This window comes from Balaenoptera borealis (genome assembly GCF_965194805.1).
Source record: "Balaenoptera borealis genome assembly, chromosome: 14".
In the NCBI taxonomy this organism is placed as follows: domain Eukaryota; kingdom Metazoa; phylum Chordata; class Mammalia; order Artiodactyla; family Balaenopteridae; genus Balaenoptera; species Balaenoptera borealis.
In genome coordinates, this window is record NC_138875.1 from 68596373 (window position 1) to 69539789 (window position 943417).

A 943417-nucleotide genomic window follows, 5' to 3' on the forward strand; every position below is an offset into this window, starting at 1 on the left:
TCACAAGGGAGGGGGGAGGAGAAGAGATGTTACTGGCATCTAGTGGGTGGAGACCAGGGACGCTGCCAAACATCCTACAGTGTACGAGACAGCGGCCCCTCCCCCACCACAAAGAATTATGCAGCCCAAAGGTCAATAGTGCAAACTAGAGAAATTCTGAGATGACCCAATTTAGAATCGCATCAACACACACGTGCATACGCGCACGCACACACACACACACTACAGCACATCCAGACCCCCATGGAATTTGAAGAGACCCATGGAAAAAGGGGAGGGGGTGGAGAAAAAATGAAGCAAGCCCCGCCCACAAATGTACCACAGTCACCATTAACGTCATATTTATTGTTATTTAGCTGCTCAGGAAAACATATACAGGTATATACAATATGCATGAATACAGAAGACTGCACTTTACATATTTTTTTTAAAAAAGAAAGAAAAAAATAACACTCAATTTCATGAGCTATTGTCACAGTCTTCCAACCAAGCATTTCAGAAATGAATTTCTTTTAAGAGTCAAAAAGATTACAGGATTGCCTAACACACAGCAGAGTTAAGTTTTCATATTTTACATGTGCAATAACGTTTTCATATTCTTTCCCGAAGAGTTTTGCTATGCAGTACCGATTACCAGTGTTTGTGGAGTCTCGTGGGTTGGGTGTGTTTTTAATCTGCTTTTATTCTCTCCATTAAACCAAATTTAATGAAATAACATCCTTTTGCTTAAGGCTATTTTTAAAGCTGTTCAATTCTGGGGTCGTGGGGAGCGAGAAAGTTTAAAACTTCAGGGGTTTCCGAGGTTGCTAGGACCATGAGATGATGGCCATGAGCTGATGGACTCAACACAGGGAAAGTCAAAGACAGAAGTCAAGACACTTGGCTCCCCGGCCTTAAGCAATTAAGGAGAAATCATGCCTGTTTAAGAAATAAAAGGATGAAGCTCTCAAACAGCTGTACGTTGTGGAATCAGAGGGGGCGTGGAGTTTCGCTCAGACTATGGCTGGCTCTCCTGCAGCCCGTGGCGGGTCGGGGGGAGCTTTTCCTCCCCTTTTCTCTCCTTTGGTGGCAGAACCCGGGGCTGAGTCAGCTCCCACTTTCTTCTCACTGATCAGTTCACACCACCTGCTTCTGCCTGCCCTCTGCGGGGGCCGGGGCCAACCCTGGTCAGACTGCCCGTGCAAGAACCTCGGACAGCCCAGACTCAGACCCGAGCCAAAAAAGCCGGCCCAAGGAAAGACAGGAGGGGGGAATGGAAAGAGACAGATTTTTCTGTACGCTCTTCTCCCTTTGCTGAAAAGTTCTTTGAAATAAACAACGTGGGTGTTGTACGGTGAGCCCAAAGCCTTCAGGTCACTTGCTAAAAAAAGCCGGGTCTGCAAACTCTGGGGGCGTGGGGCGGGGGGAGGATGGAGGGGGCGCAAGGCTCAAAATGGCACATTTAGCAAGATGCTTGTTCACAGAAACTGAAATCGACTACAAGAGTTACTGATTTGGGTGAAGTGATATCAGTCACTTCTTGTCTGGCCCACCCTGGAATCTGGGTGCCTCCCACCACCCCCATGAGTCACACAAGCCCTTGGGAGTCATCAACAGCACCCAAAGGTGCCCACCCCTGCCAACACTGGGCCTCCACTGACCACCGCCCTGGGAGGACCAGGTGACAGGCCTCAGCTGGGTCCAGGAGCCCTGCTCTCTGCTGCCCTGCTCGCCCAGCTGCTCCCTCACCTCTGCTCAAAGAAGTTATCCCTTCATGAGATGCACGGGACGTGGCTCTGGTTTTGCAACAGGCTGAGATTAAATCAAAAGGGGGAGGGAGGATTCCTGGGTTTAAAAAAAGGCCCAAGAATCAAAGTCACTAGTTCCAGTGCCTTTCTCCCTCCTCTAGCCCTCAGGAGTCTGCAAACCTCTGCAGAGGATACACACAGGCTTGGAGGAAGGGGGCTTGGTAGGCAGAGCCTGGGGGCTCCTGCACTCAACAAGCCCCTCGAAAAGTGCTGGCGAAAGCCTGGTCCTTCCCAGGGATGGGGGGCTGCCCAGGTTGGAGATGGAACGGGAGAAGTGTGGGAGATAACCCAGTCCTGTTCCTTCTTCTTCCCCCAGTGCCTGGCTGGGAACAGATGTCAGGAAAGGTCAGGGCTAAGAATTGATCCTTCAACTCCAGCACCCAAGACCCAGCCGACCTGGCCGTAGCAGAGCCGGGAGCCTGCAGCCTCTAGAGGCTCTGCAAGCTGGACAGGCACCATCCCCACGCGGACGAGGGCTGCTCGGCACAGCGTGAAAATTCAGAGCCTGGGCGTTCGTGCAGAGGCCCAGAAAAGGAGAGAAAACACCACTGTTGAACATTCCGACTCCTTCCCACAGAGCGGACTGGATACGTCATCACCTCCATGGCAGTGAAAGGCAGCTTCCAGCAGAAGAGAGAACGGAGCTGAAGGCTGAGGGTGTGTTTGTGGGAACGAAAATATATATCTCTATTTTCTTAGGGAACAGACAAAACAAAATCCCAGGCGGAATACCTAAGGGGGGCATTAATTGTTTGGCTCCTGCCTGACTGATGACAGTTGGGTGTCAATATATAATATTGTGATGACAATTTGACTCTCACCCGGCAATATTCCAGAACTACTATTCTCCAGGATTTCCATTTTAATAAGCAGTGAACAAAGCAAAAAGGAAAAAAAAAAAAAAAAAAAAAACAGGCAGTGGGGAGGGAGGTGGGGAGGAGCAAGATTAAAAGAGAATAAAAAAGGAAAGCAACTCTTGTCTTATTATGAAATAACAATACTTGGACATACAGCAGCACGAAAATAAAACAAGGAAAGAGGTCATCTAAAAAACGTATGCCAAGATTACAGAAAAATGGGAATTATCTAGCAGGAAAAAGGCTTCAGCAAAAGTTTGCTAACTGCAGAAGGGTTAACACTGGTAACATACCGTGGCAGACAAATTTCTTTTTTAAAAAAATTTTTTGAGGTTTTTTTTTTTCCCTTTAAATTAACCCTTTCCGGTCCATATGCCACTAAGCAGGTACCAACCTAGAAAAAAAATCATCCACTCAGCAATAGTGGCCCTTTCAAATTAACAGGGCGGGTAGGGGTGGAGTCAGGTGGGGGGGGGGGAGGAGAGAAAAGGGGGAGGGAAGGGCCTGGTTGGGGAGGGGGTATTTCTCGTCAATTCAAGTTAGGGCGGCCACGAATGTCCCGAATCTGTTGGAAATGTCGGAGTGCAGGGACCGCCAGGTGGGCACGGAGGCTCGGGCCTTGGCATCGCCCACGTCGTCTGTGCAGTGGACAGACAGGCACTGCAAGTGGCTGCCGGGCTGGGTTGCCGAGGCCTTGTTCGGAGGGAGGTCGTGGGCTGCAGAGAAAGGAGGAAGAGAGGACGTTAGCTGTGTGCTTGACTCTGCAGGAGGCCCTAATGGGGGTAAAGTGGCAGAAGCAGAAGAGAGGCCATGTCCAGGCCCTCTTTTCATGCCTAAAGATGGTCTAAGGAGATCTAAAGATGTTTGGTTTGAGTCCTCCTGCCGTCATCTCTGACTTGGGCTGTGAGACCTTAGCTAAGGGAAGACCTCCTGTTGGGTCTGTTTTTCCCCTCCCCCTTGGGAAATAGGAGAGTTAGGCCAGATAAACTCAGGGTTTGCCCATCTCTGATGGACTAGAGTTCCCAAAAGATTAACTGGACCTGAAGTAAGTTGGGAAGGCTTCCTGGAGGAGACACATCCAAACTGGGCACTGAAGGATGTGTAGGAGTTCATCAGATGCAGTGAAACGGAGGAGGGGAGGATTGTCCAGGTCTCGAATACAGCCCATTCTCTTGTCATCCTCCAGACAGACATTTGCTAAGGGCCTGCTATGTGCTGGTAACTTCCTTACACAGTGCCAAACTGCTCAGAGCCACAGAGACTAAGAGTGTGGACTCCCCAACCACACCAGTGCCCTTTGCCCCTCCCCAGCTGCTGCATGAAAGGACTTTAGGTGATAAGGGTGAGGGGGTCTATTCCTCTCCTACACCCTCAATGAAAATCCCCTCAATTTCCTTCTCATTCAGTCACACAGCACCAGAAACAGCACAGACCATAGTAATGTTTGGATTAGACTCACTTGACAGGAAAGAAATTTGACAACCATTCACACCTTAGCACGAATTATATTAGAAGAGAACAAGGAATTGGGAGTCCTGAGGCAGGGAAGGAATGGAGCAGTCATTTCAGAGGACTTCTAATTTACTGCTGCCCAGTGACCAATAGTTCTGTTCTGAGGCCTACTGAATCATGATTATTCTCATTATTCCTTTTTCAGGGCCTGACTCTCAGAGAGGCAAGGTGACCTGCCCAAGTTCACACAGCCGGGATGGGACAGAGCTGGGTTTGAAGATGGGCTGATGGTGAACTTCTGACTCAGCAGAAGTGAGAAAAGCTGGACTTGGGGGTGGGGACCCAGCTCCAGCCGAGGGAGCACACCCAGATACTGAACTCCACGACCGGCCCGCCCTCCTCAGCACACTGTGCAGGCCCAGCCAGGGCCCGGTGCCAAGCAGGAGTCACCCCGCCCATCCCGCCCTCTGGGATCCGCCTTGAGGCTTCCCCCAAGAGCCGAGCCATGGCCTGCAGAGAAAATCCTCTCAGAGGGATGGGCCCAGGCAACCAAGGCCAGGCGTGACTAACTGGGTTTGGGGTCCCCACCCTGGAGCCCCAGAGACACCCAGCTTTGGGACCTGCATTCTTGGGAGGAGCTGGGGCTGGGAGGGAAGATTCTCTCCTTTGCCTCTTCCTTCCTTCATTCAATTAATAAGCTGAGTCCCTCCTGTGTGCCAGGCGTGGTGTAAGCCTGCAGATTCCAGCAGGAAACAAGGCACTGTCTTCCTCTCCTCCTGCATCTGACGGTGAAGCTGGGAGACAGTATCGTAGCACAGTCATCTTAGAGGCACAGACCGCGGCTTAAATCCGAGCCCCACCACTGTGTGGATGGGATCCAACACTTTCCCTCTCTGAGCCTCAGTTCTATTCACTGGCAAAGTGGGGGTGAGGCTGTCTCCCTTGGGGTCTTGTAACGGATGTCCTGGCATACAGAGACATCCCCAGACACGGCTGCTGGGACTGTCATTCATGTCTGAGGTAGGGGAGGGGAGTCAGGAGGTGAGGGGTCCTTGCAACCATCTAGAAGCCTCCAAGCCTTGTCCCTTCCTTGAGATTGGCCAGCTGGGCATGTTCCTGCCCATAAAACTGGAGTCTTTGTACCCACTTCATGGACGGGGAAGCTGAGGTTCTGAGCCTGAGGTTCCAAAGTTGGTTAGAGGTGGTGGAGCTGCGATGCTGTGACCCCAGCTAGCTAGAGATACCAGACTCAGGGTCCCCTCACCCACAGTGGGCCCTGGATTCCAGCCATGCTGATGCACAGCCCTCACACCTCTGCTCCTGAGCCCACGCTTGCCTTGCTCCCAGGAACACCCTGCTGCTCAATACCTGCAAAAGGAATTTTGTTCTGAACATTGTGAGATCTAGATTGGGGGAAGGGGTAGCATCTGTCAGAGAGAGAGAGAGAGAGACAGAGAAATTCTGAAAGGAGTTCCTTATTTCACTTTACACACATTATTTCAAGGAGCCAACGCAGCAATGCTTGTGCCCATTTTACAGGTAGGAAACCGAGGCCCCTTGCCAAAGTTTGCAACAGCTAAACAAAGACAAGACCCACACGTGAGCTCCTGACACCCGGCTCCCTTGCTCTGTGGCTGAAGCACCAAGAAGGTAGACACAGGAGGACTAGGGCTCTCATGGGAGCTGGGTTTGCTCAGCAGTGGTTGCAGACTGCTCCAAATGGCCAAATTTCCTAAAGATGTTTTATTCCCGAGTTACAGACGACTCAAACGCATGCCGTGCGCCAAAACCACAGACAGCTGCTCTTCTTACTCGGGGTGGATTTAATGAGGGCGTCGCAGGCACACAGTTGAACACTTCCGTGTATTATCTAATTCCCTCCCCCAGCAAGCCCGGCAGCTGGGTGACCCTTCTCCCCACTGCAGAGGGGGCACCTGGGGCTCAGAGAGGGTGAGGGCCTTGCCCCACATCACAGAGCATGGGCACAGGATTCCCCAGCCTCTGCCTGGAACAAACAAGCGAGTCTGGTATCCATGGGGAATGCTTTTAGGAGAGAATATGACTCTTCAGTTCTTGACAACCCAAGCATGACCAAACTCATCCTCCCGCAGGATTCATTCCAGCTGGGGGGACCCAACACACCCTGGGACTGCGGCTCCCCTGGGCTGCCGAGTGGCTGCCGATAAATCAGTCCCACGGGAGCCGCCTCAAGTCAGGGCCTGCCCCGGCCTGGCCCAGGAGAGGCCCTCCGTCCCCGCTCCTCAGGGCAGCAGGCATGCCGGCCCCCACACCGGGACCCAGAGATAAAACCGCCCCCTCGCCCAGCTCCCAGGGCTGGGGAGACCCTGGAGTTACTCAGCGCCCGGCACTGGCAGACACCGCAGAACCTGATGGGTGTTGTCCTGTTTTCCACTGTTGGCTGTCAGTCTCCCCTGTCAGACTGTGGCTGTGTGGGGGAGGGGCAGGTTTGGCCTGTTCAGCTCAGCTGGGGCCTGTGCATTGACTGTGAAGGGCCGCTCAGCCCTATTTGACAGATGGGAAGACTGAGACCCCAAGGGACAGGGAGCTGCCCAGGGGTCACCCGAGGCCAGGTCACCAGCTTTGGGACCGGCCCTCTCCTGTTAGCCCAGGATTCCCCACAGGTCAGGCCGAGATGGAATCCCGGGTCCCCCAGCCTCGGCAGCTGGCCCCCATTTCCTCATCTGTAACTTAGGGATGGTGATTCCCATGGGCCTGGCTCAAGGCAGCTGGAGGAGACCATACAAGAGAAAGAGCCGATGATGCCCTGCCTGTGGGTGGTCAGTTCCTGAGGCAGGGGTGACATTGACTCAAAATGTATAACCATGAGGTGCCTCACCCCGGGCAGCACAGGGGCTGAGATGAGAGGCTTCCGGTTCACAGGACAGGGTGGCATGCCTGCACAGCAAGGAAGGACCATGGGGCGGTTTCTAAGGTCGTCCCCCTATTGGCCAGAACAGACCACCTGAGTCCCCACGCACAGGGGCGGGGCCTGGAGCTGGGATGCCTCGCTCTTCCTCCCCCCAAAGTCTCTCCCCGCCCTTTCTCCACGTGCACAAGGCCTGGCTGATCCATCCAGCCCCTTCCCAGAACCCCCTCGCTGATCGCTGCAGACCTGGTATCAAGCTATCCAGGTACCGGCTGCTTTGGGCTCACCCTGCCGCCAACATGAGACCACATCAGATTTTGTCTTCAGTGCTTCCCCATCCACAAAGGGGATAGTAAATTCCACAAAGGAAAGGAAAGAACCTTGAGCCAGTGCCCAAAAAGTGACTGCGTGAATGACGGATGGAATTCCACTCCTCCTACGGGTTCCACAATGATCATGCCTACCGTTTGGGGAGCACGGACTTTCGTGCATCGCTTCAGCTCTCAGAACCTCAGTCCTAGGAAATGGGGGAAATAATAGGACTGGCCGTCATGGAGGCAGTCACGAGGATTAAGTGAAATGATCCATGTAAAGTGCTTCGCACACAGCGCACTCCCACCGGCACCGGGAGGACTGCCTTGTGCGGTTGTCGACCAGCCTGCACGGACCAGCGGGGCTGGGACGACTGGCTGGAGTGCTAACTGGGACGGCTGAGTGACCCTTTGGCTGGCCACGGCTGAGGTAAAGGGAGAAGGGAAAAGACGTGCATGTCTTTACCTGGGGACATCTCATTGTTAATTTCACTTCTGGAGGTGCCATCCATGGAGGGGGCTGAGTTTTTTTTTTTAAAGTCAGCAAAACAGGCCTTGTCACTGCCTTGCTCTGCACTCAGTATCCCTGGGAATGGGTTCCAGTCTGGGTGGGCCACGTGCTCAGGCATCCTCAGCTCCAGGGGGGGAGGGGCTGGGGGTAGCTGCCCCACCCCCCGCCCCAGTAGCTGAAGTGCTGCCTTGGCGGTACCCACAGCCACCACTCTGTCCTCAAACCCTCAGAAAGGGGGCTTCTGCCGGGCCACCTCCTGTCCCTCTGCCCCCCAGAGGGAAGGCCAGATTATGCGGGTCAAAGGTGGGCTCCAAGTTGCACCCAGGTCAGGGGCTCCCTGGGTGCTAATCCAGGGTATAACCTAAGCAAGGTGTTAACCTGGGCTGTAAAATGGGAACCTACTTCACAGGCTTGGAGGACGATGAAGTGAGATCACATGTGTGAAAACTTCAGCACATGATGAGCCCTCAGAAGAGGTTAGCTGCTCTTAGGATTATTATAGTTACTATACTTTAACAGCCCAGGGCTTCGGAGGCAGGCAGAGCTAATACTGCCGCGCACCCGCCTTGTGTGTGGGGCAGTTTCTTCGTTTCCTTGGGTGCCAGGGGCCTGCCCCACCCCCTGCCCTCTGAGGCTGGGGGGCCCCCCCGGGGTGCGATCCCAGGCAGAGAGGCAAATTAGAATTCCATGCGTATTTTTAACCTGAAGCTTATGTAAGGAGCAGTGTGGGCCCCAGAACACAATAGCGAATGACTCTCGCCGGCTCACCCTCGCCAGATTCCGACAAAGGGAAATGTATTTTGGTTTTTCCTTTATTTGGACCTGGCAGGGGGTGTGGGGGGGGAAGACGCTGGTGTCTGTGACAGCTGCCACTCAGCTGGGGGCTGGGCCACTGGGCCCGGAAGCAGAGGCAGGCCGGCCGGCCTGGAAGCCGCAGGACTGAGCCACCTGTTCTCGGCACCTGTGTCCTGCAGCCCGGGAGTCCCTTAGGGCCCCCAGACACATCCATGTCCCCCCAGACGCTCCCATCTCCAAGAAAGGCCGGGCCATCACACCCAGTCTAGCTCTGGGCATCACTCTTCCCCAAACCTAGAGTCAAGCACCAGGGAGGGAAGAGCCTGCCTCCAAAATTCATCCACTGCTCTCCCGCCCCGTTGCCCCTACCCTGGTCCAGGCCCCCACTCCTGCCTGCAGCGACAACCTTGCTGCTCTCTCTGCTTCTACGCTGACCCACACACCCATCTTCCCCTGTGAGCCGGGTGAGAAACTCTGAAGCACCAACCAGAGCAGGCCCCTCTCCTGCTTAAAACTTCCATGGCTCCCCAGTGCCCCCAAGATAAAGTCTCCAGCTTCCCATGACCTGGCCTGCTTCCATCTTGGGCCTCCAGCCTCACCTCTCAGCTGTACCGTCTCTCGAAGAAGTCCTGACCCTTCCCACCTCCACCCCTCTGCTCCTGATGTTTCTTCCGCCTAGCACACACTTCTCACCTCTGCCGACTCCTACCATCTACCTGGCTGTCAGCCTCATGGTGATGTTTCTCCAACACCCCCCGCTTGCAAATGGCACCCCACCACCAGCGACCGCCTCACTGGCTACAGGGAAGCACTGACACATCTCCCCGGGCAGAGGGGGGAATCCTGAGTTCCGAGCCCCTTAGCAACAGGCCACCAAAGATGGAAAACATCATGGGGAGACTTTGGAGTCAGACGACCAAAGTCTGTAACTCGGTCCCTGGCACTTTTCCCAGCAGGGCGACCTTGGGCAAGTCACTTTTCCTCCTTGAGACTCAGCTTCTTTCTCTACGAAATAGGATAAGGTCAGCACCCGGGTCCTCACCGAGTTCTGGCAGGTTCTATCAGGTAAAGGCCACAAGCAATCAGAGCAGGAGTAGAGAGTCTCGTCGGTGGTTAACAAAGATCAAGGCTTTTTTAAGGCAACACAAAGGCCCATCTCCAAGAACCCGCCCCTGGGGATGTGGGGGACCCAAGCCTAGCGGAACTGGTCCCCATCCCCCAACTGGAATCCTTCTGCAGAGCCTCACAACCCCAAGGAGGACCCCGCCTTGGCTGCCTGGCCACGTTCAGTCCCTGGGTCGTGTCCCCTCCTTCGGAGAGCTAGACGGGGTCTGGGGGACTCAGCGACTCTAAGCCAGATGTCAGGTGGCACAAAGATGGTCTATAATGCCATCAACTGTGCAGGAAGACGGCACACCCAAATTCCCACCCCTCTCCTTCCCCATACCCGGCAGCTTTGGGATGTTCAGAAACCTGGATGTTCAGAAATCCTACCTCCTCCCTCTGAGTCTCAACTCTGCCCTTCACCAGCTCCATGACCTTGGGCAAGCTCAGCTTGCTGAGCCTCAGTTTCCCCACCTGTAGAAGGGGATAACATTCCCACCAGTAAAGATCAGACAAGCCTGGCCTGGATGGAGACCCTGAGAGCAGACACGCCCATGGGGCTCCCCGAGGTCTCTCTGGCCCTGGCATGCAGTAGGCACCTGATAGGATTTGTGAAATATGTGAACAAAGACTCACATTCTCATCCCAGCTCTCCACCGGCTTGCTGTGTGACCTTGGGTAAGTCACTCCCCCTCTCCAGGCCTATCTGGTCCTCTCAGAAATGAATGGTGGTGAGTAGATGTACAAGCCCCCTGAATCTTTCTATCCCTTTGGGGTGATCAGATTTTACATTCAAAGAAGGCAGGAGGCTAAGGCAGGTGCCGTCCCCAAACAAGGGACAGTAAGATACACTGACCTCAGGCTCCCTATGGGGCCGGGCCTCGGCCGATCTCATTGGACCAACCCAACACCCAGGGAAAGAGGGCATTTTACAGGGGAGGAAACCGAGGTTCAGAGAGGGGACGTCACTGGCTCACAGTCACACAGCCGGCCTGTGGCAGAGCCAGGGTCACTCCCAGGTCTGTCTGATGCCAAAGTCACAGGAAAAAGTAAAATGTCGCAGCCAGACGGCAGGTACACCCTGTCCCTCCTCCTCTCTCCGGCTCTCTCGTTCCCACCCCCCTCTCCTTCTTGCTCAGTCTCTCTTTCTCCTGTTCTCTCCCTCCCTCTTTATCTTTTTCTCTCTTCCTCCCCCTCCCTCTCCCTCCCTCCCACCCTCTCTCTCTGGATCAACACTCTTGCTTTTGGGGAAAGGGCCCTAAAGCACACAGATGGGATGAGAAGGACCCCGGGTGACACAGCAGCCAAGGACACAACCCGAGGCCCCATTCAGTGCTTTCTCCATGGACGCTGCCCGAGCATTTCCACATTGGCCCCATCAGATGGGGGGCAGCACACAGCACACATGGGGGCTCCTGAGGGGCTGGTAGGGCCCCCACCAACGATCGGGAGGCCCCATGAGGGTGAGGAAGGGGCCTCGCTCCAGCCGCTGGGGTAGCTCAGCCTGGGGAGAGGTTCAGCCAGGCCCTTGAAAGCCTTCGGAAATTAATTGGAGTTGACTTGGCTGAGGGCAGCTGTCATTTAGATTGAGAACTGGCTGAGGGCTCCACTGAGGTGAAGCAGCAAGGGCATCACCAGGACCAGGCTGCTGAGAGCTGGGGGCCGGCCCGGGACTGGGGCGGGGGCCTGAATTCCAGGGATCCTCCCCAGCCCCAAAGGAGGAGGCACTGGGGTGGTGTTTGAAGACCAGAGCCCAAGGATGGACGGGGCAGGTCCCTCTCCCTGGCCTGAGTGCCTCCATCAGGCTCCTTCTCCTGGCGCCTGCGGCCACGTGGCCAATGACCTGTGACAGATGCAGCCCTGTGCACCCCCCGGGCCACTCCCCGCCTGCCTGCTGCCGAGACATGACAGGCTGGGGGGCCGTGAGCCGACCCCTCAGCCTGCACCTTCCTTCTGACAGTGTCCACAGGGGTGCATCAAGGGTACTTGTGCAGGGGGAGCTCTGCACCACGCGTCCAGAGCACCAGGCTTCAGGATTGGCTTTGGGGATGTTAACTCCTCCCAGCCTCAGTTTTCTCACCCATGAAATAGGGCTGGAGACAGTATTATTCTCATAGGGCTGTTGGGAAGATTCCAGTGATAATGCAAGCAAAGCGCTAAACACACTGCCAGGCACCAAGGCTGCCCAAGAAATAGTAGCTGCTATTAGTATTTCTAGTATGATTATTATATTGCAGATTCTCTCCAGCCCAGTCTCCAGCAGAGCCCTTCCCACTCTGTTTTCTTGCCTTCTCACCCACAATTCACCCCCATGACATTGGGCCCAGTGCTGTGTGGCCCTGGGCAGGACACTGTCCCTCTCTGAGCCCCAGTATCCTACCTGTACACTGGGGGTAACTTTACACCAGGGCCAACCCCTCACCGAGCTCCCCATTCTGCCTGGTGTGCGGTAAGCCATTCAACCATTATCTTTATAAAACAAGACAAATATACACATGTATTTCTATAGGATTAGAACCGCATTCCTTTCATCCCATTGGAAAAAAAAAAATAGATTCAGTGACAAGTCTGAATTTTAAAAAGTAAGTTTTCGAAGCACTGATGCTTTGGGTGGCGGTTCTTGGGGGCATCTGCCCTGGTCACCCATCCACTGGGCTGTGGAAGCTTTGTGCTCTTTCCATGGTAGGTCGGCAAGGAGGCAAGTGGCCTGTAGGCCCAGGTAACTTCCCATAGCGCCACTGCGTCTCGAGGAAGGGCTCTGCGTGGGGGTCAGTCATGGGATAGTCATGCACTTTGGAGACAGAAGCTTAGGTTCAAATGCCAACCCTGTCACTGCCAGGCTATGTGACCCATGATCAGCTGCTTTTGACTCCCCAAGTCTCCATTCCTTTACCTAAAAAGTGAGTTTGGTCATTGCTGCCTTGCAGAGAGGCGGATGAAATGCCTGGTGTCCAGGGGATGCTCAATATCCAGTTACCATAATCATTTCCCCAAACCCGGGCCTGGGGCAGCCTGTAAGAGGGAGTCCTCGAGACGGTGATAACAGCTAAAGCATCACAAGCAAACACGTGCTCCCAGCTGTGTGCTGGGCGCTGGGCTCAGAGAGCCCCCAGCCTGGTGGAGAGACGTTCTGATAAACACGGAACTGCAGAACAGAGACAATCCCTGTCGGAGCAAAGTGGACCCCGGGGACGGGTGGGGATCCGGGAAAACTTTGTAGAGGAGAGGACACGCGAGGGGGACTTAAGGATGAGTATAGAGCTCTGCATCAAGAGAAGCGAGAGGGGGCGCTCCAAGCCCTGCTGTGACTGTTTCAGAAGAGCAAGAGGCCAGCCCAGGGACCCTGATTTAGGGCCTGGGGGACCCAGAGGAAGAGGAGGCAGCAAAGCTCAAATGGAGTCAGTCATGGAGGACTGGAAGCGTTTGGCTTTGTTCCTGCAAAGAGGAGACAAGAAGGTTTTCGAGCAGGGGAGCGGCATCAGGAATCTGTCAGAATTAACAAGAGGCTTGCACCTTATCCATTCCGGCCCTGGCATAGGACACCCGACGTAGAAACACACCCCCTTATTGGGGACAAGGTCCCTTGCTCCCCAACTCTAAGCAAGTGGGAGGATTGGATTGCAGCCCCATGCGAATGGTACTCTGAGAGAGCTCTGGTCCAGCTGGACCTGCCATTCCTCCCTGGCAGCTTCTGAGTCAGACGCCTGTAACCCACGTCTCCAAGAAACCCAGGTTGGGTCCTAATCCCAGCCCTGCCACGTCTCAGCTGGTGGCCCAAAAGACTCCACCTCTCTGTGCCTCCACGTCCCCTCCGCACAACGGATGAGATCATCATGCCCTGTGCTTTTACATCAGTGAATCCTCTCTGAGGATACAGGTGGGGAAATTGGGGCACAGAGGGGGCAGAATTGCATCCCAGGTCATCTATTGATGAGCAGAAGGGTTGAGGGCAAGTCACTTGATCCCTCTCCGTCTCAGTTTCCCTACCTGTGAAATAAGACCATACACCAACTGGGCAGTGCTGCTGGGAGATCGACATTTGATAGAATTAACCAACAGACAAGAACTAATTAGCACCTATCACGTGTTTGTTCTTTTAAACTCACTCCTTCCTCACCATAACTCTGGAGGGCAGCTTCTGTTCTCTTGGCCCCATTTCACAGACGAAGAGCCAGCCAGGGTCAGCACACTACAGCCCACGGGGTATGTCCAGCCCACTGTCTGTCTTTATAAATAAAGTTTTATTGGAACACAGCTATGCTCAAATGTTTACATTTTGTCTATGGCTGCTTTCATGCTACAGTGGCAGAGCTGAGTCATTGTGACAGAGGTTGTATAACCCACAAACCTTAAATATTTACTATCAGGCCCTTTCCAGAGAAAGTTTGCCAACCCCTGAACCTGAGGCTTAGAGAGGTGATATCACTTGTCCAAGTTCACACAAGTAGGAAGGAGCAGCCAGGCACCCAGTAGGTGCTCAATACATGCTCCTGAGAAAGGTGTTTGTATGTAAACAACTCTGATCTGTGAGGACTTGCATGGTGACGCTTCGGGAATCAGAAATGTCCTCCCCGTTCATGTGGCCCTGGTCTTCCTTCTCTGGCTATAGTGGAAACCGTCCTGCCTTCCTACTTAAAAATTAATAAAACAGTAAAATGCTGCTTGTAGGGGAGAGGGGTTATTGTGAAAAAAAACATTTTTTTTTAAATCATTCTAAAGCACGTCCATAAATGCAATGAAAGAGGAGAAAGGTGAGCTCTCTGAGGAAATGCGAGTCGCCCACATCAGGCGGGAGGAGATGGGCAGCCAGCCAGCACTCACAGCCCCGGAGTACCCCCTCTCAGCTCAGCCTCGACTCAGGGAAGGACAGAGTGATGCGCAAAGTGGACGGTGAGAGGCCAGGCAGGCAGAGAGTCCACCCCGGGGCTGGGCCAGGACCTTCTCACTGGCTGATCTCATTTATCCCCTCAACAGCCCCATGAGGACCAAGGTCACACAGCTAGAAAGTGGAGAGCTGGAATCTAAACCCAGGTCTGTGTGAGTCCAGAGTCTGTATTCTTTTAACCACCCCATGGCATCTGCTTGGCCTGGGAAGGGAGACGGGTGGAGCAGTAGAAGCTGGTCTGGGCTTGGAAGAAGCTGGTTGGTCACTCCCATCCAAACAACAGGGACCAAAGTTCCTGGGGCGCCCGGCCTGGCACACCCACCCAGGGGTTCCAATAGGTCCGGACTTGGGCTTTCTGGGGTAGAGGTGTGTCTGCCAAAAACAAACCCCAACCTGCTTTCCCTCCACCCTAGGCTCTCCTCCCCTACTCCAGGAAGACAAGCACCAGCCCTACCTGAAGCTGGCTGTGTGACTTCAGGTGCATCGCTTGCCCTCTCTGGGCTGCCACTGTAAGTGTCAGGAGTCCCGGCTGCCAGGCCTGTAACTCTATGACCTAAAGAAGCCACCCAAGGGACTTCCCTGGTGGCACCAGTGGTTAAGAATCCGCCTGCCAATGCAGGGGACACAGGTTCGATCCCTGGTCTGGGAAGATCCCACATGCCACAGAGCAACTAAGCCCGTGCACCACAACTACTGAGCCTGTGCTCTAGAGCCACAACTACTGAGCCCCCGTGTCACAACTACTGAAGACCGTGCGCCTAGAGCCCGTGCTCCGCAACCAGAGAAGCCACCGCAGTGAGAAGCCCGCGCACCACAACACAGAGTGGCCCCCGCTCCCTGCAACTAGAGAAAGCCCACACACAGCAATGAAGACCCAACGCAGCCAGAGATTAATTAATTAACTAATTAAAAAAAAAAAAAGAAGCCACCCAAGTATATGTTCCCCATCCTAAATTATGCTATAGACTGATGGGAAATGCTAGCTAACCTCTACCTTGGAACGGCGGAGGGGACTGGCTCGGCCCTGTGTGTTCCTGCTGGGCGTGCAACGCACACAGTGTGTCTCTGGGGTCGACCTGGAAGGCAGGGGCCATGGCATTCCTTCCAGACAGGGAGTGTGGGAAGAGGCAGGCACAAGGGTGGGGGTTAGGTGACCAAGCCGACCCCAGTCTCGCCTTCTGTCACGTTTTCCCAGGGCCAGACACATTTTGCAACACCCGCACCCCACCTCTTGGAAGGATTTTCTGGATTTGGCCTATGTCTCAGGTATGGAGAAGCAGGATTAAGACTCAGTGCCTCTCCTCCCATGGCAGAGGTCACAGACCCTTGTCCCTGTGATCTTCTGAGGAAAGCAGAACTGGATCTTAGGAAGACTGGGCTGGCTGGCGCTGTACACTGGGGAAACTGAGGCCACAGAGGGTTAAGTTGGGGGAACAAGTGTGACCAAATCAGAGGATTCTGGCCTGCCTGCTGAAGCCAGCACTCAGTTGTCTCCTCATTCAGAAGGTTTCACAGTGGAGTTTGCAGTACGCTGTCACCAAGTGGTGGCAACACTACTCTTGCCAGCTCTCCCCTGTCCTGGACCACTACTGTCACTTCTTCCTTCACCTAGCTAACAATTCCACTTTCTCCTTACTCAGGGGGGTCTCTCCAAGCCCCTCAGTGGGCTCCAATGCCCACCAGGCTATAACATCTGGTGCTAACCCCAACTTCTCATAATTGTCCTGTTCTGTGCTACTGCCTCTAGAAGGTGAGTTCCGTGAAATCAGGAGGCTTGTCTCTCCTATTCACCACTGTGGCCCTGGCACCTGGCACATAGAAGTCTCTCAACCAATATGTGCTGACTGTACCAGTTCCTGGGGGCAGGAACAAACCCTAAAGAATCATTAAAATAAGGAAGATTCAAACCACACCACCTGGGCCTCCAGACAGACCTAAATAGGAGCTTTTCAAGGCTTCCTGGGTGCCAATGAAGCAAGACTTCATTAGGAGGTTTGCCCACTGCCCCTGCCCAAAATCTACTGAGGAGGGCCACCCCCTCCAGACTATCCAGAAATGGAGGAACTGCAGCCACTTACTCTCCAGATCCCCAACCCAGCCAACAGATTTCCTTCAAAGTCTGGAGGTTAGAATTCTCCCCTTTTGTTTTAGACCCCACCGGTGTGCGAGGAAGGCACAAGAAGCAGGTGCCTTTAATGGAGAGAAAAACGCGAAGGGTCGGCTGACAAATGGCAACAATTTCCTCCTGCTGGAGGACGATAACACAGGGAGTCCCGACCACCACCCTCGCGCGGCCACCCTTCCTGCCTATGGACCCTGAGCCTGGACCTGCTGGGATAACCTCTGAGATGAGCTTTAAGTTGACACCAGGCATGGGAATCAGTTAAATTACCCTCCAGGGAAAGGAACCACACCCCAGACACCATTTTACACGTTTCTTGCATATCACTGCATTGGATCCTCTTGTTAATCTTTGGAGGGCGGAGCTGTTATTCCTTTTTTTTTTTTTCAGTGTTCGCCCTTGGGTTTTGTTTGGCTCATTGTGTGTACACACGTTATTCCTTTTTAAAGGATGTAGAAACAAGTTCAGAGAGGCAGGGTGACTTGCCCAACATCACACAGCTAGGGAGTGACCAAGGCAGGATGAAGCCAAGTCAGTTTCCAAAGGCTTTCTACTTTTGCCCCACACCAGAAAGAGAGGGAGAGGGAGGAAGGAAGAGAGAAGGGAAGGAAAGAGTAAAAAATGATTCTCCCTCTCCTAAAGGCCATCACCTGGCCTTCCCTCTTGGCCCATCCACTCTGTGTCTGGAAACACCTGCCTGTTTCCTGGGGTACCACAGGATGAGGAGATGCTGGCCTCCATGTCATGACCTGACGGGGGGATCTGATCCAGACCAGGCCTTGCCCACTGCAGGGTCTGAGTCCTGGGGAACCAGGCCCCCTGGGGAGGCGAGCGGAGCAGAAGGGAAGAGCATTTATCGTCCTGTGCAGAGCTCACCCACCTGAGCGACGCTCTTGCAGAGGTGGTTTCCAGCTGCCTGGGGGCAGGTGGCTGCTGCTCAGCAACAGGCTTTCACGCAGCGACCCATCCAGAGTCCATGGCACGCTGGGGGTGTAACAAGCTGATGACCTTGGGGGCCGCTACGAATTCAGGGGCTCTGGGAGTCAAGAAGCAGGCTGTCCAGTATGGTAGCCACTAGCCACATTAATTGTTTTCAATTTAAATAAAATTTAAACATCAATTCCTCATTCACAACTAACCACATTTCAAGTGTCTGACAGCTGTCTGTGGCTAGCGGTTACCGTACTGGGCAGTGCAGATATAGGACATCTCCGTCACTGCAGAAGGTTCTATTGGACAGCGCTGGTCCAGAATTATAATCTACAAAGTCTCTCCCAATCTGCGTCAGCGGCTGCCGTGACTACTAGCTTTCTTACAAAAGGAAAGCCCTATCATCTTTCAGATAGGAAGCTTCCATAGATTGAGGTAAATTGGGGCCGGAAGGAGTCACAAGGGTCATGTTTTCCAGGATCATCAACCACCTGGGACTCACACCGAAACTTATTTCCTCTTGAGCTCACGGCAGACATTGCTCATCAGCCTTGGCACTCCCTCCCATGTAACCCAGATACAGCCTCAGAGTCTTTCTCAACACAATGCTCTAGGCAGCCAGAACTAATCCATCCAGATTAGCACTTGACATTGAATCTGTAAATCTGACCTAGTCCAATCACAGAGAGGAAGAAAGTGAGGCCCAGTGAAATAAAGTGACTTCCCTGAGGTCAGACGATGGGTCAAGGTCAGGCTAGGATTAAAACCCACATCTCCTGCTTCTTGTTCTCCCCTTCACATCTCCCCCATGAAAGCTCTGGATAGTCCAAGTTCACAATCCTCAAAAAAGAGGCCAGGAAATGCAGTGACTAAAGACTAAGAAGAGTGATGGTAATATTAGCAACAATAGTGACGATGCCAGGTTCTTGATCATCTGCTCTGTGGCTGACCCCAAGCCTCACTTCTCAGCAGTACCTTCCATTATTCTCATGACAGCCTATAAGGTACACATCACTATTCCCGTTTTCCAGATGATGAGTAAAGGGAGATTGGAAGATCTACAGGGACCCGCCCAAGGTCACATCATCACTAATTGACAATCATAATCTGATATTGATAACTGACATTCAGAGCACTCAGCACTGATCAGGCACAGTTCCATAGTCCTCACTCCAACCCAAGACAATCACTGGTCTCATCTTACAAGACACTCCCCCAAGTCCTCTCTGGCCAGCACAGCAGATGAATCCCACAATCCCCCACATTAATTCATGGAATGATCAAAATTGCCCCCATTTTACAGATGAGAAAAACTGAGGTTCAGAGAAAGAAGGTGTTTTGGCCAAAGTCCCAGAGCTGGAAAGTGGTGTTGCTGGGCTTTGAACCCTGGGGAGCAAACACTAAACCTTGGATTCCGTTTCTGGAGGTCGACTATTGGGATCTTCCAGAGAGGTTTGCGGGACAGGACGCATGTAGGGCCATCTGCTGGAAAAACCAAGCCCGGTACTGCTTGCTGAGTCTCCTCAGATATAAAATATGGGGAAAGGGGCTGTTTGTGTCCTCCTGCTCAGGCCTTCCCAGCACTCTCTACCTTGGGGAGAAATCACCACTGCGGGTTTAAGTCCTGGTGTCAAGGACCTTCGGGGGCAGCTCACACCCAGCCACCAACAAGCCCAGCACCTGGCCCAGCAGGCGCCAACTCAGCCTGTTCTCACCCCAATGCTTCACCACCTCTTGGTATAGAAATTGCCCAAGACGAATTGTAAGTAATATTTAATTTTATCAAGGATAATTACATGAAATTAATTCAGCTTTACCTGGAAGCACTTTGTTATCATTTGCTTTCCGAGGGAGCTGGGGTGAGTACTGAGGCCCCCCAGGAGCAACCACGGGAGGGGAGAAGGGAGAGGCTGCTGAGATTGGGACTGAACAAGCAACAGGCATCACAAAGTAATTGAGTGAAGATAACGGCTAGCACTTCAGTGAGTGCCAACTGTATGCTTGTGTGAAATGCTCCTCGTATGATGTCACTTTAACTCAGGGCAATCCTGTAGGTGGGCATGTTAGAACACACCCCCCATGCCCTCCATTTACAGAGGAGGCCACTGGATCCCAAAGGAATAGGAACAGAGATCTATGTGCCACCAAGGAGAAAGCCTGGTTGAAGACTCTGGTTGAAGCCCTGCCTGGCCATTTCCTAGCGGTATGATCTTGGACAAGCCAGCTTGGGCCTCAGTTTCCTCATCTGTCAAATGGGAATAAGGACAGTAAACTGCCCCGGTGGTTTTGAAGAGTCAATAAGATAGTGCAGACGACACACTTAACACAAGGGGCGCTCAGCAAATGCTCAAAGGATGCGCACTTTCATCATCGTCATCATCCAGCAGCGCTGCATGCAGGCTGGGGCCTCCTGCCTCCACGGGCCCCCGTTTGAGGCTGGGTTGGGGGAGGATCAGGAGAAGAATCTGAAGAAAGCCTAGCTTTCTCAGCCTCCCCACGGAGGCCTCACACACAGAACCTCTGAGCCAAGAAGTACAAATGAGGCCCCGAACAGGCTGGGAAACCCAGGCCACCCCTCCCCAGGCTCCAGCCCCCAACCCGGCCCTCCAGGAGCCCCCATTTGGGGGCACAGGCTCCCCCGGGCACCAAGAAGAAAAGGGGGCCCCCTCTCCCACAGCTGCTATCGTTGCCAGCCTCCCCGAGGCCCAAGGGGGGTCTGGAGCTGCTCTGAAAGGGCGCCGGGCGCCGGGGGTTCATTCAGCTGTTTTCGGGTGGCTCCAATGAGTTCATTTTACCGCGGCGGAATATTAAACAGCTCCTGGGGAAACAGATGCTGGGCTTTGGCTTCAGAGGGAGGGAGGAAGGGAGGCCACAGGCCGGCAAGGAGAGAATTCAAGTTCCGCTTCAGGCGGCTCCAAAGACCTTTCCAGACTCAGCTCAGCCTGAGTCGTCACGCTGACCGGTGCCTGGGGACCAAGTGCAGGGCATCGTGTGGGAGGCCAGGCTGACACTTTGAATGCCTCACTTCACTTAGGCCTCACAACCACCCTAGGAAATAGGTGCTCTACTATGCCCACTTCACAGATGAGAAAACTGAGGCACAGGGTAGCAAAATGACTCATTCAAGGCCACACAACAAAAGAGGGCACCAAGATTCAAACTCAGGCCCCAAAACATCATCTTGGTCCTTTTATCTACATAACTATCACTCACCACCCTCAAGGTACCCTCTCAGGGGCACATACCGAGCAAACGGACCCCTGGACAGTTGTGGAGCTGCTGGGTGCTGTGCCTCCCCTTTGCTCAGATTTCCCTCCACTCTGCAGAGAACGATCCCACTTCCTATTATTCTAATAATCCCTGACATCTAAGCAGCTTTCTTGGAGGCTGCCGAACACGTCTGGGTGTATCACTTCCTCGAAGCTTCATAGCAGCTTCCCCATTCCAGACAGGGAAACTGAGGCCCAGCCAGCAGGGTGGATCACAAAGCCGCTGCCCAATTAAAGGCAAAGTGATGAAGCAACCCTCCTCTGCTCCCCCTGCAGACTCAAGGTCCAGATTCATCCCACTGCCCACCAAGGAAGTTGGCATTCCCTCCTCACCACGGGAGCACAGAGAGGTGAGGTGACTTGCCCAGAGCCACAGAGCTGGGTTCCAAGGTCAACCCCTAGAACTGGGCTGGGTCAGAGCCCCCCACTCCCAACTCTCACTGGCTCCTGGCTATCCAAAGAGGTGCTGATCATAACATGGGGCTTCTTCCCTTTGGGACTTCATCAGTGCCTACATTTTTTTCCCTCCATGATTAGGAATAAATAATGATAATAACAACAAGTAACATGTATTGAAGTTTACCAGGTACAAATCACTGATCATAAGGCTTAATGTGTATGAATGGGTATAGCCCCCCCTACAGAACCCCGCGAGGTCGACACTGCCATCATCCTCACTTCACAGATGAGGAACCGAGGCTCGGGGATCAACACCATATGGTCTCGCTGTTGCCCTTGGGCAACTCCATGGGTGATGGAGACCAAGTGGTCTCGAGGCACGAGCTCTGTACTGCTTTTCCTGTTTCCATGGACTGTCAGTGTCCCCATGCTTAGGGGCAGCCTGGCCCAATGGGCAGAAAGATGGGTGTTGGGGGGGCAGATCCGGCTACACCACCTGCTGGCCACACCCACAAGCAGGTCCTTTTCCTCTCTGCACCTCACCCTTCTCATCTGTAAAATGGGTCAACAGAAGTAGCTGCTTCATGGTGGGGTGAGGATGCCATGGGTGGCTCAGAGGAGGCACTGGCACAAGCTTGGCTCTCAAACTGGCCCCCCTGCCCTTTCAATGGCTGCAGAGTGATTAAGGAGTCCAAACTCCATCCTTGAGTCAGGCTTCTCCTTTTACTGGACCCTCGAGGTTTGCGGGGGTGGGGGGCCTCCAGTAAATAGGAATCAAAGGTTCAGAACAAGAAGAGCTGGGCCCCAATCCCAGCCCCACCTGTGATCAGCTGGGAGACTCAGTGTGTCACCACACCTCCTGGGCCTCAGTTTTCCCATCTGTGAAGTAGGATGCCTCCTGGGATGCTGACGGGGTTAGAGCAGTGAATGTGGGAGTCACACTGTGACTCCCCTTCCCCCCAACACCACGGGAGTAGTTTTCAGCCCGAAACCCTAAAAAAGAAGTCTCGGTGACAAAGCCCCCTGACTCTAGTGAAAAGGAGTAGGAGGAAGTGCCCCGAACCCACAGGCGGCGGCTGGGCTCCAAAGGGTTAAGCTCGGCTCTGATTTCTCCCGAATGGCAAAGACAGCAGCTGAGGCTGCCCCCCTGCTCCCCGCTGCCTGAAGCCTGACCCCTGACATTTCCACTCCCAGCCGCACTTGTATTTAAAAAAGGGAAGGAAAAAAATTTAACCATCCACACAGACAAACAGTTTGGGTAGAAGGAGGGGGGTGGCAAGGAAGGAGGGGGAATGCTGCAGATTTCCTTTAACTGAGTTCAGTTCACCCAAAAAAATTTTTTTTAAAGAAAGACCTAGAAGGGAGGCAGAAGGGGGAACAGAAGAATGAAAAGGTGGCAGACAAGTTCTCTGGAATCACCGGGTACCACTACATTTTCTGATTAATTAACCCTGAAAGGGGCCTCTCTCCCAGCCCTTCCTGGGGGAGGTTCTGGCTGGAAGAGCCCCGTTTTCAGAGCGGGGCAGCCTCTCTGGGGGGGATTCACTTAGAGGTCCCGGGGGAGCTCAATCCCCTCTCGAGGCCACGCTGCAGTTAAAGCCAAGGATGATAAGGAATTTATCAAATGAGATTTACACAGGGAAACCCTAATTAAGAGGTTAGTCTCCAGTTTAATTGCCTTCAAACCTAGGCAGGCAGGCCCAGGCAGATGGATTTTCAGTCTGACCTCATTAAAAATTAATAATAACCAAATAGAATACAGAGGAAAATCTGAAGTCCACAATGTGGCTAACAAGTAGAGGGGGGCAGGGGGTATGAAGGGCTGGGGACTGGCCTGACCCAGAATCCGCTGGCGTGTGCCCCCTGGGCTGGCCTCAGACCCTGAGCTTGTGGTCCTTCTCTCTCCTCTCTTGAAATCTGGTAGTTCTGGGCTCTCCGCTCCTTGAAGCCTTTTCTCCCCCAGCCCCTGCTCCCCTTGAAGCTGGCACGCCGAATATAAATTGGAAGCATGCATCTAACCCCAACCCCAGGCGGACGCCACATACCAGACAAAACGACTACAGGCCTTGGTCATCTGGGGTTAAGAATGGTTTTTGTTTTGGGCAGGGAATGTGGAGAAGCCCAAAGGAACTGGCCCGGACAATTGTTCCAGGAATGAAAGGCAGAGAAGGAAAAAGAAGGAGGAGGGGGGAGACGGCAGAGAGGGAGATGGGGCAAACACCTGGGGAACCACAGCTGGAGATGTTTTTCTGTCCCTCGGGGAATGGCCTGCAAAGTTTTTGCACCAGTCTTTAAAACACAAGGGGAACATGGATGTACCCGACTCTGGGCAGATAGGATTTTGCTCCTTATATGTACCCTTTTCACTGCCCCCCGCCCCAGCTTTGTTTGATTAAACTATAAATTAACGCTTGAGGCAGAGAATCAGAAGAGGTTTCTTTCCAAGAGCAAAATCTAGGAAAAAATCTCCAGCAAACGGACTTGCTCACTGTCACATGGATCTGGGGAGAAACACAAGCAAGAAGCAAAGTCCTACAGGGTACGGGTCACTTCTGTCCCACGTTGTTGACCCAGGCCAATGACAAAGTAGCAGGTCAGAGTCATGGGTGCTTCCTCCCAGCCAGGCACAGTTTTGAAGGGTGACTCATGGTTTGTCTCATAACTGCCCATGGAGAACACATCACCATCCACATACAGTGAGATTTAAAATGCTTTACATGTTATTAGCATTGCTGCTGTGATTTTTCGAAGTTTCCTAACATTAGCAAGGGACTGATTTTCCAAACCTTACACAAACAGAGATGCTAAGAAGTGGGTATGCGGGGCCAGGGTATTGAAAACTCTAAGGGGCTTCAGAAAATGCACGATTTTTATCTCAAAGCTGTTTCTCACTGACTTGCATTCTAAAACATCTAGCCTGCTGTCTGGGGAATTTCTGCCAGCTGCAGTGGCCACCATTGCTACCATCCATGGCACCCAAGATCACCCTCCAAAACTCTGCAGGCAGATTTCCCAGGGCTCACAGGAAAGGAGCGACGCTGTCAAGGGGCCCCCGCTCCCCCACTTTCTGCAGTGTGCCACCTCTTCCCCTTGCAGGTTCTCAATTCCTCCTGCCCAGGAGGAGGAAAGCATCTTACTTACGCCAGGGTTTAGTGACCACTGTGATGTGCCAGACACTGGACTGCTTCTCACTATTTCCCCTGATCCTCACCAAGACCCTGTTTAACCCAAAAAACAGATGAGGAGACTGAGGCCCAGGGCGGGCAGTGAAGGGATCGATGCAGGGAGAGGCAGGGCTGCTACAGCTGCAGCACTGACTTCCTGCGCTGTCCTCCTCCCCAAGGCCTGGGATGCAAAAGCCAGTTCCAATGGCCAGTGGGCAGGTGACTAACGGAGGACATTCCGGCCCCCTCTCACAGCCCAGCAGGGTCAGTCAGGCCCTGATGTCTGTAACAAGCCTTGGCTGGGACAGGAGCTGTGTCCTGGGCCCCTGGGTCTCGGGCAAGCAGAGCCCATGGAAGGGAGGGGCTGGTGAGGACCAGTGTTGGGGATGGAGAGAGGGGGCAAGTGAAGTGGGGATGAGGAATTCCGATGCCCATGGCTCCCTCCCTTTCCTCCTCACCCCTGCAGAGACGGGGGCTGGGACCCTTGACCCTGGACCAGCTCCTCTGGAGGAAGCCCCCACCATCCCTGCTAGGTCTCAGGAGAATTCGGGTGGCACTGACCCCCAGCCCTGGGACCACATAAGGATGCACCCCAACCGCTGACAAAGCCCCTTCCTTCATTCATCCAATCACTGGGCATCTACTGGCCATGGAGCCAATGCCAGGTCCTGGGGGAAAAATGCTGCTTCGTCTTCATTTTCCACACACACATCAGAGCCCCCTGCCATCCTGGCTAACGGGCCGGCCCCAGACCCTCTCTCCTTACACTGGCCAATTTCCTGTGGATCATTAATGCAACTGTCCTTTTTCTCTATATATTTACTGGGTAATTCCCTCTCTCAACAGGCGTGGCGTCTGTTTTGTTCACAGCACCGATTCCAGCACGGTGCAGGGTGCAGAGAAAGAACGTGACAGATACACAGGCAGATGCTCCCTGCTCACGGGGCTCTGACTGCTGGGGATACCAGAACTGACCCGCTGGACAGGCACACTGAGGCTCAGCAAGGTTGCACAGCCTCGGCCCAATCACACCAAGCCACCTCCTGGCCCCCCGGCCTGGGGCTCTGACTGCTGCCCCGTCACCCACGGGGAACAGATGGTGAAGATTTGGATAATCAGTGACATGACTGACAGTTGTCAGGAGGAGGGTGTGCGAGACTGGGAGTTGGTCTTTGGTTTGGTTTTGGTGTTTTGTGTTTTTTTTTGCCAGTCTCTGTTTTTATTTTTTATTTATTTTTTTATTGAAGTATAGTTGATTTGCAATATTGTGTTAGTTTCAGGTGTGGAGCAAAGTGATTATTTCGAGCTTCTGTCGGTGAGAGATCAGCTTCTCAGCTCATCCTTAGTGGTTCTGAGCACGGGCTCCCAAGTCAGGCCCAGGTGTGAATCCGCCCTCTGTTCCCCACTTCCCAGTTGGGTGACCTCAGGCAGGTCACCTTCCCTCTCTGAGCCTCAGTTTTCTCAACTATAAAATGGGGCTTGGTGTGATTGGCACTCAGTGACTGCAGCCTGTTACGATTCCTTTGCAACTCAGAGAGCCAGGGAGGAAAGCAAACGAAAACCCTCCAGAAGGTGGACGCCAGGCCCGGGTCACCCGGAGGCTCAGTCCGGCGGGTCCTGTGCCTTCCTGTCCGGTGACCTCTGTCGGGCCTGGAGAACAATGCCTGGGAAAAGAAGGAAACAGTCTCCCTGCGCTAGGACATGAACCATGCCCTGCCCAGATCAGGGGGAGGACAGACAGCCCGCACGACCCCCACCTGCGGCAGGCTGAGTGCTCCCCTGGGGCCTGAGTGCCCTGTCCTTGGGGAGGGTGGGGACATGCCCTACCCTAACCTGTGGCCCGGCCCGGGTGCTGCCAAACTACTGGAAGAGAGTTTCTGCCTCCTCAGAAGGGGCCAGGCAGGAAGGAAGAGAAGGGAAACACATTTCTCAGCTACTCTGGGCTCAGATGCAACCACCATTAATCACACATCTACTATGTGCCGTGAGGTCCCATCCCTCTTGTGCCCAAGGCCCTCCCCTGCCCCCCCCCCCCATCATACTTAGAATCAAACCCACCCTCCTGACTTGAGTGTGATGACAAGCCCTGAGTGGTCCGACCCCTCCTGCTTGGACAGGCTCTCCCCCCCCACGCAACCCCTTCCTGTTCCTGGAACTTGCCAGCTCAGTCCTGCCTCAGGGCTCCTGCTCTCCCCTTGTCTGGAACACCCTTCCTGCAGAGCTGGACCAGACTGGCTCCAGGGTGTGGGAACCTATTGTTAAATATTCAGGAATTCTGCAAGCCGGCTGACAGCTGACATTACAGCTTGACATGGGCCATGGTGGGAGTATTTACACCATGGGAATCGGCAAATGCTCTAAGCCGAACTTTCCCCCTCCCTGGAGAGCCAGTTGTTGAACGGCTACCAGCACACCACTGGCTGAGTCCTCATCGTTCAGGGCTCAGCTTAACCATCACCAACTCACAGAGGCCTCCCTGGTGGCCCTGTTTAGAACCTCTCGTGCCCGTCTCCTTCTGATTCTCTGTTGGCAGCCCTGCCCACCCTGTGACATCTTCTTGTTTGTTGTTTGTCTGTCGGTCTGTCCCCTCCCCTAGAATGTAAGCTCCGTGAGGGCAGGAGCTTTTGTCTCTCTGGTTCCCCACTGCATCTCGGCACCTAGAACAGCATTGCCACACAGTAAGTGCTTGATACGCGTTTGTTGAATGAATAAATATGCCGGGCATTTTGCATTCAGACTTAGCATACTACCATGCTTTCAGTATTATTTTGAGCCTCACCTCAATCTCTCACTGTAGTTCAGGGATTCTCAGCCTTGGCACTTTTGGCATTTGGGGCTGGATAATTCTTTGTCGGGGAGGAGGTGGAGTGAGGACGGCCCCTGTGTGCTGTAGCATGTTTAGCAGCAACCCTGGACTCTCCCCTAATGCCAGCAGTGCCCTCCTTCCCTGCAGCTGTGGCGACCAAAAATGTCTCTAGACACTGGCAAGCATCCTCTGGGAGGTTACATCACCCCAGGGTAAGGACCACGGCCAGGGCCCTCAGGGAGCGGTGTTACTCTCCCCAGTTTGCCACTGAAGACACTGAGGCTGGGAGAGGTGCTGGGACATGGCCGAGGGTCCCCTGTGGGAACAAAGAATGACTCCCCTCCAGCTGATTCCAAAGCCCTTGCTCTCACCAACCTACCCTGCTGCTTGCTGCCCCTAGGGCACAGGGCTCAGGAACCCTCTGAGAGGGGCACAGGGATTACACCTGTGTTGTGGGTCCTGTAACCTGTGATTCACCTGCCCAAGGTCACACAGCACCCAAGTGGCAGAGCTGGGATTCGAACCCAGGCCCGTGTGACAGCTAAGCCCTCCCACCCTCACCTGGAGCAGGGACCTCGCTCACTCACTCCCTGGCGCATTCTCTCTCTCTCTCCCTCTCTTTCTCTCGTGCTTGCTCTCTTCCTGTTTAGCCCGAGCCTGCCAGGTTCCTGAAGCCCCACCTGAGGTGCCAGACACGGGGGTCTAACTTCTTTATTGCCAGCTCCCAGATTGTTTATGGCTGGCACAGGCTCCTATCAAAGTGCTCGCGGGCCGTGGGTCAGCTCATTTCACAGATTCCTTCCACGAGAAGGCTGATCCTTCCTTACGTGTATCAGAAAACTGTTCCTTCAGAGCCTAGGAGAGCTGTCAAGTGAAAGAAAAATACCAGAGCATTGCCATCCCACCGCCAGGGACCCGGGCCTCACCATGGCTGCCCGCATCAGGCTGGGGCCAGCTGACCGAGGTCCGCACGCGGTCTGACTGCCCCCCACAAGGACAGGGTCTGACAGTGAGGCCTCAGACAGCTGCTGCAGGGGCAGCAGGTTCCAGCCCAGCCCTGCCCTAGGCCGTGTAACATGTACTGAGCATGGCCCCGGGCGCCGGGCCCCGTGCTAAGGGCCTGATGTACAGACTGGCGTGGTTCCCCTCCAGCCGGCACGACTCCATAGCCCAGGACAAGTCACATGGCCTCTCTGCTATTCATTTCCTCGCCCCTAAGACGGGACGAACACTAGCAGCGACACCATCTTGCACTTCAAAGGGTCATATGACACTACAAATGAAACACCGGGCATACAGCAGGAGGTTAATAAAAGCTGGTGCTGGCACAGTGCTTCCTCATTGTTGGGCAGTCTTCTGAGCATCTACTCAGGCATATATTAACTCACCGAATCCTCCCCCACCACCCCGCCACCCACGAGGTATGAACTATTATCCTCTTTCCCTGATGAGGAAATGGAAGCACAGAGAAGTTCAGTAGCCTACCCGAGGTCACACAGCTAGGAAGTGGAGTTGCTTGGGTTTGAACCCAAGTAATCTACCAGAGCCTGTGCTCTTAACTACATCATTATAATCATCCTATTTAGTCCTATTTAGCTAAAATCATCCCATTTAGTCTTCATAATACTTCCATGAGATATGCACTATTTTTTTTTTTTTTCCCTTTTTTCAATTTTATGAGGAAACCAAGCTGGGAGCACTGAAGAGGTGATAGTCACATAGCTCAGAAGAGTCAAAGAGCCAGGCCTGAAATCTAGACCACCCATCTGGCAGGATCTGGTGCTACTGTGGCTTCCCCAAGGTCAAGAATCATCTCCTATACAACCTATACCTCCTGTAGCTCTGAAAGAGGAAGGGGAACAGTGCTGCTGTCATCAGGAATGTGTGTCCTACATTGGTGCTTCCTACAAAAGGTTTGGAAACTTCTGGTTTAAGAAGACCTGGACCCTGGTTTGCACAGGCTCAGCAAAATCAGATCCTAGCTCCCAGGTGAGGGGTCAAGAGGCAGTAAGGCAAGGTCAAGGCTGAAGTTCAGCTATAGTGCAATCCTTGCTGTGCAGCTGTGCTGTGTGACCTTGGCTGAGTTGCTTGCCCTCTCTGGGCCTTGGATCTCTCGGCTGGAAAACGTTGAGGAAAAGGGGCACAAAAATGAGAGAAGTTTTTTTCCCATTCTATAATTTTGCCTAAACGTTCACCTTCATGCTATTTCAATAGTGAAAATTACAAGCATATTTTCCAGGATATCCACCTACCGTGACACTGCAGCTTCACCCTCCGTCACGTATGGACATCTCAGTTGCCAACACAAATCTACCCAGTATCTCCACATACGCACACCCTGGCAGGAAAAATTGGGTCAGCAGACAGTGGCCCATGGCAGCCGGCAAAATAAGCTCTCAAAGACTTTCCACAGCAATGCTGCCGCAAAGATCTGCTGGAATGCACAAAGTAGGCCTTCTAAGAAGTTCTGAATTTCCACTCCTCCCAAAATGGCCACAGAGGCCCTGGCAGAGAGCTGACCCACAGAACTGCCCCTTGGTGGGTGCTCTGGGGCTAAAAGCATCCTCTTACACAGCTGTCACATAAAGGGGAGCAGTCAGTGAGCACGCAGGCTTCCTCTGAAGCAATGAAAAAGCAGGGGAGAAAGGGACGCACCAAGAGGATGATGGGGAATTCCCTGGGGCAAGAGAGGTGAGCCTCCTACGCAGGAAGATGAGGGGTTGAGGGGCACCAAACACAGACAGTTCAAATTTCAAGACCAGTTTCTCTATTTGTGGAAACCATCAAACCCTCCCAAACCCACCCCAGGAAGAAGGACGAGAAAAACCAAAATGTGGGCGAACCCAGCCCCTCTCCCTGTTCTCAGCCTTAACTTAACATGGACAGGGAAGAGACAGAATCACCATTCCATCCTCTGCAGGATCTAACTTCAAAAATCTTGCGCACAGAGTAGGGAGGGAAGGGGCCTACTGAAAACCGGGACACTAGTTTTTGCAGGCTTAAAAACAGATCAATTTTACCCTAAAGTTTAAAATGAAACATGTTCCTGTTTGGGAAAAGAATTTCATTAGGAGGAAAATATAATATAAAAATACCCATTTAGAAAGAATATGCTATTAATTCTTAGCACTCTGTGCAGAAGGGAAAATTGCATTTTTATCTAAATGGTTTTTCTGCATAAGCCATTTACAATATTCTTTGCCTCTCTATAATAGGCCCTACTACCATTAGTAGTGGGACGACCAGGCTGAGGGCTGAAATCACCCTCAGACACATTTAATACATAACCCCTGAAAATCTATTCCAACAGGGACCTCAGCAAACAGGCCCGGCATTCCTTTTTTTAAGGAAGAAATAAATATTGCTGAGGGGGTTGGGAGTGGTGTGCTGATGGGAGAGGAAGGGACGAGATGGTTTAAGTTAAAAGCAAGCGCTCTGGGTCCCTTTAGCCAGCTTTCAAATTGCAACCGATTTTTGGCTGCATGATTGCAACCATTTGACTGCCTGCGTGTGTATCCACCCCGAACACACACACACACACACACACACACACACACACACACTCACTCACGGGTTTCCATCAAACAAGCAAACAAGGAAAGGATGAAATTCAGGATATGAAAACAAACTATTTTTAAACACTAAAGCAAACACACCAAGATAGCAATACTGCTATTTTCCCATTAAACTAAGTTTCTCTCAATTTGAAAAGTGAGAATAATCTAAACAATACTCCCAAACAAACTGCAGGGAGCTTGGGTGTTGCGGCCTCCAACGGCTTTAACAATGGAAAAATCCCCTCCGTAGAGAAGCAAAAACACAGGCGGGGATGGGGCCGGGCGGTTTTGCCACGTCCTTGCCACGTCCCACCAAACGGGTTCCCCCAACAGTAGCACATGCCTGAATGCCCAGTGGTCTCCAACTTCAAAATGCAATACTTTTTCTTTTTTCCAAAAAGTTGTTTTTTGTTTTTGTTTTTTTAAAAAAAGTCTTCCAGCTCTTTCTCTCTTGGATTTCCAAAATAACTACTTACTTAATACCAAATGTCAGGGAGCTAAATTAATTCATTAAGGAAATGCAAGGGCTGTGATGGACACCGAGCGTGGGGCCCCTCGGTGTGATTTCGCTGCCATGAGCCAGAACGCCTTGGGCCACTCTCTTCCGGCAAAGCTCAGTCCATAAATTCTCCCTTTCAAACCAGGAGCCCAGAAATGTCATAATTATAGCTGATACAGGTAACAGGTGTGCCCCTCTGTTCCTCCCACCTCGCCACCTCCTTCCAGACAAGCTGCTGGAAGATTTAGTGGTCTAGCCAGGGGTGTCGTAATTACCGGAAACGATTCTGGTTTTAAGGGTTAGATAAAGACCCTCTCCAAATTTAAGGCCAGACCGATGTCCATTAGACTTTAACGGGCCCACATAAAAAAAGAAATTGTATCCTCATCTCTCCAAATGCCTGTTTTCCCAGCGCCTCAAGTTCATTTCAGGCTGGCTCAGCGCCGAAAATACTCCTGTCCAGCCCTCGCTCTGCAAAGGCAAGGACTCAGTAGAAACTGATGTTGAAGGAATTAAGCAACTGGGGAGGGGAGGGTGGCTCAGGAAACCCATTTGCTCTAGAATTGTTAAGCCAAAATCTGTCTTTTAAAAAATAATAATAAAAGTGGAATTTTAACCCTTCATCCAGAGACAGAGAGACAGGAAGGCTGTAGGGAGCCCAGGAAGAAAGGGAGGGGGTGTACCCAGAGATGCCTGGCTAAAGAGCTCACACCATCAAGAATGACACACTCTCCCCTTCTGAGACTCGGTGTTCGGAAAGGCCAAAGCTGCGGGCTGTTTTGCTCTGGTTTTCTTTTTCCCAGCTTTCGAGACTTACGCATACTTTTTCTTCCTTCTTTGGAAGTCAAACCACGCGTTTCTTTAAAAGTTACACACACACACACACACACGCACAAACACCCAGCACCACTGTTTGTCAAGAAGCAGCATGGACGGTGCCCCAGAGAGGTTTAAGATTCTTTACTCTTCTCCACGTCTGTGCTCAGCTCCCAGTCAATTAAGAATTAATGCTTGAAAACTTTCCGGGGACCAAGACACCAGAAGGAGCCCGATGTTCTTTGGCCGTCTCCAAGGCTCTGGGGGGCTGAGTTTGTTGGATTGGGCTTTTCCTCCCTCCTCCCAGACAAGTGATGCTTGGAGGGGCCTCGCCCTCCCTTCCTGTCCTGAGGAAGTGGTGGGAACCTCAACTGGGGGCCTTTATTCCGTGACGGCCAAGTGGGCCCATTAGTGCACACGGTCACACACACACACATACACACACACACTTCTAATCCCGGCAAAATGCTTCACACACACTGAGCACAAAATAAATGCTTATTAACTAAACTGACCCCAAATAGTGAAATGTACAAGTAAATTAATCACGCCTCTCCTGGAGGCCTAACAGGATTACAAATTCGGCAAAAATTGACCACACGGAGATCAATAAGCTTCTACTTAAAACTGAACAGGGCCAAAACTTCGCATGAGCTGCTTCTTGGGGAAAAAATTAATTTATTTTTTCATTTCTTATTAAGACTTCTCAGGCCTGCGTGTGTTCATGTGTGTGTGTGTGCGCTCATGTGTATACTCGAGTAGGGGTGCGCATGCCTGCATGCACAAGCAGAAACCGGCAAAAGGCATCCAGAGCTTTATGCCCAGACAATTTAGAAATAGTCACGGCATAAGGATCGTGAAATTGCTCCTGTTTAAAAAAGCCAAATTTTGGTCCACAGCCTCCCTTCCCTCAAATACTAAACCACCACCAAAAGTTACATCGCAGGAGATGAAAATGGTCAATTTGCTTTGAGCCAATTAGGCCTGCTGATGGCTGGACCGTGGGTCCCCTGAAGGGGAGGAAAGTGAACCTCTAATTCATCCAGCTCCTTTCCACACTTGGCTTATCTCGAGTCAGGGAAATCTTCCTCTTGCTGAATTTGTCGTTTACTTGCCTTCCCTTTTTGCCCACCATTCAGAAAATGGAAAAAAATGTATGTATTGTGTGGGAGGGCACTGCTTGCATTTTAAGACAGTGGGACCTGCCTGCAAGGTCTGTAATAGGCAAGATTATCCCTAAAGAGGCTCAGTGCTGGGAGAGAAGCATCAGTGGTCACTTTATGGGGTCACCAGGGAAAAGGTCACTCCTTTTTCCCACCCCCATCGTCCCTCTTTTATGGAAAGATCTGGGTGCATCTGTGAAACCTGATGCTTCCGCAGCAGGCCTCGTGGGACCAGCTTCTCTGAAGGAGAAGTTAGCCACAGCCACATTATGAGGCTTGATCCACCCAGGGCCCATCTGGGTCTTCATCCCCGCGCCCCACACCCCAGCCCCACATGGCTAGCTTGGCCACTAACTACACAGAAAGGGGCTCTGACAGCTAAGAGACCCATGACGTGGTCATCAGCCCTAGGCTGGGTTCCCCACATCTATTTCCCCCATATATCTGCGGTCACGTGGAAGCCCCAGGCCCAGCAGGGAGAGCTGAGCCAAGAACTTTCTTTCCTTTATGATGGCCAACACCAGCCCCCAAGCAATTTCCTCACCCCCAGCCTCGCCCGGGAGGTGTTATTAAAAATGACTTCCACACTTACAAATTATTTTCCACTCCTAAACCCCGTGTCAGTAAATAACATTTCGACTCATAGGGACACACTTCTCCCCTCTCCAACCATCCCTTGATCACCTGCCCCCACCCCAGGAGAAAATAAACTGCACCCCCATCTCCATCCAGTCTTCCTAACTGGGGCTGTTTCTCTCTCTGCCTTTCGGCTCAGAGGAAAGGACAGAGTGTCCACATCAGGACTCAGGCCCTTGAATTTCAAGGACTTTTCCAACAGCCCATGCGGTCAGGGTAGAACCCGCTTACTTCCCAGTGAACTCTCAACCAAGCCTGGCTTTCTCTGGAAGGCTGAGCTCTGGGGATTTCAAAGCAGGCTATGTTTTCTGCCGACTTCCCCAGCCCTTCTCTGATCATAAGATGGTCCCTCAGAAGTATTTTATTCCTGGTGGTCGTTGCCAATCACTCAACAATACTTGTGTTCCCAGATCCAAGGGCATCTGAAAAACACTGCTTCATGGTAACTTTAAAGGGTCATATCTTTTCCACATCTCACCCTGCCCTGGATGATTGGATGAACAGGGGGCAGGGTGTGTGTGTGTGTGTGTTGTGTACAAGTGCGTGTGCATGTGTGTGTGTGTGTGTCTCCTCTCATTGCAGGAGCTCCCAAATACGACCAGGAGCACCACCAATGGGGCTCTCAAATTGGGGGCAGACAGATTCCTCCAGTCATACCAGGCAAAGCCAGCTGTGCCAGAAAGGCACAAGCCCACCCCATTCCAGTGAAAGTGTTGACCCAAGCTCTGAGAGCAAATGAAACCTTCGTGCCCAAACACTCTTTAAATTATCATCAGCAATTAGAAGGGAAAACTTATCTTAAGTCCTCAGATTGCATCTCCGGGCCACTTAGTTCTCAGAAGACGGTCTGCTGGAAGAGGGAGCAGGGTGGGGTAAGGCCCAGAAGGGTCTCAGCACCCAAGTTAGTCCGCATCTCCTCTGAAGGCATGACAATGTCATCTATTTCTGAGTCACCCTGGAGGGGGGTTTTGACACATGCAGGATAAAAACAAGAGCTGGTTCCCTCCAACTTTCCAAAGACCATCCGCGTCAGTGGGCCCCAAAGATGCCTTCACAGAAGGGTCTCCTTGTTTTCCTAAATCATTTTCCGACACACCTGATTCACTTAAACTGAACACTAGCAGAGGTAAGTCATACTGAGACCCAGAAAATCAGTGATCTCTCCTAAGAATCGGAATCCCAGGGCCAATCGTTCCATGAAGAGTCCAAGATCTTCCCCAGAGATGTCAAAGACAGGAAGAAGACAGAGCCTTTGGGTCACACAATCCATCCTACCAGCTACAGAGGAAGTGGGGCAAGCTGAGTTCGCTGGACCCCTGAGCTTTAATGATCAGAACATAAAAACCTGCTTTCCCCCTACCATGTGAGTTTGTGCTGGGATGTTTATTGGACGTTCCCCCTCTTTGGGGAAAAGTCTATCCCACATAAGATGTTCCTTCTGGGACATTCAGAGAGCCAATTTGTTATCATGAATGCGCTAAGACCTCCAAACTGTTAAATTCAATTGCCGTTATGTTTAAAGGGCATTTGGGTCCTTATGATGATGCATAAATCGTGAAAGGATCAGCACACGACCACTATAAAGTTCTCCCTCTGATCCTGCTTGGTGAGGATGCGGAGGTGATGAAAACCTACCAGCTTTCTCAGCCAAGAAGGAAAATGAGAATTTGGGATGCTGGGGCTATGACGGACCCCCCAGTAGTAGGTATCAGGGATGCCAGTTCGAAGTGGTCTTGCGGGGCCAAAACTTGAAGCTATCGGGCCCAGAAAGAGCCCCTTGGATTTCACGATGCTGGGAAGCCTCTCCGCCACTCCACACCCCGTGTCCTTTCTGGGCAAACACCATGTTGGGAGCAGACCCTCCACTTGCTTCCCAAACCTCAGAGGCCGCTGATTAAAATGCAAGCCAGCAAACAAAGCAGGCCTCGGAGTCCTGCAATAATTACCCCCCGTGAGAATGATGGCTCTCAAACGCCCCTCCTCGTTCAAGTATATTAAACTTAACTCTGCTTTTCCATCCCGATCACAAAATAAGCTGGGGGTTCTGGGCCCCTGAAGTGCACATCCATGGCGTAGCTTCTTACCCACACCCTAAAGTCACTGATGGCCCCGTGAGGCTGCGTGTGGATGTGTGTTGTCGTGTCACTGGAAGATGGCAGAAAATGATCAGGGCTGCCTCGGCACTGGGCGACCCAACCAGCAAAACGTGATGTGCCAGGGTCCCAGAGCCATCTCTTCCTTCCGGTCCCATTCATGAGTTGAGGAGACCATCGGCTGAGCTGCTGTGCACCAGGACACAGAGGGTCCCTGAAGGCAAAGCTGTGACTAATTCAGAAGCCCACCGTCCTCTCCGCCAAGTCGTTGGTACCAAATGATTACAATAAAGGAGAGGCATTTCCATAAATGAGAAGCAGCGCCCGCTTCCCACAACTGGGAGGGGGCGTGGGGGAGGGGTGGGTGGGCACCAATTCAAAGATTCCTCTCCCGGCTGGAGAGTGGTGTTAGCTGAACTCAGACAGAGAGACACCTCCACGCGCAAAACTCAGCAAGAGGCGACGTACGTCTGCTACCGAAATACTCCAGATCAAAGTCACCCCCAGCCCAGGAGGCCCGGGAGGCCGAGATTTCATAATTAGGATCTCCAAAATCCTCCTCTATTTTTAGGACTTGCGCTCATTCAGTCCTTTACAGAATCAGAACCTGTCAGCTAAGGCCAAAGAGACTGAAGGTTTAGTTTCTCTCCCTGCCACCGCGCGCCCCCCAACTCTGCTTTCAGAAAGCAGATTAACGGTAAACTAAAGGAGTAGCTGGATGATTTGATGGAAATACACTTGGCCATGCATATGTATATGTGCGTACGCTGGGGTGGGGTGAGGGGTTTGGGGGGGGCTCCTTCCCACGCTGAATTGCATGGGCCCTGCTCTCCTCCTGTGGGCTGCAGATAGACCCAGACCGGACATCGCACCTCAACCACACTCTTTCTTTCAAGCCAGCCCCCAGACCACTTTGCTGGGCTCCAGGGTGTACCAGAAGGCAAGGAAACTTGAAAATTTTCCCCCAAATGTCTCTCTTCTCAATCATGCACTCACGTATGTATCAACATGTCCGCCACTAGCAATCAAAACCCACACTCAAATCTGTCCACCCAAGACACGCCTAAAAATAGACATCATCCTAAAACAAACACATCGCTGGGCAAGTCAAAATCTGACTTGAGTCAAAACGATGAAGCTGGGTTATTCCAGCCCTTCCAGACTGAAGACTTGGGTGGAACAAGCAGAGGGGCATCGAGGGAAGAATATAAGGTGCACCCACTAGTTACAGGGGACACCCCCCCAATAGATTCAGGTCCCCTCTGGCACAAGAGGTTTGGTGTTTTTATATTGCAGTGTGCTTGGGAGGCCTACTTGCCCTTACACACTCCCCGGACATTTGATCCTATTACATAAAGCTATAGACTTTTAATCTCTAAAATTAACCAAACCGAGGCAAATACAGTACTCCTAACTAGAAATATTTATCTCCTAAATGCTTTCGGCAAAGCAGATCATTCCCTGGGCAAAGAACACGACCCAAGGTTATTGTCACTCAAGTGGACAGAAAGGTGATTTTGCTAAAGCTTCCAGCATGGAGTGAGTTCAGGAGATCCTGTGAAATCCCAAGGATACACTCAAGTTTGCCCTTCCAGAGTGGGAAGAATTTCCCTCCTCTAATTTCACCTGGTCCTCCTGGACTGTTTATTAAAGATGTATATTTTATATCAGCAGAGAGTATCAAGTAACTTCTTGGCAAGGGCAGCCGTATTTTCAGGACCTATTAAGATTTTTTTTGGAAATTTAAATACCTCTGTCAGGCAAACAAAATCATATCAGGAATCACAGAATTTCATTCTAGAAGGAGAAATTAGATTAACCAACCCTCACTCCTTTCCTAGAAATCTCAATAAAATAGAAGTACATTGCAACAGTCTCTTACTTCTGGTCTGAAGGGGCCTCACAAGAAATCTAAATGAATTTAGATTTAAATTAAGAAAGCTATCCTGAGAAAATGCCTTCAATCTACAAATATTGTATAGATATATATATAGGAGAATATATAAGTATATATTACATATTAGAAGGCAGAGGCTATTTAAAATCAAAACAGCCAGAAAAATCCAGTGGCAGAAACCATAAGTTCAACACCAATAAGCTTCAGGTCCTTAGAAATCCTTGTCCTTTATTAATATTTAGTAGAAATGTATAATTGCAGATGTGTGCTAGGTGGGGATTTTATGTCAGGATGCGGGCAAAGAAGACAGGTTTATTACAACCATGAAATATTGAACAAGCACCAAAGAAGAGTAGTAGTATGTCCCGGACTAGCCAGGGAGCAGGCAGGCCCAGACCGTCAGCTGCACAAAGGGGGCTCTTATCTGTTTACATTACCCCTGATTAACACCTGCGAAGTTTTGGGTTACATCTTCCGGATGCTGCAAAAGTCACATGAAGGCATGCAACCCGTGCTGGGTGATTTTTGGGGGAAACAGGAGTGAGAGGCTCCTTGCCTTCCCAAAACCACTTTGAGGGAGCCTTAAAAATTCTCTCCACGGTGTAAGGAGTGAGGGAAATGACTCAGAAAAACAGCACTAGGAGCCCTCCCGCTCTTACCCCAAGCCTGCCCCATGTCTAAGGAAATTCAATGTGCAAATCCTGTCTGACTAGTATTTCTTAGCACTGCTTACTGTGTTCCGACTGGAACACTGAGAGAAGCATGAAATTCCAAAAATTTCTCCCGCATCACTGTAAAAATATCATACCTCCAAAAACGGCAGAATTGCATGCAAAAGTGTATACGGAGACCTCTCCCGTTTCACTGTGTGTGAGAGCGTTTCTAGACATCTCCGGATTTCAAGATAGAGAACAACCAACGGAATAGAAGTTTGGCAATGGTAAACTTATTATGGGAATACAGTTAATTCAAGTTTTGAAAATTGTAAGGGGCCGGGGGTGGGGGCGGGGGACATACTTTTTTAGGCTTAATATCCTTTATCTACAAACTATCATTATTTCTCCTTCTCTGTTTTGAAATTCCTCCATAGCCACACAGCTATTACAAAGATAGGTGGATGATTTTGCAAACTAATTTCAAATTTATGTGATCCTCACTGATTTAATAGATGTCTGAATAGGCCCAAACTCAGGCTGGTTTTTTGGTTGTTGTGTTTTTTTTTCCCTTTGCACAACCTCACCCTTCCCCCACCCCAACTTTGTGCAAACAGAATCTCATGATGAGACGTAGAGCTTTATGATATAAGAGTTGTTTGGCGGGTTAAGAAGTCAGAGGAAGCATAATTTGGAAAGGCTTACTTTCCTGGTTAAAAAAAAAATCATCATCACATGTGATTCTGGCCTAGACTTTGTGAGAAGTGTTACTTGCCAGTAGACTTCCCTCCCCTCCAAAGGACATCTAAACCCCATAAGACAATCCGGGCACGTCCCAGTGGCTACACAGCTTGTGCAGTTCTAAAGACTTATTCGTTCTCTCCAACCTGAGCACGATCATTTTGTTAAAGACCGACTAGTATTTTGTCATCGGAGCGAAGAATTTCAGAAACAGTGTTAATATTTAATCACATTAGTACTGGCGTGTTTTATGGCGTGACAAAATAAAATATCATTACAAAATTGGGCTTTGCCTGAAAGGCGGGGGCAGGCGGTCAAAGAAAGTGCTCGCTGGGGCTGGAACCTGGAAAAGGTATATTCAAAGCTGCTTCATGGCTGATGGGACCCTGGGCATGTGTTTATGGAAAAGCAGGACGCTTTCCTTTCAATTCTTTTTTTCTCAATTGTATTTCAAAGTGGTGCACTTCACTCTGATTTTCAGCCAGGGCACTCGGGGGCCCGTTGAAGGCTCTGTGTACCTATTTACACAATATGTGCAGATGGAGCTGCAGGGTGTTATCATAATGAAAAGTTTAATCATCCTTATTTACTACCAGTAAGGGAGCAGGAATCATATGCAGATACCTTATAAAGCCTTAACTAGAAGCCCCAAGGCTGTAGAAGCTGCGAGTGACCTCAATTCGGGGCTTTATCTAGGAAACTGTCTTTCCCACATCACAGAGTGGAAAACAAAGGAGGTCAAGTGGGTGTCCCTGCCGAGGCTTCTAAGGCGGCCAGCCCCAAAGCGGGTCCCTGGAGGAAGTTTCCGTCTCCCGTATGCAGGGGAGGGCTGAGTTTAGTATACAGGGGAAATCAACCCCAAAGTGACTAGCATCTGTTTCCAAAAAAATATTTTCCTTCGTCTGACTGTGATAATGAAACAAACAAAACAAAACATTTCTTTAATGACATTTCTTCATTCACAGTCTGCATTTTTTTTCTGCAAAGGAACATTAGTCCGACTGGGAAGGGAACAGTGCAACACCTTAAAAAAAATCTCGTTAAAACCACCCAATTCCTCTGCACCTAAGGCCCTTCAAAAAACTTGCAGGCAAAGCGCTACTGGTTTTTCTTTATTAATTCTCTAAATCGTGGTTTTTTTTTTCTTTTTAACTCTTCTCACCCTATTTTGGCCAATGTGGTCTTAATTACTGTGGGGGCGGGGGGGGGGAGGGGGGAATGGGAGAAGGGGGAGGGGGAGGGGCAGCCAGACCAAGCCAGGTAGAAGTGACAGGGGCTGGGATTTGTGCTACCCAGTTATCGATCGGCAGGCCCGAGATGTTGTGTACAAGAAAATAAAAGAGAAGGGGGGCAGAGCAAACAGGATGCTGGGTCCAACTCCATTTTAAAAAGGAGGGAGGGGGGAAAAAAGGGAGAGGCAGCGGAGGGTCCCAAACTAACCAATTTATGGCCTTGCCTGGGAGAAGCCTGGAGAATGCTGATGCTGGCCGCAGCGTCTGCTGTGCATGCTAAACACCCAGCTTCAAATGAGAGAGCGGCGTCCCGGGCTGGGCAGTAGGCGAACAAAGAGAAAAGCAGCAAGGCCGCATTCATGATTTAGAAAACCCAAGCGGGAAAGCTACGCGGGACAGGCGGGCGTGAAAGCCCGGAGTTCTGAGCCACCCAACTCCTGCTGCACTTCCCCTCCCCCTCCTCCCGCCCCCATCCCCTTCTCCTAAAACCTACTCACCTTAAACCCTGGGTCAAGAGATGGCAAGATGCAGGATGTGGACTAGGAAAACTAAGGCAGAGGAAAAGAACCTTAAGAGAAGGTGAGGATGGGGGGTGTATTTTTTTAAGACACGGTTAAATCGCCAGCTACTGACTCCATGGTAATACTCAGCCTGGTGAAACCAAGGAAATTCAGTGAGTATTTAAAAGAAAAAGGTAGGAATTGTGGGGGGGGGGGGGCGGTGAGGTAGGAAATGATGTTACGTAAAAAGGCCCCATTAAAAAATAAAATGGATAGCTACCGTAGCCCAGTCATCTTTAGGTTAAAAAAAAAAACTATTATTATTTTAACGGCAATGGTGGTCCATTTACTGACCCCCACCCCACCCACCTTAAAGGCCTCCAGGCCTGGTGGGGAAAGAGTGCTTAGAATGCAAAGGAGAACTGGGACCGGACATCTGTCACCAAAGCCAGGCGAGATACTGACAAACGCGGGTCCTTTGTGTCTTAAGAATATATATCCATATCCCCATACACAAATGATGCCCTAGCCGATTGGTCTGGTCTCTGCCAAGTAGACCCCACTCCAGCCCCGGCCCCCCCATCAAATGTCAAGGAGGTGCTCTCTGAAGACTGCCTGCCTCCTACCATCCCAACAAGTCTCCAGTTTTTCAATGAAACTCTAACAGTTAAGAAGAGACAAAACAGTTATTCATTAGGAACAAAGGTCAAATTAGGCGTTGCCTCTGAATGATGCTGCAGACACCAGAACTGGTAACTTTTTTTCCCAAAGATGCTGGCACGCAGAAGGGAACTCAAGCTGTAGGTTGGCTGACTAGGAAAAGATGGGGAGGCATTAACACAACTTCCCAGGTGTCCTGCCAGGAAGCGGGGGGGGGGGGGGGGGGGGCACGCAACTCCTGAAAAGTGGAAGGAGCCTGAATGTTGAAGGTGAGGAGGGGGTCTGAGTGTGAAAGGGAAGGGGCCTAGTGCTCTGGGCACCCAGCAACTCAGCTAAAACTTGAGGGGGTGGGACTCTACAATAATCCCCAAAGGGCTGCCACCTATGTTGTTACCACCCTCTGGAACCAGAATCTACCTGGCAGCACCTGGGGGGAGGGAAGGGGTCTGCCCACAGAGCCCTTGGTGTAACCAAAGGAAGGGTACCCAGCTCTGAGCTGGGCATTAGGAAGGCCCTGCGCCCTCCCGACCCCAAGGGACCCTCCCCTTTCATGGAGCCTTCAAGGCAGAAGCTAAGGCCTGCACTGGGGGTGGGGCGGGTATCCGCCAGGTGAGAAGGGAACAGGGAATGAGTGCATATACCTTCTTTGCTGTTGGGGTTCTGGGGTTTGGCCTTCTCCCAGGGTGCCAGCGTCTTGTCCTCGTCTGCGCCGTCCACCAAAGCCTTGTCGGCCGGCAGGTACCAGGTGGCGCTGTGCTCTGCCATCAGCGAGTCCAGATCGATGGTGCTCATGGCGCTCTTGACGGCCTCGGAGCAGCAGCTGCCCAGCTCGCTGTCACCATTCTGCGCACCAGAAGCCCCCACAGCACACTCACCCTTCTTGCCACCCTTGAGCCCCAGGGGCTGGTCCTCAGAGATGCTGAACTGCTGCCTCTGCAGCTGGATCTGTGCCTGGAGGATCTCCAGGGGGTGGATCTCGTCAGGCGGCGGTGCACCGCTGCTGCTCGTTGGGGTCCGGACCTGCTCCAGGCCCGGCGTGCCGGGATGGCCCGTGCCCCCGCCGCCGTAGCTATCGGGGGTGGAGGTAGAGGTAGACAAGATGCCCAGGCCAAGAGGGGCTGGGGGCGCCTTCGGTCCATGTTCCCCGGCGCCCAACCCGCGGGGAGGGAGTTTGGGCGAGCCTGTCACCAGAGGGCTCCTACTGGCTTTGGCCAGGGCTGGGGGGTTGTCGGAGCTGGATGACACCTCGTCCTCGTTGGCGTAGCTCGTGCTCACCTCGTCCGAGGCGAACTCGCCCGCGTGCGGGGAACTACCGTCCGACTTCGCCCCACCGTCCAGGGACGCCATGAGGTCCGGCTGGTCCCCCAGGAGCAACTCGGCCCCCTTCCCCCACGAAGGCGACGTGAGCGCCTTCTCATGAGGCGTAGGCGCCCCGCGCGCCTCGCCTGTGGAGCTTCCTCCGACGGCTGCGCCTGGCGCCTGCTGTTGCCCTGGGCTCACCCCAGGCGCGCCCCCGCTGTCCGGCGCTGCCGAGTACTTGTCGAAGAAGGTCCCGGGGCTCACGTGACCACTGTCCCTTTTTCTGCGACCCCGGCCCCGGCCACCGCCCCCGGGAACCGGCTTGCCGTCGTTCCCCGACGTTGATTCCAGGGTGTAGTTGGGGGAGAGGCTGGTGCCATCCCCCTGGGCGGGCGGATTGGGCGGCCCAGAGGCTTTGGAGCCGCTGCTACTGGTCCCCGACTGGCCTCCGGGCCCTGGGGCCCCAGGAGCAGTCCCTCCTGGGAAGTAATCCGAGCCCGGGTTGCTGGCCATGGCCGCGCCGTCGGTCTCGTTCTGGCTCAGTTTCCTCTTGCCCTCGGGCGGGTTCTTCTTGTTGAAGGTAACGTTGAGGTTGGGGGCCCCGAGGCTGGCGATCATGTTCTGGCAGGCGGTGGAGAGTGCAGCCAGGCAACTCTGGCCGAACAGGTTGTCCTTGGAGCTGGGCTTGTTGAAGGAGCCCAGCGAGAGCGCGCCCAGCTTACTGGCCGAGGTGCGCTGGCTGGGCTGGAAATCAGGCTGCGGCGGGTATGCGCCCCCGCCGCCGCCGCCGCCGCCAGTGCTGCCGCCGCCCCCGCCCGCGCTCGGGGGCGAGTTCACGCCTGGGCCGCTGTGCGGCGTGGCCTGCCGGTTCGCTGCGCCGAACGGGAAGCCAGGCTGGCCCCCGAGCGCGGGCGCTGTGAAATCGGGCGGCTGGGGCCGGCGCTCGGAGGGAGCGCTGGGCAGCCCCACCCCAGCCCCGGGCGACTGCAGCTGCCCCAGGCTGGCCAGGCTGCCCCCGAACTGCAGGCCAGGGGAGGGCAGCGCGGGCACGTGGCCCTCTCCGGGCATCCTCAGCGGCTCCTGCAGAGAGCCCCGGAACAGCACCCCCGAGCCACCGGGCGGAGGGGGCGGCGCCAGTCCGGGGTCGTGCGGGCCGCAGTCAGCGGGCAGGCCTGAACCTCCCATCCTGCGGGGCAGCAAGTCACCCGGCGGCGGGTGCGGACCTGGGAACCACGCACTCTCCTGCGCCAAGTGCTGAGCCTGCTGCTCGAACGTGCCCAGGCGCCCGGCGCCCGCGCCGCCGCTTTCGCGCTCAAAGTTCGGCTGGGCCAAGCCGCCCACTGGGCCGCTGTGCACCAGGCCGCCCTGGCCCACGTCCCCGGGGTGGCCTAGCTGGGCCAGGTTGGGCTGGCGCAGCCGCTGCTGCTGGTTCCGCGACGCCATCTGCTTGATCATGAGGGCCGCGTTTTGGCGCTGCTGCTGCTGTTGCTGCTGCTGCTGCTGCTGCTGCTGTTGCTGCTGCTGCTGCTGCTGTTGCAGGGACTGGTGGTCCGGGGCCGGATGCTGCAGGGGTGGCCCCGAGGGGAAGCTGTCGGGCACAGGCGGCGTGAACTCGCCGGGTAGGCCGGAATAGGCGGAGGGCGAGAGGTGGTTGTCCAGAGCGCCGTTGTGCATGCTGCCGTTCCACGAAGCGCAGCGATCCACTCCCGCGCTGCCCGGGAAGTCAAAGCGCGGCCTCTTGGCCACATTCATGTACGGGGGTGCGTCGAAATGCTGCAGCCGCTGGTTGGGCGTCTGCTGCGGAGGAGGGTGCTGCATGTTGAATACAGGCTCGGAATAAGGGTGCATGCTCCGGTTCTCCAGCCGGTGGATGGGGTACTCGAACTGCGCGTGTTGGCTGGGCAGCATGGGGCCCCCGTCCTGCAGGCCGCCGCTGGGCGTGCCCGCCTCGCCCTGCTGGGGACGCGGGAGCGCAGGCGGACACGAATTTTGCCGGACCAGAAGCCCAGGCGGCGGCGGCGGCGGCGGCGGCTGTTGCTGCTGCGGAGGCGGCGGCGGCGGCTGCTGCGGGGGCTGCTGCGGCGGCGGCGGCGGCGGGGCCTGCTGGGGAGGCTGCATTAACGGGTGCCTGGAGCCTACTGCAGGCTCCAGACCCACGGGCATCTTGCGGGTCCCGCCGAACCTCTCGAAGAACACTCCGTGCTGCTGCTGCTGCTGTTGCTGCTGCTGGGCGTGCATTTTGGACAAGCCCACCATGCCTGCAGCTCTAGGCATGGCCGAGGCACCCGGGAAAGAGCCCCCGGGAACCTGACGACCCGCTGCATAATGAGGCAGCTGCCCCTCAGAATCAGAGGGGGAAAACATGTCGAAATGTCCCGAGGGCGGCTCGCCCGGGTAATTGTATTCCAGCGAGTCGACGGCTCCTTGGTTCGCCACCCTCCGGGGCTCCAGACTGTGGGAATCGGAGCCACTGGAGGCGGGCAGGCCATGGAAGGAGGCGGCTCGGTTAGGGCTCTGGTCCAGCGGCAAGCATGGGGCAGGCACGGCGTGGCCTGAGGCGCCCGAACTGTGGAAGTCCGGGAGGTTCCCAGGTCGCTGCGGGCCGAAGCTCTCCGGCCCCTGGCTCTCCGCCAGGTGATCATAACCCTCGGCGAAGGGCGGCTGGCTGCCCAGGCCGCCGGCCGCGCCGCCGTAGCCGAGCAGACGACCCCCGTGCAGGCACGAGGCCCCAGGATCCGACCCGCCGAAGTTGCCCCCGAAGTGGGGGTGATGCTGGTGGGGGTGGTGGCCTCCCGGGTGGCCGTGGTGCTGCTGTTGGCCTCCAAAGAATCCGTGCACCGGCTGCGCCTGCAGCCCCCCCGCGTGCAACTCCGAGTGGCCACGCGCGTGAAAGCCGTAAGGCTCCATGTTCATGCCCAAGATCGGGGGTTCGCCCAGCCCGCTCATGGCAGGGTCCACGGGGCCAGGGGGTCCCCCCGCGTGGAAAGCCGGGGCCTTAAAGTGGGCGTTCATGCTTAGTCCGGCCTCGTTAAAGTTCCTCTCGCCCTGGCCAGCGTTCCTGCTGTTGATCTGGGGCTCGAATTGGTCCAGCCCAAACATACTTGGCGGGGGGCGGGGAGATCAATAGGGCATGACAGCCTGGTCTCCGCGGCGCGCCTCCGGCCAGCTACTCGTTCCGGCCCTGGGTTGGGCGCTCCGGGACGCTCAGCAGCGCGGGGGCGCAGCGCGCACCGCCACCTCGCCTGGCTTGTGAAGGCTGGGGGTTATCAGCTCCTCTCCCGAAGCTCTCGCTCTGCCCGACGCGGGCCTCTCACATCTTGCGGCGCCGCGGGGCCTCCAGGAGCCGTGTTGGGGGGCCCATGCCCCGGGACGTTAGCACAGCCGCGGGTGGGTTTGCGGGGAGGGGACGGAGCTGCGGGTGACTGAAGGCAAAAAGTTAAGTGGGGGGAAGGAGGCGGGAAGGAGGGAGGGAAAGCAGAGCAATCACCTTCTTAAGTCCGATCGGTTTGGGTGGGGAGCCCCTGGACGCTGCCTGAAGCCTCCCGGAGTCCGTGGCGGAGCTGCTAAGGGGCCAAGCAGGGAGACCCTTCAAAGCCGTGGCTGGCGCCGGGGCAAAGACCGAGCGGTCCCTCCCCCCTCCCCCCGGAGTCCCCGCGCTCCGCAGCCCGAGCCTCAGCCAAGCAGAATCCGCTCGCACAGTCCCCGTCGGCCCGAGCAAGCGGCTACTGCTTCTTCAGCGGGTCGGAGGACTGGAGGCTCCGCTCGGCATCACCGGTGCCGGTCCCAGAGCCGAGAGCTCAGCGGGGCTGAGGAGGCGGCGGGCGCCCGGGGTTGAAACCGAGGGTTGGTGGAAGGCGCGGCTCCCCTGTTCCGCGGCGGGTGCGCTGCACCCCGGCGCGCCGCTTCGCGGCCACGTCCGCCGCCTGACGCTTCTGTCCTCCGCTGTTAGGTCTCTGAGTTCGCAGGGATCTCCGCGCCCCGTTCCAGGCGCGGGCGGGCAGCAAGACGAGGGGTTGGGTCGCTCCAAGGCTAGGGTTCCCTGCCTCCGCGCCGAGGAGCTTCGCAAGTCGCCCTCGGACCCAGGGAGGGGGGCGTACGCGGGTTGGGGGCCACGCTGGGCTAGCAGGCTAAGGCTTTCCGGCTGCGCTCTTGGAGCCCGGAATGGGAGGGGGGCGGGGGCAGCTCTGGGGGGTCCGCGCACCCCTCTCCTGGCTGGCGGGGGGGGCTCTGCGTGGGGCGTTCCGAGGGTCTCGGCTCCCCTCTCTGTGTCTGCCTCTCGCCCAGAGCCTGGAGAAGCAGCAACAAGTTTTGCATTTCAGCAATCAATTTCAGCCATTACATTTGCACCAATCAGCGCAGCCCGAGCTCCGGGCCTGGGGCGGGGCTCGCTCTTAAGGTGGTCCTGGGTGCTGACTGCTGAGGCCCCCACCACGAACCCGCACTTCGCCAGCTCGGGGGTCCCCAGCGCCGGTCAGCCTCGAGGTCCGGTGCCAGTGCGCTGCGGGCGCACCCTGGCCTCCCCGCGCATCGGTCTGGAGAGGGCGCAGGCAGAGAATGGCGGGAGCTTGGCTTTGTTCACCCCCCTTCCCATTCACCACAGTTCCCAACTCCCCACCCCCAACTTAAGTGAGACCTGCGGTGTGAGTAGGGGGCGGGGAGGTGGGCGGTAAGCGGTGCGGGGCGCTCAGACAATGGGGTCGCCAGGCAAACATCCTGGACTCACCGCGGAAAGTCGCCAAGTGTCGACTGCGCTTCAGCTGGAGCGAACCCTCGGCTCTCCACCGCTTGTCTGATTACTTGTCGAACCCAAGTTAGCCGGCCCTCGGATTTTCCTGGAGGTGAAAGCAGACGGGGAACCCCGAAGTTAGGGATCGCCTCCCTCACTGGGGCGCGCACAATTGTTTCCTATCCCCACTGTCTAGGGTTCCCGGTTCTCAGTGGCCGGCTTCCGCCCGGAGGAACCATAACCACTGGGCCACTTTATGGGGGGCATATCGGAGGATCCCGGCGCCAGAGTGGCGAGATAGTTAGGAGCCCCGAGAAGACCAGCGCGCAGAGGGCCACACTGGCCGGCCGGAGCATCCTAGTTCAGGCACCCCGGTCAAGGCCCAGGCCCTCTTGGAGCGCGAGGTTGGCCTCCTTAAGAGATCAATTAAACTGAAGAGCCCAAAGAATGGAATTGGGTTGTGATACTAAAATCAATAGGAGTAATTTAATATCTGCCCTGCTCTTTATGAAATATTTATCCCAATAATCTTAGTTAAAATGTTTAGATCGTCCTGATCCCCACTGAGGCTGCAATCTATCTTGCAATTAGAAGTTGGGAGTTAGAGGTGATGGAGAGTAGACGAAGTATTTATTCTCTGTGCCTGCCTGTGTGTATTTTCCTCCCTAAAGCGTTTGTACGGGAGGAAGGGGGAGCAGGCTTTTAATTTTCCTTGCCATAAAATAGCACGAGGCGATTTTGCTAGCCGACCAGCATTCTTAGGAGAAGGGGAGAAAAAGGAACTTTCTTTGAAGTGCCCCTGATATCGCTATTAAATCTAAATAAAATTAAGCATGGTGTATAAAAATGCCTTTTCCCCCCAACAAAAGAAAGTGTTTATCGCCCAAGACTGTCTAGCGTTTGCTAAATTGCGCATGAAATCTGAAATGAAATAAACGTTATAATAAAACCAACCCCTGAGCCCTTTTTATTTAAAAACCTCAGATGGCACTTCACCGTCACGGGGCGGGGAGTTAAAAAGTTACCAAGACAAGCCTGCGGATTCATCGCTCCCCAGAGTTACCGCTGGGAAGGCAGACGCTGGGTGTTCCAGAACCGAAAATGCCAGGAAAATGGGCTCAATTTAGAGAGAGGGGAGGAAGAAGGAGGGTCTTCAGGGACTCCGGGAGAAAATAACACCCCCCCTCGATAAGAATAAAAATAAAAGCAAACAATAAAAACCTGCAACTTTAAAACTCAGAGAGCAGAAGCAAGCTCAGATGCAAGGCCCTTCGTGGGACCTCCCTGTTGTGGATGTCTACAGATATTTTTTTTCCTTTTTGAAATTAAAAATGAAAATTACCCCCACCAAAAATTAGGTCCATAAATAAGTATCCGGGAAGAAGTATTTGTACAGGGAGGTGGAGTTTTAAAAGGATTTTTCTGCAGGATCAGGTTGTTGGTCTGTGATTAAATATTGATTTTGTGTAATTAGTTTTCATGTGAACTATCCTCTTGCTGATAGCTTAGAGGTTTCAGAACTAGAAAAGAAATGGAATTGGACATGGAAATTATTACTTAGCAAAGTGACAGGGAAGTGAGAGCCGAAGAAAAGACTGAGGCTTGGCTGATTTCGGCACAAAGAAATAAAGGGCGTGGGTAAGCCTCCAATGACCTCCCCACCCCCACCCTGGGGCCCCAGGCCAGAGCAGGGGAGACCCAGAGCCTCCTGGGCAGAAAGGAGACCAGTAGAAGGAATGGCTGCCAGAAGGAGGACCCTGCATGGGCAAAGACCTATACAAAACCCATGACATCTGGTCACATACCTGGTCCAGAGTGGTGAGTTCTGGGTTCTGGGTGCCTCAGGAGGCACCGTTTAAGGGCTTTATGTCTCTGTGTGTCTGGAGAGAACAGGGACAGTTGGGGCCTGTCTGGAGCCCTGGGTGGGCCAGTGCGGTGGGAAGAATGACCCGCAGACCTGCAGGTCTGGGGAGACCCCGGTTGGGGTGTGCTCTTGGCTGAGGCATGACTTCACACGGGGCTGGGAGAGGGTCCCCTGAACACCTGGGCAGGTTTCCTGTGGAATAATTCTGTGCGTTCCAGGGAGGGGGTTGTGGGAGTACTTTTCTGGGGCTGTTTCCAAGAGTTAAGTCTACAAGGTGTGTGAGTGTCTGAAAGCAGAGTGTGTTTGGGCCCGGCTGTGTTTCTGTTCAGAATGTGTGTCTGGGTCACCTTTCCTTAACACTAAAGAATGTTGTGCGGGTGTGTGGCTTGTGCCTGCATTTGTGTCTTGGCCCGTGTGCCGGTGCAGGGCACCTGCGCGTGTTTGTGTCCATGCCTGTGTGTGCCCACATTCCTGTGTCTCTGGGTGCCTCCGTGAGCGTCCCTGTCTGCCCCCCAGCTCCATGCTCCTCTCTGTGGATGCCTCTGTGTTTGTACCTGTGTGTGCGTGGCTGCCTCACACCTTGCATGCCTGCATCTCTGCTCACGTGTGTCTGTTTTCCCTGCGAGTGTGAGAGGCCGTGCCCCTGCCTGTGCCCATCTGTGCCCGTGGACGTGCTGGCGTGTGCGCCTCCATGGTGTGGGCGCCCCTGCGTGTGCCTGTGTGTGCATTCTGCCTGCACCGACCCGCAGCTTCTTTGAAACAGACACATTGCCCCCTAGCGCTCAGACACATTCAAAGTTCCCGCCCGCCGGTGCAGAGCCTGGAGCAACAGGACCAGCAGGGGTTCCAACCCGGGGGCCTTTCCCTCCTCTTCCCCTTCCTTCAGCCTTTCCCTCGAGGGGCGCTGAGTGTGCTGGCACCAGTCAGAAGGGGCCTCCCAGGCAAGGAAAGGAGGAGACACAGCTGGACTGGGGCCCCAGAGCTGAAGAGGGATGCTCCCAGCTGGTGACAAGTGGGGAGCTGCCCGGAATGGCCCCAGGAGCTCCAGTCCCAAAGGGGACAGCAACTCGTGAGCCCCCAACTCCACAAAAAAACACAAAACAACACACACTCAACACCCTTTCCTCAGTAGGCACACAGCCTTCACACTTGCCCATCAGGCCCCCAAAACCAATACAGGCACACGCACTCACAAACACACCCACACCTGCATAGTGGACAGATCAGCGCACTGGCTGAAGCCTCCCTCTGTGTAGGGCCCGGTGCTTTACATCCAGGGTCCCATTTCATCCTCGTAGCAACCCTTCAAAGTTGGGACTCTGAACCCATTTTACAGATGAGGACATGGAACCTCAGACTGGTCAAATGGCTTTCCCAAAGTCAAAGAGTGGCAGAGCTGGGATTCCAAACCCATCTGCCGGACTCTGACCCCTGGCTCTTAACCACCACCTGTTCTACCTGAATGTACTAGTTCAGGTAACGCGATTAGCACAGTACGGGGAACATGGTAAGTGCCAAGAAATGTTAGCTACTTTTGTCACTATTGCCATTATGATCATCATTAATATTATTGTGATGATGATTAGTACTATTCTCTGGGTGTCTCTCTACCACACCAATGTGAGAAATTAGTGCACGTGCGCGCGTGCGTGTGCGCGTACACACACACACACACACACACACACACACACACACACACACTTTTGTTCTCAGCCCTCTCCCCACTAACCCCCATCCCCTTTAGAGCTTGGAAACTCACAGGACTCACAGCAGACCTAGTCTCTCTTGCAGGCAGAGTCCCCAGGAGGCCTGGAAGGGAACCGGCTTCCGCTGACACCTCTCTCTCCTGAGTCAGTGGTGGAAAGCATGTGAGCTTTGGCATTGCACACCCAGATTCAGATCTTGGCTTCACCACTTCTGGATCTGTGTGACCTTGGACAAAATACTTTCCTCTTCTGAGCCTCAGTTTCCCCTGCTGGGAAGGGGAATCATAACCAGTTCATATGGAGCGTAAGGATTGGAGACAAGGTTTTAAAAGTGGCACAGAGCGTGGCAGATGGCGGGCATTCATTAGATGGTAGCCTCTTATTACCATTAGTATCATTATTATTTCTTCTGTGTTTGGATCCAGGGAGGTGGAAAGCAGAACAAGGATGCCAGAGAAACTGGGTTTATTTAACAAATCAGCCTTGCCTCACCAGCCAGTCTTTGAGAGAAGGAATGACTCTCTTAGGTGGTCACCTCAAACTCTCCCACCCCCGACTGTGCTGGCGTAAATGGGTGCAGGCCCAGCATCTGTTCAGGGAGCATCCAGGGCTGAAGGCTTTGGGGAAGGTCCAGCTATGGCCAGGATAGAGGATATGGTAGCTGGCTAGAGGTGAGAAGGGATGAGACCTTCATGTAGCCGCAGGCTGCCCGTTGCTAAGCAACAGCATCCCCTCCCTCTCTCTATGCATGATGCCTGATATCTTTTGGGGTCTCTTCTCCATTGAATAAATATATATTGAATGCCTACTGAATGTCAGGGTTCAGCCTAGGAACTTGGGGAAAAAGTAGAAGATCCAGTCCCAGCCAGATCAAAGGAAACCTCGTATTCTATGCAAAAGAGACTACATTACACACTATAAGGTATAAAATAACTGTCCTAGGAGAGATGGATAATTGAGAAGTGTTCCCAGAGGTGGGTTTTGAAGGTAGAATAGGAGTTTAACAACCCAACCAGGGTCAAAGGACTTTCCAAGCAGAGGAATCAGATTAGAAGGAGTGTGGGAAGTTTCAGGCAGCACTTTGTTTAGAGTAGGACAAGGGAGGGGCAGGGTCTGAAGCTCAAGAGGTCAACAGGAACCAAGATCAGGAGGACCACAAAGGCACATGGGGCATTTTGGACATGGTTCTGGGGAGCCAGCTATGAAAGGGTTTTAAGCAAAGCCAAGTGACATAATCAGAGGTGAGTTTAAAAAGGATCTCAGGATCTCCCTTTTCTTTGCCTTTCAAGGTGACCCCAGAAGCCATCTTCACTGGTTTCCCGGAAAACAAGGCCTGGGAGAGGGAAAGTCCCAAGTTTGTCCCCAAGCAGCCAGCACAGATCAAGGCAATACCTGCTGGCTCTCCCACCCCAGGGCTGCTTGCACAGACAAGGGTCCCCTCCTGCCTCGGGGACGACAGATGCTGCTTCCTGCTGAGTAGGACTTCCCACCCTCAGCTGGGGGAGGCCAAGGGGCATTTCCAAGAGAGACATTCTAGGTTCAAAGCCCAGTTCTGCCACACCCTGACCACATGACCCTGGGCAAGCCCTGGACGGGAGCTCCATTTTCTGGATCTACAGTAATACCTGTGTCCCAGGGTGTCCGGAAGGCTAAAAGTGTGGGAAAGCACCCAGCCTACGCTCTATAACATGTATCATATACAATAGATATTCTCACAGTATATTATATAGTCTATTATTATATTATATAGCTACCCTGTGAGGTGGGTTCTGTTAGTTTTCCCATTTTACAAAGGAGGAAGCTGAAGCACAGAGAGGTGAAGGGATTTGGCCCCGGTCATCCAGCAAGTGAAAGGCAGAGTGGGACTCACACCAGGCCCAGTGTGACCCCACCATCAGCCTGCAAACCAGTCCACAGTCTAAACAACTTGGGCCCAGGTCTGAGTCCCAGAGTCGGGGGCTAGGGAGGGGCATGGGAAGGGCCTAAGAAACGCCCCCTCCTCTGCCCCAGGAGATGCCCAACCTGGGGAGGGATACCCCTCCTCTGTTTCTTCCTGTACCTCCCTGCTTCCCAGAGGCCCCCGGGGCCTAACACAGAGTTTCAATACAAGGGAGCCACTGACCTTCCCCTTGAACAATAGCTGGACAAGAAGTGGCTGTTTCCCAGCTCACCTGGCCGGGTAGGGCCACCTGCACAGGACAAGAGCTCTGGCCACCATAAGGCATTTCGACTTCCCAGGGAACCAGACACACAGGGGCCTGCTTCCAGCATCAAGCCCTCCCTGACAACCTAGCCTTCCCTCAGACACACTCCCTTTCCAGGATCTAGCTCAGAGCCAGCATGGACATCCAAACTGCAGGGCAACATGCTTAGCTGTGACCTGGAGGATCAGAAACAGGACCACTGCCTGGAAGTATGAATAGCAACCGTGATAAGAGCTGCCCCTTATCTGAGCACAGAAGCTCTCCCAGACCTCGTTTAATCTTGAAAGCACTCCCAGGAGGACAGAGTCTCCGTTTTCCTTGGGAACTTGCTGGAGGCCACAGGGCTTGTCCATGGCAGGACCCAGTCTCAAACCCGGGTCCATAGGATCCTGAGGCGATTCAGCGGACCTCTCCATCTATGAGGATTTCTCTTCCCCAGATGGCATCCAGCTATGAGCTTCTATTTTCCATTCTCTAAGCGGAGTGCACTGAACCCAGGCCCCGGTCCCAAAATAACACAAACCAGCCCCACGAGCTGGAACTGAGGCCCCTGGCGACTCCAGAGCCCAGTCCAGCCTCCCCTTGAAAAAGTTCCCATTCAGCAAAAAAAAAAAAAAAAAAAAAACAGGCATCGTACATAAAGCATCACGCACCACACAATTAGTCAGAAAATGGGAAGTTCGGGAGGGTTCATAATTATTCAACAAATCTATTTAGCTTGATCCCCCCAACCCCTACGTTTTCTCTCCCTGCAGCAATCAGCAATGTGAGCTCATTACCACCGAGAATCTAGCTGGCAAACCAGCTTCATAAACGGAACCAAACAAGCATACATGATGGGAAAACTTTGGACCAGCCAGTCATTAGCCAAAGATTTTCAAGTCACGTCTCTATTGCTCCCACATCCCCACCCCTCCCCTGCTGGGGAAGGCTGCTGCACGCGGTGTCTCCATGGGGCTGGGACGGGGTCTGGGAGAATCACCCCCAAGGCAAGGGGATGGTCACCCAGACTTGGTCCCGCAGCGCCCGGGGCCAAGGACTTGTCTCCCAGAAGGGACACCCTCTGTGTATCAGCAGCAGCCGCAGCTGCAAGGGTGGCCAGGTAGGTCCCTGTTTGCTCAGCGCTGTCCCATCCCTCTTTGCTTTCCATCACAGAGGGGCAGGCTGGTGTGGCTCAGAGCATCACACAGATCTGAGATCTGTGACCTTAAACAGGTCATTCCCTTCCCTGTGCCTCAGTTTCCTCATCTGGAAAAGCAGTTGTCAAAGGGCACTTGTGAGGATAGATTAAGTGTCACAGTTTCGCATTTCCCCTAGGAGGTAAGTGGAGGGGTTATAAGGACGCGGAGGTGTCCTCTATAGGGCTTCCTGGAAGTGTGAACCCCCGTGTAGGAAATGCACCCCCTCCTCCAGTGACTCACAGTAAGAGGGAAGCGGTCTCCAGTCTTGACGGTGTGCTGGGCTCCATGCTGAGTCCTTGCCATAAGGTTATTTCTAATTCCCAGAGCAACCTTACAACAGGGTCCTATGCGTGTGCCCATTTTGCAGAAGGGAATGTAGAGGAATGCACACCGCTTTGGGAAAGAGCGTGGGGAGAGTTCCTCCGAAACCAAAGCCCACAGCTGTCGCCCAAAGGGCCCCGGCAGGAATCAAACAGGACTCCCCAGGGAAGCCTCAGACTCCCCCCACCCCAACCCCCGACCCTGGCACTGAGGCTGTGAAGCGGACCCGGGACCAGTGGGCTTTGAATGCCCTTCCCACTCTGATGAGGAAATAGAGCCCAGAGAGAGTAAGTAATGTGCTTATTTGAGTCAGATCCTTGGAAAGGTTCACAAATTCTCACTGTTTGGCCCTTGACAGTACGAACAGATCTTCTTCTGAACGTTGTTTTGCGTGTAACCAGGAGGACAGTACCGCCTAGGAGTGAATGGGGTCAACCTCAAGCTCAGCTGCTTATAGTGGCTTATACTGGCTTTCCCTCTCAGAGCCTCAGTTTCCCCATTTGTCCAATGGGGAGAATGATAGTTCCTAGGGTTGTCAGGGAGGGGGGACCCAGCAGAGAGAGCACTTAGCACACAGTTAACACTCAATAAACAGCAGTGCTACTGCACGGAGCGAGGCCCCTGCAGGGCGGGCCAGCTCCCACAGGGCGGCCCTGAGATGGATTGACGAGGTGCCTGTGTCACACTTTTGCTCCCTCTCAGACCCTGGCTGTGCGGTCCCGAGGCTCCCAGCTTGCATCCAGAGGCCTCGGAATGCCAACACGCTGCCAGCTCCGAGGAGGGGCAGCGCTCCGGCGACCCCACCCTGGGTTCTCCAGGCTAGGCCCCAGCTGTGCCGAGGCCCAGCCTCCCCTGGCTGCCGCCTCCCCAGCTGAGGCCCAGCAGCCTCTGACATTTGCCACCGGGCCACCTGGTGAGCTCCGGGTGGGTTCCAGGCGCCAGCTGCCCCCCCACCCCCACCTCTGGCTCGGATGAGCTCATCTGGGTTTGGTAACTTCCAAAGCGGCCAGGAATGTTTGCTCAAATGTTCCAGGCCCAGCGAGCAGAAGAGCAAAACTCTGCCCTCCGCCCCCCTCGAACACGCAGAAAGCAATCTGCTATAACTCAGACAGGCTGGCTTCACCAGGCCCGGGAGATGAATGCGGCATTTTGGAATCTATATCACCCCAAAGGAAAATGCGTCTTAAATCACAGGGAGCCGGGAGAGTACAGGGGCGGGAGGTGCAGGGACCCAGTGATGTTCCAAATGTGGGGCCGTGAGGGAGAGACTGCTACCGGGCACCAGACCTCCTCCCACCATTGGTCACGGCCGCCCCTCCTTTAGAGGAGTCTCAGGTGGAGGGACGGGGGCCTGGAGGTGCTTGTCCAACGTGGACACTCACCGGGGGTGTGTGGACCCACACACACACCCATACACACACACACTCACATGCACACGCATGGGCACACTAATCCTATCCCTCCGCAGGTCCTGTTGGAATCCCTCTGGGCTCCATCCCTGCTCTGGTCCTGGCCACTACCCTCCCCACCTGGACAAGAGCCAGGACCTAAATCTGATCAAATCCAGTCACACTTGTCCCTCCTCTGGCTCCACCTACATCGTTAAAACACGCCAGTGGATCCCATCATTTGGGAATAAAGATCAAATTCCTTGCCACAGTCTGCGAGGCCCTCCGTGCCCAGCCCTGGAGACCTCGCTGTGCCCACCCCAGTCTCCCCAGTGGAGTCACACTGGCCCTTACTCTGTCCTTCTTTCTTTCCCCCTTCACAGGACTTTGCAGGTGCTGTGCCCAAGGCTGGAGAGCTCCTTCCTGCCCACGCCCCCTTTGCCCAGGTAAGAAGGCACAGCCATCCCTCTGTTCAGCTGCCACGTCCTTCGGGAAATCTTCCCAGCCACTCCTGCCAATCAGCTGACTTTGGGATGCTTTCCCAGCCTGAGGAGCAGGGAGTGTGGCATCCACTAAGTGGCATTACCTCTTGGGATCCTTTAATGGATCTCTGTCCGCCCCACTCAAGAGCGGGCGCCCGGTTGGGCAGGGAATCTGCCTGTTTCTGGGTCCCTGCTGTTTGCTGGTACCATATAGGTACTCCATAGGCATTTGCTGAATGAATGAATGAATGAATGAATGAAATGAGACACTTTCTCTGGGCCAGACAGAGAAAGTGACAAGGTTAGGTCCAGAGCAGCATATCTAAGACTTATTAGGTCAAACCCAACAGATTTGCCGGCCAAGAAGGGCCCTTACATTCCAGTTTTCCCTGTTCAGCCCCATTCCCTCTGTGGCCTTTTTCTCTGGTCTCACTGTTATTTTCCCTTCCAGGTCCAATAAACTCCTATTCACCCTGCAAGGGCCCACTCAGTTCTTGTCAAACTGCAGGTTGTGACCAATCCATAGATTAAAAATCATTTAGGGAGTGTGGTATATACATACAATGGAATATTAACCATAAAAAGAAGTGAAATTCTGGTACATGCTACAACATGGAAATACCTTGAAAACATTATGCTAAGTGAAATAAGCCAGACACAAAAGGACAAATATTGTGTGATTCTGCTTACATGAGGTAATTAGAATCAGCAAACTTGTAGACAGAAAGCAGAACAGAGATTACCAGGGGCTGGAGGAAGGGGGCAATGGAGAGTTATTGTTTAATGGGGACAGAGTTTCTGTTTGGAACGATGAAAAATTTCTAGAAATGGACAGTGGTGATAGCTGCACAACATTGTTAATGTACTTAATGCCACTGAACTGCACGCTTGAAAATGGTTCAAATAGTAAATTTTATGTTATATATATTTTACCACAATAAAAAAACCCCATTAAGCTAGCCAAGTAAGTACACAAGTAAGAATTATCTGGTGAAACTTTTCTTTCGTGTGTGTGTTAGTGTGTTTGTGTAAAATATATTTCCGACGTAGGGTCAAGGTCAAATAATTTTGAAAAACATTGCACTCAGGGGTCACGGATCGTCAGAAGCCTGCCCTGACCTCGGGCAGAGTGACGTTCTGCCCCCTCTGTTCCCAGGCCCCTTTGTGCTGGCTCTCAGCACTCGGCAAGCTTCCCCTTGTGATCTAATCTCACGTTTATCTGTTGGTCACCAGAACTGGACCACAGGCTCATCAGGGCCAAAGACTGTGTCTCATTCCTCTCTGTGCCCTCGAGATACCAAGTTCAGTGCCTGGCACATAGTAGGTACTCAGCGTTTTTTAGAAATGATCAGGGAGTAGGTGAGTACAGCAGTCCCAGCTTCGGATTCACCGTGATGCTAAGTCCCAGCTCTGCCACTGATATGCTGTGTGAGCTCAGACGAGTCACTTCACCTCTCTGGGCCTCCATTTCCCATTAATAATAATAATAATAATAATAATAATAATAATATTACCTACTATATTTTATTGAGCACCTATTATATGCAAGGCTAAGTGTTTTATAAACATTGACTCATTCATTCAACAAATGCTTGAGCACCTACTACAGGCAGCCCTGGAGATTAAAAGGTGAGCAAGACAAGTAGGTCTTTGATCTTTATCTTTATGGAGCTTTATCTTAGCAAATCCTCCCAGCACCCATTATACAGACAAGAAAACTGAGGCCAGGAATTTTTGTCTGACTCTGAGCCCGGCCTCTTTGCTGCCTCCCATCGCCCTATCAGGGTCATGTGGTCACAGCCCCAGGACTAAAGAAGAATCAATTTCTTCCTCATCCCACAAAGGCTTCATGAGCCCTACTGTGTGTCAGACCAGCCCTGCGCTGGCTGGGGAGATAAACACATGAACGGTCACTGATGCCTTTATGGGGGAAGCTCTGGGCCTGCAGGCGCACGGAGGAGACCCTGGAGGGGAAAGGGGGTCAGGGCAGGCCCCCTGGAGAAGGTGACACCCAAGCAGAGTGCTGTAGGAGAAGCAGGAAGGGCATTCCAGGCAGAGGAACAGCAAGCCAACCGGGAGGAGCCCCAGATAGTTCCCTGTTTCCTGCTTGGAGGGCTGGATGGCAAAGCTGGTCCTCGCTCTAGTTTGCGTGTGTGTGTGTGTGTGTGTGTGTGTGTGTGTGTGTGTGTGTGTGTGTCCTGGATGCACTGGCTGGTGGGGAGGCAGGAAGAAGCAGAGAAGAGGTAAGGGGAGGGATGGCGGCAGAGTGGAGGAGTGGAGGGAACTCAGCTGGAGGGGAGGCAGGAAGGCACCAGCCCCGCCTGGCCCCAGGGAACTCAGAATCTTCATTCAAGACACCCCCTGGCTGAATGAAAGAGCAGGAGAGATCCCTTCCATAGCCACGGCTTCTTTCCCTTGAGAGGGTCGGACAAAGTCTTAACACATAGAGACCACCCCTGAGCCAGACACCATGCAAACTGGGTTCTAGCAAGCCCCTGCTGTTGGGAAAACTGAGGCCAAGAGATGGGAGGAGACAAGGTTAGGACTCCTACAAAAGGCAGTTCACTTCAACGGACTTTAATTGAACACCTACTATGTGCCGGGCACAAGGAATACGATGAGTTCAAACAGGCGTGGTTCCAGCCTTCAAGGGGCCCACGGTCCAGAGGGAAACAGGTATTAATGTGACAATGAGAAGAACAGCAGAGCATTACAGCGAGGTCAGGGCCTTGAAGGCTCTGGAGGGAAACTGGACAATAAGAGCCCACAACAAAAGACACTGACTAAACCTGGGGCACAGGGTGAACAAATAAGAGTTAACCAGGTTAGAGAGAGACAGAGACAGAGAGAGAAAGGGAAACAGTGCTCCTGGCAGAGAAAATGGCATACGCAAAGGTCCTGAGGCAGGAAGCAGCATGCGAAGCTCAAGAAATGATCAGAGGGGCCAGAGATGATGACAGGGTCCAGGCCTGCAGGACTCATTGACCAAAGGCAGCCTTTGAAGATTAAGGGGCAGTGATATCTATTCATTTATTCATTCATTCATTCAACAAATCAATATGCATTCAGCATCTACTGTGGGCCCCTCTTTGCCCAGCTCAGTTCTAGGCTCTGGAGATACAATGCTGAATAAAATTGACAAGGACCCAGCACTCACAGAGCTGACCCTCTCGAGACAAGATTTGTGATATCACATAAGCCTTTCTTTCCCTCCTTCCTTCCCTTCCTTGCTCTTCTCTCCCTCCTTCCTCCCTCCCCCCCTTCCTTCCTTCCTTTCTCCCCTCCTTCCTTCCTTCCTTCCCTCCTTCCTTCCTTCCCTTTTCTTAACTTAAGCCATCCTTTCCCACCAATCTCAATGTTCTTATGTCATATCACCAGCTGGAGAAAAATCATCTTTAAGCAGCTGAACAAGATGGGTGGTGACCCCGTGTGTTAGTGTCCTAGACCTGCCATAACAGAGTACCATAAACTAGGTGGCTTCAAACAGCAGAAAGTTATTCTCTCACAGTTCTAGAGGAAAGCAGTCCAAAATCAAGGTGTTGGCAGGGCCATGCTCTCTCCGAAGGTTCTAGGGGAGGCCACTTCCCTGCCTTGTCCAGCTTCTGGTGGCTCCCAGAAACCCTTGACATTCCTGGGCTTGTAGACACGGCACTTCAGTCTCTGCCTCTATCTTCATGTGGCATTCTCCTTGTGTGTCTCTGTATTCAAATTTCCCTCTCCTTATAAGGACGCCACTCATATTGGCTGCAGGGCCCAGCCTAATCTAGTATGACTACATTTTAACTTGATGACATCTGCAAAGACCCTGTTTCCAAATAAGGTCACATTCACAGGCTCTGGGTGGACATGAATTTGGGGGGTACACTATTCGAATCAGTACACTCTGGTTCTTTTAAATAAACTAGAACGTTTTCCAGCGACACCAGCTTTTTTTCCTGATACACACTGGAAAAAGCCCACAGATAAAAATTTCATGCAATTGTGTCCAGGTTCAGCATGTGTTATTCAATTAGGTGTTAAAATATCTTTTGTCGAGTAACATCACAAAGCATTTCATTTCAGTCACAGTCAATCTGCATTTCACCTCATACAACATTTAATAGGTTTGACCCCCAATTAACAAATTTTTAAAAAAAAAAATCTAACTGCAGACTGGTTAGGTTTGAGCAGCCTACACATTTATCATTCACTCAAGGCAGAGGTAAAGTTTGATCGTGATTCACCTCATTATGGGATACAGTTCCCAAAATATATAGTTACAAACTATTTCATAAATAGTTGTTTTATACTTATAATCTTATAGTATTATAGGAAATGTTTTATAATATTTACTATAATATGTATAATCCATTTGTTATTTTGATCAATTGTATGCTAATAATTACTAAAATAACTACAATGGTAACTCAAGACAGAAAAAAATACTGTAACTCTTAGAGCTTTACAGTCACAGAAAATGAGACAAATATTAAAACTTTTAAAAAAATCTGTGTGCAATACTTTGGCCTGGAGAGGACGAGGGCTGGGTCTGAGTGGTGACAATAATATTTCTATAGCACGTGGCATGGGCTAAAAGAGCCGGCTGAGACCCCACTCACCTTTCTGGATCCTTCTCATGCTTGGGCCAAGACATGGCACAGTGAGAAAGATGCAGGACTTCCAGGGATCACCAGCAACTCAGAAACCACTCCCCACCTGGGCAAGAACCAGATCTCCTGACCCCTGATTGTGAAATTCTTTAGACCCAGAAAATCAGAACAGAAATGTCAGCACAACTCCTGCAACCAAAGACAACCGCCCAAGAAGTACTTGAAGTCCTGCAGAATCTAATTTTGACCTGGAGGTGACCAGAGCTCGGGGATTAGTTCTGCACACACGTGGAGAAGCCAGGGTTGGAAGAGTCAGAAGGGGCTGCTCTCCCTTGCACATCTCACTGCAGACGTGTCTCCACTGCACCCTGGACATCTGGAGAAACATGAATTCCCCAGGCACAGATGTTTGGGTATCTCCTGGCAGCCTGAGGCATAGTGAAGGCAGCTGATGAGTATGATTCACCTTGCCCCATGGAAATATATTTCAGTAACAGCAGACCCTTCACCTTGGTTTGATGGGCTCCCTCCAGACCTCTCTGGGGTCCTCATTGTTAAGACAGGTTCCTGACAGGACCCCACGCTCACCCTGACCTTGGACCATTGGGGGATCCATGTAGAGGGCTTGACACAAGCCCGGGGGGTGGGGAGGGGACACAATGCAAACCCCTTTCCAAGGCCACTGTAGGGGGCATGTGGAAGACAGGCCAGGACTGCCAGAAAACCACAGGCCAGCCCCTGTACATCCAGCAAGCCTGGAATCCTCCCAGGACCTCTACTTTCTCACCTGTAAAATGGAGCTGCAGAAATCCTATCCTTCCAGAGTCACTGTGAGAGTCACATTTTTAAAAATGGGGGTGAAATTCCCATAACGTGAAATTAACCATTTTAAAGAAAACAATTCAGTAGCAATTAGTACATTCACAATGTTGTGCAACCACCACTTCTATCAAGTTCCAAATGTTTCCATCACCTCAAAGGGAATCCTGTATCCATATTACTCCTTATTCCTTCTCCCCCCACCCTTCCCCAGCCTCTGGCAACCACTAGTCTTCATTCTATCTCTCTGAATTTGCCTATTCTGGGCGTTTCTTGTAAATGGAATCATTCAATATATGACCTTTGTGCCAGGCTTCTTTCCCTTCGTATAATGTTTTTGAGGTTCATCCATGTTGCAGCCTGGGTCAGTACTTCTTTCCTTTTCATGGCTGAATAGTAGTCCATTGCACAGATAGACCACGTTTGTATATCCATTCCTCCACTGATGGACACTTGGATTATTTCTACCTTTTGGTTATTGTGAAGGGTGCTGCTATGAACACAAATGTACATAAAGTTGCTGCTTTTTGAAGCAATCTGCTATGTGCCAGGCATGGTACTGGGCTCTGGAAAAGCAACAGGGAATAAGCTGGAAACATATCTGCTCCCTTGAGCTCTTTGCAACACAGCGTGGGATGAAGTGTGTGAATTATAAAGTGGATTACCTGCTGGGCAGTTCCTCTTTTGGTTCTCCAGCTCCTGGCACAAAGTAGGAGCTCAACAAATATTAGTTGAATGAATGAGTGAATGAATGGATGGATGGATGAACCAATGTCTTTGTCTTGTTCATTACTGGATCGCCAGTGCCTGGAACCGGGGCTACGTGTAGTAGGTACTCAACATACAATTGCTAAATGATTGGACCTGAAACACGATGCCTGGTCCCACAGAGGCGCTCAGAGCTTTGTGCTCAGAACCAAACACAAATTCCAGCTGTGCCATTCACATGTTGGGTGACCTTGGCCAAGTCCTTCGCCAGCTCCTCATCTAGAAAGCAGGGATGAAGCTAGTGCTCCTTTCCCAGGCTGCTGATGGATCACCAAGGCCGGGACACACTAGGGAAGGGGGTTGTCAACCCCTGCAGGTTTAAGGCCCTGCCATGTCACGTGGCTGGTTGCCCTTCTTACCCCAACAAAAGGCCCAATTTAATCCAGCCGCCATCACTGCTGTGGCAGCTGGGGCACAATGCAGCAGGTTTGTGGCCGGCATCTGCCGATCAGGTTTCGAGTAATATCCCCGCCAGGCTGCCCAGCCCAGCAGACAAAGGTCTCTTTGTTGCAAATATATTTTTTTAAATCCCTAAAGATATTAGCAGTGCTGGGGAGCTCACACTGCAAGCTGGTTCAGAAATTGTTTAAGGAACATGTTTCAAATTTGGGGGTGATTGTTTAAATGGAATCTGCCCTGTGCTTTCTTATCAGGAACAAGATTAGCTCAAGGCAGACTTGGCCCTTGGACCTGGGCTGGGAAATCTCAGTGGCGAACTAATCCTAACAGCCATCATAACAACAAAGCCAGCTGTGATTTACAGAGCCCTGGACAGGTGCCAGCCCGCCTACGCTTGTTACTTCCAATTCTCAGAAGTTCCTCAGTTACTTCCAATCTTCAGATTTAGACTTATGCTACCATTCTGTGGATGGGAAAACTGAGGTTTAGGGAAGTCTTGGCCCAAGTGACAGAGCCAGGCTTGAACTGGGTCTGTTGGATCTTCTAAACTGCTTCCCGTGTTCCCACTTCATGCTGTTGATGGTCACAGACATAAAGTACATCCCCACCTCTGAGCTTTGTCTCACTGGTCACCCAGGAGGACATCTGATGGCCACTTGACCCCATACGCACCTTATTCCTTCAAGTCCACACAGGAGCACCTCCCTCAAACCTCTCCTGCCAACTGGTCTCACCTCCTCTGAAGCAACTCCACTGGTTCCAGACCATGCCTACCCTTGAGTTTTTAATAAATGACAGTGACAGTTCTTCAGGGCTGTGTGGTAGGCTAAAGCATGCAGACGTTTCCATACACCTCAGCGTCGGGAGAGCACTTGGGTGAGGTACTTGGACCTGGATCAGAAACACCAGCTTTACCTAGATTTTCACAAGCTGTGTGACCGAGGGCAATTTAAAAGTGAATTCACTTCCTCTATAGTTAAACTTAGAATCACCTTATGACCCAGCAATTCCACTCTTAGGTAGACACCCAAGAGAATTGAAAACAAGTGTTTCAACAAAACTTGGACATGAATGTTCACAGCAGCATTATTCATAATAGCCAAAAGGTAGAAACAAAGTAATGCCCATCAGTAGAAGAATGGATAAGCAAAATGTGGTCCATTCATATAATGGAATATTATTAAGCAATAAAAAAGAATGAAATACTGTTACAAGCTACAATATAGATGAACTTTGAAAACATTATGCTAAGTGAAAAAGCCAGACACAAAACGTCACATATTATATGATTCCATCCATATGAAATGTTCAGAACAGGCAAATCCATAGAAACAGAAAACAGATTAATGATGGGCTCGTGCTCGGAGGAGAGGGGGATAGGGAGTGACTACTCATGGGTACGGGGTTCCCTTTTGGGATGATGAAGACATTCTGGAAATAAATAGAGGTGGTGTTTGTACACCATTGTGAATGTACTACATGCCACTGAATCATTCACTTTATAACAGTTTAAATGGTGAATTTTATGTTATGTGAATTTTACTATTTTTTAAAAATTTACTTACTGTCTCTGTGCCTGTTTCCCTTACTTTCACACACTATTGTGAGGATCCAGGAAGATCACATATTTAAAGAACTTGACGCCAAGCGAATGGCAGCAGGTCTTTTATTTTACTTTAATTCTCAAAACCGCTCTTTGGTTCCCTTTATAGAGCAGGGAGCCAATATTCAGGGGTGAGGTGGCTCAGCCAGTCACACGATTGGGCAGGGGCTGTGGCAGACCCCGAACGCTGCTCTGTCTGGACCTCAGCAGTGTCCACCCTGTCATGGTTGCATCTCTGGAAAAGAGGACGTTCCGATTAAAATTTGCCATCAACTCCCCACTCTTTGCTGGGGACGTTGCCACTGATTGATCTTTTTAGTGCGAAGTCAAACCAGGACTTGAGAACCTGTGTGCAGTCTGGCCCTCGCTTCTGACTTTCCTCATCGGATCAGGGCTCTGTGCATCGCAAGCATGTGAGAAGACTCTCCACGTTTATGTACTGAGAGCTCACTCTGTGCCTGTATCAGCTGGGGTCCAGCAGGAGCTGAGAGTGGTGGGGGGATGTGATAGGTTTAATAGGAGGCCATTTGTAGGAGCAAGGGCCAGGGAACAGGCCTGCAGAGGAAGTGTGTGCACCAAGCACTTCACACACACAGATGCATGCACACGCACGTGTGTACACACACACACACATACACACACACACACACGCTCGCCAGGAGGACCCAGGGGACAACACATGGAGGCCCCTCTCATTCTCTTAAAACTGGCGAGGATCCTCTCACTCAGACTACGAGCTGGTGTGGACACAGGCCATAATTTAAACTTTACCCATGATAAGCTTTGGACCAGTCCCTTCCCTTCTCAGAGCTTCGGTCTCTCCCTCTTTATAAAAGGAGGTGAGTTTGGGTGACATAGAAAGCTCTCTCCAGCTTACAGGTCATTGCAATGCTGTCCCCTCTGCCTGGAATTCTCCTGCCATTCCTCTCCCCTAGCTGATGCCTCTCCCTCACCTGTCCCAGCTCACCTGGATGCCACCTCCTAGTTGAAGGCCCAATATTACACAGCTCAGTGCTTCCTCAGGGGACGCATCATATTCACGTGCTTCCCAGATGGTCCATGAGGATGAAGGACCCGTCTGCCTAGGGAGCTGCTGCAGCCTCAGCCCCAACCGCAGTGGCTGGAATTTAACCGACATCTGCAAACATTTATTGACCTTCAATGGTGCACCCAACCTCTGGTGGCTCAACTTGAACCTGTAGGTTTCTTGATAAGTTTAACATAGTTACCCATATGGCCCAGCAATTCCATGCCTAGGAATATACCCAAAAGAATTGAAAACAGGTGTTCCAACAAAAATGTGTACATGAATGTTCATAGCAGCATTATTCACAATTGCCAAAAGTGGAAACTACCAATGTCCATCAACAGATGAATGCATAAACAAAACATGGTCTATCCATCCAGTGGAATATTATTCAGCCATGAAAGGAATGGAATACTAGTACATGCATGCTACAACAAGGATGAACTTGAAATCATTATGCTATTGAAAGAAGTCAGTCACAAAGACCACATATTGTATGACTCCATTTATATGAAATGTCCAGAAGAGGCAAATCTATACAGAAAGTAGATTAGTGGTTGCCAGGAGCCGGGAGAAGGGGAATAAGGGAGTGGCTGTTAGTGGGTATAGGATTTCCTTTTGATGTGAAAATGTTCTAGAACTAGTTAGAGGTGATGGTTGCATAACATTGTAAATGTAATTAATGCCAATGAATCATTCACTTTAAAATGGTTAAAATGATTATTTTATGTTATGTGTATTTTACCACTCACACACACACACGTGCACACACACACACACACACACACCTGTATGTCAGTCTCCTTTCAGGCAAGAGGTGACCTGAGAGAACAAGGAAAAGAGCATCAGAAGACATAGGTCCCAGCTAAGCTCTGTCCAACCTGCTGGGCGCCCTTGGGCAAGTCAGTGCACTTCTCTGAGCATCTTTGTTCTCTTCTGTGCATCAGGCCTGTTGCCCTTGGCCCTGCAGATCTCACAGGCTCAGGGCAAGCTCATGCAGGAGACCATATTGTTCAAAAAATTCATATCATGACAATGAGAGCAAACAGGAATAGAACCCTTGGGCTCCACGCTAACATTGCTCAAGCTTCCCTCCTTTTTCCAAAGGGCCCTACTTCACTTTGTTCTCACAAAATCCCTGGAAAGAAGGCAGGCCAGGGCTGACGGGTGTTCTCCAAGCACAACATGCCAGCGCATCCACCCTGGCCAGCTTTCCAGAGCACACCCCATGGGTGTACCGAGGGGGGCCTTCAGATGCCTGCCTGTGCTGGTAGGTGCCCACCCGTCTCACTGGCACTGTGTCTTGGCAAGTAAGGGCATGAAGTAGCAGCAGGCACACCAGCCTCAGGCCCCCTGCTGGCTCTGCATGTTCTTTCCCACCCCCAGGCCTTTGCATATGCTGTTCCCTCTGCCTGGAGCTCTCTTCCACAGTATTAGTTTCCTGTTGCTGCTGTAATGAATTACTACAAACTTAACGGCTTAAACCAATACAAATGGTTTCAGTTATGGCGGTTAGAAGTCTTTCCAGTTCTGGAGGTTAGGGTCTCCCTGGGCTAAAATTAAGGTGTATCTTTCTGGAGGCTCTAGGAGAGATTCTGGTTTACTACCTCTTTGAGCTTCTAGAAGCTGCTGCATTCCTTGGCTCATGGCCTTCTTCTTCCATCTTCAAAGCCAGCAGGACTGTACCTCTCCAAGCATTCTTCCATAGTAACATCTCCCTCTGAACAGAGTCGGGAAGGGTTCCCTGCTTTGAAGGGCTCATACGATTACATTGGCCCAGCTAATCCAGGATAATCCCCCCATCTACAGATCCCGAATCTTAATCCCATCTGCAAAGACCCTTTTGCCATGCAAGGAAATGCAGTCACAGGGTATAGGGATTAGGATGTGGACTTCTTGGGAGGCTGTTATTCTGTCTGCCACAAGCACCTCCTCTTACCTTAACTAACTCCTACTTATTCAGTGATTCAATGCATAGATTTTGTGTGCCTACAGTGTCCCAGGCACTGTGCTGGGGAAACAGCAGTGACTAGGACAAACGCAACCTCTGCTGTCATGGATCTCTTCGACTGGCAGGTCTCAGCATAGACAATCACCACCTCCAAGAAGCCTTCCCTGACTGTCCCGACTTCTCCTTTGGGCTCTCCTGGCCCCCTGTGTCACCCCCATCTCAATACCATCATCTTGTAAAGTGACTGGCCCATCTCCTCAACTAGGTTCCTTAAGGACAGGGAGTGTGTTTCATTCACCTGCATCTCATCAGGGCCCCCATCTAGCTCATAGTGAACACTCGGGAAACATTGGTTGAATGGGTGAACTTGGGTTCCATCCCAACTCCACTGCTTCTGGCCACCTGACCATGGGCAATCCCTTTCCTTCTCTGAGCCCAGTGTCACCAGCTCTAAAGTGGGTATATTCAGCAGCACCTGGCTTCAGAGTTTCTTGCAAGAATTAAGCCAGGCAAAGTCCATAATGCACATAGTAGGTGTTCAACCGAACAGCAGTTCTTTTATCTCTTTGACCTATTTCATGGAGGCAGATTCTGAGTTAAGCAACCCTTTGGGGTTGATTCCAGGCCTCAGATTTCTCCATCAAAGATGTAGGTTTTAGGAGCATTCTTCATAGGCCCAGCTGTCCAAACCACACAGTGTGGCTACAGGTGTCACCTTCCCGAACACAGCTTCCTCCTATGGAAACACCACATGCCCCCTTGGGAGGACTGGTTAGAAAACTGGAGCTGTCTTGGTTGGATATTCAGCAAGAAAGCAACATGAAAGATGAGAACGTATCTATTTGCACACAGTAGGTGCTTCCATCCAGGATCAGGCAGTGGTGAAAGTCTGGACTTTGGAGTCAGGTAGAACTGGATTCAAATCACTGCTCTCCAGTAATCAATATACTGACCTTGGATAAGTCCCTTCCACTTATCTGAACTTGATTTTTCTCCAGCAAGATGGGGATAAGAAGAGGACCTGTGTGTGAGGAAGAAATAAGATAAGGAACGGAAGCACGGGGCACACAGTAAGGACCAGATCATTGCGAGTACAATGGTCAGAGAAAAAACCCATCACCGTTGAGGAACCGGCCAGGAGACAGGGCCCCTGGAAATTACACAAGGTTGGTCTCTGATTTCCTGTAACTTGGAGACTCCTACTCAACTCCTAACTTTGGAAAATATTCTCTTAGCATTTGCAATTCTTGATCTGAGACCAACACTGAAATTATTGCAGCCCTTTTTTTTCTTCTTCTTCTTCTCTTCTCCTTTTGACAGCTTGAGCAAAAGGAGCTGTTTTCGTATTTCAGAGGGGAAAAACACACACACACACACACCCCAAACAGCATCATTTTGCAGGACAAAATATCCCCTGTGCTCCAGAGCGGGCAGCCCAGGCCCCTCTCCACTGGCCTCACAAACACTTACTGTCACTGGTGGTTATGTAAGCGCGGTTTGGGCCTGCGAGTTTGGATGTGGCCTTGGGTTTTAAAAGGAGGCAGAGGAGTTTGGGTGAGGAGACGTTTGGCTCAAGATAAGTCCAGGAACTCAACCCAGAAAAAAAAATCCCCAAGACTCTAATGGAGGGAATATTTAGATGTATAGTTTGGAGCATCAAGAACTCAGAAAAATTATGCCAGAGTTTGGCCAACGTGACTTTCTCAGCCCCATCATGCACGTGGGTGAGGCTCAGAGGCCAAGGGAATGAGGGGTTGGGGGAAGGTTATAATGTGACCCCTTCAGGGGGATAAAGGGCAACATGCAGACCACATCACTCCTGGAAGGAAAACACCAATTCTTAATATTTTCAAAAACTGTGCTTTTGTTCACTGAGTTTCCAGCCCTTTCACTGGGGCCCCAGATTCAATGATTCCTACTGGCCAGTGGGACCAATGCAGGCAAGCAAGATATTTGATCTGGGGAGAAGAAAGCAAGAGATGTAGGGCGCCCAAATCCTCCCGATTTGCCCGAAACCTTCCCAGTTTTAAAACTAAAAGCCTCGGGCTTCCCTGGTGGCGCAGTGGTTGAGAGTCTGCCTGCCAATGCAGGGGACACGGGTTCGAGCCCTGGTCTGGGAAGATCCCACATGCCGCGGAGCAACCAAGCCCGTGAGCCACAACTGCTGAGCCTGAGCGTCTGGAGCCTGTGCCCCGCAACAAGTGAGGCCGCGATAGTGAGAGGCCCGTGCACCGCGATGAAGAGTGGCCCCCGCTTGCCGCAACTAGAGAAAGCCCTCGCACAGAAACGAAGACCCAACACAGCCAAAAATAAATAAATAAAAAATTCTCCTAGATCTTGTTCACCTCCCAGTTTAAAAAAAAAAAAACTAAAAGCCTCACATTCAAGGAAACCCCTCAGTCCAGGGTAGATGGGGGCAGTTGGTCACCCTACAAAAGAGAGTAATAATGACAACCATCGTAACCGTTATAGAGCATCTGCTAAGTGTCCCTTGTCATACTAGGGTTTATATAAATACTGTCACACTTCGTTTCCCCAGCTACATTTAAATGTCGATTATGCTCATTCTACAGACCAGGCAACCGGGAGTCAGAGGGGGAAGTCAAACAGCAGGGGAGCAGAAGACCACTGGGGGCCCCAACCCGGTAGTTGGGGACCTGCATTTATAACACACACTCCCAGTGATTCTATGAGCAAGTAATTTCAATGTGCAAAACTCAACCAAGCTCTGCTGGGAATGGCCTCGGAACTGAGCGTGGAAAGGCAAGTTCAGTGGGGACAGGCATTTGAGCTGAGGGAATAGCACGCGGACGCGCACAGAGTTGCTGGCGGCTGGCGAGTGTGTAGCCGCATATAATCCCCTCGAGGGACAGAGCAGGAGAGGAGGCTGCTGTTGACAAAGCCAGGTCTGGGGGGCTGGAACGCCAGGCTACGGAACTTTTAATTCATCCTGAGGGCAACTGGGGAGCTGTGGGAGGGTTTAAAGAGTAATGACAAGGTCAAATTTGTACTTTTGTAACCCACCCTCCCAAGTGGGTCCCCAACAAGGGTCCTTCTGCCCAGTGTCGTTTGAGCCAATAGAATGTGGCGGAGTTCGGTTCAGAAGCAAAGGAAAGCTTTATTCTTTGATCAAAGAATGGAGAGATGTGAGCTTGAGCTCTACGCTCCAGGGTCTCCCCAGCAGGCTCCCCGCCCCAGTGGGCGGGGCTGCTTTATAAGGTCAGCGGCGAGGGGGCGGAGTTCTGCACAGCTGTGCTGCTCACGCTCCAGATCGCCGTGCCGGGTGCAGCGTCTCTGCACACAGCCCGCCACCGCCATCTTGAATTGAGTGTCGCGTGCAGCGCTTCGGCGCACTGCCTGCCGAGCTGACGTGTCCGCGCAGCCATTTTGCGCCGGGAATTCTGGTCTGAAGTGCCCGGTGTGAGGCCTCTGCACGCGGTCCCCTGTGAGCGAGCGAAACTAGACTGACCACGGAGGAAAAGGAGATAGAAGGTTAGACTTTATTATACCCAGATTCCATTTTTATTTCCCAGGAACTGTTAGTGGGCTTTGCCGGTGACTAACCCCTCCTCTGCCTTTTTCCTGCTCCTCATTCTCCAGGGGCGCTGAGGGTGCAGGTCCGTCTTCTGTGACTGCTTCCTGCCGAGCGCGGGCCTCGTGGTGACCGGGTGGAGGAGCAGAACTGCTTCCCTGGCCGCCTTGAGATGTGTTTGGTGTTCACCCGTCCTCGGCCCTGACTGTCCGCATCCCTCAGCAACCCACGGTGGCTAGAGTGTTACTGAAAGAGATGAGCCCCAGTTCTGGGCCTGTGGGGTGGCACGTGCATCCCGGGAGTCTGTGTAAACATTTAAGATCTTCCGTGTCCTGAGCTGGGGGGAGGGCTGTCAGCTCAGCCTTTTTGGGCAGAAGTCCCTGGGGGAGGCTTCGTGCCTCTATGACTTGGGTCTGGGCGGTCACTGCGTGTCCCACCAGCCTTTTCCCTTCTCTCCGTCTGTGTATCATTCCCCTTCTCTCTTGAATATAAAGGTCAAGGGGTTTAGCTAAATCTGGAAGGGTCAGGGTGGGGCCTGAAGTACAGTAATTGCTTTTTTGACTCTTGAAAGGCCCCTTTGCATTCTGAATTCATTCAAAAGGGTCATCATCCTTTCCTTTCAACGTTTCATTTGGAGGCCTAGGTATTAGATCGTAGTTAGGGATCCAGATGCGGCAAAACCCAGCCATCCCCAGGAAACCCCTAAGCTGCAAATTACTTCTTTCCTGGGGTAGGCTTCTCTGACCTTCTGTGAGAATGAAACCTAGGTAGGTCACCCTAGTTTGTGACATTTGAGCCTTTTGCTTGGACACCTTATATCCTTTATCAGCTAGGTGGCTCAGGGTGGTTACAGTATTTTATCAGAGGCCTCCGTGGTGGGGCTGGTGATCAGAATGTTGTCTGCATGTTGGAGGAGGGTTCCCTCCTCCAGCTGTAGATATTTTAGGTCTTTAGCTGAAATTTCCCCAAAGATAGTGGGGAAATTTCTGAGCCATTGGGGCAGGGCTGTCCAGCAGTATTGTTGTTCGTGCTGTGTGTTTGGGTCCTGCCACTCAAAAGCAAAAATGCCTTGTGACTCTGGGGCTAACAGAATACAGAAGAAGGCATCTTTTAAATCTAATACAGAACATCAGGTCCTGGAGGATGGTAGAGTGACTGGCAAGGTGTAGGGATTCGAGACCACCAGATGTGTATCATTGGTGGCTTCACTGGCTGCCCTGAGGTCCTGTGCCATCCAGTATTCCCCACTGGATTTTTTTTTTCTTTTGGTCGCACTGCATGTCATGCAGGACTTAGTTCACCGACCAGGGATCAAACCCACGCCCCCTGCAGTGGAAGCACGAGTCTTAACCACCAGACTGCCAGGGAAGTCCCCCCACTGGGTTTCTTTACGGGGAGAATGGGGGTAAAGGCTGATTCTCCTGGTCTAATAAGGCCCTGGTCTGTTAAGGTCTAATAAGGTCAATTAGGCCCTGTATGACGGGGCAATGCCCAAGAAGGCCACCTGACAGAGAGGGTACTGTTTTCTATTGGCTGTGTACGTTCCGGTTTTAGACGGACTATCACAGGACTGGCTCCTGCAACTCGTCCCACCCGTTCCTGAGCCCAGCCTTCGGGATTTACTCCACGGAGGTCGACTTGCTCTGTCCGGGGAGGTTTGTCCTCAGCTATTAACATTGTCATGTGTGCCCACTGTCTAGGGGACGCCAGTCTCCAGTTTGCCTCCCAGTAGGTGGACGGCAACTCCCTATTTGTGTAAGATATCCCTTCCTAGCAGGGGTATAGGGCATTCGGGGACGGATAGGGAGGAATGGAGTGCGTTCATCCAGTTTGTGTTCTAATGGCTCTGTGAATGCTTGTTCTTGGGCCTTCCCACATACCCCCATAATTTTACAACTCTTGTGACCGAGTTTGCCTGATCTGGTGTTCAGAACCAAGAATAGACCATGAAGGGAAGGAGCGAAGTAGCCCAGCCTTGGGCTGGAACCCACCGGATTATCATTCCCCTATGCCTGAAGTGGAAACAGAGAGGTGAAGTGACTGGCGAAAGGTCACACAGCAACCCAAGGTCTCCAGACTTTGTTCAGACAACTGTTAAGGCCAGCAGTCCACCTTGTGGGCCCTGCAGGGTAAGAGTTATGCACACTCCTTGAAAACAGCCTAGAGAAGCTGCCCATGGACTCTTAGAAGTTTAAGAAGTATTTCTAAAAGCTGCCCTCCTGCACACCCAGTCTCAATATCCAATCATTCTGCAGGCATATATTAAAAGGGCGGGAGCCTCAAGAAATCTCTGGTCTAGAGTCAGGATTGAACGGGTCCTGGAAGCCCCCAGGACAAATCACTTCCTGTGTGAGGCATGAAGAAAGGGCTGCAGGTCATGGAGCTGGGGTCCATGAAGCATGTGATACCACAGTGAACCGTCACCAGGGCACAATTCATTCCGACTTGCAGAGCTGCCCGTCTGCCTGGAGCGGCGGCTTCGCCGCATGAGCAGGGGAATAAATAGCCCTGAGCAACACAGCACAGCACATGCTGCGAGGTCTCTGTCCTTTACCTTTCTGTCTCCTTCCCAGGCTATGAGTTCCAGGAAGGCGGGGGTCATGTTGCCTTTGTCCTCAGCACCTAACACAGGCCTGGCACACTGTGAGGCCTGACAAATAGTTGTTAGATCAATGAATGGCTGCCTCAGTTGTCTTGCACACCCCAAGGCACTGGAGGCTCACTGCCACCAAGATGGTCTGTCCCTTTGTTGAACAGCCCTGCTGGAAATGCTGTCCTTGATACCACCCCACTCCAAATGGCAAAATGACAGAGCAAGACCCAGGGATCTCCCAGTTTGAAATTCATCCTCAGGAGAGAATTTAAAAGTGGCAAAAACAAATTTATCCATATGAAGATGTTCATTCTAGTGTTGTCTACCATGGTGGAAATCTAGGAGCAGTCTGAACACCTCACAGGTGGCAAAGATTGTAGGTATGTGTATATTTGTGTATACATTGTGTGGATGTGTATATGTGAGTGTTTGTGCTTTAGTTACTCCTGAGTCAACTATAATGGACAATTAAGCAACGATTAAAAATGCAAACCGCAAGAACCGTGTAGAAATGTGGGGAATTGTGATCTAACAGAAGGTTAGGAAAAGCAAAATGCATGCTATGCCTGCAGCCACATAAGCCAAGTGTGTGCAGACAGGACGGAGTGGGAACTTGCAAGGAAGGAAATAGCTGTGGGGTCAGAATGGCAGCACCTTGGGTTGTTTTTAAAGTTTCTTTCCAGTTTTATTCCCTCATCCTACAGATACTATTATTCCCATTTTAGGGATGAGGAAACTGAGGCTCAGGGAGGTGAAACCATTTGCATGTGGTGGCTGCTGGGACGAACCAGGGATTTGGCTCTGAGCCCCTTTGTGATCCTATCCACTGTCCCCACCTGGCCTGCAACTTCCGCAGCCCTCCTGGGACCTGAAGACAAAACTCTTGCCTCCAGGGCCTTCTCTCCTCCTCCTAGACTGTTCCTGCGCCCTCACTGTCCCTGCTAAGACTTGGCCTCAAGTCCCCCATCGCAGACCAAGAGGGAGCAATGGCCAGAGAAGCCCCCACGACAGATAAGAATTGCCTGAAAAATATCCACATGGCCACAGCCTGACTTTTGTGTGAGTCTCGGAACAAAGGCCCCTGTGCCCACCGGGGCGGCACTGCCAGTCGGGCAAAGAGAGCGATGTGTCACAGCCGCCCGGCGTGGCCATCTGCTCTTTAGAGCGCAGTTAAATCTGACCCAGCAATTATGACTTCCCGGTAGGCGACGGCCTCATAACCACAGCGCGCGCATCCCCAGGCTTCAGGCTCCAGGCTCTGCAGAGAATTCTAGAGCGTCACACGCTGGGTGAAAAGCCCCTTCTTTTAAGGCAAGTGGAAGAAGTAACTTGTGTCTACAGACAGAGCTGGCTGTGCTAGACCAGGCTCTCATGTTAACTTATTTACTCTTCCTGAGATCTCATTAAGGTACATTTCTTTCTCCCTGTTTCACAGACAAGGAGCATGAAGGATGCTTGTCTGGCCCTGAATATGCCCCTGTCCTCCAGCCCAGGCAAGCAAACACAACTGTCTTCCCTCCCCTACCCCAGCCCCAAATTCTTTGCTTCTGAGTCACTCCTTCAGGAGTTTTCTTTAGACACAAGCCCCGTTTTCAGACATTCACTCAACAAACATTTATTGAGCGTTGACTATATGCCAGAATCTGTGCCTGGAGGAAGGGAAGGTGTCATGAGCAAAAAAGACACAGCGCCTGCCCTCATGGAGCTTACAGACCAAAGAGAGAGGCAACATTCAACAGCTCAGGAAGCTATACAGTCTGAACAATGAAAGGAGGGGTACACGATACCATGAGAATGTGGGGGTCATGAAGGGCTTCTCCAAGGAAGTGCCACACGGGCTAAGAGCTGAAGGCAGGTAACAAAGCAAAGAAGTTGGGGTGGGGGACAGTATTCCATGCGGCAGAAACAGCATGTGCAAAGGCCCTGTGGTGAGACCCAAAAAGGTCAATGTGACAGGAGCACAGATGTGTCCAGGGAATAAGATAAATGTTGATAAACTCCTGACGCAAGTGATTCCAGCTAACATTTGCCCTGTGGCCAACACACGCTGACTCTGAGCTTCTTGCACAAAATCTCTAAATCCTCCCAGTGCTTCCATGGTGAGGGTGTTTCCCTAAAACTGGTAGTTGACTGAGGGGGTGTCACACTGTGCCTGGCTCTGTGTGAAGCACTTTGCACACATTATTTCAATGAGTCTGTGATCTGTGAAACAGGGACCTTTACTACACCCATCGTAGAGATGACCAAAAGTGAGGCTCCGGCAGGGCGTGTGACCCTTCCAAGGTCACAGAGCTTGGAAGCTGCAGAGCTGGGGTCTGAATCCCGGTGGGCTTGGCTCCAAGTCCAGGGCGGTTTCTACAGTATCATAGTTGCACCAGCTTCAAAATGTTTGTTGGCTGAAGCCAGCCCCGCCCCTGTGCACGGACACGGGTGAGGGATTCATGTTTGGCTCCACGTCTGTTTGCTGCTGTGGCTTTATCTGCAGCTTCTGCAGATCCATGGGCTGAGCAACCTCCAGCTGATGAACTAGGTGCTCTCTCGGTGGCCAGTGCCATCTCGCTGTTGTTATCTCAGGGCCTGGCCCCCCCTCACATTATCACTTGATTTCTCCGACACCGCCCCTCCCCTCCCCCAACCTTAGCGGGCATCTAGGCACACTCATTCTGGGTTCCCCTAAAAGCAGGCCCCAAGGAAAGGACTTGGAGGCAAGCACTTTGATTGGCAGGTGATACAGGAAGTAGAATGGGGAGCAAGGAAGTGAGAGAGGGGAGAGCCATTGCGGATGCATTCAGGAGTGGGTTTCCACTGTGGGCAACTGGGGCACATTCCTGTTGGGACCTCTGGGAGAGTGTGTTGCCCCCACCCACCTGGGTTGCCCCACCCACCTGGGTTGCCCCACCCACCTGAGGGATGAGAGAGTTGGGGTATTTATCCCCCAAAGCCCATCCTGCTATGGCTGAAGGCTGTTTCTGGGGTGGGTGTTTACTCTCCAGGGCTTCTAGCCAGCCTGCCCACTCATCTGGCCAGAGAGCACAGAGGCTGTCTGCAGGTGACCTCCAGGGTGGGCCGGGAGACATGGCTGGGGCATCGATTATAGGAAGTTTGTCCATCCATGCAGTCTGGCAGGCAGCAAACCTTTCTTGAGGCCCCAGGTGCCTGGTGGTGCTAAGCTCTGAACAGAGACAGCCTGGAAGGGTAGAACAAATAAGCACCTACTGTGCATCAGCTGAAAACTTAAATCCATAATCTTTTTAAAAACCATGTCACCAGATTTTGCATCCTCTCCTCACTGGCCTCACTGGCTGTGGAACCTAGGGCATGGGAATCACCCTTGAAACCTCGGTCTTTCCATCCACAAAATGGGCGTGAAATCAGTGTTCGTTTCAGAAAGTTGTTGAGAGGATAAAACTGCAAAGTTCTTAGAAATGGTACCTGGCATGGAGTAAGCATTCTATAGACGGTAGTGATTCTTGTATTTTTCTCTTCTTATCACCATATGTCACAAATCTAAGACACCACATCCCAATTTTAGAGATATTAAAATGCGAGAGAGAAAAAAAAGAACTTTTTAGAATTGATGGAATACGGCATAATTCCTGTTGCCCAGATTGAGGCGTGGAGGCTTGGGGCAGGGATGTAATTTGCCTGTTTTTCCCCCTGTGTTCCCTGCTTCTTGCCCGGGGACAGGGTCCTCACCAGGTCATTCTGGTGTCAGGTTCGGTCAGACTTTGCTGTTAATGCCATGTTGCAAGAGGAGACTCAGCCCTTTTTGAGCCATGGATTAACTTATTTTACTGCGTGTCAAAGAGAAGCAGAAGTCGGGAGCAATTATGCTGATGGAGGCCCCACCCACCCAACACCCTCCTCCCAGCCTCTGCCAAGATGACTCAGCCCAAATTATCCTGCTAATTGTATCAACCTGTGTGGACTCCCAGCTGAGGCCCTCCTTCCCCCAAACACGCATTACTGGATCCTGGAGGGCTGCAGGCAGGTGGAGAGAGCCCCTCTCTCTGAAATGGACTTTGGACTTTCAGGCCCTTCCACCATTCCTCATAAACCCAGTTCCCACTGCCCTCCCTCCTCTGCATGCATGCCCTGTTGTTGATGACATTTTTGAAAGTTCCTGCTTGGAATGGAGAATCTCTTTCTTTGGGCATCCCTGTTTCTCTACCCCTGGCCTTGCCCTATGCTTGTTGACCTGCCTGGGGAAGGAGAGGTATTGAATTTGAAGTCCCATGAGAAAAGGAACTATCTTGCTTTGACATCTGAATCCCACCCAGCCGAGTTTATGGCACAGAGAAGCTCTTTAAGACAAGTGGGTTGAATAAAAGAGAAGAAAGGAAAAAGAACCAAAGAAGAACTTTGGTCATGGAAGAGAAAAGAAATCTGCCAAGGAAGGGGATGCTATGGCTGAATCAAACTCCTGTAGTGAGAATAAGCAGACAGCAAAACAAAATGGGCACAACAGCAAGAACAAGCAGACATACCAATGTTCCATGCAAATCAAGGGATCAATAGAATCTCACAGGGAGAGAGGAGAATGCACTAAGTGGTGGATTTTCACGTTTAGGGTTCAATAAAGGATCTTTTGTTGGCTGAGAAAATGCTCCTAGTATATTGGTTTTATGAAGGCAGGAGTCCCATGCATTGAACAGATATTTATTAAAGACCCACTGAGAAGGCAGACTGAGGCTCCAGGGACCCAGGCCCAGGCTGTGCCACCATAGGCTGGGAGATGCTAGGAGCCTGATTTACTTATTTTTAATTGGCAGATGCACAGGGATGAACTGATTCCCTCAAGGACACTCATCTGTGAGCAGCTCAATATCATCAGTCTAGACAGACCCTCCCCCCCAGTCTGTTCCCCTCCTTGCTACCATAGACATGGGCATAACATATTTAATGTAATTTCAAACTTCCAGGATGCTTGCCACCCCTTTATGGACATTGCCTTGGGTAGGTGGTTTTAAAATGAACGTAAGTTATATCATCCTCTGTGGTTCATTTGCAATTTTCTTTGTCAATATAAATTTTCAAGGTTCATCCTTGCCCACTCCTTTTAGCTACTATATAATACTCCATTTTATGAACATCCCTTATTTTATCTGTGCATTCTCCCACAATGTAAGTTATTTCTAACCCTACCCTACCAGACACCTCATTTTCTTTTATGAAAATGAGGTGCCACAGATGACTTCCAAGTTTCCATAAACTGGCTGCCTAAAATGCAGAACTCACCCCCAGGAAGTTCACAGTTGGAAAAGTCATGATTTGTGCATACAAACAAGGGATTTCACTACTTGGCTGAACTGGGCGCCAAATATATGTCTTAATTTTCATCTCTGTTTTTGGCCCCTCTCACCCTGAGGATGCTTTGCAGAGCGCCTGGCACTCCTGAGTGAGGCCAGTGAGTGATCTGGCATGCGGGGTGGGGGTGGCAGGGGAAGGGGGAGGGGGGAGTGGGGTGCAGCTCCACTGATTCCGTAAGGGGGCCCAGTCTCGTCCATCAATAGCAGCCCGGGCTGGGCAGCTTCCTGCCCCAGACCAGCAGGACGCACCTCACGTCACGCAGCAGGAATCCTCTCGCTGTTATTTATGTTGGCTGCAAAATCCAGGAAATCGCCACTGGATATATAGCCCAGTGTCTCAGGATTAAATCCTGTTAGCATGAATCTCATTCCCCAGTATTCCCCTGTGATCCAGACCATGAGGCCCACCCGATGGTGCATCCAGGTTGTTGTTACGGGGAAAAAGAAAGAAACCAGAGCCCATGTCGGGGAAGCTCAGAATCAGATCTATGGCCTGGTGGAAACACTGCCATATGCTTAATTGTACTCCAATTACACAGAATCCTCCAGAATCGCTGCTCTGGGGTGGAGAGACGCTAATGGCCATCATTACATTTGGACAGCCCTGTTCGGTTATGCTGTGATCTTTGCATCTACCATGTGGTTCACTGAGAGTCACCCGCTTCTTCTAACATGGGAGAAACGCCAGAGTTACTCATTTGCAAATGCTTACTGAGCACCTAGTACAGACCACGCCAGCTTCCAGGCACGGAGGGCAGCACGAAATTGGCTCTCATGGAACTTCTAGTCCAGTGGGAAGAGACAAGCAGTGCACACACACAGCACACACCATGCGGGTAGTGATAAGTGCTATGAAGGATAGAGAGCCATGACAGATGGGGGGAGGGCTGTTTTGTATAAGGTGGCCTGGGAAGGCCCTCCTGGACATAAGAGCATCTGAGTGAGGCAGGAGAGGGAACTGGGAGGGGCTCTGGTGGAAGTGTTCCAGACGGTGGGAGCAGCCAGTGCCAAGGCCCTGGAGGTGACTTGCCTGGTGTTTTGGAGAACTGGCCAGCAGGAGGCCAGTGTGGCTGGAGCGGAGTGAGGGAGAGAAGGAGCAGGAGCCGGTAGGGACAGAGAGGGCTCTAGCGGGTCACTGTCGGTTACGCAGGGGCACTCTGAGCAGAGGGGGTACAACTTGTTTGATACTTAAAAGAACCACTCTGGCTTCTCTATGGGAAGAGAAAGGGCCAGTTAGGAAGGTCTTGAGCAACAATCCAGGGAGAGAAGATGGTGGCTGGGCTGGGTTACGGTCGTTGTGGGTGTGGTGGGAAGGGTCGGATTCTGGATGCGTGTTCAAGGTGGAGCCCATAGAAACCGATGCGGGGATGTGGGGTGGAAGAGGCGCACTTGACCCGGTCGGCGGGGACGTGGGGGGCTGGGAGGGGGGAGATGGAGGAGGGTGTGGAGGCACATCTCCTGCTCAGCTGTGCCCCAGGCTCCCTCCACTGCAGCCTGTCACTGGGCTTTGCTTTATCCACTTGGACAAGCATGCTGACAGCCACCAAGTCCAGTGGGTTCAAGCCAGTGGGCGTGACCCATTAAGGTGATCCCTGGGCTCCCTTTTACCTTCGCAGACTCTACTCGTGTGCACTCCCTCTTACCAACGGGATTATCATGAACAGGGTTTGGGACTAGGACCCTGGGTCAACCTCAGTATTTTCACAGACACAAAACCCATACAAATAATCCTTTATCTTGCACCCACTTTAAAGCCATAACCAGAGAAGAGTCTTTCCATCTTTATTGAAAAGACAAGGAAACTAAATCAGGAAGCAGCAGGATCTGCTGCCCAAGGCAACAGGGCAACTCAGTTAAGCTGGGGGTTGCACTCAGGTGATGGGGAGACGGCCATCACCTGGCTGAGCCCTGTCCAGGCTGAGGGATGAAGGACTGTGATGCTGGGATCCTTCCAGGGCCAGACACTGGCTCCCACTCCTTCGCCTCAGCTCAGCCTGTTTTCCGGGCTCCCTGATCCCCACTGCCCAGCCTGGAGACCTCACACTTGAGTCCGTCTTCATGCACAGCTGTGATTATTTGAGGAGCTGCAGACTTTAAACATTTGAAAGCACTAAGGGATGCTAGGCTTTGATAATCAGGTACAAGGCATATGGCCTCTTGTTGTCTCTGCCTGCAGAAGCTCCCATGACAATTAAGGAAGAAAACAATTCTGTCTTAGGACGTTCACGGTTCCAGTCCATTCCATTTTAGAATTTCTTAGATCTAATTGCTTATTTGTTCCATCTTGGAACGTTCAAGGTTTTCACTCCCTTAAAAAAATATCCTAGATCCAGTTCCTGCCCTACTAGAATTTCCTTGATCTAATTTCTAATCGAGTCCACCCTAGAACTTTGGAAAAGTACGTGGGAAACAGGTCTGGGTCACTTTCCCCAGCATGGATATTTGCTTGTATCCAATTATTTCTTCCGTCGGTCTGTTCTGAGTGTCGACTGTGAGCCAGACACAGAGCTGGGAACTGAAGGCAAAAGCGAACTGGGCTGAACGCTTCCCTTGAGGATCTCACAGTGAGGGAATCAAACACTCTACCAAAGAAAGTGATGAGGGTATCGTGTGCTACATTCATGCAAAGTGAGAGAACATGGGCCCTGAGGGTACCTGTGGTTCCGAGCTCCTCAGGATCACCCATGGGAACTGATCAAAACTAGATCCCTAGGCCTGAGCCCTCAGAGGTTCTCATTCTGGGGTCTGGGGTAGGGCCCAAGTGGGGTGACCAACCGTCCTGGTTTGCCCAGGTCTGGTGGGGTTTTCCAGGACACAGGACTTTCAGTGCTAAAACTAGGATAGTCCTGAGCAAACTGGGACAGTTTCTCTCCCTCAATCCAGGTGTGCGCATTTTTAACATCCTCTGGTAATTCAAATGTAGGTGGTTCCCAGGGACCTGGGCGGGTACAGAGAGGAGGCTCTGAGTCCCAGTCTTCCCCAGGGTAGGTGGGGAAACATGGCTGGGCTGGGAAGTCCAGGGTGAGTTTGCAAGGGCAAGGTTGGCTGGGGCGGGGGGGGGGGGTGGTGCGTAATCCCGGCAGATCAGGCAGTCAAGACTCCCGGGAGTGGAAACACAATTGAGATTTAAGCCCCCGAATCTGCTGACCTAGATCTCTTTCAGAGCATCCCATCCCCCGGTGTGGCAGGCCAGTGTGGGCAGAAATAAAAGTAAAAACGGATTTATTAACCCAACCGGGTGGAGATGTCCAAGCTTGTTGATAACCACTAGGCCAAACTTCCCGACAGCCCCCAGCTGGGCACAGCTGAGCTACGGCTTCCGTGAGTGGCAGGATATTTGGAATCAAGGCTCAACCTTGAAGAAGTATTAATGAAAATGTCACAGGCACTAAAGTCAAAGCAGATGTGAAGCCGGCTACATGGGCAGACGTAGCTGATAAGAAACAGCCCAGGAGAGAACAAAACCTCTTGAGATTAGGTCACGGGCAGACCAGAAAAAAAAAAAAAAAATGACATCAGGGGTCCCCCATGAAAACTCAGAGGAACACTGTCGCTCCTGTGGACAAGCCGACATTTTTTGTGCTGCTGCGTTATATACTGACATCCCGACAGGGCAGCATTTGGAGGCTTCCACATCAGCAAATAAATATTACGTCTCCATCTTCAGCTAAGCAGAGCTGTGGTGCATTCCTATTACTTCATGTGGATTAACCATCTGGAAGTTGAATCAAGCCACAGAGTAAAGAATGGGATCCAATTTTGCATTCACCAAAATAAGCCGTACTAGTCTCAATTTATGGCAGATGGTTATGCAGTCTCAGCGGGCCAAAAAATCTCTCTGCAAAAGAATAAAGTTTATGCCAATTACTGTAATAGGAACCAGCACAACAACTGTGTGGGTTGACTAAGATCGCAGATATCGCTGTACAGCTCATAAACCGCAGGGGGCCACGGGAACGATGGGGACCCAGTTAATTCATTAAGATAACGCGAGAGAAATGAGGAGCAGAGTTTAGTCATAAAACAGAAATATTTCCTCGCAAGTGATGGGAGGGGAGCGAGGTGGGGTGGCTCTTACTGGGATGTGGCCTCGGCTGGGCTGCAGGCAAGGTCAGGGGAATGGTTAACAGGTAATGATGGAGAGAGACTACCTGCTGCTTGGTGGGAAAGGCGTGGGAGGAGAGGGGTTAAATTGGGGGCTTCTCGGCTCCATTCATTCGAAACAGATCTGTGGAGTGTGGATGACTCCGTGGCAGGCCCTGAGTCTACGGTGGCGAGTGCCGCTAGTGCTCCTGGTACCCGCCTTTATGGCGCTCCCGGCTTGCCTGAGATGGCAGCACCCAGTAGGGACGCTGGCCTATTCGGGAGGTCAGGGGAGGCATCTTGGAGGATGGGGCCCCTGGGCTGAGGTTGAAGGATGGACAGCGGAGGGAAGGGGGCTCCAGGCCTAGAGGGCACCGTGGGCTTTGGTCTCAGAACCTGGAATGAGGCACATGTGGCTGAAGCCTGGAGGTGAGGGTGAGGATGGAGAGGGTTCCGGGCCAACACACAGTGAGGAGGTTGGTCTCTGTTCTGGAAGCAAGATGGAATGACCTGACCCACCTGCTTTGGGAGAGAGGCCTTGGCTGCAGGAAGTGCAGCCTCTTTTTAGCTGAGGACAGCTTCTTGACCTATGGGAAGTGTGAGAACTTCCTGTTCCCCAGGAGGGTGTCAGGGTGAACCTGTGAGCTGGAGCAGAGGAGGCCTGGGTGGAGAAGGGATTTGCTCCGTCCTTGATGAGCCATCCCACCTGAGGAAAGCACTTCCAGGCCCTCCTGGCCAACACCTCCTCGGGCTGGAGAGAGGGAGGCAGTTGGTTTGGAGAACATCAGGCTACAAAACAAGTCTGTTTCCTATACAATTTGGGTTCAGTTTATTTGTTTTTAAATGAAAGCTGCTGGCTTCAAGAATCTTGACATTTGGGGCTAAAAATAAGGTGACCAATGGTCTTAATTTGTCCAGGACTGTCTTGGGTATAGCACCCAAGGTTCAGCCTCCCAGGAAACCCCTCCATCCTGGGCGAACCAGGATGGCTGGTCACCCTAGCTGATTAGTAGACCAACCCAGGGGCAAATCCAGTGCTGGAGAGATTTTCTCACACTACTTACACATTTGTGTCTCCTGGCCACATTCCATGTTGGTATTATTACCCCAACCTTCACTGGCAGGACAGTGAGGCTCAGAGGGGCCAAGACTTATTTGCTGGCCCGTTGCTCAGTAAGTGGACGTGGCAGGCTTGGAATGCAGGCGGCGGATGGCAAAGCCCCCATGTCCAGAGGGGCCTCTCCGGGAGAGTCAGTGGCAGTGACCATTAGTAAACCCGATGGCAGTGGTTATGGTTGCCGACCTCCACATTCTCTGATGGGTTGACAAGGAAGGGATGGAGCTCTTTGCAAGCAACAGTAATCCCACTGTTCCTCTCCTGGCCAGAGGACTCTTCCATACTCACTCTCAGGCCTGAGCAAGCACAGGGGCCGCATCTCAGCCTGGTGGCCCAGAGCCAGAGCTGGGCCAGGCTGTCCCCAGTCTCCGATGGAGCCTCCCCACCCCATGGGTGGCGAGCAGGATGGAGAGGGCCAACTAGGGGAGTGAATTCCAGGGCAAATGAGAGAAGCCCCTGCCTAAGGCCTGGCACTAGCATATGTGGGGAGCTCGCCAGCCGGAATGCAGGCACTGACCTCAGTCACACAAGTGGAAAATCTGAGCCTGTTGGGTTGGGAGGGGCCAGGAGGAATCGTGAAATCCCCCCCGACGGCTTTCTGGCACGCACCTAGGAAGAGGAGTGAGCTCATGGGCCACCAGATGCTGAACTGAAAATTCTTATCCCCAGTGATAGAAGGCACGACTGGGCATTCACATATGGGGAAGTGCTCTCAAGGTCTCGTGCGTTACAAAAATAGTTTCAAGGAAGAGTCTCTTGTAAAGTGAAATACTGAGGACAATTCTTGGAGGAAAAAACTACCCACAAGCCCGCAAAGCTAACAAAACAACCCTGGTGGCTCCCCTCCAGGTAGTCACAGGCCTCGAGATTTCCTGCAGCTGAAGAGTGATTGCAGTTCTTCTGATTTCTCACCTCAGTGGAACAGACGTTGTGTTTCTACATACATCAGAATCATCACTAAACCTTTCCCCCCAAGGAGTTTGAGGGGACTTACCTAGCAGTCGTGGACACAGGAGAACCACAAACCCTCAAATTTCATAGCACCGTCACAGAATTCAAGTATGAGGGGTGGCAAGGGGGACTGGGTGGGTGGGGGTGGAGTGATGCCAGGAAGCCTGCCTAAAGAGGTTGCCTCAGTTGCACATAAAATGCAACATGGGAGTTTCCTGACACCAAGACAGGGGGAAATTCAACACTGTTGAGGAACTTTTTTTGGCTCTGAGCTCTGGGAAGAATCGGTCATGGAATTTTGCTCCTAAGTGGTGTTTAAGAACAAGAGTGTCCTCAGCATTTTCATCGTGATGGCTGCTCCTTATGTTGGCCTTGGTATATGCCACAGGCATGGAAACTTGCAGCTCTCAAACACAGGGAGACGGGATGATGGGCAGTGGTTGTGCGTGACTCTGGAGTGGTCCCTGGATTATAACCCTGGCTCCACTGCTTTCTGTAATAATACCTAGCAAAACTACACTTACCTGCGTCTCAGTTTCCTCATCTGTAAAAAGGGGTGATAACAGCACCTACTTCATAGGGTGGTAGTGAAGATTAAAGGAGGCCATTTACATGTTGTGCTTATTAGAACAATGCCTGACATACACTACTAAGTGTTGGCTGCTTTGGCCGGAAAGAATCTAAAGTAGAGCTCGGAAAACTAGGGCCCTGGGGCTAAATCCAGCCCACCACCTGTTTGTGTAAATAAAGTGTTATTGGAACACAACCCCACCCATTCATTTACACAACATCTGAGGCTGCTTTTTTTTTTTTAATTTATTTATTTATTTATTTTTGGATGTGTTGGGTCTTCGTTTCTGTGCGAGGGCTTTCTCTAGTTGCGGGGCGGGGGGGCACTCTTCATCAAGGTGCGCGGGCCTCACTATCACGGCTTCTCTTGCTGCGGAGCACAGGCTCCAGACACGCAGGCTCAGTAATTGTGGCTCACAGGCCTAGTTGCTCCGCGGCATGTGGGATCTTCCCAGACCAGGGCTCGAACCTGTGTCCCCTGCAGTGGCAGGCAGACTCTCAACCACTGCGCCACCAGGGAAGCCCCTGAGGCTGCTTTTAAGCTACAAAGACAGAGTTGAGTAGCTGCAACAGAAACTGTATGGCCCACAAAGCCCCAAATATTTACTATATGGCCCTTTATAGAAAAAGTTTGCCACCCTCTGATCTAAATGAACGAATGGCTGTTCTGGGCTTGATCCTAAGCCTCCCTCCAGACTTACTTGAGAGAAGTCTCAGCCTACACAGTGTCTCTCTGGGAACATTTTTGGAGTGATGGCTACAGAACACCCTGGATGGGAAGCGCTCACAGCACCTCTTGGCAGGCTGCGTTGTTTCAGGCCTTCCCGGGCCATGGGAAAGTAGAGGCAGCTCTGAGAGAACATGCCATCAGTATTCCAGGCTGCAGGGAGCCGGCGTGCAACGGGATGCCCAGAGGCGAGGCTTTTGTTTAGCACATACATTAATAAACACCGTAAGCCACTCCTCCGTTCCACTTCATGAAGCTCCCTCAGTCTGGAGTGCAAGGCAATTCTGCTATCGGCTGATTAGCAGGTGGTGTCAGAATATATAAGGGATCAATGAGGCAGAGACATGTCACGGTGCTTTACTGCTTCTCAGAAATCCAAGGAGTAAACAGATTTGACCCAAAGTTGAGTGTCACTGACTCAGGGAAACTCCGGGCTGCTTTTCTAGGCAAAGGCCTAACCTTACCATGCCCAGTCAGGAGCGACAGAGCCGAGCTCAGGTTAACACGTTGGCAATGGTATCTAAGGAGCCAAATTTTAATTGTGGAAAATGTATAGGGCATCTGTGAGCTTTCCCATGAGAATAGCATTTTAGTTTAACAGCCACAGATGGTATTTTCTGGACAACAGACATACAGCGATATAAAATATGCCAATCGAGAAGAGTTTGGCTAACCAGCCTTATCTTCATTGTATTTTATACATCAGCAGCTTTTGTTAGCACACCACAGCTCTACCCTTCAACCTCCGGCTGGTATTGGCTGGGAATCAGATGGAAACAGCAGCAACTGTCTTCCTAAGCTTAGAGCCTTTCTAGGGACAGCATCCATGCCGGGGCAGCAGAAATCTGCTCAGTCCCTTTCACCCATCCAACGGCCATGGGGTGGATGAACATCACTGGCTGCACTTTACAAACAGCAGAATGAGGCTCTCACTGGTCACTGGCCTTGACTGCACTGGTCTTTTGGGCCTCACGGAGCCATGCAGGTGTTCAAGCAGGGGTGTAGCACCATCAGGGGCGTTCCAGAAAGTCACCTCTGGCAGAGACTGATTACGGCTTTCCATGCTCTAGACCAGGTCTTGGCAACTACGGCCTCACCAGCCAAATCTGGCCCACTGCCTGTTTGTGTAAATAAAGTTTTATCGGAACAGACACACTTACTTTACATATTGTCTACGGCCGTTTTTGCATTGCAAGGGCAGAGTTGAATAGCTGTGACAGACCATGTGGTCTATAAAGCCTAACATATTTACTGTGTTTGCAGACCCCTGCCCTAGATAAGAGGACAACTCATCGGAGCATGGCTTGGACCAGGATATTCAAGAGGAGCAGGATTTCACAAGCGTTTGGGGGCACTTTTAAGACTTGGTGACCAGCTAGGATTTCTAGCTTGGGTAGCACAGCCAGTGACACAGTTAACTGATGGGAGAAAGAAGTACATTTAGGGGAAAGAGGAAAGACTTTAGAGTTTGGTCTTAGACTCCTTCAGTTTGAAGAGTCTACCAAAGCTCCTGTTAATGTCTGGAAAGCGAGGAGGGAATGCGGACCTGGAGCTCCCTCGTCTGTTCTCTCAACGTACTTAGTACTCTGAGCTACCAGAACTGCTACCTCCTGCTGCAGCTGGCTGTCAGGATTTGATTCTCTGAGGGCAGAAATCTGATCTTACTGATTTTTTCGTCATACTCCCCTCCACTCTAACCCCAGGACTCAAAGGGGGCCTTGCACAGCATAGGCAGGAATCTGTTGTGGGCAAAAGGAGCAGTTTCAGAGTCAAACTTTCCATCGGGAGAGGTGATTCTGGGGTACAACTGTGTGACTCCTGCCCATGAGGAGTTCCTGAGCTCACTTGGGAAGCAAAACATACAGATGTATTAACCAAGGCAGCAGAGTCTGTAAGAGCCCAGTGAGGGGTGTAGACTGCTAGAGGTCACTCCAGGTTAAGGAAGGCTGCACTGGGCTTTGAAGAATGGGCAGGAGTCTGATTACTTGGAGAGAAGGTCTTCTCGATGATCTTCCAGGAGTAGGAATTCTCTAAGCTCTCTTCCTGGCCTTTGAAAACAGGCACTGAACCCAAGCCATAGAAAGGCAACTGGTGGGCAACGGATATTTTTAAAGGCTCCCCCCATGATTCTAAGTGGAGCCAAAGTTGAGAACCTCTGGTTGACACATGCTGAATTTTTTTCAAACCAGTAGCCCTAGCATAACAGAACACTCAAAATTTTCTACTTTCCCTAATCCAATCTGGTTTAAGAACTGGTTTTGAAGGGATCGCTGTTGTTTAGTATTTCCAAGTCAGAAAACATAACCCCAAGTGATGTTGGCAGGGTTCCTAGGAAGCACGCCCTATAGATGCTCCAGGATCAGCGGGACAATCTTTAACCTATCCCCCCGCACCTTCTCTCCCTCCCTCCCTCCAATCACGTGAAGTCCCAAACTCTAAAGCTGACAGTGAGGGCAACATTGAAAAACATCAAATTTTGGACTCACTGAACTCTACCTCCTAACATTCAGTGGCTCTCAATGGTATCAGGTGTGAGGGTCTAACAACAGTCAGAACATTCTCCTTCCAAATCGTCAGGAACAGGGAATTCTATGCCGACCTCTTGTCAACTTGACTGCTGAGGGGAAATGGACAAAACAACTGTTAATAAATGTCTCTTACTTCCTCAGAGACAAGATCTGAGGGGGAGGTTGGGCTGTGAAACTTTACAGCTTAGCGAGTTGAAAAGGGGAGAGAAAAGTGAGTTATTTAAAAGCCAGGTGTTAGGTCCACAGTGATTTTTAGATCAACCAGGAGGCAGTTTGGTAAATGGATAGAATGGGAGGGGAGAAATCACACTGAAGAGGACACAACATACGCTAGAGGATACAGTGCCTCAGCTGACCCTGAACACTATAGGGCACCAGGGCCCCAGTGACAGAAAAGGAGTCCAAGACTCGGCAAGGGGCCAGGAGGGGGGCTCCAAGGGTCCCCACTACCAAGCTGCCTTTGGCCTGGACTTTTGCTTTCTCATCTGTACGATGTGGATGACGCCTTAAGATCTCTCCACCAATTCTCTACTGTCAAACGACTACTTATCAGACTGAGCTGTCATCTACCTATTAACACGTCTGTCTCCCACCCTGGACTCTGCACTGCTGCTCACTCTGGCACCTCCAGGGGACCTGAGTACTGGGTGTGGAAGAGCTCACACTGCTGAATGCACGAATGACAGACGGTCCATGTGAATGCAAACACTACCTCTGAAATAAAACACTAAGAAAATCACCTCAGAAAGCAAACACAAGAACACCGTGGAAATACAACATTTTATTAAATCCATCCAGATACCTGGCCATCTCTCTGAAGGTTGAACCGCTCTAGAATGTAAGTTGGCACCACAAGAAAATAGTTGTTACGTGTCCAAAACCGGAAGATTGGAAGTGACCAAGTCCTAAAAGAGGAGATGTAAAACATGGCCCCAAACCAAAAAGCCACGATCTTGAAATGAGCAGAATCTAACAGCAAAATGCTTACTGAGTACTTTAAAAAATACTATGGATTTTCCTTATTTTTCCCCTTTAAGAATAATTTTTTAAAAACCCCTGAGACTAATATATAATCCTTCTTTACTGCTCAGATTTTAAAGACAAATTAAAATTTTTTTCCCAGAGTGGGTAGTGCTGCAAATTAGAGAATTCTTGAAAAAACAGCAGAGAAGTGGTCCACAGTGTTCTAAACCAGACGTGGCATCAGGGAAACAACCACTCAAGCACACAAGTGGCATTTTGTGATCAAATTTATTTTTTGTTTAAATTTCATTTACTTTGTTTTACTGTAATTTACACAAGAGACTGCCAAGTAAACTAGATATTTTACATTCACCACACATTCCCTCAAATCTCCACAGTTGTTAGAAAAACATTAAAATCCATGCGCTGGGCTCTCATTTCCATGTGCGCCTAAGCTCCCAATGATGCTACAGACGCCAACGAGAGTTAAGTTCATTAAAAGGAGAAGGCTAGACTCTTTATTTCACAAAATTAGCAATAATCTTCCTGGCATCACTTTGCAGACAATGATTATGCTTTGACAAAACCTATCTTACAACAGTGCCCAGAGAGTAAACATCAGTCTTGATCCTGAGTACACAGAGGACATGTGCGACGTGGGGTCTGCAGCCGAGGATAAAGGGTATCGCAGCGCAGGAGTGATCCTAACATCCTTGTCTAAGTCACTGTGATCACTTCAGTGGGGACACAGGTCGTGGGAAAACAAGGAGCAGGGAAGGCAGGACTGTCAGCAAATCAGATGACTAATGTGACACGACCACGTAGGGGCTTGTGTGCTGTAGGAGGGACGGGAGGTTAAAGAAGATGGTTTGTGACTTGAAGGCTTCAACAATATCCCTCTATTCAAGCTCCCAGGACTGACAGGAGAGAAACTGGATTTGGACAGAGAAAGATGATAAAAATCTTACCTAGCTATTGTTCCTTTCTTTAAAAAAAAAAGGAAAAAAGAAAGAAAAAAGGGGCAGCAGCTTCTAACCGGCATTTTCATGATGCTTTTTCAGAATATGTTCTAATGACGTCCTACTTCAGAGCACATCCCAACGGGTGGAACCGCGCTGGCCCCTGGCAGGGCCTCCTAACCATGTGCAGACAAGCCTCATGCTGCCTCTGAACCTCTTCTTATCTCAAAGGCAGCATCTCCCCCTTAAAGTATATTTCAACATGAAAAGAGCAAAATGTCATCACTATCTATATTCTACCGTGTAAGCTGTGAGGAATCTAGATCCTTTGCATAGTTTCCAAGTTGTAATTTCAGAAAACAGTCATTTCAGAAACAAGACTCCATGGAAGTGCTGTACGTCGAATTTTTCTAAACAGCCTACAATCCTATTAATTTCTTCATCAATTTCTTTCTTTGCCTAACAGAAGCCTGAAAATTGTATAGTGTTTGTTATAAATCACAGACTGTCATTTCCATTTTTGCTAGACTTGATGTAGAAAAATACTTGAAATTCAACATACAAAAATCCAATAAAAAATGGAATTTTTTTTAAAAGGATCTTTTCCTTGGGGCAAACAAGTAAAAACTGGTCGGTAACTCTACTACTTACTAATAGATATTATCCAGTTTGGCTGTATGATAATGAAAATCCAGAAATAAATGATTATAAATACATTCAGAGTTACATTCCAGATTCCTTGGAATACCAAAAGATTTCTAATAAATTTTTCTGTGGGAGTCTGTTGATTATGGCACTAAAATTAAAATTTGTAAGAGACTGATTTAAAAGAACAGAAAAGTAATAAAAGGCTATATATATATTGGTCCACAACTTGCCATTTATGAAACATACCAGCTAGTATTACACTGCAGTCAATTCGTCCATTAATGGTATTACTCTGATAATTATTAAAATCTGTTCCAGGTATATATATTGAAAATATTTTCTTTTGCATTCTTGCTGAAGATAGGTACAGTACTTTGGAGAAATTGTACTAATCCCTTCAGTATGTTTGTATGTACATATATACACAAGTGTGTGTATTTTGATCTGCAGCTCTACATGCGTTTTATATACAGCTACAGATAGGACACACATATATACACACGTGGTTGGGACCTGTGCCTGTGGGCACATAACCACAAGCACACGTCTGGGAAACGTCAACACTGCAAGACATAGTCAGATTCTTCTTCACTCATCACTGGCTGCACTTGTTCCCCTTACTTGACCTTGATTACGTAACTGTAAGGAAAGTGAGACAGTGCAATGTGTTAAAATACAGAGACGCAAAAAATGTTAGACCGCAGCTTGTCACAAACATTCTCTAGGAAAAAAATCCTCAGTGTAGCAAAACTTCTGGCAGACAATGCACCCCAACTACTGCATTTTAAACATTTAATCTCTTGATTCTGGTCTTAACTAAGGGCATAATATTTTGTTTCATCAGAGGGAAAATAAATTAGAAGCAGAAATAAATCACAGAAACTCAGAAGACCTTAATGAAAGTAATAATAAATTTTAAAAAAATTGTAAATGAACACTAAATTTTAAGAAAAGGGCTTTGGAGGAATCCTGGCAGAGTTCATCCATTCTTATTTGGTATTTTTCTTCAGGAGTGAACATTTCGTTTCTCCGGTGTTCAATAATTAAAGAGCAGGTAGCACGTGTCAGGGGGCAGCCAAGAAACAGTGGGGTAAGAAGTGTGTTCTGTCTTCTCATTTTTCTCAATAAACATCATAGCTCAATATTAATGAATGACGACAGTGTACTGCCGATTTTTGTTTTTCATCCTGGTTTTAATATGTGGGGTAGATTTTGAGGCTCTTTTTTTCCCCTCTAGGAAAATCTCTTATCTAGGCATATAAATCTGTGTGAAAGAAATAAGACCATCGAAATATTTTACACTGTAAACAAAAAGCAGTGTATTTACACATATTAAAGCTAAATGTAAAGATAACTGAAAAGTCAACATGAAGGGAGACTTCCTGATATTCAAAAAAATGTCAACTAAAATGAATTACTGAGATTGGCCCTCATGGCATGGGATGAAGGATCTTTGACTTTGAATGCTTTCACATATTTCCTTACTAACCACAAACGGTCCTAGTGAGAAATAGGTCAATTAACTGGCTATCGATGAAAACTCAGCTGGTTTCTAGGACAGTGCTGCATGATGAGTAAGTATACTTGGCAGCTGGATTCTAACCCGTAACATTTAGGATTACTAAATTCAACCTCTTCCACAGATAGAATTCTTACAGAATAATAACTCAGGTGTTCACTGTCAATGTCTGAAATATATACCTCTTACATTCTAAAAATTAAACCATACTTAATATGTTGTCTCCACTCAGCAAGTTAACTACCCATTACCAAAAAGGTATTGGTTTTTAAACATTCTTTTTACCCAGGTCTTCACTTACACAGTTTGATATTGTCTCTGACCCTACAGGGGACTCATCTAGACATCAGCAGCCGACGTGCCTCGGACGGAACCCTTCTTACGCATCTAAACGTAAAATAAAATCATGAGCTGCTGAAATCACAGACTCTAAATTGGGTTAGTAAGCAAGGGGAGAAAAAAGATCTAGAAGAGATTGTGAAGTGACCGCTGCCTATTTACAAGCATATCCACATTAAAAATGAAGTTCCGAGGCCCTTCTAGTTACCTTGATCTAAAGTAAATCTTGCAAAAGGCTTTTCTTACCACAGCACAAAAAATGTATCTATTCTCGAATCTAGGAAACAAAAGCCTGCAGACTGATGATGTGAAATTATCAAAGATAGCCAGGGTAAATGAACTGTTCACTAATACAGTGTGAGAAAATGCCCCGATGGTCTGGTTCACCTTTTCATAGTCCCTGGACCAGACAGGAAGCCATGAGATGTGGCCACCTCTGGCTTCTGAGACCAGTGTCCCTCAAGGGAGTTCTTTACAGGAAGTTTATTAAAAAGAGGGAGGACAAAAGGAAGAACAAGCGAGCACAGTAACAATGTATAAGAAACAACGGACACAAGGACAGGCATCAGAAAGGACAGGCATTCACAACAACGGCCTAGAGACAATTCAATGAGAAAATTAAAAGAATGGACAGAAAAGAAACACATGTAATAAACACATTTCTGAAGCTCAACCCTTCCCCCCTCCCCCGACCCCTCCTGAAGGTCCAGCTGAGAACAGGCATAACGTTGCCGTAAGTACTCCTTCAGTTGCTGGGCCTAACCCCAGTATTCCTCTGCAGGATTACAGGCAGGGGCATTCCTCTCATGCCTAACCTCTCGAGATGCTACGCCTTCTCTCCAGGGCCAAAACCCATTTGAAAGAAATCCAATTCTTCAGATATTTGCGAATTAAGAAGAGAATTATATAACACATCAAATTCTATCATCAGGTGTCAGGGAAACAGGACCTCAAGAAAAGGGGAAATTCCTCCGTGGTGAAGAGGACTTGAAAACGTTAAGCCTCTTCAGGAGGCAGGTGTTTTCTGGGTAGGCATTCTGGCCTGTGGGCATGAGGCTGCCCAGACTGAGATGCTCACAAACCAACTGTGAGGACCCAGAGCAGCAGCAATGTGATGTGGAATAAAGCACTCCCCAACGACCTAGAACGAAGTAAATGGGACTTAACATTAAGATGATCAGAATTTAACCCTGCAGTTTGACTTGAAGTATTTTTGAAATATTTAACAAAGAAACTGCCATGGATTCCCAACCCTGAACCAATGACAGATTTCTACCAACTTTATGAGGGAATTTGTCAGTTTAAGCCATGTGGATACAATAATGATGCTTTCTAATAAACTGGGCTTCTGTGTAACACTTCTTACACCTTCTTTTCAAGTGCGATTCCCAACTCACAAGTAACAGATGTGCACGGAGAAGCAGCTGAGCCTGCAGGCCCTCTGCCACAGGTGGCAGCCAGAGTCACCACCTCCTGTCAGGGCTCTCCTGTTGGCGCTGTGTTCAGGCACCTTGAGACTAAAAACTTGTGAGGGAAGTAAGCACTCCCCTGGGGGAAGACAAGGCCTCGGCCAAGTTCGGTCCGAGGGGTCCAGAGCCCAAACCAGGGAGGGCTCCACTCGTTACCCTTCAGCCATCACCACTCTTCCTGGTGCTATGGACGGGCCTTCAGCATAGAAATCAAAACCAAATGAAAGCCTCCTTCCTGAGAGTTCGAATCAATAAATATAAGTCCATTTTCTCTTTCTTCTTGGTGTTGGCAAATCGTTTTCTGGAGATGCCAAGGCTGTACCATAAGCTTAGTGAGAACGAGTGTGTAATCCTGCTGCTTTCTTTTTAATGTTCAGCTGACACCGGCTGCTCAGAGGGGTTGGAGGCAGAGGTGGCAGCTATTACTGGAGCCTGGAGCACCTGGAAGGAGCAAAACCAGGCAAGGCAGGAGGAAAGGGACTAAGACTGGGTGGTGGTGAGGGGTGCTTCTCAGAGAAGGGAACCTGACTCTTGAGAAAGGGAAGACAAAAGTGGGAGAGAGGCATTGGAAGGAAGGTAGCAAGTACCCACGACTTACTCTTGTCCGTTTAAATATTTTGCCTGGGGCCAGCCTAAAAATAAGGGTGTAAGGGATGGTCTTCCATGCTTGCCATCCTATCACCTTACTCCCAAGATCTAGAACTCAGAGCCATACTATTAGTATGAGAAATTGAGGTCAGAGAGGCCTCTATTGTCTGGCCTGCAAACCAAACCCCAATTTATAATGTTGTCACTATGGGAAAACATGTTCCAAATCTCAAAAACTGAACTTAAAAACTTTTGGAACAAAATCCATTCATAAGTTGGAGGCTGCTTAAAGTTTACTTTATGTATAAGATAAGGTTAAAACATTTTATTGCCTTATAAAGAAAATATGTCCTAGTCCTCTCAGAAGGTTTGTATAAAGCTAATTAGAAGCAGATCTGCTGTAATCACCAAAAGTAAGCAATTTTAAACACAGATTCTTTACAATGCTATGTGCCAGACAAATAGATTTCCTTCTGTGCCAAAGAACCTGATTTGTTGCCATTCTCCTGTGATTAAATGGAGTTCCTGCCTCACACACAGGCGTTCGTCAAACACTCGCGCCCGCCCACGGGGCTTCCCAAACTGGGACTGCTGGCAGGACTCTGGATGCCTGCATGGAAACCACAGCCTACCCTGGACATTCCTCGGGTTCACTTCCCCCGTGGGGCCTTACTTCCAACTGAAAAGAAGCACAGCCCAGAGCAAAAGCAAAACCAGACGCATGCAAGAGTAAGTCGGGGAAGAACCCACTCTGGGAGAAAGGGGGTGCTCTTGAGCTGCAGGGCCGGCACTCTGGTGCAGGAGGAGCTGGGGTGGGCTTAACTTTGAGAAATGGCACACAGACCTCCAGCCCAAGGATCACCTGAATTTCTGCCTAAAGCTTGTAAGAAATAAGGAGACACTGCTAGTTGTGGGATGGGAGGAGGCACTTCTGCAATCAATGACAATACTACTAGCCTTATCTTATCTACAGAATAGGGAACTAGGACTTACTGTGCTAGCATTAATAACTTACTGCGATAACAAAATGACAAAGGCAACTTGGCCTGATAAAGTGAATGCCTAAAAGGACTGCGAACCAGGCACCAGCATGGACAACCAATGCATGAAAAAGAATACAAGACTGCTGAACATTTTACACGTAACAAATTCTGGATCAACAAAGTTCTAGTTTACTTTCACGAAAGATGCTCAACAAGAGAGAAATCGGAATAAAAGGATATTAGTGTCTAAGAAACTGGATTTTGATGAGGATATAGAGATTAAGAAATGGCTTTCAATAACACTTTTCCTAATTGTAAGTCTATACTTATTAAGCACACAGTTTTAGAAAGGGGAAATTAGAGAATTTCCCCAGAATGGGAAGTCTTACTGTTTCTAGTTCTTTCTGAGTTTCATCTTCCATTCTCCTAATGTCTTCCATTGTCAGATCAATCCACTTGTCAATCCAACAAAAAAGCTGGCGATGAAAGTTTGTAAATATCCTTTTTTCTTGCTTTTAAAACAAAGAAGAAAATGATTATAAGACGGCAAAACTCTAACATTAATAACATATTAACTTTATATGCCCCAGATAACCCATGAAATCTACATATTCTTGGTTTGAAAAGACCACTATTTCAATTAGTGAAAATCTTAATTCCATCCTATTAACATTTTGTAAAACAAAGTAAAAAGAAAAATCTCCCTTTGAAATGTGAAACAATCCTCCTTGCAAAGGTAGAATGATTTACCAGAAACTGAAAACAAATGTGGTGGGCATTCTGATCCAACACAAACTCCTGCTGGACCCGACTTACTTTTACCTTTTTCTAATGTCAGTGACTAAAGGTCAACTTGATTTCTTCTGCTATAAAACCATACACTGTCATTCTTAACTTCTCTGCAATTCAAAGAAATATGGTGAGGTAGAATACAACATGTACTTAAAGAAGAGAGTCCCAGGTTCTTTAGAATAAAATGTTTTATTAAGAATTCTTATATACTCTCCATTAATTTTTCTGCTCTATTGTTACTAGGTGTGTGTGTTTGTGTGTGTGTGTGTGTGTATATATATATATATATATATATATATATATATATATATATACACACACACACACACACACATATATATATATTTAGTGGCTTTAACATATATAATTAGTGGTTTTAATTGCTGGATTATTTAAGTTTTACTACACTTTCCCAAGAAGCGAGAAAAGTGCAATGAACAGTGAATAGTACATTTGGACAATCGACTTAAATTTTTTTTTCCATGAACAGGATGGACTTCATCAATTACATGTGTACCTTCTATTTATCAGAACTGGATTGTTAATCTATTACTCTGATCCAAGAGGAAGAAAAGAAGCCAATATTTACAGAGTGCCTACTGTGGCCAACGGCAAGCAGGCCCAAGAATAATGAAAGTTTCCAGCACTTTAAGATCCTTTTTTTTTTTTTTAAACATCTTTATTGGAGTATAATTGCTTTACAATGTTGTGTTAGTTTCTGCTGTATAACAAAGTGAATCAGCTATGTGTATAAGATCCTTTTTTTAAAAAAATGTTAGAGCAGTTACAGTTTAAAAGTAGAAAAGTTACAGTGAAACTCAGATGCAACTAGTTGTGGGACGTTCAGAGATATAACAGGGGCCTCTATATAATGATAATGGAATGACCTATTCACCCTATAGGAAAATTACATACCAAAGAAACTTTCCATGTTCCTCACATGTTTACAACCATGTGTTTCTATGCAACTGCAATTCTCCCCTCTTTCTACATCAAAATACTTGTGTTACTTTCAGTTGAATAAAGAAGACATAAAAAAGTAATTAGAATTTGGATCCTCAGATTATGTCACCCTAGGTTCAGCGTAACTATTCTCAGTGAGGATCTCTGAAGAAGACATCCCACCAGAAGGTGGAAAGTGCACAGTGCACAGAAGGTGTGTGTCAGGAGAGACCTGTGTGCAGGGGCTATCAGCCGAGCTGGGACAGAGGAGCCCCAACATCAAGGCGTGGCCTCTCCCTCCAGCCAGTGCCAGGACCCCAGGTCCCCTTGGAGACATGCTGGATGTGGAAAGGGCTCTCTACAGAAGAGCTGGGCAAACCATCAGGAAAGCACTTTGCACCAAAAACCACTATGCTTTTCTCCAAAGAAAGCCCCTTAAAACCTCTGCTGGCACCTGTTTTTGCTGTTTGTAGGCAGAAAAAGGAGGGCAGAGAGGAATTACAGAGGGGCAATAATTTCACCTAAACGAGAAGGAAAAAGTGGCAAAAGAGAAAATATACCATTAATAGCTACTTCAACTCTTAACCTAAATGTAAGTCACCACCCTCTGAACAGACTTTACCTTCTGAATGAAGTTTTCTACTTTGCTTTGCAGTCCCCACCACTTGAATTTGATGGTCACCAGCTTATAGGCACACATCTGAGGACAGTCAGGGTTGCTTGCCAGCTCCTTCTGCATGAGGAAAATTGAAAATGGGCAATCGTGACTTAAAATTGACTGTTGGGTAACATCATCACAGACGTACATGAAGAAAATTACAATCTCATATGTGTTTAATTCAGGTATTTGGAAATTTGAAATCATTTTAGCAAAAGCAGCAGTATTCCCCTGCTGCAAACCCTCCTTCCACAGACCAAGTTACTTCCTGGCTCTACAATTTAATAGGCGCAGTGCTCCGCCTCAAATTACACTATTCATATTTCACATTAAACACCAAATTCAATTCACATCATATCAATAGTGAGCCTTTAATACGTAAAGGTTCTCATAACACCATTATCGCAATCCCACCGTGGATGTGGTGAGGTCTCATCCATTTTATTGAGCCTCAATAAAAAAACCATGAGGAAGATTAGTCGTCTTCTTGTCTTCAAACACTGGCAAGTGGAGGGGCACTGTTTTTTGTTTTTTTTTTTTAATTTATTTATTTTATTTATTTTTTATTTTTGGCTGCGTTGGGTCTTCATTGCTGCGCGGGCTTTCTCTAGTTGCAGTGAGCAGGGGCTACTCTTCACTGCGGTGCACAGGCTTCTCACTGCAGTGGCTCCTCTTGTTGCAGAGCACGGGCTCTAGGTGCGTGGGCTTCAGGAGTTGTGGCTCGCGGGCTCTAGAGCACAGGCTCAGTAGTTGTGGCACACAGGCTTAGTTGCTCCACAGCATGTGGGATCTTCCCGGACCAGGGCTCGAACCCGTGTCCCCTGCATTGGCAGGCAGATTCTTAACCACTGCACCACCAGGGAAGTCTGGGGCACTGTTTATTAACTGAGGTATTTTTCAACCAAAAGGGGGGACCATGTAAAGGGATGTAGCAGCAAAAGTGATCTATAATTATCAAGTATTTGAAGGCAAATCCCATACATCCAGACTTTAACTTCCATAAATGATTACACCTCATAGTTTAAATGTAGTAGGGAATCAAATCAAGAGTTAGGGTAAAAAAGGAAAACTATTTAAAAAAAAAAAAAAGAGCAAGGGAGAGAGATGGGGGACTATGTGGACAGATAAAATAAAATGTTCGCAATTTACTTTCATAAAAACATGAAAAAGCAATTAGAATTTGGATCCTCAAAACATGTCACCCCAGGCTCAGAGTATAAAAACTTACTCTGGATTTCTAGGTTCAGAATGAATGAATGAATGAATGAATGAATAAATAAATAAATAGGTAGAGAGAAGGAGAGGAGGCAGAAGAGGGAGAAGAGGAGGGCAAAAACAAATACGGCAAAGTGCTAACAACTGTCCAATCTAGATGGACGTGTTTACTGTTCTATTCTTTCGGTTTTTATGGCTGCTTCTGAAATTTTTCATTATAAAAACCGGGTTGCGGGGGGATTGCAAGCTATAGTATTGCTGATGATTTCTGTGAAACTTAGTGCAGGCTACTGTCCTAGTAAGCACAATATACTAGCATGTTTACTTGGGGGAGAGGGGTGAGTGGCGGGGGAGGGGTGAACCAGGAGCTCATCGCACACATCAGTGTCTTCACCACGGTCCCACTCAGCACCACTGTTCTCCCAAGGTGGTATATGTGGGAGACCGATCCGCTCCCGAGCTGACCGAGGAGAGAGCCTGGGACGGGCCCAGAGCAAAGGCAGCCATCGACCTGCCTCTGGAGCTCCCAGTTTATCACGGAAGGCAGGTATGGTTCAAAGAATCCCAGGTGGCAGAGGCGGACTGCAGGTATGGTCTAGGGAAAGAGCCATCCAGTAAACTCTCAGCCCCAGTTCTGGTGTAATTCCAAGACGAAAGCTATGTCTCAGGACTGTTGTAAAGACTAAATAAGGCAGAGTATGCTCCGTGCTTAGTTGGTGGGACTCGGAGCTTAATACAGATGAGTTCTCCCTCCCTTATTCTTTCATAGAGTTGTACCTACCACCTTGAATTTGCAAAACAATTTTAAAATAAAGTTTCTCAAAAGAGTAGAAAGTTACAGGGACCCTTTTTATAAAAACTAAATTACAGAGTGAAAAGATTAAGCAGCCTTTTACAAGCGTTCTTCCTTTTCACCACTGTTCTTAGCTTCACACAGCACTCAAATTGCAGTGCTGGCGTCAGTCACACTGTGTGCCACTATCACTTCTTGTCAGCTTGCACTCATACACACCCCCCACTTTCAGTAAGTTCGTTGTGTGTGAACAAATATTACTTCCATTCAGCCACACGTACATAAAATTTTAAAATGATGAACTTCTAGGTCTTATTCTAAAACCTCAAGATTATTCTTCATTTACACAATCATAGCAACCAGACCACATGTTTCCCCCAAACCCTCAATAATGTTCCAATGTCAAGTGAATTCTATGATACAATATATGAAAAAATTCTATTTTGGTGTTATTAATAGGACTCAAAGTTCTGTAGAGTCCTGCATGACTGATCAACTTTTCTCAGAAAATGTCTTCTGTAATAACATTTCATCTTCTGAATAATGACCTGGTACATGGATTAAATCAGTGAGGCAACACCACAAGCATTTAAATACAAACATTACATACAGCAAACTGTCCTTTTGTAGGTGAGTTCTATGTCAACAGAAGGACTTGGCTAGCTCAGCTCTAGTTTTCCAATTTCCTTCCCATTAAACAGAGTACCAGTGTGAAAATTCAGCATGGATGTGTACGTGTGCACATGTGCGCACACACACATACCCATACTTTATGAACAAGTTTAATTCAGCAAGTATTAAGTGGGCACCATTTACAATCCAATTTGTGCTAGGTGGTATTAGAGGACACACATGTGGCTGATAGAGAGGAGAGTGACTATGTATAAAAATAATGATGAAACCACTATCCTTGTACCAACAATCCCTATCAGAAGGGACACACCTCTGCTGTGGACACTGTGGCCCCAGACTAAAATCACACATTTGTAACTCCCCCTCCCGTCCCTGACCTGCAGACCCAGCACTTAAGCTGGGCTCTGGTGTCTGTAAGAGCAGTCCACAGCCTTCCCCAGGATGTAGCGAGCTTCTCAGTACCCAGCCTTGTTGAAATAATGACAAGGTTGGTCTTTTACAGATCATTTTTTCAATAAGCAGTGAGCCAGAGTGGAGGTACTCTCTAATCCAATGAGTGTCACTGACATGAAACTTTCACATGAAATACAATTTAGGTGTATGTAGAATAAGGCACTTAAAACTGGGGGGTACACCTGCCAAACGGTAGTGCTAGACTCGGAGTAAGGGGACTTGGGTTGCAGTTCCCATTATGCAAAGTAACTTCCCATGTAACGTGGGCAGGATCCTTTACCTCCCCAGGCCTTACTTCTCTGTCAGGAGAAGCAAAGGCTGGGCTCCACTAGAGCTTTTCATCTTCCACTGACGTGCCACTAAAAGCAGGGGTGAAGAAGCTGAGTGTGAGGGTCGGGGTTGGCCCAGGGCTGCAGCGGGTAAGCTCATGTCCCTGACATTCAATGGCTTGTCTTACAACTTCCTATAATTTTGCATTTTATTCTATAATATGCTTAGGCTTAACAAAATATCCTCCTGCCCACCTACTCAGGCTGAAATTTCCTCTTGACTGAGAACCTCTGATGCACCACTGATTAGTCGTAAGGTACCTTCCAGATGGAACATTCCAAGGTCCTATTAATTACGGGCTACTGAGAGCTTCGTTCTCAAACTCCAAATCATTGGACACCTTGTGCTAAATGAAAACCCTGGGTGTTTCTAAAACACCAACTCTTCAGAATTTCCCCACCATTTTATAAAAACAGCAGGATGAAGCATGGTTCTAATTAAAGAGTAAGCTAAATTTAATACACACATGCCTATACCAAACTGGGGCTCCAAGAACAAAGCACACACACGTGACTTCAATAATTACCCAAGTTTGTTTCTCACATTCTTTCTAGTGACTTTGGCAGGCTGCTCAAACCAATTAAAGTACTACTGGTAATTTACAAAGTAACACTGGTCTATAGCATTTAGTTTAAAAACTAAGTGATGGGACAAACAAGAACCAGTTCTCCGAGCTATCGTCCATGGATCTAAAATGTACATTAAGTCTCAATTTGCTTTTTGTTTTCCATCCAATTTACAATTATTAAAAAAAAAAAAAAGTGCAGGGAAGAATATGTAAACCAATTAAAAAAATAAACAAGGGAACAAACAGCCTGCTGCCTTTATTTCTTGGCCTAATTCTCCACAGTATCAATACCCTAGTGTGAGGTACAGAAGGTGACTTACAGAAACATAATCTCAAAGATCCCCGGGAGAAAGATGAGAACATAGAAGCTATGTATTTTCATCAGCTACTATTATTAATATGTATGTGATATTTAAGGTCTCACCCAATTCTAAAAATGACTTATGCAATTCACCTCTTAATCTGTGCTATGGTCTTAAAACTAGTGACTAAATTAAGAAAATAGCTTTAAAAGTCTCTTTTGGGACTTCCCTGGTGGTGCAGTGGTTGAGAGTCTGCCTGCCAGAGCAGGAGACGCCGGTTCGATCCCTGGTCCAGGAGGATCCCACATGCCGCAGAGCAACTGAGCCCGTGCGCCACAACTACTAGGCCTGTGCTCTAGGGCCCACGAGCCACAACTACTGAGCCCGTGTGCTACAACTACTGAGCCCGTGTGCCACAACTACTGAAGCCCACGCGCCTAGAGCCCATGCTCCGCAACAAGAGAAGCCATCGCACTGAGAAGCCCGCGCACCGCAACAAAGAGTAGCCCCCACTCGCCACAACTGGAGAAAGCCCACGCACAGAAATGAAGACCCGACACAGCCATAAATAAATAAATAAACAAACAAACAAATAAAAGTCTCTTTAATGATGACACAGAAAATAGTAAACTTGACTACATGTGGTAAATAAAAGGTAAAAGAATCCTTTCGGCATAGTCTTTCTGGGGTGGGGTCTGACACTACGTAATTAAAAAGTTTTAAAGCTGCTCGTATCCTATATATACCATATACCCTTTAACCTGATAATTCCACTTTCAGAAATGTATTCCAATTCATCAGGTAAGAAAATAACACTGTAGATTTTTTCAGAACAGCAAAACCTTGGACTTACTAAACTCAACACCCACTGAAAGAGAGTTGGTGAAATACCTCATAGTTCTTCCAAGCAATCGGCTACTATGCATACAGCCATTAAAAACCATCTTTCCAAAGAATGTGAAGAAAAAAAAATCATAATACGAATATAAATAGGTATCTATGTATAATATAAACATCTACAGCAAAATAAACTATGTGAATTAAGAAATATAACAAATAGCGGTAATTAAATGCTGAGACTACAACTGACTTTTATTTTCAAAACTACATAAATATGTATTATTTTATATTATAATCAGAAAAAAAATTAACACGCTTGAAGAACAGACTCTAAAAAAGTTTTTGCCTTCAGCTGAGTATTTTAAGACAAAGATTTACTTCGCCCTAAATTATCTGGGTACTATTTTAAATCTTCATCTTTGACTATAAACAATCTAAATATTTTCCTGCTTCTTTTCTTTTTGATGTTTCATAAATCAAAGCTAAACAAAATCAAGCTAAAAGCTGAATTAAGATCTTTAATACGTAACTTTAGTTCAGCCCACATTTAATTTTTCCTCATCTTAAACTTCTAAAGCAAAAACAAGGTATACATGTAAAGTATTATCAGCTTCAGAGTTGTCAGAAGTATCCCTGTGAAAAAATGTGTAACCTTTAAAAAAATGTGAAAAATCTCAATGGGACAAATATTTGCGACCCCACATTCAGAGCAGTGTTTTAGAATCCAGAGAACCCAAAGGAGTTTCAGCTTGTCTGCCCAGCCTTCAGGGGGCTCGCTGCTGGCGCAAAGCAAAGTTTCCTCTTTGGCCTTAAACAATACAAATGTTTTCTGATTCTTTCCTCCTCCATCATTTGAAAAAATAACCCCAAAGCAAATAAAGGCAAAATCTGAATTCAGATCATTCACACCTAATTCCAATCCAGCCCAAACCTAACACTTCCTAACCTAATGTAGCAGTAAATAAAATTATTCTGCTAATGAAAATACAAGTTTTATACAGATTATAGCATGAAAATTTTAAAAAAAATTGAAAATAAAAGGTAAAGAATGGTTGGTCACCAAAAGATAAGAATCATAAGTTCTATAAAAAATAAATTCCATGATGTCCGCCCTTGACCTCTCTGGCAACGCTGATGACAGCGCTGGTGACTGATGCACTGAGCTCATCTCCTCCCCCCACTCCAAGCGTCAGTTCCAGTGGAAATAACAGATAAAATGCTTTGCTTCTCCCTGAAGCACCTACATATTAAAAGAGCCCCTTCCCCCAACCCCCTTTCCCTCCATTCTCCAGGAAAAAAAAAGTCCCAAGTGTCTGAAACTCACCCAATACCCTTATTTAATCCGTACTCTGTTTTCAAGAGAAATAAAAAAAAAATTATCAGCAAAAAAAATAAAAAAATTAAAAAAATAAAGTCATGGGCTAACAGAAGAAGCCAAAATGATCACCCATCTCTACACGATTTAAATTTCATCTGTAATACAGCTCGCTGTGAAAAGTTTCCAAAATTGTATTTAAATAGTTTGTGTAGTCACTGAATTCCTTACATTTCACTTTTCTAACTATAAATGAAACCCCTAAGCTCAAATCATGTTTTTAATTTAATGACACATATTAGGTTACTCTGAGGTATGTGGATGAGGCCTAAGGGAGAGTAATGTATACTGAAGCCACACAACATAACTAAACAAAACGCAGGGTGTTTAACTGGAATGGTGAGCAATCAGCCTATGCTCTCCACAAGAACTAGTTCCTTGTATCTGTGACAAACAAATACATACAAATGCAAAAGAGGGGGAAAAAAACCACCCAAAGGCATTCTGCAAACTCATTTCCTAAAAATGTAGTCCTCTCACAGCTTCATCCTACATGTCAACTGCACATACACTTTTTCCTATTTAAAATGTGTTGGGATAAAGACAGAAAAGGTATAAGCTACATCTAACCAGCATTAATATTTTGCAAGGACACAGCAGTTTTTATAAGGCTCATGCTCCCTTCATATTTCAATTTTTCAATTTTAGGCAATCTGAACGCTCAATTTCAGCTGCTGATTTTGTCATGTTAAGTTTCCAACCCAGATTTCACTAAGAAAGTTAAAAATAAATGCACTGCTGGGGCTACTGCCAGTGCACCCATCAGTAAATATCAACACAAGACTACAGAATGTATGTGGAGTATGCGTACTGAAATTTCAAGCAAAGCCTGATGCTACAATTCACAGCCATTCCCTCAATTTGGTTTAGATTTTGGTAGCCATTTGGACAGACCAACACTGGACATTATATCCTCTGTAAGTACATGGCAAGTCCAACACTGATTTTTATTTTGTTTAAGATAGTTAGCTTGAACTCAGCGAATACTTACTAAGTATCTGTAAGTATCTACTATGAGCAAACTCCGTGCTCAGCACTGCACATACCAAGTGAGCCGGACACAGAGCCTACGGCTGAGAGTTCGGAGAGTGACGGGGGGACGAGGAGGTGGGGGAAGGAAGGGAGTATGAACCCGTGAACCGCCACCCTGACGCAGGGCACACCAAGTTCCATGAGCAGGTCATCAACAAAGGACTCGGAAGGGTTCAGGGCAGGAGATTCCTAAATGGTTGGGCAAATGCTAACTGTTAAATGGAAGAAGTAAATGTGGGATAAAGTTCAAAAGATTAAACTAATTGTAGGTTAAACTAATTTCACAAAAATAGACAGTAAAGCTTACTGCCTGTGAGAGAATGATCAGTCACATTTTCCATGTCTCCAAACTTAGTATTTTTGTAGCTCACACCCATTTTACTAATCAGAACTTTGACATGTGCTTCATGCTTGTGTCCAATTACTCCAGGAGTGACACCAAGTACAAGTGAAATCACAAATTCACGCTTCAAGTGAAACTCATGAAGAAAATTTTATGGCCCTGACAGTGTCAGGAAGACACTCCGCAAGAGGCCCATCCTGTCAAATTACTCCTCGAACCTGAGTAAGACATCCCATCCATCCACGCCTAGTCCTTCGGCTCTGCCTGAGAACAGAGGCATTCGGTACCTGAGATAAAGCTAGAACTAATCATGTACCGCTCCTGGGGCACTTAGCTTCTGGAAGACACAGAACGGCTTTTTTGGTGTCCTCTTAGGAGTTGCATAATTGATACATACTAAGGGCAAAATGCCTATTTTTTATACTGAATTAAAAACCTAGTTGCCAAACCAAGTACTCAAAAAAAATGAGCCACGTTCTAAGGTCTGCTTTAGTATATACATAAGCCACAGTGTGGTCAACTAGAAACTAATTATTAGGCCTCTTTATACCACCCACTATGCGGTTTCAAATGTGAGATTACAGGGAGGGAGCACATTTAAAATGCCTTCACATCCCTCCTGGACTCAGAGCCAGGTCTAGATGAAGACACAGGAGAGTGCCCTCAGCCCTCCTCCTCAGGCGGCTCAGTAAGAGACAGTGCTCATTAGCCTCTGGAGGACGAGGATGGATGATCTGGGCTGCTTTCCTGCCAGTCTCTACCTCAGAGAGATTTCCACAGAGGGGTTTCAAATTCTCCCTCATCCCCTACTTCCATTCTTCCCATCCCCAGCCAACAGAACCTTGTGGTATCTTTACTTTAGGCCACAGACAACCAAAACTGCCTTCTTTTCACAGGTGTGGGGGGAGAAGAGAAAGTCTTGGTAGCACAGCAGGATACAAATCAGCATCCCCATAATCCAGAGATGGCTGCCCTCCACCGGCTTGGAGAATCCAGAACGGCCTCCGCGGTAAGTCCAAAAGGAATCTAAAGCGTGACCGCGCAGGTGAACTGCACAACAAACTGCTCTGCAAGGCCAAGCTCCAACTGCCGGAGCTTTTGCGTAGAATCGAATTAACTGACATAGAAGACAAACTGCACGTGTCTTTATGATTAGAAAGAGAATATTTATATAAAGATATATAAAAAGATAATATAAAAGCCACCACAATTTCTGCATCAACTTCTTTACTCGACCTGATCCCCTAATACCCCAATGTTCAGACACCACTGAGTCTTCTGAAACACGTCAAGCACTGTAAGGCTCGGCAGACGCTTCGGCAAAGCCTCTTACAAAGACCTTTATAGGCCTAATTATTAACTGTCATATATATGTAGACATAGAGGCTGAAGTCTTCATGAGGCATCTGGATTAAATGAAGAAAAAAATGAGACCTTGCCATAATCTTCAAAAGTGTTGATTCAGTTGGTTAAAATGACAACTCCTCACCTCATCAGAGAAGGCAAACTGGAGAGCTAAAGGAATCCACATGCAAATGGATAAACCATTGGTATTGGCAGTCATACCAACATCACAACCCCCGAAACATAAAATGAACCAAAACATGGACACGTGCACACACACACACATGTGTGGTGCTACACAGAAGACATTTACATCCATGAGAAATGCACAATTTTGCCTTGAAGCAAAAATCCTTATAGGTTATAAATCACTCTCCTATTACTATGCAGAGTCACTTAATCAAGCGTTGAACCCTAAATAACAAAATATAATTCATGTGCTCAGATTTTAAAAATTCTTTTTTTAGAGGGAGAATGAATACGTATACAACTAAGGTCTGCACCTCTGGGTCTGTAGTTTTAAAAAAATAAAAAAAGTATGTATCATACCATAAACTAAAAAAAAGTCTGTACTCCTAACACATACAGGTAATATGAAAATCTATTCCCTGGCAATCCCGTGATCCCCTGCTAGCAAAGGCTCTCTAAACTGTGTGGCCTCTGCTTTATGGCTGACCCGAGTCAAGCACTCATTAAGCACTCATAACCACGAGGGGTAAGGACAGGTGAACCAGGACATGTTCGACAATCCCCAGGCACCAGAACCAAGGGAACCCTAGACACTAGACAAAGAAAAGGAATAACTGTGTCGTCAATAGGGTAGCATATTCACTGACCTCATTAACCCCAGGAGATGGTAAGAGGATTTTTATTTGCAAATACAAAAGCATGACAACAATGATAAAAGCTACCATTTATTGTGCACTTCCTCTCTGCTGGGATTATAACATTCATTATTTAGTCCTCACACAAACCTTCTGAGGCAGTTACTAATATCATTTCCATTTTAGAGGTGTGGAAACCGAGGTTCAGAGTTAGGGTTAAGTTATTTAAGTCACAACTTGTGATAGATTCACGACGGGTTTTTAATGGATCTCCCTTAGTGCCACTGTCACCTAACAGATTCCCTGACCACTGGAAATGTATGACAGGTATTAAGAGAAGTATCAAATTCTGGAAAGTACCATGAATAAGAGAGCCACACAACTGCCATGATGCAGGAGGGCAAAACGGTGCAGATTGGTGAGCCGGGGTCTCTGGATTAAGAGCCAGAATCTGCTATGTCTCCATGCCTTACACATCTCTGTGACTAGCACTGAATCAGGTGCTACAGAAATGGCAGACGCTTCTCCTGTAACTATTATCCAAGTTTCTCTGGCCAAGTTTCTAATCTATAAAGTGAAGCAGCTGTATTTACCCCACAGGAAGGTTGTGAAGATTAAATACAACATTGTATAATGCCTGGCACCAAAAAAAAGCTTCTTTTCCCTCATCCAGTCTGGTGCAGACAAGCAGTAAATACTGCAATGATTCAGAAGGAAAATATCACTGTGGGATAAGTAAGGGGAAGTTTCAAAGCGATCACGGGGTGTGCACTTAGCTGTGACTACCCTTTGGAATGTGTGCTGGTAAGGTGAGTCTCCGCTGAGGGGCATGGAAGGCCTCTGGAGCGGCAGAGAGACCACCAGGCAGCACTCAGACTGGAGCATTCTTCTATACGATCCTGGGCGACTGGGTCCAGAACAGGGTTTCTTCCTTTTTGCCTTAAGTACCATGTATTTCTTCCCTATTCTCGTATTTCAGAAGTATAGAAACCTTCAACTATTATCCTTCCCTGGTGCTCCCTTTGGTGCCAGGCAAATAGGGCCTGCTGAACAGCTGCAGGAGATGCTCATAAGAGCAAGTCAGTCCACAGGTTCCTGTTTTTCTGTATGTTGTATCATCAGCTAGTCAATCCTTCTTACTCTTTAGTTTCTATCTCAGCAGTAAGCGATGCTTTTAAGGCCCGTGTTAAATCTCAGAGAAAGACTTCTCCTCTGACTTACTCTTGACTACCTGAGTTATTTCTGAGATCACAGTAACTCACTGAAATTCAGTTAAACAGTAACCCAACTTATGAGAGTAGCTGCACCTACCATCTTTTGGCTCAAGTCAACAACCAACAGGCAAATAGGTAGAATGGTATCACTACCAGCCAGCACTCTCCCTGAGAAATAAGCTATTGTTTAACCCCCTCACCACACACACACACACACACACACACACACACACACACACACACAAAATGGGGCAATAATTTGCTATACTGCAACCTGAAAAAATGCAAAATTTCACAATTTCTAAAAACAAAACCTATTCTAGAATTTTAAGTAACCATTAATGGATAATAAAAAACAAAGCAATGTTAGTTAAAAAGGTAAAAATCATAAATAAAAAAGCAGTAAAAATCATATTCCAAGTTCCTAAAGGTTGGAAATCAGGTGAAAGTCATAGTGTCAAACTACCTTTGCTGCCTGTTATAAAACTGGTTAGGAGGTCCTACAGGAAAGATGTGCACCCAGACACAATAGCCCACTACATAATATAGCATCACCTTTTCAAGCTCATACCTGAAAAATTGACAATTTGAAGAAAATTCAATATTTAATCCACCTCCAAGTCTCAACTTCATGGCCCTCTATTCCCTGAAAAGTATCATCAGCTAAAGAGCTGGTACTTATTGGGGCCAGAAGGCCTTTGAGAAGATATGGCAACCTTAGAAGCAGACACCTGTCTGCTCTAGCACAGCACTCTCTTTTAAGGCCAGTGTTAAATCTCAGAGAAAGGCTTCTCCTCTGACTCAGGGTGAGTTCTAAAGTTCACAGTGAGAAATCTTGAAAGGGGTGGGGAATTTTTTTTTTTTTAAATCCATGAGAGTAAATTTAGAACATGCATACTGAATTTGTTCTTTTTTTTTTTAAGTGACATATATCACTTTCCGGGTATTAAAAGTCTCTAGTCATGGCCATTAAACTGAGAGAATCTTGAACCAAACTCTATCCAGAGAGCAAATATGAATAATTATGAATCATTTCTTATAGAAGAAAGTCAGACTCATTCTTCATTTTAATTGATGTGCAAGACAGTCCAAAATAGTCCAACACCCATGGAGAACCACTCACTGGGTTCTTCTTGTGGGGCTGTTACAGTAATCCCCTATCTGCAAGCAAAAACTAGCACCTAGACATCATTTATCAATGACCTGTGACTGGCTTCAGCATAAACAGATTGGTTACCAAGTAAAACCCTGTTGGCAGAAAATCTGCTCTGGGCATGTTTAGGTTTTTATGCTCCTCTTCTCCTGTCAAATTAGCTGTAATAACTTGCCATCAACACATTAAGCCTTCTCTAAGGGGCTGTCATTTAGTTTAGCGGATGTCTTTAAAATCCATTATATTTCTATAGCAATTTAAATTATTACCTTAACATTGCTTTTCTTACTTCCATGAATAAAGTAAGGATGTGCTTTTTATTAGAAAACAACTACTTGCCATCAAAATTGTTCTCTGGTGCCCTGCTTTCCGAAATATAACTATTAAAAGGCCAGGAACATGAGACCAGGGAAGGGGAACTTGTTCAGTTTTTACTAAGACTAAATTTAAACTATCAACCTTCATTTAACATGGATTTTTGTACTGCTTCAAGTCTCAAAAGAGAACATTACAATCCCCAAAGACTAGATCACTTGTCTCTTTTAAGAGTTATCAGAATAGCATTATGCTGAAAGTGACAGCCTGGCTCTGTTCTGTTTGTTAATGCAGCGCAGACTTGCTGGCCAACTGCAACTGGCTGTGAGTCCTTATCGCAAATAAAACTATTTTTGTGCCATTTCTGTTTTTCACTTAAACGTCACCAGCTCTTCCAGACTCAGGACCTGTCAAGTGTTCTGTTGCCAAGACTCTGCCTGTCAGAAAGGTCAGCATCCAGTACCTTCCAGTTGGGTCCCAAAGGGCCTCTCTTGGTTTTGACTGACTGGAATAACGCTGGGTCTTCATCAGCTTTGTAGTCCTGCAAAGGAAAACAAAGTCAGAAGCAGAGAAGAAAACCAGAGAAAATTCTTTAACCTTGCCAGAACAGCCCTTTGCAGCTACTAAACACATGACAGAAACTGACGGGGCTTACTGTGCTTTGCATAAATGCAGGAAAATGCTTCTATATGATATTAAGTTCTCAGTTTGGTTCTCTTTGCTTTAAGCTTTTACCTTGTAGCAAAACAACTACATAATAAAAAGTAATAAAAGTCCTGACTAACAGTCCACCATGACTGGTTGCTGGATAGCTATCTCTTAAGAAATCTTCTGAAACTTTTCAACAGTTTCAGCATTTTGATATACATATAATCACACTCAAGAAATAAAGCCGACCCATACCAGTTTCCACAACACCCACAGATGAAGACACTGGACTCTTAACGCCTGCTGGAGAGCAACTGCCATGCATGACGGGAAACACCGAGCAGAACCACGGACGCTGTGGCATCCCCTTGAGCTCTGCCACGGCTGGGTCTGCGGTGGGTGCCTCAGTTAGGAGGCCAGCCACTCCAAAGCCTTGTTCGTGGAGAGCCATGGGTACACAGGCAAACCTTAGGGACTACACTCATGTCAGCCCTGCACTGCCAAGTGAGGTGAGCGAGGGCTTTACGACTCCACATGGGACTCAGTTATAGCATGCCATAGGGAACAGCCCTAAAATCTAGGTTTTATAGGAGGTTTTGGTGTGTAAATTGTTTCCCTTAATATCCTCTTTCTGATAGAATGGAAAACATGACAGGAGTAAACCTTTTTAATCCTATCTGCTTTACAAAAGTTCTTTTGTCATTACACACATACATACACACAATCTACAGATAGAAATAAAAAACTACTTTTGAAGAGCTAACATCCAGATTTAAAAAAAGAAATGAGTTGTAACAGTAACAGTGAACAGAAGTCAGTTGAAAATACTACAGAAGGAGAGCCCCTTTCTTCTTGAGCAGAATTTTTAAACCAGGGGTCCTTCACAGCATTTATGGAGGGACCACATACTTTGAGAAAAATGCCCAGACAAGTCAATATGAAAAAAATCATTGTTTTAGAGATAGGGGCAGTGCAAGCACTGAACACATGCCAAAGCATAATACAAACTTTCAAAATCAAAGAAAACACGCTGAGAAGCAGCCAATCAAGACTCAACAGTTATTCAGTAAATGCATATGACGTTAATAACTCCTAAAGAGAAAGTTATAATTAAATTACGTGAGGAAGGAGAAAAGTGAGGTTCCGGTAGACAACAAAACTTTAAAGAAAGATAATTGGGCAAATATGTGACCTTGAACTCCTAACCTCTGTCTTCTAAGAAGCTACAAAAAGGCCCCCCAGAGGGCTAAGACAATTACACAGGCAAACTTGGCTGGCCATGCTGGGCCTTACTGCTAAAACAAGCAACATGGCGCAGCTACAGGCACGAGGTCAGTCAGCACTGTCCAGGAATGACAAACTGGGATGAGCCAACTGCAGGGAGTCAGACAACGGGAGTTACTTGGTGTGTCCGGGCACATCAGCAGAAAGTTCAATTACTGTCAGCTAACATGAATTCTTAAATTCCAATTTAGAACCGCACCCTAAAAATTAACAACTTCACTGCTGACTGAGAAAAGAATCAACTGTACAGGTGGTCTCAAGACCTGGATTCACAGTGAGAAATCAGCTGTCCTACTAACAAATACTTGTAACCCCATAACACATTTTCTTCTAGGTCAGAGGCTTGGAAACCCAGAGATAAGCTCGGTTTCCTCCAAAACTGAAAATATTTAACATTATATCAAATAATCACTTTTGACATCATCTCCCTCGATTCCAGGTCTATTTGTTGAACAGCCATCACAGAAAAGGTGCATTACACATGCACCATGCAGTGCACAGGATGCTAAGCTAAGAGGTAGTCAGTCTAAGGGAGCTGAGGACACAAGGAGAGCCAACACCTGGTTCTGGCTCCTAGAAAATCAGTCTAGCTGGGAGCAAAGCAAGAGAGACAAAGAAAAGGTAATCGAAACCCCAGAGACTACATGTTGACTGCCAACAGAGAATGGAGAGGAGAATTACAGACAGAGTTGAAACCAACCGACACCAGCCAAGGAAATGTATTTTTAAAATGAGTTTTAACATCATGTTTAAAAGTAGAAAAATCTTACTTCTAAAGAACACTGTGTTAAAATTTTTTATGATAAAATTTTAATTATCTGAATAATGCCCAGAGGTCTGACCACTGTTTAACATTTAACAGTTCATCTCATTTGAAGGAAAAATACTTCCTTTTTTCTTTTTTACCAACTGGGGTGTGACCTTACTGTGGGCATGATGCTCAAGTTTTTGTTTTTTACAAAATTGAAGATATTATGGAGCCTGGCATGAGGTGAATAGTAAACACCACATTTCCTGAATCTAAGAGGCTGCCAGTTACAGGATGCTCCATTATTTTATGTACCATTAAGAAGGAAAACACTAAGCCCATAAAACATGCCACAACTGGAAGACAAATCTGATGAAATAGAGACTGCAGAACTGTCTCTGAGGATGCTAAACTCACCAGCTCCAAGAGAAAGAAAAAACAAAATCCACAAAACGAAGTGTACACAAGTATCAGTAGGGCTGACAGTATACAATAAGGGTAGTACATAAACCAAGGCAGAACTTATTTAAGAAAAGCGAGCTTGGTCTAAAAATTGTATCAGCATAAATTATTTTCATGTAGAGGTAAACTAATTAAGGGGTGACTCACCCCAGGAGGTGGGTCTAAGCATGATTACAGCACCAGTGAATGTGAAAGTGTAAGCGGTTGGATTAGATGGACTTTTGGACAACACTCCTTTCTCCTTCCTAACCCCACCCAGCTCCATACCAGGGCGACACCTTAAGGGATTTTCAATACCTATCTGCCATAGGTTAATTAACTGAAGAATGTGGAATAACACTTTAAAAGTTCTCCACTCTGGACCTAATATACCGATCCTGAAAGTTTATTTCCAAGCCTTCATTATTAGTGCTAGTCACTGGATAACTTTTCTGAACTATGGATTCACAAAATAGAGGTGAACTGTACCTTGAAGACCACCCAAGTCGCTTCAATTCACAAATGAGGAAACCACAGTCCAGCAAGAAGGTGGCATGGCTCACCTACCTGAGGACTTGAACACAAGCCTTCTTACCCTCTGTCCTGGGCTCATTCTAGTCCAGCACACAGGAGGACAGCAGAAGTGTGTCCACAAAAGCCAGATAAGCAAAACACATTTCAAAACCACCAAGAAGCAGCAGCACCAGAGGTACCAAAGTGGATTTTCCTATAAGGCATGCGTGTGTGCATATAAAATATCACACATACACATATATACATATATCTCCAAAGCTAAGTCTTCCCTCTCTGCTTTTTTCTCTTGAATACAAAGCAGCAAACATTAAGGAAACACTGAAAATGCAACAAAACCCAATTATTAACAATAGCACCTTAACCTTGACAGATGAGGATAATGCATCTTGTCAAAACCTAGGAATTTTTTTGTGCTTTTTAATGTTAGTTTGAATACGTAAATGTTTAATCAGTTGAATTAAGTAGCAAGATATTAAAAAGCAGGAAGCAGGTGTGGTTTTAACAACCTCAGTTTTGTATCTCTATAACAAACATTTAATTTTTTGAACAGTATCTTTTTTGCTACAATTTTATTGTTGGGTAGCTAGTTTGGTCTTTCTGTATATGAAAACCGGCCGATTTATATCCGTATCACAATGAACAAATATATTCCTTCATGTATGACAGTTTCAGCATACAGAATGCAACCTCCGCTACCAATTATAGCTGCAAATGAGCAATAGTGTGGAATGAGACAGCCTGCTGGCTTTGTTAGTATTCTGTCTCCTTTGGGATCCCGTGGGGAAAGGGGAGGCTCTGATGAAGAGAAGCCCTTGGCTCATGGTTTATTGTGCTTGCCACCAGCTGCAGACTTCTCATCTCATTAGTTCTTTTAGAATACTGTGGGTGAAGACAGCTGTAGCCTACTTGAGTCTTCAGCTCCTGGGTATTCTGAAGGCTGAATTTGCTATGCACTTTCTGTAATCCTTGGGAAAAAAAAGAAAGCAAATTCACTAGGCCAAGGAAATGTATTTTTAAAATGAGTTTTAAAATCATGTTTAAAAGTAGAAAAATCTTATTGCTAAGGTGCACTGTGTTTAAAAATTTTTATGATCAAATTTTAATTGTCTGTATAATGCCCAGAGGCCTGGCCAGGATAAGGAAGGGTTTAGTAAAACCATCATTATCAAGTTAGGTGTAATGTCCCCAGACACTGCTTGCTCCACCAATGCTAGCGCCTGAACAACAGAAAAACACAATGGTATCAGCATAAGGTAGATTCAGATAAGTGTTAATACAGCTCTATTTAATTGAAAACTCTTATTTAAGTAAAAAAGGCAAGTCAAGACACCCTTTGGAGAACAAATAAAATAAAATATGGTAAATAAATGGATTACTGAGCCTCCATGCTAGAGCCACAGAATACATTAATTAAATTCTTATAAATAACTGTTTTCTGTCACTGGAATACGAAAGTTGTGCTACCTCTTGGATACATCTGTTACTCACTACAGTTCTCAACAGAAACCAGATTCATTCTGAAGACAAAGGATATTAGTTTTATGAATCTTTTAGCATAGTGGCTGTCCCCCAAAATGCAAGTAAAAAATCTGTGCTGAGCCAACCCAATGTCCTCGAGCCAGACTGAACTCATGATTATAAATGGGGGAGTGAGCAGGTGATGGGGGCAGGCTGGTAAGAGCTTCTTAACAGCTTGTGGAAAAATCGAGATGAGCTCCAGATACCAGAAACTGCTTAAAGAACCATGCCTGGGTTACCACAGGTGAGGTTACAGTAAACTAAGGAAAGGAAAAGAGTGCCCAATCCACATGCATTAGCAACTCCTTGACACCTGCTCTCCCCAAAGAGAAACAATTCTACAGGGTAAACAAAAACTTGAGAGAGATATTAATGCCTTCCTTTAGCACAAGATGATTAATTAGGTGTCTATTCAAATAGCTCAAAGATAATCATTAAGTTTAAAATGCACAGGTATTGCACCTCAACTTAGCAAAGCTCATTTCTTCTAATCACATCCTAAAAGTAAAGACCAGGATGGGGGAAAGAGCTGAATTAAATATGTAGCTAAACAACAAACATCATTTATTAGCACTGCCCTGTATTTTCCAGTACTGTGGCACTTAGAAAAAAGGAGTTCCCAGATCCTATCACCATTGACCCAGTGCATAGCTAACTGGAGCTGAGAAAACTCAGGTCAGACTCTAAAAGGGAAGCCCATTTAAAAAAAAAAAAAAAAAGTTTGCATTAAATTTTGCAAGTAACAGAGGTGTAAAGAGAAAACATTTACTAACTTGTTTAAGAAACTCATTTCAACAGTTATTTTCAAATAAGCAGTTTTCTTTCCTATTTTTAATCACATCTCCCCAGTGACTCCTCACCCTTTCAGGTTCCCATAGAGTACCATTAATGTAGTATAAGTAAATCTCATTAATTCAGGTCCTACCACCTTGGAATTCATAATAATTCGGAAGGGGCTAGACTGAAGTTTATCTTTGCATGATCTATGAAAAAAAGATTTGCTACACAAATTAATAGAGTAACAAGATCTCAGGAGGGCTGTTTAAACAGTTCAGAAGTGTTTTAGAGCAATTCAGAAGCATTCATTTGCATATAATTATTATGCTAATTACAAATCATTCTTATCTATTCATTAAAGCAGATTCCCAAAGGACCACTAATTGTCAATAACTTGTTGGCCTAGTTTCTGTTACTGAATGTACCTCAGAGGAACAAAACTGCATTAAAAAATATTCTCTAATTCAACCCTCTCATTAATCCTTACTGGCTTTCCACCAATGAATCCTTAAAGCTGAATTTTTAAACAACTGCCCTGAGAACTGAGAAATGCAGTCAAACCTACACACCCAAACAGAACACTTTCTTGTAATCTTTTCAATCTCATAGAGACGCTGCACAGAGACCTGGGGTGGGCGAGCTTGGTGGACAGGGGAGGGAGACAGACGCTGTCAACAGAGCTCTGTGCTGAAAGGTGGCCACAGCCTAGAGCACTGCTGGGCTAGAGCACAGCTAGAGTAATCGCCTCCTCCATTCTTTCTCATCTTGTCCAAATCAGAGACAGAGCCTGCCAACACTGTCATGTTTATGAAGGCAGACCCCCAAAGCCTTTGGAAGGTTGCAAATTGACAGAGAAAGAGCAAAAAACTCAGAATTTTAGTTACGAAAAGAAGTTACAACCAAAAGCCTGATGTGACAGACTCCATCTCCTACAACCTGGCAGGGAAACTAAATAGTTGGGCTCCAGAGGCTGGCTGGGTTCCTGGAGACCCCAGGGCTGGCGGGTACTCCCCAGCCCTCCTCTCAGGGGTCAGTAGGCTACTGGTTTGGATAAGCCTGTGTTTCATACACAAATATACAATATATTTGTTACTGTTACATTATATTTATTATTATATGTTTATATAGTATAGCATTTAAAAATGAAGACATTTTAAACTCTTAAAACCAATGAAGTAAGTTTCAACATACCAACAAGTCACTTTTATTAAAGATGATTGTTAAATATATATTTTAAAATTAAACCGCGTATGCCTAAAACATAAACAATATGTTTAGGAAAGTTTTGCTTAACATAAATGCATTTATTTCCTTAAATGACAGTAGATCACAGAACATATTACATCAAATTCCTTAAACTAAAATGGGAATGTCCTTTTGAAAATGCACAGGGTGAGCCCTCTCCAGTAAAATGTCCATTTTGGTTCATGATCTGGGCTTCAGGCACAGCTGCATCTAAATCCCAGGACCCCATTAATTCCATTAGCACCAATTTAACAAACACTAAATGGGAAATAATTGCAGAAAAAATTTTAACTTTTTTTTTTTTTTTATAGCAAGAGCAAAATCTGATAAGCAGCATCATTCTTGCTACCATTTTAGGAAAACTTACTTACGTTCCAGGCACACACTTTCTCCTAGTTAACCCTCACAACCTTGGAACAAAGTTACTACCATTGCCACTGGGGGTGAGGAAGTGAAGTTCCTTGCCCAAGTTCACGGTGGCTGAGCAGAGCCGGGACTCAGATGCTGCTCTGTGGACACCCAGGCACCATGAAACGTTACTGCAAAAATGTGACGTGATTTACACTTCATCACTTGATAAGACTCAAGTACCCTAAGGGATGTTTACTCCCACTCAGTCTAGAGAACCTCTCCTTGAGGGCTTTACACTGCTGAAAAGGGCTTTTCAGCCCTTAAATAGACTTTAAAAACTTGATTTGGAGCTGTTTATGCTAATTTCTTTAAAAATATCTGCCTTTAGCTGCTCAAAAAAAACCCATTTTCTAACTCTTACCAGACAATTTCTCCCCCCTAGGAACTACTTCACACCTGACCACCTCCACCACCCTCCCTGCTTTTTTTTACTTTGAAATCATGGAAGAGATTAGAAGTAAACACCAATAACAGGTTCTAGTGGAAAAAGTATTTTCTGCAACATAAGCTCGTACACACAGAGTTTTCAGAGAAATTTTAAAATTCTTGCTAAGATTTAAGCAAGCATGAAATAAGCAATGTGCTCTTTTCCCACAAGAGGGCACTGCCATCCAACTATGCCTTCAAATACACAGGACATTCTCTAAATTCACCACTGGATGCAAATCTAAGTGTTCCAGAGTACTTGACCATGTAAGGCAGCCGAATAAAGTGGGAAACATTTTCACATTTCTTTTTAATAAGAACCATGCTTACATTTATTTATATCTTCTTTGAGAATGGAGAAAAGAAAAAACCCTCTGTAACTCACTATAAAAAGGATCTTGACAATGATTTGCTTCACAGCACAGCGAAGGGAGATGAGATAAGCCTTTGACAAGTGACGTTTCTTAAGCAAAAGCAAAACCACCACTACCTCAAAACCTGTACTTGAGTTGTTCTGTTTTTTTTCCCAGAGGTCAAGGAGGCTCTACTACAAGTCAGGAGCTGGATCACAGCTCTCACCTCTTTATGATGCACACACTTTAATAAAGAGCTTTTGGAGCTCTTGCACATATATCGGGGATAAGTTACACCCTTTCAAGATAGAAATGAGTGTCTAGGTTCATTCTAGTGGCAGAAGGGAGAGGTACTCTACTGGGTTGAGTGTCTGCTCATGCCAAGGAGACCTGAAGCATCTGGCAACCACAGGCTCCTCGCACTTGCTGGAGCCCAGCCACAGACTTCCAATAAACAAAGGCTCTCTTCACGGCTGAAGAATGGGGCAGCCACAGCTCTGGGAGGCAGAAAGCCCTTCTTAGGAAGTGAGAGGCCAACAGCTGGAACAAAAGTAACATCTAAGATGCAGGCACTTTGTGAAAGCTGTGAGCAGGAATGAACTGGAGTGACGGTCAGCGCTGACCATTTAGGGTTATCAGCTACCAATGGTTAATTCCGAAGTCTATTAGATTGACCCCAAAAGTGTCACTTTTGTGGCTCAAAAGCTGACAAATATTAACAATTTCATATGGTCTGATCAAATATTTAACTTTTTCCAGCCGAATTTCATCATGTTTCTGATTTTAAAGAGAAAAAATTTTAATCTTATAAAGATTACTTAGAAAGCATATTTTATGATTCTTACATTTCTTTAAAATTATGAAGTTTTTTTTTTAAAGGCAGTGCAATAAAGCATATGTTGCCAAGACTATCTACTCAAATGTGTAACATCTGGGTACTGTCTCGCAGAATGTCTGATCAAAAGAAAAGATATGCCCGAATCCTTCCTAGAGCACAAGAAACAAGCACTGTTTAAAAGTGTGACCAAAACTTACATGCCTACATAAATTAAACCAAGTTTCATCAGCTTTCCATGGCTGACATTTAGGAAAAAGTATGTTTAAAATGAGCAGTAACTTTAAAACAATACATACTCATGGTTTAAGACAATTATAAAGTGCCAGATTGTTCAATACTCAAATAATGGAATGGTGTTCAAAGTGAAAACAGCTAAATGGGTGGAAAAGGCAAGTCTTACATGTTCATTTCCAAAGGCAACCAAGATTTCAGAAAATCAGATACAGCTTAGCATACTTCTGCTCTCAACTAAAATGGGCCCACCAAAACATATCCACCAAACAAATGGATCATAACCGGAGAACAAATGGTCAGTGCTGGAAAGAACAAGCAAAAAGCACAAACTTTAAAAGCCAATTCATTTTCCTGGAGACCACCATCACCACGGGACTCCTACAAGCGGCTTGGATGAGCCCAACAATCCCATTACTGCCTTTGGATAGACAATTAAATGGTGGGGGCTCTTCAGTTAGTAAAGTACTAAACTCCAAATCTCCCATCTAGCCAGCCTTTGAACCCGGACTTTGCAGGCACCCTGGAGCCCAGCACTGGTCTCTATCAGTTGTGAGAACAAAAGCTCTTTGGTGGAGGGCATTTGACACCACCAGACTACACAATCAGAAAATAGGAACTCCAAGTCACTTAGAAACACTTCAACATGTTCACTGATTAAGAATCTTGCAGGCTCTTCAGACAGATACAATTATTACTTTATCTGGAAAAATATTTACCACGCCAACACAGAGCAAATAGCAAGTTCCAATAAATGTTTGCTAAATGAACATAAAAATATATGAGTGGTGCTCACTGTAAGTACCCACACCAAAAGACATCTTAGGGTCTCCAATCCTTTTATTCTGTTGTATGTATGCAAATTTCCAAATATGCCAGAGTTTAGCAGTTATGGATGGAGGTAACAAAGGCCACCGACGAAAGCTGCTATTTCAGGGGGCAAGAGAAGATGGATGGAAGAGCCAGCACTTGCTTGTTTTAAATAAATTGAGAATGCTCTGAATCAACATAATGCAAAGGAAGGAACAGCATACAGTGAGATGTTCTAGAAAAATAAGTCAGCAGCCCTGCTTTTGAGTCCACTGGTAACATGGCTTGCAGGAAAGTTACAGCACTTCCCTGAGCTGAAACTCCTAAACAGTAAAATTAGCGACTGGTGTGAATGTTTTGGGACCATGGCCTCCAATTGAGATTCCTTCTGCTTCCAAAATCCTAGAAGGAGAGTGCCCCCTCTACAATGTTGACCAGTAACAGCGTACTAGAGCACTTCCCAAGGGTGAGCAGAAATCACCTAGAGAGCTGGACAGAGACAGCCCAGGGCCTGGAAGGTTCTGACCTGGGAGGAGGAGAATTTACATCTCTAACAAGCTGCCCAAGGGCAGACCTTGCTTAAAAGACAAGCGTTTTGGCCAGAGTCCTAGCTAAGGTTCTGAGGGGCAAGCTTAGGAGTTAGCCACAACGTTCCCCAGAGGGCCTCAGGGGCCCTAAAAAGAAGCTTGTAACCTCTAAAGAACGGTCAGAGAACTGGACCAGTGGGCAGATCCAGCCACAACTGAGATCCACACATGTACGGCCTTCTGGCCGTGGTGGGGGTGTTCTCCAAAGGAGCCCAAACAAGTGGGGAAACTACGTAGGCTGGAATGGAGCAGAGGGGTTCCAGGCCCCGTGAGGGAGTGAACTTTATCAGCAGCCCTGGCCTCTCACCTGGGAGTTCCTGTGTCCCCTGGGGTAGCAAGGAAAGAAGCAGGACTAGTGAGTGGAACCACACTTTGCTCCAGGAGCTCCTGCTGAAAAAGCTGCTCAGGAGAAGTTTTCTACTGGAAGGAGATGGCACAGAGCCATCTGGAGTCCAACAGCGGCGACCCAAGGACCACAGCCCAGGGAGGGAAGTTTGGCTACTGGGGGCAGGCATCAGGGCTGAGGGCATAGAGCTCTGAGTCCAGAGTGTGAGACACCTCCTCGCCACCACTTCCCAGGGGGGACAATCGCAAATGTGGAGAAAAAAAAAAGGACTTGGGGTAAACACGACATGGCAACCAAGGCAATTATACTCATGAGCATGTAAGGATAACGACCTGAGAGTAACAAATGGGGCAGAGGGGGGTTAAAAAGGACAGAAGAAGGAAGAGATATGTATGAAATCTGAGCTTTATCTTAAGAGCACAAGCTTCCTGGGTCACTCACAATGAAAGTGCCCCTCTGAGCTCTTTGAGGAGTCTCCACTAAGGACCTGATACATCAAACCACACCTTGCACATCCTTTCTGTGACCCAGAAACAATATGGCATGTGAGTTTCTAGCTTGTGTGTCTTCCTTTTAGGAATACCATCTTCAGTGAAACAACACTAAGGTTAAAAAACTGGGCAACTCTTGGCTTTGAAATGCCTCATTTGGGAAAAATCTTTCACCTTTAATTAATACACCCTAAGATGATGAAAAAGGGAAAAAATTATTCTTTCTTTAAACCTGCTGCATTTTAATTTGGCATAGATCTATATTTTTCAACTGTATCTCCCAAACTTTTATGCCATTAATATTTGCTTATTACTGACATCTAAAAAGCAGATGTTCAGCTTTATCAATTTTAGACCTGTGAGCCTTAAAATTTTGAATTGAACATTTATTTCCACGAAAAAAAATTATAAATTATAAAAATAAAGTCCCATAGCATGTACTTCAGAGGAAGCATAGACTACAGAGGAAGGCTGATACAATTCTTTCCTGGTTACACATAAATACCTAAAATGTGGTTCCAATTTCTTTTTCTTTTCTTTTCTTTTTTAAAAATTGTGCTCATTTTCTTTCAAATTACTTCCAAAAACGAAGGTCTCTCTGATGTTAATCGTGTGTACACTTCGGCTTACACTTTAAAGACTCTTCCTCTCCTGGGAAGTGACTTTTGTATACAAATCATGGAAAGCTACTTAGACAAAGTGCTGGAGATGATTAAAAGGGGCCAGATTCAAATTCATACCTTAAAAAAAAGCAGAAGCAGATGTCAACTGACTCATTTGTGTATATTTTGGAAATGAGTTGAAGATATGCATGTGCATTTCATCAGGACATTTAAAGAATTCTCAACTTTTTATTGTGGTTATGTATCAACAATGACTTTAGGAATTAAAAATACTTTAAAACTTGTATTCTGGTGTTTTACACTGGACACCTTGACTCCTCCTTACAATCTGATCTAACTGAAACACTTTTTAATCTGACAGAAAGGCATCTGCTCATTCAGAAAGGACAGAGTTTTTAGAACTGAAGGCACGTCACATATACTTCATGATCCAGAATTAGTAAAGAAGGAGCTAAAGTAGCATTTGTCCATTTAATATTTGAACAATAAAAACTTCATTTCCTCCAAACTGTCTCCCCATTGCCCTGCTTTTTTTTCACACCACAGAGGAAAAAATCTGCAAATTCTCTTTGACTGATCAAACCTTTACTGAAGAGCTCTCTGCATGTCAGGCATTGAGCATCTTGTTAGGTCCTAGAAACAGAGATGATCAGTACAGTCCAGGCCCCCAAGGGGCACCCAATTTACTGAGGAAGGCTTTTCAAGAGTGATATCTGGGTTATATTTGAAATGGGGGAGGGGCAAGAAGCTGAGGGGATGGAGGAGATGTGGGGGCAGGGGGTGTGTTCTGATGGAACGTGATGTGCTCAGTGGCTGCTGCAATTACAAGCAGAAGGAGCCTTCCCTCTAAAAGGATTTAACATCTTAATACTTCACTCCAATGCCTCTTTCCACTAAAACAAGAAATCTGTTTTGCATGGTAGCCAAAAGAAATTGGGTGGGGACATTTAAGCAGAAATCTCAGACTGCTCAGCTTGTTTCATTAGGCAGTGCTGTTATCTTCTAGAAAATACCAGAGAATGGTGGCTATAGTAACAGTCCTATGCAGATTTCCCATAAGTCATCAAGGAAAAAACCAAATAACCCATAAATTTAAATGTATATATGATTTCTGTAGCAAATTACTCTGTGACTCTGCATCACACTGACAGTTTTTACAACTCCTTGTTCCTAGAGTTATTTTGACAATGTCATCCTTCGATTATGTAAATATGTCAAAGCATCCACCCAAGTATTCAGTTACACTGTGGGTCTAATCACATCCCTTCTATGCATGGTAAAGTACAGTGCATAAGCATGACCAAAACCCAGCAAGTCTACAAGGAGAGCAACCCAGCAGAGAGAGTTAAACGCTAGAAGCAGTCAACAGTTACTCTCAACTAGAATAACGTTCAGGGCTGTGTTTGTATTAAATCCAGCTGCAGTGACAGAAACCCCCCACCAGGTGGAGTAAAAAGATTCAAGCTTCACTTCCAACTTCCTGGTTTCTTAACTCCCAACCTTTTCACATTTGTCCTGATTTGGGAGAGCTGGCTACTTATCCTCTCAAAATTACTAACCGACTGTTTTTACTTCTTTTAAAGCAAGTAGTATGCAGGACAGAAATTCAACCATTTAAGACGTTTTAAGAAAATTTAGCTCATTCAAGTAAAACCAGAGTTCATTAAAAACAAAATAAAAACCAAGGAATTAAGTCAGACTGAGACTAAAACCTCCAGGAGTTAAGGTGCCAGGCTGAGCATGGAGAGATGACTACACCTTCAGGTCTCCCTACTGAAAATCCACCTTGTTGGCCCATGCACAGTTACCAAGCTCCCAATTCTAGTATCACTTTAATCCTTAAAGAGCAAGCTTTAGGTACTAAAGGTTGGCCACTGGTATGGCAGACGTATCCTAAGATGACCCTTTTCTGCCACTGAGTCACAATCTTGTGTAATCTCCTCCCCTGAGAACAGGTGGAAGCTGTGACTTGCTTCTAACCAAGAGACTGTGGCAAAGGTGATGGGCTGTCATTTCTTTGATTAGGTTACATTACACGGCAACTCAATTTGTGGTGATCTGTCATGTAGCAACAGAAAACTGAACACTGCGTGAGGACATCCCCTCACCCCAGTCCACTGGGCATGTCTCTGCCAGACCCTGACTCTTCTACTCCATCTAATCTAGCTGCTCCCATTTGCTGAAGAATCACTGTCACCACCATCTTATACACATTTCTTGACCTCTATACGTAAGCAAGCAAATACATGCATATAGATATTATCTTTTTCTCTCTACATTATCTTGGAAAGGATACCCTATCAGTACAAAAAGACTCACTCCCTTCTGGTGACTACACTGAACTCCACCATACGGGTGGAACCACGTTTTTCATCAGTTCCCCATCGATGGAGAAACATTTAAGACTTCAGACTGTTTCCTTATAAAAATCTTATGCTTATACATTTGGTACTTCACATTGAGTAGGACCAATTCCTAGAAGTGGAATTTTGCTGGGGCAAAAGGCACGTGCATTTGCAATTCTGCAACAGAGGTTGTGTGACTTACACGCCCACAGGGAATGTATGTGAGTGCCTGATTCCTTACCCCTGGCCAACCCAGGTGTTACAGGTTAGTTTCTTCATTGCCCTCAAGCTCATCAGGTTCATTTGACACCTATTCACAAGTCGCCACTCTGTGAAGAGTTCTGTGTTCCTGAACACAGAACAAGACAGCAAAGAAATGAACAAGAGCTGAAACTCAGCAGAGGGGAAGACTGATGCCAAGGAAAGTGAAATCCCCCAGAGGCAGATCCTGCAGGACACACAGGCTTTGGACAGAGAGGAAGGTTCCCAGAAGGGAGGCCAGAACAAGCAGTGTGACGTGGCCAGTGGCAGACCAGCTTGAGGAGAGGAAGACAGTGCTCAAGTGGCAGCTTGAAAAGGGACAAAGCAGACAGGGCCTCTGCTCGGGAGGAGTCGAGCCAGTGGAAAGAACACTGGACTGAGTTAGAATTTCCACTTCAGGCATCAGCTCAATGACCTTGAGAAAAACGCAGTTTATCTGGCCTTAGTTTCCTTACTTGTACAACAGGACCTCCCTGTTTAGCCCTGAAACCAAACTATGTGTAGCTGCAGAACTGTGTTCAAAGTAAATCGTATGGTGAAGACTAGTGTGAGACATGCAGAACTGTGCTGGGAGAGGGGCAGAGGGAACTTCCCAGCCCCATGCTCTAGGCACTTGTCCTAACAACCAGAGTGGTTTCCAAGAAACTTAGGGTTCTGGAAAGCACAGTTTGAAAGCACTGAGGCCTAGGTAGCTAAGGTTCCCTTCAACTCTATTATTCCAACCTCTCCCTCAGTGTTGGATAACACACCTGTACCTCTGCTTCTATTCTGCTTGCCTGCAATTCACTCATTCATTCAACATGCATTCACCGAGTACCTATTACAACCCAGGCACTGTTCTAGGAGCTGGAGAGGCAAGGGTTAACAGTACAAAGATTCTTCCCCCTGGGGTTCAATTTCTATTTAGAAGGGAGAGAGAAAAACATGTACAATACATCAGAGCAACCCGGGTGAGAGGGAAAACTGTAATGAGAGTGGGGGTAGACCGCTCCACCCATCAAAACACTACTCGTCATCATATTATGACTCTTCCTCAGTCTTTTCAGACCTCTGTCCTCACAGATCATTTCTTTTCTCTGAAATCCTGATGCACTCTGGACCAAGCATACACCTCCACCATTTGTAACTATTTCACTGTACGGGGTTTGTCTCACCCAGAGTGTAAGCCTCTTGAGGGTACTGTACCAATCTTGAGGAGCTCCCAGGGGCTATGCCAGCAGCACAGGCTGAGCCCCACGATATGAGTTGACTGCTATGACAACTTGGCCATTTCAGAAATGCAAGTGCGTTCTTAAAGCCTCCTTTGACACCATGGGCTATAATTTCCAAGGAACATAAAAGTGCAGAATCAAAGGAACAAATTAATTCAACAGAAAACCACACTGGATCTGGCAAGAAGTAAGGAATGCCAGGTGGTCCAGGTGTTTGCAATAGAAGCTAATTCTAATGCAAACATTAACTAGTGGAGGCCAAGCAGATGGGGGGTGGAATCTGAAGGGAGAGTGTGGGGCAACCGTCTGTGCCAGCAGAGGGGACAGAGGAGGCTGTGCAGAAGGCAGAGGCAGAGCCCGAGCCCCATGACTCCCCCGGCTCCACCCACCTCAGCCTTCACAGGCCCCCAGGCAGCTCCGTGCTCTGCTCCTCACCCCAAGCCCCGAACTGTCAAGGGCACCCTCACCTCCCACCACACAGAGTTCCCCTCTCCCCTTTTATAGCAGAAAATATGCATGTCAAGGTTTTTTCTTTCTTTCTTTTTTTAATGTCAAAAGGTCTGAGAATCCCTACACGATATCATTTGTACTTGTAGTTTCCACAACTGAGAAAACACACAAAAAGCTGCTGTGACACACGTGTTCACAGTAGCACTATTTACAATCGCCAAAAGGTGGAAACAACCCAAATGTCCACCAACAGAATAATGCATAAACAGAACATGGTGTTCATACACTGGACTATTCTTCATGCATAAAAAAGAATGACAAAATGACACATGCTACAAGGTGGATGAACCTTGAAAACATTATACCAAAGTAAAAGAAGCCACAAACAGAATGCCAGATATTGCTATGATTCCATCTATATAAAATATCCCAAACAGGTAAAACCATAGGGGCAGAAAACACTTAGTGGTAGCCAAAGGTTGGGAGGAGGGAGCAGTGAGGAGTGATGGGTACAGGGTGTCCTTTCGGGGAGGTGAGAATGTTCTAGAACTAGATGGTTGTGATGGTTGTACAACACTGTGAATGTATTAAACGCCACTGAGCTGCACATTTAAAATGTTTGAAGTGGTAAATTTAATGTGTATTTTATTACAATAAAGGTACTGTGAATTCAGTAAACTTTAAAATTAACTAATCTTTAAAGTGTAACTTGGAAAACAGGAGCTATGAACGGTGAAAAACAAAACCACACATACATATGTGAACACTTATTCACTCTCCAAACAATGCTTGGTGTACAGATTCTCAGAACTCCTGCTAAGAATAATGACAATAATGGCAAACATTTATTAAAGTAGGCACTGCTCTAAGTGCTCAAATTTAATCCTGTGAGATAATTAGCCCCATTTTTCACAAGATAAAACAGGGAGAGAGGTTAAGTAACTAAATAGCCAGTAGGAAGCAAGACCTCAGAATTTGAATCTGAAGCGCATCTAGTTTCAGAATGTATGTTCTCAGTGACAGCGCCATGGACTCAACAATGCAGGCCCCTCTGATCTGGGCCCAATCCATTCTCTCCCACTATCTATCCTCCCCAACATCCTTCCAAAAAGAGTGCCACCTGCTGAGCCTCTGCACTGTGGTGCCTTCCAGCCAGAGCCCCTGTGGCAATGCTGCTATCGTGCATCCCAGGCCAGCAGTGCCTTCCCTCCTCTCTGGAGGTGAGGCTGGGGTGGAAGGAAGAGAATGAGGGCCTCCAGGGCTCTTGCACAATTGGCCTGAACTGTTCTTTCCCCTTGCACTCTTGCCTGCAAACATTGTTTGGGAGCCCATTTTAGCCTGAGGACAGGAACAAAGAACTACTCTTGTACCCCCGGCAAAACCAAAGGTGCCTTGTGCTCTGCTGGAGAACAAGGTGGAATGCAAACCTCTGAGCCACAAGACTGGACCGTTTTGCTTGGCCAGCACAACTTAGTCAAACACCCGCAATACGATCCGAGTGCCTTCACCCAATCCTGGTGGGCAGCACTGATGTTCCAGGCATCTGAGCTACCCTGACCTAGCCGTTAGTGACCCACTCCCAGTGATGTCACCCTATCACCACTCTTTAACATACATGAACTCATGGCTGGAAGAGATACCAAGAGAGATAAAGGGGCCAAACAGACACCTGAATATTGTTTTTAAAACAGAATATACATTCATTTCTAAGGATAAAAAAGTCCAATATAACGTCAGAGGTGGAAATATCACTAAAACTGAAATAACTTCAAATCACAGCATGACTAAAATTTAAGAATTTCTATGACAAGAGTTCCTTATCAGTGCTCACACTTCTTATCGGGGAGGGGGCCCTAAACAGAACAGGACCTGGCCTAGCAGAGGGTCACTGCTGGCAGTCCCAACCCCAGTGATTTCTGAAAAAAGGTCGAACCTTTGTTTTTGAAAGCTTACCTTTCAATTTCAATGGCAAAACCAGACATTTATTATTTGGGTTATTTCTGTTCAGCTTACAACACTGCTCAAGTTCAGGGAATAAGCACAAAAATGAAATGGAAAGGGATCCTAACTGAATGTGCCGTGCTTTGCCATGACAAACCAAGGGGTGCCACTCTTACTGCAAAGCTTTAGTTCTCTAGACTAGCAGGAAGAGGGCCACTGGTTATTTTAGCACGTAAAAAATCCACAACTGTACCCCACACACTATAAGAACTGAGTTAACATTTATAAACTGGGGCAAAGTAATAACAAGGGTCTTAATTGCTGGGGTTGGGGGGAGGGGGGCAGTGATTGGTGAGGAGTAAGGGTCCTTACTTTTTGGGAAAACATTTTTTTTAAATTAAGTCAAAAGTCTAGAGTACAAATAATTACATCCAGTAAGACTCAAAAGAGAAAGCTACACAACTGTTAGACTGGGATATTCTACCATCAACCATTTCCCACAAATGACAACTTTAGCCCTGAATTACTGAAAATTTGTATGTAAATTAAATTTTTGCTTTCTTAATCAGACTTTAAACGTATAAGGGACCCATGGTATTTAAAGAAGCTCAAGAGAAAATTCTTTTGTAAAATAATGTTATTTTTTTCCCCCCCAATGAAAACAAACTCCTATGTATATCCTGGGTATACTGGGATTTCTCAGAGGGATCACCTGTGCAAAGGTGAAATCTGCACAAAAAAACAAATCACCTTCTCTCTTATTCTCTGATCTCTTTCGCTGCTCTGATCTCTTTTTGGACCCAGACCTAAGTTCCAGGCTTATGTCAGTGTAGAAAGGTAGGTCATAACAGAAAAAAAATAGAACAATTTTTAGATGTAAAAGGCAACAGGTTAAAACGTCATCGAGTTGTACATCATACTTACTGCTGGTTCAACTTGACTTCGATCAGCAATATCTATGTGGACAATTTCAACAGTTTTCCATGTGTTCGGATCTAAACCGTGTACCTATATATGACAAAGAGAAAGGAAACAAAGCAAACTGTTAGGCAAAACTACTACACTTACATACATAATCTTTTATCTTTAGACTCTCGGAGTACATTATGAGGAATAAAAAAAATCCAAATTGCTATTTCATTAAATTAGTTGTCTGAAGGCTGGAGGGATCTCAAAATCGTTTACCTCTGTAACCCCAAATAATAAGTGGGGACGGGGGAGGGGGAGAGGGAAGAGGATAATGCCAAATTAACAGAAATCTGTCACCATTATTTTCTGGTAGCCCTTAGAGATGATTTATACAAAAAATGTACCTGACCTATGTTTAACCCAAATGGTACATGACAAAGTCCTTGTAACCTCTAAGTCCTAGACAAACAGAAGGTGACACTATAATTACATTTTAAGAGGCTGCACTGTATGGTCTAAATCCTCTCCTGTATTTGATTATCCTAAAGCTATTCAGTTTCAGTAGGATGTCAATTCCTCTATACCTCATATGTTGTTCAATCATTTATTTCTGAAACTCCATCTACGAACCCATAAAGAACTGTTTAAAAACTGCCAAAGATACGCCCATGTGAAAACTAAAAATGGCAAATTAAATCATACAGGCTAAAGCATACCAAAATACCTCATTTCGACTCTAAATTTTAGAGCTACTGTTAAAAAAAAAAAACAAAACATGAAAAGTCAAATGATCATCTCGAAGAAAAACTCAAGTCAAATACTACAAATTATCATTAAAGTTCTACTGATTGGCACCAGTAACATTAAAGCACAGGAAGAAAAGAATCTACCACAATTACCATAAACTTACTTTCCCATAACAGCCTATCGTAAGGTTGGAACGGTAGTTCTCAAACTGGAATGCCCACCAGAAAATAGACTGCTGGACCCCATTTCCCGAGATTCTGATTCAGTGGGTATGCAGTGAGGCCTGAGCACCTGCATTTCTAACAAGTTCCCAGATGCTGCTGCTGGTCCAGAGACCACACCTTTGAGAACCACTGGGCCAGGGCATCAACCTATACCAGATGCCCTCCCAAGTTCCCTGCCAAACCTTACCAAGTTAATGAGTCTTAACTGAGTCTTAACTGATTTTTTGGTAATTTACTTTAGGGATAAATGTGCACCAATTTGTAAAAGGCAGGAGCTTGTCAACATTTCTGTAAATCAGTCAGAGTACCTTCTCCCTCCCGCCTTTTGGCCATTTCTCTGAAATCAACCCATATTCCAGCAAAATGGAATGGAGGTGAAAATTAAAGCAATCAATTTTGCTACGAAGAGCAGCTCTGGCAAATACAGAGATGAAAAGATGGAAAAAATTATCTGTGAATTTTTATCTATGCTCTCCCTCTCCCAGGTAAAGAGAGTTGCTGATAAAAACAGCAACCTCACCAAAGTCCACTCACACACCAGGGCAAGGGACTGACAAGGAGGCCCATTTGTTTCTGGCTGCGTGCTTGCCTCACCGCAATCTGACACACCCCCGGGTGTGGCCAGGTGCCCATCTAAGGCAGGTGGCATCACTTTGGTGATGACAAAATGACTACAGTATTCCCATTTCCAGGGCCTTCTACACTGAAAGCCCAGAGTCAAAACTTACATTTTCTAATGTTCCCAAGTCTGGTTTGTGCCATGTTTCAATTTTAATGAAGAAATCATCTTTCATATATTCATTCTGCAGAAAACACAACAGCAAAATGATAGTGATCTTTCACTGGTTCTTGGGGCTCATGTCTGCAGGAGCTTTCCCCAGCACAAGTATCCATGCTTTGACTCTATAGGAAGACTGACATAGGAACACTGATCCTCAAGTGACAAAGAATCATGAGCTGCCTACTTTTACAGACTTGTCAGGCAAACCAATTGCTGCATGCTTTTAAATAATGTAAACAACCCTGCTTGTCATGCAGCACACAGGGCTAATATTAAAGAAGCTGTGAGGTTTGGCGAGTGAATCTGGCATTCAAAGGAAGTAGCAGAAGCAAAATAAAGTGAATAGGGAGATTTTTGAGGCAAGGCTGGAAAGAGCCCCTTAACAACGGAGCACGAGGTGGAGAGTGAGCTGGTGCCAGGAGCATCGAGGAGGAGCCGTGCAGCAGTGGGCAGTTTTAAGAAAAAAGCAAGAAACAGTTGAAAATATTACTATGTAAAGCAAAGTTTAAAGATGAAGAGTATGTGACACAAAAATAGTTTTACTCACCGTTACAACTGAGGCATAACGAACAGGTAGGCGACAAAAGGGAGAAAATGTCAGAATATTAATCGGAGCCAAAATAGTCTGTCACAATATTTAATGTCACAAAGATTAAACTACCTGCCAACACAGAACATTTGGTTTATATTTGCAAAACACAACTTCTAAACAGTGATACTATAGGATACTTTAGATTGTGGAATCAATAATCTAATTTTAAAACAATGGTAAAAGAATAATGTCACAAAAGCAAAACATCATTTATAAGGCGAGCTTAGCAAACAAGAGGAAACGTGCAAGGAGTCTGTGCGTCACAGCCCCCTCTACTGTGCGGCAATACAAGTAAAGTACTGCTGAAACCACAGCAAATGACACTGTGCATGAGAATGACCTTTCTTTAAGGTTTCTGTATTCCTTTTATTTGCTCCCCCGTGGAGCCTGCTTGGTCAATGGAGGACCTCAAGGTGCCTGTCATCTAGGAATGAACACGTGTCCCTCACTAGGGCCTGCGGGCGGGAGCCAGCGCAGCTGCTTCTCTGCCACAGTGAGTGCAGTGACTCCCCGAGAACCCAAAGAAGGCCTTGCTTCGTGTCACCCTTCTCTAAGGCGCGGGCACCACAGTCCCTTTCCTCATTAGCCGCAGGGTAGAAGGGTGAAACGGTTTCTGGGAACCAGACTTACTTGTTCTACAGTAGGGGTATGCGTTCCAGGCTTTCTCGTGAAACACCAAGGAGCCCTCGGGAGCAATCATCCTCACGAATGCAGGGACTTTGCTTTGAGGAGAGAAATACTGGGTATATTTTCAACAGCACCATTAATTCTTTGTTGGCTGCTATCAGACTGCTTCAAAGAGTACTCAAATATAAAATTATTGTAAAAACAATGAAATGATTAAGAATGTGTTTAACCAAACAGAGGGTTGTTTTTTAAAATAGAAGCAATTCTTTCTTATGGCTTTTGCCCTACTCCCCTAATATGAGATCTAAGGGTTAACTGAAGCTATTCAACCTGCACATAATACAACACAGAAGTTCTCTCCTGCAGTTTAGACTACACCACATTGTTTCTTAATGCAGTATATAGTCGCCAAAGATGACGACTCTGAATAAAAGTCCTTTAATACATTTTACAGAATAAACTTAAAGAAAATGATAATGTGAAGGATCCATGTAGAGAGTAAGATATTCAAATATGTTCAAGTATAAAATTTTGTAGACTTGGGAAATGAATGTTAATTGCTGCCTCAAGTATGGTCAGAGTAGACTGGTTAAGTATGTAATTAATACATGATAAGTTTCTGCAAATTCATGAGATAATCAGGAAAGATTCCAACAGACAAATGGGCAAAGGACATCCACAGACATACCACAAACAGAAAACACAACTGGTTAACAAACAGGGAAAATCAGTTTTATCAGTCTTCAAAGCAGTGCAAATGAAATGACCATTTTACTGATTGGTACCTACGGTACAGAAAGCAGTTTTACATGCACAGGCTTTCCACAGGTTGGATTCAAATCCCAACATCACCACTTAGAAGCTGTGTGACCTGGGGCATATTACTTGGCGCTCTTAACTTCCTCCTGTGTTGAACGGAGTTCATACTATCTACTCTGCAGGGTTATTGAGAGGATTCCATCAGATAGTATCTGTAATGTGTTTAGCAATGGCGCAGTGCAATGAGAGCTCACTAAATGGTGGTTATTGCTTTTTAATTATAATTTGACATGCAGCTGGGTGCTTTCACATGCCTTTCTTCACTTTAATCCCTCAATAACACTATGAGTTAAGCATTAATTCATTATTTCATGTAACCATTTAAGTGGCTGAATAACTGTATGTCAAAATGATATCCTCCAACTTGAAGCCCTGCGTATATTTTTTCCATCAGAGCTGCTTTCTGACAACTTTCAAGCACAACTTAATTTCCTAAACTAAGAGAAAGAACAAACTAAAGATACATGAGACCCAGAGAGGACTGCTAGCCCCATAGTAAGATTGAGCAGTTGACCAAAGATATTCCTATGCTGAATTTTGGAGACTAAGCAAGGTAGATGGAATGAACCCCACACCAGCCAGAGAGCTGCGCAGCTACAGTAGTGTGGACAGTCCTTTCCTTGCCTCTGCTGTACCAAGAACGGTACAGTTTAGGAATTCCCTACAGTTTAACTCACTTGATTTAATATGCATCTTAAAAAAATGCCATAACTATTAAATGCCTTGTTTACAGACAGATGAAATAAATGTATTCCAACCAAAAAAAAAACAAACAAAAAAAGACAGGATACATGAAAATAATATCACATTAAAAGTCAAGGAATCTCTAAGCAGTCCAAATTATTTCTTCCATTGCTAAAAAACTGGAACCAAAACTCCTTTAAATGTAGGAGAGGTCTAATCAGGGTATAACATAATACATATGGGGAATTTTTTATAATACTAGCTACAAGATTACCTGTCATCTGAGAGAATGACAAACAGATTATATCAGTGGTTCACTTGGTCAACTTAGAAAAAGGCAGGAGAAAAATAGCTGTGTACCAGCTCAGAAACATACTCTTAACTATTCTATTTATTCCTATAGTGCCCAATATTCTAAAAAACCTTAATATTCATCAAGTTTTAAAATTTGCTGACACAAACAAGAAAATTGGCAGTCAGTTACTGAAGGCCAGCATGAGCCAAATCTGTAAGGAAGTTTTAGTATTTCATCATCTTGCTTCCAAATGCCTATTGTCTTATTTCCAGCATGCTTTTTCTACCATGCGAATTCCAATTCATTTTATGTTTTGACTTAGTTAAAAACAACCAAACCTTTGAGCTAGTTTTGTTTCAAATTTCCTGGTTTTTTACGTTTAACATGAGAACATTAACATACATCTCTCCTCAATGAATCTGACTAAATTTAGGGAAAATGTATAAATGGAGAAAATAAAACTGAATTTCACTTCTACTTTAAAGGAGAGGAATTTTCATTAATGGCAACTTTAATATATTCCTAACAAGGCAGGTCAAGTGTGCCATTCGTACACAACTGAAAGCATATACCTTGTTTTCCACCTCAGTATCACTTAGGAAGTCGCTTTAGTAACATGCAGGAAACTCTGTTTTGGAAGCTTAGAGTCTCAGAAAAGGGACAAATATTAACCAAATTAGCAAAATAGAGCTAGACCTTCAAAAACAAACAAATTAAAAAGGACATTCCTCCTCTTATTCCCCCAAACTAGTCACAAAATGTTGTCCTCTCATGATAAACCAACATTCATGATAGTGCTTACCTCAAGGTAAACACATCTCGGTTTCAGAGTTTAAGAGTTAGCCATACTATAATGTCCAGATGCACAAAGGTACTTTGCCAATACACAGCCCTTCCCCTACCCCATCTCTGAATACAAAATAAGAATACTTAACTTCAGGGTAAAATTCAACTGAAGTGTTTTATCAGTTGTGTTATCAATATTAAGATCTAACCTCAATATACCAATGGTTGTGAACCTGTCTGTTGTGCAGTAAGACAACTTCGTCATAGTTGCAGAAGAAAACAAAGGGCTTATATGATTTAAAAGATACATAATAAATGACCATTGTGTACACTGAACTTCTGATGTAGGAGCTTTTTTAAAAAATCTTGTTCCTGAGATAAATAATACTTGGGAAATCATTTCAAACTGCACTTTTTCCAATGAAATGTTTGCATCTTCTTGTAGACAAAACGAACAAAACTGTTCAAAGTTCCATTTTTCCATCCTTCTCCATCCTACTGTGGATAAACATCAAAATGTAGAAAAACACAGGGAAGAATGCGAAGACTACATTAATTGCCATAAATAAAGTAATCTTTCATCTTATAATCAACTAAAATATACCTTAAAGACACTGGAGACCTCATTCATTCATTCACTCAAGTATTTACTGCCTGTCCATTTTGCCAGGGACCATGTACATAATGGTGTACAAATAGGGACAATTCTTACCCAGAGCTCACCTTCCAGGGAGGGAAACAGAAAACAGGCCAGCAAACAACAAATGACAATGAAAATTACCTTTCCTGAAGGCTATGAGTTTTAAGGAACATGGCAGGGGGCAAGTGAGTACCTGCGGCAAGGGTGCTCAGAAAGGCCTCCCTGAGGAAGTGACACTACAGTGGCGACTGGAGGGTGCAGAGGGCCAGCTACATGAAGAGACAGCGAACACCAGAGCAGGCAGAGGGACCAAAGGTCCTAAGATAGCAAAAGATCTGGTCTGCTTGGGCCACTCGGGAGGCCTCCAGCACGGCGAGACTGTAGTGAACAAAGAACAAAGGAATACAAGACAAGGATGATGAGGTGGCAGGGTGCACACAGATCACATGGGGCTCCTCTCACAGGCCTAAGAGTTTGGATTTTATTCTTTGTATGATGGGAAGCGACTGAAGGCTCTAAGGAGGGGAATGACACAACGTGATTTAAGTTTTAATATCATTCTGGCTTTGTGTGGAAAATTAAATGGAGTGGGCAAGAATGGACGGCAGCAAAAGTTAACTAAAAATGGATTAAAGAGCTAAATGAAAGAGCTGAACGTATAAAATTCTTAGAAAAAAACATAAATTGAATGTCAAAATTAGAAGCTTTTTAAGCCTCAAAGGATATAAGAAAATGAAAAGACAACTCACAAATGGGGGAAAAATACTGCAAATCATGTATCTGATAGGAGACTAGTATCCAGAATATACGAAGAACTCTTACAATAAAAAACCAACCCAATTTAAAAATGGGTAAAAGATTTGAACAGATATTTCTCCAAAGATCTACAAATGATCAATAAGCATATGAGAAGATGCTCAACATCATTAATCAGCAGGGAAATGCAAATCAAAACTACAATGAGATAGTACCTCATGCCCATTAGTATGGCTGCCATTAAAAAAAAAAATTCCAAAAATAACAAGCGTTGGCAGTGATGTGGAGAAAATGGAGCCTTCATACACTGTTGTTGGGAATGTAAGATGGTACAATCACTTTGGAAAACTGTCTGGCACTTCTTCAAAAAGTGAGGAGTTACCGTATGCAATTCCAATTGTAGGTACATGTACATGTGTATGTACATACCCAAGAGAAATGAAAACATGTGTTCACAGAGAAACTTGTACACAAATGTTCATAGCAGCATTATTTATAACAGTCAAAAGAATGAAGAGCAAGAGATGAACGCAGGGAGGCAACCGGAGAAATCTGAGAGACATGGAGCTTGCATTAACACAATGGTGCTAGAGATGGAAGAAAGGGAGAGATTGAAGGGGGAAAAAATTAAAAACTGACTTAAAATTCCCCAATTTGTGGGAAAGGAATAAAATAGCCAGACACAAATTGAATAACTTCTGGAAGGTATAACAAGACTCTAAAATTCAAGAGAATTATAAAAAACAAAAGGAGAAAGAAGTATTTTTCACAGAATAAAAGGAAAGTAGGAATGAGAAATGAAATATAACATAAAGAAGAAACTACATTGGAAAATGTCTGACATTCTTCTGAAATAGGATCACTCCTGATGTAGAAAACTTTGAACTATGCAAATCTTAAGACTCAGGCCTATATACAGAGAAAAAAAGTTATGTGTTGACAGCTAATTCTTGACTGAAGAACGAATTACTCTATTTGGCTGATATTTATTAATTTCTTACTTACTATACTTACTCAGTGATGCTCATATCTCTGTGAAACATCATATGTAATCAACCTTTGCATTCTCAGATGATTTAAACTTCTCATTTTTAAACACGAACATAACTTAAGTTCCTGGCAAATGACTCTTGTTGCTTACAAAAATGAGCTCTTAACTTGAACCACATGAAACTTTTAAACAATGATTTTCAATAAAACTTCTGCTTCAACCTTTGAGGAACGAGGCCATTTTGGAGCTGGTAAAGCTTTATGAATTCTCCATCATCCAGGACTGACTGAAGTTGGCTAGATTAGAATGCTTATGGGGAATAAAAAACAGTAATGCTGATTTTCCCCAAGAAGGAAGAGAAAACAATAGCAAAAGGATTGGTCAATGTGTCTGTATGATGTCTCAGCACAGCTGCAAGTTTTTCTCTGAAATACCATCTTAAAAGCTGCACCACATTTCCTTGACCAGCTTCAGAATTCTTCAACCAATAAATTCTGTCTCCCCTCCCCACCATCCACTATTAAGTGTATATTAAACAACCTTAGGAAACGTCCTCAAACTTTTTTGGCAAACAGGGTAAACAACAAGACAAATATGTATGCGTACAGAAATACCTGATTAGGTGTCAAATGGAGAAGTGACAAAAAGTGATGGTGTTTAGGGAAGAAAGATCAATATGAATGAAAGTAGTCAAGGAATGCACGGGACAGATCTGAGCTGCGCTCAGGACACCAAGCAGGTTATGAGCGACCTGACAGAGGCAGAACAGGTCACTTCTAGAGGACAATAAAGAGACGGGCTTGCTTAGAGCCAAGGGTTTTTACTTTGGACAGAGTTATAACAATTGGAGATACATGGGTAATCTTGAGTAAGTACCTTGTTAAGTTCAACTTTATTTTGGATAAAGACTGGAGACTTTAAAGACTTAGGAGAAAATGGGGTGCGGTGAAATCCATAGTCTTGGAAGAAATTTCTCTGTAAACTCGTTTGGAGTTCACTTTAGGAAATGGAAAATTTCCTCCCACAGGGCTCAGCAGTAAAGAGAGCGATAGAGGAGCCACAATGCCTCCTGGGTTCCTGGGCTATCTCTGCTACCAAACAGCAGTGACATATCAGCCAGCTACTGAAATCTTAGTCACTGGACCTAGTTTCCTCACTAGCAAAGGCTGACATGGAGAATGAATGAGCTCCCACCTAGAGCACTTACAGTGACCAGTACACAGGAAGTACTAGATCCTCTGCTTGGAATCACAATGGGTTAACACTCACTATAAGTTATCAAAGGAAATGGAAAGAATATCATCCCATTAAGAGGACTATTACCTGAGACTCAGGGAAACCAGACATTTGAAATGTCCCTTGTGATGATCACTAAATTTTGTATTTATTTTATTTTTATGCAGGAAAAATATACTACTCCTCAACCTCTACTGTAAGGCTGGTAGCCCTGAGAACTCCTTCTTTAATGTAGCATGTTATGGATGTGTTAAATTTTGAATTTTTTAATACTTCACCAAGATTGTTTCTCAATCTTCTGGCTGAGATTAAGTGTGTATATCTTACCATGAAGTGTTTTTTGCTGAAATGGGAAAGCATACTGACCAGGGAATTCAGAGACCTCGATAACACTGGGTAAAGCAGACCTCAGAATTCAAGTGTCCCAAATGTAAAGTAAGGTGCTGGCAGCCTCAGCCAACCAACTTACCCAACAAGGTTTGCCAAGTTTGCAAGCCTATCTATCGATGCTATACAGTGACAGTGCACAGAGCACTATAGGTTTCCCAATGGAATAAATCCTGGAAAAGGGAACATATATTTCTGGACACAAATTTAACTTCCTCAGGGAGAGAGTTCTAAAACTCTCTAGGGACTGTGGGTATGTCTTCAGCATGCTGAACGGACGCCCTTGCAGGACACTGAAGTCTGATGGGGCTGTACCGCCAGCCCTGGGCCATGACTGTGGTCTTTCCTCCACAGGAAGGCCTGAGCACTTGCTGCTAAATGATTCTTTACCCTTCCATAACAGTTATCCTGGGGCTACTGTGCTTTCAGTATGACACTGATAACTTGAGTGTGGACGTGTGATTGCCCTTGCTCCATGACCTCCCCCACAGGACCACAGTGACAGTGGGTCCCTGTTTTGTCTTTATTAACGGACAGCTTTTTATTGTTTTTCATTACCACCAGAGTGGCTATTATCTGCCACACTGTCTGAGATCCATTACTGCCACCTTTCCTTCTTCCCTTTCCTGTCTCATGCCTCTCCAGGCTTCCATCCAGAACTGCCATCTCGGTGTGACAAGGCCAGCCTTCTATGAGCATCAAATAGTCCTCACCATCTGATCAGACCCCATCTCACCCTTCTCATGGGGCACCTGTGCTCATCAGCCCAGGCCCTTGAGACTGTGACTTGTGACCAAAAGAGCATGGGATTAGAAATCAGAGAATCCAAGCTCAGTCTCCATCCCACCACTTACTAGCTGTGTGACTTCGAGTAAATATGAAACTTAGTGTCTTCTTATGTATAATGTGTATACTGCCCATGTCTCAGGACTGCAATGAGGACTAAAGGAGTGCATGAAAGGGTGAAACCAAAGGGTACTGTGGAATGATTTCAGCTCCTTCAAGGAATGAAGAAGCAGCTCCAGAAGCCATACTGTGCTGGGAGGCTGGCCTCCAGAGCCAAGGTTTTCCTTTATTTAATCGCCTGAAAGGAATTCCGAACCTCATCCCAATAATCCCTCCAGAATAATAATATCTCTTGCACTAACCATATTTATACAGCCCTCTTGAACTTAACAGATCCTTTATGTATGGCTGGAGTGTCACCTAAATCAGATATTTCAAAATTAATATTTATCATTCTTTACTTTCTCATTAAACAAAAATACAGAAGAGTAAAATAAATTTAAATCACCCATAACTCCACCACCAAGGGAAAAACATTCTTAACATTTTAATGCATCTCTTTCTAGGCGTTTTTCTGATTGATTTTTAAAATTATATACAACATATTATTTATGTCCAAATTTAGCAACTGGTCTTTTCCATGTAATAATATATCAAACATTTTCTCAATATTCCAACTCTTAGTTTTCAAAGAAAGGATATTTTGAATCTATTTCAAGTTTATATGGACATCATAGACCAAAAGAAAATTTTATATATCAAATTTTTTGGTTTATTTTAGATGCTCCAGAGAGTCAGAGAGTTGAATGTTTATAATAAAGGGAGTTTTTATATATTGGTAAAATTCAATTAATGAGTAAATGTAAAATGCTAGAAAAGTAAGCTGAGTAAGCTGAGTAAACATAAGTAAATTCAATACTACAAATATTATATAGGTTATACCATCTAGAATGCTAAAATTCTCTCAAATGGCACATTTTTAGATATGCTTAAGGTGCTAACAAATTAACAGAAACCATGAATAACACAGTCTTTATGGATAATTGATTAATCAAAGTTATTGCCTTCATTCAAACCTGCATCAGAAACAAAGAAATGCTGTGTTCTAAGCGAAAATAAAAGTAAAATTTAAGGTTCTACGAAGTGATGACCCACTTTATATTCATGTGTCATTATAAATGAAGCAATAGCCCCAAACTGAGAAAACATGAAAAATACTAATCATCACAGCTTATCTGCAACTTTAAAAAGCTCTATAAAACCCTGGCATTAATCAACATGAAGAGAAGAAAGCCAAGAGCAGAGCAGATTCCCTCTTCCTTTTATAAACTGGGGACACTACTGACAAAAAAAGACTCTTAAAAACCATTACTGATCTTTCGCCCTTGGATAAATATTGGTATGCATTTTCTATTTTAAAATATTTATGCCAAAGACAGAGATTAGACTACCAAACTTAGGAGAAGGTGCAAAAGAACTTCTGCAAACAAAAGAGATAAAAACAATGAACAAAGGATTTGAAGGGTCAAGTCACACAGGAAGTTCAAAAGGCCAAATTAATATGAAAAGACATTCAACTTCACTAATAAAGAAATGCAAATTTAAACAAGGGGCTATTTTTTGTGTATCAAATTGGCAAAAATTAAAAAGATAGAAAAATATGGGAAAACGAATGTTCTCAAACTCTTGGAAGGCAATCTGGCAATCATATCAAAATTTTAAAAGAGCATGGACTTCCAGCAATCCTACTGTAATGAATTTCTCCTAGAGAAATAGTAACCTAAGGCATAAAGACTTACAGAAATACTATCTGTAACAGACAAAAAGGAAAATACCTAAAACGCCTAAATCAACTTACCATTTAGAGAATGGTTAAGTAAACTATGCTTATGTCCACATCAAGAAATTTTACTCAGCTTTAAAAAGAATGGAAAGGGCATTAAATAATAACAACATGAAAGGATGCTCGTGATATATCACTGCATGAAAATTAATGCAAAGTGCATAGCCATATGTATGGTATGATCCCATTTGCTGTGGGAAACAATAAATGATACAAGTGACATATTTCTATGTTTTTTAAAAACTTATTTGAATATGTATACAAAATGATCTGTAAGCATAAACTCTAGGCTGTTTCTAGTTTCTCTCTGGAGTTATGGGTATGTGATGACGTGAGATGGGGACTAAGTTTTTAATTTATAATCTTCTGTTTGAATTTTTTAATAAGCAGACAGATCACTTTATAATTTAAAAATAACTAATAAAGGGGGAGAAACACTCTCAAAAAATTAAAATGCAACATATTAGCACGATGAAAAAAAAATTTTAGGGGGGGGGGTCACATTAAAATTTTTTTAAAGCACCTCATCACATCTACTAGTGAGTTAGGTAGTTAAATACTGAATAAGTAGGCTGGGTAGTTAAAGCGTGATTGTTTAATATGATGACTAAGCACCAAATGTGAACACCCTGCTTACCTCTTCAGGTGATAAATTTTGTGTGTATACTGTCCCTTTTCTCCATCTTTTTCATAAGGTTCATTCTTTAAGACTTCAATTCCTTCTCCACCGCCAGTCTCATTCTTACTGGCTTCTGCAACAGAGTAAAGCTGCCCAACCTGATACTGAAATATCAAAGAGTACAGAATTTCAATAAGTCAGCATAAATGCAGAAACTTCCTGTGCTAAAATCTTATTGTAGATATAGAAAAGCACATCCAAACCATTTAGCACATATGTTCTATATGAAAACATGACTCAAATCATAAATCAATATGTTTAGAGAGACAAACACCAGATGATCATACAGCTTCAAGAAACTGTAATATTTTACAAGATTTCCATTATTTAAGGAAACTGTTGGTTATAAATATTCTGGTGCTTTAACATATACTACCCACTTATCAAGACATCTTGACACTTGTTTCAGTTTTTTGAATAATAAATACACATTTCTATTTTCCAAAGCATTTTCATATCTATTATACCTCACTTAGTTTCACAAACTTCTAAAGAAGGTATGGAAGGAACATAATTGTTACTTCGCCAAATAAGAAAGCTGAGCAATCAGAATACCATTCTCAATAATGAGGAGGGATATAGAGTGTAACAATAAAAGCCTGCAAGTACAAAGAACCATTACAGTCTAAATTTTAGTAGACCTCTGGGGTGTTCTTTTCCATGCTTATGTATATGACATGGCTGATTTGGCCCTTGCCCACCTAAACAGAAACAGTACTGGGTATCCAGGGTGAGAACAGTTAATTGTGAAGTTCTCCAGTAAACAGAAACTGTTTTTAAAGTATTTATAAATATCTAAGTATTACCATAAAAGGCAAGAAATTGATGATAGTGGTTTCTATTTCATTTTAAAGTGAATGAGAATTCTCAGTGGCCTTCACCAATCCCTGTGGGTGGGCAGTATTGTTCTATGCCAATCTGGAGTTTCTAATAGTTCCAACAAATGATAAAAAGCAAAGTTCTTGTGTTCTAATTTGTTCTAGTGACTCAATCATGGCATTATCTCCAGTCTCTACAAATTTGGCTAAATTTCTTCCTTCCAATGAAGACATCCTGAAGAAAGGTTTTTGTCTTTTTTAAGCATATTTTCAAAGAAAAGCTACGTCTCAAAAGTAATAATTCAAAACTAACATTTTATTTGAGGAATAAAAAAACAGGGGTGGTTGTAAGCTCAGTAAATATTCATATCTAAAAAGCCCATGGGAATATGGTGCTATCTTGCAAGTTAATTTACTTATACACACACACACACACACACACACACACACACACACACACACACACTCAATTTGGAAAGGTTTCTTAAAGGTATCAAAAAAGTTTTTGTAGAGATTTTAGACTGCAGAAAGGGCTGTCTTTTTTCTTTTGGTTTTCACGATACAACACCAGGGTTAGTCCAGTAATGCTACAATCCTTATGTCCTTCAAAATATACTTCTCAACACTGTGATATTTTGAAAACATGATTAAAATGCCTCTAGGCCAGAGGGTAAATTTGATCTTGGTCAGGAACAGAGTAACAAAAACTTACACAGAAACAACAACAGTATCCAAAAATATGATATTAATGGACTGATATTTCGCCACATGCTACTAGGCTTTCATTCTCATTTTTAAGAATAACTTAAAGACAAGAGGCATGTTTATTAAGTCCAAATATAACAAAAAGCTGAGATTATTCTGGGTGACAATACCAAGACTCAGAAACTAGCTGAAACCAAAAGAAAAATTTAACAGAAACAAATGTCAATTTCCACATTCAAGTTCAAACAATTGTACAAGTAAAGAATAGGGGTGCCTGGCTTGTCTCGAGTGTTCTAATTCACTTTAATACAGAAACCTCAGGCGCTACTGAGGTACATGCGGCTATGTTCAAGTCTACATGAAACAGTGACAGACAGCTACTCCTTTTCAGTTCCTGCATTTTATTTTTGTTCTGTCTGCCTTCTGTCAGCTGTCACATCTTAGGTTATCAGTTTGTTTTGTCCCACTTCCAATTCACTGCTTCTAATCGAGTGTCAGCTCTAGGAAAACCAGATAACCTAGGAGTGCAAGCTGTGCGCAAGTTATAGAAGGACCCAAAGGCCTTTATGGGTTTTCCTACACGTATCTTGATTTCTCAGAAGCCATCTCTGCTTTTATCCTCATTCCTGGCTATACTACAGAGAGCTACAACTGCAGAACATGCAAGTTCTGAATAAGTGATGCATTTCTGTACCATGCAGATCAAGGGAGACAATGATCTCTCACGGATCTGTGGTCAGACTGTGTTGGGAACACTTTTTCAGTTGAGAGTAACAACTACAGCACGTGCAGTGAGCGGTGAGACGAGCTGGTGAGAAAGTCTGGAGATCACATTATATTAGGCCAAATGAATGTGCTGGGAATGTTTAACCTTGTGACCTCACGCAGAGAAGATGGAACAAAAGGGCCAGGAGGAGGAGAGAGAATTGCCAAAAAATACCCTGAAAGGTCACCATGTGCAAGACAGAACAGGCTTACTTCACTTTGCTCAAGTGGAAGGAACTGTAAACAGCAGGCAAACTTTATAGGAAAGCAGATTTTGGTTTAAAGTAACGACAAATGTTTAAAATATGCAACAGTAAAAGGCTGCTTCTCCAAGCAGCAAGTGACTTAACCCTAAAGTGCCTAAATTGAGGCTGGAACCTTCTTTCTCTGGGATACTGTAGACAGAATTCCTGCACCGGACAGGAAGTTAATCTACATTCTGAGACCCTTCCAAAACAAGGCAGTGTTAACAAAAATTCATTTACAATTAATTATCTCTAACACGTCATAATTCACTCTGTCACATAAACTGCAAAGTAAAGGTAAATGAATACAATGAAAATATGTCTTTAGATTAGCGTATCAAAATAAACTATGCAAGCAAGACTTACCTCCTGAACCGAACATGGCAAAACCACACGGCTAAAAAGACAAAAGGATAGCAAATATGTTACACATGAAATAGTTGGCTTTAAAACACAGATCTCCACGATTAAAGAGTTTTCACTTTAAATCCAATGATAGCTTAGTACAAGATGTTGTTTATGGAAGAGGGTCTTTGCAATGACTACAGCTCTAAATAAGAGTTTTTAAATGGGGGAAATAAAACTACCCATTCCTGGCTCTCAACAATCACTTGCATTTAGCATCCTCATTATACCAGGACCCCAAAAACGCAGTTGTAGAGATTCTTGTGAGGAGTAAAGGAACAAGAGAAAACTCATCACTGAACATTGCAGGGTACAGGATATATTATTTGTAGACTGCCTGGTCAGGTTGCCCTTGTGAAACTTTTAGTATGGTTTCATTCTCCATCTATATATTATGCATTTTGTTTTTATGATCTTTCTCCCAGAATGCATGTCTTGAATCTCACGAATGAATGCCTCCAAAAATTGTTCCCCACTACCCAATTATTCCTCAATTTTATTGAGAAAAACAAGTAAAAGGTCCTTTAGACTTAGTAAGAAAAAACTTTACCATGGAAAATACATTGAACTTTATAAATATAACCCCTTTTCAATATAAGGTTTCTGTGTTTGATCTTGTCCAAGAGTTTGTTACTGTACATACAAAAGGACCAGTATAGAGGCATAATGCTCCTAAAGATGAATTCGAAAAAAGAAGTCTATGATGAATTATTTTATATATCAGGATATCGCATTTTATCTCCAGATTTTTACAGGGAAGTACCCTCACACTTATTTCCACAATAAGCTCTGAAAACCAAGGCCATCCCTGAATATCAAATGTCTCATGATAATAGCTGGTGTCCAAGATAGCAACTTCTTTATTTTGGCCTGGTCATTCTCAGACTTTTCCCTCCTAACCATCAAGCTACCATAGCAGTGCCATTTAAAATCTTATTTTAACTCTTCCTACTGTGAGGAGAGAAAAAAAAATATCATGGCATTCACTTCAATTTTCATTTTACAGAAAATTCCCAGTAGTTTTCCTCATTCCAACTTCTCTTCAGCTCACTTTTCACCTATTTCTCTCTCCTTAGTCTCCTCAAACAACGATGCTTGAAAGCCCACATCACCTTAATCTCCAACACGTGTAAAACACGTCTCCTGTTACTCCCTCCTCCTTGACTACTGGGGGTCACTCATCACTCTGTCTTTCTGATAATGGTCATCTAAAGACAACGAACATTCTCAAAGTCACAATGGTTACTAATTTTTATTCTCATCAAGAATAAACTTGTTATACAAAATCCTTCCATACCTAATCATTTTAGCTGTCTCCTCAGGGTACACACTAACTTGCTGTCTCAGTAACAGAAAATGAACTAGGGTGGAGGCAGGAGGAAGACTATGATACAGGCTGGGAGCATATTTTGGGAGGTACAGACAAAGATACAGTTTGGGAGCATATTTTCAGGGTCTGCAATACAATGGTAAGCAATCTATTAAATTTATTAGACAACAAGGAATCCTGGAAGGTTGTTCCAAAAGGTAAGTGACATAGCTACAGCTAACCTGAAGACGTCATCTGTAGGTGGTTAAAAACATTGAGAAGCAGGAAGGTGGGGAAAAGCCATCTTTTGAGAGGCAGGGCAAGGATGTACAAAGGTCCAAATGAGGTTGCTGGGATGCAGAGGAAATGGAAGGAAAGAACAGAAAGGAAACAGTTAAAGACTTCCCTAAAGTTTCACAAAACCAAAGAATCACTGCTGAGTAATTTTAACAACTACTCACTAGTAGGAAGATCCCTATTTTTATATACTAACACTTTCAGGGAAACTTACTTCCCAAAGTGAAAATGACTGATAAAGACATTGTGAATGAATGATGAGTCAAGTAACTTCTTCAAGATTTGCTTAAGAAAAAGTAAAAGAGAAAAGAAACAGGCTTTGACTTTGTATTATTATTCTAAAAGCAGTATTCAACTTTTAGAGCAATTTGAAATTTTTCAAACTTCTCTGAAAATCCTTCTAAAATAATTTTCCAGATCGAACTACAAATAGTTCTTTAAAACCAGGACTTCTACACTAATGGCAATTTCAGCTATTGCTTAAGCAACAACCTGAAGGGAACTCCCCAACCTGAGAAAGGTATTTCTAACCTTTTAATTCATGTCAAAAATAGATGGCATTTTTTAAGACAACAAACATCTGCCAAAGTATATTACAGTTTACCAACATCTTCACAAAGGAATGACCTATTCATTGCTCCTGACCAAAAACAATTTTAGAAAGTTGACGTGTGAGTAGGAAGAATCATTTTTTTTTTTGGACAACACTGAGTTCTTACAGTGTGCTAGACTAGATGCTGTGCGGGATACCGGTAATACTTAAATAAAGTAAGAAACAGCCTCTGACCTCAAAAAGTCTAGGAGGAAAATGGGAATTCCCTAGCGGCCCAGTGGTTAGGATTGCGTGCTTTTACTCCCAAGGGCCCAGGTTCAATCCCTGGTTGGGGAACTAAGATCCCACAAGCCACGCCTCAGCCAAAAAAAAAAAAAAAAAGTCTAGGAGGAAAAAAAAGTCTAGGGGAGACATACATGAAGAGTGAACATCAAGAAATGTAATTGTATAACTCCTCCAGAAAAAATATTACACCTTGAACACATTTCAACACTTGTTACCTTGGTACATTAAAATTTTTATAAAGAAAGTAATGATTCACAAAAAGCATAGCATGCAAATTCCCAATGAGAATTTCTTTCCATGATTTAGCCTGATACTACTCACATAACTGTCAAAGGGATCTACTGAACGCTTAATTCACATTTTAGGAGGGAGGAGATAACGAAGAAAAATGACTAGATCTATGACCTAAAATCAGTTCTGCAACACACTTGCTATGTGACTTGGGCCAAGTCAATTTCCTCCTGTCTTATTTCCTCCAGAAGTCTTAATACCTGCCACTTATCAGTTACAAAAACTTCAGAGTAATAAATGAGATAACACTTGCATGATACATTGTACAAACGACTTGGATGAAAAATTTTATAAAGCCAAAGTTCAATACTATAAGCTTTAACTGAAAATGTGTCTTTTCTCAGGATCCCTGTCACTGAATAAAGTTATAATTTTTCATTAATTTATTTAACAAATATTTATTGAACACTTACTATGTGCTGGAGACTATTCTAAGAGCTGAGGATGTGAGAGTGAGCAAAACAGATTCGTGGAGTTTACATGCAGTGAGAGAACACATCTAGTAAAATAGAAAAAATAATTATTGTGTTGCATGTTAGTGGTGATAACTGCTAATGGAGAACAATAAAACAGGGAAGGCAAACACCAAATTGGGGGGGGGGGGAGTTGCAATTAGATCTTCAGAGAGGGATTCCCTAAGGTGATATTTAAGCAAAGACCTGAAAGGAGGTGAGTTAGTGAGATGAGGGAAGAGCTCTTCATGCAGAGGGAACAGCAAGCAGAAAGGCCCTGAACTGAACTTTCCCTGGAGTAGTGGAGGAACAGCAAGAAAACTCGTGAGCTTGGAATGGGCAAGGGAAGGGCAGTAACTGAAATCACAGCACAAAATAGTGTTAAGACCTCCTAGGCTATAGTAAAGGCATTGGCTTTTATTCTCAGTGAGATGTGAGATAAGGAGTCTAAAGGATTTTAAGCAGAGAAGCGACACGAGTGACTTTTTAAAAGAAGTTTGAGAACTAACACTAAAAATAAGCTGTCCGGAGTTAGCTAAATTAAGCCAAGAATTTTAAGAGTTTAAAATCAAAAGAGCATTTGAAAAACCCAAGAACGGGCCACACTCGAAATCCCTAGTTGCCCAAGAGATGCTGACAACACGAACCAGCTGTGACAGCTGAACATTCCCTACCAACCAGATTTCCTGTGATATTCACAATCCCTGCCGGTAGGAAATGCCGTAACTTTTCAACAAAACCACTTCGCCGGTCTGATGCACCTGGAAACCCTTTTATATGACCAACCACATGTTAACGCCTCATCTAAACCCTAGGAAGTACACGGAGCCCAGAGTGTCACCCCATCTTAAAGATGTAGAAACTGAGACTCAGAGCAGAAAGATGGCTCTCCCATGAAGGGAGAGCTTCACTGCCCAGTGAAGGGCATGTTTTCCGGACTCCCGACTCCAGCATGATCTTCAGGGCACCTACGTCCCACCTCCAGCCCCGACACCAGGGCTACCTTTACCTGGCAAGCCCACCTCCCGCGGGTTACAGACAGGCTCCACTCCGGACGAAAAATCACAGACCCACCGCGTCTCCCCCACCCTCGGGCTTCGGCTGGGTCCCACCCGAGAGCCTGGGGATGGGCCCAGGTTCAGACTGGGGTGAGGGGGTTAGGGAGAGAAGGCGGGTCCCAGCGGAAACTCCCGGCCGCGCCTTCCTGAGCCACGCGCTGCGGCCGAGACCCTGCCGCCTCCGCCCCTGGGTGGGGAGAGAGCAGCACTGTTACCACGACAACGCCAGGGGGGCCTGGGGGCGCGCCGCGGAGGGGCCTCGAGCGGGCCGGGGGCGCGAGCCGGAGGAGGGGGCGCGCGCAGGGAGCGGCCGGCCCGAGGCTCGCTCCTTCTTAGGAATATTCCGCCACTTCTCAATCAATGAATCTCCCACCACCGCCGTCCCGGAACCTCGCTCACGCCCACCGATCCTACTCACAATTCTTTAATCAGCACCATCTTCCCGGAACCCCTTCACAGCTGCCGCCACTATCTCTACCACCGCCGCCGCCGCCGCCGCTACCGCCTCTCACGGCGCCTGCGCGGCCCCGCCCCCTGCCTCCCGGGCCGCTGCGGCGCCTGCGCGTCCACACCCTTCCGCCACGACCCGTCACGTCAGCGCGCGAGAGTAGCTGGCCCCGCCCCAGTTCCGCGCCCCACCCTGGGCTCGCGCGGCTTTCACTGCGGCTGTGCGGGCTCAGCGCCCGCTAAGCGCGCGCTCGGTCGAGTCGCGTCGGCGATTTCTCCGTTCAGTCAAGTTCTCTCGAGGCGGTTGTGCAGTCTACGCTCTCTGGTGAGTTTTCCAGTCGGTTCCCTCGAAGTCGTTTTCTGGTGACCAGAGCTAAACTTTCTCTCACAACTCTTGAGAAGGAGGCCCGCCTTCTTCACAGACCCCTCACTTCAGAAGTCCGTGTTAAAGACTCGAGACGGGTCGGAGAGGGGTTGGAGGGGTGGGCGGCTCGCGCGCCGGTTCCACGAGCCCAGAACCAAGCCGCGTACAGCTGTGGCTGCACGAGTTCCCAACGCCCACACCCCCTGCCCCCGAATCCAGAATCCCCCCGTGGCTGTGACCCGACCGCAGGGGCGTCCGACCCTCCCGACTAGTCCTCCGGGGGGAAAGGGGGTGCGCGCCCTTAGGTCCCGGAAAGGGGGCCTGTTGTGGGGAGACGCTAGCGGGTCCCGGTGAAGGCCCCACACGACCCGGGCGCCAGCCTGAAAGCCAGGAGGTGGCCTTTAGGAGGAGTTGTAGCGCAGGGTCACTCGCTTGCTCTGTGCTAGTCTCAGGTCTAGGCCCTGGGATACACCTGGAAGCAAAATAGACACGGTCCGTGCCCTCACTTGGAAACAACTAAGAATTTGGCGTAGTGATAAGTGCTCTTCCATGAATACGATAACACAGGGTAGAGGCGAAGGCAGAGTAATCAAGGAAAGGACTCTACGGAGGCCACGGTTGAGCCTGATGTTGTAAATAGCCCAGCCTGTGAAGATGGGGGAGGCATCCCAATTAGAGGAAAATAGACCGAGAGGCTGAAATACGCTTAGAGTAGTAGTTGAGGAGCAGGTGGAGGCCAGGTGTGGCTAGGACGTCTTAAGTGTGTGTGTGTGTGGGGGGGGGCGGAATAAGCTGGGACTAAGCAACTAGGCCATAGTAAAGAGTTTGCGTTGTATGCTAAGAACCATGAGAAGTTGTTGAAAGGTTATTAAAGGAATTTAAAAAATCATTAGAACACTTCTACATAAATTTATATGGAATACACCCAGTGGAGTTAGGGCTGCCTCCAAAAAAAGTAATAGTAGTGAAATATTTGTCTAAAGCTGGAAACTTTTCCTAAGGCAGTCCCTGGGATCCTCTGAGTTTCTTTGTTGTGTGAAGCACTATGCTAGTTATTGTGATGGTGAAGATTCAAGGAAACATGTGCTCTTACTTTCAGGGAGCTTAGAAACTGGGAGTAGCTTCTGTTGATTGGGAATCTGTTGTATGCCAAGTACTGTGTTAGGTAATGGAGATGTTTTATCTCATTTCACCCTTAGAACTACATTATGAGATAAGTGTTTTAGCATGCTTTAGAAAGGGGGAAAAGTGTTCAGAGAGCCAAGTTAAGTGACATTTGCAGAAGTCACTCAGCTAGCTTGTTTACAGAACCAGGTTTCAAACCTAGGTTTTAAAAACTTGAAAATCTGGTCTTTCCAGGACACTGACTTTTTTCTAGATAAAAATAAATAAAAAGTTGAGGCATGTAGACAGTATTTAGGACAAATAATTATTCTTAATTATGGGAAGAAGGAGGTTATGGTCAAAACATAGAAGATACTTAAAAGGTAAGAATAGACAATCTACAGATTTGAATACTATACCAATGAATATGAGCACTGGAAGATGGTTTTTTTAAGGTCCAAGGAGGTAATATTAGTTGCCAAACTTATAAGTAGTCATTTTAGTGGTTTCTCCCCAGGTGTTATGCAGGCTGAAGATATAAATAGCTTTAAAAACGTGAATAAAGTTGTGGTTGACATGCTTAATTAGTCATTAAGAAAAGTTAGAACGTTGCAGAACATTTCTGTAACTTTTGAAGTCTTCCCACAAGTGTTCACTAATTCCATTCTGTGCGTAGTACAGGTGCTGCTCATAGTAACACTCATACGTTTGTAAAGTAAATGAAGAGATAGTGTGCTGGGTGGAGCATAACTCTGAACTGGTATACAGCATGGACATTGTCTCCGTTCCCCATCTAAAGATTCATAGTAAAACACTCAATTGAAAACCACAAGATACGGACTTCCCTGGTGGCGCAGTGGTTAAGAATCCGCCTGCCGATGCAAGGGACAGGGGTTCGAGCCCTGGTCCGGGAAGATCCCACATGCCGCGGAGCAACTAAGCCCGAGCACCGCAACTACTGAGCCTGTGCTCTAGAGCCCACGAGCCACAACTACTGAAGCCCACGCCTAGAGCATGTGCTCCACAACAAGAGAAGCCACTGCAATGCGAAGCCCAGGCACCACAACGAAGAGTAGCCCCCACTCGCCGCAACTAGAGAAAGCCCACGCGCAGCAACGAAGACCCGGTGCAGCCAAAAATAAATTAATTTTAAAAAAAAAAGGTAAAGAAATTAGCCAGTTTAGGTGTATATATTTGTGGGCAACAAAAGATACTAATTCAGAATTAACTAGGTTGATAGAAAGTATGAAATCTGTATACCTAAATACCTGTACATCTGCTTAAGAGATAAAAAAGGCAGAATGAGGGAATATTGAAGAAGACTAGAGGGTAGGAAAGACGAACCATCACCCCAAAATGACAAAGAAGGAAATATAAAGAAAAAGATTATGGCACATGAAAAAAAATAAGCTAATGGATTGTGTGGCATTTTCTTGTTTTAAAACTAAAGATGTTTGATCTTATGCATTTTTGCAAATACGGACATACGATGGGATATAACTTACTAGTAATTGTTTCCGGATGTGGAAAATATCCACCCTGTTTTTTAAGCCTGATGTCTGTTGTCCCTTGTTCTAACTTTCATCCTTCAGCAAAGGTAACCTTTACACACAAGATGTCCAATCGAATTTAATTCTACAAGCCTCATATAACCATCAGTCTCATTACTTCTCGTATACAGTTTGGAACAGAGCTCGTTAGAGTAAGAATGATGGTAGATTTTACTGAGGCAAACCAAAAGATTTCTGAACACAAGCAATGTTTGGAACATTTATGCACCAGTTGATAAAGTACAACTCTGGTCAAAGAAATTTGGATGGTCCTTCAAATACTATAAGTGAATATGGCCTGTTTTTTGCCCCTAAGGAGACGTTCTTAACCTGGATCCAAAGACCTTTTCGTGGGTGTTCCCAGGGAATTTGTGAACCACTGAAATTATATACATAATTTCATGTCTATGCACATTTTTCTAGGGGAGATGTCTATAGCTTTTATTTGCCTTGCTTACTCTGCAATTTGCCATCCTGTTTTCTTTATCTTCTCCCCATTCCAGAATTATCTTGATTGAGATACTTTGATGAAAACCAGAAATATTTCCAAGAATGCATTAATACTGTCAAACATTAGGGCATAGGTCATAATATTGTACTGCTGTGGGAGAGACAGGATTGGACCTTGCAGTGGAAAGCCCTTGGCCTGAATCCTGGCTCTGCCACTAGCTGGCTCTGTACCTAAAGAGCTACTAATATCTACAACATAGATTTATTGTGAGGAATAAAAGTATGAAGCGTCTCTTACACGTTACCTGATATGTATTAGGTGTTCGGTGAATGGGTGAATGGGTATCATTTTAAAACTTACAGCTTTCAGAGAGCAGAACTGTGATTTAAATTAAGATATAATTAAGTTCCTCCCCTCTCCATCCCTAGGGGTAACTAATGCATGAATAGGAATGCGTATATTGATATATGTACATACATTCATATATATATTGATATATGGCTGTAATTTACTCTTTCACCTGCAGTGTATAGTGTAGATTTCTGTTCTTCTCTATTGCACCAACATTTGGTATTGTCAGAGTTTTTTGTTTTTACCACTTTATTGGTTTAAAAATGCTGTCTCACTCACTTTGTATTTTTCTACAGGGAGAGGATCTTTTCATGTTTACTGGCCATGTTCTTATTCTTTGCTCATTTTCCTGTTGGTTTTGATTTTTCTTTTTGATTTGTAGAAATATACTATAGTCACTTTGGACTCGAAGTTCCATGTTGATTGTGTGCACTTTATATATTTTCTTTCCATATGTGGATTGTTGTATCACTTTGTTTACAGCAAGATTTCTCAACCTCTGCAGTATTGACATTTTGGGTCAGATAATTCTTGGTTGTGAAGACTGTTGTGTACATTGTAGAATGTGCAGCAGCATCCCTGACCTCTATCCACTAGATGCCAGTAGCACCACTCCAGTCATGGTGATCCAAAATGTCTCCAGACATTGCCCATTGTCCCCTGGGAGCAAAATTGCCCCTGGTTGAGAACCACTGGTTTATAGTGACTCTTGTGCAGAGTTATTTATCTTTAAGAAAACTTTATTCCACTAACATTTTTTGGGTTTATATTATACGGCAGGTCCTAAGTGTTTCATTTGACCTAATGCTAACCTTAGCCCATTTACTAATCATAGCACATAGAAAATAGATACTACTATTATCCCTGTTTTATAAAGGAGAAATCTTGCTTATGTCTTCTAATGTAGAGGAGATGTTAATCAACTTTACTGAGCTATAATTTACAGACAATAAAATGTATCCATTTTAAGTGTACAGTTTGAAGTGTTTTGTCAAATATATATACTTCCGGTGATCCTTACCAAAAACAAGATATGTGACATTTCCATCGTTCTAAAAGGTTTCCCTGGGGACTTCCCTGGTGGTCCAGTGGTAAAGAATCCACCTTCCAATGCAGGGGACTTGGGTTTGATCCCTGGTCAGGGAAGTAAGATCCCACATGCCGCGGGGTAACTAAGCCCGCACGCCACAACTACTGAGCTCACATGCCTCAACTAGAGAGAGAAAACCTGCACACAACTAGAGAGAAGCCCATGCACTGCAATGAAGAGCCTGTGGGCCATAATGAAAGATCCCGTGTGCCAAAACTAAGACCTGACGCAGCCAAAAAATAAAAAATTAAGATAAAATAAAAGGTTTCCTTGTGCCCCTTTCCATTCGGTTCCCCCACACTCCCAGCCCCAGGCATGCGCATAACTGCTTTCCATGACTCTAAATTAGACTTGCCTTTTCTAGAGTTTCATATCATTGCATGATATACAATTGACCCTTGAACAACGCAAGTTTGATCTGCGCGGGTCCATTTATACACAGATTTCTTTCAGTAGTAAATACGGTATGATCCTTGGTTGGTTGAATACACAGATGCGGAAATTCAGATATGCCAACTGTGGGACTTGAGCAGCCTCAGATTTTGTTATTCGCAGCCAGTCCTGGAACCAGTTCCCCGTGGATACGGAGAAATGACTGTACTATGTCCTTTTTTGTTTCTGGCTTCTTACACTCAGCGTGTTTTTGAGATTCGTTAATGTTGTGTGAAGTTCATTCCTTTTTGTTGCTGAGTGATTCTCCTTTGTATGGATATATCAGATTTTGTTTACCCGTTTACTTGGTTATAGACTTTTGAGTTCTTCCCAGCATTTGGCCATTATAAGTAAAGCTACTATGAATGTTTGTGTGGAAGTCTTTCTGTAGATATGTTTTCATTTCTCTTGGGAAAATTTCTCTTGAATTATGAGGGAAGTAGACATTTAACTCTAGGAGAAACTGCCAAGTAGATTTCCAAAGTGGTTGTGCCATTTTACATTCCCACCAGCAATGTATGAGAGTCCAGTTGCTTCACATCCCCTTCAAAACATTTTAGCCATTCTAGTGGATATGTTGTAATATCTCACTGTAGTTTAATTTGCATTCTCCTGAAGACTAATGATGTTGAGCAGTTTTTCATGTGCTTATTGGTCGTTTGTACATCATTTGTGAAGTGTCTGTTCAAATCTTTTGACCATTTTAAAATTGGTTTTCTTTTTATTATTGAGTCATAACAGTTCTTTATATATTCTAGATATAAGTTCTTTCTCAGAGGTATTTGTTGTGAATATTCTCTCTCAGCAGCTTACCTTTTCACTTTCTTGATGGTATACTTCAAATAGCAGAAGTTTTAAATTCTAGGAAGTCTAAGTTATTTTTTCTTTTATGATTCATGCTTTTTGTGTCCTACCTAAGAAATCTCTGCTTACCCCAAAGTCACAAAAATTTTATTTTATAATGTTTTCTTCTAGAAGTTTTAAAGTTTTACCTTTTACATTTAGGTCTGCATTCTATTTCAAATAAGTTTTTTTTCCTCTTTTTTTATTGTAAAATATACATAATTTATCTTCTAAACCATCTTTAATTTTTAATTTCATAATGTTGTGAATCCATCTCCATAGCTCTTTTCACCTTGTAAAACTGAAACTCTCTGCCCATTAAACAATAACTCTCCATTCCCCCTCTCCCCAGCCCCTGGCAACCACCATTCTACTTTCTGTTTATATGATTTTGACTACTGTAAATATTATATAAGTGGACTCATTCAGTCTTATCTTTTTGTAACTGGCTTATTTCACTTAGCATAATATCCTGAAGGTTCATATTGTAGCATGTGTCAGAATTTCCTTCCGTTTTAAGGCTGAATGATATTCCATTATATGTATATACACGTTTTCCTTATTCATTCATTGATGGACACGTGGGTTGCTTTTACCTTTTGGCTATTGAGAATACAGGCATACCTCTGAGATAATGCAGCTTTGGTTCCCAACCACCGCAGTATAAAGCGAATATCACAATAAATCAAGCCAAATGAATTTTTTGGTTTCCCAGTGGATTTAAAAGTTAAACACTATACTATAGTCTATTAAGTGTACAATAACATTATGTCTAAAAACATGTACACACCTTAATTTAAAAATACTTTATTGATAAAAAATGCTAACCATCACCTGAACCTTGAGTTTTAATCTTTTTGCTGGTGGAGGGTCTTGCCTCGATGTTGACGGCTGCTGACTGATCAGGGTGGCGGTTGCTGAAGGCTGGGCTGGCTGTGGCGATTTCTTAAAACGACAGTGAAGTTTGGCACAATTGACTCCTTCTTTCACAAATGATTTGTCTGTAGCAGGCAATGCTGTTTGGTAGCATTTTACCCACGTTAGAACTTCTTTTAAAATTGGAGTCATCTTCTCAAGCCCTGCTGCTGTTTTATCAACTAAATTCACATAGTATTCTAAATCCTTTGCTGTCATTTCAATAATCTTCATAGCATCTTTGCTAGGTGTAGATTCTGTCTCAAGAAACCACTTTCTTTGCTCATCCATAAGAAGCAGCTCCTCATTCATTAAAGTTTTATCATGAGATTGCAGCAATTCAGTCACATCTTCAGGCTCCACTTCTATTTCTCTTGCTATTTCTACCACATCTGCAGTTACTTCCTCCAATGAAGTCTTGAACCCCTCAAAACTCATCCATGAAGTTTAGAATCAACTTCTTCCAAACCCCTGTTAATACTGATATTTTGACCTCTTCCTCTGAATCACAAATATTCTTAGTGGCATCTAGAATGCTGAATCTTTTCCAGAGGTTTTCAGTTGACTTTGCCCAGATCCATCAGAAGAATCACTATCTATGGCACGTATAGCCTTAAGAAATGTATTTCTTAAATAGTAAGACTTGAAAATTGAAATGACTCCTTGATTCATGGGCTGCAGAGTGGATGTTGTGTTAGCAGGCATGATCGCAACATTAATCTCATTGTATATCTCCATCAGAGCTCCTGGGTGACCAGGTGCATTGTCAATGAGCAGTAATATTTTGAAAGGAATCTTTTTTTTTTCTGAGCAGTAGGTCTCAGTAAACCATGTTGTAAACAGATGTGCTGTCATCCAGGCTTTGTTGCTTTGTTTATAGAGCACAGGCAGAGTTGATTTAGCATAATTTTTAAGGGTCCTAGGATTTTTGGAAGGGTAAACGAGCATTGCCTTCAACTTCAAGTCACCAGTTGTGTTAGCCCATAACAAGGGAGTCAGCCTGTCTTTTGAAGCTTTGAAGTCAGGCATTGACTTCTGCTCTCTAGCTATGAAAGTCCTAGAGGTGATAAAGATATTCCAGAGTTTTAAAGTTTCACATTTTACATTTGGGGCTTTAATCTACCCGGGCTTAGTTTTTGTGTATGGTGTGAGGTGCTGAGATCCTGTTTTTTTTCTCCCCCCCCCACCCCCGCCCCACACACATGGATAACAAATAATCTTAGCATCACTTATTGAAAGAAATGTTTGTTATTGTTGAAGTGGATGTTTGATTTTCCCCATTTCCTACTTTATAGCAGAATGTGGCTATAGCAGAATTTTCCCCTGTTTATTTCTTTGGAGGGAATATTTTATTTTATTTTTATTTTTATTTTTAAATTTATTTATTTATTTATTTTTTGGCTGTGTTGGGTCTTCGTTTCTGTGCGAGGGCTTTCTCTAGTTGTGGCAAGCGGGGGCCACTCTTCATCGCGGTGCGCGGGCCTCTCACTATCGCGGCCTCTCTTGTTGCGGAGCACAGGCTCCAGACGCAAAGGCTCAGTGGTGGCTCACGGCCTAGTTGCTCCGCAGCATGTGGGATCTTCCCAGACCAGGTCTCGAACCCGTGTCCCCTGCATTAGCAGGCAGAGTCTCAACCACTGCGCCACCAGGGAAGCCCCTTGGAGGGAATATTTTAAAGCAAATCAAAGACATATAATTTCTCCTACAAGTGTTATTGTTTCCCATGTCCTTTCAACCTTTATGTTTTAAGTGTGGCTCTTGTTAACAGATTGTATGTTTGTTTAACATTTTTTCTGATTTTTTAGAGTTCTGATATCTTGTCTTTTAATGTAAGTGTCCATTTCATTCATTGTGAATTTATTTCTACAATTTTAGGTTCATCTCACTGTTTGTATTCCTTTTATTCCTCCTTGTCATCTTTTGGGTTGAAGGGATTTTCTTATTCAGTTTTGCTCCTTTTCTCCATTTTGTTCATCTATTTTGGGGGAACTTATATGCTTTTGTCTATTTCAGTTATTATTCTAGCTTTTATAACATACATGTAAAGTATAAAAATAAGCAGTATTTTTACTCTCATTAATAGTACAAGGAGCTTAGAATAGTCTAACTTTGAATACAAGTTTGAACAATACACTGGATTTTATATTGGTCCCATTCTATTTTTCTCTTACAAATCAAACATTTTTTGTACCACTTTATACAATCAGTATTTTATTTAGATTTGCCCATATTTTAATCAGTATATCTGCTCATCATTCCCTTTCACATCTCAGCCCTTCCATCTTAGATAATTTTACTTTCGCCTGAAATTTGTCTTCTAAAATTTACCTTAATAAGGGTCTATCAGTGGCAAATGATATTTTCTTGGTCTGAAAATGTCTATATTTTGTCTTCATTCATAAAACACACTTTGATAGAGAATTCTAGGCTGAGATATGTTTTTTCTTGGCATATTTGAGATACTATTGCCCTGTCTTCTAGCTTTCATTGTTGAAGTAAAGAAATTAGTCATCTAATTCCTGGTCCTTTGTAGGTGATACATCTTTCCTTTCTAGCTTTTTAAGAAAAGGTTTATTGAAATATAACATGCATACAGAAAAGTGCAAAAAATCATAAATATATTGCTTGGTGGATTTTCAATAATAAAAACACTCACAAAACCACACCCAGGAATATAAAGACAGCATTACCAGAACCACAGAGGTCTCCCTTTGTAGCCCGTTCCAGTATTTACTATCTAAAAATGATCACTGTCTCACCTTATATCATGATAGGTTAGTTTTTTCTTATTTTGAACTTTTACGTAAGTGGAATAATAGGCTTTCTTTTGTGTCTGGCTGCTTTTACTCAGCACTATGTGAAATTCTTCCACAACAGTTTGGTTCATTCTCATAGAATATTCCATGTTACTGTTACTAGTCATTTGAGTTCTTTCCAGTTGTTGACTGTTATGAATAGTGACACTAATCTTTTAGTGACATTTATACTAACTTCTATTGTGTATATACTTAGATGTGAAAATGCTTGTAGTAGGAAACTGCCTAATAGTTTTCAAAAGTGGTTATGTCATTTTATGTACCCACCAGAAGTATATGAGGGTTCTGATTGTGCCATAAACTCATCAGCTTTGTTGTTCTCAATCTTGTGGCTTTAATTTGAATTTCTTTGATGCCTAATGTGCTTGTTGGCCATTCATATATCTTCATTTGTGAAATATCTGTTCAAATCTTTTACCCAGTTTTTAAATTGAGATGTAATTGACATATAACATTAAATTAGTTTCAGGTGTAAAATAATGACTCGATATATGTATATATTGCAAAATGATCACCACAATAAGTCTAGCTAACATCCATCACCGTAGTTACAAATTTTTTTCTTGTGGTGAGAACTTTTAAGATTTACTCTCTTAGCAACTTCCAAATATGCAATACAGTATTATTAACTATGGTCCCCATGCTGTACATTATATCCCCATGACTTATTTATTTTGTAACTGGAAGTTTGTACCTTTTGACCCCCTTCACCCGTTTTGTGTAACCCTACACCCCCAACCCCCCAACCCCTGCCTCTGGCGATCACCAAACTCTTCTCTGTATTTATGAGCTCAGTTTGTTTGTTTATTTAAGATTCTACATATAAGTGAGATTATGCTGTATTTGGCTTTCTCTGTCTGACTTATTTTACTTAGCATAATGCCCTCAAGGTCCATCCATGTTGTCCCACGTGGCCAGATTTCTTTCTTTTTATGGCTGAATGATATTCCATTTTTAAAAATTTAAATATGTGTATGGCATTTTCTTTATCCATTCATCCATTGATGGACACTTAGGTTGCTGCCGTGTCTTGGCTGTTAGTCTAAACAATGCTACAGTGAACATGCGGGTGTATATATCTTTTCAAATTAGTGTTTTCATTTTCTTCAGATAAATACCCAGAAGTGGAATGGCTGGATGATATGGTAGTTCTATTTTTAATTTTTTGAGGAACTTCCATACTGTTTTCTACAGTGGCTGCACCAATTTATATTCCCATCAACAGTGCACTAGAGTTCCTTTTTCTTCACATCCTTACCAACACTTATTTCTTGTCTTTTTTTTTTTTTTTTAAATTCACGTTCTTTTATTTATTTATTTATTTATGACTGTGTTGAGTCTTCGTTTCTGTGCCAGGGCTTTCTCTAGTTGCGGCAAGTGGGGACCACTCCTCATCGCGGTGCGCAGGCCTCTCACCATCGCGGCCTCTCCTGTTGCGGAGCACAGGCTCCAGACGCGCAGGCTCAGCAATTGTGGCTCACGGGCCCAGCCGCTCCGCGGCATGTGGGATCCTCCCAGACCAGGGCCCGAACCCGTGTCCCCTGCACTGGCAGGCAGATTCTCAACCACTGCGCCACCAGGGAAGCCCATTTCTTGTCTTTTTGATGGCAGCCATTCTAACAGGTGTGAGGTGATCTCTCATTGTGCTTTTGATTTGCATTTCCCTGATGATTAGTGATATTGAGCACCTTTTCATGGTATGTTGGCCATCTGTATATCTTCTTTGGAAAAATGTCTATTCAGATCCTCTGCCCATTTTTTAACTGGATTGCTTATGTTTTTTTGCTGTTGAGTTCATGAGTTCTTCATATATTTTGGATATTAACCCCTTATCAGATGTATGATTTGCAAATATTTTCTCCCATTTAGTAGATTGCCTTTTCAATTTGTTCATGGTTTCCATTGCTGTGCAGAAGCTATTAAGTTTGATGTAGTCCCCCTTGTTTATTTTTGTTCTTGATGCCTTTGCTTTTGGTGTCAGATTCAAAAAGATCATTGCCAAGACTCATGTCAAGGAGCTTACTGCCTGTGTTTTTCTTCTAGGAGTTTTAAGGTTTCAGGTCTTATGTTCAAGTTTTAATCCATTATTTTACCCATTTTTTAAATTGGATTATTTTTGTCTTGAGTTGTAAGTTGTTTTTTAAAAAATATATTCTGGATATGGGCTCTTTGATATATGTATAATTTACTTAATATATTGTTTACTAAATGGTGGGGTCTTTTTAAGGAACAGAATTTTAAGTTTTAAATTCAGTTTATCAGTTTTTTAAATCTTAGAGTTCCTGCTTTTAGAGTCCGATCTTAAGAAGTCTTTTCCTACCCCAAAGTTGCAAAGATTTTTCTCTTACATTTTCTTCTTAGAAGGTTTGGTCTTGCATCCTTTTCAAGTAAGTTTTTGTCTGTGGTGTGAAGTAAGGGTTGAGTAAGGGTTGACATTCATTTTTTTATACAGTCGCGTATTCAGGTGTTCCAGAATATATGTTACCCAATAACAGTTTTGATTTTTATAAGTTTGTTGTAAATCTTGAAATCAATCTCCCATCTTTGTTCTTTTTTCAAATTATTTTGGCCATCAATTTCTATATAAATTTTAGAAAGAGCTTGCCAATTTCTGTGAACACAAACCTGCTGGGCTTTTGAGTGGGGTTGGATTGATTAATCAGTTTGGGGAGAACTGACATCTTAACAATACAGTTGATCCTTGAACAACACATGGGTTTGGGGCCCCAGTCCTCTGCACAGTTGAAAATCCACATACAACTCATAGTTGGCCCTCCAACTACATGGTTCCTTCAGCTGTGCAGTCCCTCTGTATTTGTGGTTCCACATCCACAGATTCAACCAACCAGGGTATTGTGTAGTAATGTAGTATTTACTGTTGGAAAAAATATACGTATAAGTGAACAGCACAGTTCAAATCCATGTTGTTTAACTGTATTGAGGTTTCCAATCCATGAACATAGTTTATCTCCAGTTTTTCTTAAGTCCTCTTTAATAATTCTCTGCAGTGTTTTATACTTTTCAGTGTAAAGGTTAGAAACATGTTTTATTAAATTTATCCTAAGTATTTTATGTTTTGGGATGCTGTCGTTATTTTTTAAATTTCAATTTCCAATTATTAATATGTACATACATATTATGGTTGTTACATGTTCCTGGTGAATTGAACCTGTTATTGTTATGGAATGTTGCTCTATATCTTTGGTAATATATTTTATCTTGAAGTCTACATTATTTGATATTCATGTAGACACTCCATTCATCTCTTTCACACTTTTTAATTTTTTAATGGTATGTCTTTTCTTCGATTTACATTCTACATATTTGTGTCTTTTATTTAAAGTGTATCCCTCACAGACAGCATCTAGCTGAGTCTTTTTAATCCATTTTGACAACCTCTGCCTTTTGGAATGTTTAATCCACTAAAAATTAATGTAATTTTTGATATGGTTGTTGTTTATTTCCTTATTTTTTGTTCTTCTGTTTCTGCTTAACTATTCTCCTTTGTATTTTTAAAAGTGGTTACTCTAGGAATTAAAATATATAACCTTATTTTTTTTATAATCTACTTAGAGTTAAAATTTATGTACCACAGCATATAAAGTATAAGAATCAGCCAGATAGGTTCATTTAATCCATTTCTTTGTAAAGGTCTGTTTCCATCTGGTATCCTTTGCCTTCTGCCTAATGACTTCCTTTAGCATTTCTTATAATGCAGATCTGCTGACAATGAAATTTCTTAGTTTTCTTTCATCTAAAATCCTCTATTTCACCTTAACTCTTTTTTTTTGGCTGCCTTGGGTCTTTGCTGCGCGCGGGCTTTCTCTAGTTGTGGTGAGTAGGGGCTACTCTTCGTTGCGGTGCACGGGCTTCTCATTACGATGGCTTCTCTTTGTTGCGGAGCAGGGTCTCTAGGTGCACGGGCTCAGTAGTTGTGGCTTACGGTAGTTGCTCCACGGCATGTGGGATCTTCCCGGACCAGCGCTTGAACCCATGTCCCCTGCATTGGCAGGTGGATTCTTAACCACTGCGCCACCAGGGAAGTCCCTCACCTTGAGATATTTTTACTGGATATAGAATTCTGGATTAATTATTTTTTATTCTTTTGGAACTTTAAAGATGTTGATCCATTGTTTCTTCTGGGCTTTATTGTTTCTGATGAGAAGTAAGCAGACATTTTGAATCATTCATTATTCCTTGCATGTAATGTGTTTTTTTCTTTTGGCTGCTTCAAGATTATTCTCATTAATTTTGATTCTCATCATTTTGATTATGGCTGTGCCTAGGCATATTTTTCTTTGTGTTTGTTGGGGTTTGCTGAGCTTGCAAGTTTATATCTTGCATATTTAGTCAGTTTATGGCCATTATTCATTCCTTCAGGTATTTTTTCTTTTGTATTTTCTCTCCTCCTAGGAATCCAGTTACATACATGTTATACTTTTTCATGTTGTCCCACAGGTCCCTGAGGCTCTGGGTTTTTTAAAATACTTTTTCTCTCTAAATATTGTCTAATCTCTGTTGATGTCTCTTCAAGTTTCATATATCCTCCTGTTATCTTCATCTGCCGTTCGCTCATCCAGTGAAGTTTTTTGTTTCAGGTATTGTAAATTTCAAATCTAAAAAGTCCAATTTATTCCTTTTATATAGTTCTTACTTCTCTGCTGAGTTTTTATCTTTCCATTCCTTACAAGCATATTCTCCTTGATGTCCTTGAACGTCGGTGTCATAGCTGCTTTAAATTCCTTGTATGTAAAGTTCACCGTATGGGGTCCTCTCAGGGTCAGTCTCCATTGAATCTCTCTGAGTATGGTTCACATTTTCCTGTTTCTGTTTATGTGGAGTACATTTGGATTGCATCCTAGACATTGTGAATGATATATTGTAACGACTTTGGATTCTGTTATGTTCCTCCTAAGAGTACTGATTTTTTCTTTTTAAAAAACCAGACCATTAGGTTGGCTGAACTGAAACAGGAAACTCATCTCCTCCACAGTGGGCAGCAGGTGAAATTTTTCTTTAGTTCTTTTAACCTTTTAGGGCCACTTGGAGTCTGCTTTTCACATATGTGCTTCAGGGGTTAGCTAGAGATTTGGGCACTGTTTATAAACACTTTGGGGATACGTGTTTTTTGCTCCCTCCTTTGTAGCATTTTCCTCCTTAGGAAATGGCATTTTCCATTTGCCCTGAAATCTTTCCTCTGAGACAAGAAAGTAAGACTATAGAGTTTTTTATCTGAGCCTCTTGGCATGGCATGGATTGGGTCCTGCCCAGCTAGAAAATGGAAAGCTCAACCCTCCACTACAGAATCTTTCTGCTTCTGATTGCTCTCCAGTGCTTTTAGGGAGTTGTTGGTGTTTTGTTTTGTTTCTGTCCAGAATTTATAGTTGTTATATGTAGAATTGTTATTCCAATAAGAGTTACTCAGCCATGATTAGAAGCAAAGTCTCTGGGCTGTTTGTAATGCATGAGCTTTATAGATGCTCATCTGAGGAGAGCAGTAAGCCTTCATGAGTACCTATTTTAAGACATGAGTTACATGACAGGCAGACATAACATTAGCCGTGACTTTACTCCAGAGTTTGGCTGTTAGATTTGGGAGTAGTAACTGAACCAGGAACCCTTTATTAGAGTTAGTTAGATCAGGTCAAAGTATTCCTCCAAACTGTATGTATTGAGAACACTGCAAACTTACAGGGCAAGTAGTTTCAACAAGTGTCCAATTTCATATTCATATAGAGCCCAGTAAGGCAAAAGCTCATTTCATGTGGTCAGTAAATGTTAAATCACTCTGATAAACAGCTGCAGTCCTTATAAAATGATTCAAAAATAATATATAATATAGAGTTGTGATGGATTGGAGTGTGCCCAAGGAAAAGAAAATTACCTACAATATTAGTAAGTTCAAGAAACATAACCATCTGTGGCTTGATGGAGGGGGGGGTGTAACATAAAGATGCATGATGCCATTTGTAAAACTAATTTCTCTTTCCATTTAACCTCTTGTTGCCTAAGAAAATGCAGCTAGTAATTAAGATACCATTTTGGTCTTGCTTGTAAATGCTGTTGCCTTCATTAAATTTCACACTTGTGAAAAGGAGCTATTAAGAGACAGCCTAAGGTAACACTTTTTGAATAGCTAACTTTGTTAAAAATACTTTTCCAAATTTCTTACAATAAAATGTAATTGCATTTTCTGTTTTCACTCATGTGGAATCTTCTCACATGTTATCTGTTAGAGATAAGACTTGGTGATAGAGGGAATATTCTGTTAAGCCCAAGTAGTACAGTGACTTCGGAGTTCTCCTTTCCTTGCCATTTGTAATAAATAAAGTTTTCTGGTTTCTCTAATTTTTCTTACAATTCACTTCTCATAAGGTTTAGCTGGTGGCAGGGGAGAGATTCCAGAATATATACTATTTTGAAAGTGTCAAATTTTAAAAGATTTGTTATTGAATTAAAGTGGTTAGGAAGCAATCAGTAAATAATCATTGAGTCTGTATTGAAATACTAGAGTACCTTGATAGCACACCTGTAAAGTTCAAAACAAACAAAACAGGGTGGGGGAAGAAGAAAAGAAGGAAAAAAATCTATATAGTCTTTTTATTGTTGATAGTAATACAATCATGGACAATGGAAACATGTTCTACCTTATAAAAATGGGTACATAGTAAAGTTGTTGCTGTTGTGTATATGAACAGTGAACTTCTTGTATGACATGTCTTTGTTGTTTCACGTGTTATGATTTTTTCCATTGGAATTCTTAAGTCTTCACCTCTGTGACTGGTCTATCATGAGTATAGTTTAATAGATGAAAATGTTTTTAGATTAAACATTAGTATAACCCTCCAGCATTCCTGTATCAGGTTACCTGAAGACAGATCTTAATTCAAATGTCTTTATTAGTATCTCTGTCACATAGGAGAAACAGAGAGTGCTTCTTTCTCTCCACTCATTTTAAGTACATGTCTTGTTTTTAAAAAGTGACCGTAGTAACATGCTCACTTCTGAAGTTCTTTCTCCAAACAGATACTGATATGAGCATTCTCCTCTGTTGGCATTAATTTTAACCTCAAAAGACCATCTTGAAGAAAAGATGTCTAGTTTTATCTTTTAGGTTTATTTTGTCCTGTACTTCTTTCTAGGATTATCAATAGAATGTGCTGTTAGTGTGGATGAATTTTGTGATGTGAATACTTGCTACAGAGAACAAGACCAAAACTCTAAACCTACTTTGAACTCAAATGTAACATGCTTTTGAATCCAACAATTTTTGATCTAGTTTGAAATCAAATTACTAGGTTGTACAGTTGAAAGTGTTTTCTTCAGGTTAATACACAAAAATCTATAACCTTTATGTATATACAGTAACCACCTAGAAGATACACTGGAATAGAAATTCCCATTTTCAGTAGCAACAAAAAGAAATACTTAAGAATGAAGTTAATGCAAAAGTTTAAAAGCTATATGAAGATAACTTTAAGACATTCCTAAAATATACAAATGTGGACTTGAACAAATTGAAAGATATTCTGTATTATTGAAAAGGATGTTTCAGTATCACAAAGTTGTCACTTTCTCCCCATGTTAAAAAATAAACACAGTCCCAATAAAAAACTCAAGTTTTCTTCGTCAGGACACAGATTAATTATAAAATTTATATGGAAAAATAAACAAACAGGCATAGTCAGGAAATCCCTGAAAGAGAAGAGCAATAAGTTGCGTGTGGCTAGCCCCACCAAATATTGAAACATACTATGACTATAAAGCCTCTACAATTAGAAGAGAGTGGTGTGGTAATACCATAGACAAATCAATGGAACAGAATAGAAACTCCAAAACTAGACTTTCATACTTAAGGAGATTTGGTGTGTGGATATCACCATCTCAAATCACTATGGAAAAGATGCATTTTTTAATAAGTAGTGTTGCGATCATCGGATAGCACTTTGGAAAAAAATAATATTTGATCTAAACCTCATACTGCACACCAAAATACATTCAGGTGGGTCAGAGATAAAACAGTTGAACATTGAACAACATTGGTTTGAATTGCAGTTGGTTGAATCCATAGATGGGTAACTGCCAATAGGGAGGGCCAGCTGTAAAGTTACATGCAGGTTTTCGACTGCAGAGAGGGCCAGCACCCTTAACCCCCTCCTCACTGCCCCCACCCCCCGCGCCACATTCAAGGGTCAACTGTAATGTAAGAAATGAAACCATACAAGAGCTAGAAGAAAAAAATGGATGAATTCCTTTATAACTTGGTAGTGTCAAAAGCCTTTCAGACTCTGACTCGATGACTACATAAAAATAGCATTTGCATACCAAAAATACTATCAAATCAATGGCAAACTGGGAAATAGTATTTGCAAACTCTGTCACAAGGGGCTAATCTTAATATACGAGGAGCTCTCAAAAAATGAGAGATCAGAAACCCAATAAAACACTAGGCAGAAACTTGAACGTTCCAGTTCATAGGAAGGAATGTCTGATGGCATTTGAACATATTTAAAGATGCTCAAACCCACTCATAATAAGTGAAGTTCAAATTAAAACCACTATGATATGATACAGTGAAGTACTACTCAGCAATAAAAAAGAACAGACTGTTGATACCAAAATTATGCTATGTGAAAGATGCCAGACACAAAGGCTTCATACAGTGATTTCATTTATATGACGTTCTGGAAAAGGCAAAACTGTAGGGACAGAAATGAGATATGTAGTGGTCAGGGGGGTAGGGGTGGTGGAATGGGACATGAGGGAACAGTTCAGAGTGATGAAAATGTCCTATACTTTGGTTGTAGTGTTACACGAATGTATGTTCGTCAAAACTCATCAGACTGTAACCTAACAAAGGTGGGTGTTATTTTGTGTAAATTATACCTCAACAAACCTGAATTTGAAAACAATCAAATAAAAACCACACTATGGTATCATTTCTTACCAGTTTATTAAAAAACTCTAAAAGTTTTACTGTTGGAGATGCTGTGGAGAAACAGGCATTCTCATGCCTAGCTGGTGGTAGTGCAAAATGGTACATCCTTTATGTAGGGGAGTTGGTAACATCTAACAAAATCACATGTGCATTTATCCATTGGCCTGGCGGTTCCATTTCCAGGAGTCTACTTTCTTGCTGCATAGGTCCTATCTCATCAAACGATAAAGAGACTGCTGTTGTTAGTTGCTTGTGTATGCTATGGAGATTTTATTTAATGTATATATATGCAAGTAGACATTAACATTTTCCCCCTTGCACACAGATTTCTGCCTCATTTACACACTGTTCCATACTTTATTTTCTTCACCTAAGATATCTCAGAGATCTTTATATATTAGTACATAAAGGAGAGCCTATTTGTAGGGTTTGGGGGTTTTGTTTTAAAAAAAGTTTATTAACAGCTTCAGAATATATTCCATTGGGTATGTAATTTATTATGTAACTACTCTCCTTCTGATAGACATTAAGGTGTCTTTTTTTTTTAATACTGTCTTGATATTACAATGCTGCAAGGCAAAACCATTTCACATGTTTGCAATATATTTGTAGGATAAATTCCAAGAATTAGAATTGCTAGGTAAAATGAAAGGTACATGTTTAATTTTGAAGAGTATTAACAAGTTGCCATCAGTAGGGATCATACCAATTTTCACTGTTATCACTGATGTATGAGAATGACTATTTCCCCTCAGCCATGCCAGCAGAATTTGCTCCCAAGTCTTTGGATTTATCGTATTTTAGTTTTACCCTTTGGTTGGTTTTCTATTAAGTTGCCGATCTTATACATTAGAGAGATTAAATCTTTTGTGATATGAGTTACAGATATTTTCCCCACTTTGTCAGTTGTGCTTTGACTTTGCTTTTGGTGGGATTTTTTTTTTTTCATATATAGAAGTTTCTTATTTTTATGACGTTAAATTTCTTTCATAGTTTGTGGATTTTTTTTTTTTGAGACCACATGCTTTTTTTATTTTTTAAGGAGGGGAAATTGGGTAATTAAATTTATTTCTAGTTTGCTTTGATTTATTTTTTCCTTTTGGTTTTATTGAGTTGTAATTGACATACAGCACTGTATAACTTTACAGCATAATGACTTACATATATTGTAAAGTGATGACCACAGTAAGTTTAGCTAACTTCCATCGTGTATAGATACCAAAAAAAAAAGAAAAAAAAATTTTTTTCTTGTAATGAAAACTTTTAGGATCTTCTCTTTTAGCAACTTGCAAATACATCATACAGCAATGTTAATTATATCATCATGTAATACTTTACATCCCCAGTAGTTAGTTATCTTATAACTGGAAGTTTGTACCTTTTGACCGCCTTCATCCAGTACCCCTACCTGCTACCCTTCACTTCTGGTAACCACAAATCTGATCTCTTTTTCTATGGGTTTGGCATTTTTGTTCTGGGTTTTTGGGAGTTTGTTTTGTTTTTTAGATTCCATACGTAAGTGATATCATACAGTGCTTGTCTTTCTCTGACTTGTTTCACTTAGCTTAATGCCCTTGAGGTCCATCCATGTTGTCATAAATGGCAGGATTTCCCTATTTTTATGGCTGAATAATCCACTGTATATATCTATACCACATTTTCTTTATCCATTCATCTGTAGATGGACGCTTAGTTTGTTTCCGTGTCTTGGCTATTGTAAATAATGCTGCAGTGAACATGGAGGTGCAGATATCTCTTCAACATAGTGATTTCATTTCCTTTGGATACATACCCAGAAGTGGAATTGCTGGATCATGTGGCAGTTCTAGTTTTAATTTTTTGAGGAATCTCTATACTGTTTTCCGTAGTGGCTGCACCAATTTACATTCCCACCAGCAGTACACAAGGGTTCCTTTTTCCTATATTCTCACCAGGACTTGTTATCTCTCATCTTTTTGATGATAGTCATTCTAACAGCTGTGAAGTAATACCTCATTGTGGTTTTGACTTGTATTTCCCTAATTATTAGTGATGTTGAGCACCTTTTCATGTACGTGTTGGACATTTGAACATCATCTTTGGGAAAATGTCTATTCAAGTCCTTTGCCCCTGGGAATTCCCTGGCGGTCCAGTGGTTAGGACTAACTGCTAGGGCCTGGGTTTGATCCCTGGTCAGGGAACTAAGATCCCACAAGCCATGCAGCGTGGCCAGAAAAAGAAGAATCATTTGCCCACTTAAAAAAATCTGATTATTTGTTTTTCTGTTATTAAGTTGTATAAATTCTTTATATATTTTGGGTATTAACCCCTTATCAGATACATGGTTTGCAAATATTTTCTCCCATTCCGTAGGTTGTCTTTTCATTTTGTTCATCATTTCTTTTGCTGTGCAGAAGCTTTTTAGTCCCATGTATTTATTTTTTATTTTGTTCCTTGTGCTTTAGGTGTCATATCTAAAATACTGTTGCTCAGACCCACATCAAGCTTTTTTCCTATGATTTCTTCTAGGAGTTTTATGGTTTCAGGTCTTACATTTAATTAAGTCTTTCATCCATTTTGAATTAATTTTTGTGAGTGGTTTCAGATAGGGGTTTAGTTTCATTCTTTTACATGTAAATATCCATTTTTCCCAGCCCCATTTAGTGAAGAGACACTCTTTTCTCCATTGAGTTTTCTTGGCTCCCTTGTCAAACGTTAGCTGGCATTATATGCATGGGTTTCTTTCTAGTCTCTCGATTCTGCTCCACTGGTCTATGTCTGTTTTTATGTCAGTACTGTACTGTTTTGACTACTGTAGCTTTATAACATAGCTTAAAATCAGGAATTGTGATGCCTCCTGCCTTTTTCTTCTTTCTCAGGATTGCTTTGGCCCTTTGGGGTCTTTTGTGGTTTCATATAGATTTTAGGATTGCTTTTTCTACTCCTTTAAAAAATGCCATTGCAATCTTGATAGTGATTGGATTGAATCTAGATGGCTTTGGGTAGTATGGACATTTAAGAATATTAATTCTTCCAATCCATGAACACAGGATATCTTTCCATTTATTTTTGTCAGTTTGTGGATTTTGAGTTCAGTTAAAAAGGCCTTTCTTAGTCTAAAGTTATTAAAGAACTTTGCCATATTTCCTTCTAGTGTTGTTTTTCATTTTTTACATTTTACTATTTGATTCATATGGAATATACCCTGGTGTATAGTGTTCTTGTTTTTTTAAATAGTGAGTTATCCTAACAGTTTATTGAACAACCTATTTTCCTCCTAGTGATTTGAGATATCACCTTTACCACATATTAGCTTTTCAAGTGTTAGTCTATTTCTGTTCTTTCTATTTTGCTTCATTGACCTTCCTGTTACATGCTAGAACCACACTTATTGAGGCTTTTACTATTTTGTATGGCTTGTCCTGTTATTCACTTATTTGTTTTAAAAAATATATATATATATATTTTTCCCCCCCTCAGAGATTTTCTACCTTTTATATTTCCAAATGAACTTTAAAGTCATCCTATCTAGTTGAACAGCAACAAAGCTCTCCAAAACAAAACTCAGTACTAACCAGAAGCTTATTTTTTTAGATGTATTTTCTTCCTAAACAACACATAGCATACCATACACTTTGAATACTGGAATTTTTGGCTTTACATTTGAAGGATTAAAATACTCAAAATAACATTAAATAAAGCAGCAGTAGCTATAATAAATTGCTACTGTATCATAGTGGTGTCTCACAGCATCTATAAAAGCATTCACAATTATATTCACTAAGTTGCTTTTAGCAATTAGCAATGTCTCTCTCCTTGAGTATAACTGTTTACTTCTCTGACTAGCCTGCATGTGTTCTCATGAAGCAAAGTTTCTTGTCATAAACATCCTTAAGTATTGGCTTGATACTGTGATACAACTTTTAATCTCCTATTCCTGTTTTGTTCCTCTGTCCCTTGTCATACCACTTACTTAGATCAAACTGCATCCATTAAAACACAGTTTATAGGTATTTTGAAAATCCAAAAGAATCAACTCAAAAAATACAGAAACATAGCCAGATATAAGCAAATTTTTTAAAACTTAGTAGTTTTTTCTGTATATCAGAACTAACAGTTTAGAAACTATAATGGGAGAAAGACCTCATTTGCAGTAGCAACAGAACTATAAACTATCTAGGATTAATAAGTTTAACAAGAAATATGCAGAGATCTATTTGAAGAAAATTGTAAAATTTTAATAAAGAAAATAAAAAACATTTGAATAGATGGAGAAACATACTTGAATGGGAAAACAGTATTGTAACACTTTCCTAAATAACATTTATACTTAATGCAATTCCAACAAAAATGACAACAGAATCATTTGGAAGTTGAAGAGTTTATTTTAAGAATAAAACAGGATTTTTTACTTTAATAAGTTTATTTTAAAGTTCATCTAGAAGAAGAGAGCATGGAAAATTTTGAAGAAGCATGAGAAAGATTTTCTCTATAAATATTAGAATGCACTATAGAGCTGCAGTACTTTAAATAGTGCGAATATCTGGCAGAAACAGATTGGATTTTTTTAAAAAGAAGAAACCACTAAAGTACCAGAAGCAAATGGGGGGTTTTTCCAACCATCTTATTATGAGAAATTTCAAAATTCAGAAAAGTTGGAAGATTTTTAAAGCAAACACTTATATACTCAGCACTTAGATTTTTAGTGTTTCTGCTGTGTCACTTACCTATCCATCTATTCATCCCTCAATCAATCTAATTTTTTTATTCATTTCAAAGTGAACTTCAGATATCAGTATTCCACCTAAATATTTCAGCACATACAGTTGACCCTTGAGCAACTTGGGGGTTAAGGGTGCAGACCCTCCAGGCAGTCCAAAGTCCACATATAACTTTTATAGCCTGCCCTCCTTGGTTCCTTATCTGCAGATTCAGCCAACCATGCATTGTATAGTACTGTATTTATCATTGTGAGAAATCCACATATAAATGGACCTGCACACTTCAAACCTGTGTTGTTCAAGGGTCACTGTATATTATTAACTACAGTTCAAGAAAATGTGGCTTGCACATTTATAATTTTGGAATTGGGTCTACCCTTGGAAGCATATCATAAAATTTAAAATTTTAAAGGAAAAAACCAGCTATATTAATAAAGAAATGGAAGTTAATAAAATGCAATCAGATTGCCAAAGATTAAGATTCAAAACATGGACAAAACCCAATCTGATCACAAGATGGGGAGCCAAGCAGCCTCAAGTGTTGTTTGTAAGAGTATGAATGAATTCAGCTTCTTTGAATAGCAGTTTGGTTACATATATCTACATATAAAATATGTAAAACCTTTGACCTAGTAATCTCACTTAAATTTATTTCAAAGAAACAAATACACTAGGTTTTCTTAGCATTAGTTATGAGTGAAAATTGGAAATCCAAATATAAAATAGGGAACTCATAAAGTTAGTTATGGTCACGTATACTGTAGGGTCTATGTATCCATTAATAATGATAATGGTGAATCATAGAAAAAAAATAGAAAATTGGCAGATGTAAATCCAGCCATGTGTAATTACATTAAATATGAATGGAGGGACTTCCCTGGTGGTCCAGTGGTTAATACCCTGCGCTTCCAGTGCAGGGGGTGTGGGTTTGATCCCTGGTCGGGGAACTAAGATCCCACTTGCTGTGTGGCACGGCCAAAACTTTTTAAAAAATAAATAAATAAATGTGAATGGAGTAAATATTCCAACCTAAGACAAGGTTTGTCAAACTGCAAGATCCAAAATATATGCTATCTACAAGAGCCTTTAAATTCAAAAACACAAATATGTTGAATACAAAAGGATAGAAAAGGTTACACAATGCAAACAACTGTAAAAGAGCTGGAGGAATTGTATTAATATCAAGCAAAATGGACTTTTTAAAATACTACTAGAAACAAAAGTAACATTTCATAATGATAGAAGAGCCAAAAATTCAGAAAGATTTAAAAATTATAAATACACCTAACAACAGAGTCCTGAAATATATGAAGCAAAAACATAAAATTCAAAGGAAAAAGAGACAATTCAACAGAGTTGTAGCATTCAATACTCTTCTCTTAGTAATTGGTAGGGAAACTAGACAATGTCATCAAGGATGTAGAAAACTTGAGCAGCATTATCAACTAATTTGATCTAACTGAAATAGATCTCTCCACCCAACAATGGTAGAATACACATTCTTATATAGTGCATATGGAGCACTATTATTAACAAATTTTTCAGGATTGAAATTACTCAAATTATATACTTCAGTGCAAGAGAATTATATTTGAAATCAACAACAAATTATTATCTTCAATCACAACAGAATTAACAGTAGAAGGAAACTTGGGGAATCCCTGAATACTTGAATATCAATATACTTTTAAGTGATCCATGAGTCAAAGAAGAAATAACAAGGAATATTACAGATTACTTGAACTGAGTATGAATATACAACATTAAAAATGTATGGATGCAGCAAAAACTGCTTAGAAAGTTATCGCTTTAAACACCTTGGTAAAAAAGAAAGATCCATAAGTAATAACCTAAGCTTCCACCTGAAGTTAGGAACAGAGGATTAAATAAAGCTCATGTAAGGAAGGAAATAATTCAGAACAGAAGTCAGTGAAACAGAAAACAAAATCAAAAGAAGGGACTTCCCTGGTGGTCCAGTGGTTAAGAATCCGCCTTGCAATGCAGGGGACGCCAGTTCCATCCCTGGTCCGGGAACTAAGATCCCACATGCCGCGGGGCAACTAAGCCCGTGTGCACAACCAGAGAGCCCATGTGCCGCAACTACAGAGTCCACGTTCTCTGGAGCCCATGCGCCACAACTAGAGAGAATCCTGCACATGCACCACAATGAAGTGAAGAGCCCGTGCGCCACAATGAAAGATCCTGTGTGCTGCAACTAAGACCCGATGCAGCCAAAAAATAAATATTTTTTTAAAATAAAAGAAAATCAATGAAACCAAATAATAGTTCTCTGACAAGATTTTAAATATTGTCTTTTGCTATACTAACCAAGAAAAAAGAAGATACAAATTACCAAAATTGAGGCTGAAAAGGGGACATGATTATAAACCCACATAAACTGAAAGAATTGTAAGGGAATATTATGAACTTCTTTAAGTTCATAATAGACATTAGATAACTTAGATATCAGAAAAGACAACTTAGATGAAATAGACAAATTCTTAGGAAAACACAAATTACCAAAACTAAGAAGAAGTAGTAACTCTGAAAATATATATATATATTTAAGAAATTGAATTAGTACTTAAATATCTTTCAGCAAAGAAAAGCTCCAGTTCAGATGACATTACTGATGAATTCTACCAAACACTTAGAGAAGAATTAATACCAATTCTTCACAAACTTTTCCCCAAAAATAGAAGGGAACACTTCACAACTTATTCTTTGAGGCCATTGCTACCCTAATACCAAAACCAGACATACATTACCAAAAAAGAAAACTATAGACCAACATCTCAAATACAAATGCAAAAATCCTCAACAAAATGCTAGCAAACCAAAGCCTGCAATATATATGAAGTATTAAACACCAAAAACAAGTGAGATTTATCACACGAATGCAAGGTTGGTTTTAACATCCCAAAATCAATTCTTATAGTACTCCATATTAATAGAATACAGGACAATAACACATGATCACTTCAGTAGATGCAGAAAAGGCATTGGACAAAAGTCAGCATAACTCGATGATAAAAAATCACTCAACAAACTAGGAATAGAAGGGAACTTCCTCTGTGGTAAAGGACATTTTAGAAAAACTAGCATCATACTTAATGAGAGAGAGACTGAATGATTTCTCCCTAAGATCATGAGCAAGACAAGAATGTCTGTTTCTCCCCACTTCTGTTCAATAGTGTACTGGAGATTGTAGCCAGGACAGTTAGCAAGAGAAGGAAATAAAAGACATCCAGATTGGACACGAAGGAGAAAACCATCTCTCTTTGCAGATGTCATGGTCTTGAATATAGAAAATCTTAAGGAATATACTAAAAAAACTATTAGAACTTAATAATCAAGTTCAACAAGACTACAGGATACAAGACCAGTATTCAGAAATCATTTGTATTTCTATTCACTTGCAGTGAACAAACCAGAAATGAAATTAAGAACATAATTCCATTTATAGTAGCATTGAAAAGAGTAAAATACTAAGGAATAATTTTTTAAAATTTTATTTATTTTTGGCTGCATTGGGTCTTTGTTGCTGCATGTGGGCTTTCTCTAGTTGCAGCGAGCAGGCTTCTCATTGCAGTGGCTTCTTGTTGCACAGCACAGGCTCTAGGTGCACAGGCTTCAGTAGTTGTGGCGCATGGCCTTCAGTAGTTGTAGCTCACAGGCTCTAGAGTGCAGGCTCAGTAGTTGTGGTGCGTGGGCTTAGTTGCTCCGCGGCTAGGAATAAATTTAACCAAAAAAGTGCAAATTATATTGTATTAACCTGCTAGGAGTACTGTAACAAAGTACCACAAACTGGGTGGATTAAAAAACAAAATTTATTGTCTTATAGTTCTGGTGGCTAGAAGTCCAAAATCAGGGTTTCAGCAGGGTTGGTTCCTTCTCAGGGCTGTGACGGAGAATGTATTCCGTGCCACTCTCCTAACTTGTGGTGGTTTGCTAGTAACCTTTGGCCTTCCTGGCTTCTGCTGCAGCACCCTGATCACATGGTGTTCTCCCTGTGAGTGTGTGTCTGTCTCTGTGTCCAAATTTTCTTTTTTTATAAAGACACCAGTCATACTGAATTAGTGCCCACCCTAATGATCTCATCTTAACTCATCTCCATTTCCAAATAAGATCATATTTCCAGGTACTGGGGGTTAGGATTTCAACATCCTTTGCAGGGGACACAATTCAACCCATAACACTTACACTCTGAAAGTACAAAACATAGAAGTTAAGGAAGATTTAGATATATGGGAAGACATTCCATGTTCATGGGTCAGAAGACTTAGTATTTTTGAGATGGCAATACTATGTAAATTGATCTACAAATTCAGTCAGTCCTTATCAAAATCTCAACTGGCTTCTACACAAAGATTGACAGACTGGTCCAAAATTCATATGGAAATACAAGGGACCCAAAATAGCCAAAACAATCTTGAAAAAGAACAGTGTTGAGGAGACTCGTATCCTGACTTCGAAACTTACTACAAAGCTATAGTAATCAAGCAGTGTATTACTAGCAAAAGGGTAGGCATGTTGACTGTGAGACGTATATATATATTGGTTTCTGCCCTCCGTTCCTGGCACAGAGCTCCCAAAATCCTTGTAATTTTCTATGTGATAAGAGCCTAGGAATATCTTTTGTTCTAATATTTGGTCTTTGACCCCAGTTCCTGACAAAGGGCTTCTGAAACTCTTGGTTGATAGGAGTGTCTTTTGTTCTAATGAGGCAACTCTGGGTGGGCTCCTGGATGAGAGCTGGTTGCCAGAGAGACCAAGCCATCATTAGAAGCTTGGAATTTTCAGCTCCATTCACCATTCTCTTGAGAAAGGAGAAAGGCTAAAAATGGATTTAACGCTTACATGAGGAAGCTCCCATAAAATCCCAATAGTATGGGGTTCAGAGAGCTTCCAGGTTGTGGAACACAACCATCCAGAAGGGTGATGTGCCCCAACTCCACAGAGACAGAAGCTCCTACACTTGGGACCCTCTTATACCTGGCCCTATGTAGCTCTTCATCTGGCTGTTCATCCATATCATCTGTACTCTTTACCATGTTGTTTAATGAACTGGTAAACATGAGTAAGTGTTTCCCTGAGTTCTGTGAGCCCATCTAATGAATTAATCGAACCTGAGGAGGGGATTGTTGGAACCTCCCATCTGTAGTCTGTCTGTCAGAAGCCCAGGTGATAACCTGAGCTTGAGACTGGTGTCTGAAGTTGGGGTGGGAGGTGCAGCCTGGAGCCCTTATATGTGGGATCTGATGCTGTCTATGGGTAGATAGTGTCAGAACTGAATTAATTTGTGGAATACCCAGCTGGTGTTGGAGATTTGCTTGTTGTTTTGGAGGAAAAAACCCACACTTTTGGTGACCGGAAGTATCAGAAGTGAAGTGTTCTGTGTGAATAGTAAAGGAGACTCACAGGAGAGAAACACAGTAGGGAAGAACTGGGTTTTTCCCTACACAGGAAGGAAAAAACTGAGGTTTTCCATTATATAAACCAATGGAATATGATTGAGAGTCCGGAAGTAAACTCACACATATGTGGTCAACTGATTTTTGACAAGGTTGCCAAAACAAGGATGCAAAAGAATAGATTTGGACCCCCTATTATATACAAAAATTAACTGAAAATGGATTAAAGACCTAAATATTAGCTAAAACTATCAAACTCTTAGAAGAAAACATAGGCATCAAATCATTGTGACCTTGGATTAAGCAACAGTTTCTTAAGATATGGTACCAGAAGCACAGGTAACAAAAGAAAAAACGAACACAGCAGGTGCTTCCAAAGACACCATCAAGAAAGTGAACAGCAACCTACAGAATTGGAGAAACTACAGGCAGACCTCATTTCATTGCACGTTGCTTTATTGAGTTTCGCAGGTACTGCATTTTTTATAATTGAGGGTTTGTTGCAACCCTGTCAAGCAAGTCTGTCAGCACCATTTTGCCAACAGCATTTGCTCACTTCAATTCTCTGTGTCACGTTTTGTAATTCTTGAAATTTTTCAGACTTCTTCATCATTATATTTGTTATGACGATCTGTGATGTTTGATGTTACTATTGCCAAAAGATTATGACACACTGAAGGCTCAGATGATGGTTGGCATTTTTTAGCAATAAAGTATTTTTAACTAGGGTATGAACATTGTTTTTAAAGACATAATGCTATTGCACACTTAACAGACTACAGTAAACATAACTTTCATATGCCCCGGGAAACCAAAACATTTGTGTGACTTGCTTTCTTGCAGTGTTTGCTTTATTTTGATGGTCTGGAACTGAACCTGCAATATCTCCAAGGTATACCTGTATTTGTAAATTATATTTGAAAACAGGTTTCTATCTAGAATATATAAAGCATTCCTACAACTCAATAATAAAAAGACAACCCACATAAAAAATGGGCAAAGGATCCCAATAGACATTTCTCCAAGGGATACACAAATGTCAATAAGCATATGAAAATATGCTCCACATCATCAGCCATCAGGGAAATGCAAATCAAAACCACAGTGCCACTTCATACCCACTAGGACGGCCACAATCAAAATGACAGATAACAGCAAGTGGTGGTGAAGATGTGGAGAAACGGGAAACCTCACATACTGCTGCTGGGAATGTAGAATGGTGCAGCCACTTTGCTGCTTCATGTGAACTATGGACACTGGGCCAGTGAATCCAGAGTGCTTCTCAAGTTAAGAAATTTAGAATATCCTGGATGTTTCTGTAAGTCATACTGAATGTTCTTGTTGGCAAATTATTCTATGATATAATGCTCTGAGAAGGGAATTCTAAGCTTATTTGGAAAATAAAAGTCGGGAAATGTTTATCTGTTAACCATATTTTAATCCTGATTAATTAAAATGTTTACTTTCATGATATTATTTAAAGGTTCACCTTAATTTTCAGAAAATGGGAAGTGGAGATACTATTCACTGACATTTGCCCTTTAAAAACACTTTTTAATATAAGATTAGCAAGATATTAGAGCTGTGGTAATTGGATGTCTTTCAGGGAAATAAACCATTAAAGTTTATGAGTCACGTTAACAGAAAGCCTTGTCAGTTCCACCGTTTCCCTTTATCAGTTCATTCTACAATAAACGTAAAATCCTCTGCCTAGAGTTCGGAGCACAGCAAGGGAGAGAGGAAAAAGCCAGAACAGAAAATCCAGAAAGTAGTAAGTAGTAAATGTTCAGTAACCTTATGATCCTCAAGCTCATGACAAGATGTCCAGTGCTTAGTGCACTGCTGGGACCAGCAGAATCTGGCTGTGGTGAGACTCCTTCTCAGTGGCTTAGTAACTCATCTGTGGTCTCAGAGATTCAGGGATTCCCCAGATATGTTTTCTGGAAGGCGTCTCAAAGCCTTTTTAGTCATTCAAAAAAAAAAAAAAAAGATGAAAGCAAGCAACAGCATCATTAAGGGCTTTGGCCCTTCGTGTGGAAGGAGTCACTTGATCGTTCCTAGGTTCCTGGGCAGCTGGTGGAAGCCTCAAGAAGGAGCACAGTGTGGGACTCAGGCCAAGTCTCTGAGCACAGAGATTGGATGCCACTTGTCGCTAACAGAGATTCAGAGAAGAGTGCCACCGCAGCAACATGGATGGACCTAGAGATTATCATACTAAGCGAGTAAGTCAGAAAGAGAAAGGCAAATACCATATGATATCATTTATATGTGGAATCTAAAATACGACACAAATGAACATATCTATGAAACAAACAGACTCACAAGAAACAGACTTGTGGTTGCCGTGGGGGAGGGTTGGATTGGGAATTTGGGATTAGCAGATGCAAACTAGTATATAGAGAATGGATAAACAGCAAGGTCCTACTGTATAGCACAGGGAACCATAGTCAGTATCCTGTGATAAACCATAATGGAAAAGAATATGAAAAAATATGTGTGTAACTGAATCACTTTGCTGCACAACAGAAATTAACACAACATTGTAAATCAACTACACTTCAATTTAAAAAAAAAAAAAAGAGTGCCATGCCGTGCTTGCTGCTCCGTACCATCCCTACTTGGAGGAGACCTTGGGAGGAGGCTGTGTGAATGATCACAGACAACAAAACCCTCGTGTGTGTGTAATTCACTTATTTTCTTCCTCTGCCCTCCTCATTACTTGACTCTTATTTTTGGTTTTATGGATTCTGTGCTTTTATTTAGAGCTTCTCAAAACCTTTTTGGAAGTTGAAGAATATGTATGTATTTCTTAACGCATTGTTGTAATAAGAATATACAAACTGATATACATAAAAACAGGTTCTTCATGATTTATGGAAAGCATTATGCAAATAGTATTGCATGTGGGTTTTCTTTCAAAAGAATTCTTTGATTACAGATTTTCAAAGAAAAAATGTCATTGTTTGCAACTTATTCTTCAAAAAGAATATGCTAAATGCCAGATGCTCTTTTGTGGCCAGGAAGATGTATCAAAAACATATCCTTCTGTAGAAACCTCAGCATCCTTCTGTGAATTCTAGAAGTTTGAAAAGTCACATACACAATTCTGTATATGTCAGGATCTGGGTAAGAATAGGGGACAGAGGGCTGGGAATTGGGATGATCTCAGAAAGCAATCTGGCATCTACTCAATCAGTTGTGAAGTCACTGGCATCTTTAGAATCCTGTACACAGAACCACTTTTACTGACTTTTAAAACAAATAAAATCAAAGTAACCATTCTTTGGCCTCCATAGCCAGCCTAAAGGAATTTTTCATTTCTCCAGCAGTTGTTTTTACTCAAAGACTAGGAAAAAAACAGCTCTACCCTGTAACCTCTGATAGAAAACTTTAGACGCCAAAATGTTCTCTTATCTTTTATACTCATCTGATGTGTGTGCATGACTCCTGAGTAAAAATACAATTCTTGGTTGGTAGGCTAATTTTTTTTATGAAGTTGGATATATACAGCTGTCTTACTAGTCTGTGCTGGATGGCCGTCCCACTCAGGCTTTCAAGATGTATTAGAGCTTTATCAGTTACTGAAATCTGGACTAATTATAAACTTGGTCAGGTTCTAGATGAAGTTGATGACCTTGCTACACTGTCAGAATCAGCTAAATTATCAGGAAATTATCATCTGATATCACCTGCACAGAACTTCTTTATGAGTACGTTTTTCAGAAAACTGGGGGTATGCTAAAATAAAACATATTTTGGTTTTTATTTTAACCACTTTGGATGAAAATTTTTCAACTTAAATTAGTAACATTTTTTAATATAAAAGTTTCAGGCTTAAAGAATGGTAAATAGAATAACAATGAAAACCCATGTGTCTACCATCTATCCTAGGAAATAAAACATTATAAATATAATTGAAACTGCTGGTATATTCCTCCCAGATTATATTGTCTCCATTATAATTCCCATGCATAGCTGTAATAGATTAATTTACTCATTATTGTTGATGGGTTTTATCTCTGTTGGTGTGTGTAGCCCTAGTTCATTCTTTTTATTTATATATATATATATATATATAATTTATTTAGTTAATTTATTTTTGGCTGTGTTGGGTCTCCGTTGCTGTGCGGGCTTTTCTCTAGTTGTGGAGAGCGGGGGCTACTCTTCATTGCGTTGTGCAGGCTCCTTGAGGTGGCTTTTCTTGTTGGAGAGCACGGGCTCTAGGCGTGTGGGCTTCAGTAGTTGTGGCACGTGGGCTCAGTAGTTGTGGGTCGCAGGCTCTAGAGTGCAGGCTCAGTAGTTGTGGTGCACGGGCTTGTTGCCCCGCAGCATGTCGGATCTTCCTGGACCAGGGCTCAAACCTGTGTCCCCTGCATTGGCAGGCGGATTCTTAACCACTGTGCCATCAGGGAAGTCCTAGTTCATTCTTTTTCATTGCTCTACTTCATCATTTTCTTCTTGGTGGGTATTTAAGTTGCTTTTAACATTTTACTATAATAACACCATGATGGACCTTCCAATAGGTCTATTCTTGTACACATGTATAAGTTTCTCTAGAATAGGTATTTAGGAGTTCAATTGCTGAGTCATAGAGTAGAAATATCTTTCATAGTTATCAAGTTACTTTCTAAAATGTTTATGCAGTTCACAAGCCAGTTGTAGAATGTCTTTCAGTTTGAGTTTCTCTGATGTTTCCTTATGATTAGATTCAGGCTGTACATCTTTGGCAGGAGTATCACAGAAGTAATGCTCTACATCCAATGAGGACCTTTATAAAATGGCACATGATTCCAAATTGTCCCATTTCTGATGATGTTTATTTTGTTCACTCCATTAAAATGTCTCCTAAGCTTCTTTATGTAAAGTCATTCTTTTTCCTCTTTGTAATTGGTAAATATTTTATGGAAAAGTATTTTGAAACAATGTAAAACATTCCGTTCTCCACATCCAGGTCAAGCCATGATGGAATAACAGCATCCAGACTTACCACTACAGCTTAATAACAAAAAATCTGACAGAATATGGGAAACAGTAGTTTCTTGACATTGGATCCTAGGCCATGTGGATGTTGATCCCTCAGATGAGGTGAGCCCCATGACTGCCCCAGCTTGGTGCCCGGAGAGAGTTTCCAGGCCTTATCACAGGGAAGGGGAACTTATATAAGCTCAAAGGTCTCGTGAGTGAGGCTGAGGATTTGGGGAGGTCGACATGGCTGGAATTCACAGGACAGAGTATCAGAGAGCAGAGAGCAGAGAGCAGCAGGGAGAGAGCTCTGGAGATCTGCAAAGTATTCTCCTCGAGTCTTCAGCACCTTTGTGAGTCTGGGGATAGAACCACCATAATGAACAGAAAGGACAGTTTGTGGAGCTCACAGGGTTGGAAATACAGTGGTCCCCCCTTATCCGCGGTTTTGCTTTCTGTGGTTTCGTTTACCCACAGTCAACTGTAGTCTGAAAATATGAAATGAAAATTGTAGAAATAATAAGTTTTAAATTGCCTTGCTCTTCTGAGTAGTGTGATGAATCTCACTCCATCCTGACCAGGACGTGAATCATCCCTTTGGCATATCCACACTGTATATGCTACCTGCCTATTAGTCACTTAGTAGCCCTCTTGGTTATTAGATCGACTATCGCAGTATCGCAGTGCTTGTGTTCAGGTAACCCCTATTTTACTTAGTAATGGCCCTATTGACCTTTAAAGAAATTATTGACAGGAGACCTAGGAAAAAACATAGTGTATGTAGGGTTCGGTACTTTCCTTGGTTTCAGGCATCCACTGGGGGTCTTGGAATGTATCCCCCTCAGATAAGGGAGGACTACTGGAGTTCATGTTCCCAATAGCCAGGATGGAGAAATCTCATAATACATGGCATTGGATTGTTCTCAGAAGGTGATCACCTCAGTGGTGGAACTGAATTTGAATTAGCCTTGGACTACAGGCTGCTCTGGTCCTAACCTAACAAAGCTCAAAAGCAACCCCCAAAGGATCAGACTGTTTCCAAGTAACTTAACCATGTCCCAGGACAAAGTGTAAAACATTTTAAAGGAATACCACCCCCCCACCAAAAAAATCCAACACCCAACAATGTAAATGTTTCAGCATCAAACCAATAATTAGGGGATGCAAGTAGGAAAATATGACGCTTAATGAGGAGAAAATGCATTCAAAACTGACAAGAAATGGCACAGGTGGTGGAATTAAAGAAACATGGACATTAAAACAGCACTTACAAGTGTACATCATATATTCCAGAAGGTAGAGGAGAGCATGATGCAGAGTGACGTGGAAAATCTTTAAAAAAAAAAATTCTACGGATGGAAACTGTCTCATGTCTCATCAAATTTTCAATTTATTCATTTATTTATATCAGTATGGACTCTTGGTTTCCTATTTTATTCAATGGATTATACATTGTTACTAGTACTATTTATTTTGATATTCAAGTTGAACCTGACTTGGCCAGTGGGAGCCCATTCAGGTTGTCATCTGTGTGCTTTTGACATGTCCCAAACATTTTTTGAGAGCTTTTTACCTTTCAGATGCACAAGGTGTTCCAGCCCTGGAATCAGGCATTTTCCAAAGAGCCCTGGTTCCTTTTAATGAAGAATGGTATTTAGAAGCCACAATCTGAGTGTTTGGTATTTTCATTCCTACTGGGGTGTTGCTGCTGCCAGGCCCCCCCAAGTTGGAGCTAGGGAATATATATATTTATCAATTGATGAATCAACAAATTGTAAACAGTTTACACCAGTACCTCCAATTCCAGTCCAACACCATGTAAGGTTCATTCTAGTTTTCTGTATTTGTAACTCCTTCTCCATCAGTGAGAAACCTGACTCCCATTATCCTTAATACATTTGTGTATTTGATCAGTCCCACTGCTACCACCGACCTGGGTGGATGCTCCCCTCACCCACTCAGGCCCCAGCACCCAACATGGGGCTGTCGTCACCACCACTCCTTCACGCGGGCATCTCCTCCCCAGCCTGTGCTCTGACACCCTGCGCTGCCTTCCGCATCCTGATGAGACTGTTATCCCTCCTCCCCCGCCCCGCCCCGCCCCGCCCCGGGCCACCACGCTCCTCCTATGTGGATACCTACGTTGCTCAGAACCACCCCAGGATTTTGTTCTGAATGTGAGGGAAAAGAGGAGGGAGAGAGCTTAAGATGCTTTTTGATGCAGAGAAGTTAATTTCCCTTATGGTTTATGTTTTTTGTGAAGAAATCTTTTCTTCGAAATGATAATATTCTTCTATAAAGCTTTTATTAAAAAGTTATTTTTCACATTTAAGGCTTTAATTCACCTGGAATTGATTTTTGTGTATGTAAGTAGTAGGGATCCAGGTTTTTTTTTTTTTCTTTTGAAATAGGCATTTCTTATGAAATGGGTCCAAACAATCTTTAATGAATGGTTCATATTTTGATCTATAAGCTACTGTTGATCTATGAACTATCAATGAAACTGATCTGCAGTTTCATTTCTGTAAATGCCGAGTTTCAATATATGCATGAGTCTAATACTGAGCTTTCTCTTTCTTTAGTCTAAATGTTTATTGCTGTGCTAATCATTACCACTCTGTCTTATTTACCATAACTTTTCAATCAGCCAGGGTCCATTCAGGAGAACAGCCACTCCAAGTATTCAAGCAAGACCGGATTTAGTGTGGAGAATTGGGTGCTTAGTGAAACAGTGGCGGGACTGGAGGACTGAAGGTGCAGGAAGTGACTGACTGCTACCTCAGGTTCGCCACTAACTTTCAGGGAGTCAGGAAGGTGCAGAAACCACGGAAAATCTCTGGAAATAATCAGTTGTCACCAGTACTGGTGATTTACAAAAAACACCTGAAGGATGCTGCAAAATCTCACATCTGCTAAAGTTTATCACGCATCTGCCCATCCTTAACAAAGGAGCAAAAATATTCTGCTTCTCTTTTGCCCTCAGGTTTTATGAGTGCCTTTCATTGGGAATCTAACCAGAAACCTGCTGGCAGGGCCCAGGGAAATGTAGCTTCTGGACATCCAGCCCTGTGAGTTGGAGGAGGGGCGTGAGGGTATGAATTGCCCGCAGGTGTTCTGGCCTAGATTCTTGTTAGACTCACTACATCTAGAACAATCCTCCCTTCGCTGCACACACACACACCCTTTCGTTATCAGGACTTCTCTGAGTCCTTTGCATTGCTATATGAACTTTGAGATGATCTTGCTAAATGTTATGAAAAGCTCAGGATTTTAATTTGAACTTATACCTAATTTTCAGACTAATTTTGGGATAGTTGACTCTTTATGATATTTGGGCTTCCTGTCCATGAATATGATCCATCTTTCTTTTTAATGTCTTTAAAACTTTATGTCCTTCTACGTGAAGGTCTTTTTTTTTTTAATTAATTAATTTATTTTTGGCTGTGTTGGGTCTTCGTTTCTGTGTGAGGGCTTTCTCTAGTTGCGGCAAGCGGGGGCCACTCTTCATCGCGGTGCGCGGGCCTCTCACTATCGTGGCCTCTCTTGTTGCGGAGCACAGGCTCCAGACGTGCAGGCTCAGTAGTTGTGGCTCACGGGCCTAGTTGCTCCGCGGCATGTGGGATCTTCCCAGACCAGGGCTCGAACCCGTGTCCCCTGCATTGGCAGGCAGATTCTCAACCACTGCGCCACCAGGGAAGCCCCTATGTGAAAGTCTTTTGTCTCTTTCATTATATTTAGTAATTAAACACACTCAGTAAAAAAAATGTGTGCTATTTAGGTGGTGGCGGTATACGTAGCTGTAAACAAAACAAAAAGTACCTATCTTAATGGATCTTACACAAACTAACTATTAATATATTACATTTGATAGTAAGGATTGTGAATAAAACTAAAGTTGGAGTAATGGGGATAGAACATGATTGCAAATAAAATAATACAATAATACAGAGACTGCCTCTGAGGGGTGAGCGAGCAGGAAGCTGAACGGGGCCAGTGAGGAAGCCGTGTGGACATCAGAGAGAGCAGCACGTGTCAGGGCCTGAGGCACGAGCATGTTTGGCACATCCAGGCAGCAACAAGAAGGCCTCTGTGGCTGGAGTGAGCAGGGAGCACAGTGGTGGGGTCAGATCACGGAGGGCTTCACGGGCATTAGAAGAGCTTTGGCTTTGAAGGCTTTGGTGCAGACACGTAAGGTGAGCCAATGTATGTTTTAAAATGGTTGCTGTGGCTGCCGTATGGAGAACAGACTGAAGGGAAGAAGGGTGGGAGCAGGAGAGACCAGGGAGGAGACCTGACGGGCCAGTCAGCAGGTGGCAGAGGTGAGAGAGCCAACAAGTTTGCGATGGATTATATGAGGCGCTTGAGAGAAAGGAGGAAGGTGAGCATGGCTTCCCGAGTATTGTCCTGAACAGCTGGATAGAATTGCCATTCTACTGAGATGTGGAAGACTTCAGAGGAAAGAAGACTGGGGAGAAAAATTAGGTTGGTGGTTTTTTAACTTTATAGATATTGATGTATAACACACACACAGAAGAGTACACAGATTGTACTTGTATAGCATGATGGGTTTTTACCAAGTGAACCCATCCAGGTAAGCAAGTCCCAGTCTTCCACCACAGAGTAAACAATATCCTAACTTCTAACAGCATCAATTTGTTTTGCTAGTTTTTGAACTTTATATAAATGGAAACATATGGTATACATTCTGTCTGGCTTCTTTTGCTCAACATTCTATTTGAAATATTCATGTTGTTACACATGGTTGCCATAAAGTTTTCCATTGTCTGATACACCATCATCAATTTATTCGTTCTATAGTTGATAGTCCAGTTTATCAACTTTTTATATCCTGTGTAAGAAACATTTGCCTACCTTAAGGTTATGGAGGTAAAGTCTTGTGTTTTATTCTAAATATTTTCCCTAGATTTTTGCCTTTTAGTTTTGTGTAGTCCACCAAAACTTGATTTTTGTGTATGGTATGTGGAGGTCAAGACTGATTTTTAAAAATATGTATATCCAATCGAACCAGCTCCATTTATTGAAATTTATTCTTTCTCCACTGTACTGTAGTGTCGTCTTTGTCATAAATCAGGTGTGTGTGTGTTTCTAGACTTTCTATTGTGTTTGATTCATCTGTTTGTCTAACCTTGCACCAATCCCATTCTGTCTTTATTGTAGCTTTATAATAGAGCTTAATTTCTGGCAGTGGAACTTCTCAAGCTTTGTTCTTTTTCTAGACTCCCTTGAATATTCTTGGCTCCTTTGCATTTCCATATAAAACTTAGAATCAGCTTATTTCTACCCACCGCCTCTTCAAAAAACCCTTCTGAAGCTTTTATGTAATTTACACATAATAAGATGTGTAAATTTTAAGGGTACAATTCGATGAGTTTTGACAAATGTATACACTCACATAATCGACACTCCAGTCAAGATATAGGACCAGTTCCATCACCCTAGGAAGTTCCATCATGTTTCTTTCCAGTTAATCCCCTTTTCTTCCCAGAGGCAACCTCTCTTTTGATTTCTATCACCATAAATTCGTTTTGACTGTTCTAGGACTTTATATAAATGGGATCATAAAGTATGAATTCGTTTGTATTTGACGTCGATTGCTCAACTCATTGTTTCTGATATTGGCTCCCGTTGCTGCCTGTATCCTTCATTCCTTCTTACTGTAGCACAGTGTCCATTGTATGAACGATACCACAGTTCCTTATCCAGCCACCTGCTGACAGCCATTTGGGCTTCCCCATTTGGGGGCTCCTATGAATAAAGCAACTATGAACATTCTTGTATGAGTCTCTTTGTGGGCATCTGTTCTCATTTCTCACAGGCAAATACTTAGACATAGGATTGGGTGGCTGTATATTAAGTTTTATGAGAAATTGCTGAACAGTTTTCCAAAATAGTTGTATCATTTTACACTCCTACTAACAAGGTGTGAGAGTTCTAGTGGTTCTGTATATGCACCAACACTTGGTGTGGTCAGTCCGTAGCCATTCTAAAGGTGGGAATTATTTTTTTCATTGTGATTTTAATTTGCATTCCCAGATGACTAATGATTCTGAGCACATTTTCATGTGCTTATTGATCATTTGTATATTTTCCTTCGTGAAGTTTCTGTTCATATCTTTCATCTTTATTGTTTGATGTTTTATTGTTGGTTGCCGGTGATATAGATATTCATTTCAGATACAGGTCGTCTGTCAGGTAAAGTTACCATGAAAAATTATCATGAATATTTTCTTCTAGGCTGTGCTTGCCTTTTCATTTTCTTAGTGATATCTTATGAAGAGCAAAAGGTTTTAATTTTGATAGATTACAATTAATTTTTCTTTTGTAGTTGGTGCTTTTTGTGTCTTAAGAAATCTTTGCCTGACTTAGGGTCAAAGAGGTATTTTCCTATGAATGAAGCTTTATAACTTCACCTTTTATGTCTAGGTTTATGATCCATTTTGAATTACTTTTTGAGTATGATTTGAGGTAGTCATTGAGGTTTTATTTTTCTAAATGAAATGTAGTTTTAATGCCATATGTTGAAAATACTGTTCTTTCCCCTACTAAATTACCTTGGCACCCTTTATTGAAAATCAGTTAGCCATCTACATCTGGGCCCTTTTCTCTCTCTATATATTTCTGGACTCTCCTCTGTCTACTACTTGTTTATATGCCAAAACTACATAGTCTTATTTACTATAACTTCAAAGTAAATTTTGAAGGCAACTTCTTTTTCAAGTTTGTTTTGACTCTTCTGGATTCTTTGCATTTCCAAATAAATTTTAAATTTAACTTGTCAGTTTCTAATAAAAAGTCTGCTAAGGCTTTTTCCTGTTAATATTTTCATTACAATTGTGTTGTCTCTATAGATAAGTCTCGGGAGGATTGACATCTTAACAGTATTCAGTGTTCCATTCATCATCTGTCTCAACTTACGGCTTCTTTAATTTTTGTCAGCAGTGTTTTCTCGTTTTTAATATAGAAATCTTACTTGCCCTTTGTTAAATTTATCCCTAAGTATTTTTTTATCAGCTTTATTGAGGTGTAGTCTACATATTATGAACTATAACCATCTTGACTATAGAGATCAATGTGTTTTAATCAATTTGTGTTTATTGACCTAATGGTAAACAGAATGGGTTTTAATTTTGTTTTCTAGTGTTTGTTGCTAGTATATAGAAATACAATTGTATTTACATTTGGTTGTGATGTCACTTACTTAAAATTCTTTGTTCTTGAAGAGTTCATAGCCTCCTTTTTCTCTATATTATTGGCTTAAGAGACCAGTCCCGACCACTATATGTACAAATAAATTAAAATTAAAATTCATATCCTTGGTCACACTGACTGTGTTTTGGCTGCTCAGTAGCCACATGTGCCTAGTGGCTGCTGGATGGGACAGCCCAGCTCTTCATCATTGCAGAAAGTTGTATCAAAAAGCACTGTGTGGAGTGATGGGGTGGCCCCACCTTGGGAGTTACCTCACTGTTTACTCATGGTGTTGTATAACCCGTTCTAACAATCTCTGTATTTACAGTAAATTGAAAGTTACATACCTATATTTAAAAGCTTAATTAAATGCAGATTACACTTTTATTTCAGGTCTACCTCATATGTGATGCTATGTGGTTTGTACTGCATTGCAGAGAACTAAGAATTGACCACTAGATTTTGCAACATTTTGGATGTAGCTCCTGATCTTGTGTTGGGGACAAAAGCGTGATTTGAGGGGATGGTTTAAGAGAGAAGAGGAAGAGTGGAAGTGGTGACACTGAGTATAGAGCAGTCGCTTTGTTCTGAAAGAAGCGGAGAAATGGCATGTTTGCAGGACAGGGATATGGGGCCACATGGGAGAGATCACAGCACGTTAATGTGCTGATAGGAATGATTCACCTGAGAGAAAAAATCATTGCGGGAGAGAGAGGGAGGATTATTGACACGCTGTCCTTCAGCGGACAACCAAGAGCGGGTCTAGCAAGTGGAGGTGTAGGCCGTGGAGAGGGGCCCAGGTGGCTCCACCTACAGTGATGGGAGGGCAGGCTGAGCGTAAGCCACAGGAAGGGACGTGGGGCTTCCCTTCTGATTGATTCTATTTTTTTTTTTTACATCCAAGCATCCAAGATCATAGAAGCCCCTCACTGGATGGCCTTAGACTTGCGTGTTCTTCCATTTCATGTGTGTTTCTTATTCCTTTGCTGTCGTTTCTGTCTTCAGTTTGCCTCCTCTACAGCCTTCCTTCCTGCTCTACTTCTGACTTGCTTCTTTTATACCATATGTTCAAACATCCACAACTCAGGCCATTAAATCGAAAAGAAAAAAAAGTCCCATTTAAGTTAACCCAAGTGGGAAGTAACTGAACATTGAAGTGGAGAGCAGCCTGGAACTTAGCTACTTCAGGGACTTTGTCTCCCTCAAGGTGCCTTTGCATCTGCTCTTTTTTCCTTTCTCCACTGCTGGCTTCCTCTGCTCACTCAGTTTTTGCACCTTTGCAACTCTGGCCTGCACATGGCCATGCTGGCCACTGACCTCAGTTTACATCACTACCTTTGGCTTTGGCTTCAGCTGCAGAGACCTGATCTAGACCTGGATTGAATTCATGAGGAAAGGAATCTGGTCGCAGGGGTTTTTCCTAAGGTTCTGACCTCACACGGGATTGGTGGCCCTGCTCAGGACTCATCAGCTGCAGCGGGAGAGTAGAGTCCTTCCACATAGAACACCTCTGCCTCCATATGCTGTCTCATCCCTCAGGCTGAGCCAAGGCAGTTCTTAGCAGGGGCACTGGGTGGGGAGGCACAGTGATTGGCATTTTCATTCATCAAGCTGTTTGGACTATTTGTAATACAGGAGAGAACAGAATCTAATTAAGTAAAGTGCACAAAGTTTATTTTATGGACTTTTTAACATCTATTTTAACTTTCTGCTTGTTTATTTTTTATTGGCTACATTCTATTGATTTATCACAACAAACCCTCAGCAAATATTTGTAGAATGAATGACTTTCGAAATGTTAGGTAAGAACTGCCTCTTTTTTCTTAATTACATTGCAATTTTATTTTATATTTGCATTTTTGGTTCAAAAAGAAAATGGCTACAACTTCAGAAAGCTCTGGGGGCTTCCCTGGTGTCGCAGTGGTTAAGAATCCGCCTGGCAGTGCAGGGGACACGGGTTTGAGCCCTGGTCCCAGAAGATCCCACATGCTGCGGAGCAACTAAGCCCGTGCACCACAACTACTGAGTCTGTGCTCTACAGCCCACAAGCCACAACTACTGAGCCCGCATGCCACAACTACTGAAGCCTGCGCACCCAGAACCCATGCTCTGCAACAAGAGAAGCCACTGCAATGAGAAGCCCACCCACCGCAACGAAGAGTAGCCCCCGCTCGACGCAACCAGATAAAGCCCGCGCACAGCAACGAAGACCCAATGCAGCCAAAGATAAATAAATAAAATAAATTTATTTAAATTAAAAAAAAAAGAAAGCTCTGTATATGGAAAAAAAAAGTCAGACTTTTGGCAGAATGCTGCCAGACAGATCAGAATTCAAACTCATTTACCTGTCCCAATTAACTAAAAGGGCAGACTTTGAGCCCTGCTATTGGGATTTAAAGTTATTTTAGAATTTTAGAACTTCTTATTTAATATAAATGTATTGAGAATGTTTATATATTTAAGAACACTATCGTTCCCTTAAGCCCAAATGCACAATTGCTACAAATCTAATAAATATCTTGAGATTGGATGCAAATTCATTTGGGAGGCAAAATGTTTCCTTAATGCCAACATGTCCCTTTAATGTATTTGGATCCGGATTTTTCGGCCTTATTTGCTGGAGTGGATGCAGCATTAGTCTGTCAGTTCCCTGTTTGCCATTATTTAGTATTAGAGGCTGTTAAGCATGCATACTCATTGGGAAAGTTGAAGAAAGGCTTTAAATTGAAAAAGGTACCAAGCTGTGGTCCTTGTCCAGACATCCTGAGGTTAAAAACAACAAAACAAAGTGACTATAAATAAAGCATGAGAATACTAATATTAAAAAGCATCACAGGGCTTCCCTCGTGGCGCAGTGGTTGAGAATCTGCCTGCCAATGCAGGGGACACGGGTTCGAGCCCTGGACCGGGAAGATCCCACATGCCGCGGAGCAACTGGGCCCGTGAGCCACACCTGCTGAGCCTGTGCGTCTGAAGCCTGTGCTCTGCAACGGGAGAGGCCGCGACAGTGAGGGGCCAGCGCACAGTGATGAAGAGTGGCCCCCGCTCGCCGCAACTAGAGAAAGCCCTCACACAGAAACGAAGACCCAACACAGCCAAAAATAAATAAATAAAATTAAAAAAAAAAATCATCACAGTAGCTAAGAACAGTCTTGGTAGTATCTGTCTTTCGTATTAGCTGTCAGTCAAGGTCCCCAGCACATAACTAGATCTTCACTAAGGGCCATTCTCTCCTTCAGGGAAGCATCTAACAAAGCATGTATTCCATAACTGAACATGCAAATTCTCGAACATTAACAGATAACATAAATTATATTTCCTAAGGTAATAAACACCACACGATTGTGCTCAAAAATCTTTACATGGTGCTGTGTTAATCTTGCGTCCTTAGATGTACGCTATAGATTATTGTATTAAAGTCAATTTCTACTTTAACATTAATAGCAGGGTATAGTTCTCAACGTTGTTTCTTAAGAAATGATAGAACTGCTTGGAATTTCCCTTACATTTGCATACATATTTCATTGTTCTTATACTAGGAGTGTAATAGATTTGCTTCTTGTCTAATTACAATGTAAACTGTAGAATTCAGCACTCCAGTTTTCAGGGTGGTAATGTGCTCTGTAGTTTCATGTTGATTGGTTTTCGTTATATGAATGTATTTATAGATGCTCCTTAGGGCCGGAGCTCTGGCCCTTAAGAATACCATGTGCGTGTTCATCAGCAAAGACAAGCACCAGTGACTAATAGATAGATCCACTTTCAATCTATGTTTTCCTAGTTTTAAAAACACAAGGATTTAATTGCCAGTGTTTTATTTCGGATTTTTATGTCTAGATTCATAAATGAAACGGGCCTATCCTTTTCTTATACTATCTATTGATCTTAGAATTAAGAATACCATCATGGAGTGATTTTAGTATCTTTTATTTTTATATTTTCTTAAACAATTTGAAAATACAGAGTATCGCTGGTCCCTGAAAGTTTGGTGAAATCCATGTAAAACCATCTGGGCCTGTATTTTTTGGAGAGTTGGATAAAGGACAAGGAGTTAGGATTACCATTTTAATTTTATGGGCTTTGGTTTTTTTAAGTTTTCTTTTCCTTCTTGCACCAGAGCTTTAAATAGTTTTTCTAAAAGTTTATATAATCTAATTTATTGTTGTATAGTTGCTAATAACATTTTTCACTCATTCTTAAATTCCTTATGAAATAGTTTTGTATGTGTGAACAAGGAGTTGTATGCTACAGTTCTTTGCAGTTGAAGTCACTTGCTTACCACTCCTGATTCTAGTTCCATTGCTTCCCTCCCCCAGAGTGGCACCATGCCTGCATCTGAGGTCCATCATTCCCTGTATTTTGGGATTCCTCAACTACATATGTATGCCTAAAACATACTAGGTATTATTTTGCATTTTCACATATATTGGCATAAACGTATTCATAGTATTTTCTTATTAATTTTTGCTGCATCTTTAGCTGTAACCATTTAGCCTTTGCTCTTTGTCTCAAATACACACACGTGTGCACACACACATACGATCAGCCTTCCCAGCAATTGGTGTATTTTTTTCTTTTTGGCAGACTTTACCCATGATCTTCTGTACTATCTTTTTTTAAATTAATTTCTGACTCTTGTTATTCCCTCCCTTCTTTTCTCTCTGGGTTTTTCCTTCTCTCTGGGTTTCTCTCGTTATTCCTTTGCTAACTTCTTGGATCAGTCACCTAGCTCAGTGGCATCATTCTTTATGCACTTGTACCACAGCACTGGCTATTTAGGATGGCATCCCTCCTCATTGCTTGGGGCTTAAACAGTTACATGTTTAAAATTAACCTTGAAAATAAACATTTAGGGCTATAATTTTTTTCTTTAAAATGCCACTTTAACTGCATCCCACTAATTTTTATGAAATTTTAAGTTAATTTTATTATTAAGCTATTATATAATTTATATATTTCCTGAAAGTGGCATGTAAGCAGAAATAAAAATATATATTTTTTACTTAATCAGGTGAAAATGAGATTGTTTGTAGTCTGTCGTGGAAACTTCTGGTCTTGAGTAGAACAAATAAGAAACACCTCTGTCATTAGTAAAAGTAAACCCCAGAAACTCCCTAGGTGGCACTGGAGGCATCTATCTGTTTAGATACATAGTATTTTCTCATTTCTATTATGAATTCCTCTATGGTTCATATGTTATTTAATGCATTTTAAAATATCTAAGTGGTTGGCAACTTTTCCATTATCTTCTTGTTATTGATGCCTAACTGAATTGTATTCTCATTAGGTTGGTGGCAATGATATTGATTGCTAGAGGCCAGAACGTGGTCTGTTTTTCATAAAATATTTTGTGTGTGCTTATGAAAAATGTTGATTCACTATCAGAAACTAGGTTCTCTCCAAGTCATAAGCCTGTTTGCTGATTGTTTAAACCCACCATATATACTTTCTAAATGTCTACTTAATCCATCAGGTACTGAGAGTAAAGGGTAATATCTCCCGTTATAGTAGTGTAGTTTTCCAAACTTGTAGTTCTGCCAATTTTTACTTTATGAATTTTGAGGCTATAATGTTAGCTGCATACAAATTTAGAATTTTGCCTTTCTACTAAGTTTTTTTTAACATTAGAAAATGGAACTTCTCACATGAAAAGATGCTCAACATCACTAATAATTAGAGAAATGCAAATCAAAACTACAACGAGGTATCACCTCACACCAGTTAGAATGGGCATCATCAGAAAATCTACAAACAACAAATGCTGGAGAGGGTGTGGAGAAAAGGGAACCCTCTTGCACTGTTGGTGGGAATGTAAATGGATACAGCCACTATGGAGAACAATATGGAGGTTCCTTAAAAAACTAAAAATAGAATTACCATATGACCCAGCAATCCCACTACTGGGCATATACCCAGAGAAAACCGTAATTCAAAAAGACACATGCACCCGAATGTTCATTGCAACACTATTTACAATAGCCAGGTCATGGAAGCAACCTAAATGCCCATCAACAGACGAATGGATAAAGAAGTTGTGGTACATATATACAATGGAATATTACTCAGCCATAAAAAGGAACGAAATTGAGTCATTTGTTGAGACGTGGATGGATCTAGAGACTGTCATACAGAGTGAAGTAAGTCAGAAAGAGAAAAACAAATATTGTATATTAATGCATGTATGTGGAACCTAGAAAAATGGTACAGATGAGCCGGTTTGCAGGGCAGAAGTTGAGACACAGATGTAGAGAACAGACATACGGACACCAAGGGGGGAAAACTGCGGTAGGGTGGGGATGGTGGTGTGCTGAATTGGGCGATTGGGATTGACATGTATACACTGATGTGTATAAAATTGATGACTAATAAGAACCTGCAGTATAAAAAAACAAACAAACAAAACAACTAATACTAAACTTTCATTGGGTTATTTGTATGGAAATATGTTAATATAAATGTTTCAGACATACATGAAATTTCTAAAAATCTTATATGTTCTAGTATAATGTTATAAGTCATAATCCTAGTTATTACTTTAAAATGTATATCTCAGAAATAACTAATTTTGTCAACGGCATTATTATGAACTTTCATCAAATCTTTAACCGTGGTCATTTTTAAGTCTTTTGTCATTTACAGACAGTTCTGGGTGTACTCTGATGCTTTTATAAATATGTTCCTATAAAAGGGTTTCATCTTCAGGAAATTCATGGAAAAGACTCTGACAAGTACAGGTTTTTGGTAACTGACTGTACTGCTGAACTGAATGAATAAGCATTTTCAGAACTCTAATGAAAAACTGATGAACTCATAAAAGTGCTAACAAAAGATCAAGATGAAAAAAAAATTTAATTACATGGGACTGAGTGAACTGATGAGGATGAGTATAATTTTTGTGACTTTCTGTTTGAATTAAAAAAAAAAAATCCCACAAGGACTCAGAGGCAAAGAATATACAAATCAATTTTCATTGCAAAGTAAAGGAGCTGTTACAGTGGAGGATTACTGGACTGAATGTCAATATTATGACATAGCATGAGTGTGTTTCATGTTTGGTAATTGCAATCATTGTTGCTTTTGTTGTGGTCATCCATGTACAATGCTTGGTGTCAGTCTATTTATCTCTTGTAAAAATAAAATACAGTGTGTGTGTGGAAAAAAAAAGTTTAATGTCAACTTAAAATAGGTTTTTATGTTATATTCTTAGATATTAAAGTATTTTGGCCCTTTGTTTAAAAAAAAATTTTGCCACTTAATTACATAAATTTTTCGCTGATAATAAACTCTTCTGAATGGTTAAAAAAAATGTAAAAAAATTTAAAAATTAAAAAAAATAAGGGACACACTAAAAAAAAAAAAGAAAATGGATCTTCTTTGTTTTTATTAGTGCCTTTTACTTTAACATCTATTTTACTGATTCTTTACTGTCAGTCATTTGGGGCCCTTATGCTTTGGTAGTTGGGTTTTTTCTTTTCAAACAGCATTTTTTTTTTAAAGAACATGTGGCATGTTGCCATCATCTGTCAGCCTCCTTTTTGTTTTGTTTTGTTTTTTAATTTATTTATTTATTTTTGGCTGTGTTGGGTCTTCGTTTCTGTGTGAGGGCTTTCTCTAGTTGTGGCGAGTGGGGGCCGCTCTTCATCGCCGTGCGCGGGCCTCTCACTGTCGCAGCCTCTCTTGTTGTGGAGCACAGGCTCCAGACGTGCAGGCTCAGTAGTTGTGGCTCACGGGCCCAGCTGCTCCGCGGCATGTGGGATCTTCCCAGACCAGGGCTTGAACCTGTGTCCCCTGCATTGGCAGGCAGATTCTCAACCACTGCGCCACCAGGGAAGCCCAAGCCTCCTTTTTAATTGTTTAGTTCACTTACATTTTTAATGATTACTGATTATCACTGATTTTAAAAATTTATTTCATCTTTCTTTTCTCCTCCTTTTAAAATGGTTTTTGTTGTTGTTCCCTCTTTTTTCTTTTCTTTTAAATCAACTAAGTTTTTTAAAATTTATTTCTCCTCCACTAGTTTGGTATAATCCTCTATTTCTATTTTTTGTGTGTGGTTATGCATACTTAACTTACTGTCTCTAAAAATCTACTTTTCTCTTCCCAAACAAATAACACTTTAACTTCCTTGTTTTACATATTATTGTCCAGTATTTTAATTTTTTATTGCTACCCAAATGAGACATTACTTTTTATATAATTAATACTTGTTTTGATTTTTTTTCACATTCACCTAATTCTGTGTTCATTATTTCTTCATGCATCTCAGACTTTCACAGGTAGGACTGTTTTCCTTTCTGAAATACAGTTGTCCTTTGAACAACGTCTGGGCTGGGGCACCAAGCCTTTGCACAGTAAAAATCTGCATATAATACATAGTCTGCGCTTCTTATACGTGTTTCCTCACAGCTCCTCCATATCCGTGGCTCCACATCTGCATTCAACCAACTGTGAATCGTTTAACATTGTAGTATTTACTACTGAAAAAAATCCACATATACGTGGACCCACACACTTCAAACCTGTGTTGTTTGAGGGTCAGCTGTACTTCCTTTGGAAGTTTCTTTTAGATACAGGGATCTAGTGGTAATGAACTCTGTTCGTCTACAACCGTAGAATTTTCTGTCCTGCAACACAGAAGATCAGAAGCATTCAGCCATCTAAACCACTACCACCAACCTGGTACCCAGGCCTTGGGGCCAGATGAGCTGCGTGCAGGTCCGCTCTGCTGTGCGCTTTCTCTGGCTCTGCTCCTGGCAAACGTGAGGCTACAGTGTGTTTATAAGGATAAACTCCAGACAGAAATACATGCTTATTAATGACACATGACCACTTTGTGTACTGCAAAGAAACCTAGGAAGTGTGGAACATGCATAGAAAGTGATTCAGATACAGCACTTAAAACCAAGGGAACTCATGCTTTAATAGACACTGAAATCACAAAGGAAGGCCAAGTGCCTTAGCAATCTCAATAAAAATATGAAGTTCTTTTTACATGGTAAATTTCATAATATAAAAAGTTTAATGCCATCTGGAAACTGTAATTTACAAAAAAAAAGTTCACATAGGCCAAAGATGGCTAACACTGCATACAAGGGGCATGAGTGCCAAGTGGGGAAGGCATCTGAGGAGGGGAGATGTGACCACGTGTGTCCTTACATGGAATATCTTTGAAGGGTCTGGCACAGACAAGGGCCCAGTTCACAAAGCACATGTACAATTCTTTTAGGTAAAACAATAAAATATGTGATGAAAATTATACATTTGTCACATTCTGCCTACTTACTAAATGCAAACCAGATTATTGTGTGGCATTTTTTCCAGCCTGAACTGAAACTAACGAAGTGACTGTTCTCCTTGTGGTGGGGGTGGTGGCAGGACAGGCACTGAGCTGGGGACTTGCCGAGGTGACCGCGCACCGGGATTCACCGGGACAGACAAGCACAGTGAGGACAGCGTGTGCAGCAGCGCGTGGACCAGGGACTGTTTCAAGTGGATGGAGGTGAGAACTTCTTCATTTTACTATACACCAATACCAAAACGCATCAAAATGTAAGCTTGAGTAGCTAATTTTGTCTTGGTTTATTGACTTAGTTAAAGATCACTGAAGTAGTTGCGTGGTTCACTGGTGAGAAGATAGATTCGACTACCTTGCTTTGTGGTCATACCAAGGTTTCTAGGAGAGGGAGATTTTATTGCTTGTATTTGGTGTATTTGCATCTGATAGAGTAGAGTAGGGGCAGGGATTCCAGTTTCCTGAGCTGAAAAAGAAATAATATCCAATGCTGTCTGCATACAGTGAGGAAAAATATTTTTGTAAATTTCACCCACACCCATCGACTCCTTCCAAGTGGGGCAAAGAGCCGAGGACTATGCAGGGGTCATTCGCGTCCATCCACATGGCTCAGGTTCCCACGCATTCCTATCAGTTTTATCCACAGCCTGACACTCACTTTCCCTAGATTGTAGAAACAAAACATTATGCTAATTGTTTTCTGTCATCTATAGCAGGAGCCAGCAAACTTTTTCTTAAAACACTAGATATTTTAGTTCTTGTGGACCAAGAGGTAAAATCAAAAATATTATGTAGGTACTTATTTATATAAATATTTTAAAATGTAAAATCCATTCCTAGCTCATGGCTGTAAAAATCCAGGCCTCTGACCAGATTTAGATTTAGCCTGTGGGTCATCATTTGCCAACCCCTGATCTGTACAAAGAATTTGCAAATTATACAATCTCACATAATTTTTAAGTGCATACTGTTTTCAAGGTAGACTGAAAAATTCACCTTGATTTTACATCCATTTCACTTGTATAGAAAACACCAAGACTGACTGTAAACATAAAGAAGTGGCGACTCTACAGTGATTTTTAGATTGGTCCTATTATTTCATCATCTTTGCTTTTCTTCATTGAAACTTATATCTAGGACCAAAAAAATATCATATATTCCATTTGGCTTTTCAACATGAAACCTACAACAACAAATGTATTTAGGACTAAAACCAGGTTAGGGTCCACGAGTCCTCCTCGCTGGCTTGGTAACCACGGGGAAGCGGTCTGGGTGGTGGAGGGTGTGCGCTAGAGGGAGGCCTACGGGGTTGTGCCCTTGTCCTCAGGGATGGAGCAGAGACCCGGCCTTTCCTCCAGGGCTACTTGGCACTTGGGAAAGAGGCTGAGAGTTGCTGAGAAAGGAACAGCCCAACTATCTATATGTGGATTCAGAAATTTACTTTGAGGTTTATTTCTTGTTGTTGAGGACCTGATTTTGCTATCTAAATGCACAGTGCTATAAACTTGGCTTTCATTTGCTACACTGGTACTGTTACTACCATTTATAAAAGATATAAAGACAACCTTATAGCTGCTTGCTTCTTTATAAAGTATTTCTCTTCCAGTGTTGGGATCAGGGTTAGAATGGGACATTCTTTCTTTTGCTTTTGTCAACATGGCTGTTGGGTTAAACACAAAAAGCTTCTATGACATAGCTCAGGAGAGTAAGACAAATTGAATAAATATCTCTTCCTCTTTTCAGAGTACAGTGAGGAACAGGGCAAGTGGTCAGTGTATGTTTATAAAGTGAGATCCTATCCAGGGTTAAAAACTCTCCCTGGAGGTCTTGATGTTAGTGTCCCTCCTGCCAGGCCCCTCCTGTCCACTCCTTGTGTGGCTCGTGTCCTGGGACAAGAGGCTGCCCACCGTTGTATGATGGACCCTCACAGTGAGGGTGGTAGGATTTCAATTTTAGAATTACCTGAAAGAGGCTTATGTCAATTCTCCAACTAAACAGTACTAACATGATTTTCAGCACTTCTTTTCTTTATTTAAATATGTTAATAGTTACCCCTACCTAGACTGTTCTTTTGTCTTGTCCCAGCTGGCAACAGTATCAGTGAACTGTCATAGCTATAGGAAAAGTCCCTCTTTTTTTTTTTTTTCTATGACAACACTTTTAGGAATATCTCTTTCCCTGTTCAGCAATAATTCAGATGTATACCCCAGCAGAAGGTCCCCTGCTTCTGAGGCTGTGGACATTAAAGTCTTCTGTGGGGGGGGAGGGGATTTGTCCTTTGGACCACAGGAGCAAGGGGCGCTGGTCACACTAAGATGAGGGTCCAGATGCAGCTCACAGATGTGAGGTGCTGGGATTGTGGGAACCTGGTGACAGATTTAGACAGAAGGGGTTTTAGAAGCCTGGCGTTGGGAAAAGATAATAAAATTAAGCAGGTAATAAAGGGAATAAGAGCTGGAAGGCTAGATTCTGGTTAAATCTAGTTAGCCATGGAATTTTTCTTTTGTTTTTTTGTTTGTTTTTTGGTTTTGTTTTTTTTTTTTTTTGCTTATAAGGAAACAATAATTTCAAACTCCCCCCTCCAAACTTGATAATTACTTATTGATGACTATTCAGATTTTGATATTTTAAAAAACTTTTTGAGCTTTTAAAAATAATAGCTATAAATGCAAAGTACTATTGATAATAAAACCAAGTTGTTTATCCACGTACAAAAAAGGTCAGTAATGTTTTAAAAGCACAAAGTTGCATTTTTAAATCACAATTGCATAGTTCTAAAATGCCTGGATAAGAGTTACATAAATTTTTTTAAGAAAATTCAAGTTTGGTTGACAGTGGGGCCCCAGGGACATTTGTAGCCCTCAAAGAGCAGAGTTCAGGAAGTGAATTATTGCCTTGTTACTCTGATGTTACAATATCATGAGACCAAAACTGCTACAATTTAATTACAAATCATTGGCATTTTTAAAACCAGTATCCTGTTTTTTGGCTACTGTAACACTTTCATGTAGAACTCAACTTAGAGAGATTTTATATACCCTACCCCCAACCAGCACCTGAAAGCCTTAAAAAAGCTGTTTGTATTTCTTTGTATAAAAGGTACTGCATATATACCTCTTAGCAAAATATGTGCTCCCTTTCTCTCCCCACCCCAGAACCATGACCATTTTTGTACAAAAATCCTGTTGAAGAATCACATCAAAGATGAGAAGCAGGGAGTTCCAAGGTAAACATTTGGTGACGTGTAGAAAATTCCATGAGCCTCCTGTACCAACTCCACAGAAGTCCTGGCTTTTGGTGAATCTGGCCCAGAGTCCCAGAGGGGGGGGGGGGGGGGGGGGGGGTGTGTGTGTGTGTGTGTGTGTGTGTGTGTGTGTGTGTGTGTGTGTGTGTGTGTGTGTGTGTGTGTGTGTGTGTGTGTGTGTGTGTGTGTGTGTGTGTGTGTGTGTGTGTGTGTGTGTGTGTGTGTGTGTGTGTGTGTGTGTGTGTGTGTGTGTGTGTGTGTGTGTGTGTGTGTGTGTGTGTGTGTGTGTGGCGTCTGGGAGTGGTGGCGCCCGCGCCGCGAGAGCACACCCATGCTGGGGTGGCCGCACTCGGGAGCAGGCCAAGTGAGTGCGGAGAGCTGGGCTGTGGGCCGCTGTGCTCCAAGTCGGTGTTGGTGGGTATAAAAGATGTTTTAGCATTTAGAGGAAGGAAAAAATCTTCCTGGGGACAGAAACTTGTAGCCGTTTCCAGAAGGAAGTCTCAAAGGGCGCGTGGGCACCGTGGCAGGAGGGCCGGCGGGCAGCGGCAGTGTGCTCAATGAGGTGGTCTCCGTATGCCAGTGTCCGTTGGGAGGGGCTTTTGGGGGCGTTTCTCCACATTGCTGCAAAGACAGCTCCTTAAGTTCTAGCTTGTCTGCTCCTTCCTCCTTCTTGTTGTGCCGAGGTGACAAGTTTAATAGACTGAGGACATCTCTCTTGGAAGTCATCGTTCCAGGGGTCCCCCGGAATATTTTCATTGGTCCCGTGGAATGCTGGGGTGTGCTCTGCCAAAACATCTTCAGGTTGTGTACAGCCTGCACCTTCTCGTCGATGGCTGCCATCTTCAGCTTGTCTATGTCAGGAGCGTCAGCTGGACTCGAGCGAGCGGAGCCAGCTGAGGAATAGGAGAGAGCTGGGGACGGTGCACTTCCAGCAGGAGACTGGTGGCCTGAGCTCGGGGACATGTTCCTTGGTGATTTGGAAATGTGAGCACTGTAAGGAGAGCTGGGATACTTCAGCTTAAAGAGAGGCTGGTCGGTCAGGGAAGTCTGGGAGTCGGAGCCGGGCGACGGCCGGCCACTGTGCTGGCTCGGGCTGTCTTTGATGGACGCCTCTGAGGTGGTGGGGCTGCTGTATCCTGAACTCACCTTGGGTAGGGAAGAGCTTCTGGCTGGGGGCTTTGGTTTGATAGTAACTGGCGACAGCTGGCTCTTCTGGTGGGAGAGGGCAGGCCTGCTGAACGCACTTGTTTCTGATGCTCTGAAGACAGCAGCGCTGTTGGGCACGGAAATGCCATCTTCAGGATTAGTGCCCTTACCTTGACCACCGCCCCTCTGAAGACGTTCCACCGCAATGAGATGGCTTTGTGTCTCCTCTAGAATCTTCTGGGCCAACTCTTGTGGATCAAGCTTTGGGTTGCTTTCTTCTTGGGATTTCACGGTACTATCTGTTTCTGTGCTAGACTGGTCTGATTCTCCCGTATCTGAACTTGCTAGTTTTCCAACCTTCTGGAAGGGTGAGTTTGGGCTGGGAATCAGAGTCATTTTAACTGGAGAGTTTGGAGTGCTTATGCTCCCCTTGGAGCTTACCGAAACTTTCACACCGCCAGCTGCCCCGACTCGGGACTGTTTGTGATCTGGTGAGAAGCGAGTCTTTCTGTTTTCTTGGTAGGCCGCCAAAGGCTCAGTGCTGATGATGGAAAACCCTTCATATTCTTCTTCGTCTTTGCTGTCTGCAGGGCGGGTCGGGGGGGACAGCTGGCTCCGAGGCAGGGTGGATCGCTGTGGGAAGGCGTTCTTGGACCGGTCATAGTCCTGCCTTCCTCGAGGACCTCCGCCCTCTGACCCACCCTCAGGCTTGGAGACAAAGCTCATTGAGGAGGCGATGGAGCTCAGACTGTACACAGAGATGGCGTCTGAGGCTATGCTCTCTGCACCGGTGGGAGAGAAAGGAGGGTGCTGGTAGCCCAAGGGCAGAGCATTGGAGACAGACTGGGCTGAGGCCAGAGACTCCAAGGAGGACGAGCTGTCAAGGCTGAGGCGCTTGGGCAGCTCAGTGGAATCTAAGACAAAACATAGGCGCCCAGAGGACAGTTAGAATTCTGTATGGTTTTGATTTTTCTTTCACAAGCATCCTTATATGCATAGAAGCTAGCAAAGCATTATGCAAGTGTTACTTATACACAACTTGAATTCATCTTATAAGCCTGAAAAACACAGTCCTGTTGGAAAAAGTAAATCTTACACTGGGGACAAAAACACCCCGAGAGCGCGCACAGCCCCGCGCGCTGCGGACCCCACCATGCGCCCATCTCCACTCTGCTCCCTATCTCACGGGACTCCATGGCGGCCTCCTGCTCTGAATGGGGGGACGATCTGTGATGCCCCCTGTCCTAAACCCTCACCCGCCATCCCTTCCAGCTCCGGCCCCATCGCTCCACATCCCAGCGACCTCCTCGGAGTCACTTACACTCCTCTCCGCACGGCCTCTCCTCCCAGCTGCTCTTAACCCACTCCAGTCAGGCTTTCGTCCTCCCCAGTTCATGTAAAGGTTAACAGTGGCCACCAAATCTGGTAGTCTACACAGTCAATCACACCCGACCCTCGTGGACTGATCCTTCCCAGGCCCCTCCTTATCTCTGTGACCTTTGACCCCAGGAGTGCCCACAGGACACAGTCCTCTTCCCCTCGGACCTGTGTGCACATTTATGTCTCCACACTGGACTCGTCTAACCAGCTGCCTATGAAGGTGTCCAAGAGGGAACTCAGACCCATCCCATTCCTTCTGCCACTTTCAAGGTCTCAGCAAAGGCAGCCCCATTCTGGCAGCTGTTCCAAAGAACAGGATATCACCTCTGGCCCTCTCTCTCTGAGCACATTCATCAGCAGGCCCTGTTGGTTGCCTTCAAGCCTTGGCCACCATCCGAGCCAGCATTTAGCCTCACTTGGCCTCTTGAGAATGGCAGGCAGGCTTGCCCCAGGGTCTGAAAAGTGCCTCGCAGGCCCGGCTCTGGGCACCACTGCTCCCTCATCACCTCTGCTGCGATGCCACCCTCACTTCCTTAGTCCCTTAATTTGCACGTTTTCTGCAGAGCACATGGTGGCACCTCATCTAACATATACTACATGTATGCTCATCGTAAGTTGAGTTCCACGAGAGCAGGGAGTTTGTTTACTTGAACATTCCCTAACACAAAAAAGGTTCGTTCCCTTAATTCTTCCTCTTCCCAAACCATAATCAGGGTCATGCCCGTGGCTCCTGGGGGCCACTTGGGGTGGCGCCACACGGAGCTCTTACCGAAGAGTGCGAGCAGGGCTTGGAGCGCAAAGTGCATGGTCCGTCGGTTGGCTTGTTTCCCGGTTTTCAGGATTACTTCCTCCTGACCAACCTCACAGAGATCAAAACCTATAGAAACAAAGAATATAAACACCTGCTTCCTTAGGGAAGATTCCATGTCCTAAAAAGGATTAGGGCTCCTCATACAGTCCCAGGGGAACCCCTGCAGACCCCTCAGGAAGCCCCGCCTGGGCCCCCCACCTGCACATCAATCAATCATGTGAACGTCAAGTCACGTGAACCAACGGGGGCCAGCTCTGCGACCATCACACCTGCTCAGCATGGCTCCCCCTTGCTGTTTGTGGACCTCTGTCCCTTCGTAGAGCGCTGAACTGCATTCTCCAGAGGGGAGGGTGGGAATTAGTAAGGCTCATTAACACTTGTCTTCATTCTTTTGCAGAAGAACAGTCCACTTAAAGAATACTGTCCAGGACAGACACTGGCCACTCCGTTCGGCATTGGGTCCAATATTTAAAGCTAGTGCAGGGGAAGGTAGAAGCTTCTCAAGGGCAAGGACAGTGTCTCCACGTGTGGTCAGTGTCTGCCACAAGGGCTCTGAGATGAGCTCTCTCTGATGCTACAGAATCTGCTGTATTGGCTGAACTGCCCTGCAGGAACTGCACTCCTCTCTGCCAGAGCCCGAGGGGCTGCTCCTGAGTCTAACGGTTCTAATGAGACACAGAGCTGGCACAACAAAGGGCAGGAGCCTCCTGAGCAGGAGGCTGCCTAACGAGCTGTTGCCACAGCACTTAGACTCATCAGGGGCCATTACAGAGGCAGCCAGCACGTCTCCCGGGAAGAGTGTAGGAGGAAGAAGCCAAACAAGACACCACAGCCAGTGCTGCGGCCATAGGCGGTGCCACCGAGCAAGGAGTTAGGGCCTGGGAGCCTCAGCATGGAACGTCTTCACTCACCTCCTCAGCGGATCACTGAGCTCCGCCTGAAACAGTGCAGACAGTCGGTGCCGGCAGGCAGGGGGCAGGCCCTGTGATCCCAGGCCCTTCCCCTCCTCTGACCTCACAGTGTTCCCACAATAGGGACCCATGATACCTGATACATGACAGCAAGCATTCGCCAAAGGAGAAATCTGTCTCTGCCTTTTTTTATTCTTGTAACTCTGATATTGGTTCTGACACTATCATTCCTCTGGGAATTAGATTCAGTAGAGTAGCCACTCAGCATTTGGGTTGCTATGGGACATTTTCCTCTCTGAACTCAAAAATAAACAGTCCCTGAAAACAACAGGAAGGTCTCAGAGAACTCAGCACTTTGAAAACGAATATCTAATAATATAAATGTAACATTTTTAGTTAGAAAACTCTACTTTATCAAAGTAATTTGAACTGGTTGCTCTAATAGAACTGAGTCGTCTAAATAAACCACAGCTCTGTGATGGGTGTGACGGTGCCAAGGGCTGGAGGGGGCGCTTCTCCCCAGTCTCAGTCCAGAGGATTTAAAAATCAGAAGTATGTGCACCCAACTCACCCCTTGAGTGAGTATCACTGGGGTTTGCAAAGTACAGAGACGTAGAGGAGCATCAACGAAAGTCACCCAGGATCCCAACACCAGAGCGAGCCAGTGACACACCTGGCAGAGGGGCATCAGAAACAGCCTGTCCACAGGGGAGGAGGGCTGGCTCCGTCACACCCGCACTCGAAGGGGGACTGAGGCCCTGCTTGAGGACAAGAGCTTTTCCTTTATACAGAAGGGCCTTGGCTTCGTTCTTGCCTCACCCTGCAGCCTGTCACAAAGATGAAGAGACCCATCCTGGGTGTGGACCTGGCCTTTCTCACCCTTGCTCCATCTGCTCCTGATTTATCTATTCAGATATAAATTTACTATGTTTACACCAAGAAGCCTATGTTTTAAGTCCACAGAAAACAAGCGAATAGTACAAATCATAAACGACATCAAAGCATCTACTCACAGGGGATTTGGAGCCCCTGCGGGGCTGTGTGGCTTTCCCCCTTTACCTTCAAAAACAAATGGAGCCCGCCCTAAGCTGAGTTGGGCAGGGAAAGGTCATCTACAAATGGGCTAGCAAAGATGGCCCAATACTGAATATCCAGGCCTCCCAAGCAGAAGAGAAGTTCCTTAAAAAGGAATCTCTGCCCTGCCATGTTTGATGGCTGGTCCCTGTACCAGTGAATCCAAGCCATGTCAACCTCCAAAGACACCCCACTCCATCAGGTTAAAAACCAAGGGCCTTCCACTGGCCTCAAATCCCCAGGATCTACCCCATCCTCTGTCTCATCCGCCCCCGTGTCCCCTGCACCTTGCCCAGGCTCATCGACCCTCTTCCCTCGGCCTGGATCTTTCATCCACAGGCTCTGGGCCTGCCAGCCTCTCTGCCTCCACCCCTCCAGCACATTACTGTGACCCCGATGCTTTTGTCTGTCATGGTGCTTCCTCACCTTCTGAGGTGCTCCCCTTAGATTAGGTCTTTCTATGTCTGTCTGTCTCCCCCTCTAGCATGAAAACTCTGGTAAGAGGGCAGGGCTTTTTGTCCTTTGCTCACTGCTGCATCCCCAGTGCCTAGAACATTGCCCGACATAGAACAGGTGTTGAAAAACAAACAAAAAAGCATGTGGAGTGAATGGCTCTCCTGCAAGTCACACAGGCACTTAAGTGGGGCAGGAGGAGAGCAGCTTAGCCTCTCAAGGTGTTTTATCAACAAATGTACCTGTGGTAAGAAAGTAGCGATATTGTTGGGAGCTGCCTCAGTTGCGTTACAATGATGTTTGTTGAAAAAGGAAGAGTGTTCTGGATTGAAAGAGGATCCTGGAATACACAGTTCTAGGTCCCCGTGGTCAATCAAAGGTGGTTTCAATTGTATTTTTTTCTGCCAAGTTCCAGTAGCCAGTGATAGGGACCAATATTGAAATCATTATTTTATGACTTGACTTTATTTTCTTTAATCATGGGCTGACTCCCAACAATACTTGAATCTAACAGATTAATCTTAATGCAATGACTACAAATGGGAGAGAGGAAATCATAATGTAGGGAGAGTGGCACAAAGCTGGAAGGCCATTTGGAAATTGTGCTAAAGCACTAGAGTCTTTGCGTTAGCTATTTTTAAGTAATAAACTAAGAAAACACTAAGACCCCTCAGAGTCTATTAACTTTACCCAATAGAAATGAGAAAAATAGGTTTTTAAAAAACAGAATGAAGCCAATGAAGTCAAGGATGCTCTGTCCTACCTAGAGCCGCCAGGAATTCGTGACATCCCGGGAGCCGCCACAGCTGGACGCTGATGGAGACCTGAATGGGGGCTGATGCGAAGTCCTGTTCCTTCTCGCCGGCCTGCAGCTGGACCAGCACCTGGTGGAGCTGAGCGGGGAGAGCGTCAGCGTCCGCTGCATCTGGGCCCCAGGGATTTGTCCCCAAGTTTCTCTTGTGTCACCTGTCATTATCATCGCTAATGACCTTACACGTGGGTAGCATCTGAAATTCTCTTTACGGTGCCTCCATGCCTACTGTCCTGCTGTCCTCTCTGTGGGAGCTCGAGGGCCAGCCCCCAGGCAGGGTTTCTGCTTCCAGCCTCTTCCCTCGCACACTGGCCACGGGGCTATGAGTGCGGGAGGGGACTTGGGGCCTAGAAGAGGGGTGGGGTCTCCCAGACACAACCTGCTGAGTGTGTGAACTCCACCCGGGGCCTCGTGTGGTTTCACAGTGTGTTGTCCTGCCCCTGCTGTTCTGAGGGAACTTGAAAGGTCAAATCAAGAGCACAAGAAGGGTGGAGCAGGAAAGGGGAGCCAGAGCGGAGACGGGGCAGACCACCTGAGCCAGCGGCACTGCCCCCCCAGCCTGAGCGCGTGTTGGCGAGACAGCAGTGCCAGGGGGACCTCGGGGTGGGCGGGTTGAGGGGCTCACCTGACAACAGTGCTACTCAGAGTGGTACTCACCATTCCAACCATATTTTTAACAGCCTTCGGCCAGCAGATTATAAGAAGAAGAAAGAAAAAGAGAGAAAGAAGAGAATTTAGACTTAAGCACAGGTAGTTACGCAACACAAGCTGATCACTGCTGTAGGAAGCACCACACCGGGCCCGCGGCTCTGACCCGGAGGGGAGAGGAGTGAGAGTCAGCAGGGACACACAGGAGAATGCACAGCCACGCCCAGGCCAGACACGCTGGGGGTGGGGGTGGGGGGCCAGGGTCGGCCAGGCCCTGCCCTTCCTCGCCAGGAGATGGGGAGGGGCACACTGGGCACGGATAGGCCACTCTGTAGAGCAAAGTCCACTCTGGTTCCAGAGTGACTCGGAAATACCTACCATCCCCCAGCCACTGGTGGCGGCCCAGGACGCTTCCCTGTGGAGGTCCCTGTGCTGCCACCAAAGGCTAGAAATTAAGCTATTGGCTGTTTGGATGCTCAGCCTGGCCCTGTAAATGTAACTCTAGCTTTTTCTTTTTGTAGAGCACAGGCTTGTAGCCCTCCTGGGTTCAGGATGTTTAAGTGTCTTCCTGATTCTATTCAACAAGCAGGTCTAACACACTTATTACAAAATGAGCAGAAACTCAGTGAAGGGGCCAGATCAGTGAGCTACATTCCAAATCTAGGCTGAAAACCACCCCAGGTAGGGGGAGGCTCCAGGAACCAATCAGATTTGCAGAGGTTAACCCTAGATGGAGCAGCTTTATTTCTACATAGAAACAGTTCTGCTAAAATGAAATCTGCTGATATCTAATAACGTGTATTTTTCAAATTATTACACTCTAAGGTGACCAGAGAAAACTGCTCTGTGCTCTTTAGGGGTTGCTACGCTGTCACCCCAGTGCTCGTTCCAGACCCTCACTGGCCAGTAGGAAGATCAGAAGCTCTTAGGCCAAGTTGGGAAGGGACTACATGATGCTAAGGGTTAGAATCCTCCAATTCTCTGAATTAGATCTACATTCTTCTAAAAGAAAGCACTTTTTGAAAACCTGCTAAGCAGTATCTTTCATGAGACTTGACTTTGTGTTCACCACTGTGCCTCAGTGGTGGTTTTGTTTCAGGCAAGGGTCATACTTTGATCTAAGAATAAGTACTGGAGCACCTGTAGCCACCCTGACGGGATGGCCCTACACCTGCTGGCTTGGGTAAGGTGGCTGCAACACTTGTCAATCAGCAGAAACAGTTGGTGGTTAGGGATGATAAGGTGCAGGAGACCACTGAATGGAGAGTTCAGGAAATGCCCTGAGACTACAGGTGACTGGGGCCCCTTAAGCATCCTCTGAGGCCCTAGGGACTCAGTGCCCAGGGAGGACACTGGGAGAACTTGCTCCTCTGTGCCTGCACCTGCCGGAGAGGGCAGTTCTACTCCCAGCCCTTGCCTTTTCCTTCTCATTACAAAAGCTGAAAAAAAGCAGTGAGGCTGCATCACGTGCAGGTTCCTATTTGGGGCCAAATCACTGTCTTTCCAACCCGGCACAGTCCTCAGACCTGGGCTCAGCTGCACTGGCTCAACTCACCCGGCTGATGAGCTGCTCGCCCGTCTCTGAGGCAGTGATGAGCTTGCAGAGGGCTTGGAGGGCAGGGTTGGGCAGACCTAAAGCAAGGAGGGGGCAGGCGTTATCCGGAGGGGCCTCTGCACCCGCAGTCCTGCACCTTCCGAGGGGAATGCACCCACAACACTCAGCTTTGGTGGCATTTTCAAAAGCTCGAGACAGCCAGACGTGTGTATCCGTGTCTGACTTGTCTGTGAGAAGGGCAGATGGAGGCAGGGCCAGTCCTGACCCTGCTGTGTCCTCCAGGCGTACGGTCACATGCCAGGACCCCAACTAGTCGCTCAGGCAGCATCACCCCCTTCGAGTGAAGCACAAAGGGCAGCCCTGAGCATCTGTGCCCCGCGTCACCCTGGGGTCAGCCACACAGCTCTGTCAGATCCGAAGCTGCTGATTAAATGTTAATAGCAGCTACTGTTTGCGCAGCAAGACCTCATGTCATCCCAGGAAGGGGCAGAGCTGGGGCAGAGGATGTGTTGCCATCAGATGGAAACACCAGGTCAGGAGCGCTCCTTTCCCCCAGAGCAGGAGGAGTCTGTGTCTGGGACTCCTCAGCACTTCTCAGGAGACCCTCGCTCCTCCCCATCTGAGACCCGGCAGGGACCACGGCCACCCACTACCCTGCTCGAGCTGTCAGCCAAGGCTCACCCAGCAGGGACTGGATGGTGCTGCTGCACTGCTGGAGTCGGTCGCCTGGGTCGGAGGTTGGGAAGAAGACAGCTGCTGGCAGGCCGCTGGCGGGGGGGTCCAGCCGGAAGCCCACAGCGGTGAGGAGGGCCTGCCAGCCAGGGATGCCGCCCACTTTGTTCTCCACGCTCTGCTGGGAGGTGTACATGGCGTTGCGCTGCCCGTTCTGAATGCGCTGCAGGGACTTCTCCACCTGCAGGGGAGGGGGGAGTGAGGTGCCGCTCTGCGTGGGGTGGGCGGGGGGGGGGGGATACCCTGTTTTCTCTCCAAGTGGCTTTGGGGGAACACAAAGCCCGTGTGGGAAGCTCTGCAGGGCTGGCAGCTGCCACCAGGCACCCAGGCCTGAGGACCACACTCTGCAGCAGCGGCCAGTGTCTTGCAAGGGAGGGGCTGCTACCGTGAGAGCCGAGGGCTGGAGACTTGGAGGAGTCCTGTCCCTTCCCTAACCCAGCTCCGGGCTGTCCTCCACAGACACTCAAGTGACTTGTCTGAAAACCAATCTCTGGCCAGGGACCTGCCCCAAACCCTGCAATGGCTGCGCCCCATCACTAGGATGAACCCTCAGGCCTTCAGGACCCCCCCTCACTGCCCGTGCACCTCACACACACCAAGCAGTGCCCACCGTGGGGCCTTCGTCCCCCAGGCCTTCGACTCCTCCTCCATCCTTCAGCGCTGACCTCTGGAACCTGTGTCCACCTGCACACGGGCCCCTTCCACCTTCCAGGGCCTAAATCAGTGCTGCCAGGTAACTGCCACCTTAACTCTCCCAGGGAGCGTCCACAGCACCTGCAACAGCCGCAGGCCTTCCCTCGGCAGTTTTTCTAAGGGAAACCTCAGCCCATCTGACATGTCACCTGCTCTGGGGCACGTGTGCCGTCACTGGAGGGGAAGGAGAGTTGTCCAGGATGTCACTTGAGACTTTTCTTAGAGTAAAACCCTGGGATGCCGGGGGCTGACATCAGAGGCAAGAGGAAACGCACGTTCCCGGGCAGGGCAGACAGGCAGCCAGCTGGCTGTCCCCTGGGCTAGAAGGGCCCTAGAGACACTGTCCAGTGGGTAGTTAGAAGGAGGAAAAGACTGGTGAACTTGACCCATGGCGCCTACACTCACCCCAGAAGATGAAGCCAAGAAAAAAGAGAAAACCCTTAGATGTACTCGAGGGGCCTCAAGGCCGAATGGGAGCGGAGAGGCCTGGCTCTTGCTCCACGGCCTGGCCTGGGAGGAGAAAGCAAATGGGCTACAGCAAGGAAGGAGGGCACCTCTCGGGGTGAGAGGGACCTGACAAGGGTCCTAGTGCTGAGCAACATAAAGGCTCCATGCAGCTTCCAGGCACAGGTTAAAATCAGTTGAGAAAGTCTTCCCCCAAATTCTCAAAGCACAAGAGCACGTCCACCTGGTGGCAGGCAGCGTGGGCTTCCTTGCATCTGGCCCAAGAGCTGTCAGAGGTTTCAGGCTCCAGCATTCTTGTTCATACACTGATTTCTGTCAGGCCTGAAAAAACCTCCTTCAGGCAGACCTGAGCTTAGGAAATGTCCGTGACTGATCCCTCACTGGAGTCCACACAGAGCTGATGCCCAGCCCCATGGGCTGTGTTTCCCTGGCCAAGGGAACATGCCCACCTAGAAGCCGGCCCCAGCCCACTGCCAGGACCCGTGGAGAAGCCTTCACTGGGTCCTTCCTCCTGAGCACAGGCAGAGCCTTGTGTGCACCTCTAAGCTGCGAGGTGGCCACGGGGTGGCTGTTTGCCTTAGGTTTGGAAAGAGCTCGGCTGCGGCGTGGGCTGTCCCCCACCTCCCCCCTGCCTCACGGGGTCTGGGCTGGGGCTGCACTGGTCTTTCTGGCACAGAACTCCAAGGAAGCTAAGAATTCTAAATTATTTGAAACTGCCTTCCAGGTTATCAAGGTGGAAGGGTGGAACAAGTTTTATGTCACTGTTTCCCAGCTTGATTTATAACCTTTCAATTCTGTAGAAAATGGCATGGGGCCTCTGTGTTCTCACCAGGGCCCCGCCAAGAGTAGGGTTGGGCTTGGACTCTTCCAATTGAGTTTAGGGAACGGCCAGTGTCCTTTGATTATAAAATACCAGTTCTCAGCTACTGGGACCCTATTGTGTGACAGCTACTCACCTTTTCTCTAACCCTCACGATAACCTTGAAAAGGTAAAGTTTTATCCCCCCTTCTACTCGAGGAAGTTGAGGCTCAGAGAGCAAGGTCACTTGCCCAAAGCCATGGGGTGGAAGCGGCTGTGGTCAGGCTCTGCTCCAGGGCCCCCCTTGGCCAACCCCCCCAGGGTCTGGGCGAGGATGGCTGCAGCCACCATCCGAGAATGGTGTGACACTGCACACTGTGCCCACCGCACAGACGTCTGGGGACAATGTCCCCTCCACCTGCTCAAGCCCCCCGGTGCTGTGGGACCCCTCCAGCCTCGCCCTGCTCCTCCTGCATCTCCGGCCGCCTCCCGCGAGGGCCCTGCGCCCCTTACCAGGTGCAGCAGCACTCGCAGGGCATCCCGCGCCCGCTCTGGGTGCTGGAGGATCTCGGTGAGGGCCTGGCCGATGAGCGAGGAGGGACTGTTGAGCTTCACATCGCTCCCGATGAGCAAGAACCCTGTGGGGAGCCCAGAAAGCACCTCAGAACTGCCCTCACCCAGCCCAGCTGGTCTCTACAGCTCATTTGTGCCAGAGAGAGAGAGGCCTGCCAAGAACAGCTGCTCCATGGGCTGGACCGGGACGGCTAACTCACTGGGGCACTTTGATACTCTTTTGCTGGGTGAGCTGCTCAGGAAAGCTGCTGAGGTAACTGCGCAGTGAGCGAGGCAGGAAAAGGCTGTGTGGCCCCCAGGGCCCCTCCCTGGCTTGGCCACCATCCTGAGGAATGATCTGCCTTGTTTTCCCTGAAATTAACCTGTGTTGGTCTGGAATGTGCCCAGGGATGGAGGGCCGGGTGTGCCTGACTCCTTGGGGCCACCAGACAAGGGGACAGGAGGAGGTATCCCCCAGTTTTAAGATGAGCAAATGGAGCTTAGGCTGGGGAGGAAGGAGCCACACGTCTGCCTGGATCCCGTCCCCCTTCCTCTTCCCCAGCACCCACTTCCATAAGCAGGGCCTGGGGGAGGTACAGCGGAGCAGCCTCCCCCAGCAACTTTAGGACCAACCTGCCCCAAGTAATGGAGGGGAAGGGTTTTCTGAGAATGAATGTGCCAAGGCTGTTTTTAAGGGTAACAGGGCAGCATCATTAAACACCATTTCCCACAGAACAGAGTTGGCTTTTCTATTGTCTGTCACTGAAACTAAACAATGACAAAAATACCACGTCCATAAGCACACTGGGAAGATGTGGGGTGGGGTTGGGAGGCCCTGTCAAGAATAAATGGCCAAGCACAGGGGCTGGGTCCCCACAAACCCTGCAGTACATTCTGCGGGACCACGTGGGGCTCAGAGCCCCTTCTGACTGCTGAGAACAGATATAAACAGACACCATGTGCTGAGAACAATCATGGAAACCACGGGCATGATCGCCTCTGATTTCCGCCATCTCCTGGCAGAGGAAGTCTGGCAACATGGCCAGGCCCAAACCCGCAGGGCCTGTCTGCCCCCTGCCTTGCAGAGGGAGGGCCCAGCCGTGAGCTGAGGGCTGCCAGAGAGGAGGCCTGCTGGACCAACTGAATGTTTCTCTTCAGCCACGTGAGGAAACAGGATAGATTCTGCTTTGAATGTTGAATACCTTTTTGAACAAGACCACAGCTATGGTATGTTTGTGAAGTAAACACGTTCCACTCCTCAACAACATGGCTCACCCACCCGGCACCAGCCCTTGGCCGTGGGCAACTCAGCGCCACGCCCAGGGCGGCCCCCGCGGGCTCCTGTTTGCTGGCCACTGGGCCCGGGACACCACGGCCCCACTTCAGCGCTCACCCGCCTTTGGGGGACAACACCAGCAACCTCAGCTCACGTCAACTGGCTTTACTTTGAGGGGAAGAGTAAGGTGAAAGCCATTTTGTTCCCAACTTCTAAACATATAAATGAATGGTATATTTTTTTGCCATTAAAACAATAAAACGTACATGTTTGAAAATAGTATTTTTGGTGTTCCTCTGCTTCTCAAGGTTTAAGACACTCATTGTGGCATTGGTGGGATTGTCGTCTGCTCTGGAGGTCCTGGGGAGGTGTAGGGGCCAATTCAGAGAGACCACCACAAACTGAAGGATCATGAAGTGTGTCAGCAAAACAGCCCTGCCGCATGAGAGGCCTGGGTCTGGGTTTGGACTCTGTCTCAGCCTGTCGGGGAGGGTCTCCCGCATGGGAGGGTCCACAGCAGGTCGCAGGTCATTGCATAGAGCTGAGCGGCAGACCAGATGTCAAAGGGAACGTGCTCCCTCCACCCCCAGGCCCTCATGCCCCTCACAGGGCCCTGCGGTGGGACCACTGGGCACACACGCCGCCGGCCCCTCACGCATCACAAGACGTTCAACCCACTCCTCAGATTGTCTCAAATGTGGACAGGGAGATGCCAGCACTACCACCATCATCCCCTTGGTACCACTGAGGACACTGAGCTTCAGAGAGGGTAAGGAACCTGTCTCAGGTCACACAGCCTGATGTGGAGCTGGACCAAACCCAAGTCCTCCAATGACCAAATCTCAGGTCTCTCTAAACACACTGACTGCTCTTTCCTACAGTCTGGGATTTCACACGAGGGCCGTAAAATGGGTCACCCAGTGCACACGACATCAGGAGGGCTTGACACGCACCCTGACGGCAGAATGTTCTGACGCTCCTGCTCACAAGGCCACTCTAATGCCACAGTGAGGAGAGACTGACGTGGCTCGGCCAGCGAGGCCCCCTCCCTGAGCCTCTCTGCACTGTCCTTCCCCAGCACCCCCCCTGCCCCCGTCCTCACCCCCCACCGCCCTGACTGCGCCCCCAGGCCCTCTGACAGGCACCCGAGCCCCTACCTGCCCAGTTGGAGGGGTGTGAGAAGGCCTTGCTGCTCTGCACCACCTTCATGGCCTCGCCCAGGGCCGCGCTGGCCTTCAGGCCATTCAGCAGGGACGAGTACAAGGCGTGCAGGAACATCTTGGAAGCAGCCACGGGCACAGGCCACAGAGACACGAGGACACACTGTGCGCCGGCCGCCAGGAAGGCCCGCGTCAGCGCGATGACCCCGTCGGCTGTGACCTTGCTGTTGGACTCCTGGGAGGAGCCGAGGACCACCAGCTTCACAGGCAGCCGCAGGTCCAGGACGTCGGCGGCCGTGAGCAGCAGCTCCTGCAGCGGCGGGCAGTCTGAGATGCTCTCGCCATCGCTGGTGTCATCCTGCACCCGCAGGGACTCAGGGATGGTGTAGGGGTGGCCGAAGGAGCTCTTGCTGCCAGCGGGGGTGCCTTCCACACTGGGCGTGAGGACCAAGGCCGACAGTTTCCAAGAGATGTGGGTGGCAAAGTGGACGCACTCGGCCTGGGTCAGGGCGCTCATGACCCGCTCTTTGGTGGCCACGCTGCCCACCAGCGGCTGGCAGCCCAGCAGCTCGGACACCATGTAGGCCTCCTCCTCGGCTGACGGCATCGGGCCCCACAGCCACCTGTCCATCACCGCCGATGGGAGCTTGGGGTTGCCGACCACAGCCGCCATGGACGTGGAGCTGGAGTAGGCGGGAGGGTTCTTCCGCAGGTGAGACTGGAGGGGAGGGAAGACAGCGGGCCACCCATTAGGGCTTCTCTGGGGCAGGCAGATGCCAGCTCTCCAGCAGGGCTGCATCCAGCGTGGCTCCACCTGTTCTCCTGATAACCTTGTTCACTCTACTTTTCAAGACCTTTTTGACACAGGTGCATGTCTGACTGAGAATCACACCTGCTGGTGACAAGCTCTTGAAAACAATGAGACCAGATAGATGGCAGGAAGACCCCTTGCCGTTTGTCAAGCTGGAGGGGGGTGGGACAGGGCGTGCAGGAGGCGAGGGTGTGCAGGGCAGGATCACCGGCCCTACATCTCCCTCCCACAGGCTCCCCTGTGAGCCCCTCAATCAGGGGGAACCCACTGCTGATGCAACAGGGGCTCGGAGGGGTGATTTTGTTTAAACTTGCAAAAAGCAAGTCACAGGGGAGACAGGGCCAAATTAAGTCCTTTAGAGGCACTACAACTGAAAAGATGAAAAACATCACTGAATTATAAAATCATTATAAAGAAGCCCAACAAAGTTCTGATTTTCCCCCACGATGCCTTCTGATGTTTTTTGGGGAAAACATCATGCATCAAATTATTTCAAAATAATTTTTTGGTGTTTCCACCCGGTGATGCCTTAAACTGGGAAAGAGAAATGCCTCTCGGGTGCCTGTCGGGAGACGGGACTCTTCCACTCTCTGGTTCATCTCTGCCTCCCAGGGTGCCCTGGCAGCCGGAGAGGTGAGTTGGCCCTCCGTGCCAGACGGCACACAGCTGGCTCACGGATGGGATTCACAGTCAACCATGGACATGAAGAAAACTTGGAGAAAAATCATTTCTTTCACCTTGAACTGACTCTGTCCCATGAGAAGTACAATTCAGCAACAAAAACTGTCATAACTAAGATCTCCAAAACCCGTGAGGCAGAAACTGACCCACCTGGAACCATGCCAGTGACCAAGGTCAACAGAGGCTGAGGCAGGTCCCGTGGGGGCCGCCCATGCCCAGGCCTGGGGCAGGAGTGTCAGGGCAGGAGGGAGCCCGGGTCTCAGGGTATCTGGGCGAGTTTAGAGAAGGGAAGAGGGCTCAGGGCTGGCTCCGAAGGCCCTCTAGGTAGGTGGGCAGGGCCAGGGGTGGCTGTGGGCTAAGCCCTGACCTGTAGTGGGCCACTGTCACCCGCTTGAGTCCACAGAGTTCATCCCACACTGATTTTTGCCAAATGAGACCCAAGTCCTGAAAGCCACCCATTTGTTTTCGGTTCTTTGTCGGCCTGTGGGGCCCTTGCCCACTTGACGCTAATCCCATCTGTCTGCCCTCCCTGCCTGCGGCCCTTCTTCTGGGCACACTCGGCGCCCACTCAGCGGTCAGCTTGGCGGGTGAGCGCGGCCCCCAGGGGGTGACCCGCTTCCTCAGACAGGCGGCACAGCCTCCAGCCTGACTCAGTGCTGGGAGTAGCTCCCAACACTGGTGTCACAGCAAAGCAACGCAGAGAGAAATGACACACATGGTGGCCTCCTGAGGTGGCAAAGGGTTCGGGAGGCTGTCCCCCTGCCTTCGGACGGATCTGCTCCAAAGTGACCCCACCAGCCGCAAACTAGAGAGTCCACACCTCCTCTTGCGGTCACCAGCCCAGCCAGAGGGACGGCGCCCCAAACACCCAGGCGGGCCTGACTTACCTTGGCCTGAGGACCGAGGGAGCGGATGGAAGGGACGGCGATGAGGGCGAAGCGCTCGTACAGGTACTCATTGGAGGAGCTTCCCTTCAGGAGGGCGAACGGGATGAGGTAGAGCTCCCCCTCCAGAACCAGGACCAGCTGCCGGTGCCGGCCCACAGGGCCGCTGGAGTGCATCAGGCCCTGTGGGGTGAGCGGAGCGGCTGACACACCCAGCGGGGGTACGCCTTGGGAGGACCAGGCACCCCCGCCCCCAGGGGGTCCGCTCAGGGAGTGGGGGTGATGGGGCGGGGCTCCCTCCCACCTGCCTCACAGGCGCCACCCAAGGAGGAGGGTAGAGGAGCAGGGCCAGGAGGGAGACTGTGGTCACCCGTCACGGAGGGTGTCCCACAAAGACAAGGATCAGCCCGGGTCATCCAGATGTTTCTACAGAAGGCAGGGGATTCATGCAAAGGGCAGCTGTCCCAGAAAGCACTCAGTGAGTCACGGTGCACCCGAAGGACCAGGGCAGGAGATGCTGCGTTGGCACAGGGACCCTACGGGCAGTGTAGGAATGACCCTGTCACACAGGCAGTGAGGTCTCAACCAAAGTGGGACGTGCTGTCCATTTCAGTGGACAGGAGGCGAGGGAACTGACGTGCAGACAGAAGCTTTGGGAACCAGGATGACATCCCCGGAGGAGAAGGGTTCCGGATTCCAGGACCTCAAGTCACCTCAGGCCTCTGTGTCCCTCCCCCCAGGACAGGGTGGCCCCATGGCCCCGGGCTCTGCAGGGGCTGTCCCCACTCGCTCCCCCGGTGCTGGCAGGGAATCTGACACTGATGGGACCCCCATCACTCCCGAAAGGCCCAGGCGGGGACCTGAGGGAAGGGTGAGTGCATGCGGACGCAGAGCAGACAGGCACCCCTCACGCTCCAGCAGAATTGCTCATGGAGACTAAGGCCAGATGAATCTGGATAACGCAAGTGGCAATGACTGTGAAAACCAGACTAGACACAGGCTAGGAGTGAATAAAGAGATGAAGCGGCCACAGGAGCCTGCGGGGAGAACGTGCAGGGCCCACAGACCGCGGGCACCAGGTGCCAGGTGCTGGGTGGCCCTGAGCCCTGGGGTGCTGGCTCGGGGGAGGGTCACAGCCGGGTCCCCCCCCCCATCCCTCTGTTGCCCAAGCCGCCACGCTCTGGAGGAGCGAGTGTCCATGGCCGCACTGCTGTGGGCTCTGGGCTGAGGGTGCAGAGGGCATTCAGCTAACCCAAAGGGACATGCGCCTGGTGGGACATTCTGTCTGTACAAACCCCCTGTGGCTTTTTTTCTTTTTTTAAAATTCTAGATGCATCTAAAGAAAGCGGAAGTAAAAATTATTAGGCCAAATGTTTCTTTTTTTCTTTAAGAGCTACTTTCCAAGAAAAGGTAAAAGTATCGCCGTACAACCCAGGAGAGAAGAAGTAGGGTGTGCCCAGTGACCACTCCAGGGGTCAACTCCTGGGCTCCGTGTCCCCACCGTGGGCCACACCGAGGTCCCTGCCTGGCCTGGCACAGGGAGGACGCTCTGGAAGGCCCTCTGGAGGGCAGATTGCTGGCTGCTGCAGTACACCCAGAGGACCTGGGGGCCGGGCCGGAGCAGCTGGGCTGTTGGTACCCTGACCTCGGGGATGGGTCAGCAGCCGTGACAGTGACAACTGCTCGCTGCCCAGCCAGAGCACTGCCGCCCGGCACATGGGCAATGGGGGGGGCTCAGGCCACCTGCCATGGGCAGGACCAGACCCATCCTCGCCTGATCCGGGGTCACCAGGCATCACTGGACGGGGTGGCAGCCCCACCCCTGCAGACCTTGCCTGGACTCCACCTGCCAGGGCCCCAACCCTGATAAGTCTCTGTCAGGTGTCATTCCACAGGTCACGGGCTTCACGGGGACACAGCACTCTCAGACAAGTCCCCAGTCACGACAGCACCTGTCACGTGAAGTGAAGGTAGTTGAGGGGTGCTGGGCCAGGTAAGAGACTGGACCCTGCTTAGAGAAAAGGTCCACAGGCAGCGTGCCTTTGAAGGGACTCTGCTAACTCTGCCCACAAGGCCGTCTTGTCTGAGGCACAAGCCTCAAGAGGGTGATGCCACATCCTGGGAGGAGCTCGGGTGTCTTCTCCGACGACTGACTTCTGATCTCTCCACCAGCCACTAGTGTCTACGGTGGGTGACGGGGCGGCGGGGAGCCACGTCAGTTCAGGACTCAGTCCCTGCTCGAGAGCTCACGATGATGCAATGTCTCAGAAAATAAAATGTGCACAAGAAACCACTACTGAGTGAGACCACGGAAGTGTAAAACGCCAGCCCCAGAGGGTGGGACACGATGCTGGGCCCCCCCGGCTGCTGCTCTGCACGTGAGGGTGGGGAGGCCCCAAATGGCCAGACGAGGCCCATGGGGCACACGGAGGGCAAGGCTGGAGAGGGACTCGGGAGCCAGATGGTGGAGGCCTGAGGCTGAGCGGGAGTGTGGCTCTCGCAGACTGTGGGGACCTGCGTCCTCTGCTGCGGAACCTCTGATGAAGCCTTGAAAGGCAGCCTGCACCAACGAGACGGGCTGCACGTGGTAATTCAGACGAGGAAACGCAGCGGAAAGAAGGGGACAGGACTTGCCAGGACTTGGTGAAGAGTGGCCTTAGCAGCGAGGAGAGGGAAACGCCTCTGAAACTCTAGCCTGGGAGCTTGCGAGCCCGTCTCTGAACCGTGTACCCGCATTCATAGGTCCAGGTCCTCCCGGGACAGCACCTCGCGGCATGTACTGGCCTGGCATGCGCAGCCCTGGGCGAGGGCTCCAAATGGAACCCCTGTCCAGCAGAGGGGAAGGAGGTGGGTGGCGGCAGACGGGCAGCTCCGGTTAAAGGCAGCGGGAACGCTGACCGAACATGTTGGAACAGGGGCCCTGGAAGCTGTCCTCTGCATCCTGCCTCCAGGACACACGAGCGTCACCCTGGCACGGAAGGATCAGCCAAAAGCCAACGTGAACTTAAACACGGAGAGCACAGTGATGTCTCTATGCAAGCTACACCTCGTCTGTTAAGACGGAAAAGGAGAGAGGATTCAAGGAAGCGCTATTCTGCGCCTCTGTCTGTCAGTCTGGGAAGGGCTCGCTGGCTTCTGAAGCCCTGGGTTTGAAGGACAAAAGGGCTCTGTATCGGCCCCACACCCGCCACGAGCACAGTCCAGCAAATGCCAGCAACGACTCCGACTCTCTGACCCCTGCAGTTTCTAGAAATGTGTCTTCTGAAGTAGAAAACACCAGGCCAAGTGCCCTAAAATCTGGTTACTCCCCCAGGAAGCGTCCCTTCGCTCTCACCAGGGCCGTGACCCTGCCTGTCGCAGCAAACACAACTGGAGGGCTCGCGGTGCCAGGCCGGCCGGGCTGGAGGGGAGGCGGGCAGTGAGAGGACGAAAACAGGCGAAGCCCAGGCTTTGCAGAGGAGAGGGGGCTCCTCTCCACAGGGGGCTCTGGGCGGCTGTTATCAGCTCCCACCTCAGCTCCCAATGCCCTGTCCACACCTGCTCTTCACACGCTGCTTCCTGCAGCCAGTTCTCCCGAGCGAAACGTGCTGCCCTGAGGCGGGCGTGTGTGTGTGTGCGCGTGCGTGCGCACGTACTGAATGCAGCCCCGCTGTGGCCCCGCCGGCGGTGGCTCCTGGCCCCTCCCGCCCGCACTCGGGGGTGGCCCGGCTCTGGCCTGACCAGGGAACAGCCCGCTCCCGGGGAGTGGGTGGAGGGGGAACCACACCTCATCAGTGTCCGTCCTTCCTGGGTTTCGCTCCCTCAGCCCAGGAGAACCACACAGTCTCCTGTATCTCACAGTTACCCCTTCACCACAGGGAACAGTCTTGATACTAATCTCCCCTGGTTAACCTACCTGTGCTTTCTAGCTCCTGACGAGACCCAGACCCTCTGTTGAGCGGGGTTTGGAAGGTTGGAAAGCCTTGCCCAGTGACCAGGAAGGGAAGGCACATTCCGGGAGAGGCCTTCGCCACGGGGTCTGGGCCCGCGTGCTGGGTCGGGAGCTCTGGGGGACCCGGAACTGCTAGATGATGGGGTGTGTGGTTAGCGGAGAGGTGGAGGGGGTTCTGAGAACATCGACAAGACTCTCACCTCCCTGCCCCTCAGTTCCCGAACCCACAGGACAGCACTGACGCCACGACCTCACAGGCAGCGTGTGGGGCTCTAGGCGGGCCCTCAGCACACACTGGTCAAACGTGAATTCTCAACTGCCTTCAGGTGCTCTAAATAAGAGGAACACAGGTCCTATTATTCATACTATTCTTTCCTGCTGGGTCTCGATCATTTTTCTAGTACAACTCATTCCCTTTCCCTCCTGTGTTTGTAAACATGGCCAAAACACATAAATGGCCTCTTTGGAGCGTCCAGCTCCACATGGAACCCGGGGACTCAGGGATACCGCCATCACCACGGTCCTCCTCACCTGCACGTCTCCACCACCATCATCCACAGCTCTTCACTGAGTATCCACCACACCTGACACCTGCGAAACCCACCGCCAAGCAGTTACCCTGACGTCCAATTTCCGAGTCGGCAGTTCCCCCAGGCAACCCCCACGGGTCCCAAGTGTTTGCCTGGGTGGTGAACTCTGATTCGATCACCATTTTGGTCAACGGGATCTCCCATATACACTCATGGTGACCGGGGGGTGCTGAACCGTTTGGAAAGCACCGATATCAAACGTGATGTTGCATGCGTCCTAACTTTGGCTTAAGCACTACGTGCTCTGTGCACAGCACCAGGGTTCAGAGGAGCAGCCTGTAGCCTCCATATGCGGGGAGTTCCGTTTTCACGGAAGGACAGGAGGCCTCTCAGAGCCTCACAGCATAACAGGCCAGAGAATGAACACCCCTGATCACCACAGGGGGGCGCAAGAAAATTCCTGGGTCCATGAACTTTCCGGCAGATTAGATTTGGGATGAAATGGACTTCACTGTGTACAACAAGGATTCCAGAAGCAAAGAACTGACTGCTAGGAATCTGGATACCCCAGAACCATGTACAGGGCTTAGGATTTTTTCCTGACTTATATATTTGATTGAGCGAATTGATCAAACAGAACTTTTTAAGGTAGAGAAACCTTTTATGTGACGCTTCTGAGAAATCTTGGTGTCATGGATGGTTGTATCAGTCTCAGTAAATATCAAAGCTGTTCAGAAAAAAACCCTGAAACCATGACTAAAAGCTACCAGGATTGTAGACACTGTATTCCAACCAGAAATGCAAAAGTCCAAATTCGACCCACTCAACTGTCCTCTCTGAACAACAAAAAACAAACCACTGGTTTGCCTGGAGATTCTGAGAAGGGGCAAACCAGAGGAATCTGGCTACAGGAGATGCATGACCAGTGGCCAACCAGAGCCAGAGGGGCCTGCCGGCCACCCAGGGTCCAGTCTCAGCCAAGTCAGCCCAGAGGTCTGCTCACGCACAGGGGCCTCTCTGTGGCCGAACTGGTGAAAACGAGCCCACACGCCCTCAGTGGAAGGTGTGCCGTGGCTCCCCCAGAACCTACTGGGGTCAGGCTGAGACGGGGGCAGTTGAACATCAGCTCGAATCGACCCAAGGGGCCCTGACCCAGGTGAGAACACCGCTTGCCTGGCAGGAGCTCGCTGATTGGTCTGGTGCTCTCACTATTGCTTCAGCAGTCCAGACAGCTTGTGAGTCGTTGCCTCCGTTTTTCCTTCTCCTAATCAGCTGTGGTGACACTTGCGGTCCTTGGGTGACATCTGTCCTCATGTGAATGTTACCACAGAGTCCCAATCAGAAATCAGACAGCCTGGCGGTGCCCATCTCGCGGGCCTTGTCCCCCCTCCACACTCCGGAGTCAAGGTCAGACTGTTGTGTGACAAGCCTTCGAAGACGACCTCCAAAGCCTCCAGTCTATTTACAAACCAGGCACCTGACCAGTCGGTCTCATCTCCCGGGTAAAGGATAAGCTAGGTTATCACATCGCTTTACAAGAGTCCCTTTCCCCCAGAGCAGACATCACAGTCACGACCCTGCCAAAGCCAAGCTCTTCTCCTGGCCAAGCCCCAGAGCCAGACCCTTACCTCGAGTTTCTCAGAGGAGAGGTCCTGGGCCATCCTGGAGCTCTGGTGTCTAGGAGGGCAGTTTACCAACCTAACCGATGTGAACGGCAAGTTTTAAGTCAGTTTCTGGGGTCCTGAACCAGATAACTCCGCTTAGCCTGGAGGCTTCTTTAGTCAAGAGCAGAGGTGGACGAGGGGGACTGCTCCTTCTGACCAGAGTCGTTCACTCCTCCTACCTGTCTTATCATCTTGGCTTTGACGACTGTAAACTTAGGAAACAGGGAATTTAAATAAACGGAAATAACGATAAGGATGAGAGAGACTATAACTAGAACAAGCCCAGGGACTTGTTAAATCACATTTAAAGAGTGATCTGAGCAAACCCTAGGGAATTTTAGACTCTACATCTGGGTCCTTAATGCTAGCAGCTTCTGGCTCTGGACGAAGCCCCGTCTGCAAACTGAGGGGTAATTCGGGGTCTGTGCTTCACATGGAGCAGCCCTGGGGGCGCGTGAATCTGCGTGTCCCTGTGGCGAGTCTAGGCTCGGGCACGAGTGACTACCCTTCACTCGACGGTGATGAAGAACGAATGCCACGGACCCAAACCGGGTCCCGGTCCCTCTCACACTAGCACGTGCCACTTTTCTTTGGTGACATTTTCTCCTTTGGGTCTGAGACAGGATTTGACTTAATGTTTGATGATGGCTCATGTGCAGATGGAACGGGGCCTCCTCAGTGATAACTGGACATGCTCACCCGTCCTGACAGCAAAGGACAGCGTGCTTCCAGGAAAGAGCCACAGCAGTGTTTCCCTTCAGCTAAATTAAATCAAGTCCTGGTGCAAGCCTGCGGTAAAATATTATTCTGTTCCACTTTTCATACCGTCTGACCTAGTCCCTTAGCAACAGGACTGCGGCTAAACAAAGGCAGTTGTTCAAATAATTATACGTCCCATGTGAAGAGGCTAATCGTTTTAGTCTTGAAGTGTCAGTAATTCATAATCTTGGACTTTCGGTTTTGATTTGTATTTTCATTGAAAATGTGGAGAAGGCCTGGCTCTGTCTGGCAGCTGACAGCGGCGGGAGCGGCGGACGGTGCCGTGTCGCCCTCTAGTGGCCTCCGGAGCAGGGCGGGAACCAGCAGTCGTCCACCTCCTCCACCGGGCAGTGCGCTGAGCGGGAGCATGGTCCATGAGCGCCATACCCGGCAAACCGCCCCCGCCCCCAGTCTCCTCCGTGCCTGGTGTGCGCCCGGCTGTGCCTGGCACGTGTCAAGAAACACGTGAATGAGGGGATGAAATGCGGAGGGAAGGAACTCCTGATTAGATCCCAGCTCTTCGGTGAAGTGGTTTTACTGAACCGCAGTGAGTCCCATTAGTCAGCCAAGGAAAAGCTCTTGCCCTGATCATTTACTTTAACGACCTCTGAAAGGTTTTACTCCACATCTCTTTTGAGGCAGCCTAACTCCTTCACTGTGTTCAAACTCCTCAGTCACAAAAGGACTAAATATCAGGAACTAAATGCTCTCAAACTAAATGCCTCACTTCAAGACGAGACGCACCCCTGAGGGTCACACCTGTTCACACGTGCCATTCCCGAGCACAGAGGGGCTGCCGCAGCCTCAGGACGCCGGCACGCACGTCGGGGGGCCGGGGTTTCCTTCCTTAGTCAACTGTATAAAGACATGACTTCGATCACTGTTCTAACTTGTTTGGGGCTCGAGTCCATAAATCTTCGCCTTCCCGGCACCCCTGGAGGAGCACAGATGTCCAGACACAAGCAACCACTAATCCCACTGGCATGTTTATATTCTTTAAGTCATAGGGGAAAGTCCTCAGAGAGAAAAACTGTCTAAAAAACACAGGGCAGAGTTTATAAACTCACGGGACCCCTTCAAGGATGACTCGGGGCTGTAGCAGCCTCTCCCCCCCCCCCCCCCCCCCCGGTGGAAACGCTGCAATGGATGGAGGGAGGGGTTGCCTCTCTCCGCCCCCAGCCTCTTCCCGCTGCTCTCCACCCCGAGGATTTCTGTCTTTCATACAAGGGAAGAGCCCCTTCTCTGGCCAAAAGGGGAGGGGTCAACCAGCGAAACAAACAACGCTCAGGTGTGAGTCCCCTGCAGGCACGTCACTGGACTTGGGACCTACCCAGAAGTAAGCCAGAACCAGCACCGGGCTGGTTGACAGGGTCGGGGGCTCACAGACTCAAAGCTGCTCCAGGGCAGGCCCAGCCCCTTCCTTCTGCTCGATAACCTCTTGGAAAGCTCCCAGCTGCCACAAAAGAGCGGCCACAGAAAACCCATTAGCTGACTTCTGCCTTGGGTCTTCTGCTTTGTATCCAGACTAGACCTAAATACCAAATGCAGCTTTGGACCACGTACCATCTATAAACTTTACTGAGTGCCAACATGCACCAGGCCCCGTGCCAGCTGCTAGGGACACAGAGATGGCTCTGCTCGGTGACATCGTCCTCAATTTCTAATGAGGACACAGGTACTCAAGGAGGGGTACCAGCTTGGCCAAGGTCACCTAGCCAGGAAAAGGCAGTGCTAGACACGAGTCCAGCCTTCCAGCTCCTAGAGGCTCTGTGCTTCCCTCCACCCCCGTGTCCCTGAGTGAGGGAAGTCCAGAGGGCACCACCAGGCAGTGCAGCCTCCTGAAAAATATCAGGCAAGTTGACACACATCCTGGGAAGGCCAGGCCAGGAGATGCACTGGCATTTCCTGAGGGTGAAGGGATCACTGTCAAGGTGAGGACACCTTGAGGATGCACCTCACCTCTGTCAGTTGGCAAAAGTGGAAGAGAGCTGCTGATGGGCCACTCCAACACCTGTGAGACGACTCTCCCACCTGGCTGTGGGGAGCTGCTAGGAGGGACACACAGGCTGGCTCCCTGAGGCCCCGTCAATCCCCACCCTCCCCAGCTGAGAGCTGGGCCCTCCAGGAGCACAGCCTCCACTTGCTGCAGGTACCTGGACTTTCCTAGGGGCCTGTAATGAACTGGATGTTTGTGTCCCCCCCAAATTTATATGTTCATGCCCTAGGCCCCCAGTGTGATGGTATTTGGAGGTGGGACCTTGGGGAGATAATTCAGTTTAGATGAGGTCATGAGGGCAGGACCTCCATGATGGGATTAGTGTCCTTAGAAGAAGAAGAAACCTGAGTGTGCTCGCTCTCCCTGTCTCTCTGTCTCTGTCTTTCTCTCCATCACGTGAGGACACGTGCGAAAGTAGCTGTTTTCAAGCCAGGAAGAGGTCTCCCACCAAGAATCTGGGACTTCCAGCCTCCAGAACTGTGAGAAATAAATGTCGGTTGTTTAAGCCCCAGTCGGCAGCATTTTGTTACAGCAGCCAGAGCTGACTAATACACAGTCGCGTACAAAAGCATCTGATGGGCTCACCATTCAGATTCACAAGATCCCTGAGCCCTTTGGCAGCCCTCCCCGCACACCCTCCCACCAGTTACATAGCCACATCTGGATTGAAAAGTGATGTGCAGAGACTAGGGCCACAGAAACCTGTCAGTAGCCGCGCTCAACCTTCTCGAGAAATCACAAGTGCAAGGGCGTCTCTGCCGCTGGACCCTGTGGTGGAGTGAGTCCTGACAAGGGCAGAGGCCAAGGGTCTGTTCTCACCAGGAAGCAGCCCTGGGCTTGAAGCTGCTCAGGCGAGACCCTCAGATGAGCAGTGGGTGGGGCAGCGCTGACTGCTGAGGAGATGGGGGAGATGCGTGCAGCCCTGCACCCCCAGGCCTCCCCAAGTCTGACGAGCAAGGTGGGAAGGAGCAGCGTCTCATCTGCACCTGAGGTCACGGAGGCCAAACTGACCAGCCGGCCAGTAAGGAGCCGGGCTGGGACCTGAACCCGGATCTGCCCACTTGGAGCTCAGGGCCTATCCACTAACCAGCAGCCAACCCAGCACACATGCCCACTTGGGCTTCCGGACGCTGACTGAGAAGTTGGTCGGAGAAGCCCCATGTCTGGAAAACCTCTTCTGTCTCAGGAGCCTGTTTTTTGTCTGGGGGGTGCAGGGGTGCTGAGCGGGAAGTGATGTGTCCTGACGCCAAGGAGCCGTGGGCCGGGCACTTACCCCTTCCATGGGTGCCACGAGCAGGTCGTACAGAGCGCGGAGCGGCGGCCTGGCGAACGAGCTCTGCCTCCTGGGAAGAGAGGAGGTCCCGTCCTTGACGGGCGACGTGGTGTTGCCGACCAGGCTGGTCGTGCTCTGGCAGCTCCTGGGGAGAGAAGGACGGGGGTGACGTCAGGCACAGGCTCCGTTCCTGTTCCTGGAGGAGGCAGCGGGGAGGCCACCCAGCAGGACGCGCCGGCCTCCCTCCCTGTGGCCTCGCCCCCTCCCCCTCAGGTACTGTTCACAGCACAGTGAGCACTGACAGACACCACAGGGCGGCCCAGCTGCGCACAACAGCTTACACGGCTGTGGAGTTCTTCTGCATAATCAAATGTCCTGAAGTGCTCTTCAAAGGATTTAATTACATCCTTGTGTGGAGCGACTGGGCAGGCAGACATGAGGACCATGAGAATCGGGGCAGCCACCAAACTGCTCGGAAGACGGTGCCCCAAGACCAACTAATGTCCAGGGCGCTGGCCTTGTTGGGGCCAACGAGGATCCTGTTGGCCCCAACCTGGGCTCAGGTCAGCCTCCGGCCCCCACCGGAGCCCCAGCACAGCCCGAGGCCCCTCATGGGGGGGTGGTCAGCTCAGGCGCAGCTGCAGGTATTGTTTTCCTTTTTAATTTATGTTCCAAAGTTTCCAGGCAAAATTTTATTAGTACAGGTGGTATTTTCAACCCCAAGGACCCCAAGTTTCACACTCCCAACACAGGCCGACAACATTCATTGGGTCACTGATGCATTGAGAAAATGTTTCCTGAGCACTGGCTACCTGCCAGGCACTGACGCAGGCCCTGGGGACCAACAGAGGACAAACGGCACAGGTGAGCAGAAGAGACGGCAGGTAGGGAAACAAACCCATCTCCACTGCAAGGACCAGGCTGCCCCACGAGTCCTTCTGAACCCGCCCCTCGGCGTGGCTAGCGTGGCCCCAGCACAGCCTCTGGTGGCGGCCCCCACATGACTACTGGACAGTCAGTGGGCTTCAGCCTTGATCCAGACACCGTGCTCAGTTCTGGAGTTTCTGCTATGCACTCAAGGACCTTAAGGCAGAGACCAGGTCTCACACCAGACACGTGGCCAAGTAAGTACTCTGGGCGGCTGGCAGTGGCAGCTCTGTGGTTATTACCTAAGGAAAAGCAGAACACGGCTTTCCCTCCTGGGCCAGGCCAGGATCCATGACCATCTAGAGAAATGATCTGAAAGATGCGTTTGCGTTTTTGAGGCATGGCTTCTGTCCCTGGCCTTCCCCCACCCTTTGTGGTGTTCTCAGCAGTGTCCCACTTCTAAATCCTAGGGTCATGCCAAGCCAGGCTGTGAGCACCCTCAGCCCCTACCCTGCTCCTGCAAGAGAAGAAAGAGGAGAGGGCTCGGAGGGCCTGCGAGCCTGCTCACGGCCGCTCCTACATCACCCTCACTCAGAAAGCATGTAATTACAAGCGACTGGGGCTGTGGCATGTCTTTGCCATCAGAGCCAGTGAAGCACAGATAACCCTGCAGTGACACTCAGAGGCTCACTTAATTCCCTGGAATACACGGCAAAGAGCATTGCTCCCCTGAAGGAGCGAGCACCAAACTGCCCTCCAGAGATGTGCTGGAGTGACGCGCAGTGTCTGTCACGGCACCGTGTGCTCTTACACACGGCCTGTGTGCACTCGCAGCCTGGGGAGCCCGGGGTGCCAGCAGAACAGCACGGGGGGGTGGCAGGACTGCAGCACCCTGCCCCACACACCCCTCACTTCACTCTTTAGACATGTGTCTCCTGGACTGTGGGCTTGTTACCCCACTTGAGGCACCTGAGTCTGATTAATCTGGCCACAGACATCCAGGGAGTGCCATGTTCCCAGACAACGGTGTGGCCACAAGTCCTAACAGTGACCGATGGGGCGCTCCACAAACCCCAAGGCCCTAAACTAAATAGCTCCTACTGGAGAAAGAGACCCAGTTCCACATCCCGAGCTCCCCTGGTACAAGGAGACCAGCATGACCAAGCTGCACAGGGAAGGCAGGAGGGGGTGGGGAGCTGTGCGATGGACAGACCTGTGGGCACGGGTCCCAGCCTGGGGCAAGTCTCTCGCCCTCTGGGCCTCACTTTTTGCATCTGCAAAAAGGGAAAATGCTGCAGAGAGTGTCAGATAGGGGAGGATGACTGCAAAGCATCCAGAGCCTGAAAGGTGTTGGGAGTCTCAGCTGATGGGACAATGAGTGAGAAGCCCTGGGCAGGAGGGTGGAAGTGGGCGGGGTTGCCTTTCTATTGAACCCATGAAGTGCCAGAGGCATCTAAAGGGGCCCAACAATGCTAACCCACTCCACACGCATCACTACCCCGCCATGTGCCAGGCACGTGGGTCCACATAGGGGCTGACCCATGGGTCCCGGCACTAGGCTGTATGTAGAGAAGGGAAGAGCGCCAGCAGGGGTCCGGGGCATAAGACCCTGACTAGCTGCTGGTCAGGCAGAGCCAAGGGAGGGCTTTCTGGGAGAGGACCATTTGCTGTGGGCACAGGGGGCGATCTGGAGTTAGACTTCCTGTGGACAAGGAGGGGGAAGGCCATTCCAAGCCCAGGGACAGCGCAGAGGGAGGCACCAGTGTTGGGAATGGAGCACTGGGGTGCTTGGGGCAGAGTGTTGGGGGCAAATGTATGGAGGGTGGGGCTGCGGGCTGGAGAGGTGAGGCGGCAGGGCGGCTGGCCTCTGGGCTCGCGCTGCCGAGGCCGGCCCACCCCCTTCAGCACCAGGCCTGCCTGAACAGGAAGCTCCTCCCCCAGGCCAATTCCTTGCAGGGCTCATCAGAGGAAGGCTCTGCGGTCTTCACCCTTCCCTGAAGGCCTCCTGCTGGTCTCCAGGGCTGGGACCAGGCTGGGACTCAGCGCCCTCACTCCCGGCCAGTTCAGGTGGGAAGCCAGTCGATGTCCTTGGTCAGGGCTGGTAAACACACGGCCGGTCGCGGCACGTGTTGCTTGGCGGAGGTTTCCAGGGACACTCTCTCTGGGCATCTGTACGCTTCCGGGGGCTGGGGGCGGGGGCCGGGTCTCAGGCTAGGACCCACCAGGGTCACAGTAGCGAGCAGTGGTTTCCTCACCTCCACAGAGCTGCCTTGGACAGACTGCAATCAACAAGCTCCCTGTGTGTGTTGCTTCTGTTTTTGCTACAACATTCACAGTGACCTACAGCGGCTCTCACAGGGGTGCGCCTGCCCGGAGATCTGCACAAAGATGCACCATATTTCAGAGGAGCCGAGCGGTCAAGCTCCTTCCCTGGGCTGGGGGGACGTTCCCGGACAACAGAGCTGCCGCCGTGTGACTCTGCCAAGGCATGTCACTTCTCTGCTCCCCACTTTTCCTTGATTGTAAGACAAAAGGGTAGACTAAATGCCTTGCAGGTCTCTTCTAGTTTTAAAAAATTAAAAATCTACTCACTCTAGGAAGCCATCAAAACTGCGGTGGCTCTTTTAACCGCTCTGCTGGCCACAGCCCTAGAGCCCTCCCTGAGCTTGCCCGTGTCGGTGGCAGGGCGTGAGCACAGCCCTCCGGCGCTGCAATCTGTCTGGAAAGTCGGCGTCGCCAATGCACGTCCCTGTGGTCGGGATTCAGAGTCACAGCCAAGCGGCCGCGGTCCCCTGGGCTCTGAGCCCCGGGCCGGAGTGGTTGACAGGTGTGAGCGGATGTGTGGGATGGTCCGCTCCCTGCTGTCCTCCTTCCTGGCATTGTCGCCACGGCCCAGTGCATCCATCACACTGCGGAAGCACGGCCGCGGGGTGGGGCCTCGGTGATGGCACTGCTCTGATTTCTGCGGGCCCTTTCAGCCTGGCTGACTTCTCTCTGCCTGGGCAATCTGGAGGCAGATGAGAGGATGGTGCTGTGACAGGGTGGAAACGTTTCCCCGTGGCAAGAGGGTGAGCCGCAGGAAGGGCTGGGCCCCTATTCAGGCTCCTGCCAAGCCTGCCACACCCACATCTCGCTCTCAGGACCCTAGGAGGTGGGGAGGTTCCTCTTCTACAGATCAGAGAGGCCAAGAGCCTGGAAGAGGCTGCCGGCCAGGGCAGGGTCAGGCCTCCCAACTGCCAGGGAGGGAGGGGTTTTATTGTGTCCTCCCAGCCTTCAGGACACACTGAGCAACCTGCACTTGCCTCCGATCGCTGCCCTCCCCGCTGCTGGGTCCACAAATGTGACGTTGACAGCGGGCAGCCTCTCCCAGATTTCGTGGGAGCAGGAAGGAGGGCCGGGCTCCCGGGACTCCCAGCTGCTCCACCACGCGGCTCCAGCAGGGGGCGCTGGCTCGCTTTCCTTGAGGCCTTCATTTATTGCCAGGGACCCTATCGGGCTAATTGACAGTCCAGCTCTCAGCAGAGAGGATTTTCTCACACCACATCGTGGTCTTTACCAGCTCATTCCTCAGATGATGTTTATTAATCTACTTCTGGAGAAATATTCGTTTTCTCTGCGGCTCAGCCATCTGTGTGGTAATGGGAAACGGAGGGACTGAGCACGCATCCAGGGGGACAGCAGGCAGGCAGGCAAGGGGGGAGCCGCCTGGTCTCTGCACCAGCAGGATGCAGAGCTACGAGGTGATATGTGGAACGCTCCCGGGCAGGGCAGAGGCATCGGGGTAGTTTATGTCTCCGGAATGATGACAAAAGCCAGGCGGTCTGGGTAGCACTTGCGGCTCATGAATCTCCCTGCAGGAATGAAGAGAGCTATTCCCCAGGCAGGGGGATTTATAACTGCCTGGGCCTGCAGAAGACCCTGTGCGCTGGGACTCGCTCGGGCTCACACACTGACGCACCCCACGCCACGGCCCCGACTGGGGCGGGCGTGCGCCTACCAGGCATCCGGGAGGCCGTGGGACACCTGGGGGATGTGCGCTTGGAAGGCTCGGCCCGAACTGCCACACTCAGCACAAGCTGGTTGCCCTGGCTTCCCGTCAGGGCTCTGCTGAGGAGGGGAGTGAGGTCACGTGCAGAGTTACTGTGGGGGGGGACCCACCCGGGGGGGACCCACCCCGGGGGGACCCACCCCCCACCCCAACACACACACTGGTTTCTCAGCTTTCACAGTCAAAGAAGGAGAGCGAGGTGAGCAGCGGAAATGGGGGAGCAGGGGCTCAGCACCCCTCAGGTGAGACTAAGGGAGGGGCCCCACCCAGGCTGAAGACCCCAGGGATGGTGGCAGCCAGCCTGGCCCAGAGATCCCACCCGTCCCGCCTGTCTCTCGGCGCAGAGGGAGGAGCCCAAACCTAAGCTTGGTGCATCCCAGAGATTCGCAAGGACTTCCCAGGGCTCCGCACGCACTTCCACCCAGAGGCGGGACTGGAACAGGCCTCCCTTGTCTGAGGAGGGGCAGGGACCGGGCAGAATACAGGGGAGCAGCGAGGAAAGGGGCGTTGCATGAAAGCATGACAGGCGAGCTGACCGAGGAGCCAGCTTTGCTCTTCCAGGTGCTGAGAAGCAGGGATGCCTGCCTCGCAGGCTTCCCCCCTGCGCCTTGGAGGGTCTTCTCCTTTCCCACCTTTCCCGTGTCCTCCCCTCTGTGCTCAATTCCCCGCCAGGCACTCGGGTCCTTCCCATCTGACAGGGCTGCAGAGTGAGCTGAGCCAGGAGCACTCACCCAGGGCACGTCTGGCATCTTTAGGGCAACTGGAGGGAGAGGACAGGAGAGAACCATGGGACAGGGGGCCTCTCCTGGGGTGGGCCAGGCCGGGCTGACCCGTGGCCATCACTGGAATCCTCCCACCAGGCAGGTCTCACCCGCACCCCCCGCACCTCCACTGTCACAGCTGAGTAAACAGAGACTCTAGGTTAAGCATCTCACCTAAGGCCCAGGTCATGGGCAGGGCCCCGTTGGCAATGCAGTCAGGCAACAGGAGGCTGGGGAGCCCAAGGCCCAGCGCTGCCACAGCCTCAGGCCCTGAACCCTCGTCTGGAGTGCCCCGTCACCCAGGATGGCAGACGCTGCACTGAGCACTGTACTGCAGGCCGTGTGTGCACAGGGCGCACCCAGGTCAGGCTGTCCGGGGCCAGGAGAAGGAGGAGGCCTCCTGCCACAGTGCTGAGCTCGTTCTAGGTGCGGCCGCTTTGCTCAGGCGCCTGGCTCCTCACCTTCTCTGAGGTCTTTATCACATGTTTTCACTTTCCAGTGGCCAGTTCAGGAGGCTTCCTGTCTGTGCTCACAGCAGCAGGGTCCTGGGCCTGGGGGGGTCCTGCCTCCACTCCTCCAGAGCCCCCCACCTTTCTCAGGGGGGCTTCCTGCCTCACAGCCGAGGAGCTGGGAGCGGCCCTGGCAGACAGAGCCGAGCTCCTGTTCCATGGGCACCTGCTGCCTGTGAAACCACTTGGGTTCCCTCCTCCCCACCCCCAGCCCTGACCTGGATGCTCCAAAATCCCCTCCGGGGCTCTGAAGTGCATCTTCTGAGGGAACAGGGGCTGGCTGGCCTGAGATTTGAACAAGTACCTGGGTTTTAAGGTACCAGTGGAAAGATAAATTGGCAAATCCATTATATTCAAGCAGCCAGAGATGCCTCAATTCAATTAAAAAAAAAGGACTCTGATAGCATTCAGTGACTCTCCGCCATGAACATCCTCACGTGAAGGGCTGTCTCCTCGGGGAGATGAAGGCTGTCAAGTGCTGCATTTTAAGTACTTATTCAATAAGCTGTCGGTGCTTTCTGCCTGCTCACCTACCTAATCACCAAGCACCTGGCTCACTGGTCTGGTCCCTCCTCGGGAGGTGGGCTCAGGCAGAGACCCCTGCTCTTCCAGCGACGCCAACTCCTCTCAAGCCCAGGGATGAATCTGGGCTGCACGAGGCTTCTCTTCTCTTGCTCTTGGGCTCTCCTGGGAATGGTGGTCAAGGGCTGTGACACACGTACCACCAAGGGGCCTGGGACTGCCCTCCTGCAGAAACCACAGCCGCTGCCCACTCTGCTCTTTGCTGCAATGTGCATGAGGCTCCATGGCCAAGCCTGGGGATGGTCGCCTTGGAAAAACCTGATGCCCAGGCCAGCCTTGCACAGGCTTTGCCTGCTGACCCCATTCAGGGCCCAAGCTGGGCAGTCATGGGGGGACGGGCTTATTATGTGTTCAGGGATGGAGAGAAGAGGACCCTGTGTGTGGTGGCCTGCCCAGCTGATGCTAACACAGAAACCCCCTTTCCAAAGGGCCTTGCACCCATGGGTGATTTGTGGGTCCAAGCCTGTCCCCCCCCACAAACCTGTGAAGTCTCACTCACTCATTTATAAAGAACCCCAGAGCTGTATTAGTCAGTGCTGTCCAAAGACAGAATGCACCGCCTCAGGAGGTGGTGAGCTCCCTCTCACTGGAGGAGTTCAAGCAAAGGCTGAGTGATCATCTGGCAGGAGCATTAGATGGGTGGGGATCTGGGAGCTAGAGCACTGTCTTGGGAGATGGCCAGACACAGATCCTAATGCTAGCTCTGTCGCTGAGCCCATGTGACCCGCCCATTGGGAAGGCACGCCTCTGTGCCACACTAGGCGTGGGCACCCAGACCACACCAGGGCGGCCCCTCTCTTTGGTCTCTTCTCTCCTGCCCAGTCACGGGAGGCTGGTCCCACAGGATGGTGGTGCCTCCTTCTCTTCCTGCAGGACCCCCAGTCTTGGTCACTGACTCTCTTGGAGGACCCCGACCAGGCCAAGGAGGCTCACTTGCCGATCCGCCCACCCGGTCTTCTTTTGGGGGTGTGTGTGGCCGGGGTGCTAGCTGGAGGCTGCAAAGCTGAGGGAGGGCTCTGGCCCCCTCTCTAGAATGGGGAGCCCTGACACTTCGTTGCCCTCTGCTTTGGCTCTAGCCACTGATGTCTGGGCAACAGGAAAGCCCCTTTCTGCACCATATCACACATACTGCCATAAAGTGAAAAAGTAAAGACCTAGCACGCATGTTGCGCCAGTGGTGGCAACAGAAGTCAGAACATTTCTCTGGGATTCCGGTCCTAATGGATTCTGGCTGGGCGCACCTGCAATGCCAAGGCACAGCCCTAGGACCCAGAATCCGGGTGCAGCTGAAAGCCTGTCCTGTTCCTCTTCCTCTTTTCTGCAGCAAATGCGATCTGCTGACTGCCCCTAGGTTCAGACACACATACACACACACACACACCCATATACACGTACTGGCCTTCCAGCCCTCAGCATAACTTCCCAAGCCTTCTGCAGGATGAGGGGTAGAGCCCTCTCTGGGGGCTGCTGCTTTGCCCAGTGGGGGCCCCCAGGGTCAGGTGCTAAACGAGAGAAGACTGCTCATTTCCTCACTAGCAGTGCCTGCCCTGGGCTCGACATGCAACTGTGTTTTCTGCCAAAGTGCACAGGCAAGAAGAAAAATAGTGGTTGTGGAGACCTCAAGAACAAAGACCAAGCTAGCTGTGCAGTGGGGAGAGAGAGAGAGAGAGAAAGAGGGGGAGAGAGAGAATTCTAAGGCCAAGTCTCACTTGACTTGCCTCTGCTGCAGCAGCCTCATTGCCAAACCAGTCCAGCAAACTGCCTGGAACAAAAGAGCCAAGCAGCCCATGAATCACGGGGCTGGAGGGCCCTGCAGAGGGGAGCTGGTGCTGCTACACACACGGCTGCTTCCACTTCACCTCTGTGGGCTCCAGGGACAAGCGCTCTGCCGTCCCAGCCAGTGACAAACCAGCCCACCTCCTGGTCACGAAGGGGCAGCAAGAAAGGCCTGCCTGGGACCCCACGCAGGGCAGGGCAGCACACAGGCCGGCAGGGCAGCTGGGAGGTGGGACCTGAAACCCAGCTTTGCACCTGCTGTGGGGGCAGGTCTCCACCCTCCCAGCCCGTGCGTGCCCCTCAGCTGCGAGACTCGAGGATAGGCTGGAAGTTTGCAAGGGCCCACACCATCTTAACCGACAAGGATACCTTGGCCTCTGTGGGTCACTTGGAAGGATGGAGGCCAGAGACAGACCCCTCTTCCTGGGCTTGTCGGGAAACAGCAGAGAGCACACAGCATGGCAACTGTCTTAGGCCTTTGGCTCCCTGCACTGAAGCTGAAAGAATGCAGCCTGTTTCCCCTCATCCGATCTGCCCTCAGAAGTCTCTAGAAGGTCAGGATTGGAAGGGTGTGCAGAGACCACTTCTAACCCTTTGTTTTCCTGAGGGCAGGCCTGAGGCTTCGAGCAGGTCAGGCCCTGATGAGGGAGCTGGGCACAGAGTAGCCAGGCAGCGAGCCCCAGGCTCCCGTGCTGCAGGCCTTGCTGCCCCCTCCCAGCCTCAGGGCTGGCCCAGTCCTCAGCCTGGCCCTGGGCACAGACCGCATTGTTTAAACGAACCAATGAACTAATCCATGGTACTGTGCTCACTGGACCTACCTCAGAGCTGCTCAGAAAGACAACAAACATTTTCCCAAAGCAAGCAACTCCATGATCCAAAATTCACACCACCTACCATCCAGGGGTGATAAGCTAGGATCCCAGGTACATCTGGTTTGACCCCTTTCTTGCCTTAGCACCGGAGGCCCTGGAGGAGGGGCTCCTGGCCACAGGCATGCCTGTGATCAGGCTGGCCATGGATGCCTGACGGCCTGCCGCTGGCTCTCTCTCTCTTGCGAGCAAAGGACATGAGGTGGGACAGGAAGAAAAAGGGCGGGTGAGGCTGCAACCCAAGGTGGTGAACACCTGTTCCACAGGTACATACAAATTTCACCCCTTCGAAAGTTTGTCCGCCCACATTATCATAAGAATCCAAGTTTAGCACTGTCCTTCACACCTAAAACAGTAGAAAGTCACCACGAGTACACGTGCATTAGGAAGCCTGTCATGTGTTGCTCATACATTAGCTCCTCAATTCTCATGTTAAGGGAACCCTGAAAAGTAGGAAGCTTGTTCCCACTTCAGCAACGAGGAAACAGGCTGACAGTGGTGAAGTCGCCTGCCTAGGGTCCCACAGCTGGCCACGCGGCAAGGCCAGACCTGAGCCCCAAGCTCTTCGCGCCCTAGTTCACAACCATGGATCACAGCACCAGGCAGAGTCGAGAATCACCTGCCTCAGAGGCCGAGAAGCAGCAGCAGAGGGCGGAGCCGGGCCCGACCCGCCTCCTCGCGCCTGGCCCTGTCCCTCCACAAAATTAAAGCCATGAGGGACACCTGCAAAGGGGGCAGGGCTGAAGAGGAAGCTGGGGGTGAACCAGACTGAGGTCCTGGCGTCCTTTCAGCCAAGTTGCCACTTCCTACAGCCCCAGCTCCTGGCTCCCGTCCCACTCGGCTCGCCCCTGGGAAAGTAAACACACGTTTGTCACCGTGACAGCACAATAATGAGAGGAAACCAGGGCCTGGAGTAGGAGCAGACGGGGCACACAATGCCCCCCACACAGGGCAGCCCGGCAGAGGCTGCCTCCACCCAGAGCACAGTCACTCCCTCCTGTGTGCCTGGCTCAACCTGCTGCCCTTCAAAGGCAGGGACCTCAGAGAGTCTGGGATGTCCTTCTGGAAAGTTCTCTCCAAATGTGACTCCCAGGTTGTTGCCAGGCAACCAAATGACAGCGGGACAGGTGCCCCTCAACCCCAACTGCCTGCCCCTGTTTATTTGGACGCAGCTCGGCTGTCACCCCCGGTGAAAAGGTGCAGGGGTGTGCTGGTTGGCAATTTCAACCCTGACCCATCTCGACGCCGCTGAGGTCTATCTGGTCAAGTAACGGGGAGATGGGGCCTGGGTCTGGACGGGCTCTCCCTCCAGCAATGCTGGCATCCACTCTTTCGGGCCTCCCTCAGTCTCAGGCCAGGAAGGTCAACACAGGGGCCTGGCCGTGAGTTACTGGCAAAAGCTGGCGAAGAAGTATGTGAAGTCACTCTGTGTGGCTTCTGCCTGGTGTCTGGGAAATCAGCTCCAAGGTCACGGGAAGAAGCGGCCGACCGTCCCCTGGGCCTCCCGTCCCAGCCAAGGCGGACTGTCACATCAAGCCTGCTACCGCTTCCTCCCCCTCACCCGGAGGGGCTGCTGTGACGCCCAGGCCCCGGGGAGCGGGGGCCCGGGAGTACCACGCTCGCTCCTGCAGACTCACATCCCAGCCAGAAGCCCAAGCAGCCAGAAGGAGCATCCCCCGAAAGCACGCTATCCACGCTGCCGGGCGCCCTGCCTGGCACCAGCCCAGGAGGCAGGACCACACATACCTGTTAAAGAGGTTGTTGCGGCGAACCATCCGAAGAAAGCCAGTGGGGTCGGTGACCGAGTTGAGCCTGTTGTTCATCTCCTCAAACTGCTGGTCCATGATGTCTCCGGCTTCACTCTCTGTCTCACTGCTGGCACAGGCCCTGTGGGGAAACGGCAGAGAAAGGGCGCTGAGCGCTGCTGCAAGCCTGCTCCGAGGCCCCGTCAGTCCAGCACCCAGCACGGCCCAGCGCGGCACCTCCTGAGTCTCCTCCTGCTCCCCACGTCCCGCGTCCCCCTCCTGCTCCCCGCAGCCTGCACCCTGCCCGCTCGTGTCGCACTCCGCTGGCTGCGTCCCCTGTGAACCCGCTGCAGGAAAGGGCTGGGCCGGCACCCAGGCTGCACTCCCTGCATCCAGTGTGTGCCCGACACAGACCGGGTGCTCAACCACCATTTGCTGAACGAATGGCACCATTTGCTGTGTCCTGACTGCCAGCCGGCTGCTCCGCCAGCGCAGAGCTTGGGTGAGTGTGCTGTGTGGCAGGAGCCCCAGTCCATTCCAGCCCAGAACCAGTAATTAAGCACCTACCTGTGCCAGGCACCATGCCAGGTGGGGGCACACGCAGCCCCCAAAGGCATTTTTCCAGACGAGGAGACAAACATGCACACGAGTGGTTGCAATGCCAGGCAGAGGGGGACTTTGAAATGTAGGCTTGAGAAACGTTGCTGACTGGAGCCCATTTCCAAGCTCAGCATGAGGGTGTTATAATTTTTGAATTAATAAATTCATATTTCCTCTGTGACAGACTGTAAAAGAACATCTCACAATGGATTTTAAATAAATAGAAGTACCCAGGAGTGCCCTGATTCATCAGTATGATTAAAATAACCAAGGGCATATTAAATGTAAAAGCTGTGTCCTATGGCCCTGTGAGGCCAAGACAGACGTGATGACATGGTCACGAAGGTGTCCGAGGGGGCGCTGGCCTCCCCCGGTCCTCACCGGGTCCAAGTCCACCGAGGCTGAGGCTCAGCGAGGGCAGACCTCTATGTGGAGCCCCGTCTTCCTTCAGCATCCTGATTACATCCAGACTTTGGGGAAATGCTGAGTGATGTCTGGCCCACAGATGACACCCAACCCACATGGCAACTTTGATTAAAGCCTCCTGCTGCCTAAGGAGCAGAGGGGAAGAGTGGAGAGCGCCAGGGCACTGGAGGCAGAGGACAGACTCACAGACCAGGCATGTAAGCCACTCACATGCTGGAGAAGTGGGATCTGGAAAGGAACAGACTTCCTGCTGCCCAGAGGGAAAAGGCTCGGCGCGTTGAGATTTGGGTTTAAGGTGAGCATGGCCTGCTTCAAATGGCTAGGCTGGTGAGCCCGTGGCATCAGAATTACAGGACAGAGAAGGGGAATGACCCCCTCACTGGTTCGTCACAGAGCCAAATGAGACGCAGTGTGTGAAGCTGCTTAGTAAACCTGAAGGCTCTAAGTGAACGTCAGCCCTGGTGAGATGTCCATTTTATGTGTCAACTTGACTGGGCCCAGGGGGGCCCAGACATTTGGTGAAACGTTATCCTAGGTGTGGCTATGAGGGCGTTTCTGAGAGATTAACATTGGAACCTGTAGACTGAGGAAAGCAAACTGCTCTCCCCATGTGGGTGGGCCCCAGTCAATCCACTGAGGGCCTGAATAGAACAAAAAGGGGGAGTAAGAGAGCACTCCCTGCCTGCCTACCTGCCTTTGAGCTGGGACACGGGTCTCCTCCCCCTTCAGATGTGGACAGATTGGAACTTACATCACCGGCTCTCCTGCGTGTCCAGCTCGCCAATGACAGATCTGGGACTTCTCAGCCTTCATTACGGTGTGAGCCAATTCCTCACAATAAACTTCCATGCATGTGTCTGTGTGTGTGTGCGCGCACGTGCCCTATCTGTTCCTCTGGAGAACCTGGCATCAGGCACCAGATTCCGACTCAGCAGTGCTCCTTGCAGAAGGTCACGCAAACGTCCCATCACTGGGAGAGGACCCCAGGGGCCGGAGCCCCAGAGAAGTGTCAGGACTGGGGCGGTCTTCAAGGACGGCAGAGAGGTACGATTTCTGAGCCAGCTGCTCTCCTTCATCCCAGAACCACACCAATGGCTGGTAAAGGCATTAGCCTGCCTTTCTTCCCAGCCACACAATCTGGACATGACCCTTCAAACCCAGCACAGTGCCCAGCATACAGCAGGTACGCAAAGAGGAACTGCTGAACGAATGCCTATACTGGAGAGCATTTTACAACATGCAAAGTATTTTTACACAGATTTAATCCTATCTGTCCAACAAGCCTGTGAGGCAGTTCTCGTCATCTCCACTTTATTTCTGAGGAGACTGAGGTCTGGAGAAGCTGAGGAACTTGGCCAAGGAGCACTAAGTGGTAGAGCCAGACCTGACCTCCCCGCCCCTCCCCCTCTAAGGCTCTAAGTGTCTCACACATTCCAAGTCTCTTTCTGCTGGGGTTTGACTAGGGGAGGGAGGGGATGAATACAGGAAACAGGAACCAGGAAACTTCCGAGCACCTAAACAAATCACCATGGCTTCCATCCTGTTGGAGAGCAGGAGCGAGGTTTTATTCCTCTCGCCACCCCACGGGCGTCAGTCGACAGGGTGAGCAGCTGAAGGCTTAAAATGCTCCCTTGGGAGCTGAGAGCCCTTCACAGAGACCCTGGTAAATATCACTCAACAAGCTCTTCTGTCCAGGGACACATTTATCATCTGAACGCGACGGCCTGCTTGGAGCTGAGAAATCTGCCTGTCATTCGGTGCTTTGCAAAGGCGAGAAGAATTGGCTGGAACCGGTATCGGCCTCCATTATCTTGCAGCTCCGCTCGCCCGTGTTGTCAGCCCTCAGGATCTCATACTTAATGGGGTTGTTTCCTATTTCCTGACCCTTCAAAGTATTAACACTGAAGGGAAAAACAAACAGGCGATGTCACAGATAAGGGAATCTCCCATTTACAAAACAAGCCTCATCTATACAGCAGGGATACCGAGTGTCTTGCCATCAACGGTCGCCATATCACAATCACAGCCCCCTCATTTCTCTGAGAGACTTTCTAGAGATGGCATATCAGTTAGTCTGATGCCATTCACTTTGATCCAGCAAGGATTACTGAGCAGGACCTACGTGCAAGAACCACAAAGGCCAAACAGAAGAGAGTCTCACTACGCCTGCCTTCAAGGCACATACCATCCTGTATGACTAGTGACTACTGGCTAAGGTGGGTTAAGAAGGAGGCAGGAGGGTATCAGCCTATAGCAAAGAGAGGGAGGGCATAAGAGCTTTCCTGGAATTAGCTGCATCTGAGCGGCATCTGAAGGATACAACTATGACAGGTAGAGGCTGGGGTGGTGGCTGGGAGTGGGGGGATGGAACAGTATGAGGAGGTGTGGAGATAAGACAGTGTGGGGACTCTCTGGGGCCCAGGGAATAACCCAGGTGAGCTGGAGCAGAGGGAAAGAGTGGCAGAGAGGAAGGAGAGAGTGGCGGAAGGCCTTGAACTTGGAAGGCAGTAGAGAGCTGTCAGTCCAGGCCTCTAAGCAGGGGGTAGTGGGCTCAGGGCTGCTGTCTGAGAGACAGTCAACTGGCCCAGACTGGAGAATGCCGATTACACGGGAAGGAGAAAGTCAGGTGGCTATTACCAGCACCTACTCAGAAGCAGCCCTGAAGGCCCGGGGTCGAGCCCAGTGGGGACTGTTGGTCCCTCACACCTACTAGAAACCCCATTCTCAGGAGTTACTATTGTGTTAATACATTAATGTGCCCTGGGTCTCAACACGCCAGGTGAGGCAAGCTTTCCACAAGCCCTCGGGCTCTGAGGTCTGGGAAGCGGCTCCCTCCTCTGCCTCGAGCTCCCATCCCCTGTCTCCCTACACAAATGGACAAGGCTGGCTGTAAACCCACCTTCCTGGTTCCTCCTCATTCTTTGCTCTCTATTGTCACAAACAATGGTTCTGCTTGTCCTGTGGTTGGGCTAGCTATCTCATTAGTCTAGACCTGTGAACTAGGGTGGCAAGGCTGAGAGTGAGAAAGTGAGAACTAACAGGAGAAACATTGCCAAACAGAGAACTTATCTTCCTGAAACTCATTGAAGGGAAAGGGTAAAAGACAACTAGCAGTTAATTTATGGCAGATAGAGAAACTGAAAGTAGAAGCTAGTCTTCAGTGGAAGAGGAAGGGGTTCAGTTTGGACATGCTAAAAGTGCAGACAGGACACTGAGTTGGTGATGCCAAGTATGCAGATACTGATCCAATTATTTAGATGGTCTTCCTTCCAGAAGGGCTGGAGACTATTAGAAATCCAAGTCTGGTGCTGAGGAGAGAGGTTGGGACCAACTGTTTGATATCTCATTCATTTATTCACTTAATAAATGTTATTAAGAATTTGTTATAAATATCCTGCTATACCACGTTCTGGTTCTAGGTAAAATGGAGTAAAAACACATTCCACCCCACCTTTCCAACTGAATACAACTATAAATTCTTGATGGGCTGCACAGAACAGGATATCTGAGGAATGTGAAAAGTAAACAATATCAGGCAAATGAGTGAAGAAGACCAGAATTCAAAGTGCCACCAAATCAGTACTAAGATTCACATTCTTTGTCCCTGTGAAATCCATCAGACAGATCTCTCTGAAACCCCCAGATGTAGAAGCAGGAATCAGTGTGAACAGAGACCTCCAGGAGAAGCCCTCTGTTTCTGGCTCAGAGACACTACAGAAAATCTCCCATTTTTCTTATTCTTTCATTTCTGTTCTCATGTTCCAGGCCACAGACAAATACTGTCAGTTGACCTACTCTAAAATAATTGCTAATGGAAGTCATTCAGATAGAAGGGAAATGACACCAGAAAGAACTAGGAACATCAGCAAAGAAGGGAGAGTAATAGAAATATCAAATGTCTGAGTAGATATAATAGACTATTCTTCTCCTAACACTGTCTGCTGGAGTTTTATTTATTTATTTTTATTTATATATTTTTTAATAAATTTAGTTTTATTTTTTATTTATTTATTTTTGGCTGTGTTGGGTCTTCGTTGCTGTGCGCAGGCTTTCTCTAGTTGTGGTGAGCAGGGACTGCTCTTCATTGCGGTGCATGGGCTTTTCACTGCGGTGTTTTCTCTTGTTGCGGAGCATGGGCTCTAGGCGCATGGGCTTCAGTAGTTGTGGTACGCGGGCTTCAGCAGTTGTGGCTTGCGGGCTCTAGAGTGCAGGCTCAGTAGTTGTGGTGCACGGGCTTAGCTGCTCCGCGGCATGTGGGGTCTTCCCAGACCAGGGATCAAACCCATGTCCCCCGCATTGGCAGGCAGATTCTTAACCACTGCGCCACCAGGGAAGTCCCTGGAGTCTTAATGTAGGTAGATGTAGTATGTAAGACAAATACAAGATGGGGCGGGGTGCTGGTAAAGATTCCCATATGGTGATAAGACTTTTATATTTCTCTTGAATTAATAAAGTATCAATAGTAAGTAAACTGCAGACTATAAAAAGTATATATATATTATAATCTCTAGAACAACTATTTAAAAAGCTATAAAAAGAAACATAGTCAAAGACACAAGAGATAAATTAAGGGACTTCAAAAAAAAAGTTCAAATAACCCAAAATAAGGCAGGAAAGGGGAAACAGAGGAATGAAAAACAGAGACTCAAATGAAAAACAAATATTACTATGACATACATAAATCCACACATATCAATAATTACATTAAAAGTAAATGGTCTAAATACAGAGACTGACAGAATGGAATTTAAAAACACAATCTAATTAAATGCTTTTACAAGAAATTCTCTTCAAATATGATACAGGAAGGTTTAAAGTAAAAGGATACAAAAAGATATATCATGCAAATAGTATTCAAAACAAAGCTGGAGTGGTTACGTTAATATCAAAGTAGATGTCAAAGCAAAGAAAATTACCAGGGATAAAGAGGGACATTACACAATGATAAGAGGGCCAATTCACCAGGAACATAAAATGGTTCTCAATGTGTATTCACCTATCAGCAGAGCTTCAAAATACATGATGTAAAAACTGACAGAACTGAAAAGAGAGGTGGATAAATTGACAGAGATTTTAATACTCCTTTCTTAGTAGTTGACAGAACTGGTAGACAGAAAATCAACAAGATACGGAAGAACTGAACAATACCATCAACCAACTGAATATAATTGAAATTTAGAGAAAACTCCACCCAACAAAAGTACAACACATATTCTTGTCAAATGCATGGAGAATATTCCTTAGAATAGACCATACCTTGGGTCATAAAACAACCTTAACAAATTTTAAATAATGCAAAATATGCCCTCTGCCCACCATGGAATTAGATTTGAAAGCAAAAAAAAGAAAGTTAACAGGAAAATCTCCAAACGCTTGGAAACTAAACAACACACTTCTAAATTACTGTCAAAGAAGAAGCCTTAAGAGAAACTAGGAAAATATTTTGAACTGAACAAAACTGAAAATACAACATAAATTTGTGGGACATAGATAAAGCCTTAGAGATAAGTAAATAGCATTAAATGCTTATATTAAAAAAGAAAGGGCTGCAATAACAAGAAGGTGGGGGTAGCAATACTCATATCAGACAAAACAGACTTTAAAACAAAGGCCATAAAGAAAGATAAAGAAAGACACTATATAATGACAAAAGGATCAATACAAGAAGGTGACATTACACTCATTAACATAAAGGCACCCAATATAGGAGCACCTAAATACATAAAATGAATACTAACAGACATAAAGGGAGAAACTGATGGGAATACAATAACAGTAGGAGACTTCAACACCCCACTGACATCAATGGACAGACCTTTCAGACAGAAAATCAATAAGGCAACAGAGATCCTAAATGACACAATAGAACAGTTAGACTTAATTGATATTTTCAGGACATTACATCCAAAGGCACAGAATATACATTCTTTTCAAGCGTACATGGAACATTCTCTAGGGTATACCACATACTAGAACACAAAACAAGCCTCAACAAATTTAAGAGGATAGAAATTATTTCAAGCATCTTTTGTGATCACAACGGCATGAAACTAGAGATCAACCACAGAGAGAAAAACAAGAAAAAAATGATTACATGGAGACTAAAAAACATGCTACTAAAAAACCAGTGGGTGAAGGATGAAATCAAAGAGGAAATTAAAAAATACCTCAAGACAATAAACACACAACCATACAAAATCTATGGGATGCAGCAAAAACATCGTAAGAGGGAAGTCCATAGTGATACAGGCCTTCCTCAAAAAAACAGAAAAATCTCAAATAACCTAACCTACCACCTAAAAGAATTAGAAAAAGAAGAAACAAAACCTAACGTCAGCAGAAGAAAAGAAATAATAAAGAGAGGAAATAAATAAAATAGAGATAAAAATAACAATAGAAAAATCAATAAAACCAAGATCTGGTTTTTTGAAAGGACAGACAAAATTGACAAACCTCTGGCCAGGCTCACCAAGAAGAAAAGAGAGAGGACCCAAATAAACAAAATAAGAAATGAAAAAGGATAAATAACCAATACCACAGAAATACAAAGAAGCATAAAAACAATTATATGAACAATTATATGCCAACAATTTGGACAATCTAAAAGAAATGGACAAGTTTCTAGAAACATACAGCCCACCAAAAGTGAATCAAGAAGAAATAGATAATTTGAACTGACCAATCACTAGAAGTGAAATAGAATCTGTAATAAAAAAAAAAAAAAAAAAAACCTCCCTGCAAACAAAAGTTCAGGACCAGATGGCTTCACTGGGGAATTCTGCCAAACATACAAAGAACTTATACCAATCCTTCTCAAACTCTTCCAAAAGACTGAAGAGGAGGGAACATTCCCAAAGTCATTCTATGAAGCCAACAATCACCCTGATACCAAAACCAGACAAAGACACTACCAAAAAAGAAAGTTATAGGCCAATATCTTTGTATAGATGCAAAAATCCACAACAAAATATTAGCAAAACAAATCCAACAACACACAAAATGGATCATAACCATGATCAAGTTGGATTCATTCCAAGGTCACAAGGAAGGTTCAACATATGCAAATGAATGTGATACACCACAATAACAAAAGACAACAACCACATGATTATCTCAATAGATGCAGAAAAAGCATTTGATAAAATGCTTCATCCATTCATGATAAAAACTCTCACCAAAGTGGGTATAGAGGGAGCTTATCTCAACATAATAAAAGCTATTTATGACAAACCCAGAGCCAACATAACACTCAATGGTGAAAAGCTGAAAGCCTTCCCACTAAAATCGGGAACAAGACAAGGATGCCCACTATCACCACTTCTATTCAACACAGTATTCTGGAAGTCCCAGCTACAGCAATCAGACAAGAAAAAGAAATAAAAGGCATCCAAATTGGAAGGGAAGAGGTAAAATTGTCATTATATGCAGATGACATGATACTCTAGATAGAAAACCCTAAAGACTCCACACAAAAACTATTAAAACTGATAAATGAATTCAGCAAGGTAGAAGGATACGATATTAACATACAGAAATCTACTGCATTTCTCTACACTAACAATGAAATATCAGAAAGAGAAAGTTAAAAAAAAATCCCTTTTAAAATCCCATTAAAAAAATACCTGGAATAAACCTGACCAAGGAGGTAAAAGATTTATATGATGAGAACTATAAAACATTGATAAAGGAAATTGAAGATGATTCAAAGAAATGGAAAGACATCCCACGATCTTGGAGTGGAAGAATTAATATTGTTAAAATGGCCATACTACCCAAAGCAATTTAAGATTTAATGTGATCCCTATCAAATTATCCCATGGAATTTTTCACAGAACTAGAACAAACAATCCTAAAATTTATATGGAACAACTAAAGACCCAGAATTGCCAAAGCAATTCTGAGGAAAAAGAACAAAGCTGGAGGCATAACCCTCCCAGACTTCAGACAATACTACAAAGCTACAGTAATCAAAACAGCGTGGTATTGGCACAAAAACAGACATATAGATCAATGGAACAGAATAGACCACACATGGTCAGTTAATCTTTAACAAAGGAGGTAAACATATACAATGGAGAAAAGATAGTTTCTTTAGCAAGTGGTGTTGGGAAAGCTGGACAGCTGCATGTAAATCAATGAAGTTAGAACTCTCCCTCACACCATACACAAAAATAAACTCAAAATGGCTTAAAGACTTAAAGACATGACATCATAAAACTCCTAGAAGAGAACATAAGCAAAACCTTCTCTGACATAAATTGTAGTAATGTTTTCTTAGGTCAGTCTCCCAAGGCAAAAGAAATAAAAACAAAAATAAACAAATGAGACCCAATAAAACTTATAAGCTTTTGCACAGAAAAGGAAACCACAAACAAAAGGAAAAGACAACCTACGAACTGGGAGAAAATATTTGCAAATGATGCGACCAACAAGGGCTTAATTTCCAAAATATACAAACAGCTCATACAGCTCAATATCAAAACAAAAAAACAACCCAATCAAAAAATGAGCAGAAGACCTAAATAGACATTTCTCCAAAGAAGACACACAGATGGCCAAGAGGCACAAGAAAAGACACTCAACATCACTAATTATTAGAGAAATGCAAACCACAACTACAATGAGGAATCACCTTACACTGGTCAGCAACAACCTTCATCAAAAAGTCTACAAAGAATAAATCCTGGAAAGGATTTGGAGAAAAGGGAACACTCCTACACTGTTGGTGGGAATGTAAATTGGTGCAGCCACTATGGAGAACAGTATGGAAGTTCCTTAAAAAACTAAAAATAGAGTTACCATATGATCCAACAATCCCACTCCTGGGCATATATCCAGAAAAGACGAAAACTCTAATTCAAAAAGAAACATGCATCTCAATGTTCATAGCAGCACTATTTACAATAGCCAAGACATGGAAGTACCTAAATATCCATTGACAGAGGGATGGATAAAGAAGATGTGGGGTGTGTGTGTGTGTGTGTGTGTGTGTGTGTGTGTGTGTGTGTGTGTATGTATATACATATGTGTATATATGTGTATATATATACATACATACACATATATACACACACACAATGGAATATTACTCAGCCATAAATAAGAATGAAATAATGCCATTTGCAGCAACATGGATGGACCTAGACATTATCATACTAAGTGAAGTAAGTCAGACAGAGAAAGACAAATATCATATGATATCACTTGTATGTGGCATCTAAAAAAATGATATAAATGGACTTATTTACAAAACAGAAACAGTCTCACAGACATAGAAAACAAACTTATGGTTACCAAAGGGGAAAGGGGGGAGGGATAAATTAGGAGGTGGGATTAAAAGATACACACTACTGTATATAAAATGAACAGTGAGGCCCTACTGTATGGCACAGGAAACTATATTCAATATCTTGTAACAACTATAATGGAAAAGAATATGCAAAAGGATATACATATAACTGCATATAACTGAACCACTTTGCTATACACTTGAAACTAACACAACATTGTAAATCAACAATACTTCAATTTAAAAAAAAGAAAAAAAGGGCTGATATTAATAACTAAGCTTCCACTTTAATAAACTAGAAAAAAATAGAGTAAAATAAACCAAAACAAACAGAGGCAGTAAAATAATAGAGCAGGGATCAATGAAATTGAAAAGAGTAAAACAATATCTTTTTTAAAAAATGATAAAGCAAAAAGTTGGTTCTGTGAAAAAAATTTTAAAAATCAATAAAATCTCTATCCAGGCAGACCAAGAGGAGAAAAGGCAAAATTTATCAATATTGGGAATGAAAGAGGAAATGTAACTATTGACCCCACAGAAATTAAAGGGATAAAAAAGGAATACTACAAACAACTCTACACATATGGATTCAACAACTTAGATAAAATGGATCAATTACTCACAAACCACAAACTACTAAAACTCATCCAAAATGAAATAGATAACCTGAATAGCCCTATAACTACTAAAGAATTATATTCATAGTTGAAAACCATCCAAACTAGGAATCTCCAGGTCCAGATGGTTTCAATGGCAAATTCTACTAAACATTTAAAGAAGAAATAATACCAATTCTACACAATCTCTTCCAGGAACCTGAAGAAAGAACACTTCCCAACTCATTTTATGAGGCTTATATTACCCTGATACCAAAAGCAGACAAAGATAATATGGGGAAAAAACCCCTGCAGACCAATATTCCACAGATCAAATGCAAACAGACATAACAAACAAAAAGTATTATACACCACAGTCAAAGGGGAGTATGGTTATTCCAGGAATGTAAAGTTTGTTCAATATTTGAAAAATCAATCAATATAATCCACCATATTAACAGACTAAAGAAAAAAAATACATGTTTAAATCATTTGATGCAGAAAAGCATTTGACAAAATCTAACACCAATTCATAATGAAAACTTACAAACTAAGAATAAAAGAGAACTTCATCAACCTGATACAGAGCAGCTACAACAAGCCTACGGCTGATACCATCCTTTATGATGAAAGACTGAATGCTCACCTTGGGAACAAGGTAAGGATGTCAGCTCACACCATTCATATTCAACACAGTCCTGGCAGTCTTAGCCAGTGCAAAAAGGCAACAGAAGGAAATAAAAGAGCAAACAGATTGGAAAGGAAGAAAAGAATCTACTTACAGAAGACATTACTGTCTATGTAGAAAAGACTCTATACAAAAAGACTCCTAAAACCACTGAGTTTCACAAGGTTGTGGGATACAATATCAACACAAAAAACTCAGCATTTCTATATACTAGCAACAAACAATTACAAAATGAAATTTTTAAATGGTTCCATTTATAATAGCTCCAAAAATAAAATACTTAGGTGTAAATCTAACAAAACATGTATATGGTATGTATGCTGAAAACTACAAAATGTGATGAAAGAAATCAAAAAAAGATTTAAATAAATGAAAAGACATACCATGTTCATGGATTTTAAGACTCAACATAATAATGACAGCAGTTTTTCCCAAATTGATCTATAAGTTTAACATAATTCCAGTCAAAATATCAAGCCATTTATGTTGCTGTAGAGAAGCTGATTCTAAAATTTATATGAAAAGGCAAATGAACTAGAGCAGGGAAAGCAATTTTAAAGAAGTAGAATAAAGTTGGAGGAATGACAGTGCCAGATTTTAAGACTTGTTATAAAGCTACAGTAACAAAGATAGTGTGGTATTGGTAAAAGGATAGAAATATAGATCAATGAAACAGAATAGCGTCCAAAAATAGACCCATCTGAATATGGACAATTAACTTTAGACAAAGGTGCAAAGACAGCTTAGCAGAGGAAGTCTTTTCAATAAATGGTTTGGGAACAACTGGACATCCACATACAAAAAAATGAACCTTCTAAAAATGAACCTCAGACTAAATCTTACACACTATACAAAAACTAAGTCAAAATGAATCACAGATCTAAATATAACAATGTAAAACTATAAAACTCTTAGAAGAAAATATAGGAGAAAATTTTTGTGACCTGGGGTTAGTGACATATTTCTTAGATTCATTTCACCAAAAGCATGATCCAGAAAGAAAATATTGATAAAACTGATATCATAAAGATTAAGAACTTTTGCTCTGTGAAATACACTGTTAAGAGAAGAAAAAGACAAGCTATGGACTGAGAGAAAATATTTGTAAACCACATATCTGTCAGAGGACTTATATCTATAATATATAAAATATCTAGAATATATAAAGAACTTTTAAACTCAACAAGAAAACATACAGCTCAATTTGAAAAATGGGCAAAAGACTTGAACAGTCACTTCGCCAAAGAAAATATAAGGATGGCAAATAAACACATGAAGAAATGTTCAATATTATTTTGCCATTAGAGAAATGAAAATTAAAAGATGTCACTACACATCTATTTGAATGGCTCATATTTTAAAATGCTGACAATATCAGGTGCTGGTGAGACAGATCAACTGGAACCCTCATATACTGCTGGTGGGGATGCAGAATGGTATAGTCATTCTCAAAAATACTTTTCAGTTTCTTATAAAATGAAATACATATTTACCATATGACCCAGCAATTCCACTCCTGAAGAAATGAATTTATTTACCCTATTTACCCTAAAGAAATGGAAACTTATGTTACATAAAAACCTGTCAATGAATATTTATAGCAGTTCTAGTCATAACTACCCCAAACGAGAACCAACCCAAAGTTTCTTCAGCAAGTGAATGGATAAGCAAACTGTGGTACCTTCATACAATGGTCGCCAGGGGTTAGGGGTAGAGGGAGGTATAGGATGTGACTATAAAAAGACAGAGTTATTTGGGTTATGGAACTTTTCTGTATCCTGATCATGGTAGTGGTCACACAAATCTATACATGTATTAAAACGCATAGAACTGACACCAGAAGAATAAAATTTACCGTGTGCCAGTTATCCATTTATTGCCTCTGTGCTCCAAATTCACTCTGCGTTGCCTGCTCTGAGATAATGGACCACAGCCCTTTAAATATTTTTTCCTTTGCCAGTGGGCACAGTTCTGAGCATTGTCAGTAGGCAGCTCTGGAGAGACAGGCAGGAGGAAGGGGTTCTGCCCTCCTGGTTCTGCTGTGCTTGTTCGGCGGGCTCCTGGTGGGCAGGTGCCTTCTCCAGCGTCCAGTGCCTGCAGCTCGGGTGGTTTCCCCACAACCCCCGTTCTGCAGTGCACGGCAGCCAGCAGCCTCCAGTGGCCATCAACTTGCCCTGGTGACCACCCCTAGGGTGGTTCTGTAGTGGACTGAGACACCTCCCTGTGAACAGCTTCCCATAGCACCCTAGACAGCATATTTCCAGCAAATTCTGAGGGTGGATTTCCAGCAAGTTCCACTGGTGTGGCACCACAGCAACTTCTCTGCCACTGAGTGAGCCATGGCAGTGCCTCTCCAACAAGGTCCTCAGCCCTCGATGGGGGTGGGTTGGGTTGGGGCCTTCCTCCTCGGGTACTCAATCTCAGGGGTAGTGACTGCTCCTTACACCTGCTATTCCTGTATTCTTTACAATACTTTTACTAGCCAATCCCTTTTCATTCTAATCTCTGTTAGAGCATCTATCTATCTATGTTCAAATTACTGGGTGGTTTCTTGTTCTTGTTCTGATCCTGACTGATACATACCATATGTTAATTAAAAAACATATACTAAATCCTGCTATTACCAAATCCTGAGAGGAATTCAGTAAAGCAAGATAAACTTTGGTGCCACTCATTCATCCATCTGGCCATCAGGTCAACCAACCCTCAAAACCATTCATTGTGCAACCAGTGTGTGCCAAGCCCTTAGCTGGGGCTGGGATCACTCCAAATGAAGACAGCCTCTATCCTTGACAAACTAATCTCTGCAACACAAAAAATAAATTATTACATAGTGCGGTGTACGTGTATAGAGATAGATTAAATGAAGTATCAGCAGGGGATGAGAGAGAGAGAGAGAGAGAGAAAGAGAGAGGGGCCAAATATGAGAATATGAACGGATAAACAGCTAGTGGTTGTGCACAGAGAGCCCCTGGAGCACTTGGACACATGGCCTGGTTTTGGTCACCCTTCTGATGGCCATGATCTGAAACAGAAGGAAAGGCAGAGAAGCGCCGGCTTTGCAGACAAAACAGGTGGTCACAGTTCAGCAAAGGGGAGACCAGAGGCCTGGAAGGAGAGAAAGGATGTGGGCTGGGTGGCAAGGTGGGAGAAGAGGAGACGGGAGGCTGCACAGAACTGGGAAGCTGGGGCTGCACTGAACGCCTTTCTCCCTGTTCTGCCCACATTCCAGTCCTGTTGGCCCAGCTCTGGACCCTTGGCCTGCCTGCCTGTCCTGCCTCCTGGGCCTGACACTATCTCCCCACCCCTGTGGCTCTCTAGGCCAAAGGATTCTGGCTCAGACTTGCCTCCCTGGCCCTTTCCTGGACCCTCGACGGAGGTAGAGTTCTCTGTTCTTGCTCCAAGCCCCTGACTTAGCATTTACCCAGCAGCCAGAGTCCTGGCTGGATCTCGCCCCCAGCTCCCTGCATAGGGTCGGGCGGGAGGTTGAGGTTTAGATCATTTTGGTCATGGAGAACAGTGAGGACAAAGGTTAAAGTCAGTACAAGCTGGCCTAGGTGCAGGACGGTGGCACGGGTCCTGGTGAGGGGCTGAGAAGGGAGCTGGAGAGTCCAGCAGATGGGCAGTGGCTTCTCCATGGCACCCACCTGCTCTGCCAGCATCTGCTCCTGGGACCCTGTGAGACCAGCGCCCCCTCCTCTGGGGAATATAAATCATGCTGTCACAGAGGCAAGCTCCAAAATGCTGTTCACATGCAGCTTTCCCCAGAGACGGAAACGGCCCATGAATCAACCGCCACAGAGCCGTGCCAGAGCTGTCCTACTCTCGGGGACAGGGCTTGGCTAGAGGCTCCAGAGAGGATTTTCATTTGCAAGCATGGCCTCCTGATCTCTCCAAGTACACGCTCTCTGTCATCCCTCTGACAGTTGTGACTGAAGCTCTACACAAGCACACTTTATGTTTCAACAACTCTTTGCTAACTCATTCCTTCTTCGCCCCCCCACCCTGTCTCTAGGCTTCTTTTGCACTGATAACCAGTTACTTGCCAAAGACCAACATTTGCAACCCTGAAGCTAGAACAATGGGTGAGAATCCCCATCTTCAGTTTTGGGCGCACAGGTCAGTGAGGCGGCTCCTGTGTCACTAGTCCCATGTCTGACGGAATCAGCTCAAGGGCAGGAAATGCCCCTTCTTTCAAAACAAAGACCTCTTTATAACTGAAAAAACTTGAGGAGGCAAGAGTTAGTTCATTTGCTGCCACTGTGTGTAATCATTTTGGGCTTCCTGATAACGAGGCCAGGTCTGACTGTGCCGGCACCCTGCGTTACAGGAGTCCAGAACTAGGTGGCAGAGAATGTCTTGGAGATATGAAAAGATGCACAGAAGACAGGTACCATGGGCATTTACTGGGCTTTGCACAGCCAGTCAGCCAACAGCTGAAAAGACCAGAAGCTGAAAATCCCAGAAGCCACTTAGCAAGAGTCTCAGAAACTAAAGACATGCGACTTTGGGAACTCGAGATTTCGGAGACCTTTTGAAATTTTCCCATGTGAATTACTTGCTAGTCCCTGTCTGTTTTTTCGTAGTGATTATAAGTGAAACTTAAGATGAAAAGAGCCTGGGGCTTACTTTTAGGGACAGCAAGGAAAGGAGGAGCTGGAGAAGAAGCGTCCTACTCCGTGGTGTCTCATATAGAAGAACCAAAGAAACAGAGATGCTGATGTGAGGCTTTAAAGCAGGAAAACAGGCTATAACTTCAGGATGGGAGGAGGTGGTGGTGTAGTAGACAACTTTGGGGCATCTGCCCTTGCCCTGGTCATAACAATTCTACTTCTAGAAATTGCCTCCCTGATCCATAGGGCCACAGAGGAGAGTTCCTAGCACCAAGTTTATACCTGATGATGCCCACTGCTGACTGGACCAGAGATGGACGTCTGCTCTAAGCGAGCCAATCAGATGCCTTTCCTGAGAATTTGTGTGTTGGAATTCAGGGAAAGCTGAGGGTGACTTCCTGTGGCTGTGAGCACAGCAGCTGCTTAGGGTGGCCCTTTTCTCACTCTGGGACTAGAAGCAAGGAGCAAAGCGGAGGGTCTGCAGCAGGGGGTGCACAAGGAAGTGGTTGAGCAGTGATGGGAACCAGCTGCCCTGTGCAGCCCAGGGCTCCCCACAGCTTTCCTCTCCTATCCTAAGCTTGCCCTTGGGTTTCACGGGACTCCTCGCCCCCATAACATTATAAATCCCCCTTTTTGGTTTAAGCAAACTTCTGAGAGGATTGTTTTTGGGGGACAGGAAGAGGAGGATTGAGAGCTGTCCTTGGAGACCTATGTGGCCTTACTGCAGAGAGCCAGTGCCACAGCTGCCCAAGTTGCTCTGGCATCATTCCACATTGTGGGGCACACAGAAGATAGGCCAGCAAGAGTTCAGTGGGTAGGAAGAGTGTGAGCTGCACACCAGAGAAAGATGTGCCAGAATCACCCGGGAGGGCAGGAGCAAGGTGAAGGCTATTCTCAGAAAACCCTTCCCAGTGAGGCCACTCATATCATGTACCATACTTCACAACCAAAGGGAATTCGTACAGCAACAGCAGACTCTGAGGTTAAATCCACTGGTTCAAGTCCACACTACTGGTGTCTGCCCCCCCCCGCCTCCCCCCACCCCACCACAGCATTCACTGTCAGCGCTGCCCAGGGGTATTGCTGTTTCTTATCAGAAAGTCAAAGTCACTGTCACCTACTCATCTCGCTGGAAATGCTTATATTAGGATGAAACTAGGTTTAATTCCTTGCTCCTCTACTTGACTCTAGAAATTACTTTTCTTTGTATCATCTCAAGATGGTAATCCACACTATTATCTAACAGTTAGTATTTACAGAACAAACCTTCTGTTGGTCTGAAGACAAATGATTATATTCACCTTCCAGGAATCTACACACACACACACACACACACACACACACACAATCAGTAAGTTCTGATATGTGCTATGGTTGTTAAAGTGATATTAAAAGTCCTCTTCCGAAATGCCTTCTTAAAGTGATCATTTGAATTAAAAACAAAAAAGCCTCCTGCCTTTGGGATCCAGAACAGTTTTAACTCAGAAGCACTTTGTGAATACCCTGAGTATATCACGGCCTGGAATTATCTAGTCTGTACTTAAGAGGAGGAACATGGGTTTTTTCCTAGCTTTTCTTCCTTCAGTAAACACAGTGATCAAACAAATGAGAAGGTTTCACTTCCACTACTAGCTCAATAGCCTCTGTGCAAGAGGATGGAAAGACTGTAATCAATTGGAAGGTCCCATTACTTGGTCTCTCATTTTTGAAATCTCTGCTGAGAAAGTGTTGGCAATGGAGAGCTCTCCTGACAATGCAACTCCAGAACCCTCTCCACTGTCGATTTGGCTTCATCACATCAGTAAAGACCCTTTCAGCCAACACAGACACTGTGTGCTGTAGTGGAAAGAGCCAAGGCCCAGCACTGGGGAGACCCAGGCTTGACTCCCCCTCTCCTGCTCACCACCTGTAACCCAGGGTAAGCAAGCCTCTCTTCTAAAGTGGGGATAATGATGGGACTGCTGAAATGATGGAACCAGCAGGCAATGGACGCTTTTCTCTTCCCAATTCTGCCAATACATGTGTGCCCTGCATGAGAAGGAGACACACATTCACAAGCCCAGGTACATCCAGGAAAGAAAGTCATCCTGACCACACAGAATTGCTTTGAGCACCAAAAGAGAGCATAGGTGAAGCCCTTTGTAAAAGGCAGACTGTACAGTTAAAAGTTATCACTGTGTTGTACTACAAGCACGTAATAGGATTTTTAGCCATACCAATATGTGCTTTCCTTGGTAAAAGTGCCAAAAACTAGGGAAAAAATAGTATGGTAGCAATCTTGTTTACTTTCTTTTAACTCTAGAAGTAAAATATACTTGAGGTAAATATTTAAATTGGTTTAAAAGGAAACCAAGTGAGGATGAAAAAGCCCCTCTATCCCCCCACCAAGTGAACACTGCTCCTATCGTGTGGGCAGAGAAGCCTGTAGGATAGCCGCGTGCGCACGCGTGCGTGCGTGCGTGTGTGTAGGGAACAGAATGTCAGAAAGAGACCTTTTTAACTGAGGTGCCTGTTAACGTCACCACTGAGGGGCGGGCGCTCTGCCTCAGCTCCCCATGTGCGGATGCCCACAGGAAATGGCTCTGAGAACCTGTCCTAGGACTCTTGGGTACCCAGCAAGATCAAGGGTCAAAGAGGGCCCAGAGAGAAGGGGGTAAGGAGACTCGTGAACAGATTCTTTGGTGAGAGCTCCCCCCACACAGTGAGTCCCCATCACACCCTCTTGGGCAAGGAGTGAAGGGTGCCTCTCCCACCTCGAGCCTGGTGGGGGTGTTTTCAGGGGGTACCACTCACAGAGCCTGGAAATGTGCACCTGAAGCTGGGAGAGAGACTGGAGGGCCAGGAGCCCAACTCTTGCTGGGGGAGGGGGAGTCTCACTGTCCCACTCTTGCCGCTGCCCGGCTGGGGAGGGACCAGCCGGCAATGCTAGAGTTGGCTGGGGTCAGGCCCACTTGTGGTCCACAGGGAGGGGACAGCGGACATGACTCATCTCAGCTTCTGTCCAACAAGGCCACCTGGAGGCCCGAGGAAGTGCAGCACCGGCTGCCAAGGGCTGAGAAGGTATCTCAGGGAGCATGCATGAGAAAGATGGAGGACTAGAGGTACATCCACGTGGGTCCAGCAAGCTGCAGGGCAACTCCAAAGAGCCTTCAAAGGGCCCACAAAGAGCAAGATTCCACTTTAACCATGCGTCAAACGCAACATTCCCAAAGCCTCCTACCGAGCAGGAACAGTCTCCTTACCTGCCCTCCCGCCACCCCTTGCGACAGCAGTGAGAACGGTGGATGGAGGCCTGTCCCTCACCCTCAGCAGCCTTCCAGCCCAAGGCAGGCCCAGGCGAGTGTCTCCTAGGCCATAGTGGGACCAACCCTGGCTGCTACAGATGACCGCATTCAGGTTAGCGGCCAGTGGAATTTAAATGGGCTCCTAATTTACTTGATAACAAGAGTGTATCCTGGGCTTTCTTCTCTTCTGGCCCAGGAAACCATCTTGCCCTTAGCCATGGAGGAAGGAAAGCATCCTTATCCTCTTCCTGGATTCTTTCCTAAAGTCAAGCTTTTGCTCAAAATTGAGGAGAGAACTGCCCTGCTCCTTCCCACTCATCACGATGGGGCCCGGCACTCAGAGCCCATCCTGTGCCACAAGCCTCAGGGCGGCAGCCACTCTATCTAGGCGGGAGATGTTTTCTGCCAGGAAAATCCACAAACGAATGGGCTCCTGCTCTCTGAGCAGTGAAGTAAGGGAGCTAAAGTGTCAAAAACACATAGTCCCGGACAGGGTGCGCTCGTTCTCCCAGATATTGTGAGGGCCTGCACGGTGCAAGATGCCAAAAGACCCCACAAAGTGTAAGAGTCTGTGGCCTCAGGACCCCCCAGCCTAGGGGCGGGGAGCCGAAACGCAGACAGACTTGACTCCACCACAGCCAGGAGCTGCGAAGTCTCCAGGGCAGGGGGACTGGGGGCTGCAGCGCGGGGGAGTAGTCGAGGAAGATCCTTTCCATCCCCTCAGAGGCAGTGGCACTTGAGACGCATGGAGGAAAGATCCAGGGCTGGGGCAGGTGGGGATGACAGAGTGGAGTATCTGGCGGGGAGGACACAGCTAAAGTAAAAGGATAAAAATGGCGTTAAGGAAAAATGCATAACCATTGTCAGACTAATCTTCCTAAAACCAGCACCCTGATTCAGCATTAAGTGTGTGAGTGCCACAGATGCTGTCCCAGGAGACGGGGTGCAGACGCGGGCTGTTCAAGGTCACTGTCATCTGGCGCTTGTCCGCCTTTCGGGTCTCTCCTCCCACCACCGCCTGAGACAAGCCTGCTCCATCCAGACCAGGGAGCGCTCCAGTCACGCCCACACCGAGCAGCATGCTGCCTCTCGGCTTTGCTGCAGCCGTGCCCTCGGCCTGGACTCCCCTCCACACCAACCCCGACCTGCCTCCACACGTGGAAACCACATTTTTCTCTCAAAGCCAGCTCAGATGCCTTCTCCTCTAGAAAGCTTCCCCCGAACACCTCTCCATCCCCTGCACATTTCTTGGTGGACAACTCCTAAGGTCCAGACAAAGGAGCCTTGCAGCCAGCTCATCTGCACCCCGCGTTGGACAGACAGGGGTGGAGGTGCGGCCCTTTCTCACATGTCTCCGGCCCTCACAAGGCCTAGCACAGGGCAGAGCTCAGGTCCTGGGAGACACATCTCAGCACCAGCACTGCACCACCAACACCGCGGAGAAATGCTTTACTGCAAAACCCACCCACAGGTTAGCCTCAGTCCCCTCCCAGGAGAACCGCACCAGTCACTGGAAAAGCAAAACATGCACCTTTAAGTAAACAGTGCCTACAGCAACTGTAAAGTGCCTTTCTTCCATTTCCTTCCTTGAATCTTGAACTTTCTTTATGTGAGGTGACAAAGAAAGGCGGAATTGCTACAGAAAGGATTTTTTTAAAGCATGGTTGGGTTTGGGGCCAGAATTCTGGAGCACCAGAGGACCCTGTGCCCTTGGAGGCTGGTCCCAAATCCCCGGCATTTTCTATAACAGGGTGTGGCTATTCTTTTCCCACCCTGGTTGGAGACTAAGGGCTCACGATAGCCCTGCTTCACTTTGTCACGGAGCATGTGAGGGTGTCCACACGTGTGGTGGTGAGGGCACGAGATGAGTGTGTGTGTCACTGTGAGAAGTGAGCGTGTCAAGTGAGAGCTGTACATGTGAGGGGTGTGTGTTGTGAGGGTAGGTGAGGGTGTGTGCAGACAAAGCCTTCTTTCAGGGGAGTGGCTCTAGGCCCTTCCCCAGGCATCTGAAATAAGGTACCCATTCTCATCCGTAGAGTCCCCCAATTCCCAGTCCAAAGGGCAGCAGAGCTAGGACATGTTCTTAGTAACAGCAGAAGGCAGTAACTGAGCCCCAGGGCCCTGATGCTGAGAGGGAGACTCAGAGGAGTGTAGGCACCTTTCCTAGGCCCCATCAGGAATAAGCAGCAGAACTGGACCCAGGAGCCAGGGGGGTGCGAATTCAGGCCTGTGCCTTCCCACGCCACCATCTCTGCCTCCACGGGCTCGGAAGCTGCCTGATCCAAGGAACATCCAAGGCAACTGGGGACTGTGGAGCCCAAAGTCCACAGAGGTGGTTCCATTACCTCAGCCCTCTCAGCAGCAGCCCTTCCCATATGCTCTGCGTGCCTTTTAATTTCATTCGATCCTATGTTCTTGCGGAAAACACAGGCTATTATAACTGAAAATGGTTTTCGAAGATTACCGTGAGGTCCATTTCCCTTGTCCACTAAGAGCCAAGAAGGTCTGTGGGAGGAACATTTGCATCCATGACGAACACCCTACATATTATCTAGGATCATGTATATGTGGAGGGATTGACAGCAGGAAGCTGAAGTGTGGAGTGTGGGCGTTCCTTTACCAGCTGTTAATGAGAGACCTGCCCGAGTTGGTCTTTAAAGATTTTTGTTTCCTACAACTGCACTAATACAAATTATATTAAAAAGCCAAATGAGTCCTTTAACAAATGAAAAAGAGATGAGGGTTTAGGATAATGAGAATATTATAGCAAAGCTCCTAATGTGTCTGCTTGTAATGGGAGCCCTGCAGCTAGACCTGCATGTGATGCTGTAAGAAAGCCCCTCAGAGTTGTGACGAATGCAACCAGCCCTAATATGTCATAATGGAAATGCATATTCCAATGCAACATAGTCTCCTTAACGAGGAAAACGGGAGGGGCTGCATGGTAGTTTTATTTATAATCCTCTAAATCTAGGTAAATTGCATGCATTTGAAATTTCTATACAAATTATGTCACCAAGAACTACCAAACCGAGTCTGTTTAATAGGTCTGGGTAAAGAGACCAGTGGACAGAGAAGGTCAAGGAGTGGCTAAGCACTGGGCAAAGGCCGTGGGAGGGGAGTTCTTTTTCATGTGGGGCACAGTCCCTTAAAGCTTCTAAAATCACTCCCTATTCCTGAGATCTTTTGTTATGACATTTAATTAAAACAGAGAAACGAGTTGAGGGGGAATGTGACTCCTATGCTTCTAGGAGGAATGGTGAAAGGTCTCTGATTTCCCCGACTTCTGTGATGATTTCTGAATAGTCATAGTTATGTTTGTTATTGCTAAACTGAACTTTGGGTGGAAACAGTTCCCTGTTCACTGGCAGTGTTTGTTTCCTGAGGAGAAACACTGGTTTTCTGAAACAAGTCAAAGTGATACAGGATTTTCCTTTGTTAATATCAAAGTCTTTGGCCTGGGGGTGGGGGAGAACTTGTTCCCTCTCTCTTTCTCTCTCAGCAAAGCATACTTCCTTCTCTCTCTAATTGGATTTTCTAAAAGGATCCCTTTCCCCTCCTCTATTCCAGATGCTTGCGGTAGAGCACTGTACAAAAAGCCACTGGCTGGTGTTGTTCTTGTCTTTTTCTGCCACATTAACCCGGCAGGGGGTTTAACAGCTCGAGATTTTGAAAAGCTGTTGTCAAGTCGTGAAAGCCCCCAAATGCAACTTAAATGGTTATTAGCTGGTGGGAAATGTCTCCTGCATTCTAATACCTCCATTTAAATAACAATAATAAATAAATAATAACAATAAGAGTAAACTCCATGCCTTCGCAGCCATGATTATACCCTACCACCCACAGTCCATGGCTAATTCACAAAGGGCCTGGGGGTGAGGGTGCAGTTTTGGCTGGCTGGACACTCCTGATTTTGCAGCCAGCCAGCAGGGGTCGCCCAAGCCATTTAACAGCTAACTCAAGCGTCCATGACACCGTGGATAATTCCTTTAAACAATCCAAGGCATAGACAAAAGAGCCAAGGGGGTTCCTTGCTCTATTAAAAGCCCTGAAACACATGTATTTGCCAAATGGAAAGGTGCAGAATTAATTGGAAAAGAGATGAAATTTGTATTCTTTAGCAACCTTGGGGGTTTTGTAATTAATAAATATTTGTAAAGCCTTTGACAAATATGAAGTACCATATATGTGCTAAACAAAACAAGCTTTTGTGAGCATCAGAATATACCTGTGGTACATTCCATATTAGATCAAAAGACACAAAAGTTAAGAATAAGAGAAATGATAACAGTGCCATATAGTGTCCCTTTATCACGTGCCAGGTATTTTCCCTATGTTATTGCTTTCGTCATGATGATCTATCAAGGAAGATATTATTATTATGACCATTTCATAGGCTTTTGTCAAAAGCCCCTGAAAGCTCTGTGAGATTCGGTCACTTGCCCCAGGAAGTCCAGCCAGTAAGTAGAAGAGCCCAGATTCAAACTGGGCTTTACATCCAACTCTTCCCAACTCCCAAACTGGTGTTCTTTCTACAGCCCTCTTGTATAGCCACCATAACAAAATGTATGAATTCCTTATGCCAGGAATTCTCTAAAGGAAAACCTATCACAGAAAAAGAAAAAAAGGACCAGCCATTTTTAGAATAATTAATGAAGTACAAATTGTATAAGTAATACGAAAAAAAAGAACTGAGTTGGCTATGGGGCTTCTAAAATAATGTCTCAAGTGGTTTTATTTCATTACGTATATTCAATACTCTATAAACTGTCTACAGATGTGAAAATTATAGTAAATATGTTCTGCAGTCTTAATTGCTAAACGATTACAAAGTAACTAAAACAAGAGGTGGCATGCTGCCCTGTGGTTTTATTCTTCTCTTTCCAGAGAGCAGCGAAATCATAAAGTCTTCTCTGACACAACAGGTTTCTATGGTTACACGAGACATACATATATTATATGTCCTGTGCGACGTGAAAGGGCCAGGCAGGCACGCTGTGTGTGCGGCAGACCCCCAGAGGGAGAGCACTCATGTAGATGGCACTCCACAGCTAGCTAAATATTTGTTTCCAGGTTTACAACAGGGTAGGAGCAGGAATAAAAGCTGGTGGTGCTAGAGAGACTATCTACAGAGCTTGGTGGATGTATAGGCATGTTGGTCACAAAGAAACGCAAAGAATGAAATGGCTTCTGCTGTGTCAGGCATGAGAACCAGGCCTTAGTGAGCCGTGGGAGGCAGAGGCTTTATCCACCGCCCCTCTGGATGAGGGTAGCCTATCTTCTCCCACAGGGCATCTGCGCAGAATCTACATGGATCCAAATTATTCTGCTGGTGGTCTGCTTTTCTTTTTTCTTTTTTTTTTTTTTTTTAACTTAAAGAAGCATAACTCGATAGTGGCTGCTGAGAAACCAAATAAGAAAAGTCATTTCCATTCAAGATAGGATAGGGTTGAGAACTGCCACCTCTGAATCCAGTATTTACTATGTGTATCATGAAAAGTGACAAACTGCAATAACCTCCATCATTAAGACTGAGGATGGAATACTGGAAAATCCAAATTCAAAGACCAAGGATAATAACAGCTTAGATTTCTCCAGAGCTATTTTTATTGCATAAATTGTGAAGCAATGTTAAATGGAGAAATGCTGTTGCCCATTAAGCGGAATCCCTAAGACCGTGAACTATGGTCTCTCCCCGCTTAACCCTGAAGTGTTTCACAGATCACCTGCTCTCGACTGTACATACTCCAAGGGGCCCTGGAATCCAGGAAAGCAGTTACTGGGGTAGCTATGTTTCTTTTTTATTTTTTAGTGATGAGAAAAGAAAGGGAAGGATAGGCAAAAAATCCCTAGGCCAAAAAGAGGCAAGCTCTTCTGGAGAGACAGTTTTTACCTGAAGAAAGTGCTCATTGGTACCTTTTGGAGAAAAAAGTAATGCCTCTTGGTGAACAGTTTTGCTTTTAAGGTTTTTAGAATACATTAAACAATTCTTTTAAATGTAAATGTAACCTGATGCTTGTTAGCCAGAGGAAGGCTTATACAAACCCCAGTTAAAGGGGATGATCTGAGTTAGGAAAATAGCATATGGACCCCTTTAGGAGAAGAAGGGGGCACGTATGCTGGGTATCTGGCCCTCCCAGAGAGAAAGTAAGGAGGCTGGTCTTCCAGGATCCAGAAATGTGGCAAAGGCAGGAATGGAGAAGGAATGATGAGATGGACCAGAGGGAAGGCTCTGGTGATCCCAGGATGGGCCCACATGCAGCAGAGCACTTGCTGAAACGAGGCCTCCTAATGAGTAGCTTGGATTGATTTGAAGACAAGGAAACATCAGGCTGAGGCTGTGCTAAAGGTCCCTCCTGGGTTTTGGGCCATTTCAGCTGGCTTCCATCTACTCCAAACACAATGCAAAACCAACACTTCCAGGCTGAAATATAGGGTTCCAAATGGGTTATTTGGATTTCATTTAAAAATCAGGGTTTGAGCCTGTCTTTGGCCCAAATAAAAGGAGGAGGAGGTCAGAACCAAATCAAGGATGAGATAAGGCTGTTACAAAGGACAGAGTAGAGAGGGTAATGGTTTCCAACCAGTCCACTAGCCATCTTGACCCCTTTAAGTCACGTGATAATCCTTATGAGCAGCCGGCACCCCACTGTGGGCTCCCCTCCAGCACATATCTACTGCCATCACCAATCCCCAGCTCATGTCACTCTACATCCTTGGAATGTTCCTCCCTGTCTTTAGACAACTTACATCTCTCCCCACCGAAAAATTCTGCTTAATATTTACCTCCTCCATGAAGGCACTCCCACTGACTAATCCCAATTGGCTTTAGACCCTTTCATCTAAATTTAGTGTTCAAGGGTTTGATTACATAAAATCTAAGATCAGTTCCAGCTCTAAAATGTTATCCATAGTTTAACAGAATAGCTGAAAAAACAGCCATAGTGCTCTTTTACCATAGTAAAGAGAGGGTCGCTGTCTTTGAGTCCAGTGGGGTTTCTGGAGTGCTATCCTGCAGCAGATCTGGGCTGGGCTCATACAATTGCATCAGTGTGTTTGGAGAAGTTCAGTAAGTCTGACGGTGGGTAAAAGCAATGATAAATCAATGTGCTTACCAGACAGCGCTGAGTTAAAAGAGCAGTGGAAAAAAGGTAATGTCTATTCTTTCATACATTCAACAAACATTTGCTGAGCCCCTTCCATGTGGAGACAAAATAGGGAGTAATACAGACACTGTCCCTGCCTTTCTAGTCAGGGAGAGACACACAAGTGACTACACAACAACAGTACTGGGTAACAACTGAGCAGAGGGACACTCAAAACTACACTCTGAGTCCTCAAGAAACTATGGAATGATTAGTGAAGAGATAAGATAGATATACAGAGAGCAACTCTACACGTGTGAGACAAAATGGGATTGAAAGGAATGGTCTGCAAGTGCCAGTGGTCTTTGGAAAACAGGAAAAAGAGGCATGGTGCTGTAGACTTAGAGAAGGTAAGCCCCTTGAAGGACACCGAGGATTTAGATGAGAGGAAAGAAAAGCAAAGGATGATAGACCTTTGCTGCGTGTCTACCATAGATTAGGGGCTGTGCTAGGAACTTCCTGGATACTCTCATTTTGAGGCTCACAACAACTCTGTGAAGTAGAGATCATAATCCCCATTTTACAGATGTGAAAAGTGAGTCTAAAGAATGTTAAACAACTTGTCTAAAATGGCATAGTTAGTAAGCAGTGAGGCCAAGATTTGACTAAGTTTAATGCTTTTCCATCTACCCATCCACCCTCTCTCCCTCTTTCCCCATCATCACCATTTACCCGTGCAAATCCTGCCTATCCAACACCCATCTGTCACTTACCCCGTCATCCCTAGACCCCACTCATATTCCTTTTCCCATTGGCAACTGTTCTAATGTGTTTGTTGTATATCATTTTGCCTGAATTTCTTCCCCCAAATCTGGATGTAGGTATTTTAATCATGTTAATAATATTGTATTATATACTTCCTCCTCTTTCTCATTTTTCCACTCTATTTTTAAGATCCATATGTCCATGCTGCACTTCTACATTTTCCCAAAGTTTCATTATGAAAGAATTAAACATATAGAAAAGTTGAAAGAATTTTATAGTGAATACCCAAATACTTACTGCCTAGATGATTCTATCACTAACATTTTAGTAAAATTGCTTGATCACATACCTATTCAACGATTTTTCTCTCTTTCCATTCATCAATTCATTTTGTATTTTGGATGCAATTCAAAATAAATTTACAGACTTCAGTTAAAGTTCCCCTCAATACTTCAGAAGGCATATTATTAGCTAGAGTACAATTATTTGTTTACAGTTTTTAATGTGAAATTTATAAATAGTAAAGAAATAAAAACAATTACATGAAATGAACTACACAAATCTTCATTATGGATTCAGTGAGTTCTGACAAAGGCACGCACTTGTGTTCAAAAACCCGATCAAGATACAGAACACTACTTTCACCCTAGAAAGTTTCTTCATGATTCTTCCTAGTCAATCTTTGCCCTCCCCACCCCAGAGGCAGCTGCTGTTCTGATTTTTTTCCACCATAGGTTAATTAAGCCTGTTCTACAACTTCATATAAATAGAATAATATATATACTCTCTCTATATATATATATATACTCTTCTGTATAAGGTTCCTTTCACTTAGAGTATTTCTGAGATTCATCCATGCTGTTATTTGTACTTGCAGTTTGTTACTTTTTATTGCTGGGTACCATTCCATTGTATGACTTACAGCACAGTTTGCTTAATCGTTCTCCTATGGACAGACACCGAAACTGTTTCTAGTTTGGAGATATTATAAATAAAGCTGCTAATAATATTCACGTAGAATTCTCTTTGTGAACATATATTTTCATTTCTCTTGGGTAAATATCTAGGAGTGAAATTGCTGGCTCATAGGGTAGGTATATGTTTAGTTTCGTAAAAACTGTTAGAACTTTTTCCAGAGTGATTATACAGTTACAGTAGCTCCAATAATACATGAGTGTTCCTGTTGCTCTATATCCTCACCAACATTTGTGTTGTCAGTCTTTTAAATTTTATCCATTTTGGTGGGAATGTAGTGCTATCTTCTTGTGATTTAAACTACATTTCCTCAAAAACTAATGATGTTAAAAAAAAGTTTTTTTGATGTGCACATTGCCATTCATATAACTTTTTGCGTGTAAAATTGTGGGTTTTTTCTTAAGTATTTAATAGAATTAATCAGTGAAACCATCCGAGCTTTAAGTGAGTTTGTTGTTGTCATTAAACAGTTTTTTATTGAATTAAATTTCACTAATAGATGTAGGTCTAGTCATATTTTGTTTCACCTACTGTTGGTTTTCATAAAATGTATTTTTCAATGAATTTTTCCATTTCATCTTAGTTGCAGAATTAATTGGTATGAAGTTGTTCCTAATCTTCTCTTATCCTTTTAGTGTCCATAAGATCTGCAGCAACAATGCTTCTTTCAGCTCTTACATCCATAATCCATGTTCTCTCTCTTCTTAGCCAGTCTCACCAGAGGTTTCTGCACTGTTTGCTCTTCTCAAAGAAGCAAGTTTTAGTTTTGTGAACCTTTCTATATCATTTTCATGCTTTCTCCTTTCACTGATTCTGCTTTTATCCTTGTTATTTCCTTCTTTCTACTGTGCTCTTCTTTTTCTAGCTTCTTTAGGTGTAAACATAGGTCACTGATTTTACATTTCTCTTTTTCTAATATAAACATTTAAAGCTATAAATTTCCCTCCATGTATGTTTAGCTACATATTGTAAATTTTGATATATTTATTTTCATTATTATTTATTAGAAATATTTTTAAATTTCCTTTTTGTTTTCTTCTCTGACCTATAAATTATTCAGAAGTGTGTTTAAGTTCCAAATATCTGAGGTCAGAACACATACTCTATATAATATTTCAATCATCTTTTAATTTGCCGAGATTTGTTTTAAGTCTACCTCGTTGAATGTGCCATAGGCACTTGAAAAGAATATGTACAGGCAGACCTTGGAGATATTACAGGTTCAATTCCAGACCACCGGAATAAAGCAAATATCTCAATAAAGTGACTCACATAAATGTTTTGGTGTCCCAGTGCATATAAAAGTTATGTTTACACTACACTGTAGTCTATTAAGTGTGCAATAGCATTATATCTAAACAACGTACATACCTTAGTTAAAAAATACTTTATTGCTAAAAAATACCAACCATTGTCTGAGCCTTCAGTGAGTGGTAACCTTTTTGCTGGTGGAGGGTCTTGCCTCGACATTGATGGCTGCTGACTGATCAGGGTGGTGGTTATTGAAAGTTGGGATGGCCATGGCAACTACTTAAAATAAGACAACGCTTCAAAACAATTATAATAGTGACATCAAACATCACAGATTACCACAACAAACAGTAATGAAAAAGTGTGAAATACTGCTGAGAATTACCAAAATGTGACATAGAGACACAAAGTGAGCAAATGCTGTTGGAAAAATGACGACAATAGACGTGCTCAATGCAGGGTTGCCACAAACCTTCAGTTTGTAAAAAATACAGTATCTGTGAAGTGCAATAAAGCAAAATGCAATAAAATAAGGCACGTCTATATTCTTCAGTTTGGGGATGCAGTGTTCTACAAATATAATTAAGTCAAGATGATTGGTGTTTTTGTATCATCTATGGTTTTTTTGGTTTTTGTTTTTTTCTAATTGTTCTAGCAATAAAAAGGGGTGTTAAAATTGCCAAATACAATTGCAGAAATGTCTGTTTCTCCCTTTAATTCTGTTAAATTTTGCTTCATGTAATTTGAAACTTTGTCATTATGATTATGATTACATTTATGATTTTTATGTATTTTGGGTCAATTGATCCTTTTATCATTAAGAAATATCCCTCTTTATCTTTGGTAATACTCTGTCCTGAAGTCTATTTTACCTGATTGAAGGCACTTCATCCTTCTTTATGTTTACTTTTTGCATGGTATATCTTTTTCCATGCATTTACTTTCAATCTATTTATAAATAGCAGATATTTCGGTTCTGCTTTTTTAAAAATCCATTTGACAATGTCCTTTAATTGGCGCATTTAATTCCTTAATATTTAATGAAAGTACTAATATGTTGGATTTAAACCTAGCATTTTATTATTTTCTGTTTGTCCCCTGTGGGTTTTTTTCTGCCTTTCCACCTGAATGTTTTCTAGAATTCCATTTTAATCTATATTGGCTTTTTACTCTGACATCATTTGTCATGTACAGTGGTTGTGTGGGGATTAGAACATGTATCCTTAACTTTTCAAAGTATCACACAACTCGTCCATCGAACACCACCTCCAACTTTCACTGTATAATTGTGATATGTATAGCAGCTATATTCATTATGAACACCATAGGACAATATGATTTTTTTGTTTATTTTATATAGCCTTATGCACTTTTTTAAAAATAAGGGAAAACTAGGTCTTGTTTTTACCCATTTATTTTCCATTTCTGACATTCTTCTTTCTTCCTGAAGATCCAAGTTTCCACCCAACATTAACCTTTCAACTGGAAGAGCTTCTTTTAGTACTTCCTATAGTACAGGTCTTCTGATTATCAATATTCAACTTTTTAAAAAAATCTGAAAACATATTTATTTTGCCTTAATTCTTGAAATACTTCTTTTGCTGTTCCTAACATTCTGGATCAATGATTTCTTCCTTCAGTATTTTAAAGGTGTCATTCCAATGTCTTCTGCCCTCCATCCTTTTGTATGAGAAATCCACATCACTCAAATCACTGTTCCCTTCCATGCAATGTGTTGACTTGCTCTAGCTACTTTCAGAATTTTCTCTATCTTATTTACAAAAGTAAATATCTTATTTATTTTGCTTGGGGTTCTCTGAGATTCTTGAATTTTTAAATGTATGTCTTTCACCAAATTTGGGAATGTTTTTCTTCAAATTTTTTTTTTTTTTTTTTTTATAAGAAGCACTGGTGGGCACTAAGGAGGCTTGGTTTCCTTTTTATTTATTTATTTATTTATTTATTTATTTATTTATTTATGGCTGTGTTGGGTCTTCGTTTCTGTGCGAGGGCTTTCTCTAGTTGCGGCAAGTGGGAGCCACTCTTCATCGCGGTGCGCGGGCCTCTCACTATCGCGGCCTCTCTTGTTGCGGAGCACAGGCTCCAGACGCGCAGGCTCAGTAATTGTGGCTCACGGGCCTAGCTGCTCCGCGGCATGTGGGATCTTCCCAGACCAGGGCTCTAACCCGTGTCCCCTGCAGTGGCAGGCAGACTCTCAACCACTGCGCCACCAGGGAAGCCCTCAGATATTTTTTCTACCTCATTCTCTCTCTCTCCTTTTTTTCTTGGACCCTAATTACAGGCATGTTAGATCTTTTGGTATTATTCCACAGATCTGTGAGGCTCTATTCTTTTTTTTCTCCAATCTTTTTTTATCTTTCTTTTCTTAGGATTAGATACTTTCTATTGATCTATCTCCAAGTTCAATCTTTCCTTTGTCAAACTCCAATCTGTTGTTAAGCCCATCCAGTGAGTTTTAAAGTTTAGATATTATATTTTTCAGTTTTAGAATTTCCATTGTATTCTTTTAAGTTTCTCACTCTCTGCTAAATTATATTTCTATATTTTATTTTATATATTTTGCTTTATATGTAATTTGAAATATACTCGATATATTTTTATATATTTTATATATTTAAATATAATATTATTCTTATATTTTCATTCACTGTGAGCATAGTTTATTTAACATTATAAATGCTTTGAAATCTTTGCTAATTCCAACATCTGAGTCAGCTCAGGGTTGACATCAGTTGACTATTTTTTCTCTTAAAACTGAGTTATATTTTCCTGGTTCTTTGTATGTCAAATTTTTTTTCAGTGTATCCAGGGTGTTGTGAAAGCTATGTTGTGAATTCTGTTACATTCCTCTAAAGAGTGTTGATTTTATTTTTTTAAAAGCAGACAATTCACTTGATTGGATTCAAATGAAAAATTCTGTCTCTTGAGTGGCAGTTCAAATCTCAGTTCAGTTCTTCTATCTTTAGTCAGAATCTGTCCTGTGCATTTGCAGTTCAGGGGTCAGCCAGAGATGGGGCAGAGTTTATACACAGGCTGTAGTTGCCCTGGGTACTGTCATCCGGTTCTTCAGACCAGAAGGGTGTCATGTTTTACTGGAGTTCTAAATGCCAAATGTGGCTGCTGACTGTGGTCTGACCTTATGCTAAAAGCCATACACATGGGCCTCCCTTTCTTCCAAGTTATGACTCCTCTCCAGAATCTGTTTGCCTCTGTTCACTCTCAGTACCTTCAGGTACTTGGTATTTTCCTTCCCCACAATTTTAGTTGCTATTTGTGGGAGGAGCTTATTTTACCATACTGGAAGTGGAACCACTGCAACTGCAGTATTCCCTGCTGCACTCAATGCCACGGCGCACTCCCACTGCACTTTCCCAACCCTCTACAGTGATGGACGCTCAGGCTGACTCCAACTCCCCATCGACACAAACGACACAGTCCAGGGCCCTTTCTCCCATATGTCTCTGTGGTGGGAAGGTGTCTGGATGGAGATACCTTCACATCCTGGATGTGAATCTGGTACGTGAGAAGGAGAAGACAAGACTAGCACAGCTGTGAGGAGGCTGAGTAAGAGCTGGAGTGGGGACCCATGCAGGAATGGGTCTCTGCAGCCTCCATCGGGGGAGCAGCAGGATAGCCACGGTTCAGGAGGGATCTTGTGCCGACAGAGAGTTTGTTGTCCTGGATTGCACAGAGACTGGGTGCAATTTTTTGGTGTCCTTTTTTCCGCACACATTTGACAGGATATGAACCAGGAGAAGCATGGTTGGCAGGGTTGGAAATGGAGGTGAAAGGACAGACATGGGCTTATTACTTTTCCTGTGGACAAGGGAGGGGTATAGTAGCAACGGCCGCTTTAAATTTAGTTTGCAAGGCTGCTTCTCAGAAGACTGGAGATGAAGGAGTGGAAGGAATGTACTAGAACTCCATGTCTGCGGGTTTGGTGTCTTGGGAGGCTCATGGTATCACTGACACACAAATCAGAGGGAAAGGGATGACTTCAGTCTTGGATGGAGTCTCTAAATAACCTCCCGGGCCCCTCTAACTTCAAACCTCTCTGATTCCATGTTTCCGAGTGTGGTTTTATGATCATGTTATGTTCTGAAGCCCATTTGTGTTACTTCTATGCCTTCAACTTGATGGTAACATCCTGAAAGCAGGAAGCAAGCTTTTACTTCTTTAATATTCTATGGTATTTTAAACTAGAGCTTGACACTTGAATTTTTATCATTTTTTTAAATCATCTTTTAATAACTGCTAATAATCAAGACCCATGTTCATTTGCTGGATCTTTAAATAAATAAAATATCTGGGGCTTCCCTGGCGGTGCAGTGGTTAAGAATCTTCCTGCCAGTTCAGGGGACACGGGTTCGAGCTCTGGTCCAGGAAGATCCCACGTGTCCCAGAGCAACTAAGCCCGTGTGCCACAACTACTGAGCCTGTGCTCTAGAGCCCGCGAGCCACAACTACTGAAGCCCGCATGCCTAGAGTCCGCGCACCGCAACGAAGAGAAGCCCCCGCTCGCCGCAACTAGAGAAAGCCCGCGCGCAGCAATGAAGACCCAATGCAGCCAAAAATAAAATAAATTAAAAATTAAAAATTAAAAAAATAAATAAATAAGTAAAAATCTGTATTATGGAGATAATAATCATTTCTGCTCTGGCCACCCAATCTGGGGACACAGCACTTCCTGGCAGAAATAGACACAAACTTGATTTGAATTCCAGTTCTACCACTTTCAAGTTGTATAACCACTGGCAGTTTACTTCATCTCTCTGTGTCTCAGTTTCCTCAACTGTAAAATGGGTGAATACCAGGCATTAAATATATGGCAATAAATGGCATACATAAGGCACCCAGCATAACGCTAAAACAGAGGAGGGCTCAGAGACTAGTTACAATGAAATAGTTTTCTTAGTATAGGTCTTTAATAACCCTTCACAATATTGCTTGTTCCAATATTTTATTGAAAGCAAGAGACAAAGTATTTCTAAAATCACAACAGATTCCATTACAACTCAAAATATACAGTAATGGAGAATCCATGCCCCTAAAATCAGGCTTGCAACACAGGACAGAAGTATAAACACAAGGGGAATCATCTCTAATCTAATTCTGCCACTGATCAGCTATAAGACACAATGAAAGGCACTTACTTTCTCTTCACCTAAGTTTTGTGAACTGTAAAATGGGAATAATAATACCTGCTCTTATCTATTTTCTAGATTGTAATAAGGGTAAAATGAGACGGAATAAAAATATTTCACTGCTATAAAATGTCATGTAAAATTAATATTTTATTGTTAAACAGGCCTAATTACACCCCTCTCCCAAATAACTTCATATACTTTCAATATCAGCTCTATGTTCAGAATGAAGGTTGCAAAGTAGTTTTACCACACCTATGGTCAAACACTATCACTGCCCTCAAGAAGCAAGAGACAGGGACTTCCCTGGTGGTCCAGTGGTTAAGACTCCACGCTCCCAATGCAGGGGGCCCGGGTTCGATCCCTGGTCAGGGAGCTAGATCCCACATGCATGCCACAACTAAGAGTCTGCATGCCGCAACTAAGACCTGGCGCAGCCAAATAAATAAATAAATATTTAAAATAAATAAATAAATAAAACAAATTCATGCTTAAAGAAAAAATAAGAAGCAGCAAGAGACAGGCGTATCAAAAGTAAATGGGTGAGATTTTCTCTGGGAAGGTACCTGGGAAACTGGAACACTGGCAACTCTGAGGAGGAGACTTAGGTCGTGAGAAAAAGAGATGGGAGGGAGACTGTTCACCATTTTCTCTTTTGAACGCTAGAATTTTGTACCAAGTACTAGTTATTCAAAAACTAAAATAAAAATGTAAATGGTGAATAGGAGATGCATTTAAGAGAGCTATCAATGCATCAGTGCATCATTTTGATACATTACACACAGGAATGTGTGGCCTTCCCTATCGCATCCAGAAACCAACAACGCCTCTGGTATTCCAGCCAGGCCACCCCCCTCGCACGGCGTCTTGGCAGCAGCTGCTAAACCTCACGAGGCCAGCCAGGACGGACTCTGACCACACTGGGTATTTCCTTTCAGTGATTACGGACACACGTTCTCTTCCCAAAGTGGCATATGCAAGGGTAATTATACTTCCCACCAAGATGAGATTCTTCCAAAGAAGGAAGTGAAAACCCGTGGATGCCGAAGAAAGTACTGGTTCCTCTGTCGCAGTACACAGTCTACATACTTAGCCCTCCACTGACTTAGCATATGCTCCGAGGTCACTGAGAATCTGTGACCAAGGCGAGCTGACATTTTTTCCAGACTGCTCTGCCATATAACATTATTCTTCTTCATAAAATTATCAGGCCAACAAGGGTCAGGCATGCTAACTGTGATCATTTTTCATTTAAGAAAACACCTTATAAGGCCAAAATGATTTAAGAAAACATGTTTTCTACGGTTAAACTGAGGACGAATGAGCTCCTTTGACAGCTGTGCTACTGCAGTGTTTAAAGACAGCTCAAGCCTCACAGCCTCGTCTGCCCTTCAGAAAAAGGAGACGATTTCTTCCTACTGTCTTCTTTTTTTATTTATTTTTACTGACACCATGACAAAAGTATTCAATTTTAATTCTAATAGAGAATAGGGTAAAAAGAGCATTTGATACCATTTCATATTGCAGGCTGTCACGGAGTCAGGCCCTGGCCCTGGGTTTAAAGAGAAGGGATTTTGGTTTGGACTATGCACAGCTAAAACCTTGCTTGTCCCCTGAACATTTACCCAAGATAGGCTATTTTCTGCCAACACAATCAAAGACATTACCAGGAAATGTACATATTTTATACTTGACTTACTCTTACGGCATTTGCTGGACCAAATCAGAATATTAATTTTCTGGTTTTCTCTAGAACTAGAAACTGGGGCTTCTCCCTTGTATGTACAATATTTCTAGGTTGAAGGAAGATGCTCAACATGACTTTTTAACTGTCCAGGAGGTTTTCAAATGGTTCTCTTTTCCCCTAAAATAACAGACCATGTAGAATATTTAACCCAAGAGCCTCAGAGAGAACAGGGCAAAATGATCTTGAGTTTTCCTTGGACAATTTGGACCATGTGCCTTTCTCAAATGCAAACCTCCTGCCCTGGCTTTGGAGTGACACCACCCTCCATGGCCACACAGCATCTGGCCCCTTCACACCTCTCCAGCCTGTTTCTAGGGGTGTTTAGGTCAAAGTTCTCCCTGTACTTGATACTTCAACTGTGCTGCCCTCCTTGCTTCTCCCTGCATGTGGCAGCTGCCCTACATCCCAAGCCTCAGCTTGTGCTGCACACTCCACCTGGGTTTCACACTGCCTTGCCGGCCTGGCAAAAACTCACTGCATCTCCAATGCAGCTCAAGCAGCACCTCCTCCAGGAAGCCTCTCCTGACTTAGCCCTCCTGGAGGCACAAGTGGCTCCTGTGACCTCTGTGTGCCTCTCCCGCTTCTCTCATAAGTGACAGTGGCAACTACATGAAGGCTTCTTATGTGCCCAGCTCTCTCCTGCTGTTTTTCAGGCATTATCATTTCATTGTTACAAAAACTCCATGAGATTAAATTGCTTGCCAAAGATCATGCAGCTATAAGTGGCAGAATCCAAACAGGGCATATTTGTTTATCGTCTCTCTCCTTTTAGATTGAGAGCTCCTTACTGCAGGAAATCTATTGGTTTCATCTCTGCAACCCCAATACACAGCAGACAACCAGACACATAGTATACATTTGACAAATGTTTGCTGAATGAATGAATGTCTCAATAATTGGATTTCTCACAAATTAGAGTGACTGCATTGTCTCTTGTAATATGAAATACTGAAAGTTCCAACTTCAAGAAAATAAAAGACTTGAAAATTTGGGGGCAGGTAAACTTGGTGTCCACCAGAAGATGAATGACCTTTGTGAAACTTTCATCTGTGCTTTCGAGTGTCTCTATTCGTGACACCCACAAACCTACTGGCCTGTGAACTCCTAAGGACAGGAAACGTGTCTTTTCTCTGAATTCTTGGGGCCCAGTATAGTAACTGGCATTATAGGGATACTAAGCAAATAGCTGTTGAACAAATAAATGGATAAAAAATTTCAAACTCTATTTGAAAGGCTAAATTACTCAGAAAAAATGCTTCTAAAACTGTCCACACTATATTAATTGCAAACCCTTCAGAGCTGTTCTTTTAACTAGAGTTGCATCACACTAAGTGACATCTCCTTCCTTCCTTCCTTCCTTCTTTCCTTCCTTCCTTCCTTCCTCCCTCCCTTCCTTCCTTCCTTCCTTCCTCCCGGCCATGCCACACGGATTGCAGGATCTTAGTTACCTGACCAGGGATCAAACCCATGTCCCCGGCAGTGGAAGCACAGAGTCCTAACCACTGGACCGCCAGGGAATTCCCTGCTGCCTGTTTCTTATCCCACTTTGTTTTCTGTTTGTTTGGTTTTTGTTGTTGTTGTTGTTGTTTTGGCCACACCTCACAGCATGTGGGATCTTAGTTCCCCAACCAGGGATCGAACCCACGCCCCCTGCATTGGAAGCACAGAGTCTTAACCACTGGACTGCCAGGGAAGTCCCTCTTATCCCACTTTGATTTAAGTGGCTTCAGATTTATCCTGGAACCCACATGCCCAAGCCATGTAGAAGTTAAGTAGATCAGTTTATTCATATACTATTGACTTAAATTTAGCTCATCTGAAAGCTTAGTGTTACACAGAAAATAATTCAGAACTTCATTATTACAGCTCAAATTCCATCTCTATAAATACTGTTACAAACCCCAGGCAATGCCCATCTGTCTCAAACACAGGAAAACTTCTATTACAATCAGAGACTTTGCATGAGCCTTGGCAAATCTAACAAAAGCTTATCCACGGTAAATACTTGCCTCTTGAGAGAGACAAATGGCTCTGTTGGAAAGAGCAATAGACTGGAACCTGGAGGCCTGGGTTCAAGTTCCGACTTTATCCTTTAGCTTTGTGACCTTGGATAAGTCAGTCTTTGAGGCTCAACTTCCTTGTCCCAAAAAGAGGTATCCTAATAGCTGTCCTTCCTATCTCCAAGGGCTACTGTAAAGATTAACTGAAGAATATATGTGAAGATGCCTGGTAGATGTTATACAAAGTCCACCTATAGAAGAGGTGGTATTATTATTGTTAGAGCTGATACCTCCTTCCATTCTGGGCTTGTGCACACTTACTTCTCTCCTCTCCTCTAGTCCCTGTGGACAAAGGGTTTAAACCTCTGAAGTCTCTATTTCCTTATAACTGTTTCTTTCTTTCAAATGAAGTCAAATATACAACAGATGCAAGTCTGTTTCAAGGTTGAGCTAAAATCACCAAAGCAATTATTTAGGGAGAGTTCAGGGAATTGTACGTAAGATTAAACAATCACTTTAATGTTTGAATGGAAACTAGGTAAATTCTCAAGGACTGCTGAATTACTTCTTTCATGATATGGCTTGATATGTACTCTTTTCATTTTAAGAAATACCTTGGGTAATGAAGGATTTATTTTTTGAAAATATTCTTTAAGCCAAAGGACTTTTATTTCTCAGTGAGAAACCATTCTCCTTGCTTTCAAATTCACCTTAGTAAGATTGTTTAGATGCTGTGTTGGATTGCACTGTGACAGAATAATATTTCTCTACTTTTTCATCTTGTATATTTTTCTACATTTCTCTCTGCTCCATTTTACTGCTGAGACCGATGAGACTGGAGAATACCCAGTACTTGGAGACTCAATGCAAGTTTTCAAAAGGGGAGGAGACAAGTGTACCAAAATCTCCAAAGGGACAGCAGAAGTCTGGAAAGGCAGTGAATGGGTCATTTTCTGTCTCTTTTTCTCATCCTCAAACAAAATCATCTGAAAACACAATTCTAGAGCCCCAGGAGGTATAGCACTCTGATTTTGAGAAACCCTTTCTAAGGCCCACATCTGAGTTCCAATTCTACCATTTAACTAGCTGTGAACCCCCGACAATTCCTTGAATGGCTCTGAGTTTCTTTAGGCTTTCTGCTATGTAAAATGGGACCACAATCACCACCTCAGAGGATGTCGCAAACACCTAGCAAAGTATGTATGCCTGTGTCTGGCACATGGCTGCTATCAGCCGCAGAGGCCATGTCTCTCTTCTTTCCCAAAAGAAGCAAGCTGAGCGGTTCTAATAGGGAGTCAGAGTTAAAACATGAGCATTAACTTGGCATAACAGAGCACTCAGCAAGGCATCGTATGCATCCTGGCTTGTTAATATTATTTAGCAGTGTAAGATGTAATCAAAGTTGCATGCATATACTGAAAAATCCTACCTGCCATGGGAAACTGAAACAATTCGTATTTTACAGGACGTGGATTCTCTTGCCTATTTGACTCATTTTCAAAGATAAGTTAGACAAATAGCTTTTTTCTCCTTGTAAATGTCTTCCAACTATAATTTTCTATCCTTCTAAACTTAGCCATTTCCAACATTCAAAAACACTGTAATCCAAAGTCCTTACTCACTGTAAACTCTGTTGAGTTTTTCTCTCCAGGATTTAAAAGTCAACATTGAACTAAAGTAGGAGGAAGCAGACAAGAAGAAAAATAATAATAAAGCATTAGCTTATGCTTGATTGAAAGAAAGTTTGTATACACACACACATACACACACACAGTCCCCCCCCTGCCTTTTTTTTTTTTTTCTCATTTCACTCTAGTATTAAGTCCAGTTTGCTCAATCTGTGTCCTTCTTTGGAAATTTTTTTTTCTCGTGCGTAGCCAGATCAATTCCAGCATTGATGGGAAACTTTCCTAACTTCAGCATTAACATAACTATGGATTGACAGTGTTTATATGGGAGAAAAAAAAGGTAGGTCCATTTCATTTAGTCATTCAATGACTATTTCCTGAGAGCTGACCATGTTCCAGGTACTGTACCGATGGTAGATCAGACAACCCAATCCCTCCACTCCATGGACTTCTAGTCTGGTGAGAGAGAGAGACATTACAAAATGAACTCCATACAATAAATAATACTGTGATTAGGACAGCCAAGAATGAAACCTACAAGGCGCGGGGATAGAAGGAAACAGTAGAAACCCACAACGCTAAAGCTACACAGACCTAACAAACAGCTTTTTTGGAAACCCCAAAGAGCTGTCTTAGTTCTCTACAGGGATGTGGCACCCAAGTCTGGAGTGGCTAGCTAAAGGAAAGGAAATCAATGTTGTATATCACTCGGGTCTTTCCATTTAATCTTCTCAAGAAAGGCCGTCTCCAACCTTGAGGTGCTAATCAATACATGACACATACAGTGTCAACCTCATCAGTCTAAATTAGCAAATGTATATATTAACTTATAGTGAGATCTTAAAGTTATCCCATGGCTCTATCATTTCATGGATGGGATGTGTCAATCCAACTTCTAGTTTTAGGTGGAAGCATCCACTGTTGCTTGATCCACCTGTGAGGCTGGAGATGAGGACACAGAAAATGAACTGAAGCCCATATCAGCGACAGGCTCGCAGGAGGCCCTGGAGCGGAGGCAGGGAGGGGACGAGGGCAGGACAGCTACAGGCCAACTCCAGAGACGGGAAGGGACCCGGTCCCTCCAAAAAGCAGGAAGCTCCTATGAGGGCTGCCAGAAAATGAAGTGTTATTTCCTGATGTCTCTAACTAGCAGGGGGATGAGCAGCACACACAGGAGTAAAGCTAAAGACTAGTTTACGATGATAACTTTGTCTCCATCAGACAGTATGCTTTTGGAAGTGACAGGTCCTTAAATCAATTCTGCCACTCCCTGTTTATTAACAGTGACTCCTCACTGCATTAGCATAAGTCTATCAAAAGCCAGCAAAGAACATCTCATTACTTTTGAAGCCTTAACTAGTTTAATGTGTTACTGAGACTCAGATGAGTTTCATGTGCTGGCCTAAGGGCCAAGTTTTGTAATGTGGCTGTTAGTTCAAAGTCTGCACTAATTATCTGATCTGGGTAAGTCCACCTCTTTGAGTGTTGAGGGTAATATTGTGCTTTCACAGTACTTCACAGGGGTAGAGGTGGGAAGAAAGGGGCTAGAGCAACATGAGAAGTAACTATGAAACATGCTCTCACTTGTGTCATGCTTTGCTACATTGATGATGCCACACTGACCTTACGTTAAGGATGCTATACTGAGCATGTGCTCAGGGGAAGCAGTCCTCCCAGCCCCCAGCAGTTTGTTCTCTCCCTCCTTTACTCATCCACTCATCCAGGGAACATTCATTGAGGGCCTCTTAGGTACCAGGCACTGTTAAGAGCTGGACTGTAGAGATAAGACACGATCACTTGACACGATCACTATTCAGGGACATCACCACTGGGACTGAGCCAATTTGTCCTATTTAATTCTAGTTACCCAACAAGTATACATCAGAGTTCTATGTACTATGTGCCCAGACTTTTCTAAATCCTGGTTGAGAGTAGAGAAAAGGGGAAAGCCCCAGCAGGTATCCCCTACCTTGTCCTCTCCCCTTAATACTTTCCCCCACTTTGGCTTCTACCCACCTGTGTAAGCAAATCCTGCCTTCAATGTGTGCTTAAGACTTCCAGGAAAAGCAATGCCCCGGGGGAAAGAACTCCAGGGGATCCCACACTGGCAGAAGAAGACAGTAAATGCAAATTCAGGGGACTGTGCATGGTGTGGAGGTGGTGGGGGACAAACCTGGCCCCTGTGGGAACAGAGGGTTGACTCCAGGAGCTGGAGTGGGACGAGCCGTATGGAACAATGGGGCCTGATGACCAACTCATCTCAGAGACTCCTTGGCCACCAGCATTCTCTGTAGGCTATGATGTGTGCAGGAGCAGTCAGATGACAGTGGAGCTTTTGGAAAACTTCTCAGTCAGCAGAGGGCCAGGAGAACTGAAGGAGGAGGAGGAGGCAGGAGGCAGGAGGCAGGAGGCAGGAGGCAGGAGGCAGGAGGCAGAGAGCCAGGCTGGTAACGTGGACATGTTCTTATAAGAGCCTGGCCCAGAGCAGAAGAGAAGAAAGGGGGATTCTAGAAGCAAATGGGTAAGATCAGAGCTAGTGACAGATTACATAAACAGCAATGAAGGAGAGGGAAATTTAAGGACACATGATTCAAAGGCCTCAAAACTAAGGAATTTGGGGGGAAAAGATGGAGACTTTAAAATAAATAGGAAAAACTGGAAATAAAGGTGAAGCAGATTGGGGTGCTACCTGAGAAAAGGTATGCCTTTGGATATGCTGAGCCTGAGGTGATTTCCAGGGGACCTGCTTGTATACAGGGGGAAGGTCAAGCCTAGAAATCAAGTGAGACACTGGGCCAGGCATGCACATCTGTGTCCGTGAGGAAGACTACATTTCCAAGGGAAAGCCCAATAACCAAGTGTGAGCGAGGGGAAATGCCCACAGTTTCAGAGCAAGAGGAAGATGAGAAGCCATCAGAGGCGACGGAGGAGCACTTGCACACCTGGGTGTGCGTTGTGTTCAGAAGGGAGAGAGAGAAGCAGAAAGTGGTCCACATCAGATGCTGAAGGGAACAGGAGCATGAAGCCTGAGCGAACATCATCCCCGTCTCTCCCCAATCCCCAGTGGCGGTGGGAGTGGGAGACTGGGCTACTGTTCAGCGCACAGTCACTTCGGGAGAGACTCCCGTCCCATTGCTGTCGCGCTTGGTACGTGACTTGCTTTAGCCAATGGAACAGGAGTGAGCGGTGAGCAGGACTTTAAATGTGCCTGATTGTTTCGCTTGGTCTCTTGTGATCCTGACTTCTGCTCTGAGAAGAGTGTTGTCTGGTCACGACCAGTCACAGAAAGATGAGACACAGGGACCTAAGCCCAACAGGCTGCCTAAAGCAGAACCACCCCAGTTGACCTGCAGACCCAGAGCAAGGAATACATGTTTGCGGTATAAGTCTCTGAAATTTTGAGGTGCTACATGGCATTACTAGAGGAAAACCTCACCAGCACAGTGTGAGTTGTGGGTCTGACACAGTAAAATGTGCTCCTTTAAGGAAGGCACCTCTCCAGGGCCTCCTTACCACTGTGCTCAAATGATAGAAGTACAAAGGGATGAAAACAATACCTATTATAGCCAGTTCAAAGAGGAACGTGGTGGCTATACTGAGGCTATTTTCCCAAAGCAAGATAAGTCAAGAGTTATATATTAAATGTCTTAAATATTGATTGTTAGATAAAGCTGCACAGAATCAATCAGAAAGAAAAGGCCAGGGAATTTCACTGGGGCAAAGGGCAGGATATACAAAGTCAGAGATATTGAGATTTGATTAGTTCAAAGAATTTTTATAAAATTGGTTACGGCAACAGCCAGCCAAGGTTGATGTGGACCTGAGGGGAAGCAGTGACTGGATTGGTCAGTGGATTCACCCCACCCCTTCTCCCCCAGCCCTTGTTCTAACAGAAATGTCGTTCCAAGCTTTGGGACCATGAACAAAGGATCTGGGGCAAGACATAAAAGAAGTGTCTGGTGTCCAACAGTGCCCCTGCCAGGGCTCCATGACACCCACCAGAGTGGCCCCTGCCCTGTGGCCCAGGTGCCGAAGTGTCAGCCCCTGGCCCAGGGAAGCCCAGGTCATTCACAGTTCCAGGCCCGGGGGCCCCACACTTGCTCAATGACAGGCACAAACGGTTTTCCCTGTATCACCACTGTCTGCTTTTTGTCTTCAGGCTGATTCTACCATTTACCAGATTATCCCTCCCATGAATAATGGGAAAACTCATATCTAGCAATTTCAAGAACTCTGCTTTTAAAAAGTGCATGAGAAATACAAAAGGGGATTCAACTTAGGCTATTTCAGAGGTCATACAGAAAGACCAGCTACACTTATCCTTCTCGCTAAGCTGCTGAATTACACTAAGAAGCTTACCAGAGCCTTCTGTACTCATTTTGTACTCAGCTCTTTGGAAGGAATCCAAATTCAGGAATCAGGGGCATAAGACCAGAGTCTACAGAGAGTTCCACTCATTTCTGCAGCTGTGTCTCTTCAAGTGCTCTAATCCCTAACCTGGCATCATCTTTTTTTTCCCCTCAAACAGATACAGCTGAGCCTGAGTGAGTCACCTCAGAGATAAGGCCTGCCCTTTGGAACTGAGCTGTGTCACAAGAAAACAGGACATAAGAGATTCAGCCAGGCAAACCCACCCTGTCAGAAAGGGAGCTGGACTTGGTATCTTACAAGAAAGAGGTGGGCCTCTGGAGGCAGCAGCTGAGCGGCTGTGATGCAGAGACTACAATTCCTGCAGCAAAAGATGGGGGCCCTCCTCTTGCAATGACCACTCATCACCTGAAGGCCTTGGCCCTTTCCCTCCTCCATGCCCTTGCTGGGTGAGGAACTGCCTCTGCCTGTGATGGCTTCTCTCGCTCTTCAGGGCCCAGCTCAAATGTCACCTCCCAGGAAACCTCTTGAACTACTGCCTTGCCCCCAAGTAGGCAGATCGAGGCATGGCCTTCTTTTTTAGACCTTTACCATAGCATTTCGCACATGGTGGATTGATAATTTACACATCTGTTGCATGTTCCACACTGTGAGCTACTGTAAGGCCAAGAATTCCTGCCATTATTCATGCATATATTTCCAGGCTCAGGACCAGCTCTGGCACAGACTGACTACATGCTCATAAAATATTTTCAAAATGGCACTGCCCTAATTTAGAATGCAATTGGAAACTCTTTGTTTTAAAGGACAAAATAAATGCCCCAAAATATTATATCCACTTTTATTCCACAGAATTCTGAAAAGAAATTTGGGGTAAAAAAAAAAATTTGATTTGTAAAATAAAACCTTACTAGTTTGGATTAATTGGGAGGTCAGCCTTGATTAGCAATTTGCCAGAATTAGAAAATATTGTGAATATAGTGGGGTTTTTTTATGAATTTATTTATTTTTACTGCATTGGGTCTTCGTTGCTGCACTTGAGCTTTCTCTAGTTGCGGCGAGCGGGGGCTACTCTTTGTTGCGGTGCACAGGCTTCTCATTGCGGTGGCTCCTCTTGTTGCGGAGCACGGGCTCTAAGGTGTGCGGGCTTCAGTAGTTCTGGTTCGTAGGCTCTAAAGCGCAGGCTCAGTAGTTGTGGCGCACAGACTTAGTTGCTCCGCGGCATGTGGGATTTTCCCGGACCAGGGCTCAAACCCTTGTCCCCTGCATTGGCTGGCGGATTCTTAACCACTGCGCCACCAGGGAAGTCCCGTAAATACAGTTTTAAACTTTCAAAGGCCCACTGTAATTTAAAATAAGCCAACGATGTAGCAATGACCAGTGCTTGGGTACTTGCTTAAAAGAACAGATAACAAATAATTTAAATCAGTTTATCAAGTATCCATTTACATCGACTAAATGTGTCCTAGTTGCAATCTTGCTTTTGCAATTCATTTGTTTAAAAAACCCCATTTTTTTTTTTTTTCCTCTTTTAGTGGAGATGGGGGGCGGGAAATCTCTTTGGAACTGAATTAATCATAATCTTTGGTTCATCATTGATCCATGAACAGCCTGTTTTCATGTATTTATTGAGTAATTTTAATAATGTAATAGTACTCACAAACCCACCAGCCGAAACAAAAACCAGAGAATAACTTACATCTAATCATTTGTTGCCTCCCCCAGAGCCCATCCTCCCCTTCCCAGACTGAGGCAAGTGCCATCCCAAATCCCATGGCCATCATTCCCTACCTGTCCTTTCCACACAAGTTTTATTGCATCTAGCTATATTCCTAAAAGTATATTTTTATTTTAGTTGTTTTAACTCTATCAAAAGGATGTCATCCTATAGGTAGTATTTGGGGACCTACTTTTTCACTTAACATTATACTTCTAAGATTTAGGCACATTTTGGGGTTCACTATGGCTCATCTCTTTTGTCTGCTGCCTAATATTCCACTTGGGGACTAACTGCTCATCCATTCTCTCACTGATGGCATGTGGGGGTTTCCAGGACTTTGCTACTGTTTACAGTGAAGCTCTGAAAATTCTTGCTCATGTACAAGATCCTCTCTTGGATTTTATACCTAAGGTGTGTACCTGGGTCAAAGGGTATGCAAATACACAGCTCAGAAGGTGATGCCAAACCATCTTCCAATGCAAAATGCCAATTTACTTTCTTCCCAGCCACATATAATATACCCTGTGGACCCACATCTCCTCCAACACTTGGGTTTGACAGACTTGTTAACAGTTGCCCTGTGTTATCAGGCTAGAACCAACTGGAGTCATCAGCATTTACGAATTCGTGCAATCTAAATTAATACGTGTTTTGAAATAAGAAAATACATTTGATTATAAAAATAACTTTCACTGTAGAAAATTTAGCAATATAGAAAAGCACCAAAAGAAAAAAATCGTTAACAGCTATAATTTATCAAGGTTTCATATTCATTTACAATGAAGGAATATTTACCCTATTATCAGGGCAGTCTACAATTGCAATTTATTTAGAACCCCCAAGGAAGCACACCTTTCAGACCAGACCTACCACTGAACACAGCCCTGTTAGTGTTCTAACCAGTCAGCTTAGCTTCCCCAAAGTGCCACTGTGCTGTCCCAGGTGCCCAGGAAGCAGCAAGACTCTGGCTAAATATCAGAATTAAAAGCTGAAGATGTGCTTTGAAATTCATAACACCTCCCTTATGGGAGGTGCATATTCTATACAGTGGTTTCAATCTATGCTCTTTTGATCTGGGAAGAAGCGACTGGAAGTTCTTATTAAACACTTAATAAAAGCAGTTCTTTTATTTTAAATCCATTTTCAGAAAGTCCCTTGTAGCACTGTACTTCCTTTTAGCAGCAAGATGCCATTAAGGACAGCAAAAATGGTCTGCAGAATAACAAGGATATCATGGCCAGACTGTGGGTAATTGAATGAAGGTGTTCCCCCAGGCACCGAGACTCAATTTCTAGGGGCACATGGCGTGCTTTACGTCTACAAGAAAAAGAGAATCAGTGAGCCAGCCCAGCATAAGCACAGAGTCTTCTCACAGCACACCTTCTGGTGACTGAATTTCAAATTCACTGATGTCTCACTGTGGGCCAGGCACTGTGTTAGACAGTGAGAATTCAGAGAGAAGGACACTGCGCCTGCTCTCCAGGGCATCACCATCTGCTTGGGAAGACACACAAATCAGGTGATTATGAAACAAGGAAGAATGAAATAATTGCTATTGTTAGCGACCACAGAGAACAGCAAAGACTGATTTAGACTTACAGGGACTGGGTGGTCCTGATAGAAACACTGTGAGATTTGAACAGGAATCTGAAGGGAGATTAGACTATGTACAGGAAAAGTAGGACAGTTCTGGGAGAAAGGAGAAGTACTTCATTCACAGAATCAGTTGGTTGTTCACACAAACTTTTAATAAACATCTACTATGTTGCAGGGCTGCCTGAGGGCCTGGGTATGAAGAGGTGAACAAACCTGACAGTGGAGCTTCTGAAAGGTCTTTTTGAGGAGTTATCATTTAAGTAGGAACTTGAAGGATGAGAAGGAACCAGCCATACCAAGAGCAGTGGGCAGAACTTTACAGAGAGAAGGAAGGGCATGTGCAAAACTTTAACATGGGAAAGCCCTTGATTTACCCTAGGCAGTGAATGGAGGCTGGGGTGGCCACAGGGAGATGCCAAACTGAAGAACTAGAGGTGTCACTCAAGGGGCAGACAGAAGCCAGATCACATGGGCTTACAGGCCAGTGTGAGGAATGTGAGCTGTAGTCTGAAGACCATCAGAACGTTTGAAGGGATAAAATATGATGGGGGAGCTCTGGGATGGGTGGGAAATAAAGGAAACATAGTTCCAATACATCTATGAAAGGTCACTCTGACCGAAGGGGACTGGAAGGCCGTGAGAGGGAGAGGCAGCAGGAAGGGCAGAGGGGAGGCAGCAGCAGTGGTTCAGGGAGAACTTTGACCCAAAAACCCCTAGAAACAGGCTGGAGAGGTTCGAAGGGGCCAGATGCTGTATGGCCACGGAGGGTGGTGTCACCCCACAGCCAAGGGCAGGAGGTTTGCATTTGAGAAAGACACATGGTCCAAACTGTCTAAGGAGAACTCAAGATCTGCTTATGTGGTGCATTAGAGTGACTGATTTGGGGGAGAAATAGTTGGCCTTTAGATATATTAGACTAGAGATGTCTGGAAGATACCGAGACAGCTTTGGTTAGTGAGCAGCTGCAGCTACAGATCCAGAGGTTAGACATGCCTGAGCTAGAGTGGAGGGGGGAGTCACAGGGTACATTTAGAGAACAGAGAGGAAGGTGTGGTGGTTGGAGCATGGCGCTCACAAAGAGGCAAGAACAGAAAAGAAACCCAGATCGCCCTCCTACAACTAGATCGTGGTGTCAGGCTCCAAAACTTGGATTTTATTCTCTGTAAATTGAAATTACAGAAAGGTTTCTTTTTTCCTCTTTGAATTGCAGAATTGTTTATACATGGCTATCTATTTCTGACTTTAAAAATAATATATGTTCATTGTTAAAAAACTGAAAATAAGGACAAGTACAAAGAATAAAATACCAAGCATCTATAATTCCATCATCCACCTGTAATTACCCCTAACGCTATGGGCTATTTCCTTCCAAGGACTTTTTCTTACTTTTCATATCAGTATTTTGTATATATTACAAAACTTGAATTATACTATATACAGTAATTCTAATCTTATTTTTTCACTTACTATTTTGTCACAAATATTTGACTATGTGCTTAAAAATTCTCTGTAAACATGATTTTAATTGCAACATAATATTATATTGATATAAATAATATTATATTGATATAAAATAATTTGACATTCAATAATTATGGATAGTTCAGTTGTTTTTTTCTATAATATATAGAACTATTATAAATATTCCTATGTATACATCTTAACTCCATTTCTAAAATGAGAATTTTGGGGTTGAAGGGCCCATTTTTAAGATTTCTCACACTATTGGCAAATTATTTTTAGAAAGGCGAAACCAATTTATACCCCTAGAGTATGAGACTGTTCACTGCATCCACACTTTAAAAATATTTACTAATTTTATAGATGAAAAATAATTTAGCTGTCACTGAAATGTTTTCTTGAAACTGAGGCAGAAACCAGTCTCACAAAAAACTCCACTTTAGTGAATTCAAACCATGCCACTAAAGTATTCAGTTTTAATATCATAATCAAGAACTTGAGCTTAAGTTCACAAAAGATGAAACAATTTTAATAAGACTAGTCCAAAGCAACAGGAAAGACCTCACTTCTGCCTTTCAAACTGGGGATCGAAGCTACCGAGGGCAGCCCCCCAAATTCATCCTGAGCATCTAGCCACCCAACATCCTAGAGACCCCTGAGGACTCATCCCAACTTGTGAGCTTTCTGTACAAGGTGGAGGGGAAAAGATTAAGGTGGGGAACAGGAGCAAGTTACAGCGCTTCCTCTCTCCCTGCCATTGAAGAAGAGCTGAACTATAACCCAAAAGTCATTTTTTTAATTCAAAAGGCACCAGGAAGCAAACTTAGTCAACCTCCAATATCATATAAAAGAAATGCTGAGGCACAAGTGTTTGGAGTGAAACCATGGTGTCCAACAGGAGGGGTGCTGGGAAGAGTCAAAGGGTAACCCCCTTCCTTCTCATGATGAATTTTAACCTAGGTACACGGAAATTGGGATCAAGAGAAATCTGTGTTTTTGCACAGACTGAGCCCTCTCAGTGGTTTGTGTGCACTGCAATGCCCTGGCTGTGGCCACCACACCGCAGTAAGGGAGAAGCGCACCTCTACACGGGCAGGGTTTCAGATGGCAGGTGTTGCACACCCGGGTCCCTTCACAATTTCATCTCAGTTCAAGCTCTGGACTGTGGCCTTACAAGCTTGAAAACCTGCTGTCGTTAATGTGCTCAAAGAGGCTTTGCCTCTTGGGAGCTCATTTTCATTAACCAAGGTCGCAGAGTGGTACAAACCAGAATGCCAGTTTGTTAGGTATTTATATCTGCAAGTATATGTCATGAGAAACCAAATGATAACCAGAAAGCAGAGGCCTGAACAAGGGAAGGGAGGGGGACAGCCTGAGAGGTCTCCTCCTGCAGACCTTGCACATCCTGCCTGGGGTGGCCTTCATTTAGTTTATTTCTCATCATCCTTCTGAGCTCAGTTCAAAAACCCCTCCTCAAGGAAGCCTCCCCAGCTCCCAGTATAGGTTTCCCCACCCCTGCTTATACATTTTCACTACGCCCCGCGTTTACATTTAAATACTTAAAACGATTTTCATTACAAGACTGTATATGCTCTGTGTCTACTTTCTTTCAGTTCCCTGAGAGCAGGAGCTATTCCTGCCTCATTCATCACTCTTTCCCCCATCTCTAGTAGACACAGCACATAGCAGGCACTCAAATATTTGTAGAAGGGAGGGAAGGCAGGAAGGATGAGAGCATAATGACAGCAAAGTCCACCACAAGAACAGCCTTCCAATGGGACTGGGAGTGCCTTAGCCAGATTCTCTCCCCCTTTTCACAGTGTCAGAAATGGGCACTGCTAAAGTCTGCCCTGCTTTTGCTCCCTTTTTTTGTGTTTCTACTGCTGGCCATCCCCTCCCCTCTAACACTCGCTTTGGATATGCAATACCTTTGATCAGGTTACAGATTAGTCAGACTAGCCTAAGCGCCTTTCTGTCTGCTGAAGCAGTTCTGTGTACCCCTGGCCTAACCTATTTTATGGTCATTTATAATTAAATCTCAGGGAGTAGCCTTACTTTCCAAGTTCGTGGGGTTCCCACACTGTGAAGCCCCTGTGATCACCACACCATTACCCAGTGTTAAGGACAGGGATGCTCCAGGACGCACGGCAGCCGTGGGAGAAATAGGACAACAGTGTGTGCATGTGGCTGACGCCTGTTCATGCTTCATAAAAACAGAAGCTAGAGATGACATTCTTACACGCTTTGGCTATTGTCTCAAGTATGATATTAATTTTGATAATTAAAAGCAGAACAAGCACCGGCCCGGGAGTCTGGGTGAGATCTAGATTGTTTTGATTCCAGCTCTGACACTAACTCGCTGTCGGCAAGTCCCATTTCGGTGCCGAATAAGGAGTTGGCCTAGATGACCACCAGAGCCCCTTCTGGCCTTGACATTCCATTATCGAATGGTTACTTTTCATCTAAGAGCTTGTCTCAGACTTCATAAACACCCAAAGATCAATCCAGCTGCTGGCAATGACTATCACACACTCGGGGAGTCTGAGTTAAGCATCTCTAAAGAAATCACAGCGATATCTTAGGATTTTCATGATTACAAAAGAAATCATTCAAGAGAAAAGCAGATGTCCTTGGGACCTGACACCAGTTCACACAGCAGATTTTCTGACACGGATCTTCTCAACATTTGTTAATCACAGGATGGGGGACTGAGACGCCTGGGAAGTCTGGCTATGACCCAGCTCTAAGGGGCTCTCTTCTTTCCATTTTCCCAGAAGCAGGGTCCTTGTGGAAATTATTTTCTATATATAAAATAGCCAATCACGATAAGACATTTCCATGAGTATATAACTTTTACAATATTTGCAAAAAAGCACTTTTCCTCCCCACCCTCGATATTGGGAGTTCAACTTCCTTCACCTCAGCCCCTCAACAAACAGATCCTGTCCCTGGTAATACAGTCTCAAACAGGCGTTCAGCTATAGTACAAACAAACTCATCATGAATCTGTTTATAACCAAAAAAGCATCTCAATTTTAATTAGCTAATATGTTAAATTCGAAGTCGTGTTTATGTTTAAACATTCTACAAATCCATCTTAGAAAATGGGCATGTCTGATAAGGCCCTTCCCTGTCTGAAAGGAAATTACCAAAAATAATAAAGACATCCTGCTAAGGGGTTTGCACTCCAGAGACACGTATTTGTTTCTGCTGCAGCAACTGTGAATAGACTGAGCACAGTGTGTGAATTCCAGAAGATTTCTTCCATTAGCTCAAGTAGGACGTTTACAAAAGAGAAAACAAACGAAAACCCCTGAGATCATATCTGAAGGTGGGATTGGGAGCACCGCACTACTTGCCTTGAGTAATAAGATTCCACACCCAGGGCCTCCCGGACGCTGGCGATGTGCTGCTCTAGGGCCGAGCTGGTGGCTGTCGGAAGGGCTGCGCTGCTGCCAGCCTGGAAGTCACTGGAGTTTTCCACTGTGTTGTCTCCCAGGTAGTGTTCGTGAAACTTCAGAATCCCTGAAACAAGACAGGCACAGGCACAGCCAACATTATACACGATTGGGGTGGGGGAAGGGAAGGCGGAGGACAGTGGGCAGCAAGGTCGATGCTATGTGACCTCTTTGACAAGCATGCTGTCCTCCAAACCATGTGAAGAAATCCTGAAATCCGAGGTCTCAAGAGGGCTTTCAGAAGTCTGGTCAGTACGCTTTTTACAGCTTTCACCAGAAGGTTTGGTGCTTGGAAACAGGGAATTCAAGACAGGGCTTTTGATTTTGACGATATATATTCAGAAGCTCCTGGAATGATGATTAGTTCACATCAGTTCACATATTTCAAAACAGATGCTTCTCAGAAGCACCAAACAGGGAAAGTTTCCTTTCAGGAATAGTGCATGAGCATGCCAAGGTGTATTCTCCCCAGAAACTGAACTCCTGACAAAAAATATAGCTAGCCAAATGGAAACTGTGTTACTCAAAGACCTTTCGTTTCACAAAAGCAAATCAAAATAAATATGTAGTGTAAAGGCCAGATAAAAACATTTTAAACCATCTTTAAATAAGACCAACTAGTCAATGGTCATTAATGGATTAAAGGAGCAAAAAATGATGGCTGTATGAAACTGAGGCAATACGCAGCGGTTTTCTAGCAATAAACACAGGACATATTCTCAAATGGTGATGAGGTGTGTCAGCCCTGGAAAACGCTGGTCCTCTCTGATTGGATTAAAGCCCTGGTGAAAGCTTCAGAGTCTCATTAAGAGCAAAGAGAAACGGAAAGAGAAACAATAGGAACCTCATTATACATGGCTCATTGTTACAGGCATTTGGATATACCACCTGTCAAATTATGTTCCCAAAACATAACAACCACCGAGAGAATGAGCTCAATGCCTCCATCATCAGCTGTGTCCTCCTGAGCATCAGGGCCCTCCGGGGGCTGGGATACACAGGGATTCATCCCACTGTGCACGACGCTCACCAAGTCACCATGAACACCACAACTTAAAACCTTCAGCATAAAAAGGTCAGAGGCAAGAATGTTCTTTATGGAAAGCCCATAAAAAACATGGAATTAAGGGTAAAATTATAAAAAGTGAGGCTGAAGCATAGTACAGGCATTCTCAGAATGTAATCAGAACCCAGGAAGCATCTCAGAGCTGTCATCCAGCCATCATTTCCTTTTTAAATCAAAGGGACAGAAACGTAATCAAGAAAATCTTTTCAGTTCTCCTTGGCAGTTGAACTTTTTGAAATTGGCTTACAGATATTCAAGAAGCCCATTCTTCAAGATTCCCAATTATAAGATCCACTTCCCCAGTCAATAAACTCTAATTGGATCTGGTGTGTCTCCAACGTGGTAAAACCATCAGCATTTTGTTATGCAAAAAATATGGCCCTAACAGCTAATTAGTGGTTCTGTATTTAGTGAAACTGTTAAAGCCTGAACATTTAATCCTGATTTAATCAAAGGGGATTTTTACTTCTGAAATAGATTTACAAATGAACTGGTTAAAAATGGGTTTTGCTAAACTCAGAAATTTCAAGCATAAGACTTCATTTATATACTGTGATAGAGTTGCCATTATCATTTTAGTCTCTTTAACTGTACCATGACAAAGGGTCACAATTATTAAATCATATCTAGAAAGAACTCATTCGGACTTATTACTTTATTAGCTAATGAACAACAGCTGCTTAAAAACAGGGCTGCTGGTGAAATTAATCCTCCTGCTCTTCGTCTTCCTTGATAAATGCTTCCACATTCACCAGCGAGGAGCTGTGATTTCTTGGGGGAATGAGAAAGCTGGGCTGTCTTATTAATTGAATGCCCCACTACGGACTACCCACCGTGGCGGAAGATTTGCTGAAAGCCGACATTAGCTCCTTGATCTGATCTATGGTAATGCACCTCTCCCACCTCTATTCATTAGACTTTCACAACCTAGTGTCTTAATTGCCCTGTTCCCACAGAAAGAGACTTACCTGCCCCAGGAGCAAGCAGCCAGCTGTACAGGTAGCCCGCAGCCAGGGAATAGTAAAGCACTAGTCCCCTCTGGCCATTAACCATCTCTAAGATCTGATCAATAGTGACTGGGGAGTAGGGGTCGGAGTCCTGCTGTCCTGTCTGCCGTTCTACCAGGAGATCTGCAAACGCCCTTGTCCGTCCTCTTTCTGCCACGGCCAGGGCTTCATCATGATGGCCTAGGAGACAAAGGGATAGGCTGGGAGTCCACGGGGAGTATGCTTATCAGAGAGGGCCATCAGGTACAGAGACCCCGGGCAGGCAGAAACCCCACTGCCTCTCCACGCCAACGTGTGGCAGACTGTCAGTGAGACTGTTTCAAATTCAACCCCCTGCCTCAGATGACGGGTGCAGTGACCACTCTACTCAAACCCCACATTTTCAGATTCCACACCACCGTAAGCCACCAGGCTTCCCTGTCTGGCAGCCACACCACAGGAAAGCTGACTGTTCAGAGCATCCATCCTCAGCCCTGCCCACTCTCCCTCCACATCCTGAGTTACTCCCCGGCCTCCTGGCTTCTGACCCCATTCACTTGGCTCTTTGGACCTGATGTTCTGCACTCTGGTTACCCTCTCACTTCCCTGCTCAGCTTGGATTCTGATTTGGCCTTGGCAGATAAGCCCTCTAAGACATGGCTCTTGACCATCTTTCTACTTCTCCTCGATGCAGCCCCTCTGTGCATCACATTGCCCAGCCCTGTTTCCACATTTCCCACCAAATTATACCTCTGTGCCCTCACACATGCTGGTCCATCTGCTCTGTGTGCCTTTCCCCTGTTCACTGAAAACAGGGAATCCTGATAGCTGTCCTGCCTATCTCAAAGACTAAACGAGGCCCTATATGTGGAGGTGGCTGGTAGGCATTATTCAAAGCACAGTATATATAACAAGTGACATTATAATCACTAGAGCTGATACCTCATTCCATTCTGGGCTCCCACACACTTGCTTCTCATCTCTTCTCATTCCCATGGGCAAAGGGTTCAAATCTCTGAGGTCTCAAATTCTTTGAAATTGCTTCTCTCTTTCAAGCTTTTCCTTAGTCTTTCAATCCAACCTCTAATCCCACTTCATCTAAGAAACTAGTCTGTAATCTAGTTTAAAAGCTAATGCTCAAATATGAGAGCACAAAAGATAAAGCAACATCCTTTCAAGTTAGGATTATTAGAAGGAACACAATGCAAAGGATCTGCTTGCATCATAAATATACAAATGGAAGAGTTGCTAGAACTAAGGTCCAAAGAGAGAGCAGGCAGAGGCAGGAGACCAGATGCCGCGGCCCCACAGCACTTCAAGGATGCCCTGCTTCCGACAGTCTGAGTATCAGTAGAAAGCAGGGATTTATATGTGTGTATGCAAATGTCTTCTTTTACCCTATTAAGTTATTAACTGGAACAGCAGGGACGATTTCTGTACACATTGGAAAATTGGCCCCAAAGTGCTAGACAGACTTAACACTGTGATTATAGTAGATAATAAACTGTAATCGCAGGCAATGAGCACAGTTAATAGATACATTTTTCAAGGGGAAGTTTGAGTATTCATACCCATGAAGCAAAGGACAGGTGATTGATAAGGCCTCAACATCCAACTTCAAAGACATTGTTAATTCCAATGAATACCTCCTTAACCCAAGTTCTGGGCTGGGGAAAATGGTCTGCAGAGATGGACAGGCCTGAGGAAAGGCAGAGGACGGGGTGGCTGGAATAGGGTGGCTGAAACAGCTAAGGCCCAGGTAAGGGAAGGTGGATGCTGGCCCAGTGCAATGCAGCCCACAGGCCTGGGAGCATTGTCACTGACTATGTCACAGCCTTGGGGTCAGACAGTACAAACATTTATTAGACAGCAACATTAAAAGATGTGTGGCAGTAAAATAGGGAAGAGACCAGTGTCTTCTCAGGTACCTGCCCCCAGGCACTAATGGGCAGAGGGAACCTGGTGGGAGCACCTGCTTCAAGCATCCCTGTCTCCAGGACACCTTCTCTGGCTCTTGGGTCTGCCTGCCAAGCCACTTTGTTCCCACAGCACACAAGTCCCTTTTACTCTAGTGCCAGTCACACCCTCCTGGGCTCCCGACTTCTGTCTCCTGATAGGCTAAGAGCTTCTAGAGGTCAGGAACCGGCACTTCTTGACTGGCACACGACACATACAAATATTCGTTGCTTGAATGAACGAATGTTCAATTGCTGCGTTGTGGTTGTGGCTTCAGTCTGCCGTGACAACAAATCATATTTCATCACAGCACTCACTAAACGACTCAGACACAGGGGTGCACGCACACAAGGTGGGAACCCCCGCTGCTCTCACCGAGGCTGACGAGCACTCGCTGCAAGGCCTGGTAGGAGGATGTCTGCAGGTCAAAGAGGGAGAGCTTGTAGTCCGTGCTCAGCTGCACCTCGTGTCGGATCGTTTCAAACAAGGCTGATGCTCTATAGAGCTGCAAGGAGGGGAAAAGAACGTTATCTGTTTTCCAGAAACCACTGTCTAGCTGTTCACCGACTAGAGACAATTTTTGCTCACATCTTGGTACACAACAGAAAAATTGTTTTAAAAGGTTTGAAAGGATGAATCTTTATTTCCAGGTAGGTCTTTGTGGACCTGAAAAGGCATCAATTAGATCCTACTCAGTAAATTATAGTTTGTGTCATCAGTTTTTGACAGACAAGGGGATCTAAAGGACAGGGGTTATGGACTCATAGTCTGAAACTTGTGGAAAAAAATCAGCTATGAACGCAATCAAGTGCTGATTTTGATTAAAACAAACGAAAAGCCTCCCCTCTTGTCATCAAGCAACTGTAATGCACCACCCCAACGCCTCACAGTGCGGAAGGGCTGGAACTGGAGCAGGTGAGGGCGAGCCAGGCTGGAGACGCCTGAGGCTGGGGGAACCCCTGACGGCAGCCGCGCTCTCAGGAGGAGGAGGAGGGCTTCTTGCAGGCAGTTCAGCTGAACCAGATGCTGCTCTGCACAGCAGCGCTCCAGGGAGCCACGGCCACTCACAGGGACACCCGGGGACCAGACACACGACACTCCTAAGGAGACACTGTCCTGCTGCTCTAAGTGGACCACAAGGCCAATGGGACAAGGCATTTCTCTGATATTTATAGGTGGAAACAGTATCAAATTTTAAATTCATGCAAATTTAAAGAATAGAATTCTAAGACTAAGGGACTTAGACTAGGAGAGAGGAATGTATTCCCAACCCTGCCACTAATTTGCTGGGTGACTTTTGGTAAGATTCGGAACCTCAGTTTTTTTCTCTGTAAAGGGATGGTTATCACTCTACCTCACAGGGTTATTTAGGAATAAATCCAGACAGTGAAAGTACTCTGAAAACTATAAATCACTATATCAATACAAACTTTAATTCTGAAACCAGAAAACTAGAGAATTAATTCTTTAAACTGTAAAACGTCATAACATCCCAGGATGCTGTGGCACAAGCTCAAGCATATCATGTCCTCACTCCCTGTGAGCACCTACGACAGGAGCCTGGGTTCACCAATCCTTGGCCCCCTTTGCTAGCGCAGTGCCCTCCACAGCAAGTGCTGCCTAAGCAGTTGAGTGTGTAATTTTAGATGCCATCTCACAATTCCTCCAACCTGACAGAGGAACCCATAATTCCAGGGATCTTTCTAATTTGCAGAGCCAGCACAGAGCAGGCTTCTCTTCAACTATTTGTGTGTATGCAGAAACATGAACTGTGTGTGTGTGTGTGTGTGTGTGTGTGTGTGTGTGTGAGAGAGAGAGAGAGAGAGAGAGAGGGAGGGAGGGAGAGGAAGAGGGAAGAGAAGCATCTAGTGATATAACTAGAAACTTGCAAAGACAGTAAATCCAATAATTATGAATTCTTGGATTACTTACTTCTGTCATAAAATGTATATAATTTCATATTAAGGTTTAATGAGGAACGGTAGCACATAATACAAGAATTCCAAAGAAATTATTGAGAAATCTATCATACAAGTGAGTAAGAGTCTTTACTATGGTTCAACACTTCTGGGCTAACACAGGCTGGAAATCTTGTATGTCAAACCCAAGAGCACAGGTCAACACCTTCTGGCAAATGTCATCACTACTAGGATAGTAATCCCAAGGTCTTCCATGCTTCTGGAAACAAAATCCACTCGGGACAGGGTTCTCCTGCTCACCTGATGTTGGGCTTCCTCCAGGTTCCCACTCGCCCAAAGGGAGAGGCCAAGACCATGGCGAATTTTGGCTTCATCTTCTCTTCGGCCCAGCTGCTCTGCTAACCTTAAACCTGAATTCAGATAGAGAAATTTTGAGGACACATAAAAGACAATTCCATCCTGCCAAGGAGTTCTGGAGGGTAACTCTGCCTCAGGTGTATATAAAGAGTGTTAGCAACACAGCGAGTTAAAATGCAGGACAAGAGCAGAATCAGCCAAGGCAGAGTAAGCATTCTTTTCAAATTCTGTGCTGGTAGTGACCTTTCCAGGTCACTCCAAGTTGCCCCAGCAAGAGCTCAGGTGATGGCTATCAGCAGGAGACAGGTTTGCAGGGCAGGCAGAAACACTGAAACAAATGGAACCTAACTGGCAGCCCTCCCAGCTGTGAAATCCCTGGCTTTGCAAATGAAAACTCCTGGCCTATAAGTTTACCTAACCCAATTCTCTGGCTGGCAAAAGTCTTTCTTGAAAGTTCCATAGTCAAGTACAGAAGCCCAGCTAATACTCTTTCCTATCCCATGTGTACAGCATCCAATCAGTGTTGACGAGAGACACATCAGATGTCCTCCTGGAAGCAGAATGCTCACACCGCCTGACCCTGCCTTCTGTTACCGATGCCACTGAGGCATTTCGCATCCAATCTGCCCTTCCTTTACGGCTGAGACTTTGATGTGCCTCAGCGGGGTTTCAGAACAAGAGCTATTATGAGTTGAAAGCTTTAAATGAGATTGTTCTCATTCTAATGGCCTTCAGATAGGCACCTGCAGTTTGGGTCACTTACCCACAGCAAGCTTCTGGATTTCAGGACACCAGCAACCTCCAGGGCTTTGTGGGAGTCAAATCTGAAGGCAACCATTTATTGTATTGGCCACTAAGCAGTTCTCAGCAACACTTTGCCCTCATTATCCTGCTCTCGGTACATAGGAGTTAGCTTGTGCCGAGACAGCAGGAAGGCTCCCACACTACAACTGCACACACAAAGGAAGGACTTCTTCTTTCTAATCTAATTCAGGGTGAATGGGAGCCTGTCTCTGAGCGTGCTGGGCCCACACAATTTCAGACTTTCGAAAAGGAATTGAGTCAGTTGAGAGGCTAATAAAAGTGACACTCGGGTTCAAACTCATAAAATATCATGCATCTCAAAATGCACATAACTCAGAAAACTTAGAAACAGCATTTTAAATTTAAATCATGTCATGGGGTAACAAAAACAATATGTATTTGCAAATTATTCACATTTTAAAATACTTCATAGAGTAGGAACAGAAATAAAAGAAATGGTTCTTGGGTGAAAACCAGGAGGAGACCGGTTGTTTTAACTTTCAACAAGCTAACCATATTCATTCAGCAATATAGCTCTCCCTGCTAGGCCTGGGCCTCTGAGTTGGAAGTAAAAGTCATTGAGGCAGCTCCTCCAGAAGGTATGTTCTGTGCAAGGAGGGACTTGACTTTGCTCCCTGCTGGATCCCCAGCATGTAGGACACTCCCTGGTCCACAGTCAGAAGTTCAACAATGAAGAGCTAAAAGCCCACTGGACAGACATGGTATCTGTCCTTCTCCAGTTTCTACCTGCTTCTGCCTCTTAGGAATCTGACCCACCCATCCAGCCCTCCTGGAGCCTAGTTTGCCAGAAACTAGTTACATAACTCCAGGTAAGTCACTAAATTACTCCAGCCTCCCTTTCTTCATTTGCAAAAAGAAAAAAAGCTGGATGAGACCAGTGGTTTTAATCACGGGTAACCACACAAATCACGTGGAGAGCTTGTTGCAAAGGCTCTGACCAGGCCTGCCTGTGAGATTCTATTGCATGTGGGCAGGGGCATGCTAGTCCACAGCCCTGTCTGAAAGCCAGGAGGGAGAGAGAGTACTGAAGTGGTTTCCAACTGAACTGTCCCCTCGCTTCAAGAGGCTGCAGACCCAACTCAGAGCACTCAGAAAGGGCCTTCCAGGTGTCCTGCACCCGGAACAACTCATGCGAAGAGGCATCTGGTCAGGTCCACGAGGTACACCAGGCTCTCTGGTAGAGCACATCCACGAAAAAGACACTGTGGAGATGGCGCGATAAGAATTTAGATCTCTGCAAGACTTAAAATTACAACAATAAAAATAGAGTTTTCCATAAATATAGAATTATGTTACAATATCTCAGGCAAAGCAGCTGCTTCATGGAAGTAATATTTCAGGAAGTACCAAAGAACACAGTTGAAAGGTTGTCATACGCTGGGTCTGAATTTAATAGTTTTCACATATTCAATTGAAAATCGCCCCCAGTCTGTTAGAATTTTACCAGTCTAGTTTCAGGAAACCAAAAGCCACCTCTCATATTTAATGCATTGAGGCAGAGCTCCCACTGAGTGGGAGCCAAATCATGTCTGGGAAGTGGCTTCTAGCCTCTCAGTAATCTCTCAGCCTGCAAGCCAGAGCAAGCCTGGTCTGTGCAGAGGACCACAGCGACCATCAGCCCCTGGCCCATTCTCCACCTCATGTGCTGCTTCCCTCTCTCCCAGCTTCCAGCTGGGGATCAGAAGTAATCGTGGACATGACGGCCCCAGCCCTGCTCTGTTCTTGGGAGGTTGAAAGAACTGCATACAAGGTCTTGTGTGGTTCCTGAGGTCAGGAAACCTGGGCTGAGCCCCATGCCACCACTGACTGACCGCATGGTCAGGATCAAGCCACTGTAGTCTCTGAGCCTCAGGTCACTTAGCTGCCAATGGGAATAAAAAGATACAACTCTCATGGTTACCATGAGAATGAAATCCAATTAGATAAACTATATATGCCAAAAAATTTTGGAAACTATAAATGACAGTTTTTGCTTGAAATCAGCAACCATTTCCTTTTACTAGTGAGCCAAGAACACCGTATCTGCTGTTTTTCCCTCCCAAGATGACAGGATGCCATGTGCCCGTGTGAGAGGAAGTGCTTTCCAAAGGAGGTTCCAAAGGGGTGGAGGGTAAACGCACTGCCGTGGGGCTCCTGCTTGGCAAGGAAGGAAGTGTCCAAGGCCTGACTGTGCGCAGGTGACTGCATGGAGCCTGCCAGAGAGGAGAGGGGGTGGGGGGAGGGGGTGAAAAAGAGGTGAGGGAGGGAAGCAGTCACTTTCTGGGCCTGCCTGAAATAAGCCTACTGTGGCACCAGCCCAGCACCGTGGGTAACCAGCACTGGGAAACCTGGCTGATGGCTTGAGCGACCCTCAGACAGGTGCTTCTGGATTAGACCCCGGCTGCCACATTGAAATGGACTTCTACACAGCTTTGATACAGCTTATTTTCTAAAGGGACAATGGGCCCGGAACAGCTGTGCATTTTTCCTCTGATTCAGGCCCTTAACTTGTACAATATTAGATCTAACTTGACCTTGTGGAGAAATGTGTTTTTCACTCAGTAGAGGACTCTGAAAAGCAAGGAGGGTGTCAGCTCCTTGGACAGCTGGCAAGCAGAGCGAGACAAGCTGGGTAATGCATCCTGGACAGTGGAAAGCCTTTGTATTACTAAGGAATGCCCAGTGGGGGACACCATGGTTTTGGAATTGAACTGATGATGTGGCCTCTGAGATCCTCACTCCAAGCAGAGGTGGCCACTCACACCGTGCACATTTCCTTCTGAGCAGACTGTGAGCTCAGTCTCAGAGTAGACCGAGCAGCCGCGACAGACCTTTTCACTTACCTTCCTGCAAGTACATGACTGCCTGGGAATAGTTCTGCAAAGCATGATGGGTCCTTCCAAGGCTACTATAAGACACCGTCTTGGCCACCAAGTCGTTCATCTGTGCAGCGATGCTCAAGTGCTGTTCTTGATAGACCACGGCCCTCTCAAAGGTGCCCAGGGACTCGTAGGTCAGGCCCAGGTTCCCATAGGCCCGGCCCTGGCACGTGGGGTTGTTGGTTTCCTCTGCTATCTGCAGATCCAGCTGGTGGTACTGCAGGGCTGTATCGTATTCCCCCATCTGCTGGTAAACGCCCCCCAGGCCACAGGCGGCATCACTTTCCAGAGCTCGGTCTTTCATCTCTCTAGCAATGTTCAGCTGGCGTTCAAGGCAGGAAATGGCTTGTTCGTAATTCCCTAATTGGCTGTGCAGACTTCCCAGCTCTCCATAGGCCTGGGCTTTATTAAAGGCCTCCCCGAGCTCATGGGCAACCACGAGCCTCTTTTCAAAGCACACAAGGGCTTGCTGCAAGCTCCCCATTGCCCTGTGGGGGATGTAGACAGAAAAGCAATGATATTATTTTGTGCAGGTGCAGACATGCTAAAGCCCCTGAGAAAATGAAAAGCATTTGTCACTGTCACTTACTATAGAAGCTCTTAACTCCTCTTCTAGCTAAAATCTATCATGTGCCCTTAGAGTGAGATGCAGGGGAATTTCATAATCTGGAAAGCAATTCAAAAGTCATCCCTTAGTGACCTTCCCAAGAGCTTGAGATTCAGTGGGATATATACCCCAGAGGAAACATAAAATATATTAATAGGCACAATGATAGCAAGTGAACTGTTTGGTTCTTTGGGCCTCCCAATTTCCACTACTGCTTAGACTACGTTTTTGAAATCACTTTACAATGGCTATAAATCTTTCACCCTTAGCTTCTCAGAGCACTCTGTGGGTGATGATTTAGTCTGACCCTTGCCCTTCCTCCACTCCAGGAGCCCTAATCCCCTGCCTATCTGGAGAGGCCGTATATTCTGCAGACACAGACACCTTCTTGGGTTGCCCACGTTCAGAAGGAAAGCACCACCTTGGCCAACAGTGTATCTTTTTGTGCTGCTAAGAGACGACAAGATAAGAGTGAGAGAGCATGGATTCTGGCGGCAGACGAAACCAGTTGTGTAGGACACACGAATTCCTTTTCCTGAGCTTCAGTTTCTGGATGCTAATAAATCCCACATCCCATAGCAGATGATAATAAATGTAGACTAATACAGGATTGCTATAAATATTAAGCAAGATATCTATGCAAGGTGGCTAGCATGACAGTATATGTTTATTCACTCCCACTATTATGAGGTGGCTTTCCCTAAAAGCAACAAAATGGGGTCCAAGTAATTGGTGGGTATAGGTGTTATATTAATGAACACATCCATATAATGTGAGGGGCATTCAGAAAATATAAGTTAGATCGATTCATTCATCTTTCCCATTCCTATTATCTCTTTTATTCTGCTCATTATGATGTAGTCAAAAAGGTAGTGCATTTGGAGTCAGAGAGCCCTGGGTTTAACTCTCAGCTGTCCCTTTTAAGCTGTGTAATCTTGGACATAAACTCTGGGCCTTAGTTTCTTCCTATATAAGGGTAAAAATATACCCTGCTAATTTCACAGAATTATTGGAGGAACAAAATGAGGTATGCATGGAAATGATTTGTAGTCAGTAAGCTGCCATGCAGACATTAAGTGGTCATTACTTTCACAACTGCTCTTTGTGCAGGTTTATCAACCACATTTGTCCTCTGTCATTTTTACCTGTGTCCATTTCCCAGGCCTCGGTAAGCCTTGGCTTGGTCTTGCATGCGATTTAGACTCTGGGCAACAGATAAATATTGTTCATAGTACTTTATAGCTTCCTCATAGTCACCCAGGGCCTCGTAGCAATCCCCCAGGTTGCCATAGGCCCGGCCCCTGTCGAGCACAGACTCGTTTCCACTCAGCTGCTGCAGCATGGCCAGCTGCTGCTCGAAGTAGCCGATGGCTTCTTCCATCACATTCATGTTCATCTTTGTGATGCCCATGTTGCCATAGACCTGAGCTTCTAGACTCGGATCTTTCAGCTTCTGCCCTAGATCTAGCTGCTCTTCATAACACTTGAATGCCATCGTGTATTTCCCAAGGGCCATGTAGACGGCTGCCAGGTGCCCATGAGCTCTGCACTCTCCCGGCAAGTCGCTCAGCTCCTGATATACCTCCAGTTCCTGCGTGTGATAACCCAAGGCCTTGTCGTGTTTCTGGATCATTCGGTATGCAGTGCCCAGGGCTGCATATGCACTGGCCTCCAGTCTTCTGTCCTTTACATGGTGAGCCAAGCCCAGCTGCTGCTCATAGAATTTTATTGCACCACTGATATCTTTTTTACAGATGAATATATCGCCCAGGTTCCCCAGGGCTCGAAATTTAGCCTGGGAATTATTCAGGGACTGGGCTAGGGACAGTAGGTACTTCTGACACTCTTCGGCTTTGTTAAAATTCAGCAGAGCCTTGAATGCTAAGCCCAAGTTGCAGTAGGCTTTTGCTTGGCTCAATTTGTCATGAAGGTCTTTGGCCAGGGCCAGATCCTGCTCATAGTACTTCACCGCCTCCTGGTAATTTCCAAGGCAGTAATGGGCATAGCCAAGATTGTGGCAGACCTTCCCTTCTCCTTCCATGTCTTGAAGCTCGGGAGCAAGCCGGAGGTACTGTTCGTAATAGGGGGCGGCCTGGACGTACTCCCCTCGAGAGCAGTGGAAGTTGCCCAGGTTGCTGAGGGCCCGGGCCTCGCTCTGGATGTCACGCAGCTCCCGAGCAATGTTCAGGTGGTTCTGATAGTGCTGCAGGGCCCGGTCGTGGGCACCCAGGGCCTGGTAGGCCACAGCAAGGTTCCCGTGTGTGGATGCCTGCGAGGCACGGTCATTCACTTCCATGGAGATCTGCAGCTCCTGCCGGTGGTACTTGACAGCCTGGTCGTACATGCCCAGAGCGTTGTAGGCATTGCCCATATTCCCGTAGGCACGGCCCTGGGCGGCGTAATCACTCAGCTCCTGGGCGATGCACAGGTGGGTCTTGTGGAGTTTCAGTGCAGTATCATAATCACCTTTCATCTGGTGTATGATTCCTGAGAAAGAGAATAGAACAATAGAAAAGGGTTGAAATGACTGATTAGCAATTTAGAAAAAATGTAATTTGCAACTTGATTTATACTCAAATACAATCCAGATGAATTAAAGAATTTAAAATAACAGAAGGTAGAATTAAATATTTATCAGCTCTCCAGAGGGGGGATAGCTTTCTAAGCTTCAAAGCAACAGGAAAAAAAAAAAAAAACTGACAGATTTGGTTACAAAAATAATAAGTTTTATACTATAAATATATATCTAAAATTAAAAGGCAAACACAATACTGGAAAATATATGAATTATACAAAAAAAATTCAATAGCTATCATGTATAAAGATTTCACTTGTTTCATTTTTTTAAAAAATCAAGACCCCAATTTACTGAAATAGGCAAAAATAGTAAAAGTGAGCAGACAACTCACATCCAAGGAAATACAAAGAGTAACCACAGGGGAAAAATGTTAATTTCTTTTAATAATCAAAGAAATGCAAAATAAAGCAACCCTGAAGTACCATTTTACTTCTACTAAATTAGCAAACAAAAAATTTAAACAATACCCTATACTGATGAGGTGGCCCTGAAGCTGGTAAACACATCAACTGCTGGACACAAACGGGAACAGCCTTTGGAGGAGCAGCATGGCAAGAACCACACAACGGTGCTGCTCAGACCCTGCAACCCTGCTCAGGGGAATGTCTTCTAAGGCAATCATACGACAAATGCAAAAGCTGTATGCATAACAATCTTCACTGCACCATTACAGATTAGTGGAAAATCAGAAACATCTTCAATGGCAAACACTTGGGGATTATATAAGTACATTTTGGTATATCAACTCAATAGGGGATTATGCAGTCATTAAAAAGATAATTATGAAGTCTATGCAGAAAAATGGGGCAAAAAGAGTTCTTGCAATAATGTTAAGTGGAAAAAGCAGAAAACAATGCTGCACGCTCCCTGACAATGACTAGGAAAATGAATGTGTGCAAATGGACAAGACCTCGAGGGTATTATGCAAAAATAAAAACAGTTGCCTTGTTAGGTGAGAGGATTTGAATGATTTTTGTTCCAGAATTTCTTGTAATTCTGCTATCTAGCTTTTACAGTCAACAATAACTGCACTTCAGACAGCCCTCATAAACTATGCTATAGCTGCTAAGCTAAGCTGTTGTTTTTACAAGCAGTTCAAAATGAGATATGTCATAAATATCATAAATATAAAGTAGTTCCAAAAGAGGGATATAATAAAAGTAACTTGGGAAGCGCCTTTAAGGACAGCCCGGTTCATTTCAGTTGGGGCTGGGATGGGGAGGCACAGAAAAGGCGGAGGGATCTAGTATGCAAACACGTTTCTCTTTGCCCTTGGTTTTGAACATGCTTTTCTGTGCATCAGCGTGTGAAATTTGCACTGGTGACCAAAACCTGCAGAAGTATAAGAACTCAAAAACACCAAGATGGGTTGCTAAAATGTCTGAACTGAAACTAGAGGCACTGAGAAAGCAAGCTATCGAAATCCAGCCTCTGTAATTTGCTTATCTCTACACCTTTCATTCCTTCCTTCCTTCATTCATTTACTTACACACTGACCCAACAAATATTAACTGAATTATTTATTGTGTACTAAGCCTTGTGGAGGGCAGCACACAGGGAGAGGAATGAAGACACGTGTCTGCCCTCAGAAAGCACACAGGGTCATAAGGGAGACAGTCATGAAACAAATAACGTCAATACACACAATAAAAGCTGAAGTGAGCGGGGTGTGGGAGGGAGAGGAGCATGCCAGGGCCACTCCTCTGGTCCTGACTTCCTCCCCTGCCTGCAGTGGAGGTCTGCCCTGCCCCAGGAGTCGTGCTGAGCTCTGGGTCCAGCCAGCTGTATGACAGTAACTGGATTTAGGCCACTGGATAAATCATTTAGCCTCTTTGAGCTTTTTTTAGTTCATCTATAAATTGAGGAAAATAATAATCTTGATACCAACCTTAGAGGATAGTAGTGAGGATCAAATGAAATAATGTATGTCCAAGTGCATTGTAAACTATAAACTATAAAGTGAAATTCAAATATTAGTTACTGAAATTACTATATGCTTCTAGGGAAGGGAATTCTCGAGGTGGTAGAGATTAAACCAACTATGGTAATTCTTCTGTGTATTTTCTTTTATGAGTGAAATATTTCATAGTTTAAAATAAGCAAATCATGGTACTCTATATGACGGAATAACATGGTGCCATTAAAAATGGTGAAGTAAAAAAAAAAAAAGATGAAATAGAAGTTTATATACTGACATGGGAAAAATTATAATATATTAAGGGGTTACATGGGCACAAACAGTACACTTAATAAAAACATTAATAGGATGTATGTATATACATACATGTTTACACTTATATACATACAGCATACATTTTTTAAAAAGGTAACAGTAGTAATCTTTGAGTGGTGAAATTTTCCTTATCTGTATTTTAAATGGTTTTTCTATGATGAATGCACAACCCTTGGTTAAAAATTACTCAAATTTTTGAAACTCTGCTCTAATTAGAGCAACATTCCTGAGGAGTGGAGATGTCACTGGCGTCCTAGCTGGAAAGGTCAGGTTTTCAGAGCCTGTCTCAAGGTTAGAAACTCTAAGGTGCCAAAAGGCACTACCTTAGCATCACCTGAAGGAAGCCTTAGTGACAGAAACATTTCAGTTCTGAAGACCTGAATGTGGCCTGTATCCCTAAACGGCTTTTATCTAAAGAAAAAACTTGTAGGTTTCAAATTTCCAAGTATCCTTAGAGGAAATGAATCATTTATTCCCTCTCTCCTCAGCTTCTGCATAAGGAGAAATAAGGGGCAAAATACCTGACCCGCCATGAGTGCACAGTCATGAACAGAGCCAGAGCTGGGGAGGGCAGCAGGAGTCCCCACACATCCCTCTGAACACTTTCCCCGCAGCAATGCCTTTACATTGATTTTCTTCCCACAGCTTTTGGATTTCACTGCAATGATTTTTAAGCCAATATGATCACTGATTGGTTGCTAAGGCGGTGTTAAGAGGAAGCAAGCAGTGTGGGACCTTCAGAGAAGGAAACTGAGGAAGCTCAGGTTTTTTGTATGCACCCTACCGCTAAAGAAACAGGTCACCTGGCTAGCACCCCATCCTCCCCACTTGTGCCCCATCCTATAGGAAGCTGCCTAAGTATCTGGAAGGCACACTATAGTGGAAAAGGCACAGAACTTTAAGTCAGAAGTCCTGTTTTACAAGCCTGGCTCCCACCTCATTCAGCTGAGTATCTTTGAGACACTAAGTTTCTGTCTCAGAGCCTTTGTTTTCTTTTCTTTTTTTTTTTTAATTGAAAACTTTTTGGTGTTTTTGGTTTTCTTATTAATAAGGCCAGGTTATAATCATCTCAAAGAAATGGTATGAGAAACACAGTAGTGTATATCAATAGGCTTGCTAACTATCACATGCTTCCTAAACACAGTATGAACGGTATTCAGAGAGTGAGCGTTCAAAGGAAAAGTAATTCCATTTCTCTTGCTCTCAGGGCCTCAAGAGTCTGGCTAGTTAATAGGGAGCAGTTGGGATGATAATGGCTACCCAGGGTTCAATGATTTGTGAAAGAAACTGCCTGCTGGTTACGGCAAAATGATCTGACCCCCAGCCAGCTTGCCCACACACTCCCTTTCGCCCCCGCCTTCCCCCTCAGCTGACACTTCCAAGGGTCTCTAGAGAAGCATAGGAAGATTCTCAAAACAAAGACTTCCAGACACAGGCAAGGGTAGAGGAGATGGGCCGGCTGAGGTGGGAATTTTTTCTTCTGCCCTGTGTCTGCTCTGTCCCAGCCGCTGCCAGCCTGGAGAATTCTGAACGGAACATTACACACTCTTGGCAGCTCTTCTCTTTGTTGAGGCAACATAAAAGCGGCCCTGAGAGCTGCCAGCAGAGTGACTGCGCATGCTGAGGAGATAATCTGCAGATCCTCCTTCCCTTTCGAGACCACAGCTTGATTTTCCAGGGCTGTCACTCAGATGAAGACTTACAGAGGGCCTGTCAGAGGGCATGCTAGGTGACACGTGATGCAGGGAGGGGAATTAAATGAAGATTAGTGGGGCAGAAGATCCTTACAAAGCCCAGTTCTCACAGGGCATGTAGAGAAATGACACATGCTTATGGATTTATACATCCATCCCCACAATAAACCTCCACCTATGCATCAGGAATGGTCACTGCCATAGGAATAATAAGAGCTACTGCCATAGGAATAATAAGAGCCACTGCAAAGACCTGTTGTGAGGGCCAAGGAGTCATGCTTATGAGAAGCTAGCACAAGTGCCTGGGACATAGTAAGTGCTCAATACATTTTGCCTCTATTGTTAACCATTACCAGCAAAGATCAAGGGAGGTGTGAACAGGACAAGCCTAACAGAACTCTACTGAAACTAGAATAGTTAGCATCTTAGCAGTGAATTCTGGCAGCCTTTTCTCTTGCAAATTCTCTAATAGTAGGGCCTCATTGTACTTCTACAAAGGATGTGTGCATTCTTCTCATTTACTGAAAATATTATTTTGATTATTAATAGTACACGATCCAAATGGGGCTTTAAGAGCTCATCTATTCTTTCCCACTGCTTTCAAACAGGTTGAGTTTGGCTACATTCTAGCCAAATCACCAGCTATTCTCAAAGGAAATATCAAGATTTGGGAACTGGAAGAGCCCTCCTAACTTTATAAATGACGTGACCCTGGCCCAGTGAGAGGAAGTGAGTTAGCGACAGAGCAAAGAGAAGGACTCTCGACCCACAGACCTTCAGCTGTACCAGCCCACCTGCTTTCAAGATAAGCAGAAGACATAAAAGGAACTGTATTTAGTCTCACTAGGTGTGACACAGGACCGTAGCTATACTTTAAAAGCTTCTCATCTGCTAGGAATACATATGGAATTATTTACGATGAAACAACATGGTGTCTACTATTTCCTTTAAAAATACTCCAGGGGCTTCCCTGGTGGCGCAGTGGTTGAGAGTCTGCCTGCCAATGCAGGGGACACGGGTTCGAGCCCTGGTCTGGGAGGATCCCACATGCCACAGAGCAACTAGGCCCGTGAGCCACAACTACTGAGCCTGCGCGTCTGGAGCCTGTGCTCCGCAACAAGAGAGGCCGCGATAGTGAGAGGCCCACGCACCGTGATGAAGAGTGGCCCCCGCTTGCCACAACTAGAGAAAGCCCTCGAACAGAAACGAAGACCCAACACAGCCAAAAATAAATAAATAAATAAACAAAAATTTAAAATAATACAGACATACACTTTAAAAAAAAAAATACTCCAGCAGAGGGGAAAAGTAAGTATATGTCTGTGTTTATGAAAATAGATGAAATAATATTAGCAAAATGTTGATAATTGGGTATTGTCGTATGGGGATTCATTATACTATTTTCTCTGTGTGTATATGTACGTGTCTGAAAATTTCCATAATAAAAAGTTAAATCAAATAATTGTGATAGGCAGAGAGGTCTGTAGCTCCTTTTGGATCAGGAAACTCCCTCATAAGTAAGTCCCAATATGGACATTTAAGTTTACTTTTCGTCTTCGGGACCTCAGTAGAAAAAAAGAAACCAGCTGGTCACCAGCCTCTACAGCTATACCAGCCTCCATACATATCCTTCTCCAGGCTGGGAAGAGGACATGTGTAGACAGAACAACACAGCGCTTTGTCCCATTGCCCTGATTTGTTTATCGTCATGATATTTAGTTTGTCTTTAATTTCAAATCATCTTAAAGATAGGGTGATACTTTGTCTATCAAAGAGGCAGAGTGGGAAGGGATGGTAAAAACAGCTGAGAAAACCTGCTCCACAGAATATTCTGCAGCACTGCATATTCTCAGCTGCTTCTCCCAATCCTCCCCCTCCCCAGAAGGGGCCCCAGTTTCTCCTGGGGACCCATTATTCCAACTCCAGACATCTCTAGGTTCCCTGGACCCTCTCTCTCCCTCTCAAGTTTCCACATAAGAGTTCTCTACAGTGTACTTAAAATATCTCAAAGCTTGGGGTGGGGAGGAGGGGACAGATCTGGTTAGTAAACAAATGTCTACAAAGGTACAAAAGCATAGTGCTCTGTGTTATAAATACAACCAACTGGATGTCTTAACTAACTCATTTTCAGGTGACTATTTATGTTCCCGGAGACAAGTCCCCATTATTTTTGCCAGTGGAAGACAGCAAAGGTATAGATATTTTTAAATGTCAGATCATTCCAAAATTGCTTATCATATGATTTCAGCTACAAGCATTTTCCTGGTAGGTAAGCTTTTCCTGAGAACCTGTGCCTGGCTCTCTACTTGATGATCTCATTCACTCCTCAAAACAATCTTGCAAGGTCAATATAGGGTTCAAGAACTTAATCAGGCCCATATGGCTCTAAGTGGCAGGACTGATACAGGAGCCTGGTTCTTCTGACTCAGGAGTCCATGCTATTTCACTTGCTCCCCTTCTGTAGTGAAGCTGGCATGCCTTCTAGTGAAAGGTGGTCATGATTTTATACCCACTTCTTCTTTATTAACATTAGTATACTGTTGTGGCAAACCAACCCTCTGGCAGCTATGTAAAAACAGACCGATGGGCTGGCTAAATTTGTTTCTAGAGCAGAGAGGTATACATTAGAGACCAGAAAACCCTAAGAGACTCTGGAATGTAGGGGGAGGCGGCAGATGTAATTGTCGGTGTGGGCATCACCTCCGGAGAACTCTTGGGCCATCATCTGTCTCTTCTACCCTCATTTATCTTAATTACATCTGTCTACTTTTTCTACCAAACCCACCAGGCTCTTCCTGTTCCTTCAAAGGGTAAGTGAAGTTAAGAGCCTGTTATCTTCTTTTGCTTCAACAGCAATTTAGGATGTCTTCAGTGACATTGAGAGTACAGTGGCACTTCTGTCCCAGATCCCAACTGCCCTTCCCTTCTGTCTCAATCCTGAGGAGGTGGCTATAATAAAGCCGAGGAAATCCTTGCACGTGCCACCTCTCCCTCCCACAAACACGTTTCACTGGAAACTACCTGTCCTACTACCCCCCAGCTTTACTGAGGTATAATTGACAAATAAAATTATATATATTTAATGTGTACAATGTGACTTGATATACATATACATTGTGAAATGATTACCACAATCAAGTCAATTAACACATCCATCACCTTTTTGTGGTGAGAATGCTTAAGATCTACTCTCTTACAATACAGCATTATTATTATTATTATTATTATTATTTTTATTTTTTTGGCTGTGTTGGCTCTTCGTTGCTGTGTGCGGGCTCTCTCTAGTTGTGGCGAGCAGGGGCTGCTCTTCATGGCGGTGCGCGGGCTTCTCACTGTCGTGGCTTCTCTTGTTGCGGAGCACGGGCTCTAGGGCACGTGGGCTTCAGTAGTTGTGGCACGTGGGCTCAGTAGTTGTGGCTCGCAGGCTCTAGAGCTCAGGCTCAGTAGTTGTGGCGCACGGGCTTAGGTGCTCCGTGGCATGTGGGATCTTCCCGGACCAGGGCTCGAACCCGTGTCCCCTGCATTGGCAGGCGGATTCTTAACCAGTGCGCCACCAGGGAAGCACCCACAATACAGCATTATTAACTATAGTCACCATGCTGTACATTAGATCCCTAGAACTTATTCATCTTATAACCAAACTTAATAAAATGCAGTCGAAATAGAAATAGAGAGGCACTAGCTGCTCCATCCCCAGCCCTCAAGGCTTCCCTTAGGCTGAACAGAGACAGAGGCAGCTCCTCTGTAGTCCCCTCCTGCCACCGCCCCAAAGGCCTGGGCTGAGTGAAGGCGACAAGAAGCCAGCCTGGAGCCACTGGAGCTCACAAATACTTCACTGCCTTCATACATGGCCCCACTTCCTACCTTCCCCCGGATAGTTAAAAACCAAGACTGCAGGTGAACAGCTCAGTAATTCCCTGGGCCTGTACGGCTGTAAATCCTGAGGCAGTGGGGAAGATTAATTGTGCCATGAAGTAAGGGAAGTAATAATTAAACCTATTAAAAAGAAGGTGGCTGCAGAGGGGGCTCTGGAGATGGATGATGAGGTAGGAAGTGCTAGGCACAGTCATCCCTAACGGCTGTGACCAGGCCACTGTGAGGGAACTTGGTGCGAAGCCCAGAGCAGAGTGAAAAATATGCTGGGCCTGCCTGGCCAAGCCTGGCCATTAGTCACTGTTTGGAAAAGGCAAAGTATGCCTGGTTTTCATTCTGGTTCACAATAAGAGGTGGGAGGCACCCTCATAAGTTAACAATGCTGAGAATGTTACAGGGAGTTAGTTTCAGTATGAAACAAACATTTCTTTTGTTTCAAGCCCTGGGGTAGAATCACTGAAATGCAGAGATAGCCGCTTCTGCTCCTCCCTTGAGCTGAGCCTCTAGAAACTGGACAGGTCCCACCTCCCTGGAGCACCTTCTGAGGGTTCCTCTGGCCTGCAGTGTAAAGAATAAGCCAATTAAAACGGCATTTACGAGCTTTCCGGATCCAGGTCCAGCCCAGCCATCCCTGCCCGGTGCCCCCTGCGCTGTGCCAGCCACGAAGCAGCCCCCTTGCCCTGTTGCTCACTCCCACGCTGCCTTGGATGCCTGACTTTCTCATCCCACTCGCTTGGCTTGGCCTGCCTTTCTCCCCCTTCTGAGATGGACTTTACTAATGCTCACTGTTCTCTGGTTCTCTTCTACATCCAGGTATCTATTTTCCCACTCATTAGAAGTTAGGCATGGCCAAGTGACTTGCTTTGCCCCATGAAATGTGAGTAGAAGTGATAGGTTACTTCCAGACAGAGCATTGAAGGGCTGGACTACACAATATTCCACACTCTCCTCCCCTGCCCCACTGACTGTGGAAGCTGTATGTTCCAGACGGCGCCGCTGTAGGGAGATGGAGTCACGGCAGGCCTGGATTAGTGAGTTGCCCCAGAGGGCTACGTGAACCTGTGGTAGGCTGTGCATGAACACAACACTTTGTTGTTCTGGGCCGCTAAGACTTGTGGGCTGTTGTTACTGCACCAGACCCTAACACATCCTTATGGATGTGCCTTCCAATATCAATACTCCAAGCCTTGTCATAACATACAATTTCAAACTGTCCTAAAAACTCTGTGTCAGAAGAGAGATACCTATTAATAGACATTTATTTCATGAGTGGTTTTGGGGTCATCCACACCTCTGGATGTTCTAAATTCTAGCCCTGGATCAAGTGAGACCACTAAAATCTATAAACTTGAACCAAATTACCTTAGACTCACACAGAATAGGCTTAAGTGAATTGAGGTCTAATCTTAATGCCCTAATTAGTTGATTTGTTTTTGATTCAAGTTTGACAGTAGAAAAAGCGCACTGAAATCTATTATAATCTGTGCTGTTAAAATTTTTTGACAGGTATAAATTTTGTTACCAAATTCCCTTATATAAAACCTCTCTTGAGAGATTTCTTTCAGAATTCTGTTTTCCTTCCTCTGTGGAATTCTATGCTCCTATCTTTTCGGTAATGAGAATTATGTGTTTCTGTTTTTGCTTTTGGTCACCAGGAAGCTCTAACTCGAATATGAAACTGTTTAACAACTAAATATTTTAGCCTTTATGGGCTTCATGTTTAGGCTCTTTTCTTTAATCTTGGTTTCCTACTTTTATTTGTATTTCCTTGATTTTCTATTTCTAGTGTATCATCATTTGATAAGTTAAGTAAAATCCTTTATGGATGAAACAAGTTATAAACAAAGAAGCAATCAAAAACCCCTTCCACATCTGCTGTATGCTCAGCTGACTTTACCTCAGTAATCTGCCTACCCCCCTAGCCTGTCACTTCTTGACTTTGCTGCAATTTGTTTCATTGGTCTTGTTCTACCAGCTTTAATAACCCAGAAATGCCAGTTACTTAGAGACAGTACTTTATGATGGAAAGACATTGCAACCAGAATTAGAAGTTCCCTATTCTTGGTTCTACCACTTCACTGTTTCATGCTCTTAGGAAAGTTACTACTTCTCCTGGCCTCAAGTTTTCATCTATCTCAGATGGCTATTACGAAGATCAAATAAACCAGTGAATACCAAGGTGTGATACTCCATTTTCTAGGGTATCAGTATTATTCTAAACAGCTCAGTTACCATAACGCTTGATATTATAAATAACAAAATCAAAATATGCCACTCCCTCTAACATTATTTTACTATAGAATATAATTCACTTCGCCTTAAGATGCCGTCATATTTCCAAAGCGAGTACACCAAAGGGAACTTGATACCAGGTCGTATCATCTAAGGAGAGTGCAAAATCAAGGGCTCTGAGAATATTAGGGCCAAGCTCTGCATGTGATGAGAGAAATGGAGCCCATTTCCTTAAGGGTCTCAGTGTGTGCATGTGGGAGAGGAGGCCCCCCAAGGGCATCTGGAAATGTAGAGGGGTAATTTGGGTTGTCAGAATATCTGGGGGCCCACCATGGCAGGCTGTGGGTGAGGCCAGGGGTACCAAACAGCCTGCACCATGTGGGTAAGTCCTGCACAATGAAGAACCATTGCATCCCCAAATGCCAAGAGACTACTACATTGAGAAACACTGGATGCTGAGGTGATTTTATACCCTGGCACTCATTAATAATCTGAAAAAAACAACTTCACTTCTGTACTGTCATATAGTTGAAGCTGTTAAAATAAATCAGCAAAACTAAATTAGGAAGTCTTTTGACTGGTATCCAATAATTTAAGCAAAAGACTAAGAAACTGGAAACCCTAATTTTAAAATCTGGTGTACTGACTGATCCCCTTTACCAGTTTCTTACCTGTAAAATATAATTCACTGAGAATATAAATCAAAAGATACCATATATGGGCTTCCTCCCAATTTCATTATGATAATTAACAAGGAAGAGGGGAACCTTTCCCTAAATAATGAAAATAGTAGTAGCAGTAATAATGACAATAATATACAAAATTCTCCTTGGTGATCTCATTCAATACTATGACAACAAGAACCAATTATGTGACTTCCAAATATACAGTTCCAGCTCAGAGTTCTCTCCTAAACATTAGTCTCATAAATCTAACTGCCTAATGGATATACTTCAGATAACCTAAAACTCAGTTTCCAAAAATGTTCACTGAATTATTGAACAGAATTAAATCTAACATTTTATGGCACTTGTCAGTTTGCAAAGTCTTCAGGCCTCCATTATCTTATTTGACTCCAGGACAAAGGCAGGGTAGCTGGGCCTGCTTTTGAAGACACTCACAAAGGCCACATGGTCACTAAGTTATACAGCTAGGACCTGAGCTCAGGCCCACAGCCTCCCAACCCAGCACTTTTCCCCTGGATTACTTCGCCCCTCTGAAAGTCTGAGGCAGCAACTGCTACAGAATTCAACTGTACAGTCTGCAGTGAGGACAAAGCCCATCTCCTGAGGCCACATCATTCCGTCAGCCCAGAGAGGACGAGAGGATGGCATGGTCTGCCCAGACCAACAGGAAGCCCTGGAGACGAACAGGGAAGGGGAGGAGGAGCAGAAGAGCTGGCCAAAAGAACAGCTCTTCAAAATGACTTCACTTTGCAAATTCAATTGCAAAGACAGATGGATTTTCCAGCAAGGCTGGAGAGCAAATTATGAAATCTGCTTTCCCAAGGCAATCGGGTCTGAAAAGCTTCATTTTAAAAATTCACACTGGATAGAAAACTCAAACTCTATGATTGTGTGAAGTGTTCTAGCTAGATTAAGCATAATGCTATCAAAACAAGTGATTCATATAGTCTGCTCATTTTTCTCTTAGAACATGGGCTTTTGGTTAGGGCAATTTCAAAAACATGGAATGGGATTGAAATTGTGAATCCGTTTACTGCTTTCAGTTTTTCTTCCCTTTCTGTTTAATTGAGAGGAATTTACTTAGGAAATGAGAGGCTCCTGAGGCTGGCTCACTCATGCACATCACAGAAGATTTAAAAGTGTATTCCTCTTGTGAACCACTTTCAATGTGAAACCGCATTTACCTCCTTTATTCAAGGTGTAAACTCACAGGATCAGAGAAATCTGTAGAAATCACCTAAACTTGGGCTTCCCAAAACATCTGTTGGTTCTTGACACACCTCAACCCTGCTACATCAGGAAGGGGTGGGTCCTTGTCTGTCTATCCTGCCAGACCAGTCCCCTGTCCGTCTACACTCCTATCTCCAGCCAACCACTTCTTCCATGTACATATAAATAGAGGAACCACTCAATCTCTCCCCATCTATCACACACAGAAACACTAATGCAGAATACTACTGCTGTCGAGACTCAGAGCAGACAACTTTAATGCTTTTATGGCTTTCTTTTTGTCCTTTTGGCATGCATATTTTTACATTATTTAGATTCTATAGTCAAAATTGAACATAATAATCTCAAAAATATTTTTCAATTATAAAAATAATACACGTTAAAAAAATGTTTCTAGCAGACCACAAAGTTTGGCTCACCAAACATTCATTTTCACTTCCTCCTCCTCCCTTGCTGCCTCTGAATATGGAGCTGGAAAGCTAAATATTCACTTTCCCAGCCTTCTTTGCAGTCAGGGTTGGTTAAGTGACACTACTGTGGTCAGTAGACAAAAGCAGAAGTCTGCTGGCATTTTAGAGAAAGTTTTTGCTTTTCTGATAAACGGATACAGAAGCAGCTGGCTCGGCATCCCTTGCTTCTCCTGATTTGAACAGGTCATGATGCTTGGAGCTTTAGTAGCCACTGTGTAACCATGAGGCATAAGAGACTAGCGTGAGAATTGCAGAGTAACAGTCCCTGTTACCCTTAGCCTCTGAACCAACATCAGGTGCCTCACACTTGCTGTTTTATGAGAAGAATAAGTCCTCATTTGTTTAAGCCATTGTAAATCAGATTTCCTCTTTTTTAGCCAATGGATTATTGTTACTATATTCAACGTAGAAAATATGAAACACAGAAAAACTCTTTATTTATTTATGTATGTATGTATCTATCTACCTACCTATCTATCTCACTTCATGACTGTCTGAGATAATCATTGCTAACATTTTAGTACAGTTCCTGACAATCTGTTTTTGTGTTGGTGTAGACCGTTTCATTTATATTATTGAGATCATACTATATGTACTGATTTTTAAACATAATTAAAACAAAACCAGGTTCTTAAAGGAAAATAATAATAAAAGAATTTTGATGTTGGATATCTGCCATTAGGTCTATGCTCTAAATTAGGTCATTCAATATGGGTTTAAAGGATGTAGACAACCATTTCTCAAGTTTCCTGGCAATGAAAATAGTTATTATGTTGTTCTCTACAGCTCTGCTTTGTAGAATAAAAACTGTTCTTAAGTTCAGTAACTCTTCTGATAGTGTTTTAACAATGCAAAAATAAGCCATTCTTAGGAAGTGCTGGGACAGAACTACATCAGTTATAGCTTTCGGGGGTATCACACTGGACAAGAGGTTTCATTTGAAATGGGGGGTAAAGGATGTGGCAAAAGAAACAAATTTTCTGGTGTTGGTCAGGAGCCAAAGGGCAGTTGGCAGGTTCATGACAAGTTCAAACTTCTCTTGGCAACAGAAGCCACCTCACAGTATATTAGTCAACTGAAATGTGGGAGCAAGATGAGAAGAAGACCCCTCAGAGCCCTGTACTAACTAATTCTTGTCTTCGTTTCTTGGTTCTTCTCTTCTATATCCTGATAGAGCTCGCTCTCTACTTCACTGATTCAGCTTCCCCCACTCAGTTCTACTTTTATTTGCAGATTTTACATTTTTAGGTTCCCTGCGCTTCTTCCTTCTATCACCCATCTTCTTTTTCATCTGATCCTTTTTTCCATATTAACCTGCTTTCTTCTTCTAGTTTTCTACTCCTGTCTCATGTCTTTTTGCATCTACTAAGGATGCCAAACTCGTGTAAACTTTTCTCCTAGTTCCTATGGTAAACAATATTTAAATGTCTGCTTACCTTCTGAGAATGACTGTTGCCTCTCCCTTATTTTGTAGCAATTTTTCATTTATCTCTATTTTTTCCTGTTTAGTCTTCAAATGAAGCAAGCTGTATCTAATATTTACTCATAAATAGAGTACAGAGTTTGTGCTCCAGTGGGATTTGGCCTCATCCTCCATGTGCTTGGGCTCTAGCCAAATCCCGGTCCCAGATCTATTATTAGATGACAGAATGATGATGTACATAATGCCTCGCTCAATTCCCAGTGTATAATAATATTCATTTTAATAGTGAAAATTATTGAGGACTTACTATGTGCCAGGCACTATTTTAGACATTTTACATGTGTCAGTGTGATTCTCACAAGAGCATATGATTTAAGTACTATAATTATCCTCACGTTCCAGACGAGTCACAGAGAGGCTAAGGAACTTGCCCAAGGTCATATGACTAGAAAGTAGCAACCTGGTATTTGAACCCAGGCAGCCTGATTCTAGAGTTCAAGCTCTTAGCCAGTATATTTGATAGCATTTAATGGCATCTGGGCAATAAACCAAGGCTTCTGTGAGCAAGATACAGGTAGAGAAGGTGGGATTTGGGGAGGCACTATCTATGCCTGGTGACTTCTAAATCATCTCTAGATCACTTACCTGAGGCTTTCACTTCATCAGCTTGGGATGGAAGTGGCGGGGGGGTAACTCTTTAGGACAAAGTCCCATAGGTTCCCCAATACTGAAAACATGGATTCTAAACTGGGTAAATTCTAAACTGCTTAACCAACCTCATCTTCCATGTCTCACCAGTCTGAACCCTCCACTCCAGCTAGCTCTCTTCTGTGCTCTTCAAAGGAATAAATTGAATACACTGCACACCCTAGAGAAATAATAACAGTGGCAATTACAGTGACTGAGTGTTACACAGATATCGCCTCCAAAAAGCTCACCGTGCTCTCATCTCTCTCTCCCCTTTATCTTTATAGCATTACTCGGGGTGGGGGGGATGCAAAGTTATTAATCATTCATTTTCCAGATGGAGAAACTGAAGTACAAAGAAGGGGAGCATCCTACCCAAAGTCAGACAGCTGGTTACTGTTAGTATGAACCTGGTTCCTATCTCATCTCCTTAGGATGAGGTCCTGTGAGGCCTCCAGAGTAAAAAATAATTTATTCATCTCTGTTGGCTGGGACATAATTTGCTAAAATGCCATTATCACTCGTTCAGCAAACATTTACCGCAGTGCCATAGTGGGCACTGGGGATGAGAGACGATGATCACAGGTTCCTGCTCAGGACCTGGTGGGGGAGGCACGATCACAACATGAGGTAACAGGTGTAGGAACGGAGGCACCGCAAACAACACACAAAGCCCCCTAGCCACTAGGTGCTCGCTCGAACGACCACTGATGCTGCCAAAGGCTCTGCTACATGGGGGAAAAAGAGAATAAAGAATGATTTTACACCTTGAACTCTGGTAACAGAAAACAGTACAGATCAATACTATGTAGGCTTTACAGCAAGAGGATTCATATTTCTTTTTATGATGTGCTTATCTGTAATAGTTCCTAAAGGTCTGTTTGAAAAAAAGGATTATCACCAATCATTAATAAAACAGGTTAATTTGCTTAACAATGACTTTAAAAAAATGATTAATGAAATTTATTCAGTATAAAAATATGTACATAATTCACACATGCTTTAAACATACCCATCAATTAAATTACAAAAATGTTGCACAGCTCATTACAAAAAACTGGGTAAGAGACAAAAGGATAAGTTTTCTATTATGAGGCATCTGCATAAATTAGGTGAAAAAAAAAAAGCCACACTGGGAGCTTAGAGACTGCACATACCCATCTACAATCCTTAGAGGAACCGAGGAAATGGAAATTAGAAAGCAGCAAAGTCACTATATTCTTTATCACTGAAAGACATCGTACCCCAGAGGTAAAAAGCAACAGACGAAACAAGAGAGAATACTTTGGTCCTAGAGAGGATTGGAGAGGAGTGGAGAGAGAGAATGAGTTTGGCTCTCTGTCCGAGCAGGTGTGGAATGACTGAGTGCAGCACGGAGGGGTTCCTCCGTTCAGTCTGAAGTAATGAACATCCCATCCTGATAACAGTTCCTAACTACATGGTGCCAGGGGTTGCCAGTGAAGGACAAGCATGGTTCCCCAAAAAGAGAACTGGCATTTCTTTAATATAATGAAATAATCTAATCATGAAATTGTTTAATTATTGGGCTGGACCCTGGACATACCATTCAGATTCATCAAAATCACAAATGTAACCATAGTTGGGCTTGACCATGGAGAACTATGGGTTTCCACTGTTTCTAGCCCATTTGGGGCAGCACTTCCTGTCTCTCATGGCATTTGAGGTCAATCCATGTCCCACGTTCCTCTTCAAGTCCCACACTCTACAGCAGTTCACCTGAACAGGTGACTCCAGCAGTCAGAGTGACTAAGTAGGTCTGTTGGCCTGAAGAGTCACACACTAGTCTACACTGTGTAAATTTAGACTGAAAAAGGAAAGGTTCTATGCCTTACCCTTCTAGTGGGAAAGGCTGCCATTATGTAAATATAGGGTCATGGCAAAGTAACAAAAGTAATCAAGAGTAATTTTGTGTTTTCTGAACCTTGCTTTGGAAACAGCTGTGTCCCATAAGACACTAAAAGATGTCATGAGACTCATGTGTCTTCTGTGGTCAAGTGAGTGTGAAACATACAGGACTTCTCAAAGCTTTTCATATGCTAACATGCAGGATAAATTTTCTGGAGAGACATCTAGTATCCCAAATTATTTGATTACAGAAAGACAGCCTTATCTACATCTCCTGGAAGAGGGGTTCTATAGAACAGTTTGTGATCTTGCCAATTTTTAAAATATTGTAATAAAGTTAAACACTTATTGTTTAGATTGATTCTTAAAAGGTTTCATAAAACTATAATCATTACAAAGTTAAGCCCGATTAAAAACATTAGTTACCAACAGGAGGAACCAGTGGGTCACCAGGCCTGGGAGACACAGGAAACTCTTCTCTAGGCTAGCTTGGGAAACACTCTCTGTCAAGGGTTGAAATCAGCGTTTTGCTAAAATTTTGATATATGAGAGCATTTACAAACTGAGGGTCTCTAATGCATACTGCATTATTTCACTGCATGCAAAGATAAAGCATAAGGAATACAGCATTATACTTAGCCCGAGGTGGAGCTTTTAGGTACCTTTTAAAGTAAGAAAATGGTAGCAATAAACCACCAACTTCCCCAACCCCTGCTCCCCCAAAAACAACAAAGATGTTTCCTCGACGTTTCTCTAGTTGCACACTGTCCAATGCAGTGGCCACATGTGGCTACTGAGCACTTGAAACGTGGCTAGTCCAAATTGAGATGTGCTGTAATATAAAACACACCCAGGATTTCAATTTTCATATTGATTAATGTCATTAATTTTCATATTGATTATATGTTAAATGATAGTATGTTTTATGTAGTGAGTTAAGCAAAATATGTTAATAAATTTATTTTCACCTTTTTTACCTTTTAAAATGTGGCCACTAGAAAAATTTAAATTACATATGTGGCTTACATTATCTTTCTAGTGGACAGTGCTGTCCTGGCCCATTTGTCTACCCTTCAAGACGGTGAGCTCCGTGAAGCAAATGACTGTACCTTCTTCATTTCTGGAGCCCTGGGACTTAGCTCAATGTTTGGCTCACATCAGAGACTCCAAAAGTCTTTGTTGAACTAACTCGAATTGCAGCTCCAGCAAATAGCTTACTTTCTCTGAACCTCAGTTTGCTCACCTGAGAAACAGGGTAAGGTGAGGATTCAATGAAATACTTATGTAAGGCAAACAGCCAACTTCTGTTGCCAAACTATGGAGCTGGATTCTAATTCTGGTATCTATTTTCAACACTTCTGTGGCTAATAATGAGATCCACTTGCAGACCTAAACACGATTTTAAGTAAGTGGTGGTTGGAGATGAGGGCCAGGCTGTGTGAGGAGTAAGAAAAGGGAACTTTGCAATCATCACAAAGATTAGAAAAGATGCTTACTCTGCCTTTAGACATTTAGCGAGATCTAGATGGCCCTAATCAACTTCTCTCTCCCTGAACACAATGAGGTTATTGCACGTAACAATGCATCAAATGCTTTAGGTATTTATACCACCACTCCAGTATTCTTGGTGCTGGCAATCTAAAAGTCTACCCAGGCAACAAGTGAACCAAGGCAAGTGAGCTATTCCCAGTGGAGGTCCTGTCAACAGTGCCACATAGAGAGACATTTAGCCAGTCTGTAAACTAGTGGGTCTCAACCTTGGGGAACACGTTAGACTCTTAGAGGGAGCTTTTAAAAATCCCAATGCCAAGCCCAGACCCCAGACCAATTAAATCAGAATCTCTAAGGTGGGGTTGCTATGGTCTGCATGTTTCTAACCCCACAGAATTCCTATGCTAATTCCCAAAGGTGATGGTACTGGTAGGTGGAGCCTTTGGGAGGTGATTAGGTCATGCAAGTGAAACCCTCATGAATGAGATTAGTGCCCTTATAAAAGAAGCTCCAGAGGGATTCCTAACCTCTTCTGCCATGACCCAGAAGAGGGTCACCCAACCTCACCCAACCATGCTGACACCCTCACCTCAGACTTCCCGACTCCAGAACTGTGAGCAATAAATTTCTGCTGTCTATAAGCCATGCAGTCTGTGGTATTTTGTTACGGCAGCCCAAACACACTAAGACAGTGGGCATCAGCACTGTGTGATGCTCCCCAGGCAATTCTAAAACCAGCCAAGGCTGAAGTCCACTGTGATAATCTCTTTCTCATTCCAGCATGTTCTTAAATGAGGAAAAAGCAGAGGCTCTGAGATCAGGGGGCTCTAGCATTTCCTGGCTGTGTGATTTTTTTTCTTTCTTTTTTTTTAAGTTTTATTTTTACTTATTTATTTATTTAATTTGTTTATTATTTTTGGCTGCGTTAGGTCTTCATTGCTGCGCGGGCTTTCTCTAGTTGCAGCGAACGGGGGGGCTACTCTTCCTTATGGTGTGCGGGCTTCTCATTGCAGTGGCTTCTCTTGTTGCAGAGCACGGGCTCTAGGCACACAGGCTTCAGTAGTTGTGGTACATGGGCTCAGTAGTTGTGGCTCGTGGGCTCTACAGCACAGCCTCAGTAGTTGTGGCGCATAGGCTTAGTTCCTCCACGGCATGTGGGATCTTCCTGGACCAGGGCTCAAACCCATATCCCCTGAATTGGCAGGCAGATTCCTAACCACTGCGCCACCAGGGAAGCCCTGGCTGTGTGATCTTGGGAGAGTTATTTACTTATCTTCAGGAGCTTCATTTTCTTCAGCTGTCAAATGGAGCTAATAATACCTCCCTCGTGGGTGTGATGAGGATGAAATGAATATGATCACCTGTGCAGAGTGACTGGTGTGCACTGGGGGCTTAAGGAACCACAGTTGCGATCACTGTCATTATTCCCTCACCTCAAGGGAAATGATTCCTGTGTGTGGTCAGGTCAGTATCACTTTCTCCTGTGTTCATGCTATGCTGGCAGGGGAGATGATGCACATAAAAGTACTTTGCAGACCAAGGTTTCTCAAACCTTAATGTGCATAAGAATCACTGGGGACCTTGTTACCATACAGAAGCTTATTTCCTAGGTCTGAGGTAGGGCTGAGAGTCCTCATTTCTAATAAGTCCCAGGAGATGAGACGCTACTCATTCATGGGACACAGTTTGAGTACCTGGACTATAAATGGTAAAGCTCTTCACCGAAGTAAAGCGCTAATAGTACTTCCTTAACTTACCTTTGGGAAGTATCACCATATTACCTACTCTCTTCAATCTTCAAATGTTTTTATTTTGAGAGACTTTATAGCAAGTTTAATGCCTATAAAGGAACCAGTATACTTAGAGATCCTATATGAAAAACTTGAAGGTTTAAGCTCATTGTTTTTCACCTTATGGTTCTATTCCCTCCATTAGTCACCATCTGATTGAACTTAATAAACACACATCTGAATCACAAGTGTGAAAAACACACTTACCCTCCTTATTTCTCCCTTTGCTTGCTCCTGAAGAGTCAGAAGATTCATTACAACCTCCAAGGTGCTTTGGGCTTCTTCTACCACTTTGGTAAAATAACAATAAACTCTTTGATGTTTCAGAAACTTCTCTAGCTTTATCATAATGATGGTGGTATTTCTCAATGTCAACAGTTTCATTTGAGCATAATAATCTTAGTCCTGCATGTGCTCTATCTGAATGATAATGGAATTTTTGTTTTATACATATGTATCCAGCTTTACATATAAATATGTCCTCAAAAAATTGAGCATGAGAAACTTCTAGGTGAATCAAACCATATATTAGATGCAGAAAAGTAGCTGGTTATTTAAGGTTTCTATGAAAGATAATTCTGAAAACCACCTTTGAAAGTCTACTTTGTCTTTTGGAAAATCTGGATTTCCATTTTTTCACATAAGTGGATTAAATCACCTCAATTAGTGATCACCTCTACAGTGGTTCCTCCAGCCATATGGATTCTGGGTATTGGGGTTTTGTTTTTTGCTTGTTTTCTCTTGGCTTAGCCATGAATCTGTTGTGTGATCTCAGGTTAGTCAATAAATCTCCCCAAACATAAGTCCTCTTATCAGTGAAAAATATTCTCTTTCTTATAAAGTGAAGGAATTAGACTGAATAATATTTTATAAAAAGCCTTTCCAGTTCTAACATCCCATAGTTCTAAGATGCTTTTAATGGTAGGATACGCCAATATTCTGATTTTCTAACATGACTCTGACAATGTTTGGCAGCACCCCACTGACAGCTTTATTTGGGTCACAAGCCAAGTGCACCAAGGGCAAAGGATGCCTCAAACTCTTCAGCAAATACAAGTGCAATAGACTATAGAATATACCAGTGGCTCTTGAAAATGGCTCCAAGTGCTTCTGGAAGTCAAGGAGGCTGAAGAACTAGAAGAGTTCACCAGTTCTGGCATCCAGACTCGGCATTTTGAAATTGCAGAAGCAAAAAATCAGTTAAATTTCTTGATAATCAAGCTTTTGATAAGAGCAAAAAGACTTTGTTCTCAATCCTGGCTCTGACCTTAACTGACTCTGTGATCTTTTTTTTTTTTTAATAGCTTTTACTTTGAAATAATTACACTTTTCCCATTCTCCATTGACTGATATAATCATGTGATTTTTCTTCTTGAGCCTGTTAATGTGATGGCTTACACTGACTGATTTTCAACTATTGAGCAAGTTTTGCATTCTCCGTGTAAACTCCTCGTCATGCTATATAATTCTTTTTATATGTTGCTGAATTCTAATGGCTGATATTTCGTTAAGAATTTTTCATCTGTATTCATCACCTATATATGTATGTATATATGTATATAATTCTTTTAAATGTCTTTGCCTGGTTTTGGTATCAGGATAATACTGGCTTCAGAGAATGAGTTAGGAAGTGTTTCCTCCTCTTCCATTTTCTGGAAGAGATTGCAGAATTCATGTTAATGCTTCTTTAAATTTTTGGTAGAGTTCTCCAGTGAAACCATCTAGGCTTGGAGATTTCTTTGAGAGGAGGTTTTCAATGAAGAATTCAATTTCCTTAGTAGTTAGGACTTGGTAGTTAGACTATTCAAATTATCTAGTACACATTGGGTAAGCTGTGCTGGTTTGTACTTTTCAAGGAATTAGTCCATTTTATGTAAGTTGTCAAATTATGGGTGTGAAGTTGCTCGTAGTATTTCCTTATCCTTTTGATATTTGCAGGATCTATAATGATATTCCCTGTTTTATGCCCAATAATAGTAATCTGTGTCCTCTATTTTTCTTTGTCAGTGTTGCTACAGGTTTTCCAATTTTACTGATCTTTTCAAAGAACCAGCTTAGTTTTATTGATTTCTCTATTGTTTTTTCTGTTTTCAATTTCACTGATTTCTGCTTTTACATTTATTATTTCCTTCCTTTGGCTTGCTTTAGGTTTATTTTGCCTTTCTTTTTCCAGTTTCTTCAGGGGGGAGCTTAGATTATTGATTTGAGATTTTTCCTCTTGGCTAACATAAATATTTAGTGCTATAAATTTCCCTCTCAGCACTACTTTAGTTGATTCCAACAAATTATATGTTGCATTTTCGTTTTCATTCAGTTTAATGTACTTTTTCATTTTCCTTAAGACTTTCTTTTTAACCCATTTATCATTTAAAAGTGTGTTTAGTTTCCAAGTGCTTGAAGATCTTCTACCTATCTTTCTGTTATTGATTTCTAGTTTGATTCCATTATGGTCAGAGAATATACTGTGATATCAACTGTTTTACATTTGCTGAGGTTAATACATAACACGGGATACATATGGTCTGGTTGCTTTCAAGATTTTTTTCTTTGTCTTTCATTTTCCGAAGTTCGACTAGGATGTGTCTTGGTGTAGATTTCTTTGGGTTTTTCCTATAGAGTTTGCTCAGCTTCTTGAATCTGTAGGTTTATACTTCTTGTCAGTTTCAAGAAATTTTCAGCCATTATTTCTTCATATTCATTTTTAGCCCCTCTCCCCTCTTTCCAGGACTCAAATGACATAAATGTTGGATCTTTTGTTATAGTTCCACATGTCTTCAAGGTTCTGTTCATTATTTTTTTCCAGTCTCTTTTCTCTCTGTTGCTCAGATTGGATAATTTCTATTGTTCTATCTTCAAGTTCATTGATTTTTTTCCTTTGTCCTCTCCATTCCGCTGTTGAGCTCATCTGTTGAGATTTTTATTTCAGTTACTGTATTTTTCAGTTCTAAATTTCTATCTGGTTCTACTTTATACCTTCTATTTCCTTGCTGATGCTTTTCATTTTTTCCATTTGTTTCAAAACCGTTCATAATTGCTCACTGAAGCACTTTTGTGATGTCTGCTTTAAAAATCTTTGTTAGATAATTCTAACATCTGTGCCATCATGATGTTACTGTCTATTATCCTTTCTCATTAAGTTTGAGATCTTCCTGGTTCTTGATATGATGAGTGAGTTTCAACTGAAACCTGGTCTTTTTAGATATTATAAGATTCTGGACCTTATTTTAATCTTGTGTTTTAGCGGGTCTCCTCTGACATCACTCTGGTGGGTGAAGGGGGCGGTACCACCTTTTCACTGCGAGGTGGGGGAAGACGTCCAGTTTTCTCCACTTAGCCTTCTGAGGGAACGCACTACCAGGTAACTTATTACCTTGTCATTCTTTGGACCCTGAGGTCCCTAGCTGGTCTACCTTCTCTCTACCTTTCTGAGCGTTCTTATGTTTGTTTTACATATAATGTTCAGGATTTTTTAGTTGTACTTGAGGGGATGGAGGAGGCATTTCTTGTTTGCAGGGTGGGGTGAAAGTTCAGGCCTCCACCTATATCACCCTGGCTGGGAGGGTAGGGTCATCTCATTATTGCTCCCCACATGGCCTCCCACTGACACCACGGAGGGGGTGGCCTTGTTACTACTGAGAGATGGTGAAAGTCCTGACTCTCCAATAAGCCTTCAGAGAGGAGATGAGAGAGGTGCCTCATTACCGCTGGTAGAAGCTCAGGCTCATCATGTGTTCCTCACTGACATGGGGTAGGAGTGGGTGGACAGCGGCCTTATTACTACTGATTGATGATGAAAATCTTGACTCTCCACTATCTCTCCTCAGACCCCACCTCAAGAAGGAGAGGGAGGAATGCATTGTTACTACCAGGTGGAGGTGGAGGTCTAGGCTCCCCACATGGTTTCTGCTGTTACAGAGATGGGAGGTGGGGGAGATTAAAGTTTGACCTGGCAGGGATGAAAGTTCTGGCTCCTCACTTGGCCTTCTCTGGCACTACCCCAGCAGGTGCGTTGAGATGCCTTGTTACAGCCTGGCAAGGGTGAAAGTTTAGGCTCTCCAGTCAGCCTTTCCTGGTGGGGGAGGAGCCTCAATTCTTTCTGTGGTGTTTTACTGGAGTAGAGCAGATTGTCTAAAAGTTTTCTGTCTTGGTAGACTGATCCTTCAGCTAGAGAGGCTTTTCTTGGGGCTTTTTTTTTTTTTTTTTTCTTTTTAATGCACTCATGGCAGTTCCAGGTTGATGGCTTCTCCAATGTCCAGTCTGGGGTATACGAAGCAAAATGTGACGCAGGGAACTCACCATTATGTTGTTTCTTGGGTCCTGAGGTTCCCTAGCTCATCTGCTTTTTTCTCTCTACCTTTCTGAGTCTTATGTTTGTTTTATATATAATGTTTAGAGTTCTTAGTTGTACACAGAGGGAGAAATAGGGAAAGTATGTCTATTCCATTCCCTTAAAAGCAGAAGTTGGTGATGCAATCTTGAGTGAGTCATTTCACCTCGTTAATAAGGAATTAATGTGCCAGTGCTTAACCAATGGAAAGGACTCAGTAAATGATGGTTAAAGTAATTCAAATGAAATTGAAATGTCTTAAAATAAGGACACAGTTTCATTCATGCTTTGGAGTGAAGAGAAACTAAGAGTGAATCAGGTCATGTGTGTGTGTTTGATTTCCGAACAAAAAAAAACTATAATATTTTTAAAACTTACCATTTAAAACTAAGACAATGCTTATTCACATTATAAAAGTATTCTTTACAAAATAAGCAGAGTGGTTTATGAAATCCATTAATGAACTAAATTTCAAAAAATTTTACCCTCCCAATGGTTTATGTCCAGTTTTTGCTAAGCAGAGTTGTTGAGAAGTAAAACCCCAGGGCTAAGAGGAGCTCTGGAAGCCAAGTGAAGGTGCAATCTGGGAAAGGGTGTCAGGGGTGCAGACAGGGAGGGGAGCTCAAGTAAACAAAGTACAAGGCAAGGTGGACAGATCTGACATTTAGAAGATCACTGAGACTTCAGCAAAAGAAATTTAAAACAGTGGTAGGGGAAGAAACCAGATTTAGGGTGTTGAGAAGTAAATGGGAGTTGAGGAAGAAGAACCCGAGAGGAAGAGGAATAAAGAGATGAAGCCAAGTTTGAAAGTGAAGGGGAGGAACTATGGACATTTACATCCTGATATCACTACTGTAATTGTTACTATATTAGAGTCATTTCCAAAGAAAGATCAAGAAGACTTAAAACAGAATGGACATGTGGAACAAATACAAAGAAGAAATAATTCCAAAATTGATTACTCTTTTAACTATATCAAAGACTGATCTGAATATACTATTAAGTAGTACTTATTCTAAAACTATCTTGGTAAAGGGCCAGCTTGGGGATTCTTTGCTTTTTACAATCTATTGCAAACTAATACTATTATAAAATGCAATAAAATATCATAGCAATGTCCAATTGCTATAAAGGTTTCAAAACGCTTACCCTCGCTTTCTTTCCTTATCTTCTTGTGCACAGGGAATAGACAGTTCACGGACTGGCACTGGCTCAGCTTGCAGCAGTGCTGCTCTCTAAGGCTGGACTCAGGCTTCACAGACCTCAGATTCAAAACCTGACATCTCAGCCAAGCTCCAGATGTCCAGGGAAATGTCTAACATGAGGGCAATCCATTTCTGTGCCCCTGCTTGTATTAATCAGGGTAGGCTAGGCTATGCTGTCACAAAGAACATTCTTGTCTCAGAGGTTTACCACATGTGTTTCTTGCTCACTCTGCATGTCTAAGGTGAGTCAGCAGGAGGCTCTATTCTGCACACCCACCACCCCAGTGGCTGAGGCAGAAAAACAGACACTGAAGAACTCCGTGTGTGCTTTCCACGGCCTCACATTTTATTGGCTAGAAGTAGTAACACCTGTATGTCAAGGAAGCTGGGAAACTTCAGCACACCGCTTTAACCATAAGCAACACAGAGGAAGGTCTGTTGAAGTTCTACTGTAAATCAACTGGTGGAGAACTACTTCTCTCTTCCTCTCATTCCTCCAATGTACTGGGCAAAGAGATTTGGAAAGGGACGGTGACTCTTACTTAACCAGTATTCTCTTGATTATGCTGGCTTTTTGCCCAAGACTGGCTACTGATGCTGCCTTTATGAAGGCATCGAAATGCTGCCCTCGTTTGTAAGGGTCTTGTACAAGTTCTCTGGAGCTCTGTGGGGAGATCTACCCACTGTGCAATTCCCTGATGTGGGAACCCTCTTTTGGATCCCATCCACAGAGTTACACTCCAGAGCTTTGTGCTGCTAGGGTCTGCTCATCCAGAGGTAGCCCTGTTGGGAGGGATTCTGGAGAACTGTCTCAAACCAACTTCTTTACTCCTTGGTCCATGGGAAACTAGTGTGTGCTTGACTTGCCAAACATGGAAATGCAGTTCTCCACTACGGGCCCCTCTCTCCATCTTTCTCCTCTTTCTTTCAGGAAGGTACAGAGAGCAGACCAGCAAGTTCATTATGTAGTCAGACATGTGTCTGCAGAATGTGACTCCCATTTCTGCAGGTACCTCAAGCACTGTGAGTAGTTTTCTTGGAGGCCCCTTCTTGGTTTGGAGGTTAAATACCCACTTCTGTCCACTGGGAGGTTAAGTTTGAGCATCCTCACAATATGGCAGCTGACTTCCCCCAGAGTGAGTGGTCCAAGAGGGAGAGAGTCAAGCAGAAGTTGTATTCTTTTTATAACTTTGCCTCAGAAGTCCTATAGCATCACTTCTGTCATATTCTATTATTTAGAAGGGAGTTATTAAGTCTGGCCCACATTCAAGGGAAGGCAAATTAGGCTCTACTTTTTGAATGGAGAAGTGTTAATGAATTTGTGGACATATTTTAAACCACAACTCTCCTTAAAAACTTTCCAACTCAGTCTGTGGAATGAACTATAGTATCAACCAGCCAGAGTCTGAATCAAACAAATGTCTGACACAGAAATCATTACAATCTCAAGATACTGTCAAAAGCTGTTAGAACTCTTTGTTTTTATAAATAAGGTGGAGAGGGATGTACTGCTAGATTCTTGGGAAATGAGATCCAAAACTCTTCAAATGCTCCAATAAATCTCTTTCTGCACAAATTTTTAAAAACACTGAACAAATGTTTATAAAGTATTTGCACAAGGGAAGCTTTAATAACTAATAAAAGAGCTGAAGGTATGATATTCTGTATCTTTCCTCCTATCCAGTACCACCATCAAGATGCCTACTCTGGCAGAAGCCCATCTCTCCATCTGCATGGGTGATCAAAGAAGAAAACAACCCAGGAACACACTGCTATTTAGAACTGTAATGACACTGATTTGGTCAAAGCAGCTCTGGCTTTAATAGTTTGGGAAAATCCTGAGGCTTATCAAGGCCTAACAACCTTCCCAGAGATAACCCCACAAGCAGGATATGAGCAACCCTATGCCCCTCTGACTCCACAGCCTGAACTCTTAATCACTAGGTGGCATTGTCTCTCCTTAACACCAAAACATAACTCAATATTTAGGAAAGATCTGAGGTGGCTTCTATTCCATTAAAAGGAAATCAATATCGTTGAACTGAACTCAAAGATACGAACAAAAATAGAGGATAGTTCAAATGAACAAAGAATAACAATGACCACTACTTCTCAAAATACAGATACTTAAAAAGACAAACATGAGCATGAATCATGAGGCTGCAATGTTTCCTGTCTGTTAACTATTAGGATTATAGAACAACTGCTTTCGTCCTGAGTTTGGGGGGTGGGGTGGGGTGCAAAAGGGGATGGGGTGGAGTTGAGGGGACTGAGGGAGATGCAGTGTTAACCTGCTACTAAAACAAGCACATTTAATGAATGCCTTCTGAGGGTCACACATACACAATCCACAGGCTCAAAAGGCCTGGTGCCAGGCCTTCAAGGAGCTCATAGCCTACATGGGAGGACAGACATGGAAAGAAATAAGAACACCACGCTGTGATACAAGAAACACCAGAAAACAAAACATGGTTCTGTGAAATGAGCAACTGCCTCCAGTCCCCAGCCAGCTCCGTTTCTGTGGTACATTCACAAATCAAGGAGATGGTAAGGAGAATAAACCCACAGTAACAAGGATAGGATGCCCTTAATCACTGCTCTTGTTTCAATTAGAGACATTTTAATCAGGACTTCTTTTAGGAACCGTGAGCACCAGATGAACAATTTTAAAATATGAAACTGTCAAAAATTAAAGGGCTTTCTGTTGCAGGAAGGAGATTAAGGCAAGTAAGCCTGATATGAGGAAGGAAAATACTACAGAAACCTGTTTGCCCAGGCATTAAAAGCACCAGACTCTCACACTGCTTGGCCTCAAACCAGCTCTGTGCTGTAAATCCCTCAACTCCTCTGAGCTGTGGTTTTGTTTTGCTTTCCTAACATTAAGGGGACTGGATTATACAATCACTACAGTCCCTCTCTAGCTCTAAAATCTGGGATCCTAGTGTTCCAAGGAAAGCCTCTTTCCCCTCTCAGGTGCCATCTCCCCTGCAAGGTTCTCATTGGCTTCAGGCCTTGAGCCGAACCTCTTTTCTCTCCTGTCCTGACTTACCTCCCACACACGACCAGGATCATAGCACCAGCCGTAACCTCCCAGATGACTTCTTAGAAGGATCTGCCACATGGCAGCAGCTCCCATGTTAAGGAGGGTGGTCCTTCCCTGCACGGTGGCCCAGGGGAAGCTTTCTCATAAGCTTGAATCTGTGTGTAGTCCTGACTTCTGGGTGATCTTGGACGTGTGAATTCCCCACCCACCAGGGCAAGAGGGTCTGCCCTCTCTGCAGGGTTGTTAATGGGGACAAAATGAAGTGATTCATAAAGCACTGTACAAATACAGAGTATTACAATGATGACCATGATGACTGAATGCTCTGAGTTCAGGGGCTCCTCCAGCCGGAAGTCTTGCCAGGACAGAACTGTGTGCTTTATTGCTCCCTGAGAGGAAACCTGATGTAAAACAGACACAGCCTTGAGGCTGATGTACCTCTGAATCTCTCCCCAGAGCAGCTAGTGGCTCTAGAACTAATAAGGTCCCAGCGGATTCTTTCTCTAAAGAAGCTTTTAATGTTACTGTGAACTGACAGTAATGCTGTCCACATCAATCCCATTATCACAGTCTCCGGAACATACCACATTAGAACTCCAAGTGTAGAACTTTTCTGTCACTTCCCACTTAGGTCAACATTCATGCCACCCACTGTCCCATGTAGAGTTCTAAGAAGTTAAGATCTCTATCCTGTTAAAACTGACTTCTGGATTCCCCCAGAAGAGTTTTATGGGACTGTGCACATTTAATGTAGTTAAAGTACCCATGGGCCTGGACTTTCCAGAAATGGCCAATTTCATGCAATCTTCTTCTCAATAAAGGCAAAGATTAATTACATGTATAACTAAGTATAATTAATTTTTCTAGCTCCTTTGGATATTTATTCATGTAAATAAATTCATAAATCAGATTTAAATATTTTTTCAGATCAGATTCTTGAGTCTTGAATTTTTACTTGGAAGATATGATTACTGTAGATATTGTAAACTCTGGGTTAACCTGCATGGTCAGAGAATATAAAGCTGTATTCAATTTTTAACTGCAAAAGAAGAAGAGGAGGAGAAGGAGGAGGAGGATAAAGAATATCAACAAACACCAAATACATTCATGCAAGCAAGAAGATGAAACTAACTCAGAGAGGTCCGACAGCGAGTAAGTTATAATGATGGAATTCAAACCCAAGTTTGGCTCACTCTGCTTCATTCATTCAAGTTCACTCTGCTTCATTCACCACCTAAAATATCCCAGCAGGCACCCTGACTCCCTCCTTCCTCTCCATCCATTCGCTGTCCTTTTCTGTCCTCCTTCCCCAGCTTTATTTTCCTGCACAGTACTTATTTGCCTGTTTAAAAATATGTCTCCTGTACTAGAACGTAAGCTAAGCAGGGTTTTTTTTTGTTGTATTCACTGCTTTATCTCCAGTGCCTAGAACAGTGCTGGAGACATGGTGCTGACTAAATATTAAATAAACAAAAGAATAAAATATCCTAAGTGCATGTGTTTTTCATCACATCTCACTGGAGAGTATAGTAAGAAAGCACACATGTACATACGTACATACATATACATTCTACTTCATAATTCTGTCCATGATCTGGGTGGTATGGTCACAGAGTAAAGGTTCAGATTGGTTGTGGAGAAAACTCATCAATCTTTTTACCAAGAGAAAAGAGCAGCTGTGTCCTAGAAGTTGGAGGACACCCTTACATCTGTAGCAGCACGTTCTTGCCCACACTACATTTATGTCCTTTGTTACAAGAATTAATATACAGTACTCTTTTCATGAAGAGTCCAAAAATTTGGTAAGATGATTTTTATCTTATTTTTCCATACGAAGAACAATTTAACACCAAACACACCTCCCAGATCCTTCATACAGTTAATTCCACAACCACTAAACTTATTCTGACTCACCAACAAAAGCCACATCAACATGGGAACAAGGGATTCATTTATTACACCAAAACAGTCTCTTCAGAACTTCTGAAGTAACTGCAATTTTTGGTCATTTAAATAATTTTGTATTTAATGTAGGCTCTATTTCCAGATCTTTCTGAAATAGTTGGAAGATATACCTAATAAAAATACATTTCAACAAAAAGGAATTAAGTAGATTATGGAGCTCTTGGGTCATCACCCTGGGAAGGTAAGACTTTAAAAAGGAAGTGATGCTTCCAAGGGAACATCATTAGGGCACATACCTACTTTATTCAGGCAAAATGAGTGTCCAATAAATGTTGATTCACCAATCATGTATACCTTTCACATAAGAGATACCCTGAGATCTAAATCACATACCCAACATTCAGCAATGTGGCCTAGAACCAAGGGGTGAACCATGGCGGGAGGGAGATATGCTCTTCTTCCTGATACCTGTAAGCAGAACACTGCTGCGCAGACCCATTTGGTGTTTTTATAATTACCCAAATTCTCTTCTTTTGTCAAAATTCATTCGCAGTAACAGCTTGAGCAATGTAGCAATCGTGCTCTGAAATGACTTGTAAACCACAGACACAAATATTTGGGCCAAGAATGTGGAATCCATTGCTGTCACATTCCATTATTTCTGGTGGAGCAATTCACTAACATTTTGGAATCTAGATCATAAATTATGCAGAGCCTCAGCAAAAGAGCTGAGGACACAAACTGCTGTAATAAAATTCCTGTTACTGGAGCCATAAAAACAGAACAAAAGAAAGGCAAAGAAGAAAAATCAGGGTTGGACTTTTCTGACATTTCTTGTCCGCCATTGTTAATGCTTTCACAAAATGAAAATGTAACATTCGGGAAACCATCAGACAAGCCAAAAATGATATGATGGGCATACCGTCATTTATAAACACCACCACCACTATGAGATTCCCCAGAATAAAGTGAGCTTTGTGAAGAAAGCTTGAATATTGACATAAATTAAAGTGCCTAAACGTACAACAGAGCCATCTGTACATTTTTCATGATTCTCAAGAGGTGTGAAATGTCCTTCAATCACAGCAGCCAGGCAATGGTCGAATTTTCTGTTGAGATATATTATAAAATATCAGAGGGAAAGAGCTCTGAATTGCCAGGTCATTTCTCCTCTCTGTGGAAACTGAGGTAATGGCAGAGCCAGAACTAAAACCCCATCTCTTGACTCCCAACCCACTGAGTTTCATCTTGCAGAATGATGCCTTAAGCATGGTAGGTGTTCAAAAATTATTTGACGGGCAGACGGATGAAAGAATGGTGCATAGGTGGGTAAATGGATGAATGAATGAAATAAAAAACCATCCTCTATGGGTCAATGTCAAAGAGAACATACCATTGAAATACTTTAGAAATAAAATAAAGAACTGAAAAGCGAGTTGGATCATGCTTAGCAACCATTCACAATGTGACTCCAAGAATTCTTTCTTTTCAAGTATAACTTGAGAGCACTGACATATGTATGTATGCGTACATATGTATGTATATGTGTGTATACTCCAAAAGGAGTAATGAGCATGAGAACAAACATAGGCAAACATGTTTCTTAAGCAGGACTGCTATTATTGGGCAATATTTAGTATGACTCCCTTCTTCAAGGTGCACCATAAATGAGGGAGAACAGAGGAGGTGAAGGGGGAAAGGTCCCAGCACAGATGGATGAAAAGTCAGGCATGTACTTTTTGAGCACAGTACTGCTTCTGCAATTATTACAAACATATTTAGAAGAAAACAAAATGCTTTTCAAGATAGAAGGTCTAAAATGTTAAAACAGGAAAAGGGGGCTCAGTACAAGTTAAAACCATATAAGGGAAGAAAGTTGTTTTTTCACCCGGATAGGAGGAAATTTTTCTTCTAGCAAATCCCAGGGCGCAAAAGAAACTAGCTCCAATCATCTGTCTAGGTTAGGAATCTTCAAGTTTTCTACAAAGAAGAACTGCTTTAAATTTCCCCAGAGCCTTAACATCACTCAGAGGAGGAGGGAAAAGGAGTACAGAAGAAAGAAGGAAAACAGCCTAGCGGTGCCATTAGTGCCCTGAGGCGTGGGAAGTCTCAGCGCAGTACCAGACACGATTTCTGAGCCTGTACTGTGTGCCAGGCACAGTACAAAGCGCTCACATACATCGTCTCATTTAATCTTCACAAGAACTCTACCCCCACCCCGGAGATTCTACTCTTAACTCCATGTTTCAGATGAAGAAATTGAAGTCTGAAGAGCTTATATAACTTTCCCAAAGCCACACAGTTCATAAATGGCAGAGCTATGATTCAAACCCAGTCCGGTCTGACACCAAGGCTCAGGTTTTTCTGTCTCCTGGCTGCCACAGTCTCCCTCCCCTCTGAGAATCCCAGAAAGCCATGGCTTTACCAGCCTTAATACATGGTTTGGAAATCTACCAGGTATACCTTCAAGTTCTTTCAAGACTATGATCTGAGATTGCTGGTCAGAGTTTCAAAAATCTGGGTTTACCATTACAAAACAACTGGCAGTTGTTGTCTTTCTTTGGTAAAAACCTTCTGGAAAGCCAAAAATTGCTGTGCTATGGTCATTCCTTACCCAAGTCTGTATTTTAACATCCAGCTAACTGAGATGAGCGGAGACATCTGTAAGCTGATTTTAAAAGAGACAAATCTCTTCGGAGCATAAAAACAGCGGAACCATTTACTGAGTGCTTGCTATGTGCTAAGCACTGCTCATCAATTCACGCAGCATCAAAGCCTAACAAGCAGAGCACTAAGCCCTAGGAATACAAATGCATCAGAGGGGGAGCCTGCAGCTTCTCCAGGGGCCTGCAGCTTGCAGGAAGCCAACCACGCAGAGCAGTGAGAAGTGCGCCCCCTGCCTGTCAGGCACAGAGCACTGCAAGGGTGCCAAAGAGCACCCATGTGGATCCTGGAAGCCTCCTTAGAGGCAGGGTCTCCTCACAACACCTCAGGATGGAACCTGAGGGTCAGAAAGTTTAAGTAATGCAAAGGGGCACAGCTCTGAGGTGGGCTGTGCTCAGGTTCGCCTCGCTTCAGAGCCTTGCTCTTCGCATCACTTGCTGTGGCCTCACAGGAAAACATGCTCCTTCAAGCTTCTGTCACAGGATTACCTTTATCTTACAGGGCAAACACTAAACAAAAACCTACACTAACTTCTAGGTTCTCAGTAGAGTCATATTGACATGACTCTTATTTAGTACCTAACAGTCATCAAAGCATTTTCATGTTCACATTCACATTTTGAGCCTAATAACCATCTTGTAAAGAACAAAGATATTATATGGTGCTCTTCTTTGCATGTGAGAAAACTGAGGCCCAGGAAGGGGAAGCAACTTGCACAAGTTAAGGTTCAGAGCTCAGTCTGGGGCCCTTGAATGTCTAACTCCCAGTCCAGCCAATCTCCAAGCCACAGAACATTAGCTTATCATACCTGCTTGAGTTTTTCCTTTCTTGGTATCCCAAACTGCTTGCCTTACTCCAAAGATCAGTGAACAGTGTGGCAGATTTAGAATCTGGGGTCAGGTCTCTGTAGTCAATGTTTTGGTTTGGATGTTTTTTTAATGGGTCTCTTTCATTTGAAATGTTTCTTATCAGAAAAACGTCAGGCAGGGATATCGGAGAGTTTGTCAGCAAGAGATGAAAAGACCAGAAGTAGGAGTGATGTCACCAAGATGGCAGAGTTGGAAACCCCAGCCTCCGTCCCTTACAAAGATCAATAGAGAGCTATCCACGAACAAAAACAGCTCTGGAGGAGCTCTGGAGTCCACTTAAGAAATTTCAGCAACATACTGGAACAAAAAAATTTGAGAATAATCACACAAAAAGTGAAGGAAGAACAGCTTTAACTTGCCTGCATCATCCCACTCCCCAAGCCAGCATTGCTCAGTACCAAAAGGGAACCCTCCAGCTAGCAAGAGTTCCTTTTGTTGAGAAAGGAAGAGTGGAGTGAGCATCTAGCTTCCCCAGCACCACATGAAGGATCTGCTTCCATTTCACTCCACCCAGAGACCAGCAAAAGCTTAGATGTACAGAGAAGACTAGGAACAAGGAAGAAAAGCAGGGGCTACCAGTATCCACCATGCAGCAGGAGCATCTGCGCTTCCTAGTGACCTGCTCTGTAGACAACCCCAGCGCTTTTACCACGGAAGAGACCAATGACCAGCGCAGCTGCCATGGACCATCTGTGGATTTCACTGGCTTTCACCCCACAGGTATTCATGTTTGCTGATGCCAGCCACCTGAGTGCCTCCCTACTTCTTCACCAGAGCCCGGGAACTGCACAGGAAGCCAGCCCCAGCCTCTGCAGCTGTGCTAGTGCAAGAAGCCAGCCTAGACCCCTGCAGCTGACACCCACCACCATGCACATGCTCAGGGCTAGCCCCTCCAGCCATCCATCTGCACACCCCCAACCCAACCCTCATCCATGGTCTCTACTGTTGTGCACACAACCAGAGGGAGACTGTGCAGCCATGAGAGAACATGCCAAATTGTAAATGGATTAAAGTTTCCAATCAAAAGGCACAGACTGGTTGAATGGGTGAAAAAACAAGACCAACTCTATGCTGCCTACAAGAGACTCACTTTAGCTTTAAGGACACATACAGGCTTAAAGTGAAGGAATCAAAAAGATATTCCATGCAAATGGAAACCAAAAGAGAGAAGTGGTAGCTTATATCAGACAAAACAGACTTTACGTGAAAAACTGTAACAAGAGACAAAGAAGATCATTATTTAATGATAAAGGGGTCACTTCATCAAGAGGATGTAACAATTGTAAATATATATGCACTGAACATAGGAGCACCTAAATATATTTAGCACATACTAACAGATCTGAAGACAATACGATAAAAGTAATGGACTTCAACACTCCACTGTCAACAATGGATAGGTCATCTAGACTAGAAATCAATAAAGAAACACTGGACTTAAATAGCACTTTAGATCAAATGAACTTAACAGACATATATAGAACATTCCACCCAATAGCAGCAGAAAACACACTCTTTTCAAGCACAAATGGAACATTCTTCACAATGGATCATGTGTTAGGTCACAAAAAAAGTCTCAGCAAATTTTAAAAGACTGAAATTATACCAAGAACCTTTTCTGACCACAACAGTAAGAAACTAGAAATCAATAACAGGAGGAAAACTAGAAAATACATTAATATGCAGAAATTAAAACACACTCCTGACCAACCAATTGGTCAAAGAGGAAACTAAAAGGGAAATCAAAAAATATACTGAAACAAATGAAAATGCAAACACAACATACCAAAACCTACAGAACACGGCAAAAGCAGTTCTAAGAGGGAAGTTTATAGTGATAAGCACCCACATTAAGAAAAAAGAAAGATCTCAAATAAACAAGCTAACTTTATACCTCAAGGAACTAGAACAACAAGAACAAACTAAGCCCAAAGTGAAGAAGGAAGAAGATAGCAAAGATCAGAGTAAAAATAAATAGACAACAGAAAAACAACAGAAAAGATCAGTGAAACTAATAGTTGGTTTTCTGAAAATATAAAGAAAATTGACAAACTTTTAGCTAGATTTATCAAGGGAAAAAAAAAGGGAGCAGATCCAGATAAATAAAACTGTAAATAAAAAGGAGACATCCTAACTGATATGACAGAAATACAAAGGATTTTAAGCAGTTACTATGAACAAAAACCGTGAGACACTGATGCAATAAATCGAAGAAAACACAAATAAATGTAAAGATATCACATGCTCATGGACTGGAAGAATTAATATTGTTAAAATGTCCATACTACCCAAAGCCATCTATAGAGTCAATGTAATTCCTATCAAAATTCAAATGGCATTCTTCACAGAAATAGAAAAAAAACCCTAAAATTCATATGGAACTACACACACACCAAAAAACCCAAATAGCAAAGAAATTTTGAGAAAGAACAAAGCTGGAGGCACCACATGGTCTGAGTGCAAACTATATTACAAAGCTATAGTAATCAAAACAGTATGGTACTGGCATAAAAAGCAGACATATAGACCAACAGAACAAAATCAAGAGCCACAAATTAAACCCACACATACATGGTCAACTAATATTTGACAAGGAAACCAAGAAAACTCAATGGGGAAGTAATGACAGTCTCTTCAATAAATGGTGCTGGGAAAACTGGATATCTGCACACAGAAAAATAAAATTGGACTGCTATCTTACACTATTCACAACAAATTAAGTGGAAATGGATTAAGGATTTAAACATAAGATCTGAAACCATAAAACTCCTAGAAGAAAACAGAGAGAAAAAGCTCCTTGACATCAGTCTTGGCAATGATTTCTTGGGTATGACACCAAAAGCATAAACAAGAAAAGCAAAAGCTAACAAGTGGTACTACCTCAACCTGAAAAGCTTATACACAGCAAATGAAATAATCAACAAAATGAAAAGGCAACCTAAGGAATGAGAGAAAATATCTGCAAACCCTATATCTGACAAGAGGTTAACATCCAAAATGTATAAGTAACTCATATAATTCAATAGCAAAGAAACAATCTGATTAAAAAATAATCAAGAGGGCTTCCCTGGTGGCGCAGTGGTTGAGGGCCCACCTGCCAATGCAGGGGTCGCGGGTTCAAGCCCTGGTCCGGGAGGATCCCACATGCCACGGGCAGCTGGGCCCGTGCACCACGGCTGCTGAGCCTGCGCTCTGGAGCCCATGAGCTGCAGCTGCTGAGCCCGCGTGCTACAATTGCTGAAGCCTGCACGCCTGGAGCCCGTGCTCCGCTACAGGGGAGGCCACTGTGGTGAGAGGCCCACGCATCGTGGCAAGGAGTGGCCCCCGCTCGCCGCAGCTGGAGAGGGCCCATGAGCAGCAATGAAGACCCAACACAGACAAAAATAAATAAATAAAATAAATAAACTTATAAAAAAAATAATAATAATCAAGAGGATTTGAATGGACATTTTTCCAAAGATGACAATTAAATGGCCAACAAGTACATGAAAAGGTGTTCAACATCACTAATCATCAGGTAAATGTAAATTAAAACCACAATGAGATATCATTTCACACCTTAGTTAGAATGGCTATCATCAAAAAAACAAGAGATAACAAGTGTTGGTGAGGATGAGGAGAAAAGTGAACCCTGGTGCACTGTTGGTAGGAAGGCAAATTGGTGCAGGTACTGTGGAAAACAAATGGAGGTTCCTCAAAAATTAGAAGTAGAACTACCATATAATGCAGCAATCCCACTTCTGGGTATTTATCTGAAGATGAAATCACTATCTCAGAGAGGTATCTGTTCCCATGTTCATTGCAGCATTACTCACAATAGCCAAGACACAGAAACAACCTAAGTGTCCATCAGTGGATAAATGGATTTTTAAAATGTGTTTTACATACATACAATGGAATGTTACTCAGTTATTAAAAAAAGAAGGAAATCCTGCCATTGTGACAACATGGATGGACCATGAGGGCATTATGCCAAGTGAAATATCATACAGAAAAAGACAAATACTATATAATCTCACTAGCAGGTACAGTCTAAACACTTGAGACTCACAGAAACAGCATACTGATGGCTACCAGTGGCTGAAGAGTGGGGGACATGGGGAGATGTTGGTCAAAGGGTACATAACTTTCTTCAAGATCTACTTTGTTCCAATATAGTAACCCACTGTCACCAAGGACATGTGGCCTTGTCCCCAGGTCTAATTGCTTCTCTCAAGGAGTAGCTGTGTCAGGTTAGGCTGACTCCACTCACCTCCTGGAGTTTTTGTAAAAATTGTCTCTGTCTCATGAGCTTAGAAATTCAAGAGACATCTTTACTGTCACTTCAAGGCTGGATTAACGGTGGCACCAATGGTGGTGCAGCTAGCTACACCACCACTTGCCTTTATCAATTTCTTTGATGTGTGCCAGGATGTGATGAGCTTGGGATGGCTTAGACATCATTATTGTAGCCAGAAATTGTCCAGTTGTATATGGTCAGGTTAAATAGGATGGTGGGAAGAACATACAGGTGTGTGTGAGAGAGAATGGCAAATGTAGAGCAGGAAGGAGGGTTTTCACTCCAAAACAATATTAGGATCTTAATGCTTGCTTCAGGCTCTATTCCCTAGAGAACCTTGTCTAACACAAGGGATTTATTTAAAATAATACTAGCTCATATCTCAAAATGAACCTATGTTGTGTCTGGCCCTGAATCAAGCCCTTTCACTGGATTATTTAATACAAACCTCCCAATAGTCCAATAAAATGGCATTATCTTGCAGATGAGGTAACCATCACTCAGAGAAGTTTGATAACTTCTTTAAGATCACACAGTAAGTAGGATGCTTTATTTTAGGAGCATGCTGTTATTCTAACCCACTTTATATAGAATTACCTGGAGAACTTGCTTCCCATAGCACCACAATATTAATGACTTGGACATGCAATGCCTGTATTATTCATGCAAAAAGGATTCTAACCAAGCAATTAAAGACAGAATACTTAATTGAAAAGGTTGAGAAGGTTTTGTCTGAATGAGGAGCTTATTAAAAATGTGTTTAAATATAAAAAAAAAAAGGTACATAACTTTAAGTTATAAGATGAATAAGTTCAGGGGATCTAATGCACAGCATGATGACTAAAGTTAAATACTGTATTGTATACTTGAAACTTGCTATGAGAGTAGGGCTTTAATGATCTCATTACAACAACAACAAAACGGTAATTATGTGAGGTGGAGGGTGTGTTAACTAACCTTATTGTGGTAAAACATTTTGCAATATATATGTGTATCAAATAATCACACTGTACATCTTAAACCTACACAATGTTAAATATCAGTTATATCTCAATAAAGCTGGGGGAAAAAAGAGATGAAGAGATCAAATAACAACATGTATTGCTGGCCCCAGATAACCACCTTCAACTTTCAATAGATCAGAATATTCTGAAGGGTAAGAAATGCTACATATTTCAGTAGCATTTTCACCTTTCTCTTAGCATCTTCCCACACATGATATAAAACTATGATGATGAAAAGGATGAAAACATTTTTGAGTGTTTACTATGTGTCAGGAATTGTTCTAAGGGCTTTACACATATTAACTCACTCAATCCTCACAGCCATCTTGGGAGACTGGTGCTATAATTATGCCCATTTCACAGACGAAGAAACTGAGGCAGAGAGCAACTAAGCACCTTGTCCAAGGTCACAAAGCCAGTAAGTGGCATAGCTGGCATCTCAAGCCAGGCCATCTGATTTCAGCAGTAAGGCTCTTTACAAGTACACCAGATATAGGGTGACTCTATATCCTATATCCTGCTGGTGCTTGGGACTGTCCCAGTGATAAATTCTATAGTCACCCTAGCTATACAACACTGTAAAAGCCATAACATTGGCAGTGAAGGGGAGCCATTTGTGAGTGGGGCTTCTTACTGATCAAAATGGAGAGAAATCAGCTTATGAGCTGAGTGGTTTATATGTCACCAGGATAAAGAAAAAGAACAGTCCAACAGGATTCTTATGCAGAATGCCATAGCCCTGAAGGACAGAAGGGGAGTAGAGGAGAAAGATCACAAAGGTGTTCACCGAAAGATTTAGCGCATAGGTGCTTCTTATTCACTTTGTCACACACAAAGTAGTATGAGTTCTTCACTAATGACAAAGAGAATGTCTTTCTCCATCAGGCATTTAAGAAGTACCAGGAGTTGTCAAGGCAGACATGCCAGCTCACCGGATGGTGCCACGAACTGGAGAATACCATCTGTTTTGTTAAGGTTGACAGTCTGAAATTTCTGGTTAAACTCCAGATCTCCTTGTTGTGAAGGGCTTGATAACTTTTAGTCCATTACCTTCTGCTTACTGAGTCACAGAGCATATTATATCTCCCTCCAGAGCACTCCAACAGCTGGGCCATGTTATAAGCTGTCTTTGTCTTATTCGATATTAAATAATGGATTTGATAGGACCTTCCTTTTGAATCAGGGAAACTCAATTACAGAATTGCTGTTGTTTCAAGTAAGTGGCCAACTCTGACATTTTGGCTCAAGAACACAAATCTGTTACTTTTTTGCCACTGGGGCTGTTCTGATGAGGACTTGCTTTACAAGTGCATTGGACACATAACAAAGCATTTACTTCACTTTTTAATTGCTCTTGGAAACATTCTAAATGGCACCAATGCAATTTTTACTTGAAAATGAAAGTGTTTGCTTCCCAGAGTAACTTAACTCTTCAAAGGAAGGCAGAAAAGACCACTTTCTGAAATCCCTTGAAAACTGAGAGCCCGTCTGTATTCAGGAGCTAACGAAGCTGTTTGAAAGTCAAGTGGGGACAGGCTGAGTCAGCAATACCAACTAAAAAGTCGCATTTCGGCTTTAATCCAATTCAACAAATGCATTTTCTGCTGTGTCAGAGACAGCCTTAAGAAGAATTTCTGGAACAACATGCTGAAAATTGTTCCCGATGAAAGCTACTTTTTGAAGGCACCATGAAATTACTAATTATGCTGAAGAGAGTCTTAAACATTTGAGCCTCTTGTGTTTTTCATGCTGGGAAAGAGGGGTGAGTTCAGGTTGTGGTCTATGAGCAGCCACATGTCTGCCTGGCATCGGTCTGAAGGTGTGCCTGTGTGCGCCCAGCATGAAGTGCGGATGAGTGAATGAGTATGAAAAGAAGCTGTGAGTGGACTTTCCTGGTGGCGCAGTGGTTAAGAATCCACCTGCCAATGCAGGGGACACAAGTTCGATCCCTGGTCCAGGAAGATCCCACATGCCGTGGAGCAACTAAACCTGTGTGCCACAACTACTGAGCCTGCGCTCTAGAGCCCACGAGCCACAACTAGGGAGCCCATGCACCACAACTACTGAAGCCCGCGCGCCTAGAGCCCATGCTCCACAACAAGAGAAGCCACCACAATGAGAAGCCTGTGCACCGCAACGAGAAGCCTGCGCACCGCAACGAAGAGTAGCCCCTGCTCGCCACAACTGGAGAAGGCCTGCGTGCAGCAACGAAGACCCAACGCAGCCATAAATAAATTAATTAATTAAAAAAAAAAGAAGCTGTGAAAAATGCTCATTTCCAGTTTTTTTCCAGTTACAATGTCAAACTGTCCTAGCCACTTCAAAATGCAAGAGCTTCAGCTCTTTCCTAAATAATTGTAGCCACTCTCTTTAGAGAGGCAGGCAGCATGACATAGTATAAGAACACAGACTTTAGAGCCAGAGAGCTCTGGGCTCAAACCCCACACACTTGCTGTGGGACCTTTGACAAGTTAACCTCTCTGTTCTTTAGGTTTTTTATTTCTAAATGGGAATAATAAGCTCAATCTTTCTGAATTTTTAAATGAAACAATGAAACTGCAGAGGAAGCTACCCCAAGTATAGTGTTAGCACACTGGAGGCATTCCAAAAAGTGAAATGACTTTTATTATTATCATGACTTTTATGCCACTTCAAAGGTGTGTTGGAGAGCTCACAAAGGCCTTTCATATATTCTCTAGGGAAACTGTAATTTGAATACGTAAAAAGTGAAACTAGTATCAGTTTCCTAAGACTAGATAATAAATGCAGAGGACAATAAACTGCTAAGTTTATGCACTTAAAAGAAGAGAGAGTGTGACATCTTAGTGATTTTCTTGTCTAGAAGTAATAAATATTACGGTTCTTCAAACCTGCACAAAAGGCCTCATTTTAGCCACGCTTTGTAAACTTCTTAGATAAAGATCCAAAAAGGTTAATATATTATTTAGTTTGCCTGCTACTCAGACTGTCTCATTTAGCTATAGGGCAAAGAACTACGTAAAAGAAAGAGAACTATCTGCTCAATTCGGTATCCCTACTACCTGTAAGGAGTAAAATTAATTTATTTTTGGTTCATTTAAAAGCCTTTAGGACTCACATTCCAGCTTCCACATACATCATTTTTCCATGAAACTCCAGGTGTTAGTTCCTGGCATTTCCCACAGGGCTTGGCTCTTGTCGCCTTCGCTACTCAAGATACATGTACGGCGTGGCCACTTATCAGCCACAATAAGGCCACAAAAAAGCAAAGAAACATATTCTGTCCATTCTTGTCATTTATGATCTAGTTGGTAAACAATTATGATACTTAATAAGTGCCATATACAAAATGTTAGGGAACACAGATGAACACTAAATTTCCTGGAAGAGCCTGAGAGGCTTAAGAGTAATGTGACATTTGACTGAAGTATGGACAAATATTTCCTGGAAGAGCCTGAGAGGCTTAAGAGTAATGTGACATTTGACTGAAGTATGGACAAATAAGCAAGACTTCAAAGGCTTGACAGAAGGAGAAAGATTACTCAGAGCAGAAGAAATGGCATGAGGAAAGGCATGGAGGAGTGACAGAGCGCAAAGGTTTGGAGAACAGTGAGAGTAAGGGGTGAGGGGGCCGAAAACGGCGTTAGTAACATAAATTGGGACCAGTTCCTTAGAGAAGTTTTCTGACACCCCCACCTCAATTAAAATTACACCCAATGTAATAATTTCTGAAATCACTACGTACTTCTTCTCCTTCAAGCACTTAAATTTGTCTACCACACAGCCACTGGCAATAGTTTTTGGCACATAGTAGGCGCTCAATAAATACTTTTTGAATGTTCAGCGTTGTTGAAAAATATATATGCCAGGTGTAAATGGAAAACCTCAGTTTTTTCCATCCTGTGTAGGGAAAAACCCAGTTCCTCCCTACTGTGTCCCCCCTCTGAGACTCCTTTACTACTCACACAGAACACTTCACTTCCAACATTTCTGGTTACCAAGTATGATGGGAGGGGGGGTTTCCCCACAACAACAAGAGAGTCTCAGACACCAGCTGGATGTCCTACAATTCGACTCAATTCTGACCCTGTCTACCCAGAGCTGGCATCAGATCCCACAGGTACGGGCTCAGTCTCGTAAGACCAGCCCCCAACCCCTACTTCAGATGCCAGTCCCAAGCTCTGTGCTTCTGGCCAACTGGCCATAGATTGGAGGTTCCCACAATCTCCTCCTCAGGTTTGATTAACTTGCTAGAGCAGCTCATAGAACTCAGGGAAACAGTACTTACAAATACCAGTTTATTAAAGGACATGATAAAGGGTATAGATGAACAGCCAGATGAAGAGATACATAGGGAGAGGCTTGGGAGGATCCTGAGTGCAGGAGCTTTTCCATAGGAGTCTCTGTGGTGTTGGGGTGCATCACGCTTCTGGTGTGGATGTGTTCCCCAACCTGAAAGCTCTTTGAACCCCCTACTGTTGGGATTTTATAGGCTTTTTCATGGAGGCATGATCAATTATTAACTCCATTTCCAGCCCCTCTCCTATCTCTGGAGGATGGGGAGGGCAGGACTGAAAATTCCAAGCTTCTAATCATGGCTTGGTCTTTCTGCTCCCACGTAGGAGCCCACCCAGAGTTGCCTCATTAGAACAAAAGAGGCTCTTAGCGCTCTTATCCCTTAGGAAATTACAAGGGTTTTAGGCGCTCTGTGCCAGGAACTGGGGGCAGAGACCAATATACGTATTTTCTATTGTCTCACACCAGACCAAGGATTTTGGACTTCATCCTGAAGGTAATGGGGAACCACTGCAGGGTTTTAAGCATATAAATGATTGAGTATAGATAAGATCGAGCACTTGGGGTTTTGAGAAGGTTACCTTGGAAGCCATGTGGAAAATGAACTGAAGGAGAAGCTGGGAGACCAGTATGGCGGGATCTGTTGCAATGATCCAGGCAAGAGGTGATGGAAGGCTGAAAACACAGCTGGGCAGATACAACAGAACTTGTTTGGAGAGGCAGAATTCTCAGGACTTTTGACCAACTAGACCTGGGCTACGAGGGAAGGAGGCAGGGGTCCCAGGCTAACTTTGAGATTTCTAGGTGGGGCACTGAGTTTGTGCTGCCATTCTCAGAAATAGGGAATACACAACATGAAACCACAGACTTAGAGAGAGGCCTATTTGGAGCAGATGAAGCTGTCTAGGAAGCAGGAATAGAAAGACATCTCAGATGGAAGTAGGGTCTGGGTTTGGGGAATTGGTGTATGGTGGTGAAAGCCGTGGGCATGGATAGGATCAAGAAAGGCATACCATTCCAATTCTACTCCGCCCCCAGAATGCAATATGTTTTTAAAAGTAAACCTTTAATTAAAGTATAATATATAGTCAGAAAGGTATAAAATTTTAAGCATACAATTCAACAGATTTTTCAAAAGTGAGCACAGCCATGCAACTACCACCCAGATCAAGAAGTAGAACGTTATCAGAATCCCTGCAATGAATTTACCATCAGAGGCATTTACTGCCAATACTGTATTGGTGGCTTAGAGACCTAGAATCATTACCTGTAACAATAAGCTGTCTTTAAACAGAACTCACCATGAAGAAGAACAACAGAGGTGATCTGAATGTCTAAGAGACCTGGTTCTAATGTTCTACTTTTTCCACTGTTATTTGATTTTCTCAAAAAATTAGTCAAAAGTAAATTCCTCCAGAGTCACCTCAAAACAGATGGTTTCCTTAAAGAATGAACATGAGACTAAAAGCACAGCCAAATGATTCCAGAAGAAAGACCCCCCCCCAAAGCTCATTGCAGTCACGTGGCATAGGTCCAATATGAAGCGTCCAGCACAGATGGCAGGACCCAGGGTCACATCTGCACCCACCATTGTTGGCAAAGCAAATGGCTACACAGGAGCTGCTACAGATGGAAAGACTTAGGGACGGGCAGGTGTGGGAGGTGCCAGTGCCAGGTATGGGTGGCAGGAGCCAAAGACTAACATCATTGCGAGGCTCCCCTGCTCGCTGCATGGTGCCAGGCAGCGCTGCTCACAGGAAACAGCCACACAAGAAGGGCTGAAGGTAGAGTGAATGCCAAAGTGGCAATACCCCCAGAAGGCCCACCTAAGTCTGGGAAAACGGAATGGTGTTCGGAAATCAACATTCTCCAAAGTGATCCCTCAAATGTTCCCTTCTGAAGTCCTAACAGAAGTGTTATCAATGCTCAGGACTGGGCTGCCTGATGGGAAATGCCCCCATGGGGGCCTTCTGACTCATACACCTATTCAGCCTCACATGTTCATAATCATTTGTGTAAAGAAGAAAAAACCTCCAAGCACTAATTAGAAAGACAGAGCTGTTGTATTTTCCTCCTGATCACCTTATCTTCTTTATTCAGTTCTTGAAGACTCAGCTATTAAAAGAAATTAAGTAATTCATCAAGCCCATTTCAATTACCTGCTGCTGATAATATCAGATTACAATTAGCATCTACAAATGAACCAAGCACCAACTGCCAAGCTGAAACATAAGCTAATTTACTGCTAGACTCTGCCTGCTGGAGACAGAACTCTGGGACCTGGCAGTAAGCATGCACTTCATTATTCCAACAACAGTTTTGCAGCGTCTCCTGCAACCATCCAAAGTGCAGCTCTGACCAAGATTTACTGCTCCGTCTGCCGCTGCTCACGTTTACAGACGCGCTGTATCTGTAAGCAAATCACAGCTCCTTTTAAATAGCAATGTCTAGACAAGCAGGGTGACAAATCTTGACCTAAAGGAGAGAATAAATATTATTAATATTTATTAGGTACTGATAGGTGTGGGGCACAGCACAGGATGTGCATGTCACAACCGTAATGAGGGTCTGAATCATTTTCTGTGAGTCCTCTGGTGCTTGATCAGAAAAATCTCCTGCTTTGGTTGATGCTCTCCATTTTTCATTTCTCCTTTCAAACAGGGAAAGTACATTCTTGTTACTTTCTTTTAGATGTCTAGAAAAATCTGTTTCAAGCTCTGGGACACATTTTTCCCCTTTTCATGACCCGAACAGGAACTGCTTTGAAAGAAAAGCAGAGGTGTGTGGTTTGGCTTTCTGTATTGTGGACATTATTGGACTTTGACAATCTGTGTAGTCTCGTCTATGCTTCTCAAGCAGAAGAACTAACAGTTCAGTAAATGTGTGGGGTTCAGAGGGGGCCTGTGGGCTGTTGTAGAAGAGAGCACACAGACCAGGGTTTGGATCTTGCCTCTGCTGCTTATAAACTGTATGATTCTGGGCCAGTACCTTTACTTCTGTGCCTACCACATAGGTTTGTAATGGGGATGAAATGAAATAATATATGCACAGTATCTAGCTCAGTGCAAGTAATCAACAGAAAATAGATTCTCTAGGAGAAGAAGAGAAAGGGCTGTTCCATCCTGACAGGGCCTGTACTTCTCTGGGAGCACTGGCTGTCTTGTACATGGGCACAAGCAGGGACCACTGTTGCAAGGTGTCCTAGAGCCCTTCCAGTGGTGTTTCTTCTTTCTCATCTTCCTGTATATGGAGGGTGGGGGTGGGTGCAGAAGAAACATCTTTGGCTTTTAGCCCTAGGCTGAGTAATCTCAGCACGGCTCCCACTGGAATCTACCATTCTAGTGGGAATGTTTCCTCATGGCAGGATCTGTGGACATGGAATCAGAGACCTGAAGTCTAGCCTCAACTCTGCCTCTACAACCCTGGGTGAGTTACAGACATTCGTTAATCTCTGGATCCTCGTCAGTGAAAAGGAATAATAATAATTTAACTCATAGCACACTTGTTTGCTATTAGAAAGGCAAACAAGTACTGTAAGACACAAATATAATGGAACTGCATTGTTGAAGCAAGAATTTCTATGTGAGGTCTCACGGACCCTTCAACATCTTGAATGGTTATTCTGAACATGGTTCCATAATCACACTGTGGATTTTCAAAGTAAAACACCCAATTAGTGTAAATTAAATACTACCTACAATTATTATTAACATTTTACTCGTAAAGCTAGACCTCTCTCCACCTAAAGAAAACCCAACATATAAAAAGAAAACCCAACATATAAAAATTGAAATGTGAAAAACAGGCAAAAGAGAGTGACTGCCATATTACAGAATATTTTTCTCTTACAAAAGAAATTTATTATAAGATTTTTTCAGGATACTGTGTTTTATATGTGTTCACAGTATTTACTGAATATTTAATTCATAAAATGTAATCAGGAATACTATATAATCAAGGTGCAATGTGTGTTTGTTATGTATACAACATGTAATATTGTTCCACCTTTCCTTGGGAATTCAAATTTTTCTGATTTAGATCGCCAGAATTTAATTTTTAAATATAATTTTTATAAAAGTTACTTAGGTGATGTTTCTTAAATCCTAGAATTAGAACAGCTGAGAGTCACCATTTCTGGTGACTATCATTTTGCTGCACTATAAATAAGAGGAATGATGTGTACCCACCAGAGTTGCTACCGAACATTTACTTCAACACATGACTACCAGGTTGGTTTGAAAATATGGAAAAAAAAAAGCCAAGCATATTTTATGAGATCTTAATACATCTTTTATGCTACAGGTCTCTTGAAATTAAATGGGTCAAGATTTTTTTAACCTACCTGGGCTGTGATTTTCTCATATGTAAAATTAATTAATACTCTTGACCTCATAGGTTTGTGGAGATGATTAAATATGAAAATGAATATAAATATGTGACACAGAGCAGGTCTCAATATATGCTTGTTAAATGAAAAACCATAAGCTCCATGGGGACGGGAACTATGTCAGTCTTATTCATAAAATATAGCACAGTGCCTATCACATAACTAATGTTCAATAAATATTTGTTGAGCAAATGAATAAGTGAACAAATGAATTAATGAACACTAGTCCCACACTGCTATATTTAAAATACATAACCAACAAGGACCTACTGTATAGAACAAGGAACTCTGCTAAATATTTTGTAATAACCTAAATGGGAAAAGAACTTGAAAAAGAATAGATACATGAATATGTATAACTGAATCACTTTGCTGTACACCTGGAACTAACACAACATTGTTAATCAACTGTACTCCAATATAAAATAAAATAATTAAAAAAAACACTAGTCCCATTTCGCTTTCTTTCCCCAAAAAAGCTACTTTGTAGATAGCAAATGTCTTTTTGACTAAAAAGGTACAGATATTTTAAATTTTTGAATTATTTTCCATAGATAGATTATTAGATATTTCACCCTAGGCCTTGGTGGGAAGCACTTTCCATCTCTCATGTTTGACCCAATACTAGAAACAGAACAGCTCTTATACTGCTGTACATGGGAAGTGGCTCCTACAATGTATTCACTTTTGTATGTATTCCAGGAGCATGGTGGCAAGCTAAGTGATCACCATCATCCAGAAAGAGAAAGAAAGAAAAGGAAGGGAGGGAGGGAGGGAGGAAGAAAGGGAAAGAGAGGGAGAAAGAAAGTGAGAGAGAGAGAGTGCAAGAGAGCAAGTAGGAAAGAAAGAAGGAGGGAGAGAGGGAGGGAAGGAAGGAAGGGAGGGAGGGAGGAAGGAAGGGAGAAAGGAAGGGAGGGAGGGAGGAAGGAAGGAAGCGGCCACCCTTCTAATTATCTCCCATCTCATTTTCTTAATTACAGTTTATCTCAAAGTAAAATGAGAGGCATTTCTGTCTGCCTCCCCAGTGAATGAGAAGATCTGGGATGATCAGAGCGAGAGCACTTTAACTGAGGCTTTACTCTAGTGACCTACTTTGCAGCCTAACTGAGATTTGACTCCAAACTGCCTAAATTAGAACCATAAAGAAGGCTACCAAAAAACCAGAGGCTACAGAAATACTGTCATGCAACTACAGTTGTTTTGAGCATAAAAGAAAAGATGGACATTTTCCAAGCCAAAATTTACATTAGCATTATTTTCACAAGTAAGACATACTTAGAAAACACCTAGGCTATTCTTTGTTGTTCATAAGAAATCTAAAGAGTCTAAATCATTTCTACTTGTTTTATTTTAAAGCATCTAAAAGGTGGATAATAAATATTGGTATATGCTGACCACCAAAGGATAAAGATTTCTCATCATCTCTACCTTCTCTTTTTCTCCATCTCCATAAGTTCTATCCACTACCCCTCAGATGTGCACAGCAAGCTTCTAATGTCAAAAAACCTTTAGTGACTCAAATCTCATTCTCCCTGCCTTCTCTGATTTAAGTGATAAACCCTCCACATCCTGAAGCTCTCTTCTCCCTGAACTCTACCTGGGTCACCTCCACCCTCTGTGATCCTGACTCAGTCTCCCTGACTGGCTTTCCTCCCTTATCTCATAGATATCATTAGGATGATGCCATCTTAATACTTGTTTCCAATTCTATTTGCTCATGTTACATTGAGAGAAACACATACTTGGCATGTATAAAACAAACTTGCCACGTTTGATAAAGAACTACTTTGGGGAAGTTCCTCCTCTCAGCTTTCCTGTTTCTTTCCAAAGGCACCACTGTTCTTCCAATCACTGTGGCACAACATCTTGGCATAAGCTTTGACTCATTCAATCTAACCATATAAACACTGAGTACTCACTGTGTCTAAGGGGTTATACTCAGAGATACAGAGACTGTGGAGTAGAATAGTGTTTATACTTCTGTTGAGTTTTAATCCAGTGGAGGTAACTATACAAGTACACCAATAACCATATTTTATGATTGAATAGAAATAGAATAAGAGAAATTTTAAAAGTGGACTCAGGTCTCAGACAAGGTAAAGAACTTGTTATCAAGAGAGGCTTCAAGAAGTGAATAGTTTAAAAAAAAAAAAAAGAAGTGAATAGTACTTGGAATAATCCTAAAAAGATGGGTAAACTTTAGATAAGCAAGACAGGGACAGAGAAGTTCTAAGTAGAAGAAATAGCTTGAGAAAATATATTAAAGCAAGAAGTATAGCCAGTGTGGCTAAATTAGGGAAGATGGAAAAACACAGTTTTAGGTAAAGAGTATGTACAGAGGAGTAGTAGAATTAAAGAATGGAAATCGTGATAGTCCCCATTTTAAGGTATAGTTTAGGAAGGTCAGTCTACTATTGGTGTGTGGGATGGAGGAGGCATGGGAGGGAGGGAATGGTAGCAAGGAAAACCCAACTAGTTGGTTATTGCAACAGACTGGGCAATAAGGAAGGAGCAAGGGAAGGAAAAAACCTTAATGAGAATACTTACTTGACAACTGTTAGATTGAGTGTCAACTGAAAAAAAGGGGGATGGGGTAAGAAATCTATGATGACTTTAGATTTCTAAGTCAGGATTGTATAACAGGCTGAATGATCCTCCTGCTCCCCCACCCCCAATCTCTGCATTCTAATCCCAGGAACCTGTGAATGTTACTTTACATGACAAAGGGGATTTTGGAGGTGTGATTAAACTGTGGATCTTGGGAAGATTATTCTGGATTACTCAAGTGGGTCTGATGTAATCACAACAGTCTTTTATTTTTAAGAGGGATACAAGAGGAGTTAGGACAGAAGAGAAGGCAATGTGATGACTCAGAAGCAGAGATTGGAGTGATGCACTCTGGAGTTGGAGGAAGAGGCCACAAGCCAAGGAATACAGGCAGCCATTAGAAGGTGATTCTCCCCTAGAGCCAAGAAACCAGGCTTGTTGACATTGACCTTAGCCTGGTGAAATTGATTTCAGACTCCTGATCTCCAGAACTGTAAGAGAAAACATTTGTGCTATTTGAAGCCACTAAGTTCATGGCAATTTGTTACAGCAGCAATAGTGAATTAATAGAGATAACTAGAAGAATGGGCCTGTCATCAACAGAATAAGGAAAGCTAGGAGAAGCAGTTAATTTAGGAAAAAGATATTTCACACTTGAACTCACAAACTTGGACTGATCAGCATGAAAATCAGACGAAGCATCTACTAGGCATATGAAAATATGAAAATGTGAAAATGACCTCAGGCAGCAGGTGAGAGCTGGTGAATATAGATTTAGAAACAATGGACATTGAAGCAGTAGTTGAAGGTATAGTGGTAAAAATGATAAAGAGAGAGATACAAAGAAAGAACGGGAAAGAATCAAGGAACAAAATACAAGAACTCCCACATTTAACAAGTGGCAATACAATGGAAAAGAGCCATTAAATATAATGTAGGGAAACTGAATAATGACACAGAGGGAAGCCTAAGAGGGAAGGCGGAATAAAAAAAGCAGGTGGCAGAAAAGCACATATATTATGATCCAAGTTTTTAAAAAAGGAACAATCTGTACACACGTGTATATTTACATATATGATTATACTATCATGTGTTTATGTGCATAGTAAAAAGGTCTGGAAAGAGTCTAACCAAATTGTTAACAGTACTTAACTCTGAAGAGTGGGACATGGGAAGGTATGCCAGGGGGTGGACCGGGGTGGACCTCCTTTTTCTACTTTATACACTTTCATACCATAAGAATTTTTACCAAAGTAAGTACTGTTTTTGTAACTTTTAAAATTGTTCATTTTTTTAAAAGAAGGATAAGAAAAGCCAATGAAGATGGTACAGAAAGAGCAGCCAAGAAGAAAATCAGGACGGTGGTGCTTCACAGAAACTAGAGGAGGAGAGAATTTCAAGGAAAACTTAGTAAAGGCTGCCAAATGTTGCATACTGATTAGGGAAATTTAGAACTGTCAAGAGATCTCTCAACTGAGCCATCTGGAGATCACTGTTGATCTTTTTCAGGGGACAAAAGGTGCAAATCAAATTGCAATGGGTTAAACATGGATAGGAGGAATTCCACTTCCAGTAATGGAGGAGTACCTCCTTTCAGAGCCACCCTCCTATAGATAACAACTATAAAGTCTGACAGGCGGCAGGGCAGGAGGGCTGGCATGGAGGGGGCAGGAGGCCAGCATGCAGGAAGCAGAGGGAGGAATTTATCTAAAAACACTGGAGTGCAACCAAAAGCAGTGAGAAACTGTAGAGAGGTTGGAGTTGACTCTTTGCAGAAGGGAAAGGCATTGGGTAAGTTTCCCATTTTTGAAATGCCAGAGGACATAGTGCGGGGGCAGGGACCAGAGGGCAAACCCCATTAGTGCCGTGTGGTGAGGTTAAAACTCGGGTAGAAACACACCATCTTTCTGGCTTGAAGAACCAAAGGAAAAATCCCAGAGAGAGCCACAGTGGAGAGCCTTGGATTTGTAATTCTACACAAATCTCTGTTTAACTCATGAAATATGCATGTGCAAGGCCAAATCTAAGCAAGCTGAAAGACCTGAACAGAGATCTCAGCTGCTGCCCAACACAGGGAAGACAGAATTTGGAGCTTGAATTAAGTCAAGTTAACTGGTAAAACAACTACAACAAAAATCAATACTATTAACAGAAATATATCAGAATCCAGAGTCTCTATAAAGTATCACTGACAATGTTGGATATAATCCCTTTTCAAAGAGTACATTAAAATGTGACTAACAACTCAAAACAAAAGGCAATCAATGCACAACTCTGTGACTATACTACAAACCACTGAATTACACACCTTAAATGTATAAATAGTATACTATGGAATTATATCTCAATCAAGCTGTTAAAAAAATAACAACAACATCAACAACAGGCAATCAATAGGGTCTAACTCTGAGATGACCCTATTGATTATTGGAATTAGCAGACAAGGTTTTATAATCTTTTGTAATAACTAGGGCCAGTTATGTAAAAGAAAATACACATGTAATGAATAAACACATAAATCTTAGCAGGAAAACTGAAATGTTAATTAAAAGAACCAAATGGAAATTCTAGAGCTAAAAATATATATCTAAATTTTAAAATGCACCAATGCAGTAAAGAATTAACCTTGCCCAGAGAGGTCCAGCCTTTGCCCCTGGCTCTGGGAGATAATCTCGAAGCCCTTAGAATGCCCAGCCTAAGAGTCATTGTTTACCTGAGGGTGTTGGCCATGCCAGAGAGTCCATGCTAACAGTATGATTTACAGTGGGGGCTTTCAGCTCAACCTCCAGAGGGGCAGGAAACTAAGATCACTCATGCACATGGTCAACCATATCTCTGTGACCAAGATCCAATAAAAACTTTGGAAAAGAAAGCTCAAGGGAGTCTCTGTGCATACTGTCACATATTGCTGCTTGGAGGAGTTAGCACCATACATGACACAACTGGAAGCTTTGTGCTTACAATTCTCCTGAACTCTAACCATGTGCCTCTTCCCTTGGCTGATTTTATTCTTCTTTCTCTAATTGCTTTAGGTGCAAGGTTAGGTTGTTTATTCGAGATGTTTCCTGTTTTTTGATGTAGGCTTGTATTGCTATAAACTTCCCTCTTAGAACTGCTTTTCCTGCATCCCATAGGTTTTGGGTCGTCATGTCTCCATTGTCATTTGTTTCTAGGTATTTTTTGATTTCCCCTTTGATTTCTTCAGTGATCACTTCGTTATTAAGTAGTGTATTGTGTAGCCTCCATGTGTTTGTATTTTTTACAGATCTTTTCCTGTAATTGATATCTAGTCTCATAGCGTTGTGGTTGGAAAAGATACTTGATACGATTTCAATTTTCTTAAATTTACCAAGGCTTGATTTGTGACCCAAGATATGATCTATCCTGGAGAATGTTCCATGAGCACTTGAGAAAAATGTGTATTCTGTTGTTTTTGGGTGGAATGTCCTATAAATATCAATTAAGTCCATCTTGTTTAATGTATCATTTAAAGCTTGTGTTTCCTTATTTATTTTCATTTTGGATGATCTGTCCATTGGTGAAAGTGGGGTGTTAAAGTCCCCTACTATGATTGTGTTACTGTCGATTTCCCCTTTTATGGCTGTTAGTATTTGCCTTATGTATTGAGGTGCTCCTATGTTGGGTGCATAAATATTTACAATTGTTATACCTTCTACTTGGATGGATCCCTTGATCATTATATAGAGTCCTTCTTTGTCTCTTGTAATAGTCTTTATTTTAAAGTCTATTTTGTCTGATATGAGAATTGCTACTCCAGCTTTCTTTTGATTTCCATTTGCATGGAATATCTTTTTCCATCCCCTCACTTTCAGTCTGTATGTGTCCCTAGGTCTGAAGTGGGTCTCTTGTAGACAGCATATATATGGGTCTTGTTTTTGTATCCATTCAGCCAGTCTGTGTCTTTTGGTGGGAGCATTTAATCCATTTACATTTAAGGTAATTATCGATATGTATGTTCCTATTCCCATTTTCTTAAATATTTTGTGTTTGTTATTGTAGGTGTTTTCCTTCTCTTGTGTTTCCTGCCTAGAGAAGTTCCTTTAGCATTTGTTGTAAAGCTGGTTTGGTGGTGCTGAACACTCTCAGCTTTTGCTTGTCTGTAAAGGTTTTAATATCTCCATCAAATCTGAATGAGATCCTTGCTGGGCAGAGTAATCTTGGTTGTAGGTTTTTCTCCTTCATCACTTTAAGTATATCCTGCCACTCCCTTCTGGCTTGCAGAGTTTCTGCTGAAAGATCAGCTGTTAACCTTATGGGGATTCCCTTGTGTGTTATTTGTTGTTTATCCCTTGCTGCTTTTAATATGTTTTCTTTATATTTAGTTTTTGATAGTTTGATTAATGTGTGTCTTGGCGTGTTTCTCCTTGGATTTATCCTGTTGTGGGACTCTCTGTGCTTCCAGGACATGATTAATTATTTCCTTTCCCATATTAGAGAAGTTTTCAACTATAATCTCTTCAAATATTTTCTCAGTCTCTTTCTTTTTCTCTTCTTCTTCTGGGACCCCTATAATTTGAATGTTGGTGCATTTAATGTTGTCCCAGAGGTCTCTGAGACTGTCCTCAGTTCTTTTCATTCTTTTTTCTTTATTCTGCTCTGCAGTAGTTATTTCCACCATTTTATCTTCCAGGTCACTTACCCATTCTTCTGCCTCAGTTATTCTGCTATTGATCCCTTCTAGAGTATTTTTAATTTCATTTATTGTGTTTTTCATCGTTGCTTGGTTCCTCTTTAGTTCTTCTACGTCCTTGTTAAATGTTTCTTGCATTTTGTCTATTCTATTTCCAAGATTTTGGATCATCTTTACTATCATTATTCTGAATTCTTTTTCAGGTAGACTGCCTATTTCCTCTTCATTTGTTAGGTCTGGTGTGTTTTGACCCTGCTCCTTCATCTGCTGTGTGTTTTTCTGTCATCTCATTTTGCTTATCTTACTGTGTTTGGGGTCTCCTTTTCACAGGCTGCAGGCTCGTAGTTCCTGTTGTTTTTGGTATCTGTCCCCAGTGGCTAAGGTTGGTTCAGTGGGTTGTGTAGGCTTGCTGGTGGAGGGGACTAGTGCCTGTGTTCTGGTGGATGAGGCTGGATCTTGTCTTTCTGGTGGGCACATCCATGTCTGGTGGTGTGTTTTAGGGTGTCTGTGGCCTTATTATGATTTTAGGCAGCCTCTCAGCTAATGGATGGGGCTGTGTTCCTGTCTTGCTAGTTGTTTGGCATAGGGTGTCCAGCACTGTAGCTTGCTGGTCGTTGAGTGAAGCTGGGTCTTGATGTTGAGATGGAGATCTCTGAGAGATTTTCGCTGTTTGGTATTACATGGAGCTGGGAGGTCTCTTGTGGACCAGTGTCCTGAAGTTGGCTCTCCCACCTCAGAGGCACAGCCCTGATGCCTGGCTGGAGCACCAAGAGCCTTTCATCCACACGGCTCAGAATAAAAGGGAGAAAAAATAGAAAGAGAGAAAGAAAGAGGATAAAATAAAATAAAATAAAATAAAGCTATTATAATAAAAAATAAGAAAAAATTAAGAAAAAATTTATTAAGAAAATTTTTTTTAATTTTTAAAAATAAATTTATTAACTTTTTATAATAAAAAATAAGAAAAAATTATTAAGAAAAAATTTATTAAGAAAAAAATTTTTAATTTTTTAAAATAAAAATTAAGAAAAAAATTATTAAGAAAAAATTTATTAAGAAAAAAAATTTTTTAAGTAAAAAAAAAAACAAAAAAACAGACGGACCAACCCCTAGGACAAATGGTGAAAGCAAAGCTATACAGACAAAATCTCACCCAGAAGCATACACATATACACTCACAAAAAAAGGAAAAGGGGAAAAATTAATATATCCTGCTCCCAAAGTCCACCTCCTGAATTTGGGATGATTCGTTGTCTATTCAGGTTTTCAACAGATGCAGGTACATCAAGTTGTTTGTGGAGCTTTAATCCGCTGCTTCTGAGGCTGCTGGGAGAAATTTCCCTTTCTCTTCTTTGTTTGTACAGCTCTCGGGGTTCAGCTTTGGATTTGGACCCGCCTCTGGGTGTAGGTCGCCTGAGGGCGTGTGTTCTTCGCTCACACAGGACGGGGTAAAAGGAGCAGCTTCTTCGGGGGCTCTGGCTCACTCAGGCCGCGGGGAGGGAGGGGTATGGATGCGGGGCGAGCCTGCGGCGGCAGAGGCCAGCATGACGTTGCAGCAGCCTGAGGCGCGCCGTGCGTTCTCCCGGGGAAGTTGTCCCTGGATCACGGGAGCCTGGCAGTGGCGGGCTGCACAGGCTCCCGGGAGGGGAGGTGTGGAGAGTGACCTGTGCTCGCACACAGGCTTCTTGGTGGCGGCAGCAGCAGCCTTAGCATCTCATGCCCGTCTCTGGGGTCCGCACTGATAGCCGTGGCTCGTGCCCGTCTCTGGAGCTTGTTTAGGCGGCACTCTGAATCCCCTCTCCTCGCACACCGCGAAACAAAGAGGCAAGAAAAAGTCTCTTGCCTCTTCGGCAGGTGCAGACTTTTTCCCGGACTCCCTCCCGGCTAGCTGTGGTGCACTAACCCCTTCAGGTTGTGTTCATGCTGCCAACCCCAGTCCTCTCCCTGTGATCTGACCGAAGCCTGAGCCTCAGCTCCCAGCCCCCGCCCGCCCCGGCGGGTGAGCAGACAAGCCTCTCGGGCTGGTGAGTGCTGCTTGGCGCCGATCCTCTGTGCGGGAATCTCTCCACTTTGCCCTCCGCACCCCTGTGGCTGCGCTCTCCTCCGTGGCTCCGAAGCTTCCCCCCTCTGCCACCCGCAGTCTCCGCCCACGAAGGGGCTTCCTAGTGTGTGGAAACCTTTCCTCCTTCACAGCTCCCTCCCACTGGTGCAGGTCCCGTCCCTATTCTTTTGTCTCTGTTATTTCTTTTTTCTTTTGCCCTACCCAAGTACGTGGGGAGTTTCTTGCCTTTTGGGAGGTCTGACGTCTTCTGCCAGCGTTCAGTGGGTATTCTGTAGGAGCAGTTCCACGTGTAGATGTATTTCTAATGTATCTGTGGGAAGGAAGGTGATCTCCACGTCTTACTCTTCCGCCATCTTGCCCAGACCCCCCTTGGTTGATTATAATCTGTATGCTTTCACTGTAATAAACCATAACCATGAGTATAACAATAACTTTCAGTGAATTCTGTGAGTCCTCCTAGTTACTGAACCTGAGGGTGACCCTTGCTTGCTGTTGATGTCAGAAGTGAGAGTAGTCTTGGGGAATCCCAAACTCTGCATCACTAGATAGGTTTAACAGAAGATTGGAGATGACAGAAGAGTTAGTGAACTTGAAGAAAGATTAACAGAAATGTTCAAATCTGAAGAATACAGAGAAAAAAAATTAAAAACATGAACAGAGCCTCAGCAATATATAGGACAAAATCAAAAGGCCCAAAGTAATTCAGAGACATAAATAGAGGAGAGAGGGAGTGAACAAAAAGAAGTATTTTTAAAATAATAGGTAAAAATTCCCTAAATTCAGGCAAAGATATATATGTGCTGATTCAAAAGCTCAAAGAACCATAGGAAGGAAAAAATACAAAGAAAGCCACATTTAGGCATATCATAAACTGCTGAAAATCGTATTTAGAAGAAATCTTGTGAACTGTCAAGAAAAAATTAGCATACACCATACAGATTATTTTTTTTTTTTTTTTTTAAAGTATTTGTTTATTTATTTATTTATGGCTGTGTTGGGTCTTCGTTTCTGTGCGAGGGCTTTCTCTAGTTGCGGCAAGTGGGGGCCACTCTTCATCGCGGTGCGCGGGCCTCTGACTATCGCGGCCTCTCTCGTTGCGGAGCACAGGCTCCAGACGCGCAGGCTCAGCAACTGTGGCTCACGGGCCCAGCTGCTCCGCGGCATGCGGGATCCTCCCAGACCAGGGCTCGAACCCGTGTCCCCTGCATTGGCAGGCAGACTCTCAACCACTGTGCCACCAGGGAAGCCCCACCATACAGATTATTAATTCCACTGACTTCTTATCAGAAATAATGGGGGCCGAAAGACTACTTTAAGCCACTGAAAGATAAAAAAAAATCTACCAACCCAGAATTCTGTATCTAGCAAAAAATATCCTTCAAGAATGAGGTGAAATAAACACATTTTAAAGTAAACAAAATGAAGAGAATTCATCACTAGCAGACCTGCATTACAAGAAATGCTACATGAAGTTCTTTAGGCTGAAGGGAAATAATACCAGGTGGAAACTCATATCTTCAAGAGTGAATGCAATTACAAGAAATGATAAATAAGTGGATAAACAGAAAACATTATTTTTCCTCTTATTTAAAATGGTAATATAAAATAGAACAACTAACATTGTACTGTGGAGTTTAAAAAGAATATAGGTGTAGTAATAAATGTGACAACTACAGCATAAAGTACAGGGAGTGGGGAGTAAGTGGACCTACAAGGTCATAATGTACTTATATTTTACAGGAAGTGGTACAATGGTAGCTCAAAGTAAACCATGAAAAGTTAAGGATATATAATGCCATCCTTAGAGCAACCATTAAAAAATAATGCAAAGATAGAGCTAAAAAGCAAATAGACAAGTAAAAATAAAATCTACATGATTAAATTAACCCATAGACAGCAGGAAAGGAAGAACAGAGAACAAAATATAAATGGGACAAACAGAAAACCAACAGTAAAATAACAGACCTAAATCCAACAAAACCAATAATTACATTAACTGTTAAATGATGAAATGCTCTAATTAAAAGGCCATAATTGTGAAAATCAATAAAGAAGCAATACCTAGCTAGATGTTATCTGCAGTTAACAAACTAAAGACACCGAGAAATAGAAAGTAAAGACAGAAAAAAAATGGAAAACACAAAAAGTAAGCATAAGAAGGTAGGAGTGGATATATTCGTATCAGATCAAGTAGTTCAAGAAAAAAAGACATGATCAATGATAAAAAGGGACATTTCATAATGATAAAAGGGCCAATCTGTCAGAAAGACAAAAACGATCATAAATGAATATTTGCCCAAAGAGAAAGCTTCAAAGTACATGAAGCCATGTTTCACAGAATTAAATGGAAAAACAGACAAGTCCACACTAACAGTTGTAGATTTTAACAACTTCCTTCTTAGCAACTGACAAAATATAAACAAAGAAATCAAAAAAGACAAAGATGATCTGAACAACACCATCAACTACCTAGACCTAAACAACATCTGTAGAGACACCTATTGCAATCCTACAAAGTATGTTCTCTGACTGCAATAGAACTAGAATTTGATAACAATAAAGTTTCTAGGAAAATCCCAAATGTTTTAAATTAAACAGTACTTCTAAACAACACAGGGGTTAAAGGGAAATCACAAACAATTTTAGAAAATATTTTAAACCCAGTGAAGGTAAAAACATAATACATCAAAAATTATTAGATGCAGCTAAAGCAGTGTTTAGAGGAAATTTTATATTTTTTAATGCTTGTATTAGAAATTTTAAAAGTCTAAAATCAATGACCTAAGTTTCAACCTTGAGAGGCTAGAAAGAGGACCCAAAGAAAGCGGCAGGAAGAAAATGATAAAAATGAGACCAGAAAAATGAAATTAAAAAATAGATAAGCGGGCTTTCCTGGTGGCACAGTGGTTAAGAATCCGCCTGCCAATGCAGGGGACACTGGTTCGAGCCCTGGTCCGGGAAGATCCCACGTGCCATGGAGCAACTAAGCCCGTGCGCCACAACAACTGAGCCTGTGCTCTAGAGCCCGTGAGCCACAACTACTGAAGCCCACGTGCCTAGAGCCCGTGCTCCGCAACAAGAGAAGCCACCATCAATTAAGACACAACGCAGCCAAAAAATAAAATAAATAAAATAAATAAATTTAAAAAAAAAAGACAAGCAATAGAAAAAACTTAACAAAAGCAAAAGTTGGTTCTTTAAAAAGATCAAGAAAATTGATAAATCTCTAGCTAGAATGATCCAGAAAAGGGGGAGGGAGTTAGTACAGGTACAAAACACAAACTACCAATAACAGAAATGAAAGAGGACATATCACTATATATCTTACAAGCATTAAAAAGAAAATAAGTAAGTATTATAAACAACTTTATGCCAATAAATTCAACAATTTAGATGAAATGAATGAAGTCTTTGGAAAATAAATACAACTAATCAAAATGATAGATTTCTGACACAAAATGATAGAGAAAATATAAATTATCCAATACGCACAGCCTTCTACACTCCAGGTTTCAAGCCCTCCAACCTCTCCTATGTGCCACTGCTTGACTTGTCTTCCTTAAATATCTAGTCAATGTTCTCACTTCTACATTTCAAAACCTTCAGGAGTTCCTGTTCACTAACAATTCCTTGCCTAGTTTTCATAATAATCTTCTACCATCCTCTAGCACATTCCTGAAGGCTAATCATGCCATTATCCCTCAGATATGCCAACCTATTGCATCAAATTCTTCTTTCACATACCCCTTGTCATCAATGCCATCCCATTTCTGGCCAAATCTCAGCTATTCTTCAAGGTCCACCTGGGCGTCATCTCCTCCAAGAAGCTTTCCAGACTATTCCCAGCCCTCAGGGCCTCCCTTCTGGGAATTTCATGGCAACACAACATCATTAACACTGTTGTCCTGTGTATTAATCTTATTTTCCCAACTAAATTATAAGCTCTTTGAGGGCAAGGATTTTTTTTCAAACTTCTCTATCACGTAAGGCAATTATTCCAGGATTCAGCACATAGTAATGATTCAATAAATACTTGAAATCTGTTGAATTAATATATCATACCAAGAACTTATTTCTATGGTTTTTATCAGGCTCTCTAGATTCTCATTCTGATCTCAATACCATCTTTAGCATCATCTCCAGGGATTTGCCAGACTTTTTCTAACAACCATATTCACGAAACATATGGTTACAATAAGCGGAGGTAGAGGGGAGGGAGAAGTAGTGCTAAAATTATATAAAGAGAAATAGGGTTTTGTAGGTCACAAAAGAAAAGGGGACTGACTTTTACAGTGCATTGCCACTAATATCTGCTAAGCATACACTAATACGAATAAGGTCACCATCTCCTTGTCCTCTCCCCACCCTGAGTCCCTGTGGACATAACAAACCATGGGCTCCAGGCACACGGATGAGTTCCGCTTATACTTCTGAACACATCTGTTCCTTTCATTCATTATGTACCAACATCTGTTTGGGTACCAAGAAAAGATAACAATATCTTCTAAAAAGTAGCCAGTTACTAATACTTACTGCCTCTTACCATTCCATATAAATTCCCCCAAATCTATAAATATCTTAACTGTAACCAAGTACTATCAAAACATAGACTGCAAATCTATCTTATTTAAATTTTTCAAAAAATAATTTTACATTTACACTATAACTATCAACATCATTTGTGAATACACATACATTGAGGGGAAAAAATACATTTCCTTTGGGGTTAAAGTCACCAAGTAAAGAACTCCCTCTACACTAAAATCCTCTCAAATTCCCTTCCATTGATGACTTCCTAGCAAGCTTCCCTTTCATTTAAACCAAACATAGCTTTGTCTCTTCATTTCATCCCCCTTCTCTCTAATTAGATAAATCTGGTCGCTCTTCTCTCTAGACAGATTAAAAGGTTGGGGTGTTTTGTTTTTCCAGTATTTCAGAGTTCTAATCCTCAGAGCACTGTGATGACAGAAAGGATCCTGTGATTTAGAGCAGGCAGGCTCCAAGAAAATATATCTGAAGGAAATATAAAACACACACAATGAGGAGATTCTTTTGAATATAAACACACAGATTCCTGTAAAAGATAGTGGGTTACTCCAGCTATTTCCAGCCCTTGGCCCTGACCCGGGGTCCCGCAAGCAATCCTGTCCTTACCCAGATTGGAGGACGCTCGCCCCTCTGCAGCCCGGTCCTTGAGATCCTCAGCGATGCCCAGCTGCTGCTCATGGTACTGTTTAGCCCTCTCCAAATCCTGCATGCACCTGGCAGCATGGCCCAGGCCAGCATAGGCCCGCATCTCAATGGCCTTCTCCATCAACTCCTGAGCCAGCTCCAGCACGTAGTTGTGGTAAGACATGGCCTTGTCAAAGTTCCTCCTGTAGTGGTAGGCACTGCCCAGATTGCTGTAGGCGCGGGCCTCTTCTCGCTTGTTGCCCAGGTCCTTGGCTATCTTCAGATGCTGCTCATGGCACTGCACAGCATTCTCAAAATCACCCATGGCAATATACACAGCTCCCATGTTGCCGAGTTCTCGGGCTTCAGAAAGCTCATCTTTGGATTGCTTGGCGAGAAGAACACACTGTTTGTGACTGGCCAGTGCATTGGGGTAGTCTCCAATGGCTGTGTACACGTGGCCCAGACTGCTCAGGGCTGATGAAGCTGCCTGGAGAGAAAAGATAAGGCAGAGAAAAGAAAGCACATCAGAAAATGGCTTTGGTTTGTTTCAGCAGATAAAATGTTAGAGAGTTTGCCCATAACCATCCAATCCTATTTCTAATGGTGTTTCTACCAGTGGTCCTCAGACCTATGCAGAACTGAAAAAGCGCACATCCAAACAGCAAGTTCCTAATAAAAGACAATGGCAATTTAATCAGTAACATTCAATACCGAATCTCATAGAAACAGGTTGTGTGCCATATAACCTTCATCTTAGTTTAAAGAGTTGACATTTCTAATATTGTGATATTATATCTCTGTTAATAGCTATTAACCTCTGCAGTATAAGAAAATGTTGAAGAAAATCAAAATTAATTATTACATGTAATATAGCATAGGAAATTCATAGGAGAAATCCATGCTAGGCTCTTTGCACCCTGGGCATTTCTCAATTCTTGTCTTCTCCCAAAGCAAATGGATACATTAACGGCAAGGGAGATTTTTAGATTGATGATTGATAATTTTGTGACCCAGGACCCACTGGAGGGTCCTGTTCTCTTATCTTTGTTACCTCAATGTGACTTCATCAGTACTGGTTACTGTGGAGGGCTTAGATTAGATGAGCCCCAGAGGAAAATAACAGGGGAGTTACAACTACATTTCTGAATGGGGTAGTCCCCACGGGGCCTCACCACCCCTTTTTAGGCTCACATTGCTCTTCGAGCTTTGCTTTTCTTGCCTAGAGGCTCTCTCTTCTGACCCCAGCCTCTGTGCAGAAAGATGCTATCTTCCTAGTCCCCTCACACTGCTTGCCACTCAAGTAGTTCTTGTCTAAAGAAAAGAACATGAGCCCTTTTTGTCTTAAAGGTTTTAATGAAAATGACTCTATATTGGCATAGTGAACCAAAGGGAAACAAAAATAACAAAGGAGATGTTACACGGGTTCTAGAATCTTACGAAGTGCAGATAGTCTTAGATTCTCGTCTTTAGTTTCTAACTCCTTTGCAGAGACATAAAAGGGAGTTACACCGAGCTCTCCTGCGCTTCTTTTCATTGAACAACTTGCCTATCCTTCCCTTCCTTCACACCATGCCTACAGCTAGAGCCACACAGTCCCCTTTCTTCATGATGCTCCCTCTTCATACCATGAATATGTGATCCTGGCAGAACAAAGGGTAAAAACTCTGTCACAAATAGGCAAGTGATCTTCACCAGGGCCTCCAGGCTAGGGAATAACAACAAGGGAAGGCCGTCCCACCTGGAGTAAGGGTATTTCTTTATCAGATGTGTTCTATGTGCACTTCAGAACACTTTTATTAATATTTCATAGTTGTGAGTGATTTGCTACCCAATTTCTTTGCCTGCAAAATAGCAGTTTTGATCAAAATGACTGAGACTGACCATCTTTACAATGCTTGCAAATTGTGTATCTGCAAAAGGTTCCATATAGTTTTAAGTTGCTTTTATCATTTCACAGATGTTCCAACAAAAAGCTTGAGGAAAATAGAGAGGAAATAAACACTTAGAAATGTACTTTTGGGTTTGTTTTGTTTTTTTTTTCTGAGTGGTGGAGAGCAGAAACAATTCCATGAAAATCACAATCCTGTAGCAATGTGATTCTGGCAGACGCAGCAATGATGTCACCCAAGAGCATGCCACTTGGACGTGTACTGGCCTCAGGTTCCTACTTCGGGAACCTCTTCAGGATCAGGGTTAAGACTTCTTGTTGGCACAGTGCACATAGGCCTTTCTACTCCTCACAACTCCCCTCCCCACACCCGACAATCTCCTTTCCTCCTTTGCTGCAGGACGGGGGACTCAGTCTCTTTCCTTTCCTTCTGTAATTGGCCCTCCCCTCCTTACTCTCTGAGGTCCTTCTGTGCCCAAGCCAGGCTAGAGAGCAGGACACAGTCCACAAACCCTCCCACCTGCAAATCTTTGTTGCCCTCAAAGTAGAACACATGGCTCTTTCACTATGGACCTAGTGTGACTTAGAATCAGACACCCTTGGTTCAAAACTGCACTGCTGTTTACTAGCCCTGGGACCTTCAGAAACTTAACTTCTCTGAGCCTTGGTTTTCCAGACAGACGTTTCTACGTCCCAGGAACTGTTTTCAAACTTAGCCATGAGCCTCTGTCAAATGTGTAAACCATAAATAATTCACTAGATAATTCCAAATAGTAGATCTGGTTGGAGGCAAGGAGCCCTTGAACACTGCAGGGAAGAGATGAATAAGGCCTGGGGCAGGCCCAGCACCCCAGGCATCACTGTTCTTAGAAACCTGTGGTATGTGGCAACTCCAAATGACAGCCCAAGGATCTTCTGCTTCTGGTTCTTCATTTCTGTAAATGCCAGGGAGACACAGGAGCTCATTTGCTGAAGCTCTCCCAAACATAAGGAGAGGGAGTATTGGGGCATTTCCCCTCTAGGGCTGTGAGGAAAGAGGGAAGGACTACTGCATTAGCTCTTCCCTGGCACCTTCCAGTTACAGGCAGCGCTATCAGGCTGCAGGTGTCCTGGAAACCAGCAACTCTAGAAAGGTCAATATAGTTTATGAAGCACACATCATAGCCTCTGAAACTAGAAAGGCAGCTTGATGTAGTATAAGAATGGAATAGAATTTAGAGTCAGAGGCCCTGGCTGTGTAACCCTGATAAGTCAATTCACTTCTTCACCTGTATTTTCTTTATATGTAAACCGTTCTGATAATGACAGCGTATGTACTTTCCAAGGTTAGGATGGGACCATATGAAGCAGTGCAAGTGAGTGTCCTGAGTAAACTGTAAAGTTCTCTGTAAATGCATCACTAAGGTGTGGATGGATGTTTTATGACTGCAGGCCGGCTGGGCTGAGCTCTGTTACCAAGCAGAAGCTAGTAACAGCACCAAAAACATCAGTCATTACAACCAAACATCTATATTCCTATCAGTTGCCACAGGAAATTTAGTCCAGTGTTTTACAGCTGCTGGGCAAATAACATGTGATGATATTTATCAGCTAAGTGAATTACAAATTAATCACTTGTCTTTGTTCCTGTTCCTGTGGAATAAACTTAGATCTGAAACATGGTTTCAGGCTGTTAAGGAGAATCTGAAGACCCACTATCTACAGGGAAACACAGGCCCCACCTCAAGCAGATGCTGCACTTGCCACTAAGGTTCACACTGCCTTTGTATATTAATCTCTTTGAGATTTTTGTGCTAGAATAGCAGCAGCTGCTTCCCACAGTGGAAACATTTTGGAACATCTGTATTTGAATACCAAAATGAACACAAACAGTTATGCTAACAAACTCTCTGGTTGGAATAAGACAATACTTTTCTCTTTTTACAAGATATAAATTACTCATGTTCTTGCCAAAGCATGATTTCCAGCTGCAGACTTAGCACACAGGAGTCATTACCCCTTGCTCTGTGACCCAAATATTTGCAGAAGAACTGCACCTGACGAGTCAGTTTCGTGGGACATGGAGCTAGAGAAGGAAATTTGCTCATATTTTTTCAAACCACCTTTAAGGACTTTCAGTTTGAGACATGAAATAGAGAAAGTTTAAACTACCCAAAAAACCACACTGATGATACTACCATTAAACATTATTTTGCAGAATTAAACATGTTCCTCACAACTAGCATGTTTTTCCCTTTATTGTACGTATTTTCATAAGGGTTATATTTTGTGGGATGATTAAATGCACATATAGAGAATATCTGATATAACTGCTGATTGACTAATTGCATGTAGTTTTAAGAAAAGGGGAAATGCACCCACAGCTAGTACCAGAAATACAGTTTTTCATCTTCACTGTCCAAATCCACATGCACCTTGTATTCCTTGCCAGTTCAGTGCCCACGAACCCAAGGTACTGGGTTAACCACCTGCAGCCCAAGAGGCAGAGGGATGTAGAAGAATAGGGGCAGACTCTGGAATCAGGCATGCATGGGTTCAAAGGACAAACTGTGTGATACTACACAAGTTATGCAACATCTCTGAGCCTCAGTTTCCTCATCTGTAAATGGGAATATTAATATCTCACAGTGCTCTGATAAGTACTACATAAGATAGAACTTGTAAAGAGCCCATTTCAAGGCTCACAGAAGATGCTCAAAAATTTTAGACTTTCATTTCTCTTCCTACCCTAACTTAGCTTTATTCCTTTCAAAGATGTGGTAGAAGATGACCAGAAAATAGAACATGATGTTATATGTCACCACAACTAAAAAAACAACACAAGAAGTGTGCCCCACTGATGGCAGGAAGGGTCATTATTTTCATACGCTAAAGCATATTACTCGTATTACTCTTCTGCAAGTGCAGACATAAGAAAATTCACCCTTTACTCCGGGGCATTTTGGAATCATTGGTATATCCAACACATAATGTTGGTAAAAGCACTTTAAGTGGTCAAAGCTTACATGGATATCAGAGTGTTTTGGGGTCTGTTGGTTGGTTCATTTGTTCATTCATTCATGTACTCAAGAAAATTCTCTAGACACAAACAGAGTCAACTAATTTTTGACAAAGGAACAAAGGTAATTATGGAGAAAGGACAGCCTTTTCAAAAAATGGTGCTGGACATATATATGGAATCTAAGGAAAAAAAAAAAAAAGGCCATGAAGAACCTAGTGGCAAGACGGGAATAAAGACACAGACCTACTAGAGAATGGACTTGAGGATATAGGGAGGGGGAGGGGTGAGATGTGACAGGGTGAGAGAGTGTCATGGACATATATACACTACCAAATGTAAAATAGATAGCTAGTGGGAAGCAGCCGCATAGCACAGGGAGATCAGCTCGGTGCTTTGTGACCACCTAGAGGGGTGGGATGGGGAGGGTGGGAGGGAGGGAGATGCAAGAGGGAAGAGATATGGGAACATATGTATATGTATAACTGATTCACTTTGTTATAAAGCAGAAACTAACACACCATTGTAAAGCAATTATACTTCAATAAAGATGTTTTTTAAAAAGAAATGGTGCTGGAACAACTGGACATCCACATGCAAAGAAAGTGAATCTAGACACAGACTTTACACTTTTCATACAAATTGACTCAAAATGGATCATAGACCTAAATGTAAAATGCAAAACTATAAAACTCCTAGAAGATAAGAGAAATTCTAGGGGACCTAGGGTTTGGAAATGAATTTTTAGATAAAACACCAAAGGCATGACCCATGAAAGAAAAAATTGCTAAGTTGGACTTCATTAAAATTAAAAACTGTGCTCTGCAAGAGATACCATGAAGAGAATGAAAAGACAAGCTACAGACTGGGAGAAGATATTTGCAAAATACGTATCTGACAAAGGACTTGTATCCAAAATATACAAAAACAAAAAACAAAAAAACTTAAAACTCAACAAGAAAACAACCCAATTTTAAAATGGACAAAAGACCTGAACAGATACCTCACCAAAGAAGATACAGTTTTCCCCCAGCATCTGTGAGGGATTGGTTCCAGGAACCCCCACAGATACCAAAATCTGCGAATGCTCAAGTCCCTTATGTAAAATGGCATGGTATTTGCATATAACCTATGCACATCATCCCATATTCTTTAAATCATCTCTAGATGACTTATAATGCCTAATGCAATGTAAATACAATGTGAATAGTTGCTGGTACATGGCAAATTCAAGTTTTGCTTTTTGGAACCTTCTGGAATTTTTTCAAATATTTTTGATACGTGGTTTGTTGAATCTGTGGATGCAGAACCCATAAATATGGAGGGCCAACTGTATATAGGTGGCAAAGAAGCATATGAAAAGATGTTCCACATCATATGTCATCAGGGAATTGCAAGTTAAAACAACAATGAGATACCACTACACATCTATCAGAATGGTGAAAATCCAAGACAACTGACAATATCAAATCCTGGTGAAGATGTGGAGCAATAGGAACTCTCATTCATTGCTAATGGGAATGCAAAATGGGACAGCCACTTTGGAAGATGGTTGGGTAGTTTCCTCCAAACATACTCATAGCATATGATCCAGCAATCATGCTCCTGCGTATTCACCTTAATGAAATGAACACTTAACGTCCACACAAAAACCTGCACGTGAATGTTTGTAACACCTTTATTCATAATTGTTAAAAACTGGAAGCAACCAAGATGTCTTTCAATAGGTGAACGAATAAATAAAATTTGATACATCCTTACAATAGAATATTATTCAGCACTAAAAGGAAATGATTTACCAAGGCACAAAGAGATATGAAGGAAACTTTAAATGTATATTCTTTAATGAAAGAATCCAGTCTTAAAAGACTACACACTGTATGATCTCAACTACATGACACTCTGGAGAAGGCAAAACTATAGAGAAAGCAAAAAGATCAGTGGTTTCAGCAGGAGAAAATGATAGATCACAGGGGATTTTTAGGGCAGTGAAACTATTCTGCATGACACTATAATCATGGATACAGGGCATCATACATTTGTCAAAACCCACAGGCTGTACAACACGAATAGTGAACCCTAGTGTAAACTATGAACTTTAGTTAACAATATTATATCAATATTGGTTTGTCAATTGTAACAAATGTACCACACTGATACAAGATGTTACCAAGAGGGGAAACTGAATGAGGAAGAGAAAGGGAATGTGGGAACTCTCTGTACTAGCTGCTCAATTTTCTGTAAATCTAAAACTGCTCTAAAAATGACATCTATTAGTTAAAAATTAATAAATAAATTGGAGTTTTCCTCGTTGGGGGAGTGGGTAATTCTAGGAAATGGAAACAGCACAAGCAAAGGCATGAAGTATGACAGAGTGTGTAATGATTAGAGACCAAGAAGCTGGTTAGACCTGGGAGTGGGGATAGTGGCTGGAGGGGAGTCTGGAAAGGCAGGTTTGGATGAATTCTGTCTGTCCATCAGTTTGTAAAATCTAACGCATTTTCCATGTATGTTGTTTCATTTAATCATTAATAACAATCCTTTTAATTGTGTGTTGTTATTATTAAATCCATTTGTGAGATAACGCTAGACTCAAAGAGATAAAATGACATGCCTAAGAATACACAATTGACAGCACTGATGGCAACGCCAGGGTTCAGGTCCACAGACATCAGACTCTAGCTCTCGTGCTCATTTAACTACATACAGTTTATCCTCTATTGAAGAATTTACAATCCACCCAGGGAGCAATAACAGCCACAGGTTTAAGCAGGGGACTGAAAAGATCAGATTTATACTTTCATGTATTTCCATGAAGTAGCTGAAAAGGAGGGAGATTGGTAGTAACGACAACAACAAAATGCTTAACTAAAATAACAACTAATTAGAATACAGTAAGATCAATGTTAAGCACTAATGATATTAGGGTAGGCTTTAGGGATATTCACAAATATGCTGGCATCTCTGTTTCGAAGTAGGTAAGACTGCACATCACTGACTGCATGAAGTCAGGTGTGAGTGGCTACGTGACCTTCTTTGGCCAACAAATGTGATCACATCCATGTAAAGCTTTAAGAACCAGTGCGTACTTCACCACATTTTCTCTTCTCTTTGCTACACACTGCTCCATCAAAATTGAAATTTAAGTGACAATCATAGCAATGTGGGCCCTGGCTGACCTGTAATGAATACACAGCGGGCACAAGAAATAAGCCACTAAGATTTGGGAATTTACTAGTATTGCAGCATAACCTGGCCTAGCCCGACCAGTACAATACTGAGCATAAATTAATAATTTTCATGCTCCAGTCACTATAGTTACAGTTAACACTATCTAGTGGTTCAATTATTTGAATTACCATAGGTTTCTGGGTGATGAAATTTTAGTCATTTTGATAGAAAAACTAAATTTGAGGAGAATTAGGTACTAAAAACAGAAACTTAGCTAATCTTTAAAAATCTGTATTAACCCAGATACAAGGGTCTACCTGGTAGTAATTTACCCACATTGCAGATCTATTTAGCAGGAATCAATAGCCACCCAAATACAAACCTGTAGAAACAGAAGACTGAATCATGTTCTGTGAGGTCTATACACTTCCTACAGTCTTAAATAACATTCACTCCCTATTTAATGAGTGTACTATAGCCTGAAAAATCTACCCTTAGTCAGCAACTGAGTTGATAAAGTAATTCTGTATAAAAAGTTAAATGATAGTCATGAATGTCTAGAGTTGCTTACTCAATAGCCACACAAAAACAACTGTACAAAAATAATCAAAAAAATGTGTAATCTATATTGTTGAGGACGTTGTCCATGATACCACCTGATGTCATCTTTATAAGGACCAGTGGAAAAATTTCTTTCAGATTTCAATGCAACTGCTATGGTTTTATCTTAAGAAAAATGTGAATCATATAAGCGGTCATGTTTACCTTTTTGTTTGAGTCACCAGGAAGCTTATGATTTAATACAGAGCCTCCTTTTAACAGCCAGATAGAATCCCATAATATGTACAAACTCTACCCTCGCTTCAGCATATGATATGATCCTAATCCTCTCATTACTCTGATTTCTTCCCTTTTATGTTTTGTTTCCTGGTCCCACAAATCCTTCTTGGATTACAATAGAGAAAAAACAAATCAGCAAAACAAAAACAAAGAACAGTTAAATGTTAAGGCTCTTGGTAGGGAGAAAGCTTCCTGAAATGGGATCTCTAAGAATTGTGAACTCACAGCCACAGCCTGAAGAAGACATTTAAATACCACATAAACAGGGAAATTTTTAATTACATGGTCTTTAGTAGTCTTCAATCATTTCATGCTGTACATGCTCAATAACTGGTGTTGGGTTTATGATAATCAGTCTAACCAGTTTGTCCCAATTCCTAAACTTAGCGTTGGAGGAATATTCTGCAGTTGTTACTAAAAAGTAAGACAGTGATTTGTGTACATCTGAATTCTTTCTACCATATTACTATACCATAGTTGGAATAGTTGGTTTGACTCTATTACTATGAGCTTAGAGAGCAGTTAGTGACAGTTATAGCTTCTCCATAGGTAACCTGTCAGCTTTTCCTAATACTGTGGGGCCAGAGAAGCTTTCACAATAATTATTTTTATCAAAACTATATTAGGGTTGGAAGAATAATACAATGTCAGAAAGATCTATTACCTAGACCTAAGAGTTGCTATCACAGGTCATAAATTACTTATAATGCCCAGCATTAATACAGCAATGTTTTCAAACCAAGAATTTGTAAATGTCCTTTGCAGATGCAAATTAACAGATTAATAAGGAAACAAGCTTTCTTGTTTGAGAAGCTGGGATGACAGATTAGCTATTAAGAGCAATTTATAGGTCATAAGATATGAAAGTTGGCAAGAAACACTACCTCTGCTGGCTCTATAAATAGTAAAACTGCATTTAGCTTCCCAAAGGTATCCTGTTAGACATTTTAATTATACCATAAAAACTGCCAGAATTTATAATGAATTCATTTTTTTTTAAACTTGATGCTCCATGTAAACTTGATTCAATACAACAGGCATCTGTGCTATGTGCTGTAACTGCCAAGTTGCAGCCAATGCAAGAGTGTGTGCTACTTCCTCATGAAGGACTGCAAATGATGAGGTTGATGATGAACGACAGAGGAAAGAAATGTTCCTCCCTAACATCTCTTCCAGGTTACTTAAGGATTCTCCTCCCTCCTCTACATCTTAACACCTTCCACTGAAGCCATATGCTATCCCTCTAGAGAGATTTTTATAAAGAATTCCATTCTACATAGCTCTTTGGCCACAAGATGATGACCAAGTAATAATCCTAGAGTCGTGGTAGTCCTATTAGGGAGTTGAGTTTGATTGGGGATAAATTCTCTCACTCACTTGAAATAATCAATTAAGATGATTTTTGGAAAGTTATTTCCCACTCTCAGTTTCACCTACATCTTCAGTTTTATTTGGGGGAGTGATAGGCAGATGAGTTAGTTTCAAATTAGTTTTTTACGACATAACTCACTCAAGTTTCTTATGCAATAATTTGACCTGGGTTAAGAGACATTCTACCATAGTGCTGTTTTAGTCCAGTCAAAACTATTCCATTCCACACTTGCCAGCCAACCTGAATTTTAGTAGACTATAAAACATCGTTTCGTAGGGAGTTGGAATGTAGTCAATCACCCTTTGAAGACCGAATCATAAAATCTGGCTTTGGCTGAGCAGGATATAATGGAGAAATGTGGAGAGAAAGAAAGATGGAAAACACATATGTGTTCAAGTGTAAATACAAGAGGCAGAAGAGACATTTCTTGGAAGGAAGAAAACCCAAGAAAAGGACAGCTTATTTGCTAGGACAAGCAGATAACAATTTCAACAAGAAATCTTTTAACTGGATGGAAAGGAGTCCTCAAGGATCCGGGAAAGATGTTAGGAAATTAAGAAACAACTGAGAACTTCTGCTACCATCCAGGAAGGAATATCATTATGGCCCTCCCACTTTAAAGAACAGGCCCTAATGCAGGCTGAGGCCTTCTGAAATTCATGGCTTCTAACTGTTCAGGAATAAATGGTCCACAATCTCAGCTCTCTGTACTTTCGCTCAGCCTGGCAGATTCAACTTCTATCCCTGTTGGATGATTCCAAACTCAGATTTCAGAATAAGAGACAGAGGATTTTAGAGCTGGAAGAGGCCTTATAGATCACCTAATTACATTGGTTTTCAAACTTTGTTTAAATCAAATTAAAAATACAGGGCTTCCCTGGTGGCGCAGTGGTTAAGAATCTGCCTGCCAATGCAGAGGACACGGGTTCGAGCCCTGGTCCAGGAAGATCCCACATGCCGAGGAGCAACTAAGCCCGTGCGCCACAACTACTGAAGCCCGCGCGCCTAGAGCCCGTGCTCTGCAACAAGAGAAGCCACCTAATGAGAAGCCCGCACACCGCAACGAAGAGTAGCCTCCGCTCACGGCAACTAGAGAAAAGCCCGCGGGCAGCAACAAAGACCCAACACAGCCAAAAATTAAAAAAATAAATTTATTTAAAAGAATATATTAAAAATACATGTGATTTATGTGATTAAAAGTGTTGCTGTTTAGGTTACTTAGACTAGGATGCACTTTTCTCCCCAGTACCCTTGGGAGCATCTATGGCACCCTGCAGGTTTGAAAACCACTTACCAATGTTACTTCTCAATGTCTTTAGATATAGAAACTAAGACCAAGAGATGTCAAGTACCTTGGCAGCAGGTCAACCTGCTAATGACCAGCAAAGGCAGGACTAGAGCCCAAATCTTCAGGCCCCCAGCTGGTACCCTCCTCACTGTGCTTTGCCCAGATTCCATCACACCATCTCACAGTCACCTCAAACTCAAGCCCTCACTGCCTTTCCTAAGTCTGTCTTGTGATTTCCATGATTAATGAAAGAAGTGAACGTTATCACTATTTCTTCCAACAACTAGTTAAAAGCTCAGTGTTATCACTGACTTTTTCCTTTCTTTTGGCCCTCATATTCAGCAGCCACCCAAGACCAGCTTTACTAGACTTGTGAAATTATAATTACACTAGTTTTTATTTAATAATCTTCACTTTAATGCCAATTATTTATATAAGAGAACCACTTAGAATTAATTTCTGACAGTGTTATTTTAAATAATAAATATTATCTTTAAAGTTATGTGACGATGTTAACAGATGAGGTTTGTAATATATTTTAAATACATACTGCTCTTCCCTCTAAAATCCAAGCCAGCTATTTAGTGACAAATTCAGTGGCAAACTTTAATAACTTCAGTAAAACTTTAGTAACTTTTCTAACAGCGACTGATTCTGTCTCCTGAATAATAATGAACTTGGTAATTCCAGGGTAATACAGCGACTAGAACTGTCTAGGTGTAAAACCTGTCTCTGCTGGCCATTTCCCTGACTCTTTGTCCTTGTTTCCTTACATATAAAGTGGAGGTAATGATATCTATCTCTTGGGATGGTTATAAGCATATACTTAAAGAGCTTAGAATTGTGCCTGGCACATTACAAGTATTCAGTTACTGCTAGCTGTTATTACAGATGCTAAATACCAATAAAATTGACTAAGTTAAGTAATTTTAAAGTCATATATTTACATTCATTTAACCTGTTTTGCACATTTATTTAAAATTTAAATGTACTAAATTAGTGCCTGCCTTCCTCTCTCTCATTATATTAATTTAAAAACCTGAAAATGTCATTTCCCTTGTGTGACATTTGTCATTGTTCCTTTGGCACAGAAATTATTTGGGCATGCAAGCACATAAACATTCCTTTTTGGGAATCCCCAAAGAAAGAAGACATAACACCAAGATCTAAAAAAGGAACACAATAAGTTCACTGAAGAAAAACTAAAATTTTAATTAAGATCCTAAATTACACTTTAAAATATTAGCTTATTATAAAAATATCCAAACTGATAGGTTTGGATTAAATACAGGTTACACTGATAGATAAAATTTTTAATTACAACTGTGACCAAATTCTTCATCCTATTAGTTATTAAATGTGTTTTTCAGTGGTATGCTTGTTTTGGATAAAAGTAAATATCAGAAAATGTACTAAAGTGTTAAAGGAACTATGTTCTAAAGCAAAAAGACATGATTCATATATTTTCTATTTAAAGCAATAAGAAAAGATACAGGATATGGGTGAAGGGAAGAGGAACACAGCATGCGATAGGTCAGACTGGGTATTCTTGAAGCCAAGAGTTGTCTTATTCATCTCTGAAACTTCAGAGTCTATCATAATGCCTGGCACATAGCAGACACTCAGCAAACACTTGAAGAACAAACCAAACTGACAGTCATGGGACTTTCAGTCTGCACAAGGATATAAAAGAAGAAAACTCCATCCTCCAAGGTAAGAATGCCAGAATGAATGTGCGGTACCAATACCTCAACCTCTAGTTCTATTTAAGCAAAATTCTGATGCACTAAAACTTTCCTACAGCTCTAAGAATAGGAGGTCCATAGACATAGGTGTTTCTCAGCTGCCACTTTGGTGTCTGTATACCCAGAACTCACAGTCCTTCATCTCTGTCCTTGTCCTTCTAACTGCTGCTGCTCATCTAATCAGTCACATTCATGCTAAGTCTTATGAAATCTTCTCCCTTTTACCTTTAAATTGTTCACATGAGACATGAAATGATTAAACAGGAGCAACTATTATTTTTATTATAATACTGTTTTTCCTAAGAATGATTATAATGGTACCCCCAATTGGAGTCTAGGGAATTTACTCTGGGAGCCATTGAAATATTTCTTAGAAAAAATATATCATAATAATAAGTATGATTATTATTCATTGAGAGCCAGGCAACCCACATTTCATCAAATCAAAGTTGCCATCAATTTAAGAAGCACTTTACAATATGTACCACAAATAAAGGGACCAAAATGTTACAATTAAACAATGAGAACACGCTTTCCTATTGACTGTAAAATCATCCTAGAGATTATCATACTAAGCAAAGTAAGTCAGAAAGAGAAAGACAAATACCACATGATATCACTTATATGCTATCTAAAATACAACACAAATGAACATATCTACAGAACAGAAACAGACTCACAGATACAGAGAACAGACTTGTGGTTGTCAAGGAGAGTGGGGAAGGGAAGGATTGGGAGTTTGGGATTAGCAGATGCAAACTATTATATATAGGATGAATAAACAACAAGGTCTTACTGTATAGCACAGGAAACTATATTCAATATCCTGTGATAAACCATAATGGAAAAGAATATGAAAAAGCATATATATATGTATAACTGAGTCACTTTGCTATACAGCAGAAATTAACAACGTAAATCAACCATACCTCAATAAAATTAAAAAAAAATTTTTTTAAATCATCCTGATTTCAGAGATACTAAAACATGAAAAAATGTGTATTTCAGAGTCAATAAATTATGATATATATCAGGTGCCTTATTTACATCATCCCAAATCCCCACCAGACCTCTCAGAGGTAGGAATTTTTACCTTTATTTTGCAGATAAGGAAACAGACCACATTAAGCAATTGCTCCAAAGTCAAGGTAACTAATAAAATGACAAGGTTGGGGTTTAAACGTAGGCCTACCTGACTGCAAATCTGAATATTTCCATCATATGGCACTTCCTCCTCCAGAAATCTCAGACAAAAAAATGAGGAAAACAGCAAGAGCACTTGCTCTGAAAGGGACTAGTTATTATTGCTGTTCACAATTAGGTGCTTAGAACAGCTTAGCAGGCAGGTGTTTCTAATTTGCAATATTTAATAAAAATGGCTATTGTCAAATTCTATCACAAACTGGATACAGACTCAGAATTTTTCCAGAACCAAAGGAAAAAATAACCTGCAACAATTAGCCAACATTGCTGTTTTCTGAGTAAAATAATGTTTTACTCTCTACCTCCTAGATATAAAAACTACCTTTGGATGGCTTCAAGTTTGCCAACCAACCTTTGAGTCTCAAAAGAGATGTATTTTATTTGATTAATATTATCCTCAGGATTATATATAAATGCTGAGATATGAAATGAAAAGTTTAGGAATGTGCCAAGTCTAGGACTGGTTAATGTGTCTGGCATGCCTGAAAAATCCCAGAAAGCTGCTCCCAAATGTCTGCAATTACAGACATTCGAAAGATGTGTTATGATTCAGGTTTAAGTTTATTCCATTTAGGGACAGAGATGGTTTTCAACGGTGGTATTGGGCTATGAGTTCAGGCAGGACCGTTTAAATGTGCCTTAGTAATAATGTATGTGTGCTGGGAGGAAGAAAGAATTAGCCCAACTTTTCGAATGGCAGGGTCTATTTCCAGAAGGTTCCATTCAAAGTATTATGGTATTAAATAGAGACCACTGTAAGTTGTATCGTTTTATGGAAACCTCAGAAGCCTCTTTCTGAAAAAATCTGGGATTAGAATGGATTGGTTTACCTTGCTCATAGTAAATGGTGAAAGGGGAGGTGATGATTCGGTCACCGTTAAAGAGAAAAAGCAGTGGGAAGGAGAAGATGAAGTGGTGAGTGATGACACTTCTGTCGATGCCCCCTTCCAGATGGGGGTGGAATACAGCCTTTTCCTGCTCTGGCTTCTGCCCAAGAAAGTAGCAGCACATTTTCCCCAAAATAAAGCACATGTTGTATCATATTTTATTACACCTAAAGCTTATTTTACCTAATTTTTATAGTTCAGAAGAAGAGGAAATGAAGGAGAAAACAGGAGGATAAATAAAGTTTTGCTTTCCAAGTTCTAAGGTTACTCTATTGGTAGTCACTTCATTCTGTGCTTACTTATGTGCCTGGAATCTAAGAAAACTAGATAGAAATGTGGAATAGAGGGAGTCATTAAGTGAGAGTAAGGGTTAAGATTAACCTCTTGTGTATAGAAGGGATGCAAAATAAAGAATGGAAAGAAGTGGAAAAATGCCAGTACTAAAACATTAATCTACCAGAAATAGTTTTTCATAAATGTGAAAGTGCGACAACTTGAATTTAATTTAAAAGAAACACAAAGCCTTGATTCGCATACAGTGAGTTGTCAAAAACACAGAACTTGGATTTTTTTAACCTAACTTTTAGTGTAACAAAATTAAACTTGCTGAACCGGTGATAAAAGGCAAAGGCCACTATCCACAACCATTCTAGGCTTCAGTCAGGGATTTACCCGTCTTTTACAGCAGCATCCAGATGTGCCCAAGTGAGTTACATTTCCCCCTGGGATGCTTCCCCTAACATCTTCTCTCTAACAAGATAAATAGTGGTCTTCACACTTCTCATGGGTGCCATCAGAGGCAAAAAACAGAATAGTGCTTTAAACATGTGTTGGGTACTTGAGAGCAATGTGGTGATTAAGTCAGCTGGGGGCATCAAGGATGTGCTTCAGGGGGTTGGTAATAAGAGTCTGGGAGATATATTCATCATTGGATACTTAATAAAATCCTCCATATAACAATGCCTGCTGGGAATTCTAAGTAACTTGAGCATACTGTGAATAACCGCTGCATTCAAAGGAGACTGGCCTCATCCAATGGCAGAATCTAGAATGGCATTGTAGGCACTTTGCTTCCAGAGACATCAAGAAAATGAATGCTTTGCAAAATTAACAAAGAAGAGTTAAAATTTATTTACTCATTCATTCAACAAACATTTGAGAGCCTACTGTGTCCTAGGCCCTGAGAAGATAAAGACAAATGAGACAAGGCATCTGCTGCAAAGTCACTCCCAGCCTGGGAGACAGACTGGGAAAAGTAGATGCAAGAGACCTCTGGGTGACTAGGACACATAGAAATCCCCAAGTTTCTCAGCTTCTGTCAGAAATCTCAGTAAAACAACAGTGAAAGAATAAAAAAACCCTGCAAACCCATAAAAACAAAAAGATTGAGAAAGATGCCAGCAGAAGACAGATATCCACCAAATTCTGGAGGATGGAAAGCAGATGGATGCGTGGTAACTGATTTAGTAGGACAGGGAAAACGGAAACTAAACTGCTTGCAAGGAGGAGCGCCAAGTCCAGCTGCAGAAGGCTGGAAAGAAGCAGGAGTTGCGCACGGAGGCTTCTGAAGTTCAGGGGAAGGGATGCAGGGTTGAAACAGAGGATGGGATATAAATTTATATAAGAAGCAATGAGAGCCTAGAACTGCTCCCCCAAATCTGGCAAAAGATGGAAGCCTACTTTCTGCAGATGTTTAGAGATGAAGATAGAAGTGAAACGCTATACTAAACAAACGGGGAGATCAGTAAAAATCTGCATTCTGAATGGAGAGAGTCTCCTCACCCGGCACCCCTCTCCACATTACAAGTCCCTTTGCTCTGCTCAGTTTCTGCTAAGCTGGCAGCTACATGTATATCTTCTGGCAGCGGACTGGAAGTTTCTGGGGAAATTGGTCCAAAGAAAAGATGTGCACATACTAACATGAGGGGATTCCCCAAATTAAAAAAAAAAAATCTCTGTCTTTTCAACTTGCATTGAAGACCCACCCAACCATACGGAGGCTCTCGTCAGTTCTTAGTGCCTCACTCCTAATGTGGGCAGCTGGCCAAAGATTACCAGACACTTGAGGAAATCTCTAACATGAAAGACAATAACCAAAACAAACAAACAAATTAAGAGGGAAGAGATACAATTAGAGGATGAAAAAAAAAAACCTTTCAAAATAATATCTTCAGGGACATAAATTAACAAACTGCAGCCATGAACACAAAGTACCACACAGAGGAACATTCAGAGAGAAGGCTTCAAAATTTTAAATGACAGCAGAAAATAAGTGATGAAGTAGAACAAACTGAAGAAGAATATTACATCACAGGAAGTAGGATTTGAAACAATAACAAAGAAACAGAAAAGAGGGAGAAGGAGAGATAATCCAATTAGAGGATCAACCCAAGAAGCCTAACATCTGACTAATAAAGCTCTAGCCCTGGAGAACAAAGAAAAAGGACAGGAATAAACAGTCAAAAAAAATTTTTTTAAGAAAATTTCCCAGGGGACTTCCCTGGTGGTGCAGTGGATAAGAACTAGACCCCACATGCATGCTGCAACTAAGAGTTCGTATGCTGCAACTAAGGAGCCCATGAGCTGCAACTAAGGAGCCCTCCTGCCGCAACTAAGACCTAGTGCAACCAAATAAATAAATATTAAAAAAGAAAGAAAGAAAATTTCCCAGAAATTTTACACATGAGACCTAGATAATGAAAAGGAAGGAAAAAAGCCCACTATGAACAGGAAATATTCCAAAGAAAAAAAATCTGCTAGGCTCCCCTGGTGGCACAGTGGTTGAGAATCTGCCTGCCAATGCAGGGGACACGGGTTCGAGCCCTGGTCTGGGAAGATCCCACACGCCGCGGAGCGACTAGGCCCGTGAGCCACAATTGCTGAGCCTGCGCGTCTGGAGCCTGTGCTCTGCAACAAGAGAGGCCGTGAGAGTGAGAGGCCCGCGCACCGCGATGAAGAGTGGCCCCCACTTGCCGCAACTAGAGAGAGCCCTCGCACAGAAACGAAGACCCGACACAGCCATAAATAAATAAATAAATAAAATTTTTAAAAAATCTGCTAATAAACAAATAATTAGGAATCAGAGTAGCACTGGGCTTTTCAACAGCAATTGAAAGCTAAAAGACAATGGATCAAATACTGTCAAAATTCTGCGAGAATATCATTCTAATCTAGAATTCTATTCCTAGCCAAACTATCAGTCAAGGTTGAGAGCAGAATTAAAGAATTTTGAGACACTTAAAGTCTCAAAAACTTTACCGATCATGCATCTTTTCTCAGGGAGCTAATGAGGGTGTGCTCCAGTAACATATGGGTATAAACCAAAAAAGAAGATGCAATCTAGGAAACAAAGGCTACAAGACAGGAAAGAGGCAAAGGGAATTCTCAGAATCACAGGGGAGGGCAGCTGTGCAGGGGCCTACAGAACAACGGGTTAAGTTTGGAGCAGTACAGAAAGGCCTGCAAGAAGGATTTCTCCAGAAAAAAATAAAAGGTTTAGATTATCTGATATGTTTGGCACTCTAGAAAGGAGTTTTCTAGTTTAGTTGGAAAGTCTTATGTTAGTGACTGGCACACAGAAAAGCAAGCAAAACCATAGCAACAACAAAAACTAAAGAAGTAATTAATTCTGATTTTGCAATAGGGAAAGATCACTGGGCAGTGTGAAGAATGGACTGTGGCAGGGGAGATAGGTTAGGAGTTGAGTGACAAAGTGTGGAAGAAGTTACAGGGCTTGAACCAGAGCAACAGTAGTAGGGATAAAGGGGAGGCCAATTTAAGGGAATGGAGAGCTAGGAGGGTAACTCCTGATGCAAGTTCAATCTGTAACCTTAACCACACAGTCTTGCTGATGAAGAGCTGAGGCAAAAAGAGAATTTTAAAGGAAAAAAAAAAAAAGGGAGCATCATCATAATCAGTTAATTAACTGGGTGGAATACTAAGCATTGCTTTTCTCATTAAGATGCCTAAGTAGTTTCAAGAGGACTCAACAAATCTAGCTACTACTAGACCATTGTGCTGGCCCTTCATAAGCAACAGGATTAGGAAGGTATTGTTATTCCCCATTTTACTAATGAGGCCTGGAGAGGTGAAGTAATGCACCCATGGTCACCCAGCTGAAAAGTGTCAAAGGATTCAAACCCAAGCCAGCTGTCCCCACAACCTAGTCTCTTAACTGCAGGGTTCATTCTAATAACTACTTAATATAATAATTATCACCTCCTGAGTACTCTGTGTCAGGCTCTGGGCTAAATATTTTACATGTGTTAACACATTTAATCTTCAGAACAATCTTATGAGATAGATACTAGTATCATCCCCATTTCACAGGTGAGAGATAAAGTGATCTGCCGAAGGCCATCTAATTAGTAAGTGCTAGGATTCAAGCCCAGTCACTCCAGCTTATTAAGAATGAGCTGCACTATAGGGTGCTGCCTCCTGTGCCACTGGACCATATCACCTTCTCTGAAGTTACCTTGATTCCTCTAAATCTCCTTCTTTCCCTAGATCCAGTAATGGGCAATGATGGGCAAATCTTACTGAGGTATGTATGTCTAATGTAGCACATGGTGGCCTGGCGGCCAGCAAACATGCTTTATTTGGTTCACGCAGTGTTTTTTTGTTTCTCTTTTAATTAGGAAATCTCATACAAAAATCCAGGTTTTCAACTTCCCTAGGGGAAAAAATAAAACAACAAACCCAGATCTGACAACACCAACCCATATTCTCTCTCACACAGGAAAAACCACCTAACTGAGTAATGGCTGTCCCTGTCAGATACTGCGTGTATGCGTTTTCAAGTTCTCCATAGATTCCACCACTCCCCACATCAAGCACACTGCATTCATTTGCAGTACTGCCTGGCTCCCTTGGGCATCTGCCTTTTGAGACCCCTGTTCTTACGTCAGACCTTTCACACCCTGGGCCTCTTTATCTCACACCTGTGTTGCTTTAACAGCCTCTTAACAGGTCATCCAGCCTCTAGCCCCTCCATCTACTACTCCATTAATTTCCCTAAAGTGTAGCTCTGATTATGCCATCCTTTGCTTAAAAACCTTTGATGACTTCCCAGTGCCTACTAATCCAAACACTAGGGTTGGCAAGTAATGATTTTCACAATTGTGATGCCAACCTTCTTTATTACTATTATCTCCCTCCTAACAACCCAGACCTCCTGGCATATTTGTTGCTCTCTAAACATCCACCTCATTTCCTGCTTCTAGGCCATGGTCCATATTTGTGTTAAATTTTTAATGATAAGAAATATTTAAATGCAAGTTTATTTTTTCAAATTATGCTACAGGCTTCTTTAAAACTCCTGGTTTATAAGATCAATGGAGAAATAAAGGATTATCAAGTAAATGGAGATGGAACAATTGGTTAAAAATATACAATTTTTTAAAATCAGATAGATTAAAAAAGGTTAAACATAAAAAATAAAACACAAAAAACTAGGAGATATAGGAGATTACTTAATCTCTGAATGGGAAGGGCTTTCTAAGCCTAGAAACAATAGAAATCCCAAAGAATAAAATCAAAAGATATGACTTAATAAAAAATTTAAATTTATTTATGTCACAAACATCATAAAGGAAATTAAATAGCAAAAAAAATCCTGAAAAAAATATCTGTCACAAATAAGGGATGAAAGAACATATAATTTACCAAAAAAAGTGAAAAAAAAATCAAACATGAAAAATTCATCTTCATTAGTAATTAAGGGAACACAAAAGAAAAGATTCAACTTCAACATTCACAAAGCAAAGAGTAAAAACATAATTTAAAAAAAACTCACTGTATTGGTGAAAATGAAGTGAGGAGGGTACTTTAGGGCACTGTTGTAGGAATATAAACTGGTGAAGCCTTTCTGAAAAGCAACCTGACAGAACAAATCAAAAGCCCTAAAAATGTTCTTTGACACAATAATTTTTCTTCCAGACTCAAGACCAGGAATTTTCAACTTTGGCACTATTGATATTTGGAGCTGCATAATTCTTTGCTGCGGGGGTCTGTCCTGTGCACTGGAGGATGTTTAGCAGCATCTGGGACCTCCAACCATTAGATAACTCTTAACAACTCTCTCCCACTCCACCCTTTGGGAAGGATACACACCAATTGGACAAAAGTGTTACTTTAGAAAAAAAGGGGGGAGGAATAAAAGGTACATTCATTTTACCTGTAATATTTTTTAAATTTACCATGAGAATCTACGCATGTATTTTTTTTTTCGTGCCTACTTGCTTTTTAAAATTTTTTAATTTTCTTATTTTTTTATACAGCATGTTCTTATTAGTCATCAATTTTATACACATCAGTGTATACATGTCAATCCCAATCTCCCAATTCATCACACCACCACCACCACTACCCCCGCCGACACTTTCCCCCTTTGGTGTCCATACGTTTGTTCTCTACATCTGTGTCTCAATTTCTGCCCTGCAAACCGGTTCATCTGTACCATTTTTCTAGGTTCCACACATATGCGTTAATATACGATATTTGTTTTTCTCTTTCTGACTTAACTTCACTCTGTATAACACTCTCTAGATCCATCCACATCTCTACAAATGACCCAATTTCGTTCCTTTTCCTGGCTGAGTAATATTCCATTGTATATATGTACCACAACTTCTTTATCCATTCGTCTGTTGATGGGCATTTAGGTTGCTTCCATGACCTGGCTATTGTAAATAGTGCTGCAATGAACATTCGGGTGCATGTGTCTTTTTGAATTATGGTTTTCTCTGGGTATATGCCCAGTAGTGGGATTGATGGGTCACATGGTAATTCTATTTTTAGTTTTTTAAGGAACCTCCATACTGTTCTCCATAGTGGCTGTTATCAGTTTACATTCCCACCAACAGTGCAAGAGGGTTCCCTTTTCTCCACACCCTCTCCAGCATTTGTTGTTTGTAGATTTTCTGATGATGCCCATTCTAACTGGTGTGAGGTGATACTTCACTGCAGTTTTGATTTGCATTTCTCTAATAATTAGTGATGTTGAGCAGCTTTTCATGTGCTTCTTGGCCATCTGTGTGTCTTCTTTGGAGAAGTGTCTATTTAGGTCTTCTGCCCATTGTTGGATTGGGTTGTTTGTTTCTTTAATATTGAGCTGAATGAGCTGTTTATATATTTTGGAGATTAATCCTTTGTCTGTTGATTCGTTTGCAAATATTTTCTCCCATTCTGAGGGTTGTCTTTTCGTCTTGTTTATGGTTTCCTCTGCTGTGCAAAAGCTTTGAAGTTTCATTAGGTCCCATTTGTTTATTTTTGTTTTTATTTCCATTACTCTAGAAGGTGGATCAAAAAAGATCTTGCTGTGATTTATGTCAAAGAGTGTTCTTCCTATGTTTTCCTGTAAGAGTTTTATAGTGTACGGTCTTACATTTAGGTCTCTAATCCATTTTGAGTTTATTTTTGTGTATGGTGTTAGGGAGTGTTCTAATTTTATTGTTTTACATGTAGCTGTCCAGTTTTCCCAGCACCACTTATTGAAGAGACTGTCTTTTCTCCATTGTATATCCTTGCCTCCTTTGTCATAGATTAGTTGACCATAGGTGCGTGGGTTTATCTCTGGGCTTTCTATCTTGTTCCATCAATCTATATTTCTGTTTTTGTGCCAGTACCATATTGTCTTGATTACTGTAGCTTTGTAGTATAGTCTGAAGTCAGGGAGTCTGATTCCTCCAGCTCCGTTTTTTTCCCTCAAGACTGCTTTTGCTATTCCGGGTCTTTTACCCATGTATATTTACATACTTTTTTTTTTTTAATTTCAGAAATAAAATATACAAACATATTAACAGTAATTATCTTTGAGTCATGAAACTGGATGACATTTGTTGTTTCTGTATAATTTATCTAAAAATACTGATTTAAAATTTTTTTAAATAACATTAACCTTATTTTTGAAGAAAAGAACAAAGACTGAAAAAGATATTAAAATGTTAATAGTGCTTTCAGATGGGAAAAGAGATGACATGCCATTTTTGTTTGCCTTTTGACCATTGCTTTCTAAATTTTCTACCACAGCATACACTAATTTACAATTCAAAAGAGTCTTGCTTTTTAAAAATCCTAGTCTTAGCTCTATTCCAGGAGGGCTAAGGCTAGCACCCGGGTCTGCTGAGAGCCAGTGCTCATGGAAGACTCTGTTTGCTAAGGTTTGAGGCAGTCACCATTGCCATGGGGCTGGTCCTGGCAGAAGGTAAGCCCAACCCAGCCCCATATTCCAGCCTCATTGTATGGGGGTGCTGTTTTCCTGCCCTGTGTCTCAATCCTGGCTGCCTAAGCCCGGGACACTCAAGTGCTTCCTTCCTTTCCCCTCTTCCTCCCACTGGGAGGCCTCTGGGCCTCCCTTTGTTCCTTGGGCCCTGAAGCCCCACCCATAGTATTGAGAAAGGTGGCCCCTGATGGAGTGAAGGGAAAGGCCCTTCAACCCCAAGCCTTGTCTGGATCCCCATCCTCTCTAGTATCCGCAGGATTTTTCTACCTGCCCCCAGAGCTGAGGCTCACGTGAGCCTCTGTGCCCAGGGTCCAGAGGGGAGCCTCCAGCCAGCAGTTCCCTGTCCTCATCAGCCACAGGATGGTTCTCACTGCCTGGCCCTCCAACCCTGCCACCTCCAGCTCATCTGCCCCCGACCTACCTGTCACTTTCTCCCAGGGGGAGAGAGTGCTGCTCTGAGGTTCTGGGCAGTAGCCTGGGCCTGGCCCCAGAACCAGCGCAGCTCTTGCCTACTCCTTCACTTTTGTAAGGCCAACCCTTTCACCAGAATAGTATTAACTCCTGGTTCTTTGTACTACTGGTCCAGCTGCCTTGGGATCCTTTTCTACATTAATAAAGAAATGAGTCAAAAAATAAATAAATAAATAAAATAAAAATCCTAGTCTTATTAACTCTGGGTTAAAAAGAACAGTACCAAAAGAATAAATTAGAACCAAATGGGGTCAGAGATAGTGTGATATATGGCTCCTCTTTACAAGGCAGTTCAAAATCCTGGCCTCCGAGATCAGACACCATGGTTGGGAAAGAACTGTTTAGAACTGGGTTTAAAATTGCAAGGCTAGGAAGATAGCTCCTCTGAGAGCTTAAGAACCATGGGAAGGCAGTTAGGGCCCTGAATGGGGAACAAACAAACGGGTGTGATGCAGTCTCGAACATGCCATCTCCAACCTAGCAACTAAAGAGCAATATAAACAGAGAGACTAGTTAGAAGGCTGGAAATGGCCTGGTAGGAAAAAGACTGCAAACTCTGCTGAGATAAGCAGCTGATAATAGGTTCTCAGAGACTTATTCTACTTGATTTACAAGTATAAAGTCATATTGTGTGTTACTATGCAAATAATTTTTGGTTGTTTTTATTTTTAAAAAGCACAATTATATTTCTTGGAAAATCTCTATCTTCTGGCTTATCTACTTATGAAGAAAAAATGGTACTCACTCAGCATCCACTATGTGCCAGGCAGCTGACACATGTTGGCTTACTTGAAACTCAGAACACACTAGGGTTGGATGGTGTTATCTCACTTCAAAGGTTGGAAAATTGAGGATCAGTCAGGTCATTTAACCAAGAGCACACAGTGAGTAAAGTATAGGAGCAGCACTTGATCAATCTCAAAATTAATTCATTCAAACAACCAAAGCAATATTTTTGAGCACCTATTACCTGTTAGCTAGGGCCGGGGATACAACAATGACTGTGATAAACTCTGCTTTCATGAAGAGTGCGAGGCTAGTGTACAGCACAGACTTCACACGAGAAATTACAACGCAGTGTTTGATGAAGACTGGGGAAGTGTAGGAGATGAGGTGAAACAGCAGAACTCAACCTCGGGCAGTGATCAGTGGAGGCCTCCCAGAGAAGCAGATTTAAAATGAAGCCTGGGCCAACAGGTATACGAAAAGGTACTCAACATCACTAATCATCAGGGAAACATAATTCAAAAGCACAGTGAGATATCACCCTCACCTGCTAGAATGGCTTTTATCAAAATGACAAGAAACAACAAGTGTTGTCAAGGATGTGGAGAAAAGGGAAACCTGGTGCATTGTTGGTAGAAATGTAATTTGGTGCAGCCACTATGGAAAACAGTATAGAGATTTCTCAAAAATTTAAAAATAGAACTACCATGTGATCCAGCAATTCTACTTCTGAGTATTTATCTGAAGAAAAATAAAACACTAACTCGAAAAGATACACACACCCCCATGTTCATTGCAGCACAAGGCCAAGACATGGAAGCAATCTAAATGTCCAATGATGGATGAATGGATAAAGCAGATAGATATAGACATAGATATAGATATAGACATAGATACTCATATATATCTCAGCCATAAACAAGAATGAAATCTTGCCATCTGGAACAACATGGATGGACCTTGAGGGACATTATGCTAAGTGAAATAAGTGACCTCAGTTATACATGGAATCTAAAACAAAACAAAAACAAAAACACAACCAAGCTCACAGATACAGAGAACAGACTGGCAGTTGCCAGAAGCAGGGGTAGGCGTAGGGATGGGGACAAAAACAGTGAAGGGGGGGTCAAAAGGTACAAACTTCTAGTTATAATATGAATAAGTCATAGGGATGTAATGTACAGCATGGTGACTGTAGTTAATAACACTGTATTGTATTGCATATTTGAAAGTTTGCTAAGAGTGATCTTAAAAGTTTGCATCACTAGAAAAAAATTTTTCTATGTATGGTGACAGATCTGAACTAGACTTATTGTGATGATCATTTCACACTGTATACAAATATCAAATCATCATGTTGTACACGTGAAATTCATGTATTTGTTATATGTCAATTATACCTTGATTTTTAAAAGGGAGAAAAAAAAGAAGCCTGAAAGACGTGTGAGAATTAGAAAGGTGAAGTGGGGCAAGGTGCAGAGGGAGAAGGACAACAAGCAAGAGGCAAAAAGAGAGCATGAAGCTTTCAAGTTACTGAAGAAAACTCAGTATGGTTGAGTCATGCAGTGCGACTGAGAGTTGTGAGAAAGAAGATGAGAGAGGACGACAGGGACAGCAGGGAGCACCCAACAGGCTAAAATAAGCAAGGCCCAATTTGGGTTTCTGAAAGATGTGACTATAAGGAAGCAAAAAACTTGGGAGGGGAGCCAGCGTGGACACAGAATTATCAGTTAAGTGGCTGTTCAGAGAGTCCAGATGAGAGATGAATGTAGCCAGAACAGGGGTGATGGCCCTGGGATTAGAGAAGTGAGGAGACGTGAGGAACACTCAGCACATAGAACTTAACGGAATTAGTATTTGTATAGAGCTTCAGAGGCCAAATGAAATAACCTTCTCTGAGTGCACATTATGTACGCAACTCTTCACACGTCTTCTCTAGCCCATGACAATCCTATGAGGTAGTGTTTTCCTCACTTCACAGAAGAGGCAGAGGCTCAGACAGATTTCATAACTTGTCCTCAGTCTCATGGTTGACAAGTGGCAGGGCTGGGATTCAGACCTTAGTCAGTCTGACTTCATAAAGCCCCAGCTCTTTTCAAAATACCGTACTGCATCTGAATAGATTCAGAAACTTTAATCTCCTGCTTTTATTCAATAGTTTAAAAACAAGAGAAACAAGGATAGGAAAAAGAATTTTCTTTGCATCATCATTCTGTACCTTAGATTTATAACGCTATAAAGATGTCAAACTAGCAGGGACCTTTGTCATCAGAGGACCATAGAGTTTTATAGCTGTCCTAGAGGGGCTTCCAAGGTGCCTGCATTGTCTAGCTCTTCTGTCCTTCCAACGCAAGGGCCACCAAAGCTTTGTGTCGTAATTTAGGACTGGTTTTCTTTCTGTTTTTAGTTTTTTGAAATTTTCAAACAGAGAAAAGTAATATAATGAATACCTATGATTCAACTTTAACAAATCTTAATGGTCTCCCATATTTGCCTCAGGTTTTTTTCTTCTCTTTTTTATGGAAAATAAATATTACAGATGCAGTTTACCCCTTTCTTCCCTTTCCAGAGTAACCATTATCCTGAGTCTGGTGTTTACCACTCCCATGCATATTTGATACAATTACTGTGTACTATGAATCCACAACAATTGTTAGCATTTTTGTATGTTTTCAAATTTTATAGAAATGGTAATATACTGCATACATCATTCTGTAGATTTTATTATCTACATGTATTTGCATTATTTGTATTTTTTGGTAGAAGTCAACATGGTAAAGTGAGGCAAGCATGGTCTCTGGGAGAGCCAGGTAGACACTATGGCTTTTTCACTTAAGCCCTCAGGCAAGTTACTGAACCTTCCAGAGCTCCAGCTTCTTGATTTGTAAAATGGAGATAAAGAGCTACCTTGCAAGGCTATTGGGAGGTATAAGATAATACCTATCTTTAGGCCTGGCACCAAGCAGATATTCAATAAATGTTAGCCATTATTTGCCACAATAAAATAGTATACACTCAATAAATAAGAGCTATTTTTATTGTAACCTGTAAAAGTTCTTTATATTTGTTTGAGAATCCTAAGCCTTGAATGGCCCCAAGGTCCCCAGTGTCTGACTGTGCTCGTGTAACAGGAGGTGTGATAATTTCCAGGTCAAGTCTCTGTGAATTTTTACGTAGTCCCCTATCCAGCTGGGCTTGGCTTGTTTATTTTAATGGTAGAATTAAACTGCTAATTCTTTGATCTCTACCAAATGCCATTCCATATGACTGTGTATAACTTGCAGAAGTCTTTTAAAGCCTAATCCTGCCCCCCAGCCCCAGCCCCAACCCCTTCACCTCTCCCGTGGACAAACCCATCCCACTACAATTCTGTGTTATCCATAAATTTAATGAGCATTCATTCATCTGTGTTTTCAATAAAGATGCTAAACATGGGCTCAGGACTGACACCAGCAGAAGCATGGTGGTGCTTATATAATCTCGGCTTCACCTGTCACAAGAAGATTGATATTGTGCCTTCAAAAGCTCTTCTGATTATGTTATTGCTCCATTTTTAAAGAAAAAAGAAAAATACGTTTATTCATTGCCTTATTTTTTTTTTTTATTTTATGAGCACTTTTAATTAATTTATTTATTTATTTTTGGCTGTGTTGGGTCTTCGTTTCTGTGCAAGGGCTTTCCCTAGTTGTGGCAAGCGGGGACCACTCTTCATCACGGTGCGTGGGCCTCTCATTGTCGCGGCCTCTCGTTGCGGAGCACAGGCTCCAGACACGCAGGCTCAGTAGTTGTGGCTCACGGGCCTAGTTACTCCGCGGCATGTGGGATCTTCCCAGACTAGGGCTCGAACCCGTGTCCCCTGCATTAGCAGGCAGATTCTCAACCACTGCGCCACCAGGGAAGCCCCACTGCCTTATTTTTAATACCTCAGTCTGACTTATGCTTAACCTCTGCTGGTCAAAACTTCATCCATTCTTCATGATTCCTCTCAACTACCAACTCCTTCACAAAATCCATCCTGACTCCCCCCCTGCCCCAAAGGGGTAATCTCTCTCTCTCTTCTGAATCCAGAGCCTGCGCCTGTTGCACAGAGCTCAGCACGTACTTAGCCCTATGCAGCACTGATTAAACTGCAAGCTTCTCCAGGGTAAGACATCCTACTTCTCTCACAGGAGTTAGAAGACCTTGTTAAGAAGGTACTGACTGGAACTCAATAACTATTAGGACTTGGTACACTGTGATGGGACAGCAGCCAATATGCAAACGATAACCACCACTGAGTGCAGGCAACCTGCTGATTCTGATGTCCACATGGATTCAATCTCCCTGTCTAAAGGTTATTAGTAATAGCTAAAATCAGGAACCTCTGCCATGCCTGGTCCTTTATATGCATCAATTCTATTCTTATATTAATCCTGTAAGAGAAGTGGAATTGTCCCCATTTTCCAGACTGCAGTGAACTATAATTGAAATCCAGGTCTGTCTAACTCTGAAGCCCATGTTCTTCCCACTTCGAGTGTCCAACATTATAAACACTAGTCTGACTCTCATGGCTCTGCAAACCGGCTACTCTGCCACACATAACTGAGCTTGAGGCAAGGAACACAATGAATAAGTCAGTTGGGATGCTCTCAGACACAGCCAAACAGTAATTCATAAAAAACACACTTACTCTTTCCCAAGATTCCTAAGCCTTTGGTCCTTCCATCCCCCAGAGAAAATCCCAATATCCATTCAGGATATTAATTATGATAAAAAATTATTAAATACTCATAAATGCTAGACACTACAGGGAACACTAGAAAAACACTGCTATATATCGTCACTCCTATTTGAAGAAAATTGTGTCTAAATGATGAGGACTCCTGGTAGCAGTAAACACTACTTTATTACTTGCATTTTCCCCACCCTTCTCTTAAAACTGTGTATTATTTATTCTCTCGGATTTCAGACAAAAGGCCAAAAACTAAAACGTGTTCCAGTAAAATACGATCTTAGTGGAGAGCATACCACCAACTCACTATCAGCCTTATCTCCATCATAAGGGTCCTTGTGAAATACTACCTACAGTGTTTTCATGTTTCTTTGCTCCTTCTTAGACTGAAACAGGAAAAAGAAGGGCTTAAACCTTTTATATGAATACAGTGAAGATGAAAAGATGCTCTTTTACGTTAATGCTAGAATCACCCCACCCCCACCCACACACACACACAGAGAGGGAAATGACTCTATTCAACCTAATTTATTTCTCCATAGTAGATCTGGATATTTTTTCCTTATAAATATCCTCAAATTTCAAGACTCATTTTTTCTCAGAACTTCTGTTCAAGGTGGTATAGCACAGTAATTAAAACATGTGACAAAACCAAAAAAGATCATGTGCACCTTGAAACCCAGACTAGAATTTACACCTGATGATAATTCTGCCCAGCTGCCCCACACTTCAGGGTCAAGTTGATATTAAATTTTAATAAAACGAAACTTCCATCTAGTGGTTTTCTAAGGACTGAGGGAATTGAGATTAACATAGGAAAATATCAGACAGATGAATGATTCACCTATTTGGCTGGTATGAATTAAATGAGAATTTTCAATGATGAAGATGTTAAATGAGTAACAGAATAAAACATTTGGTGGGGTAAATATATTCAAATTAAACATCTGAGAACATCTGAAATGAAGGTATGATTTCCTGTATCAGGGAAGGAGCCCACATAAGCCCAAATCTTCTTCCTTTCCCCATGCATGAATTCCTTTAACAAGCCACAAAATCATTTATTTCACCATTAGAGATCAGGCTTAAATGGACATAACCCCTTGGAAAAAGGAGCACCTTGATTTTCATGAAATAACACTGATTTATTTCCACCCCACCCCCCACCCCACAACACACTGATTCATGCTGAGGTTTAAGTATCTGATGAGTACAAGAGGGTTACCGTAGACTGTCTGCACAAACCTCTAAATAGCCATGGGATGTCAAAAAAGAGGGGAACATTACTAGAAATTGGGAAAGGGAGAGGTTAGAGTACAAGGATCTGAAGCAAAACATTTAAAATTCCACCTAGGTCCCCTGGAAGCCAGCTTGCAAAATCTACTCCCGATTTTTCTAATTATGCATTGGGTCAGCTGTGAATGCTCTGCAGTAACTGCTAATTAAAATACAAAAGCCCATGATCACGGACTGGTAAGTGATGGTAAATGCATGCATTTACAAAAGATGGGAGAAACCTAAGAAGATTTTGGTTAATAAATGCTCTAGCCACCTCGGGTTCCTTTGTATAAAATATTGGCTCACTGTAGGCTCTGACTCAAGTTATGGTCATACAGCACCTCCAGATCTTTTGTTGTTTAATTCTTTGGAGAATTCACAAAATGTGTCCATTTTCTAATCATCTTTCAACGTTAATCACATTAGATGCTAATTACAGTGTTTGTGCTAGCCCAAGCAGCAGTTAAGTGTCCAGAGTTAGTAAAGACAACCTAGTCTATCATATTGCTCAGAGGTTAGGCCAAAAGGGAAAATTTAGCCAATTCTGCTGAAGCACAAATCTGGTTAACATGTCCCTTGCAGAAGATGAGCTCTGATTAGTATTTTCTCTGTTAAATCATTTAAGACCTGAGAGCTGCATTTTGCCTTAAATAGCACTAGGGCTTCATAAACAAAAGAGATGGGTCCTCTTACCAGGGGTTTGAAAAATCATTGAATGTTGGCTATGGGGAAGCCAGAAAAAAGAAAACTGACACATTTCTACCCCGGGAGCCACACTACATTCTAGTTGCCATCCTCATCAGTACTTTACTCAGCACTATTGCAAGAAACAGGCACTCAAAAGTAATTTAAGTGCAACTGACTCACGTTGTTACAGATAATGGGGGAAGTCTCCACTCTAGGGGGAGCGGGGGGGGGGGGGGGGGGGGAGGACGAGGAAAAGGACAAATTCATTCTAATATTTCGACACTGGATTAATATAAAATGTTATTAGGAAGGTAAACATGGGACAATCCTCCAAATGTAAATGTAAATGTTTAGACTGTCCAGGTTGGGATTATCTATTACGAACGTTATCTACAAGTTGAATATAGTACCCTTAAGAAGAAAATTCTGAGTGCAAATAACTAACAAGTCACTAAGCCCTTTGAAGAGGATGCCACTTGATTTTGTGGAGGCCAAGTAGCTGTAAAAGGGGCACAGTATATGGGCCTTCAATAAGTAATTTACTGCTGTGACATAGTACAATCATTATGGGTTAATTCATCCTGAAAATCACTGTAGCATTCCACTAGAGGAACACAAAAACGCTGACCCTGAAACACTATCCTTGACTACATGGTACACTGAAAAGGGCAAAAGGCCACACCTTTGGAATCAGATAGATGTGGAAATGAATCTAGACTCTACTACTTATATGACCTTCCGTAAGTTATTTATACCTCTGATCTCAGTTTATTCAGGATATAAGGTCAATAATACCTGCCCTTGTAGATTCTTGACAATGTAAACTCCTAGCAGAGCACTTAGAACACAGTAGGTGTCCAGAAGAAAAAGATTTTTCTAAGCTCAGCATTAGAACCATAAATATCAACATCAAAGTGTGGGCTTCAGAGACACTGGAAAGCTGAAGGCAGAGACATGATTCAGGGACACATAGGAATGTTCTCTATTTTCTCTCCATCAAGAATGAGTTGGCCTTGCTCACACTAAGCCTGATGGAGGATCCAGGAGAGCACTACCTTTGTAAAGATGTACTTAAAGTACACATACTCTACATGTAAGCTCTTCTGGAACAGTGATGAAACCCTCAAAATAAAAAGATGTGACTCATCAAGTTGTATACATTAAATATATAGAGTTTTGTGTGTGTCAATCATGCCTTAATAAAGTGGTTTAAAATAAATACATAAAATATGGTATTTCAAAAAAAAGATTGTAGAGTAGGACACACTCAACCTGGCAGAACTTGACTTGCGCAGGGATTGTCTTAGGAAGCTGTGTGCCCTGTAGGCAACCAATGGGCGGCAAGAACACTACGGTGCACCTATGACTGCTCTGCATGGCCACCTGCTCCCACGAGTCCTAGACACATGAATAAATCTAGAATTTGCAGTAGGTATGTGGCTGTGTGTATGTGGAGTCTCTTCCCTTCATTCTGTAACCTGCCTAAAATGCTGCAAGGTGCTTAAATAAATAAAGGACACATGGACTTCCCAAGAAGTGCCCACTGATATCCACGAATCCTAATCTCTTAGTAAGTAAAGGCAAAGTAACTTAGCATTAGTCAAGCCTAATGGTGCTTTTCTGTGGTTCGCAGTATTCTCCTTCACCAGCCCTGGCCACAAAACTCCATACTACATTTGGTTCTTCATCCACATAATAATGTGACTAAAACAAAGAAATGGCAGAGATGCTGGAATTGCCATACACTTCCAGGGTGGGTCAGTGAAAAGGGCACCACACTAGAGGAATCAGAAGTACCAATTTCAAGTCTCAGCTTAATCAGTACAGTCTCTAATGCTTTTGTGCCACAGCCAGAAAACAACGGAATTCAAAGATTCTGGAAATCTAGGAATAAAAATAGCCACACCCCCACATATGACCTTTATGACCTCCCCTAGCTTACCAGGCACAGTTACAGTCCACACTTACACAGAGGTAACTTGTCTTTTTCTACATAAACTAATATCCTATGAATTCAAGTTACAACAATCCATGGTCTTCTAAAATATGGTATTTTGACCTCTAACCAAATATATATATTTCAAACCTTAAAAGATGCAAAAAGGCTGCAGTCAACACCTGGAACTAACTCAAAGAACTGACAGACCTGAAACCAATTTCAGCCTCTGAGAAAAGGTCTGTCGGAAAATTGTGTGCTCAGATTTGAGACTGAAGATACTTATCCTCTACATACTAGAGGGTCAATCTCCAATCATTCAGAAGAGCAATTGCTCATTAGAATCATCTGGGACCTGCCAAGGAAAATTATGTGCTTTGTAGCCACTGACTCAAAACAGATCAGTTGAATTAAAAGGTTTCTCAGACGCACAGCCTTGTAAAACAGGCTTAGCATATACACCAAGAGACCACGGCTCTCATAGTTTCATATTTTCACACCAAGTGATCTAGAGATGAGACTTCTCTGTACTTCAGTCCCCTTAGCTATAAAAAAGGAGACTGGATCAGATGGTCACGTGGTGCCTTCTGACACTGCAATCCAGTACTTGGCCCACTCATGAGGGTCACCACTGTGCTACCATTTTCCACACTACAAAAGGAAGGCAGAGGGTCCAGTGACGGATCACAGTAATTGGGCTTTACTGTGAAAAATAATGCCTCCCCTGCCCTTTTTGTTCCTTGTTTCCTAATTTGGCAGTTAATTTTCTTCCCCACAATAGTGGCCTCACTCTGGAATTTATCTCTAAGGAAATAAAAGCAAGGCCATCTCAAGCTGACAAATCTCTAAAGTGATTTTGAAGCGTGCACACCTGTGTGAGGATAGGTCTGTGGGTGTGGGTATGTTGGGGTTGGGTCAGAAGACTAGGACGCTAGTGATCATGTGCAAAAAGAGGATGAAACCATCTTCTCCACTTATCTTAGGGATACTATAAGAATCAAGTGAAAGAAGTACAGAAAAAGATTTGTTAGGCATAGTGCAAGCATGAGGCATGTTTTTATTAACTTTTCTTACTCTTATATACAACAGGTACCTTGAAATCAGAGAGAAAAAAGCCAGACTTGCACAGAGTACAGGCTCATTAAATTGTAACTGGCTACAAACTTAAATACCAGAGAACACTGTGAATGAAAAGCATCATACAATAGACAATCTTTGTTTAGCCCTTACTATACAGCAGACCCTGTGGGCTGAGAACCACACGCCTGGGTAACTGCTGCATCCTCAGCACCCGGCACAGCAACGGAGACAGAGAGAGGCACTCGACGTTGGCAGAGTGAAGGAGCTGCTGAAGAGATGAGAGTGCAGTCTGAACACCGGGCACACAACAAGCACAGTAATTATCAGAGCTGATGAGAAAGAAGTTCACATGGGCCGGGCACAAAGGCGGGAGTGATCAGTCAAGCTGGACGGGGTTCACTGAGTGGGGGTGGGGTGGAGAGAAAGTCAGAAAAGCCTCAGGAGAGGAGGTGAGCTTGGACTGAGTGTTCAGTGCACAAACTCACTCGTAAGTGTAACTATCCTTTAACCACAAGGTGTTTGGAGTGAGACACGTGGTAACACGTGAGTTGTGTGTTGTGAAGTGGGGTACAGTAAGGTATAGATGTGTTTATATCATCTTTGCTATGTGTAATCCTACGGTGCTGAATATATATGCCTTATATGGCCTCGTTTACAAAGTTAAAAAAACAAGGCAAGAGGTAGTTACCGAGGAAGAAAAGATATTGGCAGCTTCTACCAAGGTCCAGCAACACCACAGTTGTTACTGATCCTGAGGTCCACTAAAGATGTTAATGACAGCAAATATTATTTTCAAGAATAAGCTTCATGTGATGAAAACTCAAGTTTGGAGAAAATATTAAATACCCTCAGATACAGGCAAGAGATTTGCTGTAGTCAGTTCTAGCATATTCATTAGGTGTCATTAAATGGTCCAGGTCGGAGAACTCATTGCTCCTAATAGCTGAGTGTTAATGACTACACAAGATATACATCATCCTGAAGCTGTGGTCCCAAGAATCACTCTACGATACAGGAAAGATGGAAGGGGAGGAGTTAACAACCCCAATTTATATTGCTTTCAGACTGCAAGGCTAAGGAATTATTTCAATGGCAAGTTTGATTGCAACCTACATAAACTGGTCAGTAAAACAGTCTACAGTTTTGCACCATTAAAACTAGTGTAACTTGCCAGAAAAATCTACAAATGACCTAACAATAAATTCACACATGAGTATAAAATGAGTTTTACCACATACCTATTTATATCAGTTCAGCCAAGTCATGTCTAATTTATGAATTCCATTCAATTAAAAGGAACTGTGGTGATGGAGGAAAGTGGTAATTGTATATAATCTATCAAGGTGAATAGTTGAAATCAAGGTGAAACAGGCTCAACATCATTAGTGACAGGACTATGCATCTTTAAAGTGCCTATAACATTTCACTTTAGTTTCAGAATAGACATGTAGGTACAGGAAACAGTATAAAGCATCAGTTCTAAAAAACACGTTTTGGTCTCAGGACCCCTTTGTACTCTTGACAAGTACAACACTAAAGAGCTTTTGTGTGTGTGGATTTTATATTTCAATATTTATTATATGAGAAATTAAAACTATGAAAAATTTTAAATATTTACTAACCATAAGTATAAACCCATTACAGGTTTAATATAAATAACACATTTTTATGAAAACTAACTAGATCCTCTAAAACAACAACAAAATAATGAAAAGAGTGGTATCACTGTGTATTTTTTAAAATCTTTAATACATGCTTAACGGAAGACAGCTGGATTTTCATATTTGTTTCTGTATTTAATCTGTGGCAATATGTTGTTTGGATTGAAATATATGAATAAAATCCAGCCTCACACATATATGTAATTGGAAGAGGGATAATTGCAGATATTACTCTTTAATACTGTACCAAAACTTGACAAGTGATATTTTTTAAAGGTTAGCTACAATGTGGAATCTGAGACTACATCAACAAAGTTTTTGTACTCTGTTCTGTTAAAATACATTGGTCTATCTTGCACTTTGAATGGACCTTTCACCTACTCATGACTTTGTACCATCATGCATTGGTTATTTGAAAATATTGTTCACTCAGTCTTCAGATCTTCCAAATGTTGACACAATTCATTATACAATATCGAACACTCACCACCAATCTCATCAGAAAAATCTTTAAGTATTGGGAAATCGTCAAGCTCACAGTTACAGTGGTGAATACAAGTTTTCCAAAATTCTAACTTTTCCTTGAAGCCTTGAATTGAAAATAAATACTGTTTTCCTTGAGGCAATAGGCTCATTCAGTTTTTTTTTTCCACTCATTCATTTTTGATAAAACCTCTCCATATATTCAAGTCTGGGTGACCACAGTTTTTTTGTCAGTTATTCTTTTAAGTAAAAAATGTGCTCCATGAAAAAAAACAGCCACTCAGCCCACAAATCAAACAACTGCACACGTACTTTTCTTTGAGACAGCCACAGTACTTTGGTTGGTATGCAGCAGAGTTGATTTAAAAATACCACCTATTTGGTCACACAGAATATTAAAAAGACATGTACTCAAGGGTTGAGACTCAATAAAATTAATGTTTTTTATTGCTTCACTGAGGATATTCTTAAGTGAAACTGGCTTTTTTTCCTTTTAACTGCAAGTTTATGGCAGTGAAGAATATAATGACTTCTAGTAGTTTGGTGCTACTGCCCAGATTCATGCTAAGATGCCAGCAGTTTTTCCACCATTGCTTTTGTACCACTGGTGCAAAAAACATCAGCATGGTTTAAAAATAAAACAACCCACAAATAACATTTTAGTATTAATATGAAACTAATTTTGACCTCATGAAGTCCCTGAAAAGATTTCAGGGACCCCAGGAGTCCATGTACCAAACTTCGAAAACTGCTGGTGTATAGGAAAGACAGCTCTGAAGGCATGAGGATTAAAGTTCTGTCTCTGAGACAGAACTAGCTGTGTGCTCTTGGGCACATAACTTATCTGGCCTTAGTTTGCTCACTTAACAAAATGAAGATTGAAAAGAAAAAAAAAAAACCCTCAACTTATAGACCTGCTGTGAAGATCATATGAGATGTGAAACAAGTAGCAAAGTACTCAGTAGTTGTTTACAAAATATTCTTTTTTAACTCTCTTTCCCCCACATGAAATGGAGATTAGCCTATTTTCAAATATATTCAAAAGCCAGGAGAGGTTAAATGATTGAAGATCAGAAGAACTAAAATAAATGGAAAAATTACTATGAGAATGATGCATAAATAACAGATCTAATACTGTTATGAAACTGATTTTTAAATGCCTTGGACAAATGTTTATATTTTCTATTAGTAAGCATTTGTGAACTGCCTCAATTTCAAGAGACGGTACTCACCCTGAACCACTTATTACTGCTTCAGACACTACTGACATCTTCCCCAACACACTCAAGAAAATCTTTTAAGAATTCAGTTTTTTCTTTGCTCTCTGCTACACACAAGGTTACACTCAATATAATCTCCATGATTTTATAGTTTTCCTACCCCAGCTGCTGGATCCCATCTGGTGTCCTTTATCTAGGACACCTGTTTCAGGAATGAGACAATTAAGGTGATGAACCATTTCCTCGCAGAAAATAAAAATTTCCCATTTCCTTAGGAATGTTAGTAGGAGAGAGAAAAATGTTTAATAAAGCACAATTACACATCTAATTACCAGATATCAAGTATTTAACTAGAACAGACATTCTACTGGCTGTATCTTGTTTTGCTCCACTGAGACATTGTATTAGTTATCTATTGCTGTGTAACAAAATTACCACAGACTTAGTAGCTTAAAAACAACACACATTTATTATTTCACGGTTCTTTGAGTCAGGAGTCCCAGGCACTGCTTAGCTGGGTCTTCTGCAAGGGTGTCGACCAGGCCTGGGTTCTCATTTGGAGGCTCAGGAAGGGAAGAATCTGCTTCCCCTCCCCTCATGTGGTTGTAGGGAGTGCAGACTGCCTTCAGCTCCTCAAGCCACCTGCAGTTCTTTACCACATGGAGTTCTCCAACATGGCTATTTGCTTCCACATAGCCAGCAAGGAAGAGACTCCAGCATGACAGATGCTACAGTCTTGTATAACATAACCATGTACACATGATCATGTATATTCTGGCACCATTGAAATATTCTATTGGTTAGAAGCAAGTCACAGGTCCTGCCCACATTCAAGGGGTGGGGATCTTACAAGGGCATGAATATCAGGAAGCAGGGGTCAGGGGAATCATGGCGACCACCTTAAGAGTATGTTTACCATAGACATATTGCAGCATACTACGTGGCTAGAGCGGAATAAGAAGTTGGGAAGAGCCAAGATTCGGGTGAGAAGAACCAATGAGTTTAATGAGCTTGACAGTTATGGAAAAGGAGGGGTACAGGCTTATTACCAATATAAATTTATGTCCATAGAGATGCAACAAATCCAGACAAGAGCTGAGATAATACTAATATACAAGAAGGTCTGAGTTGGTGAGTTGGATACCACTGTAAGAGTAACAGGTGCTCACAATAAGCAAGTGACAATGGTGTGGGCTCTGGGAAAGTGTCAGTTGGAACAGCTGGGAATATGGAAAGAAGAATCTAGGCTTGAGGAGGATGACTGGTAAGACAGATGCAGTGTCTGGGCTCTAGTTGAGGAGGCAAAAGCGTGAAACAAGCTCTAGCTCTGGGAATCAGAGAGCTGAGTAAGAAACCAAACAAAAGCCCAGTCACAAGGACCTGGTGAACAAGAATACAGTGAGGTTCCAGTTACAGAGCTCAGGGAGCTAGGGAGCTAGGGAGTTAGGGAGCATCTGGGCACACCACAGTTTAGGGCAGCAAGACTAACTGTAGATCCCACTGGCTAATAACCCAAAGCTACCTTAGCTCCAGAGACTGACTTAGGGACTGACTAGGGAGGCTGAAGTTTAAGGTATTGGTGTTGGGAGCTTAGCAAGAGAAGACAGGAACTGGCTTTGATGGTTCTCCATCACTTACGACACTGGGTGGGGTCTGAATCCACAGTATAGTATGAACACCACCATAATCCAGCCTCAGTCTGCCCATCTATGTTGACACTCCTTAGATTGAAACTACTGGACTGGCCTGCCATGCTGTGAACCTGGCATGAACCTGCATGCCTCTGAGACTCATCCTCTGTTTACCCTGCCTGGAGTGCCCTATCCCCTCCATCTCCATCTGGAAAATTCCTACTTGTCTTTCAGGACCTAGTTCAAATGTTACTTTCTCTGTGAAATGTGCCCACTGTCCAGGCCACTCTTGCAGCACTTACCCAGTTTGATTCTTTACTCAGTGTGTCTTTACCCTACAATGCTATGGGTATGAGAGGGAAAAGGTCACATCTAACCATTGCACTTTGTATCCTTGCCACCTGGAATAGTGGTGGGGCTTGCATGGTTACTCAATAAAAATTATTGAAACAACAAATCCAGGAAGCAATTAAATCACTCTTTATTGATCTTGCCTTAGGAGCCTAATTTTGTTCCCCCACCCTCACTGACACCCTTCTCATCCCTTTGCTACACACCCACTTCTTGCAGTATTGACGGGAGCTCTGTGTATATGTCTGGGTTCACATAACTGCTGCTCTTTAATGAGCATTAATGCAGCTGAAGCCTGACAGAGAGGGCTGAAAAAACAGCACTAAATCTTTTATGGACAAACTGCAAATCTGCATGCACAGTCAGACATTTCCCTTGTTGACCCTGAGCTCTGATCACCAGATGTGAGAGGTAAAGCAGAACACAACACCCACATGTTTTCAAAAGAGAGTAAATCCCAAGTGTAGTTCACGGCTGCCACTGTGGGCAACCCAGAAAGTCCACATGACCTGAAGGTGATTCTAAGTCCCTCTCCCTCTGCTGACAAGAAAAACATAAGTCTTGGCACTTGGTATCTTTAGTGTCTGAAGCTCAGTAAAAGTATTTCCTCTTCAAAATTCATTCTGCATGTGAGAATGGCTTCCTTCTGCCCTTGCATGTGAGACTTTAATGACTAAACCTAATGTACAAGCACAAAGCTGGATCACAGACACAGTCATGACTATTTCTAAGGCCGGCTATTGAGTTCGGCACTAAATAATGTTCAGAAGCTGTCTGCCTTCTACTGGGCAACAGAGAAAAGGGTTATTCATCATCATCAGACATGCAGAACAGCATCAGTCAATTCTTTTCTGTGCTGAAAGATTTTAAGTTGAAATGAATCTTTCAAATCTGATTGTTAATGCTCAAGATGACCCCAACAGGGAGTGGCTGGGAACAAGGCCTCAGCTAATTTGCATGATGCCTTTTAGGCCTCTTAATACAGACATTAAACCCTGGAAATGGGAACAAATTATGCACACATCTGATCATTTTATTTTAAAATATGCACAGATCCATGTTTTAAAATGGCCCTTTGGCCTATGACAATGAAAGAACTTCATTCATGATGAGGGACAAGCATTAGATATGCAGAGAAAAAAAGAACTAATTTGCTTAGTATGTCCTTAGAGTTGGCCTTGTGGAGAGAATGTGTCCAGGAACTGGACGGCCCTTCTGTCAAGATACCCTCAGCATAACAGTGAACACAGTAGGTGAATCCTATGCAGGGCGTCAGCTAGAGCCAGCATCTCACGTACCGCTGTGGCTTGTCTGCTTGCTCTTCAGTCCTTCCTTCCATTCCACTAATATTCATCGAAAGCTTACTCAATGCTATTACTACGATAGACTCCTTCCTCCAAGAATAGAATTTTTATAGTAGCATAAGTAAGAAATTAAAGACGTAAAAAAGGAAGTTTTAAACCACATGAGGTGAAGGTGACAAAGTCCCTTTGGAAAGCATACTTGGCTTACTTCTCCAAAAAAAGAAATCGAAATTGCAAAAATATTTACTTCCACTGTTCATTGTTAAAAGTTTAAGGAAAGCTATTAAAATGATTCTGGCTTTTATAATCCATTTCCATGAGCTTCAAACATCTGTGCATTAGAACTTAATTATTTGAACTGGATTTGATCTGTTTTTACATCTCCACAGTTGGCCACAGCAGTGGAACTTCCTGAATGATTAGAGCTTGAACTTCCCAAAGAGATTTCTCTGAAAAGATCTCACTGTTAAATGACAAGAGGTATTTTATAGAAAATAAATACAATTAAACAAGTGGCTAAGTTCAAGATTTAATGTGTACATGATATCTATGTGAATAAACATTTTACCACTATACCAGAAAAATGAAAAGAAATGGCTTTCTAAATTAATGCAGTAAAGTGTACAAGAATGTCACAAAGGTTAACATTATCAAGAAATAAAACTTCACCCAAATCCTGATATTAAACCTACCCTTTCACATGGCCTTTGGCTTTTGGAGAGCAAATCCCATCAGACCGACTAATGTTTATGCAGATATTTATAGTTTATAAAACACTTTACCTGTTATTTCTTTTAAGCCTCTATTGCAATGGTTCTTAACCAGGGGGACGCTCCCCCCAACCCCAGGGCACATCTGGCAATGTCTGGAAACATGTTTGGTTGTCACAACTGGAGTAGGGGTGGGCAGAGGTCAAGGGTGCTGATAAACATCCTACAAGGCACAGGAAAGCCCCCCACCGCAGATAATGATCCAGCCCCATATGTCAATGCAGAGATGGAGACATCCTGCTCTAAGCAGTGCTGAGCTTTAAAGTGCATGTGTATCACTTGAGGTCATGTCAAAATGCAGTGTCTACGGCAGGCCCTGAGATTCTGCATTTCTCTCTGCTCCCAGGTGATGCTGATGGCTGATCAAAGGAGTATCAAGGTTCTGTAGATCACATGTAGTATTCAGTGTGCCTATCTTATGCAGCCCTTCTCAAGAACCTGCTCTCAAAGCCCACAGTGAGTGGGCTACGTGACTCCAGCCTTCCAGCCGTGGTTCTTATACCTCAACGGACCCCAGAACCCAGATGAGCAGTCAGATGACCTAGGAATTTGTTATCAGGCCTCAAGGACTCTAGAGAGTTTCTGCTGAAAGCTAGGAGCTAGCAATCAATTCTGGGAGCCAGACACTAAGGCAGAGCTAGGTTTCAGGATGGCTTTGTGTCTGGTCCATGTGCACAGAGAAACAGAAGGTTCTGAACTAGGGAGGGAAGGCAGGAGAGGAAGAAGGGAGGGTGGGAGTGAAGGATATGCCTGATGAGAGGCAAATATGAGTGACCTCACCCTGGTTCCAGTCCCTCCTGAGGCTCCAGCTGAACTTCCTGCTCCAGAATTCATTAGATACCTCTACATCCTGGGATTACATTCCTTTTTTTTTGCTTAAACTAATTTAAAGAGGTGTCTTCACTTAAAACAATTGATTCCTGACTAAAGTGTGTTCACAATGACTGTCCTCAACACTGTAGTATTAACTATGGCTCAGAGGTTAACAAACTTACCCAGTGTCAGTAAGAACCAGTAAATGGCAAAGCACAAATTCTTTGCCTCCAAACCCCCAGCTCCTTAAACTACATAGTCTGCCCTTTAATGGTCCCATAATAAAACTCGAAACTATGCCACATCTCACAGAAAAACAATAGTGACTCAAATTTTCATTCCATGATTCCAAGTTACTCCTTCTTGCTTCCACCTGGAGGAATGTCTCCAATTGACTTTTCAAATTGAGATAAACTAACTTTTCTGCCATGGACAGACAATAACACGAATATGAAGGAAAAGTATAACAATGATCTGAGGAAGAGTAGAATTGCACAGATAATTCAAAATAACATGCAATTTATTTACTTAGGTAATTGACATAAAATAAATAGCATATATTTGAAGTAGAACTTGATAAGCTCTGATATCAACACCTGTGAAACCATCGCCACAGACAATACACTGAACATATCCCATCATCCCCAAAAGTCTCCTCCTGCCCCTTGGTAATCCCTATTCTTTTGCCCCTCCCCACTTGCCCCTATTCCTAGGCAACTACTGATTTGCTTTCTATGCCTAAAGATTTCCAGAGTTTTATATAGGTGAAATCATATAGAGGGAGGTTCTTTCATTCAACATACTTATTGAGACTCATCCATGTTGTTGCATGTATAAATAGTTTGTTCCTTTTTATTAGCGAGAAGCATTCCATTGTTTGGATATAACCACAATTTGTTTATCCATTCACGTGTTAATGGACATTTGGTTGTTTCCAGTTCTTTTGGCTATTACAGATAAAGCTGCTATGAATATTCATGTACAAGACTTCGTGTGAACATGTGCTTTTCTTTTCTCTAGAGGAAATACCTCAGAGTTATATGGTTGGGTCGTATGGTAGGTATGTGTTTAACTTTTTAGGAAACTGCCAAACTATTTTTGAAAGAGGTGGTACAATTTCCAATTCTCAGCAGCAGCATATACAAGTTCCAGTTCTTCCACATCCTCATCAAAACTTGGCATAGTCAGACTTTTTAATTTTAGCCATTCTAATAGGTATGTAGGGTTTTAATGTGCATTTCCCTAAAAACTATTAATGTTGAACATCTTTTCATGTTGTTTTTGTTATTTGTTGCCATTATTTGATCAAGTGTTCAACTCTTGCCAATTTTTAAATTGTTGTTTGTTTCTTTTTATTCTCTCAACAGTGTCTTTCAAAGAGCAGAAGTTTTTATTTTGATGAAGTCCAATTTATAGATTTTATTTCTTTAGTAAATACAGGGCTATCCAGGTCATCTATTTATTAAGTGAGCTTTGGTAGTTTTTATCTTTCAAGAAATTTGTCCATTCCATCTTTGTTGTCAGAATTATTGGGATAAATAGGCATAAATCATAATATCCCCTTATTAATTTTTTAATATTTGTAGTGATATCTGCTCTTTCATTCCTGATACTAGTAATTTGTGTCTTTTTTCTCTCCTAATTAGTCTGGCTAGAGTATCAATTTTACTGATTTTCTCAAAGTACCAGCCTTGAGGTTTATTGATCTTCTGGGGTTTTTTTTTTCAATTTCATTGATTTCTGATCTTTATTATTTCCTTTCTTCTGCTTACTTTCAGTTTAATTTGCTCTTCTTTTTCTAGTTTCTTTTTTTTTTTTAATAGAAACTTTTTTTTAATGATATTCTTGTCTGCTTACATTCTTTTTATTTATGTATATATGTATGTATGTATGGCTGTGTTGGGTCTTCGTTTCTGTGCGAGGGCCCTCTCCAGCTGTGGCAAGCGGGGGCCACTCTTCATCGCGGTGCGCGGGCCTCTCACCATCGCGGCCTCTCGTTGCCGAGCACAGGCTCCAGACGCGCAGGCTCAGTAATTGTGGCTCACGGGCTGAGTTGCTCCGTGGCATGTGGGATCCTCCCAGACCAGGGCTCGAACCCGCGTCCCCTGCACCAGCAGGCAGATTCTCAACCACTGCGCCACCAGGGAAGCCCCTTTTTCTAGTTTCTTAAGGTAAAAGCTAAAGTCATTGATTTGAGACCCTTCTCCTTTTAATAATATAGCTACTAATGCCATGAATGTCCCCCAAAAAGTGCTGCTTTAGCAGCATCCTACAAACTTTGATATGTTGTGTTTTCATTCAGTTCAAAATACTTGGTAATTTCTATTTTGAATTCTTTTTGATTCATGTGTCTGAAAGGATAAATGACTGACCCAGGGACATGGAGTGAAGAAGCAGAGCAGCTGGAATTTGAATCCAAACCTACCGAATTCCAAAGCCCATGTCCTTAATCACTATGTAGTTACCCAACATGGCAAACCTTTTCATGCCTCCATATCTTCATACGTGGGCTATTTCTGCCGTAACACTCTTCCTTTACCTAACTTCTAATTGGCTTTCAAACTCACTTCAATCACTACCTATCTAGGAATAACAGTGAAATAAAAATTTTAAAAATAAATAAATAAACAGAATGAATGCTAATATTTGTTGAGGGGTACTAAATTCCAGATAATATACATATTTAAGCCTTACAACAACCCTGTATGATCAATAGTAGAATTTCAATCTTAATTCTGAAGAAATGTCCAAGGTCATAAACTGGTAAATGGATAAGTGGTGGAGGTGAGATTTAAACATTTTCTAGCCCCAAATACTACTGGGAAGTTTGGAAAGGCCAAGGAGGATGGTGCCTAACCAAAGACATGCATTAGAACTCCCTAAAGCTTTTCAAAAATACACATGCTCAAACCAGTTTCATTTCTATATATTAATAATGAACAATACAAAAAGGAAATCAAGAAAATAATTCCATTTACAATAACATCAAAAGAACAAAAATAACTTTTAAAATAGTAAATATAAATTGAATAAATAAATAAATTTAACCAAGGGACAAAAGACACAAACATTGAAAACTTTAAAATATTACTGAAGGAAATTAAAGAAGACATAAATAAATGGAACGACATCCCATGTTCATGGGTTGGAAGACATAATATTGTTAAGATGATAATATTACCCAAAATGATCTGCAGATTCAATGCAATTCTTATCAAAACCTCAATGGCACTTTTGCAGAAAGGGAAAAATTCATCCTAGAATTCATATGGAATCTCAAGGGGCCCTAAATAGCCAAATAATCTTGAAAAAGAAAAACAAAGGTGGAGAATGAATGCTTCCTAATTTCAAAACTTACTAGAAAGACACAATAATCAAAATATTGTGGTACTGGCATAAAGACAGATATATAGACCAATAGAATAGAACAGAGAGCCCCAGAATAAATCCTCACATATATGGTCAATTGATTTTCCATCACAGTGCCAAAACCATTCAATGGGAGAAATGACAGTCTTTTCAACAAACAGTGCTGGGAAACTGGATATCTACATGCAAAAGAATGATTTGGACCCTTACGTTACACCATATATAAAAATTCACTCAAAACTGATCAAAGACCTAAATGTAAGAACTAAAACTATAAAATTCTTAGAAGAAAACATAGGGGGAAATCTTCATGACCCTGGATTTGGCGGTTGTTTCTTAAGTATAACACCAAAAGCACAAGCAATAAAAGAAAAAAAATAGAGAAATTGAACTTCATCAAAATTTAAAACTTTTGTGCAAAGAACACTATCAAGAGAGTGAAAAGACAATTCCCAGAATGGGAGAAAATATTTGCAAGTCATATACCTGATGAGGGATTGATATCAGAAGATATAAAGAACTATAACTAACTCAACAACAAAAAATAAAGAACCCAATCCAAAAATAGCTAAAGGACTTGAACAGACGTTTCTTCAAAGAAAATATACAAATGGTCAACAAGCACATGAAAAGATGCTCAACATCACTAACCATTAGGGAAGTGCAAATCAAAATCATGATGAGATACCACTTCATAATCTTTAGGATGTTATTACATGTAAGAAAGGGAGGGAGGGAGGGAGGAAGGAAGGAGAGAAGGAAATAAGTGTTGGTGAAGATGTAAAGAAATTAGGACCCTTGTGTACTGCTGGTGGGAATGTAATAGTGCAGCAGCTGTGGAAACCAGTCTGGCAGTTCTTCAAAAATTAAACACAGAATTACCATATGATCCAGCAATTCTACTTCTAGGTATATACTCAAAAGAACTGAAAGCAGGGACTTGAACAGATATTTGTATAGCCATGTTCATAGCAGCATTATTTACAACAGCCAAAAGGCAGAAGCAACCCAAGTGTTCATCACAGATGAATGGATAAACAAAATGTGGTAAATACACATACAATGAAAAATTATTCACACTTAAAAAGGACGGAAATTCTGATACATGCTACTACATGGATGAATCTTGATGACAGTATGCTGTGTGAAATAAGCTAGACACAAAAAGACACATATTATATGATCCCCTTATAAGAGATATCTAGAGGAGCCAAATTCATAGAGAAAGAAAGTATAATAATGGTCACCAGGGGCTGGAGGAGTGATGGAGAAGGGAATGGGGAGTTAGTGTTTTAAGGGCACAGAGTTTAAGTTCAGAAGATGAAAAAGTTCTGGAGATGGATGGTGGTGATGGTTGCACAACAATGAGAAGAAACTTAATGCCACTGAACTGTACACTTAAAAATGGTTAAACTGGTCAATTTTATGTTATGCTTTACCACAATAAAAAATAAATTTTAAAAAGTACACATGCTCAGACTACACCCCAGATTTGAGGAGAGTCACTCTAAGACAGTGAAGATCCCCTCTACTGGTAGGAACCATTTTAAAATTTTTATCTAAATCAATAAATGGAATATAAATATTTCCCAGATGGTTTAAAAATAAAAACAACCCCCAATAAGATAATAAAGTTAGTTTCAAAGGAAAAGATAGCTAATCTTGTATCTCTTGCATAGAATATCTACTGCCTTTAAAAATCTCACAAAGAACAAATAAGTTCTCCATTTGGCTTTAAAATACAAATCAAAACAATTAGGTCAGGCTAACTAAAATAAAGGAGGGACCATGTGGATCAAGAAGATAATTAACTTTTAACAGCTATCATAAAGAACTACTATCAACTGTTCCCAGCAAAAGCCAACTCCAAAACTATTAAATTCAACCTGGCAGCCCTATTCTAATATAGACATATAAAATATGGAACCAACTAGCTTATTTAAATACTCCAGATTCAACTAATTTCACTATTTCCATTTTCCCCTAACCACTTATTTGTGATTGTATAATTAAAGTCAAGCAGTCCTCAGAACAATGTTATAGGTTAGCAGGGTGGTTAGGCAATAAGCAGGTTCCTAAGGGCTGCTAGTCATAAAAGTTTATTCCCCACCAATCCCTTCAATTCTACAACCATATGAATCAGGAGTTAAGATTGATCATCCAGGGTGGACAGAAATAACTCTGAAGCCTCATTCTGAGTTCTCTGGGTTAGACACAGCATAACATCTCAAAAATGTCCTCTTCTACCAGATATAGATGACAGTGTTTTCCCTGCTCAATGAGAGGATTTTGAAAATTACAGTTCCATAAAACATTTTGAAATGCTTAAATTCTTCTTGAAGAAAAATCTAAAGGAAAAATTCTATTCCTAATGACTGCCTCATGATGTGGTAATAAAAAGGATGCACACATACAATGTGTCTGGGCTCCAGACGGAATATTCAAATAGTGGGAACCTGTTCTCCAGCCCGGTCACCAGCTGACAGACACCAGTTGGAAAGGAAAGAATGGAAAAAGCCATTGTGGCAGTAACCTGCATCCTGCAACAGCAGATTCTGACTGGCATCACTTCTACTGTGAAAGGTAAAAGAACTTGACAAAGAAAAATGCAGGCTCTTTTTCTACTTGCAATGGTCACAGCAGCCCAAGTGGCAGTATGATGTACAAGAGTCAAAGAGTGAAAGCAAATATCCGTAACCATGGAAAGGCCCCTTCTAGCTAAGCTGAGACAAAATTTCATGTGGATAAGCAGCAGTACGCATAGAGCTCTGTTGGCTGTAAAAGGCTTATTGATCCTGCTGAAGTGTTCTGCAGGTTATTAAATCTAACTCAAGAGATCCAGACAAGACTTATTACTATCCATTCAGAGGTGACTGCAACATAAGACTGCACCTTCACAGCAGGGGGAAGTTTTTTGTCTTTTCATTGTCCAGAAAAGAAAACAACCCTCTTATTCTCAAGTGATACCTGGACACCACAGGAGATTCTTCAAAGGAGATTCTTCCACAGCATTTCCTTCACACGCCATGACAGATTCATCCAGAAGCTTTTACTGTATTACAGAGAGAGGCTAGGAGGGGTTCAGAGAAAACAGGATATTTTCCCTTGGAAGTATACCCTATAGTGTGCCAGCTGGAAAGGGCCTGAAAATTAAGTCAAGTGTGAGTTGAACAAAAATTTTTTCTTTATGGGCAGGAGAAGCTTCCCATAACTGTAAACTACTGAGCTCTCATTCATTCCAATCCCAGGATTCTACTCCTCCTTAGCCAAGAGGAATGACCTAATGCGAAGTCTAACTGGAATTATGCAATTCTTTGTGTGAGTTTTAGGCAAAAATGTTTAAGTAAGAGAGACATGTGTGACTACATGGGAAGTGTGTACTGGTACAAATGTATCAAGTATTTTACAGGTATGAATTATAATAAATATTAACATTGGTGACCCTTCTATTTGCATATATTTAGGTATATTCTGAAGTTAATATCTCTAGCTTTCCTTTCAACAACCTAGTCATGCCACAAATGCTGTCTACAGACCTAGCACATATGTTACTGCACTAGAGACAGAGGCAGGAGGGTGAGGGGCGGGGAGGAGAATGAGCAGATGAATTAAACCTGGTCTTTGCACTTGATGAACCAACAGTCTACAGAAGGAGATATATATTGGGTTGGCCAAAAAGTTCGTTTGGATTTTCCTAAACTCTTACGGAAAAACCCAAATGAATTTTTTGGCCAACCCAATAAAACAGACGGCTATATAATATGATAAGCGCTTTAATACAGGAGCTAAGGAAACTCAAAGAGAAGATCATAACACCTCAGTCTGGGTTTTGAACAGGAGACAGGAGAATGAGCCTAGAGTCCTATTTCTAAATTTTAGTTCTAAATCCCTGCAGAGGTCAAAATGCACAGCTTGTATCTAACTCTTCTAACTCCTCCTAGAATCACAAGATAAACCCAATACAAGAGGGGCTGGTATCTGCAGATCACAGCTGGGAACAGCTCTGGGTTCTGTTTGTTTTACAAGTCCTATGGGGGGTCATGGAATGTTAGCAGTTTACACATGTCTGATGGGGAGAGGCTGTGCAAGAGCCATCAGGAACTCAGCTCTAACAGACCAGGCCTGGCCATGAGGAAAGTCCATGAAAATACATGTCTGGAAGGAAGATATTTGTTGTTCCAAGGATTCAAAGAAGTCAAACATCAGGTCATTTACCCCTCTAATCATACATTAATTCCAGCCTTGATAATAGCAAAGCGGCAATGGAAAATGGTTTGTTTATATGAAACTTAAAGTATCAATCAATGGCTTGAAAACTTAAGGGACATTTTCTTTCTGATTGGATATAAGGCTTAAATACTTATTCTGGACTTACACACCTAGGGGCTTCAGTGGTGCATAATGTCTGAGAAAGAATCCAGCAGAGAATTAGGAGCCATGGATTATTTTTTAAAGTATTAACCTATAACCATGTAGGTCAGGTATTGGTTTTCTTATATCAGACAAGACAATGACGGGGCATGCCAGCCCACAAGTCCTTTCTAAGGTAAACTGCTTCTTCATCCCAGCCCCTGCTGAGAGCCACAGCTGGCCATGTTGAGTACCACAGTATTTCAACCACCCCTCATAGCTGATTGAATCAGGTGTGGGAATCTGACTGAAAGACAGCCAATCAGTTGGATGACCAATGACCTGTTTTGTGGTCTGGAATGAAAAAAAGAGCACCAACCAATCAGATCAATCCACTTTCAGGAAATTAAACTAATAAATATTAAGAGAATTAGGCAGTTAAAAGTGAAACTAAAACTGAGAGAATGCATAAAAAGAGAAGCCTCATGAGGCAGCCTTGGGGGCATGGGTGCTCATGGCAAGGCCAAATGATGACAGATTCTCAAAGAGCAGCAAAGATCTAGAGAGAACACAGAAGACATTAATTGACCCGTCAGATAGAGAAAGTTGGTGGTCCTAACTGGAGTGTCCATTCCAGGGTAAATGTATCCTCATAATAAATCCCCTTTCACTTAATGTGTTTTTCACAGATTTCTGCGTCTTGAAACAAAAAAGATCCGAGTACAGTTTTCATTTTACAAATGAAGAAACTGAGACTTAATGTAATTAAATTATTGGTTAAGTGGTAGAGCTAGGACTGATTCCTGTATGTGGCTCAAGACAGAAAAGTAGCATAAACAGATAAAATAATTTGACTAATATCTTTTGCAAATTTATGGCTGTTTTTTCTTTCTTTTACTTAAGGTTCCTTTCATGACATTACATAGTTTAGTTTCTTAAAATTACCATTTTAATTTTGATTTGTATTTCCTTTTATTGCTTTATATTTATTATAATACAATATTATTTGAGCATTTAAATTCTGGATTTTTTCAGTGATAATTTTGGAGAAAATTAAGTACACTGGTAGAAAGAACAGTTGCAAGTGCTCCTCATCAATTTATATTTGAATTTTAGACAATTTTTCTCATACTTTATGATTTTTAAATTACAACATATATATCACATAATTATGCTCAGATTTCAATTAATTTACCTTCATTATAAGATTTCTCTACACCTCACAAAATGCACACATTTTTAATTAACGCATTATTTATACACTTCTAAAATATTACCACATTATTTAATACATGAATATTTGTCCATTATACAACTAGTAAAATAGTGGAAAATAAAATAACAAAAAACAACCCAGGGGTTAATTCCCTTGTTGAACATATGTATTCCAAGTATCGTTCAGACATTAAAAATGCACCAGCAATACATCACACCACTCAAAGCCATGTGTGTTATTTGTTACAAGAGCACAAGGAGCCATAACTAACGTGCATTCTACAGCCTCATACATCACTGGCTAAATGACAATGGAAGAATTTGCTAAAATTGTTAGGGAAAGGGAATTCACTAGGATCTCAAATTCCATTTTCTATTATGCTAGCTTCATCTTCTAACCTACAGACTATATAGAATTAGAGGCTGAGATCCCCTGAAGTGTTTATCCATACATAGTGAAACAAGGGGGTGAATAAAACCCTTGAACTCTAAGAGACATGCTAAGAAAACACCAAAAATACATAATTTACTTCTATATTAGAACTGCAATGCTGAATTGTTCCTGTGGGGTTGTGAACTTACAGGTAATAAGCCCTTAAAATATACTCACTGATAGACAATCAGCCAATGATTACCTCCCAACTTGAGTCGTGATCTTTTACATTATCTCCAAGGAAGGTGCTCTTATGTATTACAAGTGCTTCCTCTCTGAGGCTTTTTTGATACACAGTATTATAAGGTTTAGTCATATAATATTAGAAAAGGAAAGACTGTTTGAAGTGTTTAATCTAGCCCACTCATACAGCAGATGGGAAATCAAAGCCCAAAGAGATGAAACAACTTTCCCAGAGTCAAAGCTACTCCCAGTCCCCATATTACTTTCTCTTCATCCAGGCTTTACTGCTCTTCCATTTATTCTCATTAGATCCTCATTCGTTTTTTGATTGTGTGGGGTTTTTTCCCTGTTCTAAAATAGGCAAGACCAAGAGACCAGGGAAGGAAGTAACATTTGGCCTAGCGTTTGATGTCTGGTCTTCGCTCAACTCTGAATAGGAAAGAAGCTTCACCCCAGCTGAAACTCCACAGTAATCACTGGCAAAGTTAATCAGTCTCTAAATCTCAAATTTCTCCTTTCCATTAACAAGTCCTAATATTCAAGGTGAAACACTGATCTAAGTGAGAGTTTAACTAAAGTAAGATAAGAGTAGTGTTCAAATATGGGCTTTCAAACTTATAAAGGAAGACTAGCCCTATCAGATATGAAAACATACTAAAAGTCTCTAGGATAAAACAATGTGGTATTGGTACCTGAACAATGAACAATGGAACAGAGTACAAAGTCCAGAACCAATGCAGTACATAAGGAAACAGGATAATGGTAGCATCTCAAGACAGTGAGACAGAGATGGACTTTTAATAAATGTTGATGGGGAAAACTGAATAGCCTTGGGAAAATGATAAAATGAGATCCAGACCTCCGACCATAGACAAGAATAAACTCAAAATGGATCATAGATAAAAATAATATAAAAACTGCAACCATGTGATTGTTCTATTGTTACCTTGGTTAGGTCTGGAACTACATTTCCTGGATTCCTGTTCCTTATGTGGTTTCAGGTTAGAGGAGGCCAAAAGAGGAACTTATGGGAAATTTGGGGGGATGAAAGTGAGCAGCAGCTACTACTCTCTGAGAGTCTTCATGATCTGACATGACGGTGAACAGAGAGGCGCCTAGTGTGTTCAAGCTTGTCTTCCTCCTCTGCTCCATACCCAGGTTTTCTTCCTAACTGCTGGTCTTGCTGACCAACAGCAGTCCCCCAGGTCCTTCCCCAGAGGCCTGGCAGTAGACAGAGGCAACAGCTTCCCCACAGACCCTTCCATGAATTCCCCCTTCACAGTCCGATGTCAGTAGCCAGACACGCTCAGCTTCTTAGATTCCTCCACGAGCTCCAACTAGTCCACCTGTGCCAGTGCTTCAGGAGGACAGAGTGTGACTTTTCCACTCATCCTCCAAACCCCCTTCTTGACCTTCATTTCCTTAGCTACTCCCACGTTTGTGTAGTTCTAATTCCTATATTAACTCCTTTATCCCCTAACACTCACTGTGGATTTGCTTGCATGACTGATATAACTACCAGTCTTGGAAGCAGAATTCCAAGGTAATAGAATGAAAGGGAATCTAGAATTAGTTCTCTGATCTAACTATGCTCAAAGGCATTAGTGACCTTTTTGCCAGTTTTGAATGGGATACTGAGTGTATGGTATATAGAGGCAAAATAGATTATAAAAGTATTACCTGGAATCACCTGAAGTCAAGTGCCAATAAAGCGGAAGACTTTGGGTGACCAAGAAGCTGCTGCCATGGTAGATATTAGCGGAAACAGAGTATAAAGACTGTAGGTTTGGTTGCTCCTAAGGATGGTAGAGAACTTGAAGGAAGAAAATTATGAGCTCAGCACTTTAAATTTCCAGCCCAAAGTCAGGGGAAGGAACCAGAAAGCTTCTATGACCGTCCTGAAAGAAATCCTTTTCTAAAGCCAGGTTTAAGATTTCTGAAAACTAATTACAACATAGACTGAGAAGGAATGCGACCCTGAAAAATAGAATGAAGACATACAGGCATATTCTGATAAACTGAGGACCTCAAATTGCAACGGTTAGTCTTCCTTTGCCTGATAACCTATAGTGAACAGCCTCTCCTGAAGCAATTGCCTTGAAGAAGATGCTAATCTTGAGACCGGACCCCAGCACCATCACCACTCTTTGCTTCTAGACTAGGGTTTCTCAGTCGTGGCACTACTGGCATTTGTTGGGTAGGAATGTCCTATGCACTGTGGGATGCTTAGCAGCATGGCTGGCTTCCATCCACTAGATTCCAGTAGCCCGCACTCCCAGTTGTGACAACCAAAAATGTCTCCAGACATGGCCAAAACTGCCTCCAGTTGAGAACAACTGTTCTAGGCCAATAACTAGTCTCAAGTCCTGGCAGCTCCAGGGGGTCAGGTACAAAAGTGTGACATGTGGAGGTAGCAAACACCAGTAGAATTATAAGGTTTTACAATTCCTATCAACAGAAACCTGAGGACTATATGTAAGAAATGATCTTATGGGTGTTAAGATGAAAGGAATGGGTCTAGCAACTTGGACGATTGAGACTAAAACCTGGAATTTTCGTCTCTCATTTGTTCCTTTTTCCCCTTTTTATCCTGCCTTCTTCTGGGTCAAGTGAGCAGTTTTTAGAATTTTATTTAATCTCTTCTATTGGCTTATTACTGTCTCTCTTTTTTCCTCCTCCCTTCCCCTCCTCTCCCCTCCCCTCCCCTTCTCTCTCTCTCTCTCTCTCTCTCTCTCTCAGTGGCTGCTCTCACAGCCCTCTTTGACTGGGATTCTACGGCAGATTTAAGCCCAGATGCCCTAAGGCATCCACTGTATGTCATGATTTTACTCTTCTCCTATGCATTGTAGAATGGTACTAACTACATTTCATCCTTAGGAGAACTGAGATAACAGTCACTCAAATAATTTTCTGTGTTCTGATGTTGAGACGAGGAACTCCAGTTGAGAAAGGCTACTGGGTCTACACTATACATCTTTAACTTATCAGGGTCCACCTTTAAATATTACACTGCTTCATGAATAATGTGAGAACTCTACAAGAGTACACTTTCATTTCCCCCTCTTGTCCTTTGAGCTATTATTATAATACATTTTACTTCAACATGTTATAAGTCCCACAATACACTCCTATTATTTCTGCTTTACACAACTATCTTTTAAGTAAATGAAAAAATGATGGGGAAAAGTCATTTCTATTTATCTGCATATTTGCATGTTAAGCTCTCTTCTTTCCTTTGTGTAGATTTGAGTTTCTCTCTGGTATCATTTTCTTTCCACCTGAAAAACTTCCTTTAACACTTCTCTAGTACAAGTCTGCTGGCAACAATTTTTCTCAGCTTTTGTTTGTCTGAAGATGTCTTTATTGCATCTTCATTTTTGAAGTGTATTATTGCTACATATAGAATTCTAGGGTGACTGTTTTTTTTTTTAACACTTCAGAGATGTCATTCTATTGCTTTTTTGGCTTGTATTGTTTCTGACGAGAAGTCAGCAATCATTCTTATCTTTGTTCCTCTGTATGTAATGTCTTTTTTCTCTGGCTGCTCTTCAGTCACTCTCTTTATCATCTGTTTTCAACAGTCTGATTATGGTATGCATTGGTGTGGTTTACTTTGTGTTTATCCTGTATGGATGGGATTCATTGAGCTTCTTGGTATAATTTTCACACTATTAGGAAATTCCTTAGTCTTTATTTCTTCAATATTCGTATGCCCTATTCTGGGAATTCAATTACACATATGATAGACCACTTGACATGTCCAATACACCACTGAGGCTCTATTCATTTTCCTTAGGCTTTTTTCCTTTTCTTCAGTTTGGATGGATTCTACTGCTCCATCTTTAGATTTTTTTTTTAATCTTTTCTTCAGCTGTGTCTAATCTGTTATTAAGCCCATCCAGTAATTCTTCATTCTCAGTATTGTATTTTTCCAATTTAGAAGTTTCATTTGGTTCTTTCTGATGTCTTCATTTCTCTTTTCATTTTATCAAATGTTTTCTTTTAAATCCTTGAAAATATTTACAACACCTGTTTTAAAGTACTTGTCTGTTAATTCCATCATCTGCATCACTTATTTGCAGATCAATTTATTTTGAGACTTTTAAAGTTTGTTAGTTGAAATAATATGTCTGGATATATATGTATCCTTGTTATGATTTCTATTCTAAATGACTTTTTACATTAATCAATCAATTACTGGTACTGACTGGGTTAGATAAGTTTCAACTTTATTTACCATCTATGACAAATAGCCTGTAAAAGGCAGAAGTAATAATAAGCAGATTCATTTTAGATAACATGCTAAAATTGAACAAACATCAGATTGAGCAACCACGTCCTAACACAGTGCTTCTCAAACTGTGGTTTATACATCAGTCCTGATCTGCAAACTGTTTGTTACTGGTGTGCACTGACACATGTACAGAAATTGAGAGTATTTAGAAATATTTTTATCAATTTGACAGAGTAATATTATGCCTAGGTAATCTAATAATTTAAAAATTGGGGCTTGTATCTTTTATAAAAATTTTATTTCATTGTTTTCTGTTTTGTTTTTGCTTTTTTTTTTTTTTAGGAGGGTTGTATTTTACAAATGTGTCAATTTGTGATAAGTTAGAAATTTAAGACTAATGCTTACCCACAGAGAGTTTGAAAAGTACTGCCCTAATACAGTGTAAGCTTTTTTGCTCCTATCATGACTGTAGACTACAGAGCTAGATAAGGAAAGATCTGAGCCAGCAGGGAAATTCTTAAGAGTTTTAGGCTTAAGTTACAGGGAATGGGGAACAGATATCCACTGTACACCCAGCTCACTGCTTTAGTGACTTCACAAGCTCTGTGGGGTGGGTGGGGGCCAGATAAAATGAGAGTGTCCTCTGGCACAGAAAAGACAAGCAAGCTACCATAAAGGTGAACAGGAGTAAGGAGGTGGGTGGTGAGACAAGGATAGAGGAGTAAATGCAGAATAGCTTTTCCCCCAAATCCCCTGAACTATTCAATTCATTCAACAAATATTTATTGAGCACCTATTATGTGACAGGCACTTCTAGAGGTGCTGGAGATATAGAATGTACAACATAAACAGAAATCTTTGCCCTCATGGAGCTTATATTCTAGAGGTGAGATTTCAGAGATGTTAAAGTGTGAAATATAATATATAAGCAATAAACATGGCAATAAGTTAGACAGTGCTAAGTTCTGAGGGGAAAATAAAGCAGGGCCGGTAGATAGGCAGGATTGGGGTAGGTTTGAGTAAAAACCTGGAGGAGGTGAAAGAGTGAGCTAAGTGGGTACCTGGGAGAAGAGCAAAGGGAAAGCACAGAGGCGAGATGGAGACCAGCTTTACCAGGCAGAATGGTTTCACAGGGACCATGTGGGTTCCACTCAAATAAATCTCTTCCAACCACCGGGTCTACAGTTACCCTTTGCCTCCTTTCAAGTACAGGGGAAAGATTTTACTGAGAAACAGCTTACCTTGATTTTCTAATCAAAAGGTAGGCAAAGAATGATTTTGCTATAGAGAGGAATAAAGCTCATGTAAACACACCACTACACCTAAATCAGTGAACAGACAGATAAGTGCTACTGAATGACTTAACTGATTGCAAGATTGTCCTCTTACTAGTAGGGTATAAAGAAGGCAAATGAAAATCTGAAAAAGCTTCAAAAGAGAAACCTAAAGCTCCACATTTTCTTTTCCCCACGTACTAAATACATGCTCTGAATTCTCAACACCTCTGCTTCCAGGGGCTCTTGATACATTATTCAATGTTTTTAATTCATGACAAATTACATCTAAATTTCCTCGCTCATGTTCATTTATGGGACATTTTTATCTTGTCATCTTTTTTCATGTACTGTGCAAGCAAGAAGAGAACATCCAGCACAACATACCCTTCAGAAACAAGCTAATGGCACAATTTGGTGTCAATTTCACAGCTCAGTGAAGTGAAAGTGATCTAGCTGGCCATCCACATACACCTAGGAGGAGGTCTACTGAGAGTACCCAGCCTTGATGTTGCTTGTGTCATGCCTACAAGCAAGATAAGTTCAAGTGGAGACATTATGTATTAAGAGAGAAAGCAGTTATCATTCAGATGCCCTTAGAGCTCACTAGAACAGAACGTAGAGAGAGAAAGCAAGCCAGACCTTTCATTTTTATATTGTGGAAAGCTGTTTTTTAGAAGTCATGCTTATATTCACAAATGGCAGGGAACAGTAGCTTCCCTTTGGGGTTTTGATAACATTTAGAAGCAGAAATTTTCTTTAACAGAAGCATGAGAACTGAAAAACTATTTTAACAGTTTTCCATGCTTCATGATGGGAAAAAATCATAGACTTCCAGCTATATTTAATACAAAACCAAAATGCAGTAGAAAGATTATGTAGCTCCTATTATTAACAGCAATACCAATACGATTTTTTGCTAGCACACTGTAATGACTCCATTTCACCCTTAGTCCACTTTTGCAAAGTAAAGGGGTACAATTAATGATTTTCCCTGTTTTGTAGATAAGGAAGCTGAATCTGAGGTGACAGTTAATAAATGTAAAAAAGTCAAAACTTAAACTCTGGATTTTAGAGGGGAATTAGACTAGACGGTCTCTAAGGCTCTCTTCCAGTCTTTAACATTCTGTGATTCTGTGAGGAGCTAATCTTGCCACTCTTCATATATAATACATTATATTGCTACTTACTTGTTTCATGTGACAGTATTTCATATCCCACACAGACCCTAGCATAGCTGCATATGGTAATGATCACAGTGACCGAGTATTTGGCGTTTTATGTGTATACATTATCTCACTGAATCCTCACACTAACCCGATGACATAGGAACTATCTCCACTTTCAAATGAGAAAACTAAGGCTCACAGAAGTTAAGCCACAGGCCAATCACAATCTAGTAAGTGGTGGAGTTCTGCTTTCACCCCAGGTCTTGGACTTTGAAACTCCTGTTATTCCCATTGTGCTATGTGGCCTCTTGAAAAAATGACAAGTAGAAGGAAGACCAAATATAGCAAACTAGTAAAAATATAAGACAATAAAAGGTGGGGATGCACTATCCTTCAGTGAAAACCATTTTTAAGCTGTTGTGCATACCTGCCAGCACCTGGCTAGGAAGAAGATGCACTTCTTGAAAGTAAACAGCATGCAAGCACACACGGAAGCAGTGAGAAACTCGACTAGACCCTTGGCTGAGGACAAGATCTGTTCCAACCTGGGCAGCCATGACAAATAAGATGGGGAAACAAGAGCATTAGGATACCAGGCACTCTTTCTAAGATACTACTTTTCTCCTAAGTGTAAACAAGGTGATGCGGCTGCTAGGTGCCTGCTAGGACCGCCAGAGACAACACCCAAAAAATATTGTCTCTAGTGACAATACCCACGAAGGAAAACAGACTGTACCATTTGTATATCTGGGCTCCTCAATCATGGAAAATTGAGGGAGTCACACTGCCGGCCAGTTCTTCAATGTGAACTTTCTCATTGTGTGGGTGTGTAAGGCCCTGGGATAAGGAGCATAATGAGAATCATATGTGACTGTGCCTGAGTGACACTCAGAGCCGCTTACCAAGCAGTTCAAGTCAGTTCAAGAATCACTAGTGGCTGCCTCTGCACTGCTCAAGGCACCGGACTGGGCACCTGAGGGCAGGCAAGAGAACAAATACCAGCCAGACTTCAGGCTGCCCACACCATGAGACAGAGACAGAAACATTATTTCAATACCGTGAGATAAGAGCTACCCATGACAGATGGCATCTCACCATTCTCTGAGCACACAGAGCAGGTGCAAACCCAGACTGGGGGAAGAGAAATAGGGAAGGCTTGCTGGGGGAGGCGATATCTGACCTGAGTCTCATAAAATGAGAATGTTTCATGTTGACAAAGAAGGCAGAGAAAGACTTTTTCAACAAAAGGAACAAAGAAGCAGAGGTCAAGGAAAGGCCAAAAATTGTATGATATATATGGAGAGCTAACAGAATTCTGCCTCCTAGAGGTAATGGAAGAGGATGAGGCTACAGAGAAGGCAGAGCCCAGTCTTGAATGACTTTGACTATCATGAGTCACTGAAGATTTAAGCAAGGTAGACACATAATCAGATTTGTATTTTAAATACCTTCTCCTCAAGAAGCAGCTAGTGAAACGCTTCTTCTTCACAAATGAATCTGTGAATTGCTAAGAAATAATATCCTTGTACGATAAACATTCTAAAAGAACTAAGTCACACTGTTTGTTGCTTAGTTGTAGCAGGGCCTGAGTGCCAGTCAGTATCAGTAAGTGGCCTATGATAAATGACCCATTCAACCCTGCAGTAAGGCTGGGGACAGAGAGGGGTCTGAAGTGTCCCTAATGGAAACAGCATGTGTTCTTGTATTTGTATTCACTGAACACACCACATGTGGTGCCCACACATGGCTGAAAACTCCAGGAAACCTTAGAGCCCCCATCTATCTCCCTGACAGTTCTCATTGTAGCCAGCCTGGAAACCAGGGGCCAGGCTGGGGGTGGAATTTACTTTAATCTCTTCAACTTTCTCAGGTTCTTATTTGCCATGGAAAAATGAGAGTTAATTCCAGAGGTGCTCTTTAATTAAGGAGAACATTAGAATTTAAGACAGAACACAGTTCTCAACACTCAACCATCAAAATATTGTGAAGGTAACCAATACACACCCTACTGTATGCACTACCCAAATAAAGAGGGTTGTTTTTAGTTCAATAGTTAGTAAAAAGGAGGAAAGACTTGGAATATGATCCCACTTTTCTGGTTGCAGCTCTGTCCTTCATAGTAGACACCCACTGAAGCCACACTAGAGTTAGCTCTCCACTGATGTTTACTTGGGAAGAGAGAAAGGATGCTACCTGAAGTGCCCTATAAACCTATAGGGGCCTTCCATGGAGCCAAGAATTAGAGGTCCATACTCTGATTTCAAATCAAAATTTTCTTGCAGGTTTGTTTTCTGTTTCCATGAGGGCTTAATTATTCACTAGTTTAGCTTTTCTAACTTTTCCATATAATAAGACAAACTAAAAGTTAAAGCAGTATGGGGTATTCAGCAAAGGGAGAAAATGCAGAACTAGGAAAATTTTTCCTTTTATTCCAGCTTTACCATGTGAGTAAATATGTCCTTCCAACCATAATGAACATGTTAATTAACAATAGGTAGGACTCATAGAAATAACATTAATTCTTTAATCCCCCAAATTCATCAATTTGCACTGTTACATAATTCTTTATATAGCCTGATAATTTATTCCCAGAAAAAAAAACCACAGTAAGAAGACAAACTAAGTACCATAACTGGTGAAGGCAGAATAACACAGAGGTTGAGAGTACAGTTTTTGAAATGAGACAAACCCAGGTTTCAAATCCCAAGTCTGCCACTTGGGAGTTCTAACCCTGAGTTTTCTCATTTGTAAAATGAGGACAAGAACAGTACCTGCCCCACTGGGTAGCTATAAGGATTAAATAAGTGAATGTATAGAACATTTTTACTTCAGTATCTGGCACACAGAAAATGCTCAATATATGTAAGCTCTAATTATCTTTATCATCGTTACTTCTCAAAGGGTAGCAAGGTGACTCAGCATCCCTGCAGATCTTAGGAGGAGGTAGAACAAAATCTCCCACAGGTAATTTTTTTTAAAGTACAGCTTTAAAATTAATTTTGAATTATGTAAGTAGTACATGAAGACATTATTCTTTGCCAGAGATAATTTAAGTGAATTCCTACTTGGAGTCAGAGGGATGAATGAGATAATGTCTTGCAATCTCTAGTAGCTCTAGGAACTGACGAATTTCCCAAGGACAAGGGTAAAGGGCAGCACCTCCACCAGGACTTGTAATGTCACTGGGACTCAGCCAAGCTTCACGTCCCCTGTGGCAGGGCTACATGCCCTCCATGGCGGCCTTGAACTCTCACTGAGACGGGCAGGCCCTTAATGGTAAACACATTGTCCAGCAAAATGAGAGGATGGATGTGTTTCCAGCTCAGGAAACTTAATAAAAATTCTTTATCTATTTTATTGAAAACTCAGTTCTGAGACATTACCTCAGAGGTCAGACCTGAAGACCAGCCACTCACTTGCTATTTCATGTTGAGACCAATTCACTGTGCCTCCAAGCAGCATCTCTGAGGTTTCACTCCTCTTGTTGTGATTAAAATGAAGACTCTCAGACACTTAAATATAACATTTCAATTAACACTCAACTAAGAAGTTAATTCTACACATAAGAGAGGTGTCTTAATGTAAGTAACTGACAATTCGAGGTCCTGGAAGATAGTTGTGCAAATTCATAAACCATTTTCAATATTTCAAAAGCCTCTAGGAAACTGTAAACTGCAATCTAAAATGTCACGTTTCCTCGCTGTGCCTGGAATACCATCAGCATAGTCACAATATTACTCATACTGATCACGTCAGTGTGAGGTTTTTCCTTTTAATGTCCTAGAGGATATAAACAGAAAACACTTTCAGGCATCCTTTGGTTTATTTATCCTTTTGCTATATTTCAAAATTCAAAACTCTACTTCACTCTTAAGATTTCAAGTTTACTTTTCTTATTATTCTCTCTATATCAACACTTAAAAAATTTTTTTTGTTTTCTATAACATCACTTTTAAAGAGAGACTATTATAATGTTAACTTATACTCACTTAAGTGCATTAAACTACCTTTATAAATTTAACATATTCAGTTCTCTTAAGTTCTCTAGTCACCTGACTGACAAACAAGCCCTTTCAAAGAGTATAGGTAATGCTTATAAATAAATGTTCAAATATGATAATTCTTGGGCTCTCTAAAATATTCCAATATAGTTTATAAACTTAGAGTTCTAAATCAAGATCATAAGTCTAATCAATTACTTAAATATATTAAGAACACAGGCTGATCCATTGATCTAATAGGCCAAATTCTCTTAAACTTTAAAGTACATATTGCCTAACACAAAAATATTAATACTTGGGTTTGAATCACCTCTATATTTCAATATATAATTCTGAAAAGATGCTTACACCTAAGGAAATGATTATGCCATCACGAACAAAATAGAGAGTTATCTTTGGAAGCAATTTTGGGTGTTAAGTTAGCTAGGTATGGGTGCATGGCAACTGAGAGACTGGCTGGGATGCAAGTTTACAGACGCAGATATCAGGGAATTATTCTCAGAACCTGATGGGAAGGTGGGCCCCTTTTTGCAGTTGGCACATAACATGTTACAGAAGCTAAAGAGGGAGGTAGTCATCTACCCCGGGGGCCCAGGGCTTGAGTTACATCATTATCTAATTTTCAAGTCATCATCTAGGTGGCTGTGCCCTTGACAGGAAAATGGACTCTGGGTATCACAAGACAACATGTGACTCAATGGTCACAGCTTTTAAGAAACATGGCCATGACAGGTTTTGATTGGCATTAATTTTAAAATGAGAGAGTGAACTCATTATTATTTAATATTCAGTTTGTTTGAAAGTCCAACTTTTAAAATATGGGGGACTAGAAGGAGTCACAGATGGAAAACATATCAGACCCTTTAGTAAGGAGAAGTTTGGCAGCTACTGGTTTAGAAAAAAGGTTGGCAAAATCCTGCCCACCACATATTTTTGTAAATAAAGTTTTACCGGAACACAGCCATACCTATTTATTTACTCTCTATGGCTGTTTTCATGCCACAATAGCATTGTAGTGGTCTGGCCAAGAGAAAAAAAAAAAACTGAAGTATTTACCATTTGGCCCTTTACCAAAAAAGTTTGCCAACACCAGGGTTAGTGGAATAGCCACAGAACTGGAAATGAGAGAGCTGGACTCCATACCTAACTCTGACACTGTTGGGAGAAACAAAAGTACAATACGTATGAATTACTAATAAAATGTAAGTGATTCACAAATATATGGTGGCATATGATTAGTAATTAATTGAGCAGTCTTAATCAATTTATTTAACCTGTTTTTAGCTGTGTTTCCCAGCCTAATGTAAGGAATAGTAATATTTACTCTAACCCATGATAAGAAAACATGAGAAAATACAGACTTTGAAACACTAAAAGGGCTATGAAATAGGGTAGTCCCATTCCACTATCCATTAAAAAAGTATCTTGAGAGGGGATATATGTATACGTACAGCTGACTCACTTTGCTGTACAGCAGAAACTAACACAACATTGTAAAGCAACTATACTCCAATAACAATTAATGAAAAATAAAATTAAAAAAAAGAAATGCTTAGCTTCTTGAAAAGTACTTAAAGCTGAGTTCAATTGACTTTTCTTTTTTGTGTATTTAATAATGTACATTTTCCTTAGTATTGAAAGTTTTTAAAATAAATTTTTAGATGGAAAAAAAAGTATCCTGAAGCTGAATCAATTAATTTCTCCCCTCTCTCTTTCTCTCAGTATTCCATATTCCATGTGATTAAAAGCAAAACAAACACACACCAAGACCACGAGCATTTATCCTAGACCCCCAACACAACTGGTTATTAGCCATGTCAGCTAGCTGTTCGTCACTCAGTTACTAATTTTTTTTCAGAAGAGGAAATTAAATTGGATTATATGCAATAAGGACACAATTCAGAAATAGCCACAGAATGATTCAGTATCATAATCTGTGTACGTGAGAGGGCTACACGGTAACATGCTACATCTCTCTTTCCAGAACAGCCCTGGGCCAGTATGGAGTAATTTCATTTCTGTATTTTGCTCCAACTCATTTGACGGGCAATTCCAACAGATTTTCAACAACTCCTGTCCCATTATCCAGGAGTAGTGACAGTCATTGGCTAACATCAGCTACAACTCCCTACAAAAACAGAACTCCAGAATTCACTGTGAAAAACGAGATGATGAAGTCTCCCAATCATCATTTTTAACCTGCCACACCTGCTATTCTGTAGTTCAACTACAGAAATGTACTGAGTTGAGAATGGCTGCAAGATCAAAAAAAAGGAGGGGTGGAGGCAGATGATGGTATATATTTCTACAAAACTGAAGCCAGATAGTTAAGCTCTAACTGCCATGACTAAGCCCATAAATGCAAATGATGTTGTCTCATCTTCCTACCAGCATTTATCTAATTGAAACAACTGAAACCAGAGAGAAACTATTCATTTGCAATAAGTTGGACGCTCGGATCTTTTTTTTCTCATTTCACACTGCCAGGTTCATCTTCATTGGCACTGCTGAAGTCTTTAAAGGTGTGGACATTAGGGGAAAGACTCAGGTTTGTGTTCAAAGGTCACAAAATACCTGGCACCATCCTCTGGCAGAACCTGACTGACTGTGGGGACAGGTGTGATGGTAGTTAACCCACCCAGCAAGCCTAGGTCCATGTTCTGTCCCTCTGCTTCTACCCCAACAGGAGTTATTAGTTACATGGTTCAGCTACTGGTTTTAGAAACACGTTGACTGATTCATCACCAGCTGTAGCAAGCCAAAGAACAGCATAATGTGGGCATAAAGATACCCAAATATACACCCTTCTTGTTAAATGCTGAGACAGGATTTGAGTACTCCAGTGCTCACTCAGCAGCTATAGTTTGTTGTTTTCTGAAAAAGTCACACCACTTTAAAGACACCTACAAAAAGTTTACATAGATATTTCAGAAAATGGACTGAAAAACAAAATACTACAAGAAAATTATAAGTACTCTTGAGAGAGAGTATATATTTCTGGGAAATTTTCTAAATATAAAGAAAAGGCCACCACATAAAATAACATACCTATATAATCAAATGATTATTTAAAGGAATACATTTCAATAATGTAAAGGAAACAACTGTTTAGACTTCCAAACAATTTTAAGTAAATTTATGTTTTGCATATCTAAAACTCAGAGAAATAGCTATAGTATGGCATTTTCTGGCACTTATTTTCATCATGGATTGAATCTTCAAGAGAGATTTTATTCACATTCCAAAAAACTGAATCTGCAAATTACCTAAATCACCAATAAGTAACAAAAGAATGTCATTGCAATGCAATGACTTATTGCTCTCTAACATCATATTATATGTTATATATTTATTTGTTCACTATCTCTCACATGTGAATAAAAACTCCATGGGACAGGGACTTTGCTGTCTTAGTCACAACTGTGACTTCAGTACGTAGCACACAGTACTGGGCACATAGTAAGTATCCAATACATACTTGTTGTATGAACAAATGAATGACTAATGAGGAGCTTAACCATGTATGGTAGTAGCGATAGAGAGAATACTGATTTTTAAAATATTTAGGAGCAAAAAGAGCAATTCCTGGTATCTAACTAGACAGTGGTTGAAAGAGAGGAGGCCTGATTTCCTGTTTGAATGACCAGGAAAAAGGGGATGTCAGTAAGTGACATCAGGAATTCATGGAGAAAATGAGTTCTGAGAGGTAAGTAATGAGTCCAGGTTTAGATAAGCTTAGTTTGGGGCACCTAAATGCATGTCAGTGAGCCTCTGAATATACAAGGGAAGGATAGAGTAAGGTTGGAAATATAGTTTGGTAATAGTTATAATCATGAAAATATATGGGATCATACAAAGAGAGAATGTGGAGAAGAACACAGTGAAAAATAAACTTGAAGAACATCAACATTTGGTGAGTGGGAAAAGCCCAGGAAAGTGAAGAAATACCAACAAGTACTGAAAGAATCAGAAAAGTCAAGGAAGAAGAACATTTCAAAAAGAGTGCTTATTCAGGAATACTGAACGTGCAGAAAAAGTCTGGTAAGACAAGAGGCTGAAAAGTAACCTGAGATTTGATAAAATGGAAGTCAATCGGTAACCACTGAAAAAAGGTTGAGTATATAAGGGAAAGAAAAGATGTACTGGAATGGTTGAAGAGTGACTGAAGCCTAGTGTAGCCCTCCTTCCATTAGAACACATAGAAATGTCAGATATAATAACATGTTAAAGTCCCCCAGGTGCAAGAAACAGAGGAAACGCAAAACCAAAATATCAAGTATAGGAGCAAATACATTGGTGGCCCAGGGTCCATCTGATGAGGAATAATACCGAATGGGTTGGAGGAACCTGGTCTTAGGTTCACAGAAGGCAGAGAACCAGAACTGATACTCTTGTATAAAGCAAGGACTCTGAAAAGGCCTTCTCCCTTCGATGAAAAGGGGACTAAAAAACTATCCTTGGAAGACATAAGGAACCTAGTCATCTGTCTTCTATACAGAAACACTGTATCAACCTAAGAAATTAAAACCCCAGACCCGTGGTATACACAGCTGTGGAGTATGAATTTAAATCTCACAAATTGTATAGAATCTCAAAACAAGAAATCAACACTGAGAACAAGTCCTAGACCAGGGAAACCTGAGTTTCTTCAGCAGAAGCAAATGCAAAGCCAATCTGTAGGAACACTTCTGCAATCACTCCCAATAAAGATGATCTTGCAATTTGAGAAAAGCACGGATCACACAAGAAAGTCATTTACCAAGAGGGAGTCACAAGACACAATCAACTGAGAATTAGCTCCCCTGAAAAGTGACATAACATAACTGTGGTTGTCATTAGTGCTGATACCAAATATTTCCAGCCCTTTGCCTCCAGGACATATAAGGTTGCACCTCTTGGCCAACCTGCAAGTAACATGTGTCACTTCCAGTGTGAGACCCTCTTCTCACTCTGATATGACAACTGGAGATGCTCAAGATGGTGGCTGATCTCTCAGTCTGGGTCTCTGAGTGACTACAATGAGAAGAGACTCTCTAATGACCTGAAAAGAACATACAGCATAAACAAAACATGCACCTGAGTTGTTGTAAACCACTGAGATTTTTTGGTTGTTGTTATTGTAGGATAACCTAGCCTGTACTGTCTGAAATGAAAATAATTTAGAAAAGCTAATAAAATAAATAATTTAACATGATCAAAGAGGGTTTTTTTTAAAAAAGGAAGAATGACTAAAAAGTCAGGAAGTGTTGGTACCAAGTGTAGATTATGTTTTTGAGAAATGTGTCTCACGTTGGTGGTAAAAAAATAGCATAGTAGCTAAAAAAGAACACAAGGTCAAGGGAATTTTTTTCCTAAGATAGGAGAGACCTGAAGATATTCATAGGGCTAATGGTGAAGAGAAAGAGGTTAACATAAGGGATAAAGACAGAAAGGAAGAACTATATATCGTTTATTCACCTCACCTAAGCTCTTTAAGCAAATCTTACAGGAAGTCTTAGCTAATTTTTACCACCATTGTCCTTACAGAAATCCTACTTCCTTTCTTTATACTAATTAAATCCTACTTCCTTTCTTTATACTTCTTCTTCCTTTGAAGAAGACGGCCCCCAAATTTTCCCCATAGAATAAAATAATTGTCCTCTATACTCTTATTTTAGTCCTCCCATTTTCTACCTTCCTTAGCAGAAACCAACATACTATAAATTAACACACTATAGTTGGAACTGGTCGGTGCCCTAAAGTAGTGGACGTTACTTAGCAATGCCCTTGTAATCGGTCTCTCAGACAGAACTCTCAACTTTTGGTGCATAATTTGCATCAAATGTGAACAAAGGCTGAAAGTATGAACAAAGGTTTACTGTGCACAGGTCAAACAATGGAATTTCATGTTATAAGGGAAGTTCTGGTTCTATGATTACACCCAACCTATTAGATAGGATCTTCACAGTTATATTTTCAGCATTTTATATATGTTCTTTAGCCTTAATCTTTTCCTTCCTTTACCAGGACACATCAAATAAAGTCAAACTGAGGATAAAGATATACTATTTCGAGCAGGGCCAATAGTTTTCCATCTTTATCTCAACTGTATTAGTTTATGAGACCTACATATCTTTTTGTTAATATTAGCACTTTTATATTTCAATTTCCCACTCATTTTTATAAAATAAGGGCAATATGCAATAAAACATACAAATAATTACACGAACTCATGCACAACAAAGATGGCAATAGGAGAAAACATTTGCAATGTCTAAAACTGGCAAGTGACCTGAGCTCTAGAGCACAGCAGGGCGGCAAACCCCCAACACCACCACCACCAACAGCAAAATGTCTAACAACTTACAGAAGAGGGAACTTAAAGGCAAACAAGAACGTAAGCAGATGCTCGAATCGGCTAATAATGAAAGAAATGCAAATTAAAACAATGAGGAAGCATGTTACAGTTTTTAGACCAACAAAAATTAGAATGTTGAAGAATGCCAAGTGCTAATGGAGATGTAGGACACAGGAATACATATGTGGAGATAAATACTGATACAGCCACTCCAGGGAAGAATCTGGCAGTTTTTGGTTAAATCTAGTATATGTATATTCTACTACCTCACACTTTCACCGCTGAGTATATATTCCAAAGAAATTCTCATCAGGTCCAGAAGGGAACAAATCCAAAGGTGATCTTCAAAGCACTGCTGTGTTGGTGGGAAGCTGAAGACATTCTGGTGTCCATTACGGGAGGCTCAACTGGTAAAATGTGGTGGATGTGCACATATCACAGATAGGCAATAGCTCTTTAGAAGCAATTTATTATTGCTGTAATTGTAATTTTTCTGTTTAGCTAACTGTCTTTTTCTCTGGACTGTGAGCTCTTCAAAGGCAGGGACTAAATTTTGTTCATCTTTGTATTGAAGTCATCATACACTGTTCCTAGCCTATAATAGGTGTTCATTAAATATTTAATGAATGAATAAAAATGGATTTAATAAAACTTTTAAGATGCAAAAACAAACAGTGTATAAATGTCTCAGAATACAATTTTCACTTCTACATAAAACAACAATGTGACAGTAACTGCAATAATGGTGGTGATTTAACATTTTGGGTTTTCAAATTTTTTTTTCCAGTTTGGACTCAGAGTACCACAGATAACAAAGTAATTGATGTTAGTTCAGAAATACTTAGGTATGTCACAAAACTATGAGAAATGGCTCTATCTCTAGGATATAAGACAAATGCTAGAAAAATCTAGGCTAGGCTGTTGCAGATATCCTCAGATCAAGTCACATTTCTAAGAAAAAATGTGTTGCATGTTCAATGGATGGAGCATCAAATATGAAAAGACAGCTCAATGGGTCTGCATCATGATTTTTTTAAAAAAAAGAATCAGCTAGCCACCTTTATGTATGATGTCTAGAATCTACTAAGAGCAGCTATAATGGAAATGTCAGATGAAAGTACTTCACTATTTGCCTTTAAAAAGGTTGTGCTGCATTTTAAAGACACTTAGATATTTGGCATCAAAAACTGTGGTGACAGGTCACATGATTTCTCTCAGAAGAAATCACGAGGATAGGGGAAAAGGGCACAAGGAGACAACCGTCTGGTAGTAGAGGCAGAAAGTCACTTTTCAGCCCCAAACCCTCTACTCCTGAGGTTTTCTTCTACTCACAACAAATCAACTGTCAATGCATTTATTAGAAAAATGTCTTCCCACAATTCCGGTATTTTCAGGTAATGCTGTGTTCTCTTGGATGAATGCTTCAGAGAAAAGACAGGAACAGATGTGGAAGATGTAATAATTTATTAGGAATTAGCAGAGCTTGTGCTTTGTTCAGGGCAATCACATGTCCCAAAGCATAATCTCATGGGACATAAACATACTTCTAGATAATTCTCCTTTTACGAAGCAGGAGTGGAAGAAGTGGAAAACTAGTAGTTGTGATTTTGTACTACAACATGTTGCATTAAAGGGGACAAATTTTAGACTAACTCTCGAGGACACTACTGTATTCATTCTTTTTAGCTAATGAAACAGAAGTGGTATATTTTACCTATCTGGAAAACAGTGAGGTTAAAAGTTTTTCATTTGTATCTTTTTGATAAATATATGATAGCAGAAAGGAATCCCAACAGCTAAAAAATAAAAGCTCTATTTCTTGGGGGCAAGAACTAGAATTATCGTTATAGTCCTAAATCTCCAACTTAGCCTTCTATTATTTTTTAAAAGACCAAAAAGGAATTCATTTTTAATATGAATTTGGGGAACAAAGGTGAAATTATCAAAATCCAGAAACCAAATGAACAAGCTTTGCAAAAACAACAACAACAAAATCAGTCACTGGAAAAACAGTATCCCCCAAATGAATCTGTTCTTTCTATAACTTGTTTGGCATGATTTGGCATCCTGTAAATATGTACTTAAAGAATGACAAGCCAGTGTTTCCCAGACTCAGGACCACTCTAGACTCAGGGCTCACCGTCAAGCTGCGCCAGAGGGCTGCCTGTCCTTTCAGGTGACACTGGCTGTAATTACAGGAGAGCCTAGCATACTAAGATGAGCACCATCACCTACTCCTATTTCAGGAGCATCATTCCTATTTCCTCCTATTCCCCTTCTCATCCTTGGTGCTGAGAAGGATATTGTCACCACATTCATGGTACAACATCATAATATGACTCAAATATGACTCATTTCCTTATACAGGGACTTTGTAGAGGGGGTCCTTCTGCTCCGCTTGTGCCTCTGCTCAGCCCACTTGGGATGGAGGTGGTAAAAATCTGTACCTTTCTTCCTAGCCTCAGGAATACCACCCTAATCTAGACGCTTGATTTCTCCCAAGGACAATTAGCTCATTCAACAAATAATTATTTTTCAACAAATAATTATTCAACAAATAATTATTGCATATCTACCTTGTGTGAAGCAGTATTTTAGATGTTGGGGATACAACAGAGAACAAAATACACAAAAAATTCTGTCGTTGTGGAACAACGTTCTAGTAGAAGGAAACAGATAACAAAAAATTAAATAAGGCAATGATGTAGTTAGTAAGGTAGAAGACATAATGTGCTATGGAGAAAAACAGAGAAGGAAGGGGGGGTAGGGAATACCTGCGTTGGACAGGATGATCTGAGCAGGCCTCACTGAGGAGGTTCAGCGTGCCTAGAGCAGGGCAAGGAGAGCCAAGAGAGGAGGTTCGAGAAGAACAGAAGATCAGCCCTTGAAGAGTCTTGGAGGCCACTCTAAGAATCCTGGCTTTCATTCCATGTGAGATGGGAACCTATTTCAGTGGTTTTGAGCATCAAACAGACAAACTCTGTCTGTCTGTTAGTAGGTGTTCCACTAAAAAGAATTCAAATAAATTTGAGTCACGCTCCCTACTTAATAAACCCTCTCTAATTAATCCCTTTATGATTAACAAAGTACGTTAGCACATTTAAAGGTCTGAGAACTCCTGCAGAAAGACTCCTACTAACCTTACTTTTTAACCTTGGATATCACACACCTACTATGCCCATACAATTCTTTGATTATTCAAATATCTTACAGAATACAGTTAAGAATACAGGAAATAGTGGGGTAGATCATTTTTAAGGTCCTTTGAGATGTAATATTCTAAGATTTTTTAATCAGAAACATTTTAATAGAAGTTTCCTAACTAAACTGATATGACACAGGGTCAAGAAAATTGGCTATGAAAAACAGATGAAATAACTTGGGGCTTTAGATGTCTATCCTTTTTCTCTCTCTTGCTACAGTGAAATAATAACAAAGAGAAGGGAATCATGAATACTCGGAATCAAAATCAGGGCTAAAATCTCCCTCAACATACTGTGATACTAGGCAAAATCAAAGTTAAAGTCATCAGTTCAAGCAGAGACCCCCTCAGTGGCTCTCGTCTGTCACATAAGTGTAGTTTTACAGCTTGAACTATTACAACTAACACAATCCTGAAGCCATTTATATCTGACACAAATGTTTATCTCAGCTACTGACTCTGTAAATTAAACTTTATGCAAACAATAGTTCTGAGCCACTAAACTAGAAAAATAGAGTTTTCCACACTGCAGCAAGGCTAAATTAAAGTTACATTTTTCAAAGCAATACATTCATTTTGCAATTTATTTCTTTGATCTTCTCTTATTCACATCATAGTATCTCAAATGTCTCATATATCCACAATATCACTTAGTCACTAAAACGTAATATAAACTAACAGCCTAATTCTATAGCTTCATATCTGATACAATTAACTATGAGCTTTATATATATATATAAATATAAAGCTCATATATATAAAGCTTTATATATATATAAAATCAGTCTTAATGAAGGGACCTAGACTGACAGATCTAGGCATAGGACCTCTACTTGCTAAGGATCCCAAGGAGTAACGTATTATACACAGATAACTCAGTTAAGCTCTAAGGCAGAGATTGGCCAAATATTAGCCTAAGGGGTCTAACTTTTCTCTCCTAAGGGCAAGCAAAGATGACAAATATGTTATCCCACAAGCCCCAGTAGCAATGAAGAACCAGGGCTTTTCTCATGGGGAAGGGTAGTTCATAAGACTTGAGAATGACTACCAGAAGTCAGCCCCTCATGAGATAAAGAGAGGTGCAATATGGTTGACAAGTGAGCATATTAGATGCAGGGTGGAAGCCAAGTTACAGAACCTAAATAAGGGGTGAGAGGCAAGGGTTGGTCAGGAATTAGGACTGGCAAAGACAAGGAAGAGGAGGGCAGACAAGCAGAGAAGGTGGTCTGGAAGAATTCCAGAATAAGGGTTAAGATATGCAAAGTGGTTCCTAAGGAAGCCGTAGGATAGATTTTCATGGTGAAGCTTTATGTTGGGTGTTGAATAAGATGAATAAGAGATAAATGAGACAGTTTCTGGCATCAAGAGATAAACAACAATAATAATGGCTAACATCTATTACATCCTTACTATGTCCTATGCATGATGTTAATGTGTTATGTGCATTTAATCTCTTTAATAGCCCCATGAAGTATTTTCTGTTTTTATCCCCATTCTACAGATGAGTAAGCAAAGGTTTAGAGAGTGGTTGAGCAGCTAACTCGAATTTTTTAAAGACAATAAGGCTCTACTCATACAGCTCAATAGCAAAGAAAACCAAACAATCTAATTCAAAAATGGGCAGAAATGTCTATTCAGATAGACATTTTTCCAAAGAAAACATACAGATGGCCAACAGGTACATGAAAAGATGCTCAACGTCTCTAATCATCAGGGAAATACAAGTCAAAACCTCAATGATATATCACCTCGCACCTGTTAGAATACCTGTTATCAAAAAGACAAGAAACAACAGGTGTTGGCGAGGATGTGGAGAAAAGGGAACCCTTGTGCACTATTGGTGGGAATGTAAGTTGGTACAGCCACTGGGGAAAACAGCATGGAGGTTCCTCAAAAAATTAAAAATAGACCTTATGATCCAGCAATTCCACTGCTGGATATTTATCCAAAGAAAATGAAAACACTAATTCATGTTTACTGCAGCATTACTTACAATAGTCAAGACATGGAAGCAACCTGAGCGTCATCAATGGATGACTGGATGAAGAATATGTGATACACACACACACTAGAATATTATTCTGCCATTAAAAAGGAATGAAATCTTGCTATTTGCAACATGGATAGAACTTGAGGGCATTATGCTACGTGAAATAAGTCAGAAAAACGAAAAGCATATACCGTTTTATCTCACTTATATGTGGAACCAAAAATAAATAAATAAAAGCCAAACCAAAACAAACAAACAAACAAACAAAAACCCAAGCTCATAGATACAGAGAACAGATTGGTGGTTGCCAGGGATGGTGGCAGGTGGATGGGCAAATGGTACAAACTTCCAGTTATACAATAAATAGGTCATGGGGATGTAAAGCACAGCATAGCAATTATAGTTAATAACACCGTATTGAATATTTGAACATTGCTGAGAGAATGTCTTCAAAGTTATCATCACAAGAAAAAAAATTTGTAACTATGTATAGTGACTAGACTTATTGTGGTGATCATTTCTCAATATACAGAAATATCAAATCATCATGTTGCACACCTGAAACTAATATATGTCAATTATACCTCAATAAAATATTTTTAAATTATAAAACTCTATTACATTTGTGCTTTGCATATTACATTATATACAATAGTCCAAAATAAGTATCTCATACCTAGTGACACAAAAATGAATAGCAACCAAAAAAACCAGCAATATGTACATTATTTTTTCTTTAATAATAAACATTCATTTCTGAACTGGTACAATTTCACAACATACAGATGCAGTCTGCCTTTTATTTCATGTAATCATTCTACTTTCCTATATCTACACTATTCAATAGGTTCCTATGTCAATTCTGATATACACGTGAAGCAAAACAGACAAAAGAATGTAGTGCTGTGTATTCTTAATGGGGTGATGTTGACAGATCAGTGAAGCTGGGATGTATAATGTTCTTTCATTAAACCTTCCTCAGAGTCTACCTGGCAAGAGATGACATTGACGCAGCATTTAGGGAAGGCTAACCAGAGAGGATGAGCCTTGATCTAAGGTTTGATCTCAGGACAAAGAGAGTAGGAGACTAGTCAGGCTAGAGGATAGGCTCCACACAGAGTAGCAGTAAATTAAAGTGGAAAGGCAAGTAGGAGCTGGACCAGGAAGGGCCAGAGCTAAGGAGTTTAAACTTTGATTTGTGGGCTATGGTGAGTCACTGGTGGATGTGACACAAGGGAATGCTATGTTTAGATTTGCACTTTGAAACTCTGCTCTGAAGTCTTTGGGAGGATGGGTCAAAAGGAGGGAGAAGGGAGGGAGAAAGACCAACTCAGAGATTGTTGTCCTTTCCATCATTTGTGGAACAACACGGAACATAAATTAAGGGAAAGATAATGAGGGTCTGCATGATGGTCTCCTGGAAAGGAGAAGAAAGGATATTTAAAAGAGATACATATATATCTCATTTATCACATATGATACATATGAACACATGTGCATGCGTGCGCACACGTGTGTGTGTATGTGAGCTTAGACAGGGCCTGAGGACTGTCTTGGCTGTGGAGAATGTGAGAGGCTAGTATGACCGCCGGGTTCCTGCACTGGGCATCAGGGGAGCCAGGATAATCAGAGAGACCACGTGGGAGGGAGAGGAGCTGAAGAGCTTGGGTTAAGACCCGATGCGCTGAAGGTGTCTGTAACACACGCTGGTACAGCTGTACGGAATGAAGCCTGAAATATGGATTTGAAGTTTAAGAGCAAGGTCTAGGATGAAGATGTGATTCTAGTGATTTCTGAGTGATTCCTCATTTTCCCTCACAGATGACAGTACTGAATATTAGGTTAAATCATATGAAACTACCAGTATTCTATTTTTTTGATCTACTAAAATGGCAATTTCAATAAGATAATCTATTTTATCCATGAGCTCTTTGGAAATATGACAACATGCGAATATACAGTATTTGTAAAATAGAATCTGCAATAGATGTTTCACAAATAGCCTGAAAGAAATAAAGCAATTAACATACACTTATGTAACCTCTGCCCATTGTTTGTTTAAATGTGATTTTGAGAAATTATCATTATTAGCAACTTGCACAAAACATAATTAATGGAACTGTAAGACTGATGGATTGCTCAACTGTAATTTCAAGCAAGTGTGTTTTGTAGGGTCATGCATACCATGTATACATCCCGTAATTTTTCTGCTTATGTGAAGAAATAGTGACTATGCATAGCTTTTCGAATGGCTTATCAGTGCTCACTAATTTACTCCCTCCCAATCAGTCTTTGTGGAAGGAAGAAATGAGAAGAGGTGGGTACCAGATCACCTGCTGCAATACTTCCTCAAATAAGGCACCTCAGTTTCCACATATGTAAAGCAAAGATGATATTCTGTAATTTTGTGGCTTATTGTAAGGATTAGAAGAGATACTGCATGTACCCCATGGGACATAAGAAAGGCTTAGTAAATGGTAGCTGTTGTTATTATGTCACAGATTTGCGAAATGACCAGCAGTACTACTCAAAAATCATCTCCTATACCAGGTTGCTGATGAGTGACCTATACCAACTTACCTATACACTTAAAATTCTTGGGCAAGACAAATATTAGAGAGAGTAATGTTGAAAAATTGAAAGTCATTTGGCCAGGATAACATAGTAAATGACACAAAGACTCAGAAAAACCACGCAGTAACCACTGAATCATAAATACCTTAGAGTAGAAAACGGCCTTTAAAAGTTATCTCATCAACATTCTTTCAACAGCACCCAGATAGGAGTGAGAAAGCCCAAGTATTTCAGGGATAGCAATAATTATTAGAGTTATTAAAAGGGTTCTTCTAAATGGAAAAAAATGTGAAAGTGCCGGATAAACTGATTCTATTCACCTTTTGTCCCGTTCTTCCTTCTTAAGACATGGACAGTAAGTTAACGGGAATCATATTGAAAACAATACATATTAAGGAATTTGTAACCTGGGTATATCATTTTCAGATAATTAAGCCACCACACTGTGGTAGAGTGATTGCACTGATAGTCCCAATTCTTCACTCCTCTCATTGAGGTCGTGGTAACCACTCAAGGCTCAGTCAAGTTCGCTTGCTTAGACCAATAAAATGTGCAAATGTGATTCAAGCAGAAGCTTGACAAGAACTTGCTGCTCTGTCTTTATCATAAGAGCACGCCCAGGGTGACCCTCTGGAGAATGAGACACATGGAACGGAGCCTGCCCTGTATGGTGGTCCCAGGGGATGTCTCAGATATGTGAGAAAGGCAGGGCAAGGTCAGGGAAGCTGCCTAGCCAGCGTCCTGCTGATTTCAGCTGATTGCAGACATATAAGTTAGCCCTGCTGAGCCTAACTCTGATCAGAGATATATAAGCAAAAATAAATGTGTATTGTTTTAAACCACTGAGGTTTTGTGGTTGTTTGTCATAAGGCATTTCTGTAGCAACAGAAAACTGATATACATGATTATTAATCATGTGAAAATTGTTTACTCACTAACTCTATAAAAGCCCGGACTCCACCAGAATGACTACATAACAGCATCTCAACTATGACATGCGTTGTGTGTGTTTGAACGAGGGTCTGTGAAATCACTTTTCTTCAGGTGTTTGTAAACCATTAGATTTTAACAGAGTTTCATCAAACATGGGACCTTTCCTATTATACTACTTTAAAACTCAAAATCAGAAGGCATCAATGATACTGAGTTGCTAAGATTATATCCATTTGAAAAAATCTTGTTTAATAGTTGACTTCCTAGGTGCATGTAGGGGAGTAGCAGGTTACTGTACTAAACCCTGGGCTAAATGCCTACAGTATCTTTCCTATTTCCAATTTCTGTGATTTCTCATTCTATACCTTGATAGAACCCAATTGCCTAACTATACAGAAACACTAGTTTCTAGTGAGAAGAAAAAGCAGCTGGATTTCTATTCCTATTTCCTGGAAAGTCTTCTCCAGTATTCAAGAGCCTAATCTTCGCGTATCAATCTAGAAGAAACTTTATAAGCTGGGAAATCCATTGCTTTTAATAGCCACACAGGACATTAAAACAGCCAGGTGCCAGGGTAAATCACACTTAGCAAATGGGAATAAAGCAAGCCAAAATATCTGTTTCTAAAATTTGGTAGAAGGACCCAAGACATTGCTTTCTTGTGATCCTTTACCTATGTCCAATTCCTTCTGTAACCAAGAGAAATAAAGTAGAACAAGAAGAAAACATGAATGTCTGAGAGTCATAATACTGAATGTGCTAAGACAAATAAAATATTTTGAGTTCTTCAGAGAAGATCATAGTAATTAACCTAGTACTATTAATCCTATTGTTCGATGACCACACAGGAATTAAACCTGCAGAACTTAATCAGAAGTGGGCATTCTTCTGACATAATAAAACCAATAACACGAATTAGTTTTTCTAAATTCAAATGTCTTTGCTCAAGATTTCAGTAACTGTTTTTCGAATCTCTCTAAAATGATTCATTTCCCACATTTCTAAGTAATAGTACAGGACAGAGATCAAGTCCTTTGAGACTAGAGCTGGTCAGCTGCAGTGAAATCCTTTTACTGACATTTTCAAAGTTCAATATCAGATATTTTATCCTATTTAAAACTAAAGGGCATGTCAAAGCCTAGTGTGCCATCAAGAATGAGCTAACGGGGCTTCCCTGGTGGCACAGTGGTTGAGAGTCCGCCTGCCAATGCAGGGGACACGGGTTCGATCCCTGGTCTGGGAAGATCCCACATGCCGTGGAGCAACTGGGCCCGTGAGCCACAGCTACTGAGCCTGCGCGTCTGGAGCCTGTGCTCCGCAATACGAGAGGCCGCGATAATGAGAGGCCCGCGCACCGCGATGAAGAGTGGTCCCCGCTTGCCGCAACTGGAGAAAGCCCTCGCACAGAAACGAAGACCCAACACAGCCATAAATAAATAAATTAATTAATTAATTAATTTAAAAAAAAATGAGCTAACGGGTTCTTTTTTGGTCATTCAGACTGGAGATGCATATTCTATACACTCAAGAGATTAAAAGCAAATGGAGGGACTTCCCTGGAGGTCCAATGGTTAAGCCTTCACCTTCCAATGCAGGGGGTATGGGTTCGATCCCTGGTAGGGGAGCTAAGATCCTACATGCCTCAAGGCCAAAAAACCAAAACATAAAACAGAAGCAACACTGTAACAAATTTAATAAAGACTTTAAAAAAATGGTCCACATAAAAAAAGAAAAAATCTTTAAAAGCAAATGGAGTATATGAACCAGATTAATGGTCTGGTCCCTGCAGCCCTAGGGGAGAGTTTACTTAAGATGAAAGCTCTGGATGCAGAACCAACTTTTTACATCTAACCAAGGTTCTCACTCGAATGGCCCCCATAATAGTATTAGTACTGAAATCCTCCAGCTTATTCTTTCCAAGGCTGCTAGAAACAAGAACATTGCAGAAAAACCTCACCCATATTACTGCCTGCAGTGGGTACAGGAAAGGAGTGCTACAAGTTCAACAGCAGAGACAGGGTGGGGCATATGCCAACAGAAGTCCTTTTAAAACAATGATTCATGAGGTTAGGGAAAAATCTTTTCATCCAGGTCACTGAAACGCATCTTTGAAGGCAGATTTACTTCAAGACTCATCTGTGTTAATGATATATGTGGGAACGAAAGCCAACTGCCACGGTAATGCATATTTAGTAGCAAGAACCATTGAACCAGAGCAGGCTCTGTGACATATTAGTTTGAAAATATCTGATTCTAAGAGAGAATCAGTTTTCCTTTCAAGTGGTAATGAGAATTCCAGATCTTCTACAAATATGCATTTAATGGGAAATGCAATGATCCTCACCATACCTTTATGTCTAATTCCCCTTTACAGATTACTTTTTTCCCCTTTACAAATTAATGAAGAGCTAGTTTTTTGTTGGTGGTGGTGGTGTTCCTTAACTAGACATCTAGTTTCTTAGATGTTAGCTCTTAGATACCCTTCACTGAATCAGTCTTTTTGAGAAAAGCAGTAATATTACTTCTTCAAAGTTATTTAATTTCTACTTCTCTATTCTGGCGAAAAAGAGTAACACATTTATTATGACAATCTATTTTTTCTGATCCATTTTCTATTACTTAAAGAAAAAAACCTTTTACACTTATGATCATGAAGAAAAGATACTCTATCTTAATAAAATGCCTAATACAGGTCTCAGCGTGCTGGCCAGTGAATGCTTGAAAACTGCCAACACCCAGCAGCCTTCTGGCAGCGCTGGGCCTTCTAAAAGCTGTTCTCTGGCAATAGTCTTTCACGCAAGCACTAATTTTATTATAGCTAGTTTATGATTTTCCCTCATTTCCCTGCTATTTTTAAACGTGGGGCTGTAATAGGAGGCGGCTAGAGGCCCAGGAGATGAAGGAACCATTACACACGGGCCTCTGTGGTATCAGTGGCCTTTGGAAGCTAAGGATTCAAATACAATGTCAAAGAGTATTTGAACACAGGGTCCCTCATGGGAACTATGCCCAACGAGAAACACATTGCTTTGCTCTCTGCATTTTCCTTTTAATTTCTGCTTTCAAGTCCTTGTGGTCTCTCAACACTCTTCCCAGTTTTGTTCTTTAAAGTTATTTTTGTACATTGCTCATTCTAGCCAGACCTATTTAGCTACTTTTAACAACACTGTCTTGAGGGATGGGTTTTTGACATTTTGCATAATGTACCAATAGTGATTTCTGTAACACAACAAAACAACATATGACGTAAACAAGACCTTACATGAAGAAATACCAAATTTACTTCATGTCATTCTACATGTAACTTTGGGATGCGAGCTTTCAGGAAGACTGGCTCTGAATTTATGCTAATCAGAAAAAAAGTCTGAAGAAGTAGAGTGGTTTTCAAGGATGGTTTACTGGGAAAAAGGAAGATATTTATGAAATGGTGGGGGGGGAGAACCATGTGTTTTTCTTAGAAACATACTTTTAATAACTGGGATAAGCAGAGCTCTCACATAGGAAAGCGACAATCAAATGCCCTGGGCCCAAACTGTATCATCCCAATCAATTTCTTTAATCAAAAAAAGGGAAAAAAGCCCAAGATATAGCCCAAGCTGCACATTTATAAATACCAAAGCACCCTGACTTTCAGTTGAAAGAAAACACAGGTGGAAGAGCAGGGACTGATCGATGATAAGGACACTGAGTTGGGAGTCAGAGGGGTTGCAGACTAGTTCCACATCTACTTCTAATCAGACCCACAGACAACCCATGCACCTTGGTTCTCATCTATAAAATGAGAAGAGTGCAATAGATTATCTCCCTTAGTCCTTTCCACCTCTAAAATTCCATGTATCTAGAATTCTAACAGGTCCCTCCCAGGCCTAGATACAAATGAATCACTGGTTTAATTCCTGTTGCTTACCTGAACTATCTTCATTATTCCTTTAATTCTTGTGAAAAAAACCAAGAGGCAAAAGACAAAAAGAGACACATTAGGGAAGCATCTGAATCCTAAAACTACATTAAAAAAAGAGCAAATATTAGAAACGTTACTCTTCAGGTTTACATTTATTCCAAAACAAAATAGAGAGAGATGAGAAAACTCATAAGCACACAGAAGTATGGCTCTGGCAATACTATTAAATAGTAATAATCTCTGGATCAGACATTGCCTAACAAATGTACTTTGTATGGAGAAGCTTAAAGCCCAAAGCAACACTAGAATTCTTTTTCAGACTGTCATCAAGTACAGATAACATTCTGTCATTAAAAACAAAACACTTTAAAATAGCTTTTATATGTACAGAGGTCAAACGCTAAGCAGAATTTATTCCCCATGATGTCCTTTTCTATTTACCTATTTCCATTACCTGTGTTTCACTTTCCCTAACATAAAAACTAAAAGGGAAACAGATATGCAATCCAGATGCTACCTTATACATCCTGGTACAGCATGAGAAAGCAGGTGATCAAGTTATGTTGCCATAAAGCCACTGTCAATGGCTCCTCTATGGGATCCGTAAACCAGATCAAACTCTAGCCAGAGTCAACTCCATTCATTCTACAGTGTATACTCTGAACTTACAAATAAGTTTATCCTTTGTAAGAGAAGCTAGCAACTTGACTGATAAATAAGATTAAGATTATTCAAACATTCTAAAAGTAAACTGCAGAAGTCCAAAATAATATTCTTTGGTTTAGCACCCTTTGACTGTATGTGATTCCATAGTCATATATACCTTATTCTTCTCTGGCATAACCTCTGAGCTGAGCTACTGTAGTTAATTAATACTCCTCTATAGCATGATAGATGGGCATAATCCGGTAATGTTCTTTATGAATTATCCATTTTAGATTGGAAAACAATTCATTTTACAAACTAACAAAAAGGGAAAAGATAACTTTAGAGTCTTAAATGTGGGTGTATTAAGTAGCCCAGACAGGGCTTCATGGATGTGCCTGCAATTTGACAATGTTATCACAACTTCAAAATGTAAGCTCTTTTCTCATAATATGAAGTCCATCAGAGCACTATCATCACTCAACCACATCAAGGTTGAGCTGATTTTATAGAATGCTGGTTAGACATGGTTTATGACCTCAGTAAGTGAGTACAAGACACAAACACTATATTACCAGTGATGCAGTGTAAAACTCAATGGACTAGAAGTTGGGAGTCCTTGAAATGAGAACAGCTATTAATGGGCTGTGTGTCCTTGGGTAGGTCTCTCTGACTCAGGGCCCTCACTATCTCAGCTATAAAATGAGAACAAGTTATTCTTTAAGATTCTTGTTTGGATCATCTCAATAGATGCAGAGAAAGCTTTTGACAAAATTCAACACCCATTTATGACAAAAACTCTCCAGAAAGTAGGCATAGAGGGAACCTACCCCAACATAATAAAGGCCATATATGACAAACCCACAGCCAACATCATCCTCAATGGTGAAAAACTGAAACCATTTCCACTAAGATCAGGAACAATACAAGGTTGCCCACTCTCACCACTATTATTCAACAATCTATAGGTTCAGTGCAATCCCCATCAAACTACCAATGGCATTTTTCACAGAACTAGAACAAAAAATTGCACAATTTGTAATGGAAACACAAAAGACCCCGAATAGCCAAAGCAATCTTGAGAAAGAAAAACGGAGCTGGAGGAATCAGGCTCCCGGACTTCAGACTATCCTACAAAGCTACAGTAATCAAGACAGTATGGTACAGGCACAAAAACAGAAATATAGATCAATGGAACAGGATAGAAAGCCCAGAGATAAACCCACACACACACAGTCACCTTATCTTTGATAAAGGAGGCAAGAATATACAATGGAGAAAAGACAGCCTCTTCAATAATTGATGCTGGGAAAACTGGACAGCTACATGTAAAAGAATGAAATTAGAACACTCCCTAACACCATACACAAAAATAAACTCAAAAGGGATTAAAGACCTAAATGTAAGGCCAGACACTATCAAACTCTTAGAGGAAAACATAGGCAGAACACTCTATGACATAAGTCACAGCAAGATCCTTTTTGACCCAGCTCCTAGAGAAATGGAAATAAAAACAAAAATAAACAAATGGGACCTAAGGAAACTTAAAAGCTTTTGCACAGCAAAGGAAACCATAAACAAGACCAAAAGACAACCCTCAGAATGGGAGAAAATATTTGCAAATGAAGCAACTGACAAAGGATTAATCTCCAAAATTTACAAGCAGCTCATGCAGCTCAATACCAAAAAAACAAACAACCCAATCCAAAAATGGGCAGAAGACCTAAATATACATTTCTCCAAAGAAGATATACAGATTGCCAACAAACACATGAAAGAATGCTCAACATCATTAATCATTAGAGAAATGCAAATCAAAACTACAATGTGATATCATCTCACACCGGTCAGAATGGCCATCATCAAAAAATCTGCAAACAATAAATGCTGGAGAGGGTGTGGAGAAAAGGGAACCCTCATACACTGTTGGTGGGAATGTAAATTGATACAGCCACTATGGAGAACAGTATGGAGGTTCCTTAAAAAACTAAAAATAGAACTACCATACGACCCAGCAATCCCACTACTGGGCATATACCCTGAGAAAACCATAATTCAAAAAGAGTCATGTAGCACAATGTTCACTGTAGCTCTATTTACAATAACCAGGATATGGAAGCAACCTAAGTGTCCATCAACAGATGAATGGATAAAGAAGATGTGGCACATATATACAATGGAATATTACTCAGCCATAAAAAGAAACGAAATTGAGTTATTTGTAGTGAGGTGGATGGACCTAGAGTCTGTCATACAGAGTGAAGTAAGTCAGAAAGAGAAAAACAAATACCTTATGCTAACACATATATATGGAATCTTAAAAAAAAAAAAAAGGACATGAAGAACCTGTGGGCAAGACGGGAATAAAGATGCAGACCTACTAGAGAAGGGACTTGAGGACATGGGGAGGGGGAAGGGTAAGCTGGGACAAAGTGAGAGAGTGGTAGTGTATATATGGACATATGATAGCTAGTGGGAAGCAGTCGCATAGCACAGGGAGATCAGCTTGATGCTTTGTGACCAGCTAGAAGGGTGGGATAGGGAGGGTGGGAGGGAGGGAGATGCAAGAGGGAAGAGATATGGGGATATATGTATATGTATAACTGATTCACTTTGTTATAAAGCAGAAACTAACACACATTGTAAAGCAATTATACTCTAATAAAAATGTAAAAAAAAAAAAAGATTCTTGTTTGATCCAAAAGTTGTGATTCTAAATAAATAACCATCAGGAATCTAAACGTTCATTAGTAAAAAGCATATAATAAACTACTCCTAGTCATGACAGACTAGTTTGTAGCAGAAGAATTCATTTGCCAAGAAGAATTCGGAAAAAAATGGATTAAAAAAAAATCCATTTAAGGGCACTAGAGTGGTATCAAGGCATTCAAGATTTGAGACTAAAATCCTGGGCAAAAGGAGACTCACTGAAGTGAACATGACATTCTCTGGAGAAAATTTCCAATTTGAAAGAGTCATGGGCAGAAAGTTGAGAGGTCAAGCATAAAGTGGTCACTATGAAGCACAAAAAAGTAGCAGAGCTTTCAGTAATCACATGGGACTAGGGAGATAAAACATAAAGTTAAGGACTACCAAGGAAGTCAGGATATGGCCAATATTACAGAAAAGCGAGCCCAAGAGTCTGAGCCATCTTTATCCTTAAGATAGTCACTATTTTATAACTACCACACACCCCAAGGAAGAGAAGTAAAAAATAATTGCAATAAACCATGTTAATGGCATTCCCATGGTACTGGTAAGATAAAAATTGAAGTTCGGAGCCCACAACAGCTGGGGCCTGGTAAAGTACCTCAGGCTTAAAGTTGGGACAGTGGAAGGACTAAAGCCTAGGAGGAAAATTGAAACAGAAATTGATCTGATTAAACCCCAGCTCGGAAATATCTCATTCTTGCCTAGATTAAAATGATCTACTCCTGCTCTACATGCCAACAAGATATTAAGAAAAATTCTACCTAGAGGAACATAACAACACTGAGATCTCAATATTTTCATACACAATGGTGAGCAGTCAGTAAAAAGCTGAGCCAGGCACAATATAAATAGGACCAAGAGAAAAAACAGAAAAAGAGAAACAAACCCACAAATTATTAGACATGGAATTTAAAATAATTGTGCTTTATATGTTCAAGAAAAAAATGATAAGATGAAGAATTTCAACAGAACTGGAATCTATAAAAAATAATCAGGGCTTCCCTGGTGGCGCAGTGGTTGAGAGTCTGCCTGCCAATGCAGGGGACACGGGTTCGGGCCCTGGTCTGGGAAGATCCCACATGCCACAGAGCAACTGGGCTCGTGAGCCACGGCTACTGAGCCTGCGCGTCTGCAGCCTGTGCTCCGCAGCAGGAGAGGCCGCGATGGTGAGAGGCCTGCGCACCGTGATGAAGAGTGGCCCCCGCTTGCCACAACTAGAGAAAGCCCTCGCACAGAAACGAAGACCCAACACAGCTAAAAATAAATAAATAAATAAACTTATTAAAAAAATAATCAAATTGATATTCCAGAAAAATAACTGAAATTACAAATGTAATATACAGGCTTAACAGCAAGTCAGACATAGCTAAAGAGAAAATATTTATGATCATGAATATAGCATAGTAAAAAATATCTAGGCTGAAACACACAGAGATAAAAACTTCCCAAAGATGGAAAATACAGTATAAAGCATAAGAGACAAATGGAACATTATGAAAAGGTGTAAGTTACATGCAATTGGACTCCTAGCAGGAGGACAGAAAAACATGGGGTGGAAGCAATACTTGAAGAGATGATAGCTGAGAATGTTTCAACACTGATAAAAGCATCAAGCCACAAATTTAAGAAGCCCTGCGAACTTCATACAGGATAAATACAAAGCAAACCACATCTAGGCAACTTCATAGTAAAAGTGATAAAAACCAAGACAAAAAGAAAAAGTAAGAAGAGGGAGAAAAAAAAAAACATCTTCAAAGAATCAACAGTAACGCTGAGACAGACTTTTCAATACAAAAAATGGAAATAACCAAAATGAAGTGTATATATTCATATAATAGAATACTATATAAAAGTGAGAATACATAATAGTACTGCTATAGGTATCAACAATAACGAATCTAACAAACATTATATTCAGCAGCAGAAGCCAAATACAAAGGATATATTTTATGAATCCATTTGTACAAAGTTCAAAAAGAAGAAAAACTAACCCACACTATTATAAGTCAGAATAGTGGTTATGCTTTGGAGTGGGAGACAAGAACCAGACTACTGGGTTGCTGGTAACATTCTAGTTCCTCATCTGGGTAGAGGTTAGATAGGTATGTTCACTTTGTGAAAATTCATTTAAAAAAATGATTTGTGTACTTTTCTGTGTGCATGCTATACTTCAATACAAGTTTATTTAAACAATACACACATTAATGTATAACAGCAGTCCTTGAATTGCAAATTCTTTTCACAAATGATTCATATACAACTTCTTTCCTCCTTTCCTCCTTTTTACTCACTGCTTAATGTATCTTCAAACTACCCCATTCTTTGGGTTCAAAAGACTCTCAGGAATGAGACAGTCTTAAAAATAGGAACTTCAGCTTATAATCCATCTATAGATTATGAAGTGACTAAGGTATTAATGGCCAGGCTGGGAACTTGATTGCAAAAGACATCTGTTTCTATGAGGAACCAATTTTAAAGATAAGCCAAACAAAAAGAATTTAAGAGAAGAGGGAAAGAATTGTTTATTAAGAGTAACAAAAGGGACAGAGAAAAAGAGAGAGGGAGAGAGAGAGGGAATGGATTGCAGGAAAAGATTCTAGTAAGGAGCATTAGGAAATGAGCAATTTGATAAGGTGGTTCAATAAAATACAGTAACTTAAACTTCACAGTAAGGGGTCCATTTGTGATAGATTTGAACATTTATCGATCACTAGAAGAACAAGAACTTTAAAACAGGATAGACTATTTAGGCTGCATTACATAAGTTTTATAAGAAATTCTACATTTCTAGAGGAAGTTTCAGAAAATCCATCAATCTGGTATAAACGCTTTAGCAAAGCCCTTCCCCACTTCATGCATATTTCACTTGGAACGAAGAGAGGGCCCTTAAAGTAAATTCTTGCCACCACCATGAGTTTGCCTAAAACAATAAAATCATTATGTGTTTTGTGAGACAGACTATTAATAAAGCAATCTTACTGATTTGGCAGTTCTTTTTTTCTAGTCATTTTCTTACAGGATCTCATATGCAGTAAAAGTGGCTTTATAACTGAACAATGTTAGGAACCAGAAACCCAGTACAAGCTTTACAGGTATTGAATATTCTTCCACTCCGGTAATTTAGAAAAGGAAACTCTTTATCAGACTCTGCTAAACCTTGGGAATAGTCACTGATAGAAATATTCATACTTGACCTTATAATTGTTCTTACATGAAAATTCTCTTTTCTTCCTCTCTTTTATGAAAGAAAGCACTCCAGCTGCTTTTCTGGAGAGTAAAGGTATTCTGCAGTAGAGCAAAGTAATAGGTTTTTAACCTACTGTGGAAGAAGAGGAAGCTTAAAAAGTTTTTTTTTCAAACTATGTTGTCTACCACTCCACTCTCCTATGATGCTGAGATGGTGAAAACATCAAATCAGTAGATGGAGTATAAAGGGGGAGCTGGTAGGTTTGATTTAGAGATGCTGGCCAAGTCATTCTTTTTTTTTTTCTCTGGCTGTGTTGGGTCTTTGTTGCTGCGCGCGGGCTTTCTCTAGTTGCAGTGAGTGGGGGCTGCTCTTCGTTGCGGTGCGCGGGCTTCTCATTGCGGTGGCTTCTCTTGTTGCGGAGCACGGGCTCTAGGTGCACAGGCTTCAGTAGTTGCAGCATGCAGGCTCAGTAGCTGCAGCACATGGGCCCCAGAGCACGCGGGCTTCAGTAGTTGCGGCACATGGGCTCAGTAGTTGTGGCTCGCGGGCTCTAGAGCGCAGGCTCAGTAGCTGTGGTGCACGGGCGTTGTTGCTCCGCGGCATGTGGGATCTTCCCAGACCAGGGCTCGAATCCATGTCCCCTGGATTGGCAGATGGATTCTTAACCACTGCGCCACCAGGGAAGTCCCAGTTATAAGATTTGATTAGATAAACAGGTAGAGTTATGATACTGTCAAGTATACATAGTAACTAGAATTACTCTAATAGCTTTCACGGCTAGAGGAGGAAGATGAAGATGATGAGGATGGTTGCAGCGACTCCTGCGGCTTACCAACTGACCGCACACTTTATGCTAAACACTGTGCTAAACATTTTATTGCCTATTATCCCTATTTTAGGGATGAGGATATTGAGGCTTAAAGAAATGTAAGTTACTTACTCAAGGTCACATAACCAGATAAGTGTCACAGTGAGAACTCAACCAAAGTCTATTTGATCTTAATCATATTCTGCTCACAAATTCCGATCAGCATAATCAATTCCTTATATGCCTAACATTTCTGGAGAATTTGGGAATGCTTATTGATCTTCAAGATTTATTCATTCTGTAATATTTTAACCTCTTGGTTTGCCTAGAAAACCTCCTAAAAGATAGTTAAAAGTAAAACTTTAGGCTTAACCAATTACAAATTCTAAATAGAAACAGTTTAACTAATTAGTGAAGTGTTATCAGAGACTAAAATGGTAAAAAATTTAAAAGATTCTTAGAACTCTCAACCTCTATCTTCCAGGAAAGGCCCAAAGATGTGCTGTAACACACCTCCAGAAACCAGTGGACACCTGGCTAGTCTGCAGAAAAATGTGGATTAAGGAATAAAAGCGATAAGCAATTCAACGGTGATTTCTTTGGGATGTGATTTCTCTGTAGAAAAGGAGAACTTTGAGATTCATATGTGTTTTATGGTAATTAAAGAAAAGTGCTTTTATTCAGGGGGAATAAAAGATTCTGATTACTGCTTTGAAAACCAACTTTTTTTTTCCCAACAGTGAACTAAAATTGAAAAATAAGAAAGGATTCCTAATTTGGATCATCTGTAGCAATGGATGGGAAGGGCATTGTACTTACAATCTACTTTCATCAGATTTTAATTGTTCTAACCCACAATAACATAAAATTAAACAAATTTCAGTGATGTCCTTACAAAATTAAAATGGACTGTAGGAAATTATGGTTTTTGTTGTTGTTTTTGTTTTGGAAATTATCTTTTTAAAAACTGGACACACAGGATAAATTTCATTTCAGCAAGGATTAATGATTTGTACCAAAATTCTATTCCAAATAGCTAGCAGAACATATTTCATATTGTCTTCCAAACCCATGATTCTATCTCTTACTAGTTGTGTGGCCTAAAGAAAAAGCACCCATACTCTTTAAGCCTTCATTTTCTCATCTAAAAAACAGAAATAATATCACTAATTTGCTTCAGTTTCTGAAGTTTCCATGGTCCCTAGAATAGATAAATCCAAAGTTAAAAATCAAGGAAGTGAAAGTTAATCCAGCAGCTACTCTGTCAGGACAGCTCGCCACCATCATACTGGAATGACAGCGTCTTAGCATTACACATGGTCATCAGTACCTTCAGGAACAGCAGCACTCACACTCCTCTCCGTCCTCGGATGATGCTGCAGTCTCCAATATGTCACATTCTACCTGGCTCTGAGTCTTTTAGTTTTGACTCTTTAGGCTCGTATCTCTCAGCTCTTGGTTCAGTTCACAGTCCCTCACGTGGGGAGCACACGCATAATCAAGCAAAAGACTTTTGGTATAGCCCAGGGAGCCTGTCTCTCTGAGAAATTACTGAACTATATACCAAACGATACAAAAATCCATTCTTGAAATCCAAAAAAATGCTCTGGGGTTTTGTGACAATGAAGTAATGTATAAGAAAATAAGAAATGTATTTGTAGGGCTTCCCTGGTGGCGCAGTGGTTGAGAATCTGCCTGCCAGTGCAGAGGACACGGGTTCGAGCCCTGGTCTGGGAAGATCCCACATGCCGCGGAGCAACTGGGCCCGTGAGCCACAATTACTGAGCCTGCGTGTCTGGAGCCTGTGCTCCGCAACAAGAGAGGCCGCGATAGTGAGAGGCCCGCGCACGGCGATGAAGAGTGGCCCCCACTTAACGCAACTAGAGAAAGCCCTCACGCAGAAGCGAAAACCCAACACAGCCAAAAATAAATAAATAAATAAAATTAAAAAAAAAAAAGAAATGTATTTGTAAATGGTAAACATTAACCACATACATATAATAATTAATTAGTTATCACTGATAATCATGATTTCAAATGACTAGGACTCTGTTAACATTCTACATATTGCATCATTATAGAGAAAATACTTGACAAATTTAGGATCTTTAGAAGTAAAGTGCCACATAATGACAAGAAAAAAAAACTATTCCTAAATATAACAACCTTAAGCAACTCACTGTTGATCTTGGGGCAAGTCACTTCATTTCTATAAGCTTCTTATTCCTTAGGAGAAAAAGAGAGGGCTAGATCCGGTGATTTTTATTAAATTGCGTAAAGTACTTTTTCCATGGGACCTACATCTTACTCCCTTTCCCAACCTATCACCTTTTTGCAAGGAAGAGGTGGCTCCTCACAGACAGTTTTATAAGAAAAGGCCACTGGCCATGCAATCAAGGTGAGCACTCCCACCCTCACTGAGGCAGAGATGATGAGATTGCCACTCCCTCCTTCCGCTTAGACCATCCAAAGTGCCCTAGAAGGCTAATGTGTAATTCATTGGTTTCTGACATTTAGTTGAAACTGGTCTCATCCATATATGAATATTTTGCTGTGATGGTATTCCAGGACACACTGTGCATGTATAGCCAGGAAGGAAAGGGGAGGTGTGGTGTGATTATTTTTCTTGGCATTGGGGGTGGGGTGGGTAGAGACAGGGGCATCCAGTGAAATTTATTCCACATGGGTCAGCTCCTACCAAGAGGTCTGATCACTGGAATTACTGCTCATCCCTCTTTCATCACCAAATCCTCTGTTTTTTCTAACATTTTTATGGTAAAAAATTACAAAGACACAGAAAACTTGAAAGAATTACACAATGAATAGCTGCATATTCACGTTAGGATTCTGCAATTACTAATATTTTATTAAATATGACTTTGCTAAATGTGCTTTATCACGTATCTATACATCTTTTCATCAATCCATTTTTGGATACAATTTAAAGTAAGTTTCAAACATTAGTATACCTTCCCCCAATACCACAGCATGTATGTCACTAACTAGAATTCAATATTTACTTTTCTATTAAAAATTTACACATAGTGAAATGCATAATTTTTAAGTGTTACCATCTGATGAGTCTGACAAATGCGTACATCTAGGTAACCCAAACATACATTAAGAGAGAAAACATTCCCATCATCCTAGAAAGTCCATTCATAGCCTTTTCCAGTCAATCCTACCCTCACTTCTGCTCCCAAAGGCAACCATTGATCTGTTTTCACCACAGATTAGTTTTGCTGTCCTAAAACTTGTTGCTAATAGAATCATAAAATATCAATATCTTCTCTTTTGTGTTTGACTTCCTTCACACAATCTTATGTTTTTTAGATTCGTTCATTTTGCTGTATGTATTTTACAACTATACAGCAGTTTATATATCCATTCTTCCACCGAAGAACACCTGGGCTATTCTCAGATTCTTCTATTATGAATAAAAATGCTATAAAAATTCTTATACAAGTCATTTTGTGGACTTATGTTTTCAATTCTCTGAGGTAAATTCCTAGGAGTGGACTTGCTGGACCACAGGGCCAGTGTATGTTTCCATTCTAAAGAAACTGCAAGACATTTTTCTAAAGTGGTTGTACTGTTTCACATTTCCAACAACAACATATGAGAATCAAACATATACATCCATGTATGCCATGCATCTTACAATTTAATGTTATAATTTTGCTTTAAATAGACATATACATAGAAAAGAAATAGAGTCATCCCTTGGTATCTGCAAGGGATTGGTTCCAGGACCCCCGTGGATACCAAAATCTGCAATGCTCAAGTCCCTTATATAAAACATAAATCAATCCAGGTTGGTTGACCCTGAAGATGCAGAACCCACACAGATAAGGAGGGCCAACCGTATGAGGAAAAAACGTAAAAGTAGTTTTTTATACTTATCAACATATGTATTATTTCTGGTGCTGTTCCTCTTTTCCTGAAGATCTGAGTTTCCACTGGATATCATTTTTCCATCAGCCTGAAAATCTTCCCAAAGCATTTCTTATAGTACAGATCTGTTGATGATTTTCTCGGTTTTCACTTACCTGAAAATGTATTTTAGTTTCATTCTTAAAACATATTTTTGCTGGTTACGGAATTCTGGGTAGACAGTGTTTTGTTTTGTTTTTTAAATTTTATTTATTTATTTATTTTTGGCTGCATTGGGTCTTCGTTGCTGAACGCAGGCTTTCTCTAGTTGAGGTGAGCAGGGGCTACTCTTCGTTGTGGTGCGTGGGCTTCTCATTGTGGGGGCTTCTCTTGCTGTGGAGCACAGGCTCTAGGCGTGCGGGCTTCAGCAGTTGCAGCACGCAGGCTCAGTAGTTGTGCCTCACGGGCTCTAGAGCACAGGCTCAGTAGTTGGGACGCACGGGCTTACTTGCTCCGCAGCATGTGGGATCTTCCCGGACCAGGGCTCGAACCCATGTCCCCTGCATTGGCAGGCGGATTCTTAACCACTGCACCACCAGGGAAGCGCCGGTAGACAGTGTTTTGAGTTTTGTTTTTTTTTTCTTTCAGCATTTTGAAAATTCTGTTCCACTGTCTTCTCCATTCCATTACTTCTCATAAGAAATCAGCCATCATTTGTACTGTTGCTCCTTCTCTTTCTAATATGTCATTTATCCTGGTTACTTTCAAGATTTTCCCTTTATAATTGGTTTACAGCAGTTTGACCATAAAGTGCATAGGTATGGTTTCCTTTGTATTTATTTCCTTGAGCTTAGCTGGATTTTTAGAATCTGCAATTTTATTTATTTATTTTTACTAAATTTAGGGAGATTTTAGCCACTATTTCTACAAATATTCTTTTTTTCCATTATTTTCTTTATCTTGTCTTTCTGCAACACATTTAATTATACATATTGTCCCACAAGACACTAAGGCTCAGTTAATTCTTTTCAACCTATTTTCTCTGATTTTCAGGTTATATAATTTCTATTGACCTGTCTACAAGCTCATGCCTCTTTCTCTGTCATCTCTAATATTCTCCAATTTCTGCCACTTTTGGTCACTCTCCAGTACCTTCACATAGTTGTTTGTTTTACAGTTTGCTTAGAGTTTATAATTGTTATGTGTAGCTGAGCTGATATAAGCTACTTTGCCATTATTAGAAACTGAAACTTCCTTCTTTCCCTGTGTATCTACAAAGAATACAGGTGATTCTACTATAATTAGCAAGTAGTATGGAAAAAAGAAGGTGTTCTATGATTCACACTGATGTACTTTTTGTCTTCTGATTAAAGACTAGAGCCACAAGAGACTCTAATAACACTACTCAGTAGAACTTTCTGAGATAATAGATTTTTTTCTGTGTTGTCCAATATGGTAACCACTTGGCACACAGACTACTGGGCACTTAAAATGTGGTTATTGTGTTAGGGAAACTGATTTTTTTTTTACTTTATTTAATTCTAATTAATTTAAAATAACCACATGAGGCTAATGGCTACTGCATTGGGCAATATGACTCTAAAGATCATCTGATGTGGTCTTTCTGTTTACAGATGATGAACCAGCAACTAAGAGTTTCCAGAAGAGGCCTGCCCATGATACATGGCTGCTAGTGGCAAAACCAGGATTCCAATTTAGATCTCCCAATTCCTAGTCTGAAGCTCCTGCTACTCTGTAGAGGAAGAGAATGCAAAATGCTATGGCTGCAAGAGGACAACCAAAAATATAATAGGTGAGTGATGATAAATTAGACCTTGAAAAAATATAGCTGGAAAAAATGGAACAGTGAGAGCAGAATGATTTGCAAACATATCATACATTACACATACATACACACATATTCACTGGGTGTGCTCATTTCTTTTAAGGTAATAACTGTTTTGTTAGTAGGAGAAAAAGAGCTTTTTATAACTCATTACAGGCCCAAAAGGTCTGACTCAGACAATTTATACAAAGTACAAAGAGCACAATCAAGAAGTTGATGTCCCACCTCCATTCTTCACCAAGTGTCCACTTTCCAAGTCCTACAGTCTTCAGTGACTTGAAGAGTTACAGCTTAACACTTATTTGTTTCTCAAAAGCCTGTAAGACACACACCACTGGAAAGGTTGCCAAGCATTCCCCTCCTGAACTTAATACTCCCTATGAGGATACGGCTCTCTGCTAAAATGGAATGCTTTTTACCTTTTAACCACTCTCCTATACTACTGGAAGTAAAATAATTACCTCACTACATTCTTTCTCTCTGTCTCTGTCTCTGTCTTTCACACACACATACCCCACAAACCTTTGTGTGGATTTCATACTAGCACTACTAATATACAAATATACATGGTGTAGAAAAATGTCTGCAAAAAGGTCCAAGATAAACAGCATTGTTTTTGGAGAAAGTGCTGTGGTCAGGATGATGTCATAAAAAATCAACTAATCAATTTCCTGTACCACATCCTGAAGGAAATCCAGAAGGCTCAATTTTCTCACAGTCCAGTAGTCTTTCTGGGGGGACACTAATTGTTCCTGTGAACCCACAGGTGGTAAATTGATAATGATTATTATCTACCTTAAATCTTCAAAATCACAAAGAGTGAAATTTCATTGTAAAAGATCTTTAATGTGGGAGGCATTATGAAAATACAAAAAGTATCCTTATTAAATGTGAATTTCAGATTTTAGTTACTGACAGCAAAGAAAAGAAAAAATGAGTAAACTTAGTTGGTATTTACTATTGGACTTCAAAACGCTTCCTCTCCAGGTCTGAGTAAAACAAAGACCACCATTCACAAGAGCCAAGGAGAGATCACTCTTTACCTACTATACACCCTCAGTGCTTTTCCTCCAGGCAACAAGCACTCACCAACACTGGGCTGGCACACCGCAGGAGACCTGCCAGATTTGAGCTCCCTGAGGGCATGAACAATGGCATATTTAGCTGTATACCCAAAGGCATTATAGCACCTGGCACAAAGTAAGTGCCCAGTAAGCATGTGTTGAATGAATGAATGAATGAGATTATCAATATAAATAAGCTATTCTCCTTTCCCTCCAGAAGCTGCCAGTTAAAAATGGGGAGAAGACCACCATTACAAACAAATAATCAATAAGCACCATAACTGAGGTATCACTAAGAGCTGTGATTTGCCAAACGATTTGAAAAAAATCTAAAGATTAATAAGAAGTGCTTCTGGCTTTAGAACAGCCTTTGTGGTGAGCAATTTGGGAAAAACTTTTAATTTAAAATATGTATAACACCTGTTGACCCAGCAATTCCACTTGTTACACACAACTCTCGTCCTAAATGTATACAGACAGACTTGTAAAAGGTCTTTTCTCCTGCAACCATGTTTATAAAAGGAAAAAAAAACCTCCCTGAACATTCCATCAGCAGACAAAGGGCACATCCATAATACATATCACTACACAGAAGTTCAAAAGAACGTGGTTGATCTGTATGTGCTACCGTGAAAAGAGGTTCAACACTATTAAGTGAAAAAACATTTGGAAAACGTTATCATATTCCTACCTATGAAAAACAAAACCATAATAGAAAATGGGCTGGGGGCTTCCCTGGTGGCGCAGTGGTTAAGAATCCACCTGCCAATGCAGGGGACACGGGTTCGAGCACTGGTCTGGGAAGATCCCACATGCCATGGATCAACCAAGCCCACACGCCACAACTACTGAGCCTGCACTCTAGAGCACGCAAGCCACAACTACTGAAGCTCGCACGCCACAACTACTGAAGCCCACGCACCTAGAGCCCATGCTCCGGAACAAGAGAAGCCACTGCAATGAGAAGCCCATGCACCGCAACGAAGAGTAGCCCCCACTCGCCGCAACTAGAGAAAGCCCACGTGCAGCAACAAAGACCCAACACAGCCAAAAATAATAAATAAAATAAATAAATTTGTTTTAAAAAAGAAAGAAAATGGGCTAGAGCCATGCTATCTAATACAAACATAATAATTTAAACTTTTTAGTAACCACAGAAAAATGTAAAAGAAAAGTGAAATTAACATATTTTATTTAACTCAGTGTATCCAAAATATTATCACTATGTTGCCATCAATATGCAAACTAAGTAATGAAATACTTTACATTCTTTTTTTCATCCTAAGTCTTCAAAGTCCAGTGTGGATTTTACACGTATGGCACATCTCAATTAAAACTACACACATTTTAAATGCTCAACAGTCACATGTAGCAGTGGCTACCAAAGTGGACAGTGTAGGTCTAGAAGGATACACTTCAAACTGGTAACAGTGGTCACTTCTGGAAAGGATTGTGTTTAATCTTTTACATCAATAACTAACTCATATATTACTTACATAATGGTAAAAACACAACAGTAAAAAACCAAGCAGTATGGGAATATAGATGGCTGAGCAAATATACCTATTCCAAGAGTTACTGAATATCTAGGTAGAGCAGGGGGGACCAGGGAAAAATAAAATTTAACAATATTATTTACAATAACACACCCATGTGTACACATGTACACACACACACACACAAAACCTAAGGATAAAACTAACGGAAAATATGCAATAGTTCTACATTGAAAACTATAAAACATTGCTGGAAGAGATTTTACAAGGCCTAATAAATGGAGAAATATACCATGTTCATGGACTATGAAATTCAAATATATTTATAGATTCAAAGCTATCCCAATCAAAATTCCAGCAGGGTGTCTGAGTGAAGGGAGGGGGAACTATAAGCTAATTCTAAGACATATATATGTTTTATATATTTATATAAATATATACTTGCATATACATGAATGTAAAGAAACTGGAATAGCCAAAACAATTTTGAAGAAGAACAAAGCTACAAGAATTTCTAGAGTCATTAAAAAGCTACATAATTAAGCAATATGCTATTGTCATAAAGATAGACAAACAGATCAACAGCACACATCACCTTGTTTCTGACAAAAGTGGCACACAGTGCAATCTTGTGAATATATGGTGCTGGGTCAACAGGGTATTCACATGAGGGAAAAACTGAATTTTAATACCTGCCCCAAACCAAACACAAAAGTAAATTCCAGGTGGCAGCAGAGCTAAATGCAAAAGGTAAACAATAAAGCCTCATAGGAAAATATCTTCATGACCTTGGGATACATAAACATTTTCTTAAACAGGACACAAAAGGCACTAACCATTAAAGAAAGGAATGGTAAACCGGCCTTCACCAACATTGGTATGATATTGGGTAGAAAAGATAGAAATTGAGAAAGAGAGCTTTTTTTTTTTTTTAACATCTTTATTGGAGTATAATTGCCTTACAATGGTGTGTTGGTTTCTGCTTTATAACAAAGTGAATCAGCTATACATATACATATATCCCTACATCTCCTCCCACTTGCGTCTCCCTCCCATCCTCCCTATTCCACCCCTCTAGGTGGTCACAAAGCACCCAGCTGATCTCCCCGTGCTATGTGGCTGCTTCCCACTAGCTATCTATTTTACATTTGGTAGTGTATATATGTCCATGCCACTCTTTCACTTTGTCCCAGCTTACCCTTCCCTCTCCCCGTGTCCTCAAGTCCATTAGAAAGAGAGCTTTAGTGAGCAGAGACAATTCAAACAAACCTGGATAAGAAAAACACTGCTGAGGAGTCCAAGATAAGGTCTTCTATGCAGAGGGACCATAATAAGTAAAGATACAGAGGATAAAGTATAAGGCACGTTTAACAAAGTATGGCAAGTAGACTTGTATGAACAGATTATAAGGTGTTTGACACGCAAAGCGGCTGAAGAAAAGTAATAGGAAAAGGTTATGAAGGGGTTTGGACTTTATCTTAAAGGAAACAAAAATCTGGCAAAGGCTTTTAAGCAGGAAAATTACACGATCAGAACTAAAGTTCAGAAGGGTAACTCAAAGAGCTCTGTAGGTGACGGATTGGATACATAAGAAACTAGAATCAGGGCAGAGTTAAAACAGATTTCACAAATTAGAATATTTACATACTCCAGTGTGACAAGAGGTATGCAAAGCTCCTAACAAACAGCGTTTTTTCGAAGAGTATCCAGTTTACTTGAATATCTGGGGGAAAACAATTTTACACTACAATAAACACTGATGTTATACAGGCATATGCAACATTCATCATTTAAATGATGATGACAATGATAATGCCAATAATAATGCTTTCTTGAATCTTTATGTCTCAGGCATTGTTTAAAGCAAGCCCTTTATATAAACTAACTCACTTAATTCTCACAACAATAAGCAAGAAGGTACTATTAGAATAACTTCTATCTAACTACAATATAGTTATTCACTCAGACATTTTGAATTTCTATATACCTTTTTACTTTTTATTTATTTTTTTATTAAGGCTTAACAATCCCTTATATTGCTGATGATAAAACTTGGTACAACTACTTTGGAAAACTGGTAAAAATCTAATGAATCTAAACATATGTATGACCAAACATTTAACAGATGTAAGTGCTGATGTTTACCAAAAGATATATATGTTTATAGCAGCTTTTTCAAAACAGCCAAAAATCGGAAACAACTCACATGTCCATCACACTTAGAAAAGTTATATAATTTTCAGGGTGAGAGTAATATGTGGCCAAGCCAGAGTTCAAGCCCAAGTCTGTCTAATATCTAAGTTCACACTCTCAGCCACTACACTACACCTGAAAGAAATTATATTCCTATGGCAGTGGCTTCAGGCTATGCTCATAGATCCAGGTAGTAGACACGCTCTCTTCTTTGCTTGGAGGAGAGTGTTAAAAAGTATAGAAAGTTCTGAGAGGAGGCTACTGCAACAGTCCAGACAAAAGATGATATGGCAGAAGGAAGGAGGCAGAAAAGAGATTTCTTTTATAGAAAGAAGAGAACCCAGTAACAAATCAAACATGCGAGTGAGATGGCTTGGGCAACAGGACAAATGGTGAATGCAGAAGTAGGCAGAGATTGAGGGCTAAGTCAGGCATATTAAATTGAAGACGGGTGTCCAGGAGGCATTTGGATAAAGAAATATGAAGCTCAGGAGAGAAATCAGACTGATAAAAAAAACTTCAGATTCATCAGCATATGTGCATATCAGATTCCCTGAATAGAGAATAAAATTTCTAAAACAATATAATTAGTGTATTCTTCTGACAATTAATATTAACTCACAGGAAGGTCTCTGTGGCCATCTGAAATTAATTTTGAAACTGTTAAAGCAGTTAGAAGGTTAGTTAGAATGAAAAATCCTGTGGCGAAGGCATCACCTCCACTATTAAGTATCTGAGAATAATTGTACAAAAGAAAAACATTTTGCTTTTTAAGGTAAGTGGCCAAAGTGGTTTCAGGCTGCTATCTTGCTACTTGGGAAAATCTTAAAATGTATTATAGCAAAGATGTAAGAGGCAGAAAGATGCAGCTTGGTTTTCTCACCAATCATAGCATTCATAGTGGTTAATTTTTGCTTCAAAAGGCAGCTTCCTGTATTTTATTTCAATGCCAAAATAATGCAGAAGGAAAACCAAGATAAAATTTGAGGTCACAGATACAATGTAAGAGTAGAATAATCATTAAAAAGTACATCCTCTGAACTTTTTATACTCAAAGGGTATGACTGCTTTGGGGGAGAGTTCTCAAAGTTCTAACCAGTACAATAATTAAGAGAAAAAAAGTAGGGGTATAACACAAGGAAAGAAATGCACAAAATTATCATTATTTGCAGAAAGTCTGCATTACAAAAAAATCCAAGGGAATCAACAAAAAATACTGAGCCATAATGACAATTTTCACATAGTCAATTACAAAACGTGCAAAGTAAACACCCTCCCTCTTTGCCATCAATAACTAATTTTCAGAAAAGACACAATGGAAAAAATATCCCATTTCCAACAATATATATTAAATATCTAGGGAAAAACCTCCCCAAAAGTATAGATCAGCAAGGGGAATAAAGAGTAAATGAAAGAACAGACCAGGCTCTTTAAATAGAAGATCAACTATTGAAACAACATCAATTTATCCATAATTAACAAGTAAATTTAATACACTTCCAGTAAATACCACAATGGGAGAGTCTCCAAAATTTGGCAAAATGAGTTAAAAATTCATTTGATGGGGGACAGAGAGACAAGAATATCCTAGACATTAAAAATAATAATAATGGTATGGGACTTGTAGCAGATGTAAAATATATTATAGAGCAACAAAAATTAAAACTATACATTAGAACACAAATTGCCCAACTGCTCAGTAGAATGATACAGCAATGCCCAGAATCAGATCAATACAAAATAACCAATATTGCAATAGAAAAACATATTTTGAGTATTCAAGATCTTTATAAAAGAAATTTTTAAAAATAGTAAACCCAGTAGTGACCAAAGAAATGCAAATTAAAACAATAAGATATCATTTTTTAAAATATCAAACTGACTTTTTAGTTTTAACAGTAATGCCTAGTGTTAGCTAGTGCAAGGAAATGAAAGCTTTTATACACTGCTCGTAGAACTGAAAACAGATACAGCCCTTCTGAGAGCAATTTAGCAATAAATATCAGAAGCCTTAATGTGTTTTTTTCTAAGCAAGCCCACTTCTAATACATTAACCAAAAGAAATGATGAGAGATATGTTCAAAGATTTATCTATAAAGATGTTTTTCCAGATTTTATAATACCAAAAATTTTGAAACAAACTAAATGTATAACAGTAGGGGGAAAGATTAAATAAATTATGATAAAGCCAAAAGACCTTCAGTAGAACATTTAATAAAATGAAGAAATGTTTAAAAATAAGTGGAAGACAGGACAAGATGGCATACTATCAAGACGCGGAATTCGCATCTCCTCACAACTAGGGCACCTACCAGGTATCGGTGGAGGACCACGGACACCTAAGGGGATGGGAGGAACCCCCAGCAACTGGGTAGGACATGGGGTGTGGGGGGAGTGAATCGGGAGGAGAAGTGGAGAGAGGAAGGGACTGGTGCCCCTGAGGGGCAGCTGGGGGACGGGAAGGGATCCCACCCCCGAAGGGGGAAACTGGGAACCACTGGGAGGGCAGAGGATCAAAGGGGAGCCGTGGCCAGGTTTCCCCTGCCCACTTAGACCCCCAGGAACCTGTTGAGTTCCCAGACCTGATCCTCTGCCCACCGAGGCCCCCTCCAGCCCGCACGGGTCCTGAGGGAGTGGGAAGGAGGGCAGGGGGAGCAAAAGTAAAGGCTGGACCAGGACTGGCATGACTGTGAGGGGTGGCTGGGGTAGGGAAGAAGTCCCTACACCCAGCAGGACCCACCCACGGTTAGGGGTCCAGTGGTGATGGGGGAGATGGTGAGGGAGGGGTGAGAAGGAACAGAAGGGAATGGGCCAGTGCTTTCCCTGTCCACTTAGGCACCGGGAAGCCTGTTGGGCTCCCAGGCCTAATCCTCTGCCCTCGGAGCCTCCCTCCTGCCTCAAAGAACCCAAGCCCCGCACCTACACCCCCACCCAGCTCCCTGTCTCCATACTCGGAGACCCCCTCCAATGAGCTGGGCCTAAATTCCACCCACACACCCTCACTCAGGGCCCTACCTCCAAACTCCCAAACTCCACACTCCAGAAGCCCTCCTTTCCACATGCTGCCTCTCCCCTTCTGCGCAGGTCCTAAGCAGAGGCCCCGCCCAGACTTGAACGTCACCCCGCCTACGCCCCGTCCCACCCTAAACCCCACCCATGCCTAAGTTCCACCCCTCACCTAACCTCCGCCCTCACAGCCAAGGCTTTTTTTCTTTTTTCCTCTTTTAGATTGGGGTTCTGTTTTACCTTGTTGATTCACTGTTGTTGATTCTTTTATATTTTTATTTTTCCTAATCTTTTATTTTTCTAATTTTATTTTATTCTTTATACTTTGTTAGTGATCTCTCCTTTTGGCTTGTCCCCCCCCCTTTTTTTCTTTTTTTTGTTGTGGTTTTCTTTTACTTTGTTGCAGTTGTTTCAATTATAGTTTTATTTTACCTAACATATTTTTTATCTTTCTAATTTTATTTTGTTTTCTATTCTTCGATATTGTGCTGCTCCTTTTTTTCTTTCTTTCTTCCTTTTTTTTTTTTTTTTTTTATTGTGCTACAAAGCTTGCAGGATCTTGGTTCCCAGGCTGGAGGTCGGGCCTGAGATCCTGTGGTGGGAGCTCCGAGTCCAAACCCCTGGACTAACAGAGAACCTCAGACCCCAGGGAATATCAGTCAGAGTGAGGCCTCCTGGAGGTCCTCATCTCAGCACCAAGACCCAGCTCTATCCAACTGCCTGCAAATTCCAGTGCTGGATGTCTCAGGTCAAACAACCAGTAAGACAGGAATACAGCACCACCCATCAAAAAAAAAAAAAAAAAAGAAACGACAAAAAAAATATGTTACAAAAGAAGGAGCGAGGTAAAAACCTACATAAACCTACCTAAACCTACCTAAAAGATCAAATAAATGAAGATGAAATAGGCAACCTACCTGAAAAAGAATTCAGACTAATTACAGTAAAGATGATCCAAAATCTCAGAAACAGAATGGAGAAAATACAAGAAACATTTAACAAGGATCTAGAAGAACTAAAGAGCAAACAAACAGTGATGAACAACACAATTACTGGAACTAAAAATACTCCAGAAGGAATCAATAATGGAATAACTGAGGCAGAAGAACAGATAAGTGAGCTGGAAGATAAAATGGTGGAAATAACTGCCAGGGAGCAGAATAAAGAAAAAAGAACGAAAAGAATTGAGGACAGTCTCAGAGACCTCTGGGACAACATTAAACACACCAACATTCGAATTATAGGGGTCCCAGAAGAAGAAGAGAAATAGAAAGGGACTGAGAAAATATCTAAAGAAATTATAGTTGAAAACTTCCCCAATATGGGAAAGGAACTAGTCAATCAAGTCCAGGAAGCACAGAGAGTCCCATACAGGATAAATCCAAGGAGAAGCATGCCAAGACACATATTAATCAAACTATCAAAAATTAAATACAAAGAAAAAATATTAAAAGCAGCAAGGGAAAAGCAACAAATAGCATACAATGGAATCCCCATAAGGTTAACAGCTGATCTTTCAGCAGAAACTCTGCAAGCCAGAAGGGAGTGGGAGGATATATTTAAAGTGATGAAAGGGAAAAACCTACAACCAAGATTACTCTACCCAGCAAGGATCTCATTCAGATTCAACGGAGAAATTAAAACTTTTACAGATAAGCAAAAGTTAAGAGAATTCAGCACCACCAAACCAGCTTTACAACAAATGCTAAAGTAACTTCTCTAGGCAGGAAACACAACAGAAGGGAAAGATCTACAAAACCAAACCCAAAACAATTAAGAAAATGGTAATAGGAACATACATATTGATAATTACCTTAAATGTAAATGGATTAAATGCTCCAACCAAAAGACATAGACTGGCTGAAGGGATACAAAAACAAGACTCATATATATGCTGTCTACAAGGGACCCACTTCAGACCTAGGGACACATACAGACTGAAAGGGAGGGGATGGAAAAAGATATTCCATGCAAATGGAAACCAGAAGAAAGCTGGAGCAGCAATTCTCATATCAGACAAAATAGACTTTAAAATAAAGACTATTACAAGAGATAAAGAAGGACGCTACATAATGATCAAGGGATCAATCCAAGAAGAAGATATAACAATTGTAAATATTTATGCACCCAACATAGGAGCACCTCAGTACATAAGGTAAATGCTAACAGCCATAAAAGGGGAAATCGAGAGTAACACAATCATAGTAGGGGACTTTAACACCCCACTTTCACCAATGGACAGATCATTCAAAATGAAAATAAATAAGGAAACACAAGCTTTAAATGACACATCAGACCGGATGGATTTAATTGATATTTATAGGACATTCCATCCAAAAACAACAGAATACACTTTCTTCTCCAGTTTTCATGGAACATTCTCCAGGATAGATCATATCTTGGGTCACAAATCAAGCCTTAGTGAATTTAAGAAAACTGAAATCATATCAGGTATCTTTTCCGACCACAACGCTATGAGACTAGATATCAATTACAGGAAAAAATCTGTAAAAAATACAAACACATGGAGGCTAAACAATACACTACTAAATAACCAAGAGATCACTGAAGAAATCAAAGAGGAAATTAAAAAATACCTAGAAACAAATGACAATGAAAACATGACGGCCCAAAACCTACGTGATGCAGCAAAAGCAGTTCTAAGAGGGAAGTTTATAGCAACACAATCCTACCTCAAGAAACAAGAAAAGTCTCAAATAAACAACCTAACCTTACACCTAAAGCAATTAGAGAAAGAAGAACAAAAAAACCCCAAAGTTAGCAGAAGGAAACAAATCATAAAGATCAGATCAGAAATAAATGAAAAAGAAATGAAGGAAACAATAGCAAAGATCAATAAAACTAAAAGCTGGTTCTTTGAGAAGATAAACAAAATTGATAAACCATTAGCCAGACTCATCAAGAAAAAAAGGGAGAAGACTCAAATCAATAGAATTAGAAATGAAAAAAGAGAAGTAACCACTGACACTGCAGAAATACAAACGATCATGAGAGATTACTACAAGCAACTCTATGCCAATAAAATGGACAACCTGGAAGAAATGGACAGATTCTTAGAAATGCACAACCTGCCGAGACTGAACCAGGAAGAAATAGAAAATATGAACAGACCAATCACAAGCACTGAAATTGAAACTGTGATTAAAAATCTTCCAACAAACAAAAGCCCAGGACCAGATGGCTTCACAGGTGAATTCTATCAAACATTTAGAGAAGAGCTAACACCTATCCTTCTCAAACTCTTCCAAAATATAGCAGAGGGAGGAACACTCCCAAACTCATTCTACGAGGCCACCATCACACTGATACCAAAACCAGACAAAGATGTCACAAAGAAAGAAAACTACAGGCCAATATCACTGATGAACATAGATGCAAATATCCTCAACAAAATACTATCACACAGAATCCAACAGCACATTAAAAGGATCATACACCATGATCAAGTGGGGTTTATCTCAGGAATGCAAGAATTCTTCAATATACACAAACCAATCAATATGAAACACCATATTAACAAAGGGAAAGATAAAAACCATATGATAATCTCAATAGATGCAGAAAAAGCTTTCGACAAAATTCAACACCCATTTATGATAAAAACTCTCCAGAAAGTAGGCATAGAGGGAACCTACCTCAACATAATAAAGGCCATATATGACAAACCCACAGCCAACATCATTCTCAATGGTGAAAAACTGAAACCATTTCCTCTAAGAGCAGGAACAAGACAAGGTTGCCCACTCTCACCACTATTATTCAACATAGTTTTGGAAGTTTTAGCCACGGCAATCAGAGAAGAAAAAGAAATAAAAGGAATCCAAATCGGAAAAGGAGTAAAACTGTCACTGTTTACAGATGACATGATACTATACATACAGAATGCTAAAGATACTACCAGAAAACTACTAGAGCTAGTCAATGAATTTGGTAAAGTAGCAGGATACAAAATTAATGCAGAGAAATCTCTTGCACTCCTATACACTAATGATGAAAAATCTGAAAGAGAAATTAAGGAAACACTCCCATTTACCATTGCAACAAAATGAATAAAATACCTAGGAATAAACCTACCTAAGGAGACAAAAGACCTGTATGCAGAAAACTGTAAGACACTGAGGAAAGAAATTAAAGATGATACCAACAGATGGAGAGATATACTATGTTCTTGGGTTGGAAGAATCAACATTGTGAAAATGACTATACTATCCAAAGCAATCTACAGATTCAATGCAATCCCTATCAAACTACCAATGGCATTTTTCACAGAACTAGAACAAAAAATTGCACAACTTGTATGGAAACACAAAAGACCCCAAATAGCCAAAACAATCTTGAGAAAGTAAAACGGAGCTGGAGGAATCAGGCTCCCAGACTTCAGACTATCCTACAAAGCTACAGTAATCAAGACAGTATGGTACAGGCACAAAAACAGAAATATAGATCAATGGAACAGGATAGAAAGCCCAGAGATAAACCCACACACACACAGTCACCTTATCTTTGATAAAGGAGGCAAGAATATACAATGGAGAAAAGACAGCCTCTTCAATAATTGATGCTGGGGAAACTGGACAGCTACATGTAAAAGAATGAAATGAGAACACTCCCTAACACCATACACAAAAATAAACTCAAAATGAATTAGAGATCTAAAAGTAAAGCCAGACACTATAAAACTCTTAGAGGAAACCATAGGCAGAACACTCTATGACATAAATCACAGCAAGATCCTTTTTGACCCAGCTCCTAGAGAAATGGAAATAAAAACAAAAATAAACAAATGGGACCTAAGGAAACTTAAAAGCTTTTGCACAGCAAAGGAAACCACAAACAAGACCAAAAGACAACCCTCAGAATGGGAGAAAATATTTGCAAATGAAGCAACTGACAAAGGATTAATCTCCAAAATATACAAGCAGCTCATGCAGCTCAATATCAAAAAACTAAGCAACCCAGTCCAAAAATGGGCAGATGACCTAAATAGACATTTCTCCAAAGAAGATATACAGATTGCCAACAAGCACATGAAAGAATGCTCAACATCATTAATCATTAGAGAAATGCAAACCAAAACTACAATGAGATATCATCTCACACCGGTCAGAATGGCCATCATCAAAAAATCTACAAACAAGAAATGCTGGAGAGGGTGTGGAGAAAAGGGAACCCTCTTGCACTGTTGGTGGGAATGTAAATTGATACAGTCACTATGGAGAACAGTATGGAGGTTCCTTAAAAAACTAAAAATAGAACTACCATACAACCCAGCAATCCCACTACTGGGCATATACCCTGAGAAAACCATAATTCAAAAAGAGTCATGTACCAAAATGTTCATTGCAGCTCTATTTACAATAGCCAGGACATGGAAGCAACCTAAGTATCCATCGACAGATGAATAGATAAAGAAGATGTGGCACATATATACAATGGAATATTACTCAGCCATAAAAAGAAACGAAATTGAGTTATTTGTAGTGAGGTGGATGGACCTAGAGTCTGTCATACAGAATGAAGTAAGTCAGAAAGAGAAAAACAAATACCGTATGCTAACACATATATATGGAACCTAAAAAAAAAAGAAAAGAAAAGAAAATGGTTCGAAGAACCTAGGGGCAAGACGGGAATAAAGATGCAGACCTACTAGAGAATGGACTTGAGGATACGGGGAGGGGGAAGGGTAAGCTGGGACAAAGTGAGAGAGTGGCATGGACATATATACACTACCAAACGTAAAATAGATAGCTAGTGGGAAGCAGCCACATAGCACAGGGAGATCAGCTCGGTGCTTTGTGACCACCTAGAAGGGTGGGATAGGGAGGGTGGGAGGGAGGGAGATGCAAGAGGGAAGAGATATGGGGACATATGTATATGTATAACTGATTCACTTTGTTATAAAGCAGAAACTGACACACCATTGTAAAGCAATTATACTCTAATAAAAATGTTAAAAAATAAAAAAAATTAAAAAAAATTAAAATCTACAAACAATAAATGCTGGAGAAGGTGTGGAGAAAAGGGAATCCTCTTGCACTGTTGGTGGGAATGTAAATTGATACAGTCACTATGGAAAATAGTATGGAGGTTCCTTAAAAAACTAGAAATAGAACTACCATACGACCCAGCAATCCAACTATTGGGCATATGCCCTGAGAAAACCATAATTCAAAAAGAGTCATGTCCCACAATGTTCATTGCAGCACTATTTACAATAGCCAAGACATGGAAGCAACCTAAGTGTCCATCGACAGATGAATGGATAAAGAAGATGTGGCACATATATACAATGGAATATTACTCAGCCATAAAAAGAAACGAAATTGAGTTATTTGTAGTGAGGTGGATGGACCTAGAGTCTGTCATACAGAGTGAAGTAAGTCAGAAAGAGATAAACAAATACCATATGCTAACACATATATATGGAATTTAAAAAAAAAAAAAAAAGGTGAACCTAGGGGCAGGACAGGAATAAAGACACAGACGTAGAGAATGGACTTGAGGACACGGGGAGGGGGAAGGGTAAGCTGGGACGAAGTGAGAGAGTAGCACTGACGTACATACACTACCAAAAGTAAAATAGATAGCTAGTGGGAAGCAGCTGCATGGCACAGGGAGATCAGCTTGGTGCTTTGCGACCACCTAGAAGGGTGGGATAAGGAGGGTGGGAGGGAGATGCAAGAGGGAGGGGATATGGGGATATACATATGCATATAGCTGATTCACTTTCTTATACAGCAGAAACTAACACAATACTCTAAAGCAATTATACTCCAATAAAGATGTTAAAAAAAAAATAAGTTGAAAATATTAATGAAAAAACAAGTTAAAACAGTATATAATAGGATTTCAATTCTTGTGTGAATACATATGAACAATTATAACTGCATATATGATCAAAAGATTATACCCAAAATATTAATAGGATGGTAAGCTTACAGTTGGTTATTTTCATGTATTTCTTATGTAATTAGATAAAACTAATAAATATCACCTTTTAAAAAAACCATGGGGACTTCCCTGGTGGCGCAGTGGTTAAGAATCCACCTGCCGATGCAGGGGACGCAGGTTCAAGCCCTGGACCTGGAAGATCCCACATGCCACGGGGCAACTGGGCCAGTGCACCACAACTACTGAGCCCACGTGCCACACTGCTGAAGCCTGTGCACCTAGAGCCCATGCTCCACAACAAGAGAAGTCACCGCAATGAGAAGCCCGAGCACCGCAATGAAGAGTAGTCCCCACTTGCTGCAGCTAGAGAAAGCCTGCGTGCAGCTAGAGAAAGCCTGCATGCCGCAACGAAGACCCAACGCAGCAAAAATAAATAAATAAAGTTCAAAACTCAATTTTAAAAAAACCCAAGAATCTGTGACTATATATATAATATATATAATAGGATGGTGGAAAATATCTGTTTTTTGCTAAAGGAATAAACTATCTTATCACTCAGCAAAACATGACTTATCTGCTGACCAGGTTTTAGAACCCCATATGGCAATTTCTGCATCTCACTTGGGGGCCAGCTTGATTTCTACCTGTTTCACAAAGCTTCCTCAGCTCTATATCAGTCTCTGTTTCCTCTGGATTTCCAGAATCTTGGCAGCGATTGAGTGTTCTCCTTTTTAATACCTATCACAACCCTATGTCCCTAATTAAAAGTCTTTCTAGCTTATCCAGTAATCGAGCTAATATATACACCTCAAAGGTTAGGAAAATGGGGTATAAATTCAGCTCTTGACATATTTATAGCTATATGTCCCTACACTAAATGGCTCTATCTAGATACTGATGCTGTTTTAGTTCTTAAACCTGGCTCTCACTTCTTAATGCCATCAGTATATCTGCCTCTAGAAATCTGAGCCCTCTTTTCATTCTCTTAACATCAAGAAATCAGATAATCTGGCTTATAAGAAATGTTTGTAAACTAAGAGTAAATAGGTAAAGAGAAAAGTGTTTAGGCAACTCTCTTGAGAAGAAAATTGCCCCAAATTCACCGCCCTTGGAGCTTTCAAAGGCTTTTTTCTGATACCCATGGATGAGAGAGACTTTCTAGGAGTCCAGCTTTCCCAAGGGGAGATTCCAGCATGCCACTGAAGTAAAGGTTTTTTTCTTTCCCAATTCCTTTCTAGTGCCTGACTGTGTTCTAGAGACATGAAGATGCTGGGTCATTTAAATAATATAGTTAATCTCCATAACGTCCTACAGTGACATTCTGAGATGTAAATGTAACTAAACATATTTCCCAACACATAGATTAATTCATAAATTTACTGTTGCCTCTGCTATTAACTTCATTCTTATTTATAATATTATATTACTACTACCATTTATGGAATTCCAGGTACCATGCTAGGTACTTTACATGTATTATTTATAATCCTATCACAACTGTGTATGGAATAAACAGAATCATCATTTTCTGAATAAGATGTAAGAGGCAAAGAGAAGTTAAATAATAACTTCCCCAAGATCCCCGAGCCAGGAAGAACTGAAGCAGGGATTCAAATCTGGGTCTGTCTCCTACCAAACCCTACCCTCTTTCCACTCTGCAGGCACCATCAAGTTGCATCTACTGGATATCAAGTTTCTGAGAATATTTCATTTCATTTATCTAGAAAAGACTAGGATGGTATTTCTCTATCATTACGATTCAGGTCTGTCAGTGAGACTTAACATGCTTCTACCACCAGAGTTAAAAATCCACCAAAGAAACAATGTGAAGGATTCACAGCAATAATACTCCATCTCAGATAAAGCATAATGTGTGCTTCTTTAATTTAATGAATATGTCATAATGATATAGCTTTTTGCTAATTTTACATATATCCATAGCACATTTGAAGAGAATAAGAACAATGTATCTGACCAAGCTGTTAGATCCTGAGGTCAGAGACCATGTCTCATTTACCTCTATATCCCCAAGTCCTGTATGTGATAGATGTTCAACACCTCATTGTTGATGAAAGTTAGAAGCAATGATTATCAACTCCTGAAAGTAATATTTTAAGATACCTAGAACATTTTGAGCAGCAAAAAAAGACCCCATGTTTAAAAAAAACTGGTTTTGATCTGCAGGTAAACTTCCTACCTCTCGATCCTTGAGTTTCATGGCAAGCACCAACTGATGCCTGTGGTTAGTGAGAGCCTCCCGGTAATTTCCTTTGGAGAAGAATGCAGAGCCCAGATTCCCATGAGCTCGGCATTCTCCTGTCTGGTCACCTGAATTGGGTTTAAAAAAAAAAAAAAGATAAAATTTATCTAAGTTACAGCATTATTTATAATATATAATGGCCATCTTACTTCAAGAGGCACAGATTTACTAGCTAAGATTTCACTTGCCTTCTTTTCTTCTTCTAAAAGACTCTATGTGGGAAGTTATGGTCCTAGAAGTTAAATCTCTGGACAACGGTTATTGATGTTATAACATACAACTGCAGTCAGGGACATAAGTGTTCTGGAAATGAGAGGTCATTGCTTTGTTTCTGAACAACCATCAGCTTGTTGGTTCAGTCACTTTACTCCACACCTACCATAATATGTTGCTTCTTTACAAGTATGCTGATGGCAGGCTCACCATCTCTCTTCTCTTACTGCAGTCCTGCAAGTCCTTGAATAATCACTGTGATGATTATCATAAACCACATTTTTTTTAAAATGAGGCGACAGCAGCACAGAGATTAGGCAACTTGCCGAAGGTCACACAGCTAGTTAAGTGGCAGAGCCAGGATTCTAAACTCAGCAGTCTGGCTCCATAGTCCACGGTCTCAACCACTGCGCTGCACTGTTTCCTCCAACAAAATGACGGTGCATTCTAATGCAGGCACAAACGAAAATTAAGGTGAAAGATTCACCCACAAATCTATCATTTGAGATAGTAAATCTGTGAGCCCGTATCTCTGAGGAGGCAATGAATATGTTAATCCATATCTTTTGGCCTTTTGGGAGCTTGATACCTTGTTAAATGAAAAGTCCTAAAGACCTAAGTACTCTAAAACTAAGAATGTTCCCGAGGTACAATCACTTTTCATTGCACATATTACTCCCATTCACGTCAGGTTAATCAGCTTTCTTCAATTCCTTTCTGTACTGAAATAAAGGAGAAAAGCATAACTCTACCTAAGGTCTTGGCTACATCCAAGTCCTGCTGCATGTATCCAGTGCTCTTCTCTGTGTTTCCGAGAGACCAGTAAGCACTGCTCAGCGCAGAGAAAACGGAACCTCTTAGTTTGAGGCTGCAGGTGCCAATCTTCAGAGCGGCTTCTAAGACAACCACAGAGGCCCCATGATGGCCAGCTGTCAGGAGTTCTTGCCCAACCACAGACACGACCACAAAGGGACTCTTGTCCAGTTTCATTTTCTGAAGCTGTTGATAAGTGGGCTCGAGGGAGTCTGAAGAAAAACAAAAGAAAATAAGAGAATGTAGGATTATACACAAAACAATCTTTTCCAATACGCTCTAGAAACAAATGTTTATCATACCTTTTTATGGCCTGTTTCAGGTACAAACTCTTCAACCTTTCGATCTAGCACCACCCTCACTGTCCACTCATTCATACGACTGGGTAACACCAATATCTTTCCAGTAATTTCCTTACATCACTTTCACATGCATACGCCACACTCGTCCTCTCTTCTGGTCTTTCTTTGATCAGGACCCACCATTTTCCCTGAATGGTTCTCCCTTCTCTGACCTCCTGCCCTCTCAAAATATCACAGGCACATCACTCAAGTCCCACCCCTACTGTATACAGGCAGACCTCAGAGATGCTGTGGGTCTGCTTCCAGACCACTGCAACAGAGCAAATATCACAATAAAGCAAATCACATGAAATTTTTGGTTTCCGTGCATATCAAGAAGAAAAAAGAAATCGTCTGAGTTTACTAAGGTAAGATGAAAGACAAAATTAATGTTTATCTCATTTTATTTTCATGTTATGGAAAGGACACAGATTAGGGGTCAGGAAGCCACAGGGAGATTCTTTCCTTTTGAAGCTAGGTTTCAAAGTGGATGACCTCTAAGCTCCTTCTTCCTCCTCTTTTTTTTTTTTAAAAAGACTGTAGCAGAGCTAATGACTATAACCTTACAATGAGGTAGCACTTGTAACACTTTTGTTGTTAACTTTCCTGAAAAACTGTTTCACATTAGTTGTTCCACTGTGCCTATGTGAAAAAAAAAACTATTGAAAGGTTGGTCTCTTTAAACTGTGAATCTCTCAGCCAACAGTACTGCATTAAAATGTAATTTTTACAATTTATGACTTCAAATCTCCACTTGCCACTAAGGAGCGCTCATCTGAATCAACATTACCACGGAAACCTCGAAACCTACTGGTGCCTAAAGCATTTTTCCCTTCAATCAGATCACTAAACAGAGAACAAAGAACATTTTTACACCTGTCAAGATGCAAGCAGTACACAGTACCAGTAAACGCTTGCTAACCAATAGGGTTAAATACAGGCACAAGAACCCAGGAATTGCTAGAACAGGAAAAGAACAATGTCATACTGAAATAACTGTGAGCAGAATTTTGGTGGTACCCACTGATGGATTTGGCAGCCAGTGATGATCACACATTAGCATCCCACTGGCCAATTAGCAGAAGCAAAAATAACAGAATTTTAGGGCTGAAAAGACCTTGAAAACACCCTTATTTTATTTATTTATTAAATTTATTTATTTTTATTTATTTATTTTTTTGGCTGTGTTGGGTCTTCGTTGCTGTGCGTGGGCTTTCTCTAGTTGTAGCGAGTGGGGGCTACTCTTTGTTGTGGTGTGAGGGTTTCTCACTGCGGTGGCTTCTCTTGTTGCGGAGCACAGGCTCTAGGCGTGCGGGCTTCAGTAGTTGTGGTGCGTGGGCTCAGCAGTTGTGGCTCACGGGCTCTAGAGCGCAGGCTCAGTAGTTGTAGCGCACGGGCTTAGTTGCTCCGCGGCATGTGGGATCTTCCCGGACCAGGGCTCGAACCCGTGTCCCCTGCATTGGCAGGCGTATTCTTAACCACTGCGCCACCAGGGAAGCCCAACACCATTATTTTAGAAATGAAGAATCTGAGTATTTAAGTATTGAGTATTCACGCAAGGTCAGATAGCTTGGGACAAAGCCAAGACAAGAACCTATTGCATGGATCTAAGTCCAGGCTCTCTGATACCATACTAGGCAAAATTCTTGTTCACACAAGAAGTCAATTCCGGCTGATTTTAAGCAGAGAAGAAATGCACTGAGTGGCTACTGAGTGGCCCTTGCACAGAAACGAAGACCCAACACAGCCAAAAACAAATAAATAAATAAAGGGTGGAAAACCAGGCCTCCAGACCCACAGTCAAAATCATGTCACAAAAGCTTCCTGGTGAAGGCAACATCACCACTGCAAGTAAACACAGGACACTGCAGCTTGTAATTCTGCCTCCACCACTACTAAATGTCACCCTTGGAAAACAGATGTCACTATTGCCACCTGCCACCACTGGAACAAATTCTGTATATCCTTTCTTCTTTCAGCCTTTAGCTCCTAATTCAAAGGTGGAGTCTCAGTTGCAAAGGAGGATGAGAAAGTTAGGATCTGATGTTTTCAACTTTTATAGTGGAAGGCAAGGAGGCAGAAGTAAAAGACAGGGAGTTCCCAAAACACAGGAAGAGTGTTCAGACACAGATGGCACAAAATGACTGATGGCCAGCAAAGATTCTACTTTTCAGCTGGTGATTTTTTTAACCATTGCAACCACGGCTAAGTTCAAAAAAAGAGTCATCCAATAGAGCCTCTAAAGCTACACAATAGTAGAAAGAAGAGAGAACATTGCCACAGTTAGAGGACCAAGGGAAACACCTGGAAGATTTTCAAAAGAAAAGGAAATCTTCATTTGTACAAATTTTTACTAAATAAAAATGAAACGGAAGGATTAAGAGGTAAAAGATCAAATTTCCATTTGTAGTATATAGGGAAGAGACTATACATATAAAAAAGATAAATTATAATGCAAGCTCAAATACTGTATATGTTATAAGTGTTTGGAAAAGGGAGTGATTATCAAGGGTAATCAGAAAGCTTCATAAAAACAGAACCTGATTTCTTAAAGAAAGGGTAGGACTTAGACAAGTCTTTGTACTTTTTTCTGTGAGTAGAGGGTATTTTAGGCAGAAGGTTTGTCCTAAACAAAGGTGCATGGAATGAAAGATAGGTACATGGAATGAAAACGAATGATGAACAGGGCAGCTTGAATGGCCCAGAGAATATTTATGGGGAAGGAAGCTGATGTGGAATAACACAGAAAATACTGAGCTAAGGATAAAGAGACCTGGATTTCAAAGCCACATAACCTCAGTTTCCTCACTTTGTCAAATGTATCACAATTATGATTGTGGTGATGGTTACATAAATCTATACACATTATAGATAAGTATATGTCAATATTAAATACATATGTGTATATACATGTAAATGCATCTATGTTTGCATCTATGCATGTGTAAAGATATATACACAAAAAGTCCATTTCACTTGACATAAATTAAAAAAAATTTAATGTCAAACTTCTCTGCTTTGGGCTGTAATTACGTCTCATTTGTCCATACTCACTAATCAGAAGGTCTGGTTAGCAGTTGTACACTCATTTGATAAATAAAAGTGGTAAGATAAGTTTTTTTTTAATGTATAAAAACTGTATAGGGCTTCCCTGGTGGCGCAGTGGTTAGGAATCCACCTGCCAATGCAGGGGACACGGGTTCAAGGCCTGGTTGGAGAACTAAGATCCCCGCATGCCACAGGGCAACTAAGCCCATGCGCCGCAACTACTGAGCCCGGGCACTCTGGAGACCGTGTACCACAACTAGAGAGAATCCCATGCGCCCCAACTAGAGAGAATCCCATGCGCCCCAACTAGAGAAGCCTGCATGCTGCAACGAAGAGCCTGCATGCCACAACGAATACCCTGTGTGCCACAACTAAGACCCAATGCAGCCAAATAAATAAATAAATATTTTAAAAAACAATATTAGGAGGTACTTATTATCACACCCCTTTTACAGATAAGAACTGAGGTGCACAGAAAGGAAGCAACCTTGCTCAGTCAAGGGGATAGCAAATGGCAGTACTGGAATTAGAGTCCAACCCTTGGGGGAAAAGTCAGGTTTTTTTTAACATAACATTTCAGAAACAGGCCCTCTGTGCAAAGTGACTGCCACTTAAAAGAGAATCAGAGGGAAAGAGTTACCAAGGGTGGACAATCAGGTAAATAAAAGGTGAGCCCCAATTTGACTCTGAGAGAAAAGCTTATACATTCAAGCCATTTTCCACCAGTACTTCATAAAATCAGCTTCCTGGATCCTCTGAAGCTGGTAGAAACACCACGACAGGTGATAGCCCATAAATGTAATAGTCTTTAGATTACCAAATTAACAAGAGGAGAGAAAATATACACAAGAGAACCCTCAGCAAGAAGCAGCCCTAGCGTCTTTAGAGGAACAAATAAAGGTAAACACAATCTCACTTTGTAATTACATTATTAAATCTGCGGTTGGCAGTAGTACTATGCTACACCATCCAAATTTACATAAACATTTATAAGATACAATGAACTGAAATTGCTGAAAGACTATCTAAAAGGGAGAAATGGAAAATAGTAGAAGGATAATTTGAGGGTCATGAAAGAGTCTCATTTTATATTAATACTTATTTGTACATTTACATAAATGATTTAAGGGAAATACATTACATATAGTGATGTAAATATATCTACAGGAAAAGTAGATTATCTGATATCTGGTTGGTGAGCATGAATGAAACCACAAAAGTAAAGTAAAAAAGACTTAATGCAGTTAGCAATATAGGCAACAACAATATTTTAAAAATCAAGTAAGTTCCAAAGTGGATTAATATATTTATTTGGGAACAAGAGTATATTACTATAGATTAGCCCTATCTTTAAAGAAAATCTTGAAACGTCCCCAAAAGGCCAAACCACAGGAACTCTGTGCACATCGTGGGAGCTTTGTTTGCTTACAGAAGCACTGGACGAGGGAGCTTCCCTATTGCATTTCAGAATTTCAAAACAAAAACAACTGACACAACAGATCAGACCTACATGTAAAGTGTCCTGGACTGCACAGTTATGCAACAATGGCAGAAACTGAGAACGCTGCAGGAGGCTAAAATAAACAGTGGGTAAAAAATGGGCATCAAATGATGACAGATTTTGTGAATTATAACCATATGACAAAAAGAGAGGTCATTAAGATGTTAAATGATGCACAGAACAACACTGTGCAAAGCAACAGTCTTTCTATAAAATGTTGATGAGAAAGGCCCACCTGGAATAGCTACAGTGGTAAAGACAATAACAAAAATAAATAAGTTAAATTGCTTTAAGGAAAGAGAAGAAAATATTAAAGTGCTCCAGGCACCTGTAAGATGCAGCTTTCTCCAGGGTCGCCCTTAGGTCACTCAGTATAAGACGGGAAAGAACATGGCACAGAAAACCCGAAGGCTGACAGAAGCACTGAGCTATTTCTTGCAGTGTAGAGAAGATTTTCTTATATTTATCTAAACAAATTGCTTCAAAGGCAAAATGGTAAGTATGATTCTGCTGATCTCAACACATTCACTCCAGTATACTAAGGCAGCAGCAGAAATACCTCAGAATAAAGAAGGGATATCTTCATGAACTAAATAAAAAATGTTCCATGTAAATTACTTGCAGAGGGATATAGGGAGAGAATGAGAAAATACTAGAAAAATGGAAAGGAGAGACAGATTGATTTTTTTTTGTTGTCCATTCCCCCTCCCTCCCCAAGTCATGGAGCTCCAAAGTACATCTGCTCTAAGTCAGAGTTTATTAACAGCAGGTCCCCCGGTGGGAGAAGCCATTAGGTTCCTGCAGCAAAGACTCAGCTTTGTATGGGGTTATAAAATCGCATGAAGAGAGGCTTCCTTTCCACTTTTTTTCTAGAACATGAAATCTTCGCTTTCAGGAAAGTATTTTTTTATAGTTATGAATTGCTCAGAGGCCATACGAGTATCATTTAGTTAATCAAACTTTTACTTAGCACATATTTTGAGCCAAGTACCATACTAGCCTGTATATTAAAATTATCTAATGCTGCAAACATTTTCAAAACTAAATAAATTACCTAATGATACTGCCACCAAAATCTTTAGGTTAATTCAAAAACGTACCATTTCAGAAACAAAAATAGAGTTCTGCTTGACGTACCTAATTAGTGTGGAACGTCATTAGCTGTCTACTATTTGCCATCAACCTGCCTTAGTGTCTCCATCACTCTGCAAAGATGACAACTGGTGTACACTTTCAACCCAATCTTCCCAAGAACTCCTTCCTCAAAAATCAATGTTTCTCAAAGGGAAGCCAATCTGATTTGACCCTTAGAACTCCTCCAACCTCCACAGTACTATTTTCAATCTACTGTTGTCCCAGAATACCAATTGGTATAATTCAAAAGTAGTATAGGAGAAAACCATGTATCTACCATGTTTCTCCCTCTTTCAAGTCAACATAATCTTTTAATGCTCCTCTGAAAAATGTTAGACATAGCCTACAGTTAGATCCATATTTCCTCTCATGAAATGTTTAATGTCGTCTCTTATCTGTTTATTTCTAGATAGCATATTGGTCCAACTGAGCAGATCAACTTACTAGTAGAGGTGTTTTGGTTTAGAGGTACAAAATCTTAGAACTACAAAAAACATAGGGATTCCTTATGTAACCCTAAAATCCAAAGAAGTTGATTCATTTACCCAGTTATACAGTTAGTTAACAAAAAATTCAAAAATATAATCTAGGTCCACAAACTTCCAGGCCAGTGGCCTTACCACCATCCCATTGTGCCTCATTAATGTCACCTATTGACAGTGATTCCTGGTCTTCCTTGGTCTAAAATATCCAATCTTAGCTAATTTCATAACCTATTCATTCTCAATGCCTGAGTCTAAAGTCTTCAAAGGCTAGAAATGTTCTAATGTAAATTAGTGTTGGACCAAATACTTTCATCATATTTACCTCTCATGGGAGATTTCATGGCTGCTTCTACCATCCCCACCAGAAGCTGGAGACTCTTGGGGTCCTGAGCCAGCCCAGATGCAAAGGCTGCCAGGGCATCGGCATGACGTCCAAGGTACTGGAGGGCAACACCCTGTCGGAAGTATGCCTGGAAATAAAGAAAAGATAATGCATGTTTTACTTATACACAATGCTCCACCAAGGCTGATGAGGATTCTTGATTAGAACAACAGGTCGGCAGAACTAAAATTGAGGTGGTCCTGGTTCAAAAACCTAGCAAAGTGTTTATAATCAAATCTGATTTCTCTGAACATCATAAAATGTAAGCATACTTCTTTCAGGCAAATTACGTTTAAAACTTTCATTATTTTCCCTTCTAGAACACATTGATTTTATCACATTCTTTGGTATTTATTCACATAGTACTTTTACTTTTTTTTGATGATTTTTAAAATCTTTTATCCCAACTTTAATAGCATAAGCTCCTCAAGGACAGGGGTTTGGAGATTTCTTTACATCTCACCAAAGTATCTGGTATAGCGCAAGACAAATGAGAGATATTCAAATTCCATTTATTTTATACTTCTCCTCATTAATTAAAGAGATAAATCAATATGTGATTAGTATTAAGATAACTGTAATAATGAGTAACACAACATGGTTACATTTAATGTGGTGTTTCAGACATAATATTTTAAAACTATTATTAACAATACGTGGGCTTTCCTGGTGGCGCAGTGGTTGAGAGTCTGCCTGCCAATGCAGGGGACACGGGTTCGAGCCCTGATCTGGGAAGATCCCACATGCCGCGGAGCAACTAGGCCCGTGTGCCACAGTTGCTGAGCCTGCACGTCTGGAGCCTGTGCTCCGCAACAAGAGAGGCCGCGACAGTGAGAGGCCTGCGCACCGCGATGAAGAGTGGCCCCCGCTCGCCGCAACTAGAGAAAGTCCTTGCACAGCAACGAAGACCCAACACAGCCAAAAAAAATAAAATAAATAAATTTTAAAAATACGTGTGCTTTGCTTAGAAACAGAATAAGATTGCTGTCCTTTGTATTGTTTAATTGGATTGGTTTAAAAAACTAGTATTATCAACTGTGAATATAAGGAAACAACCCTCCTTCCAGCTAATTGCAGAAAGGGCCAGAAAATTAATAAAATATTTAAACTTCAGAATGATCTTAAGAATGTGTAGTTTGTTTTTGAACACAGAGTAAAAACAAGTAAATGATCAATGTGTTACCAGTATTTAACCAGCAAAGGACCTTGTACCTGATTAAATAACACATAAAACTGACATATTAATGCATTCATTGCTTATATGACATCTGCTTCTAAAATACTTGGCCTCCTATTTAGCTTAAATACTTTTACAATACTCTATGTTTGTAACATAAATGTAACTTTTTCAGTCCAGTGTACTTTGTAATTGTAACAAATTGTATTCATGGAATATAAATGAAGTTTCAAACAACTACTCAATAAAGTTAATACATAATTTTATAATTTTATATTATGCACACATACAGAGTGAAAGAGAGCACCTTTCATGTTTATAAAACATATTTACTTATTTCATTTTTATAACTACACTTTGAGGTAATGTAAGATAGGCAATACTATTCAGTGTTTCTATTAAGGAACAATCCATAAACAGAATGAATACTCAAATTATTATGGGCTATTCAGACTTCTATTAGTTTAAACTACTAGCAGCTGTTAAAACTCAGACTCCAGTAAGACAATAACCTGTAAATGCACTTTCATTACTAATTCATAAGATCACTTCCTTTCACTGGACTCAGCCACTTTTTAATCTTTAATGTCTTTATACATATTTTTCACCACCCTTTTCATTTCACATTTTAGGTGATTTCTATAATCCAAGAGGTAATATGTACCACATTCCAACTAAAATTAACTATAGTTTACATAATTCTATAAATTCTATATTAAAGCTAAACTTAAAAAATGTATTTCTATATGTGTGTGTGTGTATATATATATATACACCAAATATCTGTAAACTCTATTATTTATGGAGAGAGACAAAATGTGTCTGTAGTAATGATTTCAGGTACATATTTTAAGAACCACAAAAATCTACTGTGGTAATCATTTCACAGTATATGTAAGTCAAATCATTATGCTGTACACCTGAAACTAATACAGTGCTGTAAGTCAATTAAATCTCAATAAAACTGGAGGAAAAACACAAAAATTTAAATTAGTCTCAATGAATTTTGATAATTTCTTGCATGTTTAAAGCAAAGCATTATCGTTCATTACTTCACTGAGAGAATAACTGATTTTTCCATCTGCCAAATGAAATCACCGAAAAGTATGACATCCACTCCCCATGTATCCACTCCCTAGTAGGTAGGCAAAGTTCAGCATTAATGGCAAGTTATGGTGTCAAATACACAAAGGAGTTAAAGAAGGGCATGCATGTTTTGTTTTCTTAGGACACTCATAAATTAGATGAAAAAAGGTATGACTGGATCATGCTGCCCATAGTCTCGGCTTCCTTTCTTCAGAAGATTTTGAAAAGAGATATAGGTGAGAAGGTTCCAAGGTCTCCCTTGATCCTCCCTTATGTCCTTCCAGAATCCCCAGCACAATTTTATAAGATTTTCTCAGTTAAAAGCTTAGAGTTGCATTCTTGTCAAGATAGCATAATGAGTCAAGCTCTGACATATCCCTGCACCTAATTTACAAAGTGGGGCTCTCCCAACTTACTCCCATGCAATATTAATTGCATGTATGAATAGCTGTTGAATAAAAATTAGTTATCTATACTTCTGTGAGAGATATGCCACTATGGAGTTCAAGTTGATGATGATAAAACCTAGATTATGGGTTACTGTGATAGAATAAAAAGAATTCAGCACAGTGCCTGACATAGAGTAAATACTTAATAAAGTGAGCTATTCTGATTATTAGTTAATGAGAACATAATCATAACAAGAAAACATAATTATAGACTAAGAGAATATAAGGAGAGTCCAATAAATATTGAAAATATTTCATTATTCAATATAATATTATCCAATTCCTATCACTGCTTTATTCACTCCTCCCCCTTGCCCCATATAAGACTGCTGGCAACTGGGAAATTCACAGCTGTAAGGCTCCCAGACAAAATCTGAACCACCTGACTAAAAGAAATTGGTACTAACAGGTCTTGGGAGATGTAGCAGCCACCCAGAGGATTCTCCGCCAGCCTCTTCCAAAGCAAAGTTCAAGAAGTGCTGAGTTTCACAGCTGTTTACTATAACTTCAAGAAGATTGATGTGACCTAATTTTTCTCTTACTATCACAGGTTTCATAGGAAGCAGCGTCATCTGAGAAAGGGGCAAATTTGGGTCACTTAGGACTGAGGAGAGGCAGTATATGTGCAGCACACCAAGGAAAAGTGGGGCCTATGAAGAAACGTTGAACACTTGGTGCCCAGCCAAGATAACATACCCCCTGCCTCAGCACTCCCCATGCATATACCCACATTCTGGTCACTGGTTATGTAGCAGATGGAGAAGGGAAGGCAATATGGACCGACTATTGAGAGCACCTAAACCCTGAGAACAATGGTTTTAACCTGAAGCTTTAGCCAAGAAGAAAGACTTAGGGTTAAGACTCTGCGCTTCCAATGCAAGGGGCACGGGTTCGATCCCTGGTTGGGGAACTAAGATGCCACATACCACGCAACTAAGATGCCACATGCCATGCAGGGCAGCCAAAGGAAAAAAAAAAAAAAGACTTATAGGGAGCTAGTTAATACACTGGACTAAAGGGGGAATGCCTAGATTTTAAAGTGTTGCAGAGTCATTCATATATTTTTTTGTTGTTCACCACAAAGAACTTTCAGTGTTTATTCCACACATGCTACTTAATCTCACAAAAAACAGAAATACAAGTAGGTTACAAGTATAAGTTTTCATTCCTTCCATCCTGCCTTCAATTAACATTCTCTAAAAATCTACAGCACCAGTCACTGTGATGTGTACCACAGGGCTTGTACCCTCAAGTGCTCACAGTCTAGAGGGGAAGAATATAAAAAGCTATAAACGTCTTGACTGCTACCTACAGTAACTGTTTACTAATAGTTAGGGTTTGTAACATTTTAGCAGAAATAAAAATGTAACTAATCACCAAAGTATTTATGCCCTTTTGTTAAAATTGTTAGTATTTGGTCTTTAATAAGTGGACATTCTTCTCATCTCAGAGAGTTTGCTATAGACTAAATGTTTGTGTCCCTACAAAATTAATATGTTGAAACCTAATCCCCAGTGTGATGGTATTTGAAGATAGGGCTTTTGGGAGGTGATTAGGTAATGAGAGTGGAGCCCTCACGAGTGGGATTAGTGCCCTTATAAAAGTGACTCCAGAGAGCTCCCTCTTCCCTTCTACCACATGAGAACAGGCACAGCAAGAAGACAGCCATCTATTCACCAGGAAGTGGGCCCTCACCAGACACCAAATCTGCCATCACCTTGATCTTGGACTTCCCAGCCTCCAGAACTGTGAAAAATAAATGTTACTTAAGCCACCCAGTCTACGGTATTTTGCTATTGCAGTCCAAACAGACTACGACACGGTTAAAGTAAAAACACTCAAAGACTAAACATGGGAAACAGTAAGCCATTCACCCTTTAAGTACCCCTGGAAGCAATGAAGGACCTTTAAGTCTTTTCTTTCAACATTTTATTACTGGGTTCACAATTCTAAGTCATCACTGAACCCAATAATAACCTAAACTTCATACTCTCCCATGGCTCCAATGAGTAATGAGGTAAATACCTATGCTCATAGGTACACATGTATATTTATAACATAAAATATAGAACAAATGTATATAATATGTAATGATATATAAAATTAAGGACTTCCTTGGTGGCACAGAGGTTAAGAATCCGCCTGTCAATGCAGGGGACACGTGTTCCAGCCCTGGTCCAGGAAGATCCCACATGCCATGGAGCAACTAAGCCCATGTGCCACAACTACTGAGGCTGTGCTCTAGAGCCCGCGAGCCACAACTACTGAGCCTGCGTGCCACAACTACTGAAGCCTGCGTGCCTAGAGCCCGTGCTCCGCAACAAGAGAAGCCACCGCAATCAGAAGCCTGCGCACCGCAACGAAGAGTAACCCCCGCTCGCCACAACTAGAGAAAGCTCATGCACAGCAACAAAGACCCAAAGCAGCCAAAAATAAATTAATTTTTTAAAAAATTAAGTGTTTACTTATATGTACAATACAATCTATTACTTAGTTCAAGTGCTCCCAAATATTCTGCCTTTGATTTAATCTGTACTTTGTTATACTTTAATGTTCCTAACCTGTCTTTCACTGTTTGAATTTGAACTTTTTTACATCTTCTGAAGAATAAATATCTCTAACTATAACCTGCTAGCCAATCCAATCATACCACCTGCTACCACATCATCATCTTTGTCAACAATGTTTGTAAATTACATAACTATTTTACTGACTTTTCCCTTATTATTTTATTTAAAAATGAGTAGAGATTGGGAAAATAGAAATGCTGATTCTAGTTTTTAAAAAGCAGCAGCATTAATCTATAATTTAACCACAACTGGGTCAAAAATGAAAATGATTACAAGGTGCCAAAAGCAGAAAAGCTTTAACATCACTGGATGAACACAGAACAGCTAACTATGCTCATTTTTGATGGAAAAGATAAAATTAGAGGATATATATATTAAAAAATGATTCTTAAAAGGAAAGATATGATTTGAGATTTTGTTTTTCAGTTCTCTAGGAATTAACACTCCCCACTCACTGAACATGTCAATCTCTTGTTTAAGATTTGTGTATTTGATATTCCACATATTTGACTTTCATATACTTTTTCAGGAATGCATTATACAGGAAAATAAGACTGCTTGTATTACTTAAAACATATCCATCGTACAAGTAAAATGTACATAAACACATATTACCCACTATAAAATTTATAACATATTACAAATTATACATTATGTCACATTAAAATATGACATATAAAAATGAAGGGACAGAACCCATGTCCTCAGTAAGTTTCCACTGTCTCGCATGAAATAGGCACCTATATGGATACATAAGCACAAATTATTTTTGTAATATATTTTGTTATGTATGTTCATTTAGAACAAGGGAGAAATTAATAGAACTTTCTACAATGATGGAACTGTTCTTTGTACTGTCTAATAACATTAGCCTCTGGCCAGCCACATGTGGCCATTGAGCACTTGAAATATGGCTAGTGTGACCAAGAAACTAAATTTTAAATTCCCTTTCATTTTAATTAATTAAATTTAAATAGCCACAACTGGCTAGTGGCTACTGTATTGGACAGTGCAGCTCTAGAGTTTGGTCTTCCTTTAACAACAAACTTCCAAACACAAAGTGAAAGGGTATATACTAAACAAATAAAAATAATTACTACAAAAGCTTTGAACTGAAGTTATGTGACTTACTCCCAGGGCAGCTGTTGCAGAAGAGAAAGGACTCATAAGGCTGACATTAGAATCCTATCCCAGTTGCTTTTTAGCTGTGTGCCTTTAGCCAAGGCACTTAACTCCACCCAAATTCATGTGCCATTTCCACTTACAGAGAGGATGATAAGGATGACCTCAAAGGGTTGTAACAATGATTGCTACCTGATACCACGTATGATATATGAAGAGTGGGTACATTTTAAAAAATTGAAGTGAATTTCTCACTATTCACTCTCAGTTTGGCACTTGCTATTTAATCAGGTGGCTGATCTGCTTTACCAGCTTGCAGAATAGAAATTACTTTTGGTAAAGTGGGTGAGGGGCTGACACAAATTAGGCATAAAACAAAAATTAATGATCTTAATGATAACCTTCAGTCATTAAGGAAATAGTTAACTTATGTTTGGCAACTTCCGTTTCAAAAGCCTATAAAGTAGGTAATACGTTTAAGGGAAATTTTAAATCAAAATTGCTTTTAAAAATGTTTACACTTTTGGGGACTTCCCTGGCAGTCCAGTGGTTAAGACTTCACCTTCCAATGCAGGGGCTGCGGGTTCGATCCCAGGTCGGGGAGCTAAGATCCCACATGCCTCAGGGCCAACAAAACCAAAACATAAAACAGAAGCAATATTGTAACAAATACAATAAAGACTTTAAAAAATGGTCCACATCAAAAAAATCTTTAAAAAAAATGTTTACACTTTTGGCAGTTGATTGGGTAGGCTTCAATTATCTAGTAAATTTGTTATTTGGGAAAAACATCATATGCAGGTTAAATAAAGTCCTTTGGCCTAGGTGGAAAAGAAGAAAGAGGTGGCAAAAATAGATGACCAAAAATCTATCTGTAGAAACATGAAAAAGTCCTTCCTCTCAGAGACTTTACCCTGATCACCGATTATTAGAATTACTACAAGGTGTTCTGAGGCCCAAGCCTGACACCTATTTTAGAATTAACAAGAGCCCAGTCTTACCATATCAGTCTTGCCACTATAAATTATCATAACTTTTAGTGCACAGATGTTTTATTTTCCAAAACCCTTTCTAGCTATCATTTGTTGAACCTCTACTCTGTTAGCTGTTTTCCATAGTTTATCACTAACTGTTTTCCATAGTTTATCACTAACTGTTTTCCATAGTTTATCACTAACGCTCACAATATTCTGCAAGAAGCTCTTATGACAACTATTACACAAAAGAGGTGGTTATGAAACTTGCCCCTGCTGCCAAAAACTCTTTCCACTATCCCACACTACCTCTTTGATAAAAGAATTAATGGTGTGCAATTAACCTCTAAATCAAGCTTTTTGTTTGGGAATTCTTATACTTGCAAAATTCAACCTATGGAGGCAGAAATGAAGGAAAATCAGAAATGACACAGAAAATTTATGAACATGAATATTTAATCTCTATTCCATTAGCAACCGTTGATTGTAGAACAATTTTTAATGAATTGAATGGAAGGAAAATTCATTTCATTAACCTTTCATATAAATGTATTATTATTGAACTAAACAGACCACTGTACTTGCAACTCAGTTCGATGTTAATTAGATTACAAGCATGAGGCTTTAAATCAAAGAGAAACAAAAGGAGCCATCAGCAAGCTTCTCAGCCAACACTTGTTTGTTTGCTGGCTAAAATGGATTTTTACCTGCAATACAATTTGCTATGTTTCTTTTATTTTCTGACATTTTCAAGTGGATTTTCTTTTGCTTCTTTTTGCTGATACTTTATATTAAAAATAAAAATAAATAAAACCTTGAGAATCAGCAAAGAACACATTCTTCATGTAGCAATGTTTTACCTGCTCAGCTGGGAGTAATCATTCCTATCTCTCCAGAAAACTATGCTTCTATTTTTTACTAGTCTGTCTTATTGTATGCTGAAAGTACATGCAAGAGATTGAAGGCTATTTTAGAAAACACCATTATTTAGTTTGCAACCCAGAGTCAGAGGCCCAAATGGCCTAAACGTAATGTTCTAACCAAATTTGCAGCTGCAAATTGTTTTTCTCTTCAACATGGCTTTTGGTACATTGAATATCAATTTCTAAAAGAAATCTGCTCTCAATCATAATTGTTTCATATCATATCAACTTTTTTCCCCAAAATTAGTTTTAAACTAATTATATCAAAAGTGTTAAAGTAACAAGTTTATGGGAAAATCATATTTTGAAAAGAAACCAGAAATCTGATAAGCAGTTAAAGATGAAATGACAACCAGGAGTTAAATAACTAAGTAGGTGTCAATTTCTAGCACTGGAGGAATTCCCAGTGTTAAAGTTTATGTCAAATTATAAGATGTGTCTACCATCATCTGGAGTTTCCCTTTTAAGCTTTAAAAGTAAACAACGAAAGAAGTTTGAAGTCCCCTAGAGTAATGGTTCTGAACTGCCCATATCTTGTGCCTTCACTCCACGGGTGTGGCACAGGAGGAGTGTAAAGTCATGCCAAGAAGAAAACCAGGGAATTTTCTGAACAATCGTCAAGAAATCATCTGGCTTCAGCATGAGTTCTGTGCCCATGCCCTACCAACCCTCCCTCTACCCCAGAACACAGAGCATGTGTGCCTTCACACATATAGACTGATCCTGGGGAAAGTGCTAAAACCAGAAGCAAAATGGAAAAAAAAATAATGGTAGGCAGAGAGAATTACGAAAAACACTGACGCCAACAATGTGGGAATTAAAGGATTCACTAACTATTGAAAAAAACACTTGGTATCTCACCTACCATAATGTAACTCTACCCTAACCATGCTAGATTAATCGGAATCCACTTCCACCAGAAAGCAGTCTATTAAAAATTATTGCCATAAGTGCTGTATATTAGGATACAGCAGTTCTACATAAGGCTTCCCTGAGCAGATGAAATACCACCATTAGTGGCTCACTCCCTGATCTTTCTGATCTGATAGCTGATAGTTGATAACTCTTGCTTTTCTCATCAAATTATAATTCAAATGGGAGTCCACAGCATTATACCATGGAGAAGGTCAAAGTCATACAATAACATAACATATCTCCTGAAACGTCAAATCTATTTGAAGTTTCTGGGAGAGAATCTTTTTAATTAATAAACTTTGTTTTTAGAGCAGTTCTAGATTCACCACAAAACTGAGTGAAAAGTACAGAGAACTCCCATATAACCACTGTTCTGACACATGCATAACTTCCTGCACCACAGTGGTACTTTCTTATAATCAATGGAGAATTATTTTTACATGAAAATTATAGAAGAAAATAAAAGAGTTCACACAATTTTTAAAAACATAAATACCCATCTCCATTCCATCTATAGCCCCAATCCTTGGAATAGTACCTCTCTTCTGACTTTTTAGGTATTTGGGAAAGCAAAGTTTCAGAAGTGCTGCCTAAACCACTGATAGCCTTTACCTTTGTCAATTGCTAGCTCACACAAAGAGTCTCCAGAAAAGAATATGTACTGGGGAGAGGGACATGACAGGGTGACATGAGCAAGTGGTAAAAGCAGGGCTGAAAGGCAAGAATATATGCCCAAAAAAACTTACACAAATATTTCACACATGCTTTTCTAAACAATAAACTTCACAGTCTTCCTCTTTCCCCTTCCTATATTAGGTAATCTTTCTACACTGGCACATGTGTTAAGGTGCCACACATCAAAATGAAAAACAAGAAAAAGGAGAATGTCTGCCCCTCAATACCTACCAGCACAAAAACATAACAATACACTTTATATCTTTTCAAAAGAGAAGGGGTTCCATTTCTAGGCAAGACAGAGTAAGCATCCAATCTCTCCCACTGAATACAACCACATCCTGGAAAGACTTCATGGAAGAGCTCTCTGTAAATGGTAGCAGATGAATTGAGGAAGGAGAGCAGAATTCAAAGCAGTACCAAATCAGCAGTGGGTTTTCTGTTGGTCTGTTTATTCTTCCCATCTGGTATCACCCATCTTGGATTCAAAAGCAGCTCAAAATGAGGAAGTACTCATTGGTGCAAACAGAAAGCTCTCCAAGTAAAGTCCTCTTCTTCTGGTCAGAGAAGCAAAAAAGAGAACTCCCAAGGGTCAGAAAGAGTGGAGAAATCACATTTTTAAAATCCTCTTTCCATTCTTTCCCAGTCCACACCCCAGGCAAACCAACAGTGCCAAGGACAGTAACAGTAGTAGCTGCTGGGCAGGCATATAAAATTCTGAGGAAGAGGACCCTCATCACAGGAGCTGTGGTCCCCAGAGTTCAGGGTGAGTCCTAATGCTTTTTTTTCCTCTCTCTCTCTGCCCTCTCACTACTTGATGCCTCATAAAGGCATGATTATAGGACATGCATGGCAGAGCAGGGAAACTAAAGCCCTAGTTTTGGCTAGAGGATGGGAAGGGAGCAGGGCAGCCAGAGAGCTGGAAAGTGTTGGGGAATTTTTGAAAAGACATAGGAGGGAGCTTATGAGAGATCCCATAAAGAGATGTTTGGATCTGACCTTAAATAGCATACCAAGGCTTTGAGAACTAAACTACAGAACAGACTACCACCTGGTTCTCAAACCGGCCATTGGGTGGTGCATACAAAAGAAAGGTCCCAGTAGAACTATAAAAACTCTGAAAACTTATTGGACTTTGGAACCAAAGTCCACAAAACATGGGCTAAGACTTATAGCCTGAACCTAACCAGGTAAATTGTCTATTAAAACAAACTATATTCTTCTTAAAATGTAAACAAGATGCAATGAATAATACCAAAGCATTCAGGATATAAGCAAAATTACTTGGCCTATGAAGAACCAAAAAAATCTCTACTCACAAGGAAATAAGGCAATAAACAGATGCCAACTCTGAAATGATGCAGAAATTAAAATAATCAGGCAACTATTATATCCATGCTGCAAGAAGGGCAAATAGTCTTGTGAAAAATGGAAAGACAGACATTCCCAGCAAAGAAATAAAAGATATAAAGAAAAACCAAATAAAAATTTTTAAACATAAAAATACAATAACTAAAGTGAAATATTTAGGAATGGGCTCAATAGCAGAACTTTGATTACAGAGAAAAGAATCAGTGAATTTAAAGATAGACCAAAAGAAATTACCCAATCTGAACAACAGAAAGAAAAATAATTGAAAACCAAAAATATTCAGAGCCTCAGGAATATGTTGGGCAATAACAAAAGCTTTAATATTCATGTCATTGGTATCCCAGTAGGAGACGATAAGAAATGTGGAGCAGGAAAAAAAAAAACTTGAAGAAATGATTTAAAATTTCCCACAATATGTGAGACACAAACCTTCAGATTCAAAGTCGGCAAACCCCAAATAGGATTAACCCAAAGAAATCCATGCCTAGAAGCATCATAATCAAAATACTGAAAACTAAAAGCAAAGAAAAACATCTTGAAAGCAGTCCGAGAAAAATGCCATATTATTTGCAGGGAAATAACATTTCAAATGACTGCAGACTTCTCATCAGAAACCATGGAGGCCAGAAAGCAGCAGAAAGACATTTTTTAAAGGGCTGAAAGAAAAGAAATGTAAACCTGGAATTCTATAATACTTCAGGAAAACATCCTCCAAGAATGATGCTGAAATACAAAGAACTATGAAAACTTAAGAGTTAAAAAACAAAGGGGCTTCCCTGGTGGCACAGTGGTTAAGAATCTGCCTGCCAATGCAGGGGACACAAGTTCAGTCTCTGGTCCACGAAGATTGCACATGCCGCGGAGCAACTAAGCCCGTGCACCACAACTACCGAGCCTGCGCTCTAGAGCCCAGGCTGAGCCCGCATGCCACAAACACTGAAGCCCGTGTGCCTAGAGCCAATGCTCTGCAACAAGACAAGCCACCGCAATGAGAAGCCCGTGCACAGTAACGAAGATCCAATGCAGCCAAAAATAAATAAAACAAATAAATTTTAAAAATAAAAAACAAAGAACCCAATAAAAATGGGCAACAGATTTGAACAGACACTTCAGCAGAGAGGATATTCTGATGGCAAATAAGCACAAGAAAAAGATGTTCAACATCATTAGCCATCAGCCAACATTAGTCAAGAAAATGCAAAGTAAACCACTATATACCTATCTGAACAGCAGACAAACAAAACAAAGACAATACCAAGTGCTGGTGAAGATACAGAGCAACTAGAATTCTCATACACTGTTGGTATAATGCAAATGTCTGGAAAATAGTTTTTCGGTTTCTTATAAAGTAAAATACAGATTTACTATATAATCCAGCAATCCTACTTCTAGGTGTTTATCCTAGAGAAATAACAGACGTTCACACAAAACCTGTACATGAATGTTTACCACTGCTCTATTCATAATTTCCCCAAACTGGGAACAATCCAAATTATCCTTCAAACGGATGAACAGATAACTCTTTTATTTTTCAGGTCTGATTTTTATTACTAGCATTTCACCCATTTGCCAACTACTCCAGACAGGGTCAAAGTACAACCCAAATAAAGTCAAGGGATAAATCTATTAAGATCAATTCAGGGTTGTGAGTCATGTGGATGATTTAAAAATTTTAAAGGTGTTTTTAAAAGTAAAATGATGCTTTGGGCATCTCAATGAGAAGCATGCACAAACACACACAGACAATACACACTGCAAACCCTATAATGAAACAAAAAGAATACTTAAAAATGAAATGCACTTTGTATAAAACAAACAACAAAACTACCATGGAAGTAGAGTTATTTATACAAACATTATAGTTACATAAATTATTATTTAAAGTAAAGCCAAAAATATGAAGTTATGAGATTAAATATAAAAAATGGATAGTAATATGTACAGTTAATCTCATTATTCACAGATTCTATATTTGTGAATTCAACTACTTACTAAAATTTATTTGTAACCCTAAAATCAATACTCCTGGTGCTTTCATGTTCATTCAAGGACAAGTGCAGAGCAGAAAAAATTTGAGTCACCCAATCCACATGTTCCTAAAACAAGGTGACACTTTGTCTTCTTACTTCAGCTGTCATAAGTAAACAAGTATCCTTTTCACTGGTGTTTTCAGTTTTAAATGGTCCCCAAGTGTAGTGCTAGAGTGTTCCTAAGTACAAACCTGTTATGTTCCTTAGAGAGAAAATATATGTGTTAGATAAGCTTTGTTCAGGAATGATTTACAGTGCTGCTGGCCATGAGTTCAATGTTAATGAATCAACAATATATATTAACTCAGGTATATTTAAACAGAAGCACACATAAAACAAAGTTATGTGTTGATCAGTTGACAAAAATGTTGTGACCAGAGACTTGCAGGAACCTAACCCCGTATTTCCCGTAGGAACAATGGTTCAGTATTTGCTAACTCAGTATTTGCTCAACTTATAGAACATAACCACCTTGAATAACCAGAACTGATTGTTAATTTTAATTCGAGGAAAAGGAAACCATTTTCCCCTTGGCTGTGACACCCAGTGAAGTGGCAAATGTGCAAGAGCTCTACTGTTCTTTGCTCTCTCCTGGAGCTCTAGGGCAGGAAGCAGAGAAAGAATGGATACCTACACCTATAAGTAGAGGTACAATACTAACAATAACCATAATAGCTACTATTCATTAAGTGCCTCCTAATTTACCAACACTCTTCCAGGTGCTTTACATTCATTCACTCATTCTTTAAACAAATATTTGCACGATTAGCTCCATGCCAGGCCCTGTGCCAATGAAACACAACGGAGAGAAGATAGACACTGTCTCTGCACTTCTAAAGCTCATATCTAGTGCAAGAGTAAACAAATACACAGTGAAAAAATAAAATAAGTTGTGAAAGTACAATAAAGAAACAAAACATGTAGAGTAATAAAGAATAACTGGTGGGGGAGACATACGTTATTTTAAAACATACCCAGAAAAGGTACCATTTAAGCTGAGAGTTAAGGATGGTAAGAAGCCAACCAAGGAAAGAGCACTGCAGGAAGGGGTGCAAAGGCCTGAGACTAGAAAGAGTGTAGTATGCTCATGGAATTCAAAGAACCCCACCTCAGTGGGAAAGAATGGCATGAGATGAGTCATTTAGTTCCCATAATGACTTTGGAAAGTAGGCATTATCAACCTATTTTTAAAATGAAGAACTTGAAGAGTTCAGAGAAGTACAGAAACTTGCTCAAGTTGCACAGCTCGTGGGCAAAAATTCAATCAGGATGGATTGATGCCAAAATCCATGCTCTTTCACTTACATCATGCTGCCTCCCACTTTCTTCCTGCTATCCTATGACTCACCCCCAAAGATTCTCCTGTCTCACTAAGGTAGATATATTTATATACCTTAAAGAAAAATAACTAAGTCACAGAAATGTAATAAATAGGACTTGATGTCAACAAGTGCAGTTGATATATGCTCTTTGTCTGTGTACATCCTGGGACCTTATGCACTTCTAAATAGTCACATCCTACTGCTGACACATGTTCAGTAATTACGTTATTATCCTCATTACATCTCTGCAACCCCTTGATGCCAGTGCTTTCTCTCAATCATGAGCTAATCTAGCTTTCCCCTATGAGACATGAAAAGAAAATGGCTTTTATTTTTATAGACAGAAAAACTAAGGTAAAGAAAGGTTAAAGTTCACAATGTCTTCCTCTTAGCACATCACAGTTACCCTAAACTGGCAGTTCTGTTTTGAACATAGTATTTACAGAGATTTAATCCTGAAAGGGTCTATGCCAGGGATTCAGGTTTCCCATTTTCCTTCTTTGTTTTTGTTTTCTTAGGTAGTTATTTATGTGACTGTCCTCCTAACTAAATGGACCAATCTGGGCATAAACCATTTTCTCATTTTCTCTGCTTATAGAAGGGAATGGTTTATTTCAGCACTGCAGATAACATCTTGAGGTCTCAGGAGGATGACAAATTGAAACAGTCTCTTTCTTGCCTAACATTTCTTACCCAAGAGTCAAGTGATGATGTTAAGGAACAAATTTCTCTTCTCCTGACAATTTGTACTTATTTTCTTAATAGCCCTGCTAAGATTCAATGAATTTCAGTTTGCTTAGAGCCTACTTAGTGCCTGCCAACAAGCACAGGATGCTTTCATTCATCTGTGTAACAGTCCTATTGGTGAGGCATTCCTATAAAATTATGGCAGCAATCCCAAAACAGAAACAGCAGAAATAGGGTAAATGAATTATCTTTCAAAAGAGCCATCAGAATAGCACAGCAGTTCTTACATAACTGGAAAACTTAATAAATTATTTTGATTGAGAAATATTCAGAAATTTTATTGAGGTGTAATATCAATGTGCAAAAAATTACCTGTTCAGTGGTATTATCTGTATTTTACAAAATCATGTGAAAACAAGCACAACAACTGAATACAACTGCATAACTCTACTAATAAATCTATGTCTTGGTAATCATGCACAAAGAATAACATTCACAGACAACTGATGCCTCAATTGGCTAAACAGTTCCAGATTAATGCCATTCTTTGACCTGTTAGATTCTTCTTGCACATAATTCTGGTGTGCTATTTGACAGGTACCTTTGGTGCAGCAATGGTGTGATTCGCACCTCTTCCAAAGATCACAAATTGCTAACATTGTACCCTCTATCCTTTAAGCTCTCTTTCTATAAAACTTTTAAATTGAATCATTATTTTCTAGTATTATTTGTTGACAAGTTTTAAACTGCAGAGTCAAAATGATTTCATATTTTTAATTAAATTCATCTTTGGCATTTTTCTGTAACTTTAACCTTTCATCAATAACATATTCTCTAACTACCATGTATCATGTATTCAGTGCTACAGAGATATATAAGAAGAGATAATTAATCTCAGCTTTCAGAAAACATATAATCAACTTGGGAACATATGTAAGAGCTGCACATTAAATAATTAAAAAATTGTTTCAAAGTAACATATGAACAAGTGCATATAAAATTGAATATGGATCCTCCCCAATTTACAGAGGAATTGTTTTCTAAAAGTTCATTTTCAAGCCAGTTGTTCAGAATGTTTTAAGCATCTTTCCATTAAAAAAAAATTATCCTGTAAAGGGTAGTTATATTATCCAGCCAGTTCACAATGACCTACTTCATAGAAAATGCCACTGGATTACAAGACCAGCAATATTACGGAAAGGAAAAGAAATGGAACTGATATTCATTAGTATGCGACAAGCACTTCCACACAAGTAATGTTATTTAGTCTGAATAATCCTGCAAGGTAGATTATTATGTCTTCCTTTAAAGATAAGGACCCTGAGGCTGATAAAGGTTAAGTAACTTGCCCAAGGGAATAGCTTGTAAATGACAGAACAGATTCAAACCCAGAACTGCCTGGCTCTGAAGCCAGGACTCCATTCCTACAACATGCAGCTTCCCTTTAAAACAGCATTTATAAGGGAACACTTTTTCCATGTTCCAAATGGGAATGTCAGAAATATATTTCACAACCCAAAAGCTCCTGAAGTGCAGAAACAATGACTTTTCATCTTTGTATCTCCAATGTGGTGTTTCACACAGGGTAGTTACCCAATGATTACTGAATGAATGAATGAACAAACAAACAAATAACAATTAACAGAAAATGAGTTCTTCAAAAGCAGGGGTTATATTTTTATTCATATCTAAATACATATAGCCTACCATAGACATATAATCTACCCATCAATAAATATTTATTAGTAAAGAATTCCATCCTGCTAGCACACCTCTCATTCTGCTTTTCCTAAATTTGTAATCCTGACCGCTTCCAAATTCATTCCTTGAACTCAATGTCTTTCAAAATCTCAGTTCTCTCCTCCTTCCTTTCCTTAGACACTGAAATCCAGAAGACTAAATCTGTATTTACATCTTTTATGGGCTCAGCAAGCTCCCTAGCCAGGACAGATACGAATTTAACCTAGTAAGCTTTACCCATAATGCTCTTGGACCTCGGAGTTTGAAAAAGATGCACTGCCCCTTGGGGAGAAATTATCCAAACCAGTATCAATGAAGTGGATTTATTTTGTCCAGAGGAAATGCAAATGAACTTAGTTGCATCAAGTTCCTGAAAGTACACTTCTTAAGCAAATTAAGAAACCCATTTCAAGTTGTTTGAAAGGAATCTTGGCTGACACTTGCAAATGAGTCTTCTACAGAGAAGTAGCTCTGATTCCACAGTTTTTCATTTCATATGGTCTTAGAGATGAATATTCAGATCCCACATCAACATTTAATGAAGTGAAAAAAAAAAACAACATTTAATGAAATGGATAGAATCCCAAAGGCTTAAAAACTAGGTTCCACTTCATAATCTGTCATTCTCTCTACCTTCTTTCAGGATACATTAATTTTTTAAGAAGTTCTTTTAACTAGCTTCTAAGATACATTTTTAACCACTACAAGTTCAAAAATGATGTACAAAGCCCCTAATTTAATTGGTATCTTATGTAAAGAATCCTTATTAATTATAAAATTGTGACTATATAAAAATATAGAAGTGATAGAAATAAAGGTTCTGAATTTCTCACATTAAAAGTCCTTGAAAAAAAAGACAAATCATTTTCTTAAGCTCCCAGAGAGTACACTTAATATCCTATACCAACCATGTTGATTATTTTCAAAATTATCCTGAATATTATTAATGGCAAATGTTAAACTACCAAATATCTTGTACTATTGATAAGTTCTCTCTGATGACATGGCTCAGCAATTTCAGTATATACACTGTGAAACAAGAGAACCAGAAGTACTTTCAAGAAAGAACAACAAAATCTTCATTCCCTTCAGCAATTGGCTCAGAGCAATGAAACAGAAATACGTGTTTTTAAAACATACTTTATATCCACATTTAAATGCCTAATTAATCCTACTAATTAAATGCAGCCACTAACCACTTTCTTTGCAAGATCTCTTTTTTATTTCCATAAACTCTGGAATTTAATGGAAATTATTGTGTCATTATGGCCAGGGTAATAAATGCCTATTGGTCAATAAGCTCTGAACCTTAACAGGCAGTTAACTAATTCAGTCGGAAATAAGACCAATAGTTCTAATGGCCTCTAATTTCACTGCAAGAGTCCAGTCTTATGAACTATAGATGGTTTTCATGAGCTCTTCCTACAGCAGAGAACAGCAATTTAAATGTAAAAGACATGCATTTGAAATTCAAGTGCTTACACTGATTTCATTTGCCAGTGAGACCACAGACCAGAAGAGGTCCTTCCAGAAGAAATATTTAAGTGCAGTAAGTAGAGCCAATGCAAACAAAAATAAAACGATTTTAAATTACAAGAGGTCAATTTAGTCTATTTGAAAATCATTCAAATTTTCTTTTATTTCAAACAATCTGAATAATTTTTTTTAAACTGGACAAAAGTAACAACTGTACAAACACCTTGTAATAAAAACAAAAAGGGAGGCTTAGAAAGTTGATCTCTTCCTGCTGTCTCACTCATCCTCCCCTGAAAGTGAAGGCTTCTAGATTTCAACATAAATAGATATAACAGTATATAGATATCAGTATACTTGAAATAAAATAGTTTGGAGACATTAGTATCCACTCAAAACCTGATCTTTTCAGCTGTTTGTCTCACACTGCAACAGCAGAGAAAGCATTTCAAGCGATGAAGTAAGAATGTCCCTCCGTCCTATACCAGGGGGTGTCTTCCATATGAAAATGAACTAGGTTATGTTCACTGTTCTGCTAGCATTCAATTCTGACCTGATCATTTTGTGCCTCTATCCACACTGCTATAGTAGCTACACTTATACTTAACAGGAAAATCTCTTAAATTACACAACTGGGCTCCTTATTCCTATGACATTTAATTTAAAAAGCATTTACATGCCAAATTTTAAAAAATCCTTATACTTATTCATCACTTACTTTGTCAATTATGGTGAAAGAAGTTAAAGTTCTTTGGCCTAATTTTATACCAAACTTCTGACAAACCTAGAGAAAACAAATCACTGTATTTTCTAGCCTCTTGTTCAATCATAATCACATTTAGCCTAATCTTCCTGATTGCACACTAATTAAGACAGTGATAATATATGGTAGTGAACTAGAACACTAGACAGGTATTAAAGAAACCTTGGGCTGGTACTAGCTTTGTAGATGACCAGTTATATGAATTTCAATTACTTTCCCTCTCCCAGCCTCAATTCCATCATTTCTAAAGTGAGGGGTTGGGTTAAATGATCTCTTAAGGGTCTTTAGAACTGTGCAACATCCTAAAATCCTGTTCTATGAAATGTGATCTTCTTTAATTATTTATAGAGCGGTTAACTGCTGAGGTGTCCTAAATTTCTCCTTAATACTTCCACATTCACTATCATTTGGAATCTTGTGATTACCATACTTGGTTTCATTTCAATGTCTCCTTTTTCGAACATTTTTTTCCAAAAAAGAAAACCTAACATAAGAGTCCTGGATAAGATATCTGTCACCACCATACTTCCCCCAAGGCAGGGCAAGCTTTCCCTTTTAACAAAAACACTTGCAATTGGCAAGAAGGGTGTGAGCCAGTCTATTTCTTTCCATGTGTTAATGAACCACCTATTGCCAAATGGAACTCTTTCCTTAATTCCAGACCAGTAAACACCATTTTCTGATGATGTAAAATGACAAAGTACTAATTAGAAGGAATCTAATATGAAGTCACAATTCTCATTAATTGGAAGTTATTAGAGTAATTATTAACAAGTCATATTATCATTAGACCAAAGAAAATGACAAAATTGATTTATGCATTCAAGAGTCTCTAATAAACAGGGTCTACAATCAAGGTCCTCTATAAAATTACCAGAGTAGAGAAATTAACATTTTACAGGTTTAATGAATGCTCTGAAAATATCACATTTTTTATTGTCCAGATGTCGTTTTCCAGCGTTAAATATAGCCTGAAATATTGAATTAAACTAGATGACTAGGAAGAGAAAATACTCTAAAGTCTCCAAAGAGTACAACCTGTAGCATCTTCAAGAGGCTAAAACAATCCTAATGATGACTAATGCCCTGAGGATCCCAAGAAGCATCTAACTCTAAGGTCAAAAGAGTACTGCCTTTGTTCAGCTCCCTAATTAAGATGAATTGAAGATAAACGCAAACAAAAATTGTGGGCATTTGGAGACCAATACATCAAAACAATAGAGGAAGAAAAAAAAAGCTGCTCAATTAATTGCAAAGTCATAACAACATGAGTAAATTTCATGTTTCTTTTGGAATTTGTCAGACTTCCTGATTCTTTCCTTATGGGTTTTTGCAATTTTGAACTAGCTCAGATTATATCATAAACACGTTTTAACATTAGTGAATTTTGGTATGTATTTGTACTCTGAACATACTTCAAAACTCTGTAATAGGGCTTCCCTGGTGGCGCAGTGGTTAAGAATCCGCCTGCCAATGCAGGGGACACGGGTTCAATCCCTGGTCCGGGAAGATCCCATATGCCACGGAGCAACTAAGCCCGTGCGCCACAACTACTGAGCATGCGCTCTAGAGCCCACAACTACTGAGCCCACGTGCCACAACTACTGAAGAAAGTGAGCCTAGAGCCTGTGCTCCGCAACAAGAGAAGCCACCGCAGTGAGAAGCCTGCACACCACAAGGAAGAGTAGCCCCTGCTCAACACAACTAGAGAAAGCCCGCGTGCAGCAACAAAGACCCAAGGAAGCCAGAAATAAATAAATAAAATAAATAAATTTATAAAAAAACAAAAACCAAAAAAAACTCTAATAAAAAGTTACTGAGCCGAGGAATTCCCTGGTTGTCCAGTGGTTAGGACTCTGTGCTTCCACTGCAGTGGACACGGGTTCGATCCCTGGTCGGGGAATTAAGATTCCGCAAGCCGCATGGTGCAGCCAAAAAAAAAAAAAAAAAAGTTACTGATATTTGGTTTATAAAAGCTAAAATTGTTTCTTGTGTTAAATTCCCTAATTGCTACATATGGTCTAGGTTAGAGAACTATGTTCTCAGAGCATAATTAACATGCTAACGTGATGGTGCAATAAAAAGTTAATATTACTAAAAAATTATTTTACAGTTAATTTCATAATTTAAACTCAAAATTTTTATGCTAATATATTAATCACATTAGTAATCAAGTAAAAACACATTTCACAACTAAAAGGTAGAATAAATAAATTTCAAATGTTTCTTTCAAAAAAATTTAAACTACATTTATCTTATTTGTTTGTTTGGTTGGTTGGTTTTTTTGGCCTTACCAGGTGGCTTCTGGGATCTTAGTTCCTCAACCAGGGATTGAACCTGCGCACTTGGCAGTGAATATGCAGAGTCTCAACCACTGGACTGCCAGGGAATTCCCTACATTTATCTTATTTTAAAGATTTAGGGACTTCCCTGGTGGCGCAGTGGTTAAGAATCCGCCTGCCAATGCAGGGGACACGGGTTCAAGCCCTGGTCCGGGAAGATCCCATGTGCCATGGAGCAACTAAGCCCGTGCACCACAACTACTGAGCCTGTGGTTCTAGAGCCCGCGAGCCACAACTACTGAGCCCGCGTGCCACAACTACTGAAGTGTGTGTGCCTAGAGCCTGTGCTCCGCAACAAGAGAAGCCACCGCAATGAGAAGCCCACGCACCGCAACGAAGAGTAGCCCCTGCTCGCCGCAACCAGAGAAAGCCCACATGCAGCAATGAAGAACCAACACAGCCAAAAATAAATAAATAAATAAATAAATAATTTTTTAAAAAAAGACCCAATGCAGCCAAAATTAAAAGATAAATTTATTTTAAAAATGATTTATATTATTCTAATTAAAGAATATATGTTCATTCCAGAAAATTTAGGAAAAATAAAAAGCATAACAAAAGTTTAGCTCATCCTTTAATCTCATTACCAAGAGATCATCACTTTCATTTTAGCTTACATATTGCCAATATTTTTCTATTCAAACATATATTATTTTACAAAATTTGGAATTTCTCTAATTTTTTATGTTGGTTTAAATTGGTTTAAAATAGTCATTTGGTCATATAAACTTCACAGATAAAAGTGGACAAAGCAAGATGAAATTAATTTATAAGACACTTATGATTTTATATATGTATGATACATGCAAAAAAGTACGTGTAAAATTATATGTACATGCATATATGTGTAAAAGCATGTGTTAAGAACATATCTTTCATACAGATCCAATCAAATTTGTATATCAGAGCTGAAGGCATACCACAATTTTATCAGATAAATGTATCCATGCAGCATGTCTAATTTGTAGAACAAACTGTTGATCCTATTATAACTATATAATGGAAACTAACCAGATAAGAGAAACTAGAATAGCTTAAAGTATAAAGTATTTTTCAAATGAATGTGAGAAATTAACATATACATACTCAGACCTAAACTACAAATTTTATTAGACCCATGAGAGGAAATTCCAAAAACCTTTTAATTCACATCAGCCTCTGCTACTAGAGAACCAGGCTAATTCTCACCAAAAAAAAGAAAGTTAAGCAAAAGAAATATTTCCACTGTGACAACTTTTAATTGGTGGCAAAGGGAACATACATACACATGTAAACATAATGAAAAAGTACACCTTATGAATGATGCATATTAAACTTACAGATTTACTTAATAGTAAGAACCATCTCCAAAATGTATAATCCACAAAGTTGTTTAAATATAGAATAAAATACAATAGAGATTAGACAGAAAATCCTGGATGGGGAAAATCACGTGTGTCTTTAAAAGTTTCTGATACAGAGGAGTAACACTGTCCTAAATCTAATTCAAGAATTCCAAAGGATTACTTTTATCGAGCACAGGTAAGTCCTTTTTGTGAGACTTGTAGAACGTGGCACTGGAGATGAATATAAGTTAATTTGGAACATGTGCAACCATCTATAAACATCTATTGGAGTCTGTTTGCAGCAACATTTTCACTGAGTTATGTATTCTGCACACCAGTACAGCTGCTCTATAGCTTTCAAATGCTGATATAAAACTAGCTTCTACCTATTTAAACAATTGCATGAACAGTAAAAACTTGGATTAACCCAGTGTTCTGGTATTTTTAATTTCCTTGGGAGCATACAGAAAGGACAAAGAAAAGAATTCTTTATTTCAACATTAAGTATATGCTATTGCTTATACATGAACATAACCACATATGTATATATCCCCGATTACCCTTTAGCAGTATTATAAAATTCAATAGAAACAAATAGCATTTACTATTTTAAAACAGCCTTAGTCATTCTACTAGTCATTTGGCTTCTGCTCTATGTCTATGAAAAAGTGTGCTAACCATCACCAATCCTGTGATCACTGGTCCAGAAATCTAGTGTGGTGTCTTGCAACACAAGTCAGAAATTAGACTACATTTAAAACAAGTGCCTTCAAGCTGAGTCTTAAAGAACAGCCACTGACCAGAGAGAATAATGAAACATTCACTACCTGAAGCAACATTACCAAGAAAAGAACAGCAAATTCAACCATGCTTCCTTTAAAATAATCTCAACTCAAAATTTCTTCAGCTTTCCTTCCTGATTAAAAAAATCAGATATTAAGGTCTTTTTGAAATAGGCTTAAGAATTAACATACAACAAATACCTTGTTGCTAGTATTAAATCGTGACACCACCTGCCAAACCAAAGAATCTGAAAGCATTAAGGAAACTGTAGGACTGAGTCTCTAACATGTTAAAAGATTTGGAATGTTTAAAGAAAACATAACTGAAAATAATAAATCCATTCTTCTGATTGGTATTATTAGCGATGAGAATTATTACAATTAACAACCACAAAGGCACTCCACTTATGCCCTATTCTCAAAGTTATTTTATAATCATCCTAATTCTATAATCTGCATGAAATGAGATATAGCCCACTGGGATAGGGACGTTTCCCAAAGGGGTGAGAAAATGAGTCTCTCTGACCTTAATTAGAAGGAGGAAGGGAGGGTTTTTTCTCTCCTTTCATCTCCAAAGGAGCTGGAAAGGCCCTGGCCCCACATGAAACCAGAGGTTGAATTCTTTTATGAATAAGGAGTGGAAGGGGAAGTAGAAGAACATGGGGATACCTTTACATATAGGACACTTGACATAAATCAATGCTCTCAACCACCCTAAACCATAAGAATTACCAATTCATTTTTCCAGTGAGGGAGAGGAGCCTCTGAGAGGCTGAGCAGCTGCCCCCATGTCACACACACTCAAGCAGTTCAATTGGGATCCAAACTCAGATCTAACTTCAAAGGCCCTGCTCTTTCCATGGAAGTATGCCGCTGCCCTGACTGAAGTTTTACTCAGCACAGTTTAGTCATAATACCTTTCTCTACTGAAATAAGTAACTTTAATCAGCTGGTCTTAATATCACAGAAACTGAAATTAAAACAAACAAACACAACAACCACAAATATTTGGAACCACAAAGGGATATGTCATATTACAGCCAATAAAGTGCTGGTTTAACAGAACTTCCAAAGCTAGACCCCTGAAAAAAAAAACTCACAGGTAGGGGAAAAAAATAACTGCTGCCAAAATGCTAATAATCACCCCCTGAAGATCCTCACACAGCACGTGGGACTACTGAGTCCTCAAGTCCTGAACCATCTCCTTTCCCAGCCCTCCTGCCCTCCCATTTCCCTCAGCCTCACTCGTCTCAGAGAGCTACGGTCACTGAATTAGCTGAGGTGCCTGCAATGACCTTTTATGGATCTGCCTGCCTGAGTTTGCTCACAGAGCCCAAGGCAAAGCAACTTTGAGAGTTTGGCGAAGAAACTCTAAATTTTAGTTGTTTTTATTTTTAAGAGAAAACATCATCACAAAAACATTAATGCTCCGGGTACATAAACAAGAAAAATTTCTTATGAAGCTCACTCTTCTTTTTCAAAGACTTTTACCGCATAAATATTAGAACTTAAAACCCAGAAAGGCATATTATATTGGTTTTTCAAAGATAACAATGAATTATAAAATTACAGGGCTTGAAGGGATCTTAAGTAGTTACACAGACCATCATCTTCGCTTCAAACAAAATTTATTGAAGCATTTTAAATAACAGGGAATTTATTCAATGTTAAAATCTTCTCTCAGAAAAAAAAGTCAGCATTCACAGGCAAATTATTTCATATAACTAATGTGAAACACTCATTTTCCCTTATAAACTTGTGAGTTCTTATTAAATCTTCAGGGTGGGAGTTGGTGGTAGGGATGGTTTGTGTGAAAGAAAGGAAAACAAACATTAAATGTCAGGCACTATCCTGGATACCTTTCATATATGGTATCATTTCATCTCCACAACAATCTGTGAAATAGGTACTATTAGCCCATTTTACTAGCAGATATTAAAGTTCAGAAGGGTAAATAAAATGTCCAAGGCCAGAAGGTAATAGGTGGCAGATTTGGGACATTACCTCAGGTTTGCCTAACTAACTATCCTCCTGTCAGTTCATAGTTCATCATCCTTTATGCCAGAGATTACCAACCTCGTTAAAGTGGTTGTGCATTGCTTTCACTCTAATGTGTCAGACTGGATCAGGGACAGCAACTTGAATAGCTGGAGATGAAGACATGTGCTGGCCAACAGCTCTTATTTGAAACACTGGGTCTACTTTATGATCATTGGAAACTTCTAAAAGCCAGGAGGGCCACACCAACTCCAAACTCTCAACAGAGTTTGAGAACAAGAGATCCAAGCTGGCTGAAAATGGGCCACAGACTATGGGGGAAAGATCCAAAAGCTACCACCTGCTAGGGCAGGTGGCTGACAGTAGCCCTTGCGAATGACAAGGAGTGGGACTTGTTGAAATAAATATCCATGAAAACTGCTTAATAGCCATCCTCAGTATACACTCCACAGATCGACAATCTCTGTAACATACAGGACTTTTTACATACAGACAATGCAGATAATATAGAGGAAGGGGAGCAGGGAGAGAATAAGGTAAAAATAAGTGCCCATCCCGTTGTTCCAGGAGATGGGGTAGGAGCTGCGGGAGAGCACTGGACAAGCACACTGCATAGCACAGCAAGAAAGAAATCAACTTAAATCTAAAGGAAAAAAACACAAAAATAAAAACAAAAAAATTAAGCAAGCAAAAAATTCAAAAAACATCCAGTGATATGATTAGGGTAGAAACAAACTAAAGATTTTAAAGGAAAAGCTCTTGAAAAATCACTTTTCTCCTCAGTACATGCTCCTTCTACTTACCACTCTTCTTCATTTACATGCACTCCAATCGATTTCATATTTCATCCCTAGAGTTTCGTAATAGAGTCTCACCACAGGCAGCTTGAGAAGCAATGATCAATATATTACTCAGCAACAATATACATGCATAGAACACCTAATGCCCCAGATCATCAAATTTACTCCTAACCCATTTGGGGCAGGTGAGGCCCACTAGGAAGGGCAGTGGGAAGAACAGCACCTATGCAATCTCACACATTGTGAGAGAGAGAGACTTAAAGCAATGGGGTTTTGACATCTCCCTTCAGAACTATCAGATTGGCATCAACCAATCAAAACCAAAAGCAGGCTTGCCACTTGAGTCTGAAGCAAGCAGGAAAGAGCCAAACACATGCCTTTCCACGATTCCAAGTCAGTCTAGATAGAACCTGTACCTTGATTTCAGACAGTCCACCTAGTGCTTGAGGGCTGTGATAGGAGAAGATTCACCCTGGGTAATATCTATAGAAGAAAATAACCATTACACTCTTAGATACTAGAAACAACTGTAGAACTTATAGATGTGGTCTCAGGTTGTCAAAAAAATGTGAAAGCAGTAGATGAAACTCTAGCCCTTCCCCACATGCACAGTGGCCTCAATTCCTCCCATCTGCCTCCTGTCCTTGAAAGGCGGAATGTAGCTGAAGGGTCAAGGGAAAGAGATGATATTCAGCATTCCCTGGGGCTCCCAGAGGGTACCAGGTGTGGGCCTAGCCTCACAGTCCTCCAGAGGTTACCTGAGCCCAAGATAGAGCACAGAGATTTCCTAAAAGCCTTGGAATTAGCTCTCACCTGAGGGGAAGTAAGCCTTCCCTGAAGCCTAGAACTAGAACAACTTCTCCATGTTTCAATCAGAACAGACAGACCTCCACAGGCGGTAGATATACCCAGTTGTTTGGGAGCTGACTTCCAAACATGTGGAGCTTTCATTCATGATCGAATGCTACTTAAGAGTTATAGACTTACTTCTAACCAATTGATGGCTTCTGATCCTGCTCAAGTGAACATGGAGAAACGAAATGTCAGCCTCTTTAAACATGCCAACTGGAAATCAAAGTGAAACGCTGAAGGAGTAGTGACAGCTCAGTGTTTCTAGTATAAATTCCCTGGTGTTCACTCTTAAAAGAATCGTCCCAGTCCTTTCCTGTTTGACATTTCCTTCCTCGCTCAAGCTAAAGTGGGGCCTGTGTATAATCACTGATGAACTAAATGCCCACACGACCACCTCAGGTGACACACACAGTGCTCTGACACAAAAAACAAAATCAATAATCTGCTGCTCTATGTCACATGGAAATCCTGACTGCTGTCAGCAGACAGGAGGAGGCTTGGGGGTTGCAGTAGAGACAATTAGAGCCCTTGGAAAAGCAGAGCAGAAAGTAATGAAACCTCCCCAAGTTCATCAGTTACACACACACACACAAACACGCACATGTGCGCACATAAAATGAAAAGGCCATGTAGCCAGAGGTCATATTTTTCCAGCCTGCTAAATTAAAGTGACTGAAAAGCTCTGTAATTACATAGAAACAGATGAAATTGTTATCTTAACTGAATTGTAAATGCACTTTAAATGTCATAAGTTTTGATGCAATTTAATATTTTAAATGGACATTGCTCCATATAGTCACTGATTGTATACCAAGCAGGTGGGGATATAAGCCATGTCCATTACCATGACTGAACAAAAGCTCATCCATCTGCCTGAGTAGTACAAAAAGATACTACAGAGAAAGCAAAGAACAAACCCTCTCTGACTGGAGTTACAGAAAAGAGCACTGGAAAGGAGCCAAGAGGCCCGAGTTCCAGTCTCAGCTCTGCCACAGTCACAACCTCTCTGGGCCTCAGTTTCCTTGTCTGTGAAACAGAGAAAAATAATCCCTGACATACTCATGTCACAAGTTACTGTGAGGATAAAATAAGATCAAATAAGTAAAAATGTTCTGTAAACAGTTAGATACAAATGTAAACAATCATTATAATTTATGCCATTATGTATTTGGGGCAAAATATGAAAACAAATCATTACTTACTGTAGCCCAGAAAAGATTTGAATTAACTTTCCACTAACCAGTTGGTTTAAAAAAAAAAAAAAAGTGGATGAATGACACATTCTCAGTGCATTACTATTAACCCCGTAGAGTGCTCAACACTTCTAAAAAAATTAACTCAACATTATGTTACAATGAAGATGGGACAATAGTCTTCATGTACAAAACACAGACATACCTGTCTAGTATGTACCTAGGAGGGGAAAGAGTAAATAAATGTACTGCTTTTCATATCTAACTCATTAGCAGAGAGTGACATAAGAACTGCAGAAAAACAGATCCATTATCTCTCACCTTTCTTGGTCCCTTCCTACACACATCGTATATAAAATAGCAACTAAAGAAGACCATAAGAGCAGTACTAAAGTGGCAAGTTTAAACATTAACTGCATTCCAGATAAAGTACAATTTTCTCAAAACTATATCAACTTATTTTTCTATTATACATTTTGTGTATCTAGCAGATTCACTAGCAATTTTAGGACTCAAATGTATTGTGTGTATGATTAATGTTCTTAAGAAAATCTTTATTTCAGTTTCTAGTCTTTTTAAAGTACTAATAGTTTTTAGTTATCTGTTCATCAAAAAAAAGAGGGTTTTTTTCCGTGCTTAATGTGTTTTGCTCAAACTCTCCAAAAATTTTCTTTGGAGTTAATCACAAGAATGGAAAGTTTTAGCTTTGATGGGATATTTTTTGAGGTCTGGATTAGGTTAAACTAGAAGATACTTCACACTTTGAGCTGTACAGGACTCCATGGATGGAACTGTATTTCTACAATCATTCTCTCTTGTTATCACAGGCTCCACCAGAATGCTAAGGCAATCCGACACACACACACACACACACACACACACACACACATGAATCTCTGAGTTAGTGGGAAGCCATCACAGCAATGCTATCAGAAACAAAGAGGGCTGGAGTTAATGCACTGATAGTGGAGAAACAGAAAATGATTCAAGGAGTATTTAGGAGACCCCCTTGCTCAATTTTAAATCTTAATGCACCACACTATGCACATATAGGAAACAGATAATTTTGCATAGTACATAAAGGTTGAGAATTACTGTTAAAATCCTCAAGAAACATTTCTCCAGAGGTGTCAGGAAAGGACAGGCAACACTGCACAAAGAGAGTGTCTCCTAACAACCTGTGTTCTGCAAACAAAAGAGCTCACTCTCACAACAAACAGATTCCATTTTATATGTGTAGAGAAAGGATTGTTTGTCCACTTAAAAAGAAAAATACTACCAAAACAGAAAGAAGAACATCATGTCTTAATATAGTCTTCCGTCGTTTCAGCCTTGGGCTCACTTGATCTGAAGAATTCTATATATGCTTTGAGAGGTGAAAAGCCTTTGTGAATAATTGAAGACAAAATAATGAAACCCTAGAACGTCAGAGACATAATATAGTTTTGTAGAATTCATCATGGAGCTTTTAAATTCCCAAATACTACATGCTGAATAATTTATTCCTGTGTCAATATGGGGCCAGCAGATGTTCATTCAGAGCCAATATTAACCCTCCTCAAGCTGAAAAAGCAGGAAAACAGGCTCTGTCTGAGATGGAAGGAGGCACTTAGTTTAAGTGAGATTATCTTGGTATTTATGAGAAAATTAAAGCAGCTTTAGAAGTCAAGAAAAAACACACTACTTAGTTGGCAATCTTTTATCAAAGTCTGCTTAGAAAGATAAGGAGCTGAATTTCATGAAAAAACACAAATGGTTGAAACAGGGGGAGCTGATAACACTGCTCTCTCCTTTCAAAAGGGTCCCTGGGGACTTTTCACTGATTCTGTTTTAGTGGCTTATTGATATTTACCTTCCTCTTTGGATCACTAATTCTTGATGCAATTTTGAACTCTACTGTGTTTTAGTTTCTGGGTATTCTCCCCTCTACGGCTCACCTCTAATTCTGTTCACTTTTTTTAAAAAGAGAATAAGGCAGAAGAAAATTGAAAAATTAAGCAACAGGGAAGTTTAAAGTTTCACCAATGGGCTATTAAACTTCAAAACTGGAAACCAATGCCTTAGATTTCATTCATTCATTCACTCATTCAACACCTAGTTACTGAGAACCATCTCTGTACAAAGTATTATGTCAGGGCTAAAAAAAGATGAGATGTTTAACCAAATGTTCTAAAGATATATTAAACAGGGGAATATACATGTACATGTCTAGATATCTGCAGAGGCTTCCAGTCAATATTGTGAAAATGGTGTACTAGGCCTCTGCAGAAAGAGACAGCTCTTGATCTGAAAACACACAATGGGTAGAATATATGAAAATAGTTTTAGGCTACATGTCTGAGCTCATATCCAAGGAAGGGAAATCCCTCAACTGCTAGAAGCAAAAAGGAAATAAAGACAGAATAATGAGCAGGAGGTGAAGCCAATAAAGCTCCCAGGAAAAGTAATAGAATCAGCCACTGGAGGCGCGCCCTGATGCCACCTCAGTGAGAGGTGCCCAGGTTGCAGCTTCACGCGTGCTGCTCGGTGGACACGAACTACCTGAATAAAATCAAGAATCGCCAAGGTCTATGCATGAAATAGAGACTAGGAAAAAACTCTACCTACCACCCAGAATGGTGATGTAGATGGGACCACCTGCACCACAAGAGTTAGGCATAATTCAACAGACTAAAACATTTTAAAACAATTATTTTTAAAATGTTAAAAGAGATAAAGACAGGAAGAGAATAAGGGTGTTTTTTTTTTTTTAAAAGGACAGTATAGAAAATGATCAGGCAGATCTGAAAAAGAATCAAATAGAAACTCTAGAAATAAAAGAGGAGGTAGACCTGATGTAGGGGGTGTAGGACCTCAACAGGTGGTCTGAACAATACACCGCTGATAATTAGAGACTAGGAATATTAACTCAAGGAAATAATCCAAAATTCAGGACAGACAAGGAGATAAATACAGGAAAAAGAGGTTGATAAAAAGAAGATAGAATAAGATAGTTCAAAATACACCTAAGAAGGATCCCAGAAGAGAATAGAGAGAAAAATGAAAGACATAATTGAAAAACAGTATCTAGAACAGACCTTATTTTACAATGAGAAAATCGCAGCCCAGAATTGTCTTCAATCATACAGCATGTTAGAGGAAAAGCTGGCAGCACACAGATCACTAGCTGATCACTCTTTCGTTATCAAACATCTTTCCAAATGGAGAACCCCATTTTAAAAAAAAATACATCAGCCTGAAATTTCTTTTAGTTGTTAAACTATTTGAGTATTTAAGCGTATCATAGTGCTAAAATCCTTGTATGTTACTACAACTGTTTTTCAATACAACCCTATTATTATTTTCATTTTACAGATAAGAAAACTGAGGCTCAAAGAGGAGTAACTTGCCCCAAATCATACAGGTGGTGAATGGCAGACCCAGGATTCAAATAAATGTATGTCTGATTCCAAAAAGCATACTTTTTTTTTAAATTGAAGTGTAGTTGATTTATAATGTTGGTTAGTTTCTGGTATACAGTGAAGTGATTCAGTTATGTGTGTGTGTGTGTGTGTGTGTGTGTGTGTGTGTGTGTGTGTGTGTGTATTCTTATATACACGTAAATCTTCATATTCTTTTCCATTATGGTTTATCACAGGATATTGAACATAGCACCCTGTGCTGTACAGTAGGACCTTGTTGTTTATCTATTTTATATATATAGTATTTTGTATCTGCTAATCCCGAACTCCTAATTTATCCCTCCCCCACACCCTTTCCCCTTTGGTAACCATAAATTTGTTTTCTATGTCTGTGAGTCTGTTTCTGTTTGTATATTTTAGATTCCACAAATAAGTGATATCATATGATATTTGTCTTTCTCTGTCTGACTTATAATCTCTAGGTCCATCCATGTTGCTGCAAAGGGCATTATTTCATTCTTTTTTATGGCTAAGTAATATTCCATTGTATACAGATACCACATCTTCTTTATCCATTCATCTGTTGATGGACATTTAGGTTGCTTCCATGTCTTGGCTACTGTAAATAGTGCTGCTATGAACACTGGGGTGCATATATCCAAAAGGCATACTCTTAATGACTATATAACAATGCTTCTATAGTGATATAGCTTTAAAATAATATGGCATCCCTAAAATTTACATTCAAAGATCAATTTAATTACATCACGGTCTCACTGTACACTTGTAGTATGATCTTTAAAAAATACAGTCAGCTCTCTATATCCATGGGTTTTGTTATCTACAGATTCAACCAACTACAAGTGGAAAATATATATTTTTTTAAATTCCAGAAAGTTCCAAAAAGCAAAATTTGAATTTGTCATGCACTGGCTACTATTTATATAGCATTTCCATTGTATTTAGGATTATAAGTAATCTAGAGATGATTTAAAGGATATGGGAGGATGTGTGTAAGTTATATGCAAATACTATGCCATTTCATATAAAGGACTTCAGCATCCTCAGATTTTGGTAATCTGTGAGGGATCCCAGAACCAATCCCCCCAGATACCAAGGGACGACTGTACTATGAATCAATTTAATATATTGTGTATTGCCTTATATGTTGACAACTATGGGAAGCCTTAAGGACTTTTTTTTTGGAATACTCACAAACTATTTCAATCTGCTATTTTTAACATTTAAATTAATGACTATATTAAAAGCAGATAGAACAAAAACCTATCCTAGGGCTTCCCTGGTGGCTCAGTGGTTAAGAATCCGCCTGCCAAGGCAGGGCACATGGGTTCAAGCCCTGGTCCAGGAAGATCCCACATGCTGCAAAGCAACTAAGCCCGTGCACCACAACTACTGAGCTTGCGCTCTAGAGCCCGCGCGCCACAGCTACTGAGCCCACATGCCACAACTACCAAAGCCTGCACACCACAACTACTGAAGTCCGCACACCTAGAGCCGGTGCTCCACAACAAGAGAAGCCACGGCAATGAGAAGCCCATGCACCTCAATGAAGATTAGCCCCCACTCGCTGCAACTAAAGAAAGCCCATGCACAGCAAAGACCCAATGCAGCCAAAACTAAAATAACTTAATTTATTAACTAAAAATAAAACCAAACCTATCCTAAAATTCATACGGAAATCTCAAGGAAGCCCAAATAATCAAAACAATTTTGAAAAAGAACAAAGTTCTAAGACCCATACCTCCTGATTTCAAAACTTACTACAAAGCTACAGTAATCAAAACAGTGTCATACTGGCAAAAAGACAAACACAGACCAGTGGAATACAATACAAAAGCCCAGAAATAAAGCTTCACATACATGGTCAATTAATTTTCAACAAGGGTGCCAAAATCATTCAATAAGAAAAGGACAGTCTTTTCAACAAATTGTGCTGGGAAAACTGGATATCCACATTCAAAAGAATGAAGCTGGATCCTTATCTTATACAATATACAAAAATTAACTCAAACTGGATCAAAGACCTAAACATAAGAGCTAAAAGTATCAAATTCTTTATTGTTTTTTTAAAGTATAAAATTAGTAAAAGAAAACATAAGGGAAGAGATTCGTGACACTGGATCTGACAATGTTTTCTTGGATATGACACTAAAAACACAGGCAACAAAAGAAAAAAAATAGACAAATTGGACTTCATCCAAACCAAACACTTTTATGTAACAAAGGACACTATCAAGAGAGTGAAAAGACAACCCACAGAATGGGAGAAAATATTTGCAATTCATATATCTGATAAGGGATTAATATCCAGAATATATAAAGAACTCCTATAATTCAACAACAAATATATATATATATACATATATATACATATATATATATAGCAACAACAAATATATTTAAGAATATATATTAAAAATGGGCCAAGGACTTGAATAGACATTTCCCCAAAGAAAATATATACGTGACCAACAAGCACATGAGAAGATGTTCACATGCTTGTTAATTATTAGGAAAATCAAAACTTCAATGAGCTATCACTACATATCCATTAGGAAGGCTATTATCAAAAAATGGCAAGAAAAAAAATAGATGTTGGCAAAGATGTGGAGAACTTGGAACTCTGGTGCATTGCAAGTGGGAATATAAAATGGTGCAGCCACTGTGGAAAGCAGTTTCACAGTTCCTCAAAAAGTTAAATGTAGAATTCCCATATGATCAACCAATTCCACTTCTAAGTATATACCCAAAAAAACTGGAAAGCAGGGACTCAGACAGATATTTGTATGTCAATGTTCATAGCAGCATTATTCACAATATCCAACAGGTAGAAATAACCAAGTGTCCATCGACAGATGAATGGAGAAACAAAATGTGGCATATACATACAATGGAATATTATTCAGTCACATAGAGGAACAAAATTCTGATACATGCTACATCATAGCTGAACCATGAAAATATGCTGAATGAAATAAGCCAGATGCAAAAGAACAAATAATTTATGACTTCACTTATATTATGTACCTGGAATAGGCAAATTCATAAAGACAGAAAATAGCATAGAGGTTACTGGGGACTGGCGGTAAGCTAAGAGGAATGGGGGGTTAGTATTTAATAGGTACTAAGTTTCTGTTTGGGGTGATGAAAAGTTCTGGAACTGGAGAGTGGTGCTGTTTGTACAATTGTGAATGTTCTTAATGCCACTGAATTGTATACTTAAAAATGGTTAAAATGATAAATTTTATGATATGTATATTTTACAACAACAAATAAATGGAAATGGCATGTGACTCACAGTATGCCTCCTCCTAATGTTATTGATATATCCTAACATATCGTAAACATCTTTAAGAATAAAGAATACTCCTTTACTATCACAAATATGGGTATAAGTGTTTAAAAATACTGGATCCCTAAATCTCAAAATAACATGCAGTTGAAGAAAATAATAATTATTGCTCGTATTTATTGAGCACTTACAATGTGCTAGCCACCATTCTTGCAAGAACTTCATAACAACACATACAATATATCACATTGTATATTATTATTCTGACTTTACAGATAAGAAAAGGGGGAGCCACAGAGGCTAAAATCTATTTGCCATTACACAGAAAAATATTTTTAAAAATAAACTGGAGTTATTTTCTTTACAAAAGTACTTCCCCCTCTTTGGAAAAGGAATTATCACTGAAAGCTTTCTTTTAACAGAAATTTCATCCAACCTAACTAAAAATTCTTAATTGATTTTGCACATAATTTATGCAACCATCTCTATTGCATCAAGAAAGGTATAGCCACACAACACTTATCTTTTTTTAACCAGTAATTTTCTTTTTATTTAAATTTTCTTTTAAAATATAGGTGTTACTATATTTATCCATGTACATTTTGCCAAAAATTCTTTTTTTTTTTAACATCTTTACAGGAGTATAATTGCTTTACAATGTTGTGTTAGTTTCTGCTGTATAACAAAGTGAATCAGCTGTATGTATACATATATCCCCATATCTCCTCTCTCTTGCGTCTCTCTCTCACCCTCCCTATCCTACCCCTCTAGGTGGTCACAAAGCACCGAGCTGATCTCCCTGTGCTATGCGGTTGCTTCCCACTAGCTATCTATTTTACATTTGGTAGTGTATATATGTCAATGCCACTCTCTCACTTCATCCCAGTGAGATGAAGAGGGATGAGGAAGGAAACTAATATTTGTCAAGCATCAAATCATGTGCCAGACAATGTACTAAGCATATCTTATCTCATTTAATCCTCTCAACAACTTGTGAGGTAGGGATTACTATTCCCATTTTACAGGTAAGGAAACAAAAATATAATAATCTAAAATACTCCTATTCACTACTTTCAAATTCTGATAAATATTTTATTCAAGTAGGAGCCAATTAATTCCAGTTCCCTAGGAAGTCAAAGAATAGTGGTCACTGCCAGAAGCTATCCCAGATACCTGAAGGAGCCAATATGACAGCTGCCCCTAGCATACTGCATGACTGAGTATTCAAAAGCCCAACAGATCTCACACCCAAACACAGTATGCAAGGGCAGAAGATCACCCTCTCGTACTACTGAGTCAAGAAAAACGGATTGTGTGGCCTTCTGCTCCAGCACCAGCCCGACAGCGGAAAAGACAGCCAAATATGGATGACCCTGAGCCACATTAAGGGGGCTCACACTGCCCTCTCTTACTTGGGTATAAAGAATAGAATCTAAGGCACCTTCTGTTGCTTTGGAACATGAAAACTTTTGAACGTCAAAAATGAATAGCAAAAACTATACAATAAATTTTTAGTAAATATTTTGGAAATGATTATATTTAACTTTTCCCTCTAGACTAACTTCATCTTATTAACACTTAAATATTCTCAGTTCTCTTTAAAAAACAGAAAACAAACAAAGAACACTTCCCTCTATTTTATCTCCCACCCCAGCTACCACTCTCTTCCCTATTCTTCAAAGCCAGTCTTTCAGACAACTTTGTTTCTGTTTCAGTTGCTATCAACACCCTCACCTTTGACTCACTCCTCCACACACTCCTATCTGGCTACTCCCTACTCCACACCTACTAAACTGCTCCTGTCAAAGTCACTCTTACCTACATCATGGGGATTTGAAGGTGCCCAGAGAAATCCCTAAGGGCTCTGAAGGGCAGAGTTTGAAAACTACTATACTTGGGTCTGGTTACACATTTTGTACAGCAGCTACATAATTTGTGGTCGCCAGTACAAAGTGAAAATGCAGGACCCCTTGTTTAAAAGCAGGAAAAAGAGCTTTTTCCTTTTTTTCCCCCCTGTGGTCTCTCTATATACAAGTTATGATGTTTATTTGCTACTTAATAGTGTACTCCCTAGGGCATGAGGATGTTTGTACGACAATGCAGATTCTCATAGGCACCCAGGAAACATCCACAACTTGGTGTGTAGGGTACACACCAAATCCCACTCCTCCTATGCCCATACCCAAGGCCCTGCCAAGGGTGGAGAATGGCATCAGTCTCTGGGCAGGGGAGGGGAAGTGGGCAGCTGAGAATTCGTCCCAGGGAAGTGATTAAGAAGCAGGAAAACGCTAGATCGTAGAAGCTCCATGCCCCCAGCATAGGTGCCATTGTCCCATCTGACTTCACTCACAAATTACAATTTCAAAGATACAGCTAGGCAGAATGTCAATATGATGACCATACAGCATTAAATTCCAAGCACAGGACCCCCTTCTGAGCATGATATTTTAGGTAACTACAATGATTGCAAACCCTGATCCTTGCTACACCACATAATAATCATAACAATACCACCTTACATCTGCATAACACATCATAGTCCACAAATAGTTCCAATTTAATTTTAACCCCACAATAAACCAATAGAAATGGATAAGTATCTCATTTTACAGACGAAAAAGTGACTCAGAAAGGTGAAATGCACTGCCCAAGGCACGGAAGAGCAGGTGTTAAACCCGCCTCCTAACTCCAAGTCCAGGATTCTTTCTAGTGTAACGTGCTTCCTAAGCAAAGGGTAGATGGGAAGGGACTAGAACAGTGACCATTTCTGTACATGAGCTACTGGTTTAGCCATTAGGTGGAAAGTAATTCTGCCAAACTTCTGTCAATTCCAGTCAGATTTTTAAAAACTTGATCTTTTACTCTCTAGAGTTCAATGGCTTTATATAAATATCTAGTCTAAAAAAAAAAAAAAAGTAAAAGCAACAGGTGTAAAGTTAGCTTGTACCCCATCCAATATGCACCTTGAGACCAAGCCACTCTGAGACACAATACACTTTCACTATAGGAGAGCTGATTCCTTGATTTCATTGGGAGAAAGTTCATCAAAATGCCAGACAGTAACAACAGAGATAATGGGGAAGCACGTAGCTAGGAGATACCAATATCAAGGAGGGAGCTAGTTTCTTCAACCTGACTCTTCCTTACCCACATTCCACATACTTTATATAATTCAATCTTTCCAGATAGTGAAATTGTTGTTAAACTTCCTCATGTTAATGTTAAGGATAATACTTTATTTTGAGACTTGAACTCTCAATTTCCTAATTCAGTTACTCAAAATTCTCCCCTGAAAACAAGAAGAGAGCATTTTTTGTGATTGAGCTAATATGCATTTGTTACAACCATTGGCAGTGTGGACCCTTCACACTGGCCGATCACCCAGAAAATATCCAAGGAAAAACAAGTGCAACTGAATGTTAGATCCAAATAGCACAATCTCTCAGCTCACTAGAGCAGAATCTCTCTCTAATACACTGGTCACAGGCTATATTGCTAGCTCTTTTTATCCTATCTTTAGGTAGAAAAGCTATAATTTAAACTGACAGCATTACTTGTCATGAAGTCTGTGGGTTTACAATTTCTAAATGTCAGTTTGAACTTCTGACTAGTTCCTTAGAGCACTACTGTTTGTTTCTAAATGAGGCAACTTGTCAGCTCTGCATACATAAACGCAGTTAATCAGCAATTTGCAGTGCAACACAAGAGGGATCAGCTGGTATGCTAATAGTGAGCCCACAAAGTACCTCCAATTAGGAAAGAAAGCCTTGTCCTAAGCCAATAATATCCTCATGTATCACAAAATTCATTCTACTACTCAATAGATGAAACATTTCATGCCAAGGAACTTATTATCTTGAAGTAATTGTCTGCCTCCAGCCTGATGTACACATGTTCCCATGGGCCTATAATGGAGGAGCTGCAGGAAGTAAGGACCACTGTGATTCCTGACCCTCTTCTCACTTGTGGCTTCTTTTCAGTTCCCAGTGGGTTCTTATTCTTCACTCCCTCCTTTTTACTATTCTGCTGTCCCCTTTTCTATGTGGCCTTCACATCTCCTGTCTTCAGCTCTCTAAGTAAAATGGGATGGGATCTTACCCGAGAATTACCCTGTTTCCTCTAACCTTTTAGAAAAACTACTGAACTATATAACAAAATCAATTCCAAAGAGAGGAATAATGATAACTCTAACAATCAGATTATTTCATTAATAAGAACACCCCCCCCCAAAAAAATAAGAACACCCGCTTCAAGGGTAAAAACACTTTGGCATAATTTTAACTACTAATAGGTTTGAGCCTATGGACTGAATTCTAGAATATGGATTGGAATGACTAAAATTAAATAGTAAGTAAAGGAAATATATCTAAAAGACTTCTTAAAATCTTTCCCATTATCCCTAGTGGCTATCTTAGGTGTTATATCAGGAAAATATCAGGAAAAAAAATGTTTGACTGTAGTCATGTACCTCACCCATTTAAACAACCTTTGTGGACTTCCCTGGTGGTGCAGTGGTTAAGAATCTGCCTGCCAGTGCAGGGGACACGGGTTTGAGCCCTGGTCCAGGAAGATCCCAAATGCCCTGCGGAGCAGCTAAGCCTGTGCGCCACAACTACTGAAGCCCGCACACCTAGAGCCCGCGAGCCACAAGAGAAGCCACCATCATGAGAAGCCCATGCGCTGCAACCAAGAGTAGCCCCCGCTTGCCACAACTAGAGAAAGCCCGCGTGCAGCAACGACAACCCAACGCAGCCAAAAAATAAATAAGAATTAAAAATAAATAAATTAAAAAAATTTTTAAATAAAATAAACAACTTTTGTGTAGCTCTCAAATCAGATTTTGAATTGATCAGGCAAATCTGGTTTAGTGATTGGGTGTAGTAAAAGAGCTACCCAGCCAAAATCCAATAATCCATTTTACCTCATATGAGACACATTTTATTGGAGTTAGAGAATAAGTGTTTCTGCGTATGCTACAGTTTTTCGTAGTGGCTAAGACTTCTGGGAGGGAAATCCTTTCTGGATCCAGTGGCATTCACCTGCCTGTCAAGTAACAGGTATGGGCAGATTCCAAGAAACAGAACCTGGTTCATGGTAGGCCCATGTGCCACCTGCCAACTGTCAAGCAGATGCACGTTGGTAATCAGAGAAGCTCTGTTTATGGATCAGAATAGGCTAGCCTACTGGGCACCATTCAGCACAGAGGGAAATTCTGAGACACTGGAGTGCCCTCTTACTAATGTTAGGTTTCAATGTCTCTTTATGAAATAATTTAGCCTGGGGGTATGAGACTGACAAGGCCAGGGCAAAGAGCTCTGATCTGCATGTGCTCAGGCTGCCCCTATTCCGAGCAATACACAGAATATTATATGGTATACCTTGAGATCATCTACTTTAAACCCTCTCTCCCTCCATTTACAGAAATGAAAAGTAAGGCCCAGAAGCCATTTGCCCAAGATGACACAGAGATAACAGAGTAAGGTCTGATTCTAAAACATCTGATGCTTAGACCAAAACTTTTACTTCTCTTCTTCCCTCCCTTCTTCTCCTCCTCCCTCTCTCACTCTCTTTTCCTCTCTTCCTCCTTCCTCTCCCTATCATCACCATCTTGAAGCAGCCAATATCTTCAAACAAAATCTTAACCAGAAGTCCAATATACAAAACACATTAAAAAGGGCCTGCTTAGATGCAGACAGAGAAGGGAGACAGAGTGTATGTGCTAGAATCCTCCTTGCTTAAATGAGCCTGCAGCCTCCTCTGGGATCCTGGGCAGAACCCTGTGAATAATGTGCCTGAGATCAGGCAAACTTTTTCCTTAGTAACTTGCAACAAAGCTAGTTTCAAACACTAATTAGGATTGTGTTATTTTTACATAAAATTAATATTTTCTGAAACACTGGTAAAATATACATCGGAGTGGCAGTTATTTTCTTGTGTTTGGGTTTTTTTTTTTAAGACATCGACATTAAATCTGAAACTGAGAAACATTAATTTTCTTTCAATACCATCAGCACACACGAACAACCATCTGATGTGATAGATTTATTTAGGTGATATTTAAAATTAGGAAATAAAGTCATGAGATGATTGATAGTAATGAAACATAAGTGTCATTCCTAAAAGCTACCAGGAAAAAGGCACATGAACCTGACAACACAGAAGCAAGCTTTGGGAAACTTCAGCATAAGACATACATGAGATTACCACGTGCAAACACAAGACATCCATCTTATTCCCTTGGGTGACTCTTTTCATTAGTGCTAATGGGCTCAGGGCCTCTGTTTAGAGGCTGTTTCTACAGATGCTAGAACACAAATCTTGTTCTCTCTGGTGAAGTCCATTCTCATAAACAAGAAAAAAAATGAAATCTATGTGTTGAAATCGACATATGTACACATGCATATTTGTCTGTGTATTACTTCTGATCACTTTTCCCTTTAACTTGAATTTATTAGTCATTAGAAATCCTGCCAAACATTACTGAGTAATATAATGTAAAATTAGTACCAAAATCAGATCCCACGGGCATTTTTAATTAAATCCCTTTCATCAGGATTAAGAATTTTAAAAAACTGTGTAAAAAGTAGTAGTATTGAAAGTCATTCACCACAAGCGACTTAAAAGCAATAATACAAAACATGGCACATATCAATCATGTTTATTAAACACCAATTTGCACATGGTTCAGTGCTAAATAATATATAAAACTGAAAAAAATATATATATAAAACTGAACCCAAAAGGAAAGGCATGTGCCCCAAATTAAGCAGCTTCTGATTCAACAACTTCTTTCCTCTTCCTTTATGTATATATATGTGGAAAGTACCATTCTCAACATACCTTTCCTGATTTTTATCTTCTGTTATTTTCTTCTGTCACTTACTAACTGCATTTAACTGTATAAAGAAACTATGCCAAATTTCAACCAAGAAGTCTGTTGATAAAGAAACCCATGGAAAAATATGCAGTTCTAAGATTTCCTATAGCCCACTTGATATTCTGCCCACAAAGGCAAATGAAATCTAAACACCATGTATTTTCTTCTCAATGAATTTTTCTCTTAAAATATTCACTCCTAATTTCCTCTCTCCTCTCTCAATCACCCATTCTTTTAACATTTTCTTACTTAGTGAGTTCTGCCCACTGGGATACAAAGATGAATTAGTCATGATCCTGGTCCCTGTCTTCTTAGGAGCTCACAGTCTGTTAGAAAAGACAGAAATGCATGCAGACAATCAAAATAGAAAGTAATAACTGCTCAGTAGAGGTCTATCTACATTGCTTTGGTGATACAAAGGAGGGAGGAGTTAACTTAGGAAATAAGAGGTTTCTCAGAGGTGGCATTTGGATGGATTTAACAAAGGAGTTGATACTTCACTAGGGAAAGGATAACTCAGGCAGAGGGAAGAGCTTGTGAAAAAGCACAGAGACCAGAAAGCCAATGACACAGTCAAGGAGCAATTTCACACAGTAAAACAGGGGTAGATGGGAAGACACCAGTTATGGCAGGAGATGAACAAGCATAAATTGGGCATGATTATTAAAAGTCTCATTTATTTTCCAAAGAGTTTTGTCTTTATCTGCTCTTTTGTTTTCATAGTGCTAAACAACACAGCAGAAAAGTGGAAGGGAACAATCCACTGGTTTTAGACAAAGGCACAAAAGCAATGCACTAGAGAAAAGAGGGTGCTAGAACAACTGTATATACATGTGCAAAAAAAAAAGAATATGGATCCATACCTCACACTATATACAACAATCAATTAAAAATCAACCATAGCCCAAAGTATAACATCTAAAACTAAAAAATATCTAGAAGAAAACATAGGAGAAATCTTTATGACTTGGGTACTCCCAAAGATTTCTTATATATGACACCAAAAGCACAATCTATAAAATAAAAAAATTTAAAAATGCATTTCAGGGCTTCCCTGGTGGCGCAGTGGTTAAGAATCCACCTGCCAATGCAGGAGACACGGGTTCGAGGCCTGGTCCGGGAAGATCCCACATGCTGTGGAGCAACTAAGCCTGGGTGCCACAACTACTAAGCCTGCGAGCCACAACTGCTGAGCCTGCGTGCCTAGAGCCCGTGCTCCACAAGAGAAGCCATCACAATGAGAAGCCTGAGCACTGCAACGAAGAGTAGCCCCCACTCGCCACAACTAGAGAAAGCCCGTGTGCAGCAACAAAGACCCAATACAACCAAAAATAAAAAATAAAATTTAAAAAATAAAAAAGTGCATTTCATCAAAATTAAAAACTGCTGCTCCTCAAAAGACAATTAGGTGAATAAAAAGATAAGCCAGAGACTGAGAGAAAATCTTTGCAAAGCATATACGTGATAAAGGACTTATGTTCAGGGCAAGAAGAGCTCTCAAAATTCAACAATAAGAAAACAAACAACCCAATGGGAAAAAAATGCTAAAAGATTTAGACACCTGACCAAAGAAGATATATGAATGGCAAATAAGCACATGAAAAGATGTTCAACATCATTAGTCATTACAGAAATTCAAATTAAAACCATAATGAGATACCACTACACACCTATTAAAATGACTAAATTAAAAAGATTGACCATACATACCAAGTATTGGCAAGGATGTGGAGAAACTAGAATTCTCGTAAACTGACAGTGGGAATGTAAAATGATACAACTATTTTTTAAAACAGTTTGGCAGTTTCTTAAAAAGTTAAACATACACCTGCCATATGATTCAGCCACTCCGCTCCTAGATATTTACCCAAGAGGAAATAAAATATATATCCATACAAAGATTTATATACAAATTCTTATAGCAATCTTATGTATAACAGCCAGAAACTGGAAACAATCCAAATTCACATCAACATGTGAATAAGTAAATACATTGTGGTATATCCGTACAATGGAATACCACTCCACAATAAAAAGTAATGAACTACTGATATAGCAACAACATGGATAAAATTCAAAATAATTATGAATACTTATGCTGAGTGACAGAAGCTAGACACAAAACAGTACACACTATATGACTGCATTTATATAAAAATCTAGAAAATGAAAAGTAATTTACAGAAAGGATACTGGTTGTTGCCTGGGGAAGGCATTGCTAGGAGGAACTACAAAGGGCACACAGAAGGAAACTTTCAGGCATGGTGAATATGTTCACTATCTTGATTGTGATGATGGTTTCATGGACGTATACACACGTCAACCCTATCAAATTGTACACTTTATATATATGTGTAGTTTATTGAATGTCAATATCTCAGTAAAGCTGTTTTTAAAAAGTACTGAGTATATTCAATCATTAACAATCATTTCATTTCTACCCTGCTTTCATACTTTCTTTGCAAGAGAACTGAATATGTGAGACAGTACAACAAAGGCACTAATAAGGTTTGCGTTTTCTGGTAGTTTTCCATATTTGTGACAAAGTTACATATGATAAAGTGAATAAAGTAGACAAGGATAGAGTACACAAGTTGGTAGAGATCAAACTTTTTAGGCACCTCCATAAGAAATCTGGTATCTATAAAGTAGCTGCTTTTCCTTATTTTGTTTCCCTTAAACTACCCAAACAATTTATTTAGTTCCTTATTTTTCCCATGACTGCAAAAAATTAGTGATACACAGTAGTCTTATTTTTTAATTTTTTGACTATAATGATGAAAAACTACAAAGAATGTTTCCAACCTGGCATGGTAATAGGAGGCTTCAATATTACTGTGAAATCACATTTGAATGTGTATACTAAAACATGTAAATGCTCTGTCTAGGAAGATGAGTGTTTAAACTGATAAAACAGTTGGTGGTACTGAAAGAACGTTCAAAAACATTTTAAAAACTGGGAAGACAAACATTTTTAAAATCTATTTCAAGAGTTTATAAAAATATACCAACAAAATAAATACCTTTCAATACTCTGGCTTTCTCCTCTACGTGCCCTGAAAAAAAAAAAGTTCTAAAAAAGATAACTATTAAACAATTCTAGAAGGGAAAGAAATCCAGCAGTCCAGAATGAGGTCATATCCTGGCTAAGGTGCATACACTTGAAGTTACTTTCTCAAACTACAATAGTATGGTAAGCCAATGTACTTTAGATCTGAATCAAGGACTTAAAAGGATGTCTGGCTTTTCAAAGAGTCACTAAGAGTATCCACTGCTTTTTGTCTGTCTTAAACCACTTTTGAGACAAACAAAAACAAAAACATCAGCTCTTTTCTTAAAAGTTTAGATATGAAAAGCTAATAATAGAGTAGTACTATACTCTAAAGAGTGCGATGATCAGGGACTAGAAATGAACCAAGGTGACTGGCAAGATATCTGGCCCCATTATCAGGGCCGGGGTATTAGTTCTCAGGGGTAGCTTTCTCTGAGTGGACAGTGCAAGAGAGACTCACCAGGCTAGGGAACTCTCATATTGTGAACACAAAAGGGCGACATATAAGGGCAGCAGACTGAAGCTCTTGCTTATAAATGTATTAAACAGTTGTTGGATTTTGTTGTTGTTGTTTTGTTTTTACCACAAAACTGTCTCATTCGAGGGATAAGGTCTCACAGCACCGTATGGGACTCTGATGGGCCACAAATAAAACTGGGCTTGTAAACCTCTAGAAAGATAGTTTATAGGAAGATCCAAGTTGTATCATGAAGGTATGTCAACTACAGAAATATTTGAAAAAGGTTATCCACTGTGTGATCAGTTGTAACAAGTACTATAATTAGATTAGCAACAAATCACTCAAAAGATTGAATACTAAAATAGAAAGAATCCTTTCTTCCTACAGTCCATATACAGGCTCTTCAAAGAGTCATGCTTAATTTAAAGTATATTTCATCAGCTTTAAAAAAAATGTCAACCTGACCAACTAGCACATATCCTTTTCTTGAGTGTAATAAAGATTTGCGGAAATAAAATGTACAGAACAAGCTGATTTTGGCTTTTAGGATTTATACAGAACTCCCTCTCCCTAAAGTATTTATAAGGCATAGTGAAAATTATTATTTGTAAAAAGTTTAAAGGACAGATGCTAAAATATATATATACCTAAGATTAACAGGAATATACAGTAAGCATGAGAAGAAATCATAGATGTGCTTCATTTTACATCAAAGCTCGCTTCTATTTATAAATCAAAATGTACCCTTTCTGTGCTGATTATTCTGTTTGTCTTCCCCCTCCCCACTTAACCATACCTGCCCTTGTCTGGTCCCTCTGCACCAGGAGGCCAACCTCTATGGAAAACTATGGCTCCCTCTCCCCTTGGCTTCGGGTTGGGCTCAGCCAATGGGAGGCACTGGCAAGAAATCAGAATGCAAGAGAAGAGAGGTATCAAAGTATTTATTCCTGATCCCTCTCCCAAGACCCCTCAGCTTTCTCACTCTACCTCAGTGCAGTTGTTTTCAGTGGCTTCATCCCTCTGCAGCTACAGCTTCTACCTCATAGCTCTTCTTCAACAATAGCAGCTCTCATCAGGCTTTAATAACACTGCTCCTTCCTTTTCTACTTCTGGACTAGGGGAGGTGGTGACAGCTTCCCAGGGGTGCTAATCCCAGATATCTCACTATCATTTTCCAGTTTCCTTAACCCTCCCCAAACCTATGTAAATAGTGTCCTCATTAAATTCTCTTCAGTGAACCCCTGACTTTCTACATACTGCATGTCTTTAAAGCAAGACAGTCCTGTTTTGAGGGATAAATGAACATTTTACATAAAGACTATGCTACATCTTGGCCAATCTTATATTCCCCACCTATCTGAACCTTCATTGTGATACAAGTGACTGCACACACCAATCTGCATTATCACATTTACAATTATATATTTATCCAAAGGTTTCCTGGGGAAAAATCAAATATCTTATCTCAGAAAATAAGCATCTATGGTTTCTTGGTAATTAAATAATTTAATAGAAAACATATCATCTGTGAAACTTTAAGATGCTGAATCCGAGGAATATTCAAACTAGTGCTAGTATATGAGTGGTGCATCTAATAAGTATACAGACTGTTTATAGAAGAAAAGCTCAGATACATAAGGAACTCAGCTTTTCAGGGCCCTACTCATTCTACTTTACATCATCATTTCTTCTCCACCAAAACCAAAAGAAAATACAATGGGTGTTTCCAAAATCCATGGTATCTTCTAAGATAGTTATTAATTCTACTTCTGTCCAGTGACAATAAGTACAGAGTATCCAGAGCACTGAAAAGTAAAAGGCACTCACTGGGCTTTTTTGGCTTTAGATTAACTAGTATTAAATTTTATATCTGTATATTGATAGCTCCAGGTACCTCCAAAATACAAACTATACCCAATATGTTAGCCCAGGCAAACCTACTGCTTGTAGGTTTCCGTTGTAATTAGATAATATGTTCTAAAATAAATAAAAATGATTTGGGCTTATATTACCCTTTACCTACATTAGTAGAGATAATTGAGAGATGAATGCAATATATTGATTAATCTTCAAATTAAACCCAGAACATATCAAGTCTAGCCCCATTCTACAGAAAATGAAATTTATATTATGATGTGGAAGTGATCCAATCAAGAATTTAAACAAACTACCAGCCAATATTTGAAATGTTGTTTACCTAATGATTTTAAAAATCACAGAATGTAATAGCTAAAAGGAGGCTTGGAGACCATCAGTTAAACTCTTATTTTACAGATGAGGAACTTAATGCCCAAGGTTTAAGTAACTAGTTCAAAATTACTAGCTAGTTGGTCTGAACCCTATCAGGACTTGAACTTGGGGGCAAGAAGATATATGGCTATAAGAAGTATGACTCCTTGAAGGGGAGTGCTTAAATTAGGGGGAGAAATTCCGCTTATCAGCTAAGATTGCTGGATTCTGAATTACCAGTGTAAGCTTTCTGTAATGATCAAGCCAGTTTGGGGAATTTATGTGCTTTTCTAATACTTTTAAGGGAACCATGATCATCCGTAGAAGGATGTCTCAGAATCCAGAGTCTTGATGCTGAATAAAAATTCAGACTCCCCATGCACCCTTGCCATTGTTCCTTATCTCTGAGAACAGGGAGAAAGGTTTGGCTTAGACTCAAAGTGGGAAATACATTATCAACATCATTAAATACTGGTCAACATTCTTCACTGAGAATCTCTGTTCCCTAAATTATAACTCTCTGAGTGGTGTGTGTGCCTGTGTGTGTGTGTGTGTGTGTGTGTGTGTGACAGAGAGAGAAATAGGGAGTGAGAGAAAGGGTAGGTTAAAAGAGAAGATAAGCAGAGAAGCAGGCTGTCACAGAGAGGAAATAAAAAAGGGGAAAGCAGAGGAGAAAGCAGAGAGAAGCAGAGAAAGAGACAGAAAGGCAGAGATACACAGAGAAGGTAAAACAGAAACAGTGAGAAACAGAAGCAGAGAGAGAGAGAGAGACAGAGATACACAGATCAAGAAAGACAGAGAAAAGGAGGAGAGTAAGATAGTGAAGCCACACTATAAACCCTTGTTAGACAATGCTGTCCTTAGCCCAGAAGCTTTAGCACCGCCTGAGAACTGGTTAGAAGGCAGGAACTCAGGTCTTGTCCCAGGATCCACTAAATCAGAATCTGTATTTTTAAGACTATCCCAGGTAATTCAGGCGCTATGACAGTTAACTCTATTTACTCAAGGTCATTTTAACTGTCTCCCTGTAAGAATACTAAAGTATCGGCAAAAACCATGAAATAAATGTTAAAGGTGCTTTTTGTTTTGTTTTGTTTTGTTTTGTTTTGTTTCTGAAAGCAAACATGGAGGAACACAGACATTTTTCAAAATAAGGACTATTTTTCAAAAGAAACACTTGGAAATGTCCATCATTTGAAATATCCTGCCTCCTTTCTTTGTTTTAAATTCCATGTAGGTTACTTTGAGCTTATTGCTTTGATCAGATTTAGCTGTAAGTAATTATATTTAGTCATAGACATTTGATCTATAAATGGAATCTACTAAAGGAATTATCATAACTTCCATGAAATTGGCAAATAGCAGCTCCATTTAATGTGATTCTGAAAAGAAAATGCAATAAATTTACCTACATAGAAGATATCTGCCTTCAAAATTAAAATCTTTCAAGAGTACAGTTACACATCTATGTTTTAAAGAAAGAATTACCATTTAACAGTGTCACAAATATGGATTAATTACTCAGTAGTCACTCTCATATTGAGGAAGTAATGGGTAAAAAAATGTTTTTCTTTTCATAGATATCATGCAAATAATATCTATAGATTGAATGCTGTCACTAAGCAAAATAAAAAGAGTTAAGACTCCTCAGGATCCTTGCCCTGAAAGAATATAAACTCCATTGTTGATGACACAGTATGTAAATCTAGACACAAGTAAAATGTTTCACTAGGAAGCGACATGAATAGTGCAAAAAATACTTAAACAGTTGTTCTCCCATCACTGATATAGTCGTGGTTCTGTAATTTACTAGATGTTTGGCCTTAAGTTCACTGCTTATCTTCTCTGAGTCTCAGGTTCTTCCTTGGAAAACAGAGACAAAGATTCAAGCATCAAATAAGATAATGTACGTGAATACATTCTATTAACTATAAGGTGATATACAAATATTATTAAGTAAGTTGTATATTAAAAAGAGTAGGCCACTAAAAATAAATCATGGCCTAGAAAGTTGGGAGTTAGGTGGGTTATTTCAGTTTTAGATCTCTGGTGTGAACTTTACTACTAGTAAAGTTAACAGTCACCATTTATTAAGTCCTAACTCTGTGACAGGCACTGTGCTAAAGGCCTTTATATATATTAACTTATTTAATTCTTCCAACAACCATATGAAATATGTGATATTGCCCCATTTTACAAATGAGGCAACTGAGGATTAGGCAGGCAGAATAACTTTGCTGCAGATTAGTAAAAAGGGAAGCAAGGATTTCAATTCAAGTCTGACGCTATAGACTATACTCCTAATCACTATACTATTCTGACTTTGAAAAAAAAAAATGGTTACAGAGAAAGTTACTATTTTCTATAATGATTAGAGTATTAAGAATGATATTTTAGGCCTGGTAAAAATAAATAAATACAGGAGGGAACAGGAGGGGAGGGCAGGGGAAGAGGAGGGAGAAAACCACTTTTACTATAGCTCTTGCTTTCTTTTTTTTTTAACATTATTTATTTATTTATTTATTTATTTTTGGCTGCGTTGGGTCTTCGTTGCTGTGCGCAGGCTTTCTCTAGCTGTGGCGAGCAGGGGCTACTCTTCGTTGCAGTACACGGGCTTCTCATTGCAGTGGCTTCTCCTGCTGTGGAGCACGGGCTCTAGGCACGCAGGCTTCAGTAGTTGTGGCTCACAGGCTCTAGAGCGCAGGCTCAGTAGTTGTGGCTCACGGGCTTAGTTGCCCCGCAGCATGTGGGATCTTCGCGGACCAGGGCTCAAACCCGTGTCCCCTGCATTTGCAGGCAGATTCTTTTTTTTGTTTTGTTTTGTTTTTTTTAACATCTTTATTGGAGTATAATTGCTTTACAATCGTGTGTTAGTTTCTGCTTCATAACAAAGTAAATCAGCTATACATATATCCCCATATCTCCTCCCTCTTGCGTCTCCCTCCCACCCTCCCTACCTCACCTCTCTAGGTGGTCACAAAGCACTGAGCTGATCTCTCTGTGCTATGCGGCTGCTTCCCACTAGTTATCTATTTTACATTTGGTAGTATATATAAGTCCATGCCACTCTCTCACTTCGTCCCAGCTTACCCTTCCCGACCCCGTGTCCTCAAGTCCATTCTCTACGTCTGTGTCTTTATTCCTGTCCTGTCCCTAGGTTCTTCAGAACCTTTTTTTTTAGATTCCATATGTATGTGTTAGCATACGGTATTTGTTTTTCTCTTTCTGACTTACTTCACTCTGTATGACAGACTCTAGGTCCATCCACCTCACTACAAATAACTCAATTTTGTTTCTTTTTATGGCTGAGTAATATTCCATATTATATATGTGCCACATCTTCTTTATCCATTCATCTGTCCATGGACACTTAGGTTGCTTCCATGTCCTGGCTACTGTAAATAGATCTGCGATGAACATTGTGGTACATGACTCTTTTTGAATTATGGTTTTCTCAGGGTATATGCCCAGTACTGGGATTGCTGGGTAGTATGGTAGTGGCAGGTGGATTCTTAACCACTGTGCCACCAGGGAAGTCCCAGCTCTTGCTTTTTAATACTCTGACTTGTATGTCAGAGAAAGTGAGTCAGAATAAAAAGGACTGGCTCGTGATCTTAGTTTCCCAGACTAGCACAAGCCATTCTCTCCCTTTTTTGGTGCCAATAATAACAACAACTAACATTTACTGAGCATTTACTATGTGCCAGGAACTGTTCTAAGAGCTTTATGTGTATTAGCTATTCAATTCTCACAAATCCATAAATATTATCTACATTTTATAGATGAGTAAACTAGAACATAAGGAGATTAAATAACTTGGCTCAAATTCTGCCTCCAGGCAAAATGGAGTAACAGGGACAAGACTTATTTATCTAATTACTTAAACAACTAAAAAACTGGGGAGAAATATACAAGAAATAACAGTTTTCAGACATTGGGCAAGAGGCAGCAAAGGACAATGATCCCTGAAAAAGGTCTAAAAAAGAGGTAAACCCTATGAGTGCCCAAGCTCACTGCATAGAGAGTTTTAAGCTGCAGCTCTGGGAAGGGGAACCCAAGAAAAGCACAGAAATCTCCCTTAGTTGAGACGACAGAGTGGGAAGCTCAAGGAGGCTGTGATAGGTAGAATTCACAGGGCAGAATACTGGAGAGGAGAGAGCTACACAGAGAGAAAAGAGGGGCCCCCCAGCCCAAGCCTTCACCTGAGAACTGGGTAGTGCAGCTATGTGAGAAAACTATCCAAGGCTGGGGGAAGAATCACCAGAAAAGAAGCAGGTGGAACACTCTTAGAACTCACACAGGGCCAGGAATAGCCTTCTCATGAGCCAGAGTGAAAAAGCCTCACAATACACAGGACATGAAGTATTCTAAAGGGCACTGCCTCAGTAGTCGGGCAAAATTTGCCTAGACTAAAGGCTGCTCTGTCCCACCTAACAAATGTTAAAAGAGAGCCTCAGAAAGATCAAACCATTCCCCAAATAATTTAATAGCAACAAAGCTCCACAACAAAGTTCAAAAATATTCTGTAAATACAAGAGTGCCTAGCATTCAACAAAGTAAAATTCACCATGTCTGACATCCAATCAAAAATTATCAGGCAAGCAAATAAGCAGGAAAATACAATCCAAAATGAGGAGAAGAATAATTCAATAGAAACCAAACCAGAAATGACACAGATAAGTAGACAAGGATATTCAAAGAGTTATTATAACAATGTTCTATATGTTCAAGAAAATAGAGGAAAACATGGTCATGTTAAGTAGAGACCTGAAAAATATATTTTTTAAGATATGTATCAGAGGTATAGAGATAAGACCATAATGTTTCAAACTTAAAAATGCAGAGAATGTGACTAACATCAAATTAGAAATTAAAGAAAAGATTAGTAAATTTGAATATATACCAACTGAAATAACTAAAAATGAAACAGTGTTTCAACAGAACATAAGTGAGCTGTGTACAACTTCAAGCAGCCTAATTTATGTGTAATAGGAGTCTCTAAAGGAGAAGAGAAAGAGGAAAGGGCAGAAAAAAAAAAATCTCCTTATTTAAGGAAATAAGAACTAAAATATGTCCAGGTTTAATAAAAACCATTATTTTTAAAATAAAAACTATTTAATAAAAACTACAACAAGGCACATCATAATCAACGTTCTTAAGCACATTAATAAAGAAAAAAAATCTTATAAGCATCCAGAGAAAAATAAAGATTTTATACAAGAACAAAGCTAAGAATTACAGTGGACTTCTCACTGGAAATCGTACAGGAGAGACAAGTGAAGCAACATCTTTACATCTATGAAAGAAATCTCTAGACTTAGTAAAAATATCTTTCAAATAGCATAGCAAAAAACAAACATTTTCAGACATATAAGAGCTGAAATGGAAAACAATATGGTGGTTCCTCAAAAAATTAAAAATAGAATTACCATAGCACCTAGCAATTCCACTTCTAGGTATATACCCAAAAAAACTGAAAGCAGGGACTCAAATAGAGATTTGTACATCAGTGTTCATAGCAGCATTATTCACAATAGCCAAAAGGTATAAACAACCCAAGTTTCTACCAAGAGATGAATAGATAAACAAAACATGATATATACAAACAATGGAATATTATTTGCCTTAAAAAGAAACTCTGATACACAAATACACAGGTTCATGCTACAACAAAAGATAAACCTTGAGGACATTCTGCTAAGTGAAATAAACCTGTCACAAAAAGATAAATACAGGACTTCCCGGGTGGCGCAGTGGTTGAGAATCTGCCTGCTAATGCAGGGGACACGGGTTCGAGCCCTGGTCTGGGAGGATCCCACATGCTGTGGAGCAGCTGGGCCCGTGAGCCACAATAACTGAGCCTGCGCGTCTGGAGCCTGTGCTCCGCAACAAGAGAGGCCACGATAGTGAGAGGCCCGCGCACCGCGATGAAGAGTGGCCCCTGCTTGCCACAACTGGAGAAAGCCCTCGCACAGAAACGAAGACCCAACGCAGCCAAAAATAAATAAATAAATTAATTAATTTAAAAAAAATTAAAAAAAAAAAAAGATAAATACAGTATGATTCTACTTATATGAGGTACCTAGAGTAGTCAAATTATAGAGACAGAAAGTAGGATAGCAGTTGGCAAGGAATGGGGGGAAAGCAGGAATGAAGAGTTGTTTAATGGCTATAGAGTTTCAGTTTTTGCAAGATGAAAAGAGTGCTGGTGATTGGTTGCATGACAATGTGAATGCACTTAACACTACAGAACTGTACAGTTAAAAATGGTTAAGATGGTAAATTTTATGTTATGTGTATTTTTACCACAATAAAAAATAAATAAAATAAAAAGTTTTTTTAAGCTGAAAGAATTCATCAGCAGCTGACCTGCACTACCAAAAAAAAAAAAAAAAAAAAAAAAAGCTAAAGGAAAGACTGATAAAGACAAGGAAGACAAGTCACATATCAGAGGCCACTTATGGAGATACAACAGTTAAGTGCAATGTGGGATCCTGGATAATATCCTAGAGCAGAACAAGGGCATTAGGGAAAAACTGGTAAAATCTGTATGGGCTGTAGTTTAGTTAATATTATTGTACCTATGTTAATTTATTAGTTTTGATAATTATGCTATACTTATTCAAAATGTTAACATTAAAGGAAGCTATGGGAAGGGTATATATAGGAACTCTCTGTTCTGTTTTTGCAACTTTTCTGTAAGTCTAAAATTATTTTAAAATAAAAAAATTTTAAAAAGGAAGAAGAAAGCATGCTTAGCATACCACCTTCAACAAGAGTTAAAAGTTCCCGTTAATATAGGTGAATAAAGTTCAAAGTGAGCACATTTTAGATCAACTTAGAGGAGAGAGAGGCAATTTTGTTTTGTCTGTTTATTTTTAAACACGAGTATAGGGGAGAATAAGGTCAACAAACACTGCTGGAACAGCATAAAAATCATGGTCTATATATAACAATAAAAAATGCCTCCTTACCAAAGTTGTGATACCTGTGACAGTAAAACGAATTCCAAAATTAACCCAACAAATGTGGGGATCTAGGTTCATAAGAAATGTAGGAGGAGCCAAGAGAAAGGAAGAGGATTTTAGGATTGGTTTGCGTAATTCTGTGTGCTGTATGAAATCCAATCACTTATAATCAATCCCTTATGCTAAAGAATAAAAATTTATTGGTTAAATTTCCATAAGAAGACGGATGTATTCCCCCTACTGTTCCTGTCCATGAGATCCACGTATCAATTCTCAACCTTCTTACCCACTTCAATCTGGAGAGGCAGTTTTATGGAGTAGAAACAGCATGAAACTGAAACCAGTATTTATTGATCAGCTGTACCAGGTACTGTTCTAAATACTTTACACATGGATTATCTGATAATCCATTTAATCCTCACAACAAGCCTGAGAAAAATGTACTATTATCCCCATTTTTACAGATGAGTCCTCCAGCCCTGGCTTTTTTACTATGTCACTGGGAAAGTTTACCTTGAATCACAACTTCTCTGGGCCCTCAGAGATCAATACCTGTTAAATGTCGCTGCTAGCATTTGTTTCATGCCTGCCTTACCTCTCCTACTCTGAATTCCTACAAGGTGGGACAGTATTCACCTTGGTATTAGGCATATACGTGCACAAGATTTGCAGTTGCTGAAAGAAAGAATGTTAGGTGAGAAGACTGAACTAACTAGAAAAATGAACCACTAGAGTTTCCTACAGCTCTGCCATCACATTCTTCAAAGAAAAAGCATCAGAGGAAGGAATAGACTAGGGATGAGGAATTTGGGATCTGGTCCCAACTCCACCACTGATTGGCTATGTGGTCTTAGGCAACTCACAAACCTCTCTCTATCTAAGATTCCAAACCAATGCAATAGAAACTATAATATTTGACCTTTCTGATTCAGCATATTGCTATGAGGAATGAATGAGCCTACCTTAGAGGCTTATTGTAAACCTAAAAGAGATAAAATATGTAAAGCTCCTGGTACAAGATCAGTGCCCAATGATATCAGTTCCCTCCCTTCCAACACAAGGATTCAAGGATGGAGCTGACTTATTAGTAGATGGTGCCTTCCTGTCTGCTGCATTTTAGTAACCTGGCATTTTCACTCTGATGATATTTTTTTGTGGTATCCTACAAATGTTGGTATAGAGTGTGATTCATCATGTAAACTAAAATCACTGCTTGCAAGTAAATGCAAACTGCAAATTACAGAGAGAACAGAGGTTTAAAAATGTACTTAAAAATAATAAAAACTCAAGTGAAGTCACTTAATCCAATATTTTATTGGAAATTGGACCACCTCCAATTCTCTTAAGGGTACCACAGTTTGGTAACAGATGTTAATACTGTTCTTCTGCCAAAGAAAACTGCAAGATTTAAGGACTATTTTTTCCTTTAAAAAATTATATTTATATTTCAAAACATATACCTCTGATACCTTAACAGATTAGATTAAAAACTAAGTATCCCTTCGATCTCCATGCTACTCTAAGATATATTTGACGTGTACTGGCAGGAGGCACTGGAAGAAAAAGGTTCTATTTGTTATTTGGCTAAAGAATAAAATGGACACCAGTAGATAGCCAGCCTGACATTCAGATTTACAGCCAAAAGGTAAGCATTGTAGAAGCAGCCCAGACCCAAGAAGAACTTAATTATTCTATTGTAACTAGCAACATGAGCCTTATTAAGGGATGGGCACAGTAGTCATGAAGCAACGTGATTGCTGGTACAATCCAAGCTATCAAAAGGAATAAAGTAAACTAGCATCCAAACCAACCAAATGTCAGATTAAAGTAAATTCTCTGCAATTTCCCTCAAGATACAAATATGAACATCCTAATCCACAGTATCAGAGTAGCAATTATGACAACTACACCAAGGCATTTTATTACTCTCTACTAGACTTGGCAAGAGCTCTGAGCTGCTTTCATCATCAGTTGAGCATTCCCTGAACCCCAAGGCTGTTTCTGACATAAATGAGGCGCAGCAAATGATATTCACCTTGTGTCATCTTTGAAGTATAGATAACAGAGTAGATTTGATTCTTTGACAGGATTATCTATGGACCTGACCTTTGGTAACTTGTTCCTAAGTTCATCAGCTATCCAACACAAGTAAATGAGCAAATGAACAGGAGAGCTAGAATACACAACGTTAGACCAAACCCATACCACTGTGCAAATACCTCCAACTTAAAGTCTTAATTCCTTAATCAAAGTAATATGAGAATTAAACTACACCAAATAGATATACAAGTGGCTATAGTAAATGGCTACATTAATATCAGATGAAGTAGACTTCAAAACAAAGAGATAAAGAGTACATTTCATAATTACAAAAGGGTAAATTTATCAGAAAGACATTACTGTATCATCATAAATGTGTATGCACCTAATTAACAGAACTTCAAAACACAGGAAACTATCTATTCTTTCTGTCACTAGTTCATCTTCCACTTTCTTGAATCCTCTCCGCCAAAACTTCTCTAAGCAAGATCAGTGATCTTCATGCTGTCAAATCCATTGATCAATTCTCATTTTATCTTACTTAACCTACCACTTCCTCACCCTTGAAACATTTTTCTGTTTTGGACTCAAGGGCTCCATTCCCTCTCCATTCTTCTAAAATCTACCATCTTTCCAGTTAGGAAATGCATTAGAGACAAGAGATTGGATGCAGAAAGAGCAGTTGTAATCATTCATCCATTGGCCATTTCTTCTTGGTTTCCTTTCCTGGTTTCTGACTCTATCTTCTTTTCTAAATATTCTAGTCCCCAATATGTACTTGGTTTTGACTTCTTCTCTATTATGTCTATTGCTTTACTTATGCTCTTTCTTTGATGAAAATGATATTGTTGAGTTTGAGACACTTTCCTTTGCCCACACTGGTGATGTGTTTATCCTAAACTGTCCACATCCCCTTACCTACCTCCATTTACAGTTTGTGATTTTAGGGTAACTGACCATAGTTAAAACCTACAAATCTCAAATTTATAACTGTATTGAATTCCAAACGTGTACTCAAATCTCCACTTAGATGTCTAATAGGAGTCAAAAACCGAAATCTTAATTCCAACCTCCCTTCCCCTCAAACCTCCTTTATCTATATTCTTCCCCTTTCTCAATAAATGGCTCTGGCCAAATAACTTGGCTCCATTCTTTCTCTCATACCTCTGATCCAATCCTTGAGGAAGTCCAGTTAGTTCTACTTTCAAAAAAGATCCAGAACCTGACCACTACGTACCACTCTACCACTACCACCTTGGGCCAAGCCTCCCAATTGGTCTCATGGCCCTTAAGCCCACATAGCCTATTCTCCACACAGCAACTAGGATGACCCTTTTGAGCATTAGTCTGAACATGTCATTACTTTGCTCAAAACCCTCTGATTTCCTCCCATTAGAATAAAATCCTAACTCCTTACCATGGCCTTCAAATCTTACATGATCTGCGCTCCCCTCAACAACCTCTTTGACATCATCTTCTACCATTATGCTATTCATTCCCTCCAGCCAAATTGTTTTCCTTCCTATTCTGTGAGTACAGCAAGCACATTTCCTACTGTGGGTCTTTACCCTTGATGGTCCCCCTGCTTGGACTACTCTTTTTTTATTCCCAGAAACCACATGGCTTTTCCCCTTACTTCTTCCAAGTCTCATACATCACTTCTTAAGAAATGCCTTTCTATTCCACTCAAGATAAAACTGCATCCCATCCCCATGTATTTATGCATTGTTTCCCTCTAGAATATAAACTCTGTGAAAGCAGGGCCTTTGTTTTGTTCAGTGCTGAATCCCCACTGCCTAAATCAGTATCAGGCATATGGTAGATGTGCTTTAAATATTTGGTGACCATATGAATATATTCTCTCAGTTAAATGAGTATCTTCAATACTTTCTCTCCCTTATTACCCTCATCCCATTAGTCTCTAAGTTCTTTCAAATCTATGTCCATTACACTTCTTCACATCCCTCCATTTCCATTACCAATGCTAGTTCAGCCCCCTTCATCTATCTTCTGCAACAGGCTTACCAGTGCTCTTTCTGCATCCAATCTCTTGTCTAACGCACTTCGTAAGTGGAAAGATTACGGACTTTAAAAATTAGACAGGTATAGACTTTCCTTGAGCAGTCAATTACCAGCTATGTGACCTTGAACAAAACATTTGAAATTTTCAGGGTTTCAGTTTGCTTATTTGTAAATGGAGATAATAAAACCTACTTTAAAAAAATTTTACTTTATTTTTTTAAACAATGTTAGGTTCACACCAAGATTGAGCAGAAGGTACAGAGAGTGCCCACATACTCCCTCCATACATAATACCTACTTTTCAGAACTATTATGAGGAGTAAATAAAGTAAGAATATAAAGCAAGCAATGTTAGTAGCAATGTACATAGCAGGCACTCAACTATTATGAGGGTTTTTTTTCCTTTCCAAACTCTGATCATGTATTCCCTGGCTCAAAACTTTAACTGGCTTACCACTATATACAGATAAATCAAATTCTTCAGTCTGGTATCCAAAGACTTCCACAACTTGGCTCCAACCTAGTTTTCCAGCTTTATCTTTTGCTAAACACCACCATCCACTAGCCCCCCACGCAAATTTTACTCCACCCACAACTCTACTCGCTACTTCTGATCACATTCAGCATTTTCCTACATCTGTTCTTTGCCCCATCTCTGCCAAAAATACTTTTTTCTCCTCCAGTATGTCTGCCAAACCTGAGATCCTTCTAAGCTCAGCTCAAATCCCATTTTTTATAAGAAGACATCCACAGTTTTACCAGTTGGCATTTATTTCTCTTTCTCCTATACTTTCATGTTATTTTGTTTATGCCTCTTTTCCTACTCTCTCTTGATGAGCAGGGACCACATTTTATTCAGCAATTAGCACAGTGCTGTGCAATACTTGGCATTCAGAAAAACTCTGTTGAATTCAATTGAACATATTGACTACAAAATCACAAGTTACTCAACATTAGAGGAGAAAACTAAAGATCCATCCCTAGAATATTTATCTTTGAATGAGTACTGAGTCAGATATAAGTATTCTTTCTACACTATGACTCCATGAAGTATTCTACTTTGAGAACTTTTTTTAAAAATGCCTTGGAGTAAAAAGGAAGAAGGGAAGAAGTACGAGGAAGGAGAACACTAAATATCTAAGAGCTATAGAATCTTAAGAATTGTATAACTCCTCAGCAGCATGAAGTTAAATGCTTTTATTTAGCTTAAGCCAGAAAGTTAGTTAGAATAAGAAACTAAAATCAATTTGCCATAAACTGTCCCTGACCATCTCTCTCTGAAGAGCTCTTTTCCCATCTCTAAGTTCCTAGAGCAATTATATTAACATTAATCATCTGATAATCATATCCTGCATTTTGTTACTATTGCAGTATTTCCTTGAGCCATTTTTAAATCTTTCATCATTTAACTTTATTTCTCATATTCTCAACTAGATGATCAATTCAATGGAGGTAAAGTTCATATCTTGCACTTTTACAGTCTGTTCTGCTACAACACATTTCCACAACACCACTTAGCTCATGTCAATAGAGCATGGAAGTCGTATTGGTTCATATGTGATTTTTTTCTTAGGCAAGAAGAGCTGGAATAGTAGAATAGAATTATAACCTTCAGAAGGAAAAGTAAAATGGCTTCAGAGAGTCTGCTACACAGACAAGGCCCTTTGCTCTACTTAAGGAAAATGAAAAGTGAATGCCTGTATACAGGCTAAGAGAGGCATAATTTCTGGTTCTCATCTCAGGGCAAGTCTTACTTCCTTCTGTGCTCCTTAATGGCAAGCCCATTGGCTCAGGGCTCCACTTTGAAATGCATTATCTCACATTTCTGGAAGTCAGCATTTTTTTAGTGCATTTTTAATATCTATGGCAACTTCCACCCATGCTGAGCTACCAGCCTGGGCTGTCCAAGCTACTGTTTTTTTGGTTCCATGGTTCAAAGTTGCATACATTTTGAGTAGTCTACATCTAGCCCTATTTTTCTCATCATCCCTACTATTTTTATATATATACACAAACACATTGCATATATATCATGCTATAGTAAAATGCATGATTATCCCAAGTCGTTAGCACATTACCTTGAACATAACACTTAAAGGTTATTGCATTTAATTCTGAAAACAACTAGTAAAAACACTGTATTTTGCCATTGTTCACATGATCTTAAATCTAAAATCCATTTTCTGTGATTCCTAAACCCCCAGTCCCAACAAGGAGTCCTTCCCTGCTAAGGTATCTATTCATCACACGCAAATCACTACTGAAATTAAACCACTTCTGTTAATATAAGATTCAACTTATTGTTATAAAAAGATCTAACCTGTAACACCATCAGTATGACTCTCAAACCCCAATAAGCAATGTGACCTCTCTGCTTGGTGATGCTAAACTTCTGGACACAATGAATGGAAAAGCGGAGACAAACAGGCTCAGTTTTCTATTCACTTTCACAGCTGCTTGGGCTACTGTCCAATCTCCATAATGAGGGTGGGCTCTTGCTTTGTTTTTATGAAACCGATAGCATGTAGAACACACAGCATTTCAATAGTGCAGCCTTCAGGATATTATATTGTCCCCAGTTGCTTGATATTTTGTCTCTCTCCTCCTCAGAATAGTCAGAAACTCATTGGAGCTGTAATAGTAACTATGACTCCTACTGAACCAGCTTAAATGGTCTACTTATTGTCAACAAGATGAATAATCAACATATCATTTTAAGTGAAAGCCTCCACACTTTGATCTTTAAGACTTGAGTTTCAATTAAAAAACTTGGAGATCACAAGTATATTGTACTATATCCCCAATCAGGCCTGAGGACGCTCCTTTAACCCAATTTAGAGATGTGCACATATATGTGCATATCTTCAAGGATACAGCAACGTGATTTGTTTTTAACACACACAAATATCTGCCATACATAATTTAGAGAGAGAGAGAGAGAGGAAATCTTCCCTCCTTCCTTCCTTCCTTCCTTCACTCCTTTCCTTTTTCTTCTTGAAGGAGGTGGGTGTGGTGCCAGAAAACATTTTCCTTTATAAAACAGCAACAATCCCAATGTTCACTGTTAGTGTGTATTTATATAAACCCTGTGTAAACAACCCCCATGTCCTTGTAGGGCTATTTCATCCCTGACATATGCTGCTCAACCAAATTATTTACATTACAAAATATATTCAAACAAAAGCAACATTTTTAAACACCATGCAACCAAGGCCTAACCACCATTTGGATATGAACTGTGACTTATCTTTCATCAAAGCAGGCAAAATCAGGAAAGGCACTAATAAATTTCATATTTCTCAGAATCTGAAAAATATTCACAACTATGGCTAATACAGACAAACAAGAAACCACTTGCAAGTTACGCTTTTAGGCCCTAAATCCTAGAATTCTAAAATATCAACTTGAAGGTACTTTAAAGATCAGATATTCCAACCACTTCATTTTCACATGAGAAAATTAAATCTCATAGCGAGGTAGTGACCAGTATAAAGTCACAACACTAGAATCCCAGGTCCACTGATTCTTGAGTGCCGTAATGCCTCTTCTCACAGAAAACAATGATTTTAAAACAGATTTTGAAATAAATTGAAGCACTGGTAAAATATTATTGATAGGAACCTTTGGCAAGCTTCTGAAATATATATGCTAATTCAGCAACTGTACTTGGTTAACTCTCTATTTGCTTCTTATAAATTTTTCCATATCTGTTAACACCAATATGACATTCCCCTGCAACTCCAAACAATTTTGGCAGCCTTTTCCATCTATTGGGATGTGCTCAGAAAATATATGCTACATTAAATATTTATTGAAGTAGAATCACTAGTGAGGCAAATTCATTGGGAAAACAACAAATTAATAGTAACACTTAGTAAGCATTTAAGTGCCAGGCACTATAATAATTGCTTTACATTTATAACCTAATTTAAGCCTTACTGACCCTAGGAGGTGGGCATTACTAATATCACCATTTTATAGATGAAGAAACTGAAGCACAGAGATGAAATAGCCAGGATTGACTATCAACTAGTAAACTGCAGAACAGATGTTCTAGCTTCTGAGCCCATGCTCTTAACCACTATACTTACAGGGCCTCTCTAAAAGGAAATCATACATTTCAAAAGAAAACAGATTTTTTTTTTTTGATTAGCTGAAAGTTGAAAGATTAACTAGACTATATTATTTCATAGAATGATAAAATTTCTTTCACTTTAAACACAAAGAAACTGATACTCAGAGAGGTTAAGTGATTTGTCTAAGGTCACACAGCTGTTTGGTGGTAGAACCTATTCGTCATTACAGTCTAATATTATTCCTCATTGCCCTCCTATGCTAATACACAAGCTAGAGAATGTACTATTTAAAGTAGCAATACTAGGTATCAGATAAATAGTCTAAAAGGAAAACCTGACTTTGGGGAAGTAGAATTTCTAAAGAGCGACACATCAAAGAAAAAGTATGTGTGTAATTTGGTGATTACATGTTCCACAAACAGGCAGAAGAGATTTCACTAGTTCAAAGAAAGCCAAAGGTTACATTCTCCCTTAGAAAATAAGAGATATTTTGCTAGTATTGATTGTCCCTAACTGAATGAACATGGCCCAAACTGAGGCCCGACAGTAAAAGCAGTCCACTGTCTGGCTGTTTCCACTTGGCCACGTAGCTCAACTTGTAGGGCTGTAATTCTGAGTTATCAGTTTGTGGATGCAAGTGTTAAACAAAGCCTACAGCAGCCGCCCAGATCATTTCCTCCTCCCCCCCTTTTTTAATGAAGCCACAAATTCAGTGGAGTCTGGAGATTTAAATTCTAATCATTTTCCCTTTGCCCTTTAACATCAGTGCTCCCAAGGGAAACTTTACTTCCAAGCATTACTATTCTAGGCCCCTGAATCAATAACCCACAGCTCTAAAAGGCAAGAATGCCAAGTAAATGCTGTTTTCTCTCTCTCCCTCCCCATCCCAATTAAAGAAAATGAAATCTGTAAGGCTGTGGAAGAGCCTCCAATAGACATACTATCATAATAAAAACCACTCAGAACATCTCAAACCGGACTAAAAATGCTGCATTCTACTTGCACACAGCAGCCATGAGATAATCCAGCTGACTATGTTTAGGAAGAATGCTTCTCAAAATAGAGCACCTAAATCTGATTGCCTTTTTGTCCCTGCTCCCCATCCATACCCACCAGAAGCACCAAACACTCACCTTGTTCCTGACACAGTATGAGATCTACCAGTATGCAGCTGGGTCTCTGCATTATTGATACCACTTTGCACAAAGGATATTGGCTGTGCAGCAAACCAATCCAATATTAAGAATAAAAATAATTTTAAATTTCAGTTTAATGAATATTTATTGACTATCTTTAATATCCCAAACATTGAGTTATATGCTGGGAACAAAGTAAAGGAAAAATATCCAGTCCCTGGTTCCAATAATCTTACTGTCTAGTAAGGCAAAGAGACAAGTGGGCAAACAAAAATCTAACAAAAAAATCCCTTACAGTTCTATAACCCTTCATAACTTTACAAAAGTTTGTATAAAACTTTTGCATCCTTTATAGCTCACTGATCCCTACAACAGTCCTGAGGTACGTAAGACTGTCCTAACTACTCCTCTTAACAGATGAAAGCACAAATTCAGAGTACAAAATTGCTATGAATAAAAGGCAAGAGGAATAACACACCACAAAGCTAGTGCCAAAGAAAGTATATTTAATGAAACCACAAATACTGTTGCATCATGATTATATGAGAGAGCCCAGTCTGGCAGTGAACAGCTCCAACAGCAAAACAGCACTGAAAGAGTGATGACGTAAGTAGTATACCAACCAAAGATGCTTTTACAGGTGCCAGGATCACATGGTACTCTAATTCTAACTCTACTGAACTGCTACTGATTTGTTTAGTGCTGTTTTGAGATTTTATTCCCTTCAATTATATCACAAAATGCCATTTAAAAATATGCCACAAATATATAAATTTTTAAAAAATGTTGCACAAATTTAAAAAGATGAGGAACATTGACCTAAGAACACAGAGGGGATAAGTGGTGGTATAAAATCAAGTTTTTGATCTCTCATTCAGTGCTCTTTTCACTATTCTCAGACAGTACCAAGGAAGTCCAGGTCACACGAATTTCCCCTTGGAAAAGACTCCTTTAATAATCCAGAAGGCTTTCAGTCCAGGATCCCTGCATACATCCCAAGTCTCAGCCTCAAAATTCATCCCTAGGATCCCACACACCCTCAGAATTTGTAAACCAGGCCTTAACATCTTTTTTTAAATTGAAGTACAGTTGATTTACAATGTGTTAATTTCTGCTGTACAGCAAAGTGACTCAGTTATACATATATACATGCTTTTTAATATTCTTTTCCATTATGGTTTATCCCAGGAGATTGGATATAGTTCCTTGTGCTATATAGTAGGAGCTTGCTGTTTATCTACTCTAAACGTAATAGTTTGCATCTACCAACCCCAAACTTCCAGTCCATCCCTCCCCGTCTCCCCTTCCCCCTTGGCAACCACCAGTTCTCTATGTCTGTGAGTCTGTTTCTGTTTTGTAGATAGGTTCATTTGTGCCATATTTTAGATTCCAAATATAAGTGATCTCATATGGTATTTGTTCTTCTCTGACTTGTTTCACTTAGTATGATAATCTCTAGTTGCATCCATGTTGCTGCAAATGGCATTATTTCATTCTTTCTTATGGCTGAGTAGTATTCCACTGTATGTATGTACCACATCTTTTTTATCCATTCATCTGTCGATGGACATTAAGGTTGTTTCCCTGTCTTGGCTATTGTGAATAGTGCTGCTATGAACATAGGGATGCATGTAACATTTTTAATTATAGGTTTGTCCAGATATATCAGGCCTTAACATCTTAAAGGCACCTAGACCAGACTGGACACCCTGAGAGCCCAGTTTAGACCCAGCTGCCCCAAGACTAAATGGCTCCAGAAACATGGGTATTGTCAGGTGCAGTGTAAACCTTGTCAGGCCAGAACAATAGCCCCCAACCCATTCCAAACCAAAGAGGATCTGGCAAGTACCTAAAATGGTCACCCTGAGGACTGTGGAGTTCAGTGGTTACACTGGCCCCACATGAGTGCTCAGAAGAGATGGTGAGAGGGGGCGAAGAGAGAGAAAATATGGGGGAGGGGGAAGGAAAACATGGGAACAAGAACTTTAAGTGTGGGATGGACATTACAAATGTGCTCCCCCTTCAGTCAGCCTCTCATAGTGTGAACCCTTGGCCACTCTGAGGGTGGTTCTAGTGTTTACAGCATTACTTTTCCCTAAACATCATGGCCCATAAACACAAGCTGAGTTGGGGCTCAACCAAAGAAATGTTGCTTTGTTCTAACACTGGAGGAAAAATCTGCTGTATTAAACTTACTAATTTCTAACATGGAATTTTTAAAGAGATTTTTCAAGGTAATTTTGATTATTCCATTTTTCACTTTAGGTACTGACTTTGGAACCTACTGCCCAAGTAAGGTGTAGGGAGGCAGCTTTATAATATTTTTCTCAGGGCAAACATGACTTCCCTACCCCTGCGTATCTCCAGCTTTTTGCCATTATTCCTTCTTCTAATTTCCAGTTTATTATTTCTATATCCTTCTTCCTACTCCAACCTAGAAAAATAGGACTACAATAACTGGTTCAAATAGAATGTGATTCTTTTAAGCTTAAATATGGACTAAAGAAACCAAAACAGTTTTTATTATTTCTAACTTTAGTGACTTGGCAATGAAAATTCATTGCATTGCTGATGATCCTAATATATGATGCACTTCAACTCTACCAGACTTTTTCATTTTCCAGCCAACTGTCTCCTGTCAGTCTTCGTTTGAAATTTCTTAACTCCTGGGGATTTCTGCCAAACTCTTAATACCATGAACTCTGCATTATCTCTGTAAAATTTAAATCCCAGGCTGGCTTCCCCAGCCACCCAGCTCATTTCTGAGCTCTTCCCACTACAATCTGTGTACAATCTGAGAATAGAAACTAATTTTATTATCACTGTGAAACATAATGAGGAAGGTAAATTTCTCATAATCACACAAGTTGATAAATTTATCTTAAATACTATCAGTTAAAAGATAAGTTTGTTATTCTGATGTTTTGTATTATCAAAGTCACTAGATTTAAGCCTTCAAGGCACCCCAGTCCCTTGTCTTGCCTTGCCTGGGCCCACACCGATAGTCATCTTCATCCACTACCAAAAGGAGACGCTACAAGATATTCCTCTTCAATAGCCACTTTTGAAGACAACCTTCTATTATAACAGCAGAAGCACATGCATTGCAGAAATCAGAAAATAAAGATGAGCAAAAATTTTCTAAATAAACATTTCACATTTCCATCATTCAGAGATCAGCCCTTTTAACATCTTGAGCTAAACCCTGTTAGGTCTTTCCCCTTGCCCCATATACATATTCATACATGTTTTCACCAAAAGAACATTATATTCTACACATTCTTCTGCATCCTGCTTTTTAAAGCCTTTGCCTTTCCATTTCAATAAGTTTTCATCTTATCTAATATCCAAACCAAATTCAGATATCCCAGATGACCCCAGCTGGTTTGTCTCAATTAGTATCAAATCTAGAATCATCATCAACAAATTTTTACTCTAAGCTATCTCTTCCAAGCCTGGTATGACCTGCCTTCTTCCCTTTGCAAATCTACACAGCTCAAGTCCTTCTGTTCAATATCTCAAAACGTGCTCCTCCTCTAAGCCCCATTACATGTATAGTTGTATATAGTAGTAATAGTAGCACCAGCAGCAGTAGAAACAATACCACCACCTTTCACCTGGAAACATTTCCTTATCATACACATAAAAAGCTTAATGCAAAGCAAAATCTTTGAGTTAGTAAGCAGCTCATCCTCAACCTGGAAAAAAACAGAACCTTCGAGTTAGAGACCATATTACCCAGACTGATCAAGAAGATCTAAATGAATTTGTGACTTAATACATAAATATTGGCTAGAATACTTAGGATAGACCAGATGGTAACAGCAGTAGTGCCAACTCCTCAGGCCACTTATTAATATATTTCTAGTATTACTCTTTCAGCCTTCTATATTCTAAACAAGTATGTGTACATAAGAAATCCAACAAGATTCAATTTAGTTTCTTCAACTCTTAGACTCTGAAACATTTTTAAAAATACACATACTCATCAAACACTGAAAAGGCATAAGTTTTGTTCTTATTTCAAATTAATGTTTCAGCTTCTTTAATTCTCATTTATATTTGGGTTGAGAAAGAAGATAGGAGTAGTAAGGGCAGGAAAAGGGGGGGGATCAGGGAGGTATGATAAGAAGATAACACAGGATACTTTACAGTCTAAAAATGAAGCAGAAAGAAACACTGCCAGAGGGCCAGAAAGAAAGAGAAACAAAGGGGAAATTCAAAGGCATATTATAGCCAGTCAGGGAACCAATGAGAGAGAAGCAAATATACAATGGCTGAACTGGCCTTTCCATTAGAGGTATCTCCTTAGATTAGCAGTAACAGGGTTACTGCTCACTAAGTGATTATCCGAGACCAAAATAAAAATAAAAACCAAAGCTTTTAAATGTGCTTAAAAGAAATTCAGAGAAGTCAGATTCAGAAATACATGGGTACTCCTCATTCATTCCCAACTGTTTGTTGAAAGCACTATGCTGAACAATAAGCATGCACATGTCACACATCCCTAATGTCAAGATAATTATTCCCAAATTAATGTTGTCTCTATACCAGCATATCAATAGGATTTTTAAATCATAAAATGTACTTAAGAGGAAGAAGAAGAACAAGAAAAGGAGTGGGGAGGGGGAGAGAGTGGAGGGAGGGGGAGAAGGAAGAGGAGCAAAAGGAAGAACAGAAAGAAGAGGATGACAAACCACCACCGACAACAACTTATCACTTTACCCAGCTCAAATAATATTCTCAATGGGCTAAAGTCTCCTAATGAAGATCAAAGTTATCCATTATCAAATTAAACCATTAGACTCACAGCAGAACATAGACATAATCAACTAATTTAGAGATACATGATGCCAAACCTAAATATCAACTTGATGGAGAAGATCTGTGCATTTAACTCACAGCTGCTATGTTTCAGACACAGGATTTTTTAATTGACCCTTTTTTTTAGATAAAAGCCAGGATCTCCCAACCATCTGCTTACTGGTTAAGTTCCCCTACCCTTAGTCCAAATTTAAAGTCTAATTTCAGTACTAATTACACTTATATATGGGTTCCCAAAGAGTACATCTATCTATAAATGCTGGTACACCAAAGACTGAAGTCTTCTAACCCTTGAAATGGTAAGAACAGCAAACACAATACCACCACTTTATGCAAGCTTGTCAGAGGAAGCACTGGCCTGGTAGGCTTAGGGGAACATCTGTTTCCAGTGGCAGCAGTAGACGGATGAAGGAGAAAAATAAGTTCCTGGTGTCTGCATTGAATAATGCCTAATGCAGTGACAGGACACACAGGGCTCACAAGCATTGTCTTTTTTTTTTTTTTTTTTTTAATTTTTGGCTGCATTGGGTCTTTGTGGCTGCGCTCAGGCTTTCTCTAGTTGCGGCAAGCGGGGGCTACTCTTTGTAGCAGGGTGCGGGCCTCTCATTGTGGTGGCTTCTCTTGTTACTGAGCATGGGCTCTAGGCGCGCGGGCTTCAGTAGTTGTGGCACCCAGGCTCAGTAGTTGTGGCTCGTGGGCTCTAGAGCGCAGGCTCAGTACTTGTGGCACTCGGGCTTAGTTACTTTGCGGCATGTGGGATCTTCCCGGACCAGGGATTGAACCCGTGTCCCCTGCATTGGCAGGCGGATTCCTAACCACTGCTCCACCAGGGAAGCCCCACATTGTCATTTTTAAAGCATAGAAAATCAGTTCCTTAAAAATCCTGTGGTGGCACATGCAAAAATAAGAGCTGTTAATACTTTCCTTTACCTGAAATTACCACAGAGTGTTAGTTAAGTAACTCACTCTCTAACTCATTCTGATCATCACATGTTGTTAGCTTGTGATCTTTGAAAACATGTTGAAAGCTCTGCTTTCTGGGCTTCAATGCCTTAGAAGTTTTGGCACTACTTCTTCGTAGGCCTGTCTGTAATTTTTGTTTTTTCATCTTAAAGCACACAACTACAGGAATTGTGCACCACACCTGTGTCAGACAGATCCAGGTTCAAATCCCAGATCACTACTTACTAATTTCGTGGTCGTCAGCAAGTTACTGACCCAGTTTTAGACTCAGTCTCCTTCCCTGTAAAACAGTCATTCTAAAACCCTCCTGCAGTATTGTTAGGATGTGAAGGAGGCAACGATGTCAGCACAGTGCCGAACTCACAGGAGGCGCGAAGTAAATAGTAGCTATTATTAGCATTAGCGTTGACAACTTTTCTCCTGTTTGTCTATGCCTCTGCTTTACCTCCATCTGCGAAACTGGAAAAGAATTTCAAAAGTTTTATCTCCATCATGCTCTTACAACCAAGATTTTCAGATTTTCTTTTTATTGTAAGTCTAATTATTCTGTGGTCACAGACTAGTAAGAGTCTATACAATCTATACAATCTCCCAGTCTCCAGAAGGCAATTTAACCTATGGAAGTAGTCAATCTCAAACGTTACAGACATTGTGCTTTTATATCTTTTAACTGTACATCAATCTGTTCGTTAAGTAAACGAAGAGACATACACAGAAGTTAACCAACAGGCTCTTGACAAACTTATGGAACCTAACACGGAATACAGTCACTGCTCTTTCCTACCGGCAGTCACCTATTGCTACTGGGATTACATCCCCAACATGACTACTACTAGGCTGACACATGGAAGAAAACTGGCCCAAAACATTTTGTTTTAGCCACAGGCTATTAGGTTATGAACAAAGCTGTTACCTCCCTATAATATTAGAGATACTAAGGTCTAAAAGGGGACATGGAAGTGAATGGGCAGATGGATTCCACAATTCAACTCATCAAGTGGACAACTGCCCTGATCCCTGTTAAATATGATTCGGGGTCTAAAGTCAAAGCCTGGCTAACATTTGTTCATGTTACCTCCTGTTTTAAGCCCTTTGTACAGATACTATCCTAAGTCAGCGAGCTCCATGAAGGCCCATTTTGCCTTTCCTCCAGCTACCATACCCAAGTGCTTCAGGAGAAGCATTAAATCAAAGCCAATCAAAGCTGTCTCTTGACTCTAAATAGCATCCTATCTCACAAAGGCCCCATTTCTTCTGCTTCACATATAACAAGGTTGTGAGAGGCTATAGGAGAGCCTTAGAGAGGTTTTGCTTGGCTTCTTGCCATCACAGGTAAACAGTTTTGTGTGGTTCAAAAGAGTGACGGGTCTCATTTTGTCATGAAAAACATCTCTGCAGCCATTCACACTGTAAGTCTGAGGAGGTCCGCCAGAACTGGGGAGATAGACAAATTTTTTTAAGTAAAGAAACATCTGCCCCAAAACCTGAAGTAATAAGCTTCCATCTTCATGTGACTGTGACTTGACTTTTGATCTCTTTGTTTCTACAATGACAGGCTCCAGAAGCAAAGGACACAAAACCACTAACAAAAAGACATTCTGAATATTAATAAGATGGGAAAAAAAGTGAATATATGCTTTGTTTTAAGACATACACACAAAAAGGAATGATGTTGGCAGATGTGAACCACTGTTCTCCTACACACACTTATCCTCTCCAAGGCACTGGCCCGCCTGTCAGCCCGTCCTGTGTCTCCTCTGCTGCTTCTCACACACAGCCTGCATGCTAGCACCCAACCTCCAGGTTCCTCCCTCTCTCCAGTCATTCTATCACCTCTCTCCCACCCACCCTTGATTTTCTTTCTCACTATCTTCTCAGGTGTCCCTACATGACTTCTTACTAGGAGCATTAACAATGGCATTATCATTAGCTGCCCAAATTGTAATGTTTGTTTTATGAGAATTATCTAGGAGGGCAGAGCTTTAAGGAAGATAAGGTCTGGGGAGTAAGATGATAATGATCACCACCAAGGGGCAGAAAACTATCAGACAGCAGTGGTACTATTTGTTTTCGGAGTCATACAGGGCTGGGAATGATCAATGACTAATGGAAGCAGGGCTTGATCAAATATTTTATTTTCTAATACCTCCTCAGATGCATGGTGAGTTTCTTCTGTTTGCCCATAAGTTTACCATTTAACAGTGTGTGTTGTTAAGACAGGAGACTTTAGTGATAGCTCTGAGCTCTGTACAATTAATGAAGAATTCTGTTTTCATACAGCGTTTTCTTGAAGAAGGCTCATACACTTGTTATTCAGTCTGCAAGACTGTTGATTCTGCTAAGAGGATCATATGTCAGTTTCTTCTCATATAAAATTCGGCATGCAAAAGTTTCTTAATGATTTTGATTAGTGTTTTTGAGATTTAAAAATAAAAACATCCTTACGTACCTAAGAACAGTTTGTAAGTCCCTTTGCAAGACCTGGAATATGATTATGTAAAAGAGATTAAAGTCAATGGGAAAACGTTATTTCTTTCTATTGGTCATTCACTCAACAAATGTTACCGAGTAAATCACAATGTGCAAGCCATTGCTGTAGGCTCCATGGAAGACAAGAGAGTCGTCAGTCATAGAGCCTACCTTTAAAGAGAAGCATTTGTAAAACGTGTGTATATAAACAGCTACAGCAGAAAGTAGAAAGTACCATAAGAAGAATATAGATAAAGCACTCTGGGAGTTCAGAGAAGGAAGAGATCAATTTCAGTTAACAGACTCATGGAAAAGACAGTGGTAGTGGCACAGTTCAGACAGAGGCTCTTTCACCATATATTAGCATGTCAATTTCTGTGAACTTCTCTGGGTAGCAAAATCTCCAAGATTTGGTATTACATCTGTTGTTAGTATTCCTATCTATAACATTTCTCCAAGTCACCTCTTCCATTCATTGAAATGAAAATATAAGAAAAAAACACAAGGATTTAAACTCTTAAATTACAATGAAACTGGTAAAGGGACTGGAATACAAACATAATTCACTCGGCTAAGCCTCATGCCCTTTGTATTTGTTAGCAATAATCCCATAGCAACTAGAAAACACACTTATCTTATTAACGACACTGGAATTATTTTAATTAGTTATCTCCACATGCACCAACTGTTATAAATCAGACTGTTTTGAAACAGTTGTTAATGACTTAACACGGCAAACGTTTTCCTGAATTTCAGGAGGAAATCTATGATTGAGACAGATGGAGAAGAGCCTGTCCCTGCTGTGTAGCAGAGGAACAGCCTTGTGGGCCTAGAAACGCATTTTCCACTGGGATTCAGCGAAACAAGCCTAGAGACACCCAGAAAGACAATCAGAAACTTTGGTAACATCTGCTACATTAAAAGTTCAAAACTGGCACTAGCAAACATCTAATAATGAAGAAATGCTTCATCTCAGAAACAAGTCTCTAAATTTCAAAGTCTCAGAACACCTAATAAGAACATCAGGAGTCCAAGGTCTAAGCCCAGCCTTCTGGTTAACCTGGACGAGTGTGCTCTCTACCTCTACTAGACCCTTCCCTCAGACAGGAAACAGGACTCATAATGGAGTTCTATCCTATGCTTCACATTCTGTTGGAAATGAGGTTGTTTTCAGTTTATTATTAATTCATGGAAATGCTTTAAACCTTGGAAAAGGCTGTTAGCAAAATTTACAGAAATATATACAGGGCCCTCTGAGGAGGTACATGCCCTAGAAATTCTAACTATGTTAAAGAGGTATGTATGTGGCCTGCCTGAAGCAAGATGGAAATGTGTTAGAAAGCAACAACTAAAAAGGACTATATTTTATGCTTTAGCAGCTGGATAAGTACTATCCTTTGTGGTACTTCATAGGTGAGTCTCTACCTTTCTACTGAAAGCAAATACGTCAAAAAATGGCATATTAAATTCCTTTAACTTATTTTCTGGCCTAAGCAGGAAGAAAAGTAATAGAGTTCTCTTCCAGCCAGTCTAGTCTTTTTCTAGACCTGGGACAAAGATACATCTGGAGAAAGGAAGAGGGAGGAAAGCAAACACAAGCATAATAATGCTTATTTCCAAGGTTTATGGTACTCTGTACCTCGTATTTCTCCAAGGGTGTGATGAACGAAGGTATTTCTCTCTGGCATGCCCAGGCTCCCTGGGCTCCAAGGTTTGGGAATATGAAAGAATTGCTATGTGTGTTCTCTCTCTCCCTCTCTCTCCCTCTCTCTCCCTCTCTCTCTCTCCCTCTCTCTCTCTCTCTCTCACACACACACACACACACACACACACTCAGTGTTTTATACAAGGTTTTGCTATTTGGACAAGACAGAAGGTCTTTTGATTATAAGGCAGAGGGTCAAGGTAGGTGTGGCTTATAATCCATTTAACTGCTTCACTGATTAAGTTTTTCAGAGCTCTCATCTTATTTTACAAGAAAGAAAAAACTCACAGTTGTTACCAGGTACAATAACATTTTTAGTCTAGGTATTTTTGTGGTATAATATGCATTGTGATTTGCACATATAATGAATACAAGGACTGAATCACCCTGGTGAAAAATGTCTTATCTCCTCTATTTTTCTACTTCTCACACAGCCAATCACTTCTATTGGTGCTTAATGACCAAAGGGCCAGTCTTCTGACTCTGGCACATTGCCAAGTACACAAGGAAATGAATGCTACAGAGTCAACATCCTCTCTAAGGGATGTGAATTGGATAGAGAAGTTAAGGCCATAGGGTGTCAATTAACTCTTAAAATGACAAGTAGAGGTACAGCTGATTCTGTTTAGTAATAGTATTCCAGAAAAGCTGTTTGTGAATTTTTAGTAATCTCACTTATATTTTAATTTCTCATAATTTGGTTACATTATGGAAGAATTACTGTAAACTAAGCTATAGTTTCTGTTTTCCCTGTTTTGTAAACACATTTTTATAGGATAGACTTAATAAGACGCTAGGAAGCAGACTTCCTAAAAGTTGAAAGGATGGAAGAAAATAATAAAAAATAAAGGAAGTTTCTAAAACATCACCATTGCATGTGGCAAACACACAACTTTCCAGTTCCACTGAATTGTTTTAGCTCCTCGGGAAGAACAAGGAGATTGGATCAGGTGTCTTCTAAGGTCCCTTCCACCTAGAAGATTCCATGATTCTCAAAAGTAATGTTTCATTTCATAATACAATCATCAAACACTATGAGGAAAAAGTCCCAACTTTTATTTTAAAAGCTCAGTTTTAAAGCCAGTACTTTTCTACATCTGCCCTGCAATGACCATAGGCCACCAACATGTGTTGGAAATTAACCTGCAATTAAAATAAGCTTTGCAAGAAACTCCTGAACTATCACCTCAAACTCTTGAAAGAGAAGGTGAACAAGAGAACTGCTGCTCATGTAGAGCAGAACATACAGTTACTAGTCACTTAAGAACCAAGCAACAGAGTATTTCTTGCATAGAATTTCTTCAGATCATGTTTCATTATTCATTAAACTTGGAGCCGAATCCTTTCTGAGCTACCGCAGGGTAAAGGAATCAGTTCCAAGCTTCCAGCTGCAATTTATGACTCTTATCCTTGCTTCCTTGTCCTCCTTGCAATGTTATACAATATCCGCCTTCAAGATGTGGGAGTTTCACTCCACCCTTCTCCTGCTGTGAAAAATTGGTGATAATCATGGGAAGAAAAATAACAATTGTTAGAAAATATGGTTCTAAACTTAAAACTAAAGAAGAGGTCACTCTCATAATCATGCCTATTGTCTACTGACTCCTATATTATTAAAGAGCTGAGAATGTGGAACACGGCTAATGTGGAACATGGCTAATTCCTCTTCCACATGATAATCCTTCAAATACTTGAGGACAATATTATATGCCCCTTCCTACTACTAAAGATATCCATTTCCTTCTACCATTCCTCATCTGAAATCGTTGAAAAGCCACACTGTCATCCAGTCTCAGCTGTGGTGGCTAAACTGAGCATACTACAGTTTATCTTCATCTTAAATTACATCTGCCTTACCATAAACATGCTAAATAATGAATAAAAATAAATTATAGAACTCTAGAAAACATTTCATTGTGAGAAGGAACATGGATTGATTGTATTTCTGTGAGAGAAGAGGCAATTGTGACTTCTAAGCCCAGACCTTAGTAATTAATAGATGAGGTCTGGGATCCAGAAAGAGTTCACTGAAAAAGAGAGTAGTCTAGTAGGTTCGGAGGAGCCCACGAGAGGCTAAAGCAGAATGAGGATAACACAACTGGTATTTACTGAGATACAAACAAGAAAGCATTTAACAGAAGAGTTTAGGATACATTTGTGAGGATAAAAAGATAAGATGCCTAGAAAGAGAGAAAAATGGTAATTTAGTGAACTAGCAAATAAAGTGAATATATAGGGTAGAATTCTTTCTTTTTCAATCTTTTCAAAAGAAAATAATTCTATTTTTAATGATGTAACTTCAATATACAACTTTTTCATTAACAATTTTCCTTACCTTGGATGGAATTAAAACAAAACACAAAGACAACCCAAACAACTGTTTCTAAAACAGTAATTTGGGTATGCTACGGATAAGACTTCATTTTTACTCAATTCCTTTATTTTCAAGTTTGTTATTTTAAAAAGTGATGAACTAAATTCTTTTGTCTACAGGTAAATTTTTTAAAACTCTAATGAAAACTTGTTCAGAACACATTTTTTTTTAACAGATTCAGCAAAACTCCAGCTCAAACCCTTCTAACTGATTTTAGATAATATTATATTTTTATGATGTTTTGTCACCCTTAAAAATTTCTCTCAAGTCCAGCTGCAGGGTCAGTGACAGCCACACTTGCAGATCCTAACTATGTGGAGCCAGGAAAAGCAACTGCAGAGTTATTCAACTCTTAACAGAAGGCACCTCTACCACATTTCAGCCATGTTTATCATATTTAGTCATCTAAAAGCAAGCTTCTTCCAAAAGTCCATTACAAAAACATAGTCTTGGAAAAGATTTTTGGTTCAAAAGATCATTCTTATCCATCTGGAGAACCTCAAAAAGTGGTTCTGTGGCAGAAATTGAGATGTGCTGTAAGTGTGAAACACACATCAGATTTTGAACTTAATATAAAAAAAGGAAAAACATCACGTTAATAAATTTTGTACTGATTACATATTAAAATGATAATATTTGATAATATTAAATAAAATATATTATTAAAATTTTTTTAAAGTGGTTCTGCAAAAAAAAAAAAAAAAAAGTGTCCTTCCTGCAAGAGTTCATCAGAAAGCAGTGCTATAAGATAGCACCATGTACCTTGACAACTAAATGAGAACTACAACCTCTCCAAAAAGCACAGGATTAAATGATGCCTGCAAGAAAATACTACTTTCACAAGAACAGTTACAATGTCAGTTTAATGGCCTTCACTATTGATGATCTCCTCAGTTCCAAAGGCAGTGAAAGTAGTGCCTTAAAAATAGAATAGTTCTGGGCTTCCCTGGTGGCGCAGTGGTTGAGAATCTGCCTGCCAATGCAGGGGACACGGGTTCGAGCCCTGGTCTGGGAAGATCCCACACGCCGCGGAGCAACTAGGCCCGTGAGCCACAACTGCTGAGCCTGCGCGTCTGGAGCCTGTGCTCCGCAACAAGAGAGGCCGTGATAGTGAGAGGCCCGTACACCGCAATGAAGAGTGGCCCCCGCTTGCCGCAACTAGAGAAAGCCCTCGCACAGAAACGAAGATGCAACACAACCAAAAATAAATAAATAAATAAATAAAATTAAAAAAAAAAATAGAATAGTTCTAACCACTGTAGGAACTACAACTACTACAACTAGAGCTAGGTAGCAGTATACAAATAGAAACACATGTAACACCTGAATCATCTGTTTTCCTCACAAGAGATATGAGAAACAACCAAAACCAAAGTTTCCTGTCTGAGATCTGGCAAACAGAATCATAACACACAAGTCTCCAGAATTCTGCTCTCCAAAAGTTCTAGACCCTGCTGGAGTTTCCTAAAACAAAGACCCCACATCAATGTTATTTCAAAATAATCAAATATTTTGAAGCACTGTAATTTCAAAGCAATAAGAATAGTACAATCACATAAATTATGAGAAGAGCGTAGTAAGGCCAAGTTCTACAAGCAGGTTGACAAGTCACTGACCCTTATACCCTGTTCCAGTTGGAGAGGGAAGCTAGGACTTCAAAAGTTTCCCCAAATACATGCCTTGATAAAGGACACAAGATCTGTCTTTCAGACATCTGAAGATCTGTCACGTAGAAGATGAATGAAGGCTGTGCCAGATGGTCAGATTCAACATCTTAGTCCAGCTTTGTTACCCCTTGATTAGAAATATTAGCGCCTCAGTAGTTAGCAGGTCTTCCTGCTACCCCTTCTCCACAGGTGCTTCTTTCCAGTTCATCTTCTACCACGCAGCCATAAGGAGACAGAGAGAGAAAAGGTGATCATGGTTCTCTACCAAGTTTGGAAAACATTTCTTGTATGTTCACTGGCTCCTAAACAAAACCAAAGCTCCTCATCTTGGCATACAGAGCCTTCACAATATGACCCAGTCTCTCTTTCCTGCCTTGCTTCCTTATAACTTTCCACCAAACTCATGAAGAACCAGCCACAGTGATCTTCTCCACCTACCAGGTTTGCCAGGTGTGTTCACAGTTCTGTGCCAGAATACCCTTCCCCCATCCTTCCGCCACCTGACAAAATTTTACTCCATTTTTAGTGCCAACTCTGCTCTCAGAGTTAAAGTTTCTTACTCTACTGCTCTTCTGTTCATTTCAGTTTTAGCACATAGTGTGTTTCTCTATAATACTTCCTCTGTATTTGGGAATGGTGATGCTTGGTGACAGAATGGGCAGGGAATGGGGCAGGTGGGCTGCAAGCAGACAGGAATGCAAAATAGTTGCAGGCAAACTTTCTCCATTTAAAATATTTATCTAAACCCTTGGTTGTCAGCTTTTAAAAAAATCATCTCACTTGCTGCATTATTTAGATCACTAACGCCTGGGAGCACATTCAGGTAGGCTTCTATAAAGAATTTGGGCACCAACATGCTTAACGACTCCTTTAAGATCAGACTATTTCTAGGCATCTGATGTATTATTGAAAATCAATGTGAAATGGATTTTATTTTCATGAAATAGTGAAAGATAAAAGCTTAAATGCTACAATGAACTCTGGTACTTATACTGATACCAGAAGCAGCCTGGAAGGCAGCCACAGGGGTTAAAAGAATCAATTTTGTTATAGGAAAACTTATTTTAAATGTATAATGCAGGAGGAATGCTTTATACTTCAAAATACCTTGTCAAAATTATTTAGAATCCTAAAGAAACAAATCTACGCTTTTAGAAATTTTCAATTAAGATTGAGGGTTCAAAAAAAACTGGGCAACTTCTCCCCACCATTCCCATGAGCTGTGGTCTATATCTCTTATGATAATACTGACAGCAGAATAAAAGAAGGAGGACTATTTGATTTGGGTTGTTCAAAAGCAAAGTACAATGACAGCCAAATGACATAAAAACCAACAGAGAGGTGGAAGGCTATGTTATCTTTAAGCTTTGAAGGGGATATTATAAACAATGAGGAAAAAGATAAACTACTGACTAATTCAAACTCAGAAACAATTCTCTAATTCACTATGAAACCTAGAAACATGTCAAAGCTTAGATGATCTTAAATATTCTTATTTTTACCTATTTCTGTCTGTCAATCATTAATATGTCACATCATCATCTAATTTTGTTTGCTGTGCAGCACATCTGAATGGAACCTTAATTTCTCTTCCATGTAAAATAAGTACACAAGAGAAAAAAGGCTGTACTCTGGCTTGATCTCCTGTGGTTAGAATTCACACCAGGAAATGACCTTTCAGAAACAAACACCCTGCACAGATGCAGCATAGCTCTCTAGAGAGCAGCAGTAAATCTGAAGTTGATCAGACTGTCACTGGGGAGTGCCTGCAGGAAGGAATATTTGAAACATCTGGGATACTAACTGCAACCCTCTAAAATAATGTAAGGTGATGGAGAATGTGAGGCGAGCCCAATGTGTTATGTTCTTAGGAGCTGGCTCTTGTCACACTAAGATATCTGAAGATATTGAGAAGTCGGTTCCGAGTTGAAAACTGCAGCAGTTGGCCTATGGTGGGAAAAGCATTCTCCCTGAAGACAAACCACCCAGAGGCATGTGCTTCAGAGATGCAAGGGCAATGTAGACAATCAGGATGGAACAGGAACAAGTGTCTCAAAAGTGAAGATTGTCTGTCCAAATATTTATATTAGTGGGTGGGAAGGGGGAAGAATTGGAGAGAAGGATGGGCAGGACGGGGATGTAAGTCAGTCCCTGAGGGAGGGAAAGTGAATATGCAATGATCTAAGCACCAAAAGTGGAGCAAAATTCTGCTAATTGTCCAGTAAATACACATTCTGTATAGTTCAATTTCCAATTCTGTATAGAAACTTCAAGAAATATTTTCCTTTGAAATAAATGGAGTAAAAAGCAATAATCAATACAATACTTACAACTTTTAAAAAACATGTAATCAGGTTGGACAGACTTGACCAATTTACTTTTAATATTTTAATTGCATAATTTGTTGAATTATGGCAAAACCAATGATCTAAAACTGCATTCTAGTAAAATATCTGAGACAGGGTCTCAGAGTCTAATTCACAAGCTTAATTAAAATTGGCCTAATATGAGCACTACCAGATGGATTGAAAAGTGGCTCTGAGATGGAGAAAAACGATAAAGGAAAATATGTCAAATGGGAGGAGGGTCTGCTACATGTGCCAGGGTTAGTATTGGGTCTGAGTTTAATTAACACATTCCTTAAATGACAAGAGAAAAATAAGATAATATCAGATAAATGAAATTCCCTTGAGGTAAATAAGAGAAAATTTAATTGAAGAAACAATTATAGAAAAGTGGAGACTATTCTTTGGAGGCATGCAGATAAGCAATTATAATTTTTATTAGAAAAAAATATATATGGTACAGATTTAAGGGAAAAATCTATCATTTTACTGAATCAGAATTGAAACATATGTTCAATGTGACTCTAGAACTATGGTGAAATCACATTTGGAAATTAATAAAAAGAAGTTTAAATAAAGATTTTCTTATAATAGACCATATCAACCAAAAAGTAAATATGATTTGAAACTCCCTTTTACAGAAATGATAATAATGTATTGCTTTACAGTTTCCCAAATGTTTTCACATATATTATGCTGTGAGATCCTCATAACAGCCCTCTGAGACAGGCAAGGTTCCTTATCCAATTTTACAGATAAGCAGCCTGAGGCTCTGAATTGGTATAAAATGTGCCTATGATCATACAGCTAGGACACAGAAGAAATGCCAGCAAACCTCAATTTGCTGACTTCTATTCCAATGAAAGGAAAGGGATCACATCACTGGAAGAAAAGCTTATGCTACTATAGTCGTAAATCTTCCTTCAGTGCTTTATCAGGCACTTCAGCCTCTAAACTGGGCAAAATCCAAATAATGATGTAACTTATTAAAAGGGCCAAAATAATTTTTAGAAAATATTTAAACACCAAATGCATATATTTTCTATATTTTGCAACCTTCAAAAAAGTTTAAGAATGTTAAAGAGTTCCAACATTTCAAGATTAAAATTTGAATTTTCCTAAATATCTACCTATCTATGAAAGAAGACTATAAAAATTGCCTGATTTTTCTTTATGCAAGTATACAGAACTCGAAAAACTACACTGGAGAAGCCAATATCAATGGTTATAAAGAATATATTCTCCATCTCTGGTTCCATTGATTTCAGTGTATTAGATCACAATATTCTATGGATTGATTAGTTGTTTTTTCTCTGCACTTTGAAAGATTTCCTCTTAGCAAAAATATTTATTAATTGAGAGGATACTAGAGGAAAATATCATACTGGTGCAGTCACAATTCCCTATAGAATTCTGAACAGTCTCACAGGCGCTGCCCCTCCAGGTATCAATCTGAAGTGATGGAAATTACTTGAACATCATGTGGTCATTACATACTGAATACAATTCCCCCCAACCTCCACACCCAAATAACTTTTACTTTGCTGGAGACAAACCAGAGGAAGATTTGTCAGGCTGTAAAAAGGAACTTGTTGCTGTTGTTGTTGTAATATTCCTAGAATATTCTTCTCTTAGGTCCATCAGTCTTAGTGCTTCAATAAAACATGACAAGTTAGGGTGAGCTCCAGAATGGCTTGGCTCAAGTTTCATCACTCCAAGGTTTTAAGTTACCCCTACCATTGCTCACGAGCCATTTGGGAAAGCACAGCACACAACACTGAAACAAAAGAGATAGTAACATGCTCTGCAAAGGAGCTGGGGACACTTCAACCAAACAGGAAGACTGCAGTGAAAGGAAAGATTTAGAACTCCTATGATAAAACTTCATTACATTCATTCAATCAACAAATATTCACTGAGTACTTTCTCTCTATATAAAGAACACATTCACAGAAAATGGCACATCCATAGCACAGGCATAATATTAATAACTTTCCATAAAGCAATTTTTCAAAGGAGTTTCTTTTAACATAGTCATTTTTTTCCCCAGTTTGGAAAAAATTCAGAAAAAGACACTTACTTGTGCAGTTCCAATAAGGACTACCTTATGTTGACATGGACCTTAGGAAAAAGAATGAAATCACTGTGTTCTATGTTGGAAAGAAATTCTAAAAAGGCAGACGACATATGGCTGACTTAGATGACTCAGGAGTTTACAAGATTTAGATTCTGTCTACCTACCAAACACTGTGGTAGACATGTTCACATAGTTTTATTACCGAGGCATATGCACATGCATTTTCATTACATTAGTAAATTACAATACCCCAAGTCAAGCTTCCTGACAGAAAAATGGCACTACATTTGATTACTAGTCTACATATCAGGCCAAGCTATGGAAACCCTAGTAGCTCTGAGCCTGAAACCTCAAGCCCTCTCACGACATAGATGCGGACAGTTGGTATGAGTCTTAAGCCAGGAATTACTGTGGCTTTGAAAATATTAGCTATCTCTTGCTCTGAGTGGTACTACGCCATGGTTTCTCTAAAATACGATCAACTTCTTACAGTACTCCCAACACACTAAAATACAGATAGATCTTTATACAGACATTTTGTCTGACTGTGACTAAGAAAACCCAGCTTTAAACAGCACACAAGCATAATCTACAATGGAGGCAATCTCTCAAGACTTGAGCAAAGTAGAATTAAAAGGGAAAACCTTGAGAAGACAGTAATTGGGCCACTGGAGTCTCTTCTCACTAATTATCCCAGAGTGGCCATTAGCTATGTAACCAAGGAGGAAAGTGTGTCAGACTTCAGCAAAGCTGTGTCTTCAGCATCTTATGGAATGCACCCTAAAGCCACTGTGTAATTAACTGCCAGGAAAATGCTGAGCAAGTAGAATAAAGAAGCTATAACAAATCAAATATACTGCACAGTTCAACCCCCAATGACAGCAGTTGAACTGCTTAGAACTTCAAAATACTCATCAGCATACATTCCCTGTTCAGAATCTCCAGAAAACAGATTTTTGATTAAGAAGCAAAAATACATGCTACAAAAGAGGCTTAAAATTATAGAAATCCTCAGCAATATGACTCACTTTATCTAGCTGCCCTTCATAATGTTACAGGAACACAGCTATCAGTGGTGCTCAAAACATGGGCCACAAGGAACCCGCAGGGCTTTTCCAAAAATCTAAGAGCATGAAACACTGTGGTCAAACACAGAACAGACCAAAAAAAAAAAAAAAAAAAAAGGTGAGTTTCTTGAATTTATTGGGGGTACTCTCCATTAAGATTTTTTAGTACATTCATCTATTCAACAAATATTTATTGAGCACCTAAGTGCCTATAGCTAACAATAAACTCCAACCTCACTTGAACATTGACATTTCAAGGATCAAATAACTAAGCATAGACTGAAACATGCCCATTTGTTTTATTTTGATTTGGGAACACAGGAATGAGAGGAGGAAGGCTGCATGTTCTGTGAGCAATGAAAGCTCATAAAGAAGCTTATCTTCCAAACCTGGCAGGGCAGAATCACAGAGAACTTAAAATCAGAATTTTGAACCCTACCCAACATTTACTGAGACAGACTCTAGAAGCAGAGTCCAGAAACATATAGTTTTTAAGACTCCTAGGCCTAGATAATTATGATGATTGGCCAGGTTTAGGAATCACCAGTGAATACTGTGTCTCTCTTGAGAATCTAACCCCTATTAAACATTGAATCATAACCAAGAGTTCTATAGAACTATCTGAAACCATAATTTCTCATTGTATCACCATCTCCTTCTTTCAAACTCACTACTTGACAAAAAAAGAATATCATTGTTTTAAAATACTTTCCTGGGGACTTCCCTGCTGGTGCAGTGGTTAAAAATCCGCCTGCCAATGCAGGGGACACGGGTTCGAGCCCTGGTCTGGGAAGATCCCACATGCCACGGAGCAACTAAGCCTGTGAGCCACAACTACTGAGCCTGCGCTCTACAGCCCTTGAGCCACAACTAGTAAGCACGCGTGCCACAGCTACTGAAACCCACACATCTGGAGTCCGTGCTCCGCAACAAGGGAAGCCAGCACAATAAGAAGCCCATGCACCACAACGAAGAGTAGCCCCTGCTCGCAGCAGCTAGAGAAAGCCTGCATGCAGCAACAAAGACCCAACGCAGCCATAAATAAATAAACAAACAAATAGATAGATAAATAAATAAATAAATAAAATACTTTCCTGGGACTTCCCTGGAGGTCCAGTGGGTAAGACTCCGTGCTCCCAATGCAGGGGACCCAGGTTCGATCCCTAGTTGGAGAACTAGATCCCACATGCATGCCACAACTAAGAGTCTGCATGCTGCAACTAAGAATGTGCATGCCGCAACTGAGTGTGCATGCCACAACTAAGAGTCCACATGCCACAACTGAAAAAAAGATCCCACATGCTGCAACAAAGATCCCACGTGCCACAACTAAGACCCAGCACAGCCTAAATAAATAAACAAAATAAATATTAAAAAAAAATACTTTCCCATATCTACTTGTTGAAATTCTACAGATTATTCAAATTAAATTAAATTTACAAATTAAAATGCAATTTCTTCCAGTAACTCTTCTCTGATCCCTCAGCAGGAATTGTTCCCTCCCCTGTGTTTCACAGCACTTTATGATATGTTTCTTTTTTTTAATATAAATTTAATTATTTATTTATTTATTTATTTTTGGCTGCACTGGGTCTTTGTTGATGCACGCAGCTTTCTCTAGTTGCGGCAAGCAGGCGCTACTGTTCGTTAGGGTGATCGGGCTTCTCACTGCAGTGGCTTCCCTTGTTGCCGAGCACGGACTCCAGATGTGTGGGCTTCAGTAGTTGTGGCACCCGGGCTCACTAGTTGTGGCTCACGGGCTGTAGAGCGCAGGCTCAGCAGTTGTGGCGCACGGGCTTAGCTGCTCCACAGCATGTGGGATCTTCCTGAACCAGGGCTTGAACCCGTGTCCCGTGCATTGGCAGGCAGATTCTTAACCACTGCACCACCAGGGAAGTCCTACAATATGTTTCTTATATTCTGCCTGCATTACAATATGTTGCTTACACTGGTCACCCTAACAAGAAGTTAATCTCTTTAACAGATGGAACCTCACCTACTGCATCTCTGTATCTATTCCAGCATCTAATTCCTTGCTCAGTGCATGTTCCATACATATTTGTTTAATTGAACTAAACTTATAAACTAGAAGAGAACTTGTCTTTTCTTTCTGTCTGGGGGCATTATTAAGAAACACTGCTGATTCAGGACTCTTGTTGAAAACATGATGTTAAACAGCAAATCAACAGTCTAAATAAGAAAACCACCACCTTCTAGGCATGGTATGTCAGCATTCTGGTTAAACCAGAGCACTCAATTAAAGGCAAACTGACCATGACAAAGAAATTGTTTATTTCACTTTAAATCAAATCTCAAAGTTATACTCTAAATGTAAGATTGTACAGTTTTTCTGTTTCACTTCTTTCAAGTATTAGAAATATCCAGATAGCTTAGAATGCTATTTTCCCAATTGCAGCTCTAAATGAGACTACGACTCAGTGTATTTTCAAGAAAAAGGGCTACAGATGATTATAAGTAAAAGGAAATACCCCCAAATCCCAATTACAGGATATCAATTTAAGATTTATAAGAAGTCAAGTAACCAGGTTACCAATCTTATCATGAAAGGCTGATTTATTTTGTATTAGGCAAGTTTGATTGTAAAAAGTTACATCTTTGATTCTTTGGCAGCTGCTACTGGTGTTTGTACAGCGCTTGTCATCACCCCAGATGACTGCTGATTGACAGAACTAATAGATTTTGTTTTAACTGTAAAAGAAGACAGATGAAAGCTTTTGGCCAGATGACTAACTGCTCATCTTCAGTAATAAACTTGCCTATTTCTCTCCCTCCATATTAAATATCTATTTTTAATTCACTATTAACTAATCAAGTAGGGCTGCAGTAAAAAAAAAAAAAAAAAAAAAGGAAGGATATAATATAAAAGTTCAAGCGTATCTCTTTGAAAAAATATGTTTCTCCTTCTAACTTTGATACCAATTAGAAATTACTAAATAGAAACAACCAGGTGAAAGTTAAGTACTTTCCTGGTAGTTTCTCTTCTCTGCAGTTACAATAATTCTCAAAATTACACTTAAAAATATAGAAAGATTGAGAGGGAGAGCGTGCATGTGCCTTAACTCTCTGAACTTCTTTTTTTCTCCCTGAGCACCTGAAAGAAAGCAACTTTAATTCTGTTTCTACAACCACAAAACCAAGAAAGTCAACATTTTTAACACAATTTTAGCTGAGATACACCTGGAAAAGAAAGTAGATGTCTTCCTTCTTTTTGCTATATTTTATATTAATTGATATATATTCAAATCTATAATGCCACATTTTATCCAAAAACTATGTATCATATTTGTGACTGACCTAATAAAAAAATTCTTTACCACTAAAATGGTGTTAAGTACAGAGAGACCTTACTCTGCTATAGAGTTGCACGTGACCTGTAGAGGCTAGTGCTTTGCTAACCAATAACCAGATGTTCAAGAAAGAGCCACAACATTTCTGGTTTACCTGACAAAGCAATCTATAAAGATGCTCTATGGCCTCAAACTGTGCTCCCATGTATTTTCAAAGTATTTCTTCTTACTTTCTTCCTTCCTTTTGTCCTATATCCACTAACTATAGAAAAGGAATTGGCATATCCTATCCTGTTCCATCCTTATATGCACACATCCAAAAGCATGCTTAACATACATTGTCTTTCAAAATTAAACAAATAAAACTTCAACCCTAGAAAACTAATTTGTCTCAATCTAGGAAAAAATAAGTAGTAGAGTGAGATCTTTACAAATAAGCATAACATCAAAAGAAATAGGAACAAAAAAAAAAAACAACCCTGTATCATATTTCTCTGTTGACTAATGAGTTAGGAATGGTTTTTTTCCATCTATATTAGCAATAATTATTAATTTATGGCTGATTATCTGCTTAAAGAAGAAATAACACAAGAAATGATGAAATTATATAATTGTTTAACGCATTTATCAAAATGCCTACAGTTACTATTTCAAATCAAGATGAGTTATAATAAATGCCTAGTCAAGGAAAAAAAGAGCAAGAAATGTTGTCTAATATAAGCTTTAAACAGATTTGATGGGGATGTTATGGTCTTCAGTTGTATTTCTCTTTAAAAATTCCAATGATTATTTTTAAGAGGAAGGGAGTAAATGAACATAAGTATCTGTTAAGTCAGCAAAGCAGAAAATGTTATACTCAACACTGTAATAGTAACAATGCAATGCTCAAAAACATGAAGAGCAAGCTGTCTACCTCTCACTTTATACGTGAATGATGTCCCTGCTAAATGACTTTGATGAGCAATAAGGGGTTCTATATATAAAAGGGCAAACGTATGGATGGGTTTCAGAGGTTAGTGGTCAAAAGCCATTTTTGGAGTCACATAACTCACACTACAACCACTGATCCTCACATCTTTTCACTTGTGATTTAAAACCTTAAATATATCTAAATTCTATGTAGTCTGCACCTTTTGCCATTCAATGATATTAAATAAGTTATATTTTATTCAGGCCTCAGTAAGAAGCATTTCAAAAGTCAGAGAGAAAAGCCCTTATTTCATAAACACTAAAAGTCAAACTTTTACTTTAAAAATCAATTATATATTTTTAAAAATGTATTGATAACATTATTAACAATTCCCATCAATGGATAATACAAATTGCCATTTTCTTATTTCCAGTCACCTACTTCTTCACTCAAAATACTGAAAGCATAGTTCAGTATTTTTCATGAAGAAATACAGATATTACAAACCATGTATCTGATAAGAAAAAGATTCCAGATTAACAGTCAAGAACTTAAAAACTACTATAGGTCCCTGACATTCCTAAAGATCTCTGGATCACTCTAACACCCCAAATTTGCAAAAGATACTATAACATATACCTTCCCCCACAAAATTCACTAAAATATGACTGAAATTTTTAGGTGACCCTTTTCAGACCCTTGATGGTTCTATAAATAATGGACTAAAGTAATTTGTGATACCATTAAAATAAATTCTGCCATGTAAATAAACTAAAGTCCATTAAGTTACATCATTACAGTAGCTGCATTAACCTTACCTGTCTGTACAAAACCAGAGTAGTGCTTCCAAGGGCTGATGACGGCCACTCTACCACCAAATAGCACATAGGCCGTCATGATAAAGAGAAGGATGGCAGTGGATACTGTATAGCAGGGAGAAGTCCGTTTACACTAGCAGTAATCCAAACGTGGGTATATTTATAAAGTGGCTGAATACAAGGTTGCTGGGTAGCCAGCTATGCTCACTCACTAGCTAAGCAATTCACAGGTGGCACATGGGCCACTGTGTGCTTTATCAAGATCACAAATTTCTATTATCACTCTCTGGGATCACTAGAACAATTTAAATCTTAAATCTTAATACATCTGGAAATGCCAGGTGCTTTGGCATACTTATGTATAATTAACCTTATGAAATAACTTGAAAAAATACCTAATAAAATAACTGCACATAAAAAGATGCAATGAAAGGTTGTCCTTTCACAAGAAAATTAGGCTCTAAGTAATTACTTGCACCTCACACTTTACATTCCCAAAATAAACAAATAAATAAGTAAATAAATAAACGTGTCCTACTGTTCAACATCTTCCTGCCTTTGCCTGTGGTGATGGCCTGCCTGAAGCAAAACCCTCTCACCTCCCTCAAGTGTGGGGAACCTTCTCTATTTCCCTCACACTCCTTTCTCAGTGAACCCATGATCCGTAGTACATACTTCCATTAGAATACTCAGAACAATGTATTATAATTGAATATTAATATATGCCTCCCAACTACACCCTGGCAAGGATCATGCCTTTTTTAGGCTGTTTTGAAGTATAATTGCTTTACCCAAGCCATAGTATAAGTCTGATAGCAATTTCCTTTTATTATAGTCCCAGGTAAAAGCATCTCATACCCAATTCTGTGTTTGTGTCTTAGCTGTTTCTAGTAAAGTTCTTTCTTACCACTTGGCTTTGCTAGGAGGTGATTTCTCACCTCTGGCCTTTACCATACCAGACTATAACCACATTTAGTCAAACATTTATATCTTTGCTAATTTCCAGTTAGCCCCTATCCACATGTTCCCCTTTCACAAACCTCCTGGATTAGATCAGTAAGGAATGGCTGCTGGCAGCTGTATTCCGTTCAATTTTGCTACCACTAAAGCATGTGAATATTTCATTGTTTAGGCATTGCAGAGACTCTTAGCAAACATTTACTCTGGGTTCTTGGATTAGAAGAACATTTGTGGTAGGCAAAAGGTAAATAATAAACCACAATGCTACTCAACCAGTGACCTAAAAGCCTTTTGACATCTGACTCTATTGCTTACTAAATCATTGTGCATATAAACAAAGATTCAACCCTTTGTTGCTACTACCATTTATATTTCTAAAACACAGTTCCTTCAGTTATTTGGTTTATTTAAAATAAGCTAAAGTAAGGCACAATAGTTCAGTGGCTTGCAAACTAACATAAAAAGTATCAGAATATGAATTCATCTGTTACTGACTGACTACATACAGCTGGATGCATCATAATATAAGCTGTCAGGGCTTCCCTGGTGGCGCAGTGGTTAAGAATCCGCCTGCCCATACAGGGGACATGGGTTCAAGCCCTGGTCCAAGGAAGATCCCACATGCCGCAGAGCAACTAAGCCTGTGCGCCACAACTACTGAGCCTGTGCTCTAGAGCCTGCGAGCCACAACTACTGAGCCCGCATGCCTCAACTACTGAAGCCCAAACGCCTAGAGCCCATGATCCGCGACAAGAGAAGTCACCGCAATGAGAAGTCCGCGCACCACAACGAAGAGTAGCCCCCACTCGCCGCAACTAGAGAAAGCCCACGCACAGCAATGAAGACCCAACACAAACAAAAATAATTTTAAAAATAAAAATAAATAAATTTATATAAAAAAATAAGTTGTCAGAACGCTAGTTTCTTCCAATATAAGTCTATTATACAAATTTCAACTATAATGAAGCAATACCCATGAATCTTCAGTTCCGTGTGTCAGAAACAAAAACAAATTCAATATACTCAAAGGCACTTGCTGAATGCCTTGTACAGTCAAGCACTATGCTGGGCACATGGGAGAGAATGAGTAAGAGCCATCACTGCTCTTTAGGGGTTTAAGATCTAGTAGGACAAACCGATATAAACAAGCAATAGCAATGAACAATTAGCTCACTGAAGATACGACTGAAAATAGATCATCAGTCCCTTTCTGATATGTTGTAAGGCTGATATAAGGTGTGCAACAAACACATGCTGAACAAATGAACTAATCAATCAATCAAACTGTAATAATTGCTCTAATAAGGGTAAAACAGTAAAAAAAAAAAGAAAGAAAGAAAGAAAGAAAAGAAAAAGGGATTAATTCCAACTTAGTGGGTCTCAGAGAGCCTCACGGAGAGGAAGGCTTGAATTAGGTTTTGAAGAATGAGCTCCATTTGGGCAAGTTGAGATGAGGTGGGGTACTCTGGGGACAGAGTAAGGGAAACTCTTCCTCACTAAAACAACAGAGCCTAACAATATCTCCTCCATCTCACTTTCCCCTGGGGTCCATTCACTTTGATAGTGACTGTCACCATCTTACTGGCACCAAGAGATGTGTTGCTTCCCTCATCAAACTTCAACAGGCACTTGGCAAACATTTGTTCAGTGAAAGACCCAACTACTGGAAGTAGAGAAAAACAATAATAGAACTTTCCTTTGATTCTCTTCAGTTACAGCTGATGACATTTTCAAAAAGACGCAAAATGCCAAGGTTAAAAAAACTAAGCAGAGAATATCATTAATTAATTATTTAACTAATTCAATTAAATAAAAATTCTGACTTACACAGTCAGCTTTCCAAATCTATCTTAATATAGTCAGGTGGTTTGCCCCAGGAGTTGGATCAGGTCATTCTAATTCCTAAAATAGCTACATTCTAACCCCAAAGGTTCCCTGCAACTTCCCAAGTTTCTTACTTTCTACTTCCTAAGGTTGCTTTGATGTAAAGGGACCACTTGGTGATGCACCATGCAGGAGCTAACTGGAATATTTTGACAAGGCTTAGGGCACACTCCTCCCACTAGACTCCTGTTCTTATCTAAGCTATCTGGGAAGACTAAGGTGAACAGACTCAATGACTCTCTCTGACCTCCCCTTAACCAAGTTCAGGAATGGCCTTTCATCCCATTAGAGCTCCAAAAGAATGATAGCACTCCATCAAAAAAAGTAACCAAACAATTGAACAATTCATACCTTCATTCATGACTTAAAGACAGTCTACTACAGTTCCCACTATCACAGGCAGCATCGCAGAGATTCTTTTCCTACCACCTCAAACTTATTGGCCCTTAAAAAGTCAGGAAGGGAAAATGTTTTTTCCCAATTGTTAAATTCACCAAGGGAACTACACCCTCTTATCTAACTTTATATTGTTAAAATTTTTAGTCCTTTAATAATAAAGTGAAACCCTCATAATGTTTTTCAAGAAAAACAGTAGGGAAATGTTTTAAGCACTGTAAAAAATTAAATGTGGGAAAAATAGTTTGGCACTTAGCAATATGTTCATATCTCTGGGGAAATGTTAAATCCAAGAACCTGATAAGTGGATTTTACTACAACACATTTTAATGACACTTTCTAACTTTTACAAGTTTTCTTTTTACCTTCCTGCTGCTACCAGTATTTTTCTCACATCTCTATCCCTATAGTCGTCTCATTTTATTTCCTTCTCTTGCCTTTTCTTCTATTTCCTTCTAATTAATTTCAGCCATAAGAAGAAAAGAATATTTCCATATTGACTATGTGTATGAATTCTTATACCTAATCCAAAACAAAGATATGTTGAGAAAGCAGTTCCCAACACATATATTTTCATGTTATTAAAAAAGAGGCCATATTTGGGAAATATTTGGTTGAATAAAGGTAAAGAAGTCTCTCTTCTCCACTCCATTCTTATTTTTTTAATTATAGGACTACTCAGAACCCTCACAATATGCCAAAGGAGATACTGTGTACACCTCTTCTAAATTTATTTAACCACAGAATTTTTTCATCCTCAGTGAATCCAGTAGAATGTACTTTAAGAACTGTTTTCCTAAATTAAAAAAAAATGAAGGAAAAAATTTAATATGGGTATAATACATTCAAAAGGTGTGTATATTAAAGTTTCGGGGAAAAAAGAGGACATTATGCCACAAGGCAATAAAAAAAGGGGGGGGTGACTACAGGTAGCACTCATTTTATTAAGATCCAACTGTGAAAACTAATCTAATTAGAGGTGAATATGTAGGAAATGCATTAATCTTCCAAAAGTATTTAAGAGGAAATCAAGCTATGAACAACAATATTACAACATGGAAGTAATAAATGAAATAGGAATGCGGAACTCCTTTAAAATTAGTTTCCTTTAGTTACTTTTAAAAATCACTGTAATAAAAATGACAGGATAAGTGGTGAGACAATCTATACTACAGAAAATACATGGTGGTTATTAACCTAGACAACTTCCACACATAGTTCAATGCTTAGCTCACATCACCTCACCTTCCTTCTTTCTCCTGCTTTTCAATGTTCCCATAGCACCCTATAAGTGGTACTACTGTTAACATATTGTATTGAAATAATTTATTTTCTCATCTGACTTCCTGTCTAGACTGTAAGCTCCTTGAGAATGGTGATATTATATCTGAATCTAACACTTCATAAATTATTAGAGTGCTTATAGTTAGTAACTTAATTGGTTCTCTCAAATTCACTAATTACTCACTTACTCAGCAAACATTCATAAGGATTAACTGAATATCCAAAATGTTGGTATAATGGAGTCACCATTAAACATTACTCATTTTTCCTCCTCATGATATAAATAGCCAGCATCTGGCACATAGTAGGCCCTTAATAAATGCATATTGAAATCATTCAATCAATTAACCCAAGTCTGACCACAAGTTTAGGTCTTAGTAGAGGGGCAGGATAGTTCAAAATCTAAGAACAACTCTTTAATCGCTCATGAGTTTTGCATCTCAGAACTAGCTCTACCTGATCCTTCCTAAAAGCTGCTATATTCAAGCCTGGCTTCTGACTGCTGCTGAGTACTGCACCTGGCAATAGGAGAGACAGAAATTTCAGCACTAAGGCACCATTCTCAACTCCCTGCAGCCAAAAGAAATTCCTATACAAGGTAAAGAAATAGGTGCTAACTGAAAAACTCAGAATTTTTAAAGCCACCTCAACAGCTCTGAAGACCGAAATCACTTTTTTTGTAGACAATCACAGCCTAACAATGACTTAATTTCCTATACTTAGCACTTTGTCACCTATGTAGACATATGTCCATCACTTCTTTTTCAATATTCTTTCCAATTAATTATATTCTAGTGTAAACTCATTCTTCCCACTCCAATATTCTCCCTGTCTTAACTACATACACGTTATCTTTCCCAGATGGTATAATTAAATACTTAAAAATAAAAAAGTAGTCAGAATTCTGTCTTCACAAAAATGCCCAAAGGTACAGCATTTCTTTTAAGCTACAGCAATTACCCATCAGCCTAAAGGTCATCTAAATTTTAAAATCTTCAGGGAGAAGCATGACAGGAGAATGCTCCAAGGATGAGTTAAAGACTCTTTTCACCATACAGACTATGACTTCTTTGGAAGTTTATTCTCCTAGTAGTGATGTACTATTCTTTCACAACTTGCTTAGGATGGACATATAAGTTCTCTCCAACAAGGGCTCTGGAATGTGATTTTTTTAAAGTAAAGACTGCATTTAACAGAAATTCAAACAGAAATGTGAATTAAAGGGGTAATTTCAGATGTAGTGAAAAGCTGTAATGTCCATTCAAAGTAACGAAGGCACACAGCATTAATCTCCTAAAAAGATTCAAATGCTATGAGTAGAGCAATTCTATTCCTTGGTAGGAACAAATTAAGATGATTTCCCTTACAGAAATTGCCATAATTACAAGTAATTATCTTGTACTCTCTAAATTTACCACTATAGCACATTCTGCAAATATCATTCCCTTCAAATACTTTATTTGGAAATACAGGAGATTGTTGCTTTGTGAATTGTGCTACAGACCTCAAAATGATTGTTTAACAGTTCTACATAATATGTGTAGTAAAGAGATGACATTCTGAAGTTGGAAAGGCTTGAAATTCCAAATTTATGATATTCCTATCATCAGGTAACTAAGACTACCCAAAGGATTACAAACATGAGAATGGCAAACATTCAGAGATAAACTTGAGTCAAGTGTGACTTATGCATGAAACAATGAGGAGAATCATTCTGATATGCATAGGGCAATCATGAAAAACATGTAAACAGCTGCTGTAGTATTTATAAAAATCCTTGCAGAGCCAAATAAAATCCCATCATTTACAACCTACTCAGTTTTTCATTTCTCTTTAATAAGAAATTGTGAGAAAGACTAGTTACTCACCAAGCACTAGGAGGAGAATAAGCATGTGAAAACCTAATTCACCATCTTTGGGGCCAATTACTGTCTGGATTTCAGCTGGCATTTGAAGTTTATTCTCCAGCCAAACTGGGATTCCTTACCATGTTGTAAAAACATGCTCAGAGCTTGCCTTTCCCTCCATTATTCTCTCTGCCTAGAATGGTCTCCTCGTCTCCCTCTAGTAAGCCCACCAAGTCTAGCTGAAATGCCACCCCACCATGCAAACTCTCTTGGTCGACTAATTCCTACCCCGAACTCCAAACCCCTCCCTTTCTTCCACCAACTCAGCTGTGCCCTCTCCTTTTAGTCACTCTCTCTGGTGATACTTAACATATGCCACCTCACATTTCAGACATTTGTGCACTTGTCTTAACCTCCCTTCTAGAGGAAATGTATTTTATTCATATTTGCATCTCCAACAGCTTTAATAAATGCTTACTAATTTGATCATTTAAAAGAAATTTGATTTTTAATATTATTATTGAAATAGCCTCTAAAAGGGCTACAGTGTCCATTAAGAAATCATATATTTTTTAAACTCTGAATATCTGGTTCTATTTAATCAAAAATCGTACATTTTTATATTAGTGTTTAAAACTCATCCATGGTGATATTATAACCTCTGTGCATATCAATCTTCCCTAGTTTATTTGGTCAGTATAAATGTTAATTATATTTGCATATGTAATTACATATAGTCAATAACCTATAATTTTTTTTAACATCTTTATTAGAGTATAATTGCTTTACAATGGTGTGTCAGTTTCTGCTTTATAACAAAGTGAACCAGTTATACATATACATATGTCCCCATATCTCTTCCCTCTTGCATCTCCCTCCCTCCCACCCTCCCTATCCCACCCCTCTAGGTGGTCACAAAGCACCGAGCTGATCTCCCTGTGCTATACGGCTGCTTCCCACTAGCTATCTATTTTACGTTTGGTAGTGTATATATATGTCCATGCCACTCTCTCACTTTGTCCCAGCTTACCCTTCCCCCTCCCCATATCCTCAAGTCCATTCTCTAGTAGGTCTGCATCTTTATTCCCATCTTGCCTCTATCAATAACCTATAATTTAAGATCCTTCCTTTAGCTGGTATCTCTTAAAGTTAGAATTTTTAATTTAAATTTTAAACAAAAAGATAAAGAAATCTACTCACTTTCTCCACATTTTATCCTATTTTAATCAACTTCTAAATGTCAGCAGTATATTCTGTAGACTTATAATAATTTAAAAATTACCTTTAGGGATTTTACATTCTCATTCATTCTTAATCCAGAATGATGGAGTGCAACAATATATTATGAATTCACTTTTAACAATTAAGTCAGAGAGTTCTGTTCAAATTAATACAGACGATTTACCCACAGTTACAGTTATACTAGAAACATTGGTTCCATAATAGCCCAGTTCTTCTAAATTGTTTGTTTCATGACCACTATAAATGCAATAGCATTTATATGGTTCATTAAAATTTCCTGAGAACCATAGCTATCATCAGAAATAATTAGAATCGTAACAAGTATATTCTGATAACTTTATTATCAGTGAGGTCTATTTCATATTTGTGTTAACCTACATAAACTGTTTGCTTTTCAGATAAGTTATTCTGTCTTTATTGATAGTGATCATTAATTTTTCTTCCCTTACTCTTGGTCCTTTTGTGTCACCTACTCCCACCTAGAGCTGGTCTTACCTTAAAATTACAAAGTACATGGAGTTTGTGGTCAGTGTCCTCTATTCCTACTCTCGGCCCTTTTGTGTCACCTACTCCCACCTAGAGCTGGTCTTACCTTAAAATTACAAAGTACATGGAGTTTGTGGTCAGTGTCCTCTATTTCTACTCTCGGCTATCTTTTTCTCCTGTCCCCCCAAATGCTACCCATTAATGCTACTTCTTTTCTACTCAGGGTTCCCATCAAAGTGACCCCATCCTCCACCTCAAACTAGGCCTCTCAGTGACCAGGGACCTGATGTTTCATGAATCCCTCCCTACCAGCTATATCAAGAGGTTATGAGTATTTCTTTAATATTTCTTTTCATACTCACTATTTCAAGTTTCTCACTTCCATTCTCTCTGTTTTAAGTGCAACTGAATTTTCACTTTTTTATGGTGAAAGAAAGTACAACTTATTGTATTTATTATCAATTAAATAAATGCATGTAATTACCACATGGAAAAAGAAACAAAGCATTATTAGGAACCCAAAAAAAAAAAAAAAAAAAAGAGGTTATAAGGATCCTGTTTCTGAATGTCTTGCTGGGTGACAGAGCAGCAAAGCTAACAGACAGCAAACAAATGCTACTGTCATATTTGCATTTTACTACAGATTTTTAAAGCATTGACACAAAAGAATTTTAGGAAAATAAGTCACAGAAAAGGTGTCTGAAAGCAAATAGATTCCTTGTGTCTTCAGAATATATCATCTATATAACTGTCTTTTTTTGAAAAACAAGCCCCACCCTAGATTCTGAATTCCTAGAGAAAAGATAGAAGCAGTACAGCCCAGTGGATATGGCCCTCTCCTTAGAGTACCCAGGTCTATCGCCAGCCTCTGAGTAGCTACATGATTCTGAGGGAGCCAGCTTACATTACTGGTACTCCACTTCCTAATCTGTAAAATTAAATACTCCTTAAAAGCTCCTCTCATTTCTAAAAAATGTTTTAGTCTCAGTATTATAAATGCTGACTAGCACAAGTCTATGCTAAAACAAAAAGGGTTGTTTAAAATTAATATTTATGTAGCTAAAGAGATAATGTTTTAGTTAATCAATATATAACTAATTAATATTTAAATAAACCCCACATTCCTTGGTCATTTCTTCTCATAGGCAATCAGCTATAATCCCTAAGATATACAAATCTACCCTTCACATAAACTACTAATACTAGGTTCCTTCTACAATAGTTGATTATTATGTGTATATATTTGAACAAGTTATTGAAAAAAAATGCCAAGCCACATACTAAAGCAAAGTCAGAAAAGGAAACACTGGAGTGGTATTTATCAAATCATTCAAAATGTTTTCAGTCCCTGTGACCAAGCACCCTCAAATGTATCTAACATTCAGTAATCAGTAGCATAATAAATATCTCACTTATCAAAAGGTCATTTACTGGGCTTCCCTGGTGGTGCAGTGGTTAAGAATCCACCTGCCAATGCAGGGGACACACGTTCGAGCCCTGGTCCGTGAAGATCCCACGTGCCGCAGAGCAACTGACCCCAAGCGCCACAACTACTGAGCCTGCGCTCTATAGCCCACGAGCCACAACTACTGAGCCCGCGTGCCACAACTACTGAAACCCATATGCCTACAGCCCATCCTCTGAAGCAAGAGAAGCCACCGCAATTAGAAGCCCATGCACCGCAATGAAGAGTAGCCCCTGCTCCCCACAATTAGAGAAAGCCCACACCCAGCAATGAAGACCAAACACACCTAAAAATCAATAAATAAAATAAATTTTTTTTTATACAGCAGGTTCTTATTAGTCATCAATTTTATACACATCAGTGTATACATGTCAATCCCAATCGCCCAATTCATCACACCATGATCCCACCTCCCCGCCACTTTCCCCCCTTGGTGTCCATACGTTTGTTCTCTATATCTGTGTCTCAAACTGGTTCATCTGTACCATTTTTCTAGGTTCCACATATATGTGTTAATATACGATATTTGTTTTTCTCTTTCTGACTTACTTCACTCTGTATGACAGTCTCTAGATCCATCCACGTCTCAACAAATGACCCAATTTCATTCCTTTTTATGGCTGAGTAATATTCCATTGTATATATGTACCACAACTTCTTTATCCATTCGTCTGTTGATGGGCATTTAGGTTGCTTCCATGACCTGGCTATTGTAAATAGTGTTGCAATGAACATTGGGGTGCATGTGCGGTGTCTGTTGTAACCTCTTTTTAATTTCTAATTTTATTCATTTGAGTCCTCTCCCTCTTTTTCTTGATGAGTCTGGCTAATGGTTTATTAATTTTGTTTATCTTCTCAAAGAACCAGCCATTAGTTTTATTGTTCTTTGCTGTTGTTTTCTTTGTTTCTATTTCATTTATTTCTGCTCTGATCATTATGGTTTCTTTTTTCTGCTAACTTTGGGTTTTGTGTGTTCTTCTTTCTCTAGTTCCTTTAGGTGTAAGGTTAGATTGTTTATTTGAGATTTTTCTTGTTTCTTAAGGTTGGCTTGTATAGCTATAAACTTCCCTCTTAGAACTGCTTTTGCTGCATCCCATAGATATTGGATCGTCCTGTTTTTGTTGTCATTTGCCTCTAGGTGTTTTTTGATTTCCTCTTTGATTTCTTCAATAATCTCTTTGTTATTTAGTAATGTATTGCTTAGCCTCCATGTGTTTGTGGTTTTTATGTATTTTTCCCTGTAATTCATTTCTAATCTCATAGCATTGTGGTCAGAAAAGATACTTGATATGATTTCAATTTTCTTAAATTTACTGAGGCTTGATTTGTGACCCAAGATGTGATCTATCCTGGAGAATGTTCCGTGCGCACTTGAGAAGAAAGTGTAATCTGCTGTTTTTGAATGGGATGTCCTATAAATATCAATTAAATCTATCTGGTCTATTGTGTCATTTAAAGCTTCTGCTTCCTTATTTATTTTCATTTTGGATGATCTGTCCATTGGTGTAAGTGAGGTGTTGAAGTCCCCCACTATTATTGTTACTGTCGATTTCCTCTCTTATAGCTGTTAGCAGTTGCCTTATGTATTGAGGTGCTCCTATGTTGGGTACATATATATTAATAATTGCTATATCTTCTTCTTGGATTGATCCCTTGATCATTATGTAGCGTCCTTCCTTGTCTCTTGTAACATTATTATTTTAAAGTCTATTTTATCTGATATGAGTATTGCTACTCCAGCTTTCTTTTGATTTCCATTTGCATGGAATATCTTTTTCCATCTCCTCACTTTCAGTCTGTATGTGTCCCTAGGTCTGAAGTAGGTCTCTTGTAGACAGCATATATATGGGTCTTGCTTTTGTATCCATTCAGCAAGCCTGTGTCTTTTCGTTGGAGCATTTAATCCATTCACATTTAAGGTAATTATCGATATGTATGTTCCTATGACCAGTTTCTTAATTGTTTTGGGTTTGTTTTTGTAGGTCCTTTTCTTCTCTTGTGTTTCCCACTTAGAGAAGTTCCTTTAGCATTTGTTTTAGAGCTGGTTTGGTGGTGCTGAATTCTCTTAGCTTTTGCTTGTCTGTAAAGCTTTTGATTTCTCCGTCGAATCTGAATGAGATCCTTGCCGGGTAGAGTAATCTTGGTTGTAGGTTCTTCCTTTTCATCACTTTAAGTATATCATGCCACTCCCTTCTGGCTTGTAGAGTTTCTGCTGAGAAATCAGCTGTTAACCTTACGGGTGTTCCCTTGTATGTTATTTGTCGTTTTTCCCTTGCTGCTTTCTATAATTTTTCTTTGTCTTTAATTTTTGTCAATTTGATTACTATGTGTCTCAGCATGTTTCTCCTTGGGTTTATCCTGTATGGGACTCTCTGCGCTTCCTAGACTTGGGTGGCTATTTCCTTTCCCACGTTAGGGAAGTTTTTGACTATAATCTCTTCAAATATTTTCTCTGGTCCTTTCTCTCTCTCTTCTCCTTCTGGGACCCCTATAATGCAAATGTTGTTGCGTTTAATGTTGTCCCAGAGGTCTCTTAGGCTGTCTTCATTTCTTTTCATTCTTTTTTCTTTATTCTGTCTGCAGCAGTGAATTCCACCATTCTGTCTTCCAGGTCACTTATCCATTCTTCTGCCTCAGTTATTCTGCTATTGATTCCTTCTAGTGTAGTTTTCATTTCAGTTATTGTATTGTTCATCTCTGTTTGTTTGTTCTTTAATTATTCTAGGTCTTTGTTAAACATTTCTTGCATCTTCTCGATCTTTGCCTCCATTCTTTTTCCGAGGTCCTGGATCATCTTCACTATCATTATTCTGAATTGTTTTTCTGGAAGGTTGCCTATCTCCACTTCATTTAGTTGTTTTTCTGGGGTTTTATCTTGTTCCTTCATCTGGTACATAGCCCTGTGCCCTTTCATCTTGTCTTCCTGTGAATGTGGTTTTTGTTCCACAGGCTGCAGGATTGTAGTTCTTCTTGCTTCTGCTTTCTGCCCTCCAAAATAATTTTTTTTAAAAAAAGGTCATTTATTAACCATCTTAAACATCTAAAACATAGCCTAAAACCAGAAAGTATTAAAAAAAAAACAAACCTCTGAGTAGTCAAAACAGAAAGTCACAGTTCATACTCTAAAGTTCATACACTCATAACAGAAACCCTCATTCATTCAGAGTCTACTTACTTTCATCTCAGTCACAAGCTAAGGCTCAGTTAGCTGCACTTCTCACCCACCACAGATAGGAAACAAATACATAAAACAGAATTGCAAGAATTAGGCACATGACAGCAGCATTACTTTGGACAACATGGAAAGAAAGGTAAAAACCACACAAAGACATCATAAAAGTATTTCTTTTTAAATAAAGTTATTTATTTATTTATTTTTGGCTGCATTGGTTCTTTGTTGCTGCACGCAGGCTTTCTCTAGTTGCAGCGAGCGGGGGCTACTCTTCATTGCAGTGTGTGGGCTTCTCATTGCGGTGGCTTCTCTTACTGCAGAGCACAGACCCTAGGCACGCAGGCTTCAGTAGTTGTGGCACGTGGGCTCAGTAGTTGTGGCTCACAGGCTCTAGAGCATGGGCTTAGTTGTGGCGCATGGGCTTAGTTTCCCTGCGGCATGTGGGATCTTCCCGGACCAGGGATCAAACCCATGTCCCCTGCACTGGCAGGTGGATTCTTAACCACTACGCCACCAGGGAAATCCCAAAAATATTTTAGAAGACACAAAAAAACAATCTGGGGTCAGTTAGTATAGGAACAAATAATTCTACATTCCTTAAAAGCTCCTATAGTAGTGCTGCATTATGCCAAAGTAGAAGAATTCATGTTTGTGATAATAATCCTGAGTAATCAGGAGAAGCTTAGTACCTTCTGTTTAAGAAGACAGAAAATGTGTTATATATTTTAGAAAATTTCACATTAAAAAATGGTTGAAATTTAACAAGGGCTGGCAGTTAATGAATTAAGTTTGAGTTAACAAGAAATTCACAAGAACACCACAGATAAATATTAGCATAGTGATTTTCCATAAAAACCATGGTGACTACAGAATATTAAAATTCATAACTAATCCCTCAAAACACATTTTAGTCTTAATTTCAATATTTATCACCACCAGTCCTAACCCCCCCAATACTAATTGAACCAAAGTAAATTTCTAGTTTTGTAGGTAAAAGATGGTGAAACATCAGCAGTTTCACATGATTCAACCTAATATACTTACCAAAATTATTAACAATAAAGTAGTTTGCATTTATCTTTTATTTCTCCAGCCCACCCTCTGTTGGAAAAAAACTAATTATTAAGTAATAAAGACCCAAAGTCCACCAAAATGATCATGGGTCCACCATCACTCAGTATGACATTTTCTTTCTACTCCTCAAAAACATAATAATCTTATTTATTTATGCCTGAGAATCTCAACTCTGCAAACACGTTTCCAAAAATATCTGACAGATCTGGGCTTAAGCATTTCAGCTTTTCACAGATAACCACAATTTAACATAATCCTGAAAATGAGTGTGTACATTTCCATTATGTTCATTTATAAATATTTAAAATATAAAATATGCTTAACAATTAATTGTCAGAGCAATGATGTAATGAACCAGATAAATATAATGGACATTCAAAGTTTTAGTTATATAAAACAAGTTGGCATTCAGTTTGTTTTCAGATTCAAATATTGTATTTTGATTTTCCTTAAAACAAGGAACGCCTACATTGGACAAGTCAAAATAAGGAATCACTTACCAATTTTAAAATCCCAATTTCTTATCTATTGATAATAAATGTTGTTTTGTCAATATAGGACATAAGTTATCCCAGGATGTACAACAAAGTTTCCTTGAAGGTTTCTTCCTTCTCTACTCCCACTATTACCTTTCTAGGTTCAAGTCTATGTATATTGTGTGTTTAGGAGAGTATATATCCAAACACAATGAGTTCCCGCAATAAGCTCCTGGCTCCCAACTCCACTTTGTCCTTATTCCAAATGGTAACTGCTCTCTAACTCAGAACTACCTCAAAAATCTGTGTTCCCACAAGCCTCAGTCTTCCAACTTGATGTAAATCCAAAATATTACCTCCCACAAAGTAAATAATGCTGGAAATATAAGTGCATTCATGAATGGACATTGGCTTACATAACCAGATGTAAGCTATAGAAATTTCAGTCCTTTGATAGTCCAAACTGAGAGACGTCTACCAGCAGAAAGCTTATGTACAGCTTTGACAACTGACACCAAGTTTATTTCAGGTACTTTTTCCAGAAATGTTAAGTTTATTACACAGAAGGTGTAAGCCAAAGGATACAATTTTATGTTTTCCTTATGATATATGCTAAAAGAATAGAATACTCAAAATAACGAAGACAGAACACTCTAACAGAATAAATAACAAAGTGTGCTGAAAAAGGAATATAGTTAAAGGGCTCAATCATGTGAGAATACGCCTCTTAGCTACAAAAATCTAAAAGGGGGCACTAACAAGAAAGTACAGGACAAAAGCGTCATATATATCCTAAAAATGTCAGTTGAATGATATAATTTTTATAGCTTTCAATAAACCTGCATGGTTTTAGCACATCAATAAAAAGCAAAGTCTTAAAGCTGAGACATACATTGTTATTAATGATATAATTAATTCGCTGTGGAAGTTAAAGCTGACAAGGCCGGCTGGGATTTCAGGTTTTCTCTTGCTTCCGCTGTGATTTCCACAGCATGTCATCACTGTGACTGACCAGCAAAATGAAGGTGGCTGCTGGCGCCTTTTCTTGAAGTTGGGCCAATTCAACTCTGTAGCCTCTCACAATGGCAATGTTTACTGGCTAGCTCCTGAATAGTAAAGGTGCCAAATCAGATTTCCTCATCATTGACTTCTTTCACTTCGTATCAAGTCTATCAACTATTCCCAGCTTCTCAAATGTCCCTGGAAGTAGTTTTCTATAGATGATCATTCCCTACCAGTTTTACAAGATCCAAAATATTTCGGGCTGAAGGGAATAAAGATTTAACTCCAGTGGTTTACAACCATGGTATTGCTGCACTTGTATCTTGTGATCCAGCTGTGAGATGTATCACAAATAACTGTAACTTTTTTTCATTTGAGGTAAAGTTCATATAACATAAAATTAACCATTTTGAAGTGTACAATTCAGTTGCATTCAGCACATACACACTGTTGTGCAGCCATCACCTCATAACTGGGACTTTATTTTTAATAGGTAAGGAGTTAAGATTATCCCTCTAATGCATCACCCTGACTCATAGTCAATATGGTGTTCTGAGAGGGTAAGAAAAAGAGATAAACCTGCAAGTTAGGCATTTCCAATAACTGGCAAGTCAGAGAATCTTGCCAGCTGGTTGAAGATCACTGACCATCATAGTCCATAAATGCGTTGCATTTTTTCAAATATTCACTCTTTCAGTTCCTACTCTGTGCCTGTGCCCTCAACCTTACACTGATAGAGGCAGACATACTGACAGTTACAGTACAGAGCTATGACTATGACTCATACAAGTATGGTCAAAGGAGGGTGTGGCCAACTATACCCAGCAATTACATAGAAAGATTCACTAAGGAGGAGAAGATTGAGTTAGTTCTTAAGGTATGACCAGTGACAAAAGGAAGTGAGTTAAGAAGAGTATAAGACATTCTAAGCAAAGGAAGAAGTATGTACAAATGCACAGAAGCCTGGTAAGCTGTGTCCAGCTAGATTACAGGGTACCATCATACTAACAGGAAAAGTGTAGTAAGCACATTTTATGTGCCAGACACTCCTTGTAAGCATTTTACATTATATCTTCAAAGTCACACCAAGAGCTAGGTGGCCACTCGTATTAAATAGATGAGACATCTGAAGTACAGAGAGGCTGAATAACTTGGCTATGCAGCTACTAAGAGGCTGTACTGGAATTCAAACCCAGGCAGTCTAGCTTCAGAGCCCATCCTCTTCATCACTATACTATATAACCTACACTACATTCTTCTGTTTTCGTCTCCTCTTTAATAAAATTAATCACTTAAGGCAAGATCTTTTATGATGGAAACTAAGTACACCACAGCACACTGAAGGTGAACGAATGACTGGCATGAACAATGAGAGGGCACCACTAAGAACCCCTTGTGGCCCCCAAACAAGGGAAGAGTGGCAAACTGTATTGAGAGTACAGCTTAATTTATTTCTTATTCTTTTAGATTAAAAAATACACAAAAACAGAAGTCCTCATACTTCCCCATAACCCAGTCATTTTCTTGCACACTCCCTAGCCCAAGGTGTGTTCACCCCACTTTGAAGACATCTACTAGACAATGGAGAGACATGGCAGAGTTTTAAGAAGGTGAATAAATACATGTGTTTCTTTAAACAATTACTCTAGAAGGAATAAGAAGGGAAAATTAGAGGAAAAAAGAGACAAGAAAAAGAAAAATCATTAGGATGCCATTTGCAATAGATCCAGCAAATGATAATGAGGCACTAAACTATAACAGTGGGGAGTCAGATGTGAAAGATTAAATGACATGCCCAAGGACACAAGTCATGGGAACTGCCAGAACCAAAACATGGGTCTCTAGATTGCACTGGTCTGGGAATGGTATATAGATGGATCTGCAGAAAGACCTTTATCATGAAATTTCTAAGACTTCTCTTTAAAACTTTTGTCCACAATGCTTATTTTTAAGTCTAATTTTATACTATAAACAAACTGTGGTCCAAAATGAATAATATAATAATATCAACTAGCACAACATTTAGGCAGGTAACTAAGTAGTTTAGTATAGCTATATTAAAATTTGAGACTTAGCTTTCTAATCCAGAAACAAAATGCTTTCTCATAGAAAAAGTTCAGGGATTTGAAATACACTCTTTTGTAAAAGCAATAAGCTATTCTGAGACACAAATTTACAGGACACAATCCTTATTAGTGAGCTTTGAAATAAATGAAGCTCTATCAGAGAAGTCATTTAAGAAGCCAGATTCACATTATATTAATGTGACAAGTAGAACAAGATAAATACATCATATGATTCTCAAATGACATAATTAATGTAGCTTATATGACATATTCCTATTAATGATCTTTTATTATGTGTGAACAGTAAAATAACATTAGATAAGGAATGAAAAAATCCAATCAGCAGCAGTTTTCCTGAAGGTTTTGACTGCAGTCTTATTTACACAGTGTTATCTGATACTAATCCTTGGATTTTAAAGAGCAAAAATCACTTCAGAATTGTAAACAAACGTGTTCCTATGAGATGAGCATTTTAATTACTATCATTTCTGCAAATACAAGATAAAAATAACGTGCTGCATGATAGCCTATTAATGTGAAAACATGGGAAAGTATATTTTGCCAGGCCAATAAGGTTATGTTAATAAAAGGATCATGACACTGGATCCGGAGCCTGGTAGTCTGTCTTAACAATGACTGCCAGGGAGCCTGTGTGGAAAGTGTAGCTGTCCCCTCCCTGAAGTTGTCTACAAAAGATTAGAAGTGAGTGCCAAAATATGCTGGTTTTCTTTAATAATCCACTACAGTCTAATACCTATGAGTCAACTGAAACATTCTGAACCTTTTTACATTTAAAGATCATACCACCCTAAAAATAAATACGAGTTTTACAAAGCAATAGTTCTTATTTACTGTTACATCAAATAAATATTTACTGAGCAACTATATTATCCCTGGCACCAAAAAAGAGGTGTAATCGTGGTTCCTGAACTCAAGGAGCTTTAAGAATAATTGAGAGGCTAAGATAAAAAAGTTTACTATCAGTAAAGGACAATCAGCCTAAAAGGGCATAGATTCTAAATGCTCCAGGAATTCAGAGGTAGATAAAAATCACTGTTTCTTCAAGAAGGGGAGGGAAGAAGAGCATCTTGGTGGTAGTATCCAGAAATGAGGGAGCAAAGCTATGGCTAACTAAGCTCCTCACTGATCCTGAGAGTGGAACATGATTAATCGTGTTCTGGTGGTTTCTTTGTGAAAAAGGTAGCAGACCCTAATTGAATACTCCAGAGCCCACATCTTGAATTTTAGTATTTAGTTAAACCCAGCAAATAAGCAGAGGAAAGAAGAGTAAAGAACTCCCCTTCAATCATGTACCCCAGCTGCATGCTCAGTTAGAAACAAAGAAACATAGAACCTATGGTCATTCTCTTACAGTGAGCCCAGAATTTACAAAAGCCAGCACTGGTAGTGGCTGACAGGGCACCATGATAGCAAGTTACCATCAATCCTAGCCATGAAGCCCAGCTATAGCAAATGATGCTTGGGGCAGCATTCTATGGATGATCTTCTTAGCTTTGTTAAAATCACATCAATGTAGTATCACTTTTCATCTGTGGTGTAAATGGTTTTTGTGAAACAGTTTGACAAAACACATGGCATGTGACTGTACCACTACAAATGTGTTAGCAGGCCCAGCCAGAAACCACAGCAATGATCTGATCATGTGAGTATTCTTGCAAGAGTAAAAAAATAAACCTAATCTTTGTAAAGACTTATTGGTGCCCTACAGGAGTTGAATATTCTTCCAAGGAAGCTTCCGTTTCCAACGTAGAAGAAGGAAGAATTGTTCTCAAGCCACCACCAAATAATCACACAGTACTTAATGGCTCAGCTTAATTTTTAATCTTCTATGAACTTTGCAGAATTATATCTGGATCCTTATAACATGATGATTTGGGATTATGAATGCAGTGAATAAACACAACCTTCTGGTATAGCAATTTAAGCATCACAGAGTGAGTAAATACTGCAGAGTGAATCCTAACACTTGAAACAGAATCTTCCAGAGTCCAGAAATCCACCTGACTGCCAAGAATAATACTTCCGTGGTTCAAGCAATACCAGTACCCAGAGGGGTTTCCTCAGACATAACCACATGAGTTACTGCATATTGGGTAAAATAGAAAAAACAGACATTTATGAATGTATAGTTTGCAGACATCTTAAAAGTACTCATAAATATGCAATTTACAAATATAGAAGAAATTGGGGGGAGGGCTCCAGGAATACACAGAATCTGTTTAAATTTCTTAATTATATGGTTTCTTCTATGGGTTTTCCTCATCTTAACTCTGATTTTTATGGGTGGTGGGGGGAGATGCATGGATCTCTTAACTAAAACACATGAAACCAGTATCATTGAAAGAAGCTCTATGAGAACTAATATATGAGAGATTCTGACTTCAGAATGCGATAGAAATGACTTCGTTTCAGATAGCAAATTAGATATCAAAGAAAACCTTTCAATTCACCAGGCTGTACTGAAGCAGGGTTTGTTAGATTTTCTAGCAATAAAACAAATGCACAATATCTTCTCATGCATTTCACACATGATTTCTATTTCAGCTCTGATGTAAAACATGGTATCACACATCATGCCACAAAGAAAGAGTCAGTTTAGCTAGTTCAAGTAAAACACCAGGCAGCTGCTAACAGAGACAGGTCATGGCTGGGGAGAGGCACAGCACGTTCAGTTCGCTGTTTTCCTTCAAAAGAATGTCAATAAAAAACACGGCCAAATGAGGTATTTGAAGTGGGGGAAAAAGTCCTGTGCTATGCAGTGAACCACTGGGTTCACCTAACAGCGCCAGTCAGACAAGTTAGCAAAAGGGAGCCCTAGCCAAAGCTACAGCCGCCAACAACTTGAAGAAAGCTGTCTTTCTCCCTGAACGTCCTGGGGTAGCGACCAGTCCCACATTTAGAAACGTTATTTCTGGGACCAATAGCAATTTATTTTGATAGAACCACTGGATTTTTTTTTTCTTGAGTTCTCAACAAAGGAGCCATATTAGGAAATAATCTCGCAAAACGCAAAGTGCCCCCTCCCCCTCTTCCCCACGATCGATGCACACACGCCCGTGCACGCTGCCACGCACAGACACACACCCGTGACAATGGTCGGCGCGTGCACTCGCGCGGGCCCACGCAGCCGCCCGGGAGCCCCGCGGGCAGAAGGCCCGGCCCCAGGAGCTCAGGCTGGAGGCCCCGCGGCCCCCGCTGCCCAGGAACCAGCTGCTGGGCGGTTGTGCTAGGGATGCTCGCCCCCCAGCGGGGCCCTGGAGAAGCGGCTGCCAGCGGCTCAGAGCCTATTAACCCCTTGGGGAAGTAGGTGCTACAACACCCACCTGCGGGGACACTGGAATGTGTCGGGAATACAACCCCAAATGGCTCCCCGTAGACGAGGCGCCACCGAGTCCTTAGACCCTGGCAGCTCTTGGCTGGCTCCTGCAAAGCTAATCGTGTGGCTGGCTCCACCGGGCTTCTAAGGCAAAGGGATGTTTCTGAGCTGTCACCCCTGAAGAGTCTGGGCATACCAAGAAGGAAAAACTTAAGAGGGCAATGGACGCAGATCAGACTTGGTAACCCGTCCCGAAGGGACTGGTGTAAGTCCCTAAAGGAACAGAGCTACTTGGACCTGCCCGTCCAGCAAACTACGGAAGGAGTGGAGGGACCCGAGGGCAACCGCCCCCTGTCACCCCTCCCTGGGTCGGGCATCAGGGCCCCGTCCCCACTCCGGGACACTTACCTTCTTCCGGGGCTGCCATTTCATCATATTTGTACAGCCGATACGTGGAACATCAAGATGCTGGCTGGGGGCTGGGGACAGATGCAGGGCAGCGGCGACTGCAAGTCATGCTGCCTCCCTCCCACCCCCTAATTCTTTCCCATATTCACTGCGAAGGGAAAGAGCGCAGGAGAGTCCAGTCTTTTCGCCTTCAGTTCAATGAAAAGTATCCCCAAACCACGAACACACTTCCCACGGGGCTAGGAAGTCCCAGCAGCAACCAGCGTACTCCTGCCAGAGCGGAGCATTTTCCCCTCAGGCCAGCGCCAGCAAAAAGAGCCTGCGGCAGGGGGTCTCCAAGCCGGCTGCAAAGACCCTCCCTCAGAGAAGCGACGGAGAACGCAAGCTGCTGCACAAACCCAGCCGGGCTCCTGCCATCCAAACCCCTTTTGGCGAATTCTCCTCTTCTCAAAAAAAGATTAGACAAGCAATCAAACCCTCACGCGCAGCCTGGAGCAATTCCCAAAATTCTGGGTGTATTTCTCGTTTGTAAAATTTAGCAAAGAAAATTCCAAAGATCTGTAATCAGAGCTTCTTTACGCTGTTTTCTCTTCTTTCTTGGATAGCTTGGGGAAAGGATCTGCCCTTCCCGAAATGCCTACCTTCCCTGAACACTGTAAATAGGAAAACTTGGTTTGTGTGTTTAGATTTTTTTTTTTTTTTTTTTTTAATTCCCAAGAACCTTAGTGGGGAAAGGCTGGAAGGAAATCCTGCAAGAACCCAACTCCACAGCTCAGTCTGCACTAATGACTTCCTTCCCTTCAGTGTGAGCACAGCCTGCCCAGCTCCAGCCACACAGAGCAAATGGTTTCTGGGTCTTAGTGCCACGACATCTGTTCCAAAGCAAAAAGTAAGCACACAGTTTCAGAGGCACCTAACAGCTTCCAAGGAATCAGAGCCAGAATAGACCTACGGAATCAGGAAACCATTTCAAAAGATCTAGATTTGTGAGTTATATCAAGAGAAAAAAGGAATAGAAAAGGTTTCTAGACCAAAAGGCTATATAATCTAAAAGTGTGACTTGAAGGAAAAAGATTTAAGATATCTGACAAAATAAAAATTTTAATCAAGAATAGACTCTGCTTCTCTAAATTTAGCACTAATTTTATTATTATAAAAAATATTGCTATTAAGATTGAGTTTCATTCAGCTTCTATAAAATGATTCCATCCTATTTAAGGAGACACATCTCCAAATACAAAATACAATGTAATTCTATTATTTGTCATCCAACATGTCTAGTAATTCTTATCTCACCATGAGGCTACTTTGATAGCTGGGAATTAATGGGTAGTGTAAGCTACTAGAATACTAACTGATGAACATAATAATAGCAACTGATGTATCATCACTCCATTGTTTCAACAATATTTAACTTATTAATGTCAGAGTTCTATAATGCATTGGCAGGACTGGCTGATGTGGATGATTATAAGCAGATTGGACACTAACTATATCAGATATATTGTAAATGTCATTAAAATACCCAAAACAGTTAACCAGAACAAATTACTTTCGAGATTTTTTTCTAAGCCTAAGAGTCTGAAATTCAATGGTGAAATCATTGTCTTTTAAAAAATAATAATATTAACAAGTATAGTTAAGCCATGATATGCATCATAGCTACATACCAACCTTACCTCTCTGCTCAATAAAACTATTAAGTGCCTATGATTTAAGCACCTATTATTTGCCAGCACCTATTATTTGCCAGATAGATAAGGCTATCCCTGCTCTTGAAATTACATACTGCAGGCAGCAGTCACAAATAACATCAATACTCTGTATATGTCCTAACATATCTAAACCATTCTGCACAGCTTAACTTGGATATCCTACTAACATGGAAGTTCAATAAATTCCAAACCAAATTCATCAATCTACCCCCAAATCAGTTTCTCTTCCCAGCCTTCCTGTATCTGTCCATAGCACTGTTATTCTTCCAGGATCACAAACTAAAACCTTAATTAACATCATTCCTATGTCTCATCTATCACAAAGTCCTTTCACTTCTTTCTTAGACATTGCTTTCCAATTCCTACTGCTGATATCTGAGGCTGGAGCCTCACAAAAGAAACATATATTAAGTCCCAACTAGGTGCAAAACATCATGTAGGATAGAAAGGTATAAAACTAAGTCCCTACGCTAGAAAGACTAGTTACAAAGAAGTTAGGACAGAGCTGAAGACCTATAAGAGGACAATCAGACATTGCGTTGGTCAGTTAAACAAACGAATTACATGGTAAGTAGCATTCCAGGAGACAGAAGGAGAAACCATTGTAAACAGGGATGGTCAAGGAAGGTGTCACAAAGGAATCTGAAGTAGAAATTCAGAGGAGATACAACTCATTCTAGAGCCAAAAGCCAAGGTCCTTACCACAGGCAGTAACGTTCTTCAGGATCTGGACCCGTCTAACTCTCAGAACTCATCTCTTACCCCTCTTCCACTCCCTTTCTCAGCCCCTGCCACACTGGCCACCTCACTGTCCCTTGAATATATCAAGCATATATGTGTTGCACCCTCTGCCTGAATCACCCTTTCACCAGATACCCTCTTGGATCCCTCCCTTAATTCCTTCAGTTCAAATATCATATTAGAAAGGCTGTCTCTCATCATTCCTTCTAAAATAATAGCACTATGACTGTTACCTTCTATCTTCCTTACCCTGCTACATTTACTTCATAGCCTTTATGACATATATTTTATTTATTTAATGTCTTATATCCCCAAGAATATAAATTCCAAGGGAGCAGGGACTTTACTCTGTATAATATCAACACCCAGTGAACAGTGCCTGATACAATAAGCAATCAATAAATATTTGTTGAATGAAATAATGAAAGAAAAAGAAAAGGGAGAATAGTGTGAGCAAAGGAGGCAAGCCTATACAAGATGTATTCAAGATACAAAATATATTGACTTGCCTAAAATATAAGGCTTAAGAATGAGAATGTTAGAGGCAGAAACTTTGTCTTGTTCAGCTTTGTAATCCTCAGTGCCAGCATAGTGCCTGGCACAGCAGACGTGCTCAATATTTATGGGATAAAAGAATGAAGGGAGGGTAGAGATTGAATGATGAATGAGGGAAATTCCATTCCATTCCATATAAAGTAAAAGATACTTTGGCAAGGTATGTTGGAACCAAATGGTAGGGAACACTGTAAGGCAAAGAAATTTGGACTTTATCCTGTAGGATGCAGGGCATTAAAGGTATTAACAATAGTCAAGAGGCATGACTGAAGCAATCTAACAAAATATTAACCATGATTTTATGAGGCTGTTTTGTATATAAACCTTTGGATTTTTAAATTATGTGCATAATTAAAATGCTTATAATGACCATTTGACAGATATGACAGATATCAAAACTGAAATTCACAGGAGTTAACTGACCCCTTCAATGCCACCCAGCAAGTCAATAGTAATGGAAGGACTAGAATCCAAGGCTTAAAAACCAACGCCTGAGTGATGGGGGCAGGAACCTACAATTGCTTAGAGGTCAAGATAAAAGTTTCTATTTTTTACTCTGCCTCTAACTTGCTATACAACAAAAATTATCAGAAGGGCAACGCAGATGACATGAATAAATGAAACAGAGTCAGGTGTAAGATAAAAGGGAATTGTAAGGATTGTAAATCTGGAGAAAGATAAATCATGTAAAAGAGGGAGTTGCTACATGCTACATAATGCTAGTCAATTGATGCCATACAGGAATATCAGTCCAACAGTGCCAGATCCTCTAAATTTTCATGAGAAGCTAAAATTTTCCTGATTTTAACTGTTTGCTCAAAAGTTTTAAAGCATCTTAACAGGCCAAACAAAACACGCCTGTAGGTCTAAATTCCATCTGCAAGTCATAATTTGTGACTGTTGATTTAACCACTCAAGGCTTCACTTTCCCATATGTAAATTAAGAGACCTACATGGTTCCTAATCTATGGGTGGTTTTTTGAGGGCATCTGTGAATCCATATGCATACCATGCATGGTCTGTGGACTGAAGAGCAATCTCCCATGCTCAGATGTTGTTGGACTTAATAAATGACAAAGTTACTTAAACTGGGGGAGAGGGAGTCTGAGACAAGTGGACTGTAACAAGAAAGGAGACAGAGGAAATATTTATGTTTCGACATAATCTAAGACTTCAAAGTGAAGTTTTAAGCTGGTTTTCAATTTTTTAGGTATATTTCCTTTGGGTCACTTATTTATATGGCATTTCTTTCCCTGCTGACTGGTGAGTGTTTCAGCTTTCATTTAGTAGGTACCACTCGAAAGAAGACCATTACCTAAACGCCTGTAAATATGAATACTATATTAAATCATCTTGCTTTTTTCTTTGTGCCTTTATTTATTTTGCTTAATCCAAACTGACTTGGTAATTATATCTGAAATATTTATAGAATTACTATTATACCAGTATACTTTCTCCCTTAGAAATTATTTATATAGAGGTACCAAGCTAACACAGCTCAAAATGTTGTAATTTAGCTTATTGTTTCAAAGATCCAATGTCAACAGTAAGAACGGTTTCTCAGATATGCAGCTACTAAAAGGCGTTTGTACCACTCCATTTTTAAACATAGCACTTTGCAAATCACTTCCCTAAAGGGAGATACTGTAAAACAGTCTATTAAAGTAGTATTTTCCTCAATAACTATTCAAATCTGAACAAAAGCAAGAAAGAGGAAATGAATGGAGAAAACACACCTTTTTTCATTGTTGTGAGTTTCTTCAAGATTTCCTAAGGAGTGATATGTCTGACACTGATCACAGGGTAAATGCCCAGAAAAGCTAGTTTCGTAGTTATTTACATTTATTGTGTTTTAGAATATTAAACTCAATGTGAAACAGTATTTGGAAAATATATTAATTTTCCCAAAGACCTCTAAATTATTTTCAAGTATCTAAAGAGATATTAGGAAATAAAGGGACAAAAGTAGAAGTATATTTGAGACCAAAAAATTTGGCCTCATTAGTGATATTTCACACAATTGGGTGCTTTCAGAATATTAAAGGCCTTGCTTTGCTAAAAAAAGAAAACTAAAATAACCTGTTGCATAAGAATTCTGCCACACTGCAAAGTAGATGTAGAACCATGCTCCCATTCCTTGGGAAGTAAACTGTTCTACAACATCCAGGGAAAATCACCTCTAACTTTATCCACCTCACTTCCTTCCACTATATCAGACAGTGTCAGACAGGCTGAAGCCCAATCCTGTAAATTCAACACATATTGACTGAGTACTCATTCTATACAAGGGACTGTACTAGGTACTGTGAGAGGAGACAAAAATAAATCAGATGATTTTTGCCCTTAAGGACAGAGCAGTCTTGTGAGGTTGAAGGAAAAGACAGGTACACAACTAATAAAAATAACAATAACAACAGCAGCTAACCCTACTGATCTTGCCATTCATCTGACTTTGAGAGCCCAAGTTCTTAGTGCAAGCTAAGTGCTAAAAGAATGAAATAATTAATGACATATTCTCTCATTAAGACTATGGGAGCCCTAAAGAGTAATTAATTCTGACTGTGGTAACAGAGAAAGGTTTTACAGGAGAGGTGGCACAGTATCCTTTCAACAAGCTGAGACAGTGTTTGGGGAGGAATGTGCCAGACTGAAGGAAAAGAGCATGAGCCAAAATATGGACGTATGAAAACATGGGCCACATTACCAAGTCATCTCACAGATCTGACACATATAACACAAGGCAAGGCATAGCGGACTTAAGGTTAGAGGGCTGTGAATGCTATTACCTTAACAATAATAATAATAACTATCATCTGTTGAGTATGTGCTAAGCATTGAAGTCTTTTATATATTTTTTTTATTCATTGATTCTTCCTAACACCTTTATGAGGAGGAACTATCATTATGCCCATTTTACAGAAGAGGAAATTAAGGCTAAAGGGTTAAGTAAATTCCCAAAGAATCATGGCTGGAAGAAAGGAAATTGGAGTCAGACTCCAAAGCCTTGTTATTAATTCCTGACTTAGAATACAATGATGAGCAGCACAGGGTTTTAATCAAGGCATTAGCAAATCTATTTGAGTTTTATGCTAACTCTGGAAGTACTGTGAAGGACAGGAAGAATATGAGAACACTAAAGACAGGAAGGCCAAATAAGTTTCTATTACAAAAGATCAATAAGGGATGAAGAGGTCTTGAATTAGGGCAGCATAAGTGGAAAAAGGCCCTTCTTGAGAGACATTTCACAAGTAGAACAGGTCCTAAGAACTTGTTACATGAAAGAGACAGAGAAGGAAGGATTTAAAGATGATCCCCAAATTTTTCATCATCTTTTAGAAAAAGAGATACCCTACTAACTAAAGTATGGATCACAGAAAGAACAGGTAGGTACTAAATTCAGTTTGAGACTTATAGGTCTGAGGTAGTGGTAAGAGATACACAGGAATGTAAAGTAGGTAGGTGGAGGGATTGTCTGGAGGTAAGGATATATATCTATGTCTACAGCTATAGCTATAAAGAGATTTGTGGGTCATTTACATAATGGTGACATGTATAAAGCTTTGGTGAAAAAAGAAAAAAATACAACATAATTCACTGCTCAGTTGGGATGGGTGGGAGACCTACCCAGTTTCCTGAGGCAGCAATTTTTATTTGGCTAATAATGCCTGGTTCAAACCTTAGATCCACCATATACTAGCTGTGTGACCCTGGATTAATTCATTTTTCTGTACCTCAATTTCCAACTCTGTAAAATGGAGATAATAATAGCAACTATCTAAGTATGGTTGTTGGGAGTATTAAACTATATATGTAATTATACACATATATAATATAACCTGTATATAATGCTATATGTTTAGCATTGTTACTGTGGTTGTTTTACTATGCTAACCCTAGTTTTTTTCTCTTTCTTCATCATACCATGGATTTTGTATTGATTATATATTAAGGGCCACAAGCTGCCAGAACTAATCTTCATGTGTTTCAGTGGTAAAATCATTTTTCTAATGGGATTTCTGTTCATAACAGAGCAACTGGGACCAGGCTTACTCTCCTGGCATAACTAGAAAACTGGATAAAATACAGGAAAAACACTGTTTTCGTACTGTTTCAGACAACAATATGCACACAGTACTATGAACCTTTAGAGAAGCAAAACAAATGAGGTAACCCCTATGATCACCCTGGATTTCTGCCTGGAGGCACTTTCCGGACCACAGAGCAGGAAGGGGATCCCAAGCAGAGCACAATGGTCGTGAGGAGACAGAGATCAGTTTGAGGAAGCCAATGAAGCTGGAACATTCCGGGTAGAGAAACGGAGAAAATGAACTCTAAGGGGGCTACATGGACAGGTGCTCCAGAGATCAACACAGGGGCTTCTTGAGTTCTGGTTGAATACAACATTGCCCAATGTAGGGCAAAACTCCACAAGGCTAAGTGAAGGGAAGCTGTAAGAACAATTGTCAGAACTCTCTAGGGCTGCAAGTCTTTCAAGTTCCAATAGCCAGAGTGGAGGGAATACCTGAGACATTCAGTAGAGACCTCAGAAATGTCATTTCTTAACAGAAGAGGTTAACTAAAGTATACTGTAAACTCACCCTAACAAACCTTAAAAACAAATCTTGAAAAAAGCACATTTAATCTACAAGTAACTTAACTATCTGGCAGAACAAAGTTCAATACTCTTTGAAGGAAGACAACAAAATCTAGCACTCACTGAAGAAGTCCAGCATTCAGTCATTTTCCAATGAAGCTTATTAAAGGACATGGGTACTAGCCTGGAAATACTTTGTTATCTCTTTGGTAAGCAATTAATCTTTTTTTTTTTAATAAATTTTATTTTATGTATTTATTTATTTATTTTGGCTGTGTTGGGTCTTCATTGCTGCGCGTGGGCTTTCTCTAGTTGCAGCGAGCAGGGGCTACTCTTCGTTGCAGTGCACAGGCTTCTCATTGCGGTGGCTTCTCTTGTTGCGGAGCTCAGGCTCTAAGCATACGGGCTCAGTAGTTGTGGCTCGCGGGCTCTAGAGTGCAGGCTCAGTAGTTGTGGCGCACAGGCTTAGTTGCTCCGCGGCATGTGGTATCTTCCCGGACCAGGGCTCGAACCCATGTCCCCTGCATTGGCAGGCAGATTCTTAACCACTGCACCACCAGGGAAGTCCAAATCTTCCATCTTAAGAATACTATGACTGTGTTACAATTTTCTCATATAGATCAGATCAATGGACTATAATATTTTGGGCTACAATCTTGTTACTTCTCTCTACCAGGTAGCCAGCCATAGCTATAGGGCATGTGTAATTTTGCTGTTATATAATTTGTCAACCTGGGAGAAACTTCAGCATATGTTATCTTTAGTTAAAATTTAGAGAATTTATCTGGAGTAAATTCAGTGGTCAGATATTTGGGGCAGAATATACAGCTTTGGGTTTATTAACGTTCTTAAAGGAATCCTGGATGTGCAAGGGTAGTAATTACATGTGTGTTTTAATACGTTAAGGTTTACTTAATAAAGATGCTTGAACTGGGGGCTTATTTACTTGTGTGTTTTTAACCAAAAGAGGCTATATTTCTCTGGCTATGCTTAAAAGGAACACAGGGAAAGTAGATCTCTTTTCAATCCTATGGCAGGAAACAGGCTTTGAGAAAAGAGTCAGTAGAAATAAAATATTACTCTTGAGGTCCATTTGGAGGCACTATACTGACTTGTTGCTATGAATCTATAAGCAACCAAATGGATCACACTCACCAAATGGACACCTGTTTATGGTTGTTGAACTGCCTGGTATCTTAACTCTCATCCTCTGTTTTGGGGGAATTCCCCATTATCTGAGTCTTGGTGGAATGTAGGAAATATCTCTCATGACAGTAACCAAAGAGGTCAGATAATTACTTGATACCCACCACCCGACAGCTGGGATAAAAACATAATACCTCTGGCAAAGTTTTTTGCCAGAAGTTTGAAAGTGAAGCAAGTGACTCAAAGAATAATGACAGAGAATTTACTCTAGCAGGACCCACAGGAACATCCGGTTGCTACGGTCATCAGTGCCATGGAGCTCATCACCGTATACAACATCCAGCCGCAGTGGTGGTTCCAGCTCTGGCAACCAGGATACAGCAGTTACTGTGGGCCCATTATGGCTGAAATCCAGGTACCTTTTGATTAGAAGTCACAGTTGTTTTCTGTTACTTGCAACTAAGAACCGTGGCTGACTCACACAGACACATTCGATTTTGTTTATATTGGGACACAAGTTTTTCTTGCATGAATATATACGCATGAACAGATATGTATGTATGCTGGAGAGCTCCAAGGCACAGTCTTCTGCTCTCTTTTCTGCCTATAATTACTCCCTCAGATCTCAGCTAGTCCCAAGCGTCTAAATACCATCTCTTAATTGATGACACCCGTATTTATACCTCAAATTCCTACCTCTCTGAGCTCCAGACTTGTATAAATAACTGCCTATTCAACATCTTCACTAAGACATCTCAACAAAATTCTTGATTTTCCCCCAAGAATCTGGTCATTCTTCAGTCTTATTTTATCTCAATTAATGGCATCTCTATTCCTCCAGCAGCTCAGGCCAAAAACTTTAAACAGTTACCTCTGATTCCGCTCCTTTCCTCGCCCTCAACATCTAATCCAATACCAAGTCCTCAGCTCTCTACCTACAAATTCTAATTCATATCCTGCCACTTCACATCACCTCTACCCCTTCTTCTTTAGTCAGAGTTGTCACTAATATCAACTGGACTACTACAGTAGCTTCAGTTTGCTTCCTGTGATCCAGTCTCTCTGTGTAGCCAGGATGATCTTTCAATAACGTGAATCAGATCATGCAGTTCCCTGTCTGAAACCTGCTTAAGGCTTCCCTTTGCACAAAGAATAGAAATACAAAGCCTTTACCACGTCCTACAAGGCCCTCCCTACATCATCTAGCCTCTACCTTTCATCCTCATCTCTTACCATACTTTTTTTTTTTTTACATCTTTATTGGAGTATAATTGCTTTACAATGTTGTGTTGTGTTAATTTCTGCTGTATAACAAAGTGAATCAGCTATATGTATACAAATATCCCCATATCCCCTCCCTCTTAAGCCTCCCTCCCACCCTCCCTATTCCACCCCTCTAGGTGGTCACAAAGCACTGAGCTGATCTCCCTGTGCTATGCAGCTGCTTCCCACTAGCTATCTGTTTTACATTTGGTAGTGTATATATGTCAATGCTACTCTCTCACTTTGTCCCAGCTTCCCCTTCCACACCCTCCCATACTTTTCCTTAACTGTGCTGTGGCTAGACCTGTCTTCTTATGTTTCCTTCATGACCTTGGTAGTTGCAGTTATGTCTGCCTGGAAATCTCTTCCTCCAGAATAGATATTCCTTCTCAATATTCAAGTCTCTTTTCAAATAGTCCTCAGGGAAGTCCTCCTGAACAAAATCAACTACCCTCCCCAAACTGACTACATACTCTCTTACTTTGCTTTGTTTTCTTCAAGCCACATATTACAATTTGAAATTGCATTATTTACTCATCTGATCACTATGTCACCCAACAGAATGTAAGGTCTAGGGAGTGGTATCTGTATTGTTCACCACTGTAAGTCCAGTATTTAGAACAGGTCCCAGCACATATTAAGTACTCATTAAATATTCATTCAATGAATCAGTGAAATTAATGTTGGTTATATGATAAGAATACATAGAATTTCCTTTTGCAATAAAATTTTCAGCATGGCATTTATTCATTTACCAAAGGATACTTGTAAATACCTTCAGTTCTGAAAGATACACTCTCCCAAGTAACACCAGAAGGGGCTTTTCCCGTTAAATCAGTACTACACCCTGGCCTAAGTCTGAAGATGCTTAATAGAAAAAAATATAACCTTCTGAAAAATAAGCAATAATTATTCTGAAAAATAATTATTGCCCAATAATGTTTTTTATTTAAGAACTCCAGTGCTATCACTTTCTATTTTCATTTGTATTAAAGAGAATCTTATATTAACCCAAAAATGGGTGGATAAAATGATCTTTAAGATAGTTTAATAAATAAATTAAAAACACTTCGAAAACCTTAGATGAAGTACAAATCACTTGTCAAAAGTACAATCTCATTTGTCAAAACATGAAAATGAGAAAAGAGAAGACACAGAAATAACAGGCTCAGAGCTGCCAAACTGACAGGCTGTCTTAAGTGAGATAGTCAAAACATTCATATGCTGATTTTTAAAGTGCTGTCTATCCGGCCATCCATATAAAAACAAGAGAGGGCTTTTTCTTCCTATTTCAAAAGGATATGAATGGGTCAGATAGTGGACACTCTGATTACAAATTAAGCAATAGCAATTAAGATCATAAAGAATTTTCTGTTTATTCTGAATGCACATATAAGACAAAAACTAACTTGCATGGAAGGTAATTCAGAAGATCCAACCCCCACAGAAACACTCTTATCAATTATACCATCTAACACAATTATTGGCAGTCTTCTGCATGTAGAATAGAGTGCAACGGATGACTTTCCATGTTAGTAGCTGGGGTTAGCTATATGCTGTAAATGACAAAAGTTGAATAGCAAATAACTACCAAAATAGGGTTAAAGATTTAACCAAAATATACAAATACTATTTTAAATTATTTTCCTTTTTCATTTAGTATCTTAAAGGGTTTTCATGTTCACATTTCTACTAGGTATTCCTCCCTCTTGCAACACTAATAATTCTAAACAAAAGAGCATCTCCTTGAAATGTTCTGTTTACTCGGTTGATGAATCTATCATCAAATCAACACTTTCGTGTATCATCCCACCTGCTGGGATGAGGAATCCAGTCTAGCAAAATTACTGAAGTTTTGCTCAAATTTGCTGTGTTAAGAATGCTGGTGTTTCCAGAAAGTGGCGGGGAGCGGGGGGAGTGGTGGTGGGATGAAGTGGGAGATTGGGATTGACATATATACACTAATATGTATAAAATGGATAACCAATAAGAACCTGCTGTATAAAAAAATAAATAAAATAACATTCAAAAAAAAAGAATGCTGGTGTTTCCAGACTTGGATTCAGATGTTCTGCTGCTAAAAAAGAAAGTGACACATAATGTATGATTCCATTTATATGAAATGTCCAGAACCGGCAAAAAGTCGATTAGAGACAGAAAGTTGATTAGTGAGTGGTTGCCAGGGTCTGGGCAGTAGGAGAAAGGAAGAGTGGCTGCTAATGGGTACAGGGTTTCTTTGGCAAGAGATTAAAATGATCTGGAATTGGACAGTGGTTGCACAATTTAGTGAATAAATGAAAAACCACTGAATTGTACACTTTAACAGGGTAAATTTTATGATATGTGGAAAATATCACAATAAAGCTGTTATTTTTTTTAAAAGGTGATCAGTTTTCCCCAATTCACAGAAAAATTAAGTTAATACATAATTCTCTCTACTTAAAACTTTTTCTCTCATAAATTTTTAAATCTTTGGCATGAGCTATCACTCATCTTCTAGCACCAGACAACAAAAATTAAAAATTAGCAAACTAATGTCAGTATGAAAAGTTGAGAAAACAGATCAACAACATTCTTGGTTAAATGGGTTATTTTATTCATGGACATGTGCTGATGATATTAATTTATTGTAAGTATGTACCACAAAACAATTTTCTGTAATTATCGTCTATAGAGCATTTGAAAGATATAATAAAATGTCAATATTTTATAGCATTCCACTAAGAACACCATAGCTCTATATGGTGTCTTGTTTAGACACATTAGAGCCAATGAAACAGAACAAAGCTAGTAAGGCCAAATAAAGATGAAACTAATCTGTATCTTTATAACAACATATGCTAGCCTAATACGGTTCATCTATGACTACAAACTCTTAAAAAAAAAAAAACAAAACTGTGCACAAACCTTTCTCAACTGCCCCCAAAAAGTAGGTGGAAAGGTTGTTTCTTATAATTCTCACCAACTTTAGCACCACCATTTCAAAGATAAAATTTTTAAATTTCAATCCTAAAACACAGTGACTATTCTGTGTCAGAATCAGTTCCAACTTAAGAAAAAGAAATCTTAAAAAAAAAAAAAAAAAAACCTCTGCTTCCTGAAGCAGTCAGATCGTAATGACAAGTAACAGTCACAATTTTCATATCTGCTAAGTGTAATGCTATTTATTTTACTGAACTCTCATTTTTTCTATATCTTAGTCAACTTACTTGGACTTTCTAGGTATAAAATATGTTTCCTGTAAGTATTTTTGTCTTAATTTTATATGAAACCCTGTTTAAACGTTTTACCTCAAAAAGCTTAGAGTACAATTCAAAATAATAATAAAATGCATTTAAATGGATAAGGAACCTGGGTCTGAGGATTGAGACACAGAAAGAGAGAGGAAGGATGAAAGGAAGGAAGAGAGGGATGGAGGGAGGGAAGAAAGGTAACAAATTCATCCAAAAAGAAATACAAAACCTAGTAGAGTTTAGCTTGAAGGTAGTATGGACTTCGTTCAAACTTATATCTAAAAACCACTCTGAAATGGGTGAGACAATCTGAAAAATTCCAGATGTGTCTAAGCCTGGTTTTCAATAACTTTCTCAATAATCTCCCCAGAAATAGAAGTTCTAATACAAACCAGGATTTGGTAAAGACAGAAACATCAAAAGATATGTTCCTAAACAAGAGGCTTAATCTTTTTTTAAAAGTCAGTTTCTGAAAGGTAGTATTGAAATATTTACCCCAATAATAACAGTGTAGTCTTGTTTTATCAGATCATTAGCATATCATGCATTCCAGTAAAAAAGATCTCCTACCTGTAGGCGTGTGTGTGTGTGTGTGTGTGTGTGTGTGTGTGTGTGTGTGTGTTGTGTGTGTGTGCATGTGCACTAGGAGTGGCTTGGGAGTTTTTATATTCCTACTCTGAAGATCTTATTCTTTTTTTTCTAATAGAAAGCCTAAAGAAGGTGAGTGGAACCTGACACAAACTGCCTTGCCCTCCAACCTTTCTCTCAAAGTGCCACCTGCTTCCCTCTTCCAGGTCAGGTCGGTCCACCCATACTACAAGATCAGCTTCTGCTTTTTGCAAAAAAAGTATATATTAGCAAGCTCTTTTCTTTCTTGTTACTGCTGTTGTTCCATATTAACGATGCAATTATCTTGTGTACAATCTCCTAAATTGATGCCTTGGTACCTATTCCTTATCCAAGTTTTTTCTTCCTTGTCTCCAAATACCCAGAAACCTGAACCAAAGCCTGGCTCTTGCCCTCAAGAACAACTTGGTACCTGACTTATATACTATCTGACTCTGATCTTTTGTATGTATCTCCTATTCTGGATTGTCCCCTGCTCTCAAATAGCCCAGACTTGGTTGTAACTATCAGTTTCAAGGCTGTCCTTTCAGGAAATGTTGCTTGTCCTGTGGAGGAAGAATAGGGAGGTGGAAGAATATGTTCACTGAGAAAAAGGGTTAAATACCAACAAATTTTATGTTACGTATGTTTTACCACAATAAAAAAATTGAAAATAAAACAAAACAAATAACAGAAGTGAACCTCAGAATATATAGGAAAAGAGTAGCTCTTTGATGAGACCCTAAAAGGAGATACAACTAGGATTATCAGGATAAAAGTTGAATAAATGAAAGAAGCCAGGTCAGAGTTGAAATATGTTAACATGAAGGTTTTAGGATTAGGATGTTTGAGTCCAGAGATAAAGTCATGGGTAAATGTTGATTATGGTGAGATACTTTTTTGTTTAACTAGTTGTAATTATAAAGTTAAAATATATTACAGTAAAATGTGAACAGATAGAAGAGTATAAAATAAAAATTTTAACTCGTCCTCCCCATCCCTGAACTCTTGTATGCATATACAAACATTTTTTCCAACTCAAGTGAGATAATACTTTGCATATGGACCTACAGCTTGCTTTTCCACCCAAAAGAATATCTATGACATCTCATGAGCTACCTCCACTAATTCAAAATAGCTACAATTAGGGACTTCCCTGGCGGTCCAGTGGTTAAGACTCCGTGCTTCCAATGCAGGGGCACAGGTTCAATCCCTGGTCAGGGAACTAAGATCCTACATGCCATGTGGCGTGGCCAAAAAAATAAATAAATAAAACAAAATGGCTACATCATACTCAAAATACAATAATTTAATTGACCCATTGGTAGGATATGTTTATCTATGGTCTGCCTCTTCAGGAGTATCCGGCACACTTTGGTGCTTGTTCTTCATTGCAGCCTCCTTGCCTATTGTCATTATTTCATTTTCTATAGTTACCTTCCAACTGCCTAAAACTTTGTTAAAGATAGGATCTCTATCATTTCAACTTTATATCTCCAGTACCTGTAATGGTGCCTAGTACACAGTAATACTAAATACTTACTTTGTTGAATGAATGAATGAATGACCATCGACTTATCCAAAGAAAAGTGGCTAATAAGTAGCAGAAATAGCATTATAATTCTCAATCTAGTTCTCCCTTTTGATTGGATCATATGGTTCTACTGAATCTATCTTTAAAACAAATAAAACACCCTACTACCTACAATATCAAATCCAATTTTTCCCTTGGTTTTTGAGGTCCTCCATAATCTGGGACTACCCTCTCTCACCAACCCTATCCTCCCTGACTCTAAAATCAGGTCACCTGAGTCCATAACCAGTGGTCTCTTCTCTGTCTTTTCCACCAGTTATGCTTACCCCTACTCAGGTCATGGCTTAATCTGTTGCCCCGTTCTGGAACCCCCTCCCTTCTCATGTCCTGCCACCCCAATCACAGCCATCATTCACCATGCAGACTGTCTTAACATCTCTTCTCTAAACCCATGTTTTAATTATACTTCATGTATATATTTTGGTATTAGTTGTTCTCTGATTGTTGCATATTTGTTAGTATTTACTCTCCTGTTATATTTGAAGGGAGGGACTATATTTTAGCAATAATATAATAGCTACAATTTATTGAGAAATTGTGATAAATTGTGTTAACTGTTCAAAATACTCACTGCTCTACTCTACCTGGCCCATCTAAAAAGAATCCTTCCCTTTGAGATGAGTATAATTCTTGCTCCAGTGATGTCAGGCTTGGCCATATAAGTAGCTTTGGCCAACAGAATATGAGTAGAAGTGGCATATGCCACATCTGAATAGAATTTTAAGAGCTATCACATGATTCCATCATGCCTGTTTTCCTCTGTCATGAAACTGGCATGTCTCAGATATGGGGCTGAGTCCAGTCTAGGTCCTGGAAGAAAAAGTTGTGGAGCACGCCTACAGTTGACCTGCAACTAATGTGAATAAGCAATTCATGTTGAGTGAGAACTGAACCTTTGTACCTATAAGCCACTGAGATTTGGAGATTATTATCCCAGCATAATACAGCATAATAGCAAATAATATTCCTCTTCCTGCAGCTGCTTTCCCCACCCTTACCTTTCCAGTATACACAATAACATTAACAACATTAGAAATTCCAAGAAGTTACCTGGGGAGTCCTATGGCTTTCTCTACCCCTAGTCAAAGTGGAGCTGGGGGCTTCCAAGAAGATTAAGCACTGAGAGTACCTGTGGTAAGAGAATTTCATTCCCCATTTGGATAATCCAATCAGCTGTTCAGGCACATCAGAACACAGACCAATGGGCCTCACCAGGCCCAAGAATTTACATCTCTCACAAATTTCTAGGTGCTGCTGCTGCTGCTCTAGGGACTACACTCTAAGAACTACTAGGTTAAGCAATGAATAGTTGATCTGCCCCGATAATTTGAGAGAACTAGCAGAAAGGGGGCAACAATAGAATAGCTTAAACTCCCATTGTTTGGCATGGCAAAGATGCAAGAACTTCCAAAATTAGGTATCATAGAAGGTGGCTTGGGATATCTTGCCAAGATATCTTAGGTATCTTGGGATACCCTACCCAAGAGGACTGCCTGGAGGCGAGGGGATTCCGGTAGCAGGAGGCTTTAGATTATATCTCTAGAGATGGACACTGAGAGAGGTTGGAAGAGACAGAACTGGAACTTAGTCTCTCATATTAAGAAACTGTGATGGAGAAGTTCCTAAAGTGTCCTTCAAAATACTCATACATGTGCTTCCATAAGAGAACTAGCATTTGTACACCTGCCAACGGTGACCAGAGAAACTGCAACAATCAACAGTGAGTGAGCTACAAGTGCACCAGTAAAGTAAGAGACATTAAACTCTCCATTTCCTTCCTTCTAATACACTGGAAGAGCTAGATATCCAGAAGAGATGGGGAAAAAAATTTCATGATGAAGCCTGGGCCACTGGCTCTGGAGAAAGGGGAAGGGAAGAACTTTAAACTGGAAATACTACTGGAGTTTTAAATTGGAATTTTTTAAATACCCCAAAGCACACAGAAAGTTATGGAACTGGGAATCTGCCCAGAAAGAGGGATTTGACAGAACGTGGCTGAAGGAAGTGATTATAGGAAAATAAAGCCATGTCATGGATGTAGCCCCATAAGCCAGATGCTAATTTACCATATCAGCACCTTTGTTTTCCTGATTATGTGCATATCTTTTATAATCTGTTGATGATGCTTACTTTTCAATTTTCTTTAGGAAAGATTTTTCCTATCTATGAAAAAAGACTAAATTTGTGTATGATAAGATTTTATTGATCTTCATTTGCTCACTTCAAAAGGGAAAAAAATCCTCAGGCTTGTATATTCCTTAGAACAGAATTTAAAATGAAACATCCTCTTTCTCTTTCAGTATCAGGACTTATTCTTTATCTCTCCTTTTTCTACGACCTCTAAGTTCCTCCTGTTATCACTTCATGTTCAACACTGGAAGAGATGATACTTACCTGGTGATCCCTCCCAGGATTTTTACATCTACCTAACTGAACTACAGCATTCTTCACTGCTTTAATATCCTCTTCCAGAACAGAAGGAAGCAATATCACTTGGAAGCCATTTATATTAAGCCAAATTTCAACTCACAAAAGAATTTGAAATGACCTGATATTGTAGTCTTTTATAGACTTCACACCAGATGCTTTCCATTTTATAGACTCCCCCAAATTTCTTACTGCTACTCTGTGCCTCTGTGTCCAATGATCATATATAATCAGCAGAACTATAAAACATCATAGATTTACATTTCTGGTTACTGACTTAGGTTTACAAACTTTGGTTTCTCTCATTTGGGAGAAAAATTTTTCTTCAGCTGTCTTACTGAAACACAATCATTAGGGTGAACTCTACATGTAGGAAAATTACAGGAATACAATAGGTCAGAGATAAATAATGAGAAGAAAACCAGAAGCTAACTTTTAATTTTCAAAAATATATATCTAAATTCTAGAAATGGTCAATTATCCAAGTTTATAATAGGCACAAAATAAGTCTTCTCTTGGGATGATTATGTTAGACAGGGTTAGATTTAGCTCCAGGTAGTAGATAACTCAAAATAACAGTGGCTTACCTAAGAGAGAAGTTTAATCTTCTCCTATATAAACAAAGTCCAGAGATCAGAAGTTCACGGCTGATATATTATGTCCACTATCATCAAGAATCCATTCCCCTATCTTGCCTCCCCCAATCTTTAATACATGGCTTTCATTACAGTTCAAATAGCTACTTAAGCACCAGCCATCATATCTACATCCCAGCCATCAGTAAGGAGAAAGCAAGAAAAGCACATCTCTCCCTATAAAGATGTCCTAGAAATTGTACTAGACACTTCTGATTACATCCCACAGGCCAGAATTTAGTTTCATGAATACACACTAGCTATGACGTTGAGTAGTCTTTATTCTGAGTGGCCAAAGGTCCAGTTAATAACGGCAGAGTTTATTCCATTTAATAACGGAAAAAAAAAAAGGAAGTGAATACTGGGGAAGAGCTAGCAATTTCTGCCTCAGTGATGATCACATTTTGTTGTTTCTGAGCACCAGGACTTAAGACCTCAGGCAAGTCAATTTCATTTTCTCAATCAAAAGTCTCCCAACTCTTGGCATGAAGAATATCAACTAGAAAAATATAAAGCATACAAACTTTCAGTTATAATATGAGTAAGTTCTGGGATCTAATGTACATCATGGTGATTATAGTTAATAATACTGTATTATATAATTGAAGGTTGCTAAGAGAGTAAATCTTAAATATTCTCATCACAAGAAAAAAAACGGTAATCATGTGACCTATGGTGGTAATCATTTTGCAGTATATGTGTTTACACAATGTTATATGTCAATTATACCTCAATAAAGCTGGGGGAAAAAAAAGAAAGAAAAATACCAGAATGTACAGGGTTATATTGAGAATGCCAAGAGATTCTTAACTTAGACACAGCAGTAAATTTCCCAAGGATTTTAAATAGCATTTGAGCAATGGAAGGAAATAAAACAATGCTGATTTGATGCTCTCTGTTTCTTCTTTCCCCTTGAGATCTTTCCGCCATGTTGCAGGTACAGACATCAAAAAATTCCACTGTAAAGCATCAATGGTATATAAAAGATGGCATACCAAACAAAAGTAATAAATCTAAAGAAATCATACAGAGTACCAAGAATGTGAAATGTGATTTGGCACTAAGACTAGCAAAGAGCAGCACAGTGTGTGATTAATCCTGCATGGCCACATTTACATCTCTAATTTGCTCATATAAATGCATTAAGCCAGATGGTTTTAGAGACTAGCACTCTGCATATACTCGTGGGTCAGCACCCACATCTTCTGTACTTTACGGGTGCCCAGGCTTTGGCAGGACCCACCCCTCACCCTTCATTAGTTTCCTAGCATAACCCCTTTATTCTTATTTTTCCCCACTTCCCATAATCAGCATTCTCACATCCAATATCCACCTATGCCAACATCTGCTGTAACCTTGCTAAGTAATATATTAGGAGGATGTGAAGAGGCAACTATTACTTTAACTTAGAACACATTAGGAAGACAATTTTGAAAATGGGCATTTTATTCTGTTTGTGAAAAATTAACACCCCCTACCAAAAATGAGACTTACATATTTTACTAGTATAAATCCCATTCCATCTTTTAAAGAAAAATCCACACTAATATCTGACATTGTCAAAAATTCAATAAAAATTATAAAACCAAAGCTTTATTTGTTAAATTCTAATACTGATTTTCAAGTATTATAATAACTCTATACTTATTGATCTGTTGGCATCTAGTTCCAACCAGACACATCATGTGAGTCTATTCAGTAAGGCAGCTGTGGTAGCAATTTGTTTCTAGACTAACAATATACTGTTGAATACGGTCATTTTCTTATACCTCAAGTGCCAGCAATTAATGGATTCTCAATTGGTTTTCAGTATGGAACTGTCGTGTTAGGAACTATACATGACAAGTGGATATAAAATAAAGATGCGCCTTAAGCATTCACAAGCTTAGAATTTTTGTTATATCCTAAAATGAAAGAAATCTGAAAGAGCTCAGAAAAGACCTGTTTATTTTAGAGAAATAAGGGACAAAGTAAGAATGTTACGAAAATATGATGGTGTGTCCAAAAGGAAAATATCCTCAAAGATGTGAACATGATTGGGGGGTGGGGCAGGGTGGGGGGCAACAGACACAATCCTCTCAGAGAAGAAGCTGAATCCCCATGGCAAATCTGCAGCTGCTCTACAAATGGTGGGAGCAGTTAAGGTGGGGTGGGGGGGTATCTTCAGGTTCACAATGCAACAAGGAGAGGCCCGGGGTGCAATCCCAAGACCCACAGTATCTACCTATTTGAGTCATGGGAAAAGCTATTTGAAATCAGCAATCTCAGGGGAAATATAAATAGTAAAGACACACAACTATCTAAATCTCTGTCTATGGGTCCTATCTCTCCTCCAACTTTGGATTATCATTTCTTTCTTCCTCTACTTCTTTAATACATATAAGAGTTTACCTCTTATGCTATGTTGAGGGTCACAATTGCAGGTCTGTCTCTCATTTGGCTTTGAGAGCAAAGGGATAAAACTCACTAAGAAATCTATTATTTCTTGTTAGAATTCATCCTTCTTGGTACAGTCAAAGCACTCCAATTATGATTTTCAAGAACATGCAATTATTCTGTCTTTAGTTATAATTTAATTAACAACCTCAATTTAGGTACCCTACTTATCCTTCTTTCTCTGAGAACTGCACCTTATCAATAGGATTGAGAGTCTGAAGCTGTGTTTGTTCTGCACCCCCTGGCCATAGGAAGCTGGACCAGTGTTGGACATCTGACCAAGTCAGGGCTTCAAACTACCTTGTAGGAATCTGGAATCAATACTCAATTCTATTACCTACTATCCTATTAGTCTGGTCTACTATCCTATTAGTCTATCCTATTCCTGGCCTATCCTAATCATCTGGACGATTCTCCTGTGAACTCAGGACCTAAGGCTGCCATTGTGGGTTAGATATGCTTGGTACCTGGCAGGCCAAAACAGAGAAGGTGGTCTTCAGAAAATATAGAGCAGCATGAACAGCTGCAGATAGAGCAGGAGTGATTAGAGACTGGTAAACTAAATAATAGCTCCCAAAGATATCCAGGGCCTAATCCATGGAACTTGTGAAAATTATGTTATATGGCAAAAAGTACTTTGCAGATGTGATCAAGTTAAGGATCTTGAGCTGGAGAGAGTACCCTGGTTTATCCAGGTAGGCCCTAAATATAATTACAAGTGCCCTTATAAGAGAGAGGCAGAGGGAGATTTTTCTACAGAAGAAGAAGGCCATGTGACAACTGAAGAAAGATGTCATGCTGCTTTGAAGATGGAGGAAAGGGATGTGAGCCAGGAATACAAGAAATATAGCTCTAGAAGGTGGAAAAGGCAAGGAAACAGATTCTCTCCTAAGCCTCCAGAGGAAACACGGCCCTGACAACACCTTGATTTGAGCCCAGTGAAAGTGTTTTTGGACTTCTGAGCCTCCACACTTTTTTTTTTAATTGGGGTATAGTTGTTTTACAATGTTGTGTTAGTTTCTACTGTACAGCGAAGTGCAATAGCATTCCCTGTGCTATACAGCATGTTCTTATTAGTTATCTATTTTATACATATTAGTGTATATATGTTAATCCCAATCTCCCAATTCATCCCACCCCCTCTTCCCCCCCTTGGTGTCCATATGTTTGTTCTCTACATCTGTGTCTCTATTTCTGCCTTGCAAACTGGTTCATCTGTACCATTTTTCTAGATTCCACAAATATGCGTTAATATACGATATTTGTTTTCCTCTTTCTGACTTACTTCACTCTGTATGACAGTCTCTAGGTCCATTCACGTCTCTACAAATGACCCAATTTCGTTCCTTTTATGGCTGAGTAATATTCCATTGTATATGTGTACCACATCTTCTTTATCCATTCGTCTGTCGATGGGCATTTAGGTTGCTTCCACGACCTGGCTATTGTAAATAGTGCTGCAATGAACATTGGGGTGCATGTGTCTTTCTGAATTATGGTTTTCTCTGGGTATCTGCCCAGTAGTGGGATCGCTGGGTCATATGGTAGTTCTATTTTTAGTTTTTTAAGGAACCTCCATACTTTTCTCCATAGTGGCTGTATCAGTTTACATTCCCACCAACGGTGCAAGAGGGTTCCCTTTGAGCCCCCACACTTTAAGAGAATAAATTTATTGTTTAAGCCACTGTGTGGTAATTTGTTACAGCAGCCACAGGAAATTAATACAGAGACCATGTGGCCCTAGACAAAGAGTCTGGGAAAATGGATGCCTGAGTTCTAACTGCTTCCTATTTTATTCCTTCAAGTGGCCTAGACCGCACATCTTGCCATTAGGTTCCACAAAACACCAGTGTTTCACTACAATGAAACCAGTGTTTCACTACAATGAAACAACATTTTGCTTAAGCCAACCAGAGGCTTAGTTAAGATGTAAAGAGGGCCAATAAAGTAAAGTATAAGAAGCTATGCAGTATAATTTGAAAAGAGCCATAATGCACGGTCTCCAGATAAAAATGTATTTGCCACAAGGTTGAAAACAGTGTCCCAAATCTCCACCCCAGTAGTCACTCTTGTAGCTTTAGGTATTATCTCCAAAAGGCCTTGCTTTAAAATGAAACTCTCTTTTTACCTGAAAGTGGAATTCCCCAATATAATTGCATCAACTGAACACATCAACATGGATTTGTCAACAAAATAATGTAACAAAGTTTATATTTGGCCCTAAAGAAATAGGACAAAGAAAAGTTACGTTTGCAAGAAGGAACTTGTAAAAGGCTGGAAAGTAAAGCAGCATCTAAAAAGGCAAAATTCAGTAAGGTGGCTGTGATACAATAAGAAATATACATTTGGTCTTTGTCTTTGGTCCCTGGCACAAAGTTCCTAAAACCCTTGGTATCTCTGCAGTGGTGAGAGTGTCTTTGGGAGGCGAAAATTCTACCTATGAACCTCCAATGCCTCCCAAAGAGTGTCTTTTGTATGCTAATGAGATGACTGTTCGCTGGGCCCTGGTCTTCAGAAAGACCAAGATGTGATTAGAGGGTTAGAGCTTTCAGCCCCACCCTCTGACCTCTAGGGAGGGGAAAAGCACTGGAGGTTGAGTTAATCACCAGGGGCAGATGATTTAATCAAACATGCCTACCTAATGAAACCTCCATAAAAACGCTAAATGGTAAGGTTCTGAGAGCTTCTGGGTTGGTGAATACACTGAGGTACTGTAAGGGTGGCACACCCAGAGAGTGCCCCTGGGAAGCACTGTGCCCCTCCCACCATATCTTGCCCAATGCATTTCTTCCATAAACTGTTTCCCTGAGTTGTGTGAGCTGTTATAGCAAATTATCAAACCTGAGGAAGGGTCATGGAATCCCTGATTTATAGTCAGTTAGTCAGAAGTACAGGTGGCAAACCAGGACTTGCAAGTGGTGTCTGAGGTGACTTTTGTGAAACTGAGCCCTTAACCTTGTGGGGTCTACACTAACTCCAGGCAGTTAGTTCAGAAATGAAATGAATTGTTGGACCCTCAGTTGGTGTCTGGATAATCAGAGAACTGGTTGTCGGTGTGGGAAAAACTTACACACTAGCAATGAAAAAGGTTTTAGCAAGTAGAGAACAGTGTAAGAGAAGTGGGTACCTAGAGAAGGTTAGACGCAAAAGCTGGAGATGATATGAGCAGATTTTCCCCACATTTCAGCCTAAGGCCTACAGATTTAGAAGATCAACAGAGAAACCAAAATGTGCTTCAAAAATGAAACCTATTTTAAAAGCTCAGTACAGAAATTATACTATCCCAACATGAATCACTAAATTTCAGTAGAATGAGAGAAGCAGTTTTCCATTTGCAACAATGAGAAACAATCCTTTCATTTTTCAAAGCTTGGAAAGTTGTACTTCTGTGAATAATTATTAGTCTATCAGTCTGTATTTACCTTTTTAATGGTATGTATGAATAGCTCTTTCTCCTAAAAGTGTTATCTTTCCTTGCAGTACCTTTATGGGATAGGTCTTTGTAGTGCTGAAATTCCTAGTATTCAATCTTCAACTCACATGAAAAGAACGATGTCATTAGAAACTGTTTGATTAGTGATGCAGAAAAACAAAATCCTAACATAACAGAAACCTAATCTAGGTTGAAATGCTACAGCTAAAAATCATGGGAAATAAAGATATACTTACCTAGAAAGGAGTCGCTGACAAAAGAAAAGACCTGGGGGAGAAAATACATGCTTAACATAAATTGGGAAGATATTGTATCATTTAGTGAAGAAAAAGCAGAATTCCTGAACAACAGATAACTAACGTGCTCATTTATTTCCTGGAAACAACAGGGAGCATGGAAGGTCAGAACAGGGGAGCAATCACCCAAACAGGATTATTCATGAACTCTAAATGCTTGTCACTAATTACAAATTACCTAGTAATACTGTGAAATGATCAAATAGGTTAATACAGGATTTGAATTAATCTTCCTGGGTTTAAGATTTTCCTCTAATCCACTGAACCTTAGAATCAGTGAAGTGTGATTTCTGTGTTCTGAGAAAGAACATTGGGAACATTAACATAATATTCCAATCTCTTGCCAGGCTAGTCTCAGATACAACTCTTTTGCTAGGGTAAAAACTTAATGCTTCGTGTTCTGATCTCTATTAGGATCTACCTTTTAAAGAAAGGTCCATTTGAAGTCACAGAGCCTCTTTGAGCCTCTGGAGGGCAGTGACTGTGCTCAAAGCATCTTTGAGTCTTCAGTGCTTAATAATTGATATGTTTGATAAATGAATGACACAAGTTAATATCTAAAACCTTTCTTCAAAGATTCTGCTTTTCCTATATACATAATTAAAGCCCCAAATACAATACCATACTCTAACCAACTAAGAAACATTTATATCTATCATTCCTTTATTAATTTATATCAATATCATATCTACCATTCATGTTCCAATTCTCCACCCTGGATTATTTCCTTCCTGATGTCCCTATCACTCTTTGTTTTTTTTTTTTTTTTTTTTAGTGCAATGACATTTCTTAGGTTAAATGGCTACTATTCTCTTTATATAGAATAATGGTAAAGACTGACTTGTATAGTTTATTCTTTTATCAGTGGGGGTTATGAGCCTCAAGTAGTGAAGAAATAATCCTTACAGGGGATAGGAGGTCAAAAGGAGAGGACAGAAAAAGTGCATTCTATTACTTATCTTGGGTGGTTGCTTCACAGGTGTTTGCTTGGTGATAAATTATACACCTTGTTTTGTACACTTTGTGTTTGTAGACTACCACATTTTAACAAAAAGAAAATGTGTGTGTGTGTAACCCCAAATATATAAAAAGAGAAACTGCAACCACGAAATAAGAACAGGTTACTTAAAAAACACACACACTACAGAGGATCAAAAAGAACTCTTAGAAATTAAATATATAATAAAAATTAAGGACTCACTAGGAGGACAGTAATACGATAAAACCTAGGAAAGTCTCTCCACAAATATAATGAAAAGGAAAAAAATTTGAAAGCAAGAGAGAAAAGATAAGGGAAAAAATTACCAGTCCAGAAGTGCCAATATCTGCATAACAAACATTCCAGCAAAGGAGAGTAAAGAAAACAGGGGGAGGAAATCATCAAAGAAATGATTCAAGAAAATTCCAAAGGATATTAATTTGGAGATTGACAAAGCCCACCAAATACCCAATGCAATGGATGAAAATATACTCACATCAAGGCATCACATCAGAAATTTCAGAACACTCAATATCTTATAAGCTTGAGAGAAAGGAAGATATTAAAGAGTCAAGAAGAAAGGATTTAGAATCAGAATGTCTTTAGACTTCTCAACAGAAACACCCTATTTAAGCTAGCTTGGGTGAGTGTCTAATCCTTGCAAAAGAATGGCAAAAGAGCCTTAGCTAAAACATTACTAATCTCATTGTGCTTGGGGAAAGCATAACCAAAAAATAAAAAGAGAAAGTGACCCATAATTATTCCTATAAACATAAAACATTTCTTTACATTATAATGAAATAAAAATGAAAAGGTGGGACTTCCCTGGTGGTCCAGTGGCTAAGACTCCGTGCTCCCAATGTAGGGGGTCCAGGTTCGATCCCTGGTCAGGGAACTAGACCGCCACATGCCACAACTAAGAGTTCACATGCCGCAGCTAAAGACCCGCATGCTGCAACTAAGACCGGGCACAGCCAAACAAATAAATAAATAATTTTTTTTTTTTAATGAAAAGGAATACAGGCTGAAAGTACTAAAATCAATTCACTTAATAAATGTCAAAAATATTCTTACTATGGACTGAATTCATATATTGAAGTCCTAACTCCCAGCACCTCAGAATGTGACTGTATTTGGAGACAGAATCTTTAAAGAGGTAATTAAGCTAAAATGAGGTCATATGGGTGGGCCCTTATCCAATATGACTAGTGTTCGTTTGTTTGTTTGTTTGTTTATTTATTTATTTATTTGTTGGCTGCGTTGGGTCTGCGTTGCTGCATGTGGGCTTTCCCTAGCTGCAGTGACCGGTGCGCAGGGTTCTCACTGCAGTGGCTTCTCTTGTTGCAGAGCACGGGCTCTAGGCGCACAGGCTTCAGTAGTTGTGGCTCACGGGCTCTACAGCGCAGGCTCAGAAGTTGTGGCGCACGGGCTTAGTTGCTCCACAGCATGTGGGATCTTCCTGGACCAGGGCTCGAACCCACGTCCCGTGCATTGGCAGGTGGATTCTTAACCACTGCCACCAGGGAAGTCCATGACTAGTGTTCTTGTAAGAGGAGATTAGAACACAGATACCAGACACCCACAGAGTAAAGGCCATGTGAAGACAGAAGGAGAAGACCGCCATTTACAAGCCAAGGAGAGAAGTCTCAGAAGAAATCAATCCTACTGGCACCTTGATCTTGGATTTCTACCCTCCAGAACAGCGAGAAAATAAATTTCTGTTGTTTAAGCCATTCAGTCTATGATACTTTGTTATGGCAGCCCTAGCTAGTTAATACTCCTAATACTCTGCTAAAATAATTACTACTAGTTAAACATGGTGGATTAAACATAAGCATTTAGGTCTCCTCTCTTCTAAAATTCCACTAAAATGACATTAAAAGGATTTTATAAATGGCATAAACTCACAATGGAAATAAAAGATCAGAAGATGAGGCAAAAACAGCAAAGTTTTAAAAGCTAGAAAGCAGATGGACAAGTGGTAACCGACTTGACAGAACCGAAACTTAAGCCACTGAGAAAAGCCAATTTATACTGCAGAATCTCTATCAAGCTCAGGAAGTAGCAGAACCATGTACCTCTGGAAGCTGAGATGAAGACAAGCTAGAAAGCAAAAGATAGGTTGAAAGTCTATTTAAGAAGCAGTTACATTTCCAGATGACTGCTCCTCTCTCTTCTGGCAGAAGCCTGGATAAAGGAAAACAGAGATCTCTGGGCTGAGAGATAACAGGCATGGTTGGAGGGTTCCATACTAAAAATATGTGGCTGAATTATAGGCTTATATGTTTGGCTCTCAGAACACTGACAGGCAGCCAAACATAAATCCTCAGACAGAAAAATGGAAGAGCTGGTGCTGGAGAATCTGACTACACGCAAGAAGGGGGAAAAAGACCCAAAGGAATTCTATCTAGTCAGATCACCATGTGATGAAAAGCACAGTCAGTCTCACCCTTGCTTAGAGAGCTTCCATTAAGTTTTATTGTACCTCAGTCTTAAATCTAAGCAGAAAAATAAGGATGGTAGACATTTTTGAGAAAATCATCTCATATAAAAAGCAGACACCAAAACAAACAGAAAGTAACTTGGAGAAATTAAAGAATATGCACATAGATAAAATTTCCAAAAAGTTACCATTAATACCCTTAAAGATAATAAGAGAAAATATTGCTTGAATGAAACAAGAATAGGATGTACTTAAAAAAGAACATTCAGGAGGAAAATGGACATATATACCCACTACAACATGAATTGACCCTGAAAAGATTATGCTAAGTGAAAAATACGGGAAATAAAAATTCACATGTTATATGATTCCACTTACATGATAATGTCCACAATAGGCAAATCCATAGAAGCAGAAAGCAGATTAGTGGTTGCCAGGGGTTGGGGAGTAAGGGGAATAGAGACTGACTCATGGGTAGGGGTTTCTTTTGGAATAATGAAAATGTTCTGAAATTAGAAAGCGACAATGGTTGCACAACCTAGTGAGTAAACTAAAAACCACTGCATTATACATTTTTTAATTGGTGGATTTTATGGTATGTGAATTACATCTCAATTTTTTAAAAAGGAATTTTTGAAATTAAAAATATGATAACAGAAATGAAATACTCAATAGAAGATTTGAAAGGTAAGGTAGAGGAGATGTCCCAGAAAGTACAGCAAAATGAAAAAATAATGAAATTAGGAGGAAAATAAAAAGCAAGAAAATTAAATGGCAGGCCCATGAGGTTCAAAATCCCAGTAACAGAAATTCTAGGAAGAGAGAATAGAAAGAACTAGAAAGAGGTAAACTGTCAAACTACATGTCTGTAAGTTCTGTAAAAATTTACCTGAACACAGAGAATCAAAACAGATCCACATTGGGCTTCCCTGGTGGCGCAGTGGTTGAGAATCTGCCTGCTAATGCAGGGGACACGGGTTCGAGCCCTGGTCTGGGAAGATCCCACATGCCGCGGAGCAACTAGGCCCGTGAGCCACAACTACTGAGCCTGCGCGTCTGGAGCCTGTGCCCCGCAACGGGAGAGGCCGCGATAGTGAGAGGCCCGCGCACCGCGATGAAGAGTGGCCCCCACTTGCCGCAACTAGAGAAAGCCCTCGCATGAACCGAAGACCCAGCACAGCCAAAAATAAATAAACAAATAAAAATAAAAGTAGCTATAAAAAAAAAATTAAAAAAAAAAAAAAACAGATCCACATTAAGGCATTTTGTTGTAAAACCGCAGAATGCTGGGGATAAAGAAAAGATCTTACAAGCTTCTAAGGAGAGAGAGGAAAAAAAACCAGCTTTCAAACAAAGAATCAGGAATCAGAATAGTACTGGACTTTGCAGTTGCAACAATGAAAACTAGATAGCAAAGAATCAATGCCTTAAGAATTCTGAGGGAAAATAATTTCTAAACTAGAACTAAATTAATTGTGAGAGTAAAATATATCTCTTGTGCTCCCTTTCTTAGGAAGGTACTGAAGAGCATGCTCTACCAAAATGAGAGAATAAACCAAAAAAGATGATGGGACCCAGGGAAAAGAAGATCCAAAAAGGTAAGAAGCAAATACATTCCCCAAATGATGATAAAGGGAAATCCTTTGACAACAGCTATGCAGCAGAGAGAAAGTAAGAAAGGGAGGAGAGAGCAGGAGACAGGGGCTTAAATTGCAAAGTAAAATACTATTTTGGGGGGTTGGCTCTTATACATGTATAGAATCAGGCTAAGTTAATCAATCCATCAATAAAGGTTTATTCTTATTTATATTCCAAGTGATAACATAAATGCTGTAATAAAGGAGATGCCACTCAGACACTAAATGAATTAATAAATTATGAATTAATGCTATAAATGTACTTTAAATACATTGTTTCCACATTTCTAAATGCCGATTTAATGGAAATTTGGACCTACACACTGAAGTATGAATGGGGAATCACTAACCTAAGAACCATAGTGTTCAGGATGGGTTGCCAAGCCTGTCCACTCCTGTCAAATACAGTATCCCCTTCCAAGTAAAAGGCATGAACTAGTTTTTTCCTGCAATAGTTGCAACAAATTCTGATTTGAATGAAATCAGTTCTTCCTTTGCCTCATTATAATCTATTCTTCTACACAAAAGCCAGAGTACTTGTTTAATTTGTATGATCATTTAAATGTTTGATATACCAAGAGCTATACTGACAATTATATTTTAGTTATAAAGCAATCCAAGACCAGAACATTGCCAATAATTTGCACCTACCTCCACCATTCCATCTACCTCCCTCTACCTCCCTCCTGCCTGAGGAAATATCTTACTGCTGTATTTATCATTTCCTTGCCTTTTTTGACACAGTTTTATCACATCATGCCTGAACAAAATATTATTTAGTTTTGCTTGTTTATTAACTTTACCAATGATGCATATAATTGTAGTTCATTCACTTTCCCTAATGTATAATACTGTAATGTGTGACTATGCACAATTTATCCTTTATCCTGTCAAAGGACACTTGGGTAGTTTCCTGTCTCTTTGCTATTGTAAACAGTGTTACTCACAAAATTCTAATGCACAGCTCCTAGTACACTTGTATAAGAGTTTCTCTACCTAGGAGTTGTAGAGTATGAAGTTTAAACTTTCAAAATATTGCCAAACGGTTTTAAAAATCAGTTATACCAGTTAATATTCGCACTAGCAAGGTATAACAGTTCCTCATGATAATCATCCCCTGCAAAATTGTGTTAAATGGCACTTCTATCAATCTAGTAGGTGAACACAGTATCTCACTGTGGTCTTAATTTGCATTTCCTTGATTGTAATGAGGTGGTACAATGTTGAAAAGCAGTTTGACAGTTTCTTATAAAATTGAAATATACTAAACCATATGATTCAGCAATTCCACTTTTAAGTATCTGTTCAAGAAAAATGAAAATATGTTCACAAAAAGACTTGTTTGTATACAAATGTTCATAGCAACTTTATTCATAATAATCAGAAAGCTGGAAACAACTCAAATGTCCATCAACTGGTAAATAAATAAACTGTGGTATAATCAAACCATTACATATCACATAGCAATAAAAATAAATGAATTTGCTAATGCTTGAAACAACATAGATGATTGCACAGTACAGACATTATGCTGAGTGAAAGGAGACAGATACAAAACTATGATATTAGTATGATTCCACTGATACGAAGTTCTGGAACAGGTACAACTAATCTATGATAATAGAAATCAGATCAGTGGTCGCTAGAATGGAAAAGAGATTGACAGCAAAGCTGCAAGAGGGCACTTGTTGCAGTAATGGAAATGTTTGATACCTTGATTGGGGTAGTGATTACATGAGTGTACACATTTGTCAAAACTCATCTGTGTATTTTACTGCATGTAAATGTAACTTGGACTTACCAAAAACAAGATAAAACATAAATCGGGCTTCCCTGGTGGCGCAGTGGTTGGGAGTCTGCCTGCCGATGCAGGGGACACGGGTTCAAGCCCTGGTCTGGGAAGATCCCACATGCCGCGGAGCAACTGGGCCCGTGAGCCACAGCTGCTGAGCCTGCGCGTCTGGAGCCTGTGCTCGGCAACAAGAGGGGCCGCAATAGTGAGAGGCCCACGCACCGCGATGAAGAGTGGCCCCCACTTGCCGCAACTGGAGAAGGCCCGCACGCAGCAGCGCAGACCCAATGCAGCCAAAAATAAATTAATTAATTAAAAATAAATAAATAAATAAATAAATATGTAGCTTCTTAAGATTTAATTTAAAAAAAAAAAAAAACATAAATCTATCATGTCATTCCCCAGCTCCAAACCCAACATGGCTGCCCAAGGCACTGAATGAATTAGCCTATACCCTCCAAACCTTGCCTATCATTCAATCCCCCATTACTACATTCCAGTCACGTTGGCCTTCTCAATATTTATTAGAAATTCCCAAATTTCTTTTAAAAAATAAAATACAAGGTAAAAAAGTAAAGGAGGAAGAATCTAGAAACAGTAACTAATCATAATGTGTGAACTTTATTTGGATTCTAATTCAAACAAAATGCAAGAGAAAATCATTTACAGCATTTGCGTTGGATTGATTGCATCAATGAACTCGATGAATGGCTTTCCTGAATTCACTCCACTTTGTCCTGAATCTTTGTAGTCCCCTCCCACTCTGACTTGCTTTGACCAATGGAATGGTAGCAAAGGTGAGGCAAGCAGAAGCTTGAAAAGCACTCATTCATTCTCACCTGCTCTCTTGCACAATTGGGCTTTGCTCTTACTTCTCTGCTTTCACCATGAAAACATGCCCAAGATTGCTTACTGGAGGAAAAAACATGTGGAGCAGAATCAAGATGGTCCAGTCCAGGCCCTAAATATGTGAAAAAGCCCAACCAAGATCAACAAAATCACCTACATCACCCACAGCTAACCACAGGTACATGAGTGAGTCCCTCCACGCCCAGCTTAGCACACAGAAACACCCAGCTGTTCCACAGACTCTATGTTTGCTCTTGTAACCTCTGAGGTTTTGTGGTTGTTTGGTATACTGCATAATTGTGACAAGAGAAAACTGATAAAGCATTTTCAGACAACTGGAAGTTCAACACTGACTAGATATTTTATGATATTAAGGAACCACTGTTACTTTTTTTCTAGTTATGATAATAATATTCTGGCCATATTGTTTAAAAGAGTCCTTATATTTTATACACACACTGAAATATTCTTAGATAAAATAATATGATGTCAAAATAATATGAAGGTGAGGTGGGATGGGAAGGCCTATCTTGCTCAGTTCTGACTTCCCAGCCTCTAGAACACAGCTGGCTCATTGTAGGTGCTTAAAGAAAGAAATCAAACCACAGCTGACTGAACCAAGTTTCAAATGCACAAGTTAAGGCAATGAATATAGACTAAGTACAAGGGAGAAGAAACACCTCTCAGGTATCCTCACAGAACTACAACCAAAAGGGGTACTCAATGCAGAGTGGCAAGCTGACCCAATTAAACTGTCTGTCCTGAAAATACAAACGGTAGATGGAATGAGGAGAGCCACTTTGGCTTAGGTTGTTAACTACTAGCAGGCTGGTTTCTCCATAACAACCCTTGCATTTCCACTGTTTGCATCAGGTGTGAGTACAACCCCGTTACAGTAACTTTCAGTGTTATGCACATATATCCTCAAAATAAATTCTCATTCAAAAGGTAATAAGTATTTCTTTTCTTTGGGACCATAAAGACTTATCTAATCACAAGACAATGACAAATCTGACCTTAATATGATCTTACACTAGTCACTGCTGTTGCACCTAAGACAATTTCTATTCTAGTGGGCTGCTCTGATTTACCCATTTGGAATAAAACCTCTAATGACTTAAGTATTAGAGGTGACGAATCATAATTAATTAATAAACATTTTCAAAGGACAATAGGTAACAGATGATAATCAGAACCTCAAAGCTTAAAATGAGAAGTGTGTAAATTCTCACTGACACCAACCTCAAAATAATCATCTTTGTTCTCTCTCCCCATTCTCCCCACCCCTACATCCAACACCCCAGTCTCTTCATCTTTGCCATTCTGCCATCCATTCTCAATTTATCTCTTTCATTCCCTTTCTTTTTTCCTCCACACCCATTTCAATCCCTTTTCTTATCCCCTCTTTCTTCCCTTCCCCTCCAAGCTTCCATTAAAATGAACTCATTCACATTTTTAAAATATTTATTAAATAATATATAAGAAATGAAAAATAAAACTATAAAAAGATATCGTTTTTACCTATCAGACTGAGCATCTCCTTCCTGAGGGAGAGAAAAAGGCAAACAGCAAGCTCACATTACAGAAGATGAGGCAAAGCCAAATGGGGGTTATCAATATGCAGATTTTACAAGTCTCCAGATGTGAACTGTCAGTCACAATGATTACCACAGCATTCTCACAAAAGCTATATATGAGAAACAAGAGTGCTGCTATAAGCATTCATTCTAAAAGCATTTGTTTAATGAGTTGGGGAAATTTTTGCAAACATATCCAACAATTTTCTTTCGCTTGTTTTTCAGATACTTGTTTCTCTTGTAACTAAGCTATACATAGATCCTAAAGTTTTATGCCAGCAATCTTGCCATAAAACTAAAGTTTTACACTTGTGACCTCACCATCAACTTTCTGGCAATAATATCAGGTCACAGACTCTACAGAAAGACAGAAATATACACTCAGTAGAAATCTTGATATGTTCAGAAAATTAATTAGTATTTGGCATGCTTTTTAAAAAGCCTTTCATTCTGGTTCTGTCAAAAGCAGTCTGGCACATTTCTCTAGCATACTAACAATCTGATGATTGGTAAACCAATGTTTTATTTAGGTCCTTTCTACAGTTCTTCAGTGTTGCATTTGCATACATACGTAAGAGCCAAGTCAAAAGCTGAGGTTCTAGATGAGGAAAGGGCATTTCATTTACAGATTAGCATCCTTTAATGCTTTTTTATGCTTTTAAGACTGCTTCCTATCAAATCAGACAACAGTAAGAAAGCAAACCAAGAACAAGAAAGTGCAGTCAAGTGTTCACAGCTGCAAAAAAGAGAAGTTACCTTGCAAATTTTCTTATTGTATTTTCAAAATCACTAATTTAAAAGAATAATCACCCCTGACCACATGTCAGATCCTACTTTTTTAAAGGGATTTACATACCAAAGAGATAGGTTGATCATCCTCATTCTATAAAAGGATAAAATGAGTATTATTAAGGTTAAATGGTTTCTCCAAGGTCACACAGTCAGCAAATAGCAGAGAAGGGATGCACGTTCAGGTCTGATTCTAAAATCCTATACCCTTAACCACTATGCTACTCTTACTTTATTCTTTGTTATATATTGCATTACATCTGTAAAATTTACTCAACATAAAAATCTAGCTATATCAAGACACGTACTTTTGCAAGAATGAAATGTTTCTAACTTGTATTTCTGTCATTTATATGACAGGTGACATGCACAGAAATTTTGGTTGTTCTTTATTAATTTCCATAGAAACGCAGTTGTAATCTACATTTAAGAATAACCCTGGGCTTATTGCTTGGATAGTCCCCCATTTTGAGAGATGCCTATAATAGAGAAACTATTGCTAATAATTAAACATGGAAATACGAAACAAACAAGAGAACATGAGTAAATTAAGAAAAAAAAGCACTTTACGATTATAGAACATACATAAAAGGCTATACTTTAGTATGGAAAACACCAAGTCTGAACACTTGGTTATAATTTACAATAATCCAAATTAATCTAGATTCTGATTAGCAAAATGCAGACATGTGCATGTGACAGACAATCATTGTGGAGCCCAACAAAGCTACAGAGTGAAACCAGGTGAAAAGATGTGAATAGGAAATTTGTTCTATTTTGAAGAAGGGCAAGATTTTCTAACTGCTGGGGTAAAATGACTGAAGTCAAATGTTGAGACAGAATTTGGATTAATTTCTTGGTGCTGTTCTCCTTCATTCCCTTAGGACGAAAGATCATGTCACTCAACAGTGATACTTCCAGCCAATTAAAGAATGGGTTTGGGTTGCACCTCCAAGCTGGAAAGATTTCAGCTGTAATACAGGGTCCACAACAAGGGTAAAGTAAGGAAGAGTAGGTAAAATGAGCTCTGTCACACAGGCAGTCAGTCTCATGGGAAGGAAAGAGCCAAAGAATTAGCATTTCTGAACTTGACAAGTGAACGTCACAGTCACACAGACTCTATATGCACCAGCAATTGTATTCTGCTCTGTCCCTTATATTACATCAGGTTTTAGGAACTATTTCTAGGTGTGCTCCATGTCAATCAAGGATTTTCCTTCTCCCATATGAACCAAAAACTTCTGTAGATTTTTAGCCTAATCGTTGCTTGTTCCCACTCTCCCATTTTGCTCAGATCACAGGGCTAGTGATTGGCAGTCTTATTCACAATACCCTACAGAGCAGGCACTCAAAACAAACTGACCACCTTCATTATTCAGCAAGTAAGCAAGCATTTTTAAAATTAATCTATTGAGGTGAAATTCACATAACATAAAATTAACCATTTAAAGTGAATAATTCAGTGGCATTTAGTACATTCACAATGCTATGCAACCCCACCACTGCTCCAAAACACTTCCATCACTCCAAAGTAAAACTCCATCCCCATTAAGCAGTTTCTCCCCATTTCCCCCTCTCCTTCAGCCCCTGGAAACCATCAACCTGTATTCTGTCTCTATGGATTTATCTGTTCCGGACGTTTCACGTAAGTGGAATCATGCAATATGTGACATTTTGTGTCTAGCTTTTTTCACTTAGCATATGCTTTTAAGGTTCATCCATGTTGTAGTATGTATCACATATTCATTTCTTTTTATGGTTGAATAATATTTTATTGTACATATATACCACAATGTGTTTATCCATTCACTCATTGACAGACACTTCCACCTATTGGCTAATATGAATAGTGCTGCTATGAATATGTGTGTACCTGTATTTATTTGAGTGCTTGTTTTAAATTCTTTTGGGTATATACCTAGGAATTAAATTGCAAGATCATACGGTAATTCTACATTTAACTTTTTGAAAAACTGCCGAACTGCTTCCCACAGCCAAGCAAGCATTGCTGAGCACCAACCATGCATTAAAGTCCCCGATCTCATGAAGTTTACATTCTAGTGAGAAAAAAATAAGTAAACAAGTTAATCACTAATTTTATTACACAGGTAAATATATATACATATAAGTGTCATGTCAGATGGTGGTAAGTGATATGAAAAAATTAAGCAGAGTAGGGTACAGAGAGTTATGGGAGGGTACTATTTTATATAGGATGGTCAGGAAAAGCCTCTCTGATGTAAACAACATGAAATGAGATCATTAAATATTTTTAGAATATCTCAATAGTCAGTGAAACATTATTTATTTTTTAAGAAACATTATTTCTTATATTACATTTTTCCAAAGTAATACTTTCATCTTTTTGGCTTGAATAATGTTCCCTTTGTGATTTTTTTCTGAATGTTAATTCAGACTAGTAACTTTATGTAAAGATTCTTGCTATTTATTTTGTACAACACAAAATAAAACCCACCTAGTGAATTTTGTTGATCACCAGAATGCCCTATGGTGACAAACCTACATTTCTGATATCATCACAGTTAGAGGTAATCATCAAATAAAATGTTGTGGAATGTCAGAACTCTATAGTAATTTCAAACCATTAATTTCCCAAAAGAATGTAACTAGCAAATTATGAATAACTCAGATAAAGTATTAAATCCCAAATGTGGGGAAAATACACTTGGCTAAGGGTTAGGAACCCCCAGTTCTACTTCCTGCTTTACTACCTTGGCTAAGTCAGTTACCTCCTCTGTATCTCAATTTTCAAAAAGGGCAGTGGGGGTAGGGGGACAAGAGATGATGTCTAAGGTCCCTTCCAGTCTAAAGTTTAAGAAATACATTTGAATAGTACATCTGGAAGCCTCTAAGAGGGAGCTAAAGGATCCCAAACATAGCTGTGCCTTGGCTGTCTTCAGTCAATTTAGTTGAGTGAAAAAATGGCTATCCATATCCGACCTAGAGAATAGCCCCAGTTTAAACAGATGAATTGAGAAATCAGAAGTTTACAGCCCAAAACAAGGATCACCGTCCAAATTGCTAAGGAATTCTAGGATCAACATAATATATACTGAAGGGTAGTAATATACAGAAAGAATTATAAGTAATATACAGAAAGAATTATAAGCTTCTGTGTACTAATATACAGAAAGAATTATATTCAGCACAGAATATCATAAAGCTGTCTTCTGAATGCCTAGTACATGCCTGGTATAGTTAGGCAAAATATATATAATATATATCATCATATACATGTATATGAACATATATAGAAATACATATCTAATATGCATAAGCATCCTCACTCTCATTTTACACATGAGAAACTAAGACTTAGATCAAGTAAATGTTAACAATCACACAGATAGACGTAGTAAAAAAAAGTGGGATTCTGATCCAGACAGGACTGAATGACTCCAATTCCGCTATCATAGTGAAAGACCTTAACAATATGACTGAAGATACCATTCTTCACTTAAGTTCTTAATATTTTATTTATATTAATAAACCTAGGATGTAAACAAAACCCAAAATCCTAGCTAAAATCAAATCAACTTTCTTAAGTTTCTTTATCTAAAAGTTGCTTCCGTTATTTCTACATTCTAAATTCAAAACTACCTTTCAACTACTTAATCGACTTTTCTTTTTTTCACAGACAACATATCTTTTAGAACAAAATTCTCCATAACATATTTTCTACCTACACTCTCTCCCCAGGTGATTTCATTCAGTCCTATCATCTACATGCTATGACTCCCAAATTATATCTTGAGCCTTAACCTCTCCATTGAAGTGCAGACTCTCAGATCCAATGGCCTCCAAAATGTTTCCAGTTAGATGTTTCAGAGCATCTCAACTTGAATAAAGACAAGACATAATTTTATCTTTTCCTTGCCATATCTGTTCATTTTCTAATCTTCCTATTGCAATAAATAGCACCTCTATCCAACTGATCACTCAAGGCTAAAACTTAGGATTCATCCTTGATTCTTTTTTTTTTTTTATAAATTTATTTATTTTTATTTTTGGCTGTGCTGGGTCTTTGTTGCTGCGTGCGGGCTTTCTCTAGTTGCGGCAAGCAGGGGCTACTCTTGTTGCAGTGCGCGGGTTTCTCATTGCGGTGGCTTCTCTTGTTGTGGAGCACAGGCTCTAGGCGCAGAGGCTTCAGTAGTTGTGGCCCGTGAGCTCAGCAGTTGTGGCTCGCAGGCTCTAGAGCGCAGGCTCAGTAGTTGTGGTGCACGGGCTTAGTTGCTCCACGGCATGTGGGATCTTCCCGGACCAGGGCTCGAACCCGTGTCCCCTGCATTGGCAGGCGGATTCTTAACCACTGCGCCACCAGGGAAGCCCCCATCCTTGATTCTTAACTTTCCCTCCTCCCCATATCCATCCTATCACCTAGTCCTATCAGCTCTACCACCAAAATATATTTAGAATCTGTCTTCTATTTTTTTTTTTTTTTAACTAATCAGCACTTTTTAAGGTTTTTTTGTAAAATTTTTATTGGGGTATAATTGATTTACAATGTTGTGTTAATTTCAGGTGTATAGTGAAGTGAATCCGTTATACATATACATATATCCACTCTTTCTTAGTAATTTTTTTTTTTTTTGGCCATACTGCGTGTCATGTGGGATCTTAGTTCCCTGACCAGGGACCAAACCCATGCCCCCTGCAGTGGAAGCACAGAATCTTAACCACTGGACCACCAGAGAAGTCCCTAGAATCTATCCTTGTCTCTTCTTCTCTACTGCTCACCACCATCACTCACTCAAACTATGCAACAAGAATCACCTCCTGGGCTTCCCTGGTGGCGCAGTGGTTGAGAATCTGCCTGCCAATGCAGGGGACACGGGTTCGAGCCCTGGTCTGGGAAGATCCCACATGCCGTGGAGCAACTAGGCCCGTGAGCCACAACTACTGAGCCTGTGCGTCTGGAGCTTGTGCTCCGCAACAAGAGAGGCCGCGACAGTGAGAGGCCCACGCACCGCGATGAAGAGTGGCCCCAACTCGCTGCAACTAGAGAAAGCCCTTGCACAGAAACTAAGACCTAACGCAGCCAAAAATAAATAAATAAATTAAATTAAATTAAAAAAAAAAAAAAAAGAATCACCTCCTACCTGTTCTCCCTTTCTGACTCCCTATAATCCACACAGTAGCCACAGTGACCTTTCCAAATCACTGATCAGATGATGGCACTTCCAGGCTTAAAACTCTTCAATGGCTTTCTACTGCACTTCAATAAAACCCAAATGTCTTGCCATGTCCTACTACAAAACCTCACGACCCCGTCTCTTACCACACTCCCTTACATCATTTCCTATCATAACTCTTCACTCTCTGTGCTCCAGCATGCTGCTCTTTCTGTACCTCAAGTACACTAAGTTCATTTCTGTCTCAGGGTCTTTGTATTTGTGGTTTTCCCCTATTAGGAAACTTTGTCCCCAAATCTTTATGAAGCTAACTCCATCTTGTTATTCAGGTCTCAGTTTAAACGTTACCTCCACAGTGAGACCAAATCACTACCTCATCAAATAATTTATTTCTTTAGAGCATTATCACTATCTAGGATTATTTTTCTAGTGTATTTATCTAGCTTCCTCCCACAAAAACGTAAGTTCTTTGAGAGCAGAAATCTGGTTTGTTCTGTTTATTGTTGTATCCCAAGTACCTCAAAAAAAAAAATCCCTATTGCATAGCATGCACTTGATAAATATTTAATGAATAAATGAACAATATTGACACAACAGACATAGTATCAATATTTTTTTACAAGTCAAAATTATTGCCATACTACCCTATCAACTTGAAGGTAAAATCTGTCTAATTCATCTTTCCATCTCCAGAGAACTTATATAGCACCTTGTATTATTGTAGGTTCTCAAAAAAAAAGATTAAAATTAATGAAGGAAACTTTGTTCTAAAGTGTTTAAAATATACTTAATTATATACTTATACTTAATTATATATACTTATATTGATATTTATTGAGCATTTACTACGTACCAGGCCTTGTTCTAAATGCTTTATGAACGCCTAACAACTCTGTGAGATAAGAAATACCATTATTCACATTTTACAGATGTAGGATCTAAACAAAAAGAGCTTAAGTAACTTGCCCAATGTAATACAACTACTAAGTAGCAGAGCTGAAATCTGAACCTAGACATTCCTCCCCAAGACAAGTATTAGTATCAGCTAATTGAGGATTCTCAGAAAAAGCTTGCCATTTTATCTGTTTGAACTCATGACTCTTCAGAGAATTTGAGGTTCTACTAAATTTAAGTAAGCCAAAAGTTTATTTAGGTCACAGTTTTGAAATAATCATTACTTGATATTAGAACAGAGTAACCTTCCAGAATAGTTTTCTCTGCTATGAGGTCCAGAGCAATGCCAGAAGAATCTTTGAGCAATAAAAGAACTGTACAGCATAAACTTAATTCATAATCACTGGAGGAAGAAATTGGGTTTATAGCTTACTATTAAGTATATGATCCAATATGAAATTCAACAGGGTACTGAAGAAGTGTAAAAAATTCTTAAATGTTTGGCTAATATAAAAAAGTGATACGAAATATACTACTTCACAACAGGAATTGTGAAGGTTATGAGGTTAGTATGAGTTAGTATAAGGTTATATTTTTTCATAATATATAATTCAACTTTGTAGAGACTGATAAGCAATATCCTTTTGTCCTTGCTCTTCAAAAGCTCGCTATAGTCATTACCCGTCACCCCCAAAGTTTTATTAAAAGTTTTATGATTCTAGCACTTGAGAATATCAAACTTTTTTACAAAAACAGGCAAACCCCATAGTTTGTCATTTTTAATATCTGGAGCTCCTCTGGTCCTTCCCTGGAAGCCTAAGGGGTAGACAACCTCAGCAATGTTCCCTATACACACGCCTTACGTCTGATTCTACGATTATTCTCTTCCCCTGCTCCCCAAGTCCTCTACCAAAGATCTACCCCATGGATATTAAACTCATGATAGACTGGGGCCAGAAAGGAAAACCCTCCATAACTCCAAGCCTAAAAGAACCTCGAATGACAAAATTATATAGATTTGTACCAAAATAATTCAATGAAAGTATATAATAAGAAGAGTAAGTAAGCAAAAGGTAAAGAGAAAAGAATAGCAGACAAACCTCACAACTATTCTCAGATATCTGAATACTCTTCTGGGTTATCTTAGAATCCTCAAACATGATTTATGTCTGATCTGTCTCCTCAGCTTGACACTAAGTACACCGAATAGCATAGCATCTGTAAATCTCCCTAATAAAAATATCTGTAAACTGCTCCCCCTAGAATGCTCCTCAAAGTCCAGTATATTTTTACTACCCTGTCAGTTTTCTGCCATGATATTATGACAGGGTTATTTCATTTTAAAGGTTACCATTCCTTCAACTGCCAGATATCAGCTATCACAGGAGCAAATAATAGAGTAGTATTTCTGTAATCTACATAGAGTCAACATTTTTTTAAAGGTTGTGAGTGAATGAAATGTTCCAACAATTCTAAAACCCAGTCTGATGAGAAAATTAGAAAAGACTACCAAATCTTAGGAAAAATAAAATCCTTCCATTGTTAAACTAGTATCATATCATGACTGAATCAAGCCATTTCATTACATTTCATTTTTAGCTATATGGAAGTCAATATACTACATATATTATAAAATAATCTGAAAACCAAAATAATCTATAACAGTGACTTTTATATTGCCTTTATTTAATTTTAATATTAAAATACAAACTGCTATCTTAACATGAGGTATCTGCTTAACTCCTAATTAACTTCATTTCCATCCATTCTTCCCCATATCTTTTCTCATTTGGTTAGCTTTAAATATACTCATGCCAATTCTCCATGTCTCACCAGCATGACTAAAAATTTTTTATACAACATTGGTATGGGAAATGATTGATAACAATCTTATTTTTTTCAAACTGATTCCTTGCTGGGTCTGTGGGGTGGTAAAAATGTTAAAAGTGATTTAAAAGCTAGTTTTTCTGAAATCCTACTTTTTCAGATGAATATCAAAAGAGAAAGAAAATGAGCATGTAGTCATTTATCTTTAAAATGAGAAGTCCACACTGTGAACATAAAGAAAAATACAAAGAGACTGAGTAACAAGCTGCTCCAGCCATTTCCTGCAAAGGAATTACATTTGTGACTGTAACTATTAAAATTATAGAAAACAACTCCCTGTTCTTCAAAAACCACTAAAATATGGCTCCAAAATCATAAGTATTATTATTTTTAAAATGTAAAGGTTTTAAGAGCAAAATCGTGTTATTAATAAATTTAAGTAGTGAGCTGTAATGCTGGAAGACAACTGTGGTAAGATATACACAATACTAACCCATCTTGCCAAAAAAAAACAAAGAGTAATAAAGACAAGTATAAAAGAAAACTGCTTAAATCACTTTAAAAGAGGGGTTGATGCTTTCAAAATTCTTTAGTATGGAATTTTCTTCCTATGGGATATTGTACAAATGTCTTTGTCTTGTCTAAAGTGTATTAAAATTACAAATACACTCGCATACTGAGGAAAATTGCTTTTACTTATCAGGTTGAAAGAAACAAGGAAGCCTTGGAAAAACAGATATTTCCAGGGAAGAAAAGTAAAGCAGGAAAGTGAAAGTATAATAAAAGAACTATAATCAGAGATATGGGAGGAAGACAAACTGCATTAATTAATTTTCTTTAAGAAGTGAGACTAGCTGCACACTGAGATGAATTGTCTCATTTGCCAAGTGTCCCAAGTGGCAAAGTCAAACAAATAACTCTGTAATTCTTTATTAGTATTTCATCAAGTTTAACCATTTGAAGACTGCCAAAGTGGGGTAGGGAGAATCCTTCAAATCTCATGAGAATTACGACTAATCAACTTTTTTACGTGTAATTTTCAATATCTTCCTTTGTTGAAATAACCAAGTACCGAATGCAAACGGTATAAAAACAGAGCAAAACCAAATAAGATAAACAGCAGGAAGGGTATATACTCTTCATGGGAGGCCATGCTGGACAGAGCAAAGCCTTTCAAATCCCTAAGAACTGGGTTTAAATTCTGACTCTTCCACTTCCTAGTTAAATGACTATGTCATTTATTTAATCTCTCGTCTCAATTTCCACAAATGTACAAAATGAAGGATACATCAGCTCTGCAGGAATGTTGTGAGATTAAAGATGGCTGTGGGGCTTCCCTGGTGGCGCAGTGGTTGGGACTCCGCCTGCCAATGCAGGCGACACGGGTTCGAGCCCTGGTCTGGGAGGAGCCCACATGCCGCGGAGCGGCTGGGCCCGTGAGCCAGGATTGCTGAGCCTGCGCGTCTGGAGCCTGTGCTCCGCAACAAGAGAGGCCGCGGCAGTGAGAGGTCCGCGCACCGCGATGAGGAGTGGCCCCCGCTCGCCGCAACTGGAGAAAGCCCTGGCACAGAGGCGAAGACCCAGCACAGCCAAAAATAAATAAATTAATTAATTAATTAAAAAAAAAAAAAAAAAGATGGCTGTGATTTAAATATCATATACATAAAGTAGCTAGCTCTTTCCTTAGTAAATGTCAATTCCTCCAATAAAGTACACAAGTCAGGCAAATATTTATTTAAACATTGGGATATACTGTTAAATGATCAAAGTTTTGAGTATACTGTGTGATCTTCTGAAGAGAGAGCCAAATGACCCTCACTCGACATTTAGTTAAGAAATTTAGTCTTCAATTCTTATGTATTGATACTTTCATACAGAGGTAAACTTATGGAAAGACTTGTTGTAAATTTCTTTTTCCTTTAGACATAAGCTTTTTCTTCCTCAGCCCCACTAAAAGATAGTTTTAAATCAAAGCCTAGATTTAACAGTACACGGGGCATTTTTTCCAAAATGAAAATAGCTTTATCATTTATGTCATTATAAAATTAATAAATTATCCTGATTTTTTAAAACTGGATATTACAAAAATATCATAAAGAATAAATTTTTGAGATCATTTGAAATCCTACCACCTAGAGATAATAGTGATTAAGATTATGACTGATAAACATACAAACAAACCCCCATCTTAGACTTCTTTCTCTGTATAAATGTATATATAGGTTTTAATAAAAACTAAGAGAGTAACACCCTTTGAATAGGTTTTGGATGTCTTTTTTTTTTTTCTGGCCATACCGCGCGGCTTGTGGGATCTTAGCTCCCCAACCAGGGATGGAACCCAGGCTCCCTGCGGTGGAAGCTCGGAGTCCTAACCACTGGATCGCCAGGGAATTCCCTGGGTGTCTTTTATTAACTGTACAAAATCATAAGAATAACACTAAAATAAATAAAACTTCCACAATCCCAACACCTTAAATAATGTTTTTATTTTTGCCACTTCCATTTCTAATGCTTGTCCATATAAATATGTAATTAACATAATTATAATCATAAAAGGTACAATTTTATATTCTTTCTTTATCCATTGTAAGCATGTTCTATGTTGCTGCATGAAAAAACTTAAGTAGAATACAGCAAATGAGATAGTTTGTCATAAGAACTAATATCAAAGTACCCTTCTGATTGTGATTTATAAAGCCAATTCCTCATTCTTGCAAATGATCATTTTAATAACAAACATACCTAGCTTTATTTTTTAAGGTTTTATACTTTGTTGCTATGGAGATTAAATGCAATGGAGGTGAAAACTCTTGGTAAACCTGGATTATATGAATGTAACATATCATTACTATCAATCGAACATAGTAGGTTCTGAATGAACATTTCAAGTATATATGCTGTCTCTCGATATTTGTAGGAATTACTTTTCTAGGACTTTTTTGCTCCATGGCAAACAAGACTCTTCCTCTATTCTACAACTAGATCAGGATATGTTATAAAAAATACATTTTAATGTATTTCTGGGTTTGCAAGCAAGTAAGTAAGGGAAAGCTCTAAGGGGGAGAAAGGAAGAAGGAGCTGAAATAGAATAGGGGCCACAGAGGAACTAAACTTGGATGAACAGAATGAGAATCTCCTGCCTCAAAATTCAGCCCAGACTCTTGAATGATGCTAAACTGGTCCCAGATCTATAGAATCCTTGGCTTCAGACAGAAATAAATGCAAATTCTCCCTGAAATAAACAATCCCCAATTTAGCCCTAAGGATTCTCACAGATTAAGTTCAAATATGCACTAAGAATTTGTTTTTAAAAATCACTAAACCACTCAAGGAAATAAGCCACCATGAGTGAGAGTAAAAACAATATGACAGATTTAGACTTCCAAGTGTATTATTGCTTTTTATAAAAGAAAGCTATATTTTATCACTACATTAAAAGATATTTACCTTTCCACAAGGTCAGAATTCAAATGCTTTATTTCTGTGTCCTATGACACAACCATAACTATAAAGAATCTGAAGAACATATTCCTCCAAAATCTCACCTTGAAAGCACTGAAATCTCACCCTGAAATTTCATCCTTCATAAACTGAAGCTTGATTTTTAAAATAGCCATGAAATTAAAAACAAACAAACAAACAGAAACATTCATCTCTATCTTTTTGTTCTTAGCTGCCTAAGCAGGGATCAAGGGAAACAATAGCGCTTTTTTAATTTTTTTTTTTGAGTAATTAAGTCTACATTACAGTATGGTTAGTAAAGAAAGGCTAAGTTACACCACAGCAACACAACCTCCAAATCACTGAGGCTTTAAGTAAGAAGGTGTTTTTCCTGCCCTCCCTGCATGTCCACTGCTCTGCTCTTTACAGTCCTCACCCAGGAATACAGGCTGCAAGAGCTTCGATCGTGTAGAACAAGACAGATCACAAGATAGAAGAGAACATGGCACATGGCAAATTGTGAGCCTATCCCTTGACATTTACTTGGTCAGAGCAAGTCATATGACCATGCCTAAATTCAAGGGGTAGGGAAGTACCAGCCTACCACGTGCCTAGAATGAGGAGAACCAGAAATACTGAACAGCACTAAGGGACACCACATACAGTTATTTCAACTCACCTCCATTAGCAATATAAACAAAGAAATGCTGAACTGAATGCAGTTGAAAGTTTATGTAATAATTCCACTGCCAGGTTTCAGTGGAGAACAACAAGGTGGTCTCAGAGAAGCTTGGGTTTGACAACAGCCTCAGGCGTTCACTGTTTCAAGATCCTAGGCTCCCTTATCAATTGAGTAAATGCAGCAGTTATCCAGGGCTCTACTCTTCCAAGTAATTTACCCCTCTAACTTAATGTTTCTCTAATCAGAGAAGAAAATGGTTGACATACCACAATAGACAGAAGTCAAATAAAAATCACCATTATATACTGTGCACTCAAAAGAAATTCCTCTGATATCACTAGCAATGCCTTTTTGCCTAAAACATAAAAGTCAACCATATAGTAGTTTAAGCCGCTTTTAGTCTAGAAGGTTTTTTTAAAGACATGGGCAATAAAACTGTCAAGCTTTTAAACTTTAGGAATGATCTATGAAATCCTCAGCCTTGTCATTTCTTCCTGTCCCCTTGCTTCTCTCCCTCCTATCTCTTTGTCTCTCTTTTTCTCCTCATTGAAGGTAAGTGATAAAAGATACTTTTAAGAGTTTCTCTTAAGGAGAGAACTGTCTTGGTTTAAGAAAATATCCTAATATGTAGATGGTTTGAAGAGGGTAAAGTCAAGATAGCCAAACTGTTGCTCATAAGAAGTTAATAGGTGGCTTCTAGTTAAAGATAACAGATTAAATATAAGTAGTTAGCACACACACACACAAAAGACTGTAAAACTAAAATGAGAGAGTTTGTCATAAATCCACAAGGAAAAAAAAAAAAAGAACCAACCTGGAACAGAAAGAAAAAAAGAGCAACAAAAATTTGGAAGCTATAAAGTCAATGAACTAGTCGTAACAGACTAAGCATATCCAAGAAAGTTAAGCCAACAGTAGAGAAAGCTAAGAAATAACCAATCTACAACAATGAATCTCCCAAAGGCTTGGGAAGCAATAGCACCAGGTACTTCTGAAAAAAAAGATGTGGCGGTTGGTCTGAAAATAGAAGGACTGGGGAATTCCCTGGTGGTCCAGTGGTTAGGACTCCGTGCTTTCACTGCCAAGGGCCCGGGGAACTAAGATCCCACAAGCTGCACAGCATGGCCAAAAAAAGAAAAAAAGAAAAAGGAAGGACAGGCTGAAAATCTGTGTAAGAAGCCCTAGAATATAGACTGTGGTCTCTAAATATCATGTCCCCAAAAAGGAACAGAATTCCCTAGCGAAATGGCTGATTCCAGGTCTGAGACAGAAAATGTACAAAATGTGCCCAAAACATCTTGTCATTCCAAAAAATAAGATAGCTTTCAAAGATCATTGGAGTCATGTCAAAGGACTCAGAAGCCAACTTGAAGAGGCTGCAAGGCCCAGAGATTGGTCACTGACAAGGATAATAATGGCAACAGACTGACACACGTTGAGTCCACTTAAGTACAAGGGTTCATGATAATACTTAAAAAAAGAAAAAGAAAAAAAATTCACTGGTCTCCTTTGGAGGACATGAAGGAACCAATTCATAACTGTGAAAATAGGAAAATAAGAGAAAGAAACATTCATCCTGCTTTTCTATAGGAACCACATCACAGGTAACCAACTAACTGGTAAGTGAAAGACAGACTGCTTTATAGAAGTTTTCTAGCTAATAAATGCAGATGGAATAAAATTATTTAGAGTATCTTCATTTTGCAACCCCAAATTCATTTAAGGATCTAGGCAATGACCATCAGTGGCTGCTAACAACACAAAAAGAGAAAACAAGGCATTAGTGCCTCATGATAGACTTATGCAACAACACTTCTGAGGTAGTCTCCCCACCCCCAAAATTGCAATAGTGAGTCTGACAAAGCATCTATATCCAACTCTAAGTTTTTAGGAAACAGAAGAGACACCATAACCACAGGGATACAATCAGCAAAGTCCAGACTGAAAAACTATATGACAATTGACTCTGTTTCTTCAACAAGTATTTGCCAGGGGAAGAGAAAACAAGAGAGCAAGAGAGCCAGAGTGATTGAGAGCAAGGGCATATACAAGAGAAAAAGAGAGTGAAAGTGAGAGAGAAAGAAACTAAGAGACTTAAGAGCAATATATGGATATTAATTTAGATCATGAGTCAAACAAACATGCTATGCGGTGGAAATAGGAATCATTACTGAAACGATGAGGGAAATCTGAACACTGATTAAACTATCTGTAAAGAGAAATGACTGTTTATTATTTATGTGTGATGATGGTATTGTGATTATGTTCCTTGTTTTTAAAAATGCCTTTTTCCTTTAGAGATATATATAGAAATATTTATGAATTAAATAATGATGTCTAGGACTGCTTCAAAATAACAGATAAAAAATGATTGGACATGAGTTAGTAACTATACATGCGAACTGTTCTCTCTCTTCTTGTATATGCTTGAAATATTCACAATGAAAAGTTTAAAAAGCAGTTAGATACTCCCCTACCCAGATACCTATTTTCAAACTATGTCATAACTACTCCCCCTATACCAGCAGAAAATGGCACAGATTTATCCTCTGGAGAGGTTAAAACACTTGGGTCTCTGATATAAAGGACACCAGGAACAGTTAAGTGTAGGATACTGCATGAAATGAGAATTACTTGAAAGTTTACTTGGTGAATGTTGAGATTCTTCTCTAACCTCCTTCTCCTACTTGACTTCAAAAGCACTGGAAGTCAGAAAAATACCCCTTGGGCCAGAAATTGAAATAGTCTTCACTACAGAACCTCACAAGCCCAAGATAAGAGACCTAAAGAGACTGACATCATGAGTTCCTCCTAGGGAAACAGCACAGCCACTCACCCTGTGGTGATGACTTGGGAGACTGAGGGAGAAACTGAGGGAGAAAATTTCAAAACTACCCTTTGAGAGATGAGAAAATACTGCATTTAAAAAACAAGAATGGATGCTAAAAAGAAAAGAGAGACTAATCAGAGAACAAAGGTCTTATAAAAAATAAGATAGAAATGAAAAAACTAAACAGAAGGGCTGGATGATAAAATTGAAGAAATACTGCAGAAAACAGATTAAGGAACAAGAGAGATGGAAAATGAGAGACACAAATATCAGAAGATAAGCTAATGAGATTTGATATCTGAATAAAAGTAGTTAAAAAAAGAGAACAGAGAAAACCATAAAAATGAAATCATTAACAAAATCATTCAAGGAAATTTGCCAGAATTAAAGTACATGGGTTTTTAGATTGGGAGTTATCCATCAAGTGTCCTGCACAGTTGATGAAAACAAATCCTCCCTAGACAACAATTAAGATTCTATACACTTCCTAAGAAAGTTTCCATATAAACAATCAAGGTTTTAAATTGCATCAGGATTCTCAACATCAAAAAGAGAAGAGGACAACGGCTAAATCAATTTCTTCAAAATTCAGAGGGGAAAATAATTCCCAGCCTAGAATACAATAACCAGTCAAACTATTCATCTCCTGTGAGAGTAAAATAAAGACATTTTCAGCAACGCATGCAAACTTTCAGCTATAAGATGAATAAGGTCTGAGGAGCTAATGTAAAACATACTGACTATAGTCAATAACACTGTATTATATAATTAAAATTTGCTAAGAGAGTAGAACTTAAGTGTTCTCACCAAAAATAAATAAATAAATATGTGAGGTGATGGATATGTTAATTAACTAGGTGGGGAAACTCCTTCCACAATGTATACATATGTCAAATCACCACCATGTACTTTAAATATCTTAGAAATTTATTTTTCAATATCTTGATAAAGCTGAAAAATAATAATATACCTTACTTCTAACACCTTTCCAAACAATACAAATAGGATGTATTGAATAAATATTTGTTCAATTGATGTGCTAACCCTTTGGAGAGCCTGCAAAAGTGAGAGAAGTCTCCAGGAAGGAACCATCACCACCTAAACCTAAAAGGCTGCCATGAGCTGTCTGGCATCTGCAGCATGTGTCTAATATCATCCATTCACATGTTCTGCTGTTAGAATTCCACTGTCAGTGTGTTTAAGATCATTTATTTTAATCATTACGTCCATATGGCTTTATCAAGCTTGCTCACAAAGTAGGAAGAATTCAAAGGTGATGTCAGATACATGTAATAACCTTTCAAAAATATTTTTCTTATAGAAGGATCCATTATTACAAAGAGAAAATAATTACCAAATGGTAACAACAGAAGTAGTCTAATGTAGGTTCAATTCATCCTTAATATTCAGATTAGTTTTATCTTTTTGAATAATATAAAATCTTGCTAGGACACAGCTAATTACATTAAAGTCTACAACATGCAGAAACCTCAACATTTATAATAGACAATTCCTTATCACAGTAATCCCATAACTTTCATTAGCAGTAAAAATGTCTATTTGTTAGCATTAACAATCTTCTGCATTATTCCTGATAACGTGAGTTTCATAAAGCTGTACAAAGAATAAAGATTTAGTTAACAATTTCACAAAATGAGACAGGAGGAAGAGAGACTAGAACAGATCACTTGAGGCACTACACTCCATGGCTGGAATAAAAAAAACACATAATACTCTGTTATACTTGCCTTTAATTTGCTTGCAAACATGAAAAATGGGGTATCTTATTTGACTAAATTTCAGAGGCCAGAGGAATATTTCTTACTAGCATGAAATTTGAACATTTTGGAAAATATTCTTCCATCTATTTCTAGAGCTTTTGCAAAAACTCATAAAACATTTGTACAGCACCTACTACATGCCAAGCATTGTATTAGGCACTAGATATACCAAAAACAAGGAAAGAATGCACCTTAAACCTTACCTCACACCATACATAAAAGTTAACCCAAAGTTGATCACGGACCAGATGTAAAATCTAGAACTATAAAACATTTAGGAGAAAATATTCACAGTCTTTGAGTACACAAAGATTTCCTAGACATAACACAAAAAGCATGAATCATAAAAGAAATACATGATAAACCTGACTTTACCAAATTTAAAACTTGTTCTTTGAAAGATGCCATCAAAAAATCAAAAGGCAAGCTACAGACTAGGAGAAAACATTCTCATGCATATGCCTGATGAAGGACTTGTATCTAGCATAAATTTTTAAAATCTCAATAATAATAAGAAGCAACCCAATTAAAAATTGGGCAAAAAATCTGAACAGATATTTTACAAAAATAGATATACTAATGGCCAATAACCACAGAAAAAGATATATAACATTACAAATTCATCAGGGAAATGGAAGTTTAAAAACACAATAAGATACCATTACACATTCAAAAGAATAGATAAAATTAAAAAGAATGGCAATGGGTCAAAGGAGAAATCACAAGGAAAATTAGAAAATATCTTAAGACAAACAAAAATGAAAATACAACATACCAAAACTCATGGGATGTGGCGAAAGCAATGCTAAGAGGGAAGTTTGTAGTAATAAGTAAATTTAAAAAGAAGAAATATTTCAGATAAAAACCTAATTTACAACTCAAGGAACTAGAAAAAGATGAACACACTAAACCCAAAGAAGGAAGGAAATAATAAGGATTAGAGCAGAAATAAATGAAACAGAGAAAAGAAAAACAACAGAAAAATTCAACACAACTAAGAGCTGGATTTTTGAAAATATCAACAAAACTGAAAAACCTTTACATAGACTAAGAAAAAAAGAAGACTCAAATAACAAAAATCAGAAATGAAACAGGAGACACTACACCTGATGCAAGAGAAATAAAAAGATTATAAGAGACTACTACGAACAGTTATATGTCAACAAATTGGATAACCTAGAAAAATGGATACATTCCTAGAAACATACAACCTACTAAGACTGAATCACAAAGAAATAAAAAATCTGAACAGAACTATAACTAGTAAGGAGATTGAATTGGCAATCAAAAACCTCCCAACAAACAAAAACTTCACTAAAGAATTCTAACAAACATTTAAATAAGAGCTAACAGCAGTCCTCCTCCAACTCTTCTCAAAAATTGAAGAGAACACTTCCAAACTCATTTTATGAGGCCAGCATTACCCCGATACCAAAGCCAGACAAAGATACTAGAAGAAAATAAAACTACACACCAATTGATATAAAAATACTCAACAAAACAGTTGCAAACTAAATTCAACAGTACATTAAAAGAATTATACACCATGACCAAGTGGGAATTATCCCTGGAATACAAGCATGGTTCATCATATAAAATTATTCAATGTAATACAACACATTAACAGAATATAGGACAAAAACACATGATCATCTCAAGTGATGCAGAAAAAGCATTTGACAAAATTCAACACCTTTTCATGATAAAAACACTCAACAAACTAGGAACAGAAGGAAACTACCTCAACATAATGAAGTCTATATATGAAAAGCCCACAACTAACATCATATTCAGTGGTGAAAAATTAAAAGTTTTCCCTTAAGATCAAAAACAAGGCAAGGTCGCCCACTCTTACCACTTCTATTCAACATGGAACTTTAGGTCCTAGCCAGAGCAATGAGGCAAGAAAAAGAAATAAAAGGCATTCAAATTGGAAAGGAAGAAGTAAAATTATCTCTGTTCACAGATGATATAATCTTATACATAGAAAACCCTAAAGATTCCATAAACAAACACATTTTAGAACTAATAGATGAATTCGGCAAAGTTGCAGGATACAAAATCAACATATAAAAATCAACTAACAATGAAGAATCTGCAAACGAACTTAAGAAAACAAGCCCATTTAACTAAGTAAATTTAACCAAGAAGGCAAAAGATCTATATAATGAAAACTACAAAACATTGCTGAAAGAAATGTAAGATGACACAAATAAATGGAGAGACATCCTGTGTTCATGGACTGGAAGACCTAATATTGTTTAAATGTCCCTACTACCCAAAGCAATCTACAGATTCCATGCAATTTCTATCAAAATCCCAATAGCATCCTTTGCAGAAATAGAAAAAAAATCCTAAAATTCCTACGGAATCTTAAGGGACTACTAATTGCCAAAATAATCTTGAAAAAAAACAAAAGAGGCCCCACATTTGCTGATTTCAAGACATATTGCAAAGCTATAGTAATCAAAACAGTGAAGTAAAGCATTAAAACAAACACATAGACAAATGAAACAGAACAGAGAGACCAGGAATAAACCCTCATGAATATAACCAAATGATCTTTGACAGAGGTGTCAAGACCACAAAATTGGGAAAAGACAGTCTCTTCAACAAACGGTGGTGGGAAAACTGTATACCCAAATGCAAAAGAATGAAGCTGGACACTTACCTTACACCATATACAAAAATAACTCAGAATGGATTAAAGGGCTTCCCTGGTGGCGCAGTGGTTAAGAATCTACCTGCCAAAGCAGGGGACACGGGTTCGAGCCCTGGTCCGGGAAGATTCCACATGCCGCAGAGCAACTAAGCCCGTGTGCCACAACTACTGAGCCTGCGCTCTAGAGCTTGCAAGCCACAACTACCAAAGCCCGCACACCACAACTACTAAAGCCCGCGCACCTAGAGCCCATGCTCTGCAACAAGAGAAGCCTGCGCACCACAATGAAGAGCAGCCCCCACTCCCCACAACTAGAGAAAGCCCGCACGCAGCAACGAAGAACCAAAGCCGCCAAAAAAAAAAAAAAAACCAAAACAAAATCTAATAGCATGCATGGGAGGAAGTGTGTCACATATGTGAACAAAAAAAGAATTACCCAAGAATGATTATAGTATCATTATTCATAATAACTAAGACCTAGAAACAATCCAAATATCCAACAACAGGATGTAAAAGTAAATTGCTGTATATTCAGCAACAAAAGTGAACAAAGTACTGTTACACGTAACATAAGTCAATCTCGCAAACATATAGTGAAGCTAAAAGAGCCAAAACACACCAAAAGCTACCAAACAATACATATTGTTGGATTCCGTTTAAAGAAAGGTCAATATCTATTCTGCTAGATATCAGAATAGTGGTTACCTTTAGAGAAGAATGAGGTGGGTAAGGACTGGGAGGGAGCAAAAGGATGTGCTTCTAAAATGTTGGTAATGTTCCATTTCTTCAATCTGAGTGGTGGTTATATGAGTATGTTCACTCTTGATTCACATTCATGATTTTACACTTTTCTGTATGTATAGTATATGGAAACAAAATGGAGTTTTTTCATGTTAATGTGGTTCAGAACAAGAGAAGTGGCGGTAAGAATGGACAGGAGAAGATGGATTTTTTTTAATTGCAAATGCTGTATCTGATGTAATAAGGGATACAAAATAAATATAGGAGCAGGACATTACTTCAAAACACAAATAGCTTATATTTCACACTCCTATGTAGAAAGAAGCTTCACATTTTGAATCTCAGAATGTCTGTACTGCAGATCTGATAAAAGTCAGTTTGAAATATATGATATTTATTCCTATTCTACTTCTTAACAAGATCTCCTCCAAGAACAACTTTTACATACATTTGAAGAAATCCTATTTGTTGATCAAGATTTTTAAAAAATGAATTAGAACCTTACTGAGCAGTTCTTTCCCAAGTAAATTTTGAAACTTCATATTTTCACAATAATGCAAATAGATAAGCCAGGAGTCTTTTTTTTATGCTACTCTTTTTGCTTTTTTACATAATTTATGCAATGTTGGAAAATATACTTTTTAAAAATCATCACTTACCTATTCACTTTTTTATAACTATTCTATTTTGATGTAATGAATTTTTTAACTGCCATTAAGTTTTGGGTTTTACAGTATGTTCTGATGCTTTAAGTTAAAGAGGTGATTGGTACTAGAAGCTTTCTCTAGTATCTATAAAAGCATTATGTTTTTTCACCAAATCTTTTAAGACTTACATAATTAATACAGTATTCTCATACATATTTCCCAAAGGGAACAGAATAGCATTACTATTTTTGGTGATGGTCTATAACTGAAGCCTTGAAAATTATCTGATAACAACCAGTTAAGAGATAATTGCTAGAATGGGAGAAAATATTTGCAAATGAATCAACAGACAAAGGATTAATCTCCAAAATATATAAACAGCTCATGCAGCTCAATATCAGAAAAACACAAACAACCCAATCAAGAAATGGGCAGAAGACCTAAATAGACATTTCTCCATTTCTCCAAAGAAGACATACAGATGGCCAAGAAGCACATGAAAAGATGCCCAACATCGCTAATTATTAGAGAAATGCAAATCAAAACCACAATGAGGTATCACCTCACACTGGTTAGAATGGGCATCATCAGAAAATCTACAAACAATAAATGCTGGAGAGGGTGTGGAGAAAAGGGAATGCTCTTGCACGTTGGTGGGAATGTAAATTGATACAGCCACTGTGGAGAACAGTATGGAGGTTTCTTTTTCTATTTTAAAAAACTAAAAACAGAATTACCATATGACCCAGCAATTCCACTACTGGGCATATATACCCAGAGAAAACCATAATTCAAAAAGACACACGCACCCCAAGGTTCACTCCAGCTCTGTTTACAATAGCCAGGTCATGGAAGCAACTTAAATGTCCATTGACAGATGAATGGATAAAGAAGATGTGGCACATATATATAATGGAATATTACTCAGCCATAAAAAGGAACGAAATTGGGTCACTTGTAGAGATGTAGATGCACCTAGAGACTGTCATACGGAGTGAAGCAAGTCAGAAAGAGAAAAACAAATATCGTATATTAACGCATATTTGTGGAATCTAGAAAAATGGTACAGATGAACCGGTTTGCAAGGCAGAAATAGAGACACAGATGTCGAGAACAAATGTATGGACACCAAGGGTGGAAAGCGGGGGGTGGGAGGTGGAGGTGGGATGAATTGGGAGATTGGGATTGACATATAAACACTAATATGTATAAAATAGATAACTAAGAAGAATCTGCTGTATAGCACAGGGAACTCCACTTCACTGTACAGCAGAAACTAACACAACATTGTAAAACAACTATACCCCAATAAAAAAAAGAGAGATAATTGCTGTTTCTACACTGGAGCACCAATTATCTGTCTAATATGGCCAAACCCCTGTTATCCCTGCATCTGAGAGAGTTGCAGCTTGGAGAATGTTTATCTACTGACATCAATATCACTAAATATCACTTAGTGACTGGCAACACACTAAGAATTGTGCAAACCTCTTTCTAAATCATAAAGGAAAATGTACAGGTAGCACCCAAAAGTCCTTCTACGGAGCTTACCACAAAATTCTGATAATTAGGCTGTCGATGCAGAAATCTTGGATAATGCAGATCTTCTCCAATTTTTATAAACGTAAGAGGAAAGGGATTGATCCTTCAAACCAAGGATAAAAGCAAGCATATCCTAGCTTGGGTTATATATATTGTTAATAAAAATTGATCACATAATACCACAATACCCATAAAAGTCCATGGCCGGCTTTGGGCAGCATTTTTATTTTTGCATTCTTTAATTTAGATTGGACACTTGTATTTTTTCATATGGCTTCACACATTTCCTCATGGAAGGTAGTAGGTACTAAACAGTTTGTTGAGTTTTTCTGCTAAAAAGCATGAGATTTGGACCCTGACCCCTAACTACCTCACCAGACATTTTTTTCACACATTCTTTGTGCTCCAAACACACCTATAATTTCAGATTCTTCCCCTGCTCCTCCCACCTCCTCCCCTTTCTTCAGAATTCAGATGAAGTGTCTCCAGGGAATTCTGGACTAGGTCAGGTCTTCCTGTTGTTTGCTCTCATTTTACATGTACTCCACACCATTAATCACAATTGTAATTAAATAATTATCCTGTGATTGATTAGTTTAATATCTGGCTCTCCCTGGAGATGTAAGTGCCATGAGTTTTCACAACTTTATCCCCAGGGCCTTTAACAAGCAGAATCAAAATGAGTTTTTGTTGATAAATAAACGAGTTTGAACCGTAGCTGTACAACTTGCTAGGTAAATTTGAAAAGGTCACTTAATATCATTAAGCTTCAGTTATTATATCTATGAAACAATGATAATGAAAAGGCTACCTTACTGAGTTGTTGGGATTTACGGTGAACTCTAAACTTTAAAATGTTGTATAAAAATGTTAATTTATTATTATTCTCAGCAAGGATATTCCACATCATATTATAGCTAATGTTGTCTTTAGCTATATCTTAATAATCTTAGCTACGGTCTTCAAAAAATCATACAGATTATCAAGATGCTAATAAATAATGGAACTATCTGACAAAAATTAATAAGTGGTCATTAGTTCCAGTCAGTAGCAGCCTATGACAGATTCCAAGCACTGATCTAACGATTGCCAGTTTCATAATAACTGTCCGTCTCACATGAAAGCTGGCAGGCCCACTGTAATTCATGCCTCAGAAAGAAGCATTTCCTATGGAGTCAGCCTCAGACGAACAAATACACCAGTTAAAGTGTGGATCAATAGTGGAAAGATGAGCTTTTCCAATTCACTCACAACTATGCTTGAGTCAATAGACTCATGTAAATCAATAATTTGTTATTTTTGCTACATTTACAGACTTGCTCTTTAATATAAACCTGGCAATAAAACAACACACATTTCTTTTCCTGTGTTCTACAATGAATATGGTAAGGGAAAAAAATTATTTTCCCTCTCATCTGAGTAATAAATACAAATCAAATTGTCCATTAACCTCTTTCAGGTATCTCTGGTAACTGTCTTCATGAAAAGACTTTAAAAAAATATACGTATACAACTAAAAGCTAGATACACAAAGGGCAATTACTAATCATATGTAATTTTACATCTGGGTTATATGCTTCTCCTAGGTATTCCTGTAGTATCCTATATGTGTGTGTAAATATATATGTATACATGTGTGTATATGTGTACATATAAGTATGTATAAATATTCACCTCACATAAACATACATTATAAAGTACAATACATACACACACACATATAGAATGTCAACCCTTGCTCTATTGTATTATAATTATGTAGTATTTATCTGTATCATCTCCTAGAAAGTGACCTCTTTGAAGGCATGGTCAATGTCTTTTAAATCTCTATTATCCTCAGCACCTAGTAAAGTGTTTCAACATAATAAACATTCACTGAATGTTTGCTAAATGGAGTTTACACCTTCTCTCCATCATAATATTTTTCTGACACCTGATTCACAGTCAGTCTCTAGGGTTGTCCATTCCCAGCTCTGAAGGAAGACATACTCTTAATAAAAAATACTTTCCCCGATATAGTGTCTGTTGTTTCCTTCAAGAAAATACAGTGGAAGGGGGAAGGATGATGTAAAGGTGAAATAAAATTGTCTATGAGCTGATAATTTATGATTTTTTTAAATTAATTTATTTATTTATTTATTTTTGGCTGTGTTGGGTCTTCATTTCTGTGCGAGGGCTTTCTCTAGTTGCGGCGAGCAGGGGCCACTCTTCATCGCGGTGCGCGGGCCTCTCACCGTCGTGGCCTCTCTTGTTGTGGAGCACAGGCTCCAGACGCGCAGGCTCAGTAGTTGTGGCTCACGGGCCCCGGTGCCCCGCGGCATGCGGGATCTTCCCAGACCAAGGCTCGAACCCGTGTCCCCTGCATTGGCAGGCAGATTCTCAACCACTGCGCCACCAGGGAAGCCCACTGCACCACCAGGGAAGCCCTGAATTTTTGATATTGGTTCATTATACTATTCTTTCTACTTTTGTGTATGTTTGAAAATTTCCATTATGAAACTTTTTTAACTGAAAAAAAGTAATTTTCCATATGAATTTACGTACCATGCTTCTTTGAATATTTTTACCTGAAAATTTTTTAATAATCATACTCAGGACAACACAGTTAAGTAGTCGTTATTAACCAGCCCACACTTTGAATTTCTGATGTAAAGTCAGGAAGATATTAGTTCTTGCTTTTTACCTACAGCAGTCATGCTGATACAGAATGAAAAGAGCCAACATGACAGTTAATGCGTCAAGTGATAGCTTCAGCTACCTTACTATTTAATCCTACCCACTGCTTCCTTGGTTCAAATTTTAGGAGCTGAGAGAGAGCCCAGATAAGCTGGGACGAGCTTTCCGGAAAAAAGAAAAAAAAAAAAAAATTATTTGAAATGGTATATTGACTTTTTCTAGTCCAAAAGGTAGCATTTCCTTTTAAAAACAAAAACTTAATTCTCATTAAAAATGAGATTTCTAAAAACATTTTAATGACATGAGAAAATCTCATGCTATATAAAGTAAAAATAGTCAAGAAAATGTTAATTTCAAAGGGTTTCCAAATTTTATAAAAATAAAAATATACATCCATATCTATATACACACATATATGTTCATGTATTTACGTATGTATACATACACAGGAAAAAATCTAGAAAGAAATATATCAAATATAAACAGAATTCTGTTATATATATAAAATATACATAATAGTTTTTATTTTATTATTTACTGTATGTTCTAATGCCCTATAATGGGCAAATATTGCTTTTTTTCTTTCAGTTTTATTGAGATATAACTGACATACAGCACTATATAAGTTTAAGGTGTACAGCATAATGATTTTGCTAGGGGAACCACTGACCAAAACCACCTGCCCTGGCCAGGCCTGATAGTAACCACTTGCATGAGTTATTTTACAACAGGAGGCCATCGTAAGGAACGCAGAACTAACAAGCTACCACCAACCAGAAGAATTCGGGAAAGGTCAAAAGGACAGAGGAGGTGCCAGTCCGTATGTCCTACCACCCTCCCAGAATCCTTCTCGCTGGAATCCATCTTGGCTGAGCGATGCACGCACCACCAGGAAGGACCCTGAGTCAAAATGATTGGCCAGAAACAACCCGGAAACTAACCCCATCACCATAAAACCCAAGACTGCAACCCACGTGGCGGAGCAGTTCTCCTGGGTTCCCTTACGCTGCTGCTCTCCCAGGTGCCCCTTCCCAATAAAGTCTCTTGCTTTATGAGCATGTGTGTCTCCTCGGACAATTCATTTCCAAATGTTAAGACAAGCGCCCACTCTCGGGCCCTGGAAGGGGTCTCCCTGCCTGCAACAATCTGACTTACACAGAACATGAAATGATTACCACAATAAGTTTAGTGAACATCCATCATCTCATATAGATACAAAATTAAAGAAACAGAAAAAAATATGTTTTTTCCTTGTAATGAGAACTCAGGATTTACTCTCTTAACAACTTTCATACGTTACAGCAGTGTTAATTGTATTTATTATGTTGTATATTACATCCCTAGTGCTTATTTATAACTGGAAGTTTGTACCTTCTGACTACCTTCATCCAATTCCCCCACCCCCCACCCTTCTTTTATTTTTATATGATGTTAAAATCATACTGTTTATGAGGTGGTCTTTGTATATAATACAAAACAGTTTAAGATTTTAAGATAGCATATATTCAAGCTTAAGAAAAAAAACACTGGACTTTTACTAAGGACACTATGAATAAAATAACTGGGTACTTCACATTTTTTGCATCTCCGTGTATTCTTCTATCTTACAGATTGTAAATTTCCAATAGAAATCAATTGCCTTATTTATTTGACATATCCATTACTGACATATCCATATACTCTTAGAGCATAATGTCTTAAATAACAGTAATGAGAATAATTAAAGCACAACAACTATATCCTTTCTGATATATTAATAAGTGGAACAATGATCAGCAGTACGAATCTCTCAGATAACCCTGTTCTACCGGGAAAAAGAGAACAATTTGGCAAGTTAGCTAAATCAATTAATCATTTCCATCTGCTACAAACCATGCACACTAAAATACTCTCCCAGCTTTACTTAATGGAGAAAATGGAACTTTCATTTGGTGTTCATATCATATCAATAAAAAGAACATGCTGAATAAGGCCTTCCGAATGGACTACTTTGAGAGCCAACAAAAGGCCGGAAGCTGGAGAATTAAGAAGAGAAAACCTTATAGGGAGTATTCGGACTTGGCAGCTACTGGTGATTTGATCAGGCTCGGGACAGAACATTCTTGTTTTACTTTTCTGTATTTTCATAAAAATGATTTTTCCATTCCAACACTTACATATGCCTGTGCACGGCAGTGAGAATAGTATTCAGTGACTCTCGATACATATGGTATGCATTCAATGACATCATTCACGACTACATTTGCCAAGTCGAACCTCTCCTAAAGACCACCAAAACACAGCTTCACAGTCCCTGTGGGGCTAAGCGAGTAGTTCCAAAGCAACAGGTCGGTCCTGCAGAATGGAGAGGTTATTAATGTTTCATCCCATATATTCCATACCCTCCCTATCCCCTAATAAATAAAAACCTTTGTAATCTTGTAATGTATTCATCTTTTATTAACTCTTTCATTGTTGTTTTGCATAGTGAAGTGAATACACACTTGATGGCTCTTATTGCTACAGTACTCTGGCAGGTGTTGTTTACTGTCTTTTTATGCAACAGATTACAGAGTGAATTTTTATTATGAAGATAGATGAAAATTACTATGTGAGTTGTAAATCATAATTCATGTAACTGATATTTTTATTAATGATTATGAAATAACAATCAAAGCAGCTTTTTTATCAAAGAAAAGCTTTCAATAATATTGATTTTTCTAATTTAAACATCCCATTTAAAAATTTTTTAAAGGATTATATAATGGATTCATGATATTTCAAGACAGTTAAAAACCTCAATAATAATTTTCAAAGAGGTATTAAAGGCCCTGCTTAATTACTTTTCAAACCACTGAAAAAATTAGAGGAAAAAGCAACATTACTCACATAAAATTTTTTCCAGTGGTCTATGATATAACCACGTGTAAGTACAGTATAGGAAAACTAAAGTAAAAAGATATTGCTGAAAGATTTCAGGTGGGGTCTTGCTTCACAGCATGCTGGTTACCTGAGGTAGTTTAGCAAATAGCAGAGCTTTTAACACAAACTGTTCAGGGTTTTAAGGCAAATGTCAAGAAACGTAATCTCTGGGCAATGCAACCGAGTAAAGCACTCTTTTTTGAAAGGCCTCAGCATCTCTTTGTTTAGCTAGCATTTCTCACATGAGGCTGGGTTACAGGCTAACCACTATACATTGGGTCTGAAATACCATAAATTACAAAATAAGCCAGGTATTACATAACAAACTTATAATATCTTTTTATAAAAATGGATAGTAATATTTCCATTTACAAAAAATTTCAGTGAAATCATGTGATTTGCAAAAGAGATGTAACAAATTATTTACATTATTTGTTTTAATGTAAATAATAAACTAATATGGTGATGCTATGAGTTTTCAGAGGCATGAGCATTCCTACTAGATATTATACTTCTTAAGAACTGTGTAAGCATTTCAAAGCCAAAATCTATTTAGAAATGTATGACCCAAGGATGATTCTGAAAAATCAATGATTAAAGTGTAAAATCCATGCCATGCCATGCTCCAGGATAATAGAATAGTTTTCAAATGTTATCAGTAATACTCACTACAACTCACTACTCAATAGCAAGTAGATAATACTCACTACAACCTATTTTATAGTTGAGGAACCTGGGCTCAGAGACGATAAATATCTTGCCCAGGGTTGCAGAGTTAGTAAGAAGCCGAGCTAGGTTTTCAAACCAAGTGTTACTAACTCTAAAGCCTCCCAGCTTTCCTCTATATGAAACTGACCACATTTAAAGAGACTTACTATAAAAGTATAAAGCTCAAATTCTCTAAGGACTAGTTAGCAGAGAAGACTGGGACTGGAACTATAGTTTCCATAATATGAAAGTAAACAGGATAAAAGCAGAATTTTCCAGCATTCTTTGACAGCCAAAAGTAATGATAAATCTATTAACTAAGATCAAAGACACATTCCAACTATTTGATTAAAATATATGTAATTCAAAACACTAAGCAAACTACTCCCCAACCCCCAATATTTACTGGACTCCTTGATACATTCCACTTCTAAAATTCTGCCATTCCATTTGTTATCCAGTGTTTGAGGAAAACAGTCCCCTAAAACCAAGAGATAAAACTGCCTTCCCAAAGGCAAAAATTGATGGGTCCTAAATATTAAAACAATCTAGTGTAAATAAGTGGCTAAAGAGTTTCTTCCAATCAGTTTTTGCCCAACATAAAACAGAGCATCATTAAAGACGTGGTATACCCAAGAAAATTATCAATCTAAAGTGAAAAAGATTTCCACAAAACATACTCAAGTACCTACCCTCCCCTCCACCTCAAAAAGGAATATAGACAGAGAACTCGAGGCAGAGACTAGGGGAGACAGAATCATAGCCAGTGAACTTCCAGCTGGGTCCAGCATACAAGCCAAGGGCAAGGCTATCTTTGTGGTAAGGAAACTCTTTTAAGCTCCTAAACTACAGAATGTCTCAATCATCAGGCTTCCCAACAGCCAGGTTAACCTAAAGTCCCACAATTCATCCTGACTGAAAACATTTCATAAAGTCATTTAAATTTCTTAAAAATACTTGTTGAATACTTATTAGAGCAACATTCTGACTATTCTAATTAGGACTGCTTTCAACTCTTTACTTCCTCAACATTGCTTCAACGCTTACTAATGTATTAAATGTGAATTCATACAAAGTGACTTGAGCAATTTTTCCCTTTTCTGAAGTTTTTCAGAAAAAGCATTTTTTCAAACATTTATTAAGCATCTATGACATATCTACTACAAATATTAGATATATTATGCTCAGCAATTTTTAGAAGATATCTTCAAATATTCCTGTCATTGGCTTTTTCTGGCTTCAGCATGGAGATTTCAGATTCATGAAAATGAAGACTGCCATAGGGTTTCAGTTGCATGGGCTTCAGCAAACTGAGATGTTAACTGGTTTATTTATAATAACAGATACCTGTTCTAAGATCACAGATGACAAATTTAAGTTTTTAAGAATTAGTATATGTGATTAAATAAGTATAAACACATACACACAAACAAACCAAACTTATGTTGAAGCAGCATGTCTGGCAGAATTCATCTATCAATTAGGAAGGAAGGAAGAAGGTCTCTAAATATTCAAGAATGATGTGCTTTATCTATTAGAGTCTTCTAGGCCCTCATTCAGGCCCTAAAAAATAAAAATGGTGGAAAAATTGAAGACCATACTATAGTCCATAGAAAAGAATATTTAGTTCTTCTTGTCCTAACTGTGTTAACTAACTGGCTGTGCATCTGGGCCAAAGCACTTAATTTCTCTGGACCTCAATTTCATTATGTATAAAATAAAGAAAAGCTACTTCAACTACCCTCTAAAGTCCTAAGATGGTATTCTTATTTTTAAAGACATTTTTAACATCCTTGGTTACCTAGTTTTCTGAGCAATAGCAGATCAAAAATAGTCAATTACAGAGAGAAGAGGAAGGTATAACAAGAAGCAAACCATTGATAATGGCATAACTGGCACCTGACAAAGGAGGAGGTGACTGAAATATTTTAACAATCAGACCCAGGAACCCTCACAATAATCTGAGTCTGTTAGGAATAGAAGAAAACAGCTGTTCTAGCTATAGACTATTCAAGGGTCTTATTTCTATTATGGCACTTCAATTTGCTTTGGTCATTTTTCTGAACTAGATGATGAAGGAAAACAGATAAGACAGAAATAAAATTTATCACTTTCAAGTGCTGACAACGTAAGACACAAATCTATTTGTGAGCTTATGTTCTACTTAGAAAAAATTAAAGAGAAAGTGTATCCTTTGAGTATATCTGTAAGTTAGACACTACTTTACAGTTATAATAACCCTATTAGGCAATAAGACATATTTATTTACACAAGAAACAGTTTCTAGAGTTCCAAATGGATGTATGTGAAAAAAAACACCAGATATGGGGTCATATATTCTGGGTTTGAGACCTAATTCTACCCAAAAGCAGCACATGAAAGACAGAAGACAAGTCATAGTCTTTTCAAGCTCAACTCTTAATTGGAAAATGAAGAAGATAATAATAATACTTATCCTCACAAAATTGAAAGGATCAAATGAATTGAAATCTTTGAAAGTGTTTCACAATTATATAAAAGCCTTTCACAAACTAGTGTCTCACATACACATCTTACAAATCTCCATCTCCAAGGTTCAGAGTAATTCACATCAAAACTTTACCTTCTTACAGAGAATAACTGTAGATCAACTGCATAGATACGAATAAACTATAAAAGTTAGTGTAAAATAAAATAAGAGTTAGTGTTTCTCTGACCAACACTGCTTTGACCCACTCGTAAACAAAAGCAGGGAGATTATCCAGTTAGGTCAAATTACTGATTTCACGTATGATGGAGTGGCAGACCAACTCTCCCATCAAAAATACTCCAAAATATCTAAATAATATATATTTTTAAACTGTTTAAAGGCATCAGAGAGAGCTGATAAAGGAACCAGCATAAGAGCAGCCAAGATTTCAGAGAGGAGAAAGGAACTGAGGTGAGCTGATATTCTACTGCCTCTCTTTCCCTGCGGGTATTGCTAATTCTGGGCAAAGGTCAAGAGGCTGAGAATCCATCCAGGCTTTCCTCTCCAGAGGAAAAGTTGCTTCTGGAAAACACAGAAACATGCAGAGCTTTTGCTTGTCTCCTGGGACTAGTAAAACAAAATTAGAAACTTGAGGGGCCAAGATCCCAGAGAGAAGAGGGAGGTAGAGAACTAAGCCTGACACAGAGCCAGCTTTCTCCTTAAGACATCTGCTAAATAGTGCAGGACAATAGCCTAAGCAGAAAGCCTTCAAAAAGCAGGAAAAAGTTTTCAGCAGTCTCAGAATGCTGAGGAGACAAGAATTAGAGCTCAGAACCCATGGGGAAAGAAGCCCTGATGAACACACAGAGCTCTTCATAGAAAGTTCTAGAAGGCTAGCCTCAACTCAATATCTCATTGGATTAAGATGATCAACCCCACTTTATGTGCCTACCTGAGGAAAGAAAGAACCTCTCCAAAAGAAAACATTCTCTGAAGACTCACCAATTTTTATATACAATGGCCACCTTTCTATCAAAATTTACCAGATATGCCAAGAAAGACAAGGCAGACAACCAAGAGAATCACAGGGAATTGAGAAAACAGGGTTAACAAATAAGAATTTTTAAAGTACCATAATTAACATGTTTAAAAAAATGAAGAAACAGATGGAAAATATTGAGAAAAAGATTGAGAATTTCAGCAGAGATTTAAAATATTAAAAATATAAAACAGAAAGAGTAGAACTGAAAAACAACTACTAAAATTAGAATTTAATAGATGAGTTTAACAGTAGATTACTGATGAATTAGAAAGCCAGCCAACAGAAAATTAATTGAAACAGGGACTTCCCTGGTGGTCCAGTGCTTAAGAATCCACCTTCCAACGCAAGGGATGTGGGTTCGATCTCTGATAGGGGAACTAAGATCCCACATGCCGCGGGGCAACTAAGCCCGTGTGCCACAACTTAGAGAGCCCGCGCGCTGCAACTAGAGAAGCCCATGCCCTGCAACAAAAGATCCCGCATGCCACAATGAAGATCCCATGTGCCCCAACTAAGACCCAACGCAGCCAAATAATAATAAAATTAAATTTAAAGAAAAGAAATTGAAACAGAGAGCAAGAAAAAAAAATACTAAATAAAGAATGAAGTACTAATACATGCTATGATACAGATGAGCCTAAAAAACAATCTAAGAGAAAGAAGCCAGGCACAAAAGACCAGATATTGTATGATTCTATTTATATGAAATGTCCAGAATACGCAAAACCAAAGAGACAGAAAGAAGATGAGTAGCTGCCAGAACCTGGGAGGTTGAGGTGGGTAGGGAAAATACAGAGTGACTGCTAGTGGGTATAGGATTTCTTTTTGGAATGATAAAAATGTTCTGGATTTAGATAGTGGTGATCCATGCATAACTATACAAATACACTAAAAATCACAGATTTTAAAAAGGATATAGGGCTTCCCTGGTGGCGCAGTGGTTGAGCATCTGCCTGCCAATGCAGGGGACACGGGTTCGAGCCCTGGTCTGGGAAGATCCCACATGCCGCGGAGCAACTGGGCCCATGAGCCACAATTACTGAGCCTGCGCGTCTGGAGCCTGTGCTCCGCAACAAGAGAGGCTGCAATAGTGAGAGGCCCGCGCACCACAATGAAGAGTGGCCCCCGCTCGCCGCAACTAGAGAAAGCCCTCGCACAGAAACGAAGACCCAACACAGCCATAAATAAATAAATAAAATTAAAAAAAAAAAAAAAGGATATAATGGCATGTGAATTATATCTCAAGAAAGCTGTTATTGAAAAAAATGGAACAAAGCTCAATATATGACTTACAAGGGACACACTCTGAATAAAAAATACAGAAAGATCAAGAGTACAAGGATAGAAAAAGATACAACATGTAAACACAAACCAAAAGGCTGATATAACTACCTGAGTATCAGACTTTAACAAAAGTAATATCATTCAAGATAAAGAGAGATATTTCATAGTAATAATTTTTTTTTAAGATTTTTTTTTTTTTTTTTTGGCTACGTTGGGTCTTTGTTGCTGTGCACGGGCTTTCTCTAGTTGTGGCGAGTGGGGGCTACTCTTCATTGTGGCGCACGGGCTTCTCATTGTGGGGGCTTCTCTTGTTGTGGAGCACGGGCTCTAGGCATGTGGGCTTCAATAGCTGCGGCAGGCGGGCTCAGTAGTTGTGGTGCGCAGGCTCAGTAGTTGTGGCACACGGGCTTAGTTGCTCCGCAGCACGTGGGATCTTCCCAGAACAGGGCTTGAACCCGTGTCCCCTGCACTGGTAGGCGGATTCTTATCCACTGCGCCACCAGAGAAGTCCCCATAGTAATAATTTTAAAAGTTAATCCATCAAGAAGATATCACAATTCTATATCTATATATATCCATATGATAAACTGGGTTATTATTCAGCAAATATATATATCCTTGTTCATCTCACTGAAAGTAGTCTCTCCACTCTCTTTAATGTTGGCCGGGTTACTTGCATCAGCCAATGGACTGTCAGTGAGCATGACATGAGCAGAGGCCTTAAATGTATCTGCACAATTTGGACTGAGTCTTGTGCTCACTGATCTACTATAAGAGAATGACCCAGATAGCCTTACCCCATTAGCAGGAGCTACAAAACAATACCACATGAAGTAGAAATAAATTCAATCTGCAGCCTGAAGCAAACTACCCAGTCAACCACAGACCCATGAGCAAAAAATAGACGTTTATTGTTATATGCCACAGAGATTCCTGAGGTTGTTTGTTATGCAGCAAAAGTCAACTAACATAATACAATACTATATCAAAATATATAATGCAAAAAATTGACAAAACTAAAAGGGGAAAGTAGACAAATCCACAATTACAGTGGAAAACTTCATACACCTCTTTTAATGGCTGACAGAGCAAGCAGACAGAAAATCTACAAAAACACAGAGGAACTGAATATCCAGCTAGGTTTATTATAACAAGTTGGTATAACATCTCCTTGGTTAATAATAAAATTGTAATCATTTTAACAGAAAAGATTGCAGCAGAAGGTATTACCTGTCATATTCTGATTGACAAGGCTAAAACTGAAGTACAAGTCCTACGTATAGTTGACTTTTAGATTGAAGTTCAGCTTTAAAAAATGTGACCTTCAATGCCTCCTTCACAGGTTTGGGATAAAGTCATGTACAATGCTTAGGCATGTAAAATACTAAGTATCACCTCATTTTTCTGCTTCCCTTCAAAGCTATACTTCCCCCAAAATACTGTCCCCCAAATTTGGTTAAACCCCAACTTTCTCAAACCCTCTCTCCCCCCTCACTCTTCCTCTCATGCGAATATAGTATCTGGCAGCACCATTCCACTGAAACCACTTACCAAAGCCAACAATATTTCTCTATTGCCAAATGCAATGTTCACTTCTCTGAAATCATCTTATTCAACCTCTCACTTGCCTTTGACACATCTGACTGTCATCCTTCATTGAAACGATAGTCTTTCTCAGTTCCGATGACACTACACTCTCCTGCTTTTGCTCCTATTGCACTGGCAGCTTCCTCTCAGTCTCCTTTGCTGGCTCTTCAGCTCAGTCTCTAAATGCAGGTGTTATACAGGATTCAGTACCAAGCCCTATTCTCCTACTGAAACTACACATAATCCATAATAATCTCATCCTATCCCATAGCTTTAAATACAATTTATATGATTCCTATCTCCAGCCCTGACCTCTTCTCTGAGCTCCAGATTCAAATATCTGACTGCCTATTTGATATTTCCCTTGAGTCTATTAGAAATATCTCAAATTTAACATGTCCTAAACAGAACACTTGATTTCATCCCTCTCCTTCCTGAGTCTGTTCCTTCCCGACAGTTAATAAGGACAGAAACCTCAAAGTCATTTCTGCCTTCTTTTCTTTATACCACATTTCATTAGCAAGTCAGGTCAATGCCATCTCCAAAATTTATCTCCTACACCTACACTTCTTTCCATCTTCAATGCTACTACCAAAGTCCAAGCTATCACCACATTTCACTTAGACACTACAGTAGTCTTTTATCTCCTCATTTCCAATTCTGGCCCCCTTATAAGTTACTCTCCTCCCAGCTGCCAGAATGACTTTTTAAAAATGCAAACCAGGTCATGCCACTTTCCTAATTAAACCCATCAAATGGCTTCCTACTGCTCTTAAAATAAAGCTTCTATATGGTCTGGCCCCTGCCTACCTGCCCATTTTCAACTCCTACCACTCTGTCCCCAAGTGCTACACTGCATCATGGAGTCCCTCTGTTAGTGCAGAGAACAAATAGAATTTTTCTTACCTCAAAGCATTTGTGCTCCAGGTTCTTCACAAAGCTGGATGCTCCTTAGCTTCCAGGCCTCATGTTAAAAGTCGTCTTCTCAGAAATGTCTTTCCTAAACACCCTATCTATATTAGGTCTCTCCTGTTATTCTCTAATACTCCATGTATTTATCTCTTAGCATTTATCACAACTTATTTTATTTATTATCTATCTTCTCAACTAGTATGTAAATATGAAAAGTCTGTAATCACAGATTCTGTATCTATTTTTTCACTGTTGCATCACCAGTGCATAAAAGAATGTCAAAAATAAAGCAGGTACAATGTGAAGCTGATAAGTGCCATTAAAACGGGCCCAAAGACACAATCCCATTTACCAATGCATCAAAAAGAATAAAATACCTATGAATAAACCTACCAAAGGAGGCAAAAGACCTGTACTCCAAAAACTATAAGACCCTGATTAAAGAAATCGAAGATAACACAAACAAATGAAAAGATATACTGTGTTCCTGGATCAGAACAATCAATATTGTCAAAATGACTATACTACCCAAGGCAATCAACAGACTCAGTGCAAATCCTATCAAATTAACAATGGCATTTTCCACAGAAATAGAACAAAAAAATTTTTTAATTTGTATGGAAACACCAAAAACCCCGAATAGCCAAAGCAATATTGAGAAAGAAAAACAGAGCTGAAGGAATCAGGCTCCCTGACTTCAGACTATACTACAAAGCTACATTACTCAAAACAGTATGGTACTGGTACAAAAACAGAAATATAGATCAATGGAACAGGATAGAAAGCCCAGAAATAAACCCACACATATACAGTCAATTAATCAACAAAGGAGGCAAGAATATACAATGGAGCAAAGAGAGCCTCTTCAATAAGTGGTGCTGGGAAAACTGGACAGCTACAAGTAAAAGAATGAAATTAGAACATTCTCTAACACCATACACAAAAATAAACTCAAAATGAATTAAAGATCTAAATGTGAGACCAGATACTATAAAACTCCTACAGGAAAACATAGGTAGAACACTCTTTGACATAAATCTCAGCAATATCTTTTTGGATCTGTCTCCTAGAGTAATGGAAGCAAAACCAAAAATAAACAAATGGGACCTAATTAAACTTCAAAGCTTTTGCACAGCAAAGGAAACCATAAACAAAACAAAAAGACAGAATGGGAGTAAATATTTGCAAATGATGCAACTGACAAGGGATTAATCTCCAAAATATACTAACAGCTCATACGGCTCAATATCAAAAAAAACAAACAACCCAATCAAAAAATGGGCAGATCTAAAAAGACATTTCTCCAAAGACACACAGATGGCCAAAAGGCACATGAAAAGATGCTCAACATCACTAATTACTAGAGAAATGCAAATCAAAACTACAATGAGGTATTACCTCACACCAGTCAGAATGGCCAACATCAAAAAGTCTACAAATAATAAATGCTGGAGAAGGTGTGAAGAAAAAGGAACCCTCCTACACTGTTGATGGGAATGTAAATTGGTACAGCCACTATGGAGAACAGTATGGAGGTTCCTTAAAAAACTACAAATAGAGCTACCATATGATCCTGCAATCCCACTCCTGGGCATATATCCAGAGAAAAACATAATTCGAAAAGATACATGCACCCCAATGTTCATAGTAGCACTATTTACAATACCCAAGACATGGAAGCAACCTAAGTGTCCATCGACAGATGAATGGATAAAGAAGATATGGTATATATACACAATGGAATATTACTCAGCCATAAAAGGAATGAAATAATGTCATTTGCAGCAACATGGATAGACCTAGAGATTATCATACTAAGTGAAATAAGCCAGAGAGAGAAAGACAAATATCATATGATATTGCTTATATGTGGAATCTAAAAAAAAAAGATACAAATGAACTTATTTACAAAACAGAAATAGACTCACAGACATAGAAAACAAACTTCTGGTTACCAAGGGGGCGAGAGGGAGGGATAAATTAGGAGTTTGGTATTAAAATATACACACTACTATATATAAAATAGATAACCAACAAAGACCTACTGTATAGCACAGGGAACTATACTCAATATCTTGTAAAAACCTATAATGGAAGAGAATGTAAAAAAAGAATATATATATGTATATGTATGCATATATATATGTATATGTATAACTGAATCACTTTGCTCTATACCTGAAACTAACACAACATTGTAAATCAACTATATTTTATTAAAATTTTTTTTAAATAATAAAAGAATAAATAAAATAAAAGGGGCCCAAAGATCCCTGTTCTCAGGTGTTTAGTATATTAATTTTAAAATAAATAATTCAGTTTAAGCTCATGGCTGATTTACACAGATCTTTTCTCACTAAAGCACTAATGAGGCTTGACAGTTCTAAAATCCAAATTCAGAAACACTGGGGTCTTCCCACTCTGTTTGCCAGGAGACCTTATAGTTGAATCTTGGTGTGTTTGCTCCCTTCCAACTCCATGCTATTAAAAGCCAAGTTATCTGTGTGCTTACTGTTACTAATAGAAAGTTTTCAGTAAAAAGGGTGTGAGCCTGTTTAAAAAGAAAACCTGCAGAGCCTGAAACAGCTGCCACCATCACTGGGACAGGATTGGCCTAACCTCTGAGGACACTCTTCCAGGTAGTACTGAGATCACCAATGCTCAGCCTGGGCAGTCACAGGGATCTACCCTTCGGGCACCTCAGTGAGGACGAACTTGCTCTAGTTCTGCTCTCTCAGGCTCTCAAAGGGAAGTCAGGGGTGGTGGGGACGAGGAAGGAAAGTCAGTATCTGAGAGGCTTCTATGTGCTCGGCACTTCACATATGTTGTCTCATTTAGCCTTGAAATGGCACAATCAGTCAGCTGTATCATTACACCCATTTTATAAACAAGGACACAGACCCTCAGAAAGATTGGGGGCTATATTCATGGTCACACAGGTAGCAGAGAAAACAGTAGAGCCATGGTTCAATGTCAAGCCTATTGTTTTGCTTCGTTTTTTTCAATTTTATTTATTTTTTTATACAGCAGGTTCTTATTAGTTATCCATTTTATACATATTAGTGTATATATGTCAATCCCAATCTCCCAATTCATCACAGCACCACCACCCTCCTCTGCCACTTTCGCCCCTTGGTGTCCATACGTCTGTTCTCTACATCTGTGTCTCAATTTCTGCCCTGCAAACTGGTTCATCTGTACCATTTTTCTAGGTTCCACATATATGCATTAATACATGATATTTGTTTTTCTCTTTCTGACTTACTTCACTCTGTATGACAGTCTCTAGATCCATCCACGTCTCTACAAATGACCCAATTTCGTTCCTTTTTATGGCTAAGTAATATTCCATTGTATAGATGTACCACATCTTCTTTATCCATTTGTCTGTCGACGGGCATTTAGGTTGCCAAGCCTATTGTTAAAATGACCACATTCTTTTCAGAAAACCTAAAGGAAGCAAGAAAAAAGGGCAACCAGCCTGAATATGATCCAAGGCAAGTCCTGCATGAAACCTTTGCAACGGATCATCTATAAACTTCCAGCAGGCCCTCCATCTAATTTAGGCTTTATCCAAAAGGCAGAAACAACACTCTCTAAGGCAGTACTTTCCAAGCTGATATGGAAACTTCTTGGCAAAGAGGCAATGATGGCGAGGAAGCTCAAACCATTAAAAAAAATGGTGCATCTTCCTGTAGTATCAATTTTGCTCACTGTAAAGTAACCAGAATCGTCTGTTATTAAAACAAATACCAATATGTTATGAAGTAAAATACAAAATTCACATGAATCATTAGGTTTAAAAAAGAATTCACCCAGTCACAGCAGCCAGCTCTGACCAAACCTCCCAAGAAGTAATAAACTCTGTCTTTAGGGATACTTTTATAGAAAAATTTAAGAAGCATTTAGGCAATCTATCCTACCTTAAGACAATTTAGGTAAAGTGAGGAAAAAAGAACGATGGTTTTTAATTTTTTATTATTTTCTCATCAAAAAAAATAGAAAATTTAAAAGGCTGGCTGATAAATACAGCAAATTAGAAATCTAAGGAACAAGATAAAAGTATAAGTTTTTAAGCCAAACAAAATCACAAAGAACTGGACAAGTTGCCTTTAAGTGAAAGCAACTAAACACAAATTACATAGACGATCATATTAATAATTATTTAACAAGGAATGAGATAATGATGATCTTGCCCCTCCATTTTTCATTTGTTTCAGTTCCTTATAATTTACCAAAGCCCGAGGTCTGTTGTTTCAGGAGAAAGAGAATTAACTAGCCAAACATTATTTATATGGCAGTCTCCCTGTGCCTTTTGTAAACCACTATCAATAAAAACTTTTAAGCCTGCAATACTATGTGGCAGGGAACTATGGAGACTAATCATAACTTATTATATCAGGACCTAGATTAAGATAAATCAACCTTTCTAGCTTCATTAGTAAGTCACTTCCCTAAAGGATCTGATTTAGGAAAATAAAAAGCTAATGATGCCATTATTTAATAGTTTTTTGTCCACTCTTATCAATCTATGCAGTCATTGTTGAGCACACGTTTTTACCATTCAAAATGCACCACAACAGTGGCAGCTATGAAGGTGAGAGTCTCAAGCTTAATAATAGCTGACCTTTTTTTTTTTTTTACATCTTTATTGGAGTATAATTGCTTTATAATGTTGTTAGTTTCTGATGTACAACAAAGTGAATCAGCTATATGTATACATATATCCCCATATCCCCTCCCTCTTGAGCCTCCCTCCCACCCTCCCTATCCCACCCCTCTAGGTTGTCACAAAGCATCAAGCTGATCTCCCTCAGCTGAATAGTTGACCTTTCATACAAAATTTTTCTCTGTATTAGTGAATTCTCTTCTTCCTTTTCAAAAATATAATTACTTCCCTTAGGCTTCCTCCTCACCACCAAAACATGCTCCTTTACTCAAAAAGCTTTCCCCTACCACCTGCCACACTGTCTGAAATCCCACACCACCAGTGAAGTTACTTCTTAATGGAAGCATGATTTTCAGAAAGACCATTTTACTAAGAAAACATAAAATTGGTGAGACCTTGTAAAGAACAAGAATAACTTCTCAAATACAAACATAGATCACTTACTGTGTGCTAGCACTGAGTTAAATATTATTCATTTTCAAATTTAACCCTCATAAGAAACCTATGAGATAAACGCTATTTCCATATTAGAGAGGTGAAAACTGAGGCTCAGAGAGATTAGGTTTATTTGTTCAAAGTCACATCTATAAATAGTAAAGCAGCAAACTGAAGCTAGATCTGCTTGACTCTAGGACCCAAAGAGCGAAAATCTTAAAAAGTAGGACCTAAAGAAATTCAACAGAAAACAAGTGTTTTTATGGTAATAACAATAATAAACAGTGGCAATACTAATGATTTTTGTAAAGTGCTTAATAAATTCCAAACAACTTTACATTATCTTATGCTGTCCCTCCTTTTCCTTCTTTTTCCCCACTTTTCCTCTGCCTTCTTAAAATATACATAAAGGCAAAACAGTACTTAGTAGGAAAACCTGGAAGGAGGAAAAATATGAAAAAACAGATTGTAAATAATTCACAATTTCATCAATATTTTCCGTTATTTAAAATTATTTTTAATAGAATCTCATTGAATTTTTAAAGTCACTTTCAAAGGGTGATGAATGAACATGAGTAAGTAATTTATCCTCAAAAAATTAATAGTAGCCAGTAAATATATGCAAAATGTTACCCTCACTAGAAATCAAAGAAATGCAAATTGAAAAGAAACCATTCTTTACCTCACAAAAATATGAAGTTTTTTTTTTTTAATTATAACCTCCAGCATTGGCAAAGGCATGGTGAAATAAGCACTCTCATATGCTGCTGATGAAAACATAAATTAGTATAACCTTTTTGGAGGACAATTTGGAATTACATATTATTGGCCAGAAAAATCATAACACTCTTGAACCATGTAATTCTAATTCTGGGAATTTATACTAAGGAATAATCATAGGCAAAGATTCATGCAAGTATTATTTTAATGTGGAAAAATTGGAAACAATCTTGATGTCCCCAAATAAATCATAATAAAATTATAATATCTGTATATAATGAAACAGTATTTAATTATTCTAAGTCACATTTTCCAAAAGTTTCTATAGCCATGAAAAAGTGCTCAGGACACACCAGATGGAAAAAATGTTTATTGGACTTACTCCTGGGGGTTAAATTACTTGTAATGTATCTTTAAAATGATCTACAACTAAAATGTGCTATATTTTAAAAAATCTTTTAATCCTAAGTTTTGTTTTTATTAGTTATTCTCTAGTACAGATTTTTCAGGCAGAAACACATTCACATCTTTTTTAATGGATGACTAAAATTAGGATCACTCTGGGGAATGGGGAAAAATATTTAAGCTTAGACAAGAGAATGCATTTTTTCTTTTATAAATAATTTTATTTGTTTAAATAGTCTGATTATCTATATTCCATGAGGTTTCCAATAAAGAGGACATAAATACTACAAATGGAGTCTGTGCAGGTGCCAGGAATATAACAAAGGATTCATTCTTGTATACTGAGTTTTAATTAAAGCCTCAAGGGAACATGAAAATAAATCTGAAAACCAACAAAATACATATTTAAGAAGAATAAACTGAACTATTAAAAACCTAAATGTATTTTTATTTAATAACTTCATAATACAATACTTACAAATATTTGTATAGCTTTTTAGATTGAAATAAATCCAATTTATTAAACACCTACTAACAACCTACTATGCTCCACGTCCTATAAGAATTCATCACAAAAATGAGACAGCATACCATTTTTGCACTTAAGAGACTAGAATTATAATGGACAAGTCAAAACACTAATTATAGAACATATGTTTGGCTTCCTATACTAACACTATGAACAAAGTTGTGTTTATGCTTACATCTTTAAGTGTGGGACGTGCACTGTGGAGTGGAACACATGCATTCAAATACTAGCTCTGCCATATGATCGCAGTAAAATGAGAACCTCTCTAAGCTTCAATATCCTTGATATGAAAAACTAGTAGAGATAATAACTACCTAGCTTTAAGGTTGAAATAAAATAACATATTACATTTGATATATAGTAAATGTTCAATGTATGTTAGATATAATTATTCTAACAATATCTTTCACAGCTTTAAGTTTTTCTTTCCACAATAAAAATGCAGGTTCTACTTCCAGTAATGGTAGAGTAACTTATATGGACCTTCTCAAAATAAACATTATAAACTGTGAACAAACTATACAAAATAACTATTAAAAGGAAGATAACAACTGAAATCAGACAGAAGATGGAAAGGAGTCAACCCTTGAGATAAGAGAACTGCAGCTGACAAGAATTTTTTATATATGGCTTTTCATCTGAGAGCATTCCCAGTCCACACAGCACAGGGCAGCTAGAACTCAAAGAGAAAGTCAGTCTTACTGGCCCGAAGGGTTAGAGGATGGAGTTGTCTCTTGGCTCCTAATTCACCCTTCAATACCTGTTCCGCAGTAATGAATGGAATTCTCCTTTACAGTCAACATACAGAGTTTTCTCAGTAGAGGGCACTAGAGGACCACTGCAAGAGGAAGGAGCTCTGATTTTTTCCTGGTTGGGGCAGAGAAGAGTGGTGTCAGTATGAGGACATCTGGCAGCACTCTGACCCCAGCCAGTGCTAAGAACGTGCAGTCCCTTAGCAAATTCACAGTCCTCAGCTCAGCCTGGTCATTACCTTCCTGCAGCCCTCTCGACACACATACTGCATGCCCCATGTCTCCTGCCCACACTGGTGCCTCAACTCCCTCTGCTTGCTCCTTCCCCTGGAGGTTTGTTTCCTAAAACCATCTCAACGCCACATGCCTACCTATGTGGACACCACGTACTCTAGGTCTCCTGCAAGCACTGGTGCCCCCACTTCCTCTGGATTCCCATCCTACTGGTCACCAGAGTGAGGTGACCAGTGTAAGGCTTGCCTGTGCCCAAGAGTTGCTTCCTGCTTGCCTAGAAACTACAGACCAGTTCTGGCCCAGGCAAACTGGAAACTTCGCTGCCATCCAATGGGCTATAGCTACACCTTCTCTAATAAGGTTTCCAGCCTTGGGGAAGGGACACCCTTCCAAGTTTGTCCTTTCTTGGATATTCTCCCTAAACTTTAGGATACTCTAGAGAGTCCCTTTAAATCTTACAGACACACTTTTATCATAGCTTAATAATTCTTTATACTAAACTTCCCTGTTTAAATTACTGTCTCCTGACTGGAACCAGAATGATACAGAATTATTACAGGGTGCGGCCCCAGGAAATAGACTCCTAAAGATGAGATTCTGGGATTGGTCTGTTTGGGCCCTGGGGTTTGAGGGAAGTATGAGCTTCTTGCCAATGTAAAAATGGGATGTTAATAACCCAGAGTATACAGTGGTGTCACAGCTAATCAAAACATCACCTGTGGTTGTTTGTAATAAAGTGCCAACTAAAGCAAGTGTCGAGACCTTCAAGATGGTGGAAGAGTAAGACGTGGAGATCACCTTCCTCCCCACAAATACATCAAAAATACATCTACATGTGAAACAACTCCTACAGAACACCTACTGAACGCTAGCAGAAGACCTCAGACTTCCCGAAAGGCAAGAAGCTCCCCAAGTACCTGGGTAGGGCAAAAGAAAAAAGAAAAACAGAGACAAAAGAATAGGGACGGTACCTGCACCTCTGGGAGGGAGCTGTGAAGGAGGAAAAGTTTCCACACACTAGGAAGCCCCTTCACTGGCACGGACAGGGGGTGGGCTGGGGGGAAGCTTCAGAGCCACAGAGGAGAGTGCAGCAACAGGGGTGCAGAGGGCGAAGCAGAGAGATTCCCGCACAGAGGATCGGTGCCGACAAGCACTCACCAGCCTGAGACGCTTGTCTGCTCACCAGCCAGGACAGGTGGGGGCCGAGAGCTGAGGCTCAGGCTTCGGAGGTCAGATCCCAGGGAGAGGACTGGGATTGGCCACGTGAAGACAGCCTGAAGGGGGCTAGTGAGCCACAACTGGCCGGAGGGAGTCAGGGAAAAAGTGTGGACCTGCCGAAGAGGCAAGAGACCATTGTATCAGGGTGCGTGATGAGAGGGGATTCCTGCTCCAAGTGCCCACAGAAGGCAGAGCACCGCCTAAGCAAGCTCCAGAGACGGGCGCAATCTGCGGCTGTCAGCTCGGACCCCAGAGATGGGCATGAAATACTAACGCTGCCAACACTGCCACCAAGAATCCTGTGTGCAAGCTCAGGTCACTACCCATACCCTCCCGGGAACCTGTGCAGCACGCCACTGCCAGGGCCCCGAGATCCAGGGACAACTTCTCCGGAAGAACACACGGCTTGCCTCAGGCTGTTGCAATGTCACGCTGGCCTCTGCCGCCGCAGGCTCGGCCCACATTCCAATTATGACTACTGTACCCCTCGTTCTCCCTAGCCTGAGTGAGCAAGAGAACCTTAATCAGCAGCTGCTTTAACCCCCTCCTGTCTGGTGGGGAACAGATGCCTAAGGTTGGCCTACACACAGAGGAGGGGCCAAAACCAAAGCTGAACCCCAGGAGCTGTGCAAACAAAGAAAAGAAAGGTAAATTTCTCCATGCAACCTCAGGAGCACCGGATTAAATCCCCACAATCAAACTGATGAACCCTGCATCTGTGGAACAGACAACAAATGATCCCAAAATTGAGGCAGTAGACTTCAGGGACAACTGCAGACTTGGGTTTTGCTTTCTGCGTCTGATTTCTTTCTGGTTTTTATGTTTATCTTAGTTTAGTTTTTAATGCTTGTTATCACTGAAGGATTGGTTTATTGGTTTGGTTGCTCTCACCTTTTTTTTTTAAATTTATTTCCTTTTTTATAAATTTTTTTTTCTTTTTTCTCTTTTTCTGAGTGTGCATGTGTATGTTTCTTTGTGCGATTTTGTCTGTTTAGGTTTGCTTTTACCATTTGGTTTGGGGTTCTATCTGTTCGTTTTTTTTTTTTTTTAATCCTTTTTTTTCTTCCTTTTCTTCCAAGCTGTGTGGCTGGCAGGGTCCTGGTGCTCTGGCCGGGTGTCAGGCCTCAGCCTCCGAGGTGGGAGAGCTGAGTCCAGGACATTGGACCACCAGAGACCTCCTGGCCCCATGTAATAACAATCAGCGAGACCTCTCCCAGAGATCCCCGTCTCAACACTAAGACCCAGCTCCATCCAATGGCCAGCAAGCTCCAGTGCTGGACACCCAATGCCAAACAACTAGAAAGACAGGAACACAACCCCACCCATTAGCAGACAGGCTGCCTAAAGTCACACTAAGTTCACAGACACCCCAAAACACACCACTGGACACGGCCCTGCCCACCAGAAGGACAAGATCCAGCCCCACCCACCAGAACACAGGCACCAGTCCCCTCCATCAGGAAGCCTACACAAGCCACTGAACCAACCTCACCCACTGGGGGCAGAGACCAAAAACAATGGGAACTACGAACCTGCAGCCAGCGAAAAGGAGACCCCAAACACAGTAAGTTAAACAAAATAAGAAGACAGAGAAATATGCAGCAGATGAAAGAGCAAGGTAAAAACCCACCAGACCAAACAAATGAAGAGTAAATAGGCAGTCTACCTGAAAATGAATTCAGAGTAATGATAGTAAAGATGACGCAAAGTCTTGGAAATAGAATGGAGAAAATACAAGAAACGTTAAACAAGGACCTAGAAGAACTAAAGAGCAGACAATGATAAACAACACAATAAATGAAATTAAATATTCTCTAGAAGGAATCAATAGCAGAATAACTGAGGCAGAAGAACAGATAAGTGAGCTGGAAGATAAAATAGTGGAAATAACTGCCGCAGAGCAGAATAAAGAAAAAGGAATGAAAAGAATTGAGGACAGTCTTAGAGACCTCTGGGACAACATTAAATGCACCAACATTCGAATAATAGGGATCCCAGAAGAAGAAGAGAAAAAGAAAGGGTCTGAGAAAATATCTGAAGAGATTATAGTTGAATCCTATAATCCTATAGTTGAAATCCACACAGGATTTCTTTCCCTAACATGGGAAAGAAAATAGTCAATCAAGTCCAGGAAGCACAGAGAGTTCCATACAGGATAAATCCAAGGAGAAACACACCAACACACATATTAATCAAACTATCAAAAATTAAATACAAAGAAAAAATATTAAAAGCAGCAAGGGAAAAGCAACAAATAACATACAAGGGAATTCCCATAAGGTTAACAGCTGATCTTTCAGCAGAAACTCTGCAAGCCAGAAGGGAGTGGCAAGACATACTTAAAGTGATGAAAGGGGAAAACCTACAACCAAGATTACTCTACCCAGCAAGGATCTCATTCAAATTTGATGGAGAAATTAAAACCTTTACAGACAAGGAAAAGTTAAGAGAATTCAGCACCACCAAACCAGCTTTATAACAAATGCTAAAGGAACTTCTCTAGGCAGGAAACACAAGAGACAGAAAAGACCTACATAAACAAACCCAAGAACAATTAAGAAAATGGTAATAGGAACATACATGTCGATAATTACCTTAAATGTAAATGGATTAAATGCTCCAACCAAAAGACACAGACTGGCTGAAGGGATACAAGAAAACAAGACCCATATATATGCTGTCTACAAGAGACCCACTTCAGACCTAGGGACACTTATAGACTGAAAGGGAGGGGATAGAAAAAGATATTCCACGCAAATGGAAATTGAAAGAAAGCTGGAGTAGCAATTCTCATATCAGACAAAATAGACTTTAAAATAAAGACTATTACAAGAGACAAAGAAGGACACTACATAATGATCAAGGGATCAACCCAAGAAGAAGAGATAACAATTGTAAATATTTATGCACCCAACATAAGAGCACCTCAATACATAAGGCAAATGCTAACAGCCATAAAAGGGGAAATCGACAGTAACACAATCATAGTGGGGGACTTTAACACCCCACTTTCACCAATGGACAGATCATCCAAAATGAAAATAAATAAGGAAGCACAAGCTTTAAATGACACATCAGACCGGATGGACTTAATTGATATTTATAGGATATTCCATCCAAAAACAACAGAATACACTTTCTTCTCAAGTGCTCATGGAACATTCTCCAGGATAAATCATATCTTGGGTCACAAATCAAGCTTTGGTAAATTTAAGAAAATTGAAAACGTATCAAGTATCTTTTCCGACCACAACGCTGTGAGACTAGATACCAATTACAGGAAAATAAACTGTAAAAAAATACAAACACATGGAGGCTAAACAATACGCTACTAAATAACCAAGAGATCACAGAAGAAATCAAACAGGAAATCAAAAAATACCTAGAAACAAATGACAATGAAAACACGATGATCCAAAACCTATGGGATACAGCAAAAGCAGTTCTAAGAGGGAAGTTTATAGCAATACAATCCTACCTCAAGAAACAAGAAAAATCTCAAATAAACAACCTAACCTTACACCTAAAGCAATTAGAGAAGGAAGAACAAAAAAACCCAAAGTTAGCAGAAGGAAAGAAATCATAAAGATCAGATCAGGAATAAATAAAAAAGAAATGAAGGAAACAATAGCAAAGATCAATAAAACTAAAAGCTGGTTCTTTGAGAAGATAAACAAAATTGATAAACCATTAGCCAGACTCATCAAGAAAAAAAGGGAGAAAACTCAAATCACCAGAATTAGAAATGAAAAAGGAGAAGTAACAACTGACACTGCAGAAATACAAAGGATCATGAGAGATTACTACAAGCAACTCTATGCCAATAAAATGGACAACCTGGAAGAAATGGACAAATTCTTAGAAAAGTACAACCTTCCAAAACTGAACCAGGAAGAAACAGAAAATATGAACAGACCAACCACAAGCAGTGAAACTGAAAGTGTGATTATAAATCTTCCAACAAACAAAAGCCCAAGACCAGATGGCTTCACAGGTGAATTCTATCAAACATTTAGAGAAGAGCTTACACCTATCCTTCCCAAACTCTTCCAAAATATAGCAGAGGGAGGAACAATCCCAAACTCATTCTACGAGACCACCATCACCCTGCTACCAAAACCAGACAAAGATGTCACAGAAGAAAAGAAAACTACAGGCCAATATCACTGATGAACATAGATGTAAAAACTCTCAACAAAATACTATCAAACAGAATCCAACAGCACATTAAAAGGATCATATACCATGATCAAGTGGGGTTTATCCCAGGAATGCAAGGATTTTCAATATATGCAAACCAATCAATGTGATACACCATATTAACAAATTGAAGGATAGAAACCATATAATCATCTCAATAGATACAGGAAAAGCTTTCAACAAAATTCAACACCCATTTATGATTAAAAAAAACTCTCCAGAAAGTAGGCATAGAGGGAACCTACCCCAACATAATTAAGGCCATATATGACAAACCCACAGCCAACATCGTTCTCAATGGTGAGAAACTGAAACCATTTCCTCTAAGATCAGGAACAAGACAAGGTCGTCCACTCTCACCACTATTATTTAACAGAGTTTTGGAAGTTTTAGCCACGGCAATCAGAGAACAAAAAGAAATAAAAGGTATCCAAATTGGAAAAGGAGAAGTAAAACTGTCACTGGTTGCAGATGACATAATACTATAAATAGAGAATCCTAAAGATGCTACCAGAAAACTACTAGAGCTAATCAATGAATCTGGTAAAGTAGCAGGATACAAAATTAATGCACAGAAATCTCTTGCATCCCTGTACACCAACAACGAAAAATCTGAAAGAGAAATTAAGGAAACACTCCCATCTACCACTGCAACAAAAAGAATATAATATCTCAGAATAAACCTACCTAAGGAAAGAAAAGACCTATACTCAGAAAACTGTAAGACACTGATGAAAGAAATTAAAGACAATACAAACAGATGTAGAGATATACCATGTTCTTGGATTGGAAGAATCAACATTGTGAAAATGACTATACTACCCAAAGCAATCTACAGATTCAATGCAATCCCTATCAAACTACCAATGGCATTTTTCACAGAACTAGAACAAAAAATTTTACAATTTATATGGTAACACAAAAGACCCGGAACAGCCAAAGCAATCTTGAGAAAGAAAAACAGAGCTGGAGGAATCAGTCTCCCTGACTTCAGACTATACTACAAAGCTACAGTAATCAAGACAATATGGTACTGGCACAAAAACAGAAATATAAATCAAAGGAAGAGGATAGAAAGCCCAGAGAGAAACCCATGCACATACGGTCACCTTATCTTTGATAAAGGAGGCAAAAATATACAGTGGAGAAAAGACAGCCTCTTCAATAAGTGGTGCTGGGAAAACTGGACAGCTACATGTAAAAGAATGAAATTAGAACACTCCCTAACACCATACACAAAAATAAACTCAAAATGGATTAAAGACCAAAATGTAAGGCCAGACACTGTAAAACCCTTAGAGGAAAACACAGGCAGAACACTCTATGACATAAATCACAGCAAGATCCTTTGTGACCCACCTCCTAGAAAAATGGAAATAAAAACAAAAATAAACAAATGGGACCTAATGAAACTTAAAAGCTTTTGCACAGCAAAGGAAACCATAAACAAGACGAAAAGACAACCCTCAGAATGGGAGAAAATATTTGCAAGCGAATCAACGGGTAAGGACTAATCTCCAAAATATGGAAGCTGCTCATGTAGCTTAATATAAAAAAAAACAAACAACCCAATCCAAAAATGGGCAGAAGACCTAATTATACATTTCTCCAAAGAAGATATACAGATTGCCAACAAACACATGAAAGGATGCTCAAAATCACTAATCATTAGAGAAATGCAAATCAAAACCACAATGAGGTATTACCTCACACCAGTCAGAATGGCCGTCATCAAAAAATCTACAAACAGGGCTTCCCTGGTGGCGCAGTGGTTGAGAATCTGCCTGCCAATGCGGGGGACACGGGTTCGAGCCCTGGTCTGGGAGGATCCCACATGCCGCGGAGCGACTAGGCCCGTGAGCCACAACTACTGAGCCTGCGCGTCTGGAGCCTGTGCTCCGCAACAAGAGAGGCCGCGACAGTGAGAGGCCCGCGCACCGCGATGAAGAGTGGCCCCCGCTTGCCGCAACTAGACGAAGCCCTCGCACAGAAACGAAGACCCAACACAGCCAAAATAAATAAATAAATAAATAATAATTAAAGGTGCTAATAATTAAAAAAAAAAAAAATCTACAAACAATAAATGCTAGAGAGGGTGTGGAGAAAAGAGAATCCTCTTGCACTGTTGGTGGGAATGTAAATTGATACAGCCACTATGGAGAACAGTATGGAGGTTCCTTAAAAAACTAAAAATAGAACTACCATATGACCCAGCAATCCCACTACTGGGCACATACCCTGAGAAAACCATAATTCAAAAAGAGTCATGTACCACAATGTTCATTGCAGCACTATTTACAATAGCCAGGACACGGAAGCAACCTAAGTGTCCATCAACAGATGAATGGATAAAGAAGATGTGGCACATATATACAATGGACTATTACTCAGCCATAAAAAGAAACAAAATTGAGTTATTTGTAGTCAGGTGGATGGACCTAGAATCTGTCATACAGAGTGAAGTAAGTCAGAAAGAGAAAAATACCATATGCTAACACATATATATGGAATCTAAAAAAAGAAAAAAAAAATGGTTCTGATGAACCCAGGACAGGAATAAAGATGCAGATGTAGAGAATGGACTTGAGGACACAGGGAGAGGGAAGGGTAAGCTGGGACGAAGTGAGAGAGTAGCACTGAGATATATACACTGCCAAATGCAAAACAGATAGCTAGTGGGAAGCAGCTGCATAGCACAGGGAGATCAGCTCGGTGCTTTGTGACCCCCTAGAGGGGTAGAACAGGGAGGGTGGGAAGGAGACGCAAGAGGGAGGAGATATGGGAATATATGTATATGTATAGCTGATTCACTTTGTTATACAGCAGAAACTAACACAACATTGTAAAGCAATTAGATTCCAATAAAGATGTTAAAAAAAAATAAAAATAAAATAAATAAATAAAGCAAGTGCCTAGGTGACTCAAGTGGCTGATGTACTTCACAAATTATGATGACATATATAAAGACTGTATTATGGGATGAATTCTTTTGACTACATTTCAGTGCTAACAGAGAAAAAGGACAAATTCAAGTCTGTTGACTCTCAACCCAAGTCATGGTCTGAGATTCACAGAGCTTCCATGACAGCCCTAAAAGAATCTTTTATTCCATGTAGACACAGGGAAGATCTTGCTAAAAATCAAACACAAAATTTAATTGTATGGGTTACTGAATTACAACAACTGTTGAATTCATAGTCTCACCAAATTTCTCATGTGAACTTTAGGACACTGATTGAGAAAGAATGGGATACTGAAACTTGAAATAGGAAAGATTTCACGTAAGAAACAGTGAGACCAGAAGACAATGGAATATCTTTAAATGTTGAAAGAAAAAACTGCACATCTAGAATTCTATATCCAGTGAAATCATTCTTCAAAAATTAAGACAAAATAAACTTATTTTCAGAAAAATTAAAACAGAGAATTTATCATCTACAAGCCTTCCCTCTGAAAATTCTAAAAGAGGTTTTTCAAACTGAAGAGAATTAATACCAGATGAAACACATTTTGGGGAAAGAATGAAAAGCACAGGAAGTGATATATTTGTGAGTAAATGCAAAAAAAATATCTTCTCTTAATTTCTTAAAGGACACATGACTGTTTACAATAGCTTTTGTTTTTTTTAATGTTTAACTTTTTATTTTGAAATAATTTTAGACTTAAATGTTGCAAAAATAGTACTGAGATTTCCTGTGTATCCTGTATTCAGGACCCCCCAAACGTTTTATATAACTATAGTATAATTACCAAAATCAGGAAATTATCATTGGTGCAATACTATTAAGTAAATGATAGACCATTTTCTGTTCCAGGATTCAATCTAGGACCCCACTTTGCATATAATTGTAATGCTTCCTTAGTCTCCTCCAATCAGTACATGACTGTTTAAAGCAAATATTAAAGCACTGTATTGTGGGGTTGATAGTGTATGGTGCAATATATATGACAAAAATATCACCAAGGACAGGGAGGTGATAAACAGAACTACACTGTTGCAAGGTTCTTACTTTTTACGTGAATTGGTACCAGTAGATCTCAAGGACGCATATTGTAATTCCTAGAGTAGCATATTAAAAACTGCAAAGAAGTTAGCTAAAAAAGTCAATGTAGGAATTGAAATATTTAACGTTCATATATCATAATTCTGTAATATTTAACATGATGCAGAAATATTTTGATTCACATTATACTAGTGATTTTGCAAATCTATCAGTCTATTTCCAATGGAAATAAATTTAATTTGCTTTCCAATCTCTATAATACCAATCATGCTTTGATTTTTTTTTCATTTTTCAAACAGACTGCTTTAAAGAGAATAGTTTGAACGCTTGTCTAAAGTATGCATGGAAATGAAACTGAAATAAATAAATAAGCAAGGAAACACATAAATAAAAATGCCAGTAACATGAAATCAACACAAAATGGTAGAAACTTGAATTTTTTTTTAATCTCAGTAACTTAAAAGAACATAGCTATTTCCTTAAAATAATAAAATAGATATATGTATTTATAGAGATCTCAACCTAAAAACCAGCATCATATTTAATAAGGAAACTTTAGAAGTATTCCCACCAAAGTCAGGAAAAAGCCAAAAACATATTCACTATCACCATGATTACTTAGCATTGTTCTAAAACAGTTCATGCAGTTAGATAAGAGAATGAAAGTTTAAAAACTGGGAAGTTGAAGTAATATTTGCAAATAATATGGTTGCATTCCTAGAAAAACTTTTTTAAAGGCAACAAAATTAATATTAAAAATGATCTTCAAATATATAAGCAACAACTATTTCTTATAAAGGAAGAAATTATTCCATTTATAGGAACAACAAAAAAAAGATGACTGACTGACCTAAGAATCAAGTTATCAAGAAAAGTACAAGAGCTACATGATAAAATCTTTATAACTACTGAGAAACACTGACTAAATGTAATGACCTATCCTATCTTGGATAGAAAGACAATGCTATAAAGGCATCAGTTCTTTGATATACAATATTATTGTTTTATAAATGCAAGTCCCTAAAATTATCAACAAAAAATTTAAATTAGACACCTTGATCTTTAACAAAACACAAACATGCAAGTAAAACTGGAAAGATATTTGAAAAAAGGAGTAATGAGGGGGGGACTTCCCTGGTGGCACAGTGCAATGCAGGGGACACGGGTTCGAGCCCTGGTCCGGGAAGATCCCACATGCCGCGGAGCAACTAGGCCCGTGCACCACAACTACTGAGCCTGTGCTCTAGAGCCTGGGAGCCACAACTACTGAGCCCATGCACCTAGAACCCATGCTCCACAACAAGAGAAGCCACGACAATGAGAAGCCCACGCACCGCAAGGAAGAGTAGCCCCCACTCGCCACAACTAGAGAAAGCCCACACGCAGCAATGAAGACCCAATGCAGCCAAAAATAAATAAATAAATAAAATTTTTTACAAATAGGTATAGGGTTTTCTTTTGAGGTGAAAATGTCTTGGAACAATAAGATAGAGGTGATGGCTGCATAACATTTAAAATGTACTAAATCCCACTGAACTGTTCACTTTAAAATTGTTAATTTTATATAGTGTTAATTTCACCTCCATCTTTAAGTGTAAAATATTTGAAATAAACAATTTTTTTAACAAAACCTAAGGTTGAACTCAGATTAATGTCGAAGAAACTACAAGATGCCACTTCAAAGAGTATTCCACAAATTTAATGGTCTATTCAGACTTAATCATTGTATCTGACAATTTGGTTTTACTTGAATAAAGGAAGTAACCATTAATTTATTAGTGTTTACATTCAAATGACATTAACATAATGCTTTATAGGCAATTGGTATATTTTTGTCTGAGAAAGTTTTCCACACTTTTTCCACCCCAACACTATGAACATCTGAATAATAGTACACAATGCATAAAGAATAGTGATTCGGGTTTCCCTGGTGGCGCAGTGGTTAAGAATCCACCTGCCAATGCAGGGGCACAAGTTCAAGCCCTGGTCCGGGAAGATCCCACATGCCGCAGAGCAACTAAGCCTGTGCGTCACAACTACTGAGCCTGCACTCTAGAGCCCGTGAGCCACAACTACTGAGCCCGCGTGCATGCCTAGAGCCGGTGCTCTGCAACAAGAGAAGCCACCGCAATGAGAAGGAGCCCATGCACCACAACGAAGAGTAGCCCCCGCTCGCTGCAACTAGAGAAAGCCGGCGCGCAGTAACGAAGACCCAACGCAGACAAAAATAATAAATAAATAAATAAATTTATTAAAAAAAAAAAGAATAGTGATTCACTGCAACAGAGATTTTCAAATGGCTAGTCATATCTACCTAATAAGGAATATGAGAATACCTCAAATAAGAGAACATGTACAAATTTCAAAATATCCCATATCATTCTGATCCCTCTCTCCCCATACACATCTCACCTTGCCCCAACTCTGCTACCAATCTTGAGAACCACTGCTCTACAAATCATATATATTCCAATGCAAAAAACTAAAGTAGAAACAAGTGTGTTTAGGTACTATTTTGGGGTGAAGGTACCAGGAGGGAAGTGATCAATAGCCTTCATCAGACTCTCAAAGAAGAATATGACCCCCCCAATCAAAGATGAAGATCTCTGCTATATTCAATGAGGCTCATCCATATACAGAACAGTACTTAATATAATCCACAGCAGAGAACAACTATTACTCATTTCAGCTGGAAAGACAAGAGAAATCATATACCTGGGTAATACTTGGCTATGCTCTGTCTCCAGAAAAAGAAAATTAAGAACAATTTTAATCTACCGAAGTTTCCATACAAAATTAAATTTCTCCAAAATGTACCAAAGAAGGCACTTTATGATACCTGGCAGGAATATTAAAGAATTAATAAGATAGTGTGCTTGGAGTAGTAAGTCCTAAAAGTACTTGAACACTATCAAAAAGGATTCCTTGATTACACATTTGATACACTCTTAAAACATACTTAAATATTCACATAATCCATCTTTCAAAGAACTGGATCTGATCCAAGAGTTCCCAAATGAAAGGCAGCTATAATGGAATCTGCACATCCCAGCCAACTTCTGGAAATGCCATAAGAATATAAAAATCGCTCTTTACTGCTTACTAATTTCAAATTTTGTTTTGAGATTACATCTCACAAATCATGACTGAGAACGACTGATTCAGAGTTGGAAAAGTATATTTACTATTAAAGATGGAAAAAATTCAGAAGTGCTTAAATAATTTTAGAAGATGACAAAATTTCTCCTGCTATATAATGAAATGATTAGTTAATATAATTGCGATAATATTTTTGGATTTTCCCTTATTGGTAAATTTCTCCCTCTGTACCCCATTATGGCTCCAGTCAAGAGAGTTGGACAAATACTACTTTGGAAAAGAAAGGGCTATGAAATAAAGGACCTTCCAAACATTAGGAAGAAAAAGAAAGCCCACCCCTTCCTCTCCTAGTATGTAAACAAGAGAAAAATCAAAAGCAGTGGGAGGTTTTTGCCTAGCTCCCCACATTAAACCCTAAGAGAAGACCATCATGCAGGATGGTCCTGGGGCAATACAGTCTGGTAGAAGGAACAGCAGAGCCTTAACAGAAGAAAGTAGCAAGTAAATGAGCTTGATGCAATACTCCTGACTCCCCATGGCCTACATATAGAGAGAGGATCCAGAAGTTCCATAAGCTCCAGAAACATCACTCCCAAAGGACAAAAAAACCACCGCAGCAGTCAAATCAGTCCAGGACAAGATTGGAGAAACTATCCCCAGCAGATACCAGTGAAGACTGGTACAGAATTCCAAGATACTCTCTACCACTATCACAAAATCAACTAAGGACCACACCCAATAGCACTTAAACAGCATGCTGAGGCACAGCAAGCATAAAAGGATAGGGGGAGAGACTATCTGAAAGACTGAACATATACCTAAGAGAAGCTGAATTACCTAATGAAACAGATGTTAACTGGCAAGTTTAAACTAATACTCTGCCCTCTCCTTGCCTATCACTACCTGATTGGGTAAGATGCTTATAAGAAATATTAGAGCTATCACAAAAAATAAAGAAGCTGTATTTTCTTTGAGCATCTGAATGCAGGATGAGATATTTTCAACCCAGCTACACTAACAATGCTTACTAATTTAGTTTTTTCTCTTTTTTTCATTTCATTTTCCTTTGTTTCCATTTCATAAAAACAAATCAAGATTCAAAACTCTATCATAAATATCCTCAGGTAAGACACTACATCCGTGAAACAAGATAGGGTAGTTTAAAAAAAATGGAGGGAAGTTCTCAGAAATTAAAAATAGGATAGCAGAAACAAAAAGCTCAATGAAAGGACTGGAAGATAAAACAGAAAATATCCTACAAAGCAGAGCAAAAAGACAAAATCATAGAAATAAAAAAGACAAGAAAACCAGAGAGTCAATCTAGGAAATCCGATATCTGTAAAAGAGAAGTGTCAGAAAGAGAATTTTTTGAAAACATTAAGTGGGTCTAAATCAACAATAAAGAAAAGAGAATTCATGACATGAGCTTCCACACCGAAAGAGATCATCAAAGACCCAATACAGTATTCTTAAAATACATCACCAAGAAATTTCATAAAACTATGAATAAAAAAAAAATGCTGTAAAACTTCCATATGGAAAAACAGGTTTCACACAAGGATAAGGATTCAGAATGTCTTCTGATTAAGAAAGCCTGGTAGAAGGGCAACCCAGGTAGAAGACAATCAAAATCTGACAGAAAATTATTCTAACCTAGTATTCTACAACCAGTCAAAATATCAAGTGTAAGGCAGAAGAAAAAGGTATTTGTCAGACTTACACTGTCTCAAATAATTTACCTCCTATCCACTCTTTCTTAGGAAGCTACTAAAGAAAGTACACGACCAAAACAAGAAAATAAATGCAGAATGAAGAAGATACGTGACTGGGAACCAAGATTCAACACAAGCTACAGGCAAAGGGAATTTTCAGACTGATGATGAAGTGAGACTCCAGATGACAACTGTGTATGTGGGGGAAGAGCAACAAGTCCTAACCGAAACCAGTCAGAAGAGATGTCCTCCAGAAGATGAACAAACGTCATTAAGAAGGTGACTGACATAGCACAGGGAGATCAGCTCCGTGCTTTGTGATCACCCTGAGGGGTGTGATAGGGAGGGTGGGAGGGAGACGCAAGAGGGAGGAGACATGGGGATATACGTATATGTATAGCTGATTCACTTTGTTATAAAGCAGAAAGTAACACACCATTGTAAAGCAATTATACTCCAATAAAGATGTTTAAAAAAAAAAAAAAGGTGACTGAATATTCAGTGTGCAACGAGAGGAGATTTAGAGAACTAGGGGCTATTTGGGAATGGAAAGGAAACAAGAAAGGAAATGTAATCACAGTATACCAAATGATTCAGCTGTGAATGGCCTTTTCAGAGTAACACTAACAATCAATTCTAACCTACACAAATTTATGATATAATTATATTGGGAGAATAGGAGTACAAGAAGTGTGCATTTGTGCCAGAAAGGGACAAAAGAGTTAAATCCTCATCTTTCATTTCGGGAAGACAATAGATAATACTTTAAAATAAAGTAACAGCAAAAGTGGTGATGGTTGTACAACAGTGTGATTGTATTTAATGCCACTGCACTGTACCCTTAAAATTGGCTAAAATGGTAAATTTTATGTTATGTATATTTACCACAATAAAAAGGAAAAAAGGTAGAAACAAAAGGTAAATTACAAAACAAATTGCTAAGAGAAGTACTTTGTTGCCTCTAAAAGCACAGGAAGGGCTTCCCTGGTGGCACAGTGGTTAAGAATCCTCCTGCCAATGCAGGGGACACAGGTTCAATCCCTGGTCCAGGAAGATCCCACATGCCGCGGAGCAACTAAGCCGTGCTCCACAACTAAGCCGTGCTCCACAACTACCAAGCCTGAGCTCTAGAGCCTGCGTGCCACAACTACTGAAGCCAGCGAGCCACAACTATTGAAGACTGTGCACCTAGAGCTCATGCTCTGCAACAAGAGAAGTCCCCACGATAAGAAGCCCATGAGCAGCAACGAAGACCCAATGCAGCCAAAAATAAATAAATAAATTTATTTAAAAAAAAAAAAAAGAGCACAGGAAGCTAGATGGTTAAGGGAGGGTAAGGAGAGGCAAGGCACTGCAGGGGAGTATACGAATCCCTTGAGCCTATAAAAGAGTTATATGGATAACTTTGATGAAAATGAAAGCTAAATTTTAAGAAGTAATCAGAAAATTTTAAAGCTTGCATATTTTTTTCTGTCTGTATGGATAAGATTTAGACTACTCTTTTCATTTGCTCTTAAAGTACAACATACAAAATGATATGCATGAACATGTGAGGAAAACATATGTCCTGAATAGGTCTACGCTCACAAGAATATGTTTATGCCTATTACTCAAAGCAAAGTTGTATGAGGCTACGTGTAATTTGGGGCAGTAGCCAAATTAAGCAAAACAAAACTGTGCAGAGTAAATCTCTAGCACCATCTCTTCCACCTGTCTGAAATTTTTATATCATAACTGAAGCCCTGGATATCTATTCTAATTGAGGGAAACAATATAGATAAATGAATTTAACATGAGATTACATAAATTCTCCCTTAGCAATTTAGATACCGCAAAATCAAAGTTTATAGTAATTCAGAAAAGACATTCTTTTTAAGAATATGTTTAAAAATTAAGGATTATGGGTTTCCCTGGTGGCGCAGTGGTTGAGAATCTGCCTGCTAATGCAGGGGACACGGGTTCGAGCCCTGGTCTGGGAAGATCCCACATGCCGCGGAGCAACTAGGCCCGTGAGCCACGATTGCTGAGCCTGCGCGTCTGGAGCCTGTGCTCCGCAACAAGAGAGGTCGCGATAGTGAGAGGCCCGCGCACCGCAATGAAGAGTGGCCCCCGCTTGCCACAACTAGAGAAAGCCCTCGCACAGAAACGAAGACCCAACACAGCCAAAAATAAATAAACAAATAAAATTTTTTTTTAAAGCTGTATAATTACTATAAAAAAAAATTAAGGATTAATTTCCTGTGTTTTCAAATCAAGACTCAGCCATAGTTGTTTAAGTAGTTAAAACTGCATTGCAACTTATCCATGGCAAATAATTTAGATTGTGATAGCCAAGTAGTGGCAAAAATGTGGAGCAAAAAGGACTATCAAAATTTAGCCTGCTGGTGGCAGTGTACATTGGAACAAAACTTTGAAAAGCAATTTTGCATTATATAGTAATGGTGAAGACAAGTGTCCTCTGCAACCAGCAATTTAACTTCAACAGAAACTCTTTCATAAAGAATTGTTCACAGCAACATTCAGAATGTTTATGGCAGCATTGTTCATAATAGTTAAAACCTGTAAAAACAAATATAGAAATTACATAAATAGATTGTAGTATGCTTGTAGTAGTAGAATTTTATAAAGAAGTGAAAATGAACAAGCTATGGCTACATTCATCAAAATGGATAACTATTAAAATATCACATTGACCTAAAGAAGGAAGTCACAGAAGAATAATTATAAGATCACTCCACTTATGAAAATTTCAAAAACAAGCAAAACTAGATAATATATTGTTTAGGAATCTATATATAGATAGATGGCAAAACTGTAAAGAAAAGTAAGAGAATGATTTATTATAAAAACCAGAAGTGTTCACACTATTAGGAGAGTGAGATGTGCAGAGAAGAGCACACACGTGGCATCCAAGGTACTGGTAATGTTCTATTTCTTTTTGGGGTGGTTAGAGAACTGTTCACTTTATAATTAGTCTTTAAAGTTATACATATTTTATGTATAGTTATATATATATTATGTATAGCTATGTAATATTTTATGTAAAGTTATATATTTTTTATGTATAGTTATATAAGATTTCACAAAAAGTAAAGAAAAATTATTTCTATAAAGAGAAAGACATTAAAACATCAGGAAGAGTAAGTGTATTGCAATTAATGTGAACCTATTGTAAATGATAACTTTTTCATTAATTATTTCATTTTACCTACTAGCTCTTAACAGTGTGGTTCATAATGTGAACTGTACCTAAAAGTAACAGAATTTTACATTCCTTTATCACTTAGTCTTTTTTTTTTTTCTCTTTTGCTGCACTGGGTCTTCGTTGCTGCGCGTGGGCTTTCTCTAGTTATGGCAAGCGGGGGCTACTCTTCGTTGCGGTGCACGGGCTTCTCATTGGGGTGGCTTCTCTTGTTGCAGAGCACGGGTCCTAGAGCATGCGGGCTTCACTAGTTGCAGCACACAGGCTCAGTAGTTGTGGCTCGCAGGCTCTAAAGTGCAGGCTCAGTAGTTGTGGCGCAGGGGCTTAGTTGCTCCACGGCATGTGGAATCTTCCTGGACTAAGGATCAAACCCGTGTCCCCCCATTGGCAGGCGGATTCTTTTTTTTTTTTTTTTTTTTTTATTTATTATTTATTTTTTTGGCTGTGTTGGGTCTTCGTTTCTGCGCCAGGGCTTTCTCTAGTTGCAGCGAGCAGGGGCCACTCTTCATCACAGTGCGCGGGCCTCTCACTATCGCGGCCCCTCTTGTTGCGGAGCACAGGCTCCAGACGCGCAGGCTCAGTAGTTGTGGCTCACGGGCCTAGCTGCTCCGTGGCATGTGGGATCCTCCCAGACCAGGGCTCAAACCCGTGTCCCCTGCATTGGCAGGCAGACTCTCAACCACTGTGCCACCAGGGAAGCCCTGGCAGGCGGATTCTTAACCACTGCACCACGAGGGAAGTCCCTATTACTTCTTTTCAACTTTAATTAAATACTCGATTCAGTTCAACAACTACTGAGAACCTATTATGCACCAGGCATGGATTAAGCACTGGCAGTACCATAACAGAGAAGTCTCAGTTCACTGCACTGCCCTCAAACGGCATGGGGACACAGACATACAAACAGATAAATATTTTAATTAATATCTCTTTTTCCCTGATGATTAAAGCAACATATTCTCAGTATTTAAACCTTCTAAACTCTAAGAAAGTAAAAATGAGGTAATAAAATACACCTATTATTCCCACTACAAGATGTAACCACTCTTAACATTTTGTATATACTGTTGTAGCAGTCACTGTAATTGAATCCTTTTCATCATAGATCTTATCACACTTGCCAATGCCTGGGCCTGAAACCCAATTCTAGGCTGTGAGAAATAAGGCTGGGAACTTCCAGGAAAGATTTTCACACTGCTAAAGGAGTGATAGGAAAAGAGAGTTCCTCTTCACCCTGTGGAGGCTGTTGTGTCTGGAACTGTTGTGGGCAACTCGCAACACAGCACATTCCCTCATGTGGATGAACTGAAATATATAGACCACCTACCTAATATAGGACTTCTGGGTTGTTTTCAGTTTTTCATTATTTTTAAATAATGCTGTGATAGACATCTTTTTTGAAAAAAAACTTTGCCTGTACTTTATATTCTTTCTTTAAAAAAAACATATATATAAATAGGCAAACATAATTTCAATGTATTGTGTGATAAAGACAGTGGTAAGGATACATACAGAGTAACAAGGAAACACAGAGAAGGGGCACTCTGTCCAAACTGGAGATAGTTTTTGACTTACTATTCCTTCTCTACCAAATAATAAGTAATGATATAGGCTGAAAGGATAACCACACCTTCCTATTTTTCTCTTACAGTGCTGTTACTTTTAGTATGATTCTTCTCCAAATCTTAAGCTACCACGCCACCTTTTTATTTTTTCCTCAGTGAATATTTTCACTTTTTATTCCAGTTTTATTGAGATATAATTGACATACAACATTGTATAAGGTTAAGGTATAAACATAATGATTCTATATGTGTATATATTGCAAAATGATTACCACAATATGTTTAGTTGACATCCATCATCTCACATAGCTACAGTTTTTTTTCTTGTGATGAGAACTTTGAAGATCTACTCTTAGCAACTTTCAAATATACAATACAGTACTGTTAACAATAGTCACCATGCTGTTCACTAAATTTGCAGAACTTATTTATGTTATAACTGGAAGTCTGTACCTTTTGACCACCTTCACTCATTTCCCCACCCCCAGACCCCCACCTCTGGTAACCACCAATCTGTTCTCTGTTTAAGGTACCATGTCATCTTGCACTATCTCTTTACCTCTCTACAGAGATTCCCTTTACACTGTATTCAATTTATTTTTTCAGGAGTCTCATGAATTTACCTATCTGCTCAGAAATAATGTCATTTTTATACAAATTTCAAACATAGCTTTGTTTAATTAAGCATTTACTACAGACATTATAAAAATACTATTTACCAAATACCAGTAATGTACTGTATAAAATCTAGAATTAAAAATTCTTCCTACTGAATATAGAATTGTAATTATGTAATTGTAATTATTTTCACCTGACTCTACTACTCTGACAAATCTGCTATTCATTCCTAAAGTAATTTATAAAACATGTCATTTTGGGTCTTTAGGTATCAGTTATCTAACTTACTCTAAAAGCATTGCAAAGACTGCCTTAGGTAACTTAAGTCCCACAGGCTTCAAACTATATCCTCTTGGGGCTTCCCTGGTGGCGCAGTGGTTGAGAGTCTGCCTGCCAATGCAGGGGACACGGGTTCGAGCCCTGGTCTGGGAAGATCCCACATGCCGCAGGGCAACTGGGCCCGTGAGCCACAACTACTGAGCCTGCACATCTGGAGCCTGTGCTCCGCAACAAGAGAGGCCGCGATAGTAAGAGGCCCGCGCACCGCGATGAAGAGTGCCCCCCACTTGCCGCAGCTAGAGAAAGCCCTCGCACAGAAACGAAGACCCAACACAGCCATAAATTAATTAATTAATTAACTAATTTAAAAAAAAAAAAACTATATCCTCTTGGAATAAATGAAAATTAGCATTTCTTTAAATAAATTTTCTCATTCTATTGTCTGATTTTGCAACAGTGCTCTTCCTCAAAAATAATTAAGAAAACTATATTTATATGAAATAAATTTTACTTTAAAGAATTTATATCATCCCTTGAGATAACTAACATACCCTAGAATGTCACAAAATAGGACTACGGTAGTGAATTAAGAAACAGCAGTAAACGCCAAGGAATAAATATATAACATGTTATGATTTAGTGAAGAAAAGTCTAATAACTATTCAAAGTATTTAAGGAAACTAATAACCATGAGTAATTATCAAACACATACATACAATCTGTAATTTCAACAGGCAGGAGCAGGATACCACTCACAAATAAAATTATATGATTTTTATCTACGGATATCACTGTAAGAACATTCTTCCTTTTGTCACATGGCTACTTTCCTAGGTATCTATGTTACTTGCCATCATCTTATTAGTAGTTCGTACATCATAAACAACCCACTGGTGTATGTGGCCTCTCAAGTAACTGATATAAGGCCTAAAACAGAGTTATGGGCTTTATAAATTTTTGAAAGGGTGCATTATTTAGAATGCTTTGGCAAGCACAATGTTTTTATCTGAAAGTAATATTGAGTATTAAGTGGTGTCTTTTTTTTTTAACAAAGCAATATTATTGAAATAATTTTGTGGCCTACAAAGCAAATGTTCATATCTATAATTACTACCCATTTTTCTTAGCTAAGAATAGATGATTACTCTACAGATTTTTAGATTTATTTTATCTGAATATATCAGGATGATTACCTGACCAAGCTCTGTCCCAGTGTTGGGACTTAAAATGTCTTAAATATTTGCTACAACGCTAAGGGGCAATGCGAAGATCCCAGAAAACAGAGGAAAAAACTGTTTCTTAGTGCTACCAAGAAGATACAGTAGAATTTAAAAGTTTCATGCTTAAGCAAAGAGCAGCCTTCAAAATTCACATAGATTATGCCTCACAGAGGATAAGTAAACTGAACTAAATGATCCAAGATGTTGAAAATGCTTTCATACTTCTTTCAAGGAAGACCAGGTTGGTAACAACACTATAAAAACAGTCTAACAGCTGCAACTGTGTATTACTTAAGGAGGACTAAGGTGAGATGCCATTTAATCACTTTTTAATATCAAAGTAGTAAATGTAAATGTGCAAATAAGAAAAGGAGATTGAAACCCATGAAATGGTATATGCCGAATTTCAGGATAACCCATCATGACTGGAGAACCAGTGAATCCAAAAAAATGCATTATAAAGTTTTACGTCTGAAAAATTGGAATGCAACTTTTTCACAAATTAAAGACAGATTGTAAAGGGAGGGTTACAGTTGGAAAGTTCCCTGCTCATCAAATTAAAAACAAGAGCTCTATTCATAAAAATAAAAAAAAAAATTAGAAAAAAAAACTTATGTGGTCAAGTCACATTCTTTGTTCTAAAGTTTTTATGCAACTAGGGGTGACCATTCTACTTGTGATTCATAAAGAAAAATGACCAGTATAACAGGGGCTCCTAGAGCATGTGAGTACATTCTAGGTGATATGTAAGTAGCCATTTAAGATACCATAGGAAAGGAGAAAACACACCCTTAATACTCGGAGGAAAGAGTGTGTTCACATGACCAACAGCTGGACTTGATTAAAAAGAAATACCAGGTTAGGTTCTGGTGGTTCTCCCATAGTTACATGATGACACAAATGAGAAATGCTACATTTCTCACAGCCTGTTGCCTAGTGATTTCAGTGCCTGCTTCTTTATCCACACTCACAATGCAACCACATCTCCTCCCTTTCTTCCTCTATAGCATTTCAGTATTCTCATTTTACAAAATCATTATTTAAAGGGACATAATGAGAAAACAGAGCAAGTATAAATAAAAAGTCAGTTTCACTTACAATTTGTGATTCATTTTCACTTTCACATGCATGATAAAATACAAACTAAACTTTCCTTATCAATAATTTCCTTATCAATATGTGTATAAAAATACTTTAAATAGATTAAATTGTGCTGGTACAGTAGAATTCCTGCCTTCTGAGGACTGAAAGTTAAAATGCTGGAGAAGAAGCAAGTAACAAATGTAACACATCTTTCCTCCTTAAAATTACCTTTGCAATACAGCAGAAGGTTAATGCCGAATGTAGTACTATGGAAACAACACGGTTTTATTGAACTGTGAACTAAAGAGTTACATTAAATACCCAGAATTCCCTGTGAAAAATCTCTTTGTTTTTCTGCTTGTCAGCATCTGCATTTTACAGCTGCCTCCTTCAGTATGGACCCTGTCTTGCGGAAGTTCAGGAACTTAAAACATTAATATCCAGAAGCTTAAAAATCACAGCAATAATAACTTATTCAGATGGGAATAAAACAGTCACAGCATTCTTGACTATAGCCGAACAGAAAATAAATCTAAAGACTGGAGATAACTATTTAAGAATATAAGGATAAATATATCTCTTCTGACTCGGCAAGAGCATTTATACTTGAGAAATTAATTTAAGCCAAAAAAGCAGATGGGTTAATAGCAGGTTTGAGGTATCATTTACCAAAATGTTAAAATCCCAAGAAAACGTTTTCCAATCACTTATTCTTTTCTCTTAATAATAAAAGCAAACACCACTTTTTTCTTCTGAGATAAATGCTTAACCTGATGCAAAAAGGATAATTTCCAGCAATATTCCATTTCTTTCTCTCAATCAATGAGATTGCTTTTACTCCTCATCCATAGTCCAACATAAAGACAGAAGCAGCTCCGGCCTTTCCTAGTGATCACTCCTGGTGATCTTTCAAAGTATTCCTCAATTCAAATGCAAATAAAAACTACAATGAGGTATCACCTCACACCTGTCAAAATGGCCATCATCAAAACATTTACAAACAATAAATGCTGGAGAGGGTGTGAAGAAAAGGAACCCTCCTACACTGTTGGTGAGAATGTAAATTGATACAGCCACTATGGAGAACAGTATGGAGGTTCCCTAAAAAACTAAAAATAGAACTATCATATGACCCAGCAATCCCACTACTGGGCATATACCCAGAGAAAACCATAATTCGAAAAGATACATGCACCCCAATGTTCACTGCAGCACTATTTACAATAGCCAGGACATGGAAGCAACCTAAATGTCCATCAATAGAGGAATGGATGAAGAAGATGTGGTACATATATACAATGAAATATTTCTCAGCCATAAAAAAGAACAAAATAATGCCATTTGCAGCAACATGGATGGACCTAGAGATTGTCATACTAAGTGAAGTAAGTCAGACACAGAAAGACAAACATCATATGATATCACTTATATGTGGAATCTTAAAAAAGGGTACAGGGGATTAACCAAGATGGCGGAGTAGAAGGACGTGCTCTCACTCCCTCTTGCGAGAGCACCAGAATCACAACTGGCTGCTGGACAATCATCGACAGGAAGACACTGGACTTCACCAAGGAGGATACCCCACGTCCAAGGACAGAGGAGAAGCCATAGTGAGACGGTAGGAAGGGCGCAATCAGAGTAAAATCAAATCCCATACCTGCTGGATGGGTGACTCACAGACTGGCGAACACTTAAACCACAGAAGTCCACCCACTGGAGTGAAGGTTCTGAGCCCCACGTCAGGCTTCCCAACCTGGGGTTCCGGCAACGGGAGGAGGAATTCCTAGAGAATCAGACTTTGAAGCCTAGTGGGAATTGATTGCAGGACTTCGACAGGACTGGGGGAAACAGAGACCCCACTCTTGGAGCGCACACACAAAGTAGCGTGCGCATCGGGACCCAGGGGAAGGAGCAGTGACCCTGGGGGAGACTGAACCAGACCTACCTGCTGGTGTTGGGGGGTCTCCTGCAGAGGCAGGGGTTGGCTCTGTTTCACCGTGGGGACAAGGACACTGGCAGCAGAGGTTCTGGGAAGTTCTCCTTGGCGTGAGCCCTCCCAGAGTCTGCCATTAACCCCACCAAAGAGCCCAGGTAGGCTACAGTGTTGGGTTGCCTCAGGCAAAACAATCAACAGGGAGGGAACCCAGCCCCACCTATCAACAGTTAAGTGGATTAAAGTTTTACGGAGCTCTGACTGCCACAGCAACAGTCAGCTCTACCCACCACCAGAGCCTCCCATCAAGCCTCTTAGATAGCCTCAACCACCAGAGGGCAGACAGCAGAAGCAAGAAAAACTACAATCCTGCAGCCTGTGGACCAAAAACCACAGTTACAGAAAGATAGACAAGATGAAAAGGCAGAGGGCTATATACCAGACGAAGGAACAAGTAAAAACCCCAGAAAAACAACTAAATGAAGTGAAGATAGGCAACCTTCCAGAAAAAGAATTCAGAATAATGATAGTGAAGATGATCCAGGACCTCGGAATAAGAATGGAGGCAAAGATTGAGAAGATGCAAGAAATGATTAACAAAGACCTAGAAGAATTAAAGAACAAACAAACAGAGATGACCAATACAATAACTGAAATGAAAACTACACTAGAAGGAATCAATAGCAGAATAACTGAGGCAGAAGAATGGATAAGTGACCTGGAAGACAGAATGGTGGAATTCACTGCTGCAGAACAGAATAAAGAAAAAAGAATGAAAAGAAATGAAGACAGCCTAAGAGACCTCTGGGACAACATTAAACGCAATAACATTCGCATTATAGGGGTCCCAGAAGGAGAAAAGAGAGAGAAAGGACCAGAGAAAATATTTGAAGAGATTATAGTCAAAAACTTCCCTAACATGGGAAAGGAAATAGCCACCCAAGTCCAGGAAGCGCAGAGAGTCCCATACAGGATAAACCCAAGGAGAAACACGCCGAGACACATAGTAATCAAAGTGGCAAAAATTAAAGGCAAAGAAAAATTATTGAAAGCAGCAAGGGAAGAACGACAAATAACATACAAGGGAACTCCCATAAGGTTAACAGCTGATTTCTCAGCAGAAACTCTACAAGCCAGAAGGGAGTGGCATGATATACTTAAAGTGATGAAAGGGAAGAACCTACAACCAAGATTACTCTACCCGGCAAGGATCTCATTTAGATTTGATGGAGAAATCAAAAGCTTTACAGACAAGCAAAAGCTAAGAGAATTCAGCACCACCAAACCAGCTCTACAACAAATGCTAAAGGAACTTCTCTAAGTGGGAAACACAGAGAAGAAAAGGACCTACAAAAACAAACCCAAAACAATTGAGAAAATGGTCATAGGAACATACATATCGATAATTACCTTAAACGTGAATGGATTAAATGCTCCAACCAAAAGACACAGGCTTGCTGAATGGATACAAAAGCAAGACCCATATATATGCTGTCTACAAGAGACCCACTTCAGACCTAGGGACACATACAGACTGAAAGTGAGGGGATGGAAAAAGACATTCCATGCAAATGGAAATCAAAAGAAAGCTGGAGTAGCTATACTCATATCAGATAAAATAGACTTTAAAATAAAGAATGTTACAAGAGACAAGGAAGGACACTACATAATGATCAAGGGATCAATCCAAGAAGAAGATATAACAATTATAAATATATATGCACCCAACATAGGAGCACCTCAATACATAAGGCAACTGCTAACAGCTATAAAAGAGGAAATTGACAGTAACACAATAATAGTGGAGGACTTTAACACCTCACTTACACCAATGGACAGATCATCCAAAATGAAAATAAATAAGGAAACAGAAGCTTTAAATGACACAATAGACCAGATAGATTTAATTGATATTTATAGGACATTCCATCCAAAAACAGCAGATTACACTTTCTTCTCAAGTGCGCACGGAACATTCTCCAGGATAGATCACATCTTGGGTCACAAATCAAGCCTCTGTAAATTTAAGAAAATTGAAATCATATCAAGCATCTTTTCTGACCACAACGCTATGAGATTAGAAATGAATTACAGGGAAAAAAACGTAAAAAAGACAAACACATGGAGGCTAAACAATACGTTACTAAATAACCAAGAGATCACTGAAGAAATCAAAGAGGAAATCAAAAAATACCTAGAGACAAATGACAATGAAAACACGACGATCCAAAACCTATGGGATGCAGCAAAAGCAGTTCTAAGAGGGAAGTTTATAGCTATGCAAGCCTACCTAAAGAAACAAGAAAAATCTCAAGTAAACAATCTAACCTTACACCTAAAGAAACTAGAGAAAGAAGAACAAACAATACCCAAAGTTAGCAGAAGGAAAGAAATCAAAGATCAGAGCAGAAATAAATGAAATAGAAACAAAGAAAACAATAGCAAAGATCAACAAAACTAAAAGCTGGTTCTTTGAGAAGATAAGCAAAATTGATAAGCCATTAGCCAGACTCATCAAGAAAAAGAGGGAGAGGACTCAAATCAATAAAATCAGAAATGAAAAAGGAGAAGTTACAACAGACACCGCAGAAATACAAGGCATCCTAAGAGATTACTACAAGCAACTTTATGCCAATAAAATGGACAACCTGGAAGAAATGGACAAATTCTTAGAAAGGTATAACCTTCCAAGACTGAACCAGGAAGAAACAGAAAATATGAACAGACCAATCACAAGCACTGAAATTGAAACTGTGATTAAAAATCTTCCAACAAACAAAAGTCCAGGACCAGATGGCTTCACAGGTGAATTCTATCAAACATTTAGAGAATAGCTAACACCTATCCTTCTCAAACTCTTCCAAAAAATTGCAGAGGAAGGAACACTCCCAAACTCATTCTATGAGGCCACCATCACCCTGATACCAAAACCAGACAAAGACACTACAAAAAAAGAAAATTACAGACCAATATCACTGATGAATATAGATGCAAAAATCCTCAACAAGATACTAGCAAACAGAATCCAACAACACATTAAAAGGATCATACACCATGATCAAGTGGGATTTATCCCAGGGATGCAAGGATTCTTCAATATACGCAAATCAATCAATGTGATACACCGTATTAACAAACTGAAGATGAAAATCCATGTGGTCATCTCAATAGATGCAGAAAAAGCTTCTGACAAAATTCAACACCCATTTATGATAAAAACTCTCCAGAAAGTGGGCATAGAGGGAACCTACCTCAACATAATAAAGGCCATATATGACAAACCCACAGCAAACATCATTCTCAATGGTGAAAAACTGAAAGCATTTCCTCTAAGATCAGGAACGAGACAAGGATGTCCACTCTCACCACTATTATTCAACATAGTTCTGGAAGTCCTAGCCACGGCAATCAGAGAAGAAAAAGAAATAAAAGGAATACAAATTGTAAAAGAAGAAGTAAAACTGTCACTGTTTGCAGATGACATGATACTGTACATAGAGAATCCAAAAAATGCCACCAGAAAACTGCTAGAGCTAATTAATGAATATGGTAAAGTTTCAGGATACAAAATTAATGCACAGAAATCTCTTGCTTTCCTATACACTAATGATGAAAAATCTGAAAGAGAAATTAAGGAAACACTCCCATTTACCATTGCAACAAAAAGAAAAAAATACCTAGGAATAAACCTACCTAGGGAGACAAAAGACCTGTATGCGGAAAACTATAAGACACTGATGAAAGAAATTAAAGATGATACCAACAGATGGAGAGATATACCATGTTCTTGGATTGGAAGAATCAACATTGTGAAAATGACTATACTACCCAAAGCAATCTACAGATTCAATGCAATCCCTATCAAATTACCAATGGCATTTTTTATGGAGCTAGAACAAATCATCTTAAAATTTGTATGGAGACACAAAAGACCCCGAATAGCCAAAGCAGTCTTGAGGGAAAAAAACGGAGCTGGAGAAATCAGACTCCCTGACTTCACACTATACTACAAAGCTACAGTAATCAAGACAATATGGTACTGGCACAAAAACAGAAACATAGATCAATGGAACAAGATAGAAAGCCCAGAGATTAACCCACGCACCTATGGTCAACTAATCTATGACAAAGGAGGCAAAGATATAAAATGGAGAAAAGACAGTCTCTTCAATAAGTGGTGCTGGGAAAACTGGACAGCTACATGTAAAAGAATGAAATTAGAACACTCCCTAACACCGTACACAAAAATGAACTCAAAATGGATTAGAGACCTAAATGTAAGACCGGACACTATAAAACTCTTAGAGGAAAACATAGGAAGAACACTCTATGACATAAATCACAGCAAGATCTTTTTTGATCCACCTCCTAGAGTAATGGAAATAAAAATAAAAATAAACAAATGGGACCTAATGAAACTTCAAAGCTTTTGCACAGCAAAGGAAACCATAAACAAGACGAAAAGACAACCCTCAGAATGGGAGAAAATATTTGCAAACGAATCAACGGACAAAGGATTAATCTCCAAAATATATAAACAGCTCATTCAGCTCAATATTAAAGAAACAAACACCCCAATCCAAAAATGGGCAGAAGACTTAAATAGACACTTCTCCAAAGAAGACATACAGACGGCCACGAAGCACATGAAAAGCTGCTCAACATCACTAATTATTAGAGAAATGCAGATCAAAACTACAATGAGGTATCACCTCACACCAGTTAGAATGGGCATCATCAGAAAATCTACAAACAACAAATGCTGGAGAGGGTGTGGAGAAAAGGGAACCCTCTTGCACTGTTGGTGGGAATGTAAATGGATACAGCCAGTATGGAGAACAGTATGGAGGTTCCTTAAAAAACTAAAAATAGAATTACCATAAGATCCAGCAATCCTACTACTGGGCATATACCCAGAGAAAACCATAATTCAAAAAGACACATGCACCCCAATGTTCATTGCAACACTATTTACAATAGCCAGGTCATGGAAGCAACCTAAATGCCCATCAACAGACGAATGGATAAAGAAGTTGTGGTACATATATACAATGGAATATTACTCAGCCATAAAAGGGAACGAAATTGAGTCATTTGTTGAGACGTGGATGGATCTAGAGACTGTCATACAGAGTGAAGTAAGTCAGAAAGAGAAAAACAAATATCGTATATTAACGCATGTATGTGGAACCTAGAAAAATGGTACAGATGAGCCAGTTTGCAGGGCAGAAGTTGAGACACAGATGTAGAGAACGGACATATGGACACCAAGGGGGGAAAACTGCGGTGAGCTGGGGATGATGGTGTGCTGATTTGGGCGATTGGGATTGACATGTATACACTGATGTGTATAAAATTGATGCCTAATAAGAACATGCAGTATAAAAAAAACAAACAAACAAAACAACTAATACTAAACTTTCATTGGGTTATTTTTATGGAAATATGTTAATATAAATGTTTCAGACATTACATGAAATTTCTAAAAATCTTATATGTTCTGGTATAATGTTATAAGTCATAACCTAGTTATTACTTTAAAATGTATATCTCAGAAATAACTAATTTTCTTGTCAACTGCATTATTATGAACTTTCATCAAATCTTTAACTGTGGTCATTTTTAAGTCTTTTGTCATTTACAGACAGTTCTGGGTGTACTCTGATGCTTTTGCAAATATGTTCCTATAAAAGGGTTTCATCTTCAAGAAATTTATGGAAAAGACTCTGACAAGTACAGGATTCTGGTAACTGACTGTACTGCTGAACTGAATGAATAAGCATTTTCAGAACTCTAATGAAAAACTGATGAACTCATAAAAGTCCTAACAAAAGATCAAGATGAAAAAAAAATTAATTACATGGGACTGAGTGAACTGATGATGATGAGTATAATTTTTGTGACTTTCTGTCTGAACTAAAAAAAAAAAAATCCCACAAGGACTCAGAGGCAAAGAACATACAAATCAATTTTCACTGCAAAGTAAAGGAGCTGTTACAGTGGAGGATTACTGGACTGAATGTCAATATTATGACATAGTATGAGTGTGTTTCATGTTTGGTAATTGCAATCGTTGCTTTTGTTGTGGTCATCCATGTACAATGCTTGGTGTCAGTCTATTTATCTCTTGTAAAAATAAAATACAGTGTGTGTGTGTGTGTGTGTGTGTAAAAAAAAAAAAAAGGGTACAGGGCTTCCCTGGTGGTGCAGTGGTTAAGAATCCGCCTCCCAATGCAGGGGACACGGGTTCGAGCCCTGGTCCAGGAAGATCCCACATGCCACGGAGCAACTAAGCCCATGCGCCACAACTACTGAGCCTGCGCTCTAGAGTCTGTGAGCCACAACTATTGAAGCCAGCACTCATAGAGCCCGTGCCCCCCAACAAGAGAAGCCACCGCAAGGAGAAGCCCACGCACCGCAATGAAGAGTAGCCCCCACTCACCACAACTAGAGAAAGCCCGCACACAGCAACAAAGACCCAACTCAGCCAAAAATAAATAAACAAATTTATTTTTTAGAAAAAGGGTACAAATTAACTTACTTACAAAACACAAGTAGAGTCATGAATGTAGAAAACAAACTTATGGTTACCAGGGGATAAGGGGCTGGAGGGGAAGGATAAATTGGGAGATTGGGATTGACATATACACACTACCATAAATGAAACAGATAACTAATAAGAACCTGCTGTATAGCACAGGGAACTCTACTCAGTACTCTGCAATGGGTTATATGGGAAAAGAATCTAAAAAAAAAAAAAAGAGTGGATATATGTATATGTATAACTGATTCACTTTGCTGTACACCTGACACTAACACAACATTGTAAATCAACTATACCCCAATAAAAATTTAAATAAATAAAGTATTCCTCATTTCAAGGCAGCTCCAGCTTCTCTCCAGGAGCCTTAACTCTTCCAGTTAACAATATGAGCGCTCTAGCATCATCACCTCTGCTTCCTTTACTCAACCCAGCTAGGTCTGGTACAATGCCAATCTGTCTCCCTTTTTTAAAATGTCTTGAATCTAGATCAGCACTGTCCAATAGAACTTTATGCGATAATGAGAATGTATCAATAATATGGTAGCTATTAGTCACATGTGGCTATTTAATACTTGAAATGTAGCTAGTGTAACAGAGGAATTAACTTTTTATATTTTATTCAACTGTAATTAACGAATTTTTTTAATCAAGGTATAGTTGACATACAATATTATATTAGTCTCAGGTGTACAACACAGTGATTTGGCATTTATATACATTACAAATTGATCATCACAATAAGTCTAGTTACCATCTGTCACCACACAAAGTTACTGCAATATTACTGACTATATTCCCTATGTTGTACACTACACCCCCATGACATTTATTTTATAACTGGAAGTTTGTACCTCTTGACCCTCTTCACCTATTTTTCCCAACACTGCAGGCCCCTCCCCTCTGGTGACCACCAGTTTGTTCTCTGCATCTATGAGTCTGTTTCTGTTTGGTTTTCTTTGTTCATTTGTTTTGTTTTTTAGATTCCACATTTAAGTGAAATTATACAGTATTTGTCTTTCTCTGTCTAACTTATTTCACTTAGCATAATATTCTCAAGGTCCATCCATGTTGTCCCACATGGCAAGATTTCATTCTTTTTATGACTAATATTCCATCGCATATATACACCACATCTTTTTTAACCATTCATCAATCGATGGACACTGAGTTGTTTCCATATCTTGGTTATTATAAATTATGTTGTAATCAACATACCATTTTCAATCCCCAGAGAAAGTTCCACCAGATTCCTGCCTCTCTAGCATACACCCTAAATTAGTCAATGAGTCTCCTTCTCATAGGACCCAGGCACTTTACAAGCTGCTGCGTCTGTGCTGGAACTCAGAGCAAGTGGGTTTATGCGCAAGCCCTTCAGGAATGAAGTCTCGGTTTCCCACAGCCTTATAGTTCTCTTGGATGAAAGCTCCACTGGTTTTCAAAGCCAGATGTTATGGGGACTTGTCCTCCCAGTGCAGGATCCCTAGGCTAGGGAGCCCGATATGGGGCTCAGACCCCTTGCTCCACAGAGGGCACCTCCATGGTTGTGATATTCCTCCTGCTTATGGGTCACCACACCAGTGGTGTGGGTACTGACTAGACCATGTCTCTACCCCTCTTACCCATCTCAACGTGGTCTTTTCTTTATATCTTTATATCTTTGGTTGCAGAAAATCTGTTCTGCAGAAACAGTTGTTCTATATGTAGTTGTAGTTTTGGGGTATCCATGGGACGAAGTGAGCTCAGGATCTTCCTACTCTGCTATCTTGATCCGGACCTAATTAAATTGATTTTAATTTTAAAGAGCCACATACGACTAGTAATCTACCATATTAGACAGTACAGATCTAGAACAAGAGTGCCTTTTTCCCTACCAGAAATGACTTACTTTACCATGCAAATGATGGAGAGCGACTAAAAGACTGAATTTACATTTTAGAAAGCTTTTTCTGGCTGCTTTAAGGGAGTATGATTTTAGGGGTTGGGAACAGAAAGCAAATGCTGAAGGTCTGAAAGGTGCTCATTCGATCCGGCAACTAGGAGATCACTGCTAATTTTAGACTGAGAAGTTACAGTAGAGTAGCAGAGTTGTAAACCTCACTGGAAAGAGAGCCTGCAAATACAAACCATTCTTTCAAGAAATATGGCTCTGAAAGAAGAAAGGAAGTGGGGGAAAAACATCATGAAGAACCCATCATGTGCTAGAATTTGAAAGAAGGAACTTCACATTGATCAGTCCATTTAACTTTACTTAATTCTCAAAACAAATTTGTAGTAAACCTCATCTCCATTTATAAAAAGCCTCAAAGGGGCTAAGTATCTTGCCTAGGGACACACTGGTGTGGCTACGATAATAAAACTAGGGTCTTTTTCAGGCCAAAATTCATTCTCTTAAAGGTCAATACAGAACTGACAAGAGAAATGCAGGATTGAAGCAGGATCGGTGGAAACATTAAGCATGAGAGTGAAAGAGTAATTGATGAAGCAAGGCTCTGTAGGAGATAGGTAGAAATGGAACTCAGAGTCTAGGCAAGAGATATTAACCTTGGATGAGAAGAGGAAAATCACCTCCTCTGAGATGCAAAGATAGAAATCAAGTGAGTGTGAATGTGTATATGTTTATAGTACAAGGGGCTTAGGAATGACAAAAACAGATGAAAATAAAACCTGATGATCTCTATTTTCCCTGTGAAGCAGAAGGCAAGACCTTCTGTGAGGAGATGAGAATAAAAGTTTAAAGATGATGGTTTAATCTAGCCATGATGGGAAGAAGCAGAGGAATGTATGTGAGACCAGAAAAGGTACTTCTCTTTTATCATCAGTCCTTTGATCTTTTTTTTTTAATTGAAGTATAGTTCATATACAATATTGTGTTAGTTTCAGGTGTACAGCAAAGTGATTCAGTTATACATATTTTTTTTCTGATTCTTTTCCATTATAGGTTATTATAAGATATTGAATATAGTTCCCTGTGTTGTAAATCCTTGTTGTTTATTTTATATAATAGTAGTGTGTATCTGTTAATCCCATACTCTTAATTTATCTCTCCCCCCTCCTCTTTCCCCTTTGGTAAACATAAGTTTGTTTTCTATGTCTGTGAGTCTGTTTCTTTTATACATAAGTTCATTTGCTTTATTTTTTAGATTCCATACATAAGTGATATCATATCAGTCCTTTGATCTTGATGTTTAGCTAATATTGGGTAGCTGACACATTAAAAGCATATGTAGAAAGTTCTTAAACTAATGTTTTCTTACGTGCAATCAAAATTCTTTTGACACATAATTTTCAGCTATATTTTTTCCAAATTTTTATTGTAGTAAAATAATTTAACATAAAATTTACAATAGCTATATTTTTTCATAAATAATAGAAAGGTATGAGGCATCACCTTTCACTGAACTTGTCACAAATTAGGGGAAACTAAATGTGTTTGATAATTTTTCAATTAATGCTAAAACCATGCATTTGCTCCACAATTTGAATTTTTTATAAAGACCTTTCAGATCATTTATCTTAAATTCTGAACTGTAAAAGAATCCTCATAATTTAAACAAATATTTAAATATAAATACTTTTAAAATTTCTAACTATGAGTGATTTTCCCTAAAGTAGAAAAAATATACTTATATGTATATGATATTATGATGTTATTAATAGTAAAATATAATTTAAAGTATGTATAAAGCTGTAAACTTCAGTAATAAAGCATTACACTTTCTGTCATTAATGACTAGAACTAATTTATCTTTAAATGTCAGTTAAGCTTGGGAATTCCCTGGTTGTCTAGTGGCTAGGATTCGCAGCTTTCAATGCCATGGCCCGGCTCAATCCCTGGTTGGGGAGCTGAGATCCCACAAGCTGCGCAGCACAACCAAAATTTAAGCTTGGCTATGATAGAAACAAAGTTTAAAATTTTAAAACATCATAAATAATTCCTGGCTTCCATTTAGGATGTAGAATGCTGAAGAGTTGCTTCCACTCTTACAACAAGGAAAAAATGGATAAGCTAAACAAATATAACTTTTCTGGAAACCGTTAGAGAGCTAAGGTTGTAGGATAACCAACTACTCTGAAATCTAAGGAAAGACAGATGCCTCCAAGGAGAAATAGGAGGTGAGCATTTGCTTACCTGGAGCAGATATCAGGTACTACACACCTGGTAGAAAAAAATCAGCTATAATTGTTTAAAAATTGCTAATAGCTCAGTGTGTGGGCTAGGAGTGTAGAACCCATGGGAGCCACAGAACAAGGGGAATTTGCACCCACTCACAGGTTCTTCTCTAGAGACCTTACCTGGTGCTGGGGAGGAAATGGGGAGCGGGGACAATGTGAGAAACCAAAGAAGGCCTCCCTTGTGGTGAAGGACCAGGGGAGGGAAGCAGCAGCTGCTCCAAGAAAAAGCCTGAAGCCCCATCCAAACCCTTCTTCCTTACAGAACAAAAGCCATAAGGTGACTGAAGCTGGGAGAGGGAATCAGAAGAAGACCTGAGGTGGGGGAAAAGACAGCAAAATGTTCTAGGTCCAGACCATTTCCCACCTCTGAGGGGACTTGGGTCACGAACACCAAGAAGGCCCCAACACAGTAACTGCCTAAGGCTGAAGCTGAACCAGGACAGGAGAAAACACCCCCTCCCTGGCCCCCAATACCAAGTTAAGAGACACTGAGTAACAAATAGTGGCAGATCTACTGTTGGGGGAAAGGCAAGAACATGAAAAGGACCCTCTCTGACATGCAGGTACAAAGGGAAGCTGAAGGTAGATCAGACTTTGAGAAAAAGTCTGGTAAACCAGCCCCCCAGCCAAGCACAAGGTAAACACTAAAGGAATTTGAAGCCTGTGGTAGACTGAGGATAATAACAGCAACGACAAAACCAAAACTCAGCTGAGCTTCTGACTAACCTGACATAACTCCTACAACAAAGGCCAAGCAAAAGAAGAGGCATGACCCTTTCCAGGCATAAATACTATTGACTCCAGTGTCTGCTGTTCTACACAACATGTCTGCTTTCAACCAAAACATGTAAAACTCACAAAGAACCAAGAAAAGATAACACACTGTCAAGAGACAATGCAATCAACAGAATCCACCCAGATATTAAATTAACACATAGGGAATTTAAAATTACTGTGATTAACTACTGGAAGTGACCTTTTTCAAAATGACAATAGTTGAAATGGAAAAGGCATAGCTTTATGTCTAGCTCCCCAACTTGATTCTTAGTTCCTTCAAGGAAAGAGCTAAGTTCATTTCTCTTTGCTTCCCTAGCATCAAATACAAATACCAGCAGATCTGACAGTAGCACAATAGTACAAAAACATGAAATACCTTCTTGAACTTGAAGACCCTCAACCACCAGTAGCAGACAAGGCACTATAGATCAAACTCCATTCTATACCAGGGCTATAGAAAAAGTTTCCATTTTGGATGGACTTTTGCACCTTTACTCCTTTACAAATTGACTAGGAATGCCTAAACCCAGGGTATGTATGCTGCTCGTGGGACTCTTGAAAACCTGTTCATTCATATTTTGAAACTGCCTTTTGGTTAGTTATTCTCCTCCAAAGACTAGAATCCCTAAATAAATGATTTTTTTAAGTAACATCTCAAAAATAATTTATGAGATATATTTATATAATCTAGCTCGTTTTCAGATCCTAGAGAAAAAAACGATGCATCTTTCACTGAGCATCATCCTTAACTTCCATATATACTAGGCTCGAGCCTTCTTAGCTCTCATTTCTCTTTTACCACTTAAGGAAAATAAAGTGGCACTGAGATACTCTGAAATGAGTCCCTCCAATTCTTACCTCAGGCATTCCTAAGTCCTCTAGTTTATCCTCTAGTTTATCTAAATAACCTTGTTGTACATTCTTAGTGACACTTTCCCTGAAAGGGACTGTTGTACTTAAATCCAGTTTTATGAAATCTATGGGGCTTTCAGTAACTTCCCACAATTCTCACTATTTGAATTACAAAAATAACAAAGATCTTGAAAAGATTCCTATAACTTCCTATTTGATTTCATGAGCATCATGCAATTTCTAAGCCTTCTGGGAGGCCTCAGTAATCTTCTCCATGGAAAATTTAGAACAAATTTGCAAGAACTCCCAAAATCTCCAACAATGATGCAAAATATTTGCTTACGCAATGAATGAGCAGGATTGATGAACCTTTGCAAAACAATTATAGAAATTGTGATTTTTAAAAAATTTTTCAATTAAAGGACATTTATAGAATGCTATCAGCAACTTCCACACCCACTTAAACTAAACCCACTACTTCCAGGAATGATATTCACAAAGCATCTTCTGATATAATATATTGAATACATTTCCTGTATCTTGATCATGCTCAATGACAGCTGACCCAATAATGAGTTATATTACCGCCTGCAAGATGCCACACTCTTTTGTCTATTTCTTCATTGCTCATCACTCCTCCTCAATCTCCTTTTTGCTTGTTGTTTGCCTTCTCCCTGACCCTAAATGGTAGAACATCTCCAGACCCAGTCTTAGACATCTTCTCTTTTCTATCTCCCCTCGGTTATTCCATCCAGTATCATGGATTTAAATACAAATTTGTATTTCCAGTTCATATCTCTCTCTAAAATCCCAGCCTCATATATTTAACTGCCTACTCAACTTTTCACATGGATATCTTTTAGGTATCTCAGACTCAACATGTCCAAAACTGAGCTCCTGATCTTCCCAATCCAACTCCAACCATAACCTTCTGCATCTCAGGTGACAGCAAATCTATCCTTCCAGTTACTCAGGCAAAATGCCTTGGAATCATCCTTGACTTCCTCCAAATTTTTAGAAAATACTGTTGGCACTACTTCAAAATATATCCAGAATCTGACTACTTCTCACTACCTCCACACTTCCACCCTTATTTCTCGCATAGATTACTTCAATGGCTTCCTAACGGGTCTCTTATTCCTATACCCCACAGTCAGACTAATCCTCTTAAATAGTAAGTTAGATTATTACTTCTCTGCTCACATTTCATTTAGAAAAGCTAGAGTTCTTACAATAGCCTACAATGACCTACATGATCTGGTCCCCCTAATGTCCCATTAATTTCCTCTCTGCTCATTCCTCTCCAGCCATATGAAATTCCTTCTTTAGATGCACCAGGTACCTCCTGCCTAAGGGGCTTTGCTTTAGATGTTCCCTCTGCTTAGAGTACTCTTTCTCCAGATAACTTCATGGTTAACTTCCTCACTTCCTTAAACTCTTTGCTCAAATATTATGTTTTGCATAAAACCTACACTCACTCTCACCCTCTCACCAGCGCTACCTTTACTTTACTTTTTTTCCCCTACAGAACTTATTACTTTCTAATGTACCATATATTGACTTTTATTATTGTTTATTTCTCTCCTGTCCCATTAGAAAGCTCCATCTCAGTTGATGACAATTTTTTCTCTTGGTTCACAGATGTATCCCAAGTTTCTACAACATTATCCAGCATAAAATAGATACCCAATTAATATTTGTTGAATGAAAGAAACAAAACTCATAAGCCAGTGGCCTGTTAGTGACTAAGGAATGATAAAAGACCACAACTACTAAGAGCCATGAGGCCCTATTCTTTTTGTTCAATCTAGCCTAACAAATAGATTATAAACCTACTGGCCCTGCAAATAATGACAAGTCTTGCAAATTATGGCTTCACGTTGTTCCTAAGAGCATAAAAACATGAATTTAATCAAAAAGGGACCTTATCCCATTGCAGATTTTTGGTCTATCTGTAGTATTGAGAGCAAACTCATTGTTTGCAGGTAAAACCAAGTTTAGAAGAATTATAAATTTAATTATACTTTAGAAAGTAGAATTAAAGTTCAAAGCTTCAAAGTGACTTTGAATTTGTGAAATGGTCCATAAAAAAAACAAAAACAAAACAAAACACCAAAAAAACAGGGAATTCCCTGGCAGTCCAGTGGTTAGGACTCGGCGCTCTGACTGCCGGGGCCCAGGTTCGATCCCTGGTTGGGGAACTAAGATCCCGCAAGCCATGTGATGTGGCCAAAAAAACAAACAAACAAACCAAGATGACCCTTAATAGGTAAAAATATTCTTAATAATAAAAAGTATACAATTTTAAGTAAGATTCACATAGAGCTCCACTGTTTACAAACTGTTTTCAGAAAAAAACCTTATTTGATCCTTACATCGATCCTGAGAGATGTATTATCACCAATCCCATTTTACTGACGGGTAACTGAAGCTAACAGAAGTTAAAAGAATTTCCCAAGGAGACTTAGCTAATATGTAGATTCCTAGATTCAATTCCAGGTCCGTATATCTTTTTTAAAATTTTGAAATAATCACAGATTCACAGGAAGTTGCAAAAATAGTACAGAAGACTCATGTGCCCTTAACCAGGTTCCCTCCAATCGTTACATCTTATATAAGTATTATATGATATCAAATCCATGAATGTACTTTTTAATATAGTATTTGGGAATGATAATGGATCACAAATGATATGATTCAAAGATTTTTTTTAACTCAAGTGAAAATAATTTACATAAATAAGCTAAGAGGTAATTCCTAGGTATATACTATTTTGCTCTGATAATTATAGGAGTATTACATTCCATTTTGGGTATTTATACTTAATAACATAAACATTACAACAGAAAGGAATTTGAAGATATGATTAATGGTAAAGGAGGGCAAAGTTGATTTGATAAACTTTTCTTCATTTATGTGATTTGTTATTATGATGCTACAGACCAATTATAAAGACATCTCTGCTCTGGCTAATCCACAAAAACTCCTCTTGCATCTCACTAATGGCCATCCTTCAATTTCAAACCTGGTAGATTTCTTTTTCCTCCTCCTTATCATCCTCATGACAGTACTGTTTACAATTAACTGCTTAATTCTTATGGAAACTTTCTCCTTCACTGGCTTTTAGGACACTGCACTCCCTTGACGCTCCTTTTTTGTTGTCTTTTTGTTGTCTCTAATCTATTGCCTTTTATCAAAAATCTCAGACCCCTTTCGTAGAGTACAAGTAAGAATTACAGTCCCATTTGGGACACAGCAGTTTTCCCAGGTCAAAAATCTCATTGGCCATTGTCTGGGTAACTCAGCACAAACCATCCAGTCTTCCAAGACTCCTCTATATTTCTCAGAAACCCCTTCCCTATATCGATTTGGATTAGACTGTACTAGTGAAAGGAATGCATGTGAGATATGGAAAGAATAGAAGCCATTACATTACTTTTTGGAGTGGCTGGAGGCAGATGTTAGATTCATAGTAGCTTTGGGGCAAGTGATTGAGAATCACCTGCTTTATTGCTGCGGCCCAAGACATATGACAGAAGCATTCTCAAAGATGCTTGATGATTGCAGCAATTTCCTAATCAGCTTTTGAGAACCCTGAAGGTCTTCAGTGTCTACTTCCCTGACCTTCCTGCAGAAGCTTCCCTGACTTTCCAAAGTAACTTCCCTGACATTCACTCCCTCAGCTCTTCCAATATTCATGTAAGCCCTAATTCCCAGATTTAAACTCTTATTCCTAAGGTAAATGCCTTTATTTTCCTAAAGATATTAAATATCTTTAATATTATTTATATAATTTATTATTATTTAATATTATTAATATCTCTTAAATATTCCTAAGATATTTGCCTTATCAATCCCAAACTGTTAACAACCATAAAGAAATAGATTAGGTATAGATATACAGATATATTTATATATCTATCTATGTATAGACAGATATATAGATATATAAAATTTTACTTTTTGTTGTGTGTATATTTATATGTAGATATAAATATAAAAGGAGAGATTTATATATCTATGAAATACCTGGGAAGGATACAAAACAACCTAGTAACAAGTTACCTTTGGAGAGGGAAACTGAATATCTAGAGGAAAGGAATGAAAGGAAAACTTATTTTTTACTGTATACCCTTTTGTACCTTCTTGAACTTCATACTATAAGCATGTATCACCTATTCAAAAATGAAGTAATTATTTAAAAGTTACCTACCCACATAATTATTGTTTTATGCCCCTAAGGGCCCCACGGACCCAGAGGTCTTTTCTGACTATGGTCATTTATTAGTTTTACTGTTCAAAGCTCTGAGCTGGAGGGAGTAGTAGAATAGGGAGAGGACAATGACTTCTCAGGAATGAGGTTTTGTACTCACAGGGGAAAGATCAACTACAGAGCCGTTGGTCAAAGCTTCTCAAGCTTGGAAGAAGAAATTTTCTCATTCATTCACTGGTATATTTAACAACCACCCTTGAAAGATAAAAAGATAAAAACAAGAAGTCCCCAGTGCTATAATTAAGGCACAGATAAAGTGCTGGAAGTTGTGATGAGAGACATCTACGCTGTACCTAAAACTTTAAAGACAATATGAGTTTTAGAGACCATTTAGTCTCCAGCATTATTGTTTAATTATTAATAGCTAATCTCATCTCTCATCCCCAAGGAGAATTACAGCTTTTTAAAAAAATATTTATTTATTTATTTTATTTTTGGCTGCGTTGGGTCTTAGTTGCAGCACACAGGATCTCTGTTGCAACATGTGGGATCTTTCATTGAGGTGAGCAGGTTCTTCGTTGCAGCGTGGGGGCTTCTCTCGAGTTGTGGTTCACGTGCTCAGTAGTTGCAGCGCGGGCTTAGTTGCCCCACGGCAATGTGGGATCTTAGTTCCCTGACCAGGGATCGAACTCATGTCCCCTGCACTGGAAGGCAGATTCGTAACCACTGGACCACCAGGGAAGTCCCAAATTATAGCTTTTTTTACCTTATTATGAGATAATTCCAACATTTAATAAACCCCGAAAGTAGGAGACTAGTCAGAAGTATAATTTGGGAATTTCAATAAATTGAAGATTTTAATCAGGGATTACATAAATTACCACAGTTTACTAGATCTTTTAACCTAAAATACACATTCTGAGGAATCTAGGAAAATGAAGCATTAGAGTATTTTCCCTAACTTCCAGTACCAAAGTCATTACCAACTGGTAGTATCTCTCTCCCAGAGAATTCAGGGTTTCTATGTGGCTTTTAGAAGAGAACAGGGGTTTTTTAAAGTTCTTTTTCAATTCTTGTAAATCACAATGGGGGAAAAATGTTCCTTACACTTATCTGTCAGTGAGCCCCAAACAACTAATCATTGTAATGAGAAGTCTTATTCTAGAGTTTCAAGTATTTTTAAAAGGATTTTCTCATGTTCTGGATTTCAGAAAACAAAGAGAACAAAAAGCAACCTAAGCAACATAAAGCTGTGCAGTTTTTAGTACAGATGATAGTAATGAGGGTGTAATTATCATAACTGTAAGCAGATGAAAGTTCAGACAATCAAGCTTTAGCCAAAGACTATATTTCTAGAACTAAACAACAGAACAGTACCTTATGTCACTGACCTATTTAAGCTACCCAAGTTGACAGCATGGCCTAAACTATTCATGTGCTGACTCTACATGTATTGGTGTAAGGGTAGTGTACCACAGGAGGAAGAGTAGGGGTTTCACAACTTCATATCTCCATAGAGAATGTAGAATCCCTTTTACACAGGCATTCCACATTTTAAAGTTAACACTGGGCTTCCCTGGTGGCACAGTGGTTAAGAATCCACCTGCCAATGCAGGAGACAAGGGTTCGAGCCTTGGTTCAGTAAGATCCCACATGCTGCGGAGCAACTAAGCTCATGCGCCACAACTACTGACCCTGCGCTCTAGAGCCCACGAGCCACAACTACTGAGCCTGTGTGCCACAACTACTGAAGCCCGCGCACCCAGAGCCCGTGCTCCGCAACAAGAGAAGCCACCACAATGAGAAGCCCGTGCACCACAACGAAGAGTAGCCACCACTCGCCACAACTAGAGAAAGCCCTCATGCAGCAGCAAAGACCCAACGCAGCCAAAAATAAATAAATTAAATAAATAAATAAAGTTAATACTAAACACTAAAATCAAGCTTCACACCTATTTTGAAATTAAGTTAAAATGCGGGACTTCCCTGGTGGCGCAGTGGTTAAGAATCCACCTGCCAATGCAGGGGACACGGCTTCGAGCCCTGGTCCGGGAAGATCCCACATGCCAGAGAGCAACTAAGCCCGTGTGCCACAACTACCGAGCCTGTGCTCTAGAGCCCGCGAGCCACAGCTACTGAAGCCCATGTGCCTAGAGCCCGTGCTCCGCAACAAGAGAAGCCACCACAATGAGAAGCCTGTGCACCACAACGAAGAGTAGCCCCCACTCACCACAACTAGAGAAAGCCCGCATGCAGCAACGAAGACCCAACACAGCCAAAAATAAATAAATAAATAAATTTATTTTTTTTTAAATGCTAGTTCTCATCAACTCCATGTAATTTCCAAAAATTAGTAATCAATGAAACAATGTGCCAAACCACCTTCAGAAAATATTATCTAGTCTTTCAGCATCCATATCTTTGTCACAGAGGAGTAAAACCAGTTTTAAGTGTCCATTGGTGCTTTCAGAAAGCTCTGTAACCAGTATTCCCAGCAGGATTTCCTAAAATTTCACTGATACAATGCATTGTGTAAAACAACTCCCAAATACCCTCTACAGCAGAAGACCTCTGTAAATGGCATCTTTCTGTTTCTGCACGAAGTATCTTTATTTAAAATATTTCAAGTTTACACAAATCCAGTATTCATGTACAACATTTGTTGAGCACTTACTATGTACCAGGCACTGCGGACCTGGAACACATACGTGAACAAGACAAAGTTCCCAACCTCAAGAAATTCACAGTCTAGGGATACAGAGAAGGCTAACAGTCAGTTATAATACAGTGTTATCAGTCAATACTTAGGGTAGGGATAAGGATAGAGTATTATGGGAACACACATAGGGACCCCCAAGAAGAATCTATAAATGCCCAAATGCTCCACAGTTAAGAATCTTTTATATTTCCATACTTTATAAAACACTGTTGCTGGTGTTTAATATAAAAAACCCTTAAGGATAAGTGGGATGTAGGGGTAAAGCATTTAAAATAATATTCTTTTTGATGACTGCCATCCCTTATTTTGTGAAGATGAATGACCCTAATTCTCTGAAGTAGGACTCTTTAATTATATAATGAAACATGAAGCCCTCTAAGATCTGGAAAAAAAATTGCCATAAGTTGAGAATCACTGAAGCAGCAAGCCACTGTTAGAGGTTTAAGTATATCTTATCCCTTAGTACTTTAGGCTAGAGACAAAGGTTGAAATTCACTGACAAAATAAATTTAAAGATTCAATTTAAATTTAGAATTCCAATCAATTCATAACTTTTAGAGAAAATCTATAATATAGCATAGGATAGTATAATATAGTATAAAGTGAGGTACCCCTGTGTGTATAACAATCCCTAGATATCATTACACTTCAACTACTGAAAGAGATAGGATCCTCTCTTTAGGAAGGAAGAACTCTTAAACACAAGATAACACAATACTATGGGAAAATGAAAGTCAAAATATTTGTTGCAGCCTTCACTATCTGATCAATAAGAAGGGAAGTCTCTGCATGGTAAATCAAGTCACTAATCACTAACAGACTTGCACTGCTATTTAGCTTGCCTAAGCACACAATCTTCTTGGTATACTACTGCCTCCTGGAGGTTATAGTACATTACTACTCTTCTGAGAAAACTGGCATAAACAGAAAACACAGATATTATTTTCTACTAAAAACACAATACAAAAGGTTCATGTCAAATAACAAGTAGGCCTTTCCTAAATAATCTCTATTTTTAACTGTCATATTTATTTCTATCTGAATAATTGGGAACAAAGCACATAACAAAACTTATAGAAAGTGGTTGTTAATATGATTAAGAACATCAGGACTTATACAGCATTTTGCATTTTCAAACCACTTAGCCAACATTAAATGATTAATCTTTAGAACATTCTTGAGGTCAATATCACCACCATCTTTTTACAGAAAAGTAAACAGCAAGGTTAAGTATCAGAAATTGAAGAGCTCGTCAGTACTCTAATCAGCAAAGTGCCACAGAATGGATTAATGTAAAATATGAAGCATTAATACATTAATTCATCTCTAATACCCCATGACCTATCTCTAGGAGAAATTACTCTTTTAACTGTGGCCCCATAACATTTTATAGATACCTCTATTATAAGACTTAACACTTTTGTATTATGGTTATTGAATTGGCAGTCTCTGTAACTAAACTCAGTACCTCCACAGGACTTTGCAGTGTCTAGCACATAGCAAGACACAGCAATGACCCATTCAGGCATTTTCCAAGTATTAAAGTCAGGGGCTGTTCTGGACACAGGGGATTCAGCGGTGAAGAAGAAAGCCAAGCTCCCTACTCTCATGGAACATGCATTCTAGGAGGCAAAGGCAGATGACCAAAAAAAACAAAAACCAAAACAAGGTAGTAAGAAGAGCTATAGAGAAAATAAAAATAGGGCAATGTGACTACAGTTGGCTATGTAATTACAATAGATTAGGCAGTGATATTCAAGCTGGCATCTGAATATAAAAAATAACTAGCCATAACTATATGAGGAAAAGACAATTCCAGGTGGCAAATGCCAAAGTGGGCAAGAAACGGAAATATTCAAGGAACAGGAAAAAAAAAAAGACCGTGGTTAGAGCAGTGGGCCAATGAGTGGGTGATAAAATATGAAATCAGAGAGGTGGGCAGGGGCCAGATCAGGGCTTTCTTGGGCCACGATAAGAATTTTATTCTGAGTGAAACAGAAAATTCTTTAAGGCTCCGTAATATGTATTTGCCAGTTTGAATTGCTGCATTTGTGTAGTTGGTAGCACTAAAGGAAAATTAATTCTGAGAAAGGAAAATTACTATGCTATTGGTTAGGGAGCCTTTCTGTTTTAATAAATTACTTTTTAGTGAAAAGTTATTTTATAATTAAATCTTCAGACTAAAGGATAAAACAGCAGTGTCTACTAACATGTTAACAGAAGTCAGAATAATGAGATTTTGACAATCATTATTGGAAGAAATTGAAGAGCTCCTGCATAAACCACTGTACATTATAGATGACTATACTAGGATCTTATGCTAATCACTTATTAATTTTGCAAAGCCTAAGATCTCCAAATAGCTCATGATGAGTGCCAGACAGACATCTGGAGAGGAGGTTCTGAGTGAAAGTATGGAAGTATCATTAAACATAATAAATCTCTTCTTACCAGAGAAACCAGAATGAAAAAAGTAATATCCATTTAGAAGAGAGAACACTTTCTCACCATGTTAACTGAACAAGATACAGCAATAGCCTAAAAATTAAGTGCACGTTTAAATTTCACCTGAGATGATATAGGTGCTGTAGAAGCCTCAAGGCTAATTCCAAGCTACAGCACCAAGATTCAGTTAAATTTAACCTCACAAATAGTCAATGCAGAGAAAATATTATCATTTGCACATTCTAGGTAGCAGGTTCCGGCACATTTGATATATTATACTTTATGTATTTTCTACCTTCTTAATGTGTTTTTATTTTTATGGTAAAAAAAAAAGTAACATAAAATCACCATCTTAGCTATTTTCAAGTGTACAGTTCAGTATTGTTAAATATATTCACACTGCTGTACAAGGGACCTCCAGAACTTTTTCATTTTGCGAAACTGACATTCTATACCCACTGAACAACTGCCTGTTTCCCCCTCCCCGTAACCCCTGGCAACCACCATTCAACTCTGTGTTTCAATATCACTTCCTGGTGTTTTTTACTTATAATATTACATTGTAATACTACACAAGCTCCTACAAAAGCAACTATGTATACAAGCTTTTGAGTTGGTATTTTAGTTGGTTTGCTTTTGTTTAAACACAATTTCATCCCTGTTTCCTAAACCAAAATGTGGATAGTAGAGGGCTAAGAATTGCCTCCAATATGTAGGCAAGAACACAGAAGTGACCAGGAATTACACTGTAATACACACTACACTATTTCCAATCCACCACTAACAAAATTATTATAGAGAAGTAAGGTTACTGGCCACTATACAATGTATTTATATGGAAAAATACATAGTACATAGGAAGAATGAACACTGGACTTAAAATAAAAAGACTTGAAGTTTGAGAATAGCCTAATGGACAATAATAAACTTCTCTTTTATTTTTATATTTTATCAGGAACTTCCACATACAACAATTCATTTAGTTAAGTCACAATCCCTCCGGATGTTTTCTTCTTCTGTAAAAGAGATAAAAATGCCTACCATGCTTACCTCATAAGGTTGAAACAAGGAAAAGAATGAAATAATAAATATAAACACAATTTGAAAGTTGTAAACACTTCTACACATATATAAACTGTCTAAAGATAAATCAAAAAATGTATCACTTGTAACCAAGAAATAGTCAACACAGTGCTATGTATGCAATTAATATTTACGAAATATTTGTCAAATAATTTATAGAGTGCCCTGAATATGAAGAGACAGCAAAATTTCCTCTATCCATTTGGTGCAAAGAAAATGAATTGTCTTAAATCTGCTAATGGTGAGGTCAAAATTAAAAGAAAATCAAAATACAAATCTAGAGACTGCATATAATAAGAACAAAAGGGGCAGGACTATAGGTGTGGTTATTCATGATACAGAACAGTGAGCCTTTAGAAAAATATACTCTGTGTAACTTTTTCCAAAAGTACTTTCTTTATGAATTGGTGATTTGGTAAATTGAACAACTATCAGTGGAATGCTTGTTCGATGAAAATTACAAAGGCACAACTGCAGGCAAGATTCTGTACAGGACAAATTAACACTAAAATCAAGAACACAAGTACTTCTCTGTGACATTATATAGTTACAGAACTATGTGGAATTTACATGAAGAATCCTATATCTCATTCTTCAAAAGGTAACTTGTATTAAATTTGAGAATATAATCAAGAAAGCTATATAAAGTCATTTATTTCCAGCTCTGAATTGTATGAGTTAGCCTATAATTGCCTATACAAATCAAACGTAAGAGGGTTTTATTATTATCTAGTAGGCAGGCAAGGCATTCTCAAATTCTGAACCTCTGGTAGCGAACCCTTTATAACCACCTTTTAAATTCCTCCCCCTTTTGAAAGGAATGCTTTGTTTATGACACTATTTGCTAAGCTTCTACAATCAGTTGGCACAGTGGCTCATAAACCTGCTCTGAAGTTGATCTGATTCTAATCGATCAACAAAATGAATCACAGTAATTCTGTCCATGACGAGTCCAGATAAAGGGGGGGGTTCCATGTCAATTAGAAAAAGGCTATAGTGTGAGATTTTAACATGATTATAAGTACCATGGGGTATAAAGGTCCTGCTTCAATTAAATACTGACCCAAAGATCAAAAGTCACTTATTCTCCAGGTGCCTTTGGAACCATAGCAACAAGCTGTCCTTCAGAATACAGCAAGGTGGCAATTATCCAACTAATTTCAAATCTTTCAGTCAATAAGTATCATCAGTTATGATACTTCCATTCTTCCTTTCAACAAATATTTATTGAAGGCCTACAATGTGCCAAGCACTTACTATCTTGATCACCCAATAGAGTCTACAACAGCCATAGAACCTTCATATAAAAATAATTGTATAATTAAATCTTCTTAGCCTTTTTTCTTTTTTTTGTCTGAGTTGGGTCTTTGTTGCTGGGTGCGGGCTTTCTCTAGTTGCGGCGAGCGGGGGCTACTCTTCGTTGTGGTGTGCGGGCTTCTCATTGCAGTGGCTTCTCTTGTTGCAGAGCACGAGCTCTAGGCGAGCCGGCTCCAGTAGCTGCGGCTCGCGGGCTCTAGAGCGCAGGCTCAGTAGTTGTAGCTCACAGGCTTAGTTGCTCCGTGGCATGTGGGATCTTCCCGGACCAGGGCTCAACCCGTGTCCCCTGCACTGGGAGGCGGATTCTTAACAACTGTGCCACCAAGGAAGCCCCTTCTTAGCCTTTTAAAAAATAATTTATGTTCAGAACCATATACTTCATAAATGCATTAACTAAATATAATAAAATTTGACGTGGAGTATGTGAAAGTAAATGTAGGGAACAGAACCAGGGAGACACTTAACATTCTTTCCTCTTCTAATAATGAGATTAGGTAATATGCATTGAATAGTTATCATTATACTTGAAAAATTTTAATCTCTTCAAAAAATGCACATATACCAACCCAACCCATCAAACTACTTAAAGTCAGAACAGTCTTAATTATAAATAAACACAAGAGGGCGCACAAGTCTGGGAAATTCATAAAACCAAAGGCAAGTCACATTTTGCTCAATCATCTACATAGGCACATGGATTTACAAAGGAGTCTTCATGCACGTACTAGAGGCCAACTGCAATGAAAATATTTCCCTTTCTCAATATACTCTCCAGAAATCAAATCACTGCTTCTCTTTGTAACACAAATTCCTTATCCAAATAGATTTTAAACTTACATTTTAATATTTTATCATTAAGAAAAAGTATGGGGACTTCTCTGGTGGTGCAGTGGTTAACAATTGCCTGCCAGGGACTTCCCTGGTGGTGCAGTGGTTAAGAATCCGCCTGCCAACGCAGGGGACACGGGTTCCAGCCCTGGTCTGGGAAGATCCCACATGCCGCGGAGCAACTAAGCCCATGTGCCACAACTACTGAGGCTGCACTCTAGAGCCCGCGAGTCACACTACTGAGCCCATGTGCCCCAACTACTGAAGCCCACATGCTTGGAGCCCATGCTCTGCAACAAGAGAAGCCACCGCAATGAGAAGCCCGCACACCGCAACAAAGAGTAGCCCCCGCTCGCCGCAACTAGAGAAAGCCTGCGTGCAGCAACAGAGACCCAATGCAGCCAAAATTAAATAAATTTTTTAAATAAATAAATTTTTTAAATAAATAAATAAAAGAAAAAGTATGACTTTTAATCACAAGTGTATGTCACCTTTTAATCTAACTTCTCCTTGGAAAACCTACTATTTAGAAGCTAGCCAACTCTTAAAATGCCTATTTTCAAATAACTTAAAGCTTCTCCATTTAATGATTAGAATCATAATAAACTTAGTTATAGGAAACAGACCTCCAACTTTTGGAAACTGATGCAAATTTATGTCATACTAATATCAGCTATTTAATTCTCGTGTAGTTAATATTCTGTCTATAACATTCTATTCCAAAATTGGTTGCAAGTCGCTCCCAAATAGACTATGATTTCATTAGTTCACTCCCTCATAAAATAATAAGTTACCATCTGAGAAGTTTCTGTATGTAAAGCAATCAGACTAAGATTACAGAGCCTATAGGCAGGAGCATAATCCAAAATAACTGCAGAGCACATTCAGCCTAACCTAAGATTCACAGCAGAATATACTCTATACACACACACACACACACACACACAAACACACAGTTCTAGGTATGTAACTCTATTCAGCTTTATATAGTCCTAATGCAGGCTGTGACACATGAAATTATTCTGAATGCCAGTAGTTTCATATGTTGCCTACGTCCTACACAGAAAAGGCACCTGAATATTACTTATCCCATACATATTACTATGTGAAGGAAATAAAAAAGAGAGATGAACTGGCTGCTAGGATCAAGAGAGTCAGGCAAAAAGCCCAGACCAGTAGCAGTGAGCTACAGGTTAGGTAGTATGGGCAAAGGCTGACAATCCAGAACAAAGGATAAGGATTATTTCAGCGATCAAAAGTCAGGGCACAAATCAAGGGAATAACAATCAGGAACCCAAGACTGGTCAGAATCCAGTCAATTAAATAAGTTAATTGTAATCCAAGCAGGTGGTACAGACCTGACACTACAGTTTATCTATCTGAACTAGACTCCTAATATACTTCTTGCCAGGTACTTGATCCTGAACCAGAAAGGAAAGGGCATCTATAAAAAATATTACTGGAGCCTCACTGAAATTTGAATACAGTCTGTGGATTGGATAGCAGTATTGCATCAATGTTAACGTCTTGATTTTAAGTGTTGTACTGTGGTTATATAGCAGGGTGTTCTCAATACATACTGAAGGATTTAGGGGTAATGGGACATCATGTCCACAATTCACTCTCAAATGGTTCAGAAAATAACAATAATAATTATAGGTAAAGAAAGAATTATAAGCCAAATATGGTAAAATGTTAACAACTGGGGGATCTAGATGAAGGACATATAGGAGCCCTTTGAACTAATATCACAACTTTTCTGCATGTTTCACATTATTTCAAAATTAAAAATATAAAACTATATAAGTAAATAAAATTTATAGATGCTTTGATAATGGAGTGTAGCATATTTTAAAAGAAATATCTGGGGGACTTCCTTGACAGTCCAGTGGTTAAGACTCTGCGCTTCCAGTGTGGGGGACACAGGTTCAATCCCTGGCCAGGGAGCTAGGATCCCACATGGAGCGCGGAACAGCCAAAAAAAAAAAAAAAAAAAAACCTCTAAACTAATAAACACGTGAAATTATTTTTAAATAAAAAGTAAAAAAACAAAAGAAATGAAATGTTTTGACAATAGAGTATAGTACATCTCAAAAAGCATCTACACTGATAAACACATGGAGCAATTCTAACCTCAATTCCTAAAAGCCTCACTGGACTTCAATTAACATGAAAAAATATTTTCCTCAAATTAATGAGACCATGCTCCTTCCAGAGAATTCAAATGAAGGTAATAATGTACACATTCTAGAGAGCAATCTCCAGGTAAAATATTTTTTACCTTTTAAAATATAAGTAAATAAAAATAAAAATAATGCTTTTAGTAACCTTCTTCAAAACTGAAACAGTTTAATCTCCTATAAGTGAAAAGAAAAATCACTAAATTTCATCAAAGACTAGCTTTACTCAATGACTTCCAGTGTTGCTATAGTAATACAAATGTAAAAAGAATTCCAATTCTGGTAGTAGTAATACTTCAATTTCCAAAAAAAAGATTCAGTTTTTACACATATTGGCCATCTACCAATCTTATCATTTAAAAAATTTTTTTGGAAAAACACTTCTTTGCCATTGTTTCTGGAGTTGCTTTCATAACTTCTAATCTGAAACGTTCCTTTGAGACTATTGGAAAATACTTTAATGAAATGACTGTGGAAACCCCTAGGATAGTTTTCTCTTTCCATTAACACAAAAAATGCTACCAACCTTTTATTACAGAACAAGACAAACAGAAATCTTTAGAAGTTGAATGACCTAATACATTTTGAACAATATCACCCACAAAGCATACATCTACAGTTTAATCAACTGTCAAGTATAAATGACAACGAAACTTTCACTTCATTTAAAACAATGCATTCACATTCCTTAGTGATAAATTCGTCCCATCTGGGAGCTGGAAGTGAAACTTGTTACTTATCATGTGTTTATAGCTTGGTCATTAGAACATTCTTGAAATGAATTATGACAAACAAACCTGAGACTTTAATAACTGAGCTCCTATTTCCTGAATTTCGTTTACAGCAAGACTTCCCTTCTTGCCACACTTCCTGAATCATTTCCTAAGGATAAAGCACCCATCTTAAATTACTTGGTTCTATCCCACAAAAGGCTGGTTTCCAAGGAGATGCTGTGGACTCTGCATTACTTCAGGCTCACATTTATGAGAAAAATTCCTCTCATTAAAAACTGTGATTTTCATAACAAATCAACAACAATAAAATAAAAACAATGTATAAATAAGTAAACAATGACCAATGAGCTTAAAACTCACTTCATCAACAAATATAAAAAGCTACCAATCAAATGGTGGCAACTAGAAAATATACTTTTGTTCGTCATCTTTGTAGTCTTTTCTGGAAAAACAAAGAAACAAGGACTACATTGTGCCCTCTTAGATGCACCCAAGAAAATACAGAAACCCTAAACCACTTTTACCTCATCTCTTACTACAGATTTTTATCTTCTTCTTAAATAAAAAATTAAAAATATTAAATTGGCATATTCATAATGTAGAATATTATATAGCTGTTAAAATAATTAGGTGTATTAACTGAGAAAAATAAACACATTACAAATCTAACATTTAAAAAGTATGTAGGTATATGTGTGTGAGCATATGTGTATGTGCATGTAGAGTTGTACATATATCACAAAATATCTCAAAAAATATTTAAATTGAATAAAAACAGTTAACTCTAGGACTGGAATGGGGGATGAGGAATGGAACGAGAGGAATATAATTTTTATTGTCTGAGATTTTTCCAAAAGTAATTTTGAGTTACTTTTGTAATAATAAAAAAATTGTGTGTGTGAATGTACAATTTATAGATTAATCCAAAACACCTGAAACATAGCTTCAAATGCATACAAATAGTAAGCCTGTCATAAAATCATGTGTTTTAAGACATATGAGTTTAGGCCTGCAGCACAGCTCACCTTCTGTCTGCCCACCCTGCCTCCTCCCCTCCCTTCCATAGAGTCTCTCCTGGGCCACTCTCTAATAAACATCTTGCACACAGGAAAAAAAAAAGACGTATGAAATAATGGCCTATATTAATATAACAAGAAACCATTTATTCCCAAAGATAAATTGGTAATAACATTTGTTTTGGTAATCAATAACATTAAAAGAAGAAACAGCTGACTGTGATGGATTTCACTTATGGTAAAATATAGAGTCCACTTAAATTTAAAGGAAGTGTCATATTCTTGCATATGAAAAATCCCATTTCCTGATTATCATCCCAACTGTCTACCAAAAACTTCTGAATAACTAAAGTCTCACCTCCTTAAAAGCAAGAATAAAATTATGCAAAGAAATTATGTAAGGAAGACAGTCAACTTTATTGTAAATATTTATTGTGAATTTAATATTTGACTTGTAACTTTGATTTTAATGTCATGAGACAGAAGGCACAGATGTTAAGAAAACTGGAGTTAGATAAATAGAGTTTCTAATTCTGATTTTTTTTCTTACTCTCTGACTCTGGACAAACTGCTTAAATCTCTCTGAACCTCACCTTACCTATGAAATAAAGACAGCACCACCTATGATGATTGTTATGAGAATCAGTGATAGCCTTACAGTTATGACATTCAGTGAGTTTTTACAAAGCTTATCCCAAGTCCTTCAATTTCTTTCCATTCCCCACCAGAACTCTAGTCCAAGTTAGCATCATCATTGGTCTGCCTGCTTCTGCTTTCACCCTCCTACTTTCCATTTCTCTCACAGTGGTTTTTTATATTTTTCCATAAAGAAAATTATGAAGAAGCACTTCCAAAATAGCACAGTAAGGACCTCCAAAAATCTGCTTTTCCGTAAAAGCAGTGAGAACATTAGCAAAACTTTTCAAAATCAACTTTCTCAGAATTCTGGAAATTAACCAATGACTTGCAGCAGCCCAAGAAGTGTTTCTTCAAAAGAAACAGCTGAATCTCAAAGAACAACAAGTTTGTGGGGTTTTACCCTATACTATTTTTATCCCCTTCTCCCAGCTCTGTGGTAAATGTGAAAACCAAGCAGCCTCTCAAGCAAAATACTTGTGAAAACCAGAAGCTTAGGAGCCAATGGTGGGAGTAATAATGGTTTGGAGCTTTCCAAAGCACCCTATCCCCAGAAAAACACCACTATCTGACCTGTCTGGTAGCTTCTTAAGAAAGCTCCAGTCACAGGACTTCATTTGACCTGACTCAGAGATGGCTCAGTGCAAACAGCCCTCCCCTCAGGGCATGTGTCAAACAAAAGCAGTGGCAATTGCTGAACATCACAGCTGCCTGAAGCTGCAATACAAGTTGGGTAAACAAGAGGCTAAAGAAAAAACTTAGAACTATCTGGAGAATCAGATGTTCATAGGAGGCTTTGAAAAGCTCCAAAATATTCTTGGGAATCTAGGAATGTGCACAGCTCTGTGCATGCTCAAGAAAGAACTGAGAATGTACTACTCTCTCACGGCTGGCTGAACATGAGGTTTTACACAAGCAGGAAGTGAAGGCTAAGACAGAGTTGCAAGTTGCCAGAATGTTGAAAGTATGCCCCAACACAGAGAACTCTTCAACAAAGGCTGGGAGAATTATTGGTTCAAGGCATTTAAGGAATCTCTGTCCAATCAACAGCTGACCACTAAGCTAACCAAGCAGAAACTTCAGTGGCTACACATGACAAAGAATACAGACTTTAAAAAATTAGTCCAGGAAAGCCACTAATTCACAAAAGGCAGGAACAACAACAAACAGCAACAATAAACCCGGGGAGGGAGGACAACAAGGGAACTGATTTTTTTCAAAGTTGCTACAATATGTTACTTAAAATGTCCACTTTTCAACAAAAAATTATGAGATACCCAAAGAAACAGGTAAGTATGGCCCATACACTGCAAAATAAAAAGCAGGCAAGAGAATCTGAGGAAACCCAGATGTTGGACTTAGAAGACAAAGACTTTAAGTCACCTATTATAAACATGTTCAAAGTACTAAAGAAAACCATGTCTAAGGAATTAAAAAAAAAAAAATCCTGAGTACAATGCCTCACCAAATAGAAAATATCAATAAAGAGGTAGAAATTGTTTCAAAAGACAATGGCATAGGGCTTCCTTGGTGGTGCAGTGGTTGAGAGTCTGCCTACCAATGCAGGGGACACAGGTTTGATCCCTGGTCCGGGAAGATCCCATATGCTGCGGAGCGGCTGGGCCCGTGCGCCACAACTGCTGAGCCTGTGCTCTGGAGCCCGTGAACCACAACTGCTGAGGCCCGCGCACCTGGAGCCCGTGCTCCACGATGGGAGAGGCCGCCGCAGTGAGAAGCCCCACGCACCATGGCAAGGAGTGGCCCCCGCTCACTGCAACTAGAGACAGCCCGTGCACAGCAATGAAGACCCAATGCAGACAAAAATAAATAAATAAAATTAATAAATGTGTTAAAAAAAAAAGACAATGGCATAAAGCAATAATTATAAGATCATGCTGAAGGGCTTATAATGTATAAAGATGTAATTTGTATGACAATAATAGCACAAAGGAAAGAGAAAGGAATGAAGCTATATCACAGCAAAGTTTTGTATACTTTTGAAACTAAACTGATATAAATTCAAACTATATTATTTTAAATAAAAATGTTAATTATAATGCCTAGGAACCAAGAAAATAACTAAAAATATATACAGTAAAAACAACAACAACAACAATAACAGGGGAATGTAAATGGTATACTAGAAAATATTTAACATAAAAAAAAAGGAAGTAGTGTAGGAAGAGAAAAAGACATATAGAAAACATATGAAAGACACCGAAAAAGTCATATAGAAAACGTATAACAAAGAGGCAGGTGTAAATCCTAACTTATGAGCAGTTACATTAAATATAAATGGATTAGACACTACAATCAAAGGAGAGGGACTGGCAGAATAGTTGTTTTTTTTTTTTAAATAAAACCATGATGTAACTATATGCTGTCTACAAGACACTCACTTCAGTTTCAAAAACACAAATAGGTTGAAAGGAAAAGTAAGAAAAAATATATACCATATAAGCAGTAACCAAAATAGAAATGGTGTGGCTATATTAATATCAGACAAAATAGCTTTTAAGGCAAAAATTGTCACTACAGACAAAGGATATTTTGTAATGATAAAAGGATCAATCTTTCAGGAAGACATAAAATCATAAAAATATTAGCACCAAACAACAGAGCTCCCAAAATACATGACGCAGAACTGGTAGAACTGAAGGGAGAAATAGACAATTCAACAATTCAACTTCAATACATATTCTACTTCCAATGATGAATAGGACCATCCATCATATTAACAAGAAAAAAGAAGACTCGAACAACACTATAAACTAATTAGATCTAATGCACATCTATAAAACACCCCCACTCAACACAGCAGAATACACATTTTTCTCAAGTGCAGATGGAACATTCTTGAGGAAAGATATGCTAAGCCATAAAGCAAGCCTCAATAAATTTAAAATGACTGATATGACACAAAGTATGTTCTCCAACCACAATGGGATGAAATTTGAAATAAATAACAGAAGAAATTTTGGAAAGTCACAAATATGTAGAAATTAAACACGCTCATAACCTTTAACTAGACTGACCATAAATTAAATATGTTATCCATCTAGTTAAAATCTTCTGATCACATCCCATCATTCTTTGAATAAAACATTACAGCCCTACAAATGGCATAAAAGGCCAAGGCCCTACGTGACCTGTCTCCTGGCCACAGCAACAACCTCATCTCCTACTATCTCCTCTTCACTCACTCATTCAATGTGCTCCACTGATCTTCATGCTATTTTCTTCAATTAGCCAAGTTCAAATTAGCTGTTTACTCTGCCCAGAATGCACTTTGCCCAGATCTTCACATTTAGTTCTTTCAGGTCTCATCTGAATCTCACCTCCTCCCATAAACTCTCCCATAGTTCTGTCATTCTCTTTTCTCAGTACTCTTTCCCTTTAGTCTAGTCTTTTTAAGTCTTCTGAGCACTTGTCACTTTCAATCATTTTCATATGTATTTATTACTCTATTTTCTGCTTCTCCCCACTAGAATGTTAGCCGTAACAGCCCTGTTCTTGGCTGAATCACTGAGGTTTAGAACAGTGCCTAGCGCATAGAAATGCTCAATAAATAATTTTATTTCTTGCTGAAGAAATGAATTGAAATTATAAAAAGCACACATACCCCAAAAGTGTATAACAAATGCATACTATCATCTATAAAAATGCAGCATTATTTTGTGCATTTCTGTTATTAAGCTCCAAGGCATTTAAAACACTTTTTTTACTTGTAATGACAAGTAAAAGGCAAATAAATTGCAATCTCAGACTCTGGTTTATACCACAGGAATCTGAAATTGAACAGTCTGCTCAACATTATATGGACATATTGTGTTAAAACTTGAAAGAGAATTCTGAACTCTTAAGATTCCTTAATTAATTAATTCCTTTGTCCAGGAAAGTAGTATAGTATACTGATTAAGGAAAAATTCTTCAGAATCAGACAGACCTGGGTGAAAATCTAACTCTTCTAGTTACTAACTGGATGTCCTGGACAAGTTATTTAACCTCTCACTGAGTATCAACATTTGCTTTTGCAAAGTTAGGATAATAATATGTACTTCATGAGCTTAATGTGGTATAAAATTGATATCACAAATAAAAGGATTCAAACAACATTTTGGTGAATAAGCATTCGATAAGAGCTATTATATTTTGTTACTATTATAATTTAGGTAAACCAAAAGGAAACATGAGGCCATGATATTTCTTAATATTTTTTATTACATATAACTGTCATCAGGTATAATACCTGACAAATAAGGTATAATACTCTGTCATCAAGTATTATACCTGATGATAGGATTCTGTCATCAGGTATAATCAATGAATGAGAATATGAGAAGAGCTGTACAGAACGAGGAGGTATTTACGGTATGCTTTAAAATTAATGGGAAAGTCCCACTGTGAAACTTTTCCTTATATAGTGTTATACCACATGAAGACTATCATTCCTTTGGGTTTCTCTTCCTACAGTACCTTTGAAGAATAAAACTATTTCTGTAACTCATAATTCACACTAAAATGATAGTAACTACTTCACAACTAACTTGTCTGAAAAAATGTGATTCAAGAAAATTCCAAAACAGAAAGATAAAGGGTAAGAAATCAAACTAAAGTATATACAACTAAAAAGGGATATGATATTTTAGGAATGAGGGTACATGAGGGTACGTGCATCATGATTAGCGACCAAACATCGTTTGTTTCAAAGTCTGTCAGCGACTGGTCACTGCACATCTGTTATTCAGCCCATACACAAGCAGCAAAGAGGTAGTTGTGTTGCCTCCTTATCTCCCAGTGATAAACCCCATGTGGACATTTTATAAAAATGAATTTTTGAAGAGAGAACTGACCAACAAAGATGAGTGTAGCAAAGAAATAAAAAGTGACAACACTGAAGGTAAAATTCAAATCAAATATAAAGGGAGCTATAGGAGAAAGAGCTGACTGTGGGAATGTTGACACACCCACTGTTCAAGGGATTCAGTCAGAAGAACTTAGTGACAATAAACTTAAGGACATAAATGAAGAAAGCAGTTCTGACAAAAAAGCTGAAAATGTTCCAGAGAAAGTGATGCTGGTAAAATTACTGGAATTATAGGAATTCTCAGAGATATTTCACATAAGTGAAAGTACAAAGATTAAAACATTAGAAGCTGATCCAAATTAGAAAGGCGTATGAGAGTTTGCCAAGGCATATTGTCATTGGCATTTGCTCACTCTGTATTGTGAATTACATGATGAGAAGAAGGCAGTAAGCACTGTTCAAATAACTCTGGATAAGCTTTTTATAGAAAAATAAAAAATAAATATAGTTTTAATATTTTCCATTCCTTATACACTTATAATCTACAATAAGAAAGTTTTTAATATTTTGACAAAAACCGGTAAAGGTCACAGAACAATCAAAATTGTTACAATGATCACACTGCAAGATTTTTCAGCTTGCACAGTCGTTTCTATGGTACTGTGCTACCATGCAAAGCAAGGAGTGCCTGTATATGCTGTTTCCATTATACTATGCTATCTTGCTAAACATACAAAAGGTTTCAATGTGGGAGATTTGAAAGAAATGTTAGATTGCTTCCAGAACTGATTAAAAAGTAGACTAAAACTATTGAGGTCTTCAGCTAACAATAAAAAAGAACTTCTAAACATCAAGGTGGGGACTTCCCTGGTGGCACAATGGTTAAGAATCCACCTGCCAATGCAGGGGACACGGGTTCGATCCCTGGCCCGGGAAGATCCCACATGCCATGGAGCAACTAAGCCCATGCGCCACAACTATGAGCCCATGTGCCACAACTACTGAAGCCCGCGCGCCTAGAGCCCATGCTCCACAACAAGAGAAGCCACCACAATGAGAAGCCCACGCACCACAACGAAGAGTAGCCCCCACTTGCTGCAACTAGAGAAAGCCCACTCGCAGCAACAAAAACCCAACACAGCCAAAAATTAATTAATTAATTAATTAATTTAAAATAAATAAATAAACATCAAGGTGATAAGTTTATGGTTTGTGACATCTGCATCCTTAGAAGTCTTCAAGAAAAAAACGCACAATTATGTGTCTCCTAATTTTCTCATTGATTTAAATACTGAGGTTTAAAAAAAAGTACACAGGAATATCAGGACTATAAAATAAATAAACAACAAACTTTCAAGGGATTTTCAAGCCAATTTAAGACTCAGATACATTCAAGTGACATGTTTATATAACAATATAAATAATTAAGTGAAGTTAGCAACAGACAACGAATGATATTCACAGAAGCTCAATGTAGCTTCCAGGAAAAAGTAAGAGTTGACCGCCATAAAAAAGAATGAAGTAATGCCATTTGCAGCAACCAAGGCTGGACCTAGAGATTACCATGTTAAGTGAAGTAAGTCAGACAGGGAAAGACAAATATCATATATCACTTACATGTGGAATCTAAAAAAATGACACAAATGAACTTACAAAACAGAAATAGACTCACAGACATAGAAAACAAACTTATGGTTACCAAAGGGGATAGCAGGGGGGAATGGGGGATAAATTAGGAGTTTGGGATTAACATATATATACTACTATATATAAAAGAGGTAAACAACAAGGATTTACTGTATAGCACAGGGAACTATACTCAATATCTTGTAGTAACCTATAATGGAAAAGAATCTGAAACAGAATATATGAATATCTATATATAATATGTGTGTATATAAATATAACTGAATCACTTTTCTGTACACTTGAATCTGACACAGCATTGTAAATTAACTATACTTAAATTAAAAAAAAAAAAAAAAAAGTAAGAGTCTGGACCTATCCTATGTAGCCCAATAATAGTGGGAGCAGGGAAGAAAACTCCAGGCACAGAGCTTGACATAAACAAGAAGTAAGAAGAAAAAGGAAAAGACTGGACCAACAAGAGCAGGTTTATCAGCAGAGTAGCAAGAAAAAAATGGGGAAATGTGACCACTTGTGCAGAGTCTTGAATATCAGGCCAATTGGCAATATGAACAGAAAGTTTTTGATGAGAAACCTGTTACAATAAAAGCTTATCACAACAAAATAAGAATGAAACTATAAGAACCTAGACTATAATACTAACTATGGAAATAAACTGTATAAGATATATACGAAATATATTTTAAAAAGAATGCAGGGCTTCCCTGGTGGCGCAGTGGTTGAGAATCTGCCTGCCAATGCAGGGCACACGGGTTCGAGCCCTGGTCTGGGAAGATCCCACATGCCGCGGAGCGGCTAGGCCCGTGAGCCACAACTACTGAGCCTGTGCGTCTGGAGCCTGTGCTCCGCAACAAGAGAGGCCGCGATAGTGAGAGGCCCGCGCACCGCGATGAAGAGTGGCCCCCGCTTGCCACACTAGAGGAAGCCCTCGCACAGAAACGAAGACCCACCACAGCCATAAATTAATTAATTAATTAATTAATTAAAAAAAAAAAAAGAATGCAGAGGGGTTATTGACCAATTTGATAGAAAGAATTAAAAAGGAAAAAGAGATAAATAACCTAAATGTATGAGACCAGGTAACTAGGAACAATGACCCCAATGACAAAATTCAAAACATCAAGAAAGCCACCTTGTCCAAAGAAGCAAGATGAGTTTGTTGGGGGGATCCACTGACCATGAGGAACCTTAGATCACAGAAAAGATGTCACTTCTGCTTCCAGTAATGACTGAGCAAGATCCTAGTGGATCCACTCCCACATAGAAAACAACTATAAAATCTAGACATAATACAAAAAGAAGCTACCTGAAAGCACTGGAGAGTAACAAGAAGCAGGCAGATTCTGGAGGAAGAAAGCTGTGAAATGACTTTCCATTTTCAGGGTGCAGAGATGAGGTGCTGACTGCAGGTCAGCAGGGCAACAGGAGTGCTGTCTTTCTGGTCTGTGGAATCAGAATATTGAAGCATAGGAAATCATAGTCTTTGGCCAAGGAGGAAGGGGATTCCAGAAGGAAAAGAACCAGAAAAGGGATACACAAATTCTGTCTTCCAACATCTTTGGATAACCCTTGAATTAACATGTATGAAACAAATTCAAAGCAGTTCAACTAAAGACAAAATATCTGTACTGAAGCTGGAGCTTCAACTCAAGAAATAAAGTATGCAATTCTATTCTGACCGAGAGAATTACTGGCCAAACAACTTCAACAACCACAGAAAACAATGGAAAACTTTCTCAAGAAAAAAAATCAATTCAAAAAGTATTCACATAAACCAACAAATAGTCAGAAAAGAGTAACAGAGGAACAAAAACAGAGAAGACAAACAAATAAAATGGTAGAGGCAAAATCAACAGCATTGATAATCATGCTAAATGTTAATGGACAAAGATCCAATTAAGAGACAGAGGCTTCCAAAACTGATTTAAAAAGCAAGACACAATTATATGCTGCCCAAAAGAGATGAATTTTAAATGTAAAGGCCCAGAGAGACTGAAAATATGTGGATAGAAAAAGATACATAATGCAAGAAGTAAGCAGAAGATGGCTAGAGTGGCTATATTATATCAGACAAAACAGATTTTAGGACAAAAATTAGTACCAGAGATAAAGAGGGACCTTGCATAATGATAAAAGGATCAATAAGACATAATAATAATAAAAGTGTATATGTTAATAATAGAGCTTCAAAAATCATGGAGCAAAATTTGACAATATTAAAGGGGAAAATCACCAATTCCAAAATCTTAATTGGAAGAAAAAGGAAAAGACTGGACCAACAAGAGCAGGTTTATCAGCAGAGTAGCAAGAAAAAAATGGGGAAATGTGACCACTTGTGCAGAGTCTTGAATATCAGGCCAATTGGCAATATGGAACAACAGAAAACTTTTGATGAGAAAACTGTTACAATACATGTTTATTACGCCAAAATAAGAATGAAACTATTTATTTTATGAATAAAGTGAAACTATTTATCTTTATTTCAGCAATTGATGGAATAACTAGACAAATGTAAGTCAGCAAAGACAAAGAAGATATGAACAACACTATCAACCACCTTGACCAAGTTGATATCATAGACTTATACCTCACAACTGCAAAATACCCATTCTTTTCAATTGCTCATAGTAGGTTCACCAAGATAAATCATATGCTGGCCATGAAACAAGCCTCAGTAAATTGAAAAGCAGTAACATCATACCAAGTATGTTCTTTAACCACAATGGAACCAGGTTAGATATCAATAATAAGATAACTTTAAAAAAACCCCAAGTATTAGGAAATTAAGTAACGAACTTTAATAAACTCATGGATGAAAGAAGTAATCATAAGGAAAATTAGAAAATATTCTTAACTGAATGATAATGAAAACATAACATGTCAAAATTTGTGGGATACAGCAAAAGCAGTGATTGGAGAGAACATTTTAGCTTTAAATGATTACATTAAAAAAGAAGAAAGATTTAAAATCAATGGCCTAACCTCCCATCTCAGGAAATGAAAAGGAGAGCAAACTAAATGTAAAATAATTAGAAAGAAGAAAACAATAAAGAGCAGAAATTGATTAAAGAGAAAATGTACAACACTGAAAATCAATAAACCCAACAACTGATCGTCTAGAAATAAAATTGATAAACATCTGGGCAGACTAATGAGACAAAAGAGAGAAAATACAAATTAACAATAGCAAGAATGAAAGAAAGGACATCATTATAGATCCTACAGAAATGAAAAGGATAATAAAGGAATGTTATTAACAACTTCATGCCAATAAATCTGCAACCTAGATTAAATGTAAAAATTAACTGAAAGAAACAAAATACCAAAACTAATCTAACAATTAGAAAACTTGAATGGCCTCATATCAATCAAAGAAATTGAATTCATAATTAAAATCTTCCCACAAAGAAAAGTCCACGTAAAGATGACTTGACTGGTCAATTCTATCAAATACTTAAGGACAAAACAATGCCAATTCTACATAAATTTTTTTCAGAAAACACAAGAAGAGGGAACACTTCACAGCTCATTGTATGAGGCCAGTATCACTTTGATACCAAAACCAGCAAAGACATCATGAGAAAAGAAAACATAGATCAATATCCCTCATAAACACAGATGCAAAAATTCTTAACAAAATTACAGCAAATCAAATTTGACAATATATAAAAGTGATAATACATAATGACTAAGTGGTATGTATCCCATGAATGCAAGGTTGACTTAACATCCCAAAACAAAATCAATTTAATTTACCACATTAACACACTAAATGAGAAAAAATATGTATTATAATTTCAATAGATGAAGAAAAATTTTGACAAAATTCAACACTCAATTGTAATAGGAATTGAAGGGAATATCCTCCACCTGATTAAGGGCATCATCATCAACAATAAAAAGCTCACTACTTTTGCACTAAGATCAGGAATGAGTAAAGGAAGTTTGCTCTCACCATTTCTATGCATAATTGTAGTGGATATCCTAACCAGTACAATGAAGCAAGAAAAAGAAATAAAAGGCATATGCCAAAAAAAAAAAAAAGGAAGAAGTAGAAATGTCATTACCTGCAGATGACATGATCATGTACAGAAAAGATCCTGAGGGATCTGTAAAAAGTCCTACTAGAACTTAAAAGAAAACTCAACAGGGTCACATGACACAAAGTAAAAAAATACATCTTTTTCTATAGACTAGCAATTAAAAATTAGAAAATGGGGCTTCCCTGGTGGCGCAGTGGTTGAGAATCTGCCTGCTAATGCAGGGGACACGGGTTCGAGCCCTGGTCTGGGAAGATCCCACATGCCGAGGAGCAGCTGGGCCCATGAGCCTCAATTACTGAGCCTGCGCGTCTGGAGCCTGTGCTCCGCAACAAGAGAGGCCGCGACAGTGAGAGGCCCGCGCACCGCGATGAAGAGTGGCCCCCACTTGCCACGACTAGAGAAAGCCCTCGCACAGAAACGAAGACCCAACACAGCCATAAATAAATAAATAAATTTAAAAAAAAAAAATTAGAAAATGAAAATTTTTAAATCCATTTATAATAGCATCAAAAAACAAAATACTTAGGAATAAATTTAATAAAAGATGTGCAAGACCTGAAAGCTACAAAAATTTGTAAAGGGAAATAAAAGAAAAACTAAATAAATGGAGAGATATACCATATTTATGGACTGGAATGTTGAGATAGCAATTCTCTCCAAATTAAAAATTCAGTGCAATCTCACTAGTTTCCTACTAGGTTTTTTGAAGAAATTGATAAGTTGATTTTACATTTATATAAAAATGCAAAGACAGAAGAGCAAAAACAACCTAGAAAAAGAAGAATAAAGCTAGAACACTCACAGTATCTGATGTTGAAACTTAAAATAAAACTACAGTAATCAAAATAGCATGGTTTTGATAAAGATAGATAATAAATCAATGGAACAAAATAGAGAGTCCAGTAAATACCCCAATACTTTTATGATCAAATGGTTTGTGACAAAGGTGCCAAAGATAATTCAATGGGGAAAGGACAGTCTTTTCAACAAATGTTGCTGGAACATGGTTATCTATATGGAAAATAAATAAACCTTGACCCTTACTTCATACAATACCCCAAAATTAACTTGAAATGAATCACAGACTTAAAGGCAGAAACTATAAAAATCCTGGAAGAAAAGATAAGAAAAACTTTATAACTTTGAGTAAGACAAATATTTCTTAAACAGGACACAGAAAGAATGAACATATACAGACAACAGCTAAGAGGCAGTTGGAGATAAGGTATCATAATGGGACTGGGCTTATTCTTTTCTGCGGGTGGGGGGGCTCTCATAGTGCTTTTGCTCATACTTCTTTTGCAGCCCATATAACATCAAAATCATTCTTTCATTCAGACAAAATAAATGTGAATAAAAACTCTCCAACCAACCTCTGAAGCCCTTGCATCTTAATATAAAAAATTAACTTTTACAGAGAGAGAGAGAAATTGGAAGGTATGTTTTACCACATCAAACTAGACAACAATGACATTTCAGAGAAAGATTTCAGAAAGGATCATAATGAAAAAGTCAGTTAGAAAAGTCAAAATTAAAAGAAAAAGGAATTGATAAAAATTTACCAGGCATATTTTCATGACAGAGAGTATAAATGAACTTTCTTTTACATAATGAGTATATTCCCAGAAAAGTAAGTATAAAAGCAAGTTTTATAAAATGCAACTTTTTATGCAGTAGTAATTTCTTTATAAATTAATTTTATTATGAATCATATTATACAGAAAGACCCTTCATGACTTCAATAACAAACCCTAATTTATATTTTGTATAATTCTAAATGTTCCTAAGTTAGATTGCTTAAAGCCAAATATGGAGTTGAAATATTAATGCAAATTATAAATATACAATAAATTTACTTATCATAAGGGAAAAAAATCAGAGACTAAAACTTGAAATTATCAAAAAAGGTTGATTTTTCATCTATAATCATAAAAGTGCAACTTTTCAGCCATTTTCTGTGTAAAAATCACAAGAGGTTGACAAGAGAAAGTAGAAATGACATAGAAAAAGGAAAAAGGGCTTCCCTAGTGGCGCAGTGGTTGAGAGTCTTTCTGCTAATGCAGAGGACACGGGTTCGAGCCCTGGTCTGGGAAGATCCCACATGCCGCGGAGCAACTCGGCCCATGAGCCACAATTGCTGAGCCTGCGCATCTGGAGCCTGTGCTCCGCAACAAGAGAGGCCGCGATAGTGAGAGGCCCGCGCACCGCGATGAAGAGTGGCCCCCGCACCGCGATGAAGAGTGGCCCCCGCTTGCCACAACTAGAGAAAGCCCTCGCACAGAAACGAAGACCCAACAAAGCCATACATACATACATACATACATACATACATAAAAAGAATGTAAGCAGACAAGAATAGCATTAAAAAAAAAAAAAATAGAAAAAAAAAAGAAAAAGGAAAAAGATAAAAGTTTATAGCTATTCACAAATATAAGAAGGACACAAGTTAAGTGGACCACAATAAAAAAGGAATGAAGATATCTGATCTGAAATTTAAGCTCTCTGTATTTATCAGGCTCATTACATCAATCACAGGCTTAAAAAAAAAAGAAAGAAAGAAAGAAAGAAAGAAAGAAAGAAAGAAAGAAAGAAAAAGAGAAGACACAGGCCAAGCCTTGCTAGAATAATTTACTAATTTGAACATTTAATAAAAATGCACAATCATAGCTATTATACACCAAACACCAAGTATGTACAAGTAACATATTATCTCTAACTCTTAAATAACCTTACAAGATAGGTATTATCATCCCATTTATCTTAACCCCAGAGAGGTTAAGAGATTTATCCAAAACCATATTGTCATTAATAGAAGAGAAGGAATTTGAACCTAGGTCTGTCCTTTGAAAACAGCAATCTAACTCCCGAATGTTGGCATACAACAATTTTTTAAAACAGATTTTGTTTCATTTACAATGATTATACGTATAAGAGAAATCCTTTAGGGAATTACAGAATACTAAACAACTCATAAGGTAGCAGCAATACTAGAAATTCCACTGAATGAGGCCAAAAATACCTACCAGAATTAAGGTAGAAAGCTATGACTATGACATATTATTAAGACAGTAAGAATCTTTTTTAAACTTCTAGGAAATTTCCATTAACCTTTGTTAACCCAACAGAAAGCCAAAAATAGGATGAAATGGTTTTGTGGTTCAATTAAAAAAAAAAATCTCAACACTTCAAGTCACATCTTAAGAAATCATTTCTAAAATAAACTGGGGGTTAGGAGGTGAAGAGGCACAATGAAAATAAAGTATATACAAAACAAAGATAACAACTCAAGACTTAAACTATTCAAGGGAAAATAGATAATTACAATGATTTATTAGGAAAAAAAAAGTTTCTCTGATTAAATACCATTCTGAAAATAAGCAGTCATTGACAGGGAATAAAATTATTTAAAATTGAAGGAAAGAAACACGATCATAATACTCCATCTAAAACATCTGTGCAAAAAAGAGGTGTCCAAAGCCTATAGAAATAACTAGAACGCATCCTATCAAGAAACTGAGTGAAAATAAAATTTACATCTCAAACATACAGGAAAAGAATTAAACTTAGACAAGGAAAGCATACTTCCAAAGCATAAAAAAAGGAAGCTATTCACTAGTGTACCAGCTCAATGAAGCCATTCCACATCTTGCTGAAGTACAGACTATTAAAAAATTAAAAACTGCACTCAGTCAATAAAGTGTTACATTAAAATAAGAAATAAGCACAAAAGATTCCGTGAAAGTAAATGAAATTTCTACCTTTGGCCATTTGGGATTGAGAAGTCGGGCTTTGATTGCATCGTCCAGAGCCTTGTCATACTGCTGGATTTTCATATAGGCTGCAGATCTATTGCTGTATAAGATGCAGTTCTGAGGGTCAACAGCTAGGGCTTCATTGTACAGAACAATAGCTGTGTGGAAATCTCCATCATGACAGGCCTGATTACTCTGACGAACTTTCTCAACAAATTCAGCTTTGCTCAGCACTGGTCCATCAGGACTTCTCCGGCCAACAGCCTTAGCACCAAAGAGAGGAATCTACAAACAAAGAAACTTTGTGAGACAAAGTTTAGATAATCCAGAGAGGTTCCTTGTCTGAATTTCAAGAGAACATGGACATTCTTCATAGTCTGCTTTATATTATAGTTAACTTTTGTGCCGTGAAAGACAATAAACTTTCCAAGAAACAGCCAACATAGTACCTTACATACAAATGTATCACTATATATGTATGTGTGTTCATATATATACATATAGTTATAAACATACATATTTATACATGTATATATTTTTGATTGAGAGAATGAATGAATAAATGCAAAAACGTACTCAGGCTTTCCCTTGGCAATCTAAAGTTATACTAAGAAAAAAACCAAAAGGGACTTCCCTGGTGGCGCAGTGGTTAAGAATCTGCTTGCCGCAATGGTTAAGAATCCCCCTACCAAGGCAGGGGGCACAGGTTCAATCCCTGGTCCGGGAAGATCTCACATGTCACGGAGCAACTAAGCCCGTGCGCCACAAGTACTGAGCCTGTGCTCTAGAGCCCGTGAGCCACAGCTACTGAAGCCCACGTGCCTAGAGCCCATGCTCCGCAATAAGAGAAGCCACCGCAATGAGAAGCCTGTGCATCGCAAAGATGCAACGAGAAGCCCCCGCTCACCACAACTAGAGAAAGCCCGCACAGCAACGAAGACCCAACGCAGCAAAAATAAATAAAATAAAATTAATTAATTAATTAAAAATAAAATCTGCCTGCTAATGCTGGGGACACGGATTTGAGCCCTGGTCCAGGAAGATCCCACATGCCGCAGAGCAACTACTGAGCGCCACAATTACTGAGCCTGCGTTCTAGAGCCTGCGAGCCACAACTACTGAGCCCATGTGCCCCAACTACTGAAGCCCGCATGCTTAGAGCCCATGTTCCACAACATGAGAAGCCACCGCAATGAGAAGCCCATGCACCACAATGAAGAGTAGCCCCCGCTCGCCACAACTAGAGAAAGCCCGCACACAGCAACAAAGACCCAGTGCAGCCAAAAATAAATAAATAAATTTAGAAAAAAAGAAACAAACCAAAATACAAACCTATGCAGACAATATGATCTCAATTATGTGAAGATGGTTGCACTTAAGAAATTAATGAAAGGAACAAGATCAAAATATTAACTATGCTGAAGACCTAAATAGACGTTTCTCCAAAGAAGACATACAGATGGCCAAGAAGCACATGAAAAGCGGCTCAACATCACTAATTATTAGAGAAATGTAAATCAAAACTACAATGAGGTATCACTTCACACCAGTCAGAATGGGCTTCATCAGAAAATCTACAAACAGGGACTTCCCTGGTGGTGCAGTGGTTAAGAATCCACCTGCCAATGCAAGGGACAGAGGTTCGAGCCCGGTCAAGGAGGATCCCACATGCCGCGGAGCAACTAAGCCTGTGCTCCACAACTACTGAGCCTGTGCTCTAGAGCCCACGAGCCACAACTACTGACCCCGCATGCCACAACCACTAAAGCCCACGCGCCTAGAGGCCATGCTCCTCAACAGGAGAAGCCACCGCAATGAGAAGCCCTCGCACCACAATGAAGAGTAGCCCCCACTCGCCGCAACTGGAGAAGGCCCGTGCGCAGCAACAAAGACCCAACGCAGAAAAAAGTAAAATAAATTAATTAATTTTTTAAAAATCTACAGGGGCTTCCCTGGTGGCGCAGTGGTTGAGAATCTGCCTGCCAATGCAGGGGACACGGGTTCGAGCCCTGGTCTGGGAAGATCCCACATGCCACGGAGCAACTAGTGCCCGTGAGCCACAATTACTGAGTCTGCGCGTCTGGAGCCTGTGCTCCGCAACAAGAGAGGCCACGATAGTGAGAGGCCCGCGCACCGCGATGAAGAGTGGCCCCCACTCTCTGCAACTAGAGAAAGCCCTCGCACAGAAACGAAGACCCAACACAACCAAAAATAAATAAATAAATAAGCCTACACCTTAAAAAAAAAAAAAAATCTACAAACAATAAATGCTGGAGAGGGTGTGGAGAAAAGGGAACCCTCTTGCACTGTCGGTGGGAATGTAAATTGATACAGCCACTATGGAGAACAATATGGAGGTTCCTTAGAAAACTAAAAATAGAATTACCATATGACCCAGCAATCCCGCTACTGGGCATATACCCAGAGAAAACCATAATTCAAAAAGACACATGCACCCCAATGTTCACGGCAGCGCTACTTACAATAGCCAGGTCATGGAAGCAACCTAAATGCCATTGACAGATGAATGGATAAAAAAGATGTACATATATACAATGGAATATTACTCAGCCATAAAAAGGAACGAAATTGGGTCATTTGTAGAGATGTGGATGGACCTAGAGACTGTCATACAGACTGAAGTAAGTCAGAAAGAGAAAAACAAATATCATATATTAACGCATATTTGTGGAATCTAGAAAAATGGTACAGATGAACCTGTTTGCAAGGCAGAAATAGAGACAAAGACATAGAGAACAAACGCATGGACACCAAGGCAAGAAATGGGGGGTGGGATGAACTGGGAGATTGGGATTGACATGTATACTCTAATAGGTATAAAATAGATAACTAATGAGAACCTGCTATATAGCACAGGGAACTCTACTTAGTGCTCTGCGGTGACCTAAATGGGAAGGAAATCCAAAAAAGAGGGGATATATGTATACATATGGCTGATTCACTTTGCTGTACAGTAGAAACTAACACAACACTGTAAAACAACTATACCCCAATTAAAAATATATATATATGTAAACTATGCTAAGTTATCTTTGGATATAAGATTGTGAGTTATTTTCTTAAAATTTTCTCTTACCCAAATGTTGGGCAGTAAGCATACATAAGTTTTAAATTTTAAAAAAATAAAACTTTTTAAAAATAAATTTTCATGTACCAATGAATTTTTTTAGACTGGCAAATTTGCTAACTATAATTTTGCTACTACCATGGAATTTCAAAGACAAACATCAGTTTTTGGAGATTACCAAAAAGAAAAAAAATAATCTGCTGTAAATTGTATCTTGGCAATTTAAGACCTGTCTTTGATGTTGATTTTTCCAAATCACTAAGTTTTCTATGATTTTATAGCAGTGACTTTAAAATGAAAGGGAGTGAATGAGTCAAATGTTACTCATTTTTAAAACAGGAAAATTATAAACCGCATTAGAGTCCTGAGGATAGAAGCTTAAGACAGCAGTATCAAGAGAGACAGCTTGCAATTTCAAGCAGGCTTGCCCTAAGTGAAATTACAACAAAAAGTGTGATTTCCTTCCCGGTGCTTTCCTTTAAGACTCAGTCCAGTCCCTCTATTCAAAAGTGCATAATCTTTTTTTTCTTTTTTTTCTTTTTTCTTTTTTGGCTGCATTGGGTCTTTTTTGCTGCGCTCGATCTTTTTCTAGGTGCGGCAAGCGGAGGCTACTCTTTGTTGCGGTGCGCAGGCTTCTCATTGCGGTGGCTTCTCTTGTTGTGGAGCACGGGCTGCAGGTGCGCGGGCTTCAGTAGTTGTGGCACGCAGGCTCAGTAGTTGTGGCTCGTGGGCTCTAGAGCACAGGCTCAGTAGTTGTGGCGCACGGGCTTAGTTGCTCTGCAGCATGTGGGATCTTCCCGGACCAGGGCTCGAACCCATGTCCCCTGCATTGGCAGGCGGATTCTTAACCACTGCAAAACGTGGATAGATCTAATATGTGACACATCAATATGCACAGAAGTAATAGATTCCTCACAGAGGTATTTGCATTAAAAAGAGCAGACTTCACAGAGAGCAGGAAGAAGGCAGAGCTAATCTCTCACACAGGCAACCAGATTTTTTCCTCTGCTTATAGGGATATCATAGCCTAGATTTCCAGGACAATTTAAAATATCCTAGAAGTTTCAAATATCAGTGCCCAAGTTATATCCTTCAACTACCTCATACTAGAAGTAACCAATAATGTACTCTAGTTAGGGTTTTGTTTTTTGTTTTTTATTTTTAATTATGATCATGAAGCATATTGCTTGAAAGTGAATGGACTATGGAACATTTACCAAACAACCAGGATTTTCCTAAACAGCCTTGATGTTTATTTATTTCATCCACATCATCAAACTAATATGTAAGACAGTGACAATGTATAAGACTGATTTCATTTTGGAAAACACAGTCATCATGACTCTACTTAAAGGCAGTACTAGCCATAAGTCATAGAAACAAATTCTACATTTGAAAATTCAGGGGTACAACATAAAAATAGCAATAGCAGCCTTTAAAAGTAAAATCGTTAGGTTCACAGGTAGCCTAAAAGTGAAAAAGACATGATCCTACTATTACAGCATTCCCTGCTTCACAGGGTAATTTGGTTCAATGCCAAAACAGATAAGAATCAAATTAAGAAAAGAAAGAGTCTGCATTCTATTACCTCCATATACAGTAACACAAAGTAACATTTTCCAAAACACATTCCAAGGAACCCTAGGTCCTCAGGAGACTAGGATGAACAAAGTTAAATTAAGTTTCTTCTTTAGTGGAAGACCTCTAAGAGCTTCTATTTTGCACACTGTGAATCTGAGAGAAGAGATACCATACATTAGGAGATCAAAGTATCTTTTTGGTGGAGTACCTAGCTGGACCAGAAAATGCTTGAAACACTGGTGTAAACTATTAAATATAAGGCCTCTGAGAGCAAAGAAAAACGCCATGGAAAAGTCAATGCTAGTGCAGAAAGATTATAAATACTAGAGGAGAACTCCAACACCATCATCACCACCAAGTACCCACAAATTTAAGAGAAAATGCACTCTAGTTAAGTGTCCATAGAAGTACCTAATTTGTCAAAATATGCCTGTATCTACTCAGCTGGTTACAATGTGGTCCTTAGGAGGCTAAGAAATAGCCATTTTTGTGTATGGTTTTTAAAAAGGGATATAATTTGCCTAGTCCTTCTCTATCTTCTCGGCAATTGATAAACTTGGCAATACAGAGAGATTAAAAAAAGACTTGCATGTATTTCTCAGATTATATATATATAGTACTTGGAACAAGCAGCCATATTAAATTCATAGACTATTAGGGTGAATATACAGTACTACTTAAGGAGACAAAGAAAAATAAAATTCTGAAATACTCATTTAATTCCTCTGATATTCTTTCTTTCCACATATATTTCATATAGGTATAGTTTATGGATGTCAACGTACATTAACATTGTTTGATATTTTCTTCTGACCCTCTGACAAATTCATCTTAAAAGGCTAGAAGGAGTGTCAATAACATATGGACCAGGGCTTCCCCGGTGGCACAGTGGTTAAGAATCCACCTGCCAATGCAGGGGACAAGGGTTCGAGCCCTGGTCCGGGAAGATCCCACATGTCACGGAGCAACTAAGCCCATGCACCACAACTACTGAGCCTGCGCTCTAGAGTCGGTGAGCCACAACTACTGAAGCCCGTGCGCCACAACTATTGAAGCCCGCGTGCCTAGAGCCCGTGCTCCGCAACAAGAGAAGCCACCGCAATGAGAAGCCCACGCACTGCAACAAAGAGTAGCCTCCGTTCGCCGCAACTAGAGAAAGCCCGCACACAGCAATGAAGACCCAATGCAGCCAAAAATAAATAAATAAATTTAAAAGAATAAATTATTTAAAAAAAGAAAAATATTTATCATCCTTTATATTAAAAAACTATAGGGGAATCAAAGAATTAACTGTTTAAGATAAGATAAAATTATAAAAGTACTAAAAGGAAACAGAATTTTTTACCATGTAAACTGAGGAAGGCATTTCTAAGTACAACATAAAACCTAAAAACATAATAGAAAACACTGATAAATCTGACAACATAAAAGTTTTAAATATCTGCATAGAATAATTTTTAATTAAGCAAAAAGATAAGTCACAAATCAGTAAAAAAAATAAATAAATAAAACTATTTGTAACACACGATAAAAACCTAATTTGCTTACTATATAAAAATCTCCTACAAATAAATCAGAAAAAAAATCTAGTGGAGGACTTTCCTGGTGGCACAGTGGTTAAGAATCCGCCTGCCAATGCAGGGGACACTGATTGGAGCCCTGGTCTGGGAAGATCCCACATGCAACGGAGCAACTAAGCTCATGCGCCACAACTACTGAGCCTGTGCTCTAGAGCCCGCGAGCCACAACTACTGAGCTTGCGTGCCACAACTACCAAAGCCCACACACCTACAGCCCGTGCTCCACAACAAGAGAAGCCACCGCAATGAGAAGCCCGCGCACCATGACGAAGAGTAGCCCCCACTCACCGCAACTAGAGAAACCCTGCACATAGCAATGAAGACCCAACACAGCCATAAATAAATAAATAAATAAATAAATAAATAAATAAATAATAAATAAAATTTTTAAAAATAAAACCTAGTGGAATAAATGAACAAAAAATATGCACAGACAGATCATGAGAAAGGAAATCTATATGGCTTTTAATCATATTTTTTAATGTGTGGTTTCTTTTATTTTAAAAGAAAATCAAACCTTGAAATATCATTTTTCACCTCTCATACTAATGGAAAAAAATTATCAGTACACTTTAATAAGGGAACAAAGAAAAAATTCCACCTATACATTGTTGGTGGAAGTGTAAGCTGATGTAATTATAGAACAATTTAGGAATACTTCTAAAAATGTAAAAGATACATACCCTTTGAATTCTAGAAATTTTTCCTACTTCTGGTAAATTAGCCTTCAGATACATTAACTTATGTAAACAAAGTTACATACACCAGGATATTCATAACAGCATCATTTGTATTAGCATGAGGTTAGAAATAACCACAATACTGGACAATAGGAAAATAGATAAATTAGTTTTAATAGATCCATATAATTGATACTATAAAGCCAGCCAAAAGAACGAGGTAGATTTTATATACTGATATGTAAAGTTAGAAAAAATCAAGATGCAGAACAGAGAGGTAGGATATGTTACCTTCTATGAAATAAGTGGGAGGAATAATGCATATACATGTACATACACTTGCATACTTAAATATATTATGGATTAATTATGCCAGAAACAATATAAAAACCAGTAGAGTAACTGTCTCAAAAGAGAGTTGTTTGAGGACTGGAAGGCAGAGGTGGTAGAGAGACCAACTTTTCAATTTTGTACTGTCTGATATTTTACTATATGCATATATTACCTATTTTTTTAAAACATGAAAAAAATCATTCTGAAAAGAGAGCATAGCTTACTTTTATATATCAGGGTATCCATATATGGTTGCAAAATCTGTTCACTTTCTAAGGGTATCTGCCTAAGAAGGTGAAAGGGAATTAAAAATCAGCCTTTGCACCCTGGCCCAGAACTACATAAGCCTAGAATGGAGGTACCATCTTCTTACAAAGTCACTCTCTACTCACCAAGCTATTCTTATGGCTAGGGAGTAGGCTCTTTCTTGAATTCACACAAAGGCCAAATATGGATAAGCTGCTATATATTAATTATGTATTTTTTTAAATAGATAAGACAAAATTCACTGGAGAATTGACCATATAATAAAAGAACTCAGTGTACATTCCAAAATATATGTAGAATATATAATCTATATTACATGATATATATGTATTATATATAAAATATATAATACATGAAGTTAAGAACTTTGTGGATGGGTTCGCAAGATTTGACCCACAAATGACAGAATAAACTGAAAGAAAAGTCCATAGAAAATACCCAAAATGAAATATACTCAAATAGAAAAAGGAAACGGGGAAAAATGATAGGTGCATAAGAGACAAGAGGAACATGCCAAAGAGGTCTAACACACATATAATTGGGATCCCAGAAGGAAAGAAAAGGGATTAGATGCAATATTTGAATACCTCATGACCAAGAATTTTCTAAAACTGATGAAAGACATCAACTCAGAATACTGAACCCACTGAACTTCATCCAACCTCAAGATATCACAAAGAAAACTAGACCAACACACATCACAGTCAAACCACTAAAAACCAAAAACAAAGAAAATGTTAAAGCAAACAAAGGAGAAGAAAAGACACATTACCTTCAAAGGGGCTACAAGCTGCAAACTCAACAGGAATGATGGAAGCTGAACTAGCAGCTAGCCTACAATTCTACACCCAGAGAAAATATTATTAAAAAATGAAGTGGAAATAGGATTGATCATACATTACTGGTGGAATTTAAAATGGTTCAGCCATTGTGGAAAACAGTTGGCAGGTCTTCAAAAAGTTAAACATAGAATTACCATATGACCCAGAAATTCCACTCCTGGGTATTTACCCAAACGAATTGAAAATGTATATCCACACAACAACATGTACACAAATGTTCATAGCAGCATTATTCATAATGGCCAAAAAGTATAACAACACAAATATCCATCAAATGATGAGTAAATAAACAAAATGTGGCATAGCCACACAATGGAACCAAAAAAAGGAACAAAACACTAATACACATGAGAATATGGATGAACCTTTAAAACACTATGCTAAGTGAAAGAAGCCAGAAACAAATGGCCACATTTGTATGACTCCATTTATATTAAATGTCCATAGTAGGCAAATCCATAGAGGCAGAAAGCAAATTAGTGGTTGTCAAGGGCCAGAGATGGGGGAAATGGAACACCTAACAAGTACTGGATTTGTTTTTGGGGTGATGGAAATTTTCGGGATTAGACAGTGGTGATGGTTGTGAATATACTAAAATCCACTAAATTGTACAATTTTAAATGGTGAATTTTATGGTGTGTTAATTTTTTAAATGTAAAATAAATACTTGTTCAAACAAACAAACACTGAGGGAATTCATCAACATCAGGCCCACTCTAAAAGAAATACTAAAAGAAATACTGCAGGAAAACGATCTTAGACAGAAATATGGAAATGTAGAAAGGAAGGAATAATACTGGTAAAGGCAAATATATGAGTAAATATAAATGAACATCAGCTATACAAAATAGTAACTGTAATGTGAAGTTTAAGATACATATAAGACAGAGCCTGAACCAAGATGGCAGAGTAGAAGGACATGCTCTCACTCCCTCTTGTGAGAACACCAGAATCACAAGTAGCTGCTGGACAGTCATCAACAGGAAGACACTGGAAGTCACTAAAAAAGATACCCCACATCCAAAGAAAAAGGAGAAGCCACAATGAGACGGTAGGAGGGGCGCAATCACAGCCCTAGATACTGTTTTGATTCATAAAATATACATGTATTTAAAGGCAATAAGGGGCTTCCCTGGTGACACAGTGGTTAAGAATCCGCCTGCCAATGCAGGGGACACGGGTTCGAGCCCTGGTCCGGGAAGATGCCACATGCCACGGAGCAACTAAGCCCGTATGCCACAACTACTGAGCCCGTGTGCCACAACTACTGAAGCCTGCATGCCTAGAGCCTATGCTCCGCAACAAGAGAAGCCACCGCAATGAGAAGCCCATTGCACTACAAAGAAGAGTAGCCCCCGCTCGTCGCAACTAGAGAAAGTCCACGCGCAGCAACGAAGACCCAATGTAGCAAAAAATTAAAATAAATTTTTTTTTTAATTAAAGTTAAAAAAAACAGTATCTATACATATTTGAAAAAAAACAGAGGCATGTGTAAACAAGTTATTTTATTTACTCAGTCTACAGATGGTCTACATATGAATTGAACCATGACCTCCCTTAGAATCCACAAAACAGTAGGACGCAGTGATCTGGTAGGTTTCCTTGCTACAGAGAATAAAAGGTTATGCTGGTTAACCAATTCTGCTATCTGTTATCAGAAATAATGTCTTGATAGCAACTACTCTATTGTTTTTGCCAGACATCTTTCAAAATGTGGTAGGCTTGTACAAGCATACTTCGGTAACATTGCCGGTTCAGTTCCAGACCCCTGCAATAAATCAAATATCAGAACAAAGCGAGTCACATGAATTTTTTGGTTTCCTAGTGCATTTAGAAGTCATGTTTACACTAAACTGTAGTCTATAAAGTGTGTAATAGGATTATGTCCAAAAATATATCTATATATACCTTAATTTAAAAATACTTTATTGCTAAAAAAGGTAACCATTGTCTGAGCCTTCACTGAGTGGTAATCTTTTTGCTGGTGGAGGGTCTTGCCTCAATGTTGACGGCTACTGACTGATCAGGGTGGTAGTTGCTGAAGGCTGGGGTGGCCATGACAGTTTCTGAAAATAAGACCACAGTAAAGGTTGCCTCATCAATTGACTCTTCCTTTCACGAACCATTTCTCTGTAGCACACAGTGCTGTTTGATAGCGTTTTACCCACAGTAGAACTGTCAAAATTGGAGTCAATCCTTTCAAACCCTGCTGCTGCTTTATCAACTAAGTTCATGTAATATTCTAAATCCTTTGTCACTTTCAACAACCTTCACAGCTTCTTCACCAGGAGTAGATTCCATCTCAAGAAACCACTTTCTTCACTCATTTATAAGAAGCACTCCTCATCTGTTAAAGTTTTATCATGAGATTGCTACAATCCAGTCACACCTTCAGGAGCCACTTCTAATTCTAGTTCTCTTGCTGTTTCTACCACATCTGCAGTTACTTCCTCCACTGAAGTCTTGAACCCCTCAAAGTCATCCACGTGGGTTGGAAGCAACTTATTCTAAACTTCTTTTAATGTTGATATTTTGACCTATTCCCACGAATCATGAATGTTCTTAATGGCATCCAGAATGCTGAATCCTTTCCAGAATGTTTTTCAATTTACTTTGCCCAGATCCATCATTAGAATCACCATCTATGGTGACTACAGCCTTACGAAATGTATTTCTTAAATAATAAGACCTGAAAGTCGAAATTACTCCTTGATCCATGGGCTGCAAAATGATGTTGTGTTAGCATGCATGAAAACAACACTAATCTCATTGTATATCTCCATCAGGGTGCTTGGGTGAACAGGTGCACTGTCAATGAGCAGTAATATCTTGAAAGGAATCTTTTTTTCTGAGCAGTAGGTCTCAACAGTGGGCTTAAAATATTCAGTAAACCGTGTTGTCAACAGATGTGCTGCCATCCAGGCAGAGTAGATTTAGCATAATTCCTAAGGGCCCTAGGATTTCTTGAATAGTAAATAGCATTGGCTTCAACTTAAAGTCACTAGCTGCATTAGCCTCTAATAAGAGTCAGCCTGTCCTTTGAAGCTTTAAAGTCAGGCACTGACTTCTCTCTAGCTATGAAAGGCCTAGATGGCATCTTCTTCCAATAGAAGGCTGTTTCATCTACATTGAAAATCTACTGTTTAGTGTAGCCACATTCATTAATTATCTTAGCTAGATCTGGATAACTTGCAGAAGCTTCTACATCAGCACCTGCTGCTTCACCTTGCACTTTTATGTTATGGAGACAGCTTCTTTCCTTAAATTTCATGAGCCAACCTCTACTAGCTCAGACTTTACTTCTGCAGCTTCCTCATCTCTCTCAGCCTTCACAGAAGCAAAGAGAGTTAGGGCCTTACTCTGGATTAGGCTTTGGCTTAAGGGAATGCTGTGGCTAGCTTGATCTTCTATCCAGACCATTAAAACTTTCTTCATATCAGCAATAAGGCTGTTCAGCTTCCTGATCATTTGTGTATTCACTGGAGCAGCACTTTTAATTTCCTTCAAGAACTTTTCCTTTGCATTCACAACTTGGGCAACTGGCACAAGAGGCCTAGTTTTTAGCCTATCTCAGCTTTTGACATGCCTTCCTCACTAAGCTTAATCATTTCTAGCTTTCGATTTAAAGTGAAAGATTTGCAACTCTTCCTTTGATTTGACCACTTAGAGGCAACCGAAGGGTTTATTCATTGGCCTAATTTCAATACTGTTGTGTCTCAGGAAATAGGGAGGCCCAAGGAGACAGAGATAGACAGGAGAACGGCCCGTGAGTGGAGCAGTCAGGACACACACAACATTTATCATTTAAGTTCGACATCTTATGTGGGCGCAATTCGTGGTGCCCCAAAACAATCACAATACTAACATCAAAGATCACTGATCACAGATCACCATAACAAATATAAAATTAATGAAAAATTTTGAAGTATTGTGAGAATTACCAAAATGTGACACAGAGATACAAAGTGAGCAAATGCTGTTGGAAAAAAATGCCACCGACAGACTTGCTCAATGCAGAATCGCCACAAACATTCAATTTGTAAAAAATGCAATATCTGCAAAGTGCAATAAAGTGAAGCACAGTAAAATGAGGTATGCCCATACTTTAGCCAATGACAAAACTGCCAATATTTATATTAAGAGTAGATGTGCTTAAATAACTCATGATTTTGAAATGTAGTGGAAGCAACATGGCTTTCTTACTTCCAGTGGAAATAAAATTTAAAATGGCCCCTATGTTCAGGAATTACTGGATGCAATACTTTTACCTACCACTTTAGCTATTATTAAGATTCCAGGGCATTCTAAACTTGACTCTCTGCAATTTAAGGGAAATCACCTTGCTAATATTTCCGCAAGGAAAGCTGCCCTTAAAGGAACCAACAATAGCCATACCTCTGTCATGGTTGAAAGGGATATTTCTCCAAATGATAACTTAGAAAAACTGGCTAGAGAAGCCCAACAATTGGCCTCAGAAAAAGAAAAACAAGACTAGAAACTCAACAACTGTTGACTTGATAAAAAGAGAAAGCTCTGGTTTGGACCAAATAACAACCAAGTCCTACCAGAGGCTCTAAAATTCCCAGTCCTCACCATTGTACATGCAATAAACCATTGGTCTACTGACAAAATGATAGCCTTTGTGAATCAGTATTGGTGAGAAAACATTAATAAGGCCACCAAAAGTGCCTACCTCACTTGTTCCATTTATCTGAAGTACAACCCAGGGAAGCCTGTTCGTACTGCTCTCAGACATTTTAAACTGCCTAATGGACCATTTGAGGTCTGGCAAACGGATTTCATACAACTTCCTCTGTCTCATGGATATAAATATGTTTTAGTTATGGTCTGTATGTTATCACACTGGACTGAAGGCTTCCCTGGCAGACAGGCTACTGCCTCCTTTATGGCTAAAAAGTCCTTTTGGAAAAAATTATCCCTACCTAGGGAACGCCTCTCAAACTTCATAGTGATCCAGGAACCCATTTAATGGCCAGGTACTTCAACAAGTCTGTGCAGTTTGGCCAGTTTTATAATACTTTCACTGTGCTTACCACACTCAATCCTCTGCTTTAGTCAAATGCACTAAGGGCTTTATTAAGACTCAACTGGAAAAATCTGTAGAGGCTCTTCAAATACCTTAGCCAAAAGCATTGCCATTGGTCCTTTTAAATCTTAGATCCACCCCTTTTGGAATTCATAAACTCTTACCTTTGAGATAGTCACAGGATGCCTAATGCCCTTGGCTCCTGGTTCTTTTGATGCACAACTGATAAAAGGAGAGATACTCCAATACTGCAAAGGTATAATTGCTTGTATTAAAAATACCCATGCTGGGCTTCCCTGGTGGCTCAGTGGTTGAGAATCCACCTGCCAATGCAGGGGACACGGGTTCGAGCCCTGGTCCAGGAAGATCCCACATGCCATGGAGCAACTAAGCCCATGCGCCACAATTACTGAGCCTGCGCTCTAGAGCCGGTAGGCCACAATTACTGAGCCTGTGTGCCACAACTACTGACACCCACGTGCCTCGAACCCATGCTCCGCACCAAGAAAAGCCACCGCAATGGGAAGCCCACGCACCGCAACGAAGAGTAGCCCCCGCTCACAGCAACTATAGAAAGCCCACGTGCAGCAACGAAGATCCAATGCAGCCAAAAATAAATAAATAAAAAATAAATAAATTTATTTTTTAAAAAGTAGCATGTCATTAAATAAATAAATAAGTAAATAAATAAATAAAAATAAAAATTACCGTGCTTTGGTACAGCAATCTTTTCATAGTGCACTCTCGGGAGACAAAATACTTAAGCATCACACCTTGAAACCTGAAGATTTCATCTACTGGAAAAGACACCTCCAGAAGAGCTCTCTTCAACCTCACTGCAGAGGCCCCTATCAGGTACTGCTAACCAACCCTTATACCACCAAACTTCAAGGAATAGACTCTTGGATTCATGTGACACACCTAAAGAAAGCACCAAACCCTGAATGGACCTGCACCATCATCTGGTGATCTGAAAGTAAAGATTTCCTGGAATTGAAGCAGATGACATCTGATGAGACAGCTTTCCCAAGATATCTGGACCAAGCCTGTTGGAAGTTTGCCACCAAACCTTTGATGATAATATAGCACTTCAGATGATCTCCAGTGTCTGTGATCTTGATAACATATGGATTTTAGATTAAAAGTACCTGAAAGTTCTCCCTCCTAGCCCTCCTTGTTACTCAAATACGACATCATTAACTTTCCAATCTGTGCACTTTCCCTCCAACATGAGATACTACACCCAGGAAAGGTCCTTCCTGGCATTGAGGGACAAAAAGCCACTGATACTAGAAAACCTGACTCTTGATAAAAGATGCTTTCAGAGAAAGATCTTGATCAAAAGGGAGAAATGTTAAAAATTAATAAACAGAAACCTCAGTTAAATAGAGTTGGGAGACCAGAAAGGGGAGCTCCCAATACCCTGTAACAATAGCAGAGCCCAACAGGAAGAAGAAAGACTCCTCTTCTTTCCTGGCAAGGACACAACCACTGAAAAGCCATGGACTCCTTTACTACAGTCCTCCCAACATTCCTCTCTATAAAAGTGTTCTCCTTCCCCTGCCGTGCGTGCTCACCATGGATGCCCACCCCAAACTGCAATTCTCTGCTGATCCCAAATAAACCCATCTTTGCTGGAGAAATATCTGGCAGTCTATTTGTTTTAGGTCAAAAATAGTAATAACAACAACAAAACACACATACACACACACACATCTAGCATTTATTTAGCACTTACTACGTGCCTGGAAGTGTTTTAAATAATATATATGTATTAATTCATTTAATCCTGACAACAACCCTGTAAAATAAGCAACGGTAGCATTCTCACTTTATGGATGGGACAATAGGTACAGATCTCATGCTTTTGACACTACATATGCTACAATGCCATGATACACAACTCTCTAAATTTAAGGCAGCCTTTGAAATGCAACACTTAAACACAACTTGCTTACATGCTTTTTAAAGTTCATATCTGGACTTGCAGCTATAAGGGAAATAATTTTCTCACATATGGAGTGATTTTTTAAGACTCTTGGTTGAGAACATCTGACCTGACAACACACACAGGACAAAATGGGTAGAAAATCAGGCAATGAAATCATCTTCCACACTGCAAAATAAAACTACTACCTTCACTATTGTCCCATTCAGAAATCAAAAGTAAGGTAATTCATGGTAGGGATACACAATTTATTTTATAAATTATTGTTTCTATTTACTAAAGCTCAAAAATATCTTGGGCTGAGAATATAAAATTTAAGAGTCGGTTATCCTTAATAGTAAATACATGTCTTACATACAAACTTTGTATAAGTGGAAATTTAATAAAAGTAACTTTTATTTTCTGCAGTATTGTTAAACATAATATGTGTTTTTAGTGTCATGATTTTTAAAAGCCAATGTTAAAATACTGCTGTATCTAAACTCACTATGAACAAAAAGTGATAAAATACACAAGAAACAAAACTTTTTTTAAATGTTTGAGCCAAATTGACACAAATTCACTTTCACAACTCCCTCTGTAAAATCAATCAAAATGCTATGACAATGGTGGGAAACCAAGCATATTTTGAAAAAAAATTAACTAGCAAACACATCGACTAATTCTATCTCTTCCAACTTCAACTAGAAATAAATATGTACTCTAAAGTAGAAGAGTAATCGTATTTCTCAATATCTGCCAATTTGTTTACAACCCATCTCACAAAGGATAAAAATTTTAAATCCTTCTCTAAATAGCTTTGAGTTCACAAATAGACATGACTTAAAACAAAGCAGTGTAGGGAATTCCCTGGTGGTCCAGTGGTTAGGACGCAGTGCTTTCACTGCCGGGACCGGGGTTCAATCCCTAGGTGGGGAACTGAGATCCCACAAGCTGTGCAGTGCAGCAAAAAAACAAACAAACCAAAAAAAAGCAGTGTAAAACTGTCTCTAGACATTCAATTATTTCAATTCTTCCCTTCAAGAATAAGGAAAAGCTCAAAAATTGATATTATTTAAGTAAATACTTACATTTTACTCTCACAGTAAATTCAAATGAAGAATATATTTCTGGAATCCTTTTTTTTTTTTAAATAATCAAAAACTTCTTTCAGGAAACTAAAATTATACGTTAATTTCACAAACCTGACCTTGGGCTAAAATTCTGAATCAATAAATGACTTACAGTATTAATTTTGCTTTGTTTTTAGTTAACAACTTTTAATTTGCATTATAAAGACTGATTCCCTTCATCAATAAACAAGGAAGATACAAGCTATGATTTTATTTTATAATTCCTTTTATTTCAGAGATGCATATGAAATTAGAATCATTCCTTTACTATCTTAAAAATGATTATTTTTATATAGACTCATTTCATTTAATACTTTTCTTCATTATCTGGTTTAATTCCCATTATTCATCAAGAAACCTTTATGTCAGGTACTCCATTAAGCATTAGTTTAATAACAGCTTTATAACTTTAAATACTTAAAAATAAACTGCTTACATTGCAGTTAATTTTATCTTTTGATTGATAAAAAGTTGCAAGATAATAAAATGAAAGAATAAACTTAGTATCAAGTACTCATTCTTTGGCTCTAACATCATTATAAGGACTCAAATTCCAGAATACTGTGCCAACATAACCTTAAACCCCACAACGAAAACTAGATTTTAACAAAATATCCAGGGGAATTCCTATATTGCTGTTCTGCAACAAGTCTAACATTCAGTAGCAAAATTGATTACTATTTCCTTAATGATCATTCAAATCAAAGATAGTCTAGGGCAATGGTTAAGAACGTAGACTCCAGAGCCAAACTACTAAATTAGAATCCAGGGCAACTCAGCTTCCTAACTGTGGAGCTTGAGTAAGTTACTACTTAGTGACCTTGCTGTATCTCAGTTTCCTCATGTGTAAAACAGTGACAACGATAGTAACTACCTCATAAGATAGTTGTGAGGATTAAATGAGTTAATTTATGTAAAGGACTTAGAACAGTGCTTAACACATAGTAAGCACAACATGTTAGTGATAATAATCTGAAACCAACAGACCTTATACTTATGGAAGGAACACTGCCTACACACAGTACTCTATAATTTACATGGTTCTTCCAAATATACCTAACAAAAATTTTATTTTTTTATGAAATATATTTGGAATTTATGATCAATTTCCTAAACAATTTTTATAAATGGTTTTCATAAATCTTTGCGGAGATTAAGAAGCAATGAATTTGGGACTTCCTTGGTGGTACAGTGGTTAAGAATCCGCCTGCCAATGTAGGCAACACGGGTTCAAGCCCTGGTCTGGGAAGATCCCACATGCCACAGAGCAGCTAAAAGCCCATGCACCACAACTACTGAGCCCACGTGCTGCAACTACGGAGGCCCGCGCACCTGGAGCCCGTGCTCTACAACAACAGAAGCCACCACAATGAGAGGCCCATGCACCGCAACAGAGTGGCCCCCGCTCTCCGCAACTAGAGAGAGCCTGCGCACAGCAACAAAGACCAAACGCAGCCAAAAATAAAATAAAGAAAGAAAAAAGCAATGAATTTAAGAAGAGCATTATTTGACAGTGGAGCAACTTTCAAAAATCCGGTTTCTACATAAGCTAAAACCATAAAGATCCAAGACAGCACTCTACACAAAAACATTACATACAGAACAAAAGCATTTGTGACAGTGTTTTTAGTGCTTTTTTAGTACCCTCTCAGGAAATTGTGCAATCCCCTGTCAGATACTTTCCCCAAGGACAAGAAACTATACACAGGACCAAATGTCCAATAAAGGTGCCTGAATTCCAAAATCATATTAGCAGCATGCAAATTCCTGAGAGGGGAATGAGAATGACCAATTAACTCCAAAATAAAAGGTACTGTTTCAACCTAAGTGTTTGCCCTTATTAAATATATACTCTTCAGTATCTAACTGTACTAACAAAATTTCAGGAAACTAAGCTCTTAGTAAAAGATGGTCACAGGGTTAAGTCTTACGGAGTTGATGGCTTCCTCTGCTCTACAATTTGGCATAATATCTCATAAACACATGGAGGTTAACATGATTGCATTAAAAATGTCATCACGGGCTTCGCTGGTGGCACAGTGGCTGAGAATCCGCCTGCCAATGCAGGGGACGCAGGTTCAGGCCCTGGTCCAGAAGGATCCCACATGCCACGGAGCAGCTGGGCCCGTGCACCACAACTACTGAACCTGCACTCTGGAACCCACGAGCCACAACTGCTGAGGCCACGTACCACAACTGCTGGGGCCCACATGCCTGGAGCCCGTGCTCCACAACGGAAGAGGTCACCGCGATGTGAGGCCCACGCACCACAGGGAACAGTGGCCCCCACTCGCTGCAACTAGAGAAAGCCGCACACAGCAATGAAGAACCAACACAGCCAAAAATAAATAAATTTATAAAAATGTTGTCACTTATAAACCTGTGTTTTCTGATAAGATTTTCATTGTTTTTGCTCTTACATTTAGATCTTCGATTTATTTTGAGTTAATTTTTGTGTATGGTGTGAGACAGGGGTCCAAATTCATCCTTTTGCATGTGGATATTCAGTTGTCTGTTGTCCAGCAACATTCACTGAAAAGACCATTCTTTCCCCCATTTAATGGTCTTCACACCATTGTTGAGAATCAGTTGGCCGTCAATGTGAGGATTTATTTCTGGACTCTCAATTCCATTGACCTGTGTTATTCTTAAGTTAGTACCACACTGTCTTGATTACTGTTGCTTTATAGTAGATTGTGAAATTGGGAAGTGTGAGACCTCTAAGTTTGTTCTTTTTCAAGATTGTCTTGGCTATTCTGGGTACCCTGCATTTCCATATGGATTTTAGGATCAGCTTGTCAATCTCTGCAAAAAAGGCAGATGGGATTTTGATAGGAATTGCACTTAACCTGTACATCATTTGGGGGAGTACTGCAATATTAACACTGTTAAGTCTTCTGGTCCATGAATATAGGATGTCAAGATTAGACTTATTATTTTAAAACTACATTCCTTAAACTGCCCAGTCCAACTGCTAAAATAAAACAACCAAGAAAAACACCTTCAGCCCCAAAGAACTGAATCCATTCCAGCTTTACTTGATGCTGCAGAGTTCAATCACAAAAGAAAGAAAAGTCACACAAGAGATCCCAACAATAATTTTTAGAATGTTTGTCCTTTAAATCTAATAATTACCCTCTTCTCTCATCTCCACTTGCTCCTACTTCTATTTATTTGGATGATTCTTTTCCAATATGTCTTTTCTTTTAATCTATTCTTACTTTCCCCTCCTCATCTTCAAAAACTATTTTTTCTTGCATCTATAATCTAAAAATGGGCACCAATGGCTTTCTATATGCATGATTTGGCAAAATATAAGTATCAAGGTTTCTGATTTTCCTTTTATGATGACTGACAGAGGGAAATAATAATCATAGTAAGTTTCATCTTCATCAAAGTGATGTTCTTTATGCAATTCTGGAAGTGCAGAGAAAACTGATAAGAAAAATTTCCTACCTTTTTCTGAACTAAGTCCACAGTAAGCTGAAACACTACTATGGCAATTTTTGAACTTCTACTATGGCAAACTTAGCCAGTGATAGCATGGAAATGCCAGATATATAATCATGAAAAGGAAAACCATATACAATAAGATGCCTTCCATATTTAACAGTCACAGCTAAACTTTTTTTTCACTCTTGCAAAGCTACAACAGAGTCAGGTTTGCTGTGTTACTTAGACCACCTGCTATTTCTTAGCAATCCATTCTTTATCCACAACATAGTACCACATCCTCATTACAAACAGTTATTTGTCAGCTAGAATCTCAACAACTCACATTTCAGATTACTGCAATTTAACTTTACACTATTAATTATTAAATAATGCATGTTCTCCAGACTGAAATTTCCTCTCCTAGAGGTAATACAGCCATGAGATAAAAAGGGGTTTTTTGGTAGTGGTCACAGTAAGGGCAGTTACAGCCATACTATGACACCTGCTTCCCCCCTTCTACTGTTCTACTCTCTAGTTGCTGTTACTGCTTGTTCAAGCTCCCAATACTACTTTTTTTTTTTAATCAGTCATCAATTTTATACACATCAGCATATACATGTCAATCCCAATCGCCCAATTCAGCACACCACCATCCCCACCCCACCGCGGTTTTCCCCCCTTGGTGTCCATACGTTTGTTCTCTACATCTGTGTCTCAACTTCTGCCCTGCAAACCGGTTCATCTGTACCATTTTTCTCGGTTCCACATAGATGCGTTAATATACGATATTTGTTTTTCTCTTTCTGACTTACTTCACTCTGTATGACAGTCTCTAGATCCATCCACGTCTCAACAAATGACTCAATTTCGTTCCTTTTTATGGCTAATATTCCATTGTATATATGTACCACATCTTCTTTATCCATTCATCTGTCAATGGGCATTTAGGTTGCTTCCATGACCTGGCTATTGTAAATAGTGCTGCAATGAACATTCGGGTGCATGTGTCTTTTTGAATTACGGTTTTCTCTGGGTATATGCCCAGTAGTGGGATTGCTGGGTCATATGGTAATTCTATTTTTAGTTTTCTAAGGAACCTCCATATTGTTCGCCATAGTGGCTGTATCAATTTACATTCCCACCAACAGCGCAAGAGGGTTCCCTTTTCTCCACACCCTCTCCAGCATTTGTTGTTTGTAGATTTTCTGATGATGCCCATTCTAACTGGTGTGAGGTGATACCTCATTGTAGTTTTGATTTGCATTTCTCTAATAATTAGTGATGCTGAGAATATTATCATATGCTTCTCGGCCATCTGTATGTCTTCTTTGGAGAAATGTCTATTTAGGTCTTCTGCCCATTTTTGGATTGGGTTGTTTGTTTCTTTAATATTGAGCTGAATGAGCTGTTTATATATTTTGGAGATTAATCCTTTGTCCGTTGATTCGTTTGCAAATATTTTCTCCCATTCTGAGGGTTGTCTTTTCGTCTTGTTTATGGTTTCCTTTGCTGTGCAAAAGCTTTGAAGTTTCATTAGGTCCCATTTGTTTATTTTTGTTTTTATTTCCATTACTCTAGGAGGTGGATCAAAAAAGTTCTTGCTGTGATTTATATCAAAGAGTGTTCTTCCTATGTCTTCCTCTAAGAGTTTTATAGTGTCCGGTCTTACATTTAGGTCTCGAATCCATTTTGAGTTTATTTTTGTGTATGGTGCTAGGGAGTATTCTAATTTCATTCTTTTACATGTAGCTGTCCAGTTTTCCCAGCACCACTTATTGAACAGACTGTCTTTTCTCCACTGTATATCTTTGCCTCCTTTGTCATAGATTAGTTGACCATAGCTGCGTGGGTTTATCTCTGGGCTTTCTATCTTGTTCCATTGATCTATGTTTCTGTTTTTGTGCCAGTACCATATTGTCTTGATTACTGTAGCTTTGTAGTATAGTCTGAAGTCAGGGAGTCTGATTCCTCCAGCTCCGTTTTTTTCCCTCGAGACTGCTTTGGCTATTCGGGGTCTTTTGTGTCTCCATACAAATTTTAAGATGATTTGTTCTACTTCCGTAAAAAATGCCACTGGTAATTTGATAGGGATTGCATTGAATCTGTAGATTGCTTTGGATAGTACAGTCATTTTCACAATATTGATTTTTCCAATCCAAGAACATGGTACATCTCTCCATTTGTTGGTATCATCTTTCATTTCTTTCATCAGTGTTTTATAGTTTTCTGCATACAGGTCTTTTGTCTCCCTAGGTAGGTTTATTCCTAGGTATTCTATTCTTTTTGTTGCAATGGTAAATGGGAGTGTTTCCATAATTTCTCTTTCAGATTTTTCATCATTAGTGTATAGGAATGCAAGAGATTTCTGTGCATTAATTTTGTATCCTGCAACTTTACCAAATTCATTGATTAGCTCTAGTAGTTTTCTGGTGGCATTTTTAGGATTCTCTATGTACAGTATCATGTCATCTGCAAACAGGGACAGTTTTACTTTTTCTTTTCCAATTTGTATTCCTTTTATTTCTTTTTCTTCTCTGATTGCCATGGCAAGGACTTCCAAAACTATGTTGAATAACAGTGGTGAGAGTGGACGTCCTTGTCTCGTTCCTGATGTTACAGTAAATGCTTTCAGTTCTTCACCGTTGAGAATGATGTTTGCTGTGCGTTTGTCGTATATGGCCTTTATTATGTTGAGGTAGGTTCCCTCTATGCCCACTTTCTGGAGAGTTTTTATCATAAATGGGTGTTGAATTTTGTCAAAAGCTTTTTCTGCATCTATTGAGATTATCATATGGTTTTTATTCTTCAATTTGTTTTTTGGTTTTTGTTTTTTTTAATTTATTTATTTTATTATTTTATTTTTAATTTTTTGGCTGAGTTGGGTCTTTGTTGCTGCACGCGGGCTTTTCTCTGGTTGCGGCGAGCGGGGGCTACTCTTTGTTGCGGTGCATGGGCTTCTCATTGTGGTGGCTTCTCTTGTTGCGGAACATGGGCTCTAGGCACATGGGCTTCAGTAGTTGTGGCACGTGGGCTCAGTAGTTGTGGCTCATGGGCTCTAGAGTTCAGACTCAGTAGTTGTGGTGCACGGCCTTAGTTGCTCTACAGCATGTGGGATCTTCCCGGATCAGGTCTCGAACCCGTGTCCCCTGCATTGGCAGGCGGATTCTTAACCACTGTGCCACCAGGGAAGCCCTTCAATTTGTTAATATGGTGTATCACATTGATTGATTTGCATATATTGAAGAATCCTTGCATCCCTGGGATAAATCCCACTTGATCATGGTGTATGATCCTTTTAATGCGTTGTTGGATTCTGTTTGATAGTATTTTGTTGAGGATTTTTGCATCTATATTCATCAGTGATATTGGTCTGTAATTTTCTTTTTTTGTAGTATCTTTGTCTGGTTTTGGTATCAGAGTGATGGTGGCCTCAGAAAATGAGTTTGGGAGTGTTCCTTCCTCTGCAATTTTTTGGAAGAGTTTGAGAAGGATGGGTGTTAGCTCTTCTCTAAATGTTTGATAGAATTCACCTGTGAAGCCATCTGGTCCTGGACTTTTGTTTGTTGGAAGATTTTTAATCACAGATTCAATTTCATTACTTGTGATTGGTCTGTTCATATTTTCTGTTTCTTCCTGGTTTAGTCTTGGAAGGTTATACCTTTCTAAGAATTTGTCCATTTCTTCCAGGTTGTCCATTTTATTGGCATAGAGTTGCTTGTAGTAGTCTCTTAGGATGCTTTGTATTTCTGCGGTGTCTGTTGTAACTTCTCCTTTTTCATTTCTAATTTTATTGATTTGAGTCCTCTCCCTCTTTTTCTTGATGAGTCTGGCTAATGGCTTATCAATTTTGCTTATCTTCTCAAAGAACCAGCTTTTAGTTTTATTGATCTTTGCTATTGTTTTCTTTGCTTCTATTTCATTTATTTCTGCTCTGATCTTTATGATTTCTTTCCTTCTGCTAACTTTGGGTTTTGTTTGTTCTTCTTTCTCTAGTTCCTTTAGGTGTAAGGTTAGATTGTTTACTTGAGATTTTTCTTGTTTCTTTAGGTAGGCTTGTATAGCTATAAACTTCCCTCTTAGAACTGCAGTTGCTGCATCCCATAGGTTTTGGATCGTCGTGTTTTCATTGTCATTTGTCTCTAGGTATTTTTTGATTCCCTCTTTGATTTCTTCAGTGATCTCTTGGTTATTTAGTAACGTATTGTTTAGCCTCCACTTGTTTGTGTTTTTTACGTTTTTTTCCCTGTAATTCATTTCTAGTCTCATAGCATTGTGGTCAGAAAAGATGCTTGATATGATTTCAATTTTTTTAAATTTACTGAGGCTTGATTTGTGACCCAAGATGTGATCTAATCTGGAGAATGTTCCATGTGCACTTGAGAAGAAAGTGTAATCTGCTGTTTTTGGATGGAATGTCCTATAAATATCAATTAAATCTATCTGGTCTATTGTGTCATTTAAAGCTTCTGTTTCCTTATTTATTTTCATTTTGGATGATCTGTCCATTGGTGTAAGTGAGGTGTTAAAGTCCTCCACTATTATTGTGTTACTGTCGATTTCCTCTTTTATAGCTGTTAGCAGTTGCCTTGTGTACTGAGGTGCTCCTATGTTGGGTGCATATATATTTATAACTGCTATATCTTCTTCTTGGATTGATCCCTTGATCATTATGTAGTGTCCTTCCTTGTCTCTTGTAACATTCTTTATTTTAAAGTCTATTTTATCTGATATGAGTATAGCTACTCCAGCTTTCTTTTGATTTCCATTTGCATGGAATGTCTTTTTCCATCTCCTCACTTTCAGTCTGTATGTGTCCCTAGGTCTGAAGTGGGTCTCTTGTAGACAGCATATATATGGGTCTTGTTTTTGTATCCATTCAGCAAGCCTGTATCTTTTGGTTGGAGCATTTAATCCATTCACGTTTAAGGTAATTATCGATATGTATGTTCCTATGACCATTTTCTCAATTGTTTTGGGTTTGTTTTTGTAGGTCCTTTTCTTCTCTTGTGTTTCCCACTTAGAGAAGTTCCTTTAGCATTTGTTGTAGAGCTGGTTTGGTGGTGCTGAATTCTCTTAGCTTTTGCTTGTCTGTAAAGCTTCTGATTTCTCCATCAAATCTAAATGAGATCCTTGCCGGGTAGAGTAATCTTGGTTGTAGGTTCTTCCCTTTCATCACTTTAAGTATATCATGCCACTCCCTTCTGGCTTGTAGAGTTTCTGCTGAGAAATCAGCTGTTAACGTTATGGGAGTTCCCTTGTATGTTATTTGTCGTTCTTCCCTTGCTGCTTTCAATAATTTTTCTTTGTCTTTAATTTGTGCCAATTTGATTATTATGTGTCTCGGCATGTTCCTCCTTGGGTTTATCCTGTATGGGACTCTCTGCGCTTCCTGGACTTGGGTGGCTATTTCCTTTCCCACGTTAGGGAAGTTTTCGACTATAATCTCTTCAAATATTTTCTCGGGTCCTTTCTCTCTTCTCCTTCTGGGACCCCTATAATGCGAATGTTGTTGCATTTAATGTTGTCCCAGAGGTCTCTTAGGCTGTCTTCATTTCTTTTCATTCTTTTTTCTTTAGTCTGTTCCGCAGCAGTGAATTCCACCATTCTGTCTTCCAGGTCACTTATCCGTTCTTCTGCCTCAGTTATTCTGCTATTGATTCCTTCTAGTGTAGTTTTCATTTCAGTTATTGTATTGGTCATCTCTGTTTGTTCTTTAATTCTTCTAGGTCTTTGTTAAACATTTCTTGCATCTTCTTGATCTTTGCCTCCATTCTTATTCCGAGGTCCTGGATCATCTTCACTATCATTATTCTGAATTCTTTTTCTGGAAGGTTGCCTATCTCCACTTCATTTAGTTGTTTTTCTGGGGTTTTATCTTGTTCCTTCATCTGGTATATAGCCCTCTGCCTTTTCATCTTGTCTATCTTTCTGTGAATGTGGTTTTTGTTCCACAGGCTGCAGGATTATAGTTTTTCTTGCTTCTGCTGTCTGCCCTCTGGCGGTTGAGGTTATCTAAGAGACTTGTTGGAAGGCTCTCTCCCAATACTACTTTTGATCTCTAGTAAAAGGGACTAGTCTCTGATCTCTAGTTAAAGAATAGAAAGATATTATAACTGCTTTCTGTTTCTCAATAGCAAGAAAATATTTTTTTAATTAATTAATTAATTTATTTATTTATTATTTATGGCTGTGTTGGGTCTTCGTTTGTGTGCAAGGGCTTTCTCTAGTTGTGGCAAGCGGGGGCCACTCTTCATCGCGGTGCGCAGGCCTCTCACTATCGCGGCCTCTCTTGTTGCGGAGCACAGGCTCCAGACACGCAGGCTCAGTAATGGTGGCTCACGGGTCCAGCCGCTCTGCGGCATGTGGGATCTTCCCAGACCAGGGCCCGAACCCGTGTCCCCTGCATTAGCAGGCAGACTCTCAACCACTGCGCCACCAGGGAAGCCTGCAAGAAAATATTAATGATAAAACAAGCCTTAGGGGCTTCCCTGGTGGCGCAGTGGTTGAGAGTCTGCCTGCCAGTGCAGGAGACACGGGTTCAAGCCCTGGTCTGAGAGGATCCCACATGCCGCGGAGCAACTGGGCCCATGAGCCACAATTACTGAGCCTGCGCGTCTGGAGCCTGTGCTCCGCAACAAGAGAGGTCGCGATAATGAGAGGCCCGCGCACCGCGATGAAGAGTGGACCCCACTTGCCGCAGTTGGAGAAGGCCCTCGCACAGAAACGAAGACCCAACACAGCCATAAATAAATTTTAAAAATTAAACTTTAAAAAAAAAAAAAGGAGACCTGCTGCTACTAGATCTTGTTTAAAAAAAAAAAAAAAAAAAAAGCCTTATATCGTAACATTAAGTAGACATTACCAGTGGTATAATCTAGCCAAAATATTTAACTTGTATCCATCAAGCCTTTTTATACAGCTTCTAGTTTACAGGAAATAAAGAAACAAGATAAATGGCACCACATGGAAGATACCAGACAAATCCAGAAGATAACTGCAGGACAACTGGTTTGGTCTCCCCAATGACTCAGAGTCATGAAAAAAGGGACCATGCTACATTAAAAGAAACTTAAGTGACATTAATTAAGGCATGATCCTGGATTAGCTACTGATTTTGACATAAGAGCTTCAAAGAACATTCTTAGGCAAATTTTTTTTTTTAATAAATTTATTTATTTATTTTTGGCTGTGTTGGGTCTTCATTGCTGAGCACGGGCTTTCTTTTTTTTTTAATGTATTTATTTTATTTATTTATTTTTGGCTGCATTGGGTCTTCATTGCTGTGGGCTCTCTCTAGTTGTGGTGAGTGGGGGCTACTCTTCATTGCGGCGCGTGGGCTTCTCATTGCAGTGGCTTCCCTTGTTCTGGAGCACGGGCTCTAGAGCGCAGGCTCAGTAGTTGTGGCGCGCGGGCTCAGTAGTTGTGGCGCATGGGCTTAGTTGCTCCGCGGCACGTGGGATCTTCCCGGACCAGGGCTTGAACCCGTGTCCCTTGCATTGGCAGGCAGATTCTTAACCACTGTGCCACCAGGGAAGCCCTGAGCGCGGGCTTTCTTTAGTTGCGTCAAGCCAGGGCTACTCTTCATTGAGGTGCACGGGCTTCTCATTGCAGTGGCTTCTCTTGCTGTGGAGCACAGGCTCTGGGCGTGCAGGCTTCAGTAGTTGTGGCACGTGGGCTCAGTAGTTGTGGCCTGCAGGCTCTAGAGCACAGGCTCAGTAGTTGTGGTACACAGGCTTAGTTGCTCCACGGCATGTGGGATCTTCCTGGACCAGGGCTCGAACCCGTGTCCCTTGCATTGGCAGGCGGATTCTTAAGCACTGCACCACCAAGGAAGCCCCATAGGCAAAATTTTTAATATTGTCTGAGAATTTATTAAGAGGAAAATTTACTTAAATGGAAAGTTGGTGGGGAGGAGGGTCACTGCCTGAAAAAAAAGTTTTCAAAACAGTATCTATATAATGTTCACCATACAATCCAGCAATCCCACTCCTAAATACTTACAAAATATATACATATGTGTGTCTGTCTGTATGACTTATGAAACACACAAAGACTTGTATGTGAATGTTCATAGTAGCTCTATTCACAATCACTAAAAACCAGAAAAAAACCCAAATGTTCATCAACTAGTAACTGAATAGCAAATTGCACGACACATACATTGCAGCAGTACTCAGTAATAAAAAGGAAAAGTCTTCTATAACTTTTACGGACTGTGATGGTGATTATACAACTATATATACTTGTCAGAACTCATAAAACTATACACTTAAAGTTGATAAATTTTATTTTTTTATAAATTATACCTAAATAAAGATGATTTTAAATATAATTAGAAGTAAAGACATTTTGTGCAGTCTTATTTTAGTTAAAATACCTATATACATTTGTGTGTATGTGTGCAAATATTTTTATACAGAAAGATGTACAGAAAAAGTTCCAGAAAGTTATGTATTAAGGTATTAATAGTAGTAATCACTGTATTAGTAATGTTATGGGGGGGGAGTATTTTTGCTTGTCTTATGTTTTCTAATTTTATACCATGCACACATGCACTTTTTGTAATAATAAAAGGCTGCATTTTTTGTTGTTTTTTTTTAATACAGACACTTTGATTTAAAATTTTCTTATAGGGACTTCCCTGGTGGCACAATGGTTAAGAATCCGCCTGCCAATGCAGGGGACACAGGTTCGAGCCCTGGTCCGGGAAGATCCCACACGTCTCGAAGCAACTAAGCCCGTGCCCCACAACTACTGAGTCTGTGCTCTAGAGCCCGCAAGCCACAGCTACTGAGCCCGCGTGCCACACTACTGAAGCCCACGCACCTAGAGCCCGTATCCGCAATGAGAAGCCACCACAATGAGAAGCCACCACAATGAGAAGCCCGTGCTCCGCAACAAGAGAAGCCACTGCAACGAAAAGCCCGCGTACCACAATGAAGAGTAGCCCCCCGCACACCACAACTAGAGAGAAAGCCCGTGCGCAGCAACGAAGACCCAACACAGCCAAAAATTAATAAATAAATAAATAAATATATTTTAAAATAAATATTAAAATTTTCTGATAGAAATGTCTGTGAGATCAATCTGTGGATCTGTGGGTTATGAATTTAATTATAATTGTGATTCTGAAGGTAAGTTTATATTATTTAAATAATATTTACAGTATAAACAATTATTTTCTTTGGTTCATAGTGAATACACATTCAATGAACATGATATGTTACAAGCATCATATCTGCATTATATTGTTGTCTCTGGTATCCTCCTGCACAAAATAGCAATCTACTCCAGCTACTGAAGAAGCACCAAAATAAAAAGAATACTATTAAATTTCAATTCAAACATCAGGCTTTGTCTCTAAGAGTTTTTTAAAAACAGCAATCATTTTATGGCTGAGTAATATTCCATTGTATATATGTGCCACATCTTCTTTATCCATTCATCTGTCGATGGACACTTAGGTTGCTTCCATGTCCTGGCTATTGTAAATAGTGCTGCAGTGAAGGTGGATGGACCTAGAGTCTGTCATACAGAGTGAAGTAAGTCAGAAAGGGAAAAACAAATACCGTATGCTAACACATATATATGGAATCTAAGAAAAAAAAAATGGTTCTGACGAACCTAGGGGCAGGACAGGAATAAAAACGCAGACGTAGAGAATGGACTTGAGGACACGGTGAGGGGGAAGGGAAAACTGGGATGAAGTGAGAGACTAACACTGATATACATACACTACCAAATGTAAAATAGATAGCTAGTGGGAAGCAGCTGCATCACACAGGGAGATCAGCTCAGTGCTGTGTGACCACCTAGAGGGGTGGGATAGAGAGGGTGGGAGGGAGATGCAAGAGGGAGGGGATATGGGGATATATGTATATATATAGCTGATTCACCTTGTTGTACAGCAGAAACTAACACAACATTGTAAAGCAATTAGACTCCAATAAAGATGTTAAAAAAAAAATAGCAATCATTCGAAAGAAGCAAGAATTGTAATCAACTTAGTGAAAAAATATTGCTTCTGCTTTTAGGAGAAATAAGTAGTAAAAGAACAGGACATTAATAAGAACTATGGGGTAAAAGCAAACAGCTTTCAGTTACACTTTTATTATTTTTAATAATACATACAAATACGTTGTCAAATATCGTATAGAGCAGCCTAGATTTTTACCAGCCTTTTATAATACAACTGTGTGGTGTGAGAGACTCTGTCTTTCACTGTTCCTCAAGCACTCACAGGGATTTCTTGGGTCACAGAAAAGTGACGGGGACAGGAAGAGGTTTGCGGTTTTTTTTTTTTTGGTCTGAGGTTTTAGGTTTGTTTATTTTGGGGGGGAGGGATTTTTTTTTTTTTTTTTTGGTGTGGCAGTTTTGTTTGCTTTGGGGCTTGCTTTTAAATAGAGTTAATTAGCAAAAGAAGATAAACAACAAAGTACCAAATCCCTACCACATGCAAGGCTTTGTTCTAAATATCTACCTACATTCTCTTTTACTTAACAATTCTTTGAGATGGATATTACTGTCTCACTATACATATAAGAACACTGGATATATAACACAAGATTTGTCAAAAACTCAACTAGTAAGCAGCAGAGCCAAAACTTAGAGATATGAACCTGGATTTGCATCCATACTTGAGCTTTCAAAGACCATTCTTCCTCACTATTTTCGAGGAAAGATCTGAAACAGAAAATTGGAACAGACTACCACTAAACGATGAAGCTAAAAGATATATCCAAAACTCAACTGTATTTTTTCTATACACTAACAATGAGCTAGTGATGAACAATGATGTGAAATGAAATGTTAAAAACAGTACCAGGTACAACAGAATCTAATAGAATAAATACTTACAGATAAATTTTTGGAAGAAGTGTAAGACTTGGGCCTGAAAACCATAAAACATCATTGAAAGGACAGATTAAACACAATCTCTATAAAAATCCCAGCTACTCTTGGGCAGAAATTGATAAGCTGATCCTAAAATCCATATGTAAGGGACCCAGAAAAGTCAAAACAGTTTTGAAAAAGAACAAAGTTATAGGACTTATACTTAATTTCAAAACCTATTACAAAGCTACTGTAACCAAATAGTGTTGTACTGGCATAAGGATAGACAATAGAATAAGATTGAGAATCCAGAAAAAAACCTAACACATATTCAGCTGATTTTTCAATAGGGTGCAAAGACCACCCAATGGGATAAGAACAGTCTTTTCAATATATAGTGCTGGGACAAGTGGATCACAATATGCAAAAGAATGAATGTGGACCACTGCCTTACACCATATGCAAAAATTAACGCAAAATGGATTGACGACCTAAATATAAGGACTAAAAACATAAAATTCTTAGAAGAAAGCATAGGGGTAAACCTTCATGACCTTGAATTTGGCAATGGATTCTTAGATATGACACCAAAAGCATGAGCAACAAAAGAACTTCATCACAATTAAAACTTTTTTTGCAACAAAGGACACTGTCAAAAAAGTTAAAACACAACCTACAGAACGGGAGAAAACATTTGCAAATCATATATCTAATTTAGTATGCAAAATATTTTTAAAACTCTGACAACTCAATAATAAAAAGACAAATAACCCAATCAAAAATTGGACCCCCCCAAAAATGGACAAAGGATTTGAACAGAAATTTCTCCAAAGATATACAAGTGGCCAATAAGCACACACACAAGAATATGCCCAACATCATTAGTCATCAAGGAAATGCAAATCAAAATTGCAATAAGATACCATTTAACACCTACTAGGATGGCTAAGTTAAAAAGACAAACCATGGGACTTCCCTGGTGACGCAGTGGTTAGGAATCTTCCTGCCAATGCAGGGGACAAGGGTTCGATCCCTAGTCCGGGAAGATCCCACATGCCGCAGAGCAACTAAGCCTGCGAGCCACAACTACTGAGCCCATGTGCCACAACTACTGAAGCCCGCACACCTAGAGCCAGTGCTCCACAACAAGAGAAGCCACTGCAATGAGAAGCCTGTGCACCCGCTCGCCACCACTAGAAAAAGCCAGTGGGCAACAATGAAGACCCAACACAGCCAAAAATAAATAAAATTAATTAAAAAAAAAAAAAAGACAAACCAATAACAAGTACTGGCAAGATTGTAAAACTCTCATACACTGCTGGTGGGAATGCAAAATGATGCAATGACTTAGGAAACAGTTTTTCAACTCTTCAAAAGGTTAAAATAGAGTTACCATATAACCCAGCAATTGGGATATGCCCAAGAGAAATGAAAACATACGTCCACACTAAAGCTTGTACACAAATGTTCATAGCAGCATCATTCATTATAACCAAAAAGTGGGGGGGAAAAAAACTATGTCTATCAATGCATGAAAAGATACAATGCGGTATACCTGTTCAATTAAGTATTATTCAGCAATAAATAAATGATACAGGTACAACATGGATAAACTTCAAAAACACTGTGATAAGTGAAAGAAGCCAGTCACAAAAAGACCACATATTGTAAGATTAATTATATCTCAACAAAGCTGGGGTTTTTTAAGACACTTTAAAAAAAAAAAAGTCATGGGGATGCACAGTATGGTGACTATAGTTAATAGCACTGTATTGTATATTTGATTGTTGCTAAAAGAGTAGGTCTTAAAAGCTCTAATCTCAAGAAAAAAATCTGTAACTAGGTATGGTAATGGATGTTAACTAGACTTATTGTGGTGATCACTCTGCAATATATATAAATATCAAATCATTATGTTGTACACCTGAAACTAATGTTACATGTCAATTATATTGATATCTTAATTAAAATAAGGAATTTTTAAAAAGACATGTGCATGAACTACAAAAATGAAATGCTGAGAGAAAACAAAGCACCTAATTTTCAATTTTTCTTCTTCACATGCATATTCCTAAAATTTTGTCTTCCTATACATTCATATTTTGTCCATGAACAACAAACTACTGAAATTAAATCAAGTATTGAAATTCAAAAAACATGAAAAAAACAGCCCCTGAAATATCAAATAACTTTCAAACAATTCTACTTTAGCATGACTCTGAACTAAACATAAATCTCAATTTCAAAATATCACATAAAAATTACAAATACTCAGAGGTTTAAGCGAATTGCCAACTTTTCTGAATAAACAGTAATTCAGGTTTGCTTTGATGAAAATGTAAATATTTACCTGCCTCAAAAGAACAAAATCCTATAAGCCTAGTGTTCCCAAATGATGAAAAGAAAGAAAAATGCAATTTTTTTATTCAGAATTTAGTTTCAGAATTAATTTTAACCTAGTTAGGATTATACATAGTTGATGGTTTATACTGAGCAAGGTATACCCTGCTTTTGCCTTAAATATACTGAAAACAAGGCATTTATAAACAGTTACAAAAGTTAAGTTGGGACTGAGAAAAATCACATCATACAGTAAATGTGACGGAGATAATAACTTCAAAAAGCTCCTGAAAATACAAGAACTCCTATTTTGGAAACTCCCTAAGTCCTTTAGTCTTTCTACAAATATTTACTGACCATCTACCATGTGGTAAGCACTGCGCCTGATACCAGGATGCCATGGTGAGCAATGAACAGATCAGGTCCCTGCTCGCAGGAAGCTTACACTAAAACAGTGCTTGTCAAATGTACCTAATCATAATCACGCAGGAGCTTGTTAAAAATTCAAAATCTGCTCCTCTGCTTTGGAGAGTCTGAGTCCGTGGGCCTGGGGTGAGTTGTGACGCCTGTATTTTATCAAGCGCTCCAGATTATTCCTATGCCCTGGCTGTTTGAGGAGCCCAATGCTCGGGGGCATCCCATCCCATCCAGCCGGAGCCACACCTCCGAAGTCCATTTCACTCAACTTCCTTCACCCTGACCGATAAATACCCCAAACACACCACCACGCTGAGATGGATGTAAAGCATTCCAAAATCACTCTGTGCTGAGACACCGACAGACTTGCTTCCTTCCGGGAACGGACAGCTCACTGCCTTAGATTCCACCTGGGGCTGTCTGCACCTGAGCCTCCCGGGGCTGCGCCGACACCTGTCTCCTAGCGGCTGCGGTCTACCTCTCCCGTGGGCCCGGCTCACGGGCAGCCACCGCCCGGCGGGGACGGAGGCAAGGGATTGGCACCGCGCGCGTTAGGCGCCGACTGCATACGGCCCCCCCGTGCGCGCACACACACTCCCGCGGAAACTGAGGCGGGCAGGCAACAGACCAGGTCCCGCTGCCGAGCAGCGCGAGGCAGGGCTCGAACCCGGACGATGGGGTGGGTTCCGCCTCGCGGGCGCTCGTCAGCCGCCGAGGCCCGGCCCGGCTCGCACCGACGGAGTTTCACAAAGAAAGTCTCCCGGCCCGCGCCCCTCACGAACTCACCGGAGGCGGCGCCGGCGGTGACTCGGGCTCCCGCCGCCTACGGCTCCGTGCCGGGGTCGACCCCGGGGTGGGCTCGAGCGCCGGCGGCGGCGACTGCTCCATCTCCGCGGGGCCCGGGCCGCGTCCGCCTCGAGCTAACGGTCCCGCCAGCTAGGAGCGCGCGCCGGCCCCGCGCGCCATGTTCCCGCCGTGCCGCGCGCCGCCGCGGCGACCCCCACACCCCCCAACACCGCGCACGCGCGCATCGCCGCGCCCGCTCCCCGCGCGCCTCCGCGAGTCCCCCCGACCGCGCAAGTGCGCACTCGCCGCGCCCCCTCCCCGGGCGCCCCGCCTCGCGCCCTCCGGAGCCGGCCGCTGTTCCCAGCGTTGCGCCCACCCCCTCTGCAGCCGTCCGGCCGGGCCAGAGAGCTCGCCGTTCTGGGCTGGGTGCCGCCGCCTGCCACACTGCGGACGACGCCGGACCAGGGCCCTCGGCACTGCCCCTTTTGCTTCACCTACTTGGGCTTGAGGAGGTGGTCCAAGCCAAGAGGGAATTATCCCAAGAAGTCCCGGGGGAAGACGCCGCTAAGGTGATGAGAGCCCCATCGCGAAGGTGTGTGAGCACGTGCGCGAGCCTAAGTAGCACAGTTGATGTCCATGTCCCTGGAAAGCCAGACTCAATGGAGAATCTTAGTTCGAGTCCCACATCTCCACTCACCTTTGCCTGATTAAGGTCAGGTCTCCAGGAGCCTGTTTCTCCTTCATCGGGAACGTCCAGCAAGTTAGGAGGACTTGAAATAATCCAGATAAAATGTCAACACCGCGCCTAGTGCTCACCAAATGGTAATCCAGTGACAAGACATCTTAAGTAATTTTGTTTTATGGTCAAAAACCAAGGGCCCTTGAAAAGGGAAATCGGTTCAAGTCTTGCCTCCGGTTCTTGCAAACTGGGAAACCTTGAACAGGTCACTTGACACACCCAGAGAGTCTTGATCTCTAAATCTGCAAAGGGAGGAGCGGCAGTAATACCTCACAGGGTTGAGGTGAGCTTTCCGATGAGGCACACACCTCTCTGAGCACAATGCCTGGCACACACCAAGCTATCCAAGCTTCAGTGGTATAATTCCAGCCCTATCCTTCAAAGACTCCTCAAGTTTAGTGAAGGGGGCTCTGATCCCAAACCCTGTGGTATAATTATCTGGGAGGGGGTTCGCTCAACCTTGGGGCTGGAGGGACTTAGTTCCCACATCTTCACTTTCCATTCTCTGACCCAAACCTCTCTGGAAACCCTAAAGTTGGCACAAAAACAACAGCAGAGAATGTTTTCACTTGTAAAAAAAAAAAAGAGAGAAGAGTGCCTGAGGGTCTCTTGGAGTTTGTAAGTGGTTGAATTTATTAGTCTGGCCTTTTCCAGACACAAGTGACCAAAAATTTTTTAAACAAAAAAATTTTTTTTTAATTTAAAAAACTCAACCTGGAGTAAAACAATTAAGGGAATAATTGAAAAGTCCTGGGTGGTACCTCACTTAAGGCATAGCTGGATCCAGGTGCTCAAACGATAACCTCAGTGTTTCTACAATCTCTTAGCTCTGCTTCCCTCTGTGATGACTTCATTCTCATGCAGTTCTCTCCACATAGTGTCCTGGGCAGCTCCTAGCTCACACCTACCATGGTAGGGTGAATAATGGCTTCCAAAGATGTTCTCATCCTAATTCCCCAGAATTTATGAATATGTAACTTTACATATTCATAGCAGGAGCTGTTTCCCAGTAGTTCCAGCCAAAGTCTTGGGTTTTCTTTCACTGGACCCATTTGGGTCACGTGCACCTGCCTGAGCCAATCACAGCAAGATTGGCTAGATCTGACTATATGGAGCCCCTCTAGGAAGGGGGTGGGGTCAACCCTGCCAGAAGGACCTGGGGTGGGAGCAAGTGGGAGGAGGGATTCCCCTCCCCCAGAAAAAATAGGGCTGCAATTACCGTAAGAGGCATCAGGTTCAGGACAGTAACAAAGTACAGCTGTCTACTGCACCATCATCAAGGCACCGGAGGTCCACCACCAAGCAACATGCCTGTTCTTCAAAAGGGACTGGCAGTTACTTCAGTCACTGGGTGGTACCCCTCCACCTCTGCTCCCACCACCCACCCCAGGCCTGGCATTTCCCAAATCTGCTTTGTCAAAGGCATCTCAGTTATCCACCCATCTTGTGTGAACCCAAAAAAGGTAAACAGGTGATGTTACTTCCTTGCTCAAGAACTTTCTATGGCTCCCTCTGGCTATGTATGTGACCCTCCCACCTTTAATGATAGAAGCCGACACTGACAGATCCCCTACCAGGCACTTTAAATGAAACTTCCACCACTGAATCCTCAGAAATGCCGTATTAAGATGGTACTCTTATTGCACCCATTTTACAGATAAGGAAATAAAAGCTCAGCAATTAGAAGTAACTTGTCCAAAGCCAAAGGTCAGGAAGTTCAGAGAGCTCAGATTAGCACAATATTGCTCCCACTACTGATGTTGCCATCCCAGCTCCATTTGCTCATATTTCAAAATCCCGTGCCCACCTCCAGCTGGGTGGGCAGTGAGAGGAGCTCTACCAGAGGAGGAGCCTCTAGGGACCCCTTTGGCTTCTATAGCGTGCAGGGGCGGGTGGGGGGAAGGCAGACACCTAGGTACCATCTCCCCCTCCCTCTATGACTTCATGGGATAGGGAGAAAGAATTCCCCAAAAAGAAAACCGGAGTATAAGGTTAAGAAGAGGAGGTGGATGCTGGGTGTCCGCAGATCAGCAGCTGATGTCTCCCCATTAGTAATGAGTATATTAGTTTCCCCTGGCTGCTGTAACAAATTACCACAAATTGGGTGGCTTAAAATAACACATTTATTCTCTTAACTTTCCTAGGTCAGAAGTCTGAAATCAGTTTCACCTGGCTAAAGTCAAGGTGTAAAGTAAAATGACTGGTTCCTTCAGGAGGCTCCAATGGAAGAATCCATTTCCTTGCTTTTTGTCTGTCAGCTTCTAGTGGCTGCCTGTAGTGGCTAGTGGCCTCTTCCTCTGTTTTGAAAGAGCACCACTCCATCTCTTCTGACTCTGACTCTTCCTGTGTCCCTCTTAAAAGGAACATTGTGATAACACTGGGCCCACCTTGATAAAACAGGATAGTCTTCCCATCTCGAGATCCTTCACTTAATCACATCCGCAAAGTCTCTTTTGCCATGTAAAGCCAAGTATTCATAAATTCTGGGGATTAGGATAAGAACATTTTTGGAGGCCATTATTCATCCTACCATGGTAGGTATAATCAGAGAGCTAATACAAAGTGCTCTGGAAACAGAGAAGGGCTTGCTGACTACCCCAAGAGAGAAAGATGCCCTAAGAAACCACAACCTTCACATTAAATATTCAAATGAGCTAAAACCCATCTAACTTGGCAATCTCAGCCTCATTCCTTTAAATAGGCAAACCACCTAAATCCCCATCTAGCCCTCAGCAACAGGCCAGCCAAGCCTCAGAATGCTTGCACACCCTTCTAATTTCCATTGCCAACCACCACCCTTCATTGCCTGGGGCAACAGCTGTGTGCCCCTCACCCTCCCCTGGCTGGCTCACCAGTGGCATCTGAACCAAGACACTCAACTCATGGCATAGTCAGCAAGCTACAATGTGGCCTAGCATCAGTCAGCCAAAGTTACAAAAGAAGCAAAATCAGTGGGTCAGAAAGAGACAAGAAGAGCCAGCCATTAGAACTGCCTGGGCTCCTGATGGCTCCCAGGCCCAGCCCTCTGTAAGGCTGAAACAGATCCCCTTTTCCATGAAGTAATTTGAATGGGCCTCTGTTCCTTGTCACCAAGATGTCCCAGCTTCCACAGATCATGGCATTGTACCCATTCATCATGATTGAACATACTGGCATTCAAAATTTGGAAATCAGTCTCATGTGAGTTTTGTCAGTGTGAGTCAACATCCCTGAGTCTGACTGAATAAGGGAGGGAGATGAGGAACATGAATTTGAGTCAGAAAGCCCTGGGTTGGGTCTCAGCTCCGCCACTTCCTAGCTGTGTGACACTGGGTAAGTCACCTTACTCCTTCAGCCTGGGTTCCTCACCTATAACATAAAGGTGATCAGAGGACCTAGCCCTCCCCTCCATAGAATCACTAGACAAGACCAACCTGGGGAGGCGCTTTACACAGGGCCTCCTTGGTCATCATTAGGTCAACATGACATGCCCACATGCCTTAGTTACATTTCCAAAATCCAAACAGCTCTGAAACTGGAGAGTCCTCCATAACTCTCGTGGCAGAAAAGATAGACCTGAAGTGACATGAAGCTATTTACAGTTTTCTCTATTCCTCTTACTGTGAATATTTGCTGCAGAAATATTAAAGTGTTTGGTTATAGGATTCAGCTGGGTATTACATATAAACACAGTTGATGTGCCTGGTCCTCTTCCTAAAATCAGGAAATTTTTAAATTTCACAACTTATCTGGCTCTGTGGTTTCAGGGATGATGAGGGGGAGAATGGGACTCTAAAACTGGCCCATGGGGGAATTCCCTGGCAGTCCAGTGGTTAGGACTCCACACTTCCACTGCAGGGGGTATGGGTTCGATCCCTGGTCAAGGAACTAAGATCCCGAAAGCCGCATGGCCAAAAAAATAAGAATGAAAAATAAAATTTAAAAAAATTAAAGTTAAAAAAAAATAAAACAAAACTGGCCCATAGTAGATGCACCAAGGTACCGACCGTCTTGTAAGGACTCTGGCCAGTCTCAACAAACCCCACCCTGACTCACTGTGCCGCGTCCCCTGCAACTTTAGAATTTGTATGCAGCTCACCCAGGGATACATCCTAAGAAACCTGCCTGGTTACAGCCAAGGTAGAGGCACCAGAGGAAAGGCACACAACTTCAAATATGCACACACTAAAGGCGTGTAATTAAGAGCTGATCAACAAGCAAAAGCACACAGCCCAGGTTCCATTACGTTTTGAATTGTGTATCAATGATTGTGGAAAAGCAACTGTTCCCATAATGAAAATACAAACTATGCAAAACAGATTTAAAGAACATGGCAGCAGGGTTCAAGAAAGTTCAATTCTTTCATGGTCAACCGGTGTTCACGAGACAGCAGCACACACAGCCAGGCGCTTTGTGGGGTCGGCATCCTCTGCTTCCCCTTCAAGAAGCCGCTTTCGACTTGTGGAAGGCTGAAAGTAAAGGAAAAGGGAGAGATGTTCAAAGAAAACCTCTGGCTTGGTTACAATTTATCAAAGTTTCCCTATATACTTCCAGTGAACTTGGAGCCTTTCATGTGAAACTTCTAGGACCAAGAATACTGGTTGTCCTCATTGACTCTGAATCCCCACCACACCCCTCCCAAACTCAGACACCCTTATTGGACTGACATTTCTCTCCCTTGGGGCTTCCAACCACTCAATGATATCTATTCAAAGTAAGCAGCATAACCAGCCTCCTCTTGGTTGTCTTCTAAATTAGGAAATGTAAAGGGACCACAATACCTCTCCCAGGGAGCCTCAAGTCTTGCTCTTTTGTGGGAAGACAATCTTTTTTGTGTCTTTTTTTCCCCATTTATAAAATTGCAAGGGAGCAGTAGGAAGAGGAGTGTTACGGAAAGAAGGCAGGACAGGAATGAACAGATATTAACTGATACCTACAAAGAACTTTAGAGGAATAAGATTATAATCAGAAATCATCAACCACTCCCCCAAATTTTAAATTTTTCAACAAGTTTAAATCTGAGCCTCTAATAAGTCTTCCAATCTTGCCTTACAGGAGACTTCCTGAATGACAACCCCTAGCTGTGCTTCTCTAATGCATTAAACATACTCTTCATTATTAAATCTTCTAAAGGTGCCAAAGCAGATCAAGCTGAAACAAAGTATCTACTACATTATTCCTTACCAAAAAAATGTTAAGCAATCACTGCTAAAGAGACTATTCAAACTCCTTATCCTCCACTCATTGGCTCTTTAAACTTAGCCTACATTTAATGACCATGATCCAGAATACCTGGGTGGGAACCTGGGGCAGAGTCATCGACTTTTCTTCTTCAAAAAGCAAATTCTTAAATTTTCTCTTCATGTCCTCATCCTGTGAAGAAATGAAAAACATAAGTAGGCTGTGAATGAGGGAAAGAAAGCTCCTGAAAGGCAGGGCTAGGATGCCCCCGGAAACAGGGAAGTAGGCTAAGACGGGGAGGAATGTGGAGAAAAGGGAAAAGTCTACTCAGCAGTCGGTGCTCAGTCAACACTGGCTGAACCAAACCCATACGCTTAAGAGCTCCAGGTGAATGTCTACTACTAATAGACTGACTACAACATAATGAGCAACTGTCACCTTTCCATTATATAACTATGTAACAAAAGGATTGGTTGACTAAAATATACTTATGGAATTACATAATTTCATCTGTGAAAACAAGGGAGCAAAGAAATAGTTGCTTATCCAAACCTGTCATATAAATTTATTTTCATTATATGATCCTTGAAAATCTGTGGTAGAAAATGCGTTACACTATGTCACAAAGCCCCATCAAACTATTTCAAATGGTTTCAAGTGGTTTGACTAGTGTTAAGGTAGGACAGAATTATTAGATAAGACTTTGTAAACCGAAAGGTGATATACATATAATAAAAACAGAATTATTATCAATAGAATATAGCTGAAATATGATAAAATCTTCTGAAAGAGCATTTTTTTGGTTTTCACTATATTTTAATTTCATTAGCAAATAAATTTTATTTTGAAAAAAAAAAAAAGAGCTCCGGGTGGGTCAGAGAGAACCATAGACCTTAGTAGTCAATCTTTCAGAGCCAGCATCTCAGATCCTGAGAGATGGCGATCAGGAGGTCAGAGGCTGGGGTTGGCTCCATGCTGCTCCCCAGATCTTTCCAGGAGGTCCCCCCTCCCACTGCCAACAATGAGACCAGTTACCGGGGCCACCCTAACAAAGCAACCCTGCACCCTAGGAAAATTCACCCAGCAAGCACTGCACAAGTTGCCAGAAGGACTTCAAGCCCACAATATCCCAGAGCTAATCAGAAAAAAAAGTGAACAGGTGTTTCTTGCTGCTGGAGAGGGAAATGAGGGGTGGGGCAGGGTACTCAGAAAACTCCTGCCCACCTCCATGGATAATTACTTCTGCAGGGCTCACTTCTGCATCTGGGAGCCCTGAGAGGTGACAGCCCTCCCTACCTTCAGAAAGGTGAAACATCCATGACTAGGACTGTGGGCTTTGGGGCCAGCTGAAAGCTGAGCTCAGCCACTCACAAGTGGAATACAGACCCAGAGCAGCCCACTTCCAAATCCCCATGTACTTTTCCATCCAACCCCCGCTCCACTCCTCCCACTACACCAAGTGCACCATGGTGGGTGCGGAGAAAGGACCTAGGAGTGAAGGCCTTCAATATTCAGCAATTTGATGGATATAGAAAAATTGGTGCTCGAGGATGAATTCACCTGTTCTACATCTAGTAGCTAGAATCACCTGCTTCCATCACTCTGTTTATTGCATCACTCAGTGTAGCTCCCCACTGCCCAAGTGCCAAGTTCATCTGGATTCCACTCCACACTGTCCTCTAGGATCTCATTTCTCAGCAAGGCCACTCTCAAAGGTCCATCCCTTATTTCCTCCTACACCTGCTTACAGCCTCCGCCAGAAATGCCCTCTGTGCCTCCCTGCCCACCCACCTCACCCACCTTCCTCATTCACTCAGTGAACAGTTGAGGACCCTTAGATGCCAGGCACTGTAATAAGCACAGAGGCCTCCATATCAGAGGGACTCAATCAATGTTGAAAATGCTATTCCCCCGTTGCTGTGGCAACTGAATTGTGATTGTTATGGCTGAACTGTGTGAGTTATGACTGAATTGTGGCCCCCCAGACCCCATTTATATGTTGAAGCCAACCCCCAGAATTGTGACTGTATTTGGAGACAGGGCCTTCAAACGGATAATTAAGTTAAAATGAGGCTCTTAGCTTAAATATAAGACATGACACCATAAAACTCTAGAAGAGAATATAGGCAAAACATTCTCTGACATAAATCGTACCATTGTTTTCTTAGGTCAGTCTCCCAAGGCAATAGAAATAAAAGCAAAAATAAACAAATGGGACCTTATCAAACTTACAAGCTTTTGTACAGCAAAGGAAACCTCAAACAAAACCAAAGGACAACCTACAGACTGGGAGAAAATATTTGCAAATGATTCGAGCAACAAGGGCTTAATTTCCAAAATATATAAACAGCTCATACAGCTCAATAACAAAAAAAATCAAACAACCCAATCAAAAAATGGGCAGAAGACCTAAATAGACATTTCTCCAAAGAAGACATACAGATGGCCAACAGGCACATGAAAAGATGCTCAACATCGCTAATTATCAGAGAGATGCAAATCAAAATTACAATGAGGTACCACTTCACACTGGTCAAAATGGCCATCGTTAAAAAGTCCACAAATTAAAAATGCTGGAGAGGATTTGGAGAAAAGGGAACCCTCCTACACTGTTGGTAGGAATGTAAATTGGTGCAGCCACTATGGAAAAACAGTATGCAGGTTCCTCAAAAAACTAAAAATAGTTGCCATATGATCCAGCAATCCCACTCCTGGGCATATATCTGGACAAAACTATAATTCAAAAAGATACATGCACCCGTATATTCATAGCAGCACTATTTACAATAGCCAAACAACCTAAATGTCCATCGACAGATGAATGGATAAAGATGTGGTGCATATATACAATGGAATACTACTCAGCCATAAAAAAGAATGGAATAATGCCATTTGCAGCAACATGGATGGACCTAGAGATTATAGTAAGTGAAGTAAGTCAGAAAGAGAAAGACAAATACCGTATGATATCACTTATATGTGGAATCTAAAATATAACACAAATGAACTTATCTATGAAACAGAAACAGACTCACAGACATGAAGAACAGACTCGTGGTTGCCAAGGGGGGAGTAGGGGTGGGAGAGGGAGGGACTGGGAATTTGGGATTAGCAGATGCAAACTATTATATGGAGAATGGATAAACAACAAGGTCCTACTGTATAGCACAGGGAACCATATTCAATATCCTGTGATAAACCATAATGGAAAATAATATGAAAAAGAATGTATACATATATATAACTGAATCACTTTGCTGTACAGCAGAAATTAACACTTTTTTTTAATATAAATTTATTTATTTATTTACTTTTGGCTGCATTGGGTCTTTGTTGCTGTGAGCGGGCTTTCTCTAGTTGCAGCAAGCGGAAGCTACTCTTCGTTGTGGTGAGTGGGCTTCTCATTGCAGTGGCTTCTGATGGAGCATGGGCTCTAGGCGCACGGGCTTCAGCAGTTGTGGCTCGTGGGCTCAGTAGTTGTGCTCGCAGGCTCTAGTGCACAGGCTCAGTAGTTGTGGTGCACGGGCTTAGTTGCTCCGTGGCATGCGGGATCTTCCCGGACCACGGCTCGAACCCGTGTCCCCTGCATTGGCAGGTGGATTCTTAACCACTGTGCCACCAGGGAAGCCCAACACAACACTGTAAATCAACCATACTTAAATATAATAAATTTTTTGTTTAAATTGGGCTCTTAGGGTGGGGCCCTAATCCATTATGGCTGATGTCCTCATAAGAAAAGAAGAAGACACCAGGGATGTGAGCACACAGAGAAAAGACCAAGTGAAGACACAGAGAGAAGGCAGCCACCTGCAGGGCAAGGAAAGAGGCCTCAGGAGAAACCAAACCTGCTGGCACTTTGAAATTGGACTTCCAGCCTCCAGAATTGTGTGAAAATAAATTTCTATGGTTTAAACCACCCAGTCAGTGGTACTCTGTTATGGCAGCCTGAGCAAAGTAATACTGCTTATGTCATCCCCAGGCCACCCTGCCCTTAGACACTCTCCACACCGGGTGAACTTGTGGGTAGCGGAAGCCCTGTGGGCAGTCCTCATCCTGGGGATCCTCCATACTCTGTGCCTACCCCTATTCCCACATGTATCTCACTGCTCTGTAGTCAGGGTTGGCCGCCACCTGGACTGTGTATCCACAGTGCCTAACAGTGCTTGACACATGAGCTCCTTACCTGTCCTCTGAAAGCATGAATGAATGCATGAAGAGATGAAACCATGCAGCCAAACAGAAATGACCACAAGCTTATTTAAGCCTGTATTTAAAACAAGTCATCAGTTGGGAGTTCCCTGGCGGTCAAGTGGTTAGGACTCGGTGCTTTCACTGCTGGGGCCCGGATTCAGTCCCCGGTTGGGGAACTAAGTTCCCACAAGCCACGGCACGGCCAAAAATAAAAATAAAAAAGAGTCATCGGTAAGCAGTAATCTGAAAAAGGAGATCATTACATACCACAGATAGAATGTGTATCTGTAAATACCCTTCCTTTGAGATGTCTACAATCTATTCAAAAATACGACATTGTAATATGCCTCCAGGTTAAGCAGGAAAAAATCCTCTATTTCAAGAAGTAAACATGGACTTCCATGGTGGCAGCGTGGTTAGGAATCCGCCTGCCAGTGCAGGGGACATGGGTGCATGCCCTTGTCCGGGAAGATCCCACATGCCGCGGAGCAACTAAGCCCAGGCACCACAGCTACTAAGCCTGCACTCTAGAGCCCGCGAGCCACAACTACTGAGCCCGCATGCCACAACTACTGAAGCCCACATGCCTAGAGCCCGTGCTCTGCAACAAGAGAAGCCACCGCAATGAGAAGCCCTCGCACCGCAACGAAGAGTAGCCCCCTCTCGCCACGGCTAGAGAAAACCCATGCACAGCAACGAAGACTCAACGCAGCCAAAAATTAATTAATTAATTAATTAATTAAAAAAAAAAAAAAGAAGTGAACATGAGGTCAAAGGTGGATATAAGGGATGCTCCCAAAATTGGACACTGTTAATAACAAAAAAGAGATCAGAACTCACATTCCAAACACTCAGTCCAGTGCCAGACCCATAAAACCATTTAGTTTCCTCAAAAACACTGAATTTTCCCAAAATGAAACCTAAACTGTCACCAGCAGGTGATTTATGTGGGCACTTGGCATCCTCGTCCTCACTGAATGTTCACTCCACCTTCTGCTGCAAAAATAAAATGTGAACAAAAGAGTATTTAAGTGAGACCCCTGTGGCAGGGTTGAATTTCACCTTTTCCTTAGTTGTTAACAATTTTGAGACAAAAAGTACAAGAAAAATAGGCTATGCTTGTTTGTACATTTTGGGCAGATGTAAACCCTGTTCCCAGGCCTAACTGGTAAGCTCTGTTTTCTTCAAGACTAACACAGCTCTGCTACCTCCATATCTGGCCCCCAAGAGTTTCCCTATTAAGGCACATGAAAAGAGCCAAGAGGAATGTTTTTCTTTTTCATCAAAATTAAGTCCCCACATGCAAAGGCACCCTTTATTTCCAAATTCCTTTTCTCCAGGGTCCTGCAGTTTCAAATCTGTGTGGTCTATTAAGTGCTAAATCATCTGACAGATTTTTTTCTGGAGGGACTGCTGTTTCCAGGGCAACATCCCAAACACATATATCTACTTTTTGTTTCTTGTAAGGATTTCTTGTTCTCAACCTGAGCTGGCCTGAGCAGAACTGTTCGGTGTGGAGGGTTGGAAGAGAGAAAGAACGAGGACAGTCTTCCCAGAGCCCCAGAAGCACAGTGCTGAGACTAGATGGCCCAAGGAGTTCCTGGACTAGAAATTCCCACAGTATGTGAGCCTCCGGCTCAAGCAACCTGGTTGAGTCCCCCATCCCCACAGGAAACAGAGACCAAATGAAAGTTAACAGAAAGGCGTATGGCTGTGCTGAAAGGAACTCCACTTAACAGAAGACCTGGCATCCATCAAAAAGCCTGCCCAAGGCCATAGTGAATTCTAAAACCAAAGACTAGCCCACCAAAGCCACTAAGGACTTCCAACCCTGGCAGCTCGAATGAGATCAGTGCATAATCTAATGGCAGCCACAACCCCCAGCAGGGATACAGAGGAAATGCAGACTTGAAAGGCACAGGTGACAATCTGCTAACGGCATGCTTACTCACCATGAACGAGAAGTGGGACCCCTCATGCCCAATCACTTGGGCTTAAGAAATAGCCAGATTCTCCCCCAGCGAGGCTGCTCCCCTCCTCCCACCCCTGCTTCACTGATCTAAGGTTGAAGATGGCTGGAACACAGCCCATCCTGCCCGTCTGGGGTACGGTGTTTGAGGGAAGAGAAGGACATAGCTAGGGTGGAAGTTCGGGGCTAGAACAATCTCTCAAAGGAACACAATGGAACACAACTGAACCGCAGACTCAGGGAAGCCAGGTGGAACCAGGACAGGCCATAAAGTGAGCCTGTCTATCCAAGTCAAGTTGTAAAGGTTGCACACAAACACGAGACACACCCACACTCAGACCCATAGACAAACATACACATACCCACACACCTAAACCTCAGTCTTTAAAAACTGCATTAAACAGACCCAACAAAGCAAATGTACGTTTTCAGCCTCTTCCCCATCTCTAAGGCACAGTTCAGGGCTGCCCGGGTATTTTAGGCTGGCAGGCACTGCCCCATACACACCTGAAGCCACGGGTGTCTTAAAGCTTCTTCTGTCGTAAAACGTGCCTTTGGATCCACTATCAGCAACTTCTTGACGAGGTCCAGAGCTAAAGCAGTAAGATAATTTGGCAAATCACAGTGAGAAGGATAAAGACATTAAATCAACAAAATTAGAGTGTGCCAGAATCACAGGCCAACATCCAGAAAGAGGAGAGAGGGGCTGAGGTCATTGTGATCAGTAGGCACGGTAGGCAGGGCCCCCTAATCCTCCCCACTCTGTATTTGTCCACGTGCTCTAGAACACCAGGAACGACCATGATGCTCCCCAACACTCCCTGCTCAGACATCACAACCTCTTAGCTCTCCGTCCCTACTCTCCTTGCTGGACTCAAGTTCAAACTAATTAAAGCTGAACTTCCCCCAGTTCTAAAACTCAGGATGTTCGGCCAACTCTCTCCAAGACCCACAGAGTGATGGTGAGAGTTCCTCGGCCAGTGAGAGCTCGCTCCTTGGAATCCCAGGCTTGGCAGAAACAAAGCTTGACAGCCAGCAACAAGTGGAGGCTGGCTGTATATTGCAATATTATTCCTTAGACACTGTGACACTTAGCACAATCATCTGTGGTACATTGTTTTAGTTTTCTACTTTTTCTTTTGAGAATTACAAAGTTACCCTTTTAAATTCTAAAATACAAAGTAATTACATTTAGCTCTTGCTGCGCTTACTACTAATTCAAAGGAGACCTTGTAACTAAAAAGTTACCCATTATTTTGCACACTTAAATAGATACCAGGCACAGTGAGCATATTACACTTAACCCTCACAAAACCCCTCAAGTAGGGGTTTATTGTGCTCCTTTTACAAATAAACGAAATGGAGACCCAGAGATGTTAAGTAACTTGCCTAAGGTCACACAGCTAGGAAGTAGCAGAGCCGGGACACGAGCCTACATCAGCCTGGCCCTGGAGCCCAAGTTCCTAATAATTTCCTTTGCCTCTCAAATGGTACAAAACTAACAACAGAAAATAAGAACAGGATTGACAGGAGAAAACATCACAGAATTTGAAAAGAAATTCCCACCATGGCACACACACATTTTAGCAAACCACAAATTCTTAACCCTTTCGTATCCATACCCTTCTCTGAGACCTCTGCCCAGACTTCAGGAATGAAGTTGTATTTTCCACTGGTGATCTGATCCTTCAATGACACGTGAGTCTTATGCTCAGAGAAAGGTGGATACCCACTAAGGCTTAATATTGGTAGAGAGAGAAAGGAAAAGAAATCAAGTGGCATTCTCAGTGGCATTCGTGGATATAACGATTTCTTTTTCAGCATCATGAAAAATTAGGTGTTACTTTAAATCGATGGTCAAAAAAAGTGACCTAAATTAAACACAAGCTCTCGACCTGGACACATTTCTGATTTCACCTAAATACCTCCAACCAGAGTCTGAAGAGATGAAAACTTTTTCTTACCAAATGAAAAGAATAACTCCTAAACTCCAGCAGTCCACAGCACGGTTATATCCAGCAGTCCCAAAAGAATTAAGAACCTCAGGAGCCAGGTAAGTGGGGGTACCACATAAGGTTCTCATCAGAGAGGTCTCCCCCAAAATCTTGGACTGCCCAAAATCAGTAATCTAAAGTAAGGACAAAAGGGAATCACTTTTAATGACGTCATAAAATAAAGAGTAACATAGTCTGCCAGTCCCAAAAGACATGCAGATTAGAACAGTTCCTATCCTATGGTTCATGCTGCCACTAATCTGGAATCTACACATTGATGCTTTGGTAAGGTAATTTTATACTCTGCAAGTTATTTAATTTTGCTTAAATGAAAATTCCTGAGCCAAGGAACTTTAAGGCCCAGGTTTTCTCAACTTAGATCTGGGCTTTCTGTAACCTTACAAAAGGCTTATAACCCTAAACAGACACTCTAGAATTCTAATTAGTTATTCCTGGTTCTCCTTAGACCCCAGTTTCTCAACCTTGGCTGCAAACTGGAATACCCGAGGAGCCTGGGGAAAATATTTACACCTGGGTGCCACCTACAGCAATTCTGAGGCGTAGCCTTGGTGTCATGGTTTGTTTTGTTTTTTTTTTTAAATCAACAGAGGATTCTAAAATGAAGCCAGGCTTGGGAAGTACTGTTTTAAACAGAGGAAGACAGGGGATGTGCTTCTCCCATCTAGACCCCTACTTCCTCCCTCTGAAGATGAAAGTGGCTTATACACAATGGAGCTCAATAAATGTTCATTACATCTGGATTGGAGCAATACCACTTGATCTCTAAAAGAACTGCTAAGAGTGGGAAGGTCAAGTTCTCTACCTTTTTATGCTCCCACTTTTTACTTGATGAATTTAAAAAGAGTTTCTGAACAGAAATCTACTGGAGTGGCCACATATAGAACATACATTTCTTACCTTTATAAGGCAGTCCTCTTTTTGAGATGAGAGTAGAACATTCTCTGGCTTTAAGTCCCGATGTATAATGCCATTTTCGTGAAGGTACTGCATAGAAAGACAGGCATGACCCTTAGATATATGGAGCAGGATGTGAGTAGAGAGACACACACACATACACACACACACACATTTTACAGTTGGATGAAACTGTAAGCCATGTTACTCACAACCATATTCCCCCAAATCATAGAAAACCACTGGATAAATGGATTAGTGTTTACAAATTTGTTTGCAAGAAACTCTTTAAAAAAGTAGAAAAATGGGGCTTCCCTGGTGGCACAGTGGTTGAGAATCTGCCTGCCAATGCAGGGGACACGGGTTCGAGCCCTGGTCTGGGAAGATCCCACATGCCGTGGAGCAACTGGGCCCGTGAGCCACGACTACTGAGCCTGCGCGTCTGGAGCCTGTGCTCCGCAACAAGAGAGGCCGCGATAGTGAGCGGCCCGCGCACCGCAGTGAAGAGCGGCCCCCGCTCCCCACAACTAGAGAAAGCCCTCACACAGAAATGAAGATCCAACACAGCTAAAAATAAATAAATAAATAAATAAATTTAAAATTAAAAAAAAAAAAAAAAAGTAGAAAAATGAAAAAGGCAACTTATGACAGTAGACATTTTACTTCACTCTTCAAGATAATAACTATCCCTTCACATTGGCAGAAACAGAAGATGTCAATTTCCATAATAAAAATGTAAATGGGTGATATAAAATATTATGAGACCATCTTAAACTATAAAAATTCCACCAAAATAGTATATTTGGTTATTCCATCCCTGAGAATATTTTTAAAGGGACTCTGTAAAGTACACATGTGTAGATTATCTGTTTGAACACCCAGATTTAACATGTTCCTTGATGCAAAGATTAGTCTTTGAAAACTATGGCTGAAATAGAATGGTGGTATTTCTTTGTGTATTCATTTTTATATACTAAGTCATATTTCTTTAGGAAAAAAAAGTTTCCCACATCCACTGATCTGCACTCAATTCATCTTAATATTCTTGGTATAATATAAGGTTGGGAACAAACCATTAAGAGAGTAAAGCACTGGTTAGGTATTTATGGGCTTCAATTTTCTCTGGATATCCCTCTGGCCTAGAGGAAAAATCCTCCAAAACACCTCCACTCGGAAAGGGATCTGGTGAAGCCCCCAGGGTGGGCACCCAGGTAGACCAGCCCCTGGAAAATCTCCCTCAATCCTTGCTCAATGCAAGAGCTGCTCCCAATCACTGCGTTTCTTGCACACAGTAGGCTCTCAAGGGAAGAGGCCTTGGCAGGGAATCGCCACAACCAAATCTGGGTTAAGAAAGGGTGATGTTCTCTGAAGCATGCAGGGTGCCATCAGCTGTTCCTCCACCCAACACTTGCCCCGAATATTGAAGAGAAGGCAGAGCATGTGCCTGCCCGCGTGCCTGCTACAGTTAACAAGATGCTACATGTGCAAGAAACCCCTAGCACTGTGCCACGGGGGTGTGATCTGTCCTCATACCTGCCCAGTTCCCCCCTTGAGAGGTAAGGGGGATTTCTGCAAGGATCAGGCAGCAGTAGACATCCCTTCCCCTCCAGAAATACCTCCAAGCTAGAGAGAGGCCATGTGGGACTGTGTTTATTTCTTTAACTTCATTTTTTTTACTCTCTTAAGCCTCACAGCAATAGTCTTCTCATCTGAGTCAAAGGGGTGGGATGTTTTTGCCAAGAATGGAACAACCCACACACACACTCTGCTCTCTGGGTTTTTATCCCCCGTCCCTCATCTTCTACCTAACTCGGAGAGTAACACTTAAAAGAAAGTACACTGTCAAAAGCAGCAAGGGCTTCTCTTACCTGCACAGCCAGGAGCATCTGGTAAAAATAGAGTTTGCATGTAGCTTCTTTCAGGCGCTTATTTCCCACCACCCTATCAAACAGCTCTCCTCCTTCCATCCTGAAACACACAGGCAAATCAGGGGGTTCATTCCTGGAGGGAAACTCACTTGGAGGGAAGAGAATAACACAAACAAAGCAAACTCATTAAGACAAGCAAAGTGTTCATTCACTCTTGACTCCCATTTGTAAAGGAAGTGATGTAATAAGCCTCGTCCACAACAAAGATGTGCCCATTGGAAACTAAGGCAAGGAAAGATGGAGGAAGAGCACAGTGGGAATTGGAGACGCTTGGGGAGCTTTTAAAAAATCCGATGCAGTAGATCAGAGGTGGGACCCAGGAGTTTGCATTTTTATTGTGCACCCCAGGTGGTTCTGAGATTGGTGTAGAGGAGAAAGCAGGAACCTACAATCTGACAACTGGGGTCTGAACCCCAGCTCCACCACTTCCCAGCTGTGGGACTTTGGGCAAGTTACACAACCTCTCTGAGCTTGTTTCTACCTCCTCAAAAAATGGGGATAAAATCCCACCTACCTTGATGGCTGTTGCAAAAATTAAGAGATAACTGATGTAGGTAAAGCACCTGGCACAGTGGAGATGCTTGTTAAGATTATTCAATCCCTCTGCAATTCAGTTCTCATTTCTGTAAAGTGGACCTAAAAATAGTAACTCACCAGTAACTTGTAAGTAATCTGGATGACAGGAAAGTTAAATGAGTCAATCCCTGTGACGTGCTTAGAGCAGGACTTGGCTCATATTAACTGCTTAATTAGTATCAGTTACTGTTATTGTATTATTATTACTATTATTATTAAAATGTTTTAACTAGATCCAGTCAAATAACAACCTCCTACTTCATAGCAACAGATATTCCCTTAAGCACAAGGGCCATCCAGTCTCCCCTAGTGCTATGACTGGGGCTGCTGTTTACTCTATAATCTTAATGGTCAGCCAGCATAGCCACTGTTTCCCGCAGGAGTAAACCCTTGTCTGTCTGCCATGACAGCCACTCCCAGAAACACTGCACATTTATGCAGAACGAACATCAAAACAGGCCTCTTCCAGGAATGAGACAGGAAATTATTTTAATCACACCAAATAAACCTGCAAGAACACCAGCACCTGAAAGATACTCAGGTGTCACCATGCAACCTGGTACTGTGATCGCAAGCAGCAAGGTCCACCCAGGCCGGTTATTTCAGAGTAATAATATGCACCTGTGTTTGAGCACCTAGTGTGCCAGGTGCTCTGCTGGGGGCTTTCCAGCCCTCACCGCATTTGAACCTTATGAATCTGTGCCTGGGGGTATCATTATTACCCCAATTTAACACAGGGAGTACGAGACTCAGAGAGGTGAAGTAAACTAACCCATGGGTAGACAGTCAGTCACCAGCAGAGTAAGATTCAAACACAGGCCTCAGATCCACATGCCTTTGGACACACTAGAGGGATTTTAGAATTGATACTAACCCCCCACCACATACATACATTGAGGGTCCCCAGGATGCATAAATGCAAGCCAGCATTAGGCTCTTTGGTGGCTTATAAACTTTTAAATGGAAACAAAAAAAAGTATACTACTCACAATTCCAAAACAATATAATAATCTTCTGCATCAAAAAAGTCTTTAATCTTGATGATACAAGGCTAAAAGGGAAAAAAGAGGAAAAGTAGTGAGAAGCTCCCCAAGAGGAAAACCACAAGAGCAGAACTCAGGACATCCACCCAAGGGGTCAAGGAGGCCCAGACCAGGCCTCCGGCCCCCTGCCTCGGTACACTCTGAATTCCACGCACGGGGCAAGGCAGAACACAACATAGCTGGCTCCTGAGTGAGAAAATACAAGAAACTCTCCACCACACCAAGCTGGTAAGAGAGCAGTTCACGCTTTGTATACAAGGCTGGTGCCACAGAAGGGAGGCCAGTCTCCTCCCAGCCTTCCTCCTAGCCTTCCTCCTCACTGACCCCCGAGGACAGGGACTCAAGGACACCTAAGGAACCTGGGAGCCTAGCAGGTAGCATGAATAAAGGGAGCGGGCCAGGTGGGGAGCCCAGCCATGCTGCCAGACAGCAGGGCTATTCAGCTCCAAGCAACTGGCACCACAGGGGACCCCATGTGACAAGATCCTCCATTTTCCAAGAGAAGAGGGAAATTCCAGTTTCATACGAACTCTACAGCACATCTGTGGGGTGGAGGAGAGAGACACACACACACACCTTTGGCTCATAGTTTGTGACCTCTGATCAATGCTGGGTGCATTTGCTGAAGAACAAGAGGACAGTATTGTACAGTTTAAAATGCATATTTAATAGCATGATTTTATACTTGGAAAACACACCTATTGTTTTAATAGTACAAATGACTGACAGTAAAGCTAATGGTCGGGGTAGAAAAACGATGTGGTGAGTATCTATTAGGGACATACACTCCCACCCAGCAGAGAAGAGGATTGTGGTTACGTCAGAATTAAAGGGAAGGGCTTCCCTGGTGGCGCAGTGGTTAAGAATCCACCTTCTCATGCAGGCGACATGGATTCAAGCCCTGGTCCGGGAAGATCCCACATTCCGTGGAGCAACTAAGCCCATGCGCCACAACTGCTGAGCCTGCGCTCTAGAGCCTGCGAACCACAACTACTGAAGCCCGTGCGCCTAGAGCCCATGCTCCTCAAAAAGAGAAGCCACCGCAATGAGAAGCCCGCGCACCGCAACGAAGAGTAGCCCCCACTCGCCACAACTAGAGAAAGCCCGCGCGCAGCAACGAAGACCCAACGTGGCCAAAAATAAATAAATAAATTTATATAAAAAAAAAGAAGAAGAATTAAGGAGAAGAGAGCTGTAAGATTTTTACTTATTTATTTATTTATTTTTGGCCACGACCTGCAGCATGTGGGATCTTAGTTCCCCGACCAGGGATCAAACCCGTGCCCCCTGCATTGGCAGCGCGGAGTCTTAACCACTGGACCGCCAGGGAAGTCCCATAAGACTTTTAGATTTTAGATTAAAAAGGATAGCAAAACCCGCCAGAGTGATCTTGCTACAAGGCAAATTTCATCACTTCCATCGCTGATTAAAATCCTCCAAGTAGGGACTTCCCTGGTGGTCCAGTGGTAAAGAATCCACCTTACAATGGCAGGGGACACAGGTTCGATCCCTGGTTGGGGAACTAAGATCTCACATACTGCGGGGCAACTAAGCCCGCACGTCCCAACTACTGAGCTCAAGCACCTCAACTAGAGAGCCTACGTGCCGCAAACTAGAGCCCATGCGCCGGAATGAAAGATCCCACATACCTCAGCGAAGATCCCGCGTGCCGCAACTAAGACCTGATGCAGCCAAACATAAATTAAATAAATAAATAATAAATAAATCTTAAAGAAAAAAATCCTCCAAGTGGTACCTCCCCATGATGAACTGTTAGACAGCGGTGAATGAATGCCCCACAGCCTCCCCAGCACGATGGACCTTAGAAATACAATGCCGAGTGGAAAAGGCAAGTCTCGACAGACTTCAAAGAGTATGAGGTAGATTTATTTGTATGGGCAAAGTTTTCGTTGTTAAATTAATGGTGAGTTCAAAGGTGTTCACTTTATTGGTTTGCTTTATAATTTACACTTATTTTACATGTGTCAAATATTATATAATTTTAAATTATTTAAAGGAAGGAAGGGAGAAGAGTGAGGAGGAGGGAAGGAAGGGAGGAAGACAAGAAAAAAGAAATCCTTTAGCACCTTGCTGCCTAGAGGCTAAATTCCAACTTCTCAGCAGGGATTAGCAAGCCTTTCAAGACCCAGCCTCGTCCTGTCACCACCCACCACCCCAGCCTCATCTCCTGCGGCCAGTCCCAGACATCCTCCTTTCCAGGCCACAAAACTCCCGGCCCGCCTCAGATTCTCTCCCTGTGTCACACTTTTGCTCACACTACCCTCCAGGCCTGGTGATCCAGCCTTCTGGGCACACTTGGTTGGCCTCAGGCATCAAGCCCCAGCTCAAATGTCCCCCTTGGAATTGAGATCCACACTTCCTGCAGTGGCTCTAATCTGTGTTGCCCCACAAGGAAACTGACACCCACCACAAGTCTCCTTTCACCAGGCACTGCATGGGCTGAGTCAAGTCTTATTTATCTTTCTAAGACCAACACTCAGCAGAGCAGCTGGCACACAGGAGACACCCATATGCTGCCCAGATTAATACCATCAACATCAATAACAGACACACCACCCACTGAGGGTGAGCCCTGCCAGCCACATTTTGGTCATGGACTAAACAGCCATGGGGTCAGGCTGAGAGCAAACCATTTCCACCTCTCCTTACCTATGATCTTATCATAGTATACTTGGCTCTGCATGACCGTTTGTTATTGTCACAATAATGGAAACACTGAATATGCACTGTAGTATTACATTAAGAGGAACAGAAAGGAAAGGAGAGCTGAAATTCTCATATAACAGGAAGGCAATGAGCTATTATCATTAATAAACCAAGAGAGAGCAGTTTATGTGTATTATGTAGAAATACAGAGGTAAATTCTTTAAAAATCACCCCGATGTTCATTGCAGCACTATTTACAATAGCCAGGACATGGAAGCAACCTAAATGTCCATCGACAGAGGAATGGATAAAGAAGATGTGGTACATATATATACAATGGAATATTACCCAGCCATAAAAAAGGAACGAAATAGTGCCATTTGCAGAGATGTGGATGGACCTAGAGACTGTCATACAGAGTGAAGTAAGTCAGAAAGAGAAACACAAATACCATATAATATTGCTTATATGTGAAATCTAGAAAAATGGTACAGGTGAACTTATTTGCAAAACAGAAATAGACTCACAGATGTAGAGAACAAACTTATGGTTACCAAGGGGGGAAGGGGAGGGTGGGATGAATTGGGACTGACATACATACACTATTATGTATGACATAACTAATGAGAAACTACTGTAGAGCACAGGGAACTCTACTTAATGCTCTGTGGTGACCTAAATGGAAAGGAAATCTAAAAAAGAGTGGATATATGTATACGTATAACTGATTCACTTTGCTGCACAGCAGAAACTAACAACATTGTAAAGCAACTATACTTCAATAAAAATTAATTTTTAAAAAATTCTTTAAAGAAAAGCTGAAAGAGTTTTAAAATGCAGGGAGGGAGATGCATGTGATATTTTGATAAAATGAAAAGCAGAAGAAAAGACACACACATGGAAAAGGAATAGGAGATGAGAGGAAGGAATGCAAACTGCTTGGTCTGCTTGGCTTCATCACTGGCAGTGCCCTTCTGGGAATGGGTGGGGCTGGGAGCTGACAGAGCAAGAACAGGCCCCCACTAGACGGAGCCAGCACGGGCTGTCTCCAGTCCCCACTATCTCCAGGGCCATGGGCTGCAGCTGTCATAGCTGAAAGTGTCTCTCAGAAACCAGAAGCCACCAACCCAGACCCTCCACTTAGGTCCTACAGGGCAAAGGGTAGGGAATTACAGATCACTGTCATTCCCCTAGTGTGTTCCCTGTGCTGAAACCTTTAGGAGCACATCTCATTCAAGTCTCACACTGACCTTTGAGGTAAGTATCCTACTGTTTCCACTGTACAGATGAGGGAATAGAGGCTCTGCAAAGTGAAATGACATGCTCAGAGCAAGGATGGGAACTCAGGTCTGTCTTCCCACTAGACTGAAGCCACATAAGAGGAGGGATGACCAAGTCCATCTGTGCTCACTGCCCGGAGCCTAGAAAACAGGCTGGCACAACAAACATTTGACAATTGATAAATCAACACCGGACTCCAAAGGCCAGGGTCTACTGGACTCTGCTAGGCTCTACTCATTGTCCCAAAACTTCAAAATGCACTCATGAGCCCATCTTTAATTCCCATGGGCTTCCAAGTGCCCCTGTAAATTGCCAACAAATACCCCAAACATTGTCCCCAAACATCAAAATGCACTCATGAGCCCATCTTTGTCCCCAAAGATGTCCCCAAACATCAAAATGCACTCATGAGCCCATCTTTAATTCCCAAGGGCTTCCAAGTGCCCCTGTAAATTGCCAACAAATACCTCCAAGGATCTTTTTTAGGGTTTTAAATTCCTCTCCTCTGCAGCAGACATTGGATTTGTATAAATGTTATGCTTGGGGATCTTCTGACATCAGAGAAAATTCTCTGAGGATTCTAAGTGTTTATCTTTGGGGGATGTTTGAAGCAACACCACCCCAGAAAATTAGAGGGCTCCTCTCTTTAACGAGATTCCAGATCCCATGGAAAAAGGAAGCGAATGCAGGGAAGAGGAAGAAGTTGCAAGGGCATTAGAAGAAAGTCAAGCAGGAAGGTCAGCCACTCACATTCTTATGGGTTTTCGGATCCACCACGAGTTCTAAAGGAACCTATTGAATTACTGTGTCCCTGTGATGTTGTTCTTAGTTTCTATTTGCTGTTAGGACGGTCTGAGCAGGTCAGAGCAGGGAGAAGAAACCTTTTGTTGTTTGGAGGTTAAGAACCAGAATCAGACAATCCTTAGCTGGACAGACTGGAGGTTTCATTTCAAGTTTAACTCCAGTGCCTACCTAGCTCAGGACTGCATGGGGGCCCATGAATTAATGACAAAACAGAAAGAATAAAAAGGAAGATGGGATCAGTCCCACTAGTCCAACTTTCTCTTCTCACATCTTTAGATTCTTTCCATTGAGACAAGGTCATCACTGCACAAAAAAGACAAGAACTATTTACACTCAATGAGGCCACAGGCACCGTTTAATCATCCAGGATGTTGTCATACTTACTGGATACTCTTGGATTTATTTGATTTATTCCAACTGAGGTGAATGGAAATCGGCACCATCAAGAGGTATTTAGAGGTGTGAAAATTTCAGGTATAATTAAACCAAATGTACCAAATGAGCATTGTCTCCACAAACATAATCAGTTGATCAAGCACCCATAAGACATTATATTTAGGAGACTTACTGTGTCTTTCGGTCCAGAACTAACTCAGTGGAAATATCACATAATTATTTAATCATAAAAATCTTTATAAAGTATTGTCTTTTCACGGGAAGGGGGAAGGGTAAGCTGGGATGAACTAAGAGAGTGGCATTGACATATATACACTACCAAATGTAAAACAGATAGCTAGTGGGAAGCAGCCGCATCACACAGGGAGATCAGCTCCATGCTTTGTGACCACCTAGAGGGGTGGGATAGGGAGGGTGGGAGGGAGATGCAACAGGGAGGGGATATGGGGATATATGTATATGTATAGCTGATTCACTTTGTTATACAGCAGTAACTAACACAACATTGTAAAACAATTATACTCCGATAAAGATGTTAAAAAAAAAAAAAAGTATTGTCCTTTCAAAATTTCAGGGTAAAGCTCTTCCCAGCTAAATGATAGCTAAACACATGTATGCATGCATACACACACGAACACACACGTACACACACACAATTAAGGAACCCAGGTTAATACTAGCTTTATTACACTGAAGTGCTTTGCACTCTCCCCATATTTTGACATAAATGAATTTAAGTATGGGTCATTTTTTACAGCAGTACTTACATGATTTAGTTTTTTCAAAATCTCTATTTCTGTTTCAACATTGAGTGCTGGATCCTTTGAAAAAAAAAATAACATTAGAGTTTATTAGTAATAATAATAACCAATATTCAGAAAATATTTACAGTTCAATTTAGCTGAGTAAAGGCTGCCTGGACTTCCCTGGTGGCGCAGTGGTTAAGAATCCACCTGTCAATGCAGGGGACACAGCTTCGAGCCCTGGTCCGGGAAGATCCCACATGCTGCAGAGCAACTAAGCCCGTGCGCCACAACTACTGAGCCTGCACTCTAGAGCCCGAGAGCCACAACTACTGAAGCTCTCGTGCCTAGAGCCCGTGCTCTGCAACAAGAAAAGCCACCACAATGAGAAGCCCGCGCACCACAACGAAGAGTAGCCCCCACTCACCACAACTAGAGAAAGCCCGCGCACAGCAACGAAGACCCAATACAGCCAAAAATAAAAACAAATAAATAAATTTATTAAAAAAAAAAAAAAAAAAGAATCTGCCTGCCAATGCAGGGGACATGGGTTCGAGCCCTGGTCCAGGAAGATCCCACATGCCACAGAGCAACTAAGCCCATGCGCCACAACTACTGAGCCTGTGTTCTAGAGCCCGTGAGCCACAACTACTGAGCCTGCACGCCACAACTACTGAAGCCCGCCTGCCTAGAGCCCATGCTCCTCAACAGGAGAAGCCATCGCAATGAGAAGCCCATGCACCACAACAAAGAGTAGCCCTCGCGCAGCAACGAAGACCCAACGTAGGCAAAACTTAATTAATTAATTAATTGATTAATTAAAAAAAAAAAAGGCTGCCTGAGTTCCAAAGTCAGCACTATTCATACAGAGAAATCAAGGTGCAGAGGTGGATGAATTACACAACTCACCTAAAATCACCCTACAAAATGCTTGGCAAATAGTAAGCATTCAATAATGACCAGGCTCTATGCCAAGCTCTTTATTTAGAAGGGTCATCTCACATAAGCCTCATAATCCAAGTGAACTGGGTTCTAAAAGTATCCCCGTTTCACAGATGGAACAACTGAGGCTCAGAGAAAGGAAGCCACTTGCTGCAGTTCCCACAGCCAGAAACAAAGTGTGTTTCCACTGTTCTCACACTGCCCTGGTAAGCTCTGCTTGTCTCATCGACTGTGGAATTGTTTACATTCATAAAAATGATACAACAAACAAAAACCACAGACAAGAAGGTATTCAATTAAAATGTGTAAAGAAAACGCCAAGTCACATTTCTAATAATAGAGCAGACCCAGGTTCCAATTTCAAGTACAAGCTGAGATATTTACTGAGACTCTAACGAGAGTAGGCTTCAGGGCAGCGAAGTTGCTCTCCGTTACAATTCCAAAAGGATGACTCGAGTTACTCAACCTCACGGGCTACACCCTCCACAAGCAAAGAGGATATAGAATTACATATTTATGTAAAATGGACTTCAGTGAAGAAACCCAGATGTTTAATTTTAAAAACCTGCCTCTTCCTGTAAGCCGGTAAACTTATTACCAAATCCGGGTGTACTCTGATGATGGAGAGGTCTAAAGAGTCCGATAGGATTTGAAAGATGAAATTAAGAAGTAAAATTGTGCTCCAAGTCATTAAGAATCTGGTAGGTTATTTTCTTCCCCCCAAAATGGGAAACAAATCCAGAATCACAGGGGAAAGATCTATAACAATGTGAACACTGAAAGGAAATTCCTCTCGCTGTGTGAGAATGGCATTGTCTAAGGAGAAAAAAAAAAGAAATTGATCTTTAAAGAATGTTAGAGTATAATAGCCAGAAACAGCTGGCCACAAAGGAAAACGTGATTAGAGGCTATGTTTTACATTACTTTGTTGGGTCATGTGTTGAAAGACAAATACACTTGGCCACTTCAGCAACGCATAAGCGTGTATTACAAAAAATGTAATAAAATGAATGGTTACCATATAAAGAGACTTTTAAAATAATTTAAGATTTTTAAAAATCTATAAACATGAAGGTATTCATTGCCACGTTATCAGGAAGAGCAAAGAATTAGAAATTACCTAAATGACCTAACTTATCTAAATGATCAACCAGAGAAATAGTTGAATAAATTATGATAAAATTGGTGAGACAGAGACTCGATCATCAAAAAGGATACATTAGGGAAAAGTACATGTACTAATGCTTATGTGAAAAAGCAAAATGCAAAATTGTATACACAATATGATCTCAACCATCTAGAAACAGAAATTCATAGGAACAAAGACTAGAAGGAAGGAGAAAACTGAAAACAGCTGTGGGGTTACAGTGGTGTGGATACGGCTGGATTTTTTTTTTTTTCCTAATTTCCTTTCATTTATTGTAAAAACAGTCTTGTAACAACTTGGAAGGGGAAAAAAAAGCAAAAACAAGTTCCTGCTATGTGTATTATAATGTATAACCAAATATTTTTGGAACCAAATTATCTATAAGTAAGTGTTTAGATTAGTAGAATATACTCAAAAATTTTCAATGTTCTTTGATACAAATTCTGAGCAATAAATCCTTCCTGACATTGAAAATCACCACCCTAAAATTATTTGGGGAAGGTAAGAAGTGTTAAGAATGACCAAACAACCACAAACAAGGGTACTTACTGCCTCTCTCTCGGAGCCAATAGCAAACTTCCTTTTGCTGATGATCTTTATGGCCACTTTCTTACACGTCTTCCTCTCGAAAGCTAGCTTCACCTCACCACAGGCGCCACTACAGGGAAAAACACAGAAAGTGACTGACTGTAAAAATGTTTTTAATCCTGAGACCCACCACTCCTGAACTGGCCTCAACCACTTTGAGTTAAAGACAGCCCACTGTCTCTGTTTTCAGAAACCTCACCAGTGTAAAATGTCAAAGGCATAAGTGAATAGGGACCATCCAGCAACACTGACTCAGCTCCAAATGCCACTTTTTGAGCTGAGTGATATAGACTTAGGTCTTGCTGTCACCCCAGATTGTGAAACTCTCAGAAAGACACTAAGAACAAATCAGAGAGAAATGATTTATCCCAGGGGCCAGAGAAAGACCAAATACAACCAAGTCCAAGTTAAAAATGAGTGCCTGAAACAAGTAATAGTAAACAGCAACTGCAAATGAATTACTTTCACTGATCCATTTCTCTTATTTCTTATCCTGTCTTCAAAGGAAGCGCGTAAGCAGTTGATGCCATGAATTGCACCCGAAATAAAATCACAATACATAAGAAACCAAAAGTGCACCATGAATCTGCTTGCAGCAAGCTCTTGAAGATTTGCAATTAATTGGGATGCTAAAATGGAGGAGGACTGCTACCCAGGATGACACCCAGTACAGTTAATCAAGCATCAGTCACCCATTACCTGCCGCAAGTAGACTTTTCTAACCACTGTGGGTTGGGGGATGGGGTGAGGGCGTTGCCAAGACATCTTCTTTACTGTGTATTGTGTATATACATAACATAAAATTTGCCATTGTAATCATTTTTTTTGTCAATCCTATTAACATTTTATTATCAAAAATCGCATTTTATTTTTTTTGTTTTTGTTTTGTGGGTTTTTTTTTTTGCTTTATCTTAAAGATTTTTTTTTTTTATTGGCGTATAGTTGCTTTACATGCCATTATAATCATTTTAAAGTGTACAATTCAGTGGCATTAAGTACATCCACAATGTTGTGCAGCCATCACCTCTATCTAGTTCTGGAAATTTTTCATCAGCACAAATGGAAACCCCAAACCCATTAAGTGTTCACTCTCCTTTTTCCCTGCCCCCAGCCCCTGGCAACCTCTAATCTGCTCTCTCTCTATGGATTTGCCTGCTCAGAATATCTCGCATCAGTGGAATCATACACTATGTGGTCTTTTGTGTCTGACTTCTTTCACTTGGAATGTTTTGAAGGTTCACCCATGCTGTAGCATGTATCAGTATTCCATTCCTTTTTATAGCTAAATAATAGCCCATTTTATGGATATATCACATTTTGTATATCCATTCTTTTGTTGATGGACACTTAGGTTGTTCCCACCTTTTCGCTACTGTGAATAGAGCTGCAGTGAACTGTTCGTGCACAAGTTTTTGTTGAACATCTGTTTTCAATCTGGGGGGTATATACCTAACAAGGGGAATTACTGCATCATATGGTAATTCTGTTTAACTTTTTGAGAAAACATCAAACTATTTCCCACAGTGGCTGCACCATTTTACATTCCCAACAGCAGTGCATAAGGGTGTCAATTTCTCCGCATCCTCACAAACACATGTCACTTTCCGTCTCTTTATTACGGCCATCCTAATGGGTGCGAAGCAGCATCTCATTGTGGTTTTGATTTGCACTTCCCTAATGACTAATGATGCTGAGTATCTTCTCAAGTGGTTTTTGGCCATTTCTATATCTTCTTTGGAGAAATGTCCTTTGCCCATTTTTAAATTGGGTTATCTTCTTGTTGTTGAATTGTAGAAGTTCTTTATTCTAAACACTAGATTCTTATCAGATATATCATTTGCAATATTTTCTCTCATTTTATGGCTTGTGTTTCACTCTCTTGATAGTGTCTTTTGAGGCAAAAGCTTTAAAATTTGACGAAGTCTAATTTTTCTATTTTTTCTTTTGTTGCTTGTGCTTTTGGTGCCATTTAAGAAACCACTGCTGGGACGTCCCTGGTGGCGCAGTGGTTAAGAATCCGCCTGCCAATGCAGAGGACACGGGTTCGAGCCCTGGTCTGGGAAGATCCCACATGCTGTGGAGCAACTAAGCCTGTGCGCCACAACTACTGAGCCTGCGCTCTAGAGCCCGTGAGCCACAACTACTGAGCCCGCATGCCACAACTACTGAAGCCCACACACCTAGAGCCCGTGCTCCTCAATAAGAGAAGCCACCGCAATGAGAAGCCCACACACCGCCGTGAAGAGTAGCCCCCGCTTGCCGCAACTAGAGAAAGCCCGCGTGCAATGCAACAACAAAGACCCAACGCAGTCAAAGATAAGATAAAATTAAAAAAAAAAAAAAAAAAGAAATGCAGTAAATGTTTCCTTATGGAAGGTAATGAAAATGTTCTAAAACTGATTGTGGTAAAGGCTTCACAGCTCTGTGAATATACTAAAAACCACTGAACTGTATACTTTTAAATGGGTGAATTGTATGGTATGCAAGTTATATCTCAATAAAACTGCTTTTAAAAAGTTATCACCAATAAAATTTATAAAGAAAAACTGCTCAACTGATCATTATAAGTCAATAACATACCTATCACAAATAGGTACCCTACAAATGTTATGAATACATAACGAATGCCATAAAACCAGGAACAAAAAACTAACCAATGACAAATGTTTAGAAAGAAATTAAGTGCAAGTTCCATAAGAAAAAAAAAATTACCTTCCAAGAGTTTTTGACATGATGTATTCGTCTCTTAATTCCTTGGGATAAACTGACTGATCATCTACAGTCAGATCAAAAAACACGAAAACTAAGGAAAAAATGGCAGAAATAGGTCTCATTAATCCATTTGATAAAGAAAAGATAAATAGTCCTAACTTAGTAAACATATGGAATATAAGACAATCGTTCTTAATTCCATTTAACATCTAACCCCAAAGAAATCATTTAGCTAGGCTAATGCATGTCGTAAAACCCTTGAAAAATGATGATAGACAAGCTTCATTCCACAATGGAAACACACAGCATAATTCTCACTATAATGCAGGAAACTCATACATAAATGCTATTCTTATTCCTTGACCTCAGAACAGTTATCAACTGCACAGGCCCAGAACCAAAAGGCAATCAGTCTGAATCTAGAAAATATGTTCTAGGCAAGTAAATATCCAAAAAAAAAATCAGGCCAGAGGTCACCATACTAGTATTATCTTCTCTCAACCATTTCTACTTTTACCTAGCTGGTATTTTATAGTGCAAACCACCTTGAACTTACTTGTAAAATTAACTAAATAACACTTTCCCAAAAAATCCCCTTTATTTCTTCATTATTCGGCCTGTAACTCAGAAAAAGAAAACCAAAAAACCGCTTATTTCATAATTTAACCATCCATTGGGCCAAACCTGCAATCAGTTATCAAACATTCCAGTTCTACAAAGTGGTAAATTTTCAACTGCCTATAATATCTGGAAACAGTGAAATTTGTTAAGACCCCTGAGTTTCTCAGATTTCAGGTGATGGGTCTTGACCTCCCTGGAGTAACCTAGAGATCCAGTCTCTGGCACAAATCTGAACCAGCTCTGCATGCTTCAATCCAGGCTGGTCCCCAGAAGGCAGACAGCTGCCTAATGAATGAGACCTGCTGGCTACCTAGGATACAACCATTCCTCCCTGCTTATTGATATTGATGAACCTAGATGTTACAGTGACACCTGAGAATCAGGGAACTTGAGGGGCTCTGGAGATGTATTTTCCCAAGTGTCGATGTCTACTTCAGGGGCTGTAAACTCAGTTGCCTACACAAGCCAGGAAGGTCATGCACACAGGTAAGGCTGGAGTGAGTGTAAGATGTGGAGCAGTGGAGACTTGAACAGGAAAACATCATCCATCTAAAGGAGGCAGCCTCTACTTAGCACCTGCAAATCCTCGAATTAGGGATAATATGCTCAAGTATAGCCAGATATTCCATCTTTTCAAAGAAAACTGGATTTTCATATTAAAGCACAAATATCAGCAAAGGCCTAAAAAAAAGTCAATAGGCTGAATCAGTCTGCAGAGTACCAGTTTGATCAATTTCCATCACGGCCAGCTTCAGACCACATAACACCTTTGTTCAAATAAAAGGTGCCCTTCAGATAGAACAATTAGAAAAAGATGGCACACCACTTGTCAAGTAGAGGACAGGCCACACTTCAGCGACCAGTTGCCCACCTCAACCAGGTGATCACAAACAGCAAAAGCCTGTGCAGCTGTCCTGACTATAATTATCAGACAGGAAATAAAACAGTCAGAAAACAGGAGAAACTAAGGCAATCATAAAGTGTACTCCAGGATGTCCAGAATAGCCATAATTCTGAGATGCCAGTCTGAAGACTGGCTGCATGAGAATCACCTGGGCAGGATTTTTTAAGTCCCTGGAACTACTGGATCAGGATTTATGGGACAGTGCCTCTGGGAATCTATATTTTTAAGGTGTTATCCACACAAACACATACCATTCCAAGCTGCTCAACTCTCAGATAGTTTTGGGAAGTTCTGTGAGTTTTTTTTCAAATTAAAGAAACAAGAGTATTCCTCTTGTCCAAGATTTTAAAATCACTGTGAGCTATATTTAATTCTGTAGGTTGTTTTTATTTACACCGAATGACAACTATTCGTTTTAGATGTGATATTCATGAAGTTTTAGGAATAGATGCGTATAAAATACTACCCGATAATGATGATAAACATCTCTACTTTCAAAGGGTAACCATGTCATATTTAAGAAGGTGGAAGGTCTAAATTGAGATTGTTACAGAAAAATCCATAGCCTAATGCCAGGTTATATATAATAGTTCAATAAATATATGCAGAAATTAATGACAGAAAGGAATAAAGAAAGGGAAGAATAAGGAAGGAAGAGAAAAAGCAGGGGAAGGGATGAACTAATGGCCTAAAATAACAACTCATAGATAGCTAAGATTGATGTGATAAAAGTGAATCAATTAATGAATGATAACTAAGCAAAATGATAATTTAAAGCATATGGCTTTAAATAAAACTAATCAAACCAATTAAACCTTAGAAAATCTGTCTTGATAGAACTTTTGATTGTTAAAAAATGCAACTAGGATTGAGGTGAATCTTGAATACTAACCTACTTACTTTATGTACCTAACCATACTCTGCAAAGGACACAATGTCATTTTTCCTTTTACACAGAAGAAAAAATTCCAGTAACCAGAAGATAATAATATTACCTTTATTACTCCATACTGAAAGTGCAATTTCAGAATTGTTATTCAAAGGAAGGCGTCTTCCTTTCCCTACAAGCTCTCTATTTACAAAGGTTCCATTCCCACTGTGATCTTCTATGTATGCGATGTAAGAGCTTTTAGGACCCATTTCCTAAAATAGAAAACATTTTATTTCAGAGTTTTAATGGTGGGGCGTTTCAGTGGGGAGACAACTAAGAGTGATGTCTAGATGACCAGTTCTCCCAAATGTATGGATATTTGCCACCTACTCTGAAGATCCGAAAGTGCTTCTTGCTGTAAGTCCGGTATTTATCGGTTCTTTTCAGCAGGGGCTCATCAAAGCAGTATTCACAGTTTCTATCCCTCCCAAACCAGTAGCTGTCGTTAACACACTCTGTAACACAAAAGCACACCCCAGAGGGCTGTTGAATTTCATGTATCAAACACCTTTAAAAACTGCTCATAAAATCTGCTTGTAGGAAAACAGCCTAAGAAGGCAATCAAAATTATAGATTTGTCCATCAAGATTTTATAAGATTCAAAATCAGTGGGGAGAAAAAAACCAAATATTTCCAACGAGTTTAACAAATTATGGTTTATACATAGCCATGAAATGCTAAGCAGTCATTAAAATTCTCAAATAATTTTTAATGATTTGGAAAAATACTTATGATATAATAATAACTTCCTACTCATTACTCTCCTGAGGCTTCCCATCATACTTAGTATGAAATCTACACTCCACATGGCAGGCTAGATGCTCAGGATCTGGCCCTTGCGTCCCTCCCAGCTTCACCTTGTACCTCTCCCCTTGATCGCTACACTCAGCTCCACTGGCCTCCTTCCACTGCCCCAAATATGCTGGGTTCAACCTCCCTTGTGGCCTTTGAATTCTTCATTCCCAGTGATTTGAATGGCCATCTTGCCTTTTGTGTCTGCAAATTATCATCTTCCACTCAGCTTTCTGCATGCATAAGCACACTCCCAGCTCACCACCCACCCACAAGAGCCTGTTCTGTTTCCCTCTATAACTGAAAATTATCTTGATTATTTGTATATTGTCTCCTGGCATTCCCCTGTTAGAACAAATTCCAGAAGGGCAGCCTTGAGTCTCTTGTTTAAGAATACACCTCCAGCACCTAGGACAATGCATATGGTAGGCAAGCAAAATGTTCATGGAAAGACAGACTAGGGAAAATATTAGCAACTCATGTCACAATCAAAGGACTATTTCCCTAATATCTATAAAGTTTCTACAAAGCAATAAGAAAAAGACAAACAATCCAGTAGAAAATAGGTAAAGGAAACAAAAAAATTTATAAGAGACAGAAATACAAATGGCTCAAACATATGAAAGATGGCCAAGCTAACTCAATACAAGAAATTCTGAAAACCATACATTAAGATTCCACGTTTCAACTTTCAGATTGACAAAAATCAAAATGTTTCATATTATACTGTGTTGGCAAGAGGTATGAAGAAGCAGGTATTCCCATACGTTTCCAGTGAGAATGTAATTTATACACCGTCTAGGGAGGATAATTTGGCAAGACCAAAATTACATATGTAGGGGCTTCCCTGGTGGGGAAGTGGTTGAGAGTCTGCCTGCCAATGCAGGGGACACAGGTTCGAGCCCTGCTCCAGGAAGATCCCACATGCCGCAGAGCAACTAAACCCGTGCACCATAACTACTGAGCCTGCACTCTAGAGCCCGCCAGCCACAACTACTGAGCCCATGCGCCACAACTACTGAAGCCCACGCGCCTAGAGCCTGTGCTCCGCAACAAGAGAAGCCACCACAGTGGGAAGCCCGTGCACCACAACGAAGAGTAGCCCCCGCTCGCCGCAACTAGAGAAAGCCCGTGCACAGCAACGAAGAGCCAACACAGCCTAAATAAATAAATAAATAACTTTAAAAAAAATTACATATGCAACCACTTCACACCCATGAAGACGGCTTTAATTTTTTAAAAAAGGAAAATAATAAGTGTTGGCAAGGATGCAAAGAAATAGGAACCCTCATACATTGTTAGTGGGAATGTAAAATGGTACACCTCTGTGGAAAATTTTGTGGTTCCTCAAAAAGTTAAACATAGGATTGCCTTATGACTCAGCAATTCCACTCCTTAGTATACACCCCAAAGAACTGAAAACATGTACCCAAACAAATCCTTGTACACAAGTGTTCATACCAGCACTAATCACAATAGGCAAATGATGGAAACAAACCAAATGTCCTACAATGGATGAATGGATAAACAAATTGTGATATTTACATATAACGGACTATTTTTCACCCATAAAAAGGAATAAATGCTAAAACTCATACATGCTACAACAATGGATGAACCTTGAAAACATTATGCTAAGTGAAAGAAGCCAGACACAAAATGCCACAGATTGTATGACTGTATTTATATGAAATATCCAGAATAGTTAAATCCATAGATATGAAATGCAGATTGGTGGTTGCCAGGGGCAGAGGAGAAAGGAATGGGGAGTAACTGCTTAATGGATATAAGGTTTCATTTTGGAGTAAAGGAAATGTTTCAGAACTGGATAGAAGTGGTGGTTGCACAATGTTGTGAATGTACTAAAGGTCACTGAACTGTTCACATTAAAATCGTTAATTCTAGGGACTTCCCTGGTGGTGCAATGGTTAGGAATCTGCCTGCCAATGCAGGCGACATGGGTTCGATCCCTGGTCTGGGAAGATCCCACATGCCGTGGAGCAACCAAGCCCATGCGCCATAACTACTGAGCCTGTGCTCTAGAGCCCACAAGCCACAACTACTGAGCCCACGTGCCACAACTACTGAAGCCTGCACGCCACAACTACTGAAGCCTGTGCGCCTGGACCCTGTGCTCTGCAACAAGAGACGCCACTGCAATGAGAAGCCCGCGCACCGCAGCAAAAAGTAGCCCCCACTCGTCGCAACTAGAGAAAGCCCGCATGCAGCAACAAAGACCCAACGCGGCCATAAATAAATAAATAATTTTTAAAAATGGTTAATTTTATGTTATGTGAATTTCACCTCAGTTCCTTAAAGTTACATATGCACACACCCATTGGTCCAGAAATCCCACTTCTAGGAATTTATCCTACAGATAGAATCATATGTATTACGGAAGGACATAAGGACATATGTACAAGGTTATTCACTATAGCATTATTCCTTTTTTTTTTTATAAATTTATTTATTTATATATTTATTTATTTTTTGCTGCGTTGGGTCTTCATTGCTGCTCACGGTCTTTCTCTAGTTGTGGCGAGCGGGGGCTACTCTTCGTTGTGGTGTGCGGGCTTCCCACTGTGGTGGCTTCTCTTGTTGCGGAGCACGGGCTCTAGGCCTGCGGGCTTCAGCAGTTGTGGCTCATGGGCTCTAGAGCGCAGGCTTAGTTGCTCCGCGGCATGTGGGATCTTCCCGGACCAGGGATCGAACCCATGTCCCCTGCATTGGCAGGCGGATTCTTAACCACCATGCCACCAGGGAAGACCTATAGCATTATTCTTATAGCAACAACTTTAATGTCCATTAGTAAGGGGCTAGTTCAATAAATTTATATATCTACAAAAGAAATGGGGATCTTTACATTCTGATAGAAGAATGTCTAAGATACATTGTTAAATATAAACAACAGGTTACAACCAGTGTGCTGTAAATTACAGTTGGTATAAATAATAAAGGGGGAAAAAAGAACACATAGACTTAGTTGCTTATATGTGCACCAAATAGTTCTGGAAGGATACATAAGAAATCAGCAATCCTGGGAAGTAGTTGGGGGAAAGACAGAAATTGGATGAAGGCCTTGCACTGTTTTGAATTTTGCACCTAATGCAAATATAACCTCTTCAAAAAGTTAAATTAATCGCTTAAAGAGTTCGCAGTCTGGTGGGGAGACAAACAGGGAAGCAACAACAATACAGCAGGTAGACTCTCCAGGGGAAGCACAGATGCAAGGCTCTGCCAACTCTGCCTGGGACTATCAAAAAGGCTTCATGAGGCAAGATAGGAAGGATAGATTGAACAGCCCTTTTGGAAGGCAACATGGCAGTACCCATTACAAGGTAAAGCCATGCCTACTCTATGATCCAGCAACTCAACACAGGCTCTACCCTAGAGAGACATTTGTCCAAATGACCAAGGAGACAAGGACATTCATTGCAGTCTTGCTTGCAGGAATAAAAACTGGCAACAACCTAAGCATCTATTAACAGGGAAAGGTATAAATGAACCGTGGTATTTCTACTAGAAACCAGGAGCTTCTGGGACAGTTGAGAAGGAAAGGCATGGAGATTTCATCAGGACACCAACAGTCCAGGGATGATGGACAGAGAGTGGAAGGGGAGGCTGCCCATGGAAGAGCCTGCTCTGACCTTGGCTCATTAGAGGAGGCCTCAGGCAGATGTGTGGAGGAGGGCAGGGACAGAAAGGCAGGAGGCAAAGAGACCAAAAGTCTCAGTGAGGCAATTAGGAGTAAGAACCCTGGGAAGGATGGGCCCCTTCTCCTAGTAGTGAAGAATGGGGCACAGGTGAGATGGTGACAGGGGAGAGGAACATCACAAACAAGACAAGGATGTCTGCTCTTAAAACTTCCATTCCGTGTAAGAGGTTCAAGCCAGGACAATTAACGGAGGGAGGGACAGGGAGATGAAAAGCCAAGGCATCCATATTGGAAAGGAAGAAGCAGACCTATCTAATCCTATTCACAAATGACATAATCTTATATGTAGAAAATCCTAAGGAACCCACTAAAAAAGATTAGCCCAAATAAACAAGTTCAGCAACATTACAGGATACAGGATCAATATTTAAAAACCACTTGTATTTCTACACACTAGCAATGGACAACCTAAAATGAAATTAAGAAAATAATTCCATTTACAATAGCATAAAAAGAATAAAATACTTGGGAATAAATTTAACAAAAGAAGTGCAAATCTTTTTTTTTTTTTTTAAACGCTCAGTGTATCTCTTTATTTATTTATTTATCAATTTTTTACCTTTAGCTGTGTTGGGCCCCCGCCACCGCACGCGGGCCCCCTCCAGCTGCGGCAAGCAGGGGCTTCTCACTGTGGTGGCCTCCCCTGCTGCGGAGCACAGGCTCCAGGCGTGGGACCCCAGCAGTTGCGGCACGCGGGCTCAGCAGACGTGGCCCGCAGGCTCCAGAGCACAGGTTCAGCAGTTGTGGCACACGGGCCCAGCCGCTCCGCGGCATGTGGGATCCTCCCGGACCAGGGATCGAACCCGCACCCCCCCCACTGGCAGGCGGACTCCCAACCACTGCACCACCAGGGAAGCCCAGAAGTGCAAATCTTATACTCTAAAAACTACAAAACATTGTTGGAAAAAAATTTGAAAGACCTATGTAAATGTGCATGGATTGGAAGACTTAATGTTGTTAAGATGGCAAAACTCCCAAACTATACACAATTCCTATCAAAATCCCAGCTGCCTTCTTTGCAGAAATTAACAAGCTCAAACTAAAATTCCTATAAAAAAGCAAGGACCCGGAATAGCAAAACAATCTTGAAAATGAAGTACAAAGGGCTTACTTACATTTTGCAGTTTCAGAACTTACTACAGGACTTCCCTGGTGGCGCAGTGGTTAAGAATCCACCTGCCAATGCAGGGGACACAGGTTCAAGCCCTGATCCGGGAAGATCCCACATGCCGCGGAGCACTAAGCCCATGCGCCACAACTACTGAGCCTGCGCTCTAGAGCCCACGAGCCACAACTACTGAGCCCGCGAGCCACAGTTACTGAAGCCCACGTACCTAGAGCCTGTGCTCTGCAACAAGAGAAGCTACCACGATGAGAAGCGCGCGCACCACAATGAAGAGTAGCTCCCGGTCACTGCAACTAGAGAAAGCCCACGCACAACAACAAAGACCCAACACAGCCAAAAATAAATAAATAAATAAAATTTTTAAAACTTACTACAAAGCTATCATAATCAAGGCAGTGTAGTACTAGTGAAAGGTTAGACATACAGATCAATGGAAAAAAATTAAGAGACCGAAAATAAATCACATTTACAGTCAACTGATTTTCAACAAGGTGCCAACAAAATTCATAGGGGAAAAAATAGTCTTTTCAAATGGTGCTAGGACAAGTGGATATCTACATGTAAAATAATCTAGTTGGAACTTACCTCACACCATGTGCAAAAAGCAACTGAAAGAGAATCAAAGACTAATTGCAGGAACCAAAACTATAACACTCTAAGAAGAAAAAATAGTGATAAGGCTTTGTTACCTTGGGTTAAGCAATTCTGTCTAGATATGACCCCAAGGCACAAGAAACGAAAGAAAAAATATAAAAATTGGACACAATTAAAATTTAAAATGTGTGTGAATCAAAGAACATCATCAAGAAAATGAAAAGAAGTGAATGGGAGAAAATATTTGCAAAACACATATCTAGTAAGGGATTTATATCTACCATATAAAAAAGGACACTTACAATTCAATTAATAAGACAAACAATCCAATTTAAAAATGAGCAAAGATGGGGATATATGTATATGTATAGCTGATTCACTTTGTTATAAAGCAGAAACTAACACACTGTAAAGCAATTATACTCCAATAAAGACATTAAGAAAAAATAAAATAAAAATGAGCAAAGGATTTGAATAGACATTTCTCCAACTGCATAAAAATGACCAATAAGCACATGAAAAGATGTTTAACATCATTAGAGCCATCAGGGAAATGTAAAACAAAATCACAATGAGATACCACTTCACACCTACTATGATGATGGAAATCAAAAGACAGATATTAAGTGGTGGCGAAATGTGGAGAAATTAGAACCCTCATACATTAGTAGTGGGAATATGGAACAGTGCAGCTGCTGTGGAAAACAGTTTGGTGGTTTCTTAAAAAACTTAAACATGTTATCCAGCAATTCCACTCCTAGGCACTAAATACCCCCCAAAAAATTGAAAACAGAGACTCAAACAGATACTTGTCACAAATATTCATAGCAGCATTTTTCAAAATGGCCAAAAGGTCCAAATGTCCATCAACAGAAGAAGGGATAAAAAAATGTGATATATTTATACAATATTATTATTCAGATATATTATTCAGACATAAAAAGAAACAAAGGTCTGATACATGATACAACATGAACTTTGAAAATATTATGCTACATGAAAGAAGCCAGACACAAAAGGACAAATATTATGATTTCACTTAAACGAAGTATCTAGAATAGGTAAATTCAAAGACAGAGAAAATAGGTTAGAAATTACTAAAAGAACTCAATGGGGAAAGGATAATCTCTTCAATGAATGGTGCTGGGAAAACTGAATAACCACAAGAAGAATGAAATTGGACCCCTATCTTACACCACTCACAAAAATTAATTTGAAATCGATTAAGGACTTAAACAGAAGAAGTGAAACCGTAAAACTAGAAGAAAACAAATGGTAATTATGTGATGTGAAGGAGGTGTTAGCTAAGGCTATGGTGGAGATCATTTTGCAATATATAAGTGTATCAAACTGTACACCTTAAACTTACACAATGTTATATATGTCACTTATATATGTCTCAATAAAGCTAGGGGGGAAAAGAAATTACCAGAGGAAAAAATTTTGGAACTAGATAATGGTGGTGGTTGTACAACACTGTGAAAGTACTAATGCCAATGGACTGCACACTTAACGGTTAAAATGGCAAAATTTTATGTTATATATATTTTATCACAATGAAAAGAAGTAAACATTAAAAAATACTAAGGAATAAAGTTTTTAAAGTGCAAGACTTGTACCCTGAAAACTACAAAACACTGTTGAAAGAAATTAAAGAAGACCTAAATAAATGAAAGCTACACCATGTTCACAGATTGGAAGACTTAATACAGTTAAGATGGGAATATTACTCTTATTGATCTACAGATTTAACCCCAGCTGCCTTCTTTGCAGGAAGTGACAAGCTTATCCTAAAATTCCTATGGAAAAGTAAAGAACCATAGTAGTCAAAATAATCTTGAAAAAGAACAAATCAGGACTCACTCTGGATTTCAAAATTTACTACAAAGCTACAGTAATCAAGATTTTGTGGTACTGGCATAAGGACAGACACACAGATCCATGGAACAGAACTGAAAGTCCGGAATTAAACCCTCACATTTATGGTCAAATGATCTTTAATGAGGGTGTCAAGACCATTCAAGAGGGAAAGAACAGTCTCTTCAAGAAATAGTGCTCGGGGGGCTTCCCTGGTGGCGCAATGGTTAAGAATCCGCCTGCCAATGCAGCGGACACGGGTTCGAACCCTAGCCCGGGAAGATCCCACATGCCGCGGAGCAACTAAGCCCGTGCACCACAACTACTGAGCCTGCGCTCTAGAGCCCGCGAGCCACAACTACTGAGCCCAAGTGCTACAGCTACTGAAGTCCTCACGCCTAGAGGCCATGCTCCGCAACAAGAGAAGCCACGGTGATGAGAAGCCCATGCACCGCAATGAAGAGTAGCCACCACTCGCCACAACTAGAGAAAGCCCACGTGCAGCAACGAAGACCCAATGCAGCCAAAAATAAATAAATTTATAAAAAAAAAAAAGAAAGAAAGAAATAGTGCTCAGACAACTGAATGTTCCCATGCCAAAGGATGAATTTGGACAATACCTCATACCATGTACAAAAATCAACTCAAAAGGGATAAGAGCTAAAACTGTAAATTATTTAGAAGAAAAGATAGGTGTGAATCAATAACAAATAATAACAATAAAATATTATAGCTTCTCTTCATTGAGCAATTACTTTATGCTGGTCTCCCTAACAAGCTCTTTGTGTATGTAATCTTACGTTTAAAGGAGATACACCCAACTTTACCCTAACTCACCATTTCTGTGTCCCACTCACCATACATCAGCCCTAAGCCTAGCTTAAATGAGTAAAAATTAGCTTCAAATGCTTACTTCTAAATTTAAAGTTGTACGTATGAATATTGCTATATTATTTCTCCATTTTTTACTGTTTTTTTCAAGTCATCAAAGTTGCACATGACATAAAAGGAAAGGGTGAGTGACAAGGTACAAAATGGTACATTAGCCATTCATTTCTTTACATTATTATTTTCTATTCCATTAATGTCAAGTTCTTTTTTTTTTTTTTTTGTAATGAAGAGGTCATTTTAATTTGAGACAGAGGAAAAATGCTACTTAAAACATACCGAGAGCAAAGCCTTACTGTTGGAACCAGGTGTCAGAGAGGATGAGTATATTTAAACAGCAAGGTTGGCTATTTTGAGATAAAAATAAGTAACAGGGAGTCAACAAATAACCTTCCCCATTCCGAAACTGTAAAACTGATGCTCTGAAACTGCTGCACCACCAGCAGGAGTTAAGTGGTGAAGTTTCTGTGATTAGATGACAAATGTTTGCAAGCTTGCATGAATCCGCATTTTTCTAGGGAACAGATCCACAACCCTCTTCAGATGGACAACACATGGCAGATGCCCAATTAATGTTTGTTGAAAGTATAAATGAAGGGGCTCTACAGCAAGTAAGAGCCAGTGCACAACCCAAAACTGCTTCCTTGGTTCCGTCTTTCATCACCTTCAAACTCCAGAATCATTCCAGGAGTGTCTTGAGCTGTCTGTTGCAACAACTTTCTATAACTGTTTTTCTGAACAAAATATTACAAAGGGTCTTACCAAGATTAGAGAATCCATCCTGAAGGGCCCATAATCGAGCCCAAGGGGCAGGGACAGGCTCCTCGGGTTCCTGGTCCTCGGGAATAGAATAGAGTTCCTGCGTGGACACTGTGTCTAAGGAGCTCAGCGTACCCGAGCTGGAGTGAGAGGACTGGCTGGACGTGGGCACCGTGCTGGTAGAGGAGCTGGACGTGCCCTGGGACTGTGAAGAGGAGCCGTGTGGCTGTGAGGAGGGACCGTGGGACTGCGAAAAGCCACCTTGGGACTGCGGGGAGGCACTGCCATGGGGCTGATGACACTCCACATCCGTCTCCCGAGACATCACCACCTCAAAAATAAGTGTCCAACAGTAAGGTGAATTTCAAGGAACAAGACATCATAAAGGTCAAGAGTGAAGGATGGGTATATTACAACAGCCAAAAAAAAAAAAAAGATCCAGGATACGCATGCTCTGCAAAAATTAAAATTCTAACAGTTTAGACCTATCATTCTTCTGGGCTGAGCTTTTCATCACATCATTTTCACCTGGTAAGTTTTTGTGTGACAGCCACAACCACAGAGGACAGAAACAAAGAAATTACTTGAAGGCTGTAAATAAGTAAAAAGCAATGAAACTGAATTGGGGAGGGGGAGAGACTCATAACAGCTTACACTCATCCAATTTTTTAAAATTAAAAATGGGAGCTAAAATGTATTCATTAATACAATCAACACTACACAAACTTCATATGTATTTTTGAAAAGGAAAGAAAGGGAAGGGTCAGGTGGCTTGGCACAGACTAAGAAAAACTCTACAGAAATTCACTGCATCACCCCAGGGGTGGCTATGTTATACATAAAATGCCACTGATGCCCCCTCTCCCCCAAACCAGCTCCTGGAGGGTAGGACCCAAGTTCATTCTAGATTCCTTGACTCCAAACTAAGAGCTGGGCCACTTAATAAGGCAAAACACAAAGACTGCTCTAAACAACTCCACCTAGCCCTTTGTGATGCTAATTAACTATGGGGCTCACCTTTTCGGCATCCTAAATGGCCTCCCAGCCCAACAGAAGCCTGAAGAAAACCATGATGAGACACAGAAGACCATAACAGAGGTTCCCACCCCAGCTTTAAAATTAATTTGATGGACAGTTAAACTCCAATAACAGAACCTACAGTAAAGTCAAAGTAACTTTCAATCCCTAACTTTAAATCCCTAATTTGATTAAAAAAAAAAAAAAAAAAAGTGCTTTCTCTCCTGAATCCCACACTCAGGCTACCCCTCAAGGAGAATATAGTAAACATGACTCACACTGATTATTGCATTTACACAGCTTTCCAGATGCAAAGGTCCTTATGAGTTTTCCTGAAAGCACACCAGGGAGGTAGGTGTTGCCAGAGCTGGGTCCGCCACTTCAGGACCTGCTGCTCTAATACCACCTCAGCCGAGCTGTGTCCTCCTGCAGCTTCCTGAGCAAGACTCCTCTGCCCTGAAAACTGGCAAAAGACAGTGTGTCAAAAGGTAGCTGCTATCATCGCTCATGATAAGAGGATCCACCAGACCAGGACTACATTGGCCTCTGCCATGAGGAAAAAGTATAGTGGAGAGGTTATAAGCAAACAGATCTGGAGTCGAGTCAGATGTCTAAGTCAACTCTTTGCACGACCTTTACGTAGATCGCAACCTCTCTGAACCCAGAAATGTAGATAGAGCTTGCGAATCAAATGAGATGATGCATCAACGTTCCTCCCCCCACCCCTCGGTAATGCTTGATAATTGGGAATTCCAGGCCCAAAGAATCTGAAAGCAGGAAAAGGCCTTACAAGTGCAACACAATTTTTTTTTTCAAATAGAGAAACTGAGTCCCAAGGAAGACTGGTGCCCTCCTACCCTCCCCTTGCCACCCCATCCCCCACACTTCCTTAGGGACACTCGCAGAGCATCCTCCTACACAAGTCGGTGTGTTTCCAGTTCCTGCAGCACCTTGCAGCTAATAATGGGTTCTCAGTACGCATTTTTCAGATTGAACCTAAATATGGAAATAATTACTAACACCTATAAAACTCTCTACGGAGCAACTTCGCTCTCATTTTGAAGGGGACAACTTTGTTCTTTCTTATCCTTTACGTCTGGGCCAGTTTCAGCTTGAAAGTTACAAGGGAAGTGACCTTCACCTCGAAATTTATCTACAAAGAAGGAAGAGAGTCGGCCACGCATTCCTCTCCCCCTTCCCAAGCTCAAACACAGCACAAAACGGAAGCTCGGGAAATTCAGCTCGCAAAAAGACCCTGAGGACAGGATTCGAACCCCTCAATACCCAAGAGAAGTTCCCACTATGACTCACCGCGAGCCCACCTAGAACCGCACACTCAGAGCAGCCGTAGCCAGCGGAGTGGCGCTAAACCCGCTGATACAAACTCCACCCTCAGCCAATCAAAACACCCCTCCGCCCCCGCCGGACCAATGACAAACAGCGGATGTGGCGGCCCACTTAGCCTCAATGCTTTCTGGGAGTTGTAGTTTAAAACGCAGAACGGGACTCGGAATCCAGGTTCCCCCCGGGTAGTCCCGCCCCCTCAGCTTCCCGGCCAATCAGCAGCACGAGTATGGTCGATCACTTTCTCTCCCCCACAGGTGACCGCGGGGAGGCCGACCGCCGGCCAGATGTGGTGCGGAAGGACCAGGGCCTTGCTCCGGATGTCGGGGTTATGGCCGACAGGGGTGCTCGGGAGGAGACCGCTAAACTGCAGTGCTGCGTCACTGGCGGGAAGCAACTCCCCCCGGTGTTGGAATTGCGGCGGCCTAGGGGGCCCCTTGCGAGGGGACCGGTTCTTCTGCCCTCAGTGCCGCGCGCTGCAGCCACCAGACCCCACGCGAGACTACTTCAGCCTCATGGACTGGTACGGGAGGCCGTTTCGGGAAATGCGTCTGGGCGTGCGAGATGGAGGGCGGGTCAGGCTAAGGGAGGAGAAGGCGGGACCAGTTACTTGGGTGGGCGGAGCCCTAGAGAACAGGGGCTGGGGGTGGGGCCTGGGAGAAGGTGGGTGGGATGTGTCGGGAGAGGAAATCGAGGGGCCGGACTGAGCGGCGACGCTTTGGGGGCTGGAGACGAGAGTGGAGCGTGGAGTGGTGGGGCGAGGAGTGTGATTAGGGGAAATTGAGGTTTGGAGCCTGCAATGGAGGGAGACTTGAGGGGCGGGATCTGAGAGAAGGAAGTTCAGAGGTGAGGCCTGAGGGAAGGGTGCTTGCGCGGCCCTTGGAGGATGGAGACTTGAGGAATAGGTTCAGAACTTTTAAAGTTGGGTTGAGACTTTTAAGAAAGAAATACTGAGGTGTTATCCAAAATAAGAGAGTAAGAGCAAAGAAAAACTTAATGCTGTGGGCAGAGTCTAAGGCAAAAGTGAGAATTGGAAGGTCTGAGAAATAGTTGTTTTTTTTGTTTACCTCCGAAGGTCGAGGAGCTTGGAGAGGTGGTGAAGTTTGGGCGAAGCTAAACTGATGAGATAGGGCACGCTCTGGGAATAGAAAGCGAAGAGGATTCGATTAAGATAAAGTGAGAGGTAGAGATGAAGGGACCTGGGCCTTAGAAAAATAGAGTGGGATTCAGGAATGCCTCTTCCCCTTAACTCTGGGCTCTGGCCCCACCAGTCACTGAGCACTTATGAAGGGCTGCAGTAACACTACTCTTTACGTTGTTCAAGCATGCGAGTCTTCTTCCCACTTCAAGGCCTTTGCATGTTCCCTGTGCCTGAATGACTCTTTCCTGTGATCTTCGATTACTCCTCATCATCAGTCAGGTCTCAGCTCAAATGTCATCTCTTTGTCCACCACATCTACCATTCTCTGATCCTATTCTCTTTTCCTTTGCAGTACCTACCACTTTTTGAAATAGCTCTGTCTGTATGTTTATTGCGTCATCCCCCATGAGAACAGGAACCAGGCCCATACTATACAAATCTATAAACATTTGATGCATGAATTTCATCTCCTGATTTCCTTCCAGCAACCGCTCCTTCAGAGTTGACACTGCGAAGCTCCAGCATAGGTACCAGCAACTACAGCGTCTTATCCACCCAGATTTCTTCAGCCAGAGGTCTCAGGTAGCCTATTGGCCACCCATAATCACACCCAAACACGTGTGTACCCTGGGTGGGTGGCAGTGTCCTTATGGTTATGTGATTATCAGGGACAGAGCCGGACAACCAGCTTCACCCTGAGGCAGCCTGACCCCAGCCATCCAGACCCTGGACCTGTCTTACACTCAGAGCTTTTACCTGATTTCCCAGCAGAATTAGAACCCATCACTTGAAAATAAAAACAGCTTATCCCATACCAGTTCTCCTTTGACCACTTCCTTATGTGCTTGCCCATCAGTATTTTATGAAACAGTTTGTGAATGTAAGATGGCCTATTTGCGTGGTAATATGACTGTCTTCATTTCCACTTACAGACTGAAAAGGATTTCTCAGAGAAGCATTCGACCCTTGTTAATGATGCCTATGAGACCCTTCTGGCTCCCCTGAGCAGGGGACTATACCTTGTAAGGTGATTTTCCGACCCGTCTATCATGACATCCTGGTCCCATTGCTCTGTAGGACAGCTACTCCCCTGTGTTCAACAGAAGAGTGCTTGAGACCTGAGCTAATCTAGGGACCCAACGATAATTAACCTCAAAGATACTATTACATGAGTATAGTTTTCTCTGTGTATCTCTGTAAATCTTACTTGCCCAATTGCCTTTTTTTTTTTTTTTTTTTTACCATTTTCTATAAATTTCAAGGATTAGATGGTGCTGGCTTTTAGGGAAGAGTAATTTTTGTTTTGTTTTGTTTTTTTGTGGGGGAGAATTGAGCACCGTAGAATTTTAGGATTTAATAGAATTTTTACAAATACCTAATTCAACCTCCTTCCACTTTTTTCCCAAGTGGAAGAATGACTCCCCCAGGGTCACATAGTTCCAGGTAGCAGGGAGTGATCCCATTCCCAGCACTCCTATCTCAGTCTAACTTTCCAGCACCCTACCCTCACACTTTCACTATTGGGACAGTTCAAGATTTCCCTGTGAGTGGCATTCTGTTCTGAACGGTGAGGAGGATATATGGTGAGGAGGTTTTATGACTCTGGCCATAGTTCCTTGAACTAAACTTATTTTCCCTGCTTTATGCCCCAATAGCTAAAGCTCTGTGGAGTAGAGATTCCCGAAGGGACAGATTATGAAGTGGACAGTCAGTTCCTCATGGAAATAATGGAAATCAATGAAAAACTTGCAGAAGCTCAAGGTGAAACTGCCATGAAAGAGATGGAATCTATTGTCAGAGGTAAAAGATAAAATACCACTGAATGCATTTTATTGCTGTTTTGAGTACATGTAGGGGTTAAGTGAAAAATGGTTATAAAGAGTACATATTGGCCTTCATAATGACTCAGGGAATTTTTTTTTTCTTGATTACGCTGAAACCCATTTTGTCTAGAGGTTAGACTTGCAAAATTCCTAATTCTCTGGAAGGCGGGCTTAAACCAAGAATGTAATAGTATTTTGCAGATTGCTGTGCTCCTTCCCACCCATGACATCATTTGGATAATAATATTATCTCTGACAAGAAAAATAGACCTCAGAAGTTCATGGGAATGCCCAAGGTCACACAGCAGATATAGCAGAGCAAAGATTGAAACCTTGATCTTATGATCCCATATTGCTTTACTTTCCACTTTATTCCATAGTGTATCAGTCAGGGTTCTCCAGAGAAACAGAATCAGTAGTATATGTGTATGTGGAGAGAGACAGAGAAATTTATTTTAAGGAATGGCTCATGTTATTATGAGAGCTAGCAAGTTCAAAATATGTAGATAGACTAGCAGGCTGGAAACTCAGGCAGGACTTCTATGTTAGTCATGAGGCAGAATCCCCTCCTCAGGAAACCTCAGTTTTTGCTTACTACCTTCAACTGATTGGATGAGGCCCACCCATGTTATGGAAGATAATCTCCTTAAAGTCAACTGACTGTAAATGTTAATCACATTTACAGAATACCTTCACAGCAACGTCTAGACTAGTGTTTGTCCAAACAATTGGGCACCACAGCCTAAACAAGATGGCACATAAAATTAACCATGCCATGTAGAAAAGGCTCCAGGTTTCTCATTCAAATTGTATGCAGATATGAACTTTCACAAATGTTATGGCATGCTTACTGTATCAGGCACTGTGCAGGACACTGAGGATACAGCAATGAACAAGAAAGACATGGCCTGGGCCTTCTTGGAGTTTATATATTCCAACTCAGTGTGTCCCAAATGGAAGTCATGAGCGTCTCTCTTCTGCTCCTCTGCTGATGTTCCCTTTCTAAGTGAATGACGCTCTGCGGTTGCACAAGTCCAAAACACTGAGGAGGTGTCCTTAACAACTTATTCTTCCTTACCCCCATAGACAGTCCATCACCAAGTCTTGAAAAGCTGACCTTCTAAATGTGTCTCAGATCCATCTATCCATTTTCACTGCCACCTCCCTGTCCCAAGCTACCATTCTCTCTCACCCGGACAACTGGAGTAACTCCACACTGGTCCGTCTCTACCTTCAATCTGATATATTCCTACACTGTCACATGTGTGAATTTTTTGAAACCCAAATCTAATCATATCACCCTTGGCCTTGCTTAAAAACTTCAAGTGGCTCCCCGCCCCGCGCCTCAGGTTAAAGAGACCTGCATGGCTTGGCCTCTGCTTCCTCCCATTTGCTCCTTCCACTCCAGCCACACAGGCTGCTTCCAGTTCTTCATCTGTACCTTGTACCTCCCTACCCAGGGCATTTGCGCTGTTGCTCCTGCCCGAAACCCTCTTCTCCTCTACCCCATCTATTTAACTCTTCCTCCTTCAGATCTGGGGGCAATCATCACTTCCTCAAAGAATCTGCAGAGGACCTCTCTGTCTCTACCTTTTGGTCGTGGGTACCCCTCCTTTGTAGGCCTAATCACTGGTCTATGTGAGATTACTGGACCAATATCAGTCTCCCCTACTAGACCAGAAGTTCTACAGAGGCAGAAATTGTGTCTGCTTTTTGCTTCCCTCACATCCTTAGCACATGCAATAGTACTTGGAGTATAATAGGGACTCAGTAAGTATTTGTCAAGTGAGTGAATAAATAACAAACAAAGAAGTTAAAAGCAGTAAAATAGAAGTTGTGGTGGGGGAGCTGTCAGCTAGGGGTGTACCAGCAACATTAGGGTTGGGAAAAGAGAAACTCAGGATTTTTAGTCAGAAGGCCCAGCTGCACGGCTTTGGAAGGCAGAGGTTCATGAAGCTCTGGGTGAGGTGGACTTGGGTTCAGTCCCAACACTGCCACTGACTTTGTGTGTGACCTTCAGTAAAGTGACTTCACCCCTCTGAGCTTCAGTTTCCTCATCTGTAAAATGGAGATAATATTAGTACTGGTTGTTGCAACAATTAAGTTAAAGCATGTAAAACACTTGACACAGTGCCTGGCCCATGGTAAGTTCCCAGTCAATGGTGGGGGTTATTTCTAGCTCTATAGTTAACATCTGGTTTTGAGCAGGTCACTGACCTTCATTTAGAGTAATTCCTAAATTTCCTTTTACCTGCTAAGGCCCAGGTAATGTGAACGTTCAAGCGCATGAGCTAGATAGTTTTGGGGTCAGGACTTCAGAGGCTCCAGACTCCTAATCCAGTGTTCTTTTGTCAACACCACGTTGCCACCTGAGAAGCGAGTTTCCAACCACTGGACCAGAAGTCAGATGGCTTGGGGTCTGCTCTTAGCTCCTCCACTCACCAACCATGTGACCATATATGTTCTCCCAGTACCTGTCATTGCTTACCATGGGGATATAATGTATTTGAAAGTGCTTTGAAAGCAGGCACCATATAAATGATTGATACTGTTTGTATCTGGAAAAGGCACTTATCATACAATTTTCTAATGAGCAAACAATAAAAATGTGAGGTAGCTGCTCCTTTACTTCATCTGGCATCTTCTCTCTTAAGGTACAATATGATCGAAATGTTTCATTTTCCTGAGAGGCTGTATAATTTGCTAGTAGTTGCCTGGCACACTCTAATGCCCTGCTGATAGGCAAGTCCCGCTTGTTAATTTTCTCCTAGCTGAAATCTGGAAGACTCAGAGTGCTTGGTGGAGATAATCTAAGGAACTTCCTTGTCTTTTTTTTTTAATGCTTCTATAGCCATTTTATGAGCTTTGGTGGTTGCCCCTCAGACCTTTCATGGATAGAAAAACAGTGTAACTAGGATCAGCCAGAGCTGCACTAAACAGGAGCTGCCGTCATGGAACTGTAGAGACAGAGGTTATGAGGCCTTACCCTTGAATCCAAACTCCCTGCTATGTTGTGTTCACAACAACAAGATGACAAAGCGTTGTCTTCATATTATGAGTCTATTTAAATAGAAAAATTAAGATAATGTTTTTCTTTTTCAGCTAAACAGAAAGAATTGACTGACAATGTGAGCAGAGCTTTTGAAAGAGGTACTTCCTTCATTTCTTGACTTTATATGGAAAGAAACTGTAAGCACTGAGGTATAACCATCCATTCAATAAGTAGCTGTTATATGCCCATCCTATGACGGGTACATGGGAGCTATAAAATATAGATGAGTCTACATTTCTGCCTTCAAGGATTCAAAGTCTTGCTAGAGAAACAAGGGGTGTTCCAAAACCAGTGATATGCCCATTGAAGATTAGATGAGAGAAAGTGCTCCCATTCCCCTTTAGCAAGTAGAAGATAAGGTGAGGGATGTGGGCTGAAGCCAACACAGGCAGACTCTGAGGGCAAGGCTGCACAGTCAACATTTGGCAAAGCCCGCACACCCCTTTCTTCTGCAAAGCCCAGGAGGAGAATCCCATGGCCGAGCTGTGCCCAGATTGCAAATAGGGCGTGTTCATTCGTGTCCCCACTGCTCCTGGCTCTCAGGCTAAAGAGACTAGATCTATTTCTAGCTATTTTTAAGCAAGAACAGCCTTTCTTTCCATCCCTGACTTGTGCCACTCCTTAAATAAGAGATTAATAGCCCTTTGGCTTAGGGATCGTTTGACTACAGAAAGGAGAACGCAACTCATACTAGCCCAGATAAAAGGAGGTCAGCTCTAAGGAATCAGGGCTATCTCTCAGAATCCAAAGTCCCTGAGACGAGTATAGTATTGTGTGATAAGAGCTTTTCTAGAACAAGACCTGGGAACCAGAAAGCAGTCTGGAACCAAGACTGTCGTCCTGAACTTGGTGGCCTAGCTGGCCACTCCATCCTTCTCCCCACCGCTATACACCGGTTCCGTCTGCTTTCTTATTGGTGTACAGTGCTGCAAACTGGCCTTCCCCACTGGATGACTCCTCAGTCCTCCTTGGTCTATTACCTCATAAGAGCAGGGCCTTTTATCTGACTAGAGTCTTCTAGATCCAATCTAGATTCCTGGGAGGGGGGATTTGATTGCCCCAGTTTGAGTCAGATGTCCACTCCAGTCCGATCACTGAGGGCCAAGGAGATAAGCTTGCACAGTGTACTGCCTACTTTGCAGGGACTGTAGGAGTTTATTCTGAGAAGCAGGCAGAAGGTGGGGGGGGAGGGAGAGGTGTCTCTAAAAAGATGGGGAGGAATATAGATTAATAGCAGAAAAGACAGGAACCTGGCCCAATGTATCTGCCTGAAATCCATGTCCCCAGCCTACTGGTTAAGATGGTCAGATTATGTTCCACCAAGGCCCACCCCCAGTTCCTGTTATACCTTTGTGGGCTTTTATTTTTTTAATTATAAAATACAATTTCTTAAAGAATGAATAGTACATAAGTACAATTGGAAGACTAACAACAGAAGAAACACCCATGTCCCCACCACCCAGGTTAAGAAATAGAAAAAAGGTGCTCAACGTCACTAATCATTAGGGAAATGAAAATCAAAACCACAGCGAGATACCACCTCACACCTATAAAGATGGGTGCTATTAAAAAAAAAAGAAAATAGCAAATGTGGGCAAGGTTGTGGAGAAGTTGGGACCTTTGTGCACTGCTGGTGGGAATGTAAAATAGTGCACCCACTATGGAAAACAGTATGGCAGTTCCTCAAAAAATTAAAAATAGAATTACGGTGCAATCCAGCAATTCCACTTCTGGGTGTACACCTAAAGAATTGACAGCAGGAACTCAGAGAGATGCACTGTCACAGATAAACAAAGCCAGATACTAGTTAACGTGGTAAGGACAGATTTGAATCAGTAATAACTATGGCGATAGGGAAAAGAGTCCAGCGTGAACTGAACTCAATTTTGATTTGTACAGAGGTAACTGGGCATTTTAAAGGGAGAATGAGGGAGTAGGGCGGGGGTGCACAGGGGCTCAGTAGAATTGGGGAAGTGAAATATTACAAAAAGCGGGAAGAAGGAGTTGGTCCTATGAAACCCATCTGGGTTTGTTAATTGGCCCTTATGGAAGTTAGGCTCCCACCCTCCCACAGAGCCTGGAGACAGGGGCCCTATCATCAGGTGTTGACTGGAACGAACAGCAAGAAAGAGACAGAAGAGACCTCCTTTCCTCTGAACGACATAAGTCCATTTCTCACTCAGTCGTCTTCTGTTTATGAAGGACTAGCTGAGCCATCTGTTGAGGCCTGATAGTAGAGGATATTTGGGGGATGACGTGAGCAAATGTGCATTTAATGAGGAGCATCTCTATGGAAACGAAAAGGAAAACAAAGGTCAATGGCTGGAGCCGACTATAACCCCAGTTTCTGAGTCCAGAGAGCAGCCACCTGAGAAGACACTGACTGCTTAAGCGTCTTTAGGTGTTGGCATGAGGACAGCAGAGGCAATCTGACGCATCTCCTGGCTTGTAGTTTGAATGTTTGTGGTGATGGCAGAGACATCAGCATCACAGTCATGGTTATTCTGCAGAGCACAGCGTGGAAGGTGCGCGCTTTCTGAGTGGCCCGTGTACCAGCAGCTCCAGGCACAAAGGTTGCCCGTGATTTGTTGTGATGAGTTCTTTGAAGTTTCCATCAAGTCCTCCAGCTTCAGCTTGCAGGACTTTTCCAGATCCTGGAGGAAAGGGGCAGCTATAAGACAGCCTGAATCCCACTGAGGATCTGGGCAGTCAGGTTTTAGTTCTTAGTGACAGTAAGTCAGGAGGGAGGGAGGAACATTGGAAACATTGGTTTGGAAAGTTGTAGCCAGATGTTGAAAGAAACTAGAAGAATTGAGGATTTGCTGAGGGCCGACATAATGTGTAAGGATCCAGTTCAGTTTACAAGTAGATAATAAAACCTCAAAGACAATGAACAGGACCGGATTCTGATAATTCGCAAGGTTGTGTTATTCTTTTCCACTGAAACATAAAATTTCTCTCAACAGTCACCCCCTCTTTTTAATCAAAGATAAAGTAGCATTGTTCTTGTTTACAAAATAAATTTAGTTTCATGAAATTTGGCCTGATTATTTATTAAGTGCATCAAGAATGGTAACTGACCATAAAGGCCTTTTTAAGTTTTCCTAATGGAACTTTTTACAGCAATAACTGGTTTCATTGCACTTTGCAGATACTGCATATTTTACAAATTGAAGGTTTGTAGCACTCCTGTCTTGTCAGATGATGGTTAGCATTTTTCAGCAATAAAATATTTTTAATTAAGGTATGTACATTGTTTCTTTAGACATAATGCTATTGTGCACTTAAGAGACTATAGTATAGTATCAATATTTATACACACTGGGAAACCAAAAAATGTGTGTGACTTGCTTTATTTCAACATTCACTTTGTTGCAGTGGTCTGGAACCCAGCCCCCAGTATCTCTGAGGTCTGCCTGTATGAGGAATCTCAGATTAGACTTGAAAAACCTCTCTGCTAGGAAGTCAAGCCAAGATTTCTCCATCAAAATTCTTCACCTGCATTACCTATAGATTCAGGTGAATTCCTCTCTTCCCAACGTCCCCCAAATATTCTAAGATTCATGGGCCTGCCGAGTGCCCTTAATCACCTGTAAGGCTGGGAACCCTGTAAACCAGGTACCAAGCCAGTTTTTGCAACAGGGCTTTGAAAGCATTATCTCTATAAAATCAACCTTATTTCCCTAAAATTGATGACTTTATGCATCATTTTCAAATATGACATTCCCGTCAAAGCCTTATTCTTAATTATGTCCTATCACAAAGAGGACAGATTCTTACTGAAGCTATGCAAATAACTATATTGCCGTGAAAACAAGAATACTTAATAATAGTTTCTAACTTTTTGAGGGATCAGGCAGGGAGAAGATGTTTTAATTTTGTTTACAAAAGTGTATAATTTACTAGATTGTTAATGAGTCATAGATAGCTTAAGAGAAAAGGAAAGGGGATTTCCTCATATCTAGAAAATAGAACATTTAAAGCCAGCAATAGTTCGAACAAAAAATATAAAAAATTATAATCAACTTATCAGTTTACTCAATCCTATGTAGTTAATTTTGTTCTGCTTGATCTTGGGTTAGCAGTTTCATGAACCCATCGGCCTTTTCATTAGCGTTTTGGAAATCCTGACTTAGTCAACTGGTTTGAACTCAGTAATGTAAGCAATGCCATCAGAAGCCTGTACCACAGAGTACCTCGTACAGTACCTGTTTATTGATCACAAGTACTCTGGCTTATAACTGGTTGCAAAAGCTTTTAGGAAAGCATCAGAGTAAGGTAACAACCATCCGTGGATAGCAAAAGACTTAAAATGGCCATAGTTAAAGATCTGATGAGAGGTTATTATAAAAATAACACAACTGAAAAGGCAATCTGGTTGTTTCTGTGACATACCACATTTTCAAATAATAACTGGGCGATAACATCTTACCAGGATATATCGTGGATAATGAGGGCATTGACAAATTCTAAGAACTTTATACAATTTCTGAAATAATAACATTTAACCCATATAAAAATAACCTAGGGAAGGTTAAGTATCTTTTCTTTGACACTGCTTCCATTGTAATTTAATATATCAAATAAACCTACTCAGTTTAACATCTCTCTTTTTACAAGGTGAGAGAACAAATCCTTTGAGGTTTTCCAGGGGACCTCTCAGAAACTTCAAAGTCAGTTCAAAGTCAAGAAGAATTTATTTAGAATTTGGTTTGGGGAAGTTGTCAAAAATGTTAAATGGTTTGAATATTTAATTAAATAGGATCATAGATCATTGTGAAACAACACTTAGTTATCAAACTGAAGTAATAATCAAAGATTTCAGGGACTTTCCTGGTGGAGCAGTGGTTGGGAATCCGCCTGCCAATGCAGGGGACACGGGTTCGTGCCCTGGTCCGGGAAGATCCCACGTGCCACGGAGCAGCTAAGCCCGTGAGCCACAACTACTGAAACCAGCATGCCTAGAGCCCCCACACTGCAACGAAGAGTAGCCCCTGCTCACCGCAACTAGAGAAAGCGTGCGCGGCAACGAAGACCCAATGCAGCCAAAACTTTAAAAAATTAAAAAAATAAAATTTCGAAGGGAAATATGAGGTAACATGGGAAAAAAAAACCCTTAGCTCTTTTGACAGTGAGGAGGCTCGATTCTCTTACATAATCGAGGACATGATAAAGACAACATGAAGCACAGGAAATTATTTTGATAAGACAGAATATGTTTCCTAGGCGGATTACTCAAAAGGTAAAGAAAAACCTTTGACAATCTTTTATTAACAGCAGACCAGTAATCCAAGAAACTTTGTCATTTTGACAGAAAACCACTCTGGTTTTGTATTAGTACACTATTGATATTTAAGTTCATTTTTTTAAAAACACTTTATGTATAAATCCACTTAATATTAGCCAGCTTTGACCTTACAACATAAAATTCCTTTTCCACACACCTTCTACAGCTTTCTACATTCATTCAGGTTTTGTCTTATTCTTTCCCTCTTTCACGGTCTACTTTAGAACAAAATTACTCTTTTTAATCTTAACAAAAAACACATTTACATTCTTTACATGCTTTTCATGTAAAAACACATCCTACTTTTCTCCCATACTTTGTGTACAAAGTTGTTTTTCTTCACTCTTATCATTTCCAGTAGTTTTATTTTCATATACCAATTATAAATTTTAACCATTAGTACTTTATTTTACGGAGAAAACTAGGAGGTAGAAATTATGAGCTATTACATACCAGTATTCTGTAGCAGATTAGCAAGTTTTATGAATATACCACTTCATAATCTCTAGAGGCATATGCTTTTAAAAAAAATATTTATTTATTTAGACTGCACTGGGTCTTAGTTGCGGCACGTGGCATCTTAGTTGCAGCAGGCGGGCTTCTTAGTTGCGGCATGCAGACTTATTTGCAGCATTCGGACTTCCTAGTCGCAGCACTCAGCATTCTTGGTTGCAGCATGAAGACTCTTAGTTGTGGCATGCATGCAGGATCTAGTTCCCTGACCAGGGATCGAACCTGGGCCCCCAGCATTGAGAGCATGGAGTATTACCCACTGGACCACCAGGGAAGTCCCTAGAGGCATATGCTTTTTATAATACAATTTTTTTTAATGTGGCAAGACGAACATGTTTAAAAATAGACCCAAATATCTTTGTTCTCTCTGTACCATATAAAATAAGAAGCCGAAAGTATATAAATTTATGCTTAATACTGAATGTTTCAGCACTTTATCTTATTTAGAAATTATTTAGATATTTAATGAATATCTATTATTTAACTTAGAGTTAGCCCAAAGATTTTGGAAATGATTTTTAAACAATATATAAGACACAATTATCATTGAAATGAAGTTTGTCAGAATGATTTAATTTGAATAATATCAAATTTATCATTTTTATCATCTTAAACATCTAGTAAATGTTAGCTTATTTGACTAGTAAATGTAAGTAGAATAAAAAAGTATGCTTGCATTATATTTAATGTTAACAACTCTGAAGACATATCCATTTTATTAAACCAAGAACATCACACTAGTTTTGTTTACCAAAGATTTACCCAAATTACATGAAATTGAAAACATTTGAGTTGGTTCTTATATTTCTGGAAGTTTTAGGAAGATTTAATTTATGTAAGTACTCATTTCTCTCTAAGCAAATAAGGATAAGTTCCTTCAAAGGATTTTATAAATTAATTTCATAATACCATCAGAAGCTAGGGAAATATATGTTTATGTATATGTGTAGATACGTAAATATACAGACAGATGCAAATAGATCTTACAGTTTTCATTAAAAAATTCTGCCATAAGTCAGGCACAAATAAGATAATATAAAACTCACTTTATGTGAGGTGATGGATGTTAAGTAAACTTTTTGTGGTAATCATTTTGCAATATGTACACATATCAAATCATGTTATATACCTAAAACTAATATGACTTTATATCAATTATATCTCAGTAAAACTGGGAAATTAAACACAAAAATTTAAACTCTCTAGTTTATATGGGTAGTTCTCATTTTTGCTCTGTTTTATATATTTATCTGAATTGAGTTTCTGGCAGATGGAGCAAGTTTTAAAGGTTGCCTGCTCAATGTGAGTTGTAGAGGTTTTTTTAAGGTTTTTTTGGTTTGGTTGTTTGTTTTTTTGTTTTGGGGTTTTTTTTTTTTTTGCCCTGATATATAATCTTATGGAGTCTGTGGGCTAAATATCTGTTTCCAGTTAGCTTTTTTTTTCTTTTCAGCTTCAGTTGGTTGCTTTTGGAGGTACCTGAGTCCCTTGCAAGCCCCTGATGGGGACAGGAGGCCCAAAATTCCAGTGCTTGTAAGGAGTTGGGGGGCGGGAGTGGGAAGGGAAAGGTCTGGTAGGATGGACAGAGGGACTGAGGAGGTAGGGGCTTGAAGGGGGACATATCAAAGGATGCGAGGGAGCAGAAGGGAAGATGGAAGGTGGTGAGAGGAGGGAGGAGGAGGCGAGAGGTCTTAAAGGAGCCAGTGTGGGGAATCTTAAGTTTCCCAAAGAAGCCAGAGAAGTTCCGATTTTTCCTAAGTACAGGTAGACCACGGAGATACTGCGGGTTTGGTTCCAGACCACCACAAGAAACTGAATATTGCAATAAAACAAGTCACATGCATTTTTTTTATTTCCCTGCATATCAAAGTTATGTTGAGACTAATTGTAGTCTGTTAAATGTGCAGTAGCATTATGTCTAATAAAACCAATTAATTAAAAAATACTTTATTGCTAAAAATTGCTAACCATCCACTGAGCCTTCAGTGAGTCATAATCTTTTAGCCATGGCAACATCAAAGATCACTGATCACAGATCACTAGAACAAATATAATAATAATGAAAAAGTTTGAAAAATTGGGAGAATTACCAAAGTCTGACACAGGGACACGAAGTGAGCAAATGCTGTTGGGAAAATGTTATACATAGACTTGCTCGACGCAGGGTTGCCACAAACCTTCAATTTGTAAAAAACGCAGTATCTGCAAAGCATGATAAAACAAGATCTGCCTATAAAGTCACAGCAGCAAGAAAAGAGGTAGACCAAGCACCATGGTGGCATGCAGTCAGTAGAAGTTCAAGAAGGAGGTTTCAGAGGGCTGACAAGTTCCCATGGGAGGAGCAGGGTTAAATAGAACATAGAGGCCTCTCAAGGAGCCAGGAAAAAGAAAATATCCAGCCCGGGAGTCAATCCCCACTCAAAACGAGGAGCCAGAAAGAATTCCAGCCTGGAGCTACCTTTCAAAAGAAGGCTGGGACTCTATCCTTCTGAGAGGATACTCAGAATCGTGAGAATCCAAATCTGTCCTCACCGTGCTTCAACAGAGGTGTGTCTGCAGAATTTGAGCAGGAGTCAGACTCACCCCAGGTTCCCAAATGAGCAGGTGGGCTGGAGAGGAGACCAAGGTCTCTATGCTCACTGAAAGGTCCAACCGTCATGTCTGAGGGCCTGATGGTGTTTCCAATCTAGATCCAAGTCACGGCACCAGATTACTGTCAAAGATAAACAAAGCCAGACGTTAGTTAAAGTGCTAAGGACGGGTTCTAATCAGTAATAAGCATTGTAGTAGGGGAATAGTCCAGCATGAACTGAACTCAGCTTCGATGTGTGACTGGGCATTTTAAAGGTAGAATGAGGGAGTGGGGTGGGGGTGGGCAGCGCACAGGACCAAGGAAGTGAAAATTTACAAAAAGTGGGAAGCAGGAGTTGGACCATTTGAAACCCATCTGGGTTTGCTAACGGGCACTTCTTGAAGTTAGGTTCCTACCCTCCCACAGACCCTGGGAGACGGGCCCTAGCTTCAGGTGTAAACTGTGATAAATTCTTTTGGCAGCCCTGTGTTCTCAGGCAGGCATTTTAAGGTGGGGCTGGAATCATCCTAGGGATGCCGCCTTTGAGCTGTAAGTAACTATGTTATTGTTTGTTCAAGTCCCTATAGGCCAAGGTGGAGGGCTAGTCAAGAAGAGGGCTCAGAGGAGCCTGGCTAGAGTTTGGTGAAGGAGATAATTTTTGTCAGCACCAACGTTCATACAATTTTTCATAATAGCTAACAGGTGAAAGCAACCTAACTGTCCATCAGCTGATGAATGGATAAACAAAATGTGGTCTATCCATACAAGGGAATATTATACAGCCTTTAAAAGGAAGGAAATTCTGATGCATGCTACAACATGGATGAACCTTGAGGATATTATGCTAAGTGAAGTAAGCTAGTCACAAAAAGATAAACACTGTATGATTTCACTTACATGAGGTCCCTAGAGCAGTCAAATTCATAGAGACAGAAAGTAGAATGGTGGTTGCCAGGGACCAAAGGGAATGGGGAACAGCAAGTTATTGTTTCATACGTAGAGTTTCAGTTTTGTGAATGTACTTAATGTCACTGAGTTCTACACTTAAAAATGGTCACAATGGTAAATTTATGTCATGTATATTTTATCATAATTAAAAGAATATTTATAAATACAAAAAAATAATCAAATGAAATAAAGAAATAAACATGACTACTGCCTTCAAGCCCCTGGTAGGCCCTTTGTAATTGCATTCCCCTTCCATGGTAGCAACTAGTCTCCTGAATTTTTGTACTAACCATTCCCTTGCTTTTCTTGGTAGTTTTAACCATATATGAATATAACGGTGTATTATTTTATTACACATAAATCTAAGTCAGGGTTTCTCAACCTTGGCACTACCAACATTTTGGGCCAGATAATTCTTTGTTGTGGGGGGCTGTCCTGTACACTGTAGGCTGTTTGGCAGCACCTCTGGCCTCTGCCCACTAGATGTCAGTGCCACCTCCCCAGGGTGACAACCAAAAAACGTCTCCAGACATTGCCAAACATCCCCACAGGCGAGAAATCACCCGCAGTCAAGAACCACGGGTCTAAGGGCATCTTTCCAGAACCTGCGAGCCTCCTGGGGGCAGCTCTGTGTCGCAGCACCTGGCACAGAGAAAGCACCAGGTGCTTCCACATCCTCGTCAGGGTTAGACCACCGTGTATGATAGGGGAAAACTCTTAAAACACAACTTAGTTATTGGGTATTGTCCTGAAGAAGAAGCAGCTTCTCATTTAAAGTCTGAATCCTGTGAAGAAGCATGCTTTTGCTCCCTTTGGTTAAGCCCTTTATCCCCTGAACAATCCAGATGTTTTCTCTTTCTCAAATCTACTGAGTAATTGATCAGCCTTCCAGAGCCTGGGGCTCAGCTTTGATCCGGCTGCCTTGGATAATAGAGTGATTTTATTCTTGCTTGAAATGAAGCCACGCATTAATGTCTCTCTTTATTTCAGATGATTTTGAAAAAGCCAAGGAACTTTTAACAAAGATGAGATACTTTTCAAACGTTGAAGAAAAGATTAAGTTAAAGAAGATTCCCCTCTAATGGTTGCTAATTTTAAAGTTTTAAAAATAAAGTTCTTATCTATTTCTTTTCTGGACTCTGCTGATTCAGAGTAGAGGTGTTTCAACCGCTTTGACCATCTTTCTTTTCTTTCTTCCTTTTTTTTTGGCTATGTTGGGTCTTGTTGCTGTGCGCGGGCTTTCTCTAGTTGCGGTGAGCTGGGCCTACTCTTCGTTGGCGGTGCGCGGCCTTCTCATTGTCGTGGCTTCTCTCGTTGCGGAGCACAGGCTCTAGGCACGCAGGCTCAGTAGTTGTGGCTTGCGGGCTGTAGAGCGCAGGCTCAGTAGTTGTGGCACACAGGCTTAATTGCTCCGCGGCATGCAGGATCTTCCTGGGCCAGGGCTCGAACCCGTGTCCCTTGCATTGGCAGGCAGATTCTTAACCACTGCGCCACCAGGGAAGCCCGCTTTGACCATCTTAATTAAACCTGTGGCTCAAGCATTAGTGGGCTGCAAGGCTTGTCATGTCAGCAGAAGAACAACCCAGCCAGGGTTTGAGTGGTCGGTTCTTCATGGGATACTTGATATACCATGTTCCTCATCTAGGCCTGTGGATGAGGAGGTGGAAGTAAGGCCAACTCGAGGCCCTCGAGGGGAGGGGAGTTTTTCTGCAAAGGGCCAGTAGTAAATATTTTGGACTTTGTGGGCCATACCGCCTCTGTTGCAAATAAACTCTGCCCTTGTGGCACATTATTTACTAAACAGGCAGTAGGCTAGATTTGACATGGGTTTGCCACCCTCTGCTGTAGAACCACATCTTCCTTCCAATGGCATGACGTTCACAAATAGATAGTCAGTCTTGTTAGTGTGTCCTTCAAGGAATCGTTTGGCAACCGTGCAAAGCTACCTAAGGGTCTCTTTGGTCTACACTTAAATACATAAATGCATTTTATCTACATGAAACATAGATAATATTATCAAGAATTAGTCTGGGAACTTCCCTGGTGGTCCAGTGGTTAAGAATCCACCCGCCAATGCAGGGGACACGGGTTCGATCCCTGGTCGGGGAACTAAGATCCCACAAGCCGCGGGGCAACTAAGCCCACGTGCCGCAATGAAAGGTCCCGCGTACCTGCAACTAAGACCCGATGGCAGCCAAAAATAAAAGTTAGTTTTAAAAAGTTAGTAACTGTTTTAAAAAAAAATGAATTAGTCTGGTATTAAACACTAACCACATGTTCAGCTCCACCTTGATGAAGTGGAGCATTTTAAATTTATTCCTGAACAGCTGCTCTCCTGTCACCAGAAGCAGCTTCCCTTCCCTTTTTGGATCTTTGGAAATTCAGTTTAAGTTCTTGATACATTTCCAGAAGAAAAAAAAAATTTTTTAAGTCTCTGGATCAAGGAAGATTAAAATAGAAAATTCGGATGAAAAATTCTGAGAAACAGCATTCAAATTCTTAGAGAGAATTGCTTGTTTATAAGTGAAAAAATTCAGGGTTCTGAACCAAGGTTTAAGTACTACTCCTAGAGCTTTGCATCCTCCCTTGTCATTGTCTAAGAATTTATATCTTGTGAATCCTGATCCAGTTATACTCAGTTAACATTTCAGGATTTATGGATCTTCTGAAGGCTAATGAACCACAGCAGCTGTCTGGCTTAATGGTACTGGGGAATATCAGTACAATCTCCAGCCCCCTCACAATTTACAAGAAGAACGAGTTTCTTGTCTGAACACACACAGGGAGTCCTTTAAGTAAATAATTACAAAGCAAACAAATGTCCTGATTAGTTTGGGTGCTTCTGAAAAGGAGAAAATGAAAGGAGTGTTTGAAATATGCCTGTAGACAATCTTCCATCCTTTGGAACAAAGATCAAAACCGAAACAATCTGACCACAAAAAAAATCAGATAAACAAATTTGCTTCAAACAATGTCTTTGGAGGAACTTCAAAGACACTTTCCCTTACCTGTTGCCATCAGCTGGAAAGGCCACTGGACCTCCCAGCAAACCATTTCTTTTTTTTTTCTTTTTTTTTGGCCGCACAGCACGGCATGTGGGATCTTAGTTGCTAGACCAGGGATCGAACCCATGCCCCCTGCATTGGAAGCACGGAATCTTAACCACCGGACCGCCAAGGAAGTCCTGAGCAAACATTTCTGATTGGGGGAATAAATTTAAAAGACTTTATTTCTGAGACATGGCTTCTGAGTCAGTGGAATTACTTATTTTTCCCCTCTCTTCCAAATTCTTTCCCTTTTAGTCTAAACTCCAAGTTTAGGTGGACTTCTAAATCCAGGAACCCTTTCAAGTGTTCCCTGACAAAGCACTATGGGAGGGATGCTTCTAGACCTCTGAAAGGTTAGCAGCCCTATTTGGGTTAAAGTTTCTGACTGAGTGAAGGAAATTAAGCACCCACCTCCTAACCCCACATCGTTCTTCATATGGCATCAGAGCAAGTCAGAAGTTTTGACTAATTTGTGACTGCTCCAGTGTCAGATAGGCCTGGTGTTTTGGACTGAATGTGTCCCCCCCAAAATTCGTATGTTGACTCCCTAACCTCCTGTGTGGCTGTATTTGGAGATGGTGCCTCTAGGGAAGTAATTAAGGATAAATGAGGTTGTAAAGGTGAAGCCCTGGTTTTATAGATTAGTGTCCTTATAAGAAAAACACCCTTGCTCAGTCTTCCCACACTCATGCACCAGGGAAAGGCCCTTTGAGAAAGCCAGGGAGACGCCTACCATCTACAAACCAGGAAGAGACTCCTCAACAGATAGTGAAACTGACTCTGACAGCACCTTGATCTTGGACTTCCAGCCTCCAGACTGTGAGAAAATTAATTTCTGTCGTTTAAGACACCCAATCTGTGATATTTTGTTACGGCAGCCTGAGCAGACTAATACACCTGGGTTTTTTTGTTTATTTGTTTGTTTAATTTATTTATTTTTGGTTGCATTGGGTTTTTGTTGCTGCACGCGGGCTTTTCTCTGGTTGCAGTGAGCGGGGGCTACTCTTCGTTGTGGTGCGCGGGCTTCTCATTGCAGTGGCTTCTCGTTGCGGAGCACGGGCTCTAGGTGTGTGGGCTTCAGTAATTGTGGCACGTGGGCTTCAGTAGTTGTGGCACGCGGGCTTCAGTAGTTGTGGCACGCGGGCTCCGTAGTTGTGGCGCATGGGCTTAGTTGCTCCGCGGCATGTGGGATATTCCTGGACCAGGGCTCGAACCTGTGTCCCCTGCATTGGCAGGCGGACTCTTAACCACTGCACCACCAGGGAAGCCCCTACACCTGGTTTTGAATTACAGCTCTGCCACTAATTTGCTGTAAGTCCGTGATTGTGCTAAGCTTCATTTCCTCATCTTTAAAATGGTGATAATAATAATAGTACCACACTCACAGGGTCATTGTGAAGATTAAATGGAATAAATTATGCAAATTGTTTAGCCCAGTGCATGGCACGTAAGCACTCAAATGTGATTTTTTAAATGGTAATGACTACTTTTGTTTTTATTTTGGCAACAAAGTCATGCCTTTCACTGCAGAGTAAATATTCTCCTTTCAACAAAGGTTCAAGCACCTACTTTGTGTAACAGAATGCTGTAACCTGAGAGAGTAACACAGAACAGTGAGATGCTTCCTGTCTATTTGGGGAGAAGACTTCTACACCAATAACCAAAACAATGATAAAAGTTCCCATTTGCTGTGCACTAACTGTGTGCCAGGCACTATGGGCAGTACTTTGCATGATTCCATCAAATTAAACCCAATTCCACCCATTTTACAGATGAAGAAACAAGGTCCCAGAAGGTAAGAGAGTCAAGAGCAGGGATTCAAACCCAGGCCTGTCTGCAAAGCCTCTGCTCTTAGGGAGTCTGAACCGGCCAAGATTAAGTACCAGCCAAGGGACTAAACAATCTTTACAAGAGGGGCCATTTACCAGGGCCTGCTCCATGCCAAGCCAAAGCAGTATTTGATCCAAGTCTCTGTTTCCAAAGTTTGCACATACAGCTTCACTGGGCACAGGGAAAGATCACTCCCAGGTGTGGTAACCAGGGAAGAAGTCTTCAGGGAAGAGGGGAAGTGGCATCCAGACAAGCAGAGAGAGACTGTGTCAGGTGTCCCCAAGACCACCCCTAGTTTCAACGACTCAAGGGGAGAACCCACAGGACTCGGTACATAGTCCTACTCATGGCTATGAATTATTACAGCAAAAGGATACAAAGTTAAATCAACAAAGAGAAAAGGCACGTGGGGTGAAGTCTGACGGAAACCAGGCACAGGCTTCCAAGGCTCCTTTCCCTAGTGCAATCACAGAGAACACACTTAATTCCCCGGCAGCAAGTTGTGACAACACGTGTGAAAATGCTGTCTGCAAGGGAAGCTTGTTAGAAACTCAGTACCCAGAGTTTTTCTTTGGTGCTGGTCACATAAGCACTCTTTGTCTAGCATGTGCCAAAATTCCAGACTCCAAGAAAGAAAACAGGTATTCAGCATAAATTACATTGTTTGTACAAACAATTTAGGCAGAGTGAGCCACTCTTATCAGTTCTGGAAATAGGGAAACCCTCCCCAAATCCAAGTTCCCAGACACCAGCCAAGGGCCAACCTTGTAAGCAGGACTTTATAAGGATGTGCAATCTTGGGGCTGCTGGGTTAACTCTTTTCTGCACAGAAGTCAAGGGGCGGTCCTGTCACAGTTGAGGGAATTATATAACAAGTAATCTATAATCAGAGAGGAAAGCACCTCCGTTGCAAAAGGGCTTTTTCCTGTCTCCGTGGCCTCCACCAGGCAGAGAGAAAGATGCTGCTGAGTGGACAAAGCAGTCATGCCACGTAGTGTGCTCAGCAGCAAGTGACAAATAGCTGCAGCAGACTCAGACCTAAAGCTTTGCTTTGACAAAGAATTCCTTTGGTTCTGTCACTTTTGATAACATGTTGGATATATCAGATGTGGCCAGATGAAAAAACAAAGAGAAGACACCATCTTTTCCTTTCTAGGTATCAGTGTTGGGAGGCAAGAGAGACTCAGCAGAGTTCAGAGGGGTGAGGGCTCCAGGGAGGAAACACACACGGGTGACGGTGGCGGAAGTGGCTGCTATCAGAGAGGGGTGAGGTCTTTGAAGAATTGCGAGCACACGCCCCATCTCAAAGCTGGGGAGGAGGCGGGAGATGCTACTCAACCCTGGTAATTGCTGCCATGGCGAGATTCAGACGTGGTGTTGACAATCTCTGGATTGTTTCAAGAGAAGCTGGAACTGGGATTTTAATAGGAAATTTCCCTGGGGCTGCCCATGGAAACACCAAGCAAGAAAGAGCTAAGTCAGCTGGGGAAAGGAGAGAGGTGAGAAAGGGCTGCAGAGGAAGTAATAGGAGAGCAGTAGGGTAAAAAATGAGACAGTTCACCCAGGGAACCAAGGAAGGAAGAATTTCGGTTACAAATTATATTTGTGATACTGCAGATTTCAGAGAATCAGACAGAATTGGTTTTTGTATCTGGTAGTTCCTCTTACTCACTGTATGACCTTGAGCAGTTAAGTTCTCTAGGTTTCATTTTTCTCATCTGTAAGACAAGGATAACCATAGCACCAACCTCAATCATGACGAAGTAGAGATATGACATCAGGAGGGAAGAGAATATAAAATAATGCACACAAAGTGCTCAGCACAAGGCCTGGCACTACACTCAGCAAATATTAGTGGGAAGCATAGAATGAGATGGGGGCAGAGAGGAGGGGTCCCTAACCTTGACCAGTGAGCTAAATCTTGAAGGATTAGAGAGGCATTTGCATTTTCAAGTAGGTTAGCAGGAGAAATGGCATGCATGCAAGTAAAGAAGAATCTTACTGCAACAGGGTGAGGGTGGGAGTGGGGAAGGGGTAGAGATGCTATTGAGAAGGAGGCAGCCAGAGCAGGAGGAGCAGTGTAGACATTGGAGTAAAGGAGACCCATCTGGGGACTTCGGTAGAGTTGAGAGCTGATGTTTCCTGAACAAAGGCAGCATTATGGTAAGGGGACAGTAAGTGGACAGATTCAACAGCATTCTAGGAGATGGGACCATTAGGACTTGGCTGCTAATAGGGCTATGATGAGTGCTGAGTTAAGGGGACTCAAGTGTCTGGTGTGAGCACTGGGAGGATGGAGAGGCCTTGACCCAGGAAGAGGGGCTGCAGCTTGCGGTGGGGGGGCGCTGAGCTCCACTTGGACAGGTTGTATTTGTGACCTTGGAACTTCCTGTAGATGTTCGATAGGCAACTGGAGGATGGCTTGCAGCTGAGGAAGACTGTCTGGGCAGGAGACACAGATCTGGTGGGTGGCATTTAATAAGCATGTTACACTCCGCTTCTCACTGAATCCTCAAATGGGCCCGTTCAGGCAAGAACTATCATCCCCATTTCATGGATGGAGAAACTAAGGCTTTGAAGAGCAGAGTAGCTCTTCCAAGTTCACATAGTAATAGTTTGGGGGAAAATCAAACTCGGGTCGCTAACTTCAGAAAATGGGCAGCTGGTACACAGTGTAGGTTTGGGAAGATGAAAAAGTTCTGAAGGTGGATGGTGGTGATGGTTGCACAACACGAATGTGCTTAATGCCACTGAATTGTGCACTTAAAATTGTACACTTAAAAAGGGTCAAAAGGGTAAATTTTATGTTATATATATTTTACCACAATAAAAAAAAAAGAAAGAAGGAAAATGTGGTCTTGACCACCAATTATATTGCAAGTGTTGGCTGAGGAGCCATCATTTCTCTCTATGCTGTTTTTATAATGTTTGCTTTCATCCCTATGATAATATTTTCTATTTTGTCTGGCTTCCTTAGTTTCAAATTCTCAGAGGAGAGGAAACCTCACTATAACACCTATGAATCTCTTAGTCACAAGAGTTACCAAATTCCCTAGGAAATTTGGTATATATTAGGTATACATATATATATTAGAAAAAAATAGCACATACCAGTAACAAGCAAGGTAGTTTGTAACACACATTGACCTAAGCCAACTCGGTCATGCATAACTATAGGGTTCCTTTCAGTAAGTGTCAGAAACCACCAAGACTATGAGATAGGTGAGGTTGGCTATTCCCCCACTACCTTTCTACTGGGTTTGTTTTTTTAAAAAGTTGCATTGAGATATATATACCATGAAGCTCACCCATGCAAAGTGTATGTACAATTCAATGGTTTTTAGCCTATTTACAGAGCTGTGCAACCATCACCAGGATCTAATTTTATTTTTTTTAATTTATTTACTTATTTATTTATTTTTGCCTACACTGGGTCTTTGTTGCTGTGCGTGGGCTTTCTCTAGTTGCGGCAGGCGGGGGCTACTCTTCGCTGCGGTGTGCTGGCTTCTCATTGCAGTGGCTTCTCTTGTTGTGGAGCACGGGCTCTAGGTGTGAGGGCTTCAGTGGTTGTGGCATGCGGGCTCAGTAGTTGTGGCTCACGGGCTCTAGAGCGCAGGCTCAGTAGTTGTGGCACATGGGCTTAGTTGCTCCTCGGCATGTGGGATCTTCCCGGACCAGGGCTCAAACCCGTGTCCCCTGCATTGGCAGGCGGATTCTTAACCACTGTGCCACCAGGGAAGTCCAGGATCTAATTTTAGAACATTTTTGTCATCTCAAAAAGGAATTTATACCTTTCCCAACCCACCTCCCCTTCCCCTCCCCACCGCCTGCCCTAGGCAAATAATAATCTATATATTTGCCTAGTCTGGACATTTCACATAATGGATAAATGGTCTTTTGTGACTGACTTCTTTCACTTAGCATAAATGTACACGTTTTTGTGTGGGCATATATTTTATTTTTCTTGAGCATATGCCTAGGAGTGGAATTTTGTATGGTAACCCTGTGTTTAATCTGTTGAGGAACTGCCAAACTGTTTTCCAAAGTGGTTGTACCATTTACAATCTCACCAGCAGTGTATGAAGGTTCCAATTTCTCCACACTGTTGTAAACACTTGTTATTGTCTGTCTTTTTAATTTTAGCCATCCTGGTAGGTATAAAGTGGTACCTCATCTTGATTTGCATTTCTGACTAATGTTGTTGAACATATTTTCATGTACTTACTAGCCATTTGTAAATCTTTTTTGAAGAAATGTCAATTCACATCCTTTGCCCATTTTAAAACTGGGTTGTCTTTTTATTTGTTTATTTATTTATTTATTGGCTGCGTCAGGTCTTAGTTGTGACACGCAGGCTCTTCGTTGTTGTGCGCGGGCTTCTCTCTAGTTGTGGCGCGCGGGCTTAGTTGCCCCGTGGCATGTGGGATCTTAGTTCCCCAACCAGGGGTCGAACTGGCGTCCCCTGCATTTCAAGGTGGATTCTTAACTGCTGGACTACCAGGGAAGTCCCTGGGTTGTCTTTTTATTGCTGAGTTGTAAGAATTTTTTTTATGTGTTCTGCATACAAGTCCCTTATTGGATATATGACTTGCAAATATTTTCTCCCATTTTGTGAGCCATCTTTTCACTTTCTTGATGATATCCTTTGAACCACATTTCTTTTTAATTTTGATGAAGCCCAACTTATAAATCTTTTCTTATCCTTTTGGTGTCATATCTAAGAAGCCATTACCTAACCCAAGATCACAAATATTTACTTCTAAATGTTTTCCTCCATTTTGAGTTAATTTTTATGTATGATGTGAAGCAGGGGTCCAACCTCGCTCTTGCAAGTGACTATCCAGTTGTCCCCAAATCATTGTTGAACAGTCCATCCCCCCCACATTGAATTGTCTTGGCACCCTTGTTGAAAATTAACTGATCATAAATGTAGTACATTTCTGCATTCTGAATACTATTCTGTAGATCCATATGTCTATCCTTATACCAGTACCCCACTGTTTTGAAATTGGAAAGTGTGTTGAGAAGCTGGAGCCGGTGTATTAAATTAAGAATATGCAGATTATGACCTGCTGAATAAGGGGGCTCAAACCACCCACTTGGGATCCCCAGGTGGTTCCCTCAGCATCCGAGCTCCCACTTTGGGGAAGTGAAACCCATGGGGTGATTTTGATTAAAGGCAAAGTTTCAATATACCCACACAAAGGAAGTAAAGTCACAAGAATTTTTACTTATAGATCCCAGAAAGGGAGGTGGTTTACAGTGAGCTGGGGGAAAGGCAGTCCTCCATCCCAGGTCAGGAGTAAGCAGGAGATAGAGAGCAGGGTAGTAAGCACCTATTACTTATTAGGTAGTTGGGGCGGAGGTGACTAACTTTTTACAGGCTTAACTCTCAAGTGGTTACTTTAAGAGGTGCCCTGGGAAAAGCAAAGTGGGAACTTAACAGCGGGGATGCTAAACTCAAGTCCTTATCTAGATGTTCAGACTCTGGATGTGAGCAGGGTTATCACATTGTAAAATGCCTGGGCACCAGCTCAGAACTCTGTGTGTTTTTCTCATCGCAGAAGAGAGGTTGAATGCACCAACTTTGTTCTTCTTTATTAAGATCATTTGGCTTTCTGGGTCCCTTGCTGTTCTGACACCAGTGCAATACTGCAGTGTAATTCTGACACTAACCACCTACAGTTAGCATCAGACTCCACAAGTTTAAGGGCACAGGATTAGGTCAAACAAGATTTCCCTTATTTCAGATGCCAGCATCACATAGGGTCCTCAGGTCACCTATACTTATGACAGACCAGCTACAAATCCAGGAGGTTCCCGTGACACCTCTTTGGTTCAATAATTCACTAGAATGATTCACAGAACTGAGGGAAAAGTTATGTTTATGATGACAGTTGCATTGTTAGGGATACAAATGAAGTGACACATAGTACAAGGTATGGTAGGGTCCTGAGTGCAGAGTTTCCATGCCCTCTCCCCATGGATTCAGGGTGTTTCACCCTCCCAGTATATCACTGTGTTCACCAATCAGAAATGTTGGTGTCCAGAGTTTTTATTGGGGTTTTATTGTGCAAATATTATTGATTGAACCACTGGCCGTGTGGTTGGATTCAATCTTCAGTCTCCCTCCTCTCCCTGGGGCTGCGCTGGTCCAAAGCCACAATCCTCTAATCACGTGGGTGGTCTGTTTGGTGACCAGCCCCCATCTGGAGTCACCTCATTCATTAGCATAAACTCAGGAGTGATCTGAGGAGCTCATGAATAACACACACACCTATCACTCAAGAAATTCCGAGGGTTTAGAATCTCCCTCCAGGAACCAGAGACAAAGACCAAATTCTTTTCTTTTAATTATTAATTAATTAATTACTTTTGGCTGCGTTGGGTCTTTGTTACTGCATGTCGTGGGCTTTCTCTAGTTGCAGCGAGTGGGGGCTACTCTTCGTTGCAGTGCGCAAGCTTCTCATTGCAGTGGTTTCTCTGTTGCGGAGCACAGGCTCTAGGTGCGCGGGCTTCAGTCGTTGTGGCACGCAGGCTCCGTAGCTGTGGCTCGCATGCTCTAGAGCGCAGGCTCAGTAGTTGTGGCGCACGGGCTTAGTTGCTCCGCAGCATGTGGGATCTTCCTGGACCAGTGCTCAAACCCATGTCCCCTGCACTGGCAGACAGATTCTTAACCACTGCGCCACCAGGGAAGTCCTAAGTATTTTTCTATATCATCTGAATAGTCAAAATTTATAACAGGGTTGAAACTATGTTAAGTAATTGCATGTGGCTGATCATAATACTCCATCTAAAACATCTGTGCAAAAAAGAGATGTCCAAAACCTATAAAATAACTAGAACGCATCCTATCAAGAAACTGAGTAAAAATAAAATTTATATCTCAAACATGCAGGAAAAGAATTAAACTTAGACAAGGAAAGCATACTTCCAAAGCATAAAAAAAGGAAGCTATTCACTAGTGTACCAGCTCAATGAAGCCATTCCACATCTTGCTGAAGTACAGACTATTAAAAAATTAATAACTGCACTCAGTCAATAAAGTGTTACATTAAAATAAGAAATCAGCACAAAAGATTCCGTGAAAGTAAATGAAATTTCTACCTTTGGCCATTTGGGATTGAGAAGTCGGGCTTTGATTGCATCGTCCAGTGCCTTGTCATACTGCTGGATTTTCATATAGGCTGCAGATCTATTGCTGTATAAGATGCAGTTCTGAGGGTCAACAGCTAGGGCTTCATTGTACAGAACAATAGCTGTGTGGAAATCTCCATCATGACAGGCCTGATTACTCTGACGAACTTTCTCAACAAATTCAGCTTTGCTCAGCACTAGTCCATCAGGACTTCTCCGGCTAACAGTCTTAGCACCAAAGAGAGGAATCTACAAACAAAGAAACTTTGTGAGACAAAGTTTAGATAATCCAGAGAGGTTCCTTGTCTGAATTACAAGAGAACATGGACATTCTTCATAGTCTGCTTTATATTATAGATAACTTTTGTGCCGTGAAAGACAATAAACTTTCCAAGAAGCGGCCAACATAGTACCTTACATGCAAATGTATCACTATATATGTATGTGTGTTCACATATATACATATAGTTATAAACATACATATTTATACATGTATATTTTGATTGAGAGAATGAATGAATAAATGCAAAAATGTACTCAGGCTTTTCCTTGGCAATTTAAAGTTATACTAAGAAAAAAAGCAAAAGGGACTTCCCTGGTGGCGCAGTGGTTAAGAATCTGCTTGCCGCAGTGGTTAAGAATCCCCCTGCCAAGGCAGGGGACACGGGTTCAATCCCTGGTCCAGGAAGATCCCACATGCCATGGAGCAACTAAGCCCATGCGCCACAAGTTCTGAGCCTGTGCTCTAGAGCCCGTGAGCCACAGCTACTGAAGCCCACGTGCCTAGAACCCGTGCTCTGCAAAAAGAGAAGCCACTGCAATGAGAAGCCCGTGAACTGCAATGATGCAATGAGAAGCCCCTGCTTGCCACAACTAGAGAAAGCCCACGCAGTAACAAAGAACTAATGCAGCCAAAAAAAAAAAAATTAATTAATTAATTAAAAATAAAATCTGCCTGCTAATACAGGGGACACGGATTTGAGCCCTGGTCCAGGAAGATCCCACATGCCGCGGAGCAACTACTGAGCGCCACAACTACTGAGCCTGCGTTCTAGAGCCCGCAAGCCACAACTACTGAGCCTGCGTTCTAGAGCCCACGAACCACAACTACTGAGCCCGTGTACCACAGCTGCTGAAGCTCGCTCGCCTAGAGCCCAGCTCTGCAACAAGAGAAGCCACTGCAATGAGAAGCCCGTGCACCACAACAAAGAGTAGCCCCCGCTCGCCACAACTAGAGGAAGCCCATGCACAGCAACGAAGATCCAACGCAGCCAAAAATAAATAAATAAATTTAGAAAAAACAAAACAAACCAAAATACAAACCTGTGCAGACAATATGATCTCAATTATGTGAAGATGGTTGCACTTAAGAAATTAATGAAAGGAACAAGATCAAAATATTAACTATGCTGAAGACCTAAATAGACGTTTCTCCAAAGAAGACATACAGATGGCCAAGAGGCACATGAAAAGATGCTCAACATCACTAATTATTAGAGAAATGCAAGTCAAAACTACAATGAGATAGCACCTCACACCGGTCAGAATAGCCATCATCAAAAAATCTACAAACAGGGACTTCCCTGGTGACGCAGTGGTTAAGAATCCACCTGCCAATGCAGGGGACACGGGTTCGAGCCCTGGTCCGGGAAGATCCCACATGCCGTGGACCAACAAAGCCTGTGTGCCACAACTACTGAGCCTGTGCTCTACAGCCTGAGAGCCACAATTACTGAGCCCGCGTGCCTAGAGCCCGTGCTCTGCAACAAGAGAAGCCACTGCAGTGAACATCCCGCGCACCACAGCGAAGAGTAGCCCCCACTCACTGCAACCAGAGAAAAGCCCGCGTGCAGCAATGAAGACCCAACGCAGCCAAAAATAAAATAAATTTTTTAAAAAATCTATCTACCTGCAGACCTGCCAGATTTCCCAGAGCAGAGTGCCTCATTCCTGATCTCTGCCCTGAACTCCTTTCAGAGTGTGCTGAAAGTCAGCTCTTGCAGTGGCTAATGACCTAATCCTTATAAAGCCAGATGGTGAGTGACATTCTTTAGTTAGTATTTGATTTAGGCATCAAGGTAACACTGGCCTCTTATAATGGATTGGGAAAATTTCCCTCCTCTTCTATTTGCTGGAAGAGTTTGTAAAGGATTGCTGTTAATTTTTCTTTAAATATTCAGTAGATTTCACTGGTGAAGCCATGTGGACCTGGTCTTTTCTTTGTAGGAAGATTGTTAATTACTAATTCAGTCTCTTATTATAGGTCTATTCAAAATTTCTATTTCTTCTCAAATCAGTTTTAATTTGTCTTTCTATGAATTTATCCATTTCATATAAATTATCTAATTTGTTGGCATACATTTGTTTATGATTTTCCCTTATAATTCCCTCTTTCATTCCTAATTTTAGTAATTTGAGTCTTTGCTTTCTGTTTCTTGATCCATCTAGCTAAAGGTTTGTCAGTTTGTCAGTTGTGTTAGTCTTCTCAAAGAATCAACTTTTAGTTTCCTTGATTTCTCTCTTTTTTTCTACTCTTTATTTCATTTATTTCTGCTCTAATCTTTATTATTTCCTCCCTTCTCCTTGCTTTGTATTTAGTTTACTCTTCCTTTTTCTAGTTTCTTAAGGTGGAAGTGTTTATAGCTAAATTTCCCTTAGGCATTGCTTTTACTGAATCCCATAAGTCTTGGTATGTTGTATTTTTGTTTTCATTCATCTCAAAGCATTTCCCAGTTTCCCCTGGGATTTCTTTTTCACCCTTTGGTTCTACTAGGTTTTTTGGGGTTTGTTTTCTTTTTCTACTAGGTTTTTTAAATAAATTTATTTATTTTATTTATTTATTATTTTTGGCTGTGTTGGGTCTTTGTTGCTACGTGTGGGCTTTCTCTAGTTGCAGCGAGTGGGGCTTATCTTGTTGCAGCGAGTGGGGCTTCTCTTGTTGCGGAGCACAGGCTCTAGGGCACGCAGGCTTCAGTAGTTGTGGTGAGAGGGCTTCCGTAGTTGTGGCTCGCAGGCCCTAGAGCACAGGCTCAGTAGTTGTGGCACACGGGCTTAGTTGCTCTACGGCATGTGAGATCTTCCCAGACCAGGGCTTGAACCCGTGTTCCCCGCACTGTGCCACCAGGGAAGCCCTCTACTAGGTTTTAATGAAAGCAAGTTTCACAAAAAATTCTTCCTTCAGTAAGGACATTTAGCAAGCAGGCACAAAATAGTGATACGACTTATTCTAGAATCTCCAAGTCCCAGCTCTGTTCCTCTTTGTTTCTCCAAAATTCATTACACAAAAGGTTCATCTGAGGCAAATGAAAAAGTATTCCAGTGGCAGGGTATGACCAAGAACCCTCCCCACCAGTATGGAGCACAGGACTAGTTAAGAATCAAACCAAGAATGCTATCTTGAGTACAAGAGGGTGAAGGGCTCACTAGATTTTTATACCTTATTAATGCCAGGATGAAGACACCCCCAAAGTAATTCCAATTAGTCCACATCTTAAACACCACTCATCTTATCAATGAAAAACTAATTTCAAGGGCTTCCCTGGTGGCGCAGTGGTTGAGAGTCTGCCTGCCAATGCGGGGGACATGGGTTCGAGCCCTGGTCTGGGAAGATCCCACATGCCGCGGAGCAACTGGGCCCGTGAGCCACAATTACTGAGCCTGCGCGTCAGGAGCCTGCGCTCCGCAACAAGAGAGGCCGCGACAGTGAGAGGCCCGCGCACCGCGATGAAGAGTGGCCCCCGCTCGCCGCAACTGGAGAAAGCCCTCGCACAGAAACGAAGACCCAACACAGCCATAAATTAAATAAATAAATAAATAAACAATATGAGTTAGTCTAAACTATAAAAAATAAAATAAAATAAAGAACTCAAAGGACAGTCAGCTTCTTGATCAGCCATATTGAAATTTAAAAAAAAAAAAACTAATTTCAAAATTGATAATGTTAAAGAGCAGAAATTCTAGAGTTCAGAAAAGTGAAAGACAGCTGAAGCACTTGTAAGAGTTGCCTTTGATTGAATCTCCTTGCCACCCAGGAGTGTGTATTGTGGTTAGGGAGGAGCATACCCGCCCTGGGGTGGACCAGTGCCAACACAAACATTCCATCGCTCAGTCTGTGGAGAAATAATAGAAAGAAAATTGTAGGTCACATCACAGTGTAATGCATGGGAAAATATCTCTAGATAAAACTTTATAAATAAATTCAGTTTTATTTTTTTCAATACATATCAGAGCTGTGAGAACAACACATAATGAATAGCTAAGAATGAGTACGGGAGCTCCTCCATTGTTCCTCAGGACAATGTGGAAACAAGGCTGTTGCTTCATTGCCCAGACCTATTGCCCATTTATTCTGCCTGAGTCATGGGCACCAAGGAAACCAACTAAGGTCCTGGGCATTCTCATTGATGCTAACCCCAAAGAGCTGTGTGAAAATCCTTCATTTCCTACTTTCAAGCCTACCCCTGGCAGAATACATTCTCCAGAGAATGTACTCCAAGAGCTTCAAGTAGGCCCACTTGTCATTGCCTGCAATCTATAGTACCTCCCCTCTTATGCCTCCAAAAGCATCACAAACATCTGATATCCTGGATAGGTCGGTTTGGATGCAAAAGAAGGAAGTTGTTACCAGGGAGAAGGAAAAATGTATGCAAAAGTTTGGAGGTGAGAGAGAAGAAGCAAGAGGAAGTCAATAGAAAACTGAAGAAAATCCAAACTGCTGGATGCAGACATCAGGTGGGGATAGAGATAAAGCTCGGGAGGTGGGAAGGGGAGGGAACCTGAAGGAATGTGGAGTCTGGTAAGGAGGTTGGACCCCCTTAAGAGTAATAGGGAGTCATAGAAGGGTTTAGTGCAGGGGAGGAGCACATCAGGATTACATGGTGGACAAATATCTCTGTGGCTCACGGGTTGGAAGGCAAGAGTGGAGCAGGGAGACCAGCTAGGAGGCTCCAGTAGGGAAGAGAAAAACAGAGCCTCTGGAGTCATGGCGATACCAATATCCCAGTTCTTCTGCAAAATCCTAATTGCCTGCACGAGGAAGCTGCCAGCCACTGGGACTGTGCTTACCCGGCAGGTGGGAGTATCTGCCATTTCCTTCCTCTTCTGCTCCAGGCTCCCTTGTTGATGTCGACCCGAGAAGCCATGTGAAGAAACCTCATCACCACCATCAGTGCTCACCAGGACAATGCCAATGACCAGATGACCTATTAGTCAACAAATGATGAACAAGGGAAAAAGCAGACGGGAGGTCTAGACTAACGGAGACTCAAGAGACAGGCAAGGGCTTCCCTGGTGGCGCAGTGGTTAAGGATCCGCCTGCCAATGCAGGGGACACGGGTTCAAGCCCTGGTCTGGGAAGATACCACATGCCGCGGAGCAACTAAGCCTGTGTGCCACAACTACTGAGGCTGCGCTCTACAGCCTGCGAGCCACAACTACTGAGCCCATGCACCACAACTACTGAAACCCGCACGCCTAGAGCCCATGCTGTGCAACGAGAAGCCACCGCAATGAGAAGCTTGCGCACCGCAACGAAGAGTAGCCCCCGCTTGCCACAACTAGAGAAAGCCCGCGCGCAGTGACGAAGACCCAACGTAGCCAAAAAAATTAAATAAATAAATAAATAATTGTTTTAAAAGACCAGTAGGATATTAGAAATGAAAAAAAGAATTAAGAAAAAAAAAGAGACAGGCAAACCTAATGCGAGGTTGAATTGTGATGCCATCAAACCAATGGAAAAAAGACATGTGGGGACACTTGGAAAAATGTGAATACGGATGAGATGATTTTAAAGAACTATTATTAATTCTGTTTAGGTATGATAAAAGCACTGTGGTTATGTTTTGTTTTGTTTTGTTTTAAATATTTGTTAGAGATAAATGTTAAAGCATTTACAGATAAAATACAATTCTGGGATTTTCTTTAAAATAATCATGAAAAATTCCCGTGCCCTAACACAGTGTTTCCTATTTACATATTGCATCCTTTTTTATCCTCATACGCACACATTTTTTTTCCATGCCTGTAGCCATAGTACACCAATTCTTTTATGATCTGAGAACAAATGCTGCTTTTGAGAAGGGGCTCCTCTATTTGGAATGTCATTGGCAACACCTGAACATACAGGTTTCACTCTGTCCTTGACAGCCAAGGTCGTTCTCCTTTTTTAAGCAGGAGCATTAATTCCTTAGGGATTGTGATGGTTAATTTTATGTATCAACTTGATTAGCCTAAGGGATGCCCCAATAGCTGGTAAAACATCATTTCTGGGTGTGCTTCTGAGGATGTTTCTGGAAGAGATTAGAATTTGAATTGGGGAACTGAGTATTGCAGATGGCCCTTCGATGTGGGTGGGCACCCGCCAATACACTGGGGGCTCTAATAGAAGAAAGAGGAGGAGGAAGGGCAAATTGGCTCTCTCTTTCTGCTTGAGCTGAGACATCCATCTTCTGCCCTTGGACGTCAGTCCTCCTGGTACTCAGGCTTTCGCACTCAGAGACTTACACCATCAACCCGCTGATTGGCAAGCCTTCAGACTCAGGCTGAATTACATCACTGGCTTTCTGGTTTTCTAGTTGCAGATGGCAGATGGTGGGACTTCCTGGCTTCCATAACCAAGTAAGTCAATTCCTGTAATAGGTCTCCTCTTATATATATATCCCAGGTTATATCCCTGTATATCCTGTAGTTTCTGTTTCTCTGCAGAACCCTGACTAATGCAAGGATCTTCCCTCAAATATGCATTTGAGGATCCTCAGCAGGAAAAAAAAAAGTTTCTATTTGCTTGTGGAAAGTGGTAATGATATTCCTGGTTTTGGAATCAGTCAGATCTTTCTAGAACCATCATTACTAACTGTGAGACCTTGAGATTGGTCCTTCACCTCACTGAATCTTAGCCTCTAATTTTGCAAAGTGGTGATATTAACACCATAGTACAGAGTTGTTGTGGAGCCGACATGAAATAGTGCCCTCAGCACAGTGCCTGGTACATAGTAAGTGTTCAATAAATGCATGCTGCTGGTGTCGTTTGCTTCTTTCAGCCTCTTGTTTTTAACCTCATCCGGGCTGATATAACAAATATCATAGACTGGGTGTTGTATAAACAACAGAAATTTATGCTCACAGTTCTGGAGGCTGGGAAGTCTGAGATGGAGGCGCCAGCAGATTCAGTGTCTGGTGACAACACATTCCTAGTTCATAGATGGCCATCTTTCTGCTGTGTCCTCACATGGTAGAGGGGGCAGGGGAGCTTCCTAGGGTCTCTTTATAAGGGCATTTGTGAGGGCTCCACCCTCATGACCTAATCACCTCCCAGAGGCCTAATACTATCTTAATACTATCACATTGGGGGTCAGGATTTCAACACATGAATTTGGGGGGACACAAACATTCAGTCCATTGTACCTCATCAATTGTTTATTTCAAAAACATTTATCCTTTATGGCCTAATAAATAGTACATATTCATTGGAAAAGAATAAAAACTTATATCCAGAAAGTGTAAGTTCTGGTATTGCCATCAACATTTTGGTTTGGTGTCTTTTCTTCCAGAGGGGATGAAGCCTAATATTTTTGTATGAACATCCTGACGAGGTTGTTTCTTGCTAAGCTCTAGTAACTAACGACTATTAATTATGTAGACAAATTACCCTGAGTTTGGTTTTGCTGTCTTTATATAGAGTCATATGAGTATCTGTGGTCTAGTTGCGATAGTGCAGAGCTCTTATGTGTGTATTGGACACTAGCACACAGTTACGTGAGTGTGCACATACACACAAATAAGAAAAAAGACTGGAAGGATGTTCATAACAATCATGCTTCTAATGGGATGGTATTAAGGCAATTTTTATTTGCTTCTCTAGCCTTTTATCACCACTTCAACTAATTTTTTACTAAGAACCTGTGTTAGTTTTAAAACCAGCAGACTTTTTTTTTTTTAATAAAAAGATAAATAAGGTTAGCCACCAGGAAAAAGGAGTCAAGAAGGGAACGTCTAAGTGTCTGTATGCCTCTGACCCACCAATCCTATGAGAGGTGAGCCAGAAGTCACCTCTAGGAGGCAGGCCTGGATTGTCACTGAAAAGAAGAGATGTTCTCAGTGGCCACTGTTAAGTTCCGTAGCCACTCTCCCCAAGCTAGTGTGGGAGACAGTGCACAATGATCCTGTTTTTTTCTTCCAGGAGTCCAAAGCTCCATGTAGTCTCTCTCAGACACATTATACTGAGGCTTTCACTGATTCCCCCAAAGCACTTTTTTCCAGGGAATTCAATGAGATGGAGCAAAGCCTAGAAGTTTAAGGCAGGATCTAGGGTCTCAGACCTGGGGCTGAACACTGGCTCCATCACTTACAGCTGAGGGAATTGGGAACCATAACCTGCCTCAATTTCCTTATCTGTAAAATGGGGGCATAAAAGCATCCAATTTAGCATTATTATGAGGAATACTTGACTTTATCTGGGTAAAGAGCACCTGCAAATAGGAAGTACCTAATAAATTATTAATTCTAATACATTGCTTGATAAGGGGCATGCAACTTAGTATAGAATTGTGAATTAAAGGATAAAAGAATGAATTTGGATAGACATTCAAGAAATATAATTAGGTGAAAAAGAAGTTTCAGAGTAATATATAGAGTAGGACTCCCTTTTATAAATGTATATTTGTATGTATATGTATATATAACATCATCTGGAAGGATTTTTTTTTTCAGGTGAGGAATGAGTTGGCCATTTGTAGAAGTGACCCAGGAGAATATCTTTTATATCCAGTTGAGGTAAGTAGGGTGTTACCTTAAGGAGGCAAAACTGCATTGTAAATGTCACTAAGAAAACTTAAACTGAATCAATCATATTACATTAGACAAAGGGGTCCATTTACTTTTTCCCATACTATCATGAAGGCAATGGAGATGGGGAAAAATGAAGAGAAATCTGGAGGCCTTTCACGAGCCCCATAGGACTTGCTAACTGATTAAATATGGGGGGGGGGGACGGTGAACAAAAAAGAGGCATCAATGATGATGCTTAGGGTTTTGGTTAGAAAGAGAAAAGCATCTTCTGACAGCTGAAACTGGCCTGGTACTATCAGGTGGACCCTGGTGTTTCTTGTTAAACAATTTCACAGAACATCAACATCAAACAGGGGCTGAGATGTGACTTCTATGGATCAAGATAAAAGCAAGACCCCTTTGTAATCCTGTCTGTAATCCAATCCTAAACATTGTCCAAAGCACAAAAATGACCAAACATCTCCCATCCTGGCTAACGCAAGGACTGTTGCTTCTTTACCAACTGTAGGTTTAGGCTCCCTTCGTTCCCCCCACCTTCTAGAAAAGATTAGCTAAGATAACCATAGAATTATCTCTGCTTCCTGACAGTATTAAGTCCAGAGCAAAGCCCTGCTTCTTTGACCTGCTCCCAAATCCCACTATGACACACCGAAATCCTATAGGAAGCCTTTTCTAACACCCTCTTACTGAGACACTCCCTTACTGCAGTAAGTCAATAAATCCATCTTTGGTCAATTACAGGTGTGTTCTTGGTGGTCTTTGGCTGAAGGGCATTGACTTTGGTATAATAAGCAACTCAGACTAGATGATGGTGCCATTTCCTGAGATGGGAAAAATGATCGTGATCAGTGGTTGTGGTGGCAAATTCTGCTAGCCCTTTAGCAAGACTTTGTCTCTGGATGCCCCACATAGAGCCTGGAAGTCTTGCCAGTCCCTCTCACAAGAGCTCTGAGGTTTTCCCTGATCCTCCATGCTGTTCCCTCTAAGGCATCATCAACTTCATTTACATTAAAACACAGAAGGGATTAGTAGCTGATTTTTAACGTGTACTATGTGCCAAGAAGTGTCCAAAGGGCTCTAGATGTTTTAATCCATTTAATTCTCCCATCGGTCTTATGAACATAGGTACTACTGTTTTCAGGTTTTACTACTGAGAAAACTGAGGTACAGAGGTTCCATAACTTGCTGAGTGAGGATTCGAACCTAGATCGTATTCTAGGTTGGCCAGGGCCATCCTCCAGTCCCGGAGACTCGGTCGGGCAGCCATCTTGTTTGTAGTCCGCAAGGACTTCAACTCCCGGCAACCCTCGCGTCAGCAGTTCTCCACACACAACAAATCCCGGCGTGCCCCGGGCGGCTTGGGGTGGAGGGTTCTAGAAGGCGTGACGTGGGGTCGGGAGCGGGCGCAGAAGCGGGCGCCTCTTGGCAGTCGCTGTGGCAGCCGCTGCCGGGTCTGGGGCCGCGGGCGGCCGGGGCCGCGGGCGCAGCCTCCTCATCTCCCCGGCCATGGCCGCGCTCGGCCGGCCCTTCAGCGGCCTCCCGCTGAGAGGCGGCTCGGACTTCCTACAGCCGCCACCGGCTTTCCCCGGCCGGGCCTTCCCGCCGGGGGCGGACGGCACCGAGCTGGCCCCGCGGTGGGAACCCCGCGCCGCCCCGAGCAGCCCGGGCGGGAGCGCGGCGCGCGGACGGTGAGGATCTCGGCGGGCGGCGGGCGGGCAGGCGCGGGCTAGTTGACCCTCCCCGCGACCTTCGGCGGGGACTTCTCAGCCCCAGGTTGCTGATGAGGATACTGAGCCCCACAGTCGGTTACCGTAAGTCGCCTGAGGTAGCAAAGCGCGGGGGTCCGGTTCGGACCCTGGCCCCGCTGCGTCCCGGGAAGTGAGGAGACGGTCCGAGCTCGCCCAGGGCCTGCGAGGAAGGGAGCCGGGTCGAGCCGGGTCGAGCCGGGCCTGGAGCTGCCCTGGGCACGCACTCGCCTCGCTCCCTCCAGACCGCGGCGGAGCCGCCGCTGCTGTTAACTTTCAGCGCCTCTCGGACACTGAGTTTTCTCATCCGCAACTTGGGACAGAAGTGGGTCCTCCTAGTGGGATCATAAAATAAAGTGCTTAGCCCGGTGCCTGCCCCGATACGTTTTCCCTACGGTGGTCCCCCTCAATTTATCTCCCCCGGTCTTGACCAAATGAGAAGTTTAGATTTCAGTCTCTATACCTGACTGAACTTGTGACCTGTATATCCATCCCACTCGGCAAGGAAGGGGACAGCTGGTGGGAATGGGGTGGGCAAGATTATCGGAGCCAGAAAGTGGATGCTGAACGCACCCGCTCCATAAATTTCTCAACTGACTGATTTTCTGGTTTGTTTCAACAGTGTTTCAGTTCACCATAGAAAGAAACACAAGCGAGAGGAGGAGGAGGATGAGTAAGTTTCAGGTGCCTTTTATTCATTTAATGGTCACTTAATTTAACCTATTTTATATCCATAGCTATTTGTTTTTAAGTGAAAGGGTGAAACAGGTGTCTGAAAGGAGGTCCAAGGAACTGATAACATGGGTTACGTTTTTAGAGAACGGAGCTGGGCAGGTCAGAGGGAAACTTGTCACTCTGTAAACAACTGTATAGCCAAGACATGGAAGCAACCTAAGTGACCATCGACAGATGAATGGATAAAGAAGATGTGGCACATATATACAATGGAGTATTACTCAGCCATAAAAAGAAACGAAATTGAGTTATTTGTAGTGAGGTTGGATGGACCTAGAGTCTGTCATACAGAGTGAAGTAAGTCAGAAAGAGAAAAACAAATACTGCATGCTAACACATATATGTGGAATCTAAAAAAAAAAAATGGTTCTGAAGAACCTAGGGGCAGGACAGTAATAAAGACCCAGACGTAGAGAATGGACTTGAGGACACAGGGAGGGGGAAGGGTAAGCTGGGACGAAGTGAGAGAGTGGCATGGACTTATATACACTACCAAATGTAAAATAGATAGCTAGTGGGAAGCAGCCGCATAGCACAGGGAGATCAGCTCAGTGCTTTGTGACCACCTAGAAGGATGGAATAGGGAGGGTGAGAGGGGATATGGGGATATATGTATACGTATAGCTGATTCACTTTGTTATACAGCAGAAACTAACACAACATTGTAAAACAATTATAGTCCAATAAAAATGTTTAAAAAAATGCATAAGCGATTTTAATGTTTGAACTTTGAGCCATGTGAATATTGTTATATGCACAAAATAAAAGAGTTCGCAGAAGGCTACATATTGAAAAGTCTTAAACTCCTTGCTCCCAGTTTTCCCCAGAGGTTACCCTTGTTGCCTGTTTCCTATGTCTCCTAAGGAAGATAATGTAAAAATTTACAAGTTTATAACTATATATTTCTGGTTTTTTACATTGTAAGTAAGATACTGTTCACACTGCAGCACATCGGATCTTTTCATTTTACTCTCCTGTAGCTTGTTGCATATGGGCACATAGAGTTCTACCTAATTTCTTTTTCAACAGGTGAGTGGAATTCTATTGTAAGGCTAGGTACAGATAATTAACCAGTCTCCTAGTGATGGATTTCTAAGTTAATTCTAATCTTTGTTATTACTAACAAATCTACCATGACCACCATTCTTTTTTTTTTTTTAACATCTTTATTGGAGTCTAATTGCTTTACTATGGTGTGTTAGTTTCTGCTGTATAACAAAGTGAATCAGCTATACATACGTATACATACATCCCCATATCCCCTCCCTCTTGCATCTCCCTCCCACCCTCCTTATCCCACTCTCCCTATCCCACCCCTCTAGGTGGTCACAAAGCATGGAGCTGATCTCCCTGTGCGATACAGCTGCTTCGCACTAGCTATTTATTTTACATTTGGTAGTGTATATATGTCAGTGCTACTCTCACTTCGTCCCAGCTTACCCTTCCCCCCTCCATGTCCTCAAGTCCATTCTCTATGTCTGCGTCTTTATTCCTGTCCTGTCCCTAGGTTCTTCAGAATTTTTTTTTTTTTTAGATTCCACATATATGTGTTAGCATGCAGTATTTGTTTTTCTCTTTCTGACTTACTTCACTCTGTATGACAGACTCTAGGTCCATCCACCTCACTACAAGTAACTCAATTTCATTCCTTTCTATGGCTGAGTAATATTCCATTGTGTATATGTGCCACATCTTTATCCATTCATCTGTCGATGGACAATTAGGTTGCTTCCATGTCCTGGCTATTGTAAATAGTGCTGCAGTGAAATTGGACCACCATTCTTTTTAAGTTCTTTGTATATATTTGCAAGTAGGTAAATGGATTCCTAGATGGGAAATTGCTGGATCTTAAAGTATATGCATTTTGAATTTTGAAAAAAGTTGCCAATTTATACTCCTTTTACAGTGGGAATGCCTGTTTCTCCATCTTCTCATCAGAACTGTATTTTCAAACTTTTTGATCACCACTTAACTGATAGGTAAAAAATTGCATCTCATAGGCAGACAGTCTGAAAAAAAAAATGAGTAAAAGATTTCCCCAAAGGGGATATCCAAATGACCAACTAAATGAAAAGATTTTTGACCTCATCGGTCTTTAGAGAAATGCATATTAAAGGCACAATAAGATACTTCACCACCAGATACTGGAGGGTTCTGTAGCACCAGGAACTCTCAAACACTATGGATGAGTATGTAAATTGCTACAACACTTTGGGAAACAGTTTTGCATTATCGCATGAGTTGAAGGTGCACATACCCATTTACCCAGCAGTTTTCCTCTTGAGTATGTACATGTGCTCATCAGGAGACATGTACAAGAAAGTCCATAGCATCCTTGTTCATGATAGCTCAAAATTGGAATGTCCCTGAACAGTACAATGGATAAAGTAAATTTTTTGCTGAGTTCAATTCAGCAAAAAAAAAAACAAAAACAAAAAACCCACATCTATCAACCTAGATGTGTCTTATAGTATGAGCAAAAGAAACATCACAAGAATGTATATGTAGGGACTTCCCTGGTGGCGCAGTGGTTAAGAATCTGCCTGCCAAAGCAGGGAACACAGGTTCAAGCCCTGGTCCGGGAAGATCCCACATGCCGTGGAGCAACTAAGCCCGTGAGCCACAACTGCTGAGCCTGCACTCTAGAGCCTGTGAGCCACAATTACTGAAGCCCGCGCTTAGAGCCCGTGCTCCACAACAAGAGAAGCCACCACAGTGAGAAGCCCACGCACCCCAACGAATAGCCCCCGCTCACCGCAACTAGAGAAAGCCTGCGTACAGCAACGAAGACCCAACGCCAAAAATAATAAATAAAATAAAATAAAATTTATTAAAAAAAAGAATGTATATGTATACAGTATAATTCCTTATATCTAAGGTTCAAAACCAGGCAAAACTAAAAACTTGAAGATTGCATATCTACATACTTGATAATGTATTTTTTAAAAAATGAAGTGATTACCATAAAAGACAGTATTTACCTACAGGGAGGAGGGAGTAGAGTACCATTTTGGGATTCTGACAGCAGTCTATATCTTGAATATTTTCATGGATTTTTGTTTCATAATTATTAGATTGTATGTACTTTTATAAGTATAGGCATTTTATAATTAAAGAAATTAGATCCCTGTTTTAATTTGTATTTTGTAAATTATAGGCGATGTTGAACATCTTTTTTTTTAAGCCATCTGTGTTTCATTTTGTGTGAATTGTTCATGTTTCTGCATATTTTTTATTGGCTTATTGGTCTTTTTCTTGTTAATCTATAAGAAATTTTATTAAGGAAGCCAGTTTATTATATATGTTTTGTTTTCCCCAGATTTGTTGTTTGTCTTTCAACTTTGTGTATGATCTTTTTTTTTCCTTTTTTTGCCAGCAGAAACTTTGAATTTTCTCACCTGGTTGATACATAGACTAATGAGACAGTAGATTTGAAAGTTGTCTCAGTTTTAAAAAACTTCAGGGACGTCCCTGGCAGTCCAGTGGTTAAGCCTCTGCGCTTCCACTGCACGGGGCGTGGGTTTGATCCCTGGTTGGGGAACTAAAAATCCCGAATGCTGCGGCGTATGACCAAAAATTTTTTTAAATAAATAAATAATAAAATAAAATTTAAAAACTCTGGACCAGACAATATTTATGTTCTTTATTGCCTTGGGATTGCTGTGGATACACAGGGACCTCTTTGCTTTTATCTTTTGGGGTTCCCTATAGGAGATTATTGAATAAAGGATTCCAGTGTCATAAATAAAAAGTTTGAAGTGTACAAACAATTGGCTTTAAAAGTTAAATAGCCATCTTTAATATACACATGGAGAGATTGAGGCCCTGGGGCTGGACGGTTGGATGTCAAATACCCAGAAGTGTGCTGCCCGCCTGCCACTTCCATAGCTCTTATCAGAACTTTAAAGTCTTTTATATCCCATTTTCTTTGGGACTTAATCATCATTGATCTCTAATTATTTGCAAAGTGGACCTAGAGGCATGAAATAATTTAGCCCAAATTATGTTGGAGATCAGAGATCAGAACCCAGCTCTGATACTCAGTTGCATTTAAAGATATATTTTTTTAAATATTTATTTATTTATTTAGGCTGCTCCAGGTCTTCGTTGTGGCATACAGGATTTTTTAGTTGCAGCATTTGAACTCTTAGTTGCTGCATGCATGCGGGATCTAGTTTCCCCACCAGGGATGGAACCCAGGCCCCCTGCATTGGGAGCATGGAGTCTTACCCACTGGACCAGCAGGGAAGTCCCTCAGCTGTATTTAATAGTTGAATTGTTAGATATGCTAGGAAATTACCTGTTCCTTCTAGATTTATTCTGCTTTTTCTTACATGACTTTTTTTTTTTTTTTTGGCTGTGTTGAGTCTTTGTTGCTGCACGCGGGCTTTCTCTGGTTGCAGCGAGTGGGGGCTACTCTTTGTTGCGGTGCAGTGGCTTCTCATTGCGGAGCACAGGCTCTAGGCATGCGGGCTTAGTAGTTGTGGCATGCGGGCTCAGTAGTTGCGGCTCATGGGCTCTAGAGCACAGGCTCAGTAGTTGCGGCGCACAGGCTTAGTTGCTCTGCGGCATGTGGGATCTTCCTGGGCCGGGCTCAAACCCATGTCCCCTGCATTGGTAGGTGGATTCTTAAGCACTGAGCCACCAGGGAAGTCCAACATGACTTCTTATGTCTATAACTTTTTCTTCTGCTTTCGAAAACGTCACATACTTTATCCAAATATTACAGAAATGTTTGATTTATGGATAGACATTCTTAATACTATCTTATGAATTAAAAATATTTATAAACTAAACATCTCATTTAATAGTTGATTCCATTCAAAAATCTAGGTTCAAGAGAGCATTATTACTTGTCAGATTTTATATTGCCAGAGACTTGAATGTTGATTTTCATAGTCTTCACATGAAATAGAAATTTCTCTCTATAAAATACATGCTTCTTCCTTTGACTCTTAGTTTAGAATCAGAAGTTCTGGTAGCCATTAATGAATTTTTTGGTTGTAGAACTGTGTTCTGGTCTTGAGATTGTGCTTGGTGATGCCCAGGCAATAATGTACTTTTGGTCTAAATACTCAAATAGAGCAGGGCTGGTTGTCTATTTAACTTGCTTCAGGACAGCTCTCAGCTAAACACCAGGCATGTCATAGTGCTTGCAGATACTAGTTCGTGGTAAGAGCTTGAACAGTTGAATTTCCCTAACAAGGCAGGAGGTTTTAGTGAGAATGGCATAGAGGTAGGATTCAGGGTCTGTCTCTGGGGTCTGGTACCCAAAATATCAATACAACTCACCTTACATGACACTTTGGAGGGGGCACTTTAGTTTTCTAGGTCCTTGTTTCCACATGTGCAAAACAAAGCAATTGGATTTGATGAACTCTAAGGTCTCAAGGAAATACAAAATTTCTAGGAAGTGAAGATAGTTTATGTTGCAAGGCAGGAGAAAAGTGCGCCCCATTATTAGTCAGGAACCCATAGAGCAAATGACAGCCTCTGCCATTTTTGGAGAGAACCAAAAAATCAGCAATACCATTTGCACCTGTAGTACTTGCTGCAGACCTGATGAAGCATATATTTTTGCCCTAAGGGAATATAGGATGCCTGCAGATTACCTCCTCATATGCCCAGTGTAATGGAGCAGCAGCAGTATGAAAAAATATGGCTGGCACTGAATTGCTACTTAGTGATTTTTGTATTCTTTACCTCCCACTTGACCTTTCCAGAGCTGAATAAGTAACGACTTTAAATTCCCACATCGAACACTTCTAATCTGGAAAGGCAAAAATCTTGCAGTTGCAACCTAATTTGACAAATGTCGGTAAGGGAAACATCTCAGGGAGGCTGTGAGAGTGACAGAAAAGAAAATGTGTGATTTTCCATCTTGTAATCACACACTGTCAAAAATTAGAGTTTTTTCGTAGAAGAATTTGACTAGAGATGGGGATGATACACATTTCATTTATATTAGCCAGGATTTTCATTGATTTTTTTTTTTTTTTCAGTTGTCCAGTAAGAAAGAAAAGGCTAACTGAAGCAGGGCTCTGTGCTGGTCCTAATGACTGGATTCTTTGTGCACATCAGGATATAGAGGGTCATGGAGTAAATCCGTGCACTAGTGGCCTTTCTGCACCTGGCATGTTAGATGTTATTTGTGAAGAGATGGATCAGACAACGGGAGAACCACAGTGTGAAGTTGCCCGAAGGAGGCTTCAGGAAATTGAGGACAGGTAAATGGGCAGCATATATTTAGCTGCTTATTATTGTTCCTATGTAACATCTCTACTCTTTCAAGTTAGTCTAATTCATCATTTGGTGATTCCTTGATCCTCAACGTATCAGACTATAAAAATCAGGAAGTTCAAAGTATACACTTTAAATGTTAAAGTAAGCTCTTCTCATAGAACTGTACTTAATATTTTCACTTACTATCTCTGAATATTTTTCGTATGAGGGTTTTTAGGGACACATTCTTCAAATTTGATTGCCTCTAATGTAAAACATTTTGATTAAATGTTGAACAACTCTTTTGTGTATACTTCTTTCTCTCAGGTATAGTCTCATATTTTACTTGATATTTTGCTGTAGCACCTGTTGCGTTTATCCTTTTTTTATTTTTAAAATTTTGTCCAATTAATAGAATATATAATAGCTTAACTAAATAATTTTTCTATCTTCCTTCGCTTCTGTCTTTATTTAGAATAATTGACGAAGATGAAGAAGTTGAAGCTGACAGAAATATTAACCATCTCCCCAGCCTTGTCCTTTCTGATACCATGAAAACAGGTTTGAAGAGGGAATTTGATGAAGTCTTTACAAAGAAAATGATTGAGTCCATGTAAGTTTTGGTTTCTGGTTTCCATTCAATTATGATCTTGGAGGGAAAACCCAGTCTCTAGACACTTCCGGATCGCCAACCAAGTGAAAGCACAGTGCATTTTGTATTTAGCCCAGGTTGGAGACCTTTTCTTATTAGTTCATTGGGGTGAGCAAAATGCTATGCAAGCAGGAGTTGGCTGCCTTGTGTACTCAGCCCTGGGTTGTTTTGAAGTCCTAAAATGCACTAATGGTCTAATATTTGGAAATGGGAGGATTGGCAAGAAAGAACCCATTGTCATATGTATATGTATAGCTGATTCACTTTGTTATACAGCAGAAACTAACACACCATTGTAGAGCAATTATACTCCAATAAAGAAGTTAAAAAAAAAGAACCCATTCTCTCAAATTCCTATGATAGGATGTAGGAACCACATTTCAAAAGTACCTTTTACCTGGCTCTCTCAGTTATCTAGGACCACTATTAGGACCTAGGAAACAAAAGTCTCCCAGCAGTCAAAAAAGTTATCACAAAGGCCACAATCCACAGCTCATATTCTTACCTCATAGTGTGTAGCCCCTCAGGCCTTTAGCTCTAAGAGCCATTTTGCACTTAGTTTAGACCCAGTTTGATCAGCTCAGTTATCTGGTTTCCTCGATCATCAGAGTAGAAACACACAAACAGCAGAACAGACAAACTCATAGTAGTGAATAGTGACAGTACAGTGTGAGAACAGGAGAAGCAACTGGAAAGCAAACATAAGAACCTGAAAAGCAAAGCAGCCTGGAGCCCATTTACATAAGAACTAATGATAGCCCTGTAATTCTTGTAGTCCTTGAGCTTAGATGATCTCAAGTGGTCATTACCGACTCTGTAAAGTACAGTTGTCTCTTAATATCCATGGGGGGATTGGTTCCAGGACCCCCTGTGGATACTAAAATCCAAGGATGCTCAGTTCCCTTATATAAAATGGTCTGGGGGCTTCCCTGGTGGTGCAGTGGTTAGGAATCCGCCTGCCGATGCACGGGACACGGGTTCGAGCTCTGGTCTGGGAAGATCCCACATGCCGCGGAGCAACTAAGCCTTTGTGCCACAACTACTGAGCCTGCGCGCTAGAGCCCGTGAGCCACACCTGCTGAGCCCGCATGCCGTAGCTGCTGAGGCCTGCGCGCCTAGAGCCCGTGCTCTACAACAAGAGAAGCCACTGCAATGGGGAGCCCACGCACTGCAACGAAGAGTAGCCCCCACTCGCCACAACTAGAGAAAACCTGCACACAGCAATGAAGACCCAACACAGCCAAAAATAAGTAAATAAACTAATTAATTAATTAAAAAAATAAAATGGTCTGAATCAAAAACCCACAGATATGGAGGGCCAACTGTAGTAGGCAAGTTATAAAGTGCCGTTTAGGAGTTGCCTAGAAAAGACTTCAGATAGACTTGGTACTCAGTGAGCGTAAGTGTCAGATATCTGAAAAATTCTCCTAGGATACCAGTCCCACTGATGTCAGGTAGATGAGGCAGTGTTGTCTTTAGACACAGTGGGTTCCACTGCTGCTCGATGTTAGCTCACAAGGGTTTTGTATAAGCCTCCTAGCTTGAGCTTATAATTCTGACTACCCAGCCCTTAGGATAGGTAAATAGTTTAGCCAAGAGTAAGCAGGTCACATTGCCCTCCAGCCTAAAACATAGCACTTTCTGCTCTTGGTAGTTTTCCAGAAGCTAGCCTTGTGTGTGTGGGTGTGGGTGTTCTTCATTGTTTGTGTTTTATTTTTCCTTACTTGCCCTTGGGTCCCAGAAACCATCAAACCATCACTAGATGGAGAGGGCGGCGAGGGGGTGGGCGTAAGCACAGACAGTGGCTTACTGCAAAAAGCATTATGTTTCATAGCTGTACTAAGCAAAAGGCATACTGAGATATTTTTAGTGTGTTTGGCCAGTGTTTCTTTTTCATTTATAATGGTTTAGTACAAGATAGTAGCTCACATCTGCTAATATTAACCACAATTTAAGAAAAAACTATAATAAATTAAATCAAGGGCCTCTGTTCTTCATGTTGAATGTTTATATTCTAATCACAGCATCAGTACAACCAGTTGGTTTGCTTAAAAATGCATGCAGAACTGTAAAATTTAATGTACTTGAGTGGCCTTTGTAAAGATCAATTTGGATTGTCATAAATCTATTTAATCCCATCAGTTTTTAGATGTTAGGTAGCAAACATTAGTTTTTCAATGTATGTCTTTTATTTTCATGTTATAAAATTATTGATAAAAATCTGTATTTTATGTCTTAGGAGCCGTCCTTCCATGGAGCTTGTGCTCTGGAAACCTCTCCCTGAACTCCTTTCTGATAAGCCAAAGCCGTCATCTAATGCTAAGAACTACACAGGAGAGAGCCAAACTAAGCATGCAGCTGCTGGCACTGCCTTCCCTCAAAGAACTGAACTGTTCTTGGAACCTCGGCAAACAGGGTTGCCTGTTTACACTGGTTTGGAGACAGCTGCTTGCACAGAAGAAGAGATGGAACTCTAGACACCAGTTTCTACACTAAAGTCAAATTTTAGAAGGCTTATGTGTTCAGTCATGAGCCTGCTTGTACAGTATAGGGACTTGAAAGTTTTGAAACGGGTGTAATATCTCCACCTGTGATTTGGGGTGGGACTCTCATTTTGGGTAGCCATTTCTTGAATTCAACTTTTGCCATGGAAACTTGTCTCAAGAGAAAAGCAGTTTTCTAGGGGTCTTATTAAAGGAATAAGTACATTCTGCTAAGTCAAGTATAGAAGCTATATGTGTAAGCATGACTTTTAAGTCATCTGTCACATTGTCTATATCATTCAGATACTTGAGTTGAAAAAGATGCATTAAAGTAGGATGCTCTCCTACTGCGTGTACTTTGACAGTTGAGCCACAACTTCATCTGTAGGTATGAGCTCTGTTTACAGTGGTGACTATATATGATTGGGGAGAAGGAGTAAGGAGGCGGTAGCTTAAGCCTATGCTGGGGAAATTAACAGAGGCTCTGAAACCTGTATATTAGTTGTCAATTCAGTGTAGCTATATTGATTAAATAGCCAGTAGTGTTGTGGCTCCCCTCTTTGCCTCTGAAAATGCAATGAAAAATACAAAGAAAAGGTTTTTCCTTTGAGGCTTTTTTGCCTTGTGCTACTGTTGCTCCTTGGTTTCCCTTGCATAATTGATAAGCCCAGCTATCCAGTAATGTTTACAGCTTAATTAACTTTGAGTGATAGTTTAGAAGGTTGTGAGGTAAACCATGTGCTAATTGGCTCTGGGAGAAGCATCCCTCAGGTAATCCTGGGGCAGTGCTGTATCAGCTAAGCCCACCATATAACTTCTGTAGTTAAAAAAAAAAAGTTGTGCCTGTATAAGCAAGTTGAGTTTTTTAATGTTAATTTAGAAAACAGTGACTGAATAATTCGCTGAGCACATATGGGCAAGTGACATTGAGATTTACTGAAATAGCCAATTTGCCTATTGTTTCAACTATGGTGCAGTAAGCCTAAAAGTTAGTAGAGAATAGCTTCCTGCTAGCAGGAAATCTTCATCTTGAGGACCTTACCCAGGCTCAAGGCATCCTCTGAGGGTAACCAGGATTGAAGTTTTTTATTTCTCAGGAAGAGCTCTTCTGTGTGGCAAGGACTCAGTAGTACGAAGTAAAATGACAATTCCTTTAGTGCTACAGAATATCCACTATAACTTATTGAGTGTAATACTAGCTCTTTTATCAGACAATGGGAGACCACCCCAGTTATTTCTGTTTTGTTTTCTGGGTTTCTTTTGCCTTTGTTGGAATCAGATACCTTGTGTAGAAAACATGGTTTATGCCAAGTAGAGGTGACTTTAGGAGGCAGCTCCCGGGCAATTTTGAAACCCATGCCGAAGTCCCTCCCCTTTTTACAGATGGCATAGAAGTCACAAGTCTGTTAACTGGACTGTTTCTTCTCCTGCCTGTTGTTCCTGCTTTCTCTATTTCTGTCTGGATAGTCAGGAAAAGATTTAATGTTTAATATTTAAACAAAATATTTAATGTCTACACAGTAAAATTATTCAAACTTCAAACCAGTATTGAAACCAGTTGGAAACCAGCTAATAGTTTCTTAATCTCAGATTTAGAGATGAATGTAAACTGTATTCTGTTGAAATGTGCAAGTGTTTGATTCATGCCGTTTAAAAAACTCCTGCCTCTCGGTCATTGTTAATGGGACCAACTTGTAAAGTTTGTAGCCTTAAAGAAACCTCCATGCGTTTGTTCTGCTACAGCTCAAAAACATGAAGTGACTGCCTGGAATTTGGAGTTAGTCCCAGTGTTCAGGTGAAGGAGAGGTGACAGCTTTCCAAAGAAGGACCCAAGCACACTAACACTGTCTTCTATAGGGATTGTTGGGCAGGCCTGGGATCCAGGTCTGTACAGTGAACAGGAGGAAAGAAGAGCTCTGAAACAAGGCTCTGATACCACGGGTATATGTAGGAGAGAACTAATAAGATTCTGTTAATTAAGATCCAAGCAGAACTTGTTTCAGGAGTCATTTTACCTGACATGATCATTATTTCTGCAGGAAACATGGACGTTCAATGCTCCTTTTTAAACTTTATCCTGCATATGTTTGTACAAAAATCGTCTTCTTCATCCTTGTGGTGCTTACTCATCTGAGCCGTCTCCACAGTCCCCATGCCTCTGCTTTGTTTTTCTTTTGTAGAGTAAGGCTTTTGCTTTTGCCTTAAGGTTTCCCTAGGGAATTAACAGGTCTTTTCATTTTGTACAGCTTTTGCAGCATGGATCAAACATTGGCTTACTATGCTAATGTGTGAAGAGAAAAAATTATCTAAAGCAGGTGAGCTTTAATGAACAAATGTGTATTTTCTCTGAGTTTGATTAGGGTATGTGTGGTTTTCTATTTCATATGAAGAAAGTTAAGTGCGGTTCTCACAGATATTAAATAAAAACTGCTACTCATTCTTGAAAAGGTGCAAATGTAAAATTTAAAAAATGAGTGGAAGCTAGAACCATGAGAAAAATGTTCACCAGTGGGTTCATTAATTATTTTGGATCTGGAACCTTGGTTTTGTTTTTTAATAGTGATAAGAATGGTGGAGTACTTGGAAAGTTGTGAAAGATGCTGTTTTACTTTAAAATGAGAATCTGGTGTTTTTGTATTTTGTTTTCAATAAAACTTCTTAAATGTTTTGGACTATTTGAGATATTGTATTCCTGCACTTAAGTAAATGAAATCAAGTTTGGGACCTTTAAAAATAGGGAGTAGGAAAATTCCTCTTGATGTTCAGTTACATGGTCATTCCTTTCTTGAGTTGACAGGTCACTGGGTGGCAGTATTGCGTGCATATTTACAACCATTAGTTGATAAATGTGGATCCCTGATTTGTGGGCAGGCAGACTTTGAGTTACGGCTACAGAAACTCAGGATATTGGGGGTTTTTAACCAAAATTTGGAAATCACAGCTAGAAGTTATCTATTTTTATAGATTTGGAAACTAAGCCTAAGTAGATAGTGACAATTTAGTATAATAATCCAATTCACCAGGTCCAGGGTTCCTACTTGACCAGTGGTCTTTTTACAGCAATACCTAACATGTTTAGGTTTCATTGAAATAATCTACAATAAAGTATGGTTCAGGCAGTGTAACTTTAAACTCCTTGAGGGAATATAGTTTTGTATGTATCAGTTTGGTTCAAACATTCTACTAGTGGCATTTGAGAGATGAGCTACATGCAGTTATAATATGGTGTTAGACTATAGCTCCAGCAAGACAGGATGTTGTCTTTCAGCAACTGGTTAGTGGGTAAACAAGCCAGTCTTCCTGTCCCTTAATTAACTTTAGAAGTCAGAAGGTAAAGATTTAATCTTAGAAGATTATAATCTGATGCCATGAAATATTCTTGGAGTAGGCAGTATTAACTACCTCTGCCTACAGTTCTGTCCCTACTTTGCCTGCTCCAGTAGCACACATAGTAGAAAAGCAGAGAAGCACACGTTGGTGTCACAAGGCCCAGGGAAATGGTGTACAGGTATCTGTCACCTGCTTCTTTGAGTTATGGACAACCTTCTGCATTTAATAGAAATCTTGCTTTGGTTTTGCAGAGAAAGATGTTTTTATTTCTAACCATTCCATTTAGTGTTTCAGTATGAAGATAGGATATCCTGAGTGTTTAGTAATTTTCACCCATCTGTGCAGGAAATGAAAATTCAATCTACACAGGTTGTGTCCTGTTATTCCTGTTGTACAGCTGTCTCTTTCATGTGATGTCATTGAATGTAAATTACTTGAGCCCCCGTCTTCAGATGCTTGTTCTATAATGTTGAAAGCTAAAATGTATCTGTAATTACATCTGCCTACACAATCCCTAAATAGATTCTCAGCACTTAAATTTTCAGTTCTAGAAAATCTGGTGATCAGGTTTTTAATTGTGGGGCAGCTGGAGGATTGTTCTTACACTTACAAAACAGAAACTCAGAGATTAAGCAAGTTTGCATTGCCAAGTAGTAGGATTGGGCTCTGGTTTCAGCAACCAGGGACCTTAGGCTCTCTTGCCCACTAGTATGCTTGTGGACACGCCCCCAATCACACCAAAGGCATTTCCTTGTACTTGGCTGGAGCCATAGCCTGCTTTGCCTTGCTGCTGGGGATTCTAAGAATCCCACCTCGTTTGGTCTGCTCACTCACTCTGACCTCCCCAGAGGTAGTCAGTAAATACTGGCATAGAATCCTGGCACGGGTAAAATAATTTCTATAAATTAGGGGACTCCTTTAATGTCTTGTAAGTGGATTCTCAAGGAAAAGATGCACCTTGGATGATGAGTTTATCAAGTCTGTAGTTTCGGGGTTGTAACAGATTCATTCTTTTGTGAAACATGTCCTAGAGTGTATATAATTCTGTAAGAGATTAAAACCCTTCCAAAGTGGATTAGGAGATAACAGTTAACTTTTGAGTGCTTGGGACGGTGCCTGGCATATACTAAGTGCTTATAATGCATCATCTCTTTGAATCCTCTAGCAGCCTTTAGAGATACTATTATACCCCTTTACAGATGAGGAAATAAGTGGTAATTTATGCCCAGGGTTACCCAGCTGAACTGGTGGCAGAGTTGAACCCAGGGAGTTTGAGTCTAGAAAATGCTCTTAATCTCTATAGTAATAGCAAAAGTATTGATATTTAATGGCATGTCCTTCTCTAACATGTTAATAGCAAAAGTTGTTAAGTGTTCTAGCTCTGCCATTTACTAGCTGTAATGTTGGTCAGTTAGGCTGAAGAAACTGTCTCAAATATAGTAACTGGTCAGAGTGTATTACTTCAGGCAGCCAGGAATTGAAGCAGGCAGTAATTAAGGGGGGAAAGCCTTCAGTCACTTTAAAAAGTGGCATGCTCACTGAAGTGGGATAAATCACTACCACGGCAAACAGTGAAAACCAAGAGAGAATAACAACAGTAAGACTTGAGGTTCAAGAAGGAATCAAAGAACAAAGACAATGCATTGTACTTTTTAACTGCACAGGTAGTTTTAAATAAATGGAGAAAGCACCTTCCAAAAGTTACACTAGCAGGGAAAGATTCCATCAAGCATTTACATAGTAAATTTCTATTTTACAGAAGATTCTTGATCTTTACTTGAACTGTACATGATAAGGGAAAAGGAGCCCCCTCAAATAGGTGTTCTCTCTGCTTGCAGAAGCAAACTAAAGGACCTAAGATCGGAGGCAAGCCTGGGATGCCAAGATGGGTAAAGAGAAATGATAAAGGGCCATTCGTTAATTCCATGTCTAAGACACTTTTCTAGTGATGCTTATGTAAATACTTTAGGGCAAACCACTGCCCTTAAGATAAAGGTACAACCTCAGAATCTGTAATTCTGGATTATAGTAATGTATCTGTGTACCCTGGACTGCTGAATGTCAAAAGACAATACTTGGGGGTGACCTATGAGGTTTGAACAAATACTTTAGAGGAATTCTCTAGGACCATACACCCTCTACTTTGGCTTTTTGAATGAAGCACAGGCTTCTGTGCCATATCCTCCAGCAGTGTAATAGTCAAGAAAAGGGCATCAGTATTGGATCACTCCTTAGACACTAATCAGCTGGGGAAAGAGTTCACTGGCAAAAGTGTCCTCCCAAGAATGGTCTACACCAAGCAGAGAGGACATGTCACTCAAGGGAGAAGGGGAACCCTCATAGCTACAGTCACTATAAGCATCCAGTAGGCAGGAAGATGGCTTCAGGCAGTGGCTGGTTGAAAGCAGATCTGAGATACCCAGCTCTGGAATGAAGTCATCTTCTACAAGTTCTTCCTTCACTGAGACAGTGAATTCAGGGTGATCCTTCTCTGAGGGACTGGAAGGTGCTTCCTCAATTTTCACTACCACATTAGCTTGGCTCTCTGTCTCAGAGGGTATCTCTAAGACTAGGGGCTTTGTATATACATGGTCAAAACGAATCAGTTCATTAATGGCTTCCAGCTTGGCTGATGACGTCCCCAGGGATGGAGAGGGGGGTGTGGGTAAGGAGCTGGGTCCTTCTGGGTCGACTTCTGGGAGCTGCTCCAGGCTGGTAGACTCTGGGGAAGGACATCTGAAGAACATAACTGGGTCCAAGTTGAACAAAATGCCCAACAGGATATCAGACTGTGAAAGGAAAAATTAAATGGAGTTCAACTATTAGAATGCACTGAGAATCTACCTTAGTGCTAGGTTCCATAATGTAAATTAATCATTAGGCTATAGGATGACCTCCAGGACCCACCAGACCCATTTATCTATACTCCACTCCATGTCCTAAACCACCTGGAAATAGGAAGGTAGTTAATGTTCACCTCCAACTCAACCAAAACTACCTTCTCTGCCCTCATCTGTCTGGTTAGGGATGTCAGGCATCAAACAAATGGAATTAAATAGTTATACACCTCTTTAGTAAACCTGAATAAGCCCTACCTCAGAGTCTGAAGAGTCAACACCGTCAGAATCCATGGGGAGATGTTCTGGAGGGGTGACAACTGGGCCTGCACCTGCTGCAGAGGTGCACGTAGTCTGAGTGCTGCGGACTCAGCAGACCCGGCCACCGGCCTCGCTCCATTCCCCTGGGAAGAAAGACCAAAGTGAATGAACAGCTCCAATAGCTGAGAGTCCCCAGGGAAATACTTGCCAGGAAGCTGTGATTCTTGACTTTCAAGAAAGCTAGAAAACTATTCTTTAGAGCTGAAATCTTTCCCTTAAACCTTTGTTATTTCCATTTTCTTGAGCCCTCCTCAAGAAGAGATAAGAAAAGGAAGGTAAGACTAACTTCATTGTGATTTTCTGTACAATGAAACATTTTTCTTCCCCAAGCAAAGATTCAGGCAGGACCGATATTCTTAAATAATATCTTACTTATATTCTCAATAAGAATAAAGTAATAAATAAAGTAATAAGTAATAAAGTTCTATAGTGAATTTAGGCCCAGAATCTTTTCGGATAGTAATTTTTTAAAAAGTTTGTCCTGAACATTATCTTCTGAGTAGAACTGCCCTACTGTCAACCGTAGACCACTTAAGTGTTATCACTGAATTTGCCATGATTCGTAAATTAAAACCCATACATCACTCTTCTATCAGAAAGGTGTCACTATCATAATGAATCCCTTCTCAGTCATATTCATCAAAGAACCACTATAATTTTAGTAGCATTCAAAGTTAGGTTTGACTGGCTCTCTTATCCTGGTTCTCCTTAATGTTGGCATGGTAGATATATCTTGTCGACTACTGGCATTTGTTAGTAGTTGCTCTTGGAGAGTCATCTAACTTATTTTAATTATTAGGACCTGATACTATTCACTACACTCTTGAAAAATGAATAAGTATCATTAAAGAAAGAGGTCATGTCACTTAAAACCAGTTCTCACATACGGCACCAAATAAAGGACATGACTTACTTTGGTCTCTGCCTCCTCTTCAGTCACTAGGGCATCCATCCCCAAGCGCTGTCTCAATTCCTGGTTCTCAACTACGAGGCCATGAGTTTTCTCTCGTAAAAGCTGATTTTCTAGCAAAAGTTTTTGGTTCTGGAAGAAAGTTCAGAAGAGGCTATTAAGACATCTAATTCTTTCACTTAAGAATCCACCTGACAGCATTTCACTACAATAGGTTTCCTTTCCTTCTCCCGGGTCTTTTGGAAAACTCTATGCTTATGAAGTTGTTCACAGTGGGTATTAGAAGGCAAGGTTATAATTACAAAAAAAAAGTTATTTAGGAAGTGCTATCTCATGGGGTCACATATAACACAATGCCCCCAACTACTAATAGAGACTTCAGCAAAGAGTGACTTGTGGCTTTAATTTAGATATGATGTTTAAAAAAATCCTATCTTGAACTGGCGGGTGATAACAAAAGTGGTAGTGGTGGACTGTAAAATCAACATGTTAAAAAAAAAGAACAACACAAATAATCCTTATGTATTCAAGATGTGTAACTGGCAACAATTTAAGTTTAGGTAACAAGTAGACCCTAGAAGGGGAAGGGAACAGTTAGTGGACTTTTGGATAAGCCAGAAAAGGTCTCAAGTTTAAGCAATGATTTCCTATCTGCTTTTACTAATTTTTTAGTACTAACTGATAAAACATTGTTGAAATGTTGTAATTCACCAGCTTTGAGATAGAGCTAGCACCAAATGCCAAGAGGGTCAATCACTTCTGCTCTCATCAAGGTTCACCACTTAACCAACTACCTATCTACCCTAACTTAGATTAACTAAAAGTTTAACTTTTCATTATATGTCCAATTGTATTCTAAAGGAGACGAAGCAACCATTAACCAAGGAAAGATATACAATGGATAAAAGATACGAGTTTGGCCTTAAGTATTTTTACCTCTTCTTCCAAATCTACCACTTGTTGCTCCAGCTCACTCATTCGAGCTTTCTTTCGGTCTCTGGCAGTCTGAGCTGCTACTCTGTTTTTCAGTTTCCTGAGAACAGAAAGAGACATACCACACTGAGTCATCTCAAACCTTATTTATATCTTTATTTGAAAACTTGGCCACCTGGTGCTTTCATTTTAATTTACAGTACAAGGTAGACTAATGGTAAAATACACTTCAAGGTTCTCCCCTCAAGAAAACAAAACCAAAAAAAAAAAAAAAAAAAAAAATCAGCCTTCTGTGGATCTAGCTTGAAGACCTATTTTATTCTCCCCCATACTGAGTCATCCACCTTCGTCTCATCCCTGGCCACAGCACAGAGGCTAGACACAAATATTATTCACCTTGCATCACAAGATATTTCCTCCTCCCCTTTCTACTCCCCCGTTGCTTCCTGACTCCAATCCCCTTAAACAGGATCCAACCTGGACTGATTAAATCTAGTAAAGGCTGCAATAGCGCTAAGACATAAATCCTCCCTCCCTAAACCCAACTCAAAAGAGGGAGAGGCTGATGCGACTTTCGCCCTGGTGCTGAAAGCCTAGGCCCGTGTCTACTCCAGGAGGCACTTCATAAATCACAAAAAGCACAATGATCATAAGAGAACTAACATTTACGGAGGACTAAGTACTAGGCATTTCTCAATCTCCCCAGCAGCCTGATGAAGTAGATACCATTTTAAGGCTGAGTTTGACTCGGGAGCCTTACAGCGCTCCCAGCCCCCTTCAACAGCTGACATTTCAGTTCCGTGCGTCTCCAAAAAAGTAGGTTAACCAATTGGCTTCATGTCACAGCCCAAGTTCAGAAAAGCTGACCACGGGTCTGTGGTCACAGCTAGAGGGCCTGGAACCCAGGTACCCTTATACCCAGCTCTGGTTATCTCTAATGAGATAGAAAAGAAGTAAATAAAAAAGGCCTGCGCAGCTCTGGACTCCACCCAGCGCGGTGGATCTGCCAGTCCAGACTTCCTGCCCCGCCCCGCGCCACGCTGGCACCGGACTGGCCCGGCCACCAACGCCTGAGCGCTGCGGGCGGTCAGCGCGGCCCCAGGTCCCTGTCTCGCCTTCGGATTCGGTCCCAGACCCCAGGCCCTCGCCCTCCGGCTCCGCGCCTCGACCCTCGCCCACCTCCGCAGCGCCTTCTCCTCGGGGCTCAGGTGCGTGAGGCGCTGTCGTTTGCGCGCCTGGGGCGGCCCCCCGCTCGCCGCCTCCGGGCTGGCCCCTCGCTGGCCCGGCAACATGATCGGCAGAGCCCGGCCTGCCGGGGCTCCGGCGGCGGCGGCGGCGGCGGCGGCGGCGGCGGTGGTGGTGGCGGGCTGGCCGGACAGAAGCAGAACTTTGGGTGCCCCGGCGGCCGGGCTCTGCGCGGCTGCCACCACCACCATGGCCGGAGCGTGTCTACCCGAGTGCGCGCCCCCGCCGCCCAGCGGGCCGGTTCCGCCGCGCCCAGCCTTTCTACGATCGTGGCCCTCCTCGATTGGCCAGCGCCGAGTGACGCAGGCCTATTTCGGCGCCCATTGGTCCGGCCGATCCTGAGGGGGTGGGGCCAGGGCGTCCAGCGTGGCGGCTGCGGTGCCGGGGATTTTTCGCCGGGGTGGCCGGTAGGCGTAGCTCGGCGCTGGGTTAGGGCACCGGAGGGCCAGGTCTGGGGAAGTCCCGTGCTCGTGAGGAAGGGTCCGGAGCCAGGCGGAGTTTCCTCAATAAATGGAATTTCCCCCCTAGGCTGACGCAGAGTTTAATTCCAAACTGAGAGATTTCCAGACCAATTTTTACGGAGACTAACAGATTTTTACCCGCCCCTGGCAGAATTGTATCTTGTGCGCCACTTAGGGCCCGGAGCTGAGCAGAAAATCGAAAGACCAGCGCGAATCGGGGCTTGGGTTAGAGAAAAGCCTGCAAAGAAATTCCGCGAAATAAGTCTTTAGGGAATGAGATCGCGCGTTTTAAAACTAGGTTTAACTCATAGTGAAGGCTTAATAAACCTTAGGTGGTGTTCTCTCAGAGTGGCGGGAATACGTGTAATTTCATTTTTCTTTGCATCTCTAAACTTTCTGCTATGAGCATACATTATTATTATTATTATTATTATTATTATTATTATTATTATTATTATTATGAAAAGAAAAAATGTCACGTATAAGACATGAGGGGAGGTTCAGGGCTCTTGCCCTCCTGTTGCGGCGCAAAGGGGCGGGGGGCGGGGGGCTTGTGAAAGAGGGGCCTCCGAACGGTAGCTAGGGACCAGTTTAGACACAGGAATATTAAAATGGAGAAACCCGAGGAAACACCCCACACGGGCATTTTCACTTTTTTGAAGCAAATTACAAAATGTTAAGTCCCCTAGAATTACAAAGCAATACTTTCTTTAATAAGTAGTTACTGCTTCCTCTATGCTCAGCACTGTTCTAGGTTCTAGGGATGCAGAGATGAGTAAATCTCGTAGCTGGTGTTTGGAAGATATGCAAAAAGTGAAAAGGTAGAACGCTTCCAGGTAATTCTTCGGTGTTACTAAGTCAGGTTAGCCCTTCAATTATATTTTGGTGGAAGAAAACAGTATGGGAAGAAGGAATGAATGAAAGCAGTTCAGTCTTTAGATATATAGGCCCTTTTAAGGGCGTAGTTTCCGTCATTCCCAGGACTAGACTGTGAGCCTCCTAGTATTTTCTTCCTCCAAATTGGCAGAGTGAAATCAATGACTTTATTTAAACTGAGCTGGCCCAGCTCAGGCCGTCCTGAACACAGGCTGCTTCTGTGGACTGGGAAAGACATGGGGGCTAATCAGAGACCAGGACAAAACAGCCTGCCTTCTTTTTAACTCCCATCAACCTTGAGCTAGCTGGGTCCTAAAGTGCCTGCAGGGGTGAGAGACTCACTCCTGGCCCTGGGACCTTTGGGGAGAATTCTTCAGAATACCTTCTGGTTGAGACCTACTCGTTCCTGTTAAAGGACCTTGGAAAGCTGTAAGAGGTTCTGAGAAAAGTCATGTAATTGTCATGCAGTCTTTTATTTAAGTTAATATTTGTGAATGCCAAAAGAACGTCTGGCACTGTGTAAGAAATCTCAGGGAAACTAGAAGAAATTTAAATCATTTAGACATAAAAAGAAAATGCATGAGGCCTCTATTAGTCCATCATGGTGTAAATGAGTAACCATAAGGAGAAGGTACAAGATGCTGGGGCAGAGGCGAAAAAGCCAGTGGATTGCATTTTAGTCTTGGTTAATTGGGTAGAAATGGAATGTTGAAATTGACTCCCACAGCTTTGTTTTCAAGGCTTTCATCTTTTTGATAAACATGTTAAATCATACTCAAAAACAGTAATTGGACCCAGTGCAGATTGCTGTCCGTGGAATCATGAACACTCGTGTCCAAACCTTTGAACAGTTTTATATCCTCTCTGTAACATTTCTCTGATAATTCTTGCATCAGATGCCAGTAATATTTTAAAACAGTTACTAGGCACTTGTGATAAGAGCTATAAAATATATAAAATACAAAGTTCTTAGTCTTTGTGAAATGCAAGAAACAGTAGAGCATTAAGTCTAAATAAGTAAAAGAACTACACCAAACCCAGTAGCAATCTGAAACTAAAATTCAAGAACTGCTCTCTAATACGGTAGCCACTGACCACAGGTGGCTATTGATTCTTTTTCCCACCTGTCTTTTTCACAGTCTCCATTCTAGCACTCTTCACTCACATCACTCACACTTAATCTTCCCAAGGTGCACTGCCCTGAGGTAGAAAAATCTCTGGGGCTCCGAACAAATAGACTAGTCAAGCTATTAGTGATGAGATTGAAAAACGAAATGACCCTCATCACTGAGTATCAATCCCTTTCCAACTCCATTGGTTCTAATTCTTTGTTTTCAACAAAATTGATGGAAGACAAGATTGAGTTGTCAGCTGAGACTTGAATACAATAATTTTTAATAATAGGTCATTATGTGACTTGGCTTCTAACTTGAAAGATGTTCAAACAATTGAAGGACATTGTTATAACAAAATGCCTTCCTTCCCCATCCACTTAGTTATATGAACAACGTTTTAGGGGACTTTTTTTAATTAAAAAAAAGGAATAAAATTAATTCTGAATCCTGCCTCACTATAGCAATAAGTATTATTAATCCACTGATACATGACGCAAAGATACATTTCCAATATCATTTTACTCTCTATGTTTAATAATTATCAAAATTTGGAATATTTGTTGTTTTGATAAACTTTGTAAAATTTGTACTGATTTTAATTGTTATGATAGCTCCATGTAGAATAATTTTTTATGGTTTGAAGAAAGCTTTAAAATATTTAAATGTGTATATTTTTACGCAAGGTAGCCTATTAGGTAATCAATAGTAGACTTTTAAACATAAAACTATATTACATTGAGATAAAAGTCTGTAAGGAAAGTAGAATGGAAGTATAACTTAAAAAGGAAAGAGAAATAAGGTAAGTTTTCTGGTTCTTAATAAAGAGCTTGTTGATTTTTTTTTAACTTTTGATTTTGATATAATTTCAAACTTACAGAAAAGATGCAAGAATTGTACAAAGAGTTCCGGCAGACTCTTCACCCAGACAGTTTTTTTTTTTTGGCTGCGTTGGGTCTTCGTTGCTGCGCGTGGGCTTTCTCTAGTTGGCGGTGAGCGGGGGCTGCTCATCATTGCAGTGCGTGGGCTTCTCATTGAGGTGGCGTCTCTCGTTGTGGAGCACGCGCTCTAGGCACGCAGGCTTCAGTAGTTGTGGCGCCCGGGCTTAGTTGCTCTGCGGCATGTGGGACCTTCCCAGACCAGGGCTTGAACACGTGTCCCCTGCATTGGCAGGCGGATTCTTAACCACTGCCACCAGGGAAGCCCACCCAGACTTTTTACTCAGACTCACCAGTTAACTTTTTACTGTGTTTGCCTTATCAGTCTCTCTCTCTATGTATGTGTGTGTATCTCATATATGTATATATATATATTCACTGTGTATCTCATATATATATATATTTTCACAATTTTTTTCTGAACTATTTATGAATAAGTTTCAGTTATGATGCCCCATTACTCCTAAATACTTCAGCATGTGTTTCCTAAAACCAAGGCATATTCTCCTCATAGCGGCAGTGCAACCATCAAAATCAGGAAATTAGCATATGTAGAGATACAGTATCACTATCTAATCCCCAAACTCCATTCAAATTTCTCTGATTCTTCTAATAATGTCCTTTAAGGGAACCCTCCTACACTGTTGGTGGGAATTTAAATTGGTATGGCCACTATGAAGAACAGTGTGGAGGTTCCTTAAAAAAGTAAAAATAGAGCTACCATATGATTCTGTAATCCAACTCCTGGACATATATTTGGAAAAGATGAAAACTCTAATTCAAAAAGATACATGCACCCCGATGTTCATAGCAACACTATTTACAATAGCCAAGGCATGGAAGCAACCTGAATGTTCATCGACATTTGAATAGATAAAGATGTGGTATATATATACATATACAATGGAATATTACTCAGCCATAAAAAAGAATGAAATATTGCCATTTGCAGCAATATGGATGGACATAGAGAATATTATATTAAGTGAAGTAAGTCAGAGAAAGACAAATATTATATGCTATCACATATATGCAGAATCTAAAAAATAATACAAATGAATTTATTTACAAAACAGAAACAGACTCACAGACATAGAAAACAAACTTATGGTTACCAAAGGGAAGGGCAGGGGAGGGATAAATTAGGAGTATGGGATTAACAGATGCACACTACAATGTATAAAATAGACAACAAGGATTTACTGTATAGCATAGGGAGCTATATTCAATATCTTATAATAACCTACAAGGGAAAAGAATCTGAATATATATATATAACTAAATCACTTTGCTATACACCTGAAACTAACACAATGTTGTAAATCAACTATAGTTCAATATAAATAAATAAATAAATACACAAATACTGTCCTTTAAAGTACAGGATCTGTTCCAAAATCGAGCATTGCATATGGTGATTATAATGCTTTTTAGTGTCCTTCAACTGGGAACAGTTCCTCAGTCCTTTCACGTCTTTTTATTTTTATCATCATTTATTTACTTATTGCTAACATGAATTCAAAGCGAGTATGCAGATTCTTTTATTCTAGAGCAAATCAGGAAATAAAGACACAATTGCCATCATCAAATCTTAATCTTCAGAGAACAACATCCCCACGAGGTCGGCCTGAAGACACTCAGATTCTACCAGTTTTTGAGGTGTTCCATACTTAAGTAGTGTAGGCACTGCAGTTAATTCCAACTTTTTCCTGAAGTCATTATTTGGATCTTTCCAATAAGGTTTTACTCCTACTTGGCAGTAGATAAACACCCATCCTTCACCAACATGCTTCAGCCCCTCTCGTACAACTGGTTCAGCCTGCACGCAGTCGGGGCACCAGCTTTTGCCTTCGGTGTCCTTAAAACCAGAAAAATAGGCGAAAATGGTCTTGCCACTGTGCTGCTCCACCACCTGTGTGAATTCCTCGTAGCCAGACATGCTCACCTCTTCATAGCGGACCATTGAGAGAGCGTGCCATCGGAACACTGGAGGTGTCTTGGGTTCTGCCACCGCCGGGAGAGGCTCCATGCGGGGTGGGGCCTCATGTCTTGTCTTTTTTTTTTTTTAATAAATTTATTTATTTATTTACTTATTTTTGGCTGTGTTGGGTCTTCGTTGCTGTGCGCAGGCTTCAGTAGTTGTGGCACGTGGGCTCAGTAGTTGTGGCTCATGGGCTCTAGAGCACAGGCTCAGTAGTTGTGGCGCACGGGCTTAGTTGCTCTGCAGCATGTGGCATCTTCCCAGACCAGGGCTTGAACCCGTGTCCCCTGCATTGGCAGGCAGATTCTTAACCACTGCGCCACCAGGAAAGCCTGCCTCATGTCTTTTCTGATGTTGACCTCTTTGAAATGTATGGGTCAATTATTTTGTAGAATGACCCTCAGTGTGGGTTTGTCTGATGTGACTTCATGATTAATGTGTTTTGGGCAGGAATACCACACAGTGATGCTGTTTTCTTCTCGGTGCATCATATCAGGAGGCAGGAGATGTCAATTTGTCCCATAACCAGTGATATTAACTTTTACCAATTGGTTAAGATGCTGTCTCCTAAAGTTAATTAGTAGCTTTTGTACTTATTAATAATACCTATTTTGTAGAAGGATATTTAAAGATATCTACCTATCCTGTTCCTCATTATATCTTCACTCACAGTTCTAGGATCCATTGACGATTCTTGCCTAAATTAATTCTTACCATAGTGATTTCCAAATAGTGATTTCCTAATTCTATCATTCCTTCTGCATTTATTCCTTGGAATTCTACTGTGAGGTAGAACTTTCCCTTCTTATTTATTTAGTTATTCATATCGATATCAACTCACAGAGTGCTATTTTACTCAGTGGGTTTAAAAAAATCTATTACTACATTATTTATTTTGATTCTTAAATTGTCTCAGACTTGACCAGTGGGAGACCATTGGTCTCCATTTTTAATGACCTCCATTTTTAATTTTGGTAAAATATACATAACATAAAATTTACCAATAACCATTTTTAGGCATACAACTCAGTGGCATTAAGTACATTCACATTGTTGTACAACCAGCACCACTGTCCATCTCCAGAACCTTCTCATCATCCCAAGCAGAAACTCTGTACCCATTAAACAATAACTCTCCACTCCCCCATCCTCCCAGCCTCTAGTTACCTTTGTTCTACTTTCTGTCTCTATGAATTTGCCTATTCTAGGTACCTTGTGTAAGTGGAGTCATACAGTACTTGTCCCTCTGTGTCTGATTTATTTCACATAATATAATAGCTTCAAGGTTATCCATGTTGTAGCATGTATGAGAGCCTCTTCCTGACGTGTGTCCTTTCTGGCATGTCCCAATCATTCTTTGACCACTTACTTATTTTCTGGTAGAACAAGATATTCCAGACTCATCTATTCTTTCCCAGGCCCAGCCCTTGAATGGGCCATTTCTCCAAGGAGGTCTGGCTCCTTTTCATGGAGAATAATATTTAGTGACAAAGATCTGTGCACTACGTGCGCTCATTGCTACTGGGGTGTCATTGCTTCTAGGTTGTCTCAGTGGATAGAACTAGGAAATAATATTTGTATATGTATGTGTATACATACCCACATAAAAAGATATAGAAATATTTAGATGTTTGTATGTCTATACCTATTTTTATATTGATCTATCTTATGTATTAAAAACTCATGAGTGCACACCAATAACTCCAACTCCAATTCAACACCAAAGAGTTTGTTCTAGCCCTCCCTCTTTTCATGATTTTAACTCTGTTCTCTGACAATAAGGAAACAGATGCCTATTAAATTCTCATGTATACAAATGTATGTAATTAATCTATTGGCAATGGCTGGTTGAATCCTTGGCCCCAGAATATGCAAACCCCCTCACCCCAGTCAGCTATTCTTGGCCAAATCCTTGACTCATATTTCCAAATGTGTGATGATGGATGGCAAATAACTGTGGTATTTCGATTCCATTGAACACAGCTAAAAGAGTGATACAAAAGTTTTACTTTAAAATGTCAATACTCCCAGTTGCATTAGAAATGACATCCATTGCAACTAATATTTAAGCTTATCATGAGAAATTTTAGATGTTTAAAATGTGGGGTGTATTTAAAATGTGGTATCTAGTTTTACTAAATTATTTTAGGGACCATGTGAACAAAAAAGTTATAAGACCATTGTAGCAGAAGAATAGAACCAAACTGTTTGGAGAGAGAAACAAAGGACAAGAGTGAGCCAGTGAGCCAGTGAGAGACAGAGAACAACAATCATTCCAAAAAATATAAGAAAAGAGGAAAACACAAGAAACATGGTAAGGAGAAAACATGAAATAACATGGTAGGAATATGTCCAAATATATAAATAATCAAAAATAAATATGAATGGATTATATTCCCTTCGTAAAAGAAGGAGGCTCTGGTTTAAGTGAAAAATCCAAATTCCAGCTATATGCTGTTTATAGGAAATACACATAAAACAAAACAGCATAAGAATGGAAAATGGCTCACCAGGCAAATGTATACAGAAAACAAGCATATGGAGCAACATTTGTATCAGACAAAATAGAATTTAAGACAAAAACATTTAAAAAGAACAAAGCAGGGTGTTTCATGTTGATTAAAGGTACAAGTTATGAGTCATACATTTTATAAACATAGTAGCATAATTTTGAAATGTATAAAACAAAAACTGAAAATAAATGGTGAAAATGACAGATCCACAATCACAGTGGGAGACGAATACACCTCGCTCAGAATCAACCAATAGAGCAGACAGGAAAGATGTGAATAGCACAATTAACAAATATGATCTCACAGAGAACTTTCCTCTCCACCAGGAACATGTGAAACATTCACAACATTTGATGTCATTTTCCTCTTGCAGAGTGAGATTGATCTGTGTTTCAGGGTTGAGAAATGGAATTGTTTCCAAGTTTTAGCTTTTATGAATAAACCTGCTGTGAGCACTTGTGTACAAACCTTTGTGTGAAACAAATCTTTGTATTTTCATTTCTCTTGGGCAAATATTCAATACCCAGTGGGGAAACTGCGGGATCACGAGGTAGGTGTATGTTTAACATTTTTAGAAACTGCCAGCTTCCCAAAGTGGTTTTATCATTCGACATTTCCACCAGCAACACAAGGCGTTCTTAGACTACTATAACAGATTGTTATTTAACTCTTTCATTGTTACCCAACTTTTCATTTGTTTACGTTGTTATGTTTTTTTCCAACTGGATTTAGAAAAGCTCATTAGAAACAGAAGCATGGGTTATACTTCTTTGTGTTTAGTATAGTGCTGAGTACACATTAGACATTCAATAAATATATTTTTAAATGATTATTAAACTGTTAGGTTGTCTGCAATATGCTTTAAAAGACAGAACATATTTTAAATTACTCTGGCAGACTGCTACATAATACCATTTTCTTGAAAGCAGAATTCAACACAAGGTTGGTCTATCTTGGACTTATTACTAAAGCCTGAAATGTGCTCATTTTAAGGCACTAAGGCAGTATTTCTAGTTACTTACATGGTGTCTATTCTACTTTTCTTTCTTATTAAAAATAATAATAATAATTTTTGTTCAGGGTGCCTAGCTGAAAACACTCAGCTTCCAGATTCCCTTGAAATTATGAGTAGCTGTGGAATAAAGTTCAGGCCAATGTATAAGTGGAAGTTCTAGGCAGAGAGAATTCCAGGAAAGCTTGTTAAATGGAGAAGACTCTACTGGGATGCCTTTCACCTTTTTCCTGTTGCCCCTTTCCCCCAGGCAATGCTTCTTCTTGCCTAGAATGCTGATGAAAGTTCAAAATGTTGAGACAGTTCAGCAGCCATCCTGCAAGCATGAGGAAGGAAGCCACAAGCTAAGGATGTCAGAGGGGAAAGACAGAAGGAGTCTGGGTTCCTGATGGCATCATGGAGTGACCGTCTAGCCCTGACCTATCTCTAGACTGCCCACTTCCAGATCCCAAGTTACGTGACAAATAGAAATATCATGGTGGCTGGGTTTTTATTACATGCCATACAACACAATCCTCAGTTTTACAGGCACTTACCATACTGCCCTAAGTTAGATTTTCCAAATACCGTCTTTGTTTTTCCATGAACAGGCTACTAGTATGGCTGAGGAACTAGTATGCTCAAGTATGGCATCAGGAAGTAGGTGGATCCCAAGGACATAATTTTTATCACTGGCACTTTCTTCTGACACCAGGAAAAGATATGAGTCATTTAGCATTAGAATCACTATTTTGTGGCCAGAAAAATTGAGGTTCAAAGGGACAAAATAATCATCTTAAGGCTGTAGATTACTTTTCCAGCTTATCTATCTGTCCCATACTTCTGTCCTACCGTTTTCCTGGAATGCCCTTTTCCTCTCTCTGTTTACACCATAGTTTGTCAACCTCAGCATTACTGACATTTGGGGCTGGACAATTCTTTGTTGCGGGGTGAGGGCTGTCCTGTGCATTGTAAATTTTACTAGCACCGAGGTCCTACTCACAAGATGCCAGGAGCACCCCCCACTCTTCCCAGTTATGACAACCAAAACTGTCTCTGGACATTGCCAAATATCCCTGAGAGCCAAGACCTCCCCCAGCTGAGATCCACTGCTCTAAACGGTGTCAAACATCACCCTACTGTGCACCTGCACAGACTTCCAGCAACACACCTGTGATACTTGGCAGTACAATCCACCTGTCTGGATCTCCACATTAGACTGTGAGCTCCCAGAAGGCAGGGACTGCATCTGGCTCATCTTTGTAATCCCCCTGCTCATCTACTACACAGATTTTTAAATGGTCCAGGAGAAGAATGGGAATAGATTTCAGGAATCCTGGCTCCTTGATGCCATGATTTTGACACTCACTCTTAAAAACCCCTGTGTCCTGTGCCTTTGCTTGGTGTCATATTTTACAGGCTCCCACGCTGTAGTCAAGAGGCAGATTCTAGCAGGAAAGCGCTACGTTGCTCATTGTTCTAAACACAAGTTAAATGGAAATGGAAAGCAAGAATTGTAAGACAACTTTTCATATTCTCACAAGGAGAAATGAAAAACCCTTAAATGATTGGGGAAAGAGCAAAGGTCTATATATACTATTTTTGTTTCCTTAATGGAATCGAAGTTGCATCTTAATCTTGCAAAAAGTGCTATGTACACCCCTCACCCAGTTCCGATTTCCCCTGATGTTGTCCTTTTACACAACCATGGTACATTTGTCACAACTAAGAAACCGACCTGGATGCACAGGGATTCAGTACCCTCGAGAGTTGGATGAAGTCATTTGGTTTGCTAGGATTAGTGATTCTAGCGCTTTTAATTTCATGACTGTGTTTTTAAAGGCGGACGTTTTTGAACCGTTTAAGTAACGTTGAGACGCCAAATGTGTGGGCAGGAAATCCTCCTGGTGGTATTGGCGGATGTTTCCTTCAATCCTGCGGCTGCCCACCCCTTTCTGGAGAAGAGTTGCAACACTTCTTGAAGTTCGTTTGTGTGTATTAGGGTTCTAAGAAATTCAGTACTCCTTTGGCTTCCACAAAATGCTGCAGTTCGTTTGCTCGGTAAATTAAACAGAGCCTAAAAGGGCACAACAACAAAAGGAAAAGGTTCGTTTGAAAAGTGAAAAGATATTGCACGCTCTCTTTTGCACTTGGCATTGACCCAGAGCAGTAAATGGCTCAACATTTGGTTTTGTCTCCTTAAAGAAAGCACAAACTCTCCATTGTCGGTACCTTTATTGACACCAAGGTTCAAAGGTGGCAAGAGAAGCAAGTTTTATCTTACTTGAAAGAAGTTTAAGCACTGTAGGCCCCATTAGTACTAAGAGAATAAACATCAGTTCACTGGTTTTGAACTTTTTTTAATAAACTTTTTTTTTTTTGGTGTAATTCTAGATTGACAGAAAAGTTGCAAGGCCGGTACAGAGAATTCCCATATGTTACCAACCCCCAACCTGGTTCTAGTTTCCCCTAACGTTATCAGTCTACACCACCATTGGTACATTTGTCAAAACTCAGAAACCAACACTGACACAGTGCTATTAACTAAACTCTAGACTTTATTTGGATTTCAACAGTTTCCCTCTTAAAGTCTGTTTTCTGTTCCAGGATCCTGCCTTGGTTTTGATTACTTAGCTTCTGTATGGAACATCTATTTTTGCAAAATGTTTCATGACTAATTTCAGTCAATGGTATTTGTTTGAAGTGCTGGATTTACTCAAGTGCAACCTTCCCAGACACATACGTACCCTGAGGCTCTGACTCCAAAATAACAGCAACTGAATCCCTCCCCCACTGGTGAGGTGGCCTTGCCTTTAGGTGATGCTATGAGGTTTTTCATGACCTGACTTGTAGGAGACTAGATTTCCTGAGAATGGCCCAGGGACTCTCAACATTAAAAAAAAAAAAAAAAAAAAAAATCCTCTCTTTTATTTACAGCTGACTTTGTACATGTGATATTCCTGTGGGGAAAGACAGCAAGCTGTACATATTCTGTTGTCTCATAAACTTTTTTTTTTTTTTCATGAAAACATCCAGGATTTATGTGATTCCAAGAGTCAGCTGGGTAAAATATAGATGAAACTCTGGTTTGGTGAATAAAGGAGATACAAGAAGAGAAAAGCTTTGGGAGCGGAGGAGTAGAATTATGATTGCCTCCGAGAATATTGGGAGAGAGACCATCCATCTTCCATTTCCAGACACTGTAAGAACAGTCCTTACAGCCTGGGTGCTGGGAGCCTGGGCTTGTGACACAGATGGATGGACATCAGGCAGGTTTTCGGCTCTAACATGCACTAGTTAGGGAAACTTGGACAAGTTACTTAACCCCTCTGAGCCTCAGTTTCCCTGTCAGAAAAATGAGAATCAAGAGTTGACCAAGATAATACATTAAACACAGTTCATGACACAGAGAAAGCACACCATGCGTGTTAAGAATTATTGTTACCGAGGGCCATCCACCTTAATGCAAGTACCATCCCCACAATCTTCCTAGTTTCCCATTAATCTCATCCTTTCGTCTGTCTTTTGGTACTTGGCAGCCAGGAAGTTTGACAGGTCCCAGAAGGTTAAGTAGAACAATGGTGGGTCCAAATCTTTAAAATATGTCTGAGTATAAAATTTGATCACTGGTCACAAGCAGGGACAGGGTCCATGAAGCAGGAGATGTGTCATAGCAATGGACACCAGGTGAGTTTTCGCCAGCTGCTCCCTCCCCCAACCAGAGAACAAAATGCGTGGACTGGACCTGGCCATGGGCTGCTGATGACCGGCTCTGTCAGTGTGACCTAGGACAACATTCCCAGCAGAGGGCAGCAAACATTTCCTGGGTACACAGACCCCTGACCTCCGGTGAGATTCTGGGGCAGGGTCTGGATGACGCCATCCCTGGGGGTGGGGGGCTTGTGCGAGCTGCTCTGCACAGAACAGGTGAGCCAGCCTGCAGGATCTGGGAAAGAAGAGGTTGGATCTCCAATTTAAAAAAGGAAACGTTTTCTACTAAACACAATCATTTTCTGTTTGGAAACGAGTTGTAATTTCCAGCCTAGAGTTCCGGAATTACAGAGTTTATTATAGTCCTTAGCACCTGCAACGTGCTCCCAAAAGCCCTTGTCATGGTCTGTGCCAGAGGTGGGGGACCGACCACTAAACTTGAACAGGACGGTGGAGGTTAGCGCTTGGCTCTGCTGGGTGACCTGGAATAAACCATGAACCTCTTCAAGAGTTTTTTTTTTTTTGAATGGTTCTGAAGAACCTAGGGGCAGGACAGGAATAAAGACCCAGATGTAGAGAATGGACTTGACACGGGGAGGGGGAAGTGTAAGCTGGGACGAAGTGAGAGAGTGGCACTGACATATATACACTACCAAATGTAAAATAGATAGCCAGTGGGCAGCAGCCGCATAGCACAGGGAGATCAGCTCGGTGCTTTGTGACCACCTAGAGGAGTGGGATAGGGAGGGTAGGAGGGAGACGCAAGAGGGAGGAGATATGGGGACATATGTATACATATAGCTGATTCACTTTGTTATACAGCAGAAACTAACACAACATTGTAAAGCAATTATACTCCAATAAAGATGTTAAAAAAAAAAGGTTTTTTTTTTTCATTGTTGTTTGTTTTACTAGAAAAGACAGGAGTGTGCATGAAAGTAACCTAGCAGAGTGCCTGGAACACAGGAAGGAGCTTCTTGCATTTAGTTCCAGGCTCCAGAGCAAAGGCAGCCCATCCCAGCCTGAGCCTCTTCACTTCACTTGGGAGGCCCTGCCTTGGTATCTGAAGGAGGATGACAGCAGCAGAGACAACCCCCTGTTTGAATTCCCCCTGCCCACAAATGGCCTCTTTGGCGCCCGGGAACAAAGTGCAGGTGACCAGAGTGCCCACCCACCGGCCTCAGATCCCCACCCAGGGCAGCACTGTCCAGGGACAGGTGCATCAACTGAAGGAACGAACACAGATTCTCCGACATCCCAAAGATACATACTGGGGGACAGGGGTCCTCTAGAGTCACTTTCCAGGTGACCAGGTGACTTTATAACTCGAAGGTGTGTGAGTCTGACTTTTTCTTACCTTCTGGAACAGAGAAAGGGGGTGAGAAGATAGCTGCCCTGGGTACAGCTTTGAATGGGAATAAACATTTCTCAATTGAGGTGTTTCATCAGTGTCTTGAAAAATCAAATTTGTTCAGGCTTGCAGGAAATGGATTGTCTAAGTGTCACTTTAAAAATTTGGCGGGGGGGAATTGAAAACAGTTTTCTAGAGGGACTCCCCTAATCTTGATCAGCAAATGTCCCCCATCCCTCCAGGAACCAGGACAAGAGCAAGGATAACAGTTTGTACTGACTTGAGGTTCTCCTGAAAATTTCCACCCTTTGCCTGTGCTCAAACATTTGCATTCAAGGATTTTTTAACATTTATGTGTCCACGTGCAATAAACTGATATTTCCAGCATCATGATCAGAACCACAGCCAGAAAACCTTGATTTGGGGTCATTCATTCATCCCGAAATCTGTGCCACCTTTATCTTCTCTCGGGGAGCAGAATCTAGAAGAGGAGAAAGACAATAAGTAATTCTAATGTAGTATAACTGTAACCAGCCCTTAGGAGTGGTACCGAGGAGCGAGGACCTAACTCTGTAGGGCCATCAGGGAAGGCCTCATAGAGGAGGCAATGTTCGTGAGGGCCTTGAAGGATGAGTAGGAGTTTGCATAGGATTTAGCTTTACTTTTTCCCTTGCCGCTTCTCCCTGCTAGAGCTAGATGCCACCTGGACCCTGAGCTAGAATCTCAAGAAAGCAGTAATAGTTCACCTGGGGCTAAAAAAGACCTGAAACTAACACAACATATATGTATTCAACCTTTGACACCTGCTACTATTCCTGAGCCTAAGTGGATAAGAAGATCCTTCCGGATTTCTGTATACTTATTTCAACTCTCCTGGGACATCCTTTTTCCCTTTCCTACTCTCATCCTTAGCCTCCTTCAAGACTTCCTTGGTATTTTTGTTTTAACCAACAACTTTTCTTTAAAAATGGAGGCAGGAGAGTGAGAGAGAGAGAGAGAGAGAGAGAGAGGATTCCCTCCCATCCTCCCCACCTTTCCCTTGTTTGGCTTTAAATTCTGCACAGTCACTCTCCCCCTGGTTCCTTGCTGTGCTTCTCTCCTTAAAGGAGCCAGAAGGGACTTCTGGGTGTCTGAGCTTAGGCAGTGCTGTCACTCTCCCGAGCCCCAGGGACGGGTTATCTCTCGCGGTCAGGAACCCAGTGGGAACCCGGGGCCCTAGGACCAGAGGCCGTGCCCCGCACCCCTGCAGCTCTCCTCACTTTGTACAATGAGGTAGCTGACCTTCTCCATTTCATCTTGTTTTTTTTTCTCTGCACCCCACTTGGTTCGGCAACCACGAATCAACCCTGTTTCCTCCTTGGCATTTCTTACGTGTATCCCACTGAAATTAAAAACTCAAAAGGAAGAGGCCTCGTAGACCTTGAAACGTTCAGCTTGCTTTCTGGCCTTGGCCGCTGGCTTGACTGGTCCCACCTGCTCTCCTGGGAGAGTGGGCAGCTGACGAAATCCAGAGGCCTCGAAACCTCCCTTCCGGTTAAGTGCTCTTGTTTGCACATCCTGGTTCAAAAGCCGGAACCGCTGGTTGGAACTCAATCAGGGAGTAAAGTTACTGAATTAGTGGATCTGCTTCAAGCTTCAGGCAGTGGCCTTCCTGAGAAAGGCAGAATCTGCATGTTTCTTTCACAGATTGAAACCTCCCTTGTTTGTTTACTCTCTACTTCTAAAAGTTCTTGGAACGCTTTTCCAGGAAGAAGCCAGGTAATGGGAAATCGGGATAATAAAGAACAGTAAGCCTTGTTTGTATCCTCCTTACTCCCTTTATTTTCAAAGGAACCAGCATGAGGATGTGTGAAATAAGTCAGTATTAGGAACATAAGCTAATGAGTACAGGACGTGAGCCGGGAACTGTGCAGAGCCCTTGGTATCTACTCTTTAATTTCTGTAAGGTAGGAATTGGCTCCATTTCTCAGAGGAGGAAGGTGAGGCTCTGAGGGGTTAAGCCCAAGGTCATGTGGTAGAACTGGAATTCAAACTTAGATCCCTGTGACTTCAGAGATTGTCCGGTTTCCTGGAGGTTGCACAGGCATGGAAAGAACCCAGGCCTGGCCTATTGCTTTTAGGACAAGATGCTTCTGAGGCAACCCCCACCTTCAGTGATTTGCATTGTATCTAAGAAACTGAAAACCCAAGTCAAGGTGTCTGAAACCAGCAAAAGAATATTCCTTTCGGTCCCTGTTCCCCTCCATCGTTGGGGGTATAGACTAGGTGACATTTACTGTGCAAACAGCAGACTGGGATCCAGGCAGAGCCAAACCTAGCTGAGTAAATAGCACCTGGAGGCCCAGGCAGGGCACGCAAGGTCCCCAGCGTGCCTTTTGAGAGGCAAACAGGAGAGCCGGGAGCCCGGAGCGCTGGTTCTGGTGCTGCCACTTGTACTTCTCTGTCCCTCATCTGGAAGTGGAGGAAATCAACTCAATGATGTAGGAATCTGGCTGCAGGGGTCAGTTTGCCTTGGGCAGTGCGGCCTGGTGGGTAGGCCTGCGGAGGGTAGAATCCAGCTCCCTGGGTTCAAGTGTGACCTTCACCAATTACAAACTCTGTGACCCTAGACAAGTCCCTAACTTTTCAGAGCCTCTGTTTTCCTATTATTCATCCAAGAATACCAGCAGGACCCACCTCACAGGGTTATCAAGAAATCAGAGTCAGAATGCACAATAGAATTCTAGAATATTCCATCCTGGCTACAAGAGTTCTTTCCTTTGGCTTTTTGTTGTTGTTGGGGAAACTGAGATTCAATTCAAGCAAAAGTTAACAAACAAACAAAAAAAGAGTTAACCTCTTAGAGTTAAAGCTTAGTTCAGTGCTGGTATCTAGGAAACAGATGTTGGGAATTATTAGTGATTCCCTAATTCTGCAAATATTCACTGAATGCCTGGCACCTGCAGGGCTCTTTACTAGTTCTGTGGATGATATGAAGATATTAACACACGGACCTTTTCTCAAAGAACCCACTGTCCAGGAGGAGATGCGCCCAAATGGTTACGGCACAGAAGTAACAGCATCATGCAGAGGATAAGGAAGCTGCCCTGATGCTTCAGAAACTTCTCTGGAGGCCCAGACACAGCAAGACTCATGGGAGGATGTGTACTTTGTGGTCACCATAGCACGTTTTCAGTCCCGACGTGACACCGGTCAGCTGGATAATCTTGGACAATTTTCATAACTTCTCTGAATGATTTTCTCCTCTTATGATGGTTAGTTTTATGAGTCAATTTGGCTAAGTTATAATACCCAGTTAGTCTGTTAAACACTAATCTAGGTGTTGCTGTGAAGATATTTTGTAGACGTGATTAACATCTGCAATCAGGTAAAGGGGATCATCTGAGTGGGCCTCCTCCAATCACAGACAGGGCTTAGGAGCAAATCTGAAGTTACTCAGAAGAAGAAGAAATTCCTTCTCAGACAGCACTGGCTTCTGCCCAGTTTCCAGCCTGCCAGTCTACCCTGCAAACTTCAGACTTGCCAGCCTCACAACCACATAAGCCAATTCCTATACATATATGAATCTTTATCTATATACACACATGTATATGACTCATCCCTCCTCCTGGTCCTGTTTCTTTGGTAGGAGGCAAGCAGACACGCTTCTTCCCTTTCTCTTCCCTGACCCCCCCAGGACCCACTACCTCCTGCTCCTCTCAGTTTTCCCACATCTAGTCGTGAAACCACAGATCTTGGACCTGCAGGACCCCTAGGGACTGTGTAGTCCACCCTCCTCTGCATGTGGATGAAGACATTCAGATGGAGAAGACCTGTGATTTGTCCCAGGTCTGGTGACTAGCTCTGAAGGCTGCCCTGCAGGGTTGGGACAGGGATGAGACAAGTGAGACACTTGCCTCAGGTGCAAAATTCAAGACAAATTCAGTAATCAAGATAAAGAATACTTTAATGCAATATTTTTAAAAATCTAAATTGCTGCAGAAGAAATCTGTGATGAACAAAGTATTCCATTTTTTGTTACTATTTTTTAAAATGTTTTATACTGGAGTATCCTTGATTAACAACGTTGTGTTAGTTTCAGGTGTACAACAATGCTTTGGTTATACAAGTATTTTTTTTCAATTTCTTTTCCCATTTAGGTTATTACAGAATATCGAGCAGAGTTCCCTGTGCTATACAGTAGGTCCTTGTTGGTTATTTTAAATATAGCAGTGTGTACAGGTCAATCCCAGACTCCCATTCTATCCCTCCCCACACCCTTCCTCCTGGTAACCATGAGTTCGTTCTCTAAGTCTGTAAGTCTGTTTCGGATCAGTGTTGCTGGTTTTTCCTTGTGCTGCATGCTCTACTGAGGTTGGCACAGCACCGTTGCCCTGTGTCCACTGGGGTCTTTGTATTACACACGGCTCCCTGTGGTGCTGTCATTATCATGCGTGTGCTTTCCTTTGGCCACCGAGACCGCACAGAGGCGGCCAAGGGACTGAGGGGTTTTCGGGGATGCGGGACTTTCAGTGCTTAAATTGGAAGAGTCCCAGCAAACCAGGATGGTTGGTCGCCTATCAGAGAAAGAAGCAGGGACCAGATCTTATGCACTTTTGTGTCCCTGAGCCACTTGATTGCACTCAGTAATTTTTCTTGACTGAGTTTGCCCTTTCTGGCAGAGCGCTTGGCAGGCACTCAGCACATCCCTAATCCGTTTCATATCTGAGGCACAGAAAGGAAAAAGGGACTTGGCCAGGACCCACTGGCTAATCCCTGGTGTTCCAGTGCCCAGCCCGCCTGCTGCTGCTCACCAATGATCGTCCCCTGGGATTCCTGAGATATGGGTGTACCTAGTGTAACCAGTAAAGGCTTAATTGCCTAAAACCTGCCCAGGAGGCTGGTGCTCTTTATTTTTTTAAACAAGCACTAGATTTGGAAACTCTATGCCTAGACACAATGGTCCTTTTGCTTCTAGGATCAGTACCTCCTGCCTTCAGCCAACAGACTTAGTGTGAGTTTCGGCCACTCAAGATGGATGTTCTCTTGCTCTCTGTCCATCCCCCTGCCCTACCAGTCCCTGCTTCACTCACATGACTACCCAACCCTCTTCATTATAGGGCTTCATTAATCCCTGTTTATTGATGAGCCCACCTGATGTCAATTCCCCCTATAAAGGGCAGCCTCCTTCTCCTCCAAGTAAGGAAGATTACTGCCATGTCTTTCCTGCTGTCTGCTGTACATGGTGGCGGTATCGCTCCAGGACCCTTTGTGTAAGATCCTCTGTCCAATAAGCCATTGATGTCTCTGTTGCTGTCTCCAGGCTCTTTGGTCTCAAGGCTGGGCAACTACAAAGATCTCAGGCCTGCAAGGTGCAGCCCAACACCTGGGAATATTCCAGGTAGGTTGCTAACTAAGCAGCCTTGACTCTGTCACCTGAGTCAAGACCCCTGACTGCCTTGGGCCCGAGTTTCCTCAGTTACCAAATGAAAGCCTTGAACTTGCTATTCCAGGGGATAGCAGGGTACCTCTGTGACCATCAGTTTCCTCATCTGTGAAGTTGGCATCATGATACCTTTTAAGGTAATTGTGAGGATGAAGTGGGATGATGTATGGAAACCGCCTTGCACAGTCCCTTGTGGGAGGTCCTTTGTTTTCCTTCTCTCTAGTTCTGCTGAGTCTAAAGTACAGTGATTTTATGATTCCACTTTTACAATCAGTAGCACAGTTCATTTATTTCACTCCAAAATGTCTTATTGTTCACCTACTGTGTGCCAAGCATCATCTTAGATATTAGGTGCTAAGCACATGATGGTGAGCAAGAATCTGGTTAGAAAACGTCAAAATTATTCAGAAATCCCTTGCAAAGAAAGACCGAGCAAAAAGACCAACGGCAGAAAGCACCTAGAGGTCAGAAATCATCCCTGTGATAACCATTTTAGATTGAGTAGATGCTACTTAGCAGGTGGTCACAATTCCCCCAAGTGGCTGCTATTCTTGTATTTAAAACACCTGCTGTTGTTTCCAGGATGCTAACATTTACTCTGGTCTTTATGTCAATGCTTTTTGTACAGAGAGCCAGCTGTGGGGCTTTTCTGTTTCAACATTGTCCCTGAATTGTGCTTTGTTGATAAGAAAATAAACACCACTTGCTAAGATAGCACGGAGCAGCCTTTAAGACTGGTTGGAGCAGGAGCCTTCTGCTCAAGATGAAGAATAGTTTTCTCTTGCTGGTGTTAGGCATGTTGTCCTTCTTCGTGGCTTGATCATGTGGCTTAATTTTACTTTACCTAGTGTTGCTTCTGTCCTCCTGCTTTCCCTTCCTTGGAGCCCTTTTTAATAATTCCTCTCTACTTGTGGGATTTTACCAGACAGCTGAGGATTGATGAGCCATAAAAAGTAAAGGTTAGAGAGCAGATGAATGGTTGCCAGGTGCTGGGGGTGGGGAAGAACTGGAGGGTGAGTGCTTATTGGGGGCGGGGTCTCCTTTGGGGGAGTGATGAAACTGTTTTAGAACTTGATAGAGGTGGTGGTTTCACAACATTGTGAATGTACTAAATGCCATGAAACTGCACACTTTAAAATGATGACTTTTATGTTATGTGACTTTCACCTCAATCAAAAACAAAAAATGTTACGAAGCCAGATACAAAAGAATATGATCTGTATGAGTCAATTTATCTGAAGTTTGGGAACAGGCTTGTCTCTGGTGATAGAAATCAGAACAGGGGTAGCCAGGGAGGAAAGGGCATGGCTGGAAAGAGGCACAGGGAACTTTCTGGAGTGATGGAAATTGTCTGCATCTTGTTTTGGGTAATTGTTACAGAGTATAAACAATTGTCCAAAAGTACTGCATTGTATGTTAAGATTTGTGCATTTTATTGATGTTAATTATACCTCATTAAAAATTTTTTTAAATTTTTAATTAAAAAAATGGAAAGGTGGGGAATTCCCTGGTGGTCCAGTGGTTAGGACGCCACGCTTTCACTGCCGAGGGGCCAGGTTCAATCCCTGGTCGGGGAACCAAGATCGCCTAAGCCGTGTGGTGCAGCTAAATAAAAAAAAAAGGCAGAGGCCCCAGCGATATTTTTTTTTAACATTTATTTATTTTTAATTAATTAATTAATTAATTTTTGGCTGCATTGGGTCTTAGTTGCTGCGCACGGGCTTTCTCTAGTTGCGGCCAGTGGGGACCACTCTTCGTTTCGATGTGCGGGCTTCTCATCGCGGTGGCTTCTCTTCTTGTGGAGCACAGGCTGTAGGCACGCGGGCTCAGCAGTTATGGCACACAGGCTTAGTTGCTACGCGGCATGTGGAATCCTCCCAGACCAGGGCTCGATCCCATGTCCCCTGCATTGGCAGGCAGATTCCTAACCACTGCGCCACCAGGGAAGTCCTGGTCCCAGCAATATTTGATTTGACAAGTTTCCCTGGAGTCAATTCATCTATTTTTTTAAAATTAATTTTTATTGGAGTATAGTTGATTTACAATGTTGTGTTAGTTTCTGCTGTACCACAAAGTGAATCCGTTATTCATATACATATATCCACTCTTTTTTAGATTCTATTCCCATATAGGTCATTACAGAGTATTAAGTAGAGTTCCCTGTGCTATACAGTAGGAATTCATCCATTTTTAAATGTTTTGCCCCGAAGAACTGTTTGCTGGTACTTCATTGCTTGTTTTATGAGTACAGTTTTTGGAGGGGAAGAGGTTGCATTATTATTATTAACTTGTGGGCATGTGGCTTTTGTACACACGTAATTTCATTTCGGAGAACTCTATGTGCTTTGAGCTAATGGAGCCGGGTCCTGAGCACAACAGTGGGTTTAGCCCTCTCTGGAGAGGGGCTTTGAAAAAGTGGTCACCTGGGGACTTCCCTGGTGGTCCAGTGGTTAAGACCACATGCTTCCAATGCAGGGGGCGCCGGTTCCATCCCTGGTTGGGGAACTAAGATCCCGCATGCCATGAGGCATGGCCAAAAGATAAAAAAAAAGAAAAGAAAAAGTGGTCACCAGCCTTGTTTTGTAGTCAGATGCTCTGGATTTGACCCTGCCTCATCTATCTGCCTCAGCCACTTGGTAGTTGTGTGATTTTGGGCAAGTTGCTTAATCTCTCAAGGCATGCCTTCCTCCTGGGGTAAAAGCAGGAATGATAACAGCCCCCCTAGCAGCACTGTCTTGAGGACTGAGCCAGCTGATCCCAGAGTCCAGCACAGGGAAAGGCGTCAGAAAGCATGGCTGTGTGAGTAGGATTGTCAGGTAAAATGTAGGACATCCAGTTACATTTGAATTTCAAATAAACAACAAATAATCTTTAGCATATCAGTGTTATGCACTGAATGTTTGTGTTTGCCCCTCCATCCCCCAAATTCACACGTTGAAGCCCTAACCTGTATTTGGAAGAAGTAATTAAGGTTAAATGAGGTCAGATGGGTGGGGCCCTGATGCAATTAAGTCTGTGTACTTAGAAGAAACACCAGAAAGCTGCTCTCTGTTCTCTCCTCATCCTGTAAAGACACAGTGAGAAGGCTGCCATCTGCAAGCCAGGAAGAGAACTCTCACTAGAAAATGAATTAGCCAGAACCTTGATCTTGGACCCCAAGCCTCCAGAACTGTGAAAAAATCATTTTTGTTGTTTAAGCCCCCACATCTATGGTATTTCATTATGGCAGTCTAAGCTGACTAATACAAAGCATGTATCAAATATCGTACCGTTTATCTGAAATTCACATTATCCTGTATTTTCATTTGCTAAATCTGGCAATCCTATGTTTGAGGCATTATAGAAAGCCTTGTCATCATTAAGGGATAAAATGAAATGACATATCTGGTGAAAAATAAACAGATTCATTCTCTGAAAAGTTCACCTGTGGAGCTAAATTTAGACTCCGGGAAAACTGAGCCTCAGAGACCTTAGATTTGGGGACCCCAGCACAGCAGAGGATGGAAGTAAGACTGAACTAAGAACAAAAGGATTAATGGAAAGTCTTCAGAACAAATGGTTAGACTTCCAGGCCTCATTCTCTCTCCTAGTCCCAGACAGTTTATCCCAAAACAGGAGTTCGGAGGTTCTTCTCCAGAAAAACTGAATTGTCCCAGATAAATGACTTACACGCCCTGTCATTTTGGGAGCCCTCAAACGAAAAAGACGGGCTTTCCCTTGATCACGTTACAGGGAAAACCAAATGATTGACAAGCCCCACCCCCCAGCAAATACAGAACCTTGAATCAGGTTTCTAGTTCCTCCATGCTTTTCTTTTTTAAAAAATTTATTTATTTATTTATTTTTGGCTGCATTGGGTCTTCGTTGCTGCAGGCGGGCCTTCTTCAGTTGCGCTGACTTCGTTGCGGTGCACGGGCTTCTCATTGTGGTGGCTTCTCTTGTTGCGGAGCACAGGCTCCAGGCGTGCGGCCTTCAGTATTTGTGGCATGCAGACTCAGTAGCTGTGGGTCGTGGGCTATAGAGCGCAGGCTCAGTAGTTGTGGCGCACGGGCTTCATTGCTCCGCAGCATGTGGGATCCTCCCAGACCAGGGCTCGATCCCATGTCCCCTGCATTGGCAGGTGGGTTCTTAACCACTGCGCCACCAGGGAAGCCCAGTTCCTCCATTCTTAACTTTGAACTGATGGCCAAGGATCCGTAGACATTTGAGGAAATTCTTCACTATGAAAGCCTGAGAACAAAATAAAAAGAAAAAGGGACCTGAGAAAACATAAGCAATGCAGGGGGTATGAGAAAACAAAACAACAACAGTAATAAACAAGTAAACCCAAACCTAGAGTCATTATCCTCAGAGAGGTAGGGAAAATATTGCCATCACTCCAGAACAGGATGCTATGAAAAAGGAACAAAATTTTCACACTACTATATATAAAATAAAAAAGGACCTACTGTATAGCACAGGGAACTATATTCAATATCTTATAATAATGTATCATGGAAAAGAATCTGGAAAAGAATATATATAGATGTATAACTGAGTCACTTTGCTATACACCTGAAATAAACATAACATTGTAAATCAACTATACTTCAATTTTTAAGAAAAGGAACAAAATTTAAAAAGAGCTCTTGATATGAAGAAGTATGATAGCTAAAATTAAAAAACAACAACAAAAAACCCCAGAAAGTTTGTAAGGTAGAGACAAAGAAATGCCTGGGGGAGTAGAACAAAAAGACAAAGAGATGGACAATAGGAGAGAAAAAAGTATTCCCTATTGGTGGCTTAATCCAGGAGGTCCAATATCCAACTAATAGAAGTTCCAGTAAGAAAGAACAGAGAAAATGGAAATGAGGAAATTATTGAAGAAGTAATACAAAAAAAAAAAATTTTCCCCAAAGTATAGGCCATGAAGCTTTATCTTTAAAAGGGTTTTCTGACTACCCAGCACAGAGAATGCAAAGAGCCACAGGAAGGCATTTTTACATTCAGAACACCATGGACAAAGAGAGAGTAGTACATTTCTAGAAAGAAAAACAATCAAATACAACAGACTGGAAATCATAATGGATAGAATTTCTCAACAGCAACATTCAAACCTTGAAGTCATGGGCAACGTCTTCAAATTTTGAGGAAAATTATTTTCAACTTTGACTTCACAACCCAGCCAAACCCACTAATCAAGTGTTAGGATGGAATAAAGAATTTCTTCAAACATTCCAGGACTCAAAAAATGTATCTTGTGGGAATTCCTGGCAGTCCAGTGGTTAGGACTCGGCGCTTTCACTGCTGTGGGCCTGGGTCGATCCCTGGTCAGGGAACTAAGATCCTGCAAGCCGTGTGGTGCGGCCAAAAAAAACCCAAAAGTATCCTGCCATCCCATAGAATGGGAGAAAATGTTTGAAAATCCTATATCTGATAAGGGACTTGTATTTAAAATATATAGTCTATTATAATTTAATAATAAAAAGACAAGCCATTAAAAATGGAAAAAGGATCTGAGTAGACATTTCTCTAAAGAAGATACACAAATGGCCAACAAGCACATGAAAAGATGTTCAACATCATTAGTCATTTAGGGAAATGCAAATCAAAAGCACAATGAGATATCACTTTATACCAACTAGGGTGGCTATAATTAAAAAGACAGAAAATAACAAGTGTTGATAAGAAGGTGGAGAAATTGGAATCAACTCTCACCCACTGCTGGTAGGAATGTTAAATGGTGCAGCTGCTTTGGAAAGCAGTCTGCAGGTTCCTCAAAATGTGAAACAGAGTTACCCTATGACCCAGCAATTCCACTCCTAGGTATATACCCAAGAGAAATGAAAACATGTCTATACAAAAACTTGTACACAAATTTTCATAGCAGCATTATTCATAAGAGCCAAAAAGTAGAGACAACTTATGCCCATCAACTGATGAGTAGATAAATAAAGCGTAGTTTATCTCTACAATGGAATAATATTTGGTAATAAAAAGAGTTGAAAGCGGGGACTCAAGATACTTGCACATCATGTTCATAGCAGCATTATTCACAAATAGCAAAAAGGTGAGAGCAACCCAAGTGTCCATTGATGGATGAATGGATAAACAAAATGTGGTCTATACCTACAATGGAAAAGGAAGGAAATTGTGACACACGCTCTGACACGGATGAACCTGGAGGATGTTATGGCAAGTGAAATAAGCCAGTCACAAATGACATGAGGTCCCCATGAGTAATCAATTTCATAGAGAAAGTAGAACAATGAATGCCTGGGACTAGGGGGAGGGCAAATAGGAAGATGTTTAGTGCGTATAGCATTTCAGTTTTGCAAGATAAAAAAGAGTTTTGGAGACTGGATGCACAACACAATGTGAATGTACTTAACACTACAGAACTGTACCCTTAAATGGTTAAGATGGTAAATTTTATTATGTGTATTTTACCATAATTAAAGTTTTTAAATAAAGTGCTAATACATGCTACAACATGGATGAATCGTGAAAACTTTATGCTAAGTGAAAGCAGCCAGTCACAAAGAACCATGTACTGTGTGATTCCATTTATATGAAATGTTCATAACAGGCAAATCCATAGAGGCAGAAAGTAGGTTTGTGGTTGCCCAGGGCTGGCGTGGTAGAATAGTGAGAGGGGTTGGGGGTAACAGCTAAAGGTATGGAGTTTCTTTTGGCATGGGGATGATTGTGGTGATGATTTCACAACTCTGAATATACTGAAAACCATTGAATTTTACACTTTAAATGGATTAATTATACGGTATGTAAATTTTATGTAAATTAAAGATGTCCATACATAAAGATGTCCACTGCATATGTTTAGGGCACTACAGGCCAGATGTGCTTCAGGAAAATAAGAACGTGTCCAAGAAAGAGGAAGTTATGAGATCCAGAAAATAAAGGACTCCCACGCAGGAGCGGGTGAAGAGAATCTGAGGAGGATGTTTGTACCACAGGCTAAGGAAGCAAACAGTCTACATTGGAGCAGGAAGGCTCTAGATAGGAACAACAACAACAAAAATCCACAGAAGCATTTGGTTAAAAAATTTTTTAAAAAAGCAACAATTACATAGAAAAGTAAGAAAATGAAAAAAACAAGGTTGTTATCAAGTACAGGAAAAAAAAAAGTTCCGAAAAGAAAGGAAATCTAATCATCATAGACTATGCGTCTCAGCTGTGACTAATAATAACAATCATAATAACTCACACCACTAATAAAAATGGTGACATAAAATATACCAGAAGAATGAGGGGCAGTGGGGGGTGATGGTAAAAAGAGAATGAATTTCTCACCTGCAAGTCAATTAAGGAAGTCAAAATAGAACAACATAAGATTATTATTTACAGAAATGGAGATAAACCCATGACATAAACATGAAGTAATGGCAAAGAAGTTGCCTCTGAGGGGTAAGACTGGGGAGAGGGGAGAGGTAGGGTAGGCAACCTGGATTTTGTTGTAAGCCTTTTAAGTCTGCCTTGACTAAAAACAAAACAAGCTATATGCTCATGTTACTTAGAATGTAGTTTAAAAAGGGAAACCTAGAATTAGAATAATCAAATGGCATGCCTACTGAACACTTTTGCATGCCTATTTTCTATTCAGGAAAATGGGGGTTACTTTTAGAGCTCAGAGCACTGAGATGGGAGAGGGAGGGGAAAATGCAAGAATTGGAGGTGAGTTGCCCCACACAGGGGCACTCTCCTCCACCTCCAGCTGTGTCTAACTCCTGGGGCCAGCCTCATTTCTTGCTGCCCTTCTCCCTCTGAGGTTATGCATTCCAGGTGCCATACAGTCCCACCCCTCCACCCCCACCGCCGCCCCCAGAAAGTTCTTGCTCATCAATCCCTGTGTCTATGGGAATCTTCCCAGCACTGCATCCCAGACTCACTGGCTCAGTTTGCTTGCTCTCAGATGACCATCTTGGCTTCCTAGCTGACCTTGCCCAAAACCAACTTTTCTAAACATGACACTTGGGACTTTGCCTGCTTCTCCGCATTTGGGGTTCAGACTCCAATTCCTGCATACACCCGACAGCTGCAGACCGACTACACCCAGCCCGGCTCCTGAAGGCCTGGCCTAGGGAGAATCCAGGATCCACCTGCATGACCAAGAGGGAAAGTCACCTCTAGAGAATCACCACAGCTCTCTGAAGTCTCAGACCCCTCACTGGTAACTTGTGAGAGATTGTTCGTGTTGTGAAGATTCAAGGTGTACAGCAATTCGAACCGTGACCGGCACAGAGTGGGCCTAAGGAAATTATTAGCCAAAGAAACACTGAAGGAGAATTTCTAGCCAGGCCAAGAAACAGCAGCAGACAGCTGGCTTTGGTGAGGGCGTGGGCAGCGGGACAGAGCCAAGACGTCTGGAAGCGAGGCCAAGCTGAGTGAGGGTCTCAGATTTTAACAGTTCTTAAGAAAAAAACAAAACCTACAGAACAACAGCTGTGTGCATAATTGGATGGTCTTCTACACCCATCCCCGGGGCTCTGATGCTGTTTGGCCACACCTAGAGACACCATCTTTAAGTGCAAAACAAAAGCCTATGTTCATCCAGGATTCCTCTTCCCTGTTCCCCTTCCTTCCATTTCAGAACATCCACAACCCTGGGCAGGCCTGAGCTTTCTCATCAACCTCTCAGTTGTGCCTTGACCTGCAATGTGATAAAAGACTTCTTGCTTTACTTTCTCTAGAACCATCTCCACTGATACCTTCCTGACACTCCTACTATTTAACAACTGAGTCAATATTTCCCTTGGGAAATTCCTACTGACTCTGAACTTCCTTGACTTTACGATTCTTTTATCAACATCTTTTCATTTCACTATTTTTTAAAAAGCCTCTAAATACGGTGTTCATGACTATATTGAAATTTCTCAGGTACTGTAGCTTGTTTATTTCAAGGGTCGCTGCTTGGAGGGCTGAGAATCCTTAAACCGCATTAAGATATTTGACTTGGATCCGTTTTTCATGAGAAGCTAGTACTTTACTGATCCCAGACTTTCCAGTAGGTCAATTTTGCCAAGGAAGAATATTTGCTAAGGAACGACCATCTATTACCATCCCCCAAAGTAAGAAGGGAATGATCTCAGAATAGAGAATGGTCTTTTAAATTTAGTACATTAAACTTTTTGCAAAATGCCCCACATTGTGCATATTTTTCTCATTTCTCTGCTCTTTTTGTGGTTTGGCCACCAGGAACGCAGAGGCCAAGGTGGAGGGCGGTGACACCACAAAGAACTACAGGGCCATCTAGTGGCCATTTGTTCTCACTGTATGCGCAAGTGACAACTATTCCACAGCTCCCAACAAAGGTTAATTCCCCTCCAGGGTTTCTGGCATGAGAATCAACCTTGGTCATTTTGTGGAATTTCTGAAATTCATTTTAAAAACGTTCCTACAACCTTAGACTTAAAATTATTGCCTCAGAATAAATCTGAAGATTGCGTTTCCAGCCATTAAATGGTGATTCTGAGCACTGTTACCCAAGTCAGGCCTGGGTGAGTTTGCTGTCTGGGTGACTTTGGGCAAGTTACCCAAACTCTCTGACCCTCAGTTTCCTCTTACACAATGGAGATAACAGTGGACAGGATTGTTCTGAAGACAAAGGAAAGTGTACATGTTGTGTATTTGCCACTGTTCCTGACAAGTAAACTTCTGCTATTAATTTGTTCAGTGCTTATAGAAAGACAGCATAGCCCAGGTAGTGACACAAATCCACCCAACAGGCTCAAGTATTGTAAAAGGCTCACTATGAAGAGCCCAAGCATTGTCTCAGAAATCCTTTACTTCCTCTCAATAATGTTTTATAGGTGTTGTTCGTTGTTTTTTGTTTGTCTTTTTTTTTTAATTTAATTTTTATTTTATATTGGGGTATAGTTGATTTACAATGTATTAGTTTCAGGTGTACAGCAAAGTGATTCAGTTATACATATACATATATCCATTCTTTTTCAGATTCTTTTCCCATATAGGTTATTACAGAAATATTGAGTAGAGTTCCCTGTGCTATACAGTAGGTCCTTGTTTATCTATTTTATATATAGTAGTGTATATATGTTGTTTGTCTTTGTAAAGAGATCATATACAGCTTTTTAATATTGATTTCTAGGTATTTTACTTTTGATGCCATTATACACGGTGCTTTTTTACATTTCATTTTATAATTGTTGCTTGTGTGTAGAAATGCATCTTTTATATCAACCTTGTATCTAGCAAACTTGCTAAATTAATGTCTTTATTTTAACAGTTTATGTTTAGATTCATTTGGGCTTTCTACATGCACAATCATGGGACTATTGAATACTGGTAGTTTTACTTCTGTCTGTCCATACCTTATGCCTTAATTATTGCCTCTCGCATGGACTAAAGGACCATGGTAAATATTTGTGACGAGAGCAGATACCTTGGTCTCCTTCCCCATCTCAGAAAGAGAGCTTTCAAAGTTACCATTAAGTATATTTGCTAAAGGTTTCCAGAGGGTCGGGTTTAATGGGATGTCTTCTGCTTTCTAGACCTTTCCAAATGGTGACTCCTATAGATAAGAGCTGAGATAATATACTTCCAACTCTTAACAGTGGTTCTCTCAGAATGGGGGAGAGGTTGTATAACATTACTTGCTAAGATATAAATTACTTTAGCATCTGAATAATTTACCATGAACCTAGATTTCTTTTGTCATCAGAAAAAATAAAGCCAAAGGACGATTTAATTAAACCAACGTAACATAACAGGCATCAAACAGTAAAATAGATCATTCTCAGACAAAGCTTTGTGAAGATATGTCCATGTACATATTTTTCACTATTCCTTTCCCATCAGCACATCCTCAGACTCTGCTTAGACTATTTCTTTCTAATTCACACTGAACTGCAGTGCGTAGGGAGATTTGGTCTCTGGGCTAGATGCTGTTGGTGCCCTGCCCACTGGTACAACCACTTCCTAGCTGCTCTGGGTGTTGGCTGCTAAAAGCTCATGGCTCCATCCTTCTCTGGAGGATTCTCTTAGCTAATGGGATCTGCCCTGCCAGGAGATGCCTGGGAGGTTACACACACGACTGGCCGGGGTGGCCCATGGCCAATGACTAACTAACAGGGTGGGATATAAAGCCCAGCTCCCTGGCCTCAAGGCGGGACAGACTCTCCAGTGTAATAAATACCCCCAGCTCCCTGTGGGATCAGGCTGCGGTTAGACCTCTCCTGAAAGCACACATTTTCTTGGCTTCCTCCCTGGCTCTGTCCTGCTTCTTTCACTTCCTTACAGGTTCCTCCCTAGGGTCCTTCCTCAACAAATCACTTGCACTAGAATCCCTGCCTGCTCCAGGCTCTGCTGCTAGGGAACCCAACCTAAGCCTCTGAGAGTGGGCTCCCTTTGTCCAGCGCCCACCTGAGCCATCTGTGACTTGGGGAGGGGGGGCGCGGAGTTAGGCAGCCAGGGAAGGGGGGGGGGTGATGCTGTGGTCGGAGCAGGGGTTACCCAGGAGGGGCAGCCATGGAGCACCAGGAGGAAACACGTGGGAGAGGGAAAGTGGGGGCTGATGCTAAATCTGCCTGACTCTAAACCCTGGATCTGTAACTGTGACCTTGGACTACTCTTCACTCTCTGCCCATGCTTTCTAGAGTTTTAAACTGCAACTTTTCTGAAAACCATAAAAGGTGTCTCCTTCATCAACGCAGCTTCTCAAGTGTTGGCTGTAAGTTCAGCGCCGAAGAGGGCGGCTGCTCCTGCGGCTGCTGAACTGGCCCACTTTGACTCAGGTGCCGGCCCAGCAGGTCGGCAGGGAAGGGATGGTGTTGAGACAACAGACTCTTTGTATGGAAAAAACCAGAATTGGCTCCCTCTGTCCCATCAGACCATAAATGAATTTCAGATGGATTAAAGCTCCAAAGGTGAAACACGAAACTTTACAATTTTATTTTATTTTTTATAAATTTATTTATTTATTTTTGGCTCCGTTGGGTCTTCGTTGCTGCCCACGGGCTTCCTCTAGTTGCGGCGAGCAGGGGCTACTCTTCGATGCGGTGCGCGGGCTTCTCATTGTGGTGGCTTCTCTTGTTGCAGAGCACAGGCTCTAGGCGTGCAGGCTCAGTAGCTGTGGCGCATGGGCTTAGTTGCTCTGCGGCATGTGGGATCTTCCCGGACCAGGGCTCGAACCCGTGTCCCCTGCATTGGCAGGAGGATTCTTAACCACTGCGCCACCAGGGAAATCCCAAAACCTTAAAATTTTAGAAAAAATTTTAACAAATATATTTGGGATGTCAGAGTGGAATAGGATCTTTTAAATAAGATGCAAAAAGTGCAAACCATTAAAGAAAAGATTGTCAAATTTGACTGTATCAAAATTAAAAACATCTGCGTGACAAATTGCATTGTAAAGGGAAAAGTGACGGTGACCGTTTCTGACTTACTACATGCTTCGTGTTCACAGGGCTTCTGCCTGGAGAGGTATCTCACCCTTCAAGCCATTTCCTCCTCTGTAGTCTGTGACCGCCCATAACTAGGTGAGACTATGAGCTAGGCCAGACGCTCACCAGGTTCAAGGACTGGTGAGGCAGATGACTTGGACCAGCTGCCAAAGAGCTGCATGAAGGAGATAGTGAGATGGAAGGTACCCCCGGTCATGGATTTAGACCCCTAGTCCCTAGAGATGCACCCGAAATCCAGTGGCCTCAGCTTTCCTAGTGGGAGGAGGAATGTTACCCACCAGAGGGGTCTAGAACCCTGGTGGGGGGGCATTTGTCTCTTTTTATTCTGGAAGAGGGACCTAGGTTAGCCACTGTGCCATGAGCCTGATATTGGTAAGTTCAAAATTCCTTACAAAGTTCCAAATGCCCCAGTCACCGGTCACCTCTGCATTTTATTTCTCGCTGCCCTACTAAACCCACTTGAGGTTTCAATGCAGCAGGGCTAGCCTGGGCTACCACAGCCTATAGGTATTTAAAAATTGAATCGAAATTTTTAGTTACGGTGAAAGGAAGCTATCAAGCTCTCTTTAGCCCACAGTTCTCTGGGGTTGTTTTGTGCCTTTAAACCTGCCCTTGGAGCACCTGAGCAATCAGCTTAAGCTCTCTGCTTTCCATAGATCCCCTTTTCAAATATCCTAGCCTTCAAGAAAAGGAGGTGGGATTTCCCTGGTGGTGCAGTGGTTAGGACTCTGCGCTCCCGGTGCGGGGTGGCGGGGGGCCCGGGTTTGATCCATGGTCAGGGAGCTGGATCCTGCATGCATGCCACGGCCGGGAGTTCGCATGCCACAACTAAGGAGCCCATGAGCCACAGCTAGGACCCGGTGCAACCAATTAAATAAAATAAATAAATATTTTTAAAAAAAGAAAAGGAGGTGACATCTTAAGGCAAGTGACTATGGTGACAACTTCACACCACTCTATGTTTGTTGCTAACTCTGATCATGATAACATATTTTTTTAAATAAACGTAATTTGTTAAGAACAGTTTTAGATATACCAAGAAAAATTGCAAAGATAGTACACAGAGTCCCCACACACCTGACACCCAGTTTTCTCCTATATTAACATCTTACATCAATGTGGTACATTTGTTACAATGAATGAACCCATAGCGATATGTTTTTATTAACTAAGGTCCATACTTTATCCAAATTTCCTTAGTTTTTACCTAATGTCCTTCTGCTCCAGGATTCCATCCGGAAGACCACATTATATTTAGTAATCATGTCTCCTTAGGCTGCTGTTGGCTGTGACAGTTTCTTGGACTTTCCTTGTTTTTGATGACCTTGACAGTTTTGAGGAGTCCTGGTCAGGTATAATTTTCTGACGATTAGACCAGAGTTATGAGTTTTTAGGAGGAAGACTCCAGAGGTACAGTGCCACTCTCATCACATCCAGTCCAGGGCACACACTTCCAACATGAGTCATCACTGTTGATGTTGACCTTGATCACCCTGCTGAGGTGGTGCATGTCAGCTTTCTCCACATTTCTCAGTGGGGACGAGGGAGTAACAATTATTGAGGGTCAAGTATGTGCTGGGGCCGTTTTGTTTTTACCCCATTTAGTCATCAAAGCAACTCTGCGAAGTACTGTTGCCTCACTTGCCAACAGTAGGATGGCCAAGCTTAGCTGCCTGGGGGTGCGGAGCAAGCTGGCGTCTGGGGCTGGGGGCTTCTGGGGTGGGAAGAGTGTTCTTCCAAGATTCACCTAGCAGGGAACTCCACACACACAGAGGGGGGAAGGGACTCCTCCTCCACACTGGGTGGAGGGGAGAAGAGCCCAGGACATTCAGGACATGAGTTTGAACTTCAGACTTGGTTCTGCAGGCATCATGGGAGTAGGATTTTTGAGAAGTCCTTCAATCCAAAAATTTAACACATCGTATGGCGTCATGAAGATGCGTCGGTCAGCTCTTCTGCTTCAGGGAGCATCACTGACTGGCCGCCCAGGTGCTGCCCTCTGGGTCCAGCCTGCATTCACACCAACGCCTCCCAGCCAGTGACACAGCAAGTGGGGCTACTGGTGCACGCCCATTCCTAGGAGACTCGGGACACCTAAAACAGGCAGCATTGGCTCCAGGCCTCCCCGTTGGCCTGGCTGAAACTTTACTAGAACTGCATGGTCATCTGAGAGTCTTCTCAGCCAGCCCTCCTTCCGGCCCCTCCCTTTCACATGTTTGAGACCTGCGTGGAGGTCTAAAGACTCTCCTTTCCTTCTCTGTCTCCTCCCTTTTAACGTCCACAGCTGTTTCTCCCATAAATCTCTCCCACGTCTAAGCCTATCTCGCCGTCTGCTTCTTGGAAAATGTGACAGACGCATCTGTATTTTGGGGACTTTTTGCAGTAGAAGCAGCCATTGTCCAGGATGTGGAAATCCTTTCCATTTTCTCAGCTTCACCAGAGAAACTGACAGTCACTGCCAGCAGGTAAGCAAACGTTTCAGAACCTGGTGGCCAAATCTAGACATGGTTGAGACGGCATGTTGAAAGCAACAAAGATTAAATGAAAATGTGAGTTGTGACTGGCTAAAGCCTAATAATAAACTAAGTTTGCCCAATATAAAAACCACTCCAGGGACTTCCCTGGTGGTCCAGTGGCTAAGACTCCATGCTCCCAATGCAGGGGGCCTGGGTTCGATCTCTGGTCAGGGAACTAGATCCCACATGGCGCAACTAAGAGTTCACATGCCGTAACAAAGATCCCTTGTGCTGCAACTAAGACCCAGCGAAGCCAAATAAATAAATATTTAAAAAAAACAAAAACAAAAAACACTCCAAGTGAGAGGGGCTATAGCAAAGGCAGAAAAATTCATTCAGGTCCTACAAAAAAGCTGCAAGTCGATAAGAAACATAGTTTCCTGAGGTTCTTACAGCGCTAGCTTTGCCTAAGTCCATCAGAGTCAAGGGCCAGGTAAAAAGCAAGATGGAAAAATAGATTAATTGGACAGCATCAAAATTTAAAACTTTTGTGTGTCAAAGGGCTTAATTTCCAAAATATACAAATAGCTCATTCAGCTCAATATCAAAAATACAAACAACCCAATCAAAAAGTGGGCAGAAGACCTAAATAGACATTTCTCCAAAGAAGACATACAGATGGCCAACAGGCACATGAAAAGATGCTCAATATCGCTAATTATTAGAGAAATGCAAATAAAAACTACAATGAGGTATTGCCTCACATTAGTCAGAATGGCCACCATCAAAAATAATAAATGCTGGAGAGGGTGTGGAGAAAAGGGAACCCTCCTAAATTGTTGGTGGGAATGTAACCTGGCTCAGTCACTATGGACAACAGTATGGAGGTTCCTTAAAAAACTAAAATAGAGTTACCATATAATCTGGCAATTCCACTCCTGGGCAGAAAAGATGAAAACTCTAATTCAAAAAGATACATGCATCCCAATGTTCATAGCAGCACTATTTACAATAGCCAAGACATGGAAGCAACCTAAATGTCCATCAACAGATGAATAGATAAAGAAAATGTGGTACATATATACAATGGAATATTACTCAGCCATAAAAAGGATGAAATAATGCCATTTGCAGCAACATGGATGGACCTAGAGATTATCATACCAAGAAAAGTAAGTCAGACAGAGAAAGACAAATATCCTATGATTTTCCTTATATGTGGAATCTTAAAAAATAATACAAATGAATTTATTTACAAAACAAACAGACTCACAGACATAGAAAACAAACTTATGGTTACCAAAGGGGAAAGGAAGAGGAGGGATAAATTAGGGGTTTGGGATTAACAGATACACACGATTGTATATATAAAATAGATGAACAACAAAGACCTACTGTACAGCACAGGGAACTATACTCAGTATCTTGTAATAACCTATAATGGAAAAGAATCCGAAAAAGAATATATATATATATATCTTATATATAAGATATATACATCAGAATATATATATGTGTGTATATATATATATATGTATATATATATATAAAACTGAATCACTTTGCTGTACACCTGAAACTAACACAACATTGTACATCAACTATGCTTCAATAAGGGGTCTCTGTTGGCATCGAGGAGCCGCAATACAAGCATTCGGCTGCCCAAATCTGGGCTTTCTGTTACATGAGAAGAATAAGGCCCCCATTTGGTTAAGCCACCATAAGCTGGGCTTTCTGTTATATGGAGCCAAACCAATTCCTAGTTTATTCAAGGCCTGAGAGAGCAAGATATGTTAAGCTGCGGAGCTAGAAGTGGTTCAGGGGACTGGAGAAAAGGGGCTGTAGAGATGATGGGGTTGGACACATGTGCAGGGACCAGATCACAAAGGGCCTTTGATGTTTTGCCTAGGGATTTGGGCTTTATCCCGGAGGCTTCTGTTCCTTAAACCTGGATAATGTATAAATGGACTTCTTTAAAAGGAAGATACTTCTTCCTGCCCTCTCCTTGCCATAGTATTCACTGCAAGTGCTTTTATGATAATGCAGAAATATAACACTAGCTGTACACTCCTCACAGAGCTATAAAACCAAATTTTCAAATAAAAATTACAGTTGTCAACAATCTAATGTGACAGATGATGTTGTTTTGTTTGTTTGTTTTTTTGCCCGCACCTCACACCAGGTAGGATCTTAGTTCCCCGACCAGGGATCGAACCCGTGCCCCCTGCAATGGAAGCACGGAGTCCTAACCACCGGACCACCAGGGAAGCCCCAGATGGTGTTGCTTTGCTCAACAAAGCTCATGCTGACTGCAGTGGTTCAGTTCTTTACATGTGACCTGCTTATAGTCCAGTGGGTCAGGCTGACGCTATTTTCCCACGACTTTTCTCTGAGTATCGACCCCACCTGGTCTTTGTAATGTGAGCTCTGGAGTCAGGCTGCCTGAGGTAGACCCGGGCTCCTACCACCTACTAGCTATGTGCTTTGGGCAAATGACTTCTCTAAGTCATGGTTTTCTCAGGAATAAAATGGTGTGGTGATGACACCTATCTCATAGGGATAACAAAATGAAATAATTTGTGTAAGATGCTTAGAACAGTGTTTGTATTAGTGACAGCAGAAGTGCTAGGAGGCAGAGGGGGAGGAAGGAAAGGAGGAAGAGATGAGGGCTCTGAAACCTTCCACTGTTCACCCTGCTGGGTTATCACCAGCCTTTGCTTGATGCAAGCATAAATTTTAAGCATTGAGTCCAACTCTTTTCTTTCCTTACTAGCCCATGACAATTAAAGCAGTGCTGTCTCATCTCCATGAGGATTAAACACAAACAAAAACTTGGGCATTGTGTTGCTCATTAACTCTGTTCACCTAAATTTCTGCCTCTCTGACTTCTGGCCACCTATGGACCAATGAGAGGTGAACTGAGCCAGAATATTTCATTGTTGGTGTGAGAACTTTCAGAGCTCTCTTCTCTGCTGTCATGACAACCAGCAACATTCAAAATGGGGGCTACTTTGGTATTATGCTGGCTTTTGAAGGGAGGTGGTGTGGAACAAAGCACCAGCCAACAGGTAATGAATATGTAGCATAAGATAGTAATAAAGATAGTAACTTTGTTACAAGACACTGAGGTTTGGAGTCTGTTTGTTACTGCAGCATAATCTAACCTATCCTGTCTAATCCAGGCACTGAATTTGAGTGGCAATGTTATAATATAAAGAGGTCATCTGGATGATCCAGAATACGTTTATATCAAGTTTTTTATATTATTAGAACAGAACACTAAAATGGTCATAAACATAAAAATACTGTGGTTATATAAGAAAATGTCCTTATTCTTAGGAGATGTATTTTGAAGTGTGTAGGAGTAAAATGTTTTCATATCTGTAACTTACTTTCAAATAGTTCAGCAAAAGTGGAACGGAAAGATAGGGAAGAAGGTTAATAATTTGTAATTCTAAATGAAAGCTATATAGACTGTTCTTGACACTCTTCTGTGGATTTGAGATTTAGAGAGAAAATTATCACAGACAGCTCAGGGAGCCCCAAGAATACATCATTAGCTCTTGGTTTCAGAAGCAGCTCTTATAAGTGGGGGACACTGAAGTATTTTCAGTAAAGAAGGGAAAGGATCAGATTTTTAGTCCAAAAGATCAGTCTGGCAGCAGTAGGTGAGCAACCTGCACCAGGTTTTGGCTGTGATGTAAGTCAGATTGACAGTGGGATGGGGAGGAGGCTGTGGATTTGGAACACCTGCAGGAAGCAGAGTGGACAAGGCTTGGTAACAGCTTGTAAGTGGTAAGTGGGGGATCAGTTGCCTCTCCAAAATTCAATTTAATTAATTACAATTAAGGAAAATTGAAAATTCAGTTCCTCAGCCACCCTTGTCCCATTTCAAGCCATACTTGGCTACTGGCATAGGACTGGACAGAGCAAATAGAGCACATATCCATCATCACAGATGTTCTCTTGGAATGTGCTGGTCTATACCTTTCCCACTTCATCAGACTGCTTTCCCCACCCACTCTCAAATGAATCCGATGTTGTTCCCTGTTCTCTAGAAGCTCACAGACAACCAGATAGCCAAAGGATTTTAATACAATGTAGGACTGTGTTGAGATACAATAGAAAGATGTGGAGAGCTTTCTGTGGAACTTCAGAGAAGGAAGCAAGCATTTCTGGGAGAAAGTAGCATTAGTGGAAACTTGCTGATGACATGAAGGTGAGGAGAGGAGTATGGGGAGGCATGGCAACCTGATGGAGCAGGATCTTTGCCTGCTTGCGGGAGAGAAAGATTGAGGATGGCCTCTTGACTCTCTATCAGCCTTCCCCCAATAGATCTATAGCTTCAGTATAATCCCAGTCAAAATCCCAGCAGGTGTGTGTGTGTGTAAATTGGTAAATTGATTGTAAAATTTATATGGAAATGCAAAAGACCTAGAATAACCAAGGTAATAGCAAAGAAGAACAAAGCTAGAAGACCTGCACTACCAGATATTGAGACCTTGTAAAAAGCTGCAGCCAATTAGACAATTTGGTACGGGTGCCGGGTGGGCCAACAAACAGTCCAACAGATGGAACACAGGGTCCAGAAACAGACCCTCACATAGTTCATCACCAGATTTATAACAAAGGTGACACTGCAGTGCAGGGGGGAAAGGATGGTATTTCAATAAATGATCTGGGTGGACTTGGTTTCTGTATGGAAGAAAATGAACCTTCACTCATACTTCATACCATGCACAAGAATTAATTAGGGATAATCACAGACTTCAACTTGAAACAAATCAAGCATCTAGAAAAAGATATAGAAGAATATTTCATAACCTTAGGATAGGCAAAGATTGCTTAAATAAGGCACAAAAAGCACTATTAATATAAAAGACTGATGAACTGGATATCATCAGAATTAAGGACTTTCATTCATCAAAAGACAACACTGAGGACTTCCCTGACGGTCCAGTGGTTAAGACTCCATGCTTTCACTGAAGGGCGCACAGGTTTGATCCCTAGTCGAGGAACTAAGATCCCGCATGCTGCATGGTGTGGCAAAAAAAAAGACAACACTGAGAGTGGGAAGGTAAGACACAGAGATGAAGAAGATATTTCTCATAGATATATATTGCAAAAGACTCATATCCAGAATATATAAAAAAACTCTTACAAATGAATAAGAAATGACAGGCAACCCACTTTTTTGTATGGGGTAAAATACACATAATATAAAATTCGTCATTGTAAATTTTAAAGTGTACAGTTCAGTGGCATTAAGGACATCTACAGTGTTGTGCAACCATCATCTCTATCTAATTCCAGAACTTTTCCATCACCTCAAATGCCCATTAAGCAGTCACTCCCTATTCCCCCCTCTCTCATCCTCTGGTAACCACTAATCTGCTTTCTGTCTCTATGGATTTGCCTTTTCTGGATATTGCATATAAACGGAATTATACAACATGAGGCCTTCGGGGTCTGGCTTCTTTCACTTGGCATAATGTTTCCAAGGTTCATCTAGGTTGTGCTTCATTCCTTTTCTGGATGAATAATATTCCATTGTATGGTTGCACTACATTTAGTTTATCCTTCATCAGTTGATGGACACTTGGGTTGTTTCCACATTTTGACTATTGTTAATAGAGTTGCTATAAACATGCACATACAAGTTTTTGCACAAGTGTGGACGTATGTTTTCAGTTCTTTTGGGATATAACTGAGAGTTGAATTGCTGGGTCATATGGTGATTCTATGTTTAACTTTTTGAGGAACTGCCAAACTGTTTTCCACAGGAGCTACGCAATTAGACATTCCCACCAGCAATGTGTAAGGGTTCCAAATTCCCTGCATATTTTTTATTATTATTATTATTATTATTATTATGTTCTAATGGCTATCCTAGTGGGTGTGAAATGGTACCTCATTGTGGTTTTGATTTGCATTTCCCTATTGACTAATGATGTTGAACACCTTTTCACATGCTTGTTGGACATTTACATATCTTCTTTGAAGAAATGTCTACACAAGTCCTTTGCTCATTTTTAAATGGGGTTGTTTGTATTTTTGTTGTTGAGTTGTAGGAATTCTTTATATATTCTGGATACTAGACCCTTATATGTAATTTGCACCTCCCCTTCTGTGGGTAAAAATCCAATTTTTTAAATGGGCAAAAGAATTGCACAGATATTTCACAGAAAAGAATATCAAAATGACCAATAAACTCATGAAAATTTGCTCACCGTCTTCATGAGAGAAATGTAAATTACAACCACAAAGGGTTAGCACAATATACTCACCAGAATGGCTAAAGTGAAAAAGACCGACATACCAAGTGTTGGTGAGGAACAATGGAATCCTCTCATTCTGTTGATACCGTGTTGATACCGGGAACATGTGTTGATACCGCTTTGAAAAAGTATTCGGCAGTAGTTACTAAACCTAAATATATGTATACTCCATGACCCAGCAATTCCATTCCTGGGCACATACCCAACAGAAGTGAGTGTTACATCTACCAAAGGACATGTTCAAGAATGTTCTCTGCAGCTTTATTCATAATGACCTCAAACCAGAAACAACCCAAATGTCCATCAACATAAGATTCCACTAGTATAAAGTTTAGAAACAGGCAAAATTAATCCACAATGATGGAAATCAGAATAATGGTTACCCGGGAATTCCCTGGTGGTCCAGTGGTTAGGACTTGGCGCTTTCACTGACAGGACGGTGTTCAATCCCTGGTCAGGGAACTAAGATCCTGCAAGCTGAGAGGTGCGGCCAAAAAAAAAAAAAAGTTACCCTTAGGTGGGTACTGACTTTCAGGGGCCACAAGTGAGTGTGTTTAGGTGTGGAAATTTCATATCTTTTTAAAAAATTTAAGTATAGTTGATTTATGGAAATGTTTCACGTCTTGATCTGGATGGATGTTCCATAAGTATGATATATGTACACTGGCACCATATCAGAAAGACTTTTCCTCACCACTTCAGTGGAAGTAGTATATTGCCTCCCCACATCCTGATACTGTGGCCCTATCTTATTTTTCTTCACAGTAATTATGACTACTCAACTGTCTTAGTCAGCTCGGGCTGCCATAACATAGTACCACAGACGGGGTGGCCTAAACAACAGACATTTGTTTTCTTGTATTTCTGGAGGCTGAGAAGTTCGAGATTCAAGGTTTGGGCTGATTCTGTTTCTGGGGAGAGTCCCCTTCCTGGCTGTGTGCTGCTGCCTTCCCACTGTGTGCTCACATGACCTCTTTGTGCATGAGGGGACAGAGAGCAAACAAGTGCTCTTTGGGGTCTCACCTTATGAGGACACTAATCCTACTGGATCAGGGCTCCACCCTTATGACCTCATTTAATCTTAATTAGTTCCTTATAGGTCCTCTCTCCAAAGTCATACTGGGGCTTAGAGCAAGATTAGGATTTGGGGTGGGGGGACACAAACATTCAGTCCATAACACCAACATGCCATGTATTTGGTTATTGACCTGTTTACCACCCATCTTTCCAAATTAGAATCTAGTCTCCCTGAAGGCAGGGACTCCATTTGGGTCAAATTGGCATCCCCAGAACCAATAACAGTGCCTGGTACAGAGGAAGAGCTCCATAAGTGTTTGTTGAGTGAATGAAAGAAGGAAGATGGGGTGGTGGTCACAGCAGCCCAGTGCTATTAAGCTCAGTGTCTGGAACATAGCACAACAGGTAGTAAGGCCACCATCATTGTCATTAATCCTCGGGGTACATCACCCAAAGTTCTTGCCTTCAAATAATTTGCATTCTAAAACAAGAAAAAATTTATGTGAATTTGTCTGTCTTATATCATGTTCTATATTGGGTTTTTGAGAAAATTATTTCTTGGATTATTGCTTTATGGTAGGCATCCAGAATATGGGAGTCCAAGTTTAGGAGTTGGTTCTAGTCCTGGCTTCACCATTAAGTTACCGTACGTCCTGATGATTTCCTTTCCCTCTGTGGACCTTGCCTTCCTCAACTTCCTCTCTAATCCAATAGGATTAGTGTCCTTATTAGACTTGAAATGAAGGATTTTGATTGAATTAAGATCTCTAAGGGCAGTGTTTTGCAGCTAGAAATTGTTACAACCCCCGTAGTGTGCTGTTCTTGTTTCTAGCACTAGGGGGCGGTCAGAACATTGGAACACATTCTGCTATTGCAGTTCGTGCTGTTAGATGCAGGGGTTGATGCAGAAAGATGATTGCTCTCTGCTTTGGTTCCCCTACCTCTTCTGAAACCTTAAGCTCACAAACCCGAACCTTCTACAGGGATGGCTGGAGACTCAGACTTCCATCAAAGGGAACAGGGCTGAATCGCCCATGAATCTTGGATCCATCACTTTTCTATCTGTCATGGATCACACATGTAGTTGGAGGGAAGGCATGTGGGTGATAAATAGGCTGTGAATGACAAATGGACAACCAGAAGGAGGAACACTAGGGTGTAGACAGATTTTGTTTGGAAGAGAAAACAGTTTAGCGATACTCTCTTGCTGTGATGTACCGATAAGACCAGCACATGATGGGAAGGTCCATTGAGGCCATGCATAGAGAAGAAGAGCCACAGCCTGAATGCAAGGAGAGCAGGTACGCAACTTTGCCCTTGACCTTCAGAACTTTACTTGGAATTTTCACATCCAGGTACAGAATGTGGCTACATTTAGGCACAAATATCAGGTTCCTCTAAGGAAATTTGGAATTAACTAGGGTTTCATTCCTGAAAGACATGTCCATTGTATGATGTAGCCACCATCCATTTAAAAACGGATGCAAGTAAATGTGTCCTGTTAGTACTACTGGACTAGAAGTCAGAAGACCTGGGTTCTGTTCCTGGCCTCACTATTTATAAACCTAGTGACTAAACGTCTCAGAACCTCAGTCCCCCCACCTATAAAATGGGGATAATTATACCTACTTTTCCTATCTCAGGTTATGAAGGTCAAAGACCATATACCTGAAACTACATTGCAAAGGGCAAATACACCATACAAGTCCAAGGGAACGTGATATGAATTTTTGTAGGGACCCTTTTGGGGACATATTTATCATCCTTGGTTTTTTTTTTTTTTTTTTTTTTTGTTCTTCTTTCTACTTTAAAAACATTTTTAAAAACTTTAATACAATTTTTAAAGGTTACTTTCCATTTACAGTTATTACAAAATATTGACTATATTCCTCATGTACAATATATCCTTGTAACCTGTCTTACACCCGATAGTTTGTACCTCCCATTCCCCACCCTCTCCCCACTTCCCTCTCCCCACTAGTAACCACTAGTTTGTTCTCTATATCTGTGAGTCTGCTTCTTTTCTGTTATATTCACTAGTTTGTTGTATTTTTTTAGATTCCACATATAAGTGATATCATACAGTATTTTTCTTTCTCTGACTTCTTTCACTTAGCATAATGCCCTTCAAGTCCATCCATGTTGCCACAAATGTCAAAATTTCATTCTTTTTTATGGTGAGACAATATTCCATTGTATACATATACCACATCAGCTTTATCCATTCATCTGTTGATGGACACTTAGGTCATATTTATCATCGTGGACTCAGTCAAGGAACGCCAGATTTCTGAGCTCTCATGCATTGTTGGCAGAAACAAAATCAGAGCAGCTCTCCAGAGATCTACTGGGCAACATGAATCAAAAGCCTTTTAAAAACGTGCATGTCACACACCCACTAGATTAAGATGTGTTAAGATGAAAAAGGCACACAATACCAAATGTTGGGGATGTGGAGCAGTTGGAACTCTCGCATGCTGCTGGCAGGAGTGATGACTGGGACAGCCACTTTGGAAAACTGTTTACTGAAGTTGGCAATATACACAAATTTTATGACCCAGTAGTGCCACTCCTAGGTATTAACTCAACAGAAATGTGTGCATATGTGCACCAAAAGGCATGGACCAGAGTGTTCACAGCAGCACTCTTTGTAATAGCAGCAAACACTGAAAACTACCCCGAAGCTCATCAACAGCAGAATGGATAAATAAACGGGTATATTTGCACAATGGGATTATATTCAGCAGTGAGAATGAAAGAACTAAAATTACTTACTGCAATAGGAGGAATCTTATAAATGTCATGTTGAATTAAAAGTGCCAACTCAAAAGACTATGTGCCATGTAATTCCATTTATATTAAGTTCAAAAACAGGCAAAACTCATTTGTGGTGATGAAAGTCAGGATACTGGTTACTCTTGGGGGAAGGTAGGTATTAAGAAGGCTTCTGGGGCTTCCCTGGTGGCGTAGTAGTTAAGACTCCGTCTGCTAATGCAGGGGACATGGGTTCCAGCCCTGGTCCGGGAAGATCCCACATGCCGCGGAGCAACTAAGCCCAGTGTGCCACAACTACTGAGCCTGTGCTCTAGAGCCCACGAGCCACAACTACTGAGCCCACGTGCCACAACTACTGAAGCCCGCGCACGTAGAGCCCATGCTCTGCAACAAGAGTAGTCACCGCAATGAGAAGCCCCCGCACCGCAACAAAGAGTAGCCCCTGCTCGCTGCAACTAGAGAAAGCCCGTGCGCAGCAACGAAGACCCAATGCAGCCAAAAATAAAACAAATAAAATAAATAAATTTTAAAAAAATTACATTGCTCATATTTTTTTAAAAAAAGAAGGCTTCTGGGTGGGGCAGGATAATGTTTTGTTTCTTGATCTAGTAGCTGGTTACACAGATGTGTTCATTTTGTAAAAATTCATCAAGGTGCACGCTTATGATTTTTTGCACTTCTCTGCAAGTAGGTTAATCTTTGATAAAATAACGTGTATGCCCCCGACCCGGAAACGTTAAAGAGTTACATTTTTAAAATAAAATATTTATTAAGCAAATATTGGTGATAACTAGCTTAGATTCAACCCTGTGTCACTTTGCTATAGTGTCTTTTTTAAAAAAATACAGTCACTACAGTTTTCTTTTTATTAGAATTTAGTTGGTATATCTTTTTCCATCCTTTTATTATTGTTTTTTAAATAGCTTAATACCAACTTTTTTTTTAAGATTTTTTTTTTTTTTTGATGTGGACCATTTTTAAAGTCTTCATTGAATTTGTTACAATATTGCTTCTGTTTTTTTGGTGGGGAGGCATGTGGGATCCTAGCTCCCTGACCCAGGGATCGAACCTGCACCCCCTGCCTTGGAAGGTGAAGTCCCAACCACTAGACTGCCAGGGAAGTCCCCATCCTTTTACTTTTTTGGTGAATTTTTTTGGCCATGCAGGGATTGAACCCGTGCCACTGCAGCGGAAGTGCAGAGCCTTAACCACTGGACCACCAGGGAAGTCACAGTGAATTTTTTATTGTGATAAAATATACATAACATAAAACTTACCATTTTAATCATTTTCAAGTGTACAATTCAGTGGCATTAAGTATATTCACAATGTTGTACAACTATCATCACTATCCATTTCCAGAGAATTCTCACCATTCCAAACAAAAAATCTGAACCCATTAAACAATAATTTCCCCAGCCCCCAGTAACCACTATTATACTTTCTGTCTCTGTGAATTTGCCTATTCTAGATAGTTTATACAAGTGAAATAACATAATATTTGTCCTTTTATGTCTGGCTTACTTCACTTAGCATGATGTTTTCAAGTTTATCCATGTAGCATGTAACAGAGTCTCCTTTCTTTTTAAGGCTGAATAGTATATGTACTCATCACATTTTGTTTGTCCATTCATCTATTGGACATTTGGGTTGTTTCCACCTTTTCATTATTGTGAATAATGCTGCTATGGATATTGGAATTCAAATCCCTGCTTTCAGTTCTTTCTGGTATATACCTAGAAGTGGAATTGCAGGATTATTTAGTAATTTATATTTAACTTTTTGAGGAACTGCCGAACTGTTTTCTATAGCAGCTGCACTATTTTCCATTCCCACCAGCAATGCAGTGTTTCAATTTCTCTGCATCTTTGCCAACACTTGTTACTTTCTGTTTTTGTTTTTTAAATCATGGCCATCCTAGTGGCTGTGAAGTAGTATCTCACTGTGGTTTTGATTTGGATTTCCCTGATGGCTAAAGACATTGAGAATCGTTTCATGACCTTGTTGGCCATTTATCTATTTCTTTGGTATCATCTCTTTTAAAAGTATGTAATATTTGATGTGCCAAAATATATAAAGGATGATACAATAAACATCTGTGTTTCCACCACATGGCTCAAGAAATAAAACATCCTCCAAGCTGCAGGATTCCCTCTGCGTCCCTTCCCATTCACTTCTCCCCCACGTGAACCCTATCCCAAGCCTGATGTCTATTATTCCCGTGTATTTCTTTATAACTATATTACATCTATATGTATGCCCTACCAAAAGTAGTATTGTTTTGCATGTTTGTACAGCTTATTTAAATGAAATAAAAATGAAATCATGCAGTATGTCTTCACCTTTTTATTTAGCATTTATGAAACAACCAAGTTGAGGCATGTAGCTTAGTCCATTCACTTCCCCTGCTCTATGCTGTTTCATGGTGAATGAAACACATTTATCCATTCTTCTGTTAATAGTCATTTTCTCCCCAATTTTTTGCTATTACAAACAATGCTCTCTGAACATTTTGACTCACCTCCTTGTGTGCATGAGCACGACTTTTTGCAGATATATGCATGTAGGCGTGTGAGTGAGAGGTGGTTTGGGGCAACACATCTTTCGCTTTACCAGATACTATGAAATTACTCTCCAAACCCACCATGCCAACTTACACGCTCCCAGCAGTGTGAGTTTCTGTGGTTCCACATCATTACCAACACTTGGTATTGTCAGCCTTTTTAACTTTTGCCAACTGATGGCGTGAAATGGATCTCACCATGGTTTTAATTTGCGCTTCCTTTTTCATCAGTGAGTTTCTTCACACATTTATTGGCCGTTCACATTGCCTATTCTGTGGCTTGCCTGTGTGTTGTGCCCACTTTTCTATTGGATGCTTATCTTTATCCTATTTGTTCATAGATGCTCTTTAGGTCTTCCTGATACTGATGTTTTGTTGATTACGTATTGCAAAAATCTTCCCATCTGTGGTTTGTGTTTTCCCTTTTTAATGATGTTTTTTGTTGAACAGAAGATTTAAAGTTTAATTTGTCTCTCTTTTCCTTTATGGTGTGACTTGTTTAAGATATATTTTCCTACTCCAGAGTCAAAACAATATTTGCCTTTTGAAGTTTTGCTTTTTAAGTTGAGCAATTTAATCTTCTTGGAATTGATTTTTGGGGATGTTGTGATGCAGGGATTCCCTCCCCTCATTTTTCTATTTGGATAACAAGTTGTCTGTTCACCAGATGTTCAATAATCAATGACAATTGGCTAATGTCATTCCCCTACTTAAAACCCTTCCATGGTTCTCCATGCCATGAGGAGAGGCCCCAGTTTCCTTGCTTCAGTCTGCAAGATCTTGCACATACTCCCCCCCCAAAGTTCCCCCTTCACCTCTCACCATTCTGTGCTCCAGCCACATGGACCAGGCTCTCTATTACCTCGGGCCATCACTGGTTTTGTTCTCATTACCTAGCATGTCCATATTCTTCTGGTCTCAGTTAATATTAGTTGTGGTGGGTTGAATGGTGCCCCCCCGCAAAAGATACATCCACCCAGAATCCGTAACTATGATCTTATTTGGAAAAAGTGTCTTTGCAAATGTAATAATGTTAAAGATCTCAAGATGAGATCATCCTGGATTACCTAGTAGACCCTAAATCCAATGCCAAGTGTCCTCATAAGAGACAGAAGACAAAAAGCCACACAGAGAGAAGAAGAAGGCTGTGTAAAGATGGAGGCAGAGTTGGAGTGAAGCAGCCACAAGCCCAGGAACTCAGGCAACCACCAGAAGCTGGGAGAGCCAAGGAAGGATCCTCTCCCAAGAGTCTTTGGAGGGAGCATAGTCCTGGGGACACCTTGATTTCAGACTTCTGGCCTCCAGAACTGTGAGAGACTATATTTCTGTTGTGGTAAGCCCCCAAGTTTGTGGGAATTTGTTCCGGCAGCCCTAGGAGACTCATACGGGTGGGTAGCTGGAGGGGGGGCCTGATGGATGGGGAGCCCAGGCTGGAGGGCTGGAGAAGATGAGGTGGGCAGCAGGATGCAGCCTGCCCAAACTCCCAGCCAGGAGGAAGTCCACTCCCTCACTTCTAGGAAGAGGGCACAGCGGCCAGGGAGAGGGTGTAAGTGACAGGGCGACAATGGAAGGAACCTTGGCTCCCAGTGTCCCCAGTGAAATGAATGAATCCACTCCAGACCCCTTGAGATACCTCACCTACAGAGGAGAGAGGCAGGAGGGACCCCAGGGAGGCCCAGGGAGCATGGGGCAGTGAGAGAGTGGACACTTCAGCCGCCACAGTGGGCCAGAGAGCTGCAGACGAGTCTCAAAGACAGGCTAAGGGCTAACCAGTGCACAGCTAATGGCAGAATAGGTAAGGTCCAGGGGGCAGCAGTGCAGAGGCGGATGCTTGCAGACTAAAGAACAATTCCAGGACGGGGCAGTGGGAGGCTCGCTGTGTCTTTGAGCTTCTTTGATCTCTGGGCCACTTTGGTGGAGACAGAGCCTTGGACACCAACAGGGTCATGTCTGTTTAAACAAAATTAAACACTGGAGGTAAATCATTAACTCACTGAAGAAACAGACAGGAGCGTAGGCCACTCCAGCACAAGGACGTGAGAGCCGCCTGGATGTTAAGAAGTCCCACTTATCAGGAGAGACTGCCACTCAAGGTTCCCACAGGCTGGGAGCATTTGCTGAGCAACTTCTCTACAAAGGAGTCACAGTGCGGGTGCTGTGCGGACAGAGGCATGGACAGTCAGAATCTGCCCTCAGCTCAGAGCTGGGGGTACCAGAGCTCACAGCCATTGTGGGTATCCACGTGCCACCATGGGTATGCCATCACCGTGCCCTCCACGACCCTTCATGATCTCATCTAATCCTCATGCCGACCCTCTGAGGTAGGGTGAGGACTGCCCACATTTCACAGACCAGGAAAACCAAGCCCAGAGAGGGAGAGGACTTGGCCCAGTCACACAGCTTATCAGTGGTGGGGAAAACTACAGAGCTGGCTTTAGCAAAAAGGGGAATGAATTAAGGTTCAGGGTGTGTTTAGGACCTTAAGGGCAGCAAGCATAGCTGGGCCTCTTAAAAGACAGGGGCCAGGACCAGCAAAGCCATCAGGAGGCCAGGAGGCCACTGTCCCCTTCTCTCTCTTTTTCAGGGATTACATAGTCTCCCAACTCTACATCTAACTGAACATTAATTTTATTCCTCCCTCTATTTTTGGGTTAAGAGCAGGGGTGATAGCATCAGAGCTGGGTCCAATCCTAGCCTCACCATTTATTACCTCTGTGACCTCAGGCACGCATGCCACTTCCCCACCACTAAGTGGGGTTGCTGTGCTTCCCATGGAGGTATCAAATGTGATAACACGTGCAAAGCCCTTGGCACAAAGCCTGGCACATAATAAATGCTCAACAAACAGGAGTTGCTCTTATGGTAGGAAACATGGTAGGAAACAGCCTCCCCAGCCCTCCCGGCTCCAACACTGCCCATCCACTCACTAGCACCTGGTCCTGACTTCTTCAGTCAGAGAACCAACTATCGCAAGGGAGGGTGCTTTTGTTCAAACACAGTCTCAAGTGAGTGTGGATTAACTTTAAGAAAAGTGGAGATGAGGGACTTCTGTGGTGGTCCAGTGGTTAGGAGTCTGCCTTCCAATGCGGAGGACGTGGGTTCGATCCCTGGTCGGGGAACTAAGATCCCACATGCCGTGGGTCAACTAAGCCTGCGTGCCACAACTACTGAGCCTGCGGGCTCTGGAGCCTGCGCCACAACTAGAGAGAAGCCCGTGCACTGTAACGAAGAACCTGCATGCTGCAACAAGCATCCCGCCTGCCACAACTAAGACCCGAAGCAGCCAAATAAATAGATAAATAATTTAAAAAAATAATAGTACTTTATAAAAAAAGAAAGAAAAGTGGAGATGAGAAGCTGAGCAGACTAGTCAAAAGGTTTCTATTACAGAAATTTCAACTGCAAGGTCTTGTGGTCAGAAAACTGGTTGGCCAACCTTTCCAGATCCCTCCATTGTGAACCCTTTGGGTGTGGAGGGAGGGCAATCAGGCCAAGGGAGTAGCAGGATGAAGGCTTAGAGGTGGTTGCTGACCTATAGGCTGTGGAAGGTGCAGAAGAGGCAGGAGGGATGGTTTGAATGTCAGGACTTTATTTTGGCATAGACTGAAGAGCCATTCATTCATTTAGCAAATATTTATCATGTGCCAACTGTACGTAAGGCATTTTGGCAGGAACTACCGCCGAAGTGAAAGGCATAGTCGTTGTCCTCAAGGAATTAAATGGTCCAGTAGGAGGAAACAGACACACAAATGGAGGAATGTTGTCAGTGTGATCGAAACTCTAAAAGGGATCTGCTTAAGGTGCCAGGAGAACAGGGGAGGAACACCTGTCCATGCACGGGTAGGGAGCCGGGGAAGGAGGAGGTGACTATGGCATCTAGTTTAGCTTTTGTGGGTTTTGCCTGCCCAGCATCCATTCCCCCTCCAGTCATCAGTCAATCTCAGTCCCTGTGGCTGGAAGGGACTGACCCTCTTCTCCAGCTCCAAAGAGCGCCTTGAGCCAGGCCTAGTCAATCAGCATAGTCCATCCATAGTGATTGGTTCACTGAGGTGTACGTAAACCAGCTCTGACCAATGAGAGTCAAGATATGACGGGGTGGAAACGAGAGTAAAGAAGCTCTGCCTTCCCTGGGAGTGTTGGCAACGTGGATGATGTGAGCCTGGAAGACAGGGGTTGCTGAGTAGAAACCGAGAAAAATGACGTCATAGAAGAAAGCAGAGCTGAGAGCTGGAGAAAGAAGGTGCTTGATAACATCCTTTGAGCCCCTGAACCCAGCTGTGTCTGAAACCAAAATTATCTCTGGACCTTGCGGTTATGTGAATCATTAAATCCACCCCCCCTTTTTTTTTTTGCTTCAGGCTGTTCGAGTTGGATTTCTGTTATAAGAGAAAGGATTACGTTTAGTCTCTCTCCCATCCCAGACTTACAATTTTTTCCTTTATTCAAACAATTCTGAATAACAGTTTCTTCTGTACATTCCAGGGAAAAAAAATATGTATATATACATATATGTTTGTTTGTTTTACAGAAATGGAGTATCTAACCATAAGATACCTCCATCTCATGACCCTGCCTTCCCCCATTGAGTTATTCATCTTGAATCCCTGGCTTTCCTTTTATATACTTTAATTGCATTTATATATAATGCTGAGTTTTTTCCCAAATTAGTTACTTTTAACTTTATAAAAGGATATCACAATGAATATAATCTTTGGGGATCTTTTTTTCACTTAATATTATATTGCTAATATTCATCCATATTGTTCTAAGTCGTTGAAGTTTACTTGTTTTGACTGGTATAATATTTCATTGCATAGATATGTCAGAGTTTATTCATTTCGTTCTTATGTTGATGTGCATTTGGGCTATCTCCCAAGTTTTTGCTCTTGTGAGTAATGCTTCTCTTAACATAATTCATGTCACATTATACAATAGCCTATAGGTTATTTTCAAGGTCCTAGTTTTCATTTCATCCAAAATGAAATTCAGTGGGATCATGGGTAGTATTCTATTATTAAAACTAATTAGCTAACTAAATAAAAGTGGGCCATGTATGGACCAATAATGTGTCCAATAATGTGTGTGCTAAGGCTAATTTAATTCTATATACCTGAGGACCAGAGAGAAAAATAAATTGGGAAAATACTGTGTATGTTATAATGCACCCTGTATTTTGTATGTAACAATATGTCTGGGAACTCTTGCTGTATCAGTGCATATAGCACATCCTATATAATTTTTAACTGTTACAGAATATTCTGTTAATGGACATATCATAATTTAAATACTTAAAAATTTTCATCATGGAAAATTTCAAACATATACAAGAGAACAGCAAAAGGGAGTTCCATGTATCCAACACCCTGCTTCAGTAATTATCATCATCTGGCCAATCTTGTTTCATCTGTACCCCATCCCTGCTCCCTCCCCCAGTGCATTATTTTGAAGCAAATCTTGGCTATCTTATCATTTGTCCATAACTTGCGCTCTATTGGTGAACACAGATTGTTTGCACTCTTTGGCTTCTATGAACAGTGCTACAGTGAATATCCTTATAAATAAATCTTTACAGCAAGTGTAAGGGAATCTGTATAATAAGTTTACACTAGTGGGCTTGTTTGATCCAAAGGGCAAATGAATTTTAAATTCTGATAGATTTTGCCAGATTGTCTCCTAAAGAGGTTGCCCCAGTTCCCACTCTGCATCATCAATTCTTTGGCATCTTTTTTTAAGAAAATATTTATTTATTTAACTGCACCAGGTCTTAGTTGTGGCATGCGGGATCCTTTAATTGCGGCATGAGGGATCTGGTTCCCTGACCAGGGATCAAACCCGGGCCCCCTGCGTTGGGAGCATGGAGTCTTAACCGCTGGATCACCAGGGAAGTCCAGTTCTTTGGCATCTTTTAAACCTCTTTCTCATTCAATAATGAGAAATTCATTTCAGGTTGCTGTTTCTTGATTTTTCTCTTCTTCCTTCTATCTAAGATGAAAAAAGGAAAGATGCCCAGAGGCAGGAAAAAGTATGAAAGGCAGATGTAAGGCCACGCATAAAGCTGTTCTTGGGAGAGGACTGTCAGCTCCTTGGGGCCTGAGGGCTGTGGCTTCCAAGAGCCTCAAGGCTCCAGCTGACCAGGGTGGGAGAAAGTGGCACTGCTGCAAGCCAGTGCCCCAAACACACAAACAAATAAAGCAAAAGTGTGGGATTTCTCTCTTCCACAGCACTTCTGTGCCCAGTGTTTAATTGTTGCCAGACAGCACCTGTACATAAATGAGGAGATGTCGAAGGCTGGGGAAAGCTGTACTCTATAATTTGTGTCCATCTATTAGCTTGTTGTGGGTTCTAGGTCTTGGTTTTCTTATCTGTCAAACAAACAACACTTATATGATTTCTAAGGTGCCTTTCAGCAGTAAAATGGGAGGCCTCTCTGAATTCCATGTCACATTTTGGAGATTACAGTTTTGTTGTTTTCTATGTAGTGAGCTATTTCCGTTTTCTCAAATTGAAATGACATGAACTCTAGTCTGAGTATGTAGTCATTCATTCATTCATTCATTCATCCACTCAGTTAATATATTGACTACTTCTTTATTTTAGATCTTTTGTTTTGGAATTCTTTCTTTCATTTTTCTCGACTTGCAAAAATTTGGGGGGGGGTGATAGATACTAGAGATCTCAAGATGAAGCTGATTGACTCAATTGCTTTTAGCAAAATGTGGGTTTCTCGATCTACCTCAATCTCAGAGTTTCTTTGGTTTTATGGGTGTGTGTGTGTGTGTTTACTTCCTATTGCTGCTGCTGCAGCTATCATTGAACTAGGCGCCTTTTTTTACTGTTGTATTCGTCATGAGTCTTTTTTTTTTAAAATATTTATTTATTTATTTTGGCTGTACCGGGTCTTAGTTGCGGTACGTGGGATCTTTTTTTTTTTAGTTGCAGCATGTGTACTCTTAGTTGCAGCATGCATGTGGGATCTAGTTCCCTGACCAGGGATCGAACCCAGGCCCCCTGCATTGGGAGCGTGGGGTCTTACCCACTGGACCACCAGGAAAATCCCATGAGTCTTTTGTCATAGGGATGGATCCAGGGGATCAAAGGATGCAGCCAGTACCCTTCTTATTCTTGTTTGTCTCATCTCAGCTTGCCTCTGCTTCTCTTTCTTCTCCTACAGTAGCAGCATCTTCTCTGTGCTTGGGGAAAATGGCCACAAATACCTAAAATTTACATAATCCTTAGGGTTTGAGATCCCATGGGGGAAGACAGACCTTCTCTCCCTCAGTTTCCAAAAAGATCAAATTTTAGGGAAGACTCTGGTTGCCTCTGCTTTGGTCACATGCCTACCTCTGAACCAATCACTGTAGCTAGAGGAGTGGAGTACTCTGGCCATTCTGGGTCACATGCCCACCTAAGCTGGGGAACTGAGTCCTGTGTTTGACAGCCCCAGAGAGATGGTATGGGCCAGGAAGAGGTGGGTACCCACAGGAAGAGATGCTGAGTCAACAATTCCTGTTCATTACCACTTCTCTGCAAGCTGATGGGGCTTTCCAGCCAGGGTGAATGGAGTGTGCATTTCTGCATTCTCACCCCAAATCCCTCTTCTCTCTTATTGACTCACCTCTGTTCTAAGCCACCTTGTCCTATACAGTTGGAGAAAAGCAAGTGATTGGCCTTTACTTTCTTCTAGTGTTTTCACTCAATCCCTTTTTACCTTCAAATAGAGGTATAATCAATGTTAAAGCCACCTGACTCATCTATCTTTCAAAGCTCCAATGACCCCCTTATCTACTATCAGCCTTTGTCAAGTAGGTACGTGATTACATTTCCACCTAAATTAAATATTGCATCCTGAAGATAGGTTCCTCCTGTGGTCAGAGGTGCAGCCTGCACATACAGCTATCTCCTTTATATAGTGCAGTATTTATACTTCTCAGATATTGGGGTTTCTTCCTTTTCCTCTACCTTAGCAGCCTAGAAGCAACAGTTTTACGACCTGGTCCAATCAGCGTTTGCTTTGTCACTCGTCTGTGTCTTTTGGGCACAAAATATGTTGCTTTTTGGACCTGTAGGTGTGTTTATTTGGCCCCACACAGCAATATAAATATTTTAAATCTATTGTAAACATTTTAAAACCAAGAGACACTACAAATACATTTGGATTTTTGCTTGTTTTGAGCAACTCGGAAGATCTGTGAACCTGGGCCCACGTTCCCCAGAGCAATGATGTTCGGGAGTGGCCCTCTGGACTGGCCATGCGTTCCCAGGCCACCACTCCCAAGGGTGTTCCTGCCTGAGGCCCCTTTGCCATTTACCTTCTTACTTGCAGGTTATTTTTGCTTACACCTGGCCCACCTCACTCAGTCACATTCCCTGCCTGGCCCCTGGAGCATTGTTTGAGTTTGTGACTCCTGGTTGGGTGGCCATTGCAAATCAGGGACAGGTTGAAGCAGGGTTTAAACCACTGATGAATCGGGCCCAGATTGGCCTTCTGCCTCAAGGCTCAAAGTAGACGTAGATTGATGGTATACTTCAAAGGCGGAAGAGACACTTCTAAGAGTTTTGAAAGAACTGCCGCTACTTGTCCGTGTAACATCTATTGTACCTTTCAAGAGAATTATATGATCTTTAAATACAATAAATTAAAGTTTCCAGAAATAGATATAAATACTGTGGAAGAATGCTAGCATGTCTTAAATTTGAATCGCCTTAAAGAAACAAGATGAGATTCAAACTCTTCAAATTACTTTGTAAAATAAAGTAGACTTTATTGTAATCTTTTATGACTTCTCTAACTGCCCCATAGAGACATCAATGTTTGCAGAAGGATGGAAGGAGAGAAGAAAGGAAGGAAGGAAAAAGGAAAGAAGCTACTTGAATACGGGGACTTGCCAATTGATTTTTTTTTAAGATTTATTTTGATGTGGACCATTTTTTAAGTTTTATTGAATTTGTTAAAATATTGCTTCTGTTTTATGTTTTGGTTTTTTGGCCACGACGCATGTGGGATCTTAGCTCCCTGACCAGGGATCGAACCCGCACCCCCTGCATTGGAAGGTGAAGGCTTAACCACTGGACCACCAGGGAAGTGCCATGGCCAATCCATTATTAAAATTTTAATTTTTACTTGTAAATAACTAGAAGAAGAAGTTGCAAAAATAGTACAGAGAGGTCCCGTGTTCCCATTACTTAGATTCCACTAATGCTAACACCTTCCATAACTGTAGGCCAATCCCATTTCACATTCCAGTGGCACGTAGAAGGTGTTCAATATAGTTTTTTGAGGGGACTTCCCTGGTGGTCCAGTGGTTAAGACTTCGCCTTCCAATGCAGGGGGTACAGATTCGATCCCTGGTCAGGGAGCTAAGATCCCACATGCCTTGCGGCCAAAAGCCAAAACATAAAACAGAAGCAATATTTTAACAAATTCAGTAAAGACTTTCAAAAAAAATTTTTTTAAATAAGGTTTATTGAATGAATATGTTTGCATATGGAAAATGAATGTTATCTGTTGACTTAGCGGGTTGGTTGCTCTATTTTATTTTGTTACCTTTGAATAGGTAATATATGTGCAGGGAACAAATTCAATACGTTCAAAGGGTATACAGGGAAGAGTACGTCTCCCTCCTTTCCCTGACTCCCAGTCACCCAGATGCCTCCAGAGGCAACCATTTATTCATTTCTTATAGCTTCTTCCACACATTGTTCATGTTTGCAAGTTCATACCTCACGTATCTGTTGCCTCCTCACCACCCCCCTCCATTGTAGAATACCATATGCACATCTTCTTCACTGGGCAATATATATTGGAGATCATTCTATGTAAGTTCATAGAATGCTTCTTCATTCTTTTTAATGACTATTTAATATGTGTTCCATGATATAATAAATGGATGTATCATAAAAGAATTTATTTAACTAATCCCCTATTGATAAGCATTTAGACTGTTTCCTGTCTTTTATTATTAAAAGCAATATGGCTGTGGGACTTCCCATGGTCCAGTGGTTAAGAATCTGTGCTTCCACTCTTCCACTGCAGGGGACGTGGGTTTGATCCCTGGTCCCTGGTTGTTGAACTAAGATCCCGCACGCCAAGGCTTGGGGTTAGGGGGAGGGGAGACAATACTGCTGTGAATATCCATGTCTGTTTTGATTTAAGCAGATACAGTCTCTCTCTTTTTTAAAAATTTTATTGAAGCATAGTTGATTTACAATGTTGTGTTAATTTCTTATGTACAGCAGTGACTCAGTAATATATACATATATATATTCTTTTTCATATTCTTTTCTATTATGGTTTGTCACAGGATATTGAATACAGTTCTCTGTGCTATACAGTAGGACCTTGTTGTTTATCCATCCCATATATAATAGTTTGCCTCTGCTAATCCCAAACTCCCATTCCTTCCCTCCCCTCCCCACCTCCCCCCTGGCAACCACAAGTCTGTTCTCTATAACAGATACAGTCTCTTTAGGTACTAAAGCATATGTTTTATGGATCTGAAATCCCCAAACTTCGCTATTTGGTCATGTAAATAGAACTTTGATGGCAGAAAATTTCCTGAAGCTTTGTGTGGTTTCTGGCCTAAGTCAGTGAGATTTGTTCAAGGTCTGGCTGGCAGCTTTAACTGATGCTGATGCACCTGTTCTCCGTTATTTTCATCTGAGCTGTGTCTGGTAAGTAGAGAAAGGAACAAGGTAAGTTATACTCGGGATGATTAGGGATGTGCCTTGAAGGATAGTGAATGTGCATTGCTTCTCTTCACTCCTATCATTCGATCCAGCTCGCTGATCCAGCCCTTGCTCCTGGCCTATGTGTCTTCCCTCTTATTTGAAGTTATCTTCTATCTTCCCTTACTGCCCAGCAGATTTTGGTGACATTTCATTACTCAGTAAACACCTCCATTTCTAAACAGCTTTACACTGCTGAGATGAATCATATTACCTCTGTGTTGATGATCTGTGTCTTATTAACTGTACCTTTCTTTAAGCAGATTTTTAAAAATCTAAACTGGTTTCTTTTTTGACCCTTCACTGGGTTTTCATCACAGTCCCTTAGGGAAAGACTGTTGCTCTTCTCCATGTTCAGAGTTTATTTTGGTTCCATGAAGCCCAGTGCTCCTCAACAGCTGTTAACAAGCTGCCCCAAATGCCTGCAAAATGAGAGGGTTACACAACAATGAGCTTATCACTCATTCATTTAGTCATTAATTCATGCAACAAATATTTATATTGAGTGTGGACTCTGGGCCAGGCAGCCTCAGCCTAAGTCAGTGAACAAGACAAGATCCTTGCCATTATAGAGTTTGTTCTCCAGCATGTGTGTTTATGGGGCATGGAGGAGAGACAAAAATAAATAAGCAAATTATTTAGTATGTTCGGAGGTGATAAATGCTACGGGGTGGGGGGATGAGCAGGCCAAAGGAGGTTGGGATTGGGGGGACAGGGGGCATACTGTTTTTGCTGAGGGTATGAGATTTGAACTAAGACTTCAAAGAACACAGAATATCCTTACATAGTATCTTCTGTGTTACGTGTATGTTTGCATGAAAAAGACCACTAATGACTTTGTATTTGTTGAACAACTGCAACTGTACTGAGATATAATGCTCATACCATTAAACTCATCCTTTTAAAGTGTACAATTCAGTAGTTTTTAGTGTATTTACAGAGTTGTGCAACCATCACCATTATCTAATTCTGGAACATTTTCATCACTCCCAGAAGAAACCCATTAGCAGTCACTACCCATTCCTGCCTCCCCCCAGTCCCTGGCAACCACTAATCTACTTTCTGTCTCTGTAGATTTGCCTATTTTGGACATTTCATATAAATGGAATCATGTACTATGTGGTCCTTTATGACTGGCTTCTTTCACTCAGCATGTTTTCAAGGTTCATCCATGTTGTAGCATGCGTCAGTACTTCATTCCTTGAAGAATAATATGCCATTGTATGGATATACCACATTTTGTTTATCCATTCATCAGTTGATGGTGACCTTGAATTTTAAATATTGCAGAGTGTCATGGATGGGCTGTAGTGATGGACCTCCCTGTTAAGGACTGGACTGTGCCATGTAGAGGGAGCCCATTGTCAGGACTGATGTTGCCCAGTCCAGTCAGCACTGGTTAGGCTTGGTTCTGGAGAAACTAAAAAGCCACCATACTCAAAACCCTGCTTTTCCAGGTGCCTCCCTCCTGAGCAGTAGCTCTGGGTGGTCCAAATGTGGCAACACAGACCTGTGGGTTTTTTTCAAGTGTATTTTCTATTCCATATTTTTTCTACTTTAAATTGTAACCTTGCTAAGTTGTTTACCCAAGACAATTCGCAATGAGTTTTCTTTTCTTTTTAATATTTTGGGTGTGGTAGCAAGTAGAAGCAGATCATCCTAACCAATTATTTGCAAATATCTGAACAAAGTCATTCTGGTCATACAGGGAAGACTCCACGGAGGAAATGGGAATTGAATCTGGATTTTGAAAGAAGGTTCGATTCTCAGAGAGGAATAGATGAGGAAGGAAAAGGCATGTTCCAAAGAGAAATCAAAGTTTATCTTTTGGGTGACTGGGAACCCCTGGGCCCTGGAGCACGTGTCTTAGGTATGATAATTTAGCATCTATCCTCTGCGCATAAAGTGCGATGGTGTTGGAATCCTCTGGACTCCTGCACAGGAGACAATCAAAGTTTCAGAACTTCTGTCGAGGGGGATGTTTCAGTTACAGCCTCCGGGGCTGCAGATTATTTCCATCAGAGTCCAAATGACTTAATGGCTTTCTCACCCCCGCCCCGCTCCTACACACACAGTTGAGAGTAACTGTCTAAGCGACACCAGTGCAAGACCCGGACACGCCCCGTCATGGCCCAGCGGCACACCTCCCCAGACCGCCGGAGTCGT

At 41.4% G+C, this 943417-nt stretch overlaps 7 protein-coding genes, 1 long non-coding RNA gene and 1 pseudogene across 20 annotated transcripts; 3 read left to right on the forward strand and 6 right to left on the reverse strand.

Moving 5' to 3' along the window:
* Positions 1-324: 324 nt before the first annotated feature.
* On the reverse strand, positions 325-46562 carry MN1 (MN1 proto-oncogene, transcriptional regulator). 2 transcript variants are annotated; one of them, XM_082355561.1, is made up of 2 exons: positions 42368-46562; positions 325-3360 (listed from the first exon to the last, which is right to left on the reverse strand). In XM_082355561.1, exons 1-2 carry the CDS (start codon positions 46122-46124, stop codon positions 3179-3181), a joined length of 3939 nt encoding a protein of 1312 aa, XP_082211687.1. In that variant the 5' UTR covers positions 46125-46562; the 3' UTR covers positions 325-3178. The 2 variants fall into 2 exon arrangements, with proteins under 2 accessions (XP_082211687.1, XP_082211688.1); XM_082355562.1 differs by lacking the exon at positions 325-3360 and adding an exon at positions 39205-40240.
* A 44133-nt stretch (positions 46563-90695) lies between these two features.
* PITPNB (phosphatidylinositol transfer protein beta) lies at positions 90696-152089 on the reverse strand. Of its 2 annotated transcripts, XM_082355618.1 has the most exons (12): positions 151960-152088; positions 147258-147288; positions 144317-144462; positions 134460-134551; positions 133785-133792; positions 133185-133259; positions 131501-131584; positions 112521-112598; positions 99288-99398; positions 97321-97443; positions 93854-93939; positions 90696-92672 (listed from the first exon to the last, which is right to left on the reverse strand). In XM_082355618.1, the coding sequence occupies exons 1-11, from the start codon at positions 151977-151979 to the stop codon at positions 93892-93894; spliced, it is 816 nt and encodes a 271-aa protein (XP_082211744.1). In that variant the 5' UTR covers positions 151980-152088; the 3' UTR covers positions 90696-92672; positions 93854-93891. The 2 variants fall into 2 exon arrangements, with proteins under 2 accessions (XP_082211744.1, XP_082211743.1); XM_082355617.1 differs by lacking the exon at positions 93854-93939 and having other exon boundaries at positions 151960-152089.
* A 70-nt stretch (positions 152090-152159) lies between these two features.
* Positions 152160-213692, forward strand: LOC309611323. Of its 3 annotated transcripts, none has more exons than XR_014234443.1 (4): positions 152160-152313; positions 202503-202626; positions 205575-205645; positions 212206-212467. It is a non-coding gene; the product is annotated as an uncharacterized lncRNA (long non-coding RNA). The 3 variants fall into 3 exon arrangements; XR_014234444.1 differs by lacking the exon at positions 205575-205645 and adding an exon at positions 212930-213692 and having other exon boundaries at positions 152162-152313; positions 212206-212434; XR_014234445.1 differs by lacking the exon at positions 205575-205645 and having other exon boundaries at positions 152165-152313.
* Positions 205750-854482, reverse strand: TTC28 (tetratricopeptide repeat domain 28). 4 transcript variants are annotated; one of them, XM_082355559.1, is made up of 23 exons: positions 853430-854482; positions 747487-747765; positions 491510-491657; positions 484618-484890; positions 483590-483720; positions 371730-372237; positions 308250-309591; positions 306462-306985; positions 302758-302867; positions 300914-301043; positions 298565-298783; positions 296432-296597; positions 243817-243957; positions 232659-232803; positions 222509-222688; positions 220127-220847; positions 217655-217779; positions 215134-215365; positions 214453-214529; positions 212907-212930; positions 212202-212331; positions 208959-209066; positions 205750-207723 (listed from the first exon to the last, which is right to left on the reverse strand). In XM_082355559.1, the coding sequence occupies exons 1-23, from the start codon at positions 853502-853504 to the stop codon at positions 206096-206098; spliced, it is 7416 nt and encodes a 2471-aa protein (XP_082211685.1). In that variant the 5' UTR covers positions 853505-854482; the 3' UTR covers positions 205750-206095. The 4 variants fall into 4 exon arrangements, with proteins under 4 accessions (XP_082211685.1, XP_082211683.1, XP_082211684.1 ...); XM_082355557.1 differs by lacking the exon at positions 853430-854482 and adding an exon at positions 781770-782024; XM_082355558.1 differs by lacking the exons at positions 212907-212930; positions 853430-854482 and adding an exon at positions 781770-782024.
* CHEK2 (checkpoint kinase 2) lies at positions 784614-826212 on the reverse strand. 2 transcript variants are annotated; one of them, XM_082355592.1, is made up of 17 exons: positions 826080-826194; positions 825047-825231; positions 823755-824082; positions 814351-814475; positions 814085-814232; positions 811565-811655; positions 808814-808922; positions 806200-806253; positions 801934-801966; positions 800231-800292; positions 798606-798705; positions 796741-796827; positions 795793-795956; positions 795451-795566; positions 794336-794421; positions 787780-787860; positions 784614-786956 (listed from the first exon to the last, which is right to left on the reverse strand). In XM_082355592.1, the coding sequence occupies exons 3-17, from the start codon at positions 824074-824076 to the stop codon at positions 786867-786869; spliced, it is 1668 nt and encodes a 555-aa protein (XP_082211718.1). In that variant the 5' UTR covers positions 824077-824082; positions 825047-825231; positions 826080-826194; the 3' UTR covers positions 784614-786866. The 2 variants fall into 2 exon arrangements, with proteins under 2 accessions (XP_082211718.1, XP_082211719.1); XM_082355593.1 differs by lacking the exon at positions 801934-801966 and having other exon boundaries at positions 826080-826212.
* Positions 826312-857344, forward strand: HSCB (HscB mitochondrial iron-sulfur cluster cochaperone). 4 transcript variants are annotated; one of them, XM_082355612.1, is made up of 6 exons: positions 826313-826635; positions 827739-827835; positions 828186-828275; positions 828909-829053; positions 832179-832226; positions 854427-857344. In XM_082355612.1, exons 1-6 carry the CDS (start codon positions 826400-826402, stop codon positions 854483-854485), a joined length of 675 nt encoding a protein of 224 aa, XP_082211738.1. In that variant the 5' UTR covers positions 826313-826399; the 3' UTR covers positions 854486-857344. The 4 variants fall into 4 exon arrangements, with proteins under 4 accessions (XP_082211739.1, XP_082211738.1, XP_082211740.1 ...); XM_082355611.1 differs by lacking the exon at positions 854427-857344 and adding an exon at positions 842436-842573 and having other exon boundaries at positions 826314-826635; XM_082355613.1 differs by lacking the exons at positions 828186-828275; positions 854427-857344 and adding an exon at positions 842436-842573 and having other exon boundaries at positions 826312-826635.
* Positions 857345-859697: 2353 nt separating this feature from the next.
* On the forward strand, positions 859698-876747 carry CCDC117 (coiled-coil domain containing 117). The gene is made up of 6 exons (XM_082355610.1): positions 859698-860074; positions 862166-863931; positions 864611-864661; positions 870726-870950; positions 871421-871558; positions 873837-876747. Exons 2-6 carry the CDS (start codon positions 863750-863752, stop codon positions 874072-874074), a joined length of 834 nt encoding a protein of 277 aa, XP_082211736.1. The 5' UTR covers positions 859698-860074; positions 862166-863749; the 3' UTR covers positions 874075-876747.
* A 2302-nt stretch (positions 876748-879049) lies between these two features.
* On the reverse strand, positions 879050-883897 carry XBP1 (X-box binding protein 1). The gene is given in 6 exon segments (XM_082355615.1): positions 879050-880199; positions 880506-880589; positions 880592-880651; positions 881482-881610; positions 882415-882511; positions 883591-883897. Coding segments are annotated over 6 exon segments (1185 nt in total). The 5' UTR covers positions 883848-883897; the 3' UTR covers positions 879050-879641.
* A 754-nt stretch (positions 883898-884651) lies between these two features.
* On the reverse strand, positions 884652-899945 carry LOC309611321 (thioredoxin domain-containing protein 17 pseudogene; annotated as a pseudogene). Its single transcript has one exon. The product of its transcript is annotated as a thioredoxin domain-containing protein 17 pseudogene (transcript).
* Between the last annotated feature and the right edge of the window lie 43472 nt (positions 899946-943417).

Coding starts and splice junctions, on each gene's coding strand:
- MN1 (XM_082355561.1), bottom strand. CDS start 46,124: ATGTTTGGGCTGGACCAATTCGAGCCCCAGATCAACAGCAGGAACGCT. Junction 3,361..42,367: donor GAACCCCAACAGCAAAGAAG/GTATATGCACTC, acceptor CTTTCTCTGCAG/CCCACGACCTCCCTCCGAAC.
- PITPNB (XM_082355617.1), bottom strand. CDS start 151,979: ATGGTGCTGATTAAAGAATT. Junction 131,585..133,184: donor ACTTGGGAACATTAGAAAAT/GTAAGTTTTGAC, acceptor TGTCATATATAG/GTACACGGTTTAGATCCGAA. Junction 92,673..97,320: donor CTCAGAAAGAACTAGAAACA/GTAAGACTTCCC, acceptor CTTTCCTTACAG/TTACGTAATCAAGGTCAAGT.
- TTC28 (XM_082355557.1), bottom strand. CDS start 781,871: ATGGAGCAGTCGCCGCCGCCGGCGCTCGAGCCCACCCCGGGGTCGACC. Junction 372,238..483,589: donor TGAAACTCAAGGATCGAGAG/GTAGGAAGTTTA, acceptor TTTTCTCTCCAG/GCAGCTTCATCAGCCCTGAG. Junction 212,931..214,452: donor GCGAGCAGCTCATCAGCCGG/GTGAGTTGAGCC, acceptor TGCTGGCCGAAG/GCTGTTAAAAATATGGTTGG.
- CHEK2 (XM_082355592.1), bottom strand. CDS start 824,076: ATGTCTCGGGAGACGGATGTGGAGTGTCATCAGCCCCATGGCAGTGCC. Junction 811,656..814,084: donor TTCAGTATGGAGTAATAAAG/GTAATATTATTA, acceptor TTTTTTCCTTAG/TTTTCGTGTTTTTTGATCTG. Junction 786,957..787,779: donor TGCCCCAGGTTCCCACCCAG/GTATTCTGGATC, acceptor CTTTACTTTCAG/CCTTCCACAAGTCGAAAGCG.
- HSCB (XM_082355611.1), top strand. CDS start 826,400: ATGTGGTGCGGAAGGACCAGGGCCTTGCTCCGGATGTCGGGGTTATGG. Junction 826,636..827,738: donor TACTTCAGCCTCATGGACTG/GTACGGGAGGCC, acceptor ATTTCCTTCCAG/CAACCGCTCCTTCAGAGTTG. Junction 829,054..832,178: donor GATGGAATCTATTGTCAGAG/GTAAAAGATAAA, acceptor TTTCTTTTTCAG/CTAAACAGAAAGAATTGACT.
- CCDC117 (XM_082355610.1), top strand. CDS start 863,750: ATGGCCGCGCTCGGCCGGCCCTTCAGCGGCCTCCCGCTGAGAGGCGGC. Junction 864,662..870,725: donor CGAGAGGAGGAGGAGGATGA/GTAAGTTTCAGG, acceptor TTTTTTTTTCAG/TTGTCCAGTAAGAAAGAAAA. Junction 870,951..871,420: donor CTTCAGGAAATTGAGGACAG/GTAAATGGGCAG, acceptor GTCTTTATTTAG/AATAATTGACGAAGATGAAG.